The 830,413-nt window shown below is 50.6% G+C and overlaps 267 protein-coding genes and 3 non-coding genes across 270 annotated transcripts; 128 read left to right on the top strand and 142 right to left on the bottom strand.

Moving 5' to 3' along the window:
- Positions 1–1,355: 1,355 nt before the first annotated feature.
- ALT_1656 (eukaryotic translation initiation factor 3 subunit E) lies at positions 1,356–2,833 on the bottom strand (the record flags this gene model as incomplete). The annotated part of the gene is made up of 3 exons (XM_033562588.2): positions 1,356–1,374; positions 1,436–1,630; positions 1,692–2,833. The coding sequence occupies 3 exons, from the start codon at positions 2,831–2,833 to the stop codon at positions 1,356–1,358; spliced, it is 1,356 nt and encodes a 451-aa protein (XP_033418479.1).
- Positions 2,834–3,459: 626 nt separating this feature from the next.
- On the top strand, positions 3,460–4,052 carry ALT_1655 (mitochondrial 54S ribosomal protein mL49; the record flags this gene model as incomplete). The annotated part of the gene is made up of 2 exons (XM_033562589.2): positions 3,460–3,918; positions 4,002–4,052. The coding sequence occupies 2 exons, from the start codon at positions 3,460–3,462 to the stop codon at positions 4,050–4,052; spliced, it is 510 nt and encodes a 169-aa protein (XP_033418480.2).
- Positions 4,053–5,130: 1,078 nt separating this feature from the next.
- Positions 5,131–8,076, bottom strand: ALT_1654 (putative ARID/BRIGHT domain protein (SWI1); the record flags this gene model as incomplete). The annotated part of the gene is made up of 1 exon (XM_033562590.2): positions 5,131–8,076. One exon carries the CDS (start codon positions 8,074–8,076, stop codon positions 5,131–5,133), a length of 2,946 nt encoding a protein of 981 aa, XP_033418481.1.
- Positions 8,077–11,448: 3,372 nt separating this feature from the next.
- Positions 11,449–13,007, top strand: rpt3 (proteasome regulatory particle base subunit RPT3; the record flags this gene model as incomplete). Its single annotated transcript, XM_033562591.2, has 6 exons — positions 11,449–11,603; positions 11,661–11,702; positions 11,772–11,870; positions 11,923–12,209; positions 12,266–12,929; positions 12,989–13,007. 6 exons carry the CDS (start codon positions 11,449–11,451, stop codon positions 13,005–13,007), a joined length of 1,266 nt encoding a protein of 421 aa, XP_033418482.1.
- An 813-nt stretch (positions 13,008–13,820) lies between these two features.
- ALT_1652 (vacuolar protease A) lies at positions 13,821–15,225 on the top strand (the record flags this gene model as incomplete). The annotated part of the gene is made up of 4 exons (XM_033562592.2): positions 13,821–13,922; positions 14,009–14,159; positions 14,221–14,875; positions 14,937–15,225. The coding sequence occupies 4 exons, from the start codon at positions 13,821–13,823 to the stop codon at positions 15,223–15,225; spliced, it is 1,197 nt and encodes a 398-aa protein (XP_033418483.2).
- A 974-nt stretch (positions 15,226–16,199) lies between these two features.
- Positions 16,200–18,821, top strand: fcpA (protein-serine/threonine phosphatase; the record flags this gene model as incomplete). Its single annotated transcript, XM_033562593.2, has 3 exons — positions 16,200–16,447; positions 16,520–16,606; positions 16,682–18,821. The coding sequence occupies 3 exons, from the start codon at positions 16,200–16,202 to the stop codon at positions 18,819–18,821; spliced, it is 2,475 nt and encodes an 824-aa protein (XP_033418484.2).
- Positions 18,822–19,174: 353 nt separating this feature from the next.
- On the bottom strand, positions 19,175–21,840 carry ALT_1650 (arginase; the record flags this gene model as incomplete). The annotated part of the gene is made up of 6 exons (XM_033562595.2): positions 19,175–19,278; positions 19,371–19,645; positions 19,717–20,161; positions 20,774–21,033; positions 21,083–21,666; positions 21,754–21,840. The coding sequence occupies 6 exons, from the start codon at positions 21,838–21,840 to the stop codon at positions 19,175–19,177; spliced, it is 1,755 nt and encodes a 584-aa protein (XP_033418486.2).
- A 708-nt stretch (positions 21,841–22,548) lies between these two features.
- Positions 22,549–24,517, bottom strand: ALT_1649 (glutamyl-tRNA(Gln) amidotransferase subunit PET112; the record flags this gene model as incomplete). The annotated part of the gene is made up of 4 exons (XM_033562596.2): positions 22,549–23,813; positions 23,867–24,008; positions 24,056–24,132; positions 24,196–24,517. 4 exons carry the CDS (start codon positions 24,515–24,517, stop codon positions 22,549–22,551), a joined length of 1,806 nt encoding a protein of 601 aa, XP_033418487.2.
- A 1,689-nt stretch (positions 24,518–26,206) lies between these two features.
- ALT_1648 (uncharacterized protein) lies at positions 26,207–28,069 on the top strand (the record flags this gene model as incomplete). Its single annotated transcript, XM_089599192.1, has 3 exons — positions 26,207–27,332; positions 27,389–27,764; positions 27,976–28,069. The coding sequence occupies 3 exons, from the start codon at positions 26,207–26,209 to the stop codon at positions 28,067–28,069; spliced, it is 1,596 nt and encodes a 531-aa protein (XP_089456338.1).
- A 582-nt stretch (positions 28,070–28,651) lies between these two features.
- On the bottom strand, positions 28,652–31,329 carry ALT_1647 (uncharacterized protein; the record flags this gene model as incomplete). Its single annotated transcript, XM_033562598.2, has 2 exons — positions 28,652–31,046; positions 31,106–31,329. 2 exons carry the CDS (start codon positions 31,327–31,329, stop codon positions 28,652–28,654), a joined length of 2,619 nt encoding a protein of 872 aa, XP_033418489.2.
- Positions 31,330–32,023: 694 nt separating this feature from the next.
- On the top strand, positions 32,024–35,445 carry ALT_1646 (uncharacterized protein; the record flags this gene model as incomplete). Its single annotated transcript, XM_033562599.2, has 2 exons — positions 32,024–32,110; positions 32,191–35,445. 2 exons carry the CDS (start codon positions 32,024–32,026, stop codon positions 35,443–35,445), a joined length of 3,342 nt encoding a protein of 1,113 aa, XP_033418490.2.
- A 303-nt stretch (positions 35,446–35,748) lies between these two features.
- Positions 35,749–36,732, top strand: ALT_1645 (putative mitochondrial methylglutaconyl-CoA hydratase (Auh); the record flags this gene model as incomplete). The annotated part of the gene is made up of 2 exons (XM_033562600.1): positions 35,749–36,098; positions 36,162–36,732. 2 exons carry the CDS (start codon positions 35,749–35,751, stop codon positions 36,730–36,732), a joined length of 921 nt encoding a protein of 306 aa, XP_033418491.1.
- Positions 36,733–36,856: 124 nt separating this feature from the next.
- On the bottom strand, positions 36,857–38,645 carry ALT_1644 (putative GABA permease; the record flags this gene model as incomplete). The annotated part of the gene is made up of 5 exons (XM_089599191.1): positions 36,857–36,928; positions 36,979–37,682; positions 37,763–38,116; positions 38,169–38,336; positions 38,393–38,645. 5 exons carry the CDS (start codon positions 38,643–38,645, stop codon positions 36,857–36,859), a joined length of 1,551 nt encoding a protein of 516 aa, XP_089456337.1.
- Positions 38,646–40,240: 1,595 nt separating this feature from the next.
- ALT_1643 (alpha/beta hydrolase) lies at positions 40,241–45,116 on the bottom strand (the record flags this gene model as incomplete). Its single annotated transcript, XM_033562337.2, has 4 exons — positions 40,241–43,590; positions 44,022–44,066; positions 44,122–44,755; positions 44,808–45,116. The coding sequence occupies 4 exons, from the start codon at positions 45,114–45,116 to the stop codon at positions 40,241–40,243; spliced, it is 4,338 nt and encodes a 1,445-aa protein (XP_033418228.1).
- A 2,840-nt stretch (positions 45,117–47,956) lies between these two features.
- On the bottom strand, positions 47,957–48,717 carry ALT_1642 (sugar O-acetyltransferase; the record flags this gene model as incomplete). The annotated part of the gene is made up of 2 exons (XM_033562338.2): positions 47,957–48,320; positions 48,380–48,717. 2 exons carry the CDS (start codon positions 48,715–48,717, stop codon positions 47,957–47,959), a joined length of 702 nt encoding a protein of 233 aa, XP_033418229.1.
- A 447-nt stretch (positions 48,718–49,164) lies between these two features.
- Positions 49,165–51,477, bottom strand: ALT_1641 (J domain-containing protein; the record flags this gene model as incomplete). The annotated part of the gene is made up of 3 exons (XM_089599190.1): positions 49,165–49,411; positions 49,457–49,607; positions 50,571–51,477. The coding sequence occupies 3 exons, from the start codon at positions 51,475–51,477 to the stop codon at positions 49,165–49,167; spliced, it is 1,305 nt and encodes a 434-aa protein (XP_089456336.1).
- Positions 51,478–51,733: 256 nt separating this feature from the next.
- Positions 51,734–52,720, top strand: ALT_1640 (putative FHA domain protein SNIP1; the record flags this gene model as incomplete). Its single annotated transcript, XM_033562340.2, has 1 exon — positions 51,734–52,720. One exon carries the CDS (start codon positions 51,734–51,736, stop codon positions 52,718–52,720), a length of 987 nt encoding a protein of 328 aa, XP_033418231.1.
- A 261-nt stretch (positions 52,721–52,981) lies between these two features.
- On the bottom strand, positions 52,982–53,455 carry ALT_1639 (uncharacterized protein; the record flags this gene model as incomplete). Its single annotated transcript, XM_033562341.1, has 2 exons — positions 52,982–53,199; positions 53,251–53,455. 2 exons carry the CDS (start codon positions 53,453–53,455, stop codon positions 52,982–52,984), a joined length of 423 nt encoding a protein of 140 aa, XP_033418232.1.
- A 1,064-nt stretch (positions 53,456–54,519) lies between these two features.
- ALT_1638 (alpha/beta hydrolase) lies at positions 54,520–56,030 on the bottom strand (the record flags this gene model as incomplete). Its single annotated transcript, XM_033562342.2, has 2 exons — positions 54,520–55,483; positions 55,537–56,030. 2 exons carry the CDS (start codon positions 56,028–56,030, stop codon positions 54,520–54,522), a joined length of 1,458 nt encoding a protein of 485 aa, XP_033418233.2.
- Positions 56,031–56,697: 667 nt separating this feature from the next.
- Positions 56,698–59,277, bottom strand: ALT_1637 (uncharacterized protein; the record flags this gene model as incomplete). Its single annotated transcript, XM_033562343.2, has 1 exon — positions 56,698–59,277. The coding sequence occupies one exon, from the start codon at positions 59,275–59,277 to the stop codon at positions 56,698–56,700; it is 2,580 nt and encodes an 859-aa protein (XP_033418234.1).
- A 588-nt stretch (positions 59,278–59,865) lies between these two features.
- On the top strand, positions 59,866–60,942 carry ALT_1636 (uncharacterized protein; the record flags this gene model as incomplete). Its single annotated transcript, XM_033562344.1, has 1 exon — positions 59,866–60,942. One exon carries the CDS (start codon positions 59,866–59,868, stop codon positions 60,940–60,942), a length of 1,077 nt encoding a protein of 358 aa, XP_033418235.1.
- Positions 60,943–61,257: 315 nt separating this feature from the next.
- atg11 (autophagy protein ATG11) lies at positions 61,258–65,405 on the bottom strand (the record flags this gene model as incomplete). Its single annotated transcript, XM_033562345.2, has 3 exons — positions 61,258–61,458; positions 61,570–65,283; positions 65,358–65,405. The coding sequence occupies 3 exons, from the start codon at positions 65,403–65,405 to the stop codon at positions 61,258–61,260; spliced, it is 3,963 nt and encodes a 1,320-aa protein (XP_033418236.2).
- Positions 65,406–65,958: 553 nt separating this feature from the next.
- Positions 65,959–66,829, top strand: ALT_1634 (centromere protein H; the record flags this gene model as incomplete). The annotated part of the gene is made up of 3 exons (XM_033562346.1): positions 65,959–66,136; positions 66,223–66,394; positions 66,460–66,829. 3 exons carry the CDS (start codon positions 65,959–65,961, stop codon positions 66,827–66,829), a joined length of 720 nt encoding a protein of 239 aa, XP_033418237.1.
- Positions 66,830–70,117: 3,288 nt separating this feature from the next.
- On the top strand, positions 70,118–70,606 carry nhp6 (high-mobility group nucleosome-binding protein; the record flags this gene model as incomplete). Its single annotated transcript, XM_033562347.1, has 4 exons — positions 70,118–70,178; positions 70,234–70,329; positions 70,384–70,505; positions 70,571–70,606. 4 exons carry the CDS (start codon positions 70,118–70,120, stop codon positions 70,604–70,606), a joined length of 315 nt encoding a protein of 104 aa, XP_033418238.1.
- Positions 70,607–72,526: 1,920 nt separating this feature from the next.
- Positions 72,527–74,475, top strand: ALT_1632 (uncharacterized protein; the record flags this gene model as incomplete). The annotated part of the gene is made up of 8 exons (XM_033562348.1): positions 72,527–72,942; positions 72,993–73,409; positions 73,467–73,544; positions 73,600–73,832; positions 73,883–73,994; positions 74,042–74,146; positions 74,198–74,379; positions 74,426–74,475. 8 exons carry the CDS (start codon positions 72,527–72,529, stop codon positions 74,473–74,475), a joined length of 1,593 nt encoding a protein of 530 aa, XP_033418239.1.
- A 217-nt stretch (positions 74,476–74,692) lies between these two features.
- Positions 74,693–75,793, bottom strand: ALT_1631 (CCDC174 family protein; the record flags this gene model as incomplete). Its single annotated transcript, XM_033562349.2, has 1 exon — positions 74,693–75,793. One exon carries the CDS (start codon positions 75,791–75,793, stop codon positions 74,693–74,695), a length of 1,101 nt encoding a protein of 366 aa, XP_033418240.2.
- A 307-nt stretch (positions 75,794–76,100) lies between these two features.
- Positions 76,101–77,272, top strand: ALT_1630 (homoserine dehydrogenase; the record flags this gene model as incomplete). The annotated part of the gene is made up of 2 exons (XM_033562350.2): positions 76,101–76,128; positions 76,194–77,272. The coding sequence occupies 2 exons, from the start codon at positions 76,101–76,103 to the stop codon at positions 77,270–77,272; spliced, it is 1,107 nt and encodes a 368-aa protein (XP_033418241.1).
- A 55-nt stretch (positions 77,273–77,327) lies between these two features.
- Positions 77,328–79,553, bottom strand: ALT_1629 (heme-dependent oxidative N-demethylase family protein; the record flags this gene model as incomplete). Its single annotated transcript, XM_033562351.2, has 6 exons — positions 77,328–77,558; positions 77,622–78,292; positions 78,351–78,480; positions 78,529–78,656; positions 79,177–79,411; positions 79,488–79,553. The coding sequence occupies 6 exons, from the start codon at positions 79,551–79,553 to the stop codon at positions 77,328–77,330; spliced, it is 1,461 nt and encodes a 486-aa protein (XP_033418242.2).
- A 738-nt stretch (positions 79,554–80,291) lies between these two features.
- On the bottom strand, positions 80,292–83,274 carry ALT_1628 (putative DUF221 domain protein; the record flags this gene model as incomplete). The annotated part of the gene is made up of 3 exons (XM_033562353.2): positions 80,292–82,529; positions 82,586–83,134; positions 83,188–83,274. The coding sequence occupies 3 exons, from the start codon at positions 83,272–83,274 to the stop codon at positions 80,292–80,294; spliced, it is 2,874 nt and encodes a 957-aa protein (XP_033418244.2).
- Positions 83,275–85,537: 2,263 nt separating this feature from the next.
- ALT_1627 (fructose-bisphosphate aldolase FBA1) lies at positions 85,538–86,809 on the bottom strand (the record flags this gene model as incomplete). The annotated part of the gene is made up of 4 exons (XM_033562354.2): positions 85,538–86,098; positions 86,149–86,451; positions 86,516–86,626; positions 86,702–86,809. The coding sequence occupies 4 exons, from the start codon at positions 86,807–86,809 to the stop codon at positions 85,538–85,540; spliced, it is 1,083 nt and encodes a 360-aa protein (XP_033418245.1).
- Positions 86,810–88,100: 1,291 nt separating this feature from the next.
- ALT_1626 (putative ubiquitin C-terminal hydrolase) lies at positions 88,101–90,050 on the bottom strand (the record flags this gene model as incomplete). Its single annotated transcript, XM_033562355.2, has 1 exon — positions 88,101–90,050. The coding sequence occupies one exon, from the start codon at positions 90,048–90,050 to the stop codon at positions 88,101–88,103; it is 1,950 nt and encodes a 649-aa protein (XP_033418246.2).
- A 1,332-nt stretch (positions 90,051–91,382) lies between these two features.
- lys1 (saccharopine dehydrogenase (NAD+, L-lysine-forming)) lies at positions 91,383–93,030 on the bottom strand (the record flags this gene model as incomplete). Its single annotated transcript, XM_033562356.2, has 9 exons — positions 91,383–91,668; positions 91,738–91,885; positions 91,939–92,035; positions 92,089–92,264; positions 92,323–92,349; positions 92,409–92,649; positions 92,712–92,728; positions 92,793–92,873; positions 92,970–93,030. The coding sequence occupies 9 exons, from the start codon at positions 93,028–93,030 to the stop codon at positions 91,383–91,385; spliced, it is 1,134 nt and encodes a 377-aa protein (XP_033418247.2).
- Positions 93,031–93,590: 560 nt separating this feature from the next.
- Positions 93,591–94,308, bottom strand: ALT_1624 (uncharacterized protein; the record flags this gene model as incomplete). The annotated part of the gene is made up of 2 exons (XM_033562357.1): positions 93,591–94,147; positions 94,260–94,308. 2 exons carry the CDS (start codon positions 94,306–94,308, stop codon positions 93,591–93,593), a joined length of 606 nt encoding a protein of 201 aa, XP_033418248.1.
- A 622-nt stretch (positions 94,309–94,930) lies between these two features.
- ALT_1623 (uncharacterized protein) lies at positions 94,931–96,187 on the bottom strand (the record flags this gene model as incomplete). Its single annotated transcript, XM_033562358.2, has 1 exon — positions 94,931–96,187. The coding sequence occupies one exon, from the start codon at positions 96,185–96,187 to the stop codon at positions 94,931–94,933; it is 1,257 nt and encodes a 418-aa protein (XP_033418249.2).
- A 968-nt stretch (positions 96,188–97,155) lies between these two features.
- ALT_1622 (putative RNAPII degradation factor Def1) lies at positions 97,156–99,953 on the top strand (the record flags this gene model as incomplete). The annotated part of the gene is made up of 2 exons (XM_033562359.1): positions 97,156–97,450; positions 97,543–99,953. 2 exons carry the CDS (start codon positions 97,156–97,158, stop codon positions 99,951–99,953), a joined length of 2,706 nt encoding a protein of 901 aa, XP_033418250.1.
- A 1,159-nt stretch (positions 99,954–101,112) lies between these two features.
- On the bottom strand, positions 101,113–102,572 carry ALT_1621 (OSBP family protein; the record flags this gene model as incomplete). The annotated part of the gene is made up of 4 exons (XM_033562360.1): positions 101,113–101,910; positions 101,977–102,031; positions 102,086–102,411; positions 102,501–102,572. The coding sequence occupies 4 exons, from the start codon at positions 102,570–102,572 to the stop codon at positions 101,113–101,115; spliced, it is 1,251 nt and encodes a 416-aa protein (XP_033418251.1).
- A 2,197-nt stretch (positions 102,573–104,769) lies between these two features.
- On the top strand, positions 104,770–106,460 carry ALT_1620 (putative MFS transporter; the record flags this gene model as incomplete). The annotated part of the gene is made up of 3 exons (XM_033562361.2): positions 104,770–105,186; positions 105,251–105,484; positions 105,561–106,460. The coding sequence occupies 3 exons, from the start codon at positions 104,770–104,772 to the stop codon at positions 106,458–106,460; spliced, it is 1,551 nt and encodes a 516-aa protein (XP_033418252.2).
- Positions 106,461–106,669: 209 nt separating this feature from the next.
- Positions 106,670–108,886, bottom strand: ALT_1619 (MFS transporter; the record flags this gene model as incomplete). The annotated part of the gene is made up of 9 exons (XM_033562362.2): positions 106,670–106,948; positions 107,059–107,142; positions 107,215–107,271; positions 107,330–107,568; positions 107,622–107,816; positions 107,871–107,995; positions 108,053–108,535; positions 108,593–108,632; positions 108,694–108,886. The coding sequence occupies 9 exons, from the start codon at positions 108,884–108,886 to the stop codon at positions 106,670–106,672; spliced, it is 1,695 nt and encodes a 564-aa protein (XP_033418253.2).
- A 647-nt stretch (positions 108,887–109,533) lies between these two features.
- ALT_1618 (beta-hexosaminidase) lies at positions 109,534–112,285 on the top strand (the record flags this gene model as incomplete). Its single annotated transcript, XM_033562363.2, has 4 exons — positions 109,534–109,569; positions 109,633–109,755; positions 109,827–111,869; positions 111,923–112,285. 4 exons carry the CDS (start codon positions 109,534–109,536, stop codon positions 112,283–112,285), a joined length of 2,565 nt encoding a protein of 854 aa, XP_033418254.2.
- A 7,553-nt stretch (positions 112,286–119,838) lies between these two features.
- Positions 119,839–122,566, top strand: ALT_1617 (uncharacterized protein; the record flags this gene model as incomplete). The annotated part of the gene is made up of 8 exons (XM_089599189.1): positions 119,839–120,085; positions 120,124–120,256; positions 120,316–120,480; positions 120,544–120,605; positions 120,664–121,155; positions 121,472–121,529; positions 121,583–121,670; positions 121,793–122,566. The coding sequence occupies 8 exons, from the start codon at positions 119,839–119,841 to the stop codon at positions 122,564–122,566; spliced, it is 2,019 nt and encodes a 672-aa protein (XP_089456335.1).
- Positions 122,567–122,991: 425 nt separating this feature from the next.
- On the top strand, positions 122,992–124,575 carry ALT_1616 (uncharacterized protein; the record flags this gene model as incomplete). The annotated part of the gene is made up of 5 exons (XM_033562366.2): positions 122,992–123,404; positions 123,460–123,872; positions 123,924–124,034; positions 124,088–124,386; positions 124,438–124,575. The coding sequence occupies 5 exons, from the start codon at positions 122,992–122,994 to the stop codon at positions 124,573–124,575; spliced, it is 1,374 nt and encodes a 457-aa protein (XP_033418257.2).
- Positions 124,576–125,660: 1,085 nt separating this feature from the next.
- ALT_1615 (uncharacterized protein) lies at positions 125,661–127,598 on the top strand (the record flags this gene model as incomplete). The annotated part of the gene is made up of 3 exons (XM_033562367.2): positions 125,661–126,696; positions 126,753–127,090; positions 127,140–127,598. The coding sequence occupies 3 exons, from the start codon at positions 125,661–125,663 to the stop codon at positions 127,596–127,598; spliced, it is 1,833 nt and encodes a 610-aa protein (XP_033418258.1).
- Positions 127,599–128,172: 574 nt separating this feature from the next.
- On the top strand, positions 128,173–128,802 carry ALT_1614 (oligoribonuclease; the record flags this gene model as incomplete). Its single annotated transcript, XM_033562368.2, has 2 exons — positions 128,173–128,220; positions 128,284–128,802. The coding sequence occupies 2 exons, from the start codon at positions 128,173–128,175 to the stop codon at positions 128,800–128,802; spliced, it is 567 nt and encodes a 188-aa protein (XP_033418259.1).
- A 727-nt stretch (positions 128,803–129,529) lies between these two features.
- Positions 129,530–131,324, top strand: pgmA (phosphoglucomutase PGM2; the record flags this gene model as incomplete). Its single annotated transcript, XM_033562369.2, has 3 exons — positions 129,530–129,582; positions 129,663–129,964; positions 130,012–131,324. The coding sequence occupies 3 exons, from the start codon at positions 129,530–129,532 to the stop codon at positions 131,322–131,324; spliced, it is 1,668 nt and encodes a 555-aa protein (XP_033418260.1).
- Positions 131,325–131,484: 160 nt separating this feature from the next.
- ALT_1612 (Gfo/Idh/MocA family protein) lies at positions 131,485–133,137 on the bottom strand (the record flags this gene model as incomplete). The annotated part of the gene is made up of 1 exon (XM_033562370.2): positions 131,485–133,137. The coding sequence occupies one exon, from the start codon at positions 133,135–133,137 to the stop codon at positions 131,485–131,487; it is 1,653 nt and encodes a 550-aa protein (XP_033418261.2).
- Positions 133,138–134,003: 866 nt separating this feature from the next.
- ALT_1611 (uncharacterized protein) lies at positions 134,004–135,695 on the bottom strand (the record flags this gene model as incomplete). The annotated part of the gene is made up of 1 exon (XM_033562371.2): positions 134,004–135,695. One exon carries the CDS (start codon positions 135,693–135,695, stop codon positions 134,004–134,006), a length of 1,692 nt encoding a protein of 563 aa, XP_033418262.1.
- Positions 135,696–138,551: 2,856 nt separating this feature from the next.
- Positions 138,552–139,712, bottom strand: eb1 (microtubule-binding protein BIM1; the record flags this gene model as incomplete). Its single annotated transcript, XM_033562372.2, has 6 exons — positions 138,552–138,608; positions 138,668–139,152; positions 139,221–139,298; positions 139,383–139,417; positions 139,541–139,612; positions 139,699–139,712. 6 exons carry the CDS (start codon positions 139,710–139,712, stop codon positions 138,552–138,554), a joined length of 741 nt encoding a protein of 246 aa, XP_033418263.1.
- A 7,743-nt stretch (positions 139,713–147,455) lies between these two features.
- On the bottom strand, positions 147,456–148,929 carry ALT_1609 (uncharacterized protein; the record flags this gene model as incomplete). The annotated part of the gene is made up of 4 exons (XM_033562375.2): positions 147,456–147,880; positions 147,932–148,229; positions 148,295–148,569; positions 148,626–148,929. 4 exons carry the CDS (start codon positions 148,927–148,929, stop codon positions 147,456–147,458), a joined length of 1,302 nt encoding a protein of 433 aa, XP_033418266.2.
- A 1,626-nt stretch (positions 148,930–150,555) lies between these two features.
- On the bottom strand, positions 150,556–151,895 carry ALT_1608 (NAD(P)-dependent alcohol dehydrogenase; the record flags this gene model as incomplete). The annotated part of the gene is made up of 5 exons (XM_033562376.2): positions 150,556–151,436; positions 151,500–151,541; positions 151,603–151,662; positions 151,727–151,754; positions 151,821–151,895. 5 exons carry the CDS (start codon positions 151,893–151,895, stop codon positions 150,556–150,558), a joined length of 1,086 nt encoding a protein of 361 aa, XP_033418267.1.
- Positions 151,896–152,813: 918 nt separating this feature from the next.
- Positions 152,814–153,821, bottom strand: ALT_1607 (dihydrodipicolinate synthase family protein; the record flags this gene model as incomplete). The annotated part of the gene is made up of 1 exon (XM_033562377.2): positions 152,814–153,821. The coding sequence occupies one exon, from the start codon at positions 153,819–153,821 to the stop codon at positions 152,814–152,816; it is 1,008 nt and encodes a 335-aa protein (XP_033418268.1).
- Positions 153,822–154,732: 911 nt separating this feature from the next.
- ALT_1606 (Gfo/Idh/MocA family protein) lies at positions 154,733–156,198 on the top strand (the record flags this gene model as incomplete). Its single annotated transcript, XM_033562378.2, has 5 exons — positions 154,733–154,757; positions 154,811–154,969; positions 155,025–155,723; positions 155,775–155,868; positions 155,934–156,198. The coding sequence occupies 5 exons, from the start codon at positions 154,733–154,735 to the stop codon at positions 156,196–156,198; spliced, it is 1,242 nt and encodes a 413-aa protein (XP_033418269.1).
- Positions 156,199–156,512: 314 nt separating this feature from the next.
- ALT_1605 (putative PHD finger domain protein) lies at positions 156,513–158,695 on the bottom strand (the record flags this gene model as incomplete). The annotated part of the gene is made up of 2 exons (XM_033562379.2): positions 156,513–156,653; positions 156,716–158,695. 2 exons carry the CDS (start codon positions 158,693–158,695, stop codon positions 156,513–156,515), a joined length of 2,121 nt encoding a protein of 706 aa, XP_033418270.2.
- Positions 158,696–159,682: 987 nt separating this feature from the next.
- ALT_1604 (3'-5' exonuclease) lies at positions 159,683–161,444 on the top strand (the record flags this gene model as incomplete). The annotated part of the gene is made up of 2 exons (XM_033562380.2): positions 159,683–160,122; positions 160,178–161,444. The coding sequence occupies 2 exons, from the start codon at positions 159,683–159,685 to the stop codon at positions 161,442–161,444; spliced, it is 1,707 nt and encodes a 568-aa protein (XP_033418271.2).
- Positions 161,445–162,085: 641 nt separating this feature from the next.
- ALT_1603 (putative transcription regulator PAB1642) lies at positions 162,086–162,910 on the top strand (the record flags this gene model as incomplete). The annotated part of the gene is made up of 1 exon (XM_033562381.2): positions 162,086–162,910. The coding sequence occupies one exon, from the start codon at positions 162,086–162,088 to the stop codon at positions 162,908–162,910; it is 825 nt and encodes a 274-aa protein (XP_033418272.2).
- A 399-nt stretch (positions 162,911–163,309) lies between these two features.
- Positions 163,310–165,669, bottom strand: ALT_1602 (putative forkhead transcription factor Fkh1/2; the record flags this gene model as incomplete). The annotated part of the gene is made up of 4 exons (XM_033562382.2): positions 163,310–163,382; positions 163,439–164,370; positions 164,435–165,481; positions 165,556–165,669. The coding sequence occupies 4 exons, from the start codon at positions 165,667–165,669 to the stop codon at positions 163,310–163,312; spliced, it is 2,166 nt and encodes a 721-aa protein (XP_033418273.1).
- Positions 165,670–167,856: 2,187 nt separating this feature from the next.
- pacC (putative C2H2 transcription factor PacC) lies at positions 167,857–170,066 on the bottom strand (the record flags this gene model as incomplete). The annotated part of the gene is made up of 3 exons (XM_033562383.2): positions 167,857–169,304; positions 169,367–169,655; positions 169,776–170,066. The coding sequence occupies 3 exons, from the start codon at positions 170,064–170,066 to the stop codon at positions 167,857–167,859; spliced, it is 2,028 nt and encodes a 675-aa protein (XP_033418274.1).
- Positions 170,067–172,640: 2,574 nt separating this feature from the next.
- ALT_1600 (oxidoreductase, 2OG-Fe(II) oxygenase family) lies at positions 172,641–173,662 on the top strand (the record flags this gene model as incomplete). Its single annotated transcript, XM_033562384.2, has 2 exons — positions 172,641–172,996; positions 173,053–173,662. 2 exons carry the CDS (start codon positions 172,641–172,643, stop codon positions 173,660–173,662), a joined length of 966 nt encoding a protein of 321 aa, XP_033418275.2.
- Positions 173,663–173,907: 245 nt separating this feature from the next.
- Positions 173,908–177,266, bottom strand: ALT_1599 (putative C6 transcription factor (Mut3); the record flags this gene model as incomplete). The annotated part of the gene is made up of 5 exons (XM_033562385.2): positions 173,908–175,411; positions 175,465–175,909; positions 175,961–176,076; positions 176,136–176,910; positions 176,969–177,266. 5 exons carry the CDS (start codon positions 177,264–177,266, stop codon positions 173,908–173,910), a joined length of 3,138 nt encoding a protein of 1,045 aa, XP_033418276.2.
- Positions 177,267–178,974: 1,708 nt separating this feature from the next.
- ALT_1598 (sugar porter family MFS transporter) lies at positions 178,975–180,665 on the top strand (the record flags this gene model as incomplete). Its single annotated transcript, XM_033562386.2, has 4 exons — positions 178,975–179,143; positions 179,198–179,400; positions 179,462–179,542; positions 179,595–180,665. The coding sequence occupies 4 exons, from the start codon at positions 178,975–178,977 to the stop codon at positions 180,663–180,665; spliced, it is 1,524 nt and encodes a 507-aa protein (XP_033418277.2).
- Positions 180,666–180,822: 157 nt separating this feature from the next.
- Positions 180,823–182,775, bottom strand: ALT_1597 (sigma-70 region 2 family protein; the record flags this gene model as incomplete). Its single annotated transcript, XM_033562387.2, has 1 exon — positions 180,823–182,775. The coding sequence occupies one exon, from the start codon at positions 182,773–182,775 to the stop codon at positions 180,823–180,825; it is 1,953 nt and encodes a 650-aa protein (XP_033418278.2).
- Positions 182,776–185,212: 2,437 nt separating this feature from the next.
- On the top strand, positions 185,213–187,850 carry ALT_1596 (putative PHD transcription factor; the record flags this gene model as incomplete). The annotated part of the gene is made up of 2 exons (XM_033562388.2): positions 185,213–186,830; positions 186,883–187,850. 2 exons carry the CDS (start codon positions 185,213–185,215, stop codon positions 187,848–187,850), a joined length of 2,586 nt encoding a protein of 861 aa, XP_033418279.2.
- Positions 187,851–188,167: 317 nt separating this feature from the next.
- ALT_1595 (uncharacterized protein) lies at positions 188,168–189,346 on the bottom strand (the record flags this gene model as incomplete). The annotated part of the gene is made up of 2 exons (XM_033562389.2): positions 188,168–188,938; positions 189,086–189,346. 2 exons carry the CDS (start codon positions 189,344–189,346, stop codon positions 188,168–188,170), a joined length of 1,032 nt encoding a protein of 343 aa, XP_033418280.2.
- A 334-nt stretch (positions 189,347–189,680) lies between these two features.
- ALT_1594 (F-box domain protein) lies at positions 189,681–190,769 on the bottom strand (the record flags this gene model as incomplete). Its single annotated transcript, XM_033562390.2, has 1 exon — positions 189,681–190,769. The coding sequence occupies one exon, from the start codon at positions 190,767–190,769 to the stop codon at positions 189,681–189,683; it is 1,089 nt and encodes a 362-aa protein (XP_033418281.2).
- Positions 190,770–191,821: 1,052 nt separating this feature from the next.
- Positions 191,822–193,140, top strand: ALT_1593 (cobalamin-independent methionine synthase II family protein; the record flags this gene model as incomplete). The annotated part of the gene is made up of 3 exons (XM_033562391.2): positions 191,822–192,038; positions 192,091–192,507; positions 192,569–193,140. The coding sequence occupies 3 exons, from the start codon at positions 191,822–191,824 to the stop codon at positions 193,138–193,140; spliced, it is 1,206 nt and encodes a 401-aa protein (XP_033418282.2).
- A 716-nt stretch (positions 193,141–193,856) lies between these two features.
- Positions 193,857–194,215, bottom strand: ALT_1592 (hypervirulence associated TUDOR domain-containing protein; the record flags this gene model as incomplete). The annotated part of the gene is made up of 2 exons (XM_089599188.1): positions 193,857–194,098; positions 194,167–194,215. The coding sequence occupies 2 exons, from the start codon at positions 194,213–194,215 to the stop codon at positions 193,857–193,859; spliced, it is 291 nt and encodes a 96-aa protein (XP_089456334.1).
- A 1,069-nt stretch (positions 194,216–195,284) lies between these two features.
- ALT_1591 (ADP-ribosylation factor family protein) lies at positions 195,285–196,093 on the bottom strand (the record flags this gene model as incomplete). Its single annotated transcript, XM_033562393.2, has 5 exons — positions 195,285–195,326; positions 195,388–195,500; positions 195,560–195,706; positions 195,777–195,935; positions 196,000–196,093. 5 exons carry the CDS (start codon positions 196,091–196,093, stop codon positions 195,285–195,287), a joined length of 555 nt encoding a protein of 184 aa, XP_033418284.1.
- A 1,302-nt stretch (positions 196,094–197,395) lies between these two features.
- ccg9 (putative trehalose synthase (Ccg-9)) lies at positions 197,396–199,769 on the top strand (the record flags this gene model as incomplete). The annotated part of the gene is made up of 6 exons (XM_089599187.1): positions 197,396–197,503; positions 197,559–197,968; positions 198,027–198,302; positions 198,367–198,831; positions 198,886–198,995; positions 199,054–199,769. 6 exons carry the CDS (start codon positions 197,396–197,398, stop codon positions 199,767–199,769), a joined length of 2,085 nt encoding a protein of 694 aa, XP_089456333.1.
- Positions 199,770–199,994: 225 nt separating this feature from the next.
- ALT_1589 (dynactin subunit 5) lies at positions 199,995–200,664 on the bottom strand (the record flags this gene model as incomplete). The annotated part of the gene is made up of 2 exons (XM_089599186.1): positions 199,995–200,567; positions 200,626–200,664. The coding sequence occupies 2 exons, from the start codon at positions 200,662–200,664 to the stop codon at positions 199,995–199,997; spliced, it is 612 nt and encodes a 203-aa protein (XP_089456332.1).
- Positions 200,665–201,040: 376 nt separating this feature from the next.
- Positions 201,041–205,102, bottom strand: ALT_1588 (peroxidase/cytochrome P450 family protein; the record flags this gene model as incomplete). The annotated part of the gene is made up of 13 exons (XM_033558563.2): positions 201,041–201,066; positions 201,121–201,400; positions 201,459–201,698; positions 201,761–202,175; positions 202,230–202,762; positions 202,820–203,163; positions 203,225–203,555; positions 203,608–203,698; positions 203,762–203,902; positions 203,957–204,161; positions 204,215–204,456; positions 204,513–204,610; positions 204,680–205,102. The coding sequence occupies 13 exons, from the start codon at positions 205,100–205,102 to the stop codon at positions 201,041–201,043; spliced, it is 3,369 nt and encodes a 1,122-aa protein (XP_033414454.2).
- A 3,942-nt stretch (positions 205,103–209,044) lies between these two features.
- ALT_1587 (T6SS phospholipase effector Tle1-like catalytic domain-containing protein) lies at positions 209,045–210,883 on the top strand (the record flags this gene model as incomplete). Its single annotated transcript, XM_033558562.2, has 1 exon — positions 209,045–210,883. The coding sequence occupies one exon, from the start codon at positions 209,045–209,047 to the stop codon at positions 210,881–210,883; it is 1,839 nt and encodes a 612-aa protein (XP_033414453.2).
- A 1,138-nt stretch (positions 210,884–212,021) lies between these two features.
- On the top strand, positions 212,022–213,044 carry ALT_1586 (uncharacterized protein; the record flags this gene model as incomplete). Its single annotated transcript, XM_033558561.2, has 1 exon — positions 212,022–213,044. The coding sequence occupies one exon, from the start codon at positions 212,022–212,024 to the stop codon at positions 213,042–213,044; it is 1,023 nt and encodes a 340-aa protein (XP_033414452.2).
- An 810-nt stretch (positions 213,045–213,854) lies between these two features.
- ALT_1585 (flavin monoamine oxidase family protein) lies at positions 213,855–215,559 on the bottom strand (the record flags this gene model as incomplete). Its single annotated transcript, XM_033558560.2, has 4 exons — positions 213,855–214,849; positions 214,902–215,290; positions 215,344–215,381; positions 215,434–215,559. The coding sequence occupies 4 exons, from the start codon at positions 215,557–215,559 to the stop codon at positions 213,855–213,857; spliced, it is 1,548 nt and encodes a 515-aa protein (XP_033414451.2).
- A 1,042-nt stretch (positions 215,560–216,601) lies between these two features.
- On the bottom strand, positions 216,602–218,937 carry ALT_1584 (homeobox domain-containing protein; the record flags this gene model as incomplete). The annotated part of the gene is made up of 4 exons (XM_033558559.2): positions 216,602–218,089; positions 218,156–218,267; positions 218,367–218,555; positions 218,825–218,937. 4 exons carry the CDS (start codon positions 218,935–218,937, stop codon positions 216,602–216,604), a joined length of 1,902 nt encoding a protein of 633 aa, XP_033414450.2.
- Positions 218,938–220,341: 1,404 nt separating this feature from the next.
- On the top strand, positions 220,342–222,250 carry ALT_1583 (sugar porter family MFS transporter; the record flags this gene model as incomplete). The annotated part of the gene is made up of 7 exons (XM_033558558.2): positions 220,342–220,402; positions 220,543–220,659; positions 220,717–220,996; positions 221,050–221,370; positions 221,446–221,805; positions 221,854–222,014; positions 222,075–222,250. 7 exons carry the CDS (start codon positions 220,342–220,344, stop codon positions 222,248–222,250), a joined length of 1,476 nt encoding a protein of 491 aa, XP_033414449.1.
- A 277-nt stretch (positions 222,251–222,527) lies between these two features.
- ALT_1582 (uncharacterized protein L432) lies at positions 222,528–224,552 on the bottom strand (the record flags this gene model as incomplete). Its single annotated transcript, XM_089599185.1, has 3 exons — positions 222,528–222,756; positions 222,841–223,082; positions 224,421–224,552. The coding sequence occupies 3 exons, from the start codon at positions 224,550–224,552 to the stop codon at positions 222,528–222,530; spliced, it is 603 nt and encodes a 200-aa protein (XP_089456331.1).
- A 179-nt stretch (positions 224,553–224,731) lies between these two features.
- On the top strand, positions 224,732–226,720 carry ALT_1581 (putative C6 transcription factor; the record flags this gene model as incomplete). Its single annotated transcript, XM_033558556.2, has 4 exons — positions 224,732–225,491; positions 225,544–225,967; positions 226,016–226,307; positions 226,361–226,720. 4 exons carry the CDS (start codon positions 224,732–224,734, stop codon positions 226,718–226,720), a joined length of 1,836 nt encoding a protein of 611 aa, XP_033414447.2.
- A 155-nt stretch (positions 226,721–226,875) lies between these two features.
- Positions 226,876–227,474, bottom strand: ALT_1580 (putative RING finger domain protein; the record flags this gene model as incomplete). The annotated part of the gene is made up of 3 exons (XM_033558555.2): positions 226,876–227,059; positions 227,124–227,303; positions 227,368–227,474. The coding sequence occupies 3 exons, from the start codon at positions 227,472–227,474 to the stop codon at positions 226,876–226,878; spliced, it is 471 nt and encodes a 156-aa protein (XP_033414446.1).
- Positions 227,475–228,899: 1,425 nt separating this feature from the next.
- On the bottom strand, positions 228,900–234,541 carry ALT_1579 (sexual differentiation process protein isp4; the record flags this gene model as incomplete). The annotated part of the gene is made up of 13 exons (XM_033558554.2): positions 228,900–229,232; positions 229,288–229,473; positions 229,526–229,657; positions 229,709–230,047; positions 230,093–230,190; positions 230,382–231,173; positions 231,227–231,369; positions 231,443–231,595; positions 232,929–233,364; positions 233,419–233,773; positions 233,829–234,097; positions 234,157–234,240; positions 234,292–234,541. The coding sequence occupies 13 exons, from the start codon at positions 234,539–234,541 to the stop codon at positions 228,900–228,902; spliced, it is 3,570 nt and encodes a 1,189-aa protein (XP_033414445.2).
- A 2,290-nt stretch (positions 234,542–236,831) lies between these two features.
- ALT_1578 (ATP-binding cassette transporter abc4) lies at positions 236,832–242,599 on the top strand (the record flags this gene model as incomplete). Its single annotated transcript, XM_089599184.1, has 5 exons — positions 236,832–237,190; positions 237,255–237,970; positions 238,247–238,918; positions 238,967–239,823; positions 240,746–242,599. 5 exons carry the CDS (start codon positions 236,832–236,834, stop codon positions 242,597–242,599), a joined length of 4,458 nt encoding a protein of 1,485 aa, XP_089456330.1.
- A 1,671-nt stretch (positions 242,600–244,270) lies between these two features.
- Positions 244,271–245,569, top strand: ALT_1577 (uncharacterized protein AN5342; the record flags this gene model as incomplete). Its single annotated transcript, XM_033558550.2, has 1 exon — positions 244,271–245,569. The coding sequence occupies one exon, from the start codon at positions 244,271–244,273 to the stop codon at positions 245,567–245,569; it is 1,299 nt and encodes a 432-aa protein (XP_033414441.2).
- A 695-nt stretch (positions 245,570–246,264) lies between these two features.
- On the bottom strand, positions 246,265–248,281 carry cdcA (phosphoprotein phosphatase CDC14; the record flags this gene model as incomplete). The annotated part of the gene is made up of 3 exons (XM_033558549.1): positions 246,265–247,522; positions 247,578–248,112; positions 248,233–248,281. 3 exons carry the CDS (start codon positions 248,279–248,281, stop codon positions 246,265–246,267), a joined length of 1,842 nt encoding a protein of 613 aa, XP_033414440.1.
- A 4,524-nt stretch (positions 248,282–252,805) lies between these two features.
- ALT_1575 (uncharacterized protein) lies at positions 252,806–253,701 on the top strand (the record flags this gene model as incomplete). Its single annotated transcript, XM_033558548.2, has 5 exons — positions 252,806–252,992; positions 253,073–253,387; positions 253,443–253,493; positions 253,545–253,598; positions 253,652–253,701. The coding sequence occupies 5 exons, from the start codon at positions 252,806–252,808 to the stop codon at positions 253,699–253,701; spliced, it is 657 nt and encodes a 218-aa protein (XP_033414439.2).
- A 492-nt stretch (positions 253,702–254,193) lies between these two features.
- Positions 254,194–254,607, top strand: ALT_1574 (CTAG/PCC1 family protein; the record flags this gene model as incomplete). Its single annotated transcript, XM_089599183.1, has 2 exons — positions 254,194–254,237; positions 254,328–254,607. The coding sequence occupies 2 exons, from the start codon at positions 254,194–254,196 to the stop codon at positions 254,605–254,607; spliced, it is 324 nt and encodes a 107-aa protein (XP_089456329.1).
- A 1,148-nt stretch (positions 254,608–255,755) lies between these two features.
- Positions 255,756–256,440, top strand: ALT_1573 (glutathione peroxidase; the record flags this gene model as incomplete). Its single annotated transcript, XM_033558546.2, has 2 exons — positions 255,756–255,798; positions 255,884–256,440. The coding sequence occupies 2 exons, from the start codon at positions 255,756–255,758 to the stop codon at positions 256,438–256,440; spliced, it is 600 nt and encodes a 199-aa protein (XP_033414437.1).
- A 304-nt stretch (positions 256,441–256,744) lies between these two features.
- ALT_1572 (translin) lies at positions 256,745–257,903 on the bottom strand (the record flags this gene model as incomplete). Its single annotated transcript, XM_089599182.1, has 7 exons — positions 256,745–256,819; positions 256,884–257,033; positions 257,088–257,173; positions 257,235–257,340; positions 257,394–257,499; positions 257,578–257,765; positions 257,838–257,903. 7 exons carry the CDS (start codon positions 257,901–257,903, stop codon positions 256,745–256,747), a joined length of 777 nt encoding a protein of 258 aa, XP_089456328.1.
- A 2,706-nt stretch (positions 257,904–260,609) lies between these two features.
- ALT_1571 (DIM1 family thioredoxin-like protein) lies at positions 260,610–261,263 on the bottom strand (the record flags this gene model as incomplete). Its single annotated transcript, XM_033558544.1, has 5 exons — positions 260,610–260,635; positions 260,692–260,934; positions 260,986–261,033; positions 261,087–261,120; positions 261,183–261,263. 5 exons carry the CDS (start codon positions 261,261–261,263, stop codon positions 260,610–260,612), a joined length of 432 nt encoding a protein of 143 aa, XP_033414435.1.
- An 867-nt stretch (positions 261,264–262,130) lies between these two features.
- Positions 262,131–262,811, top strand: ALT_1570 (60S ribosomal protein eL22; the record flags this gene model as incomplete). The annotated part of the gene is made up of 4 exons (XM_033558543.1): positions 262,131–262,145; positions 262,331–262,366; positions 262,433–262,629; positions 262,685–262,811. 4 exons carry the CDS (start codon positions 262,131–262,133, stop codon positions 262,809–262,811), a joined length of 375 nt encoding a protein of 124 aa, XP_033414434.1.
- A 379-nt stretch (positions 262,812–263,190) lies between these two features.
- Positions 263,191–265,119, bottom strand: rex3 (putative RNA exonuclease Rex3; the record flags this gene model as incomplete). Its single annotated transcript, XM_033558542.2, has 1 exon — positions 263,191–265,119. The coding sequence occupies one exon, from the start codon at positions 265,117–265,119 to the stop codon at positions 263,191–263,193; it is 1,929 nt and encodes a 642-aa protein (XP_033414433.2).
- Positions 265,120–265,860: 741 nt separating this feature from the next.
- Positions 265,861–267,296, top strand: ALT_1568 (lipase ROG1 family protein; the record flags this gene model as incomplete). Its single annotated transcript, XM_033558541.2, has 2 exons — positions 265,861–265,901; positions 265,988–267,296. The coding sequence occupies 2 exons, from the start codon at positions 265,861–265,863 to the stop codon at positions 267,294–267,296; spliced, it is 1,350 nt and encodes a 449-aa protein (XP_033414432.2).
- An 877-nt stretch (positions 267,297–268,173) lies between these two features.
- On the bottom strand, positions 268,174–269,571 carry ALT_1567 (phosphatidyl synthase; the record flags this gene model as incomplete). The annotated part of the gene is made up of 2 exons (XM_033558540.2): positions 268,174–269,137; positions 269,198–269,571. 2 exons carry the CDS (start codon positions 269,569–269,571, stop codon positions 268,174–268,176), a joined length of 1,338 nt encoding a protein of 445 aa, XP_033414431.1.
- A 2,383-nt stretch (positions 269,572–271,954) lies between these two features.
- ALT_1566 (uncharacterized protein) lies at positions 271,955–273,568 on the bottom strand (the record flags this gene model as incomplete). The annotated part of the gene is made up of 1 exon (XM_033558539.2): positions 271,955–273,568. The coding sequence occupies one exon, from the start codon at positions 273,566–273,568 to the stop codon at positions 271,955–271,957; it is 1,614 nt and encodes a 537-aa protein (XP_033414430.2).
- Positions 273,569–277,489: 3,921 nt separating this feature from the next.
- ALT_1565 (uncharacterized protein) lies at positions 277,490–279,168 on the top strand (the record flags this gene model as incomplete). The annotated part of the gene is made up of 2 exons (XM_033558538.2): positions 277,490–277,711; positions 277,762–279,168. The coding sequence occupies 2 exons, from the start codon at positions 277,490–277,492 to the stop codon at positions 279,166–279,168; spliced, it is 1,629 nt and encodes a 542-aa protein (XP_033414429.2).
- A 369-nt stretch (positions 279,169–279,537) lies between these two features.
- On the top strand, positions 279,538–280,469 carry ALT_1564 (H(+)-transporting V0 sector ATPase subunit c; the record flags this gene model as incomplete). The annotated part of the gene is made up of 6 exons (XM_033558537.2): positions 279,538–279,554; positions 279,667–279,679; positions 279,818–279,947; positions 280,010–280,166; positions 280,233–280,336; positions 280,405–280,469. 6 exons carry the CDS (start codon positions 279,538–279,540, stop codon positions 280,467–280,469), a joined length of 486 nt encoding a protein of 161 aa, XP_033414428.1.
- Positions 280,470–281,435: 966 nt separating this feature from the next.
- Positions 281,436–282,665, bottom strand: ALT_1563 (mitochondrial 37S ribosomal protein mS38; the record flags this gene model as incomplete). Its single annotated transcript, XM_033558536.2, has 2 exons — positions 281,436–282,118; positions 282,221–282,665. The coding sequence occupies 2 exons, from the start codon at positions 282,663–282,665 to the stop codon at positions 281,436–281,438; spliced, it is 1,128 nt and encodes a 375-aa protein (XP_033414427.2).
- A 985-nt stretch (positions 282,666–283,650) lies between these two features.
- ALT_1562 (guanine nucleotide-binding protein subunit alpha) lies at positions 283,651–284,987 on the bottom strand (the record flags this gene model as incomplete). The annotated part of the gene is made up of 5 exons (XM_033558535.2): positions 283,651–283,992; positions 284,050–284,308; positions 284,362–284,525; positions 284,608–284,792; positions 284,858–284,987. The coding sequence occupies 5 exons, from the start codon at positions 284,985–284,987 to the stop codon at positions 283,651–283,653; spliced, it is 1,080 nt and encodes a 359-aa protein (XP_033414426.1).
- Positions 284,988–290,317: 5,330 nt separating this feature from the next.
- Positions 290,318–292,976, top strand: ALT_1561 (M13 family metallopeptidase; the record flags this gene model as incomplete). The annotated part of the gene is made up of 6 exons (XM_089599181.1): positions 290,318–290,361; positions 290,425–290,672; positions 290,730–291,232; positions 291,279–292,383; positions 292,444–292,844; positions 292,899–292,976. 6 exons carry the CDS (start codon positions 290,318–290,320, stop codon positions 292,974–292,976), a joined length of 2,379 nt encoding a protein of 792 aa, XP_089456327.1.
- A 2,539-nt stretch (positions 292,977–295,515) lies between these two features.
- Positions 295,516–300,706, top strand: ALT_1560 (mitotic regulator LTE1; the record flags this gene model as incomplete). Its single annotated transcript, XM_033558533.2, has 3 exons — positions 295,516–295,904; positions 295,987–300,404; positions 300,459–300,706. 3 exons carry the CDS (start codon positions 295,516–295,518, stop codon positions 300,704–300,706), a joined length of 5,055 nt encoding a protein of 1,684 aa, XP_033414424.2.
- Positions 300,707–301,511: 805 nt separating this feature from the next.
- ALT_1559 (dilute domain-containing protein C25B8.08) lies at positions 301,512–304,328 on the top strand (the record flags this gene model as incomplete). Its single annotated transcript, XM_033558532.2, has 4 exons — positions 301,512–301,719; positions 301,848–302,290; positions 302,348–302,752; positions 302,799–304,328. 4 exons carry the CDS (start codon positions 301,512–301,514, stop codon positions 304,326–304,328), a joined length of 2,586 nt encoding a protein of 861 aa, XP_033414423.2.
- A 2,245-nt stretch (positions 304,329–306,573) lies between these two features.
- On the top strand, positions 306,574–308,055 carry ALT_1558 (uncharacterized protein; the record flags this gene model as incomplete). Its single annotated transcript, XM_033558531.2, has 1 exon — positions 306,574–308,055. One exon carries the CDS (start codon positions 306,574–306,576, stop codon positions 308,053–308,055), a length of 1,482 nt encoding a protein of 493 aa, XP_033414422.2.
- A 1,386-nt stretch (positions 308,056–309,441) lies between these two features.
- On the bottom strand, positions 309,442–311,985 carry ALT_1557 (putative TBC domain protein; the record flags this gene model as incomplete). The annotated part of the gene is made up of 1 exon (XM_033558530.2): positions 309,442–311,985. One exon carries the CDS (start codon positions 311,983–311,985, stop codon positions 309,442–309,444), a length of 2,544 nt encoding a protein of 847 aa, XP_033414421.2.
- Positions 311,986–313,632: 1,647 nt separating this feature from the next.
- On the bottom strand, positions 313,633–315,075 carry ALT_1556 (Mo25 family protein; the record flags this gene model as incomplete). The annotated part of the gene is made up of 5 exons (XM_033558529.2): positions 313,633–313,872; positions 313,947–314,216; positions 314,270–314,745; positions 314,836–314,896; positions 314,974–315,075. The coding sequence occupies 5 exons, from the start codon at positions 315,073–315,075 to the stop codon at positions 313,633–313,635; spliced, it is 1,149 nt and encodes a 382-aa protein (XP_033414420.2).
- A 558-nt stretch (positions 315,076–315,633) lies between these two features.
- ALT_1555 (protein arginine methyltransferase RmtB) lies at positions 315,634–317,511 on the top strand (the record flags this gene model as incomplete). The annotated part of the gene is made up of 4 exons (XM_033558528.2): positions 315,634–315,871; positions 315,989–316,399; positions 316,466–316,703; positions 316,761–317,511. The coding sequence occupies 4 exons, from the start codon at positions 315,634–315,636 to the stop codon at positions 317,509–317,511; spliced, it is 1,638 nt and encodes a 545-aa protein (XP_033414419.2).
- Positions 317,512–317,703: 192 nt separating this feature from the next.
- On the bottom strand, positions 317,704–318,864 carry ALT_1554 (uncharacterized protein C5E4.10c; the record flags this gene model as incomplete). The annotated part of the gene is made up of 3 exons (XM_033558527.2): positions 317,704–317,929; positions 318,096–318,797; positions 318,857–318,864. 3 exons carry the CDS (start codon positions 318,862–318,864, stop codon positions 317,704–317,706), a joined length of 936 nt encoding a protein of 311 aa, XP_033414418.2.
- A 557-nt stretch (positions 318,865–319,421) lies between these two features.
- On the top strand, positions 319,422–322,073 carry ALT_1553 (AAA family ATPase SEC18; the record flags this gene model as incomplete). Its single annotated transcript, XM_089599180.1, has 3 exons — positions 319,422–319,780; positions 319,838–320,150; positions 320,202–322,073. The coding sequence occupies 3 exons, from the start codon at positions 319,422–319,424 to the stop codon at positions 322,071–322,073; spliced, it is 2,544 nt and encodes an 847-aa protein (XP_089456326.1).
- Positions 322,074–324,034: 1,961 nt separating this feature from the next.
- ALT_1552 (KxDL motif-containing protein) lies at positions 324,035–324,861 on the bottom strand (the record flags this gene model as incomplete). Its single annotated transcript, XM_033558525.2, has 3 exons — positions 324,035–324,119; positions 324,329–324,481; positions 324,557–324,861. The coding sequence occupies 3 exons, from the start codon at positions 324,859–324,861 to the stop codon at positions 324,035–324,037; spliced, it is 543 nt and encodes a 180-aa protein (XP_033414416.2).
- A 4,770-nt stretch (positions 324,862–329,631) lies between these two features.
- pkhB (putative sensor histidine kinase/response regulator) lies at positions 329,632–335,552 on the bottom strand (the record flags this gene model as incomplete). The annotated part of the gene is made up of 3 exons (XM_033558524.2): positions 329,632–329,934; positions 330,000–330,113; positions 330,174–335,552. 3 exons carry the CDS (start codon positions 335,550–335,552, stop codon positions 329,632–329,634), a joined length of 5,796 nt encoding a protein of 1,931 aa, XP_033414415.2.
- Positions 335,553–340,091: 4,539 nt separating this feature from the next.
- Positions 340,092–347,454, top strand: ALT_1550 (putative sensor histidine kinase/response regulator; the record flags this gene model as incomplete). The annotated part of the gene is made up of 6 exons (XM_033558523.2): positions 340,092–343,012; positions 343,110–344,297; positions 344,358–344,838; positions 344,899–344,965; positions 345,057–345,386; positions 345,443–347,454. 6 exons carry the CDS (start codon positions 340,092–340,094, stop codon positions 347,452–347,454), a joined length of 6,999 nt encoding a protein of 2,332 aa, XP_033414414.2.
- Positions 347,455–348,260: 806 nt separating this feature from the next.
- On the bottom strand, positions 348,261–349,373 carry ALT_1549 (allantoicase; the record flags this gene model as incomplete). Its single annotated transcript, XM_033558522.2, has 1 exon — positions 348,261–349,373. One exon carries the CDS (start codon positions 349,371–349,373, stop codon positions 348,261–348,263), a length of 1,113 nt encoding a protein of 370 aa, XP_033414413.2.
- Positions 349,374–350,585: 1,212 nt separating this feature from the next.
- Positions 350,586–350,909, bottom strand: ALT_1548 (uncharacterized protein; the record flags this gene model as incomplete). Its single annotated transcript, XM_033558521.1, has 1 exon — positions 350,586–350,909. The coding sequence occupies one exon, from the start codon at positions 350,907–350,909 to the stop codon at positions 350,586–350,588; it is 324 nt and encodes a 107-aa protein (XP_033414412.1).
- Positions 350,910–352,750: 1,841 nt separating this feature from the next.
- ALT_1547 (putative MFS sugar transporter protein) lies at positions 352,751–354,442 on the bottom strand (the record flags this gene model as incomplete). Its single annotated transcript, XM_033558520.2, has 2 exons — positions 352,751–353,386; positions 353,459–354,442. The coding sequence occupies 2 exons, from the start codon at positions 354,440–354,442 to the stop codon at positions 352,751–352,753; spliced, it is 1,620 nt and encodes a 539-aa protein (XP_033414411.2).
- A 1,187-nt stretch (positions 354,443–355,629) lies between these two features.
- Positions 355,630–357,867, top strand: ALT_1546 (glycoside hydrolase family 95 protein; the record flags this gene model as incomplete). The annotated part of the gene is made up of 1 exon (XM_033558519.2): positions 355,630–357,867. One exon carries the CDS (start codon positions 355,630–355,632, stop codon positions 357,865–357,867), a length of 2,238 nt encoding a protein of 745 aa, XP_033414410.2.
- A 622-nt stretch (positions 357,868–358,489) lies between these two features.
- On the top strand, positions 358,490–360,003 carry ALT_1545 (glycoside hydrolase family 1 protein; the record flags this gene model as incomplete). The annotated part of the gene is made up of 2 exons (XM_033558518.2): positions 358,490–359,822; positions 359,870–360,003. The coding sequence occupies 2 exons, from the start codon at positions 358,490–358,492 to the stop codon at positions 360,001–360,003; spliced, it is 1,467 nt and encodes a 488-aa protein (XP_033414409.1).
- A 397-nt stretch (positions 360,004–360,400) lies between these two features.
- On the bottom strand, positions 360,401–360,841 carry ALT_1544 (uncharacterized protein; the record flags this gene model as incomplete). Its single annotated transcript, XM_033558517.1, has 1 exon — positions 360,401–360,841. The coding sequence occupies one exon, from the start codon at positions 360,839–360,841 to the stop codon at positions 360,401–360,403; it is 441 nt and encodes a 146-aa protein (XP_033414408.1).
- Positions 360,842–361,554: 713 nt separating this feature from the next.
- On the top strand, positions 361,555–362,789 carry ALT_1543 (putative acyl-CoA:6-aminopenicillanic-acid-acyltransferase; the record flags this gene model as incomplete). Its single annotated transcript, XM_033558516.2, has 3 exons — positions 361,555–361,611; positions 361,690–362,094; positions 362,154–362,789. The coding sequence occupies 3 exons, from the start codon at positions 361,555–361,557 to the stop codon at positions 362,787–362,789; spliced, it is 1,098 nt and encodes a 365-aa protein (XP_033414407.2).
- A 434-nt stretch (positions 362,790–363,223) lies between these two features.
- Positions 363,224–365,121, top strand: ALT_1542 (cytochrome b561 domain-containing protein; the record flags this gene model as incomplete). The annotated part of the gene is made up of 5 exons (XM_033558514.2): positions 363,224–363,563; positions 364,175–364,321; positions 364,377–364,411; positions 364,495–364,557; positions 364,627–365,121. The coding sequence occupies 5 exons, from the start codon at positions 363,224–363,226 to the stop codon at positions 365,119–365,121; spliced, it is 1,080 nt and encodes a 359-aa protein (XP_033414405.2).
- Positions 365,122–365,459: 338 nt separating this feature from the next.
- On the top strand, positions 365,460–367,013 carry ALT_1541 (putative serine--tRNA ligase DIA4; the record flags this gene model as incomplete). Its single annotated transcript, XM_033558513.2, has 1 exon — positions 365,460–367,013. One exon carries the CDS (start codon positions 365,460–365,462, stop codon positions 367,011–367,013), a length of 1,554 nt encoding a protein of 517 aa, XP_033414404.2.
- Positions 367,014–367,488: 475 nt separating this feature from the next.
- ALT_1540 (BTB/POZ domain-containing protein) lies at positions 367,489–369,229 on the bottom strand (the record flags this gene model as incomplete). The annotated part of the gene is made up of 2 exons (XM_033558512.2): positions 367,489–368,649; positions 368,708–369,229. The coding sequence occupies 2 exons, from the start codon at positions 369,227–369,229 to the stop codon at positions 367,489–367,491; spliced, it is 1,683 nt and encodes a 560-aa protein (XP_033414403.2).
- A 1,081-nt stretch (positions 369,230–370,310) lies between these two features.
- On the top strand, positions 370,311–372,327 carry ALT_1539 (Zn(II)2Cys6 transcription factor; the record flags this gene model as incomplete). The annotated part of the gene is made up of 3 exons (XM_033558511.1): positions 370,311–370,803; positions 370,883–371,417; positions 371,481–372,327. The coding sequence occupies 3 exons, from the start codon at positions 370,311–370,313 to the stop codon at positions 372,325–372,327; spliced, it is 1,875 nt and encodes a 624-aa protein (XP_033414402.1).
- A 1,150-nt stretch (positions 372,328–373,477) lies between these two features.
- On the bottom strand, positions 373,478–376,071 carry ALT_1538 (PDPK1 family serine/threonine-protein kinase; the record flags this gene model as incomplete). Its single annotated transcript, XM_033558510.2, has 2 exons — positions 373,478–373,822; positions 373,879–376,071. The coding sequence occupies 2 exons, from the start codon at positions 376,069–376,071 to the stop codon at positions 373,478–373,480; spliced, it is 2,538 nt and encodes an 845-aa protein (XP_033414401.2).
- A 2,131-nt stretch (positions 376,072–378,202) lies between these two features.
- Positions 378,203–379,140, top strand: ALT_1537 (uncharacterized protein; the record flags this gene model as incomplete). Its single annotated transcript, XM_089599179.1, has 3 exons — positions 378,203–378,268; positions 378,328–378,915; positions 378,976–379,140. The coding sequence occupies 3 exons, from the start codon at positions 378,203–378,205 to the stop codon at positions 379,138–379,140; spliced, it is 819 nt and encodes a 272-aa protein (XP_089456325.1).
- Positions 379,141–380,892: 1,752 nt separating this feature from the next.
- Positions 380,893–382,836, bottom strand: ALT_1536 (protoporphyrinogen/coproporphyrinogen oxidase; the record flags this gene model as incomplete). Its single annotated transcript, XM_033558508.1, has 6 exons — positions 380,893–381,480; positions 381,553–381,978; positions 382,042–382,392; positions 382,462–382,542; positions 382,603–382,672; positions 382,754–382,836. 6 exons carry the CDS (start codon positions 382,834–382,836, stop codon positions 380,893–380,895), a joined length of 1,599 nt encoding a protein of 532 aa, XP_033414399.1.
- A 4,088-nt stretch (positions 382,837–386,924) lies between these two features.
- On the top strand, positions 386,925–388,441 carry glfB (putative sugar phosphate/phosphate translocator At4g32390; the record flags this gene model as incomplete). Its single annotated transcript, XM_033558507.2, has 6 exons — positions 386,925–387,058; positions 387,123–387,190; positions 387,265–387,270; positions 387,324–387,541; positions 387,606–388,013; positions 388,073–388,441. 6 exons carry the CDS (start codon positions 386,925–386,927, stop codon positions 388,439–388,441), a joined length of 1,203 nt encoding a protein of 400 aa, XP_033414398.2.
- A 1,611-nt stretch (positions 388,442–390,052) lies between these two features.
- On the top strand, positions 390,053–391,216 carry ALT_1534 (uncharacterized protein; the record flags this gene model as incomplete). Its single annotated transcript, XM_033558506.2, has 1 exon — positions 390,053–391,216. One exon carries the CDS (start codon positions 390,053–390,055, stop codon positions 391,214–391,216), a length of 1,164 nt encoding a protein of 387 aa, XP_033414397.1.
- An 837-nt stretch (positions 391,217–392,053) lies between these two features.
- Positions 392,054–394,085, bottom strand: ALT_1533 (sugar transporter-like protein; the record flags this gene model as incomplete). The annotated part of the gene is made up of 10 exons (XM_033558505.2): positions 392,054–392,203; positions 392,264–392,393; positions 392,453–392,591; positions 392,644–392,760; positions 392,821–392,898; positions 392,958–392,973; positions 393,026–393,299; positions 393,368–393,666; positions 393,740–393,939; positions 394,001–394,085. 10 exons carry the CDS (start codon positions 394,083–394,085, stop codon positions 392,054–392,056), a joined length of 1,488 nt encoding a protein of 495 aa, XP_033414396.1.
- Positions 394,086–395,727: 1,642 nt separating this feature from the next.
- ALT_1532 (transcription factor TFIIIB subunit BRF1) lies at positions 395,728–398,100 on the bottom strand (the record flags this gene model as incomplete). Its single annotated transcript, XM_033558504.2, has 3 exons — positions 395,728–397,353; positions 397,414–397,622; positions 397,677–398,100. The coding sequence occupies 3 exons, from the start codon at positions 398,098–398,100 to the stop codon at positions 395,728–395,730; spliced, it is 2,259 nt and encodes a 752-aa protein (XP_033414395.2).
- Positions 398,101–399,758: 1,658 nt separating this feature from the next.
- Positions 399,759–403,517, top strand: ALT_1531 (putative copper resistance-associated P-type ATPase; the record flags this gene model as incomplete). Its single annotated transcript, XM_033558503.2, has 1 exon — positions 399,759–403,517. The coding sequence occupies one exon, from the start codon at positions 399,759–399,761 to the stop codon at positions 403,515–403,517; it is 3,759 nt and encodes a 1,252-aa protein (XP_033414394.2).
- A 399-nt stretch (positions 403,518–403,916) lies between these two features.
- Positions 403,917–405,813, bottom strand: ALT_1530 (crossover junction endonuclease MUS81; the record flags this gene model as incomplete). The annotated part of the gene is made up of 3 exons (XM_033558502.2): positions 403,917–405,044; positions 405,093–405,666; positions 405,722–405,813. 3 exons carry the CDS (start codon positions 405,811–405,813, stop codon positions 403,917–403,919), a joined length of 1,794 nt encoding a protein of 597 aa, XP_033414393.1.
- Positions 405,814–406,412: 599 nt separating this feature from the next.
- ALT_1529 (DUF3292 domain-containing protein) lies at positions 406,413–408,659 on the top strand (the record flags this gene model as incomplete). The annotated part of the gene is made up of 5 exons (XM_033558501.1): positions 406,413–406,700; positions 406,747–406,956; positions 407,013–407,524; positions 407,585–407,812; positions 407,867–408,659. The coding sequence occupies 5 exons, from the start codon at positions 406,413–406,415 to the stop codon at positions 408,657–408,659; spliced, it is 2,031 nt and encodes a 676-aa protein (XP_033414392.1).
- A 243-nt stretch (positions 408,660–408,902) lies between these two features.
- ALT_1528 (SDR family oxidoreductase) lies at positions 408,903–409,859 on the bottom strand (the record flags this gene model as incomplete). Its single annotated transcript, XM_033558500.2, has 1 exon — positions 408,903–409,859. One exon carries the CDS (start codon positions 409,857–409,859, stop codon positions 408,903–408,905), a length of 957 nt encoding a protein of 318 aa, XP_033414391.2.
- A 1,022-nt stretch (positions 409,860–410,881) lies between these two features.
- ALT_1527 (putative C6 transcription factor) lies at positions 410,882–413,133 on the top strand (the record flags this gene model as incomplete). The annotated part of the gene is made up of 4 exons (XM_033558499.2): positions 410,882–411,008; positions 411,127–411,259; positions 411,331–412,409; positions 412,460–413,133. The coding sequence occupies 4 exons, from the start codon at positions 410,882–410,884 to the stop codon at positions 413,131–413,133; spliced, it is 2,013 nt and encodes a 670-aa protein (XP_033414390.2).
- Positions 413,134–414,427: 1,294 nt separating this feature from the next.
- On the top strand, positions 414,428–415,129 carry ALT_1526 (uncharacterized protein; the record flags this gene model as incomplete). The annotated part of the gene is made up of 3 exons (XM_033558498.1): positions 414,428–414,513; positions 414,704–414,822; positions 414,897–415,129. 3 exons carry the CDS (start codon positions 414,428–414,430, stop codon positions 415,127–415,129), a joined length of 438 nt encoding a protein of 145 aa, XP_033414389.1.
- Positions 415,130–415,591: 462 nt separating this feature from the next.
- On the bottom strand, positions 415,592–418,072 carry ALT_1525 (ChAPs family protein; the record flags this gene model as incomplete). The annotated part of the gene is made up of 7 exons (XM_033558497.2): positions 415,592–415,759; positions 415,813–416,187; positions 416,242–417,194; positions 417,250–417,530; positions 417,587–417,711; positions 417,810–417,939; positions 418,050–418,072. 7 exons carry the CDS (start codon positions 418,070–418,072, stop codon positions 415,592–415,594), a joined length of 2,055 nt encoding a protein of 684 aa, XP_033414388.1.
- Positions 418,073–418,519: 447 nt separating this feature from the next.
- Positions 418,520–424,683, top strand: hir3 (putative transcriptional corepressor of histone genes (Hir3); the record flags this gene model as incomplete). The annotated part of the gene is made up of 3 exons (XM_033558496.2): positions 418,520–422,853; positions 422,906–423,128; positions 423,184–424,683. 3 exons carry the CDS (start codon positions 418,520–418,522, stop codon positions 424,681–424,683), a joined length of 6,057 nt encoding a protein of 2,018 aa, XP_033414387.2.
- A 310-nt stretch (positions 424,684–424,993) lies between these two features.
- On the bottom strand, positions 424,994–427,754 carry ALT_1523 (kinesin-like motor protein 9; the record flags this gene model as incomplete). Its single annotated transcript, XM_089599178.1, has 6 exons — positions 424,994–425,328; positions 425,386–425,446; positions 425,497–426,027; positions 426,078–426,202; positions 426,249–427,317; positions 427,365–427,754. The coding sequence occupies 6 exons, from the start codon at positions 427,752–427,754 to the stop codon at positions 424,994–424,996; spliced, it is 2,511 nt and encodes an 836-aa protein (XP_089456324.1).
- Positions 427,755–428,727: 973 nt separating this feature from the next.
- Positions 428,728–429,899, top strand: ALT_1522 (putative RTA1 domain protein; the record flags this gene model as incomplete). Its single annotated transcript, XM_033558494.2, has 4 exons — positions 428,728–428,752; positions 428,810–428,909; positions 428,965–429,114; positions 429,170–429,899. 4 exons carry the CDS (start codon positions 428,728–428,730, stop codon positions 429,897–429,899), a joined length of 1,005 nt encoding a protein of 334 aa, XP_033414385.2.
- Positions 429,900–430,548: 649 nt separating this feature from the next.
- sec11 (signal peptidase complex catalytic subunit SEC11) lies at positions 430,549–431,254 on the top strand (the record flags this gene model as incomplete). Its single annotated transcript, XM_033558493.1, has 3 exons — positions 430,549–430,667; positions 430,730–430,948; positions 431,014–431,254. 3 exons carry the CDS (start codon positions 430,549–430,551, stop codon positions 431,252–431,254), a joined length of 579 nt encoding a protein of 192 aa, XP_033414384.1.
- A 601-nt stretch (positions 431,255–431,855) lies between these two features.
- Positions 431,856–432,460, top strand: ALT_1520 (putative ubiquitin conjugating enzyme (UbcB); the record flags this gene model as incomplete). The annotated part of the gene is made up of 3 exons (XM_033558492.1): positions 431,856–431,882; positions 431,958–432,074; positions 432,143–432,460. The coding sequence occupies 3 exons, from the start codon at positions 431,856–431,858 to the stop codon at positions 432,458–432,460; spliced, it is 462 nt and encodes a 153-aa protein (XP_033414383.1).
- Positions 432,461–435,098: 2,638 nt separating this feature from the next.
- On the top strand, positions 435,099–437,468 carry ALT_1519 (putative GTPase activating protein (Gyp3); the record flags this gene model as incomplete). The annotated part of the gene is made up of 1 exon (XM_033558491.2): positions 435,099–437,468. One exon carries the CDS (start codon positions 435,099–435,101, stop codon positions 437,466–437,468), a length of 2,370 nt encoding a protein of 789 aa, XP_033414382.1.
- Positions 437,469–438,882: 1,414 nt separating this feature from the next.
- hasA (Zn(II)2Cys6 domain-containing transcription factor hasA) lies at positions 438,883–440,161 on the bottom strand (the record flags this gene model as incomplete). The annotated part of the gene is made up of 2 exons (XM_033558490.2): positions 438,883–439,743; positions 439,796–440,161. The coding sequence occupies 2 exons, from the start codon at positions 440,159–440,161 to the stop codon at positions 438,883–438,885; spliced, it is 1,227 nt and encodes a 408-aa protein (XP_033414381.2).
- Positions 440,162–441,396: 1,235 nt separating this feature from the next.
- Positions 441,397–442,882, top strand: hasB (MFS-type transporter hasB; the record flags this gene model as incomplete). Its single annotated transcript, XM_033558489.2, has 3 exons — positions 441,397–441,575; positions 441,658–442,016; positions 442,071–442,882. The coding sequence occupies 3 exons, from the start codon at positions 441,397–441,399 to the stop codon at positions 442,880–442,882; spliced, it is 1,350 nt and encodes a 449-aa protein (XP_033414380.2).
- Positions 442,883–443,456: 574 nt separating this feature from the next.
- On the bottom strand, positions 443,457–444,817 carry hasC (O-methyltransferase hasC; the record flags this gene model as incomplete). Its single annotated transcript, XM_033558488.2, has 2 exons — positions 443,457–444,535; positions 444,595–444,817. The coding sequence occupies 2 exons, from the start codon at positions 444,815–444,817 to the stop codon at positions 443,457–443,459; spliced, it is 1,302 nt and encodes a 433-aa protein (XP_033414379.2).
- Positions 444,818–445,148: 331 nt separating this feature from the next.
- Positions 445,149–451,875, top strand: nrps5 (nonribosomal peptide synthetase hasD; the record flags this gene model as incomplete). The annotated part of the gene is made up of 3 exons (XM_033558487.2): positions 445,149–445,854; positions 445,909–448,917; positions 448,979–451,875. 3 exons carry the CDS (start codon positions 445,149–445,151, stop codon positions 451,873–451,875), a joined length of 6,612 nt encoding a protein of 2,203 aa, XP_033414378.2.
- Positions 451,876–452,543: 668 nt separating this feature from the next.
- Positions 452,544–453,848, top strand: hasE (7-dimethylallyltryptophan synthase hasE; the record flags this gene model as incomplete). The annotated part of the gene is made up of 1 exon (XM_033558486.2): positions 452,544–453,848. One exon carries the CDS (start codon positions 452,544–452,546, stop codon positions 453,846–453,848), a length of 1,305 nt encoding a protein of 434 aa, XP_033414377.2.
- Positions 453,849–454,230: 382 nt separating this feature from the next.
- Positions 454,231–456,732, bottom strand: hasF (Zn(II)2Cys6 domain-containing transcription factor hasF; the record flags this gene model as incomplete). The annotated part of the gene is made up of 5 exons (XM_033558485.2): positions 454,231–454,272; positions 454,325–454,817; positions 454,891–455,561; positions 455,625–456,143; positions 456,196–456,732. 5 exons carry the CDS (start codon positions 456,730–456,732, stop codon positions 454,231–454,233), a joined length of 2,262 nt encoding a protein of 753 aa, XP_033414376.2.
- A 494-nt stretch (positions 456,733–457,226) lies between these two features.
- On the bottom strand, positions 457,227–463,653 carry ALT_1512 (uncharacterized protein; the record flags this gene model as incomplete). Its single annotated transcript, XM_033558483.2, has 14 exons — positions 457,227–457,868; positions 457,923–458,276; positions 458,329–458,571; positions 458,625–458,809; positions 458,888–458,994; positions 459,180–459,358; positions 459,415–459,587; positions 459,649–459,868; positions 459,927–460,557; positions 460,631–460,815; positions 460,874–461,174; positions 462,223–462,949; positions 463,013–463,542; positions 463,598–463,653. The coding sequence occupies 14 exons, from the start codon at positions 463,651–463,653 to the stop codon at positions 457,227–457,229; spliced, it is 4,533 nt and encodes a 1,510-aa protein (XP_033414374.2).
- A 234-nt stretch (positions 463,654–463,887) lies between these two features.
- On the top strand, positions 463,888–465,943 carry ALT_1511 (serine/threonine-protein kinase RAD53; the record flags this gene model as incomplete). The annotated part of the gene is made up of 4 exons (XM_033558481.2): positions 463,888–464,171; positions 464,225–464,441; positions 464,495–465,070; positions 465,128–465,943. The coding sequence occupies 4 exons, from the start codon at positions 463,888–463,890 to the stop codon at positions 465,941–465,943; spliced, it is 1,893 nt and encodes a 630-aa protein (XP_033414372.2).
- A 99-nt stretch (positions 465,944–466,042) lies between these two features.
- ALT_1510 (uncharacterized protein) lies at positions 466,043–468,158 on the bottom strand (the record flags this gene model as incomplete). Its single annotated transcript, XM_033558480.2, has 6 exons — positions 466,043–466,298; positions 466,367–466,493; positions 466,552–467,258; positions 467,325–467,669; positions 467,726–467,998; positions 468,064–468,158. The coding sequence occupies 6 exons, from the start codon at positions 468,156–468,158 to the stop codon at positions 466,043–466,045; spliced, it is 1,803 nt and encodes a 600-aa protein (XP_033414371.2).
- Positions 468,159–469,419: 1,261 nt separating this feature from the next.
- ALT_1509 (choline transporter-like family protein) lies at positions 469,420–471,083 on the top strand (the record flags this gene model as incomplete). Its single annotated transcript, XM_033558479.2, has 2 exons — positions 469,420–469,680; positions 469,731–471,083. 2 exons carry the CDS (start codon positions 469,420–469,422, stop codon positions 471,081–471,083), a joined length of 1,614 nt encoding a protein of 537 aa, XP_033414370.2.
- Positions 471,084–471,224: 141 nt separating this feature from the next.
- Positions 471,225–475,661, bottom strand: ALT_1508 (uncharacterized protein; the record flags this gene model as incomplete). The annotated part of the gene is made up of 5 exons (XM_033558478.2): positions 471,225–472,651; positions 472,711–472,843; positions 472,912–473,029; positions 473,667–474,899; positions 474,946–475,661. The coding sequence occupies 5 exons, from the start codon at positions 475,659–475,661 to the stop codon at positions 471,225–471,227; spliced, it is 3,627 nt and encodes a 1,208-aa protein (XP_033414369.2).
- Positions 475,662–476,576: 915 nt separating this feature from the next.
- Positions 476,577–478,153, bottom strand: ALT_1507 (bifunctional AAA family ATPase chaperone/translocase BCS1; the record flags this gene model as incomplete). Its single annotated transcript, XM_033558476.2, has 2 exons — positions 476,577–477,923; positions 478,001–478,153. 2 exons carry the CDS (start codon positions 478,151–478,153, stop codon positions 476,577–476,579), a joined length of 1,500 nt encoding a protein of 499 aa, XP_033414367.2.
- A 693-nt stretch (positions 478,154–478,846) lies between these two features.
- ALT_1506 (N-acyl-phosphatidylethanolamine-hydrolyzing phospholipase D) lies at positions 478,847–480,233 on the top strand (the record flags this gene model as incomplete). Its single annotated transcript, XM_033558475.2, has 4 exons — positions 478,847–478,983; positions 479,047–479,091; positions 479,154–479,789; positions 479,855–480,233. The coding sequence occupies 4 exons, from the start codon at positions 478,847–478,849 to the stop codon at positions 480,231–480,233; spliced, it is 1,197 nt and encodes a 398-aa protein (XP_033414366.2).
- A 696-nt stretch (positions 480,234–480,929) lies between these two features.
- Positions 480,930–481,715, top strand: ALT_1505 (uncharacterized protein; the record flags this gene model as incomplete). Its single annotated transcript, XM_033558474.2, has 1 exon — positions 480,930–481,715. One exon carries the CDS (start codon positions 480,930–480,932, stop codon positions 481,713–481,715), a length of 786 nt encoding a protein of 261 aa, XP_033414365.2.
- A 546-nt stretch (positions 481,716–482,261) lies between these two features.
- ALT_1504 (chaperonin-containing T-complex subunit CCT3) lies at positions 482,262–484,168 on the top strand (the record flags this gene model as incomplete). The annotated part of the gene is made up of 6 exons (XM_033558473.2): positions 482,262–482,286; positions 482,348–482,414; positions 482,472–482,680; positions 482,732–483,322; positions 483,385–484,022; positions 484,076–484,168. 6 exons carry the CDS (start codon positions 482,262–482,264, stop codon positions 484,166–484,168), a joined length of 1,623 nt encoding a protein of 540 aa, XP_033414364.1.
- A 168-nt stretch (positions 484,169–484,336) lies between these two features.
- On the bottom strand, positions 484,337–484,960 carry ALT_1503 (PRKRIP1 family protein; the record flags this gene model as incomplete). The annotated part of the gene is made up of 1 exon (XM_033558472.2): positions 484,337–484,960. One exon carries the CDS (start codon positions 484,958–484,960, stop codon positions 484,337–484,339), a length of 624 nt encoding a protein of 207 aa, XP_033414363.1.
- A 795-nt stretch (positions 484,961–485,755) lies between these two features.
- ALT_1502 (ubiquitin-conjugating enzyme E2) lies at positions 485,756–489,291 on the top strand (the record flags this gene model as incomplete). The annotated part of the gene is made up of 5 exons (XM_089599177.1): positions 485,756–485,806; positions 485,873–485,932; positions 486,074–486,166; positions 486,216–488,838; positions 488,894–489,291. 5 exons carry the CDS (start codon positions 485,756–485,758, stop codon positions 489,289–489,291), a joined length of 3,225 nt encoding a protein of 1,074 aa, XP_089456323.1.
- A 716-nt stretch (positions 489,292–490,007) lies between these two features.
- Positions 490,008–491,275, top strand: ALT_1501 (PARP-type zinc finger-containing protein; the record flags this gene model as incomplete). The annotated part of the gene is made up of 5 exons (XM_033558470.2): positions 490,008–490,026; positions 490,350–490,485; positions 490,537–490,711; positions 490,766–490,840; positions 490,892–491,275. The coding sequence occupies 5 exons, from the start codon at positions 490,008–490,010 to the stop codon at positions 491,273–491,275; spliced, it is 789 nt and encodes a 262-aa protein (XP_033414361.2).
- A 778-nt stretch (positions 491,276–492,053) lies between these two features.
- Positions 492,054–493,021, bottom strand: ALT_1500 (uncharacterized protein; the record flags this gene model as incomplete). Its single annotated transcript, XM_033558469.2, has 3 exons — positions 492,054–492,552; positions 492,607–492,765; positions 492,888–493,021. The coding sequence occupies 3 exons, from the start codon at positions 493,019–493,021 to the stop codon at positions 492,054–492,056; spliced, it is 792 nt and encodes a 263-aa protein (XP_033414360.2).
- Positions 493,022–494,476: 1,455 nt separating this feature from the next.
- On the top strand, positions 494,477–495,951 carry ALT_1499 (uncharacterized protein; the record flags this gene model as incomplete). Its single annotated transcript, XM_033558468.2, has 3 exons — positions 494,477–494,863; positions 494,940–495,531; positions 495,590–495,951. 3 exons carry the CDS (start codon positions 494,477–494,479, stop codon positions 495,949–495,951), a joined length of 1,341 nt encoding a protein of 446 aa, XP_033414359.2.
- Positions 495,952–499,460: 3,509 nt separating this feature from the next.
- On the top strand, positions 499,461–501,469 carry ALT_1498 (uncharacterized protein; the record flags this gene model as incomplete). Its single annotated transcript, XM_033558467.2, has 2 exons — positions 499,461–500,430; positions 500,484–501,469. The coding sequence occupies 2 exons, from the start codon at positions 499,461–499,463 to the stop codon at positions 501,467–501,469; spliced, it is 1,956 nt and encodes a 651-aa protein (XP_033414358.2).
- A 3,134-nt stretch (positions 501,470–504,603) lies between these two features.
- ALT_1497 (extracellular serine-threonine rich protein) lies at positions 504,604–507,024 on the top strand (the record flags this gene model as incomplete). Its single annotated transcript, XM_033558466.2, has 3 exons — positions 504,604–504,663; positions 504,722–504,910; positions 504,970–507,024. The coding sequence occupies 3 exons, from the start codon at positions 504,604–504,606 to the stop codon at positions 507,022–507,024; spliced, it is 2,304 nt and encodes a 767-aa protein (XP_033414357.2).
- A 403-nt stretch (positions 507,025–507,427) lies between these two features.
- Positions 507,428–508,470, bottom strand: ALT_1496 (porphobilinogen deaminase; the record flags this gene model as incomplete). The annotated part of the gene is made up of 2 exons (XM_033558465.2): positions 507,428–508,155; positions 508,206–508,470. The coding sequence occupies 2 exons, from the start codon at positions 508,468–508,470 to the stop codon at positions 507,428–507,430; spliced, it is 993 nt and encodes a 330-aa protein (XP_033414356.2).
- Positions 508,471–509,194: 724 nt separating this feature from the next.
- Positions 509,195–509,936, bottom strand: ALT_1495 (HHE domain protein; the record flags this gene model as incomplete). Its single annotated transcript, XM_033558464.2, has 2 exons — positions 509,195–509,512; positions 509,589–509,936. 2 exons carry the CDS (start codon positions 509,934–509,936, stop codon positions 509,195–509,197), a joined length of 666 nt encoding a protein of 221 aa, XP_033414355.2.
- A 309-nt stretch (positions 509,937–510,245) lies between these two features.
- ALT_1494 (putative methyltransferase) lies at positions 510,246–511,148 on the bottom strand (the record flags this gene model as incomplete). The annotated part of the gene is made up of 1 exon (XM_033558463.2): positions 510,246–511,148. One exon carries the CDS (start codon positions 511,146–511,148, stop codon positions 510,246–510,248), a length of 903 nt encoding a protein of 300 aa, XP_033414354.2.
- An 878-nt stretch (positions 511,149–512,026) lies between these two features.
- Positions 512,027–513,617, bottom strand: ALT_1493 (Sds3 domain-containing protein; the record flags this gene model as incomplete). Its single annotated transcript, XM_033558462.2, has 2 exons — positions 512,027–513,109; positions 513,180–513,617. 2 exons carry the CDS (start codon positions 513,615–513,617, stop codon positions 512,027–512,029), a joined length of 1,521 nt encoding a protein of 506 aa, XP_033414353.1.
- A 909-nt stretch (positions 513,618–514,526) lies between these two features.
- Positions 514,527–516,440, bottom strand: ALT_1492 (uncharacterized protein; the record flags this gene model as incomplete). Its single annotated transcript, XM_033558461.2, has 2 exons — positions 514,527–515,581; positions 515,648–516,440. The coding sequence occupies 2 exons, from the start codon at positions 516,438–516,440 to the stop codon at positions 514,527–514,529; spliced, it is 1,848 nt and encodes a 615-aa protein (XP_033414352.2).
- A 4,109-nt stretch (positions 516,441–520,549) lies between these two features.
- Positions 520,550–521,544, bottom strand: ALT_1491 (uncharacterized protein; the record flags this gene model as incomplete). The annotated part of the gene is made up of 2 exons (XM_033558460.2): positions 520,550–521,354; positions 521,414–521,544. The coding sequence occupies 2 exons, from the start codon at positions 521,542–521,544 to the stop codon at positions 520,550–520,552; spliced, it is 936 nt and encodes a 311-aa protein (XP_033414351.2).
- A 2,652-nt stretch (positions 521,545–524,196) lies between these two features.
- On the top strand, positions 524,197–525,708 carry gel6 (putative 1,3-beta-glucanosyltransferase; the record flags this gene model as incomplete). Its single annotated transcript, XM_033558459.2, has 3 exons — positions 524,197–524,338; positions 524,402–524,613; positions 524,680–525,708. The coding sequence occupies 3 exons, from the start codon at positions 524,197–524,199 to the stop codon at positions 525,706–525,708; spliced, it is 1,383 nt and encodes a 460-aa protein (XP_033414350.2).
- A 646-nt stretch (positions 525,709–526,354) lies between these two features.
- Positions 526,355–528,550, bottom strand: ALT_1489 (protein kinase domain-containing protein; the record flags this gene model as incomplete). Its single annotated transcript, XM_033558458.2, has 1 exon — positions 526,355–528,550. One exon carries the CDS (start codon positions 528,548–528,550, stop codon positions 526,355–526,357), a length of 2,196 nt encoding a protein of 731 aa, XP_033414349.2.
- Positions 528,551–530,476: 1,926 nt separating this feature from the next.
- On the bottom strand, positions 530,477–531,341 carry ALT_1488 (uncharacterized protein; the record flags this gene model as incomplete). The annotated part of the gene is made up of 2 exons (XM_033558457.2): positions 530,477–530,677; positions 530,817–531,341. The coding sequence occupies 2 exons, from the start codon at positions 531,339–531,341 to the stop codon at positions 530,477–530,479; spliced, it is 726 nt and encodes a 241-aa protein (XP_033414348.2).
- Positions 531,342–532,466: 1,125 nt separating this feature from the next.
- Positions 532,467–536,009, bottom strand: ALT_1487 (putative AT DNA binding protein; the record flags this gene model as incomplete). The annotated part of the gene is made up of 1 exon (XM_033558456.2): positions 532,467–536,009. One exon carries the CDS (start codon positions 536,007–536,009, stop codon positions 532,467–532,469), a length of 3,543 nt encoding a protein of 1,180 aa, XP_033414347.2.
- Positions 536,010–537,263: 1,254 nt separating this feature from the next.
- On the top strand, positions 537,264–538,499 carry ALT_1486 (aldose epimerase family protein; the record flags this gene model as incomplete). The annotated part of the gene is made up of 1 exon (XM_033558455.2): positions 537,264–538,499. The coding sequence occupies one exon, from the start codon at positions 537,264–537,266 to the stop codon at positions 538,497–538,499; it is 1,236 nt and encodes a 411-aa protein (XP_033414346.1).
- Positions 538,500–538,864: 365 nt separating this feature from the next.
- Positions 538,865–540,559, bottom strand: ALT_1485 (putative actin-related protein RO7; the record flags this gene model as incomplete). Its single annotated transcript, XM_033558454.2, has 1 exon — positions 538,865–540,559. The coding sequence occupies one exon, from the start codon at positions 540,557–540,559 to the stop codon at positions 538,865–538,867; it is 1,695 nt and encodes a 564-aa protein (XP_033414345.2).
- Positions 540,560–540,988: 429 nt separating this feature from the next.
- Positions 540,989–543,786, top strand: ALT_1484 (crossover junction endodeoxyribonuclease; the record flags this gene model as incomplete). Its single annotated transcript, XM_033558453.2, has 2 exons — positions 540,989–541,002; positions 541,149–543,786. The coding sequence occupies 2 exons, from the start codon at positions 540,989–540,991 to the stop codon at positions 543,784–543,786; spliced, it is 2,652 nt and encodes an 883-aa protein (XP_033414344.2).
- A 491-nt stretch (positions 543,787–544,277) lies between these two features.
- On the bottom strand, positions 544,278–545,450 carry ALT_1483 (diacylglycerol/polyprenol kinase family protein; the record flags this gene model as incomplete). Its single annotated transcript, XM_033558452.2, has 1 exon — positions 544,278–545,450. The coding sequence occupies one exon, from the start codon at positions 545,448–545,450 to the stop codon at positions 544,278–544,280; it is 1,173 nt and encodes a 390-aa protein (XP_033414343.2).
- A 600-nt stretch (positions 545,451–546,050) lies between these two features.
- spb4 (ATP-dependent RNA helicase SPB4) lies at positions 546,051–548,095 on the top strand (the record flags this gene model as incomplete). The annotated part of the gene is made up of 3 exons (XM_033558451.2): positions 546,051–546,340; positions 546,410–546,919; positions 546,973–548,095. 3 exons carry the CDS (start codon positions 546,051–546,053, stop codon positions 548,093–548,095), a joined length of 1,923 nt encoding a protein of 640 aa, XP_033414342.2.
- A 180-nt stretch (positions 548,096–548,275) lies between these two features.
- Positions 548,276–549,004, bottom strand: ALT_1481 (uncharacterized protein; the record flags this gene model as incomplete). The annotated part of the gene is made up of 1 exon (XM_033558450.2): positions 548,276–549,004. The coding sequence occupies one exon, from the start codon at positions 549,002–549,004 to the stop codon at positions 548,276–548,278; it is 729 nt and encodes a 242-aa protein (XP_033414341.2).
- Positions 549,005–549,902: 898 nt separating this feature from the next.
- On the bottom strand, positions 549,903–553,926 carry ALT_1480 (uncharacterized protein; the record flags this gene model as incomplete). Its single annotated transcript, XM_033558449.2, has 3 exons — positions 549,903–550,341; positions 550,410–551,400; positions 551,466–553,926. The coding sequence occupies 3 exons, from the start codon at positions 553,924–553,926 to the stop codon at positions 549,903–549,905; spliced, it is 3,891 nt and encodes a 1,296-aa protein (XP_033414340.2).
- Positions 553,927–554,893: 967 nt separating this feature from the next.
- On the bottom strand, positions 554,894–555,863 carry ALT_1479 (mitochondrial 37S ribosomal protein uS15m; the record flags this gene model as incomplete). Its single annotated transcript, XM_033558448.1, has 2 exons — positions 554,894–555,750; positions 555,818–555,863. 2 exons carry the CDS (start codon positions 555,861–555,863, stop codon positions 554,894–554,896), a joined length of 903 nt encoding a protein of 300 aa, XP_033414339.1.
- A 396-nt stretch (positions 555,864–556,259) lies between these two features.
- Positions 556,260–557,224, top strand: rps0 (40S ribosomal protein uS2; the record flags this gene model as incomplete). Its single annotated transcript, XM_033558447.2, has 2 exons — positions 556,260–556,429; positions 556,501–557,224. 2 exons carry the CDS (start codon positions 556,260–556,262, stop codon positions 557,222–557,224), a joined length of 894 nt encoding a protein of 297 aa, XP_033414338.1.
- A 525-nt stretch (positions 557,225–557,749) lies between these two features.
- On the bottom strand, positions 557,750–558,710 carry ALT_1477 (Rho family protein; the record flags this gene model as incomplete). The annotated part of the gene is made up of 5 exons (XM_033558446.2): positions 557,750–557,846; positions 557,903–558,048; positions 558,119–558,238; positions 558,300–558,543; positions 558,628–558,710. 5 exons carry the CDS (start codon positions 558,708–558,710, stop codon positions 557,750–557,752), a joined length of 690 nt encoding a protein of 229 aa, XP_033414337.2.
- A 592-nt stretch (positions 558,711–559,302) lies between these two features.
- On the top strand, positions 559,303–561,135 carry ALT_1476 (pseudouridine synthase DEG1; the record flags this gene model as incomplete). Its single annotated transcript, XM_033558445.2, has 1 exon — positions 559,303–561,135. One exon carries the CDS (start codon positions 559,303–559,305, stop codon positions 561,133–561,135), a length of 1,833 nt encoding a protein of 610 aa, XP_033414336.2.
- A 1,161-nt stretch (positions 561,136–562,296) lies between these two features.
- ALT_1475 (ubiquitin-like protein HUB1) lies at positions 562,297–563,025 on the top strand (the record flags this gene model as incomplete). The annotated part of the gene is made up of 3 exons (XM_033558443.2): positions 562,297–562,714; positions 562,784–562,922; positions 563,004–563,025. The coding sequence occupies 3 exons, from the start codon at positions 562,297–562,299 to the stop codon at positions 563,023–563,025; spliced, it is 579 nt and encodes a 192-aa protein (XP_033414334.1).
- An 871-nt stretch (positions 563,026–563,896) lies between these two features.
- ALT_1474 (ribose phosphate diphosphokinase subunit PRS5) lies at positions 563,897–565,312 on the top strand (the record flags this gene model as incomplete). Its single annotated transcript, XM_033558442.2, has 3 exons — positions 563,897–564,826; positions 564,879–565,202; positions 565,256–565,312. 3 exons carry the CDS (start codon positions 563,897–563,899, stop codon positions 565,310–565,312), a joined length of 1,311 nt encoding a protein of 436 aa, XP_033414333.1.
- Positions 565,313–566,705: 1,393 nt separating this feature from the next.
- ALT_1473 (H(+)-transporting V0 sector ATPase subunit d) lies at positions 566,706–567,976 on the bottom strand (the record flags this gene model as incomplete). The annotated part of the gene is made up of 4 exons (XM_033558441.2): positions 566,706–566,789; positions 566,851–567,737; positions 567,798–567,886; positions 567,945–567,976. The coding sequence occupies 4 exons, from the start codon at positions 567,974–567,976 to the stop codon at positions 566,706–566,708; spliced, it is 1,092 nt and encodes a 363-aa protein (XP_033414332.1).
- A 333-nt stretch (positions 567,977–568,309) lies between these two features.
- nop58 (RNA-processing protein NOP58) lies at positions 568,310–570,266 on the top strand (the record flags this gene model as incomplete). The annotated part of the gene is made up of 3 exons (XM_033558440.2): positions 568,310–568,434; positions 568,552–568,712; positions 568,777–570,266. 3 exons carry the CDS (start codon positions 568,310–568,312, stop codon positions 570,264–570,266), a joined length of 1,776 nt encoding a protein of 591 aa, XP_033414331.2.
- A 486-nt stretch (positions 570,267–570,752) lies between these two features.
- ALT_1471 (uncharacterized protein) lies at positions 570,753–571,556 on the top strand (the record flags this gene model as incomplete). Its single annotated transcript, XM_089599176.1, has 4 exons — positions 570,753–570,758; positions 570,818–570,970; positions 571,036–571,266; positions 571,329–571,556. The coding sequence occupies 4 exons, from the start codon at positions 570,753–570,755 to the stop codon at positions 571,554–571,556; spliced, it is 618 nt and encodes a 205-aa protein (XP_089456322.1).
- A 472-nt stretch (positions 571,557–572,028) lies between these two features.
- On the bottom strand, positions 572,029–573,953 carry ALT_1470 (glycosyltransferase domain-containing protein; the record flags this gene model as incomplete). Its single annotated transcript, XM_033558438.2, has 2 exons — positions 572,029–573,696; positions 573,753–573,953. The coding sequence occupies 2 exons, from the start codon at positions 573,951–573,953 to the stop codon at positions 572,029–572,031; spliced, it is 1,869 nt and encodes a 622-aa protein (XP_033414329.2).
- Positions 573,954–574,932: 979 nt separating this feature from the next.
- Positions 574,933–575,973, bottom strand: ALT_1469 (uncharacterized protein; the record flags this gene model as incomplete). The annotated part of the gene is made up of 1 exon (XM_033558437.2): positions 574,933–575,973. One exon carries the CDS (start codon positions 575,971–575,973, stop codon positions 574,933–574,935), a length of 1,041 nt encoding a protein of 346 aa, XP_033414328.2.
- A 547-nt stretch (positions 575,974–576,520) lies between these two features.
- On the bottom strand, positions 576,521–577,743 carry ALT_1468 (slipin family protein; the record flags this gene model as incomplete). Its single annotated transcript, XM_033558436.1, has 4 exons — positions 576,521–576,766; positions 576,827–577,319; positions 577,373–577,490; positions 577,557–577,743. The coding sequence occupies 4 exons, from the start codon at positions 577,741–577,743 to the stop codon at positions 576,521–576,523; spliced, it is 1,044 nt and encodes a 347-aa protein (XP_033414327.1).
- Positions 577,744–579,295: 1,552 nt separating this feature from the next.
- ALT_t042 lies at positions 579,296–579,366 on the top strand. Its single transcript has one exon. It is a non-coding gene; the product is annotated as a tRNA-Gly (tRNA).
- Positions 579,367–579,721: 355 nt separating this feature from the next.
- On the bottom strand, positions 579,722–580,620 carry ALT_1467 (oxidoreductase, short chain dehydrogenase/reductase family superfamily; the record flags this gene model as incomplete). The annotated part of the gene is made up of 3 exons (XM_033558435.1): positions 579,722–579,788; positions 579,848–579,944; positions 580,008–580,620. 3 exons carry the CDS (start codon positions 580,618–580,620, stop codon positions 579,722–579,724), a joined length of 777 nt encoding a protein of 258 aa, XP_033414326.1.
- Positions 580,621–581,352: 732 nt separating this feature from the next.
- On the top strand, positions 581,353–584,212 carry ALT_1466 (uncharacterized protein; the record flags this gene model as incomplete). The annotated part of the gene is made up of 4 exons (XM_033558434.2): positions 581,353–581,489; positions 581,557–582,069; positions 582,133–582,713; positions 583,083–584,212. 4 exons carry the CDS (start codon positions 581,353–581,355, stop codon positions 584,210–584,212), a joined length of 2,361 nt encoding a protein of 786 aa, XP_033414325.2.
- A 584-nt stretch (positions 584,213–584,796) lies between these two features.
- ALT_1465 (SulP family inorganic anion transporter) lies at positions 584,797–587,253 on the bottom strand (the record flags this gene model as incomplete). Its single annotated transcript, XM_033558432.1, has 4 exons — positions 584,797–585,492; positions 585,556–586,075; positions 586,134–586,763; positions 586,856–587,253. 4 exons carry the CDS (start codon positions 587,251–587,253, stop codon positions 584,797–584,799), a joined length of 2,244 nt encoding a protein of 747 aa, XP_033414323.1.
- Positions 587,254–587,997: 744 nt separating this feature from the next.
- ALT_1464 (translation initiation factor eIF2 subunit alpha) lies at positions 587,998–589,119 on the top strand (the record flags this gene model as incomplete). The annotated part of the gene is made up of 4 exons (XM_089599175.1): positions 587,998–588,075; positions 588,151–588,319; positions 588,378–588,585; positions 588,642–589,119. 4 exons carry the CDS (start codon positions 587,998–588,000, stop codon positions 589,117–589,119), a joined length of 933 nt encoding a protein of 310 aa, XP_089456321.1.
- Positions 589,120–589,840: 721 nt separating this feature from the next.
- On the top strand, positions 589,841–592,063 carry yvc1 (putative potassium ion channel Yvc1; the record flags this gene model as incomplete). The annotated part of the gene is made up of 5 exons (XM_089599174.1): positions 589,841–589,874; positions 589,935–590,382; positions 590,445–591,379; positions 591,434–591,574; positions 591,630–592,063. 5 exons carry the CDS (start codon positions 589,841–589,843, stop codon positions 592,061–592,063), a joined length of 1,992 nt encoding a protein of 663 aa, XP_089456320.1.
- A 450-nt stretch (positions 592,064–592,513) lies between these two features.
- On the top strand, positions 592,514–593,593 carry ALT_1462 (thioesterase domain protein; the record flags this gene model as incomplete). Its single annotated transcript, XM_033558429.1, has 1 exon — positions 592,514–593,593. One exon carries the CDS (start codon positions 592,514–592,516, stop codon positions 593,591–593,593), a length of 1,080 nt encoding a protein of 359 aa, XP_033414320.1.
- Positions 593,594–593,873: 280 nt separating this feature from the next.
- On the bottom strand, positions 593,874–593,946 carry ALT_t041. Its single transcript has one exon. It is a non-coding gene; the product is annotated as a tRNA-Lys (tRNA).
- Positions 593,947–594,996: 1,050 nt separating this feature from the next.
- On the top strand, positions 594,997–595,452 carry ALT_1461 (uncharacterized protein; the record flags this gene model as incomplete). Its single annotated transcript, XM_089599173.1, has 1 exon — positions 594,997–595,452. The coding sequence occupies one exon, from the start codon at positions 594,997–594,999 to the stop codon at positions 595,450–595,452; it is 456 nt and encodes a 151-aa protein (XP_089456319.1).
- A 642-nt stretch (positions 595,453–596,094) lies between these two features.
- On the top strand, positions 596,095–596,167 carry ALT_t040. The gene has a single exon. It is a non-coding gene; the product is annotated as a tRNA-Lys (tRNA).
- Positions 596,168–596,662: 495 nt separating this feature from the next.
- ALT_1460 (fungal specific transcription factor domain-containing protein) lies at positions 596,663–599,063 on the bottom strand (the record flags this gene model as incomplete). Its single annotated transcript, XM_089599172.1, has 3 exons — positions 596,663–598,076; positions 598,136–598,800; positions 598,863–599,063. 3 exons carry the CDS (start codon positions 599,061–599,063, stop codon positions 596,663–596,665), a joined length of 2,280 nt encoding a protein of 759 aa, XP_089456318.1.
- Positions 599,064–599,808: 745 nt separating this feature from the next.
- Positions 599,809–604,517, top strand: ALT_1459 (ABC transporter CDR4; the record flags this gene model as incomplete). The annotated part of the gene is made up of 5 exons (XM_033562235.2): positions 599,809–600,770; positions 600,827–601,777; positions 601,824–602,706; positions 602,793–603,183; positions 603,259–604,517. 5 exons carry the CDS (start codon positions 599,809–599,811, stop codon positions 604,515–604,517), a joined length of 4,446 nt encoding a protein of 1,481 aa, XP_033418126.2.
- A 199-nt stretch (positions 604,518–604,716) lies between these two features.
- ALT_1458 (uncharacterized protein) lies at positions 604,717–606,276 on the bottom strand (the record flags this gene model as incomplete). The annotated part of the gene is made up of 2 exons (XM_033562236.2): positions 604,717–605,341; positions 605,396–606,276. The coding sequence occupies 2 exons, from the start codon at positions 606,274–606,276 to the stop codon at positions 604,717–604,719; spliced, it is 1,506 nt and encodes a 501-aa protein (XP_033418127.2).
- A 1,490-nt stretch (positions 606,277–607,766) lies between these two features.
- Positions 607,767–609,538, bottom strand: ALT_1457 (putative dynamin GTPase; the record flags this gene model as incomplete). The annotated part of the gene is made up of 4 exons (XM_033562237.2): positions 607,767–607,985; positions 608,037–608,567; positions 608,614–609,402; positions 609,527–609,538. 4 exons carry the CDS (start codon positions 609,536–609,538, stop codon positions 607,767–607,769), a joined length of 1,551 nt encoding a protein of 516 aa, XP_033418128.2.
- Positions 609,539–609,819: 281 nt separating this feature from the next.
- On the top strand, positions 609,820–610,959 carry ALT_1456 (uncharacterized protein; the record flags this gene model as incomplete). Its single annotated transcript, XM_089599171.1, has 1 exon — positions 609,820–610,959. One exon carries the CDS (start codon positions 609,820–609,822, stop codon positions 610,957–610,959), a length of 1,140 nt encoding a protein of 379 aa, XP_089456317.1.
- Positions 610,960–611,835: 876 nt separating this feature from the next.
- ALT_1455 (uncharacterized protein) lies at positions 611,836–613,814 on the top strand (the record flags this gene model as incomplete). The annotated part of the gene is made up of 3 exons (XM_033562240.2): positions 611,836–612,789; positions 612,858–613,147; positions 613,205–613,814. 3 exons carry the CDS (start codon positions 611,836–611,838, stop codon positions 613,812–613,814), a joined length of 1,854 nt encoding a protein of 617 aa, XP_033418131.2.
- A 690-nt stretch (positions 613,815–614,504) lies between these two features.
- ALT_1454 (NADP-dependent oxidoreductase) lies at positions 614,505–615,542 on the top strand (the record flags this gene model as incomplete). Its single annotated transcript, XM_033562241.2, has 1 exon — positions 614,505–615,542. One exon carries the CDS (start codon positions 614,505–614,507, stop codon positions 615,540–615,542), a length of 1,038 nt encoding a protein of 345 aa, XP_033418132.2.
- A 577-nt stretch (positions 615,543–616,119) lies between these two features.
- Positions 616,120–616,567, bottom strand: ALT_1453 (cupin domain-containing protein; the record flags this gene model as incomplete). Its single annotated transcript, XM_033562242.2, has 2 exons — positions 616,120–616,486; positions 616,542–616,567. 2 exons carry the CDS (start codon positions 616,565–616,567, stop codon positions 616,120–616,122), a joined length of 393 nt encoding a protein of 130 aa, XP_033418133.2.
- A 2,257-nt stretch (positions 616,568–618,824) lies between these two features.
- Positions 618,825–620,185, top strand: ALT_1452 (para-nitrobenzyl esterase; the record flags this gene model as incomplete). Its single annotated transcript, XM_033562243.2, has 4 exons — positions 618,825–618,842; positions 618,899–619,001; positions 619,060–619,696; positions 619,765–620,185. 4 exons carry the CDS (start codon positions 618,825–618,827, stop codon positions 620,183–620,185), a joined length of 1,179 nt encoding a protein of 392 aa, XP_033418134.2.
- A 1,501-nt stretch (positions 620,186–621,686) lies between these two features.
- ALT_1451 (ketopantoate reductase family protein) lies at positions 621,687–622,736 on the bottom strand (the record flags this gene model as incomplete). The annotated part of the gene is made up of 1 exon (XM_033562244.2): positions 621,687–622,736. One exon carries the CDS (start codon positions 622,734–622,736, stop codon positions 621,687–621,689), a length of 1,050 nt encoding a protein of 349 aa, XP_033418135.2.
- A 490-nt stretch (positions 622,737–623,226) lies between these two features.
- ALT_1450 (branched-chain amino acid aminotransferase) lies at positions 623,227–624,468 on the top strand (the record flags this gene model as incomplete). Its single annotated transcript, XM_033562245.2, has 1 exon — positions 623,227–624,468. The coding sequence occupies one exon, from the start codon at positions 623,227–623,229 to the stop codon at positions 624,466–624,468; it is 1,242 nt and encodes a 413-aa protein (XP_033418136.2).
- Positions 624,469–624,533: 65 nt separating this feature from the next.
- ALT_1449 (C2H2-type zinc finger protein) lies at positions 624,534–626,425 on the bottom strand (the record flags this gene model as incomplete). The annotated part of the gene is made up of 2 exons (XM_089599170.1): positions 624,534–626,284; positions 626,347–626,425. 2 exons carry the CDS (start codon positions 626,423–626,425, stop codon positions 624,534–624,536), a joined length of 1,830 nt encoding a protein of 609 aa, XP_089456316.1.
- A 911-nt stretch (positions 626,426–627,336) lies between these two features.
- On the top strand, positions 627,337–630,018 carry ALT_1448 (uncharacterized protein YGR266W; the record flags this gene model as incomplete). The annotated part of the gene is made up of 9 exons (XM_033562247.2): positions 627,337–627,986; positions 628,048–628,092; positions 628,157–628,273; positions 628,341–628,410; positions 628,465–628,512; positions 628,581–628,736; positions 628,794–628,877; positions 628,946–629,086; positions 629,143–630,018. The coding sequence occupies 9 exons, from the start codon at positions 627,337–627,339 to the stop codon at positions 630,016–630,018; spliced, it is 2,187 nt and encodes a 728-aa protein (XP_033418138.2).
- Positions 630,019–631,122: 1,104 nt separating this feature from the next.
- Positions 631,123–632,906, top strand: ALT_1447 (phosphotransferase family protein; the record flags this gene model as incomplete). The annotated part of the gene is made up of 4 exons (XM_089599169.1): positions 631,123–631,512; positions 631,571–631,693; positions 631,757–631,949; positions 631,999–632,906. The coding sequence occupies 4 exons, from the start codon at positions 631,123–631,125 to the stop codon at positions 632,904–632,906; spliced, it is 1,614 nt and encodes a 537-aa protein (XP_089456315.1).
- Positions 632,907–633,305: 399 nt separating this feature from the next.
- On the bottom strand, positions 633,306–634,052 carry ALT_1446 (uncharacterized protein; the record flags this gene model as incomplete). Its single annotated transcript, XM_089599168.1, has 2 exons — positions 633,306–633,395; positions 633,786–634,052. 2 exons carry the CDS (start codon positions 634,050–634,052, stop codon positions 633,306–633,308), a joined length of 357 nt encoding a protein of 118 aa, XP_089456314.1.
- Positions 634,053–635,066: 1,014 nt separating this feature from the next.
- ALT_1445 (cytochrome and DOMON domain-containing protein) lies at positions 635,067–636,227 on the top strand (the record flags this gene model as incomplete). The annotated part of the gene is made up of 1 exon (XM_033562249.2): positions 635,067–636,227. One exon carries the CDS (start codon positions 635,067–635,069, stop codon positions 636,225–636,227), a length of 1,161 nt encoding a protein of 386 aa, XP_033418140.2.
- Positions 636,228–636,622: 395 nt separating this feature from the next.
- On the bottom strand, positions 636,623–637,342 carry crmD (putative copper transporter crmD; the record flags this gene model as incomplete). The annotated part of the gene is made up of 2 exons (XM_033562250.2): positions 636,623–636,755; positions 636,816–637,342. 2 exons carry the CDS (start codon positions 637,340–637,342, stop codon positions 636,623–636,625), a joined length of 660 nt encoding a protein of 219 aa, XP_033418141.2.
- Positions 637,343–638,284: 942 nt separating this feature from the next.
- Positions 638,285–640,130, top strand: crmC (siderochrome-iron transporter crmC; the record flags this gene model as incomplete). Its single annotated transcript, XM_033562251.2, has 2 exons — positions 638,285–638,493; positions 638,582–640,130. 2 exons carry the CDS (start codon positions 638,285–638,287, stop codon positions 640,128–640,130), a joined length of 1,758 nt encoding a protein of 585 aa, XP_033418142.2.
- Positions 640,131–640,810: 680 nt separating this feature from the next.
- ALT_1442 (putative alcochol-O-acetyl transferase crmB) lies at positions 640,811–642,199 on the bottom strand (the record flags this gene model as incomplete). The annotated part of the gene is made up of 1 exon (XM_033562252.2): positions 640,811–642,199. One exon carries the CDS (start codon positions 642,197–642,199, stop codon positions 640,811–640,813), a length of 1,389 nt encoding a protein of 462 aa, XP_033418143.2.
- A 708-nt stretch (positions 642,200–642,907) lies between these two features.
- ALT_1441 (uncharacterized protein) lies at positions 642,908–647,982 on the top strand (the record flags this gene model as incomplete). The annotated part of the gene is made up of 6 exons (XM_033562253.2): positions 642,908–643,265; positions 643,326–643,711; positions 643,767–644,508; positions 644,580–644,632; positions 644,706–645,128; positions 645,202–647,982. 6 exons carry the CDS (start codon positions 642,908–642,910, stop codon positions 647,980–647,982), a joined length of 4,743 nt encoding a protein of 1,580 aa, XP_033418144.2.
- Positions 647,983–649,568: 1,586 nt separating this feature from the next.
- ALT_1440 (Hsp70 family protein) lies at positions 649,569–652,189 on the bottom strand (the record flags this gene model as incomplete). The annotated part of the gene is made up of 8 exons (XM_089599167.1): positions 649,569–649,855; positions 650,016–650,124; positions 650,175–650,385; positions 650,445–650,569; positions 650,635–650,734; positions 650,811–651,087; positions 651,147–651,261; positions 651,332–652,189. The coding sequence occupies 8 exons, from the start codon at positions 652,187–652,189 to the stop codon at positions 649,569–649,571; spliced, it is 2,082 nt and encodes a 693-aa protein (XP_089456313.1).
- Positions 652,190–652,800: 611 nt separating this feature from the next.
- ALT_1439 (uncharacterized protein) lies at positions 652,801–654,913 on the top strand (the record flags this gene model as incomplete). Its single annotated transcript, XM_033562255.2, has 3 exons — positions 652,801–653,346; positions 653,405–654,173; positions 654,336–654,913. 3 exons carry the CDS (start codon positions 652,801–652,803, stop codon positions 654,911–654,913), a joined length of 1,893 nt encoding a protein of 630 aa, XP_033418146.2.
- Positions 654,914–655,001: 88 nt separating this feature from the next.
- On the bottom strand, positions 655,002–657,529 carry ALT_1438 (uncharacterized protein; the record flags this gene model as incomplete). The annotated part of the gene is made up of 4 exons (XM_089599166.1): positions 655,002–656,408; positions 656,467–656,858; positions 656,937–657,200; positions 657,262–657,529. 4 exons carry the CDS (start codon positions 657,527–657,529, stop codon positions 655,002–655,004), a joined length of 2,331 nt encoding a protein of 776 aa, XP_089456312.1.
- Positions 657,530–658,150: 621 nt separating this feature from the next.
- On the top strand, positions 658,151–659,683 carry ALT_1437 (uncharacterized protein; the record flags this gene model as incomplete). Its single annotated transcript, XM_033562257.2, has 1 exon — positions 658,151–659,683. One exon carries the CDS (start codon positions 658,151–658,153, stop codon positions 659,681–659,683), a length of 1,533 nt encoding a protein of 510 aa, XP_033418148.2.
- A 1,456-nt stretch (positions 659,684–661,139) lies between these two features.
- ALT_1436 (uncharacterized protein) lies at positions 661,140–662,498 on the top strand (the record flags this gene model as incomplete). The annotated part of the gene is made up of 1 exon (XM_033562258.2): positions 661,140–662,498. One exon carries the CDS (start codon positions 661,140–661,142, stop codon positions 662,496–662,498), a length of 1,359 nt encoding a protein of 452 aa, XP_033418149.1.
- A 379-nt stretch (positions 662,499–662,877) lies between these two features.
- Positions 662,878–664,068, bottom strand: ALT_1435 (uncharacterized protein; the record flags this gene model as incomplete). The annotated part of the gene is made up of 5 exons (XM_089599165.1): positions 662,878–663,062; positions 663,114–663,276; positions 663,326–663,627; positions 663,679–663,973; positions 664,054–664,068. The coding sequence occupies 5 exons, from the start codon at positions 664,066–664,068 to the stop codon at positions 662,878–662,880; spliced, it is 960 nt and encodes a 319-aa protein (XP_089456311.1).
- Positions 664,069–666,590: 2,522 nt separating this feature from the next.
- Positions 666,591–667,437, top strand: ALT_1434 (uncharacterized protein; the record flags this gene model as incomplete). The annotated part of the gene is made up of 2 exons (XM_033562260.2): positions 666,591–667,035; positions 667,091–667,437. The coding sequence occupies 2 exons, from the start codon at positions 666,591–666,593 to the stop codon at positions 667,435–667,437; spliced, it is 792 nt and encodes a 263-aa protein (XP_033418151.2).
- Positions 667,438–667,836: 399 nt separating this feature from the next.
- ALT_1433 (phosphatidylserine decarboxylase) lies at positions 667,837–669,075 on the top strand (the record flags this gene model as incomplete). The annotated part of the gene is made up of 1 exon (XM_033562261.2): positions 667,837–669,075. One exon carries the CDS (start codon positions 667,837–667,839, stop codon positions 669,073–669,075), a length of 1,239 nt encoding a protein of 412 aa, XP_033418152.2.
- Positions 669,076–669,463: 388 nt separating this feature from the next.
- Positions 669,464–670,525, bottom strand: ALT_1432 (arylsulfotransferase family protein; the record flags this gene model as incomplete). Its single annotated transcript, XM_033562262.2, has 1 exon — positions 669,464–670,525. One exon carries the CDS (start codon positions 670,523–670,525, stop codon positions 669,464–669,466), a length of 1,062 nt encoding a protein of 353 aa, XP_033418153.2.
- A 2,675-nt stretch (positions 670,526–673,200) lies between these two features.
- Positions 673,201–673,467, bottom strand: ALT_1431 (uncharacterized protein; the record flags this gene model as incomplete). The annotated part of the gene is made up of 1 exon (XM_033562263.2): positions 673,201–673,467. The coding sequence occupies one exon, from the start codon at positions 673,465–673,467 to the stop codon at positions 673,201–673,203; it is 267 nt and encodes an 88-aa protein (XP_033418154.2).
- Positions 673,468–677,299: 3,832 nt separating this feature from the next.
- On the bottom strand, positions 677,300–680,974 carry ALT_1430 (uncharacterized protein; the record flags this gene model as incomplete). The annotated part of the gene is made up of 5 exons (XM_089599164.1): positions 677,300–677,508; positions 677,558–677,717; positions 677,792–678,087; positions 678,136–678,271; positions 680,549–680,974. The coding sequence occupies 5 exons, from the start codon at positions 680,972–680,974 to the stop codon at positions 677,300–677,302; spliced, it is 1,227 nt and encodes a 408-aa protein (XP_089456310.1).
- A 114-nt stretch (positions 680,975–681,088) lies between these two features.
- Positions 681,089–681,877, bottom strand: ALT_1429 (uncharacterized protein; the record flags this gene model as incomplete). The annotated part of the gene is made up of 1 exon (XM_089599163.1): positions 681,089–681,877. The coding sequence occupies one exon, from the start codon at positions 681,875–681,877 to the stop codon at positions 681,089–681,091; it is 789 nt and encodes a 262-aa protein (XP_089456309.1).
- A 166-nt stretch (positions 681,878–682,043) lies between these two features.
- ALT_1428 (uncharacterized protein) lies at positions 682,044–682,337 on the bottom strand (the record flags this gene model as incomplete). Its single annotated transcript, XM_089599162.1, has 1 exon — positions 682,044–682,337. One exon carries the CDS (start codon positions 682,335–682,337, stop codon positions 682,044–682,046), a length of 294 nt encoding a protein of 97 aa, XP_089456308.1.
- A 333-nt stretch (positions 682,338–682,670) lies between these two features.
- On the top strand, positions 682,671–683,655 carry ALT_1427 (uncharacterized protein; the record flags this gene model as incomplete). Its single annotated transcript, XM_089599161.1, has 2 exons — positions 682,671–682,775; positions 682,927–683,655. The coding sequence occupies 2 exons, from the start codon at positions 682,671–682,673 to the stop codon at positions 683,653–683,655; spliced, it is 834 nt and encodes a 277-aa protein (XP_089456307.1).
- A 1,914-nt stretch (positions 683,656–685,569) lies between these two features.
- Positions 685,570–687,483, top strand: ALT_1426 (GMC family oxidoreductase; the record flags this gene model as incomplete). Its single annotated transcript, XM_033562267.2, has 1 exon — positions 685,570–687,483. The coding sequence occupies one exon, from the start codon at positions 685,570–685,572 to the stop codon at positions 687,481–687,483; it is 1,914 nt and encodes a 637-aa protein (XP_033418158.2).
- A 734-nt stretch (positions 687,484–688,217) lies between these two features.
- Positions 688,218–689,362, top strand: ALT_1425 (alpha/beta fold hydrolase; the record flags this gene model as incomplete). The annotated part of the gene is made up of 2 exons (XM_033562268.2): positions 688,218–688,629; positions 688,722–689,362. The coding sequence occupies 2 exons, from the start codon at positions 688,218–688,220 to the stop codon at positions 689,360–689,362; spliced, it is 1,053 nt and encodes a 350-aa protein (XP_033418159.2).
- Positions 689,363–691,860: 2,498 nt separating this feature from the next.
- On the bottom strand, positions 691,861–693,072 carry ALT_1424 (uncharacterized protein; the record flags this gene model as incomplete). The annotated part of the gene is made up of 1 exon (XM_033562269.2): positions 691,861–693,072. The coding sequence occupies one exon, from the start codon at positions 693,070–693,072 to the stop codon at positions 691,861–691,863; it is 1,212 nt and encodes a 403-aa protein (XP_033418160.1).
- A 786-nt stretch (positions 693,073–693,858) lies between these two features.
- On the bottom strand, positions 693,859–696,166 carry ALT_1423 (uncharacterized protein; the record flags this gene model as incomplete). The annotated part of the gene is made up of 6 exons (XM_033562270.2): positions 693,859–694,492; positions 694,549–694,768; positions 694,817–695,185; positions 695,239–695,729; positions 695,782–695,804; positions 695,891–696,166. The coding sequence occupies 6 exons, from the start codon at positions 696,164–696,166 to the stop codon at positions 693,859–693,861; spliced, it is 2,013 nt and encodes a 670-aa protein (XP_033418161.2).
- A 608-nt stretch (positions 696,167–696,774) lies between these two features.
- On the bottom strand, positions 696,775–697,212 carry ALT_1422 (uncharacterized protein; the record flags this gene model as incomplete). Its single annotated transcript, XM_033562271.2, has 1 exon — positions 696,775–697,212. The coding sequence occupies one exon, from the start codon at positions 697,210–697,212 to the stop codon at positions 696,775–696,777; it is 438 nt and encodes a 145-aa protein (XP_033418162.2).
- A 10,608-nt stretch (positions 697,213–707,820) lies between these two features.
- On the bottom strand, positions 707,821–708,635 carry ALT_1421 (GLTP domain-containing protein; the record flags this gene model as incomplete). The annotated part of the gene is made up of 4 exons (XM_033562273.2): positions 707,821–708,112; positions 708,209–708,327; positions 708,376–708,434; positions 708,500–708,635. The coding sequence occupies 4 exons, from the start codon at positions 708,633–708,635 to the stop codon at positions 707,821–707,823; spliced, it is 606 nt and encodes a 201-aa protein (XP_033418164.1).
- A 491-nt stretch (positions 708,636–709,126) lies between these two features.
- On the top strand, positions 709,127–712,424 carry ALT_1420 (sporulation-specific 71 family protein; the record flags this gene model as incomplete). The annotated part of the gene is made up of 3 exons (XM_089599160.1): positions 709,127–709,201; positions 709,278–711,710; positions 711,861–712,424. The coding sequence occupies 3 exons, from the start codon at positions 709,127–709,129 to the stop codon at positions 712,422–712,424; spliced, it is 3,072 nt and encodes a 1,023-aa protein (XP_089456306.1).
- A 204-nt stretch (positions 712,425–712,628) lies between these two features.
- Positions 712,629–713,623, bottom strand: ALT_1419 (putative mitochondrial inner membrane protease subunit Imp2; the record flags this gene model as incomplete). Its single annotated transcript, XM_033562275.2, has 2 exons — positions 712,629–713,001; positions 713,091–713,623. The coding sequence occupies 2 exons, from the start codon at positions 713,621–713,623 to the stop codon at positions 712,629–712,631; spliced, it is 906 nt and encodes a 301-aa protein (XP_033418166.2).
- A 427-nt stretch (positions 713,624–714,050) lies between these two features.
- On the bottom strand, positions 714,051–715,174 carry ALT_1418 (macro domain-containing protein; the record flags this gene model as incomplete). The annotated part of the gene is made up of 2 exons (XM_033562276.2): positions 714,051–714,480; positions 714,540–715,174. 2 exons carry the CDS (start codon positions 715,172–715,174, stop codon positions 714,051–714,053), a joined length of 1,065 nt encoding a protein of 354 aa, XP_033418167.2.
- A 15,544-nt stretch (positions 715,175–730,718) lies between these two features.
- On the top strand, positions 730,719–732,291 carry nsdD (GATA-type sexual development transcription factor NsdD; the record flags this gene model as incomplete). Its single annotated transcript, XM_089599159.1, has 4 exons — positions 730,719–731,522; positions 731,594–731,602; positions 731,657–731,923; positions 732,079–732,291. The coding sequence occupies 4 exons, from the start codon at positions 730,719–730,721 to the stop codon at positions 732,289–732,291; spliced, it is 1,293 nt and encodes a 430-aa protein (XP_089456305.1).
- Positions 732,292–738,185: 5,894 nt separating this feature from the next.
- ALT_1416 (carboxylesterase/lipase family protein) lies at positions 738,186–740,024 on the bottom strand (the record flags this gene model as incomplete). The annotated part of the gene is made up of 4 exons (XM_033562278.2): positions 738,186–738,784; positions 738,842–739,462; positions 739,519–739,705; positions 739,758–740,024. 4 exons carry the CDS (start codon positions 740,022–740,024, stop codon positions 738,186–738,188), a joined length of 1,674 nt encoding a protein of 557 aa, XP_033418169.1.
- Positions 740,025–741,754: 1,730 nt separating this feature from the next.
- On the top strand, positions 741,755–742,231 carry ALT_1415 (uncharacterized protein; the record flags this gene model as incomplete). The annotated part of the gene is made up of 1 exon (XM_033562279.1): positions 741,755–742,231. One exon carries the CDS (start codon positions 741,755–741,757, stop codon positions 742,229–742,231), a length of 477 nt encoding a protein of 158 aa, XP_033418170.1.
- A 263-nt stretch (positions 742,232–742,494) lies between these two features.
- On the bottom strand, positions 742,495–744,859 carry ALT_1414 (glutamate--cysteine ligase; the record flags this gene model as incomplete). Its single annotated transcript, XM_033562280.2, has 7 exons — positions 742,495–743,496; positions 743,553–744,138; positions 744,199–744,324; positions 744,382–744,524; positions 744,586–744,651; positions 744,726–744,798; positions 744,849–744,859. 7 exons carry the CDS (start codon positions 744,857–744,859, stop codon positions 742,495–742,497), a joined length of 2,007 nt encoding a protein of 668 aa, XP_033418171.2.
- Positions 744,860–746,082: 1,223 nt separating this feature from the next.
- Positions 746,083–746,530, bottom strand: ALT_1413 (NADH dehydrogenase [ubiquinone] 1 beta subcomplex subunit 7; the record flags this gene model as incomplete). The annotated part of the gene is made up of 3 exons (XM_089599158.1): positions 746,083–746,214; positions 746,267–746,391; positions 746,479–746,530. 3 exons carry the CDS (start codon positions 746,528–746,530, stop codon positions 746,083–746,085), a joined length of 309 nt encoding a protein of 102 aa, XP_089456304.1.
- A 467-nt stretch (positions 746,531–746,997) lies between these two features.
- ALT_1412 (putative APSES transcription factor) lies at positions 746,998–749,270 on the top strand (the record flags this gene model as incomplete). Its single annotated transcript, XM_033562282.2, has 3 exons — positions 746,998–747,045; positions 747,166–747,352; positions 747,412–749,270. The coding sequence occupies 3 exons, from the start codon at positions 746,998–747,000 to the stop codon at positions 749,268–749,270; spliced, it is 2,094 nt and encodes a 697-aa protein (XP_033418173.2).
- A 2,789-nt stretch (positions 749,271–752,059) lies between these two features.
- ALT_1411 (uncharacterized protein) lies at positions 752,060–753,796 on the top strand (the record flags this gene model as incomplete). The annotated part of the gene is made up of 1 exon (XM_033562283.2): positions 752,060–753,796. The coding sequence occupies one exon, from the start codon at positions 752,060–752,062 to the stop codon at positions 753,794–753,796; it is 1,737 nt and encodes a 578-aa protein (XP_033418174.2).
- A 1,074-nt stretch (positions 753,797–754,870) lies between these two features.
- ALT_1410 (threonine/serine exporter family protein) lies at positions 754,871–757,477 on the bottom strand (the record flags this gene model as incomplete). The annotated part of the gene is made up of 1 exon (XM_089599157.1): positions 754,871–757,477. The coding sequence occupies one exon, from the start codon at positions 757,475–757,477 to the stop codon at positions 754,871–754,873; it is 2,607 nt and encodes an 868-aa protein (XP_089456303.1).
- A 5,378-nt stretch (positions 757,478–762,855) lies between these two features.
- On the bottom strand, positions 762,856–764,895 carry ALT_1409 (Mis12-Mtw1 family protein; the record flags this gene model as incomplete). Its single annotated transcript, XM_033563733.1, has 5 exons — positions 762,856–763,462; positions 763,516–763,684; positions 763,734–763,898; positions 763,956–764,534; positions 764,652–764,895. The coding sequence occupies 5 exons, from the start codon at positions 764,893–764,895 to the stop codon at positions 762,856–762,858; spliced, it is 1,764 nt and encodes a 587-aa protein (XP_033419624.1).
- An 897-nt stretch (positions 764,896–765,792) lies between these two features.
- Positions 765,793–769,417, bottom strand: ALT_1408 (putative phosphatidylserine decarboxylase Psd2; the record flags this gene model as incomplete). Its single annotated transcript, XM_089599156.1, has 6 exons — positions 765,793–765,954; positions 766,031–766,782; positions 766,840–768,333; positions 768,383–768,803; positions 768,861–769,076; positions 769,136–769,417. 6 exons carry the CDS (start codon positions 769,415–769,417, stop codon positions 765,793–765,795), a joined length of 3,327 nt encoding a protein of 1,108 aa, XP_089456302.1.
- A 1,566-nt stretch (positions 769,418–770,983) lies between these two features.
- On the bottom strand, positions 770,984–772,258 carry ALT_1407 (putative MFS glucose transporter; the record flags this gene model as incomplete). The annotated part of the gene is made up of 1 exon (XM_033563735.2): positions 770,984–772,258. The coding sequence occupies one exon, from the start codon at positions 772,256–772,258 to the stop codon at positions 770,984–770,986; it is 1,275 nt and encodes a 424-aa protein (XP_033419626.2).
- Positions 772,259–773,798: 1,540 nt separating this feature from the next.
- ssn3 (cyclin-dependent serine/threonine protein kinase SSN3) lies at positions 773,799–775,352 on the top strand (the record flags this gene model as incomplete). Its single annotated transcript, XM_033563736.2, has 3 exons — positions 773,799–773,853; positions 774,076–774,235; positions 774,287–775,352. The coding sequence occupies 3 exons, from the start codon at positions 773,799–773,801 to the stop codon at positions 775,350–775,352; spliced, it is 1,281 nt and encodes a 426-aa protein (XP_033419627.1).
- A 421-nt stretch (positions 775,353–775,773) lies between these two features.
- Positions 775,774–777,547, bottom strand: ALT_1405 (putative metaphase-anaphase transition protein (Mlo2); the record flags this gene model as incomplete). Its single annotated transcript, XM_033563737.2, has 4 exons — positions 775,774–775,781; positions 775,838–777,233; positions 777,291–777,345; positions 777,432–777,547. The coding sequence occupies 4 exons, from the start codon at positions 777,545–777,547 to the stop codon at positions 775,774–775,776; spliced, it is 1,575 nt and encodes a 524-aa protein (XP_033419628.2).
- A 606-nt stretch (positions 777,548–778,153) lies between these two features.
- Positions 778,154–781,109, top strand: ALT_1404 (MCM DNA helicase complex subunit MCM2; the record flags this gene model as incomplete). Its single annotated transcript, XM_033563738.2, has 5 exons — positions 778,154–778,158; positions 778,244–778,359; positions 778,419–780,718; positions 780,772–780,941; positions 781,010–781,109. The coding sequence occupies 5 exons, from the start codon at positions 778,154–778,156 to the stop codon at positions 781,107–781,109; spliced, it is 2,691 nt and encodes an 896-aa protein (XP_033419629.1).
- A 996-nt stretch (positions 781,110–782,105) lies between these two features.
- ALT_1403 (Pal1 family protein) lies at positions 782,106–783,985 on the bottom strand (the record flags this gene model as incomplete). The annotated part of the gene is made up of 4 exons (XM_033563739.2): positions 782,106–782,887; positions 782,957–783,383; positions 783,453–783,688; positions 783,916–783,985. The coding sequence occupies 4 exons, from the start codon at positions 783,983–783,985 to the stop codon at positions 782,106–782,108; spliced, it is 1,515 nt and encodes a 504-aa protein (XP_033419630.2).
- Positions 783,986–785,891: 1,906 nt separating this feature from the next.
- Positions 785,892–787,989, bottom strand: ALT_1402 (alkaline phosphatase; the record flags this gene model as incomplete). The annotated part of the gene is made up of 3 exons (XM_033563740.2): positions 785,892–787,537; positions 787,592–787,794; positions 787,877–787,989. The coding sequence occupies 3 exons, from the start codon at positions 787,987–787,989 to the stop codon at positions 785,892–785,894; spliced, it is 1,962 nt and encodes a 653-aa protein (XP_033419631.2).
- Positions 787,990–789,851: 1,862 nt separating this feature from the next.
- Positions 789,852–790,340, top strand: ALT_1401 (mediator of RNA polymerase II transcription subunit 31; the record flags this gene model as incomplete). The annotated part of the gene is made up of 1 exon (XM_033563741.2): positions 789,852–790,340. One exon carries the CDS (start codon positions 789,852–789,854, stop codon positions 790,338–790,340), a length of 489 nt encoding a protein of 162 aa, XP_033419632.1.
- Positions 790,341–791,682: 1,342 nt separating this feature from the next.
- ALT_1400 (protein efr3) lies at positions 791,683–795,264 on the top strand (the record flags this gene model as incomplete). The annotated part of the gene is made up of 2 exons (XM_033563742.2): positions 791,683–791,897; positions 791,979–795,264. 2 exons carry the CDS (start codon positions 791,683–791,685, stop codon positions 795,262–795,264), a joined length of 3,501 nt encoding a protein of 1,166 aa, XP_033419633.2.
- Positions 795,265–795,861: 597 nt separating this feature from the next.
- ALT_1399 (palmitoyl-protein thioesterase family protein) lies at positions 795,862–796,830 on the bottom strand (the record flags this gene model as incomplete). Its single annotated transcript, XM_033563743.1, has 1 exon — positions 795,862–796,830. The coding sequence occupies one exon, from the start codon at positions 796,828–796,830 to the stop codon at positions 795,862–795,864; it is 969 nt and encodes a 322-aa protein (XP_033419634.1).
- A 6,497-nt stretch (positions 796,831–803,327) lies between these two features.
- ALT_1398 (putative C2H2 finger domain protein) lies at positions 803,328–805,196 on the top strand (the record flags this gene model as incomplete). The annotated part of the gene is made up of 3 exons (XM_033563744.2): positions 803,328–804,178; positions 804,232–804,507; positions 804,563–805,196. 3 exons carry the CDS (start codon positions 803,328–803,330, stop codon positions 805,194–805,196), a joined length of 1,761 nt encoding a protein of 586 aa, XP_033419635.2.
- Positions 805,197–806,118: 922 nt separating this feature from the next.
- On the bottom strand, positions 806,119–808,752 carry ALT_1397 (protein N-methyltransferase NNT1; the record flags this gene model as incomplete). Its single annotated transcript, XM_089599155.1, has 4 exons — positions 806,119–807,048; positions 807,105–807,449; positions 807,952–808,512; positions 808,600–808,752. The coding sequence occupies 4 exons, from the start codon at positions 808,750–808,752 to the stop codon at positions 806,119–806,121; spliced, it is 1,989 nt and encodes a 662-aa protein (XP_089456301.1).
- An 853-nt stretch (positions 808,753–809,605) lies between these two features.
- On the top strand, positions 809,606–810,004 carry ALT_1396 (uncharacterized protein; the record flags this gene model as incomplete). Its single annotated transcript, XM_033563747.2, has 1 exon — positions 809,606–810,004. The coding sequence occupies one exon, from the start codon at positions 809,606–809,608 to the stop codon at positions 810,002–810,004; it is 399 nt and encodes a 132-aa protein (XP_033419638.2).
- Positions 810,005–811,133: 1,129 nt separating this feature from the next.
- On the bottom strand, positions 811,134–811,754 carry ALT_1395 (uncharacterized protein; the record flags this gene model as incomplete). The annotated part of the gene is made up of 1 exon (XM_033563748.2): positions 811,134–811,754. One exon carries the CDS (start codon positions 811,752–811,754, stop codon positions 811,134–811,136), a length of 621 nt encoding a protein of 206 aa, XP_033419639.2.
- A 1,744-nt stretch (positions 811,755–813,498) lies between these two features.
- ALT_1394 (caspase family protein) lies at positions 813,499–815,158 on the bottom strand (the record flags this gene model as incomplete). Its single annotated transcript, XM_033563749.2, has 9 exons — positions 813,499–813,524; positions 813,577–813,746; positions 813,809–814,029; positions 814,081–814,177; positions 814,224–814,299; positions 814,348–814,392; positions 814,442–814,810; positions 814,875–815,005; positions 815,064–815,158. The coding sequence occupies 9 exons, from the start codon at positions 815,156–815,158 to the stop codon at positions 813,499–813,501; spliced, it is 1,230 nt and encodes a 409-aa protein (XP_033419640.1).
- Positions 815,159–819,416: 4,258 nt separating this feature from the next.
- Positions 819,417–822,293, top strand: fbx15 (F-box domain protein; the record flags this gene model as incomplete). The annotated part of the gene is made up of 4 exons (XM_089599154.1): positions 819,417–819,575; positions 819,630–820,590; positions 820,645–821,401; positions 822,155–822,293. 4 exons carry the CDS (start codon positions 819,417–819,419, stop codon positions 822,291–822,293), a joined length of 2,016 nt encoding a protein of 671 aa, XP_089456300.1.
- Positions 822,294–824,077: 1,784 nt separating this feature from the next.
- On the bottom strand, positions 824,078–824,634 carry ALT_1392 (uncharacterized protein; the record flags this gene model as incomplete). Its single annotated transcript, XM_089599153.1, has 4 exons — positions 824,078–824,116; positions 824,179–824,301; positions 824,360–824,542; positions 824,602–824,634. 4 exons carry the CDS (start codon positions 824,632–824,634, stop codon positions 824,078–824,080), a joined length of 378 nt encoding a protein of 125 aa, XP_089456299.1.
- A 650-nt stretch (positions 824,635–825,284) lies between these two features.
- ALT_1391 (sugar porter family MFS transporter) lies at positions 825,285–827,276 on the bottom strand (the record flags this gene model as incomplete). Its single annotated transcript, XM_089599152.1, has 8 exons — positions 825,285–825,542; positions 825,605–826,110; positions 826,168–826,537; positions 826,596–826,785; positions 826,834–826,961; positions 827,038–827,075; positions 827,129–827,167; positions 827,228–827,276. The coding sequence occupies 8 exons, from the start codon at positions 827,274–827,276 to the stop codon at positions 825,285–825,287; spliced, it is 1,578 nt and encodes a 525-aa protein (XP_089456298.1).
- Positions 827,277–828,629: 1,353 nt separating this feature from the next.
- ALT_1390 (DUF3712 domain-containing protein) lies at positions 828,630–830,116 on the bottom strand (the record flags this gene model as incomplete). The annotated part of the gene is made up of 4 exons (XM_033563753.2): positions 828,630–829,169; positions 829,219–829,343; positions 829,393–829,814; positions 829,869–830,116. The coding sequence occupies 4 exons, from the start codon at positions 830,114–830,116 to the stop codon at positions 828,630–828,632; spliced, it is 1,335 nt and encodes a 444-aa protein (XP_033419644.2).
- Positions 830,117–830,413: the final 297 nt, after the last annotated feature.

Here is an 830,413-nt window from a genome sequence, read left to right as displayed (position 1 = left end):
GATCACTTAGTTGGCGAAACGTGATAAATGGGAAGAGTCTGCCTAACCCGCGAGATTGATACAAACAGGGGCGCGACGGCTATCTCATCAATGGCATGCCTTTGACACGGGTCTCTGCTCCCTTCTAGCACTGCTTTCCTACTGCCGTGTCGCTAACAGGATCACACAGGAACAAATCAATGATCTGGCCATCATGTCACGAGAGTACGAACGGCAGGAATCCCTTCGAATGACGGGAGATATCCTTACACCCCATTCCTGCAGGGAGTCAGAGCCGTATATCAACGAGATAGTACCGGTGCGCGCCTTTGGGCATCGCAGGCAGCCCGTTGACCACGGAGGGCGGCGTGGGCGATGATTCCAAGTCATTTGATTGACAATAGATTTTCACCGATTTAGAGCCAGTGATATCTTCGAGCGTATTCCTTTGATTGTCTCCTGGCTTTTGCTTTTTCACCATATACCCATCGGAGCGCGCCAGTCCATTTTTCACGTACTACTATTTTGTTTTGATCAAGACCGTCGTTTTCGCTGCAAGCGTTATGTCGAATCCGTCTTTTGTTTGAACAACTCTTGAGATTTGAAATCGGGCCATGTATCAATAACTGGCCTCGACTACAATTCATTTTTTCGGGTTGCTTTGGCTTTGATATGGATCGCCTTCTTTGGTCCTAGAGATGTTCTCCAATGGCCTCTTGATCGCTACAAATAATCCACGAGACATCCTTCTTCATAGGCAGTCTCATTGTTCAGCGTCATCGGCGCCGTTTAGCCTGCTGATAAGGCAATAGGCAATGAATGAATACAGGAATGACATGAGGTAACCGGAAGGTCGATACTGAATTTCACTCATCTGTCTATAGACCATTCGTAACAGCATATCAATGGATCAATCAACATAGCACAAAGCTCTGAGACCGTGCGAGACAATATGACTCTCATCAATCGTTACAATCGGTCATTCGCCCGGCTCCGACGTAGAATCCTAGAGTCCCGGAACACGGACTCCAGCTGGCTTCCCTTTCGGTTCTTCCGTCGCTTCTAAACCCTTAGAAATGTCAAAGACTCAATCAACGGCCGCTCATTTTCTTTTCTCATCATCACAGAAACACATAGAGAGTCAAGCAGGAGGCCCAAGAGAGATATCTAAAACTCTGACAACATAAAATAGAAAGGAGGAGGAATTACGGGGAACATGAAAAGTGGACCACCTGAACGCCAGCCTGATGCCACTCTGCTTGGTCCCATCACACGAGAAACCCACAGGTCGTGGGGATTTTTAACATGAACAGAACCATTCGGAGGAAGGAAAAAGGATGAATTTTGTTTTCGGGGCGTAAATCGAATTCTTTACTTTATTTCGCAACAGCCGCGCTGTGAGAGAATTAAGAATCAGTAAGTTGTCAGTCGTGTGGATACAATAAGTGGAACGAACCTCAGCACTTGTGTCCGGAAGAAAGCACCCTTGGTCTTCTCGATGACCTGCTGGTACACAGACTGGGGAGGGTGGTTCATGATCACGGTGCCCTCCTTGTAGTCGATCTTGGCATCAACACGTGTGTCGCGGATCAGGTTGACAATCCACTTCTCGCCCTCATCCTGATTCAGGCCGAGACGGGTGGAAAGATCCCTAGTTTCCAATGTCAGTTATCCGTCGCCAGGTCCCTAAATTTCAGGATACTGTCACATACTTGATATCAATCCGCTGGTGGATCTTGCAGTAGCTCTCGGAGATCAAGTGCCGGGCAGCCTCGACAAAGGCATCAGCGGTGGAAACAAGGAAAAAGTCGCTCCGGAGCACATCCTCGGCCTCGCCCAGCTTCTTCTGAGCCTCTTCGAAATCGAAATCAACGTAGAGAGCCTTGACGAAGTCGGTGATAGGGTCGTTGTACTCATAACCCTCCTGGCGCACCACGCGGATCAAGTCCTTCAATTGCTTCTGGTATACACTGCTGCTTTTGTGTGCGCGGTTACGGTTGGTGATGACTGCCGCGGCAAGGTACCGCAGGATCCAGGGGCAATTGGTCTGGATGGTGTTGATGTAGGCGGGGGAGAAGAAGAGATCGGTCAGGACATCGCGAGCGGGGTCGTGGTTGAAGAAGGGGAAAAGAGACCAGTGAATCAGCCAGGAGCGGTTCTGGAGCTGACCCAGAGGGTTGTTGAATAGACGGGTTTCGATCGAGTCTTTGACCTTCTGGACTTCCTCCATCGCAGCCTCCCAGCTGGTAGTGAGGATCTCCGAAGCGAATTTACCCCATGTAGCGGAGGCAACCTTGTCGTTATCCGTCGAAAGAACACGGAACTGATAGAGAAGCTCTGCGGCATTACCGTAGCTGCCGCAGCTGTACTGGAACCGGCCGTAATCGTAAAGGCTGTTGACCATTTCAATGGTCACTCCGTGCTGTTCCTCGAGGAACTTCAAGTTGGCGACCTTGTCACTTCGCAGGTTGGCCACGACGCTCTCATCCTGCAACAGCTGAGTGATCTTCGCGCTCTCCTCCTCGTACTGTTGCAACTTGGCGAGAACCTCCTCCCGCTTCTTCACGAACTCATCGGGAATGTCGTCGGAGTTGTTGATTTCCTTCCAGAGATTGGCAACATAGTCGGTCATGTTCGTGTGCTTCAAAAGCTCATACTTCGCACGGACAACTTCCTTCTCGTCATCTTGGCCCGAGCTGAATTCAAGCAGGGGAAAGACGAGGTGACGGTCGAGATAGGGGATCAACTTGGGAAGCAGGTTGTATTGGTTGGCGATTTCTTCAGCGGTCTTGGGAGGGTGGGCCGCGGCACCACTGAGAAGAGTCTCAGCGGAAGGGGGGACGTTGGCTGCCATGTCGGTGTAGAATTGACAGCAGTAAGAGAGGAAAGGGCGGGTTATATGAAGTGGAGGAACAGCAGCGAGGACTGTGTTGGAAGTCTCTCTCTCTCTGTGTCTCTTCTTTCGTCCCGTGCCAAAGTAAGTGTGCGGCGGTTTCTTTGCGCTGGCGAAAATGTGGGCGGGAGGGCTGGTGGGCGGGCTATCCCCTTTTGGGATTAGTAGCAGGTCTCCGCTCAGAACGCAAGAAATCGTATGTTGTAGGATGATGCTTGACATTTCTGTAGGACCTCTCTTCGATCGTACGTCGCCTTCACATCCCCTGTGATAGAACCCATTTGTGGTCGGGGCTCTTCATCACATCCACGCTTTGGGGTTGCCAGAGTTTCATCCATTGCAGGCCCCTTTTTCCCATATCCACAGCCGATGGCATCTTTCCTGCAGTCTCTGCCGGTCTGCTCGGCCGTTCGCAAGCAGTCGACAGCTCCCCTCTTCCTCAATGCTTCACAGTTCGTCACTTCATCGAGGACATGTAGCTCTTTCTCCACATTATCTTCACAGTCTAGATCAATCTCTTCTCGTAAGTCTCTGTCGAATCCGCCTATCCCATGCATTCTATCCATAAGCGAGCTATAGCCAAAAACATGAACAAAAACAGAGAAGCAGACGTGGGAATCATACTGGACGTGATCGTACTGACATGTGTTACTGCAGTTCACTCATTGAGATCCGCTCAACACTCCAAATCAAAGCCTTCCGCCCATCAGTCTCGCACGTTCCTGGTTCAGCTTAAACGGCAATCCCAGACTCTGAAAGAAACCCCTTCCGCAACAACAGGAGCCGTTCCTCCTCCTGGTGCAAATCTGCAACTCACAAACCTCCCATATTTCATTCGTCGCACAGCATCAAACCAGCTCCCCGTATACCTCGTCACAAAAGCCGGTGGTACCAAGCAGCAGACCAAGATTCAGAAGACGGAAGGTGATCTCGAAGCGTTGAGGAGCGACCTTGCACGGTATCTCGGTCTGGAAAGCGGCGACCCGCGTGCGCCGAAAAGCCCGGACGTCACTATCAACCGCCTCAATGGCCATATTATTGTCAAGGTATGCCAGGGCACATGCCTCGCGCCGTCCAGAGCTTTTTTCCTCCTTTATCAATGCGGTTGCTAATTGATACCATCATGTAGGGTTGGCGGAAGCCTGAGATTCAAAAGTTCCTTCTGGAGCGTAACTTTTAAGCAGGGACCTATCAGCTCTTTCAGCATGAACGATTACCCTTTCCTACCCTATATCTATCATCAATCATCTACTCGATAATCGACTACCAATTTACATATCCCACTAAAAAAAGCTATTTCAAGCTTCTACTGCAAAGCACTACCAAAAAGACCGAAGAAGGGAAGTGAAATGTGTTATGCGCAGGAAAGGAGCCCATGGAGAATGCAAGATGAGCAGAAAGTGAATCTTTGATGGTTACATGAACGGTCTACTTGTTTATCGCCTTTCACTGTCTTTGGATCGTCATTTCATTCGTATATCGTTTCATGTCCGTTTTTGCATTGTACGATTCTCTTGCCGGTGTCCGTGTTGCGGGTTTCTCATTGCTGTCATTGAAGGCTCTGGCTTCTGCTGTACTCTGGGGTTGTTGTCCTCTTTCTATCCTTTCCGCATCAGATCTCATCTCTGCCATTTCTCGGTTGAGTGGCTATTTGTACTTGACACTTTAGTACAGGTCCAATTGTCCAGACAAATCAGGTGAAAAGACATTTGCATCTGGAAGTAATCAATTGTGACACGTAAAAGCAGGTTCGGCATCTAGTATCCGTGGGGAGCTCAGGCGAGGCCCTTAATATATTCTACAGTGTCATTTCAGTTCCATGTTGAAAATGATGAACAATTTTCCTACGGAGAAGCTTGTCGTCTCGTCTCCTTTAATGTAAAGCGAAGAGAACCAGGCATCTGTAGGTCGTTACGATGGAGGATGAATGCTTCGAAATGATGACAATCGATGGTGTATTTACCCATATAGACATCATGAATGATTCTTTTGCCCGAGGGTATTTTACAGTGATAGACAGAATGATACACAGTCACGCCCCACAATATTTCTCCCACCGGCGCCGAACAGATACAAAAAGACATGGAACAGGTATGAGTGAGTCCTCATTGAGATCAGAAGAGGCATGACGAGAATGAACAAGACTGGCTTTGGAGATGGTAAGCCCGCTGCGGTCGCTTGAATATCCAAGAAAAGGGAGTTTGAAGCAGGCAGAGAGTAAGAAGCGGCAGAGTATTCCATTAGGGTTTGACACAATGTTACTCGGCTAAACGAGCATAAGAGATCAGTTGCCGAACAACGCCAGGATCAACATTGGGCATCAACAATGCACCAAGTAGGCTCTCTTTCTTCGGGATGATTCCAGACGGAAATTTCCGCGCGGAACTATTGTCAGCGAGCTTCGACTTCTCCGCTAGTCGACACAGTATTGTTAGACCTCGATTGATGATAGAACTATAAGCGGAGGCCTCTGCCTCCGCCTGGCCTCGGGCAGCATGGGACTGGCGAGAATTGGTACTAGGGGGAGGGACACGTTCAGTGCTCAGCAAACATGAGAGCCGCAGAAGATGAATAGCAAACCCGTCGATCGATTCAAGCCATTGTTTCGCCAAGGTACCATCAGCAAACGAAGAAAGAATGTCGGCTGCCAATAATCCCTGCATGAGGAATACCTTGCGGGCGTCCGCTATGGCCAGATGTTTCCGCAATTGATCGGGGACTGGACAAATAGCTAGTCCGAAAGCACGGGTCAGCAATTCATGCTGCGAACCGGGTGCTCCATCACTGGAGAATATTGCTTTGAAAAATGTCCTGTTGGGGTCATCTCTGGCCAGAAGCTTAGCCAAGCTGTCGACGGCGGCGGGTGTGTATTTGTGAATCGAGGCGTTGTAGGATGTAAACATGACTCCGTCCGCACCCAACGTTGGAGGCGGAAATGGAGCAAAAGACAAAAGAAAGTGCAATAGACAAAGGGCCTCCTCTTTGCTTGGTAATTGAATCACATGTGCCAAATTGCTCAAATAGATGACAGCGTCCTTCATGAAATCCAATGTGTTCTGATGGGTTCGAAGAAGCATGTTTCGAGTCCCTAAGTATCGGATAATGGTTGATATGAACTGTACAACGGGGGCAGTCGATAATAATCCAAAGTTCGACTCAGTGAAGGAAAGATTCCGCAATATTGTGGTGACGCAGATAAGTCTGTCAACAGCCCGGTCGAGCTCATATTCAAGGCTTCCAAACTCAGGGACGTCGGCAAGAGAAGTCCATTCCGCTTGACATCCACGAGTAACCTCCTCGTACGAGGGCAGTAACATCACATCCGAAACCTCCACGGCGTGTTCAGCAAGGAGATCAGCTTGGTCCTCGGCACATTCGATCAAACTATCAATCAGATCTTCACAATTATCGAGCGAGATTTGGACGGCTGGTTCACAAGAGAGGGATACAAGAGTATCCAGCGCCAGGCGCATCTCCGCATGAATACCAGACTTGATGCTCATTGTGAGCGCGTGAATGTCAATGACACCAAGCTCGGCGAAGGAAGGCACGTTTGGTTTCAACCTAGTTAATTCTTCCCCAAGCTGGTACATTTCATCCAAAGCTATCGGACCATGCAAGTTGCTCTCCGGCAAAACCATTGGTTTGAAAGGGTCTTGTATCGGATGTTTCAAAGGTTGATCAGAGGGTTGCTCTAATGTCTTCGCCGACTTTCCCGGTGTTCCCACAAGAGGTTTTGTTGACTGCGCAGGGGACTGGTTTGGTAACTGGCCCGTAGAATCCTGCGGGGTTGCTGGAGGCTGAGACTGGCGAGATACACTTAGTCGATGCTGTTGTTGTCTGTTCGACGCTTTGACTTGGGTCGGGGTCGCGAAGCCATTTGGAATGTTTTGCTGCGCATTGTTTGCTACCGACATGCTACCAGGAGAGGCACCAACTGGTTGAGGTACTTCGAATCCTTGGCCCTGTTTGACTGTTGGCGACTGAAACTGGAGAGCCGAAGGATCGCTTGGCTGTCGCGGCAGTGAGTTTGCCTGCATTTGATCGGCAAATTGCTTCTGCTGCGTGCTGAGGAAAGCCTGTTCGTACGCAGCGAGATTCCTTTGATAATGCTCCCGAATCTCCTGTACAGCCATAGGAAATTGCATCGGAGGGAACTGAAGCTGTTGGGCTATTACAGGCCACATGTTTGCAGCGCTTACCTTCTTTGACCCACCCAGCTTCATGACCGTCGCATAGAGCTGGACCAGGTTGATAGGGCGACCACAAACTATGGGATTCGGATCCAAAGGCAGATTGCGCGACATCATAAATTTCTGCAACGACCTCATAAAGCCCTCAGGATTGGGTGGTTTCGCCATGTTTTGCTGCATTTGCCTGATGGCCGCCATTTGCTGAGGATTTGCCATCGCGTTCATTCCCGCTGCCACGGGGCGTCCTGCCATCGCAGGATTCATATTCATAGGACGACCTTGGCTCTGCATCTGCAATGCGTGCAGTCGCTGCTGTTGAACGGCCATCGCTTGCTGATATTGCGGCATACTGCTAAAATTCGCTTGCATGGGCGCTTGCACAGCAGCGGAAGTCATCGTAGGAGCGGGTGCAAATTGCGGGCCCATCCCTTGAGGGAAAGGTTGACCTTGAATAAACGAATTGTTTTGCGGTGTGTTGACTCTACTCGGATGATCTGATTGCGACGGGGACATATGAGGCCCGACATGGGGGCCAGCGGGCGAGAATGGGCTAGGAGAGGCAGTTCCCAGTCGCTGCACACCGTGCTGGTCAAAGTCTTGCATGATGGGGGACTGAGTGACATTGGTCGGAGTCCCTTGCTGGAAATGTTGGTACGGCGCGGCATGGGAAGGGAATTGCTGGGCGCCGTTCGCAGGCCCCTGGTAACCAGGGTAAGGCACTTGATGAGGCGTCTGAGATCGCGATACAGAAAGCCCGCCAGGCGCTTGCCTGGGTGACATTGAGAGACCATCCTCTGGTCGCGATCTCTTAGATGGAATCACCTGGTTAGGGTTGTGGAATCCGGGGGAAGCATTTCGCGGCACTCCGTTGAACATGCGCTGGAACTGATTCGGGTCTGGCGGCGTGGGCGATGCATGGAGAAATGCTGTAGATGGATCTATTGTTGTTTGATTAAAGGCACCATTGTCATGGCTCTGGAGGTTCGAGGCGTCGGCTAGCCAGGCATTCATGTCGTGTGGTCTTACCAACCCATCTGCAAGGCGATGATCGTCAGTGAATGTGACACACGCACAGAACAGGCTTGGTCATCATTAATAAGCAACTGTCGGACTCGCGACGAAATCAACATGGAAATCAATGATGCAACAGATGAGGCAACTATTGACTAAAGGCATCACAGAAAGGGCAAGGTGGGGGGCTATAGACGCGTCGGTGGTGTGGTTGAGTCGCGCTTTTGAGTCTGCGACACGGGCATTTGAGAAGCAACGACCACACAGAACAGAGTTATCGGAGACATTCGACACCAAGAGCTGCAAGTAATGAAGAGACGGAACAAGATCGGTACTGAAGGAATAAAAATAGCGCAAAGATTTTGTACATACCGACAAGGCTGGATAACTTAGATGCCGACTCGTAAGCGTACGATTACACCGGTCCCGAAATAGCAGCGGTTGAGAGGCTTGAGAGAGTGCAAGGAGGACGATGGGAAGTCACGGGATTCCAGGCGCCGGAGCGCAAAGGCAGAAAACAGGGATGGAAACTGTCAGAGGCTCAACCATCAGTGTAAGTAAAGAAGCAGCTAAGCTATAACACCAGGATAAATAAAAAACGGTAACAACAAAATACAAGAGTAATGATGACTTTAGTCAATAAGACAGAATAATAAGCCAAAGAAGCGCTGGAACTATGAGCACCACAGGATGGGGATTGCAACGTGTGTGACTGGTCCCGAAGAATGGCCAGATTGGATGGCCAGTAGTGCGTGGCGACACATGTGAAGTGTGCTCTGGACAGAAGCAGGCACAATCCAATGGCATAAGACAAGTGGGTGGGTGGTCTAGTATTGAACGTACCAGATCCAAGTAAAGCAGTGAACAGGAGAGCCGTAATTTTATTTTATTCTAATGAAATTCCTTCCTGTATTTCGATGAGGGGAAGGGGGGCCGCTTGAAAAGGCAGACAAAGTGGAGGCGTGGGAAGACAAGAATGGAACAAGCGTAAGAGGAGTGTGCAGCAGTAGCAGTCCAAAGATAAGAGAAATGGAAGGGACGATATTGAAAACAGACAAAGAGAGGTACGTACGGGTACTGGGGGTACCTTAGTCTTCCAGTAGGTTATTTTACCAGCAGCAGCAACGGAAGAGAGGCCAGTCAGTTAGTCGGCAAAAGGGGGTCGAACAAAACGGCAGAAGGGAAGCAGCGAGAAACAAGCAACGAACGGATCAGTGTGCAATAATGCCACTGGTCTGATTAGATAAGCACATCATGTGGAATGCCGCTGTTCCTCTTCCGGCCGTCCAGAGACTCCAGCTATGACCAAGATCTTCTGCTCCAGCACTTAAGGATTGCACCGACACTTTTCTTGAAACTAATTAAAAGAAAGTGATATGCTCTGGAGTAAGAACTCCCAAGTCGAATTCATTGATTCATCTCCTGCCAGGTCCACCGTTCTTTAAGGTTTTGACTTCATCGGAAGTGTCCCTTAATCCTGTTGCCGCCATATTTGGGTTAGTTAGCACCCGATCAGGAATAGGAGCAAGATAGGCGTTAATATTTTGCCAAGGTTGTTGTAAATTTGTAGCACTGAGACTTGATCACTCAAGGTTGTTGCTGGATATCCAGAGTGCTTTCTATCAGTCTCCTTTTCAGCACCATGGCAGCACTTGGTATTGGAGACACAAATGATCCTAAATGTCATGCGCTGGCTGTGCACATCGCTCATGCAAATTGCTAGGTCTTGGTCCTCCCGGGATACATGACCACAACGTATACAGAGTATGACTAGGAGTTTCAGCAAACTCCAGTTGGTGGGGCTGTTATGACAATCATAGAGGCGGTTGTCATAGGGCGAAGTTGATGGGAGGTCAAAGAAGACGCATGATAACCAGCAGCTGGTATCGACTTCCAGTCAACTTGGGAGAAACGGTGCTATAGCCAGCAAGATACGATATAATGAGGTGAAGGACAAAGGAGAACGATGAGACGCAGAGCGAAGAACAGTAACTCAATACTTATACTTCGGGGAATGAGAATACTAATAACCCTAGTTGGCCTGAAAGATGCCGAAAATAATGGTCATACGTCGTTATTTGCGCAATTTTTAGCAAGGTGACTGGTCAGAACATAGTCATGTATCCAGGTGTCGACTGTTAAGTAAATGAGTGCATTTCCCCTACGAGGTTGATCATCCCGATGCTACCTGCTACGTACACGCCTTGATCCATTTCCATGGTAACCCCACTCAAGGAAGCGCATCCGATCCATGACAATACCCAGCGCCGGGTCCATGATATCGTCTTTCGACTTTGACTTGGCTCCTATACTCCGTACTCTACTTCAAGGTACAATTCTTTCGGCACTGATAGGCATGATCGGTTTCATTCTCGCCTATCTAGACATTTCAAATGACAGCAATTGTGTAACAAGAGTGCCCTCCCGGGCTACAGTACGGAGTACTACTAGCAGTAATAATCATTCCACTACCGCTTTTCGATGGGCGCCTATCTCATAGATACCCGATAGTATTGCAGTCTGTGAACATTTGACTTGTGCGCAATTGTAAGTCATTGTGAGTTTTGCAGGCAGATCCTTCAGGTACAACTTTGTTCATGAATGTGTTTGCTAGTTGCACTTCGATCTCATGCCACGCCTTCGACGGTCATTAGCTGAAAGTCTATGTGCAAACATACCTTAGCATTCAAGGAATATACACATAGGGACGTTGTGGGTCTCAAGTCTTAGCACACGGAATTACATTTTTTGGCACTTGAAGACAGTGCTGCAGGCGGTTAGGCTGTTTGAATTGCTTCGAGTATCTTGAGGACCGACAAGCAGAAAGAGCTTTGGTCCTGCCATGGCTTTATTGCAGATGGCCAAGTTACCTTGAGGTTGAAGACATGTAAATTTGCATATTCCAGTAGATTTTCGCTTATTGCTGGACGCTGAGCATCCTGATTTATATATAGCTTTAGTGAGGTATCTGGGATGAACAAAATGGCCATAATCCTGCGTATAAAGAGGCCCGAGTGCGAAATGGACAATACAGATACATATGCAGTAAACATATCTGCTTTTAAGAACTTAGGTATACGCAAAAAGATGAATTAAGAACTTGATGAGATCGGATTCCCACATGTTCGATAGCTCTCTGGCGGCGCCAAGCTACATAACCACGTGACTACAGCTTGAGCTGCTGGTGGTATGGGAGCCGGCCTTCAATATTATTCATACGAAAGGTCCAACCGAGACGACGAACTCAATACACCAGCAACGCCCCTTTATATTTGACGCAAGACTTGTCCTTACAGTTTCTTTTCCTCAGAACTTTCAAGCAACTCCTGCAGCCGCCCACACCCATACTTCAGACGCCTTCCTTCGTTCATAATGGGAGACGTCGCCGTGGAGAGCTCGGCGACCAACGTCACGCCTAGCAAGTCGGCGCCATTCGATACCATCCCTAATATAGACTCGCTCGAAGGCACAGATGCAGATGGAGGTGATGAGTATGCAACTCTGAAGAGACTTCAAAGACACTTAGAGTAAGACACCTTCCGTGAGACTCAGATCTGTTATCATCAGGTAATAACCCAAAGCAGATACATCCAGCTTCAAGAAGAGTACATTAAGGATGAACAAAGGTAAGTCACAACCCATACTCTGTATTATTATCAACAACTGCAGCAGCTAAATGATCCGTCTGATTGCAGGAGTTTGAAGCGAGAGCTCGTCCGTGCGCAGGAGGAGATCAAACGGATACAGAGCGTGCCTCTCGTTATCGGACAATTTATGGAAGCTATCGATCAGAAGTATGGCATCAAGAGGATAATGAAAGGAGGTATACTGACTGAGATTCCCTAGCACCGGTATCGTGCAGTCGTCAACTGGCTCGAATTATGTCGTGCGCATCCTTTCCACACTTGATCGCGAGAAGCTCAAGCCATCCTCCTCGGTCGCCCTGCACCGCCATTCCAATGCCCTTGTCGATATCCTGCCTCCGGAGGCAGATTCGTCCATTGCCATGCTCGGTGAGAACGAAAAGCCAGATGTCACTTACGCCGACGTCGGTGGATTGGACATGCAGAAGCAGGAGATTAGGGAGGCTGTCGAGCTACCCTTGACGCATTTCGACCTTTACAAACAGATTGGTGAGTCGGAGACATCGAGGGCAATGTCTAATGCTGGTTTGCTTACGCTACTCAAGGTATTGATCCGCCTCGTGGTGTTCTACTTTACGGCCCTCCCGGTACTGGTAAGACGATGTTGGTCAAAGCTGTGGCAAACAGCACAACTGCCAGCTTCATTCGTGTGAACGGCTCGGAGTTTGTCCAGAAATATTTGGGAGAAGGTCCTCGCATGGTCCGTGACGTGTTCAGAATGGCTCGTGAGAACTCACCCGCTATTATCTTCATTGACGAAATCGATGCAATTGCTACCAAACGATTCGATGCGCAGACTGGTGCCGATCGTGAAGTTCAGCGTATCCTGCTTGAGCTCCTCAATCAGATGGACGGCTTCGAGCAGACAAGCAATGTGAAGGTCATCATGGCCACCAACCGAGCGGATACTCTGGATCCGGCCCTCTTACGTCCAGGTCGTCTGGATCGTAAGATTGAGTTTCCGTCGCTGCGTGACCGACGGGAGCGTCGACTGATTTTTACCACTATCGCATCAAAGATGTCTTTGTCTCCAGAGGTCGATCTGGATTCACTCATCGTACGAAACGAGCCACTCTCTGGTGCTGTTATTGCCGCCATCATGCAGGAAGCTGGACTACGTGCTGTTCGCAAGAACCGCTACAATATCATCCAGTCTGACCTCGAGGATGCCTATGCTGCTCAGGTCAAGACCGGCCAAGAAGCGGACAGGTATGCTCTTCCCTGCATTCAAATCTGTCTCACCACCAGTTCTAACTATTGCGTTACAGGCTCGAATTCTACCGGTAGATTATGTACCATGATAGGTAGATATGATGTGGAAACAGGACCCGTGCCAGGCGAAAGAATAATTATGGATTGAACGCTCAACATTAGGCAATCTACATGTAGTACAGCGAAAGATGCATTTTTTGGAGAACCTGAACATTACTCCAGGATACTAATCTTTTGCCAGTAGATAGTAGTACAGTACACACAAGTGCCTACTTTAGCATCCGCCACCTCTTCGTGGACAAAACAAGATGTGTACCTTCGCTGACGCCAAGATTGGCTTACCAAGTAAGCAGGCACCAGCGCTGAGAACTGGAGTTACATCATCAAGCATATTACAGTAACAAGTACAGAACTAGTCAACTCGCAGATACGGCAATGGAAAATATATGACATCTATTGGGAGATAACATGACCACTAAGTCACCATCAGAGCTGCAAGTTCAAGAGAGAAACATGATGGGTTGTTCTTGGTATCAAGGGCCGTACCTGGCCGTCGTACGTATGTAGCAACCAGGCCGGAAGTGCTTATCAATTGATCCGACTCCCGTGACGATCCCCTCCCCAGCCCTGGTGACGCAGTTGAATCACGTTGATTTGCGGATCCAAAGCAGGGGCGTAGCTCCGCAACCAGTCATCCGCATCACCTCCACTTCCCAGGCGTCAGCTCCCGTTCCATCTACCTTAACTGCCTACTTCGTACCAACTCTTCATCTCTTAACCATCTCTCTCTTCTCACTTCATCGTCTCCACCATCGAAGATTATACGTTCTTTCTGTTGTTTTCAGTCCGTTCTCTTTATAGATTATTGTTCCCGCACGTTTACCAGTCATGAAGTCTACCTCCTTGCTCACAGCCTCTGTGCTGTTGGGCTCCGCCTCGGCTGCTGTCCACAAACTGAAGCTTAACAAGGTCCCTCTAGATGAACAGCTTGTAAGTGACCTTGAAAGCCCCTCAATTATCTCATGATTTCGAAATGACACACTGGACGACCGAGGAGGGCTAATGAAAAGCTGCAGTACACCCATAACATTGACGCTCATGTTCGCGCCCTGGGTCAGAAATACATGGGTATCCGTCCCAATGTCCATCAGGAGCTCCTGGAGGAAAACTCGCTCAATGATATGAGCCGCCACGACGTCTTGGTTGATAACTTTTTGAACGCACAATGTGAGCGTCAGAGCTGAGCAGCAGTAGTCTCCTGCAGTAATCACTAACACTCTTCTTATAGACTTCTCCGAGATTTCACTTGGCACTCCCCCGCAGAAGTTCAAGGTTGTCCTTGACACTGGTAGCTCGAACCTGTGGGTCCCTGGTTCAGACTGTAGCTCTATCGCCTGCTTTCTGCACAGCAAGTACGATTCTTCTGCCTCATCCACCTACAAGGCGAATGGCACCGAGTTTGCCATCAAGTACGGATCCGGCGAGCTCAGCGGGTTTGTGTCTCAGGACACACTCCAAATTGGTGATTTGAAGGTTGTGGAGCAGGACTTTGCTGAGGCCACCAATGAGCCTGGTCTTGCTTTTGCCTTTGGCCGGTTTGACGGTATTCTCGGATTGGGCTACGACACCATCTCCGTCAACAAGATTGTTCCTCCTTTCTATAACATGCTGAAGCAGGGACTTCTGGACGAGCCCGTCTTCGCCTTCTACCTGGGAGACACGAACAAGGAAGGCGACAACTCCGAGGCCTCCTTCGGCGGAGTTGACAAGAACCACTACACCGGTGAATTGACCAAGATTCCTCTCCGCCGAAAGGCGTACTGGGAGGTTGATTTCGATGCCATTGCTCTTGGTGACAACGTCGCTGAGCTTGAGAACACCGGTATCATTCTCGACACCGGCACTTCTCTTATTGCCCTCCCGTCCACTCTTGCTGACCTGCTGTAAGTTGTCAAAATGTGTTATCATCAAAATTTTTTGCTTGAGCTGACTTCTTTTCTTTAGCAACAAGGAGATTGGTGCTAAGAAGGGCTTCACTGGTCAATATTCTATTGAATGTGACAAGCGTGACTCCCTGCCCGATCTCACCTTCACCTTGGCTGGTCATAACTTCACCATTGGCCCCTATGACTACACCCTAGAGGTCCAGGGCTCCTGCATCAGCTCCTTTATGGGGATGGACTTCCCCGAGCCTGTTGGTCCCCTTGCCATCCTGGGAGACGCTTTCCTGCGGAAGTGGTACAGCGTCTATGATCTTGGTAACAACGCGGTTGGTCTGGCTAAGGCCAAGTAATGTGTGTCTGTTTGCAGCCGCCGCGCTATACCAACTATGACAGAACGACGATACGTATATAGCTTCATTGCGGTAGCTTAGTTTGTTTTTCAAGTCTCTACATGCCTGGGATTCGCTGCAGGAAGATGAACAGATCGAGTCTTTCATGCAGATACCTGCAATTCATTGTTCTGCTTAATGGATATCTCACACCTGTAATGGACAACTGATTTTTGTCTAAGTTGATTACTATGCCGGGATTTTACCTATAAAATTAAGTACCTAGTAGCTGCAGCAAAGCATACGCTGGATCCTTCGTCATCTCATGTTTGGTCTGGGTCAGAAGCTATGTAGGCTAGACCCAATCAGGCATTTGCCGCCCCCGCTCGGCCACACGACTCTTTGACGGACTTGGATGAGCCTCGCTTTGTTGCCTTGGCTTTCCGGCCGTTCTTGGTCTTGCCTTGCAACAACAGCCATTTCTTTCATCCATCACCAACCAACGTTTCCTTTCTCTCATCCCATCATCTTCTCTTTTACCCCTAATTTCCACAGGAAACAAGCTTCATCGCATTGAATAATAAGTCTCACGTTTTCTGCGCCATCAATTTCAAGTCTAGAGTTGGAAGGAAGCCTGTTTCTGTATTGCTTTTGGGTCGCGTCATCTCGTGGCAATCGTCTGAGCTACATTGCTTCCCATCCTCTACGTCCGTGAGGTCGGGTTTTCTCTGGCGCATCCTGCGACATACGTCTTGTAAACAAAACTCTCTACTTTTGCGTCCTCTATACACGTTCCGTCGTTGGAATTTCCTCTCTTTTGCTGGGCGCTTCGGGTATGGATCCCTAGCGGTCAGGCATACCTGTTTCGCTCGCGATCGGAATCGCCCTGGGGATCGTCCTTCCTTCTCATAATAGCTATATTATAGAAGGCAAGGGTTTACCGGGGTTGGATAAGAGAATAGCGAGAGGCAACCTCGCCTGCCCGATACAAGAGCATGCTTCTTCGGTTACCGCCCAGCCTCCATTACCCGATCACCGTCACGTCGCTGCTCAAAAAGCCGGGCGACACGGTTGAGAGGGATGAGGCCTTGTTCTGGTATGTTTACCAGACAACTGTCACCGAAGGTGATGGGCTGGGCAACAAGGTCGAGGTTCAGCGCAAATTCCCCACAAGGTTCGAGTCGACCGTTGATGGTGAAGTGGTTCAGTGGAAGATAGCCAAGGGTGATGTTATTGAAGCACCGTAAGTTATTGGCACGCTCTATCTGGGAAAAGAATGCGTGTCTGCTGGACATGGTGCTGATATCCGCTGTAGTATCGACGTCGTGGAGATTGACGAACCATGCGCCCACGAAGTTCAATTTGGAGGCCTTTGCGCCGAGTGTGGAAAGGATATGACCGAGTGAGTGACATTGTGCTTATTTGTATAGGATACTGCCGAGATAACGGGAACTAACCATTTTGTTCATCATGACAGGGCGACATATAATACTGAGGTCATGGACTCCACACGCGCCCCGATTCAGATGGTACATGATAATACTGCCCTTACCGTAAGCGAAAAGGAAGCGACGCGTGTGGAGGAAGATGCGAAGCGTCGCCTGTTGGCGAATAGGAAGCTCTCTCTGGTTGTTGATTTGGATCAGACTATTATCCATGCCACAGTTGATCCTACTGTCGGAGAATGGATGGAAGACAAGGACAATCCTAATCACGAAGCTCTGAGCGACGTGCGAGCTTTTCAATTAGTTGATGACGGTCCTGGCATGCGCGGTTGCTGGTACTACGTCAAGCTGCGACCTGGGCTCGAGTCGTTCTTGCAGAATGTCTCGGAGCTTTTCGAGTTGCACATTTACACCATGGGTACTAGAGCCTACGCGCAACATATAGCTGGCATTATAGATCCGGACCGTAAGCTCTTTGGTGATCGCATCCTCAGCCGCGACGAAAGCGGCAGCCTGACGGCCAAGAATCTCCAGCGGTTATTTCCGGTAGATACAAAGATGGTGGTCATCATCGACGACCGCGGAGATGTCTGGCGATGGAGCCCTAATCTCATCAAGGTTTCTCCCTACGATTTTTTTGTTGGAATTGGAGATATCAACTCCAGTTTCCTTCCGAAGAAGCAGGAGTTAGGGGGAGCCACCAAGCCTACTGAACAGGAAGCCAAAGGAACGAAGGAGCTACCGATGCAACAACCTCCTCCGAATGGTGCAATCGCCAAGCCTGCAGTCGAGGTTTCGACGCTGGAGCAACTGGTGACCATGGGCGGTGGGGACAATCCAAGGTTACTGCGAGAACAGAGCGTCGCGCAAGAAGAAACGATCATGCACCAGGTTGAGGACCGCCCATTGTTGCAGAAGCAGAAAGAGCTGGATGCGGAGGACGAGGCGGCTGAAAGCGGTGATTCTGCCTCGAGCGTGGAAGACACTCAAGATTCGACCAAACACCGACATCATTTATTGGAGGATAACGACCGGGAACTCTTCCTACTGGAGGAACGACTGGACCAGATACATAGGCATTTCTTCGAGGAGTATGATAAGAAGCGGTCGCGGGCGCTTGGTGGTAGAGTGGCAGCTCTGAGAGGAGAGCGGGGAACGTCCAAGGAGAAAGATATCGACCTCAAGTTGGTGCCGGATGTGAAGGACATCATGCCGCGCATTAAGCATCGTGTGCTTGGCGGTGTCGTCCTTGTTTTCTCTGGTGTACTCCCACTGGGAACCGATACGCAAAACGCCGACATTTCTCTTTGGGCTAAGAGTTTCGGGGCGGTCATTTCCACCAAGATCAATATGAGAACGACGCATCTAGTGGCTGGTCGGAATCGCACGGCGAAGGTCCGCGAGGCCACGCGGTATCCGAACATCAAGATTGTGACCACTCAGTGGCTTTTGGATTCGTTGACTCAATGGAAACGACTGGAGGAGGAACCGTACCTGCTTCCTGTGCATCCGGATGATCGGGGCGAGCCAATTTCGCCTGGGTCAAAAGAGCTTGAAAGCGGCTGGCTGTCGTCATCAGACGAAGAAACTGGTGGGTTCTGGACGGATGACGATGAGGGGTCGCAATTCAACGAAGAAATTCTGAAATCCTCCGGGCTCAACGAGATGTCCCCCATCGGGTATGACGCTGAAGAGCAAGCTGCAGTGCACGACGAGCTTAAGGAGTTTCTGGGCAGCGATGACGAGAGCGAAAGTGACAGCGAAGTATCGCTCCTAGCGACTGGCAAGAAGCGGAAGCGCGATGACGAGTCTCAAGGCACAGATGAAGACGAATCGGACGGTAGTCAAGGCGAAGAGGGAGTGATGGAGGGCTCGCGCCTGTCGCAGCGGATCAAACGGTCCTATGAGCGTACTACAGGGCTTAAAGAGGTTGCAACGGCTGATACGACGAGCACGGCAGAACTCATTCACACCAGCTTGGCAAAGGAACGCAGTGGAGGAGATACGGATGAAGCATTGAACGAGCCAGAGGAGCCCGCGGCGAGAGGGCAGGATGTCGTCAGTTATCCGGAGGATGAAGACGATGAACTGGAGCGGGAAATGTTGGCTGCATTGGAGGATGGGGACTACGATCCCAACGCCGAGGAAGAGATTGCAGCCGAGAACGGGTAGAGGGAATCCAGTCCACCGATCTACACACGCGGATTTTGTCTGTATATTACGGCAATTCTCTTCGATGCTTGTCTAAACTGATTTTATGTGCGGTTGCGTAGCGACGGCGTTTGGGCTGCTTCATGTTTGAGTCTGGGCCAGAATTGAGCCGGTGTTGAGAGTTGCATAGGTATATTGGACGATAGCTAGTCTCGCCATATAAGGATACAACAGAATGACATGAACATAGTGAGATGTAAAACGCAGAGTCAAAAAGGAACCGAAAATAAGAACGCCTTCCATGCATCATGCAGTGCCAGTAGGTATATCACGTAACATAACATATCAAATCATATAGCATCACGCCATCCCGATCAATCATATACATCGCGATTGACCTGCCAGGACATGACCATCATCCAGAGAAAGAAGATGGTATTGACCAGCTCAAACGCAAACGCTGTTTTCCAGCAATTACCTAGGTCGGTCGTCAGTCATCAGTCATCAGTCATAAGCACCTTTCAGCTTTCCAGCCCAAAACACTACTGAAAGGTATAGGGACAGACATACAAATGGTACTCTGCGTCAACCACGCCAACGTATTGATATTATTCCCCGTAGACGGATTCTCCACCACGTAGTTCTGACAATTGTCGTTCACGTTCCCCACAACCCCATACAGCTGCAGCGAGGTCTCGATCAACCCCGTCAGCCACAGCACGAAGAGGATAAAACTCCCGATGATGATGATCCCGGGGAGGAGGAAGCGCTGCGCCGCGAGGAAGAGAACGAGGAAGATGAAGAAGACGCCGAGGCTGCCGCTTACAACCATGTAGGGGAAGAGCCTGTAGATAGTATTTCTGGTTAGCTCTGCTGCATGGTGGGTAGGTAGGAGCGAAAGAGAGGAGGATGCTACCATGGAGTTCCCAAGCGGAGCTGCGACTGTACGGCCATAAACCAGGCGAAGATGCCTAGGCAGATTGCGGAGCCGGCTAACACAATGATGATCCAGATGTTGAGTTGGAGTTCGGGCCAGCGGTATCGGCGGCGGCGGTGGACGACGCGGGCGGTCATTGTTGGTGGTAGGTATTCGAGATACGGTTTAGTGATGAGGCATGGAGGGAAAGGGTCTGTTATCGTGTTGGGATACACTCGGTAGGAGTTCTTTTCGACGACCCAACCCGTTGATTCTGGGAGGGACTCGGTTTGAAAAAAAAGATAGTTGGGTGTCAACTGGCGACTGGCGACAGTGACAGATCCGACGACACACTGAGGGATGGACGGAGACAGCGCATCGGCGCCGCAATCCCACGTTGAGGCCCGCTCGTGGATGATCGGGCTTGAGGCCGGAGTAAGGAGTTCTGGTACGATTGTTCGTTGGGTTGGTTGGTCGCTTTGTTGATGCGTTGTTCAGGAGGTTATGTAAGCTGGTAGTTGGTGCATGGCAGTAACTGAAACAACATGAGATCTGTTGATGCTCCGTACGTAGGTCGCTCTTGGGTGGATTGACCGTTCATGGTTATGATACTGACGACAGAAGAGCAAAACTCGACAAAAATGGGTGGCAGGAAACGACCTACTCCGTGGGTAAAGACAGTTTGGAAGTAAATAGCGGTGGCTGGAAATAGGGCAAACCAGCGTTCATTGGCTCGGGAGCCGCCACGATCAACAGGTACGATCCGGATTTCTAACTAACATCGATATAAAGACGCTGTACTTTACTCAAGGAATAACTGTAGGTGAATTTTGATTCACTGTTGCTCTCCTCAGTTGACGCAGTTCATCAATTCATTGTTTAGCCTGGCGGCGGTCAGTCGTGTCTATCCTAACAAGTACATATACTCGTCTAGCCCATTCATATAACCATCAACCTGCGAAAGTGGAAGAGAAAGAGGGACAGAGAGAAAACGGAAACAGAAGAAAATGCCATCACAGGAGTGTGTCTCCCAGTGCGCACCGCACCAAAGAGCAACCGGCTCGGATGGTCTCTGAAGCACCGACTTCATCCAGGCTGGGGTTGACCTCTACCAGATCCATGGCGACCAAGTTGCCAGTCTCGTGAACACATTCGCAGATAAAGTCACCCTCGCGCAGAGTCAGACCGCCACGGACGGGAGTGCCTGTGCTAGGGGCCCATTGGGGGTCCAAGGCATCAACGTCAAACGAGAGATGGATGGGGGTGTCGTTGCCGATATGAGCCAGTGCCATTTCAACCACGCGGCCAATTCCATGTCTACTACAGTCAGATGGTCTCACCCGACGGAGAAGAAAGAAAAGCTCACCTGTCAATGTCATGCATGCTGAATGCCTTGATACCATGCTCCCGCAGCAGCTGCTTCTCGCCGCGGTCCACATCGCGCAGACCGATATACACCAGCTTGTTCTTGTTGACGATGTGATCATCCTCCAACCACCCGAAAATATCCTTCTTGTCCTCCCGGGCCAGCCGCGTCAAGAAAGCCATGGGCATGCCGTGGATGTTCCCGCTGGGGCTCATCTCCGGCGTGTTGATATCGGCATGCGCATCGACCCAGATGACCGCCATCTCGCGGCCCAGCCGCTCCCGGATGGCCTTGGCCGTGCCGGAGATGGTGCCGATGGCGATCGAGTGGTCGCCGCCTAGCGTGAGGACGAACTTGCCGTCCTTGGCGTAGTCGTAGACCTGCTTGCTGAGCGTCTCAGTCACGACGCTCACGGCGCGCGGCTTCTTCATTCCTCGGTGGTCGGGATCGCTCATGGGGGTCAGGCTCTCGTAGTAGTGCACGGTGTCGTCATAGTGAAGTTGGTAGCCCAGGTCGTCGCGCACTTGATTCAGAAGACCGGCTTCAATCAAAGCAAGCGGAGCTGCTTCAACGCCTAGTTTGCACTATACAGATAACGTTAGTTGAGGTCGTCACTTACTTCCTTCCTCGGTTGAAGGATTTGCGACAATGTATGCAAGTAAGCGTCATACCTGACCACCGTTAAATCCGACAGCGACCACGCCCAGCTCATTTGGCTTGGACAGGAATCTTTGCTTGATAGTCGATGGCGCTGTCATTTTGAGAGTGAGTGATGAGAATTTAATTTGTATAAAGACGTGTGGTCCAGAGCAAAGATCAAGGATTGATAACCGAAAAAAAAGGCACTGTTCTAGAAGAACTAAAGCGATAAGATTAAGATTGCGCGCGGTGGAGATCAGATCCGAGATTAGATGCCTCAGGCCGCAAGTCACTTCTGCTGCGAGTACAAGCTGCAACAGTATTGATACCTTGGAAGATGGAAAAGGGGAGTGAAAGTGACTCTCGAAATGAGGAAATCAAGTCAATTTATGTCTTATTCCTCCGACGACAGCCGTGGGGCCTTGCCGCCATGAGGAAACAGGGGAAAAGTGGTACACGACTGTGATCGCTAAAAACTGCTTTTAGGGATCATGGATTTCCCCTAAGTACAGGTCCAGGAGAGACGCCCGCTTGCGGGCTTCAACCCACTCCACCCTCATATTTCTATGACCAATGGTTTGGATTTATGCTTCTTTATCTAAATACAACTCCCGCGATGATCATATTTGGTCCGTAGTCATATGGGACTACTGGGTTGTCATATTCGTCCGTCGGCCGGAGGATGACGGTTGTTAGTACGCGGGATTTCCGATTCGAAAAATCAATTGAACTCTGTCTGTCCTATCACCGGAGGCTGATGGTATCTTAGGACAAGGGGTATCATTCATAGATTACATGCTATATAAGTACACATTGTGAAGGAGCTGCTACGGCTGATCTGACTTTCCGAGGATAAGCTCTCTCAGAATCTCATCCGCTTTCTGAGCTTCTACCCGGCCTTTCTCGCCCATGCGCATCATCTGTCCGACAAACCAGCCTAGCTTACCCAGCTGGTTCTTGGCGCGGATCTGTTCGACCATCTGCGGGTTCTGACTGATGGCTGCTTCCGCCAGAGCAATGTACTCCTCCCGGGACAGCGGACGGAGGAGTAGATTATCCTCCTCGAGGAGCTGAGGAACAGGTCGACGGTCACCATCGAAGACCATGACAAGCACCTGCTTGGCGGTAGCTCCCGTAATGCGTTTTCGTTGCAGCTGATCGATGATTTGCGCAAGGATCTCGGCGGGTACTCGTTGCGCATCCCAAGCTAAGTCCGCCTTGGCCCAGAGGCCTCCCAGCTCGTGCAGCACCCAGTTGCCAGCCATTCGGGCAAGACCCGCACGAGACTTGGCGTCTTGGTCCTGCTGCAGGTCGCGCAGAATGTCGACCACGTCCTGGTAGTATTCCAACCTCGCTCCGTCGTCCAGCTCGATCAATGGCTTTGCATCCTCGATCGAGAGACCATACTCTGGGCCAGCCAGCATCTCGATCAACTGGTCCGGAGGCGTCGGAAGCGAGTCTCTCAGTCCGGACACGAGGTCATGGCCGATAATCAGTGAAGGGAGATCCGGGTCCGGCATATAGCGGTAGTCCACTTCGCCTTCCTTACCTCGGAGTTTCCGAGTCTCAGTGCTTCCGATAGTCCAGCCTCGCGTCTCGCCTTCTATGACGCCTCCGCTTTCGAGGACAGCAATCTGACGGTTCTTCTCCGCTATGACAGCGTCTTCGACGGCTTTGAAGCTGCTGAGGTTCTTAATCTCGGTGCGCTGACCCAGCCCACCGATCCCCCCGTACTGATGGGTGCCGGGAGCCTCGTCCCGGCGGCGAACTGAGACATTCACGTCCGCTCGCAGGCCTCCTAGTTCCATACCGGTGGTCACGGCACTGCAGGATTGTAGAATGGCCTGAATCTTCCGAACACATGCCGCGGCAGTGGCAGGGGTGTGGATCTGCGGCATGGTGATTATCTCAATGAGGGGATGGGATACTCGGTTGAAGTCGAGAAGTTGAGTGGAGGGAGGATATTCCTGAGACTTGGCGGTGTCTTGTTCGAGCTGGATCTGTTTGATGCCGATGCGAACATGGTCGCCGTCCTCAGGTGCAACGCCGTCATGTTGAAAGAGATCCACGTAGCCGTTTTTGGCGAACGGTTCTATGTCAATGTCAGATCGTAATCGCCACCGACAGCGGAGGAGAGGAAGCTACCGTAGTACTGTGTGATCTGATACCCTGCAGGTTGATCCTGATAGAAGTAGTGTTTTCGATCGAACCGACTGACCGGTTGGATGTCGCAGTTCAAGGCAATCGCAGCGCGCAGGGCGGGTAACAAAGTCGTAGCTTGGAATTCCTATAAATATTAGCAGCTTCCAGTAGCGCATATTGCTAGATACGAACCGGCTGACTGCCCGGAAACGCCAGGTCAAAGAGAGCGACATTTGAGTTGGGGGTGTCGGTGTTCGACGTAGACGCTCCTGGTCACGCAGATCAGATTTTGCGTTTTGGGCCAGAAGGATAGCAGCATAGATTTGACGCACTCGAAAATAGCTTGGTTCCAGTGTTCAACTGGGCATGGATCTCAATGCCAACAGTCAACTCCCACTTTTGCCGGGACGCTTCCTCGCTTTCCCTTTTCTGTCTCTTCTGAGCTTTCAGAGCCTTTGCATCTTGTTTCAGCTGCTTCCGTAATGGTATGCGTTCCTTGGATTCTGTAGCTGATGTCTGTAGCGAGCTAATGCAACGATGAGGTGCGGTTGGCAGAGGGCTATGCCGGACGGTGCCAGACTGGGTGCCGCGATAACATGAGCCTCTAAGAAAGCGGGCAGCTCCGCGGCTTTGGCGAAGCCATTGTTGGAGCATGTGTGGGGGCGGGAGCGAAGTGGTATGTGATTTGTAAAGGCTAGAGGTACTGACTTGTTGGTTGACTTGAGCAGCAATTGATCTCGCGCACTAGTCTTGAGGGATAGCCGTGAATTGCCTGGATAGACAAAATGTTGTCGATGTTGAAGCGGAATTTGCGCGTCATACAGTAATGGGATTACCAAGTATAGCAACCCACCACAGCATAATAATTCGAAACTTTGGTAAGTTACGGTTCACCGCTTGGGTTGTCGATCATTTTAGAGCATTTTAGTTACTCGGAGGCTGGAGGATCTTGTATAGATTAATAGTTAGCTAGGAATTAAGACGAAACAATAATAGAAATAGAATCCGAGATCAATGTCTGAATGGCAACTTGATTTAGGTGAATACTCCGTATATGCGAGTCATTCCTCTAGGATCTGTACTGCCCTCACATCCTGCTGGCGATGGTCATCTACACAACCTAAGGTTATCGGGCCGTAAACAACGAATCGTAGTGGTTCCCGATGTGTCCCACGATGGTTTCATGCCCAAAGTCTGCTGATCTGATGATGTTGACCTCTCACAGATCATCTCTGTCACACTCTCTCACTGGTCCAGAAGTCAAGCAAGACAAGATCATCAGTTCCGACAGAATCGCAGGGAAAGTCCTGTGCATTCCGAGTCCCCACCCTCGTCTGGCTGCAAGACATGGGCATCGTCCACAGCGAGTCGCCGCCAGCCAACGCACCACTGCTCGTTCTTTTTTGCTTCCAATAGATCAGAATTCATCTAGGGTCATGCAGGATAGTATCTATCATGGTTTCACCCTTATCAGAGTCTGACAGAGGCCCACTGCAGGAATAACCTGCTGCTGTTAATACTTGACCTCTGCATGCCAGATTCCTCCTCTCCACCAGCTATTGCAACAACCAGAACTGCAGCGAGATAACCGAGGAGAAAAGGGAAAAGCAAAAATAAGAAAAGACCAAATAATTCAAGGCACACTTCCTGAAGATACTCTTCCTATCTTGCGATCAGACATCACTCCATCTTGTCAGCCTTTGGCGCTTGCTGGGATTCCCTGGGACGAATTGGACTCATCCACCCTCGGCGTCGCAAAAGTCGCGACAGGTTGCGACAGGGCGAAGCGCTTCTGTCTATCAAATGACTATTGAATATAGGGCCAACTCTATTCCAACTAACATCTCAAGAGTCAAAAATAGCGACTGCGCCGTCAGTTGCCGTTTCAGCTTTATCACCATTCCTGGGGCCGAACCTCTCAAGTAGCCCGAATAACCTTCGATCCCGAGGACTGCTGACCACCCCAGCAAGGCTCATTGTCACTCACGAAGTCATTATTTCTCCTGATGTACCTGTGCATATGCATCGATCCTTATCAGTGACAGTCCCCAACTTGATAAACTCAACTCTATTGCTGTTTAAAGACAGAAATACCCCACATTCTGTGCTACATTCTTCGTGTTCGTCTGGCATAGACCATTCCAGGACATTCAAAACGGTCGTCGCCTCCCTTGATATGCCTCGAGTGCTGTCTTCTCTATCGATCACAGCCATTTGCTTTCTGGTTTCACTGTCTTGGTGTCTTGGCCTCTCTTCTCTACCCCGGGAATGTCTTGAAAACCGCATCTTCGCGACTTCCTTGAAAGTTCCAAATTGAACTATTCACACAACAAACCGGTCAAAATGCCATTGTATTCCAGTTCCAGTCGCTCCAAGAAGTCAAATAGATCATCGGCAGGTTCTGTCCTCTCTATGACGTCTCGGACGACTTCTAAAGGTTCCAAGTCTTCCGTAGAGAAAAAGGAAAAGAAAGAACATGCCCAGGTACAGCCTGGTGCACAGAAGGATGATGAACCGAGCCGGAATTACGCTCAGAAGGCACAGGGGTCTCTGAACCCCACGCGCAACTCGACCGATCCAGACAAGAAGGCTCCCAACGTGTTTGAGTACCTCGATGACGATGAATCTTCAGATGATGGTAGCTCGTCGTCCGCTGCAGAAGAAAATGTGAGTGAGCCTTCCGGCCAGCCCTCGAACGTCGTCAAGACCTACCCAAAACATACATACCCTGGTCTCAACACCGATGCTCGTACCAACACACTGTCGCAGGGCCAGGCGCATAGACAAACAAGCATCCGTAGTCAAGACTCGTCACTCAAGTCCAAGAGATCGGCAAACTCACGGCAGCTACCGCAGGTTGATGTATCTCCGTCTGCAGTGCCACTGCACCTGCCACGAAATACAGCAGACCGAAAGCTCTCCTTGGAAGAGATATACAACATCCCCGGCGCACTCACCGACAGTCCAAACCCTACCGGCAACTTGAATTTGGATCTTGCTACTTTGCCAGAGACTTACTATCCTCCTGGAAACTCCTCTACGTCGCATAGGCCTCCGCTTCCCCCATCTCCTCCGCGAAGCCCCAAGGAGGATCTTCATCGGACCGGCAGGAAGTCTCGGCGAGGTACCAGGTCGTCGCACATACCTTGCGGTTACGGCATTCTCTCCAGCCGACTAAGCTCGTCCTCCGACAGCAAGGAACCCCGTCTTCCTCCTTTGTACCGCCGGTTCGAAGATCTGAACCACCGTGTCCTCCTTTATCTCCAAGATGAAATTGCGCAAATGGAAGAAGATCTGAGAATTCTCGACGAGTACGAAGAGATGCATCGGGTCGCCACCGCCGAACGGGAGGGAATGAAGAAGCTACCCGCTTCGAGACGCATGGATGCTCAAGCTCAGGTTTACTCGTCCTTGCATTACAGACGGGTAGAGGTAATGGGAGCCTTGATTCACAAAACGGAGCAATACAGTAAGATTTCAAGTATATGCAACTTCTGGTGTCCCTTCGCTCACGCACTATCTTAGACAACGCCCTCGCAGCATATAGCCGAGTGCTGCAAACCATACCCAGCGCCTCAGATAAGGACATCGAGACCTACCGCACGTGGATGAAAGACCATTCACCCATCATAACAGCCGAGTCTCGATTCTTAGACCATGGCAAAGACCTGATCTCCTTGTCGCCCTGCCGCGCATCCCCTACCGCCTCTGTCTACTCCGCCATCATCATTGCCTCAGCCGCTATCCTCCTCCCCTTACTAGCCTTCAGCATGATCTCCGAATTCTCAGGCCGTCTTCTAGTGGTGGCCCTTGTCGGCGGGGCAGCTGCCGCGATAGCAATGAATTACTCGTCCGGTGCAGAGCACCTTGAGTCTCGCGATGGATGGAGGTCTGCAACATTGTACGTACCTGACCTTGCACACCCTCTATCAACTTCGTCTCTTTTCTGTTTATGATTACCTCGCTCGAGGTTGCCCTCTCCAGATGACAATTCCTAGCGCCAGAAACTCACTGTTCACAGATACTTTGGCTTCATGACCATAGCTGCCATGTTCATCCCTTGATATCACCGTCAACTGCTGCGGTATAACGACTCGACGCTTTTCTTTTAGCTTCCAGGATGAGGAGCTTCCGGAATTAGCCTTCTTGTCATCTACAGAGAGACAGAACAACCATCGACAAACTGGCGTCATGAGATACTACTAGTGACCATGTATTCATAGAATGATGTATACTACTTTAATGATAAGTTACTTCACGAAAGACAGTGTAATTCAATTCTTAAAGTAAAAGTAGAAGAGCTTGAATTGGATTCATATTGATAGAGCCGCAATCTTTAAAACTAGAGAACATGTCCACGTTCAACTCCCTACCGACCGGACAAAACCACCCAAGCTATTCTTTGAAAGCATTCCGCGCCGATCGCTAAGAAACTCCATCCCAGAGTACAGGCAGACGGCAGCATTTGTTGTTGGTAAAGCATTAAAAGGTAAAAGACAGAAGATCACGAAGAGAAGATGGAAGGTCACTCAGGGAAGAACAGCAATCATTTAACAGTTACACATTCCACTCAATAGTGAAAATTGGTGATAATAATAACGTCATGGATGAAGGTCAACATGGAAACGGTCTCGAGTCTGACTTCCCAGCCGCCAATCTCACAAAAAGTAGAGAAAGAAAAAGAGAGAAATACAGTAAGGCATGCCCAATCCGAATCGAATCATCACCGTGTCACCGTAACCACGCCTCAAAAGTACTAATATTAGTAAATGAGAAAAGAGAAAGCCGTCACGAAGGTACAGGAGTACCATTTTGCTTGATAGCTGGCGTTATACTTCGGTCTTGGGAGCTGGCATCCGTAGTAGGCTGAGGGGTTGAGCTCTGTCGGGTTTGTTGCGCTAATTGCGCTTTATTCCGGTCCATCAATGCAGCCTGTTCAGCAGCACTCCGAGCATAAGTCATTGCAGCGGCAGAGTTGGAGTAGGTGTTTGGTGCAGGGGGAGCTTGGTTGGAAGGGTAGTTGTAATTGGATGGTTGCTGCTGCGGGACATACCGCTGCTGGGGGGTTGCGGAGCCTGGTGCCATATATGGTGCCCGTGTCCGAGGGGAGGCATATGCTGGCTGCTTCTGCGGTGAGCCACTACGCCCTGCAGCATACTGCGGGGCGTATGCTCCAGGCTGTGCAGGCCTGGGCGCGTACGCCTGCGGAGAAGCTTGAGCAGGCGGCAAGGCTTGCGGTGCCGCATAGGGGCTGTAGCCGTTTTGGCCCGGACGTTGGAATTGCTGAAGATTGGCCTGGTTGTATTGCGGAGTAGGTTGTTGATATCCCGGCACGAAAGCGGGTCGCTGAGTAGGCGTTGCCGGAGGACGAACATTAGCATAGTGCTGTGGAGGGCCTGGGGTATAAGGCCCTGAGGTCGAAGGCTGTCTTCCGCCGTAATATGGCTGGGGCGCCTGAAAACCAGCTTGCGGTTGTTGTACCCGAGCGTTAGCAGTATAGGCCCGCTGGTTGTAACCTGCCTGATAGCTTCCCGAGCGGCTGGGTGTAGATGTTCGGTTTGGCGCAGTAGCCATCGGTGCCATCGCCGCGGCCCGCTCCTGCTGCAGCGTGTAGTCGTCCTTCTCCATGATGCCGTGATAGTCCGGATTATCGACCAAAATCTTGGTACTGATATTTAATTCGGCTAGTTGGTCACCATCCAACTTGGCCACGGCGTATGGCGGTAGGTTTGAGACGAGAGCGGCAAGGCTGGATTTGAGTGTCTCATAGATACCCTGTTCTGCTGCAGACGCGTGAGATGGGGTGCCTTGGTCTGTTGCTGTCTCTTTGTGTTCACCGCCTGGAGCTGGTACTTCCAGGTTGCGGATCTTCTGATATGAGCACAAAGTCTCCAGCAGTTCAGAGACATCGCGCAACAGGTCATCCATGCCCTTCGATTCTGCTCCTTCCTTTTCTTTCTCCAGAGTATTCGTAAGTGAGACATGATCAGCAAAGTCTTTAGGGTTGAATGACTTGACCATCTCTTCCAAAGTACTTTCGTCCAATTCACCAATGTTGCCAGGCTGCTCCGTCGTGGATACTTCCGATGCTTCTTGAGGCTCCTCTGAGTTTGTTTTGGTAAGGAGGGTGTACAAGCGTTTCGTCCCTCGTTTCCCCCACCATACCATGTCCTTTGAATCAGCTTGAACAATAGCTCCTGAGCTGTCAAACGAAGGTGCGAATGAAGAATACACACCCTGCAACAGAGACGCGTCGTCATCTGTCCACAGAGCAGGATCCTCATTATATCTCTCGTCTCCGTGAGGCTGAGCGGATTGTTGCATTTGCCGTCGATCCCAGAAAGAGGGGGATGAGGTGATTCCTCCGTACTGGAGCCATTGGCCCGAAGGAAGAGGCGCAAGGCAATAGTTATTTCGCTCGCCAGGAAAGGCCTTGTAGTTTGTGACTGCTTCAAATGGGTCAATCCAGCCTCCAGGAGCAGTACGAGAAGACGACCTGGCTCTGCGGGGCGGCTCTAACTGCGGTAGTGTGGGACGAGGCGTGAATACCTCGCCAAAGGTTCGCTTGGACTCTTTGGGCTTGTTCTCTGTGTTGTAAGCCGCAACTTTGGTGGTCGTGATACCGTTGGGCAAGCCAATCTCACGCAGAGGTGTTTGTACTTCCACGTACTTCTCTGCGGCTGATTCACCGGAAGGCAGAGAAACCTTGACAGATTTTTGCAAGCTGGAATATAGCTGTTTCGGATTGGATGGGTTACCAAGAATGGTAAGAACCACATTGTCGCTTCGAGCTTCAGTGGTAGAGGGCGTTGATTTTTCTGGAGCCTCTGAGTCGTCTTCCGTGCTCTCCTTCTTGACGCTGGCCTGGCCCACAGAAGCCTGGCGCACAAGACTATTCAAAAGTTTTTTGAACGCCGCAATCCGATTGACCGTTTCTGTCAGGCGGTTCCCGTCGGTGGCTTCGCCCTCACTGCTTTGAGCTTTGCTCCGCTCAATCACGGCTGTGGAGGCCCTGTCGATATCACTCAGGAACTCGGACAGAGAATTGTAACGATCCGACGCAACCCTCGCTTGTATGCTAGTACTTTCGTCTTTCTCTCCTGATACTTTTGCGCGTTTCGAACGCGGCTTCGCAGGTGACGACGGAAGCGGGCATGATAGTAGCTGAAGTTCGGTATCATTCCTGGAACACGTCAGATGAATTCGAGTCCGCGGGATCAACAAGATAAGGGTGATACGCACTTGCTGAGGATATCCACGAGATTACTCAGGGTTTCGTGTAGTTTGACCCTTTCCTGAATCTGCGACTCAGACGTACCGGCGTCCTGGGCAGCATGAACATCATGGCTCGATCCACGCTTTCGCTTTCCAGGCGTCGACAGTACAGGCGGATCTGGAGTCGCGGATTGAGGTTCGCCGTTGGTGGCGGGAATTGGAAGCGTCTCCCCGCCTTCGTCTGCGCTCATGGCTTCAAGTCCGGAAGTGCGCCGTTGTTGCAGTTGTTTTTTTTTTTTTGCTCCTTGAACGCGAGGACGAAAATTGACTTCGTCCCAGGAGTCGATCTAGGAGATTTTCGGGCGAATAAATTCCCTGAACGCTGATCGCGACGCGAAGATCAGAGGGTAGGAGTGAATGTTGAGACGAAAACCGGGACTGATGCCCTGAGTTCCTGAAAGAATATCGGTGTTTTGAGGCTTGCTCGATCTCCGATGCGCATGCGCCAATCGTTACAAAGCCGAGCGAAGGATAAGGGTCGCAACTCGTACAGAGGAAAATCGCGACTCTATCCCGCGGTGGGGCGAAAGGCACAGAGACAGGACAACAAGTATCCTCAAATTGTGGATGACTACAAGTGAAAAGAAGAAATAACGGGATTTAGAAAACGAAAACAACGACGACGCCTTTGGTCTCGCACTGCAAAGGCGGGAGGGAGATTCACTAAGTTAGGTAAAGAGGGAGATCCGGTCGATGCGCGCCAAAAACGTGACAGCCGCTCACGTGATCCAGCATTTTCCTTCCGAGTTCCAGAGTTACTGGGTGTAGTAGTCTACTATTTCTCAACCCTACAACCCATTTTAATTGATGCTCCTAGCTGTGTCCGGAGGCTTCTTTGGTTCCTTTTCTGGCTCCTCAGCAGCCTCCTCATGATTCTCTTCATGGATGTCATCGGTCTTCAATCATGTTCCGAGCCGCTCGGGGGCCTCTCTGAGAGCGGCGCATTTGATTAACAATTGTCCATGGCCAAAGGTACGCGTGGTTGGACCTTTTCCGGGCAAACTAATGGCTATATGGAAGCTTTGCTAATGGCTCATCATTTGATCGGTTAGGACCGCTCCTCCAAAAATTTTTCACGTCCTACATATCAGACGAAGCGGCGTCGCAATGGCTTCCTGTGTTCTGCGGGGCTGTTCCGGGAATACAGTTATATCAGCACTGCCGCTCCTCCAGAGAATGAGCGGCTGATCGATGCAACTGGCGAGGAAGATCGTTGGCATGACTTTTGGTGTAGGGTCCGAAATCAGTCTCAATTGAGCCGATCGTTTTCACCCTCCGGCTCGAATCATCTGTGCGGACGTAACGAAAGCTCCGGCGAATCGGACAATTCACCGTCAATTGTCAATCTATATTCTACCGAGCACAATGCAACTTTCACGGAACAGACCGAAAAGAAAGCGACGTCTTCTCGAAAGGCCACAAAAGTGAAGGGAACACGATCTTCTATTTTGACCCCTACGCAGTATCTACTCGATGTTCTCCATAATTCTGCACGCAGGACCGGAGATGGACTCGGTCAGACGCAGCCTTTGAATCTCATCGTGAACGACTATGGGAGACGACAGAAAGAAGCGCCTCGCAAACAACCGAGATTATCGTTGCAGACTATTCTTGCGGATTGGATACAGTTTGTGGATCCGATCTTGGGTCGGGTACATAGAGCACATCATGATACCGAAGGGACGCCAGAGCTGGATGCCGTATTGCGACAGGCGTTTCCGCCAAAAATCATCGAATATTTGACGGCACGGCATTGCAGCCCCGGCGATGTGTTGCTCTGGTCATGGATTCTCAGAAGCAACACATCTCACGAGGCTGCTCTCCGAATTTTGATGGCTGAGTCTGCTGAGGGAGCCAGACCCGGTTCCCAATCGCGGCGCATACCTCCGTTCATCCCTCTACTTCTCCTGCGCAGACAAAGCCTCGATGCGAAGACTTTTCGCCTGCTTCTAATATATTCCCTGCACATCATCACTGGCCGAAAAATTCCGCCTTTCGACGCCCTCAAGCACGTACAATGCACTGCTCAGGAGCTCGAGAACAGCCTTGATTCACAGCAGACAGAACTCCTCATCGACCCTACTACGTGTTTTGCGTTCGTTACCCGCCTGCTTCGTCATGCTCGGGAAGTATGGCCACAGGCCCAGCTCACCATCGCGCGCGCCTTCGCATCCTATCTGACTCTGCTAAGAAACGACCAAGAAATTTCGGAGATTGCCAGACACCGAAGGAATCAGTTCATGGCTGACAAGTTCAACGCATGTCTCTGGCTGCTCTCGTTACCTTGCAAAGCAGGCCCTTTCAAGTTTGTTTCGGTACAGCAACAAGCTCAATTCGAACTTCTCAAGGCTATGGCAGGACACAATCCTGTCCTTCCGGTTACGCGGCAGGGCTACCAAGGTATCATTGCTGTGCAACTGGCGCACAAGAAGACGTCCGCCGAACGGCAATCGGCAGAACTAAAGGCACCGTCGTGGCCACCGTGGAAGGAAGAAAAGCTTGGAATCGACTCTCAGCGAGGGAACGAAGGAATGAAGAGTCGCGCCATGCGCGTGATGGCTCAGATGAGAGAGGCCGGCTACTCTCACACTCGCTGGGAAGAGGTTTCTGCGATCTTGGCCGGCTGGGACACGGACAAAAGCCCGACGGTTCAAACTAGGGCCTTGATGCGTCGACCGCAATTGCTACGTGGGCCTGCAGGAAGCAAGCCGGATCATCATGCGGTCTGGGTGGCCCGAATCCGCGCCACGCGCACGGTTCGGGAGGCCTGGGCTTGCTTTCTTTCATATCAAGATCAAGGCCTACCGCCGCGAGCAAGTATTTATGTCGCAATGGCTGAGAAATTGATTTTCCGGAGAAAAGCTCTGGAGAATGACTTTGACCATATCAGTCATTCTTTACCAGGCGATGGCCTGGAAGTCTTCCCGGAACCTGCTTCCGCCCGCGATTTGATTTATGTACACACGGAGCCTCCTACCCTGGAAGAGCTTCTCAAACAGATGCTTTCCCAAGGTATCCGTCCATCCGGGAGATTTTTGGCTTTGCTTCTGCGGTCTGCGCCGGCATTCAATTACGGATTGGATTATCTCAGTTGCAGTGACTTGTCGAACGAACAAATTCAAGCTTTGTGCACTGTGTGGGAACGTACATCAGATTATGATGCGTTGGATTCGAAGGTTTTGGATGAACTGCCCGACTACCTCTTCTCGTCTTTCATAGGCTTTCTTTGCAACTTTTCGAGTCTTGACTCCTTGCACCTGGAACGGCATGATATTCGCACTGCCGATCTCTTCCCCATTATCATGAGTAGTATTCATCCGAACAAGTCGAAAACCTCGACGCTGTTTTCCAATATTCATACATCGGGAGGAAGCGGTACCTTGCAGCATCCCAAAACCTTGTCGCATGCGATTCAGTTGTTGAAACTTCGAAAGTCCCGTTTCACCCCTCCGTGGATTCATCTCTTGACAGCGCTGAGCAAGGATCGCATCAGAACGCCATATCGCAGAATGAGCCGCAGTGCGCAACGGGTGCTTGCTTGGTATGAGATGGTCGAGGTCATCGGTTGGATGAAAGAACGTGCCATCGACCCTGGTCTGCAGGGACATCAGGTCCTTTGCGCAAGTTTCTCAAAGGCTGTGATGGCAGGTTTGAAACATCCAAATGCCGCAGAAGAAGGCCTGGCGATGGTTCACGAAGCAGCACGGCGAGGAAGCATCAAACACTCCAAGGTACTACGCCCCCATTTTGAGGACATGGTTCAGAGTGGACTTGCCATTCTCAAGGAACTCTTTGACCAGCTTGTCCTTTCGGATCCGAAAGACGCCCCTTTCGGTGAGCGCTCGGCAGGCACGTTTGAGAGTGCTACGAGTTCGCCGGTTGCTGTTCCTCCTATGCTTCACGTGCCTTCTCCAGCCGTTCTACACACATTCGTCAGAGCGCTAGGCTTGGCTGGGGATCATGACGGCCTATTGAAATTGCTTCGCTGGATGAGCCAGAATGCTGCCACCCTCAAAGAGACGGCTGATGAGCATATGAACGGAGATCGCATGATGCGGCGTACGCTGGTTGCACTACGTGTGTTCCTCGAAGGGTACAGCGGGAAGCGACCTCGGAGAGAATCTGACAATCTGCCGTCGGAGTCAATGGCCGAGGGAGACCCTCTCTCCAACGATGTCACAGATTCAGGCGCGAGCGTGTCCGATTCGAAGCTGCAAGAGGCACATGGGATTGTCGCGGCGACTCCGCTTTGGGGTTCTTGGCCAAGTGACGATGAGGTATGGGAGTATTTACACTGGGAACCTTAGCACTCTGTACATTAGATTCTGTATATATATATATATATCCATTTAGTTGTAGTCAATCTGATAGATACCCTTTCGCTGATAGATATCTTTCGCTTGTCATCCACTGTCCAAATGATCATCCGCTTATCCGCGGCATACTTCGGTTCCCCACAGCGGGAGTAAAGCTTTAGCTTTCCCCGCGAGTTGGAGAACGACGGAAGAAGCATTCAACCACCATCTTTTTGATTCTTTGATTTCATTTCCGACTGTGCTCAATCTTACCTATTTCAAGGTCTGTATTCTGAAGTCCAATCGCTATTGAAAATGCCTCCCCGACTCCCACGCCTCGCACCCGCTCTCTCGAGGCCCCCTCGCATCGTCTCGCTCCGCGTCACCATCTCCCGCTACAGCACCAGCACCGACGACGCCGTCATCCAAACCCAACAAGTCCCCGCGCCAGGCTCCGGCAGCATCCGCGTCCTGCTCCTCAACCGCCCCAAAGCCCGTAACGCCCTCTCGCGAAACCTCCTCGACTCCCTCTCCAAGCAAATCCACTCCATCGCCGCCGAGGGCGGCACAGGCCCAACCCGCGCCCTGGTCATCGCCAGCAACGCCGACGCCGCCTTCTGCGCCGGCGCAGACCTCAAAGAGCGCGCCAGGATGACAAAGGAGGAGTAAGTCCCCGTCACTCACCGGGTCATCTGCATTACTAGGCATCTAATCTTGACTTGGGGAAGGACAAACGAATTCCTCACCAAACTCCGCGGCACATTCCACGACCTCGCCGCGCTGCAGATCCCCACCATCTCCGCCATCTCCTCCACAGCACTGGGCGGCGGTCTCGAGCTCGCGCTGTGCACGCACCTGCGCGTCTTCGGGTCGTCTGCTATCGTCGGTCTACCCGAGACCCGGCTGGCGATTATCCCCGGCGCCGGGGGCACGTATCGCCTCCCTGCGTTGATTGGGGTGAACCGCGCAAGGGACATGATTCTCACGGGGCGACGGGTGTCCGGGCCTGAGGCGTACTTCCTGGGTCTTTGTGATCGGTTGGTGGAGATCTTGCCGGAGGAGGAAGGGAAGGAAGGGGTGGCGAGGGAGAAGGTGCTGAGGGAGAGTATTAAGCTTGCGTTGGATATTTGTGAGGGGGGCCCGATTGCCATCAAGCAGGCGATTCAGGCGGTTGCGGGGTATCACCGGGGCGAGGCGGCAGAGAATGAGGCGTATAATGGGGTGATTGAGACGGAGGATCGGTATGAGGCGCTGAGGGCCTTTGCGGAGAAGAGGAAGCCTGCGTTCCGGGGGAGGTAGATGGGTAGAATTCTACGAGATGGCATTTATTTGCTGTAATGGTACAGTCTATGCATTGCTCAAATTTTACGTATGCTATCTAACTTAAGAAGCATAACGAACGTTGAATAGACGAGGCCATCTACTAGGGGACGGCTCGCTTCGACACGATTGCAATGCTCGACTCCTGGGCCAGAGCATCTGCAATCACAACACTCTGGAACCATATCAGTAAACTGCCACACGACACTTCTGCTAGATACTCACCGGCCCAAAAAACGTCTGTTTCTTCGCACCATACCACACCACAAGAATCAAGACGACGATTACGACGACAACCGGAGCCAGATAGTTCATATTCGACGGCGTGGGCGGCATGATTGTCGGAAAACAGAAGATAACCGTATACAGACCAACCCATACACACGAGAACGCATTGACAAAGACCCCATACCGCCCTAAATCGAAGTAGCGGGCGACAAGGACCTTCTCCCGTCCTCGGAAGAGCAGAATGCCTTGCGGGATTACGTATGTCACGTTCATGGATAGGATCGCCATCGAGACGATGCTGCTGTATGCCGTGCTGGACGCAATGTAGATCAGACCGTACAGTGCCATCAGCGCGGCACAGGCAATGGTCGAGGCGACTGGTGTTTGGAAGCGCGGATGCACTGTGGCTAAGGTGCTGGAGAAGGGCAGCCCGTTGTCCCGGGCAAACGCCCACGTCATGCGGCCGGATGTCGCGACCCCGGCGAGTACGCCTCCGAAGTAATTGAAAATAAGCCAGACGGTGAAAATGGCGGCTACGTCTTTGCTCCCCGTCGCTTGATGGTACAGGGTCAGGATGGGTAGTTTGGACCGCACGATCTCGCCCAGGTCGACCGTCGCGAATAAGGTGGCCACGACGAAGGGCACTGTCGTGGCGATCCCGATCATGGGCGTTAGCCACATTACCTTGGGAATATTCCTGCCTGGATCCGGGACCTCCTGCGAATAGTCAGTGCTAGTCACTCGAAGTGCGGCGGGGGGGTTTTTTTGGGGTTAATGAGACATGCCTCGGCGATATGTGTCGCTGCGTCGGTAGCTCCGAACAGGTACATGCAGGTCCCGAGCCCTATGAGGAACGACAAGCCGTCGGGCCACCCCGTCTCGTTCTCGTACTGGGTGAAGACAACGCGCGCAGGCTGCTTGCTTTTGCTCATTCCGAGAACGGCGGCGAGACACACGACAAAGGCAGATATGCTGCTCCAGAACATGATCTCCTGCAGTCGCGGCAGCCAGTGCGCGAGGAGGCACACCATTGCCGTTGCCAGTATAACAAGAGCAAGAAAGACGAGGTATGTCTGCCACTGCCTAGGCTGATAGTCCTTGTTTAGGAACGAGACGAGTGCGAGAATCGCTTGAGCTTGTCATTGTAAGTTGAGCCTGCTCAAGTCTCACAGAGACTCAGACCATACCGGTGAAAATGGTGCCAGACACTGTGGTCAGACACCAGGCAAGACAGCTGAGCCAGCCACATACAAAAGCACAGGGTGTCCGAGTCTTTGGTGACGAGACCATATAGGTGTAATGGTATTGTCCTCCGCTCGAAGGGAACGCTGATGCCAACTCGGCTAGACCCAGGGCTGAGATAGCATATCGGAATCAGCGGACTACAGGCAATTCAGGAACGCAGGCATACTGATGATAGTGCAGACGATCCCAGCCACTATAACACCATAGAAAACGGCGGGCCCTCCCCCGGCCAGTAACGCAGTGGAGAAGGTCCCCGAATAACCAACCCAGGAGTTTGTGACAATATAAGCAAACGCTAGAGCTGAGCTCGCAGAGAATTGCTGTGGGAGCTCCCTTTGCTGTCCTTGTGCTTGTGGCAAGGCATCGTCAGCAGCCAGGACGCTTGCTGGACCGGATCTCTCAGTCTTGGAAACGACCATGTTGCAACCCTGTTCCCAGCTCTCGAAGATATTAAAGCCTGCTGTAAAGCTGGACTATCGCATTGCAATATATGAATTCCTTATCAGCCGGGTAGTGGAATGAGGGGCACATTCAGGAGCTGGTATGAAATAGAAGTAAGGGATATCAAGAGCGTACCCATTCATACCCTATGGATGCTTCATTCCACAGCCTTCAATGCATACTCATCTGAAGATAAGCACGCAAGATGCTGGATTGTAAAGCGCAAATTGCTCGTTGTCTTCATCTTCTCCACTGCCTTGTACAACGTGCCAGGGAGGCTAGACGTAGACTGCAATCCAGCACATTGGTCAACATTGATGGTGGCACAGAAAGCTTGGGCCAGATGCTAATTACTTCAATCACACTTGCTTTCTGAATGCTAAGCAAAGTGCATCGAATTAAGCCTCTTATCACATATACAAGTGAACCTTTCCGTTGCCAATGGCATGGTCCCTAGGCGTACAGATTTGAGATATGCTGGGCCATGTGCAGCATGAGGAATACCAGCCTGGTCAAACGGAGGAGACCTTTGAGGAGCTGAACCAACTTCCTCAAATGGAAGTATCTTAAACTGCAGAGATGTGTAGATCTTTTCTCACTCGAGGAGAAGTGTTGTTGCTAGATGTACCCACTGCCCCTTGCGGAACAATTTCGGCAACGCAGATCATGGAATCGTCTGCTCTTTGCTTCGAAACGATCGTTCCCTCAAGCCTGGTCGACATTCGATATGGAAGCATAGCCCTCGCTGTCTGATGGTATGTCTACGTGTGCCTCCGAATGGCAATCGTACCATGGACTATGCCAATCTATCAGCCCTTTTTATCGGTCAAGACAGGACGGTGTGTCTGACCTGAAACAGCGCAGGCTCTTGACGCTCAGTGTAGTAGCATGTAGCAGATTTTCTTTCAATCTGGTCCAGAGCTGTTATTGAGGAATAAGAAGCAGAGGGTGTGGAGACAAAAGTGGATATGTTGAGACCAAGAGATGACAAATAAGTATGAAGCTCACACAAACTCATTCCAGGAACAGTCCGACTCTTGCACTGTCTAGTATCCGGATATCCATAGGTTCTAGAATAGCATCAGCTTGTAGGAACTAACTCGACTCTCAGACCAAAAGGCCTAAGTTGCGAATTCGGTCAGCGTTGGGGCTTTGTCCTGAAAGTTGCAATAACATTAACCCTTGGCCTCAGGCATACTAGTGCCTGTTAACCAAGGCGTCCATTTATCCTATCACTATGACTATTACCATGAGATGCACCATGTCTCTTCCATAACAAGGGTATGCCAAACATCGAAAAGGAAAGCAGGTATAGAAGCCCGAGGGAACAGTAAACGCCTGTTGCCTATGCTGCTCTATCTCCCATCTTATATGCATGGACCTCCATCAAAGTGCTCAAAATGCTGAATGACAATGCTAATATGAAAGCGGATGCTGACAGTGCATAACTCCAACCTGTGCTCATATGCATTTGCACCAGTACCTGCCTGATGCTTTCTTTATTTTCTTTTTGCCCTGATTCTTCTTCAAACCTGCTTTCTCGTCATCCCAGTGACAAATCAAAATCAATCTTTTACTCAGGATGCATTGGGGTGCTGCCACTTCGGGGTCGCCGAACGTATGTTCCCTGTGTGGCTGTACCGGCCAACGCATCCTGACTCGGACGGATGAGAGGACCCGACCTATTCGAGTGATATAGTTGCCACGCTGTGCCAGAAACCTGATAGCGCCCACCCACTTCGAGCCTCTGCCGAGCATCCCGCACATCAACTCGATGGGCCCCGAAGTGGAGAATCCCTAGGTCTTCGGGTGAGCCGACACTCCCCAGGCTCGCTGGTTGCTGCACATCACCTATCCAGCCGCCAGCCCCAGAAAGCGTCTGTTGTTGGGGCATATACACCACGGAGTTGGAGGGCAAGGGGACGAGCCGCGGTGGAAGGCGCATGGGCTCTGGTTCCGGTTCTGGTGACCAGGACTGGTAAGACTGCCCCGAAGGTCCTCGTGACAATGGCTCCAAAGCGGGAGGCGGGTCAGATGTGTAACCAGTGTTTCCGATTCCATCAGTGACGATCGAAACCGGCGGTGAGGCACCCGGCATGATGGCAGATGGGTGTGTGATCGAATGGTGTGTGGCTTGGAAGGGGGCGATTGGGCTAAACGTGGCGGCCGACTGACTAACAGGCGGCGGTGGCGGCATGTTGCTCGCATTCAAGCGTCGTGAAACCGTGATTTCGATGTCATTCTCGTACGGGAGCGGCTGTGGGGGGAACGCCAAAATCGACGGGGTACTGGCCGACATGTCTCTCAACGGCGCCGCTGTCATTGACGTGGATAAGTGACGGTAGTGGTAGCGTGAATCTGGTGCAATTCCCAAGTCGAGTGCGTGCAGCTGCTGTGTGAGAAGTTCTGGACCTGGCTCACTGTATGTGGATCGGCTCAATCGGTCTTCCTGGAAGCGTGGCTCTGTGATACTGGTTCCCAACGTTTCACCCGAAGATTTGCTTTCCAACGGCTTTGGCACGGGCAAACCCGGGCGATTCGTCTCCCCAGGTGACGATGAGGGCCGCTGTTTTGGCGATGACGAAGGAGCTCCTCGTGTCTCTGCAACGCGCTTGGCTTTGGCGACCACGGCTGCCCATGTCCGGTTTGCTTGACTGGTAGGCAGATCTTCCTCGGATCGGCGAGGGCTGGCACTCTGCACCGATGTCAGTGCTTCCGTGGCAGAGACGGAAGAACTACTGCGGCCTTTCTCCATGCTACTGCTTGACGCACTCCTCCCTTCAACAGGGAATACCTTGAGCACAGGAGCTGCCGGTTTGGAGCCATGTATGTGGGTGGGAAACTTTGGGCGCTGCTTCGGCTGTCTCTCCTTCCCAGGCTTAGGTTTCTGCGGCTTCTCCACCACCTGCCAGCCGTGATCGTCCCGTGGCGGGCTTGAAGCAATTGATGGCTTTTCGGTAGCCTGGCTTATCTGCGAGAGCGAAGACGCTTCCATCTTCTCCCGATTGGCTCTCTCGGCCTCGTGTTCGCTACTCGACTCGCGAAAAATGTGAGGGAGGAAGGGGCTCAGGTTGAACCCGTGCGCCGTAGCTGGTAGCTCCTTCGGTGACTCAACTTTCGCCGATTCGACGCCGAGGTCCCATGTTAGTTGCCTCGACGGGCTCTCGTCAGAATCCGGCACGGACGATGACGAGCTGCTTGACCTATCAAACACGGAACGGTGTTTGCGAATGGAGTCTTGTGAAGAATGGGGTGACAGGCGTTCAATTTCGCTGGAGATGCTCCTCATCAGTTGTTTTAAGTCGTTACGCGCCTCTTGAACGATTTTCTCTTTTGAGGCTCGTTTCGGAAAGTTCTCGATTAACCGGGATGCGTGAGTTTCATATTCCCGGTAATCCTTAACCAGGCCGTAATCATCGACTAAATCCATGCGCTTTTTTGCGTTCTCGTACGACTTGCAGAGAAGGCGGATGGCCACGACGAGCCATGATTCGTAGAAGCCGGCCTCGGCTTTGATGACTCCAGAGCCTGACCCTGATTCAGGGACTGATCCAGCCGCGGACCCTCGTCGAGCCTCTAACCTCGATGACTGCTTCCTTTGCTCTTCATCCATGATTTTCAATTCGTCGCGGCAGAATCCCTGAACCACGCTATGGATCTTAATAACATCGATCGAACCCGCCTTTTGATAGATGGAGAAGCTGGCTTCTTGGCTACTGCTCTCCGTTTGCGATTCGGATAGCTCGGGCGCCACGGCTCTGGGGTCGAATACCAGTTCCTTCTCGGATTGCGGGGAAAGATCTTTTAAAACATAAGCGTCGGAGGTCCTCTCAATTAGACCGTAACGAATTAAGATCCCTAAAGTCGTGTCGATATCTCCCCGCTCCCCGGGCCTACTGCTTGTGAGAATTTCGACATTCCAGGTCTCCAGAACTGATTTGCCCAGGTTGATGAGCCCCAGCGGCACATGGTGTCCAAGGAAAGAGAGGAGATTGATCAGGTTCAGGGCCTCGAAATGCCCCATCCGGTAGAGGTCGTGCATAATACTGAGGAATGGTTCCGCAAGCTTTTCATCGGTCAGGTGCGAGTTAATATGATACCTTTCAATTGGCTTGGACGTCGCACTGAGGCGGTGACTGATCGCATGGATGGCCAGGGGTAAACACTCATAGTGCATGACCAGTTCAGTTGCCTTGCGGACCTGCTCTTTGGTGGGTCTCTTGATTCCCAAATCCTTGAACAAGAGCTTGCACGCATCCTCGATCGACAGAGGGGGCACTTGAAGGCAATAAGGCTCGTACAAGCGCTGTTTCTTTCGCAGTGTTCGATCCACCGAGGTGTACATAATGCTGCATTGTCTGTTGAAAGGCAAAAACTGCCTGAAATGGTTCAGGTCATCTTCCTGGTTGAAGCTGAGACCATCAAAGACGAGAAGCCACTCCTCTCGAGCTTGTAACCAGTTGCGGACCACCTCTACGTACTTCTGCGGCGCTTTGAAGTCCGGGCTTTCGAATTCAAGCTCGTCCGTTAAGCTCGCAGCCTGCGCGATGTCCCAGAAACACTTGCTAGTTGACTCTCGTGATTTCGCATCGACCCAGAATATGCCGCCGGGGTAGCAGTCGCGCTGAGTCCACACGTATTGTCTTGCGAGGTGAGACTTTCCGGCTCCAGGTCCCCCGCATATCAAGACAGCTGCAAGTCGCTCAGACCGCTTCTTAGCTCTGTATAACCGAGCGTGTAAGATATCCAGCTCTCTGGTCATGCCAACAAACGTGGCATTGGGATGGAACCCTGCTGGCACCACAAACAGCGGCTCTCTCAGTGATGATCGTGACAAGGCAAGCTGGGTTGTACTATTGGATGGGCCGGGATCGGGGGATTCACCACCCCCTCCTTTCAAGGCAGGTCGATTTGCAGGATGTTCTAAGAGAGAGAGGAAGTCAGCAACGGTCTGACTGAGAAGGCTATCTTGTTTGGCACAGCAATAACTATAATACAGGAAAAACGCAATATTTCAAGTGCCGTAAGGTCAACCGGCAAAGCAGTCAAGTAAATCAAGGCTCTTTTTTTTCTTGTTTTCTTTCAATGGGTCTCTTCCTCTCCCCCTCTTCCGACTACCCATCGCTTGTTGCTTGGAAGCAGGAGCAGGAAACGATATGGAGGAACCAGGGGCCTACGCGTTTCCTGGCTCAAGGTCTTCCAATGCTGGGATGAGTTCAGAAGGGGAAAGAGACTGCTCCCATGGCAAACTGAATCATTCATAAATCAAGCATCTGCAGGTTCCTCAACCTCATACTCCCGCAGGGTAACAGAACCAGATGACCGAGGTGAAAGAAGGAGGGGTTGATTCCTACCAGGTGTCTGAACGTTCTGCATGCTGGATGCCGGGCTGATGTTTTCTATAACGAAAATGAGTAAAGGCTACAGCGCTTTGCACATAATATTTGGACATACCGTTGTTGAAGATTTCTTTTGCTTTGGTCTGCCGGATGACCAAGCGGGTCTTTTCTTCCTCAACCCATCTATCAAAGATGGTCAAGGGCGCATCGCGCGAGTACCGAAGCAAAGCTTCAGCTACAGCCTCGAAGCCGGGAGCATCCTCATCTGCAAACTTGCACATATGGCTGTGGTCCGCCTCGATGCCCATTCGCTCGACGCCTTCAAAGTAAGGAGCGGCCGAGCTTTCATCCACAATTAGTTCACGGGTGCCCTTGACGTCGGTGGATCGAGTCTCGTGGAAGAAATAGAGATGGAAACGACCCATGATGTCGGCAAAGAGACTGTTGATGTTCTGGAGAGTCTCATTGTTGGTCCTCAGCGCTTTGATGAGCTGCGGAGAAGACTCCATGAACTTCTTTGGCAGCACGGCGCTGCAGATGTTTTGCAGTAGCACGCCCCATTTTGCGACGTCTGAGCCATTGTGTGGGGTCCCCAGGAAAAGAATACCGTATGTTGAGACGAAGATCGACCGAAGGTGCTCGATCTTTTCATTCGAAACGCTCCTGCAGTAGATCAGGGCCCGCTTGACGACAAGACCGCCCAGTGAATGGCAAACAAAGATGATGGGCCGATCCGGACAGTGGCGAAGCTAGAATCAGCAGTTTAGCGAGGTCAAGGTGGAGGGGATACACATGACTTACGTTGCGATTAGCAGCTAGGGTTGAGGCTAGGGTTTCGGCATGCTGATGAATGTGATCTTTTGACGCTCCGTCGGTAAAGGCAGTAACATTGGCGTTGTAGCCGTATGTGAGAATCCGGACCTTGCAGGGCTCGAGCAGGCTGGGCAGTAGATCTGCCGGCCAAAAAACGGGGGGCTCCTTTGTAGACCAGGTATTGTACGGATGACCGTTGAGTCCATGCACGAAGACGATATCGACCAGCGGCTTTTCCTTCGTGCAGTAGACCTGGGTGAGGCCGATCGTCTTGACCTTGGCAGCCCAGTCGGTCATTATGTGTAGAGGTGGGCTAGCCAGGTAGCTAGCTCGTATCACGCGGATTGGTTTTCGATGGCAAGATTACGCGGGGATCATCGGTTGTGTAAAAGATGATTAAAGAGATTCGCTAATGTTGAGATGACGATGAAAAACGGGCATAGTGAGAGAAAACAGTCGAGGGAGGGGAGATGGAGGAGCAGGTAAGGGAGAGAGGGGTGAGGAGTGAGGATAGGGGAGGAGGACCATCTTAAATAGAATGAATAACTGTTATAGTTGCCGCGACGATTGTGAAGGTACGCAAAGCTCTTGTGATAGGTGGTTGAGGGTGGACTAGGGCCAGATGATAGGTACCTGCAGCGGGCAAGATGACCAGCCTTGAAGAATGACTAGTCACTTAGTAGAGTACCTAAGCAGTAAACAGCCTGGTGCCTGCGGGTGGCAGTTCCTAGCTGGTCACATTTGGTGCCCGTTCCCGTGGACAGCATCAGGCTGACGGTCCTGATTGGGGCAGGTCATGGGAGACCCTACCTAAAGAGAGTCAATTTGGATTCAGTTCTGGTTTTTTTCCTAATAGTGACGTTTGCTTTCTGATCAATAATTCCCGTGCTTTCCTTACTACTACTTACTACATTTACCCTCGAGACAGAAAGTGCTGCCTACGAGAATCCCGGGAATTATATAAAAGTTGCCCTGGGGCGACGGGGCAAAGAACCCTGGTTCCGCGCGGGAGGCGGAGCTACCTGTCCAACCACCCAAGTACCTGGAGGCAGTACACCATAGACAATAGATATACATTATGAACAATAGGGTTGATAAGAGAGTGGACTCCCTGGTGAAGTAATAGAGTGTTAATGGCACAAATATTGGAGAAATCCATGATATCATTCAATAGTTCTGACTCCTGACTCCTGACTCCTGAGGCAATTCTGAGGAAGAAGAGAGAGCGGCAGGGCCAAGGAATAAGGACCAACACGGGAATTAGCGAGGGAAGCAGGAAGAGAATAGTCAATACTCGATAGAGTCTATTATTGTAGATTTCTTCATTCCCTTGTTTCTCTTCAACAAGTCAAGCGCAATAATATCTCTTAAACGAAGCCTCAGCCTCCACATTCGGGCGTCTTACTCGCATCGACTAGTGCTAGATCTGACTGGCGGGATCTATGTATCTTCAACGCAGGTACCCATATTGATGCTACGTGGCTCTCTCCTTTTTCACTGCATTTCCTTTTGGGACACCTGACAGTAAGGTCTACTAATAATCAGGAGAATTACAATTGAGTATGACTTTATTTTTATGAAGGTGTGTCATGTTTAAAGTTGGTATTCCGTTCCCTGCAGACACTGCTGTGTTTCTCTCCCATGACCTGCCCCAATCAGGACAGGCTAGTATGGGGCCAAAGAGAAATCCACAGAATTACAGTGGACCATTAGTGTATCCATCACGTTTATCAGAATATATCCCTGCCGTCCATGATCGTCATTATTATCAGCTATATCTCATGTCTGTATAATCAGTGCCTTACCTGCAGGGTCTGTCATGTACCGCCGAAACAAGAGGTGTGTACGACTGAAGCGAGCCACGTAGCATCAACTATGGGTACCTGCGTGAGATAGATGCGCCAGTCAGATTCCAGCGATGCAAGTACAACGTCCCGAATACCATCATTATATCTATCTGTCTAATAGTTGTATGGTTAGAATAAGATAATCCATGAGATGCTAGAGAATAAGCTTCTAAAGTACCTACGGTAGGTCCACTGTACAGTACTTTTGTGGCCCACGGGCCGCCCGAGGCTCTCTCCCGTATTCCACAGCCCCATTCAGTGCCTTGTAAGCATACTTAGAATAGGACCAGTGTCTTTGTCCAGGGCACTATTTCCCAATAGGCTGCACGTTTGAGGTACCAGAGTTGTGCACAACCAGAGTTACTTATGAGTCATGGTTATAGGACCTTGGCTGCTTGACTCATTAGCTTCTAGGCTCCTCATAACGAGAGCCAGGTAGGTCGAGACTTTCTTTATATCACCAGCAGCGTTTCTCGCTGGTGTATATAAATTTAAGACCTGCACTTGAACCGGTATTACTGTCTTGACATATCCTCACTCTTTGATTGTACCTCAAAACTAGCCAAGATGCACTAAACTAGGTACTTTCGTATTCATCCGAGATACCTATTGCCTTCCATGTATTGTTGTGTAGATCTGTGTTGTCTTCCAAACTGAAGTAGTTGGCTGTTGTAGGGGCTGTGAGACTTTTTTTTATGCTGGTGGATCCCGTCTCACTGCTCGTGAAGTGGGGTCGATCTAGGGTTTATTTATGTATATCTGTGCGCAACCACTGCGTGCTATTCATATCCTGGAATGGCCCGATTCAATTTGTACCCATGCCGCCATGCGCTAGGCCACTTAGTGGCGGGGCTCAATCTGTGCAGATCTCGTCCAATGTGATTCTATTCGGCAGCAATAATACAAGTCCTGTGGAAGGAGGAGGATTCGGCGGAGAGCACCCACGACGATGGTTCGGATCCAGGGCAGGCTTCGTAGGGACAGTTAGAGGAATTAGTATCCTATGACTCATTGGTTTATTCCTTCTATGAACTGTTGGTATCATGTTGATATTCCTTTTCGGAAAAAACCGTGTTTTAGGCATTCATACGAAATCGCCTCAGGCTGCCACAGATCGTCATAAGGTAGGTCGAACCGTTCCATCCAGTACATTCCGATGTATAAAGGCCGAGCACGTCCGTATTCGCGTTACGTGAGAAACCCACCAAGGGAAAATCATTACTTTCTATCATGCAGTGCCGATGCTATCATCTGAGTTGAATCATAGCTCCTGACCGTAGCTATCAAGCACTACCGATCCTCGCGCACCAGATCTCTAAACGGATTCGTCTCGTCCTGCTCTTCCTCCTCCGCCGAAGGAATCGTCCTTTTTACCCGGCACGGACTCCCCATTGCCACGGAGAAGGGCGGAATATCCTTGGTGACGATGGAGCCCGCGCCAATCGTCGAACCCTGTCCGATCCTGACACCAGGCAGAATGACGACATTCGCGCCAATCCAGCAGTCATCCTCGATGAAGACCGGATGGCCGAATTCCACACACCTCCGCCGCGACAGGATACTCGTGTCGTGGCCGGCGGTGATGATGCTGACGTTCGTTCCTATCTGGACCCGGTCACCAATGACGACGAGGCTGGTGTCCAGCACAGTGAGACTGATTCGTCAGTCAAGTTCAGCGTATCCAACCGGTATGAATTGCAGGGAACGACATACTTCCAATTAACGAAACAATCTTTGCCGATAATGACGTTACATCCGTAGTCCGCCATGAACGGCGGCTCGATAAACGTGCCGTCGCCCACCCTGCCGACCACGCGCCGGAGCAGCTCCAGCCTTTTCTCGGCGATCTGCTCGTACGGCACCGTTTTCGTGTCCAGGCCGTTGTAGTCGGCTGCTAGCCCGCGACACCGGTGCCGCGCCTCGAGTAGTTTGGGGGTGTTGGGGTTGTACATCATGCCGGAGACCATGCGCTCGTATTCCTCGCACATGGGAACGTCTTTTAGTTCGCGCGCGAGTGCGATGATCTCGGGGCGCTTTTCGCTGGCTGCCATCTTGTCTGCTGTTGTCAAGCAGGTTTGGTTTGCGGTGGTTGTAACTCGTAAGATGTATGGGGTGGGGTAGGCGCTAGGTTTATATACCTGAGGTGGAGACGATGGTTCCAGAAGACAACTAGCTAGCTTGCTTATTTAGAAATCGAGATCAGCATCAATTGATATAGTGCTGTTGTGCAGAGTGAATGGTGCATTTGCCCGATGATTCGCCGGTGTCGATTACGTTGGTGGTGATGATTCGTCGGCAAACAGAGCGGAGCACGTGCTGGGCAAACTGCCTTTTAGAGTAATATCTTCAGCGGTCCAGTGGAGACATTCCAAGACCAACTGCAAGCACTCAAAAGTAGTCAAGATTCAAGAGTGCTCTCCTACTAAGGTAGTCTACTGCCACGATGGTTTATTGTGCATGAAATAGATTGTTTGTGGCAAGGGACGCAACCAAGCCGATCAATCGGTATACTTTATCTCAAAGCTATACTTGTCATCGTAGTGCATATCCCAATATTCATCCCATATGGTCTTGGTCACCGGCCCAACCTCTCCCCCATTCACCGGCTTTTCATCCAACCAAGTGATAGGCATGACTTTCCCGGCCGTCGTACACATAAAGATCTCATCGTACTTATACGCTAATTCAACCGGGCCCGTCTCCAGCCGCACCTCAATCCGCTTCGCTTCAGCAACCTCCATCACACTGCAGCGCGTTACACCCTCCAGCAACCCCTGGTCATGGGTTTACAGCTTCCTATCCTTGACCAGAACGCTGTTAAATCCCGACCACTCCGTCAGATGGGCATCGCCGTCCGTCAGGAACGGGTACGTAGCGTAGCCCCACGATCCACTGCCTCGACCATGCCTGGTTGTAGGGGTTTTTGCTGGCTTCGGACGGCCTGTCGGACGGCGTAGCCTGCAAAAATCTTGTCCATGGATGTCTTTGTGATATATTGCGACTGTTGGATCTGTTCTTGTCTGATTAGACAAGTAGGTTGGAACTAACGCGCTTGTATAGGGCTGAGGGTGATGAATGCGATACCCTAGGGACGTAAACACAAGTGAGGAGTATTGATCGACTTATGCAAAGGTGTACAAATTATTCAGTGTGTAACTGCTGGGTTAGGATTCTCAACTCTCGCCATACTGTTGAGGGGATTATGAATCTCTTGTCAAATGGGTTGACATATACCTCTTCATAAGTATCTCAAAGGGTGCAGAAGGAGAAGATGCTGAAGGTATCTTCATTGGTCATAGTCACTAGCAACTGAGACGATAAGGTAAGGCAGACATCATCTTTACCATGAACCATATTCCGATCTCACTGATGAGCTGGTGTTGCCCTCTTTATGCCTGAGAAGGCGAATGCATACTTTCATATCAAAAAGCATATGCTTAGCGATCAGGGTATTGAATGCGCCTCTCATTGTATCAGTGCAGACTACATGCAATCCAGTGTCTTGTTTCCTGCTAAATAAGGTACCAATAGTGCTGCCATAGCAGAATGGTTTATGGACCTTCTCTAGCCCCGTCCCATGGTTCAACAGACACAACATCTGTCTCTGCCTTGCAAGCACTTTTCAACACCAACCCACAAACTTGCTGCCTTTGCATTCAGAGCGTTGACCTAGAGGGTTGACGGGGTAGATCAAACTTAATGAGCTGCTTATACCTCAAGACCTGTCAGTGAAGAATGGAGATTGTCATTCAGTAAGAATAATGCTTATGTAGAGCAGATGAAGCTGCCAGGACAACGTATATGCAAATAGACTTTTCAGTCTTGTGATAGCTGAGATTGCATCGTGCAGTGCAGTCACTTGCACAGGTAACTCATCAAAAATCTCTGACCAGTTTCTGGGTACCATCAGATTGAGAGTGCGAAGGGACCTGATCCTCAATCTTCAAAGAGTCATCGGGTGTCTGCTTATGTGAATGGAGAACCTTTTCATATACTGCTTGCTCTTCCTCTTTCAATCCTGATCCCGACGGGTCCCTCCGTATCAGAAAATGCTCTACCCTAGCCTGTGATGACCCCATTTGCTTCACGGTAGTCTCCCTTCGTCCTGTAAGTAGTCGCATCGACTCTTCGTTGATCTCCCGGAGCCTTTCCTCATACCCGGTACTCAGCTGGCTAATCCAGGAGGCTTGCACGGCACTTCCGAAAAGGACCAGAAGAAAGATGAAGGTCACAAAGGTCCGATGGTCGACGATCTCTTGCTGTTTCGGCTGATGGCGGTTATGCCATCTCTCCCAGTCTTCCCATGTCGCATTGGCGTATATAGGGTGGTAATCACCCGATGCTGTTCTAGCCCAAGAGGACTGTGCCTGAGGACCTCGCGAGGGATGGAGACTCCAGCCAGTACCGAATTGATCGTAGGCTGCCCGCTTTGTTGGATCCGACAAGATCTCATGAGCTGCTACGACAAGATGGTACCGCTGAAGTCGCACCTCAGGTGTGAGGTGTCTACAGAGCGGATGATCATTGCACGGTCGGTCCGGGTGGTAAATCTTCACCAAGTCGTAGAAGCGGCTCTTTGAATATGGAGCGCCTCTGTCCTGTTTGAACACATCATATGGCGTGAAACACGACGAGGTTGGCCATGAAAGATCCTTATCATAAATATCGTGTGCAGTTGCGTATAATCTGTAGGACGGAAAGCACCATGGTCGGCGTTTGGCCGAGCGTGAGGCGGGTGGCGGGGAGGAAGAGGATGAAGGAATCAGCAGTTGGAGACCACCGTAGCAAAGGGCATTAGGTTTCTTGAGCATGGCGGCCGCATGGTTTCAAGGGAGAGAACACAGCATGCTCCTCCGTACAGATAGATAATGATGCAGTGAGATGAAACCTGTTCAAGACATCTGTGGGTTTGTGATCGAATGAAGATGCTCACTGTATCTTCCCGGATCGGCCGACAAAGGGTCACGTGCATGGGACCCATATTCTTACCTTCCTCATCTGTCGGGTAGAACAACTCTTCTGGATAGCTCTATCGAATGGTCCCTAGCTTCGACAGTCCAACTGGTCATGGCTGAATCTCGAGATGACCACCGTGAGAAAAGACGGCGCCGGTCGCCTTCTGAATCCTCCCTTTCAGCCAGAGACAATGATAGACGACGGCACAGCCGAGAACGACGCCGCGATGATGATCGAAGTTCTCGAAGAGATAGCTCCCGAAGACGGTCCTCGCGCAGCCCGACGGGGAGAGACGCACGCCAGCTAGATAACCGTGATCGCCGAGACCGCAGGGAAAGACGAGAAGATTCGGACGATCATCGCAGAAGACGAAGGCATCCATCTGAAGAACGTGGTCACCGCCGTCACCGCGACCGAGAATCGTACGACGATCGAGGGAGATCTTCCCGAAAATATCGAAGTCGATCCCGTTCTCGCTCGCCGGCTGGACGCACACGAAGCCCAGAGTCGCGGGCCCTTCCCCGATCCAAGGCTCCCTTACCTTCTCAGAACGACGCATATTCATCATCGGAGGTTGCGCGGAGAGGGGAATCATCGGCACCGCCGCCAGATAAGGAGAAACCGAATTTTGGAAACACCGGTCGCTTAGCTGCTGAAACAAATACTGTCAACGTCAGTGGAGGTACGGTCGTCCTCAAGTACCATGAGCCGCCGGAAGCGCGCAAGCCTCCTGCGAAGGAACCTTGGCGACTCTACGTGTTTAAAGGGGAAGATTTACTTGAGGTAGTTGAGCTGGCTGAGCGCAGCTGTTGGTTGATTGGAAGGGAGCGCCTTGTTGCAGATTTCCCGCTGGATCACCCTAGCTGCTCCAAGCAGCACGCGGCCATTCAATTCCGATACGTCGACAAGAGGAACGAATTCGGAGATCGAGTTGGAAAGGTCAAACCCTACATTATTGACCTCGAAAGCGCCAATGGCTCCCATGTGAATGGAGATACGATTCCAGCCGGACGCTACGTTGAGTTGCGGGACAAGGACGTTCTCAAGTTTGGCTTGAGCTCGAGAGAATATGTTCTCATGCTACCTCAGCCAGATTGATCGACAGTCCGATGTGATGTTATTTCATTCAGGTTCATCTTACGAGATTCGAACCCGTAAGGGAAGACCTACTCGCAATGACTGAGGGTCGAGGCTCTGCAGGGAATATGGTTCATAACATGTCATTGTGCTTTGTCATGGAATATGCTATTAAACATCATGAGATCGGTAAAAAGGAAACCATCCATGCGTCAGTTAATCATCAACCTGGCCCTTGGCTTCTATCATTCTTCATTCCGCCGAGGCAATCTCAACTGCGCCTCACACGTTACCCATCTCCTTTGCCTTGCCCTTGGCCTCACCATATACCTCCTTAGCTTTACCCTTGACCTCGCCAAGAGTCTCCTCGGCCTTACCCTTGGTCTCGCCTGCTTTTTCCGAGGCCTCGCCCTTCATCTCCTCCTTCATTCCCTCCGCCTTGTACTTGGCTTCCTCAGTTGAGCTTCCCACCGTGTGCTTGACCTTCTCTGTCGCTTGTTCTGCATCCCATCAGTATACATCATGGACCCTTACGAGTGACAAACACATACCACCCTTGTTGATACCCTTCACGAGATTATCGGAGATAACTCTGTCCGCCTTCTTCAATGTGTCCTTGGTTGCCTCAACAGGGCCCTTCTCGTTCTTGGGTGTCGAGGAGATGAATCTGGTGCCGGCAGCAGTGAAGGCAGGAGTGGCCGTGCGAACAGCAGCGACCCGAGCGGCCAGGGGAGCGAAGCGTGCGAGAGAAGACATTTTGTATTGTAGTGCTGGCTGTATAGTAGATTAGATTGGAAGGTGGTTTGATAGGCGGCAATTAAGGTGATATTGATGGATGTAATGTTTCTGAGTGTAGAAGGACCAGTTAGAATGTGATGAAGAACTTTTGCCTCCTGGCTTATATACCATTTTCCGGGCCATCTTGGAGGCTGAACGACGTCATCATAGACAGCTGTTGAGCTTCACTTTCCATTACGTCGATACACCATCAGTTGCTTGCCGGATCCGGTTTAGCGGGGCTGGATCAAGGCATCTCCAGACCTATCATGTGTATGAGTGCCTGAGGCAACTGTCATGATTATAGATTCTCCATCTGACCATCTTAGAAATTTGACGATAGAAGTAAGGCATTCAAGTCTTCAAGATGACTTTAATATTGTGGTTATTTAACGAGCAGATTCTCAAAACTGATTTCTCTCCCTCTCGGCACTAGGACTCTTGTCATCGATGCTTGGACATGCTAGTACGAATGACCGTTGGCAGACGTTCGACCGAAGAGATGGCTTTCAATAACAGAGTCATCTATTTCGCTCTGGGCAGAGGGAGACTCACCAAGCATCGTCGTCAACCCCCAGGTAAAAGAAGGAAACTGAACGATCGAGAAGGTGGAAAGGAAGAAAGCCAAGGAAAGAGAAGGGGAAATGCTTTTTGTTACTCGAGAGTCAGACGGAGCTGGGCTTTTAAGAGCTCAGGAGCCTCCTTGTGTGTGTAGACAGTTGCTTAAGGGGATTGTTCAAGATCTTGACATCCCAGAGACATGTAATAGCAGTCAATGTTGCCTTTTTAGCACATGCAGTATGGGGCATTCCTTCCCAAACTCATTATATAAGATCTTCTCCAGTACATCTGAGCAATGAAAGTACGGCTGCATCTATCACGTTAGGCTATCTGCGTCAGTGGGGTATAAGTAAGGATGAAGATAGACTCATTAGCATATGCAGAATTCTTAACGTGTTAATCATAACTGAATCAGAAATCAAGGCATGCAGGGGTATAAGTCAGATATATACAAACAAGACGCCGCCACTCTGCAGACTAGTCTACAGTTTTGCCATCACCTGCCGTTGAAGTTCCTTCTCACCTTCCAGTCGCCAGTTCGCCGTCCTGCGCAGTAACCGATCCACCTCCTCATCACTCAAGGTCACAGCCTTCTCCAGGGGAATCTCCTTCGTCGATCGCAACTTGAACCCGATATACGTCAGCTTCCCCGAACTCCTGACGCAACCTGCCACCGCATCACGGCAGAAGTCTGCCATGCCCTTGAAGAACCGCTGAGCCGCCGGCGTACCAACCATAACATAACCGAAAACATGCGGCATCCCCTCGAACTGTTCCACGACCACAGGCACCCCAGCACGGTACAGCTTGCGTGCAAGAAGCAGATCCTCATCCGTCAGCGCTTCCTCACCGAGAGTAATGAAGATAGGCGGGGCATCTTTCCAGATCTCACCGCGGGAGGCGAGCGGAGAGACGAGCGGGTGCAGGATGGCATTGGCGTTGACGAAGAAGTCGCCGCGGGGAGGGCTGCAGGGCCAGATCTCGTCTTCGGGGATGGGCAGCGGGACGTACTTATTGTCTGGCGTCTGGCTGGGTGGGTCGAGGTAGTCGTAGCGCGCGTTGTGGAAGACGGACGGCATGGACCTGGTGATGTCGCACCAGGGGGAGCTTGTCACTACGCCTGCGGGGAGCTCGATGCGTACGTCCTGGCCGTGGAAGCGTACGGTGGGGGAGATACGCCGAAGCGTCATTAGGGTCTGAAGTAGGGCTAGCGATAGGTTGCCTCCGGCGGAGTCGCCGGCCAGGATGATCTTGTTGGCTGGCACGGGGTCATGCAGCGATCCTGGGGGCGGCGCGAGTAGCGACAGATATGCGACGAAGGCATCGACCAGCGCTGCCGGGAATGGATGCTGGGGCGCCAGACGGTATCGCACCGAGAGAGCAGAAGCCCCCGTGTGCTTGGAGAGCTGAGATACCGGAACGCGATGTGTACAGGGATCCATGAGGCTGCCAAAACGATCAGTATGGACTCCTTTCTTGACAGGAGGCCCGCAACTTACAAATAAGCTCCTCCGTGGAAGTACAAAATGACCATATCCGCATCGGAGTCACTGCGCAACTTCTTGTACTTCTCCTCTTCCGAGATATCAGGCTGTGGCGTGTTCTTGTCCACGCCCTTGCGATACCCAGTCCATTCGGCCTCGACGGGTGCGACTCCGGGAATATCATACGTCTCACCTCCGGACTTCAGTTCCTCAAGCGCTTTGATGACTGCATCCTGGACATCGTTCTCTGGCTGAGGTAGCGTGACCTTGGACACCCACATGGGACCCTTGATGCCCGGGTCGCGCATACTGCCCCTTTGCTGCTTGCTGACGGGAAGCTTGAAGTTGATAAACGAGCGAATGATGGCGACTGTCAACTCGGTGCGAAGATCTTGTTTCCCTGAGCCAGGGGACATACGGGCTGCATGTAGAAGGGCCGTCTTCAAAACGAGTGGAATCCTCACCAGGATCTCCTTCAAAAGAGTGACGGGGTTATCGAGGTGGCTCATCGCGGCTGGTCCACTATAGCGCTAACCCTGGCAAACGATCGCTGATGTCCTTAAAAGCAAACGAGAGCAATGTGCTGCTTGAACAATGACCGGAAATGCCTATTTTTATTTGCAGGAAAAGGATGAGCACGAAGGGAAATGATGCAGGCCTGCTAGGGGCCGATCCGGATCTCAAATTCCAAGGAAATGCAGGTATGCGGGGACACTAGAATGCCTCGGTTCGCCTGTTTTATGAACAGTGGAAACTCTGTAGAAGACGCCGCCATTGCGCATAGCTATAGGGCACGGAAATTGCCATTTGATCCAGGGAGTCCCTTAGTTGTCTGCAGTATGGACACCCAAGATATACGATATAGTGGATGGTGAGCTTGGGACGTGCTACGTGTGATCGTGGGCCCCCCTTAAATCACTGGCGTTCTGCAGCATTTCATCATTCCCACCTAGGCCAACCTAATACCCATAAAAGATGAAGTATAAATAGTTGTCAAACAACCACAATCCTAGATGGTATTAAGATAGCAACGAGAACCAAGCAAGATGTCCAGGGACAAAATCTTAACGCCGTTCGCCAACCGCTGTTCCATGGTACAAACCGACCATCAACTCCAGGAAACCATATAAAATCAGATAATGAAAAGACGCCCCCCGACTCCAGGCCATGCATTGGTTACAATAATTCGTCGTCATCTATCGAGTCATCGTCCCACACGTCTCGAGGCAACTCTTCCTCCAGTCTCAAATCCGGGACAGCCTCTGGCGTGTACACGGCTTCTGGGGTGTTTCTGGGCTCCTTGGCCGGCCACTGCCTGGCAAAGAACCCAGGAGTGGCTGTCGAGGGGACAGGTGAATGAGTGATTCGCGTGCCGTAGATACGGACTTCGCCAGAAAGGTTGAGTGTCCGCGGTGGCACATCCACATAACCGTCCCAGAGACCCAGGAGCTGCGCTAGAAGTCTGATAAATGCGATTCCAAGTGTCGCAACGGGTGCCAGAGCAGAAGAGAGATGAGACCAACGCCATAGCATCGTCGGAAGCACAAACGGAAATCGTGGCGCGTCAGGACGTAAACAGTTCCCTTCGCAGACGGGAGCAACAGTGGGATGGCAGTAGTGGTCGCACATGGTGGATTCAGAAACGAACCACAGGAGGGAAAGCAGAAGGCCACAGCCTAGGCGCGTGATGCGGATACGCCGCGAAATTGGATCCCGCTTCCACAAAAGAGGGAGTGGAATGGAAGCATAGATGCGGCCGTCATGTTCTGCGCCGCAAGTCTCGCATGTCTTTCCTGCAGGGGTGCGCTTCAACTGCGTCTGAGCTTGGGAAGATGTCGGACGCGGAGCGTCCTCGGGTATCTTGGGCATATTCTGCGTCATATGCTCCTCAACGCCATCAATCTTCTTCCTCAAACTGTCCTGGCTCTCTTCGAGCGACAGCAGTTTCTCGCTTATCTTGTGATCGCCCACGTCCTCGTCACCTTGGTTCCGCTCTAACTTCTCCATTATCGACTTCTCGTAGGCGGCATCCGATTGTGGGTCAGCCTTAGTTTCAGTGGACTGTTCGGCCAGCAGTTCTTGGAGGCTTTCAATCGTATCATCACCTACATCGAGGGTTTCTTTGTCGGTCTTGTGTTCCTGTATGACCGACTCGAGGGCACTTTTCGGTAGATCGGGTTTGATGAGTGGCGGTTTCATCTTCTTCTCTCGTTCCTTGCTCTTCTCTTGTTCTTCGTCCCGTTGTTTCGCTTCTTTTTCCTTCTCTCCGTTCTCTTTCCTTGCCTTTTCCTGTTCCTCCTCCATCCTTGCTTTCTCTAGCTCCTTCTCCCTCTCTCTCCACAACTGCTCTTGTTTGTCCCTCTCCGCCTCCCGTTCCCTCTCCTGCTCGAGTCCTTTGACCGCAGCCTCATCCTCTTCTTGCACCGGGGGAATAACGGGTTGCAGCTCATTTGGCACAATTTGGGACATAGAACCATTGGTGAGCTCCTCTGGCACCTTGGTGGTCCGTTCGGAAATGCGCTCAGTAATAGGAGTGTCTATCCAGGCGCCAGTCACGACAGGGGTTTTGTCATATATCCGACGCTGGCCGCCCTTTGGTGCCTCGGGTGTCCTCAACTCCTGCTGGTTTCGATTCTGGTCAGGACTCTCGCGCCTCGCCAGTCTGCGAATCAAGTCATGCGAGTCGCGCTTCGAGGGACTGGGCTTGGTGAAAGTGGAATTCTTGTAGACGATGACGGGAGTATTGGCGATAGGCCCAGAAGTTCCTCCGATCGTCTTGTCGTCCTTATGTTCCGAGGACAATTTATTCCTGGCGTCTGATAGAGGGATCCTACTATACCTGATTGATGCCGGTTCCAGGGATCGGCCGGGGCTGGTACGGAAGTCGAAATTGAGCTTGGTCACCGGCGGCGACACATTGACAGGCGGCTCCGGCGTTTGCTCGGGTTCAGGCTCAGGTTCGGGCTCAGGTTCTTCGCGTCGCTTTAATTTCCTGAGCCAGTCGGTATTGCGTTTCGCTCTGCTACCCCAAGTGGAAGGCACATTGAGTCCGCGCTGGAAAGTATCATCGTCTCCAGAGACTAGCTGGTCCTCGTCCTCGCGCCGTTGAAGATTCTCCGCTGTCAAGGCATTCTTCGTTCCGCCGCGATTCGACAAGACAGGGGAGTGGCTGGTCGTGGCTCGTCTCAAGCGCTTCTCATCCTGAATATGATCCGACAACCTTCGGTTGGGTGACTCGTCTGGCATTTCGGGCAGAAAGCTCGCGTCCGAGGTCGTAAACACATCGTAATCTTGCGCATAATAGCCTGATGACCGTCCAATATTATCCTCCCGGCCATAGACGTCCTCTGGCCCCGGATCGACTAGGCTGTCCGCGTCGTCTATCTGTCGATATGCCTCTGCAAGCTCGTTCGGCGGATTCGACTCGGGGGACCGGGCATTGTAAATCTGGCGCCTTCTCCCAGGACTTGGCGTCCCTCGAGTATAAGGAACAGATGCCGAAATACCCTCATTCTCTGCCATCGTTGCGTAGCGCCCCGCTTTCCTGAACGCTCCTGTTAGGGTATTGGTCTCATTGAAATTCGTCCGACGCTGAGTAGTATATTTGTAGGATGGGCTGGGAATCCGCGACGCGTCAAAATCATCAGCTGCTCGAGAATTGCCACGAGCTCGACTGAAAGGTGAGCGCTGCTGTTGCTGCTCGTACATGCGACGCGACGAGGGTAGCCGGTCGGTGTTGCGCTCGGGGGTGGGCATGACGACAAATAGAGGGGCCCCTCGAGTGAATGGACAATAATCCCTTCATTCACTATTTCTGCGACAACCCAACGCGTTTCCTTTTCTTGCAAGGACGCGATGGTCGATAAATTGGGAGAAGTAACTCAACAATGCGGACGAAACTCCGACATCGAGTTCCGTCCTATAGACTCAAAGCGGTTTAGCGCTGCGGAGAATGAACAACAGCGTCATTCGGCGGAATTTCGATATACGATGATGCTATACAAACTACACCCAGCTGCGGTTCTAGGCCCAGAACTGGACGGTTGCTATCATTCCGTTGCTCTCTAGCTCTATTGGATTTGGGAGATACATGGTATGCATTGTAACATCTCGTCTTTCGTTTCATTGGTGTGCATCGACCTATTACTGACGGACATGTGACCGGGTCAGACGTCTTGATCATCACAGTGATCGTGTGCCAGCGCATGGCCTCCTGATGCCCGGCAATTCATAGAAGAATATATGCCAGCTAACAGGGGAACTATCTGAAACATCTTGCTTATATAGCTGTGAAAGCACTCTACCGTGGCATTACCCCCCGACCTCCAACAAGAGCACATCACAATGACCAAGTCTGCACGACGCTCCGGCAAGGGCAAGGCATCAGCATCGCGCTCTGCCTCGTCCTCCGGATCGTCTACTCCCAGCTCGCAGGCCGGCCCTCTCCCACCGTTCTCCAAAGCACCCGCCTCCCTCCGGCCCTTCCTCGAGCCCCTCTCACCACAAGAGGTCTACCTAATCCACATCGATACCTCCCCGCCAGACCTCAAGAAACAGACCTTCATCGTACCAGCCATAATCAATGCCGTGATCGTCGCCATCTTCGCCCTCCGCATTTACATGGTCCGTAAAACCTACCCCGCCATGATCGCCACGGTCATCGGACTCACCAGCTCGGCGGGGGTAGACACCTCACAACTCTCCTCAGCCGAAACAACAAGCCTCATCCTCCGCCGCACCTTCAGCCTCATGATCGACTACTTCCTCATAACCGTCTTCCTATCTTGGCCGATCCGCTTCATCCGCGGGCCCGTGCAATGGCGCCGCAAAATCGGCATCCAAGGCCGCGAAATCATCGTCCGCCGCAGCCAGAGTACCCTCTCGCAGACCCTGGAGCGAAACCGCTGGATCCGCGACAACGACGAAGCCCGCGACAAGATCGTCGCGGCCGTTACCCCCGACCGCATCCGCAAGACGGGATACCTCCTCGTCGACGCGGACTGGGACCTAGACTACAACGCCATGATCAAGGCACACGAGATGGTCGATCCCGCGCGGAAAGACGACCGCGTTGCCTTGTCTGAGTTCCGCACAGCGGTGTTGGTCAATACCGATGCGGACGGGTGGCTGATCTGGCGAGTGGAAGACGAGGACACCGCCGAGGCGAGGACGCGGTCTGCGCAGAGCGATCAGATCCTGGCGTTCAAGGATAAGCTGACTGCCATGGGCAAGGAGGATCTCTTCTTCCGGTGGGTGGAGCTAATCCAGTACGAGAGCACGCAGCCGGGCGGCTTCACGCCGGAAAGACAGCGGTCTGCCATGCTGCAGGCAAAAGAGCTGTTCGAGAAGGAGAACGTCGACTTTGCGCGCTTCTGGCAGGAAGTTGGAGGGATGGAGGGATTTGCTGATCAGCTCGATTGAGGAGCGAATCAGGCGCTTTCGGGGAGAAGCGGTGCTGTCGTTGTACCTTGATACGGGCGGAGTTTTCTATAGAGGTTGGAGTTGAACATATGGAGCGTATAATCTGATTCATCAAATTCCGTAGTTTCTGGTCTATGAGTTGTTGATTGCAACAGGACAGGCTAAATAACATACAAAAAAAAAAAAAAAAAAAAAAAAGGTAAGAAAGTCGTGTTCCAAGCGCATGGGTATCTCTCAAGCATGGCATGATCCGTATTTCATGACGTGACAAATATCAATCGCTTCATTCAACCCCAGAGGTATTGTAGATATTGCTCATTTGCTCCCACTCTCCAATCGGTAATCAAGGTACCAAAGTTTCTCCCACGGCCGATACTTGTTCGTCGACCGCCGAGTCGACGCTGATCGCGATGGCGAGGAAGCCTCCGTCTCGTCAGCTAACCGAGAAGACGAACGCTGCAGGCTCGGGGTTTGCTGGCGACCTGCCGGTCCAGCCTCATGCGCACGCCCTGTGCCCTATGACGGTCCGTCAGCTCCAATCCGGAGAGTCACGAAAGCTGAAGAAAAATAATAAGAAGACGGAACGCGTGAATGGCTTCACGGTCCCTGGAGCTGGTCACGGCGAACCTCTTCAGGGGTGGACGCTGCCTCTTGTGCGCTCTGGGAGACAGGGGTATTCGCCTCGGCCGACCGAGCGAGTTCCGCTGTAGACTCGTTGGCTCGCTGGGAGATGGCGAACGGTCCCTTCTTGGAGCTCGAGCTGTTGCGCCGACTGTCCAGGCTCTTCGTCAACGTTTTGGCGACGTTCCCTCCGTTTGATGTACGCTTCAACCGAATGCTACCGCGGGCGTCTACGTGCGCCGGCGCAACGGTGCTTTTACCCAGGCCGGGGGTTGCAGGCGCGCCGGGCTTCTCTTCATTTGCATCCAAGAGGTACCAGCGGAGACCATCAGACAGTTCGAAGGGATTCTCGTCATCAAACGAAGCCGCGTCACTGGTTCCGCCTATGGATCGACGGTCTGGATGGGCTCCGTTCATGGACTTCGAAAGATCCACCACGCGCTCTTCGATCTTCGTAATCCGAGCCAGTAGCCAGTCACGGGTCTGCAGTTTATGGGCATCCTGCTCGCGTAGGAAATAGTGCGGTGCTCCAACATTGAATGCCGCCCAGGAGCGAATGGCTTGATTACGGGTGGGAAGGAACAGAGCAAGATCCCCTTCTTTGAAGGACCGATACGCAATCTTGTCATGGGCCTCGCTCTGCATCCGATGGTACTTGTCCCGATATCCTCTTGCCTCTTTCTGCCATTTTCGAGCAAGGAGCTCAATATCTTTCACTCGTTTGACGACCGCATCTCCAAAAACGTCCACGTCAAACTGGTACAGAGACTCCAAAAAGGCCATGTACCGATCCGTCTCCTCTTGGGCAGTCTCTGCTTGCATCCAGTCTATAAGGCTGGGGTCTGGCTTGACGGAGACGACTCCTGACAGGGCAAGACTATCGCCAATACCAGAGGACGCATTGACTTTCGACGCTCTCTGAACAACTATCTCCCCGTCCTGGCGAATCACAGTGAAGCCTAGTTGCTCGAGCATATGCTCCATCTTCTCGACCTGCTCAAAGAGCTGCTGGGAAAGCTCCTTTGCTCTTGAGCCACGAATCTCAATGCGCGTTGTCGCTTGCTGCTCGGATTCCGAAATGGCCTTGACTTTGTTCTTCCATGCGGAAACTTCGTTTTCGGACTGGCGAGCTTGAGCCTCGACCTCGGCTAGTCTTTGAGACAAGCTTCCTAATTTCCTTTCCTCTTCTACTACACGTTGGCGCAAGGCATCAGTACCGGTGTCACCATCTGCATGCTGGGACTGCAGCGCATTGAGCTTTGATCTCTCATCATGGAGCTCAGACTGCACTGCGGCTAGTTTCTCCTTTTCCTGTGCTAGCTCTCCTCGGACCTGGGCCAGTTCCGACTCGCGCTGCTCGGCGCTCTTCCTGGCGTCTTGAACCTCGGTCTCCAGTTGATTCATCCGCTCTTCGAGAGCTTTGTTCTCAGCTACTGCCTCAGCCATCTTTTCTTCGGCATTCTTGACGTGAATCGAGAGCCCTTCTGAAAGCACCTCAATTGCCTTGATAATACTAGGGATTTCAGCCGGCACAGCGCCCCCAGGGGACAGGTTCGTGAAGGCAGCCTGCAAGGTCTGAAGACTCTCTTGCTCTGTCGCTTTGATCTCCGACTGCTGCTTCTCAAGGTCGTTGATTCGTTGCTGGAGGCTCTCTTCCGTCATCTTCTGGGCCTGCATTTGCTCGAGCAGATCGTTTGCTCGGTGTAGCTCTTCCTCTGCGTGAATATGAAGGTTTTGCAGTTCGGTCTCGAGTTGACTAATCCGTTCGTCGGCGTCTTGTTTCGCATGGTCGCGGCTGTCTGTAATCCTATCCAGTTCCTCCTCAAGTTCTTCTGTTCGAAGTCTGTATTTTTTTAATTCTCCCTCCAGATAACGCCGCTCTTCGTCGAACTCCCGTTGGCGGGCTTCAAGATTGCCGATGAGATCTTTCTTCGTAGACTGCGCCTCCTGTATCTTATCGGTATTGGACAATCTCTCCGCATGCGCCTCCTTCTGGAGCCTCTGCACGGTCTCGCGCTCCGCATTCAGCTCTGCCTCCAGTGTGACGATTCGCTGCGCTAGCGTCTTGTCCTCTGGAGACTGGTTGGTAGACATCCTTCGCGACGACACTGATGAACGCCTGGAAAGCTCATCGGGATGGGGCGAAGCCGGAGAGCTGGGGAATTCCAGACTGAAATTTCCGCTGACCGGCCGACTGAGCTGGCTCTGGCGGTGAAGCAGGTCCTCAAGCTTTCGAATCCGGCTTTCCGAACCCTTCAACTTCTCTTCCAGCTTCGACTTTTCGTCCCTCAGACTCCGCAGCATATCGTCGCTCCGGAGGAGGAGAGAGCTTCGGCTTAAGTCGAAGATGCTACCCTGCTTGAAAGCCTTTGCCCTGCGGCGTTGGTGGCGAGTAGGTGCATCTAAGTCTTTGTACTGTTGCGTAAGCTCATCGGCTAGACTAGCCATGGCTGGTCGAGATTTGAGATGTTCGATGTATGATTCGATATCGCTTCTACTGACCTCGGGCCATTCATAGTCGAGGCCCTGCAGATTGATCTCCACTCCTGGAGTAGTTGTTTCTGTAAGGGAGATGAAATCACCCATGCTCTTCAGCCATTTCTTCCGCCGACGCTGCTCCTCATCCCTGAAGACAGCCATCTCCTCGGCCAGCGTCAGCGAATCGGCTTTCATCTTTTCATTGAACTCGCGACACCGCACGGACTCCACTAAGATGGAGCCGTAGACCATAGGCATGTGGTAGACAGAGAACACAACATCAAACGCGTCGCTCTGGACATTGAGGTTGATAATCTGGGATTGTACGTCCGCAAGGCGTAGCTCAATTGCCGAGATAGTCCGCATATGGTCGAGAGCCACTTTCATTGCAGTATTGTGTCGCCTGACAGCTTCTTCAAGCCCGGCATGAATCTCAGCACTAATGTCCAACATTGAAGGGAGAAGATCTTGGGTATGAGTCAGCGCAAGCCTGGAAATATTTGCTAACGTCTTCTGATTGTTCGGCAGAGCTAGAACGTGCTCATAGTCGGAGCTTATTTTCTTCGCGATAGTAATCATCTCCTGCAGTCCGTCGGCGACGTCGGCTCCAGATGGCATCGGATCGTCGATCAAGCGTTGCGTGTCTGCAGTGATGCCCCCGACAGCTTCAGCAACATCATCAATTTGACGGGCAAAGCGCGAAGACTCAGCCGCCGCTTCCGCTCCGGCCTTTTGGACCTCATCTGCATCCACAAAATCCCGAAGCGTCCCTGTTGGCCGATCCCGGTGCTCTTTAGGGGTTGATGGACGTCCCAGGAAGGGAAAGACTTTTGGTGCGGGAATGCTTTCGAGTGTTGCGAGCGCGCGCTGCCATCCATCCAGAGCAACTCGCTGCTCTTTCAACAAGTCATTTGCCCACGTCTGAGCCTCTTGAAACCGATTCTCCAGATTACCCACGTGGGTCTTTAAATTCTCGAGAGCTACGCCCGCCGCCCGATTGATGATGTCCGTCCGCTCGTTGTGTTCGTGGATGCTCTTGTCCATAGCTCCACACCTCTCTGCTAGGCCTAAGGCCCATGACCGTCTGGCCATGTAAAGATTCCGCCATGCTTGTAGATCGTTCTGGTTGGTCAGGGTATCAGGAGGAGTGTCCGGGGTGAAAGGTTCGGGAGAAGGAAGCTCCGGGAGCTCAACATTCTCGGGTTCGCTAACAAAACGGCGGTCATAAACGAAAATCTCATCCTGTTGAACGAAGAATCAATAAGTGGCTGAAGCTATAGGGGGATACTAGAATAGACATCACTATCTTATGGTACCTCGGTGGCAAGTGACTGTATCCTGACGTTCTTCCCACGAGCAGTCATCAAGATCTGCCTCTGTGCAGGTATCGAGGTATGACGAGCGATCCATGTTCGGAGTGCATCCGGACTAGGAGAGATAGATAGTGTCAGTAAGCTTTCACAACGTATCAGACAAGAGTAAGAAAGAATGAGCTGAAGGAATGCGGCGCTGGTATACTAATAAGAGGAAAACATACGAGGCGAATGATACTGGATCAGCAAGTAAATGCTCACCGGTGTGAGCGATATAGATATTCAAAGACATCCCCTCCTCACCGACTGAGCCCAGATGCTCAGGACTCGAGATGTGAAGAATGTAGGAGGGGAAGATGATAAGGCGAGGGTCATATCATATAGACGCAAACCATCTAGCCCCCCGAGAGAAGCTCCAGCCTAGACTTCGGTACTAAGGGACCTGTGAGTCCGTGACACAACCCCGGAACCAGGGATTCTCCACCGCGCCCCCGACCGACCGTTGGACTTTGGTTAGTAGCTCCAGTGACCAGAAAGCTTACGAGCTAGCTTCACCTAAGATATCACAAGATGCTTTGGTCGGCCTGCCACGAGGTCTTGCTCCATGTCAACTGCGAGGATTCAGTCTCTGCCTCACCTCAGTCCAGGCGAGGTTTCCTTGCTGGATCTTGCGGCTGATGACCCTCGCGATGTGGTGTCCCTGTCCGATAAGGAAGCCTTGATTCTGCAACTCTACAATCAAATCCAGGAACTGGAACTGGAAAAGGCAGTTCTCGAACAAGGTACGCGTCAGTATGATTTTTACTATTTTCCTGATATATTTTGGGACACGCCAAATCTGTCAGTCCAGGTTACTGATTCTCACTAGAGCTGGAACCGGCTTCTGGGGACAACGCGGATGAGCAACTTGCAATCGCGGAACGTGAGCTTCTCGAGGCAAGGGCCACGTACACGGTCAGGAGAAAGGCCATCAGTACTCTCCTGATGACTGATCCATCATTGAAAGCTGTTCACCTGAAAGCTATATCACCTGCTGAAAGGTTTTACCTCCTTTCAGTTTATGCGAGCATTTTAAATCTGCATTTCCCATACTAACCCTTCATAGAGCACTTTTACCCCTAGTCAACCGGCGTGATGTGCTTTCTTTGACACATGAGAATCTGATGAATGCGCACAACGCAACTTTGAGAGAACTATCCAATGTGGAAGTACAAAATCTACAGCTACACCAGAAGAATCAAGAGCTAGTGCGGCAACTTCCGGGGTCCACAAAGGATGATGATTCATGGAGAGAAGCACTCGACGATGACGACCTTAAGGCACAACTTGAGCAACTAGACGCCGATCGCAAAAAGAGCAAATCAAGATGGGAAGTCATGAAAAGCATTGCAAGTGCTATTGTTGTGGGAAGTGGAGTGAACTGGGCAGAAGACGATGAGCTTACAGCTCTAGTCATTGATGAATCCGATAATTGAAGGGGCATAGTCACCTCAGAATCAATTGATTTCGCGGATTTGGTTGCACTGGTTTCTTCGACCGGCGTAGTACAGGATACTGCTTCTCTTGAATCATTTAATGATGGACTTCATTATTAGCATTTTCAATTAGGGCGGTATATATATCATATTGACGCAATTTAATCAACAGACGGCAGAGGAAGCTCGCTTATGTACCTAAAGTGTCGCCCAGACTGCCGATAACCTGAAGACGCGCCAGCGCCCACTAACTAGAAATAATCTTCAGTCGCGGCGTGACCCACGTGACATAATCCTCCACCCATACTAACAAGAATAATTGTCAGACCATTATGACTGCTGTCTTAGTGTCACAAATAATAATACATAACTTGGCCCTGAAGCTGGAAGCTTGGAGAAAAACCCGAATACAGATAGATGGATGGAAATTAGAACCCGATAAGGTGGGCGCCAATTGATGGATGCGTCTTAAGGATGTTATGTATTAATCAGCGACTCATGGCTATGGGTCACAACTGAAGCTGAAATAGATGAGTACCTTAGCATTAGTTTTTGGTAAAGATAACAATCAGTGTTTCCACCTGAGAGTTAAAGTCGGAGAAATACCTCTCTGCTGGTACCGCGTACAAGACTTAGTGTTGACACACTCTATGACGACTGTTCCATAGTATGGAGTACGTACCAGTGATACCACACCATAATATTGGGTTTACGGGGAGTAAGCTCCTCCTCCGTGGTACTAGGTAGTCCCTCCTACTGTACGGTTATTTTTGGGTTTTGCCCATAATCTTCACGACGAAGTGGCATTTAGCTTGAGCTAGGTATGCAGATTTTCCCACACGGTACCACGTACTGGAAGTAAGCACAGGATGTGGAGGAATACCAGGGTTAATAATATGACACTTCCACGCCCTACTATTCAACATTGTAAGTTTATGAGCGCTTCTGACTGACTTTTGACTCTCAGTATTGAATGATTCAGTAACCCTTGCCTTTAAAATCTTTAAGTGTAGACTTAACAGTCACCTATGGAGACTGGATTGTTCTATATGCATCAGCAAACAGACGGTGAGCAGAGTAACGGACGTGGCTGTATGATTTAACAGCCACTCCCAGGGCACTGAAGTCCTCTGTACCTGCTACACGCGTATTTATGTGATCCGTTTGATACTAAAGCAAGGCATTATTACCTTCTGTGGCTGACTAGTCTAGTACTATGGCAACACTCCTCTCAAACGGAAGACTGGGACTCAAATAAGATTCCAACTAGATAGAGTGCTGCACTCTGAGGCCTGAGTACTTGCGGAATAGTCCCCATTCGAGTCTACCATAATTGCACCTTTGGTACGTGTAAACATGAATAATGGCAAAGCATTTAATGCGTATCCGTGGTAACCCGAGCTGATGTGTAGAGAGTCAAGCCGTAATTATCATGGAAAGGTTTGATATAAAGTAGGGGGAAACTCAAGATGAGGCAAACGAATTCCTAGACAGGACCCTGATAATAACGAAGGACAATATGCACTACGTGGGTATCTACAACTAGCTGAAGAGCGCAGAGCTCAAGCTATTCTGGTCAATATGATTGGGATTGCAACTGGAGGAAGAGCCGACGGCCTCTACTTGGTACTAAGTAAACAGTTCTCTAAGAGATTGACAGGTGAAATACATATCCCTTCATTCAAGAAGATACTTAAAGCATGGGCAAACAATCCAATCGAGAGCGATAATGGTAGGGTATTGATGTGTTTGCACCGAGGCACGAGCTGTGTGTGTACATAGAAGAGAAAGTCAGTGGGAATTATGCATTATTGAAAGAGTCAGCAGTGCTTGATCTAGAGCCAGCTATCGAATTCGCAACAAAGAATCTTATTTTTGATTTTTCATTTTCATTTTTCTTTTTTAACCGAGATTATTGATACGTATCTCGATGATCAATAGACGTATGATAATTGATCAGCCGTCGATTATTATTACTACGGTTGATTATCTGTGTGCTACTTTGTCCTCCGTACCATTGCTGGGTGGCTTAGGTATGTGTGATTAATCCACAGTATGGAGAAAGTACTGCTAGTAAAGTGGTACCAGCTAGTAGGAAAGGACGGTGGATGTGGATGAGGTGAGGCGTAAGGTAACTGTATGGTATTCGCAATACACTAGATGACGATACCTCGCCATCAGCGCAATGCGCAACCCAGGTATGCTCTTGGTTTGACCAAAAGCGACATTTATTGGGAAGGAAGTCAGGATATACCAGATCGACGGATCGATCTTGTTGAAATAGAAAGATTCGTTACCTTTGAAGACCATATCCTTGTGAAAATGTTGAGTGCACAGTCCCATGGGACAGCTGACGGTCGCAGGAAATGGAAACCTGAGCAATGCTGTATGTGACAAGTATGAGACGATACCACTCATTTCTCAGCGCAGAGTCAGCCAGTTAGGTAACTTTTCCCTTGCCTGTGCTGCCCCTCTCCTCCCTTCCAACCAAACTAAGCCGGATGCAAAGCGTAGTATGAGGTGAGTGAGGTAAAGCAGGTCGTCAGTAGTCCAGTAGTAGTGGTGTAAGCAGAGTGGTGGCCCGCAGTCCCGTTCTCCCTTTCTGCTGGTGGTGGTGCTGCTGCCCTCCCTCTCCTACTACTACTACTCTCCCCTCTCCCTCTCATACTATTCTCTCTCTCTCTACTCCCTCACTCTCCTCTACCAATTCTCTCCATACAAATTCGCTCCCCATACAAAAAGTACTACATATCCGAATCGGTGAGTTTCCTTATAAACATTCCCACATCTAAACATCTTCTCAACAACGCCAACCCAATTATTATTTTTCTCTGCATCTACTTGTTCCCATCTCAGAACGTCTTTCTGAGATCGTTTTTTGCTTGATTTTTCCAACATGACCGCGAGATCTTGCTCTCGCGCATTCGCGACCGCAATCATATAGTTCAGACGCAATGAACAGCACCAAACTGATATTCGTCGAATGCAGGCCAAAACAGTCGATTTTTATACTTGAACTATCTTCTTGCTCTTTGAGTCAAGTCTCAGGTAAGCTCTGGATGCGCGATTTTCTTTTCTCGTGTTATTGCTTGACTTGCGACCGCGAGCGCCCTCCAGCACGCGCACCACTCTGCTTCTAGCGCGCACTCGAGCATCAGTTCCTCGACCTTTCATTTAGAATTGATTCCATCTTCTGTGTTTTCTTTTTCATCTGACACACTCGTTTTTGATTTCCTGACTTAATTGGCAGCTTCTAACAGCTCTCTCTTGCAGTCAATCACCACCACAATGCCTAAGGAAAAGACCTCCACCCGCACCAAGACCAAGCGCGTCGAGAGAAAGAAGAAGGGTATGTACATGCGCTTCTTCTGGCGCGCCTTGCTTTGAACTAATCCTTGAGATAGACCCCAATGCCCCCAAGCGTGGTCTTTCTGCCTACATGTTCTTCGCCAACGAGAACCGTGACAAGGTCCGCGAGGAGAACCCCGGCATCTCGTTCGGTAAGTATTCTGACTAGAATCAGGCTCTGGATTGATTGCTTACTCTCTCTGCAGGTCAGGTCGGCAAGATGCTCGGAGAGAGATGGAAGGCCCTGAGCGACAGCGACCGCCGACCCTACGAGGAGAAGGCCGCCGCCGACAAGAAGCGTTACGAAGATGAGAAGGCGAGCTACAACGTACGTGAATGATTATACTTGTTGTGTCATGAAATGAACAGTGCTGACAAATCTCCTGGATACAGGCCGCTCAGGAAGAGGACGAAGAGGAATCCTCTTAAGGTCTTCTTTCAAACCTAGGTCTCTTGTGTCTGGACCGATTGGCGTTGTTGAGTCGTATTTTCACTCTGATTGAGTTGTATTCGTCGCTTTTTCCTCTCTATACTCCTTTTTTATTTTAACTTGCGACGGCTTTCGGGATGGGATGACGGTGGGGTTTCTCTACGTGCTTTTCTGTTCTTCATGAAGGATCTTCAATGGGAAATGTTTACTGTACGGACTGGGTTGAATTTGACTTGAATAAGGGTGGACTGCAGCCTTATTTGAGTTCCGGCTGGTGGGATTATTATGACCGGAAGCTGAAGCTGAAGCTGCAGAAAGTGATGTGTGGGGCAAGCGAAAAACTGCTGTATAATAGTAGCTAATCAACCGCATCCTTTCCCTCTTCCTTCTATTGTGTCGTATAGCAAGTAGGTTGCACGGGGGCTTGCTGCCAATTGACAGTTGAGACTGGAAAAATGTGAGAGATCTTACAGCTCGGGTACCTGGCCCAAGCTCCCGGGATGACGCGGGGACCGTTTGTTTACGTGTCACACCGACGCGTCCCAGGTCCGATATCTCCGAGTTGGTGCCTTGATGCCTGAGCTTTGATATTTCACCTGGTCTCAGGTATGGACTAATGAAAGTATGGAGATCTGTTATTGCGTTGGGCTATATATAGCTTGTATGGATAATGGAGCATTGTAGACATTCCATTGTCAAGTACGGAGTAGTGGTGTCAAAGATGGGGTATGTACCTAGATTGATCACCAGCGAGAGATGATACACAATTCAGCAATCAATGCATATTGCAGTTCTAGATGTGCTTCTAGCGTTGATTTGTCAAAGCATATTCCAGCTCTAGATCTCTGACTGTGAGATCTCCTTATCGCCTCTTAGTGAGTACGGAGTAGTGTCTCGTGATCTGCATGAAATGAGAGAGAGTTTTTTAAGGTTGGTCAGGAACTTTGTTCTCAACAAGGGATTACAAAGAGTAAGACTTCTGGAAATAGAGATGAAACAGAGATCCTGTGTCATGAGATGCCGGTCTCACCAGCGGTCTAGCCAGTTGAAGCATTCCATTCCTCTCCTCCTGCCTCGTCCTCGCGGGGTTGCACTTGCCCTCACAAATCCTCATCACCGCTCAATTCGGTGGATGCAATTCCCCCGCGCATTATTGGCTGCCAGGACTATCCTCTGCACGAACACGTCAACGATCCTTATTAGACGGCCAGGAGGGGGGCATCTTCTCTGTCGCTGTCTGTCGCTGAAGGAGCCGCAAATCGATTATCTTCTTCGCCAACGGCTTGTAAGTGCAAGGATGAGGGATCTTGAGGGTCTCTTGAGTGTACGTCGAACCCTTTGACTCAGATCTTGTGCCCCACTTGAGGCTTCTTCCGCTTCTAGATACCCTATTCTCCGTCCTATTTGAACAATCCTGGTTGCTTTCCTTCTCTTTCATTCAATAGTTTTCTCTTCCGATAGGGATTCTTTGCGACGATGCATACTGTTTTCGTTTGCTGTTCTCTGTCTTTCTATGAGAGCCTCTAAGGCGACATGCATCATCCGAGGGCTGATCCCACCGATAACACGGCACAATCAAGCTCTTGAATAACCCCATAAAACTAATTAAATACTTAGTCTAATCCTAATCTTCAGTCTCCGAGTTGGTCGTTGGTACCCCTCCGGCTTATTTTTCCCTTTGCCTCGATTCTACTATGCTTAACCTGGACGTAACTCCACACTGCTTCGTATAGCGAACATTTGTGCGGTCCCCGCGTGTATATTTTCCTGCATCTCAATATTCTCTATTTGAACACTACACTGGTCAACGGTTTGTGCACCACATTCCGGCTCGTCTCTCCAATCGTATATAACGTGCCCCCACCTTCCTGAGGGAGAACCCTGGTTAGAGTGCGCGGCCCAGTGATGTGATCCTCGCAATGGCATTGCGCACATCGGCCGACAACGCAGAGGATGTGGCAGCTGGCTTCCGGATGCTGCGCGATCCTCTGCCCGAACATGCAACGGAGATCACCAGTCTCATTGCCGACCTCTACTCCATCAGCACATCCTTGACAAGCCTGGATGACCTCACCAAGAATCGTCACTATCGGCACAATGTGGCTATCGCCAAAGAAGACCTGGATCTGGTGCAGACTAGCTTGAAGTATACACTCGAGGACATTGTGGATTTCTTCGGCGACATTGAAGTGCAGAAAGGGTCGAACCGCGAGGTCTACAAACGAACATGGCTTAGCCTTACTGCGTTCTTCCAGAAGGAGTCTCACGAGCCGCTTCCCACTCGTCTAGCCAAGTACAAGGCGTTTCTACGGGAATTGGAAGATTTGATCAAGGAGTGCGTTTACCTTGTTCTCTTCTAGGTCTGATACTGACATGATCCGGTAGCAAATTTCCCGAAACACCTCTTATGAGTGGTCTACGCAACAACCTCAAGGGTCTCCTGATCCAGCAAGAAAACCGGCTTACTCCGCGATTTGGCGGCCTCTCACTGGGCACTCCGTCGTCTAGCACCACGAGTGCCGAGCCAGGAAGTCCAGTGAGTGATCGACGACCCCGGAACCGTAGGTCGTACGAGCGGGCCAGACCATCTCATCGCTCGCCTCAATCGCCCCTTTCTCCCTCATCAGGGACATTTTCGGATATCCCCCCGTCTGCGCCTGATGCGCCGGGTTCGCCTACGACCGGCTCTACAACCACTACCAGTCAGTCCGCAGGCTCCAATACGCTAGTGAGCGACCATTGGGCCAAGCGGGTGTTTCTCGATGAGATTACAATGACCCCCATTCCTTACGTAGGCGAAAGGTGAGCACGATATATCTCCAGGCCACTCGGTCTAGCTATTGATGCCGGGGAAACTAGTTCGAAATGTCTCGGTGACCATTCTCCCGGGGTCAAGCGGTGGCTAAAAGATGAGGGATTCGAGGAACTTTTCCAGTTGTAAGCATACCAGGTCCGCTCCTGCACCCGGAAAGCCCGCAGCTAACCGTCTCAGAGCATTCACCGGCGACTCGGACCTTCGCGTGCATTTCTACCTTCGCGAGGATGATCACCGAGCGCGGATATTGTGCAAGGCTCCTCACACCACTCGACCGAGCGAATACTTCTGCATGCCTCTAAATCTCCTGGAAATTGTCCGGGTTGGCTCCTGTCTGAACCTCTGCCGGCGACGGCGCGGCGGGTACGAGCTGGTCCTGTGGGCCAACCTCAAGTTCAGCACCATCGAGCGTATGTCACTGTCACCCTTTGCCCAATGCACCTTTGCTGATGAATACTAGAGATGGTCCTTTTCTTCTGCACATTCCTCGCGTTACGCTCCCAGGACGCCGGTCGACCTGTGGAGAGCATCCGTGACTACGAGCTCGATAACGAGGAAGAGCTCTTTGGAGGGTAAGTCTCGCAGACACAGTCCAATTTCAAAGCTCACACCACAATAGACAGATCCTCGATGATAATTACCTTCATGCGTTGCGCATATACCGGGACAAGGTATCTGGAGCCGTGAGGCTGCAGGCATCCGTCCACAAGGGGGAGATGAAACGGTATGACACCGATCTACGGATCACGAAAAGGCCAAGCTGACTGGTTCTTAGGGCGCCTGTATGGACTGCCTTTATCACTCAGAACCTCGGGACGCGGGGCTGGATCCGCCGTCCGGACTCGAAGGTGGTCGTGCTGCGTGAGCTCCGTCAGACTATCTTCATGTTCGCGGCGGATTATACCCCGCAGAAGACGTCGAGGGGGGAGCATATCTTGCAGTTTACGAATCGTGCTGGTAAGTTTTTGATCTTAAGGTTAGTAGGCAATACTGACGGATGTAGATGCCCAAGGTTTCGTAGAGACCATCGCACAGCTGGCGAATACTCGCTAGAAGCATCGCAGTTGAGACTTTGATCGTATAGGGAACCATTGCACGAACTTGATGACAAAAAAACATAATACCCACGATTTATGTGCCATGACCGTCATGAGAAATGATCATTTGAGCGGCTTATTTGCCTCGTTGATATATCCGGTGTATTCGCTTTTCTGGCGTCAAATGTTGCAATAGGGTATCATAATGTACAGCAAAAAAGAAACTCCAGGGTCTAGGATGCATCCGCCTGCAGAGCACCCAGATCTCCTAACCCAGCCAGAAACGTCTCCGCCCTTCTCTTAGTCCGTAGCTCCTCAATCTGCCGCCTCCTCTCGTCCTTCACCCGCTGTCGCTCCGCCCGTCTCGCCTGCCTAGCCTCCCGCTCACGCTGCGTCTCCTCCCGCGCACTCATCAGCTCCTCCATCTGCTTCCTCCGCGTCTCCTCATCCTTGGCAAACGCATAGAAGGCCGTCCCGCGGTTCCGCACCTCCGCATCCGCGTCGTAGTGCGTCTCCTCCGGCGGCGTAGGCGACCGGTCCCGCCGGGAAGCAAGCGACGCCATCTGCTCCGCCGCAGATGACGACAGATTGAACGCCTCCGCCTGCACCGCAGCCCCGTAGATCAGCTTCTCCGGCCGCGCAGGCTTCCACCGCTCCGGGCCCCGACCTTCCCCGCTCTCTTGCGCTTTAGCTAACGCCGCACGCGCAGCTTCGGCCCTCGTCCCGCGCCGCGTCCGCCCGAGCTCGTCCTCATACGAGACGATGGACGCACTATCGTCGGCCTCTTCCTCTTCCTCTTCGGAATCATCTGACCCCTTCGCTCGCTGCGCATCAGCCCACTTGCGATCGAAATCCACCAGCCCCTCCTTCTCCTTTCGGCGGAGTCGGGCCAAGTAATCATCCCGGGAGGTGATCTCTTCGTCATCGCTGTCACCCGCGAGGTACAGCCCGCTCTTGAGATCCTCGTACATGCGCGCCTTTTCCTCCAGCCGCCGCTTGGAGCGGTGCAGGGTGGCGGCGTCGACGGCGCCGATGTCTGCGGTGCGCTTGTGGATCTGCCGGACGGTGGTTTCGGCATCGGCGTCGTCGGCAGCATCGCGGAGGTCCGCTGCGGCGCGTTTCTGGGCGCCTTTGTTGTGGACGGCGAAGATGTCGGATTTGGAGGATTTGGAGGGTCGAGGGCGGCCGCGGGCGGAGGACTCGGTGCCTTTGGTGATGAGGGAGGAGAGCTGGGTGGTGAAGGCGAGGGTGGAGGCCGAGGGAGCGGTTGATTGGGAGGAGGGTTTTTGGCTATGTCGGGGGAGGCCGTACAGAGATGGATTTGTATTTGACATTGTGGTGTTGGCTGCGAGCAACAGTGTTGGAGTTTTTACTTCGTACTTGTGAGATGAAGAGCAGTAAATGTTCCCTGTATCCATAGCTAAAGCCCGATGTCGATTAGATAACCAGTCTCTGCCTCAGGCACCACTCCGATAATCGCTGCCCCGCGACTCCACGATTAAAGCGTTGGCTTCTGCTTCTTTTGTGATTCATCCTCTGCTGTCTTCTGTCCTGTTCATTCTCTACTGAAAAGTTTGTTGCAATTTGTACACTGTCTATCGTCATTTCTGTCACAAAGATCAAGAATTGCAACCATTGACCATGTCTAACATCTATCTCGGTGTCATCGGTGAGTATCCCACCTTTTGCTACACCGGAGTACTGACTCACGCTAACAATGAATGCATGAATCAGGTGTCGGTGGTGTTGGAACAGCATTTTTGAACCAACTCGCCCGTCTCCCCAATGCCCCCAAGCTGATCCTCCTCGCTCGCTCAACACAGACCCTCCTGGCCCCGACACCGGCCTACTCGCCTGCCATCCCCGCCGGTGACTGGAAGGCGGCCGCCGAGTCCCCCTCGCTCACCAAGTCGGGTGCTCTGTCGCCCGAAGAGATTGCTTCCTATCTTTCCTCCGCCCCCGGCCGCTCCATTCTGGTCGACAACACCAGCGACCCGGCACTGGCCAGCTCGTACCCGGTCTTCCTCCGCAAGGGCATCTCCATCGTCACCCCGAACAAGAAGGGCTTCTCCTCCGACCTCTCGCTGTGGAAGGAGATCTTCGCCGCGGCCGCCGAGGGCAAGGCGCTCGTCTACCACGAGAGCACCGTCGGCGCTGGGTTGCCTGTCATCTCGACGCTGCGCGATCTCGTCGCAACCGGTGACGAGGTCACCCGCATTGAGGGCGTGTTCTCCGGCACGCTTTCCTTCCTCTTCAACACCTTTGCTCCCGTCTCGGGCGCCTCCAACGCCAAGTGGAGCGAGGTTGTCGCCCAGGCCAAGGAGCTGGGGTACACCGAGCCTGATCCGCGCGATGACCTGAACGGCATGGACGTGGCGCGCAAGCTGACCATCCTGGCGCGCATTGCGGGGCTCGAGGTCCAGGGCCCGGACGCCTTCCCTATTGAGTCGCTGATCCCCGCGGAGCTGGCGGCGCTGCCTTCCACCGCGGACGGCATCGCGCAGTTCATGACCGAACTGCCTAAGTTTGATGCGCAGATGGCGGCCATCAAGGAGGGCGCCGAGAAGCAGGGCAAGGTCGTGCGGTATGTGGGTAGCGTGGACGTAGCGAAGAAGGAGGTGCGCGTTGGGCTGCAGCAGTTCGACAAGGACAGTGCCATTGCGGGGCTCAAGGGCAGTGACAATATCATCAGCTTCTACACCAAGCGGTACGGAAGCAACCCGCTGATTGTGCAGGGCGCCGGTGCGGGCGGCGATGTCACGGCCATGGGTGTGACGGCCGATCTCATCAAGGTGATCCAGCGATTGAACTAGATAGATAGTCCTAGTCGTCCTGAACAGCAAATCCTAAAAATGCATAGACCATCAATCAACTACGTAGAAAGTGCTTGACGGCCTCGCCCCATACAGAACCCCGTTTGTACCAATGCATCCCGGGCACGTTGCCCGCCTTCAACCCATCAATCGCAGTCGCCAGCTCCTCGCCCAGCCCTTCCTCCTTGATCGTCTGCAGCGGATACGTATACGTATGGAACGCAAAGACCAGCGCCTTGCTCCGGGGCAGCCGATGCAGCGTCTGCCGCTCACACCGGAGAACCGTCTACCTCAGCATAAGCATTAGCCCAAGGACAAACCCCTGTAGTTGCAGGGAGAATGAACCCACCGAATCAACATCCAACATCCCCGGCTCAATCTCCTCGTTTCCAGCCGCAGCAGAGCCATGCACGCCCCCAAACGCAGCAAACAGCCCCGTCTCCGTCGTAACACTCCAGTTCACTCTCGCCACGACCTTCCCCACCTCCACTCGCGCAAAGAACCGGTCCATGCTCCGCTCCAGCTTCTCCTTGTACCCAGGGACCGGGTCATGGATGGCAGCAAGCCGCAACCCGAGTTTCGTGCGCGTGTCGAACCCAGAGGGGAAGTACGCGGTGTACGCGGCTAGGAAATATCTCTCCTCTCCTTCGGTGCCCTGCGTCTTCTCAGGCAAGAGGATAAGGAATTCCTCGTCAACTGTCTGGCCTAGGATCTCTAGAGCCTTGAGGATAGACTGATCCTCCATGTCTATGGGGTACGTCTTTCCCAAGACCTTATTCTCTAGCACCACCGACTTGGTCCCCGAAAGGGAAAACATCGTCGGATACCGCGTGGGCAGATACGTCCCCATGATGAAGCCGTACAACTCGCCCACTGCGCGGCGGATCCGCGGATCGGTGTCGTCGTGCACGCCGTGCACGACGTCGGGGTACTCCTTTAGCAGAGAGCCGCGCAGCGCCATCCGCTCTTTGTAGGTCTTGTCCATGGGGATTAGCTCTGAGATCGGGATGGTGGAGAGGGCTGACTCGTTAGTTTCTAGAGCTTACAGACTGGATGGGTTACTGGGACTGGGGCATACCCATCGTCAAGTGGTATTTTGGCTTGAAGGGGCGGAGGGCCAGTGGTTCGGTGGTCTCCCAGTTGAAGTTGAGGAGGGGGGTGATGGGGGGGTATCCCTCTTCCAGAGGTTCATGTTTGGAAGGGATGGTCTGGTGGTGTTAGTGGTTGGGTTGATATGAGAGGATGGGAAGACGTACCTGGACCTTGATCTTGCGATAGTATGCGAATGCGAATGTCAATGTGCAAATCCCCAGGATTAGGAATGAGATGATGGATGGGCTTCGTTCGAGATAGAGTCTCCATGACTCGAGGTACTGGAATCGAGCTGTAGACATGACCGTTTAACGAGGGATGTGACTCGCCTCGTACCTCGGACATGTCCACGATGCATCCATAGTTATATATTGTATAGGAATGAGTCAAGAGGGGATATGATATCAGCTCGGCCTGTGCCATGATTGGCGCGGGGAACCGCGGAGTAACGCCGACTCGACGCAATCACCGAACGAATCATTATGAATGATAGTCTTGTGTTATCATATCAAGGTTTGGAGACATTGAGTCGGTAGGCTAATAGTGCATTAGCTGGGCTCATAGAGCACCGCGCATGATCAGGTAGAGGTATACATACAGTACAAATACAAACAACCGCCTCCGTAGACAACCGACGACAAGAACAATAAACATATGGGTATCAATAGAGATGCACAAATCAACATCAGAAACAAACAGCAGCATGCGACGACGATGATGAATCAACCACAGCGAGTCAAACAACAAGCCTGGCCATCACCCATCCGTATCCGTCACCACCCTCTCTCTCCTCTTCACCTCCACCTGCTCACCCACTTCCCCAGCACCCGCAGTATTAACAGCCGGTGCAAGCCCAAACACCCTCCTCGGCACCTCACTCCTCTCACTAACATTCACATTCAAACTCGGCGCCCGAGGCCGCTGCATCCCTCTCGCCCGGCCGCCGACGACGGGGAACTCGTACGCCCCCATCCGCCAGATATACAGCAGCACGTCGAAGACGATCAGCGCCGCCCATGGGAATATCGTAATGATGCCGAGGAAGACCTGAGCCGGCCACACATTAGCATTAGCATTACATTCACTCAGCGCAGTTTGCAGGGACGGAGTGAGGGAGACGTACGAAGATCCGAGCGACCCAGCTCTCGACGTAGATTAGGTCTGGGGGGAGGATGGAGTACCACGCCATGGCTTTTCTTAGATTTCTCTGATGTAGTTGTTCTTCGTATGCGGAGGATGCCGTATGTTCAGGCGGGGGAGCATGTGCGGAGGGGAATGCTCAGTAGACGGAGGTTCTGTATAGGGTTGCGACAGAGGTTCAGAGACTCCCCTGCTTATTGCAAAGCATTCGGGAGCGAGTGGTAAGATCTGGCCGATGGGCAGGGGTGAGGGGAGTCGATGCGGAGCTCGAGGACTCGGCTTGGTGCGGAGGCGTACGATATCGTTGGACCGGGGTCAGGAGTCCAGCGACAGTGACATGAATAATGTCAAAGTGAGGCTTTGAAAAGCATGCTTATTGAAGAGAACTGCCGACTGTGCAAGTAGGAGAAAGGCTGCCCTGGTTTGATTCAGGAGAGAGGAAGCAAACTACTTCGTAAGTAAGGAGAGCTCCCTTATCAGGCACCGGAAGCTGACTTCGCCTCCGTCGGCCCAATCGGGAAAATCGTAAGCAATACATCAAAGTGACATGTTACATTACACCAGGAGAGCTCCACGACTAAGTTTATTGATCGTATCCAGAAATATATAGCTAATTTCTACAGGTATATCAAGTCAAAATAATAAATCAAATGTCATCCAATGTGATATAGGCGTAAAGTTCGTTAACCCGTGTCAAATGTACAGTCAAATCAAATCCCACCGACCAGATCTATGCAAATACCAAGTTTATGACATAGCCAAACCATTCAGCTGTACAAATCGGCAACTACCGCGCAGGACGGTAGTGCTCATACGAGGTGAAGTTGGGATCGTCCTGCTCAACAGGCCCGTATCCTCCAGTCCGCCATCGGCTCAGGGGCGCAGGTGTGATCTCGCTGGTCCCAGGCACCTGCGCCTGGCTTAGAAGCTGCTGAGACTCGCTCGCACTCCGGTGATGGTACAGACCAGTGCCCATCGCCGCACTCTCCTCACGCGAGAGCGGAGGGCGGAAGGCAGGGTGGATATCGTTCGCAATTGGGTCGTAGCCTTCGGGCATTTTCAGTCCAGAGAGCGAAGGCAGCGACGGCGTAGGCGATGACGCGCGCGATGTGGACGGTGACCATTCGGCCAGGTGGCTTCGCGGCGTATGGGACCGCTCGGTCATCAGATCCTCGGGGCGGCCATAGATGCCCCCACCAAACTCGTCACGGAAGTCTGGACGATCTTTGAAATACGAGAAATCGAGATGATTTTCGGGAACAACCTCGAAGGGTGCCGATGGGCCGGCGTCCATGGCCTTGCCCGGTTGAGTTGTCGACATGGGATCCATTGCAATGTCCGAGTATTCTCCTTGGACGTCCGAGGAGCCCAGTCGACCGCGATAGATTTGTTTGAGTGCTTCGGCAGCCTTGGCGTGCACCATCGGGGTGATCAGAGGCTTGTACAGGGCGGGATGGCCGAACTTGGAGCTGAGCCGGTCAGACCCTTTCTTGCCCGACTTGTCGACAGCAAACGCCTCCGCATCGGTCAGGTTCGCTCGGTTGTAGTACTTGATCTCGTCGTCGAATGTCTTCATGCAGTAGAACTTGAATGCCAGCATCAGGAACGGCAGCGGAACCACACAGTAGACCATGGTCCAGGTGCCCTTGGTCTTGGCCACCAGTGCAATGATTACATTGGAGAGGATGGTCGCAAAGACCAGCCGGTTGAACAGGGCGCGCCAGAACTGGCCGCCCGATTCTGTCTTCGTCACAAACACATAGAGCAACAGATACTTCTTCAACATCGCATCCAATCCGAAATACAACGCAGTGACGGGAAGTACGATGGGCTGCAGCGTCGCGAAACACAACGCAACGGTCGAATAGAAGAGAAAGTAATTGTAGTAGCTCGCATAATCAAACGGCGGAGGCGCGGTCCATTCAATGGCCTGCCGGGGCGTGGGCGCGAGAAAGGTCTTGGCGAACCAAACCCAGAATAGAGTGACCAGCTGCACGAGGTCGATGGCCGCTCCGAGATTGCGCTGCAGCAACCAGGTCACCCAGAAAGGAGACACTTGGCACAAGGCGCTCATGACCTTCTGGTAGAAAGCGCCATCCTTGATCGCTTGCCAGGCGTCCTCGTCGTGGTTCTTCGCGTCGACGACAGCGGCCACAAATGTCCACGCGGCCGAGAAGAGCGAGAAGACAATGAGGTTATTGAAAACGAAGAACGAGTACAGATGACTCAGGACGTGGCCTTCTCGCGAGGTTTTGGTTACGTCACCCGCCTTGATGGACAAGCGACGGAAAATGATCGGTAGAAGGAGGTAAACCAGGGAGGTGATTGCCGGCGAGAGGATACCCTGGACTGCGGCCCAGACTTCTGGGTTCGCACTGAGCGACGTCTGAAAAGCAGGCCAGACCAGGCCCAGGTTGGACAAGTTGGACAAGAAGATGGCGATCATGGCGTTAGGAGCGATCCATACAACGGTCAACAAAGTAGTCCAGATGAAGTTCATGAACCGTTTCCACTTTCTTGCCTGTTTGGATAACGGCAAATTCTCCCAGATGAGATCGTTTGGTCGAGGTGCCAGCTGGATCGTGGTTCCCTTGGGGTGTTTCTTTCGCGCGGTATAGGCGACGGCATGTGCATGCTCAATCATATCCCAGCTGACAAAACCGAACGGCATGGCGTTGCGCTTGTCGATGGAGGCTCGAACATGACGGATCTCTTCTTCCAGACGCTGGATGCGGTCGGTGAGGTAATCAATGGCATCTACCTTGCAATCCGGATGATTGCCTCTTTGCTTCTTGGAAGGACGCATAGTCGGTCGCTTGGCAGGTAGCTGGTCGGGCCGCTTGAAATATTTCGCCAGAACGGACTCCAGTTGGCGCACGGTTTCCTCATGCTCCTTGATCAACACGGGGAGATCCTTGACGTTTCGGCCGATGGAGGCCCGAGGGAGAGCAGCTGTGGGATTGAATTCATCCACAAGGCGCATAAGGGCTTCGTCCGAACGTGCCTCGTTGGGAATATCCGTAATCTACAACCGTCAGGAATGGATGTCACCATCGCTGCTTGGCCGGGGGGGGAACACACCATCAAGGTTCGAGCGTGCAGACTGCGCTGATAGTCCGAGCTCTGGAAATACTTTCTCCGCAAAGCTGTTACGGCCTTGTAATTCCTCCAAAGAAAGTAGGCAATGATGATGTCGAAGGCCCAGGCACAAATGACTTGACTCCAAATCGCCTCCGTTGTGACATAAAGCGGGGTCATGGTCGCAAACGCCGACAACGATGAGATCCCAGAACCGTTACTCTTGGTGAGATTAACCGGAATCATCACGCCGCAGCCGATGATACTCAAAATAATGAAGATATTGCGACACATCTTGGTGAAGCGCAGGAAGACAGTCGCATCGAGGCCGATGCATTCCACCAGCTCGGGCTCTCGCGTGCGCAGAACGGGTCTCATCCAGGCGAAGAAGCCCTTGCCCACTGGGGGCGGCGTATGTCTGCGATCCGCATGTTTGACTTTGGGCGCATATACAAGGGTGTGACGAGGACGAAAGACGGAGAAGAGGAGGGCGAGGAGGATGGAGATACCGGCGGAGGCGCCTAGCGAAGCCCACACGGCATTGACTTGAAACTATCGAACATGGTTTAGCGATTGCAGAATTGAGACGGATTCAGAGTACTTACAGCCGACTTGAAAGGGTCTTGAATAAGCTTGAGAAACTGCTCAGCGCCCGACGGATCGTCACGCTGTCGCAGAGCGAAGTGGTCCATGGTATCTAGAATCTACTGCGGCATGGACGAGAGAGCGTGAGGGATTCGCCAGAGGATTCAGAGGACAGAAGTATATGGCAGATAACGAATGACTATATGATAGAAAAAGGAGAACGCATAGCACGTAAAAAGAAGACGGGAAAGAGTCAGGAAAGCGAAGATAAAAAAGATTGAAACGAACGGATTAATGACTAGGAATGGCGCGGAGAACAACGCAAGACAGTAGTGACAAGAGGACAAGACCGCCCGCATGTGGGTTCGGTGGAGGCGGGTCTGGAACAGGGATTAGATAGGCTAGGTAGAGACTAAACATCAATGGAATGGATTCATGGTTAATGCATGTCTAAGATGAGATATAACTGTACAAAGCAGATACAGATTACCATGGAGATAGATACCTTGGAGATAATTGATTGCTCAGGTACCTGCTGATCTACAGGTACATAGTATTGAGACCGTCAACTGACCTTTTGGTCTATACTCGTGATTTCTCATCTATATCCATCGGTACCTGATGACCGTACGTAATCAGATGCTTTCCCTGGTTGATGAACAGTCGGTAGCTGGTACATTCTATTATCACCCAGATTGAGATGCACAACCTTGGTTGTTACATCAGCCATGCTGCGCCAACCCACCGGGACATTTTCATGTTTATTCTTCAACCCAGTGTACTTCCGTGGACAAAAAGAAATAAGAAGGCGGATGGAAGAGGCAAGCCCAAAGGGAAGAATTGATGGAACAAAAAAGAGATGCCACTCCACAGTCAATGATCGACCACTATGATTGGACACTATTGCACTTTTAGCCGACTGCTATTTTCGCCCACGAATCACCGTTTGCCACTAGTGTCGAGTCTGGAACATTACCTCTTGGGTCGTAGTATTCTCACACGCAAAGTCAGCTAGCTAGGTATGACTTTTATCCTTCCATGGCCTTTTCAGGCCAAATTCTGAGACAACTGGAAAGGTCCGGTGGAGCCGTCTATCCACATACAGCCCTATACCGGGTTTGATTGGTACTCATCCTCAAGTTGTCCAGGTAAGGTAAGTTGGCAGTATTTTAGCACCCTCCTGAGAATACACAGGTCTTCAGTAGGGTACAAGAATAGAGCGGAAGCAAAAACTACCTAAGCGACGGTCTCTGTCATGGTCACATTACCATGCAATAGTCAGACTTGCAGCTCTAGTAAAGCCTTAGAGCGATCTTTCTCGGTCTCCTCCGAGGTTAGCGTGGTAAAGTACAAAAGTTCTCCGTAGACCAATGATAATAATTGCTCAGTTGAGCCCTGCATCGAGTTTGGTATGCCTCGCTGCCGGTGAGGTTGAAATTACATCCAGGTACGGAGTACTCCGTATACTCATAGATCCAGCTCTGATCTATCTACCAGGTAAAGAGGGCCGCAGCATGGACGCTGAATTGCAAGCTCGCGACTCGCCACTGACGTACTAGACTAGACCTCCTCCCTTGGCATGCAAACAAGAACGACTGTCGATCTGTCGATCTGCCTTTTGACCGTTATGCTCGTATTCACTGAAGCACCTCTCTAGAGCGGAGCCCTAATGAAGAAGTAGGAAGCCCTAGGGCTTGAACTCCCTGTCGATACCTCTAGTTCTTTCTGAATGCACGCTTAGTCGATCCCACGCAGCTATGTCAGCTTTAGCGAATACCAAGCGGAGGGAAACACTGTAAGAAGCTATATTGCTTCTTCAGATATATATATCCTGTTCCGTTCCGAAAGTAATAGCATTGGAATCCAATCACAAGCCAAACTAGAGATGAAGACCACTATTGGATAAATAGGAAGCCATGTACTCTTGCCGAGGTATTCTTCAAGACGACGTTCTTAAGTCTCCCTTCTATAAAACGTAGCATATAGTCTAAGTTCCGAACCTGAAACGCAGAAGAAACCAAGAGGCACCGACTATTGTCATACCTAATTTGTGAAGCAACGTCAGCTATGTGGATGATTTGAACATCCCATTGCGTAGCGCTTACTTCTCTCACCATTGGCCCTTTCTATCGTGGATTCTACAGGTTAAGACGCTCGTACGAATGTTACATCACTCGATTAGGGACTAACGTCGTCCTTGTTCGTCATAACGTGCGCGCACTACATCTATGCGTTCGACTTGAAATACAAGGGACAATGATATTTCTTAGATCCATTCATTTGCTCATTTTATGTACTGGTATCTGGAAGATAAAATAGAAATTTCGGTTTTCCGAATTCAAAGGTAGAAGATCGTCCAAGTCAAGACCTTTACAGCTGGCCAGCAGTGTTGAAGTCCTCCAGAGCAACCTGCACACGCTTGCTCATGGTCTTCTCACCCTCACGAACCCACACACGGGGATCAAAGTACTTCTTGTTGGGCTTGTCCTCGCCGTCGGGGTTGCCGACAGGGCTCATGAGGTAGTCCTTCTTGTTGAGAACGTAGTCACGGACACCGGACATGTAGGCGTACTGCATATCGGTGTCGAGGTTGACCTTGACGACACCGTAGCTGATGGCCTCCTTGTACTCCTCCTTGCTGGAACCAGAGCCACCGTGGAAGACGAAGTAGACGGGCTTGTCCTTCTTGGAGCCGATCTTCTCCTTGACGTAGGCCTGGTGCTTCTTCAGCAGCTCGGGGTGCAGACGGACGTTGCCGGGCTTGTAGACACCGTGGACATTACCGAAACCAGCGGCAATGGAGAAGTAGGGGCTGATGGGGGCGAGAGCGTTGTGGATGGCCAGGATGTCCTCGGGCTGAGTGTACAGGGAGTTGTTGTCGACGTCCTCGTTGTTGACACCGTCCTCCTCACCACCAGTGATACCGATTTCCTGAAGAGGCATTAGCTTACGCACACGACGCCAGATGAAAGAGAGCTTACCATCTCGAGCCACTGCTTCATGGGGGCAGCACGCTTCAGGTACTTGGCGGTGGTTTCAATGTTGTAGTCAACGGGCTCCTCAGACAGATCGATCATGTGGCTGGAGAAGAGGGGCTCGCCGTGCTGCTTGAAGTAGCGCTCATCCTCGTCGAGCATGCCGTCGAGCCAAGGAAGCAGCTTCTTGGCGCAGTGGTCGGTGTGGAGGACGACGGGAACGCCGTAGGCGGGAGCAATGCTGCGGATGTAGTGGGCAGCGGCGATGGAACCAGCGATGGAGGCCTTCTGGCCATCGTTGCTGACACCCTGCAATGGATTAGCTCTATCGTGATATTGAGGAACGGCTACAAGGGGATACGCAGTCTCATACCTTTCCGGCAAAGTAGGCAGCACCACCCTGAGAGATCTGGAGAACGATGGGGCAGTTCTGGTCGCGAGCGGCCTCAAGGCAAGAGACGACGGTGGAGGAAGAGGTGACGTTCTGTATTCAGCTGTTAGTATATCCAGTTTATGCACCCGAGCCAGTTGCGCAAGCTATAACAGTGAATAAACTTACAATGGCGGGAATAGCAAAGTTCTTCTCCTGAGCGTACTCGAAGAGACGGAGGACGTCATCACCGACGATGACGCCGGACTTGCGGGAAAGCTTCTCGAGGATACCCATTGTGACTATGGTTTGGATGCGACTAAACTGTCTGGTTTGGATCGAGTTGATGAGATTGAAAAGGGAGAGAAGATCTGGACGGGAGACGGGATAGATAAGTAATTAGATCACGAAACAACAAAACTTTTTTAGTACTCTTCTAATTCAATGAAGATCACCGAAGAGCTTTACCGGACGACGAATACGGTGGCAGTTAAATAAGTAGCACACAAGGGAGGGGCAGTGAGGCACTAATGGAGGGGCAGCAAGCAGTGGGATGCCTTGAAGAACTCACCGGGTGGTGGGGAATTGATGTAGTCAGTATGATTTCAGTTTGCCTGAAGACCGGTTCTCCTGATGATGTGGTAAGTACAGAGGTAAGAAGAAGAGAAGGAGGGAAAAAAGGGAAAAGGGACGAATGATATAATAATAACCATACTAGAGTCCCTTACTCCCTTTGCTATGAATAATAAGAATCCTGGAGCTATCCTGCACCAGCAGCTCTCTCTATGACTGGTGGGGTTTATTGGTCCTAGAGGGGGCCATGACGCCCGCTTGGCCTCAGGCTTGCTTCCTGACCCGAAAATCCCCGCGTCCATCACATGACATCATCGCCCGCGTCATGGACTTGAAGCTCTCTCTACTCACGCCACATGTCAAATGGATGAAGCTGTGCTTGCATGTAAAAGGATCAACTAACACTAAAGATCAAGGAGAGCATATTGTCAGAAGAAGGATCGAAACTTGTATCCTGTCAATTGAGCGCGGTTTTCACTTGTACAGTATCACAGCCGGGTCGTCGAACTCTCGGTTCGCTGCGAAAATAAATACCCATCTCTCCGTGTTTCTTTCGTGCCTCTATACATTCTCGGCGAAAGCGGCGGGGAAACTCTCCCCTTAACCGTCAATTACCGTTCCAGTCCATTCCCTTGCTTTCTTTTTCATGGCCCAGACTTCCTGCTATCCGGACAATTGGTTATCATCGGCATCAGCCTTGTGCGACTTTGTATGAAGCGGAGTAGAGATTCCCGACGACCAAGGCCGGCGGCGTCAAGTTTCTTTACTATAGTCTAGCGACAGGAACGAAGCTCAATTCAAAGACTATCAACTTGTTCTATCCTAAGCTTCTATGTCCAGATGATGTCTGACCGAGGAATGTCCCGACGAAGAAACTATGTACGTATGCGATCAATGTCCATATCGTTCTATTTCACACATGTCCCCGCCATATATGCGCTGCACCCAAAATCGACACGAGTCGCGTATGTGCATCCAATCATCTTCTCATCCCTGAAACTTCTGATTGCGACGCCTAAGGCCCGAAAGACCCTTTTTCCATTTCATAAAACAAGAGATAGACTTCTTTCTGCATGCCCAGCACGTCTGAAGTCTTGCATTCCTTGATCTTCTCGTCGGAGATGCGCCACCATCGATCATTCGTCTTTTTGCGACGACGGAGCCGAGAACTTGACAGGGCTGGTGCTTCTGGAGGCGTCCTGGGAGTGGTCCGCTCGCTCATGAAGGATGGCCGTGATCCGGACTTGCTCCAGGCTCCACTATCACTAGCTGGACTCTGAGTTTCAGATCCCGGTGGCGAGAGATTTTGCTTCGAACCTGACGATTTGGTGCGGATACTCTGAAAGGATACACGGGAGCTGGATGTGGTGGGCCGAGCAGACGGCGAGGGAGGCGCATTCAGCTGAGACGCAGGTTGTGAGGAGTCCCTCGCCGACACTGACTGAGAACGATCTGGGGAGGAAAGCGAAGTGCCCGACAGTGATGGTAATGATGTCGAGGAAGAGAGGCTGATTGGGGAGGGTTCTGTCTCGGGGACCCCGCGAGCCGCGAGACGAGGACTCGGTGCAGTAGAGGGATTGACGCTGGTCGCCCGACTTTGCGCGTAGGAACTAAAGACATCCGGAGTAGAGAAAGGCGGGTAGAGGTTGTTACGTCGGAAAGATTCGTAGTGGCCGCTGTTATGACTGCCTTTGTGGCAGACAATGGCCAGCAGCTTGAACCACTTCTGGCTCAATATCCCACCCAAAGGGAGTCTCTCAGGGAAGGACACTTTGGCGGCGTTTTTTGTAGAACTACTGCGATCAAAGATCGAGCGCGAAAGGTGGATTGCTATAATCTTGGGGAAAACAGTGATGCGCATATGGCGAGCAATCTTTCGCTTAGGTGCAAGATCCGATGGAGGAAGGCTGACTCCTTCGGGAGGATTCTCGGGATCTGTAGCGATAGCATGTCGAATCAGCTGGATCTCTTGCTCGAGGCGCTCCCGATCCCTTGTCGAATGAGACCTGCTCATTTCTACCATCTTGGCATCCAGAGCATGTTGTAACCGGCACCTGTCACATCGGAAGTCGTCAATATATTCTGTTTTGAGCAACCCGTCAAAGCAGGAACTGAGGGTGGTCGAGCTCTTCTGAGGGACTTGTAGCGTCAGGTTCACGAACGAAGTCTTGTTCGGCTTGTATTGATAATGGCAGAACTGGCATTCAATCTGCGATTCCATTTGTCCTTCGAAAGGAAAACCGTATTCATTGTCGATCTCTTTCAATTTGTTGTCGATGATTGCCGGGAGGCCCGTTTCGGTTCCATCGTCAATCCGCACTTCGACTTCAGTAGATCCCTTCTCGACAGCACTGCTTTGCACAGATTCCCCGCTTCCTGAGCCTGGCAGCGTCGCAAGAAGACCTTGTGCACGCTGTCGTGCCTTCAACCCGGCATGGTACTCGTCACAAAGACGCTCCGCAACGATCTGAAGAAATTCCTGCGCATCCTGTTGATTGCGGCTAATCCGAGTACGGAACGCGTACTCGAGAGCCTGGATGAAAGCCCGGTTGGTGATGGTCTTCTTGTAGATTGGACGCTCATTCAATCGGTCCAACATCTCTTTCAGAGCTCGCGTGATCGTACCCTGCTGGAGTTCCCGAACCCTCTCGGGCCTCATCCCCCGCGGCGTCTCGTCTGCCTCCGGCAGTGAGTTATATACGTCCGGTCCGTCCAGTTCACGCCGATGTAATTCCCTGATCAGGTAGACACGCAGGTCGCCCAGACCCGCGAGCGCCTGTAGAACCGAGTTGATGAAGCAGTCGTTCGCCGGGTTCGACAGCCCCACAATGCTTTTCTTGCGGTTACCATCGTTCGAGTCGTCGCCGTCGATTGTGTAATTCGGTCCGAAGACGTAGAAGAGGGCCACGGCGGCGAGGGATGCTCCGGCTGCGTATGCGGCGATGGTCGTCGACTTTTCCTGCATAGCTACGTTGCCGTTGTGCAGCGAGATGGTTCTATCGGTGCTATTGGTTGAGAATGTCCTTCGAAAACGCGAACGACGCCAAGATTATCGCTCCATTGGCGGCACGCGGGGGAGGTGAGGTTCGACTCTGACTGGGAGGCGAGCCACTCCGAAGGCCAATGGCGAACCTAACGGCAGGACAAGAAGGTCGATGAGTTTTCTTTCAACTCCTGTAATTCAATACCTTTTGGAAATGATGGTATTCAGAGTGAAGATGACGGTTTCTGGGTGGCGGCTATGGGCGGATAATTGTCCGTCAGATAAGTTTTTCCCCATACACAGCGTAGCACCCGAGGATGTGGATTGTGGAGAGGAATCCGAATAATGGGGTTGAAGGCGAGAAGGGGCACTCACGCATGCTTATAAACTGCTTAAATAATCGTTCATGTCCTCGGAACATTTGAATGACAGAGTGACTTGCATAAATGAATATCCAGGCAACAATATAAGGGAATGCTGGAATCTGATCAATCTTCCGTCGTCTTCGCTCTTCGCTCTTCACTGCCGAGTCCGTCCGGAGAACCTGCCACACCAAGCGACCGTCAACAGCGTCTGAAACCCCCACATTGGAGACTAAGTCCGCATGATGACTACAAAATAGGAGCAGGGTTCAAGGATACCATGGCTTCCGGTGCTCCAGGAGTTCGTGGACCAATATGAGATCATCAGGGTCAGTTGAGTGGTGTTGATCTGCAGGACCATAGTGCCCCTGAGCAAATGGTAAGGAGATCATCGTCAATAGGGCCTGATGATCACATACGCAATCCTAATAATTGTCCACTTGTCAGACTCCATCAGCCGGATTGGAGATGTTCAAAGAATAAATGTTGTAACTCGAGTGTAGTTGGGGTGGTGATGGTGTCCCTTTTGATAGTGCTTGATCTAAGCCTCTCAGAGACATGGCATGATCGAAACGTGACTTTGGATTAAAAGGCGCAAGTCAAGCAGATTAACAGTTTCTCATCGACATAATCGACATATCCGGGCATTTTAGTTGACAATAGAGCAGGGATATCATCTACTTAGAATGACTTGGCTTCCCTTCATCGTCTGACTGACTGGATATAGAAGACTCAATTCTCAAAATCGCTAGAACACAAGTCGTTTTGTCTCAACAAAGACTTTTCATTGATTCATTCTATTGTAGTAGTCTTTCTAAACAGAGATTCATGACACACTACTGCATATACAAAGTCATCGCTTCCTCCAAGAGATCGGGAGAGCGTCCACATTAATCATGTGGCCTGCGTTTGCAGTAACTTACGGCGCGAAGGCCGTGTAGAAAAAGCAAACTTAAGCGCGCATCGAATCGGGCAAGGTAGCAACCTTCTCGTTGAACAAGTCCTCGGCTTGCTTCCAGACGCGAGCACTCTTTCTGTCCTTGAGTTGCAGTAGGCTCGGCAGCAAGGCTTCGCTGAACATCTCGGAGCTTTCGCGAGGAAGGAGGGAGGGAAGGTGGTCGATGCTGATCACGCTCAGTGGAGGACCCTGGGCCCGTTCGGAAAGGGGAACAGTGACTGTGGGCTTGTCGAAAGTGGTTGTGATGGAATAGACAGGGATAGGATTGTTGGGATTGGTTCTGAGTAAGACAGGATCAGAATGTTAGCGAGGACGTCCTTTCTCATCAAGAGTTCAAAGAGTAACATACGTGTCGGCGCTCACGTCACAAATGACAGACAAGCGGCGGTTGGGAGAAGAGAGAGTTTCGGTGTTGACAAAAGGAGGGATCTTAGCGGAGAGGTAGATGCAGTTGATGAAGATGTCTGCATCCTCCACAATCTCTCTGAAGGGACCACCTAGAAAACCAGATTAGCGCAGGCACGGGCTGCAAGTGAGAATGAAAATATACCCTTCTTGGTCTCTTCCATATCCCACTGGATGATGTCGGACTCAGGAATGCCGACATCCTTGGCCAGCTGAACGGCTCCCTTACCACAGCGTCCAAGCTAGACTTGGTCAGCACAATGAGAAGACCTCAGCTCATCGGGTACACACTCACAGCTCCAATGACAAGCACCTTGGGCGGCCTGCTGGACAGCTTCTTGCCAGACTCCAACGACTCCTTCACAGACTCGATCAACAGGTCCTGGTTTGCGTAGGGAGTCTCGCCAGGAAGGGGCTCGCCCTCAGGATGCGTCAATTGCCAGGCCCAGTTCTTAATGGCCAAAGCAGAACCTGTACATAGCGTGAGCATTTCCCTATATGCGACGCATAGCAAACAGGAATAATTTACCTGCATAACCAGCGGAGTATCCAAAAGCTGAAGTGAAAAGTCAGTCACTAATTCATTCATCCAAAGCAGAAACAATCGTCACTCACCAGCTACTCTGCGTCCAGCGTCATCTGTGAGGAACTCCAAGTCCAAGAGGGTGCCGCCTCCGCGGGGCCACCGGCTGAGAACCTTCTCCCAACCAGCCTGTTGCTTGTAGCAGTGCGCAAAGGAGATGTGAACGTGCTCAAGCGGGAAATCATCTTCGGGAAGCTCCTTCAGACCCAGGATATAGGCATCTTTGGGTGCGTCCTTCACCCATGAACCTTCCTCGACGAGGGGGGCGCCAATCTGTACAACTAGTGCGTGAGAATGTCGTCCGAAGACGGGATCAAGTGCGAGTCTCAAATTACCTGCTCAAACTCCTTATCTGTCACAGAGCCAGTTCTGTTAGCGATTGGGCCTGAGAAGGAATCAGAGGACATTATTCTCACCGTCGAAAATCCGCTGTGTGGAACGCTCCACAGTCACCTCGAAGCCGGCGTCCATAAGGGCCTTGCAGGTAGTCGGGGTCACTACATTTCATACAATTAGCACATGCAATTCGAAGATTCATGGATCGGAAATGCAATGATGAACAGGCATTTTTCTCAAGAGCAAGTAGAACTCACAAGCAGACCGAGCCTCGGCGGGCTTGGTTTCAGCGCGCAACCAGATCTTATTGCTCGACATGACTGTGAAATTCAATTGATGAGTGCTCGAAGAGAATTGACTTTTCTTGAAAAGAACAAAACCGAGATTCAAAATATGGAAAGTGAAATTAGGACGATGACTACTGGAGCTATGACACAGACTCATCCCCTCCAGTGATAGCGGTTGATCCGCTCCGTGGCTGTGACTCAGCGTGGGGTTGAGGGAAGCTACCTAGTTAATTAGCAACGCCTCGGCCGATATCGGATTTTCTTAAGAAGGGGTTGATATACGACAGGGCTTGGGATTGCTTCGTCACGATAATTGTGCTTGTACCTGCTCTAGACGACTTTTTTTATACGTCGAAACATTACTTATCAAGATTGACACATGGAGTTGAAGTATTACTGATTTCCTCAATCAGAATATACTCGCAGACATCGAAGTGATAATTATGTGCTCTTACTATGGATACGCAGGAGTACCAGTTTGCATTATCATTGCTAAGACTGTTAAAGAGAAATCGAAGAGACTGTCTCGTGGCAGACGTTCAATATTAGGCTATAAATGTCGACAGAGCCCGAGAATCAAAGGAGTGCAGCTCAGGTCGCTGCAGCCTTGGTCCGACTGCGGGTCCGACTCCCGATACCATCTGTATGAACTATACGCTTCACTGCGTCTTTCACTTTCTTAGAGCGCCCTGACTTTTGCTCTCCGTTGCGAGTGGCATTCGAGGTCGAGTCACCGGCGGCCGTGGAAGCCGGTTGTCCTTTTTCGATCACACCATTCCCTTCGTTAATTTTCTGCTTCTTACGTGCAGGTTCCGTAGATTCTTCAGGGACAGCTTTGTCATCATTGACCGGTGCCGAAGACGGGTTGTGCTCTTGTTTGTCTCCAGCTTGCGCTGTGTCTGCGGCAGATGGCGGTTGAGCCTCAGTCACAGCCCCAGCGAGGGCCTGTTCTGGAGAAGTTGAAGGATCCACGGTTTTGGAGTCTTCAGCAGACTTGGTTCCTTCCGAGCTGCTTTGATTTGGATTGGGGACTGACTCTGCAGGTAGCGCTTGGTCACTCTCTCGTGGACGGCTGTCGCCCTTGGCCTCTCTAGCAGTATCCTCCAGCGATTTACCGTTGACTTCTGCTTCGGTCTGAATTGTAGGCTCTGGCGATATCCATTAGCGTCTAATTGCTCTGTTGGACGCTTAGGGGGGTCAATTAAACGTGGTTGAACTTTAACTCGGGCAGCCAGACAGCGTCCTGTATCCTGGACATACCTTGCTTGGGGTGACCGTTTACAACGCTAGAGTTATTTTCCGTAGCCATGTTTGTGATTGCTAATGTGTACTTATATGGGCTTCAATCATGTAAGGGGAATGGGACGATATAATTGTCTCGAAAAAAAGTGACTTGATTATCACTATAGCTGAGATCGCTAGGATAGATGTTTCTGGAACAGTGTATCACCGATGAGGAGAGGTCAAGGATGACAAAGTGTGGAAGGAATGGAGAGGAGGCTGCGCGTGCGACGTTGACTAAGATCTTCGAGAACGCTAGCCTTTTCTCGGTTATTTGTTCTATTTGCCCCCAACATGTTAGCGGATGCTAGATTTAGTAACGCAACACCAGAATGCAAATTCCGGGCTCAGCACCACGGTCTGGCCTGCAGCTCTGGCGTAGTCCGGCGCTTCTGATGTTCTTTGTTGTAGGTAAGCATGCCAAGAAGAGGAGTAGGGTGGCATTAGTGCGGCAGAGTGGAGCACCAATTGCGGAGTTGGGACAAGATGGGCGCTTCCTCGCGTGAAGTGTGTCCCTCATCGTCAAAGTCCATGACGTCGATGAACGATGCCGGCACTCCAATGGTCCCAATTAGCCGGAATCCAATGGATTACACCTGATGTGTTTGTGTATGTTGATTCGACATGAATAACATGTAAGCCAATGCGAATCATGCCATGCCCAGAAGGTTGGATAGATTTTCCTCCTCGGCTGAGACTTGATCAAACGTGCTGGATGCCGACTCCTGGCCAATCTTCTCCGGTAAATTCTCCTGAATGAAGCGTGCCAAGTATGAAGCTTCCGCGAATTTTTGCTGATCGACCAAGATACGAATGGCGGTAATGGCGTAGAGCACAAAGTTCTCCTTTTTCGTCTTGGGCCATGTTGTGAGCCGAACCCGTGATATTCTCTCTGTAAATTGCACAAAGCGCGTAGCGTCGGGTCGGGTCGGGTGGAAAAGAGGCACGCAAGCTAGTAGTAACGACTTGAGAGACCATGAAGCGATAATCCTCACATATTCATCATACATCTCAAGAGGCATCTGTTTGAGCTGCGATTGTCCATCCTCCATGGCTGCGCGGCACAAAAACCCGGCTGCAGGCATTAGTAGCGCTTTTTTGTATTGAACAAGGCCGAGTTCGTAATCTGTAGAGATTGGCAGCCTGCTCGCCTCCAAATAATATCTCATGGCCGAGACCAAACCCTCTCCGTACTGAATCTCAGCTTTCAAGAGGTCGAGCAGGAAATTACGAGCCACGGTTTGGGCCATGGCCTCCGATATGCGACCGTCAGCACCACCAAGGTCACGGTTCAATAGCATTGCCAGCCAGGCCATCGCCGTTTTCTGTAGCCCCTCAGCGACCATGAATTTTAGTAGTGTGACGGTTGACGATCGTATCATGAATAGCATTTTCCTGGATTCAGAATCGGATGCGTACCACCAGGACACGATTTTGGAACCAGCCTTGGATTTCTTCATCGCGTCCACAACTCCATCGCCAGTATGAGCGCTGGCGAGCACTAGCTGGGCCCTCAAACAATTGAACAGAGCCGTCTTATTAACAGAACCCGAGGCAACCAACTCATCAAAGACAGTCATAGGCTCAGTCGCCAGTTTCTGCTCCTGCAGTGATCCAAGGCCGGATTGGTGGGCAGGGCTAGCTGCATTTGAGGGAGTGACGCGGAAAAGAGGATTCTCCAAAATAGTCCTCAGATGTTTGTCGGTCGCATGAACGGAGGATAATGGATTGTCGCCGTTCTCATCGTTATTGGCGGAGGAGGATGATGATGGGTACTCTCGATCAAGCTGGCGACGGAAGGAGGACGTAAGGGCGTTCAGTAATTGCGCTGATTCTCTTGGCGTACGAGGAAGAGGTTGATGGATTTTTGCGAAAGGGCTAAATTTGAACAATGATGACCCCTTCATGTTGACTCTGCTGCCGTGGGGTTGTTAGAGGAGATGTATTGCGAGTGGTATATCTCAGTTCTTGCTTGACCTGTCCCCTCAGCAGTTAAAACCGGAGCATCCAGGGAAACTTCGAGCCTCAGGCAGCGAACATCACCTGAGCGCCTTGAAAGCTCAAAAGCGGGGGCGGTGAGAGGAATCAGCGAATGAAGGATGGTCTTCTGATGCCCAAACCAAAGCAGGCCACACAAGAGGAGGAAAGGGTTAGAGAGGCGAAACTGTCCACAAAATGGAGATCAAGGAGGGTTTTAAGATGTAGAGTAGTCAAGAGGAGCTCAATCGATGACGATACAGTCAGTTAGACAATTATATTCAACCGAGATAGAATAGCTAGCTGTACACATTTGTAAAGACGTTTAAGGCTATGTAGATGATGAAATCATCCCATAGAGCCTCCCCCATATCTAGTAGGTAGTCTACTCGCTAAAGGAGCGAAAAGATCGGCTGTTGCCTCAGGCTCAGCTGTCTCTTTCAGACACACGCCGGCCCAAACCTTCTCTACCTTACTAGCAGAAAGTCTCGTTCCCTGCCATTTGATCTTGATCCAAGTCCCAATAATTAATCTCTTCCCTCCCTTCTTCCCATTCTCTCTACTACTTCCTTTCCCCCCACAAGTCTATAATAACTTCCCTTTTTTCTTATTATTCTTTTCCCTTTTCTCAGCTACCCTCCTCCTCCGTCCTTCGTCTTCTCTTTTCCCTTTTTCCCCCGTTGTCTCCCCGGATTCGGCGGCCCTTGTGCCCGTGGTTTTGGTGCTGTCCTCTCGTGAGGGTGCAGCTGTGATCATTTCCACTACCAGCGACCTCTTTTTACCCGTTCAGGTCAGCCACACTTTATCGTCCCCACCGTCGACGTCGGAAATTCCTTCAATCTCCTCGTCTATTATTTAATTGCTCCGTTTTGGAGATACATCAACACTACCAGAAGATATGTCTGAAGTTCAAACACGGCCTTCTGCCTCTCGAGGCAGAGTATCCGCTCGTGGTGGTCGAGGTGGCTATAGCTCCAGAGGTGGTCGCGGAGGCAGCAGATCGGCCAAGGCAGACACCTCAGACCAGACCACATTCGAAGATGAAGGAGAGATTGGTCAGATGAAAAAGAAATACTCGAACGATCTGCCCACACTGAAGGAATTGTTCCCTGACTGGACCGACGAGGATCTCGTCTTTGCTCTGGAAGATGCCGACGGCGTACTCGAGGATGCTATTGAGCGCATTACTGAAGGTATGATCACGGATCCCCCGAGTTGTAACTCATGTCTCTACGTCTGCAGTTCACTGGAATTGGCTCTGACTTTGGTCGTTCTATCTCAACAGGCAACGTCTCACAGTGGGGTGAGGTGAAAAAGAAGACGACTGACCGGAACCGCTCCAAGGCCAAGGAGGCTCAGAGCACCCCGACCGAGGCGACCACAAGTTCCGTTCGCTCAGGCCGTGGACGTGGCGGATTCGAGGGTCGTGGACGCGCTCGTGGAGATCGTGGTCGTGGTGGCCGTGGTGGCCGAGCTGGAGCTGTTAGTGCTAACGGGGCACGCGCCGAGAAGCCCGTTGTCACTGCCACGGTGGACGTTGTGGAGACAACGATCGTTCCCGAGAAATCAATCGAGGTCGGAGCTACCACTGTCGACGCCGATACGACCACCGACGCTGTCAAAGAGGCCCCGAAGGCGAACGCAATGCCGGATGGCACCAAGAAAGGTTGGGCGAGCTTGTTCGCAAAGCCTGCGCCGCCTCCGCAAAAGAAGCCCGCAGTCACACCTACGCCTGCGCCTGCGCCTGTCCCAGCTCCCGCTCCCGCCGAAGAACAACTGCCTACCGCTGAGCCAGCAGCGGAGCAGAAAGCAGCCGAATCTGTCCCTGCTCCTGCCCCCGTACCCGCTCCAGCTCCAGCTCCCGCTGCTGCTACCGCCCCCGCTCCTGTCCCGGTCCCTGTTCCTGTACCTATTCCTGTCGAGAAAGGACCTGAGCCTGTCCTTCCTAAGCAGCCTGCTGAAGTCCCGGTTACTCCTTCCACTTCGCACATCACACCTCCCAAGGATGGCCTGACCAAGACAAACCTCGAACAAATCCCCGATGTTTCACCTCCCGCTCCCACAGCCACTGCGGCTAGCACAGTGGGCAGCACCCTTGATGCCAACAGCATCGCAGCTGTCTCTACCCCCGCTCGTCAAGCTGCTCAAGCTGCCTTCCCTTCGAGTGTATTCAAGTCGGGCGCTCGGGCCCCCGGATCGCAGCGTCGTGTCATGGAACAGCAAGAAGCTGTAGTAATGCCTGGAAACCACGCTGTTGATCGTGCGGCTGTGCAGTTTGGCAGCATGGGTCTGAACGGCGATGCTGCTGATGTCGATATTGACGAGAACAGAGAAAACGCTGAAACCCGTGCTCAGCCCCCTCAACACTCTCCTGTCGCCCCTCGTGCCTCTCTACCTCCTTCCACTCAGGCCCAGCCGCCCACCGAGACCCCTACTGTTTCCCGTCCGGCTCCCGGACTTCCTCCTGTCCCACAAGTCTCCGCTGCCGATGCCTCTTTCACCGACTTTGCCCGCTACACCGAGGCCCAGAAGCCTTACGACCCGTTTTCTCAGCAGGTCACCCAGCCTCAACCTCAAGTGCAGGAGCCATTCGCAAACCAGGCCCCCGTCCAGCCCACTGTCACATCCGGCAGCGAATACTCTCCTTTCTACGCTGTTGACCAGCGCCTCCCTTACAACTACTATGGCACCTATGGCCAGTCCCAGGATGCCTCTGTGGCTCAAAGGGCGGCGGCTGGTTTCGGTGTCTCCGGCGCTGAGGTGCAGCCCCAAGCTCCCACCACTCAGCCTCCCAGCCGCTATGGCCATGTCGATGCTCCTAGCAGCGGTCACAACACCCCGAACCCAACCCTCCCCGCCGCTACTCAAACCCCGACTGCGCAACACATGCCTGGTCAAGGTGCCGCTCATGCGTACGGTTACGGATACCCTTACTACTCCAACCCTCACTATGCTTCGTACATGAGCCAGATGACTCAGCACCAGTACGGAAGAAACCGACCCATGTACGACGATGCTCGCCGCTATGATGACCAACACTACATGCCGCACAGCACTCAGTATGGATATGGCAATCAGTATGGCCCATATGGCAAGGCTGGTATGTATGGCCAGCCGCACGGTTTCTCCTACGACCACTCCTCCTCGCCTGCTACCGCGGGTAGCTTCAACCAATCTGCTCCCAGCCGTGACTCCGTCTATGGCCGCACTGGATCCACGCAGCCTTCTGAGACCCAGCAGACCGCCGCTGGCACCAACGCCTTTGGCGCAGGCATGTCGGACGTTTTTGGCCGCACCCAGGCTGGTTTCGGCCAAAACCAGCCCATGTCCCAGCAGCCTCCGGTGACCTCGGAGGAGACGAAGAGCTTCGAGACACCTAAGGCGGCCGGGCCCAGCCCCTCCCTTGCGCAGGCCAACCGTCCCGGCTCTGCCACTAACAGTGTGCCCGGACAGCCTCAGGCGCAGACTGGCCTTCCCCCTCTTCAAGGCCAGCAGGGACAGCAGGGATTCGGTGGATACCCTCACCTGAACCCCCAGTACGGCAGTGGACTGGGTGGACTTGGCGGACACCAGGCTGGTGCCACAGGCCAGACACACCACCAGGCTACCGGTTACGGTAACTACGGAGGCGCAGGTTTCGCTAACTATTACGGAAATACTGGACGCGGTGGCTGGGGAGGCAATTACGGCCATTAAGGGGTCAAGGCGTTCGCATCATTTTCCGGTTGATGGGAATGTTTACTGTTACATCATACTCATTTTCTCGCCATGCTCTTTTCTTTTGAATTTTGTTCTTCCCTCTTCTCTCTATTTTCTACGAGGCGGCATGCCTGGGTCAAAAAAATTCCTATACTGCACTGTTGTGTTCTGTCACCTTTCTTATGCCATCATCCACGTGTAATCTCTACTCTCGACGAGGGGAGCTCGGTCAGCTCTCCTCCAGGATTTGATATGCTACGCAGGGATATGCTGATGATACTTGTATTCAATGGAGAAAAATGCGAGGCATATTTCCTTTTCTTTGTTATCATCATTGACGGTTCATGACATCTCTGCTGTTGTTTCAGAATTGCCGGTTCAGTTTTCTCCCATCCAAGCATGATTCTCTTTCATCCATTATTCCAGATTGCCAGTTCTATTTCCTCAATCTGGCTCTTTTTTCCACTTGATGTTTGTTCATGACAGAAAAAAGCTCCCTTCTGTTTTCCCTTTTCCTTATGTGCGTCTGTTTTGCATACTTCCAGCTTCCTTCCTGTACTACTTATCCGGTGTCATTTGGGGACTACATTATGCAATTCTGACTGGATTAGGACAAGGGATGGGTGGCTCCGGGAAATACAGGAAATGAATTGAAATGATTTGGGATGGCGTTTGATATGAGTTCCTTTCCCTCGATTCTTTGATCGTAGGCAGTTGGTATGATGAGAGCCGTACTCTGTAGCATTAGTAGTGTTGGTCCAGATTGCCCATTACTGGGTTCAATGGGCAGAGTGCATATCTGCGTAGCAGGTATCGGCCGTCTGTGGTACTCACTGCAGGGAAAGATCTTGTATGATTTGGGTTGCCTCAGAGTTTGAGAGTGACTTCTTCTCTGCGGAGAAGATGGTAAGAAGCGATGTGATGGATTGATTTGCTCAACTTGTGGATTCTAAGTATTCAAGACCACTGCGTAACCTGCCTATATACAAGAATCGGAACTCCTAAAAACGGAGAGAGACAAAACCGATGAACGGATCCCACGTGCCCAAAAAAAGATTAAGATTCTATATTCGCAACGTCCACTGCGACATAGTGCATAGTGTATGAATGCGTCTGACAGCGCTGTTCTTGTAGTAACAACTTGCAGATTAGAGGCTTACTCGGACACTCCGAGTCCCTCGCCACCGGTCTGGTGATAGGGAGGCTTGGCATTTGCGGCGCGCTCCTTGTCAAAACGCCAGACGCCACCGGTCTTGTCGCTCTCGAGTGAAGTCAGGCCGACCATCCGAGCCAGACGCTGAAACTCCTCGTCAGCCGTTTCATCAACGCGCTTGAAGAACCGGCGCTCCCACTCCCTGTTCTCGGCCTTTTCGACTTTGCGGAGCTCGCGTTGAGCGTTCTCGATCTTCGACTTGGCCACAGAGGTGGCGTCCATATCCCCGCGCTCGATGGCGGATGCGACGTCGCGCCAGGCTCGTCGGCTCTCCCATAGGTCTTGCTCCTCCAGGGGGGCGACGGTCAGCGGGCTGGTCTTCATGTCCTTGGCGATGTAGCGGTCGATCTCCTTGTTCGTGCGAGCGTCCTTGATGACGAATGTGTCGGACCATTGTCCCTCTGCGGTGTATAGGGGCTTCCTCTCCCCGTCCTTCTCGTGGTAGAGCACGGCGTTGAAAGTGTTCTTCTTGCCGCTGAGCCATCCCTTGCCGGAGTAATTGATTTTGGCGATGTAGCCCGTGCTACTGGCGATCATGGTCGATCTCTCCAGTTCCATGAATGGTGTACCGTAGATGAGGGACTCGACATGCAAGTACGGGAGCGTGATGAGGTAGCGCTCCTTCTGGGCTGGGTCGTTCTTGTCCGCGGATGGAGGGGTGATTGTCAGCAAGGCATGGCCGATTTGCTTGACTTGAATGGTGTTGGAGAAGGACGCCTTCTGCGCATTGTATCCTTGTAGCTAGCGAGAACATCATTGTAAGACTCTACTCGATTACATCCAGGTGCTTAATTCCACTTGACTTACCTCAATACCATGCTTCTCATTGGTGATCGCATAGGCTGTGGCAGGGGGGTGGTGGCTGTTTTGGGTCAGAACCGGGTCGCAGCCGAAACTGAACTAAGGGAAAACGAACCTGACTTGCTCGCTGATCAAGGTAGTCTCTCCGGCATCAGGATCATTTTCCCACTTGCCGAGGAAAAGCTCACCCAGAAAGGGGTTTAGAGGCTTCTTCTCACTGCCCAGCTTCTCGCTGCGAGAGCAGTACTGTTGACGCAGCGTGCTGAGAAACCATTTCAGAACAGCCAACGCTCGCTTCTCAGGGTCGGCTTCTTTTGCTGCGGCCACAAACAGACTGGGATGTTCAGCCCAGTAGGCAGAGTATTCTGTCAAAGAGGTGCCGGAAAGAATGAAGGGAGGAGCGGTTAACGAGGAAAGATCTCCGTTGAAGGAGGCGATCGACTAGCAAAGCATCTCAAGGTTAGGTTAACCCATTCAACGATAATTTGTCTGAGAAGACATAAGAGTGGACGTCCGAGCCAAAAACTCACCTTCAAGAAGCTGGACCAGGACCCTTTGCTTGCAGGGGGAATGGCAGACTGCGGATCCTTGCTGGAGCTCATGTTGGGTATACCGCTGTGTATTTGACAAGAAAAACCACGTAGTCCAAGAAGAAAACTTAGCAAACGCTAATAAAAAGATTGTTTAGAAACCAAGAAGAAGTAAGCTTGAGTGGGGATGAAGAAAAGAAGAGAGGGCTCTCCAGCAATAGACTACTACCAGAGACGCCTAAATTAATTGATTGCTTGCTGGCGAGTTTCAGAGGGCACAAGTTACAACGACTGCCAAGAGGGGAGTCGGTTGCGACGTCATGGCCATCTCCGTAACTTCAGCGGTCGAACTCTTGCCCCGCATGCGACATCACCAATAACAACATCTTCTTCTGCATCGCTCGTCTTTATCATCATTCTCATCTCCAGTTTCGGCGTCCAAGATGCACAGATCGACCAATGAGTGCTTGCACCCGGTCCTCGCGCCACTGTCGACCTTGGCAAAGGCATCATCTATCTACGCCCCTTTCTCGGGGAAAGCGTACCTCTCTATACTGAAAGACAGCAGACATCAGTGGCTGTTGGTGGCTTAAAGAAGACAAGTTAACAAGCAATCTTATCTGATGACTTGGCGACCTGTTTCTGCTTTCAATCAAGGGCAGTGATACATCATAACTTGGACTGCTGCGGAAAACAGCAGATTCAGTCACAAAAGGACCTCCCTCCAGTTAAAAGCATTTGATACTGATGCTGGTGGCTCATAATATCTAGTCTATTTATAGGATTCAAGTCGATGGGAGTTCGGCTGAAAGTCTTACAGCAAGCGCTATCACAATCTCACTTCAGAACCATAATCACAGTCCTACCATCTCAGAGGCCAATTCGCAGATTCAAGACAACTCAACTATCTCTGATGAGCTTCACTGCCCAGGGATGTCTAACGATAGTTGAAGTTAACACTGAGAACAACGGAAGCGGAAAGCCTCGTCACTATGGATGCTTGCTACCTTACTCCCTATTTACCCTTGCTTCTCAACTCAAGTTTGCTGCCTGCCATGGGTCCGAAAATTTATCATCAAGTAGAGAACCAATCGCAAATGAGCATATTGGAAACCAGAAGGTGCTTGTTTCAGGAGTCAGGACTCTCAGGTCGATCGGTTTCTGGAATGGCCTCCCTGAGTCGCTTATCCCTTCTTTGATCCACCAATGGTGATCGCCAAGGTTGATTAGGTAACGGATGCTCAGAATGCTGAACTTCTACCTCTAAGAGCTATGCAAAGGAGATATCTCATGATTGTCAATCTGATCCATGGTTTATTGTCGAAAACAAGTCATTCAAATTCCCCTGCTTCTCCTTCGCTGACGGAATGTACGCTTCCGTCCATTGCGTTTCCTTGGCCACGAGATGCTCGCCGACAGGCGTAAGTGTACGCCACACAGGCTCCAACCGGAGGTTAGTGCATCTCTTCTCAATTGAAAGTATGGTGTAACACTCTGCAAGCTCTCTATGAGATGATGCGTATCACGCGTTCCTTGAGGATCGGCCTTATGCGATTTACCAGGGCTGCTGTTGGCCACGCACCAGCCCCGTTGTTCTGCGTTGTCGATCATGTTTCCACTCCTGGCCAAGCTATAGGCATCCGGGCCCTGTCCCGAAGCATATAGCGGCCCATCAACGTATCCACCGTTGGAGAGGATCATTGGGTCTCTGTTTACCTTAGCTGTCTCTGCGTGGGTCGAATATCATAACATATTTGAGAAAGACTGCGTAGTGATTCCAAATCGAGCTACTGAGAGCTTCTGAACCTCACATCCCTAAGCACTCTAGCCATTGCGTGCTTCATCAACGTGATGAGGGTCGGGCTGAAAATTGAACTCATTGCATCGCGACGCGTAATGCCCCATGGCCTAGGTGGCAGCCATGATCAGTGCCTTGAAGGTCATGAAGTGCACATTGCGTCAAGATGCTCGACTGCTGTCTGTTGTACCTTTGTTTGCCGGGGCGAGCTCTCCCTTTCCATATCTTTCTTATGGGTTGCGCGTCCTTCATGTGTACTGAAGGACCCAGCCACCCTTTGGGTATTCCGGACATTTGATTGTCTTACTTGAGATGCCCACAGAAGCCTTCTTCAATATATCGGAGTCGATTGTTTGTGACCAGAAGATTGAACGCATTTGTTCCAGTACTTGCAAGACTACACTGTCTCAATTTCCTAGATCGCCCTGCACAATGCTCGGGGTACTTTGGTCCAGATCAGAAGACACAACCATGTCTGACCGTTACTCCCTGAACTCTTCTACAACCCAGCTGCCCGTAGAGGGCCCTCAAGGGGCGAATCCGTCTTATAGCTCGTTTCCAAGCTCACCTAAGACCCTTGTTCAAGTACAAAGTCACCTTGTGCACCATGACAGTTCAACGGAGACAGATGAGTATGAGGAGGAAGATGCAGAGCAATACCTGCGGTTCTCCCCGTCTCGGAAGATAGCCATCGTGGCTATTTTAACATATTGTGCTTTCCTTACACCCATTTCTTCCACTGCTATCCTAACCGCTGTTCCGGAACTTGCAACGACATTTGGGACAACAGGAGACATGATAAGTGCCAGTAATGCTCTGTATCTTGCGTCCATGGCCGTCTCGTGCTTGTTTTGGGGACCTCTCAGCCAGGTATGGGGTCGTCGTCCTGTAAGTGTGCCGAAGCAACCTTTGCAGTGCTGTCAGTTCACAGTCTGACTGCAACTCCCTACAGATATTTATCCTAAGCGGGCTGCTATTTTGGCTCTCCACGGCCGCCACTGCCTTATCTCCCAACCTTCCTGCATACTTTATATTCCGAGTTCTCACTGCCCTACAAGGCACGTCATTCCTCGTGGTGGGAAGCTCTGCAATTGGGGATATCTACGAGCCTCGGGCCAGAGCCACTGCATTGGCATGGTTTCTATCAGGAAGTATGACGGGCCCTGCTCTAGGTCCATTTATAGGAGTAAGCTTGCACCTCTTGATGAGGACATGGAGTCTACCTAGTCGCCCTAGTTGCTAACATGCCTCGTCGAATCCAGGGTATTGTGGTCACATTCAGGCACTGGAGAGTCATCTTCTGGCTCTTGACCGCACTGACCGGCTTCGCCGTCCTGTTAATCACCCTATTCCTCCCAGAGACCATTCCGTACACATCAAAGGCCGAGCTTGCGGGCCACCGTCATCCGATGAAGATCAAAATGCTATGGCAGCGCATCTCACCCTTCCGTGCTCTTTTTCTCCCCTTCTCCCATCCGAACATCTTTATTACCGGTCTAGCAGCCGGCGCTCTAGTCTGGAACCAATACGCTCTGTTGACTCCAATCCGATACGTTCTCAACCCTCGCTTTCACCTGTCCAGCCCGATCCAAGCCGGTCTCTTCTACCTCGCGCCAGGCTGTGGATACCTGGCCGGCACCTTTGTGGGCGGCCGCTGGGCCGATTATACCGTGAAAAAATACATTAGTAAACGCAAAGGGCAGCGCGTGTCGGAGGACCGACTCCGGTCCTGTCTCCCATACATCTGTGTCGTTACACCAGGCTGTCTCCTGGTCTACGGCTGGACACTCGATCAAGATGTCGGTGGCATTGCGGTGCCCGTGGTAGCAATGTTCCTGCAGGGCGTGGCGCAAATGTTCTGTTTTCCTAGCCTTCAATCATACTGTCTCGATGTGATGCAACCGCATGGCCGCAGCGCGGAGGTCGTCGCCAGCAGTTACGTCTTTCGATACGTGTTTGCGGCACTGGGCACCGGCGTTGTCTTACCTGCTACTCAGTCGCTTGGTGTCGGGTGGTTCAATACCATATCTGCCCTGTTTCTGGTATTCGCTGGAGTCCTGGTGTGGTTGACGGTGATCTACGGCCCGCGGTGGCGGGAAGCTGCTGATTTGAAGTACTCTCGGAAAGCAATTGAGCAGAAGCAGGCTCGGGCAGAAGCATGAATTTAGTATTTGTCAATACAATAATGTGCTATAGATATAGACAGATATAGAAGGCTCCACTGGGGGTAGTGGTATTTAATATAGGATGTGTTGGCTTTGTGCTGAGTGTGTTTATATATCTGCTCTCTAACGGTGCAGCATATCATCAGGATTTGATGTACAGGCGTATGAATAGAGTCATTTTCTTGGATCCAAGTTCCTAGAGCAGATCATTCCTCCCGCAATGAACCACCTCCCTCTACACCCGTCGCAATACCACTCGAGCCCTTCAAGACTGCTTCTCTGCTCAGGCCCGTTTCGGCAGACACCCGCGCAATCTTCCGCGCCTCCGCGAACCGCCTCGCATCCGCGCGCCCTTTCTCCACATCCACAAAAGCAATCGCGATCATCGCCGCAGCGCAGATGGCAAACAAAAACGGGAAGCCCATCCAGTTATTCTGCGTATTGTTGATAATGGCCTGGATCACATTGGGGCCGATGATGGACGACTAGACCGAATCAGTACTCTGCTCTGTTCTATTTATCTCATACCTCATTGGTAGGAGATAGGGGCAGGTATGTGTGTAGGCAGCATGCATTACGGGGAGCGATTGCTTACAGCTCGATTTGTGATGCCAAAGAGCGCGAAGAACATGTTATCGTAGCCCTGGGGCATGAGCTCGCTTATCATTGTTTGGGCGTACTACGTGTGCATTGCCCGGGTGGGACAGGTTAGCCTAGTTTCGAACGGGAGGGGAGCTGTGGTACGGCGTACAGCATAGTAGGGGGCTTGGAATAAGCCGAAAACGACATTGTAGAAGTAGAATTCCCACTGCGGATGATTGTGAGTTTGGAAGCTGAGCTGAGGCGATGGGAGATGGGACACTTACTCGGTTATGGTACCCGATTCGTTGTGTCCAGAGTCCTACCATTCCCCAGAGTGGGATTAGGACGCTGAAGAGGTTTGTAACCAGGAACATGGTCTTGGTCCGGAATTTGAAGTACTTTTGGATGTACCAGAATCCGAAAGTCGAGGTGATTGAGCATACAGCCTGCGTGATGCCTAGATAAGTTAACTGTAGGAATGAAAAGGATACGTAGTCGTTTTGAATGATGGAAACCAAGGTTCCTGAAAAGATTGTATCAGCTTCCTGTCCTTTAGGTGCAAGACCGGCTACTCACCGGTTGTATTTAGCCCATCGGCAAGCAGAAAGTAAGCGACGAAATAAAGGAACGTCTGTGGCAAGGACCGGACCTCTCTGAGCGCAAGCCAGATTTGCTTGAAGCCAATTGTTGCGTAGTTCGAACCCTTTGGGACCTTAGGGCCTGGCCGTTTCTGCTGGAAGATGAACCACCATACTCCTAGAACGACCCAGTCTAGTGGCAGCCGTCAATTTGTGGTATGTATTAGCTTAAAGATGAAGTCCTTACATGAGTTTGTCAAGCAGAGGGCGAGGTTGTTCGAATAAGTATTGTTCTGTAGTGGAAGCAAAACACTCAAGTTCAGTACGAGAGTGAACAAATATCCAATATTGCTGTGTGCAGTCGATATATTGCTATTTCACTCATCAGTATCGCCCTATTAATCCAGAAACGAAAGCATAGAAGTATACCTGATGTGGTTTCGCTCCAAGGATTCAATTGCATCATACTCTTGCCGACTGATTTTGCCCTCCTTCAGATCCTCCTCACGAGCTTTGCGGACATGCGGCATATATCGAGCAAGTCTGGGAAACACAGCTGCATAGAAAACCAGAGTAGCTCCGTAGGCGATGTATGCAACTACATACATCGCCATAGCGGCAGGCCATTGACTAGGGTGCCTGATCGCCATCATGCCATACTGGAGAGCCCAGCATACTACTGTCAATGCCAGTAGAAGCCAGCGGCCAAACGACCCATAGTCGGCCGCGCTGCCGAGCCAGACAAATATCACCGTCATGAAAGTGAAACACAATCCATTAGCAATCAAGACCACGGACGAGACGGACCGCGTGCCTCCAGCCCATGAGACAACGCAGGGAGAGGAATCTTTGCATGGTTGGCGAGGATTGGTGCCCGGTTGCCAACCAGCCCCGTTCAAGGCCGATTGAAAGCTTCAAGGTAGATGCATTAGTTGAGTTCTCATGTTGCTGCAAATGCTTTCTTCTTACAGTGCTTGACTATAAGAACCCGGTCCAACACCATTGTCACCTGAGCAGAGCACGAGATGTCTTGTCAGTAAGTTCTAGTAAAAAGAGTCAAAGGCAATTACCGTTGTAGTAAAGATAGTAAGACCATAGTTCTCTTCTGGTGGTTGTTGGTTGTTCGTATGAATGTTCATCCACGCCGAACAGCCGTTCGAAGTCGTCGCGCGTTGACTGGACTTCTTGCGCAGTTATTGTAGCTTTTATATTACTTCCCTCATCACGTTGCCTGACATCGTCGTGATCAGTGTTATGGATCATTATACTTGGTTGATTGGACGGATGACTATTCGGAGACATGACGACAACGGCGTAGCGACTTCCAGCTGCATTGATCGGTGTTAGATGCTGCTTTTTAACGTCGGAAAAGAGGCGAACTGACCTTATAAACCGGGATTTCCCCGATTAAGTTGAAACATCGACAGATCATCACCGTGATGGGAGAAAGTGTCAATGCGAGCGATGGTTGATGGCCAATGCTACCCCGCATCTACTGTTGCATTTCCTGGAGACAATCTCGCATCGTCTCCTGATTTTCGGCCCCATTATATTGGCTACTAGAACCAAAGTGCAACCTTCACGACGCCAACTAGACTTCCAAGAGACACTCTGTGATAGTCCGATAGTGTCAATACGAGGAGAAGAGAATCGATTCGATTATCGGGCAGTCCATGTGAAACCCGGCAGGTGTTCTCCGCATCTTCTCCACCATCGTCTCCAGCGACTGATCTTCATATTCCATCCGAATTCATAGACACGCTGCTATAGAAGCTGTTATTTCTCATTGAACTGGGTTTCTCCTACATAGAATGGTATATTTGCAACACTAGGAGCTGGATCGAGACTATTTCACCAAGACCTAACCGAGATAAAGCTTCACCCATTTGCAATTGCACCGAGCTGAAAAGATGCCGCCAGAAGATTTACAGAAAAAAGTTGGCCAGGTAAGGTCACTATATTTAACCTCTGTATGTAAATGCCCAGTCTGATCTGACGACGGCTGTTAGCTTTTTGCGGTCGGCTTCCATGGTGTTGTACCAAGTCCAGAGATCAAGACTTTGATCCACGAGTACGGGATAGGGGGTATTGTCCTATTTAAAAGGAACATTCAAAATGCAATGCAGCTCCAGGTATGTTATTACAGCAATCACCCCGATATCCGCGACGCCAACGAAGAATGGTCCACTGATCCCGGTACAAGTCTCTCACTCTGGCTCTGCAAGAGGAAGCTAGACTGGCAGGACACGAATATCCTCTCTTTATAGGAATTGACCAAGAGAATGGGCTGGTCACGCGGATATCGCCACCTATTGCTGCTCAGCTACCCGGACCAATGTCCCTTGGAGCCACCCATTCGCCAGAATTGGCGTACCAGGTTGGACAGGTCACCGGTGAGACTTTGAGGTTCTTCGGGATCAACATGAATTATGCCCCCGTCTGCGACATCAATTCAGAGCCCTTGAATCCAGTCATAGGTGTCCGGAGTCCCGGAGACGACCCAGAATTTGTCGGTCGGTTTGCAAGCGCTGCTGCGCAAGGACTTCGAGAACAAAAGATCATTCCCAGTGTCAAGCATTTCCCCGGACACGGAGATACTGCGGTGGACTCACATTATGGGCTTCCAGTGATACAAAAGCCGAGAGAGCAACTGGAGAGATGCGAGCTGATCCCTTTCCGTCGAGCTGTAGCAGAGGGTGTTGAGGCAGTGATGACTGCGCATATCTCCTTGCCCGCCATCGGTGACGGCAAACTGCCTGCCACGCTGTCCGCTGATATCTTGAGCATTCTCCGCCACGAAATGCAATATGACGGGATGATCATCACTGACTGCCTGGAGATGGACGGGATTCGAGCCACATACGGCACTGAACAGGGAGCAGTGCTCGCCTTGGAAGCTGGTAGTGACAGCATCATGATATGCCATACATTTACTGTTCAAGTAGCTTCAATCCAAAAAGTCTGCGAGGCCGTGCAGTCTGGTCAATTGTCAGCTTCACGTCTGGACGAAGCATACCGTCGCGTGGTCAAGTTGAAGAGCAACTTTCTGAGCTGGGAAACTGCGCTCCTATCGCGGAATCTTGATGATTTGGTTGCTTTGAACAGGAAAGCTGCCACGCTTGCAAACAACGCCTATTCACTTTCAGTTACCCTTGTCCGCAGTGATCCTGATGTCTTGCCTCTATCAAAATCGGGACACCTTGTACTGCTGTTTCCAGGGGAGAGAACCCCTGCAGGAGGTGCAGTCGACGGGGAGGGTTTAGGAATGAAAGGAGCTTACGATGCCACGGAGTTCGGCGAGGTCCTGAAAGCCCACAATTCAACAACCGTTGAGGTTCATTATGGTACTGCCGGACTGTCGACTGAGCAATACAAGCTTGTCGAAGCTGCTGATGCTGTTGTTCTCATCACCTTCAACGCACGAGAGTCGCCCTTCCAGAGAGAGATGGGCCTGAAGCTCTCTCAGCTTACTCAAAGATTGGTTACCATCGCTGCTTGCAGTCCTTACGACTTTTTGGACGATGACAGCATCAAGACGTATATAACTACCTACGAGCCGACTATTGAGGCTTTCACGGCCGCGGCAAATATTCTATTCGGTGCCATAACCCCAAAGGGTGCCCTACCGGTTGGATCAAAGAATGTCGCACTGGGTTCTATTCACGTGTCGCCATTCGAAGCCGCCCGTGATCTGACTGAACTGGTGGAAGTCTGGAATACTGCCCTGCCGACATATCCACTACCAGCAGACAGCCTTAACAGATTTTTGACTCAGGCCAATGGACGTCACTTCGTTGCTCGACTAGAATCAAAGATCATTGGCTTCTGCGTCATGTATATGACAACTAACCGAGGCACGACGTGCTGTCAGCTGGCTGCCCTCGCAGTTCACCCCAGCTACCAACGTCAGGGTGTGGGCACAGCCTTGATCGCAGAAGCGAGGACGTGGCTCATGAAGACTTACAAACCATGTTCCCTATCACTTGGGAGCTCCTTCCCACGATTCTGGCCTGGTATTCCGACCGACCTCGGGCAAGAAGTACAGGAGTTCTTCGTCCACCGCGGTTTCCGCCTCAACCCTCTGATTCCGAGATCTGTCGATCTGTACCAGGATATCAAAGATTTCCAGCCACCAGAAAAGTACGTTGCGCGTGCTAAAGAGCGAGGCTTCACTTTCCGCGCACTCCAGCCCGAGCAGTATGAAGAGTGTCTGGCCGGTCAAAAGAAGAACTTCTCCTACAATCCGGTGTGTATCCGTTTCCCACCTCTGATTCTGCTGACTCGTCGCTGACCAGCCAGGCCTGGGTCGACATGTACCACAAGCTCGACCCTAAAGAGCATCCCTCGAGCATCATGACTGCATTTGACTCGCACGGGGAACAGGTAGGTTGGACGCTGATGCTGGCACCGTCGTCCCCAGTCCTGCAGCAGAACTGGGCCCTCCCACCCCTCTGTGGCCCCAAGACCGGGCTGATCGGCTGCGTCGGAGTTGATGAAGCATACCGTAAAGCAGGAGTCGGACTCGCTCTCCTCTGTCACGCGATAGAGGACATGAAGCAACGTGGAGTCGAGGGAGTCTTTGTGGATTGGGTCAGCTTGGAAGGATGGTACGAGCAGCTTGGGTTTAAGATCTGGCGCAGCTACAGGACAGGTCAGATGTAACTGTAGTGTACCTACTTAAGAAATGTCCGATGTATAGAAAGCTGTGTCAGTGACAACTAGGTATACATGATATACCTCTCGAAAATCCACCCCGAACAACCTCCAAGTGATCCCACTTATAGTCAACAGGCCAGACCACATAGACCTCAGGCTCAGTAATCGCAATTCTACGGTAATAGCCGCTTCCGGCCCGGATACTCCAAAAGCTGTCCGGACATTCACAATTCAACAGCCGCCAGGGAACCAAGGCATCAACAAGGCGGTGCAGCCAAGCGAGTCCCCCACACAAAATTTCCGAGAGTGACCTTCCGAGACGCCAACACCAACTCTCACTCTCTCGGAACACTCACTCACCGCCTAACCCACCCTTTGACAGCAAGCCCTATCAGCGTCCGTTCAGAGCACTGTGGTACAGTGTGAAGGATTGTCCACCTATGTCCGAGTAACCTCGCTTTTTCCAGGCTGGATGGTGTCAGACATCCGGAAATCGAGGCTCTCAAAATCTGCCACGGGCATAGATGGACAATCCTTACACTGTACCACAGTTCAGACTTCAAAAAGCATGTTACAAGAAGGTACGAGAAGATTTGTTCTTCTAAGTCTGAACTGCAGTGATATTTTTCGACCGAACCTGAACTAATAAGTCCTTGAATTCGAACTATTCAGACTTCTCTCTAAGCTGCACTTAGTAACAACGAGATCAAATGATTCCAATCGGCGTAAGCTCGAGTCATATCTTCGTCAAAGCCCATGTGGCACAGTTCCCCTCCCCAAAATTAGTGGTTACAAACCGCACAGCGGGAACGGATGCCAGTGGCATTTACATCTCAGTGCTGGGTGAGACGACCTGTCCACCGCCCTCTCTACTCGCCACCTTCTCGTCGTGAGCAGCCAGGTCTAGCTTGTACAAGGGCTCAAGCTTAACATCGCGACGGAAGATGTAACGCTGGATCCACCAAGGGAGGACCTTGAAGCACTGGTAATGCATGTGCTTTGTGGTGGGGACCGCAAAGATATAATCAAGTTCCTCCAGGGTGCGTTGTTTGGTTTCCGGCACCCAGAGGAAAATCATGACCAGAGCCGTGACATTCAGCCCTCTGCGTATTGGTTAGCGAGGCCCAGAAAAGCAAAATCTTGAGATAGGACATGCACTTACGCATAGAAACAAAAGGCGCCAGTGGGGGTCATCACAGCAAGCATGCGTGGGAACGTGATGGACAAAACTGCGGCCCAGCCGAGGCAAGTAGCGACCGCCCAAGACATTCCCACCTCTGTGACAGGGATTAGCTGACGAGTGTCACAGAAGAAGGAAAATGAACACCTACCACGATGAGAGAGAGGGAAAACCTCTGCGGAATACGTGAATGGAACGGGTCCTTCTCCTGGAGAATAAAATGCTGCGAACAGGAACACGAAGAGTGCGATACATGCCAGATGAGCTTTGGAATCCTCCGGAATATAAAAGCAGAACGCCGCTGCGAGCAGAGTCCAAGCCATCTGAGGGAAAGTGAAAAGAAGAAGGGTGCGACGTCCGAAAGTGTCGATGGTGAACACAGCGGGGAAAGCAAAAAGGAAGTTGACCAGACCGAAGCCCCAAGAGGCAAAAAGGGCTTCGGTGTTGTTGGCACCCGCTTGAGCGAAAACCGTCGAGGAATAGAACGCGACAATGTTTATTCCACACATCTGCTGAGCAATCATGACGACAAACGAAGCGAGGGTGGCGCGGCGGACTCGAGGAATGGTGAACAATTCGACGAAACGAGTAAGATAGTTGCCCTTGCCAGCGATCTCTTGCTCCACCTTGATCTGCGCATAGATGTAGTACAGGTCGCGGGCAGCTTGCAGCCGGGAGTTGCGCAGTCGGCAGAGAGATTTGAAAGCACCCTTCAAGTTGCCTTTCTTGATATACCAACGGGGCGACTCGGGGCAGAAATACACGCCAACAAGCAGTGGAATGGCAGGAATGAAAGCAGAGCCAAACTGCAACCGCCAGGCGATATCACCGGTATCCTTGACAGCCAGGTTCGCAGAGAAACCGAGGAAGATACCGAACGCCGTCCACAGTTGCCAGCACATGACCAAGCCTCCACGCACGGAAGCAGGAGTGTTCTCCGCACAGAAGATCGGAACAGTGGAAGCCTTCAGGCCCATTCCAAGGCCGAGGAGGAGACGAGTCACGAAGAGCTGGGGCCAAGTCTGAGCTACAGCGCTGCCAATAGGAGAAAGCACACAGAAGATCGCGGAGATGAAGATTGCACCACGACGGCCGAGGAAAGCATTGCACGGATCACTGAGCCAGCACCCAATGGCGGCACTGGCAATGTAGGGGCCTCTAGACATGGATGTTAGCCAGGTCTTGATGCAACTGAAGGACTGGGACTACTGACGCGTTTACTACACCAACCAACCACTGATTCTTCTCAGCGTCAGGGTTGGGACTTCCATCCAAAAGTTCGGCGGTGTCAGGAATACCGAGAGCGACAGGGAAGGAAAGATTGGCACCTGCGAAACGGGAAGGGCGGCATTAGCAACTCATCAACCGGCCGAATGATGACCTTATCCTTACCGTTACTACCAGTCTGGTCCCATCCTCTGAGAGGGAAATGCGTGTTAGTGGCTGTTTATGCACAAATGTCGCAGCGATTTGACTTACTGGACAGCGGCGCCGACGGAGCAAAGAATGATGGTGAAATAGAGAGCAAAAGGCTGGCGCCATTTGTGCTCGGTTTCATCACGGATCGCGGTGAGCTCCGCTTCAGTCATATCTGGGACTGTCTCGAAGTGTTCAGGGTCACGCGCGACGAGGGCACCCTTCTTCAGCTCGGGAAGAATGTCGACCAGGTCATGCTCGTTCGCAAACTCTTCGACATCGCGAATAACCTGAGAAGGAGTCAAGTCCGCCAGAGGATTCTTGATCCTACACAAGAAAATTGGTCAATGATCAGTGCCAGGAGACGACCCATGAGGCTACAGCAGTTCGTGAGGGGTAGACTCGAGGCCGTCGAGACTCGAAACTTACTTGGCAGAGAGATTCTTGTTCAGATTGATGTGCTCGTGATGGCCGGTTTCCAGCATTCCATTATCGTCACTGATGCTGTCGTCACGAAAGTCGATGTCAGTCAGGAGTCACAAGCTGGGCTGCATAGAAGGTCGGGCTCAGGGAAAACCTACAACTGCTCGACAGGCGCATCAGCGGTTGCGATATGAGCAACCTCCTGCTTTGGGCCTCCGTCTGCCATGGCAAACTGAGACTATGAGAAGGAGATCGTTGTTGCTTGTGTGATATTATGTGAGTCTTCTTTCTTATTTCGAATTGGAAGAGTTGGGCTTGTAGCTCAGGGGGATGCGGAGAAGGAAGAAGAGAAGAAAGGTGCGGGGAGGGAGGGAAAGAAATAGTGGAGGGAAAAATAATTAAAAAAAATTGTGGAAAAAAAAAATATTACCATATTCACAAGACAGTTCAAAGAAAAAAGGAAATAAAAATGAAGGCTGAATCCACCAGGAAGATCACTGACTGAATGTTCACAGGCGCCTATCCAATGGCGTCACTGCTAGATTCGGTTTACACCTGGGCAATTCACGACTGCATGCATCTTTCTCCTGTCAGATATACAGAAAGTACCCACTTCTCCTATTGGTCCCCAAGGACCGAAGGCTGTAAACTACCGTGGAAGTATTATGCGGTCTAGAGTCAGTGGCTGCTCTTTAAAGAGCCATTGCCGCGACTAACTCCTTCGTTTGAGAGTCTACTCAGTAGTGTCAATGCTTTTCACTAACAGTCTAAGGCTACCAGGACATCATCTGTTCACCAGAAGAAGCCTGAGCTTCAAGGCCTGAGCGACACCAGTTGTTCCCTTGGCGTGGACGATCAAGGACAAGACTGTACGAGGAGGGACCGGAGAGAAACAAGCGAGTGTCCGAAAGCAGAAAGCTTCTGGGTAAAGTCTAAATTATTCCATCACTTTTCATTACCTCACGGCCATAAAGTCTGGCGATGACTATGGCTGTCTCCGTGTCGTAAGACGTGCCCAAAGAATGCTCCTAATTTGTCCCGTCAACCACGCGAATTGAGTGTGCCAAGGTGGAACCCCCCACGGGTCCGAGGTCTGCGTTAAGGCATAGTCTAATCCGGAGGTTTACTCATCAGGATAATGCGGAGTGCAAGGCTGCTGCGAGTCTGTAGGTAATGCTATCTCCGTCAGGCTTCGAGAAACAAACTTGAAGGAATAATCTTCGTGACCATGCGTCTGGAGTCTATATTCCACTACAGCTATCAGGAAATTCAGCGATTATCCGTGCTATGATCCATAGACGTCAGAGAGGTGAAACACCAAGACATTCCCAGCTTGCCGGTCTTCGTCAAATTGAGCCTTGTTTGTTCTCCTGTTCACCCCCGCTTCCACCCCATACGGGATCCCGTGTCATACCATTATTCCTTTCAGGCTGGAGGTATTGCTGAGCCGATTGCCCGCTGTCTCAACTTCTCAACACTGAATGCACGAGCCAATCTGGAGGAAGCAAAAACGCCACTCTTGTTACTTGAGGGAATATCCTTGCCCGTAATTGCCAGGCCTGAACAAGATCCTGGACGTTCGACCAAGCGTTATTCGCTACTCTTGGCCGGTTCCCAGTCCCGCCCCATGGCTAGTACGTTAAGCTAAGCCAAGAACAGTCAAGTGCGGTGGTCTAATGGGTCCATCTCGGCGGCCGATGTGACTTTGGGGAAGTCACGGACTCTCAGTCACGGAGTCACCGCCCAAGCGCCCCCAAATCCCCAGCCCGAGAGCTTAAGCAAATAAGAAGATTGTGGTGGGCGGTGGTGGGGTCGACCTGAGGCTTTGTTCAGACACAGATTGCAACCCTCCTCTTTGGGACATTATTAAGATTAGGATCCCTGGATCTCTGTCCGCGTGGTCATGTTATTTCTTGGTAGATTGCAATCCCTGACTCGACTCTGCTGCACAAAAGTTTTGCTCTTTTACTCAGTCCAACGTACAACGAATAGTCGGCTCAGAGAGTCTAGTACAGTGTAACCCGAGAGACGAACTCCAGATCAGGAACCCGGAGAAAATCTGGGGACTAAGCCAGATAATGCTTTGGGTTTAGTTTCTCCATCTAGTACCCGCACATTCCAACGAGCACATGGTCATCTGCCCCCTTGCTGACCTTCCTTCCCCCTCTGGAATGTGGGTAGGCTTAAAGAGACATTTTATTTTGAACCCCACCTGGGGACAACTACCGACTCAAACGGACATCGCCGTTGCCATACCCTGATTGCGAATTCACAATCTCATGATTCATGGCCAAGAAGCCACCTTGGAAGAATGAGATCTGAGCACGTTCTGACTTGAGTCTTCAATCAATTTTACAAGCAGTCTGCAAATGTTGCTGAGAGTGAGCTTTGAATTTACAAAGGTCATCAGATGCTACAGAGTACTCTGAATAGGAAATAATAATATCGATTATCAAAGAGGCTCGAGGGTACCAGACCATGAGGTTACAGGGCTTCTGTCCTCCGACATTGGATACGGTCTGGCTGGCCGATGGAATTGAATCAACGCCATGTGGGGAATGTGCCCCGTTTGCTTTTGCCTGGCCTGGTCTGGTGGCTGGGGATCGCCAATCTCTTATTAAACTTTTTCCCTATTTTCCATTTTTCGTTTTCATTTGCTCATACTTCACAGTCTGGAGAATTCCAGCTAGTTCCTTTGTTCTGCTGTTTGCAGCTGAGGAGGGATTCCAACGACCCTGATCAGTGATTTCAGGACATATCTGTTCCCACAGTGGCGAAAAACCTACGAGACACTCATCCAGAAAGAGAGGCATATGTTTCCTGTCTTTAACCATTGCCAAGAAGGCCGACTTCGAAATTGCTTTTCAGAGCTTCGGTTAGATGCCCAATAACCATACTCAAAGCCCCGGCCGGGATGTGGTACAGAAACCGAGACCCCGTTCCCCAGGCAGCATTGAGGTTTCAAATGCTACACAATCTCAGCCGAAAACTTTGACATGAACCCGAACACGACATATCCCGATATCTCACCCGAGTCACGTTGAACAGCCGGGTCAGACCGTGGCTAAAGTCACACAACGATGAACTCGAGGCTAGTAAAAGAAAGGTAAAGGTACTCTGAGTCAGAGGCCTGCAACACTTACCAGGGTAAGGCTACATGCTGATCCTGCTGAAACTGATCGTATGGTGCATTGGAAACCCTGCGTATTACTTAGCTGTATGTAGCCTGTAGCATTTTCTGGACCTTTGACTGAACTGCGGCTTAAGAGGTCAGGCAAGCTTATTGGTCGATATCTATGCCTAATTAAGTCTTTTATGGAAATAGTATGTCGGGTTTGCTTCCGAGTCGAGGTTGCCGAACTCGACAATGACGATCGTGACCTTTCTTCAATCTTAAGATCCAACCTTGAAGCTCTCCGCCTCGAATCTGGAATCTCAGCAGATCCCTTCAAAGCAGGTTATTCGGAGTTCGACTTCAATGCATCTATGCGCACGTGGTTTACAATGTATACCTTGACAGTCATTAAATGAAGCGGTGACTACTAGACATCACGCCTATCGTGTTCTCATGGTTGCATGCTACCATTACTGATATCCAGTGATACTGACGCAAGCTCATCTCGAAACAATATATTCTTGGTTCTATCTCTTTCTCTGGAGCCTTATGAAGCTCGCTTCTGGTTCGCAAGGCCAAACGGTTAACGACGACCATGCCCATAGCAACATTCATGCAGCCATAATTATTCAACTGCTGTGGAGCATAGAGATTTTAGCCGGGAAGAGTGCACGAGCGGCTAGTTCGCTAGGAAGATGGCCCAAATGTGAAAGGATTCGAACAAGGGAATTGAGAAAGATGGTACTCTAAAGGTATGTTTTATACCTCATGGTGGCTCAACTAACTTCTGCATTGTTGCTCTCCTTTGACCTATGATTAATAACCAACTTGCGCGCCATTTGGACATGACTCGTGCTGTGGATCAAGCATTCTTCATCTTTCACATCTACTAACAGACTGAGAATTGGTATAGAGAAATTCAAGGCGGATTCTTTTTGAAAGACGCCCTCCCACACCGCGCAATACAGACGTCAGACTTGTCTTCAACAACGACGGCAAATATGGGACTCCTTAACACTAGTACAGCGACCCTCCTCGCACTTCCTGGCGCTTTGGGCCAGATGTGTGTGGGACAACGAGTAGAGAGCTGTCAATTTGTCATGACGAGTGCGGCATCCATTGATAGCAAAGTGCTACAAATGACTGGACCTCGCCTAAAAGGTGCAGTGGAAAGTCCTACACGCATATAGGTCGTGGCCGTGCTGTACTCATGGTCTCATGGAGGATCTTAGTTCTCCATAATTACCCGATCAGGCTAGATCTTCGCCGTGCTCCAAATCACGTGCAGCGGTTAGACATCCATTCAGATTTCCGAGATGCAAGATGGATATCTCAACTCCGAATGAGCTCAACATCTATATATGATGTTATTATCAGTCTAATGTTAACTATAGGGCGCAATGCACAGCTTATAATTGTCTTAAAATGAATTACACCCAATCAGATCCCCCTTTCGTGGAAGATCTCCTGCGCTCCGGAAAACCATTTGTCCCCTTTTCCGAGTTCTCGTTTCATGACATCTGTGATCTAAGTCACAAAGAAGCCAATGACTGGCTGGAACGCAGGTTGCAAGAGGAAAAGCCATTTATTATTCATGGCTTCGACAAGCTCGACAACTGGGACAGGCGCATTTTGAGCAGCAAGAGCCTGGTAGACCTGTCTTCCTCGGGATGTATGCCAACAATCGAACATCACTGCTTTGATAAATAGTTGCTTACCTGGAGTCATTGCTTGTAGCAATACCTGTGAGGAACTGTCAGACGGGACGAGATGTGCGCATGAAACTTGCGGATCTCTGCCAGTTTCAGACGGATCATACGCGAAGTAACAATATCCGAGAATCGTATGTCGGCCGACCAGCTTCTCGATTCCCCAAAATATTCTAGCTAATAGTCCATTCAGTTTATATGCAAAAGATCTTCAGTGTCCGGAGGAGTGGGTTAAAGCTTTGAAAGCCATTTTACCATCGTCTTTGCAGCACTTGGGTTCTTTGGACTTGTTCCGAGTATTGCCCCGAGAAATTGCACCAGAGGTCTTGATGGCGTATGCCGGAACCCAGGGGTCTTTGTATGTGATCCTCTCGAATGCTGTATAAGATGCGTGACTGACGCACCGACTGTATTTCTGCAGTTCCGGCTTTCATAGATGCTTTAGCGGGTCAGTTGCTCTCAATCTCGTGATTGAATCCAAAGGTAAATGACTCGGAATCCGTTATCGGGCCATTTGGAAGGACAAACTAACTATTCAAAGACCGTCGGTCAGGGTCAATCTGCTTCGGTACTGACAGACAATCGCAAACAAAATATGACGCTTACATGGAGGAATTGGGAAAGTCATCGCATACCGACTGGGCCAATGTTTCGATCGCGCAGCTACGATCGGCCAACTTTCCCATCTACGTTACCTATCAAGGACCTGGCGATCTGATTGTCTATCCATCAGCAACTTCGCATCAAGTTTGGAACATTGGTCCAATGGTTACCAGGGTCGTTTGGAATGTCATGCATACGTCTTCCATGGCATCCTTTTTTGATTACATCCAACCCGCGTATCAAAGGCAATGCCACACAGACACCGGCCGAGTCCCATTGATCCCGCTACATGCACTTAGAGATCCTACTGCCCTTAGCGCAAAGGAGCTGAAACTCGTTTTGGAGATCTTCGAGCGGCTGGTCGACGATGATGATACAGGGTCAAATGTGCCTGTAAAGCTTGTGGATACTCAAGGTGCCGTGGTGGAATGTAATTATTGTGGACTAACTATCTGGAATCGGCATTTGCATTGTGAGCAGTGCGGGGACTTCGACCTGTGCATGCCTTGCTTTGTCTCCGGACGAAGTTGCAAACATATTACGGACTATACCTGGGCGGAACTGATTCCCAGAGAAGATTGCCACGCGCTAATTGATGCAATCCGAAAGAACACTGATTTTCTATCTTCCTCAAATCCCAGAATAGCAGAGTAAGTATCTTGACTTTGAGACTCGTACCCCTGATCTCGGTTGAGAGCTTCTCAGCGTGCTTCAAAGTCCCCACGAAGCTGACCAGTCATTCATAGGCAGCAATCACTGGGTCTTTTGGCTAAAGCTGCGGCAGATGCTCGACGACAGTCTATGGTAAGTACGACCCCGTTTAAACAAATCTGAACTCGACAATTGACTGTTGCCAGGAACGGCTCTGCCATCTGTGCAGAGACAACCATACAGTGTGGAAAGGCATCACATGCTCCCAGTGCTCTGCGTTCTTCTGCTTCCGTGGTCTGTACAGACATTTTGATATTGATATCATTCCTCTGCTCCGAAGAGAGGGCCCGTGGGTGTGCCCCAAATGTTCTCAACTGTGCAACTGCAGATGTTGCCACTTTGCTCACCCACACCAGAGTAAAGAAAAACCGGTCAGAGCCCGCATCAAGCCTGCTGACCCCCGGGGCCGTATCATGGGCTTTGTGGACAATGTGTTCGATCAAAAGAGAGGAAAGAGAGCCAGCGCAGGTCCACAAGTGACACCTTCGCAGACGGCTGTCTCTCTGCAAGGGCGGAAACGTCCTAGATCAAACAGCAGCGAAGGCTTTGAGCAAGGACTGCTGGATCGCAGCAGATTTTCTTCTACGGAGGACACTCAACCGCCTGGCATCGTGAGATCAGAATCAAACGACTTACGGAGCGGAGGTACTGCTGAACCAAATATACATCTCGCCCAAGTGCATCCTTATGTGGATCATTGGCCTAAAGGACAAAAACTTCGAATATGTGACCTGGTCGAGAGCAGGACTGAGACTGCGGCGGGTGAAGGAAGCTCTCGCCATCATGTCACACAGTACCAACCTGCTGTGCTTCCTGAGATACCAAACCGGCGCGATCTCCCTCCAAGAGAAGACAATTATTCCCTCTCATCGGCATCCACATCCACAAGTGAAGAGAGTATTCCTGTTTTGGAGAAGAGGTTGGACGCTCTTCGTCGATATGCGGATGATCTTCTCGAGCTCTCTTTGGTGGAGTCGCATGCTAAACTGCTTGAAAAGATTACTGCATATGAAACCCAGATTGAGGAGATCAAAAGGCGAAAGGCCGAAAGGCTCTTCAGTAATTTGACTCGGGATTTTCCCGACCTGGCCAACGTAGCCATGGAAGAGGCGCGACGGCGAGGTCTATGAACTGCATACCACTATTATGGGAATAGCAATAGTGAATCCGGCACAAGAAATAATCGACTTGAATGGCAGATCATGATCGTGCATGTGAAAAAACAAGGAAATATATTTGTACATATCGCACAGTCAGCTCGCTGAAGCAACTGCACTATATACCGGTACAACGCCTCATATTTGGTTAAGGTGGGTAGATGAAACCAAGCCGATCTTTGGCTCTAAAACAGGAATGGTAAAGAGTCCATTGACATCTTGTTGGTTTATTGATCAGATCGTGAGACGGGCATCTCAGCTGAGCCCACCCACCGAAGCTAACGTTTTCTCCCCACCTCTTGCAGCGTACGAGTTGACCTTCTCAAGAATCCAACTTGAATACTCATTGTTTCTTGACGAAATTATCATAAAACAATTCACTTACATGATATTTCAGGATGGATCCCATAGCAGCTACCCAGTTGGCAGCAGATGTAGCAGGCATCTTCCTGAAAATCGTGAACACCGTTAAGGACGTTATCGAGACGATGAAGGGCGCCAAAGAAGCCCTCATCGAGCTTCTGAGTCGCTGCGAAAGGGTACGATTGTATCTCGAACTGTTTAGATCTCTCAGCAGCCGGCTATCCAACCCAGTTGAAAAATCTATATCCTTATCGTTCAACGATAGTGCGTACCGCCAGACAGCCGATGAGATCCTGGGATTTGTTCACAAGATCGCGGATGCCTCGAAGCACTCCGAGATCTGGATGAAGTTCAGCTGGGTGTTCTACAAGGCCGATGTCACCGCGTTGGTTGGGAAGCTCGAGGCCCGCGAGAAGGACCTCAACCTTGTCCTGACTTTCATTGCAGCGTATGAGTCCTTAGAAAAAGGTCCAGTGTATCTGAAGCTGACGTGGGCGCGACAGTCAGTCCAGTGTCGTAACTGAGAAAGAAATCATTACGATGAAGGGCCGTGCTGAAGAATGGGCACAAATCACTGAAGCCTTTGGCACGGCGCATTTGGGTCAAGACGGTAATGAGTTGGTCGGGAAACACTCCTCCGAGCAGGGGAAAAAGGGACATGGCTCACACAGTGGATCGCACAACGATGGAAAGCAAGTGTCCACCAATGTGATACCAAGTCAGCCTTCTTCCAACTCAACGAAGCCAACTCTGTGGCTTGGAAACGTCGTTAGGACAGGATTGGACCCGGCGTATCTCAGAGAGAGAGCTCAGCTGTCCGATGCAGCATATTGGGGAGATTGGCATCAATTGTTGTCTTCACTGGACACAGGGAGACGCTGCTTTGGCGAGTCATGGTGCAATGCTTTTACTCTAAGTATGCAACTCCGCGGTCTACATTGAGTGATAGGTGCTAAAATCTGGACAGGATCAGGAGATGATTCGCACCGACTGAGCCTATGGACTCCTCTGCATCAGGCGGCGTATATGAATGCGCCGAAGAAGGTGGTAGAGAAACTTATTCGACTAGGGGCTTTCAGTATGACCTTGTTTCTATATAACCTATTCTAAACCTGTTGACAATGAGACTAGGAACCCTGCCGACTAAGAAAACCAAAGGCGAGTTCCGTTATCAGGATCTGACGGCCGTCGAAATTGCCCGTGAACTCGGCTACTCAGATCTTTGGGAGATTCTAACTCCAGTTATCCGTCATTTTGTTCCAGCGAGGGTTCTAATAGATCTGGAACAAAAGTTCCATGAATTGATACACGCCGAACTGGCTGGCTTTGCTCTTCTGAAGCATCTTCGTCTTCCTCAACTGGTGGTTTTGACCGAGCTAGAGAATCCGGAGATGTGGTTCCCAATTCAACCGCAGAATCAGCACGGGAGAGTGTGTCATCCAAGTGCTCATAGTTTGAAGCCGACTACTGACTTGACCTAGGGATTCTTGTTTCGGTTGGATGGTCGAGAACTGGTGGTCCTGAGCGCTGGGAGGAGCCAACCGCAGTCGAAGCAACTCTACCGTGTATCGGCAACAGGATGGATTGCGATACATGATGCAGTCGTGTTTCGACGGTAGCTCTTGGAAATTGCTTGCTTGCAGCAGAAGTTGGTATGATATGCTGGTCATGTAGTAGCCTGTCTTACTTGCACGCTGTACATATGATTTCAGACTCAGCGGCTGATTCGTGGATATCGATCAACAACTGGCTACCTCCATATGGACATATGGCCAATTCTTGGAATAACTGGTTCACCTACCGCAGCAGCAAAGCATGAGACGTTGATGACTGATGACCACTTCAAGAGTTCCGAGCAATGACAGCATGGCCATGTAACTAGTCATAATCAAGTCTAATATTTGAAAGTCCTGTCACCTGAAGGTAGTCTCATATTCTCATTGCAGTTCCTTTATTTGCTGCAGTCTTTTGCTCCTTGGAGGTTCTCGTGGGTATAGACAGGTACTTGAACCTGTTCCACGGAAAGCAAGCGGACAATCGTCATCGGGTGCCTCCACTGCGGACCTCGCATCACCAACCTCGTTCACTGTCCATCACCTGTCGAAGTCACTTTTTCCTCCAAATTATCACATGTTCCTGTGGCTGGTACAGTGATCATTTGGACGGTATCACATCTACCGCCTGATAGGTACCGATACTTCCTATGAAGTTGTGTTTGGTATGTTTGAACGCCATTCCACTGCCCCTTCCTGCCATTTCTCCGCACACGGACCAAGCCCTGACAGCAGCAGGGTAGATCATCAGCGACCTAGCTGAGTTCCAGAGGATCGGTACCTTTTGATGTTTGATCAAGCATTCACCTCGACTGACTAGACGATCTATCCCCGTCAGCTGGAGATTCCGCTCGAGTCACAATCATTGTTTCTTTATAAGGATTCGATCATTCCGGGGCGATCGGTGTTTAGGAGCCCAACTAAACACGCTACGTACTATCTTGACCGCCTCCACAGCCCACATCCAAGCTATCGCTCACAGACGCACGATCTTCCCAACCATCTCTTTTTCCTTATTGGGTTTTTACTTTCTTCCCCCCCCTCTACTCATTCTCATTGAGATTCCGATCTTCGTCGGCTTTGTCCTGGCTCTCGGGTCTCTGTAACGAGGTTCCCTTCTTCTGCCCTCATCCCCCCTCCTCCCTCCCGTCATGCCATGCTTCAAGGGTCTGGCCGTGAGTATACACACTCCGGACGGCCCCATTCCCGAGTACTCCATTCAACGCCAGTCTCGGGCGTCACGTATCGCTTGCTACATCCCCGTACCGCCGCCCAAGTTACCAGACTCCGCCAGCGGGAAACCTGAACAGTCGACCTTTGCCATTTCCATCACACTGCTGAATCCCGGCCAGGATGTTCCGTACTCGACGCCGAAACCGACACCGGACAACCCCTCACCGAAGCCTAAGGTGGTGGGTGGCCTCCCCGGGCAGACAAGCGAACGCGGGCAGTACACCAGTGCCGTTGCGCCATACCAACCCTTGACCAACTCGCCGAATGAAACGGTCGCGGCGTATATTTACTTTGATGGCCGGCAGAAGGAAGAGGTCGCTACGTTGCTCCGGAGAGGGGAGGAGACTTGGGTCAACTCACGGTGGGTTAGCGTGCCCGAGTCCGAAGGAGGTGGGCTTGCAGAGCGAGAGTTTTTGTTTCGTGAGGTCGGGTTGGAGAGATGGTTGAACGGGCTGGATCTGGAAGGCAAGGACGTCGCTGCCCGGATTGAGCGAAGGCGGCAGAAGATGGAGAGACGACGGCTGAAGCGTGAATCCACCGAGGGAATCGGTGAGATGGAGACGGACTCCAAGTCAGCAAAGGGCGCCAAGGGTATCATGCGGTATGGCAATGATGAGAAGTCGCCGCTGGAGAACGTCTCCGACGATGATATGTCGTATTCCGATTCCGATGACGATCCGATCCCCGAGTCTGCTGGACAGATCAAAGTTGCGTTGTTCCGGGTACTGGCCTCCGGGGAGATTAAACGAGGAGAGTACTCGCCGCAATTTGATGCTCATGACGACGATGAAGATAATCAGAGCGGGCAGGGCAACGACGCGGACATTGATCACACGACAAGCTTTGCAAAGCCCAAGACGCTGGATCCTAAGACAATCAGCACGCAAACGGTTACAGGCATCGATCCTTCTGACAAGCCATATGCGATTTTTACTTTTATGTACCGAGGAGAGAGTATGTTTCGAGGGTTGCTATGATTTCTCGGAAAGTTTGACTAATTTGTCTATCAGGACAACTACAGAAGATGGGAATTCTGAAAGATCCCAAGTCTCAAGAGACTCCTGTTTCCGCGAAGCGACGATCGTTGCAAACCGACTTCTCCAGTATCGGCCCGCTCAAACCGGGCGGTACAGTTGGATTCCTCAATTTCCGGGACAAATCTGAGACCAAGGACAAGAAGAAGAAGAACAAGAGCGTGGAAGACGACGACATGGAAAGCGAGGATGATGACGACGATTCCATCCTCGGCAAAGCAGACGATGAGGAAGCCAAAGAAGACAACCATGATTTAACCGCGGAAGATATAAAGCGTCAAGGAGAACTTGCGGAGGGTGTCCGTAAAATCAAAGTAAGTCACCGCCGGTCTAATGGAGAGTACTTTATGCTAACAGGCGCAGCTTAAACGTCAACACTCTTCTGCAAGCTTGGCCGGTGCTAGTAGCAGGGCCGACGCTGGGAGCCCCCTGAACTCGGGAGAGACGCCGGCCACTTCGAGCATATCGACGACGCCCCCTAATGCACCCGCAAGCAGCACTGCAGGCCCGGAAGCCGTAAAGGCTGCTGTGAATACACTCGATGGAGCATTTGTGGGTAGTCCCCTGAAGAAGCAACGCGCCAGCGTATCAGAAGCGGACGAAGGTTCTCTGCGTCGCCGGATGGAGTCTGGACTTTCCCAGGAAATCAGCGGGGCTCTGGGAAGCGCTGGAGAGCAAACGCAGACTGGTACGACTGCGAATACGTTCGGGGGTAACCTGAAGCCACAGGGGCCGGCGCTTCAGCAGCCAGCACCAGCACTGCAGCAACCGGCACTCCAGCAGCCAGCTCTCCAGCAACCAGATGAGGATGAAGAGTTGTAGTGTGATTGGGATCTGATGCTTGGAATCTACAGCTTAGGGACACATTGTGGTCAGTGACACTGGCATCTTTTCATGACTGTGACGGACTGGCGTAAATTGAGCGCATGGCTTGCACTATTTGGATTTATTCTTGCACTATTTTCTTATCTAGTGGAGGTATATTTTGCTCAGTCGAAGCTGGGAAATTTATTTAGGTGACCTTTTCGCTTGATGCCGACATGACGGGAGCAGATTGGAGGGGGGATACCACAGCGTTATTCCCGGGAGGGCTTTTTTTTTCTTCTCCAAACATTTATTGACAGAGAATTATCGGCTGTGAATTGACTTGATTGTTGATGGGGAATTACTATAGAATTATGAACACGCAGGACAATATACCACCAGACTCTTGAGACAGAATTTTTGTTTCTGTTGTATCCATTGTATCCATGAAATAATGTGGTGTCGAGCTCCAGCTTCAATGTGGAAACTCCTTCCACTCCGCGTCTGGCAGTTGAACAATAGTTTCTTGAATCCACATCATCAGTGCTCCATTCGGAGCAGACGGTTCCTGAGCACCGCTAGCAATTACAGGATGCCGCTCGAACGCTCTACAGACCCTCTGGTCTGGATAGACTGCGAGGTCAGACGTCTGCCCAACATCTCTCTAAGACAGACTCTTACGGAGTACTGACTGACATCATAGATGACCGGTCTCAACCCCGAAACAGACACCATCCTCCAGATCTGCTGCTATATAACCGACGCCAACCTCAACCTCCTCGACCGGGAAGGCTTCGAAACCATCATCCACCACGACCGCTCCGTCCTCGACTCCATGTCGCCGTGGTGCGTCGACACCCACGGTCGCACGGGGCTCACCGCCGCGGTCCTCGCATCCACGACCAACCCCGCCGCCGCGGCGGAGTCCTTGCTCGCCTACATCCAGCGATACGTGCCTCGTCCGCGCACGGCGCTGCTGGCGGGCAACAGCGTGCACGCCGACAAGATGTTCCTCGCGAAGGAACCGTATAAGGCTGTGCTGGAGTGGCTGCATTATCGGATTCTGGATGTGAGTGCGTTCAAGGAGGCGGCTAGGCGGTGGGGTGGTGAGACATTGTTAAGGGAGGTGCCGCCCAAGAAGGAGGTGCATCTCGCGAGGGAGGATATCTTGGAGAGTATTGAGGAGATGAAGTTCTATAAGGAGAGGTTGTTTAGGGAGTAGCTTAGCTATTATTAGAATGGTAGGACATAGTACTATTGGGTTATTGTCTAGCTATGGAGTCCTCCGTACTGGTTTCTGTGCTATGACCCGCTGGTCGGACGAGAGCTCTCCTAGCTACACTGTACAGTACCTTAGGAGCCATGTACCAAGTATTTATCTGTCTCATCTCGGTGAGCCAAGGAGATCTGACCAAACTTTGTAGCGAAAGGAATGGGATTAGCGCTCATAAAAGGATGTTATATTGATGAGCAAGGTCAATGCTTGGGAAAAATGATTGCTGTGATGTGTTGGCAGCACCACAGTGCAGTTGACTGGCTAGATACTATTCCAATACCACCTATCTACCTGCATGGATCCATCCATCTTTTTCATTGGTATGGCAATATCCAGACTAATTCTTGTCGTGGGCTCCCAAAGTCATAATAATGACGCTTGTGTTGCCCCTCTCCCTCAACCAGTGGTGATCGGCCCACCTTCCCTCCGCTTCGACTGAGACTAGACTCCTGTCTTGTTCTTCTCTGCGTTTCTTGCTTCTTGTTTTCTTCTTCTTCTTCCTTGAAAGTCGGTGAAGTCTTTTCCTTTCTTCTCTTCTTTTCTCTACTCTGCTACTTCTGATCTATTGAATCACTCCGTATCCTTTGCTTTTCTACAGACTTGTTCTGTACTGTCGAGTCTCATTGACTGGCCCCCCTCTACCCCACGTTGTCACCCCAAACAAACCAACGTCATGTCGGTCCAGACAGTCTCCATTCAGCCTTTTGCCGACCAAAAGCCAGGAACGTAAGTATTTTATTCTAGATTACCCTTGAAATAATCATTATTCTCATAAGGAGCAAATTGGCTGATTTCCCTCATTATAGCTCTGGTCTTCGCAAGAGGGTCAAGGTCTTCCAGCAGCCCCACTACTCCGAAGCTTTCGTCACCAGCATCCTGCTCTCCATCCCTGAGGGTGCTGAGGGAGCTTTCCTTGTCATCGGTGGCGATGGTCGCTACTACAACCCCGAGGTTATCCAGAAGATTGCCAAAATCAGTGCTGCCTACGGTGTCAAGAAGCTCCTGATCGGCCAGAATGGCATCCTCAGTACCCCCGCCGCCAGCAACCTGATCCGTGTGAGAAAGGCTACCGGTGGTATCCTGCTGACTGCCAGTCACAACCCAGGTGGTAAGTGAAGCTTTTCTTCCGTCGAATTCGAGCGCTAACTTGCCAAGGCCCCAATGCCGATTTTGGTATCAAGTACAACCTGTGCAATGGTGCCCCCGCTCCCGAGTCCGTCACCAACAAGATCTACGAAACCTCCAAGTCCCTCACCTCCTACAAGATCGCCGAAATTCCCGATGTCGACACCTCCACCATTGGCACCAAGACCTATGGTCCCTTGGAGGTTGAGATTGTTCACTCCACCTCCGATTACCTCAAGATGATGAAGGAGATCTTTGACTTTGACCTGATCAAGGAGTTCCTCAGCACCCACAAGGATTTCAAGGTGCTGTTTGATGGTATGCACGGTGTGACTGGTCCCTATGGTGTGGACATCTTCGTCAAGGAGCTGGGTCTACCCCAGGACAGCACCATGAACTGCGTCCCCAGCCCCGACTTCAACGGCGGCCACCCTGACCCCAACCTGGTCTACGCCCACGAGCTGGTCGAGGCCGTGGATAAGAAGGGCGTCCACTTTGGTGCTGCCAGCGATGGTGACGGTGACCGCAACATGATCTACGGCGCCAACACCTTCGTCTCCCCCGGTGACAGCTTGGCCATCATCGCACACCACGCCAAGCTCATCCCCTGGTTCCAGAAGCAGGGCGTTTATGGTCTGGCACGGTCCATGCCCACCTCCGGTGCCGTGGATCTGGTCGCCAAGGCCCAGGGTCTGCAGAGCTATGAGGTCCCCACGGGCTGGAAGTTCTTCTGCAACCTGTTTGATAACAAGAAGATCTCCATCTGCGGTGAGGAGAGTTTCGGAACTGGCAGCAACCACATCCGTGAGAAGGATGGTGTCTGGGCCATTGTCGCCTGGCTGAACATCATCGCCGGTGTCGCCAAGCAGAAGCCCAACGAGACCCCCAGCATTGCCTCGATCCAGAACGAGTTCTGGCAGACGTACGGCCGCACCTTCTTCACTCGCTACGACTACGAGAATGTCGACAGCGACGCTGCCAACAAGCTGATCGCCAACCTGTCCGAGAAGGTCAACAACAAGGACTCTTTCGTGGGCAGCACTGTGTCCGGCCGCAAGGTGGCCGACGCGGGCAACTTTGCCTACACCGACCTCGACGGTAGCGTGACCAAGAACCAAGGTCTGTATGTCAAATTCGACGACGGCAGCCGTCTTGTGGTCCGCCTCTCGGGCACAGGCAGCAGCGGTGCCACCATCCGTCTGTACATTGAAAAGTACGAGAGCGACAAGAGCAAGTTCGGCATGAACACTCAGGACTACCTCAAGGACAACGTGGCCCTTGCCATGTCTTTGTTGAAGTTCAAGGAGTACATCGGCCGGGAGGACCCTGATGTCAAGACTTAATTTCTTTTTTCCTGCAGCAAGCCGCGCTGGTTTTACGACGGTTAATATGAACTCAGAAGTAATTAAGCATGGATAGAATATAGTAGTATGGCAGTGCCAGATCAAATGCAGTCAAGTCATTAGTTCAGCGTCATCATATCATAGTCATTCATCAAAGGAATCATGCGATGCCAGCCGCAGTAAGCTTTTCGGCCCACCACTCTTTCCACCGCACGACCTTTTCCTCCCGCCTGGCCTCTTCGGCCGCAAAGACCACGGCATGACTGCGAACTGCTTCTTCCAGGGTACAGCCGACGAAATGGGTCTGCGCGCGCTGCACATCCCAGCCCTCATTCTCGACCGCATCCACAGCACGCACGAAGCTGCGCGCCAGCCCGTAGTCTCCTCCGCCGTGCGCCTCCTCCTCTTCGGGCGGCTGCTTGGGCACCTCGATGGTGGTAGTCGAGCGCGTCGCGAAATCATAGATGGAGATAGTCCGGCTATCGTAGGCGATCTCGCCGCGCGTCCCGTAGACCCGCCCGCGGCGCTCGCACTGTTTCTCCGTGGGGGCAATCATATGGAAGACGGCCGTTTTGGCGCGTCGCCCCTCCCCGTTGACTGGTGAGTCCTCCTCCTCATCCCACGTAATGGTCACGACCTGGTCGTCGCAGACGTTATTGTCCGCCTCGTAGACACACCGGCCATACCACGGTCGCTGCGCAATCTCCTCGTCGCTCATTTCGGCAGGGGAGTAGTCCTCGCGCAGGCGGGCCAGGAGATGCGCCTCGGCTTTCGCTGCTGCAGCCTTGTTATCCTCAGACGAGCGCAACACGTCCTCGATATCAGGCACCACAATCTTAACAGGCCAGCCTGTCTCGCCGCGGGCCAGGTGCAGGTCGCGGTAGATCCGCACAGCGCTGTAGATGCATTCCCGCTCTGCAGGACACGAGAGGCAGTTTGTGGCTGCGCCGGCGGCGGGTGGTTTGCGGGCGCGCCGGAATTGAGTCAGTGTGCCGGCGGAGGTGATGCTGCGGGGGTGGTGCGTCTGCGTGCCTCCCTGCCCCGTCACATACTCCGGCGGAGAGGCCAGCAGCCACATGATAAAGTCGATATCATGGCAGGACTTGGTAAGCAGGGAGCCGTCGCCTTGGGCTGTCGCGCGCCGCCAGTTGCCCCGGACGTAGCTGTGTGCGAAATGCCACCAGCCCACTGGCTCGGTGTGTTCCAGGGAAATGATGTCGCCGATGGCGCGGTCGAGGAGGAGGAGCTTGCGGAGGAGGATGTTGTGTGGGCTGTAGCGGAGGACGTGGCCGATGGAGAAGACCTTGTCCCCGCCGGAGGCATCGCCGTTATGGCTCTTGCTATCGCTGGCGCTGGCTGGCGACAATGCTTTATAAACAGCTAGACAATCACCCAGCGACAGCGCAAGCGGCTTCTCGCAGAGGATATGCAGCCCCAATGGCGCTATGGCCGTCACGATCTCAACGTGAGTTTCGTCGAGCGTGCAGACGAAGACACCGTCCACCCCTTCCGGCTGTTGCGACTGTCGTCGCCTCGTCTCCCACTCCAACCATTCCCTCCAATCACTAAACTCCTGACCCTCGGCTGGCCGCCCGTCCTCGCCCCAGATATACTTCCGGCCGAAATCGGCGCGCTTGAAGGCGTGCGGTTCGGCGACGGCGTGGATGCCCGCGGGGGTGCTGGTTGTTACGGCGCGGGCGTAGGCGTTGCCGCGGGAGCCGGCGCCGATGACGAGGAAGCGGAGGCCACGCCCCTTTAGGGGTATGGGTCTGGAGGGGAGGTTGTGTTCTGTTGTAGGGGTAGGTTCCTTCATGGTTGATCGGTATGCGGATGCTGATAGACGATAAGCAATGGAGGGGGGAGAGGAATGCGGGGTGTCGACGGAGGAATTTATAGGAGATATTCAGGGATTGCGCTAAGGACAGGCTTCATTTCGTTTCTCTGGAGCCTGTGACACTAGGTGTAGGCACAGTAGAAGTCAAGCAGCTGCTGATGAAACATCGCGCCGCAACGTTGAGACAACGCTTGTAATCATGGATCGCTGGTTGGCTGCCGAAAATCAATAGCGATCGTCAAAGCTGCAGCTCACGATCAAACCACAACACAGACAGTAGGCTACAGGATTGTTGGGATCATGGTCAGAAGACAATTATTGATTATCTTGTATTATTCGGAAATTATCCACCAGTCTCGTGACGTTCTTTGTATCTGTACACTTTTAACGCCGCAAGGTGAAGAAATATCCACAGTAAACACGGGAGACTCAACCCGATCTCGCATTCAGAGATGAATGAAGAAGAAGAAAGTACAAGAAATGTGAGTAAGTATAGCCAAAGAAGATATGAAATAGAAATAGAATAGATTGGGGTATCCATAAAAGAAAGCAAGTACAATCCAGACATGAGAGACATGGCACGCTGATGTGCAATATAATGTAGAGTCTTAAGGTGACTTCGAATGGAGGCGCGTGCTCCAATCCGGTGAATTACTACCGGATGGGCCGTGACCAGGCTGCGCTGGTAGTTGCGCCGGGCTGATATACGGCGAAACGCTGGTGATAGTTGGGGTGCCGATCGACGAGGAGCAGCGGAGACTGCGGACTATACGCCCGCTCGGTTTGTAAAGAAGAATGCCTCTTGTACATTATTTGCAGCAGGGCATAATATATACCCAAACTGGTCACAATCCGTCAAGGCTCTCTGTGAAGCGACTCCCCCGGCTGCCGTCGAAGCTTGGGTGACTGCGGCCCAGTCCGTCTGGCCGCTGTGGGATCGTGGGGGATAATGTACCCCCCGGTTGAGGAATGGCACGCGAGGCAGCTGGTACGTTCACCACGCTGACGTTCGTCGAGCTGGCAACCGGCGTCCGGGCGGGTGACGGTCGGAAGACAACGACCGACCCGGGTTCGTCCGCTTCCCGCGTGTAGCTCACATCCAGTGGCATTCCGTACGGCATCGAGGGAGGAGGCTGAGAGATGACTGATCGAGGTTGGACGGGTGACCCCGGGGCTAGGCTCATGCTGGGCTCCGACGCGGTCGGCGATCCCTGATCAAACCCGCCACCATAGCCATCCCCTCCTGACTGCAGCACCGAGGGGATCTTGCGGCCCGAGATCTTCTGGAACCCGCGTTCGCTCGTGGTGGTAGAGGTGAAGGTACTGTCGTCAGACCGCACCGTCTGGTTCGACTGCCTCCAGCGCTTCATAAAAGCCGGAGCAAAGTACGACGCCGTGAACAGGGGGTCCCGGCTCGAACGCCGTGACGCCATCTCGGTGCGTGAACCAGACCCTCCTTCTCCAGCCGTGCCGCCAGACCCATCGCTCGCGGGGAGTCCACGATTCGGTCCAAATATGGCCGTCTTGCGCCGTCGCAGCAGGAAGAGAAGCAGGCCGAGCAGGAAGAATGCGCCAGCGAGGCCTCCAACAACTCCGCCCACAATGCGTTTGGTAGTGACGCTGTTCAAGCCGCCACCAGAGGACGAAGACGTCGTCGCGGAGGGAGCCTGGCCCGTAGCAGTTGCGCCTGAGTCTCCGCCTCCAAAATACGTTTCCGTACTATACCGGTCCGCAGTGGTAGTGGCTTCTGGCCCGGACGTGGTCGAGTAATAACCAGAATCGCTGGAAGTACTGTCGTATGAAGCGTATGAACTGGTACCGTTGGTGTTGGTCGAACTAGAAACCGTACTCGTCGAAGTGGGCTTTGGTGAGGCTATTGGGGTCGAGCTCAATACAGCACTCGACGATCGAGCACTAGGTATTGAAGCGGACGACTGCGTGCTACCTGCAGAGTTTATGATGGCGATAGATGTGGGAACCGAAACGGATATTGAAAGCGATAAGTCTAATGACAAAGAAACAGAGGTGGTGGGTATGACCGTCAAATCGCTAGCGGTTGTAGTAGCCGAAGTGTCCGCGGTGAAAGAAGTCGGGCCAGGCGACGGGGTAGGAATCTCATTTAGCGAAGTGGTCGACGGCACAGCCGCGGGGGGTGTCTCTACAGGAACAGACACGGTTGGTTGACTGGAAGCAGGATCCGATATGGGTGTTGGAAGAGCCGCAGCAGTGTCTGGAGGTGCTTCGCCGACACTGGTTACCGCGGTGGCCAGCGCCTCCGTCTGAGATCCTGGAGGAATGGCGGAGGAATCCTGACGCTTTCCTAGCGAATGATCCGAGACCTTGTGCGATACCTCCCCTGACGGCTCATGAAGCTTGTTATGGTCCAGGACGTGTGCTTTTTTCATGCTGGAGATCAACGACCCTGCCGAGTCTTCCTTTGGTTGACTGGCTGGTTCACCACCCTCGTGACGTGTTCGATGCTTCTGTTTCATCAGCCTGGTAAGCCGCTGACTCCGAGCAATGCCGTTGTGTGCCATTCTGGCAGTTGTCCTCCTGAGCGTTCTAATCCCCCAACAATCACATGCAAGCCTGGGGACTGAATAGATTGTAATGCTTCAAGTGAGCTGAAATGATTGGCAATCGTTCAGTCGTCGATAACGCACCGTGTGTCTGCCTGCACAGCGCCTGAGATGACCTGCAAAGGAGGGAAAGTAAGATCGATTGATGCAGTATACTGATTGAATTGAACTGAATGGTATTGAAAGAGTGTTGACGGATAGACCATGTGCCGTAAAGGAGTGAGCGACGGGTCTAACCCGTTGTATCAAGCGAAAGAAGCGACGAGTCGGTCTGTAACGAGTTTGAAACAGGCGGGAATCGTAGACCGTAGTGAAACCAAGGAGTGGACGTCAGCTGTCACCGTGCAGCCGACTAAATGTAGACAGAAATGGAAGACTCAGGGTCATAAAAGTCTAGAAAGTTGACCAGACAGCGTTAGCTCTTTGACTCGTTTCTTTCTGCTGGCGATTTGATCTATGAGAAGGGAGCCGATGTAGTGAAGCACATACCTTAAGGAAAGAATATGAAGCGAAAAGATATAATGTAGCGATCACGATTGCTAGCCGTTTCTCCGAGGATCTTATTCCATGCCTGTGGCGGAGCAGATATGCGCAGGATTCACTCAAGCTTGCGACTTGCTAAATTTCTCTGCCGACTTTCTCCCAGCGGTTGACGATTGAGGGTCGACGGTCGACGGATCCACGCTTTGAAAGGTACCCAGGTTCCGGACCCAAGGATCGCTATCCGTTCTTTTTCGTTTCTCGGCACACGTCCACAAGAGTTAACCCGTGGACTGAGATTTCCGCTCACTGGTCTGGTTATACCAGCGCCAAATCTAGCAGTGAGCGCAGCCAGGTCGAAAATCGAGGTTACTCGCTCGGCATCCGATCATATAGGGGGGGGGAAGCGGCGGTGATGAGGGAGGGGGAGGGAGGCGTAACCGCAAAGGAAAAGGACGAAAGAGGGGAACGAGGAAATGAGAAGAAGAAGCGAAGAAACGAAGAGACAAGGCGATCGTAAAACGGACGGACTAGACTAGAGTAGTCTCGTTTTGAATATCAACACTAGCTAAAGTAGCTGGGAAGTTAGCCGACCCGACCAGGTTGTTTGTTGGTGATCGATCAGGCCAGGCACACAGGACAGGAACAGGAGCAGGAGCAGGAAATAATCAATAGACTAGAATTAGATACAGGCTCACGAGTCACTGCGTTTCCCGGGTCTTAGACTGTTTTCTCTTAGACCCTCCGAGGCGGCTGCTAGTCTCGATGGCCTCATTGGGCCAATTTCAAAATTAATTAAGGTACATCTTTCTCCGTACTCAGCTAGACTACCTAGACGGCACGAGAAACTTCTGCTGTCCCCCGATGGTCAATGATATTAGTGGTAATGGTTCTCTGTAAGGTGATTGCATAACAATTCAGACATAGTGATAATATCATATTGTCCGAGACATAGCAGATCACCCTCCTAAGTATTTTGCTGCAGCCTGCAGATGATACCAAGAGGTTCTGGCCCGAACAAGGATAATTAAAAAAAGAGACACGCCCCACAAAACTGTGGGTGGAAAAGCGTCACTCGCTTACGCACTAGCCCTCAAGTGGTTTAGCCTGAAGACTAGCCAGAAGAGTTGTTTAATTAGATCTCGGTCTGTGTAAATAAACACAAACAGTACCGCAGAAAGACGGGTCGTATTTCCAGTTGGATCATTTGGCGGCAAGCCTATCATCTCATCTGCGCAATCCAAATCAGTTGACAAAACATGTCTATCCTGGAGTTAAGATACACAAAAAGTCAACAGTGAGCAGTCTACACTAACCATTGACCCCATAATAATAATACCCCGTATGACCGCCCATCAGCCAATGCAGTAAGCCTGCTAGTAATGCACCCCTGAGGCTCAGACTGCAACTGGAGGCAAGGGGACTCCGTCTATCGCCGCGTGTAACCAATAGCCTAAACCTGCAAGGTACAGCTCTTACAACCGCACTTAGGTACTCTTACAGGCCTACCTTTTCTTACTGGGGCACAAAGCACGAAGTCGAGTCACCATCTTATCCCAGTCCCCAAGTCTTCTCTCGAGTAACATCGTATCACCGTGTATTTCCGTCCGTGCTTGACTCGCAGCCTTTTGCATGCCGCTGTCGAGGCGATAACAGTGCATCAGCACCTGGATAGAGAATGATCACGCCTGAGAGGGCTGACGTACGACTTTAAATTTGCCGTCTACGTCTTCCTCCGACCCCACTGCTATTTATATGAACTCGGCCCGTTCAGATATAAATATCACTTTAGAGAAGTCTCTTACCCTCTTCCCGTGTGATGGTGTCATTATCCGGAAAATAATGATCAAGGCCCACCGACCCTCCTTCGAGAATGCCGTCGAAGGAATGGAACCCGTCCGCCAAAATGGCTAACACTAGTACTGAGGAACGTTCATGGAAGGTCGCGCAAAAAGACACGTGCAATCACCTGATTTTGACCTTACTGGACGGAGTACGCCTCAAGCCCAAAAGAGTTTCGACATATGAAAACTGCACACTCGGCTGGGTCTTCCTCCGTCGTAGATGAAAGCAAAGTACAAGTAGACCACAAATCTCGGTCTCACACTATACACAGGTTGACTTTCACTCTATGCTTTGCAATTCGTATTTGTCTGGCTCACCACACGCCCAAGCACGGATGAGGCGCTGCTCGCACTCCATATGCCACTAATCCAAACCAAAGACGGAAGGAAAAGGGACTGATTCAAGTCGCGGTGGGGATGTAAAGGTTCACGGTTTCAACGCTAGTGATAAAGGGGTATTATTAACGAAAAGACGTCCATTGCCATGAACCTAGAATGTCTCCAGCTCATCGGCGACCTCCGCTTCCGCTGGGATCTCAAACCCTTCCTATACAAAGAATTAGCACCTGAAGCAAAAAAGAGAGGCAAAGCGTCACAAACACGTACCTCCGTCGAGTACAGAATGCCCTGGATATGCTTCACCAGAGAGTCTTCCTCCTTCTCCAGTTCTGGGTCGGCCTCGATAGCATTCTGCAGCAGTAGCTCGATATCCCGAAGCTTGGCAAAGTAGAAGTCGCGCTCCTTCTCCAGGCCAGCAATAGCCTCCTTCTGAGTCGCAATCTCCTGCTGCAGAGCAGCAGTGCTGGCTCCTCCGGCGGCGGAAACCCGAGGGCGAACAGCGCCGGTTGTAGGGGTAGCTCCTCTCCGGGTAGCTCCCGCCGAGGACGATGCGCCAGAGCGAGTACCAGTGGCAGAAGGGGCCGGAGCGCCAGAACCCTTCCGGCGGCCTACGGCATCGTAGTCGCCCCCGGGGTAGTGCTGGTCCCAGTATCTCTTGGTCCACTGGAGAAATTCGAGATTATCCTGCATGCGGCATTTTGAGAGCTGCTGGACCGGGATCGGCTTTTCAATCTGGTGGCGAGTGAATGTATCTAAGTAGAGCCTAGGGATCAGAAATGGGATCTCAACCGTGGAATATACGGTCCATGCGGTGTCATACTCTGAAGGATCTTGAAATTCTGGAGATAGGCGTATTCGGTGTTGACATTGAACTTCACACGCGACATGGGAACATCCACTGCACGAGAGGGCACAGGTTAGCCAGCCAACCACAACCGTTAAACCCAAGTGGCTCCTTGAAGCCTGCTAGCTGTTCACTCACTAAATATCGAATCAAAAATCTGACACAGAGCAGCCCTGTGGAACCAAATCAGCACTTTGAGATCATGCTCTGGATGTGTTCAAATCCGTGTTATCCATATAGGGACGGCGTGGAATGGTCGACTATCTCAAGGACATAAAAAGGAGCGTCAATCGTACCCGGTTCCGCACTGTTCAATCTTGGTCAAGTTCAACTGCAGCAGGTTGTTAATCCATGCCAGCAATTCCTGTCTGTATAGCGAGAAATGCTCAAATTAGTAAGATGCCAGACATCAAAACAAAGCCCCTTGGGGGAGCGATCAGTTGGCCCGACGGACCTGGATTCTCCCATGGTGGGGTAATTTTGTCACTGCGAAGATGTCACAACCGTTGAAAGGGCGTCGGAGAGGGATTGTAATTCGAGCGATATCGAGAACAGAGGAAATTTAGCTACGGATGGCCTTTGTTTTGATTGAGGTTGGATTTGTTTATGGGGAGAAGAGAACGAGGAGCCGTAGAGACAGAGGATTGTTTTGCTTCTGTCCTCGAAACCCACGGCTCTGCCTGGCGCTAAGGAGCCCCCCTGGCCAATCATATGCACCCTCTCCCTTGGCTTCAAGATCATTTAGCTAACAGGTGATGATGCGTAAGAGTCGGATATATCAGAGGCAAAAAGGAGTAAATTAGTCCAAGTATGCTATATAGGGGCCTGTAGGAGCCAGGGTATAACTAGTAGTGCTCTGATTCTAAATCCAACTGAATGCACCAGTAACAGCCAGTGTCTAATCTCTAAGGTGTCTTTTTGTATGAAATCAAAGAGCACAAAGAACCGAAACAGGCTCCAAGTCTAACAAGTCCAAAGCAAAGAAAATCTATCGCTTCTAAGAAAAATGTCATGTTCTTTTGAAAAGTGCCAGTGTACCATCCGAAAACTCCAAACCCCAACATATTTCCAACGTTCATAAAAGGGAAGGCGTCAGTTAAGATCACTCTTCCAACAACTCGATGCCATCGAGGCCATAGCCGAAATCCATAATGACAGCTCGAGAATCTTGGCTGGTGGCAACGATGCGTCGATAGTCCGACTTCACACTCAACATCCAGCTGGTGGTCCAGCCAGGCAAGTCAATGGAGAGCTCGCCGGTCTGGGCGTCGAAGACCTTGACGCTCATGTCATAACTGCCGCTGACAATCCGCTGGTTCATGCTGTCCAGGTGCAGTGACCGGACAAGACCAGCATGTCCTTTCAGCTCACGGACCATCTCGGCAGTGTTTGCGTCGAACTGGTAGATCGACTGGTCATTTCCACCGGTGAGAATGGTGCGCGCGTCATCACTGAACTCCACACAGGCTAGTCCACGGTCCTTGCTGGAGAATTCCTTGACACAAAGGCCCGAGGTAATATTCCAGAGTCTGGCTACTCCGTCCCCGCTCGCCGACACAACAAGATCGCCCCGGAGCTGAACGGCGTTCACGGGTCCTCGATGGCCGAGGAGCTTCTTTACCAGCGCACCCGTCTGCCGATCCCACACACAGATGGTTGTGTCTTTGGAGCAGGATACGATGTACCGATCATCAAAGCACACGTCCAGCACGCCAGCTCTGTGACCCTCCAGACGACGAATGGGTCTGTAATCGTTCTTGATGTCCCAGACAATGCAGGTGAAGTCAGACGACCCAGTGACCATGATCTCTTCGTCAAATTGAAGGCAAAGAATGGAAGCACTGTGGTAGTCGGAGCTCTGGTCAATGGGAGTGACAATTCCTGCCGCGAGGGTAGGAGGAGGACAGATGGTGAGAAAAGGAGGTTTGCCCGACGACTGCTGAGTCGGGTTGTTGACCTGTCCAATGCTCGAGACCTCGCCCGGAGGAGGACCAATGATCTTACGGCACGGCCAAGGGTAATGAGCATCCCACACCCGGATGGTTCGATCACGAGAACCAGTGATGATTTTGTCTCTGTAAAGCCCAAGTCAGATCAAATCACCATATAACGCGGGGACTCAAAACATACTCATCGAATTGAACACAGTAGACGCTGTCCGTATGGCCGTGCAGGTATATTGCGGCCGCTTTCCCCTCCTTCCATCGATGATCGAGAGCACGACGGACGAGGAACATCTTCTTCCAGTCCTGGTTCGGAATTGACTTTCCTAGACCAGCAGACTGCCTCTTTTTGGGTGCGGCACCGCTGGGGAGGCGATGTCCGTACGCACGACGAAATACCTGCCTCCAGATGTGCCGAGAGGAAGCCTGCTCTCTCCAAGCACGAGAAACCAGTTCAGCCTGCATCAGAGACTCGGGGTCAAGATACGATAGAGCCAGCGACATGATCTCAGGTGGCAGATAGGTCACGGGATCAATGCGGACGAAAGCCAGTTCCACTTCGGATAATTCCGAGCGATCGCGCAGATCAATGTCAATGCCACTCTCCGAATCCCGAGTGACCTTCATATCGAACGATTTGATATATTCTCGTTCCGCTCTCGCCAATTCATTTTGTGCAGCTGCAGCGGCCCGAGCGGCCGCCCCGGCGTAAATACTGTCTGGAAGAATCGGAGGTTCAAGTCCACGACCGGGGATAGGGGCCGGAACTGATGCAACAGGTGCGTAGAATGTCTGCAAGGCAGTTTCGTAAGTAAGAGAAGGGCGGCGGTTGGGGTTGTAGCCCTTGCACGAGGATTGTCCTAATCCGGTTTCTCCACACCCACTGGCGTCTTGAGACTTATGGACCGCAGCACCAACATCCTCGTAAGCGTGGTGATGAGAAGCATGTTTGGATGACTTGTGACGGATGGTCACAGAAAGGCGACGGCCCAAAGCACGCAACCCGTCCATGGGATGCCGCAAGCTGGAGAAGCTCTTTGCAGCACGGCGTCTGGTAACAGGTTCAGGGAAATGGTCCGTCTCTTCCACAACGTCTTCATCGTCATTGTGGTCTTCATCGGCGCAGAGTGACCCATTCCAAACATCATGTTCCAATGCGAACGGGTGTGCTGTTGACAGTGTGGCATTGCGAGGGCGAGTCTTGACAGAGAGTGACGGGCGACGTCGCGCGGAAATAGCAACCGAATCTCGTGGCATCATGGCGCTTGGGAGGTCGAGATAGAGATCGGCAACAGGATCAGGCCCGAATAGATGTCGTGGAGTATCGGGAAATTGCGTTCTGCACGAGAGCCAGCTGGGACCGAGGAATAGTCTAGATATTGACAACTTCGGAAACCTTTGCCCTTCAATCTGAAACAATAGGGGGTCAACGCAAGGAGCTGAGTATGTCGAAGGAGGAAATTTATGTACTCCCAAGGGCCAGCATGGAAAGACGATAGGTTCTAAATAAAATAACCCCAAAACTGATATGACAAACGAAAGAGAGGGAATTGATATCGACGACAATGACTGAGCGACCGCAACAAGATCTACCCGTGATAGAGATATACTAGAGATAGAAACGCCAGGGTCGCAGGGCGAGAGAATGTACAGCACACACCCCTGAAACGAAGGAGAAAAAAAATAGACAAGAAAGAAACAAGGAAAAGGGACGCTGACAAAAACCAAAGCTGAGAGGAAGGATATGAACAATAAGCAATAATAAGGGATAAAAAGAGAAGATCGAAGCAGGGGGGTGATAAGAGGGAAAAGGGTGACGGCAGGCGGTGAGAATGCAATTTTTTTGCCTCCCCAGCCCGATAAGGCCCGATTGGGAATTTCGCACGACTGAGAGTTGGGGAAAAAGACTGGGACACGTCCGAAGAACGCCGTCCTTCTACACCGTTTCTAGAACTCCGCGGTCCAATGGCAAAATCCAGGTACCAACCATGGTGAAGGGGGAAGGACAGTTCATCGTGACGGAGACTCGCTCCAAAGTCGACCTTTCTCGAAAAACTTTATCATAGGTGGCGATGATAACGCCTCGTCTGCAGTACTTTTGACCGTCAATCCAATCCACACTTATTGTTACTATTCTTGCAGGCAGAGCTGAGAAAAAAATAATAACTTTTTCATCGCTTATACAACATCCAATTGAGTTATCAGTAATGAGACTTCCCTATGGAGTAACTGTGAGTGACAATGGAAAGGCCACGCACAAGCGTGGCCTTTGATCTTTAGAAGCAGGGCAATTCCACGCCTGCGCATCGCTGCCTTACGCAGTCAGATCTAACTATACCTATCAAGGTTGTCTTGATTTGTTCTTGGTTCGTATTTGGTTTGATGTAGGGATCAATACTCCGATACCTGGCGTGTAGTACATCGGAAGTATTGGGAAAGCATTTAGAATCACGCCATGATCTGGTAAAAATTTCTTCTATATGATGTTTGGGATACTAAAGCCGAATGTATCTCCTAGGCCGTTTGGCCTTCAAAACTGGACATGCAACAATGATGTTCTTGCTGTTACCAATTCCTGCAACTACACAGCCAACAATCATCAGAGCAATGGAGTATGCAGCCGTTTGCAAAATGGCGCTAATCACTACTAAGGTAGAATCCAACAACCCATAAGAATGCATCATCTGCATCCTACCTATTTTTATAAATATGTTAGCTTACCAAAAAGAAAGGTGAGTATACGTGGGCAAGCCGTCCCCCACTACAACCACCACCTTCTTTTGAGGGACTTATTGTATGGTTTGGTGGGTTAGATCAAATCTCATTCTGACTCAATTGTAAGCCTCTACATTTGCACACAGCAGAGGCGAACATCATACCACCGACGGAAAACCCTATGCCGAGGCCTTAAAATACCAAGGAAATGTAGAGAACCAAAAGAACTAACGACATAATGCATGATTGAATCGCCAAATCAAAGAGGTTCCCAGTACGAAACGCAGCGCGCATTAAAAGACATAGCCAGCAGAACGCACGGTCAGTCCGCCAAATGACAGCAATACCAAGGTTCATTTAAACAAACCGCGTAATGGAACGAAAGCCCTGGTTGTTTGACACCTACATCGCCTTCAGCTCCCGTAGGCTGCCGATCAAAAATGGCTCTGAAAGGGATCACAATAGGTCCTCCGGTGATGGATGTGGGCGTAACGAGTACTTCCTGATGGCAGAAGGCGAATTGGCTGGCTGCCTGCTGCTGGATAAGGGGGGTCATCAGGTTGGCTTGCTGACGTAGCTGATTAGTTCCTTGTCTTGTCAGAGGTGTAAGGTTGGGAGGAGCAAGCTGCCATTCCTCGAATCTGACTTCCTTGGTGCGGGCTTTGATCGAGATGAGGAGGACAATTCTGGTGTCCCCGGAGGAATTTTGAAAAACCCAAATGGCGTCTTGACGAAGCTTTTCCAAAGACTCTGACACTCCGGTTTCTATGACGAGTGACTGCCAGCCGTTGAACTGGCCACCCAAAGGCTGGCGGTTAGGCGGGAAGAAGCAGTTATCCGGCTGTTTGCCGTGGGTAGTGACGGTACCAGGTGTCGTTACTGTAAGTCCCCAAACAAGATTATTGTCTGCCACTCCCATCCGAATGCACTGCCGGTCGATATAATGGCTCGCACCCGATATGGTCAGATCATGTGCAGCAGATGGGACTACTTTGATGAGTCCTGTAGTTCCAATCCACATGAATCGAAAAGAGATCCCCGGTAGGCAGTCGGGCTTATTGCTCAGCCTGTCGATGGCAGCTTGTGACATACCCATGATCACTAGCCATTGGTTTCTTGCCAATCGTTCTGCTCCAACTGGCTGTGAATGGCTTTCACTGCGTTGTGCAGCTGCTTTGGAGTGGAGGATGGACGGAGCTCGTAGCTTGGTGGCAAGTCGGTCATAAGGTCGTACCTATCACTGATCCCAGTGGGGATGGCTCCCTCATGGAACGCTGATAAGTGTGAGTGTTGGCCAGCTCTGGCGAGGCATCAGTCCAGTATGTGGCCGTTTTGGCAGAATCAAGTCAAGAGTTGAGAGAGAGTAAACTGAGAAAGGGTACTGTGAGATGAATCGAGAAGCAAAAGTAGAGGTGATGAGGGTACTGAGAGAGGAGTTTGCAGGATAACAGGCAGATATAAAGATTAGAAAGGTACGGAGGGGAGAAAAGGTGTATAGAGAAGGGGAGAAGGAGAGGTTGAGAGAAAGAGAGACTGTGGGCATATTCATACTTGAAGGGCTATATTCACATACCATTCTCCATTATTAGACTGACAAGAATATGCAGATTCAAACTGTGAATAATGTAGTAGGTAGTGTTGCTGCAGACTATAGCTACCTGTGATATGGACTGGTATTTTTGCAATCATGATTACGTCTCACCAATCCCGCCCTCCCTGTGGTTGCACGCACTTCATAACAAAACGAAATAATAAGAATGAAAGGGCCGGGTAAGGAGGAGGGAAGTTTGGTGATCTATAATAACACCATCATAGCAAAGACAGTAAATAAGCTTGCACCAAGGGGAGCCACTATTGACCAATTTCCTTCTGAAGTGGAATCAGATGTTGAGATCAAACGTCTAACTGATGCTGGATCAGTAGCAGTGCAGCTAACCATTTGAGTTACAGTTATCAGTGTCACTGGGCTCACCATCAAAGGAATATGGGTAGAGCTCAGGGTAATTATATTGCCAGAAACATTGTCCGGAATCCGGCTAAATAATGAAGAGGAAGAAGCAACAGAAGAGGAAGCAGAAGAGGAAGCAGAAGAGGAAGCAGAAGAGGAAGCAGGGCTGGAAACACTAAGGAATGGAAGATCTTTCTGTCCAATTCGGGTCGGTGAAGACCAGGGGAACTCTCAGGTCGCTGGAGAGGCCAATGAGACTTATTGGAATCAGAATACTATTGAAAACATTTATCTTCAAACAGGGACGAGCGAATTTTGATGATCTTTCGAGCTGGTGGATTGATTCGCCTGATGACTCGAATAAGAGAGCAGACGAGCTAAAACACTTAAAGCGCAGGCCAAGAATGTTTCTGGGAAGATTTTGTGGAGCGGCAGATAGAATTAGGTAGCAGTGTGGAGTGAGCGCCGCGCTAATCCAAAGCAGACCGAGCCCTAATCCGCTCTCTGGCTGACAACGCCTGCATGAACAGCTCCCCCTCCCAGTTGTAAAGAGTCGACAGTCCAACAACAACGAAATCACCATGAACTAGGGTAATGACGTTCTCTCTGGTGGTAGATATTAAGATCGTCAACTGGCATTTTCTGGTGAATTCTGAGTACAATTTCCGAACCAGCGCAGTTCTGGATTGGTTCAAATGAGCACTCTCGATCCGGTCTATTTAGGCTCTAGTCGTGATCCTTCTCGCGTTGGAAGTCCCTGATCAGAACTAGCTCCAGGTAAACCTTGCAGTTATCCGAATACCGCATCAACCATAGAGTGTGTGCCCTGCTTATTTGGCATGGGAATGGATTATCCGCTGAAGCTTTAGGACGATGCCCAAGTATATCTGAGAACTCCAGTATATCGACAGGTTCTGAAGTAAAGTTCTCAGATTTGATGCCCGCTGGATGTATTCCCCTTCTCCCTCAATCTACCGAGGGTCTGTAGTACTGTCAAAAGACCGCTATTTCACTTAGATAAAGATTTCGGAATGAATGGCAGTGTCAAGGGCGGAGTTCTTGATTAGGCCTATGTAAACTTCTGAAGCAGGCGCGACTGGCTGCGGCAAGTTGTCGTAGTCTAGTTGATCCGCGGCCTGCCGTGCTGTGAGTGTAAGCGGTTGTAGGTACCATTGTAAATAAGTAGATATCAATCTTGAAACTTCAAGAGTTACTTTATGTTTGTTGAAGAGAGTTAACAAAGTAAAAATCGGTGTCTGATAATGGTTTAACAAAGTTACGGTTGACTACAAGAAGAATAAGCTCATCTTAGCTTCGCCTGTCCGTCAATGGACAGGTTACTAGACTTCAGCACCACGGTGAGGTGTGAGCTTGTCGCTGAAGGCCGGAGGCTAAGAACCCCCGGCACCAGATTTGATTCCGGATTTGCGGACCCATTAAATAAGGGTGTTAACGACTTCTATCCAGTAGGCTGCTTATAAAGGGCCTACAATCCAGCAGGGTGCTATATAGACGGGCCTACTGTCCAGTAGGGCGCTTATACAGGGGCCTACAATCCAGTAGGGAGGCCATGTATAGGACAAGTCCTTGTTGGAAGATAGTAAACTATTCCTTAAGGAGACCTTGTTCGACTGTATCAGTCGTCGCGATGACGGGGTTAGCCTTGGGCTGGTCACTCGCGATATTAGTGATAGAGGACAGAGGAGATGATTCGCCATAAAAACTCAAGTCCAGAGGCACCTCGGGCCTGGCAGTGAGGCCAAGTTCCTCATCTGAGTCCTCATCCGACTCATCCTTCAGTTCCTCCGGTTCTGCAGCACCCCTTAAGGCAAGCACACGATTCAGCATCCACTGCATGTCAAGGAGCCGAGTATCAGGGAGGGGATGAGTCTCTGGATTATGCGTCTCAAGCGTGATGTAATCACCAGAGACAAGTGGAAGATTATTATAGATATTATGCAGAGCAACTGCATATTCTGTTGGGCAAAAATCTTCACGAAGTTGTGGGCGAACACTAAACTCAACCCCATCTGAATGGTCATGTTTTTTCAGCCACCAGAACCGAAGTTTAAGCCACTTACCATGAACCTCATCCCTGTTAACAGGCTGAAGGGCAAAAAGCGCCTTTATATGGAGCTGATGTGCGTTATAGTTGAGGGTTATGAGATTTTGGATCTTTTCAGTCTTGGTAGCATCTCCATAGACTGCATCTCTCCACCCATCCACCCTTTCCTTACTCCAGAAATCTCTTAGCGCCCTGAAAAACCATTGCACACCTTGGGTATTCTCATTGTTCGAGCAATATGGGAACAAATGGCATGACTGGCAGAAGTCCACGTGGAATTTTGTAAGAATGCAGGCCTTGTCACGCTTCTTACACTAGGATACCATGTGGTTAGTGCTGAGGCAGTTGCAACAGATTCTGGCGGCCAGGCGTAGCTTACACTTTCCCAGACGGCTGTATCTAGTTTAAGCTTCTTCGCCCCTTTAGGCGTGCTCTGAGGGTCCCCTGCTCTTTTGTGTGACGCACTAGGACTTCCTGATGTTCCTAGCGACACGCGTTGGCGCTGTGGAGTTGAGGTGGGAGGCTCAGATACCAAATCGCCCGGGCTCCGCCCAAGGGCGGGGGAGGACAAGAACAAGGGTGGTGGTGTATTCTTGGCTGGTGTTGGCGGAGCAGATGGAGCCGTTGACTGAGCACTACCTTTCTTTTGTTGCCCTGAATAGAACATGTTGTTAGCCGTACATAATGATAGAGGCTGGATGATGGCTAACAATTTTGACCTATGCAGCCCTCGTCCTCAACACGGAAGAACTTGTCATAGATCCTCAGAATATCATGCTCCCCATTATCCGGGAGAGCTTGATTAACTAAAGCTCGTAGATTCTCTATATCAGCAAGCCACAAGCACGCGTAACAAGTTGTCCAGTTTTTTATTTTCGGCTCATTCAAAGCGTTTAGTGCGTTGGCAATCTTGTTGATCAGCTCGACGCGCTCAGGCTCGTCGAAAGAAGCATCTGGCGCCTCGACGATGTCAACAACCTTGGAAGGAGGAACTGGACCACTTGAGCTGGACATAGCTGATGGTACAACGTAATGAGAAGTAAGCTGTTCAATTTGAGTAAGCTTTGTTCAAAGTTGATTCTGTTGTGATGGATATTGATCAGCTGTTAGAATGCCCAGAAGAGTAGAAACATTTCCATGGTGACATGATGTAAAACCGGGCTCCCTCTCAGTCCAGTCATATGAGCACCTTTTAAACACTACATGGTCCCCCTCCGCACCAGAAGTGATTAGACGGCCCGGAAAATAAGATACTAGTACCAACGGTACCAGAACTCAAAATTAAGGTACGAACTCCAAGTACGAGATAGGGAGGGAGTCTAGAACGAACCGAAAAATTAGTCAGTACATTAGACGAAACAAACACATATTATCACAATCGATTCCTAAATTACCCAGTTTATCGTGGCCTTCATGCCTTGTGAGTCTGTGGGAAATCATTGCCTTCCGGACAGAGATCTAATGGAAAAGTTATGGAGTATGATCAGCTAAGGCAGACATTTCTTTTTCTTGCTAAACTATAACCCGCTACTATTCTTTAACTGTCTCTTGGCCAATAATTACTCCGTACTTAGGCGGAGATCTTGCGCCTGGGTCTGAAAGAAACCACATAGACTAAGGTACCTTAAGGAAGGAAGTATATGCTATGGTTCATGCAGGCATCTTAAAATTATTATTTATATTAATGGACTGAGCTTAAGGAATTTATAATATTTTAGAGGCATGCCTGTTTATAAATCTGTAGATGATTAAGGGGTGATAACACTAGTTACTTAAAATGAGGGTGTGTCTTTATTAAACCAGTAGTCGGACCAATATGAAAAGAATGATTAGAAGTTGTATGAGCAGATTAAAGATACCACAAGGTGCTTAGATTGCTAAAGCAAGACGCGAAATAGGCATTGATTGATTAAATAAAATACAGGTGTACTTTATAATTGAGAAATGGTGCAAACAAGCTTTATGGATGAGAGGTGTGGACTCTAAAACTATACTATGAGAGTAAGAAATGTTTTATCAAGCACAAACTAAAGACTTTAATTATATACATGAGTAAGCTCATCTTAGCTTCACCCGTCTATAGTCATAAACTGGTTACTAGACTGCAGCACCACGGTGAGGTGTGGAACAACTCTGGTCTCCTTGTTTCAATAATTGACTGTCCTTTTTTTGTGGTTTTCTTACTGTAGGATAACTGCCAGACAAGAAGATCCTTAAATATTTTACATATCAACCTATTGAAATTCGATTCAGATGACTGGATCTCTCTTCCGTCCCCGCTGTCGATGAAATTCCCCATGGGGTTCTCTATCCACAAAAGGAGCGGGAACCCTTCACAGTTAGGGCTTCAATCAAGACCGTTTCCTCTCAAGTTCTTTCTTGGGCACAATTCTTCCTATTACATTTGTCAAGCTATCTCAATTCTCAAAACTCTGGCTGCAATTTATGAATTGCTACTATTCAGTTGCGATGAGCAACCAATACCCTACTAATCGCTAGTACATCGAGTACCTTGTGGATCGCGGGCAGTATATAAAGCAGCGCCTTGGATCATTTGACCTGTACTGTGCATAAACTATACAAAGCTTTTCTGTCATATCTTCATATCTTAGTCGTACTAGTGCATCAATTCAAATCGAATCATTGACCAAAGACCTTGTCATAACCCGTCAGGGTAAACCGGTAGCGAACATCTCCCTTCTTCATCCGGAGCATCGCCTCCTTGAGGCCCTCCTCGCCGATCTGCAGCTCCTCCACCCAGCTCTTCAGGCCCTTATCGGCCGCCAGTTGAAGCATGGCCAGCATCTCCTTCCGGCTGCCAAGATGGCTCGCTCCGATCAGGACTCCGTTCGAGATGAGGTGCTGTGCCTTGATGACTTGGCCCTCTTCCTCGGGCAGACCGACGCTGATCCAGCGGCCGTGCACGTCCATCATGGACAGGTACTTGGCCAGATCGAAGCCCTCGGAGGAGTTAGCACAGTTGATGATGAGGTCAAACGAGAACTGGTGAGGCTTCTCCCAGCCCTCCTCCGCCGTGGCGATGTATCCGTCCGCACCAAGCTTGCGAGCATCAGCCTCCTTGGCCCGACTGCGGGAGATGGCCCAGACCTCTGCACCGAGCGCCTTGGCGAACATGACACCAAAGTGGCCGATACCTCCCAGGCCGACGATACCGACCTTCTTGCCGGGGCCGGCCCCGTTGCGGACCAGAGGAGAGTATGCAGTCAGACCGGCGCAGAGCATAGGGGCAACGAGGTTGGTATCGAGGGCGTCGGGGATGGGGAACACCCAGTGTTCGTGGGTGCGGACGTGGGAGGAGTAACCACCCTGGCTGACGATGCCAGTCTCGGGCCACTCGGCGCCGTATGTGTCGATCATGAGAACAGGGCAGTATGTCTCGTTGTCGTTCTTGCATTGTTTGCATTCGCCGCATGAGTAGGACTGAGCGCCGACACCCACCCGCTGGCCCTCCTTGACCAGGGTCACTTTGGGGCCGACGCGGATTGCACGACCGACGATTTCTGTCGGAGCGACTCTAGTCAGACATGTTCACCTCGGTGTGTTGGACGGAGTTCCATTCTTACCATGTCCCACGCAAAGGGGGAATTTCTGCTCTCCCCAGCCACCTGAACAACGCTGTCAACAAGGCTATCCTTTTGGTTTCTTGGACGCAAACTCAAGACTTACCACTGATCGTGTGCACATCACTGCCGCAGATACCGCACGCTTCAATCTTGATGTCGACATCTAAAGCGGATTGTGTCAGCCATCGCAAGCGTTATGCTGCGCTTGATTCAAGATCCCCACTCACCATAATCACCAAAAGGCTTGAGCTTGAACTATACGCAACAAGAGATAAAAATTAGCAAACGACTGCCGAATCGCAACAAGCGAGTGCTACATACAAATCTCTTGTGGAAAGTGGTGAAAGTCTCAGGGCTGTCAACCTGGAAACCTTCGGCTTCGTCGGGGTAAGGCATTGTGCAGGATGAGTTCAGTTAGAAAACAAGGGACAGTCACTAGTCAAGAGTCGAGTATGAGGGGAAAACGAGAGAAGAGCAGCCCCTCCAAGGCAGGACCACGGCCCATCTTTTAAATCTGGCACGCAGCGTCCTGAACGCACCAACCCACTTGGTCGATCCAACCCGCTTCTCCAATTATTGTCACCTATTTACTGCGGAGCTACGGCTTATCGTGACTTTTTGCTCACAGGAATTGCCAGGCTTGCCAGCCACGTCGAGTTGACTTTCCGTGGATTGTTCCGACACGTTTCATACTTGCTGTATAACTAACTGACGAGACTTATCGTCTGGTCCAGACCTGCTGCAGTCTTGCTCTATGCTGGCCCCTACAGGTAAGCTGGACACGAAACTATGAGCGTTGTTTCTATGTTGTAGACTGGTCCCCAGAGGATGGACATTATCACTCAACGCACTCCGTCCATCACCACAACCTTCTAGTGAATACTGAGATTCAACCTCATTGACAAGATTCAAACGTCGCATGACAACAACTTTCCATCCAAAACTTTTTTTCGGCATGTCTTCATATTTGGTAGGGTTGTATTCGAGAGCTGCCCGCTCGGGGTAAATTGTCCACCTATCAGGATCAAGCTCAATTGTGCCTGGCGTGGGGGTTGGCCCCTCGCAGATTTGGAGAAACTGATTTCTGGTACAGCTGTGAAAGAGCATGGAAGTCTACCCGGCAAGAATAAGAGGAAGAGATTCCGATAATTATGGAAGGAGTTGAGGGAAAGCATTGTTATCAATGATATCCCGAGGTAGCGAACGCAACTTTATACTACAGCGGCTTCAGTTGGCCCGAAAATCTCTTGTCCTCAACATAGCCAATCATAGCTTCATTTGCATTCAAAGAAGTAAACTACGAAAATAAACGGTCTATGCAATGTCAGGCAATGAACGCTCCACCTCCATGGCATCCTTGATCTTCTCCGCCACCGCTTGCGCCTGCTCCTCGCTAAGTCGGGCCAATGGCCGCCGAGGGTACCCGCCGTAGCCATAGTAGCTCTGGATCGCACTCTTGGTGCCGGGGATGGCCGCCTTGGTGAGCACCCAGTCAGCCTTGCTGAGCAACTGCTGCGCCTCCATGGCCTCTGTCAACCGGCCCTCGCTCCAGAGGTTGAAGATCCGCACACACAGACGGGGGATGACGTTGGCGCCGCCGGCCAGGATCGCCGAACCCCCGGACACCAGCGTCTGCAGGGTGAAGTCGGCGATACCGCCAAAGGCAACGTAGGGGTGGTTCTCGACCTGCTTGGTGGAGGGCTTCTTTGTGGTGGGGGCGAGCGGGGAAGGAGGGGTGATGGCGTTGAGGGTGCCAGCGACACGGGTGAGCTTGCCCGTGTTGGCGCAGGTGAACTTCGTGCCGACAATGTTGGGGTGCTGCGAGATGCGAATGATGAGGTCGGAGTCCATGTCGATGCCGGCGACGGCGCCGGGGTAGTTGTACAGGATGATGGGGAGCGGGGAGCCGTCCGCGACGGCAGTGAAGTACTCGTAGAGCGTCTCATCGTTGCCGACGGCGTAGCGGTAGTAGCTGGGGGGCACGATGAGGACGTACTCGGCGCCGGCGTCGGCACATTCCTTGCACAGTTCGATGGTGCCGCGGATGCTGTTCTCGCTGGCGCCGGCGATGACGGGGACGTTGGCGAACCCGGCCTCGACCAGGGCGGAGCGTGTCTCGCGGATAACTGTCTTGCGCTCTTCGCGGGTCAAGTGTACGGCTTCACCGTTGGAACCCATGGTAACCAGGCCGACCAGACCGGCCTTGGCCAGGCGGACGGCATGGCGGCGGATAGTTGGGACATCGAGGTCTTCAGTGTCGGGGTTGAAGAAGGTCATGGTGGGAGCATAGACTCCGGGACGGAGAGGTGTGCGCGACGCCATTTTGATAGTATGGTAAGATATGGTATGCTGTGATCAATCTGGTCAGTATACAGAGTACCTTAATATTACCTTGGGAGGGGAGAGTAGCATACGGGTATGTCAACAAAGTCGCGCCCAACCAGGACGAATGAGGGAAAAGTTATGATACCAGCCTAGCAGGCTGGAAGAGTCTGGCATGGCGCCCGTCTATAAATATAGATCCAAAAGAAAATTCCTATGGAGTCTCCTCTTCCGTCCAGGCTATATTCCGCGATGATTTTACCCCGCGTAGTGAGTTGCTAAGCTGCTTACATCCCACTTCCCCCACTTCCGTATCTCTGTATCAATTGCCCCACTCCGGCGTCGGCCTTTTCGCCGTGACAAGACGGATCAGAGAATTTCCGCCAATCAGACTATGGCTTTCGCCGGTATTGAAACTTGCCGTTTTGGTGCCTGAAAAGCAAAGACCGACATACAGGAGGGACAACAGTATACAATCCTCATACAGTAGTAGGTAGTAAGCTGCTGTTGTCTCTGAAACAAGCCATGGCTTCTTCTTTTGTATTACTGCAGACTCATGGAACTGTACAGTCCTTCCCACCGAGTTAACTGCGACGAGATCATCCACAAATAGAGTGTTTGTGGTTGCTCGTGCACCCCATTCGACATGTGGATCGGCTATTGACACTGTTCCAACGGCAGAATTCACGCTGGAGGATCCATCGTTCTTCCGTCAATCTGTCCGTACGCAGCTGGGAACCGGGGATTACAAAAGTCTCCTTGTGCCGTGGACTGTGGATTCGAGATTATAACCTGGAATTTGCTCTCTTCCTTCTAGATACCCTCTCGCGCCCCGACTACCATCTGCTCCTCTACCCCGCACGCTGATAACTAAAGCTTCATCTTCGATTTTATCCACGAGAGCACTCAAGATGGCGCCTAGTGTATTGATGGCAAGTAAATCGTTATGGATTCGACCCCAGGAATATAGCTAACTGACCTGCAGGTAGGAACTGGAGAGTACACCACGGGTTTCGTGGGTGGTGCTGCTTCTGGTTCGGACAAAAAGGTTGGAGTTGTCGGTTTGACCCTATTTGACCTCCGACGACGAGGCAAGGTTGGCAAGCTGAGCATGGTGGGAGTATCCGGGCGCAAGTTCCCTGGCATTCGTAAGGCGACCCGTATCCCGGATCCAGACACCTGAATCTTGAACTGACCGTCCAGGCGAGCATCTTCGCAAGAACATCTCCGAGGTCTACAATGGCCTGGACGTTTCCTTCGAGTCCTTCCCGGCCGACGACCAGACCGACCCTGACGCCTACAAGGCAGCAATTGACGCCCTGGAGCCCGGCAGCGCCATCACCATCTTCACTCCTGATCCCACACACTTCCCCATCGCCCTGTACGCTATCCAGCGCAAAATCCACGTCATGATCACCAAGCCCGCCACAAAGCTGCTGCAGGACCACCTCACCCTCCTCGAGGAGTCCCGCAAGCACGGCGTCTTCGTCTACATCGAGCACCACAAGCGCTTCGATCCCGCCTACTCGGACGCCCGCGCCAAGGCCAAGAACCTCGGTGACTTCAACTACTTCTACTCGTACATGAGCCAGCCCAAGAGCCAGCTCGAGACCTTCAAGGCCTGGGCCGGCAAGGAGAGCGACATCTCCTACTACCTCAACTCCCACCACATCGACATCAACGAGAGCATGGTCCCCGACTACAAGCCCGTCAAGGTCACCGCGTCCGCGGCCAAGGGCACCGCCGTTGCGCTGGGCTGCGCCCCGGAGACAGAGGACACCATCACCCTACTGGTGAACTGGCAGAACAAGCAGGACCCCTCCAAGGTCGCCACGGGTGTCTACACGGCCAGCTGGACTGCCCCTCAGAAGGCCGGTGTCCATTCAAACCAATACTTCCACTGTAAGTCCCCCATCCAGCTTCTGTGAAGCTTTACAATCTGACTGCTGGCAGACATGGGCTCCAAGGGCGAAATCCGCATCAACCAAGCCAAGCGCGGCTACGACATCGTCGACGACAACCAGGGCCAATTGGCCTGGATCAACCCGTACGTCTCTGTGAATTGCTTAGTTTACTGCCATGGTGTGGCGGCATTTACTGACGTTGGGGCAGGTTCTACATGCGCTACGCCCCCGACGAAGAGGGCAACTTCGGCGGCCAGACGGGCTACGGATACATCAGCTTCGAAAAGTTCATCGACGCCGTCACGGCCCTCAATGAGGGCCGCGTAACGCTGGACCAGCTGGATGCGCGACCCCTGCCCACCCTCAAGAACACCATTGCCACCACGGCGATCCTGCATGCGGGCCGGATCTCGCTGGACGAGAACCGCACCGTGGAGATTGTTCACGACGGCGACAAGTGGGAGTTGAAGTAGACGTATGTAGTTATTATTTATGTAGATATCTGAGAACCTGAATTTGCATGTATTTAGGACACTGACATGCGAAGCAAAAACCCATTCAAGTCCCTTGAACCTTCAAACGAATAAAACTTCGTACAATCTACCCTTTGAACAAAAGACGAGATTCCAACCCCGAACACCACCGCACCATCGCCATGCTATGAAGGAAATCTGCAGTATACCAGTAACAAACATAGCGCGAAAGGTCGTGGTATCATGAACAGAAAGAACGCCAAGTGAGAAAATCCACCACATCTGCTGTAAGCACCCGCAAGGAATCGCCCCTCTTATCGGCGAGAGCTCAGCCTGACAATCCCGTCGTTGCCCTTGTGGAACTTCACCCGACAGTCGGGGCAGAACCATTTGGCGGTGCGGCTGGGCACTTCGGAGAGACCGACGCACTCGAGATGGAACCATTCTTTGTCGCACTATCGAAATTATAATCATGAGTATGGATTTAAGCATGTGACAGACAAGGGTAGCAACTTACATCCTGGTTCTCGCAGCAGATCATCGTTCCGAAGCTGACATCTCCGCAGAGACAATACCGCGGTTCGTTAGGGTCAATCTCCTCCAACACGCCATCTTCATCTATGCGGATGTCCTCCCTCGTCGTGCCATCCTTCTGTCCCTGTTCGCGCGGCCCGAATCTCTTTTTCGCAGGTTTCGCCTTGCGTCGGCCGTAGCTGACCGCTGCCCCGCCGTCCTGTCCCGAGGATACCGGCCCGGGGGCGGGTCGCTTCCTGCGACGGCCGCCTGCCAGAGATCCTTCCGGGACAGGAGTCTTCCGTGCAGGCGTGGCACTCTTTCGACGGAGATCTTTGCCAGTTGCTAGACCGGCTACTTCCGTCGATGCCCCAGGCGCAAGGTGCCGAGAAGGAGGTCGGCTGACGGGCGGAGTCGAGGTTTTCGCTTCCTTGGTTTGAGCTGCTGCTACTGTGCTGGCTGCTGATGGTACGGGTGACGCCTTTTGGGTCTCGATGTTCACTGCGTGATCAGCCGTCTCGTCGACCACGGCCTCGTTGTCATCCACAGGCGTCTTGCTCATTTTACGGCGCTTTGCTGAGCTTCGTAGAGAACCACGAGTTTCAGAGTCTGCTGGGGGAGCGGGCGCAGCTTCGGCAGCTACACGTTCATCCATCGTTCTCTTTTTCGAGGCCCTGCTTGGCTTTCGAGCGGCCAAGGATGACTCCACCTGAGATTGGTCGGGAGCTGCTGCGTCTGTAGCCCCAGACTCGGCAAGACGTTTGGCCTCGGCCGCTGCGGCGGCTGCCGCTGCCGCTTGCTCCCTGGCCATGTTTTCCCGCTTGAGTTTCTTGGCCTCGTTGAGTTTCATCCCACGATTGCTCAACTTGGTCTCCACCACGCCCTCGATGCCGTTCGCATCGCTGAGCCGCGTCAACATTCCCGGGACGTAATTGTTCATGATATCGTCGCAGTCAAGAAACTCGGTGCCATTAGCTTCTGCTTCCGCTTTGGCTTGCCGATACGCGTCCCACCCTCGCCCCCGGAGAGCGAGTTCGCGGTGAATCATGACCTCACTAGGCTGCCAGACGGCGTTCTTCTTCATCTTCTTGCGCAGTTTCGTCATCTCCCATTCAGTCAAGCGCAGCCAGGGTAAATCTTCACTGCCAGGTTTGGCATCCTCCGGTGGTGGCTTGAGCATTGCCAGAGCATTGCTGGTCGACATGGCAGCCCCATGGCCATGACCGTTCGTAAGTGGAGCGGAGGTCCGTGATCGACGAGTCTGTTTCTCCTTTTTGCCCTTGGCGACCGCGAGCTCCTCTGGTGCGGCAGTGTGAGTCGGTTTCGTTCCAGCTTCCACATCTGAGTGCTCGGTGCTAGCGATCGGAGAGTCCGGATGAAGGCCGGAGAGGTGATCCGCAGCAAGCTTTCCCCGCCGACTCCTCGACCTTTGTTCTGGTTTCGACCCCGCATTTGTCGCACCGTCAAGCCGTAATTTTATGCGCGTTGTCGTCGGCGCAGCGGCCTCGCCTTTCTTTGAGGATCGTCCTCGCTTATTAACCGCAGTCTGAGTCTCCGGAGGTGTAGGTTCGCGCGACTCCGGTTTCGGCAATGCATGGAGTTTCTGCTTGATGCACTCCAGCCGGTTGAAGTGTCGATCGACAACATCGTAGAGGCGGCACGCTTCGGCATAGGCAGACTCGCGCGCGTTGATTGCTTGGTCAAGTTGCGCCGAGATGTTTTTGCGGAGAGTCTGCGCGTCTGGGCGCTCGTGGGAGGGGAGGTCGGGGAGCTGGCCCCACGTCTTGGTGAGTTCGTGAACATTCTGTGTAGCCTCGAGATAGCGCTCGTCCAAGCCACGTATGAGGGTGAGGGAACGGATCAGGTCCGCGGGGAGGTATTCGGTGTAATCTATGAAGTCGGTAACGGTGGCCTGCGCATCGGGGTCAAAGGGACCATCGAGGATGACGCCACCGTCTTCATCGTTATAATCTGCCATAACCATGGCTCCCGTCTGAAGCTAGGAAGACAACGAAGATTCGAGGAAACAATAGCGACAAATGCAAGTTAGACAGAGCAAGAGGTATGGTAGGGGGCTAGGTGGGTGGCACCATCCGTGCAGCCATGAAGGTAGCGATCAAGGCAGATGCATGGAATGTAGCTTCGAATCAGACCCAAAGTGGCTTGCGATCGACAATCTCAGTGGGAAAAGATGCGCAACGAGCACAAGGACCAGAAATTGATGCGGCGTCGTTGGCCACGACCATGATGGATCAGCCGCGGTCTGGCAATGTTGTTGATCGGGCGTCGGGGAAATATTATTCCGTCTCTATATTTACATCTGCGTCTCGCCGTCGCCGATTGTCCACAAACGGTCAACCCATATCAACACAACAAGGAAATGGGAGTCACTTCAATCGATTTGCTTCTATAAATGATAATGCATCGTGTGCTCCTAGCCAACTGTGACGTTGCGCGGTATATTAAGGTTTTGGTTCCTGTGGACAAAAATGTTTGTCAGGATATATATCTCGACCATGATGGTTAATGAAGAGGAAGAGTCCTAGTTTCCGAATCAAGTGATACCCTCCAGCTCAATAGATCTGTCAAGTATTGCACCTATTGTGAAGGTAGAGATTCGGATAGAACAATAGAAGAAAGAAAGTGAAGCCAGTGAAGCCAATGACAAGAAGATAGATTGATAGCACGGTGGTTATGAGACTCGTGAGAAGAGTGAGGATGATCGCCCATGATATGATTGAGAAAATAGCTGACTGCAGTACACCTCAGCATTCACTGACATCGGAGCAAGGTAGTATATCATGTCTTGGTTCGTGGTTACCAACACGGACTCGTTTGCTTGTCCTGGTAGGACAAACACTCCTATCTTCCCAACTTTGCCCTTACAATTGCTCCATTCTCTTAGCTAAACACTGCTTCTTCCCGCCCACTTCTCTTCAACCGTGGCAGTCATCATATTCAAAGCTTCGAGATGGACAGAACAGAACGCCTGAAGCTGCTCTTCAGCGAGGACGAGGTTTTGCTTCAGTTCAACACCCGTCTCAATGCCGTATCTATATCTGACTCCAAGGCAGCCGAAGGAGCTTCTTCGACTGTAGTAACACAGGAAGAAGTACAGTTAGAAGACGACGGCAAAGACTCGGAAACCAATACTAAAGCAGAGGAAATCGCCGAAGAGCTTGACCAGAGCACTGTCCAAGAGGCAGACAAGTGCAACTCATCCATTCAGGCATCAGACACTAAAGCTTTCACTCATGACGGAGAGGAGCCACCAACACCAATCGACGGATTCTTCTGTCCCCTTATGGCCTTGTCTAGATATCCATACAAGTTCGTGCGCAAAGAACTGTCACAGACGGTGGCTAGCCGATTTTTCGACGGAGGGAAGTTTTGGCAACGAGTCTGGGATCTGTAAGGTACCTGGCTTACACACTTATAGCTGTCTACTGACGAAGAAATGTCGCAGATACTATGTCCACGTCTCTCCTCAGCTCAGGCATCGTCCACTGTTGCTCGTGCCTGCTGCTCAAGCCCGGAAGTACATACAGGAAATTAATCGTGAGCTTGAAGTGACGCTGTCGATTCCGGAGGAAAGCGAAATGGGAATGCTCTTGGACTTCAACCTGGAGGGAGTTCCTCAACCGACGTTCATCGGCCAGTGTACAAGCCGGGAGATGAAAGATGAACTGGAAGCGACCATCCCTCCGCGCACCAACTATGAGCCTCCTACCGAGATGGATGAAGCGCGTCTCGCGTACGAGCAAATGATTGAACTCGGAATAAATGCGTCGAAAAACAAGAGTAGGAGCAAAGCATCCAAGACGAAGAAACAGCAGATCCGGCTTCAGGCTGAAACACAATTGATACAAACTCGGAAGAAAATGCATTGTCACCTCGGTCTACGATCCTACCACTCCCTAGATCTTCCAGAACTTATAGACGAACGATCCTGGGAAGAGAAGCGAAATGACGACAGCAGTATGGCGCAAAGGCTTGACAACGTGTGTGACAACGGGTTCCCTCGTCTCGATATGAATAATCCAACTATATTTCCATTCTGGAAAGAGCCGATTTTCATCTGCGTTGACGTCGAAAGCAACGAGCGTTGCCATGAACAGGTCACGGAAGTGGGCATTTCAACTCTGGACACTGTGGATCTGGTTGGCATCCCTCCCGGCGCGAACGCAGAGAATTGGACCTCCAGAATCCGCTCCCGTCACTTGCGAGTCCGAGAGTATGGCCACATTGTCAACCGTCAGTACGTATTAGGATGTCCGGGCAGTTTTGAATTTGGGGAGAGCGAATGGGTGTCCAAAGGGAAACTGGCCGATGTCGTCCAGGCCTGCTTCCAACCTCCCTACTCATTCGGTATCGAAGACACAGCTGGTGTCCAGCTCGGCAGTGGCCCTGAGCACAAGCACCAGAAGCGCAACCTGATTCTCGTGGGTCACAACACCTCGATGGACGTCAAGTATCTGGCAACTCTGGGCATTCCAGTCTTTGAAGATGTCACGACCGCCTTCCTGGAGCGCATCGACACTGCCGAGTTGTATCGTATCATCAGAAGTGAGTTAAACCAGCGTTCGCTGGCAAGCACTCTCAGCGAACTAGGAATCATCGGATGGAACCTGCACAATGCAGGGAACGATGCTCGCTATACGCTTGAAGCGCTAGTGCGAATGATTTGTCGTGATACAGGCGAGGTTAGCGTTGCTGCTTCAACGGTGGAATAGATTTTCTGCTGGCCAGGTAATTTCTGCCCTATGCAGTCTATGATTATGTTATTATTGTACCCCTTGTGCCCGATCAAGCCAATAGTATCGCTACTGGGAATGTCGTTGCTATCAGCGCAATCATCCTATGTCACAGTTTCTATTAGTTACTGCTGTTATACGAGTAGAAACAGAGACATACTAGCAATCATTGGGCTTACCTTACCTCTCACTCTGTGGTCCAATACATATATCCGATACATAGATCATATCATAATATGACGTGTATAATCGTCAACTTTACTGATCAGCCCTGAACAACACAAGCAACTTTCCAAGACACAATCTCGTCCACCAAGCAGGCCCATAGTCTCCCTCTGCACTGTCTAGACCATTAAGCTTATTCAAGCATAGATACTGTTATTAAGGTGCATTGTTCCTCACTAGCTAGTTGACTTACTAGTATAACTAGTTGCCGACTGCCGGCTGACGTCAAACTGATAATAATAATGATAATGATATTGATAATGATAATGATAAGCTCCAGCCCACCACCGTTGCCCCTCCTGCCCCTCAACCAAATATACCTACAAAACCCAAACTTCGCAACCTCACCACCTCACATCCTCTAACGACAGACAATACAAGAAAGCAAAAACAAAATGACCACCCCACTAACAGTCCACCTCCTCAACATCTCCACCTGCCCCCTCTCCAACGCAACCACCCACCCCTTCCTCCAACAAGCCGGCCGCGGGCAGATCCCCAAACCGCTTCTCTCGCAATGGCTCTCCCAAGACCGCCTCTACGCGCAGTCCTACATCCGCTTCATCGGCCTGCTACTATCCAAGATCCGACTCCCGCCGCACAACCCGGACAGCTCGAAGTCGAGCACCTCGACAGCCGAGCACCGCGCCATGGAGGTGCTTATCGACGCGCTGGTGAATATCCGCACGGAGCTGCAGTTCTTCGAGGACACGGCGGATGAGTACGGGCTGGATTTGACGGCGTTGCCGGTCGCCATGGAGGACGAGGAGCGGGAAAGGGGCGAGTGCGTGCGCGGCGAGGATAGGGCCGAGGAGTCGTACTTTGGTCCGAATCGGATTACCCAGGCGTACATCGATATGTTTATGTCGGCGGGGAGTGCGGCGACGAGTCTGCTGGAGGGGATGGTCGTGCTGTGGGCGACCGAGGCGTGTTATCTGCAGGCGTGGCGGTTTGCAGCGTCGTGTGGCGCGTCTAGGAAAACGACGGCGGGCCCGGAGCAGGACGCCGATGGGGGTGCGCTGCGGACGCGGTTCATACCGAACTGGACGAGTCCCGAGTTTGAGGCGTTTGTGCGGCGCATTGGGGATGTGGTGGATGAGCTGGCGGGGCAGATCAAGGGGGCCGAGGAGCGTGAGAATGTGATGGGTCGCTGTGTGCAGTGGTGGCGGCAGGTGGTGTGGTTGGAGGAGAGATTCTGGCCGGTTGTCAAGGTAGACTAAGTTAGGGTCTGTAGGGATAATTGATAAAAGATAAAAGCAAATAAATATCATTACAGTTCGTCCTAGTCATCGCGTCGTCCAGAGATCAGACCCCCCCAGTACTCCGTACATGACATAGCAAGCAAGCAAGCAACCCAACGCCAGTCCTTTCGTTCCTGTTGTAAATGCATCAAGCCATCCCGCTGCGAACCTCAGGCTTCTATCCCGTGGACATGTAAAGAAAGACTCCGGACGGCCGGATGTGCTGCCAGAGCCGACGCGAAAGAAAGCAAAGCAGAAAACAAAACACACAGTAATGTATCAGTTTGCAACATGTCAGACTTTTGAACCAGCAAATCTTAGTCGAATACAATCGGTATAGGTGTACATAGAATACATAGTCATCCATTAGCGAGCGTATCAAGAGGTCGCTGCACTCGCACGAGCGGCATTGCTCAGTTGCCGATGGTATGATCCAATCGGCTGGAAACCTCTGTATAGACACCATCAGCATCGGCCATTCATCAAATCAAAAGAAGGGGAACAAACCTGGCGAGATCGAATCCTCCTTCGTCATCATCATCCGCATCCGGCCCCGCCGGCGCCATCGGTCGCTCCGACTTGACCGTACCGTTGACACCTGGTCTTGCTTCCCCGAGGTCTCCTGGCTCGGTTCGCAGCGGCGGAAGCGTCCGTCCGTGTCCGAGACCGTTCGATGTCCCCGGCTTACTGGGACTGACCAGATTCGGCGGCGGAGGACTACTGCTTGGGAAACTGCCGATGCCATCCCCGACTTCGCCCTTGAGCGGACTCATGTCGGGCACTGGCCGTGCTGGTGTGCTACCAATGTCCGCGAACTTCCAGAATTGCGCAGGCGAGCTCATCGGCATGAACTTGGACGGGACCTGGGCTGTGCTAGGAGGCGGAAGTCGAGGCTGCTGCCGCTGCGGGGCCGGCGTAATCATCGACGACGGGCCATCGTCGTAGTACGAGGACGAGAGAACGGGCGGCGAGTTCACCACGTTGTCAGAGAGTCCATAGGCACGAGTCAATGCGCTGCCGGCCCCGTGATTCTTGGTGGCAGAACGTGTAGGCAACGGGGATGGCTCCTCGTAATCCCGGGCATTGGTGTTGCGGAGAGGATGGTCGACACCACGAGCGACCCGCGAGCCCCGTTCCGGCGTGTAGGCCTCCACGGGTGCTACGGGGAACGAGCTAAATCCTGGGGAGGACACTGCCGGCGATTTCTTGCCATTGAAGACGTTTTCGGAGTGGTTGTTAGCACTCCGCGACACAGGCTCTTTCGTGGCTGGCGACGACGGGGCGGAAGATTGAGTAGTTCCCTTTCGGAGCTGTTTCTTCCAGTACTCTTCGCGGTACTCCGCGGCAATCTGCCACTTCATTCCCTTTCCTGGCTCGTCTGTACGCCGAGGGACTTTTTGGAACGCCTTATTCAGCGATAGATTGTGACGGATGGAGTTCTGAAGTTTGTCAGTTGTCAGTTGCGGGCAGCGACGGTGAAGAAGAAAAATGAAGACGACCTACCTGCCATCCGCTCTGGGAATGCCGGTAAAAGGCGTATTTGTCCATGATCCAATTGTAGATGCTGTTCAGAGTGAGCTTCTCCTCCTCGCTAGAGAAGATCGCCTGCGCAATCAGAGTGGCGTAGCTATATGGCGGTTTCAGATCCTTCGCCGAGTCCTTGCTGTAGTCAATCTCCTCCGTGCTTTCCATCATCATCCCGCGGTTATAGAGCGGCGACTGTTTGGCGGTGCGCGGACCGACGGTATCTGGCGAGCGCGGCGGGGGAGTCACCTGGCGTTTGAGGAACTGCGGGGCGGGGGCTAGCGATGGCTGACCGCTGGCGCCGGCTGAAGCGGTCGCTGAGGTTTGGTCGTTCATCACCGCGCTCGGCTGCGATGGCTGGGGATGCGAGTGCTGGGTGGGATCCCACGATAGCAATTCTTCTTCACCATTGGCGATGCGCTGGGCGCGCGCCACGAAACTGGGATGGATATTGGCCTTGTCGCCCGGAGTGACGAACATCATCTGGGTGTTGGCGATCTCGATGATGTCGCCGCAGGAGATAATCGCATCGGTCCCGCGCTTCAGAATGACGTTGTTCAGACGAACCCCATTGCGTCCATTGACGCGAATGTGCCAGGAAGGGGTTTCCCCGCCGTCATAGAAGATCTCCGCATGCAAACGAGAGACGAACTTGCTCGGGCCCAGATCGACATGGACGTCGGGGAGGGCCCTTGCAGCGATCGTAACGGGACTCGACTGCTCATCCAACTTCGGTTCGCGATCCGGTTCGCGTCCGATATTGACATGCAGTGTTTTGACGTAATAGGTCCAGTTGCGGCCGGCGATTTTCGCATATGCGCGGATACTCTGCGTGTTCTCCGTCTTCTTGTTCGAGTGGTCCCGTGCCACGCGCACTTCTTCCCGGGCGACATTCAGACAGGATATGACCATGTCCACCAGGTCCTGGTTGGCGGACAGCTCATTTTCGGGGGACGAGTCGTCGGCCTCATCGGCGGATTCTTGCGCTTTGACGGGACGGGCAGGAGGGGAAGGACGGTGATCAACCTGTGGGAGCAGATTCAGTACACAAACACATCCCGATCGCAAACAAAAAAAAAAGCTTAAGTCAGGTCACTGACCTTGCGCTTCTTATTCGAAGGCCGAGATGGCGACGAGTCCGGAGCCTCCGCGTCTGATGTTTCCTGCAGTTGGATTTCCTTGCGCCGCGCGCGGCGCCGATTTGATAGAGGCATTTCTTGTCGATATTGTTTGTTGATTTGTTTGGTTTGGTAGACTAAGCCGGTGTAAACAAATATGGGTTGATCGACTATCAACCACGAGAAATAGGCGTACTTTGTTTTCGATGATATCTAGCAACGGCGTATGATGCAGTTTGGGAAGGACGAAAGCAGAGTCGGATAGACGGAAGCAGAGAAGCAAAAACAGAGAGGCGACCAAACGAACAGAAGGGAAAAACCTAAGCCGGGAAAATCCCAGTGTTCGTCGCAAACTCGGATGAACTGCGTGAGAAAGAAAAGAACCCAAGGAACTGATGACGGGTTTGCCACCACGCAGAGAAGGCGACGCGATCTGTGAGTGGCTGGTGGGAGGGGTGGGAAGCCAGCCACTTGCGGAGGTAAAAAAAAAATAGACGTGCGTTAAGTAAGGCTTAGTATTGCCTTGAAAGGATAGGTTCAAGTTGGACAAAAGGGGGGTTTTGATTAGACAAGGGTTTGTGTCCAATGTTAGGGCAGGAAAAGAAAGGAATAGGTAGATAGAGGACAGAGAGAAGAAGATGGTGGTGATGATGGTGAGGAGATTGATGATGATGTTGCTCGTGATGGTTGATGGCGCAGTGACGATAACGCGCCGATTGTGTTTGGGGCGTGACCTCTTCCGCGTGGGGAACAAGAATTCAATTATACCACCATTCACCTAGATTCAAACGCAGGATGAACTTGTTGATCCTGTAGAACAAGGAGATAGAGGTCAAAATATTTTGATATCGTAGGATTCCCCCAGTCTTAAAGATGCTACTCGCATCCAGTCAATACCACCATGCCCCATCGATGGATCCTCCCCAGCCGCCGTAAACAGAAGCGAGGGTGGAGCACGCCGAAGGAATGGAGGAAACATGGAAAGTCAATGTTCCTAATTTGTTGCTTGTTTGAGAGAAAATCCATCGCAATCTATCCAGACAAGCCGAAGACCACCCTCGAAGATCCAGTTGGCTGTAAGGTAGGAAGAGTTGACGAGAAGAACTACATGGTAAATAAGGTATTAACCGTACCGATCATCAGCAAGACATCCCTCGTGCTCATGCTGATCACCCACTTATCGATAATCACATCGATTTACAAACAGAAAACCCTCAACATCTCATGAGTTACCGACTCTCTGAACAAACCGATGAATCGAATGGAATCAACCTGGTCGTCAACCTCATCGCCTATCGTCGACAGTTCACCAGAGATTACTCTTGAGTAGACTGGGAAATCGATGCAATGGAACATTACCGGATCAGGCAAAGGCCAAGCGCAATCGAAGCCTGGAACGTTCCGGAGAACCATCATTACTCGACAATTTGTAAACACACACGAGGAACAAGAAGCCGGTGAGAGCAATCAATTGTCTGTTTTTGTCAAAGTAGTATACTTCCTTATGGTATGCTTATTTTCCATCTCCCAGATCAGCCCAGTTAGTTCAGTCCCTGACATGAACTGCTCCAGTCAGGTAAGGTACCTGCGCACTATCGACTGTTTGCGTCACTCCGTCCGGATGTGGCTTAGCGTGGCCCGTGGGGGAGAGCATCGCCTCGTGCAATGTGAAGTAGTGAACTATGACCTCAGGAGGATCAGTAGTCAGTAGCAGGATCAATAATTGACACTGTAGCATCTTCCCCATGGTTACACTGGGTGCAAATCAGTATCTTCATTATCCTACTTTGAGCCAACCCTCTCAGTGTTGCCTTGTTTTGACTCCTACCACCAGAGTCCGCAGTGGAGGTTCCATACAGCACTGGTCTTGTCCTATGGCAAAGTGCCGTCCATGCAAGCAAACAAAGCGCTGAAAACGGTTGTTGACCATTGAGAGCAAGACAGACAGGCCAATCGACTACATGCTACCTGGCCGAGTACACTGTTACGTCAATAAACACAAGTCCATTGAGTTATGTTCTGAGAAATGAGCTTTCATACACAGCACAAAGAAGAGTCTCAGCCGGCAGAGAGAGGAACAGTTAGAGAAATGAAATATGGTAATCACACACAAGACGAACTAGCCCAGTCCGAGAATTGAAAAATGAGACAGAAACGATAGGAAAGTCCACACCCGGTCAACTCCGTAGAAAGAGAAATGAGAAGGCTGGATCGACATTGGCAAAGAAAAAGGAAACCTTAAAAGACAGGGGAATCCGGTGACGACAACAAATAACCCACGATTTAATGGTGCATCTTGGTATCTTCATCGCCATCCAATCCATGAAGTGTGGGATACATCACACCGTGGTTAGACTCAGCCTTGGCTGCGGGAGGCGCAGAAGGCTCTTCGGTAGTGATGGGAGCATGACTCGTTTCCACACCGTCCATGCGTCCATCGTGCTTGGTATTCGGAGAAGCGGCGGCCGAAGCACGGCCCTCGGAGTCGGAGTCATACTCGCCCCTTTCCAGGCGGGATGCAATGTAGCTACGCAGATACTCCAGGAGGCGAACCTTCTCCACCCACTGCGAGTCGGCACGCTCGGCCACTTCCGTAGCTGCCTGAGCGGTGCGCAGAGCCGCCTCGGCCTCAGACGGGCTGCTCGAGTGCAGTGCAGGATCAATGAGGTTAGCCGAAATGCGCACTGGAGAATTGGAACCCGACGAACGGGCTTTGCCGGTAGGCGTGCGTTCGCCGTCCTCCTTGCCGTCGTGAGAGGTGTCCATCTGGATGGACAGGCGACGCTCTTCGGGACGAGCACGCTGCAAAGTGCCTCCAGTGTACCGGCGACGATCATCATCAAAGATGCCGCTGAGGGTAGAAGGAGGAGCAGCACTCGACGCATTGGGGTAGCCACCCGCCAGACTGTCGGCCATCGTAGCGGATGGGAGTCTGGGGTACATGCTCGAGCCACCATCATGGTGAGGCGGCGAAACGCGATGAGCGGAGGAAATGGAGATTGGAGAACGACCAGAGGTGTACGACTGGGCACTGGAGGGAGGGGTTAAAGCCGGAGTGCCAGTGGGAGGCGAGTGTGTGGCAGGGTTGCTCATGGAAGAGCTAGCAGAGGTAGTGGCCACAGTGTGGCTCGGAGGAAGCTGCGTGGGGGGAGAGTGTGTAGTGCGGTAGCTCATGCCGCCATGAACGTAATGGGCTCCAGGCTGTGCAACACCAGCAGCGGCAACATGATCGTCATTCTCGTAGATGGTATCCTGCATCTGCTGCAAGAATTGATCGATGTTGATCAGGTCGTTCTTCGTGCGGATGTTGCTCATTGGGGGGAGATGGTAGACAGGAGCACCGTGTCCACCAGGGGCGTAGCCACCACCCACGGCCACGGGCGCTGGCATGGGCTGGTATTCAGGCACAGGGCCACCGGTCAGGATAGGGAGAGACAGATTCTGAAGACCAAGGAGGCGCTGGCCAACCGCTGCGTAAGAGTGAAGATCGAACTGACGGCGTTTCAGATCGCCAAAGAACTCGTTCAGAGCGTCGTAGCCCCTCTTCTTGGATTCATACGAAGCATGGCCGTCGTGACCGTGGTTGAGAGCATAGTATACGTTCCCGTAGGAAGGATTGGACGGCTGGTGTGGGGGATGAGACGAATAGTATTGGGGAGCACCGTGCGCATATCCTTGGCTGGGCACTGCATTCAAAGATGGCTCGAAATAATGGGCGGCAGCAGCATAACCTGATCAAGAAGGATCATGTCAGTTCCAAAATTGCAAAGCCAAAATCGGCATTCGTCGTTACCTTTTCCAGCTCCATGAAACATCATATCCGGATTTCTGGCACCCGGCTCAGGCGACCGCACAAGCACCGAGTCATCGGCATGGGTCTTCACGTGTTTCTTGAGATCTTGGGGACGCTTGAATGCTTTTCCACAGAATTCACATTTATGAGGCTTCAGAGGAACGTGGACACGGATGTGAGACGTGATATGGTCACGCTTAACAGTCGTGGTGCGGCAACTTCCCCACTGGCATGTCAGATTGAGGTTATTGGTGCTCTTTCGACCGACGTGACGCTCGCAGATGTGATCCTGATCCTGTCAGTCTTGCTCAAGTAGCCCAGGTGTTTGTGTTGTCCGGTTTGAGGGTGTTCTTGCCGAGGATGAGGCGATTAAAGAGATGCAGGGTATGACGAAATGACAAAGACTTACATAAAGTGACTCTGGAGAAGGACATTTCTCAGAGCAACCCTGCCACAAGCAGGAAAGTTGTTCGTCACTTGGAGGAGTTCCGTTCATTTGGGGAGCACTAACAGCCGCGGTCGCAGCAGCCGCGGTCGCAGTCACGGAAGCGGGAGGGGTCGAAGTAGACACAGGAGCTGGGGTTGTAGCTGCAGGCTGCGACGAAGGCTGCTCCTGCGAGATGGGTCCAGGCATAGGGGCTGCCGTTGCCGAAGGCGAAGCAGTTGTGTTGTTGGTTGCGTTATCTTGGTGTTCAGACATTGTGCCAAGACTGATTTCTTGTCCCTTTTCTTGGGAGCAGCGGAGAATGAAGGGAGGATATCAACGCAAGTTAACTGCGATGAATCGTGTTTCTCACCACAGGGAGAGAGGGGGGAAAGGGAAGAAGGGTTAAAATGAGTCAGAGAATCAATTTATCGGAGAAGCGACGGACGTCGTCTGCCAGAAAATGATCGGCAAGACTCGCCGCGAAAAGACAACGCAAAAGAAGCTGTAAAGTCGTGTACACGCGGCACACGTAGACAAGAGTTCTCAACGAAGTGAGTAAGATAGGAAGAAAGGGAGAAAAGAGGATGGAGATGGAGGAGGGAAGGGGGGGGTATGGATGGATAGAAGAGAGGAAAGTCTTGGAAGAAAGGAAGAGGAGGCAGAGGGGGGGAATGCTTGGGTTCTTGTCCTTGGGCCGGGCGCAAGGTAAAAAAGGACAACAACTGTGGGAAAAGGAGGGGGGGAATAACAGCCCAGAAAGTCGTACGGGAGTAAACTGACTACCTAGGAGAGTAGGAGAAGTATGATGCCCAGAAGCCCAGAAGCCCAGGAAAAAGCGCATTGCACAGCCGGGCGGAGGGACAACCCAAGACAGGGACAAGACCGGGCCAAGAGCCATGCGGGCCCAAGCCTGAGTGGCGTCGAGCCACGACACATGACTGGCCGAGACGAAAATTGCGGGTGGGCTGTGCTGATCGGTTAGGTTAGGCAAGTTACAGAGTACAGTGCACCTGATTGGTAACAGCCAGTGGTACTGCTCCGTCCACGCCTGTTTGGCTCTTGTATTGAGTTTCTCCGTGACCTGGAGGATAGATCAGACGAGTTCAGTGATTCCATCATAATGTAGATATTTTTTGAGCAAAAATCATAGCTCACGTTGAGCATGATCTCATGGAAGTTGTCAGTGTCTAGGAAGAAGAATTATCTACAGAAGAAGATCCCACAACACTGAACAGAAGGTCGCTTGCCGGGTGAAGCAATTAATCCGATCCGAGCAGCTCACCGGCGCTAAGGCAACATCAGAACAAAACCATACCAGGAGTTACCGATAAATTACACGATTCCGTCTACCTCCAAAAAACCCCGCATCCTTGCTAGACTCGAAGGAGCAATAATAATTCTGAGAGGAAAGATGTTCATATTATTGGTGATCATAATGGCCTAGGACTCCAAAGTTAATAATAATACAAGCGAGGTCGTGATGGAAACTCATTACCTATTTTTGACAAAGCGACAAGAAGACCAAGACTCCAAGAGTTCCTCTCCCAGTTGCACCACAGAACCACGGCCACTCTCTTGGCAACTCGTCTCCCGCCCCGTGGATGGGAGTCTTGGGACTTGGAGGTTGAGGTGGCCAGTTTATGGAGTACCCATCATCCGATCACTAACTTACTGTCTGAGCCATTATTCATCCTCTGACACGTGTAAAACTGCAGAGACGCCGACAGTGGTCACCTCCATGATTAGTTTGGATTAATCCACCATTCAAGTCACCGGTGTCGGGTCTTCGTCGTGAGCACCAAATTGGGGATCGTCCGAGGCAGGCCCGGTCTTATCCGGGGTAAGATAATACTATCGGGAACTTGGCATGTTATTATTGACAGCAAATCAATCCTGCTCGTAATAATGCTACCTCAATATAATCCTAGACCTAGTCTACTCCTAGGTACCTTAGTCTCGTATGTATGTTTGAGCAGCGAATTCAGCGGGATTAGCAATAATATTCGGTACAGATCCGTCGAGGATATGACCACTGCTCAACTAGGGAGAGTACTTCTGATTCAGTTCTGGTCAAGCGAAATCACTAGTATCTATCTGTCTAGGGTGACAACGAGTAGTTGATGACAGCCTGATGACAAGCATGTCAATCCTACCGTCAGTCCTAAATTGTGGTGTGCTGAGAGCATGTCAAGACTTATGAGTTGAGACCACTGCCCTCCGAAGGAGGTGAGGCAGTAGTAACTAGCCTCATTGCAGCAGCCTAATAATAACATCAATTTATCCCTGATCCCAGGCAACAACATATTTTCATCTCACTCCCAATAGACATACGGAGTACAGATCTCTAACGCAGACAGTACGACTTAGTCAGACACAAGGAACCGTGTCATTAGCCCTCGACCGTGCATGAAGCTGTACAGGAATCCTTGAATTATTCAACTCCAGCAACAATGTCACTCATCTGCTGTGAGCCTTGGATTAGAGCCTCTGATAGCCTTCTTTCGTCCAGCTGTACACTGATTTCAAACAGAGGACTTGTATACTCGAGCATGATGAATATAGATACCAGCAGAGCGGTGAAAGAGGACATTGGATCCACCACAATCCTTTCTCCAGGCTCCGTACATCAGCAGGCGTCAGATTCAACCCTCATACACGCGACGATGCCAGTCAATTGTCCATCAAAATTGTATTGAAAGACCTCAAGTCTATCCTTTTTGGATTTCTGTAATTCAATTGAACCTCTGTCATCAATGGGTTGATCCGTCTTTACGCCGTTTTTCTTATTGTCAGTCTTTTCCTACATCAGCACATAGACCTGTATATCTTCACAATTGTACATATACCATGTCAATCAAACTCTCTACCGTCCTGTCCTCCCTCTTCTACCTCCTCCCTCTCTACCTCTTTGTCCTCGCCCCGCTCCTCCGCCAATTCTTCCCAGAAGAAGAATCCCCCCTCAGCCCATCCACCACCGACTACCTCTTCCCCAACGGCGCAAACGACCAAGACGCAGATGACCTCGCCCCCTCCCAAGCCCTCAACCTCCTCGACGACACCTTCATCAGCATCGACGACGGCATCACCACTGACTGCCCCCTCGACCCAGCCTACCGCATCCACTTCCTCTCCCGCACCCCCCTAGTCATCTACATCGAAGGCTTCCTCACCACCCCCGAAGCAGACCACCTCGTCGACATCAGGTACCTTTCCGCCCTCATCCCCCCGTCTCACACGAGCCTCACTAACAGACACAAAGCGTAGGAAAATACACCCCCAGCATAATCTACAACGGCATCACCGAGCGCATCGACCCCTCCACCCGCCTCTCCGACCGCGCCCTGCTCGACCGCGACCCCACCGTCCGGTGTATCGAGGACCGCGCGCGCGCCTTTCAGGGGTGGCGCCCGCACCTGTACATCGAGCGCATGTGGGCCCAGCGCTACAACGCCTCCGGCCACTACAGGCACCACTATGACTGGGCAGGCTCCGTCGCGCGCGGCGGCGACCGCGCCAGCACGTTCATGGTTTATCTGGATGATAACTGTACCGGTGGAGGGACGAATTTCCCGCGCCTGCGTATGCCGGTTGATAGGCGGTGGTGTCGGTTTTTGGAGTGTCAGGACGAGGATGCGTCGGAGCTGGAAGATGGGGACAGGGACGAAACACAGAAAAGAAAAACTAGGGCTAGGGGGACGGGAGAAGGCATCACCTTCAAACCTATCAAGGGTAATGCGATTTTCTGGGAGAATCTGAGGCCCGATGGGACGGGGTATCCCGAGACATGGCATGCGGCGCTGCCCGTCACGTCGGGGACGAAGGTTGGCTTGAATATTTGGAGTTGGTACCAGCCGCCGCGGAGAAGTTGATTCAATTCAATAGAGTGTATATACTGTAGACTAGTGAACTAGACCAAAGCCAGATAGATTGTATATCTGATTGAATAGAATATGTGTAATTGACATTAAACTACCAGTACTAACCTATAGAATAAAGGCACTCCGTATATACCAGTCCTGAACGCCAAACACATGACATGACCGTACACTAGTTTCTCATTATCTCGTAGAACAAAACCGAATTTTTCAGACCGTATCATATGCTGCACCATTCATCAACTTCCCACATTCATCCACTGGATCCAGTCGTCGTTGGCGAGCGTGTTTGGTCGGCATGGATCGCCGAAGATATCGTCTAGAGGGAGAAACCCCATGTCAAGGCCCGCTCCCATTTCATTATTCTCGTTCATTCCCATGCTAAAGCCCTGCGATTCAGTTGTCGTCGGCACCTGCTGCGGCCCTGACGAATCCTGAGGGAACGTTTGTGGCTGGAAGTTGTATCCTTGCCACATGAAGTTCTGATTGGGGATAGACACCAGGTCGGGGCTGTTGACCGCCTCGGTGCCGCTGCCAGGAGTCGAGCTATGCGACACGGGTGACTGCAGCCGAGCTTGGTTCATAACCTGCTGCTTCTGCGGTACGACACGATGCGGGAGTGTGCCATTTATGCCGGTTGACGTTCCATTATTAAAAAGCGGGAAAGTGCCAAAGTTGTCAAACGTCGGAGTGGACACCGCACCCATTGGTGAATCATTCGAGGTCGACGACGGTAACCCCTGCGATGACGGGTCGAATCCGAACTGATTCGTTGACTGTAGGCCCAGTCCGTCGACGCGGAAATGGTCATCTTCCAATGTGGACATTGGTTGAGTGGGATAGGCAAAGGGATCGTCGGATGGGAACATGATGGGCATGAGGTCCGGCAAATTTCCGGTATTGGCCAACTGCTGTGCTGAGAATTGCCCCGACGAGGGCTCTCGCGAATGCATCCCCGGCATTGGAGATGCCGTGGTCGTTGCGCGAGCTTGATCGGCAATAAAGGGCTCGGGCGTCGTCGTGGTGGTGTCGGTACGGGGCTCCGGGGTAGACGGAGGCCACGTTGGGGTACTGACTTGGGTATTGACTTGGCTCTGATACATCTTGCCACCGCCAAAATTATGACTATCGTCCAAGCTCTTGGGTGTATTGCTCGCCTCGGCCTTGGACTGTCGGCTCAGTAGTTGCAGCGGAAATGTACTAGCTCTCTGCGGAGGCGCTATCTCCGGCGCAGGTTGCTGACTCTTCACATTTGCAGCAGGCCGAGAGACAGCGGCCGGCGCTGGACGCTTGAGATTCACAGGCTTCACCGAGCTCTGGCGGTTTTTCAAGAGCTCGGGGAGGTTCTTGAACAGAGAATTGAGACTCTGCGAGCAGCGATCTGCCGCCAAACTCTTCTTCGCCAGTCCGGCCAGAGTGTTCTTGCCCTCCATGGCGTCTTTCAAAACACCGTCCTTGGCCGTCGGCGAGTCGGGATTCTCGAGCACAAAGAAGATCAACGACAAGATGGCGAAATAGGTCGTGTACATAGTAAACCAGAAGGAACCATTGAGCAATCCTCGCTTGTGCATGCCAGTCGTAATATGGACAATATTTCGTGAGACGCTCACGCATGCGGCGGCGCAAGCGTATGACCGCCGGTCCACACCTCGAGCTTGTGACCCGCTAGACACATAATGCAAGAAGGGTCGATACATGACAACCTGCACGTGAGCATAGCTGATTCGCAACAGTTGTCGGATACTGTGAACGCATTAGTCACAGACAGCAGACGCGATAGGAAAAGAGGTGCATACCGTTCTAACTGGGGAGATACCTCCGTCCCCGGACGGAGAGCTGCAGGCAGTTCCTCCATCCAGGTCTGCAAGTCGCGCTCGATTTCGCGAATCTTGGAATGACTCACCATGTAGCGCATATCCGACTTGGACGGATGCAGAGCATTCTTCACTGGATATATGTACTTTACCACCTTGAGAATGATGTTGGACAGCCGAGTATGGGCATTGGCCCCTGCCATCAAGGGCGTATAATCCGACGGCATGGGCAAAATACCATCCTTGGTGATAAACTGCCCATCAACATCCACAGGGTACTCCTGATCGATGTCGTCATTGCTCAACATCTGGGGCAGCCCCAGCATGGTGCTCACGTAGACGTCCATCTTCCGTACGACCCAAAAAATGCGTTTCCGCAACTCTCGCTCGATGGGGTTGAAGTCGGCGGCTACAGAGCGATGCAGGCCTAAGCGCAGAGCCGAACGGAGCGCTATTCCCACATACGAATAGCACGTACTTAGTTTGGCGGAGGATTGTAAGAACAAGACCATGAAACAAACCGCTTGTAACGAGGTCAAATCACGGCAATCGGTGATGTCCAGGAGTTGCCGGCCAGCCTTGAAATATTGAAATCTGTAACGCGGAAAAAATCAGTTGCGGCCGATGAGGGACATTTTTATAACTCAACTTACCCTTGACCAATAGCGCCTTCATAACCTGCAATATCCAGGGTACCAGCCCCGTCATCCGAGAATAAGCAACCAACAGCTATGACGATGTACAGAAGCGGCAAGAACGAATTCTCTTCGTTTCCAAACTGCTCCGGAGGGGTATCATAGATTCGATCTAGCATGGCGAAGAAGCTGGGCTCGTGCACGAACCGCATAAGAGAACATCCCTCGTACAAAGCGTGGTGGCACAGACGCTGTGCAACATCCCGGGAGGGCAGATCGTGAGTGGGGGGTAGCGAGGAATCTGACGGAGAATCGGACGTCGACTTAGGGCTATCCAACATCTGAGAGAGGACCCGTGTTCGGAACGACGGGACCGGCATGTCTGAAGCCCCAAGTTGCTTGCGCAATCGTTGCAGGAAGATGATACCGGAGGTATGTCCATGATAATCCCAATGACCCTGGTCATCCAGATCCAGGCAGCCTGAATTCTCAACCATAGACTCCAACAGCGACTCGTCACCGGCACCACCGTCCGCTGCGTCTGTTGTCGGTTCAGGAGCAGTCGAGGTTTTAGGGGCGCTTGCGGTTGGCATTGGCGGCTGCGGTTTTTCCTTTTTGATGGCGGCCAGCATCTGCTCGGTCGCATGCACGTCAAACTGGGGGTCGTCCAGGTTCAGGTCGGGTAGAACCACGCGGAGAAGGGCTTCGGCTTTATGCAAACGATTCTCAAGTGCCTCGACATATTGCGGAGCAGGGTTTCGGCGCCGGTTCGAGGGTTGATCATATGTACATTCTGGAGCGGTATCAAAGTCAGAAAAACCGAAGATCCATGGTTATGAAGGCCAAATTACCATAGCTATAGACTGTGCAATGGGTACACGGCTGTTTCCCATCGCACTTAATTTTCTTGCGACGACATTCATCGCAGGCGCGAGTCACCCGGCGCCGCTTCTGCATGGGAAGAGGCTCCTTCGTCTTCGAATCGGAAAGATGGCCATGACTGGAAGCGACATCGTGAGGATGAGCAGGGAGTGCGGATGAATTCGAGTCGTCATAGTTGTAAAACTGTGTATCTGATGCGGATGCGGGATCGTCCTCGTTAGAGGTCTCGGCGGGGGCGCCGGCGAACGGGCTGGAATTGGCGGCCATTCTTGACGATGACGTTGGCGCAAGGGTTCATGCAAGGGGACGAATCTGATAGATTTGGAAGAGGAATGAAATAACGGCCCGCGTGGCGATGCAAGACCTATCGCACACGAGGGGCAGATCGGAGGATTACCGCAAGAGTCATGGAAGGCACACGGAGGAGTGTGTCTGAGTAAGAGAGAGGGAAAAGGCGAAGAGGGATGAAGTAATCTCTGCGGCTAAAGCCAATAAAGAGTCCACAATGGAACTTTGTTCTAAAGGTACTGGGATCCCAATCCCTTAAGGGTCGTATTCCCGGCGACAGGAGCCAGACAGCCTTAAGTCCGACCGAACAGTAAGTACTCCGACCGAAGAGGGATGAGTCAAAATCAACAAAGAAGGGCGCACACTCGGCCTGAGTAACAGTAGAATATCGGCAGAATTATGGATGCCCAAGAGACATTCAGGACCGTGAAAATGCTCGAATAATAGTCGAATAAAAGACGGCGATCCCCAAGTTAGTCGGCGTCCCACTTGTGGTCTTCTTTTCCCTTCTGGCTGCTTATGCTTCCGTGGTTGGTCAGTGCTTCCGCTTTCAGTAGAGCAGTGAAAATGGCGCAAAAAGGATGAGCATAAAAAGATGACAAACCAACAGGGATGGTGTTGGACAGGGAATACGGCAATGCCGGAACAACAGTATTTTGTGCAGTATGCCTCTCGTAGAGCTGTAGATATATCAAAAGCTGTGGGAGAAGTGTCGGAAAAGTATTCACGCACCTTTGGGCGCACAAACTGGGTCAACCAGGATATTTCACGACTGGGATGAACTGATCGGGCCAGAACCGGTCTAGAAGAAGAGAAGAATGAGAGTGATAGACGATGAGACAGTGAGAACGACAGAGTGAGATGATTTGGATGATTATCTCCCTGATCAGCGACGCAACAGGGTTGAACTCTCAGACAAGACACCAAAGGCTTTGGCTAACACCAGTAGCGTAATCATCGAATGTTCGAAGAAGCCTCGGTAGATAAATTGCGTAAAAACTAGATACCGAATCTTTGGAGAGGAAATAAAAAAAAAATGTTCTGTGACGCCTTTAGAGCATCTGATAAGCTAGAAGTTGCGAACAAAAGAACAGGAGGGTCCACTGGTCCGAGATGGAGAGATGGGTCTGAATCACCCACTCTACTCCGTGGATACATACTCAGTCTGCTGACTTACTGTAGGTACCTCTGTAAGGATACTACTACTCCTGATGTACTTGACAGATATTAATAAGAGATAGCTGTTCTATTCTCCTAAGTAACGGTCGAAAGCATGCCAACCGGAGGCAATGGGATATGAATAATCCTAGTCTGAATGAATGCACTAAAATGTACTCCATACCACACAGTATCTGTCATTCCGACTCTCCATCTGCTGCTGATTATTCAGTTGTCTTACATAGAAAATCCCCTCATGCTTAAAGAAGGTTTATAATCGTAGTCCTAATCCTAATCCTAATCATAGTACAATCATGGTCAATGGAGGAATTATACTTTGAATAGTCGCCACCTGAGCCAACAACTATACATACTTTATGATCTCCCAGTCTTAATTATGACTGACCCCAGCGAAAGACTCTACACAATCCCCCTAGCCAGCTAGACAAGGGGAAGAAAATATCTCAACGACTTGAATGGTTCACAACAGACAATGATCTCTGAAATTTGCTGTTCAGTTTAATCTATCATGACCTTTTTACTTGTCACTCTCTGTTGTATCTTTGCCACTCTAGGATCCTTTCTCTTTGGTTACGATTCGGGGGTGATTGGGTCAACGCTCCAACAAGAGGCCTTTCTGCAGCATTTCAATCACCCTTCTGATGCAGCCACTGGAGGCATTGTCTCTTCCTATAATGGTGTTTCATCCCGTTACTGCTTTTTGGATGAGTTTTAGATCTAACATGCCACAGGAGGAGCCATTCTGGGGTCCATCGCGGTCCCCTACATCTGCGACCCCTTTGGCCGCCGCCCAGTCATGTTTGTAGGCGCTCTCCTGGCCGCCCTGGGGGCTGCTCTCCAGGCTGGAGCTATGCACATTGCCATGTTGATTGTCGGCCGTTTGATTGCTGGCTTTTCCATTGGCTTGATGTCGACCACCATTCCGATCTACTGTGTGAGTGCTGTCCAACAACCATCCTACACACTCGACATGCTCTTCTGCTAACCGACCCCAGAGCGAGGTTTCTCCGGCGCATATTCGTGGCTTTCTCGGTGCGATGCAGCAGTGGATGCTTGGGCTGGGTGTGGTCGTCGCAGTATGTCCCTCTGACTCTCTTTTCGCGGACAGTTGACCGCTGACTGCTGTAGCAATGGGTCGGATATGGCTGCTCCCTGCACACGGGCGCCTTTTCCTGGCGGTTCCCTCTAGCCGTCCAAGCCGCCCCCGCCGTCATCCTCGGCCTTGGAGTCTGGTTTCTCCCAGAGTCGCCCCGATGGCTGATTGAAAAAGGCCACAAGGACGCCGGCAAAGCCGTGCTCAACCGCCTGCATCTCAACCACACCCGCACCAACACCGACCTCATCGAGTCCGAGTTCACCCAGATCTGCGAGAGCGTCGCCTCCGACTCCCGCACCGTCGTCTCCTCCTGGCGCCAGCTGCTCTTCTCCTCGCCCACCTGGCGCCGCCGCGTGCTCCTCGCCTGCGGCATCCAGGCCTTCACCCAATGCTCCGGCACAAACGTCATCCAGGTCTACAGCCCACGCATCTACCGCTCGCTCGGCCTCCCCACCTCCACCACCCTCATGATCACCGGCGTCTGGGGCGCCCTCGCCCAGTTCTGGAACACCGTCTTCCTGCTCTTTATCGACCGCGTCGGCCGCCGCAAGCTCCTCATCCCCTCCCTCCTCGGCATGGGCGCCGCCCTCTGCGTCGAAGCCACCCTCGCCCGCTACTACGGCAACTTCGCCCCGGACGCGGACTCCTCGGTCCCTTCCTCTCCTGCAGCCCTCCGCGCCGCCATCGCCATGTTCTTCGTCTTCTCGCTCTTTTTTACATCACTCGGCCTCATCTCCTGGCTGTATCCCGCCGAGATCTTCCCCACCGCCATCCGCGCCCGCGGCTCGTCCATCGCGACTGCCACGAACTGGAGCCTCAATCTCGTTTTCGCGCAGTGCTCGCCCATTGCGCTGACTACCCTGCAGTACAAGTACTTTTACTGTTTTGTTGCGTTCAACTGGGCCGCGGCGGTGATTGTCTGGGCGTTTTACCCGGAGACAGCGGGCAAATCCCTCGAGGAGGTGGGCGAGGTGTTCACTACCCGTACGCCGGCTCGGCAGCGTCGCAGGGCCCGGTGGTGTGGGTTGGATTCGCGGGAGGATGTCAAGGCAGGTGTTACATTGCAAGTTACACAGGGGAAAGAGTTTGCAATCGGGATATAGATATTAAGTGTAGTGTCTGAAGATAAAATTGTTCACTGTATAGAGAGAATATACTTCGATTATCAACCAAGCGACGCCGAGCAACCATGCCGTACCCTGTTTGTACAAACCATAAATGCGAATGATGAATAGAGAAGACGTCCAGGACTAGAAGATATCACCTCAACGCAGGCATAATATAACTCGTAAGCGGCGCACTGAGAATTTCCTGCCGGAGTGCCTCCTCCCACCCCGCCACCGAGCCCTCCCACACCTGCAGCGTCAAGCACCCCAGCAGAAAATCATTGACGCGCATCCACGTCTCGTAGCCCAGGCGCTTCGCGACCTTGAGCATCCGTCCGGCGAACCAAGGCCGGCCGTGTGGCGTTCGCGCAGTGGACGAGTACTGCGTGAAATCAGGCGAGGCGGGCTTGAGCTCAAGCTCATCCAGCAGGAAGACAGAGGGGAGGTCGGGACTGGTGCTGGGTGTGGCCGTCCCGTCGTTGCACTCCAACATGATCTGCAGCAGGGCCTCGACTGAGCCGCTCATGTTGACCTCGCTTTCGAGCACGGCCTGCTCGAGCGTGCGCAGGAAGGTCTCGCTGTGGGCGATGGATGAGCGATAGTCCCATAGGCCGGCGTTGAACATGATCAGCGCGACGAGGCGGGCGACGAATTGTTTGCGGTTGCCTGAGGCGATGAATCGGACGCCTGGCGGGGCGGCGAGAATCTGATATAGAAGGGAGGTAGGTTGGAAGGCAGTATGGCGCATGGGTGCGATGGCGGGGTTGGTGTGTGTTTGCTGGTGGAGGGCGAGTTGCTCGCAGCGTTTGAGGAACTCGATGAACTCGTTGCATTGGTGTTGGAGTTCATCTCTGAGGGAGAATGGAGGGGACGTAGAAGGGACGCCCTCAAAATCGGTGGCAAGACAGGAGGAAATTGGTAGCGAAGTTTCGGTAATATCAGGTTGTGAATGAATAGGTGGATTGGGCTCGAAGAAAAAGCTCGGCCCATGAGTTTCATACCCCGACAGAATATAGTCCTGCCAGTTGATCAACATCCCCAGCCGGGTGTTCTCGAACGCCGCAGGCCCACCGCGCGCTCGAATCATCTCCCGAGCAGCTCGCATGTGAATCCAGCTGATCTGCTTGTGCCCCGGCCGGGGGTCAAAGTCCTCCAAACCGGCTGCACTGAGGCATGCAATGATGGCCACGTCGCTAATGTCTCCGGGGTTTGCAGCCAGATGCTCGCGGAGCATGGAGATGGCCCGGTTACGATGGACCAGAGTCATCTTCGTTTCCTCCTCGTTCCGGACCCAGGCCCATGTGTTGGCCGCGTGGACGAGAATCGTGTTCTGGAAGGCGACCGGGCCTTTCATGCCCTCGGGGACAAATACGGCCGTATACCAATTGTGAGCCTTAGGGGACCGGAAGTGGTTGCCATAAGAGCAAGCCGGCATCTCGTTGACGTAAAAGTCAAAGAGTTTGCGACCCTCCGCATCCAAATCCATAGGCAAAGTGTTGAAGGGGTCAGTTCGCGCTGCGCTGAGAATTGATTTGGGGGAGAGGGTTAGCTCGTAGGGAGTTGTTGGGGCAGAGGACAACGGGGACCGGCTGTCAGACTCGGAGTTGCTGCTCTGGTCACCAGATGCATAGAATTTGGGCAAGTCGGAGGATGAAACAGAGCCGACAGTATCCGCGTTCGTCTGGCCTGCAGCTGCTGAGACATGACGCTCCCCAATCCCTGTCGATGAAGCCTCCCCTAAGGAATCCTCGCGCTTGGATTCGACCCCCACTTGCATATCTGTCGACTCGTCCGGGCTCTTTCTCCTCCGACCCTTGCCAGGATCCTTCTTCTCCTTCTCGGTGGTACTCTTTCCCGCACTCTTGTTCCTCGGTCGCCTGCGAACCTTTGGCTGTGATTCCTCTCTTCCCTTCACAGACTCGCCATTATCATTGTCTGGTTGCGGCTCGCCACCGCGTTTTTGCCGCATATATTCTTGCATCACATGGCGTTTGACTCGGGTGAGATTGCTTCGGCTATTGTTTGAAGCATCGATGAACGCCCACCGCGTCTGCGAGGATTGTGCGGGTGGCTCATTTGCAGCTGTTTCTTCCGAAACATCGGACATAATCTATTCTGAAATTGATTTCCGCGTGGTAACGCGGATAGAAACTCAGGATTGAAGATTGAACTAGATAGCTCTCATAAATGATAAAGGACGACGGCGCATCATCAATTGAACACTCTGCGCTTCTTCGATTATGGAATATCCCAAGCAGAAGCAAAAGTACTGTCCAGCCGATTCCAGTATACGCGGAGTTCAGTACTGGAAACGAGCGTAGCTAAGATGCGACGACACACTGTAGATATTCTTCAATTATACCACGATCAACTCGGTTTAATGGTCGAGTATCTTCATTGACGCCGATCTTTTGAGGTTGATTGTTGATGATAAGGCGGGGTGTTAATGGCCGGGATCGCGACAGGTGGTGAAGAATGTCTCCCAGACTCCAAACGACTGGAAACTAGCTGAGCAGTCCTCTGGCCAAAACGAAGAACACTGGGGATTTCAGAAAAACAGCGAAACCTGGATTGAATTCTATGCAGGAATTGAAAGCGCACTCGACATCAGAAAAGCGACAAGTGGGCGATCAGCGCATAAAGACCGACGGAGAGTATTGACTTTGCGGTGCTTTGGTTCAGCTTCAAGCCAACGTCTCAATTCTTGGGACTATTCTCCACAGTACAAAGTTGTCAGATTGGAATCTCGAATCAAATGGATCGCGGAACTGACGAACAATGGTCCTGTAGTTATCGATCGGCCGGTCCAGTCCAGTCCTCAAATTCTGAGGATCACCCACCCGCCTAGTCCCGGTATATGAGGGGATTTAAGGTGGGGATGGACCAGCAGACAAAGAGACTCCAGATTCGAGACTCAAGAGATGGAAGAGAAGTAGACTAGGGACGAGCTGAATCCTGAGGAAAGTCAAATGCCTTTTCTGATGGTCTCCACCTGATCGCTCCATTCAGTCTTACTCGTCAGTCGGAACTCCTCAGCCGTGCGGGATTGGACTAGTTGTTGTGCTGCCCGTGGCTTAGCATCTCGCCCCAAGTCTCTCATCGGCGTTTCAACTTTAATGAGAATGGTTCGAGAACCGAGACCCTGGCAGGAGTGAGAACACTCGTATGTTTGATCAAGGACTTCACATTGACCTTGAATTTTGTGACAGTTCAACGGGTCATTCCGAAGACACACCTTGCCACCATGCGCTAGTCTGGATACTACTCTTCATCTGTGTTACTATTATTCCTGCCAAGCCAACGTAAACATCATGAGATTGGCATGTTTCACTTTTTTGATCCCGGCGTTCGTTCTGCGTGATACAGAACCAGCTGGGAAAAGAGATGAGCAATCGGTATTATTTGGTCATCATAATCTCAGTACTGCCTAAGCTCTCGACGACGGACAAGCTCACAATTCCTGACCTTGCTAACGGCAGACAGGACTCGCCGACTGCGTCTACATGTGACGGCCGTGCTGAGTACAACCATGATTGCCACAGGTCCTGACCCCATACCTCGACCTCACCTAGAGACACCGGCTGGACATAATCTGATTCGGACAGCGAGTCATAGTCACTGCCTTCCGGTTACTCCGTATCTTGTGCAAAGGGCTACCAGTTCAGGAGCCTGAACCCTTGTAATCGCATCAGAGACTGACTGGAATCTTCCTCTCCCTCTGCAGCTTTGGCCAGAACTCATCCTTCAGAAGGATTCATTCATTCAGCTGGGCTGTCACCCATGAAATGTAGTCAGCCTGCGCTGTCACAGCTGACCTTAGGTGAGAAACGAGGATCGGCCATAATAATCCCCTCTTTGATTGTTGGATTCTCCAATTGTAGAACAAGCACTGAAAGAAAGAGTGGTAGGCATAATAATACCCAGAAGGGAAGAGTGTCACATGACATTATGGGCCGTCTCGGAGATAATCTCACCGCCTTCAGTAAGTCCGGCCGCCGACTGCCAAATCCTTGAATGCGATTCTGCTCGCCGCGTCGCCGGTCGCGCAGTTGATGGCATGCGATCTTACCACCCCTAAGATTCTGAGAGATCCTGATAATCACAAGTGAATAAATCATGGTTTTTAAACTGATTTGAATTGACTTTGTCGCACCACAGCGAGATTGCGGTCGTTCCACTGTTGTTGGATTCAACCGGCCCGCATCCACCCCGAAACTGGTCGCTGTCCTTGTTCAGCAAAACGGCTGTTCAGAAAGGCTCGACTCGTGCCAGTCCTCGACGACTGAGTGCGCTACTATAGCACCTTTGAGTTGCTGTTCTTCTAGACTTTTACCGAGAGAGGTGCCTTACCAGGATGCTATCACCTTCACGGGCGAGATCGATATTCACCACCTAGCCTTCAGCTGCAAACTTTCTCTTTGGGACAATTCCGGTGGAATTTGTCGCATCGGCTTGTATACATGATCCAGACCCTTTCGAATACTTCTGCCCTCATTTAACACGACATCTTTCTTTTCAGCCGTGTGCAAAGATCTCACATTGCAATGGCTGGAGACGCAACCGCGCCTGCGGAGCCCAGGCAGGTCAGCGGGTCAATAGGTCGCGACCCATCCACCACGAATCCTTACGAGACAAATCCAGAATTGATTCCGCCGACCGATCCATTTCTTTCTCGAAGCCCGCAATACGGCCGCTATGCCCCGCATGTCGATGACTTCAAACCCCGCTACGATGGTTGGTACCAGGCAGAACCGGAAGCCAGTGCGTATTGGGAGGAGATAGTGCGAACATCCTGCACTCCGGAAAATTCCCTGAATGTGCCTGGGACAAGGGAGGTATACGCTGCTGGCAGCGTTCTAATCAAAGTCGACCAGGAACCTGCGGCTGGTGCGGCTGCGGAACGATATTCAAATGTTAATACGAACGAGTTGAGCGCTGCTAGAAGGGCGCAGGATGCTCTTCAAGAACTGGGCGTTGCGACACCCATCATATACTTTTGTGGCACAGTTGACGGAAAGAATGTTACCGTGGAGTCTAGAATTCCCGGTGTGTCGTTGGAGGTTGCCTGGAAGTATCTCACGATTGAACAAATTGGCGCTTTCAAACAACAATGCCGTCGGGTTATTCAGCGCCTTGCAATCGTCGACTCCGCGCCGGATTCTGCGTCGTATGTCTGCGGCGAACTCAACGCTCAATCACCCCCGGGCGTCGAGGACTCCGAAAGGGACATATTGTTTCAAGATAGAAAGGGGACGGAGCAGCTCTGCCTAGTTCACAACGATATGATCCGGTCGAATATCGTGGTCAAGGATGGCCGGATCGTTGGCATTCTCGGCTGGCGACAATGCGGGTTCTTTGGCTTTGAGAGAGCAAAGCAGATACATCGTCAGTTTCGGATACCCGAGCGTCCCGTCATTGACAATGGCGGGGTCAACGTAACACAGGTCTGGGCCGACCTCTATGACGATATCCCAGACGTTGGTGGGACGAACGGACTCCCAGATCATCATACTACAGCTGCACCTGAGGTGAAAATTGAGCCTCTGCAGCCCTCGTTGGACAAGTATCCCCCAAGCAACGAAACCGAGATCCTGCCCGCTCTCGCACAACTTGACGGCACCCTTTTGCCCGAAGAACATCCGACGCCGAGGAAAGTCGCCGATCTGAAGAGCGAGTTGGCCTCAAGAGCATCATCGACAGATCGATCATCGCCGTCTGGTTCCACCAAGGCAGCCGGGAGAAGGAAGTCGGGCCCCGGTGCATCGAAGAAAGGGACAGCCAAGAAACAAACGACAAAGAAACGCAAAATAGACGAACTTGCGAGCGAAGATGTGGAGAGCCGTCGCTCCAACACCCCTTCTTCGACACGTGCCAGCAAGACGCCCGGAGTCAAGAAGCAGGGATCCGTATCTGTCGCCGGCTCTCCGGCTCCCGAGGGTAAGAAAAGGAAGAAGAATGCCAAGAAGGTGACAGTAGAGAAACAGGAAGAGGAGGGAGAGCCAGAGGAAGATTCGTCGGAGGATGACGGGGTTTTCTGCATCTGTCGCAAGGGTGATGATCATACGTGGATGATTGCATGTGACGGGGGATGCGATGATTGGTTTCATGGAAAATGCATCAACATCGATCCCAAAGATGCGGACTTGATAGACAAATACATCTGTGAGTCTCAGCTTAGACAGCTTGTACTCTGAAGTGAGCTAACGCACATCAGGCCCGAATTGCAAGGCGGACGGCAAAGGATGGACGACGTGGAAACCGATGTGTCGACTAAAGGGTTGTCGGAAACCCGCTCGTGTGACAGGAAAGAATCCCAGTAAGTATTGCTCTGACGAGCACGGCCGGGAGTTCATGCGTCGACGGATCCAGCAACTCAACAAAACCTCCGAGGATCCTGCCAAAAAAGAATGGGAGGAGCTTGGCAGCAGAGGAGGTGTTCTTACAACTGGTGATCTCCACGCAGTCGTCATGGCCGTCTCCTCTGCGGAGGAGTTCCGTAAACTTGGAGAGCGCATTATTTCGCCGCCGCCAGACGAGGAGGACTCTGTGACGGGAGCGAGGTCGAGTAAGAAGCTGGGCTTGGACGTGGATCCCGAGGGCCTGACCTATTCTCACGACGAGGCAACAAAGCTCGAGCAGTTGCGCAAACAGCGAGACGAACTTCTCCACCGGCGCGACATGCTCAACACGCGTTCGACGTTCATGACACTCATCCGTCAGCGATCAAAGAGCATTGTCGAGAAGCTGAAGCAAACAGATCCAAAGGGGGGGTGGAAGGATATCTGTGGGTTCGATACACGCCTCGCGTGGTCAGACGAGGAGTTCGATGATTGGAGACTGTCCAAGCTCGGAACCAAAGCACTCGAGGAGGGCACTCCTGAAGCACTTGCTTCCAGCTATCCGGACGCTGTCGATGCGGATGGCGACGCAGCCATGAATGGCACCAAGACGGAAGACGAGGACGAGGACGAGTTAGCGAAGTTGTCCCGTGGAGTGTGTACGAAGAAGCGTTGCGAGAGACACAAGCAATGGGTCAAGGTTCACCAGTCCGAACTTCTATTCGAAGAGAACAAGCTGAAGCAAGACCTTGCCACATGCGAGAAAGAAGCTCAGAATGTCGTTGAAAGGGCCGTTCTCCGGATGTGGGCTGAAAAGGAAAATGCTCAGAATGGCGGCGAGTGAGTCGTTTCCCGCCGCGCCTGTCTGGAGATAAGGCAGGATGGTTGCTACAGAATTCGCATACCCGCTACGAGTGAGTCGCTTGGTGGTTGATTGATACCCTTTTGCGCAGGAAGCTGGGACGGAATATGGAGTTGGTCCGTTTTCTAGGAATCCAGGCTGCAAGTGGCCTAAAAGAGAATCCTGCATATCGTTGGCGTATGGATGGTACATCATGATTTCAGGCCGGGAAAAGTGTATGACCTAAGGTATACTTGATAGATATTGTACGATAGAGCGGAATCACATATGGCCGATATGGCAAGCCAAATTTGACCCTATCAAACGTTCACGGAGTTCTCATCCCAAATACACCACCTCCCCACACCCTCTCCCACCCGATCCTTGATAACCTCCACAATGCAATCCTCTTTCACCATCGAAACCAGAACATGCGTATCAATACCCTGATCTAGGGTCCTCATCAACAAACTCGGCAGCAGCGGTGTCGACGTCTCCGCATGAAACATAGAGTGGACGCCCTCATCCTCCACCGGCACCCGCAAGTCCACTCGCGATTGCTGCCTTTCAACCCCAGCCCCGGCTCCAGTCCCAGGGCGAAAGCCAGGCGCAGGTCCAAGTCCCCGCGTATTAACAAGCATCACAGCAAGGTTCGAGCCATGCGCCCTTGAAAGCTGCGTCAGCGTTCGCAGCGCGGCAGTCAGCGCGGCAGCCCCCTTCACGGGGTTCGAGGCGCGGATGATATCCTCGGTTAGTGTATCGAGGCCTGCGATGAGGAGGAGTGTGCGAGTGGGCTTGTCCTCGCGCTCGCCCTCCCCAGTAGATACTGAGGCTGATTGCAGGGCGTCCGCGACTTGGCTGATGGCCTGCACTGCGGCGCGGAAGTCGAAGACCGGGAGGAGTTGGACGTGGTCCAGGAGGGCTATTGCTTCGTTGCGGGAGAGAGGTGGTGTTGCGGGTGAAGCAAGGAGAGAAGTCAGGAGCTGTTTTGGGGAGAAGGGGTCAAAGGTTGGTGGATGAATTATGAAGGCTTTTGGTTGTGGGGAGGATGGTGTGTTGCGGAGGTGTTTTGCGAGGAGGTAGCGGGGGAGCTGTGGACATTAGTTAAGTATTTACATATAGAGGATGGAGATGTGTATATGCTTCAAAATGATGTGCGTGAGATGGCTTCTAGGGTCGTGTATACAGATCTATGACCTGCCATTGGGCAGGTCACATTGGAAGAGATACGATCTTACCTGGCCGATGAAATCATGGTCATCGTCTTCTTGAGCTCTTTTCTTCAGTCTTGAGAATCCGATTACTCTGCCACAGCGGAAAACACTGGATGGGCCTTCGAATGCCTCTTCGATGTCCTTTCTTAGATTCCAGATAGATGATTGATCTGACTTCTCTGGTTGCTCTGGTATCCTAGACGTCGGGGTATGACTGGATAGTAGTGTATGAGCCAATATCGGATAGGCTGGTTCGGCAGCGTAGGCATTGCCCGATGAAGACATTTTGATATGAATATAGACCTAGAGCGTGTGGTGCGATGTCGTTATGTGCTGGTTTAATAACTCAGGCATACGACCACGAGACAATATTACGCCACGATGGTTCTGGGATGAACAAATCCATCGCAGGTTCAAGACCCAAGCAGGAACGGGTGTGGCATGTTGTTCAGGTGAGCATTAATTCATTGAACATCTCAACATCTGGCTTTGTTAACGGGTTACGGTAGTGGGATAGAGTTCTTGATGCCTGAGGCTCCGAAATAAACGATATTGGAATAGGTATGCACTAGAAGACGCAAGCGCTACGCAAATTAAATTCGCCTATAGACTGACTCGATCACATTTTCGCTCCTCTAACCCAGTTCCCATGTCCATCATGGGCCCATTCGCTGTCACCCAGAACATCTGCTAATATAGTAGAAAGCTCCGGCCGAAGAGCGTCAGACTCGTAGTCACATGCGCAGAAATGTACAAGACTTTTGTTTCCCAAGTCCCGAACTGCATGTGCTACTAAAGTATAGCCCGTCGCAAGCTCCATCCACGGATCGCTTGGATCCATAGAGCCCCTCTGTTCCAGCTCTGTGGCCTTGTCGTTCAGGCATGGTGCCAGTCGTACACTGAGCGAGTGCAGACTTGTCATCAACTTCACAGAATCCAGCACTAGTTTGACGTGGTTGTAGAATGGAAAAACTGCAGTGTAATGGAATGCTGTCAACTTGTTGAGCGAGAGAGATAAAGAGACACTCTCTGGATGCGATCGGGACAACGAGCCCCATTTATTAAACACAGAAGGGACCTGGAAGAGAAAATACTCATAATGGTTATATGCCTTCAAGGAGGAGGACTCGTTAAACTGCAGCGATGACCACTCCCGAGCTGCTAGAAGGCCCGCGCACGCCTCGACATGCGAGAACAGAGGTGGTGTTACCTGCCGTTCTGTCCTCTCCAATTGCAGTTCTTGCAACGAGATCTGGAAAGCCCAGTTATGTCCATCCATAATCTTGGTTCCTAGCGTCGCTGCTATAAACGACGGCGGCGCCAGAAGGGTGATACGCAGAGGATCGAGATGGTGCAGAATCCTACGCCACCATGAGGGGTCGTCCTGAGGATCTGAACCGGTATTTCCCCGCGCCAGGACGGACGTCACGCTTCGACATAGGTTCCATTTCTGGACAAACTGTAGAAAGCTTTCTCCCTCACTGATATCAAAGCAGACATGTGCGAACAACCGCGGCCGCGTGACCTCTAGAAAGCGAGAGGAGGTTCGCGATAGGTTTTTGAGGTCACGGGTGGCAGATTTGGCTATATGGACGCACGGGGGCTGGTCGAAACGAGACCACGAAGGAGGATCAGTAGCAAGATTGGAGAGTATTTCATCAATTAGCTCATTCGGTAGCGACTCAAACGGCGAAGTCTCTGCGGACATTGTAGCAATGATTGATGGTCCGAGTTGCTGACTATGGAGTTAGCGTTAGCGCTCAGTGGCCTCAATGAGCTTCACATGACGACGGATCCCGCAACTTGCGTGAAACTGTCATATCTCCATATCGGATTGGATGGAAAGAGATGTCAGGCCGGTGTAGCTAGATGGATTGTCGATTGTCGATTGTCGATTGTCTCTGTTCGAGTGAACCGTTGGAGGCGGTGGAGGCGGTGAGAGTGGAGATGACAAACCGTCTCTCGGGAAGACAAAAGGACCAAGTGCCGAATGATCCCCACTTACATACCACAAGTACAACTACCATACTCTCTCGCCATAATAAATACTGGAGGGGAAGGTCGATCTCGGAGTCTGTCCTCATGAAGTCGGACTTCATCAGTGGGAACTCCCCACTTTCCAATTATTAGCAGAATATTTTAGTCGTGTGCGATATATCAGGACTCTCCTATCTACTACGTGTAGACTCTCCTCAGCAATCGGTAAAACCCCTTTGACTGTGGAGCCTGTCTCCGCAATGCTTGACATGGGAGGCAGGAAGAGGATTTACATTTACCAACCCTCGCAAGACAAGTGTACAGGAATACCTCGGACAGGTTACATGAGCTATGCCCTGCTTTATGATCGCTTAATGTAGGAGGAAACCTGGAGAGCTTCATGCGCCCCACCACATCACCCTTGACTCCTTGAGTTGGATTCATGTACTTCCATAGAACCTAGTCTTTTGGCTGCAATGAAACCTCATTCTTTTCAGCGACATCGGGCCTGACCTTCAAGATGTGGAGAGACACAACATGTGGGGCTGAGATTCGTGAGGTGGATGTCATCGGCACGTCTGAGCATGACTGAAGAACCGGCAAATTGAATACATGGATCGTCTTCGCATGAGCCCCTGTGCTGGGGAGGGGGTCAATTTGCCCCCTCAGCTTTCTGTCACCGAGATCTTTCTTTCCTCCAAACATCCTCGTGCTTGTTGCTCTTCATCTCTGTTAAGCTCATAGTTCTGGTGGCGAAGCTCAGTAAGATTCTGTATACTCGCCATGGCTCAGCTTCACCGTAACCCGCCCTTCCGTGCCGAGCACCTTGGCTCTCTCCTCCGGACTGAGGAGCTCCTGAAAGTCAAGACAGCATTCGAGAAGGGACAGGCTTCTGCGGCCGAGCTCAAGGCTGTCGAGGACAGGGATATCAAGGATATTGTCGAGACTCAGAAGAAGCTGGGCTATCCCGCTCTTTCCGATGGAGAATACTGCAGACACAGTAAGGGTTCCTGGTATGCGTGGAGATCAAGCTGATCTGATTTTCCATTCAGTGTTTTGGGGCAGTTTCTTCCCTGGTCTCGAGGGCTTCGAGGAGGTTACCGACTTTGACTCCGATATCTTCCGCCTCTATGCTCCTGATGTTGCTGCGTTCCTGGAAGCAGGCCACAAGCCTGGTGAGACTGTCATCTGTACTGGCAAGATCAAGCACGTTGGCAGCACATATGTCGACCAGTTCAAGCACCTGGCCAGCCTGGTGGCCCCCGAGGAGGTCAAGAACGTGAAGCTCACCCTTGCTGCTCCCAACTGGTACCACCTTCGGTACAAGAACGGCAGGGCTTTCCCCAAGGATGTGTACAGCACAGAGGACGAGTACCTGAGCGATATCGCCAAAGCCTACCAGGAGGAACTGCAGATCCTGTACGATGCCGGCTGCAGAAACGTCCAGTTCGATGACCCTAACCTTGCTTGTAAGAACCCTGGATATCGCATGTCTTTGACTGCACAGGAGACATCTAACCCAGACACCAGACTTCTGCTCGGAGAAGATGCTGGAGGGATGGAAGGCCGATCCTCTGAACACAGCCACTGCCGATGAGACCTTCGACAAGTACGTCAAGCAATACAACGAGCTGCTGTCTAAGCGTCCTGCCGATTTCCACGTCGGTGTTCACATCTGTCGCGGTAACTTCGTTGGTAGCCGTCACTTCTCCGAGGGTGGCTATGACCGCATCGCTACCAAGCTCTTCAAGGAGCTCAACGTCGATACCTACTACCTCGAGTACGACACTCCCCGTGCTGGTGGTTTCGAGCCTCTAAAGGAACTACCTCGCCACAAGAACGTCATCTTGGGTGTTGTAACCAGCAAGTTCGCCAAGCTCGAGGACAAGGAGGAGATGAAGAAGCGCGTCTACGACGCTGCCGAGTTCATTGCTGAAGGCAACAACATTACCGTTGAAGAGGCCCTCAAGCAAGTTGGTGTCAGCCCCCAGTGTGGGTTTGCCAGTCACCGTGAGGGTAACGCGATTGACTGGGATGGCATGATCAACAAGCTGAAGCTTGTTCGCGAAATTGCTAACGACATCTGGCCCGGTGAGCTGTGAAGCACGACTATCAAAATGGCACTTCGAGAATGGGAATGCTGCAGATGTCTTCACTTCATTGGTCTATTTTCAACAATGAGACCCATAGGGAGGCATAGTTGAGGATGAAGGTCCAAACGATGTAACGAGTAACGAGAATACCACTTAACGTACGATTCTTGTATATAAAATATTATATTGGCATGATAGCATCATAACGCTCTTCGAAAGTCTAACAATGTCGTTGGAATAATTATTTAATTCAGTTAACCCGGAGAAAGGTGGCTACTAAGTACCTTGGGGCTTTAATATATCCGCATGGGTTGCTAACTCCATGCAGCCAAGCTCTTAGTTCTAGTTACGTTGCATTTAGAGTATCAGCCAAGAAGTGAGATACATTGTGTCAGCATTGAAGTCTGTATAGCCACCTCCCTACATTGTGTGAAAAAGTCACGGCCGATATATAACATTTAGCTACACTTCCTCGATCAAGCTCTGATCTGTACATGCAAAGAAAACAAGCAGTTCCATGCGGCCGTGTAGGCAGCGTACCTTATGTAGAAATATACTACGGCTACTGCAGCTTATGCAAAGTATTCAGACAATCCATCCATTCTACTCAATATCTGCCTAGGCCTGATAATTCAAGTGATCATTCATCGACCTTCTAGAAACACACCATTGCCTTCTCCCCTCTCTCTCGTCTATCCAAGCGTCCTCCTCGATCATAAACCATCCTACTCTTCAGGCCCCAAGATATTCGACTCTTTGATAGCCGACTGCTTATGCGTACGAGCATTCTCAATCTTACCCCCCCACGTCAGCGTCAGCTCCGCAGCAACACACTGAAGGAAGTAGTAACTCACCGTGTACCGTGGCTCTTCGTCCGAGGCAGCTACATTGCGACCCGTCATTTGAGTCGGCTGAGTGGCAACCTCGCGGATGATGCCGACAGCCTCGGAGGTCTTGGACTCGGGGCCTGGTAGAATGAGCTTATCATCTAGCTATCTTCCTGGATTGGGTTTGGTGAACTGAGGAAGGACATACCTCCGACAGGCTTGTAGCGGACTTTTTCTCCTTTTCTGTAATCGGGCATTGTGACCGGTGGAGTTGATGTAGCTTAGATGCTTGATGCTTGATTGTGCTTGTGCTTGTGCTTGGCTTGACTTGACTTATACCGATAATCACTGAATCAGAGATATAATCCAAATCTCCAAAATAAGAGAAACTTTTCGAGCCGGCGGAGCTCGAGTCCAGTGTGCTATTTATGTTCTCGTGTGGCCATGTTGGCTTCTGTGGATATCAAGTCCGTTGCGCCACCTTTCTGCGTCAGTTTGACATGTTTCCGAGCCTAGTCAAGCGGACGCCCGCTCGTGGAGGATTGATCTGTTGCCCAAGTCAACATATCTGATGTCTGTAGTATTGTATGAGGAAGAGTGTTGATGTGTTGCTTGCATCCTACGGATCGACGTAATTTTGACGATGCATTGAACCATCCGGGAATGATCCACGCAATCTTACCGACAGGCTGGGAGCTTTACTCCGTGTCCCTTGGTGAGCCCTGTTGGTGGATCGATCTTCCGTCATGCTGAACGGGCCAGCAAGCGGCGGAGAGGATTCCCAGGTGGGATGGTCAATGATTGAGTGCTGACAGGTCCGACCCAAGCCCGACCCAAGCCGATGCTCTTCAAGGATAGCCATCATGTGAAGGTAAGAGAATAGATCAAATGGAAAAGTTTGCGAGAGAAAAAAATAGCTCATGCTAAGGTTCATTGTATGTGCTGGTCCAATCTGCCTTCTATTTGGGTTCTTTCTACACGGAAAGTCACAGAAACAGCTGTATTCAACAAGAATGGCGCTTGAACAGTCAGAGTTACAAAGGACGACAGGAGAATTATTAGTAAAAGGGTATGTATGAATGACCCGCACAGAAACAGAGGGGGATATCATGGAGGAAAAGGAAATAGAAGAGCGAAAACGGAAGATAGAAAAGTGAAACCATGCGGCACATAAGAGCGGAAGTCGGAATGCTGCGTCGTCTGTCATCAGAACGGACATGAAACGAAGAAATCTTAAAACCAATGGACGGAGGGGGCATGTTGTACACGAGGCCGCGTGAATGTACCTCTGATTTACGGCACGATCTTGTGGACGGGACATGAAAATTACTTCTGAGGCTGAGTCTTGACGTTGTTTGAAAGCCAAGCCTGCAAAAAAATCAGCTATTTGGCGGATCGAGCAGTTTGACTTTGGAACGAAGCCACTTACAAGTCCCTCAAAGATTCCAGTACCCTCCGTAGCAACACTGGGCGCCACGTACCACAGCTTGTCCTTCAACTTGTTGAGCTGCAATGCGTTGGTGACCTCCTCCGGGCTCAAATCTGCAAGATAGAGATCGAGTCAGCGTCAATCCTGGTCAATCAGTCTTGTGGAAACCTACGGCCGGGAACATCCTGTTTGTTCGCAAACACAAGCAACAGAGCGTCCTTCATTTCGCGATCGTTGATGATCTTATGAAGCTCCGAGCGAGCTTCTTCCATACGGGCAGTGTCGCTCGAGTCGACGACGAAGATCAAACCTTGGGTGCCTGCGATTCACAGAATGTCAGTAAGTACCCTAATAGATGAGATGTTGCACCAAACGTGATGTTTTCATACCAGAGTAGTAGTGTCTCCACAAAGGCCGGATCTTGTCCTGTCCACCAACATCCCAGACATTGAATTTGACATTCTTGTAGGTGACGCTCTCAACGTTGAAACCGACAGTAGGAATAGTGGTGACATCCTGATTCGTGAGCTTTAGCTTGTAGAGGATAGCTGCGGGTGACGCTGGTTAGCTTCCCGGCAATTCCATTTCGTCTGCCTCGTCACTGAAACTCACTGGTCTTTCCGGCAGCATCCAAACCCAGCATCAGGATCCGCATTTCCTTCGTGCCGAATATCTTCCCCAGCATCTTTGAAACTTGTCCACCCATGTTGACTAGTGTAAGGCGACTGTCGGAGTCGCGACCAACGGAGCAGTTGATAACAGGGTTCCTTGTCTGTACGCGGACTTGACTCGGTCGCAATCTCACGCGACAGTCTGCACTTTTGATTGAGGGGGGAGGAGAGGGGAAAGATGGTAGAAACCGTCGAGACCCTGAGAGTCTTCAAGTCAATTGGGTTCTCCTGTCAAAACAATGCAAAAAAGTTAATATGAGATCTGCAGAAAAGACGCAAGGGAAACAAGACAGGCACATGGGTATTGGGAAATGGAGAATTGCGCACCTTGCTTGTGAGTACCGAGAGGGGGGTAGGAAAAAGCAGGTCACCTGTGCTGTTTCAAACGTGGCAGCAGAAAACGAGGAGAGTGAGAATAAGATTGTAAGAGTCAAATTGACTTTTGGAGACCAAAAACCCGACTATCCACAGAAAGACCGGCGCTGTTTTGCTTGAGGGGCTAGGCTAGATAGCTAGCTAGTTGGATAAGTTGCTAGTCAATTGCTAACAGACAAATAATGAATAATAATCTCCTTTTCTCCTGGACCCAATTTCCCGTGTTGACCCTGTATCGAACTGTCTCCATGGGACCATAGCCATAGGTACCTGATGAGAGGGGCCATAAAAGGGGTTGGCCATGACTAAGCAGTTCTCCCCCACGAGTCAGAGTCAGCCAAGCAATTCAAGCGTTTCAGCTGTTAGTAGCATAGTCTCCCACTTACCCCAGAGCTTTGATAAGAGCTGAGAGGGGTCTTCATTGTTGTCAAATATTTATATATATGTATTCCACGATCCTTTGAGATGGTCCGTTCATCTGGCAGGGAACTCTTCCGTCGGAACCATCCATGGATCAGGCAATGAGCGAACAGGAATTGTGTGATTCTGCGCCCTGATTAATGGACTGATTTCGCCTCTTGCGGAGCTAAGTGATGCGCCATGGTCCCGGCAGCAACCCAGCTTCAGGTGACGGAGATCAATCTAGATATAGATATACTGCGTGGATCAAGTCTCTCCAATGATTGCGCTGACCTCAATGATGGATTATCGTCAATATCCCGAGCTCACATGGAAGCTGCGGCTAAAACCAGCATCCGGTCTTTCTCAGGGTATAGGTACGTCATGGTCGGAACCGGTGAGGTCACCAACTGGTCTGTTACACAGACGGATATAATATTGGTCGTACACGCCACTTCAGCAGTCCATATCTGAGGGGTTTCCTTTACTTCAACGAGTCAATGCCATTTTGTACTCCCTCTGCTCTTTATAGATAATCTATTACCCGTTATCGCGCAAACATCATGCCTGGCGACGACATGCTCTCCTTCCGACGGCGGTCGTCTGTGCACCAACAGCGTCGTCTTTCTGTCGATTTCAAGAAGAATTCATGGGCTGCGCCTCCTTCTGGGGTATGAATGGTTTAATCCAGACAGGTGCCAATTCTGGAGTTCTAACTTCGATTAGACAGTCTATGCCGGCCTCTCGGTATTATTTGCTGATGACGGACATGCTACCATCGCCCTGGCCATTCGTGACGCAACGTACCTCCTCGAATTCATTCAAGAGAAAGTCCCTCGAAAAGACGATAAGCCTCTTTCTCAAGCGATCAGCGACTTCGTCGTGCACCAATTGCTGAGTTTCAGTGAGAAACACCTCGAAAAGTTCATCGGATTGGCAATGCCACAGCATCTCGCAGAGGCTTGCCCGGGTCTCTGCTCGCGCCTATGGGCTGAGCTGGACGTCATCCCGCTGGTGCTTCCAGAGGAGAAGCGGAAAGAGAATGAGCCGTCCAAGCAGCCTCTTCCCACCTACCCGGGCTGGGAAACCAGGTCGCTCGATGAACAAGCGGAGTCTATGGGACGGAAATGTGTCAGGTGAGGGAAACACTGCGTGTGTGCTGTTGCATGTCAGTATACTTACTTGGACGCCCAGACTGTTTGGCCCCGAAAACATCCCGTTGCTGCAAGTCGGCTTCCTAGGTTTGGTCGAGGTCGATACGGCGTTCCACGTACGCTTGACCGATCTGGACGATTTCAAGGCGACGGTCCGACCTCGCACATGGAATGCTGTCGAGCATTGGGCTTCCGACCTTAAGAAAAGGAATATCAAGATCGCCTTCTTCAGTGCCACCCCTCAAGGCGGAGGTGTCGCCCTTATGAGGCATGCTTTTGTGAGATTTTCCTATTCATTAGGGACTGATCTTAAGTGGTGAGTGATCGTCAACTTTGGAGCCACGGTACCGACTACAGAAATAGCTGACGTTGTGTCCAAGGTACGTACCGAAACCACGACCAGGTGTCTTCCGTATTACCAAGACGAACCACAACATTCTGCAAGGTGTCTCAAACCCTGGAGAGCGGTGCACAGAGGAGGACTGGGCAAAGGTCACGGATTGGATCCAGGAGAACGCCAGGAGGTACTGGTTGATTCCTGGAGGACCGTTGCGGCCTCCGTCGGAAGGAGGGGCAGATGTAATTATCATGGACGATCCTCAGATGCCAGCATTGATTCCCATCGCGAAAGAAATGGCGCCGGATAGACCCGTCATTTTCCGGAGCCACATTCAGATCCGAAGCGACCTGATTGCCACACCGGACACGCCTCAGGCGGAAGCATGGGGCCGAATGTGGGAACTGATCAAGCAGGCCGACCTGTTCATTTCTCACCCGGTGAGCTCATTCGTACCGAAGAACGTGCCTAAAGAGATGGTGGGTTATATGGGAGCGTCTACAGATTGGTAAGTTCTTAGCCCTTTGCCAGTAGAAGTCAAATGACTGACACTCCATTGTAGGTTAGATGGCCTGAATAAGAATATGCGGGACTGGGATATGGCATATTACGGTCGCGTTTTCAATGCCGCCTGCAGAAACTCGGGCATGCCTGTGATAAATGTCCCTGAAGGTGAGACCGCATCGTCCCCTTCGGGCAAGTTGAAACCTTTCCCACTAACAAATGACAGACGAGTACATTGTTCAAATCGCCCGTTTTGACCCCTCCAAGGGCATCTTTGATGTTGTGGAATCCTACGAGAAATTCTACAATCGTCTGACCGCTGCACTGCCTGACAGGAAGCCTCCGAAGTTGTTGATTTGCGGACACGGCTCGATCGATGACCCTGATGGTTCGCTCATTTACGATGCCGTTGTGTCTCACATAGAGCATAATATTCCCTACTTGATCGAACAAATCTCTGTTATGCGACTGGGACCATCGGACCAGGTACTGAACGCGCTGATGTCCAAAGCCAAAGTTGCTTTGCAATTATCCACACGGGAAGGATTCGAAGTGAAGGTCTCGGAGGCGGTCCATAAGGGAACGCCTATCATCGCGACCAGAGCGGGTGGAATCCCTCTACAGGTCGAGAATAACAAGAGCGGTTTCCTGGTTGACGTTGGAGACACGGACGCCGTGGCCGACTACCTGTTCAAGCTCTTTACGGATGACAAGTTGTACGGGGAGATGAGCCGTTACGGGATCAAGAACGTCTGTGATGAAGTAAGCACTGTTGGTAACGTGTTGAACTGGCTCTACCTCGCGTCCAAGATGTCCAAGCACGAACCTGTCAAACCCAACGGCCGGTTCATCAACGATATGGCACGCGAAGAGGCGGGCTTCCCATATGAGCCCGACGAGAGCCGATTGACCAGAGCAGTTGAAGTGGAGAACATGGGTTGAGCCATGTCCCTTGAAGTTGGATTATCTTGTGTATGATAATATATGACTGCGATGTTTAATGAACCTATGTGCATATACTTCTTGAGATCTACAATCGATTTTATGCTAGAAGACAAATCTCAAGAACAACGCAAACTCGCCAACACAACGAGCAGGGGTATAATAAATAAAATAAGCAAACAAGCACTATCCCAAAGCTGCATTCATTGCAACCAATTCAAACCCCTACCTCCCAACCATCCTATACCTCTCCCTCGCCATTCCCCCCTCCGCCCCCTCAACCCCATACCCCTCCCCAACCTCCCCGACAATCCTCGCCGGCGCCCCACCAACAACACACCAGCTCGGCACCACCATGCCGGCCGGCACCACCGCGCCATCAAGCACATACGCAAAGTCCTTCAGGATAGCCATACTCCCCACCACCGCCTCCCGCCCAATATGCACATGGTTGCCCACCGTCGCCGCCTCCACCACCGCCCTCTCCCCGACAAACACATGGTCGCCGATCTTGAGCGGGTAAAAGGTGTGTACTCCGCGGTGTAGCCGCGATGGCGGCCTCAGCACCGCCTGTCGTGAGACGTAGCTGTATCGACCTATTGTGATGGCTACGGAGGGCGTGGAGGGTTGTGAGGGGCGGCTGCTGCCGTCGGCGGAGGTAGAGGATGAGGACGAGGACGAGGAGCGGTAGAGGTCTCCGCGGATGACGGCGTCTGCTTGGATGACGGTCTTGCCGCCTAGGATGATATGCTGCGTTCCGTGGATTTGGGAGCGGCGGGAGATTTTGTTGCCGGTGTCCTGCGTGGGGTTAGAGTTGGTTTACGAGGGTTGAAGACTAGTGGTGTTGGTTGCGTACGGTTTCGATGTACTCGCCCTTGGCTTGTTTGGGGGGCATGTTTGGCGGTGTCACCGTGCGGGCTGGACAATTGCTTGAGGATTGGGTGGATGGTAGCGCCGAAGGTAACAGTGAAGATGGAAGATAGATGTTTACAATGTACCTACCTCTGGTTGGCGGTGAAGAATGACATGGTTCGCGATAAGATAAGATAGCTTATCATATAAAAGGCGGCAGCAACGACCAAGAGCAGCTGAATTGGATCAAATACTATATTGCAAACTTGCATTGCACGTATTATTACTATGCTACACTAGACTATAAACTTAATTCAACAATATCCAAAAAAGAGGTATCCAATCGTGCTAAATCGTGGCATCTTCCATCTATACACCAGCTACAAGACAAAGCTGCGAATGGGGCGGCGATCGCAAGCTTAGGCATCGTACTGAACACGGAAAGCTGAAGAGGCGTTAGCAAGATTGTGCTGTGTCAGAGGCGGTTGAGAACACTCACTTGTAGGGAAGACAGAGTAACTGCCATGATCCTCTCTCAGGTAAGCGGAGTAGCCACCGGGCTGAGGAATCTTCTTCAACTGTCCCTGAACACCAGGAGTGACACGGAGGTTGTTCAGACGTCCGACAGCGCGCAGCATGGCGGTCAATGCAATGTGGCTGGTTTTCTTGCTGAGGAAGCCGTGTGGTCCTAGGGTAGGGCTGATGTAGGAATCCAGAGGTCTATCCAGACGCACTTCCTCTGGGTCAGGGAAGACGCTTGCATCACGGTTGGCTTTGGCCTAATAATTGAGCGTTAGAAGAAGCTGAATAGCGCAACAGTCATGATGTGGAACATACAAAGCTGACAAAGACCTTGTCTCCAGGCTGAATAGTGACCTCCCCGGCCTCATCAGTCACGGCGAGGGTAGTGTCTGATTTGCGGTACAATCCAGAAATATCGTTGAGACGGACAGCCTCCAAGCAGTAACGCAGCAATTGCTCGTCCGACTCCTTCGTGTCCTGTTTGGCCAGGCGTTGGATTTCTGGGAGATGTTTGCTGCCTTCTTTCGACAGGTAAAAGTCGACGATTTGAGTGAACTAAATCAACCATCACTTGTCAGTTATCTCGAGGCGCGCAATCATTTAAAGGATGTACTTACTGCTTGGGCCTGGCCGGGAACCATCGCAATGACCGTGGGCAGAATCTGCGCCCATGCAATCTCGTGAGTCCCCAGACCATTTTCCAAAAGCTGCTTGGTCATGTGCACTCCGTACTCCTTGAGAGCATTGTTGTTCTCGCGGAAGCTGCCGAAAATACCAGAAAGGAGACTGCTACCGCCAAGCGCCTTAATATTGGCCTCCAGAGCTCTGCCCAGCGGCTCACCAACAGCCTGAGACGCGTGGTACAGAGGGTAGGACTTGGTCTTGTCAATGTCGAAGTAGAGGCAGTTATACAAGGTTGCTAGAACCTTGAACATTTCGTGCTCCGTGTAAATGCCTCGGGAGTTCTCCTTGCTTCTCAGGGGGAGGGAGAAGAGGTTCGAGGCAAAAATCACCGGAGCGAGATTGCCAACACTGTCAATGCAGTTAGCGACGTATTAAGCGTGGACCGGTTAGAAAAGAGCTCACTCCTTAGTAATATCGACTTGGTTTAGGCCACCAAATCTCCTTGTCTTGTCTTCGAGAAGTTTCGTGGTGATATCTTCATAGAATTCTTTGACGCTCCGGTGCCACTCTTCTTTGTTCAGCAGCTTGCTCATAACGTCAGCGTGCTTCTGGATAAAGGCACTATCCTGAGATAGCTTGAACTCCTTGCTGGCCTTGCCGAAAACAAACTCGACGGTGTCGTCCCAGGCTGCGCGGAACTGGTTCTGCTGCTCCGCGACCAACTTGGCGTTAGAGTACGATAGCAGGTCTACGCGAGGAGGCGTGTAGTGGGGACGGTCCCAGGAGTAGTGAGACTCCCTGCCCAGATCCTTCATGATCTTTCGATTCTCACTGGGGATGGTCATGGGATAGTGAGCGTAGATAGAGTCAGGCTTGAACCAGTTGGGGAACGCTCTGGTGGCGAGCTTGTAGAAGACACAGCCCTGGTTGATGCTGAGGTCATATCTGACCTCAGAATAACCCCAGTTGGTAAGATTTCTCGGGTTGTAATCGATCTGGAACAGCTGTCAGGGCGGCTGCAGGGAAAAGACCAAGGAGGCCGGATGACTTACCGTGTAGTGACGATCACCACGAACAAGAGCCACTGCGTCAGACAGAACAGCCCGGGAAATGGTATAGGTAGGCGCAATGCCAACGCCAGGGACCATGGGCTGCTTTGCTTCCTCAGCCACGATTCCGGGATAGAGTTCCACAAAGTCAGGATGATCGTACAGACTTCGAAGAGACTCCGCAACATCTGGGTCCGAGTTGATCTCCTCGAAAGTCTCGTAGGGCTTCAATCCGAAGAACTTTCGGAACTCGTTGAGTGAGCCCACATTCCACTTCCGGCTCTGGATGATGCCCAAGATTTCAACGTTCTTCAGAACCTTTGGAACGTTACGTGCGCCGAAAGAGCCTTTGATAAAGAACAACTGTTAGTCACTGATTTTTGACTCAGAGGGTTAACCCAGACTCACCAGCAACATCCTCAACAGCGTTGACCAAAAGGTTGACGAGGTCTTCATCCTTGAATCTTCCATCGGCTTGACGTTCCAGATCGGCGAACGTGCGCTTGGATGGATCCTTGGGTAGTTCCGCCTGATACTTGCCTAGACCCATGAGGAGCTCTGTCATCGAGACTTCCGAGGCGGGCTTTCCCATCAGCCTCTCATAGACATCTTCAGTCCATTTCTCATCGGTGGCGCTAATAGCCGAGTGCCAGCGGTATGCCAGGTTGAACTCCACGGAGCATTGGTTACCCAAACCGGAGGGCGTAGTGCGGCTTCCCTCCATTTGAGCCCGGGGGTCCTGTTCACGTTTAGTTTTCTGCTTTGCATGGTATCCAGCTGAGCCGACTTACAAGACACCAAGTCGAATTGGTTCTGTTCAGGTTCACGATCGTGCGCAGGTAATCATACAGAGTGATGTTGATGTAAAGACCGCAGGTAATGCTATAATCCGTTAGTCTGGGGCACCGCAGGATGACACAGGATTAGAAGAAAATGCTTGCGTACAGTCTACCTGTCTGGAAGAGATCCTCATCGTACTTCGCCCAGGCCTTCTTAGCCTCTTCTTCCGACAGATTATCCGCGGGCTTGGTAAAGCGGCCATCTTCGTTGATTGCCGCTAGTTGCTCGACGGCATAGTTATGGAATCTAGTAAGGATTCAAATTAGCGAATGCTTCCAAACATCAGTGTTGGAGATGTACCTGTTGAGCATAACCATCAGGACACAGCACGTGGCCGGGAACGCCTGAAGACGGGGCTCGGAGAAGCTGTCGGGCTTCAACTTCCCGTCCTTGAACGTCCGGATCAGGTTCTGCTCCTCCTGAACGTCACCGTACAGGATGGACAGGTCCAGATAACCCGAAGTCTTGTTCACGTTGGGGTTTTTGTAGTCGGTCTGGAAGATATCTGCTTTCTCATTAGAATCTTTCACCGACCTCGTGATGTCTCGAGAAGCTTACCGTGGATAATGAGAGATGCCCAGTCAAAGAAAACACTGGACACTTTATTTGGATGCGGCTTGAAGGTCTGACGAGCGAAGAGCGTGTCAAAGACCAAGCCAGGGTCAGGCAATCCACCGGGCTGAATGATCAATGGGGCGATCGTCCGAGCATATGGGGTGTTCGCAGCTCCGAGCCACGGGAGCGTAGGGTTATTGTTGGAACCATCGGCAGAGCGATAGGCATAGTCATTTCCCATATATCTGATTATTATTTCTTAGCCAACGCCACCAAGTGTGGAAGTTGTTCGCAAACTCACGAGAGAGGAGGGTGAGGCAGCGAATCCCACAGCTCCGTAAGGAAGGCGTGTGTCAGCTCCTCGCGATGCTTTGAGTTGTGAGGAAGCCTGCTGACCAGCTACGAGTCGATGAATATAGTTTCAGCATTTTGGTGCAGCCCGGACCTGTCATAAGCGGGCCATCTTACCTGGATGATACGCTCCATTAACATGGTCTTGTCATCTATCAGCTGACCCCCCGGAAGTTTGCTCTCGATGACATCCTTCAGGGTCTTAAGATCCTTAAAGCCAAGATGCCTGGCATCCTGCAATAAACTGGTCGTATGCTCGTGCTCGAGGTAGGCCCCATCCCCAGTCTGGTTGGGAATGGGAGATCGCGCAGCATGGAGAACGGATGCGTATTTCTCAAAGGGAGAGACGGAATCGCCCTTCTTCTCATTACGGTCATCATCAGACGATGACTTGCGCGCCGCGGAGATTTTGGAGTGACGCTTGTTGTCGTTGTTGTTGTTGGTGTTGGCGACGGCGGCGCTGTTGTTGGGTGCAGTGCCATTCTGCTTGGACTCGCGGTCTCCCTTCTTCTTGAAGGTCGACGAGAACCTCCGCAACATTATGACAATTGTGTATGGATGGAATCAATTGAAACACAGTGAAGGAGGCAAGAAGAAAATACAACAAAACAGGGGGAGCGAAGAGGAGATAAGAAAGTAGCAGCAGGGAAACTGAGCTCCAACCCACCTGCTCGGAAGGAACCATGTATTTAAACGCAGATCCACAGAGGCAATATGGTGCATTAACATAGCAAGTGGATTTGGTCCACTAATTGCAATTGAGAGCATCAATTGGACTAGAAGCAGTGAGAGGTCCAGAGGGAGTCCTATTGTGGTACCGCCATCTAAGCCATATTCAGCACCTAGTAAACTAGGCCATCAAATGGTAATACTCACAAGCGCATACCCCGCAGAGACAAGCAGAAGGCGAATAGCCTGCTGGACATCTTTGCTAGAAAGAGTGGATATCCTTGATCCGTGTACCAAGGAGAACCTAGGGATGTGGACCAATGTGACGAACGTAATTCAGCTTGACGAGTAAGTGTATCTCTTTGACAGCCTGCCGCCGAGCCTCGAACAGATGGGTATGATTTGTATCGGATCAATGATTCATAGCTACTGTTACGTAGTGTTTGGTACCAATGTCAAGACTCAAGAAGCCGGATTTGGCAAGCGGCCGAGTGTAGAAGCTGATAGTTGACGAAATCCCATAGGTCACTCTTGATAATCCTAATATCTAATGAATAATAATGATGGAGATTCCAAGGAGAAGCTGCATGAAGAGGAGGAATCGGAGGAAAGCATGGGGAAAAACCGAAGCAGCAAGAGTGCAAAGACGACTCTCAGCCAATCAACGAGGTCCATGCATTACCGACTTTCCTTGTAGTCTTCTTTACCCAGCAGATCGTCGGCTTCTGGGGCCAGCCACAATGTTCTCGATTATTATTCAGATGATTGCGATTGTGTGCTCACTGGTCACTGCTGTCTGCTCCACCTCGACTGTCCATTACCAATGGATTGATTTCACATCGCTGGGAGCAGTGTCCGGCACAAGCTTGGAGTACAATACTTAACTACCTTCGTATCATTATTATTATTGGTAGCCGGGTGCGGTATATTTCGAGACACGCACGCGCTCTGTGCTGGGTGTGGTTACATTATCTATTGCGCACTGACATCACGATGTGGGTGAATCTCATCCTCCCCAGCTTTTACTAAACGTAAGGGAAGACGAAGCCTATCAAGCAGGTTGAGATATTGGAATCTAGGGATGGGTCATGATGAGTTTTGTGCAATAGCATGAAAGTGATGCAGGAAACAGGTTCCAGCATCTTGTCTGCTGTGATCGGAAGCGAAATCGAAATCAGATCGACTACCCACACCCGAAACTTTTAGTGAAGTCAGAAATCTCATTTGGGACAGACCATGCGTTGACTAGTCACAACTACTGAGCCACTAGTGCGTGAGTAGTCTGAGGTACCCACACGTTCGCAACACGGGATCACCACCACTTCACTCGTCAGGCTGAAATGGCCTGTAGTTACATTGATAGCTGACAGATATCAATACCTATGTACTCAAATGTTTATGACCCTCAGGCACTAAAAGAGCAAAGGTTTAGTAATATGCCTGTCACTCTCCGTCTTCTATCTTGGAAAGTAAAGGGATTCTGCAACTGGGAAATTTTTCACCGACCACTGTCCTATGCGACACCATTAGATGTAAAAGGTCTTATGAGTATGAGTTCAAGGATCTTGTTGTCGGGATTCAATTGTGACAGTGCGACTAAAGGAGAATTATTCTGAAGCCCGCGAGTGGATGATAAAACCGCCTTTTTTGTCCAAGCGTGTCTCCTTCAGCTGCCCTGAAGACAAGCTAGTGGATGATCAGCAAGTTACCAACATAATGTAGTTCGATACTTGGTACATGTACGTAGTTGGTAAGATACGCAGTTCGTGGCTTGCGTTTAGAAATTTCGGTGACAAGGGGGGAGGGGTAAGGTATATTAGGTAGGTTCGTGCTTTGTCCAGCAAGGAGAGCAGCTTACCTGGCAAAACACAGACAAAAACCCTGGCATTCTCATATGTACTTTTGTGTATATATCGGACACCGGTTGGACACTTCAAGATGATGACAATGGGGTGTAGGATCAAAAATAACACGAGAGTAAATCCTTGCTTTTGGAAGAGGTTCGTTTGGGATGCGATCGTCCGAGTGACCATACGAGCAGAGCTGGACGAACCCTCCCAGCCCGTCTTGGTGGATCGAGGAGAGACGATCGGCAGCTCCCGAATGGTTCGTGGCCGGCCCCAGGCAGCCAGGCCCCCCCTTCAGCGGAGACACCTCAGGATCCAAGGTTCTGGGGCTGCCAGAGTCATTCTCTCAATCGGAAGGGTCATACGGAGTAGATACTAGTACTCATAAGGTACTCGCTAGCGATCAAACTGAGTAAATAGATAAAAAAAAAAATAAAATAAAATAAAAGAAAAACCATTCGACTGTCCTGAAGGAATGTTTATAAAATAGATCACGTATTTAGCTCTCAACCAAGGAGTAATGGGTGGTGGATTTTTTCACAGTACATCCCACAAAATAATGCTTACGAGACAGCAGCACGTATGCTTTGATTGCCTCCAGCAGAGGGAGTATTACATTCGCGATCATCAGCCGGCCATTGCTAGACTTGGTTGACCCAGCAGGGACTTTTCTCCCTTTTTTCCGCACTCCTGCATGAAACTATCGTTGTCCAGTGTCCTCCTTGTGAGGGCCTGGCTAAAGTGCTCCTAGGCTTGGGACAGCCAGCCATGGTCTCGGTAATCTCCACCCAGATGGTATCAATGGGGAAAGATCGTCATCGTCTACTGCATCTTGATGAAAAGCGATCCATCCGATACGCGCCTCGGCCACACGGATTTTTCCTTCTCAGTATCGAAAAATCCCCTGAGGTGATATCCCAGGCATTCTAATGGCCCAAATCCTGTTGAAGTTTACCTGCCACCTCGATCGTCAACACTACTCCGTCCTACACCATCTTTCAAGGCGATCAAAATCAAACCGCGTCACAGAGGGGCGAGACACGGCCTCGTGCGGACGAAGATACTCCGATTATACTTTCCGGTCATGCTATCTTTGACAAATCTGACAGGTGGATGCATGCCAAATCACATTACGGACTGTATGATAGGCTCTAATACGACACGGTCTTTGTGTTCTATGTCCGCCGGTGTTCAAGCCGCTTGCCGCGTAGCTAGATACTCGGGGAATGAGTTGAACAATTGAACTTGTGACATTGAAGAAATGCCCCACCAACCACTGCTGCTTTGACCAACAAGAGTTCTGTTCGCTCTCATGCCTCGCTTCTCAGCGGGCTGAACCGGTTTGGTGCAGAAAAGAAAGAATGTTTCGAGTGGACCGCTCGCTTTTTATCTACCCCTCCATGTTGATCCGCGTGGGAGGAACGAGCTTCCCTTGTTGCTTAGCTCCGGGCGATGGCTGGATGCCATAGCCTCCAGGGATAGTTACAGCTTGACTCTTTTTCTTCCTGGATGCCGTCGACTGTGGTACCGTAGATTTGACGATCATTCGCTGTCTCCTGGGATCTGGCCAAGAGGTGTCAAAGCCCAATCCCCGTCTCTACTGGTATCACACTATAAAGTCCGAGCCAAGCAACTCTTACCTGCAGTTGCATGTGGGTGTCTCTAAGAGCTAACAAACTGTATACATAAGTTTCGTTCTCCGCGAGTCGGGGATTAATTTGTCATTTGTTCCGGTTGTTCTTGCTTTTTATTTCAAAATCAGCCAAGTGATCGCGCAGGGAGCATCAAGTTCCGTTATACCTGCGCGGAAACATGGACGCGGTACCGCTGGGGCCGGCTCCCATCCCAAAGCAGTTTGTCCTTTGCTTTGATGGTACTGGTAATAAATTTTGCGGTGATGAATCAGACAGCAACGTGCTCAAGATCTTCCGAGTGAGTCGTCCCCCAGGCCGTGTGTAGTCCGTCGATGCGTGTGCTTACAGAAGATTCCTGGGTGAAGATGCTAGATCGCAGTAAGAGTCACCAGTACCATTATTACCAGCCAGGTATTGGCACCTACGTGACATCGAACTCCCTTTCCAGTAATGGGCGATTCCACCGGATCAAGTCGGCCTACCTGAAAGCTAAGGACTCCGCCGTGGGTTCCTCCTTCGATCAACATGTCATGGGTGGTTATAAATTCCTCATGAGATACTATGCCCCAGGCGACGAGATTTACTTTATTGGTTTCAGTCGCGGTGCTTATATCGCGCGCTTCCTGGCGGAGATGCTTGATTATATCGGCTTGCTCGAAGCGGGAAACGAGGAGCTGACTAGGTTCGCATGGAAGACCTTTGCCAAATGGCAACAGCGTCGGCGCGGGGATAGCGAAGAGGAAAAAGAGGAGAAGAAAAAACTCTTCCGATTCATGAAAGCTTTCCGTGAAACTTTTAGCCGACCTATCAGTCGCATCAAATTCATGGGCCTCTTCGACACGGTCAACAGCGTGCCGAGGTTCGAGTCAGCTTGGATGCAGAGAAGCAAATTCCCGTACACTGCTCGCAGCTCAGCCAGGATTATTCGACATGCCGTAGGCATTGACGAACGACGCGCCAAATTTCGACAGGATCTCATCTCCGAGGTCAAACCATGGTCGATGAAGAAACGAGGTCCTCATCGCTGGCAGCGACACCTGCATCACTTCCGTCATGATGAGCATCCTGAGTCTGAGAAACCGGATGGTCTGCCATCCATTGTCGTGAACGACGAGGCGAACGTGGAGAACAGGCCGCAAAACGCACCAGGCCGAAAGGACCAGGAGGAAACAGAATCCGTCTACCGCAGTGCAGATGGATCGCGTGCCGGAAGCATTCGCAGTGCACACCATTATCGTTCACCCTCACCGTTGAAGAGAAAGAAACTCGGATTGGCTGTACCTATGATGAACGCATCTACAGAAGATTTAGCATCGGTCAAGAGTGGTAACTCAATGCTTTCGCTTCAGGTACCAGAAGCAGGAAGTCGGGCTCCTAGCGAGTACGATGAAGATGATGAAGATGAAAGGCATCAGGACATTCAAGAAGTCTGGTTCCCCGGCGGACACGCGGACATCGGCGGAGGTTGGAAACTTGGCGAAGGCGAAGAATGGCCTCTTAGTCATGCACCCCTGGTTTGGATGGTACACGAGGCACAGCGCGCGGGCCTTCAGTTTGACCCGCGCAAGCTGAAACAGTTTGAATGCTGCGAAGAGTATGATGGGGAGATGTCGCCTTTGCATGAGCATCTCCATTGGGAGCAGAATATGGATATGTGTCGAGATCCCAGCCATGGAGAAGATAATGATGAGCACAGGAGATTCGCCCGGAAGGAGGACGAAAACCACGCGTCTAAATCCAAGCGCAGATTTTTGGAAGCGCTGTACGAGTCCAGCACGAAAGGACTCCTGCATGATTGCTTGGCTTACGGCAATGGGCTGCCGTTCACGTCAGTGTTGTCGTGGCGGATCATGGAGTATCTTCCATTCCGTCGCATGGATCTGCAGGACGACGGCTCTTGGAAGCCGATCCGGTGGCCTCTTCCCTGTGGAGAGGTGCGAGATATTCCTAAGGATGCTCAAATCCATGTCTCAGCCATCCGCCGCATGAAGGCCAATCCCGAGTACCGACCAGGCAACCTGATCGTTGGCGGGGGCGGACGCGGTGTCAAACGAGCTCCAGAGGAGTATGGCATTGGAGAATGGGTAGTTAAAGACCACGAGGGGGATCCTGTACGCGAAGTGTACGTCCGCAAGAGTGTGTCGAAGATGTGCAAAGAGGCACATGCCTGATCAAGGATCCAAGGTCGTAGTCTACTGCCTCGTTGATCTCGTTCCAGTCTCGTGATAGTCCCCTTTTCTAATAGTTGTCGCGGTGTTATATTGGTGATCACTCTCTGATATCCAGGATGTTGGTTAATGTCATAATTCATAATACTTACTTACCTCTTACGTCAGCTGGAGGTGTATGCGAGTGCTCATTACTGAGTAGTAGTTGATTAGTAGTAGCTCCTCACAACAGGCTTCCCGTCCTGTAGAGCCCAGAGTAAGGGATTCAGAGCCAGCTTGGAATATCAACTCCTTAGACAAGATAAGTTGCAATTATCTTCATTACAGCATATTTCGTCGTTTGTTCTTGCCCAGAGCTGTCGATAAAGGTATCAGTAGAGAGAAGCTGGAGGTGGCCAGAGTCGACCCTTTCTCTTTACTGGTCCCAGCGAAATTGTAGATTATCTGTCAACCCCTGATCATTATTGCATGCAATCCTAGGACATATGTGCCCTATCAGGCTGAGAAATCGCTGCCTAGGGAGGGATTGCAGTCGCTGTTCTCCGAAGAAGCGTACCCCTGGCTGAGGAGCACAGATCACGTATTGGCCATATTCGAGCGACCAGTACAAACGCGGGAAAATTTTGGGCATGAATGATTCGCAAGGAGAGAACGAGAAAAGAAATTTCTTTCCGCTTGAAAAGCTACATATTCTTCTTGATTCGCACATCGTCACTGCTATTGCTATCACGAGTCGTCCCGTGGGTGGTTTCCCTCTCATTCCTCCTCCTTCTGTCCGCTCTTCTCCGACCGATTGATCACACCGCGGTTTCGCTGTTCTACTTCTACTTCAGCTTCTTCCAGCTTCTTCGATCTCACCACTCAACTCTAGATCTCCTATCGACCCCCCCTTTCTCCCTCGCGCACGAGGTTGCCTTCTCCCCTGGTCCGATACAACTAACTGTTGGATGGGTTTGTCGGAGGCATAATAATATCGCCAGGGGTATAATCGATTTCGTCAAAACTCCGTATCCTTTTCCCTTTTGGGTCTCGAGAGGTCTCGGATCGATTCACTCTCATGGTTCCCGTATACAGTCAAGCATGAGGTCGATCTAGTTCGAAAGGCAGATTTATACCGTTACATTTCTGTTTTCAGACAGACATGGAAGCTTCCCGTCCTTCCCCAGAGGGGCGCATTCTTCCGCCCCGCGCTGCAAGAACCGTCGAACTCGAACCGGTCAACACGGCAAGCTCCGCGAATGCGATTAAGGAGGCTACTGGGAAGTCAGAGCGGTCCGACAACGTCATGATAACCTTGTCTCTTACCCCCGATCCTCCGGTCGCTCCGCCGAGTCGCTCGACTTTTCCCCGCGCCCATTATCGCTCGCGGTCGTTGGCGGAGGTCTCGGGTGTCCCTCCAATGACGCGCGCTCACTCGTCCCCGGGGCTGGACTCCAAAGGGCGATATATCTTCGTCAATGGTCGAGAAGCGCCTCCGAATCACTATGATAACACCCCAAGACGGTATCTACCTTTGCAGATACCTTCAAGGGACACCCTCGAAGCCAGGATGGCACCTCTGAACATTTCAGAAACTATCTCAGAGCACGCTGAGCTTGACACAACCATGAAATCACCACCGTATGGGGAATCCTCCACCACATCTCCCGTCGCATCACACAACCTGCGTGTCGGGCGCCGACGACCATCATCACCCCTTCACTTCCTCAGTGCGACTTCGATCACCCAGCCTACTAGCAGTCCCTCGTCGATCCATTCGTCACCAGTGGTCCTCGGCTCAAAATTCAACGAAGCCTTCCCGGGATACTCGACTTCCTCTACGTCGTCAGTACCATCGACTCCTACAAGCCTCCGATCGCGCAGTCCGAGCATATCCTCTCTCGAGACCATCCCAGATATTCCTGACGCCGAGGATGCAGCCATCGAAGCCGACCGAATTGCAGCGCTCAAGGCTGCCGCTGATAGGGCAGACGAAGCGGAGGCGGCAGCCAACGGGAGCAGGCGCCGTGGTACATCTGATGCTTTGAGTCCTGCGGGTTCTCCTGGCCCTATGCGAGGCGGCTCAGGAGTCTACGGGGCGAGGATCGACAAGAGGAAGCGCTGGAGTGTCTGTGGAGCGGAACGTCGGCAAGATCTTGACCTCGAAACGATATGGGAAGATTAATTCGAGGGCTCGAGCTCATAAGTTGTGCGCTTCACAAATTCGGCCCTTGAATGCTGTGCGAGCTGACTAAACGACTCGCTTGTCGCGATTGAACGCAGCTTCAAACGTCTGGGAGAAGCTGGTGTTGGGGACATACTTTGACCGACACCTCTGTTCTACACCTGCTTCTTCTATCGCTTTTCTCTTGCAACTTGGCTAAATGCTCACGTAACCATCCCTACCACTGTATCATACATACTATTGCTTGGTTCGGGACGCTACACGAAATCCTGGACATTGCTTTTTCTTTGATGCTCATACGAGGAGTTTGTGAATACCCAGATTGTCATTTGTTCTGTTTACTGTACGGTACCTTGGTTGTTCGCTTGTCTGTGTGTCTGGGAAGGTGCGGTTCGGGTATCACGCTGGTCCGGCGATGCTCAGTCGTTTCATATTGGGGGCGCAGGCGATTGTGATTGATTATGCGAGGTGTTTAGCAGGCTTTTTTTGGACGTCCTTTTGTCTTGGTTCTCTTGGTATCGTGGCTAAGACTGTTTCTTCGATTCCCCTATTTGCAGTGCATCTTTCTTTGCTGGGTGTGCAGGTATGGGATGGCTTTGTGTTTTTTTTAGGATGCTGGTCATCACAAGTGTCTCTGTGTAAATACTTGCTCGAATCAGAATATTGATCAATATTATGTGCATCTCGAAACCAAAAAGGAGAAGTATGAACAAAGGTGCAGCAAAACACTGGCTACTCTAAACGTGAGATGACAATCAACATGGCGTCCCCAGCATTGTCCCCAAACTCGAATATCCAACCATCTGCAGCTCAATGAGACGAAGCTATCTTCCTTGATGCAGCCGAAGGGAGCGAATCGTCCCTCCCAGCACCAATCCCCAATCTACCCAGCCCATGAAATTGGCATATCTCCCCAGCCGCCCGCTCCCCACTCCAGTACGCCCCCGTACTCGTCCCCAGCGCCACAAAGGGCGCCGTGTGCTCGCCCGCAAACCAGACCCCGCGCTTGGGGCCGATATTCCCCCGCAGCGCCTCGATGTCCTTGTCGCCCTGCTCAAGACCTACCTGGAAGTTGCAGTAGGAGCCGTTCCCCGCGTAGGGGTCATTCTGCCATTGGGTGGCGACGAAGGCGAGGGGTCTGCAGTCGGCTGAGGAGGACGAGTACCCGTGCAGGCGGGAGTAGAACGGGCGCAAGAAGCCGTCGAGGAAGGTGTAGTACTCGTTTGAAGAGGGGTCGAGATTTGCGATCTTGGAGACGATATATGTGGCGCAGGGGCCGTAGGTGTAGAAGAGGAGCGTGGGGTGGGCGCAGTCGGCGGGGAGGCCGGCAAACGATATACACTCCTGGTTCCAGAGGATGCCTTCGGGGTGCTCGGCGTAGGTTGGGTCGTGGAAAACCGCAAAGGTGGGATTGTGGTGAGCGGTGCCCTTGGGGTCCGGGCCGTTCAGCGCGGCTTCGGCGTCTGCGTGCCAGAAGGCGCGCGGGAATGTCACGTATACCTTCTCGAGTCGGCCGTAGGAGATGCTGTCTATGGCTTGCAGGTGTCGAGGGGGTAGTGCGGGGTGGAATGCGGATTTGTTGCGTTTCAGCCAGCCAAGGGGGCAGGTCACTACTACTTCGTCGAATTGGTGAGATTCGCCGGCTGCGGTTGTCAGTATCACTCTTCTAGCGGCGCTCGAGTTCTCTCGGAAGTCCGTTTCGATTTTGGTGATCGGCTGGTTGAAGCGGATGTCGGCATGTTGGGTGGCTGCTTTGGAAACGTAGTCCAGGATCTTCTTGTATGTAGATGCGATGAAGAAGTTGTCTAGCGATGCAATGTCAGCAGACAGCAGCCATAGGGAAGATGCGGCGCGTACTCCCGTCTATGCATTCTTCGAGGCAGAAGAACTTAAGGCTCTGTCTCTCAATAGAGTCACCAACGTACGCCCCCCACATCTTGCATGTCTCTATACAGAGTTTCTTTTCCTCCGGGCTTAAGCCCGTTTTGCTGACTCTCTCCTTAAAGAAGTCAAGAAGACTTCGATCAGGGGGAATGGAGTCCTTGTGCGCATTGCTATATTCAAAGGCATCGTCTATCGTGCTCCATAAGAATTCAGATATCTTGGTCGAGGTGGCTTCATCGACGAGCTTTCCATCTCTGGAGAAAATGAGCTGCTCGCCTTCGAAATCCTCGATAGTCGTTCCGGTCACTTCTGCCACGCCAGCGATGGGATTCTTCTCCGTACCATGAATCCAGTTAGGGCCCCTTTCGACAAATTAGCTTAGACACTTCTAAGCAGGCGGGTCCGGACATCTTACAAGTCTATAAGATGATCTCCGATCTTTGTTTGATGGACCTGTTTAGATTCAGTAAGTGATTCGCGATCATCAATATGCTTGTGAACGCACCCGCCCTCCGAGTCGATCTCTTGCCTCAAAGATGGTAACTTGAGCACCATTCTGGACTAGTATATCTGCACACCGTAAGCCAGCGAGGCCAGCTCCGACAATAGCCACCTTGAGGCCTCCGCCCATTGTGGCAATAGGATGTGGCAACAGACTGCTCTGACGTTCAAATATTGCAACGTTCTTGCTAGGAGCAGTCTTGGAATAGGGACTCTGTCAGTTTGCGGTCAGTACAGTCCTATGATAGATACAATAAGCCGGGGAAAGATGCAGATGTTGTTCTTGCATGAAGAGTAGTAGTAGATCGTATACAAGATGGATGCCCGCACGCGGCCAGATGAAAATCGAAGAACACAACGTAAGCGGTATGCAACTAGAAAAGGTGCGAATAACACTCTCGATCATCCAAATGAGTTCAATAGATCAAAATTCAAAGCATAAACATTGTTGTATGTGCTGGGACAGTGACAAGCTCACTCAAAAGCCGAGACACCATGTCCTGAAGAATACGAGGATAAAACAAAGTACGATTCGTAAAAACTTACCTCTCCACTATATACACCTACTTGTCCAGGTCCTTGAACGTTTTGCCTTAAGAAGCTTAGGGATGAAGACAACTTGCTGATATATCAACGTGAGATGGAGCTAGATAAACGAAATACAAACGCTTTGATGCATTCCTTATCAGTCAGCCGGCGGACCACGTGCGTCCATCCTGCATTCTTCTTGCCGCCAGGAGGTGCCAACTTCAACGTCCCCTCATCACTACAATCTGGATCAGAATTAATGCACTGCTCTACGGATTGGTGTTCTATTGAAATATTTATATTCGTCCTCGTCGTCTGATTGGCGAGACAGCTTGCCTGACATCAATATCGCTTGGCTATCTTATGGCAAGGGTTTCATCATCATCGTGGTCAACACAACAAGTGGCCACCGCCTCCAAGGGGGAAGCTGTATGTTCCGTACAGCCGAGGCTTATGTCCACAAAGCATAGAAAGTTCGATCATTACAAGATGAGCCTCCTCCGACATCATACATGGAACCACTCCTCGCTTGCTTGCGACATCCAACATGAGCAGAAAGGAACGTCAAGAAGTATAGGACAAAAGAAAAGGAACAAAGGAAATCAGTGGTATCATAGAGACAAAGCTAAGGAGGAATATGAAGTCTACCTCCAAGCGCCTTGACTCAAGGATAATAGACCTTGAACACAGTCAAGGTCTTCTTCTTGGCTTGCAACTCCTCCGCCGGCCATGAAAGCCGAAACATCCGCAGCAAGCTCTGGCATGGATTTGATGCTTTTGCGGTGCGACGGTTGAGGAATTCGGGAACGTCTGCCTGTTGCAGCTAGATTCCTGTTTATCCTGCCATCTCGTCCATTGGCTTCTTTGAGCGCCGGGCGCTGAGACTGATGGTGGGAGGCGGCTCGCCGCCGAACATGTGAGACTCGGGTCCCAGGAATCCAATTCTCTTTGTCCGAGTCGCCGTATTCGATATCCAAATCATCCTTGTCTTTCATCGTATCACGGAGTTTGGAGATCTTATATGTGCCCGATGGCGTTCTGTTGAGATTGCTAAAGCCAGACTCAAGTCGGCCTAGAGAGGAGACAGTACGCGAGAGTTTCCGCCGCTTCTCACCAGCATGCTGTGGAATCGGAGTGTTGAGGTAATCGTTAGTGGTCGAAGTCGACATATTAGTGTGTCTTGCTGATAAGCTTCGGGTCAATGAGCGCTGACCAGGGGCAAGCATGAGGTTAGGGGAGGCAGAGTTAGGAGCACTCTGAGAGCTAGTTGGAGTCGACAACGCGCTTCTTGCGTCGGTGTCGAAAAATGATTCCCAGTTCCGAGGGTCTCGAGATCTTCCGAAGGCTTTCTCCTTCTCCATGGCGCCAGCCCGAGGTGTTCCAAGGACCACCGCACTACTGCTTCTACGCAACCCTGGGAATCGGGAACTTTTTGTCGAGAACATGGAAATGCGGCCTTTGGACGGGGATGGCTCATCTTCTCTACGGATGACAGCTTTCCCATCCGAAGACATGGCGATCCGGAGAGAGTTGCGTCCTTTCGGGGGAGACGGTGTCAACTCGCCTTCTCTTCGTACCATTGCCTCTCCGTCAAAGGACAGTGACAGACGTAAGGATGGTGGCGACTTCAGAATCTGTAGGCCGCCAGGAGTTTGTTGTTGCTGCTGCTGCTGATGTGTGGTTGGGACATCTCCGCGCAGGTCTGAAATGGAACGCTTTCTCTTGGCAGAGAGTTGTGTGTGATCAAGCGGCGTGTCGTTATCTTGCTGAGCCGACGTTGTGTCGGGAATGGCCTTAATGAGCTCTTGACTGTTTTCGCTTGATTGCGACGACAGGCTTGTCTGTGAGCTCAAACTAAGCTGTGCCGTATCGTCCTTGCCTCCACTTTCTACCGACTCATAGGAAGACTGCGGCACGCCATCTTCCAAAGGCAGGTCTGCAAGATCCCTGTCTTGTTCCCGTCCATCGTACTGCTCTCCCCCACTCGATGATTCTGGCTCCGCAGAAGGGCCGTCGTCGCTTGTAGTTTGTCTTAGAGGGCTAGACACGTCCGATCGAGGGGCGAGAAGTTCGTGTGGCTGGAGGGGTTTGGACTTTCGCCGGTCATTCTGACGACGATTCTGGAACCAGATCTGGAGCGTTGCATGATCAGAACTAAAGTGTCTGACGACGCGGCGTTCTTATTCTCGAGATCATACCTGCACTTCCTTCTCTCCCAACGAGACGCGACTCACAATGTTGGCGCGCGCTGTCTTGTCTGGTTTGGGATTGCGTTGATATTCGGCCTCGAGTATCGCGTGGTCCTCGGGACTGTACGGCAGCAAATGGACAGCAATTAGCGAAGATAGTTCAAGCAGAGCCAGTCAATGGCAATTGACTACTTCAGATTCGAATTGAGCTCATATATACCTTGTCCGACGGCGCTTCTGACGAGCAAGCAGCTTGTTGTCGACTCGCGGGGGGAGGTTCTGGGTGAGGGTCTTCTGGGAGTGCACGAGGAAGGCATAGTTCAAAGTAGCAGATTCAGGAGTCTGTACCGTTGGCGGAGAGGAGGAACATGCCGCAGCAGAACGCTCGGGATCCGACATGTTCTCAACACTGCCACCGGTCGATAGGATTCAAGATCGGTATGGCATGGGGGAATTGGAAGCCAGTATAAGAGCAGTAACAGAAAAGAGAGCCGTAGAAATCAGAAGATCAGAACATTGATATAGAAGAGAATGGGGAATTGGATGAGCGGAGTGGACTAGATCTCTTAGTGGTGCGGTGGGAAAAAAGCGCTTCATCTAATCGCGTCGCGATGTGGACGCGGACTGCACAGCGTGGAGGCGTTGTAGTACGGCGTAACTAGTCCCAAGGTACCTTACTATACGCCCGCGCGGTAGTGCGGCCGATCCAGCCCGCCCGCACGAGGTGTCTTTGGCGTCGACAGATTCCACAGTTTCTGATTTGGGTCCAATTGATCCTTGGTTGCCAACATGAAGAATGCGTAGGCTGATAAGGTATTGACCTCTAGTTCTATCTATACAAACCTATTGCATCAGTGAGGGGTTGTCCATCGCTGCCTTACTGTTGACAGATTGTTACGTGTGTGACTTCCACTCGTCCAGTGCTTGGATGACCTGACGTATTGCCTACGGACTCTCCATTACAGGTATCTACCTCGGGCTCATAAGACATTGTATTGGGATCCCGACGTCGTCTTATTCCACTGCATCGAAGACCGAGGAAAGGACACCAAAGTAAGGAGACAATATGCTCTCAATTGAGACCGATAGGCTTCAGCTTTTATGGATGCGAATAGCCTTGAAGCGCATTCAAGTCATTCAATGATGACCAGCTGATCTTGTGCTCATTTTTCTTACTGCTGCGGCATTTCCACCGACGAAGCTTTCCGTCACAAGTTACGCCGGGTGGAAAGTTGAGCGTGTTTGGCGCGGAAGCTGGACGAACGCGCTCGACGCGCTGTCACGTGAATATTCTGGCAGTATCAGTCACGTGATAGGTATGACAGCCTGAGTGCCTGACAGATCATGCCCTTGAGCACATGACTTGACCTTTTTGGTGCTGAGAGTCAGCCCTTAACTACGGAGTAGTAAGATCTAGTCTAGTTTCTCATGGTCTATCGCTGAGGGACCGAAGAAACTACCTAGGTACATCCAGGAGAGCCAGTCGAACGACTTTCAAGATCTGTCCACCTATTATACTATCCAAAGCATCTGGTTTCTCTTGCAATTGGAATTTCGGCTTCGTCAGCCGCTGAGTGGATCTCTCTGCTCTCTCCGTAGGCAGTACGGAATTTAATTCAGAACTAGGTCATGCCACCGGAGTCGAGTGTAAAATGACAATGGCGCACGCCAGCCTTAGACTTGTGGTTGCTTGGTTTGGTCGACGATAGTCTGGACGGAGAAATCTCCTTGATATACCTGGCTTGGACAATGGTTGTTCGATCAATAGGAACACGGGAGGATAAATGTCAGATGTTAGCCTCAATTTTATTTATTGCACCAATCACACCACATCATTCTTCCCTGCGGCAAGAGTGTCAGAGCAGCAAGCGAATGCCTCGAGTGGACTGGCCGGCTGAATTGTCGGTTGCTGAGAGTCTTAGCTTGGAACTTTAACCCGCAATCCCCGGATCTGGAGGTTCTCTCCCCGCTTGTCCTTCACTAGGCTCTCAAGTCGGCATGGCTCGCTTCGATGGCCTCTCGCTACTTTTGTTGGTTTCTGCGACACAACAAGCCTTTTCACTATTCCCGCGAGGGGCTGAATCTAGATTTTATATAGAGATGGCTTGCTCCCCAAACGGCCAGCCGGTTCTGCTCCCCAGGTGCACTCCGCTTCTTGCTGGTCTTTAGTATTGCTATCTTCAAGTGTAGCCAAAATGGGCCGACTTTTCACCATGAGTCTGGCTGCTTTTGCAGCTACCGGGTCGTTTCTTTTTGGTACGTTCAGCAATGATACTTTCCAAACCCTTTTTGTGTGAATACCGAGGTTTGAGACACCTTTGTCTCTTCTCAGTTACAAAAGCACTCACTTTCATGTCCACCCTATCTGAGTTTCTGGCTAAGTCGCTTCTTAAAAGGATACGATGCCGGTGTGATGACCGATGTTATCGCGAGTCCTAATTTCCTCGCCTTCTTCAACACCAACAAGACCTCCGCCATTATCGGTGCCATTAACAGTACATTCAATGGAGGCGGTATGTCTTCCCCTTCCTACTGCAATTCTGCTAGTTCACTGACAGAGACTGCGATAGCCGCCATTGGGGCCCTTCAGGGAGGTCTGACGATGGATCGGTTCGGGCGTAAATTCACCATCCAGATGGGTGCTTGCATCTGTCTAGTCGGCGCTATTCTGCAGGCTTCGGCGATGAACCTGGCCATGATTCTGGTCGGCCGTATCCTCGCAGGATGGGCTGTCGGTCTCATGTCCATGTCCGTGCCCGTCTACCAGGCCGAGTGTGCGCATCCTCGCTCTCGTGGTTTGATCGTTGGACTGGCGCAACAGATGATTGGTGTTGGTTTCATCGTCAGCACGTACGTGCCGGTCTTTGCCTTTGTGATCTCCAGGGGTTGCTGACACCCGGCAGATGGGTCGGTTACGGATCACTCCACGCACCAGACACGAGTTCGTTCCAATGGCGATTCCCCTTGGCATTCCAGGCCGTTCCTGCTCTGCTTCTCGTTGTCGGCATGCTTTTCATGCCAGAGTCCCCTCGATACTTGGTCGAGACCGAGAAGTACGACGAGGCGATGAGGATCTTAAAGAGATTGCACTATGACGGTACCAACGACGACTGGATTCAGACCGAATACACGGAGATCAGGGCCACTATTGATGCTGAGAAGGCTGTTACGGCGCCTGGCTGGCTCATCATGTTCCAAGTCCCTCAGTGGCGGACCAGATTGATGTACGCCCTCCCCATAGCCGCCACCTGGCTGTCGACCCCTCTGCTATAATCGCCGTCGCTAACCATATCATATAGGCATGGTGTCGCCGTGCAGGTCTTCACTCAGTTTACCGGTGTCAACGTGATCGGCTACTATCAAACAATTATGTATGAGTCGCTCGGTATCACAGGGAACAGAGCCACGCTAGTTGCGGGTATTTACAACTGCGTTGGTCCTCTCGCGAACTTGTTCTTCATCATCTTCATTCTGGACAGAGTAGGGCGACGCAGGCCCATGATGTTTGGTGCCATCGGAATTTCCATTGCGTTGATCTGTGAAGCAGCACTGAACTCGCAGAATGAGGATGGTAGCCGCCATGGCTACAGTATCGGTGGTGTTGCATTCCTCTTCTGCGTGACCACTATCTTTTCCCTGTCCTTTGGCCCTTGCAGTTGGTAAGTATTCTCGTCACTCTACTTCGACGCTAGCTGATAGCAATCAAGGGTCTACATGTCCGAGGTCATGCCCATGCAGATTCGTGGTAAAGGAAACGCCTTTGCGACAGGTATCGGTAACTGGGCCGTGGCTACTCTCTGGGCCCAAGTCTCTCCTATTGCTCTGGGCAAGCTTGGATGGAAGTTCTACTTTGTTTTCGTGGCATGGAGTAAGTTTGCGCCCCAAAAAAGTGTCATTATGGTGAAACGGGCTAATGTATATTGTCTAGACATTTGCATTACCCTGCCGGTCATCTACTTCTGCTTCAAGGAAACCAAGCAGAAGTCTCTGGAAGAGATTGATTTGCTCTTCGGCGGACGCGCCCTGGGCACTCTGCCCGAGAATGTGGCCGAGAAGGGCGAGGAAACCGGTATCTCTGTGACAAACGTGGAGCACCGTGTTTGAGGTTGTGTGGGAAGTATTAAATGAGCGCGTTATGCCGTCTATACCCTTGTATGAACAAATGCAGACGTTAAAGCCTTATGCTTAAGCAACGACGTGCATATTCATGAGAATTGGTCTTTCCTCCATAAACATATATTCGAACCACGGAGTTGGTGACGTCCCGCGGCCTAGTCTACAAGAATTCGAACTAACACCAAGACATCCCTAATCAACGATCCTGCTCCGGCATCTCCATCTGTTGGGTTTCGCTAAACAAATCATTCATCCACATGCCCATCTACAGCCTCCCTTCCAGATGCCCCACAATCATCCCCAGATACTCCCCCGCCCGCAGCGTAAAGTCCTCAATCCCCGGAACCTTGGCCCTATCATCCCAAAGCCTCAACATGACCATCTCCTCTCGCAGCGGATCCGCCTCAAAGGCCGCCAGCTCCACCCCGTTAAACGGTCCCCCCTGGAACTCAAGCGACTTTTTCGACGCAGCAGACAGCGAATCGTAGTACGCGCTATCCCCAGCCGTGAGCTTCTGCGATGGTCAGTTTTCTACCCGCGCTTCCGTAAGGTTATTTGCAAGGCGACAGGCTACGCACCGCTTCGCAGGGACAAGACTCTCGACTGATCTGCAAACTGACTCGCTGAAGCCCAGGCCGCGGAGATACACCGCGCCTAGTGTCTCGTGTCCGATGCGGCCGACGGATTCGTGGTTGTTGTTCGTCTGCATGCGGAGGTGCATCTCGCGCGCGGAGTCGATGGGGACGATCTGGCCGATGTCGTGGAGGAGGGCGGCGAGGATGAGGTCCTCGGTTGCTCCTTTCGGGGAAGTCAGGTTGAACTGTTTTGGAGGAGGGTGGGTAGTCTAATCTGCTTTCTTCGCTTGGTGGGCGGCTTGGAGAGAGTGTTCGAGTTGGCTGATGGATTCGCCGATGTAGTGGCCTTGGCCGTGCTTTTCGAGGCAGTTGATGAGGTTGTTTGCTTTCTCGAGGGGAGTTGATGAGGGCATTTTGGCTTGAGGTGTACGAGAGGGTGCCTGGGTGTGATGCTCCTGCGGGTGGAAGTGGATGGCCCGCCGCGAGCTGGGATGGAGTTACTTATATGGTTGACTTCACGCTGCCCACGTGCGATTTTGCTGTGTCTAGCTATTTTTCGACCAGCTGGTTCAGACTGCGTATGTTCATCGAATGCTACTCTGGTGTGTTATCGTAATATCTGAGACTCTGTGCCTTCGGTTCCTATTACAAGCTATGCTCTTATTGTGCTTCATCAGGCCCGTACTGTTGAGTATTTAGCTATCATCGAGAGGATCATTTGTCCCATTCTACAGGATGACTATGCAGCATGCGGCAGAGGACTCTCTGCTCATAGGCATTCACCTAAAACATGACCCTTGGATTCGTGCTCTGCGCTATTTGGGGATTCATCCTGGGAGGAGCACTCCGTCCTATTCAGTCTGTATTCCCCTTGTTCGTTGAGATGTATGGCCTTTTCAATGCCTTTCAAGAGATGGGCCCTGGCGTATCGACCTTCTTCTGCGCATCAGAGTCTTTTCCAACCCCGCTCCGAGGCCACTTCACCATCGGGACAGAAGTGTTCACCCCGATCCAGAACTCCTTCGATTCCACCTTCAAAGGTCAGCAGGCTGTGTTTCTGATGGGTTCTGGGTTTGCTGTGCTTGGAGGTCTTTGATTCTTCCTGATCCAGGACATGTCCCGTGAGCTAGAGACCGAAGATGCTCGGTTCAAGGCGTATCTGGAAGAAAATGGTTACAACTTCAGCCACTACGGGGAGGCCTTGTTGGTGGAGCGAAGAACTTGAGGTCCGGTTGTGTCAACTCGTGCTCGATAAGATCACATATCAAAGCAAATTGTTGACATAGAAGCAAGTTGTAGTAAATCCTCCATTGATAAATTTAGGATAACCGATCAACGACTTAGGCCTCACTGGTATTGTTCTCGGAAGGAGTTTGTCTTAAGTATGGAGTAGGACTTGTTGATGGAGGATCTATATATTCGACCACACTAACCGCATTGAGCTAGACGGCCTGAGGCCCACTTTGCCGACATGACCATGTTTCACTTTCACCATAATCCTTTCAGATGCATAAAATCAACTGTCGAAACTTAACCATAAACTCTTGAAAATGTTGTGATGATTTGATGGAGATCAGCCTTACATCGCGGAGGATATTTTCAAGCTGCCGAGAATGGTCGAAATCGGAGGACAAACCCGATCGCCGGCAGTCCGTCGCAATGGAACGCTGCAGTCCTGCGAACCCTGTCGCAAAGCGAAATTGCGCTGTGATCATGGGCGACCAGTGTGTGGCCGCTGTACGGCGAAGAACATCGCTAACCGATGCTTCTATCATCCTGCGCCGATGACAAAGCGAACAGTCGCCAGTCGAGCCAGCCCCATTGAAGCATCAAGAAGATTGACGAGCCAACCAAGTTCAAAGTCAGACCCTTTCGTTGATTCCGGCTGATGAAGATGCGCATTCATGGTAGACTGATTGTTTGTAGTGCCTCGAGTCCCAGCTCAAATCGTGAACATAGTCGGTTCCGTACAACTCTGGAGCCGCCATCGGCCCTTCCTGGATACCTTGGGTCAACCAGCTATTCAGCTGTACTTGCCGAGCATCGCAGTGACATCCCTTTTGAAGTAGACAACAGCTCGGCGGCTGCTGTGTCCACTCGCTCTGTTGATTCGGATCGACTGCAAATGGGCTCGGAGGTGCTCAAATTGCTGTACGATCTTCCGGTCTGCGATATCATGATTCGCAAGTACCATGCTCGGACGGTGATTACCATCGTGCCAAAAATCGTTATTTATTCGATCGTTGAGTCCATCCGGAGGATATTTGACAGTTTAGACGCAAATGACTTCGAGTCTCAGTTTCAAGATTTGGTCAACCAGATTTTTCAGAATACTTCTCGCCCGCTGACCGTTCATGGCTCGATGACCGTGGAGCAATACTTATCTTCGTTTACTGGGAGGAACTCCCGATGGGAAGCCCTGGGGAACATCTTTGCGATTACCGGAATAGCGTTGATGTCCACGCCTGACAGTGATCCTGATTTCACTCAAGCAGCGCCTGATAGCGAGGCGAAAGATCGTCTTCGCGCTCAGATTGTTGAGGCCAGTGGCATCTGTCTCGGTTTCTGCGATCAAGCATCGTCGGTGAACGAACTCCTGGGCTTCTACCAGTACAACGACGTCATGTTAAGGACACAGCAATATGGGGACTCCAGTATGACTAACTACCCATTGCGACAGTTGATGGTTTGTTGATCGTTATGTAGGTTATCAAGCTTGGCGTCGACTGGGTGATTTGTCTGCCACGATCTACGCTGCCGGTCTCCATCAAGAGAGCACTCAGACCGATGACTGCCCATGGTTCCTACGTCAATGGAGAAGAGTCTGCTTTGCTTCAGCATTCTACGCGGACAAGTCGCTTGCTACGTTTGTGGGCAGGCCGCCCCTCATCAATTACCGATACTGCACGTTGACTCCTCCCATGGATATCAGTCATGAAATTCTACTTGCTGGCGGGAGCACTCTGACGCAAGCAATATCGGATCTGGACAAGGCGGGATGGCATGTGTATGGGACCACCCACCCGGTTACACTAATTCGCCTTCGATTCCTGCTCGCCATCTTCCGAGAAGAGGCACTTGAATTAGCGCTCGGCACTGGTGATCAGGATGATCTCGTGGAGAAATCAAAGTAAGACCCCAAAGACAAACATTTTACCACTACTGAGACGTTCTGTAGTCGCCTGGTTGAGAAAGCACGGAATACATGGAACACGGCTCCTGCTTATCTGCGCTACGATATTCGTGCGGATGTGGAGGAGAATGATATCTATTGCTCGTCATTTGCGGTACTTCACACCTATCTCGACTACCTGTACACCGTCTTCTTGGTTCAGAGGACGCTTGTCAAACGCACCAACACCGGTCAAGCGGCACTTTTTGAAACATCCAGACAGGTACTGTCAAACATCATCAGGATCAACGCGGAGAGAGATTCGCTGATGGACATGACCCGGCATTACTCATGGATCGTAGGAACACTCTGTTTGGTTTGTTCGTGGCTTCACAGGCTGACATGGTACAGATCCTCTATTATGGTCTCCCCAGCGCCAGTGTCTTGACACTTGAGCTCCTCCGACAGAGCCGGGAAGTCGGACCCCATGCCATCGTTTTACCGCGGGCCGAACTCATCCGGAACCTGAGCGTCTTTCTCTCGTGCCTGTCCTGGGTAGCACGCCCCGGCCATGGGAATTACCAGACATGCAAGGAGGTTGAGAAGAAACTATCGCATATCCTCGATCAGATTCTCGACCCACAGCCTGTGCAAGCCGAAGTCTTCAACGACGCGACCTCGGGCCTGTACAACGTCTTGGACTGGTATAATCCGGATACGTGGGATTTCAATTTCGAATATCTACCATCGAAAGATGGGTTTCCCGTCTGATCGGTGTTGGTTCATTTGTGAGGTATTGCATTGGTCATAACATCATAAGACAAAGTCGTAAGTCTTTGGTAAGCATTACGCGTCCAGCGCGGGTTCCAGGCAGGAACAAAAAGCAGAAATCCACGACGGCCGACCGTCAAAGCACGCGACTCCGGTTATACCATCCATACAAAGTCGTGACTGGGCCGTGACTCCTGAACATAATATGCGCGATGACAGAGCGGACAGTTGAAGTGGTCCTGCAGGTACCACTTATCCAGACATTCCTTGTGGAAGACGTGCAGGCATTTGAGTTCTCGGATTTCCTGGGAGCGTAGGACGGATTCAAGACAGACGACGCTGATGAACATGATGTTAGCCGGTGATGATCTTCGTGATCGCATCAGCTGGAAAATCCACGTACCAGATAAACTGCCCATCCGCCCCTTCGGAGGGCAAAAGAGGACCTTTCGATTTGGACCACCATTCTTCCAGCGTCCGTATCGGCGAGACTGCGTCCAATCTGCGCAGCTTATCGCCGTGGTCTTTTCTGTTTTTCTTGAAGGTGGGCGTTCGCTCGCGGCGGTTGATGAAGATGGTCAATCTGTCAGATTAGCTACCTTACTTGCATAGCGCAGCTTGGTAGATAGTGATGGGAAAGGACTCACAGCAGACACATGATGATCAATGAGACGACTCCCAAACCTATACCAAGCACGATGACCATGTGATGATTCTTACTGTTCATTTCTCCGTCGCTTGACGACAGCCCCATGGTCCGTTCCAGACTCCTTGATGGTCTGCGCTTTCGGCTGGGAACAACGGATTGGCCGCTTGTGTACCGTAGAAACGGGAGTACAGACAGTAGCTACTAGCTAGTGACAATGGATGGATTGAGAATGCGACCGACCGCAAATCGGAACGATGACAAAAATACGGAATGAAATGAGACAGAGAGAGGAAAAAGAAAAGACTCAAACCTGGTATTTACTCGAGCCGCCTGAACGAGCTCTTTATCATCCACTCGACAATCGCGTCTTGTCTTCTGATCGCCCGTCCGTCACCTCATTCATGGCGGGGTTCGGGTTCGCTCCATCCAGCCTTTAAAGTTGGCGTGCACCTTAATCAGACCATTTACAGTGAGTTGCAGGATCACCACAACACGAGCCCATCCGATCCTTTCTCGACAGAGTATTCTATCTACAATCATCTACGGCGATCGCAAATGCAAATACAAATCTGCAAGGTGAGATGAAACAGCAGAAGAATGTTTTTTTGTTGCTGGCCGCCTAACTCGCCTAACTATTCTATTTCTACCTGGGTTCTTGGTATGATTCACGGCCATATGTTGTGGAACTAAATTTCAAGGAATCCAGTACAGAGTACGAATACTGCGTACTCCGTAAGTACAGTACCCTTCACATTCCAACAGGGGCCCAGAGCACAGCCATTCAGCCCCGGCTCCGACAACTAATCCTGGTAGACATGCCACGGGCGGGAAGGGCGAGCTGACTGGCCCTGGAAAGTCTGGCGTTTACTAGTTCTGAGACTTTGAGTCCAGCTTCGGATTTAGCTTCCTTGGCGGTTGGACAAGGGAATCTGGGTTTGGCCCGTTTGGGGTCTTGTGAACATTGAATCACCCACTTATCTTATTCCTAATTCCTACTATCTACGTCAAGAGGATCATTGGCTGGTGATAGAAGATATCAATGCTGTTAGTTGTTGCTCAATTTCCTCCTATTTCGATCTCCATAGCATAGTAAATAGTCTGCAGCTACTGCATGCAAGTACCCTGTACTCCGTAACTAGAGAGATCATGCCATGTCATACCACTGTTGTCCTGGAGTGGAGTGACGATATTCTTTTGTCCTCTCCCTCTTATCTAGCGATAATGAGAGAATCGCACATTTAATCCTATCTAATCTTGAGCATGACGTGTTCTATAGTCTGCACACTGCCATCATTGATTTATTTAGTTAGATTTCTAGAGAAGTATCCAGATGATAATTACCCCAGGTGAAGTGGGGAAGTTGGGCTCTCCAGTCTCCACCTCCGCGCGCATTGACATCATACCTATTTCGGCAGGACAGCAAAAGTAATTCTCTACGTCTCGTACTTATCAGGTGAATTGGAGAGGTACTAGAAAAAGTAATTCTGCAAAAGTGCTCTAATCGACCTTCATCTGACACCTTCACCGGTCTCAATTCCAAGTCCGCGGTCCAAAGGTTCGTCCACGCTCCACCATTCGCAACGGAACGCCCATCCCATCGGCCGTCCGCGAGGTGATCTCGTTCCCAAACCACTTGAGCTGGACGCCGGGGTACGCCAAGCAGAAGAAGATGAGAAAGTTGCCGACTGCAAGCGCCGCATCGAGTCCAGCTGACAGGATATAATTATACTTCATCCACCATCGTCGGTACCTGCGCTTAAGATGGCCGTTGAAATAGAGCCCCACAATCCCCCAGGCCATGTAGTTTGCCGCGGTGGCTGGTGGTATCGATGCGGTGGAGGCGAAGATTGCGGGCAGGTGGATCTAAGTTGCAGTCAGCATATCAATCTGTATTGTATGCGGTACGGCCTGCAGGTACCTTTCTCAGCATTGCTCTGGGGAAGCGTCTGTCCAGAAGGTACAGTACTATAGGGGATGCGGCACCGATGAGGAAGAACCACAGCATAGATCGGTACATTGAGCCCTCCGAGAAGAGTCTCTTTGGGCCGATGAGGCCCCAGAAGGTTGCATTTGTGGCGTAGCCTGCAGCGAGTGGGCAGAGGAACTACCATGCCTCAGTTTAACAGTTCCAGACTTTAGGGTTCTGCTGAACTTACACTATTACTTGCTTCCGGGGTGCAGATATCTTCAACGTTGCCCATCGCCCAGACGTTGACTGCGGTCTGTGTCAGCCACGAAACGATGATGCCCGTGCACTGTGCCGCGAAAGTGACGCGAGGAGGAATTTTCTGGATCCGTTAGGGGAAGCCTTGTTCTGCCGGTTTGAAAGGAAGGCTCACCATATAGTGGGCAAGCTTCATGACGGAGATGTACCCGAGCCCTTGAGCAGATGAAACCAGAGTAAAGACCTTGAAAACCACATTGTTCATCATCCTGCCAGGCCAGATGTATCCGGCTACGAGGGCCGATATCACGGCAGTCGAAAGCTTAATGTTGCAGTAGGCCATCATGATGCCAGTTGGCAGCAAAAGTATTACGTGAAGCGCTATGGCCAGGATCAGACCATACCAGGGGAGTCCGGTATCATAGACATAAAGAAACACGACGCTGATGCTGAATATCGCTAGAAAGGTACAGCCATACCACCACAATGGAACTTGCTTGTACTTTTTCATCAACTGCGTTTGTCAGTAGCTATCTCTCATTAGGGTCGTGGTGCTTACCCGCGTGTGAATGTCTGGTTTCTCTTCCACAGACGACTTTCCAATGCTGGCAAGAAGACCGTACCAAATCTCACGGCGGTGGTAGAGAGCGGTATGGACTATGATTGAAGCCACAGCCGCAAATCCCAATCCATATGAAAGAACAGACGTTGTTGACAGAAACACTGGAGAATAATCATGATAGGCAGTTTGATTTAGTGAATAATCCGAGTTCATCACTCGACTGGTGTTGTATGGTTTGCCTGAACATGTTAGGAAACCTCTGAGAGATGTAGGATGAATAACTCACCTGTATTATCGAACGTCTTCGACGAAGAAAACGGCATGTACATCCCTTGCCAAACATTGCTCCAGTGTAATGTCGGAGACACGATCCAAAGGAAAAACATACTTCCACAGAACACGTTCGTCAACGCCCATGTAGGCACAAGGAGAGGTGATCCTAGATAGCCAGTGATCTGGTTCCAGTCCAAGGTCATGGGGAGAAGATCCATCCCTGAAACGGCTCCAAAGACCTGGTTGACAGTGACGTTGTTGGGAACAATCCAAGTTATCCAGGCAAACGTTGTGAGGCCTGTGAATAGAAACCCGGGAAGAAGCTGATACACTGCTCCGCATAAAATAACCACAGTAAACAGCTTCATACGACTTATTTTCCATCCGTTAGCTTCCTCGTTCTGTTTGTTCCGTTGGTGCATAGTATACAACATGGAGCAAGTTGGGAGCACCCCCGGCCAGACGCAGGCTGCTGGCTCAACGAGGAATTTGTGAAACAGTCCTGCGATGCCAAAGCTCAAAGCCTGCGTCGTGAGAAGAAACATAAACCTGTATCCGAGGGAAATGGGAATGTGAAGGAACTTCTCAAAGGCAACATAGACATCCGTTGCGAGAGACCCGTTATCGAAGGCAGTCACCAAGGACGCCATTATGGCCACGATACAATGCTCCTTTTGATTGAAGCGTCCTGGGTTGGTGGTAAATGTCCAACCCAGTATTTTCCATTTTCTTTCAGGCAAAACAGCTTCCATCAACCTTCCGCAGGGGAATGTCACTAGGATGGCTAGGTAGGCGGAAAGGAATACTACAATCCAGATTAGTCCTTCTGCTACTGATAGTTTGAACCAAAACACTCACGTGGTGGAGAATGAAGCTGAAAGAACTGATTCAACGCTGTAAGGATTACAGTTCCTACTATTCCCAGGAACCAGGCGCGGAAGGTATTGACTGGGATGTCCTCATCGTCTGCAGGAACACTCGCTCGTACCTCTGGAGAGACACTTCTTAGGTCAGTATTGCTTGCAAATAACCCGTATGTGTTAATATACAAATCAAGAGAAAGACAGGGCGTACACGTCGTCATCAGTATCATCACCTATCTCAAGCTGTGTCTCCTGCGTATAGATCTGCGGCTCGAGTGCTTCGGCTCTCTCATCATTTGTCGGTTCTCTCGATGACTGGCAGACGCTGATATCCACTGACTCCTTCTTAGACCCCATATCGAAGCTGAGTAAGATGTCCAGTCCCAGACTGCGTTCTCAATGTCGGTTTCGATCAAGAACCGTCGAGAAGACGAAACAGTCCTTCAAGCGGAGGGACCATCACAAGAGAAGTTGACTAGGTTTGATGACTCAGGAGATAACATGATAGATTGGCGAGGATCAAGAGAAGCATATACCAATTTGAGGAAAATATCCAGCCATGAGCTGACGGCAAAGGCAATGGACGACTGAGGCTAGGCCTTCACCCGATGCCTGAGTAACCCCACAAAAGAGCTGGTTTGTCAGACTTTGTTCAAGCAAGGAAGATCTGACACGCAAGATATTTTTAATCTGCATCAGTCAATTGCGGAGAGTATATATGCAGCTTAGGTTTCATGGTTGACATTCTTCTGGTGTGATCATGTTTCAGGGAAGCAAGGAACTGGAATAAGAGCTTAACCACACTCAATAGAGTCAGTACCCTTTAGGAGGCCAGTCACCACGGCCTGGGTTATTAGAGTTATCGATTGCTGCAATTATCCGTGCTCATTGAGCGATAGATTCCATTGCAATCTTTAGGTTCTGCTGGTATCCGATGGGCTCAGGTGGAAGCAGTAGGATCGGCGATCGTTGTTTGCCCGGTGAATTTTGTCAAGCAAATCATCGCAAATTCCAGATCTCATTGATTACATTGGTAATTCATTATCCATTCTACTCCGTAGTGCATGGATAAATACCAAAACGATCCTCGCGCATCTCTCTTTTTTGGGCGATCTGCAAGCCACATCAGACTACAGAGTGCGCTCCTTGCTTCTTGGTCACATTTCAATAGTTCCACGCGGTCAGTGGACCGGTCACTTTCGAAAGCGTTCATGCTTTGGTGATCTATCAACCCCCAATTGAATACGACTTTGAGGATGGAATATTGGACTCTTACACAGAACGACTCATTAATAGGTGTATTTATACCCTCTATAAAGTGAGCCTTCTTGCAATGAGCACAAACGAAGACTCATGGAGTTCGGTAAAGACTTTGAGAATGGACTGATTAATTGAGTGTCACGGCTTGAAGCTCGTAATAGTGAGGTCTAGACCGTTACTAATCGAGCTCGAGTCCAACCATTGTGAATATGCTGGCAAGCCTGGCAGCATGCAAATTCCTCTTGTATCAACCGAAAGTGTCAAGGCAGCCAGCTGGAGGTTTCTGATCAGAGAGATTTTTGAAACAACCACTTTTGATAAAGATCAAGCGCCACTTCAGGCTGATCTAACGGAACCTGCGCTGCATTAGCCCTGTATATGAGTTGCTATCACGACATGCACTCACCATGTGTCCAGAGTTATCTACCGTGACAAACGCGAAGCGCTGTTTGCCCGAGACCGCGTTGGGGACTGAGACGAAGACTTCCTTGAAACTCCCAGCCTTGACTTTGCTACCACCTACATTCGAGTACCAAGGTTTCAGATCTTCTGAAGTGAACGGTGCCTGTCCATTCCAACGTAAAGCCTCCGCCCACCTTAAGTTACCCGCGGTGTTGCATGCAAGGTCCAGGTTCCCATTGTATATCAAAACGTCCACTCCATGTTCCAATGTGTACTTGATCTCATTCATGACATTGCTGTACAGATCAGTGGTAGTCCCAAACGCGGAAGCAACTTCCGTGGATTCGATGGAGAAATTCCGGACAGCTTCCGGAACACCAAGAGCAGCCCAAATGCTAGGCTTATTTATGTATTTCTGAATCTCGAGAGTTTGGGAGAAACACAGGTGATCCACTTCACAGGTTCGAGTGACTGGCAAGCATCAGCACATTGTTCCTTTGAGAACCATTGAAGTCCAAGTCTTACTATCAAAAGGGTCACGTCCCCCTGCGTGTGACTCGTTGTGATACAGTTCCTTTATGACGCCACAAACTGCATCCGTAGCTTTGCATAGGACCTCGTCTGGATATCGATAGCACACCTCATAAATGCTGATACATCTAGGTAGGTTCTCTGAAATAATATGGCAGCGGGTCTGGTTGAAAACAGGCTCGTCAACGCCTGGCTTCGTCGTGCAGAGTGTCTCGTAATATCCGTACAGGGTGTCGAGCGGCGAAACATAGCCATTTCCGATCAAGATCGATTGAAGTGGAATCTCTGGCCTTTCAAAGACCTGGTTTTGCCGAAGTATCTCCCGTGACAAGGTAGGAATATAATGCCCCTTCGACATACTGTTAGAGTAAACCAGGCAACTAATTCAATGAAAAGAAACATACAGCATAACTCTCCCCTGCTATGTGGAAGGGGGTCTGTCGGCGTTCAGGAAAGACTTCCGTCATGAAGATTTGCAGAAAGATATACATGTCTCCTGCAGCAATTTTGGAAGTTGTTGGGATATCCGGATGAGAATCCACATACGAAAGCCCTGTTCCTACCGGCTGGTCGACAAATATCATGGATGAGTGTCTTGTCCAAGAGTAAGGGTTTCTCTCTGTGTGATTGCCTCCGGTCTTGATGCGACAGGGACCTAATTCCAGCATTAAACCTGATCTCTAGTTAGTCGCACTGGATCGATTCCCTTTACAAGCAAAGGAGAATCCTCACCAACCAAGCTGCTTACGCCAGGTCCTCCCGTCAACCACAATGTGAGCGGATCGGTCAGGGGATCATTCAAGCTGTCAAAGTACCCTTCCATCCCATGGTCAGCGAGAGTACCTGTCGACTCGTCTCAGAACTTACAAAAGAATATATGTTTTCCTTGAAATTCAAGCCATCCAGTGTACTGCTTTGACCCTGCGTCGCAGACTTCGTCATTCTGTTCTTTGATCCGGATCGAATGGGAAGGAAATGCAGGGCTTCTGAACGTCCTAAACGACCCATCTTCATAATTGCAGGAGAGTAGAGCTTGAGAGCCCTCTGAGTCTGCTACTGCTCCCTTTGCAAGTGCGAATAAGCCGGCAAGTGACCACTCCGCGAACCAGCGTCTCATGGTGACTTGTCCGGAGGCCAAGTTGAAGAGGAGAGAAACGGCCACAGAACCAGTCGAAAAACCGGCATATTGCTCAAATTAAGAGAATTAGGGAGCTCGGGAGCATATGATCAGGGTTTTGCTTGTCATCGTGTGTCGTGCTGGGTTGTGTTTGTCTCATGTTCAGTTCGGTGTTGGCGCTAGCGGTGGACATTCCCAATCGGGTAACTGAGAACGACAACCTCGTCAAGAATCGAGACGTGCTCTCTTTTCTCGCCTCCCACATCACTGAGACTAAAGCCCTCTTAGCGGATGATCGATGTGTCGTTGGCGTTGTCGTACGATGGGAATCAATCTAGAAATTTTGCACCAATCCATTGGGCCCTATGCAGAAGAGCTTAATCTGGCCCCGTGTCTTTTTGCCCACCTGGGCTCCTCCTGCTTGTTGGGATCTACAAGTTGGAGTGCTCAGACATGGCGGACTCTGAACTTACTCAATTGGGCAATTTGTATTGCAAGGTTGAGACTACCTATCTGCGGACCCTGCTCTTGGCTGTGCTATATGGCCGGTCAAGTCTTGTGTGGAGCCAAAAAGGTAAAGATCAAGGGGAATGATCTGTGAGTGACCGTGTGTTTACTGCTTTATAAACCTCTTTTGTTCAAGAGAAAATAGGCACTTCTTCAAGAATTCTGCTTCTTGGTTGCGTGCAGTTCTCAATCTCTCGCCCTTGGTTATAAGGGTGAACGCACAATTAGTCATTGCTCTTCATACACTTCACAAACTTCCTTCAAAATCATATCCATATACTGACCATTATGCCGATTCTCTTCCCTTCAGTTGAGCTTAGCATGCTAGTTCTAGCTGGGCTGTGCGTGCTCATTTACGTTGCCAACATTGTACATCTTTTATGTCGACGAACGCTGGCCAGTCCGATGACATTGAGTCCAACACAGATACTCTGCGGAATTCTAGGATTTCTTTCCGCCGTGACATGTGCGATTTCTTCCTTTGCCTTTCTATGGGCTGAGGGCTTCGATAAAAAGTCAAGGATTATTATAGCCTCGCTCTGGGTAAATTCTGGCAAGTTATAAAAGGATAAGAACTTTACTAACTTCTCAGGTAATCATATCACTATTCCGAGCTCTCTACCTGGCGCCAACGCCTTGTCGATTCCTTTTCCTAAAAAACGCAACGTTTCTAAGTCTATCCATCTATCTCACAGTAGATGTACCTCGGCGGTTATACCCAATGATATGGCTTCAAGTCCCGTCAGGTTCAGGACTTTCCTCGTTGGATATAGTCCAGCTAGTGGCGAGCTCTACATGTTCGGTTCTTGTTCCTATTTTCTCTCCAAACTTGAACACATCGGTTAAGGGTGCAAATCACCCTCAAGATACATGCTCGCCTCTCTCCAGATGGTGGCTTTATACTTGGGTCAGTCCCCTGGTGACACTCGGCTACGAACGAAACGGCTCCATCAGCAAGGAAGATCTCTATCCTCAGAAAGTCGAGGCCTCAGTAGACAGTTGGCAACAAGCCTATGCAAGTTGTGGCCCGGAATCTTTACCTTTCAAGTTCATTCTCTGGAAGTTGTTTCGAATCAGGCTAGCTACAATGGCTCTATTTGCAGGCCTGTGTGGCTTCTTCGAGCTTGTGGGGACGATCGGGCTACATCAGCTTCTTCTTTCTCTTCAAAGTCTGTCTGAAGCCAAGCTTCAACCCTGGTTCTCCATCACATTATTTGCATTATCGCCGATTATTCGCGGTCTATGCATGCAGACTTTCGAGTATTTTGCTACCCACACAATAGGAGACTGGAAGTCCCTTATTATCACCGCTGTATATCAGAAAATGACGATGCTCGAGGCAGATGCAGATATTAATGTTGGGCAATTACAGAGCATTATATCAGTCGATATTGACAGGTTGGGTACACTTCGATACACCGCAATGACGGCATTTATGGTCCCCGTTGAATTCATCACGGCCTCCATTCTCTTATATAGGGTTATGGGATGGTACTATATCCCCAGCCTGCTATTTCTTCTTGTCACTAGATATCCTCTTTCCCGATTCATAATATCGGAACAAACCAAATCTCAGTCAGCGATCGTGCGGGCAACCGATATGCGGATAACACGAACAAGTGAAAGCATACGGGCTCTACTAATGATCAAGATACTTGGAAACGCACAGTCTTTTATAAGAAGGATCTTGGATGAGAGGAAGCAAGAGTTAGATGCTATCTGGCTGAAGATGCGTGTCATCATTCTCTCAGAAAGCCTTTCCTCTTCATTCTCCTTTCTGGCAATGGTCCTCAGCCTATGCCTTTTCATCTTCGCAGGGGAAAAGCCTTTAGCGCCGGATATTGTGTTTACACTTGTCGCTGTATTCAATATTCTCAAGAATATGCTTACCTTAAGTGTACTTGGTGCTGGGCAATACGCGCAAGCGATGGTGAGCTTGCAACGATTAAGCGACTTTATGGACCGAAAGACTCCCCCGGTGGTCACAGACAAAACCCAACTTACGATGCAGGCACAAAAATTTGACCGTCGGGTTCCCTCATTCTCTACAGCGCAGGTTCTCGGGGAGTTCAATCACACTCAAGCCAGGTTTGACGTCGAGTTCGTCAGGGGCGGACTCAATGTGATTACGGGTGATACTGGGTACAGCCCTTCCCTATCTCCTTTCCACTGCTTTTCGAAAGAATTGCTAACATCTGCAAACTAGGTCAGGAAAAACTTTGCTGTTACACTCATTGCTGCTTGGTGGTTCTGCAAACCAAGGCAGCATAGGGCTCGGCAAAGCACAATTCGAGCCGATTGCCTACGCATCTCAAGAACCTTGGCTTTTCCGAGGCAGTATCAAGGACAACATTGTATTTGGGACTGCATACGATCAAAAGCGCTACGAGCAGGTCATTAGAGATTGCGCGTTGGAGAAAGATCTTGCAGCTTTCAAGGACGGCGATCTCAAAGAGGTAGGTGAAGGTGGCCGCAGTCTCTCTGGGGGTCAGCGTCAGCGAGTGTCCCTTGCGCGAGCAATGTATACGAACGCAAATCTCGTCATATTGGATGATATCCTCTCAGGGTTAGATCCAAGCACCTTCGAGTGGGTGGTGACGAAATGCATCTTCAGATCGGAGCAGCGGAATCGCACAATGATAATGGTTACGAATAGTCAGAGAATACTCCAGATGGCTGATCTAGTCATTCACATGGAGTATGGCAAAATCGCGCAAGTTAAGAACAATCTCAGCACCAAAAACAGACAAGGCGTGCCCGACAAGGATTATGTCGATCGTTTGTTTTATGATACGCCAGAAGCCTCTGAAACAGTGTCTGCAACCTTTGAAAGCACCGGTGGCAGCGATAAGATGAGCCCGATCTCTGCGGAGGCCTCTAATGAAGGTGCTGGTTTTCAGCGCGTGAGCAGTTTGAGATATGGTAAGTTTAGCAGTATTGTCCATTTCCAGGTATTAACCCTTCCAGGCTTCAAATATCTCCGGTCCTTTGGCAGTCGGCCATTCGTCACTTTAGCAGTGATTTCTGCCGTAGGAGCTCAAGCCTTGGAGATCGGACTCCCAGCATGGCTCTCAATTTGGAGTGCACTATCAGTGAGAAGCGAAGGGGAAGGTAGGGATGGGTTTTACCTAGGAATTTATACAGGTATGACGTCCCCTTCTGATAGTATCAGATGGCAGATGCTGACTACAAGAGCAGGACTCGGTTCAGCGCAAATAGCGATCCTGGCAGTCTCGCTGTTGTTGCTATACTCGGGTGCTTGGCGATCTAGTCGTGACAAGCATTTAGAAATGATTTCCGCAATCTTCGGCACCACTTACACCTGGATCTGGAGTACCCCAGTGGGACAAGTAATCAATCGTTTCTCGTCTGATATCGCAAGTTTAGACGACACTCTGTTCAGGACGTTTCGTCCAGTTTTGGAGACATATCTGTCAATTGGTCTCCGAATTCTCACCGTGACATCGCTTATACCACTCTTCTTTTTGCCCTCTGTCGTACTGTGCGGGTTTGCAATCTATGTGGGCTACCGTTATCGTTTCGCAGCCACCGCCGTGAAGCATATATACGCCGCTAGTCTCACGCCGCTGCATCATAGTATTGCGGAAACTGCGTCGGGCCTTAAGACAATACACGCCTTTCGTGCGCAGGGGATGCTACAGAAGCGCTTCAATGCGGCAGTTGAGCACCATGCCCAGGCATGGAATGCTGTCAGTGATCTTCAAAGATGGCTGGCAGTACGGATGGACATCTTCGTCGCTTTGATATCATGCTCGGCGGCGACATTAGCCATCTTGCGGCCGCATTCAAGTGCGCCTGTTGTTGGTCTTAGTTTGACCCTCACAACCGGCCTCTGCACGGCTCTACTTTGTACGTTCTCTTTGTCTGGATGTTAGTGGCCGTACACTAACCGTCTAGATCTGGTTTATCTCTCGAGTCTTCTGGAAGTAGAAATGGCCAGTTATTGCCGTATTGAGAACTATATCCAGGACCTTCCACAAGAAGTTTCTTCCGCTGATCTTGACGCCTGTGCGGTAGAACATTGGCCAACTCGGGGACTGATCACTTTTGAAAACTTCGGGGCCAGCTATTCGTTGGATGGAGAGGAGGTTCTCAAGAGTGTCAACTACAGAGCGAATGCCGGCCAACGAACAGCCATTGTCGGTCGCACAGGGAGCGGAAAGACTTCCCTGGCACTGAGTCTACTACGGCTGACGACTAGGACGCGTGGATCCATATCCATTGATGGCGTTGACATTGAATCAGTTCTTGTTGAAAAGCTACGACAGAGCATAAGTTTTATCCCTCAAGATCCCACACTGCTTGATGGAACAATACGTTTCAATCTGGACTTCAACGGAGAATATGACGAGGGATACCTGCAGTCGATCCTAGATGATGTGGCGGGGACAAGGAAATGGAAGCTGGATGACACCGTTGAACTGAATGGGAGAAATTTCTCACAAGGCGAGAGACAGCTCATTACCCTCGCACGAGCTATGGTGAGCAAACACAAAATTCTCATCATTGATGAGGGGACCGCTAGCCTGGACAAAGCAAGCGAAGACCGTATCATGGCTGTCCTTGGGGACCGCTTCAGCGAATGTACGGTCATAGCCATCACACACAGGTTACACAGCATTATCGATTTTGACCAAGTCCTCGTAATGGGCGACGGCCAAGTGCTGGAGGCGGGAAATCCTCGTCATCTTCTCGAAGGAGGGGAAGGTGTTTTCAAAGCATTGTATCTGCAGCAGTGTGGCATGGATGCTGTGGTTAGTGGCAATCTCAGCGACTATCGCCAATCATAAGGTATTATTTTCGTTGATACATCCGAGACATGAGCCCCCTGGGGCATCTGCAGGTTATGCCACTCCAAAAAAGCAGGAAAAAAAAAAGGAAGGAAAGCAAGTCAGAATGTAAGGCAAGAATTTTCCATGGCGCGGTGCTTACCTCCGACGTACCACAGTAAGCAGAAACATTTGAGGCTTGACTCCTAAATACAGATGTTCAAGCCACCGAAATTCTTGAGTGCTGGAGCAGAAAGTCTAAGTTCGGAGCAAAGACCACTGCGTTTGCCTCGCTTATCTTTTAAGGGGGTAAAACAAAGGAAAGAGGCGACACAAACTTAGTGAGATTGGACTTGTCACATTCCTCCCTTCGGTGTCCATCCCAGCCTGCTTAGCGTGGCATCTGGGGGCCTATCTGGTGACTGCAGCGTGGATCGTTCGCTAGTCTGTCGATCCCTTGCGCCTAAGGTGTTTGCCGTCCTTCCGATAGACTCGAATAGGCGTTTAGTTGACATAGCTTGACATAGCTCAAACGGTTTGAATGTCTCAAGAGAGATGATCCTGAGTTTGTATAAGCATCGGCTTCTTGCATCACCATTTCAAGTCAGCAGAAGCAGATCGCTCCCTGTCCACAGGACTCCAGATCTGAATAGTATTGTACTCCGGAGTTCAAAGGCGATCTGTTCCATACTACCTCGTCCGTTTCCTTGTTGCTACGATGCCCCTTGCCGCTTCGCAAGATAAACCTGTCAGAAAGCGCAATGTCGTCTCACGTGGTCGAACCGGTTGCCTAACGTGCCGACGCAGAAGACTCAAGTGCGATGAGACGAAACCGGGGTGTAACAATGTGCGAATCTCGTTCGGACCGTTGGCTTCCTGTCCATTTCCAATGCTGACCACCATACAGTGCAGACGTATCAACCTTCCGTGCGAAGGATATGCTCAGAGGATTACTTTCAAGGACCAGACGAAGCTCGTCGTTGCAAGAGTGACAGGCAGGCCTGTAGGGAAGAAAGGGCGGTCATCGAGCTCTAAGAATGAGGAGGATGACGAGCCAAACGGCACGTTGCCCAGTTCCAGCGGCCGGGAACCGATCGGCCTCAGAGGACCACTCTCTCCCCCATCGTCCGAGTATTCAGAATCAAGTTCTCCTGTGGAACTGAAGCAGGAAGATACGAAAGCAACTTTTCGACGAGATCCGGACACTCCGACCGATTCTGACCCTGAAATATACTGTGACATTAAACCCGGCCTAGTGCATCATTCCACGCCTGAATGGCCCGATGTTCTTGATGCAGCCTCAGATTCATTGATGGTGATGCATGACGGCTACTTGCCGCCATACTCGCCAATGTCCACAGAAACCGGGCTCTCACCGCGCCGTATCCCGTTCAATTCATCTCTCTCCCTTCTTGGAGCGTTCGAGTTCCCAGAGGATTACAGGTATTATGAGTACTCTGCCAGCGGTCATTTATCGGGACTTTCAAAAGTCTTGCCTTTACCAGAGATTCTCAAATCACAAGCCATGTCCCACCACGTCTATAACGCCGCCATGGCCCTAGCAGCTCTCACAATGTCGAGTTTCGAGCCATATTCGAGAGGCTCGATCAATCTACGCCGTCACGCCTTTCATCATAGTCTCAAGGCCATTCAGGGCTTGAATGCAGAGTTATCCTCGAGAAGCGCGGCGGACACTGCGGTTCAATCGTGGAACTATGATAGGATTCTTTCATTGTTCGCCACAACCATGTTGCTTGCCAATTTTGAGCTTCAGCGAGGCGCCTTGCTTGCATGGCGCTCGCACATGCAGGGTGCCGCATTATGCCTCAATACCGGATACAAACAGCTTAGGCAGACTCCGGCAGGAATGCTGTTGATCAGGTCTTTTGCGAGAATGGCACTGTTGTTGCGCTTATATAACAAAGACTACTCAGTTACCTCCCCGGAAACTATGCCCGCAAAATTGTCACGATGGCTAGATCTGCTTTTGAAGCAATCGTCGCAACTACGGGACAGGATGTTGCTGTTGGTAGAGGAGGTAACAGCATTGGAGATACAGAAACGTCAGGAGCCCGAGCTGGATACTTTCTGGTCTAGCAAGAGTTCGGAGCTTCTTTGCAACCTGGATGAATGGCGGACGGACGTACCGATTGACGAAGTGCCCGTGGATGATGACATTAGCGGAGCTTATCTGACGATATCTTCTTCTGATCGTGCATTTTTGATCCGTGTATCTGCGCTCGTTTTTCCCAATGCCAAAGACCCTTGCACTTCAGCCGTCAATTACGCGGCGTATCTCTGCACGAGCATGCGGGCGCGTACGCGATACCTTCCAGATTCAGGACGGATAGTTCCTCCTGACGCGGAGCGGACCGCACTCACCATATGTCGGATTGCAGCAGGGATACCGCCCACGCGGTTCGGCGAGTCTTTCACGCACAGCTATGGCATGCTTCCCTCGATTGTAGGAGCCTACCGGTGGTCAACGAACCCGGGACTGCGTAACTGGGTCAAACATTGGTTGGCAGGTTATCGCGGGCCGCGAGAGGGAATTTGGAACGTTCAACAGACGCTCAAGCTTCTCGCGACGATGGACAGCCTGCCGAAGCCAGGTTGGCACTTTGTTGCTATGAAGGTCATTGACGAGCCGCAAGAACCATCGCCAGATCTCGACGAAGCTCACAGCAATGAGCCATTCAAGGTAGTCTTGCAGGCGAGGGTCCAAAATGGAACTTCCACCAATGTCTTTGTTGTCAAGTAGTAGGTCGTCTTTCCGGTGACAAAGGCGCTTTTGGCAAACAGTACATTGCGTCTTATGAACAGTCTAGAACCACCAGCGAGGACATTGTCGCTGTCAATTGTAGGGCGTCGTGGTCGACGCTGCTGCATATCGCTTGACATAGTCCAATGGGCGGCCCATTGTTGGGCAAATTCGAAGTCCAAAATCTGGTGAGAATTCGTCCCCGGTGTGACATGACGTCTAGATCTTAAAGAAAGGGACTAGACCCGTTGGGCACGCAGGTGGTGAGGCTTGATTGGGGAAAGACCGGAATGTTCATATGACCACCTTACCTTAGCGAGCTCCATCAGGTTCCATCGACACTTTCCGCGACCGAATCCTTTCCAGGATTCCAACTCCACTATCTACGCCACTACACTGCTTTTCTCACTCCTGGTTTCTTCTTCCATCACACTCTATCTCTTCCGCTGATGCCTCCTGTATTGTTAAACTATCAATGGATCTAATCGAGACGCACAATTGTTCGTGTGATGAGGGCTCCCTGGCATATGATTAAATATTCAAATAGGGTGGGGTTCGTCGAATACAACCTGGGTCTTGATCCTTTCATTACCTCTGCCCCTGGACTCTGTTTACAGCGAATCAAACGACAAAATTCGGCGAGCCAAGACACAACTTACTAATACGGAGTAATGTTCCACGGGCTCTTGCTTGGGCAGCCGTGGGAAGTCATTCAGATTATTGGCTTACGGCTTGCTTTAAGCTTGCTGAGCGCTTCCGTTGGTTTACTTCTACAAGCTAGCAACAACTCGGAGATGGACCGCGTTTGAGACAAACTCTCAATCAAGAAGACATTTCATTCGCTGTCTCCCCCCAGCTGGGCCGTCCCTGGCTTTACTGCTTTCTGGCGATCAGCAGAACGTTTCTTCAGCTGCTCAACTTGCTCAAAATCGAAAAGTTCAGGATGAACGCCGAGTGCGGTGGAGTAACGGATCCTTTCAGGTTGCTTCAAGCTTAAAAGTGGAACGAGTAGGAGGGAAAATCCGGCAAGCCTTACGAGAGGACAATAATACCTCTTTAGACAGAAAGAGCATAGAGAACGGAAAGTACTCGAATATCTGTTTCTTGCAACTCTTTTCTCTCCACTTCGATCATTACTGCCCTGGCAACTACCGCTCAATAACTCACATCTTGTGATTTTTCCCCCCTCCCTCAAAGATCCCATTACTACCTGCATGATGCTCCGTCTCGAATCATTGAAGTCATATCGATCGTGGTAATCTACGCATACACCGTACCAGCCTTAAGAGAGCATGTAGCAGCCAAATACTCAAACATGGTTGGGGTCCCACGAAGCACTGGGTGTCAGATTTGCATCAAGAGACGCATCAAGGTTTGAATTCCTTTCTAGCTTAGAATCCGCATCTACCTACTTGATAACTAACAGAAACAATTAAGTGTGATGGGTTGCGGCCGGAATGCTCTCAATGCCGTAAATATGGTGTTCAGTGTCCTGGCTATGCAAAAGTCCGCAAATTTATGGACGAAGGACCCGTGATCAAGAAGCGATATCAGCAGACTGCAAGTCTAGTCAATGAGCACGAGGTCGAGGAAATAAGAAGAGAAGATAGTCTCGCACATCCACCTGATTCAATTGACGAGCAGATTTTCCCTTCTTTAGTCGCAAAGTCCATGACTCGGCAACAACCTGCAGTATTCCGTGACTTCGTCCTCACAGCATTTCCCCGCTTTTTCGGTCTCAACAAATATCGCGTCCATGTTCCTTGGGCAGTGTATGTTGCGGATGTTTTGGGGACAACACCAGCCCTGGATGCAGCTATTTTCTGCATCACGTCCGTTTTCATGGGACGTTCAAATCACGATGTCGCCCTGCAAAAATCTAGCCGAGAGATGTACTCAAAGGCTCTGATCTCCTTAGGAGGCATGATCAAGCATGACAAGATCATGCGGTCAAGGGAAAGTGTTAGCACATCCATCTTACTCAGCCTATTCGAAGCATACTCTCAGACAAGAGAGGACTCCTGGGCTCAGCATGCCGCTGGAGCAGCTCTGCTGATGTCCATGCGCGGGGCAAAATCCCATCTCACTGGGTTCGATCGCTGCCTGTATCTTTCCTTTCGCAGCTTTCTCACTGCCGCTGCGTTCATCGAGGGCAAACCGTGCTTCTTTGAAAAGCAAGAGTGGCAATCCCTCATCAATGAGATCCGAAAGCAAGACATGGCCGATCCACGAGCGAATGCAACTATTTCGGCCATTATTGACGTAACGGACCGATTATTTATGGAAGTCGTGAAGATTCCCGGCCTGATGTATCGGGTCAACCGGCACCTCTATGCCTCTCCGCCAGCATCGCCCTCGGAATCAGAACAGCTGATCTCGAGGTTATACCAGTGCAAAGAGAAAATACACGGCTTAGCATGTGAGCTGCGTCTCGTTGCCTCTGTGCAGGGCCATAGAAACACACGCGGTAAATTATCCCTCATAGGACCGATTCCGTCTACACTACCGCAAACTTTCTCAAACGGCGTGCTGCGCGGCACCAAAAATTGCTTCAAAATCCTTGACCTTCTGCTACACAATCTCATGGTTTCTCGACATGACAACTACTACTCGCCTTATGCCATATCTGACACACCCGCTGGATCTGGATCATTATCGCCATCATCTTCTCCTCTATCAGCTCTGGAGCCAATGCCCACTGGTTCCTTTTTCGACGTACCCAGGATCATACCCTTCCACATCGTCTCCAGATTTCGCGATTTTAACGACGGCGTGAGCTTCCCTCTGTCTGAGGGTATACAAATGAGTCCGGTGGACAAGTGGTTGGATCAGGTCGCTTCGTCCATGGGTATGGAGGCCTTTGAAGTTGTCGTCGATGATGGGATTGACGATAGATGTTCGAGCCTAGACGTGGATCCGCAGTTCGAACATGCCTCGCCGTTGCCAATGAGAGAGAAATCCGTGTTCTGACCCTTGCAAGGACTCCGTTTCCGATTCAAAAATGATTGGTCGGTTGGTCTGCTTCAGCGGTTCTCATCGGATGGACTCCATGCACGGCGTTGGTCCCGTATGCCAACCTGGATCCTCAGTAGAGATTCTTAAAGATTCGCTCGACTGAATGAAGACGACCAGTGCCTTGGTTTGTCGGTGTGTTACAACACCGGCATCCTACGATGTTGATCAGTCTACATGGCATGGGGGTTCTTTGTCTGAAAGTTATGAACCGACTTTATCAGTCCGACGTAGATTGTATACACATATGCACACGCACACACACATTCGACTCAATCGCCAAACGACCATTCAACGAAACCCTCCCTATTACCAGAAAGTCACACGACTACCATGAGCATTTTGCGTGTTTTCAGAGCTCGATTGGTGCCAACGTCTAGATCATCTGATCGTCAACAATGCAACCATACGCCACAACGCACAAATCCAGACCCGTCAAGCTTTAAACCCCGGACTCCAGCGAATAACCAAGAAACAAGAGAAGAATCATTAAACTAATGGTAGCGCAAATGCAGCAAATTGACGACGGGCTATTCATGGCTGGGGGTATGTAATATGGCCTTGCCCAAGACCAAGAAAATGAAAGAGAAAAAAGCGGTTGAAGAAGTCAGCCAACACGTCGAAGGGAAACAGATAAAGACAAGCAATCTCGTTCACTTGACGCGTGTGGGACTCCCTGTGCTACCGATTCGGCCGCTGATCTTGCGAACGCCTTTGGAGGCGCTTCTGCTGTCGGTCACTCGCCGAGGGCTTGTACGAACTTTGGTGACCGAAATGGCGCCACTTCCGCTCTTACTGCTCAGGGGAGTCTTCGGTGCAGCATGTCCAGCTTCCCCCCAGTTCTCTCTGTCCTCGTGGATGTCGTCTGTCAATGTGTAGCTGGCAGTCACTGTAGCAGAGTAACTGACGGATCGCTGGCTTGGCGATGCCACGGGCGATCGAGAGGAACGCTTGGCCAACATGCGCAGTTGGATTTCCTCTTCACTTTCGCTGCTGTCATTACTGAGACGGGAACTGCGCTGCCTGGTCTGCTCTTCAGTCTTGCTCATGTCTTTGTCCATAAGGAGAGTGCCAGACGTGGTGCGTGCATAGGGATGATGACGAGAGTCCTTCCGATGGGACTTGCGAGGTTGGCCAGGAGTCGGAGCAGGAAGGTACTCGTCGCTTTGCGTTCCGGCACCCTCATTGTGGTCAATCTCTCCAAGCGCGGAACGCTTGGAGTGACTATTGTTGGGTGGTGTCGCAATCGGGCCGTTGTTGGCACGTTGCTTGGTAGATGCTTTTCCGGGTGTAACCGGTGCTGGCTGCATCTGGGCCAGCTTCTCCTTAATGCTATCCTCAAACCACCATTCGCGGAATGAGCCCTGGTTCAGGTGCAGCCAATGCTGCTGTGGACCGACCACCATACCGGGACGCATGAATCTCATGAAAGCGATAATTTCGTTGGCAGTGAATCCGTACCGGTAGATAAGATAGGCACCAATCAAGCAACCGGTGCGACCCAGACCGGCCTTGCAATGGACTGCGATTCCCTTATTCTTAACTGTGATCATCTCATGTGCCATCTTGATGAATCTTCGAACCAACGGCAATGGAGGACAAGTACCATCTTCAAATATCATATCAATGTGGTTGATTCCCAAAGCCGTGAAGTATGACGGAGAGTACAGCTCTGAGTTCAGTCGCACGACGAGACCCACATTGCGGGTTGCGAAATGCGCCAATACGTTTTTAAATGGAAGTGGCAGCTTCGATGAGATGACCTGGGAAACTGTTGATGGCAACGAAGCGTATTCAGGGGTATTGGAAGGGATTGGTGCGACAGGTTCATGTTGCGGGGAGGCGAAGGCGAGGAACTGAGGGGTGATCCAGTTGAAGTCGCCCATGTCGACACGCTCGAACTTCTCGTATCTATCAAGAACAGTCAGTGTGCGATCAAAAGGTCATCCATCAGCCGTATACATACTCTTCAAGGCTGAAGCTGCTCAAACTGCAAAGCGACTGTTCCTTCGCCTTCCATACTCCATACACAACGTCCTGGATGGTCAAAGTGAAATCTGCCTGACTGTACCCCGCATCCCGGAAAGGCATGTAAGGCGGATCAGCCTGTGCGATTGGAGCCAAGGCAAGATGTGGCGGCCAAGACTGGATGAGAACCATATAGCAAGCGACAAGGCATGCTGCGTTGGCACGGCTCCGTGGATCGCTCTTTGAGTAAAAGACCACCGCTCGATCTTTATTTGCGGGTTCGCCAAGGATCTCGTGGAAATGGACCGCAAAGCGATAGAGATGTCCTATGTGAAGAGGACCAAAGTCTGCATGGAAGGAGTTATAAAAGAGAGTATCGTCTGCGGTGAAATACACAGGGTATCGCTTCTTGCTAGGCGTCTGGGGCTGGCCTCGCGCGGATCGTTTGCTGGGAGATTTGGATTGTTCGAGAGGGAAGGGAAACGGAGCCTTTGGGTCAGGTGGGGAGTCGTAGGAAGCGAGGTACAGGCGATCTGCGATTTCAAGTGGTCAGAAAGCTTGCCAGGCAAGTGTGAAGTTCATATTGGACGAAACAACTTGTTGGACTCCCAGGATGTTTTCCCGGCGGATCGGATCAAAACAAAAGCACGAACCTTGGATATACTCGATCACCTGGCCGGGGCCGCCCATATATCCAGACATTGTGCTCTTCAGTTGACAAACACTCGAAGGCAGCTAGCTTATGCACTTTAAATAAGATGAACAGCCGAACAGAGTGAGGGCTGAACAAGATAATGTCTCTTCGCAAAAAAAGGCACCGCAGCGGCTCCAAGTGCTTCTCGCAGCCGGTCAATGATTGAAATAATAGAGAAAAGAAACGATGACAATGTATCCAATCTAAACAATCATGGTCCGCTCTTCTGTCGATTCTTGTCCGATGAATGGCGTTTCAACCCACAATGCAAGTAGGGTAAAGATAAGAGGCAACAAGGCCCACGGAGGAGGAAGATATACAAGACGGATTATGGAGAGATTGCGGATGAGGGTTTTAAGAAGGATAAACACTAGGGCAGAAGTAGAAGTGAGGAGGAGAAGGAGTAGTAGATAATGTTTCGGAGACCGCACGAGATAGAGGAGAAAGCCAAAGCTCGAGGCCGATGAGACCGTTTGGGCAACTGCGATGCACGCTAAGTGGCCGCTGTTATGTTGTGATGTCCCTAAAGTGGCTTAGTGCCGGGAGTTGGCAGGACAACAACACAGTTGCCTCAGGCATCGACCAAGAAAACAGCATCTTGGCCGCCATGCTTATGTAAACATCAGTGTTTTCCCTACAAGCAAATGAGGCAAACAAAACAATGCAAGCCACAACCAAAACACACAGCCACATCTAGTCCTCCAATTTCAGCCACGCAGTCTCTAAGCAGACTGCAGAGACACCAACGATCAGGTCTGAGCTGGATGTCTTGAGTCTCTGTGATGGTTTGCGTTTCCGGGGTTCCCGATAAAACGGAATGAACAACTTACATTATTAATGATGCAATCTTGCCCGTCCTTTTTCTATGGCCTGCGAGGCCAATGTCAGTTGACTCACTCAGATGTTGTGGTTATCATCCCACAGATATATACCTCAGTCATGATTCGCTTGTTGACGGCTCCTGGCGGTAGTGCTCCGGCTATCGATGATTGTAGGCTCTGCCTGTCTTTTAATTCTCATTCTGCTGGTTTGTTTTCTCTCGATATTCACTTGGGAACTCGGTCTTAAGCCCTCATATCTACCGTGGTATGGCACAGCGCAGATCAGGTGTGAAATAGGAAACACTATGAACGGTGGCTGCAACGGGGTACAATATGATACGGATGCGCTTTCTAGTTCTATTGTTCGTGTCACTTCACTGTACCAATTACCTTTAGGATAGAGCTCAGCGTCGTCAGACAAAGAAAGTTAAATGGAACCGCAACTATCAGCCACCTTCCAGAAGCAGAGCTTGATCATCGAGATACATTGATCAGTTGATCAATTGCAATGAATACGAGTATATAAACCATCTGTTGCACCTGTACAATGATATCTCGAGCACATCTCTTTAAGCAGTCGTCTCTGAGTCAGGTCTTTTGACTGAACTGAGCGATCGCATACCCAATCAGCTTCATCGATATGATGTACCTCAGGGAAATGGTCTTCTCGCTCACCAACTGGGCGCTGTTTGTTGGCGCAGAACGTGCCCCTCGAGAGTGCGACCAGGTGTCCAGCTCACGCTCTCCATGTCGCGAAGAGTATGGGTTCGTGCCCGACAGTGCCTGTCGTCTGAGCCGGAAATGCTGTTGTGGTCGCTGCTGCATCAATTTATAGATGACTTGTGAGGATCTCCTTATCAGTTTTGCCGTTTTTGGGCTAACAGGAGTACTTCAGTCAATTTCAGGAGGATACGGGTGGTTCGGCTAGAAGGAGTCCCAGTGGAAGGGGAGATCGGGGGCGAGAATGGTGGTATGAGGTTGTCAGAGAATCACAATGCGAATGTTGCAATTCCTTTTCCTTCGAGCCCATGATATCCAACATAAGTTTGCGCAGTCTCTTACGAAACCCGAATAGATTGTGGATTGAGAGTCTTGAGGTGGGCTAGATGTCCCAAAGTCATGTCAGCAGCATTTGAATGTATGAACGATGAGGGTAAAGAAGGAAGATGAGGGATCGTTTACAAGAAGAGCCTTCCGATTGAATCAGTCAGCACAACTGAGAGATTTAGCTGCTGGGAGTGTCAAATGAGGCGCAGCAAGCAAGGAAAACAAGAAAGATGATGTCCTACCAAGGGGGACGGTGTTCAGAACGCCCATCAAAGAATACATGGGGAGCTGAGCTCCGGCAGAAACAGAAGTTCTAATTTTGAAGGCAGCATAATATTCACGAAGGTCAGTTCTGTTGAGGATGAGCAAGAACGATGGAATATGGAGTAGCAAGTCAGAAGGTGAAAGCTACAAAAGACACTGGCTATGAGGCTGAATTCGCAGCTATTCACAGCTATTAGAGGGCAGAAAAGTTTGGTCCTAGTCAGATAACTGTGCAGACCATGACCGCTGCTGCTAAACTCAGGACGATATCTACCACTTGGGAAATGAGTCCATATGTTTCCTTTGATAGTATGTCTTGAAGCGCAGGTGACTGGGTCCTAAGGCATAACGCCTCCAAGCTGTATCGCCAGAAGTTTAGTACAACATCCCCAGAGTGCTTTAATCTCCCCAGAGAGTAAAGGACATTCATTATCTGCCATGAGAATAGCGAGTCTTATTTGCTCTTCTGGCGCTGTCTTTTATTTTAACAATACATTCGGCGTCTGAGTCGATCCGTTTCAAATCAATTCGTGACATCAGTCATACCAAGTGAAAATGGGTAAAAATATAAAATTACGATAGACATGATGAAGATCTCTCTATAGTTCAGCCTGACTGACCACGAGGTCAATAGTCCTTTGAACATGACTTTAGTCCGTCTCTGTGTTCCGATGCAATCTCGCATGAGTCGTTTCGTTCATTGGTCATTGAAGCAGAGGCATAGGCTATTTAGTAGGGATTCTTGACTTAAGGCCAAACGGACAAGGACCTTGAAAGAAATCAGGGTTCGTCCAATCCCTCGTGTCTTCGAACCCTATTATAAAAGTGGAATAGATATGATTCCTGATCCTCTTCTCTGGCCCCGAAGGGTAGCTTAATTGCGGTGGAAGTCGAAGTTTCACGACATGGCTATCACAAGGGAAGAGATACATTAGACTTTGGTCGTTGCTCTGGTGGATTTCATGATTCGACAACTGGGATATTTTCCCCAAAGTCGAATTGCGATGTCCCAAGAGGTGGAGTCAGATCAGCAGGGATAATGCGAATACTAGGTAGTTAGTCCCTGAGGGGTTGCTGATCCAATTCCCTCTTTTCTACCTTTCCACCTTAGACCAACAACCATTCTCCTCGATTCTTCCTTGAAAACAACAACAATCCGAACAGCCGACAACTCACTGGCATATGCGAAATAAAGAGATGTGGCGTTCTCGATCTTGCCGAAGGCTGTGATTCCGATAATAATCCTCCGATCAGGATACTGCACAGCTAATGGCTCGGACAAATAGTGGCAAGTTGGTAACAATAACCAACTGCCGATCGTCCAGCTAATCCACACTATTTACATTCAAGGTTCAAGTTAAGCAATCCGTTGCCGTTTATTTGAATTCTTTCTCCAATCCACGGTGGTTCTGCGGAGATGTTCGTAAGGGATCGACAGCGATTTTAAATGAGAGCATTTTTGAAATCCCCACGCGGTTTGCCCCAACGTCCTCCGCAGGTCATGATATGAGGCCCGGCAACAGGGTTCACAGTGCAACTATTGAAGTTATTTCCGTAATGACTGCTCAATATCCGACATGTCCGTCCATACTGCTGTGAGCTCGTGTTTATGAGTTGGCAGCCATCACAAAAATCAAGTTTGGCCTCAGTCCACATCTCTGAGAAGACAAAATTGATCGTGCAGACCAGCGCGACATTCTACGATGATGATACCTACGCTGCACACCTCGCTATGGCCTCTTAGCTCCCTGCAGTGGATAGACCGGTGCCCATTAGTATGGACCTGGTCTGCATAGCATGCTTTCGGCGAAATCTTCTGAGGGGCATCGTACCAATCGGGCGCCCCCATACCTGAAAGGCTTACTTCCTTCGGACTCAGATCAGCTTGCATGGGGCCATGTTAGAGTTTAGTGACTTCATTCAATAATAACCTGAGCACGCGTTCTACTGAAGCAAGCGGACTAGATACAAGCTAGCCTAGTAGTACGGGCAATAATGGAACCTGAGTTAAGAAGAACGCTTTTCTGTGTTGATCGCTGTAGCCTTCAAGCTGCTAGACTCGTATGTAACAGACGGCGTGGGCTGCGATGACCTATCACTGACATCTCTGGCCATGATGCCCCTGATCTACATGTGGAATCCGAGGCAGCTCATGAGCGGATGAGGTCCACGACAGGAGAGAGATGATTTGCTCTGGGAGGGAAAAGGAGCAACAAAACCTGCATATAAAACGACGTCTTGCCCTACTTCAAGCTGTTTTCCTCTTCCTCCTCCCACCAGCCAAATCCACTCTTTCCAGTCAATCTCTTCCAAGGCCTGCTTTCAGCGACCATCCACTCTTTTCAACAACTCTCAGTCACTCCTTTAATTCCTAATTCTTAATCAAAACCAACCGTCACCATGAAGTTCACTGGAATCGTCGCTTCCCTGGCTGTTGCCAGCTCTGCCTCTGCTCTGGCCATCCCTCAGACCCCTGTTGATGCCACCCTGAGCAAGCTGAACAATGCTCTCAACAATGTTGAGGGTCTCGTCGGTGGTCTCCTCAGCGGCGTTTGCGAGGAGGTCGACCTCACCCAGGTTCAGACCGGTATGTCCTTTACTGAAGGAACCTCTCCAAAACGTCCAAAAGCATAGTCCGGCCTCGCTAATCCCGATTCTGTCCATTAGAGCTCATCACCATCAAGGGCCAGCTGACCAAGCTCGTCCCTGTCTCTGCTGCTACCAAGCGTGATGTCATGGGCACGGCTAACAATGTTGCTACGCCCGTCACCAGTGCCGCCGGTAGCGAAGTCGGCAATGTTGAGGGTGCTGTTCAGCCCGTCACCAATGTCGCTGGCGGCGCAGTCAACACCGTTGAGGGTGTTGCTAAGCCTGTCACCGATGTTGCCGGTGGCGCTGTTGGCACCGTCAAGAACACTGTTGGCGGCGCTGTTGGCACCGTTGAGAACATTGCCTCTGGTCCAGTCGACACTGTTACCGGCAGTATGTAGCCAGCATCCTTGGGGCAGAAATCAATGTGGCTAACAAGAACAATTAGCTGCCGGCGTCAACACCCTGGCGGAAAACCTGGTCAGCAAGGTTAAGAGCGGTAAGTAACTTTTTTGCGTCAGTAATTTGCATCTACTGATTGCGTCTTTAGGTGCCCTCGACGCTGCTGGTGTCAAGAACGTCCTCACCACTGTCGGCCAGGCTGGTAAGTTGCTTTTCTCAAACAGCGATGGCTAAGCTTACTAAATGCGTCCATAGGTGGCCTCAACCCTACTTCTCTCACCTACGTCCTCGCGGGGCTCCTTTAAATCCAATACCTACCTTAGTGAACGCATTATGTACCTCGAGAAACCCCGTGATACCATGACCATATGGGTGTATAGCGCGACTCTTTAACTTCACGCCTTCGGTTCGTTTTGATCTGCCAAACGGCGCTGGATCTTGTGGATAAGCTTCATGTACAGTACCTTATCAAGTTCATACATTTATGTTCAACCTCATTTAAGACTGTAGAAGACACATATTGCATTAGTCGTATGATAGGCTTGACCATAGAGCACCATCTCATTAGCCAATTGTTAACAAAGCCTGAATAGCCGTCAAGCTAGAGTTCGTAGCTGAAGTGATATGAAAATGTGGTGGAAAGTGTGTACTCATTGACTGCACTTCACCAATTTGCTGACTCATCTGCTACTCCAAAAACTTCCCCGCCTTACGCTCTCTAATAAGGATTATACGAAATCATACCGAACAGTAGTCCTTGGATATTCACATAGTCAGTTGATTCGATTGAATTCAACATGGCTGCCAACAAATCAACCAATCCTGAATTTCCTTATTCACTGTAAAACTCCTCCCTCAGCGTCCCTGTCCATGAAACACACCCCACTAACGAAATCCAAACCAAAAGAACAATATCCCTGCCCCTCCACAGCAACCGCCTCGCCTCCTCTGCCCTCCAAGCCCTTGAAGTCGACGCCGAATTATCCCCCTTCGTCCGCCGCAGTTTTGCCCTGAGATCTCCAGTTCAGAACTCCAGCACCGACGAGGACGAGGCGGCAAAGACAGTCCTTGAGACGACGTACCGCGCTACGACGAATCGCATGCTTCGTGTGGCTGTTAACGGGTTCATGGAGAGCTTGGGGGTTGTGCTCGGAGTTATGGAGGAGTTGGATGTGGATGTTTTGAGTGAGGAGATGGAGGAGGAGAAATGAGGCATAACCGCCACGAAGAAGCGATGAGAGACGCGATCATTTGTGGCCCTTAGTCACTACGTGTGCAGCGCCTACGCTATCATTGATCAAGGCGATCCGGTTGGCTTCCTGCGTTCCTGCTCCCGGGATCTGGCTTGGGATACGCCGAACTGGCCAGTTTTCGCTGCGATGACCCAGACATTTGAAGTTGCCAGAGTTCAGAAGGGATGTACTATCGGACACAGCTTACCACGTGCGAGAATGTGCGCAAGTACATGGGCTGATGCTGTTGGGTTACCCAAATGGTCTATCATCCATCAACGATCTCGCATCTGAGAAGTCGCTACGATACCATCGTGTGCCGCGTGAGCGTTGTTCAGAGAGATCTGCTTGCATTCTTGCTGGGTGTATGGTTCCTCTGTGACCTGCAAGAAAGCTATAGAATCTGACATGCAAATGATTCATGATTTAATTGATTAATTTGTGGCTATACATTTCTATCATGAAAGACTGTGTGGCAGTGCCTAAGAGTACTTGGCGTGCCCTCGGACATTTTAAATCCCATGCCACATGCATGCATTAATTCAGTGTGGCTTCACGCAGCCACCTTTACATACATTATGCAATGGTCACAGTGATAACGATTTTTATGACTTAAATATGAATGCCACAACGAGTGAACTATCCAGACATTAATAAGCGGTGGTTGTAATAGCCTTGGCCCAGCCTCTGCAGAAATCAATCTCCGATGTCTAGACCCGTCGCGATGACAAAAGGTCAGCGAGAAGAATTCGGGACTGCAATATCCGTCTTAAGACTAATGTAAATGATTTGGAATTGGTTGCTTATTCTTTGTCTGGCGCAATCTGATAATTATCCCTCAATCGGCCGATGACATCGTCATCGGCGTCGGATGGTCTAATGTCCGACGGCAGCCCCTCTCAGGGTCTCAACGGTCGTGCAATTATATAACGCGACGGCTCACCTTCCGAGCTGCCTCGGTTCTCTGATGATCTAGAATGGTATCAGTGCCTTCATCACTATCGGCTTCTTCTATTATATTTCGCTGTTCCTCCTTGCCATATATTTCGCGACCAAGCCCTATAACAAGACTCCCCAACACTGTAACGTCCCTTGTTCGATATCCTAAATCCCATTTCATCAGAACAATGGCATCCGCGACGACATTCTACGACTTCAAGCCCGTCGACAGTATGTCTAGCATTTGCGATTCCCTTCGCAACCCCGCGAAAGAAAGAAACATTGAGAATGTCTTGCTGACCTAACCTCACCACAGAGAAGGGCGAACCCTTCGACCTTGCCTCCCTCAAAGGCAAAGTCGTCCTCGTCGTCAACACCGCCTCCAAATGCGGCTTCACTCCTCAATTCAAAGGCCTCGAGAACCTCTACCAGTCCATCAAAGCCAAGCACCCCGAAGACTTCACCATTCTCGGCTTCCCCTGCAACCAGTTCGGCAGCCAAGACCCCGGCTCCAACGACGAGATCCAGTCCTTCTGCCAGGTCAACTACGGCGTCACCTTCCCCGTGCTGGGCAAGTTGGATGTCAACGGCGACAATGCAGCGCCCGTGTGGACGTGGATGAAGGAGACGATGCCTGGACTTATGGGGCTGAAGCGCGTCAAGTGGAATTTCGAGAAGTTTTTGGTTTCCGCTGATGGGAAGGTCGTTGGGCGCTGGGCTAGTATTACCAAGCCCGAGTCGCTGGAAGCAACGATTCTGAAGGAGATTGAGAAGGCTCAGAAGGAGGGGACGGCCGCTTCGACGAGGAAGGGTGAGGGAAAGGCTACCGAGCAGGCTACTGAGCAGGCTACTGAGCAGGCTAAATTGTCGTAGTGTTCCTGGGGGTGAAGGAATGATGGTGGGCTATTTGCAGAGATACCATTTGGGATTATATTATTCGTGTTTACGATACCTCTATTGAATGAGCTTTCAGTTTGATGTTTTCAGCTTCGTTGGGCAGAATAATGTGATATGGTTCGGCAATTCATTCGACTAGTACAGAGTCTTCAGTACGAGGGGTCCGCTTATAAGATTCAAGAATGCCTGCTACAGAGCCTATAAAGTAATGTTGCTGGCTTTCCACCTTGCGCAATTGTTTTGCATTTCTTGGACCGTAATCCCTATCGCATAGTAGTATCTAAGCCGCGGCACTTCCCTTGGGAATCAGATTGCGCAACGACAGATCATAAACCACATCTTCAACCTTCTTGACCTACAGCCGAATGTCCATTAGCCAAGCATACTCAAATAAGAACCAGAGAGTAAAAGCAACTTACGCTGTACTTGATCCCATCACTCCTCTTTCGCAGAATATCGTTTTTTAAGTTGAGCAGCTGGAAACCAGCGAACAGATCCTTGATAAATTTACCGATTTGAACAGGGCGGTTGTAATCACCAAGAGTGACCGAGTTGACTGCTAGACGTGACTGATCGGAGTCAGTATCTCTCACGCCGCAAGGCCAATGAAGAATGATGCCTACTAATTCCTCAACCATGCCGATGAGTGCCAGGAGATATTCTTCAATGGTCAGGTGAAAAGCATCTTGCTCTTTCAGATTGACCGGAACTAGCATGCACCGCGTCAGAATAAAGCTAATTTCACGAACAAAGTGCAGAAGATGATCTACCATTCAGGAACTTCCCCACTTCCTCGATGGTCAAGAACGAAGAAGAGCCGGTACCCTTGTACTCCTCGAGCCCTCCCAGCCACGCACATAACTCGATCGACGTTACCTGTCTCGAAACTTAGCAATTCTCACTGTACAAGGATTTTGAAGGCGACTAACAAGATTCTGCAACTCTCTCGTCCACACCCCGTTGTACTTGTAGAAGGGGTGCTTGTCTGCCACGGTCTTGAGCCGCGCAACTTCATCTCTTTGAGCGATTATCTCTCTAGTCGCATCATCAAGAACCGGCTTCACTGTTCAATGTCAATTAACAGAGCATATATGCTAACGGACAGATACATACATTGGTCCGATGGCGTGGAGTGAGCTCGGGAGAGGATAGCTTGTGTGGATCTTCCTGTGCGCAATCATGTACGTCAGCTGAGCTCGGAGATTGCGACCTTGCCTCAACCAGGAGGCACAAAGGTCCAGATGGTAGAGATTAAGGATAGCACCTTTCTTAGAAAGCGTCTGGACAATTTCGTGGAGTTCCTGCGCGGGCATTAGCTTTCTTCATTACTTGAGCTTTGGTACGTCGAGCTTCTGAGCTCCTCTGGACCTTACATCACGGACGGCGGTCTCTTCGTCAATCTTCGCTTGAAGATTCTCAAATATCGCGTTATCAATCATTTTTAGAATGTTGTAGGTATCTCAGGTTCGCTGTTGCTACTACTTCAATGTCTGATCGAGCTTTGCGTCGTCCGCTAGATTGTTACGTCAACAGAAAGTGGTGAAGAAACTGTGGGGCGAAGATTTAAGCTACGGAATACACAGTCAACTGGTACATGCCAGCCTAATCCATATATTTTAGATCCATGTCAACAATTGATAGGAGGGAGAATATAAATACCAAGGAATCCAGTTAGATAGGCTTACTTAGTGTAAGACGTGCCATTAGTAGGAGAGCATCCATGTTTATCCCATTGCAAGTTAAAGATTAGTGATCATAATTCAGCCTTCTTCTGACAGTGCTTTTCTGGCGACAGGCCACAGATGTTATACATGGGTAATATCTATTATTTAGTTGGCAGGTGTACTTACGGAGGCTTTCGACAGTCCCATAAAACGAATCAACTTTTATGATTAGAGAGGGCTTTTAATGCATAGACTATAACAGTATGTATGAATAGGATACTGATAAAGCAACAGGATATAGTAACCCCTGGTAGGTCCTAGTAATACCTCCCTTACCTGACCGATAATGAAGCAGTCCTTGAATAGCCTACATAACATGTCGTATACTGTTTAGCCCTTTTAGATAAGCATCACTAACCCACTTTTGCCTGTCTATTATTTAGCTATGACAAGAAGAAGGTCCTGCCATTGAGCTATAATTACATGGCTCTTTTAGAATGGTGTTATCTTTTCACATCTTCCATCACCGCCTCTCTGGCCGGTGGCCCGCAAGAGCACTCAAGGTATTACACCTTCAGATAGAGCTCATTCTTGATAGTTGATAACAGAAAGCTTCTAGAATGTGCGACATCCTTGTGTCTAAGAAACATTACCGTGGCTGTCCGTCAACATGCGACACGACTGCAAGAACTCTAAGCAGATGTCCCCCAGCAAGACAGACTGGAGTGGATTGTCCCAATCCTAAGGAGAGGCCACTTGGTCAATCAACGCATACTGGCCAATCGAGATGAGGGGTACAGTCGACGTTGACTGCGCGGAAAAGGATATCCCCGATAGCAGTCTGCACATGCGCCGCCGAATCGACTTGGGATAGCCAACATTGTTTGATGATCTGTCGACATGGAATACCGGAGACATCAGGGAACACTTTCTGTGTAAAAAGGTTTTCTACCTCGTCACTAGGTACCTCCTCGTACGGACTGGTACCTTGAAAAAGCTCGTAAAGGGTCGACCCTAGTGCGAATAGATCTGTGGTCTCCGTGGGTTGATCTCTCCAGTGCCGTGGAAGAAAAAACCTGGTGCCCTCACCAGACGCTGGCTTCGACCCATCTAATGAGAGCCAGAGAAGTCAATGATACTGATGTCGAGAGCCGTGTCCAAGAGGAAGTTTCGTGGTTTTATGTCGCATGGATTACGCCGTTCTTATGTAAGAGGTCGACAGCCTCCGCAACTTGGCATGCCCACTTCAATTTGGAGCTCATCGATATTGAATCATGAGCTTGGAGATATGTCCTGAGATCACCATTTTGCATATATTCGAGTACGAGACCATCCCTGGAATGACCCAGTAGTCGAACAAACCTCTTATGTGGTCCAATACACGATAGATGGTGGCTTCTTTGGTGATGTCTAAGATATGGCTTTCAATCTCAGAATCAGGAAACAGTGACTTGAGTGCAGTCCCATCATCAAGGAGCTCCACTATCCCGGTGATCCCTCCCGAGATAACTGGCCTTGAGCGTCCCTTGTACTGGAATGGACCTTGTCGTGTCCAATCTCATTCAAATGCTCCTCGCTTAAATTTGATTCTCCCAATTGTTGAATAGTCAGGGAAGTCTTTGGCAGACAAAGCGAGGGAATATATCGTACCGTTTCAACATTTCCAACAGGGGGCCTAGAGATTAGGCGTGGCAATGAAGGCATCCAAGACCATATCCAATTCTTGAAAGTAACCCATGTCGTCAGAAATAGCCACAGTGGTCCAATCCAAGGACCAAGTGCCATCCTGGACTTGACATTTGTCGATGGTCAGCATGAGGTTGGTTAATATTAATATAGGTAAGGAACCCAATTGCATCACGTGACCACAAGAGGGAATCACCCATTTTTCAGTTATCAAGGTAGGGAACCTTGTGACTGCCGCATTCTGGTAACTTCAGAAACCTAATTCGAAAGCACCTTGTTTAGGGCTAGGTGCACAGTACTACGATTATCAGCACTTTCAAGATGGCTACTTCGAAGCCTTATCTTGACTACTCCATACCCTAGATAAAGTCGTGGTAACCAGACAGATTGAGCCTAAAGATTAGAATTTTGAATGATCTATAAAAAATTATTGAGAGATCTTGCAAACTTCCAAATCACGGTATCCATCCTGCAGTTGGTTAGGTGCACAAATAGATACTGGCTGCGCTGGCATACGTTGGTCAGAACAGCTCCGGTAACGCAACACATAATATCATGTCGTCATTGTAGTTCTATTTACTTGAAATGAGCAAGCATAGAAGTGTTCTCAACCAGTCCTACAAAGTGGATATTGACACGGAACAAGATGTCATAGTAAATTTCATGATTCATAGTCGCATCTCATAAATGGAAAGATAGACCTGAAAGGCATGGAGTAACTGAAGCCTCTCAAACAAAGGAGAATGAGGTCTGCTTCGAGCAAGACTACACACAGAGCCAGTCGAACAAAAGCGTCTAGTAGCGATATCTAGTCGAGTAGTCTGAAAATTCGTTAGTTTACAAGCCCGAATGAGATCCACAACAAAGATAGAGTTACCTTTAGGACTCACGACGAGACCACGCCCTTTCTTAGCACCCTTGTAGATGGTTTCAATAATGTCGATCAACTCCTGCTTATCCTCGAGCACCCAGTTCAACTTGTTGTTGTTACCCGTGCCGAAATCGCACATCATATGTTTGTTCCTCCAGAAGAACATGATCGTCATGGGATCGAAAAGCTCGTACATGGAGTTGAATTCAGGTACCTCGTCAATGTCGCAGAGGTAGATTACCGCGAAGTCTGATCGCAGATGTCAGTACCATCACCTATGGCTGAGAGAAGAGAACTTACTCTTCACGCGCTCAGCGATCTTGAAGAGCACTTCATCTTGGCGCATGCCTACCGGAGATCAGTATTGTCCATCGGAAAAGAGAGAGGGGCAGTAAGCCTACAATCAACGTCATGATCCCGACCAAATCTGATAACCTACGTTCCAATGGCCGACGTCAGTCAATTGGTCAAGGAACCGAACGAAATCTGCTACATACCACAAGTCTGTCCTCCTCCGAGAGAATAGCCTGATCGACGTGCCAGGCAGAGCGCAGATGTGGCAAGACAACGGAACCCATGTTGTGATGCTACTAAAGAGGATAGTATTGCAGATGGGTTGCAGTTGTAGATGATTTCCCAACCTTACTGTCACGTGCGATACAGACAGTCGGTTCGTTTTGCACTGCAAGCTTGAGCCTGGATGCTCCTTAATACGCTACGAGAAACTAGCAGATAAGCTTCTAGAATTTTCGCGCGGATTTAAGTCTCATTTCTTTCATTTAGACTACATATGTGATATCATAAGGATCAGGTACAGGCCAGCCATCAACGTCCAAAGCGAACACCTCCGAAGAAACCCATTTTCTTCTCCAAACGGTCGGACAAGCCGGCCAGATTGATGAAAAAAGGTAGTTCGCGTCTATCGGGGGTAGTGTAAGCCCGATGACACTGTGTGGCGAGGCATGCGCAAGCACAGAGGCCTCACCACTGGGTCCAAAAATGAGATTAATCAATGTTGTGTTCCTTAGAACACTTTCAGAGATTAAACTGAAAAGAACAGATACTACACTTGATCTAAGCCAAAAGGCAAAGAGAGCTGAAGAAGAAAAGAAAAAAAGTCTAAAAGGATGGGGGGCCGCGAGGGTATATATACTTGGCCAAAGTGGTCCGTGCAGCACTAGCACGCTAGCCTCGTCTTTTCGCGAGGCAAGCGAGGCTCAGTCGGCAGGGTCAGCTGATACGACTAGCCCTATACTCAAGTGCAAGCCCTAATTATTTCCCAATCAGTTTAGTCACACGCACCGCCAACCGTATGCGATCACAGAGAGACTCCACTGCAAGCGAAAAGTTTCATCTACACTCCTCTTCAAGGCGCAGGATAATCACCTCTTTGCGACCACATACTCCCTCTTCATCCTCCCAAAAAAATACCCCCATCAGTCACAATGGCCCCCGTTGCTGTATGTTATCACTCCACAAACTGCTTTGCTGTTCCTCCATGAGGACCGGACATGATGCGCTTCTTGTCTACAATCGCGCACTTTCCACAAGTCGGCGTTTGTAAGCCAGAAGATGTTCATCATGGACCTCCTCGGGATCCGACTTATGGAACAGTAGGCTAATGGCTTTGTTTTCTCGGTAATAGGCTCGTGGTCGCAAGGCCCAGAAGGTCACCAAGAAGGTAAGCAATGATCACATTCAAGATTCAACATCCCGACTGATGGGATGCTAACATTGATCCCTCTAGTACATCATCAACGCTTCGCAGCCCGCAAGCGACAAGATTTTCGATGTCTCTGCCTTCGAGAAGTTCCTCCACGACCGCATCAAGGTCGAGGGCCGTGTCGGCAACCTCGGTGACAATGTTGTCATCTCCCAGGTTGGTGAGGGCAAGATCGAGGTTGTCACTCACATCCCCTTCTCTGGTCGCTACCTCAAGTACCTGTAAGTCCATTGTGCACAGCTTTGAGCCCGAGAAGACCGGCCTAACGTTGCGCAGGACCAAGAAGTACCTCAAGAAGCAGCAGCTCCGTGACTGGCTGCGCGTTGTCTCCACCTCCAAGGGTGTCTACGAGCTCCGCTTCTACAACGTCGTTAACGACGAGGGCGAGGAGGAGGAGGAGTAAATCATTCCTCAATAGCGAATCAAAACAGTCCAATCTTTTGGATTCATGGACACTCGCATGAGGGGAGTAACTTCTTTCAGACGGGAATGTGCTATGGGTCTGTTCGAGTAATAGACGTGGTCGATGAAGGATTACGTTCCGCTACTGGTGTTTGGGCTCCAGGACGGGGTTGACTCACAATACCTGAAAAGGTTGTGTTTCGCCTGTTTATGTTGGGCTTGTCAGTTATGGGAGTTTTCCTCCTTCTACTCATGACGCTATGACTGGTAGATATGAATTGACTCGAACTATTGCCCGAAAATCTATGCTTCAAGTCTGCGTAGATGCTCGGTGTATGCTTAATTTTAGAATTGCCTTGGGTATCATTGCTTTCAAGAAATCACTCCGTATCCTTTCTTTTGTGGCCGGCTCCAGGCCCAAGCTTCGAATCCTCTGCCGCATCCTTTGCGCCAGGAGGAGGTATGAGCTTGCTGCCCTCTATCCGCCATCCCTTGGACTTCAAGATCTTCCACGTTTCAGCGGCTTTGACCCTGACCAAATCACCGGTGGCTATCGCGTCTTCTTTGGAATCATGACCTTGACTGCCTTTTGTTTGAATGTCTCGATCCAGATACTTCTTGACGAGAGCTTTGAGGCCCATGCGAATCGGCAGCCCTCGTGGGTGTGGGTAGAGAAGCACGGTATCGATGATTGTTGGATGTATAATACGGCAAGCGTTGAGGTCGTTGTCGATAGCATGGCCAATCAATGGCGTATCAGGTTGTAGAAATTTGAATAGGAGCGCACGTGCCGCTGCTGGTGATTCCACAACCTGCAAGGCGCCATCCTCAGTAGCGGAAGGGCTGCTAGTGCCAATATAGGGAACTGCCTTTTTGTAATGCTCGGGAAACACGCCTGAGAAGCGCGAGTTGAGGTCCAGAATTTCGCCCATGGGTCGAACGAGAACGTCCAAAAGGAGCTTTCCTTGAGGCCAGCTGACCGCGGTTAGACGAATGAGCTCAAGTCCGAGAGTTGTGTATCCCATCTCGCAGTCGAAACAGACCGGCTGCTGGGGCCCTTTATCGGCCTGGGTTGGTGTCTCTTCGAACTGAAGGATAGACGCCAGGCGTTTAGATTCAGATACTTTGAACACATGCGTGTTTCCCTTGGTACAGCCAGACGAAGTTCCGATGGACTCGTTGCAGCAAGGAAAGTATGCTTCTCTAGCACCAGTGATGTGGTCTGTTTGTCTTCTCGGTGGGTAGTATGGCTTGCCAGGATGGTATGTGCATTGACCTCCAGTGGTCAATGAGCCATCTTCACGACGGCCAGGAAAGACTTGAAATCGTCCGCCACATCTATCGCACTTCTCCCAGCCTTTTGACTCGCTGACTCCCCTCCGTGCATTCTCGACTTCTTCCTTGGTAGGCTTCCTGGTCACATAACCATACTGTTCGAGCCCTTCCAGAGGTGTGATCAGCTTGCTAGCAACGGCAATTTCTTCCTTTGCACTGAGTCCAGTTTCGAGTGCCTTTTGCTGAGCGTTCTGCTGGGCCGGCTCAATCTTATAATATCTCTCATTCAGATGAGCTTTCACTTCCTTCTTCCATTCTTCTAAGCTCAGTTTTGGGAGCTTAACAATCCGAAGTTTGATGACGTTCGCATATATGCCCGGGTTATCTTTTGCTGCCTTCTCCTCTTCATCCAGCGCCATTGTCACAAGTTCATTGGGAGATAAGACTAATGGATTATCCGTACTCCCTTCCTCCTTTGCCAGTTTCTCATTGAGGGCACACATAGCGGCGTGAAGCTTTGTCAATATGGATAGCCGCACACCATGAGTCGCAGGTGCCTTCGGGAGCATGCGCGGGTTCAGACTTTCTCGGGGAGCTCGTCTAGGTGGTAACCGCGCTTCGCCCTGCATAGATGCGGGAGGAGCATCTTTCTTTGGCGAAAACTCTTTCCGCAACGTTGGAGGGGAGACTTCGCGGGTCATCGACTGAAGCTGACCAGCGCGTCCAGTTGTTTGTTCTGGTTTGCTGCCCGTCACAGCCTTTGGAGCAGGGACTGATTTTGTAGATTCCCTTTTAGGCTCTGGCAAGGCTTGGGCTCTTTTCACGGCAGTCTTTGGTGGAGTCTCCAGCCTAGGCTTCTTCGGAGGCGGGCCTGACTCATATGCCTCTTCTGGTGCTACAGGCGTATCTTGAATATTGCTCTGATCAACTAGCGAAGAGCTCGCAGGATTGTGAGAAAATATGCAGGTCAGGAGAGAGCATTGTTGACCTCCCGGACAAGGAACGTCCTTGAACAGCCCGAGAGGTGTAAACATGATGATACAGTATCAACCAAAGTAGATGTCACACTGATACAGGTGGCGATCAAGTTCAAATGAAGATCTCGAGAAGTGAGACTGTAGTCAAAGTAAAATGAGCTCGGTTGGATCGAACAAGTGAGTCGAAATCCATATCAAATTAAGAGTGATCTTGAGGACGCATCTTCGTCGCTGACCCTACTTAGGATTGAGTCGGATGATTATGCCCGAGGTAGATTTTGAGGAGCACTCTTCGCTGATAGCGCATTAATCCTTATTATGCACATGAAGCTGAGAATAGCAACTTTCATATATTCATAGCATCGCTTTCAAAAACGGGGCGATACGGAGGCGTGTCCCGCGTCCGAAAAACGTGAAGAACAGCCACCTCAGCTGGCTGGAGTGGGATATGATAGATGTCCAAGAAACAGGGATCTATCAGCTGATAGGAGCCCGAGCTCGATATAATCGGCGGATTATTCGCAGAGTTGGTTAGGACGAGCCATTTGAGCAGGTGTTCTGGTCTTCGGCAATCCTATCAAAGCGATGAGCAAGTTGCAAACAGAACAAACATACTTGATCATCAGCCACCGGTGGCGCTAAGATCCCCTTATCTCCGGTAATCAATGAGATCAGGCAGAAGGATGATAAGTTGCAAATGACCTGGTATTTAAACTTATGACCATGGCCAGGAATTCAAGCTATTTTTCTGCTATACTGCTCACAGAAGGGAATTCACAACACTAACAATCTCATGAAATGTCGCAGAAGGTTGATCATCTTTGTGTCCTAGTCCATGGGTAAGTCTTGCTCTTACACCTGCCGCCACGCGGCGTTCTTCGTTTAAGACACATGGATAAACTGACTGTGGCGATGCATATTCTAGGCTTTGGGGCAATCCATCCCATTTGGACTACCTGGCCGCGTCTCTCAGAGAGCGATACGGAGAAGACCGTCTCTACATACTCGCTGCGAAGGGAAATTCTGGGAATTTTACATACGATGGAATCGAGCTTGGAGGGGAGCGACTGGCGCACGAGGTTGAAGACACTCTGGGTGCCTTAGCCGCAGAAGGGACCCATATCAAAAAACTGAGCGTTATCGGATATTCTCTAGGAGGTCTAGTCGCCAGATATGCGCTGGGTTTGCTTCACGCGCGAGGATGGTTCGACAAGCTGGAGCCTGTCAATTTCACCACGTTTGTGTCGCCACATGTCGGTGTGAGAATGCCACTTAAGGGTATTCGAGACCATATTTTCAATGGCTTGGGCGCCCGGACGCTGTCCATGTCCGGCAGGCAAATGTTCATGGTGGATGTGTTCCGAGATACGGGAAGGCCACTGCTTAGCATCCTCGCTGATCCGGATAGCATCTTCATTCAGGCTCTGGCGAAGTTCAGAAATCGTTCAGTGTACGCGAATATCGCTAACGACCGTTCGACGGCTTTCTTTACGACCGCTCTTTCGACGACGAACCCGTTCCAGGACCTAGAAAACCTGAACGTCAACTATGTGAAGGGCTATGAGCCAGTCGTCATTGATCCTGATGACTACTTCCTGCCTCCGAAAAAACAACAGCTGCCCTCGTTCTTTTCCAGGCTATGGCAAAAGATCAAAGGCACGTTAACTCAAGTGGCAATTTCGCTCCTCGTCATTGTGTTTGTCCCCATCGGCGTTGTACTATACCTCGTAAATGCTGCTGTACAGACGTACCGCAGTCACCAGCGTATTCGCCTCCACGAGGACGGAAAGGCAGGAGTACTTCTCTCCAACTACCGTGTGCCTGTTATTGTGAAGGACATGCAAAATGCAGTCGAAGATGCCTTTGAGAGCGCGACCGCTATGCAAGATCCAGACTACCTACCAGACGCTCGTAACCGTGCCGGAAAGGCGAAATCACTCCCACGAACTTCTGCCGTCAGCAAGACTGGGGCCATCGAAAATCAAACAGATACGCCAGACGAGACTTCTTCTACGTCTCCGGACACAAAACGCGATTCCACACTGGCTCTAACGCCAGCCCAATTCTCCATCATTGAATCACTCAATTCCGTGGGATTCCGAAAATACCCGGTATGGATCCATAACCACTCGCACAGCCATGCAGCCATCATTGTGCGAATGGCGAAAAAGGGATTCGAAGAGGGCAAAGTCGTCGTGAAGCATTGGCTCGACAACGAATTTGACATTGAGTGATACCCACACTGAAACGCGGGGATTGATCTGTGCGGTATTAAGTGGGCCAAAAGTGGAACACCCCATGGAATCATTGGAATATGCCATGAGACTGTCTCCAACCCCCGCGGCCATTCGCTGCAATCAACCATGAATCGTCAAATTAAGGGGCAGTGAGGACTATGGTTCCATTCTAGGCTCCCTGCATTTCTTGGCTGTTGGTGCAGCCCACCATTCCCGTGGCGCCTAGTCTCACCTCCGCATCCCGGCTTTCTTACTGCCATACGCAAATGAAACTGACATGCATATCAAGGATGATACTAACTTTATGGCTTCGGATTGCCGTTTGTGGACTTTCCGTTACCCCTGTCCATTGTGGCTGCATGATTCCATAGATGGCGTTTTTTAGGTCCGCTTAGCTTCAGCCTTGTATAGCCGCCCATGACGTTGCTGAATTACAAGGGTTGTGAATTTCTACGTTTCGAGTCCTGTACTCGTCTGGTTGCGTGTGATTGTTCAGCAGGGATAATATAGAGTAGGACTGTGAGCTTACATATATACGGATACATACTAATTCAATGATAGATTTGAAGATACTTAGACAAGTAATCTGATCCATGCATTTATAAAGCTTCAGTCCTAAGTAGTCAAACTCGAACCAATGGGAATCTATAAGCGATGAAATGTCACCGAAAAAACAGAACAGTCCGGAACATAATAGCCGAGTCGCATATGGGAATCAAAAACGTGGGATAGATAGAATAAGATGGGGTATAGGTGTCGGATGTAAGATAGTGGGGTGATGATGACGGATTCAAGAGATATCTGAGGTATGAGGGGTATAGACTGTGCAATTTGAGGGCGAAGGCGAAATAAAGGTGACGAGTCAGACACAGGACTAGTGCGTCGCGGCTGACTCCGAATCAATGCCGGAATCCACATCGGCATCATCCTCGATAATGGCAGACTCATCGACCTGCTTCGACATCTCGCGGTTCATGGCGAACTTGACGGCCTCGAGCACATTAGCGCAGGTCTTCTTGGGCGGATACCGCGGGATGGTCCCTTCCTGGTACACGCCCGTCTTGACAAGGATGGAGAACCAGTTGGAGTCGCTGATGCGGTCGAACTCGTTGGTGCCGCGGATGTCGGACTCGGGGGTGTCTCCGACGAAGTAGACGGTGGAAGGGGGCTTGTTGATGCCGTGAGTATCCTTGCGCCATTGGCGGAGGAGGCGGGTTGCGAACTCGTAAGTGCCGAGCTGGGGCTTGCCGAATGCGACGGTGGTCAGTTCCTTCCCTGTGACGGCCTTGTAGAGGGCCTCGAGCGAGGCTCTGAGAGCACCCATGCCGATGCGGACGTGCTCGTGGGAGGTGGACCAGACGACGTCGTTGTGGGAGAAGAAGATAGGAGGACCTTCGTCGAATGTCTCCGAGCGTGTGCCTAGGTATCCGTTCTTCGACATGAGGACGTCGAGGATGATCTGCTGATCTCCGGCCCAGTCCCGGCTGTCGGCGAAGACGAAGATGGCCTCGATGGGCGTCTTGCTAAAGTCGCGGAAGCGTGAGTTGTTGTACTCTTCTTCAGTCAGTTTTCGGAATGGTGTTGTGTCCTGTCGTGTCTTGATGATGTCGCCTGGGGTGATGACATCCTTGAAGCCGTAACCTTCGGCTACGATCCGGCACTTCTCACCCTCGCCGCCGACAACGAGGACTGTGTGGTATTTCTCAGCCATCTCCCGCATGGGAGTGTGTCCGCAAATGAATTGGCCGGGTGAGACCTCCAATTCGAGCTGCCGGCTGAGGTCCAGACACCGTTCCTCTTCGGTCTTGCCTCCACCATTCGTTACGAAGATGTAGGGACTAGACTATGGAGTTAGTAAACTATGATGCGTTGGAAGCTTATCGGGAAGATAAACGTACATCTTGACGCCATACGGATTCTGCCCGTTGATATATTTCAACGCATCGACAGCCTCGGGGATAGCTTGACCTCCTCTGATGAGGACACCATCGATGTCAAATGCCAGAGCGAATTCATCCGCTGTCGTGAGATTACGGGTAGTCCTGGTGAGGGGTGAGGCGGCACGAGGAGCCTCTTCTTCCGAGGAGACTTCTTCATCCAGGTGCTGCTTGGCCATCGCCATCTCAATGGCCGTGTCATGGGCATCGCTGGAGGCCATCAGATGCTTCGGCGGCACGACGACGTTAGGTCCGCCATACAGGTCGGCCCGAGTCGCATCAATGCTGGATAGCCGGCGCACCCTCTGGGAGCCGGAGCCGTAGGTCGCAGCCATTTTTGGACGAGTCTTGAGGAGATTGGGGAAATGTGGCACGGATCAGAGCGGGTGGCGATGATGGATTGGTGAGAGTAGAGAGTCAACTACACTGCAGAATAGGGGGGCTGAGGGGTGTGGACGACGAGTCTGATCACCAAGGCACTCTTCTCTCAAGGAATTGGACCTGGAGAGGAGGATTTCAAAATAAATGGAGAGTGAAGGAAACTGATTCCGCTATGCGGAGATGAAACTGTGGGGATAAGCGGAGCAGTATCCGACTTGATACCAGTGGTACAGATGTAGGAAAGAGAGTTGGAACCAAAGTGATAGTAGGTGTGGGGATGGGAAGAAGATGATGGAGCAACGAGCTGAAGATGGAGATCAAGGCCCATTCATATACAAGTGTCGAGGACTCGAGGGAGGCAGAGTGGAGGACAGATGCTTTAGATCAGAACCCAAGCGGACACCGATGATGCAGTCCGTGGTTTCGTTATCCACCGTGGATGGACGGCTCAATCGATCTGGTGCAATCGCGGTGAAGCATGAGCATTGTTATTTGTTGTTGCAATGCAATGTCGCCCATACTTGAGGATGACGGTCTCCACTGGGTCCCAGACTTTGCCTCCATTTCTGCGCCATCCGAAACGGCCGGGTAGAAGATAATTCGCAACCGTCCGTCAACTCAACCTCCATTTCTATGCGTCTACCTTGGTTCAGACTCGGCCGTCACTATTCATCTGAAATGAGTCTGAGATCTGATTCGTTTCGAATACACGGACAATGGATTTGTCGCCGTCCGAGGGCAGATGTGAGTCGGGCTGTGGTAAAGTTAACAAGTGGAGCCTCTCTGCTTCTACTACTGTAGGCGACCATTTCCATCTATTATTATTATGGATGAGCTTTATAGTGATCAACTCTACAGTATAGTGTATGCTTTCCTTGTCTAACCCATGCACACTATTTAGATAAGAGACCTGTGAGATCAAGAGAAAGGCAGCCTCCCTCCTCGTAGGCCAAGCACGATTACCGAAGTGGCTCAGAGACTTCAAACAAACTTCTGATTGGCATCAGCCTCCATAACAAACACATCCCTGCCGATATTGATCCTACCTTACTCCATAATAGTGAACCTTCCCTAGGCATAGGCTAATTACATTGGTCCTTTACCTCACTCCTACCTCCCGCGGTGACACTGCATTCCGTTCCGTCTACCCCTCGTATACTTGTGTTGCCGATGATGTCGCGCCGAGTCCGCAGAGAGGTACCCCTCCATTGGCAGCATCCCGCCCTAGATAACAAGGGCCATGCTATATTAAGTTCGAGGTAAGACTGACTCAGTGAGAGATTTAATTCCATTCGTCGTCTGCAGCCAGCATAGCTAATCATCATCGTCGTCGTCCGAGCACAATCTAGTAATTTGAGATCACACCACGCGGTGACGTCATGTCGGCGGGGCGCTCAGCTCCGAAGTATAACACATATCTAAGGTATCCAGAGGTATCTGTACTTGGGATAGGGAGGCTGAGGTATGGACTATACGGACAGAACCGTACCTTACGCTCTTAACTCTCAATGGGCAAGGCACCGGCAAGAATGTATCTAACATTGTTGATACAGACCCCGAGATGTTTTGTTCAGGACAGAAAGAGAGCATCCTCAAACGAACAACAGCCGTCTTATGGTGGGGACCTGCAACGCAGTACGGCTGGTAATTCAGGTACACGTAGGGAGTACCCACGCAGTAGATACACATTCCTTCTCTCAGCCACAGTTCCCCTTTTGCATGTGACGGCGCCTCTGGATTGGACGAGGACAACACCTGTTACGTCCTTTGTTTAGTATTTTGGTTGTATGATGAAGTATTCCGAGCTAAACATATACCACTGACTTAGTCCGAATGAGAATTCGGTGAATGATTTTGCGTTAGGGTTGAGGATCACTCTGCATCGGGGCTCTGGATATTATACATATGCCTCAGCACCTGGAGGGTAGGATATCGTTGCATGAGTTGACATCGCTTTTCAATGTTTGTGGTCTGAGGATAGTCATTTGAGATCCTGCTCTTGATTCCGGATTAATGCTTTTCAATCTATCATTTGATATTTTGTTACACTGGGAGAGTAAGGGGAAAAAAGTTTCATCAAGAAGGTGCAAGTCCCTGGAACATGATTCGGTTTCCCTCCTCATAACGGAACCAGCCGCCCAGCCCTATTTCATTTCGGACACATGAAGATGACGATAGAGAAGAAGCAGTAAACGAGCACACATGTTGATGTGATGATATGGTACAGGGGGTATTATTAGCATATATACTGGAAGTTGAAACCTCTCCCGGAGAATGCCTGCAGTAAGTGGATACAGTCATAACGCTTTGACTTTAATAGGAAAAGGGAAAGAGGATCTAATCCACGCGCAGAATCAGGTCAGAGCCTCGCCGTGCAGGTGTCAGGTTGCGACCCCAGGATACTGGTTTCCTCCGCGGCGTAGCAGGTGCCATACTCTCCACTGGAAAGCTGGGGTCAACCGGGAGTTTCTTGGACTTGAGGTCGGAGTACTGAGTTTGAGAACCGCGGGTCTCTAGCCAGCCATCCTTCGGAGAATATGGGATTGTCAGTCCTTGGGATTGCGGTTTGCCCTTGCGAATCTGCACTCGTTTGATGTCATCACCTCGTACAATCCGAGGTCGGGAGACGATCTCCTGCACAGGAGGAGCTGTCCCGGAGAAGGGTATTCTGGGATTCGGCACAGTAGCACCGCTATCAAAGTAGCCCCCACCCTCGTTCTTGCCAGCGTTAACCGACGGAGTGACCACCTCCCTTACTGGAGTGAGTGGCTTGAAGTCGCCAGAATGTCGAGACTTTCGACGGAGCTCCGAGCGGTCATTGAGGCTGATGGTCTCGAAGCCGTCTGAGGTTTTTACGAGATCATCGTGCGTTCCCAGCTCGACCGACCGACGTGCGGCTCCACGAGTTAACTGCCGCCCATCACTCTGACCGTATCCAGCGCGTGGGTTTAACCATTGCCTGTCCACGTAATCCTGCTGATCCGGCATTTGGACCTCCGCATACCAGCGTGGATCATTGCAGATTTCTGCTTGTTGGTAGTGCGCAATCCTTTCCCCAGTATTGGCGAAGACCGGCTTCGCTCCATACCGAACGTTCTTCCTGGATAACGACGCGTTGCCCATTCCATATAGCATTGCGCGCGGGTTAGATGGTAAGCCCATTGCAGGTCTATACTGCTGGCTGCCATTGTGTCCGTTTGTTCCACCCATGGAACCCTTGTTTTGGCTCGAAGACCCAAGAAGGCTTCTAGGTCTCACTGCATCCTCTTCGAACAATGTGTCACTACTCATATGTTTCAAGGGCTTGTGGCTGCTCCATCTTAATGGCTTTGGATATAGGTTCATGTTTGGCTTATCCGGTAATAAATCGGAAACCGTGCGCTCTGACTGGCTTGGGGAAGCGTCAAATTCGGAATTCGTTGACACTGCGAAACCGATCCTATCCGGACTATCATATGCAAAATTATAATCACCAGGACCTGTAACGATGACCGCTGGATTGCGGGTTGCCGGCTTGAATGGCGACATTAACCTCGCACTCTCGGAACTGGATTGCTGGCTTCCTGCACTAAAAGAAGGATTGGGTGGGCCTTGACTTGGACGTCGGGGAAGTGGTAAGCCAAAGTCTGGAGGTTCCGACATGACGCCTCCAATCTCGAAGAAATCTCGATCTTTGACTTTCTCATGCTGACGCCGTACCCTCCTGCAGCAGAAGAATATGATAACCCCGAGAATGAAGAATCCAGCGACTCCAGACGTGACCGAAACACCAATTACTGCACCGGCGTTGAGGCCGCTACTTCTAGCAGTAGAAGTGGACGATGCTGGTTGATCGGTAGTAGTACTTGGGGATATTTGTTCGCTGTGCGTTACCATCAAAGGAGTTTCAAAGCTGGCAAGCGTGGATGATGTAGAACTCGATGTAGTAGCCTTGGTATCTGTTGTGGTCATTGTTGTGGTTGATGTGGTCAATAATGTTGATGGTGATGTTGTTGTCGTGGTTTTCTGTGTTGTCGGGTAGATAGTGGAGATGACTGTGGCGGTTATGGTTGCATGTGTCTTTGGAACGGCGCCAGCTACCGAGTCACAGATGTTATAGACATCGGAGCTCTCGGTCACAGTCATGGGACAGAAGGACAGGTTGCAGCGCAAAGCTGCCTCGCCTAGGGTATAACCACTCTTCGTGTTCGTCCTGCAAAGGCAGTCTAGGACTAGGCTGGCGCACGCCTTCGTTGGGTAATCCGATTCTATGAAAATTTTGACGCAGCTCAAAGCACATCCTGGAATAGACTCGAGCGGCGAGGAGGCCAGGGACGCCGTACGTCGAGAGTGACGGGAGCCATGTGCCACACATGATGATATGCACGAGATCGCTGCGACAAAGCTCCGTCGAACTAAGGCGAGGAGCATGTTGTAGCATTTCTGAAATCCGGTCAGACCACTTAGGCATCTAGATTGACGAAACTTTGCGCTGAAGAATATGGGTTTGCAAGAGGAATCTGAGGCATGGGGACGGCTGGACATACCAATCCTCACCTTGATAATCGCACTGCAAAGGAACTAACACCCCAGGAGTCATGAGTGAAGATGTAGCTTCATTCTCAAATATCTCAGCACACAAAAACACGGAAGAGCCTGGTGCTCATGAGTCCGGTGCTGAAGAATCTGGAGTTAAGCAAACGGAAAAAGAAAGAGAAGAAGGATCGAAGCCCACATGGCGCGTAAAATGGATGCCATCATTACAGTCCATCTCACTTCCTCATCCTGCTGACGCTGTTGCCGGCGTCAAATGGGAAAAGTCGCCTCCTTTCGCCTCCTTTCGCCATGGTGCTGACTGGCTACACATCACGGAAGCCCAATATATGAAACAAGACAGCGAGGCTGAGCGTCTGTAGGCGCTCTGATGGAAAATGAAACACAGTTAACGCCATGCCCAATACATGAAAGATATGTCTGAGACAGCATGACCAAAGGCTGGCGCTTCGGTAGGAGAAGAGTTGAAGGACTTGCTGAATACGCGCCGTGTTGGCGCTGTCCATGCAGGTACCTCTGATTTTCCTATTCGAGTTAGTTTTACCCTTTTAGTTTTTGCACCCCCATATATTGCCAGTAATGATGCGCCGTTTCTCTGGTAACTTTTCCTTTATAGTCCAATGCCCATCGTAAAGAAGATTTACAACCCTAAGTATTGACAGAACTGTAATCAAGTAGATAACTTTGACAGCGAGGAAACTGCAGCTGCTGTTGATGCAGTATGTGCTAAATGCTTTCATCTTGACTGTGACCAACTGCTCAAGGGACCCTAGGATCAAAGTATATAGTTAGGTGGGCGTTGCCTGATTCTAGTAGGATTTTGGGAGATCTACGTAAACAAGATTCAGTGGAAATTATGATCTTCTGACTGTATTACTCTATAGTCATTGCCGCGCAAATCTATTGGCGATACTGGGCCGCATCTTGACCTGACACTGGGCTATCTTATGCTACGTACCAGGAAGACCAGAAATCTACTTTTAATTTTGTGAGACTGATTGCGCGTAGCTGAAGTGGTTGCCATCTCCGGCATTTGTCCATCGAATGGGAGATAACACCTACAAAGTCATTTAAAAAAATTGGAGACAACTGATTGTGCGTTTAAACTCGTTATTGAACAAAGATTTGTAGGTCGATAATTCATGTCATTGCCATGATCACGTAAAAACACAGATAACAAACCAAGAGCAGAAGCCCACTGGGAGAAATGAGCTGGTATCATCCGAGTTGAAGACAAGAAACATAGCGCAGAGCAATAATGGAGATAACGAGGATAGAGGAGAAGATATTAGGCCGTATTGCAAAAATTAAGGTGGTATGGCACGATCAAGTCACAGCATTTGAGCAGCAACTGCCAAGACTAGTGGGGCTAATCTCGACCGGCGCTCCACGGAACCATGTTGACGACACCGCTCTTTGATCATCCGTAGTGTATCAGTAGAGATCGCATTCTCTTTCGCATCTAGGATTCATAACAGCGGACGTGATGAAGCGAGATGGGGTTTCGTTTGCGATTTCGGTAGATAGACACAGGAGGGATGAAGGTGATCGACTAGTGGTGGAGCGTGCTCTAATACTTGAATATGATGTAGCTGCGAACTCGGTTAGCTCCGAAAGCTAGGCAACCACAAAAAGAGATGGGTACATACAAGGCGTGAATGATACCGGGAATCCAACCCAAGATGGTCAGACAGATGTTGATCAGAAGATCAGCACCACATCCTCGCTCAAGGAAAACACCCAGAGGAGGCAGGATGATCGCAAACAGGATCTTGCAAATGTCACTGTAAAGCGAGAGAACGATTAGTACCTTCTTCGCCCTCAGTGAATTTTTTTTCAGTGCTGAAGTTCGCTTATCATGGGCGAGTACCACCAATGGGCGTAGACAAGCAAGAAGGGAACAAGGGGAGAAGCTTACGAAGCAGTGAAAGGCATCTTGATTTAGTGGTCTGAAGGGTGACAAGGGAAGATATCGAAGAAGTAATATGATGGATATTTGAGTAGGTGAGGAAGAGGTAATTTCAGAAAGGCGACAGCGATAGTAATGATGGGGAAAGTGTTGGTAAGGAATAGGGCGGAAGCTGCTTCTTAAATCATCGGCAACACATAGGGTAGTGCAACCTCAGGACTTGCTTGAGGTACCTTACCTACCTAGGTATCTCCACTAACGTCAGTCAATCTTGTCTTTGCCTTGCGTTACTTTTGCTAATATGGAATCAATAGACGTCTATTTTTATTAATTAATTCTTTAAAATTGTTATCTTCCATGTTAGCGACAATATTAATACAAAGTCACCTTTTTACTCTTTTTCCCAACGCAACATTTGCGTGCAGAGTATCCCATAGCCTCATACCAAGCCCATACATACATCATCCCTTTTTGCAGGCTGAGCATTACGTCATGCTTGTACCGCCCACCTGTGGCTCATGTCCGTACAGACTGACTTGATTGGTGGATGGCTGCCGTTGACGATTTGATATTCCGCTGCCTGGAACGGTACCTACTTAGAACCCTTCCTTGAGTCCTTCAGATAGGTACCTTAATCTGGTAAGGCTGGCGATCCCTCAGGGTTGGAAATTGGACTTGGGAAACACGGCTTAGTGGAATATCGTAGAACAAGAAAGGGGACCCTCGGGCGCCTTTTGCGTTGATGTTACGTGTGACTGGAAGTTATGCTTATCCCATCACAAAGGTGGCTGAGAAATATTAGCCACATGACGCTCTTTAAATTGAAATATTACTCGGTACGAGAAAGAGTACTCTACCTTATGTCTATGTGGCAGTGTGGTTTTAATCCTGTTGCCTGGACCTACGTCAGGACTGTCCCTAGCTCGAGCTCTATCTCGCAGATTTTTCGTTCGCTGGAGAGAGGTGCTTGAAGCGAGAAAGATATCATAAATTCATTCTTAGAATGCTATCAGTTCTACCGATGGCAAATATTTATATAGAATCAATTGAGCACTCATCAGTTGACATCAATGGTTATCTTGCCCCTGGGAGTTTGCTTCATTCTCGAGGTCTTGGTGCGCTCGGCATGTCAAATGGTGAGGAAATAGCGAAGAGCTCACAATACTAGATGGAAGGAGGACGTAGTATTAGCACTCACGTATTTGCTCCAGATGAATGATATACAAATGATGATAGAGGTATCAATCCTACCTCGCCGTTCTCACCCTTTGTATCTCTCTCTACAGGGTATCATGTCTTGGCGTTCGGGAAAGATAGCTTAAACTCCGCAAGATGTCTCCGCATACAGAATTTATCAAATTTATCAACTCGGCACTTCTCACCAGCTCAGCTTTTTTCCATATCTACTGGTCATCCTTGTCCATGCTTTCATGGCGATGAGACTCGGGCTCGTCCCGCTCCCCACGTCAAGGCAGTGGGCAATCAAGTCAGTCCCCCTCCGGCAGCGCAGATGCTGTCGAGTACAAGGGAAGGAAAGCCCATATCACCTACACAACGGCACAGCACGAAGATGGTTTCAGACTACCAGCACGGCGGCCCCCGATCATTTACCCTTCGCCTACACATGGCTTACAAAGACGCCTGAGCAGATCGTGAGTGCTCTCACTCTCCTCCTTTGAGCAGCTAGCTAATTAGTCAAGAGACTCCAGACGATGTTCTTTCGAGCTTACCTGCATCCTCCTCATCGCTAGCAGAAACAGGAAATGTTCCGGTCCTTCTTGCCACTCCCTCTTTCGCTCAGTGGATAGACCCCGACGGCCAATTCCTCGAACAGTGGATGAACAGACTTTACCCGATACCTACAACGTCAGCGTCTCCAGGTCCCATCCATGCTATCCTTGCTGTCATCGATAGGATACCGGATGCACGTCTACCTACAAACTCCGATGGAGTCATATCAGACTCCGAAGGATTGACAGTCACGATCGCGCAGGCAAAGGATATAAATGCAAAAGCTGCTGCGCCGCGCCGGGCCAGAACAATGGGAACAGAACAGGCCGCCCTTGTGTTCTCGATTGAGACCAGTATTCCCGGTATATCTGATCAGACTCGCAGGCCTGTTCATGAGGTCGGGCTGCGGCTCGCCAACACCATTTTTGTCAATGGTAATGACAATACTCTTCTCGGAACGCGCTGGGTTTACGATTCTTCAGCAAACAAATATGTCTTAGATCAGTCAGTCTCCTTGTCGACCTGTGTAATAACGAATTTTGCAAGGAGTCTACAAACCTCTTGTGGACTTCCGCTATATCCTGTCGGTCTGAGAAGAAAAGTCATTTCTAGCATGGGCAATATTCTCCGCCAGGTTGCGAAGCAGGTTGATGGCAGGTCGGACGAGCCGATGCCAGCTTCATCCGAACTGGAGAAGGAGCTCCCCCGTTACATTGCAGAACACAATATTGCTGACCAAAGGGTCTCGGTTTGGGCCTTGGTCGAGAAGCCGGATACCGACTTTGTACCGAGCGCAACTTCTGCTCAGGATCGCCTCATCCAAACAATTCAGGCCGGTGGCAAACTTCACCGTGTTATGAGTGGTGGAGGGGGATGGGGTAAGAAGCAAGGACTGCTGTCATTGGATCCCGAGATAAGCTTTCTGGAACCAAAAGAATACGGCGAGCTGTCAGTCCTTGATCATTTATTCCCAGATGATGGCAGGACCCCGGTCAAAGAGCCACTGCCCTTTGAGCAGCCTACAATGGCAATGGACGATTTGTCTTCGCTGTCACAAGTTGCTAGTCCAGGCGACTACGTTCAATTCTTCGTTTCTGTTGAGCTAGGCCAGACGCACAGTGGCCTTCGAACATTGTCAGAGCTACCTCAAGGGAGCGTTTCGTATCATTTCGGTATGGTCTCTGATGCAGATATGCCGGCAGCCGAGGCTACTGAGCACATAGATCTGATAGCCGTTCCTCGCTATTTTGGCGCTCTATCAGAGAAAGCAATCACATATTTCCAGCCCAAGATTGAGGCAAACTCCAAGGGAGGTGTGCTTGGAACCAGCACCAAGTGTGATATTCCTGGAAGTCGAATTGAGATGACTTTGGCATGATATATCTGAACTCAAACACATGTAAAAGCCCACAGGGGTATATATTGTACAATAGACTCTACTGGTCATCTCACGCAACATTACTCAGAAAAATCATAAACTTTTCTCGTGGTTCATGCTGGTTGACTTGACCCTCCACTATTGTCGACCTGCCAAGCCGTAATCACGTGGCAGCGCAGATGGTAGCTGAGCCTCTCCGAAGCAACCAGCCTGTTCGCCTTGACCTCCAACTCCATCTCGAAACCCAAAGCCTTCGCATCATCGCAACGATAGCTTCTGCAGTCCTTAATCACCCGTTGTCGATCACTACATTTCTTTGAGTCTTCTTAAATCACATTTTTGATAGCCCGACCGGTTCGATCTTTCAAAATGGCCACGGAACTTTGGTACGTAATCACTTCATCTGCTCCTTTTCAACTAGCTACTGCTCGAATCCCAGTCAACCCCTGCATCAATTCCAGCAACCGATCGCAAGTGCTAATGCTTTCACCTGAATAGCCCAGTTTATGCTGTGAGTATTCCGCTCTTCCACAGCCACCGATACGAGAGCTCTTTTCCGTACCCCCACGGATAGCTTCGTCATTGTTTCTCCAGCACTTGGAGCAATCTCACTCGCGTCTTCAAATACAGTCAATACTGACTCTGATAGCCCTTCTTCGGTGCTCTCGGCTGCACTTCGGCCATTGTCTTCACCTGCTTCGGAGCTGCCTATGGAACTGCCAAGGCTGGTGTCGGTGTCTGCGGGATGGCCGTCCTCCGGCCCGACCTGATTGTTAAGAGTATGTTTTCGGCATCGTACCGGTTTGACATACAGGGTGTATTAACAGATGGCTTTCCATAGACATCGTACCCATTGTCATGGCTGGTATCATTGGTATCTATGGACTGGTCGTATCCGTCTTGATCGCAAACGACCTGGGTCAGAGCGTTCCTCTGTACACAGGGTTCATTCAGTTGGGCGCAGGTCTGGCCGTCGGTCTCGCCGGTATGGCAGCTGGGTATGTTCCGCCACGAACTCCTTCCTTAAATTCTGTTAGCCATCAACTGACCTTGCTCCACTGCAGCTTTGCCATCGGTATTGTCGGTGACGCTGGTGTCCGCGGAACCGCCCAGCAACCCAGACTTTATGTCGGCATGATTCTGATTCTGATTTTCGCTGAAGTCTTGGGTGAGTAGCCATGACATGTGACTCTTGCGTAGCTTCATATCACTAACCGTCGCTCGTTCTTTGTGTAGGTCTATACGGTCTTATCGTTGCTCTTCTCATGAACTCTCGCTCGAGAATCGACGCCAAGTGCTAAACGAGCACTCCATCGACTCTCGCGAATGAGAAGGATTGAATCAGTATCAAGCGAGATTAGCCCCGCCCTCTTTGTGTGTACCAAATCGCATTCTGGGATGTGGGTTGCTCAAACACCATGTAACGAGATAATTGTCCTTATGTCTCGGACATGGTAGCAGGATCTGCTGTCCATTGTCCAGGCTAAGGTACGAAAACTGACTTGAACGAGGAAGGTGGATTGCGGGCTCTTCAACTATAAATGGACAACAGACATAATGCTGATGTGTTGGCGGCCGAGAGATGTAGACTAGGAAATTGGGGTTGGTGCACAGACTCTGGTAGATACATCGCAGGGCCAACATCCGCGGTGAACTTTGTACTTTATGCGAGTTTGTTGTTGTGATCCTAGCTAGTCTGGGTCATTTACCTTGCAATGCTGAATGTTTTTGCTTTTTTTTTTTTCCGTTATTTTCCATGTATGTTCTTGTTGGTTGGCTGGCATTCTTATTCCTCATTTTCCAGCTTTCGAATATCATTGCTATCGCAACTATACATTTGTTAAACCTGATGACCATCCGTGCAATGGTGAGATGAAGGACGGCCATTACCTTGGTCAATCTTAGCTCGACACGTCGGCAAGCTGAATAGGACGCGGATTTCAAACCATAAGTGGAAAGAGTGAAGTAAAATACTGCCATTACGGTGATGGCTCTAGACGGAGGATAGTATACGGAATGATATTGTCTATTGATACCGGAATGCTGGATACTATGCATCATCGAGGAAACAAATACCACAAGGACTATGTCAACAAAAGCTTATGAGAGGAAGAATTGTCAAGCAAACGGGAGCAAGACCCGTCAGTTAAGAGACAGGCCCAACGCTCCTCAGGGTCGTGGTTGGTCAAGGAAAGATGAAACAACGAAAGAGAAGAGAGACGAGGGAGGGGTAAATGTAAGAAGCTAATGCGGTGCGAGAAGTACCCTTAAGCCTTGTCTAGCTTGCGTCGTAGGGTTCTCGTCCTGCGCAGCAGCTTCTTGAACTTGTGCTTCTTCATCTTCAGCTTGCGTCGTCTCCTGGTGCTGATAGCATGCAACGTGTTGTTTTCGCGCAGGCGCTCGATGTACGAGTTTTCCGAACCGTGGGGCATGTCGATTATAGCATCGTTCTCCCCGGCTCCGGGAGCCTCCAGGTCCTGCGTGGGGACGAACGGGGAAGCGTGGGCTTGGTAAGTCTTGCGGCCGTCTGAATGCGTGGACTCGTGGATGGTCAGTACAGTCGAGAAGCTGGAGGTCTCTTCGGCGGCGCTGGCATCCTTGGCCTCGTCGTAGGGCACTGGAGGTGGCGGGGGTTGGAAGGGACGCAGGCGTTTGGTGAGTTCTTCGATAGAGATTCGTAATTCGGACATGTTCATTCCTTCGAGGCCCTCCGTCTCATTGAAGCCCCGACCCAAGATGTTCATCTGGTCTTCTTGCTCGCCGAGGTACGCCGCGTTCTCCATGTTATGAACGGCGGAGGAAAGTGTAAGAATCACATCGGCCGGGTCGGACTTGGAGGGCTTCTTCGCGGTGAAGATGGCATCAAAAGCTTCGGGGCTGGAAGGTGGAGGTACAGTGGTAGAGACGGAGATAGGTCGATGAATGGAAAAGAATGACGCCACATGGACATCTGCCGGAAGACGAACAAGTCAGTTTGGAAACTATAGCGTCAAACAGACATGCGAAGTCACAAGTGACATAGTTGACTCCGCATATCAAGCATAATACTGACCGTGTGGCTGTAGATGTTGCGTTGACGGAACACTGGGCAATCTCGAAAACGCAGCATGCTGATTGGACTTGGAGCCATTCCGGCCATCCTTTCCCCTCCGCTTCGAAGATTTACCATCACGCTTATCCCCAGAGTTCACGCCTTTCGCGGGTGTCTGAGAGGAAGCATCGATGTTCCTTGAACCATCGCTGGGCTTTGAGGAAGAGGAGGAGTATCGGCGTTGACGCACATGCTCGGTCGTGCCGAAGAAACCATTCGAAGACGAAGCAAGAGCTTGACTGGATATTCGAGAGATGGTGGAAATAGTCCCGATGGGCGTCCACACGGCCCGGCGAACGGAGGATGGCAACATTTGCACAACTGAGTAACCCAGCAAGTGGGTAAGGGAGTTTGCTTGAAGCCGGCGAGAGATGTTGAAGGCGAATTCGAAGTCGGAATCGATCATGCGGAAATGGCGATTATGTCAGCTACTCCTGCCTCAGGCATAAGCCTCGTTACGTAATCACGTGGCTCAGCCATGACTCAATTCAGTTATGGTCTTCATAGTTGCTGGTGTCCTTGTTTCTGCTCAAGTTTCTAACAAAGGCGAGAGAAAGATTCTCAACATGGGACATACTGCGCCACGACCCAGTTGGATAGCTGAATACATCAAAAAAATTTCGCAAGAGCCATGCTTGCGGTTTCCTTGGCCTTTGTTCAGCAGAGTATAGCACTTTCATGACGTAAGGTAGAACTAGAGATGAATGCGCCATAGGACTAAGATAGCTACATTTTATAACCTCAGACCTATCTCGTCATTGGCTCTGGGAGAATGATATTTTGCCACAGTTGAACCTCAGTGTTTGTTCGCCTTGAATAATGACAGAAGCTTAGATCGGCAGACCACACATACTATCCTGAAAATCGACTTTGATAATGATTTGAACGATTCCTCTATTCATTCCCAATACTAAACTCAGTAGTAATCTATAGAGGAAGAGATACGAAGACAAGAAGTATACAGGAAATATGAACAGGAACAAGTGATAAGTAACAATCATTAGGTATCCAAATACCAAAAAAGGAATCAAAGGAACGTTTAAATAGAAAGAATGGGTATCACCCAGCAGTATATAGACATAAGTACCATCGCTGAAATGAGCAGATATGAGATACCAGGCTGTATAAGCTTTCATGTAATGTAGCATGACAAAGTAGCGAAGAGTCCACAATCCTTCGATTGATCCCTTCAATGAGCGGAAGGAGAGATGGGCAGGTATAAGATATACAGGGTAAGATATACAGAATAAAGGATATGCAAGAGGTGAAAAATCCAGGAATGTGAACGCTCTCATATGCAATGGGAAAGAAGCCATGAAAAGCAGTGAAAATTCAGCGTCTCGGGTCGGCGGTAAGCCTCGTCAATAGCGATCGTCTCGGTCCGAGGATACTCATAAGATGAGCGTGTGGAGATTCTTCTGGATGATCATGTCCTGTACAGATTCCATAGTCGCTTTCAGAAGCGTTGTGTCTGTAGCATTGGTATAGTGGATGTAGATCTCACGGTCCGGTATTCGGTTGATACCGCGGAATCTATCGGCGAAGTACCTCGCTGCGGCGTCGAAATCCGAGTTCGAACCATTATAATCTGGAAAGTGCTTTGACACCGGTGAGAATTCAAGTTTGCCCCTGAAAAGGTCGATTTTGTTCAGGAATAGAATGATGGGCTTGCGCTTGAACCATTCTCCGTTCACCAAAGATTCGAAGAGCATCATTGCTTCGTGCATTTGGTTCTGCGTTTGCGTTAGATAAGATGCTTCTTCAGAAGCACTGATTCGGATTCGACTTACGGCATTTTGATCCTCTACTAAGCACTGGTCGTAGCCAGATAGCGCGACCATGAAAAGAAGGCACTGGACACCTTCAAAACAGTGTATCCATTTTTTGCGCTCAGACCGTTGCCCACCAACGTCCATCATTCTGAAATTCATTTGCCCCAGTTCGAAGAGAGTCTCCGTGATACCAGTTGTCCTTAAACGGGCCTGCAGCATGTCCTGATTGTCTGGTAGCCATCCGGGCTTGAATAACCGGTCGAGGGACCCGAAAAAGCTAGAAGAGAGTAAGTAATCACTCGTGAGCGAGATACCGTCGACGAGACCTACTATTGCAAATTGTCATGTAAAGCAAACTCGTGACCTCGAGACACAGCTTTTTGCACCCCTCCGTCAACCCACATCTCCCTCATCGCATCGCGGACCTTGTAATCTGAAAATGCTTCGTCCGATCCTACATCGGGCTCTAGATTGTCTATGAAATCCGCCAATTGCTGGAAAGTGAAACCAACGGTTAGTATCACAAGTCGGACCAAAGCTTGGATGGGGAATATAGAGGGTTCTCCTTTGGTTTACCTTTGTATTGTCGAGTTCGAAATCAATCTGCTCTGCGCGCATAATATCCAGCAGGACCTTGAATGCGATGACTAGATTAGAGTATATAACCGCGCGTGTCTGTCGTCGCTCATCCTCAGGGAACCCTCCTGAATGGATAATGCGCATTTGTTTGATAATTGTTGATTTACCTGACTCCCCAGCACCTACGAGGAACCATCAGTATGTGTGTTCGAGCTTATGGATACGCCGTATCGTTTCAGGGGCATACCCAGTAGAAGAATCTTGATTGTCCTGTCCATCAATTTCTTGTCATTCTTCAGCGTTTTGTCTATCCGAGCTGTCCGCTGAACAGCTTCTTTATCCGCTGCTTCGGCCTGCTTGGAGCTCATGCAACCCATGATGTAGGTTCCCGTAGTCGACGATAAAGCGTGGCGATAGGAGACAAGGCAACTGCAGTCAGGAGAAATATGGTCAGTGGAATGGCATCGATAAAACGCACGCGAAATCAGATCTTCAACGCAGATTGCGAGTTTCTCACAAGCTGAATCAGGAGACTGCGTGCACTCCACCAAGCAACCACTTAACGAAAGGACATCGAGACATGTATCAATGATTCAATATAATACGAGGCATAGAAATTGGCAGGAAGGTTCGAGGAAAGCGCTTATTATGGGCAGTGTTCGGGGAAATCTATCGACCTACCCGAAAGTACGTTCGAAGGGCTGTGCTTCTATTGGTTACAAGTCAGTACATAACCTTGACCGGGGAAGTTGTCTCACATGCGCTCCTTTGTATAAACGTACTTTCACAGATTCTGTTATAGAAATGCTGAAGTCGATATCTTTCTGTCGCTTTGATATATCAAGGGTTGCAGACCGTTGCTCTGCCCTGCGGTGTAATGAATCGGGGGCACTCCCGATTGTGAGGGAGGTATTGTCGAAAAGTTCGAGACAACGCAGCCGACTCTATAGCTTGCGAGAATCCAGAGTCGTAATCGCAAAATCAGCCGCGACAAATTCCAAAATATCACAAGCCAATATCGATAGCTCAACTGCAACCGAAACCGACTCAGATCCTGATGGGCGGAGATTCTGGGGTCTCGGATAGGTCGAATGGCGGAGACAAAAAGGCCCGACAAAGAAGGGGACTCCTATGCCGACAGGCCGCGATGCTCCTCAATCCTGCAGGGGTAGGAATAGCAGTTACTCGCAGTTACTCGAAGAAACCAGCAGGGGCTATTCGACGTCTCTTGCAGCAATTCCCGTACACCGGTGTGAGAGCGTCCTCTAGAGTAAGGAGTTCGGGCACAGCGGACCGACTATCATAGAGGGGGAAACAAAGAAGGGAAGAAAGAGATGAAGACCGGTCGCCAACAGATAGGAGTGATAGTACATGTCTGTCGTCCAACAAGACAAGCAGACAATGGAACGGGCCAGAAACCAAGCGGGGGGAGGAGTTAGCCGGGATGGGACTGCAGGTTGGAGTACCTTAGCTTTGAGTCGTAATAATGGTGGTGGAGGTGGAAGTGGAAGCCTTCCGGAGTAGGAGTAGTAGAAGTGTCAAGTGAGATGGGCACAACGATTATTATTCAAGAAGTTCCAGGCTTGCGACCCGACCGGAGAAAGGCTAATTTGGCACCATTTCTCTTAGCTATTCAGTTAGAACTCGGGATCAGATCGACTACTTTGCTATAATTTCGTTATGTTTATGTTTCAGAGCGGTTATCGAGAGTTGCCCCTGGTTCTTAAGGATTCCGTACTCGGTAGTGTCTACCTAATACTGAGTAGTCACCTAGGTAATCTTCATTAAGAGAAAACACCCAAAAAGACGCTCCTTGGTATGTCTTATTGATTTGTTCTAATATCTCAGAAGTTCTTCTCCTCGAGATACTATTGGACTTCCTGACGAGGACCATTTTTCATGTAAAAAAGGTACGGGATGAGGGAGCAAATGAACAGAATTCCAAGTGGCCCAGAAGGTCCAGTTGTACCCACTAGGATGGGCCATTAACGACTGTCATTCTTCCTTCGAAGACGCCAGGAACTCTTCCATGTCTATTTTGCTGCACCTAGAGACTAGATGCATCCATGCAGCATATTCCTGTTGCATCATCCATGAGACATCAATAATCAACTGTGTCGTGAAACAATGCCGCTGTCGATGTCCCCGTCCACCTATTTGACAATGAACCAGCCACCAAGCCATGTGTCGCTGCTCCTGGCAGACTAATATCTATCTATCTTCCTAGTCCATTATGGCCCAACCCGAGCCCATGATTAGTCCCCTTCATTCCCTGTGCTTTCCCCTAAATCTTCTAGTTTGCACAGAAGGCAGGCCCGCATTCCCTTTCTTGGCGAGCAACTGCAACCGAACCACGCCACGAGGCATGGCATGAATCGCGTTTTCGCCGGATTGGAATGCAAGGATCGACAGAGGGTTAGTCTTGGTACATCCATTATTACAGAGTAATATTATTACTATTTGCTTAGCAAAAGTCTCCTTCTGGTACTCTGGTATCTATCTAAGGAGTCCACATAATTTCATGTTTCGGCGCATTGTACAGATTCTGGATGGTGTGCATCTGATAGCGAATGGTATCACTTGGTCAGGCCTAGTGCGGTAGCTTTACGAACATGGCACTAATACTTCGCTATGACTCGAGTCCACTCTAAAAGGAACGATTTTCGCTGAAATCGAATTAGAACTTCGGAATCTGGCCCTTGGCCCCTTTGGTTTCATGATCTCCTTGAACAGTACTCAGTTTGAGGTTAGGCAGGGATTCCTAGCCCAATACGAACTTGAGAGTCCACAGGACACTCAAGGTAAATAAGGCAAGCTGCACCACATTTCTCACTGGTATCTTTGTACCGCAGTATGCACATATGACAGATGGAAAAACAGACAGAATAGCAGGTTTTCCGGATCATACGCTGAGCCATATTCTTGCAGCTTGAAAGTCTAATAGTACCCAGATACGGAGTGCTTCGTAAGGTAGAACATAATAACTAATGAATCCCTGTACGACGTCAACGCAGTATGACAGGTATCATAATAATCACCTTCATTCAATGTAGATCCTGTGCGTTTTCGGTTTGCAGTCCGAGGCCCAAACCTAAACTAGATTCAGGAAAATCAGAGTGGAATCGCTGAGTTCTAGTACCTGGCTTAGACCGATCCTTGCCTTATCTGGTTGGATTTGATATGTAATCTCGTGTCTCAAGACATGAGCACACGACTGATTCTAGAGACAATCTTGCATTAGTAGTCCTCTCATTATCACCGATCACTTCGATATGGGTAGTTTATATTCCACACCCAACAACCTCCTCAGTTGTCACGGTCCACAACCTTGACACTCAAGTATCCATCAAACCACGTGTTGGCCGTGGCGCCTTAGCTAGTCCTATCCACAATGACCTGACCCTTGGAATCCCGGATTAGTTATAGTATCACCATCTGACAAACCTCTATTTCAGCTAACTAACTACTCCACATTCCATTTATCATCCGGCAGTGACATTCTCCGAGTCTGATACTCTTGAGAAATGAGGAAAAATTGGATGTTTCCCAGCACTTACGAGTCATACGTATTATTAACACAGCATACGAGCCCTGCCCAGTAACTTTCGCTGAAGTCTGGGCTGTATGGGGAATGCCATATGCAACAAAATGGGCAAATTGCATGCAAGGAGACGAACTTGAGTGAGTCATGCTAAAGCCTAAAGCACGGTAAATTCTCGGCCTTGCCCTTGCAGTAACAGTGGTCAACTACCAAATAGATAGTCACTCCGTCATGGGCTAGTCTATGGCCTGATTGTGAAGAGAACCCACTTAGAAGCAGCAGCATCTGAGCATATTTTTTATCGTCCTCAACCTTGGTCTCATGTGCGATATGACAGTGACTTTGCAGCACCAATTTGCGTCAGTTGCCAAGCACTCTTAACTTCATGTCACAGGCTAACCACAGGCCAACCACATTTCGGACACTTCATCGTAGCTATTAAAGATTAGTGTAGTGGAAAAGTCTGGGGAAGGAAAGCTCCGAATTCAGACAAGAGCTCTGCCAGAGTGCCAGGGGTTTGCCCCGTTGGTGACGCATCCAATGGGCAAAAGCCATGAAATAGAGAGACATTAACAAGGTGGATATGGATTCCCTGACCAAGGACATGTCTGTGTAGAAGTTCTTCACTTTCGAAGCTCCACCAAATCCCGGGATTCCTACCACTGACTCTTGCTATCTACCAGAATGTGTATGTGTATGACAATAATGATTCTGTCATTCGCTAAACTCCATTTTCCCGTCCTCACCGCTATCTGGTATTATTAGATGGTCGTAGATCTGTCAAGACGACACTCCGGAGGATTTTAACATACGGGGTTGAGGCCAGTGTAGATAACATATAAGACCGCCATACCGAGGTTCTATCTTACAACCTTAATGTGATCTCTTCACTGTCGCCGTTTTCGTGACCATGTAATAATTTCTTCTAAACCCTCAACCATAGTCCAGATCCTGTCAGCCAGGAACCTCCTGTTCTGCGTCGCTGGTGAGCAAGTGCCGATGTTTGAGCGAGATATTGCCGTCTCTACTTCATGATCAGCACACCACCATCAGGTACCCGTATTTCCGAAGATAGAAACAGTTACGAAAGAGATGAATGCACAATGCGGGTCTATGAAGTACGGAGTACCCGTAATCCATGTTGGCTGAAGATCATCATAAGAGTTAGGGAGCTTTGGGAAACGTCTGATTTGGGAAGTTCCTGCTTTGGCCTCTTGCAGAGTGGGAATACCTCTCCGAGCCAGCTCTGCTGATAACTAGAAACCCCGTACTCCGTGCGCCGTAGAGGGCTGAAGCCAGATCACGTCATAATAACACGAGAATATAGCTGAGATAACTGGACGAAGCGGAAGCCAGCATGGGGTGAGATAACCATCCATTATGAACTTCCCGCTCTGGGTAGATCTGCATTGTTTCTAGCTTCATAGAAGGACTAGATTAGATTACTACCTTAGAAAAGACAAGGATAATTCGGGTTTTGGCAGGTTCCGTTCTTTTGCCCGAATGTTTATTTGTTTCCGGACAATTTAATTGAGCCAAATCAACATAAAGTTTGGCAAACTTGACGAGTTGTGGGGCTGTGGTACTGCCCGTTGACAGTTGATGGTTGACAACAAGGTATATATCTAGGCCATCTATTGGATAGATGGGAGGATAATATGCAGCTACCCCGACGATGATCATCATCAGAAGGGGATTACGGTTCTCTATATGAATAGTCAGGTCCTGGATATCTACTACCTTAAGTGTTATTTCATACTCCGTGAAGCCTGATTTCTTAAGATCTCAGCTAAACTTGTCAAGCTTAAATTGAAGCAACTGGTCAACAGGTTGTATCACTCAACCCATGACCGATATGTTATAATATAAAGGGTTCGTCATACATATTTCAAGCTCACGGAACATGAATAACGTGCGTTTGGACATTCCAACTTTGATCGCAAGAATCATCAACTGTTCTAACAGCTCTACCTAGCGGCTTACTCATCATTGATCCACCATGTGACGCCATCCTTTAATGAGACGGAGGACAACTGCGGAGAACCTCCTGTCTTGTGAATGATAGACCTCAGAAACCCAAGGACACGAGCTGTTGTATACGTTGTATTCTTGATCATACGCATAATATTCACACATATATATGAACGCACTTTGAAGTGGCCCGCCATGAGCTACAGGGAGGAAATGACTCTCAACTCTCCCCCTTACAGGTTAGTTGCGGGACAGTGGCCGCCGTCACCGCCAAACATTCACTGACTATCTCAATGATGTAGTCATGAGGACCCTGACGATGCCTTTATACTACGAGAACTATCGACCCCCGAGCTTGAGAAGCGCCGGTTCCTCTACGCCGATGACCATGCCCGAGATGGCAGTCTCGATATCGATGGGTTTGATTCGAGGTCGTTCAACACACCGCGGTATCGACGAAGGGGATCTTGTTTCTCACTCATCCGATTTGCTGTAGTTTCTATAATGATATTCATCTCTGTCGCCTACTACTTTTGGTCCATAATTCCCAGTGCGTCCATATCAAGTGAATGCAGGTCCTCATTTTTCCATTCTAACGATTACGCAGACGAACCGTCCAACAGCGTTCCTCCCCGCCCTGTGTCTCCCCCGCTCTGCGAATCACCAGAATGTGTACATGCTGCCTCCGAAATTTTGTACAGTCTAGATCCCAACTATGCCGACATTGATCCTTGCGAGGACTTCGAGCAATATGTTTGTGGGGGTTGGAAAGAACGTCACGATCTGCGGCCTGACCAGGGCTCCATGTTTACTGGGACTCTTATGGCCGAAGCAGCTCAGATGCGCCTTCGACACATTTTGGAATCCCCAAGTGCCCCCGAAGCTGCTGATGAAGAGAACTTTAAGAAATTGAAATCCGCTTACAATGCTTGCTTGGACGAAGCCGCCATTAGCAAGCGTGGTAGCGAGCCATTGGATGCTTTGCTGGCTCAATTCGAAGATATCTATTCCGCAGAGTCAGCTGCGGTTGGTTCGGATGTCAATATCACTGATGCAGTATTATTCCTAATGAATTCTGGCGTCACGGCTCTGGTAGAAATGGGCCCTGGTGTAAGTACTCCAGCCTTTACAATTCCAGATCTTCTTGTTCTAACAGGCGAAGCCCGACGATCGTGACCCGGACAAAATTGTTATCTCTGTCGGCCCACCAGACGAAATTGGGCTTCCGGTCAGGGAGTACTACAACAGCTCCCAGACTGTGTCCGAGTACACCGAAGTGTTGAAAGAAGTTCTTCGGAACTTTGTCGGACAGGACAAGCGAGTCCCTGTTGAGGATATTGTGCTGTTTGAGTCGAAGCTAGCAAATGCAACACCAGATGCGCAGACCTTGCAGGATGTGGAGAAGTACTATAACCCACGCAATTTTAAGCAGATCGAATCTATGCTACCACAGATCTCTTTACCTACCATCGTTTCCGCGCTATCCCCTGCCGACTTCAAGACCGATCGCCTGATTGTTTCTTCGCCTTCGTATATGGAGTCCCTGTCGACTATTCTGAGAGAAACCCCTAGGAAGACTATTCAGCAGTTCTTCAAATGGAAGATCATCCAGGCGTATGTGGACCAGATAGAGGACGCCAAAATCACGCCCCTGCGCGAGTTTTCCAACAAGCTAGCTGGCAAAGACCCCAAATCTACAACCGAGCGGTGGAGAACGTGTATCAGGTCGTTAGATCGAGGACTCAGCTGGAGTCTCAGTCGATTCTATGTTCTCGATGCCTTTTCCAAGGCATCTAAGGAACTGGGTGATCAAATTATTTTGGATATCAAGCAACGATTTGTGAACATCCTACACCAAACCAGTTGGATGTCGCCCGAGGTACGGAAACTCAGTATTGAGAAAGTCGACAACATTGTCCAAAAAATCGGATACCCTACCAAGAGTCCAGATGTGATGGACCCAGAGGACATTGAGAGGTATTACCGCGATCTTCATATTTCCAATGAGACCTTCTTTGAGAACGAAATGGCTATTGCGAAGTTTGATCTTCACCGAGCCTGGTCGAAGTTGGGCAAGCCGACTGATCGAAACGAATGGGGAATGAGTGCACCAACTGTGAACGCCTACTACAATCCTCCCTTGCAGGAGATCGTGTTTCCCGCCGGTATTATGCAGCCGCCAGTATTCTATGGACCATCTGCACCCTTGTATCTAGCCTACGGAGCGTTTGGCGCTGTGAGTGGGCATGAACTTTCCCACGGTGAGTGAAGCCCTATATGAGAACTATCATCCCTGAACACCTTCTTATGGTCCGCGCTAGCTTTCGATTCGACTGGTCGACACTATGACCAAACTGGGAACTACACCGACTGGTGGGACGAGAAGACAGTCCAAGGTTTTGAAGAACGCGCGCAGTGCTTCGTCGATCAATACTCAAATTTCACTGTTCCAGGAGAGAATGGGAAGCCGCTCCATGTGAACGGGCGTCTTACTCTAGGCGAAAACATTGCAGATGCTGGAGGCCTCGGAGCCGCGTTCCAGGCATGGAAGAAGAGAGACGAAGCCTCGCCGGATGCTCACCTCCCCGGCCTTTCCAACTTTAGCAAGGAGCAGCTCTTTTTCATCGCCTATGGGAACTGGTGGTGTGCTAAGACCACCAAGGAAGCCGCCATTCAGGCTATCTATACTGACCCCCACGCTCCTAAGTTTGCAAGAATTATTGTGAGTTGAACTCCTGTTTCTTTTGGTATAGAATAGCGTTGACAATGATGACAGGGCACGATGGCCAATTCACGCGAATTCAATGAGGCATTCAATTGCCCCACCAAGAAGCCCGTGTGCAAGCTCTGGTAGCTGAAGTGGTGTTTTCTGCTCATTAACTCTGCAACATATCTCTTGCTTGATAATGTACCATCGGGCGCCTGTAATCTCGTTAAATGATATATCGACTGTACTGGCTATAGTCTTGGTTAATGCCTACTACTGCTTTGAGTTTGCTCAACCATGCGTCCTTCCATGTGTCTCCAGTTGATTCCTCGAACAATCTGCTATATGCTAAATACACCTATGGCTGGCACGACAACCCTTGAGGCATGAATTTCAATTTTGTACTCTGTAGACAAGCGTGCACCAGCACCAATGTAAAAGAATCACAAATGAATTACATAGAGTCTATAACCAAGAAGGCAGCACGAAAATGGAGGACACCATCGATCAGACATACAAGTACGCCAACCTGAAATGATCTATCGACACTTTCTGTTACTAGTCAATCTACCAGTCAACCCAACTACCCTTTAGCATGAACTATTAATCTGTGTATCGTTTCGCTACAAATACGTAGATTCGCTGGCTTATCTACAGTACAGGTGGGAAACGTATCACCAATCAGCAAGGGTTCCTTCAATGCAAAGGTATATTTATTTTATGAGCACCACCCAGTTAAGGCGGCTGGTTAGCCATTCCTTGATCGCTCCGGTGTGCATTTACTATAACTTGCTGAATTGCTGTATTATTTATGCATTTGAGTGTCAGTTGGAAAATGATACATAAGTAGGGTGGCAGGTCTGCAGTTCTGAGTGGCTCTTCATCTACCCAGCAATGGGGTTCGAAAACCGTTATGTGTCAGATGGTCAATCGCCTCGGTAGGAAGGTAAGTTAGCAAGACCAAAGACCAGCTGTACGGAGTAGATTGGTCAAAGGCAACTTTATCCCGCAACTGTCAAGGTCTGTACGAAGCAGACTCAGCTACATACCTGGTAGCTTGGACGACTCGTACTCGCACAGAGGTTGGCGAGCTCATACCAGATAGCAGATCGTAGGGGCAGGACGGAGTATCCTTTTTTCATTTTACTCCTTCTCCTTTTCTCCCTTTCCATTTCTGCCTCCTTTTTCTCTTTATCATGACATTTCGTCCTCTTTCCACCCCTTTTTTTTAGTTCCGAATATGTACCTAGTACGGAGGTTTTGGGGACGGACGTCACAGGTGGGCGATCATTCGATGGCCTAAAATTAATCCGTCCCACTTTTGTAGCTCCAACGGTCCTGTAAGTGCGTTAGGTATCCAAGTTGATACTGTAGACAGGTCTCCTACTAGTAGTAGTCAGTTTTCAATTTTCCTGCCTCATACTCCTGGCTTTAGACTACGGTGTGCGCTTGTCGCTCCTGGTTTGATCTGCTGGTCCAGCCTCCATGAAACATCGACCGGCGGTTGAATGTGAAGTCACGGGGGCTGTCCGAACAGTAGTAGTTACAGAAGACTCCCTTGGTGGCAGGCCAATACTCCGTATATAGCTGTAAATCAATCAACCGCAAAATGTCGACGGCACTTGTACTTTGGTATAATTCCGAATTCAGGCTGTTACAGTTTGGTGGAGGCAAAACCATAATATTCTACGGAGTAGGTAGATACATAGGTACCGCTTTCGAAAACCATGGATACATAGAGGCCAACCCCATGCCCCGGATGCCATTGACTTTGTACCGCGCGGTAGAACCATAGAACAATAGAATTCAAGTTGTTCCTATGGTTCAACTGTCTGAGGAGAAACTCCCCTTTAAAAATCCCTTAGCTACATTATATAATAATTGATGCAAAGACAAAAAAGGACGAAATGAAATCCTTCACATGATCCTTGGATGGATCATGGGTTCCCTTAGACAGTTAGAACAGACTGACAGCCACAGAGGTTCCGCTGGACTGGAACGGTCCCACGCAGCGCCCCCCGATCAGGGCTGGATTCAACGAACTAGTGAGACGGTGATGCGCGTCTTACCTGTTTCTAATTTACATTGCTTCTCGTTCTCGCTCTCTTTCTTCCTCTCCATCGCGCGGCTCCTCAGACATTCATGGGATACGGCGTAATTCATCATGGTCTTCTTCATGACTTGACCTCGTTATGAATTAATGAATTTGTTTCTGTTTTGTTTGAGAACCTGTTGTACGGACTACTATCTGTTTTCTCCGAGGCTTCTCAGCAACAATCATCTTGAAGTGATACATCACCTCCGTTATCATCTGTCGCATATTGTCTAATCTTCTATTATTCGCTGCCCGTATTTGATTCGATTCTGTCAGATGCCGAGCCAGTTCGTCACACCGTCTCGGTCTTGGAATCAAATCTACCCTGTTTCGTCATCTCTTCCTCGCAGCCCGCAGTCACCACAATAAGCACAATATCACCAACGCACTATAGCCTCACCAGGTTTGGTCATGTCGTGTCGCAAGCACGGATTTCAACCCCAGCTTGGGCTGTCCATTCGTCTTCTTTCGGAGTAGTCGACGCGAACCTCTGTGAAGCAGGGGGACGACTAGTCCACTACACATATCATCTCCTCATCTTACATAGACTGTACTCGATCTCCCACGGTCTTTCTCCCTACATTAGCCGACATGGAGCCGGTGGTATTGGCACCTGACAATATACCTCTCCAGTCGGATCGATCCAAGGACTTTTCCCCGACCGTACGCGAACGTGAATATCTCGCGAACGAACCAATCGATATTGAGCACCGATTTGCGACGTCAGCCTCCAATTTACGACGCGCTCACACTGTGGCACAGGGAAGGAACATCGCAAAATCAAATATTGGCATGAAAGTAGTCAGGGGAAGGGTTGCAACCTCTATCCTACGTGCCAAGGACAGCCATGAAGTACTGAAAAAGCGTCCTGTTAAGCGCTTCGACATCCCACAGGCCCCGCGTGATGCGCTTGCAGGTGCAAGGGAACCGAATCACTTCACAGTTGGAAATGTCGGGCAGAATGGCAAGATCTTCCTCAGGTATGGTTGGAGCAGGCGCTCAGGTTTCACGAAGCTTGGGAGAGACCACGAAATGACTAATGAACCACCTTGATTCGTTCAGGCCGATTCAGAATCCATTGCACAAGGAACCGCATCCTACATCCTTTCCCCCTCCACCTGCTCGGTCCAAGACCAACCACTTGCATGTGCAGTCACGCAGTCATGATGGGAACGACCCATCACGATGGTCCAATTCGCAGCTCTCTGAACTGCGCCCCGAATTCATATCGGAGGAAGCTGGTGAGGACGGCGATTCTGTGGTCACGGACGAGGCAGCCTCTGAGTACAACCGTCAGCACCAGCACCGCCAGCGCGCATATTCCTTCTCCACCGTATCAGAGCAGCAATCGGTATCGGGGGAGAACCGATACGGAGAGTTTCGGATCTTCATTGACAGACCCGACGATCGACCCAGAACTGCAGATGAGTCTCGGCGCCCGACACTGGATATCCCAATCCCCCACTACCGATTGGGAACGCCACAATTCAATACCGAAGGGAGCGCTGCTTTGCACAGCTCCGTATATTCACGAGCATCCCTGTCCGACAATTTTCGCGTCTCGGGATTCCTAAGAGAAAATTGCAGCGCTAGTCCCAGTCCTAGTCCCAATGTCTACATCGGGGGCTCATTTCAGCCAGAAAGGCCGTCCTTTGCTGCCTCCATGTTCTCTGGCCAGCCAGCTATGGAGATGCCTCGAGCCTCAACTGCGACGGTGAATCCGGTCTTCTACGAACTGAAGGAGCCCATTGAGCCCTCCATATACGATCGCCTATCTTCGAAAATGCATGACGGGTCTGTAGTCCGTTATATCTCTGGGACCAAGGACATCGGCGCGGCCACGCCAGCACGTCTTGTAGCGCAGATATCGTCCGAGTCGTTCATGGATTATGAGCTCGTGTCTGACTTTTTCCTCACTTTTCGGTCTTACCTCTCCCCCGGTAATCTTCTCTCTCTTCTGCTCGCTCGGCTGCAGTGGGCTATCAATCGACTTCAGGACGATGGCAGGATTATCCGCATTCGTACCTTTGCCGCGCTCCGGCATTGGATTCTCAATTATTTCGCCGATGACTTTGTCCCTGATTATGACCTTCGCGCTCGATTTTGCGACACAATCAATACCATGTACGACAACGTCAAGGCCCGGGAAGGGGGTGGGACGAGCGACTTGAAGATCTTAATCGACCTTAAGCGCTGCTGGCATGGCAAATGTGCCGCCTACTGGGACTTGCCGACAGGTCATATAGCTCCAGGCACAGTCATTGTCCCGGGTGGTCCCGACTTCGAAACAGGCCCCAAGGGCGAAGGCAACACTGAGGAGCACGAGTACGATTCCACAACGCCTGAAGTCAACCATGAACACCAAACTGGTGCCCAGCAGAGTCTCCCTGCTCTTCAACAGATCCAGCACGATCGGAACAATTCCACGGCTACGGCAAAGAGCATGCCAGCGTCTACAAGAAGCGATCATAGTGTTCAGGCCACGTCTTGTTCCTTGCCACCCAAATCCCCTAAGCGCCTCTCCGTACCTGTTGCCGCATGCAAAGCGCCTCATCCAGTGCCTATAATCCCCTCTAAGCTTCTATGTTCCCCACCCGAGTCCCCTAACGTCTCCCCAATGATAGCGAAGCGCCTCCCGTTCCATGGCCATGCGCACAAGCGCAGTGGTAGCTTTTCCGACTCCGTTCGGGATGACAGGGCGCCTTTGCCTTTGCTGAAGCTTGAACAGCAGGCGTTCGCTTCTCAAGAGATACTGAACCTAGGAAGCCTGATTCGCGGCGAGCTGTATCCCCCAGCCGAGTCGTACATGACCATGATGGCGCCGCCTTCTCCCCCTTTGCCCTCGTCCGCGAGCGCTGGCGCGCAGGACCGTCGCAATACAATAAATGAGATTTCAAAGCCTCCTGGCTCGAGTTCGGGGATGAAGACGATTATCGGGTCTATTCGCCGAGCTCTACATAGCAGGCACGGAGGGCAAAGCGTCTCGTCACGTGCCGCGAATGGCCAATGGAGCCCTTCAATGCGAGGGAAAACATCAGCCTTACCTAACAATGTAGCCTTTGGTTCTGATCTGTACAGAGACAGAAAGACCGCGGCGACGTCAAAGAGACCGATTCGAATTGATATTCTGTGCGACGAGGCGTTGCAAGAATATCATCGTGCGGTTGGCGAGGTAGACTCACCCCAGACGGCTAGGGCCCCCAGACTAGAAGTGACCGAGCAAACGATGGAACTGGAAGGCAAGAAGGCAGACCGCCCGGCTCCCGGCTTCGACCGCTCAAAGGCCAAAAGTCAGATTACCATGGGCAGTCAATCTATCGTTATTGTGGATGACACCGGGGTGGGAGATGTCATGTCTGGAGCTGTGCTAGAGCATTCGATGGGGCTTGAGCAATCTCCTGGCTTTCTGAACGCTGCGTACACACCCACAACTGTCAAAGCAGCCTCTCCGCGCCCTCCTTCTCATAGGTTGGATCTGGCAGAAGATCAATATTCTCTGCCTATCTACTATGAGGAAGCGGGCTCTGGGCCACCTAATCGAATCTCAAGGTTCCTTCGCTCATCTGGGATCTCTGACCCCCGCCGATCATTCTCCACGGAGCGTTTCTCGGTCTCTTGGAAGAGGACATCTCCCTCTCTTCGTCTCCGAAAGTATGCTTCTTTTCAAAGCGGGATATCGAGACAGCGTTCGGCCATGGCGCGAGAACCATCGCTACCGCCAGCTGCTGATTCGAACCCTTCTAAACTCGCCGTTGGAATGCAGGTTGGACCAACGCTTCGTCGGCGTCCTGGTGGAGATTTGCGGCAGATGCAGACCGTGGCTGGCCTGCCGTCGCGCCCGGATTCCGGGTCATTTGCTTCTGGATCAACCTATCGCAGCTCCTTCCCTGATAGCCTGATGAGTGGACAACATGTTGATATTTCCAGGCGCCAAACGAGCCTGATCCCTCCTAATCCGCGGTATGAGTTGATTCAGACTCACTCGTCTCAGATGTTGAGGCGCTCATTTGAAGCTGCTATTGCGCAGTTTGCGCAGATTCCGGATGACGACGACGGAGGGATCGAGTCAGCGTTGTTGAAACTGGAGGGAAAGTGGCCCGGGTCCCCTACCGGCGGGGAACCGGCAGGGCTCTCGCATGATGACATGTGCAGAGAGCCAGGCCATCTTCAACACGGTCAGGCCCTCGGGTCGTCTGACCCTACAACACCGGAAGTTGCTCACAGACGGTGCCAAACTTTGCTTGGGACCGATTTGCTCTATCCGCAAGCACGACGGCGCCTTTCTCCCTCCAGACCATACTCCGATTCGCTTGCGGGATCGGAGTCGGGGGAGTCGTATAGCTCAATACCACTTCTCGAGCGAGGCCTGAGTGATGAGTCGATGAAGAAACCCGAGCCGACATCAGGATCGCGGAACTCTACTTTGCTTCGGCCCAGGCTAAGCAGGCTATCGATCCAGGACACGACGGAAGTTGAGTCCTCTCATCCATCTATCGATATCGTTCAAAAGACCGATAGCCTTGAATGTATCCCACGAGGATCCACGCTGCCAGTGCCTTTATCCAGAGATTCTAAAGACCAACGGGGACGCCTTTCAGGACTTTCGTCCGAACTTTCTGTTGATATTATAGGATCACAGGAAGCTTTCGACTCGCGGCTCTCGTTGGACACGCAGAGTCTTGGGGATTCCTCGTTTGGGATTCCACCTCATCCTCTGGCTCACCCTCCTTCACCCCCGATGACCATACAGAATCCTCGTTCAGTGGCCTCCTGCACCACGCCCATGGACCCAGTTTTGTTTCCGGCGGAGCCATTAACTCCAGACCCCTCACCTAGGAACAAGAACACCGAACGGAACAATCTTCGCCCGGTGAACACGCACCAGGTCTCGGGTGATGTACTCTCTCAATCTGAGATGGATCGCCAACGCTACAATATCTCCAAGAACCCTGAACCAGACCATGTCCCATTTATTCTCTCATGTGAATCCCAGATCCTTGCTCAGCAGCTGACCCTTGTCGAGATGGCTGCGCTCAGTGAGGTGGATTGGAAAGACCTGATCGATATGAATTGGAGTAGCGGCTCGCCCTCCACTCGGAACTGGGTCCAGTTCCTTACCGAGGAGGAACGAAGGGGAATAGATCTCGTAGTGGGTCGATTCAACCTCATGGTGCGATGGGTAGTTTCGGAGATCGTTCTCGTGCGTACGGTGGAAGAGCGAGCTAGCACCATCGTCAAATTCATCCATACTGCCGCCCACGCGAGACGGATCTGTAACTACGCAACGATGCTGCAGATTGCCATTGCTTTGTCTTCTACGGACTGTTCGCGACTGCAAAAGACGTGGGCTCTGGTGCCGCCATCGGAAAGGCGCTTGCTGAAAGACATGGAACTACTCATCCAGCCTGTGCGCAACTTCCATGATCTTCGCATGGAAATGGAGACGGCCAATTTGCAGGAAGGCTGTATTCCGTTTGTCGGTTAGTGAGCTCTCGGCCGACGGTATCTCATAGACATACTGACTGGATTTTCAGGATTATACGTCCATGACCTCACCTACAACGCGCAGAAACCAGCGCAGGTAGCAACCCCCAACGGAGAACCGCTGGTCAACTTTGAGCGATATCGCACGGCAGCCAAGATCGTCAAGAGTCTTCTTCGACTGATTGACGCGAGCACTAAATACAAATTCGAGCCTGTGCCCGGTATCATCGAGCGTTGTCTCTGGATCGCATCGCTTTCCGAAGATCAAATTCAAAAACGCAGTAGGATGCTGGAATGAGCTTTTGATACCCCACTCGTTTTCTCTTCCTGCTTTGGTCTCTGAGTGATTTACTGACTTATTATTTGCATCTACCTTGGAGGAGTCTTGTCATTTTGTGCTTTTGCAATTGCCATGGTATACATCTATACCCTGCAGGGATATCATCTTGTTCATGTTTTTGTTATTCTGCGGATCATGCGTGAGCACTTATCACGTCAATTGGATGTACACTATATACCTGCATTTATTTAGCGCTTGGAGGATGGGACTGAATGGAGCAATTATTTGATGGTATTTAAGTGGGTTAAAGTAATAAGCAGTAACTTCATCCATGATTGTTGATGAAAGTGCGGCGGGTGTTCCACTACAAAAACAACAGGAGAAGCGATGATGAAATGCGGGCATGCTTTTTTCAAATTCCAGTTGGAGAGGATGAAACACGCCCTCTCGGTCGAGTTGATTGAGAGTGGAGCTGGATCAGGTCAATCACTCCCGGGTTTTGTCCACAAGTGAAAGTGGAAGCACTGTTAATAAATGGAAATCTCCGATGCTGCTATCTACGTAGACTGCCAGACATCACTCACTGCATAATCCATCCCACTCTCCATTCTCCTGTTTCCGCCCTGCTTCCACCACCACTACTACCACCACCACCACCTCCTCCTCCTCTTCTGCCCACGAGGGATCATTTTTCCCGCATAAATCAAAGAGGAGGCTTTCCTCCAAAATCACTACCAGTTCCCTCCATGGAGCTACTACGTCGTAATCCATTCTGACCCGCCCCGATTGCTTTCCTACCGGTTAAAGGTTAACAAACCACAACATGGATTCGCCAGCATCCCCCCGCGGGGTCTCCGACGAGTCAAATCCCAGTCAGCACAACGAGGTCGATCGAGGTCATGACTTGGACGAGACGGATCTTCAGCCAAAGCAGAAACCCAGAGTTCTTCCGGATGATTTACCCACGTCATTGGACGATCGGCGCTCTGTGCCCATGCTCCAAGAGACGGAGATGTATGATGCCTGGCAAGGTGAGTGGTACACCTTTATCTTTTCCCTGTTTGTTGTCGCGGGGTCTACAAGGACATGGTCTCGACGACCCCTGGTTGGTTTGCACGCAAAGAGTCCCTGGCAGCTAATGTAAACCTCATGCCCGCAGGCCAATCCCAATTCCTCACAACCCCCATCGCCGCAAAACCGCTCAGCTTCAGTCTCGCGCTCGACGACCACTCACACGATGACGAACATACTCTCCAAGCCCAGTATGGGCGCGGACTCGTGGCCTCGCTGGACGATGATAACGCGTCCACCATCACCGCGCGTCTGGAGGACAGCGACGCTCGGTTAATGGAGATGCTGGCGGCACAGGCGGCGCACCGGGAACTCGAATCGCTAGATGCGGACGAGGACGCTATCGCGAGCGACGAGAAGCTTACGGACGAGGAGAAGCGAAAGATCTTGCAGCGGAGCCTGAATATGGCGGCGAGTAATGGTGATGTGGACCGCGTGCATAAGCTGGTGGGGGGCAAGGCGAAGGACTACGTTGATGTGAATATGCCGGATGAGGAGGGGACAGTTCCGCTCATCTATGCGAGCTGTTTTGTGCGTATTTGGATATTTTTCTCTCGTCTGGTTGGGTGAGGTGCTGATTGAGAACAGGGACATCAGGATGTTGTTTCGGCGCTGCTCGATGCCGGGGCCAATGTCGACCAGCAGGATCGAAATCAGTGGAGCGCGCTGATGTGGGCCATGACGAACCGGCACAAGACCATTGCGAAGATTCTCCTCGACCATGGTGCCTCGCCGGATATCAAGTCTTCATCTGGCGGGACCGCGTTTGACTTTGCTCAGCCGGGAAGCGAGATCTCGGAGTATTTACATGAGAATGGGTACAATTTCGGACCGAGCGCGATCGAGGATGACTTCTATGATTCTGGGTTCGCACATGGACGGTTCGAGGAGGAGATTGCGGAGAATGAGATGAAGCGGCGCATGATGATGGAAGAGAGCGCTATCAACCTGGAGGTCGATTTATCGAGTCTGGGGCTCGATGAAAAGTTCGAAGTGGGTACACTATTCCGCAGAGATGTCAATGATGCTGACCGTGTAGCCGCTCGACGAGGACGATCTGGAAGATGAGCAGCAAGAGTTTGTCTGGGACCGATGCTTAAATGATCAGATGTTCGTGTTCCAAGAGCACGAACTAGAACGAATCCTGGACATCATCATCACCAACATGACCCCGCAACGTTCACCGTCACAGAAACCGGTGCCCGCAAATCTCCTGTTCCTCAGCGCGCGATATGCCCATTATCATGCCAGCCCCGAACTGCTAGCGGATCTCCTCAATTCGGCGACGGAGAAGATCAACGACGTCGTTGAACGACATCAGTGGGACATGACGATACTCGCATTCTGGATGTCAAACGCTACCCTGCTTTTGCATTACTTGAAGAAGGACGCAGGCTTGGTAGAATCGACTGTCGAGTTTCAACTACATCTGGCGGAGCTTATCAATGAGATATTCATCTTGATCATCCGCGACGCTGAGCGTCGGATGAACAAGGTGCTCGATGCCGCGATGCTGGATCATGAGACCATACCAGGACTGGAAGATGTGGCCTTTCAGAACGAATGGAAGCTCTTCCGGCCCAAGAATAAGACAAAAGCCCCCGAACCTGCCGAGAAGCGATTCCGGCCACCGTCTCCAAGGCGAAGAGCGCAAGTGTCGCCGCGAAATATCACTTCTTTACTATCTTCGACCTTATTTGTCCTCGACCTCTACGATGTACATTCGGTCATCACCACACAGATCCTCTCACAGCTCCTTTATTGGCTTGGGGCTGAATTATTCAATCGAATCATGACAACCAAGAGATACCTCGCGCGAACCAAAGCCATGCAGATCCGGATGAACGTGTCCACCCTGGAGGATTGGGCACGTACCAACAATAGACAGCCGGAGCACTACGAGAATGGGTCGACGACGTGCACCGGTGAAAGCACCATGGAAAGCGCGCGCAAGCACCTGGCGCCGGTCATTCAGCTCCTCCAGTGGCTACAGTGTTTCTCGTCATTGGGAGACGACCATGAGTCTCTCGTCACTACCTTGCTGCAATTGCAGCAGCTGACTCCTGCCCAGCTCCTGCATGCGGTGAAATCGTATCGACCGGAGGTGGGAGAAAAGGGTCTTACAAAGCAAGCGATGAAGTTTTTGCTTGATCTTCAACGCGATCCCGATCTCCTTGCCCGAGAGCAGCTGAGACTACAAGGCGCCACGGAGCAAGGGACGGCGGACGAGCCAGGACCGAAAGACGGTCGTCCACAAACCCCTGGACAAGACCGGCCTTCGAACGTCCCAGCTCCCGTCACCCCTGAGGCATCCACGCGCAGCATGGCGTCGCCTGGTTCTGCCAGTGCGTCGCCCCATCCAGGGCAACCATCACGGCCCGATGAGCGAAACGGAACGAACTCGGTGTTCCTGGATCCATCGCTTACTCTACCTTTCTCCTTACCTACCAGCACCGACATGTTGATCAGCTACGGGGCAGGATGGGGAGGAACAAACCGAGAACGAGCGCGAAAATACATTCCCACGGTTCCCCCCGAGGTTCTGACCCGGTTTGACCGCGAAGGATGATGCAAGGAATCAGGTGCGCTTTGGACTTGGGTTACAGCAGTAGCGAGCTAGCGATACCCCCGTGGAGTCATTGAATTTGGATTCTCGTATATACTTTTTGATCCTCTATTGTATCACCATTGCGGCACGAGCTGCGAGTCGGCATCTTGAAACGTATTCCGTGTACTCCGTATGGAGAGAAATCACGATAATCGGTAGACATTCAGACTCCGGTATGGCAAAATAGACATGTGAGTGGCAGGAGAACGGAGACTTCATTTGCATCAAATGAAATAGGATTGTGATCATCTTTAGGATTACTGGATGTGGACGCGATGAATCTTGGGTCGCGTGAGGCTATGTAGGCAAGTGTGTATGAAGATGAGTAAGGACGTCAGAGATCCTTTAGCTGAAACATCTGGCCTGAATCCGAGTCTAGGCAATTTCGATCATCAACGAAGAAAGATTCAAGGCAAGATTCACGGCTTGGCGGTTAAGTAATACAAAAGAGGAGAAAAGAAGCGAGCCTCGGCCGAAATAGGACGAGGAATTACCTGATATGGAAGGAGCCCTCTCCATCCATCTCCTAACGAGCTACTAACGACCAGCATATCCTTGCTTCCTTGAGTAACTCGAGCCTTGGAGATTCGTGATTGCCTCGATTGTACAGGGGTCTCAAGCCTCCGTTCTGTCTCATTCGTTGATGCATAGTTCAACTAACCCACTTTGGCAGAGCAGATTATGCGCTAAGCCGGCACTAATGCCCAGCTAAGGATTGGAGCTACTGCAATACTAACTATAACCCGTATGGCCATAACCCTATATACTAAACTAGGAATTGCTACCGATCCACGTCGGCTCCGATACTATCACCGAGGATCTCCAGGAACGCCAGGCATCAACATTTCTTCCCCAAGACATCAGGAAACTCAAGGTGAAACTTTTGTGAGAGTAAAGATATCAAGAAGCATCTTAAGAACAGAAGACAAGCATTGAGTTTGATTGCGATCGCCCTGTTGAGATTGAGCATGTACGGAGTATCATGGTTTTGCTGCAGTATGACAGGAGGGGTATCTACCTAATTCCTGGGTGGCCCATTAATGTGATATCTCCTTGGTCGATTCAGTCGTCAACAATGCGAAGTAGGTTATCCGCATTACGAAGAATATCTATTCTCACTTCATAAGGGGTTTATTTCATTACCGAGTACTCCTCTCTACAAAAGGTGTATCTCACCTCGGACCGTCCCGCTTCAGCACTTCTCTCTCTTAAACACTCCCTCTGTCGGAGAATTCCACGCCAACCAGAAAGACAATCGGCAAGGGTGATTGGTTTCTTCTATCTTGCCTACGTACTCCCGCAAGAAACGCCTCCAATCGATAGACACTTGCCTAGTCCCGGCCTCTTCCCACCTTCGTCGTCATCACAGAGCGCCAGAACTACGCAATGGGCGACTAGTCTCCACTCCGGGTGAACCATCAGACTAGAGACTCGTGTGTTTCCGTGGCTTTTGAGCGTGTGAATAAAGAACAGCTTGCATAAGATTCGACGATGACAATAATGAAGGGTTATTTGAGAAAGCTTTACCCACTTCTTTCCAGAACTCCTCGGCGTAGCAAAGCATTAATAATTGATACTACTCCGTACTTCCAACAATAATATTCAATATTAAATGCCAAACTCTAAGGGAATAGACAAAACTCCACTGATTTCCCGACCTGGCAGTTGTGGGCGGGAACTTGGCCTGTTCGGGTAAGTCGAACTTTCCCTCTTTGGGTCCTTCCTCTTTTGTTGATCTGGGGCGTTGTCCAGTGTCCTATTCGTATTTCTTTCTTTCTCGGACATCATATACAATCAACTCAATCCCTCGTCCCTCGTCCGCAGATTCTTCTGCTTTTCCCCCATCTGGCTTCTTTCTTGTCAGACATCAGCCTCTGGGCCTTATCCAATCTGGGCTATATCCTGCTCCAGTCAGCTATGCATTGGACTATCCGTGGTCGATCAATTGCATCCCAGCTCATCTGATGCAACTGATTGGTGTGGGACATCCTCTCTGATCTTTGTGCACTCCAGAGACTGTCGTTGACTTACGTCGACAGATAGACAGGCCCAGCTGCAGCTTGTCCTAGCCATTTCTCGCAGCTTTACTGCTCTAGCCGATGCTGCCAGATCAGTGTTTGGACTAGACAAATTTTTTGCGCTCATTTCTACTCGTCCCCCCTCCCCCACCTCGCCAAGCTTCCGAGTGTCTCATCGTTGACAAGACATGCTGCTCACTCTGAAACCTTCCGCTCAGAATAGGATCAAGGGTCCTCATGAGTACGCAATCGTCCGCCAATCTATTCCCACCCCGCGGTCTTCCCCGCCTACTGTTCCTGACGCCTCTGCTACCAGCGCTACGTCTCCGAAGACTTCGCGCAGAGTATTGCCCCCTCCATCGTCAATTAGTCTGCAACCGGACGTTGGCCGCTCCAACATGGCGCCTATGAGCCAATTACCCCCCGCGCCGCCGGGATGGAGCTCCTCGGAGGACTTACGCCAATGGCTTCAGGCTAAAGCAGAGGAAGACCGCAGATTGCAAGAAGAGGAAAAGACACGCCAGGAGTCTCTCCGATTAGAGCAGCGGAAGATCGAACAAAGCATGCTTCGTGATTCGCTGCAGTCGGGAGTTCCGCCTCAGATGATTCCGCTCATCTTCGCCGGAATCACTGGCGGCAGCCTTCCCCAGTCTGCTATCGAATTGATACAGCAGTATGCATCCCAGAATCCCGGCACACGCAGTAATGCGCCCCCTCCCCCTTCACACCCTTCAGCTCCTCTACAACAGCCATCCGCACTTGACCTACTACCGCCGCCCCCCTCACTCTCCCAGCGGCATCCACCTTTGGCAATCCCTGTAGACATTCGGCGTGACTCGCGAGGCCTTCCACCAACCACGTACGCGAGCCTTCCATCACACCAGCAACCGAATCCTGGGCCCGTTCTGTCTCAGCCTCTCACTGCCCATGGACGTTCTCCCACCATCCAGTCTCTCGGACGTCCTCCCTTGTCAAGCGGTGCTGGAAAGGCCACTGCCTCACCTTTGTCTCGGAGCAACGGCGAAACACATGTGCAGCATGTTCCACTCACGCTTATTAACGCACAGTATGCAACTGGCTCTTCACTTCCTCCGTCTCAGCCGGCGGGAGCCAAACAGGAACATCCGCCACAGCATTCTCCTCCATCCTTATACTTTCACCATTGGGTCCCACCGGGCCAGCCCCCTCCAGCAAAGAACCAATATGACTCCCCCGTGATATCCATTGCTCAGCCACAGCGCCGTCATGAGTACCACAGTTCCCCCGGTCGAAAAAGAAAGTCTCAGAATCCTCATCAGCCGGCTCCTCTTCCATCTTCACGCCCCTCGGACGCTCTCTCCTCTTCGTTGCCGTCCTCCCGGCTTGGTTCCCCGACCGCCAGCAATCAACCGCCAGATTCTCGAGCCCATCACCGCCAGCGCAGTGACGCATCTAGCTCGCATGATTCGCGAATGCAAGACCATCGTGAGGCTAACCAAGGCAATGACTCGTTACATCAGAAGGCTGGCGTATCGAGCACGAATCAACGGTCGGGCGACTTGAGCCCTACAAAGGATTCAAATTGTCGAGATATACCATCCGACAGTGCAGGCGTTCGGTATCGGGCTTCCCACATGTCTGACAATGTCAACAATTCCAGCAAAGCCGAAAATGCTGCTGAAGCTTCTTAGTCTTAGTTCAACGACGGGAGTCAGCTCGCTGGTGGCAGATATTCTCCAGAATTCCCACTATTTGATCTTGGCCTTTCACATAAAATTGGCAACCAGATAGATCGATGCGGGGCTCACGGACTAATTTATTCCTCCATAGACGACGTGATGAATTTCTTGACATTTTATTGTGCTAAAAGTTGCTTCTGGGCCATTTAGATGATATCCTTTCATGAGGGGATTTCCTTTCTGTGTACTTGGTTTTCCTGAGATATGTTCAACATTATTGTGAGCATGCACATCTATTCTTGCAGGCGATATGTATAACAGATAGTGCATCTGGCGCCGTTGGTGGCATGGGGTAATGTCCTGTCAGTCTTATGACCGTTCAGCACTATGTCCTCATGTTGTGAATTGTGGATTGTACAAAAATATTTTGATATATAGAATGACATAAATGTGCCGCTACCACTAGATCAAGCAGCTGGCCCAGTGAAGAATTGTTCAACAGCTTAGTGAGCCGAAAAGATACGCATACGACCTGGCTGATGGACAATATATCTCTTGATTAAGTCTATACGAAACAGGCACACATAGTGACATAACGATATGACAAGATGGGCCTTGCTTGGGGTATCAGGATTAGAATCAAAGCAGACTAGGATGTGCCCTTGCTTCAAGGGACGACTGTGAAACGTATATAGGCGGTCTGGACCACGAGTTGATAAGTGTCAGGACGGAAATGAAGGGGCAAGACAGAGCACGACAGGAAAGAAAAGCGAGAGGATGAGATACGTGCCAGAGAGTCGAGGACAGGATGAATGGAGCCAGAAAGGAAGATACGAGACAAAGGAGCGAGGTTGTGAATGAAGTAGAGAGAGGAGGACCCTAGGGGAATGAGAGTATTGAAGCGAGTGATGGAGGTGACATGATATTTATATTGAGGCGACGCTCGTAACCGCCGTCGACTTATTATATCCGTTGCTGGAAAGGGGTATTAGGAGTAGTGGTAATGTAGTATGAGCGTCTCGGGGGAGTAGTCTGAAGGGCTTGTTGAGTATTATCCTTCGGTGGACTGTCGAGTATTATCCTTCGGTGGACTGTCCAGAGAAAAGCCATTCACCGGTGGTGAAAGAAAATGGACTCCTAGATGTTTGAGACGAGAGAGATTCTGTCTTGCCCTCCCAAATGTAATGCAATGGCCGTTAGAATATTATGTATGAGAGAGACTGCTCGTCAATACCCCATGTGTGGGGTCCTGGTCATCAGTGGAATTGTGTAGACGGATTATATGGCAGGTGGTGCCGTGCGAATGTATAGCGATTATTATAGATGCGATGCGGGCAATTGAGTATGGACAGGACATGTGGTGGTCTGATTTGAGGGTAGATGAACGAGGTCACGCTTTCATCCCCCCTTCTTGCGACGATGAACTTTCCATTCCGCCTTGGCGACTCGCATGAAAAGTTCCACGTCTTGGATAGGGACCCAGCTAGTGAGGACCTTCATGGCATTCTCAAAGTCCGACTCGAGGATGATCTCTCGCATGCCATCGATGAGCGCGGCGGACGTGGCATGGAGGACGTCCAGGCCCCTGCCGAACGCGCTTGTGACTTGTGGCTCGGACTTGGGGGTTCCTTTGCCGGGCGGTTCCTCCGCATCGCCGAGGAGCATAAAAACATCCCATACGCGAAGTTGAGCGGGGAAGGGGATGGAGTAATTGAACAGCGTGAGATACCAGCGGGTACCGTACGCGGTGGGCGGGATTCCCAGTTCGTTTAGTTTCGCGGCGACTTCGCCGGCGTCAAGCCATTCTCGTTCAAAGTCACTGAGAGCTTCCATCAGACCAGAGAACCCAGATTGGTACAGGCGCTCCAGTCCTCGTAGCTGCCACAGTCGGACAAGCATGATGAACGCATGCTCCTCATCGTAGTAGGCGAGGAGGGTGGCCGCAAGCGCCGCCATACCCTGTACATAGCCAGTATCGGGGAAATATAAGGACATTGCGTGCAGCACGCGGAACAACAGCCTCTGTCCACCACGATAACGGCGGCGGAACATAATGTGACTGGTTATCGTTCTGGGGACGTCAATATCGATCTGTACATCGTCAGGGGACGAGATGAGCTGAAATTCATTGTAAGCCTCGACAAGCTCCTGTTCCGTCGGGCTGTCGCTGCGCCGCTTGGCGCTTGCCTCTAAGAATGCGTACCAGGCCGTTGCGCGCCATCGGTCGGGTATACCCTTCCATGTCCGCTCGATCAGCTTGGTACTCTGAGTGTCGAATTCAAAAGTCATCCCGCCGCCGAGTGCGGTTCTCCGTGTAGGCTTGGCCATCTTTGTCCATTTGTCCTCACGTTCCCACTCTTTCTTGCGCATCGCGCGAGCTACGGCGGAGTCCCGTCCCGTTCCAGAAGCAGCCGCATCGCTTGGAAGTGTCAGCATGTCACGCGCCTCATCCTTAAACCGCCGATCGCGATTGTGCGGAAGATGATTAGCCGCCTGGCGGAATCTAGATGTTGACCGTCGAAGAGTGGAACTGTATGTGCTTTGCGATGACGATGGACGCATAGATGGCGCAGATATCTTGCGTGTTGGTGATCGACCCGAAAATGATCGGTTGCCCCCCAGGGCTGACGGAGGTCGGATGGAATGCTTCCGTCGCGGTGTTTCTGACGCCAGAAGCAGACTGGTAGAAACGCGCTGGATTGGACTATGCTCCGTGCCGTCGGCCGAGTTGAAAGTAGTACTCCGAATGAAGCCGTACCGATCGACATCGCCTGCCTTGATATTTTGCCAGTATTCAATACCACCGGCCAGTTCGTGGGGCTCCCTCTTTGGGCCAGAACCATTGCTGCTGTCAGGTCTAACTGACTCTCCACCACTCGCGCTGCGTCCAGATACGGCAGAAGCCTCCGTTGGTGTGGGAGCAACTTCCTCCCACAGCACTCCGTTCTCCATTGCAAGGGACTTGGCCACCTCCGAATCGGTCACATTTTCGTCGCCTTTCTCGTACATCAACCTGACTCGACGCGAAAGCATGTCCTCGTCGGCCGAGATCGCTCTGCTCGGAACACTGCTGTGCCTCGCGCGCAAATATGACAATGGTTTCGTCCGGCGTCGTTGCGCCCCATAGAGTTCTGGCTCCGCACTGTTCTCCTCCGCTACAGTCGCTGGTGCACTTGCTTCACCCGTCTCGGCCTGCTCTGCCTGTTCTATTGACGGTTCTGCCGCTGGCTGCGGCTGCGGCTGGTCTTGCTGCGGCAATTCATGCTTTGAGATCTCACGCTGGAGGCGCTGCCTATCCTCCTCCTTGATAAGACTGCCACGTTTCGAAAATCGCATGGACTGCGGTCCGAGGCCATCAAGTGAACCGTTCGGGATATCAAGCGAGATCTTATTGAACGGTCTCTCGATCTGAGGCGGAGGCGGGGGTGACTCCGGCCTCCTGTCAAACTCTCCAGATCGTTTCCCTCTCAAAGCGCTCCATTTGCGCTCAGACCACCGAGACCCTGGTCGAGAGCCCGGCCGGGATCCAGGCCGAGACCCGGGGCGCGACCCAGCATCATTGACAATGATACTGGGAATACTGCGCACCGACCGCCGGCTGAAAGTAGAATGACTGTCCTCCGGCGGCGTCAGCCTCTTATCCTTTGCGATTGACACCGAGGAGGGCGCGAGGCCCGATTCCGTACTGCTGTTCTGATGCGACGCCAATGCAACCGGCTCAAACTTGCTCTCGTGGTTGTCTGACGATGATGCGCTCGTTGACGCCGATCGCTTCTCTGAACATATCACGTAGTCGTGGGGAGTAGGTACCGAGGCGGATCGAATGGCCCCAGAATCTGCGAGGGCGACGGTGTCCTCGTAGCGCAGGGCAGAGATGGTCGAGTCCGGTTCCGTCATGACGACGGCAGGCACCGAAGAAGAGCGTTGGTCCCCCATGATCATTTTCGCTGACCAATTTATCCTGGCATGACTTGCAGCATCTGGGGTGATAGAAATGTAGCGACTGTAATATTATGGATTCTTTTCTGTTCGTTTGGATCGAGAAGTACAGACAAATCTGTTTTCAAAGGGGAGGGCAGGCAGGCGGGGACGTGGACGACGGCGAGGGGGCGCTTTGGGGATGCGAACGCAATCAAGTCAAATTCGCTGGACTCTGCAGGATGTTGGGCACAAAGAATACCAGATCGGGGTACTCAGGTGATAAAAGGAGCGAAAATGAATGACAATGGCCCAAGGGATTGAACATGATCGGCCTCCCCGTCAAGGAGGATGAATATGGAATAATAAGAGATAAAAAAGAAGAGACTGACGAGGCTAGCGAGCACTTAGTGTAGGTAGTGGTCACTGGATAACGGAGCAGTAATGAAGTACCAAAGTAGTACCGCGGCTCCCTGGATGCTTGGCAAGGAGGAATTAAGCTTCACTTTCTGGTTTGAGTCGAATCTAGGGAGAAGTCGATAGCAATAGAGGTATTGTCTAGATGTATCTAGATGCGCTAAATGTCCTATGCAACTCAAAATGGATGCTTACTATCCTGGTTTCGCATCATCATTGTGCTTTCTAGCTCATGATAGCGTCGGCTCTTATTATGTGGAACGAGTTCGGTCTCGCCATCCTGAGGCAGCAAGGCTACCTCTCCTCCAGAACTCCGTGTCTTCTACAGCCTCTGATAATACTAGTTTAAAAAAAAAAAAAAAAAAAAAAAAGGGAAGGGGAAAATTCGCTTACCTACGTATCAAGATGAACTCGGAAAATTAGACTAACAACTGAAAATTCAACGCAGGGATCATCATAGGGGGCTACAATAAAAACGATTATTGCACAGCTGAACTCCATAAATGTCCCACTTTGGGCTCCAGACTGCAAAAGCCGCGCGCTCTGGTGGGTCAATCGCGGAAAATTCGTTGAAAGCCGAGTATTATTGACGAAGTAGATATTAACTATTATTATATTTGGAAAGGACAGATTTATCGGCTTCGATCTATAGAAGCAGACTCTTATCACTGGGTAGTTACTGTGGTCTGATCTAACTCTTGAGTGGTGGTTCTTGAAGCCGTGCGATCTGAATCCACAGGATAGATTATTATGATGTGCCTACGGTGGAGCTCACTTCCCATGGACAGCAATAAAGTCTAGAACATAACCATTATATTACCTTAAACACGGTACTGCCACGAGGGAAGAGGTTACTCTGACTACAGGAAAGGTAGATATCCCTTGAGTAACAACTACACCCAAGTTCTCCCCAATAAACTACTCCCTTACAACAGACTATCACCGGTCTTTTCTCCCGCATCATTTTTTGGGATATTATTGAAGGGATCAAGCCCTTGACAATCCTTCCTTAACGCAAGGACTTACACACGTCTCTATCTTTTTCTCTCTTCCTGTTCGTTTTGTTGTAGCTTTCCTGTTTATGGCAGTAATCCATGTCAACGTCATTTTATCCGAGTCCTAGATACACAAACACACTCTATAACTCCGTGGCAGCCATATACCAGTAGGCCATCAATGCAATAAGGGGCGCTGATCCAATACAAACAGTCCTGCTGTAGTGATAAAGGTGAAGGGACATTTCAAGGCCATGCACTAGGCCGCAGCGGCGGTGTTGACTCGCGATCTGGATGGCTCCTGCGCTGATCGTGCTGGTTCAATGGGCTCCTGAGGTAGCAGCTCGATTTGACGCACTAAGAAACTCTTCTCGTCCGTGAACTGGTCGTCATCCGTGCGATCCATTAAGAATTTAGGCAAGAATTTTAACAAACGGTCCCGATTGTTGATGAGAATCCGTTGCACCGCGACCGATTTGTTAGGATTTGCGACGAATACCTATGCCACATAGCTCATCAGCAAATCGTCGACTTGCCGCCCATCGTTCGCGCCGAAGAAATAGAGAATCATACCTTGAAAACGTGGAACCCCTCGTACTGAATCATTTTGCGATCATCTTTGAGCAATTGCATGCAGAGTTTCAGATTCTCCCCGCTCTCCACATATGCCATCATCACGCTGTAATTGGCTCGATCCAACAGGATCTCACCGAGAAGCTTTATACTCTGGCGCTTGGTAACATAGGAACTCGACTGGATGAGTGCATTGAAGCGCGAAAAGAAGAGATTAAAGTTAGTGGTGAGGTACGAGGTCACAAGACTCTTGTGACGAGTGAGAATATCCTATGTCACGGTTACTCCTGATGCCTACTTCAATCATACCAGGCGTTGCTTACCCTGAAAGTTGTAAAGGAATCGGCGCTCACTTCGAAGCTGCTCTTGTCGATCCAATGGAAAAATCTCCAAAAGATGCCATTGCCTTTCTGGGGAATATCGGGTTTGACTTGTGACAATCTGATCGCGGGTTGACCCTCGATAGTCTGGTCGTATAGGATGATGGCCGCACACACGTCGAATTTGAGTGCTTCTCTCAGGATGGCGCCACAGGGCATTGTGCTCTCGGTCGATTCGTATCCCCGACAGAGCTCGACAATGATCTCAGGACGGTTGTGTACAATATAAGAAATGACTGGGGGGTCGCCATTGTTGGCCTGGGCGGGTCGAAAACGAAGGATCTGAGAGAATATGGTTTGCGTATCTTTTCTGGCTTGAAAGGGAAGATGACGGAGGTTGCGGGCAAGTTCGTATAGCAGATCTTCGTGGACAGTGGCTTGAACCAGAGCATGTACTTGTTCCGGAGTCGTCTCAGTCTCTAAAGCAGTCTGCAGTCAGCATAATGACGTTACTCTTTCCTAGAATGAACCGGTGAGGCGAGACAATGGTGCACGCTCCCTACACTAACCTTGAGTACCTTGGACGATCACTTTCATTTGCGCAAGTTGCTTCGCCAGGTCATCTTCGACCTGTATGGAGTTGTTAGTAAGCTGCATATTCGTACAATATGTGGCATAAACAAGCAGAGGGAACCTCTGAGACTGACCTTGGCAGCTGCCGGAGCTTCTCCTAGTCTTAACAATAGCTCCTTGATTGTTCGGACGACGTCAGAAGGAGGCCGTTGTCGATTCCGCCAGAGGAAAGCCATTTCCGTTGATATAAATAATGTATTATGTATCGGACAGGAAAGTTTGATGTAGAAGAAACAAAGAAAGGATCGGAGACACTGAGCTATTCAGTACATGTGAAAGATGGAGGGCAAGCAATTGATCCCTAGCAGAAGCAGGGTAACATGAACACTTGATCTGTCTCGACTGAAGGAAGCAGTGAGCCTGTACAAGGAGAAGAGAGATAGAGAAGAAGGAGATGGTGGTGGTGATGACGATGATGCTGATGATAATGAGGTTCGTCTCAGCTCCCACTTGTTATCTGCCCTATCGGTCTGAGGGGGACAAGCTGTTGTCAGGCGGAGAGCCGATAAACAAAGTACCCAGCCAGCATCGGGCGGGGCAACCAGCGGGTTCTGTTGTGATAACTCAATTTTTTTTTTCCTTTTTACCGATTCTGGTCCCCTCAATCGCTTGAACCCCTCCATCCATATATTTACATGGTCCATTGGTCGCCACAATCCCATCCAAAATCAAGAATTTTAGAAAATAGGAGTGCAGAAATTTGAATTGCCGTTGTCCAGACTTGAATTGAGTCAATGTCTGCAACAATCCCCTCGGACCGTCCCTTGAGGGACCAAGATGCCCTCTCGACCGCCTCCTCAGACGATTCGGATATGAGCAACGAAGAGGGATGGGAAGATGTTGAGCCTGATGACGAGACACAGCCAGTAATTGGCCTGTTTTCCGATAAGGTCTACCCCGATGTACAGTCGATGCTGCAGGAGTCTAAAGACAAGCATGGCTTTGACTTGCGGAAGATTCGAAAGGATCTTGGTGTGTAATATCCATTGTTGGGCGCTCTGTCCTCGTTATTGTTCTGATACTCCCAATATGGGCACGATCATGATTGTTTGCGAGAAATCCTAGCTAACTTGTTACGTTCCACATCAGACTTGGATTTTCTTGGCACTATCAAATTAGTCAATTATGTTCGGTCTCAAGTCAAAGCTGGGAACACAACCCCGGATGTCTCCTCGAAAGATAACTTTGAGGACGAGGCTTACTTAAAGCCGGTTCTCGAAGATGACGCCCTTTTGTATAGCTTGGACGATATCGAAGACGAAGAATCCGCGACAGCCGGTACCACTGTGGCAGAGCGCCGCGTGATCGAGCTGCAGGAGGACCTTGAACGCCTCCAGAGCCAGTTCACTGAGTATAGAATGGCTGTGCAAAAGTCAATGGAAGAGCAGTTGTCCAAGGAAGATGAGAAATTGGGGTCATCGCCCAGCGGCCCGTCCGGCAAGAAGATGAGCAAGGTTGAGGAGGCAGACGCAGATTACTTCGTCTCCTACTCGTACAATGGTCAGTTCTCCACTGGTCGTCGAGCCCGGATATGCCTTTTGCGCTGACGGTTATATTTTTTTGAAGCCATTCACGAGTCCATGCTGAAGGACACTGTTCGTACTGACTCCTATCGCGATTTCATTTACGACAACAAGCATCTCTTCAAGGACAAGGTTGTCTTAGATGTCGGGTGTGGAACTGGCATTCTCTCCATGTTCTGCGCGAAAGCAGGTGCCAAGAAGGTCATCTCAGTCGACAATTCCAATATCATTGACAGAGCCAAGGAAATCATCTACGAAAACGGGTTTGGCGACGTGATCACGTACGTATTTTTACTTCCCGTGAGATATTTGTCTACCGGAATCTAACATTGGATCAGATGCATTCGTGGCAAAATTGAAGAAGTCACTCTGCCTGTTCCCCAGGTCGACATTATCGTCTCCGAATGGATGGGCTACTGCCTTCTATTCGAGGCCATGTTCGATTCGGTCATTTACGCCAGAGACCGGTATCTCGCTCCAGGAGGTCTGATGGTACCCTCAGACGCCACCCTACGTATTGCGCCGTTCGCCGATTCCGAGTTCATCTCGTCGCACATCTCATTCTGGGACAATGTGTACGGCTTCAAGATGGGCAGCATGCGCAAGAACATCTACGACGACGCTCTTGTTCGTAGCGTACAGCCTGCGGCAATTCCTGGTGATTCCGACATCTTCCTAGAACTGCCGTTGCACACCATCACCGTGGAGGAGCTCTCGTTCCTGAAGGAGTTCCAGGTTACTCTGAAGGAGGATATCGATGCCCTTGACGGTTTCGCTATCTGGTTTGATATTTTCTTCATGCCCTCTAGGGATTCTACTATCCCGAAGAACGCCGTTCCTTCAGAAATGCAGAAAAAGGGTTTCGTCGCCTTCACTACAGGCCCTGACGGACCGGAGACGCATTGGCAACAGGGTGTTCTCCTGATCGATCGCGAGAGAAAGAAGGGAGTCGCCCTAAAGAAGGGCCAGACCATCGCCGGCAAGGTCGGTTATCAGAAGAGAGAAGAAGGGTCGCGTTCGCTGGACATCACCATCGAGTGGGACACTCAAGCGGGCGAGCAGGGGAACCAAAAATGGGTGCTCCAATGATTTATGACGCTTGATCAAAAGTTCGTCTATTATTGTAATTCATGATTCATACTTGGTTGGCACCAACATACCGCTCAAAATAGAGAAACGCTCAATTTCGAAAACAAATGCACATCTCATGAAGCAACCATGGTTGGCTCTGCCATCCGTAGCTATGTAGGGGTCAACCCTTGTAATCAGTATAAGTATTGTTCACATCAAGACCAAGCTTCCATAATGAAAGGTGTCACGCATGGCGTTTGTGCGACTGCGCCTCGCGAGCTTCCCCTCGGTCTTGGTCATGGTGATCACGATGACGGTGCGAATGGGAGTGGGAATGGGAGTGGCGGTGTCGCCTGTGGGAATGATCGCGAGAACGATCGCGACTTCTTTCGCGGCGATACGAGCGATGTCGGTGCGAGCTCCTCGATTTCTTGTCCTGATGTTTGTCAGGTGCGTCAAGGCGGAAGTTTTCAAAGCTATCCCCAGAGTCTGACGCTTTTGACCTTGACATTGATCTCCTTCTGCGATGACGCGACTCTTTCAGTGTATCTAATTCCCTCTTTCTCTCCTGGTTCCACTTTTTCCGTTCAAGCTCGACCGACTTCAACTGGCGAACTCCCCTCTTTATCGCCGCAAGTGGATCGTTGGCATCTAGCCGGGCTCTCTCCCTCTCCTGTCTCATCGGATCCTCATTGCCCCAAACATCCTTTTCGGGCATAGCATCAGGCGCCAAAACATCACGACTGGAGGAAGAGTACCAAGGCATTTGGCCAGCGGACTGTCGATACCCCGCCGCATTCGAGAAGCGCATCGTATATTGGTCCTCATAACTCCGGTTCTTGTCAGCCGCCTCCTTCTCTGCCTCTTGATTTTTCTCTGCTGGTTTCCGCGCTGCCTCGGAAGGAAATAAATTTATATGCCCTGTACTGTCTAAAAGTGGCGCATCGCTGGTCTTGGACACAGCGAGCTCCTCCCTTTTCGCCAGCATCAACTGAGCATCTTCCCTCGCGAGTCTGATATCGCGATCCGTATCATTTTCACCTGCCAGCCGTCTCCGCTTTCTATATCTTCCAGCATCCTCTCCATGAGTCCTGTCGCGTCGGGTATCTGATGGAGCAGACGGCGGGGGTGGTGGGGTAGAGGGCCGTTCGCCACGGAGGATTTGGATTCTGCGCTCAGCATCAATTTCTTGCATACGACGTTCCTGTTCCTCCTCCCGGGCCTTGGCCTCAGCTTCATCACGCCGTACACGGGCGATGTTCTCGGGGTTGTAGACGTTCCATGACTTCTTGCCGAGTAGGTGACTGCTCAATGCATAAGTATGCGCGATAGATTTACATAAAAACAAATTCAATGAACTTACAGAGGCATGGTGTATCGAGTAGTCTGCGAGCGACCTGGTCACGCAGCATCAACCCAAGCGAACTACCTGGACACGACTGGACATTCAACGAGTTGCCGGAGATCTCCCCAAGGCGATAAGGGTGGATCCTCATTAGCTTAAGCCACACCGATCGGCCAAACGGAGCTTCACGGGCCGATGTGGCTAATTTGGAGCTCCCAGCAAGAGAGTAACTCTGCCTCAGGTATCTACCTAGGTACTCCGGACTAGTCTCCATCTTCCTAAGGTAGATACCCCCGCCACGTTATACCCACGTCTCTTATGGAGTAATCTCCTTAAGTTTATCAAGTCTCATACTTCTTCTCTCCCTGATTAACCTTTTCAATACACACATCATCTCCGGTTTCTAGCAACACTCATACATTCCTTCTCACATACACAGGTTATCTCGCCGCAAGCTTCAATAAGCTACTCCGGCTCCTATACCACACTTGCGTCTCATCGTCCACCGCGCCCGTCAACAACAGGGTCGCAGCCATCGCCTAATCGAATCGTTCTCGAATGTCCCACCTTTGTTAGAATCAACATGTTCAATCGCAACAACTATCCATCTGTACCGAATCCTTTCTCAGGTCGCCCCTCCTCTAGAGGCAATGCGAGTCCTGGTCAAGGTCCCCCACCTCCCCGAAGAGATGGGTATGATACTGGTCATTCGCCGATGAGTGGCGCAGGGTATGAACGATCGCCGCATCAGTTTGATCACGATGTCCAGATGACTGATGCGTATAATCAATCAAGGGGTTATGGAACTCCGCCGCCCAGGCCAGGTTACTCGCAGACACCTCCAAGAAACCCAGTAGGAGGCAGGGCGCCCGGTGCATCAGCCCAGGTATGGACGCTACGGCCTGCGAAGAGCCCTGACAACTCGTATACGTTTGGGAACCTGTAAGTTTTGTGCCTTCGAAGTTCGGATTCTGAAATTACATAGCTAATAACAAGCAGTGTTGCCGTCTCAACACAGGACTTCCCGCCTTCACGCGATGGACTTGATCTTTTACTCCTTGTGAACGATCTCTATGTCTTTTCTGCTCGTCCTCTCGATGGTTTCCCTCCTGGACATATCAGCATGTCGGATCCCCAGCGGACATGGGCGGGCGTTGCTTTCACAGATTCAGTCAAGGCTCAGATATACGATCCGTTCAGTCAGGGCGGACAAGCCTATCTCGGATCGACAGATATTGAAGTCGGCTTTGCTGGGAAAAAGAGGGTCGAGACTCCGTACGACCAAGATGAGTTAGCGAACGCCGTGATCAAGGTATATACTCGTTTGGATCGATGACGTTTGGACAGTACTTACCTTCTCTAGAACTTTGAGAACCAGATCTTCTCTCCTGGTCAGAAGATTTTGATGGATCATAAGAGCATACCGCTGCTCCTGACTGTCAAGACCGTTCAGCGGGTCGATCTTACATCGGAGAAAGCTGGGGCTGCTGCTGGAAGCACAGAGACGGACCCCACCGCGAGAGGAATCTTGACAAGGCACACCCAGGTTACTTTCTTCAAGGATGCCCGCACCGGTATCAACTTGAAGCCATCGAATCGTCGCCCCGCCGCAAATTCTATCATCACACCCGACTTCAAGTTCGAAGATATGGGAATCGGAGGTCTTGACGCGGAGTTCAGCACAATCTTCCGTCGTGCGTTTGCATCGCGTATCTTCCCTCCTGGATTGGTCGAAAAGCTTGGTATTCAGCACGTGAAGGGTATTTTGCTATACGGCCCTCCCGGAACGGGTAAGACCTTGATCGCACGGCAGATTGGAAAGATGTTGAACGCGAGGGAGCCCAAGGTCATCAACGGTCCAGAAGTGCTGAACAAGTTTGTCGGCCAGTCGGAGGAGAACATCCGAAAGCTGTTTGCCGATGCAGAAAAAGAGTATAAGGAAAAGGGCGAGGAGAGTGGGCTCCACATCATTATCTTCGACGAGTTGGATGCTGTGTGTAAGCAACGTGGCAGCGGAGCAGGTGGTGGCACAGGCGTTGGGGACAGTGTGGTCAACCAGCTGCTGTCGAAACTCGATGGTGTTGACCAACTGAACAATATCCTCCTGATTGGTATGACCAACAGAAAGGACATGATCGACGAAGCTTTGTTGCGACCGGGTCGTCTCGAAGTGCACATGGAGATTTCTCTTCCGGATGAGAATGGACGGGCCCAGATTCTGAAAATCCACACCCAGAAGATGAGGGAAAACAATGTTATGGATCCAGACGTTGACCTCGCTGAGCTCGCGCTCCTTACTAAGAACTTCTCGGGCGCTGAAATTGCTGGCCTTGTCAAGTCTGCGTCTTCGTTTGCTTTTACCCGCCATGTCAAGGTCGGTACCATGGCCGGCATCAGCGAGGATGTCGTAAACATGAAGGTCAACAGAGCCGATTTCCACCATGCGCTGGAGGAAGTCCAACCTGCTTTTGGTGTGTCAGAGGAACAGCTCTCGAGCCGTATCCAATACGGCATCATCCATTACTCCCCTACAATCAACGAAATTCTGAAAGAAGGAGAGCTTTTCGTCAAGCAAGTCAGCAATGCTGAATCCTCACCTCTCTTTTCGGTTCTTTTGCATGGTCCCACCGCTAGTGGGAAGACTGCTCTGGCCGCTCGAATTGCGATTGATTCAGGTTTCCCCTTCATCAAGCTGATTAGCCCTGAGGATATGGTCGGCTTTAGTGAGATGGCCAGAGTCCAGTACATCAGCAAAATTTTCGATGATGCTTACAAGAGTCGCACGAGTGTTGTCGTCGTTGACAATATTGAAAGAATCATCGACTGGGTCCCTATCGGTCCTCGTTTCAGCAACACTATCCTTCAGACCTTGATGGTCTTCCTGAGAAAACAGCCTACCAAAGGTCGCCGGCTGCTGATCCTTGCTACCACAACTGAGCGCGCTGTGCTCAAACAGTTGGACATCTATAACTCTTTCAATTCGGATATCATGGTTCCCAACGTGATGGATTACGATGAACTGCGTTATATCATGGAGCAGTCCGGAGCATTTGATGCCCCTGAGATCGACCAGGCTTTGGCGGAAGTTGGTGGCATCACCGAAGATAGAACTATCGGCGTTGGCGTTAAGAAGGTGCTTTTGGGTATTGAGACAGCGAAGCAGGATCCCGACAAGGTGGGCCGGTTTATCCGTGTCATCAACCGGGCAATTGAGGAAGAGCGAACTTTCAAATAGACCTTTGCTTTCTCATGCGTTGGCTGTTGTATATCGAGCATAATCACATCTACAAATACTAAAGATGGTCATGGCCCTGGGGTTGACATGTACGGAATGATGTATCTTTCAATGAGCCCGCGCCAAATTGTGCAAATGGTAATGCTGACACTAACGTAAATATACTCGACATAGTCAAGTTTACTCCAGCCTGAAGGTCGATGCACTTGCCGAGGGAGATCCAATCCCTAAGGGTACTCCATGATTGAGGGCAGTAGCATTCCTAGCTTCTCCTTCTCAGCATTCGTAGATGTTTTTCGTTTCTTCCACCCATACATCGCGCAGAAACCTCCACTGGCCGAGCTGAAACCCTAGAATAAAGTCTTAATTGAAGGGATGTCAGGCTGCGATCTCAGCTATTCAAGCAGCCTATCACTAACCAAACTATAATTTTCTACTGTCTATACTCCGTAGTACATGGGCCTTTGGAGCCCAATATCGTAACACGCTTTTTGGATCAGAATATACATCCACAGCAAATACTTCGGAAACAGTCAGACCTTAAGTTGCGAGCACAGTACATCATATAATTAATTATTCAATCCTGACACATCGCCTTCAGCAATATCTTCAGAGAATCTTCCATGTTCGTAACTGTGTCGCAAGAGCCATAGTGGTCTTCCGGGTTTCAGGTTGTCATGATTCAGGGGTTAATCACATTATCACCATCCACTTTATATCGACTAGTCGCATCACGTTCAACTAGTCCAGTTGACTATCGATAGCAATCCTTAATTAATTAAGGCCCTTATTCTCTCTATTGCATGGTGTTCTCACCATTCTTTTTGAATGTCTGGAGGTAAACTTCTCGCATGTTTACTCCAGGTCAAGTGACACGCTCGGAGTTCTTAACCGTGGTTCTTTGCCTGGATACATCGTTGTACTTCGCGACTACTAGGTGATTTACAGGGCTACGACTGACGCGTACAGGAAACCAGGGACTACGCTTCTACGTGAGGGAAGACCGCGCGTTTCGCATCTACAACCTAGGCAGACTGCGAACTTGACTACGGGCATCTCGAGAACAAGCTCTACGACTTCATCGGGGGCATCAATCGCTATCTACAAAGGAGCGAATCAATGAATACTGTCTCTACGCGTCTGATGCGCTCCTCCAAACGCGTCCGAGGTGTAACTTGATGCCCAAAGTGTCCTAGTGTGCCTTAGGGCTGCAGTTTGTCCTCGGGCTCGTTCGCCCGCAAAAGCGGCAAGTAGAACGATCCAAAAAGGAGGGCGGAGCGGAGAAAAGGCGGTGCGAAGACGTCCGCTGGCGGAAGTGAAAGTGGAGGCGGCGGAATAGAGGGGGTCGTTCGCCCTGGTGCATCCTATGATCTTGGCCCATGCGGAATGTCAGGAAGGAGATCTTGATGGCTGTGCCATTCTTGACGGTCATGCATTCAGCCTTTTATCTGGATATTCAGGCTGCAGGGCGTCTGGAATATGGACCAGCGCGACACAACCCTCTGGGCGCTGAAATAGCTCGATCGTGAAGCCTGCACATTCCTTTTGGTGCGGTCCGTCGCCTCTGGAGAGGCGACGGCCGAAGCTTGCACCTGCAATCTTCTCTGTCGGCTATTATGGGATTTCGATTATTCGCCAATTCGGGGCCTGAGAATTTCAGTCACTGCGGTTGCCGGTAGAAATCTCCAGCATCCGGAACAAGGTATCAAAGGGGCAGATGAAACTGTCAGCGCAACATGACAAGTTCGTTCATGTGGTAAACCTTCAATGTACAACAGAGTGGTCAAGCCCACAAGAATATATACCTCCCAGAACGCATATTGACAACGAATTTCCCAGATTTGAAAACAGAAAGCAATCGCGCCGATCCCATTCCTACCCAGTCGTCCAATTTTGAACCCAAAGTCGTCACTGTCGTCAAAAATCGAGTTATGCAAGCGCATAGGCCGCCGTTTAGACAGCTAGATGTCATCGTCGAAGGTGTATTTCTTCGCTGCTCGTCGGTACTCATCGGGATATGCCTTCTCCGCCTTGGATTTCAATGCACTAGGAACGCAATTTCCGTCAGCATTCTCTACAAATCACCATAGACACTGATCTCGCCTAATGTATCTTGCTGCTGACCACGCAGCCTGTGCCAAGAATAAGCACAACGGCGGAGCGCGGCGGGAATCGAAATCCGCTTCGGCGGAGCGGAACCGACGACGATCATAACACATGGAAGAGCCACAGGGAGAAAACGGCTGGAGACTCACTTCACACGTTTTTGAGTCCACTCAAGATCACTCTTAGTCTCTCGAGCAATCTTAATTCCCTCTGAGAAGTTGGCGCGGACGCCCTTGAGGCGGCGCTGAGCGAGGGCTTGTAATTCGAGAAGCTCTCGCTGCTTTGCGTTGAGCTGGCCGGATCTGGATTATAGACGACATCAGCACCGGCTGTGCAAATCTGACGCGCGACTGAGATTTCTGCGGGGTTACACTCACGTTTGCGCCTGCTTTGCGAGTCCTCGATCCAATGGGGTCGGGTCGAAAACATCCTGCATACGGTCACTCAGAACTTCCACGACATCGATTCCCGAGTAAGACGCCGAGCTTGACTCATAGTCGCCGCTGAGAGCACCGCTGCCGTAACTGAAACCAGAGACACGGCTTCCCGTGGTGGTGCTAGTGTCAGAAATGTCTGGGGGCGATCCAGAGATCCGACTGATAGGAAAGAGGCTGGCCGGAGCCGGTGGTTTTGATGGCACATTGATGGGAAGTGCAGCACACTGGTAACGCTGGGTAGCCATTCTGATATGATGAGTCTTTCAGCAGAGAAGTATAGACTGAAGGTTGTGCGTCAGGACAGCGAGGAGTCGACCACGGAGGCGAGTACAAAGGATACTTGATGCACAAGGAGAACTTTGACTTGCTCAGAGGGCGAAGATGTGTAGTGATGTGATGTGAGTGAGTTCAGGAAGGAGTATAGTCAAGCTTGGGTTGAAGATGTTGAAGATCAGGACCTGGGATGAAAGAATGGAAAGGGAAAAAGGAGGAAGATTCACGATGAAAGAAAAGTTGAGGGTATTTATAGCCCTCGACGGAAGGTCATCCATCCGGTGGAAGACCCATTGAGGAAGCCCATTGCCCATCCAGACAGGGGAAAGGGGGGGGGGTGGGGAGAGGTCGAGGATGATGTGATGGCGGATTGGAGATTTTAGGCATTTGTCCCTTTCCGGAATCTCTTCTCCTTGTCCCCCTCAACCTTCGACCTTCCAACTCTTCTTCTTCCCCCAATCCTAACCTCCCAATTCCGCCTGTTACTCAATCTCTGGCCGCCAATTCGCTCCTGTTCCCGAGACGACCCCGCTTAGGGTGGAAAGACGAAACTCAAGAGAGGAGATTCCGATACACGGAGACTGGCCCAGCCTTCTTAATACTCCTCCATACGGATCACCTCCCGCTTGTCTGTGGCAACAATACAATCGGGCATTCAATATCTATGATAATCAATTTTCCACCGTGTGTCTTGGGCTGTATTGGAGGCAGCGGAGTGCAGGCTAGAGTAAAGTGTGACTTGAGGTTATAAAGGTGCCAACTTCCGTGATCTCAACGGAAGCTCCGACTAATTTCATCCTACCTTTTCCAACCCCTTCATCTTCCTGCCAAAACATCTTACTCCCACTCCATACCCGTTCTTTCTCTTCGCCTTTGAGGAAAAACACACTGGCTGTGTCCGTTTTTCATTGTCTGGATCATTGACTTTCGTATTGCACCAAAATCAGGAGGCTGGGTGACCGGAAGAACAACATGGATGTCGACTGACGAGACCCTAGTATGGTGAGGGTTGCATGACTACGAGACTGTGAGAAGCAGCAGAAACGAAATACTCAGCCTGATGCTGCCACCGGGTGTGGCATATTTGCTGTTCATTCGATTCCGAGTGGCACTCATTGATCAATCTGCGGGAAATATATTGCCCATCCAAATGATACAATGCTGCCATTCATGAAGGAGTGGTGCGCTTGTATATGCATGGGAAGAAACCAGAATGTGCTTGGAGACGCTCAGCTATTTTTGCTTGGGAGTTTTTAGTTGTCTCCATTCTTTTTATGGATTTGGCCGTGCTGCTCAGTTAGTCTCATAAGTCATCCTCTTTAACTTGAGGATAAAAGCGATAACCGGCTGACGGGGAAAACAGAAATTTTCGAAAAGAAAATAATGGCAATAAGCGTTGGACATCAGTGCATGAATTGACGAAAGGCCGACAATACTCGCGGAAATAATTTGTCAGGGATGCCTTATCGAAGCAACCAAGGTGCCTTGCCTCGCTTTCAAACCGGGACTAAGGGTGACCTCTTGCTGCGGAGGTTTTCCGTCAAAGATCGTGCAACCAACAAAGTTTAATTCATCTGCTCTTAGTTCGATGAAGGGCCTGGAGAATTATTGGAAAAGCTGGGGCCTGTGATGATCCGGAGATCCGCCTATCCGCGGCTCTGTGCCATCATTACCTGTGAAAAGAGCATCACATCAGTGAAAGAGAAGAATTCAGGCAGTGTCAAGCGCCCTAAACGCCACCAACGGTGACTGCATATGGAGGAAAATGCATCCGAAGAAAATGATATTCATCTAAGTACATGCAAGGCGCGGACAGCAGCAGAGTGAGAAGACCCATCCGATCGAACGCTCTCGAAGACCTACAGAGGTAAAGGTCCATCGAACAATAGCCATAATTCTTATACGATACAAGAGGTCTCAATGCCAGTTTACAAAATATCTTCGCTGCTGACGTGACAACATGGAGTGACTTGGCACACTAAACGAATTGATTGCATTGCTCCCATGTTGGACTGGACTGTTGCCTCGGACGAGGGGACAGCGAAGCCACCCGGGATCAACACCAAGTGAAGTCGGGCCATCATTCGCTCTGATAGTAATGTGGTCATCGTCTGCTCTACAAGTTTTTGGTGCCTTACTGCAAATGCCTGATGCCTCATGTCTTTGACTAGGCTGATCTTCATCCTTGTAGGGCGATAGCAAATGTATGCCTGAAAAATGAAGGCAGCCCCAGGCTGAAGGCACTAACAATCCTGTTTGCTCGGGTACTCAACAATTTGGCCGACCGGATTGCAGGTGCACAGATGAGGCCCAACAACACATGACACTTTTCTCATTTGCAGTGCCTAGTGCCGGCTGTTTTCTCGCTTTTTCCTCTATCCATTTCCTCCTAGCTCTGCCTTCCTTATCCCAGGCGCTATGGAGACGGCACTCAAAGAAGCGCTTCAACGTTCCTGAGGCCGGCCGCACTTTTGTTGGCTCTGACGGACCATTTCCACTCAACTCGTCCCATCTAGCTTTACCTGGGCTGTCGGTTTGACGCGGCCATCGGATCGTTTCCCGTCAATCTGGGAAAGCAATTATTCATTTACGGACTGCGTCCGCATTGGCCCAATATTCTCGCCGAGGTCTGTGTCCTTGGATGGAGGCCGCCTGTTCTTACGGGCTAGAGCATGCAGGAAAGGTGCTTCATTTCCAGCAAGACGGGGTTCTTGTACCCTGCGAAGCAATTTCAGTTCCACTCAACGATCCTAGATTTACTCGCCCAATATGCAGCTTGGAAGGTGATGAATGTGGGGTTGGGTCGAACTCACCTATCGTGCCTTTGCTTTCTCACCGCCACAAGCAAGACCTGATACAGCTTCAACCAATCGGCTCCCCATCACGCTAGGTGTCATGGATACAGAAGTCAGTGCTAATACCTGTTCCTCTTGTCATTTCGAGAATACACTCGATCAAGGCCATGTTTATTTATGCCATATCAACAACGACTGTACCAAATCAGCCAGGGCTCTGTATTTGGACTGGCTATCTAGAACATATATATGCAACTCATTTGGACGCTTGTTCACATTGCGATTGTGTGGACGCGCTGCCAGCAGCGAAGACCTGGTTTCAACGTCCACGATCTACGGTCAAAAAAGGGAACAAAACCTTCAATATGGCCTTCTGACTAGGATCGGTATTTCGCTGAATGGCCAACAGGTACGCGCCTGCAGTTCTAACCTTCTGTGAGCTACAGGTGATCAGTAACCACGAGACTCCGCCAAACGATTGGTACAGCTGTCTGAAATCGCGTACAGAACTGGTAGGACAAACGTCATTCCGAACGCAGCTGACAAGACAAGGTATCAGTCAGTCAGTCCCGATATCCCAGATGTGCCTCTGCAGGGCACCGGTAAATCCTGAAGAAGCAAGGAGGCAGAACGGAACGCACACAAGGAAGGACCATGACAACATCCTTGTGTGCCCTGTCGACTTCAGATCCCGATTACACGCCCTCCGGCTTCTAGGCAACACCCACTTTTTCTACGCGTCACCTGAACCAGTAGTTACACAGACATCGTCAACTTCATCAATCGGAGTTTTTCTCTGCCCCCTTGCCTTGGCCACATGGTGAGATCGAGGGAGGAGTATCGGGACATCTGACATATCCACGGATTCGGACTGAGTCCTCGATTTGAAGATCTCTCACCGGGACACGCAAGTGAAACTGAAACTGAAACAGTCTGCATTTACCTTCTTCGTGGGGTTCAGAACTCGGAAGCGGAAAGGCAGAATGGAATGGAGGCTGTGTCCATCTAACAATTGGACATGGTCCGGTCCACAGGCTAGACGCGTTGCAGGGGAGACGCAGTAAAGCCGGCATGAGATTTTTCGGTTGGACTATTTCACGACGGTGGGAGTCACAAAATGAGGCCCTGAGGTCATCCTGTCGTAGGGATATGCCTGTCATCTGATCCTAGTTTCCGAGGGAAAGGGAGAGGCATCTTTAACAACTGATAATCCTGTCACAGATCGGATTCAGGTCGTGTATGTACCCGGCGCAGGTTCTCTTCGAGCGACGAACATCTACTTACCTGCCGATGAGCCGTACTGCTAACTCCCATGGCTTCAAGGAAATGAGAAAAGGGAGAGGTGAATGATTAGGTAGCCAATTGGGCATTTCACTATATAAATTTGTCTATCGAGAAAGTAGTAATGGAACAAGAGTGAAGGGTTTTCAATTCTCAACCATTTGCACATACAATGAGTCCCTGAAAGAAAAAACAAAAGCGCTTGTAAAGTGGTATCTAAAAGCAAACCGCACAGAATGAAGGCCGAGCAACTGAAACAGTAGAACTTTCGCCGGTACAGATTCGAGAAATGACGCCATGCACAAGCTCAAATGGTCTCAAGAACATTGAGCCTGATCCTTTGTCACCATGATGCTGAAAAATATCAGATTGGACTCGCAGCCGAATGCAAATGCAAAATAGCAATCCACACTTGCGGGGACGGGAGATGAGACACGGATGAAATATTTAAAAACAAATTCTCCAAGGCGCCTTTCCGACCGATGGCTTTCTTGCCATTGCATACCCTCAACCCAGACCAAAATGATAGATAAAAAGCAACTAAACCCAAAGTCGTACGGGCAACAGCACCTCATTACATGAAGATTGAAAACTTAGAATCGTAGTCTCGCTTGAAAAACGAGCACGTCTGAGCAGGTCGAGACATGAATTCCGAACGAAAGCTGCTCACTGACAGTGCGATGCATCGGACAAATGACCGTCGTGATCAGGTTTTAGGCGATCGCGAAGAAGAAGTAAAGGGCGATCAGGAGCGAGAAGTCCCATCATCATCTTTCCTAGTTCGTTGTGTTTGATAGGTTTCGTCACATAATCGTTGAAGCCAGCACGTGCAGCATTCTCGATTTGATCGGTCATCGCATTGGCGGAGAGAGCCATAATAGGAATCTGGGGATAGTGATTCTTCAACTCCCATTTGCGAATTTCCCGACACGTTTCGTAACCATTTTTGACCGGCATTTGGATATCACACTGGGAAGTAACGTGTCAGTTGCGGGATCATATGACAGGCGAGTTAGATGGAGTTTTCTACTTACAATGATCAGAGAATAGTAACCGGGTTCCTTGGAGAACACTAGCTCTGTGCATTCTTGCCCGTTTGTTGCAGTCTCGGCCATGACCTTGATCTTATCAAGGTACTTCAGCATGACCTAGAATCTCGTCAGCCATTTTGTAGATGAGAAACAGGCAAGCCATGCGTAGCAACATACCATGCGATTCGTTTCATCATCCTCAACCAGCAATATTCGATAGCCTTTATTCCCGATGACCTCCTTCACCATCTTCGACATGGTCTTGAAATTATTGTTGATCTCTCGGGCCATGTCTTGATTCCTATCTTTGCTCAGATCGCGCTGGTTGTCGGGGTCAAATATGGCCGAGAACGCTGACGGCTTGACCGGTTTGGGAACGGTGAATACGCGCTTTCCGCCTGAGGACAAATCCTTCAACCTCGAATTGATCTGACGCTTCTGGACGAGGTCGGAAATGATGACAAGCGCGGGAGCAGTGGCCTGATCACACTCCGCAACATACGAGATCATATCCAACACTTCTTCAACGCTGGGTAGGTTAAGGACCAAGTGAGTCGGCTGAGATGCGACACCATCATTCATTGAGTCCCTCCAGTCTTCCACATCAGGCATGGATGTGATCGAGAATGGAATATCATGGGGAACCACCTGCTCGATGTGCTGTTTGATGGCTTTACGGGCGTGGTCGAACGGGCACAGGATGACGATGGAGTACAGGCTTCGAGGAGTATCGGAGGCCTGATATGTCCTAGCCGGAGGTTGCAATCCTGATTCCGAGGGCCGATACGGGGAGCTCGAAGCATCCTGGCCGGAGGAAGTTGGTGCTTTCCCTCGGTTCTCGGTTCTATCTGACTCATTGGGATGCCTCGCAGACTCAATGTTTGGCAGTGGCTCTGTACCATGAATGTCTGGGGTCGGCATAGCCGACGACATCGACGAGCGCTCGGAAAAGTTGTTTAATGCAAAACGCGCAGAGGGGTCAAAGCTACTGGAAGGCTGAGAGAGGGGTGATTCGAGGGCAGGAGACAAATCAGCTGGATCTAATCCCCTAGAGTCAGCAGATTCTCTGGCGAAGAGCATTCTCTGCAGCGACTCGGATTTTGACTGCGTTCCGAGATCGGACGTGCTCGAAGACTGTCGAACTAGGCGAGGGTCATCCGGTGAAGGAGGAGGCGGAGCATCGACCTTGACAAAGAACGAGAAGGTAGCACCCTGTCCCTCCTTGCTGCTGGGAGTTAACCGCCCCCCGTGCATTTCGACCAGCTGCTTGGATAAAAATAGCCCCAGTCCGCTCCCTGCGTTTTGCTGAGAGGCATTCTCTCCCAGTTGGCTGAACCGTTGCATCAAGCGCTCGGCGTCCCTGGCGCTGAATCCCTTCCCGGTGTCAACAACATCGAAATTCAACAACAACTCGGTCTCCTTCAAAGGCACCGAAGCATCCCGATAGATGCCGCAGCTGATGTGGACCTCTCCTTGAGCGGTAAACTTCACCGCGTTGCCAACGAGGTTGATGAGGACCTGCCGAATGCGGAACCTATCGCCAATTACCATAGGTGGCACGTCCACATCCATCAAGTAATTGAGCTCGAGTCCCTTGTCGAGAGCTCTAGAAGAAATGGTATCTATCACATCCTCAATCACAGACCGGACATGGAACCAGGAGTTGACCAAGGACATCTTTCCAGCCTCAACCCGAGAGACATCGAGGATATTGTCCACCAGCTCGCGCAAGTTGGTCGAACTGTTTTGAATGGTATCGAGCATTCGCCTCTGGTCAGTATCGAGCTGCGTATCAAGAATGAATGGAATGGTGCCAAGAATTCCATTAAGCGGAGTTCGGATTTCATGTGACATATTGCTGAAAAATTTCGTTTTCGACTCCATCTGGTTGTTCAGTTGTTGCATCGCCTTGTTGAGTTCCCTCTCCAGATTTTTGCGGTCGTTGATATCGGTGCAAGTGCCATACCACGAGGCTTCTCCGCTGCCAAAACTGCTGGTCTCAACTCGAACTAGGCGTACAAGATGCCACCTGTAGTCGCCACCTTTGGAACGAAGGCGAATCTCTGTCGAGTAGAACACTCGCCCATTCTCGTCCTTCTGGACGGAAGCGATCCCAAGCCTGACGAGTTCAGCCAATGCAGGCGTGACCCCCTGGCTGAACTGTCGCCCAGGGTTTCCTGCGTTCTCTTTCCCAGCACAACCGTCCTTCCCAGTAGAGTCGGTGGGCGCTTTATTTTGTAAATCTGCAATGTAAACGGAGAGCGAGCCGCATTTCTCCAAGTCGTCGGGATGCACATGTTTTGCGAAGCCGAAGTTAAGAGCCTCTTCAAGTCTCTGCCCCGTGTACAGGTGCCATTGTTCATTCACAAAAATAAGGCCCCGATGTTCAGTTGCTTCGAACACGACTTGCGGGATGGAGTTGGAGAATGCTCGATACTTAGCATCGATCGCGAACTTTTGCCGCTCTTGTGCGGCTTTCAGTTCTGCAACATGCTGTTCGTGTATGTCAAGGAAAGATCCAATCCAATACAGCACCTCCCCTGTAGACGACAGCAGGGGATTGGCTCGGAATATAAACCAACGGTACGCAGAATCATCGTTGAATCGCTTGACGCGCACACGTTCTGTGAACTGTGAACCAGTCCGTAGAGCGTTTGCCCATCCTTGCGAGATGTGATCACGCTCGTCAGGATGTATATTTTGCCAAGGATCCCTCGACTTCTGTTCTTGGGGTTGACTTCTCCTGTAGGCATCGAACTTGGAATTAGTCCAAATGACCTCTCCGCTTTGAGGCTTAGCCAGGAAGAGATGAAGAGGGACTGAATTCAGCATGAGTTGTGCTACTGTATCAGAAAAGGGCCGCGGAATCTCCCTTTGCAACTGCGAATAGATAGAGTTCGTGGAAGGGTGACGGTTGGATCCCTGCGTCGGCGATATGACAGGTGGTACTTTAGAATCCTGTAATGGGGAGGCTATCACGAGGTTGGGGTCCTGCGCTGACACCTCGTCATCTACAGAGCGGTTTTCCCATATCCTGCCAGGGGAAGTGGGCGTAGATGCAGCCAGTTTCTTCGACTTGGAGACTTTATTCCGGTGTTGATTGATGGCACCTCGGAGGCTCTTGGACGCGTGAACGTTGAAATAACTATCCACCGCTTCGCTGTTACCTCTCGCGGCAGGCCCGGGCGACTCGCCGGAATTGAGAGCCCCGGAAGTAAGGTCGAGTGCCGGTGTTCCGAGATTAGATATTGAAGGACTGAATTTTGTCGAGTTCGATGCTTCTCCGGGACTGGAAAGGCTAGCGCGGGCGGATAGAGAGACGTCATCTGCAAATGCGTAATTGACGTGCCCACTGAGACCAGCAACAAGCTCCAGCTCACTGCTTTCATCGGAAAATGTTCCACCTAGACCGAGGATATGACCGTAGCGAGGAATGTGCATGCGTGAAGTAAGTTGCCGCTCAAGTTGGCTGTACTGTTGCGCGAGACCGAAAGAAGTTGTGAGGTGGGGCATAAGATATGCCAATGACTGCCTGAGATTCGAAGGATAGGGTATGATTGGCGATAATATAGAGATGATTGCAACAGGGAACCTCAGAGTAGACGGTGACGCCTCATTGGACCGTCCGGCATGCAGAAGCGGAATATGAACCACCGACTTGGCCAGGTCCACCCCTATCGCTTCTAAGGGCTCTGTATTTGAGTAGTCATGAGGGGGAGGGTGCTGTGCAAATGCGCTTTCGTCGACAGTGTGGCTGGTAAAGAAAGGGTTTTGATCTGCGTGCGTACGGGGCGCAGGAGAAGGCGCAGGGGATTGCGACCAAGGGGACGGTGGAACTTGTTCGTATTCGTCGTATACTTGCATCAACGGAATGGTTTGCGGATGGCGATCGGAACCACTGACGTTGGATGCCGATCTGCCGCGGGCATAGTGCAATCTTGGCTGAGAGTGCCGATGAGGTCCCGTTGTAGGAGTAACTTGGACCCGGTCTTCCGGAGTTTGAGGAACATGATCATGAGGCGTTTTGGATGCAGCGGCTGGGTATTCTGAGTACTCCCGGGTTAGCACAACTGGCTTGGTGCGTCCAAAAAGTTTCACAACCCCTGTTCGCTTGATGAGAGGATCGGCTTCCACCTCCAAAGGCCGAGGTATAGGGAAAACAGCCCGCCGATAATTACATTGAGCAGGATTCAAGGGGTCGCAAGAATGCACATCGGTTGCGATGTTTCCTCGCTCAGAAACAGATTCATGTTCGGCGACGGCCGGCATCTCAATTCGGCGCGGATGTTTGTTATCCAGAGCTGCGGCTTCCTTCGGTGTCTGCACAAACTGAAGTCTACTACTTGGCTCGTGTCCAGTAGAGATCGCCCTGTCCTTACCGAATCCTGCAAACGAGTGTCTGGATAGGAGCGACGGCCGCTTTGGGAGAGCTGAAGGAACCGTCGCGGGTGCAATTTTGCCATTCCCGGAGGCTTCCTTCTTTTTTATGTTTGCAACGTCTCCAGGTTCTTTGTGAGAAGAGTCATGAGCCGGTGCTGTGTCATCACTCTGCTCGAAGTCACATGTCGAATCAGGATTGTAAACCGCCTTCTGGCCCCAAGGAACGTTTTCAAGATCTGTAGTGTCACCGGGCACAGCAAGCGACGCTCGATCTGCGCCATAGTGAGTTTTCAAGATATCGACAACATTTGCCCACCAACCCTCAAGCCCGGGATCAGCATTGAGTTGCAATGTAATACCATAAAGGTTCGGGGCGGGGTATGAAGGGTCGTCAGATACAGGTTTGTGGCCTGACGGGAGGAATGCGCTTTGTGAAACCACCGCTGCTTTGACCGTGGCCGACCTCCGCTCGTCTTTAGGTTGTGATGGTGTCATGTGAATCTTCGCCTTTTCAGCCGGCAGCGTCAACTTGAAGTGACCAGGAGGAGTTGTATGATTTTGCTGCTGTTTCATCGTCTCCTGCATCTTCGGGAAAGGATACGACGGTGTCTGACCAATAGGGTTTGCAGCATCATCCTCTAAATCGCAAGCTTTGACAGTGTCGCCAGATCCGGTCGAATCTGAATGGGAAGTAGAAGGTACTGCTGCGGTAGACGAAAGGGAGAATTTCGGGGGCGAAAGGTTTGATAGGCGCCGTTTCTTGCTTGATTCGCGCGGCGCAGAGGTCATGGAAGTCGGCTCCCTGTGCTCTGTCGGGTTGGAATTGTGCGATTGTTGTAATTGTTGGTAAACAAGCAATTCTTCCATTTGTCTCCGAAGTTCCTTGAGGGTCTGAGAGGTTCGACCATCCTCGTGAGAGGCCTTCTCCTGATTGGCATGAGCTTTTATAGCGGACGATAATATACTGTCTGCGTCTGCTTTTGCAGTCTCTTCATGCGACCCCCGCGGCGAGCGAGTGTGGGATTTGTGCGCGAAGCCATCTATCGCCGTGATTCCTTCCCCAGCATAGCCATCTTCGCCATGAACAAGACTCGAAACCGAATAAGAGGGTCCGGGATGGGGTGCGGTAACAGGCGAAGGAGCCTCGGCCGGTGATGGAAGCGGAGATGCCCTCATGCTTTGGACTTCCCCCATGCTAAAACCCCCTCCACCGCCGGACAGATACTCAATTGTCCTGGGCAAATCCGACTCTACAGGAAGAAAATGTGGCACTCATCTCTCGGACGGACAGGTCCGCGCTCGCAGGATATAGGAAACGGTTGGCAGCTCGTAGTGCTGTTGCAAACGGGAAGGCAAAGCGCGCGAACGGAAGAGTGAAGTAGGGTCTTCGGATGAAAGAATTATATCGCGATAGGATAAATTCGGACAGGCCTGCTGTACCTGTAGGTGAGCTAAATAAAAACGAAAGAAAGAAAGAAAGAAAATAAATGGATAAAGGTCAAGTATAACTCGAGGACGTAAGAAGGAATGGACGATGGGAGGAAAAGTGGGCGGAAAAAAGAAGGGTAGGAAAGGCAAGTGCTCAGAGGTGGGTTAAAGCGGTGTACAGTGTATAATCAGTATAGGTAGGAGTAGTGGTGGTGGTGAGGGTGATCCTCCAGTTTGCAGGAGGCAGGGAGAAAGTTATGATCAGAGTTAGAACAAGCAAAGTGGATAGGCAAGAGTACACTAAGCACGGCGACAAAGGAAAATAAAAAATAATCATGATCACAAGAGATTCAAATGTAGGTACTGACCTGTAGAAGTGTAGGACAGCACGGTAGAGCACACTGAAGGCACTTGGCAGAGCTAGCAAAATTCTGTCTCGTTATTATGATTATTATTAATATTATTTCTGACCCATAGTACTGTTACCACTGTATGGACAGTAGATAATATCAAAGAACCATAAAGGTAGTAGTAGTAATGTAGACGGTAGAGAGATCGTCGATTTGAGGTAAGGCTGGATGGAATTGGTCCGTCTCCGGGGGGGTGAGGAAGGACCCGAGCCTATGACGTATGCGTGCCCTTGGAGGACTAAACCAGTGACCAGGCCGCGGGAACGTGAAAAGTTTCCTTGACCCAGAAGGGAAGAATGGAATGACACTGGTGAGTGTCCAGGTATTAAATTTTGATAAAAGACAAGAACAATAGTTTAAGTGAGAGCTAAAAAGAGTTTGCAGAATTTGACAACAAGTAATGAAGCTGTAAGGTGGGAGAGAAGTACCCAGTCCAGATAGGAGGAGGAAGGGAACGGGAGGGAGAGGAGAGGAAGAGTAACAAAGAGGGTGGAGCAAAGGCCGGTGAACACACAATAATGACAGCCGGAAGGGAAGTAGGATTGTCCGCTGAGCTTGGTGGGTGGTTGTGATGATGATGGTGATGATGCTAGTGCTATTGCTGAGGATGTAACTGGGGCTGGTTCTGGTTCTGGTACCTAGAGGGTAAGTAACCAGTAACTGGTAGGACAGGGCTTGGGTGGAGGTGGATACGGAGTTAGGATGCTGATGGGGCTACGGAGTCCTACCTAGAGTACTATGAACTACTCCATACCTTGGATGACTATGTAGCAGATAGCTACTTGTTTGCTACTTTTTAGTGTAAGTTAGTGACAGATGAAACAAGGGCAAGGAAAATGCAATGGGTATGAAAACATCTAGGGTAAGTACTATTTATCTACAGTATGGATGATTTGTTTCTTCTCTGAAAGTGTACCTACTCACCAATGTACCGGTCTGTAGAAGGGTGGTTGGTATGGAGTACCATCAAGACTGCACCTAGAGTGGCCAGAACCATTTCGTCACAGGGATTTTGGATCCATAAAAAGATGATCACTCATCAGTAGTAGCATATGCCATCTGAACTACTTAACAAAAAGGATGAGGATAAAAACGCATCTGCCACCTTACAAAGTAAACATCTTAAATAAACATTTCTCTCTTGTCATTGGCATTCTCCTATGTCGCATCTAGAAACGACCCTGTTCCTAAAAATCCCAGACTCGGAGGGCCGGGTTTGAGGATGAGGTAATAAGGTATTAAGGTAGTCTACGGGGTGCGTCATACAATGGGCCAGTTCCTGGTTCCATGGATGTCTTCTTAGAGCGCCGATCGGTGGTGACTTGCCATAAATGCTATCTACGTGGTAGGTTTGACTTCATAATGTTATTCGAATGGAGAGTGTGGCGCGCCCTTAAAGAGACCATGTTCCAAAGTAAGGTGAGATGGTACCCGTCTGTCTAATTCTTCCTAACCCTGCGATGTTGACACTATGCGACCCCTGACTAGATAGCCATGAATCAGCTAGTTCTGTGCGCTAGTGTTGCCTTGGTCATACCTACCCGGCTTCAACCCTGCAAGTTGGATTATCTATGGCGAATGGCGAAGTGGAGCACTAGACAGAACCGGATCCAGCAAGTGACAATACTGCCTTGTTATCCACTTGCCCACTTAAGTAGAAACTCCAAGAAGCCGGATGGCTCCAAAATTGATCAACATCCCCCTGATGCCAAAGATGTCAGTAGCCTGTATATAGAGAGGGTATTCTTGTCCACTCAGTAATAGTATGCATCGTGCGCGCTACGGCTTCAGGTTATCGGCTACCAATGACGCATGGATATGGATATATGGATATTCAAGACACGAAAGTCAACTCTCCACTGGGTAGCTTGCCTCACCGATTACCATTATTATTAAAAGCCTTTACCTTAGGTAAAGACGCTGTCGCGTGGTCAGGCGGTGGCAGGTTTGCCACCTCTAACTTCAACTTAAACTGTTTGGTTGGAACTGGAACAAACCCCTGCCTCATTACTATTTGAAAGGTATCATTATTGGGACATGATGTTTGAAGATGTAATTTTTTTCTCCTCCACGGTTTCATCCAAAGCTGGTGAGGCTGCTTAAAGGCTAAGTGTGTATCATAGTCAGCCTTGCTCTTACCTCTGTCGTCATTTGGCATTAGTGCTGTATGTGCCGCGTTACGGAGCAATATGTCTGGACTGACCTCGTGCTGCTGGACTTAAGTTGTGAGATCTCCGACCAAATATTTGCATATCCCTGAATGGACAGATCCAGCATGGCCGGTACCATACATTGCGTATCTGCTTCGCTTAATTTCAGTCGCTGTCGTTATGCTCAACGCTTTGATACGCAAACTCTCCACTTCCTTTTTTAAGGCCTTCTCCTTTGGCACTCGGTGCCTGGCAGGAAATAAGATAAGATGGCTTGGATCGGCAATACACCGTCATCGTGGACCCGCGACTAGAGCATGCTTACGGCAATAGTCATGGTTGCGAGGACTAGTAAGACTGGATGGGCAACCAGGCACAGTCGTCACCATGCATAATAGTTCATGCACATGCGCCTTTCCAAATTTCTGCAAATCTTCTACATGTATTAAATGAAGGTGACTGGATTTATGAGAATCATTATGGCCGACTTCTGCATAGTGGTCGAGACTCAAATAAATTTGTTCACGATTTCCCATCTCAGACATTTCTTTGTTCGAAGTCACTGTTTCATCTTTGTTTATTGAAGGGAGCGCTACTTCGCTCATGTTCGAGGTTCGACGTCATTTGCCAGAGGGATTGGTGTACTATGCTACTGCTGCTCCAAGACCATAAAGTCCAAAACAAAAAGGGGAAAAAGCTGGATGAGGCTGACCCGTCTCGATCGGATAACCTTGAGATCTGGAGTCTCTATGGAAATTTGTTAGACAAATTGATCGAGCTGAGGAAGACTGTTGATGGAACGTACCACGCGCTACCAATTGCGCCACAGCCCCAATAGGTGAATTTTCGGGCCGTTTTACTGAAGGAATCACCAACTTCAAGCAACTAATAAAGAAAGCCTAGTTTGACCCACATAGCTGTAGCAGTAGTAGTAGTAAATGCCAGGAAACGGATACCTGACATGGGCACGTTCCAGCTATCTAGTCTACGGCGCAATCGAAAGAAAGCTCCAAGGACAGTGAATAATGCCTATTGTCTTCGGAGTCTTCAATCTTGACCATATGGTTCTTCTATCGAAATGTCCCAGAGTTTCCCTATATTCCCGTCATCATGACATGTCTAAGACTACACTGAGTGGCTGTTGACTGACGGTAGTCTAGTCACATGTCCGGATGATGTACCTAAGCATCATTCAAAATGCGATCTATCTGGTTTTTTAGTGTTAAATGTTGATTGAGATACTCTGTTCCTTGATCCTCTGGAGAGGTAGGAGTCATGCACTGAGCATGAGCCCGAGTCTCGTGATGCCCCACTACAGCTGACTAAAGAGCTGCTGATTCGGGAAATTGTTAGCCTCAGGCTGTCAGACCCCAACCAAAGTTTCACCTGATAATCAAATGTTAGATTCATGACCCTCGTCTTGAACGCTCATATGGTTCCAGGGGAACGATAATAGCGGCATCGTGACGTCTGTTTCGACGCATATCCATCACCTAGCCTACACCGCTGATCGTCGAAGCGAAGCGCACGATTGATATCGATGATCCTGCCCGACGTTCGTTAGCCTCGATCAAGTCGACAAAGCCGTTTCCGTCCCTATGCCTCCTCTTCAAACGCAGCGTCTTCTCTGAGCCGACATCAACATCCGCCGTCCGGGACGAATACGGCCTTTGTCTGATAAAAGAAGAAGTTTCACACAAAAAGATATTCTTGGATAGGTGGCTGAGATGGAGGAGGATAACCACATTCTCGGGGAAGACCTACCGCTCCCACCAGCACGACTGTTCGAGAGGCTTGCGCAGCTGCCCGGTTATGTCTGGGATCAGTCCGTTGAGCCATTCCATTCAACTTACAACCATTGGCATGTCCTCGGCCTTCGTCATTGTGCAGAATCCGACGTCTCAACCCCCGCCGCGACCTCCTCAGGTCCGTCTAGCCTAGCCCGTAACTCCCCGCGCGCCGAGTCCCGTCCGTTTTTCCGCCATCACTGGAGGAGTAGCCTGAGCGAATCGAGTAGCGAACTGTCATTGTCTCGCGCAGATCATGAATCAGTATGGGTGCCAGTAGTGGCTCGAGTTTCCTCTCATGTAGTGAGACTCGAGCGGGAGTTTCACATGTTGAGATCCATCGTGCAGACGTCGGATCCAGACTGCAATCACACTATTCGACCGATTGATCTTATCCGGCTGCCACCAGATCCAGGCGATATAGGACCGCTGTTGGTTGCCATATTCGAATCGCCAGGCCCGAACTTCTTGCGTGAGCTGGTCGCATTTGGACCTGCGTGGTTTGCGGCTGGCGTCAAGAGCGATAACGTACCGACTCCGGACGAGCAGGTCTCTCTTCCGGTATTTCTCGATTTTGCCATCGGCGCATGTGATTGCCTGGAGCTACTGCACTATGGCCTCAAGACGGTGCATGGTGAAATCAGAGGTGATGCTTTTCACTTCAACCGGGAGACAGGGTCAGTAAAGCTTCTTAGCACGGGGAACGGCGCAAGATCCTTTGAAAATATACTCAGCGACGGCTGGTCCTCGCTCTCTCGAGAACTCGGCGTCAAAAACAAGCTGCAATTCGTTGCACCCGAGCAGACAGGGAGGATGCCTACTGAACCGGACAGTCGCACAGACATATATGCGCTTGGTGTGCTATTCTGGACTATGTTGATAGGAAAACCGGCCTTCACGGGAGCTGATCCGGTCGAGGTTGTGCAGAACGTCTTCGGAAAGAAACTACCACCCGTCTCAACAAAGAGAATGGATATTCCTGACGCAATTTCGGCTGTTATCCAGAAAATGACCCAGAAGGCCGTCAATGAGCGCTACCATACCATTTCATCGGTGAAGAGGGATCTAACACAGATTTCCCAGCTTCTTGGCGACGGCGATAGCGAAGCGCTGAAAGACTTCCAGATTGCTCAGCGCGACGTGTCCTCTTTCTTCACGCTTCCGACCGGGATGTTTGGCCGACGGGAGGAATATGACAAAGTAATTGGTGTGGTGGAGAGAGTTTACAGAAGGCAACAGTCTGCGCAAGCCCGGGCGGCTGCTCATGGCTCCAGTGGAGTGGGGTCCAACTCTTCGGTGTCGGACGGCCGTGTTGACAGCTTCGAGATTGCGTCGGGCTCAAGCGACTCTGGCTCATTTCACTTGGCGCCGAGGACCAACTCAAACGGCACCCAATACAATATTGGGCGTGTCTCAACACATGAATCTTTGCATAGCACAGAATCGTCCCTTTCAACCACTAAGCCCGGATATACCTCCAACAAGGCCAAAAGTCCTGCCGAACCTCGTGCTTCCGTGGATAGCACAGAGCGTGACAGTCACTCCCCGTCGGTTGCGAACGCACAGACCTATACGGATCCCCTTGTCCCAGGCGCCAGACAGAAGGCCGCAAACAAGCTTCGAAAGAACGGGAATTGTGAGGTAATCACGATCAGTGGTCCTGCTGGCATTGGAAAGACAGACCTTATGAATCGCGTCCAGCCGGCAATACGTAAGCTTGGCTACATCGGAATCGCTCGCCTGGACCGAGCCAGACGAATCCCTTTCGAGCCTTTTGCCAAAATTCTGGCGTCTCTCCTACGTCAGATTTTCTCTGAGCGTGATGTGACAACGGATTACCACAATAGCGTTCGCATGGCCTTAAGACCAATGTGGGCCACTCTCCACAGGGTCTTGGAGCTTCCAGAACAGCTGATGTCCGCGGGAGGCAAGGAACTGGAAATCTCACCGAAGCTCTCAGTAGCTCAGCACATTTTCAGGGATGTCTCTATCAGAGGCTCCGAGCCCTCGAAGCGCCTCGCCATGCCTCGTCTTGATCATGGGCAAAGCTCCGTGGAGTTCTTCCTGTCGAACGCCGCGTCAAAAAACATGCGGTTGATGGAGACGTTCCTAGAGATTCTCAGGACTCTATCTCAGTTCAAAATGATATGTGTTTGTGTGGATGATTTGCACTACGCAGACGACGAGACCCTCGAGTTGATTCTGAATATACTCCGGGCCAAGATTCCTTGTGTGCTGATCGTCACAAGTCGGAAGGCTGAGCTGGAATCCGAGGCTATCAAATCACTCTTCGAGTCCGAGAACCCCAATGTGACCAGAATAGAGCTCAGCTCTCTGGGGGAGAATGAGATCATGCAATATGTAGCGGCTACGATGCACCAGGATCCAAATCCGGGGTTGACTCCCCTTGCTGCCGTCATCCAGGAAAAGAGTTTAGGCAATCCTTTCTACGTCAGATTGATGCTTGAGACCTGCTACAGCAAAAATTGTATCTGGTATTCCTGGAAGAACTCAAGGTGGGAGTTTGACCTGGATCGAATCTTCACTGAGTTTGTCGCTCCAAGGTACGGCGAGGGTCTTGGCCTTGGATTCATCGCAAAACGCCTCCAGGAAATCCCAGTAGCTGCCCGGTCCATCATGGTATGGGGAGCTCTGCTGGGGAGTCCCTTTCCGTTTTCTCTTGTTCAGAAACTGCTTACCAGCGAGTTCCTGTATTCCAGCGAGGATGATGAGACTGTCGACTTGACATGCCCACAAAGTGCCAGTATGATCCGACAGTCTGAGGCTGATATAGTAGTTGGACTTCAGTATCTTGTCCAAGCGAACTTGATTGTCCCAGGAAAGACCGACGACGAGTTTAGGTGGGCTCTTTCCATTCTATCGTCTATTTGCTCTTCTTTCTTCCATACTTTGAACTGTTCTTCCGCGAGCCCACCGATAGTTGCTAACATTGACCAGATTTGCCAATGATCGACTTGCACAAGCGGCGACTTCGTTGACCGAGGGTCGCAACGTCGACAAAATGCATTTCATTATATCGCAGGCGATGATGAAATACTACCACGATAGTCGCAGTCGCTATGCGATCGCTCGGCACATTGGCCTTGCTTCCCGGATCGTCAGGTCTCGCGTCGTTCAAAGAGTCGACTACAGAAAGATCTTATGGGATGCCGCACAGACTGCTTCTCAATCCGGTGCTAGGCCAACCGCGCTATGGTACTTCCGCCACTGTATTGCTTTGCTTCAGGATAACCCCTGGGACGAGAACAATACCGATGTCTACTACGATGAGACGTTGCGCCTACATATCGCGACGGCTGAGATGCTCTGGTCTCAGGGCCATCATACTGAGGCTCTGCGACTTCTCGACGAGGTTTTTGCCCATGGCAAGAGTGCCGTCTGCAAAGCAAGGGCTTGGATTGTGAAAGCCAAGATATATGCTCAGATGGGCAATCATTACAAGTCTATGAACTCGCTTCTGACATGCCTGGAGGAACTGGGCGTCCACCTTCGGGAGCCTACTACTTACGAAGCTTGCGATGCTGCGTACGGCAATCTGAAGGCATACCTTGAGAACGCCGATCTGGAAGTCATTGTTCGCAGACCCAAGAGTAAGGATATTAACATGATCACCATCGGGGCCGTCATGGCGGAGGCAATGGCTGTGACCTATTGGGATGATGCGTTGACATTCTACCGGATGGCTATCGAGATGATGAACCTCCATCTTTTCAAGGGCGGGTTCGTGCAAATTTCGATTGGCTGTTCCCATCTCTCGATGATATCCTTCAGTCGCTTTAGAGACCTCGAGTTTGCCGCCAAACTCAATGAGTGTGCATTGACCCTTCTGGACTGTTGTCCGGAGCCATGGACTCAGCGTAGGGGCACAATCGTCCACAATCTCTACATCAGCCACTTGCGAGTCCCAATGCCGTCCACACTTCCAGTGCTCGAGACGTCTGTTGAAGTTTCCTTCACGATGGGCGACCCTTACATCACACTGATCAGTCTGTCATCGATGGCGATGACCAGACTGTGGCTGGGACACGATATGGCTCAAGTTGAACAGTTCTGCACCGAAAGTCCTGACGATATTCCGGATTGGTCCAAGGACACGCGGGGTGGCGCCAGTCTTTTAGCTGTCCGGTAAGTCTTTGTGCATGTGGCTGGTTTGAGTGCAACACTGGGCTGACCAGATAACTGCAGACAAGCCTCTCGCGCTCTTCAGGGAAAGACATTCTATCGTAATCCCAACACTATCATGGATGACGAGCACCATAGTACCGACGAATACATTGCCTTCTTAAACACGAATGCCAGTAACGCTGATCGTCCTCGGGACATCTATTGGGGGTTAGCTATGATACCCCTTTTCTTATACGGACATCACACCAAGGTGATAGAGACGGGAATGTCGATGATGGACACGATTCCTAGGCTCTGGTCTGCTCGCGTTGGATATGTGGTCTACTTTTACTTAGCTCTATCTCTACTGACACTCCACAACGATTTCCCTGCGGGTGGATATATGGACGGTGACAACCTGAAGACGGTGTTGAAGTATAAGGCGGAGGTTGATTTTGCGCGAAGCGCCTGCGATGCCAATTACGGCATGTGGTCATTGATTCTTGAAGCCTTGATCTCCGAAGTCCGAAATGACCATACGTCCGCCATTCAAGCTTTCGAGGTGAGTTTTCAGAGCAATGACTGATGAGGAAGATGAGGGCAAAGCTGACTTGGAAATCAGGCTGCAATTGATCACTGCCAAATTCACGGCTGGCCGATGGAGGAGGCCTTGGCTCTTGAACTACATGGTGAGTGCACGTATTGCTGGTTGTTTTGGGTTCCTTTTCTGTTTGCCTCTGTTACTGTCTCCAATGGATTCTGACTCAATTCTTTCTGCAGGTGAATTTCTAATCAGGCGCGGCGCCAAAAGAGCAGCGCGTTCTGTGATGCAGGACGCGATAGCTGCGTGGGCTGGGATTAGTGCTGTTGGGAAAGCATCACAACTCACAGAGAAACACGAGTGGCTTTTGAAAACAGCAACATCCTCCAGATGTGCTGACGTCGGTGTTCAGACTGTTGACTCGCTTCTTGGTATCGAGCGGAACACAGCCCAAGAAGACATGACCATCTCTCAAGACGTGGAGAGGGACGATAGAAAACATCGTTGGATTGAGCAGAATGGAGTCACTGCGGGGGAGCGTTCGCTCGATATCTCTAGTGTTGGGCTGGGTAAGGCCACCGGGCTACTTCAGCCAGAAGCTTTTATGTTACTAATGTCTCGCTAGATATCATCGATTTGTCTAGCATCCTCGAGTCGAGCCAAGTGATGTCCTCTGAACTTCAGATTGATAAACTCCTCACCAAGATGATTGAGATCGTGTTGGAATCTTGCAATGGATCCGATTTTGCCGTGATCGCAACAGACTTTGACGATAACGGCTTCGCAGTCGCCGCAACTGGTGACCTGGAGAAGGGACAGAGGTCCTTCGTCGATGGTCTTCCCCTGTCGGAGTTCGACGATAAAATGGCACAGCAGATATGTCACTACGTGATTCGCACGAAAGAAGAGGTTCTTGTCCACAATTTCCTCGAGGACGATCGGTTTTCCAACGCCAGCGAGGCCTATCAGAACAAACATCCCATGGGAAGGTCTGTCATTGCACTGCCTATTATGCAGGCAGACCACCTCCTGGGCGTCATTCATATTGAAGGCAAGCCGAACTCTTTCACTCAACGCAATGTTGTAGTGCTTCATCTGCTCTGCAACCAGATTGGCATCTCTTTGGCCAATGCGCTGCTCTTCCGTGAAGTCCGCAGGGTTAGCGCCACCAACGCAGCTATGATTGAAGCACAGAAGCGTGCCCTCGCGCAGGCTCGTGAGGCGGAGCATAAAGCCAAGGTGGCAGAAGCAGAAGCCAAGCACAACGTGAAACTGAAGGAGGATGCCGCTAGAGCCAAGTCCATCTTCCTAGCCAACATCTCCCATGATCTCAGGACGCCAATGAACGGTGTCATTGGTTTGTCGGAGCTCCTCAAGGGAACAAATTTGAACAAGGAACAGGATGAATACGTCGAGTCTATACGGGTCTGTGCTGATACACTCCTTACGCTCATCAACGACATTTTAGACTTCTCGAAGTTGGAGGCAGGGAAAATGAAGATATCGACCGTTCCTCTCAACGTCAAAGAGACCATTTCTGAAGTCGTGCGCGCTTTGCGCTACACGCACCGGGACCGCGGCCTCGTGACTATCGAAGACCTGGACAAAGTTCCACCAGATCTCGTGGTTCTGGGGGATCCTGTCCGTTTACACCAAATCTTCATGAATCTCTTGAGCAACAGCTATAAGTTCACACCAAAGGGATCCATTACCGTCCGAGCCAAGGTCTCACGGGAGGGCAAGAATCGTGTGCGCCTAGAGTGTGCAGTGTCTGATACTGGAATTGGTATTCCTGAGGAGCAAAAGTCGCGTCTTTTCAAGCCTTTTTCGCAGGCCGACAGTTCCACGGCAAGGTCGTACGGTGGTAGTGGACTGGGACTTAGCATATGCAAGGCCATTATCGAGGATGTCCTCGGCGGAGCGATCTGGCTGGATTCGACTCCTGGTGTTGGCACCACAGTGACCTTCCACCTGTCATTCAACAAAGCCAAGGATTCTGTGACAAAAGCGCCGTGGTCAAACGGCTCTGCCGCTGGGGAGAACCAGGTGGCACGCCGACCGATGGCGCGTGATTTAACCATGATCCCTCGCGATCAGATCCGTGTTTGTATTGCTGAAGATAATCCCATCAACCAAAAGATTGCCGTGAAATTTGTTACCGGCCTTAACTTGCAATGCGAAGCGTACAGCGATGGGCGCCAGGCAGTTGAAGCTCTGCGGGCACGCTCTCAGGAGGGCAATCCGTTCCACGTGGTGCTGATGGACGTGCAGATGCCTACTCTGGATGGCTACAATGCGACTCGCGAGATCCGCAAGGACCCAGATCCCAACGTGAACGAGGTTCTCGTGATCGCCATGACTGCCAGTGCCATCGAAGGGGATCGCGAGAAGTGCCTTGAGGCCGGAATGAACAATTACTTACCGAAGCCGGTCCGCTCTACGGTTCTTAGTGAGATGCTTGACAACTATCTTGCGCCTGCGCCAACGTACACCAAGACTCGCCTGGCAATGCGTGCGAGAGGGAGCATCAGCTCCGAAGTCGGCACTCCAAGTAGTACGTCGTCATCCGGTTCGGAGCTGGTGATTGCACTGACCCCCGAGGACGAGAAGATCCCCGGCAGGTCCAGTGGGGCGTGACCTAGCGCAGAATCTCATTCAGGTTCCATCGTACCAGTTTCTTTCCAGTGAATCTTGGTATGTCTGGGTGAAATGCCTCTTTTTCGGTTCCCAGTATGACTATCATCTGCAATGTGCTTGACCGTGTTTCATGGGGGTTTTGATTCGTTAGACTAGCGTTTGCCTACCTGTACATGAAGAGCACCATGGCTGCATTTCCTACTTTTTACCCTTATTTTCCTTTACGTCTATCCCATGTGATGATCACGAACGCTACGACTCACGATATTTGCGTTATGGGTTGAAATTGCCTGCCACGCGGGCGATTATCAGAGTTATCTGGCCACCCATCTTGCTTGAATTCTTCCGCCTTCCTCTTCGATGCAGTGTTTTGTGATGCTATAGCTCCTATGTCGGAAAAGAGTCCTGTCACCCGAGTCTGAGCCATTCTCAATTGCTGCATCATCACCCTTTTCTTCAGTTTCGTGTTCGGGGTGCTCTTATTTCTTCGCGTTGGCGCTCAATATTCCCCGAGGTTTGAATTACAATTCTGAGAACGGATACACGGCTGTCAATAGGTGTTATTGTTTTTAAGTCTTCAGTTCCCATTCCGGCAGGGTTGTTTCAATTTCCGGTTTCTCATCCATGCTTTTGTACCAGGATATAATAGACGTAAGGAAGTATTACTCCTATTGGAAAGCTTGCCTGCGAAAACTTTTTTTTGTTCAAGACTATGTACAACGAAGGCACGATATTTAGACAAAACTGTGGGCGTTTCCCACCCCACAAAGCAGGATTGCTCAGCATGGAGTCGATGCGATTACAGCTTAGGCGCGGTTGGCTCTACGGCCGAAGATACGCAGACGCTTGACACCACCGTCAGGGATCAGGGTCAACTTGACGTGTGTAAAGGTGCGGGTGTCCTCTCCACCAGCAGCGAGTTCAGCACCTTCATACACATGCTCGGAATCGGCCTTGCAGAACTTGTCGCCGCTGAGCAGAGGGATCCAGCCTGGATGATCATGCGCAGGCACCTCGCCGGCCGCCACGCTGCCCTCGAGCAGACCGTGCACCCGCACGGCGCGCGGGAAGTTACCACGGAAATCCTTGGTGTCGACGACGACCTTGGCGACCGAGCCGGGGAGACCCAGCTGGAAGATGGCCCAGTCGGTGTAGCCTGGGATGCGCGACCGCGCGGTCTCCCAGCCATCGCCCATGTCCTTGCCCCGGCCGGGAAGTATCAGGTTGGAGATGGGCGTGTAGTGCTGGTTGGATGCTGACAGGGCCAGGCCGCCCAGCAGCGCGGAGGAGAGTTCCTCGATGGGGGCTGCTGCGGAGTTGGCGGACGCGGGGGCCGGGGGAGGGATCGCGTGGCCGTAGAGACGGAGACGGGCGAATCCGCCGTCGGGGTACATCAGCAGTCGGACGTGGGTGTAGGGCTTGGGGTTGGAGGGTTCGTAGTCGTTGAGTTTCCAGGCGCGACGCTGCGACGGTCCGCAGGGCTGAGGGGGTAGAATGGTGGTCCAGCCGTTGAAGCTGGGGTCAGCGATCTGCTCGTCTGTGATGCCGCTGTCGGCGGGCGCATAGGTCCCCTGCAGCTCGGCCTTCTCGCCATAGTTGCCATGGAAGAAACCTGTGTCCACTTCGACGCCCTGGATGGCTCCGCTAGCGACACCCAGCTTAATCACGACCCAGTCGTAGGGTTCAGGATTGTGCCGGCGAGTCTCCCAGCCATCGTACCAGGCGCCGGTGTGGACAAAGACACCGGGACGGTTGATGGGAGGAGTCGGGTTGAGCAGATTCGAGGCTGCGGCGAAGAACTCGTCGGAGCAGGCGAGTATTTTGGTATTGAGACCCGACGAGGCCAGGTTCGTGGTGTGCGCGAAGACCTTGTCGATCTCCTCCGCGGGGATATAGGTGACCTTATCGGAGGACGTCATTGTGCTGGCTGGTGGTGGGATAGCTGGGTTGAGGTCCTCGGTGGTGTTGCTGGATTGAAGTAGAGGAATTGAGTGCGCAATTGAACTCTGCAATTCACTTGTTCTTGTAACTCCAGTCTAGTCTGATCATCCTCCTCTTATCGCAACTGGAGACGCCCTTTAAATAAGTGTGGCAGAGGATGAGGGGGAAAAAGAAGTTGCCCGATAACTAGCGATAAGCCCCGCAGGCCACCTATACACCTGTGTTTGCCTCAGGTAATCATTACTCGATCCCATCGAGTGATCTTCTTCTTCTTCTCGTTCTTCCTTCTTCTGTCTCGTCTAGTCTCATCTCCTCAGACACCCAAAACATCTCGCTTGAGTCCGCCCCGTCCTATTCCATCCGCTTAGCCACCTGAAGGCGCCATTTCCCGTTATCAAATCGCAATCACCTGCGCTTTTTGTCGCTATTCCCAACGTTCCCGCTCATCTCCAATCCAGTTATACTGGTTCGTGCCCCACTGCCCCGGAATTGTACCCTTCGGAGGTCTCCGATCATCGCAGCATTCCGCAGGAACTGGGTCGTCACTTCACGGATTGCATAACTGGTTTGGTGGTTAACAGGGAAGATACGAGACGCCATGAGTCACCATTTTGCTGTCATTTCGAAGAATCCCGGAGCATGGTGACAGCGCTCAAAAATCCAAGACTTTTGCTGTACCGTCGGGAAAAATGCCACAGATGATGCCCGAGTTTCACAGAGAGCGTTGAGGAGCTTGTGCTTCCGCCGGTGACACTTTCAAATAGCTTGAGTTGAGGCTCCCTCGCTCACAGAGGTGACTTGAGCGTGCAACTGCGCTGTGCATGTTACTGTTGCAGAAGTGGGAGCTGCTACAATGGCACATGTACGACGTCTACGCATGGGCTTGGGTAATTTGCTATAGAGCTACGGGCGACTATGTTCCTTTGCCACCGATCTTTCGAGCCTTCACAGCTGCCCGACTCTTCCGAGCGGTTGAAAACAAGTGGAAGAGATCATTGCCAATGAAGTGTCATATTATCTTTCAAAGCTGCACAGGTAGGGCGCCCAAACGAGCTATGCGCAATGCTCCAATTCTAGAATGAACGCCGGTAATGCACGGTCACACTCCCATAACTCCCTGTGATAATGCTTGATGCATGCCATTTTGACCAGCAGGGACCTCGGCTTCCATGTCACCTCTCCGTGACATCTCAACCTCCTGTCGTCTTGGTCGCCAGTTCCTCGAGTCGCTTGTATCGCCATTCATATTGTGCCAACTGCTTCTTCTCCGCCGGCGACAGACATTTTCCTTTGTCCGCCATCTCCTTCTCCACCTGTTTAAGCATCTCCCAGCGCTTGAGAATCCGGGCCTGATGCTCAGATATAGATGCCAGGTTGGTGTCTTTCGAAGCCATGCGCTCCTCAATGGTGGAGTGGTAGGACAATTTGGCGTGGAACAGTGCCATATCCGACTCGTCGTACGTGAGGCCTCGTGCTTCGGGCAGAGAGTTGGAATGACAGCCTTTGGACGGCATTATGGACACTTGTAATTGTCAAGCACGTTCAAATGCTCTCGGCGTGATCTGCAAGGTGTATACCGAGTGCTTGTAAGGCTTGTATTGTTTTGAGATCGACCAGTCTATTCGATGCAGGCTACTGTGCGAAGCGCACTAGTGAGGTAGGGACGAGAAAGATAGTGGGTTGAGAAGAAGCTTGTCTTGGGATGGGGAGGTGGCGATTTCTTAATCTCGCTGCTGCTCTGCGAGAGTGCCAACCAACCTTTTATCGTTGAAGGGATCTAATATCCCTTCTATGTTTGGACGGATACAGACGATCTTTATAGATCCGCGGTCGCTCAGGCATGTCTTTCAAGGTGATACCAAGGATGCCACAGAACGCACATTTGCCAATAATGCGGCGCAACAGAACAGCGGAGAAAAGATGGAAAGGTTCCATGTCTTGAAACTCCTTTCGTTGCTGCCAAAGGAAGTACCCACTTCGTTTGTCCCGTCATCTTGTGATTATCGTGGAAGCCCAATCCCACCGCTCCATCAGGAAGGCGTTTGTTCCTCATTTGATCGGACTGTGACACCTTCAGGATACCACCCGCGCAACCAGGGGCGGTCTGCAGAATTGTGCTGGTCAAATTGCAGTCTTCTGTCGTCTTCTCTGCGAGACGGAGTATTGAGTCGGTGAAGAAGCTCGCAGTCCTGACGAACGGACCACATCTGCAATGGCGACGGCAAATATAAACACTTCATAGCTACTTCGATGACTGTTGCTTGCATATGTGGTGAGCTACAAACACATACTAACATTGGTCCGCCGAATAAAGCCAGCCGACTCGGTTGTTAGCCATGCGATCCGATTGTTACACACAGACCGGGGCTATCTTCCAAGAACAACAATGGAAGTTCTCTTCTCGCCCCCTGACGGTCTAAGAGCTCTCAGAAAGGAGAAAAGAGGGCGATCTTAACTGTAGGTGGCCGTGCTATTAGACGTAGACGGAAACTCAATCGATCATGATCATGGCTTCCATGATCCCCGTCGCGAGGCAAACGCACAGGGAGATCGACCCAGAACATTCCTTTACTCCGCCACCAGGGACGCTTGATTCGCTCTCGAGCCCGTTTAGCTTCCCGTTGAGCGTTGCTTAACACCCCGTTCCGGACTTGGTCTGCAGGTAGCCGTTAGATGCGTTGTTGTGTCACATTCGATTCATGGTCGTATGGACAAGTGGTACTCTTTAGACACACTCTTCAATAGGGATCTTCAACGTGCCTTGGCAGTGACATTGTACAGTAGACACTCTTGTCGCTCTAATGAAACCAGACCAAGCACTGACTGAGTTTAATCAGGCACACTAGCAACTCCCAGCAAGTGGAAAAACGAGTCATGACGGTTTACTTACACCGCAAAATCTACCTCCTCAACTGTCAGACGCAATACATACCCTCCTGAAGTGCTACACCCGGCAACGGGCTCCCTGCGTATGCTGTGCAATCGAACCTCCAGGTTCAAGTTCCTGAAGAATATATGACATGGTCCACTGCGGTGGCGCTCTTGCCCTTGTAGGGTCGTTATTGGAATATGTCGGTAGATGCAGAGTTATCTTGGATGTGCGTCGATGTGCTAGCGGTCACGGATGATGTTTGCTTCCAGGTGAGTAGGTGGTGTTATTTATAGCACAAGGGGTATACCTATCCTCATCCAGGCGGTCAACTGTTGGGTTTGAGGTTGCCTTGAACATGGAAGTACGTGGTTTACTGGCACAGAGCTGGTTATATAGCCGATCATCATATCATGAGACTCATATAATTTAAATGCACGGATCGGGATAGATACAACCATAACATATGTATCGCATAAATGATGTTTAGTGTCGTACCTCCTCATCCCGAGTGGCCGCCGCCCTCTCCTTCTTCGCCTTCTGGATGTCCAAAGACATCTTGACGGGCCCCACGCCCGGCGTCTCGAAAACGGCGTCAATTTCTTCGAGAGACAGCCCAGATGTCTCTGGGAAGACGAAGTACGACAGAACGAGCTGGATACAGTTGTAGACGATATAGACCACCCAAATCTTGTAACCGAGCTTCTGAATTCCAACACCGATGCCATATGTTTGGACGGCGCCCGCACCGCCCTGGATCAGCCCGTAGAGACCCATTCCCTTGGCACGGAGTGGCAGAGACAGGACCTCAACGGGGTACAGGTTGTGCATGGTGGCTATCAGCATAGCGGAGAAGGTCTGGTAGAGGTAGATCCAAAGGATAGTCAACGCAGCGGCTGCCTTGTTTCCCGTGACATCAAACTGCCAGGAGGTGATTGTGGCGGCAAACTGGAAGAGGATCATGGTTGCGAGGCCCGTGAAGATCAACGTCCGTCTTCGGAATTTGTCTATGATGAGCGCCCCTACACCGGTAAACACGAAGTAGACGGCTGTGGTTCCAAGCTGGATACCAAGCTGCTTCATCGAATCCTTGATTCCGATTGTTTCCAGAGCGGGGACCATCTGCAGGAGCACAATGTCAGTTGAGAAGCAAGGCCTCGCGGCCACAGTCCAGAGGCCTTAGAGGTGACTTACGTAGTACGTAATGATACCTCCGCCATTCCACTGCTGGAAGATGGAGTAGAGGAAGAGGACAAGGAGTCGGAAGCGGGCCATCTTCGTGAAAAAGACCCGGTAGTCCCAGAACTGATTGAAGCCTGTCCGGTCATGCTCAAGTGATGCCTCAATCTGCGATACGACGATCTCGACAATGGGCTCATTGATATCGCCGCTGGTCGTATGATACCTTGCAACCATTTGCTTGGCAGCGTCTCTCCTCCCGCGCATGATGTAGTAACGGGGCGATTCGGGGGTGAGGAGGTAGATGGTAGCACAGACTATCGCGGGAAAGACGGCTTCCAGAAGCAGTGGGAGTCGCCAGCTCCAGTTCCCTTCTATCTTGGTCAGTCCAATCATGGCCCCGTTCATTCCCAGACTGCCTATCTGGAAACATGCACCAAAAATGCCGACGATTAAGCCACGGAGGTGGGTCGGGGCGACCTCGCCCACATATTGAGAGCTGGACAAGAGCGCAGATCCGAATCCCAGGAGGAACCGGGCCGCCATAAACATTGAGAGGTTCACAGCGCAGCCCTGGAGAACCGCGCCCACGATCACAATGAAGTTGCCGAGAAAGTTGATTCCCCGTCGACCGATTATGTCCGCCAACGACAAGAACGGGGCACCACAGACGATGCCAATATTCATCAACGCATTGAGCAAGCCGTATGTGCCTCCGCTAGTTCCAAATCCAAAATAGGCGTGCCATGCTGGCAAGGCATTGATGCCACTGATAACGGCCCAGTCAATACCATAACCAGCTTGGTTGCATCCCTGGACGAAGATGATCAAGAATAAGCGGAAGCCAGTCCAAGACCGAAGATCTAGTGCTTCCCGGGAGATCCTAAAAACGTCCTCCTCGGTCAGGTTGGCAAGCACGACTTCTTCAATATGTGCTCCATCCTTCTTCACTTCGAGTTCACTCTCATGTGTGGCCGTGACATCGATCGGGTTACGCATTATGAAGGGCTCAGGCACTCACTAGACCAAAGGCCTTGTGAGACAAACGAAACTCCCTTGAAATGGATGACTAAACAGCAAAGAGAAGAGAATAAGGCACTGACGAGGATACTCCTCCTTGACTGGCCTACTGGGGCCACACCACTATATGAGATTGTCGCCGATCATGTCGGTCGGACGCTGCTTGTGCGACAAACACATGTCGAATCGAACCGCCACCCTATTAGGCCCTTGCTCCTCTTTCGACACGGAGATGGTATGATCGAAAGAATAGTGGTTTGAATGGCACCAGTAGATAGTCCATGGATAAAGCTCGTGTATTTAGCCGCAGAGTGTCAATAACATGGCTCAGATAGGCTTGTCGCTGCTCCCTAGAATGCCAATCATGACCTGTTTGCGAGGTTGGCCATGATGGTTTTCTTATTGTGGCTGGTAATTTTCCGCCATTGAGGTGCCCTCCCTTACCTCGATGGAGAGCTAATGGACAACACCAGACGGATCCGGTCGCGTCTCTAGCAGTCTACATGGCTAGTGCTGTACAGCCTGTACTCCTCGAAGCTAAAAAGGCCATTTTAGCTCAGGTCAGCTAGAAACAAGGACTAGGGCTGTCATTCATGATCCGGGGGAATTCTAACCTGGGGTAGAAACCGTAGAATAGCGGTCTTGGAGGGTTAAAGCAGACCATGGCCGTCTTGTGTACAGAATATATCTTCTCGGACCAAGTATTTGAAATCAAGTCGCTGAACTCGTATAGAAGATAGCAAAGACCGTCGATAACAAGAGGGGGGGACTTGGTCGGATGGTGCAGGACTGGAGGCACATGACCGATTGCTGTTGCATCGTCTGTTAGGACTTGGGAACTTGGGCTTCTTTTTCTTTCAATCCTGCTTTGTTGACGTTGACAAGTTCCCCGCTCGGATTCAAACCTGTTCGGGTTAGGATAAAGTCTCCTTACTCGTTTCCTTCTCCACGGACAATTCTCCGCATTTCACTAAAACCTTTAGCGTCGATAGCTTCTTGTCCTAGAGTTCTAGCCATGGTTATCTGATCTTTCCACCAAACAGACACGGTTCGCGGCCCGACGCAACCGACATGGGTCTGTCACCGGGATAAATCCACGGCCACGATCAAGGTCAACACTCGTTGATTAAACAAGATGACTGGCCGTTTGGTTAGATTTACACGCCATGATGTCGGAACTCTGGTACCAGCAGCCTGCTGGCAACTGGGAGGAAGCGTTGCCAGTTGGCAATGGCCGTCTGGGCGCCATGGTCTATGGGCGAATTGATACGGAGATGCTACAGCTCAACGAGGACTCGGTTTGGTATGGAGGGCCCCAGAATCGTGTTCCTCGTGATACATTCGGGTATCTCCCACGTCTCCGGTCTCTGATCCGAGAAGGAAACCACACAGAGGCGGAGAAGCTGGTTCGTCTGGCCTTCTTCTCTCATCCCATTAGTCAACGGCATTACGAACCCTTGGGGACTCTGTTTCTGGACTTTGATCATGCCCCCGAATATACGCAAAACTATCGACGGTCGTTGGATATTGAGCGTGCTACCTGTCGTGTGGAATATGAGCACAAAGGCGTAAAGGTTCGACGGGAAGTCATCGCCAGCAACCCCGACGGTGTCATTGCCATTCGAGTCCAGGCATCTCAGAAAACGGAGTTTGCGTTGCGGCTTACTCGAATGAGTGAGCTGGAATACGAAACAAATGAATATCTTGACGATGTCACAGCAGAAGACCGGACAATTACCATGCATATCACCCCTGGTGGACACAAGAGCAACAGAGCTTGTTGCATGGTCAAAGTTCGCACAGCAAATGATCAAGATTCAGTCACTCAAATTGGAAACAAACTGCTGGTCAATGCGCAAGATGCGCTGATGCTAATCTCAGCGCAAACCACTTACCGTTGCGACGACATAGACAAGGAGGCTTCTTCTGATTTGGAAACAGCTTTGCTGCGCTCTACTGACGAGATCTGGGAGCGACATGTGAACGACTACCGGTCACTCTATGGTCGCATGGAATTGCACCTGAGTCCCGAGAACTGTGACATGCCAACTGACAAGAGAATCAAGAACTCGCGTGACCCTGGTCTGATAGCACTCTACCATAATTACTGTCGCTACCTGTTGATATCGTGCAGTCGGAATGGGGACAAAGCTTTACCAGCGACGCTACAGGGCATATGGAATCCGTCTTTTCATCCAGCCTGGGGATGTAAATACACGATAAATATTAATTTGCAAATGAACTACTGGCCGGCAAATGTCTGCAATCTTTCCGATTGCGAGATGCCGCTATTCTCTCTACTAGAGCGAGTTGCGAAATCAGGAGAAGAGACAGCACAGAAGATGTACGGCTGCCGTGGCTGGGTCGCTCATCACTGCACCGATATTTGGGCTGATACTTCTCCTGTAGACACGTGGATGCCAGCAACTCTTTGGCCTCTAGGAGGTGCTTGGCTCTGTGTCCATATCTGGGATCATTTCCGTTTCACCCGCGACAAGGAATTCCTCCAGAGAATGTTTCCAATTCTGCAAGGATGTGTGCAATTTATTCTTGATTTCTTGGTTGAAGATGCGTCTGGAGAGTATTTGGTCACGAATCCATCACTGTCGCCCGAAAACACGTTCTATGATAAAAACGGAGAGCGCGGTGTCCTGTGCGAAGGCTCCACCATTGATATTCAAATTGTGAATGCCGTGCTGAGCGCTTACCTGAAAAGTGTCGAAGAGTTAGAGATAGAGGCTAAGCTTGCGCCTGCAGCATTAGACGCCCTGCATCGACTTCCACCCCTGCGCATCGGGTCTTTCGGGCAACTACAAGAATGGGCTTCGGACTATGCGGAAGTAGAGCCCGGGCATCGGCATGTTTCCCATCTGTGGGCCTTGCATCCTGGAGATACCATCAGCCCGGAAAAAACACCCAAAATAGCCGACGCCTGCTCGCTCGTACTGCACAGACGTGAGGCCCATGGAGGCGGTCATACGGGCTGGAGTCGCGCATGGTTAATCAATCTGCATGCACGATTGCTGGAAGCTGAGGAGTGTGCGAAGCACGTTGATCTCTTACTGGCGCAATCAACCCTGCCCAACTTATTGGACACTCACCCACCGTTCCAGATCGACGGTAACTTTGGCGCCGGCGCAGGTATCCTGGAGATGCTCCTTCAATCCCATGAGGAGGGAATCATTAGGCTCCTTCCCGCTTGCCCGAGAGCCTGGAGTTCTGGATCTCTTCGGAACATCTGCGCTCGTGGAGGTTTCAAGTTAGATTTCAGCTGGGAAAACGGTCAGATAAAGGATGCTGTGACTGTCCACTCGCAATTCGGCCGTAAAACAGTCCTTTGCTTTCCTAACAATGGACCTCGGATCGAAATCCAGGGCAGGGGACCTCATAGGATTCAGCGTTGACTTCCTCACTGTGCGTGTGGCTATATGATAGTCAAGAAGCTCGTCTCTTTAATCGTAGTAACAATATACAATCAGAGACCTAGGCACTGACAGCTGGCACATCCTACCCGCCTGCCTTCACAGGCACTCCCAGGGGCCAGGATGGCTTCCCAGGTGGGATGGAGCGCCAACCACCATTTTCTGTCCCCTCCCCAATCCTCCTATCACCATAAGACAGCGTAGCGTTATTTAGATCCGGTCGGGGAATCAGGTACATCGTCCTCACTTCGACTGACTTGTAAGGTTTCAACGCCTGATCTGATGTATGATACATCATTTATTCCCCCTCTTTGGAGACCCCACTTGGTCGATGCCAGATGGATTTATCCAGCAATAGAGACAGAATGGTGGAGTAGATCGGCCAATTAACGAGCTAAATGTTCCAATTTAGCCGGGTATCTTTATGACAGCAAGCAGGCCTGATCAATTCAACCTGCCAATTGTCATGAGAACCGTGGACGGAATCTGGTATTCAATCACCCCGCTGAATTAAGGCTTTCATCTACGGGTTCTTCTGACCTGGGTGTATACTGGCTTAGAACTATCCAGAAACAGATCACCAAGAGATCTGGAGCGACGAGACATGGACCTGCAATCCGTTCAAGATCTCAAAGGGGTCTTGAGGAGCGACTTTTTCCATGGTTACGCCACCGCGGCGGCCCAGGTGGAAGGAGCTTGGAATAAAGACGGTAAAGGCCAATCAATCTGGGATACTTTTGCACACACTCCTGGTAAGGTGAAGGACGGAAGCAGTGCCGACGACGCGGTGCGCTCGTACGACCTGTACAAGGAAGATGTGGCGCTTATGAAGTCGTATGGGGTCAATGCATACCGTTTCTCCCTCTCTTGGTCTCGAATCATTCCTCTTGGAGGGTGCAACGACCCCGTCAACGAAAAAGGGATTGAATACTATTCAAACCTCGTTGACGAGCTGCTCCGTAATGGCATCACACCGTTTGTCACCCTCTTCCACTGGGACACACCACAAGCCCTGGAGGATCGCTATGGCGGCATGCTGAACCAGGAAAAGTTCGTGCCGGATTTTGTCAATTACGCTCGTGTTTGCTTCGAGAGACTCGGCGATCGCGTCAAGCATTGGATCACAATCAATGAGCCAGGTGTCTATACGCTTGCTGGATATGCGGCGGGCGTCCACGCCCCGGGTCGCTCCTCTTTCCGGGACCGCAACGAGGAAGGTGACTCGTCCACCGAGCCATTCATCGTTGCGCACACGGAGCTGGTTGCCCACGGGCATGTGTCCCGTCTCTACAAGCAGGAGTTCCAGCCCCATCAGCAGGGGACCATCGGCATCACGCTTCACGGGAACTGGTCCGAGCCATGGGACGAAGCCGACCCGTTGGACCAAGAAGCCGCTGAGCGCGCGCGCGAGTTCGAGATTGCCTGGTTCGCGGACCCGCTCTACAAGACGGGTGACTATCCGGCCTCGATGAGGGCCCAGCTGGGTGACCGGCTGCCCAAGTTCACGCCGGAGGAGTCGAAGCTGGTGCTTGGGAGTTCCGAGTTCTACGGCATGAACTCGTACACGTCCTTCTTCGTCAAGCACAAGACCACGCCTGCGGACATTAACGACCACAAGGGGAATGTGGAGATCCATGATTTCAACAAACAGGGTGTTCTTCGAGGCGGAGAGAGCGACACGGAGTGGCTGCGGGCTGCCCCCTGGGGCTTCCGAAAGCTTCTGAATTGGATCTGGTCTCGGTATCAGATGCCCATCTACGTGACGGAAAATGGCACGACAGCCAAGGGCGAGACAACGCCGACACCTGGTGTTCTCAACGATCAGTTCCGCATCAAGTTCTTCGAGGGATATGTTGGGTGGGCACTAGCTCGTGCAGTCAAGGAGGACGGGGTTGATATCCGCTCTTACTTTGCCTGGACATTTACTGATAATTGGGGTGAGCTTTCTGTCTCGTGTGAAATTGTCATGCTAATAGTGGTACAGAATGGGCTGCGGGCTATACCGATCGGTTCGGGTGTACCTTTATCGACTTTAATTCACCGGAGAAGACTCGGTACCCTAAGCAATCTGCTTATTACCTTGATAAGCTGTTTAAGCATTTGATCAAGGATTCTTAAGTGTTTCCACATCCATGGAGAAATAGACCCTTGCACACTGAGTAAGAGTTGGATGGTGTATGACAGATGTTGGAGACAAAACTCAGGATACATACAGTCTTAGAATGGATGCATTTACATCTCACAAAGCAAGCAACTATTGTACAGGACCAACATTCCATGACCATGACCATGCCCTTCAAAACGCACAACACTGATGTTTGTCCATTGCGTATCCGTACCAAGCCAGCCAGCCATCCCACTATACCAGACAACGCGGGCAGATCAAGTTGACCGCAATTGGCAAAATGCCTGCAAACATGTCAGTCTCCTTCCACCATCCAGACAAAAAGAAACCCACAATCTCACAAGACATCGACATCCAGAACGACAAAACCAAGCCCCAGCCTGCCTGCCCTCAATTCAAGTAACGCGGGATACGGCCCAAGTTCTGCCGGTTCTCATCCGAGCGACGCAGCAAAGGCACTTCGAAACGCACATGAAGCTGACCACCCTGACCCGCACTGGCACTGCCACCGGCGTTTGCATTCACGTTCCCCACCGAAGACCGCAAAATCGAGCTAGGAAAGTACGCAGTCGAGGGCTGTCGCTGACCAGCGGGACGTTTCGTAAGCGGCGCAAACTCGCGTAGGAACATCTCCCATGGATCCTCGGGGACCTTGTCACCGTCGCGGACCTTGCCTTGGAGGACGCAGAGGCGGTACATGTTTCTTTCGAGGTTGATCCAGTCCACGCCGTAGGGTTTGTGGGTGATGCCGGTGGAGATGTCGGTGTTGGACCAGAAGATGTGTGAGAGGGTGGCTAGGATCTTCTGGCGTTCTTGCTCTGCGTTGGCCATTTTGGATTATTGTTTTATGGGGTTTAATTGAAAAGAGATGAGGTCCGGAGGGTTGCAAGGGCAGGCTGAGGTGAGGAGATGGAGCTGGTAGAGAAGTGTTACAGAATTTCTGCAGGCATGGTGTTGATTCTTGAGGTTTGTATGCAGTGGTTGTTAGGAGGAGGCAGGAGGAGGCAGGAGGGAGGCGTTGTAGGGTGATATGGACGCGAGGTTGGACGCGAGGTGCATGCAGAGTATCAACAAACATGAGGTAGTGAATGTTGTAGGGTTTGGATAGCGCATGACGTTGTTTGTAGTTGTGTGCGATGAGAGTGAATGATCGTGATGGATGGGGCTCATATTCGCTTGTTTTGGAGTATACTAGACATAGCGTGGCCTGTCATAGATGACATAACATGGGAGAGAGGTAGAATTCCCAGAATGCAGGTACAAGTATTAGTCACTCAATTGTCAGAACTCTTTGCAAGTTCAAGAATAATGATGAAGCTATAACGCTGTCAGGTACGTATACATAGATGACCAACTATCTCCGAGTACGACCCCAATCAGCATATGACAGGGGTCTCGGAGAACAGCCGACCAAGTGAGGGGACAACTACTCCGAATCTTATAAATCTTGGAATTTCCATCTATTTCCATCCTCAGACTGCTGATACCAGGCGTTGAAGGTCTCGTGGTATACTCATACAGTTACCTACGTGCCGTTCCTCACAATGCAGCTTCAGATACAAGAACCGCCCAGATTGGAGCTGAAGGGTTCTCCAAGAGAAGTAACTTTCCCCCACACTTGTATTCGTTACATCATCTTGTTTTGCTTCTGCAAAGTATGGACTGATGGTCACCGATAGATCGGACTTGAACATGGCCGAATCCTATCACAGCAGATCCAGGATCAAATAAAAGTCTACGAGGCCATGTTTTTGGAGGCCTCCAAGATGTCCTGGGACGCTGTCACAAATCTCGCCGAGGAGTTCCGTGAATCACTAGAGAAGAAACTGCCCGACATCTACGCAGAGATGCAGGGTATAGCAGAGGGAGCGGGGTTGGATCTTCTCGACATTGTGGCGCTGAACTGTCGCAGTGAAATTGCCATGGGCAGTTTTGCCGATGGCTGCACAAGTCTATCCTGGAAGAAACATGACAATGGACGAGTCCTGGCTCAGAACTGGGACTGGGCTCCCGCTGCGGGGAAGAATATCGCCATCATGTCAGTCGAACAGCCCGGCAAACCAAAAGTCTTCATGGTTACCGAGGTTGGTCTGCCCTCGCAGTTTGCATTTGACAATATAGACTAACACTGATATTAAAACAGGCCGGTATTGTTGGAAAGATCGGATTCAACAGTGCAGGTGTAGGCGTTTGCCTCAACGCCATTCGGGCGAAACCGTGCATCAGTTCAAAAATCCCTATCCATGTGGCGCTCCGCCTGTGTCTTGAAAGTCAATCGGCCCAGATGGCGGCTGAAAGGATCTCTGAGCTGGGAGGTATAGCTTGCAGTGTACACATCCTAGTTGCAGACAGCACAACCGCATTGGGACTTGAACTTTCGCCATTGGGAGATGTGTACCTCAAGGAAGATGTGCTGGGAACTATCACCCACTCGAACCACTTCATCGAAAATCGGAACGTGATTGAGCCCCCATGGCTCTCCGGCTCTCCAATTCGGCTGGATCGAGTCCGCCAGCTCCTTCGTGAGCTGATCAGTGGCGGTATCTCCGGGTCTCAGATCACACCAGGTCTCCTACGAGACAAGATCTTCTCGGATACCTTCAATGCGCCACAGGCTATCTGCTGCTCGGAGGATCCTAGTCGCGGTCCTGCGGTACGGTCTAGGACCATTTTCAATATTATTATGAATCTGGAGAAAGACAATGTCAGCGCGGAACTTGTCGTTGGTCGACCAGGTTCTGGGGAGGAGACTGCCGTGATACAGATGCCTTGGGCATAACAGTGTCGGATTGTGGTTTCAAGGACATTGATGTCTTCTCATTTTCTCTAGCTACGTTCTGTTCTCATTTGGATTTACTCAATAATGCGCTCAATCTCGCGTTGTCTGTTCCACAATGGGTCTGAATGTTGTAAGACGTATATAAGTAGACAATGCATTGTGCAAGACAACAATGGCTTTTCAACTGTTCCGTTGTGCACAAATTTTGAGACACTCGGGCTCGAATTGTATCAATAAACACATCGCATGAGACAGATGCTATCTGTCCAGATGAAGACGAATGTTTGTCCTCGTCGGTCTATATAATGGCCTTGACTTGCACTTGCAATGGCCTCATTACCATCATCATCCTGATTCTCAGCAGTGATATCCATTCTTCTTCGAATATCTTTTATTGATAAAATTCGACCCCGTTCTTATCTCAGAATATCAAGATGTCTACCTACCAAGACCCATCCAACGAACGCGACGCCCTCCTGGCCGCCCTCCAGGAACAGACGAACCTATTGTACGCGTACCCTGAAGAGGCCGATATCATCAGCAAAGTCATGGATGACATCGAAGAGCAACTTGTAGCCTTGGGACAGGAGGAATCCCAGGACCTCCAGGCTGGTCTATCCCCAACACTCGAGACGTTTACTAGCCCGCAGCTGCAGACTGACGGATTCTCATGCCCCCCGAGCCCTGGTGGAGAGGCTGACGACAGTGACAATGACACTGACACTGACATGGATGACAGCGACAGTGATGAGGAAGAGCTAAACGACCATCTTCGTGAGAGATTCTGTAGCCATGAGTGCGACCATGAGTCGTGCCGACTTGCCAACGAACATTGGTATGGTTGCAAGTCCCAACTCCATAATGATTGTGATTGTGATTGCGAGGATGCTTGAGACCAATGCTAATCTTGTCTATTAAACGTCTCCTAGGACATCTTTTCCTGTTTTCTACTTGTGACGTTGAGTCTGTGTGTTCTGCTAACTATGCAGCAGATCGAAGACGATGAGGTTGTTGATCTTGGCTTCTGCTTTGATTCTAGGGTTCAGTTCTGGGTCGCCTGTGATTTTGTTTGGAGACATAATATCGAGTGCTTTGAATCCGATAAAAGATCATTGATCTTGAATTACTTGTCCTGTAGAATCGACTGGCGTGCGTAGTGGGCGTGTACGGACTTCCATGGTCCTTCGATTTTCCTCCGTAGTTGGTCTTCTCCGCATGTATTGGCAATCAGCCCCCTTGAATTTCGTCATTGACTTGGCCTGCCTATTATAATAAGCAACAAGCATCTAACCTCCAGACTGCCGGTTGAATCTCTTATCTTTCTTCAATAACAAATATCTCCATACCTCGAAGACCATCTTGAAGACGATAACCGACCTCCGCAGTAATATTCATACTCATGGCCTCTGCCACAGGAGTCCCTCAGGAACACCCTCAGACCATTGAGGCCAGAGAAGATGAGCCATTATTGGGTGGACCAGGTGCAGTAACGCAAACAGATAGCGACCCTATTTACCGCAATTTAATCAAAGGTATGCGCTGCTGAATGTGAGGTTGTCTGGCTTGATACTAACTCATCGGCTGTAGGAACTGCCGCTGTCGCTCAGTGCGGCATATTGCTTGTAAGGTGACCCTTGCAGCAGATTGGTTATTCAAGCTAGCATGTCTGCTTTCTCGTGTCACTGTGATTGACGCGGTTTCCTAGCTTGCGGCCCTCGTCTGGGCTGGCATCTTCTCCCATCCTTTGATCTTCTTTTCTGCTCATCCGGTACGTCGAGTCGTCGACCCCATATCATGGAGTATAGATGGTACTATGAAAGATGCCTAATATCTGTAGCTGCTCAACTCCTCCGCTATACTTCTCCAAGTACAAGCCGCTCTCATCCTACAGCCAACGGCAACGCCGCAGCAGAAGCTCCTGGGCACTCGAATCCACTATTCGCTGCAGGCAATCAGCCTGGCTGCTTTCGTCACCGCATTCACCATCATCGAGATTAATAAGGGCGATCATCCGCGGCTGACATCGCCGCATGCTGTCTTTGGACTTATCACCTACATCTGCATCGTCCTTCAAGCACTGCTGGGAGTTGTTCAGTATTTCTTCCCTGTCGCGATCCTTGGAAGTGCCGAAGCGGGCAAGAAACTATACAAGTACCACCGCCATTTTGGCTACTCGGTGCTTGTCTTGGAACTAGCAACGGTGGCAGCGGCAACCAAGACGACATATAATGTGGCTGTCCTGCACATTCCGCTTTGGGGTGTTCTTGTCGCAGCGGTATTGATTATCGCTGGAGTCGGTGCCAGAATCAAGAAGCACAAACTGGGCTTCTAGAGCATTTTTTTCCAGAAATCTGCTAGGAAGTCCGAACGAATCACAGGGACGCAACTGGTCGATACTTGCACGTTGCCGGCCTGGATATCAATGGGAGGGACGAGGGATTGTGAACGATATATTTCTAGCAGCGGACATATACAATATGAAATACAGAGAAAATGCACGACGGAACGTATCATATATATATATACTGGGAATGTATGGTACCAAGAACATAAAAGTGCTAGAATGCAGATTACCGAATTAGGAAAGGCGGCGCCAGCTCAGCTCTTATCTTTTTCCTCCATCGGCCCATATCTCCCGCGCATTTATAACAACACCTCCCTCGGCCTGCCATGGCGTCGATCAAACCACCGTACATCTGCCTCAATTGCAGATTGACGAGCAGGCTCACACAACGCAACTTCACTGCGTCTGTCCGTAACTCGGAATTGCTGCGGCCCCCAACGGCTCCGAAACCCACCCCCGACATCAAACATATCCGCCAGAACGCAGAGCTCTACTCGAAAAACAGCGTTGATCGCAATTACCCGGCGCATGCTGATTATCCCTACAAAATCCAGGAACTGTCAGAAGAAGCAAGGCGTCTTGATCAAGATCTCAAAACGCCGCGGTCCCGCATTAAGCAATTGGAGAAGACCATAGCGAATCATGCGGCATCCGCTCGACAAGATGGCGCATCCAGTGCCATTGAGGAAGAATTGGCATCTCTTCGGTCGGAGGCACAACGATTGAAGGATGAATCGCATGCGATGAATACCCGGAGAACAACCTGCACAGAAGAAATCCAACGGCTCGCCCTATCCCTGCCGAACCTTTCTTCCCCCGAAACCCCCGTCGGAGACGATCCAAAGCTTGTCACATACATCAATTTCGACCCCCAGTCCCCCCCAGAATGGGTTAGCCGTCCAGACCCGTCGCGGTCTCATGTCGCTATCGGCACCGCGCTCGATCTTATCGATTTTACAAGCTCTGCGACCACCACAGGCTGGGGCTGGTACTTTTTGATAAACGAAGGAGCGCTGCTGGAACAAGCGCTGGTTCAGTACGCCCTCAGCGTAGCCCGCAACCGCGGCTGGAAAGTCGTGTCCCCGCCATCGATCGTCTACTCCTACATCGCCGAAGCTTGCGGCTTCCAACCCCGCGACCAGCACAATGAGCAGCAGATCTGGGCCATCGAGCAGAGCGACAAGGACAAGAGTAAGCCGCAGCGCTCCCTGACCGGCACAGCCGAGATCCCTCTGGCAGCCATGTACGCCGGCCGCGACCTCGACGCCTCCTCCCTCCCCCTCAAACTCGTCGGCGCCAGCCGCTGCTACCGCGCCGAGGCAGGCTCCCGCGGCGTCGACACCAAGGGCTTGTACCGCGTGCACGAATTTACTAAGGTAGAACTCTTCGGCTGGGCCGATACCCTCCCCGCAACCAGCTCCTCCGACGACCTCTTCGCCGAGCTCCTGGACATCCAGACCGAGATCCTCACCTCCCTGAACCTGCCCTGCCGCGTCCTGGAAATGCCCACCACAGACCTCGGCGCCAGCGCCAGTCGCAAACGCGACGTCGAGGCTCTCTTCCCGTCGCGGCAGCGCGCCCCCGCGGGCGGCAGCGGCAGCGGCAGCTCCTCGCCTGATTTCGAGTCCGGCTGGGGAGAAGTTACCTCCGCCTCGATCTGCACGGATTACCAGAGTCGACGGCTGGGTACACGTGTGCGCGGAGGCTCAGCGAAGGAATCTCGCTTCCCGCACACTGTCAATGGGACAGCAATGGCCGTTCCGCGTGTGCTGGCCGCTATCCTGGAGAATGGATGGGATGAGAAACGGAAGGTGGTTGTGATCCCGGAAGTGCTGCGGAAATGGATGGGGGGTTTAGAGGTTATTGGAGAGAAGTCTTAGCTCCCTTCGGGCGTTTCTGTATGATTATTCTCTCGTCTCCGGTGTGTATCATGCTGTACAATATGTAGAACACGTTGATTAGCGCTCATAAATATAAAACCCTCCATGCTTCATATTTGTGTACTGCAGGGGGGGGGGGGGAGGGAGGGAACTGCACAGAAGAGCAGTCAATACATCGATTGTATTACAGCCTAACTAAGCTAATGAACAACTTCATCACACTACGTCTAGACATCAAACAGCACGGGATAAAAGCATTGCCTTTAGACCGGCAAACCAACGAAGGGGAGAATTAGAATCAGATGGCATAATATAGCAGGGGGTATCGTGATCGTATCGACATGACGGGAAACAACAGAATAAAAACTCCGCCATTTTCCCATACATAAGCGGCCGTGTCATTAATTCATCCAAAAATCAAATCATATCAGAAGCAAAAGCGCGTATAAGCATCATTATTCGTCATCGTCACTCCTCAATCCCAAGGGATATCTTCATCCTCAATTTTCGTGCAGGTGAGATACGGCAACGCGCCGAGCGCCGAGTCGCCCAGCTCGGTACCTTTCAGGTCCAACTCGAGGAAATTTCTCAGCAGCGGCTTGACGATTTCCCGGGCCAGCCGCTTGATTTCGTCCATTTTACGCTCGAAGCGTTTGAGGACGTCCCGGGTGTAGAGCGAGTCTGCGGATGGGGTGGGGTGCACTTTGAGGAATTTCTTGAGTTCGTCGTGCGAGAGGTAGACTTGTGTCGAGGGGGAGCCTATGAGTCGGTAGACCTGTGCTGGGGTGAGAGGGGGCGAGGGAGGAGGGGCCCGCGATGTCGTTTCCTGGGTGCGATGGCTGCGGCCGGTATTGTTGCTGGCGCTGGCGCTGACGTTTGCGCCTGTGGCGGGCAGACGGTTCGTCGAGGGGTTTTTGAGAATCGGAGCCGGCGGAGGGGTGGTGTTGTCCACGAGCCACTGGCGGAACAGGGAGACGGCGAGCCAGTCGAGATATGCGTTTGTGGGGGTGACGCGCTCGCCGCGGGAGGTGGTGAGCGTCAACCGCAGAAGCTTCGAGTCGACGCGCGCCCTGAGGTCTTCGAGATCTTCGACTTTGTCCTCGATGATGTCGAGAACCGAGTTCGGGAGGGGTGAGTATGAGCCGTTGCGAAGGTGCGGTAAAGCCGCGGGCCACTGGCCCACAACGTGAATCAGTGCCTCGGAGAAGATGACCCGGCTGCGCGCGAGGTACCCCAACTTGAGGTAGCTCGGAGGGTATTTGGCAATCTGCTTAAATAGTCGAGATCCGAATCCGAGAAGATGATGGTCTACTCGAGGTCCAGTAACCGCCAAGGCATCGTACATGTCCGCAAGCGCAAGCAGAGATCGACACTCGGCATAAGCAGTTGCAATGTTGACACTATTGAGAAGAGGAGCATAGTTGTAGAACAGGCGAAACAAATTGTCATAGTCACGTATAATTGGATCCATGTCCGCAGCTACTGTATTTGCCGTGTGAGGCAGGTTGACCACAGATTGCATCCCTGCTAGATTTGCCATCGATCGGATGAAGCCAGTTTGCGCGCTCGAAGGTTTGGTCATCGACGGTGGATAGTGGACAGCATCGCTCCCTATGACGTTGGAGAACGTTGGCTGCTATATTCTCATATCATCGTCAGTGGTTGGACTTCGTATCAATACTGTTCAGACTGACCTTTTGCACAAGTATAGGCTCTTCGTCTTCCGCCTTGTTTTCCCAGTCCAACTCGTATCTCCACCTCCGCTTTTCTGGGTGAACTCCGCATGCGCCGCTCTCTGATTGCGCAAGGGTTGATCCGTTGGATAGCGACGAGTTATCCTCGCTGATCCGGGACATTACCCCCGTATCGATGTACTGAGGCCTCGCTGTGCCCTGTCGCGACCATCCCTCGCTCGTACTGGCCTCGAAGAACCCGGAGCATTGTGCCAATATCAATCGATGCAAAAGATAGCGTCGTTCCTGTCCACCGGCGCGTATCACTATCTCAACATCACCAGTGTGGGTGAAGATTGGAAAATCGTTCTGCGGCTGATGAGAAGGACCGCCATGATGAGAACGACTCGAGCGATGGCGGCGACCGCTATGCGAATGACGCGACACAGAAGAGGGTGCGCCTTGCATTGGCGCAGAGCGATCAAGAACCTGGGCTTGAGAGACCATTTCAATTGCGGCAGTGGAAAAAGGCTTAATGATCATGGCCTCCGATTCAAGCTCAGCTTTCAAGCGCTTGGGAGACCACTAGGTGACGGACACCAGAGAGAGCGGCGTGCAGTGTTCATTTAATATTCGATTGACCCAAAGCGACCTGGCTGAAAACAGGGAGATTGACTGCTTGATAAGATCGTCTAAAGAAAGCTAACCGCGTTTATTGTGATTGTTAGTGGATGCATTCCCCGCTGCGATATGTTGCGCCCCTCGTGGAATGGATAAGCCGAGTGACTTCCGAGGGGAGACTAAGGTGAGACTAGAGAGTATCTAGATAGACGGTGCGACCACGAAAATCCCGGACAAAGAGACCATTAGCAAACTTCAGAAGCTGAAACAAGAGACGGAAGCAGTACTCCGTAGCAGTCAAGCGGCAAATATCCACACAGAAGCACAACATTAGAAGTACATATGTCTAGGTACCTACTTGGTAGACTACGGGCCACCGAGTATCCGTACCATGGAGGACCGACTCCACAACACAGTGGGGTAAACTACGTCCCTTACTTTCTTTTACAAAATAAACTAGCTTCCAAGCATAATCATCAGAAATTTAGAATCTGCCTACGATATCATTAAGGTTGATGGTGGTACACTACGATATACCCGGGTGGATTGAATGAATGTAACGGTATCTGATATCGTAATTTATGTATTGCAGCGTATGAAACAAGACCGGTGTTTTGATCTAACCCGCTTCAGCTCAAAGTGCCTTAGTCATGAATGATGACTCATCTTATAGCTGGCAGTTAACTATCGATACCGAAATATTAATCGTCATTGTCCCCAAACTCCTCCTTTCATGTCTCCGTCCAGGCTCGGATAATCCGTCATTTCAAACAAGTATCCTGCGGAGCACTTATTCCTTCCTTGAATTGACAGTCTCGTCCACCTCAAGAGATGGTTTGGTGGTTTGAGAAAGCGCACACGGCCTTCGACTTTTCCTGACACCCTGCTCAATTATGGCGAGTGTCATGCTCAGATATTCTCTTATCGGTTGTACAGGATAGCAGTCGTCCAGCATTGCATAAGGTAGCCATACCAGCCGCTAGTCTATGACATCTCTCAAGTCATGACCAAAGGTTGTTACACCTGCCGTCGCCGCCGCATTATCTGCGACAATGGCCTCCCCACTTGTCGAAAATGTCGCGATGCGGGGAAGGAGTGCCTGGGATATCGTAAACCTCTTGTCTGGGTCAAGGGTGGTGTTGCTAGTCGAGGAAAGATGATGGGACGCAGCTTTGATGATGTTATGGGTGCTGCAGAAGCTCAAAAGACTGATATCCACGATGCGAATGCCACGCTCGCCGACGGTGCGATACCACCGCCCACCACTGAAGCTCATGCTCCAATTGAATCGGACAGATTTGCGACATGTAGGGCGGATGAAACGCCAAGTGCGTCAGATGTTGGTTCTATCAGTGAGGCTGTAATAAGCACCGCTGGCGGCTTGGTCTCCACCCAATGTACTACTCCTGCCGCTATCTATATCCCGACGCCTTGGGGGCTGGTGGACCCTGTGTTGAAAGACCTCAGCCCGCTGTCGAGGTTCTACATCCTTCACTGTACGTCATTAACCCCTCTTGCTTTTCCTGCCTTCGGTAGCAGAATCTGAACCTGTCTAACAATTTACCGCCTTTTCAGTCAACCAGCATCTAGTGAGCTATCTTGCGCTGTATTCCGATGTCCGAAATCCGTACCGTGATTTGACCTTCTTGGTTGGCGATTCCCCTGTCCTCGCCCATGCTCTCGCTGCTACAGGGGCTTTGCATCACGCAATCTTGACAAACCTTGAGTTCTCATTGCCCTGGTCCTCAGACACTGCGGGAGATGGCGGCACGGCGCTTTCTCCGGAAGAGGTGGAGCGAGCTGTGATAAGCTCCATGGCCAGGCGACCTTCTTCCAAGGACTATGAGCACTTTCTTGGCTTTAAGCAACGCGCTCTTCGTCAGCTTTCGCTTGACATCTGTGATCCAATCATGCGTAACGATAACCGGACATTGGCAGCAATTATGGTTCTCGCTCTCATGGACGCCATCGAGTCAGGAGACGGTGCTTGGAAGTATCACTTGGAAGGAGCGAAGAAATTGCTCAAGAGCCGGCAACAATCAGAGTCTCCGACTCACGCGCAGGGCATGATGAACTGGCTGGACACCTTTGCCCTTGATGGTTGTCTCCTGTAAGCCTTCCCGCTTCCTGACCAATCCATCTACTCAGATAACAGCTGATCAATAGTTGCCAGAATTCAGCTAATGGGCTCCACCCTTGCGCGCCCCGGCTCTCTCACTCAGCCTTTCTATTCCTCCACTATGGGCCCAGCGGTTCTGAAGCGTCTGGAAGAGACCTCCTGGGTCGGTTGCCCGGCCTACCTGCTCGAAGTCATCTTCTTCGTCGAGGCTGGACATTGCGTGGCGCCTGACAAGGATCCTATCTCGCAACACACAATGTCATTTCCCTCGGTCTTTCTGCCCGACGACTCCAAGCCGCTCCAATCTCCCGAAGCCCTCCTCGAACACATACAGGCCTTTGACCCGGTTGCGTGGGCCGAATCAATGCAGTCTTGTCTCTACCTCGAGGATCTATCGATGCGCATCGCCCTCGCCACCATCTACAAGGCCGCCGTCTATCTTTACGCCAGCCGCGTCCTCTCTCGCCCACGGTCAGAACGTAGTTCAATGGCTACCACCTCGTTCAGACTTCCTCCAGATCACGGCACAATAACCAACCTCCTCATCCACCAGATTGCACTCATCCCGGTCGCCGATCCACACTTCAAGTGCCTTATCTGGCCCACGTTCATCGCAGGCGCGGAATGCCGCGATCCCGCGCACCGCCCCTTCCTTCTCGAGAAACTCCGCGCACTTTACTACGACATCACGAGCGTAAACGTCCGCAACGCCGCATGGGTGCTCAGCCTGATGTGGCGCAAACGGGATCAACGGCGACAGGAGCGGAACAGGCGACGTGCAGAACAGGACGAGCTCTTCGACAAGTCGCCCCGCTCGCCTTTGACGACTGACTATGACGACGACGATTTTGATTGGATACAGGAACTTGACGATTCACGAATCGATTGGCTGTTCATATAATATCTTCTTGCCTTTGTTTCATGAGTACATATTTGCGTATCACGTGGACTGCCTAGTATATAGACATTTTAAATCTAAGAGGGTCGTGGGTTATCGATTTGCGGACCTGGTGATATCTTCTTTTTAAGAGTCTATCGTATCACTTTTTGAATCAGTAAGATACAATTGTTCGATTTGTCCAACTCCCTGCAGTGGCAACTGGGAAAGTAATCCTGTAATAGACCAAAAGGGTAGAGCAGCTATTCAGACAATAGTGGCCGAATGTCATTTTCGACTATATGATCGCATTGACAAAAGCTATGTAACAGGAACAGCAATGTGTATGGATGGGAAGAAACAGGATTTGAAGGGAATGAGGAAAGGCGAGGTATCACCATTTGGATAAAGGAGGATAAATTTGCATAGAAGAAAGGGAAAAGAAAAGAAGGATCTTGAGAACCAAAAAAGCCCGCTCAGTGTAACAAACCGAATGGTATAATAACAGAAAGCAACCCGAGGCAGCAAAAGTGCGAAGGTAGGAGCCATTAGTCGGAGAAGTCGTCCACTTGCAAGGACCTATTCTGTTCCATGATCAAGCCGAAGCTCGACTGGGCTAAGAGTCCTTTTCCCGTATATAGATCGGGAGGTCGGCGGAGTAGAGTAGGTACGGCGGAGAAGAGAAGTCAAGAAAAGGAGATAGATGAGAAGAGAAGAGAACAAAAATCAAACAGTACGACAAGCGACAGATGCATACGCCTGCCCATCTAGATGCAGCAATATCGATTCAGAAAACACGCTCATCATTGCAGAAATGCAATATCAAAGTAGATCTTTCAACCAGACAAAGGGGATTCTCTCAGTTGTGAACAAAAGAGAAGCGATGGAATGATCAAAGGGGGATATACGGCAGGAGAAGGCCATGTATGAATTCGGATATCCACACGTTGAGCGAGACAGGCCAAGCACGAACATGTATAGCGTCTGCCGACATCATTTCGGAGATTGCCTATAATTGGGTCGAGAGGAAAGAGGCGACGGAGGTCTGAGGGCTAATAGCTAGGCAACCGGCTCGAAAAGCAATAGGGCCGACACCAGAGAGGAAACCCCATGAGCGGAGCATAGACCCTTCGAAAATAAATTGATAGTCACCATCAATGATAGGAAGAGCTGCTCAGAAGACTGCCGCCAGGCCGTTCTTAGAATGGCGTCTGCTAAATCTTTTCCGCCCTTTGACTGAATCCGAGTCGTTAGGCTGAGGTTTGACCAAGGTTGCCCGCCCAGACGGGCCGCCCTCGGATTGAAGCTCCGAGCTTCGATCCAGTGTGTTAGCGTGGCTGGATAATCCAGAAGACAAATCTCTGAATGCCTCATCAGAGTACGACCCGTTGCTCTGTTGAGCTAGAGCCATCTCTTTCGCACGGTCTAGCGTATCCACCCATTCTTGGACAGACAACGCGGTCGCACCCATGGTACTCGATGACGGCTTTGGATCTTCAAAGACGAGATGTTTGTCGCGCTGTACGCATGAAACTTAGCAGAAGAAGACTTGAAGGGAAGTAACGATGGGCATACCGTATCCACAACCCAACATGAAAACCCTTTCGAATCCGTCGCACTACGATACGACGTCCCCTGCGCGAGCAGTGAAAGCTCCATCTTGGCCTTCTTGTCGTCCCCTCCGGCTGCAGCCATGATAATCCGTCCTGAGGAAGTGATCATAACCAAACGCTGCCGCTTCTTTGTCGTACTCCCACCGAAGAAGCGCGAAAACTTTTTCGGCGCTTCGACTTCACTGCCCCCATTCTTCGAGACAGGACTATGGCCGGCGGAAGAGCTAAGAACCAGCCAGTTTCCTAATTTGAGTATTCTTTCGTTGGTCTTCGTCAGGACAGGGGACCACTCAATATCAAGTTGACTCGGAGGAGGCAGTTCTGTTACCAATCTCGGCACTACTCGGGCGTTGGAATTGGGAGCGTTCGAAGGTGCCGTGGAGATAACGGGGGGGAAATTGTCATTGTCACCACCCCCATTAAGCTTGATGGGCTCACGAGGTGGAGGCACGTACGCCTTGAGACGGGGTGCTTTCCGGGTCCATAAATCCGAGCCCCAGTTCACTCCTTGGAAAAACTCATGGTTCTTGATATGTTCAATCGGGAGACGCCTAGCCGGGTCAAGGACCAAAAGGCGCTCGACGAGGTCTCGAGCAACCGTAGGGAAGCCCACAGGAAACTCGTACTCAAGCGCGACGATTTTTTGAAAAGTCAGGTACTCGTTCGCAGCCTTGAACGGAGGACGGCCGGCCAGGAGTTGGTAGATGATGCAGCCAAACGCCCACAGATCACTAGCCTTGCAGGCATTCTTGTCCGTCAAAAGCTCTGGACTGACATACTCTGCCGTACCGACGAACGAGCTTGCCCGCTCATCTTCCGGGATCTCAGAAGAGTCGAGTGGTGGCATCCCACTTGAGTTCTGATCGGTCTTCCTTTGATTGTTAAGGATTTTTGCCGTGCCAAAGTCAGTGATTTTGATGTACATTTGGCTGTCCAGAAGAACGTTCTCTGGTTTCAAGTCGCGATGAATAACGCCGCGTTTGTGCATGTAGTCGATCGTGTCAAGAATCTGAGCACCGTAAAACCTTGTGCACTCTTCATCAAAGGTAGTCATCCGCTTCAACACTCCTAGCAATTCGCCTCCCTTGCAGAGATCCAGCACGAAATACAACGAGCGCTCATCCTGAAAGGTGTAGTAGAGTCGGACAATGCCGGGGTGTTCTGTGAGCCGATTCAGTGTGTCCTTCTCGATGTTGACGTATTTCACCTTCTTCTCCTTAATGATGTGACGTTTGTCAAGAATCTTGATCGCATATTCCTTCAACGTCTGACGATCCGTCGCTAATACGACAGTACTGTATGAACCCTCTCCCAATGTCTGTCCGAAGGAGAAATCGCGGACCCCTTTTTTGATATACCGCGCGACCGGCTTGCCATTAGCATCAATTTCTTGCCTGACGGAGACAGCTGCACCACGCTCTTGCCAGTCTTCACTGCTCGTTGGCGGTCCATTTTCCATGCCGTAAGGGGACCCGGACAGTTGTGAGGCTCCTCCGCCGCGTGCGTGAGCCCGTGAGGACTGACGCATTATTGGCCCATTCCCAGGGGCACGATGCGCAGACCGGTAAGAGCGGTCACTGTGACTGTTATCGCGCACCGGAACCCCAGCTTGATAGGCAGCAGAACCACCTCGGGACTCTGCACGTGCTAGACTCTCCGAGGCGGAGGAGGCAGCAGAATCCGTACGAATACGATAGGAGCCTTCGCGGGCTAACGTCGAGGAGGAGCCGTTCGGATAAAAAGCGGATAGAGGGCGCGAGGAGGAATTCTGAGGCGGATGTTGTTGCTGCTGCTGTTGATGTTGCGGCGTATAGGGGACGTATTGCGGAGTTTGGTGCTGTGGTAGGTCCGAAGGAAGGAGAAGGGAGTCGTCGGAGGTTTTGGAGTAGTTTTCAGGAAATGAGGGGATAGGAGACTCTTGATCGTGCTCGTTCGAGGTTTGTATTGACGCCGATCGCATTGTCGACTCGCGCTCTAGGTCTAGAGCTGGAGCTGGAGCTGGAGCTGGAGCTGGAGCTGATTCTACTGCCGTGGTTAAGGTACCGGCGCCCGGAGTTGGAGTCGATGTATCCTCAGATGAATGCAAAGAGGAATCATCTGGATTTGCAATCCGTAAACCCCCCAAGGACTGGGAGAGACTCAAATCCCCGTCCATGATGGGCACGGATGGTGGATGGCCTGTTACGGACCCAGGTTGCAATGGAGAAAGAGTGGTAATGCGAATCGGGACTCGAAGGGGAAAGCTTCGATCTAGGCGGAGGTAGCAAAAGAAGAGAGCGACTTAAGGTGGAGTTGCTGAAGCCACGGACACCGTAGCAGCCTCAAGGAGGAAGAAGGGGTTGTGATGGATGCAATATGGGTAGAATGTCGAGAGAAGGGAATTATTAGTCGCCCGTTTCGTTAGTGAATGGACTTGGAGAGGGGTGGCCGACGGACTATGGCGGCGGTCGGGGGAGTAGTGGGTGATGCATGATACAGCCAAAGCAACCACGAAAGACGGAAAGGGGGAGCGGGTGGTCGATGTTGATGAAGACAAAAGCGAGGAAACGAGGGAAACTGAAAGAGTAGCAATCAAAAAGATAGGAAACGGAAGGTCGTAAGCCAGAGAAATGAGAAAAGCGGTTAGAGGAGGGGACTAAAAAGATAATAATAACAGGTACTCCGTAGCGATGCAGCGGAAGAGGCTGAGTCGAGTTGGGGCCCAAATGAGGGAGATTGGAGGACAGCGATGACAAGACAGAAGAGAAAAGAATGCTGGAGACTGAGTGTCTGTTGTAGGATAACGAACTTATTTTCGAACCTTGAGATGAAATTGACTAGATTATTTGCTACCGTAATTGCGCTGATATAGATACCTATTGTCGTTTTGGCTGTGCCTGATATAGATTGATGCCTGAGGTATCAGGCATAAAGCATGATGCCACATTCGACTTGACGTATGCAGTATGCAGTGGATAGCTATCTCATGATGTGCACTACATGCATTCTCTCACAGTGAAAGGTTTAGAACTATTATAGAGTGGTTCTATTGGGCTATGTCATTGACGAGCACGTTACCTACTACGCAGTTGCTCTGTTCTCCGTAATTGCAGGGTAACTCGAAACTATATAAATATATAAATAGCTGGACCACGAATATCGACTGCGCGGCTCCTTCCCGGCTCATCTCTATATCGCGAATGGGCTTTCTCCATTTGTCAAATGGGGTCAGGTAAACAAGTTACAAGTATCACGGACGGATTCATTGTACTTTGACGGCGAGTCATCGTCTGCGTCAATATTCCTGACATGGCCGTTCTATGCTGTCATCCTCATCCGTTTTAGCCAATCCACCACGAACCGTCATGATCCGGTTCCGACAGACATCCATAGTTCTCTCCGAGAAAGACGTTCAATCTCACCTTGACAGAACGATTCTCCGCCAGAAAGCTCGAGTCTCCCAGCTGCCCCAACCGCCCGTACATCGTTGGGCCGTGGACTGTGATGGCGCGGCTTTCATAGGCTCGAGAGCTCCTTTCATTGACTGTGTCTCAGACAGTGAGGAGCAAGAGTCGATCTCAAGTTCAATATCCGATGCAAATAACGACACCAGCTTGTTGCAGGAGGATATTCAGGACACCCATCGCTCATCTCCCTTGCCATCAAATGACAAAGAATCCCAATGTGGATTACAGGCATCTGAGATGAAAAGAACCGCCATATCGCAGGATCTGAGTGGGAAGGAGAAACTAACAGATAGACTTCATTGCAATTGCAATCATGATTCCTTAGTTAACGGAAATCCCCATATGACAGACAGGAGCGCAGGGCCGCATCAACATACCGACTGTTTCTGTAGAACCAGTCTGCTAAATGAGTCTGTTAGTTTACAAGCTTCTTCTTCAAAGGCTATAGACAAGTCATGTCTTCCGTACCAGCAATCAAGGTTACAATTATTGGCAAGGGCACCGTGTGATCTGACTCAAGAAAGAACACCTAGAGTGTTCCGGACTTCACAGGACTTCACCAGCTCAAGCTTTCACCACGCAAAAACATGTTTGCTTGACCTTGACCCTCGAGAAAGATTCTCACATTCACTTCGACTCTTTTGTCAGTGCTCACTTACTGCTCCAAGGCATTCCCGTTATCCTGAATCTCTGGATTCTTCCGACGATCCTCAACCCACCGACTCTTCCCAAATTGGGATTCCAATCAAAACAGTCGATCTGAGACTGCAACCATCGCACTCAGTCAGCCTTCCTGAAGCTCGTTACGTTGATAGAGAGTTATATTCTCCAAAAAGCTTGATGGAAGACTACTCGAGAAACCCGAGCGAAGTCAACGGACATCGTCGGGTCCAGACCCTCCCAAACGTGAGTGTAACTATGCTGAGATTAAGACATTTTGAATTGTGATGTCTCAACAGAAATAGGTCCAGAATAACAACACCGACGATGGCATGCGTGTAGCCGGCGCTACGAATGCCCCAGTGGCCTCGGACGAGCATAAAATACCCGAACATGTCGAGAAAGGACCAAATCCTGGGCCACCTTCAGCGCAGGGCGAGAGTGTTGGGGACATTTTTAAACGCCGCATGAAGGACCATCGTCGCTTGAGACGCTGGAAGGCTTGGTTTGAGGCACAGCAGATCTTCATAAATACTACTGGGCAGCAATTCGCCGCAGAAAATCAAGGACAGGGGCCAGTCCTCGTGCCAGAACCCGCTTGGTTGCATCGACAGGCGGCTCTCATGGGACAAGAGGCCGTTCGCATAGCACAGCAAGTGCCTTATATGGAACAGCAGCCGGCCGTTGGGGCACAGACTGCCTTGACCTCTGATACGCCTCAGCATGGCAATCAAGTGGCAGGCACCGATGAAAATCGTATGCCTGCTCTAGAGGAAGTCCTTGATGGTACAGATCCGCCACTACTCGCAAGCTCCAAGCAATCTCTTGCAGAGTACCTGATCTTCAAAAAAAGACCATGTGCGAGGCGCAGAAACTCCGAGCCAACAGATATTGTGCGTACCCATTCTATGCGGTCTCAGAACTCTGTGTTGCTGACATATGACTGATAAAAGAAGAATATTCTTCATCTCACGGCATTTGAAAACTCAGCTGCCTTTCGTGACTACATCGATGCTACCACTGCCGAGTTGGATGATCCATTTGCTCAGGATGACGCTACCGATTTTGGACTCCTTGCATTGAGAGACAGGCCTGTTGCCGAATGGGGCCGTGAGTGAAAGAGTGTGCATTAAACCAACATCTGATTTATGGAGGAGTGTTCAAGAATTGGTAGGGACTATGCAAGCACCCAACTGATTCTTAGCAGTGACCTTTGAAGTGTCCAACAAAGTGGAATACCGAAGTCTGCAGAAGCAGTGCATGTGTTTCGTAAATTGGCGGCGTTGCTGGTAGTCCCAGTCCCATCTTTACACTGTAGCTCCTGCTGGCTGTATATGCTTTGTACATCTTCCCTCAAGACATCCACTTTTGTTGATTGAGTGAAATGCTGAGATATGCATCCATAGACTTCAGGCTGTCATATGAAACAGCAATCCTAAATGTGAATTCCTGGGGGTCACTGTTTGAGACTCAGCTTGCTCTACTGTAAACTTAGGTCATTAGCCTCAGAATCTCACATAAGCAGAGTGACAACCGGGTAGAGACTTGATACGTGTTTCGATCTATTCCTGTATAATTTTGAGACACTGATTGGGGTCCAAATTGTTGTCTACAGAATTAGATATTGCTATGAGTTATTTAGAGACTTAACCTCAAACCCGTCTCCATACTTACGCGTCCTGTACCCATGACTCCCACGAATCATCACGAACCCCAAAGTCGCCATTCGCCACAGACTGGCGGAACTTGAAAGTGAGACTGTAGATCCGCCAGACCAAGCTTGCCATCCGAGATCACTCTGTTTCCATTTGGGGATTAGACAACCTATTTTGAGACTGACCACCCGTAATGTTTCATCCTTGTGACAGGTTGACAGGTTGAACAACTGATTATATCATCGCCCCTGGACGCGTGTTGCTCACGGTCATAGATCCATGGGTGATGCCGTCGGGGCAGCGGAAAGGTCTAACGTTATTTTTGGTCCAATCGGGGGCTTATGCAGATTACGGAGTACACCATCGGCTACCTTACCTTAAAGCACAGGTTATGTCACAGGCCGCAGGATGCAGTCTTGTGGCTTGCGAGACTGTGATGACTAACTAATATCTACCTATCTATGTGGCGATCGTTGTCATTTTCATTAATGCGGTATTGCTGATTGGAGTATGCTGTTGTGTCTCAGTTGTAGCGTCAAGATGCAACTGGGTAAGTACTGCATAGTACCTAAGAGAAACTGGATAGCAATCAGGCTGATTACTGATTGGCCATTCTGTGGATAGTCTGTGAAAGAAGCATTGTGAATTTCTGTAGCTGGAGAGATGGATATACCATTAGACCCCCAGAACATGTACTCTGATCCTGTCTTTGAGCGATCCTCTTGTCAACAGGCCCAAAGCGCCTGAATTGCTCTACAGATGAGATACAGCGCAAAGCAGGCTGCTTCAAATTGATAGATTATATTCTGGTTGATTAGTGATATATTGTAGTAAAGCAAAGTCTGACAGCAGCAGCCTTATATCTTAGAACCACCTCATGTCAAACAAGCCAGTCAAAGAAGGGTCAGAATGATCGAATCCACCAGAATAAAGGGCAAGGTATATAATAGATGCGAGGCAAATCTAACAACATGATTTAGGTCTGAGAAATGGTATAACAAGAATGTTAAAAGTGCAAAGGTGGTCGGAAGAAGAAAGTAAGGTGATTCACAGAATGAAACGCCGGCAGAGAAGTTCTCGGACGTCTCGAATTAATAGCAAAATGCTCCGTTGTTCCCAGTCTCGCCTCTAGATTTTTCCCGTTGAAGACATCATTCAGTATTAAGATTGACATAGTTTGATCAAAACCATCATGGTACATGAGAAAGGAACATTTTACTGGGCCTTGCTCTTGGCGAATGCTTGAGCACCGTCCACCAGACGTCTTTCAGTGTTCTGACGACCGTTGACGAAGTCAGGGTAGTTGAGAGTGAGCTCAACAGCACCGTTGACAATGTTGTCGACGGCTTCGACACCCAGCATGAAGGAGTGGTCCTGGTTGCCAACCTCGTAGCGCCAGCTACCGAAGCGGCCACGAGACCAGATGTCCTTGTCCTGCAGTTTGGGCAGGATCTGAGTGAGAGCACCCTCACGCTCCAGGGTGGGGGTGGGGTAGCCGTGGTCGAAGCGGCGGTGGTAGGTGGAGACAATCTCATCGGTGGGCTTCAGCATCTCAGTATTGACGAGACCCTGGATGCAGTCGGCCAGAAGAGTCTCCTGGTTGACGGGCTTCATAGAGGACTCGGAGACCTCCAACATGATAGACCAGTAAGGGCCCTCCTTGGCCTCAGTGCTCTGGGGCTTGGAGCCATCGGCAAGCTGCATGGTGGGAAGCTTCTTGGAGGCCTCAGGCTGGTTGTAAGGGGAGTAGTTGGAGAAGATGGTAGCACGGTAGAAGGGACAGTTGTCCTCGGGGAAGTAGAGCTGAGTGGTCCATACGTTAGCACGAAAAACAGAGGCTTAAGGACGGAGACTGAGCCTGTAGTATTGACTTACCCAGCACTTATCACCGATTCTCTCGGGGCGAGAGCCACGAATACCAACACCAATGACGTGGGTGGAAGAGTAGAAGAGCTGCTTGGTGAGACCAACGAGCTCCTGGTCGTTCATGGCCTCGGCCAAGAAATCAACAGCCATGGTGGAGACAAGCTTTTTGTAGCCGATGGTGGTGCCGTCCTGCAGCGTCACCGTCTTGTTGTTGGCATTGACCTTGGTAACCTTGCCCTTCTCACCGAAGCGGGTCTTCTCCTTAGGGAGTGTGTTGGCCACGGCAATCCAGATACCACCAGTACCGCCACGAGCGGGGAAGCGGAATGTAGCATTGGGACCCCAGTTACCAGCGGTCTTGCCGAGGATAACGTTGGTCGTCACGGCCTTGAGGTTGGGGGCAGCAACACGCTCACCGAGCCAGGCGCATTGCATCTAATTTCCATCAGCCTGTTGTTCTCAAATGATGACAATCCGATGTCCGATTTTCAAACGTACCTTGGTAGTGGGCACAGCCCAGACCTTGAAGTTGTAGGGTCTCATGAATAGGTCGGCGATACCGGTACCCATCATGCGAACAATCCACTCGTCAAAGGTCTTGGGCTTGGTGTTGGCGACACGAGCCTCAAGAGCGGCATCGATCATGCCATCGATGCACTTGACCTGCTCCTCCTTGGGAAGCATGGAAATGTTGTTCTGGAAAGGATAGGGGACCCATTGGCCCTGGCAGCGAACGTAGGAGATACGCTGGTGGGTGTACCAATCATCCTCCTTGGGAAGCGCCTCATCGATGCAGTCGTCGAAATACTTGTAGTGGGAGAAGATGACGTGACCACCGACATCGTAAAGCTAGGAATTTATTAGACCGTCTGTCTCGAATGCGGGATCAATTGATTGTCCTGTCAAAGATAAACGTACGAATCCCTCGGGGGTAACATCGGTAGAAGCAAGACCACCAGGAGTCTCGTTGCTGTCAATAATCATCCATGAGGGGCCATCCTGTTGTCGACATCAGTTTTGCGATCAATTGCGCTGCGAAATCGGCATTGAAGGACGTACGATCTGGTTCAGACGCTTAGCAGCACCAAGACCAGTAGGTCCGGCACCAATGACGAGAACGTCAACGGAGCTGGAGGAAAACCCGCAATGTCAGTTTCATCGCAAAAAAACAACGTACCCCTGAAGAGCTTCGGGAGGGCAGAGTTCTTACATATCAGGGTGGGTCATCCTGCCTTGTAGGATATCCTGGAAGCTGGGAACGCGATTCAAAGTTCTGCGAGCGAGACTAAGCATAGAAATTGCCAAACTGCAGGAGACTGCAGAATATAAAGGAAAGCAAACGAGGGAGTTTGGGATGAAGACAGGAAGACGGTGAGAGAGGAGGAGGGGAGGAAAGATAGGTGTATCACAGAGCGGTCGGGAGAACGAAACGTGACAAACAAGCTGTGGGGAACGCCTGTTTCAAATTAAAGTCCTGAGGCCAATCAATAGTCAAAGGCCCCAGCAGTGGCAGATTGTACCTTAGTTGAGCCCTGAAAGGGGGAGGGGGAAAAAAGGGGAAATTGGCCACCATCCCAAAAAATAATAACAATATATTATTAAAAATGATAATAATAAATATGCATTATTAAAAAAAAGGAAAACGAAGAAAAAAAAGAGAATATTAAGAATTATTTTGGAAATGATCTGGAAACAACTGGGGCAGATAATCCACGGTTATCAGCAATTTATTGTTACTTCTACTTTTCTGGACCTATCTAAAGGGCCATCGCTGCCACGAACCCTACTACTCCGTACTACCAACCACAAGAGTCTCTTTATGCCATCTGGGTATTACTGCCTCTCTTGTTGGATGATTTCACTATTGTATTTGGTGGAGGTCTGTACCTTAGTATTAACATACCTAATATTCAATCCTCAGCCGGTTATATCATAGTTCTGTAGATAGCCACAGAGGGCGCTTGGTTGCACCTCAATATCTAACCCCATTAGTATCACAACCTTAAGTCTACGTCTCCTAAATAAAGATCTTGATCTTGTATCAAATTTCTCTGGCAGCTACACAGACGTGACTAAACCCCTTGCGGATCACAATGATGATAGCCTGGTAGTAACCCAGCTGCTTGCAACGTTGTATCCGCTTATCCGCCAATCCCAAAGCAACATAGGCATATCATGATCTTTATCTCAATGTCAGACCTAAGTTCTATCTGCGCTCCGCAGCTTAGCGAGGCTTAGTTCGGGTGGCAGGTTCCTCCTTAAATCTGTAGATGCTGGGGCTGCAAGCCGGAGACCTCAAGCATGTCACTTGCGGAGACTAGGTGACCGCTTCAACATCTGATCGTTCATGGTAACAGAAGCACGGAGTGCGAACAGCCGTTTTTGGTTCGGTTACCAACACGGAGTATCTACTTTATACCAGGCTCGTTCTCCTCTGTGCTGGCAACGGTTGTTGATTGAATAAAGCCACTTTTGTGTATGTTTCATGACCAGTCTCATGAGAGGGCCGTCATTCTAGCAATCGCTTCCATCCGGAAGATGTAGATAGATTGTAGAGAGCTCTACAGCGGTGGTTTGCTTCAGTCATTTCAAGGGAGTAAGTCTAGGATGTCCGTCGTAGAACTCCGTATCAAACACTGAGAGATATTCCCCTGTCCACTTCAGATGAGCCGAAAGAAAAGAAATCCAGAAATAACCATCCTCTACTCTGTATTCCGGTAGATAGGCACTGGACAAATCTACATCGACTGTCCATGATTCTTCGGATTCACCAGCATTTGCGACGTCCTGGTCAAAGCTTGCTGCTCGGAAACTGATAGCTTGGCAGATCCAGCATAGAGGCTGGTTCAGAAACAGGGTCCCGCTGATTAGCTTCTCTGGGAAGGGAAACACTAATTATTATTGTAGATCACTTCCAGAAACTGTGCCAAACCGTTGATCACCTTGATTACGCCCGTGTTCCACTGGAGTTGACTGATGACGAGGCGTCAGGGACCTACTCCGTAGTACTAAAACTAGTACTAGGTACATGTACCTCACCACAAAGATACAATCTCTGTACCGTCCTACTCCCCGGCTATCAAGGCCCATGCTGGTTTTGTCTTCTGCATTGGATGACGCAGTGGGGCAGTGGATCTATATAGATCCATTGGAATCCTCTGCTTGTCTGATTTTCGGGCAACCGTGGAGACTTGGGAACTTATCAAGAGCATCTTAGTATACATTGCGATGCTTATCTGACAGATCAAGTATTCGGGGTCGTCGGTAGAGTAGGCACTCTCTCTAGACACTCCATAGCCTACAAACAAGCAGACAAACACTGCAGGCACTCGGACACTCAGAAATCATATCCTCGTGGGTCCCTGACTGATCGTTTCCAATAAATTTCATTACCCATGTCCTTGGCCCAGCTGGTCCCTGATAGACTACTTTAGGTAGGTGAAGGTTAGTGCAAGCCACAAGAAGTCGGGTACTTGCGACACCAGGGAACCAAGGCGTGATAGCGTCAGGTTTTCAAAGCTCATTGGATTGAGATCGCCGCATTCCCCACAGGTAAGGGACCTCGCGGCGGCGCTATGGATAAGTGGCGGGTATTGGATTGCTTGGCTCTCAGACTGCTTGCGTAATGCAGGTGGTGACAAGCAGGTCACTGTTAATTTCGATCAACGCTCGATGTTGCAAGATATTGCCGGTTTGTGGTCGTATCCTTCAATCAGAGTCCATGAATTGATGATGGGAGTACGTATAACGAAGATCGGGAGGTCAGCAGGAAAATGATCATCCTTGGACGCTTCACTGGGGGTCAAAAGAAATTTATGAAATTTATTTGTTTTATCATATTGATGAACTGCCTATGAAGTGAACAAATCCTGTTAATAATTATTTCCATGACTTTGTTCAATAATAGGGCACACAGCTTTTCTTTCAAGGAGCTTGCTGGAAGTACCAACTAATAATGTGCCAAACCTTCAGGTCTGGGGGACCATGAAGTTGGAAAAGGGGCAGGATGGCTAAGAATTTAAGGACTTAGGATAGAGAAGTGGATACCTGACGTACAAAAAGCTCACCAGCAGCCAGGTGCTCGCCACGAGTGACCATAGTTAGCACTCTGTAAGCATTTCTTCTTGAGCAATTAGATCTCTCTTCTGGGTCTTCTGGGTACCTCCACCACCAGGTACACGAAAGTCCAAACTTTAGACCCTTCAATTTCAGTTTGAACGCATCTTATCTTTGAAGTTACTCCGTATGTACCTTGTACTCTGTAGCACCAGAGAAAATAGATGCACACTGCAAGTTGCATAGTAGGTACTCTATTCCACGCCATTTCTGAGGTACTATCATACCAAAGCAACACAGTGTACGAAAGTCACTACCACAGTCAATTTGTTCTTGGTCTCGCCTCTTCCACTCCACTTGGCCTCAGAAGTCGGAACTCTGATCGTTGCTGGCCAGAACGCAAAAAAGTTGAAACTGGGCGCTCGAAGGTCCATTTGCGGGTGTTTCAACTTCTGATTTGGTACTAGCCGATACCTCATCCAGTAATGCTGGTTGGGACTTGCCTGCTTTTGAACTTAGCCCCATCTGCCCCACCACCACTATTCTTGTCACTTCTTCCAAGTGGTCCAAGTCCCAAGGGCTCTAGGTATTATCAAGAGGGAGATGCTTTCAGCAGGAATATGCATACCTTACGGAGTACCCCCTAAGCTAAACTAAGTTTTCGGCTGCTTCTGGCACCACTGTACGTACACCATTTAGAGGACAGCGCTTGCTAAGGCCAGCTTCAGTGTCCACTTTCACCGACGAACGACATACCTCATCCCAGCCCACGATCTCGCTATCATCTTATTTTCTTTTTTTATTATTATTATTTTGTCCAGCCAGCTCTATCGACATCTACTCACGGATACTAGGACTACGTACGACCACGCCTTTGCTCACTTGAGCCAGATTATTAGCCCCTAATCCAACCCGACCCGTGTTTGATCCCCGACCCTTGAAGATTTACGCAATACAATTTCTTTTTTATTTCTTTCCGTGTTAAGCACGGGGTACCTCTCTGCTCACAGACGAAACCTCCATATCCTATCCGCTGCTTTTTCTTTCCCGTCTCCCCTCTCCTCTTCCGTCACATACCTCAACTTCATCCATCTCCCTTCGGTCGAAGCATTGCTTGTTCTCTATTTCGTTTTTCATTTTGGCTCCTGTGCTTTTCATCATTCTTGACCAACTCTAATCCCACTCGTTAGACATTTGTTTCTATTCCTCTTCTTCATCTTCCAGCTTCACCCCTGGCCTCTGCGCGCTTTAGTCAGAGCAGCCTTCTACGGCCGCGCCCTTTCGATTTCAAGCAATTCCTATCCGACCAGAGCCAACTTTTCACAATGAGCAACGAAGGAGAAAAAGCCAGAGTCTCCGGCGAGGTCTCTCGCCCAGAGCCTACCCTGCCCACCGTCAACCCCGCCGCTGAGAAGTCGGAGCCTCCCAAGCCTACCTTCCACCCTGCCGTCTATGTGAGGTGAGCACAACTATTCACTTCTTGGTACAACAACGATGAATCAGTTATGCTGAGGCTTTGTTAGTGTCTGGATTGCTTTGAGTTCCAGCGTCATCCTGTTCAACAAGCACATCCTGGATTATGCACAATTCCGTAAGTGAAATCTGGCCGATTCGCTTAGCCGATCAAGTTTTCTCATCCAGCCTACTAACGATTGATTTGTCCAGGCTTCCGTAAGTCTTATTTTGTCGTTATATCTCGTCAAGCGAAATCTAATCGTTCCCAGCTATCATCCTGACAACATGGCACTTGGCATTTGCGACTTTCATGACTCAAGTTCTCGCCCGCACAACAACTCTGCTCGATGGCCGCAAGACTGTGAAGATGACTGGACGGGTCTACCTGCGCGCTATTGTACCTATTGGTCTTTTCTTCTCCCTGAGTTTGATCTGCGGTAACGTGACATACCTGTACCTGAGTGTGGCCTTTATCCAGATGCTGAAGGTGTGTTTTTGCTCCGATCAACTTGCCACGTCGCTGGGCGATAATTGCTGATGACGGTACATAGGCAACAACTCCTGTCGCTGTCTTGCTCGCTACCTGGGCTATGGGAATGGCCCCCGTCAACCTGAAGGTCCTCTTCAACGTCGCTATTATTGTCGTCGGTGTCGTCATTGCCTCGTTTGGTGAGATCAAGTTCGTCTTCATCGGCTTCCTGTTCCAAATCGGCGGTATTGTCTTCGAAGCCACCCGTTTGGTCATGGTTCAGCGCCTTCTCAGCTCTGCTGAATTCAAGATGGACCCTCTCGTTTCCCTGTACTACTTCGCTCCTGTGTGCGCTGTGATGAACGGTGTCACTGCCCTGTTCGTTGAAGTGCCTAACCTGACTATGGGCCACATCTACAACGTTGGTGTCTGGACCTTGCTGGCTAACGCTGTTGTTGCCTTCCTGCTCAACGTTTCCGTCGTGTTCCTGGTAAGATAGTGTTTGCCAGCCTCGCATTTCCCATTTTGGTCGTTAACACTTGAACGCAGATCGGAAAGACTTCCTCCCTTGTCATGACCCTGTGTGGTGTACTGAAAGATATCCTTCTTGTCGCTGCATCGATGATGATCTGGCAGACTCCTGTTACCCCTCTGCAATTCTTCGGTTACTCGATTGCTCTGATCGGTTTGGTCTACTACAAGCTTGGTGGCGATAAGATTAGGGAGTACGCCGGCCAGGCCAACCGGTCCTGGGCCGAGTACGGTGCCAACCACCCCGCTCAGCGCAAATCCATCATCATCGGTGCCGTTGTTCTCATCTTCTTCCTGCTGATCGGCTCCATGGCGCCCAGCTATGCCCCCGAGTCTGTGGACAAGGTCAAGGGCATGCTTGGCGGCGCAACTGCTGGAAATGCCTAAGGGACGCGGATAAATCTGCGTATAGGAAGAGCATGCGAGAATGCTCCTATGAGATGCGGCAACGCAGATACTGCTGGGTGAGAGCTATTCGTCACTTGTTGGCGGTAGCAAAATAGAACGCAAGATTCCATACGGCAGGAGTCTGGCTTAATACTTTCCATTCACTTTTCATATTGAAGCCCTTTGAAGGCATGTCACTGGCCATATATTTTCTTTACCTCACCCTCTCTGAATTAATGCGCGCTTCCGTTGAGATCGTCCACATGTTTGACCGACTGGCGGCCTGGCTCGGCGACATGCAGGGAATGCAGCCGGTCTCGCCTTCCTAGATGCGATGACATCCAGATGATATGCCTTGACCTTCGGAGGTATTCCCTTCTTTTCCGCATTTTGCATCACGGACATCGTCCGTACGGGGACTACAGAGGTTTACTGTTTTTGCCATCTTTCCTATGAACATTGACTGTCATGTTAGATTAGCACGAGGTTCCGGTGTCGGATGTGTGTTGTTTTCTGTTTCTTCAACTTCCTTCTCGCCGACGTTTTCTTTATCCCTTTTATCTTCTCCCTGTGAATATAGGATACTTCTCATGTGCTACCAAAATAGAGTTTGCTTTTTTCTTGGATGGACGAGAAATGCAATACATTACCTTATGTTCATCATCATGACGGTCGAGGTCCTTGGTTGGTTATCTTGTTCTCTCTCCTCGAGAAAACTCCCAGCCACGCCGGTTTTATCCTGAGGCATTCGGCCGATTTGCAAGGCTCCCAATCACATTTTGTTGCGGCAGCTGCCAAGCGGGCCCCAGTTACGGACCAATCATGACCCGGCTGAAACCTCAGGCCAGCAACAGCCGGATTGGCCAATAATTGTGCGGAGTGGCGCACAGAAGGGGCCGACGCGCAGACAGGGCGTGCTTTTTCTGACCAATAAAATTGGCTCTATGAGGACGCAGACCCACATTGCATTGACCGGCGTGGTGACCCATCAACCAATAATGCGGCAATCCTTACAGGCCGATCTGGATCTTGTGGGGGTTGCAAATCATTACGGTATTGTACGGTATGCGGCTGCCGGGGCACCGCCGTGCTTTGCATAGCAACACTGCAAGTGCTGCAGGGCTTGGCACTGTATCTTACAGTATCAAGGCAAATTCTCTCCGCATCATCCAAAGAAGCTCTAAGCGACGCAGAAAAGATCCGCATCCGTCAGCGCCTGTTCACGCGTTCTTCTTCCAAATCTCTCTTCCCTCCGCTGATCCCGTGGATCTAAGCTCTCACACTTGTTGTCATCACCTTTCCTGTGTTCCTCTTCCTTCCTCTTCTTTCGTCCCAATTCCTCTCCTTCTCCTCACCTTCCATCACTCACTCATCTCTCAAAGTCTCTCCAACAACACACGGCCGTCTTCTGATATACCTCATTACTTCTCTTCTCCGAGCCCTTTGACAACCACCGCCTCCTCCGCATCTCTTTTCTTCTCATCGGCGTCATTCAACCATCTTGCTTCCATCTGCAGGTTACTCTAGCTCATTTTTATTAGCTCACTTAACAGGACAGAACGCAACAGTTTCGGATTCTCCCCTCCTAACCACCTTCGCAAGTCACTCGCCATGTGCCCAATGCTCCTCAGCGGTCTTGCGGATGGGCCCGCCATGGTCCTATCTCCTCGCCAGGAACACGCTTTTGTTCAGTTCCCTTGCCAGTCGCAGCTCGACTCGGCTTCTGCCGCGTCTCACAATTCATTCTTCAGGAATGGCGTGCACTCACAGGCCTCCTCGTCGTTCTCCAACAATGTCTTCTCCGCACCGAAGCTGGCCAACACCGCAGCCAGTTCTTCCAGAATTTCGCGCAAGAGATCGCGAGATGAAGCCGAGTTTGAAGAAGCCCTCAATGCTTCGAGCGCGCCTGCAGTGGCCGCGCCAGCGCCAGCGCCCAAGGAGGAGCCTATCTATGGGGAGGGTATGACACTGATCAATCCTCGCACCGGTATGGCTCTTTCTGCAGAGAGCCAGACAGGCACGTGGTACGAAGAACAGCTCGAAAACGCCGCTGCCACGGCGGCTCCTGTCTCGTCGCGGTCCCAAGTCGGTTCCTCCGAGCTCCACAGCCGCAAGTCTCAGCGTCTCGACCCATCCGCCTCCCGTGTCGACGACATCACGCTCGCCCACATTCAACAAAGACTTCACGAGACAACCGACGACGACAACCGTCGGCTCCTCAACGCTGGAGCCCGCACCAGCCCCTTAACCCCGAACGAACCCCAGGTTGACGACGCAACCCACCTCCTCGGAATCAGCTGGCAACGAATCTTTACCGACGACGTCGACATGGCGGCCGCCGTGCGTGGCTGGAAAAAGTACATCGACAAGCAATTCGCAGCGTACCTTCTGGACTCGCAGATCCTCATGAAGAACCGCGCGCTCAACGCGTACCTGGTCACAGCGACACCAATAATCCCTGCCGGGCCCGCCATCACCCCGGCCTTCTATCTCTTCAGCGAAGACCTCACCCAGGCTCAGCTTGTGGCCTCCTCCTGGGAACAATGCGTGCACAATCTCCGCTCGGTTCCCGTAATCTTTGAGCAAAACCAAGTTCTCAATGCTGCAGACAGACAATCCAGTAACAACAGCCCAGGCGTTCTAGGTCTGAACACCACCATGGAATCGGGCCTCCCACTCCTGCAAACGATGTGCGCCCAGCCAGTCAGCAGCGATATGTGCGCGGGATTGAACAATAGCGTAGGAATGGCGACGGGGATGGAAATTGATACTTAAAAAGCAAGCAGTTCATCGACGACACAACCGCTAACGAAATCTCGACGACGACGACCCAGAGCCGCTTTTCTTCTCGCTTCCGCATTTCGATTTTGCATTTTCCGCGGCGGATTCCAACAACCACCTAACCATTTCTGGTAGTTCTTTAACATCTTCGGCCCGTTGTCGTGGTCATTTATCGTAATTTTTGCGTCTCGTTTTTTTTTCGGAGTTGCATTTGTGGGTTCTTTCTTCTTTTTCAAGTGTTATTTCTTTTCTTTATTCTATCTCTTCCAGCATCAAATATGAATTGTTGGAAATCTGAAATGAAGTCCGGGGAGGAGAAATAAGAAAAGGGTTGTAGTGGACGTCATGCTTCCGTATCTTACCATTTTACCTGTTTGTACTGTGTTTATGCCGATCAATCATTCCCATATAGCGGAGGAAAATAGAAAAACTAATTAAAGAAAGAAAAACCGATTCTTCAAGAGCGTCCCATGTTATTTGACTTGAATTAAAAAAGAAATCTCATTAACTACGTATATCGTTTTGTAATTAGACTCACATGATCACTAGCTAAGTATATATCGCAGAGGCAGGTTGGACTACCGGCTACCAGATACTGACCTGGCATCGCTTGATAGCTGTACAGGGTATGTAGACAATCTATTTTCCATCCTTCCGTCGGTAAACGTAACCGTCATCGCGTCTCAAAGTTGAATCGTAACGATTTTGTATTGCGTCGATTTGATTCCCTTCATCGTCTTGCGGCTCCTCAGCTCAGAGGCCAGGGCCGCGACGCAGGTGGTAACTACTGCACTGGCCCTGTGCTGACGCCGCAAGGTTGTTGCCTATGGTTTAGCCGATCTTCTCGACGATGACCTCGGAGTGCCCCTTCGACTGGCTTTCCTCGTCGGTGTGGTGGGCCTTGAGCGAATCCCTGAGGAATAGGCCGTCGATTTCTTCTAGAGTTAGGTTGGCGGTCTCGGGGTAGAAGAAGTAGATGAGCTGCGACGACGCGGGATTAGTAAATGACGGCAGTAGACGGTGATAGTGGGTTCCACTTACGGGGATGAAGGAGAAGTTAAGACACATGAAGATGAGATAGGTCTTCCAGCGCAGCTTTTCCAGCAGGATGGGAGTAATCATGGCGACGAAGAAGTTCCAGAGCCAGTTTGCCGAGACTCCGATGGATTGTCTATTTTGAGGTTAGAAGATCACGCGGAATGTTGAGTGCCACTTGGCATATGGACTTACCCCTTGGTGCGCGCATGTAGAGGGAGGAGCTCGGGTCCGTATGGCCATGGGATGCAATTTGTGGATGCTCCAAAGATGAGCATGAACAAGAAGAAGAATGCGACGGCCGCTGTCGCCGTGGGCTTTGCCTGGGATGTTCCTGATCAAATGTTAAGGCGCTGAGTTCTCGGAAACGAGGAAGTTGAAGATACCTTCAAACGAAAACAGGATGGCAAGCATCAACATGCAGAAGCCTAGACCGAATGATCCCCACATCATGGGGTTTCGACGTCCAAGGCGATCTGCATACATTGTAGGATACAATGAACCTAGAGCGATATGATTAATGTGTTGCGTCTTGTGCACGAATATGTCGAGGTAAATCCTACCGATGACAAACATGATCTGAATCACTCCACCAACGAGCGAGCTCGTCTTTGCTGTGAGGCCAACATTGTCCTGCAAGACTAGGTAATGAGTCAGAAAAGCTCTAGCCCCCACTTGGAAACAGCAGTCTGATTCTCACCTGTTGTAACGTAGAACTGGCTTCTTGTCAGGTTAAACAGTCTGCAAACGTGCATCCGGGTCACTTACAACGATGATATTGGTACCGCCCATTTGGTTGATGAACTGGAGCCCATAAGCCATAAGGACCCGTCGACCAGTCTGCAAGTCATCTCTCTTAAGGAATATTTGAGACCATCTGTATTCTCCACGCGCGCTTTCCAACTCGAGTGCTTGTAAAATTCCTTCAGACTCGGCAAGGACCTTCGGGTGATCAGGTGCCCGGTCATACACCTCACACAAAACCTGCAGTGCTTCCTCGTTACGACCTTTCCTGTATAACCACCGGGGACTTTCTGGGAGCCTGTCACACAAGTTAGATCTGACCAATATAAATTCAAGTGCAGTTGTACGCGGAACCGGCCGACTTACCCAGCAACCAAAATGACTACAAGCACGGCGAATATCTCCTGACAAGCGATAGGTAATCGCCAACTGATTGACCCTGTAACATAGGTCATACCATAGTCAAACCAATAGGCGAGGACAATCCCAACCCCAACGGCAAGCGGTAGGCTGCACACAAATTTTCCCCGTTTCCGCGCCTCACATAGCTCCGCTTGGTAGACAGGCACTAATGTTGACATAATACCAGTGCCGATACCGTTGACGAAGCGGGATATGAGTAACTGGGTTAGGGAGTATGAGCATGTCTGAACCGTACCACCGACCTATAGAACCACGCATTAGTCGCTGTCCATCTCATCTCATTCATTCATCCATTCATCCGCGGACGGCACTCACCACTACATAGACCATCGAAAACCACATAGACTTTTGAAACCCAAGCCTGTCTGTTGTCATGAAGGCAATAAAGGTACCGAAGAAGCAGCCCAGATTGTAGATAGACACTAGAAATCCGAGCATGCCCGCGCGGGGGTGGTTGACGATGTTCAGAAAGTCTTCATTGTTGATGATTCCGGAGAAGACACCCTGATTATAGCCTGGATAAAGACAGAGTTAGCACACCAACCATGAATTTGCAAGGCTTTTATGGTATCCCACCGAATAAGACAAATGCAATCTGGCAGGTGATCAGAATCGCCATCCGGAGGCCTAGCCCTCGACTATACATCTTGATCTTAGCCATGCTGCGAGTGGAAAGACGCGATGAGACGTCGGGAAGGAGAATCGGTTCAGAAGATGCTCCAATGGATAGTTAATTAGGAAGTATTTATGTATGCCACACGATGCAATATAGGGGGGGCAACGAGTGGATGATGCAGGCCATGCAGATCTACGACATACCTGCTACAACCCGGGAGCTCGGGCGCGCACAGCGCGGAGCTTTTACTGCTCTCCCAGCAGGTTTAGTCCTCCCAAAAGTCCATTGATCCATTCGAGACGGTCACAGGCGCAATGCTCCATACCAGATTCCGCGGAAATCGGGGAAACTCTCACGGCTATGCTAAAGATGGAATCAAGGAGGAAATGGTGATCGAGAACTCCAAGGAAAAGTAGGCAGCATCAGGCGGGACCGCAGATTTGGTCCTATCATTGTAGTCCGTGAGTCGCCTTTTCCTTACGCATTCCTGAAGTTCAATGGGGGCTCGGAGCAGAGCCCGAGCTTGGACGAGGAAAAATCTTCCCAGCAAGTCTGGAGCAGCCCAAGAATAAGACGTGCATCATGCTGAATCTTATTTGCATACTCAAGCTTCATTTTGACATCACTCTGTGCCATGATCACAGGCAAAAAGCAGGTTGTGGACTGAAACAGAAAAGGGTTGCCTTTGAGGTTGGACACGACACCATCACTCGACGCACTTTAGGATATCATACGACTTCTCATCACGGTTATCTTTCTTTCCAAAACTTCCGGCAGGGGTGACCCCTTGTTCTGGTGAGGGTTCCGCATCAGCTAGATCTGTCCTAGGCGTTAGACAAAGTCCCATTATAGAAGCTGGAGCCAGAAGGCGATGATCACAAGCATATAGTTCAGTCCCTTTTGCTGTGGAATGGCAAAGAAAGCTTGTGTGGGGCAGTCCTACTTGAATGCACGATGACGCCGAGTCAGATGAGTGAGCTTCTGACAGTACTTTCGTGATGGTGCTGGATGATGGGAGAGGAAACCAGTGGGAAGTGGTGGACAAGAGGAATCTCACCGTGTACTACTTCTATCCACAGCCACCACAACCACGTGACGAAGGCAGCGCAATGGTGGTTCCCACAAAACTACAAAATAATACATCAGATGAAGCAGAATTGACTTGTGAATTCAGGAAGATATATACATACAAAGTGCTGCACATTTTGCCCGCATATCATGTAATTGAGATAGAAGGGCGGACTTTTGGAGCACCGCCAATTCCCCCATGGGGAGTAGCCCTATTGCGCATGGAATGTGGACAGCCAAAAATAGTTAGATTCCATATTTCATAGTGGGCTGTTCGTGGTAGACGATCTTCTGCCACTCTAAATAATGACTGACTAGTACTGAACTCTGATTGATGGCTGGCTACCTACAGGGAGGCGCTCATTCCTACTGACGATCGATTACCTGGTCAAGTAACTCGATACTCCCGGGATGGGCAAAAGGTGATCGCTGATCAAGAGACCGGAAAAAAATCTCCGGTCTCCGGCAGCAGGCCGAGAGGCTTTTATTTTTAATCTTAATGGATCATCAACGGTCCTGCATCTGATCGTCTAGCTCTAGACTTGGTGTTCAGAGGATAGGTGCATAAGATCATATGCGTTCAAAGCTTGCGCCACACACGCGCTTGCCTCAGTTCTACCTAATCGCTACCATAATCACTTTCATCGTCGTAGTAGTCGCCATACTGCCCTGCAAAGGCAGCATCGACACCGTCCGGGTCCTCCTCATAGTCATCCTCCTCCTCGTCGTACTCGTCCATTTCTTCGTCCGGAATCTTTTCTGACTCAGGTGCTGGTCCGAGCACCTCCTCGTTGGTATGTGCGCGGTCAATTTTGCCAACCTGTACTCCCGGCTGAAGGGGCTTCTCCCCTGGAAATTGTGCGGGCCTTGGAGGGGGAGCGGGAGAAGCGGCAGGCTTGGCAGTTGCCAGTGAAATCGCCCGCGGTTCCACACTGGCACTGCGGCGTGAAGCCACACTCTGGCTTCGACTCCGGCTCCTGCTCATACTCTCCGCCTTGGCCTTGGCAGCCTCGTCGGCCCCTTCATCGCCGAACAATGACTCCAAAAGGCGATAGTTGATCTTCTTACTAAACCCTCTGCGTTCGAGCATGCGACGAGTTGCTTCGGCGGGAGTAGATGCCCTGGTGCTTCTGCCATCCGCATCCTCCCCGTCCCCCTCAAGGTAGGTGACGTCTCCCAGCCTGCCCCTTCGGCGTTTACGAGGCTTACGCATTCCTGGCTGGGAGTCTGCCTCCGCCAGCGCTCGTTTCAAGGCCTTGGCTTGTTGTGTCCGCAAGTAGTCCTTGTTCTCGTGCACCCAAATTCGTTCTTTGATTTCAACCTCGGCTGGAGATAGAAGACAGTTGGCGACCTCAGGATCATCTTCGAATTCGGAGGCGTCAATTTCTGCTCGGTCAGAGACTTTGTTCTCTTGCTCCTGGCCCGAAGCCACACTCTCAATCATGTTAGAGCCTTTCGATAAGAGAGCCGTCATCTCGTTTTCAAGAGCTTCCTCCGATGCAATCTGATCAGCGGTTGGCGGCGGCAGCTTTGGTCGTTTGGGCGCAGCGGGGCGTGCCGATTTTGGTATTGCCACTTCTTCTCCAACTTCCGATACAACCTCGTTGAGCACAGAGGTTACTGACGCTCGCCGTCGGCCACCGTCCGCCGTGGTCAGCGCCGGGTCAATGGGGAGACTGGGAATAGCGAAGCCATCAGCATCAAGACGCCTTGGCTCAGCAGAAGTCGCGTCCCGCAAGTCTCCCTCGATCTCAGCCGCGGTGTCCGAGGGCTTTCTTTTTATGCTTCGTGATGGCTTTCTTCCCTCTCTAGCTCTGGTAAAGGAAGGGGGATCATGCGCATTCTCCAGTTGCACAGAGCGAAACTGATCGACAGTAAGCTCAGCGCTCTCCGTTGAACTAAATTCATTCAAACGCTGGTTAATGGTGATCTCGGTGACTTTCACCACATAAACGACCTCACGAACGGTTCGACGAAAATTGTTCATTCGAGCTGCAAGGATCAAAGCAGCGCCACAAATACCGGCCGGACGTCGACCGGTAGTCATCCAATCACGGTTCATTCGCTGAACAATGCGCACTGCCTCGCTGGCAACTTGCATCGTCGCCGTCCCAAATTCGAGTTGCTTGGCGAACCGATAGATCAAACTCTCTGGATCAATCGGGTTCATCAAAAAGACATTACCGCCAAGACGTAGTTCATCTAGTAGGGCTTTGTATGTTCGACCGAGTTTAAATACATTGACCTGAACAGAGTTAACGGTGTACGGACCCAGAGTTTAATTGCCGTAGATTAGATTACTTACCATCAGTACGTCGGCAAAATCAATAAGCATGACAGTGTTCCCATCTTGTCGTCGACAAGCGATATACAGACAGACAGCAGCGACCGTCTTCGTCCGACGCCCTTGGATGAAGTTTAAGCCGACAGCGAGCTTGAAAACCTGACCAGCGGCTTTCATGGCACTCTCCGGGATGTTCAGAGCACGACTTAGTTGGTTTATATAACGAGTTCCTTGCCGAAGTCAGCACGAGCTAGTCGAAAAATGAGGGGCATGAAATACCATACCGTTTTGTTCTGTGATTTCTCGACTCTCCATAGCACCTCCTCGTTGAAAGCCCGGTCCATAGCTGCGGACATGGGTTTGGTCTTCCCCGACGAACGTTCCTTGAACGACCGCTGCACCCGATGATGTTTCACCGAAAGTGACTTCGGAGACAATATTTGCCTCACTAATGACAGTACCACAGCCCGAGCAAACCTTCTGACCGTCATCCTCCACGATATGAGGAGCTGGACATCCAGGATTGGGACATGTAGTGGTCTTAGGATGGGTAGTAGGCCTGGCGGCCTGGGGGCGTGCGATTGGTTGAGGCCGTTTAATCGGAGTCGGAGTAGGAGCCTTGAGGCTCGCCAAACGCCATACCGGCGGAGCTCTCGGACCACTCCTAGGGGTCATGGAGGGACGCATGTTAGGTCTAAAGGCAGACATTATGCACAACGTGGTGTTCTCGGAGGACAGGCTGAGTTGGAATTTGACCAAATAACCATAGGCTGGAGGATGTACCTCAGATAGGCGGGGCGTTGAGCATAACGGACAAGGGTTTACGAAGAAGCAGACAACGTGCTATAGACCAGTCCTCGACAGTAAGAGTACAACAATTGTGCTCTGAACCTGATATACGGCGTCGTTGAGTGGACCAATCACGAAAAGGAAAGTCGATTTTGACTTCCAAAAAGGGAAAAATAGTGGGCTGGGGGAAGGAAAAATGTCCAGAGAACCGGGAAGGAGAGAGTGAGCACTCCGAGGTCGACCAGAATAAATAACGATTTTATATGGAATATTTTGAAATTATCGAATGAAAGAGCAAGAGCGACCAGTCGTTACCCCCAGTAACAAATGAGAAATAGGGACGAAGAAAGTCTCGATGGCTGGTGAAGACGATGAAGGAAGGATGAGAAGATACGAGATTTGCTGGGGGGCGACTTTGCACGCGTCAAAATTTGTCCGGTTCAGTCATGGTGGCCCAGTGGGATTGTCACGTGAAGGGGGTTGCCTCATGGAGCGGCGGTTCGATTCTCGGGGAGAGGGCATTTTATAGAATCAATTGAGGGCAGTTTAAGCAGTCATTTCAGTTTAAGAGGAAGAAACCTTATCATCGCATTTTAAGTGTGATCCGTTACTGTTTCTGACCTCCGGACTTCAAGGACCTGTACTTCATTGACAAAGAAGAGATCGCTCTCACTTTACAGCCTCGATGTGAAGACAATGGCGGCCTATGCTCCGTACCTTAATCTATTATCACCGTCGCTCATTTTCTTTGCAAGATTGTCGGAATCCTGAACTATAGGTAAAAAGTACAGCTATAGGCATCATACGGAGTACAGAGTACAGCAGATCTAATCATCATCAGATTAGGTTGTCGCTAGAAGTGGTTCCTCCCCGGATTAAATGGATGTTCGCCACTCGGTTCTACTCCGTCGGTTCCGTTCCATCACCAGAGATTAACATCACAACTGCAACGATGTCCACGAGATAGCCTTTCAAGGCCAACGAAACACCATCACATGTGTTTGGCTGGGTCTTCTGCATTCCAGGGGAATCATGGGACTGACGTTACCTTGCGCTGTGGTATGCCGCGAATCCGCCGTTGAATCATACGTGGGCCTTCCGTTGCGATGCGAGATTTGTGCGTGGTTTAGTGTATCTTGAAGATCCACACTTTGGAGCTTCAGGATGAACTACGCATAAAAGTCGCATTTTCGCCTCGTTTCGACTGCATTCATCTACGTCAAATTTTACTCTTTATTAATGATGAAGAATCTGTATTTCAAAAGATTCAAAGATAGTCATTTGTCATCAGTTGCACTTCAAAAACCATGCGATCGCCTGTTCCCGCTGCTGCACTTCAGTATCATACATGCTCTTTTCTTTCATACTGCATGCTCTCATCATCATTGACAGGACACACAGCTTGTACAAGATCTCTCGAAACTGCAATTGCATAAATAGAGATCCTGGCTGACTGGTGCTGCATTTTACCAACTTGCCATTGTCCATCTGGGGCAACCCTAACCGTACCCAACCTGGGCTGTCGCCTTTCTTTCAGATCTTCTGAGTTGAGCATACATCTTCCTCTGAAGATAACCATGTCTACGGAAATGTGGTCTCCTCCAGCCTCGTTCCCTGTAGCGTCGAGTGCACGTTGCCTCACAAGCGTGTTTTTCGTTAGCAATGTGCATTGCTCTTCGTGCGTCGCGTACATCACCGAGGTTCTCTCAGAAGAACCAGGGGTGGAAAATATCTCAGTTTCTATCTTGACGCATGAAGTCCGCGTGCTGCACAGCTTAGACTCGAAGCCAGCAGACTTAGCCAGTGCCCTCATTCGAGCAGCCTTCGAAGTCCATCATGTTACCACATACGATCATGATGGCACGGTAATATCCGATCTTGATACAACGTCAGAATCTGGATTTTTCTCTGCCCTCCATTCCCCTGCATCCGCCTCGGCTTCCGAAAACAGGCGGCATATCCTCAATTGCGATGCTTGCAGGAAAGAAGAATTTGAGCGACAGACAGCAGCATCAGCAGCAGCAGCGGATACATCGAAAGAAGCTACTGCGACTCCTTCGACAGATGTCAAAGCCCAAAACTCCTCTGACGTTGAAAGTCCTGTTCCCCGAAAGTCTCTAACAGATGCGAGTAGCTCAACCGTCGTGAGTGACACTCAGCAGGTGCGTTCGCCGGGTGATAAAGAGTTCCTTGCTCGTATCAGCATTGGTGGGATGACTTGTGCATCGTGCGTCAATACTGTTACAAAAGAGGTCCAACAGCTCGACTTTGTCCGTGAGGTGACCGTCAATCTTCTCACCAATAGTGCAACGCTGCTCTATACAGGCCCTCAAAGAAACATCGACAAGGTTGTTGACTTGATAGAAGACATCGGTTATGAAGCTTCTGTGGACGAAGTTGAGCCGGTCATTGCAACTCCACCTTCGTCTCCAGTCTATCTCGCCGAAATTGCCATTGGTGGAATGACCTGTGGCTCCTGTTCTGCGACCATCACCCGAGGGCTTGAAGAAATGCCCTTTGTGACGGAAGTTTCTGTGAATCTCCTGGCTCACAGTGGCAGAGTTCAGTTTGTGGGACGGGAAAATGTTGATGCCATTATGGAGAAAATCGATAGCCTTGGTTACGAGGCCTCCCTCGACAACATCCAACCTGCGGTCGTGAACAACGAGCAGAAGAAACAGAAACGGACAGTCTCAATTCGCGTGGATGGCATGTTCTGCCACCATTGTCCGAAGCGGGCTCTCGACTCTTTGAAGGTGTTTCCCGACGTGGAATGCGAAGGAACATTGTCCCTCAACAGCAACGTGCTGAAAGTTACATATACGCCTGGCCCTCCTTCATTGACAATCCGGGCCATCATTCAGGCCATTGAGTCAGCGCATGATGCTTTCCAGGCATCTGTCTTCCATCCTCCCAGTCTCGAAGATCGATCTCGCGCCATGCAGCTGCACGAACGTCGCCGATTGTTAATGCGCTTTACCTTTGTTTTGCTGGTGGCGATCCCAACTTTCTTGATTGGTATTGTCTTCATGAGCCTTGTGTCATCGAACAACGGGGTTAGGAAATATTTAGAGCAACCGATGTGGGCTGGAAGTGTCTCCCGGATGGAATGGGCCCTCTTCATCATGACCACGCCGGTCATGTTCTATGGCACAGACATTTTCCACGTACGAGCCATGAAAGAGATCTATTCACTTTGGCGACCAGGAAGCCGCACTCCAATACTGCGAAGATTCTATCGCTTCGGCAGCATGAATCTTCTGATTTCTGCTGGCACCACGGTGGCATACGTGTCTTCGTTGGCTGTTCTCATCATGGATGCCGCCGCAAACTCATCCACCAGCAGCCACAGCACAACATATTTTGACTCAGTGGTGTTTCTGACGTTGTTCATCCTCGCTGGTCGATTCATGGAAGCCTACAGCAAGGCGCGGACAGGAGATGCAGTTGCGTCTCTCGGAAAGCTCAGGCCCTCTGAAGCAAGATTGGTCGAAAAGTCCACTCCTATCGATCAGGCCGAATTTGGGGAATCATCCTCGCTTGAGAGTCAAAAGCGGATTGCAGTTGATCTCCTCGAAATCGGAGACGTTGTCAGCATCCCTCACGGCGCCTCTCCTCCCGCAGACGGTGTCATCATTGGTCCAAATACCTACCAGTTCGACGAGAGTTCCTTGACTGGAGAATCCAAGCCAGTGCAAAAGTCAGCGGGTGAGCAAGTTTTCACAGGATCTGTGAATGTTGGCCAGCCCGTGAAAATCAAGATTACTGCTCTCGGCGGTTCTTCCATGCTGGACCAGATCATCCACGTGGTCCGCGAGGGACAGAGCAGACGAGCTCCTCTGGAAAGGGTTGCAGACGTACTCACATCCCATTTCGTACCTGTGATCACACTCATAGCAATCCTCACATTTATCATCTGGCTCTCTCTCGGGCTTTCTGGAGCGTTGCCCCCGGACTACCTTGACACGACGCGGGGTGGCTGGACTTTTTGGAGCCTAGAGTTTGCAATTGCTGTGTTCGTTGTTGCCTGTCCGTGTGGGTTGGCCCTTGCTGCCCCTACAGCCCTCTTCGTGGGCGGTGGGTTGGCTGCTAGACACGGCATTCTCGTCAAAGGCGGAGGAGAGGCGTTTCAAGAAGCGAGCCGCCTCAACGCGATCATCTTCGACAAGACGGGTACTCTTACAGAGGGCGGTAGTCTGAAGGTGTCTGACCATGAAGTCCTTGTTACGGATGCTGAGCAGATTCGAGTCGCCTGGAAGCTTGCTCAGCAGCTGGAGGAAAGCAGCAATCACCCAATCGCTCAAACGGTTTCTGCTTTTTGCAAAGGGCGTTCGGAAATTCCCGTCTTTGCTTCCGACATCGAAGAAAAATCTGGACAAGGCATGGTGGGCACCTTCACCGTCTCAATTAATGATCCTGCATCAAACTCCTCGACGACAGTAGTCTATGACGCCGCGATCGGCAACGAGGCTCTCCTCCAGAGCCTTGCTTCAGTAGACACTTCCCGTCTTTCCGGTCTGCTGAAAGAGTACCAGTCCGCAGGAAAATCCACTGCGATCCTCTCACTCCGCAAAATCGAACCAACGTCTACAGACAAACCCTCGTTCACGCCCGCCATCGTCTTTGCCACAACTGATGCCATCCGTCCACAGGCCTCAGAAATCATCTCTCAGCTCCGCAAGCGGAACGTCGATGTCTTCATGTGCACCGGGGACAACCAAACCACCGCCTACGCCGTCGCAGACATGGTCGGCATCTCCCGGTCAAACGTAATGGCCAACGTCATGCCAGCCGGCAAAGCAGACTTTGTCCGCAAGGTCCAGGATGGCCTGTATCCCGTCCGAAACGAAGACGAAGCCGAAAGCCAAACGAACCGATCCGGCTCACGGTCGATCGTCGCCTTCGTTGGCGACGGCGTTAACGACTCGCCCGCTCTCGCAGCCGCCGACGTCAGTATCGCCATGGCGTCCGGCTCTGACGTCGCCATGAACTCGGCCAGCTTCATCCTCCTCAACTCCGAGCTGGATACCATTCTCCAGCTTGTCCTCCTCAGCCGGCGCGTCTTCAACCGCGTCAAGATGAACTTTGGCTGGGCGGTTGTGTATAATCTCTGCCTTGTGCCTGTTGCTGCGGGCGTGTTCTATCCCATCGTCAGCGGACAGAAGCATATGATGATGGACGGCGAGATGGTCACTGTCAATAACCACTGGAGGCTTAGTCCGGTGTGGGCTGCGTTGGCCATGGCGTTGAGCAGCGTTTCGGTCATCTGCAGTAGTCTTGCTCTCGCGATTGACGGCCAGACGGTGAAGAAGGTGTTGGGTCGGTCTAGGTCTTGAAGGAGTTGGTTGAAAATTCTTATCATGTCACGGGCTGGCGTTGGGTATTGGAAGGGTATCGGAATGGGAGGGATTATTTTGATGACGGTTATGACTACGAACGACTTGTAAATACTCATAACTTGTTTGTCGTCTTGATCGACAACGAAGTTGTCATTCCTTGTGGCTTAATAACTATGCATGGCTATGGCTTTATGGCCACCACTTATACCTAATCGCGATGTACCATTACCCCTAATTCGAGAAAATTAAGATATTAATCTAGAGATATGAGATCCAACCCCTCAGTAAAACCTCTTGGATATTGCGACTGCTTGCCCTAGAGCAGATAGTAGAAATAAAAACTATTATCCCAGACACCAAGTGAAAAAACGTGTAGGGCGGCCGCTTCAGGCAAGGTCATCCGTCCGTACCCCAAATTTCGGCAATCTTCTTACTGAGCACTTTGCCCATCTTCTTACGGCCAACCAATGTCTTTGTGCGTTCAAAAACCATATCTTCTCGGCCCTTAGCATCCAGTTTCTCGAAAGCTTCGATGAACTCTCGCGGAGTGGACCATCGTTTTTGAATCTCAAGGGCCTTCTCCCCTGTGACGCCCCTCGTGCACATGAGCATCTTGAGAAAAACATCGCGGAGAGACAGGATATCGGATTTGGAGGTAAGAGCAGAAAAGGTAGAGAAGGTGACGGAGTATGTAACTGACGGATCACGAGCTCGGAGTCGGTCAAGTGCTGTGAGATAGGATTGAGCCGAGGACAATTGTCGACTAGGGATCAGGCTGAGGGTGTGTGTTGGTGGCGAAAAGCAGTACATCTTCTGTAGTAGAAAAGTCATGCGTGCCAGATAGCGGATCGTATCATCGAGATTCCGCGTCTGCTTGACGAAGTAGCCGTTGACGACCTGCGTCGAGGCGATGGCGGATGCCATCATTTCCTGATATTTCATGGCACTGGCACTGCCGACATCGTGGGTAATGGCGAACTCTTCGATTAGGTAGATGACGTTCTTGATGCCGGAGCGACGGAGACGGAATTTTTGTTCGTGGAATCGCCCGTCTTTGATAGACCCGAGGAGATCGTCCATCCTTTTTCGCTCCACGATCCAATCCAGCATCACCTCGTTGCATTCCTCGCCGTATTGTGAAAGGAACGTGTGGTCATTGCATCTGGCGACCCACATTGCATCTCCCAGTTCCAGGGCGCGTACTTCGGGGGTGATGCCTTTTTTGCTTAGCTCATTGGCAATGTAGTCACGGTCTTTGGATGATCGGACCTCGCGCGTGTCCAGTACCAGCTGGATTGTAAAACTGTTGGCGGGAAGTGTGATAGGTTCAATTCTGATCTCATCAATAGGATTTCTTCCTCGATCGTTGTCTTGTATTTGAATGTCTTCGTTATTCTGATCGTCTCGTATAAATTCTGGAACAACGATATCGTTGCTGTTATCACTAAGCCTCGGGCCAGCACTGGCGCCTGTATTGCTTTGAACATGTGTACTCGGGGCGCCTTGTTCGATTGACATTGAGCCCTAATAACGTTAAGTTCTGCTTCTTCATCCTTTACTGTCGTGCCTTACTGTTTGATGCCTGAAAGTCAACGTATTTGAATCTCCCCCGGGCAAAGTCTTCTTGATTCTCTTCGCAACTTCCCAACCTTCCTCAGTTAGCGCATACCTCCGGAGGGGCCGTCCATACTCGTAAACAAGCTCCTTCTGAAGAAGCGTCTTCATCGAATTCCAAGCGGTGTAAAATTTGGAAGGGTCAGGAGGGGCCGTGAAAGAACTGTCGCAATGTGGCTGAGCCTTCTCGATCAACTGAGCTTTCGTCAAGCCTTGAGACGCGTTCTCGTCCAGCGTTGCTAGACCTAGGAGTAGGGCGTAGGGACCGGAGCGCAGAGAAGGCACATATGGCTTTGCTTTCCGTGGTTTCTTCGCTGGCTGATCATCAACACCCTCATCGGACGTTCTTTTGCTAGCTGACGCCTTCTGAGGGTGTTCGGGCATCGGTAGCCCATTTTCTTCACAGTAAGCCTTCAGTTTCTCCGTTAAGCGCTCACATAGTTTCGGCCCAAGTCCGTTCAGCTGTTGTGCCTCGGACGGATGCTGAAAGACGAGCGGACAAGCCTTCATCGACTCATAGGCTTTCTTGTATCTGGCAACGCATTAGCTTCGCTGATAGAGGGAATTTGTCCAATAAGTATACTGACACTGTGACGCCTTTGCTGTTCCGTTCACGAGCCTGATCTAGCCATTCTTTGATCCACCCCAGGAGGAGGGGATTTGCACAGGTCTCACTCATTCTTCCTTCCGTCTACGAGCGATTTATCCGTCGAATTTTCATCATGAACTCAGAGAAATCAGCGATGCTGCTTTCACAGAACTCTCAGTTGAGAGAGCCTGATAAACACGTTTTTTGTTGGATTTCACGTGTATTTCCACTTTTGGCAAGACGAGGGAGGTGTGGCGTTGTTTGTGTGGCGTAGGTGGCATAATACATACCGTCCATCCGAACATAGTCACGTGATTAACAGGGTCCTTCCCTCTTTGGAGTTCACTTGCTGAACCTCAGGCTACAAGTATCGATGCCTTAGGTTTCTTAATAGTTCTGAAAACCCGTGTTGAGTGCTGTTGCCTAGACTATCCGTCGTACCTAATGATAATTGCAAGCTTTAGATACGGACCAAGGGAATCCAGATCTTTTGGGGGACCAGTGGTTGTTCACCAACAAGATAATTGCAGAGGATGACGTCGATGGTCCCGCAACAGGAGATCTACCTAAGAACACGCAGAGTTGTAGACATAAAAACGGAATGCACCTCCGTTATGTAAATCAATCCATCGTTGAATGCAATGTATTTCTCGGTTTGATCAATATTTTCAGTTTGTGTGAATGGAATAATGTCTGATGCACCAGAGTCCCTTCGCGCGCCAGAGCCTATATCGGCAGGGCTGGACAAGAGTACACATAATGACGAAAAGAAGCAAGATGACAACCTTGGGCCAACTGACAGCCATGTACTTTCTCAGGTAGAGCCTGAGGACGAGGCCAAAGGACTGGCTCAGAAAGCTGGAGTCACCAACGATGTCTCAGACATCGGATGGGGAGAATCTGACAAAATCGAAGAGAGAATTGTGACGGGATTGTCGAATGAGGATCTCTGGATGCTGATCCGTCGGTTCAATAAGGTATACTTGCTTTCAAGCCCTCGAAAGGAAATGCTGACAAGTGCAGCAAATCTACTGCGTCAAAGCTGTTCCGAATCCCCCATTACAGAAGCTGGATCTCAATCGGGCAGAAGATGAGAATTTCTCCCCAGATAAGCTGAGGGCTACTCTGGAGAGATTCTATACAACAGTGGTTATTGGCTTGACCAGTCTAGTTAAGCACATCGCTAGGCTTCGCTCATGGAGAGAGCCTCGGCGAACAGCAGCCTTTTGCGCAGTACGCTCGTCCCACATTGCGGCTAGTGGCCAATGAAGACTGAACAATATATACAGGTATACTCCGTAGCCTGGCTCTCGGACCTCCTCGTTCCCACGCTCTTTGGTACGATGCTTGTTCTGGTTATCTGGCCTCAATCTCGGAAGATCCTGTTCCCTCCCGCACCTCTTGCCCTGGTCGATAAATCTACCGGTGGCGTGCAGAAACCTAAGGCTGGAGTGCTCGGTTCCCATGACAGTGTGACGGGGGCTCCGGAGAAATATAAAGGTGAAGCCGCCGAGCAAGAAGCAAGTAATCTAATCACTAGCGTTGCCACTGTTGCTGTGGGAAGCGCTGCCGGGAAACATGATCAAGGCACACCGGAGGATGCTCCCATGGAATCGTCAGTCCCAGACGCGATGGATATCGTGTCGAAGACAGCCGATGCACAAGCTGCTGCTGGTGGAGAAGTGCCAGCCGATACTCACGACAAGACCAGGCAACCTATGAAGGAGACGGTGTTGAACGGCGCGAATCTGGCAATGCGAGTCCTCAGTGATATCATTGATACTTACGAGAGGTTTGGAAAGTAAGCTTTGGGTTCATGATACATAGTAGTGGCCCCATGGTTCTGACGTTCTGGCTGCAGTGCTCTCTCGCCAACACCACCTTTTTCGGCCTCAACCCCTTGTCTTCGCCTATCCAGCGTGCTCGCGGCCGGATTTCTGGGGTCATTATTGACTTCAAGCTATGTGTTCGTAAAATTGAGCACTTTCCTTTTTGGGTTTGTCTTTTTCGGTGATCCAATTCTTCAACGTCTCATGAGCTACTTGAATCATGAATTCCCACATTGGCAAAAGCTTCTCGAATTGCAAAAGTATGTGCGGCCCATAAGAGACACATGACAGACCGTCCGCTGACCTGATATCAGTTCCCTCTTGAAAGGAGTCCCTACTAATGCTCAGCTTACCCTCACACTTCTTCGCATTGGCGAATCGAATGCCGCACCCTTACCGCCGCCCCCTTCAAGCTCTCTCCATAAAACTCCGTCAAGGCCCGCCTCGATCCACCACGATCAATTGACCTTGGGAGCCACCGACGAGGAAATCAACCGAGCTGCAGCTCCTGAGCCGGAACAAGACGCAGTGCACGATACTCACGAGGACGAAAAGCCTAAGAAGAAGAATCTTGGTGCCAGAATAATTGGGTTTTTCAAGGGCACCACAGCGACGGGAATCGAGACCAAGCTCGCCGTTGATCGGGTCCGCGCCCAAGCTGGATCACATCATGCGAGGAATCATGTCGGTATCCTACGCAAGAAAGGCGTAGAGACCTTGCCCTACGGCCCTGTGGAGTTCGACGCAAGGTACAAGGGTAAACGAGGAACTGTGGTGATTGACTCCTCCCAGCAACCGCCGCTACTGTATTTCACGACAGACCCGGCTGTCAATCAGGGCGACTACAGATTGGATAGTAGAAAGAAAGGCACAGTGCTCTTCACAATACCGGTCACCGAAATCCAGGAAATGCGCAAGATCGGCGGGATGGGGTGGAAAGGGAAATTGGTTGCTGGCTGGGCTGTTGGCAGCAAGGAAGTTGTGGATGGCTTGGTCCTCATTGGGAAGCATCCGCACGATTCCTATCAGCTTACAGCGATGAGTACTCGAAACGAACTGTTCAACCGCTTGGTTGCCATTGATGGACAGGTTTGGGAAAACTTTTAATCATCATCCTACATTTACTGAAATACTCCTAGGTTTGGAAATGATGGTCCTGGATGATATCCAGACCCCACTGTACCCGTGGACGGACAGCTAGATTGAAGCTCTTATAACCTTTTAACGATTCATTATAATCTGATCGTTTACTGCGTACATACTTTTCATTTGGAGCATTATCAAATTCCATGGTCTAGCAGATATGTACATGTCTATTGGCAGTAAAAGTCTCCAGTTATACTAATATCCTCACTTCCCCAATACCTCCTGCTCGTAATAATCTTTAACAGCCTGCTCAAATGACGAGTCACGCTTGAACCCCAGCGCAATAGCCTGAGAATTATCAAATCGCGTAGGCCACGAGTCCAGAATCGGCCGAAGCGTCGGATCCTCCTTCTCCTTCAAAAGCGCCAGCTTATCCTTCCCGCCCACCTTCTCTAGCGCATCCATCATTTCCTGCACCGTGACGCAGATACCAGGCACATTGATCGACCGGATATGCGGAGGCAACGCATCACCCGACAACGACAGCGTAAGAACAAGGTTCTGCACAAGCGTCCGCGGCGAACAGAGCCAGGACTTGAACGACCGATCCTCAACCGGAATCACACACTCCTTCCCTGCCAATGGCTCCCGAATCATCCCCGAGAGAAACGACGAAGCCGCCGCAGTGGGTTGTCCAGGACGCACCGAGATCGTGGGGAACCGGAGCGTGAACCCCGTGATAAAGCCGCGCCTTGTGTACTCGTTGACAAGGGTCTCGCAGATCAGCTTTTCGGCGCCGTAGGAGCCCTGCGGGGTAGGAGTGACGCTGTCGTCGACCACGTCCGGAAGCGGTCGGCCGTAGACGGCTTGGCTGGATGAGTAGATGAACCGGACACCGGGGCAGGTTCTGCGGAGGGCCTCGAGGAGGGTGCGAGTCGCGTCGACGTTGACGCTCATTCCGAGGTCGAAGTTGGCTTCGGAGCCGGAGGACATGATGCCGTGGAAGGCGAAGACGGCGTCGAGGCATTTGTCTACTACTGATTCTGCGCCGGCGAGTAGATCGGCCTTGATGGTCTTTGCATTTTGCGGGTATTTGACGCCCTTTGGGACGGGGGGCTCGTGGATATCGGTCAATGTGAGGTAATAGGAGGGGTCATTGAGGAGCTCTTTTGCGAGCAACTGGCCGATGAAGCCGGCGGCGCCTGTGATGAGGATTTGCATATTGAGTCGTAGTGATTAATTTGAGTCAAGATGGGGGTATTTGCAAAACAGAAGATGGAGGAAACATGGCCTTTGTGAAGAGTTGTCGCATCAACTTATTTGGATGTGTAGTGGGGTCTCCGCATTCGCATCAAGTCCGAGGCCATTTTCTTCTTTCTCCGCAGCCGGACTTGAGCCGGTGATGTCGTTGAGACTGATTGAAGTGAGGGAGAGTTTGAACCTGAAGTAATTCAGAGACGACATCACTGGTGGAGCTTTCAAATATGGATCAGCAGTTTTCCTACTTGAGAAACTGGCGAGGCGGAGGGTCCGAAGGGAGTGAATGCGACGACAGTGTCATCCTTGTATGCGGGGGCTTGCATTTGGAGATATCAACCAGCGTTCAATCATCGATAGGCCTCTGCTGATACACAAGAACCACCGATAGAATGGCGTTCACGATGATGGACGATGGGCGAGTTCGAAGAAGGACTGCTGCAAGAGTGCTCTATATCCTGCTCTATATCCCACTCTGCCGTCGAATATATCTCCGTACCCCAGGTTTTGACCCCAGAATGTAGCTTCTCCAGGAATTCGATAGATGTCCGTCGCATATTCAAGATATTTTCTATGACAGAGAAAACCTACGAGAGATCAATCCGATATCGCCATCATAACCTTTATCTTTACGCCATCTAGCTGGTTAAACCAGCCATCTTCTCTCAGTGTTAGGCACTTCGACTCCAACTCGGGCGGGGTCAAATCTTGCTTTGGTCCCTCCCACGTTTTTCTGTCCCCCCCCACGCCTTTCACTCGCACCTCTCGACTCATCCGACCCATCTGCTCTTCTCATGTCAATGCCAAATCTGACGGACAACAATCCACATATCATTGATCATCATAGGCACGTCCATAGATCGCTCCACTTCCGACAGCTGATTGCAGCGCTCCAAATCGCGAGTCAGCGACGGATGGTTGCATTACTCGCATAGTACCGGAGCATCCCCGATCAGCCCTCCCAATCAACAAACAATCAATTAATCATGGATCGATCCGATCTCAAGCGATCGTCTTCTGATGCCGGTCTCGAGTCTCCAAGACGATATGATCGCGGTTCCTCCGTTCTCGACGCTCGACCTCCTCCTCCTAGAGTCTCCAAAGCCCGTGCTTGTGAGTGACCCCGACTCGGCTTTCTGAGCGCCTCGTGGCAACGATGCAGAGATGCAAGGATCGCGGAAATATTTTCTACATCTCGGTGAAGCTTCAAGCTGATGCTAGGAACGTGCAGGTGCGGAGTGCAAACGGCATAAGATCAAATGCGAGTTCAAACCAGGCGAAACTAGCTGCACCAAATGCACGCGCAGCGGCATCAAGTGTGTAGTCAATGACTTCTCGCAGAAGTTTGTTGATGACGATGGGATGTATGTTTTCTTGACGTGTATCTTTTGGTTATCTTATAGATTCGTCAATATGCTGATGGCTCATCGTCAAGATGGAAATCGCAAGCTGCTTCCGCGATTCACCAGCTCCAAGCGGCTGTGGGCGACCTTCTCCGCCAGAACGGACTTCCAGAGCTCTCCACGTATGCTTCAGGCGACCCTCAGAACGGACCCAGCCCGGTTGCTTCGCATGCGAACGGACATCGTGCTTCAATAGACAACTCACAACCGAGTCAGGGACAGAATGCGACGGGTGCCGTGATGGATGTCACTCGAGAACCTTCGCAGGAGCCGGACTTGCAGGGCCCGGAGCTGGTGCCGGCCCCTATGCGCAGCCTTTACGAAGTCACGAAACTACGAAACCTACGAAACAATCCTGTGGAGAAACCGAGGCTGACCCTGCTGGAGGAGGATTTCATATCGCGGGGGTTAATTTCTCTCCACGAGGCCGAGGAACTCTTCGCATACTTCAGCCGGACGATGAACCAGCTTCTCTGGGGAGGAATCATCCTCGTGCATCGAGATCTAACCTCTGTGAGACGAGCCTCAACACTGCTTTCCGCGGCTGTTCTTACCGTCGCTGCACTTCACATTCCCAATCGCAACGAGACGTTGAATCGATGCTACAGCGAGTACGTTTCCCTCGTGTCGAGCATGTCTCTGACGCGGGCTCATACTCTGGACGACATCCGTGGTCTCTGCGTCGGTGCCTTCTGGCTGTCTGAGCTGAGCTGGAAGCTCTCTGGCCATGCTGTCCGAATTGCAACGGAGCTGGGTCTCCACCAGAGCTACCAGCGGATGATCCGAGGTCATAGTGATCAATATGAGCGTGCACAACTATGGTACCTACTATATGTCTGCGACCATCATTTCAGCATCGCCTACGGCCGACCACCCGTCATCCATGAAGATGTCTCGATCAAAAATTATGAGACATTCCTCCAGTCACCAATGGTCGTCCCTGGTGACATTCGACTGCTGGCACAAGTAGCCTTGTTCATGATCCTTACGGAGGCCTATCGAATGTTTGGAAGCGATACGGAACAGGCACTTACGGAGGAAGATTTTGGCCAACTGAGGGTTTACAACGTTGCGGTTGATCAATGGCGCCTCCTCTGGCAACCACGATCAGGTAAGCCAGTATGCCATCATTCTCACAGCACTATCTAATTATCGCGGTAGCCGATAGCCCATACGTAAGGACGTATCCATCAAAAGGAGTGGTCCTGCATTACCATTTCGCAAAGTTCCAGCTGAATTCGCTTTCTCTTCGCGCGCTGTCACCGTCCAATACCCCAGTCTTCTCCATGGACCGGAAAGAATCGGCCAACATCGCCATTTCATCCGCCATGGCCTGTCTGAATATGGTATTGGAGGAACAGGATATCCGAGACGCCATTGTCGGCGTTCCCATTTTCACCCATACTATGGTTACTTTTTCCGCGGTCTTCCTGCTCAAGGTCGCCGTGAACTGGAATTCAGCCTACCTCAGTATCGACGGCCGCCAGGTGCGCCGTCTGGTAGAGCGAGTCATCGAGTTGTTGAACTGTGTCTCCGCTGGCGAAAGACATCTCACAAGACACATTGCGCGCGGTTTAAGCAAGATGCTCGAGCGGTTCGATTCATGGGAAACTGCGTGGCAGGCAGGCCGACCTGCCAACGCCGGTGGACTCCCCGTGGGAGGCACAGGAGCTGTTGACCGGTCAGAGGGTGAGGTACCAGGCGGTGCGAATGCCATGGCCCAGGGATTTCCACCACCAGACCTCATCTACGACATGGTTGGCACTTATGGCTTCGGGTTGGATGAGAATCTGCTTGACCCCAGTATGGCCAATTTTGAATTTCTGGCGCAATAAATCTGTCCTTGTTCTTGATACCCAGGAAGACAGGTTGTATATTTGAAATAAGAGTGTATATATAATATCGACATTTAACAAGATGGGGAATGTTGTTGTTGTTGTTATTGACTGTTGACCTTTTGCCACGGAAAATACCGAATCCTGCCCCCCTGCATGACACCCACAAGCAGTCAAGACTCAGACACGCTTATCCCCAGCGGGATATGTTGTGCCTGGGCAGATGGTCCGTGCGAGTCTCCATATCGGGTTAGATCCGGAGAAGCTGTTGCTGATTGAAATTTCGGTTGTAACCTGTAAATTACCGTACGCAAGATGTTTCACTTCCTGACATCATCATTATTCCCTGCTTACTTATACTCTGCTTATTATATAGCCACGCACTATTTCATTATGTCCACATCAAACCTTGCGGTATCCATTTTCTGAGAATTTCCACCAGGCCACGCTTCCATCCTTTCTCCTACAGCCATCCGTTTTATTTCATCAAAGCTGTCAAGAGTTTTTGCATTTATGCTCTCTGAGACAAACTCATATTATAGGGGACTTTGTCTGTATGCTTGCTGACAGGAAACTTTCAAGCTTATTCTTCATAGGCTATCACAGTCAAGAGCTAAGGAACGAGGACGTCTGCGGAAGGGCTCCAAAGCGGACGGGAAGCATTCATCCTAGGAGCACAGTGGACACGCACTGATGACGAGCAGTCATTGGTTGGATGTCGCTTTTCGCGCTATCCACACTGTCTGGGCCTAAAGCCGACGTCGTCACATACTCTCAAGTCCCAAGAACAAGCCGCAGCTTCAGCTCTCTTCTCTCTGTGTCCATCTGCTCCTGCTTAGCTTTCCCCAGCTCGCACTGCTCCTTACGGCTGGTCTCTGCCCATGTTTCTGTCATTGCTGACCGGCAACTCTTGTCGTTGCCCCTCTCGCTTCTTCCTCCCTCCCTGTCTGCTGAAGTAATGGCGCCGCTCATTCCGTTCCCCTCCCCCCTTGGAGGGCAGGATCTGGTTCTGATGGATTATGCTACCACCTAATCTCTAGCCGTAGTAGCTAGGTAGACCTACCTCCCCTGCGCCCTACCTACCCTTCTCCTCAGCCGTTTCCCTCTATAATTCCCTCTTTCCTCCCTTCCCATCCTTCTGTCCTCTCCTTTCCTCTCAAGTAGTCTCAGTCTCTTCTCTTATTCTCGACGCCCCCGGGTCTCTAAATCTTCCTTTCCATCCATATCTCTCTGCCATTGACCCGGCCCTTCTCTCTCTGTCTTTTGTATAAGCCACTTTTCATCCTAGATCACCATGTCCACGCGTAAGAGAAAGCAAGAAGCCGAGGAGGAAGAAGAACTCCAGGCGCTTCCTAGCGACGAAAGCGAAGAGGAAGAAGAGTAAGTTTGTTATCTCTCTGTTGCACGCTTCCAGATCCCGCTACACCCGTTGCATGCCTGCGCTCTGCGCCAACTGCCGGCGCATCTACTCTCTCGCATCGTCACGCGCCATCGACGCTCATCCACCTCCCTTATTGCCATTCACACATCATGCACACGGATAAAACAGCTAACTCGCGCTCCCTGCTAGATACGAAGACTCCGACGTAGGTGAAAGCGAGGAAGAAGAAGGTAGCGAAGAAGAAGAAGAGTTCGAAGAAGAAGAAGGCGAAGGCGAAGAGGAAGAGAAAGAGCCCGCCAAGGATAAAGGTAATTCCATCTCTATCTCTATCCCTTCTCTACCCGCCTTCAATGAACTTGCATCTAACATTCTTCACTCCCAGCTCCTCCCTCCAAGCGAAGAAAGACAGCCCCTGAAGCCGAGGCCAAAGAGAATGGCAACGGCGTCCCCGCCGAGGACGAGGATGAAGAAGAAGACGGTGAAGGCGAGCCAGAAGATGAAGAGCCTGCGGACACCGCCAAAACCAGCGCTCCTGCTGCTGCAGCGGCCAAGGCTAAGGGGAGCACTGTTCCCGCGGAGGCTGAGGTCGATGTTGGGGAGGAGGACGAGGAGTAGTCTTATTCTACTACTGTCGCGATAAGCTTCTGGTTAGCGGATACTGGCTTCAGGGCAGATTCAGGATAGCTATATATCTGGGATAATATACTGAGTTGAATTGATAATTGAAAACTATTTGATGTCATGCGATGTAAGGCTCACCTAGTATAAGGTCTGAAGTGGATGTACGGAGGATTGCTACACATCTATGTTTTGTGGTTGCTGTGCTCTACATATGCGGAAGAGCATCCACAGTGTGGACGCTCTCTTATGACCAGTCACTAGGAGAATAATAGGAACTATATGAAATCGTCGCATTAATTAATCTGCCTTTACCCTCCCAGCCCGTGCACTTTCTGAATTACGTAGCCACCATAGAGGCGGAGTTGCTTTATTCGCTATACGTGAGGATATGTATACTGTGACTAAGAGGACAAGGTATATCAGTGGACTTTCGCATCGCAGCGAGAATCCCAGGTTTTAGGCATCGCTTCCGCTGCTGCGAAAGGTCGCGCAGAGCTGGCAGTATTGGTGTGTGAGGTCGAGGACAGGCTGTGGCAGATTCGTCGCCTGCACGATGCTGCGGACCTTGACGGCTCCTTCGTCCTCAATGAGCTTCCGGATGAGGTAGAGTAACTCGGGAGAAAACTGCACACAGTTAGTCTTGTGCGGTCACTGACAAACTCAAGACAGAAACATACCTCGGAATACCAGCGATATTGCCATGCGATAAGCCGAATCAGGGAACCTAGCATGCCTCGCGTGTCGTTTCGGTTCTCATACATCTTCAGGATTCCACGCATGGCCTTGGGCGAGAACCGAATAGAGAGGCAGTGTTGATAGGCTTCGATCGCTTCGTCGAAGTGATGCAGACGCTCCGCAAGTTCGCCCAGGATCTCCCATTCGGTCGCCGACTTCTTGTACTCGATCGCTTGCTGCCGGAATTGAGCCATCTCCGTGCGCCAGATGGTGTAGATGCGCAAATCTTCGTATAAGACCATGAAGAGGTTATCTAGCCAGCGCTCACACAAACGCTTGTTCTTGAATTGTGTGTACGAAGAATGCGACGGGTCGGACTAGAAATTCAACATCAGCATCCCAAGATGTAAACGAGAGGCACATAGACTTACATCATCGTTGCCTGACTTGACGACTTCTGATGCCATCGATTGCTCCGGTTTTTCAATAGAACTTTCTACTTGCTCTTCGTTCACTCCATTGCCGTTGGCTGCAGTCTCGGCCGATGAATCCACGTCCTCAGCGCCAGAGCCGTCTCCATTCTCACCATTACCATTGGTCTCAACACTCTGGATCTCAGCGACAGAGTCAGTTTTACCAGGTTTCGATGTGGAGTGCTGACGCTCAACTCGGTACTCCTCTTCCATGACGAAAACCTCGCTGCGAATCTTGAGTAGCTGGTCCCAGCCAATCGAAGCCGCAATCTTTGTCAGTAGGTTGTAGGCCTTTAAAAATGTGCCTTGGTATGATGCAGCGTGCAGTTTTCTCAGGGACGGATGGATATAGTCGTGAGGGTCTCCTTGTTTAGGTTGCCCCTCGTCGATTTCATCCAGTATGCTCTCTGCAAGAATAGGAAGCATAATGCGTGACGGCTGGGGCATTCGAGGCGTGTCCTTGTCCTGATATGTGAACATGGGGCACGAGTTCAGGGTAAGGAGCGCCAAGTCCCATTGCTCGAGTGATACGTATACCTCGGCCAGCCGAGCCCATGTGCTGAATTCGCTCGGCGCGGCCGTCACAGCACGTTTTGCGCATTCCAGGGCCAATTCACCTTCTCCCTTGCCCATGCAGAACGCTGCTTGGCAATCAAGTAGTGCATAGTCCATTGGCACGTCTTGCAAAGCATCGTACATCAACCGTACAGCTTGTACTTCTTCGTCTGCCATTAACAGAACCCTTGCCAACAGCGACGAAACCTCTACATCTCGCGTACGAAGTTTCTCGAACAGATTCACCCCGGATGTATAGCGACCGGTTGTCTGGATGTACTTGAGAAGACCAGCTGTGAGATGGTTGCTGACGGTACTCGGTACTTGGGTTTCTGGATCGGAGCTGAGCTGCCTCCCTATAAGTTCTTATCAGTCTTTATCCGTCTACGCGGAATTGCCAAGACAGCGCACCCAGGAAGAATAGTCTTTCCGCAGCATCCAGAAACTTATGCTCCATCTCCGTGTTCGTTACCGGGTTGAATCGGCGAATACCAACGATCTTTCTGATGGCATCACCACTACCGTCGTCCGCGTAAGAATATGCTCTCAGTACCCCGCAGAGGAAGGTCTCAAGCCACAGGGCCTCCGTCGCAACACGCTTATCACCTCGCTCATCGATGCAATAGCTCTCCAGACTCCCTGGAATCTTCACTTCGACACGCATATCGAGATGCGAGAAGGCATTGTAACAGCTGCGCGAACGTTAACCATAACAGAACCATTGCATTCGTTAATTCGAGTTTCTGACCAGTAGATTCCAGAAACCACCTTGTGTGTCTTATCCAGAGGAGAAAAGGTAAGCGTGTTTACGTAGGCGGCCAGGCTGGCGGAGGACGAGGCATCGACGCCGGTGACATGATGGTAAACTCCAGTCTGTGAGCATTACAGTCTAATTAGCCCACTGCAATTGAAAATAGACTGTTTATTAAGACGTCGCAGTATTAGAAGAGGGTTGCTGCGACCAAACGTACCTGCCGGTTTGCGTTGGTCTTCGGCTGCTTGACCAAGTATACCAAATCTGGAGGACCTAATTCTCGTAGACTCTGGAGCGACTCCGTTCGCGCATCGACAGCCGCAAAGATCTCATCCTCTTCGTATATCCTAGAAGCATGTTAGAGGTCAATCGCAAGCCAATGGCGCCGACCGAAAACAACGGCGTAGAGAACAAGCCTCTCCGCAGCAACACGTAAATTGAGGGGGAAGCAACATACTCAGGAACAGCTGGCGCAACCATGGCGCTGGCAGGAGCGCAGTCAATTCCGCTTATGGGGCAAACTCAGACAAGTGGAAGTGAAATGCGGCTTAACTGTTTTCCAGCGTCAGATGGCGCAGTAATCGCAGATGGGCTGCAGACTCGGTGATTATTCCCAGTCGTCGTAATCCGTAACAAAGGGACGCCGATCAGACCCGTATCTCTTCTCTTTCCTGTGGCAGCCTGGAAAGTTGGGGCCTGAGCGCTCAGGCACTCAGGCTATCCTATTTCGGGAAATTCGATCCCGGGTAAACGCGTGATGCGTGTCGCCAATTAAACTACTTCTTATATCCGCATCTCGATCCCTTACAACTGAGCTTGAAAAGCTTCCTTGTTCTGAGGCTGAAATCATCAGTCTGAAATGGTGTCTATCATAGCCCGTTCATCGCAGGTGTCAGTGACCTTTTTGCGGGCCGCGTAGACGCCATCATGTCAAGCTGGGTGGCGTTGAATATTGAGCCTGACGAGGCAATTGAAGAAGAGGTCGATGATACGAAGGAGATACAGATTGAAGAAGCTTTGAAGCTCTATCAAAACGCCCTCAAGCTACACTCGCAGGGTCCACAGTTTTATTCCCAAGCTGCGGAGGCCTACGAAGCTCTCCTGAATTCGGAAATCTTCAAATATCCCGAATCGATTTCTGACTTTAAAAGATCTGCTCTGCAAGACTCCGAGGCACATCTTGATGATGATGTCGCAGTAATCGGCGCAGCAGAGACATTTGCAGATTTCAATGTCACCGATTCGACATCTAGCACTCTGTTACAGACGATCTATTTGTCCTATAAGAACCATGGGCAATTTACGCTTGATTCTCTGCAAGCTTTTCTACAGGAGAACCCCAGAACTTCTGACAAAGCCCGGGAGATTCTGTCCGAAGTGAACAAGCGTACGCACGCTGCTTTAGCTTCTTTTGCCGAAGCTTTGGAACGCGATGATACCGATCTTAATCTTTGGAGACGGAGTGCGAGGTTATCTAGCGCTCTGCACAGCTACAGACTAGCTCGATACTGCTTGGAAAGCGTTCTCGCGGATGACGAGAATCGCTTAGAAGTTCGAACAGATCAGCTAGGCTTGGACGAGACTTTTGCCCAAGGCCAGCTTCGGGAGACCCTTCAGGCGCTCGACGACAATCTATCCGTCTCTCAGGTTCCATTGAAGAAACCAAAACAGGCTCTTCTCAAGTTCCTCGAACGTCAAAAGGATCCCTATCCTTATCTTCCCGCCCTCCCCAGTCATGTGAGGGATGAAGACCCTTCCAAAAACCCGTTGGCCCTTCGTGCGTCCTGTTATCAACTGACCCCCGCGACCCATACATGGGCTGCTGTCGGCGACTCCATCCTTCAGGCTCTAATTGACATGGAGCTTGATGCGTCAAAATTTGGTCCTGGAACCTCAATTAGCTTTTCGATGCCAGACTCCACGGCGGATCTCCAATCCTCGGCCGCTGGAGAAGTCGCAGATCAGGATCAGTCTTCCCGTACGGAGAACGGCGAGTCTGCTCATCACATACCAGAACAGGACGCCGAGATAACAGTCACTACTGAAAGTGCAGCACCTAAGACACTCAAAAAGTCTCAGGACGCCGGCTCGATTTCAGAACACGCTGATGATCAATCGTCCATAGACCAGCGAGCTGAAAAGCAGCTTATGGAATCTCTTGAGAATCAATCGGCGCGGCAACATGATAGTGCGACTGTGCAGGACGCCCCAAATGTTGATGAAGTCGAGCCTAACCCATCAAGTGCTGGTCGGAAGAGGTCGTCTGCATCCGCTGCGAATGAGGACTACCAGGCCGAACCTGTTAGGACGAAGAGCAGAAGAACCCGCCTACGAGACTCAATCGCAGAAACTTCGCTCCAATCTGATGAGGTTTCTTTCGATCAGAATAAATATTATGAGGATCGCTTGCAAACTTACGTTGAAGCCGACGAGTGGATGTTTGACACGGTCGGGCCCCTACTGTCAAAGCTTGGAGTTGACAAGCTGGAGAGTCTTGATGAACTGCGGAGACAAGCTGCAGCCAACTGTTCGAAATCTCCCGTGGAGAAATCAGGCAATCAGCCCACGTCAGCGGTACATGTGCTGTATCGGGATCTGGACAGTATCGTCAAAACCTGGGACGAAGCAAAATCCCAAGCAATGCTGCAAGATGATACTTCGTTGACCTTCCAGGAGATGAAAGCCATGGACAACTCTGGCTTGGCCATCTTCCTGGAGCATTCGAGGAAATCTGCTCGCAAACCCGGACTCAAGCCCAGCTTTACGGACGACAAAGTTCTGAGCAAGTTCTTGAAGGGTGTCAATGACGAATGGCTCCACCTTCATGAAGTAGCCTTTGCCTGGCTCAAACTCGTTCTAATGCCGGTGTATGGGAAGTCGCCCGTGCGGAAGAACTCGCGCTCCAAAAAATGGCCAGTTGTGGAGTCAGCATACGTAGCCTTTCAGTGGCCAGACATGCTCAAAGAAAAGGTGGTCCAAATATTGATACGAGACGACGAGTACATCTTCAGAAAAATGCTTGAACAGGCCGAGCAAACTGAACTTCAAATCCTCAACCATACGCCCCAAACGTCATTCAAGTATACTCGTGATCATTTCGCTTACTTGGAGATGGCCCAGACAATATTCGAGATCCACCTCGACGTTTATGCCTCCATTAACAATCCCCACAGTGAGGTTGACCAGGATACAAGACTTGTGCAGCGGGATCGTCTGATGAGATGGAGCTTGCTTGCAAGAACAGCTTTGAGTCACTATCTGGATCATGGCCCATCGAAAAAGGATAGCCAGAATACCATTATTCTTCGCCATATATGGGCGTCGACTTTTCATTCCAATATGGAGCCAGACGTTCATCGTGAGCACATACTGCTGTGTCTTCAAGAGTTGAAAGAAATTTTGCATCGCCTGAGTATTCAAGAGATCCATCTTATGAACAACGCGATGATGCCTGAGTTGTCAGCGGATGCGATCGACCAGGAAATCTCAAAATTGAACTCCATGGACTTTTTCATGAAGATTTTCACCCCTGGTTCGGAGGATCCTGTCGAACTCATCGAAACGATTGAGCCGATTATAGAGCCCTCATCAGTTGAAATTCCCGAGGAGAGCGAATTTAATGACCAGTCGCTTTCACAGTCCATGTTACAACTTAAGGAGATGCGCTCATTCTTGGACCGAGGAGATGCTATGCTAAAACTGTTCTTGTGGCAAAGACTTCGGGATGCCTATCAGGCGATCGACTATCCTCCTAAAGTAGTCTCATGCTACCTTCGCAGTGTTGAGACGATAATTCAAGAACTTCTTGGCAATTCGTATCTCGAAGAAAGTAACGAGCACCGAGAAATAGCGTTGATTCGATGGCTCAAATCTCTTGACCGCATTCTAATGAAGCTGGTGACACTGGTCCTTCAGCAATCTGACAAGGCGTACGAGTGTCTTGATATGGAACATCTGAGGTCTTCCATGTCAGCCCTGACCATCATGACAAATCTTCTACACAGCTTTGCTCTTTACGAAGACTCCGTCCGTGTCGGGCAAACACCGTCGTCCTCCATGCGCGGTTCGTTGTCTAAAACCCTGGGAAATTTCACGGAGAAGTTAAGGGAGATGGAGGTTCGCTGTTGGATCTTACAATACACGCTTCTTAAAGAAGCAATTACCCAGAACGGGGATCTCTTCGAGACTCCTCTCGAGGACCGTATTCTCTTCCTACGCTCTGTGCACAATGCTCTTGGCGTTCGTAAGATGTGCAAACGGTCCAACAAGCAGTTCCTCAAGTTGATGAAGGCTGAATTCTTCAGCTTGGAGTCGAAGGAAGACTACGAGTCTGAGATTTGCCAGATTCTTTGGGATCTTTACGGCATCAATCTCTCTCCCTCCGGGGTTTTCTTGTTTGAGCATGAGTGTCCGCCGGAAAAGCTCGATCGTCCAACGGCTATCAAAATGATTGATTTTGTCTTGAAATTGGCGAAACGCATGAGTATCAAAGACTTGTCAAAATCAGAGCTGAAATCCACAATTGAGAAGATACAGCAAGCCATTGGAACAACAAAATCGTCGCCACCTCTTACATATAACAAGCGCATTCTGTCGGCTTACCTGAAGTCGCCAATCAATCCGACTGAACTCTTCCGCGCAGTCCGAGGTGTTGCGGATCTCCCGCTGATCCCAGTACCTACTGAGAGCGCGGTCATTGCCCAAAATGGATGGTATTTTCTGTTGGGCCATGCAGCCCTGACCAAGTTCCGCTCTCAAAAGCGCCTGAATCCGGTGCCGACTACTGATCTTGATGAAGCCATCACCTTCTTCAGACAAGATCTAGAACACGCTACTGGAAGATGGGAGTCTTGGTACAGGCTTGCTCAGACCTATGACTCAAAGTTGGAAGAAGATATCACTTGGTCTGCGGACAAAATCAACAACAATCGAACTGAGCTAGTGACTTGGCAACGGAACGCCATCCACTGCTATGCAATGGCGGTCGCGACAGCAATCAGGAACGCTGAGCCGACTCCTGAAACCCGAGCGACCTTGTCCGAGCTCTACACCGATTTTGGTATTCGGCTCTACTCGTCTTCCCGCGAACCCCTTTCTATGGCCGCCTTCAGTCTTGCAGACTTTACCCGTCATTACAGTAACGAAGAGAGCCAGCGGATGTACCAAGGGAAACCCTTCAAGGAGATGAGGTTGTACTCCGTGTGGAACTTGGCAAGATACCTTCTTAAGCGCGCAACCATTGACAAACCCAAGAGTTGGATGTAAGTACTCCTCGGCTGTTCCTGGGCTAGCCCGTTCCTTACAATGAAGCAGGAATCACTACATGTTGAGCAAGTGTCTCTGGAAGATGTTCAGTTGTGACGATTCCGTGAGGGGAAATGTTCAGCGTATCAGCGTCGATGATCTTCTGGATTCGCTACTTGATGCCATCGATACACTTCCCCAACGCAAAGATTCACGCTCGGATCCTATTTTTGAACCCCACTACAAACTGGTCTCGATCGTCCATAAGTTAGTCGATCGAGGCACACTCACGGTATGTGTTCTTTCCCGTTTCTCGTAACGTACAATCATGTTGACTATCTGTTCAGCCAGCTGAAGGAAGTCAAACCCTCATGGCCACCCCATTGGCTCGTAAAGTCCAGCCTCCCGAAGACAAGGCCGGATGGAAACCATATATTCTGGAGGTACTCCGGCGCTTGAAGCATGCGGATAAATCGAATTGGCATCATCGCATGGCTGTTCGGGCTGCACACGTTACATATGACGACACCAAGGACGGTGTCTCGGCGGCAGCAGCCAAAAACGAACTTACGCAGCAGATCTTCACCAAGACTATGACTATCCAGGTCTGGAGGCCGGAGTTCGAGCGTCCTGGAAGACATTTCGTGTATACTACCCGATATGTATACTTCTTCGTTAGTCTGCTGGATCAACTCAATGACCGAGCCAATCTGGATCAGCTATTGCGTCGCGTGAGAAAGAAGCAAGGTGATTTCATCAACCACGCCAAGCTATGGGAGGATGTCTGCCTTACCTACGCAAAGGTCATTCGAAGAGCAGGCAGCATCAACGAGGGACATGAAGAGAATGTATTCAAACCAATCGGATGGGAAGAATTCGTGGCCAACACAGCCCGCCTGGAGAATCTTCCCCAGCTAGCACCGGGCAGCCAAGTTCTACTGGAACTGCTTCGCGACGCTATCGAACTGAAAAAGCTCAACAATAACCTTATGAAAGTATCTTTGCTCGAGGACCTGATCGCCGACCTATACTCCCGCCTCTACGAGATTAACATGCCCCAAGTCCTCGAGCAAGCCAACGAGGAAAACAAAGAGAAAATGAAAGTCGACCACCTGCTCATGGCCAGCGACGGAGCCGCAGACACCCCGACGCCTCCGAACTCAGCGCCCGCCTCGGAAGCGCCCGCGCCTCGAGGGCGCACCAAGGGCATCGCCCGAAGGGACGTCCAAAAGCGAGCCGAAACGATCGTCAACCGCAAACTCACCCCGCGCGCGCCGGCCGCGAAGACATCGGTGCCTGCGGAGTCCGAGCCACCCGCTACGTCTGAGCCTGCCGAACCTTCGGGGAATCAGCCCAGTAAGACCAGTTTCGAAACGGGCCAGCAGAGCGATCTTCCCCAGAGCATTCAAGATAGCGCCGACGATGAGAGCGAGCTCAGCGAGATTGATGACGAGAAGTTATCGAAGCTCGCGGCGGAGCGTAAGCTCCTCTTCCCTAATCTACGGGATCGGATTTCGCCGGATCCTGATTCGGAGATGTCCGTTCCTGCCAGCGTTGATGGTGACGCGGTAGACGAGGTTGGGGATGGCGATGCTGACCTGGGCGAAGCTGAAGCGGGAGGCGAAACCACGGTAGAAGAAGGTGAAGGCGAAGGAGAAGAGGGTGATGAAGCGGATCTTGAGCGCGATGAAAATGATGGCGACGAGGAAGGCCTAGACGAAGGGGAAGGTAATGGGGAAGAGACAGAAGATGCGCAAGATATGGAAGACGAGGCAGAAGAACCTGAGGTCATCGAGGGTGATCCGACAAAGGAGAATGCTTCCGAACCTGAGCCAATGGAGACATGAGCACAGTGTCTGCGCCAGCAACATCAATCACCTTGCTCCAACTGTTACTATATGCAAGTGGCCTATTTGTTCTTATTGTATGACGTGGAAGGTGTTTGGGCGCATTGAACAGGTGAATGGCAAGTGGCGTTGGGGATCATGTATGAAGCCATGTATATTAGGCGAACATTAATAACTGATGATGGTATCTCAACTATTCCAGCGATCAATCAACGCCCAAAACTCCTTTCCTATCATGGACCCAAGGTATTCCGCCCAAAAGACAAACTCCAACCAAGACAGAAGTTCGAAACCTGAAACCTGGTTGAAACTAGATATCTTCCTCAGGGGCGAGATCCCACTTCCTTGTTGCCATCTTTCTGTGCTTTTTGCCGGGGGATGAGCATCCGGAAGCGGCAGGAGAGAACATGCTATCAGCTAATTTCAGCTGGTCCATACGACGAAGTGCGCTCTCAATGTCACTTTCACGACCAAGGTGATTGGATCCATGCGAAGGCTCCAGTGCGTTCTTAGATTTCGGCTTCTTGGTGGGTGAGCGGCCCATGAGTTCACGTTCAAGGGCAGCAATCCTGCTTCGCAGCTGATCATTCTCGAGTTCCAGTTCTTCTACTCGCTGATCGGTAGCTGAGCCGGGGTCCTCATAGACTGAGTGATAGATGTTAGCTGTATTTGAGGCAACGTGATCGTGGGCGACGTTCTTACCTTGGAATCCACGAGACAACAATTCAATCTTCTTATCAAGATGTTCATCATTGCGGCCAATCTGAATGCGTCAACCACAGTCAAATGCCCGCCCAAAAATTGAGTACGCACCTGTTCGTCAAACGCAGTCTGCCACCTCTTCCTCTCCTCTTCCATTCGCTCGTCCATGTCGGCCCAGCATTCCTCACGCACCTCCTGTTCAATGAGCAGGCACTTCTCCTCACTTGACTTGAGTCTCATCTCTAGGTCGACTCTCATGATTTCCTCTTCTGCAAGTCGCACGGCCAAGGTCTCATTCTCAGAAGTTAGTCGTGCAATCTCGGCAGCTGCCTTTTCAAGCTCTTCGCTCAAGGCTAGGTTGGGCGAGTTGCGTCCACTGGCGGCTCCTTTGCAGGAGCCCAGCGTGCTGGACAGAATAGACTCGGTGACAGATGGCACTCGGGGAACGGTTACTTCGCGAGCCAAGGCGGAATAACGCAGGATCTGCGATGTCGCATTATAATCACCCAATGGATCAGCTGTAACGATCATGATCGCTTTCTGCGGGTGGCGGTTGAAACCAGGCATCTGATTTGAGGACGGAAATGAGTTCGAAAACAGCAACTCCGTCAGCTTGCACTGTCTAAAAGGTACCAGAGCGGTCTATTACGAGTCAGCGAGGAAAGAGACATCATCAGCCTCACGAAACCCACCTTCCCTTCTTGGATTTCACTCTGCATCTGTAAACATTGTCCCAGATACATGAGACTCTCATTGATTTTACCGGCTTCGGCCAGGGTAGATCCCGCCGTCTTTGCAGTTCTCGCCCGCTCGGAACCTACAATCGTCAGAAGAGAAATGACACCGGTTTCTCAGTGACTTACCAGCAAGATCTGCAACAGTGAGCGTGTTTCCAATCCAAGTCTCTTCTCCTGTTCTCTTATTTCTCATCCTCCTCTTAACTTCAAGGCAGAAGAATCCGTGGCTCCGGGAACTAACACTGTTAGCACTGGTCCCTGTCACTCTACGCTCGGTCATCCCGACTTCGAGGACTGCCAGGGCCTCTTCGTATGTGCTACAAGCAATCTTGCGGAGCCCGGCCACGACCTTTCTGTCAGGGGATCCTTCGGTCGACTTGTACAGAAGGGGTCTGCGACGGTCTTTCTGGGCGTTTGCTCCTTGGCGCGACATGGCACTTCCTTGACCGGGTACGACGGCAGGCGACAGTAAATCGAAGATTCGATCGTTGTACACCTCATACATTGAAACGAGGACAATGTATTCGGAGTTGTGGTTTAGTTCGACGGTCAAGTGGCTAACATCCGGCAAACGAGGCAACATGCTGGGCTTTTGAGGCATATTGCGACGAGGGAAGACGAGGGCAGGAGTCGGTTCCTGAAGTATGTGAGAAGATTGTTTAGCATAATCGAACGGGCTCCTATCTGTGGCAGTGGACGAAGGTGCTTTGAAGGAACCGAGGATAATCCGGCTGATTCTCTCCTTGAAGAGAGCCGTTGGAGCAGTACGGTAGGTGCGGCGCGGACCAGGGGAAACAGCTCCTTTGAGGGGGGATTGAGGGGTTGAGGGGCCAGTAGAGGGTTTGGGTGAGCGTCCGGGAATTGATGGACGTAATGCTTGGGTTCCTTGTAACGGGCTCAGAGGAATGGGGTACCGTACCGTCATGGGTGTCTCGGCCCTAGAGGAGCTCATGGGGGTTTGTGCTCGAGAGTTTCTTCCACGATCGCCACTCCAATCGCCATATACCGCTTCGAGGAATGTCTGCGCCGTGAACAACTGGGCTTCCGAGGCATCTGATGCGGCTACTGAGGACAGGAGGACAGGGCTAATGGAGTTGTCCGGTGGTTTGATTGTTGATTCCAGGGACCGGAAGATAACGTCGAAGCTCATTTGTGTAAGGCCTCTCTGTGTCTTTGAGCCGAGAATAGTGTGACTCTGTACACAAAAGCCGTTAATATCTTTCTTTCCCGTCAATCACATACGTCTTTCATCGTCCGCACCTTTCCACTTCCTGTGACGCCCAGCGTGGCAACCAGCCCATCTCTGCCTTCAAGCAGTACACCTCTGACCAACGATTCCAGCCCAGTATCCTCAAAGACAGTCAATTGGGAAGCTGACTCGTCGAAAACCTTGGTGAAGCCGAATTTCTCGACGGCACGCTTCCTGGCATCATTTGGTGGCTGTAGTATAATGTGTGTTGGAATAGGAGCCGATGGCGCTCCATCATTCTCAGCACTGTTGGTCTTCTCCTCTGGAGACTCAATCACGAGACAACGTTCAGCATAAGGATCCTGGTGCTGCGAAACGGGAGGGCGAAGTCGCAGATAGACCTGGAAAAGGGAGGCTTGTGAGGGTCTTGATGTCGTACTCATGATGGCGATACCTGTAGGTGTTGGTCGGACGCCTGTAAGTTAGAGAAGGTCGAGAACCAAAGCAAAAGCTAAAAGAGTGACGACTTGATAGCAGCAGCTCTGGATGGTTTCCACAGTCGGAAGGGACGATCTAATTCTTTCCTAATCGGGTTAGTAGTTGGTTGTCTAGACAACACATCCTAAAAAGGAAGTCGCTCGAGATGCCATATCCTTCAGGCTGCCACAATGACATGCATGCCTGTCCCGTCCCAGTACCTAACTTTCCACTGTGTCCCGCCAGTTCATCAATTCGTCCGAACAATTAAGGCCATGAAGGTCAGTCTGTACACCCTTTACTCCCAAGGCTCGCGAATCGATATGTTTTTCACCCTTCAGCATACCTGGCTGGCTGGCCGTTGGTTGGAGGCTTGGAGGCTTGGCTTTACTCACAATCCTCAGCCCCGCTCGTACTCGCCTAACTTCGAATCAGCATCGAGCTTGGTTGAACCACATCGGAGCATTGGATCATGTACCAGCCTTAGCAGCGTCATACCAACCCAAATTGGTTGCTCGTATTCTATGCCATGGTCATTCGTTCTTGGCAGCTAGTGCTTGCTACTCTGGGATCTGTTTTATACGAGAAAAGGGTTATAAGCCACAAATCAGGGCATCGGGCAAGACTGCGCCTCGACCCAGCCGAACAAGAAATGTCACTTCTGTGTAAATGCGGTAGCTTATTTGCCTTTATCGGATAAGCTGCTATACCTGTTTGGGCACCTCGTTTTCGCCAAAGTGCCCTGGGCTGCGACAATGAAGGCGATATCATGAGGGCTTTGCATATATGAAGGGCCTCTATGGTCCATATCGCAGGTTCAATATCCTGGACGACTTCGAGATAATCCAAGGCTGCTACAAGTCAAGTTATCAAGTTTCTCTTACTACTGCCTTCTACTAATTCCTATCAGAAACGACTGCCTCAAGGTACGACATCATCATGCTAGAGGCGAGATCACCACACCGTAAGTCCAGTTGGACCACTGGTCAATATGGCCACCACCATCTCTAACATTATGTAGAAGAAGGAAGCTATTGGTATTATGCACCAAATAAAGCTGCTCCTATTGTCTTCGCATTGCTTTTTGCTGCGTCCGGTCTCACGCACATCTACCAGTGTTGGTATGACATAGCTGCCTCCAAGATGAAATGACAAGCACTGATCTCTGGGCCACAGCAAATACAAGTCGTGGAAGGTGACAGGCTTGCTGCCATGGTCCGCTACACTCTTCACAGCAGGGTTCATTATGCGGACCATTGGCGCTTTCGGTCAATGGGACGATCTAGGCATATTCATCGCGAGTAATGTTCTCTTGCTGGTCGGACCGTAAGTTTTCTGTCCATTGTGCATTTCTCGCTCGCCATGACTGACCTTTTTATAGTCCTGTCTACGAAGGAGCCAACTTCTTCACCCTGGGTCGCATTCTTTACTATGTCCCCTACCGCTCGCCAATCCATCCCGGCCGAGTATTTTCAACGTTTGTTGCCATGGGTATTGCGATTGAGGCGATCACAGCGAATGGAGCTGTTCTGGTGGCCAATACAGACAATAGTATCAGCAAGCAGAATACTGGCAAAGCGCTCCTCAAGGCTGCACTGATTTTACAGATTGCTTTGATGGTGGGATTCATCGCCCTTGCAAGCAGATTCTACCTCAATTGTCGCCGTGCAGGTGTCTTGAACAACAAGGTCAAACGTCCCCTGTATGTTCTGTTATGCAGCTGTACACTTATCACGGTGCGAACCATCTACCGAACGGTCGAGTACTTCACGACTGCGAGCCTCAACATTTACGACGTCTCAGATTTGAGTCCCATTCTGAAAGACGAATGGTTCTTCTGGGTTTTTGAGGCAGCCGTCATGTTCACAAATACCACTTTACTCAATGTCTTCCATCCCATGCAATGGCTCCCACGCTCGAACAAGATCTATCTCGCAAAGGACGGTGTCACAGAGATTGAAGGCCCGGGATTCGAAGACTGTCGACCATTCCTACAGACCCTTGTTGATCCTTTTGACGTGATCGGCCTCATCGCAAATAAAGGAAGGAAGGAGAAGTACTGGGAAGCTCTCGATGCGAATGAGAAAAGGTCATCCCCTGCTCAAGTGTAAAACTTTCACTCTCCCTTCTCTTTGACTCCTTTACCCATCCTTTCCATCTCTCTCTTGTAATTATTTGCTCTTTTTGTGTAATACGTTGCGCTTTTGTTCACTATATTATTATGTGTCAGGTCAGCTGTTTGTCTAGACTATATATTGGGTGGAGTATATACATTTCTATAGATCGCATGCTTTCACAATTTATTCCAAGCATTTTACTATTCGCATGTTGAAGTATCAAAGCATCATCCGCATTTCAATCTAGAGAAAAGGGAAATACTATACCGACTAATTTGTTTCAACTGATGGTGATGGAAAAATCAATCAACCTGAAAGGAGCGGAGCTGAAGGAGTGTTTATCGATAACGGTGTTCGATCTCCGGCAAAGCCAAGGTAGCTTCGAACCACATGGCCTTTAGCTCAGACAAACATTCACCGGTTTCACGTCTCCCTTTGCAATACCAGCGGAGCAACTGTTAACGGTTGGTTGCCAGTAATCTATTGGTCTTGACGATAGTATCTGATCTCTCACGAACATTTAACTTTATTACTGATATCCCGTGGCATTTAGCACTGAGCTACCTAGCTTTGCCCTCCACAGCATCTCCGAAGCCTCCTTTGCCGAGCTCACCCTTCCCTCAGGCCATATACAACCGTCACAATGTTATCTTTTTTATCGTCAAATCTGTCTAGCACGCGTCAATCTCTGGCGCAAGTCCTCAATTTTGCGCTGGTTCTGTCCACAGCGTTCATGATGTGGAAGGGCCTCTCCGTGTTCACGTCAGTACCAGCCTCGGAAGGACAGGTTTCAATAGACTAACCTTGAGTTCGAATATCTACAGAGCGAGCTCGTCACCCATCGTCGTCGTGCTCTCCGGATCCATGGAGCCGGCCTTTCAGAGAGGCGACCTGTTATTCTTGTGGAACCGCAGCCCGCGGGCAGAACTAGGTGAAATCGTGGTCTACAACGTCCGGGGCAAGGACATCCCGATCGTGCATCGCGTCGTTAGAACGTTCCCTCAAATCGAAGGCAAAGCGAAGAAGGTCAAGGAGGTTACAGAGTGCGTTTTGGTATTCCGCTTGGATCTGCAGCGAACAATTACTGACTGGGCGGATCTGTCATTAGGACCTCCTCCGTTCCTCCCAACATGCTCCTCACCAAGGGAGACAACAACCTTGCTGATGATACCGAGCTGTATGCAAAGAATCAGGACTTTCTACATCGCGAGGAGGATATTGTTGGCAGCGTGCGGGGGTATATGCCCATGGTGGGATATGTGACTATTATGCTCAGTGAGCATCCGTGGCTCAAGACGGTCCTCCTTGGTATTATGGGTCTGATGGTCATACTGCAAAGGGAACAATAGTTTATGCTGGATGTCTATTGAATAAATTGGCGCCTACTGTACGAAGGTGGTTCTTGGCTGAATGCGACTGCAGCTAGCAGCCTGTGTTGATTCTCCAGCCTAGAAAGTATGGACCGACGACTACAAGCTGCCGTCATCGTAACGTGTCCTGTGCCGGGATTTCTGTAAGAATAGCCAGAGTGGCCGATATATGTGACTAGATCTGTAGCCCCGCAACGTACATTGCTGTAGTTTGTCGCCTTCGCAAGCAATTCGATCAGGCACGGGTTCCTCAATAAAAGCATACACAGATGAATTATACTGGCGAAGTTGGAAATGATCCACCGCCTACTCTCCGGAACTGACTGTCGTCACTTCAGGTCAAAGAACGCCAATGCTAAACTCCACCCCGCTTACCCGTCACGGCCCCGCCTCTTGAGCTAGCTGGGCTCAGGAGCTGTTACGCTGCACGCATATCACGGGCAGCTTCTTCCTGGGTGCTCATCTTTGCTATCTACAATAGGACGGGACCTTCACGCCACCTTTATAGCACGCTATTGGGTCGCCATTATACCCAGGAACATATCCACCGACCGTCCCAGTCTTGTGGAGAGCCGCGAACATGGGTAGCCAGAAGCGCATAGCTAAGGTAGGTCCATGGGGATTAAGTTGCCTTGAATACTCCATGGTTCTACTGCTTGCTAATAGCACTACTGCGCCGCAGGAGCTTGCCGAGCTTATAGAGTCTCCTCCCGCCGGCATCACCGTCGAGCTGGTGGATGAGTCGAACCTGTATGAATGGAAAATCTACATGGAGGGGCCAGAAGGCTCGCCGTACCACGTAAGCTACTACGCGGTGAATGTCGCTCCTGGCCAAGATACAGCGCTAATCACTGCCAAAAACCACAGAAAGGCAAATTCCAAGTCAAGCTCGTCCTTCCCACCGAGTATCCCTTCAAGCCGCCGACAGTGTCGTTCGCGACGAAGATCTACCATCCAAATGTCACCAATGACGACAAGGGGAGCATGTGTCTAGGCATGCTACGGCCCGACGAATGGAAACCCAGCTCGCGGATCTCGGCTGTGCTGGAGTTCGCGCGGCAGTTGCTCAAAGAGCCCATGCCGGACGATGCGGTTGAAGGACGGATCGCGGAGCAGTACAAGAATGATCCCAAGCGGTACGAGGAGATTGCCCGGGAGTGGACGAGGAAGTACGCATCGGAGTAAAGGACGTGGTTGAAATGAAGTGATGGCTGGTGCGCAGTCGTTTGCGCGAGAATCAGGGACGCGGAAGAATCTCAGCGTCCTCCTGCATGTGAAAGTGTAAAGACTGGGTGGCTGTCCTATTGTCTGCGTGCCTCAGCACCCTGGTATCTCGACTGCGCTTGTCTTCTTACTGGCATTTACGGTCGGGCTCGGTGGACGATGGGCCCTTGTCGACCGTTCACTTTCCACTTATCTATCATCTTTCTCGGTCTGGGAGAGCACCCGGCGCGCTCAGACTATCCCTGCGTCGAAGGCCGGCGCTGCCTACGTTTCGCATAAGCGTGTGAAGATTACGAGTCATATTCTTTAGATACTTCAGCGCTAGAGAATACAGAAGTCAGTCATAGATGACCATGCAGAACAGGCGCCTAATTTATGCATGCAGTCTGCATAGCTTAACCAGAGTCAGGACCAATTCCGACCAACATACGTATTATCTCCAACGCAGATGATACATTGGATACATTGCCGACAGAATGCATGACTCAGTTCGCAGTGCCGCCGTTTCGACTCCTCCATAAAAGAAACAAGTGATGCATGTCAAGGGGGTATAGAGGGCTTGAGCCTCTAGTTCGGTCTCCAGATAGTTTCAAGCCATCTGGCCAATACTCCGTAATGCTGCATTGACAATGTGCTACAACCTACAGCTACAGCTACAGCTACAGCTACAGCCTACAGGAATAACCGGAACTGTTCAACGGGAGCAGCCGTAGCCCGACGCAAGGTACGTCACATTTGACGTCTGGAATTAAATTGGTCATTTAAGGCAACCGGATCAATTTCCACCGAGTGCCTACGTACTCCGTATCCGAGGAGAGATGATCAAATCAGAAATAATGCCTCCTTCCCTCGGACTTGGGTCGGTGCTAGATACGGAATAGGACATAGGAAAAGACCCTTGGGTGGAGCAGGCCCATTCTACGGAGTACCTTAGCGGGAGATGAAACGCGAGGGAACGAATGAAGGGTTCTAGACTAGACTAGGCGATTTCCAAGACAAACTCCAGTGCCGCACATTTAATCAAATAAAACAAGATACGAGACCGGAGGAGACTGCCTAGAATATCAACGGGCGTAACGCGCAGTTCATCGTCATCACATCGTTCACGAACTGGGTTTGGGACATGTCGAAACTCGCTTAGGTGCTCCGTACTTGGTGAAGGTGTAGATTAGAATGATGATGGGCAGGTACTTTTGAAGGTCTCCTATCCTAGGTACGGTATGCGTCCGTGGATGTGACACCTCCAATCCACTGTTAGTACTGCTGCAGAGCGCAGACGGAACGGAACGAAGGTCGAACCCATGGTTGGGAGCACAGTTGTTGTTGGTTGATTTAATCTGCAGAGTGCAGACTGCAGCCATACTATCCAGTAGTACATGACTGGCCCTGTTCGTGTAGCGTGATAGGTAGACTAGAGTCGAACCATAGCATGGACTAGATAGATGCCTGTCATGTCACCTGCATATGAGCCACTAATTGGATGCTGGATCTGTCATACTGCTGAACGACAGGGGTGAGGGGTAATTATTGCATATGAATGGGTTTATCGATATAACTCGGAGCACCCCTGCAGGCCTAGATACCTTAGCATAGGTACCTGTATCTATCCATCTATCTCTCCTCTGGATATGGATAGATATCTCTGGTCCGGAGTACATTGGACATTGGATGAAAACATAGATAGAGTTCCCTGTATCCGTATCTTTACACTCATTTACAGCGCTTCCAACTTCCAAGACCAAGACAAGGACGGAGCCTTGCCCGACCGACTGCCATCTGTTGATATCATCCGATCGTCATTTCTTGTTAATTCGAAACGGCTCGGGAAAACTTCATACTTCATTACTCGGAGATGAAGATGCAAATCTAAACGAGTTCACACGCTTACTTTCTTCTCCCTCCCACATTTTCTTGAATACTTGCAGCTTCTGGTGGAGTAAGAGAAAACCGCAATACAGCGCTAGACCCAAACGAGGCAGTTTTGGCCTCATTTTTCCCCTTTTCCGCATCATCTCAAAATCCATAAATCATAACACCACTACGGAGCACTAGTCGACTACCCACCTTACAAATGGGCTATGAGCCTATGAGTGTGTACCTTAGACTAACTGTCACTAAGAAAAGCACAAGATCTAGTTTCTTTCGTCCTTTTCCAGGTTTCTTCTCGACCCCGATCCTCCATCCACAATACGGGATCTTTTTTCTTCCTGTCCTCTCCCGGAGACTGAGTCTTCAATTGAACCTCTGGTAGGGTCCTGTGACTTTTGCTTGTCCAATGGACTGATATCATCTGGCGTGGGTGCTGGGGCCTCTTCAATCATCTTGTCTCTTGCTCCAATATTTTGACGCTCATTTGCTTGTCCCCCGTTCCGCCGTTATCGTTAGCTCGGGCTATACGACCTCTCAACGGAATACCAGACCACGTATCTGCGATCCTTTCGCTGGCTCTGCAAACTCTCGTTATTCTTTATTACTCTCTTTTCTCCTCTCCAACGCCCCTCATATTCGTGTAATTGTCTGCCCGTGGTATTGCACCCCGTTCGTCATCCATTGCGTTATCGACAAATGTCCAGCGGGAACTGGGTTCTATCTCGTGGCCATGGTCACAGAAAATGGAGAGTTTCAGTGGTCCTCCCGGCAAGGCGAACGTGAGACTGCAAGGAGTCGCAAAGTACCACCTCATCTACGCCTCGATCCTCTAAGAATCCATCCTCCCGATCCTCGACCTTCCACTGCCGGCGCATCTCGATCTCCCTCCCCCCTCTTACCGCCGGTGCCGCATCCTCCCCGAAAAGCATCTGCATATCCTCATCCTGATGACCCTTTTCTCCGCGGCGCCTCTTCTCAAGTCGGGGGACCTGATGAATACGCGCTGAGAAAACCAACCTACCGCACTCCGACCTTCCCTCGTTCACCCTCCCCAAACTTTGCCCGACCAGAAGATGACTTTCAACGTCCGTCTTACCGAAGAGGCCCTCCTCCTGGCCGACCAGGATTACGAATCTCGATGTCGACGTCGAGGATGTATAGCAGGCGCCCGCGGGGACCGCCGCCTCGCGAACACTACCCAAATGAATCTCCGTCCCGAGGCCTTGCATTACCTCGGTATACGCCTAATGGATCTTCCGACGTCTATTCAGAGGATGCGCTCCGTTCCAGCGTCAATTCGGCAATGACGTCGCGATCAAGCATTGAGCAAGCCAGTGGAACTGAACGCAGCAGTGTCTTGACGAAGAGCAGCTCCATAACTGACCTGTCGCCGGACACTCCGGATGGCCCGGACGAAAAGGATGGCGGGATGAGCGTTGAAGACGCGATTTCCATGTACTTGGATGGGTTCAGCGATGTGACGGAGGAGCCAGCCTCACCGGGCTTTGGTGACGACAGCAAAATGCGACCTATCAGCCCACGCCCGCCGACGGAATTCACGTACGACGACGGACATAGCTCTGACGAGAACTCTCCTGACCTCAATCCTTCGAATGACCTGCCGCCGGTCCCACCGCTTCCCGAGTTGACTTCCGTAGATAGGAAACTACAAGATGAGCAGTTTTTGAAAGAGACCAATGATGAAGAATCCCCAGCAGAGTCATCGAATCAGAAAGAAACTCAGGAAACCCAGGAAAACCCGGCCGTCAATCCGTCGGAGACAAAGGTCCTACTTTCAGGCGTTGTACCTCCTCCCCTTCTGCCGGGGACAGAGCATCGTGATCGGTATGGATTCCGCAAGAAAACGAACTATATCACCCTTGAACAGTACGAAGCTTGGAATGGTCCATATTCAGAGTTTGTGGCGAGCCGGAGACTCAAATGGGCAGAATTACTCAAGGAGAACGGGCTGCCAACGTCCGAACCCACAGTGTTCCCGGCCAAATCGTCCAAGATGAAGCGGTTCGTCCGCAAGGGGATTCCATCTGAGTTTCGTGGGGCGGCCTGGTTCTGGTATGCAGGGGGGTTCGATCTCCTCAACCGGAACCCGGGACTGTATGACCGACTCGTCAAGGAAGCCATGGATTCTCCCAACAACGACGATAAGGAGCACATCGAGCGCGATCTGCATCGGACATTCCCTGATAACCTTCACTTCAAACCCGAATTTGTCGACGAAGCTATGGGCTCGGGTACTAGCTCTGGCAGCAGCAACCCGAAGTACAGCTCGGTCACGGTTGAGACTCAGATGATCCAGTCACTCCGTCGCGTTCTCTATGCATTTTCCCTTCACAATCCCAAGGTGGGCTACACGCAATCGCTCAACTTTATCACCGGTATGCTCCTGCTTTTTCTTCCGGAAGAGAAAGCGTTCTGGATGCTGCATATCGTGACGTCTGTGTATCTGCCGGGCACCCATGAGATTAGCCTTGAAGGTGCCAACATCGACCTCTGGATCCTCATGGTCCTGCTGAAGGAATCATTACCCCATATTTACAACAAGATCGCTGGCAATCCTGGCCGGGCGAAGACTCCGGCCCTGACGGTGGACTCTCGGCTTCCGGATATCACGCTGGGACTGACCAACTGGCTGATGTCGTTGTTCATTGGCAGCTTGCCTTTGGAGACGACGTTGCGTGTTTGGGATGTGTTCTTCTTCGAAGGTTCAAAGACCTTTTTTCGTGTATCCCTCGCTATATTCAAGGCCTGCGAGAAGGACATTCTTGCCGTATCCGATCCCATGGAAGTCTTCCAAGTTGTGCAGACGGTGCCGAAGAAACTGCTCGACGCCAACGCATTGCTGGAGGATTGTTTCGTACGGCGACACCGTGTCGGACAAGGTCGCATAGAGGAGTTGAGAGCCTCCCGACGAACGGCTGTCCGACAGGAGAAACTGAGGCGTTCGCTGGCCATCAGCAAAGGTCAACTCCAGGCTGCCACGGACGAGTGGCCGACCACAAGGTCGCGGACGCCTATTCCTGGGCTTGAACGCAAAGTGGCGGATTCCTGGCGTCATATGAAGCAGCATGCCTTTAGATGATTGACAGGTGCGGTCTACAGACTGCAAGGTCAATCCTGGCCGGCGATCCACGAGCTCGACTATGATCGGACTCTATCTACACCATTAATGTTTTATCATGTACAGCGAGGACATATGAATTCCGTTATGTAGCTATTGCCTTCTGATACCCGTCTTGTCAATTCAGCCTCATCGTACCTCAGTACATAGAACCGTCCCCCTGAAGGCTGATTCCCATGCACCAGCTGGTGACGCAGTCCAGACCAGAGGAAATGCCATTTATCTCCCTTTACCACAGTCAAAACGCGAATCCATCCCAGATGTCTGTTACAGAGTAGGGGTACCTGAAAAATGCCTCCAGTTGCCCGGCAGTAGAGTGACACCGGTCAGTACGATGAACCGCTTACATGAATGCTTGCTTGCCATTTGCCATATAAATGAATCACTCTTAGAACTCACACAGCTGATGTCGATCAATTTCGTTCCCCCTATTGGTAGGTCGAATTGCCCAATGCCCCTGGAATGATTGGATACCATCTCATCGGGCCCGCTTTCCTCTATCTTAGTACCACTCTAAGCCTTAAAGTATACCTTAAAGTAGGCCTAACATGGGCCGATCGGCGATCCTCTTCATGAAGAATGCCTTACCCCACCAAATACATGCCCCCAGCCCCAGCGACTAGCCCCTAGATCCAAGGAACAGCAAAAGGTACACCGTACAGATGAGATCAGATTGACAAGGATAAGAATAGACTGCAATGCAGGGCTGATACTGGCACCAAAAGTCTGGAAGTCCTTGCCAGCAATGAGGTGGTTTCCTACGTGTAGTGGCTGGCCTGGGCGCCTGAATTGGGTTTGCCAACATCTCTGTGCGGTAAACAATGAGGCTCATTGGTCTCTCGATGGGAGTGTTTGCATCGTACAACGCAGGTCTGTACTACCCCGACTGTGCTGAGTGTGAGAGGTGTTTGTTGGGTGGTATTCCCACGCGGGGGGGCGGTGGCTGGATTGCCTTTTCTTCAGGAAATATGATATGGGGAGGCGCGGGGGGCGCTGGATGTTGCTAGCTGCTGCTCTAGATTAATTTGGTCGATTGCGTGACCAACATGGATTCAAGCCAGCTGAGGTACTGTCAACCCTCCGAGACATGCTTTGGCTTTCACCTCCTTGCATAGATATCCTGTTGCATTCCTCTAGCACCAGCACAGCCATTGGCTAAGGTATATTTCGTCTCAGCCAGCTGTAACAATGGTGATTGGTTTCCAGTGGAAGATGTGTGCGGCTGGGTTGGTGATTGTACTACCTTACTTCAGCCCCAGTCTTAAGAGGGAGTACGGTACATACAGGACATAAGTTGCCAACGTGTCTCGGACAGTGAGGTAACCATGATCATGCCACTTTTATTTCTATTTGTTAATTTCTATTGGTTCTTGGTCTAGGCGGCAACCGCAGCCATGAGAACTTCCAATGCCGCATTTTTGCGGCTGATACATTGGGTCATGTAGTCTCGATCGGTGACGGACAAGCCTCTCAACATTGGCTCGTTGGCGCTGGAGTTGTGTGTGGCAGCGTCGCATTGCGCGCTTTCGTCCAGAAAGTCTACGGATCCATTCACAAGGTTTTGTAATGCGTCGAGGGCTTGCCTCCCCTTGGAGAGGGTCATCTTGACAAGAACATTCCGGATAGCCTGACCCTCTTCCCTGGTGACTTTGTAGTCCCCCAGAGAACAGGGGATCAGGCGCTGCTCTTCGTCCGGAGGCGACAGGCGCCGGTTGTTCATGGTCAGTTGCTCGAATAATGTGAAGATCAGCTCGATCGCGGAAAGTGTGAGGAGGATTGATGACATGGACTTGTCGCAGGCATCACAGGCGATGAATTTCTCGCACGTCTCGAGGGTTGATGTGATTGACTTCATCGCCAAGTCGAATCGATCGGACCTGTCACGACATGTAAGCTGATGTAGTGTGGATATGTTGACCGCTTGTGTTTGGACGCAGGCGCACGGATCCCCCGTCACATCTAGACGTGCATGAGGGGATGGGAACCCAAAGGATATCGGTGTGGTGGGGTCACTGAGTTGCCGCAAGTAGGTCTCGCCTGTGAACGAGATGGGCGTCGTAAAAGCTTCAAGGCTCTCTGATGTGCCTTCTCTGGGAGTCTGTAGAATTGGGCCTAGGTCCATTGTCCACGTGTCCAACTCATGCGGTGTTGGAAGGCAGTCGTTCTCATGTTCGGTAGACTTGATGCACTGGTTGGCCGGTGTGGGCTGGACAGAAGATTGGAGAGGAATATGGCCCTGCTATCATTAGAGACAGTACATAATCGCGTGGTAGACGCAAGCGACTCACCTGTTTCCAGCGGCTGGATGGGAAATATGGACTTGGTAGTAGTGTCGTCGAATCTGAGAGATCGATGTTCAGATTCCCCAGCTCTCCGTTGGCATCCCGCAATTGACTTGTCAGCCATTCCATCCGTAGCTGGTGCTCCCTCTCCAATGTCTTCCGGTTTTTGCTCCCTTTGGGCTTTCCTGCTCGGTTTTGATAACCGTAGCGACAATTCAAGCCCTTTGACGTGCAACGGAAACATGGAGACCCCCCGGAGCACTTGACCTTGCACTGATGGCAAGAATCACAGGCAGAGCGCAGCTTTTTGTGATCGGAATTGCTCTGCTGGGTTGTCTTAGGACTGGTCAAGTAAGGAAGTGTAGATGTCATAATGGCGCCAAGAAATCTCAACCAAGGCGGTTCTTATCCGGCAAAGATGCTTAGCATCTTCAAGAAACGAGAAAACGCTACCGGAAGGGGGTTCAAATAGGAGAGGCGGCGCGATGGGGCCAAAAAAGGCCACACTGCAGAACTCAGAAACACGATGCTCTTACGATGGTCCTATTGCCCGAGTCGCTGACAGACGGCGGAGTCCAATAGCGGACTAACAATCATGCTGACAATTCGTTGGCGTCCAATCGCTACAACCAGCCTGGCAAACTGGCAGCCTGGTACGCGAGTGCTAAAAATGACAGGGGATGACTGTGAAGGAAGGGGAGGCTATTAATTTCCAAGTGCATGGCCATGATGACAGACACTAGGAATATGGTCAGCTCCCGCTTACAGACGCTCATTGATCGAAATAGAGTGGTTGAGTGACTTACCACTTCTGGTGAATGGGAGGGTATGATGGATAAGATGGATAAGATGGCGCGGTCGCTTCGTATTTTAGTGAGAAATAAGCGTGCAGCCAGGAGGGTTAGCCCAGCCAGAAGAATCTATTTCTGACGAAGATGGAATGTTGGGTAAGAGAGACGAAGTAGCTAAGGGAAACAGCCGATGGTCAGCTCATCTCGTAAAAAGGTCTGGAATCGCCACGGGGTTGAAGGATGTGAAGGCGTGCTTGTACGGGTTTGGAAGCCTTGGGAGGCTTGGAGTTACGGGGCTTGGCTACTTGGCCGCCCAGCCTAGAAGGTAGTAGGCAGTAGGCAGTAGGCCCAGTCCAGTAGACTAGCCCCTAAGGTACCTTACACTATATACGCCTCGGCCGAGCTCAGGCGTGCAGATCCTCGGCCGAACTTAGCGGACTGCTTTAGCTCGGCCGAAGTTCGAACTAACGAACGGATGCGGATCTTCCTTAACTTTGTTTTGTCTGCTTACTATGGCACCATTATGCCCTTTCCTTCACTATTCATTATTGTTATCACTATTACTATTACTATTATTATTATTATTATTATCATTATCATTCCGCACGAATCCTCCGCCCCCCCGTCGCTTTCAGGCCGAACTTCTGTATATTCTCCCCTTCCCCCGAGACCGAGCTGATTCCGCCATAGCCTCCTTAAAAAGACTTCCACATCATGGACTACTGTCTCCCTCATCATCCATGCAACCTACTCTCGTGTTTCTCCAACTTTGATCCTCTACGGTAATTGCTTCTTCAACGCAAATACTACCACACAATGTCGGAAGAAGTGCCTAAGCACGAAGCTCCCTCGGCGATCAGCCCAATAGAAAGCGAGGAGAAAGGCCTGGCCCCCAAACCCCTCGAGCGCGTGCCGCCCAATGGTGGTGCCAAGGCATGGGCTTGCGTTGCTGGCTCGTTTTTGCTACAGTTCTGCTCATTCGGTTACGTCAACGCGTATGTATCGATTCTCTTCTATTCTCGCTTCGTTTCGGTTCTCCGTACATTTGAGAACAACGAACTGATCCTTGGAGAATAGGTGCGGAATCTTCCAGTTGTACTACCAGGAGACCATGTTCAAGGACCAAACCTCGTCGGCCTTGGCGTGGATTACTACCCTACAGATCTTCCTGCTTTTCATGTTCGGTCCCGCTGTCGGCAAACTGATTGATGTCTATGGATGTCGCAGGACGCTCCCGCCATTCAGCATCGCGGCTGTGTTTTCCGTGTGCATGCTGAGCTTGTGCACCAAGTACTGGCAGGTCATGCTGGCACAGGGAGTCGCCTTCGGTCTGGCTGCCGCTGGGCTATCTCTTCCCGCCATGGCAACGGCGACGCAGTGGTTTTCGACTAAGAAAGGGTTGGCGGTCGGTATTGTGTCCGCAGGCAGCAGTCTAGGTGAGAATACGAGCCTCTTCAACCAAACTCATAGATGGCTAATGACGGACACAGGTGGAGTGATTTACCCATGTATGCTCCCTCGACTGATTGAACAGGTCGGCTTCGCGTCGGCTGTTCGTTGGACTGCCCTCATGCAAGGCATTCTTTTATTCATTGCCAACCTTCTCTGCTCGTCTCCTTACCCGCCGCTTGGTAGAGCAAGTAAAGGAACCTCCATAGAGAAGGATGCTACAGATGCTCCTGCCCGCAGTAGTGGTCTTCGCGGATTCAAGAGTTTGCCCTGGGGTTTCTTCGTTTTGGGTTGTTTCTTCACCATGTGGGGCCTTTTTGCGCCCCTGAATTACCTCCCGGAGATGGCTGCGCTTCATGGATATCAAGACTTTGCTCAGTACACCTTGGCGATTGCCAATGCAGGATCTCTGGTTGGCCGGATTGTGCCTGGCTGGGTAAGTGACATCATCGGACAGTTCAACACCATGTGCATCGTGACCAGTCTATCCGGAGTCTTGGTGTTGGCCTTCTGGCTACCACTGGAGTTTCATACATCTCTGGCCGGTATCATTGTGTTTGCCTTGCTGTTTGGTTTTGTCAGCGGCGGCTTCGTGAGTCTCGGGCCCCCTTGTGTCGTTTCTCTTGCGGAAGACCGTGTGGATGAGATCGGAGTGAAGCTCGGCGGTTTCTGCTTGGCCATTGCGCTGGGAGCATTGACCGGCCTTCCAATCGAAGGGGCGATCAAAGACCGCGAAGGCAACAAGTTCACGGGGTTGATGTGCTTCGCAGGAGCAACGATGATCCTCGGGGGAGTATGCACGGCGACCGCTCGGGTGTTCAAGGGCGGACCGCGACTCATGAAGAAAGTTTGATGGAAGGACCTGACTAGTATTGATCAAAAGGGTTGCAATGTTACTCCTTGTAAATGTTAGATTAGATAATACCTTAATCGAATGAACCACTCTCTGAGCCGATTTCTATCTTGTAGGAACTACAATAGCTAAACCAACCCGGCTCCTATTCTCCTGCGATCTCGGAACATTAGCCTCCCTGCTACGGAAGGCGAAGCCGCATTAATAGAATATGCTATGTTATTATGATATACACAGCTTATAAGGGACGCCCCCCTATTTAATCTACAGCGGTATACTTGTTGTATATATAGCTTGAATTTATAGTCTAGATACTTTGGATTATTAGTGATTAAAATATTTCAAGTTTGGACAATGCTATTTCATATGGAATACAAGCTGTGCGACTCGGCTAGGTTGCGCAATTTACACGAGAATTGGTTACTGTAGATAGCACGCTGAGGTAACAGACAAATGTTGAGGATTTAGCTCTCTCTTTTGGTATTCAGGCAGTCTACAGACGAACATAACGACACTTCTCATCTTCAGAAGATCAGGATTCATGACAAATCTTAAGAGACCCCCGTTATCCAGCCTACATCAACTCCGACTCCCATTCCAATCCTCCTGCACCATTGCCATTGCCATTAGCACGTGGTGACCCTGTGCATGCACCCACTGGGCGCAGTTCGATGATCTGAGTGAGACATCCACGAGGGGAGACCACCCGGTTCAGCCTCCATCCAGCCTCCTCCGCCAGCTTTCGGTACTCCTCCAGCGTCCGCTCCTTGTTTCTGCACCTCGCCAGCATACGGATATCAGCGTACCGGGCTCCGCGTCCCAGACGCCCGTCAAACAAGACCGACTCAACAATCAAAACGCGGCTTACTCCCGGCTTGATAACCATGGTCTCGCGGATCCGGCGAAGCAGCTTGATACAATCCTCGTCGCCCCAGTTATGCAAGATCCACCGGAGAAGGTAGACAGAAGATTCGGGAATCGGATCCTGGAAGAAGTCTCCTCCAGTGATTGAGACAATTCTACTGGTCAGTGGGTCATCGGCGGGGAATCGCTGCTTGAGGATCTCTGCGGTCGAAGGAAGCTCGAATGCAGCGGCTGTCGCGTCGGGGAACTTCTCCAGGTATGACCGGATAAAGTCTCCTACTCCGGCGCCGACGTCGACCACGGTCTCTGACTTGACTTCGTCCCATGGGTAGTCGGCAAGCAGCCCAGGAGCCTCAACGACACTACCTGTACCGGTGACTTTGTGGAAGCCAGCAGCTCTGCCCGTTTCGGCCAGATACTGGTAGATGGGCTTATCGGTGTTGTAGAAAAGCTCGGTGGCAGTTTTCGGCTGGTCGCTTCGCAACTGGTCGGGCAGACGCGAGAGGAGGTCATAGTACTCGCGAGGGAAAAAGTCAACCCAGTTGATCCAGGTGGCCCAGTGGTCTTTGCGGAGGAGGTTGGAGAGCCGGTTGTTGGACAGCAGGCCGGTCTTGGGGTCCTGTGAAAAGTACCCCATCTCACGCAGATAGCGAACTATCTGGAATAGGCCTTGTTCATGCAATCCGGTGGCTTCGGCTAGCTGCGAAATGCTGCAAGGCTGGAGCTTCTGGACGTGATCGGCCAGTGCATATTCGGATGCGCACAGCAGGACCTTGCTGTTCGTAAAGGCTGGTTTCTGATTAGTCCCCTTTTCGCTATGCAAAGTGTATGGGTCTTGAAAAGCTTACCAAAAACCCCATCTACCAACGTCATATGAGGCGGAGTCAAGGTGACGAGAAGCTTGTCCAAGGCCTGCACGGTGTCTAAGATCTTCTGGTAAACTGAACTCGAGGACTTCAGCGACCCTGGAGACACTTCAAGACAGGAATCGAGCTCCTGCGCCAAAGGACCTTCAAGCTGCGACAATGCATGCTTGATGTTCCAGTTCAAATGCTCAAGTTCGTTTTCCATTCTGAGTCTTTGCTGATCAAGTACAACGTTTCTCGGTGAAGTTTGATCCGTCAGTAACGCGATAGCATTTATTTTCTCGACTGGAACCTATCGATGGAAGTAGTGTTTATGATACCCTTAATTATCAAGTCAGCTTACGCCTGGCATTGCTCGGTGGATATTCCATACGAGCCGACGTATACCCCCCGGGCCCCCCGAGGCCGTTCGGGGCGGCGTCCGGCACCGTCTCACTCAGCTCGAAGGCGCCAGCATTAAGCGGCGTTAGGCTTCATCCCAGAAATGGGTCTTTCGAAGCCGTACGATTGAACATACTTGTTGCACGGCCGCTAGAATGGTCCTCACTATCACAACTACCAACATCACCATACAGCCGTCTTCAACAATGGCCAACAGAGCTCGTACCCTCCTAGACCACTTCTACACTCAACTGCACAAGCACCCTTCATCAATCGCAATTGAGGATGGAACACAGTCCGCAGACCAGGGCACCTGGGAAAGGGTCACGTATGCTCAACTCAATGCTCTGTCCGACATATGGAGCAAACGTCTTCGCCTGGCCGGCGTAGGTGCAGGCTGTATAGTTCCCCTTCTATCGAAGCGATCAATCGCAATGGTAGCAGCGACGCTGGCTATCATGAAACTCCGAGCCGCATATGTGCCCATTGACATAGACTCGTGGGGAAGGGATCGAATAGACACTGTTCTCAAAACCATCAACCCGCAAGTCATCGTATCAACATCGCCGTGTCCGAAGGATTCCTACATGTACCCAGTTGTGGCATTGGAGCGGAACGACTTCGATGAGGTCGAAACGCCTAACGGGACCTATTGTACACAAAAATATGAAAATGCAATTGATAGAGGAGACGACCTGGCGTATATTATCTTCACATCCGGTACCACAGGGAAACCGAAAGGAGTGCAGATAGGCCAGAGGTCAATTTCTCGTTATGTGAAAGAAGGAGGCGATTTGCCGTTCAATTTCAACACCGAACATGGCACAAGAGTGTTGCTCATCTGTTCAATTGCTTTTGACGGTTAGTATGCTTGATTTCCCATATGTGAGCGTCCTACTAATTCACAGCTTCCAGTCTGCGCTGGAGTCATGTTCAACACCCTCTGCAACGGGGGAACCCTGGTTCTGGCCGATCCTTCTACCTTCGAAGCCGCGGCCAAAACATGCCATGTTTTGCCATTGACTCCAAGCATCCTTATTACACTGGACCCTAAGGCGGGCTTCGATACAGTGGAAAAGATCTTCCTCGGTGGTGAGAGCCCAAGCCCGTCCTTGATAGAGGCATGGTCCTCTCCCCGCCGACGACTTTACAACGCGTACGGGCCTACTGAGACGACATGTACAGCGTTTATGGGAGAACTCCTGCCTGGGTCTCCGATTACTATCGGCTACCCAATATCATATAGTACTGTTATATTACTTGATGAGGATGGTTTCGAATCCGTCGAAGGGGAAATCTGCATCTCTGGCCTAGGCCTCGCATTGGGATATTTCCATGATCCAGAACGCACAAACAGCGCTTTTGTCGAATGGAATGGGGTCAAGATTTATAAAACAGGTGACTATGGCAAGCGGACCAAGCATGGTCTACAGTTTTGCGGTCGCAGGGACAGTGTGGTCAAGAACAGGGGCTTCTTGATCAACCTCGAAGCAGATGTCGAGCCTGCTCTACAGTCCTATGACAAAGTTGACAGCGCATCGGCCTTCATGTCCCAGGGTCAGCTCATTGCTTTTGTCACACCTACATCTGCCAAAGAGGGACTTCGCGAATATCTTACGAACACGGTATCCTCGTTTCTAGTCCCTGATACAATATATTCGCTAGACGAGTTCCCCACAACAGGCAACGGGAAAGTCGACCGAAAGAGTCTAATGCGCATGCATGAGCTGGAGCAAGGATCAGAAACGGCCAGTCTCGAGAGAGGCCTTAGTGCGGTGGACGCCGTTCGTAGAGGGTTATCTCATGTCCTTCGACTGCCAGAATCGCAAATACCTCAGGCTTCGTCTTTCCGTCATCTCGGGGGCCATTCGCTAGCAGCAGTCATGTTAGTTTCGGTGCTGAGGAGAATGGGGTATGCTATCAGTGTCGCCGACGTGCTTTTGTTGGATACAGTCGTAAATATAGCTGCCGCTGCCACGGAGTTGAACGATGTCCCAGCTGCATTTGCTACCCGAGGAGATTTGATAGAACGACTAAGGCACGACATATCGACGACCCGGCCACTTGACGAAGGTGCGACGATCGCACCTATGACCGACATGCAAACCAGAATGCTCGGTGCTAGTGTTGCCACTCCAGGTCTTTCATTTATCAAGACAGCCTTTACTTTTGATCATCCAGAGAAAGAACACCTTATATCTACTCTCCATGCTGCTTGGGTTCGTCTTCATCAACGCCACGAGATCCTGAGGACTGCATTTGCCTTGACCGCGTCGAATGGAGCCCAAGTAATATCCCAGGACCCTTGCTTTTCGTGGGAGCAGAAATTCGTCGCAGAATCTGAGTGGGAATTAGTTTGTCGACGAGAAGAGCATCTGGATGTGGCCGATTTCGCAGACTTTGACGCAGAGGACCGGGCGTCATTATCAAGAGTAGTCCTAATTGTCGCTCCCAGGAGGCGAACCCGGTTTATCTGGACGGTCCATCACAGCTTGGTTGACGGATGGTCGATGGCAACACTGATGCGAGATTTCGCCTCTTGTCTCGAAGATAAACCCATCCCGGCACCACCACAATTCGCTCAAGTCGCGCAAGCAATAGGTCGGCTGAAGGCTGAGTCCTCGGATGCAGCCGTTGCATTCTGGAGAGAATACTTAGGCGGATATACTCCTGCTCAGAGACTCCGAGTATCACCACCCTCTGATGTCAGCGACTATACGCAAGCAGCCTTATCTCGGAGACTCGCTGTCAGCGTATCTGCACTGGAGGCTGCCGCCAGGGATCGATTTGCAGTTACACCGGCCACACTCCTTTACGCTGCTTGGGGGCTTCTCATTTCCAGGTACTCCGGCACAGACCGCGCAGTGCTCGGAGCTGTTCTCTCTGGAAGAAGCTTGCCAATACCTGGTGTAGAGAACATCGTTGGCCCACTCATCAATACTTTACCACTAGCAATAGACACCCAAGAGGCCCAGTCTACGTATACTTTTGTACAATCTGTGTTCAGACGGCTGTGTGATATCTTGGAGTTCCAGTGGTCTCCTGTTGCATTGATTCAAGAAGGCTGCGGGTGCAATCCGGCAGAGCTCTTTGAGACACTCTTTGCCTTGCAGTATGATTTTCCACAGACACCCTGGGGGTCAAGCAAGGTCCCTGAGCCTAGGGATATACGCTACGAAGAAGCCACACAGGTCCCACTCACTGTTCTGTTGGATAGTGCCGATGGCCAATTTGATGTTCGATTTATTTATCGCCGGTCACACTTTGGTGATGCAATTGTGGAGAGAATAATTTCCCAGTTTGATAATCTCCTTGCGGCCTTGGTTACTGCGCAACCAGACACGAACTTGAGCATTGTCACCGGACAAATGTTCAACGAGCGCGAGTACGAGATGTCGATTGCAAAGCCAGAGCAGCCGACCAGCGCCCGTGACGTGCCTGAAAGCCTAGTGGAGGCTATCGAGAACTCCATCCAAGCGCACCCTGACATCTGTGCTGTCGAAGGGTTGACAGGGCATCTCACATATAGGGAGTTTGGAAGGATGACAGAGCATATCTCCTGGCGTCTTCTGCAGCACATCCAGCCGGGAAGCGTGGTATGCATGATTAGTGACGGCTCCCTTCTTTGGCTTCTTGCCATGATTGCGATAGTCAGGGCTGGTGCTATCTACTGTCCAGTCGATCAGAAACTGCCTCGCGATAGAAAGGACTACATGGTCCGGAACAGCAGAGCAGTATTGATTCTCTACGCCAATTCCCGTCAGGATCAATTGTGCAATGGGGTCCCGTCTTTAAACATGGAGTCGGTTATGCAGGAAATCACTTCATCTTCCGGCTCACCGATTGCAACCAGTCGCAATCGTCCCAGTAGCGATGATGTCGTATGCTTGGTCTATACTTCAGGGAGTACGGGCTTGCCTAAAGGTATGATTGATTTCAAATAAGCTATATATGAATTCCAGACTCGTTACTGATAAAATTATAGCGGTCCAGCTGCAGCACAAAGGTATCCTAAATGTGATTTCGCAGCCAGAAGGACGACTGTACTCCCGTCCGGGCCAGCGCAATGCGCAGATGTTGTCCCTTGGGTTTGACTGCTGCATCAAGGAAGTCTTCTCCACCATCTGCTTCGGTGCAACTCTGGTTCTAAAAGACCCGGAAAACCCTATTGCCCATCTTGCGAGAGTCGATTCTACGATGGCGACACCGTCCCTGCTCGCAACCTTGGAACCCACCGACTATCCCAACCTGAAGGTAATCACCGTTGCTGGAGAAGCCGTGTCCCAAGTTCTCAACGACAAATGGGCGGCCGGGAGGATTTTGATCAACGGATATGGTCCTGCCGAGTGCACTTTGATATCTACAACAGCAACTCTGCACCCGGGGAATAGGGTATCAATTGGTAAACCACTTCCGGGCCTGGCATGCTATCTTCTCGATCCCAACCGACGTCCCGTACCAATTGGAGTGAGCGGGGAAATCTATATCTCGGGAGTGCAGGTCACTCCGGGGTATCTTCACAACGAGAAAGAAACAGCCAAACGCTTCCTTGGCGACCCGTTTAACCCTAGCCAAGTTATGTATCGGACAGGCGACATCGGGAGGATGCTGGAGAATGGAAACATCGAGTATATCGGACGGGAAGACAATCAAATCAAACTCCGCGGATTTCGCATAGACCTTGGGGAGGTCCAAAGCACAATCTCCAAACTAGCCTCGGCGGCTAAAAACGTTGCACTCATTGTGTCTAATGGAAATCTGATTGCCTTTATGACACCCGAGACCATTGACATCAGGAGCTTAGCCAAAAGTCTTGAGACGCAGCTCCCACAGTACGCCGTCCCAAATCGAATTATCGCGCTTGCGACACTTCCCACCTCGGCAAATAACAAGGTCGACTCGTCTGCATTGCAGAGGTATCTGAGAGATCAAGCAAAGGATGGAATTGTTGTGGAAGAACTTGAGACTGATACACAACGAGCTCTTGCAGCCATATGGGCGGACGTGCTTGGACGTGATTTGAACCAGATGCCCATCAGTCCCAGTGACCGTTTCTTTGAGCTCGGAGGACACTCCTTACTGCAGATCAGAGTCGCTCAGGCCATTTCCAAACGCTGGGATATCCGGCCATTGCCACTCAAACAAGTAATTCGGCATCATAGCCTTCAGGACTTGTCTTCTGCCATCGACGAGCTGGTAAGTGATTCGACAAGTACAGTTTCAACAATGCCCTTCCTCGAGATGTCCCCGGTGGCACGGGACGATCAGCTTCCACTCTCGTACCTCGAGAAAGAAATGCTGCTGAACCACCTCATATCTGGCGGCTCGCCGGCCGGAAACATGAACTTTGTTTGCAAGATTCGGGGCGACATCAATGCCGAAACCCTGGCAGACGCGTTCCAGAGGGTTACCGCAGATATTGAAGTGTTTCGCACCAGGTACTCCGTTATTGACGGCACGCTCTTCCGGCAACAGGCTGCAGGATCTGTCAAGGTTCCTCGCGTCGTCCAAACCGGCAACCTCAGCTCATTCGTTCACGGCAGGATCACCAAATCGTTTGATTTGAGCACAGAACCACCAGTAGATGTCTCCATCATCATAGGGACCCCCATGCAAGCCATGCTGGTAGTCGTCATGTCCCATGTCGTCGGCGACGCAACCACAATGGCAACTTATCTCAACCGGGTCTCCAAGACATACGAGCTCCTGCGCTCAAACGCGCAACCAACAAACCCCTCCACCGTACCAGATAATCTAACTTACATCGACTGGGCACACTGGGCTTCAACGCTCCAACCCAACCCCCGAGCCCTCACATTCTGGTCCTCGTATCTCTCTAACCCTCCATCGCCACTTACCTTCGGCAACCCATCCCCAGCACCAGCAACATACATCGGGCTCACCCGCTCCTGGACCCTCCCCTCCTCAATGCACCGCAACCTGTCCAACCTCGCCGCCAAAGTTTCCGTCACCATGCACCAGCTCATCCTAGCCGCCGTCTTCTTCACCCTCCAGTGCGTCGACCGCCGCGACGACATCCTCCTCGCCGCCCCCTTCACGCACCGCACTGAGCCCGGCACCGACTCCCTCCCAGGCCTGTTCCTCGACCGCCTCCTCCTCCGTATCCAACGCTCCCCGCACCAATCCTCCCTCTTCGACTTCCTCTCCTCCGTCCGCGAAACCAGCCAACAAGCCCTCGCACACATCATCCCCTTCCACGCCCTCCGCTCCTCCCTCGCCCACAAACCAAGCCTCATCGACCCCCTCTTCAAAGTCATGGTCACCTACCACACAGCCGCTGACCAGCGACCCCTTCTAGACCTCCCCGGGGCGGAAGTCCAAACCATCCCGTGGCGCCATACAGGCGGCTCCAAGTTCCCATTGACAGTCGAGTTCACCGAGACAGCAACGCAGGATCTCCAGGTCGACCTGGAGTATGATCTTGGGTGCATCAGGGAAGACATCGCACTGAGGCTGGAGTTCGCGCTTTCATTTGCATTACAGCTTATGGTTCTTGAGAGGGAGACTGCGGATATCATCCAGTTAGTCCAGATGTCGTTTCGCCCTGGTGAGGGCAGTCCCGTAGGGCTATCACCTACACACGAGGGGTTGGCCGGCTTGACCAATGGAACCAACGAGGTGGATAGCACTACAGGGCAACAAGAGCTCGAGAATATCCTTTCGGATGCAGTTTGTGAATGTCTTGGGCTTGAGGCTCAGGCTGTGGACACGGACAAGTCATTCTGGGACCTTGGGGCGCAGAGCATGGATGCCTTGAAACTACAACACCTATGCGAGAAGGCGGGGGTCAGGCTCAGACTGCGGGACATCTTTGTTTCTAGAAGCCTTTTGGAGCTGGCGACTTGCGCTGTGATAGTTTGATAGATAGCTAGATTGTTAAACGAATTGAATGCATTGTTTATGTCGCTGGTAATTACTTGCTTCTATCGTAGCACCGTCATGGTATGTTGATAGCGAGGCACACCGACGCCATAGTCCATACTAAGCCCTACGCACGTATGAACTACTAAGCAGTTCCAAGGCTCGGCATGCTCAACGCAAAGCCCCATTCCTCTTACCTTTAGGGCCCCCAATAGACCAGAAAATGCCACGTCAGAGCCGAGCCACTCCCCGGAGGAAGTATACCACAGATCGGACGCCGCAAAAGCATAACGTAAAAAAGACCCTGTTAGCTGAGCGGCTGAGTCAACCCCCGGAGGAAGTATAGGGCAAATCGGACGCCGGAGGAGTAGACCCCCGAAGCATGGGAGTACCGAGTACCGTCGCAACAAACGGTCCGTACGCCGTATTGCTGACCCGTGGCCGAGGGGCCATGCAAGGCTCATGCAGCTGAACGAGTCGCGTCTCGGACAGTTGGCGAAAGGCGCAGAACACGTGGCTCTGACGGGGGATCACCACATTCTCGGACCGTATATAGATAGGCCTCGCACGAGCCCAAGCCGAAGGGGAGGAAAGACCGAGAGATCGACTCAAGGCAGCAGCAAACAAGATACTGCTAAGAATCTAGTCTTCGTTACACATCATTCAACATGTCGATCGGAGCCGAAATTGAATCGCTGGTCCCTGCTCCACCGGGCCTCAACGGCATCGCTACGGGCTATCCAGGCAAGTCGCAGAAGGAGTTGACCAACGGAGACTTTGATGCGCAGGATAGTCTTTCTCTTGCGCAACTCACACCGTACGATGTCTTGACGGCTGCGCTTCCGCTGCCGGCTCCGGCTTCGAGCACGGGGTTCTGGTGGCGGGAGACGGGCCCTGTTATGAGCAAGCTTCTGGCCAAAGCAAATTACCCTCTTTATACCCATTACAAGTACCTCATGTTATACCATACCCATATTCTCCCCTTGCTGGGACCTCGACCGCCGCTCGAGAACTCGACGCACGCGTCTCCGAGTAACGCGCCGTGGAGGTCCTTCCTGACAGACGACTTTACTCCGCTCGAACCGAGCTGGAACGTGAATGGGAACACGGAAGCGCAGAGCACCATCCGTCTTGGTATTGAGCCTGTAGGCTTTGAGGCCGGGACCGCGTCGGACCCATTCAACCAAGCTGCCGTGACGCAGTTCATGCACTCATACGATGCAACCGAAGTTGGCGCAACGCTGACGCTGTTCGAGCACTTCCGCAACGACATGTTCGTTGGCCCGGAATCGTACGCCGCGTTAAGAGCGAAGATCCCAGAAGGCGAGCATACCACGCAGAGCTTCATGGCGTTCGATCTCGACGCGGGTCGTGTCACCACAAAGGCGTACTTTTTCCCGATTCTCATGGCGTTGAAAACCGGACAGACCACAACAAAGGTGGTTTCTGACTCCATTCTGCGTCTAGCGCTGAAGAGTGAGGTGTGGGGTGTGCAGACCATTGCCGCGATGTCGGTCATGGAGGCGTGGATGGGTAGCTACGGTGGTGCGGCAAAGGCGGAGATGATCAGCGTCGATTGCGTGAACGAGGCAGACTCCCGAATCAAGGTATACGTGCGGATGCCACATACATCCTTGCGGAAGGTCAAAGAAGCATACTGCCTAGGTGGGCGGTTGACGGACGAGAACACAAAGGAGGGCCTGAGGCTGCTGGACGACCTGTGGAGGACGGTCTTCGGGATCGACGACGAGGACGCGGAGCTGCCACAGAATAGTCATCGCACGGCAGGCACAATATTCAATTTCGAGCTGCGGCCAGGAAAATGGTTCCCCGAGCCCAAGGTGTACCTGCCCGTCCGACACTACTGCGAAAGTGATGTGCAGATTGCTAGTCGGCTACAAACGTTCTTTGGAAAGCTCGGATGGCACAACATGGAGAGGGATTATTGCAAGCATCTAGAAGATTTGTTGTAAGTCGTCCAGTCCCTTCGACGTGGATCCGTGTCAGCGCTGACCTTTATAGTCCCCATCATCCACTATCCTCGTCAACGGGCACACATACCTATCTCTCATTTTCGTATAAGAAGCAGAAAGGGGTCTATATGACCATGTATTATAGTCTCCGGGTATACAGCACCTAAGCACTGATCGTGTTCATTCGAGAAAGTTATGACGGTTTTTCAATTTGTTATCAAGTGGTATCATGTCATCTTACGAGTCGTTTTTCTTTTTTTTCACATACTAGATATGAGACACTAGAAGCCAGAGCATAAGCCTTTATGACAAGTGCCAGCCTTACACAGAGCATGAGGTAGACGTGTAGAAAACGCGTATAGCCCCACAAAAAATGTAATTCTCAATAGGAGCCAGGATCTGTGGGGTCAAAGTTCCAAAATCCCTAACCAAAACATCAGCGGAGAGCGTCTCATCAAGGTTTAAGGTTCACTTACCCAGTCAAACGCCAAGGTGGGATCCTGCATGTCCAGACTTCCTACCTCCGCCAGATCGGGCAACGGGGTTGCCATTGCAGATTCCCCCGATACTGATGAATTTTGTGCAATTGTCTGGGGCGGGACAGTCGTTGAGGAGCCTATTCCCGGGATCGCTGCATTCGGAGGAAATATAGCCTGGAATGGTGACAAAGGGAAGGTAGACGGCGCATTTTTGGCAAGACAGTTCGAGATGATACGATTGATCACATTCCACATCGGCGTGACTTCACGCCCTCTCGTGTCCATCGTCCTTTTCAAGACGCCCAATGCGCGAGATCGGAGCGAACGGTGGTTTGGCGCTTGGAATTCTGGTGTTTCAAGCTCCGATACAATGTGCATAATGGATTGGAAACAGGCGTGACCACCTATATGCCATTGGAACTTCTGGGCATCTTTGTCATCCGACATCATGTTCAGGCTCTCTACGAGGCTGACTGACTTTGCCAATACTCTAAACACATTCATTAGCTTCTGGAACAAGAGGGCGAAAAGGTGTTATCGTCAAAGACAGCACCAAAACGTACGTTTGTCGGATTTCAGGGGACACCACGGCCTCCCGGTATTGTTTTGGGGTTCGCAGCCAGAAAATAGACCAGCATCGCCATTCAATTACCGCGGCAAGACCAAGGGCCATGCGCTGGTGCGGAACCTGGGGATCACAGTATTGCAGATATTGAGTTTGGAGATGATTGACCATTTCATCCACCATGGTTCGAACCTCCACAAACAAAGACTGAAGCTCTGCGATGGGATATAGGTTACCATTTCCGTTGACAACCGAAGCCTTGATTCTCCGCTCCAGCCTATAAGTACTCCGAACAATTCTTCTGAAGCAGTGGATGCCATTCAGGCGAATCAAATGGCCTGTCATGTCGGTGAAACCAGGAGGTGAATATGTTTCCGCAGTTGGATGCGCTCCTTCAATGAGATCTTCATCGTTGATGTTCCGTGGTAGCAGCGTAGTGTAGTCCTCGTCTGCTATTGTGGGCTCCTGACCCCTACCCTCGGCGGAACGGAAGTCGAGATGACATATCTGATGCCACAGCCTGCGACGAGTCTCCACCTGGACAACATCCATATTACTTGACGGGAATAAGGAGGGTTCTCTATGAAGACCTTGCGAGAGAGCCATTCTGACAACAAGGCCAAGAAGAGTCCACGTCCTCGACATGTCGTCTTCCCGGGATTGGCAAGTCTAGCGGGGTTGGTCAGTACAATAAACATACATGAATCAGTGGAAATAGGGACGCCGTCGTACCAGAAGTAGTACAAATGCCTGTAGAACCTCAATACTTGGGGTTGTTAGAAAATCTTCTCGTCCTAACCCAAGCTCCACCCCTCTTTGGAACTGAGCCAGGAGGGCCTCTTTCTCCGCAGCAAATCGCATCATAACATTTTCAGCCGACAAACTGTTGATAGCTGAGTAGAATATAGCCAGCGCCAAAGGCTCGAAGGTATGGATGGTGTGGTCAGCTCTGGATGCATCGGCCTCCTCTACACCGGGACTTTGAGTCCTCGTGCCGTATGTATGGTTAATATATTGGGTGAATCGTCGTTGCAGCGTAGGTTTGTGGACTAGTCTCGTCATCGGATCAACATTGGAATAGAATATTTCAAGCAATGCCAAGCAATCTTCTGCCGATTTGGGAGACCAAGGCGTAAGGCTATCCACGGTCGAGCCAGAAAATGGGAATGGAGGAGTTGGCTGGTCTGACGGTGGACTATCAGCTGGCGCACCACTAGATTGATCTCCCAGCAGCATTTTGACATCGTGAATCTGGTATTATCAGCGCTGCATACATGAGATCACATCGGCAGGGAGATTGTACCTCGTCAGCTAAGAGAGCATAGTGCAGAGACGAAACCCAGCGGGATTGGCCTCCTTCGGCCTCCAGGAGTAAGGCACCATCATAACCATCAGCTGACAAAGTTTCGCATCTCGGGATTGGCAATGCACTTCCTCCCTGGTCAACGTCAGAGGGGCTTCCTGTGCTAGTTACTTTCGCATCAGGCGATTTCGAGATGTTACCCCCACCAGAAATTGCTCGCTCCAGTAGTTGTTCCAGCCTTTCGAGGCGACTACGGATTTCTTCTTGGCCAGACCGGAGGTTGGTCCGTGACACTCGATTGCCAGTCACCACACGGGGGGTTGCCTGCGAGACTGGCTGTGGACTAACATACGTACAAACACGATTGCCTCTCTGGCATGGAGTACAGACAGGTTGTGTATGATCGCACTTGACCTTCCGACGGCGGCATGTCAGGCACGCGGTGATGGTGCGCTGCCGGCCCTTCTGTATGCCGCCAGAAGGGCCCGACTGAGGACTGCTAACCGAGAGCCGTGAGGTTGAAGTTGTCGAGTCCATCAGTCAACTACCAGACGGGGTGACAGCCTTGGAATGATGGATGTGTTCCAGGAAGGTGACAAGAAAGGTGACAATGGAAGGTGACAAAGTGACAAGCAAGGTGACGAGGTAAACTATACGGAAGCAATACGGATGGGGGCAGAATGTCTAACCGCTTGGGGCTAGTAGGTCCCTGCTTACTAATGACGTCTGCCTCTGGAGGACGCCATTCACAGAGTATCTAAAATATTATAGACTAGATTGCTGGAAGATAATTGTGAAGTATGCGAATTACTTTGCGAAGTGAATGATGATGTTTTACTTCCATTTCATGGCCATAGCGGGGTGACCCACTTGATATGCTTTCTGTGACCCATTATCGGTTTATGCCTTAAGCAGGAAACAATACTAGCCCGAGGCACCAGCGTCATGCCACTATCCCCGATTCCATTTCTACCTACTACTAAGGTACCTAGTAACCTACATATCCACTCCCAGCCAAGTCAGATAGCTCCTCAAAGTTTTACAATTCCTTGCACCACACCAAGCGGATCCCATGTTAGCTTGAGTTTCCGGAGTCTCTCCAGCCGCTCACCCTCGCCAAAAACGCTAGTGGCGGTATCGTCTTCAAAGGGCATGTTGACATAGCCCACCCCCGTTGCGCGTGTTCCGTCTGGCTGTGTTAAGAATGCCTCTCGAATGGCCTTGTTGAGCCCAACACATGCATTATCCAGTGCAGGGTCGTCATACCAGGCCAGAGGCATGACCCAATACTTCACTTCTCGCCGGAACTCACCAGGAATCGACGTCTCTTGTCCGTCCTGGTCTAGCTCCCGCGCAGCGTCCATGCTGTAAAATTCGGTCAGGATGTGAGTCTGGGCAGCCTCGGGGTGTTGAGTAATGAAGTCCATGTAGACGTTGAGGGCGGCCATGCAGGATCCCGCTGACAAGTTTTTCAAGCCAAACGCTGCCAGGTTCTTTCTCCCGCCATAGCCGCATATACGGTCGCTGGAATCATTGAGGTTAGGGTACGGAATACGGCGGCCAACAAAGTTCAAAGGATGATCTGTCATAGATGGGAGATCCAGTAAAGGCTGGAATTTGCTGGCAGCCTCTTCGTGTGATCCCATATACCACATTTGGAGAAGAACAATAGGCTGATTCTCAAAGTCAGCCAGTGGATTCCAGTAAAGATTTCTTGACAGACTTACCTGCTTGTTTGGGGCACAGAATACCAGCCGCCCCTGCATACCTCCCTGATAATGGACCTTGTTCACTGCCTCTGCAACCAATCCTGCATCATTAGGCGCAAAGACCAGACAGCTGTGCCATGTGTCATGGGTCCACGGGTAGGCTCGGAATGTAGCCTCAACCACCACTCCGAACAAATGACCGCCACCACGAAGACCCCAGAAGAGATCTGAGTTGACTTCGGGCGACGCCTCGACCGCGCGAGCTACTCCGCTCTGGTCCACCACAACGACCCGCATCGAGAGCACGGTGTCTGCAGCGTATCCAAAGTGCCCAAGAAAGCGCCCTATCCCTCCTCCAAGGGCAGCACCGATCTGTTCCTCATATTAGGTTGCTTGACTGAATAGGAGGAGTCATTTCCCTTACCAGGCCCACTTCGTTACATGTTCCGGTAGCGACAGCCATTCCTACTGAACTAGCTGCCTTCACCCCGTCGCCCATAGTAGCGCCTCCTTGTGCAACAACAACCTGTCTCTCCACGTCAACAGCAACCTTTCTCATCCGCGAGAGATCGATGATAATCCCAGGACTGTCGATTGTTGAGAAGCCATTGCTGTGGCCTCCTCCTCGAACCACGAAAGGCCTCTGGTTCTGCACCGCATAGGAAACCTGAGAACACATGTCAGTCTAGACAGATTCAGAAGGGGACGGGGAACGCTTACCGTTGCAATGACGTCTTCCTCGCTAGTAACTTGAACGACTGCCGCAGGAAACTTGGCCAGATACCCTGTCCAACGCTTGATTGCATCCGACCATGCCTCGTCGCCGTCAACGATCACATTGGAGCCGGAAAGACAATTCAACAGATCTGATTTGAGATTACTCGCCATTGTTACACCGACAAAATCTACAATGGGGGGGTGTAGGCTCACTCTGATCTGTATTCGCCATCTGATAAATGAATGCTGTTCTAGCTTCGGCTTACTTGGCTTCGGCGCGGTGCTTGTGCTTACGCTGTTTACCCGCCGACGGCCCCAACATACGTCGGGAGCCGTATTTCTAATAAACCGCCATTCTTCATCAGACCATTTCCTAAAAGAGAAAAGCCCACTACAGGGGATTTGACAGTAGAAGCTGGCTATTGGTGTGATATGCTAACGAGAGTCCTTTGCAGCTATCAGGCGTCCATCTATTGCAGGTATATGTTTACTTGTTCATACATAACATGTTTCAAGTCTCAGGATTCCCTTGGCTCCAGTTTCAAATCAACATCATACAATGAGACCCAGCTGGTTTTGTCAACCTTGAAGTCTCCTTCGACAGCTTGCATCGGTTGAAGGGAAACTCTATACTTGCTGAACATGTGATAGACCACAGCCTTGATGATCTTATCGGCAATATGCTGTCCGAGACACTTTCTCGGCCCGTAGCCAAAAGTGGCGAGATTATACCGGAGCTATAAGTCCAATGAGCATTCAAGTAGTCTCCTTTAGGGCAATTCGAGATTCTCACCTGACTTTGTTTGATACCCGCAAACCGGCTGGGCCGATATGCACGGTTGTCAGGGCCCCAAAAAGGATTGCGTATGTTAATGGCGAAAGCATCCACAATAACGGTCGTATCTTTAGGGATCACAAAGTTTCCCAGAATCTTCTCCCTTGGTGGATTCTCAGGGAAGGTGAATGCTTTGACTCGGTCAGCCGATTCTTTCAAGCCTTGAGCGGACTAGTAGTGACCGAGACTTACTTAGAACAGGGCGAAGGCGAAGCGATTCCAACAAGCAGTAATGAAGAAGAGTGTCCTTTCGAGTGATATAATCTTCTCGATCTGCCTTATTTTTCTCCATCTCCTGAACAAGGTCATTTTGGACCTCGGGGGAATCGGCTAGAAGAATAATGCATGACGAGATAACATGAGTGACGATGTCCAGGTTAGCGAAAGTGGATTCCGCAATCGTGTCGGTCACCTAGATATACTGTTAAAGGGATCTCCATATCATTCCAGTCATGGAGCCAACCACCTACCTCGTTTGGCGTCAGTTCGCCCCTTTCAGCTGCCTCTGTGAGAACCACAATTGGCGTATCAGGGGCTGTGATCTTCCTCGCTGCGTATATCTCCCTATTGAAATCCAGCCACGCTTTCTGGTAGTCTCTTGCATTGTTCCAAGCCTTGGTATTGAGATACCTAGTCAGCTTAGAGCGATGAATGCCTCCAGACACAACCGCCGCGAAAACCTCCGAGTACAGACGTCCAAGATCCCACAGCCGCTCCTGCTCTCCCTCACTCATCTTCCCATAGAACATGGACGCGACCTCGAAAAAGGGATAACGTTGCAGTGCCTGCGTGGCGTTGATGACCATCCCCTTGCCGTCTGCGTTCTGCATCTGCCCATCCGCTTTTGCAAACCGATGTATCCCCGCAACATAGTCCTGAGCACCGGCGTCCAGGCTATCACGGAAATACCGCAAGGCAGTCCGGTGCGAGAACATCGGGTCCAAAGTCTTTCGTAAAGTCGTCCAGCGAGTCCCGTTAATCAGTCCCAGGCCGGACCCAAGCAGCTGCGTCAGAAGCCAGCCGGCATTCGCCTGGGGCGCCTTGTTATGGTCGGTCGACTGCTGGTATAGTGCCTCGACGTCTTTGGGGTCGGTTATCACACTATGCGTATACCACCCGTGTTAGCATATCTATATCTGCGGTCATGTTCAGAAATAGAAAGCGGTATGCGTACACCTCGGGGATACTCGCAGCCCAGATGCGATACGTCTTGCCATATTTCTCCTCCCACTCCCAGCTTCTCTTCCGCGCAGCCAGGAATTTGTCTACCATCTGCCCATTGGGGAATGTGTACGCCGGACCCGACATGTACTTCTTTCCATTTGCGGCTGGAATCCGATGAACGAGAGACAAGTAGCCCTACGTCAGGAATCAGAAACCACACTCTAAGTAAAGAAAAAGAAGACAGTAAACTCACATTAAGAATTGTATCAATCACCACTTTTGGTCCGATCAAAACAGCCACCAACACCAGTACCGAGGCCAAAACCCCAATACTGAACGGGGTGGCCGGCACAGCCAAAAAGTCCAATTTGGTAGGTTGGGCGGAATCCATCTTTTGCTTACTTGACAATCTACCAAATTCAGTTCCACTTGGACCCTTTGCCATTGCATATTCTGCATATTTGTAGTCGTGGTCCGACTCGGGTCCATTGCGTTTGTTCGGGGCATAAAGCGTCGGCCGTCGGCGGGAAACGAGGTTCTTTAGGGCTGACCGGCTGACGGGGCCAGATTATAGCGCAGTGGGTTGAGATTCGGCCTGGCCAGGAAGGTTGAAGGGGTTGAATATTACTATTTTAATTTTGATTGGGTGTATTCTCCCTAGGACTATGGTGACATCTAATAGATAGGGTTATCCAGAAAGGAATAGAGGCGCCCAAGGGCCGAGCGAGGTGTGGCCATTAATGGAAGCATTCACGAAGCTAGGAGGCATAGATCTAGACTTTACTTGAAAAGAGCGGTTCAGCTCATCTATAATCCAGCTGCCATCCTTGTATAAACCTCGTCTCATCACGCATTGCGGTAGTTTCCATTAGCGGAAGGGTGGTAAGGGCGTACGATCAGGGCGTCTTTTTAAGCCACGCTGAAGTTCATTATTTCGCCTACAGAACGTACTGGGAGACAAACGATCAGGTACGTCTCCAGAAATCATTGGCCACGAACGTCAGAATCTCTATATGGATGCCTCATCTATAGTTAAGCAGCTCCCTGCTGGCTACTGGACAGGGAAGGGATTCGCTGAGGAATCAACACGGTTCTCAGTCTGCGTTTCCAACTTCCATTTTCTAGGCAGAAAGTCGAGGCTGAATACATAACGTCGTCATTACCTTTACCACTCTGGACCTAGACATCCTGAGACCACAGCTTTCCCCAAAAAGCATCATGTCCCGATGGTGCCAAAAGACGTTCATGGACTCATGAAAACATCACTCTCAAATACAATGACAGTAGGAAACGCAAACCCCTCCTGGATGAAAAATGACGGTCTATAGAGCTATGATAATGTGGACAGATGCTAGCTCTCCCCCAAACGATGAAATCCCAAGATGCCCCTCCATGATTTGCCCATTTAAACGCAGAGCTCTTCTATCTTCGAGAGTATCTATGACGGTCAGTCGGGTTCCATCCACCAGGCAGAGGCTTACATTTTCTATGTACCGAACTCCAACAATAATCCCGTCATCGTCTCTCAGCTCAGAAGGTTGGAACGAGTTCTCCTCGGTTCTATCAAGACAGCACAGACACGCTTTCACTATTTCGCTGTACCTGTCTCCAACTAGACTTGGCAGACGCTCTTTGGACAGTTGGACAAGCCTATCCTTGACGGCAAAGCCTCTGCGGCGCGGATCATTGTCAGCCAAAGCGTTCGATATCTCTAGCTCTCCACAAGGAGTTACAGCATCGCCCTCGTTTAGAACAAACGAGGACCACATTCCCACCTCGAGGAGGCAGACCCCAAGACTGTAAATGTCGTGTTCCATTGTGAACACATCTTCGGGGAAAAGACCCTGTCGCATCGGGTGCCGGTAGAGATTTCTCTCCCATTCCAGGTCCCCAATCCGTTCCGTCGAGCCCCCTTCCTTACGTATGCTTTCGAAGCCAATAAGAAATGACTGGCGCATTGACCCTGTGGTATTTGCAAAAACAATCATGGTTTCAGGTCTGATATTCTTGTGCACGAACCCTGTCGCATGGAGGAACATGACGGATCGCGCGAGATGCTTGGCGAGCTGGAAGCGCTGGCTTAATGAGCATCGAATCATTTCTCGCAAGAGAGAGCGGAGTGTTTTAGGGGTGGATAGTCCCTCCGGAATTTCGAAGATGTATTGGAACTGAGTGTTGCCTTCCTCTCCCAATTCAACAACCCCACTGCACTTGAGAAGGCTGAATGTGTCCGGCTCAACGTGGAGGAGCAGCCTTGCGAGGTCACGGACGTTCTTTCGCCCATCAATACCGACTGCGCCTGCTTTGTAGCATATGCGATCAAGGAGTACTGGCCGCGAGTTGTGGCGATAGTTTGAAAGGTACGTATTAGTTCCCGAGATTTGGGACATACTATCAGCGATAACGCCAGCATTCTTGAATACTGAGCCTTGCTCTATATCATGGCCAGAATGACATGCTTGTATAGCCTTTCTCATCATTTTCAGCCGACGCATTGAAGGATCCCGACTTGAGACGGAGCTTCCCAGCTGCTGATCGACTAGCGGGTTTGCAATACGTGTAATCAAGTACCACGACGGATCAAATCGCTTCTGCCACTCTTCCAGATCCAGCACAATTTGCTGCAGATGTCTTTTGAGGTACACAGCTCGGACTCGGCGTTGAATTCGGTATGCTGCATTCACAAAAGCTGTAACCCGTTCGTAGGTCTTGAACGCACCCGTGATCTTTATCTGCAGGTGAGATAGTACGTCACCATAGTGAGCTTGAAGTGCAGGCGGTAGAGTGGTCCATAGAGCCTTGACAGATTGTAATTGAATTTCCGTCTTGATCCATAGGCCTTCGAACGTGAGGGAGATCTCATCGAGATCTGACTCGAGGTTTCGCTGTTCGCGGCAAAGCATCACGAGGCTTTTCCCATATCTATAGACATCAAGACCCAATGAGCGGTAGTCTGTAGGAAGAAGCCTGCACTTACTTCAAACATAGATCCAGTGTTCCCGCCACAGCCAATACCAGGCTCGCAACTTCCATGACGCTGACGATGTCTGGCAGGTACTACGCACCCCCAAAAAAAGGATAATAGAGGATGGGAAAGGTGAAGTTGTTAGCGGGGGCTGTGAAATGACAAATAAGGCTACGATGCGCGTCAGCTGACATACAGAATTATGAACAGCAATTCTTCATCTCCTAAATCATAGCAATTTAGGACAAAGTTGCGCTCTCACAGACACTACGTCGAATACACAGTATCATTGAGAACAAAAAATGGCAGACGACGAGTTGGTACAGAGTTTTAAACTGGACATAACCTTTGTCGGTGGTCGACGGCGGCAAACCGAGTCCAGGGAAGCTAGGGACGGCAGTGGTCAAGCTGAGGAGAATATCTCCTTGTGGGCTCGCCAGGAGTATCTAGTAAAAGATTTTCACGTCTTCCTTGATAAGAACGTCAAGACTCAGGAGCTTCGAGTGGTGAAAAAGATCATGCAGGGGGACTGGTCCGACTGGATGTCGGAAGTCAAGATAATGGGCATGGTGACCAAGGCCACCAAGTAGGAGGATCCCATCCCATTATGAAGCGGGCATATACTGATTTCTATGCAAGAAAACAAGGCAAGGAATTATTCGTCGAATTTCTGGGCTGGTATCCCGGGAAAGATTACATCGGTTTAGTGATGGAGTACTGCCGATACGGAGATGTTTCCAGATGCTTCCCAGGTCCACTCTCTGAGGAAAAGGCATGGACTCTCTGTAGCCAGCTTCTAGAAGGACTTCAAATATTGCATGGAATGGGCATCACCCACAGGGATATCAAGCCACAGGTATATTACTCAAGTGTTCCCTTCCATTCTCTAGCTGATCCATAGCGCGCTAGAATATCCTCGTTGTACAGAAGGACCCCCTGAGAGTAAAGATAGCCGACTTTGGCATCAGCAAGAGAATATCTACGAAGCAGACCAATCTCAAGACAAGAGTAGGGACTGATGGCTACAGGGCGCCGGAAATCCTAAGCTTGTTCGACTCCAGCAAACGGGATTCGCTATACACCAGCGCGGTGGACATCTGGTCCCTGGGATGCGTACTCTACTATGCTCTTACCAAGGACGAACCGTTCCCGTCGCCCCAGTCCCTGGAGAATTACCTGAGAGGTTCCGCCTTTCCTGAAAACACGCTGATTGAAAGGGGTGTGGGCGCTTCCGGACGACAGTTTATTATCAGCCTCATGGCACCTTTGCCGGAGAACCGCCGCAAGGCCACTTTGGATGCCCTGTCAGATTGGACAATTAACAATGCTGAAGAGCCAATTGATGGTGCCGATGAACCTCCACAAAATGCGGAAGGTGAGGCTCTTGGGCTACTTGGAGGATTTTCAATAGATTCACCCGCTAGCACGGTGCCCCGTTGGGCCAGTTCGCATTACACGCCACCAATACAACCGCAAGAGGATATGGTACGTCACTCCAAAACCGCACTTCTCTCACGGATACGTCTTAAAATTCCCAACTAGGAACTCTATTCCTTGGAATTGTGGCACATTCTCAAATCCGCTCACGGCCCAATCGACAGACTCCGCCCTCTCCTCGACGCTGGCGCCAAAACTGACAAGCCTCTGAATGGATACACAGCCCTGCACCTCGCCGCAAAACAAGGCTCCCCGGACAGGTTGCAGATCCTCCTCAGTTACGGCAGTGACCTGACTGTGCGCACACAGCCGCATCGCGAGACCGCCCTACACCTCATCACGTACGAGGGCGACTTTGAGCTGTTTGAGGCAAAGTATAGGTTGCTCCATGGCCGAGAAGGGGAGCTAGACATCAACGCCAGGGACGCGGACGGGAATACAGCGCTGCACTTGGCAGTTGCCAGATATGGAACGGCAACAGCTGTCAAGTTGCTCTTAGAAGCCGGAGCCTTGACGGAACTCAAGGATAAGGACGGGTTAACGCCCCTTCTTTACGCCTTGAGCCTTAACCAGTGGGAGAAAGCGAGTATTCTTTTAGAGTTCAGGGCAAATCCAAATGCGCATGATCAATTGGGGTGGACAGCTTTGCACCATGCTGTTGCCTCTAGGCGGTGCGAGCTGCAGCTTCTGGAGCGACTGATACAATTAGGGGCAGCCCTGGATACTAAAAACGATGACAACCTGTCGCCTCTAGCACTGGCAGCGAAGTTGAATAAAAAGGACGTCATGTATTTGCTCATCGACCACGGTGCGAACTGTGAGCTTGGGTTTCCGGCGCTGGAGAAACAGATCAAATGGGCGCTGGCCCTGCGTGGGATTCCCTGGCCTATCGGGGAAGGAAGAGAGTGGCTAGAGTGTTAAAAATTAAGAGGCTATCTAGTTGAATCTGCTGTGATAATTGATAGGAAGTACTGCGTTATCCTCTAACACAAGGGGCCCATGTGGCGCTCTCAAGTCCCATCATGGAAAGTCGGAGTGTCCGGTAGTAGACAAAGCAATCCCACCAGTATTATATCTGGACTCCTCGAAAGGCTGTAGTTGAGCTCTTTTCCAAAACAGAGATCTCTTGAGAATGTGTGGCAGCTCTAATCGCATCCGGTACGCCCATATTTTTCGCATGGGCGTCTCAAATCCCGCACTGATCTCCTCCAATGTCTGACCATGCGTATCCACCATCAGAAAGTAGACGGCTATGAGCGCGGAAACATGAACACACCTTGGCTAGCAAATTAGCAAAGCCAAAGATGTGGAGATATTGACAGAAGTAAGTTTGAGTCCACTTACAAAACGAATGCGACAAATGGGTAGGATATTTTAACAAATACACTGCTAAACGGGAGATAGAGATCGATGAGTAGCAGGATCGCATTACTTGAAAACGCGACAGAAGTTCCGAGCGCCATTCCCAATGCTGGAGTTTCTTGATTAGCTGTTATGATCTGTCTGAAAAGACACAGTGCCGTACGTACTGCGATAGCGAAGAGGGAATAGCTCCGCTGTATATGTCGCGGCTATGATTCGAGATATACCAATGAAACCTTCTAGCATGTAGCTAGCGGCACACCTAATAGCAATCCACCAGCGCTGTTCGCACACAGGCTGGCTGAGAATGAGAAAAGCCACCATGGCCAGCTGGACAAGCAGTTGCAATCTCCGACGCTTGAGCGAGGAACTCCTATTCAAGATCCAGTACATCCTGATTAGGAAGATGGCAGCCAATAACATCAGAATCACCTTGAGAGGACCACTTTCGGCTGCGTACGTCAGAATGTTGCTCAGCACCCCTGGCTGGGGCGTCTCCACTCCAATCGATAATAAAGTGACGGCGAGCGCGACACCGGCAGAAGAGAGCGCTGCGCGCCTGAGAGAAGGTACAGTCAGAAAGTCTCGGAGTCCGAGGTTGTGATGGCCGGTTTCGGCTGAGATATATATCTGATAGATGTCGCGAGCAGCTTGCACCTTCACCTTTGTCAACCGACACATTGTCTCATAAGCAGACCGCATGTCTTCCTGGGCGATGCAGAGGCGTGGCGATTCCGGCAAGGTCCAAAAGCAGAGAAGACATGTTGCTCCAGGGATGGCAACTAACAGGCCGGTTATGCTGCTGGACACATCTGCAACGTTGGAGACGACAACTGCAGTTATTGACCCTGTAGCGGCCCCGACTCCATGGAGCCTCGTTGCCGATCAGCAATCGCTCATATCTCAAGAACGAGTGATAGTAGGAGAAGGGGCAACATACGACAGCCACCGTGACACAACAGCACCGCGGCTTGACGGCAAACTGGTTTCCGCCAGGTACAGTAGAAGCTCACATTCAATGATTCCACATCCAGCAAAGTATATGGTATCTACTGTATAAATGGCATGTTGCTCTTGCAAAAGTGATCTGCCTAGGCCAGCAGTAACCATGCCCACTGCCGCGATACAAGCCGCTCCTCGGCGCCCGACTGATGTGTCCAGAGGGTGCGCGAGCCAGGTCCCAGCCATCAAGGCGAAGGAGCGCAGTAGGATCAGCACAGATTGCGTTACCTCCAAGTAGGGATTGATTCGACTCTTGAGCATGAGAACAGCCACGGCGAAACCGCTGGTACAGAACACATCAGAGGTAGATACTGCAGGGAGGAACAATCCGTTGCTTACAGCGCAAAGGCCCCCACATGGAGAGCATAATCCGAACGCGAGTTAGCAAAGAGAACATGCCCGGACTGCGAGAAGCGCTCGCTGGCCAAAGCCGCCCTGTCCTCTTCCGTCAAATCCTCTCTTTGCATGTAACTGTCGGGATTGTCAAGCAAGAGGGCGCCCTGTCTGAGGATCGGCCGAATATCACCCAGGTCATATTTGGTCGCAAACTCATCCACATTACGAATGATTTCTCGCGATCGAAACTCGGGGTCATGGTGACCGAAATCACTTCTGATCAGAGAATTAATTTAACAAGGGGGAACTGGGAGGTGGTTTCTGCGGCAGATCTTAGTTACCTTGCTCCCCTGATCCCATCATTATCATCAACCGCACACTCCGTCGATTCCACCGCAGAGCGCACTCCATGCACTTCTGATCTACTGGTCGACATTATGGAAGCTTTTTGTCAATGACAAAAGGCTTTTGAGACAAAAGATGGTAGATATTTCAAGAACAGTTGGACTCTGCCACAGCCTTGTGAGGAAGCCACCAGCACTGCCACACAGCCTTGTGGTGAATCACATTACCTGAGGAGAAGTACGCGGCAGATCAAGATATCAATAGGCCAATAAGCTATCTGGAATCTCTACTCTTTGATGGGGGATTACTATCCACAAATGCACAGGAACTTGCCCCAGGCTCTGAGAGTATATACCTAAATACCCTTTGGTCTAATACTAATATCCTATACTTTCCTAGCTATATTTACATTAATTACACAAATTCTGCATCTTTAAGCCTTATTGGCTCTAGCTTTAGTCCTATACTTGTATCAAAATATACTAGCTGGGCTTACCTGATACTGTAAAGACATTGCAAGGCGGATGCGACAGGCGAATCACAGAGCAGCGACAGCCAATCAATCCCTAATACCTGAGTTCTTAGTGACCTGGTGTCGTTGCAACGTGACCATGTCCCTTGTGGCTTAGCCTTCTCCTAGATTTCTGGTCTTCTCCCAGGTACTATCAAAGGAATGATGGAAGCAGCAGGGATACAGCAGGGACCTAACTACTTTGTTAAGAGTGAGTATCAGTGTAATGACAACCTGATAGCAGTTGAATAATCCAGGCTCATAACTACTGCACTAAAAAGGTGCCCAAATGACTATTTCTAGCCTAACAGAATTATGCATGTTCTAAATAATAAAACCAATATTTACTTGTACATACTGCCATCTTCTATACTTGTCGTGAATCAGGCAGAAAGAAATAATTATAGGTGGGCCTGAATCATAGGGCTGAGAATCCTGGAAATGTCCACATCTCGGGCTCTTGGCCTTGGCTTGTTCGGATCGTCCCTATCGACATCATCATCACAATGACGCGCACTGAAAAGAGAGAATCCATCAGATCCTAGCTAATTCCCTCTGTTACAGCAAACCGGGAATATTTGCAAGGGAATCTTGCAAGGGAATCCACCAGAGGCACCAATCGTGGATTAAACTCCATCTTCTTAAGCAACTAAGTTCTACTATGACCGCATGCGGCACGACTCTCAGGAGTCAACCCATCATGGACCCATCGTCCCTTGCTGCCTCCATACTTGGCTTGGCTACATGTGACTGTGCCACATGAATTGATTTCTTTCCTTTCTCTCTATTTTTCTTCGTCTCTCCCCTCAGTCACTGCTCGTTCCTCCAAAGGTATGCCATCATGAGCGGACAGGCTGCGAGTTACTACAATCCCAGCCAGTCGTATGGCGATCCCCAGCCGGGGATTCAAAATCAACAGCAACAGCCCTATCACTACAACAATAATGTGAACAATAATGGATACGACCCCAACTATCAACGCGGACCTGAGCCCAAGCCTCCCACGGAGCCACCACCAACGTACAATCAGGCCGTCTACGGGTTTGACGACGCGTTCAAGATTGAGCGACCCAAGTACAACGATATCTGGGCCGGTCTACTCGTAAGTGACTGCACACTCAGTTGACGAGGCATTGATTGACTGGCGTCTAGTTTATCGCCGTCTTCCTGGGGTATGTCGCGGTCTCTGGCGTGACCATCCATCGATACGCCAAATACAAAGGCTTCAACGGCGACGGCATTTACGACTCGTCCAACAGCTTTTCTCTCGACACGAATACGCTTATTCTGTTCATTTTCGTTCTCTGTGTGGCGCTCGCGCTTTCGTACGCGTACTTTCTCGGGGCGCGCTACTTCTCAAAACTGTTTATCTGGGTTACTGGCATCCTGAATATCGTGTTTGCGCTGGCGACCGGCATTTACTATATCGCGCGGAAACAGTACGGCGGAGGCATCGTGTTCCTCCTCTTCGGCGTCTTTGCGATCGTCTGCTTCATCAGCTGGATCCCGCGTATCCCTTTCAGCGCATTCATGCTCCAGACGTCCATTGACGTGTCTCGGAAGTACGGCCATGTGTTTGTCGTGAGCATGATTGGTGGTCTCGTGGCTGTAGCATTCGCAGCGTGGTTTTCCGTCACCCTGGTCTCGATCTACGTGGCATATGAGCCGAGCAGCTCCGGCACTAACCCCTCCTGCAGCGACGGCGGATGTAGCAGGGCCCGTGTCATCGGGTTGGTCGTGTACGTCACGTTCGCCATGTATTGGTTCAGCGAGTGGCTGAAGAACACGATTCATACCACCATTGCGGGTGTCTACGGATCCTGGTACTTCTGGAGCCAGTCACCGAACGGCATGCCAAAGGGAGCAACACGGGGCGCATTCAGGCGCGCAACTACATACTCGTTCGGCAGCATCAGTTTCGGAAGTTTGATCATCGCGATTATCAACATGCTGCGGCAGGCGTGCTCTGTCGCGCAGCGCAACGAGGCTGCACAGGGGAGTATTGTGGGGAGCATCATGTTTTGGATTCTCGGATGTTTCATCGCCATCCTCGACTGGCTTGTCACACTGTTCAACCGCTACGCTTTCTGTCATATCGCCTTGTACGGGAAGGCATATATCCCGGCGGCCAAGGATACGTGGACCATGATGCGAGACCGCGGCATCGACGCACTCGTCAACGACTGTCTCATCGGGCCTGTGATCACCATGGGCTCGGTCTTTGTGTCGTACGTCTGCGCCCTGCTGGCGTATCTGTATCTGCAGTTCACTAAGCCGAGCTACAACGCCGATGGAAACTTCACGGCTGTCATCATGGCCTTCGCCTTCGTCATCGGCCTGCAGATCTGTCAGATCTTCATGACTCCCGTCAGCAGCGGAATCGAAACCATCTTCGTGGCTATGGGCTGGGATCCGCAGGTCCTGATCCGCGATCACCCGGATCTGTATTATCGGATGGTACAGGTATATCCTCGCGTGCAGCAAGCGATCCAGCCGTCTGCCTAGTCCTACACAATAATAATGATGCAGTTTGTCTCTGTACTTAATTCATTGTATATCAAGTCACGTACTATCTAATCGAGTATCATTGTCCACTTCCAACCCGCAAACAGAACACACACCAAACCTAAATAAACAAGATCAGACTCACATAAAAAACGCCATCAACGCAGTCAACCCAAGCACAACCACCGAACTAGGCACAAGCACCCCAACCGCCGCAGCCCCATCAAAGGTCATTGCCGACGGCGAGGGAGAAGGCGACGCCGAAGCCACCACAAAAGACGAATCCATCGCCTTGTGATGACTGGGATACCCACTCCGCTGCGCATCGACGCCTGTAGGTGCAGGCACTGACACAGGTACCGAGACGTACACGGACTCTGGTCCATGGACCTGCGCATGCTCATGCGATCTAGCTAGCGAACTCGACGCCGATGCCGACGATGAGGAAACGGGAATCGCGGCCTGGTGAAGGTGCGCTGGTTGACTGGACGAGGATGCAACAGTAACCGCAGCCTGATGAACATGCGCATGTGCTGATGACGAAGTTGGCTCTGGGATCGCGCTCTCATGAAGGTGCATGTGCGTCGGCGATGAAGAAACGGGGACCACGGTCTGATAAACATGCGCGTGCGCTGACGACGAAGATGCAACAGGTACCACGGCCTGGTGCAGGTGCGCCGGTCGACTTGACGAAGATGCAACAGGAATTGCTGTGTGGTGAACATGCAAGTGCGATGACGACGAGGATAAAACAGGGACCACAGTCTGGTGAATATGTGCGTGGGCCAACGACGAGGATGAAGCAGGGACCATAGCCTGATGAAGACGCGTTTGTGCTGTCGATGAAGAAATGGGGGCCACAGCCTGATGAACAGGCATGTGCGCCAACGACGACGAGGAAGCAGGGACCACAGTCGGGTGAACACGCGTATGCGTCGATGGCGAAGGAACGGGGGTCATAGCTTGATGAACATGCGCGTGCGCCGATGGAGAAGACGAGACAGGGACCCCAGTCTGATGAACATGGGCATGCGCCAATGATGAAGATGAAACAGGAACCGCGCTCTGATGAGCATACACCGGTTGACTCGACACCCGGTCCGTTGAAGCCGCTACCGCCGACGACGAACAGTCGCACGATGTATGCGTGAGGATCTCCGTGATGACCCTGACTCCGTGCTCGTTCTCGTCCTCGTAGTCGTTCTCTTCGTCAGGGATTGACGGGAAGTCGGTGACAAGGGGGCGGTGGGTAGAGGCCGAGGCGGAGGCGGAATGGGCCAGACCTGGCACGTACGCCCTCTTGCTCTGGACGTTGGGGCTGTGTTTAGCTGTGTTTGAGGAAGTGGTCTCACTCTCCGGAGCGGCAACACGCCAGTTGGGGTGGCTGAGGCGGTGCGGATGGGAGATGCGATATCCATATCTGTCCCTATCATTGTCGTCGTGATCGTCGTAGTCGTAGGTGAAGGCATGATGGCAGTTAGGGTAGTGATCGGGGTCATGATCATACACATCGTCATCATCCCAATGGCCGTCGTGGTCGCAGATGAACCTGTGTATATTCTCCGTTGCTTCGTTGCGTCAGTTTCCATTCGTAGACCGAGGCAAGGAAAGAGATGAATGAACATACGGATTCCAAATCCATCGCACACGTCCCTTGCTGCACTGCTTATCTTGCTCGGATCGAAGGGCTGCGCGCAGAAGCAGTAGAACTTGGATGGTGAGGTGCAGGTTGGGTAATCTGCGTCCTGGGCTACAGCAGCCTTGACAGGGTGAATGTTAACAAGCTGGCTTATTCTGAAAGAAAACAATGAAGGCGAGAGGCTCTTACTGCGCACTTCATGTGGTCCCTCCATGTATGCTTGTAGGCTGTAGCTGTGGCAGCTAGGCCGGTTAGGGCCAGGAGGGTGGTTTGTTTGGTGTGAACCATGTTGGCTCCGTAACTTGATCTATGCACTTAATTCAGATGTTCCAAGATAGAGAGGCAGAGCTGGTGCAGGGTTGCGCATGGAAGGCTTAATATATCCGTCCTGGGGTATACGAGCCTACGTACTGTAGACACGAAACGCAGCCATCCCTTGATAACTCTATTCAGACAGAGAATTTTCAATGCTCATGATACCTCTCTGATACATATCTAGTACAGTGGAATGGAATGGACGTGTAGTCTGTTCTGTTGCATGGGTGCATGATTTGCATTCCTGGGTGGAGTGGAATGTCTGCCCTCTGCCTCTGCCACGTACTGTCCTATTACTTATACGGCTAGGATGTACGTGTAACATGCACACTTGTGGCAATGATATGGTCCGATAGCTCGCTGTGGCAGGTGTTGAAACTTGGATGCGTTGCAGCGCATGGTATGTAGACCACCATCTGCTATGCATATCGCAATTACTCCATATATAGATACTTGTCGAGAATGAAGTAAGTGACGATCCATTGACATCAGCAAAGTTAGAATAATATTCTTGTAAAGCTTGAAAACATGCGCATAATCAATCCATATGTAGGGAAACACAAGGGTCCTAGGGTATCAACAGCAACGCATCAATTATGATGGACTAAAACTTCTCACTCGTCACGCACCGAGTAACGCTCACTAACAACCAAGCCACAATCTTCACCAACACAGTAAGCGTCTTCACAATCATATTCAACCCAAAGAATAGAAGGCGGAGGATACCCCTCGTCGGACCGGGCAGCTTCTGTCCTTCCCTGGATGAACTAGACCCGTACCGTCCGTACTTCTCCAGATCGAACTGCTCGACCATGATCTGTTTGTTTTTGCTCTGTGGTTTTTTAGGCTTTGAGCGTCCCCATGACCAGAAAGATCGTTTGCCGCTGCCGTTGCTGTCGGTGGGAGTGTCGGACTTGAACTTGGACGACTTGATCTTCGACATCAGCCTGTCGCTCTCCTCGGCGTCTTCGCGTTCTGCGAGCGTTGCTACTAATTTTCCTGCGAACATACCCCCGCTGGCGGGATTGGAGAGGGAAGAAAAGTGATGCGATTCCTGCTTGGGGTCGTGCAAGGCCATGTCCGCCAGGACAGGATTGGTCGTCTCATCTGAAGCAGCCACGGCCAGCATGGCTGCTACCAGGGAGTCGATGGCATACAATGACGGGATGGTATTGATAATGGCCGTCGCAGAAATTGACAGAGTCATTGTGCCAAGGTCCAGTGACGCCAGCGGCTCGTCCGAGTCGGTCAACGGGAGGGTAGAGGTGCGTGGTGTGGCCGCCTGGGTGGCGGCCTCCAACGCGTTGGGAGATAGAGGCGTCGTCACGATGATCGTTGGAGGCTGACGGGATTTGGAGTCGCTTGATGGAGTCGAGACTGAAATGTGGAGGATCCCTGCGTACTTCGACCTCACTGGAGAAAGGGGAATACCCGCTGCACCGAACCCAGCTGCGCCGACGAGGGCGGGCGGTTGCTGTTTGCAGTGCGATGGGTGCTGGAGCTCGTACAGGCGCTTCTCGTTATTCCAGAGAAGTCTGCAGGACTCTTGTGCAGCTGCTCGCTTCAGGGCGTTGCCTTCCACTTCGCTCGCTTCGGTTGATGAAAGGTGATGTTGCTTTGCTACTTCCTCTGCTTCGCCGATGGCTAGCATTGCAGCCAGTCGGGAGAACAACAGCGTGACCAGTCCATCGTTGGGCGGCAGCCAACGCTTCCGGTCCTCCAGTTTCAGCATCATCACGGAGACACTGCTGTTTGGTTTCATGGGGTGAGCTCTGGCAATAGACAACTCATCCGTGGAGAAGGTATGCATCGTATAGAATGGAGACCGCGGGTCTCCGAACGTGAATGTTGCATGATCAGTCCTGCGCCCCATCAGCTCAGCCGATACTAGTTTAGCATAACACTCACCTATGCATACGTAAATTAAAGGTTCCCATAAGATTCTGCGGCCTTTGTCCATTGGCAACCTCCCAAAGACCTTTCAGCTCCGCTGCAGAGGAGTAGTGTACCTCAAGCGGCTCTAGCATATCCGTTGGAAAGTTCAATACGCTCGCAGGGACCGTCTTGGGCCCTAGCGCACGGTCAATTTCCGGGTCTGGCGTCAGAGTCAGCCCTCGAGGATTGTGGAGAGGCCGAGGCGTACTGCCCGAGGATTGAGGGTAGTACTGCTGTTGGCTAAGTGGGAAATTCGGATCGTAACGAGGGAATATCGATTTCATAGGAATCACCGGAGGCTCAGAAGGTTGCGGAGACTTTTGGCGAGAGCCTACCTGAACTCGTGGTAATGAAGGCTTAGTCTTCGGTGTTGGCGAGCGTTCTCTTTCTGCGGTCCCGATCCGTGGAGTAGCATCATACAGCGACTCAGACTCGGGTTCACGTATTGTCTCCGGTATCGACAGTGGTGATTCTCGGGCTACATGTGCCTTTGGAGGTGGCTGAACCTTCTTTGTGTCCTCTATAATCTGCAAAAGCACTGCTTCTGTCTGCGAGCCTTTGAGGTCCTCCAAAGGTATTGGACTCGATGGCTGCGGCTTTGTAGCCGGTTTCTTGATTCCTTTGCGAAAAGGATTCTTCGAGCCTCCACCTACAGGGGAAGGTGGAGGAAATAACTGAAACTGACTCATTTCTCAATCCGAGCAAAATCGAAATCGAGGCTCAGTCAAGTCAGAGGGATAAACCGCAGCCCTCAGATATAGAAACAGAAGCAGCAGACGCGAATTGATTCTTGAATGCTTGTTCCACGCTGCACACATACAAAACCGTCAATGTCGGCGCAGAAATGATATCAGGCAATCCTCTAATTCGAAAGACTCGAAACCAGAATGGAAAACGGCATTGAACCGACTTGCAGGGAGAACAAGAGCGGACCAACATTGACATATACCCCTCGCTCCAGACTTTCCAGGTCGGGTAAACGCCATAAAATCCATCATGCAAGCGTCAAGGGTCTGAAATGTGAGAGGCTCTGGCTAGTGTGAAGAACTGAATTATCCTGCAGGATATCTTGGTGGTTGAGATGTCGGCGGTTAAAGTGTCAGCTCACCGGCGGGGTGATTGGCTGAGTGCCTGGAGTGACTGTTGTCGCAGCGCTTCGACAGAAGGAAACCGGCTTGGCGATGTCGGTGAGATGCGAAGATCCGCTGTCCTATTGGTCTCGTTCTCGCGTGGTCTTGAAGAGGATGGAGAATTGAAAGCAGTTCGACTACTCAGAAAGGCTATCCCGGTCAGCTGTGTGCTGATTGTCGTGATTGGTTAGCTGCCTTGTAAATGATCGCTGAAGAACCATTCAAGTGACAAGAATAATCCTGATTACTAGTCATCACGATGGCTGTGCAAGCCCAGGGAGGGTGGCAGACTAGAAGCTTCAGTGTCGATTACAATCCGGGGTGCTTAGCTGGTGAATCTGCACCCCAAGCGTCATCAAGTTCAATTCTCCGATTACTTCTGCAGAAACAAGCAAGGTTTGAATTGACGCCGTCCAGATACATGCATGCTCACAGGTCTATCAAATATATTTACAAGTCATGATAATGTACATACTAATGGTCGCCCTCGGCCGAATCGTGCACTGTATGTGTGAGTGCCTCGGCCATTGCGATTGCCCCCTCCATACTCCCCTTGTTATACAGAAACAAGCCCTGCAGAGCAGCAGCACTTGTACTTCTCGACCGATCAGCTTTGAAGCCTTTCTCGTCTTCTATGAGGCCTAACTCCTGTAGCCGGTCCAGGAATGCTTGCCTATAAGATCCGGTTGTGTCGAGGTCACCATAGAACCTATCCCATAAACAGCGGACTTGGTAGCGAGTGATTTCGCCTAGGCGGACGGTCATGTCAACCCGACCGGGCCGAACCAAGGCTTCGTCGAGTCGCTCGACATGATTTGTTGTGAGGAAAATAATACGCTCCTCAGCGCTCGCAACACCATCCAAGGCATTTAGCAGGCCTGAAAACGTCACATTGGCGCCGCGGTACCCATCCGTATCAGTTTGACGCCGATTCGAGAAAGCAGCATCCACATCCTCCAATAGGACGAGGGTCCGGTTCGGCACAATAGTGAGCAGGTGATTCAATCGATCGTCAGTCAGCCCCCGCTCACTCAGGTTCAAGATGGCAATGTCATAGTCCAATTCTCCCGCTAATGCCTGGATGAACGAGCTCTTTCCCGTCCCAGGTGGCCCGTAGAGCAAATACCCGCGTCTGTAGGGAATCCCCCGGTCATGGTACCACTTTGCGCTAGAAACAAAGTCCTTCACATCTTCCACAATCCGCTCCTTGACACCTTCGTCAAGAATCACCGAGTCCAATGGGCGCTTTCTCCGCGGTTGTCCGAACAGTCTCCATTCCGTGCCCCAACTGTTGTAGATAGACGTCTTGCCTTCGTGTGACTTGGCCGCATATGCATGAGCCTCTTTGAATAGATCTTCGAAAATGTGCCGATGTGAGTAGAGTGTTGTTAATGTGATCGTCTCCCATGGCCGCCCCGTCTGTAAATCCTGCGACTTGGACTCACGCATCCGATTGACGAAAATGAACGCATTCTTGTAACGCAAAACGTGCCTTCCCGGTCCAGGAACCAGTGCGAAGTGTGTATGTATAGCGCCATTCGCATGTTCGACCTTTTGCGTCTGTATCGACAGGTGGCGCATTCCCGGTGTCAGTTTCTGAAGGATAGTTTCCATGAAGCCAGACCTGCTGGCTGCGGAGCGAGCGGCATTAAGTTGAGATTGTTGATAGAGGGTCATCCAGTGGAGAAACCATGGATAAGAATCGTCCTTGATGCTGATTTCGACATCCACGAGCATACGACGCCGAAGGAGGGCGGCACCATGTCGAACGCCTTTCTGGGCTAAGCTCAATCCCGCTCCAAGACCAGCGAGACCGAATCCCTGTACTCATGACCTGCTCGTCAGTTTTCCCTAGTCTCTTTTTATCGCATTCACAATCCCAAGGCTGCAGATCTTACCGCTGTGAAGAAAGGGTTACTGGAGAGCTGAGAAAAAAGGCCGCCATTGCCGGGTTGCTGAACCGCCGCCTGGATCGCATCCTTCCTCTGTTGCAGAATTAGGTCACCAGGCGAGGACAACCCGGCAGTATCCGGAGCTCCATTTCTCTCCATCCCAGTCTACGGCGATGAGCGTGATGATCGCGAACCGGATACTTTTTGTGGCGGCGCATCTCAAAAACGTCCATGGCGTCTGATATCGGAGCTACGACGGGCCGAGATAATCCCGTTACCCCGGGCTTGTTTTGTTTGGTTTGGAGAAAAGTTACCTGTGAAGACCCATCGATGGATAAGGTACTCTTGTTTGGCACTTTACAGAAAGATCTGGGCAGCATTACCTCAGACGTGCCTACGCACCCGCACTCAAGGGAAAAGATTATACTGCTCAGCCTCTAGCCGTGACTTATTCACACGCAACTAATCCTTGAGAATGATGAGCTCCGCCTCCACGAGCCTCGCCAAGGAGGGCTTCGGCTCGGAGATAGCGGGATTAGTGGCTGACATGCAAGTCTTTGCTTCGGATTGCTGGCAGTCAAACTCGCCGCCTAAAGCCGACAGCGCAGCTCGTAGTCGTCCTCCGTGTAATACTAGGCTCAAAGCTCGATTCGTTTTCTAATTCATTTCTGATTCGTCTGTTGACCCTGTGACCATCTGCCTGCTGAGCTGTTCCCAGGCTGGTTTGCATAGATAAAGAGAAATAGAGTGCCCGGCATTGCGCAAAAGCAGGCTTGCTAGCAAATGCGCTCTTTCTTACGACGCTTATTTGGCTTTCGCCAGCATCAGGGCCACAATCCCTCAACGCCCTCAATGAAGCGAAATATGAGTTCATCCACCGCGGCAATTCTCTATGCTATCACTATCACCACGCCTGCCGCTTCACCTTTGCCAGATGATGCGCAGAAAAAAAGCCATCACCTTCAAGGCGGATTCACGAACCCATGGGAGTAAGACTTAGTTGTCAGAAAATATGCCGTAAGCGGTGCTTGAGTACTGACCATCCTGCATAGTTCATGGAAACCGATCAAAGCAACCATCGCCTATGATATCCTTTCGTGAGTGGTCTCGGAACAGTTCTATTTCGACCAGATCTGACCATTTCTTCTTGCTTGTAAAGTCGCCAGGTAACTGGGAAAGCCAACCGGCCTGACACTACGCCTCCGACTGTTCCTGTCCGTACACCAGAATTTCTGCCCAACCGGGAGACGTCGAAGCTGAGGGCGACATGGCTGGGCCATGCCTGCTACTATGTCGAGTTTCCCGACGGTCTGCGAGTGCTGTTCGATCCTGTCTTTGAGGACCGCTGCTCGCCTTTCTCCTGGCTTGGACCGAAACGATACACGGAGGCGCCGTGCCAGATCAAAGACATCCCTTTCATCGACGCAGTTGTTATTTCCCACAACCATTATGACCATCTGTCGCACCCGACAGTGAAAGAGATCGCCAAACTGCATCCAAATTGCCATTTCTTTGCGCCTCTGGGTAACAAAGAGTGGTTTTCTAGGTCAGGAATTAAGAATATGACTGAGATGGACTGGTGGGAAGAGCGGGATGTCGTCCTTTCGCCTTCAAAGCCAGACACTACGGTTGAAGAAGCAACGGGCGATCTCGCGTCCAAGCCTGCGGATATCAAAGCGCGTATCGGCTGCCTACCATGCCAGCATACCAGTGCCAGAGGACTCCTTGATCGAGAGAAGACATTGTGGTCGTCATGGTACGTCGAATCTGGAGGTCGCAAGGTTTACTTCGCTGGGTATGTCAATGCTCCCGATACACCTCTCCATATTTTTCAAGGCTGACATTGTATATCGTGCTCAGAGATACTGGATACCGTGCGGTACCTGAACTTCCGGATGGCGTGGACGATCACGCTCCCGAGTATAATTACCCTTCGTGTCCCGCGTTCAAGCAGGTCGGCGAATTCAGAGGACCTTTTGACCTCGGTTTGATTCCCATCGGAGCCTACGCGCCACGGTTTATCATGAGCCCGATGCATGCAGACCCTCATGATGCTGTGGAAATATTCAGAGACACAAAGTGTAAACGAGCAACCGCCATGCATTGGGGCACATGGGTGCTTACTGAGGAGGACGTCCTGGAACCTGCGAAGAAATTGAAGGAAGCATTGAAGAAGCATTCAATTCCTGCAGAGGGAGTCTTCGATGTTTGTGATATTGGTGAAAGCAGAGAGTATTGATCAACTTACATGGGCCATCTTTGGACATATATTCTCCATATAGTTGCTGGACTGATGCATGATGTAATTTGGAGTCCTGTGGATATGATATTGGACATTATCAGACACTGTCACATAATTTAATGTATTTAGTCATGTGAGATTCTTGGGCACTTGGAGATGGAAACCTGATTCTTAGAAACTTCCTGTATCCTGCAAGATGGTCATCAATCTTGCTGCAGGGAGTAGCGGTGTCGTCGAATCTGACCTATATATGCAATTACCGCTAAATCCTACTTGAACTATGCATTTTCAAATGCAAGTTAAGAAATGTTATATCAATGCTAGCTTATGTTCTAGACATTCAATCCTTTTCTACACAAAAAAAATATCATTGTTAAGGTCTACAATGTGATATTAAGATGAGCGAATCTAAAATTCAACCTATTTCTATAAGACGTACTCTGATTGATCTTGTTCTCTATTCAATGGTAAGCTTCGTGGAACACAAAGAACATTAGTGAATAGAATGGTATATTGATGCTCATACAGAATGATTGCTCCACTGTGCCTGGTGCCTGAGGATACTCCTAAGGACTATAAAACACCCAGCGCACAGCTCCATCTGGGGGTCACTCAACAGCTCAACACATTCGAAGCATACTGCATCTTCTCACATCATCTTCCCAGTCTTAACATCTATACCTCGTTTTCATCATGCCAATCTACATCCCTCTGGCTCCTCCCGGACACCAAACCGAGTTCAACTACAACTACAACTACGGCTACAACACAATGCAGTGGAGAAGCCCGGAACAGACACCACGAGTCGCTGGCTACGACACCGACGACGAGGAAGAAGTTGTTTACGATCTTGATGAGCATGCCATGGCCTGCCTACCACATCACCTGCAGCAGGTAATGCGAGAGCTTCACATGGAGCGGCTGGAACGTCTGCAGCGCGAGAACCCTTACTTCAAATTCCGCAGCCCAGTGTCTTACAATTGCAACAGACATGCTTCTGCATGGCTCGACAGCGTGGTCTCGCAACTCGTGGAGAGGCGGTCAACGCACAGAGCAGGACATCACCAAATTGGAGAGACACCAAATGTACGTCTTCAACAGATGGGCTGCGGTGAAAACCAAAGACAAGCTACGGCAGAACCTCAACATACACTCGGCGATATAGTCAACCAGGCACAATCCGCGTCCAGAACTCCGGAATCAGACCTCACCTATCATCAGGAGGAGATAGTTGCAGGCGCAGGTGTCGAAACGGAACACGACTCATCTCCGATCCAGGAGTACTTCGGGGAGCGGGATGATAAGACTCGAACTCACATCAAATATGCAACTTGGTACGGAGGTCAGCCCTTGGAAGAAAGGTCGGGTAGTCCCGAGTTTCGCAGGAGACGATCACAAGTCATCTTGGAAATGCGAAGTCGACTTCAGAAGAAGATTGGGAGGATGAGCAGATTCTTCAAGAGATATTCCGTTGCGTGATAAGACTGCCGCACACATTCGGTACCCACGACTGTACTAAGCTATCTTCTTGCATCCTGCTCACTATTGGAAACATGGTAATAATGATACACCGGTGTTGTTGATATCAGGGAACTTAACCGAAACTTGGGTGCTTAGGTCGTTATTTGGCGGGGCGTTGATAATCATGTTATAGGCATACTGACTATGTCTCTTGGGAAACTTACGGATTTGGAGGTTCAGTGTTTTAAACGGCGTTGCTTTAGGAATTGTCAGTCGAAAATGATTCAGTCTCTGTTTATCTAATTTGTACATGATTTGCCTGATAGCTCAGGGGAAACTGCTGACGAACTAAGCCCAAAATAGATTAGGGGGCGGTGAGCTTCAATCCCACTTCGCGGTGCGCTGGAAATTTGATGGTGGTGCGGGCACAACTCCACGTCTTCAAGCTCAGCAGGCCCATCGTTCGGCTGCTTTTAAATCGTGATTGGGACAGTGATATTTGTCGCTCTATTGAACTCCATTACTTGAAGTGTCTCGCCGAAGTAACCCGAAAACACCGCTAAGATGCAGGCCCCAGTGGTGGTGATGAGTATGTTATTAAATCCCGTCTACTCCCACGCTCCTTTCAGACCGCTAAACGTGCATTTTAGACACCAATGCTGGTGACAGGCAGGTCGGCCGCAAAGCACAGCTTTCGAATATTACCGCTGCGAAGACGTACGTGTGCATTCGACCAGATATACCCACTCCGATGCTAATAGGGACCATATGTAGCGTTGCGGACATTATCCGGTCATGTCTTGGACCCAAGGCCATGTTGAAGATGCTCCTGGATCCCATGGGGGGTATCGTTCTGACAAACGATGGACATGCTATTCTGAGAGAGATCGAGGTGTCGCATCCCGCAGCGAAGAGCATGATCGAGCTCAGTCGCACTCAGGACGAGGAAGTCGGAGACGGAACGACAACCGTCATCATCCTAGGTATTTTTTACTGTCGGATATTCACTTGAAATTGCGACTGACATTCCTCAGCTGGTGAAATGCTTGCCCAGGCCCTTCCTCAACTCGAACGCAACATCCACCCCGTCGTTATCATCCAGGCTTTTAAGCGTGCTCTTGCCGACGCTCTTGCTATCGTGGAGGAAGTCTCACTACCCGTGGATATTGACGATGATAAGGCGATGTACACGTTGATCCAGTCGTCCATCGGGACCAAGTTCGTCTCCCGGTGGTCGGAACTGATGTGCAACCTTGCGTTGAAGGCGGTCCGCACTGTTTCGTTCGATGCTGGTGGTGGAAAGAAGGAAGTCGACATCAAGCGTTATGCTCGTATTGAGAAGATTCCTGGTGGACAGATTGAAGACAGCGAGGTTATCGACGGTGTGATGGTCAACAAGGACATTACTCACCCCAAGATGCGGAGAAGGATAGAGAATCCTCGAATCATCTTGCTCGACTGCCCACTCGAATACAAGAAGGGAGAGTCTCAGACAAACATCGAGATCAGCAAGGAGGATGACTGGAACCGTATTCTTCAGATTGAGGAGGAGCAAGTGAAGCACATGTGTGATGCTATCCTGGCCCTGAAGCCCGATGTTGTTTTCACCGAGAAGGGCGTTTCAGGTAAGCCTTTCGCAGCTGCTCTACTACGACCGATGACCCGACTGACTGATAATTCTGCTCAGATCTTGCCCAGCACTTCCTGGTGAAGGCGAATGTAACAGCGATTCGCCGTGTAAGAAAGACCGATAACAACCGTATTGCGAGAGCCACAGGTGCCACAATTGTCAACCGAGTCGATGACCTGCAGGAGTCCGACGTGGGAACGAGATGCGGGCTTTTCGAGATCGAAAAGATTGGTGACGAATACTTCACATTCCTTCGGAAATGCCAGGACCCCAAGGCCTGCACGATTCTGCTGCGTGGTCCGTCCAAGGATATCTTGAACGAGATCGAACGGAACCTGCAGGATGCTATGTCCGTTGCCAGAAACGTCATCTTCCACCCACGGCTGTGCCCTGGCGGTGGTGCGATCGAGATGGCGGTGTCCGTCAAATTGAGTCAACTCGCAAAGTCCATCGAAGGTGTTCAACAATGGCCCTACAAGGCTGTGGCGGATGCTATGGAGGTTATTCCCCGGACATTAGCACAGAACGCCGGTGCCAGCCCCATCCGTGTCCTCACACGCTTGAGAGCTAAGCATGTCGAGGGTCAGCACACCTGGGGTCTGGATGGTGACTCGGGCAACCTCGTCGATATGAAGGAGTATGGCGTCTGGGAACCTGAAGCGGTCAAACTCCAGAGCATCAAGACGGCAGTTGAGGTACGCCCTAGAAATTTTCCCATTTGCAAGTGTATCGAACTAACATTCCGTAGTCTGCCTGTCTTCTGCTCCGCGTTGACGATATCTGCAGTGGTAAGTCTGCACAGCAGGCAGGTGGTGCTCACATGCCCGGTGGAGATGATTAGGAGGCCCAACTCTTCGAATAAAAATGCGTACATAATGCTACACGATTTAACTCCGAAACTGTACGAATATCCTTTAGACTAAAATTACATGGGTATCTTCATAGTGCACACCTGGTAGGGATCGTTTCTCGACGAATGTTGGTCAATCCAGCTAGCAGCCTCGTAGGCTCAATCCTCATGAATGATCACTCCTGGTGTCTCAGTAGACTGATCAGCCCCATCCACGAGCATCTCCTGATCCTCCTCGTCTCCTTGGCCGTTCTCTGTCCGCCTTAAGGCTTGTTCAACTGCCATCCTATTAGGCCCTTTATTGGCGACCGCAGCATCCTGGTCCTTGTTATTGTTATTGTTGTTGTTGCTCTTCTTCTTCGCAGCATTCCTCTTCTCTCTTCTCCTCCGGTTCTTCTCAGTTTTCTCCTCGTCCTTCCGCCTCGCCTCTTCTCTCTTGTGTTCCCAGGCTTTATCTTCTTTCTCTTTCTCGACCTCACTCTGCATCAAGCGCAGACGCTCGTATTCCCTCCTGCGACTCGCCTTGTAGACGTGGAACTCCCCGGAGCCCGCACCAGCCGAAGAACCTTGGACGTTCGCAACAATCTCGGGCGGGGGAGCGAGTGATTCTGCGGTTCGTTGTCTCGACGGTTCAGGGATTTTGATTTCTTTATTTGGGTCGCGGAAGAGATGTTCGATTTGCGATGCTTGTTCGCTGAGCGGGGTGACTGCGCGACGTTTGACGGGTCTCTTGCTGCGCGGATCTGCGCTTGTAGGGATAGACTCGGGGCCTGGCTCTGACATGGTTGGATTGTGAGATTGATAAATTCGAGCAAGGGTGTGGCTTTGCTGGTGATGAGCTGGAGGGAGATCGTCGCGTAGGCTGGTCCGGTCGATTTCTGACGTAAGGTGCAGGTGCTGGAACTTTTGCGCGAAAGATGACGTTCAGAACTTCAGGTTCTGGGAGCAAACTCAATTGTCCGCAGACACGGTCAAGGAATATCTCTGTATGTCAACGCGATCGAGACCAGACGATTGTTTGAGAAGAAGATGGAGTGGTCAATCAACTTTCGGATAGATTCTGAGCGGTGAGATGATGGTTCTTTAATGTCTGCTTATCAGCCGTCAGATCCTCTGTACCTCTCAACTCGGTAGATTGCGCCGATTTTCAGATGCCCCTCTCTAGACTCGGTGGGTAGCTGTAAAGTATGGATCTACTGGAGATGACAAAGGTGAAATGTTCCTGTCCAAACAATTTGATGTAGCAATCAATGCCAGAACACGACATCTCTGAGTAGACGGTCCTAGTAGATGCATGTACTTGCAGAAAGCTGAGGCCAGCTAGTGCATGTGATAGCCTCAGGTATTATTATTGTTGATTGTTTCCCCCATCTCAAAGAACACTGTTTCTTCTGTTTGCTCTGTACACCTTCACCACCTATTCTTACTGCTTTCTGTTTTGACCTTGACTGGTTCTTTGGGATCCCCGAGTTTTCGCACCCTATGAAGCTCTTATTTCTTAGCTTAGACATTGACATTCGCTGATATCCCCCGCACATCGTGGCCCTTCTTATCTTCATGGTCTCTCACTCTCGTACAATGTCTTCTAGGACAGCGTCTACTGAAGCTCCCAGTCCGGGCAATAGGAGGGTCAGCACTACTATCAGCGTCATATTTCCTGTTAAAGGACTTCTTGAACTCACAAAGGACTCCTAGCTCGACCTTAACGACCTATGTCGTCTCAAATCAAAGCCCTCTCTGTTGGGTATCGTTAATGTGAGTGACCAAAGTGGAACTGTAGAATGTTCAGCAAACTAACGAGGCCATGAGTAGAGAACTCACCACGATGTATTTCACACAGATTTTACCTTATTTCTTCAGATATTGTTGGCTGACAAAGGGTCTTCCCCTTCTCAGATTGATAGCCACCAGCCTCTGGGTGACGTTCTGATAGTCTCGTACTCGTCAGTGCCTGAAAAAGACTTGCTCGAGTTTCTAGAGACTGGCGCCGTATGTTGTTTGTCGAGCTCAACATAGCTCAAAGGCTAATTTCTTGAAGCCACCAAAAGGCTATGTCTACGTCAACTTTTCGGAACCCTCGCAAGGAAACTCTCTTCTGCACGAGGATGATCTTGAACTTATTGATCGAGCATTAGGCACTGGCGAGATTGTCAAACGAGATCTGGATGACACCCTTAGCGGTACAGTTATTGGTGCCTCCGTGACCTGTACGCTTGAGCCCATTGCATATCGAAAGACAGACCCCATGACAGGGGAGGAGGGACCACTGCAGTTTGCCGAGAAAGCCATCAAACGTGGCAATCCTCCAGCATCCATAGAAGAGGAATCGACAGCCCCTCTGCTCCATAATGTCCCACTGTCAGAGCTTCAGAATTACGAGGAGTTCACTGAGGGTGACTACATAGTTTATGAACAAAAGTTGGGGGTTGTGCGTGAGATTGAGCGCGATGCAGTCGTCCTTCTTCAAAACCAGAAAGCTGTGTCACCTCTGGATCCCTTTGCTTTGGAGATTCCTATGACTGTCGGTACCGACAACGTTGTATCATGGCCAAGCAACCAGGATGCCATGAGGTCATATCCTCTGCCGAACGGCGAGTACCTGTGGACCGTGGAGTCAGAGTTTGTCTTTCCTGGACAATTTACCCTGACATCCTCGAAGAACTTGGGTCGAGGAGACTGGTCTTTGGAAATTGGCTCAAAGTCACAACCAGAAGGTCATGTCCTAGCGACGCCTGCCATGAATATTCATGTGGAGTGGCTCTGCCCCAATGTCTATGGTGCAGGACCACCATATGGCGGGAATAACAGTGAGGTTATCCGAGCAACAATGCTGCAAGGGACCGCCATGAAGTGCGACTTCGGCAAGCTACCCACCGAGGGTTTCAGCGAAAAGACAGTCAGATCGGACACGTGGGTTGAGGTGGACCCCGGAGATAGGGTTCGCTTTCGCAACCCAGCTGATGCAACGAAGTACAATTACAAGCAGATACCAACAGACCAGTCCTTTGGTTATGACATAAATCTCTTTCGAGTGTTATCCACCAGAACTGAGGTGATGGTCCAGTGGCAGGATTTGAGCGTCACGACCGAGGTCGCTACCTCTTTGCACAAGTTCAATGGTGGTGGTGATGATGAGGTCTGGCCTGGAAATCTTGTTGTCTTGAGCGAAAGCCTCGAGACTATCCGCACGTCTTGTTGCCGCAGTGAGTCCCGTCGTGCTCGGAAAGTTGGCGTAGTACAGGCTGTGGACAGCGGAGAAAGAGTAGCATCCGTTCGCTGGTACAAAGATCCGGACATCGAGCTGCTCCATAAAGGGAACATGCTGAAACCGGGTTCCAGATTGGGTGAACTGGGTGATACCGTTACTCAAGTTTCCATCTATGAGTTAAGCTTGTTTCCGGGTTTAGGAAAAGCATTGGATGATCTAGTGCTCCTGGTTCCAGAAAAGGTCCATCGATCGGTCTTTCCACCAACACCTCGCGATCCGCCCGCGGTCACTGGGCCTTCCTTATACAGCTTTCTCTTTCCGATGAACTTCTTCGAGATGTCCATGTATCTTGAATCCATGAAGCTGGCTCTCTTCAAGTCGGAAGCATTCAAAAATGGAATCACGATCGATTCTTCCCCTCTACCTTCCCGCTACGTTGTTCATCACGATGAGTACAACGGACAGTCCCCGTGCGACTTTCTTGGTAGGATCGTCTCAGTGGACATCGAGGGCAACATTACCGTTCGACAAGTCGGTCGCAACAGCTGTCGTGATATTTGCGTTCCTTTGGAGAGAATACTCATGGTGATTGATGACGATTATGATGTGCCCTCTTTGCCCCTTCCACCGCTTGACATGTTCGGCTTACCGGGCTTCTCCCCCTGGATGTCGAATCCCTTCACATTCGATCGAACATATGAATATGAAGGTGGAGAGCGACTTGATGACGACAGCAACGATGAAGAATGGTTGACAGAAGATGACTTCGAGGCGGATGACGATTCCGATGATGAGGGTGGCTCTGATGACGGCTCGCGCCATGTGATTGGCGTGAACGAATCTGCGGCACCGAAAGTAGCTGAGATCAATATCACTGCTGAAATGGTTGAGGACCAGGAACAAAAGTTGGAGGCATCCAAAGCAGATGATCAGTCCAATGCATCTACCTCACAATCATTTCCTTCACCATCCACGTGCCCTCCAGGCTTCTCGGTTCTGGAGAGTGATCCTCCCTCTGACCACCATTTCATATCAGCATCCTCGCGTGGAAAATCCGGGCTACGGATGAGTCGTATACTGAAGGAATATGAGATTCTAGAGACATCGCTGCCTCCTGGTATCTATGTTCGGAGCTGGGAATCTAGAATAGATCTCCTACGAGTCTTGATCATTGGTCCTCAGGGAACGCCATACGAGTATGCTCCATTTGTGATTGATTTCCAATTCCCTGAGGATTACCCCAACAAGCCTCCCGCTTCCTTCTTCCACTCCTGGACCAATGGGCAGGGCAGGGTCAATCCCAACTTGTACGAGGACGGTCGAATCTGTCTTAGCATATTAGGTACTTGGCCAACAAAGAATCCGGAGGAAAGCTGGTCGCCCATTAAGTCCACTGCCTTGCAGATCCTGGTCTCCATCATGGGTCTTGTGCTGGTCAAGAACCCATTCTACAGTAAGTATATGGCCTCGGGTTTCTAGAAGTTCAAAGTCACTCAAATATCTCACAGACGAGGCTGGCTATGACGTCCTTGCTGTGGACGACAAGCGTCGCGTCGAGTCCTCACAATACACAGAAAAGGCATTCTTGACGACACGAAACTTTATCAAGCATGCGCTTCAGCATCCAGTCGCTGGCTTAGAAGACGTTGTGACTTGGAATTATTTGGAATCTGGGCAGAAAGACGATGCATCTAGTCGCCCGCATTTACTACGCCGGGCTATTGACTCGGCCGTCGGGATGATTGAGCATCACAATAACACCTCTGCTACCGACAAGTTTGATGAGGTGAACGCCGCAGCTCCGTTTGTTTCACGTCTTAGTCTTGGGGCCGTAGTAATGCTGAGGAAGCACGTCACTGATCTGGAGAAGATTGAATCGACAATCACTGCCAACAATTCTTCTTAAGAAACACGCTCCGCTTCATTCTCGAGGCCGCATTGACATCCAACGTCCTTTCCACAATATCAAGCAAAGCCCTGGGCACTAAATAGTCCGTGGCCGGACTGCTATGCTCTCGATTTCGACTAACGCATTGTTTGGCCTCAGCTGATGGAGATATGTCGACAAGGAGGACAATTTCATGTCTTATTGTTCGGAGTACATAGACTGAAGTATTGCAAGGGCTATCCGAGTAGAATGAAATTAAATGAAAGAAACATAGGACAAAGGGAACAGCTGTCTCGCCGATCAGTAGATCGTTTACCCATCAAAGAGTATGGTAACATAGACAACCACTTATTGACTACATACCTCCCAAAATGCATACGCGAAATTCATCGACGCCTCAGAGGATCCAACTACTGTTCTATGCTATCATCAATTAAAGAGCCCCATTAATTGGATGATAGGGTGTTGTGCTGTGGGAGTATACACTGCGGTGTTGGTCTTTGGCGTGTTCCGTTCGTCTTCTTCTCTCCCTCTTCTCCGTCATCTGTCTCCATCCCCTTCTGCTCCACGCTTCTTCTCGCTCCCGTTCCACCGGTGCTGCTGGCAGTATCTCCAATTCTCGGGAGAAATTGCGTTAACTCTGTTTGTTTTCCATCGAAGAAGTAGTCCTCTGATTTCTGTCGTCTACCAACTCATCGCTCGCGGACCGCGTCGTCGTCTGCTGCCCATAAAATATGGGAACTTATCGCTTGGGTAAGCTTCTCGTCCATCTATAAATTGCTCCGTGATTTATTCTATCATCAATTGAGAGTTCTCGACAACTATTTTTCCTTTTCAAATGTTGTCAACAACTGCCTGTATTCGTGCCTGACTTGGGTTGCTCGTGGCGGTCATACGTCAACCGTACACAACAGAGCTGCAAGTGTGGATCATCATCGTACTTCTCTTCATCAATCTTGCACCCATCCATTATTTTTATCTAGCACCCTTGTGCCGATCTTACCACTCGATCATTCAATCTCAGTTCCAAGATTTTTCACCTTCGGAAATCAAACAAATCCACTAACATTACCCAGAGGCTGCCTCAACCGGCCGAGCAGGCTGCCAGAACAAAGAATGCAAAGAGGAGAAGATCAAAATCGGCAAGGGCGAGCTCCGTCTCGGTACCTGGGTCGACACCGAAAAATTCCAGAGCTTCTTCTGGAGACACTGGTAAGTTAATCCCTGCTTCTTAGACACTGAATATCACTGATACCCGACCAGGGGATGCGTCACACCTAAGATTATCGCCAACCTCAATGAAGCAGTTGAGGAAGCGAGCGGTGACTCGAAGGATCTGGACGCCATTGACGGCTTTGAGGAACTTCCTTCTGGGTATCAGGAGAAGGTCCGTAAGGCTTTGGAGCAGGGGCATGTTGATGATGAGGATTGGAAGGGGGTAGGTTTTTGCACGCATCCTATTAATATCAAGTAATGCTTACAGAGGCTTTAGGATCCCGAGATGAATCGGCCTGGCATGACGGGCTTCCGCAAGCGTGCCCCGAAGAAGAAGGCCGACGAGGAAGAGGTATTGACTCCGCGAAAACCCATTTTACGCGTATCGCTAAGACTATCACAGGCGGAAACCGCATCCGAGAAAGAGGAGAAGACTCCCAAATCAAAGAAACGCGGCCGTGCTGAGACTGATAAGGACAAGCCTGGGGAGAAGGCTACCGCGCCCAAGGCCAAAAGAGCCAAGAAGGGCAGCCGCGCCAAACAAGAGATCGACACTGACGAAGACGACGGCGACCAGCAACAAGAATCTGACGAGGAGGAGGTCCAGCCCAAGCCGACCGTGACCAGAAGAGGCCGGGTTTCCAAAGCTGCTGCTGAGGAGAAAGCGCCCAAGGCGTCTGCAAAGCCGGCTGCGAAGCGTCAGAGGAAGTCAATGGGTGAGGATGGTGAGGAGGCTGAGCCCGTTGAGGAGAAACCCAAGCGTGGTCGCAGAAAGAAGTCAACTTAAAGCGGAGCTCATGCTGTTTGAGCATTTCACGCTTAGCGGATTGTTGCACGGCGACTTGTGGGATATCGCAGCATTATTAGGGAGTACTGTAGTAGGTCTACCTGGTGTTTCTTATGTAGCATTTCTTTACAGAAGGATGATAATGCAGGGCTAGCTGCCTAGCCATCTATGTATTAATATTAACCGCATGTTACTTTACACTCCTACTTCATTCAGTACGAAATATCCAGACCTTCAAGGATTTTACCTCACAACATTTCAGGGGAACAGGCGCAAATTGAGGTGGCCGAATCTCTCAATTCCTAGATAAAGATCATTCTCTCATCATATCAACAAGCTGCTAAATGCGTCACGAGATTAGACGCATATACACCTAGCAGGTTCACATTCTCCCATCAAACTGAACAACAAAGGCGCACGCAAGAGCGGAGTGCTTAAGGAGAAGCCTTCAAGGAGTGACATCTGAATACAGAAAGCAAGCCACGCAGTACGCCAGTCAGATTAAAAAGTGGTAAAGCAAATGGTCACTCAAACCACAAGGCGGCCCACCTCGGTAGAAGCAAAGAGTGAGTATCAGATATGAGCGAAACGATATGTTCAGTCTGGTTGCAAGGCTGACAATCTGAATGGATTACTTGCTGTTCGATGCATTGGGACAAGGTTTCATTTGATCCTTCGTGGCGATGTGTCCTTGGACAAATTTGAGCGCTCGTATCACTGCGGGCTACACCGAAAAGATTGTCAGTTGACAAGTGAGAAGTGCACAGAGCAGGAGAACTTACTCGAGTCCCTCCAGATCATCCATGTGGTTACACATCGCAACAAACAAATCAAAGTAGAATTTATGGCCCATCTCCATATCAAATTGCATGGTTCCGCTGCTCTTAAAGATATGACGGGCGCGAATGATCATCGCCAAGTAATGAGCGCGCAGTCGAGACTCAGAGTCCGGCGTGTTGTCATAGGCATACCGGGCGGATCGTAGGATCACGTCGATAGGTATACCCCTCTGAAGTCCTTGCTTGCGAAGAGCAAGGCTTTTGAGTGACTCCAAGCCGTATCTCTCAGCCGCACAGTACACAGCAGTGTCCCGGAGGACTACACCGTTGATGGCAGAAAGAAAGATTGTCGCTGCGCTTGATTCGCGACTGTTGATACTAGAGGTGTCCTGGTAACCTTCGAGTGTGAATGAGCTTTGGCTCTTGTCATGCACGAGGCGCGGAGTATAGTCGCCCTTGTACAGGAACTCGAGGACACAAGACAGGATTTCTGGCTCTCTGGCAGTACGTTAGTAAGCTGAAAAGAAGGCAAAAGGGAATCTTGATACTCACTCGTCGGGCAAGCCTAGAACTTTGTCCACATTATCACCTACAAGCTGGTCTTTTAGCACAGGATGGAAGAAAGGGGAACGGGATAGGACATCCTCATGAGCTACGAAGCATCGCTGATCCCTGCCCACAATCAATGTAACTATAGGACTTGCGAGAGCACTGCCTTTCGAGAGTCAGTATCAGTTTCGAGGATGCAATTATATTTCCGGAGAGAGGTTGACTCAAACACAAAGCTTATATAGCTGAAAGATGGCAAGGCGAAAGCCCGAAAGGCCACTTACGCTTTAGTGGATTGGCTCTTTGGGCTCTCTTTCCCCTGCTTCTTCACCTTCGAATGACCCTTGTACATCCTTTTGAATGACTTGAAGGATTTTTCCACTCGATCCCGCGAAACGAAGGAACGTTTGGAAGTCATTGTGTTATCATTATCATCCAACAACTTCAGCAGGAAAGAGACCAGAGACAACCAGGTGAGAACGCAAACGAGCGACAGAAGGAACCAGCACAATGGAAAAGACTGGACGAACTTGTCGATAAAAAGAAGCGACGCTGCCGAATCATGCAGGTTGCATGTGGGGAGTCCTGGAAGCTGTTCCAAGAAGTGTATCTTCTCGTAGCTGTGGGTCTTCATTGAGAAGACCATACTAGAAGAACACCGTCTCGAGACAAGCTTGGCATACGAGAATCCAAGTCAGATCCACGTAGCACGATAGCCGACTCTAGGGAGCGTGAGGAAAGAGAAAGAGAGGAGAACGAGAAATGAAGTTCAAGTGGAAGCGCCGAGTGACCAGCGACGAAATCATGTGATGGGATTAGCAGCTGACAAGGATGCCTATCAGAATTAGGACTAAGACCAGGCAGACGAGCCCGGAGTCATCCATCTATCCAGCTTCGATATATTTAAACATGACTCAGATAGTATCCTTGAATGACTCAAAGCATCTCGAGCGTGCTCTTACTGAAGGCACACAGTACTCTGGAATCGTTGCCTTTGCCCCGGATACTATCTTTGTCCTGGCTTTCAATTAGCGTGAGGGCTCGCAGTCTGTAGATCTGACATTCCGTGCTTCTCGTAGGCCAGAATCCCGCATAGAGATCTACAGTACTGTAATACCTAGTCCTGACAGAAGGACCCATATCGCCCTATGGTCATGACAGGATGGAAGATGCGATCCAACCAACATGACCCCAAGGCATTTCTACACAAACGACATCAAACACTCATACACTAGAGAGCATTTCCAATGTAGTGATCATAATCTGATATATTATATCTCAATGGAAACTGGATTAAATTGGGATGAAATCGTGAGCCCGTGGCTGGATACCCCAGGTAGCTATACCCCACGATTAACTGAGGGCCAATCATGTCGGGAGACGATGGAATATGTGGCTGGTATCCACTATTTTCGCTACTGTGGCTGTGAAACCGCAGGAGCTGAGTGGCTGATGAGGCTTCTTTCACATGATTGATCATGGATGCCTTGGGCATGATATCATCGCTTGAAAGCAACTTGACAAGTGAGATCCTGTTCCTGAATAAGCTTGTAGTTACAAAAAAACTTGATGTTTGGGCCTCCCGCCTACTAACGATTCAAAAGGATCCTCTGAGGACTCTACATTTTGGATAATATTCCTTGCTGTGGCGTTTAAGACAGGGCTACTATATATTTCTCCCCTTTGTGCAGGTTTGCCAGGGATACCTTGCTTTCAAGAGTTCAGAGGACAACGCAATGTCTTGCCCACGCTCTCCTTTTGTCCAGCCATCTTTACCCTTTTAAGAGTATTCAGTGGACCCTTTTTTCCTCCCTCATACACCTTCGATTTTCAAGAGACTTATCGAAATAACATCTAACATTAACCTACCGAGATGCAGCGCTTCAGTTATCTACAGAACTGGAGGCGCCCTTCGCAGGCTGACAAGCCACATGATCCAGTGCTGACGACTGAAGACGAACAATTCCTACAGTCCGTTACCGCTCAACCTACAGAGGCAGAGGCTACATTGTCGTTGAACGGTGATGAGAATGTCCGTCCGCCTGTCGATGCCTCAAACACAGAGGCATATAATATTCCCCTACCAATCTCCCCAGTCGAAGAGTTCAAGGAGCTTGGCGAGGAGGAGCGAAGAGCAAGCAATGCTGGAGTCACCCGTACAGATTCAAAGCTTTCCCATGTTGAGAGCACTTCACCTTCAGACAAGAAAAAGGGACCATGGTATTGGTTGCGGAGGAGGGGCACAAGCTGGAAGAAGAAGGTAGGGTGCCATTTCTGTGAACATCATCGTTTGGAAGTCTTATGAGATGCGTGTTCTCACCTTGACTCCGTTTTAGGACAAAGAATCGACAGCACCGGCAGAGCCCAATGCCTCGCAATCCCTTCAATCCTCCGACCCTGCAAACAGCGAAGCGAAACAAGAGACGGATGACATGACGGAGATCCTAGAGCGCCTCAACTTAGCAGCAGATAATAATCGCGTCTTCTCGATCAGCGACGAGACCCAAGAGCTCCTGCGCAAGTTCACACTCATCTTCAAGGATCTCATAAATGGCGTACCCACCGCTTACCGCGACTTGGAGATGCTCCTTAGCAATGGCAATAAGCAGCTACAGCAGACGTACTCGCAGCTTCCGGGCTTTCTTCAGAAACTGATTGAGAAACTTCCGGAGAGGTGGACCGAGACATTGGCACCGGAAGTGCTCGCGGCGGCTAGCGAGAGGGCCAGCCGAAGCGGCCTCAATGTTGAGAATGTAGGCAAGGCGGCTGCAGCTGCTAATAAGATGGGCATCAAGGTGCCAAGTTTGAAGGAGCTGGTTGGTAAGCCTGCCGCCATTGTGGGCATGCTGCGGTCCATTATGGCATTTTTGAGAGCGCGATTCCCAGCAGTCCTGGGAATGAATGTGCTCTGGTCTTTGGCTTTGTTTAGTAAGTATCTTCTACTAGAAATTACCCCTGGCATACTAACGGCGATTGTTTCACACAGTCCTCCTATTCGTACTCTGGTACTGTCATAAACGTGGCCGTGAGGTACGCCTAGAGAACGAGCGTCTGGTGACAGAGGAGGAAATCTCCAGATTGAACGAGGATTCGACCGACGGAAGAATACGTCCTACAGAGACACTCGTCACGACAGCGACTCCAGGAGCATCAGTCGCTGAAATACGCGAAGGGGTCAAAGAAGCACAGCAAGCAGGACAATCAGCCACTGCAACCGCTGACAGAGGACAAGACGAGAGCACTCCTCCTTCTGCGCCGAAGCCCACAAGGTCAAAATCAATCTTATCTATGTGGCCAAGGTCCCAGCCGAAACCGACCCCCAAAGTTGAGCCTTATCCAGGGACGTGAGCCGGACACTGAGCAGTATCCTCCCGCCCTGTCTCATTGTCCATTTTCCGGCCTCTCTTTTTTCTCTTTTTTGATCTCTTTTTGATCTCTTTTTGATACCACTTTCTGGCAACGTGTTACTTTCGGGATTGGAATTATAAATTGAGGATTGAGTCACGCAATAATGGTAATGCTGCAATGAAGATCAGACGTTGAAATTGGCCACTTGTTCAATACTAGCGACAAACTAGGATGTTCCATCGAACATCACGAGCCATGGTAGTGGATCGGACGACTTGTAAAACGGCGGCCCTGACCCGAGTGGCAATCACCCCTCTCTATCTAGCTTCTCGAAATGGGTCCTCGTTTCCCCCTCTGTTGTCTGGAAGACAGTACTCCATAACCGGACAATATTCCTGGAATCCAGACGATGTCCTCAGACTGAAATCATACTGACATATCTGGAGCCCAAGAGATAAAGTTCGCTCTAACGTTGTGGCCGGGGCCCAGATTTACGGAGTACTGCCATGTGTATGCCAATTATGCCATTTCTGGCCTTGGACATGGACATGATGCGAAAGAAATAGAAATTTGGCTACTGCGGGGTGCAGTAGATCCATTGGCCAATTAGAGGTCGTGGATTGTGCCGATCGCGTGTAAGCAGGATCCAGCGGGTTAGGGATTTTGGGTACCGTAAGATCCGGCGGTTCTAAATAGTAAATTTAGTAATAATATTTGGTCGGCCAAGCCAACTGTACTGCATGTACAGCAAATCTGTTTGATCTCTGCAGCAGCCGTCCCTTTACCGCTCTTTTGAACCAATAGTGTCAAAGTGCAATATGCATGTCGAAACGGCAAGGTAAGGTATGCCTGAATGTTGACCTGCGATCTGTAAGAAGGACGGAGATTATTCTCAATGACGCCTCTCATCATCTTTGCTCCTGTATGATTGTATATTCTCCTTCCCGTTCTGCATTTCCGCCGTCGCCACTGCTGTGGAGAATAGAGGAGGAGTCTTCCGCATCCTACTGAGAGCTGAGGGCAGCAGCGGCAAGGAGCGGACAACTCAGTATCAGTTCAGTGACTCCAGTAATAGATATCAAACTGCTTAGGGACGGAGTATCTATGATCAGCTGTCTAGATTAGCTCCGAAGAGATCGAAACACAATGTCAAATTTTCGTGAGAGCTCGGCAATGACCGCAACACTGGCGGAGGAGCAAATACTTAGGTGCCTAGCTAAGGTAGTTTAGAGGGGATCGACGGGATTGTATTCCGTCCTTACAAGTCTGCTTGGGCAGTGTCTGGTCACCTTACTCCGGATTCTATATATTTGGCTGTAGGCGTAGCAGCAGCTAGCAAACCTGCCGGCCGGAGCAATCTCGCATAATACCGCGTACCGTCAGTACATTCACTTATCCACGGAGTAGAGCGTTTACAATTCCCAGGGAGCACGACGTGCGACGCGACATATCATAGATAGACAATCAAATCTGATAGATCATTTCCGAGTCTGAGAGGTAATTTTTGGCGGGGTCGATGATACCTTTTTGCGTAGTACACGGATCAACTAGCATCCTGGGCTTTGGGAGGCGTTCACTATCAGTACTAGTAGGACCTAGTACTTACTGTACGAGGTATCAGGCAGTGGAATTTGCTTTCTTCTGTTCAAAACCCCTCCTCAATGATCATCGTCAAGAGGCTTCAGAATCTGAGCGGACCTACATTCTTTGCTTGCATACGGAGGACTCCGGCTCTGCCGTCCCGTATGACGGCGACAGTGAGGCTATTCTTCATGAGCCAATCTATGCCTAATCAAGAGCTGTTAGATTATCAATTCGAAGGATATGGAAATATGCTTTCAAATTCGATGATACATCTAGATAAAAGTGGTACACATGCGAAGTGTAGGTACCTATACTCAGGGGTGTCGGCGTGTCGCTGTATCACCACCCTTTGCATTCTCTGTGTTCTGATTTCTGAGTTTGGTAAGTGTGCACAAGCCGTACGAAATGCATGGGTTGATCCTTGACAAGAATCAAACAGTCATAATGACTTGACCATCAAATTCGGTTTCGAATCACCAAATGAGTCACCCAACTTGTTAGCGCACTCCAACTACGCTTTTCTGATGGTCTATTGGACGGGAGCTCTACCATGTCCTTGTCATGATTCAGGATTGTCACCTCTTTGCTGTCATTCCTTAGTTTGACTGTGGACATGAACGATCTCTGAAATGTTCACGCCATCTGCTGTCTAAGGTACCCGACCTTATGTAACACCACCTCAATTTGAGGGCGTGCTTTACATGCTCGCGCATACACACCAGGTCTATTGTCTGTATCTTTTCAAGAAGGCTTATATTGTTCTGTACCTCTCTAGTTAATGAGTAAAAAAGACCTGACCTACTCATCTTGACTCAATATTGACGTCAACCACCAAGAGAATTCATCCACTAACACCGTTGTATTTTTCCCAGACTGGAGCGTCTCATCGTCCTTCCTTCAGGCTTTTGCAGTATCTGAATAGTGATTGGCTCATGAATTTATTAGAAAATTGCTGGCAAAAAAAATTTCAGAAAGGAGAAAAATGAAGAGCGGAAAATGCGGTGAGGTTTAGCCGGCCAATAAGCATTGGTTAAGCTGAAGCTTTTATCCAATCAACGTACGGATTGCTGAACCTGGTTATTCAAGCCCCACAGCAGTTGGAAAAATTGGTCCGCCCCAGCAGTCTGTCTCTGCGTCCGAGGTCGTTTTGCGCTGTAAGCCTGTAACAGCCAGTCTGTCCGCCCTGCCCAGCAGTATGGGTACTCCTACTTAGTGCCAAGTACGGCCTCTTCTATGATCCTTCTTTTCCCTTCGTCCAATTCACCCCATCCCATTCTCAAACACCAACACCGTGCTTCTACCATCTACTTTTTTTAATCCTCCAAATACTTCAAACTATCATATACCAGATTTCGTCAAGGTTCAGTGCCAGAATGGCTTTCGTTGAGCTGTAGATCACTCACTGGGGGGCATGTCCTATGCTCCTCAGTCCAGCAGCTCCGAGTAACTCCCAATTTGACTTGACGATATCTGTTTCTCTTTCGACGCAAACTGTGAGAAAGCGTCGAAATTGCCCCTTAGCACATTCACAGAGGAAGCACTTTTTAACGTCCGTTGAGGACTTGAGGTGCTTTTGTGGTCAACGAAAAGTCTTCGTCCTTCCCCCCCTCCTCCGATCCCTTGTCATCCGTCGTCACGTCTACCTATTTCCTCCTCTCGAATCTCGATCTACGATAACGAACCAAACTTCCTTCACCTGAAACGACGCTTTACGAATTGACGGTTGAAACTTTACCTTCCTTGCGCCTCCGGTTTTCGAATCTCGACCTCCAGTCTCCTGGAGTCTCTGACGCAATTGATCCGCTCATAACGGATATCAAACTTTGTCAACACCTGGGCCGCTGAAACCCAAAGCCCAATACAACAAATTAAAACTGGACGAGTCCCTTCTACTAAACACAAACAATTTTTATGTTATCAACACAATGACGCAAAATAAATCTCACAAATCACCAAAGGGTGCTATCAGAGATAGCCGTGCTCTCAACATCATGAAGCACCTGGACCCCAAGTCTGCGAGCTCCTCGTCACGGCGGTCCAGCAAATCTCTCCCTCTCAGCTCCTTTACTACTGACCATAAACGAAGAGCTTCGAGCTCGTCGATCTCCAGCGTTTCCTCGGTCTCATCTATCGAGGCCCTCAGTGACGATGCCAACGAATCAGAAGAGGACGCTGATGATGAAAAGGAACAGCCAGCTGTTTGCGGCCCGTCTTACGGTAGACGTGACAAGGGCCGTAAGTCGGGCATGAAGTCTACAGCCCGGAAAAGGGTGAGGCTCTCCGTCGATGATGGCTATGACGGTCAAAGAAGCAGCGATGAAAGTGATTCATATGAGAGCTCGGACGATGTATATGCTGCCGTGGACGATATAAGCGACGGAGACGATGAAGATCAGGATGTCGAAATATTGGAAGAGCTGCTTATTGTCGAGTCAGAGGACGAGCACGACGTCGACGACATCTTTAAGACTTCGACTGTGTCTGAGCTCGACTTGGCCGGTACCAACACTTTTGAAGATCACATGCTGCTGTCCGCTGCCTCGTTCTTCGACGAGGATCAGCTCTACAGTGCTATGGAAACCTTTGGCGAGACTGACTTCGCCAGCGAGGCGGCTGCGGAGACGCCCATGCCTAGGCGTGTCCATTTCGAAGAGGATTCCGATTCCTCATCGGATAGCGACTCGCATACAGAGGATGAGATCCCAAGTGATTTCTTGCAACAGGACAGTCTCGATCCTCAACTACGTCGTATGATTGAGAACGACAATGAGAACTACAGCAGCCGCCGTCGCCAGTCCGATGAGTTGTTCGCTGAGTCGGACTATGGCCATTCGAACATTTACCACGTCGAGTCTGACGCCGTTTCCGAGGGATCCGAGTCGAGTGGCTATGAGAGTATGCAGCGTACCTGGACTTTTCCCTTGATCCTCCTACTGACCTGTTTGAAGCCGATGATGGCGAGACCACAGATGAAGACCTTCCACCACCGGCAACAATCACCCATCCCCGTTCCATTCTCCGCCGCGATTCCTCTGCCTCTCTGCCTCCCGCCGACGAGAACAAAAGCCAACCCCCTACTCGTCGGCGCGGTCCAATCTTAGGTACTTTTGTTGCAGACCCCCACAAACCGGTGGCCTTGGTCGACTGTACGGGGAAACATCTTGTGATTATTCCAGCTTATGCCTCATCCCGCCATGACTGGCTTGAGTCTGCCACCAACAGCATTTGCGGCACTGCCAACAATAGCCCACGTGCCACTACTATGCACCTGATCGACGAGAGCGACACGGATGCTCTGGCCTCGCCGAACCGTCACGACCTTAGTCCGATGTTGGCATCGAGTGCTAATCTGATGATGACGGCCCTTGGAAACGACATTGCCCCTGGTGGTCAAGTTATGGGTCCTCCCGAGGCATTTTACCCATCTCGTGATTTTGCTATTGATAGTTCCTTTGAGGATGATGACGACGATGATGATCCGGAAGCGGCCTTGAATGTCGAGGATTTCATCGACTTTGGAGACGGAGACGGCTCCTCAGACGAGGAGATGGGCAAGGCATCTGACGAAGATGCGATTGTTTCGCCAATGGCCACTGCATCCATGACAGTCGTATCCGGTACTCCTACCCCGAACCGCGGAGGGGATGTACAACAAACCAACAGTGCTGAACGCTTCCTGAACCATCTGGATCGCGGCATTGTGACGGCCTTCCGTCGCAACCACAACAGGTATCAGGCTCTCTTACGGTTGCCCCAGCACCGCGAATTCATGCCTGCCAATTCGCCGTCCCGGCCTGCTAGTGTCTTCCGTCATGCCAGACATGCAGACCAGCGCACTCCTACTCGGAAACGCAAGGCTAGCGGATATGCCGGCGGCGAGGCTGTGCGACGGAAGCTCATGGATGCCCACCGGCGCACTCAGATTCCTTTTTAAATCTAGCGATGCTACATGATCAGCCACCACTCCTTATGGACGCCTGGAAGGGATTGGATGAATTCTGTTATTTGCCGTCTGTGTCACGGCATAGACGTCGTCTAGCGGTCCTCTAGATATTGCGCTGTGGGCGTGTTACACATAGACGAGCATTGATTGATCTAGCGAGTCAGAGTTGTTACTTTGATGCATCTAGCGTGGTCGCGGGAGCTGTACTATGGATACATGTTCGAGGACCAAAGTTGATGCCTTTTGAGTTGTGGTGTCTGGTTCAATTTGTCCATTGTGGATCTGAGATCTACCCATTTGTCTACTTTGGGTCTTTACTTCTTATGGCGCAAGCAAATACCTCATGGAACCTGCATTACGTTTTCGTTTATTCACCCTTTCTTTTCCATTTTATGTCATGATGTTATACCAGTCATATACCAGCAATTCAAAAACAGATTCAAAAGTTCTTAAGCTTCTGATTGCTCCATGTAGCTCATTATTTACGTACACCGAGACTGGCTCCAGCCTTTTACTCATGGTTCTGGACTTTCAGAGGTCAGGCAATAGTCGCATGGAAAATGGAAAATAGCTAAGACAAGTTTCTGCCGAGTGCCGAGAGCAGGCATCGTGCGACACTGCCAAGAACACCGTCGACGCCTGGAAGAGTCTTCGGGCCCGAACTTGAGATGTCCTCAGAAAGTAACAGTTAGAAAGAAACGCCCCTGGTCAGTATCTACAGAGTACTGAGTACTATCTAGTCCGTAGTCCGTGCTGTAATAGAGTCAACTGGCCCACCGTCAGTGACCGAGCACTGACACTTGACGTGAGAATGGAGCGACTCTCTGGGGTTGAAATCAGGTAGCACTAGCAGAGTAGGTAGTACTGCTAGGGTAGCTACGGTGGTAGCTACTAGCACCACCAGCTAGACTTGACCAAGCTAGAGTCCGTCTTGCATACATTAAGTGGCTGGCTGTATGATTCCAAATGCGACGCTCCAAGGCTGTAGTACCGTACTACCCGTGCCTTAGTCCGCGTTGAGGGTGAGTCTAAGGCACGGATATGGTCTACGAGTCTATAGTAGAGTATCTGATCCATCCTGAGCATAGACTCGTGGTCGAATTGATGGTTCGTGAGCGCCCCAGCGGGAAATAGCCTAGTCGATAGTAGTGATGCTATTACTATTATTACTCGGGCTCTTGACCTTGACTTCACTCCATCTGTAGGATCCCGTGCAGGAAGTGAGCCTGACCCTTGCGGTTACTCATCGAGGTATACCGAATGATTCGCTGGATGTGAAGATCATGCGGGTTCGAGCTGATGGCGGCTATGGTGAAGAATAGAACAGCTGAGGAGGGTCTTGTTCTTGATCATTAATGATGGGTGGTCCACGAAGGACTCGGAGTGCATAGACATTTGGTCTTGGAGTCGGTAGGGCAAGTAATCTATTTTTGATAAATATAGTAGCCGACAACGCCATTGAGGGGGATGAGACTGGAAGAGTTTCAGGGCGAGACGCCAGCGGTCTTGGCTGGGGGCTTGCTTTTGCTTCGCTTATTTTCTTTTCAATCCAGAGTCAGGACTTGCGATCCTTCTTTTGTTTGTCTGCATAAGCTGCAGGCTGCAGATTGCCATTGAATCTGCATGGTGTAGCCTGAGGATACTGGCAGAGTGTTGTGGTGTTGGGTGATTTGACGTGTCTATGGGCAACGGCATAACAGGTGATTTGTCGAGAATACCCGCGGGCTTTCGTTTCCCTTTTTCTTCTACTTCCCCACTATCGACCTCATCATCATCATCGTCGTCCAGTTCAATCCCGTCCATCCGTCCACCCATGCATTAGCCGAGTGACTTTTAAGCTTCTGTTTTGTAATCATGGTGATGATGATCATGATGATTTCCATCTTTGGCATTGTACAAGCTTACCGCGAGCCCAATGCCGGATTCTGCAGACTGGGCGCCTGTTGAGCCCCTACCACCGCATCTCTGCATTTTTGCAATTTCACAGAGGTGTGCCTCCTCTTCTGCATGCCATGACGGTGACAAATAAAGACAAATCATCTGCCATATACATACCATAATAAGCAAACCGCTGCAGGGAAGAATCAAACCCTCCAGGGAGTCAGGGACTGAGCCCGGATCTAGACTGAGCAGCCCCGCAGACGCCGGCATTCTCGCTTTAATTAGTTAGTCCAGTCGAGGTATGTGAGCTCACCTTCCATCCGAGTAGTTCGTTTTACGTGACTCCTATGAAGTGGTCTAGTCTCCTCGATCTGGACAGCGCTGAGCAAGATGATTGGTGGTTCTGAGCGCTTCCCTGATCGCTTTCTTCTTTCTGGTCTGTTCCTGCACTAGCGCGCGACTTCAAACGGCCTGCATTTCTAGTCCATGCCGGCCAATTGGCCCCTGAGGGGTTTCCACTCTGGTCGCTCATTGGCAACAGGGCTCTAGTCTCACGGTTTCACCAGTTAACTTAGGCACCGCCTGTCAAATGGTTGCTGGATGTGTTGAAAAGAGGCGTTTCTCAGAATGTCTTACTTGCTTTTTTAGGCTCAATGCTTGACAAAGATGCTCCGCCCGGTGTCCTGTGAATGGCCCGTTTGAACTTGCCCATTGTCCCAGAACCACCAGGGCCTTTGTTCTTTGTCCCTATTGATGGATCATGAGGGGGCATGTGGTTGTTTCAGTTGCACCTCCAGAACCGGTCAATGGCATGCAACGTTGTAATGCTGTGGCTCGTTTCATGTTGCCAGGGCCCTGCAACCTGCTTTTAAAAAGAGCTGTATGCCCTCTTCCGCTTCAAGAGAACTAAGCGTTTTGTTTTCTGTTTTCCTAATTCTATCACTTTGCCTTGGCTGTGACCAAGTCGACCTTCACTTTCTTTTCTATCGTTATTGTTGCTCTTTGGTGGTGATCCCAAAGACGCTCATTCACCCGTCGGATTCACTCTTTGTGCCTTCGGGGTCATTCCCATTCTTCTATTCATAGACTCTGCTCTCGAATTATTGTTGTCGCTGGTGTACGATATCAATAATAGTAGTACTATTCCTTGGATCTTCTTTCGGTTCAACGCACCTTCGACCTCAACTCTTTCTTCCTGTCTTCATCTATACTGTCTGTCGCTCTAACGCAAATACAACGTCAACATGAAGGCCGTTTCGGTCACTCTCGTTTCTCTTTTCGCCGTGGCCCAGGCCACTGGTTCGGTGAGTGTCCTTGAGTCCCTGTAGTCTCTTGCTTGTATACATTTCTGACTTTCTCCAGTGGTGGGTCACGGACAAGTGCTACTCCAATCCCGAGAACACCGACAACGAGTGCACTGATCATCAGAAAGGTGGTTGGGACTGGTCTGACCTTACTCCCGGATCCTTCTCCTCATATGGAGGCTTCGATTTCTCTGGTTTTAAGTGTAGTGAGGGCTCCACCGGCTGGGGAAAGCGTACCTTCGGTGGCGTAAGTCGGCTCAATCTTCTCCTTCCACATCAGAAAAGCAACATGCTAATGGCGCACAGGGCAAATGCATTGAGGGAAAGCTCTCCTCTGCCCCCAAGTTCTCCTGCGGCCAAGAGAGAAAGGGGTTCTCCATTAGCAAGCTGCACCTCTCCACCTCCAAGGAGACCGACGTGCACATCGTCTATGGCATGCCCGATGGTTCCACCTGCCGTAACGTTGCTTCTTGCTCGCCCGAGGGCACCCAGGTCAGCAACGACCAGTGCGGTGGTGCCACCTCCGTGAGCTTCGAGCACCCCGAGGGATCGGAGGATGACGACTGTGACATCGGTGTCCACAGCATTGACTTTGACTGCTCTCCTGGCAAGACCACCTCGACTCCCACCGCTGGTGTGCCAACCGAGACTGGAGTCAGCCCCGAGTCGTCCTCCACTCCAGTTGGCTCCGAGTCGTCCACTCCTGTCATTCCCACTGCTGTTCCTTCCTCATCAGATGTGGTCCCCACGTCGTCTTCTGCAGGCATCACGACCCCCGGCCCTGTCACCACTCCTGTCCAGTGGACCACCTCGACCGTGTACACTACTAGTGAGATCACCATCACCAGCTGCGCACCTACGGTGACCAACTGCCCCGCCAACTCAATCAGTGTCATTACCTCAACCATTGCAGTTTCGACCACTGTGTGCCCTGTTACTGCCACCGAGACTGCCTCTGTCTCTCTGCCTTCTTCTGTCGCTGCGGGTTCGAGCTCTGGAAGCCCAACCCCCGACGTCACTCCTTCTGAGACTGCTAGTGAGACTGCTCCATCCGAGACCGACTCCGAGACTCCTTCCGAGACTGCTCCCTCTGAGACCTCCCCTGAAAGCACCCCCACCGGCAGCTCTCCAGTTGAGTCCAGCTCCTCAACCCCGGCCATCACTTCACCTGCGACTCCTGCTCCGTCCAGCACTGCCCCTGGCATCACTGGGGATGTCACCACGACTGTTGTAACATACGAGACCGTGACCACCTGCCCTGTGACTGAAACCATCTCGACCAGCGGCACCGTCACCACTTCTACCTACAGCACTGTCTCTACCGTCACTCTGACTTCCACTTCGACCATCTGCACTGCTTGCGAGGCCAGCACCACTCCCGCCCCCTCGTCTGTCGCCCCTGTGACCACTGGCCCTGCCCCTGAGGACTTGACCACTACCGTGGTGACATACGAGACTGTGACCACCTGCCCTGTGACTGAAACCATTTCGACCAGTGGCACCGTCACGACCTCCACCTACAGCACTGTGTCGACCGTCACTCTGACCTCAACCGCCACCGTCTGCACTCGCTGCACTGCGGGAAGCACCACCCTTCCCTCGGGCCAGTCCCCCGTCACCGCCAGCGAGACCAGCGATGTGCCCTCCGTGACCAGCACTCCCTCGTCTGTCCCCTCGGCCCCTTGCCCCAACGTTGTGCCCAAGTGTATCAACACCTGGCTCAGCCTGCTCCCCAAGTGCGACTCCAACAGTGACGCCAGCTGCTTCTGCCCGTCCTCCGAGTTCACTGACAAGGTCATCGCCTGTGTGCAGTCCTGGGGAGCCTCGCAGGCGGAGGTTCAGGCCGCTCTGTCCTACTTCACCGGTATCTGCGCTGCCTACGTGCCCCAGAACCCCGGCATTGTGACCGCCATCCCGACCACCATCACCCTGGTCCCCACCGTCACCCCCACCGGCGTTGACGCAGTCACCGCTCCTACTGGTGCTGCCACTGCTACTGCCACGCCGACCGGTGGTGCGGCCGTCACGCCCGCTCCCTCCGCCCCCTCCGCCCCCTGCACCACCATCACCTACTCCTCTTACACGGTGACGGTGCCCCAGGTCGCTTTCTCAACTGCCACCGCTGGCTCGACCACTACCATCGGTCTGATCCCCGGCCCAGCCCCGACCTCCGCAGGCACCACAAGCCGTATTCCCAACCCCTGGCTGTCCTCCTCGACACTGGTGACCCACCCAGGCACCGCGTCGGCTACTGCCTCTCCGACCGCCGGTCCCATCCTGTCCAACGATGCCTCCTCGGGCTCTGTCTCGAGCATGGTCTGGGCTGTCGCCGTCGCGGCCCTCTTTGGCGCTCTTTACTAATCTGCCTGCGAAAATGTGCTTTTTCCGTCGCAACGTGTAACTGTCTGCTACCTTCGTTCTTTTTACATCAGATAATCACTGCTAAGTAATACTCTATTTCAGTCTCTTGCGTTATTCCTTTCCTGGACAATACTAGATAGATCGTCGAGAGCCTTCCAGCCTGCTTGAAGGTATTAAGGAATACACTTTGAAATGTGTCCTGATCCCCTTTACTCCGTAGGTTCTTCTATCAAGTTGTAAACATTGTTGCCCTAGTTATATGTACAAGATTGCAGGTAGCAGTAGTTTATATCATCCGCTCCAATACGCAGACGGATTATACACCCGTAAGAAAGACAGACAGGACACCCGTTTCCCCGGGGTACGGAGCGTATCAGTTGAGATGACTCATACGTAGTCCACCTCAATCCTTGGAAGGCCGGTTGGCGTTGATATCATTTAGAATCTCCCCTGCACCAGCCTTGACCAGTCTTGCCGCAAGTTCCTCTCCGAGCGCGTTTGCTTCGTCGACCGTCTCGACGCTCGAAGTGATGCTGTCCTCCACGCTCCCGGAGCCATCCAAACTAACAACGATAGCGCTCATCCTCAAGCCCCCCGAAGACGTCCACTCCGTCTCAACCCCAATAGGAACACTGCAACCACCCTCAAGGGTCCTCATAAGAGACCTCTCAGCAAGGCATGCAAGAGTGGATTTCAGGTCAGCCAGTCGACCCAGCAATTCCTGCATTTTGCGGTCTCCCTTGCGGATCTCCAAGCCCAGAGCGCCCTGGCCAACCGCATGCAGGATGCCCCCGTCCTTGGAGCCTAGGTACTGGTTGATGCGGTGCTTGAGGCCTACCCGCTCAAGGCCCGCAGCAGACATGATCATGCACGTGTACTCGCTGTCCGGGTCGTCTACCTTGGCGAGACGCGTCTCGACATTGCCGCGGAGATTGGCGAAGCGGAGAGACGGGTACAGACGGCGGAGCTGGGCTGAGCGCCGCACGGAGGAGGTTCCGACTACCGCGCCCTCGGGGAGGGTTTTCAGGCTCGTGTAGGGCAGCCCGGCCTTCACGATCAGCGCGTCCCGGGGGTCATCGCGGGGCGGGATAGCCGCCAGCTCACAAGTGTCGGGGAGCTTGGTTGGCATATCTGGACAGTCAACAGTTGGTTGATGACCAAGGAGGGAAATGAGAGATTACCTTTCAGACAATGCACAATAACATCTAATTCACCGGAAGTAAGCTTCTCTTCCAGCTCGGTCGTCCAAAGGCTCTTAGCGCCAAAGTTATACAGCGCCGTTAGCTGGTCCCGATCGCCCAGCGTGCGGAGGGCTTCAATCTCGTAGGACCGATCTGGGGCAATCTTTTGCAGGCTGTCGCGGATGCCTTCCGCCTGGACCATGGCCAGATTGGATCGTCGCGTACCGATCCGTAGCGGTGGCTGGGGCGTTGAGGTTTCCACCATGTTATCGGATGATGAGGACGGTGAGAGGGAGAAAGGAGGGGTTCTACCAAGACCACAGAAATGGGATGTATTTATGATCCAACGATATATCCACAGAACGAAAGGCAAATTACACCCGACGCTAAACTACTGAAACGCTTAGTATGCAAGCGATGATTTAGCGCTCGATCCGGCGGCGTATCCGACATTAGCGTAGGATATTTCCACTAATTTATCGTACGATAATTACCATCTCGAGTTTACCTAGAACGATGAGGGTTATTTTCCATTGATGATGCCTATTCGTCTCTGAAGGACTGGTCTTCATGAATTGGGGTGGACTGGCTATTCGTGGCATGTACACATGCAGACTGCAGCACTGATGCTCATTACAATCTGAAGACGAGGTTGCAAGGCATTGAGCGTCCATTCTTTCCATGCGTCAAGTCTCGAGGTGGAAGTGTACATCTACATCCACAGAAGGACTGAATATCTTATTGCAGGCATATAAGGCATATTGACACTTGAGGTCATCGAAGCTACACCACAATGGGAAGCGGGTGAACTGACTGCATGGAATTAGGTCGTCAATCCTGCAAGCGAGAGAACAGTTCATACACTACATAGCTCCTACCAAATCTCCCATCGGGTCAAAGACATCACATGCTATAAGCCCAGTAGCATCGCCAATTCTGCGCTATTCCAGTCTAAACTCCAGCAACAACATCAAGGTCGATTCCCAAGTCTATATAGCAGGCCACTTCCGAAACAAATCCGACAACCGATCTATCGGCGCCGTAAGCAACCCGACAGCAGTTTCAAATGGCGGCGTCGACGGCGCCCCGGGATGCGCATGCGAAGGCACAAAGAGCTTCGTCCTGTTCAGCGACTGCGACAGCCCGAGGCTCTCCTGCTCCGAGAGCGCGTCCTCCAGCAACTGGATATCCTCCGTTTCTTCATGACGTATGTGCTCCTGGAGGTCATTCCAGAGGGACTGCAGCGTGGGGATGAAGCGCGGGTCCGTGGATTTCATGTCCTGGAAGGTCTTGAGTTTTTCTTTTACCTGTGGCTAGGCTGTCAGCTGAACGCACTCACTCACACTACATATGTAAGGATAAGGAAAGGGGTTCAGATCCAACAGTCTGATGCTCGGCTCTATCCTTCCTCGCCAACTCTTTTCCGTCGTCGAGGTATTTCTCTAGCGCAGGGTACACGACTAGCTCCTCGCCGACGGTGTGCCGCGCCAGTTCCCAGGTGAACTGGTTCTGGTACTTGGTTTGTTCCTCCGGGTCGGTCGAGCTGACGATCAGCTCGTAGAAGGACTTGATTTCGCTGTGGTCGTGCTTGATTGTGTCGAGGATGCGGAATCGGCGCGCCTGCGACCAGTCTGTGAAGGCTTGGACTTGGTGGCTTATGTTGCCGCGGAGGACATGAGGCTCGGAGACGTTGCTGTCTGCTGTGGATTTCCGTCCGTGTGTGGCGGCCATATTTGGAGCATTAGATCAATGGAGGGAAGTGAGAGGGGGAATACGAGGGTGGTGTTGATCGGAGGATTACTCCTGCAGTGTAGACAAGACATCATCGTAGAAACCGTGGTTGAATGTCCGTTGGAACCGTCATCAATTCATCACAGGGACAGCACGGCACATTTGATTAACCATTCATTGTATTAGATATACACAGTAAACAAAACACCTGCACAGCTATGCAACATCATCATTATACACTGGCTTCCCACTCAGTGATACGATACCGTTATAATCTGTTCATAAGCAGTTTGAGCTCGTTAAGCTCGCTCAACCAATCACCAAAGCCCTCACCTCAATACTCTCCCTCGGCTTCGCGCCCTCCCTCGTCCTCGGATCCCAAAACGCAGAATGCGGCACCCGCTCGGCAATCCCACCTTCCTGTCCCGCTTCCGCTGCCGCTGCCGCAAGACTATCCGAGCACTTCAACAACAGCCTCTCCTCATTCTCCATCCCGGAGAGATACATCCACCGCTGGTTCGGATTATACTTGACGGCCATGGTTTCGCCCGTGCGATGCGGGTATCGGTGCTCCACAGCGACCAAATCATTCTCATTGTCAACGGACGAGGCCGCCGCAAACGCCAGCGGCGAGGATTCCACGCGGCCGTTCAACGGCCGCCAAACATTGACGATGCGGTAGCGCACGCCCTGGCTGATGATGCGCTCTGCCTCATCTGGATCAGTGACGTGCAGGCGGACACGGTCCCGCGCCGCTTTGCGGGTTTGGTCGACGTGTGCTTTGTTGACGGGTTGGCGGGGGGCGTTGGGGTCTTGTCTGCGAATGGTGTGGTCGAAGAGGATGATGCGCTGGGCGCCGGGAATGTGCTGCAGGAGCAGCTGCTCGACTTCTGGGTAGTAGACGCGTTGGACTTCGGCGTCGGAGTCGAAAGTGGAGTAGGTGGTTGACGTGGGGATGTGTTGGAGGACTTGGAAGGCGTGTGTGTCGAGGGTGTAGTCTGCTTCGTGGCCCCGAATGTCGGTTAGCGATACTTTGTGTACTTTCTCGCCGTAGTTGCTGCGTGGGACGCCGGCGGGTGGAGATTCCACGTAGTTGTAGGGTGTAGATCCGTCGGCTGGGGCCTCGTAGAAGGTTAATTCAACGTCGACGGGGCCTCGGGGGACGGGGTCGACGCCGGTAGTGGTAGTAGTACTTGTGGTAGTGGTCGACATTCCGAAGTTTTGAAGAACAAATATCACGTTTGTTGCAAGTCGGCTACTATAACAAGAGTCTGAGATGATGCTGTTCTTCAGCAACTCATCATACCCTTATATACTCCGTGCAGACTGGTATATCATCCTCTCCATTTGTAATCATCCACGATGACTCCAAAAGTGTCCGTCGTGTCGCGCCTTTGCAAGTATATTCCTCCGATTTCCAATCATCCCCAGACATGACGTGCTTAGAAACAGCCAATCACAACAGCCAAAAGCATCGGCTTTGCCAGCTCTGACTTTATATAGTCCAATCAGAAGTAAGACAAATGCCAAGAAATGATGTCAAGAACGGATTGGTAATCCGCATCCCTTTCTAAAACATGATTGGCTGATTGGCTGCGTTTGTCAGCTTGACGAGTTGATCCTTCAGACACCTAATCATCAATGATAGGGTCTTTACCTTACGGAGGTCAGTACCAATACGATGGACCTGATCCTTTCGCGACAGGCACTTGGAGAAGCGAAGGTGCGAAGTGGATGAATGACTTGATTATACCCGTGAGAGGACTGTCAAATTAGAACAAATGTACAAGTCTGCAAGTTCGGCAAATAGAAGCATCCAGTCTGAGCGCAAGTGTAGAATCTATATTCGACACGCCAATCGCACGAAAGTGGACATCGAAAACATAGCTCAATCACGAAGTGCCAATGCTACCATGGTCACCTCGCATAGGCGCGTGCTCGACATCAAGATGAGGTCGTTGAACCACCAATAACACCAACAAGCAAGCAAGAACGCCGACATGGTATTTCCATGTCCCATAGACCCTGTGCCCCAATCCAAAACCATAGACAACGCCAGAAAGAAGTAGATGAGCCAGAAAGCATTACTGCTAGCTCGCTCTGGCCTTCTTGGTGCGCTCGTAGCTCTGGAGCTCCACATCTCTGCCATTAGTCTTCAGCGGGTAGAGATGCACCCCCATATCGGTGGGAAAGTCGGGGTGCAACAGACTAAACCGGTGCGGATTCTGAGGTACCCCATCCACCTCGGCCGGAACCCGCTCCACAAGCAGTTCGATCAGATTACGGTCAACCCAACCGGTGGGCCTGTTGTGCAAGCGGTCTAATCGAGCACAATCGTCTTCCACCTCTTCGTTCATCAGAGACGGCAGCGGTGGAGCATTACTGTTTGGTCTAGCGTGGTAATTGGCGAGAACATTATATGGCAGGTTAGGGCGGACTGCGGGCTTGTCCGACAGCTCGGCTAGCGCGTTGAGCGCATGGTTGCCGTGCGTCCGCGTGGAGCGTGTCGCATGGTAATTCTGGCTGGCGGTGCGCATCATATCGGCGGCCGGTGTGCCATTATCTTCCTGCCCGGTACCGTCACCCGTGCCTGACTCTTCGACATCAGTGTTATTACCGTTCGTCGTAGTGCCCGAAGGCTGATCAGCCCGTTTGGAGGTCGAGAAGAAATGCACCGTGGCGACGTGAGCTTGATTGGCATGTGCACTGAGTTCCTTTTCCGTGAACAGAGTATGGATAGAATATGTCGGCGCGTGCTGCTTCTCAGCCACCTGGGACTTGGCCCGCTCGGCCGGGTTCGGATCGCGCACTGGCGAGCCAGTATCCTCCTCAGGCGCTTTCCTCTTCCTTTTATTGAACTCTGACACGATTCCATTGCCCAGTTCGTCAAGGTCGACCCGGTGGCGGGTATGCCGAGTTTTGCGATTGCCGTGAACACCACCAGGACTGGCAGGATTGGTAATGCTGAATTGATTGGGATGAAGGAGGAGAGCATTAGTATCAGCGATATCGAGCTGCTCCTTTTCCCGCATCAACCGGGCCTTCTTGCCTGAAATTGTCTGTACCAGCCGTTCTCGCAGGGTCGAGGAGAGATTGTTGTATTCTTCACCGGCGAAGTGCACCCGGAAGGCGTATTCCCGCTGAAACCTTTCTAGATTGTTATTATGACGGTGCTGCACACGTTAGCTTCCAGGCATTCTAGACAGTAACAAAAGCAAGCAGAAGAAGTGTAAAAAATCTCACCACAAGCGCCGCCAACTCCGCATCCCTCTCCTCCTTAGCCTGATTCACCTCCTGCACAAACCTCGAATACCACATGCCAGACAAACTAGCCATCTCCTTCGCAAAAGCTCCCCCACCGATCGTCTTCTCAACCAAAGCAGCGATTTCCTCCGCCGAGTCGGGCAGCGGACCCGGCGAGTACGGATCCGCATTGTTGATCAATGTCATATCGCACTGCAATGTATGCAGCTGCTGGCGGAATTGCGCGTCTCGATTCTGGCTGAAGGTCGCCGTGAGATCATGCAGCCGCTCTTGTAGCGCTCCGCGGCGCTTGTCCCGTTTCGAGAGGGGGGCGTTCGTCGCGGGGCTTGGGGATCGGCCCCTGGGATGAAGACTGCTGCTCAGTGTTTGTCCAGCTGCGCCGGTAGCTGGCGATACCGGTGCCGGAGAGTAAGCCATGGCTTAGATGTGTTTTATAGAAAACCAGGGCAGTGTGAAGATATTGACGGGGTGAGAGGCGGGTGCTGAAAGGTTGAGTTGCAGGTGGATCAAATCCAGATGTCTGATAACAACATAAAGGGGCCTGTTTGAATTACTAGAGACTGAAAGAAAGCCTGCATGAACGACGAGCAGAAACCAGCTTTCGTGGCAGAGCGATGCTGCGTTCGGGGAGGAGAACCAGTAGCTGGTAATGGAGAAGAAAGCGGGAATCCGGCGGCGCTCCCGAACTGGAATAGCCCCTGTGACATTTTCACCGCCCAGTTGCCTCGTTCAACTCATTCATCATACAAGTCTCTCGCAACAATAGGGATGATATCTCCTCTATATTCCATACCAATACAGATTGCCCTGATCATACAAGAGGCTTGAGACAATGATACGAATCTTGTCTTAATTGATCCAACCATGTTCGACAAAACCCTTAATCCCAAGCAGTGCTACGAACGACTTACAGATACATGCTTTATGATTATTGACCAATCCTATAGTCTATTGGTATATTGTGTATAATTGCTCAGCAATCGTACATGATGAAGCTAGTCATACATTGTAAGCCATCTTCTAGTGTTCTGGACATGGAGCAAAGTTGCATGGCCGGAGCCATGCAACCCATGCCCAAGAGTCATCTCTTTGATTTCAAAAACGACAAAGTATAGCACCCGGGTATTGTTGTTATCCATCCAGCCAAAGCAATGCACGATATATGTTCCCAGACATTTCTTCATGCAAAATCCCATACCGTAGCCCAAACACCGAAGACGCCGCCATGATCACCTAGGCTCAATTTTCTAACTCAGTGGTGAAGCAAATAAACGAAAGCAGAAGTAATGAATCGTTGTCCGGAGACCTGTGAGCCACATGTCGCATCTAGTGTGAGCGACGGATGACGAACACCCCGAGCTCAATCCCATCTCGAGGCTCACTCTCGTAGGGCCGTCTGCGGATGCCGTCAATAATCTCGCCCAGTAACATGGCCGAGGTTACTTCCTTGTCCGCAGCCAGGATATAGGGGTTTGCGATATTAGACGTCGTCTTATGTGTCGGCAAGCGACGACCATTCTGCCAGTAAAGGCTGAGCACTTCTTTCATGCGAGCCTTCTCTTGGTGGATGTACCACTCAGTCCAGAGGTTTCGATCGAGGTAGGCACTGCCCTTTCGAGCATCAACAATGCTGAATTGAGAGGAAGAAGAGCTCAAAGCACGACATAACGAGGAAAGATTATTCTTGAGGGTGTCAAAGTCCTCCATATGAGAGACGGAAGACAGCTTGCCCAGGTATCGACCAATATCGGCGGAGAGCTCGTTGACCACGACGAGCTGACGAAGCAGAGGGTCGAGGATCGGTCCGAGGTACTGAGATTTGAAGGCCGAGCCACCCCTTCTGGTGGGGTAAATGAACAGCAGCGATCCACCATCCGGCGAAAGTTCCGAGAGGCGATCTACCAGGAAAGATGGCCGCGATGGGGAGAAGAGATCATTGTATTCCTGGGCCGACGACGGTGGGATGTAGCGCTCCAGGACCGAGATGTGTACCGACTGAGGCGGAACAATTGGCATTGGAAAGTGTTGTGGGGCCTTCATCTGAATGGGGCCTCGAAAGTCGTGGTACGCGGAGACCACGGCTGCGCTAGAAAAAACGGTGGAGTTGAAGTAGTCATTGTTGGGGAGCATACAGCGCGGCGACCCCGGGGGTGAAGTAGGAAGGTTTGTGAGACTGAACTGCTCAGGGACCGCATGCGTGACATTGATATAAGGCGACTGTCCTTGACGGAGGCGGTTCTGGATTACTTGGACGAGGGAGGAGAAGACTCCCTCGTGAGTGCGATGCGGCGTAGGTTTTTCTGCTGAGTATGGGTAGGGAAGCGTTTGAGATACGAGCTTGACGGGTTCTCCGCGGGCATTCGAACCCGGCAGCGATGATACTAAGGATCAATCGTTTAGTTTGGAAAAAAAAATTTGGGGGAATCATTTAAGTAAAAGAAACATACCGGTCGATTCGATGGCATTCTCCAACCATGAATCATGATCGCAATCCATATCTCCTCCTGGGGAGTTGTGGCTTTCATCTGAACTAGAAGGCGAGGCATTCGACAGCCTGTCCGACGGGCTTCCCAGACCAACCGGAGCGGCTCCTCCGGGTGCGTTATTTATATTCGGATTTTCATCCATGGGCATCGGCCCCGGATCCCGATTCAGGTGGGAATCAAACAACAACATGTTAGAGCGAGTGTTCCACAATACGTGCTCGTCGTCCTCGGGAGGCGTTGGTGGAAGGGCTGCGGGGTAGTCGCTTTGAGGAAAGTCCTTGGACGAGGCGCTCCACGCAGCCGGAGTAGACAAGGATGCTGGAGTTGCTTGTGAGCTCGAGGCAGAGGTTGTAGTGAGGCGAAGGCGGGGTTCAACGGAATGTGTACGGGACTCGATTCGGCTGGAGGGTTTCAAAGAGAGTCCCAGTTTCTCAAATGGAGGAAGGCTCAGCGATACGTTGCCTCTATTCAAGAACCGGGACACGGTCGAGGGTTTGGTGACGAGGGATCCTTGGGAAGCTCGCCGCTTCAGTCGGCTGGAGCTTCCGCCCGGGCGAGAAGTTGAGGATTGTTGGACGGGAGAGAGAGGACTGGTTGCGTGGTTGTCGAACGAGTTCAAGAGCATCTGACGCGAAGAACAGCCTTCCCACGAAGCATTTGAAGGTGAGGTTGAAGAGGATGGCGAACGCATGACCGAGTTCTCTTGCACCCCAGAGGTAGACCAGTCCAGTCCATGACACTGCGTCTGATTCATTCAGGCGATCGACCTGGGTCTCCGATTGACAGGGAAGATAGCCGACGTCTCGTCGTCAGTGACTGCACGAGTCCACTCTGGCAGTTTGACGGGACGATTAAATTTTGAGTCGATCGCTGTATCTGTCTAACAAGAAGCAATTATACGAGGCGGCAGGCTGGTGGATGCGTTGGCAGGAGGACTTGAATGAAGGATCGAGAGGCGGCTATGCGGCGGGAGAAAAGGTTGAAAGGAAGTGTAGCGGTCGTACAGAAATGACAGGGATGGGAAGAGTGCGAGAAGGATGTTGAAGATCCGATGAGGACGAAGGTAAGCACCCAGAGAGTACCTTAGGAAACGGCACAGTAGAGAATGGGTGAGATAAGCAGGGAGCGGAAATTGTGGTCGTTGAAAGGTGCCAGACGGTGGTATAGGAGTAAAGTTGAGTTGGGTATGCAAGATTAGGATGAATAGAAGAAGGGAGAAGAAATGGAAGAGAATAGAGAATGCTAGTTTACTGTTATCCAGTCGGTAGTCTGGATAGGTATGGGTAAGTAGGTAGCCCTGGTAAGGTAGGGCAGGTAAAGGTAGGTAGGTACCTTAGTTTATGACGCTGGGACATGGAATTGAAAATGAGTGGGCGCAAGTCCAAAAGGGCCAGACACATTCGGTCGTTCAGCCAGCGGGAGAGCCAAAAAAGGGCCCCTCGGGCTGCGACTTTCTACCAGCGTTCTAGACCGGGCAGCCTTGGCCTGATTGGGGAGTCCATGACACGAGGACGCCCGCTCGGCCCAGTCACAATCCAGTCTGGCCTGGTCAGTACTCTGCGGTAAAAAATAATAATCTTCGGGAAAAGAAAAAGTGCTCAAGTAATAATAATTATTCTGCCTGCATAGGATCCAAGTCAATGTGCATAACCCACATACCTGGGCTTTTTGATATGGATTACAACACCTATGAATCATTACATTTCTATTGTACGACATGCCTGCTTAATTCAACTTGATTCATTTAATCAAGACCTAGCCAGATGGCCATATTCAATTGATAAAAATTCAGCGAGCTATCCTAGATCGACAACAAAAAAAAGCAAGTCTCCCCAGCTTTGGTCATAGCCCAGACGCCGCCCGACCTGTCTAGGCCTCCATAGTTGCCGATCGGGAGTACGGACCCATTACGGATTTACAGTGCTCCGTAGGCTAGATATGTATGTATTGAAGGATTTATGGGTATCTCTCGGATGAATTACATTTACACGGACCAATTTGCCTCCAAGAGATTAGGCTAGTCGAACCCCACTCTCTTAGCAGGGATGGGATCCAGCAGCCTTGAGAAATGTTGGCAGAGTTGGAAACCATCAACTATCAAATAATTATCTATCCACTCGGTCGCATGAAAATCCTTATTATTCTGTTCGTCGTTGTCAGCTTGAATCTGGATCGACTGTCAGCACCCTCTATCAACCTAAATAGTCTCCCAATGTGAATACATACGCATCTCGACTCGCAATACTCAACTCTCGCTACCTCGTCTCGAACAAGCAAACAAACGGTAGTACTGTACTACGAGGCCCAGGGGTCAGGTTTGAAATAACCACAATATTCTACGGAAAAGGATCCCAGATTTAATCATTGGAAGAGTTCTTCTCAGAGGGACAAAGGACTTTCCGACCATAGAACGGCACAGTCTTGATGTTATGGGATCTTGATCCAAGTACAGTGATCTTTAGTACGTGGCCCATACAGTAGACATCATGGAATTTGAACTCTAGATCACCAACATGACTCGTGAGGTGTGCTGCGGGCCTGTCGACTACCAGACCTCTTCTAATCAATTTCTTAACAAGACCGCAGCATCCATAGTCAATGATTGGCGAAGAGTTGAATTTGTATTTTCTATTGCGATACAGGATTTGCCTCGCACAAGTCAGCAGTCAAGTACCGTACCTTACAGAGCCTAATCACTGGACACGATTGACATTTCCCACTTTCCGCACAATCTGGCATATATTTATGAATAGGTAGTAGAGGGAAATTATCACCCCTCTTCATGCTGGTTATTGGCCTTGACGCCTCAAGAACCATGGTTGTAACAGCCGGCTGATCGATGGTTACCAGTTGCCAGTGCAGCGATGCGATCGAGCTCCAGTGCCGTTTCCGGGCGGGTGACGCCTAGACCCTTTTCCGTGCTGCCGATGTGATCCGCTGTAAGTATCTACTCAGTCATTTTCGTCTTTATCTCTCCAGGCCCTGTGTATCTTTCATGAGGGAATACGACTCTGCTGGAGATGCCATGTCAAGTGACTCGCGCAGATCCGGAGTTTTCCTCCTCGCCTTGTCGAGCCTAGATCGCGCGGACAGGGCACGATAGCACCTAAACTGGTTTCTACCCCATCCTACCCTGTTCTTCATTCTTCAACATCGATCTACCCTGACTCCTTGTACAGAATAGCTTCACCTTGTGTTGAATACTATATAGCGTGCATTTGTATCTGTCAATGGCCTCAAGATAGTAACCACATTCCACTTCCGGGGGCGCCCCAGTCCCGCAGCACGGAAATACCCTCTTTGGGCATCTTGCAGATGCATTAGCGGCATCACGGCTGGGCATTACAGTAATCGGGTTATGAATCAGGTTACTCCGTCTCTACTGCCTTTGCCGGTGCTCTACCCAGTCACTACTATCTCATGCTGTTATCAGGCGATAGCAGACACCACACCATCTTCCAAGGATGCTTGCTAACTACCATATCCGAGAAAACATGGATGATTACATGACAGTAATGCCCAGCTGAGCTCTAGACCTCGGACATATTGCCAGGCAGTAGTAATATTAATCCCTACGGAGAATCCCAATCCCAGTCCTAAATCTCAAACATCAAAACCACGGAACCACCGCACAGTAATCAACCCTACCATCTCTGCTCCTCATCAACTCGTCATGCAACTTGGCATGATCGCCGGAGTTAATCTGGAAATCATATTACCATTGCGCAAGCAATATGCGTCTATCAATCTTCGATTCACTGTCAGTGGATGGATACAGACATTGGCTGAAGTTATGATCCACCCTCGTCTCAGGTAGAAGAGTGAAACGACGCAGTTGCCGCGGCACCTTTTATTTAATTGGATTGTGGTGGATAGATAGCTGTCGCTGTCGCTGTCAGTGACGGGTGACGGGTGACGGTGATGGGATGACTATATTATTTGAAGAGGCCATGTATACATTGTGGATATCAGAATTGCGCGGTTTACATAACATGGACGTAGCAGGGTGAATCTGCTTCTATTGAAATTCAATATGATGGAATTTTATTGGTGGATAGAAACGATATCCTGCCGCCAGGTGTCGTTATTGTGTAACAGCAGTTGTTGATGCCTATTGGTATCGTTCGTTGTACAAGACTTATCTGCCTGCCTTGGCTGTTGAACATGAGGCATCTATCTGCTCTTTGAATCCAACCGTGAACGGCAGGTTTCTTATTAAGTACTATGGATCAAGCCTTGTATTTACCTCGAAGGATATGGACGTGGCCACTTGTATTGAATTAAGATTAGGAGTATAGTATAGAGACTCATTACAGGGCTACAGCCTGTGTACATTTCACCTGCCAATTTCAGACATTTCCCTTCCACGCTGTGTTCCAGGTTTTAGGCAGCTCAAACCAAGGCCGACGGCTTGCTCCCGCAGTATGCTGTGCGACAGTCGTGGACAGGAGTGACCTTGCAGCCTTGCCGGAACGGTTGTTCGCTAAAATCCAGACTTCAAAAGCCCTGCACTTTCAGACCATATTTCTATGCCAAGCCATGACTTGACAGTAATCCGTGCTCTAGCCCTGTGGATGTTGCAGCCTAATCGACTCGGCGTTCGGTAATGCCAAGCGTGTGGCTACATACACCGATGGCCTTACGTCAGAGAGAAGCTCCATCTTGCTGCATATAAGGTCCAGGCCGGGCTGTCTGTGGCAGGCGGGCCTCAGCATCTTCCGGCTTGTTCGCCTGGGTAGCTTGGAAGAGCGAGGCCAAGTGGACCGCCCGTTGGTCGTCTGAGTCTGGCCGCTAGGGTAGATCGGTAGATCTGGGGCGAGTAATTGTAGTAAACGTCAAAAAGAGACGCAACCCTACACATGCTCAGGAGGTGACAGTTCTTCTCCGGGATGCAGCGTGGCTTCGAGGGTGCAGTCCCTGAGTTGCGTCACTGTAGTGGGTCTGCAGACACCTGTTGGCAGACACCTTAGCCGCAAGACACTTGTGCTCCTCGACTGTCATTCGAGAGTGCTTGCGGGCGAAATTCGACGACCTCATGGCAGCAACAGTGTGGCCCGTTTGCTGCTGCGTCAAGTCGCACCGAACGTAAGCAGCGGGGTTGTACAGCGATTGAGACTGCAGGCTCTGGCGCTCCACAGCGGCTCGGAGTACCAGACACTGCACCACCAGCTGCTTGACACCATCCGTCAATGTACGCGCGCGGTGCTCAATATCCGGCCAAAAGTCATTGCCCCAGAAAGGATCCTCCCGGACTGCCCCTTCCAACGCATCGAAAAAGAAATCGAAGCTGGGAAGTCGCTTTTGCGCGTCGAGCGGGCTCAATCCTTGTAGGTTGTCCGACAACAGGCACGCCACGGCAACAAATCGGATGGTCGGCTCAGAGTTGAGGACGTGTAAAACGATGCACGCTGGGCAGCGTTCTGTCTGGTACCAGTCGTGCTCCTCCCTGAGGATGCATTGTAGCCAGGCGTAGGCGCTGCGTGCTTCTCCCCGAAAAGCACGTTCGCAGTCCGTCGATTTGATCCCGGGTAACGCGCTGGTCGCAATTCGGGAGGCTTGATGGTGGAGGAGGAACAAGGGAAGGAGAATGGTGTGGATGATATCCCGATGAAGACGAAACTCCTCCTGGTCCTGCTTGGAACAAGAGCGACGGTGCAACGAACAGAAGCTGTAACCGTCCAAGTGTCAGACTGAGCCACACATATATGTCATTCTGGATGATCATACCTAGGAGCATCCATTCCCATCTCTTGGCGTCTCAGGTGGTCCCTGACCGCTTTGAAAGCATCGTTGCGATTCAGCGTCTCCGAATCCTTCTGCGAGATCCGAAACGGTGACACAATGGAGTTGTTCGACATGTCTGTGATACGGTGGGCTTACCCTCAAGCCACGAGTCCGTCGTTTCGAGCTCAGAATATGATTTCAGATGATGGCTGCTGCCAGAGGGGCTTGCACCGGCCAGAACGAGGTACCCAGGAAAATAAGAGTACACAAATCAACAGTATACCGTGTTGGTGACGTCGGTCGCCAGTAATGAAGAGGCTACAGATCCCGACCAATCAAGCAATACGGAGGCAGACGGAGCGAATAGAGAGTCGAGAGCACGGCGATACACAGAGGAAGACCCACGGATTGCATGGTCCAGTTTCAAGAAAAAGGAAACTGGTTCAAGTCGGAAGCTTCTAGGAGCTTGACAATGAGGGCGAGCGCAGCAGTTTAAAGTTCGATGAATGACGGAAACAACAACAGTGATGGATTGTTCAAGAAAAGGAGGAGTAGAGGAGAAGATGAGACTATTGTACGGAGTATAATTAACCTTTCGATTAATATTCGCAATTGTCAGGGTTTGAAGTTGTTTTTTTAAGGAGGAAAATAAGGAGGAAATCCGGATGCGGACAAGGGTCTTGGAAGGGCCCTCTTCCACGCAAGCTGCGATGTCGATCGTCAATCTCTCGGAAATGAAGATAGAAACGGACGAGGGTAACCTGAAACTAGTCGCATAATCTGTACTACACTGAGAGCGACCAGGGGAAAAGGGTCCCTTTTTGTGTCTCTGCTAGTGGTAGGAAGAAGACGTCAACCAGGTGGGGGAGAATCTCCTATTGATAGATAACTTCTACTCCAGACTACGGAATTAATGCTTCTCTGCTCTCTTCTCCTCTCTGCACAGATCTCAGACATCCAGACCGACCGTCATTTCCCTGAGCATTTTGCGACCCAACCAGCAGACAGAACCTGGAAGCAGCCAAAGAGATGATCGGAATGATGGGATCTGCTGTGTGTGGTGGACCCGACACGTACAATAGCCCGCGGTCTCGATCACTGCCAAGAGACTACGAATCAATTGTCTCCAACGCCATCCGAAGAAACGGTTGGCTCTCATGCCATGATGTTATCAAACTAAGGTCATCTGTCTCAGAGCCCAGAGCCACCGTCAAAGTAAGACTACAGTGGACGGAGGATGGCGATATCTAGTCTATTGATAGAGAGGAGGAAAAAGGGGTCGTGTTGCTGATAACTTATCAATGAGGATTGAACATGGCCGAGGGGCAATGCATGGACTCTGATTAAATCAGGGTCTGTCTGCCGATCTCATCACAACAGGAATGGAACAGTTCAGAATCTGAGCTGATCTCTTCCGAACAGGGGATGTTATCCTGTTGATCCAACGGTCTAGCCGAAGAAAGTAGTGCTAACGGAGTCCTCCGTGCTGTACTCCAGACTACGGAGGACAGTTGAAACCCTCAAAGCACGACCCTCAAGCAAACCAAGCAAGTGTCATGTGATAAATCATCGCTTGTGGTGCGATTGACCGTGTTGCTTTTGCTGACTACTTGGCTCATCGCCAACCGAATTGGCACTTGTCAATGGTAGCAGTCTGTACGAAAAGAGGAGGTGGAGAATACTGTAGATTTCCTCACGAGTTCTCCGTTCCCGTAGATAGCACCGCAAAACATTGCCGGGCAGCAAACTCGAGTATAAGGTCGGGATAGTCTCAATGTGACTTCAAACTTGCTTTTCTATCTGCCTGAGACGGTAGTTGGGCACATCTGCCGTACTACTAGCAGCAAATGCCATTCTGATCAAGCGCATTAGTGTTGTTTGGACCTGAGGATCGTGAGGGGTGAAAAAGTATTGTAGCCTGACCTGTCAGGCAACCGCTGGTCATGCTGCGCACTTTGGAACAATTTCTGCCTCAGGCATCACTGTCACGATACCCTCAAATAGTAGATCCATCAACACCAAGCGCTGGACGGAGTATATCAAGATCAATCTGCTCTTCGCATCTGGTCAAACTCACTAAGAACCTGATCTTCAAGTACGAACACTTTGCTATGCATTGCCCTCATTGCGATGCTTCCACATCCTTTGAACTCGATCCCTCTTAACTCTCCCTGATTCTCCCTACATTCCTTCCCCCGCCTACACCGCGTCGTTTTCATGATCCCGGCCGAGTCAAAATGCTTTAACCGCGCGACAACTTCTTCATCCAGAAGGGATCATTTAGAAATTCCATCAGGGGCTGACAAGCAATGCCATTGACGTCATTTCCTCTAGGGGCGAGCATGCAGTGCTTGTCCCTTTCACTGAAGTAACGAGATTCGAGCGAGGAGAACGATTTCCAATACCTGAACCAGGAGGCTGAATCGGCTTCCTGAGGGCACATATATCAAGGATGGATCTCTCATCTATCTACCTTGTCTGCTGGAGACAATGCGACATCCAGTTTCGTTCTCAGAGAGACCCGTTGAGTTAGCTCCTTCCTTAGCGGCTGTTTGACTGCCGAATCAGGGAAGTGACTTGGGCTCTTTCCAAGTTGTGTACTTGCTGTTTTATTTTGATAGCCTCAAACTGATCTGGAGCGTCTTCCATCCTTTCTCTTCTTCTTTCTCTCATCCCACTTATTTCAATCCCACCGATATATCCTCCCAGTCTGCAGTAATTAGAATAACAGAACCATCTTTGAGCATAGTCTATCAGACGGGTTCCATCTGCAGAAGGCATCCAATATGCTTCGCTCCTCGCTTTCTCTGTCCGTGGTCTCGTTGCTGGTGGGAGGCTTCTCCCCTGTGGTTGTTGATGCCGTACGGACAATTTCAGCTGTTGGTTCCCGCTTTTTTTACGAAGACGGTACCCAGTACTTCTTGAAAGGTGCGAGTTCATCTTCCTCAGTCTTTCGGGCAATTTCACTGACACAAAATACTCTTATCACAGGTATCGCGTATCAGCTCGTTCCTGATGATCCACTCATCGACACGGAACAATGCAATCGCGACGTTAAGCTCATGGCCGAGCTGGGGACCAATGCCATTCGCGTCTACCATGTCGATCCCCATGCCAATCATGACGGCTGCATGAAAGTTCTGGCAGATGCAGGCATCTACCTGTTCGTCGATCTCGACACTTTTGACACACAGATCGAGCAGGTCAGTTCTCATTGCGGGATACCTCTTGATCAACGAAACCTAATCCCTGACTGACTCGAGCAATAGACTGATCCTCACTGGAATGAAACCCAGTTTGACCGGTTCAAGCAGGTCTTGGACGAGTTTCAGAAGTATGAGAATACCGCGGGTGTCTTCGTCGGCAATGAGGTCCTCACCACAAAAGAGGGCTCGGCCGCTGCTCCCTATGTGCTGGCTGCGGCTCGAGATATCAAAGCGTACCGCGATGCACAGAACTACCGAAGTATTCCTGTGGGTTACTCTGCAGCGGATATTGCGGAACTGCGTCCCATGTTGCAGAATTATCTGGCTTGCGCGAAAGACCCTAGTGATCGCCTGGACTTCTTCGCACTCAATGCCTACGAGTGGTGTGGAGATTCCGGGTACGTTCAGTCTGGCTATAGAGAGCTTCAGAGAAATGCAAGCGGCTATCCGATCCCCATCTTCTTCTCCGAGACTGGCTGCAACGCGGCACGGCCTAGAACCTTTGGTGACCAAGCTGCCATTTTTGGCGAACCTATGTCGGATACCTGGTCCGGCTCTATGGTCTACGAGTGGATCCAGGAGGTCAACGACTACGGTTTGGTCAGTTATGGTCCTCCTGCGCCAAATGCTCCCCCGACAGACACTCTTGTTTATGATGGCTTCACTCGCAAAGGTGTCCCGACCCCCGTGTCTCCTGATTTCCACAACCTCAAGACCCAATGGGCTACACTGTCCCCCACTGGCGTCGCCTTGTCTGACTATATTCAATCCACCTCTACTATCAGCCCCCCGGAGTGCCCTGCCTACACAGCTGGGGCTTGGGAGGTCGACCCCGGCTCTCCGCTGCCCACACTGGGCCAGACTCAGACGAAATCCGGCTCAACATATCAGGTCACAAATGTAAGCGGTTCTGGAAACCTGCCAGTCATCAGCGCCACAGCCACCAGGTCGACATCCTCGACCCCGACACAGGTGCTCCACAGCGGCGCTGCCAGTCCCCTTTCTCTTCCACGGATCGCTGGGTCGAATTATATGGCGAGCGCATCCTTGTTGGTCGGCTTTATGATTGGTATGGTTGCTGTGTTGCTATGACATTATGACTACGAAGCGTGAGACCTTCATTGTGTCTATTCCCTTGTTGTCATGTCCTTTTTTTTCGCATGTGTTATTTGCTGTCTAGCCTAGCCGTCTGATCACGGCCATCATACGTTACTTTGTATCAACATGAGCGCTGGTCAGCCATGTCTGTAATAAAATAAATTCCAGCTTCCGTTCGTTCATGGTCACCCATCGATTTGTCGATCTCTCTCGTTTCACTCCGGCTATCGGAACATCGTAATACCTGGCGTAGGAAAGACGGTTAAAAAGGCTATAATTCAGTATAGTTACAGAGAAAGCCATAATATTCCAAGTCATGAACATTGACGCTCGTTCATCTCCGACGTCGGGACCGCCTAGGAACCCCGTGTTTGTGTAAAAGATTCCAATCAAACACTACTCTGGCAGCAAGAAGTAAATAGTAATAATCGGATGGGTATACAAGAAATGGGCTCCAGAGAATACTGCTTCCAGCAATGACGAGGCAAAAGAAAAAAGGGATAAAAACAAATACGCTCAGCTACAGGGGATAACCACAGTCGGACTCAGGTATGTTAGGGAAACAATGGCGCGCAAGGAGTAGACGCCTTGAGCTGCGTCAGGCTATAAAGTTGCAATGAAGGATAGTCGTGAGACTCTATCAATCAGTGATTGCAACTCCGTAGCCCAGCATAAAATTCCGGGAGGGCGCTGGTCTCAAGGGTCCGTCTGGTGGCATTGGCCAGGGGACCCTGAGTGATGAAGAGGAAGGGGTGTATTCGCTGCTTTCCTGGTCGGAGTCATCGTCGCTGTACGTGTAGGTGTCTGCCCAGTCTGTGTAACCAGCATTGCCGGCCACTGATGGAGATGGAGATGGACAACGGTGTCGCGAGATAGCGGGTGATCGTTCCGAGTGATGAGGGGAGTCTGTCCGTTGCTCTGCTGGTTGGGGAGGGCATGGTGTGAGAGTGAGTTTGGGTTGGGTTGAACTAGGGGCCGGAGTCTCCGACTCTGAGAGTTCGTGCTGCGGGATGGTCTGCGTCTTGGATGCTTCGGCGGCGTGGACGTGCAACTTGGACGTGCAGTGCAGAGCAACCGAGTCGCCTATCTGGCGCAGGGCGGCGGCGAAGCGGCTTTCCACTCGTGTGGCTGAGGGCCGGTTGCCTGGTTCCTTGTCTAGCATGCTTCGCACTACGGCGAGCATTGGTTCGACGGCGCGGAAAACGGGATCCTTCCGTTTCCTCGCGTCGTGTTCCAACAGGGCGATCCACGAACTTACCTGGCCGATATTCCGGTCCAGATGGAACGAGCAGTCCGCGACGCCTCCTCCGCGGCCGGCGGTCCTGTTCTTTGCGCCCCGGTGGTGCGCGAAGGCGGTAATCTTGCGCTTGCAAAGGTGTGTGAAGATGTCAAGGATCACGGCTCCGAGAGAGAATATGTCCGATGCCTCGGGGTCTGTCTGTCGGGACTGCCAAGTCTGTACCACGGCGGTTTTCAGTCGCGTGCCTGGGAGTCGGGCGGGACCGAGGACCGTAGAAGCGGAGCGACCTGAGGAGCCGGAGGAGTTGGACGAGGTGATAGATGGAGTGTATAAGACAGGCCGCTTGACTGAGGTGACAACCCGTTTGCGAGCGCTTCCGCTGGACCCGGAGGACGATGAAGACAGCGCGAAAGAAAATCGCGTCGGTGAATCGGGCAGTCCTCCAATGCGGATGGCGGTGCCATGGGAGGTGACAGAATCAGCTCGTGGGCTCAGCGAACGGTCCACCGCGTCATCAGAGCCCGAGCCTCTCGAGAACAGGCTCAGTCTTCCAAGGCGGGATGATGGCTGACGTCGACCCGTGCGACCACCAGATGGAAGAGCTGTTCGAGTCGAGCCGGTATCCTGAACGGTAGCCGCACGTACCCAGCGCTCTGGGGCTCCGTACTGATACGATTCGACGTCGTCTATTTTGGCAGGTGGCAGTAACGTATCGAGTGCCTCAAACTGGCCGAGGAAGATACGGTATTCCGAGCCAATCAGGACATTCGACGGCCGGATGGCGCCATGGACTTGGTTGTGAGCATGCAACCATCCCAGCCCATCAACTAGACAGTGCGGCCAGTTAATCAGGATCTCGCGGCGTCGATTCTTGGGCAGGCGTTTGAAAGTTTGGGGAACATCGGTGAGAAAGGACATCAGGGTACGATCGTATATACCGGAAAACAGAATGCACATGGTATCATCAACAAAGTAAGAAGCGTAAATGGAAAAGACGTGATCATGAGATAACCGTCGCAAGGAGCGAATCTCGTCCAGAACCTCCTGTTCCTCAAAGAAATGCGGCGCGCCTCCGACGGTAACCTGGGTCCGCAGATATACCCGACAGACCGCGCCAGCCAGAACGACTTTCTCGATCCCTTCTCGCGCCAGCGCCGCCTCGTTGCGTATCACTTCGACAGGAACGCCTTCGTTCTCGGTATACTTGATATGATCACCTTGATTGATCCCTCGGACGAGGAAACGCCACTGGGCATGGAAGAACTTGGTATCTAGCGTCGGATTCTCGTCATCAAGGGAGAGTTTCAGACGATCGACACTGTGGGCTGCAATTGGCAAGTCTGCGTCGTCGAATGACTCGTCAACCAGGGAGAAGATGCGCTCAGGGATGCCGATGTCGACTAGGATCAGAAAGAGTCTGCTGGCCTTGTGGAGGATCCAGTCGAGATATGTCTCACTGGTAAGGCCCTCTCCCCAAGGTAAAGGAGCCACAAGACGAGGCAAAAGATCGGACGGAAGATGACCAAAGACATACTCCGGACATAGAGTGGCTTGGATTCGATCTTCGGGCCACCAAAGGGACGTTGTTACCGACATTGTCGGCGCATGGCGAACCGAGCCGGCGAGGAAAAGAATCCCGATGATGCGATGGGTATTAATATACGATCAGAGGTATGGTGATATTGATCGGGAATAGAGGAAGTCTAGACTATTAGAATGATTACATGTAACACGACTCCGCAGTCATGCATAATGATTCTCCTTGCAGGCGTCAGCGGGATTTTCAGCATCCTGTCATATTCACAGGGGCCCACAAATGAGGGAGGGGGAGGGATAAATCGTGGAATAAAATGCTTTCTAGAAAGAGATATCGGGAAATGTAGTTAAAGGACCCCGAATGAACGGAACAATAACCTACTGGTTGACACGAGGCTTATCTTGCACTCAGCAAGGGGTACGGCAGGGCATTATTGAGAGGCGTCAATAGCGGCAAATCAGGCCCAAGACTGACCATGGGTGAGAGGAAATGAACAAGACAAATGAGGAAGGAGAGGTAAGTAGATGAGTTTGTGGGATGAGGTACTGGGTGACCGAAGGGTCGAAGCTGACGATGACAGGGAGTGCCATGATTGAGCCAAGTGCTCCATAGAGCAAAAGAACAAGAGAATAATCTTCAAAGCCGAAAAAGCAAAGGTAGGCTATAGATAGTGGTCTTCCAGACTTCGAACGAATGGGCAATGGTGGAGCCTGGGGAGAGATAACAATCCGGATACCGTAGGAAAGGTAGGTATTTTTTAGTAGTACAGTGGGGAACTCCGGAGAATGATTCAAATGAGGATGAGTTAGGGCTATAGCCGAATGAATATAACAGGGATGTATATTAAAAGGATTTGATGAAGAAGATATGTGGAGAGAGGTCAAGTTGATGGATAATGAAGGATGATGGAGAATGGGAAGTGATGGTGATACAAGGCAACGTGATTTGTTGATGCCTGAAGTACGCCTCAGGATGGATTCCAGGACTTCTGTCACTTATCTACACCAACTTTCCTGTATCTCCTCGGCGGTTTAGGGTGGTTGATACTGGATGAATCATGGCCAGTATGTAGATTCAGAAGTACGTCTGCGTCTTTCAACTCAGTAACACAGTCCACAATCATGAAGCTGAATTCTAATTTGGAGTACACTAGAAGCATACATGCTCGGCTCGGAACAGGATACTGTGCGACACATTGGACTCTCTAAGCATCAGTTCAGTGCGAAGAGAAGAACTGAGAGAAAGGAAGACGCGGCTAGTAATAGCTATCTAGGTTCTTATCAGTTGGTAAGAGATATTATTAGTCTGACGTCCATCCAAGGAACTGATAAGACATGTCGACAGGTTTCGAGCCATTTATATTGATTCCATGTCAGATGATGAAGGTATTGACACTCTCTCAGTTGATCAACAACAACTGCATTATATGGATTCTAGATATTGTTTGCTTTTGTCGATCCGCCAGACTCAAGAAATTGATCCTGATGATCTCCGGTATACGGAGTATTGACTATTACATGCACTGACTGGAGATCCTTCTCCGTCGAAACTCCGGCGCCAACCGCGTGGACAGTGGATATTATCATTATCGCTAAGGTATCATTATTAACGTAGCGCAGAACTGCAGTTCGCCCGTCGCCCGAGGAGATCTTGAAGTGGAGTGGTATTGACCGTTGAAACCCACTGGTCTACGCTTCCGCTTATCGTCCTTTATTCTCTAGTTCAATTGTCTAGTGAGAAGCTAGTTGAAGTTTGATAACAAGCCATGACATTTTCTCTCCATTGTGTTTCTTTTCCTTGCGTTGAAAGAGGCAAGTGGATAAGCTGGGACAAGCAGGAAAAAGACAGGCTTGAGATACTCCTGTCACATCATATCCATTCCCTAGTCTGGCATACTCTGTTCAGTTTCACCATACTTCCATCGCAACTCCTCATGAACAAAACAAATTGATATGAATTAAGCAGATCATCACTCAACCTACAGTTCATTCCCCTCTCCTCTTCCCACTCCTGCTCCCCCTCAACGCCCGCAACCCACTGCGACTCTGCGTCCGACCTCGCTGTTCCTCCCCAGCCCGGCGACTCCTCCAGGCCTTCCGGAAATGCAGCTGCTCATCCCCAGTCTGCTTCGCCCGGTGGCTGAGGAACTCCTCGTGCGCTTCTTTCTCTTCCAGGAGGATCTTAATCTGGTCATGGAAAGCCGGTGAAATCATCACCAACCCGTTAGTCATCTACACCATTCCTCGAGCTTGTTGGTAAATAAAATGAAAATGAAAAAGGGAGATGGCTGTTTACGACAGTATCGGACGTCAATTGGTAACCCACATATTCCAACCACAGCTCCTGCTCCGAACTCCACGCCTTCTGACACCGCGCCAGCTCGTGCTCCGCAATCGCGAGTTCGCGCTCCTGCGACGAGGACCACCGCGAGCGCTCGTGCGCGATGCTCTTGAAGCTAACGATGCGGACGAGGCGTTTCCGGTAACCGTTATGGGGATGGTTACTGCTGCTGCTGCTACCTGCATCTACTTCTGCGTCTGAGGGTTGCGCCCTCACCGCCAGATCAGGGGTGAAAACGCTGGAAGTGTCGGTGTCGGTGTCAGTGTTCGTGTTGGTGTCGCTGCTGGAGAAAGTATCCTCGTCGTAGTCGTCCATTCCCGTCTCTTTGCAGAGGGGCCCGAGTCCCTGGTCTGAGCATTCGATGTTGGGTAAGGTCAGGGAGGGCACTGCGGAATGGCTGTGATCGACTGCTTTGCCCTTTTGGTGGAATGAGCGCTCGGCTTTCTTGAGCAAAAACGCCAGGCGGAAGACGCATTTGACGGTGTGGCCCATGCCCATCTTGGTAGCCATGTGGGTTGAATGTGCAGTGGAAATGGGATAAATGAGGAAAGAGGTCGATGATTGACTAGGTAATATCCGGAGTAACCATGTGCTTACCTCTCTCTATTTATACCCATACTAAATCTCTTTCTCTCCCAGGACGATCCAGAGAACCAAAAGAAAATACTGCTTCGAATCGGCCGCGATAACCATAATTGCTATGCCTCAGCCATTGAGAGGGCTTCACTCATCCTATACTGCACAATATGTCACATCCAAAAAAAAGTCAGGCCTCACACTGACGCACTGCATCACCCGTCTACAATAGGCTAGCCAGTCCTCTCCGCGCTCTGTTTGGCTGCTCTCTCCCAGACCTGCAGCCTGGTCGGAACCCCAATGCGACGGCTCACCAATCACGGGTAGCACAATCTCGTCGTGTCAGTCTAGATCTCTACAGTCGCCGTGCTTTGCTCTCTTACGGCCATGCCAGCTCAGGCCCAGGCGCTGCATGGCGTGGCAGGCTCACAGCAACGGATTCGCCGCTCAAACAAGGAACAGGTCACGATACATGGTCCCCGTCCCCATTTAAGCCGACACCAGAAGCATCATCGAAGTTGCCAGAATTTCTTTTCAGGAACGATCCAAGATACGAACTCCATACCCCTTGGCCCACCTAAGCCATTCTACCAGGAGAGACGTCGTGCCGACCAGAACAGGTAGGTTCTGAGTGGCCCAACAAGACAGTGGAATACAAGCAAAATAAAAGTAAAGGCGAGTCGAGTCATATACACATCGTGTCCAATGATATTGTGCAATAAAATAGAGACCAAACATATTGGCAAAGAAGACCCACCACTGTACTCCACGAGCAGCTGACTTAGTCAATGCCCAATCAAGTCCAATCTGCACGGAAAACCAAACGAGAGGGGAATAGTACGTCAATCGAAATGAGGTATCACAATGACAAACCAAAAGAAAAACCATGTTTGACAACCCAACTGGCGGCGTATGCAGTCATTGGTCCACCGGGTCCGTAATAGCCCGACAGTATGTAACCCGGAACAGATCAAAACTCAAGAACTTCATTGCACAGGAACCAAAAGAGAGAGCCAAAACCGGAGACGACGATCAACGTCGAGGGTGATAGATGAACAATCATCCACGCCACGCCGTGAGAGCGGCTTCTCTACCTCCAATCTGCTGAGCTGACGTTTTGTCGCCCATCTCTGCTTTCATTTCCTCTCTGATCCGCTCGCCAATGATTATACTGATCAGTCTTCTATGCATATCTGCTTCTGTCCAGCCAATCTGGCCCGTCCCACCTGCCTGCAGGTCGCCACGAGCCAGCTCTTGCACAAATCGGTCAATGATGGCAAACTGGGTCTCGGTAACACGCACCCCATGCTCACCGTCCGATGTCCAAATCCAATCACCAATGATGTCAGAGCGGCCAGGTGCTGGATAGTAAGGAAACCGTTCTGGATGACGTTTTGCCAATCGATATAATCGTCGTAGGAGAAGGTAGTGATTGTCTGTGAAATATCCTGAGACAGCGAGCGGAAAGTGAGGTTCGTAGGTCTCGACCCTGACTTCTTCGACGGGTCGAACGGCACTTGACATAGGCGAGTCCGGCTGCGCGTTATTCTGCTCCGGGGACTGCAGACCCTGCCTTGATGTTTCATGCGTCTCTTTGGGATACAGTTGATCGTCAAGAAGCGTCTGTGCGTTGGCTGATCTGACGTCAGGCTCCTCCTCAGGCTCCTCTTCCGAGACTTCTTCGGACCCAGGACTGGCTGGTCCAAACGACTTTCGAACTGGAGCTTTCAGCCAACCGGGTGTAAGACTAGTAATCTTCTGAAACCAGGTTGATGCCTGACCATCTCCACCGAACTCTCGATTCTGTGCAGGAGTAGTACTGTTTTCTTCGTAGGCGGAACGTGTGTCGGCTAGCGCGGTAGTTGGAATATGCTCGTCCTCGATCTCCTCCGCCATCTGATCGGCACGTTGCATTTCGCTCTCGTGCCTTGTAGTAGGGTCGATTTGAAATGTGTCATCATCCGAAGCCCTGTTAGGGCTTGATTCCAGATAGATGCGTGAACCTTGGTCGTCTTCGATAACATAATCTTCCGCATTATCTTCCAGAAAATCGAGATTTGATCGTTGCTGCTCCGGTGAATCTCCATTCGCACTTTTTTCAGGGCTGCTTTGACCGTAATAGCGACGAATGTGCCGAGGGGTTTCCTCCCCACGAAGCACAGCGGAGAGATCCACTGTCTCCTCGCGCAGTTTCTTGACGCGCGAATGGCCCAAAAACGGCACCTTAGCGTTGTCGTACGTCCACGACTTTGGAGAGAAGATTCCCCTAGGCTCGCCTGGCGCAGGGCTGCTCTCCGATGGGTTAGATTCTTGACGTGCTTCGACGTCATCATTTTCCCTTCCGTGCAGCGTTGACGAGCGATGCGAGATGTTGCTATGGTCTCTCGCTTCTTGCTGCCAGATATCCTCATAGCCCTCTTCGTCTTCCTCCTCGTAAACCTCTTCAGCCTGATCAGCTTCAAAGTCATGCTGCGGCGATTCACCTGGATCCACATCCTGGTCGCGTCTGTCTTCGTCATACACTTCCCGGGCCTCGTAATCTCCCAACTCTTGCCCATGGGAACCCCCGGGATCAGCCTCCTCGTCTGACTGGCCCCCCATTTTGTTGCCGTTCGCGTCAATCTCCGGACTCGGTGGCCCCGTCGTGTCACTGTCAACCACAATGACTTGACTGGCGTTTGCCATTTGGATCTCTCGGCTCACGGCTTCCCTCTCCCGCTGCCATTCCTCCAGTCGCCGTTTCATTTCTGTACTCGGAGTGTCCTTCACAGCAGTTCCGCTGAGTACCTGTTGAGGAGTTGTGGCTGCGCCTCTGGCATTGCCCATCAATCTTGCTTCTGCTGATGCCGTTTGTCTCGCCCGTTCAATCTCCGTCTTTCTCCTCCTCTTTGCGAGCTCCTGTGCGAACCCCAAGCCTGCGCGCAGTTCTCGTCTCATTCTCGGGTGTAAGTCGCTGAACAAGAGCTCTAGCCGCCTTTTGGGTGCTTCCAGACTAGAAATTTGTTCTCTCAGATCCGGCGTACCAGGCGTGGGCACAGGTGCCCCCTCGTATGGACGCCGAAGGGTGCCTTCAAGGGCTACGCCTGCGCGGATAATTCGAGCCAGCCTTGCAAGCGGGTTTCTTTGCTTGGGAATAAAAGCTGGAGCAGGGGATTCACGCAATATAGGCGCAGACTGTCTTTTCTTGGCGGACACGGGCAATGCTTGAGGCTCGGTTGCCTGCAATCTCGGTTCTTTTTCCACCTCTACATCTGGGGAATCCATCCTGGGATTCAGATTCAGGCTTGACACTTTGCGCTTCGATTTCTCCGTATTCGCCATCTTCTCTCGGGCTAGGAAGGGCTTCAGAGCACCGTTGCCATTCTGCGAGTTGATGCTCAGCCCGTGTTGTTTGACCGAGGGTAGTGTATCCAATGAAACCATGCTAAAGCCTTCGCTTTCCATGATAGAATCAAACTCCCTATGTTCTTCTGTTGGATCATTTGTAGGACGAGTCGTATTTTGTTCCTGGCTGGAATGTGCCCTAGATTCAACTTGGACCGCCCTGTCATCGTCACCCAGAGAGGAGGTTGGACTTGGGTATGAGCGTGGCGGCCTGGGTGTATGACCAGCATGCAGTGTATTTTCTGGTGAGAATCCTTGGCTTTCTCGAGAGGGCGATGGCATTTTTGAGGGGGTCGACTGCGGTTCTTCATCATGGTTTTGTCCGTATATCTGATCCACTGCAGTCACATCTGGTGTATCATACGTACGCTCATTATGTATTCGGGGGGAGCTCCGATCCCAAGCGGCTGCATCGGGTTGCCCCATGTTGTTGTCTTCTGGAAAGGCGTCGACGGGCATGAAACCCTCCGGCAAAGCGTCGTCCTCCGAGTCTGCGTCCCCAGCAAGGTTCAACGGACTCCATCGTTGTCCGGCCTCCAGTTCAGGCTCAACGGGCCGGGTGTCTTGATGATCCCCCGAATCAGCCACTTGCTTATCGCCCTCTACCGTATCCGGATTGAGAGACTGTTTCCTTGGTCGACCTCGCTTTCTCTTCTGCCCACTTCCGCCTGCTGGGCCCGGTGTGTGCCCAGGACTGCCTGCTGTAGGCGTAGCATCCTGTTCCCGTATGTCCGACTTCCTTGGTCGCCCTCTGCGCCTTTTCGGTGACTGTTCCGCATGATCTTCGGCATCCTTGAGCGGTATTTTGACTGTCGTAGCCGTCGGCGGCCTCGGCCGCTTGCGCGCCGGGCTCCCTTGATTCATTTCCTCGTCTTGTGTTGCCTCGAGTGTTACTCGGATCCTCCACGGGCTCAAGTTTCCATCCGCCTGTGCCTTTTCTGGAGATAATGATCGCTGTCGACCGTTCAACTGCCTAGTCGGGGACACAGGAAGCAGGACATCGTCGAATCGAATCGAGTGCGCGCCCTTGGCCGGACTAAGATTGATGCGCGACCGCTTTCCCTTGCCCGTCCGCGGGGTCTGAAGGAGCTTAAAATTGGCTGGCGACATGAAGCTCTGGCGACCGGAGAAAGGTCTGATCGGAGATGATATCAAATAATCGGCGTCGCCAGGGGGGCCAAGAATGTCTGGAGAAGAGCTGGAACTTTGGGAGAACATTGCGCCATGCAACAAACAATGCGGTTCATGAGGAGGGGGCGACCGTGCCGCAAAGCGCGTCGCGCAAGAATAGCAATTTACAGAGGCTGTTTTGCCAACACAACTATTCAGAATTCATCATCATCAACAAACCAAATCAGCTGTCATCATTCTGGATTCGACCCTAAGAGTCCGCATATCCAACATAAACAAGTCTCCCGATCAGGCAGGCCGAGGGTCCGGGCCGATCTGAATGCGAGGGGACGCGTCGGTATTACATAATCGGTAAATATCTGTTCCGTTCCGAGTACGGTCAGTCATAGAGGCCATGGCTGCAGTGGTCGGTCGACTTTACCAAAATGCTTCAATGGAAACATTCAAGAATGAAAAGTGAGTGTTTTTCATCATCACTCCTTTACTCCACGTACAAGCCAGCAAAAGTCGTTGCTGGTCAACCAGTTCCTCTCAGTTACCTCCCGGGAGCATCTTATTCTCGACCAAGAGGAGAAACTAGGAAAATGATCGACAAGCCTTTTTCCCTTCCCCGCAAATGGAACTTGAAATCCCCCACCGGAATTGCCTGTAAAGGTCTAGCGTACTGTCCGAGATCCAACCACGCGGTTTTTGCCTCGCCGCCTTGCGGCCTTGTTGACCTCAGGCACTCACTAGCCAAAGCTAGATTAACGGTGTTTAGGGGGCGTATTGCTTAACTGTTGCTGGAGCATTGAGAGCAATATACACGGAGAAATTCATTTCGCTCAACCCACAACTGCTACCGGCTGGATCCTCCAGTAGAATCTTCCATTCACTGACACCTCCGCCCCAACTGGTTCCGTCGAGCTTGTTGGCAGGAAACAAGGTAGCTGGTGACTGCACGCGGCACGGATCCCTGCACATTCGGGGCTAGTCAACCAAAGCCCCCGAGACAACTGGAAGCTTGCCATTGACTACGTCCATTCTCGGTAAATTTACGAGTCATCTCAGCAAATCAGTGAAGCACAAGAGGGTTCGGGCCTACCCCAGCTTCCTGCTGGTTCCTGCGCTTTGTTTCCCCCGCACGGAGTAGCATCATGAGGTGAATGGTGCCTACTACCAGCAGTGACGTTTTATTGTTTTTGCTAGGGGATTATGAATACCTCCCCATTATTTAACCGACGCACACCCCCTCTTCGTGGCTGCTTTCGTTCTTTGCTGTGTCCTGCTCGGATAACACCTCGTGTCTTGATCATTTACTGCTCCTTCTTCATCACTATCACTATTCTACTGGGGCTCAGGATGCATGTCAAGCACTATCTCTCGGCAGTCCTTTATGGACTGCCAGTTTTGGCTCAGAGTACGCAGTCGAGCTCCTCTTCTTCGTCCAGCACTTCAGCTACAGATCCCTTCAAGGTCTACACCATCAGCGCGGAAAACATCACTGCCAAGCTGATTCCATATGGAGCACGGCTGATATCTCTGATGGTCCCGGATCGCGATGGCAAGGAGCAGGATGTCGTCATTGGCTACGATGATCCTAAGGCCTACCTGAATGACACAGAGACAGTCCACACCTTCTTCGGTGCTGTTGTGGGTCGGTACGCCAATCGCATCAAGAACGGCACGTTCACCATCGGCACGAATGAGTACCATGTGCCGGAGAATGAGAACAACGGCACTGATACTCTCCACGGAGGCAAGGTGGGCTACGACCAACGGAACTGGACTGTCACAGCACACTCCAAGTCTTCCGTCACCTTTACTCTCTTCGATCAAGGCTGGGAGGACTTCCCCGGAGACGTCATCACCCACGCCGTGTACAGTGTCGACACGACTGTCACTCCGCAGAACCCAAAGGGTCTCCCGCAGCTGACCACCAAACTGGTCTCCCTTGCCCTGACGGAGGCGACTCCCATCATGCTCTCTAACCACATCTACTGGAACCTCAATGCCTTCAAGGCCCCTAATGTCCTGAATGACACCTTCCTGCAACTCCCTTACTCCAACCGCCTTATCGCCACAGATGGCATCCTCATCCCCAACGGCACCATCCTTACCGTAGACGCGTTCAACGGCGCCCCCGATTTCACCGAGGGCAAGCTCATCGGCGCCGATCTCAAGGATACCTACGGTATGTGCGGCACAGACTGCACCGGCTACGATACCTGCTGGCTCGTCGACCGACCCCCTCAATACGCAGCTCCGGACTCGCTGGTCCCCATCGTCCGCATGAACTCCAGCGCAACCGGTATCAGCCTCGAAGTAGCGTCCAACATGCCCGCTCTGCAAATCTATACCTGCGACAACGCCAAGATGGACTACCTCCCCATCAAGCCGTCGCAGGAGAAGCGTAATAAGGAAGAGGGCAAGGAAGGCGCAAAGAACGTCATGCAGTATGGCTGCGTGGTTATCGAGCCTGAGGGCTGGATTGATGGCATCAACCACCCTGAATGGGGACAATTGCCGCTGCAGATCTTCTCTCCCAATGATGGTCCAGCCGTCAACTGGGCTACTTATCAATTCGGCACTGTCTAGACTTTTTGAGTCGTCCGCTGTGAAAATTGGTGGTTGAACTGTCTTAGCTGACGTTAGGTTCGAAGTGATATCGCTGCTCTGTTTTGACATACCAGCAGCTTTGAGATCGACGGTCTCTCAAAGTGTACATAATAATCTAATGCTATTCAAGTTATAATCCGGCTGGCTGTCTACCATTCCTTCGTAGCTGCACTTCTATTGTTTCTCGATCGGAGAGCGATCTGGAAGATAAGGAGTCTGCCATAATACTTCCCAAATCAATAGACTATTTCGATTCTCACTGGGTATCATATATACAGGTCAAATTTCATCTTAGGTCCATGACTTGCGAACCAACGTATAGTCACACACGTCCTTGCCCAAGTTCAACCCCAGGCTGCTAGTGTCCAGCTTGACCGGTCCCCGCCTGCTCGAAGACCAGAACGTCGATCAGGAACATGGCCATGATCCAAGTCCCGGCTGGCACCAGCAAGACCATGCTGAAGGTATTTCTCCCGCTCAATTTCCACCTGTCCCCTGATCTTGAGGCTTGCCACAAGACTAGCTCCGGCCCAGGCACCCAGAGATTCCACCTCGCGCAGTATACCATGTACCTGGTGTTTCATGTCCTTGTCCTTGCTACGGCGTAGCTTCTGCTCAATGAAATCTACCTCTTCTTCGGGCGCCTCATTCTCTTGAGTGTCCGGTACCGCTGAACTTTCAGAGGGCTCTATGGTATTGTCTCGACCGCCCTTCGCGGGTGCCGGCGCTTTCAGCCTCAAAGCTAGGAGCTTCTCCTCTACTTTCTGGGTCGCTTCGCCACGGACTGGGCTCCAGCCATACGTATTGACCATAGCCGCCACCTCGTCGATGACTCGCCGTCGAATGCCGGGAATAGTAGCACCACCTCCAACGAATATTATCCGCGACATACATGTGCCCCTAACATCGGGCGGCAGGCGGAGTAGCGTGTTGTAAACCAACAAAGGTATTGACTTTTCCTCGTCGTCCAAATCGCGCTCCGCTGATTCCTTGGCGAAAAGGACCTTTTCAACCGGCTCCGCGAATGCCGAAAATGGAATATCAATATAGGTCGAATTAGGATTCGATGGGGACGGAATCGACACCATCCTGTTGCCTACAGAGTCGGGGATAGTCTCCTCGTGCGATTCTGGTGGTGAAGCTGCATTGTCACCTACCCGGGGCTTGCACCAAGCAAAACGACTGACGACTTCTTCGCAGTACTCGAAGCTGACGGTTATGTCGTCCACAACTTCAGATTCCCGGCTGGCGTCCGAGGCAAGTCGAGTGAGCATCTTCCCTGTCTCTTGAAGCAAGGACTTCATGGCTCTTGTACTTCGCTTGGCCGCAATCTCTCGGTATTCGTACAGCCCGCTTACAGTAGTTTCTGCCCATCCCAGATCTACCACCAATGCTGAGCGGAGCCCTGCTGCTACCGCGGCCATTGCAGGGCTCGGAAGAAGGGTAATACTCGGGAATCGCCAGCGACTGAAAAGAGTCGACAGAATCGAAGATAATAACGGATGTGGCATGATGGACGGGATGACCAGCACCAATCGTGATGTACCCGCATCTGTCAGCAGATATTTGTTGTATGTTTCCCGAAATACCCGTTCGATTTTGTCCTCGATGAGCCCCAGGTCGACATCACGTAAATCCATTTTCCACAGTTCATATGCACCAGTCCATTCATCTGGTTTGACTCCCCGTGAGCTGCTTGTATTGTTGGTCCCCTTCAACCATCCTCTATAGTCGCCAGCTCTCCTCCAGTCTTCTGGCCCATATCCAACGACACATATAGGCATGCTTTCGCCCTCAAATCCAGCTCGAAGCCACCGCGATCCAAGTTCAAATATAATCGCATCTTCGTCTCCGCGGAAGGAAGAGCCCCCCGAGCCGGTGCTCGCAAAGGAAGAGTTATTGGACCGCAACTGCTGTTGAGGTGTATGAGGTGACGACGGTCTGCCAGTTTGATTGTGGCGTAAGTTCAAGGGGAAATTGGTATTGACGGGGACAGAGCGCTTCTTGTCATCAAGGGAGGCTGTAGACGGGGTTGCCATTGCTTCGTGGCAACTATATTGTTCGATGGTAACTTCCTTTGAAGCTTGTTGACTCCTAATTTACAGCGCAGAGAACGGATCGATTGAGTGTTGCCCAACCGCGAGTCATTCTTTCCCTGCGCAACTCACCAGCCAAGGGCCCAATTAACCATCAAGCGCTGGAAAATATTGGACACTCATTGATCTGGAATTTTCACCTCTCCCAAAGTGCAAGCTCCTCATTGCGAGAAACCGAGAAAAGAGTTCCCCTCGTCTCCTGTTCTCTGGACGGATCTTTTGTCGGGCCGTCGCATCAGCTTCCCCGACGTTAACAACAAACAACACTACGGCAACAATCAGGATATTTTGCCTGCTTCACAGTAGTCGAGACTACTGCCCATTTCTGGATTTTGTTTTTTGGGCTTTTACTCGTGGTCTCTGATCTGTCTCATGGGGATTCCTGGGTAGGTGCAAAGCTCGTTTTCAGAATAAATACTTTCGTGGTCTCTATATATTTCGGATTGCACAACCTAGGACCACAACATAAGAACGCTCATTGAACAAAAAAGCAACGAAGCTATAAATCCGCAAATCAGCTAACATGGGACAGACTCATCAATGCCATTGGCTCTGGAGAACGGATTTCCTTGTCCAAGCTGGCAATAACCCACTTGGAACGGACTTCAAGACCCATACGCATTGCCGTGGATATCTCGATATGGCTGTTCCAGGTGCAGGCCGGTCGAGGTGGACGAAATCCAGAGCTGCGAACTCTGTTTTACAGACTATTGAAGTTCCTAGCGCTGCCTATCCGTCCGCTATTTGTTTATGATGGGAAGGACAAACCGCCCTTCAAAAGAGGCAAGGCGGTCTCTGGTCGCAGCTACGGGAACGCGCCCATCATCCGGCTCTCGAAGGTTCTGATTGATCTGTTCAAGTTTCCTCGACACGATGCTCCAGGTGAGGCCGAAGCTGAATGTGCTAGATTGCAGACAGCAGGTGTCGTTGATGCCGTCATGAGCAACGATGTTGACGCCTTGATGTTTGGCTCGACCCTGACCGTTATGAATTTCTCCAAGGAGAGTGGCAGTGGCACCTCCGCAGCCACGCATATTACCTGCTACAGAATGTGTGGTGATGGCGATCATCCCTCAAATGTGCCGCTTGACCGTGCTGGTATGATCCTATTCGCGATGCTCAGTGGCGGTGACTACTTGCCGTCGGGAGTTCCAAAGTGTGGCAGCAAGTTGGCCGCGGAGATTGCCAGAGCAGGCTTTGGCGCAGATCTATTGGACACTATCAGATCCGACGGGCCTGAACTCGACATGAAACTAGAAGAATGGAGAGAAAGGCTACAGTACGAGCTGGACGAGAACGAAAGCGGGTATTTCCAGACGAAGCACAAAGCAGTACGCATTCCAGAGTCGTTTCCAGATATGGCAGTCCTATCGTATTACGCCAAGCCCGTGGTGTCCTCGCCACAGGATATTGAAGTGCTTAAATCCCGCCTGATGAATGCTTGGGATCAGGAAATCGACGTCCTCGAACTGCGAAGATTCACTGCCGATGCATTCGAGTGGAATTATCGTTCTGGGGCAAGGAAGGTGATCAAGTTGCTCGCAGAGCCTCTTGTCTCCTATAGACTTCGCTTGCAGAAAAGCCCGTCACCCTTTGCCGGGAATACCTCCTTGTCAGGCAGCGATGTGCCAATGTTGCAAAAGATCTACAAGAGCCGAACCAGCTTTAGTACTGATGGCCTGACAGAGCTACAGTTGGAGATTGTCCCGATAGATGTCGTTGGTTTGAACCTACTCGCCGAGGAACCTAATCCTCCAATTCCTTCCCAGGGAACGACAATTGTTTCTGGGGACGAAGAGGAGGATGTGGAAGACTTTACAGAGGCTACAGTTCAGTCGCCGACTAAAAAGCGGACCGCGAAGCGTTTCGACCCCTATGCCGCTGAAAAAGTCTGGATCTTCGAGACCATTGCCACCATCGGGGTGCCTGAGGTCGTGCAGACCTGGAAAAAGGAACAGGCCGAGAAGGCTTCCGCGCCGAAGAAGTCAAGCAATCGGAAGACACGCCCCAAGAAGAAGGGACCAATCGACCCCGGCATGAAACGAGGCAGCATCCTCAAGTATGGTACACTCACCAAGCAGAGATCTGACATCTCAGAGTTCAAAGGCGCACAACTATTTGAGGCGGCAATGTCCGCAACTCCTCCAAGAAATTCGACAGCGCCAGGGCTTCTGCGTGCTGAGAGTTCTCCAGACGCCTTAATGAGGGTTAGCCCAATCTACGGCCCATATAGTCATAAGCGCAGGTTGGATATTCAGCCGCAAGTATATCAGCCTGTAGATTATTTGGTTGACTCATTTACTTCTTCCTGCACCATATCCTCCATGCCGGACATCAAGCGACATCCGGTGGCCACGCGATCTCGCATGGGGAGCCGGCGGGCGGGTGTACGCTCCGGCGATGTTGAGGTGCAGACTCTCGACTTCTTAAGTGCTGAGCCTGTCTTCAATTCCTCTCCGTCGCGTACGTCTCCCGCTAGAATCAAAATGAGTTACTCCAATGCCAGGTACGATGACTCCGCCGGTTCAGATCTATACTCAGACACAAAGTCTGTCGTATCACCACCATCGCCTGGAAGCGAGAGTCGTCAGCAGACGCAATCGAGGCCCGTCAAGACGTCAGCTAAGCCTCGAAGGAGGGTAGAAGTTCAAGAGTTGGAGGAAATTATGTCTGCGGTTACACTCAGTGATGGAAGCCCTTATGAACAATTAGAAACTTTAGCGCAAACACCGACCGGCCTCAAAGCTCGATCACTAAGAGGGCTGAAAATGCATGAAGTTCATGCTCTCGCCGCTGAAGCTCAAACAGCGCGCTCCTCTCGAACGAAGGAGAGCGTCTCTCCGACCGCAAACCATTCATGTGTGAAGGCCCCCGGTGTACGCCTGCCGCCAAGTGCTCCAAAGACGTTGGTAATGGACCCGTGCGCGGATGATGCGCTCGAGCCGACAACGAAGGAGGAAAAGCGAGTCGAATCGAGCAGTAAGGTGTCATGGCCTCGCCAGACTTCCTCACATCTAGAATCGGTCATTGTGTGCGATGGGTTCTGGACGACTGAGGCTAAGTCCCAATCTGAGCTGGCTTCAGAGGAGACAGAGCGTGGCTCGTCCAACAGTGACGAAAAGAGAAAGAAGAAGCGCATCCCGCGTGTGAGCATTTTGGACTTGAGCTGATTTTTTGCCGACTTCAAAGTTGACTTATTGGCACTCAGATTGCGGTGTTCTGGCGTCTATGGGGATACCAAGGATATTGGAGTCTAATTTTCATGTCATTTGGTGTTGGTTTTTTTCTCATTTGGCTCTATAATTTAAGTACATTTCCCTTCATAACACACGTCGCACTGATTGCGACGACGAAAGGAAACCATAATGAGATTTGGAGAGTATCTTCAAGCAAGCAACAGTGGAAGCGCCCATCAACGGGAGGTGTGAAACAACGATTGCGGATGTCCCATCGTATATTACCATCCCAGTCTATAGGGAATCCATGGTGTCTATCCTTGTAGACCTGTCAAGGAAAAGTAACGGACCGATGTATAAAGTGGTATAAATATGAGCTACAGGAGAACAGTGAATAAGGGCATCAGAAGAAATTGACAGGCCAGACCGCGGCATTCCTAGAAAAGAGGTATATGTCTATCAAGGTCGAATAGAAAGAGAGCAAGTTAACCGAAAACTTTCAGGAACCCCCACAGCCCGATTCCACTAAGAACCGGGATAGTGAAGTTATCGTCCCAGCTGAACATGTCAATGAACTCGCTTCCGGCGGCGATAATACCGGAAACAACACTCATGGCACCCAGTGCCAGCGGGCCGGTGATGACTCCGCGCGAGGAATCGGAATCGGCGGTCCAACCGAGGAGACCCCTGATAGGATCCGGGAGTAGGTTCAGACGGCCGGTGAACATGAATGAGCCCTCGGGATCGTTTGGAAAAGTGCCGACGTGGGGGACGAACCAGCCCCAGAAGGCAGCGGCGGTGACGACGCCGACGAGCCAGGCGGCCAGGGTACCAGCAAAGCTCTTGCCCTTGCGCAGTTGGAACGTGCGCCGGCCGTAGAGACGGCCGAAGGTGGAGGCTGCGGTGTCGCACCAGCTGAGGAGCAGGACGCCCATGACCGCAACGTCCTTGGGGAAGAAACGCAGAACGGAGTAGGCGCCCAGCAGGTACCAGATCACGCCGTTGTAGCCCGACACTTCTGTCTCCCGCATGAGCGCGCCAACGCAGCGGATGTAGAATTTATTGAAAGTCTCGGAGCGATGGCGGATAATGTCTGTCGCTGCGATGGGGACGAGAGCGGATAGCAGCCATGGGGTGATTTGGAGAGTTTGGACGCCTCGGCTATACAGATAAAGGGTAAGGAAGCCGATAGAGCCATGGAGGAGCTTGCGCGGTATCTCGTGACGATGGATGAAGCTGCGGTAGCGAGTGTGGAGGGGGATCAAGCCCAGAGGTGAGGGTGAACGAGAGATGTCGTGTGCGCGGCCTTTGCCCAGGGCGGAATTAGGCGAAAGGAAGTCGGAGGGCGATATGCGGCCGTTGGTCTTCAAAGGCTCCGGCTTCCTGGCCGGTATCATTGGATTGGACCGCCGCGTGCGAGTTGAACGAGCAGGAGCTGCTGGACTGCGACTGCGAGACCTGGTCGGCGACCGACTTGAGTCCGTATCCACGTCTTCGCTTCTCTCCTCGGATACATCTACAAGACGTTGGCGTCGCGCTGCCGATCGAGTCCTCGGGCCGGCATAATTATCTCGTGAGCTTGACTCACTCGACGGTACAGGCGAAGGAGATATGACTCGGGGAGTTGCCGGGACGTCGTCGGCGGAAGAAGAGGGCATTTCGACCGCTCTTATAGCGAAAGGCGGAAGGGCCGGAGCCGGTATCAGCCCGGACAGAGTGCGCTGGCGCAGATAGTTATAGTCGCAGACGAGCGCGTCAAGAAAGAGAAATCTGTCAGCTGCAAACGACGCAATGATGGGCGACTAGATGATGAACGAGGTGTGTGTGAAAGAAAGTTGGTTTATCGCGTGAAACGTTGGCCCAAGGCAGACATGCGGCTGCGCATGTTCCTAGAAATTTAGAGAGAGATCGACATGGTCACTTGACCAGCAAAAAGACAGCACTGACAAATAAATATCTGAGAAAATGAGAAGTACTCGGTAGGTACTTGAAAGCAATTTGCAAATCAGAAATTTTATTCGAGTATTTTGGGTTCGTTGCTTTTTTTCTCTTCGGTTTTATTTCAGTCTGGTACCTTTAGGCTTGTGATTCCGCCGAATCCGCAGGCGATCACGTGTAAATGGGCAGAAAAGGCTCACCGCCTCAATATCTAATCGGCGATCGTTTTGATAAGCTATTTTTTTTCCTGCATCAGTCTGGGCAATCGTTGCTGATCGTCGGGTCGAACTGAAGGTCCGATTCTGCACTCGGCTGCTGTCATGGCTCCAAAACCACCTGCAGGCACTTCATCCAGGGCCTGGGATGCAGTGACACCAGCCCTGTCAGAATGGGTCTTAGAAGCAATGTCCTCAATGGGCTTCACCCGCATGACCCCAGTGCAAGCATCCGCTATTCCTCTGTTCATGGCGCATAAGGATGTCGTAGTGGAGGCAGTCACTGGCAGCGGAAAGACACTGTCTTTCCTGATCCCGGTGGTAGAGAAGCTTTTGCGTCTCGAAGAACCCATCAAGAAACATCATATTGGAGCCATCATCATTTCACCAACAAGGTAGGCATTGATTTCAGGGCGCGCGGCAGCCAGAACCGTGGAAAAGCTCGATGCTGACTATGTGATTAGAGAACTTGCATCACAGATTTACAATGTACTATCATCATTACTCGCCTTCCATCCTCCTTCAGCCGCTGCGATCAACCCCTCCGAAGACGACGATGCGCCTCGACCTAAGTTCCCCTCATCTACTCTCAGAGTTGTTCCGCAGCTCCTCCTCGGCGGTTCGACTACTCCTGCAGAAGATCTGAGTACGTTCCTGAAGCGGTCACCGAATGTGTTAGTCTCCACGCCTGGACGGCTTCTGGAATTGCTTTCTTCTCCTCACGTCCACTGTCCTCAATCCTCATTCGAGATGTTGGTTCTTGACGAGGCCGATCGACTGCTAGACTTGGGATTCAAAGAGACTTTGCAGAACATCCTGCGCCGGCTTCCCAAACAGAGACGAACGGGTTTGTTCAGCGCCAGTGTTAGCGAGGCCGTTGACCAGATTGTCCGAGTCGGTTTGCGGAATCCTGTGAAGGTCATGGTCAAGGTCAAGGGTGGCTCAGGCGTTGACGATAAGCGAACTCCAGCTAGGTTGGTGCCTCTCTACTTTATACTTGAACAGCGGTCTAACTCGATTATACCAGTCTGCAAATGACCTATCTTACGACACCCCCCTCGCACAAATTCGCCGCTTTGAAACGCATCCTTTCTTCAGTTCAGCCCACTCCCTTGAAAACGATTTTCTTCGTCTCTACGTGTTCGGGTGTCGATTATTTGTCCGCAATCCTCCCACTGCTGCTCGGTGACGATTTCCTGTTGATTCCACTGCACGGCAAACACCAGGCAAATGTCCGCCAAAAGAACTTCAACCGTTTCATCAATTCGCACGATCCAGCCATTCTCCTCACCACCGATGTTGCTGCGCGTGGATTAGATATCCCGTCTGTCGATCTTGTAATTCAAATCGACCCTCCATCAGACCCGAAATCGTTCATTCATCGATGCGGTCGTGCTGGAAGAGCCGGCCGGAGGGGTCTGAGTGTAGTACTTTTGCATCCAGGACGAGAAGAAGATTATGTTTCTTTCCTAGAAGTTCGGAAAACACCTGTTGTTCCATTCTCTCCATCAGTTACTTTCTCCGACGATGATGCGGCCGCTGCCACGGCCACGGCCCGTAAGGCTGTCTTGGCCGATCGTGCGCTGCATGACCGAGCCCAGAAGGCGTTTGTCAGTTGGTTCAGAAGTTACAGCAAGCATCAAGCAAGCAGTATCTTCCGTGTCTCTGACCTTGATTGGGAAGCTTTGGGCAAAGCATGGGGTTTGTTAAAATTGCCCAAGATGCCTGAGTTGAGGAACTTCACTGGTGACAAGACGCTCGGCGTGAGCCTTGACTGGGACAATTACGCATACAAAGACAAGCAAAGGGAGAAACGACGGAAGGAGCTTCTCCAGGAGGCTGCCGAATCTGGTGCCACTCAATCCACGTCAAATAAGAGACGAGCCAGCGAAAGTGTCGCATGGAGCCAACAGGCCGAGTCGAAGAACAAGAAGCTCAAGCGACGTGAGCAGAAGAAATCGAAGCAAGAGAAGGCCAGATGGGAGAAGATGACGGAGGAAGAAAAACAGAAGGTTCTTGAGACGGAGAAGATGGTTGAGGAGCTGAGGAAGAAGAACGAGGAAGAAAGACGACTAAGACGAGCAGCAGCCAAAGCCGCAGGCACGAAGGCTGACGGTGATGACGACGAAGAATTCCAGGGATTTGATTGAGATACCTCGCATATACGCACGATATCGGTTCGTTGGATGATCTTGCTACTTGAATGTATACCTAAAGCTCCTCCCAGATAGATTCCCGTGTACATACACAACAGCTTTAATGAAAAGCCTTCTCAATACTCTCCTGACCCTGTGACTTCACTTTTAGACTGACCCATTACCAATTACTCCTCATCTGCTTTCAGCAGTCTTCTCATCCGGGTCAAGAACTATCTGCATGCTCTGAACAGTAGCCTTTCCCTCGGGATCGGGCCTTCCAACCTCCCTGGTATGATCTTCTGCCTTACCCTCCTTTCGATTAACTCTCACTTCCTCGTTCTCCCCGTTTGATCCTTCTTCATACACCACAGGCGCAGCCTGGATTGTCCGCACTTCACCAACCGCCCCATCAGCAACCAGCCCTTCCCCCGACTCATCCTGCACCAGCAACGACTGTATCGACAACTCGGAAGAACAAGAGCCCTGCGCGCTCAGTCCCGCCTCATCCCTTCTCCCCACATCCCCAGCAGTCTCCAACTCCCCCGTACTCTCCTCCCCCATCGGGAGCAACAAATCCCCAATCGGAATCCCTCCTCCGACAAGGCACGGATCAATCGGCGTAACTTGCTGCTGCGATTTATGAGATGGCGATTCCAACTGCGAGCCCCCAAATCCCTGCTGTTCTGGGTATCCCACAAGCCCAACCGCGGCATTCGTGGTTCTACCGCCGAAAGCCGCGGCCCGGCTGCACAGCGCGCAGAAGCGCTGTCCGACGCCGCGGGCGATGTAGCGGATAGGACAGACTTGGATTAGGGGCGTGGAGCTTCCCGGGACAGCGAAGACGCGGACTTGCGGGCAGGGCTGGATTAACTGGAGGTAGGTACAGGTGCATGGGGGTTTATTAGGCATGTAGTAGCACATTGCCTATGCTTCGGTTGGTTTATAGATAGAGTTGGTTTCACGATGATAGTGATGACGATGGGTTTGATGTGTCTCGTGAATTAGTGATGATGAAAGTAGAAGCTGGTTAAGAGAAGGTGAGAGGGATAGAAGAGAAGAGCATATATACTGAATCGGATAGCAGCATGCATCCATTGTCTTGTTACTGCAATCTTCTCTTTGTCTAGTGATAAAGGACGAGTATGGCTTTGTCAAAGGATGGTTCTTTCTCAAGGGTTGAGGGTCGTGACAGTTGACATGGTCCTGGTTCACAGACAAGGAAACTGAACATGCCGTAGTGGATTATGAAGATCTCAGAAGCAAACTCATACAGGTGCCGTCACAGAGGCAGATAAATCAGTTAATCCGATGCAGATAGGACAGATGCGAATATTGTTTCCATTGCCAGGTTCAATGCGAAAGCCAAGCTCAAAAGCGCCGCTGGCTACAAAAGTAAATCAAAATCTCCTGCTTATGCCACATGGTTCGAGAAGAAAAACAATGATGCACTAAACTCCGCCGGTTGAAAACAAGAGAACAAGACAGATTCGATCTCATAAACTTCATAAAGGGCCTTCACCGAGCAGGCCTACAAACTCCAGTCTCATCACCAGGCTGGAGGAGGCCGCTGGAGGTTGCAGAGAATGAAACAAAACGCAAGACACAAACGACTTCCAAAATCCCGCAGAAAACACCTTGAAACATGGTCTGGGCCCATCGCAATTCCATAAAGCAGGAAGGAGGCCGAACAGGCTATGCTCAGTAATCGGAAGATGGAAACAAGAAAACGCAGCAACATAATAATCATACAAATCAAGAGGTATCAAGACAAAGCAAGACCGTTTAAAATCTTTCGTCGCCCTGATGATATGACTTCAGCCTAGGCTTGAGCTTTCGTAAATTCCTCCAAACTTTGACGGAAAGCACGGTGAACTTCGTCCACAGCAGATGCGTCCCACACGCTGGCGACGATCTGAACAATCTCATCATCAACACCCAAGCTCTTCTGGAGAGTATTGGGTTCCGGCCACTTAAGCTGCTGGAGATCTCCAGTTGAGCATTGCTCATAGAGCCACTGAGCATCACGAGCGAATTGATCATCGTCGCCGAAAGTCTCCACAGGCGGTTGTTGATTGACAACAGGCGAAGCGGTCAGAGGACTTGAGTAACGACTAGCAGTGCGGAGCCCACTGGGGGTTTTAGGTTTGTACTTTTCGGCCTGAGAACGGACTCTGGCGAGAGCTTCCTGATCAACTCTGGCTGGGGTAGACGGAGGCAATGCTTGACGTGGAGTGGGCCGTGGAGCAGGCGATTGCACACTACACCTCAAAGAACAATTGTTAGAAGAATGGCAATGGGGCTTGAGTTGAAGGTGTTAGCAAAATACCTTTCTTGTACTTCTGTACTGGTAGTGGTGGTTTGAGTCTCAGAGACAGACTTGGCCGCGGGGGATTTTGGAGAAAGCGCGCCGCTCGACTCTGAATCATCAGAGAAAGCATCGTAATCCAGCTGGAACGTGCCTTGTTTGTTGGGAATGAAACCCGGAGACCGCTGAGGAGTAGACAAATCGACGCGAGGAGCGGGAGTTGGTGTTGCGGGCGCAGCGGCAGGGGAACCAGGCGCCGTCACTCGAGCGGCATCGCCCATGCCGATAAAGTGTCTTCCCGTATAGGGGTCCGTGGCACGAGGACGCGTGCGAAGTTTAGAAGGAGTATCCTCGGGGCTGGCATCGAAACGCACCCTCTTCGACGGCCCTTGTTCCGACCGCATAGCACTGCGAACGGCAGATTTGACTAGAGCATCAGGTTTCGTAGGAGGTACGGCCTGCTGGGGTTGCACATCGGCTTCGTCTTCGCTGTCAGAGCTATAGCAGAAATAATCCAGATCCAATCCATAGCTGCATCCGGCCGGATTGGGAATGACATCAGGCGACGGGGACCGCTTGCGCTTCTTTTGAGTAGCGTCCTCAGCCGTCTGAGGCAAGGCCCGCTGTTCACTGACATCTGTCACCTGAGAAGTCGATGGAGGTTGGTCCTGTGCCGGAGATGGCTTCTCTGCTTCAACTGGACGTGACTCTGGCTGAACGGCCTGGGAGGTTTTCTTAGGAGTAGAAGTCAGGTCTCCAAGGAAGCGAGCACGGTCAATCGGAGCCGGAAAGAGGGAGTAGGACAAGGTGCGCTGGCGTTTGCTGGGCGGCTGCTCACTCAAGCGACGGCGAGAGCGTTTATCACTCTGGGCAGCATTCTGATTCGAATCGACAATCTTGGTGTGAGAAGGACGCTCTGGCAGCGGCTGGGAGGATGACACTGGAGGCTCTTGCGGCAATGACTGCAAAGACGGTTCTGAAGGCAATTGTGGGGTTGGCAATGGTGCTGCGTCTGGTGAGCCAGGCGCACGGAATCACCAACAAAAAGTGAAAAATCAGTAGGGCGAGAAAACGTACCTGGAGCTTCAGACGTCTGAGACCGACCAAATCTTGGAAGCAAACGGGAGAAGGAACGAGGCACAGAGTTGATCAGTCCGCGGATGTTCCAACCTCTTGCCTGAGGGGTAGAAGGAGGCTCGGCCGTGGCAGACACATCTGATGGATCCTGATCGTCTGGCTTGCTCTGTTTCTCGGTAGATTTGGTGTTCATCTGGAGAGGCTCCGTACACAGATTGATGGGGCTTGACTCCGCTGCCCGGCGGTCGGCTTCGTTCTGAGCGAGCAACTGGGGGAGGCGGAAGACCGTCTTGTGAATCCGGCCTTGATTCTCGATCGTCCGACGCCGAAGGCGCTCGGAGTAGGGGGCGGCGTTGTATGTGATCCGCCGGGACAGCGGAGTCATGCGGCGCGCAAAGGGGGTGCTTCCGGGGGGTCCCACGTTCCGCCGCTTGTTGGACGACGGGGTTTCGGCGCCGTCGTCACGGGGACGTTTTCTGTTCACTTTTCGAGGGGTTAGCCTCGTTTCCTCTTTGGCGGGCTCCTTGGCGGGTTTCTGGGCCTCTGCCTCGACTCTCCGACAACCTAACAACTCCAACAGGTAAGAAGTAGCCGAGAGAGACAACCATGGTGGGTCGACGCTCTTTTTGGTGGCACCAACACCCAAGCCTGAGCGGGGGCTCATCACCTCCGACTCCTCTGGAATCGGAGAGAGAGCCACACGCGCCCATCGCGCGGAATTCTTCCTCGTGGAACGGCTAACTTGACGTGACTTGTCAACTTCCGCGGCCACCGGACGGGAATGCGAAGGGCCCGGAATCAATTCGGACACATTCGCCGACACCAACCGCCCATCATTAAAGGTGGACGTCGTACCCGACTCAGTCGGGACATCGAAGGTCGCGTCCTGCTGGACTTGACCTGTTGATGCCGGCATATAGCTCAGCAACGGAGTCGCGGATGCTGCCGGCGTGCCGCCGTAGGTTGTATCCGCCAAGCACAATCCAGAGAAACTCTGGATCAGGGCAGCAACCTCGTTGTCAATTGACGACGACACAGCCGCAGCAATCGACGGAATCGGGACCTCCTCGTCGCGATCGACAGGAGACAGAGGAGACAGGGAACCTTCGCGAGAAGATTCACCTGAGGAGATCCACGACACGTCGATTGGGGCGGTGTGTTCCTCGACGACCATGGGGGAGTCATCGAGTTCCGAAGAGCACTGACCGCAGACCGACATCGGCGAACGGCAGTATCGCTCTTCCTCGAACTCTATCCCTTCCATGGCCGCGAGGAACAACCGCGCAGCGATCGTTGACCCAGTTGAGGCCTCCGTCACGGCAGGTGGCTGGGTGTTGTACTCCTCAGAGGACAACAAGACGACGTTTGCATCGGATCCACATTCGTCGGCCATGATGCTGTCCGAGTCATCTCTGGCAGCATTATGCGCTGCAGCCAACTCCACTTGCTTGTGGCGGGCGAGGCAGGCATCAATGTCTGCCAGAAGAGACTCTTTGAGCACGGACCTGAGAGGGGGGAAATCCTCCATCTCGAGGTCCGGTGTGTGAGACCGTTCCGAAAGGGGCGACCCAATGTCGCTTATGCCCTCGAGCGGATCCGGATACCAGGTATCTGCAGGAGCACCGGAAACATCTTCGACGAAAGTCTTCGATTCCGCTCCCTGTGGAGATGGGGCCTCGGGAGAGGGTGCCGCAGCTCGGCTCCTATGCAGGAATCCCGTGTCCGGGCGTAAAGGCGAGGATGGCAGTGAAACATGTGGGAGAGGGGGTGAGGGGGAGATGGATGGTGAGGAGGGCCAAGGCTCAGGGTAAGGCTCAGGAACAACTGCTTCAGGGAAAGGAATGAAGGACAACTCACTGTCCGATGCTTTAGGCTCAGACAAAGCATGTTCACCAATCGAAGGGACGGATTCGGAGTCCTGGGGTTCCGGGGGTTCCTGTGCGGCGTTCGTTTCATCGACGATGGATCCAGGCTGTGATGCTTGTTCGGCATCGGTCCGTTCTGTTTCGTCATCAGATGTTTTCCGAGCAGGCTGTCGCGTCGATTGACGAGTCGAGGTCTTCCGGGTTCGAGTCTGAGTCGTCGGAGCTTCCTCTATAGACGCTATTACGCCATTGCCGGCACGTCGACTACGGGAGCGGGAGGTGGTCTGTGTAGAAGGTTCGGCGCTAGACTGTCTGGTGCGTGCCTTTCTGGTGGATCGAGTACTAGACTCTGTTGCAGGCTCAGCACTGGACTGTCTAATGCTCGCACTCCTGGTAGATCTAGTAGCAGGTTGTGATGCAGGTTCAGCACTGGGCTGTTTAAGGCTCGCGCTTCTCGTCGATCGAGTGGTTGGTTGTGATGCAGGTTCGGCACTACCCTGTCTGAGAGCTGCAGTTCTAGTAGATCTCGTCCGACGAGGTTCGGATTCGAGAGCAACGAGACCGCCAGGCGAGAGTGGCTGCGAGCGGGTACGCATCTTGACTGTAGACTGCAATGCAGAACAACAACCGACTGGAAGAACGGCACCAAGGCAGTGTTATACCGCGACGTGATCTGACACGTGAGATGGGTCAAGTAAATTGAGTTTGGAGATGAAATCGAAATGAGACTTGCAAAGAGCAAATATCTCTTAACTCAGAAGTTTTGTAGAGAAGATAAATCGTGGACAATGAGTTGTGAGATGATGATGGTTGAGAGCAAGATGTGTTGTGGTGAGGAGAAAAAAAGTAGGAGAGAGACGGGGGGCCGAGGGGATATTTGTTTGTTTTGATGTTGTGTTGTGGGTTTCGCCTTGCACCTGCTCGAGGGTTAGCGACCTAGTGATATTCACTTACCAGGCGATAGTGATGCTGTTGTCGAGAGGTGAATGTGCTACAACATCATCGGCGCTCAAGTTTGTGTTTGTGAGTGTTGCAAGTGGAAAACGAAATTCGGGGTGACGTTCCGGCAGAATCCTGGAAAAAGGCGGTCAGATTCCTCCGCCCTCACTCCGCTGCTTGCTTGACTCTCCCAGAGATCGCACTGCGCGACATACATCATTGTGTCCACATAGTAGGGGAGTGGCAATGGACATGTAATAATACTAGCTGAAGTCCCAGCACTGTGCTGACTCTACGAACATCGTTCGAATGAACTGTACACAGCAAGTCTGCTCATTCAGCCTTGAGTACGGAGCAGATAGCGAATCCATCCGTTCCTGACTTAATCGACACCTTACTACGGTGTTCTCTTCAGGTATAAGTGACAGCCATGGATATCGATGAGGAGTTATATTTGTACATTGAGGTCTCTCTTATGTGGACAATGAGAGAGCCAAGCTAATCAGGAACAGCGCGATCACCTCAAAAGCGCTGTAGAGTGCAAGTGCCATAACATACACACGTGGCTCGGTGTAGAGAACAGAAAATATAAATGAAATAGAATACAAGCACACCGGCAAACCTTTACATGCTGATCTCACCCTTCCAAGCAGCGTCCGACAGGCCGAGCGTTTCAATAAGATGCTGCCACCTTGGTCCACCCCGTTCCTTCCTACGCAGGTACCGAAGCAGTTTCTGTCTCTTGTGAACCAGTAGTCTCAGGTTGCGCTTATTGTGCTTGTCCTTGTTGGTCGATTGGAGATGTCTGGACAGGTTAATGATCTTTGCGGTCAGAATAGCGACCTGAACTTCGGGAGAGCCAGTATCTGGGCCTACTCTGGGCGTCTTCTCGGGGTGGACAGTGGAGGAGTCGTGAGCAACAGCTGCGGGCTTGGGTGGGAGGATCTTGTCGGTATTATGTCTTCCGAATGTATCAATGCATTTCTGTATAAGCAGACGAGTGCGGTCTTTGGTGTTCCCGTTGTTGATATTGATGATACGGCTGATCGCTTCCTGAGCGTTTCGATGTTCCTTAAGGTGTCTTTCTGCAGCCTCCTTTTCAAGTTGAGGGTCTGCCGTTTCCCGGTCCGGGTTTTCTAGCGGTGATGTCAAGGTTTTCGAGTATTCCAGCGCCTGCTGCAGTCCTTCCGGCGAGATAAAATGGTTGAGGGCCGCATCTTCAGAGGTCGGAGCCTTCGTGCCTTTCAGCTCCTCGATGAAAGGGGTAGGTTTGCTTTCCACCGGATCGCCAAGGGACTCTTCACGCTCTCGAGCAAGGGCTTGTTGACGAGATAGATTGGCAGCCTTGCGTTGACGGGACTGGGCCATTAGAAATGGGTCATGGCGCCGTCGCTCTCGAGTCTCCGCAGATCCGGCTCGCACAGAGGTCTTGCATGGGTTTAATGACAATGCGACAAGTGGACTATGAACATGGGAAGACCCTGAGTTTGTCAGTTCAACACTCAACAGAATCAGAAGGGATAAGAAACAAAAACTCTGTAAACTTACCTGTGAAGGCCTTGAATATTGGCTGGGAAAGGAATCGTGGAGGCATCTTGATCAATTGCCAATCCCTTGACCCTGCTAGATATCACGCCCTCAGCGGTGCTTTTGGACTTTTGATGCTGCTGAACGAAATCTTGAGACCGCCCGACATGCACTAGTCCTGATGGGGAGACCTAATTCACGTGATGCGGTGGGCGGATCAGAGCCTCGAAGATTACAGCGATACAGAAGAATTACGCGGGTGGTACAAACTTGGTAACTGACCTTACGATATCGGGTAACCCTAGCCCTAAAGCTCACAACCGGCAAGCGAAATTCATCTCGGCCGCGGCGAGGAAAAGTTACATCTTTCGCGTCGGCCTCATCCTCCTCCATCACCAGCACGACAAGCGCCAGACGATTGATATATTCAAATCGCCGTCTTTGACAATATCAATCGACCAAAATGGCTCCCTCTCAGCTCCCCCCCATGTTCAACCCCACCCCCCAGGACATTGAGATGCTCCTCGCAGCTCAATGCCACCTGGGTTCCAAGAACCTTCAGGTTCACATGGAGCCTTACCTCTGGAAGACCCGTCCCGACGGTGTCAATGTCATCAACATTGGCAAGACCTGGTATGTCGCCTTGGATTTTGATTATCGGGGCTTTGGCCACTGGCTCTAACACGGGGATCGCGAACTTGTAGGGAGAAGATCCTCCTGGCTGCCCGTATCATCGCTGCCATTGACAACCCGGCCGACATCTGTGTCATCTCCGCTCGTCCCTACGGCCAGCGTGCTGTCCTGAAGTTCGCTTCTCACACCGGTGCCACTGCCATTGCTGGTCGTTTCACCCCCGGTAACTTCACCAACTACATCACCCGCTCTTTCAAGGAGCCCCGCCTCATCATCGTCACCGACCCCCGCACCGATGCTCAGGCCATCAAGGAGGCCAGCTACGTCAACATCCCCGTCATCGCTCTCTGCGACACTGACTCCCCCACCGAGTTCGTTGATGTTGCCATCCCCACCAACAACAAGGGTCGTCACGCCATCGGTCTGATCTGGTGGTTGCTTGCCCGTGAGGTTCTCCGTCTCCGTGGTACTCTCGCCACCCGTGAGACCGAGTGGGACGTCGTTGTCGATCTCTACTTCTACCGTGACCCTGAGGCCGAAGAGAACAAGGAGATTGCCGAGGAGACCAAGGTCCCCGGTGCTGAGGAGATTGGCGCCGGTGCCGTCGAGTCCGGCTTCGCTGGTGAGAACTGGGATACCCAGGCTCCTGGTGCTGGTGTTCCTGGCACTGCCTTTTCCGCTGCCACTGCTGCCCCCACCAGCTGGGAGGCTGATGGCGGTGACTGGGCCGCCAGCTCTGCCGCTCCTGCCGGTGAGAGCTGGGCTGAGACCCAGCCCGCTGAGGCCAAGTGGTAGATGATATGAACTGGTGACAAGGGCAGCCGTTGAGGAGAATCAGTTTCTTTTCCTTACAAAAGTATGGCGCATTGGAGGGGATCCGACGTCTAGGCGACTGACGCGAACAATCATTTGCACAATCCGAATGACGACGAAGAACTCATAAGAGTCCTTCCGCCAAAATTCCTTGGCATGTCTACCCTAGTCTCTTGTTCAGGAACTCGCGAAATGAGAAAAAAAGATCAAAAGAAGCTTTTCAACGGGCGCCTCACCATCTCACATCTTCTATACATCTCTTGGTATGCTACAGCGCAAACAAAAAATTTCCGTTTCATCAGTTACTCTTACTTCTGATTTCTTTACGCACCGGGGAGGAATTGCAACGTCAACCATTGACTGGCGCTTATGAGGGAAAGATATCCAGTTGTTCTCCTATAAGTGAGCTTCTGGGGGAAAGCCCTGTGCTGTCAATTTACAAGGTGGACTTAATCGTTACCTTGGTTTCTCCTTGTTGCTAAGTAAATGGAAAATTGTGCTACCCAGCTATTCTTTGCATTGTATCAGAAGTACCTTTGTGTATTCGTAAAGTCGGCAAGCAGCAATCGCTTCATGAGGAGTATTGACGTAGACACTCAGCGCCCTTTTCGCCATTACAATAGACATAACAGAAGTTTTGACATCTAGCAGACTACGCACCCTCCCTGGGTTTGGCCCCCGGTCTCTGTCGTAGTCATCCCCGCCAGTCTCGCCAGATCCTCAAACGTCTCTGCCATAAGTTCGCCAGTGACAGCAGAGCACTCCGCATACCGGTCACAGCGTAGCTCTTGCGCAATGCGGTACGACTGCATCTATCAGTCGCCCAACACTTCCATTGACACCGACAAGCGGCTCGTGGGGCATTTTATAACTCACTTCTTGCGGGTAGATGATGCTCTCGTCTTCTTTTCTAAGGTCCCTCTTCAAACCCACCATCATGACGGGTATACGCTCCCCTATACCACGCTGGAAATACCGTATCACATCGTGTCGCCACTTAAGGCAAGAGTCACTTAGCATGAGTCATGGCATATTGGTGAGCTGAACAGAAACAAACCTTCTTGAGCCCATCCAGCGTCTCCCGGTTCGAGATATCGAATGCCAGGAGTACCACGTCCGGCTTCAGGGTTGACCAGTGCTGGTTTGGGCTTGCGGTGTCATAAAGCTCAAGCGTAAACGACTTCTTCGAGAACCGGATGTCGAAGAGGAATGGTTGGTCACTATCTCGCAGCAGGTCCAGTTGCCTTCTTGGACCATGACTGGTTTCAGCTCTGGGTCTTGCTTGGATGTTCTTTATGGCGCTGCATAACTTGAATTAGCTTGGACTCTATCCAATAATACCAAAATCGATACATTTCGACAATTAAACTGAGAGTCTGGCTTACGATAGAAACGTGGACTTCCCGCATCCTGGGTCTCCCAGCACCAGTATGGTCACCACTTCTTTATTATCTTGAGGACCTTCCATGTCCACAAACAGATAGTGTATTCAGTCGACTTTCGATCATGTGTTTCGACAGTTAAAGGCTTCGGAAGATGTTACTAGGTGTCCCATGATGTCTTGAACTCAGTGTATCCATTTTCGTCCGGGTGAGATAAGAAGTCCGTGGGGGGAATATATAAAGCGAAGCGCATACCTATGGTATCACCTTGAAAGCATGACAAGGCGACATAACCATTCAAACCACCAACAACAGGAGATTTTTCCGAATTTCTTTAGAATTGTTCAAGTACATATGCAAATCTCATATCAATTACAGCTCATACGCCACAATTCATGCCTTCATGAGCGCCGTCGAGCTTCCGACCATGCTCGCCGTAATTACATTACCATTTAAATACAAGTGGAGGGCGAACTAAATTTTTGCTTGATGCAATCAAGTTTCCACCAGATCTAGAGGATTCAGTATACCTCGTCCAGCATCGTTCGGGGAATGTGGAGAACCCCAGGGAGGCCCCTGTCTACGTTGAGTCGCATCACAGACTCCATTTCAGTCAAGATTTACTGTCGATATCCCCATACCCGATCCGTGAAGCGCGGTCGCGCAAAATCGAACACCATGGCTGGCCCCGCGGATGCGCCTCCCGATGGCCAACCGGACTATTCGACCTGGACGACCCCCAGTTTGATTGCGCGGATCACAGAGCTGGAGCGCCAGCTTCACTCACGAAACACCGAGTATGCTACCCTGCCGTCCAAGGGTGTTAGTGAGGTCAGCGCGACGAGTTCCGCTCCCCGCCCCCCTGAGCGTCCAGGGACAGACACACGAGAGCTTGTCCCCGCCAAAGCAGGGAAACAGAAGAGACCTCTATCGCCTGACGATGATATCACGCATACAAGAGCGCCTACCCGTCCTCCGAAGCAACCTCGAGAGATTGATCCATCCAAATACAATACTCGTTTCATAGCGCTGAAATTTGCATATCTGGGCCAGCGCTATAATGGTCTGGAGCATGCGAACGGGAATGTCACGCCCCTACCCACCATTGAAGAGGAGCTGTGGAAGGCGATGCGGAGGACTCGGTTGATATTCCCTAAGAACGCGGAGGCCTTTGACGATTCCCGGGGGCCGAGGGCATTGAAACCTTTCGCAATCAGCTGGGAGGGTTGCGATTACTCAAAGGCCGGGCGGACAGATCGTGGTGTGAGTGCCTTTGGCCAGGTCATTGGAATTAGAGTACGAAGTGCGAGGCCTAAACGGCCGGATGCAGAGGCAACGTCCGACGTTGAGATGACATCCGGCCCTCATGCCGACGACACTTGGGATGACATTGCAGATGAAATACCCTATATAAGTATGCTGAACAGAGTGCTTCCGGACGACATTCGGATTCTAGCCTGGTGCCCCAATCCGCCTCCGGGTTTCGACGCTCGTTTCTCGTGCCGAGAACGCCAGTACAAATATTTTTTTACCCAGCCTGCTTTCTCTCCAACTCCAGGGCCGCTGGGTTTTGCTATGCGGTCATCGGGTGAGAAGAGTACCTCTGCACAGTTACGGGAAGGCTGGTTAGATATTGATGCCATGCGAGAAGCTGCCAAGTACTTTGAAGGAGTGCACGACTTTCGGAATTTCTGCAAGCTTGACACAAGCAAGCAGATTGAGAACTTTGAAAGAATCATCTACCATGCAGACATCGAGCTCCTTGATCCAAAAGATCACCCCTTGGGCTATGTGAACCAGCCCGGCTTTCAAGCTCTCCCGAATGCAGCGGCCGGAACGGATGCCGAATCAGGAGCCATCACAAATTCAGCTGCTGCTAAAGTGTATGTATTCAATTTGCACGGGTCTGCCTTCCTGTGGCATCAAGTACGGCACATGGTGAGCATCCTTTTCCTGGTCGGCCAAGGGTTGGAGCCTCCAACTATTGTGCGCGATCTGCTGGATGTGTCGAAAAATCCCTGCAAACCAACGTACGAAATGGCGTCTGATGCCCCGCTAGTCCTCTGGGATTGTATCTTCCCAGACGAGGCAAGCGGCAGTCGTAAAGATGCACTGAACTGGATCTACGCTGGAGATCCCAGGCAATCCAAGAGCCAACTAGGGAAGGGCAGCGGCAAGTTCGGTGTTGGAGGAGTAGTGGACGGACTTTGGTCCGTTTGGAGACAGCGGAAAATAGACGAGATTCTGGCAGGCGCGCTACTAGACCTAGCTGTTAGCCAGGGTGACCAAAGTGTTGTCCAGGGAGGAGGATCTCATGACGCTATTTCGGAGAAAGATAATCGGGGACAAAAGGTTTTCTATGGCGCCAATGAACCCAGAATGGGCGGCAAATATGTCCCCGTCATGCAGAAGCGGAGGACAGAACCCGTGGAGGTTCAGAACGCCAGGTGGCTTGCGTCAAAGCAGCGTAAAGCTGAGAAGGCTCCGGAGCCTGCGCATGGGGACGATTAGGAAACGGAGGCTTGAAGTACCTTCCAAAGTATATAGAGCGTCGCATCATAGAGTGATACTGCCCCACCAGATCCAGCTCAAATTTCTCATGATTTGGCTTCATATAAACAGCGCCGAGAACCCCTCCAAACCTCTTCCAGAATTGCGCGTCTCGGTAGAAGTTTCTTTGCATCGTCTGTAAGCGTAAATCAACCTTGCTGGTATGGAGAGACATACAGGAAAAACCACAACAACGTCCGGCTCACCCTCCACAATCACAGCGAGGTAAAAGCGGACTTCGAACCCTTTAAAAGCTTCATGGATCACTATATCTTGGATCTGCGTCGTGGGGATGAATCTCGTTGCAGCTTTAGACAGATAGGTCGCAGACGAAGTAGAAGTCTGGATGCCCAACCCGCGGATAACCAAAAGAGATTCTTCTGCATTTATAAAAAGGGGTGAGAACTTCGGTCCGTCAATTGTCCACTCCGAGGGATTGAAATACCTGTATACCCCTTCCTGAACACACAGTACAGCAACAATATGCTCACTAAAGCGACAACTCCAGACCTATATGCATCCACAATGCGACAGACAAAAGAACCCAACGGGCTCGACCAGACCGCCGTCCATCGCACGAGGGAACCATCTTCGTGAAAGAACGAGTGGCGCACTTTCGCAATGTCACAGAAGACTATGCAGAGAAAGACGAGAGCGCGCAGCAAGATCTGGAGGTAGAAAAGCACTCTAGCAGGTGTGCTCGTATGCTTGGATGCGTTGGAAACAGTAAATGACACGGTCGTCGGAGACGGACGCCGCAGAACCAGGTGAACCGGCATCTGTAACGAGGGATGAAGACCTCACAAAGGGATTGACAGACCAATTGAGTCCATAGGACCTGTGACTATGCAGCGCAATAAAGTGGCATGGTCCGGCGAGAAGCTGCGAAAGCGAACGATGTAAGTCATAACGCGATGTAGACATGCATGGGTCTACGTAGAGTGAGACACAGACCACTCTTAATTGCTTGGATAATGATCCCACGGTCTAAACCACTTTAAGTCTAGCTTGTGTACAGCTGCCCGCCAGGCCGCCATACATCATCACGTGTCTGTCCTGCAGCACCTATGTTACCACAGCGGTCCCACTCCTTCCTAGCACATTCATACCTCGAGTTTTACCATGGGTGACCGTTCAAGAAGTAGATCACCGAGAAGACGATATGATGGGGATCGAGACCGGCCTCGCAAGACTGGAGGAGGATTCCGGTGGAAAGACAAACGCCACGATGGTGACAGACCCGGAGCAGAAGAGAGCAAGCTGAGCCGGGGTTACAGAGACAGAGGAGACCGGCCACGATCACCACGAAGGGACCGCGACTCAGATCGCTACAGAGACAGTTACAGGGACGGTGATCGCGATCGCGAGCGAAGACGGCCAGACGATAGTCAGAAAGATGAGCGCCGGGAGAAAAAGAAAGAGAAGCCAGAAAAGAAGGCGGTTGTCGCACCCCAATCCTCAGAACCTATGATTGTGGTGCATGTCAACGATCGTCTGGGAACCAAGGCTGCGATACCATGTCTTGCATCTGATCCTATCAGTTCGTTGCTATCCCGTTTCTCAATTTCCAACTGTGGTCACGCTGGACTAACAACAATCTTATTTACAGAGCTCTTCAAGGCCCAGGTAGCCGCACGTATCGGACGCGAACCACATGAGATTTTACTCAAACGCCAAGGCGAACGACCATTCAAGGATCAGCTCACGTTGGAGGACTATGGAGTCAGTAATGGCGTCCAGCTTGACCTGTGAGCAATCACTTTCCTCCCCTACTTCCCTCGCCGTCACAATTTATAGGAAGAAGCATGATACTGACTTACGATTCATAGGGAGGTTGGAACAGGCGAATAAAAATGGCATTGCCTTGGATCCAGAAGGCCATGCGCCTACTTTACCTTTCTTTCTCTGTGTTTTTACCATGGGTTTCATTTAGGCAACGACTGGGACTCGGAGTATTAGGTATCATCATGAAAATACTCTGGCATTTCAACTTTCGCTTCTTCTGGCCGGTTTTCCTTTTATCTTCCAATTTTGCATGTACCTACCGGCAAATGACCATGCTCTATTTGTAGTGCATCAGGCTAGCATGTCGTAACAGAAAAAGCAGGACGCTGTTTTTTCTGTGCTGGGGACGATAGCAAGAGTGCTGACTAGCTGGTTGTTTGCTGGATGATGTGATTTTGGATTCTGTTCATTTCATGGATGGGGTCATGCTGTTTGTTGATATTTATTCATCATCATTACCTGCTCTTTGTGCCTTTCTGCGGGGCATGACGAGATCAGCTCTGCCCGCTTGACCCGATGCGGCAATTTTGTGCCTGAGGCTTACCGGCAGAAACCCGAGGCAGCGACCCAAGCCGGTTCCACTGGCGGAAGAGGCATTTTTTTCTATCGCGGGACTCACACGACCTGCCTTTCGATTTCTTCCCTCCACTACTCCAATGTCTCCTCAGTCCAATTCGTCGGGCTCCGTCTACGCTCTTGATTCTCCGCCATGAGGTAGTGCTTGTCAACCCTCGCTTCAAGTTTACAATCTCCCCTCTGAAACCCGCTTTTCTACCGTTCCGTTCTCACCGATCGTCTTTTTCTTGTCAGATTTCCCGCTTCTTCGGACACTCCAGATTTCTCTCCGCTCTCCGAACATCCAATATCACCCTTGCTTTTATATCCCTCCGGTTTTCCAAAGTCCGATCAAAACAGTCAGAACAATCAGCCAACCGAGATGGTTCGGAATATTGTCGTTATTGGGGGCACCTCCCACCCCCAGTTGACTCAGACGATCTGCAACGTCCTGGGTATCCCCCCGGCCGACGTATTACTTTCCAAGTTCGCAGTGGGGGAAACTCGGGTTGAAATCAAAGAGTCTGTCCGTGAGAAAGACGTCTATATCATTCAATCTGGCGGGTTGAAAGTGAACGACTCCCTCATGGAACTGCTCATCACCATTTCTGCCTGTAAGACTGCCTCTGCCAAGAGAGTCACCGCCGTCCTCCCTTTGTTCCCATACTCTCGCCAAAGTGATATCCCATACAACAAAGCTGGGGCGCCCCTTGTCAAATCATCCAATGCTGGAAAGCCGGGTAATGGCTACACTTTCGAGAGCACCCCACCAACCCCGCACCCTGGAAAGCCGGAGAGTGGAAGTCTCTTGAACAATGTCGATAACCTGCAGAAGGGTTTGGCAAAGGCACAGCTTGATGATTACAGCAACGGCAGCCCGGTCAAGAAACGCATTCCTAATGGACCTCCGCGCAGCGACACCACCGACTCACTGAAGTCGGACGTTAGCCTTCGATCCACTGTGGTCAATGGGCAGGCGAATGACGACAATGTTCAGTCCAAGATCAACAGCTTCCAGCCTCGCCCTGGCTACAAGCAATGGGTGGCTCAGGCAGGTACTCTGGTGGCGGATCTTCTCACCTGCGCTGGTGCAGACCACATTATCACAATGGATCTGCACGACCCTCAATACCAAGGGTTCTTCGACATCCCTGTCGACAACTTGTACGGCAGACCTTTGCTCAAGAGCTACATCCAGCAGAACATTCCGAACTACAAACACGCGGTCATTGTCAGTCCTGATGCCGGAGGTGCCAAGAGAGCAACTGCGATTGCGGATTCTATGGGAATGGAATTTGCTCTCATTCACAAGGTACGGTTCACTTAATGATTCTGTAGGATTCTCATGCTGACTGTGTGCGTAGGAACGACGCCCAACCAAGATTACAGACCGCCAAAATGCTACCATGATGTTGGTCGGTGATGTCAAGGATCGGACGACCATACTGATTGACGACCTTGCCGACACATCTAACACCATCACGAGAGCTGCGAAACTGTTGAAGAAGGAGGGCGCGTCCAAGGTCTATGCTTTGGTCACGCATGGTATCCTGAGCGGCGATGCGATCGACCGCATCAACGCTAGCGCTCTCGACAAGGTCGTCGTTACCAACAGCGTCGATCAATCGGACCACTTACGCCGATGCCCCAAACTGGAAGTGTTGGAGGTTGGTCATGTCTTCGCAGAGGTAAGCTGCTTTTCTTTTTCTATCTAATGCGAATCTGTCCTAACGCTGTGCAGGCCATTCGCCGAGTCCACCACGGCGAGAGCATCAGCGTACTTTTCCAATACGACTGAACAGGGACTGCATATCTCACTGCTTTATGGCGGTTATGTCTCGCATATGAAAGATATTCCATGAAATTTTGAAAATTTGAACGACGAAGCGAAGCCGCGTTTTGGGTCTTTTCGTTTTCTTTGCCTTTGCTTCTGACATAGATGTTGGTTTCTGCTGTCATGTCTCCAACCTTTGCCAACTCTTATGAATCCTTACTATTCCATCCACCATATACCTCCTATACATTGAATATACACGAAGACCTCCACGGGCGAACGCATGAGCTTTGAAACTACGCCCCTATATGGACCAGAAAATGGAGTTGACTGCTTGGATTTGCCTCTCTTGTTTCGTGACGTTGATTTGCGGCTGCAATGATGTATTGCAGGTCGTGGATGACACGATTATGCTTCTGTATCTTAGGAAAGGTTCATGAGTCAGGACATATTGATTCCAACTTCTGGTCAACTTTTTACTCGTTATATTCAGATACCACTGGCTACCTTCGACATTGCATCGTCTCTGCTTAACATTGGTTGTTTTGCTGCTGGCTTGGCGTTTACTTGTTTCTTGCAGTTGAGAAGTGGGAAGCTACTCAACCGATGCATTGGCACAAACAAAATATGAACATGCGTTTGAAAAGACGAACCCGTTATATGTTAGCTGTCTGGGCTATTAGATTAGAAATGTTCGAATAACGAGAGGCTTAAGAAATGCTTCTACAGTAAGATATTCCTCTTTAGCCTTGCTCAAAGAATACTGCACTTATCCTTCGTCGCGGGGGCTTTCAAATTCAGCCAGGTAGACTAGGCTCCGGACTCCTCGCGACGTCATTCGCCCCATGTATGTGCCAGTCCAACTAACGCATAGTCACCGTGCATTATCTCGATGACAACTGATATCGCAAACGGGCTGGTCTCCTGCAGTGAACCCATGCTGGCGGTTCGCTGTGGGCAGGAAACAGTGGGCGGGGAGTAATCGGAGGCGGGTTGTTTGTCCGTTATTAGCCAGATATGTGAATCCAGCTTACGATTAAGAGTGAGCTGCGCTGGGAGCACATTCAATACCCCATTTCAAATAACATGCGTGAAAGGTACCTGAGCAAACTCAGGCTCAAGGTCAGATGTGTTCATCTATACTATATCACAAGGAAGAAGATCCCCCAAACGCCGAGGCAAGCAAACAGAGACCAAGATGAAAAGAACTGGCAAGGGTATGCCGAGCGAGTTTGCGGCGCTCATAGGGAGGGTACTTGACTGGAGCCAACGGCCCAAAAATCAGACAACAGGGTCATTGAAATTAGGTACAATAATAACAGAGACCAGGGATCGCGATGGAACGGTATGGGAATAGGCGTAGCATCGAAAGGCGGAGAGGACGGGCTAACATGGAGATTGCAAGGAGCAACAAAGCTTAGAAGACAGAAATGAAATTTCCGATTCTCTCCTTCTGGTTCTGCGCGATGCATTCGGCGATCCAGGTGACGTTTCGGATTTCCTGCGAACCATGTCAGCGGCATTGTGTATGGAATGTGATCATTGAGCTTCGAGCGACGAACCTGCTCCTTGAGGCGCATCCACGCGTATACCACCGCCGGGGTGAACTGGCGCGTGAAGACGATCTTACACAATTCCATTTCCTTTTGGTAGAATAGATCCTCCAGACTCTTCCCATCTGAGCCGCCACCCATCCCGAAGCCTCCACCGCCGCCCTGGCTGAGACCAACTGCGTCGAAGAAGGCCTTGTAGTCGGCATTCACGCTCACGGCCAAGGACACGCCTTCGAGGTCGTCGGCGCGGGACAGCATCAGAGACCCCTCAGGGTAGAGCTTCCCGAACTCGGGGTACAGCTTCCTCCGTTCCTGCTTCGAGAGCTCGGTGCCGAATGAGTTCAGAGTGATGTTGATCGCACGACGGTCAGCCTCGAACTGCAATAGCTCAGACATGACCTCTTGCGTGGGAGTGCCCTTGAAGTCCGGATGAGTGTTGACGAAGTTGTGAAAGTCCTCAAGATAGTTCTTATAGAGCGTATTGCGCACGATTTCGATATTCAGTTCGTCCAAGTCCTGGTGGCTGAGACTGCCCTTAAAATAGTCCGCTAATGGTGTCTCAATCAGCACGGAATTGTACAGTTCCTCGATGTTGGTGGCGACGCATAGCACCGGCAGGGTCTCGAACCACCCTAGGGGATGGCATCGCTCCAGGAGCTCTCGCGTGTCCCGTTCGTGCAAGGTGCCGGTAATCAGCAGAGCAATGTTGTCGATCATGTATCCATAAGTCAGGTATTGCAGAAACTTCGCGGTAGACCCCGTGGCCTGGGCGAGGAGATAGCGGAATTCCGCTACGAGCTTGTCCGTCATCTTACCGGCGAGGGCAGATGTGGAGGGGTTGGGAGGTAGTGCGGCGAGGAAGTCGCCATAGGCGGGGGCGAGTTGTAACTTGACATCTGTTCTCAAAGCATGTTAGACCATATGATGGTGACAGAAGAGACGTCGAATCAACGGACCATCGATGTTTTCGCATTGGGTCAAGTTGGAGTAGTTCTGGCTGTTGAGCAGGCTGTTCCGATACCCACGGACAATCCCCTCGATGTAGCTGTCCAAAATCAGTGATTGATGCAATCGGATTATGAGGAGCTCAAGAGGCAGCCTACCCATTGTTAACGTTGAAAAAGAGACCCTCCATTTCGAAGTGCTGACAGCTACCTGGAGGTTACCTGGGCCTCTCCGCAAACCAACACCTGGAGCTGTTTCTCTGCCACACCCTCCCGCTGTATTATGTAAGCGTGCAGGGCCACACCGCGCACCCGCCACAGGACCTGGTGGCTTGGATCGCTTTTTTTCAACTTTTTAGTTTTCGATGCAAAAATTCCCGCCAACAGCCAGAAAAATTAACTAACCTTCAGCACGCCCACGGTGGTTTCGCCCACGGTCGCTAACACACATTCGGCCGTTTCTTCTTCTTTTCTTTCAGATACTCGATTTATTTTTGAGCAGCTGAGGGTCAAGGCCGTGCACCATGACGCTCTTTATCCTTACCGAAACCAGCGCGGGCTATGCCCTGCTCAAGGCGAAAGACAAGAAGCTTCTGAAGAGAGATGATCTGGCTACGGAAGCTTCCACGGCGGAGGGTGTTTCAAACTTGTGAGTGAATGCTTTCGTGTCCTTGTCAGCGATTTGATTGATGTTCGATTCTCGCATGGGCTTCTACGAGCAAAATTTTTTCTCCGCTCTCAAAACAGTGCTCTAACACCGTAGTAGGGTGAAATTGAAGAGCTTCCAGAAATTCGACAGTGCTGCTACGGCTCTGGAAGAAGTCGCTTCGCTTGTGGAAGGAAAGGTTACTCCTCGCCTTGCCAGCTTATTGGACGAGATCAAAGATGAGAAGAAAGTTTCTTTGGCCGTTGCCGACCCCAAGCTCGGTAAGTGACATGAACATCTCGAGAAGCCGAATTACTCAGTTTCTAATCCTGTGTCTCCCAACAGGCAACGCAATTGGCAAGCTTCCCGGCATGTCTATTCAATTGGTCGCGGACTCGACCACGACTGATATTTTCCGTGCTATTCGCGAACATCTCCCCACACTCATTCCTGGTCTTCTCCCCCAGGACATGTCTACCATGGCTCTTGGTCTGTCCCACTCTCTCGCCAGACACAAGCTCAAGTTCTCGCCCGATAAGATCGATACTATGATTGTTCAAGCTATTGGTTTGTTGGACGACCTGGACAAGGAGCTCAACACCTACGCCATGCGGGTGAAAGAATGGTACGGCTGGCATTTCCCCGAGCTGGCCAAGATTCTGAACGACAACATTGCCTATGCCAAACTTGTACTCAAGATGGGCATGAGATCGAACTGGGAGACCGCGGATCTGGCGGAGATCATTCCGGAAGAGCTTGAGGGCACCGTCAAGGCCGCTGCTGACCGATCCATGGGTACCGAGATCAGCCAGGAGGATTTGGAGAACATTCAGGCGCTGGCCGAGCAGGTTGTTGGTTTCGCTGAATACCGCCAGCAGCTCGCTGGTTACCTGACTGCCCGTATGAACGCTATTGCGCCTAACCTGACCGCCCTGGTTGGCGAGTTGGTTGGTGCCCGTCTTATTGCCCACGCTGGTAGCTTGACAAACCTTTCCAAGAGCCCCGCCAGTACCATCCAGATTCTCGGAGCCGAAAAGGCTCTGTTCCGTGCGCTGAAGACCAAGCACGACACGCCCAAGTACGGTCTCATCTACCACGCTTCCCTTATCGGTCAGGCCACCGGTAAGAACAAGGGTAAGATGGCAAGAGTGTTGGCCGCCAAGGCTTCCCTTGGTTTGCGTGTCGATGCTCTCGCCGAATGGGATGACGATGCCACTGAGGAGGACAAGGCCGCCCTGGGTACTGAAGCCAGATACAACCTCGAGCGTAAACTTGCTGCTATGGAGGGCAAGCCTCTCAAGCCTCGTGGTGTTGCCATCGGGCCCAACGGTGCCTCCGTGCAGCCCAAGAAGTTTGAGATCAACGAAACCAGAAGATACAACGCCGACGCCGATGCTCTTACTGGCGACCAGCCTGCTTTTAAGAAGGACAAGAAGCTCATTGAGGAAGTTTCAGATGAGGAGATGGCCGACGCCGATTCCGACAAGGAACCCAAGGCCAACGGAACCAAGGACGACGACTCGTCCGACGAGTCTGAGGAGGAGTCGAGCAAGAAGCACAAGTCCAAGAAGGGCAAGGATGCCGAACTTGAGAAGATGGCCGAAAAGGCCGGCCTGAGCGTCAAGCGGTACAAGCGCAAGCTGGAGCGCGGCGAGATCACTTTCGACGCCAATGGCAACCCGAGCGCCATCAGCAAGAAGGAGCTGAAGAAGGCCAAGAAGGAGGCCAAGAAGGCATCCAAGGGCGATGAGAAGAAGCGTAAGCGATCAGATGACGGCGAGGAGGCCGACAACGGCGAGAAGAAAAAGAAGAAGAAGAAGAAGGGGGAGGAATAAACCTTGCAATGATCTGAAAAGAAAAGTTTACGTGGATCGATCGCTTCATCAATCTTTGTATGATATCACACATTGTGGGTTCAATGCTGCTTGTCATTTTGATTATTTTTCCCTTTCTTCTTGTGAGAGTTATTTGTTTGGGTGGCATTTCAGGATGCGATTTTGCTGGTCTATCCATGGCGCAGAGGTGCTTATTGGTACAAGGCAGTACAATTCAGGAATAATATGTTCATATCAATCTTCATAGTAGTCGTAGTCGTAGCCCATCCTCATAACCTGCATTTCCCTAGTACTACCCCAGTCCTCAGTAGTAGTAAAGCAATCAGTCAAACACAACTGCGGAAGTAAACAGACCGCCCGTGATCCATCTGCCGGCAGAACAGACCCATCCCCGCCATCACCAACTTTTTCCAGCCAACCCACCCAGCACAAATATAGCCATATACGCAGAAATCCCTCAATGCAGACATACCACACTCAGACATCATGAGGGTGAGCCCTTCCAACCTGCCCCACCCACCATCCACAACATCTAACAGAACCTCATACAGATAATCGACCCCCAAAGCGCCGTCCTCACCAATATCGAGGTCCTGGCCTACATAACCGCCAACCCACCTCGACGACCCCCTAACCCTCCCCCGAACTCCAGGAACTGGGTTCCTAGTCCTGATCTCCGCGACCACAATACAGTCGTCCGAGAGGTAGGTCCCCCTCCGCTCTGGATAGAGCCTGAGAGGGTAATGCTGACGCCGACGCTGACGGATAGATCCACAACTACATCCACCGTCTCTCCCCTCACCTCCTCAAATACCCAGCTTATATACATGGCGAACCGCCACAGTCGCAACAACAGCCGTCGTCGGGTGCGTCCCCGACGGTACCCCCCGTGCAGCCGAGTACGCCTACGCCTATTGACCTTGCGCTCCGCGAGCTGGTTACGCGGCTGAAGCCGTTTGGGTTGACGAAGGGGGAGGTGGTTATGATTGTGAATCTGGGGGTGGGGTTGGATACGCCCTCCGGGGCGCGGGGTGATGAGGAGGAAGGGGGGGAGGAGAGCAGGATGGGATGGAGGTTGATGAGGTGGAAGGAGGGGAGGAGGGTGGGGAGGAGGCAGGTAGGGAATCAGGGGGTGGGGGGTTGAGCGAGGAGGATTACGGGGCGCTTGCGCTGCTGGATACGGTGATTGAGGAGCGGGAGGAGAGGTTATCGGAGGATGATGTGGCGCAGATATTGGCTATTATCCGGGAGACGTTAGGGTCGAAGGGGAGGACGGGGAGTGTAGGGTAGATGATATGAGCTTTATGCACGGATTCAAGGATGTAATGGTAATGTACTATGTCTATTCACTGGTCTATCTGGTATACGACTGGTATCTGGTTATGTAGTATGGCTTTTGTGGAAGGACAGAAGATAAATGTGCTCGACCGCCGGCCGACGCTCAAAATGGAAAGTGCAAACCAACGAATAACGATAAATAGACTCCAAAACACCGAGAATGCAGAAGCGTCAGACAACGAGCTGACTATATCAGCCGGCCCCGGAGCCGCAAGCGGATGTGCAAAAGATGCCAAAAATACATGTAGAGCGAGGAGACGGGCCATGTTTCTTCACTTCGCTTGATCATGGCGTGCCGTAGCTAGGCACGTCCAAACTCTTGAAGACAGGAAAAGGGGCCACCGACAGACTACCAATAGAGTCATCATTGCGGTCGACCAGGTTGTCTGTCCGCAGAGTCATCTCTCCCTTGACCTGGTTTGTCCTAAGAGTCACCTTTGCCTTTGACCAGATGGCCGAACTGATTGTAAACAGGCTCGTCCGGGTCCCCGCCTTCGTGGCCCCATTGCCCCAGATCATCGTCGAAAACCTCCTTTTCGAAGCCCGTGCAGACCTCCGCATAGTCAAGCCACTCGCCCTTGTCCGTCCAAACGCCTCCCTTGCCGCCGCGCATATCCCACCAGTCTTGCCCTCCCAGGAGGGCTGATTGGGCAGCGTCGAATCCAGTAGGGCTACGCATGTACTTGCGGAGAAGGGCGCGAGCCCACGGTTGGTACCACATGTTGTACCACCAGGTATCTCGTATCAGCCGTTCGGGGTGCTTCACCGGCCAGGCTTTGTCGTCCTTGACGGGCTTCTCCTCGTCGAGATGGATCAGGGCTGGCACAGAGGCCGAGTGGATATTCGTCAGCAAGGGCATGTGATGCCATGTATGATTCCTTGCATTTGGAAGAGCGTCAAGGGTAGAGTTGAACTCTGGTTTGACCTGTTCGTCTTTGCCGAACCGGGGTTGGACGAAGGGATTGCGAAGTCTCGGACTGGCGAGATCCGGGGGAAGCAGCAGGCGCCTCTCGCGGGGAACGCCGTGCTTCATCTGGACGGAAGATGTTAGGGGGATATTGTGGTATTGGAGCCATTCGACATCCTGCTTCGATTTGTGCGTGTTGAAGAATAGACGAGATTCGAAATCGACGCCGATTCCGTATTCGTAACGATGACCTGTCTCAAGGTGCGGGTTCACGCCCGTGATATTCGCAGCATCGGAAATGCCAACTAGTCGGTAAACCCACTCGTTGAACCAGTTGGAACTTCTCCGTCTTTCTAGTTCTCGCACGTACTCCTGGCGTCCGTACATCTGGGTCAGAGCCAGATAGTCACTGCGGTTGTGCCGGTTCTCCTCCACAAAGCGCAGTACTTCGGCGTATATCAATTTCAGGTCGGCAGCCTGGCCGATCACCGTACCGGGCTTCAGCCACCGTGGTCGGGTCAAGTGTCCCTCCGGATGAATATCGGTCTTCCAGCCGTAGGCATCCGGGGGCAAGCTGGACTGCGGTACAGTGACACAGCCGGCATCTGCGGTTATGTTGGGGAAACACTCTTTGCCTGCGGCAAATAGCACTCTCTGAGAGTATTTCTGCAAGGCCTCCTCCAGGCCTTTGCGGTATGGATGATACTCCTTCGCGAGGCCGTATTTCTTTCTTAACTTGGCGTTATTCTCCCTGAGTATATTCTGAAACCGCTGGATGAGCACCTCCGGCGGTAACTGGAAGAAAACATCATAGCCATCGGCGATGAGGACAAAGTCGCCATCCCGCACGTGCGGGGTGTATTGCAAGAAATTGTATATGCCCGTCACACGGTCCACCACGTAATCATATTCGGAGGATCCGCTTGGGAGCTTTCTGCCGTATTGAAGCAAAGTAGGCGGGGGATAATTCAAGATCATTGCGGAGGTTATTGTGCGACACAGCGCGGCGCTCTTCTGCCCAGCGGGCAGTACAAGATGAAAAGAAGGGTTGGTTTTCTCCAGGCTGTTCGGTAGAGTGTCATTCCGACTTAGCGCAGGTCCGCCAGTATGGATCATGGGGGTGTCTTCGGGGCGGCCACCGAATGGATGGTATGAGGGATACTTGAGCCAGTAATTGACGGAGGTCTGCATAGACAGCTAATGTCAGTCGCAGATCAACCTGAAGTAACCAGAAAACATACCTGTCTAAACGGCGCTGAGAGACAAACGTAAAGGAAAAAACATGCGGCGAGTGTGATAATGAGAGCCCTGGCCAGACGAGCCCTCGCCGGACGAGCCCTCGGTCGGCCATACAGATAGACTTGTTGCAGAAGCGTCGTCGCCCTGGAGCGCACGGAGTTATACTGATCGCCCCACGGGATGGAACCGCGGGGGGTAGCCATTCTGGCCGACTTGTCGTACCCTTCTGGCCCTCTGTGAGAACGAACAACAATCAATCACAGTGGAGTTCGAGCCGAGCGGAAAAGGAATGTTGGTATCAACCACTATAAGCAGAGGTCGTGCTCGAGATAGGCATTCCTGCATTGAGATATTCGAAGGCGAGCGCAGAGGATGAGGGATTACAGTCGTAAATAGTCGTCAATTGTGCGATTGGGGGAGAGGAGCGCTCAACAGTCAATCAAGCAATGCACCATATTGTTCGCGCCGATGGAACAGAAGTCAATGACGACGCCGCAGCGTAATGCGATAGGGGTTGGATGGTGAGCAGCCTATACAGTTCCAGAGGTCGTCGGTCCCTGGTCAATCATCTGCGTTGGATATGAGGTTTAAAAATGAAGTGAATGATAAAGCGCACGTTGCAAAAAGCCACAGACTTCTTAGCAGGCATGGCGACTGTGGTACTCCGTGTGATGGAGCAGGAAATGATTTACATCGTCCCGGTGGAGCTCTCCTGATAGGCGTGGACTAAGATCCATCCGCCGCCATATTTGATGCGATCGCCCGACGCTGTGCCGCGGACGACTCTTATTATCTAGCTTGTCGTCATCTAATTTCGCTTCGGGGGTCATATCAAACATCAAATTTTACAAAGAGTTTCTCTTATATTCCTCTGTCCACCAGTATTGAAGTCCGTTGTATTGATTGTCATCTATTGCCTTTTGCCGCGTCATCGCCCCTCGGGTCCCGGGTAAACAGATGTTTGAGATTCAGGGACGATTGATTCCTGGCCAGGCTTGGCGCATGGGCGTTTCATCCTGATCAGCATTTAGTCTAGCCTCTACTCCGTACTCCGGACTGTCTAGATGGTCGCCGTGTGACTGTGTCCTGGTCCAGTTACACAGCGAGAACTCCAGGTTTGCACGTAGGTATACACAAGATATATCTGAATCTGTACACAGTCCGATATACACTATAAGCGCATCATTCCAGGTATATCTCCTCACGTAGGCGCTGTAGATTCTTGAAGATGCCACCCCCGGGCCCTTCGCTTTCCTGCCGTTGATGGCCCATCGTCTTCCCTCTCGTCGACGAGGATCGCGCTTGGGACTGATCTGAACTGCCCTGGTTCTCCAGTGACCGGCGCCGGTCATCTATAATCTTCGCCAGACTATCCAGAAAACGATTTCGCGCCTTCTCTTCAGCGGAGCCCTTCCATATCGTCGCCAACTCACGTAGCGCTTCCAACCGCTTCGTAGCTGCATCCAAACCTGCTTGTCCACCACCATTGGTATTGAGTAACTCTGTAATCTCGTTCCGCAGCTTCTTCGCAACCTCCTGCCCCTTCTCCTCGAGACTCTGGCTCTCGGGCCCAGGTTCAGGGGCGGAGACCGAGATGAATGACGACGTCAGCGAGGTCTCCGATGGCGGTAACGGCCACTCCATGGCGTCTCCAAAGGTCTGAACCACATCCTCCAGTCGCGACCGTACTTGATTCAGCATCCGTAGTTTCGTGATGTAATCCGGATCAGCGACCGCCTGCCCCTCTTCTACCGCCGTCTCTCCCTCTTCTCCCTTTTGAGCCATAGCAACATCTTTGTCGCTATCCACAGCAGTCTGTAGACCCTCGGGTATAAACTGGGCAATATCCGGCTGAAGGACCTCGGTCAACGTATCCGAAAGCCCAATCGCTTCACCCCGCAGCACCTCAACTTCATAAGCCAGTCGCCCTCCACTCCGCAGTATCTCATCGGTGAGCTGTGTGAGCTGATTGGAAAGCCGGACATTCTGCGCATTGATCTGAGTGAGGATCGATTGGACTTGAGCGGACAATTCCGCGAGGGGGACGGCGCCCGCGCCGCGGGATTGCGATGACGCCAGCGTCAGCGGGGGAAGGACATCGTTGAGGAAATCGGCTGGATCGAAGGATGGGTCGGTAAAGTCAGGGGTCACTTCTTGAGAGGATCGTGTGTTTGAGGTCAAGATAGCTGCGCGAGCCGGACTGGGAGTCTGTGTCGAGGCCATTGTGTTGGAGCGTCTACCGGGGAGGACTGGAAACAGGAGCTCGTTCTTTGTAGAATTTAATAGAGCAAGATTGAAATATTACGAGATATTCCTCGCTCCAAACCCGCGACCGACATCGGCTAGTCTAGATTTTCTGTATCGTTATGTCCCGCTCATGTTGACAACTCCTATCGATGCTTCCATCGTGTCAATGTTTAATCTTCACCGCCTACGGCAATATGTTACGTTGATGGCATACTGAAAGAATGAAAATTGTCCAAAGAAAGCTTCGATTAAGTATAGGCATTATTCAGTTGCGGAACGCAGAGAAGCAAGTTATTTCAGCAGAGGCATCATAAAAAGATTCCAGGAAATAGCCGTGCATATCCAGCAAACCAAGAATACAAGAGTATCAGGCAGTCAGTCAACATGAAAGAAAGTGGGTATCGTCGGTAGAATCAGGGGAATTAAAGTAGAGCAAAAGAGCGCAGGTACTCATCCGTGACGGATGGCGTCAACGGATTTTCAGCATTATCTGATCTGGATCAAGACACCGGCCTTATCATGCTCAGATATCCTCCACCACCCGGGCATTGATAGCGCGCTGGAACCCGTCGTCCGCCTGTCCAGGCAGCCCGGCTCCGTATTTGCTTGGACCCTCGCCGGCATTATCGGCTGCAGCCAGCTGTTGCTGCACTGTCTGGTTGACAGCGGGCAAGAAGATAACCTTGCTGTTAGCGGTCTTGGCCATAGCTTGCATGGCCTCGAGGTAGCGGATTTGCATGGCAGGAGCAGAGGACAGAATGTCCGCAGCCTAGAGAAGTCTTGCGTTAGTTCTGCTGGGCTTGTCGGGGCTGGATGAGGTACAACATACCTGACGCATGAGCTTGGCGGATTCCACCTCGGCACGAGCAGCAATGACTTTGCTCTCACCAATACGCTTGGACTGCGCTGCCATGGAGAGCGAGTCCTGCAAATCATTGCTGAAGATGATGTCCTTGATGAGCATCGATTCGACTAGAACACCCCATCCAGCTGCAACCTCCTCAATGATCTCAGACGTCGACTGGGCGATCTCCTCGCGGCGTTCAATCACATCCTGCAGAACCCGCGCTCCGATAACATGCCGCAGAGTTGTCTGTGTGCGCTCGATCAGAGCCTGCCGTACGTTGGCAATGCCGAAAGCCGCTTTGTGAGGCGAAATGATTTGGTAGTAGATGACCGAGGTCAGATTGAGAGTGACATTGTCCTTGGTCATGCAAACCTGGCGGGGTACTTCGACGATCTGGATCTTAACGTCGACGGTCGTCAGATGTTCGCTCAAAGGGTTAACTCTGACCAGACCAGGATCGACCGCACGCTCGAATCTACCGCAGAAGTAAGTATACCATTGATCGCACTTTACGCAATGCTTCCATACCGTCCGAATTTGGTGACCAGACCCACCTCACCCTGTGCCACTGGCTTGAACGGGTTGGGGCAGCAGATGCAGCACGGGATAGCTCCCAAGCCACCAATGCATTCACCCAATGTATGGACTATATTTGAACCAGAATGAGTAAACAGACGACAACAGTCGAAGAGTTAAAAATGCTAAGACTTACTCAAGGAAGCGTACCAGCTATGCGCATCCGGGTTATCGGCATCATGCTGGATCTGTTGGGCATATCTTGGCTGCAAGTCATCAAGGCGCGCTGGCTGGACGACCACGGGTCCGCGTGTGTGGGCGCTGTGGCCTGGCGCGCTTTGCACCGGTGCCTTTCCGTTAGGAATGTTCGCCTCGGTGGACATCGTGGCTATCTGTAGTGTTCGCTTGTATAAGAGTTGACTAACAGAGACAAGATAATGGGACTGATTGGTGAAAATGCAGTATAAAGGTGCTCCCGAGGGATGGGAGAATGTAAAGCCCAAGTACGAATCAGCTTAAGGTTCAGGCCGCCACACTGAAAGAGACGGTTGATGACCGTGAGACTTGGAAGTGTATTGCGTAGTGAAGAGAGATGGGATGTTGCGGGGTTAAATAGGTAGTGATATCTCTTATTTCCCGTGCAGTACAGATCTAAGCTACCTAGACTACTGTGCCTATCTCTCATCGTCATAAGGTACACTATCATGAGTACCTCTAATGCCCTGCCTCACAGTAAGTAGCTACCGAGCAGCACCAACCGTGATGCATCTCCGCAAATTCATGTGGGGCGCAGCACTTGGCGATATCCACTGGATCTCCTCCGCCTAAGCGCTAAGCAGTCTAGCTCCTGCTGCTCTAGGCTATGTACGTATTGGTTTCCCACTTGGTGGGCAATCCGGGCGCAAACCATGGATGGATGGTTTCCACATCAAAAGGCTGAGCAAGGTATGTGGGAGTTGTTCCTTTTGTTCTCTTAGGGTCCGCGGAGCTTGGGATGCTTCTCAGTTCGCTGATCCATGGTGCCATACGGAGTACATCTCATGCCGTTCCCTCCACATCTACCTCTCTTACACGTAGAGTTACATGGGTAGATGGGCTCCATCAACGGGGGAACCATCTGTCTTCACGGCACCTTAGCTCATCCATGGCCTGCTCAGATCGGTACCCTTTTGGGCACCCCGTATTCGGCTCCATGAGCCGCAATGCAGAGCACTGCCGCAGCAGGCGATCTGTCCAGTATTATCAGGCTGTCAAGTGTCAACCACCATTCGATAGTGGAGTCGCGCGAAGGATGGCTCTCGTGTAATTGTCTGCAGAGGCATCAAGAGTCAAGAACCCTGGTTGGCAAGGTAGATTGTCCCACTACTGACGAGCTTCATGCTCTTGTTGATTGTTGCCCCGCTAGGCCGTGCTGTCTGCTGCACAGAGCCGATGTCAGGCAACATGCCCATCCACGTGAGCTTGCATTGCCTTCCAGATGGTTTCTAGCGGCCATTAGTTCTGCATTGCCCACTTGAACCAGCAAATCAGATAAATTCCCTTGAGCTAATGGTATGGAGCTGTGACGTATGCAATCACTGATTGCTGCGATAAAAACCCTCGTATTCAGATGGAAGAGTGTACTAGTGGACAATTACAACCTTGGGAAAAGCTTCAAGGCGCAGCGTGAGTACATTTGTGAACCTAGTTACTGTATCCCGCAGTCGGGCGGAGGCAGTGCTTCGGATATCGGCATGTGCGGGCCAGAAACTCCAAATCAGCTTCCTATTTGGTTTAGGTCAACACCTGCATTTCCTATCAGCTGTCCACCAGTACTGGACCCCGAGTCCCATGTAGCACATGTAGACAGAATGGGACGGATTGAACAATAGCTTCACCGTGCATCTGCGGAGAGGTGAAGATAATCATTAATTATGAGAAATGCTTCAAGCTAAAGCATCATTGGTCTAGTGGTAGAATTCGTCGTTGCCATCGACGAGGCCCGTGTTCGATTCACGGATGATGCATTTGACTTTTTTTAAGTCCATTTATTTGTAACCATTTCAATGACCAGATTAGCCCCAGTTTGCTGCCTGACGCTGTGAGAAAAGAATGCGGCCTATTTCCGTCTGGTTCCTTTCTTCTCTGAGAACAAGATGGCGATGCAGAAAGTACGCTGCTTACATGGAGAAGCTCTCAATTGGTTTGTCTACGTAAAAAGCGTGTTACTGGCAAGGTCTCCCGGCAAGATGGTGCATTCGGGATATATATACTATCATCGGATGGAAACCATCTCGCTTAACACAAAAGAATGATCCCCCTGTAGATGGTCCTCATCCATTCCTTCGACCTTACGTGACTAAGTATCTATGGCTCTCCAGCCTACCATGGTAGTTGTAACGGCGTAGGCAAGTCTTTCCCCAGAACAGCTTCTGCAGTCCCAATGTCCCTGCCAAAGAATTAGCACCAAGCCTCGTGCTTGACTGTCTGGTCCAAAGCTACACTTACCCAGGTCCTCGTGGTGCCCAGAACTGCCCCGTTTGACCAATGTCAAAGCCATCTATGAACGAGGCCAGAGACTGAGCTGCTTCATCGGGGGTAACGGCTGCGAGTAGTCCTAGGATCAGCGCCACTCTATAGTACAATAGACACGTCAATGACCTCTTACCTCCACCGGCATCCCAGTACTTGTCGAATCCTACACTCTTGGTCATTTCCGTGCGCATGAAGCCAGGATGTACCAGCCCGACAGCAATGCCCTTCTCTTTCAAATCTAGACTTAGAAGTTTCCCAACCATATTCAATGCGGCCTTGCTGGCATGATGACCATAATTCCCTCCACCCTCCTTTTCATGCCGCAATGTGATACTCCCGCTTTCACTGCTGACCAATATCACTTTGCTTCCCTTGTCCAGCAGACCCGCTTTGACGAGGCGCTGCACAACAAAGACGGGGCCAATGGCGGAAGTGGTATACATCCTTACTTCCTTTTCCCAGTCGGGGTCATCAAATGTCTCGAATCCGAAATAGCCCGCCGTGACGATCACGCAGGAGAGCTTGGTGGATGAAGGCAGTTGGGATACCAGAGTTTCGCCCACATTGGGTTGGGAGACATCAATATTCTGGATCCATGAGACGCGAGATTCAGAACTGTCTTCCGGAGGGGCACTGGATCGACTTGTCGCGAAGACACTGGCTGTTGATGTCTTGGATGCGTACAAGTGTCTCAACGAGGCTCCAAGGCCTCGGCTGGCACCGACAATGAGGATGTTATTGCTCATTTCTAGGTTTCTTACTGAGCTTGCTAAAAGCTGTGAGAACTTGGGAGGTTGGCACTGCTACCCGAATGCAATTGATGGTCTCCTGCGCTTAGCCACGTGCATAAGCGTTGCGCAACATCGGGAACGGATGACGTAAATGTATCCTTATTGTGTTCATCAGGGTGATATCTATCTAAAGTATACTTTCTTAAGTTACTCTTATGGACCTACAACAAACCTAATTACAGACGAATAGCGCTCTCACCAGTCATATCGGAGCTTTTCAATACAGACTAATACTAATGATGGCGAAGAAAGTTGCATTCAGTCGAGTGATGTACCATGTTTTCGTTTCAAGGGTACAATAATGCTCAAACACTCCCCTCCGATCCACCCTGCCGTTTGAAACTTTGACTGGCTAGCTAGCTCACTTCAATCAAGTTCTGTCAAATTGACGGACACGTGAAAGTTCATTAAAAAAATACTTTTAATAGTACTTTGCGCTATCAAACTATTCTTAGATCAGATAAGCGTGGCTTAGTCACGGCATTTCTGTTCCTGTCTTTGAAGCGGAGAATAATAGAATGACGATGGATCTGGAGGTAAGCACTACTTTCTTCCTTTTGAAAGTCCTTCATGACAGAACAGTAATTGTCTCTCTAGAGAGTCTCACCCTGCATGGTGAGCCGGTGACTGCCCCCTTAACTTTGACTTCGAAGGTGGAGCCGGCCTCCTTATGGTTTCCGCTGCTTGATGATGAGTGAGATCCTGCAACAACTGCGCCAACATGCAAAGAAAGCCGGTGCTGCAATTCGCAGAGGCAGAAAATCAGAGGGTAAAAAGCCGTCCCGGAAAAGTCTCTTCCCGTCCTCATTGTCATCGAGCTCGGTGTAAGTTTTTACATTGTTTATGGGATTAGCTTTGTACATGTCAGCCTAATTGCTGACACGGGCTCAGTATCGAGAAAACCGACATAGTACCAACCTCCTCGCCCTGGGATCTCCTGCCTGTCGAAATCCAAATCAAGATTTTCGCTCAATGTGGTATCAAAGACCTGCTGCAACTCAAACTTGTTTGCAAGGCCTTTTGTCAAGTCCTCACATTTCATGAACAGCTGATCGCGCGCCAATACCTTCGACAGGCTCGTCATGGAACGCTACCATCTCCCATCGATAGCGAGAGAGAATATACTCGAAATCCCGAAGACGATGTAGTGCTTCTGTCCGACCTTTTCCCTCCCGCCAAAAGTGCCAAGGGCGGCCATTTATACACTTTCCGCTATATGCATAGCTTGCGACGACGGGCAAAGCTGTGTTCTAAACTTTGCTACTACCTCGCAGACCGCGTCATGGATCGATTCGTCCACTGCGAGCCAGCTTTCGTTAAGGCGATGTTTCCATCCAGAAATGAGCGCAATGAGTTCCTGAAACGGGGGAAGTCCAGTCTATGGTTCAACCTCATACCACTTATGTAAGTGCTCGTCGCAAATCATCCTCCAGCGACTGATTCTAATGAGACGCGTCTTCCTACCAGGTACTACACGCTATACTTTCTGGAGGCTTACAGTCTTGCCCGTCGTGAGTTAAAAAATGCACTTTTGCAAGACATGGAAGCCAGACGATTGCCCGTTCCTATACCCCCGGATGTCCGTAAATCCTTGTACCGAGATTTGCAGATCGGAATTCTTCGATCGGCTCCATTTACCAATACTTCGACTCTGATCTGTACGCACCATTGTATGCAGCTGCTCGTTTCGTACCTACGACATACTGTGCCCCCCGAGGAGCCCGTGGCGGATGACAGCTGGATCGGCTCGCTGCTTACTGCGTCACCGTTTCTTCGAATAGTGGAATACTTCTCCGCAGAAATAGGTGATGGTGGCAGTCAGCGAGTGCAACGAAAAGATTTCATGCGTAACTTTCATAATGATTTGATGCTGAACGAGAAAGACGATATCAACTCGTTGGTGTTCGAGAGCACGCCGGTATCGCATCTTCATTCATCGGTGCAGGATGTTTGGTTCGATGTTGCTAGAGAGGAATTGGCCTCACGGAGAGCTCTTCCCCATGACGCAGAGAATATCTGGGTCTGGAAAGGTGTCCCCGTAGCACTAGGTTGTCAGGATTGCCGTCAAGGCAGGGCCTGGCGTGCATGAGGAAAATTGTCTTTGGTGTATATTTCAATCTGCTTCCATCTCGTTGACCAGGACACAGGCGTTAGATACAGGGCATGGCTCTCAGTTCGGAGTTGAGGCTGCATAGAAATGGGTTGAGCGCTTTCTTTCTATATATTGTTATCACTACAACAGTGCACTGTAAAGGTTGGAAATCTATTCACTGCCATGCTTAAGAGTCCAAATGGCTTGACTTCTCGCGGTCTCTTGCATTCTGGACCAACAGCCCTAAGCCCTAAACGTATATCAGTTTGGGAAATTTGTTTGCTTTGTTTGCCTGATTGTCGCGTTCCATATCGCGATCAAGTAGATACATCCAGGTACGACTCTTCCTCAACTTCGGTATACGACACGAAGACTTTACTGGACAAAGTCATTCAGAAGTTCGTGATGGCACATTCTGACCTACAGCAGCTTTGGAATACCTCATGGACACTGCACCGTCTTTCTCCCCTGCACCATGGGAAAGAATTCCATTCCCTTCTTGGCAATCAGGCCGCTCTGAGAACTTATGCTAGCAGATTGAGGGTTCAGCTCGCAGGGGATCTATTTTCTAGTGCCCACACTCCATTAAATGCACCTGGCGCTGTGGATGATGATATCTTCTCCAGAACAGGACCTCTGAAAGACTGCGTCTGGGAAACGTTATCGGCACCCTCAACACAAGCTACATCGGAGAAACTTTCCGGGATACTGGTGACTCTAGAGTACGAAAACATCACCTATAAAGCTGCTCTCCTCGCAGCACCAGATGGCCGTCGCATCTCGGCAAGGCGACAACAGTCCACTCAGCTCCCGCTCCTACTGACGCGGTTCCCAAATCCACTGCGGCAGACCTTCATCTCTTTCTTGTCTGCTAATTTTGACACTTACTGCTCTGTTCTTCGCTTGCCCTCAACTTTCATGTATACGGCCCTAGGGATGTACATCGATATGCTGATGGCAGGAGACCATGACGGGGCTTCCGACTCTTATCGGATGTTCGAAGATACCATCAAGGAAACGCAGCTTACGTTGTCCTTTGCGCCGCCCGTTGCGCCGGCTCTGAGATCCCTCAACATCAATCTTCCGCGCGGTTCCTTCATGGACTTTGTGCGCAAAAGCAATTCAAACAGCGGGTCGACTCACCAGAAGGTTTCTGTCTTAACAGGCCTATCCACCTACCTAGAGAAGCACTTGGCGATGAAGCTGAATCTGGGAGATCTGGCTCACTCGGTCAATCAACCCGTGCGTCTGACTAAAATAGCATGTGGCAGCTTCGTCCTCGGCAGTGAAGGTAAAATGAAGCTGGTCGCGCCGTCGGGACAAGCTGGCTCCAGCTCTGAAGATGGTGCTACTGCAGCTCGTGAGAGCAAGGATAGTCTGCTATTGCGGGCGAATGAGGCACTGCTCCAAGCTGTTATACGTCGAGCTGCTATGAGCGGTGATGAGCAGACATGAGCGTGATGAGATGCTCCCAGCGAGTTTAGTTGCTTGAGCCTGACCCAGCTTTCACTTTCACTCTTGAGGTGATCAGATACAGATGACTGTTTCTGAAACCGTATGCTACGCAGGGAGCAGTCCATGAGCCGTCCCCTGCGCTAGCCTAATCCCGGCATTGACGACTTGCCTACGTACCCTGGCCCAAATGAGGTGCTCGTGCCTGAACTGAATCGCCTCCGTGGATGTCGCCCACTTTCTCTATCAGGACGTTACTCAGCCATCACCCGACGGGACGCAGACACAACGCAGTCCTGCGAGCCTATTTGATACGGAGAAAGGAGAGGAAATAAGAAAGATCACGTTCTCCACGCAAGTACATCATCTCATTCAAAGAAGTGCTTGCTCGTCTACGGAGTATAGAAAGTCGCAACCCTATCCGACGATCCAATCTTGCACTGGCTCCATGCTTTTCAGGAATTTATACATACAGCGTGCTGCCTGGGAATATATACACAATCGTCAATCGTTCAATACATCGTGAGAGTCAAATAGAGATAGGTTGTTTGGCCGTGTGCCAGAATTGCTCTATTTCCTGAATCACTTCAGCTTTCGGCCGTCTGCTCTTCTGATTCGGCGAGTTTGAGCGCTTCATCCACACTGGGAACGAAATGAGTCATTCCTCCGCATTGTTCCACAATACCGCTTCGTTCGAACATTCGAAAGACGTCGCGATTGGGAAGACGGCAGAAGAACACTCGCGTCCCCTGGTCCACATATCCTTTCACTATCTCGAAAAGAACCTGGGTGCCAGACCCGTCAATGCTAGTGACACCATGGACATCGAAGATGATATTCTTATTGTTCTCTGGAGAGCGCATCCGAGGGAAGGATGGATGCACTCTGCTCGAACCATATAGTTCCAAACGGCGTAGGCGATTCTTAAGGTCGCCAGTATTGGCAAAAGTGAGAGGCTCGGGAATTTTGACGATAAGGGCGCCCTCGATCAGTTGGACATTCTCGGGATGGAGCTCGGCATTGTCGAATCGACCCGTATCCGGTATCTTCCCGAGAATTTGAATGCGCGACTGAGTCGAGTGCCGAATCAATATCAGGACGGAAAGCCCGATTCCAAGCGCGATACCCAACTCGAGTGAATAAAATATCGTTGAGGCGAAGATGAGAAGCATCAAGGCCAATTCAGTCCAACCGCGTAGACGAATGAAGAATGCCAAATCATGCGGACATTCCTCAATCAGCGAAAAGGCGACAACAGAGATCATCGCTGAAAGGACCGCTTTCTAAATGACATCAGCTTCCATAAAATATCGCAGTTGGCCGCAACAGACAACAGGAGAACTCACCGGAAGATAGTATAGATAAGGGAGCAGGACTAGAATGCAGACCAGAGTAATGATACTCAGAAAGATACTGCTCATGGGGCTTCGAGCTCCAGTGGAAGCATTGACCTTGCTTCTTCCGTACCCACCAAACGCAGGTAGGGCCATGAAGCACCCCCCAACGACATTGGCCACGCCGAGAGCCACCATCTCCCTGTTGGGACTGACCGTCATACCCTTAACACCGTCGCTTCTGCTCTCACCCAGTCCCTTCGCGGCTACAGAGGACTCAAAGAAGCCAAGCAGCGCGATAATGAAAGAGGTACTCATTGCCGTGCGAACGTGCTTCATATGACTGAACTGGAAAGGCCATTTGAACGCAAAGACGCCATTTCCTGTATTTTTCATGGGACCCAGGATTTCGAGCCCTTTCTCATCCCAGTCCAGACGCCACGTCAGAATCGCCGCAAGAATGACTACCAAGATGCGATCTGGAAAGTAAACGACCTGAGGGTAGCGCGGTTGCAGTTTCTTTTTCAACGTTCTGAATAGCGCACCGAGTTAGGACATACATACCCTGCAGGGAAGGATTCAGCACATACCGGAAGACCATTATAATGGCGAAGCTGCTGAAAGACATTGCGGCTGTGAGGCGGTGGCAGTTCCTGATATTTCGAAAGAAAAACAGTAGCTTGTCCACAGTGGTGCCGTGACTGACCCCGGCGTCTTTCGCCATCTCTGCCAACCCAGCTTCCGGAATCAATTGATCCACGAAGATAACAAAGCCAATGGCGGTGATGAATCCTCTCAGGAAAGGCCGACTGAGGACGTTATCCAAAAATCCCAAACGAGTCAGTCCTGCAATCAGGATCATTGAGCCTGCCATGGCAGTTGCTACTCCCACCACCATGGCATTCTCAGCACCATTATCCTCATGCGAATCTCCCTGCCGGACACTTGACTTGACAATTGTACCGGTGAGCAATGATCCTGCTGCTTCTGGGCCAACGACCAGCAAAGGGCTGCTTCCCAAGACGGCATAGACGAAGGGGTTGATCACGAAAGAATAGAGACCATTGATAGGCGGCGCATGCGCGAGGTTCGAGGACAAGGAGAGTGCCATTGGAATATAGATTGATGCAACAGTCAATGCAGAGATGAGGTCCCCTCGGAAGAAGGACCATTGGTACTGGCCAATCCAATTGAAAAACGGGATGTAATACGAGAGGTAACTGATTTAGCTGAAGGTTAGCCATGACGGAAAGACCCTTCAATATTGAGCGTCTTCGAAAGACACTCAGCCCTTCAGGGTATCAAAACATACAGTGCGTTGCGATTCTTCACAGGTAATCCGGATGTCGATGACTCCAACGAGCGTAGGTTGTCTGGCCCATGTCCACCACTACAGTTCCCACTGGAACCACCCGAAAGGTCTGTCCTTCCGGCGCTCAATCCCAAGACGCCATGTAGTGTCTCTGGTCTCGGGGAGAATGTGCCATGGCGACAAACCTTCTGTCCGCACACAGCTTCCCCGTCATGGTATGATTCCAGTAGACGAGTTCTAGCATCGGGTTCTTCCGTCGTATATGTCGGCAAGTTTCGTGGGTTGGCCTCAGGGATAGCTGAAAAACTGGTTGGGGAAGAAGTCCGAAAGATATCAAACATTCGGTCCCGCACCGAGCGGTGTTGACCCGTCCCATGGAGGGAAGTGGAATCCGACATGCTTATACAAACACAAGACGAAACTGTGATCGTTCAATAATCGGGGACATAAACAATCATCCAAAAACCGCCATGCTCGGGTAGAATAGAAGAGAGATAGAGGAAAGGAATCAGGAATATAGTAAAATAGAGGGGAAAAAGGCTAGACCGTGAAATATTAGCTAAATGTTTCAACAAGGTCCAACGAAAGTGGTGCTCCAAGATGCGAAGGGCGGTGGAAGCGGCTCGGCCAAGTAAGCCGAGAAACGGCGGAGGGCAGGTCAAGGCAGTAAGGAAAGCGATGAACATCCATCAGAACCGGCTTCAACAAAGTCGTTACCGCTGTTGATTGATCGTGAGCTCATGGCAGAGAGATTTGTGTGACTTGAGACTTCCAGTCTTGCCTCCAGATACAATGGCAGTGTGGCTGAACTGATAAACTCGATAAGCTGGATTGTTTTCTGCCGGGCGGTACATGAAAACTCTCGACCACGTGATATAACTGCACTGTGGGTACCTATGGCTGTCCGGAATTCGATGCGGGCTGCAACAAAGCCCAAAAGTGGGTTTTGAACCGCCACAAAGTGATTTGAGATTGTCGAAGAACTCGCCTGCTGCCGCACCTCCTCTTCCCTCTGCACCTGTCGCACACCTTCGATCTTCTAATAGGAGCTATCAGGGAAAACGTTTTTCGCGCTCCTCATTCGTCTCTAATCCTCAAATCCTTGTCGAATCCCGTCTAATATCAGGCGCAGCCCCGCCAAAATGTCGTTAACAAATTGCCGTTTCTACGAGGAGAAGTACCCGGAAGTCGACAGCTATGTCATGGTCAATGTCAAGCAGGTATGCGACCGTTTTTATGGCCTTCGTCGTTCTTTTGCAGGAATCTTTGACTAATCCCGCTGTTTCATTTTGCAGATCGCCGAAATGGGCGCATACGTGAAGCTCCTCGAATATGACAATATCGATGGCATGATCTTGCTGTCTGAACTGTCGCGGAGACGTATTCGTAGTATCCAGAAGCTCATTCGGATTGGCCGCAACGAGGTTGTCATCGTGCTTCGTGTTGATAAGGAAAAGGGCAAGTGTGACCGACTCTGAAAGTACTCGAGAGCATCCGTCTAATAGGTTCCGTCTCTGTACAGGTTACATCGATCTTTCCAAGCGTCGAGTTTCTCCCGAAGATGTCGTCAAGTGCGAGGAGAGGTACAACAAGAGCAAGGCGGTTCACTCCATCATGCGCCATGTCGCCGAAGCCACTCAGACTCCCCTTGAGGAGTTGTACCAGAAGATCGGATGGCCACTGAACCGGAAATACGGCCATGCTCACGATGCCTTCAAGATCTCCATCACGTATGATCAACCCGCACATCTACATATTTCGACCTTATGACTCATTTTATCAATAGGAACCCCGACGTGTGGCAGGATGTGGAATTTCCCAGCGAAGCCGTCAAGAAGGAGTTGACACAGTACATCAGCAAGAAGCTGACTCCCTCCCCGACCAAAGTTCGTGCTGATATCGAAGTCACCTGCTTCGGCTACGACGGAATCGACGCCGTCAAGACCGCTCTTCGCACCGCCGAGGCGAACAATACCCCCGAGAACCAGATCAAGGTCAAGCTGGTCGCTCCTCCCCTGTACGTCCTGACCAGCCAGTGCCTGGATAAGAACTTGGGTATCAAGTTGCTCGAGGAGGCCATCGAGAGAATCGATAGCGAGATCAAGAAAGCCGGGGGTGGCTGTGTCGTCAAGATGGCACCCAAGGCTGTCACCGAGCACGACGACGCTGCTCTCCAGGAGCTCATGGACAAGCGGGAGCGTGAAAACATGGAAGTCAGCGGCGATGAGAGCATGTCCGAGAGCGACGAGGGTGTCCCTGAATAAATTCTCCATGCTGCGCCTCTTTAGTCACGACTCCTTGGGCCAATGGGCCCTTTGCAAATGACAAACCTCCATTTTTCTTGCATACGTTGGGAATTGGGCTGGTGCCACAAGAGAGAGACGGTTGTTTCAGCGTTGGGTCAGAGAAGGGGGCAAGAAAAAAGTTTCTGATAGAAGGGCTTCGTTTATGACACGAATTACGAGACAGAAGACGGGTTTAATGTGCTCACGAGCGGGATAGGGCTGAGCAGCATTCTCTCGAACAATGGGTTCAGACTGAACTTGGTTTTTACGCTGAGAACAGTACACCCATGGGAGGATCTGCGGCTGCACTGCTTCCTGTGGCGTAGCGATGTGTCCATATCACTCAGATTTGCGTTGATGACTGAGCTCTGGTCACAGTTCTGGGACAGCTCTATCTCTTGATTTGATGTACATAAGTTCATATCTAAGTGCCAACTGCAAGAGTACGTTCTAGACTACGAAGATTATTTCCAAAGGTGAAAGTAGGGTCGGTTTGACTGGACTCAGCGATTACCTATAGTTGTAGTACTAGGCTGCACGAGAGACTTGCCACATACAGTTGAGAAGGTCGCGGTGATTGAGTTCCCTGGTGTTTTGAAGTTCCGGATAGATCAACGGTGGCTGGGAATGGCGGGGACCTTAGCGCGGGAACTGAGTCTTGCTTGAAGTTTGATTCTCCATTGCCCTTTCTTTCTTTCGAATGCAGGCATACTGCTCTTCAGAAATCCTGGACTGTACGGAGTAGAATCACAATTCACAGCATTCAGTATGGGGTATTGGGGGGACATCTTCAGCTCTGGATCTCGAACTCACCATCGCCGTCTCCCAGAACGGCGGCGTTGTACGTCATCACCAACGGCTGGGCCTGATCTTCGGCCAGCATCGCACATTCCTGAAGCTAACATGGCAAATAGTGCTTCCTGCTTACAGAGCCGACCAGGGGGCCTCTGTCAGTCCTGCGAAGGAGGTGACGAAGGTTGCTCTCCGATTGAAATATCAGATCGAACAGGTCATTCCGTTCGAGATCGAAGAGAGTTCTATCACAAAGCCTAATAGTCGCATCATCACCGATGAAGTGATCCAGACTGCCAAGCAGGCAGGTGGCGATGACCACAAAGCCTGTGTGCTGTACTGTCTCCTTGTTTGTCTACGGTGGTTCAAGCTGCAGGCGGGAGCCGAACTCTGGGAATCTGATCTGCACCTGCGTCGCGCGCTGGCGTGTGAGGTCATTGCGAAGCGCATGTAAGAAAAAAAAACCATCTTAAATACAGCTGAAAAGGCTTAATGTTAACCAAGACTTTCAGAATCGAGAGCGACGAGGACCAGGACTCCCTCATGAAGGATGCCCTGTTACAGAGGTACTCCATCTTCCTGGACGGAGAACCAACTACACCGGCCAACGTTATCGAGCGAGCCGTGGATCTACATGCTTTGAGAGTCATAGGCTCTTCAGGATACCAGAAGTGTATCAAGTATCTCTGGCGTGGGTGGTTCTGTCAAGAAGAGGGTAACCCGACCAATTTCGTTCCCTACCACGACAAAGACAACACAGACTTTAGAATTCATTTCCATCCTGACCGTATGAGGACTCCTTTCTATCAGAACGCATGCCAGATATTTTTCTCGTTGATATACCTCATCCTGTATACCATCGTCATCAATACCGTCAACTCTACCGGGGATTTGGATGTTGTTGAGGGAATCCTCTATGTCATGACTTTGTCCTACATCTGTGACGAGCTCACCAAACTCTGGAAGGTTGGAAGGGACTACTTCGACTTCTGGAACGCATTCAACTCGACTCTGTACACCATCCTCGCAGTGTCATTCTTCCTCCGTGTCGCCGCCCTTACGCGGTCGAGCTCCGTCAACGATGAACAGAGGAAAACACTCAACCAGCTGAGTTACAATTTCCTGGCCATGGCAGGTCCCATGTTTTGGATGCGTATGATGCTCTACCTCGATTCATTCAAATTCTTCGGCGCCATGTTCGTTGTGCTGCGAGTCATGATGAAGGAGAGCTTGATTTTCTTTGCCCTTCTTTTTGTCATTATTGGCGGGTTCTTCCAGGCGTTTTACGGAATGGCCCAGGCAGACGGCGAACTCGCTCTTACCAGGGGCATCATACAAGGCATGGCGAACAGTGTCATGCAGAGCCCAGATTTCGGCGTATTCGAGGAACTGGCGTTCCCCTTTGGTCTCGTCCTCTACTATTTGTTCAATTTCATTGTCATGATTGGTAAGTCGGTCTGCTTGCAGCAAGACCGGGCGATGTTTTACTGACGGCCAATAGTTTTGCTCAACATTTTGATTGCCCTCTACAATAGCGCTTATGAGGATATCGCTGGCAATGCTGTGGACGAGTACATGGCGATCTTCGCGCTGAAGACAATGCAGTTTGTCCGGGCACCAGACGAAAACGTTTTCATTCCTCGTGAGTCCTCTTATGCTGCTGCAGACCGCGCATTGACTAACGGCGAGCCTACTAGCCTTCAACCTGCTCGAAATCATCTTTCTGGTCCTCCCATTTGAATGGTGGATGCCGCGCGAGTACTACGCCAAACTGAACGAGGTCATCATGGGTATCATCTACTCACCACTCTTACTCATCATCGCGACGCTCGAGACCCGCGAGGCACGCCGGATCCGGTGGAATCGTCGCCAAGGAGAAGAGGATGACGATGTTGTCCAGGAATGGGAGGATGTTGCTGAGGAAGTTGACTTTGACGTGGATGATACCTGGAGACAGGCCGTGCGGGACACCACCCCAGATCCGAATGCAGAGAACTGTACTTTGGAGATCATACAGCTGCGGGAGCAGATCAAGGAACTCACAGCTGTGGTTCATGCGTTCATCGAGAAGAAGGATACGGCAGAGCACATAAGGGAGCAATCAAGTTCCAATCAAGCTGACGCGGAGTAGGATCTATGCATAGGATAGTTGTATTTGATTGTGATATTGTTGGAGTTTTCTTGTTGCCTTTGATATGATAGCGATCTCGTCGTGCTTTATATTAGTTGACTATGTGCCTTGGTGTCTGCATTTTATGCTTTCATACCTGACGTCTAACATGACCTAATTCATCTCTACAAACTCTGTGGTACACAACAAAAGCGTAAGGTATTCAACTGTCATGCTGACGTGTGTTTGTATACTTCCCCTGAGCGAGCGGATTACGTGACTGTCCCTGAACCATATCCCCGCACCTCCCTTAAATCAACGACAAACACTTCTCCAATCTTTTCCTCCTCGATAATCAACGTTGTTAATCTACTCTTGCAGCATGCGATGTGTCATCAACCATAAGACAGCCAAAGTGCAGTCTTGCGAGGGAGGAAGTTTGCAGTGAACAGCTTGATTCCATCCAACAGCATGACTGACAACACCCCGCCCTTGCTGTATGCAGGAGAACACCTGGATACTGTCGCAGGATTCCCAACACTTTACACATTCAGTCCCGCAAATCGCGACAATTCTCTGATTGTGTTTATACCGGGTGGCGGCCATAATGCTCGCATCTCATATGGCGGCCATCCCGGAAGCCGCAGGGAGGACTTCTTAGCACACTGGCTAAAGGAACTGGGCTACGGCCTACTAGCCATCTCGTACCCGCTACAGAGCCAGCCGGACGAGATCATGGCTGCAACGGCACCAGAATTCCGTATTCGTGATTGGGGTCTGCAAGCAGCGGAGGTTACGAAGATGGTGATCGAGAGGCACGGCCTGTCCCCCAAGGTCGTACTCGTTGCTTGGAGTATGGGCGGCTGGGTAGTGGTTCCGTACACGCAAGCAGCGAAAGCACGGGGGCTAACTGTTGAGTTATTCGTGGGTCTCTCTGCTACTCCTGGACTCGCTGGATCTCGGCCCACTCCCCCTGGTATCAAAATGACGTCCGAGGGGTATGCTGCATTGGATAGGATGTCGAAGCTTTTTCTGGACCAGGTCCATGAGCAGAATCGCTTAAACTCCCATGTCATCATTCCGGACGATGTGTATCTCCGTGGCTACTATGGACGTACGCCTGTCGGCTTGCTCGGCTTTGGCTTGAGCTATTCCCCGGAGCGCGGGTTTGTTGAAGATCGATATACCTCAACGGATGATGCCGACGCGTACAACTTTCGTCAATGGCCTTTGATTTCTGCTTTGCACGGTGACAGCATCTTGGATGGACGGCATGTACTTGCGGACAAGGCGACTTGGGGCTTCATGCAGGTGCACCAGCTCGTGCGTACTCTCGAAGGTCGAGGCTATAGATCGCTGAGCCCTGAGCGCTGGGAGGAGGTTGTCAGGCTGGTCCACTCACGGCCGGAGAATATGTGCCGGCAGATTCATGGTAATCACTTTTTCTTCCTTGGCGAGCAGGGCGCTCGTGAGACGGCGGCTGCCATTGTTGAACAGCTGAGAGAAGCTCGGATCTTCATGTCAGCGCTTGACTCTCTGCTTGTGTCATGATTCACCTTGACAGCATTTTTTGTTGTCCTGAACATTATTTACTGCAATCGCCTCGGCGTCGACTGAAGTATCTTTGAATGATCTGGTGACAAAAGTCCCGGTCAACGGAATACTTGGTCGGTTTCAGTCTACAGTCGCTACATCGGGATCTGCAGCTGGGCTTGTTTGGGGCAACTACGATACGATACCTCAAAAATAGCGCAGCATGCGTTGACAGCCGTCGTCGATGCTGGTAGTCATGACAATAGAGGAGTAAAAATGTTTGCGGAACGAAAAAGAAAGCCGAACGCGGGGGTCGAACCCGCAACCTTGAGATTAAGAGTCTCACGCTCTACCGATTGAGCTAGCCCGGCTGCTCTTGTTGGGAGTCAGTCCTCTTTTGGTTAGATAAGAAAGTCTACCTGTACTAAGACCCTATTCTAAATCGTGGTTAGTCCAGGTCAATCAGGTCGGAATAAGTTTAAACAACTGATAGCACAGGACCTCCCCACTGCTAGGATCGTAGGAGTCTCATGTTAGGATATTATAATATCGGCCGCTATAAATACTTTACCTGTGATAAGTATTTAGATTTAGTCACTGGCTGCGCTTGCTGCGCCCATGCAATGTCAGAGTGGAACAGATATATTGAGTCCAACCCTAAGTCAATTGGTGGTATAGATCCAGTCCGAGAAACATGCTGTTAACTAGATGAGGATCTTGGACTAATGCGGATAAAGCAGGTCAAGGTGGCATATGAGCTGAAATGATCCCTACTGCTGTGACCAGAAGGGAGAAATAAAACTATGGATATTTAGAGGGAAGAAGGTTGGATGCCTTCATCCCAGCCTGAGGATAGACCTAGTACTCACGTGGTATCACGTGCATATGTTAACAATATCCAGCATGAACCTCATATCACCCCCTACTATCACATCCCACACCTTTGATATCCATATGTAGACTCATCTGCAGACCAGAAATGAAATATTTCCGACACTTGTTTAGCGAATGCAATCATAATGTCGTCGAGTCAAAAAGGGCCTCCCTCCTCGCCCTCCACGCCTCCGTTGAGCGCAGCCAACCCAGTCAATAACAGCCTTTTTAATCGGTGTTTGACGCTTCTAGCGATCAGAGTCCTTAAGCGTTTTCGACCTCGAGAGGGGAATGTTCTCATGTTGACAGATGGAATATGCGTCAAATATGGTCGCCGCGTGCATTTGTCTGAAGCATCAACAATGTGTTTCATATCACAACATACATCTATCCCAGTGCCAAAAGTCTTATGTGCATTTACTCATTCTGGTTGTACTTACATTGTGATGGAAAGGATCAAGGGAGATATAATTGGCAGTGGCTGGGTACGACGAAGCGAGGATTCAAAGGCAAAACTTCTTTCACAATTAGCAAGACACGTCCGCGAGATGCGGGATCTTCAGCCCTCAGAAGGCATGGGGGTGGCTTCAGTTGATGGTGGATCGCTTTTTGACTGCCGTGTTCCTGGGCCTTCCTTGCGCTTCGGTCCCTTCGCTACAACCCAGGATTTCCATCGGCATTTACGCAGGGGCATGGACTTTGATCCGAGACTGGACCCTGAAATCCAGGAACTTATCAAACAACAACAAAGCAAGACCTGGCCTCTGGTATTTACGCATGGTGACCTGAGCAGTCTCAACATTCTTGTTCGCGAAGATGATATCGTTGGTATCATTGATTGGGAAACCGCTGGTTGGTATCCATCATATTGGGAATACACATCTGCCCACCAGGTCAACCCACAGAACTCTTTTTGGGTGCACGAGATTGACAAATTCCTACAAGCAATGCCTGAAGAACTGGCTATGGAACGGATCCGTCAAAAGCACTTTGGAGATACCTAAGTGAACCTGATTGACCTCGCCGAATAGGAGTATTCCGCAAAATTTCGACTAGACGATTCCCATCTGCCACCTTTCCCACCATGATACGAACAAGCAACATGCTAGTAGGGGTAAGTAGACACTCGCGCTCCCCAAGGAACCGTTCAGACTCCCCTCCCAACCTTGGCATTCATCTCGCCTTCCAAAAAAAAAAAAAAAAGAAAATCAGATCAGTGGGAACTTAATCTATGTATTGTGCCAGAATATGCGTTCAGATTGTAGAAAATAGAGTTACTTAAGGTTGACAAGTGATGATTGGTCTCAAATTACCGCCCGATTTGTCAGCTCAATGAAAATGTTGCGTATAGCCACACTGTATAGCCATTGTGGGTCCTTGCACTATGTATGTCACTTGCTGTAGTGCCTACAGATTTGATTGTTAGGGGATCACCATGATTTATAGTGACAAGATTATTATGGAGCAATTAAGCCGCTGACTGTATCCTGGCGAGTAATCAAAAACATGGACCATTGTTTCTTGACTTGGTAGATGTGCAAATCACCCGCTGCTAATAGAGGTAGGTAGCAAAGAATATATCTATTTTTGAAGCAGATTGTATATACTCATATAACATTTAATGCAACTCCCTTCCAACAAGAGCAGCCGGGCTAGCTCAATCGGTAGAGCGTGAGACTCTTAATCTCAAGGTTGCGGGTTCGACCCCCGCGTTCGGCTTTCTTTTGCTTTTTTTTTTTTTTTTTTTTTTTTTTTTTTTTTTTTTTTTTTTTTTTTTGCATTTTGGTCTGTAAATGGAGAGAGAAGCAAGGTGCATTTTTGACTGGAGAGTAAATCAAAATCACCGATTCTTTTTTGATCGTCGTTCATGACAGAAGCAGTGGTGATCACCTTCCAGAAACCACAGGGCCCAGTGCAGTGCGTAGTTGGTAGGACTGCTCCTGACTCGCCGTGCCCTAATTCCTCTGCTGCAGGTAGCTCGAAGTGTTTGTACATTACCTTCTAGAATCATAAACACTTACTAGTATATATATGAAATTTAGGCCATATGAATAAGAATGTTAAGAGTGACCATCATAAGAATATGCTCTCGAATTCATTGAGGGTGCAGCTGTATGAGTATCTGTCACTGAGCATTCCTCCTGTAGTATCGTTCTTTACATGATGAAACCTAGCAGCAAGCAAACGCCCAGACCATACGCATTCATTAACCACCTAGCTCCCAAGCCAACTCTGAAAGCCCAACTCCCCATCCGGAAAGAAAGGCTCCCATCCAAAATCCGGCCCAAACCCTTCCATCCCCGCCGCCGCGAGTCCCGCCTCATCAGGCGACGCCATCCGGCTGGGGCCAGCATCCTCCCTGGTCTTCAGCAGACCATCGCACAGCTCCAAGCTATCCCTCGCAGCGCGCGCAACCCACACCTCAACCTCTCCTCCCGCCTCGACCGCCTCCGCCTGAGCGAGGATCATACTCAGAAACATATGGTTCTTCACATTCGTCTCACCCAGCAGGATGCGTTCCTCAGACTGCGCGATCAGATCCCGGACAGCCTGCTTGAGGAAATCGTGGTACTGGTGCGTGCGGTGCAACGTGCCGTTTAGACGCTGTGTCTCGACATGTGCCAGCAGCTCGAGGCTGATTGCCGAGGTGGCGCAGCGGATGCCCTCGCGGAAGAGGCCCCCTGCTGTAGCCATCAGACGGGCAAAGGCTGAGTCTGGCTCGGGAGAGACCATGGCGAGGGCGGCGTCGAGGCTGAGCTTGAGCGAGTAGTGGAAGAGGTGGTTGGTGCGGGCCTGGTTGCTGAAGGAGTAGTGTAGGGGGATCATGAAGCGGCGGACTAGGTAGTCTAGGAGGTTTCGGTGGAAGGGGATCGATCCGTTGCCGTCTTTAATTTGGTGGTTGCATGCTTGGAGGGCGTTGATTAACTCGGAGCTTAGTGAGAGGACTCGGTCGTAGGATATTTCGGAGTGGAAGCCGTTGAGGAGCTGGACGATCTGGAGGCGGACGGGTAGCGACTCGATCAAGGCGAGCTGGACGGATGTAGCTGTGAAGACGTCCATTTGGCGCGGCTGGAGCTCCGTGGTTGACTCGTTGAGCTCATTGTCGTTGATGTTGGAGGGTGGCTCGGCATCGAATTCATCAAAGGATATCCTTGGCGGCATCCACGAATCCAGGGACGCCTGGACGACGAATTCGAGAATAGTGTACCAAAGCCTCCGCCGCAGTTCGGCCTGCAGGACCGATATAGCTGGTAGGTGCTTGGGGTCCCGGTGCAGCCCGAGTTGCATGGCGATGTGGACCAGCGATCCGATCGAGATCCATATCGTGTCATCACCGATAGAGAATATCTGCCGGGCCAGGATACTCAAGCAGTAGACTTGCAGTCCAGAGATGTCCAAGCGGTCCTTTTCTAGCGGCCCAGAAAGCCAGGTCTGAGCAGCGTAGATCCATTGCTGAACCAAGTCGATATTGCGAAGCGCGGCAGCTCTGTCTCCATGGTCGTATAGACTTGATCCTATGCCAATGACAAGAAGAACCTTGAGACGTAGACTAGGAGCCGCCCCATCTGGGTTGTCCCAATATCTTTGGTACTCGAGCCAGAAGGTAGGGACGTGAAGTATCCGATGCCTGCATGCCTCTAGGATCAGTATCCTACTACAAAGCAATCCCCCCGGAGATATACATACGTCGTTTCAAATGATGTCAAGTAGAGATTGGCCATGGCATCGGACATCTCACGGGAAGGGGGCGCAAATTCGAAGCCCGGCAAAGGGAGACTTCTAGTGGATCGGCAGGTTTTGATACTCCTCGCTCTATTCTTGCATTTCCGGAGTAGGCCACCGGCCTGAGAGATCAGCGCCGAGGCTTCAAGCCCTTGAAACAAGCTGTCCTTGCTACGCTTGCCCATGATCTCACTGTAACAGGCGATGATGGCGGTGAATTCATTAGCCGCGCCCATCCATCGACTCCTGCCCCAGTCTCTTGACTTGTTCAGGACAGCTTGCCACTCTTGTGGCCCCGCCGGCGACTGACGTGCATGGGCCCCGTGGAGAGGACTCTCATCTGTCCGGGATCTGCCTGCGGAAGATTCTTCCAGCTTCTGTATCCGATGCAGAAGATCACAGACAGTGACTCCCCCATCCGGGTCATGGCCTGGCAATTGTTGTCTCACTGCGCCCAGGGGCGCCGCCGTTGTCGCTGATGTTGCGACCCCGGGTGTGGACGAGCTGCTGCCCTGTAGAGGCACAGAGACAGATCCGTTGATGTTACTCAAGTCCGCAGCTTGAGCGAGTTGTCCGGGGGCCGAGCTGTCTGACGGCCGGCGGCTGTCGGTCTGGAGCGGCGAACCATGCTGTTGGGTGATCACAGCGATGGGCTGGTCATCAGAATTCCCCGTATAGGGCTTGTATATACATCGGGTCTTGTGCCGCAAACACTGTGCGCACGGGTTATTGTGATCGCATTTGATCTTGCGGCGACGGCATTCCCGACAGGAGAGAGCAGGTCTTCGACGTCGACGCTGCTGTGGCTGTGGCTGCGGCGGAGTCTCCATGAGGTAACTGGTTGCAATTTCTCTTTCTCCTTGTCTCTTTCTTCGGCCGAATCTTGTAACATAGCTTTGGCAGAGAGAAATTGTGTTGACGATGGGGAGAGGACGCGGAGAATTACTGCCTGAGGCAGTTCTCGGCCGCATTTGTCCATTATGTCCGTCTCCGAATGCCGCTCGGCCGAAATATCAGGGCTATGTCTATGTACAGACAGTATAACCCCCCCTCCTCTGAGAACTTTTGGGTATTAAACTGGTGCCTCTCAGTAATGGGAATATTGGTTAGATTTTGGTGAACCTGGTGCAGTGAGCATGCGTTGGTGTATACTGATGAGAGATGTCTGTCAAGCGGATATAAAGTGTAGATAGTCCTATGAGAGGGAGAGCTAAGCAGAAGTAGTTGACGCTCAACCACTTACCAATGACTAATTATCTTTTATCTGATTGACTGGGGAACTAGGGGTGGAAAGGGTCGAAAGGTAATATTCCGAGCTTATGGCCGTCCTAACGGACGTAAGCGGTTTTGACCCCTGTGGAAGACGGAGGCGGCGAGTGTATAGATCAAGTAATGCAGTAGATCTTGAGTCCGCAAGGATGGCATGTTATGTCCGCTTCGACCGGAGTGCTCCAGCCAAAGTGTACAGGGAGAAGCAACAGACTTGAACGGCAGACGGAGATATCTTGGCCCTCCTATTGCCATGGCTCCTCTTCTCGGCCCTGTCTTAATGCCTATAAGGCGTCAGTTCCTCTCATAGTGCACCGTTATCATCACCATTTTCTCGAGTGTCTTCACCAGCTAGTTGCCAAAGCATCATGGCAACCGCAACGGCATTGGGTCATTTCGGACCCAACGGGGCGCAGAACGAGCAGAGCCGGTTGGAGCACACCACTGAAGAGTGCACTGCCGACGTCCACGTCGAAGCAAAAGACACGCCAAAGTTGGTGGAGTCGCGACACTCCACCGTGCAGGATCTTGCACGCCAATTTACTCACAACAGTTCCCCTGACTGCACCGGCAAGCCTATCTTCGGAAGTGACGATCCTGATTCTCCCTTAAACCCGGCCGGTAACAAGTTCAACGCACGCGAGTGGGCCAGAAATGTCGCCAGGGTTGCTGAGGAGAGAGGCCAGGAATTCCGTCAAGTCGGCTTGTGTTTCCAGAACCTGAGCGTCTTTGGCTACACCAGCGCGACAGACTTTCAAAAGACCGTCGCGAATATTTGGCTGGCTTTGCCGAGAATGATTGCTCGTCGTCTCCTGCCCAGCATCAGCACGTCAGGCCAAACACGAGTGAACATCTTACAACAGTTCGATGGCATCCTCCGTCCAGGAGAGATGTGCGTGGTGCTGGGTCCTCCTGGGTCCGGCTGCTCGACTTTTCTCAAAACCATCTCGGGTGATCGGAATGGTATCTTCGTCCATCGGGATTCGTACTTCAGCTATCAAGGTATCTCGGATAGGGAGATGCACACTGCCCATCGAGGGGATGCCATCTACACCGCTGAGGTCGATGTTCACTTTCCCATGTTGACAGTCGGCGAGACCTTGACATTTGCCTCGTACGCACGCTGTCAGAGGGAGCTGCCAGACGGCATCACTCGCAAACAGTACTGCGAGCATCTTCGTGACGTCGTTATGGCCATGTATGGTATCAGCCACACCATCCATACCAAAGTTGGAGACGAGTTTGTCCGCGGAGTTTCCGGAGGCGAACGAAAGCGTGTCACGATCGCGGAGGCGACGCTGTCAAACGCTCCTTTCCAGTGCTGGGACAAGTAAGTGGCCTTTCACATAGACGGACGAGTAAATGCTGATTATTGCTGCCAACTAGCTCGACGCGAGGCCTGGACGCGGCCAATGCAGTTGAGTTCTGCAAGACCCTCCGGCTGCAGTCGGAATTGTTTGGCCAAGCTTGCGCGGTCTCGATGTATCAAGCACCTCAGAGCGCCTACGAGCTATTCGACAAGACCCTGGTCATCTATGAAGGGCGGCAGATCTACTTCGGGCCTGCGTCCCGGGCCCAAGACTACTTTATCAGACTGGGATTTGAGTGTCCGGCTCGCCAAACCACTCCGGATTTTCTTACATCCATGGCTTTTCCAGCGGAACGCATGCCTCGCCCTAGCTGCAACCCGCCGCGAACAGCCGACGAATTCGCAGCCGCCTGGAGACGGAGCCCGGAGTACGAGGCATTACAGAGTGAAATTGAGGATTACAAGGCTCAGCATCCGATTGACGGCCCGGACGCCCTGGCTTATCGACAGCTCAAGAAGGCCCACCAGGCAAAGGGTCAGCGGTTGAACTCGCCATATACCCTGACATATTCTCAACAGGTTCAACTCTGTATGTGGCGAGGCTGGAGGCGATTCTGGGCAGATCCTGGCCCGTCGATCTGGGTCATGATTGGGAATGTCATCATGGCGCTCATCATGTCGTCCTTGTTCTACAATATGGATCAGACGACGGCGTCTTTCTACGGACGGGCTGTCGTTCTCTTCATGGCTATTCTATTCAATGCCTTTGCCTCGATCCTCGAGGTCATGACCTTGTACGCGCAACGGCCCATTGTGGAAAAGCAGGCCCGCTACGCCTTTTACCATCCTTCGGCTGAATCGTATGCTTCTGTCCTGGTCGACCTGCCCATGAAAATTACGGGTACTGTTTCCTTCAACTTGGTGTTCTATTTCATGACAAACCTGAACCGGCAGCCTGGGAACTTCTTTTTCTACCTGTTGGTGGTCTTTCTCATTGTTCTGGCTATGTCTGGAGTGTTCAGATTCATGTAAGTGTAAAGCTTCGCCAAATGAAGACTTGGGCTAACAGTCTAGCGGCGCGCTGTCTCGAACAGAACAACAAGCGATGGTGCCCGCCTCTATTCTGATGCTAGCTCTGCTCGTCTTTACCGGCTTCGTGGTCCCAATCCGTTACATGCTATCGTGGTGCCAGTGGATTAACTACCTGAACCCTGTCGCATATGGCTACGAAGCACTGATGGTCAACGAGTACCACGCCCGGAACTTCACCTGTTCATCATTCCTCCCCAGTTACGGAATTCCCGGTACGACGACTGTGGCCTGTGACGCTGTTGGCGCCGTACCCGGTCAATCCTACGTCAACGGCGATGCGTACATCAACTCAGCCTACAGCTACTACCACAGCCATAAGTGGCGCAACGTTGGCATCATCATTGCGATGGTGATCTTCAATCATATCGTGTATTTTCTAGCCAGCGAGTACGTCACAGCTAAGAAGTCCAAGGGTGAGATCCTCGTCTTCCGCCGGGGATTCGTCCCCAAACTTGCCAGCAAGGGCAGTCAGGACATTGAAAGATCACCCTCGGGCCCAGTCACAACTCTACTGGAGAAACCGGGCAATGGCTACGATTCCAGCAAGAAGGGAGGGTTCCAGGGCTCTACGAATGTATTCCACTGGAGCAATGTGTGCTACGACATCAAGATCAAGGGCAAGCCTCGGCGCATTCTGGATAATGTCGACGGCTGGGTAAAGCCTGGGACCTTGACAGCCCTCATGGGCGTTTCGGGAGCTGGCAAGACCACGCTGTTGGATTGCCTTGCTGATCGCCGCGCAGGCGTGGGTGTTCTCACTGGCGAGATGTTGGTTGATGGAAAACCCCGTGATATGAGCTTCCAGCGCAAAACCGGTTACGCGCAGCAGCAAGATCTGCATCTTGAGACCTGTACCGTCCGTGAGGTGTGCCCGCAAACTCCCAAAACTAGCAAAATGAGCTTCTTATGCTCCCATCTTGGCTATGTCCACTGACCACTGCATTCCTGCAGGCTCTCAATTTCTCCGCTCTCCTGCGCCAGCCAGAGAGCGTTCCAAAGGCAGAAAAGCTGGCCTATGTTGACGAAGTTATCCAGCTGCTCGACATGCAGGAGTACGCCGATGCTGTTGTTGGCGTGCCAGGTGAAGGCATTAACGTTGAGCAACGCAAGCGCCTGACAATCGGCATCGAACTGGCTGCTAAACCACCGCTACTGCTCTTTATTGACGAACCCACGTCTGGCCTCGACTCGCAGACTAGCTGGGCTATCCTAGACCTGCTGACCAAACTATCGAAAGCGGGTCAGTCGATCCTTTGCACCATTCACCAGCCCTCTGCCATGCTGTTTCAACGGTTTGATCGCCTGCTCTTACTCGCGGAGGGGGGCAAAACGGTTTATTTTGGTATGTTTCCTCTCCGAGCCCTCAAGCGAGCACCTGGGTCGTGGTATTGGCAAGCCTAACATATGATTACCCCAGGTGAAATCGGGAGCAATTCAACGACACTCATCGATTACTTTGAGCGCAATGGTGCCAAACCCTGTCCACCCGGCGCCAACCCCGGCGAGTGGATGCTTGAGGCCATCGGTGCTGCACCTGGCAGCTATCCAGAAGTCGACTGGCATGAAACATGGCGCTCAAGTCCTGAATACGGCAACATCCAAAACGAACTCGCCCAACTCCGGTCCAAGGCCTCAGCAGTCTTGTTCAGTGACGGCCACAATGATTCCACTGCGTGTGACGAATTCGCAACTCCACTCCGGCGCCAGTTCCTGATAGTAGCAAAGCGCGCCTTTCAACACACATGGCGCACCCCCTCGTACATCTACTCCAAACTCCTCCTCTGCACCGCCACCAGCCTGTTCATCGGCTTGGTTTTCCTCAACTCCCCACTGAGCATCCAAGGCCTACAGAACCAGATGTTTGCCATTTTCGAGCTGATGAGCATCGTGGGTCAGCTGGTCGACCAGCAATTCCCTCACTTCATCACGCAGCGCTCGCTCTACGAGGCTCGCGAGCGGCCCTCCAAAACATACAGCTGGAAGGTGTTCATGCTTGCCCAAATTCTGGTCGAGATCCCGTGGTACACTCTCGCCTCGGTCTTCATGTGGGCGCTGTTTTACTTTCCCGTCGGCTTCTACCAGAACGCCACCGCCGCCGAGCAGGGCCCCGAGCGCGGCGCGCTGATGTGGCTCCTCTTCTGGGCGTTCCTGGTCTGGGTGTCCACGTTCGCGCACCTCTGCATCTCGTTCGCCGGCTCCGCCGACGACGGCGGCAACATCGCCAACTTCTGTTTCGTCCTGGCCTTCTTCTTCTGCGGCGTCCTGGCCTCGCCGGACCAGATGCCCCGCTTCTGGATCTTCTTGTACCGCGCCTCGCCGCTCTCGTACTACGTCTCGGCAGTCCTCTCGACAGGTCTGGCCAATGTCAATGTGACCTGTGCCAGTAACGAGTTTACCGCGTTCAACCCGCCTGTCGGCCAATCGTGCGGCGAGTACATGGCAGCGCATATCGCCGCGGCGGGTGGCTACCTGCTTGACGAGAATGCCACGAGCAACTGCCAGTACTGCAAGGTCAAGGAGACGAATGTGTATTTGGCGGGGATTCATGCGGAGTATGGGGCCAGGTGGCGTAACTTTGGTATCATGTGGGTGTATGTGGCCTTTAATGTTGTGGCAGCGTTGTTCTTGTATTGGGTTGCCAGGGTACCGAAGGGTAAGAAGTTGGCAGGGAAGTAGCATCTGTTTTGCCATCGTGGTAGATGGCTTGTATATTAGTCTATGCGCATCTCATCTCTGAAAGGACGGATATGGTAGTAGAGCCAGAATCCATTGCAGCCTGCAGCTGTTTACTGTTGCGCCTGGTTCTTCCCCGCAGGAACAGCTATTACTTTGACTCGGCTCTAGTGACTAGTTATATACAAGAGAGCCTTCTATTCTAGACTCGTGAATGCGCACGACATCCCCCATGTTTGTGTCCATGATGGTGTCCCCGATGACCGGGCTTCTGGCCGGCTTTAGTAGGACGCGGGGTCGACTGGGGGTCTGCAGAAGCTGCAGGGGTGCTCGTGCCTGGAGAAGAGGGGGAAGGAGTACTGCTAGCGGCACTCGTAGACGCGGCCGCTGCCGAAGCTGACTTTCCGCCAGAGGATACCGCAGGACTCGAACCAGGCGTACTCTGCGGTAGCTTCGAGGCCGCTTTACCGGACGACGGCGGAGCAGTCGGCGTGCTCGCTTCAGAACTTACAGCCGCGACATCCGACTCATCCAAGCGATGCAGCAACGATCCCCAGCCGAGTCCATCATAGTGACCTGACCCCTCACCCCAGGACCCTGCGCCCCCTTCTGCGCCGCCATAATAGTTCAGAGACTCGTTGAGGAACTTTGTCGTCCAGGGTGCGTCCATCCCCTTGATCACCACGTAGTGGTTATACAGCAGCTCCCAGGTCGGCCGCATCGCGCCGCGAGACGCACTGCTGATTTCCGTGAAGCTGACGATGCCGTTGGAATAGGGCACGAAGGGGACGTCGTGGCCTAGGTTATACCGCGCCCAGTACTCAGTCCTAAGATCATCAGTTGAAGTGCAAGTGGAAAAAGGTACTGGGACTACTACTAACCCGCTCAGAATACGACTATCATTCAACGCAAACAGATCCTCGCCCTGGTTCCAGGCCTGCTGTCCAACTACGGCCAGTAACTGGATATCCAGCGCCGAATGGCCCTGATCGCGACCTGCCTCCTGGCCCTGGCCTAGCGGCGTTCCCGTGCCCGGTTCCTCCACAATATCCGTGATGGCATTATGGATCGCGCCGGTTCCATCCCCCTGTTTGAAATACTCCACCGCAAAGTCCCATACCGTCTGGTTGTCTGTCAAGACACCCATTGCCATGGCAGAAGCGATATTGCACAGCTCCCAGTTCGCAAAGAAGTGGAGGATGTTATGCTGCGAGGGCTCTTCATGGCGCAACCACTTGTAGTGCATTGGAATAAAAATCTTATTAGCCATATCGATCACAGACGGAAGAACCTTCGTCGCGAACGGCTCGTAGTCCCGGAGCAGCTCGGCGGCGTTGGCAAGCTCGTACCCCTGCAGTCCAGCTGTCAGGTACTTGTCGTCGCCGCCGCCGAGGGCGGTTAGCGTGGTTGCCCAGGCATGGAGGATGTTGCTCGCTGCATCGGCAAAGGTAGTGTTTGAGGAGATTTTCCAGCGAAGGGCGAGATTGAATGCGGCGGCGACGTCGTGCCATAGGTCCTCTGCGTTTGCGGTGTTGCCGTCCCAGTCGCCACGGTAGACAACGCTGGCTGGTGAAGGGGTGTAGCTGGCGTCGGAGAAACGCAGACGGGTCAGGACGTTCCAGGAGGTGATCCATGGGTCTGCGTTTGCTTTGATCTTTTTCTGTGCGCGGGTGATGTCGCTGTCCGTGACGAGGAGGCCGGGGTGGACGAAGCTGGAGGCAAGAGGGAGCAAGGCAATAAGGAACGACAGATTAAGATGCATTTTGGTATAATGAAATGAATGACAATAGTAGGAAAAGATAAGAACCAGCTATACAACGAACAGAAGTTGTACAAAAGAGTGTGATTGAAGTGAAAAGAGGTCAACTGGAAATGAGCGTAACGCCAGCCAAGTCTTTGGGATGTATGTGATTTATTACCCTGGAGTAGATAGACGCCGACAAATGAACCGAGTGGATTTAATTAATTATAGTTTACTCTCATACAAGCTATTCAGGAGCATGCGTCAATCATCAACACGTGGGGAGATGAGCAAGGATATATCCAAATCAACCTGAAACACGGCTCCCGTTTCAACACGGCCCATTTGGAACTGGATCTAGGGTTATGGGGATTCCGCATCTAAGAAGCATCTGAGCGGGATCTCAGGGTCGAACTGTCGGAGATGAACCGAAGCTATTCTCACTAGATGGAACTTAGACTGGCCCTAGCTTCCCATCCCGTTCCCATAGTTAGCCCTAGCCCGTAAACCACCGTCTATATACTTACTAGGCCCACTCAGTGTTGCAAGGACCTCATCGAGATTATTGCATTTAAACTAAACGAGTCTGTGATACTCTCTATAACAACTTAAGGTTGTGGTGTAATATCCACATATAAAAGAGAGTATTAAGAACATAGCATACTCCGTACACACTGTTCTTAAACAGACACTAAAGTCTTACAACGTAAAGTATGGATCAAGGATGCAATATACAAGGAATTATAAGTACTTTAATGAATTTTGATGCTGAGTTGCTAGTGAGTGAGAAGTCTTATAGAAAGCATATCATAGCCTAACAATTAGTCATACTAGTAGTCATTAATCAAGTAAGTGCATCTTGATAATAAGAGACCCAGAAATCATTAAAGCTTATCTTCTCACAACAGACCCTTAGAAAATCCTGCAGCCCCTTTTCAATAACATAGCTAATTTGTCACCCAGCCTAGAGAAACTTAGTCTTCCTGATGAACCTAATAAAACAAAGGAGAAAGATTCATTATGAAAATTTTAGCACTTATTACATATAAGTAGTGGACGGTGGTGGAGGCTTGCAGTGTGCTTGGGCTTGGTCTTGTTGGTGGCTGCCGGAAGAATACTAAGGCGCGAGCGACCAGGCTCCCTAAGACAAGACGATGTTCCTGAACGACAGGTTCTCTGGCTCCAGCATCCCTTAATTGCTCAGACGTCCGCTATCCCACAGATACTTTGCTAGTAGAATCTGGTAGTCCAGAGCACTGTTCTTTTGTGATCATAAAGGAACCAGGCAGATTACTCAGGTATGAAATCAATTTGTATGGAACATCTGGTCTGCGAACATACTCAGAATGCCGTCTCAGGCAGCTTTATAACAAAAACCCATTGCATCTTAATCAGATCAGAAAGACAGAAAGCCCAATGCATCAAACATCGCTCCCGCATTTGCGTGACGGAGAGGGAAAACCAAGGTTGGGAAAAAAACCTCGCCGGAGCAGTACAAAAGACAAAACAAATCAACGCAATTCACGGAGGCTGTCCATCAATGCCTCCTGCAATTGAGTAGCCTCCACCCGGCGCTTACTGATCCTAGGTGACTCGGCAGCCAAGCGGACAAGATCATCATCTGAAAAGCTGCTGACAGTCATCGGATTGAACACAGTTGGAAGGTTCGTGAGAATATGTCTCTCAACCACTTGGCGACAGACATTGTCGACAAAAGTTTTCATAGCAACCTAGCATATTGTCAGTGTACGTGGTCCTAATATCCCATGGAAAGAGCGAACCTTGTAGTAGGCTTCCAAGTCAATTTGCGCCTCGCAGCATGCCCGCTCTTCCATATTAACGATGATGTGATGGCTCTGGAGAGACGCCACCAGCCGACTGATCTCATCAGACGAGTTGCTTACGTGAAAGCGACCATTCCAGTCTTCGGTAATTGCGTTATTGAGCGACGTGCCAAGATCTTGCCTCGAACGGTTGTTACGCGCCCTTTGGACATTGTCCGTATAATAATGGTTGTATGTGATAGGACAACCAGCCTCGTCATCTAGCAACTTGCTCAGTTCACGGAAGGCGTCCTCCGCATTGCCATCCAATTTTGCGGTGATAATTGGGGAAATGGTTTCCCGTGCATTAGTATCTTTTATCACAAATGCAGACGCAGACTGAATAAACCGAGACACCAGATCTGTGATCGCATTGACATGGTCGCGAGCAATATCACCCCAGCGAGATGACTGCTCGTGAAATAGTTCACTGAGCAAGGCATGATTATAATTGCCGGGCAGCTCTCGGCCACGGGTGCGGTCATATATCTGCAGCGGTTAGCTTCCTGTCATTGGGACATGCCTATGGCCTCACCTTCTTGATCCACGCCGACATTTGCTCTTTGGTCACCAAGACCTGGCCGGTCTCCGTATCCGTCTCTTCTTGATGCTCAGCCGAAACAACTTTGCGTTTCTGTCCATGTTGCCTCATGTAGTTGGCAAACCTTGCATTCTCCGCGTGGATTGCGGCCCTAAGACGGTGACAGTCGCTCTCATCATCGATTTCATGGAAAAAGCCGTCTCGGTTACCATATATCCCTTCAACTCCAGACTTCACGAGATTCTGGAAGTCTGTCGCGACGCGAGTGAGGTACATACGTATCTGCGCAGGCGAAGTGCGCGGAGTCCCGAGGTCCATGAGTTCCTTGTTGATCGCATTCAACAGCTGAGCCACATCTTTTCGAACCTTCGGTAACTCGCGTTCAATATGTCGATCAAGGAGGTCTTGCATGAAGCTTCGAAGATTGTCTATGCCGACACGTGAAGGATCGAGTCCAAGCTTGTTCCAAGGTGGATGCGCGAAAAATTCCGCCTCCATCTTCCGACGCTCAGCCATAGTCACGCCCTTCTCCAAATCACTCGGCCGAGGATTCTTGACAAGGAAGAACCCAAGTTTCAGTTTCGTCCTGTCAGCATTGTTGGCCAGTTTTGCAATACGTCCTTCGGTGCCGTCATTGATGAGATCAGGTTTGGTAATTATCCCAACAGTGCGGAACCCATCCTTGTCGAAACGACGAGCACGTTGGATGATACTCTGTGTATCCACATCGCTGCCGGGAGCGCTTCGCTCGAAATATGAGCTTTGTGAAACACCTTCTGCTTTCTACAGACGCTATCGCACTTGATCAAATTGGACGAACGAAAATTGCATGCTATGCGAAGTGTCGGGCGTTGCGCCATCGCAAATATGCAAAGCTCCTTTTGCAGCCGCAAGGAAGTGGTCTTACCAGCCTCGCCATCCCCTATGAGATCAAGGGTCAAGATTGGTCTATCATTTCCGATCTCCTTCTCACTCCCACCATTGAGTACTTGGCTATTGATAGATACTACTGTGCACTGGCGATGGTCGGCGCCAGCTATCCTCAAGGATCGATCATCCCTGCTGTGAGTGTCGTTCGGCCTGTGATTCTTCCCATTTTCAAGAGGGAATGTCTAACTCTAGCGGGATAAGTTTCCAAATCTCAAAGCTCTCACAATTTACAAACCAGACGGTGGTCCGGAGATCTATGAGCTTTGCCAAATGCTTCGATGTTGCGATTTGCAGTTCTTCCACCTTGAGGAAACGGCTCATAGCCGTGTTGATCGCATGAGCCGATCCGACCTTGCGGAAATCCTGTTGTGCCTTCGACAACACCAAAATCTGGAGACGTTGGCGCTGTTCATCCCTCATTGTTCTCCACCCTTGGAGTCAACAAGAGTAGAGGAGCAGGTAAACCCATGGCCGAGGTTGAAGGCATTGTACCTTGCAAAGCGGCCCCAAGAGTGGCTAGAGATATTGCCAACGTTGAACGAGCTTCAAATCTTCAACCTGCAAGACCTCGGATCCGGGCACCCCACTATCCAGACTGTACTTGGGAACCTTGCCAAGTGCAGAAATCTACGGGCCATCGACCTTGATATCCGTGACTTTGACAATGTAGAAGCACTCCTTGATATCGCGCGCGGCTGCCCGCTTTTACAGAAGTTTCGTGTGAAGGACGTACGCTTGAGTGGCGAACCTCGTCTGGGAGAAGACCTGTTGTTCGATCTGCTGCGTGCCCTGCCTCAACTAGAGTTCCTTGCTCTTGATGCGAAATTCGAGATGGATAGTGAAAAGCTTCGAGAGCTTATCCATCACTGCCCGCGACTGGTCGTGCTTGACCTGCGTTATACTCAATTACGCCTCTCTCTCCACACAATGATAGGTCTGCATCCATTCCGGCAGTTAGAGACCATGATCTTTGCACAAATATGCTTCAAGGATCTACCACGCTTGCAAAGTGATGCCATCCTCACCATTGCAACATTGTGGCGCAGGATATTCCCAAGGCTGCGAGATGTGCGATGTCATTCGGACCCTCCGTATAGGTTGGAGGATGATTGGAGCGAGGAATCAGAAGCAGATAATGACAGTATGAGTGATGATGATGATGACACGTCACTCTCGTCAATCAGCGACTTCGTGGCCAACGCCGACGGCCAGAGGTGTGAACAGTATGCTTTACGAAGGAAACTCTGGAGAGTCCTTGGTTATGGGAAAGACCTGGATATTCACCTTAGGATCGTGTATACGTGGCAGACCAATCTGGAGATCAAGACGCTTGGCTGGCCTGTGGTGCCTTTGGCAGCGTTTTCCGATCCAGACGCACACTCCACGACTGCTAGATCTGTCGGCAACTAAGGTTGTCCTGCGCATGACACGAATATACAGAAGGAATAGCTAGACTAAAGTCCTGGATTGTAAATCCTCTTATACCACCTAAGATTTAGTACATACGGCAAGGCTAGGACGGTGATATACCATTCTAGGCCTACAAGCTTCATATCCTGTCACCACAGTAAGTGGGTCTTCGCTCTCAGAGCAAGACTACTTCGCCCTTGCCCAACCGAACGCTCACGATCGCCGACGAAGAACGTACACTTGAAGATCTTGGATTAGGATCCAGGCGAACCGTGTGATGATCCTTCCACTTTCCGAAAGCTCTCTCAAATAGGTTATATATATTTACGAAAAGTACGCCTGCGGCCTGCCAAGCCTCTATTATAAGATCCATATAATTAACAGGCGATTGCTATATAATCATAAGTAGTAAATGATTAAGTATCGCTAAACTTATCTAGCATAGCTGGCATCTACCTATCCTAATATTCTGCAGTCTATCTAGGATGACTCTGGATGAGCATGTGCCCAGAATAAGTTTAACTATAGTACTCGTATAGAAAGGCATAGTCTTTGCACCCTAAAGAAATGCCTAAAACTAAGATACTGATAGAGTTTATCTTGTTAGCATCTGATAAAGGGTTAGGATAAAACATTTGAATTCCTCATTGCATAAAAACCTAAGATGAAGGAAGGGGTACCATTAAATGGCCCTTGAGAGCGTATATCAAAAGTTCTGTAGAATTTACTGGTACAACGATTGATTATATTATGTAAGTAGAAGGCGGAATATATGTTTAAGAGCTGCCAAGGATTACCAGTACTCAATCGGATACCCGAATACCCGCACTTCTCACTGAGCTGCGACCACCTATTAGCCACAACCCGGTACACAACATGAGTCCTACACCGAGTGTGCAGAGCAGACGACCTACGCGATCTTCGCTGGCTTGTCTTCCTTGCCGTTCCCGCCATACGAAATGCGACGGCAAACGTCCGTGTTGCGCCCGCTGCACTGATGCTGGCAAGCAGTGCTGCTATGCTCCCTCACGTCGCGGCGGGCTGGACCGCGCAGCGCTGGCAGAGCGTCGCAAAAGACTCGCTGCGACAGCTGGCGCTGGAGGCACTCCATCTGTCGGCGACTCAAGTTCACAACGATTCACAACGATTGGACAGGTCCACGAACGTGCTGTCCAACCCGCTGAGGTCGACTTGTCCCAGGACTCGGCCCTGCTCGATACTACCATGAGTAGTACTGGCGCATCAAACATTCCATTGATAGTAGCGAGTCCAGCTCCCATTATTAGCATCGAGGACGATGCGCTGGTCGATGCTTACTATAAGAACTTTCATAAATGTCATCCCTTCATTTTACCGCGGAAGCACCTCGCAAAAATGTACCAAGACCTGGAAAGACAGCCCAGGTTCACGCCACTCATTGCAGTTCTACGCTTAATCGGGGATATTTATACCTCAAAAGGTTGGTCATTACCGCTGCAGGAGTACACAGAAACCTGCTTTGCACAAGTGGCCCCATCCGACCCAATCATGGTCCAATGTCGCCTTCTATATTCTATGGCTCTCTTCTGGTACGACTATAAGGCCGATGCCAAAAGGGAAATGGACAGTGCAACCAAGCTTGCTATTGATCTCCAAATGTTTCGCCAAGAGTTCGCAGCGTCGCAGGGAGCCGATGACCCCGTGCTGAAGGAAAGCTGGAGGCGAACGTGGTGGATGCTGTTCATCGTAGATGCGTACTACGCCGGTACTCTGGGGACGATGAACTTGGCGGTTGTGGATATCGCTGCTACTGTCGAGCTACCCTGTGAAGAGTCGGAGTACGAGTCCGGGGTTAGTATTAGCAACATCGCGTTCTCTAACCCGGTCCCGCGTAGGTTAAAGAGCTGACTCGATCACAGAATATTCCCGAGCCCAAAACCATTGAAGAGTTCAACTGCCGCGAATTCAGCCCTGAGGGCACCAAGTTTTCCTCCTTTGCGTATCTTATCGGCGCCGTACAATGCGCAGCATCCGCAATCTCTGTGGCGCCGAAGACAGCCGTCAAAGAAGGCTCAACGCGTGTCATCCAAGCCGCCGACTGCAGTCTAGATGGATGGCGACTTCTACTACCGACGGATTACAAGCAGGTCATGACACCTACTGGGGAAATTGACGAGCTCATGTTCCAAGCTCATCTACTAATCCACGTGTAAGTACCTCCGATCTATCCTACTTGCACACTACAACGATCTCATCGACCCTTTAGCGCAACTATCGGCCTGCACCGGCCCTTTTCAACCCTCAAATTCAATGCAATAGAGGACGTTTCCAGCTGTGCCCGAGAACCACCCCTGGATACCCCTACCCCAGATCTTGTCAATGTACACACCGTCCGAGTCCTGCGGTCTGCAGAGGCACAGATCCGCCTCCTTGCCCTACCCGTGCAGGAATTCTGCCACACCCCTTTTACCACCTGCATGGTGAGCGAGGGAACCCTAGCGCTGCTTTCGGCCTGCAAATTCCTGTTTAAGGGGAAAGATCTCGCAATCGCAAGAGATCAGATCCGGATGACGATCGGGTGTCTCAAGGTCCTTGGCGAGGTATGGCCGAGAACAGCGAGAAATGTTCGCGAGCTACAGACGATTGGTCAGTATGTGCTTGGGGTTGGGTCTAGGGTGGAAAGCAATAGCGATGCGTCGAATTCCACCGAAGGTTTGCATGCTTTTGAAGGCGAAGGAAGTCTGAGTTCGAGTACGGATGTACTAAGCAGCGACACTGATATTCTTTCTTCTATCCGCTCTATCCAGGATCTCTGTGGATGGTATGGCCTTGGTGATCTGGCTGATCTCCCGTGGGGTATGGGCGATGGGTTGTAATATGTAATTTAATATTTAGTACTTCTACCGGTTGAATGAGTATGAATGTTATGGAAATGGTTGTGTTGAGTATCTCGGATCACTGAGGCTGTTGCCCGCGGCATCCTCTCGGTATATAATGATTGATAATGAATAAATACCCTTGCAACATGCCTTTCGCAACAGAGAAGGGCAATCTGATTTGGACTACCTTAAATATCAAGACACTCTATCATTACCATGTCTTTTTATGAGGGATCTTATTTAGCTCCCACTCATACCCGGATACCCGGGCCAGGTGAAGGCCGTGAAATACCGAAATAACACTGTAAGATATGGTTCAAAGGCAAGGGGGAACTTGATATTCCCGTAATTGGCAATGGTATTTGGCAACAGTTTTCCCGGAGACCTCCCTATCGACCAACGGTAGGCTATTAACAATAGGCTATTGCTATTGAGGGAGTTTCCCTCGCAGCAATTCCGGCGGGGGCCAAGTAGCACAATAGCGTTTATCCTGCTTAAATATTTATTTATTCTTCACTCGGCCCCCCTTGACTCTTGTAGTCCTGCTATGTCGATATGCATCACGAATACTCACTTTCGCTACTACGATCTACACTCAACCGCATTACTCAATCTACGAGAGCTCTCCCATCCCCATACACTCCTTTAATTTCCCCGCCAAATCCTTCATCTCAAACTCGTCAGAAAATGCAAGCCGTCCGCCTTCATCCCGCCCCCAACGGCTCAAAGCCCTACTCCCCCACCAACCCAGCTCCACCATCTGCCTTGAAGCTAGACAAGATCCCGATCCCCAAACCTTCCCGCCAAGGAGAAATCCTAATCAGAGTGAAAGCCACAACAGCCATCCGCGATGCACTAACATGGCCCGAAACATACGCGACCGAATTTACGATCCCGGGCAACGACTTCTCCGGGATAGTAGAAGACGTCTTCGTCGACCCGGATAGCAGCAGCACCACCACCGCCACCACCCAATTCAAACACGGCGACGAAGTCTTCGGCATGACCCATGCCGATCGAGGCTCAACATGGGCTGAATACACGATCGTGCATGAGCACGAGACCACCCGGAAGCCCGAAGCCCTGACGTGGGAGGAGGCTGCTTGTCTACCGCTCAGCGGGTTGACGGCTTATCAGGCTCTGTTTGAGCATGCGGGACTCCCCTTTCCGGGTGCCGTCGGGGCAGAAGAGATGATTGGGAAGCGGGTTTTGATTACCGGGAGTTCTGGCGGTGTGGGTATTTACCTGGTTCAGCTGGCTGCGATTGCAGGGCTGCATGTTGTGGCTGCGTCTAGCTCGACCGAGCGCAATGGGGAGTTTCTTAGGGGGCTGGGGGCTGATGAGGTGGTAGAGTACTCTGCCTTGGGCGAGAATGTGGAAGGGTCGTTTGATCTCATTGTCGATACTGTCGGGGGTGAGATCCTCCGAAGATGTTGGTCTTGGGTAGCGGGGTATGGGACATTGATATCGGTTGATTCGGCGAGTTTTGATTTTGTGAATGAACATAGGGAATGTGGGCTTAATAAGGGCAAGGAGGATGTGAGAGCTTTATTTTTCATTGTTAGGAGTGATGCTGAAGCTCTGAGGAAGTTGGCGACCTTGGTGGACTTGGGCCGGCTGAAGACGTTTGTGCTGCAAAAGTTTGAGCTATCACAGGCTCAGGAAGCGTATGAACAGGCTAGTTCAAAGGCTTCTGGCTACGGGAAGGTTGTTATTCGGATATAAGGATACCTATCGCTGAATCTTTCGATCTGGATCTAAGGCTCTCTGGTCCCTAGACCTTTAGGCGGCTCAAACCAAACAAGGACAGAAATTTACATTCAATGTCAAAGAATATAGTTTGAGTTGAGCTCTCCACGCAAAAGCAGCTAGTCATTACATGTTCTTGGACGTAAAGTGGTCTCTACCTCACCGATAGCCGTGATAATACCATGCACATCAGCCGTGTAAGGAAATGACATGCGATCAACTGTTGACTCCCCGAATACTCTACTATTCTTTATAGGTTCTATCATTCATATGCCAGCGTCTTGATTCGCCTCTTACGGGGAGAGCAGACCCGACACTGGCAGTTGGGAAGCAGATCTATAAGGAGATTGGTACAATTACCCGAGATATTCAATTCGGAGAGAAGAAATGTGATTAGATCTGTCCCTAAGCGTGTTACAGGTGGACTACATCATACGGTATACCACCGGCGGGTGCCAGTATTGATGTCTAGCAGCGACAAAATCTGTAAATTTCTTCTGAACTTCCACATGTCCAAGATATGTGATAGTAGTTACTTTCTCGTCGTTTCAATTTACCGATACTCCTCATCGATCTGGATCAGCGCTGCCAGCCCATCACGGTCATACACATCCGAGTCTAGGACCATGGCCACCAGCAGGGCGGCCGGCTCAGTCGCACTAGCGTTGTCGCTGATGCGGTGATGGCAACCCGGAGCTTCATACCAGGTGCCTCCCGCCTCGATAACCTTCATCGGGTCGTTGTTCATTTTGTTGAGCACCGTGCCGCTGAGCACATAGGCAGAGACCGAGGCGCCGCCATGCCGGTGGGGAGGGGTCGATCCGTTTGGGGGGAATTCCACACGTAACCCAACGATTGTCTTGCCGGGACAATTGACGAGCTTGTAGGCGTAGACTATGCTCAGGGTTGGCCTGGGCCGGCTGTGCAAGTTTGTTTGAGTTGATGGACATTGATGTGTGGACAGATGATGCTTACCTCGGGTCATAGGTCGGTTCTTGCATTTTGATAATTGATGATTGATGGGCTTGCAGAGGTTTTATTTTTTGGATCTTGCTTTGAACTTGTTGGTTTCTCGGTCGATATTGAGTCAACAGGCGGGCGATATTTATACCTTGCTGGCTGGGTATTCTGACTACGTCAGTCTAGAATGTTTATCGGGTGCCTAAACTTGAAATTCTAAATACGGATATCCGATCATATGAGCGCGATTCATGGCCCATATGCGTTTTTGTTCATTGTCTACTATGTTTAATCTTCCATGGCCGAATGTGGATCGTTCAGGGATCGCGGATCGGGCATGCGGGTTAAGTTCGGGTACCCGACAGGAATGGATAGCCTATCCGGGTACTAACTACTAAGTGAAGCCCGAACAACCGTCAATCAGCTCACTCCAACCGTGAAACGGATGCGTGAAGGATGAGCTCACATACTGAAAGCTCCGCGAAGGGCTTCTCTATCGGAAAGGGCACCTATACATCCCTGATGATTATTACATGATCCTTGCGAAGCTGCATAAGGATCCGTTTGCAGGGCACCTCGCGGAGAGAAGGACCCCAAAGCTTGTGAGCAGGAGGTTCCGGTGGCCAGACCTCAAACATTCGTCCGCGAATACTGTCAAGCTTGCGGCGTGTGTCAGGGCTCGCAAGGATTCTTAGCTAGCCACTCGCGGGAGTATTTGACGCCCTTTTTGTTCTGGTGGACCGATTCAGCAAGTTACCCACTTCATACCCGTTCAGAAAACCATTCGCGGGGGCATTTAGCACTGCTACTTCTCCGCGAAGTCTTTCGACATCACGGCGTCCCTGAGAAGATCATTTCTGCTCGGGGTGCGGTCTTCGCGAAAGGTTTCTAGGCGGATATGATGCTCTATCTCCTGATTCGCAAGAGGCTAAGCACAGCCTACCGCCCCCAAACTGATGATCAGACTGAACGGTCTAATAGTGTGCTAGAGCAGTACTTGCGACCATATATGAATTTTAGACAAGAAGACTGGGTTGACTATCTTCCACTCGCAGAGGGGAGAGCTGTGCCCTGTTTGGACTAATTCTCAAGCAGCCATACCAAAAAAGAAGAAAACAGATTTCTGCCGAAATTCGTATGACCTGGTGGTTATCCTACCAAGAGTCTACCTTGAAGCTTGATATTCACAAGGGCACTTGGGATGGTTTAATCAATCCGAATCCCCTATTCGCAACGGACACACTGCAAAGCTATGCACCGAGACCATGGTCTTTGTAAACTCACGCCTATCCTATAGTGTTATCATTTGTCTTTTTGATCGTATTCCCAAGTCTATTACGTAGACTCTGCCAGCAAGTGATCCTGTGAATAGTTCCGATATATCCAAGCCTCTTGATAGACCTCGAATGATCGCCGAGCAGCTGATAGAACAGAGTACAGCGATCCTGCAGTTCTACCTTCTGAACGCGGCAAAGGCCTTGTATTGGTAGGAAGATAAAGTGAACACTAAGAGCAGATGACAAGAAACGAACCATTGTTCTGCCGGGGCGTAATGTTGCTGCTCACAGTGCAAAATAAGGTTCCATGGTACCAGCCGCCTTATTGCAGTTTACCATGAAACAGGCTCAGATCTCCGTTTGCATCTGTCATTTGCAAAGAATGAAGTAATATCACAATGTCGCAAGCCTTTTTATTGTTTCCTCTACTTATAGAAGTGGGGGAAGCCCGGCTCTTACTCAAGGTCGTATTTTCCGTGCTCAACACAACTCTATCTTCTTTATATAGTGTTACACTATCCTAGGCACTGTAAACAAAATCTAACCACAAAGGCCATGGCTTTTAGTCTTTTATCCTCGATAGCTTTCCTAATGACAGCAACCATAGCCACAGCAAACCCAACTGTGACCATCTCATCCGGCATTGTGGTAGGAACTACAGTTACGCCAGTTAATCAACCAAGCGCTACTGCAGTAGTAAATGCTTTCTTGGGTATTCCATTTGCAAAATCCCCACCAGAGAGATTCTCCCCTCCCGAAGAGCCGGAGCCATGGTCAACTCCGTTACAGGCACAGCGCCTGGCACCATCATGTCCTCAACAAAATATCACAGGTTAGCTCTCTTAAATCATAGAGGAAATGTACGGTCTGCTAAAAAATAGTAAATGATTCAGTCGACAGCCTGAGCTTGGAACGTCAACTGGCGCTTCCAGTAGCTGGAGATATTCAACAGAGCGAGGACTGTTTGTACTTAAATGTATATGCACCACAAAACGCGTCTTCATCAAACCTAACAGAAGTCATGTTCTGGATTCATGGGGTAAGTCGTCTGTACCAGTGATTGCAGTCTTCGCCGTAGTCTAAGCTATTCTTAAGGGAGACCTGATTAGCGGCTCTGCGTCTCAGTCTTTGTATACTGACTCGCCACTACCAATTACTGAGGACGTCGTCCTTGTTATCCCCAATTACCGTTTAAGCAGTATGTCGCATACCCCAGTCTCCCCTTATAGCATTGAAGGACTGATCAGGCCCGACAGTGTTTGGCTTCTCAAACTCCCCGGAGATTCCTTTGGGGCAGCAAAACTCCGGGTTCCTCGACCAACGGCTTGCTCTCAATTGGACTCAAAAGAATATCCGACAGTTTGGTGGTGATCCAAGCAAGGTCACAGTATTTAGCGAGTCCGCTGGCGGCTGGTCGGCAAAGCAGCTTCTTGCTATACCGCCTTCGCCGCTCCCATTTCAAGCAGCAATTATCGAATCCGAGGCACTTGAACTGCCCGGAAATGGAACTGCAAACTACCAGAATGTTTCGCAATATTTCAATTGCACTGGTATCGATTGCCTTCGGAACGTTTCGATGAACAGCATTCAAGACTACATCTCGAAGAATAATCTGTTTTTTAAACCCATTGCCGACAATGCGACTTCTGTCTCAGATATAAGAACCAGCATCAACAATGGCACATTTGCTAACGTATCAATGATCATTGGGACAAACAAGAATGAATTAAGCAAATTGGTCTACCTTATCTCTGGCGGTGGCACTTTCAATGTGAACCAAACCTTGGACAGGATATGCGCCGCACTCCACCTACAGACGCCTACCTGTAACTTTTTTATCGGACAGCTTCAGAATTTGGTGGGTCATAACTTGACCTGGCCAGACATTAGCCGGTATGATCATTCTTCATTTTTCACTCTGAAAAGGAAAGGAAAGGACAAAGGTTAATACCAGCGAATAGCATTGTTACAGATACAGTCTTCACCTGTCCTGCAGGGGCCATCGCCAACTACACAAGTGGACATAGTCGCAAGGTCTGGCGATACCGTTACTCAGCTTCTTTGAATAATACAGGAACATTTCCTGGAGAAGGCGCGGTTCATGCATCTGAGGTACCGATCGTATTCGGTACCTATGCAACCGAGAATGCAACAAACCAGGAAGTCGCCCTCAGCAAGTATATGCAGCAGGCATGGGCCAGCTTTGCGAAGAACCCAAACCGTGGGCCCGGATGGCCCCAGATAGGGACGAATGGAGGTCTTGAACTGGCTGATATTGGTAGCGGCAATAGTTCTGGGGAGAACAACATCACATTTTGGGAGGCGGACAGTTACTGTGGCACTCTTCTTGGGTATGCTGAACTACTGGGATTTGCATGGTAAATGTGTTATTTCTCAAGCCAACCTTCACTAAGGTCAGTTGCAGTTAGAAATATGGTGTCTTTGTTTTTCGTTGACATAATTATGATATGACTGGAGGGTTGTATGTCAAGGCAACAGGCGTCTAATCTGAAGGCATTTCAAATCCTCATCTTTGAACATTCGCAATGGACCACACTCCACGACTGCTGGATGTGGTCGGTAACTGGTGCAGCCTACATGGGCAAATATAAAAGAATAGCTAGCTAAAGCTTAGGGTTGTATATTCTAATATAACGCCTAGACCTTAGTGCATACCGCATAGCTAGGATGGTCAATACTGTGGCCACCCCTGAAAAAAGCCACTGCCTATTCCCTGGAGAAAGTTCATTGCTCTCTCATGCTTTGGATTCCAGAATTTTTTACCATATCAGACATGATACACCACCCGGATTAACATTTCTTACTGCTTGCAGTGAAGAAGGCATCGGATCCTCGGGAACCGATTTAACTAAACAGGTCACTGGAGTGCTATTAGGGCTCATCACTAATTCACTCATCACTTACAAAACTTCCACAGTTTGTTTTGAACATTGACCCCATTGTTTATATAGTAGATTAGAATGCACATTAGAAGGATCAGACCGATAACTCCTGTAGTAAGGTAACTACTTCTGATTAAGAGCTCTTATGTAGAGCCCGTATCAATTATGCGCTATTGAGCTCGCTTACTACTACAACTAAATATAGACCTTCAGACACTGAAGGCATATTTATAAGCCCAGGCCAATCTATCGATTGGGGAAACAGACACCTGATTTGATCTGGGTACACTGCTTATCACCGGATTCAAACACAGAGCATAATACTCTTTATCTATATAAAAGGTGAAATATCTGGTTCGTCAGCAAAATTTGGGGTGTCAGGATGGTGGCTAGATGATATCCCCGCACGTCCCCGGCCCCACCCCACTAAATAAGCTTATTTTAGCTTATTCATGGGTCAGATAGCTACAATTCCCCGATCTGATGGTACAAATGTTACGCCTAGTTCATGTTTCCTGGTGCCTCACGCGTCCTGACTGCAACCAAAAGGCTGGAGATCTTCTGTTAACGTAACATTTGACTTGTAGGAAGTGAGAAAATAGAGTAGTCTACGTGACTGCACGTGGTACGCATTTTGTAAGTCTGGGGCCCTGGGCCACTACCTGATCTTCCACAGCAGCACCTGCATCATCATCATCATCATCATCTCCAGGTTTGCGGCCGTTCCCCATTCCCGAAATTGTTTTTATTGATGCGGCTTGATTTTCTCGACAATCTTGTGTTCATGTCATCGAGATCCCCAGAAATATGTGCCGTCCCACACCCGCGCATGTACGACCAAGGGAAGTTTCACAACGTAGTAAGCTATAGGACTCGAGATTTCCTAAATAGCAAAGTATCCCATTTCTTCAACCTCGGTGCCACTCTACCATCCAATTGATAATGGCTAAGTGGACTGCTACTCATCTAAAGCACAAGCATTACCCCCCTCGCTGTAAAATCTCCTCCATCAGCCGCTCGTTAATCGGTGTTGGTACTCCCACGTCCTTCCCTCTACGAACCCAGTACCCATTAATGAACCGAATCTCCGTCTCCCGGCCGGCCCTCAGATCCCAGACCATCGAGCACGTTGTTTTCGCCGTCTTGACCAAGATATCATTCACAGTTCCTTCGAGTCTGTCGACGGAGAAGCGCTCCCGGATATTGGGAACATCCCGCAGCTCCGGCAGCGACAGCACCACGTTCGCAATCTCCGTGAGTAGCGCCCTTCGTATCTCGGGTAGAGTAAATAAGAACCCGTTCTGAGCATCATGCAATGCGCAGAGGGGGTTGCAGAAAGCATTCACGGCTAGCTTCTCGAGTTGGATCTGCAGGACTTCGCTGTAGGGGTATGCGGTTGCGTTGAGGCAGGGGGACTGGGGTATGAGGTTGAGGAGGTAGTCCGGCTCAGCGGGAGGGGTGGTAGGATCAGGGTCATCGCGAGGGATCAGCCCGAGGGAAATTGCTGCGGCGCCGGTGTGGGTGACGTGGAAGGGCCGGTTGAGGGTTGCCCCGTGGGAAACCACCCCGGTGATGTAGGTTGGTCTGGTGGTCGGATCGGGGAAGAGGGAGTCGTTGACGGCGTCGATGATGCCGCAGCCGTTCTGGAGGAAGAGGATTGTGGATTTAGCGGATAGGCGGTCCTTGAGGGGCCGGAGCGCAGTGAGAGTTTGAGTGGTCTTCACGGTGACGATCAGGTGGCGGATTGGATCCGATGTGACGGTGGAAGTTGCAAGCTTGTGCCAGCTGCCTGATCTGTATACTTCCAGATCATATCCTGTGTGACCGATGGATTGACCGTCGACTGTTTCCAACAGGATCTGGTTGTTATTCTTGATGTAGCCTTCGTGTAGAGATTCGCGGTGAAGCAGCAAAGTGACTGCTGGCCTTTGGGGGATGTCTAACAACCCATGAGCGGTAAAGGTGCCAATACTTCCTAGTCCAAGAATATGCACCCTTGGTGGAGGGGATACGGTTGTCTGCGAGGGCATATGGAAGTATCTTTTTGTCCTGAAAGCTGCAATTAGAGAAGACCTGAGCGTAATGATGGCCGATTGACGATGCCACATGATATGCACATTCAATAAATACAGCATATTTATTTCTTCTATTCTCTAAACGAATTTTTATTAATAAATTTGGTGTATTGTCGCTCCCTTTGGTTCCTCTTTTCCGCGCCCTACGTATTTTTGCAGTGCTTTTGGAGTGCGCCCTACGCCCTACCCCCTACGCCCTTCACCCTACACCCTGCACCCTACACTGTACACGCTGCTGCACTGCAAAAAAGACCGTGTAATACACAGACTAATTCTGGAAAACTGATAGTGCAAATCAGTCAAAGTACAAGGCTCGCGCCCTACAGGCTTTTCATACACCTACGCCTTGTTCAGTGATGCAGCTGGCAGGGCATATGTTATTTAAAATTAATTTTACTTAGGACAATGCTTCAGAACTAAATTGATACTTCAACAAGTCTCAAAGATGGCACCTGAAGACTTTCTACCCCCCTCAGTCTTCAGATTGACAGACAACCAGCCCTTCCCACCTCAACGAGTCCAGCTCGACGCCTCCAGAACCCGAGTGTCCCTAACCAAATCGCCCAAACCGGTTCCTCCCGCCAATGCCCCCGAACTCTCCGGCCACAATATCTTCACCGACCATATGGTCTGCGCGCGCTGGACCGCCTCATCCGGCTGGGATGTCCCCGCCATCCTCCCCCACGGCCCTCTAACAATCCCCCCATCCGCCAGCGCTCTACACTACGCAACCGCCTGCTTCGAAGGCATGAAAGCCTACCGCGGACACGACGGCAAACTCCGCCTCTTCCGACCCCAGTACAACGCAGCGCGCATGCTCGCGTCCGCGGCCCGCGTCTCGCTTCCCTCGTTCGACCCGGCCCAACTCCTCCACCTCATCCGCCAGCTCTGCGCACTAGACGCACCGCGGTGGCTACCCGCGGAATCCGCAGCGGGGTCTTCCCTGTACATCCGGCCCACGCTGGTGGGCACAGACGACAGTCTGGGCTTCCAGGTCCCCCGCGAAGCTCTTCTGTATATAATCATCTCGTACTGGCCCAGCCCCGCTGCCGCCGGGCCCGGGCTGAGCCTGTGGGCGAGCGACGGCGATACCGTCCGCGCGTGGCCCGGCGGCTCGGGGTCCGCCAAGTTGGCTGCGAACTACGGGCCCTCGATCTTGGCGCATAGCCATGCGAGGCGGAAGGGATGCGACCAGGTGCTGTGGCTGTTTGGGTCTGACGGGTGGGTCACGGAGGCGGGGTCTATGAATGTCTTTGTTATTTGGAGGACGCGTCAGGGACAGCTGCAGGTTGTGACGCCGGGCCTGGATGAGCATACTATCCTGGCTGGCGTGACGAGGCACTCTGTTCTCGACCTTGTGAGGGAGCGGTTGTCTGGGGTGGAGGCGGCGAGTGCACATGGAATTGAACCGGTTGAGGCGGTCGAATGTATCTTCACTATTCATGATATCGTCACGGCTGCACGCGAAGGGAGGTTGGTTGGTTTGTTTGCAGTTGGAACGGCTGCCTCGGTGGTGCCGGTCCGTGAGATACAATTCAAGGAGGAAACGATCCTGGTTGAGTCGAGCCAGTCACCCTATGTGTCGCTGCTGCAGGGGTGGATGGCGGATATTACATCTGGAAGAGAGCAGAGTATGTGGACGGAGGTTGTGGATGAGCACCCCTTCCACCCTGGTAGATTAGAATAAGCATCCGGTCATGGATGGTCGAAACAGCTCACTCCCAACTTTTATTACATAAATGAACTTTGGCGTTACAGTTGCAACCCGCGAGCAAGCTCTGGCAGTTGCGGGTCGTCCCGTGTAGAATGGGTAGTCTCGTCGCAGTGAAGCCTTCGGAAAGTAGAAAGCCACTCGGGGTTGTCGGCGATGGTCTGGTTCCATGAGTCTTCCGAGTCATATAGTAAGCGCCTGGACTCTTGTTGGAACATTTCGTCGGTAGGAATAATCCCCTGTTGCATCTGCTGCTGAGCATAGCGGCTCAAGTGCAGCGTCAATACTTGCGTGAAGGAGCTAAGCTGTGCCGGTGACAGACCCGGCGCCGGGGTCTGGAGAGGCTGACTGGGAGCCACTGTAGCAGGATTCAAGGCTGCTTCTTGATCACCGGCCGAGTCCCAACAGGCGCGAGAGGAAATCTGCGTAAAGTGGTCTCTTGCATCTGAGTTCGTTGCAGAGAAAGGTATGACACTCCGCGATTCTGAGCCGATGAGGTATGGCGGCAGCGCGTTGACTACCTGCGCGGCGAACTCGGCAGGGAACTCATGCTCCCCGCGCCACTCGTTCATCGTAGCGCCTTTTCGAAAATGCTCCCCTAGGTGCTCGATGCGTTGCTCCCACGTGCTCAGGCGCTGATCACAGAATCCACACCGAGAGCTTACAGCGCTTTGTCCGATCTTCCAGTCATCCAGGCAGGGCGGAGGATCGGCATTGTGCACCAGCCGCAGATGCTGCACCAGGTGGTCCTTGCGGCGGAAGGAACGGCGAGCGCCAGAGTCACTTTCGCAGGCCTTATGGGCGTGTTGATCCAGATGCCGGGGGTCTGGGTCCACGGCGTCGCAGAACGCACAGTGACTTTTTAGCGTCACAGGGGAGTCCACAGTCGTCCCAAACGGCGCACAGTACCATGCCTCCAGATTAAGGTGTAAAGATTTCTCATGGCGGGCCCAGTCGTACTTGCTCTTGAACCTGTCACAGCAAAAGGTACAGCAGTACCGACGTCGCTTCTCGATCACATCGTGGTTTCGTCTCATGGATTTATCCACCCGGCGCCGGCGCCGTCCAGCCTGAACCCCGGTCGGATCCTGAGCAGCCGAGCGGGATCGCGCCGACTGCTGCGACGCCCTGGACGACCCGCTAGACTCTCCGCTGGTCGTCGAGGCCGCACGCCGGTAGTGTCGGAACGCGTTGACAATGTCTGCCGGATCATCTGAGTTGTCAATACCTGGCAGTTCTAACTGCTGCGCAGGCGTCTGCTTCAATGCATCTAGAATGGCGGACATCGACGCAGGCTCATCCTGAGGCGGCGACTCACGCCATCTCTCCATGGGATTTAGGGCACTCGCATTGGGAATGACAATCGGAGCGGCCTCTCTTCCCGAACTCCGCGTTAGATAGCGACTTCTGCGTCGAGGAAGCCCGGCGCCTGGAGCGGGCATCCGGTTGCCTGTACCCGAGGACGGGCCCGTACTTGAGCCAAGAAGCTCAGAGGGGACCAGGCCATTGGTTACAGATTGCTGCGCACTTGCAGAAAGAACATCGTCCGTTTCCTGTGTTTCTAGCTCGTGCATCAACCAGGACGGTAAGCCTGGGTCATTGAAACCTTCCATGAACGACATCGAGCCAGAAGAGCCGTCCTGAGTGGAACCAAGGGACAGTGGCAGCGATGTGGAGGACTGAGTCACCTGTGAGTCGAACACTAGCTGCTCAAAACACCGGGGTCCGGCAGTCGAGTGATGAATGGATAGAGTCGGATCAAGCAAGCTGTGGCCATCTGTGTTGAAACTTCCTAGTCCAATGAAGTAAGCATGCCTTCCTTACTAGAATCAGGACTCATTCCACAGGACTTACCGTCACCATCTTTCTGATCATACTCCTCCAACGAGTATGGATCTGGCCCATCCAGTCCCTTAAGACTTGTTCTGCTCATCCTGAAACAAGAGATTTCCCATGTATCCTATGATTGTAGCTTGTGGCTGTCACAGAATGTATGTATCAATGTGGTCGAATTGGAAGTGGGTGGCGTTTCGCTGTATCTCCAAGGTAATTACATAATCAACATCTCGCGCTTACCTAAGCCAATGGACAAGGGGCCATCTGCCGAGCATTTTATATTATATTTATGGCTGCTGAGGATCCAATATTCTGGTCTCATTCAGGATGATAGATGATGGAGCTGTGCCTGCAAACTAGCGTGCTGATTGTATGGCTCTAGTCCGAATGTGAAGGAAAATCCCGTAGGCAGCAGGGCGCGCGCCGTAGGGCGTAGTGAATTAGGGCTAGAGACGGAGATGTCCGAGCATCGACTTGGGTCTACTGTTTGGGCCGGAATTTGTATGGCTCGCGGTTCTGTATGTGGCTGGATACTTGGGTTGCCCAGTATTGTGTTTTGCTTGGGTTAAGTGTACAGCACCATACTGGTAATGTCCTGCTTTGACACATTTACCCTACACAGATGCTTCATGGCTACAACGTCTGGCGTGAGTGACACCAGGGAAGTACAAACACCCATACCAGTTGCAAATCTGTATACTAAATACTAGTTCAATGTCCTAGCTTTTGCAAGCCTAGGGACCGCCTTTGATTGGCACGGATCCGCCAATCTTTCAGAGGCAGAGTTCTGGTGTCCACACAACCGATGGGCTCCATTCCCTGCGCAATTATGGTTCGACATTTGATTCTCCTAGGCAACGAAATTGAGACAAGCCTCTAGGCACTAGAGACAGCGAGAGTCCGCTGCTAAGAAAGGTGAAAACTCATATATAGTCGGGTTAATGTTCTGTCAGGGGTGTCTGGAATACAATTCCTTTTCGTGGACTCAAACTGTCACAAATTTTCCCAATGGCTTTTCCTCAGAAGGATTGTAACCGTTCCATCGACGCGGTCGTGCACAGTACTGCCCACTATCCCAATAGGCACCATGGTCCCTCCTCGGACTCGGATCGGTCTCCTGCCCAGGCATTCTCTCATTACGAAACGATGCTAAAGTACGCACGCTCAAACATGGATCCGGATAACAAGGAAGTGGTGCGTGGTCCTCTGCTGAACTACCGACATATGGAGGGGGATCGCTGGATCGGGAGCATCCTGATAGTGACGAAGCGGAAAGGCGAAATCCCGCAGGCAGAACCGACTCTGCTTCTCCGTCGATCCATTGACGAGGATGATGCATCTCAGGCGGACCCCTATACTCGCGTCAAGGGGTCTCTGCTATACTCTGATTGCCGGTGCAGCTTCTGGAGATTCGATATAAGTGTGACGATGGAGTCGACGGACAGCAGGTGGGAATACACTATTGCAGAAGTGGATTTTCAGCATAGAGTCAGAGGACTCACCCATTCCTTTGTTGTGCCGTCTTGCCACGAGTCCATGCGCATCATGTTCTATTCTTGTAACGGGTGGTGCGATGGAGCAGAGGAAGGAGAATGGAATCATCTTTCTCTTTGGAAGGATGTTCTGAGACGTCATGGTGAAGCACCCTTTCATGTCATGTAAGTGTTGCTTTGCTCAGGAGGGTGATAACGACTAAAACGGCTGACTGATAAATTGCAGGATTGGCGGAGGCGATCAGATCTATAATGATGAAATCTATCAGTCGTGAGTAGTCTCTCATAAATTGCCAAAGATCTTCGTATGGGACTGTGATCTTACATGTTGATAGAGGTCCATTGCTGGAATGGACCAAGATTGAAGATCCCCCCGAGAGACTACGATATCAATGCTCAAGGGAGCTCCAGCAGGCCTGCGATGACTGGTACCTTGCTAATTACATTCGCTGGTATGTTTCTTGGTTTTGAAAGCAGTGGGATAATCTGAATCTGATTACAACCTCTGTCCAATAATAGGTATAATACTGAGCCTTTCGCCTCCGCCCTGTGCCAAATCCCGTCACTCAATATATGGGATGATCACGACGTGCGTACAATCTGTTGCAACATAAACCACAAAATAGATCTAACCTTATGCAAGATCATCGACGGATTTGGATCATATGCCAAGGAGACCATGGAGTGTCCGGTAGGTGTTACACCTGGACGATCGGATCGTCACGGCACGCCGTGGATCACAACTCTGCTCACACATAGGACAAGGTATTCCAAACCGTCGGTGCGCTCGCTCATAAATACTATATGTTGTTCCAGCATCATCTTCCTCCTACCAAGTTGAATCCACACATTCTGGAACCGTATATTGCAGATCCGAGACCCGAACCCCAATATATCCTCGGAATGAAACCAGGGGTACGTCCCCTCACCTTATGCACACATCAACATCTTATACTAACCCTGCCGATCCAGCCCTACATTGCGGCTCATTCGCACAGCATTTTCACGCGGCTGGGTGCAAGAATGGCGTTCTTAGGGGTAGATGCTCGAACCGAGGTAAGTGATCGCTGTCCTCTGGTGCTTCAGGAACGATGGCTCACGCGGTTCACCATTCTATCCGGCAGAGGACCCGCGAGCAAACAAACTACCCGGAGACCTACGACCGTCTCTTTTCCCGCGTGCACGAAGGACTGGACGCGGCAGCGCGATCCGATCGGCCGATTAGGCACCTGGTCTTGCTGTTTGGCATTCCGCTTGCTTATCCGGTAAGTCTACATCGGCGTCCCATTCCGGGAAACCCAATACCTGAACCATCAGCTAGCCCCTCACCTGGCTTGAAAACGCCTTTGAAGGCTCTGCCGGGCGTTCGTTCCAACGCCTGAGTCACAAGCTAGCCATTGGTAAGGCCTCCAGAAAATTGACTAAAAAAGCACAAAGCTTAGATGGTATGCGCGCAGGCGAAAATGCGATTAACCGGTTTGACGGCGCTATCGAGCTTCTAGACGATCTTAACGACCACTATACGTCCAAGGACCATCAAGCCGAGCGTCGATATCTGATAGAGCGGATCCAGTCCATCTGCGCGGCGCATTCCGTCCGCGCCACGATTCTAAGCGGTGACGTCCATCTCGCTGCCGTGGGACGATTCTTCACCAAACATAAAGGCCATATCCCAGAAATCGAGGCAGACTTTCGGTTCATGACGAACATCATCTCATCAGCGATCGTGAATCAACCGCCCCCCGAGGCGGTGGCAAAACTGATTTCGCACGCCGACAAAATCCGAGAACTGAATGCAGAGACAGAAGAGACTCTTTTCAAGGTCTTTAGAGAGGACTCCCGGGATTCCAAGCGGGAGCCCAAGGGGACCACCGTGGCCATGCCCCGCCGCAATTTCACCATCATCACAGAAAACTCGCCCAATAACCGCGGCCGCGACACCCATGGCTTCAAACTGTCCCTGCGACAGTTCCTGGCGAAGCATGGACATCGGCCTCTGCATTTGGCAGAAGCCAACGCGGGCAGACGACATATTGCTGCTTCGGAGCAACATGGACAAGGCAATGATGGCAGTTTGGATGTGTGCATTTGTGTGGAAACCGATCACAGAGACACCTGGGGCAAGACGGAAGGCTACGGCTTTACCATTCCGGTGCTTGATTATCATGGACCTTGCAGTTCAATGAACTCCAAGTAAGTATATTGATGCTATGTATACTGCAACTCCATTGCTGCCAGAGCTTGAGCTACTTTATTTCCATTTAGAATTTCAGGGGCAGCGATCACCAATTTTTCACCAATAGAATTAGAATCAGAATTATAAGGTAATTTTTTTTTCTTTGGCAGTGAATGACCAGTATCACGTATTACCTAGAGTCCTAGCAATAAGGAAGTGAAGTCAGCTGTGTTCAATCTCCTCTTTCTCAACCACCATACTATGGCCTCTAAGCTGGATTATACCCTATATTATTTATGAAGTATTCTTCCAATCATTTATTAAGTTGACTAGATCATGCTAGTATGCCTTATTTAAGAATTAAAAGATAAATTAGGTGGAATTATTTAACTTTCTTTAGATGGGATATTTATTAGAAAACAGAACTTCTTCCTAGTAAGAGAAATTAAGCTATATGAAATCATAAATTTATACTATTTTTACCAAGTCTAGCTTTAAAGGGATTCTCTTTTTACTCTTCTATTTTCTGAGGTTATATCTCTGTAAAATATATTAAATTATTCATTTAGATACCCTTCTAGGTGTGCTAGTAACTAGGGCCTTCTAGCTTATAGAGGGCCATCAGCAGACTATTTAATAGATAGACTGCTTAGTAGAGGTACTAAGCTTATAGTGTCTACCAGTGTGAGGCCTTGATTTTAAGGTGTAGTACTGTTAGGATTATTTTATCATCTTATAAATAATGCTGCAACTAACACTAAATTTCTTTACTAGTTAAGTAGGTGATCCCTAGTCCTTTAGACGCTGTAAAATAGCTGCATATGCTTTAGATGATAGTTTAGCTTTAGGCCTTCTATTTCTACTAATTTTGGTCCCAAAAGACCTCATTTTGATAGAATAGATGGTGGTTGAAAAGAATGTTGATTTTTTGACACGTCATGGAAACGCGGCCCCCCATGTATTATTAGTAGGTCATACATATTTAATCCTCAACCGAAGTCTTCCTCCACAACATCATTGTCCCTCAGTTTGAGCAGCAAGCAGCATTCTATTCCCTGAATTGATTTTATTATTGCTGCTTGGCTCTCGATATTCTGATGTTCATGTGATCAACATTCCACAAATATGTGCCGCCCCCCATCCGCGCATCTACGGTGCTACATTCAACATGGAATACCAAGCATGAAGCAACACTACCATGCAATCTCATCTGGAACAGACTGGAATTCTAATGATGAATTCTTCAAATTCACGCGGGGCCGCTTTATTGTCGATGAGGCGGAGAATCTGCGAAAGCGAGAGATCAGATTCGACCTGAATAGGCTCGCAAGTGTCGCGGCAGACTCGATCGGTGCCGCTCAATGCGTTTCTATCAAGAAGTACCCCGACGGGATGTTCAACAAAGCATTCCTTATGACTATGGACGATGGCCGAGAAGTAGTGGCCAAGGTGCCCAACCCGAATGCTGGCGTTCCACACTTTACTACGGCTAGTGAAGTCGCCACGATGGACTTCGTAAGGTCACCCTGAACTCAATCAACGCCGAGTCTTGCTAACATGACTGGTTTGGGAGGCCAGAAAAATCCTTAACACGCCAGCGCCTTGTGTGTACGCATGGAACTCGCAAGCAAAATCGCAACCTGTTGGGGCTGAATTTATCATTATGGAGAAAGTTAAGGGTGTTCCGCTGTCCCAAGTCTGGGACACGATGAAACTGCCCTAGAAGCTCCAAGTCCTTCTTGCTATGACGCGTCTCCAGACGCAATGGCTGAGCGCTTCATTCTCGCACTACGGCAGCTTGTACTACGCGGGAGACGTGCAGCCACCAGTAGGCAACCACTACGTCAAGGATGGCAAGGCCGTCAGAGATTCGGAGTTTGCTATTGGCCCGGCGACAGGCCGGGATTGGGTTGATGCAGGCCGATCAGATTTGATTATCGAGAGAGGACCATGTACGTGGGGATTCATATCATCTTCGTGGAGCCGCTGATAAGTTTGCAGGGGATTCTCTAACGCAGTATCTGCAAGCAATCGAGACGCGAGAGACGAAGGCAATCCAGTGTTTGGAACCCCCGAAACAGATTGCCTTATTTTGTGGCCCAAAGCTCTACCAACCAAAGACAAAAAAGAAGATTACTGCTTTATTATGGTACCGACAAGTCGTTGATGCCCTTATCCCCAAGGACACTGCCATCACCAGGCCCTACCTCTGGCATAATGATTTGCATGACGACAACATCTTCGTAGATCCAGACAATCCTGAAAGTATCACGGGTATCATCGACTGGCAGTCTTCCCACATCTCGCCCCTCTTCAACCATAATCCCGATCCAGCCTTTCTCGACTGGGATGGCCTTGAGCCTGAGACGCTCGACCTAGGACCAAGGCCAAAACTCTCTGGACTTTCTCCAGAAGAACGGTCTGCGGCTATACACCAGTATACCATCCAAAACGTGTTCATCGGATGGCGGAAACTCATGCATGCCAAAAACCCAGACCTATATCGAGTAGTCGAATTCCGAAAGACGGCACCGTTCGGGCTGATATTTCTTGCGCACCGCATGTTCGAATACGGTGAGGCGCACTTCCAATCGCTTCTAGTCGATCTCAAGGACACATGGGCGGACTTACCTGCCGTCACCAGCGATGTGTCGTTCCCGTTCGAATTTTCGGAAGCAGACATCGAGCGTATCAAAAGGGATAGCGACGATGCAGTGGCAGGAACCGAGCTTGTTGCGGCGGTCAAAGAAAGAATGGGCGATTTGTGGCCGGATAAAGGCTTCATCGAGCACGAGCGATACGATACTTGCAAAGCTGCCCTCGACGAAATCAAAGGTCAGATACTGGAGCAATTGGCTGAAACTGATGAGGAAAGGGCCGAGTACGAACGTTACTGGCCCTTTGAATGAGCTCTATTATATCGAGGCAAGGGCATGATCGTGAGGAAAGGGTAAAAGAATACGGGGAACGGGAAAATACAACTCATTTTACTAATAAACACTTGCTAGCGTGTCTCCATAAAAATATTGATTATGCACAGTATGAGATCTGATAATTAGGTAATTCCACTTCTCCATCTCCCAACAGCTGTGAAAGGATGCCATTACGTAGCTTATAGGCTGTTAAATCAATATCGGCGAGACCAACATCGAAATACCGTAGATATGTCCGCTTTTGACGCCACCACACCTGTGGTAAGAGCAGATAAACGCATACGATGGCCCTCAGGCTAGGACATAAGCATAGCTACAAGAACAGACAGGAGCATGACGATACTAAGAGATGGCCAAAAGCGGAATCTTGATCCCTCACTTGTCGGGGAGGGGCTTGAACTCGAAGTAGAAGTGGCAGTCGAAGTCGAAGTCGAACTCGAAGTCGAGCTTGTTGTAGCACTGGTGCTAGTAGAGGAGCTAGTGGACGTTGACGTTTGCGAGGTCCCGCTGCTCGTCGTGGACGCAGTGCTCGGTTTTCCTAATGTGCCACCGCCAACCGCGCTAGGTACCGTACTATCTCCTGCATTCCTTGCTGCTGACTTGAATGCATCAAGAGTATTTGGGCCATTGCGACTGCGGGTAGGATACACAGTCAGAAACATGCTTGCTTTCTCAGCGCGTCATACTCACGGAGGATTGATGACCCCGACCATACCAGCCTGGCAATGCCCAACTTGGCCACAGTAGTACCAGATAGGGCTGGTATCGTTAACAGTCAATGTGAAGACCTCAGACTTTGGAAGTAAATGTATCAGTATGGCTACTTTTCCCAAGGACTGCCGCCGAAGAACTCACAGATTCTCCGTTTGTGGCTGGAATGAACCCGCTGAAGAAACTTGACTGGTTAAGCGGGTGGCACGGTTTTGAAAAGGCAGCCTGAGCCACTGAATGGTCGCCCGGGTAGAAGTGGAACTCGACCTTGTCTCCGGGGGAGACTGAAAGAGTATCGGGATCGAATGTGAAACCATGCTCCCCTACATCGACAGTGTGGACAGCACCGGACTGGGCATAAATGAGAGGCAGCCACAAGATGGCAAGAATGAGATTCATCGCTCCGGTCATTGTTTGTATGTACTATATGAACTTGTCCTATGTGGTGAAGGAGGCTGTTCAATTCTACGCATATGGTCCCAGTGCCGATTTATAACTTTGCATGTACCATAGGAGAATAAGTCCTCTCATCATCGTCCAAGAAGGCCGCAATACCTGCGATTGCATCATGACTGGAGTCAAAGCCAAAGTAAGAGTTACCCAAAATGACAGTATACTGGACACTGCGCCACTGTACATAGACGTAGAACTTAGATCATAGGACACGAGCTACAGACTCAATCCGTGGAGGTAGAAAATTAGTGGGAGCATCAAGTTATTTTTGGGGCTGTACAATACCAACAACTGGGTAGACCGACGACACCTTCAGTCTTCATAGGTTGGAATAAAAAGCGCTAGGACAAAAGGTACATTAAGCTTCCGTATACGTAGGGTCATTGCGGCGATGCAAGAACCTAACCAATGTGCTGGTCGCCACAGTGGCCCTCAACCCCATGATCTGACCATCCCAAACTCAATTGTAGTTGTTGTGATGGGATACATACTTTGCCAGCATGTTGCATTTGTGGTACCCTCCTTTGTACCATGGAACAGTCTGTTCTCGCCGGGATCTATATCAGCCCACACCAATGTCAGATGGAGGCATTCTGTGTTGTCTTACGCGTTACAATATGATTATCCCTCATATGCCTATGCTGTGCCGTGCACATCCAGTTCGACCATCTGTAAAGCAACATACAGAAGGCTTGCACTGCCCTGCTTCTGCGCCATTCTGATAGTACTGAGCGGACGTTTGCTTTGCAGGGAGCCCTTCAGAAATGGAAGTTTTCGCTGGGGCATGAATGCAAAGCCACAAGCTAACCGCACTTGAAGCTGTAGAAGTTTACATGTCCACACTGCTTGCTTTACTGAAAATAAGCACTCAACTTCCAACTGGTGGTTTATTTCCTCCATCCTTCTTTCGTTACAAGTTGTCCTCGTGAATAGTCAGTTGGGTGGACGAGTCTACTGCAGTATTCGGATACAATGCTGATTGTATACTGTCTCTGTTGGTGCCTCGCTGTGTTCAACCACGCACTCGGCCAAGTCCAGACCTTTATCCCTCCAGGAGAAAGGGCAATAGAATACAGCGTGAATGTCCCTGAGTCAACTGCCAGATCCGGCTCCGGGCCCATTTTTATTCAGATGCGATCCACTAAAGAGGTGCAGTGGTTCGCATGGGGTCAAGGAGCCGTGATGCAAGGGGCCAATATATTCGTCGTCTATGCGAACGCGACCGATATCACCGTCTCGCCGCGGTTGGGAGTCGAGCACGTCCAGCCTCTGTACAACCCGCAAGCTCGATTCTCGATCCTCAATGGTAGTGGAATCAGCAATGGAATCTTCACGGCGAACATACGGTGCGATAGCTGTATCACCTGGGCAGGGGGCCACGAGGATGTGACAAGCACATCAAGCCCGTGGATATGGGCGGTGAAGCACGGTCCCATGCTAGATTCAGACAGCGTCTCTGCGACTATCACTCTCCATGACCTCTCAGGTGCCGCAACCGTCAACATGAGACAGGCAACCGGTGGAAGCTCCGGGAATCCATTTCTGGGTGGATCGATGTCGTCGAATTCCAGCTCCGCGCAGGCCGCCCAGACCATCAACTCGGAAACCATCAGGAAGAAAAGAATCGCCCACGCCGTCCTCATGATAGTCTCTTTTGTTATCCTCTTCCCCCTAATCGCCCTTGGAATCCCTCTTTTCCCGTCCTCCAGGACAGTGGTCATCCACGCCGGGCTGCAGCTCAGCACCCTCGCGCTTGTAATCGCGGGATTCGGCCTCGGGATCTCAATGGCCAAAAGCCTCAATCTCGTCGGCTTCTACCATCCCATTATTGGCATTGTAGTTGTTGCATCTCTATTTCTATTTCAGCCAGCGATGGGTCTCGTCCAGCATTGGTATTTCCGCCGAACGGGGAAGAAGAGTATCGCCGCCTATGTACATCGGTGGTTTGGTCGTACGGCCATCACTCTGGGGATGATCAATGCGGGGCTCGGATTTCGTCTCACGGGCATTGGAACTTCGCTGGCTCCTACTGGGGCGGTTATCGCTTATGGCGTGGTTGCTGGGCTCGTCTGGGTTGGTTATGTGCTGATTGTTAGCTTCCTCTCGTACAGGAAGCGTCAGTCGCCAGCGTAGGTCTATGATGTGATTGCCATATCAGCTTCTGTATGGGTTCTATGGTATTTGCCGGTGAAACTGGCCACGGATATAGATCACTTGTATTATCCTATGATTTGCGCAGATATTAAGATCATTGTGGTCTAGAATTCTACATATGCAGCCAGCCATAGACTGTTTGTACAAGTTCATACTAGGCACCGGATTTGAGCGCATGGGGGCTTAATGCGGTGCAAGCTTGGGCATTATTTTCAGCCTGATTGCTCCACCGCGAGGATTTGAGCGGATTTGCGCATTTAATCTGCGTCTCAAGTCTTGGTGCGGGCACCAACACTTAACTGTGGAGCTCCATGAACATATTGCTGTGCCATCCTTTGTCCAATATGCAGTCCTCAACTCAAGCTGTCCACTGGCTAATCATGACATGCGCCATCCTGCCACCCTGATGAGGGATGTGCATAGCGTCCCAAGAACAACTCGCCCACTACAATGCCTCCGACCACCGCGCAGAATACCCCCACATTGAACGTCATCACTGCCAGCATTCTAAATGAGTTCAGCGATAGACATTAACAGTCGAGCAGGGTGCTATGGCTGTGCACTTACAATGCGTAGCCCACCAGAGCCCGGAGTCCCTCGAGAAGTGAGCTCGTTCCATCCCGTCGCCAACTCCAGCGTCTGTACACTCTCCACCAGCGACGCTTTACCGGGGGGCTTTGCGGCTCCTGGTTTAAGTTGGAGGGGAATTCTTCGCGTGTGCGCTCGGGATCCGACTCCAGGAACGGAGCCGACGGGAAAGACGCCTCTTGGTCGGGATCGGTTTCGGCGACCTTGATGTATCGAGGCAGGGGACTCATGCGGTCCTTGGGAATGGCATGTCGGCGTCGGCGCGCGGTGGCCAGCTGTAGCTTCGGAGCTCTTCTCTCCGTCGGTTCGCTGTACTTCACATCGAGCTGGAACTTTAGCACGCCCAGGAAGCGGTTGAACACGGCCAGGGCGAAGAGGAAGATTAACGTAAGGGTGTAGGAGGCTGCTGTCGTAGTTGTCCATCCGCGGAAGAAGAGTGTAATCTCGGTGCTGGTGTCGAAGACCATTGACATGGCCATCCCCTTGCTGTGGTCGCTGTGGTCCATTCTGGCGACATTGCAATCCCAACGAATATACGGGGCCGGCGACGGGTCCTAGATATCATATTCAGCGGCTATTAGATCGCCTGTCAAGTAATCCGAGCCCTATGATGATCCATCGCGAGGTCCCCGTGAACACTTGGCTAACGGACATGGCGCGGCAGTTTGAGCAGATTCTTAACACAGAGTATAATCCAACCCGATAGCATCACTCTGCGAGTCCAGTTGGAATGCTCCTTCCGATCAGATTCTCTCTCCATGCTCAGTTAGGCTTATCTCTGTATGCGACTCCCAACTCTCACCTTCCAACTACTAGGGCCTCGTCTGCTTGTTTGAGACACTTTGAACATGCACTGCACTACTATCTCTACTACGCTAGAAATAGCCGTCTAGGTACACAGGTCTTAGTCGAGGGTCTTTTTGACTCGCCAACTTTGACTTAGACCCACTTGAGAAAAATACGCTCACATCCCTGCACTGGACTTAATATAGGACAGTATTATGCATGGTTTGTGGACCAGTGTACGACGGGCTAAATAAATCATCTGTCTGAGCTTTTGATTGAGAGGACGGGTCCCTGCGAAACTTATCTGCACTACTAGCAAGGTGGTCTGACAGGATTGCATAATTGCTTTCACATGGACGTTGCTATGCTGGCGCTCTAATCACCTCAGCTTCAGTTCTGACTGCATAAAAATGCGCAGATTTGAGCATGTTACTAGGCCCAAATAGGCGCACGCTACACTTGTCTACTACCAATCGAGCGCTTAGCTACTTGACGGCTATTATAGACAGTATGGATTTGACTAAGAACACTCTGTTGCTTTCCGGACATTCTACATCTCGCTTCGTCGCCGAGGAAATGCTTTATTTAGTCAACCCCCTTTATAATGTGACTCCCTTGGAGAGGTTCGCCCCAGGCCTCAAGCGCGACAGCACAGCTGTACAATGGCGGCAACCACTGAAAAGGACGTCAGTACCCGAACGACAGACAACATCGAGGCTGTCTCCGACACAGTGAGTCTGGAGGAAAAGAACGAGCGAGAAATTATTGAGCATCCCAATGAAATCACACAAGATGCTCAGATTGGAGTGCAAAAAGCCGAAGCCACGGCCTTAGTATGGTCCAAGACGGCCTTGTATGCCACATATGCCTGGTAAGTCACATCATCCGACCTTCTACCACCACAGACTGCAAGGATACAAAAAAGAATGACAATGATTGCTAATGGACACCGTGTATAGGATCTGGGTGTGCTTCTTTATTCTAAACCTGCAATTTTCCATTAGCAACAATATGATCTATTACGCTTATGCAGGCTTCTCATCGGCTCCCCAAATCTCCCAGGCTAATATTCTCTCGACTATCATCGGGGGAGTGCTACAGCTGCCTATCGCAAAAATTCTCAATCTCTGGGGCCGGGCCGAGGGCTTTCTCGTTTTCGTCGGGGTCTTGATCCTCGGGATTATCGTGATCGCCTCTTGCAATGGCCCCAATGGCTTTGCAGCCGGATACACGCTGTATTGGATTGGTTACACTGCCGTCAACTTCATCCTGGTTGTCTTTGTCGCCGACGCGTCCGGGCTGCGAAATCGAGCATTTGCCTACGCATTCATTGGCACCCCGACCATCTGTACAGCCTTTGTCGGCCCGCTCGCTGCTCAGGCATTCAATACCCATTCTACGTGGCGGTGGGCCTACGGCTGTTTCGCCATCATTATCTTCTTTACCTTTGTGCCTCTGGCGCTGGTCTTCAAGTTCTACCAGCGCAAGGCCGAGAAGACCGGCGTGTTCGTCCGGGACCGGAGCGGCCGGACGCCTCTCCAGTCGTTCCTGCATTATTTTCACGAGTTCGACATCATCGGTGCCTTTCTCCTCATGGCCGCCTTTGTCCTGTTCCTCTTGCCCTTTAGCCTTGAGACCTACGGCTTCAGCGGGTATTCCTCGGCAACCTTTATCAGCATGGTTATCATCGGCGTGCTCCTCTTCCCCGTCTTCGCTCTATGGGAGAGATTCTTCGCTACAACCGCTTTCATCAAGTGGGAGCTCTTCAAGAACCGGACCATGCTCGGGGCCTGCATCTTGTCTGCTGTCATTTTCCTCAACTATTACACCTGGGACCAGTATTTTTACTACTACCTACAGGTCGTCTACAACCTGGATACAGCCAACACAGGCTACATGGCACAGATATACGGCGTCGGCTCGACCATCTGGGCCGTCCTCTTCGGCATCTGGATCCGCCAGACCAAACACTTCAAGAAGACCTGCCTATATTTTGGCGCCCCGCTGATGCTCCTCGGCGCCGGCCTGATGATCCACTTCCGCGGCACCGAGAGCAAGATCGGGTATCTCGTGATGTGCCAGATCTTCATCGCCTTTGGCGGGGGCACCCTCGTGATCGGGGACGAGATGGCCGTCATGGCCGCCGCAGACCGCGACGGCATCCCCATGATGATCGCCATGATCAGCCTGGCTGGGAGTTTTGGGGGTGCGATCGGCTACGCTGTTGCCGTGGCCATCTACTCCAACACCTTCCCGCAGGCGCTGCTCCGCGGGCTTCCGGATGATATGAAAGCCGACTATGCTAATATTTATCTTGGAGGCTCGACGGCGCAGGTGATGTACCCGCCTGGCAGTGGGGCCAGGAATGCGATCAACCATGCGTGGACGCAGAGTCAGAAGTATGAGTGTATCACGGCTACGGCGATTGTGGTCCTTGCGTTCCCGGCTATTGCGATGTGGAAGGACTACAACGTTGATAGGAAACAGGTCAAAGGGACGGTCATTTAGTCTGTCAATTGTTGTAATACACAACCCGGAATTGCATGGCTATCTTAGATAATTACATGATCAACTTAGCCCTGGTACGCCGGAGGACCTGTACTCCACGTGCGATAACAAAACACACTCTAAATCAAAAAGAAAATAAATAGGACCTTGAGGCAGAGATAAAAGCTGACAGTGAGAAGTATGATGAATGAACGCCGGCTAGGGCATGAGTTAACTGTATTCTTATGCACGCCCGTGGTAGCGTACAATAACCTGCTCAAACTCGCTCACAGTATCGTATAGTTGGATCTAGCTCGCTTAGCCCTGTCTCAGCCACTCTCCCGGTGTATCAAGAATACGAAACGCTTGACTAAAGACCTCGGCGTCTAGATAACCATTTCTAGCGTAGTAGGAATAATAGCAGAATATCAACACTTCGCCAGAATCCGCCGTTTCTGTTCCTCAGCCAAACCTGTTTAATCCAATCGCCGTATGAACCAATAGCACAAGGGTTATGGCTATCCCCGCGAAAAAAATGGAATGCTTAGGTAAAACATACACCTCTCACGGTCTGTCTAGACTTGGCAGATGAGGCGCCGCGCATGAACTTGGGTGGTCTTGCTCCAGGGAGCAGGGATACCACTCAAATCTCACATGCAACAATTACTCTGAGGAGGTAAGACTAGCCCTATGGTCTCTGACTATTGTCGATACTTCTCAAAGTACTTTCTGACTCCCTGCCTGACACTGTCGATGAAACCAGCCTCAACAACACCCTCCTGCCAGCTGAACCCAAGCGCCATAATCCCATCCCCACCGGTGACAACACTAACAGTGACGGCAGCCCCGGGAACAGCAGCACTCCGACTGAGCAGCACGTTCCCTACTCGCCAAAGAGAAGCCCCGGGAGTAGTAGCCGGCGAGAAGAGTCCGACATTCGTGACTTCAAACGCCGCATCGCGAGGCTTTCCGAGCATAGAATGGAAGACGGCAGACACATCGGGGATGGTCTTAAAGACCGCAACGGATGTGTACGGCTCGCCAGACGGCGAAACGTCGCAGAGGTAATCATTTATCGATTTTGAGACCTGCTGAGGTCCGGACCATACATCTACAAGACTAGGATCCTGCGAGACCTGCTCGGTCCGTGTGAGCTGCACTCGGGTGGCATCAAAATACGTTCCAATCGCATTATCCGCTACTTGGCGAGGTAGCTTGAGCCATGGGCGTAAGCTGACTGGGATAATGCCGGTGAGAGCCTCTACGGTTGATGGAAGGTTGCCGAACAAGAATGCAGCGACGACGGACGACAGAGCGGACGTGACTGTTAGTTTCCTCTCTTTGCACCCTTGGACGAAGGCGTTGGAGGTGCTCGGCGAGAGGTACAAAGATGCCCAGCGGGACTTGCACGGGATGCGGATGGAGGTACCCGTCCACTCTTTGAGGTGTGTTGTCGGAGAGTGATGCTGACGCGGGTTGATTGGCAAGGGATGCAATTCTTCCAGAGGAGGGAGAACCGACGCGTTCTCATCCGGCAGGATGATGTTCCCAGCCTTGTCATCAGGTAAAGTAGAGGAAGACGCAGCCTCCAGAGCGGTACGGAACGCACTGTGGAAAGCGAGACCCGAGACTCCATCGCCAATGGCATGGTGGTAGATGAAGGAGGCGGTGAACTCGTTCCTCCCGGGGGATTGTAGGATAATCAGGCGCCAGAACGGCAAAGTGCCGTATTCAGTCTTGAAATCGGTGTTGTGTTGCTCCTCGAGGATTGCGTCCAGTTCCTTGTCTTGTCCTTCGGCCGCGCTGGCCAATGGTTGACATCGTTCGAGAAAGGCAATGCTCCGATTGAGATCAATCCAAGGTAGAGAGGCGAAGTGCGGATTGGGAGTGCCTTCATTCACGGGAATGACGAATAAGATGCGATGCTTACGGAGCAAATCTCCAACCGCAGCGTAGACGAGACCACGCAGGTCGGTTACAGCTGGAGATGCGGATTCGGAAATGTTGTAGTGGGCTGAGAGGCCGACATTGTTAAAGAATCCGAGATGATGACAAGATGCCGAGACCTGCTCGAGTTTCCCTTTACGCATCAGACGGAGGCATCATTCCTAGATGAGGTAATACCTAATGGCCGCAACTTTCCGAGCTGATGTATGTCTGCCATCCAGCTGAGGCGAGAGTCACCTCTGTAAACAAGGCTTCCGTTATAACACTAAGCGAGCTAAACCTGATGATTTTGGAGCCGGGAATAAGTCACTTAATAGCGGACGAGCAAGATGGCCGACTATGGCGACTGCCCGATGTTCAGCTCACCGTAGTCCGGTGACTCCCGGTCATCCTGAACTTGGGTGAATAGGCAGGCTATTTGACCTCGGTCCGCTCCCAAGCGCTGATAATTGCCTCAAATATGCTCCAATCCTTGACATTCACCTCGAGACAGGACCCTGGCTCCACTGGCTCCACTCTCTCGCATGTCTCATGCCTCCTCACCTCGTACTCGGAGATATCCTCAGGTCTTGGAATGCGATGCAAGATAGCTATGAAATGTTCATTCCCTCCCGTAGGGGGTATCGTTCGCTTCTTTTGGTCAGCTCCTTGTGGTCACGTTGTGGGCTCGGGTCACTAGCACCATTTAATTGGAAAGAAGACTCCCATACTAATCTAGTCGGTGTTGATATTGATTGCCCTTTTCTGGTCAATTGCACATTGCCAGCTTGTCTGCAGGCATCCCTAATTCAATCCCAACTGTCCTATCTTAGATCGGCATTGCATCGAAGATCCAGATCCAGTGCATCACCATGCATTCCTCCGACAGGATGTCCCACAAGGAAGCAGTGATCTCGCGTCTCATTTTAGAGATCATCCTCGAGTATGCTCTCAACAAGTTTGACCCTGTACAGGACCGATTGGACGGGACTGCGAAAAACTTCCTGCCGATAATTGACCGATTCGTCGCTGCAGGCACGCGGATAGAGGCGTGTCTCCCTGCATTCCCGTTCAAGTCGGCAAACAAAGTTTACAAGGTGCTCGGTAGCCTACCTGATAAGGCCGAAGAGCTGGCCCTTGACCGTTTGAATACCATGTGCGCGCGTGTTCGGGAAGTATACTCGCCCGGCCTTCAAGTGACTATCATCTCGGATGGCATCACATACAATGGTAGGTTCCGACTCGGTTCAATTAGAATCGTGGTTAACCAGTCGAGCCGTGTGCTGTTAGACTTGCTATGCATATCGGATCAGGACACATGGGCTTACGGAGAAGCTCTACGCAAGATGGCTGCCCAGAAGCAATTCAAGTACATTGTCTTCTCCAGAATAAAAGATCTGCTCGATATCCCTCTGCCAGAAAAGATGAGCGAAATCGTCTACGTCGCTAACTGTACCACCTTCCGCCGGTTGCTCCTCAACAAGTATGGAAGAGTCGGCCTTGACATCGACCACGAGATAGCCTCGAATCCCGATACGAAACTGACCTATCTCGGATACAAAAGATTCCTGGAGTCTGATCTGAAGTACATCTTCCCTCGGGGGGCGCATCGGTCTGCTCACAGCTACAAGCGAGATTGCAAGTACATTGCTAAGCAGATGCTAATAAGAGGAGATGTGGGTGAAACGACCATCCAGTTATATTGGCTTGCTCTGACGTTCACCTCAATAGGCCTTCGCACAGGCAATCAAAAACTCTTTTCCCAACCATTTGCGGCTGTCCATTCACGAATCAGTAGCCGGCACTAAGCTATCGATATCCCTGCTGAACACAAAGACTGGCTTCACCACTCCATGGCACTGCAGCGTTGCTCAGCTGGCGGATGGGGAGTGGATCAGTGCTCCGATGGGTGAATTTAGCAAGGACGACAGGCTGGAGCTCGTGTACGCGGACGGCCGGCCTAGTCACTTCAGGGAGAAGCCATGGGACGGGGACGGGTTTGGCATCAGCGAGGCGACGGCGAGCTACCTCCAACGACCTAAACGACTCAGCGCCAGTGAATATCTCAGCAGACATCTTACATCCGTCCCCGTCTCACCCGGTATGTCTTCGCCCAGTACTTCGTCCATGTCCTCATCCTGTGCGGGCATGGAAGGCAGCGCAGCAACTACACCGGAAACACACTCTCCTCCGACCTTCGCGTTGAGCGGTTTGGGGATCGTCGCAGAGGACAATTTAAGCAATGCTTCAGTACCATATGGCAAAAGGCTCATCCCTCAGATCATGGACAGCTTGGCTGCTGCCGAGCCGGAACGTATTGTTTTCTCACTGACGACATTCTCTGGCGATTCACTTGGGTTCAGGCACATTTCCGCTCTCGCCTTCACCAAGGCTGTTGACAAGACCGCTTGGTGGCTTCACAACCAGGTTGGCAGACCAGACTCGATCCAGCCTGTGGGCTACATCGGACCACGTAAGTTGGCAAAGAGCACCTGGCATGTTGAGCCTTATTTGAGAGAAAGTACTAACTTTATGATTGAAAAGATGATCTACGACACGTCCTGCTGACTTATGCATGTGTCAAGGCTGGTTACGCTGTAAGTTATTGAACCATTGCTTGAACTCGCCCGGCATCTATTCAACTGGCTTACGGCGCCTCACTTCCCGCAGGCCTTGTTCCTGTCGCCAAAAAACAGCACGGAAGGAGCACTTGCGGTTCTCGAGGCAACAAAATGCAATATCTGGGTCAACGCTTGCGACATATCCCCAGTCCCTCTGGTCAAGGAGGTCCTGCAGAAGCGCCCCATGAAATTCCTGCAGCTCCCTCTACTTGATGAGCTTCTCGACGCCATGTCCACCGAGGCTTTTCCCTACACCAAGACATTTGACGAAGCCATCAATGACCCATTCTGTTTCCTGCATACATCTGGGACCACGGGAGTGCCTAAGCCAATACCATGGTCGCACGGATTGATTGGCACCATGGACGCCGTCCGACTCTTACCACCTGCTGCGGGCGATGGCGGTTTGCCCCCGTGGACAACTGATTGGAACACAGGCGATACGATCTACTCATCTTTCCCCATGAGTCACGTACGTAAATCAAATATCTTTCTCGCTGAGGTGATGGGCAGGGGGAAGGTCTATTGGCTAACTGCATGGATAGGGTGCCGGTATTATTATGGATATTCTGATGCCCGCCCTTTTTAACTTGCACTGCGTCTTAGGACCAGCAGGCGTCCTGCCTAATATCAATCTGGTGGAAACCCTTGCAGTGAATACTAGAATCGATATTTGGAGCATGGTACCTTCCCTTGTCGATGAATTAGGGGAAACTCCCGGAGTATTGTCAAAGCTCAAGTCATCCAAATTCATCTGTGCATCTGGTGGTCCCGTCAGTCCGGTCAGCGCTGGCAAGGTTAACGAGGTGATAAGAGTGCTGAACTTGACTGGTACAACAGAGGGTCTGTTTATTGGTAACCTCGTACCACCAAGAGAGGATTGGTTCTGGTTTTGCTTCCATCCGTCCTCCGGCTTCGAGTTTAGGGAAATCGAGCCGGAAATACATGAGCATTGGGTGCATCGCAACGAGCACTGGCCCCTGTTCCAAGGGATCTTTCACACCTTCCCCGAGAAGCAGTCGATTAATTTCAAGGACTTGTACATGAAGCATCCTACCAAGCCCAATCTGTGGGCATTCAAAGGGAGAAGCGACGATCTCGTCGTACTGTCGAACGGGTACAAGATATCGCCCTTGGAGACGGAAGCCTTCATCACCACCCACCCTGCCATCAAAGGGTGCCTTGTTGTCGGAACTGGGAAGCCCCAGGCCGGTCTACTTATCGAGTTGAAAGATCCATCGCATAAGACCGACGAGCTCCTCGACAGCATTTGGGAAACAGTCAGACAGGCCAACTCCATGTCTCGGCACAAAAACCAGCTGCTGAGGGACTTTGTTACTTTTGCAACGCCAGGCAAGCCCTTTTTCCGCACGGACAAAGGCACGGTGAAACGATCTGCCACCCTGAAGCTCTACGCCGACTACATCGAGCGTTTCTACAGCTCACGCAGTGACGATCTCAATGGCACCTTCGACTTCGACATGAGCTCATCTCACTCAATTGAAGACAATGTTCGTAAAATTCTCGCTTCTTCACTCCCTGATGTCGAGGAGACCTCCGCAGACACGGACCTGTTTGCGCTTGGACTTGACTCCCTTGGCGTCTTTGCGGCCATCAAGACAATCCGGGCAGCTACGGGGCTAGGTGATCGGATTGGCCCTCGGCATATCTACGCCAATCCGACCATAACCAGTCTCTCCGCTACTATCACACTCCTGGCTGCCGAGGCGGAGAGTGCAAGCAAAATTGCTCTATCTAAGAGACCAGTTGATGATGTCGGGGCCAAGATAGAGAGCATGATTGCCCAGCACAAGGCGCGGCAATCATTCAGCTTGAACGCATTCGACTATGTCAACCCGAATCACGGCATGGGCTTGGTCCTGTACTTCCCAATACGCGACGGAGTCAGTTACGAGCAAGTGTTTGCCAACCTGCAGGAGGGTCTCAATCGCACGTTCGATCTGATTCCAGCGCTCAGCGGCAAGATGATGAAGTCCTCGGAGCAAGTGATCGACTACACCAAAGGAGACCTCTGCGTCACGATTCCCCCTCTTGCCAAGGCAGATTCTGCACGCAATCGCCTGGTCTACAAGGACCTCTCTGCTGTTCTTCCGTCATTCGACAACTTGCGCAAAGGAGGCTTTGCGCCGTCTGCCTTCAAGGACAGTCTTGTCTTACGCGACGATCCTTTCCCCGAGATGCCCGCCGATATCTTCGTAGGACAAGCCAATTTTGTTTCAGGGGGTTGTATTCTTGCCGTCGACCTCAACCATTGCTGTCTTGACGGCCTCGGTGCCATGATCGCTCTCAAGGCCTGGGCCGAGAACTGCAGATATTTGCAGGGGGATCAATCGGCAACCTGCCGCTGGTATGACCCTGAGAGCTTCAACCACAGCCTGCCAGAAATTCTACATCAGCAGGAAGGCTGGACCCGACCACTACATGAGGTCGACCCTGGTACATGGGGCTTCCTGCCATTCTTTCCTCCGGACGATGAGAATACCACCAAATCCGAGAAGACTCCAGAAGGAGCTCTCCCTCCTCGACCTATCTTCCCGCTCCATCATGTCTGGCCACTGCCTCGCGCCGAGCGATGCCTGAAGACGACCATGTTCCTCATCACGCCCAAGAAGCTGGAGCTGATGAAGCAAGACGTCATCGCCGACCCCGAAACCAAAGGCAACCCATCCATCAGCGACATCGTGCAAGCCTTCTTCTGGCGAGCCGCCATCAAAGCACGATACCGCGTAGCCACGGAGATCCACAAGCAGATGTTCAGCCCCGACGATGTCTCCATCCTCGAACTCCCCACCGACACCCGCCCGCGTTTCTCCCCCCGCCTCCCACCAACCTACATGGGCAGCATGCTCATCCTCAACCGATCCAGCATGCCCATCGAGACACTCTGCTCCGCGGAGACCACCATCGGCAGAGTCGCGCTCCTGCTCCGCCAGTCCGCCGCGCGCATCACCCCGTCGCTCGTGCACGACGCGTTCACAATCCTGCAGTCCCTTCCAGACCACAGCCGGTTCTCAACCGCCAACATGGGCCTCGAGCACATGCACGTCATGATCTCCAATATGATGCTCTTCCCCACCAGCGAGATCTGCTTCGGAGACGCCTTCTTCGGCAACGGGGGTGTGCCCGAGACGATGCGGCCGCAGCTGGAGCGTGGCAACGGGCGGTTTCGATTCTTGGTTATTTTCCCGATGAGGAAGGATGGAGGGGTGGAGCTTGTCCTGGGCACACACCCGGAGGAGTTGGAGATGTTCTTGATGGATAAGGAGTTTACGAGGTATGCGGAACTGGTGGATACCTGCTGCTGAGCTGCGAGTATTCCTTGGGTGGGCGGATGTTGGGGTGTTATCGTCTGGTGGCTGGCACCATTTGGCAGCAGACGGGCCAGCTGAATACTGAAGCTAAGAGATGTCGGAGTCCGGTCTTACTTCAACTGGGAGGATAGGAGTGACCAGTTCGGTCCCAACGGGCCTACTGGGCAGTATGAGATGTTATCTAGACAATTAGACGAAGTGGCTAGACCAACCCAAATTGAAAACAAATGGGATGATTGTGTAACTACAAAAGTTCAGCAATAGCTAGAAACCTCTCAAGGTCAGCTAATTATGTGTTAGTCTAGTTAGAAGCAGATAGGCCTATTCCACTTTTATCCCTACCTGTTCTAATGGCCCCTTAGCTGTCTAGTCCACTACCCTAGTCTGAAGTGCTCAAGCAGGTCTACTGAAAAGGTATTGCGGATCGAAACACTCGTTAATAGAGTCCAGGGCCCGGCTAGTATCTGACGCGTGCTCTATGCGTGCTACAACATAGGACTACTACTAGGCATGAATGGTTACATCCAGTCCTTTTGATGTAATGTCTATTAGACTGCACATCACAATGATACATTAGACCCTGATGGAATGAGTGGTATACATAGCAGGCTATTGCCAGTCTAATCATAGTTAGGATAAGAGTCTCTCCAGAAATCAAAGCTAATCCTCATAATATTATTTGCCCTTCGGATTTTACAATTTCAAAATGAATGCAGAAATAGGCGACAGGTTAGTCGTGAACGGCCAATGTATTATTCAAAACAAATCAAATCTTCCTTGCCATGTGTACCTCTTCACTTTCAATAGGTGTCAGCCAACGAGGCCGAGTCTGAGAGACTGCAGAGGTTCTAGGGGAGAGCGGCGCCCCTCCTTACAGGGTATGTTATTAGTTTTCTGTGTGAGTCTTAATGACTTTTTTGGACTTTGGCTAATTCATTAGAGACTATATATTGGTTCGATTTGAAGATGGCCATGAAAAACTCATATTCCCTGGCCCTGACATTGTTGTTCAGAAAGAGAAAGAGTGAAGCATTCTCGTAGTTTTAGCTGAACTTTCTTTGCTTTACAGAGTTTCTTGGATAGTTTAGTGTATCTTGGGGAATGAGACTGGAGTGCATAGTGCACCTGGCTATCTACTTCCATAGAGATAAAATGGTTCGTTTTATGCATTCTAGACCTGAGTGGAGGGCTTGGGTGATCAACACGGTACAACAAGGTGACCTGGGGAAAGGTTGGAAATAAACATAGTACGTACCTGATACATTTTCCTTTCAAACACCCTGGTAGGGTGTTTGATATTTACCTATCACGGGGTCGAGCCTCCGGGTCTTGATTCCCTCTCGACCCAATTACTTGAACGCGATTGTAGTGCGTACTTACCAGTTGCTGCATGTCAGTGTCCTGGAGGATATTTCGTCCACCGGCCCACCGACAAGTCAAACTCGCTAGGTGGTGTCTGGTGGGATAGAGCAAACATCCGGAACATGTGTGGTTGCCATTCAGTAGGTACATTGCGCAATGGTAGGTAGTGAACAATCTAAGATGGCTATTGACTTGCTTCTGTGTCCAACCGGTATACGTCAGTCAGTAAGATACTCCTCTTCATCTTCTTCCGACTCATCCTCCGATTCAAGACTGGCAAACGCTGCGGCAATATTGATTTGCTTCTCTGCGAGAACATGTTCTCCTTGACCATTATCCCAGCGCGCCTCATATCTTATATTGTAACCGTCGACGATCATGACAAGGTCATATTCAACGCGATAATGGCGTCTGCCAAACTCATTATCCGGCTTGACTGGCTGGATGTGGCCTTCGGTACGCAAGAAAGTCATATCAAGCTCAATCTTGCCCGCCACTTTAGCCCCTAGTAAAGAAGCTCAAAGATCAGCAACGAGACATTTCCATCATTATCGAACAGAGAAAAAGGAAGATATAGGTAAGGAAGGTGTGAAGGCCGCTTCTTGCCTTTATTGTTCCTGTGGCCTCGTTTGTAATGGCTCTCGTGGCGTTTGTCCGAAACATACAGATGTTGGTTGCACTTAAACCTCTGCTTCGTGTTCGCTGGGAATGTGAACAAGGTTCGAAACTTGTATTCTTTAAACGGTGGAACTTCATCTCCCTATAGGCGTAAATCTGTGTCAGCCAACGATACACTAGTTATGGCCGGGTCTCCGTCGACATACCTTCTTCAAAACCCAACATATGGTATTCTTCACGTATAGATCTCCGTCATTTGGATCAGCCTGCTTAGGCTTGCTTGAGCGATGAGCCTCAATAGCATCAGGGTCCCAGGGCTCGGTGCGCAGGTAACCGTAGCTCGATTGGATAATCCTAACCGGTCCTAGTTCTCGATTGAGAGCCCGGAGAACTGCACCAGAAGCAACCACAGTGTCCCTGCCGCATTCGGGCCAATTAGTCTTTTATTTACTGTAAAGCATCCAAGACGAACTCACCGGACGTTAGGGCGAATGAGACCCACAGGTGAGCCGACTATCTCAACTGACCGCTGGCGCAAGATTGCCTTGAGATAGCGATGCAGAGAGGGTGACGCAGCAAAACCCCCAATGAGTAAGACTTTCTAGTCCAGGTGTGAGTAGCTGCAATATTGACTACAAGACGATTTCGGAGCATGCACAGGCGTACCTTGACGATGATCCCACTTCTACGGGCTGACTCGAGCTGTTTAAGCATGAGCTTGGAGACTCCCTCCAAACAAGGGCGGAAAATATCTTTGAAATCCTTTCTGGAAGTACAGCGCCGTTAGAAATCCAGCAGCATAGTTTATAATCTGAGCGGGCCTTGGCCCAAGATTTACTTACTGATCCAGTCTCAGTCGGTTGTCTGTGAAGTTCTTTTCATGATTTGCCTTAAGCCCTGGTATAAAAAACGGGTGGCCTGTGAAATTGCTATCCATGATGTCGCAATTCCTTTTGACTCGGGTTTCAAATTCCCAAACTTGGGATGCAATGATTCCCTCGATGGTTATCGTTTTGCGTGCTCCAGGAGTGGAAGGAGCGAGGTAGGTTTCATCCTTTAGTCGGTCTTTCAAAATCTCTTCGAATCGTTCATTCAAATAACTAGAGCCACATAGAGCACCTACGGTGTTGTATAAATCTTCAGTGGCCTAGTTTGTCAGTCTAAGACTTACAACGCACCTTCTGGTTTCACAGCCTCCTTTTCCAGCTGTAGAGGTTCAGTGTTTCTCAACTTATATATCACGGCGTCGACAGTCCCGCCCCCGGCATCAAGAATCATGAAAGTATCTCCGGCCTATTGCTCTCGTGCATTGTGCGTTAGACAGTCTGCGTGCATATCGGCATTTATAATGGGTTGATGCTACCTTAACCTCGCGAGTGGACGCCAAAACATGGGCAGCAGCAGCCTCTGGTTCGGAGACGATGTAGAGATTTTCCACACTGTTTGATATGGTTCGACCCAAGAGCGCTCGATGGCTGGCCTCAGTTAATGCATCTTGCATTTTCCTCACTGCCCGTCTTCGCCAGACTACTGGAACACAGAGCACCCACTCGACTGAGTCGTTGTCGTTGAAACCGTGCGATATGAGTTGAGCTTTGGTATGCGCAAGCAAGTGCGTTAAGAAGTCAACAATCAAGTCCATGCTGTCTTTGATAATCCCCAACGCCTCCAGTTTCTTTGCCGTCACCTGGAGTTGTTCGCGGAGCTCCCTAGTGTAATCAGTCTTGTCCAACAGCAACTTGGACCGGGTGATTCGCTGAAAACTGCTGCGATCTGCATCCGGTAACTTGAAATGTTCATGGACAGAGAACCCCCAACGAAAGATTTGCTCCGTATCGATCGGGGCGTCAAGGTCCATCATCTCACCAGAACTCGCTTGAGTGGGCCGGGCGTTCAGAGGATAGCACGTGTCAGTGGGCACTTCCATCGTCAACCCTCGCACACTCTCACCGACATCGCCGTACCCGGAAATGCATGAAATCTGGTGGATATCTACAAAAGTTCTGTCCTCGTCCGGTCTAAGGACTGTGTACGCCACCGCGGAGAACGTTGTTCCAAAGTCCACCGCAACTATGAACTGCCTGGGCTGCTGTCCCTCAACCCCGTCGTCTATACCGTTTGTCGCTGGCAATTCAGGACCGGTGGACGATTGATTGATTTCGGACTCAATGATGTCGTCTAAACAATCGTTCGAGAACGCTCTGACGAACGTGGGACGCATGTTTTGCAAGAGGAAGTCTTCAATTCCGTCTTCCGGATCAGTGCTAGGTTCAAAGGCGAGGGGAGGTAGAAATTTATTTGGCACAGGAAAGCATACCTCTGGCTCTGTACTGGCAATGCCTCTGTAGAGCTGAGTGAGCGGAAGTTACTAGATTCGTTCAGAATCTCGCAAGAAACACAACTGAGTGAACTGAAACAGGAAAGGAAACCCTCGCTCCCTGCTCTTCAATAGCCCATCGAGCGTCTCCTAGCAGGGAGTCAGAAGTCAAAAGTACGAAGAAGAAGGCTCTCAGATCGAAGCGCAGCCGAACAATGTCGCCTAGCCTAGCCAGGAGTCCGTCGTTTGAACTCCTCTTGCGACATGGACTGGCGCGAACATCTCTGTTTTGATTGGAGGTCCCAGTAATGCTAAATTTGGCTATTCATGGTGGGCCCAGCAATGAAGACTAGGCCCATTGGGCGGAAGGGAAATTGCGGCGCAGTGAGGTTGCATATAGTTGCTGCTCAGCCCTGCACTTCCATCCCTTTTTTTAATATCTCACTGCAGCCAGTTTCCTTTTTCTTTGTTTGTACACATATTATCTACTCGTCCGAGTGACTAATTAACCTGGTATGGGGCGGTCTAAACGGGTCTCTTGTGCGGAGCCTGCGAACTGGAAACCCGACGAGGAGAACGAGCTTTTGGCGTGGCTCGACTACAATCTGGAGAAGAGTTCGGATGGTTTCGCAGCCTTCAAGCAATCAGTTTCCGAGCACCTTCGTAGAGTGTGCAATGTCAGCTACACCTATGAGCAGTGTCGGAGGAAGTTGCATTGGCTGTGGTTGAACAAAGGAGATGACAGTGCCAAAAAGGTCGCCGTATTGCACGAGCACGGATCCGAGACTCTGACCCACCTAACGACGGCGCAAAGGGATTCTATATTGGCCAGAGTGATTGCGCTCAGGGAAAGGGACCTGAATTTTCCCCGACGTCTGAGGAGTGTATCTCGAAACAGTGCAACTCCATCGCATCGTCAGGGGCATAACCGACAAATAACGTCTGCGACAGTGCAACGGTCACAGCTACAAGTCCCTTCCGTTGTAATTTCGCCAAAACGAGTTCGCAAAGCCAAGCGGCCCCGGAGCCGGAGGAGGAAGAAAAGACGTCTTTCTAGACAGGTATTGATCCGGAAGTACGACGGAGATTAAGAGCTAATTCTGTTGAACTGCGAAAAAGGGTTCAGTCAGAGCTTCGAGCGTGGAAGAACAAGAAGATGGCGAGGCCAGAAGCAATAAAGAAACTGACCCAGACGATACGGATACAATAGACAGCATGGATATGCTCATGGCCCGCGTACCTAGCACAAGGAATGGCAGTGATCAAACAACAGCAACAGATCATCGGACCACAGAGGTATTGGAATCTCTCAAGTCAGAGCTTGCAGCACTACAGGAGCAGGTGCGAGTACTGGGTGAGCTGCAAAATGACACGCGATCTTTTATAGCCTTCTTGCATATGCGTTTGCGCGAAGCGGTCGAGCGCGACGAAGTGGCTCAAGCCCGTATACACAGCCTTGAACAGGCAGAGAGGGCGCGAGCCGATGGTAAGTCACTAGTCTCTGAGATGGCGATTCTGGGGGACAAGATCGCGTACTTGCAGAGGAGATTGTACACAGCCCAGGATTTGAGAAGGTTCACCCAGCTCTCGGCAACGGGAGAGATACGACCCTGGAACCTAACGTGGATCAACGAGACAATGGTCAATATCGATTACTACATGAAGCAGCTACTCTTGGACCATGACAACATTGACCACTTTGAGGCCCCGAACCTCGACAACGACGTGGACCTGACCGCACTTATTCGAACAATATTGGGGCTGAACCCCCAGGAGCGGGTTTCAGAGAAAGTGCAAATTCAGCTGTCCAGATTAAGTTTGCAGTCAGTTGTACGTGCTTTGACTGCGGCCGCTCTCTGCGGATGGGTCTTTCAGGCTGAGCTTCCCGGTATGAGCCTGACAGACTCAGTGCTACTAGATGAGTACAGGGGCCATCTAAGAACAAGAGGTGAACTATCTTTAATTTTTCCCTGATGTCTTCCCTTCTATTATTGCTTACTTCATGACCCGCTCTGTCTCCCCTTTCTACAATAGTGCTAACAGGCGCCAGATGGAGAGGTTGCCCTTCGGAACCTGGATTTTGCTGCACACCAATCACTCTTCGATGGAAAGCTGTTCCAAGACAACATACTCCCTCGACAAGCCGAGTCACTCGCCTGTCGGCTGTCGAAGCTACTTTCTCGGATTTTCCGCAACGACGACAGCGTAGTGGTGCATTCCGCAGGATCGTACGGAGTTCCTTCAGTTCATCGTTTCTACACCTGGGGTGTTGGTGAGCGCATCTGGATGAGTACCCGGGATAGAATGATCAAGATATTTCAATTTGCTCTCGAAATCAAGAACAAGTTCATGCTGAGCACGTACCAATTCGAGGCGGTGCTTTACCCCCCTGGGACGCCCTTCATGGAAGAGCAGATGGAGCCAGAGACGGCGGAGGGCAGCAAGTTGACGACATCTGCCTCTACAATGCGTGATCTAGAGGTTAAGCTCTGCTTACTGCCCTCTCTGTATTTTTGGAGGTCGGATTGTATGCGAGTGCACGGCAGTACGTTTGTGCAACGCCATCCTTCTGATCGGGAAGAACGTGAACGACTTACGAAAGCGGTCGTGGTTGCAGAGCCACTATGAAGATTGCTATATAGAATTCGTTTATTCTCAATGATTCGACTTATGTGTGTTAGTTTTGCGACGGGAGATAGCGGGCTGTATTGCCTTCTTAGTCAGTGAACCATGGTGCATTATCTGGTAGTCGGCCTGAGAGTATCTCTATCCAGCGTAAAATACCAAACTGATCATGCTCTGATAACGGGTGTTCGCGCTTTCGCTTTTCCGGGCCTGTAATGTATATATTCTCGTCTTCGCAGGCGCGTGATAACTTACGGCCAAGTTCGATTGGATCCGTAAATGATGTGCCATCCAGCACCATGAGGCAGAAATCTGGCGACTCTGTGGTCCAGAAAAGAGGCCTTTTGATCAGAATGGCACCTGTACGGTCCAGCCTTTGGGTCGAGCCATACAGACTCTTAAGTTCAATGGGTACGCTGGAACCGCATGCAATGGCCTCATCTTTCACCGAGGTTGGGTTGCCTGCTTGCTTGTACGCGATTTTCTTTTCAAAATCGAACAGCGAGTTCTCTTCAGTCACACCGCGCAAGACCCAACGCGAATTGGTCTCCGTGGCTTCAGATACATCCGTAACGAGACGCAGATACGCCGCGGAAAGAGCGGCGGCCAGTGAATCGCTACCCGAGAAGCGACGGAGGGCACGCACCCCATCTGTCTCAACGGTAAGGTCCGGAATATTGCCGAGGTGTGGCGTGACGGGGTTCCTGCCGGTGGTCACAAGCGCCAGTGTGCGGAGGGCTAATCGAGATGCGACGATGCAATGGATCTCTCTGACCACTTGCCAGTCCTCGCGGAGATAGGTATTGAATAGAACCCGAGCACGGACGGGATGATCAGCAAGAGCATTTAGGCAGTGTGGCCGGTCTGTCCACATCGCCTCCAGTTGGTAGATGGCATTCATGGTGACTGTGACGCTTTCGATGTCTCCCATCAACTGTAGTAGCAAGGAACAAGTGTCGTGTAAACTCGAGCTCGGCTCACCCAGCGATTCTAGCGTCTTTCGAATTTGGGGCAAATCTTCCGGGATAGATAGTATGTGGAAAGAGAAATGAACCATATCTGAGTGACGAATGGTGGCATGCTGTCTCCAAGGAGGCAAATGAGTACTGCTTTGTGAGTATCGTAAATACGGATGAGGTTCCTCATTGAATACGATATCGGAACGGTCCTCGAAGTCTCCCGATAGAAGACCGGCAGAGCCATTAACTTGCCAGTCTCTTGGGGCTGGGTCTAGAGACAAACTATGAGTCCGTCTGGTGATAGACCGAAGAGATGTTAGCGTCGCAGTATCTGACCTCGGGTCAGCGCTAGGCGGGCAGTCAGGGTACATAGACAGAGGCGTCTCATCCCGCCAAACGTCATCGCGGCCACTGAGACAGCGGAGGATATTTGGTCGAAAGACATCTCGCGCCCAATCACATATGTGATCGACAATAAGCAACATCTGCAGGGCATCATCAAGTGAAAGCATGCATCCGTGCCATAAGTCGATAATTCTCTGCAGCCCCATCCGATTAGTTTAAGCAAGAAATAGTCCATGAATCGTAAGCACGAACATATCTAGTCCCATCAACAATGCACGCATACACTCGCCATTCATCCCCTTGGTTCGCCATGAACCATACCAACGGACTGATGGGGATATGGTTCACTTGTTGTAAGTCTTGCTGGAGCTTCAGCAACGTTCTCAGAGGGAATGCGCTCTGTCGTTCGACCGACTCAAACCCGGGGCTGCCTTTCTCCGATTTTGCTTCGATTAGAACAAAGGGATATGACACATGGCCATCCGCAAAGGGGCTGTGTCTCAGCGACTGGGAGCTGGGTAACAGTTGTTTCAGGCTGGCGGTATGCTCCAGGCCGATGATGCGATCCGGATGTCTCTGGGAAACGCCCTGTTCAAGGAGTCGGCGATCCTCACTATGATATAGGAACGGTGTTCCCGACCGATCTGAAAACAAAAGGTTAGAGCCTGCATCATGACTGCTGGCTGGTTAGTATCGACATCATTACCCCTTCCCTATAATACCAATAGGATCACGGCCAGTTACGTACATATCAACTAACATCCTCTCCTCGTTGCTGCAAGTGCATGGTAACCTTTTCGCGCGTCTTTCTCGTAATTCTTCAGCTGCTGCAGCCCACTCGGTCTGCACAGCCTGGAAATCCGCGTCCCAGAACCGCTTGCGGCATTTCCGACTGGATCGTCCTTCCTTAGCCACGCCTTGTACTAGGAACAGGGAAGTAACGGACTGTTCCTGGGTTCGCTCACCATACAACCTCGGCCTTAAACCTGGAGGTAATAAAATTCTCGGTCGACCACCTCCACGTTTCTTCATTAACCCTTTGCCTACGACACCGATATGCCTCTCTACGAAGCTTGGCGGCCTCTTGCTTGATGTGCATAACGGTGGACAAGACCGTCAATCGGTGATCTAATCTGCCGTCTCTCCCATAATCATCGTAGGTCACTTGTTTGATCTGGCGGACCTTGGCAAAGTTCTCTCTGTGCTGAATAGGCCAGTCACGAGGGAGTAACGGCCCATCAAAGGAGATCCCATATTCATCCATCAGGCGCTGCTGATCCTCAGGTCGGAGACCTTTCTTTCCGCGAGACGCCATTGCTTAAGAAAGTCGTCCTGGTAGAGATATTATTTTTCGCCGTTTTGCGGCCTTTCGTCTGCTGTATGCAACTGGGAAGCTCAACGACTGAACGAGCCAATATATCACCTGGTCGAATTAGCACTCCCACGTGACCAACCACAAGGCTGAGGGAGAGTGCGCCTACAACAGGCAGACATTGCACTGCCTAACTAGAATAGAGGCAAAAGCAAGTTGACCGCTAATTGCGCTTGAAGAAATCACAGACAAGTATGATTTGGAAGAGGCGTTGAACGGTCTCATGGCCATCCTCTTCTTATAGGAGCACTTTTACCCTGCCAAACTAATGCATATCGGATGAATGCCGTCTCATTGTATGGTGCTCGCAGCCAGCGGCCTCAGCAATTGAAAGCCAGGGAGCTCATTCAGCAAGCAGGGGCACCTACTGTACCTGGATGATCGGCCAGAGGACTGTCAAGTGAGAGTGTCAAGTGAGATGGAGAAAGGGTTGAGGATGTCATCGTGGGGTCCAATGCAGTAATTACAGAAGTAGCTTAGTGTTTCTTGGCACTATATAAAGCCACGACATCATTCTCGCAAAGGTCTGTTTTCCTCCTTCATATTCTTCATTCTCGTTGCATCATGTACCAACTCACGGAAGAAGACCTCGACACCTTTCATCAAGATGACACTCCTGTCATCCGGGCCGCTGCCAAATCCAACCCAGCTATACTCGAAGCGCTGCTGGCTCGTTATGCAGACTCCTACCAGAATAAAAGTCTGTCGAAGGTCGAGCAGAACATGATAAAGATGCTATCACCCAATACAACCGTGAACCTGCATGGGAGAATCCAGTCTCCCATAAATGCTGCCATCGGCGCCAATCTACCAGATAATGTCCGTCTTCTGCTGGCCGCGGGCGCGGATCCGAACGGCATTAGAGCTGCCGATATGGCAGACTTTTCAGTCAACTTTATTCGTGGCCGTGACTTCCACTTCAACCGTAACGAGAGGAGGCTCGGTCCAGGGTTTAGACGTCGTGATCATGTTCTAGCCACTGCACGAAGTGAGGGAGGCATTGATCACCAGGTCTGCCCATTAACTGAGGCAGAGTTGGACGAGCGTCGCCATGGCTTTCCCCGTTTCTGGACGAAGCCCAACATTCCCGGACGACGCTTGCTGCCGACAATGGACAAGAGAGTTACAATCGAGCAACGGCGGATGGACAGCGCTTTGACAGCGCTGGAAGTCGCGGCAAAGTCTGGCAATATAGAGATCCTAGATCTCCTGCGGGCAGCAGGAGCGGACGAGTCTGCTTGGATACAGCCATCAACCACAAGTAATGATGATGCGGACCAATTTAAGATTGAAGGTGAGAACACTCCAATCTCCTCTCTGGCGACATCCTCTCCTGTCCACGAAGCCATTGCTGCTGGTCAGCAGGCCATGCTCCGTCATCTGCTGTCCACCTGTAGGTATTCCCCCAACTATCGTCCTCGTGCAGCCCCCACTGTTGCTCTTCCACCACTTTCCTACGCCATCGCCCAGTGCGATCTCAGCAGTACCGGCGTCCAGAGGTGCCTGGTTGACCTACTCTCCCATCCACAGCTGGATGCTAATCTGCGCACACCCATCTTCAACGTCCATCCGCTCCACTTTGCCACAGCCCGTCATGATCCCGACCTCCTCTCGTGGCTGGCGGGATTCATTCCTGGTGGATTTGCCGCAGCCGGGGTCACAGCACTTGGACACACGCTGCTCCATGTGGCTTCGTTGCCTCTGACAAACTGCCAAACTGTTGCGGGCAATCCCGAGATCGCCAGAAGCATCCACTGCGCCCGAACACTTGACTCTTATTGGTCTCCATATCGACTTCCCAGTCCGATCCACATGCAGTTTTTGACGCCTGGCGAAACAGGTGCGAAGCATCCACAGCCCATGACAGTAGCCCAGCAACAGGCCCAAAAGGCCACGATCCGGGTCTTGCTGGAATGGGGCGGGATCGATGTCGGCGCCAAAGACGTCGATGGGAACACGGCGTTGCATTATTTGGCGGCGACTTTGAATGTGGATGAGGAGACTGTGGAGTTGGTAAGACAGATGGAAGGTGGGGAGGCAGTCTGGCAGGAGGCGACCAATTACTGGGGATTGACTCCAAGGCAGCTATGGGGGTAGTAGTATACGTAATGACATATATATGATATGTAAGGTAGGTTATCAAGGCAAGTACATGATGGTATTTATTCTCCTAGTTTACTGTTATCCTGCCACAGTACTCTCAATTCAATGCGAGGAATCCTTCTCACTGCGCCGTTGCTCAATGTCCTGCATAAGTTGCTCCAGCATCCTTGCTTCAACACTGGTCCTTTCCTTCAACTCATTCTACTCGGATACCCATGTTTTACTCTTACATAAATGCAGCAAAGAAGTCAGGAATCCAACTATAATCTGTATTGCGCATGGAACCAATCCACTTATTTAATGACACCCCGCCGTTTGGCTGAGAATTAGTGGATAATTTCTGGATTGCTACATGCTATGCAGTCAGAATAGGGCTATGCTTGCACAAGTGTTTAATCCAGTGGTCGCGTGACCCTTTTCCACTCTAATGCAAATGATCATGGGAATAGAGGATTCACTACTAAGTTTAGTACATTCTAGCTCTGAGAGTGGGTTCATGTAACTATCCAATATTAAGCTTTTACTCTTGTACACTGGGATCGATGACGACGATACATTGACTGCACATTTTCCGCTATGAACTTTTGGTAGTATCATAATTACAAACTATAAAACTGAGAAAAGGACGATTCTCAGTTATATTTCAGATATTTGTTAATAGCTGGACGTCTGACTAAATGTATGGAGATTTGGGTTGGGGAAATGCCGGAAATGGTGACTGTGGCTGAGTATACATCTTGCACCATACTGTGTTGGAAACAGCCCAGCACTACTTTTAGCTGATTAACAGGTTAATAACCATTTGTTCTTGTCATAGGATAGACAATTATCTATTAATTATTGCGCTGTCACTAATAAAGGTTAAGTAGCCTCATGAGGAGCAGACAAGATGGATAATTCTGGAAGGGCAAGGGCAGGGTTACATCAGAGATGCTCATCCAGTGGTTCAGCCAATCATTCCAGTTGGTATAGTAAGTACATGACAGGAGAATGAATCTATTACAGGGACAAATGACTCTCGACTGTTGCAACATTAGAATTGCCAATCAGTTGACACCAAGGTGCCATAATGGACGTTAACGGATATGTTTAGAAGAGTCTGTTCAAGCATATACTATAAATTATTCACTCTGGACAATTGAAACAAATTTTATTATCAGTATTCCCAGTATGCTCAAGATTTACTAATTAGCTACTTGAATCCCTGCCAAGCATGCTGTCTGTAATACATCCGAACAGCCACAGAGGTCTCCCAGATGTGGCCCACCACCACTTACATGACAATGCATTGGCTACACAAAACTTTCGTGGCCTCGAGAGTTACAAGTTTATGAGTTGTTCGCGCAAGCCAGATGGCGAGGATGATCGTCTTCCAAAACACCTGAATAAAAGCCTTAAATCTTTGGAAAGTGTCTGTCGGCTTCTCTATAGACCCAACGACAAGCCAAAGATGGCTTCCGAGCAGAGCCAGCCAGAGAACCTCCCGGAAGTCATCACTGGAGGTGGTGCTTTTTCTCTCGAGTTTCCGCTGTCAGGCCAGCAAAATATCCCAGACACCAGGGAGATCTTTACTCGACTTCAGCTCCAATGGAGGAACGGCACCACGTCAACGCAGTACTTCCGAGCACATATTCCGTCCATTAAGCCGTCTCTGTTGAATGAACCATTCGACAGTATACACATCAACACCGGTATCTGCTTGTTTTCTAAAACTGCACTGTCCTTGGACCCCGGCAATGATCCACTCGGAAGTGACAGCGAGAAGGTCACAATCCCACGGGTTCCGGAAAGAAATGAGGATCTGACCCTCTACGAGCTTGAAATCATCACCAGACTCTCCTTGGCGATTGCAGATACCGCCGCACTTATCGGAGGCGCCTGTCGCAATCATTGTACCCCAATCAACATCAATCTGGACATCCCTGACTTCCAGTATTTCTGGACCGCCTGTGAGCTCTTGCAGCGAAACTTAGTCGACGTCACATTCGTTAATAGCTGGATCGACGCAATGAATGTGCGACGATGTCGTCTCTTCAACATCATGTCTTCGATGATCAACAGCTCTCTAAGAGAGCGCCAAGTGAGCAATGTCAAGATATGTCTGACATCTGGAACCGAAGCGGCAGTAGAATCGATTATGAAGAGACTCCCTGCCGGCATGATGCCGTCCCTCAACGAGCTCCTGGATGGCCTGCAACAAGGACATTCTGACGCAGAACAATGGAAGAACTTCCTCGCCAATCTGGACTCACGGCACCAGCCCTCTACCATCAGCGAGCTTGGCCGACTGATGTATGTCTTCAAAGCCGTGAAACCGGCTCTCGCGCATGGACCCCAACAATTACCCAATAGCGGTCCTCGGAGCCACCACAAGAAGAATCTGATCATCATGGTCGATAATAGCACCGAATGGCGTATTTTCGATCGCGCAAGAACGTTCCTGAAACGGTATACCAAGAATCCAACCGACGGCGCAGGTGAGACCATCATGCTCGGCCTCTTCCCCCTGGAGAAGATCTTCGTAGCTGGGGCGCGCCGCTCGGATCTCTACCTCGAGGACCCGGGCTCGGATATGTGGAGGGAAAATGAGCCGTCGAGGGTAGGCCCGTTGGACGTGATCGACGCAGTGTATGGGTCGACTGTTTCCGAACAGCTGCAGAGCCTGTGCCGTCGTGAGGGATTCAAAGCTGCAATGCGCGAGCCAGCTCACGAGTCCAAGCTCAGCGCCTTGAATATCCATAAAATGCTCATGGCGCTCTATTCCCAGATTACGATGAGGTTAAGAGCGTGGCTGAAAGCGCCGGTGTAAGCGACGAGTATCGCGTATGAACTATTTTCAGGAGATACATTCTGTGCTTGCTAGTTCTGTGTGGCCAACTTCTAGAAAGTTATTTTTATGCTTGTCTCTCGACGGCAAGCTCAACTCCAAAGGAAGTAAGACGGAAATAATCTTACGGCCTCCATCGTCCTTCAGGTATAGTCCTAGATTTTAAACCTCATGATAGGCCTGATGAATATGGGAACGAGAAAAACATGTGACTCATGTGGATTAAGGACTGCGATTAACCTGTTTGTCGTACTGATTGGGGAAACTTCAACGACAAATGCAAGGGATCGAAAGTTCTTTCCGGTTCTACAAAGCCTAGGTGTAGCAGTGGCCATTACCTACTGATCCCATCAGTCATGATTTAATAGTCACTTCCTCTCAACCACTCGTCCAATAGTAGCTCCTTCGCAGTTGGTCTCTCCTCAGGTAGCCACCGCAATACCTTCCGTAAAAACCGAAGGAAAAGTATCTTATCATCGCCCTGTAGTCGAGATTCACGACTCTCAAGAGATTGCTCCGGGATGTTGACAGAGTTCCTCCAGTTTCCTGCAACAGATGAGCTGTGATCTAAGTGCTATGAGCGTAAAGTGCACTTACCATTCTCATCCCAGAACTTGAGACTTTCTTCACTTCGTCTAAGAAACTCAAGAGGCGGTGGTCCCAGAAGCGAAATCATCTCCGCAAAGCGCTGAGCATGGTCTGTATCATTTTCAAGGGGCTGATTCTTGAAAAGATGACCTTGCTCGAACAATGTCCATGCCTAGGAGGAAAAGTTAATAGATTTCAAATCACCAGGTAGGTATTCATACCGTTTGGCCCACGTCCCATATATCTACCTTACTGTCCCAGTTCATGCCAAGCATTACTTCCGGAGCCCGATATACACTCGGCATAATGAGGCGAGTCTGCTTTTGGTTCCCTTCGGCCAATCGCGCCTCCCCCAGGTCCGCGAGAATAGGCTCGCCGCCGGTGAGAGGCATCGCGCGGGTGGCATATATTGTGCGATCCTCGAGACATTTTCGAGGAGCGGGATTCGATAGCTCATCCTCTTCCATTTCAGCAAGGATTGACTCGTCGTCTATGCCCAAAAGGATATTGTTCGGCTGAACATCTACTCTCTGTCAGCAGTATTACAAGCGCCAATAGTCGACCTACTCCTTACCCGTATGGATAACATTGGCTTGATGGAGGTAATCCAAGGCGATAAGAATAAATCGGAGGGTTGGTCGAAGGAGATCCTCTGGCAAAGCGTCGCCTTCAAGGCAGTGTATATAGTCACGGATATCGATCCCAGCAGGTTCATAGAGAAGACAGGGACGCACACCGTATGGCCCCGGGACTTCAAAGGAGTCCAGGACAAGGCGGACATACTTCTCGCCACCGTGGAATTCTTTAATGGCCCTCAGGTGTTTCGAGATTTGCACCTCGGGGGGCTGTTTCCGGGTTCGCACATGAACCTTTAGGACTAGATAGCGTTCATTACTTTCTGCACATCAGCTTATAGTTCGCAAAGTGAAAAGTTCTTATGTCTACTTACTGCAAGTCCCGACATAACCAAACTGTTGATGACGAGCCGAAACCAAGTTTGGTTATGACTTGATATCGGGTATTGAAAAGTTCGCCAATTCGAACTGGGTAGTAACGCTCCTTCAAGTAATCAGGGAGATTCTCCTCTTCGAACCTGACCGAAGGATCTAAGATGGTGAAGCCTAAGCTTGGGAAGATGCGTAGCTGAGACACTTCAGAACAGGACGGTTCTTGGCTCTGGGGAACACCCAAGGGTCTGAGTTGAGAGTAGCTTCGAAGTCGCAACGGTAAACTTAAATGTTTGATAACGCAAAATAATGACTTGCAAGAAAGAAACACCATGGCTGTTTAGCCTGGGGGGAGTAATGAACTGCTGACTGCAAAACTAACATAAGTGCTGCTTTAATTTCATGCGCGCTTGCAAGGGGTGCTGGTGTTTCTCTAATCAACCCACCAATAGAAGCAGCGCTTTCTGATGATCAGTTGAGAGATTACATCATCTAATGCAAAAGGTACCTAACCTCTGATAAATAAGATATCTTTACCATGGACTCAAATCCTCATCCTGTAAACAGCAGTAAATCATATACCGCCCATAAGGTTCGCAGGTTTACCAGCAACAGGGGATTCGCCAACGCACACCAAGGAAACGGCCTCTCATCATATCCCTACCAAATGAATACCCAGAGAAGCTAGCTGATGAGATGGTCTATTTCTCCTTACGGCTTACCTCCCCCATGGGGTTTGCCTCGGTTGTCGATGAGGCATTTGCCCATGCAGAACCAGACGAAGCCCAATTCCACCAATACCTAAAGCAAAAAGCCGAATCCAGTCCGAATTCCACGTCACTCTTGTCCATGTCAATGACCGCACCACAAACCCTGCAATCTAGGAAAAGTACAAAGCCGATTACATAGAGGCGCTCCACCGGGAACGCAGCGGAGACCTCACACCTAGCTTAGGTGCTGGGGAAGTCCTCCGAGACCACCTGGTCTGGGACCAGAGGATTATGGCGCTTTCAGTTAAGGTCAATGGCAAAGATGGATCGCTCCCCTGTGCGAACGCAAACCCGCACGTCACAATCAAGACAGCGGATGATTCGACTAAGGCTTTTGAGAGCAATGACTTGTTGAAGCGGTGGAGAGAAGGAGATCAATCAAACGGTCCAATCCGTTCCAAAACCTTCTCGAGAGGACATACTTTCGGGGGCTGTGTCCAGGCTAATTTTACTGGGTGGATGGTATTTGTGCACTTCAGCGTTTTGCCTAGGATCCACCGCCTGGGGTCAAATGGTTCTCTGTGCTCCTTAGTCGCATATACTACCAGTATATATAATGTAAAGCTTGAAATGTGAAGTACACTGAGCCGACCATTACTAGAGGTGACCATGACAGGTTCCTTCTGCTGCCAGGTCACCTAGCTTTTTCCTTCCTGATAACTCCAATTTGCATGATTTTGCATAGAGAATTTTATGCCCAAAGACGCTCCACAACAGTTCCTACTCTACTATATGGAAGATGTATGCGTAAGCAGAGGAGTCATAGTACCCTTGCATCTTACGGTTGATATGGGAACACTCAATGTCAGTGACAGTCTATATTAGTAGCACCAATAACAAAATGTCAATGCCTAGCTGAACGACTGTTAAGTTCAGCAGATACTACAAGAGTGGATATTCCATTACTTTGAACCATGTTTGGCAATGCTTTCCTGGCTGGAGTTCTCCTTAGTTAGAACTACGTTTTTTTCTTTGAGAACTTCTTTCTTGTATCTTGCCCTCTGAGATAATATCCCATCTATCGCAGTATGGTGCTTGCCAGCTAATGTGTTCATTATCTATATGTCCTAATAATTGCTGATTGTTCTGCATCTTTCAATGGCAGTTGGCCTAACAGCTCATGATTGCTTTCACAGGCTGGCCATTCTATGAAATACAATTAGTATTATAGTAAGCTTAAGTAGGATCCATGAAGTTCTACCAATAGAGGATATATGGCGACCGAAGAGAAAACACAGGGACAAACAAAGAGATCAGAAGCTGACAGTTCTGTCATCTGCTATGTTTTTTGCAGGCTTGTTGGGCTTTATTGCCCTAAATGCTGACACATCCACCTACCCTGCCAATGACCAGTCGTGTGGACTGCACCTGTTTCACATCAGAAATAGTATTCTAGTCTTGTGTAGTATTATAGCCATTTACGGGTGGATCAAACTCCTACTTAGGCCAATAAGCTCTACTATGAGTGGGAGAGTTGATGCAATCTGACTCAGACCAGTCGTGGTGAGATATGGATAACGCTGGCTGAGCTGAGACCACCTCTATAGTAAGAGCGCTTACTGAGAATGAGGGCTACCTGGTGTGCTTACTTCTTGTTAACCTGTCCACCTATTAATCTGGGCCACGTGTTACGCCGATAATATTGGATTTGCCATATAGCTAAATGTAAAGGAGTGGTGATATTTGAGAAACGTGTATTATGATTCACAAAGTTTATCTAGCAACAGGCTATACATTCTTTGATTCTGCTGTTGACAGCAGACAAGATAATGCAGATATCGACAAAGAAGATGCGCTTCCAGTTATCTGAAGTCCATCATGAGGCGGACGAATTCGAGGAATTAGTTGCCTGCGAGGTAGCGAGCTTCGAGCATCCCCAGCAGTCAATCTTCAGATTTTTCTACCCTATTTTTGGCCATGAATCTCCGGCAGAAAAGCAAACAGCCTTTCGAAGTCTGGTCGAGCTGCAACGCCAGTGGTCTCGCGATGATCCAGACATAGTGTGGATCAAGGCCGTTGACACACAGAATAACAACAAAATCGTCGGCGGCTTGTTGATGAAGGTCCATAAGAAGAACCCTACTCCTCAAAAGGATAATTATGGGCATCAGTCTGCCTTCTGGTATCCTGCCGGTAGCCAGCGGAAGTATATCGATGAGTGCCTGCGCATATTTACGGGTCCGCATGAGGAATTCATGCAGAGGCCGCATGTTTGTAAGTTGTGCGCCGAGAGAAAATCTGGAAAGGTCCCAAATTAACAAGTCGATAGACCTATTTATTGGCTTCGTCCTCCCAGAATACCGACAACAGGGAGTTGCCGACATGTTACTCGCTGATGCATGCCGCCGGGCAGATGAACTTGGATTAGAAGCGTGGCTTGAATCTGTGGTGGCCATGGGTGTTCCAATTTACATGAGACACGGCTTTATTCCCTTCCGTAAGCACGCGGTAGAGCCCCGTGTTGAAAGACCGGATGATGAATGGAAGGATATGGAGGAGAAAATGCAACCTCTGCGGTTCTGGCCAATGTGGAGACCCCCCCATGGCAAGTTTGTTCCTGGGGAGACGAAACTACCTTGGAATGAATTTATGAGTGGCATGTTGAGCAGGTTGTAGCTCGTGTCAGTATTTCTTTTTCCAATGATTTCAGTGACCCTAGTGAATATAGTTGAATGAGCGTGGTATAGTGTGGGAATATCGACTGCCAGAGCTGACAGTTACAGTTAAGCCTCTGGAATATAACTATTGTCGCCTTTGGAGAACACACTCCGAAGCTGGCCATATGCAGCTAACTAGACTTGACGCAGTCTAGCTCATTCTCGAAGCAGGCATGTGTATATTTATGTTGGACTGCTAGCGCTCGGAACGACCGTAGCTTAAGAGTCATCACAAGGTAAGATTCAGCCAGCCATTGACTACAATGGCGCTGGATCGGACCCGAGTATATATAAGAGTGTAAAATCCCCCCGGAGTAGAAATTCAGGCCACCGATTGAAATTACCACTTTGAAGAATCATGTTCGCGGAGCTATTTGCCAAAGTTACTTCCTCCTTTCTAGGCCCAGCACCAGACTCTTCCAGAGAGGATGACTTTTCCCACCTTGTCAAGGATTTGCGAAAATGGATTATGTCAGATTCGAAACGGAGGGCCGACTTTGAAGAGGCAATCACCACAGCACGTTCACACAATACAACGGAGATGCAGGAGATTCAATGCCTAGAAGATTACTTTCGATTCATCAACGACCAGCTACATTGGATACCAAGTGAAGCTGCACAACCGAAGGACATCCTCTCTCGGATATGTAAAGTGTGGTTCGTTCTCAACCAGCCCTCTGTCGCCGCTTATCAGGGCGCAACTCGGCCATCGTTTGAACCGGAAAAAACCCAACATGGCAAACTCACCTGGCTCTCAGACTGGATGGTGCGATTCAGCCAGGGAATCGGCGCATTTATGGATTCGCCTGCTTCTGCCGCGTCACTGGATACATTCAGAGCAAGCCCGGCGTACAATATTGAAGACTACATGGAACCTCGAGGAGGATGGAGGACATTTAACGAATTCTTCTGCCGCAATGTTAAGCCTGGCCGACGCCCCATTGCTGCCATTGGAGACAACACAGTTTTAACATGTCCCGCCGACTTCGTGTTTGAAGAACTTTATCCAGTCTCGGCGGATTCTACCGTGACCACGAAAGGACTCAAGTGGCGGATCGCTCAACTACTTGATGATTCGCTATACAAGAAGCATTTTGCTAATGGGACGTGGCTGCATGGCTTCCTTGACGTGAACGACTATCATCGAGTACATGCACCCGTCGGTGGAACAGTCTTGGAGGCCCGAACGATTGTCGGTCGGAACTATATGCAGGTTTATGCCACCAGCCTTCCAGGACCGAATGCTATGCCAAAGGGAGCTACACAAACGAACATAGGTAGTGACACAGCTGGCGCAGTGCTTAGTGTCCGCAACCAGACAGGCTACCAGTTCTGCCAAGCTAGAGGCCTGATTGTGCTGGATACAGGCGCTGGTCTGGTTGCCGTGTTACCTGTCGGTATGGCTATGGTATCATCTGTCATTCTTACTGCTGAAGTTGGCGCAAGATTGCATAAAGGTGAAGAGCTGGCGTATTTTCAGTTCGGGGGGTCGGATGTTGTTTTGGTCTTTGAGGATAGGCTAAAGGTTGACATCACTATGAAGCGGGGACAGCATTATAGGATGGGCGTGAAGATCGGTCATTGCAAGTGTTTTTAATTTTGAGTCGGACCTTCAGGACGTTCACATCTGCCTACCTTTTAGAAAAGAGCGCTAATCAACCCTGCGCTCTTGGTCCAATGCACTACAATAGTCGGGCTTACCAACTCATGCATAGATGAACGCTGCCAGCAGTTGGGAGAATCTGCATAGGTAAGTTTTCCAGTAGCAACATCATCCCATGTACGACATAGTTGAGCGCGGAGTTTCCGTGATTACAATTGCGGAATAATTATGCTAAATAAGAAGTATCTGCTCGTATATAATGAGATGTCTGTAGGATATTAATACGGGGTTCGGGTAATAAGTCTAAGCCTCAGTCGACCACCATAGATTTCTGATATTTCACATAATTACCCTCCCAGTTGAGTGTACTACACACCTGACCTCACCTAGGTAATGTTGAAGATGTATCCACAACTGTCGAGTTTGCCATACTCGACCCATCGGCTGCAATAGCCTCCGCAAAAGCCCGAGGGTGGTAACTAGAACTGGCATATGTAGTCTGAAAGCCTTGGTTATGTATTACATCCAAAGGCATGAATTCACCAGACTCGGGGGAAGTGGCGTGCATTCTCCAGCGGTCAACACCTGTTGCTCCATTCCAGCTTACCCAGAACGTGGTTGGGGAGTTTGTGGATGCACTGTATGTCCGAAGCGCAGGAGGGTCGCTTGGCTTTGCAGTCCAATTGGCCTTAAATGCACGGTAATTCTGTGCATCGGGGGATTCCAATGTAGCAAAGAATATTGCAGTGCCGTCCTCGGTATGCTCAGATATCGAAGGATAGAAGCCCCATCCGATCACAACGTTCTTGTTCGGCATTATTTGCGTGTTTCCCTGGAAAATAGAAAGCAGGCCATCGCCCGGGGGATTGTATTGTCTGAGTAATGTCGAGGTGTTCGTATTGTGGTCGATAGCGATAATCTTCCCTGATGAAGTGGATGACGTGTTTGTATGATTGTTGCTTGCATTATCAAAGAAAGAGAGAATTGTCGTGGTCTCATTCTCCTCTCGAAACCGGGCATCATGTTGATAGGAGAAATTGTAACCTCTCAGTTGGAAAGATGATTGATTCCCGCCCAGTTGCCAGATAATGGACCCGTTCTTGCCGGAGATTTTGTATATGCAGCTGGTATGTCTTGCAGATACAAGGTAGTCGCCGTCGTTATTCTTATCTACCGAATTAATGTGAAAATAGTCCCAAGCGCTACCATTAGTCAAGCCATCACCAACCACTCCGTCTAGCCGCAGAGGGGCGTGGGTAGCCGAAAGGGGAACGTGGTCAAGCGATTTCCACTCAAATAGGACCTTGCCTGTCTTTATATCAACCTCCTGGAAGACGCCGTTTATAACCCAACCATTTCCAGGACCTATGCCATACGCTGAGAGGTTGTAAGGTCCTGTCTGGTATATTGTTATGAGTGCTGTCTTGCCATCAATGACTCTCATTTCGTGTAAATCGCTTGGAAGCGTCCCATTCCCGCTTTGCACAGTGGTTGTTTTTTTGTAAGTGTCGTCTAAGATCGTATGGTAACCCCTTGCATATCCCTCGGTTTGCACTCCTTGATAATAGCAGAGGTGGTCTGATCCGTTATAAGGGCAAACATGGAGGTCATGGAAAATATCAGTGGCGGAGCTATTAGCCCCGCTCCATACAAGGTTCTAGACCACGTCAGAGCTGTCACGAAACTATAGCAGGGTAATGCACAAACACCAGAATTGTCAAAGATATAGGGCCCCGGCTGATCTACGCCATAGGGAGTGAGAAATAGATAGCCCGGGGTAAGAAGACTATCGTTTTTTATGCTGATATTGAAAACTGGGGCGAGGATATCCGGCCGCTTGCCATGTCGGATGATGGTTAGCATACTCTTGCGCAATCTGATGGGAGCTTTCACTGACAGACTGGAAGGACGTCGAAGTTGCGCAATTTACCACACGAACAAATGTGAAGATCCAAATAATCAGGCCATTCCTAAGAGATACGAGGTTGCTGTTCGGGTTCGAAGCCATGGTGACTTGGTTACAGGAAATCGCTGCCCTCGGCCATAAGTGTGTCGGGAGTGCCTGGAAGGATTTGATAGTGTAAACAGCGATAAGCCTATAAATGATTTGAAGAGACATCCCAGAGGATTAATAGGACGATCTATAGGTTGAGAGACAATAAGTCTTACGATTCGAGTATTACATCATGACTTAGTCCCTTAAACATGAATCTATAGTAGCTAGACTACATAGCGTGGAATAGATATATGGTTTAGAATGATTTAAGAATGTATTTGCATTTTCCGAACTTTATTTTCACACTATTCCTATTTCCTAGGTTATAAGGACACGTGGGCAGTCATCTCAAAATTGGTGGCCGTCTTTCTACATCGCAAGTCTGGTGAAAAATCGTGTAAGCTACATATCAAGACCACTTACTCTGGCCCTCAAAATGGGCAGCTTTGTGTGGACATAAGTGCCTACTCTGGTTGTGTTCAGTGACCGCCGGTTGAAGATAAGCCTAAAGTAGCTGAACTTAGGGTTTTGGCGAATCGACGGGCCATCATACTATTGGCGGGAAGTTCCCGCTTTGTCCGGTTCGGGGCCTCATTGGCTTCCCCAGATTCCATACGTACGCTGTTCACTTCCCTGTCATGGGACAAACCATGCGGATGCGCTAGACGCCATAATTGGCCTAGAGAGCAAGATTGGGTTTGTGGCTTTCAGCGACCATTCTGAAAATATACTGGTGCGGTGAAAGCCATCTCGATTACATCAACTAGACGCTTGCGGCTTACATGACCTCATCGCTATAATCCCTTGATTTCTCTTCAGCTTCTTCTCATAAGGCATTACATTTACACCTCATATATTGTAGCCTCTCACCGCCAATGACAATCCATGAACGAACGATAGAAGTAAGAGTTATGTATTACATAGTAGTATCCTACTCCCCTATGTTATCTAACCATGCTTTGGTGTACCGTGTACGTCACCGCTAGTTCATCCATTAGTTGTTGCGTTATGTATACTCTGGCGCTCGTCAGTTACATCCAAATTAGCTAAGGGCAAAGCAATGGTAATATACGCTGCTTGGTTTAAGCGTGTACCTAGTAATAGGGAACATGTCTATAATATCCATGCTGGCTCTCGCTTATGCCAACTGATTTATTGACATCTTAATGGAGTCAGGAGTCCCAAGAAGCTGAGGGAATCCCAATAGCCTTTAAACAGGGCCTGGATGACCTTACGGACATGTCCCAATCAACGTAATCTAGGGAAATAGTTTCTTCGCCAACGAACATGCCTAACGGATCGCAGGTGGACATTACAGTACAGAGAGGGAATGGGATGAGAATAGTGACTGATACAATTTATTTATTGCATATACTCACAGATAGCCTAGAGGAAAGGTGTCTGCTTCATATAAGATTCAAGGGACAAAGAACTATCATCATGCGCTAGTCCTATCAAGACATTCAACAGCAGCAAAGAGAGTAGTTCGCTTGACTTCACCAAGGGAATGGGTGCTTTATTCTATAATCCTTATCTAGAATTCAGGGACAGTGAAAATGACATTGTTTGACCCAGACGCCATCCACTCCTACAGTCCACGGCCGAAGCTATGAGCTTGCTGGAATTCAGTCTATGATGTTTTGAACATGTCGAGTAACGTGAAATATATTTGAATCAGGGAACGGATATTAAATTATATAAATATCAACTAAAAAAAGCATTGGAAGCCGAAACAAATTGGTAAATAGCGCCCCACTCCTAAGTGGCTTGTCCAGCATTAAGCCCCACGTAGCGTTCATCAATCCCGTCCAAGAAATTACAAAGATAACTTTTGACAACCATTTGCAAATCTCAGGGAAATTAGACAAGGGTCAGCTCCTGCGTTAGGGGAGTGCTCTTTCAGGCTTTGCACCCTAGAAATAGTAGTCTCCCACTTCAGAAACAATTCCGATTGCCGCTGTCTATTGCATTGTCAATGTCGAAACGAGAGATTCCTTTCGGTAGAAAGACATACCGCAATTACTGGGCTTGTCGCTTCCCCTCACCCACCAACCGTTTCCAGTCCTATACCAGCCACTGCGATTGTTTAGTAGGAATATCCGCATGAAGCGAAGAGAAATCTCTTACTTGTATTTGCAAATGTAGTCAACATGCCGATTATTCCCATACGATCCGAGCCTATCGCTTGAGTCGCAAGGATATCTGTAGTAAGGGATCTGTGAGTTCTTGCTGCATCGATCGTTGCGGTCGCGGTCGTGGTCGTGGTCGTGGCCGTGGCCGTTGCGGTTGTCTCTCTCCTCGACGGATTCAGCGCCAACGTCAGGTTCTGCAGCTGGTATGGCCAGCGCAAGGGGAAGTAGAACAGTGAGGATGTAGAGTGGTGACTTCATTGTTTGAGTTGATAACCGTATTATTATAGACTACTTGCTTTGATGCTTTGATGCTGATGGTCCTGATGGTCAGAGGTAGGTTGCTACTAGGGTCGACGTGGGGTTCTTTAAATATTCAATGTGCCTCCTCTAGGATGAATAGTAAAGCTCTATGACGACGAGCTTCGCCACAGTACTGTGGCCAGCCAAGCATGCCTAGAACGTGGAGCCCGGGCATAACATGACTCCTGAAGACCATTCTAGGCTTCCGATCACGCGTCGTCCATTGCTGTTGAGGCCACCAAGGCGGAGAGAGGGCAAGCGGAAGTGTTGCCAAGGGAAGCAATAGGCTTGGCAGGAAGCTGAAACTTGGTGCTGGAAAGTAAGTAGATGAACTGCCTGCTTTTGTTGTCTGGTTCAAGACAAAAACAGATGGTCTTTGGACGCAAAAATAGAAACAGTTCTTGGTTCAAATAAGCTCAAACTTAGTTATATACCGCCTGTTGCCAAGCCTCTAGTGTCGGCCGATCGGCAGTGGCGCTATATGGACCAAGCTGTAATGGTCTCATGGCCATGACTGCATTGTATTCAATATTAAATTAGCATTCTGAGTCGTGGTACACTATGAATAGCTTTTGCAATTATAGATTGAGTTATAGGACATACAGTCTTCTCTAACATGCTCATGAGACTTCTCTGAAATAATCAATAACTACCCAAGAAACCAAAAATATCCCTTCATATGGAGTCAGCTACGTCTTCATTGCGTATCGAGCGAATCAATTATCCATGATCCTATTAACATATTGGACTCATCCTCGTCATATGTTCTGCCAAGTGGTACATTCAAAATCGCCTGCTCTTGTTGCGGCCACGTCGCCACGCCAAAGTCATACGACACCGAACCTAAAATTAATGCATTGTTTTATGGATATCTCTATCTTGACATCCAGAGTCACAACACAATAGAAGTGGGGACTAGTGATGGCTATTGTGGTTGGCAGGCAGTCACTTCATACCATCTCAACCATTCTGTGCATCTGACAAGGTGCATTCAGACGCATCACAACCACTGTAAGACACGGTATTCCCCCACCAATCCAGCTTCACGGATGTCATCTGCAAGGCGAAGAAGATCATAATACCTGCCACCGCTATTCCAAAACCAAAGGAGAGGTCATCACGTAGGCATATATTTTCCACCATGCCGAGTATCCCGCTTGATGTAGTGGTTGACGATGAGTCCAACCACAACTGCAGGCCAGACAGCTGAAATTATAGGGAGCCCACATGACTCCTCCGCTTATAATTACGGGCATGTTAATATAGCGTATCCAGGACCTGGAGTAGCGCTTTGCGAGGAAATAGAAGGGGATGGGGAGCATAGCGCCGGTGAGGAATCCGTATCCGAGTGGCTGGTACATGCTTCCATTGTTGAACATCTGTTTGGGTCTGATCAGTTCCCATATTATAGATGCGCTGAAAAAAATTTGCGTGCCTTTGTATAGTTATATTATTAGATATACGAGATTAAGCGACGTTGACAGGTATGACCAAAGACGTACTTGGACATGTCAACCTCGGCGGCTGATCTTTCGTACAAACGTCGGGGATTTTTGCCATTTGCCATGCATTGATGCCAATAGTCACAAACGAAGCGATAATCGTTGCCCCGATCTGGGCTGTCAACACGGTGCGGGGAGGCATCTCATATAATGTCCTAATTTAAGGTCTGCCGCGAACTGTACCGACTGCGAACAAGTGACCGAGCTATATGCCTTGAAGGTCATGTTCGCGATCGGTTGTTTAGAAATTACGTAGCCGGCAATAAACTTCGCAATCATGTTGTTGCTGAGCTCGGTGTTTGTGACGACCTTGAGGATCCCAAGGGGGAGCCGTAGGACCAGAGAAACTCCCAGTGGGATGATGAGGCCCTACATTGGCAGTCCAGTGTTATATACCTGACAGGCTATGCAGCCCATTGCGAATGAGAGAGCCGGGATCGCCAAATACCAGCACTCTGGGACCTCCTTGTAGGCTCTCATCAAGCGGTTGTAGATATCATCGTATAAAGCACTCGGTACCTTCCGCTTAAATGCCGTGCTTATTCCGTTCATGATATCGAAGCGGTGATGCAGTGCCACATAGACAAGAACTGCAGGGCAGATGGCGAGTGGGCGGAATATACGATTGAGAGAGCCGCACTCATGTACGGTGGTCCGTAGGCATCATATTCCCTGGTGTTGAGGGTGAATTCTGAGTCAAGTACGCAGCTGACGTTGTAGACGTCGCCGGTGCCGTCAAACACTCTGTTGGAACTGATAGGCAGGTGTGCACTGTCCCAGACGTTTGTGAAATAGATTGGAACAACGATCAAGAATCCCGCAGCGAAGGTACCAAGCGCCCTATTCGACAGTGAGAACCACGGAGTCATCACGGGATCCCAAAGTAAGACAGAATATTCCCGTCAAACGTTGGCCAGTGATTTAGCCCCACCCCATCGATACTCCCGCAGATAATCGCCAGGGTCACGTTCATTGGCGATATTCAGGTGGGCCAGGTGAAGAAGGACAGGACCTCGAATATGTAGTTCGGGAACCAGAAGTAAACAAAAAAATACCGAGGGAGCAGTACAGAAAGCAACGATATCGCGATATCTGGCACCCATTCGCACTCTCAGTCGATCCACTGTCGCGGAGCGCTCTGTTCAGTGTGATTTGAGCCAAATTCACTGGCCACAGCATGGCTGGTGGAGGCAGACACGTCCGTAATTGTGGCCTCCCTATGCGATGTGGGAGCGACTCAGTCGAGAGAATTGACAGGGAAATTCGGATCCAACTCATGACGTGCACTTGTTTCCTGAGTTGCTGCAGGAGCTTTTCCTTTTCGTCGTTAGGGGAAGGGGCTTTCTTCTTCTCGGAGAGAGGCTGCAAATTGAGGTCGGATGTAGGGGTTTCGGATATGTCAACTGTCTCCTTTGATGGAGCTATTGGGGTTTCAATTTTATCATCATCGCGGACTTGGTTTATCTGCAACAACTTAGAGAAGAGACAAGGGTCAGGTTACAGACTGTCGCTCATCGGAGCACCAACATATACAATATCTGCATATATAATTTACAACTACAGTATTTGTCATAAATTATGTGGACAATCCTATGAAATCGCTTGCCAGATGAGATTTATGTAACCTTCTTCTAGTGATTTATCTACTTAATAGCACCTGTTATACTACCCATGGTTGTGCAGGTGAAGAGTATTGCTTGCGGAAGGCGGCCAACTGTTATCAAAAGAACCACAGAAAACTCTCCATGGCCCTCATAACAACAGGATGGACAGGTGTAGTGCTAACACATATCATGTAGGCCTAGGCGACTGGCGGATAGTAGCTGGCGCCGAACACGTCGTGTTTAGGGCTATCGGAATATTCTTCTGTTCAGATCCCAGTCACACTGCATTTGCACCATGGGCATACAAGATTCTAGTTTCTACCGACAACTCTAGAGCTTATGTTATCTACTGAGACCTGTCTGCAGTTTTGTGGCTGACTACATAAGGCAATGTGTAACATTCGTTGCAATACCCATGAAGAGCTGAGAGTTCCATTCCAGATTCGCTATTTATAGCTGGGTGCGGAGATGCTTGAGAACATCAAGTCACATCAAGTTCCAACCACTATCCCGCCGCCCTCCCCTACCCAAAAAGCGAAACATAAAAACGAGAGAGGTAGGTAGATCAAAAAAGCTTCCCGTAACCCAGCGCATCAGAATTAATATGGACTAACACTACAGCAACCCTACAACTACGGTAAAGGGCCTTTTTCCCTCCAACCCAAATGAATGTGTCCAAGGTGATCACATGTAACCTTTAGACCCTGGATCGAGCAGCGGCTGCATTAAAAAGTCATCATATGCAAGCTCCTCCGCTGTTGGCCGCTCATCCGGCAACCAGCGGAATATCTTTTGCAAGAAAGTCAGAAAGAGAGCGTTATCTTCTCCAGAGTATTGCCGCTCTCTCATCGCTAGCGTTTGCTCTGGTATGGGCACAGAGCCTTTCCAATTACCTGTAAAAAGAGGTCAGAGCAGCGAATAGTCAGGAGGAAAAATACGTACCTTGCATGTCCCAAAACTGCTGACATTTCCCACTTCTCTTCAGAAAGTCCTGAGGGGGAGGCCCCATTAGGGACACCATTTCTGCTAGGTGCTGTTCATCATTGAGGACATGATCTTTCTTTGCGAAGAAAAGATGACTGCTTTCGACTAAATCCCAAACCTAGGACGGTCTATCAGCGGGCAAATCAAGCATAGGGAGGAAAGAGACATCAAATAGTTAGACAGAGCACTTACCATGGTACCCATAGACCAGATATCCACCTTGGAGTCCCAACCCATATCTAAGATCACTTCTGGTGCCCGATAGATTCCAGGCATAATGTCTCCCCTCTGTTTTCCGCTGCCAACTCGAGCCTCGCCAAGGTCGGAAATTACAGGCAAGCCTGTACTAACAGGCAGCGGTCGGGAGAAGTAAATATGACGATCATCTAGAACTTTTCTAGCAATTGGTCTCGTCATCTCGTCTTCTTCAATCTGCGAGAAAATCGATGGATCCTCAATTCCAAAGAGTATATTATTTGACGAGATGTCTAAGAATATTGAGCATTGCTTCTCTAATGTTTTGATCGTGCACTTACCTGTGTGAATAACATTGTTTTCATGCATAAAAGCCAGTGCAATCAAGGTGAGTTGAATGCTCCTCTGAACAAGATCCTTTGGGAACTTCTTCTCGGGGAGCAAGTCACGAAATCCAGTGAAACTCATTCCAAGGGGCTGATAAATCAAACAAGTGTGCTTCCCATGGGGACCGACAACCTCAAACGAATCAAGGACTAGACGAACAAGATTTTTCCCAAAATGTTCACTGCATTTTGATAGATGCTCGGAAACCCCGATCTCATTACTAGGCTGTTGACCCTGAACACATATCTTTAATGTGTAAAAACTGTGGTCTCTGCAACTAATCAGATAAATGCGACGCTCTCATAACTTTGCTGGGTACTCACTGAAGATTCCGGCATAGCCAGGCTGTGGAAGACGTGCCATACCCGAGCTTGGAGACGACCTGATACCTTGCCGCAAAGACTTCACCAATATAGACAGGGTAGTATTGTTCTGCTACATAAAAGGGAAGTTCTTCCTCTTCTACTTTCTCTGAGGGGTCCAGTTTGACGAATCCAGATGCAGGAAATTGGCGCGGCCGAAGTGGTTGGGCTGAAGCCATAGTTCTTCTAATGATACCACGTGAAGGGGAAATGAAATTGCCAACAGAAAGTTTCAATGACACCAGAAACGCATTTGGACGCCGAAGGATTGCTGGCATGTTAAATCCTTATGGAACAGCTTCCTCATGGCCGTGGGGAGAGAAGGGGGAGGTCGATTAATAACAATTGGCTCGCGGCCACTAAACTCCAAGGGCGCCTAGTCTACGCGCCGAACTACGATGATTGGCTATAGAGGCGGCAGTCGTTACACAGGCAGCTTACAGAGCGGCATCCTTAACAGCTTCAGTCTACATTAGGCTTTTAAGGCACTTCCAAGGTAGACAAGCTGATATATGAGAAAGATCAGTTTACCTATGGCCAGCGAGATCAATTTGTTCTTCATGGACACTAGTCCAACCACATAGTCTTATGAGAAGACATGATAAGTCATCGTACTTGAGCTTCAAAAGGATGTGCCTACCATAATCCATATGGCAAAGGCGAGCAGCAGTCCTCGCGGTATCAGCTTCTCACCTATAAGTTAACCTGGCAATCCGACACAGACAAATAGGATGGATTAGCTTCGACAGGACCTACTATTCACGGCCACGACCTCGACCATACATAGTTCTTCCTGTGACAAGTGGCAATTTCCTCTCTAGAGTTCAAAACACAGACTGTGTAGAAGCCTGAACTAGTAGATTCTTTTTTCTCTCATGCGAGAATGAAACGCAAATAACCAAGAATAAGTGACCTGTGGTCAGTAATTTCAACATTCAAATTAAACCAAAAGCTGAATCCCACCAACATGGGCAAATATCATCAATCTTCCTGAAGAGTGTCTCAGCAAGTGGACAGCGTGGTGTATGTCTCATAACCCAGGTTAGACAGACACATGCACACATAGCCAGGCCATGATTCTCAGATACAGATCAAAGGGCCTGTATCCATAGGAATATTGCCTTTGTTAACCTGCTATGCGTTGCGCTTGTCCCAGTCAAGTGGGTGCACCATATTATCAACAGAGGCTTTGCCCTGAGATCCCTAATGTCCATTAGCTGAGACTTCCATAATAGGACAAGTTGGAGTGGGTTCGCAGGGTACCTTGAAGGCTGGGGGAACAGGTTGCTAAGAGAGAAAAGAGGCCAACAGCGAGGAACGATGTCTTCATCTTGTTTGATGCTTTGTTGTACTGTAAAACTGGATAATTTTTGTTGTTGAGACACAGGGATAAGGAGATCGAGTGGGGGAGATGAAGAATAGCACGACACTTGGATAGAAGTAAAGGACCTACCTACCCAGTTATTCTGTTAATGGAGGGGAATTGATAGCTTCCCATGACTACGTAAAATCATTACCTACACCGCTGATTTCCCCAGATCAGTCCCATGTAGCATTTCATACCCGCGAAAATACCAACCCTACATAAATACCATTAGCAGCCACCTGGGGACCTGGCAGCCTGATGATGGATGTCCTCCTAGGACTCTGTGTAGGCAACCGAGATAATGATAAGACCGCTACCATGATTTGACTGCCGACTAGTATAACTAGCCGCCACCTTAGAACTTCTGTCAAGAGATGGACGGCAGGTCGATGATACTAATTTTGAAGTGGCGTACCTTGCTTCAGAAAGAATATATTGCCATCTCGGCCTTTACCGTCCCTAGTGAGAAATTAATCTGGCCTCAAGAGACATTAGTCATAGATTTTTCTACTGATCTGTTGACCTGAAAATATTTTATTGCGAAGTAATAGATAGATGCAGGACGTAATAATTCCCGGAGGCATCGAAGATGCCTCTAACGTTATATATACAATGCCACCAAATCTACCACTGACGTACAAAAGCCTTCGCGCAAGCAGCTGCCGTAGCAGCAGCATATTCTTGCCATAGCTTATTCTTATGGCTATCTGCGTAATCGCAGCCACCCTTGATGATCACACAGGGAACCGTATTCCATATTCCCGCTCCCTCCATTTCAAACCCGATAATCCCCGCTTCCTGGCTGATTGCATCGCGATGAACTCCAGATTTGATGACGCTGTCCCCGGACGCAATCAACCCAATATGAACAGTAGGGAAGTAGCTCTGGTTCCGTCGCGTGCGCTGGACCAGTTGTGTGTTGTCGCATTCGAGCTCAGCGCAGGTCGCCTCGAGGGCCCGCTGGCAGACGGGATCCGCGAGATCAGTACAGTCTGCGCAAGTGCTGCAGACTTTCGCGCGATGATGCTGGTGGCGATAGTCGGGAGGGAACAGTTTGTCCTCCATTTCACCCGGACACAAGACAGGGTCATCGATCTCGGATAGATGCTGGGTAATCTGTTCTTGAAGCCTTCTTCGATGGACTTGAGTTTCTAGTCTCGCAAGCAAAGATGCTGTCCGTCAGTTTGGTCGACCCAGAGAATGTTCCACATCAATCTTTCGTCGGAACCCATCCGAAAACTGGCGACCAAAGTCATACTGCATGACGCCTTTACTGATGATCACGTCACCGAGGAGGGGTTCTTCCTTGTTCTTCTTGACCGGAACCCCTCCGCAGACTCCCACGAAATGCGCCAGCTTTACCCTCCGGAAGCTGCAGGCGCAAAAGGCAGCAACACTGGCTGCCGTCGGCTTTCCCATGAGCGGCTGGGGGGCCAGGACGACATTTCTGCCACCCATGACCCCAAGCGAGTACGAGTTAGGGTCGGTTGGGTTTCTATAGGTGAGTGATGGGTCGTCATCCAAGAATTGATCAAACAGAGAGAGTACAGCGTTGGCTTCGAGAGGTAAGGCACATATGATAGCGACCTCAAACTCATCCCGACTGACCCGGCTCCGAGAAGCATAGAGAGCGCCCAACTGTCGGTCTTGCCACGGCTTCTGGATAGAACAGATTGACTCTAAATCTTCGGAAAGCTTGGCCAGACTCGTCGGATTCGACCAGCTGGTGACTCGTAACCGCCGCCATTCTTCGCGTTGCAACTTTGCGACGATCTTGCAAACTCCCTCGAATTTCGCGCGCTTCAGCCACTTCATTTCGTCCCATGTCCACTTGGCTCCAGTCACCAAGTCTTGTTCCAGCGGCCGGACCGCGCCCATGTAGAATGCATTGACAAAAGTTTCATTAGCAAAGAGGGATTCGATACTGGTGTTTGCAAAAGGAAGGAAACGTCTTCCACTTGTCTGCATGTGAGTATTGGGTGGTGGACTTGCACTCCAGGATCGGAACAGCGGAAATTGGAAACCAGTCCTCTTTTTCGCGCTCTCGGTCATCCAGGCATACCCTGCGGGATGCTGCCCTTGGCGCCGCTATTGGCATATCGGCCATATTCGTGGCCAAATCACGCAACTGCAGTCAAAGTCGGAGCCGGTCTCCACGGAAGAGCAAGTCGCGGCAGTCATCGTTCTCGCAATCATCGTATATCGGTATCGCGCTACCAGCACTTAAGTCTGCGAACTTCAGATCTTCCTTCACAGCCAGTTCTGAGAATCGAAAGAAGCGGCGGACCAAGAAGCGCAAGGGTATCTCCTTCTTCAATATCTCGTCGTTGTCGGCGTCCTTGGATGACGATCTGGTATTTGGATCGGGGAACTCCAGAAGATCCCCCAAGTCCAAGAAGAACGGGAAGGAGAAGGACTCGGGTGACATCGACTCGGCTTTGTTGGGATTAAGTGCTACTGCGTCTGCGTTACCTACCGCCTCTCATCAGAGGACAGCAGCGAGGCGAAATTTTGGCTGGAAAAGACTCGAGATCGGGCTCATATGACTATACTTCATCTGCTATCAGCAGCAAGGTCTGGGAGGATCTTGATTCCGGAGATCAATCGTCCTCGAGTGTCCATTTCGCACCGGCTTTTGGGGAGACTGGCCGGTTTGGCAGTGACGATTCTCCCACTCGTACAACAGCAGGGCCGGAAAGCAACAACCGAGTGAATCGGTACGATAATGACTACCTTCGCCCCGTAGGATCCCAAGTTGGAAATGTGCGCCGCCACCAGAGTCCTCCTCAACCTAGAATGCTTCGACGACAAGGCTCGCTTGATACTTTTGATCGCCTCGCCTCACACAGGATTGGCGAGGACTTTCGTGAGCGGAGGAGTCCTACTAAATCCCTTGGGCGTCCATCCCCCTTTACTCAAATGAATTTCTAATTCTCCATGGCCATGATCAGGATTACGCCCCCATGATTAGTAACCTCTTTGTTAGCCTCCCTCTTGTGGCGGACCTGGCGTCCTAGGTGACAGAGCTGACTGCGCTCACTCGAGTTTCTAATGGGCGATCGTCTCGTGATATCTTCACCTGGTTGGATACTGCGCTGGACCCGTCGCTCTGGCCTTTATTATTTACAGAAACAATCACCGACCTTAGCATTGATATCGAAGGGGAGTATCTAACGTGGAAGGTACTGAGGACTCGCGAGAGAGTCTCCAAAGACCACATTGTTGGTGAGATTACTGGCAAGATTGGTCTTTTGCGAGACTATTGCCTAGATCCCAGTAATCACTGGCAGGAGCTTCATCATCCAGAACCTTTCGTATTCTTTCACCCCCAGCTCCCCATCTATATTGATTGTCGACATGAGGGTAGCATTCTCCGTTATGTGCGTCGCTCATGTCGACCCAATGTCACGATCAAGACTTACATCACCAACGAGGTGGAGTATCATTTCTGCTTCGTTGCCAAAGAAGATATTTCAGCTAACTCGGAGATCACAACGATGTGGTATCTGCATCCCCCACTCTTCGAGTCAACGCATGATCTGTTCAAGCAGAAGCCGAGTGACAGCGCCCAGGAAGTAGCTGCAATATGCTTCAGCAATGTGCTTGCAAATTTCGGTGGCTGCGCGTGTGAGCCTCCAGCCAATTGCCTCCTTGCTAGCGTTGATCGCCGGCGCCACACCGCCGTCCTCCCATACGACGCGGTTGTTGCAGAGCAAGAGTCTCTGGATAGGGAAAAGGTAGAATAATTAAAGTATCCGCGCAAGTGTAAGACTCGCATGCTCCGGAAGCTTGTACATACTGGCGCGATCCGTGAATACGGTTGTCCTTATGAAGAAGAGGTATGAGGCCCGTCACGCATTTTGTCATTAGAAGTGCTAAAGTCACCAAGATAACGTTGTGTATCATCCAGCTGGCTTTCCAAGCAACGAATTGATGCTATTATTGCGAGAAGTCGCGAAGTTGACCTGTGGTTTTTAGGGTTTAATGCACTTCTCCGATGTATATGCTCACGACCACGAGTATCGAAGTAGGGCGCCAAGCTCCGATAAGAGAAGGAGCGTTTAGGGCGAATTACAGGATGCCCCGGTGAACGAGACGACAAAAGTTGCGGTCATATCCTCGCATCTAAAAAGGACCAACGGGATCGGACGGATGACAATCAGGCCCTAGAGCGGACCTTGTTTGACAATACCAAACCGAAACGAAAGTCTGAAGGCCCAACGGCAGTCAAGAGGTGGACGACAGGTCGATCATAGTGACTTTGAAGTGCGTACCGCGCTGCAGCCACCGTTTCCTCCAGTTAGTCCACCTGACTTGATGGGAATATGAGCACCGAGGTCTTGCGGATGGTTTTGTTGTCAGGGCAGTCTCAAAAAATGATAGACATGATTTATTTTATATCACGCCACGGTTGACGATTCCTATTTCATCCCTTGCCTTGAAAAGCCATACCCATGGCGATATGATCCATATTTATGAACGAGCGTCAGATTGACCCACATATTTGCCGATTAAAGATAGAGAGCCTTCCATAGCCTTTCTGATAAAACTCAATAAAGGCAACTGGTTGTGATTGATTCGGCCCAGGCTACAGTGTTTTATGCAAGGACACATACTACATCAACAACTCTGGTGTGTCCTACACACCCCCTGCGAGTCGACAAACAATATTGTTGGATATGCTGATCATCTCATCCACAGCAATGCTTCCGCGCTAGGCTGCTGTGTTTCACATCCGACACTATGATATTCATGTGATCTATGAAAAGAATCGGCGCCGAACTCGCAGGCTGCTAAGTAAGACTGGCATGAATGTCCCTTGGACTGGAGTAAGACGTAAATACATGAGCTCTTCGTTCTCCTTTCAGTCCATAAATTCTATCGGAGCGCCATTGCCTATCTATATTATGCAATCCACAGTGAGCCGCGCGAATCCAGTTTGCAAACCAGCGTTTGAAAGCAGTGTACATACATGTGAAGTTGAATGTGGCCTAGGAGATTAGATTAATAGTACTGGCTTGTTATCATTGAGGTCAGCCCTTTTTAATAGCATTAGGCCACATCATGATTATATGTTCTTCGGTATTGCGCCTGGTTTTCTGGCAGACGCCCAGTTTCTAGGTTTTTGCGTGGACGCCTGTGAGATTATATTCAGTAGCAGTCAATCCCACCACACTAGAAGAATAAAGGATGCATATCTGTCGCAAAATCACATAATATTACCCTTCATCTCATTTCTCAAGGAAGTACTTATCTTTGCAAAGAATTACCTTAATACCACTTGCGTCAATGTCCTGCTTGATATTAACTTCCTGACTACTATCCGGACGTCTCCGCTGCGTTACTATCCCAGGCTCGAACATCGTCATCTTTGGAAATGCTGGTAGGACCCAGGGAAGTTGCCAACTTGCTTTGTACCATACTGTAGAGCCAAGCGATTAATTTGGTGTAGACGCACCGCATAAACTGGAGGAGAAATGTCTTCCATGGTTCAACAAGACGAAGGCATCCGACATCTTCCTGATTGTCAGTGGTCCAACATTAAGCAATCATGACCAACTCTCAACATTACTCAATGTACGCACCTTAGTTATATCTACCCCTAGAGAACACCCTAAGAGAATGTGTTGTTGACATATCATATTTGGGTATTGTTCACCATGAAGCACTTTCCCTTGCTTTGGTTGATTCTCGCGGCCAGAACACTCTCTGAGCCCGTTCAAGTCCCTTTCCAAGATCCTCCAAGCAGCAGGATTGCACCGGATGCCACAGGTGTCATTAGCAATCCTGAGAAAGTAAAAGACCAGACATACGACTACATAATCGCCGGAGGAGGTCTCACAGGTCTCACGATCGCTGCCAAGCTTCTTGATCACCAGGACAAGTTCAACGTTCTGGTGATTGAGAACGGATACTATGGGTCTGAATACGGTCCCATCATCGACGACTTGAACACCTATGGTGAGATCTTTGGCAGCACCGTTGACCATGCCTATGAGACCAGCCCCCAGATCCACAAGCGGGTTGAGATCATTCGGTCCGGTAATGGCCTCGGAGGTTCGACTCTTATCAACGGCGGAACGTGGACGCGTCCACATAGAGATCAGGTCGATTCCTGGGAACATGTTTTTGGAAATAAAGGCTGGAAGTGGGACAGTCTGAAAAAATACATGGACGAGATTGAAAAGCCTCGAGACCCAACAAAGGACAAGGACGTGACTGAAGGCCATCACCACCCTTATAACCCGGACTGCCATAACTCCAAACCTGACGAAGGCAAGGTAGAGGTTGGCGCGCGAGATCGAAAGACCAATTGGTCGCCGCTTATCTTTGCGCTAATGCAAACAGCCAACGAGACCACTGGCGCGCCATACCAGCAGGACCTCTGCTGCGGTGTTCCGTACGGCGTGTCCATGTTCCTCAACACCCTGACCAAAGAGCAGGTCCGCACGGATGCTGCGCGGTCGTGGCTGGAGCCCGTGCTGAGGAACGACTCCTCTAAAAACCGCATTACCGTCCTGACCGGCCAGCTTGTCGGCAAAGTCAATCTCGATCTCGACTCGACTGAGAAGGATGAGCCGAAGTACAAAGCGAAGGGAGTTGAATTCGGCACCCACCGCAAGGAGGGCTGGAGCTTCAACGTCACGGCGAAGGAGGAGGTTCTCCTCGCTGCTGGGTCGACTATCTCCCCTCTGATCCTGCAATATTCAGGCATCGGTCCGACCGATGTACTGACGAACCCTAAAGTCAAGATCGAACAAAAGATCGACCTTCCTGTTGGCCTCAATATGCAGGATCAAACCACAACCACTGTCATGGCCCGAACGACCCCGGAAGGCAATGGGCAGGGCCAAGTCGCGTACTTTGCAACCTTCGAGGAGGTATTCGGAGAACATGCGGAATACTACAAATCGCTTGTGAACCACAACGAAACACTTCGCGAATGGGCCGCTGAAACCGTCGCCGGAGGCGGATTCCACAACCAGTCCGCTCTGTTTCTTCAGTATGTCAACTACCAGAATTGGTTGCTTGGAAAAAACAACGTCTCCTATGCGGAGCTCTTTCTTGACACCGACAACCATATCCACATTGACCTCTGGAACCTGCTGCCCTTCACGCGGGGATACGTCAAGATTCTCAACAACGACCCCTACCTGCGTAGCTTCGAATATAACCCCCGCTATTTTCAAAACAAGCTCGACCTCTACGGACAAGCTGCGGCATCGAGGCTTGCACGTAAGCTGACCCGCTCCGGGAAAATGAAACAGTTCTTCGGCGAAGAGACGTTGCCAGGGGAGCTGCTGCCCGATGACGCGAGTCTGGAAGACTGGGCGCGCTATGTGAAGCAGAACTTCCGCGGCAACTATCATGGTGTTGGGACATGCAGCATGATGAAAAAGGAACTAGGGGGTGTCGTGGACGAAAATGCCAAGGTTTATGGTGTTAAGAACCTGCGCGTGGTTGATGGCTCTATTCCCCCTACCCAGGTGTCTTCGCACGTGATGACGGTGTTTTATGGTATGGCCGTGAAGATTTCTGGAGCAATTCTGAAAGACTACAATGATAAGAAGTAAGTGCATGTAGCTGCCGTTACGTGAGGATTGCTGATGTCGGGGTACAGAGGAAAGAGTTCTAGCCAACTGCCGGTGCAGGCTGACTTGAGATAATCCGGCAGACGAAAAATAATGCAGCAAATAAGGTTGTTAACGTCTTTCCTGTTCTACCTGGCCGATGAAGAAAGTCCGTTTAAAGAGGCACCCTCAGGTATATGAATTCACGAAAGTCGAGTTTGTTCTAGGTATAAAACCTACTGGCTATACAATCTTATTATTACGTCTACCCTCCTACAACTTTAGGGTGCTATGCTACTTAAAAGTTCTGTGACTCGAGTGGTAGCATACTTCAATCTCGTTAACCCCGCTTCATAGTCGTTCATAACTCACAGTTCAAACTGGAGTGGCATTGTTACTACTCATAGCATTACTAAGCTAAGCAGAATATGACCCTATTCTAATTAAAGGATTGAAGGAGCAAACAAGCAAGGCAATAGCTTGCGGATGATTGAATCTCTAACAGAGTCGACTCTCCTTGTTTTCTAGGGTTAGGGAAATAGACACCTCAAATCTCAGGCATATAAGCCATCAAACCCTAACAATCAGGCAGCCGTCAATTGGTGTCAGCACAGTCAGCATTTTCATCCCTAAGCTTATGAACAAATATCTATTATCATATCTAATTCATCATTGGAAATACAACATGTTCATCCCTGACACTATGCACAAACGTCTATAATCATACCCAAGTCATCATGTCTGATCCTCTCAGCCTCATCTCCAGCAAGTGCTTCCACCGCCGCGTCATTCTCGACACAGCATATGGCCCCCTCACCATCACATTCGCCGACATAGGCTGCGCCACAGGCCCCGCGCTGCTCTTCCTACCGGGTATGTTCGCCTCGCGCTATCTCAGCATCCCTATGCACGTAATTGCAGAACGCGCCGGAGTGCGCCTGCTCGTGGTCGACCGGCCCGGAATGGGCGCGTCGACTGATGTACCACTCGCCCAGCGGATCGCCGTCTGGGTCGATATGCTACCGCGCCTGCTGGCCCACCTGGGTATTCCGCGCGTCAGCCTTGTTTCGCACAGCGCTGGAACGATCTACCTGCTCAATACCTGGGCGCATTGCCGTGAGATTGTGAACCCGGTCGTTACTTTCTTAGGTATTTCAACCCTACCATCCTCTCTTTCGTTGAAGAAGAGGGACAGAAATAGATACAGAAAAGAGGACGTATTGCTCAGTATGCTGTTCTAGCTCCTTGGGTTGATCTCGCCCATTCTCGCGTTACAGTAATGCAAATGGCCCAGTACGTGCCCACCAAGGCGTTTGCAATGTGGCATCTCATCCCGCGCTTCTTCGTAACGCAGGCTGCGCCCGTGCTGGCGTCAAGCGGGGCTGTCGTCCGCCGGATGTCTTCACAGAGCAGCGAAGCGGCGGACCGCTCATTCCTCGATGCTAATTGGCGGCGCGTTGAGCGTGATTATGGCGTGCCACATGCTGAACAGGCGGAGCTCGCGCGTCTTGCCCTCCGCTTCATGTATGAAGAGGACACGGTCGGGGCTAATAGCGAGGCCTTGCAGTGTCTTCGGAAGGGCGATGGTAGCAGCTGGGGGGCCTGCTCAGACTACGCTCACTGTGTGCAGACGCTGGCGGCCCGTGGACTGTCCACAGATGGCCGGGTCAGCGTCCGGACTTACTTTGCTGCCAAGGATGCCTTGGTGGGCAGCCGGGGGCAAAAGTACTTCGAGGAGTGCTGGCGGGCTCCCGGGGTGGAGGCTATTGACTATGTGTCTACGACGATCGATGGAACGGATCACGATACTCTGGTGCAGTCAGTGGAGGTATGGGAGGAGATATTTTCTTCAGTACAGGAAATGAGTAGTCATGACTCGTAATATCTTGGCCAGGCTTGGGCTACATACCTCGTGGCTGCCTCGAAGTTCTGTATGACCTGTTTGAATGTAGCAGTGGATATTATTGCTTTGTTACACAGCCCAGCTTCATGTATTTTCCGCCTAGCTGCATGCCTCTATGCGGAGAGTGGTATACTTTACACCTGTGTGACCAATGACTAGATTAGGACAGGTTATGTTAAAATATTATTCTCCCCACACATACTATTACGGAGATTCTCAGAGCAGAGATCTAGAGAATTTCGATACTGATATCATGATTGGCTGTGATGCATGTAAATCAGTTTTATATCCTTGATTCCGTGTGACATGTGACTCTTGCCGTGATGCGGCAATCTGCACGCACAGATAAACTTAATCGAAGATCAAACCTAGTCAGTCTATAGCGTACGTGGCTCAATCTTGGGTTATATTTCCGACTAACTGTTCTAGCTCTTCATCAGCGAATCATCTTCAATTGACCGGGAATGTTGCATAAGCCCATCAACTTCGCACCTGAATTAGCTGTTTTAAAACTATGTATATATATATATATATGCATAACTAGAATACCTATACATAGCTATGCAAGGGAATCGCTTGTTTATCCTCAAGGGTAACCGAGGAAAAAAAAGAGAGTTCTATCTGGTAGATGGTGCAAAGGCTCAGCTAATGTGATATCAGAGAGGAGCATGCAGTCGGTGTAACATATGGTAGGAGGCGGTGGAATCACTCCCACCTTACCACTGATTGCCTGGTGGTAGATGTCACTCTGTCTGTAGAACTAGGTAGGTAGAGACTAATTACTATAATATAGAATGTAATGATTAACACTGTGGCCATGCACAAAGCAGGGTTGTATTAAGAAGCTAGAATATAGATTCAAATGTGGTATAACCCTTCTTCTGTGAAGTAATAAGCCCTGTACAGCACCAGGAGCAAGTCAGTCAATCTTGGATTCAATACAGCAGAAGTTATTTATGATTCTGAGAGAGACTGTTTCGGAGCAGGAGACTACTGTGACAAGAATATCTAGGACAACTTCCAAGTGTGTGTAATTAGGAAAACTATAGATCTCTTTGCAGTATTTGCCCTAATCTGTGATTGCTTTGCAAAAGAGTTCTCAGAGAAGGTTAAAAAGGTTGTGAAATTGGCATCAAAGTGCTTAGTGGCTTAATAAGTTTCAACATGATATCTGTCCAAAGTGTAAGTGTCCTCTAATTCAGATGTTGGAAGAATCCACAGAACAAGTCTGCAAACTAACGCCAACTAACCAGAATATTACTTGAATGTAATGATTAACACTGTGGCCATGCGCAGGGTTGTATTAAGAAGCTAGAATATAGATTCAAATGTGGTATAACCCTTCTTCTGTGAAGTAATAAGCCCTGTACAGCACCAGGAGCAAGTCAGTCAATCTTGGATTCAATACAGCAGAAGTTATTTATGATTCTGAGAGAGACTGTTTCGGAGCAGGAGACTACTGTGACAAGAATATCTGGGACAACTTCCAAGTGTGTGCAATTAGGAAAACTATAGATCTCTTTGCAGTATTTGCCCTAATCTGTGATTGCTTTGCGAAAGAGTTCTCAGAGAAGGTTAAAAAGGTTGTGAAATTGGCATCAAAGTGCTTAGTGGCTTAATAAGTTTCAACATGATATCTGTCCAAAGTGTAAGTGTCCTCTAATTCAGATGTTGGAAGAATCCACATAACAAGTCTGCAAACTAACGCCAACTAACCAGAATATTACTTGAAAGCACTTCATAGACCATTATGTTGAGAACGTGCTTATTTAGAGCTCCTGTGTTTCTCTTTTTCAAAGATTATTAGCTGTCTTTTAAGAACGTTCGAGAGACCAAAGTCAGGCTAAGTGGCAGCTTCGTCGCGGCCCTGGTCTGACCCAATGGAGTTGATGGCATTTCGATCCTGCTTAGGGTTGACGCTGTTGTTTTCCTCCTTGGGAAGGGTCTTCCCTTTGCATATATCGGTTATAGGTTTCCCCATGCTGTAATGCAAATGCAAAGGATGGTTGTCTCAGTCAATGCACCCTATCATGAGCCTTAGCTTCTTGAATCATCTGGAGTAAATGTGCTATATCCATCTGTGATAGGATTCTTCCAGCTGCTCAGGCGAAGGCTTCTTCAGCGGTTTTAAGAACTTGTAGACTCATATGTCCTGCTCTTCAACCTAAATAGAGCAAGAGTAGTAACTAGATCCGCTCCTATCTTAGATTCTGTCTCCGGAAGCAATCGATTGGATGGAACTTGACTCTAATGTACAGGAAAGGAGAGCTGAGAGGGTTTACCAACAATGGGTGCATTCTGGCTACAGAGCGGGAGAGAGTCTCCTAAGATGAACTCGTCTTCGCCGTGTTTGTGTCTTAATTCACACTACTCAGTTCTATGAAGTGATATTGATTGAGAGGGGTTTCTCAGTTAAAATACATATGAGTGGACTTCTTGTTTTACAAGTACATAGGCCCATCGTGGGCTAGGACTGATCAAAGCTGCATCCACCGCTCATCAACTGGCTTGAAGAGTATGCTCTGATCAGACCATTTATCCTGAAATGGTTCGAGAGTAACTCCACGCTGCTCAACAGCCTCATACAGCTGTTTGCATGCATCCTGCGCATCTCGAAGTGTATCCTCCGGCGCCGCAACTAGCTCCCTTCTAGAGCTGCCTTCCTTTGGAGCCTCATAGTGTAGATCTAATACGAAGCTCAGTCGTTTCAAGTTAGGCAAATAGTCCGAAGACGCAAAGGCATTTACCCAGTTGGCCCACTCGCCGGACCTGCCAAGCGATGCGGGGCCTCGAAAGCGTAGTGTGGAGAGATTCGGAGGAAACAAAGTGTACAGTGTTGGGAGGAGGTTTTCATCCTGGAAGATATCACCCACGGAGAGAACAAAAGTCCTCAACTTCGGAAGCTCCGGAAGAAGACCCGCAAATAGCTCTTCAGTCGTGAAGTGGAAATCTAAGCCATGGGTGGAGCGAATGTTGAGTGTAGACAGGTTGTCCACCACATGTGGAAGAGCAATGGTCATCCGGTTGAAGGTATCGATAGCATCGTTCTCGAGTATCTCCAGCTGCTCCATCTTCGACGGTACTTCCTTGGGGAGAAGCGGTAAGTCATTGTTTGTGACCAGTGGCGGCCTCTCGCGCGTCCCCGCATACCGTTCATTCATTGATTCTGCGACAAGCTCTGGAAGCCAGACTAGCTCAATCTTCTTCTCTTCGGGCGTTCCTTCACGGACAGTCATGTACTTGGCCTCTTTTTCTCCCCGGGAAATCGCTTCCTTGTTCGCATCATACAGCTCCCTGCTGGTCGGCCCTTCAAACCGTAGTCCAGATGTCAATAGTAAAACCAGATGCTTGACTCTTCCTTCGAGGACCAACGGACTGCAGAACACTTCTCCGCACGCGTCACTGACAAGAAGCCGTTCCAGCGGCCAGTGTGTTGGTAGTCCCGCATCGTTCAATTCCTCGTTCCAGCCCGTGTGCATCTCTAGATCGTTGATATTGCTGAAGTGATTGCCAAGCAGTTCCCATTCAATATCTGACGGTGTATCTTCTGTTATTTCGAGAATCTGGATGTCCTGTGGGGTTTTTTCCAGTTGTGCAAGAAGGAGGTCTCTATGGTCATCGTCTCCGGTTTTGTGCGGGCCGTTGACCTTAACGGTGAACCGATGGGCGTCAGATATTTCTGACGCCATACTGAAATTTCTTCGTGGAGATATATTCCAATGTTGTTGACGATTGGTTGCTACCGAGATTCGGCGGACTTGCAACCGGCTAGGTGCAAGCCAGGAGACTTTTGCGGGTGATGACAAGAGGCCAGAGCAGACTATGCGCCTGGGCCAGAGCTGTTCCTAGGTCAGGAGTTCTTCTCTGACATATGATAAAGAACGGAAATGTACCATGGAGTTAAGAAGACAGGCGCTGATTCGTTTACCCTTGATAATTAAGGTTATGAGCTGCCTCCACTTAGCGTACCTTGAGTAGTTGAGGGATCCACAGCCTTCCAAGTCATATATCCCTTGACGATTGATTTTCTTCCACCTTGATCTGTATGGACTGAGCTTAGGCGATTATAGAACGGTTTCTCCACGAGCACTTCCCTACAGGATGAGGACAAAGACACAGCTGGAACACCCGGAGCGATCCTAGGAAGTGCACTGGGACAAGTGGTCCAAACAAGGTGCGGCGCCCTTGGCCTAGATCGCTCACGTGATGATGCACGCTGCAGCTCCGGGAATATCTCAAGAATTGTTGACACATGTCGAGAACCGGATATAGACTCGAATGGTTATGACTATAATTTGAAGTAATCATAATAGATACAAGCACATAGACCATGCTATACCCAGAACGCCTCATGCTATGCAAATCGAAACGCCATGCTGAGTCCAATAACCAATAAGCCACCGGACAGAATATAGCAAGAAAACAATTCAATCCAGAAACATGCAGCGTAACTGCAGCAAAGGACCAACCTCGGACTATGCACGAAGCTGGCTGCCGGTATATACGCCCTCAAAGTCAAGAGCAGCCAGCATGCCATTGACCCGGTCTATCTCCCGACTCAAATCCTCGACATTCATGGCAAGACTGCTGACCTCATCAAACTTGCGACGTCTGTTCGCATCCGCAATCATTTCGGACACGAAGAATTTCTGCTCTTCTAGGACGATAAGGCGTTCACGCAGTGCCTTCTCCTCTGCTTCCAAAGCAGAGACGGCGCTGCTTGTGTCGCTTGCTAGGCTGGTATTACTCCCGCTAGCAGCTATGCCATTATACTTGATGGACGCGAGTGCCGACTCTCTTGGTCGGTGACCGCCCACTGCATGATTAGTCGGAGTCGCAATTGAGCTGGCAGGGATTGCAGGTCGCCCATTTGGTGTTGCGTGCTTGAGAATCTTGGGCAAAGCTTTCAGAGGAAGCATGTGAAGGTGCAAGAAGTTAGTGGCTTTTTGATAGATGGCCTTTTGAAGGCGCTGTTGTGTTGGTGACTCGGTCGGCATATCACGAATACGCCTGGCGGCGACATCATACTGGGCGAAGGAATCAGTAAGTCGTTTCCGGACTTTCGAAGCCTCAGCAAGCTGAGCTGCAGAAGGGGGTCGCCTTGGATCTCTGGTAAGAAAGCATGATGTTAGACATAGCAGTAATGATGGAGATTTGCAACATACTGCAGCGTTGTGAGGAGCTTCTGAAATTTGGGCAAGAGCAGCCGAATGCCCCTCTCAAATTGCGCCAGATTCTCGTACGCTCTAACGTCCGGTGGTCTGCGCATGATATCTGCTTGAAAGTCCCGTCGGTCGAACAGGGTCGATTTACACTCCTTGCAAAGCCTTATGTCAACATTGATAGCACCCCCATTTGGTGTCTTTTCTCCAGTGGCCTTGGCCACTTTATCCAATTAGCGAAAGATTACAAAACCGAAAGGGGATAACATACAAGGTGTTATACTAAGAGGAACTTCACTGGAACATCCTGTCGCAAGGTCACCGCACACGACCCGCCCGCAGGTTCTGCAATGGTGCCTGCGAAAGGTATAACCGGTGAACTCCTGCTGGCAAAAGGGACACCGAAGTACGCCAGCGTCATCCTGCCAGCTGACGATAGTCTGCTCGAGCGCTTTCCGTTGGTCGTTCTGCCATGAGATTGGCCATCGCTTTCCCCCTTGTATCTGATCCGGAGGTAGGCTCGCTAATAGCTGGGTGAGTCGTGTCAATCGCTTTTCCAGTCGAGAAATTTCCAGCGTGGCTTTGTCAACGGTCTGCTTCCTCACAGCCTTGAATTCATCCATTCGATCGCGAACGAGGCCTGACTCGAGTAAGTACTGCCATGTCACAGCCATTCACACTATAGACACCTACCATTATGGTCGTTGTACCCTTCCCTTGATTTATAACAGGTCTCGCAAACCCTATACCACAAACCCCTCACAGGCTCATGCTGCGCCGATCTGGACAGTTTCATCTGGTACATGGTATGCTCCTCGCAGAAGAGCTTCCCGCACTTGCGACAGTTGACGCAGCCATTGGTGGCATTCAAGCGTCTCCCGCACGATGGCTCCAAACAGGTGTCATATAACCCCCGAACTTGCCAATGATCCTTTGTGATGATGTCTTCAGGGTCCAGTACTCTCGGCGGCTCGTTGTAACCCGGCTGGGGCGCAGCGGGCCGACTTGGACCAACGGATGGGTGATGATTCTCGTTCGACTCGAAGACGTCCAGGCCTTTTAGTTTCTGGTTCAATACAGCTAGAGGCTGGAAGCGCTTCGCCTTTTCCATCTGCACCTTGAACCAATCCTTGACTTCATCTTGCCGGTCGTCTTCGAGGTTTTGATGTACGTCATCGAGGTGTCTGGAGTTACTGTTAGGCAGGCGTCGCGAATAGGGCGCATCGAAACAAATACCTATTCAATTGTAAGAGTGTTACCTGTAGCTTGTTAGCTTATCGCAGAATGACTTGCTTCCCAACCAGAAAGCTGGGACAGGGGTCGATGTGACGGGTGTAGGCCATACCATCTCCTCATTGCAGATCGGACAAGCAAGCTGAGCTCCGGCAGCCGCCGGGGCCGCCGATATGGACGTCGCGCCATTTTCCAGAGAAATCCGGGAAGTGAGATCTTGCGTTTCAGATGAGAACTGCGAGGCGGAGGCTTGGGAACTGAGGGAGAGGCTGCTGGCGGACGGCGATAAGATGCTTGGCTTCTGTTGCGGAGACGCCGTGGATGCTGCTGCTGCGAGAGCGTTCGGAGTGCCCAGGACACGACCTCCACCCAGCGTCCTCCGGGACATGATTAGAAGCGGGTTATGGGAGCATGTGAGATAGACCCGCGACAAGTGGTAAGACTGGGCAGGTTTGTTGGCGGGTTTGGGGCGACAGGGCGATGATGAGCGTATCCTGCCTAGCTCAGGCAATCAGGCTGCGGAGCTCATTTGAGGGGAATCTACTAGCCTGAGGCCGACAACTAATGCCTAAGGCGTTAAGGCAGCAGGATCTCTGCCATCATATCGTCCTCGTCCATCACTACTCTTCTCGTTATTGCTTCAAGATTACTCCATCCGATCCCAATTTCAGAAGCTGATCGCTTTACTTGCTAATGTTTCAAGGTTGGGGTTCATAACGATCGTAATATTTTCTATTTCGCTAAAACAACAAGACAAAAAAGAAAAAAAAAAAAACAAGCAACAAAAGCAGATTTTTTTTGTGTTTTTTCATCACTTTTTCAACTTTTTTTTTGTTTTGAAACCCCAAAATTTTCTTTAGTTTTCAACTCCTCCACAGCAAAAGCATATATATATATACCCAGATGCAATCCTCCTATGTACTGCCAGCGTGTGCCAAAATCCATCTCCATTCCTCCCACTCGCTATCTTCCTTATCCCCCTTATCCTCCGAATCCCTATCGCTCATAGTCCCGGTGGTAGCTGGTCCCCGTATTAGGGTTGTCATATTCCCTATGGACATGGGTGGAGCCGTCATCGCGTCGATCGACATCGCGGTGTCGATATGTCCCGCTAGGATTCACTCTCTCACGGTGATGCCTCGTCGAGCCATCGGTACGATAGTCCATGTGCTGGTCGTACGCTCCAGAACCGGGATCGTAGGCGGTCGTGCCGTAGCCGTTGTCGTAGGTGGTGCCGTATGTGCCAGCGGTGGTGCCGTAGCCCCTGGTGCCGTAGCCTGTGGTCCCAGCCGTGGTGCCATAGCCTGTCGTGCCGCCATAGCCTGTGTTGTCATAGGTGGTTCCCGTGGTACCGTAACCCGTTGTAGCGCCCGTCGTGTCATAGGTGTTGGTGTTCCCGTAGGTGGTTCCGGCGTTATCGGTGTAGTCGGTCATGATGATTGTGTTGTGTTGTCACAACTTGAAGATAATATAGTTCTACTTTTTAGCGGATATCGCAAGAGACTCAGCCTGATTGATACGCAGAATCTGATCTGATCCGGAAAAGACCAAACTCTCTCTCTGGAGCCTCCCTCGGCCAGCCTTATATTATCCCTCGTGGCGGTGGATAGCACAGCAATGACCCGTTTCTGACATCACGGGCGGCGTCAACACCTCAGCGGCAATGAGGCGCGACTGGCCGGAATCGAGTCCAAGGAACGCGTCCGGCTCCGATATTCGTTGAAAATGCCTTCATTCCATTTCGACACGCCTCCTTCCGTGGAACGGATTCCTTTCCAGACCACCGGGCTGGTTCTGGACTCTGATGATGTATCTCGGAGTGGGCGTGAGCCTCCCTACCAGGAGCCACCACCACAGATGTGATGAAATTCCCTATTTGGGTAGACTTGCGAGTCATGTCTTCTGGAAATGCTTAGAACGAAATGGTACTTGCAGGTGCCAAAGGTGGCACATTGCCATAAACATCAGCCGCACAGTTGTGCCCGCATTTGCATCATACTCGAATGTCATCTCGTCCTGGATATTCTGTCAATCAACGAATTTCTCTCTTGTTCTCGGGTTGTGCCGACGGGAATTGCTATTGCCATGTGGATACACGGAGAGCTCTATGTATCAAACCTTGAGAAATACACCTGCACTTTGGTTAGCCAATGTTCTAGTAAATTTGCATGTCGACTCACATTCTTCATCTACTTTCTTCGTGGACCGACATCCCTTCGGTACGTCCAATCCAACAAAAGAATCTGCAGAATAAACATGGTTGTATTCTTCTATCCACAGGCATCAAAATATAGGGTGCATTTATACACAAGCGAACGACGCGCTTTGCGTATGTTCGACGAAGAGATGGTCTAGACGTCTACCCACTCCCACATCATTCTAACGCAAATGAAGCAATAGAAAAATCATATCTCTAGCTTAGATCTTCCTCTGCCGTTCCTTCTCTGCCTGAGTCTCCAACTCCTCTTGCTTCTTGCGCTCCATCTCGCGCTGCAGTTGATCGGGCCGGCGGATAGCGATGTCTTTGGGCCGGAAGTCACTGAACAGGTTCTTCAACACGTTTTCAATGATCCAGCAACCGGCGTAGTCAATGACCATCAACACAGTCAGTGTAACCTTGAACTCGGTGCTGAATGGAACGAGGCGCATCTTCTCATTCAATTCCGGAATGAACTCAGTGGCACAGGAGAAGGCAACGCCAGATGCGGCAACCAAGCCCCAGTACATCGCCTTGTTCTCGCGGATCGACTCTCTGAAGGGTCGGCCTTGGTAGTTGATGGAGAAAGTGGAGATCTGCTGGATAAGCTGGAGGAGGTAGATGGCGCTGTTGAGGAGCGATGGCTCGAATTCACCCTCCAGATCGATATCGGATTTTCTCCTGGTCAACTGTCAGCAATATGAAGTAACCATTATTGGCACAGAGTACTTACGGTTCAATGGAATAGACATAGTTCGACAGGTAGATCAGAGTAGCGATATGGATGGCGAACTGGCCGAGAACGGAGCCGATGATGTACACGTTGAAAATGTTCGGCTGGGGTCGCTCTTTGGACAAACCCTCCACTGACTGAAACGAGAGTTAGCACAGGGTAATATTATTATATCGCACGATGTAAACCTACCTTGGCTCGGGAAATCGAAAGGAAGCAAACACTCATGAGCATGCCGCTGATGGTGACCTGACCATCACCAAACTTGATACCGTCGAGGTAGATGACACTCAAACTGTAGGCGCTGATCAGGCAGTTCAGGGCAAGGATCTTGTACATCTGAATAGTCGCCACCAGGGTACAACGACCTTGACGCAGGATGTTGGGGATCGCGATGACATTAGCCAGCTTGCTGGTGAACGGCGCAGCAACCGAAGCATCTCCGAGCTTGATTGTAGGGGGCTCGCTGTCATCCAATTCCTGCTCCAACATGGAAGATGTGAGTTTGTCAGCGAAGCCGGCAGCTGCAATAGAAGCTTGCTGCTGTCGCTGTTGCTGAGGAGTCAGGTTGGCATTGGATTGCTGCAGAGCTTGCGCGCCAGGCGAGGTGATAGTGGGAATATGCTCTTCCTGGTTTCCTGCCGTGGCCAGCGTGGCGGCACCCTTGCGTTGAGCCTCCCTTTCCATAGCCTTCTGATAGTGCGGGTTGCGCGGTCCCGGGGGGTAAAGATGCGCAATCTGCACAGGAACAGGCGGGGCTGGCTGGTTGAAACGTTGCATCATGGATACCTGCTTCTCATAGATTTCCTTCATCTTCGTCGTGCGGTAGTGTTCCGCGATTTTCGCAAGGTCCTCGGGAGATCCGTTCAGTAGCGCAACACCGACGTGGGCCTGCTTCAAAGCCCCGACATCGTTGGTTCCGTCACCACACATCAGAGTGGTGTAACCAGCATCCTTGAGACCAAGAAGAATATCCTCCTTCTGCTTGGGGGACACGCGAGCGTAAACCCAGGTGTGACGCAAAAGGGTTGAGAAAGCCTTCTGACCCTTGAATTTAGCCAAAGCATAACCGGTGATACAGATGTCCTTTGTTTCGATAATCTCAGGGTCCAAGTCGTGAGTTGGATCCACGTCGCGGTTGAACTTGTCATCGATGGATCGCCACACTAGTCTTGTACCGGACATGTCATTCTCAGGAGCGTCGAGGATAAGGACGTCACGGTCCACAATCTCAACTTGGCGCGCGACGTGAACGGCTGTCAAGGGGTTGTCGCCGGTGATCATGACCACACGATGGCTGCTCTCATTCAGCATACGCACCGCCTTGATAGCATCTTCCTTCAAAGGACATTGAAGGACAAGGAAGCCGGCAAAAATCAGGTCAGCTTCGATTTCTTCACGAACATAACCGTTAATGCGTCCCTGAGACAACTCGGATTCGGCAGAGAGATACTTGTACGCGAGGGCAAGAACTCGAGCACCATTCCGAGTGAAGTACTTGAAGGTCTCCTCATAGTGCGGAGGCGTGTTGACCAACATAGTTCTGATAGTTTCAGGAGCACCCTTGACACCCACGAAGGTTGCCTTGGCCTTCTTAGACGTCTTACGATCGGTCGTCACCACGGTAGCAATTGTGCTTTGACGCTTGAGGGCGGAAGAGAACTGGAACCGTCTCTTAATCTGCACAGATTCAACTGCGCGGGGGCCTGCGGGCTGAGCAGCCTTGCTCATGAGAGTGTCGTTCCGGCCCAGAGTCCAGCCGAGCCACTGCAATGTCGCCTTCTCCATGGGATCACCAACGACTTCGCCTTCATCCAATTTCACCAGAGCGTGAGCACTCGCAAGCACAAGGGTCGTGTCGAATGGGATATTAGCAGACTTGAAAAGTTCTGTGTGAGCGCCGTCCTTTCCAACATTAGCACCCTCATGGCCTAGGGTGAGACCAGCAATGCCGTCTACAACCAGATCCTCGCCGGTCAATGTGCCAGTCTTGTCAAAACATGCGATATCGACACGTCCTGCGAAGGGAATACGGAAGGGCTCCGTGCAGAAAATTGCAAACTTGCTCAGTGCAGCCAGACTCGTGTTGACCGCAAGACTGAGTTCCATAGGTAGTTCGGGAGGAACGACGCTAGTGACGATAAGGACGCAATCAAGGAGTAACTTCGATCTCTTGCGATCCTTCGCTACACCCTCCTGCCACACATACCATGCCGCAGCGATGGCGAATATGAGGAGGAAAAGAATGAATAGCAGGGCTTCGACGTTGTTGGCGGAGACGCGCTCGGTGGAATAAATCATGGTACGAACAAGGCTTCCCTGGCTGGTTTCGAACCCGGTCTTCACGACCACACCAACAGCGCCATTATCTGGAGGAAGGGGAACCCCGGATGAAAGTTTCCGCGCATTCTCCGATCCATCTTCTCCGTTCGAGTTGTGATGGGTGATTTGCAATACCTTGGTACCTCCGTGAACAAAGGCGTTCTTGTCCAAACCGTCCGGTTCAATCAAGTCGTCTCCGGGTCTAAGCTGGATCGACTCCTTCAGAAGCGGCGTGCTCTCACCCGACAGCATAGCCTCATTGACAATAGCACTACCTTCAATCAAGAGAATGTCACAGGCAACGCCGCTATCTTCCTTGGTGCGATTAACGGACATCAGATCTCCAGGGAGAAGCTTGTCACTGGTCAATTCTTGCCACTTCCTCTGGCGGTACACCCAGACATCGTAGGGCTTGATGTTCATGCCGCGGAACTCGTTGAGGGTTCTCTGACGTTGCCAGACAACGGTGCTCTCGAAAACAACCAGCATGAAGAGGGTGAACAAAGAATAGTACCAGTATTCGTCAAGCATCCACAAGCCAACGCAGAAGACCTGGAAAACAAAGAAGGGTGCCACAGCATGCTCCTTGAATAGCTCCACGAATGTCGGAACGGGAATATCGAATGTGTTGTCTCCATAGTGATGCTGGATGCGATCGATTTCTTCCTTGGAGGTCAAGCCCTGGGTTTGCTGAAAGACCTTGACGGGGGGCTTGGGCTCCGCGTCGAGGACGTACGACAAGGGCGCGAAACATTGACGCTCCGGGTAGTAGAGAAAGCGGCGCTTCTGGAAGAGGAACGAGAATGACTTCTTTCCACCCATTGTGTCGCGATGCAGAGGGCAAATCTCGGCAGAGCCAGCGTTGGCAACCGGGATCACTTTAATAAGCTGCGCAGAGTCGAGAGACCGGGCCTTGGTCGCGGTGAACAGGGTTTGGATGTTGATGTTCCATTTTGTCATCAACCAAAGGAGGGACTGCGCCGTAATGATCGATCCAGACCAGACGAATGTCCATTCTTGTCCTTGAATGTATGTATCGTAGCGCTCAGGGGAGAGGTAGACGGCGAAGAAGGCAGGCCAGATAATCAGGAAAGGCCACACATAGGTGTGAAGTTGAGTAGGGAGAGGGTTATGCAGTGAAGCATATTTGATTTGGGGATCGTCCACGAGTTTCGCCCTAAGCACTGGTCAGTAAGATGGTCATTGCACGCGACAGATTGATGATGTGGGACTAACATGGTGACACTCGAATGACCACGACGGCCAAACGACGCAGAATTATGATTAAGTTCCTCGTTTAGTAAATCATAGGACTAGGCCTCAGGAGAGATAACCTGGCAGTGCCTCAAAAAATACCGAAGATGTCCAAGAACGAGAGATAGGAAACAATCGCGAAAGAAGCCACCTTTGGATTCCCTTTTTGAGGTTGCGCCGCTTGAGCCTGAAATATTAATAAGGTGATTTGTTTCTTGCCACCGATTGGCCGACGCCACGTGCCGGGGCTTTCGGAGTAAGGTAGCTCCGAAGGTTTGAATGTATCGATTTGTTGACCAATCATCATGCAGTTCTGCTTTCTCTTCCATGGCTTCACGGACAGCCAGACGAGGGATGAACTGTGCCTGGAACCAAGCAGAAGGGCATGGACTTTGCTTATGTGCAAACTAGCTGACGCGCCCAGTGCAGCATAAGCATTGTGCAACAATATAACTTGCCCCTGATAGCCTACTACACACTGACTGGTGGCGTAGGGGAGGTTTTCCATAACAGTCAATGCTAACAATTACAAAGGTATTTGCCTCCCTCCCTACAAGCTAGCGAATGATGTCGCCGTTGGCACAAAAAGAAAATCCATGGATTGGTTTTTATAGCGGGATAGGGAGCCTGTCCATGCCTCATACTTCATCCGAACTCACAAGGAAAGACTTGTGTACATTCACACCATGCAAAGGCTCCTGCCTGGGATTCAAGTCCTCCTGGCTGCTACTCTTGCTTCCGCGGGGAGAAGTCTGAATAGTCGTGACGACGGCCCGTGATTCATGGGGATATACATCAGGTCGCCAGTACTGCGTTGCGTCTCGGTCATGCTTCGATTGGTGTGTCCCATTGCCATTCCCGTTCATGCTGGAGAGGGGCATGCTGCCGAATGTCTTCTTCGTAGCTCCGCTCCTTCCGTAACTGGTGCCACGGAACCAACGGAAGAGTGGACGGAGAGTCACGAGACTACCGGCCATTATACCCAGTGATGCCTCGACGTTAGACCAGATACTGATGTCCGTTGTTGCGTCTGTGTGAAGTCGGTTGATGTTAGCGCGCGATCGAGTCATTTCGCCGGGGAGACTTACAAAGGAACTCATGGTCTTTGTATAAGTGAAGGTAGGGGATGCGAACGATGACGGCAGCGCTGGCTCTGAGCAGGAGTTAGAAAACAATCCCGAGGCAAGCGAGAAGCTACATGGAGACAAAACGTACATGCATCCCAGACTCAGAATAGCAGCCAATGCAATCTTTGTCTTCCGCGTCATTTGGAGCTTCCAGACCAGCGAGATGGGCAAGAGACCGAGAACAAAGTCGCACAGTGTGGCGGTTACACTGTAAAGATAGGCGACGTTGATGATAGTGTCCGTACTCAGGCAGGTTCCTTTCGCTCCAGGTGATAATCTGTTCCAGAAATATGATACCGGTTTGCATTGCAAAGTCAGGACGAACCAGAACACAAGACCAACGACGACGGTCACTCCAATGACAGTCCACAGAAGGATTGTATGCGTTTTTGTCACGGTCAGACGGAGGAGGGCTACCGCGATCGAGATTTTGGCGACCACGCACGTTACTACGTAGCTTGTCTGACCGAGCCACCACCACTATGAACAGACGAGCGTAAGCATGATGAACCCAGTGGTGCACAAGACAGAGTCCAGGTGGTTTGAACACATACAAATAGTGCTGTCGAGAACTGTTCCACATGCGCCAATTTCCGGCCCATTCCATATAGAGAGCCTGTTATACCGCATAAGGCGAACAAGATGTTCAAGGCCTGCGAGAGAATGAGTCCGAAGTTCTCGCAGAGCATGGAGACATGCATACCATCGCGACCACCATGATAGTGTCATCCCACCCAAAGGCCTTGACCAACTTCAACCGGACAAAGCATCGTAAGCATACAGCGATGAAAGACAGACCCAAAAAGACAACAGTGACGATAAAGATCGACGCGCTGCGATCTGGAAAATCCAGCATGATGACAGGCAGTTGACAAGTCGCCTATGGGTAATTCCTCATGACTGCACAGCTGATCGCATGATCTCAATAACGGGGCGACAATATGAGCATGAGGGTCCAACTTGGAAGTTGGAGTCAGTCTTGAAGTCCCAGAAGCTCTCAATAATCAAATGTGGATCATGGTCGTTCTTAAAGGAAAACGACCCAAGTTACTAGTTACTAGCACCGTTACAGCAAACAACCTACACTTAATAATAATAGCCGCATGGCACAAGGCAAAGTCAATTCAGGCACTCAAAAATGTAGCTGTCAGAGCGGCGATTAGCATTTGCCATTAACTGTGGCGACGACTCGCGAATTGCCGAATGGAGCCAACCATGGTTGACTATGTTTAAGAGCAGTGGAGATTCATTTTAAAGACCGGTGACATTCAGTGATCAGTACGGAGTTGTAGTGATGCAGGTGCTAATAATGGCTACATATACAGTAATGCACCGCGGAAAAGGGGGGAACCATAGTTGGGATTGGACGAAAAGCAGAGCAAGACATATCAAAACTGGTACACCAAGGTCATAAACTTCTTTTCTTCTTTTTCACATGGAAAATCCTCCTGGCTTGGGGTAACTATCGCTGTCGTCAGGGCCAAAGTTAACTAGAGCCTAGGTTGCAACGCACTACCTAGGTTTAGAGCGCCGCCAAGGATTGTAAGCGAGATCGAGCCTAGAACGAACTTGCCAGGAACAGCATAGATACGCACTCTGCTGACTCTGCAGGCTGAAGCTGGGCGTTGTTGATGTGGGCCTTGTCCTGTAAGTAGTCTCAGCCAGAGCATCGACACGTGCAGGAGTAGCAGTTGAGTATAACATTTTTTTCCATTTTGCAATGGTTGAAGGAAATTAGCGACGCATTATCTATCCTCTACGAGGAAGGTCGCGAAGGCAAAACTGGTATCTACATAATGCAGAACGACCGGTAAGCGCCATCGTAGTCACCACCATTATTTGTCAAGTCAAGTCTAACGGACTGACATACGACCCGGGCTAGAAGAGGAAAGTGGACACTTGCCATCGGTTATCTGGATTGTGGAGATTTCGCCCGTCAATTCTCAAGGAACGGGGCACACAGGCACACGCAGACAAGCAACAAGCACCTGCGCACCAGCCGGTCTATGCCTTGGGACTTGCGTGGAAATCCAGTGGATGGAAGTCCGTGGTGACGGAGACCGCCGGGAAGTACTGAAAGTCAAATATGAGCATTATTGATTGATTATTCTTGACAGTCTGGAGTTGACAGGTGACAAGATGTCGATCTGACGGTTGATTTCACTCTATCGTCCCTAGCTGCCCTGCTTTTATTATATAACAGCATCGACAGAGGTTCGGTCAACATCTATCCCGGCTCACTTACCCATGGAATCGAGTTTCAAGCAAACCTGAGCAAAAATGGCACGCATTGGCCGACGAGGATCTTTGCCATCATGGGCAAAAGAAGGACATTTTTTAGTTTGGTTGCAACAGCCCACATCTCATGCGCCTAGGTGGCGGCGTCGCGCTAACCATGGTAACTAGTGGTGCATAACAATAGTTATTATTAATAGTATTTGCTCTCTTCTCCGTGCGTAAGCGTCGAAGCATCGAATCTTTTTGACAAGGAATGCTACCATGGCATTGGGTTGATCCTACATTAGTCGACTTGAGAATGCATTATTGTAATCAATCTAGTGTAATTGTGTGGCGCGTCAAGTCTGGAGAAGCAGAATGTCTCGCGTGTACAGAGTAGAGTTCGGCTAAACCCAGGCTTGTCTTCTTCAAGGAGTGAACTGCCGAACAAGACTCAGAATCGGGAACAGATCTTCTAGACAATCGATATCCGGCATTTTGTCGGTTTCACTTGGCGATCGACAATTGCAACATTTGGATCGTCCTCATGCAGCGGGAATTAACTCATAACTGGCTACGGTCTCCGAAACTTGCTCTCTTGCGTATTGAACAGAAAAAGTCGTGTTCTATAGTTCTCCCCGAGCGTACCCCTGACTCTCTAGATAATCAACCTTACGATCAGCGATGCTGTGTTCACAGGTCGTACGAGGCTGATATGTATTAAGTTCAATCCAGAACCATGACTCTGAAGTCTGAACTCGAGACCTCCTGGAGGTGACACGGCTTGTTTCAAAGCACGTTGGCTAGCGCCTACATATTGTCGATCAGCTAGTACAGAAGGATCAACACAGTATCTCACAGGTCTAGAAAGGTACCTCTAATCCTCAATTAGCCAGCTTACCACGGGACAAACCTATTTCTTCTTCACCCTAAATGCGTTCTCTGCAAGCCTGAAACTAGCCAAGGCATAATCCTGTAGCTTAGTAACGGCAGTCCAGATCCAGTAAACCCACGTGGGTTTATCCTGGTCAGTTGATAAGCTAATTCGAACAGATGGCTTTGAAGCTTAGGTACTTGCCAACTTACTCGCTGCCGGCCGAGAACATTCGCCGGGCATTCAGTCGTTGACTCGATGAAAGGCTTGATTCGTCTGAAGCAACTGAGTCTTTCTGAAGAGGGCAATCCTGTCTGGTGTCAAGCCGCTTGTCAGCTCGCTTAACGGACGTCAGAATCCTAAAGAAGGTGGATCCTCGTCAGAAAGGGGAACTCATGTCCTTTCTTCTCCGCCGGACTGGTCCATCTTCTGTAATCTGACTATGACATCGTCTCCTTGTCAGGGATTTAAAGGATCGAGGCATGCGTCCCATCTTCTTCAACACCCGTATGAAGTGTCCACGTTGGACTTTAGCTACCACAATCGGTAGGGCGACTCGAATACCGGAATATTTACAGAACATAATCATAGTAAACTGCATCATTGTTGTCAGGGATGAATCTCTAATGCTATAGACTTTCCCAATGGCGATTGATGATCTGGCGCAATTCTGACTTACTCCCGTTTGAACTGAGTCATGGTCCATGTGCAAGGATTGCCACTATCAAGTGTCTTGGATAGCAGGGGGACCTCGTATCATTCTGCTGGACTCGTAAGGGTTATCCTGAAATAGCAACTTATCAATGTTTCACCAGTCTTGGATAGTCTCGATTTCTATCTACTCTAGGACTAGCTGAGTTCAAGTTCCTAATTCTCAGGACCAATCAGCCCAGATACTTATCTTCCGTTTGCACAGGCTGGAAGTGATAGACCGACGTATGATCGTGAAGTCGGTGGCATGGGTTCATAGCTTCCAATTCTTCTCTTGTCGAATAGGCAGTTCAATCGAATAGAGTGCGCTTATATACAAATGCTAGAGCCTCTTCACATCTAACAGCAACCTCATCTATTATGGTCAATACAGAGAAGCTCGAGCATCTTGATGCTGGGTGTCACGAAACACGCCCAAGGTTTGTTGCTTTCAAAGCAAATGGCTGCCTGGCCTGCTATATCCTATTGAGCTTGTTCACAGCTTATCATCTCGCAGATGCTATATATGTACACACTGACAATCCTAAACGCTTGGTAGCACATACAGTGAAAGCGGTTCGGTGGCAGAAGCCTAGAGCTTCTATGCTGTACTCCTGCAGCATGATGATTACCACTTCGCCTCCTTGCTACTCAGGAACGCGTTCAAAGTCGCGACGATTTTCTCCAAAGCCTCAACCTCCCGCTTCAAAGCAGCATTGACCTTGTCGGAGTCGCTACCGAGCTTCTCGTAAAAATCCTTTCTGTAGGGCGTTGCTGACATCGCGGCGGAGAAGATGGGCTTGACAACGAACGAGTGGTGGGGCTTGAGAGTGTTGCCGTAGGCTTCGCGGAAGGAAACCGACAGTTCGGTCTCCTTGTCGAGGTTGTGACGGAGGGCTTGAACGGTGAAATCAAGGCCACTGTCGAGAACATAGGTTGTTAGGTTCATTGTCATCTCGGCAAACATACGCTTGACTTATTTCGTGACCACCTGCTGGTGGATGCGGAGAACGTACCGGACAAGCCACAACAATCCCTCGGTGGCGACGTGCTTTCCCGTCTTCAATTCGTTTACGACAAGTGCCTGGAGAGTCTCAGACTCAGCAGGGGCAGCCAGCTGCCTGTCTCTCACTTTCTATACCGCCGTTAGTCTTGCTACAGTGGACACGAAAATGAATGATACCTTAATGTTTCCGAGGAGGTCATTCTTGACGGGGGCAAAGCACTTGCTACCAAGGAGATCTAGAGCAGTCATTGAGTCAGAACTAGTTTTCTCAGAAGCTCATAGAGATTAGTTGAACACATACCGAATAGGGTCACCAAGGACTCAGCTGCCTCGAGAAACTCAGTGGTCGAAATGCCATTGTCGTTAACAGGAACATCGGCGAAAGACCTCTTGAGAGTATCGAACCAAGTACCACCAGGGGGAATAGCGGCAGCCATTGTCAAGAATGTATTTGAACACAAAAATGTACAATTAAAACTAGAGAGAAGATAGAAATGAATACGGAGTAATGATGAGGGAGAATGAGGGGAAGAGACAGCTATCAACAACAGCTGAGCTGTCCCTCACCGCCAGTAGCAGTACACGCAAGCCACAATAAGCGGGGCGGGGCGGCCCCTGAGCATAACTGCAAACAGTAAAAACATAACAAACTAAACAAATGGAGCAAACGGTGCCACTGCACGTGATGCATGACATCATGGCCCTTGACATCAACGATCGCCTGGTGGTGCCTGAGGAAGCTGTTTCCTTGCTGTTTCAGATTGTCCTCCACTCCTGAATATCAAACCCTTGAAAAATGCCTCGATTACACAGAGTAGCCTAACACCAAATGGTTTCCATGCAATTTCTCTTTTGCTAAATACGGGGGTTGCGGTGAAGTCCCATGAGTACTCAGAGCCCTGCTGATCAGAATGTCAGCGCTGGAAGAATGGAGACAACCCAAAGCGTGTTCCAGGAACACCAGCATGGACTTGATCCAGGGTCTTTTACGGCCGAGAGATTAGTAAGTATCTTGCCGATAAGTTCACTGGGAAGATGCAAACTTGTAAGATACCTCGTACCTGACTGACGGCTTTAAGCGATATGCCTCCGGCTATCACTTGCACATGACAAATAGGAGATTTTTCATCGGACCAATTCCTGAAGGCTGGCTGCAGCACCACCGCAAGCACTGGTACAAGACCAGACTCAAGTTTCGGAACTATACTTCGAGAGCTGTTACGTTCACCGCAGACACAACCACTCCTACCGCAGATCAGCCGGAACCAGAAGCAGCCCCATCATCTGCTCGAAGGCAGGATACCTCACTGGCTGATACTACGATTCAGATGGAGGTTGAAGACAGGTCAGAGGAGGAAGGTGATGATCGCGAGACGGATGAGCAGCCTGATGGCCTCCAGTCCATACCGTATCCTTTGACTGAGGCCGAAGTTCCCCCGGGGGAATTAACTGCCCTAGGTTCGTCTCAGGAACAGGGCGAACCACAGCTGAACCATGAATCGACTAAGAAGAAAAAAGGTGCGCCGACAGCATATTATACAGCTAGAGAAAACAATCCTGGAACAGCTGGGCAAGATGACCGCACCGCTGAAGCAGAAAGTACGCGGACGTTGAGTATCCCTAGCCAAGATGATGCCAGTCAGTCAGCTCCCATGGCACCCGTTAGCGAATCTGGCTCTACGACGGCATTGCTAAGGCCTAGTTTGCGTTCTAAAGGGAAAGGTAAACTCAACGCCTTGTCTTCTGCCAGCCTTCAGCGACAGGAGCCGCAGAGTGAACGAGAAGACGATGTGATCGATCCCCGACAGAATAGATATTCTACAGCCTCACTCGGCGGAAGAGTGAAAAGCTACCAATTGGATGACAAGCTCATGGACAGACAGCAGCGTCTAATGTCCCGTATAGCCTACACCTATGATGTGCTCTCAGGAAATCGTCGACAACGGCGCAAGCTGCGTGAGGGCGAGATTATACGAGCAGAGAGGATGCTTGTTCGCGTCGAGATGACTGTGCAAAAAGAGCTCCCGAATGACTACACTGAAAATGATAGCCTCAGGTTGGAAACGAAGGTTGCAGAGAGTTGGAGGGAGTTTCTCGTCGTCTGTCGGCTATCATCCGATGCGGAGTCACCTGTTGTCCTTCAGATGTATAAGACGCGCGTCGTTCCGGAGATACAAAAGTCAAATTCTAGGATCAAACCCTACCACGAAATCGCTCTAAATCGCAAGAATATCAAGGTGAACCTCTACTCTTGCTTGGATAAGTCCATTGTGATTTGGAGACCCTGCAAGCGTGGTACCAAGATATACATAATTCGGCCCAAATCCGCAGTCCATGCCACTGAATGGTTTACGTTCATATATCAAGTGTTGGGGCGGCACCGTCCAAGTTCATTATCCATTAATGTCCCTGATTTGGGCGTTTCTCTTGTCTTTCGAAATCCCTTTGAGCAGTTGGAGTCCAAGTGGGAGACTCAGAAGGGGGAAAATAGCGATGGCACACCCGGTCAATCGAGAGATCGCGTAAACGATGTTGCTGCGGCTATCATCCGGGGTTGTGTGGACCTGCTGGAAAACCGCTCCGAATGGGCAGAAGTGCTACGCGAGTGGTCAAAAACCGAGAAGATTGGCCTGGCCTGGAAGCGCTACGACAGACTGGAGTGGGTGGTTGGCTTGGGTGAAGAGAAGATGTACGGATCTCTTGCAATGCAAACCACCCACCAGCTTCAGCTGCGACCAAGGCAACACTATCAGACATTCGTCAAGAATGGTGATGAGAAACTCGAAGAGCCACAACCAGTGGAAGGCTTCCTGGTCCGTTTGACATCCCAGAGAGGAGTGCATCAACGGATGAATAGGATGTTTTTTAAACGTCTCTATTTTTTCACACAAGATCATTACCTTTTGTTCTGCAGACCAGCAAAAGCTCTGCCTCCTACTCCGCCGAAGCTTTGCTCGGACGAGGCTGGCATACCCTCAGCGCGGCAGATATTGAACGAGATGCCTCTCTCATATGACATTGATCCCTTTCCAATTCATGACGGCGAGATCACATGGATGTCTACCGGGAATGAGGCCCACCTGAAAGAACATGATCAGAACGCCTATGCACATACCCAGAGGTCCATGCACAACCTCACCCATGCGGACGGGTTCATCGATCTTTGTAAGGTTCGGGAGGTACGTCAAGTGTGCCGTGGCAGCTCCCCTGCCGATCCAAACATTCGCGAAGGTCCCGATGTCGAATTCAACCCTGAGACGCAAGACACCCATCGGGATGATGGTGCAACAAAGCAATTCGACGATGATCGAACCTTTGAAATGGTACTTGACAATGATCTTGTTGTTCGACTGCAAGCATATGATAAGACCACCAGGGACGAATGGATAAAGAGAATGGACGCGCTGGTCAAATATTGGAAAGCCCGCGTTGCGGCCGACTCGGTCGAGCTCAAGGCGATTCGGCAGCGCAATCTAAATATTTTGGGCATCGATGAAGGAATTGAGTCTGTGGTAGGACAGTTCTCTAAGGAATGGGAAACAAAGAAGTCAGAAGCATCACCCTTGTTGCACAACATATGTACTCTATCGGGTTGCCGGACAATAAAGGTACACCGTGCGAACCTAGTGCAATTGAATCACATACTGACCATAAGGTTGCAGATGTCCGGCCAGCTCTTTCGAAAACCTCGCCGCCACTCTACCTTCAAGAGGTGCGATGTTATTTTGGCTGCCGGGAAGCTTTTGATCTTCCATAGCTCATTGCGGAAGCGTACTGGCGTCGAAATTCCTCATGTTCATCAGAGTCTCGAGACCACGTTGGACCTGGAAGACTGCTACATCTACTCGGGTCTAATGACCGAGTCTGATCTGCTCTACGCAAACCGGACTTTCGACAGCAACCATCCAGGCCACCATGCTTTACCTCGCATTTATCTTTCATCCGATGTCTATACCACCTCCGACGAGGACACAGCTATCACGTTCGTCGTCTGGCAGCCTCTACGAAAAAATTATTTTAGGGCACAGGAGCTCAGTAAGAAAGGGAAAACGAAGCAGAAGCTGAGGCAAGTGTCTACGCTCGGCGTCCCTGGACGGACTGTGGTATTCAAGGCACGGAGCCGGATAGAGAGGGATCGTTGGGTCATGAGTATTTCATCCGAGATAGATCGATTGCAGGAGGAGAAGCCGGAAGACATGCGCCTAATCAAACCATCAAATAATTGATTCGGCTTTGTCGTTTCCGGCACTGGCAAGACGCCAGAGTAGCTCTTTAAGGCTGCTTGAGCAGGTTGTTTTGTTTGAATCTCTTGGCATATCATTGTTCATGATCACATGTATCCTACACTCTAATATTTCTACAAATACACGACACTATATACAGTGCATCTAGAAGACATATTTGCAAGGAGCCGAGGCATAGGATCTTACCTATTCTATTCGAGGTTTTTCCAACTTGACAGCCTCCTTCAACACCCGTTGCCGGACATCTTGGCGGTAATTATCCCCAAACCTATGATCCCCGTCACTTTCAACAACCCCCTTCTCCCAATCCCGCCAGTTGAGCCACCTAAACTGCGGCCTCAACACAGCAATGACTCGCCCCGTGATGAGACTAATGCTCACAGGCCCATACGTATTACTATCAAGCGACTTCTTCGGATCCTCCGCATCACCCTCCAGCCAGACATGATTGAACGGCACAATCTGCGACGCCTTCATGCACGGTTCACGAGTCGTGATCCGATCACCAGGGAGACCGATAACCCGCTTAATGGCGGTGTGTTTGGGATTGGCAGGCGACCTAGCACCACCATACCGTCAGCATGTTCATTTTCATCAATCGCAATCGCAATCGCATAAGCAGAAGCACAGGTAGAGCAAACCACCCACCGAAACGTAACAATCATCCCCCGTTCCAACCTCCGTTTCCGCTCCCAGGGCCACCCCGCCCCGCCGAACGGCCACATGTTCACCAACACCATGTCGCTCTTCGTATGCATGCTTTCGTAGTCCTCATTCAAGAAGGGCGTCATTGACGGCCCCCGCACCCACATTACCTGGAGGACATGTTCGGAGAAGAAAATCCCGATTGGGATGATGGGTGCTAGTATACGGAGGACGCGGAATGTTCGGCGGATGGGCGTTGGCAGGGCCGCGTAGCGATTGCGGAAGAGGGAGGAGAGAGAGGGCCGGTTGGAACGAGGTGATGACTGCGGTGGTGTTTGCGTTTGTGTTGGGGGGAGTGAGGGCGAGGGATTTGGGGCAGCGCTGCCGGGTGCGGAGGCGGAGGCGGAGGGTGCTGTGGTCGGCGGGACTGGTGGTTTGGATGATCGTATTTTGGCCATTTCTGGTGTGAGGACTCTAAATTTTGAGGTCGTTTTGCCTGTAGGTGGCCCCTCTGGGGAGGGCCGAGGTGGAGGCATGTTTGTGGTTGGTGTGCTTGTGCAGAATGTTATCGGTGCATGTAGCTTCAATTGAGATGACCGGCTGGTTCGGATATGAGGAAAAGAGAGTGGGCTCTATGCGAACCAAGATAAAGAAGATGTATTGATCTAGAACTAAGAATAGGAAATTCTCGTTTTGTAGGAAATATCTCGACTGTCGCATACGATTGGTAAAGATATCGGTAGCGTGACTGGTCTAGAAGCTTGTTTGCAGCGTTTGCACTTTACGTCCCGGAGAAAGCTCCAAGGTTTTGATGAATCAATTAACTAAGATAGCAGTGAAAACGCCATACATCCGTGCCAGAAACACATGCAACGCCATCATGTCCAATTCAGATTATCGTAGCTGCATCAAGTCGTATTAAGTAGCCCTGAGCTTCCTTTCTGCCAACCCGCCACGTGCAGACTACCAGTCCTTTGCAAGATAGTTTTCCACCGGGTGGGAGGCACCCTCCTCAATGATACCACTGGACTGGACACTCTGTACGTCTGCTGCAGATGGAGCCCTTTCGATCTCGACGGGTTCGTCATCAAGCCTTTCCGCTGGTCCGCCCTCTGACTTGTCGACTTCCTCCCAATCATCCTCACTCTTATCGTCAACCTTGGACTGAACGCCTTCACTCTTAGCGTCGGCGCTTGGTTTGATGTCGTCCGCATTAAGCTTTTGCTTTTTATTTTCAGGTTGGCCTTCCAGGGCAGGGTCTGCAGTGGGTGGGTCGGGAAGTTTGGCTGCGAGTAGCTCTGGTGTTGGCGAAGATTCAGCGGTCGTATCTGTCGGGACTTCGGAATGGGTACTATGGCGAGGAAGGTCTTGCTCAACTGGTGGAAAGATCAAGCTATCGACAATCAGTTTCGCGCCGCCAAAAAGGTAAAGAGCTCAATCAATGGCACTCACGGGATGGCTTGCTCATAGGCCACTTCATCCTTTCGCTCAAAGTTGCAGAAAATGATCCTTTCCAGCTTCTCGATATTGCCAGGACCCTCCAGAAACTTCCGAACCTCATCAAGAGCCGCAAAGGCCGCCTCGTTGCTCGGATATCCATAGACGCCGGTGCTTATCGCAGCAAAAGCAATGCTCTTCATCTCGTTTTGGACAGCTAGCTCCAAGCTTCGACGGTAGCAGCTCCGCAGCAACATCTCAGGTCTGTCGTCGCCCTTTGTAAATTCAAAATGGTAGATGGGTCCAACGGTATGGATAACCTTCTTGCATGGAAGGTCATATGCAGATGTTATTTTGGCATCGCCAGTCTTGCAGCCCTTCAGGGTCCGGCATTCCCTCAGGAGATCTGGTCCTGCAGCGCGGTGGATAGCTCCGTCCACACCGCCCCCTCCAAGGAGCGATTCATTGGCTGCATTGACAATGCAGTCGACGTTCTCCAATTTAGTGATGTCGTTTCGAATGAGTGAGATGATATTATTGAATGAGTTTGACGGCTTGGCAAGTGGTGCAGAGGATGGGACTAGACGGCCCACTTTGTACAACAACGAGACAGTTGGGATCTCTGCTAAGGGTACAAGGGGAGGTGACATTGTGTAAGGAGTTTGACGCTTCCGATGGGTTGAAAAGCTAGTCAATAAGTGTAGGTAGCTTGAGAGTTGATATGCTGAAAGAAACGCAGTGGACAAGTCAACAGAAAACCGAACCCCGCAATCCAAGATGGGATCACCAAAGCAGGAACCACCAGGCAGCTGTATCGTTTCTCACTTGTAGATTTGAAGATGACCTTTAGCAATTGTCCTCAGGTGAAGAAATAGAGCTCATGGAGATGCACCAAGCGTTGTTGATGCTATCTAAGTTGTGAAGGTGACAGTTTCCCCGCACGTGATAACACATGATCTGCATGCTTATCGATAAGAGAGCTTTATCTTATCATCTACATCATACCAATCCGTCAACAAGTAGTGTGACAACCATCAACAGCTCGAGAGTATTCATTCATTATTCAAGTCATAGTGTTGCTGCAGGTATCGTCATCATTGAAGCGACTGTCCGTATCAAAGTCGAAGGCATCTTCAAAGGACATCGTCTCTTCAGAGTTTGAGACTTATGATACATGCCCACTGCAGACTTGTGATATGTACCATAGGGGCTCGGCTGTTTACTAAAAATGGACCCTTTGTACGGACTACAGATACAAGCAACTGGGAAACCATCAAACCAGTAGTTTAGACGGCAGCAATCTGATCTGACGTCGTCTCCGCAGCTTGGGTCCGAGATTACGCCGTCCAAATCCGTCATAGTGAATTCGATGATCTTTCTTACGGCACGATACGGGTGTAACCACTTCCACGATGGTCGTCGGGATTTGCTATCCACGCCAAAAGCGAAGCAAACACCGATGCCGTTAGTCCCGGACACTACTTGCCCTCAAGAATGACAACAATTAAAATAACAGTATTAATCACGATTATGACCATACGAAAAAGCAATATGATTATGTGACAGGGGTCAGATTCCTTTTAAAAGGAACTGGGCCGATTCGCCCAGCAGGGAGCTTGCGAGGTGCAACATTCCTATTGTGGATTAGTCCTAAACAGCTTTGCTTTCGCTCACTAAGTGGGCTCGTTATGGACCAGATAATGGAGTTGAAAAGGATAAAGTATCGAAACCCCTGTGGACGTGTACACGATACCATGATCCAGAGTTGTAAGTTGAGAGTCGCAATGAGAGTTGCCTTGTATGCTGACATTCAAATGTACTTCCTCTAGACTCTTTGGGTCTTGATGGCTCCATTTCAAGTCACAATCCTCGGGCCCATTTCTTGCAGTGGGTCTAAGACGTGCCCTATGCAGTGCGTGGCGTCTACTCGATGGAAGTCATCTCTTCCAAGTCACAGCGGCAGGGTTATGCAAACACGATTGCAAGTAATCAGATGCGGAGCTTCAGAGTATTTAGTCATGGCGATACCAGGGTCATTCCTGCGTAGGTCCTTCCTACTGTGAGCCAGACTGTTCATGCTGGTCGGAGTCTCCGTATCCTGGTATAGTACCTTCTACCTGCTTGTTGCAAACCCCAGATTGCTCGTCGGAATAATCATGCTTGAAAAATCGACATATATTGGAAGCCGCTTTTGAGCCCTAGAGAGACGTCGTGCTGCTTGCTTGGATACCGATCGTCTGCAACAGAATAGCATTCAAAATGGCTATTCTACGAGGTGTTACCGGACGCTCGGCTCCTTGAGCTTTGACAATACACAATGCGTTGTGAGAAATATGCTGAGCCTTGTGCAGCCCTACCTGCGCACAGTTCTGATGGAGTTGTTCGGATCTCCTCATTTCCCCGTCTTTCCTAGTACAAAGCTTTAATTCTTTCCTCTTTTTCGGTCCCTAGGTGCCAGTACGCTATGAAATCCCTCATTTCTGGAGAAGAACAAGCGTGGCCTATGTCAGGTGACTCTTCTGTTTCTTCAGATTGGACGGGCTCTTCTGTCCGCAAACCACGAGTGTTCCTGCAATCGATAGCCCCGGTGTGCAGTCCAGATTCCCTCTTATATAAGGCCTAGATGTGAGCCCGTTCTGGAAACGGAGTTTCACACCATGAGAAGCCCTTGATCAAAGCCATGAACTTATCAGGGTCACAGTACGATAAGTGCACAACTGAGAGGCTTGAGTTGGAGTCCGCATCAAAGCCTGAGATCCTTACTTAGGAGCCCATCAGGGAGGACCGCGGTGCGTATAACCAACCCATACCACGTTAGTCGGGGATGGCTATTCTGTACACACTCGACGGTCCATTCAGTTTGTGCACATTCCCAACGTGATATCGAGATTGGCCTGGCCCAGCGCAATTCAGGTTCTACTCGCCGCAATTGATTTATACACTATCTTTTCTGCTGAAGTATCTAAGCAGCATCTCGTGTTAGTAGACACGGTAAATAGGGAATATCTTATCCAAACCAAATGTGACTCAAGGTGGTCAAGACACGCGCTGCGCAATATATATTTCCGATCACCACTACTGTATCGGACTAGAACAGTTTGTCCTGATACCTACAAGGACTCAGTGCAAAGGATAACCGAACCTCAGTCCTCGAAATCCCAATTACGATCTGTGTACTCGTTGAAATTCCTTCTATCAATTTTGACCATGTGTCGGGAGCTTTGAATTTCGCAAGGCGCTGGTGCTCAATTTCGAAATAGATTAGAATAAAGCACGAAGAAAGCCCCACCCAGTGACTTCCTCCCATTCCCTGTAAACAGCTACTCCACTCCGTGCCACCTGAATCTTCGATTATTCCATAGATAGGGGGATCGGACATAGCAAGTTCTATTAATTTGGAAGATGAGTGGAATACTCTGTAAATAATACCAAGGGACCCGTCTTCGGCGATTAAATCGAATTCCCACCCCACCGCAGGACTACGGTACCGTCAAAGTGTCAAAGTAATTGGGTGCCGGGGCAACCAGCCGTTTGGTAAGTTAGTCAGGATTCCAGAAGGACTTAACAGGAACTATCTACACTTTAGTATATAGAAGAACTTTGATCGCAATCGCGCTTAGAATTCGTGGCTGTGGCTCAGTGGGTAAACTATTATTCTTCGGCGGTCATGGGTTAACGCGAGATGATCTTGTTGATTTGATTATTGCCCGTGGCGATCCTGTCAGATTGTCACAATATTTATAGTAAAGGGGGTGTGGGGGTCGAGAGCAATAGAAGCAGACGAATCCCACGAGAAGAGAATCATTACTCTGATGCAATTTTTGGTTAACAATGGAGAAGGTACCGTTCGGGGACCTCGTCTGTTGGATTGTCCACGTGTGCTGGCCGCTAATTTTTCGTGGGTCCTCGATCCATGGTACTTTGTAAAATTGTATTGATTTGAGATGATGGCTTTGGGGCCAGACTTTCCTGCATTCAAAGTCGTTCCGCTACTGTGTTAGAAAACTGGCTTTTCCCAGTTGAATATCTAGAGAGATAGACAAAATTTATGACTCAATGCTAATCAAGATTCTACTCCGCCACATCGCTGTGTTATCGGGAAACATCCGAATGGAAGGAAGCAGGCCTGAGACCATGCCATCCTCAGATGTGCAGACTGCAGAGGACGGAATAGATACGGTACGAAGATTAAGATTGCAACATCCCTGCTGGCAAAAGTGGAGACGGAAAATCTTCACCCGCACAGTAGAAATGGAAAACCGTTGAATGGCTGGGATGCACCCCCCGGCGCATCTCCATCGGCCCAGGCAGTCTGTGCAACGATGATGGCGCAGGGAGGCTGGTCTCCTGCAGGTACTGGTAGCCTGGCTAGTTCGTCTAGGCATGGAGTACAGCAGGATTCCGTAAGACCAAGGAGTAAGACACCATATTATTGATTTTTCTCGGCTCCGAAGAATTACACTCGGTTATCCGTTGCTGGTACTAATTGGGACAGGTGCAGCTGTCCTGTATGAAAGAGGCAATAGCCAAGTGCGCTACTCCGATATGGGAAGTGACACATAGATCGTCCCGACGTCGACGGCAGAGATCCAGTAACCCAGCTCCTGGATTTGTGGTAAGGTGCATCTCAGCTTACATCGATACTCGTAGACGAATGACGATGAGCCAGATGCAGCTTGGAAGTGGCAGCAGACGTGACAGCTCTTAGTGATCCCTCGAGCCCTCCATATACAATCAACGTACAGTAGGATTCATTATTAATCCTTATTTGTAAGTCAACATCAAGTTTGACGATGTCATCTATCTACTTGGTACCCATCTGGACATCGTCTCCTGTATCTTGCTCACCACGTCGCAATGCAGGTCTCCAATCAGGGTAAAAAGGACAAGGCGGGTGAACGGACAATGCAGTGTCTGAAAGACTAACTCGCATCCATGGTTTACTAGCGATCAACCGTTAACCACGTCCCCGAAGAGACAGTCAAAACAAGGCTCCTCTGTCCTCTTCTAGAAAGAACTGGGGCTATTCCTAGTCTATCTACTAGTGCTAGCAACGTTCGACTTTGGACTTGGTAGATACCCACCAGACCAAGCAGATTTTTTCCCCCTCTAATTTATATTAAAAGGCTCCATCCGAAACATATAACTCGCCCTATTATAGCCGCTTTAGGCTCGATCGATGAGCACCCTGTCAGACTATCAATTCGTGGCAACACTACGTAATTAATCCTCCTTTCGAAATCTAAGTAGCGGTGTGTATAAGGAATGGACGGATTGTGATGCGAAATCCGCCACAGCTACCTGGCTCCAATATAGTTTGACAGGCAGCGATGTATCTGATCCAGCTTCTAGAATTAGTTACGCCCCAGGCGCAGCATAAGCGAGTTTGGGATCAGAAACTGCACAGGTCATTCTGGTTCACTTCTCCAGTCATACAGACGCAGAAATAAAAACAATAATGAAGTGCTTGACGCATACATGTTGCCAACATTAATCTGCGACAGGCCGACAGCAGCACCAAAACCACGCGCGAGTGGATCAGGAGCCACAATGCGGAAAAGATGCTGTGGGGACAAGGTTCAACGGCCTGATCAAGGAGTCCGTCACACCCAGTCCTCATTCTTTAGCTACTAGTCTCGATAGTCTACTCCCTACTCGTCGCAGTATGGCGCCATGCATCGCATTGTTTATCGGCGCCTTGGCTTACTCTGCAGCGTACACTGTGGAAGTGGTACATACCTCGGAATCACGAGCAGAGCACAGGAACGAGGTGCACGATTCATGGTACGCCACTGCTTGTGGGAAAGGGGCTGGAAGTTGGAACTTGTTTTCTTTCGGTTGGCATCACTTGATTTACTAGATATTATTTTCTACTGCTGCTAGTAATTAATGAATGGAGCTCTTTGTAACGGCAGTACCGGTGCAGACTTGCCGATTCTCCAATCGCTGTGGAGTCGACGATGGAGAATAGTGTCAGTCTCTGAGATAAAGCTAAGCGAGATTGATTGATTGATTGATTGTCTCCGAGGGATTCGATGGGCAAGACAGCCCCATGCGACTATAGGTTCTAGTTCCCCCCCCCCACCCCTGTACTTTGTAGTACGAGCTAAGGGGGTGCATGGATTATTAATTGATGTCTTACGCAGTAGACAGATAGTGCTTAGTTGCCCATCTTAAGATCTAGTCTAGCATCAGCACAACGTCATTAGGGATTAGGATCCCGGAAAGGATAAGCTCTAGTAGATTGGTGCACTTATAATATATCGGATTATAGCTCTAAATGAGCAATTCTCCGATCTAACTATTTAATACCATGCAATGGCACGACGGTTCCTGACTCGAACTCTCGTACTGAACAGTCAATTCTTGGTACGCCAAAGATGAAAAATACTGTCTCGTGGGACACTTCGTAAGGTATGTCTGTCGCCTATCCTCTTCTAAGGTCGACGTTCGCGGGGCAAGGACTCCAAAAACGAGAAAATATTACATGGCGGCGGGCAATTCTCTGTGTGATTGGTAACTACTCTAGTTGGAGATTGCTGAGTGTCTCCTCATTGTCCTTCAACTAACCGTCTGACCGAAGAAGGGTCATGGGCCTCATGACCAAATGGAGACCAAGGTTTGGGGTTTTATGAGATGGGCGTTAGGGCCAGTGGAGACAGGGTCAATGCTCAATGCTCAGTGATACTACCTATTTTTTGACAGGTGACGACAGCTGTAGGGTATGTACGTGAAGGCTGAAGTAAAATATGGACGACAAGAGTCAAGCACAGAGAGTTAGCAATGAGCACTAGTCGAACAATATCGTTCGAGACCGAAAAGGTGGCTGGGAAATTGAATAATAAAAGCCGTTACAGAAACAAGAAACCAAGCAAGACTCAGGCCGGTCGGTCAAAGGGGCGCTATATACCATGGCCAGGGATTCCGGATCGGTCGAGCTGCAGCAGTCCAAGTCTAGTTCGTCCAGTAACCGCCGACGAGGCGTCGGCTCAATCTTGCTTACTGTGACGAATCCCCAGCTGTCATCCTGCTTTTTTGGGACAAGACATCGGAGAGTTTCCCGGGATGGTCCCACCTGTGGCTTGTGTAAGCCTTGTTTGTGCACGTAGTGTGACAAAACTGTAAGCAGTGTAAGGACACAGCATACCTACTGAAGTAATACACTTGCCCAGGTAGTAATGTTGTGAGATTTTGCTGTCACTTTGTACTCCAGATGCAACATGCTGAAATCCTGTTAGAACTCCATTAGGTCAGTTGCATCAATTGTACGGAGTCACTGCATGGGGACTATTTCTCGATGTGTGGCGCCAGGAAGCTTATGGTTCACGTAGTGATAGGATTTGGGACAGCGGCTCGTGACAAGCTGTCAGAAGTACACGTAAAAGCAGAATCTCTCGGGAGTCGGTCTCGAAGCTGTCATGGTACGGTACCCGAGAGCATGGTGGAACCCCCATGATACCTTGTAGAAGAAGCGCTCTGTGACTTGTCAAGCTGTCATGTCTCAATTCGGCAAGTGTTCAATTTTCTCCGAGGAACCTACAATAACCAGATCCAGGAGACGATCGGCTCACAACTAATATGAGAAAGTGAGCGCGGAAATCTCGATCTCTTACCCTGGCAGGAAAAGAACGGACAGTGGATAGCCAGCTAACCACTGCCCCTGTAGTAAGAGGCCAAATGATGGAAACCAGACCAATCATGAAACGTCACTTCAATTAGTGGCCTTGACGGCGTGTGCTGGAAAATTGCGATCGCATTTAGACTCTTTCCTCACGGAGCCAAGTGACGCCGCTCTTTTCCTCTCCAGGAAGACTATCTGATCATTTTCCTAAAGTAGCAGAACGAGAGAGTTCGCTTCCATAGCTTGGTAAGTCGAGTGCGATTTTGTGAACTATGCTGGATCCATGATCCAATCTCTATTTCGTCGATAGTCAATACTCAATCCTGTTTTAAGCCAGTATTCTCGACCGTTGTGGCTAACGGTCTATGGTCTATTATGTCTGGCGCTGTCGATCTCCTCCGCTTCTCGTTTAACACTCTCTTCAGCTTCGTGATGGATCGTCGGAGACGGAATACTACAATTTGCGATCTGCATGTCAGGGGTAATTCACCAGCAACGGCTATTCAAGTTCTCTCACGCTTGGAGCCATTAGTGTTCAAGTTTTCAGGAAAGCAGCTGAAAATGGTTATGGCTTGGTTGTTTGAAAGGTAAAAGTTAAATTAGCCACGAAGAGGGCTCCGAGTGTGCCACAAAACAAAAATCTTCTTGCCGTTTCCGAAAGATTCTGTTATGGAAATAAGGCCGCCAGGGTAAATGGACGGATGGGATTGCTATAGCCAAGTCAGTACACTGCTCAGCGCTCACTAGTCCACTGGATGCACTGTCATTGCTCCAGACTTGCTAGTTTAGCTAAATAATCGAGGACACCGTAATAGTACGCTCTTTGATCAAAGGCCCCGGCTTCTGTGCTCCGTACCATGACGTAGAATCACACAAACGGTTACTTGCAGCAGTGACCATATACCACAATGGCATTATACCCAATGGGGGAACACAGTTTTCGATTGCTTCTCCGGAAACTGAATGACTCGATAACACAGCGATCTGTTTCTGACTTGAGACAGGAGCCGTGCAGCGGTCGCTGAATCTCCTGCAAAAATCCACGTTATTCTGCGAAGGAAGCATGCAAGACTACCCAATGAGAGCTTGCATTAACAAGGATCCTCGTTGTATCTTCGTGCTTATATCTGGATGCAGTCGGACTCAATTGCAGAGATTGGGCTGTCAGTATTCAAGCGGAACTTCCTCTACGGTGTTCTCATCAGCTCTCGGTCTTACCTTCCATGATCCGCGAGTCCTGGTGCCAACGATCGAGCAACAGCAATTACTTACTCGGACATAAGTAGAACGGCTCGTCAAGTCTATGGAGACATCATAGTAGTTAATCCAACGCGATCAAGCGATGCTCTAGTTCGATGGCATCAGTCGCATAAAGCATGCTGCAAGCGACCATCCTGCATGCTTGTATCACTGGCTGACTGGCGCTGATCGTCGGCCTGTGCTTTGCGAACCCCCAATCTTGAATCAGGTCAATTTTCTGTAAGTTATTGCACTTGCCAATATCGTCTAGTTCATCGGACTTGTGGTAATCATTGAATCAATTTACATGCACCACGACGCACCCCCTGCGACTGTCAGTCAAGACTGGCTCCCGCGCGTTGCTGAGCAAAATTCTCACCACGTAGGCGTACTGCGAAAAGTGGTTGGAGAAAATACTGACTCGAGTGTTTCAAGAGTTGAGACACGGAATGGCACTAGCAGTAGAACTCGGTTTAAAGTTCAAGACGATCGTTAGCGGAAGCTGGAGAATACTCGGTGTCTCATTATCAAATCTTCATCAAATCCCGAGAAATATCATAAACTCGGGGGCCCTGGGGGAGGAATCATGAATATTGATCCAGCATGAGAGCTCCCTTGCCAACGGTGATCTAGGTTATTCTTGCTTCCATCATACATGCTGTCCTGGTGACTCGTGCTCTTGTCGTTTTCAATGGCCTTGTTCTGTCTGCCGGGGCTTGCTTCCACTTCCGGAATGCATTGACCAAGAGAAACGCTCGGTGCAGGAGCTCTCGTATCTACCTGCATAAATTCAATATAGATCCTACCGCCACATGTCACTAAGCCGTTAGTGTTTTATCAATCTCCATGTGACAAGTAGATGGCCATGCAATTCGTCCCTAGTTGACGATATTAGTGCATTACCAAAGAACTATCACCTTCACATCTTGCTGTCTCGGGGAAAAGAATCGTTGATCTTCGAGACACGATGGATAGCGCCATCTGCTGGCGAGTAGTTTAACTGTTCAGACTTTCATCACAGCTAGCGTGCTCGTAGAAGTCAACTCAACAGGGCTTTGCAAAGCCGAGGCTTTTATTTTTTGTGCCTCTCCGTGAGACTGCAGATTGGTGTCGTTATTGTAGTACTAGACTACTCTCTGTACTCCGTACTCGGCCATAGACATCGGTGGAAACCGATAGCGTTGTACGCTAACCCAAATCGCCTGGTACAGATCTTGCATGTCCAGTCAATAACTAAATGAGCGCCTATGATAATGGCATAATGGCCGGCCATGCATAGCACAAGCTGTGATCTGCTCTGACAAGCCAATCGCCTGATGACAAGAGAACAGGGGCTGGAGCGAAGTAGAAACATAAATCAAAAGACAAGACTGAAATAAACTAGACCAAAAATTTCCAGTATTCATGAGAAGGCCAGTAATTACGGAGAACAGGAAACTCAAACAGGGGGATAGTTGACAGATTGAGTTTATCTTCATTGATCACTGGTGCGTGAGCATGGACCGATGAAGAGCGCCCGCAAGGAGCGTTATTTTATCCCCTCAAAACTTGGCTGTCAGGACATCTCAAAAACTGGTCGACACAACTTGAAGAAGACCACAAGTAATGCCAGAAGAGGGCAATTATGCGCATTTATGCTGGTTCAGTTGACTTTTTCTCACTACGTTCATGCGTCTGGATTTTAGGACATCGATAGAGACGAATCATACGTGGACAGAATGCAAAGTACCGCACTAGGCAATACATGGCAGCGATCTAAGCCTCATATTGATCGAAGCATGCACGATAAACTCGAGGGGCAAGGACGATGGTACTCAGTTGCAGGCTTGCAGGTGGCACGGAGTACATTTCTAGTACGAAATGTTACCGGGTAGTGGAGATTAGAGTGCAGTGGGCAACCACTGGATAACCAGTAGGACGCCAAATTTTCATCACAACCGTTGACAAGACGGATCACATCTGTTTTCCCGTAATACCTGACCTATCATTATTACTCCCCCATCATCCATCTGGCAGGTCATCGGCGCAATTGTACCATTAACTAATCACATCTCAGGCTTTTGCAAGTTTGTCCACGGGCTTTGAATGGTGTCGGTGGCGTTGAACTTGAAGAATTGGGACTAAAGTATCTGGTACCTATTTCAGCTTCATGTTGTACTCAGCGCTCAGTACCTTAGGAAGGCGATGCATTAATACCCCTTCTATTTTCCCTTGGAAATTGGAGAAATGACTGGTGTTCGTAATAAGTACCTTGAAATGAAAACAAAAGATACCATACCTCAGGAAGTACTACTACTACCAACAGATGCATGCATATCGGGATCTGTGCATGCGGCCAGAAAGGGAAAGCGTCCGAATCTGACAGAAAAAAACCGTTACTGTATCAACGAGTTATCTCAAGTCTACCCACACTCAGTACTCGATAGCTAGTCTACGACCATGGAGAGAAGGTTGAGAGGGAAACAGCATCGATACTTAAGAACTTAAAATAACTTAAAATCTAAAAGCATACCATTAGAATGGGTGCGAGTAAAGGTTAACCGCAAAAAATGGCCTATTTAGAGTCCACAAGTTACATCAAGTAACTACGGGCATGTGCGATGACATAGACCGATTTATTTGGTCGTAAGATATATGCGCTCATCAATCCTTCTAGGTCCAATAGGATGATTCAGATCGGTTTGAGCGGCGGGAGCAGGTACCTCTACAATCAAACAGACCAAGCCAACGGGTGTCACAAGCCCATGGCCGTTGTGACTCGGTAATTGACAGTGATCGCGGGAGGCTGGTGCCTTGGAGCGTGATATTGGGAAATGCTGCCTGCGCGACTGGTCAGACGAAGAATTGAGGATTTCTCGTTCCTTGATCATTCCAAGACCAGCTGCGATGTATGCTACATTGATTGATAGGGCAACATTAATGATGAGACAGCCATGCGATTTGTTATCTGTTTCGGGAAATTGGCTCGACACTGGCTCCAGCTCATAGATAGACATCCGCCTCACCAACCGATCGGCCTTTGTCCGTCCGCCTGCCCCTAGGCCAGGGAGATGCTTGGTCCTTTATATCGACGTCATAGAGTTCTTCTCATAACAACAGATCGCAATTTTGCAATAATAATAATTAATAGAAACTGGGAACTCATCTTGGAATGTTGACCATACTGGCACGGTACCTTACGGAGGAGTCAAACCTCATGATGACGATGATTATGTCACATTGGTGAGCGGCTATGCCCGAGATCTCAAGCAAGGGAAAGCGGGGAGCGGTGCTGCGTACCATGGAACGAACTCCCACCACGCCAGCCAGGCACAAGGGGGTGTCTCTCTGAGAATTACCGTAATATTCTGATTTCAGTAATCTCATTTTATTCAACTTCCATTTCAGATTCCTCCCCCCTCTAATCACTGCTCGTGGTGTAACCAACGACGATGGAGAATTCGAGGGGGAGAGTGAAAAGTCCCTCATGCAGGAAGAGATCTAGCCATCCATACAGACATACAGATACTTACCCTCAGTAGAGTTCCGGTTGCTTGTGTTGCGCCAGCGAACGAGCGGTCAGATCTCTACCAGTCGCGATTTCAATGGTGAGACTTTGCCTTTGGGCTAGCTGCAAGGCGGAGATGAGTGTAAGCGTGTGTCTTGCTGATGTGCGATCAAATTTTCCCCACTGAGAGTTCGATCGTTCCCAGATCCAGGCCGAGGATAACCAATGTTGCAAGCCTGTGCGTGCTCGTAGAGTCGTAGCCTTATCTTAAACAGGGGTCAGATGGTGTTCTAATGATCTTCCCTTCTTTTCATCCTGCATAAGTTGGTCTACTCGTAGATCCGATTGGGTGTATATTTATGAGAACTATTCTTAGGAAATTTCTGGTACAAGCAATTGCTACTTGCCGATATTTGCCATGAGACAGATAATGAAGCCTTTGTTATTTGTGCAGAACTGCCTGGAAACCTTCGTCATAGACCCTAGTGCAGGATGAAAACAAATAACAAACTCAGATATAAGGTGTACGGCGCATTAAATTAGACCTGCTGACTGATCTCAAATAAAGTGATGGATAAGAAGTCCGTTTTCCTGGGTGGCCTTACTGCATAGTCCGCCCTGGTTCGCAAAGAATATCAGGCAAGGGAAGCACCAGCAGAAGACACTCAGCCAAGAAGTGCATGAACGGAGGATCTGATCTCTCTATTACGGTTAACTACCGTCGACACTACATGATGACTACCATAACGCTTGATTTCTCTGACTAGGAAGCAGACCAGAGAAGCTCAAATTTGCATGATCGCCACCAGGATGCTCAGGAGGTTCCCTCCAATTTGAGATCAAGTTCACCTCAATTGTTCATCTACAAAGAACTCAGAAGCCCCCATCTATTTTCCTTTGGTCTTGGAGACTTTAACAAGAGGTATTCTTCGCCAACAGAACTAGGTTGGCCGTTTCCCAAGCTAATGTGCATAATGTACGATCTAGTCTAGGTGTGGCGCCTCTCCTACATTCCCCCCATTACTCAAGAAAAGAAGAGGTCGGTCTACTGACCTTTATTGGTAATGAAAGATCCCATCAAATTTAGACTCAACCTTCCATCCAGACTCTGGACTCTCGACTCTTGACTCTGGATTTTTGTTTGATTACGATCTTTCCCCTAACTTGCGTGTGTTTGGGTATTATTATTTGCTTATTATCCAAATTCCGACGCAATGGTCCCGCAAGAGCTTTGTGGAAATGATCGTGTCAGTCATCGAGTAGGTTAGATCGTACTCGTCTGACCTGTCACCTGTCTTCCCGACAGTTCCAGTACGTCTCTGGATTTGAAATACTTCGTACCATGAACATTGACTTCGAGGCCTTCTACTCTAGAAAGAATAATAATGATAATGGGTGAGTTCTGTCATATTGGCGATGGCGGTAATTTGAAGACTTGTAGGTGAACGAGAATCTCTAGGTGACTTGAAATTTCTTCGTATGTAACTCCGTATTGAAAGTGTTTTACACTGGTAACAAAGAAAATGAGCTTAAAAAAAAAAAAGGCAAGATCTACCTAAGATAGAAGATGAGGGAACCAACGCAGTGGAGATCTACAAATTAATAAGAAATTAATAAGAAAAATAAAAAATAGAAATAAGGGGAAAATAGAAAACAAATTAGACTGGAGAAAATTGGGAAGGAAAAAATAAAATAAAATAAAAATAAAAAAAGGGAAAAAGCAGAAAAGAAAATGTACTCCGTGGAGACCCAAGAGGCCAGAGGAGAGCAGCCCCTTGTCATCAGCCCCACCCAGATATCCGCTCATCACCAATATTGACCCAACAAACTTACTCCACACTATTTCGTCGAAGATCCGCAGTTCGCAGCTTGTAAAGCTTCTGTAATTCGCCGTAACTTTAAACAGGTCACAGCCCACTGAGTGACTCGACAATCTGGCAGGTGTACACTACCATGTTCGATCTCAAGTAGTAAAGGGTCCTCTGAAATCTGTTTGGCCATCTGTCCTTTCAAATGGTAACAGCAAATACTATTCCACGCTCTGAGCTTATCCGTCCTGTCGATGATTCTACTTACCTAGTCTTCAGTAGCTTCCGCTTGGATGGACTTCCATATCTTGTGTGCGGGCGTACCTGTGGCGGTCTTGTAATTTGTTCTTAATGCTGAAGTAGAATCTAGGTACATACGTAGTCTGCTAAGGTGTTAAGTACCTCTAGTGAAGTGGTACCCCGTAGTTAGTAACTCAGGTACTAGTCCATAGTAGTAGCCCGTAGTGGCATAAATAATAATAATGAGGATACTGGAAAATTAAAAAAAGGTTAGATTTACTATTTTGTTTTTTACTTTATCTCCATTAATAATAATATTATTATTATTCTAGAATTATAATTATAGTCATAGCTAATCTCTCCCTCCTCCGATGCTGGTTCTTCTTCGATCTTATTCCAGTAATTATTTAGCTTCTTGTCTCTGACTCTCTTCTTCTCTGCCAACCTTCCCTAAGATCCTGCATCTCATCCTCGCTCTTCGAACTCTTCTGCTTGAAGCAAAACTGCAGATTTCGGAAGAAGCACTTCTCACTGAACCCGCTTGCGCTTCTGTCGCCTCTCCCACCCCTCAGCCTCTGTCCATACTGATTACTTGCTTTTCCCCAAAATCGCGCTTCTGCTTCCGCGTCAATAATTTCCTCCGTCGTTTATCTGAGATTGACGCATACCTAAGTTGTCATTTGGAGAGACAAAGAAACAGGCCAACGTTTCCTATTACACGCGACGCATTCATTCATTATCCCTTGCATCTACTGCGCCGCCCGCACCTCCCGCCCGCAACTCACACCACTATTGTCAAGATCGAAAGAGACCATCACAAATATTTGACAGCTGGAAGTTTATTTCTGTTTTCTTTTTTCTTACCAACGCAAATTCGTCTTTGGACAGATGTCACTCCGAAACACAAGAACCGCTGTTTTGATCTGATCTATTCGTCGCGCGCTTCGGATGATTGCCGTATCCTTGATTCCTCCACCCAGAATTGTGAGATGATCAATCTTATTTGACAATCGCGCCCACTTCTAACCGCATCGCATCTTCCGTGGGCTACTTGATCCCTCCCTGCGCCACTCCACTCTTCTTACGTCGGAGTTTGATCCCAAGCTTTTCTGAGAATCAAAGTTGTCAAGAGATCCAGGCTTTCATTCTTCGGGACACCTTACGATCGTCTAACTCCAAATTTGCCTGGTTCACTCTCCCCACACAACCGCCAACCAACTCAAACAACTTGTTAAAAAAGGTGGCACTTCTCTTCGTTTCCTCAACATATTCGTCGCATCATCTTGCCTTAGGCAAGCACAAGGGGATAGTGTCCAGATACTGCGATTTCAGGAAGTGAACGACTGCACATCCCTCGAGGACTTTATTCGAACCTCGAATATTGCCGCACGACCGCCTACGCTCTCTAGCCCCTCGTCACTACACCAACGCGCCGAACCGCCCTGCTAATCGACAAACGTTGCGATCCTCTTCATAGTTGACTGAAATTTGCCGGGCGGCAGTGGTCAGTAGCGCAAGTTTGGAGTGAATGAGGCTGGAACACTCAAAGTGACGTTCAGGCGTAATGGGGTCATTAGAGGCAACTCATAGACAGAGGTCAGTCTCCCGATTTTCCGTCCCGCCCTGCGCTCTTAGGCGATCGTGAAGGAAGCGTTTTCTGGAGAGTATTTACTGACTGTAAATTTGCTGGATCTAGGGACCATCTACCAACCATAAGTTTCTTCACAAAAGACGGATCTGGATATCCCTCGAGAAATTCGACCATCTCATCACCAACACCACTCGTTAGCCCGACTACCATGTATCCCAGCCAACCTTCCCCTTACTCTTATCAGCCTTCTGCGGCTAGCGCACCTCCACAGCCTGGATATATCTCCCCTCCGGATTCGAGGCGGGCACTCGAGGAAGAGAAGGAGAAACAGTTGCAACCACAGAGACAATCACTCCCTTCAATTCACGAGGCGTTAAGGAATGATAGCCCTTTACCATACCCTGCTCCGCCTACGTCGGGTCCCCCTCCGCAAGCTCATCCCGCTCCTCCGCATGCTCTCGTCGGTCGATCAGCAGGAGATGGCCCGGCCGGACCCCCCAACCCGTTCTCCAACGGAGCACCAGCAGGCCCATACATGCGCGAACCTGCTTATTCTCAGCTGCAAACGGAGGCTTCGCGGTCAAGTCTCGCATCTATCACCACACAGGAATCGAGAAATCCCTCACTACAGTCGCTCAGCTCGAGCAAATCACCTACCCACAGTGCCAAGACTGGCTTGACTTCGATCGCGGGCTCGCAGACGGGATCCGGGTACGAATATAGTGCTCCTACTTCGGCGGGGAGTATAGCCTCACCCAATGGATACACTGCATATTCGCAGCCGTTCACTTTTCAATCACAACCTCCACCAAACGCACCGACATACCCTCTAGCCCATCATGATACTAGACCCTATGCCGCAACGCCCTGGAAACCTGGCGCTCCAGAACCACCACGTGTCGAGGAATTGAAAAATGGGCTGGCGGGGCGTCCTGCGGTTCCGGTACAACCTCAAGGCGACTCTGCCAAGCGCCACTTGGATATTTACGAAGTGGAGACTTCACTCAACGAGGTACGTGTTTTCATTGCGAGGAACATGTTTATTGGCGTTGTTCGCTAGGTCACTAACAGACTCTGGATTAGATCGCCGAAGTGAGTACGCGAACTTTGGACTTTTCCCGTCACTATGCTACTAGAGCGCACCAGACTCAGCGGTCTGGGCCCATGTTGGGGACTTTGCCTTCCCTTCACGAAATTGAAGACATGATCAATCTGCAACGTCGGAATCAGGATGCTTTGATGCGGATACGAACCGCTGTTTTGAACCAGGAGCATGCCTTGGCGGAGCAGATGGCTCAAAGAAAAGCTTTCAACGCCGGCGGAGTCCATGATAGTGACCATATGGCAATGTACCCAGAAGATTTCAAGGGCAGTGGCGGATTTGCTGGGCCAGATACGAAAAAGCGACGAGGGGTAAGTTCTACTCCGTACTTTGCTTATTTGGTCCCCGTTTGCTTTGGCTCTTGGCACTATTTTTGCCGCGAGTCTCAGGCTTTTCCATTGTTGTACAGACCGTCATTTCCCGACTGGGCAAAGATTGTTACCGAGCTAACCAAGCATCATTATAGAAAGCCGCCCCTCCTGGTCGTTGCCACAGCTGCAACCGGGCCGAAACTCCAGAATGGCGTCGTGGTCCTGATGGCGCTCGGACATTGTGCAATGCCTGTGGCCTACACTATGCCAAATTGACGCGCAAGATGGGCGCTAGCAAGGCTGCATCCCTGGGTTCCAATCTGAAGCCCAAAACCGCTCTCGATCCCGCGCCTCCCGGTAGCCGATAAGTCACGTGCCTTTTTATTTTAATTTTTTTTTCTTCTCTTCCCTTCTCCCCTTTTATCATAATTTCCTTGTACTTTGTGGCGTTGAAAAGGCATTGGGGTTAGAAGTGCCAGGCGTTCTGTGTCCCAAAGTTTTGTTTGGATCACGAGCTCTCGCATCTTGATTCTTCTCTGGATGTCACGGCCAGTATGTCTTTACTTTGCGGATGGATCATCCTCACTTGATCATCCGACAGTGGGTCTCGTTCATCTTCTCCTACTATTGATTTTGTTTTTGGAATTACCCTTTCTTAATACCCCTCGCACGTTATGAGACAGCTACCAGGATAGACTATTTTCTTCTGTACTGGGCGATTTTTGACTACTAGTTGATCTAAGATGTCTTTGTTCCCCTCCGTGGCTCGTTATTGTACCTGATCTACATTTGTTTTGCAACTCTATACCCCCGCTGCGACCCATGTACTCATCACTCCAACCGTATGCCTGCTGTCTGGGAAGGCGTTGATCTATGGTTCAACTCACTAGATTCGAGAATATGTTAATCAATAAAACACGGATGACTGACCATGTGTCGTGTGCCACTCGTTTCGGTTACATCTTCTCAGCGATTTGTCTAGAGGGTATACATACCTTAGCGCATCTTCAGTATCATGGTTCAGAGAAATCGCGAAGCAAGACCCACTTTAGCAAGCCCTTAATAAATCGCCACGTTCAAGTGGAGGAACAAAAGTTCGGGGGGATGGAAACTACCAGAAAAGGATAGTTACTGGACATTGTTAATCTCTGACACAGGGAGTCTAGCACTCGCTAGGTTACTTCACATCGCGCAGGCAACAGCCATAATACAGTTCCATAGAATTACGGACTACAGTCTTCGTATCAGACTTCAACGTTTGGGATATAGGCGCTACTCCGCACAGGATGAGTACAGATGAGTATACTGCAGTCTCTCTGGCCGTACTTCGTCACGGGGTACTTTATGACGTGCAAGGCTCAGGAAGTGAACTCTGAAGGATTCATCAGGCCACTAGGACTAGCTGTCTAGTGACTGTTTAGCGCGCATCGGACGCATGGGCCTCCAGATAGACTTTGTCATAGCGTAGGATGCGTGCCGCATGGCTTTGGATAGAGTTTTATTCCCAGAGTTCGATTCCGTGGCGTACGTAGTCGCTGGTAAGTTGCAGGTATCTACTCTGTAGGAGATTTGCCACTGTCTGTCGTGGTTGTGTATTCTTCCTTTCGTATGTGACTACTATGTAGTCACTTATGATGATGTTGATATAGGAGAAAGGGCTGGATCTTGAATGACTAAAAGCGGTATAGTGAGTACCAACCAGACCCTGGCGGGCATCTTACAGAGCACTGTAAGCGACCAATCACCGAGTCCCGAATTTCAAAATCGCGCTAGAACCCACCAGAACCACCACCGTGGATCCCATATCGTCGATTTTAATTAAACGTCAATAATGTTACGGAGGACTCCCGTAGTCGCAAATGACAAATGACCAAGAGAGACGCTTATGGATCTACGAAGTATGGCACAGATATTTGAGTTTGACTTGCATATGCTTCCACCTGCAGAGACAGGCTATGAAATCATGCTGGTGTGCGGACCGATATGCCTGTACTGTGAGTTTGTATTTACATAACAACAAGGTTTTGCCGTGTTTTTAAAATACGAAGTGAAACCTACCAACCTGTATCCAGCCTAGTGTTCGATCGAATCGCATCGCATCGCATCGGATCGGATCTCATGGATCTCATCTCATCTCACCTGATCTAATCTCATCTCCAATCTTGCATTGGTCATCAGACTCGCTTTTTACGACAAATGGATTCTTTTGGCTGCGCCACTGAGAGACTATTGATCAAGTGTACTCCTGACTCCAAAACGGAAGGTGAGGATCGCAAGTTCCTTACACCGCACAATCTGGTGATTACAAATAAGCGTCCTATTCAACGCTATGGTGATGTGGTGTAACCTAATTTCAGCTAGTGTCTCGTAGATTGAGTTCAGTCGTTGCTGCTTATCCGGGATATCTCCGCTGGAGCCTGGAAAGGATTGGTGAGAGGAATTTCACTGAATGGGATGCTGTCCGATGGTGGAATATCGAATGGTTCTCCTTATGGCCTAGTCTAGAAGGGGGGCAGTGTAATCCATAGTCAGGTACCGTCCCCGCTTGATCCAAGGGTTACAGGTTGATTACATAGATTTCATATTCGGATCTCCGCGGCATCTGACGTACATTGTCTTCTGTCACTTGGCATCGGTAAATAATGCTTCCAAATGGTAGAAGAATTATTTGCCGGGGACCATAATCACTGGTCTTCCATATTTGGTACGACATTATCGGCGACCACGCGGAAATTTGAAGTAAAAAAGCCGTCACCGATCTCCGGCCGAGCACGGACGAAGGCCGTGGCGGAAGGAATCCAGTCGCCCAGCTAAGCAAGAAAGAGTGTATCAGAAACTATGGACGACCCAAACCCTCGGTGCCAGGGAGCGGTGTGCTCCTACTTCAGAGTCTAATTCTATGGTACTCGGGCTATACTCTCCTCAGTCTGGTAATAATCATCGTTGAAATTCAATTCCGTATGCCGTATGGAGTATGTACTCGGGTGATCTGTGTTTCTATTCCACGAGGCATGCATGTCCAAAATTTATTGCAGAAAGTACTCGGTGCTCCGTGCGATATTCCACTCCTGACCCATTATGGGTCTATTACAGTACTTCATGCTATTTTGGTATTGTATATCGACGAATGGAGCTCGCTTAGAGTAAGAGGAATACAATGCACCATCTCTTTCTAGAAAGGTACCACGATAGCCGGAAGTCTAGGACGGCCCAATTCCAGATCTTAACCTCTTCCTGCCGCTTTTAGCTCGTTAGTGGTGGGGCGTTCAGAGTCGAACCGAAATTCTCATTCCCGGTTCTTCATCCTGATTGGGGAATAGTTGATTGTTGAAGGTTGGGTATTGAACTTTTGGTGGGATGTTGGTAGTCTGGATCTAAACTCGGATTCGTTCTTTAGGGGTAGGGGTGATGTGGGAGTACAAGTCGAGATGGGTACAGTAGTAATGTACCTACCTGCATCATTCTGTACGGAGTATTTTGCAGTATAGAGTCCGTAGGTACAGCATTAAAAGTCCGTCGTGCCTTTGCAATCGTCTATCACCCATGCTCAAAGTGGATGCAGTCGGAGTAGTCATCCTGTCTTGTCTTTGTTGTTTTTCTCTTGGACTCTTGACTTCACATGATCAAGTATGAGAAGTGACCCACTACATATGTGTGTCGTTTCCTGATTGCTCGGTGGTGACATCCGGAGATCAATGGGTCCCAAACGGGTAGTCAGATGGGATCCGAAGACCCACTTTGCTCAGGGGAGGACTAGATATCATCACGATGATTGAATGGTCTCAAAACTCAGCCTACCTGTTCCGTGTACCATTACCATACTATCGGATCGTCCCCGGTCATTCTGGTCTAATAGAACGGGCTCTGAAAAGGAAGCTCCAGATTGTGCCCAAGCAAGGTATGTCTTGGGATATGAGATGAGTCCATGTCTCGCTTCGATCTCTATCCAACCCATGTTGGGATCGTGGGCTTGAAACACTTTCTTTGTCTCAATCAGCGTCCAATAGTATACGCTAGTAGATCAGCAGATAGGGCAGTGATGATTACTCACGTTACACAGCAGCACGATGGCCTAGTCTTCACTAATAAGTCGCTATTATGCCGCTTACAAAACAGATCGGCGTCCTCCACGACAACGATTTTCTTCGCTTGCATCCAAAATTCTAGTCAATAGCTATGCCGGAAGCAAGGAGAGATTTGCCCAAATCGACATCACCTGACTGGTCAATACGCTTTTTCCTGCTGCAGCCCGCACGTCGAGATCTGTAGATGGGTAATACAGTATGCGGATCTATGCGGATGCAGATCCCAGGCAAATCCTTATGGATACAGTTCACTACGTCAGCGTGCAAACCGCCCAAATAGGTAAGGATGCCCCCGTACCTATATGCTCGGCTACAGCGCATCAGAAGATTGCCGAATCGGATGTTCGTAAGGCCATACCTGCATGCTTGCATCTCACAAGAGCGGCCCGGATCGAGAGATACAATAGATGAGAACACTGGTGAGGCTCGGGGCCTCCTGAGACCCGGAAACGTGGATGGTTCATAGCACGCATGACGTCCTACCCAACTGGCTTAAGCAAGGCAAACTATCGGTAGTACCTGAGTAGATGACCTCGCTTGTCCAGAAACGGACAGGCTCGACGAGGCTTGAGGCTTATTTGCAATACCTCTGCATCTATTTCAAATTTCTTAGGGCGTGCGGCCGGTTGGACGGTCGACGGCCAATCTGCAGATAGAAGATCCGGGCCATGCAAGGCTACGGCTTAGCGGCATTTGACCGACCCCCTAATCCCCTATTGTTGTATTGACTACCAACCGTGGATGCTCGATGCTTGGTAAAACAGTCGTCCTGACGGTATTACATCGCAGATCTACCTTCGAACTACCGGAGAATGCAAGGTTGAATGCGTCCTTGAAACTTAGCAATCGGCCGAAGCGCGATGGATCAGAGATCGATCTGGAACGCTCAATCGTTCCACATCTTCCCTAGCTGTTTGCGCATTGCATACTACCGTAGTCTATTGTCTATAGTTACATATAGACCTCATATTCATACCTCATCTATTGTCAAATGTATGCAGTCATTAATATTTTGTATAAGTTATCCTTTGTCTTTTATTAGTACTGACCTGAGCGACTATTTGCGTAAGTAATCGTCGCTGTCATCTCATTAGCTAAACTGCATGAAAAGGAAATTTATGAAGCTAATCCCAAAATGGTAATTCCTCAATCGCCCCCTAAGTTTAAGCAATCATTCAGCATTCTCCACCCTATCTACCCGAGAATAGCAAGGGACACATCTATGACCTATGGTTGGTTGGAACTATTGACCGGCATAGCTAGCATCAAGACATGCATACTGTCCAGATCATGCAAAAAGAATGTCCCAGCGGTCCGCAGATATTTCCAACGTAAAACGGAATGTGTACCTGTACATGAGGAAAAAACTTTATTCTAGGAGATTAATGTGCTGTGGGTGCAACCACGACTCGTCCGAATATCATTATCAGCATGCACCTGACTTCCATATGAGGTAAGGTGTGATACCGTTATCCCTGCTGACTGTAAGATACTGGTATTTCCTGACATACATAGGTATGTACTACGTAATTTTCGTACACTGAATAAGAGTCCTCTTACTTCCTATTGGCTTTAGGACCATATACATTGGATATCGATTCTCAATGAGACTTTTGGAACGGATACATGACAGCTGTCATTTGCTATAATTAGGCTTGTCAACGTTATATCTTCTGTGCAGATGCGAGTATTTGTTACCTTAGTATCAGAGTCCCTTGGTATCCAAACTCGAAACATCTAGTAATCTTTGGGGTTTGGACCAGTTTTGAGTTTTGACATGATCGTAGGTAATGGAGCAGTCTGCCCTTGCATACCGTTGTAAACGTACAGGAATGAATATTACGTTCCTCATTCTGAGGTATGTCGAGTCGTTCAATTGGACATTCTGTCTAGAAGATGCACGGTCGCCAATGGCGTGGAGTAGATTGGCGATAACTGCTCCTAGCATGATTTGGTAATGTCGGTGTTGTCGACGAAAGATGGATATGTTTACAGAGAGTACGAGGCAATTCTTCCGAAAAGTTCTTGGTATTGTAGACATATATCATTATCGTGGTGGTTACGTTCTATTTACAACTGTAGCTACAACAGTAGACGTACTCGAAAATATCACGGCTCTGCGTCTGTGCTACAATCAGAGAAATGCTTGTGATCCTCAAGGCACATGATCAATGTAATCATCGCCCATAAACATCAGCCTTGGAATTGATATAGTCAATCCCCTTCTTCCGCCATGTGTCGGGCTCCATGTGGCTCGTAACATTGGCATCGAAGAGCAAGTCGACTGGCTTTCTTCTGCCGTACGGATCCCAGTGCACGGGGGAGTTCTTGATGCCCGAGTTTGGATCCAAGTCGTGGATGAATGAAGCCCACATGCTCGTCATCAGCTTGCTGAGCTGCTTGTATGACTCAGGCGTGCCGTCAAACGGTTTACCACCATGATAGCCAAGTCCCTCGATGTTGTTGAAAACAAACGCCACCTCCTCAAAGTGGGTGGCTCCCAGGAGTAGAGGAACGTCTGCCGCGTGGACATTGAAGCGGTAGCAGTACGCCGGCGTTGATGTCTCTGTCCACGCTTCACATTGTCGGCGGCGGATGGCGTGCATCATCACATCCCCTGCGTAGGCAGATGTACGTCGCCATTGATAGCCCATGGATGGCACACGTTGGGATCCAAGATACTCAGGGATACCTTGGGACGGGTCGTCAGGATAGAGCCGTAGGATTTGCTTTGCTACTGGATGAGTGAGCTTGATTGTCCCTCCATATTTGGCATCTATCTTGATGGTTAGCAGGTCTTCTAGCAATAAAGATGAAGAGCACTCCAACAAACCTGTGAGGTACTCGTAGAATTGCTCCGTGGTATTGATTCCAGAGGGACCAAACACTGACCCCTCGTCTGTGTTCGTACCAGCAATGATGGGGACTTTGACATATTTGTGTTCCTTCAAGAGGACACTGCCGCGATCCGGGATGAAATCCCCGTCAACCACGGGGGCAAATCTATAGTTGGGTAAGCCGCCAGTACCGTTGAGCGCGGCATTCAACGTCTCAAAGGGAACTTCACGCAGACATTGCAGCGTGTCTTTAGCGTCTGAGCATTGAACTTTCGATACAAGATCATCGTAGAAGCCTTGGAACACCGTGTAGCTGGCTGGACTAACGGATATTGACCCACCAGATTGCATAATAGCTCCGCGGAAGAGACCATCGTCTCTGCCGTCGTACGCTGTCAGATGATAGCCAACAGACATTCCTCCAGCGGACTCTCCCCAGATGGTGACTTTGGCCGGGTCGCCTCCAAACGCCGCAATATTCTCTTGGATCCATTGAAGCGCCAATCTTTGGTCTCTGAGCCCGATATTGGTGTTCCCACTGTCAACGACTTCCTGAGAACTCAAGAAGCCCCATGCAGAAAGGCGGTAGTTGAGCGAAACGGCGATGAAGGGTTTGCCTGAACAGGTAAGCATCTTGATAGATTGCCTTCTTGTGCCTGAGCATATGTCATACCAATTTCGTACGAGTTTGCAACGATAGCAGACATGTTATAGCGCTCGTCAGAGCCTGAGCCCATGTAGAATCCACCCCCATGTATCCACACACCAACAGGCAGCTTCGAGCTCTCATCGACCGACGAACCGCGGATGACATTTATGGTGAGACAAGCTTCAGACATCGGATACCAAATAGAGTCCGACTACTCTCAATCAGCCTGCCTGGCTTCTGCCAAGAGAGAGGAGTTGACTTACGCCGTATCCGACACAGATATTTGAGTACTCCTTTGCATCGCGCTCCCCCTCCCAGCTCTCATTCAAAGATTGGGGAACTTTGAATCGCAAATTTCCCACAGGCTGCTGGGCATACGGCATACCTAAAAAGAAATCTTGCTGGTAATTCGCATTTCTCACCCCAACGTAGGTACCATTGCGGACGTGGGCCTTAGGGTTGGAAACGCTGCTCGGTGCAGCATTCCCCACGGCCCAGAGAGCAAAGAAGGAAGCAGCCAAAAGTCTCATTCTGAAGGCTCAAGACTCGCTATTGGGACTTGCGCGCCATTTCCTCCCCGTCGCAAGATTCGGCTTCGTCGTCTTATATAGGCCGGTACCCATTGTGGTGGCGCAAAGAGAAAGGGCGCGAATGACGCTACCTTTTTTTTGCAAAGCTGGTTTTTCGGTGATTGTTGGCCTCCATGGTGTGCCCTCGATTCCGTCAGTAGGCTCTCATACATGCTCCGCAGGACGACGAGTCATGAAATTTGCGGGGTCCTGAAGAGTGTGGGGATCCCACAAAACCCACCCCGGCGGTTCTGCCTAGAAGAGCAACGATCATCATCTCCATTGCGGAGAACATGATTTCGTGGGGGCAGAATTGGGTATTGAAAACGAGAAATAGACTTAGTCATGATGCTCAGGCTATTGCAGGCGGCACGGGATTGCGCCGAAGAATAGCCGTTGCCGACACGCTCAAGGCATGTGAGATGGCGATGTAAGGCATCGCAAGCCGAAGTCTATTGCCGGCCAAGAGTCTTCATGGATGATTAAGCTCTGACAAAGGTTGACTGGATAGTTACGAGTCAGGGAGGTTTCGTCAGTGAGGTTTCGTCAGGGAGGTTTCGTCAGGTGGGGTCGAAGTTAGAACGTGAAATGGCCTTAAAGGTGGCCGGTAACAGATGGACTCTGGGGATGGCCGTCTCATTGATGACACCGGTGTTGATAGTGTCGATACGATGATTGAGAGTAATGTAGATGGGTGCAAGACAGCAAGAGTACTCCCAGGAAACAACAAGCATGAAATGGCTGACTGCTCAACCCGCGCGTGCACCATGCCCGCAGACCGCAAGGGCCGGACGGAAAAGGGGAAAGCCAAGCCAACGACAAGCCAACGACAAGACTCTAGTCTTGGTCCAGCTCAGTGCACTTCACTTGCTGGCAGTGAAGACCTCGATTGGCACTTCCAGGAGCTCTGAAGCGGAGGTTCCATACTGGATGCAATCATTTTGTATTGTTGTACAAGGAGTCAATCAACCCCTTCCTTCCGCACATCTTACTCTGCAGGTTACATTTTCCGATATATAAAGTTCCAAATCTGGCCATAGGACGGAAAGTATCCGACATAAGGTCTGTATGGCCACGGACGCCGGCTAACACGGCCAAGAAGCTGAGCGCTTCTCCTGGAGGCTGTTGGGAAATGCTACGCAATCATCCTGCTTGTGTTGCCTCCTGGTCTTGACCATGTTGCACAGTCAAGAGGCAACCTTTCAAGCCGCATTCAATTCTTCATGTGCCCCTGCCATTCGGCGGTTAAATGGATCATACTTGTCAGACAGTAAAAACTTGATGCAGCTCGCAGTGTAACGGTGACACGTCCAACCCGTCCTGTAAACGTCTTTCCAATGCAGTGACGAGGAGATCTGTCAGCATGTCCCTGAATTGCGAAGGATGCTCTAGCGTGTAACAATTCTTCTCGCAGAGAGATCCCTCGATCAAACATGTGCCCACTGCTCTCTCAAGCATAAACAGCGGGATCAATCTGCCTCTGCACTTCCAAGATATAAATCTCTCAGCGGAAACCTGCATGTGAAATGGCTGATGGAACAGCCGGGGGGTGGTCGACCTTCGATCAAATGGAGGTCTTTCCCCGGAACCGGCAGCCTTTTGCCATTCACTGACACAGAAGCACACAGCGTAAGCGGAAAAAGCTCTTTCACTTCTACACCACCACCTCCAATCAACTCCACAAGTCCAGAATGTGCTGGACACTACCAAACCAATCTCAGCAACAATCGGATGTCTCAACCTCAACCGGCTGCAATCTGACAGAGGAGGTCGACGCCATTATCGCAGTGGCAAAGGGATTCCTCTCGGCGTTGGAAACAAAGTCTCGCGATGACTTCGACAAGTACTGCGTCAAGGCAGGAGGAATGGCGCTCTGGCCACCGCCACCCAGCGTGCCACGATTCTGCACCATTGGAGCCTTTGTCGAGCACATTTCCAAGATCAAGGACGATATCGACGAGCGCATTTGGGACCCTGAAGTGAAGGTGCACGAGTCGGCAAATCTAGCTGCTGTGTGGGCCCCGTTCAGGGCGAAGATCAATGGGGTTGTGGACCATGTCGGTGTCGAACTGTTCGTCCTCCATAAGATCAATGGGGAATGGAAGGTGACTGGTCTGGCTGATTCGTGTCGACGACCAACGGAGGATGAGCAGATTTCCCTGGCTTGAGATCAGTTTGGCTCCACACATGATCGGTTTCGAGGGACGAATTGCTCGGATACCTGCAAGGGATTCTGCGGAGAAAGCCAAAGATTAAAAGTGCAAGGGGGAGAACTGGAAAGGGTCTGGATAACAAAGACGGATTTGCCTAAGTCTTGTAATGGGACACCAAGTAACGCAAGAGAATGCTATCTATAGCTAATGATATTATCCACCAATGCTAGGTCTGTGAAACAAAACTCATCACTCGATAATGCAAATGCTTTTGAATCTTATTTGCCCCTGAGTAATTGCCATCCGACACTCCCGTCTCTGCCTTCCTTTACGGTCATCTCTTCCACAGCCTTCACAAGGTCGTAGCAGATCTCTTCAGATACCACGCTATCCTGCTTATACGAAGGATGAGAGGCAACGAACTCACGAATCCACCGGGCCCCTGTCCAGAGAGTTCCGTTTGCTCGTTTCCTGATGAGGTCAAGGTAGGTAGCTAAGGAACACCGAGTCTCCACGTCGACATTGACGCTATTCAGGTACGATTCGACGAGCGGAATGAGCCCCGGGAATGATCCATCAGCAGAGCCATTGACAATTTCATCAATAGTCATAAGATCGTACTCCAGATCCACTGGTCCAAGAGGAGGTGACGGAGGCGGTGTATTGTAGGCAGAAGAAGAGGCCGATGAGGCCTCGCTGGCGCTGGTCGAACGATGGCTCGCTCTGGGGACACGGCGGGAGAACGGGTCTTTGCGGAAATAAAACTTCCGGTCCAGCACCGCATTGCGTGCATGAGCCGTCTCCATGTTCTCAGTGGTTCGCTGAATCGGTATGTAGAAGTTAAGGTCGAAGCTGAGGATGGCACGAGTGACGAGAACAATAAAGATACTGAAAGCCGCATTCTCAAAGTCCGTCATCTGAATCTCCATTGAACGGAATTCGACACGCCAGCCAATGTCAGCCTTGTCTGGTGGCGGCGGCTTGAAGCGCATGTGCTGCCAGTTAGTCGACTGTAAGTTCTCAAAGTGGTCGGCCTTGTTCAAATCCAGCTCGTCCAGATCCTCTGAGAAGATGACCAAGGGGTCACGGATGAAAAGGTGGGCAAAATGAGTCGCCAACAAATCATCCATGCCACCCTCAACAAGTCGCTTCTTGATGTCCTCATCCACAATCAGTTCAGGATCCAGGTACTCCTTGCGCAGCCGCGGGTCCTGGGAGATGTAGGTGGAGTTGGACGCGTATCGAGACTTAGGGATCCTCCATCTATCATTCTTCAGAGGCTGGTGCTTTTGTTAATTCGATTGCGTCGAAAGGCAGGGGATGCAAGATGCCTTACAAGTTCGCCAAGCTCTTCCCGCGTCCTATCGTCAACAGAGTTCCCGATTTGATTCCACCGAACGTCAGTATCGACAAGGAATCCCTTGTATATTGGTGTCGCAGCCGTAAGTGCCAGTAAAATGGGTCCCAGCGGGCTAAGCTGGTCATACAGTTTTCTCCCTTCCGTTATGTTTTTTGCTTGGAATGTGATCTGAAGGCAGCAACTGCCCATTCCAAACGCCATCGCATCCATATAGACATGGCCTTCCTTTGCTGCTCCATTTCGCACATCATCATCCTCAGGCCATTTGTGAAGATCATAGTTAACGGTGGGGTCCTTGAAAGGGACTGGGGTGTTCTTGTCCACGAATACAGGCACATTCAACTCGACCTTCCGGCCCCTTCTCGACCTGATATTTGCTGCCAGTGTTGGGAATCTGATATGTGGATTAGCAATTTCGTCCGGGACAAACTGCGAGCGCAGTGCTGGCCCAGATGGAGGATAGTAAGGCTGAATGTAATCATCCTTTGTCCCTAGACGAGGAAATGTGGTAAGTGTGATGGGGACCTCATTTGGCGCCATATGAGACTTTGCAATCTCCCGCCTGAACCAGTACAGTCAGTGACCATGAATACATATTAATCGATGGCAATAGCAAACGTACCTCCATTTCATATTCGATTCCACTTTCAAAAGATCCTTGAAGTCGATACCCCACGGCCTACCCGGAGTAGCCTCTAGCATAAAGCGGCCGAACTCGGGATGGAAATGAGGAGGTTCTTCGCCCTCACTAAGTCGCCGGTATTAGGCAGATCCGGCAATAAGGCACATAACTGAAATAACTCACTGTTCTTTACCATGCGCCGGACCAGAGCGCTTCTCCTTCCACAATGCCTCGTCTCTGGCCAAGGACTTGAGAATCTCAGCTTGAGCCAGAGACAATCGCGCCTTTTTAGCCTCGTCATCGATAGCTACCACAAGGTACTCGACCTGATCCCGTGTGAGCCATTCGGCCAAAAAGAGCAATCAACTCGATGGAAGAGGTAGCTACCTCGTCACCCCAGAGCAGGGCATCACGCTCTTTCCCTTTCGCTCTGTTCCAAATAGCCAGTAATTGCTATCCGTTATGTCAGTAAAGGTCCCGGTGTCCTATGTCGTACGGACAGAGAACATTGACTTTAAGGGACTGACCTCAATTCCCCATTTCCGCACTTGATCGGAACGTTTCTTGGCTTCCTCCCAGTCAAGTGCTGTCCCAAGGGCTCTTAAGCTAATATTAGCAGCAGATTCTGCGCATCGTCACGCTTGACATACAGTAAACCCATCGTATCATGAAAGACCCGACCAACCCAGTACAATCAGCCAAAGCGGTCAAGCTGAGGACAAATCCAAGAACCCGCACTGAGGAGGCGGAAATCCCTGGCAGTCTAGACCTCGAATGAACGCGGGGCCAGCGAGTAAGATGCAACCAATGTCCGTAGCAGGCGATGCAAAGTATCCAAGGTACACAGGAACAGGAGAAGAAGAAGTGAAATTATCTGATCATCGCAGAAGTGATGGTTGGACTTTATCTGCTTTTCCGCGCCGAAGCTTCGGTGGCCGGAATCAATCGCCTATTGGCGTAAATCTTTCCCACTGGCATAGTAGTGGGGGAGGATTTTTCGTTCCCGCGGGGCAGCAAAATTGGAATACTCACTAATGTTGCTGATAATGCGGCGGAAACTGCGCGAAGAGGATTTATAAGCAACCTAGTGATTCCTCCAAAGCGCGGAGGTATCGGATCATGTGATTACGTCTGTAGCACGGAATAGGGCAGCAGTGCAAGTATGTTGCTTATTTTTTGAAGCAAACAGCTAGGACATAGGACACTTTTATAGCTTACTATTGATCTTCGAGGAGTTGTTGAAGACTTCTGAACTCCACGATATGCCGGTGCGATTTAGATTAGCGTGCCATGGATGATATATTGTCTTATGGCCTTGTTCTAATGCAAGCTTCGGAATTGACCTCCAGGAAGAGCTGAAGAATGACTTCTTCTTACTTTATGCTACTTGAGGAAAGACTGTTTATTGGGAGGATGGGGCAGTCCCTGCGGAATGGTATGACATATCGAGACTGCAACGACATCAGCCCATCCATGAGCCGCTCGGAATGGCCACATTTCGAACTCAACTCCCGGCATAACGGGAGGATAGACAGGAAGCGGAGACGGAAATATACGAGAGCAACCAAGAGCTAGTTCTGTTGCAAAGCAGATTTGCTGACAAATACCATTGGCCAACAGCAATCCGCAGCCACTGGCCACCTTTTGGAGTCGACTGAAGCTCTCACACATGACCGACTCAACGTCGTGTAAAGTATGTAGTCCCTGCAGAATGCGCCTCGATGGATCAACAGGGCTTAGGTGCTCATTGGCATAGTCTCGGCAACTCCATTGCGAAGAAGATCCCAACGCCAGTCGGTGCATGGACAAATAACCTCATAATCTTTATTATGTACATAGTCGGTTCCTCCGTTCATTTCGAGTGCACAGTTGGTCTCTCCCAAATCAGTTGCTCCGGGCACCATTCTTCGCGGCTCGCAGCTCATCCATCTTGGCGACGCGCTTCTTGAATTCCTCGTATTGACACTTCTCGTAGCTGTGTCTCTCATCCTGTAGCAGAAGCTCACGGGTTAGTAGCTGCCGGAAACCCCGAAATCATGTACTGGGACGCAAAGCACAGTTGTAATACCTCGCATTTCCAAGGAAGGTAGTACTCCTGCTGTCGGCAACGGTTCAATGGGATCAGGAGGTGTGCACAGGAGTCTCGGTACGGAAGCGGAAGACGGGCATCGGACATTTCTTGACGGGAAGCGACTATCTCAATGAGTTAGCAGCCATTGCAGATGTCCATCCTTCGGCGTCCGATTCCACAACTCGAGTGCCAATGGCACCAAAACATACCAGTGCCATCCCCGAGCCCAACGGCGCTCTTCACTGACTCCACGACAGTCATATTGATGGAGAAAATAATGCACGGAAGAGTGTGGTTGAAGGATAAGCGACCGAGCAGCGATGTTTGCAGCTCTCCTGCTGGCATGCTGTTCCTTCGTTCCGCGATACGGTCAGGTGATACCACGTGACACGTGCTCTGCAATAGGACTAGCGCATATTCGGACCACTTTACGCGGTTCTCTCCCAAGCGCGTCTTCGCTAGCCAGCCTGCAAAGCATCGCGTTGCTGGGATGTCACTGAGTGTCCAACGAGCCACTGGTGGCTAATACTTCATCTTGTCGTCTTCAAAGCTGTTGTTTCATAATCTATTGTGCTCCTATATTATTGCATGTTGTTCAATGCCCAAAGATAGGCTACTCTAGGCGTTGCGATTGGCCATCAGAGGCCGTCAAGCCGCGTCAAATCATCTGCTGTTAACAGTTCGGGAACATACTGATTGCATCACAACGGTTTGCGGAGACGGGCATTATGGCGGCGGTGGATTTCTCAAAAATCTATTCTGCTACATACAGCAGCGTGAGTCTTTTCTACTTGCGTTTCTCTATTTTCCCTACAGCCTCGACTTTTCTCCCTTTCCTCTTTCCATCCAACTTACCCCTTCCTTCGCCGCGAAGTCAATCTAACGCAGTTCAATAGGTTCCAGTTTACGAGTTCAAAATCGATGGCGAAAGTGTTATGCGCCGACGAGGCGATAATTGGATCAATGCTACCCATATTCTCAAAGTAGCTGGTTTTGACAAACCAGCGAGAACCCGGATTCTCGAGCGTGAAGTCCAGAAAGGGACCCATGAGAAGGTTCAGGGTGGCTACGGCAAATACCAGGGTGGGATATCCTACACCGTCAAGTGTCGTCGTTTGTCATTCGACTAATATTGTGGATAGGAACATGGATCCCACTGCCCGAGGGCCGTTTACTCGCCGAGCGCAATAACATCATTGACAAGCTAAGGCCGATTTTCGACTATGTAGCAGGGGATCACACTCCTCCACCGGCCCCGAAACATACTTCCGCCGCCTCATCGAAACCAAGAGCCTCCAAAAAGAAAGCTGTGAATGAGCAGGTATTCAGTGCCGCCAAACCAATTCGCAACATGGGACCACCGAGCTTCCCGCACGAACAATTCGAGATCAACCCTGGTTATGACGATAACGAATCGATTGAACAGGCGACACTCGAGTCATCGTCCATGGTGGCAGATGAAGAGATGATGCCTATGTCGCAGCATGGCTCTTATTCTCGAAAGCGCAAGCGTGAGATGAATGAAGTCACTGCCATGTCGATTAGTGAGCAGGAGCACATACTCTATGGTGACCAGCTGCTGGATTACTTCATGACAGTTGGAGACGCCCCAGAGGCAACACGCATTCCGCCTCCGCAACCTCCAGCCAATTTTCAAGTCGATCGTCCAATTGACGATTCCGGCAATACTGCTCTTCATTGGGCCTGTGCAATGGGGGATTTGGAAATTGTGAAAGATCTATTGCGAAGGGGCGCAAATATCAAGGCATTATCTGTCCATGAAGAAACGCCTCTGGTACGCGCTGTCCTGTTTACGAATAATTATGAGAAGAGAACATTTCCGGCACTTCTGGACCTACTTCTTGACACTGTCTCATTCAGGGACTGGTTCGGTGCCACCATTTTCCATCACATATCGGAAACTACCAGGAGTAAAGGGAAATGGAAGAGCTCTCGGTATTACTGTGAAGTCCTGTTGGAGAAGTTGCGCAATACCTGCTCGCAAGACGAAATCGACCTGCTACTCTCCTGCCAGGACTCAAATGGGGATACAGCCGCTCTAGTTGCAGCTCGAAATGGCGCATTTCGCTTGGTCAATCTGCTTCTGGGGCATTGCCCGCGAGCTGGAGATCTGGTCAATAAGAAAGGCGAAACGGCCACAAGCATTACCCAGAGAGCGCATCCCCCCGAGCGGGATATTCCTCCCCCGCCATCTTCGATAACAATGGGAATTGATCACACAGAAGGCGATCTCACTGTCCTGGAAAACCCGGACCAAACCGTTGCTCTTCCGCCCGACGCTTCCCCTGCCACCTCAGCCTTGCTTGCCAAGATTAGTGCTATCATGGCCGAAACTAATAAGAAGCTCGCGGCTTGTTATGGGCACACGAAGTCTAACGAACCAGACTCAGACGATGTCGCGAATCCCGAAGCTTTCTACGAGCAATTGGAGCTGGATCGGCAGAAGATTCAGAAGCAGACTGCCGCCTTGGAAGCCAAAGAGACCGAAGGAGAGCCGGTTAAGGCACAGCTTGAACGATATGAGCGACTCAGAAGCACTTACGAATCTCTTTTGGAACAAATTCAACAAGTCCGCCTGAAAGAGCGACTAACATCAATGCCTCCACCGGCAAAAGAGAACATGATGCCCTCCTCGAGCGATCAGAACCAATTATTAATCACTTATCAGCTGGCGCGACAACTATGCTCCCTACAGAAAGCTCGCCGTGCAGCCGTCAGGGATCTAGCTCAGCAGACCGCCGACGCGGGGGTAAGCACCAAATTCGACGTGCATCGAAGGCTTGTCGCTCTTGCAACGGGCCTAAAGGAGGAAGAGTTAGACCCCATGGCCGCAGAGTTGGCTGAGACGTTGGAGTTTGACCGAATGAATGGAAGGGGGCCGGGCGGCGAATCACCTGAGCCAGTGCAGAAGCGTTTCCCTTCTCAAAGGGAGCCATCGTCCCTCCCGTTCTCTGGGCCAACAGTATCTGTAGACGCCTGAACGGGGTGGCTTTGGCTGAGAAGCATGTCCATATTCATGACCCAATCATACAAGGTGGTACGCCCTTCTGATTTACTCCCATTCCGAAGCGGGGGCCCTCCTAACTCTCCATATCCATTTCTTCACTGCATGTCCCTGCGTTATGTCATGATTTGCGATGCTCATTGCACTCCTGGCGGACAGAACGATGCTATGTCTGCCAGCAGATACCCAAGCTCAAATTCTTATGTTTTTGAATGATCTCGTGTTCCAACTACTGAGTGGATTCTTTGAGAACTTATCTTGTTCGACTATTGCATGTTGATCTTTCATCCGTGGTGACCCCGGTTGATAATAACCTCCTGACACTGGTTCTGCAGTGAATGAAGAGATTGTACATAGTAAGAGACCAAATTACGCTGAACAGCAATGGATGTTCTTGGAGGATAACGAATTTCAAGCAGACGATAGAAGTTGTAAGTTGTAACAGACTGTCTCAGGGTGACATCATGATCGGTCTTAGCTGGCGATCATTGCATGCAAGGGAGACAATCATAGAGCCTCGGCCTGTGGCAGTCTTCAGCATCTCGCTATCGAAACCTGAGCCAAGTCGTCCAAGGTATTCCGTAGAGAGGACCGCTAAGAAATACCATGTACAGCTCTTCCGTAGTCATGAGAATTCTGCTAATTCTATGCTTACTCTTCAACACAAAACTATCAGGACTTGCTGGACAGGCGAAAATATTGCATAGTAGCCATCTCCGCACCTCAATCCGAGTATCCAGCTGAGTCACAACATAGAACCTAGGTAGAAGTTAAAAGTGAACACCTACAAACTCCAATCCGGCAGTCCTATTAGCTCAAGAACATCATATGCAGGCAGCACATCGCACATCCTGCAAGCGGTCCGGCACCGCCTGACAGGCCAGTCAGAAGAAGCGGACGGCGGTTCCTGGGCGAATCCTGCAGCAGAAGCGGTTGGCTGGCGGCGAGCAAGGCCACGTTGAAGACGCTAGACTGGGATCTTCCAAATGGAGCGCGAAGACCTCGACCAATCATGGTTGTCGTTTGGTAGAGAGGAGATTACCTAGTACTCCATTTCTGTGCTGTCTCGTGTTGTTGGATTATTGCTAGAAATGACAAAAGACATATGTTTGATGATATATATGTGCCTTATTAAGTCATGTATTGTGTTAATGATAATTGATGAATAGAGCAATTTAAATGAGACCCAAAGGATTGCAGTTGTTGACCTTATTTATCAGGCGTCAATCAGACTCGGTACTTTCCTTGTCTGCCTTAGTCCATTTCATTGTTATTTTCTGGATCATCCAATCAGCAATGTCTGCGCATACTTTGTTATTTGTTGGCTAACTGAGTTTGGTTAGAGTTTCTGCCAAGCGAGCCATTCAGCGTATGATCTGACACTGCAACCACTGGCTTGTCTCAACCCATCATCTCCCGCCCGACTGTTTGGAAATAATAGTGAAATTCACTTTCTTTAAGATTAATCACCTGGAACAACGCCTTTCAGGGAGCTCTTCCGTTCGGACCTTTTCTCTTCGTCTCTTCACTCTTTCTTCAGTCCTCCTCCTGTTCATCATCCTCTCCTCTTCCTCCCCATACATCTCCATCGATTTAACCTAATCCATCTTCACTTCTCCCCCCTTTTCTTCTTCTTCTTCCGCTGCTTCTCTCTTCTGATTTGATACGTCTTTTAAGTATTCTCGCTGTTTTACATTAGGATCACCTTGCTCCTCAACCACAATTGGCTCCCTTCCTCTATCTACATCGAGCTTTGGGTGCTGAACCCCGTCCAAGGGAAAAGGCGGGCGGAAAAAGAAACGAGCAAAACCGCCGACTCAGGTGACTGGCGCGTATCAGGCCGATACCCGAACACTGACAACTTGCGGAGTTCATCCTCTTCGCCCCCAACGCCCATTCATTTCTGCCACCGCACCATCGACCTTCCTCCCTATTCTTCTTTTCCCCCTCACGGCTGAAAAACAGACTCTATTCTTTTTTTCTTGCGCGGGATACCGGGAGAAATAATAAAATCGTTTAATAGAGGGTAAAAAAACAAAAAGTCTTCCTTTATTTTTCGAAGTAACTTCTCTGCTTCGCGTCGACTTTTTCTTCTCTTCCTCGTCTCTGGCCATCGTTTGTGTCAGAGCTTCTTTCCGATTATCTCGCGTCAAGCGTCCTTCAACACTGCTGGAGTTGCAGAGCACACTCCGCGCGTTCATATTATCTTTCTTTCGGATCGGAAACTACTCGTTGGATTCTTCTTCGACGCCATTATTGACTAGCCTCTAATTGTCGCGTCTCTCACTGTCGGATTGCATCTGTCGTCGCCGCCTTTCACTTTCATGTCAGTTCTGAGCTAAGGCTTCACTTGTGACACATTGAGTTGCTCATCCGTTCGACGTTTGGGTATCATCTGGTTGCTGTCCTCGTTGGATCTAATCGTTTACTCTCTCATCACTACTGGTTAGTTGCCTTTGGTTGGTATGTTAATTTGCTCATGCTAACACGTTGTAGGTCCTGTCGACTGGCTCGTTTTCCAACAAAATCAGATCACCAGCAACTCTTTCCTCACGCTCCGTCAATCTTTCCGAAGAATTCAGCGGTGTTGCCTGATTATTTCCATCCTGTGTGCCCTCGACATCATCCTAATAACGTAATTCCTCGAACGAAGCCATTGTTAATTCACCGATCCACCTCCCTCCTGCCATTCGCGGAGTGTTGATACTACTCTTTTATTATCTCGTGCACATATTGTCTATATTTCATTTACACGAACTTTGAGTATGGACGCTGGCGGTCTTGCTCAAATGACTTACAATTCGTCATTCGGTAACGGCAACAGTCTCGGAGCTCCTGGTTCCGGATTTGCTTCTCGGAGAAAAGGCTCCAACATCAAACGTTTGAACGTGCCTCCTCCACATATTTCTACCATCGATGAGTCCCAGCCTTCGGCGCCGGTTCCTCCTACCCCTCGTACTAGCCGGTCGCATCTTTTGGCGGGTCTGAGAACTGCTCCCAAATCTGCGACCCTGCCGTCCGCATCACAACGTCAGCAGCATCTTGGCCTGGAAACAGGACGATATGGAGCCCATACCGGTGGCACAGCTGATCGTGTTCCGCAGACTGCGACGGGAGCTGGCTTTCCCCGGCGTTCGTTTGCCACCAATCAACACATGGACATGGGAAATGGGCGGCCGATGTACACTTTACCGGAACAGGTGCTTGCACCGCCGGCCATCGACATCGCGGGTGATATGCCGATGGACGAGACCCTTTACGCGGAACTGATGTCGACCAATCTCTTCCTGGCTGCTCAGCAGCAGCGCTTGCAGCAGCAGTTGATCAGCGTTACCGCTGCAGCACAGCAGTTTCAGGGCCTCAACCTTGGAGCGTCCATGGGGCAAGTCCCCGAAATGCCCTCTCTTTCCGTTCCCGCCATGGGCTTCTACCAGCAGCAGCTCCAGCAGGGTGTTCAGCCTGTTGTGCAGCCCGTCCCTGGTCAACCGGGGCTGTTTTCTGTTTATAATCCTCTAACTGGCCAGCACAATTATGTTTACGACAACAGTTATATGCAAGAGAATACTTCCTCGCCCTACCGGGAAGAGGAGGATCATTCGCCCGTTATGCAGACTCCAGCATTCTATGCTGAGGTGTCTCCGCCATCGGAATCAGTGCAGTCCCCCTTGGAAAGGCAGCAGACAGTCTCACCCCCAAGAACCAGCCCATCACCTCCTAGGGACGTCGCTCCTCTTCCGCCCCCATCCGCCAACGCGTTTCGCCGGGGTCACAAGAAGAGTTCGTCCGTTAACCCAGCAGCAGGAGCCACGATTGACACTGCCCGGGCCAACAACGCTGCCGTCAATTCTACCGCTCCCAAGTCGGCTGTCTTCCCTTCCACACCGGCTACGGGCACCTTCGGTCCCGGTCAAAACCGTGCTGGAGAACATCCCGTTCGTCAGCCCCGTAACCCTCCTTCCCTGGAAGAACTCGTGGCCAAGCCGACCTCCAAGCATGAGGGAAGCAAGAATTTTGCAACTCGCCAGCGCCGACGTGCCATTCACAGCCTTGTGCGTGCGGGGATTGAACGACGTGGGGAGACCCGGAGTTTTGGATATACCAGCAGCGGTGGCACGAACACTCCGGCTAGCGAAAAGGACTTTGCATTCTCCGATGGCGATGATGCTACTGTTCGCAGCGGCAGCCTTTCGAGCAAGCCTAGCCTGGGCAGTTTGCGCGCTGTTGCCAACGGTGCTATTGGCTCTGAGCGCAAGGAGCGATCCTCGCGGGAACGCAAGTCCCAGGACAGCCCTTACAACACAACTACCCCTGTCAGCGAAGATGGCAGTTTCTTCGGGGGTAAGTTTGCGGATATCCGGGCGGAGCAATCTCCCCCAAGCGGCCCACCCTCTGTGGCTGCTGTCGTCGCAGGTCAGAAGACGGCAGCTCAGGCTCCTGAAAGGCGCAAGACGCCGATGCTCGTACTTTCCAGCGCCGAAAAGCGCAAGACCCTGTTCATGTAATGTGGACGTCGTACATAATGTGACTTGAGACGTAACGGACTTGCCCCACTTTGAATGTCTTTCTTTTTGTCCTCTTGGTCTTCTTATTGTTGCTGTGGCCCAGACTAATCTGGAATACCAACCGTCTTGAGGCGGTATTTTGATTATTATGATATTGGTGCCTTCGTTCCCTTGACTGCTCAGAGTGTTTGGAACGCCACCGACACTTGTTCAGTTGAATGATACTCAGTCGGAGATGAATGACTTTCTTTCTCACTACGGTTCTGCGTCTTCTTTCTCATTCTTTTAATTATTCAAAGAGATTGACGAACACATGGAACAAGCATGCAGGGGCATTCTTCTTTGGACTGAGCCTCTGCTTGGCTTGACGTTTCATGTATCTCTCATTACGTGTATGTACATCTGGCTATGTGCATATCGATTCCATAGTAATGGACCAAGTATGCGTACAGACATATTGCTCTAACGGGCATCCCACCGCCCTTGATCATAGACAAGAGATATAGCAGCCTTTACACTAGAAACAAAAGAAAACCGTTATATCAGATCGCTAGGTCGATATGACAGACCATCATCAATCGTGACTCATGAGCATCACCAGGAAGAATAATTCGTGCCTCTTCGGAAATAGTAAGTATATGATCAACAATCATGACCATGACTTATGCTTTTGTTTCTTGCATATGATCGAATGGGATCGAATCAAATCAAATCGCCAACAGAGCCTACACGCTACCAACCAGCTACCGGATAAAAACATGAAAGGACAAAAGAAGCCGCTGTGAAAACCGTGTTCTCGCCATCAATCAAGCAAATCAATACCAATCCAGTACAGTCCGGGAAAAAGGAAAAGCGCAATAGTACAAATGTTAGGGATATCCATCGAACCAAATCAAAACAAAACAAGTTGAGACGAAGGGCAGGACAGGGTAGGGTAGAAGCAACGCTAATAAGCAGATGAGATGAAATGAGATACGAGTTGATATGCTAATGGTGTATGTATGCGACGTATGCGTGGGGTGCTTTTGGGATAAGATGCAGGAGGTGCAGGAGTATGGGTTGGACGATGCGAAGCTAGAAACTGAACAGGCCGCTCCGTTTCTTGCCGAGCGGGTAGACGACCAGCGCGGCGAGGAAGAGGCCTACCGTGAAGCCGATGGCGACCTGGACCATGCCGTAGCCGATGTCGAAGACGACGCCGTGGAACTGGTCGTCGGTGTGGGTCATGTTGCGGGCTGCGTCGACGAAGCCCTGCGTGCCGTTGGAGATGACGCCGTAGGGCGAGCTGGTGGTTGTGATGGACTGGGCGGAGGCGATGCCTGAGATTAGGGAGCCGCTGGCGGCGAGGCCGGAGGGGACGAGCACGAAGATGGCGGGGAGCATGGCTGCGGCTGCGAGGCCGTGGCGGAGGCGGCTGTAGAGGTTGCCAAGGACGCCGATGACGAAGGCGCCGAGGGCGGAGGAGACCTGCGTGCTCGAGGCGAAGCGCTTGGCGCCGAAATAGTTGGTGACGTAGCCGGCGAAGGCGATGAAGAGCATGACGGGGATCTGGCGCCATTTGGCCTGGTTGACGAGCGCGAGGCAGAGCGTGAAGAGGATGACGAAGGGGAAGTGCTGCAGGTACTCGTCGCGGATCGGGCTCGGGGGGCAGGTGTACTCGGTCGAGGCGTCCGAGTCCAGCAGGCCGTACACTGCGGTGCCGATCGTGATGCCGAATCCAAGGAACATTGAGTAGATGATGGCATAGACCATGCGCACGGAGCCGGCGACGATGCTGCGTGACTGCAGTTCCAGACTGGCGCACAGTACCAGGTACCCGGGCAGAATTAGCGCGATCGACGACTGCGCCAGGGCCGAAAAGCAGAACAACCGTTCGCCTTCGTACCGGATGCTGCCAAAAGCCCTGGCCAGGAAGGAGGTCAGCACCGCCGCCGAGATCTCAAAGACATTCGAGTAGAGGTTCGAGCGTGGGGACAGGACCAGTTGCAGGATGCCCAGTAGGCATCCGAGCAAAAAGGCGATCGGCAGGTCGATCGGCCGGGCGTTAAAGGCAAACGGCCCCACGGACGCCGAAGCAAACCCGTGGACCAGGATGAGCATCCACACGGAATACTTGTTCTTCTTCTTCATGATCTCCTCCAGCCGCTGGATGGCTTCCTCCACGCCAATCACATCATGAATAACCTCCTTATAGACAATATGTACATCGGAGAGCTTGCCCAGGTCGACTCCCTGGGCAGATCGGACTACCTTGACCTCGGTGGTGTGCGTGGACGCGTCGTCAAAGGAGATGATCATACAGCCGGGTATGTACAGAAACTGGCCGTCGATCTCCAGGACGCGAGCAGTCATGGTCATGTATTCCTCGAGACGATGGGTCGGAGCACCATACTTCATCAGTGCCCGGCACAGCCGGATGAGATACCGCTGGCGCGAGAGCAGCTCGGCGATATGGACGGTGATGCGGATCTCATCCTCCAGCCGGGGTTTGGTCCAGCGTTTGCCGCCCGAGCCGGGGATGGGACCACTGCTCCGCGAGCGCTTCAGCATCGCAATGGGCGAGCTGGACGAGTTCTTGGCCGTCGAGCCGGAGAGGGAGGTGCTAGATTGGCTCGGAGATTTTTCGTACCACTTCCGTTGTCGCTGGGGTTGTTTCCAGCCGGGGTCCGGCGAGAGGCCCCGACTGCTGACCTCCCCCAGACTGCTCTGACGTGAGTGGCCATACCGGCCGCGGGAATAGTGGCTGCTGCCCGACGACTGGTCGTAGAGCTTGAGGAGGGATGAGAGGATGCCCCCCCGGTAATGGGTCGGCCGCTCGACGTAGGCGTCCGGATCTCTCTCTTCGATTGGGGTGACCTGTCCGGAGCGGAGTCCTGGGGACGGTGCGCGGATCCGGGTCAGGAAGTTAAAGTCGTTACGAGTCATTTGTCGCACGAGCTGATGGGCCTCTGAGGTTCGGGTCAATGTTCGTCCATCAACGAGGCCGTCTTCATCCTCGTCGGGAAACTCGTCGTAGAAATGTTTCTCGGAAAGATTTATCATGGGAATGTCACTACCATCCTCCGAAGGCGGCACCACCTCTGTGGGAGTCGAAGCGACTGATGACGGCACGCTCGATCGGGGGCTTGGCCGGGGAGATTTGGAAGTACGTCCCAGAAGGGACGCCAGTCGCTGGGCTCGCTCCTGCGCAAACTGAAAGGCTCTCCCTTTCTCTCCGCTGATCTCATAGTCCCTTGGGATCTCCGACGAGCTCACTTGCGAGTGGACAGCGAGGCCCGTGACACTTGCAGGGGCGTTGGAACCCGGATCCACCGGAGGAAATGAATGGGGAGCTCTCTCTGCAGCTGGAATGCTGGCGGCAGGCAATGGTCGCTGAGGAAGTGACGAGCCCCTTCCGTCAAAACGGGTCTCTGACGTCGATCCCGCTGCTGGAGCCTCGAGCAGGCCCGCCTCGCTGACGGTGAACTTGACGCGATTCACACTTTTCAAAATGCCTGCATTCCGATGCCTGCCCTGGGTATTGATAAAGTCCAGCGGCCTTTCCTGAGATGAGCTCTCATTGGGAGTCACAAGAGGAGAAGTACGCGGCCCTGGGGCAGATCTGCTCGCATTATGGGATTCTTCAGTAAGGCTCGAACGCCGGGACGAGGATATCGGTAGATCGAAATAACCGCCGGCCATATTTGTAAAGGCCTTTCTTTACACGACTGACGGATTGCGCAGAGACACACACACACCCGGACTCTCAGGACTGTCTGTGTTACCTCTGGATTTCTTTTTGCCTTGCACAAGTTGTGCACCCTCCTCCTCTTTTATTCAATTCCGATGTTTTGCTGCTTCTGCTGAATTAAATATTATTTTAGATACGTATTATTATCTTTTCTTTCCCCCTTTGCTTGTGAAGCAGTAGCGGGAAGGACGTGCAAGGTGTATTTGCGTAGCCTGGCAACCGGGTCAGATATGCACTTGCATCACAAGGTGATCAATGCCAAGGATCAGAAGCAAGTACCGAGACGCACCTTGCAGACTTTGTGCCAGAGCCCGAAGACAATGGAGGGCACGGATGATAAGATCTTGGGAACGTAGCAGGAGCTTGAGCTCAACCACTCGGTGGGATGGAAGGGGGTGAAGATCCCGCTACCAAGAATGCAAGTACGTCACGAATACATGATTGAAAGATCGGATATGAATAAGCCAGCAGGGACCAGGCGAGAGTACGACAGTTGCAGGCGATCAAAAGGGAGAGGGGGAGGCGAAAGCAACGATAGAGGAGGGATGATGCACAGAGGTACACACTATAGAGGAGGGAAAGGGAAAAAACTAGGGTAATGATGGGGGAATGACGACGCGAGGTTAAGAGAGGCAATTAAAGGAGAAGATTTCGAAAAAATATGAAATCAAAAATCAAAAATCAAGATAAAGAAAAAGGATCTGAGGTTGTCTGTGTGAGGATGTGGATGGAAGCAGCCGAATTCAGCCAGCGCGATGAAGCGAATGCGGATAGGGACAGAAGAAAAAGGCTATTGATCAACAGAGAACTTCCTCAGCACAAAGTCATATGAAAAAATGACCAATTAGTCTCGACCTTTTTCAGCTTTTGTGTAGCAAGATGATGTCTGTGGGAATGAAGGAAAATATTGTGTGATTTTCCCTTATCAAGTAACTGACGTGAGGCGAGGGAGGAGGAAACTTGTATCGGAAGCTTTGCCACAACACCTTGGAAGAAATGATATGAGGACAGCAGATAAGAAGGGAATTGAGAAATGATAAATCGTCAGATGGGGTGGTAGTTTCGGTCTTTGCTCTGATTCTAGAAGGAAAAGACAATAGGTAGCAATGGTGTGCTTGGAGAGAAGAATATCAAACGTCGCCGAGACCAGCCAGAGGATTCTGAAAACATAAGGAACTTGTTAATTCATGGTAATAATGGTAATACCTTTGACTTTTCATCCTCCTCCAATGGTGAATTTGATTTACTAAATTAACAATTAAAAAGGGAAAGAAAAAAAGCAGGGACATATTAACTGATAGTGACACCCAGCCGCCAGAAGACCTAGACCATTAGAACAGTGTTGCAGGCATGGTCATAGATAGAACTACTCCGTAAACTAGCAGATAGTAAGGCCAACGACTAATCTGGTTCCACGGGATCCATGAGAATGTACCACAGTGCCCTAAGGATCTAGTCACTGGGACTGAAGAAAGAGTCAGAGTCATAATGGCTTGTGCTTTGCGCAGCAGGCCTCAGGAGTGCACGGCCTGTACTCCTCAGGTACAGTCGATCAATCTGAAGCAAAGCCAGCAGAGCTCCATTGTGAAATATCCGTTTTCAGATTGATATTTCAGAATTCAGTCCTGCGAGAAGCATCCCCACTGATGCAGAGACAGATTCTGCTACAGATAGTCCTGAGTCAACGCAGCCACAAGCCATCGTCTAGAAAAAAAAAAAAAAAAAAAAAAAAAAGAAGGGTATTTCCCGTCGTTTTTGCTATTTTTTTACTGTTTACGTTTATCATCACGGTGCGGAACAGTGGGAGGCAAAAAAAAAGGCCGGCAATGTGGATCATCCGAAGACTGATAGACACTTATCTATATCAACAACTGTTTAGCGCCCGAACGGGACCGTCGTCTAGAACTCCTGAGACCGAACGGAGAACTGGGAAGTTGGAAGTGGGAAGTTTGGAACTGGGCCTCGGGGGGAAAGACGGATTAGACCCAGCCTAGGAGGACAATCTGTGGTTCTTGGGAAGAAAACAATGGGAATGTGCGAGTAGGAAGCGTTGTTGCCGTCACGTCAGGTCAAGGTCAATTATCGGCAACCCGATGGCCGATAGGAAGCCACGGGATTGACTGTGATAGGATGAGGCAAGAAAGGATATAAGTTTCCAAGCTTAAGGATTATCGAGAAAGACAGATGAACATTGGACATCATCGACAGGAGGCGAGAGTTCAGTACTCCCCAAGTGGGGTGCAAGGATTGCATAGTGGGGCTCAAACAATAGACTCATAGCATCAGGTCTTAACTTCTAAGGTACCTGGTAACCTTGTAACCAAAAGCTATGAGTTCTATGCATGATACCAAGTGATAACTGATAAGAAGGCATGAAGATTACGAAGCTTCTGGAGACATCAAGAATGACTAAACAGAGATCTTCATCTTCACATGGACAAGTGAGGTCCAGAGTAAGTGGTGGTGCTGGCTTACTGCAGCTGCATGTCAAATAATAAATAAAAGAATGCAGTTAGTTATGAATCAGCCCAGCACATCCTCCCGACTGCTGTAGTCCAACCCCTTGGCAGTGGTCCCCTGATGATCATCCATCTCTAGTAGTTTCTGGCGTGAAAGGAGCTATGACACTTTTTCTGTCTATAGTTCAAGTGCTAACTGGTAACCACTACTAGCACTGAAGTTAAGACTAATAAGTATACCAATGCCCAATCTCCACTCAAGGAGCTTCAAGAATGTTTACTCTGTAGATGTTTTCCAAAACAAAGTGAAACGTACGTACGCCTCCCAAGACGTTGTATCAACCTCATCCGACTCCTTACATCTCTCCCGGAAGTGGCTTGCAGCCAACCCTCCGGAGGATCGACCATGATACCAGCTCCACTAACAAGTATCTAATGCGTACGCAGTCCAAGCAAGGCTCACACCTGAGTCCAGAAACCTGACGAAAGAATCTGGTCTGTGCGATTCCAGCTGAAATGTTTGCTCCAGGCAACACCGAATGACTGCAGCCTGAGCCCCCTTTCATGATGTCAACGGGATGCATCGTGCCTCAAGTCTGGATGATTGCGCGGCGGGGTGTTACACAGCCTCTTGGGGGTTAGGTAGGTAGGTCTAATCCTTTTCCTGTCTGGGGAGACTGACGACGACGTGCTTGCGCTTTCTTCTGCTTCGATTTACGCAGTGGCTGGATTATGCGGACTCTTACTCGTCCTCTTAAAACATGTTGGAAGATAATACTTGGCAAATTCACTCCCATTCTCACCACGACATGTGCAGGATGGTTAACTCGAACCCGTACCATTCAGTATCACCAGGAGGACGGTTGCCGCGGATGACTGTACCACCTGCGCTGACGCAGGGACCAAAATTCGATCCTCATTTCGTTGGCGCTGAGCAGACGGAGAAACGGCGGCAAGGGAAGGAGGACTCTGTGACAGAGTCACACCGGGGATGTATCGCTTCCGACCCGGACGGATACTGAGACTTGGCCACTGCGTGCGTTAGGGCGACAAAGCTAATGTGGCAAGGCACCGGTTGGCATTGTTGTCATTGACTGATTGAAACGGGTACGCGATATAAATGCCCGTTGTTGAAATTATGAAGTAGATATGAGCGTCGGAAGAGAACTCATGAAACTGCTATTTCTGGATTGGGCGGTGGATCCGAGCGCTCGGGTGATATGGGAAAATCCTCACAGCGTGGGAAGATGATTGGCGACTGCTGAAGAGCTTAAGTTGCCCAGTCTCCCTGATTATCCGGAAGTAAGAAAAATTATCATACGCGCTAAGTATCTAGTTAAACTTACCTTGATACAATAACAGCAAATTTTCTTTCTGTGGCATGCTGCACTCGAAGAGTACAAATCAGACTCAAGAAAACCAGCCAGCACTTCGCTGCATTCAGCAACTTCCTTGATGAAAAACTCGACGGTCGTATCCACTGTACTCCGTACTGCTAGTACTAGCCTCTACGGTGGCTATAGCCTACAGAGTACCTTACTCTGAGAGATAATACAGCAGGTCAAGCGAGTCCTATCATAATAGATCCAGTCATCGGCACTTCTAGATCTTCGCTTGCCCCATAGGTTTTGTGACTTTGGTCATGCGGATGGCAGATCTTACCACTTGTCTAGCTTAACTACCTGCTTACTGCTTACGGCCAACACCAAGTTCGGAGGATTGGCGAGAAAAATATGATTATCACATGGCAGACTAGACCAGACCCGCTCCGTTCGCCGTGTTCTAGAAGGTAGACTATAGTAGTAGACATCTATACTCATTCAGTAATAGTTCTGGTTTGTGGCTCATGAATACTCTTATCTAAGAATTATTTAGAGGTCAAACACATGATATGACTCCCTGGTCCAGAGAGACAACGGAGAATACAATGAAATAAAGATATATATAAATACACAGCATGACCGCCACACCAACCCCCACGTGGGAACAACATCTGTATGAGATACAATCCTGCATCCTTAATTGGATCCTCGGAGGCTTAGAAACTTCCTTCGACTGGTAAATTCAAGGTGAAGAGTCGGTCAAGCCGAACTGCTTGATTACCTACTCTACTAGTACGTATCTACTGCGTAGAGTGGTGTATACTACGTAGCACCGAGCTTGGACCTCACACCCTCCTCTACATTACATGACGAGATATACCCAGAAGAAAGACCAAGACCGGATGTGATGGATTGGAATTGCTGCCCAATGAAGCCTGAGCTGAGTCTGGACCTGATGAGGAAGGCCTTGACTATTATTATGGATACTCCGTGTGCGCTAGAAGTACCCACACGAGGTACGGAGGGTTCTAGGACATATGCTATGGTGTCTGCCAGAATGTTATTAATATTGTGGCTTCGCAAATGCTAGTATCCTCAATACCCTAAAGGAATAAACACTGCCTGCATGGAGGAGACATAGTGAATCACTACATCTGCGATATACTCTGTAGTATCAAGTAGATTATGCTGCATGTATATATTCCAATCCTGTGGCGATAACGCAGGAGTGCTGGTGCCCTACTAGAACAACTATTTATAATTGAAGTAGTCAAAGGTCATGCTCATGTACCGAGTCATCTGCGCTAAGCGCACTATGTTGTATTTGTTCTTGTAGTCGCAGGACTATACAGCATCGTGTCCACCATCCGCAATCAATCAAATCATAACACCTCAACTCCATTGCTTGCATCCCAACCAACCAAGAAATAAAAAGTGACTCCTCTGCTCGTGGCCGCTCGACTATACATAGACATGGAAATGGAAAATTATCGGTCAGGAGATCCTCCTGTACGATACTCAATGAGTGTTTTGACGGACAACAACTGATCACCGTCGCTCCACACGGCTGAGAGCCCCGAGAATAACTCCCAGATCCTCCCTTGGTCTTCCGTGTCGGAGACTAACACGTCCGCCTTCGGCTTCGCCTCCCTCAATTGCAAGTCGCCTCATCGCGTTCCTGGCATCACGCTCTTCCAGTCGTTCCGCACAGATGCGTAGTACCTGTGTCGAGACTGCGTCCGACATCGCGCGATATAGCTCGATGTCGTGCACGCCGGCTGCGAACGAGTCCAGAGTTGGTGCTAAGCCTGATGCCACTCGGGATAGACGGGCAGATACGACAGATGGTGGCATTGGAGGTAGATGGCCCGATTGCGTAGTGGCCAATGGCTCTTGCGATTGCGATTTTCGTCGTGCCTTTGCTGTATCAGGATGCAACATGGCATAGATCTCCTGCTGCGAAGGCTCTAATAACGAGGTATCTATCGACTCTGGCTGCAAAGACAATAGTGATCGAGTCGGTTGGTCGGCCGATTCGGCTTGTAATGAGCCTTGATCCTGAGATGTATCTGGCGGTTGCTTTGATTCGGGCTTCAGTCGTGGAATAGATGGAGGTCGTAAAAGTTCATTCAGGGAATGCCTTTCCCTTTGCAACCTGTTTCTCGAGTGTCATTTATCTGTCTCTTGAAACCATGTCTAGCAACATACCTTTGTATTTGCTCCTCAAGCTCTCTGATCTTGTCCGCGTTTTGGATGTTTTTCGGGTTCGGTTTCTTCACCACAACAGCAGGCGGATTCACATCCTCCCGCCCAAACCAATTCGAGAGCTCGGAATTCGTTGAAAAGTCTTTGAGCAGTTCTTCTTGTATTACTCGAGCTACAGCACGTTAGCCTGACCTTCGTGAAAAGGAACCTGAAATAAATACCAGCTAGACGAGCACTGGCATCTTCCGGCTGCGCTCCTGTAGGTTTATCTCCTATAGCTCGTGTTGCGCACCAAGTCAAAAGTTGCCTCATCCTCCGCGGCTCTGGGAGCCCGTCTGCAATATGCTTGTAGAAATCAGCCGTGTCGACCTCTTTATGAGGTAACGCTAAAAGGTAGTCAGTACGGCACTCTCCCATCGCAAATCCAAGAAGAATAGTCCTACCGTTAGATGCCCCGGAGTCAATCAGTGAACTGGCCCTCCTTCCTCTCATCCCCAGACTACTTCGCCTCCCCTTCCCTCCTTTCTCCGATTTGGCCTCTTTTCGCATCTCCTTGTTCCGCTGGATCACAGGCGTATCGGCTAGAGGCAACGCAATCTTCGCAGTTCCCGACTGCTGTGGTTCAGGCGACACAAAGCCGTTTCTCGCCTCGCCTTCCGTCTTGCTCGGTCTCCCTTTTCGTCGCTTTTTCTCCTTGGGCACAGATTCAGTCTCCTCGCGCTTCCGCGTCGATGAACGTGTAACACTCTGGGGTTGGGGTTCTGGCTCTGTAACCGCGGATCTCCTGCGTCGCGTCTGCCTCTTGCCTGACACTTCCGCACTCTTCTCCGTGTGCTCCGCGCTTTCTTCCGGCGCCGTTTCTGTCTTCTTCTTTTTCGGCGGTCGCCCTCGCCGAGGCGATTGCTGTGGTGGTACCTCAGGGATGGGGTTCAAGTTCTCTGGTGCAGCATCAACCGACGACCTCGGTTTCTTGCTGGGCAGTCGCGTAAACTGAAATCCCTCAATATCTTCATCATACGCCACTAACAGCGGAACAAAAAAGAAAACGTTAGCAAAAACACCCGTAACCCCTCATTCACCATCTACCAACTCCTAGGCACCCCCAGCCAGCCCAACCCGCACAAATTGAAACCACTCACCAGCCTTCCTCTTCCCCCACCCGCCATTCACATTAACCTCCTCCTCCCCCTTTTCCTGTCCCTTATTCAATCGCGCGCTCGATCGTCCGCCCCTCCCCCTGCCACTCCCGCTCGCGCCGCCAGACGCCGAACGCGGATGCGCCTGGGACGCAGCCATATCAATCTCCCGTAGCGGTTCGCGCTCTCCGATTCTGGTCGTGGTTTTAATCTTCGTCTTTGGGGCGGCGAGAACCGTGACGGTCATGTCAGGGCCGGGATCGTGTATTGTTATGTGAGTATGCAAGTGAACGGATTAGATCCTGTCTCTTCCGTAGTGTGAGACACTGCCCCAGCGCCTGATGCACCAAAGTCGATGAGATTCGAATACGACTCCCACCCCGCGCGCGTAATCCACTTCGATGTGTTGTTTGTTTGACCTCCGCCAACCTTCCGAACGGCCGCTGCGCAGGAGATGACGACGGGTTCAATTCAATTCAATACGGTATCCGAGTAATAGCGGCAGTAGGTCAGATTGCCGAATCGATTAGGATCCGGCGCGATTGCACGGTCGCAGGTCACCAGGTCGAGCGGGCGGTGTTTCTGGGTTTGTTGGTATGCGTCGGTCGCAATCCTATCGGGCCCTTGCCGTACGTTCGCGATTGACGGCGACTGTCGAGCAGACTAGACCGACTTCATTGATTGTCTGGCGAAAGGTGCAAATGCGTGCTTGCGCAGCTGGAGCATCAACATCGGCGTCGGGGTGACGGGGTTTTGCTCTTGCAAGTCGCTGCAGCACGCGGTTGTTTTGGTCGTGGCGCGTGGAGGACAGCGCTAAGCTGTTTTGGGAGCGACACTTGCTGGCAGTTGAACACTTCTTCAAAGCATGGCAATTATTGACAATTTCAAGTTAACAATACTTTAGGGAATAGGTTTAGAAGGTATGAGTTATCTATGTACGTCCCGGGACTAATTGACACTCCGTCTGAGACATCCCTTGGCTGCGTCTATTATGTCCATTGCAACACTATTCAACATGTACAAACTCTGCCGGACAGAGAACTTCAAATGCTAGTGAATGCAGAGATGATAGGCCCCAGGCCTCTTTAAGGATAATACTGCAATCGCTCTCAAGTAAAAAAAATTTGAAGGAGAAGCGAAGTGATCATTGCAATGCGAAAGCATGCGTCGGAGGAGCCAGGCTGCCCTCTATTCTACGTTTAGCGTCCTGCTTCTCCTCAAGGCTGACCTCTTCGGTTGGCTTGGGCATGTCGGGCTCGAACTGAGGGATTTCAGGGCTGTGGCCAATAGACATTCCCACTCGGATCTGAATACGGCGAATCTCAAGATCAGCAAGAGTCGACAAAATAGAAATCAGGAATCAGCAAGGGGATTGTGCTCACCAAAGTCTCCAAGGCACCCCGAGAGTTATCGACTAGGTCTCTATCAAACTTCATCACGCCTTCCTCGAAGAGGAGCAGCACAGTACTTCCGCCAAACTTGAAGTATCCAAGCTCTTCGCCACGGGTGACCTTCTCGCCTGCCTTCCGAGTGATCACCGTGCTTCCGACCATCATGGCCCCCACACAGACCACCATGACCCGGCCGTGGGCGATCGAGTCAATCGGTACAAGAATTCTTACATTTTCACCGTACACATCCAGTGCAGAACGGATCGCCATCGGGTTCACTGTGTAGTACTCGCCTTCTATGGTCTTGGGGGCACCCATAACACCGTCAACGGGAATATGGAAGCGGTGGTAGTCCTGAGGAGCCAGGCGGAAGATTCCCAAGGCTCCATTCTTATAGCGCGGAGCATCCTCCGGGTACGCATTCCCGAGAAGTCTCTCGACGGAGAACTCCCTGCCCTTGACCCAGATACTGGTCGCCTCGTCGATGCGGTCAAAAACAACCGATCGGCAGTCAGCAGGCGACACGATGATCCTCGGCTCATTTGGAGCTGAACAAGGGCGGGCGCCAGGCTTCAATTGTCGGTAAAAGAACTCATTGAATGTCTTGAATTGGTCAAGGGGTAGCAGAACCTCCGACAGGTCAAGCTGATGGAAGTTGATAAAGTCCCGGATCTGAGCTGCGGAAGCTGGATCATCATATTTCTTGCCTTGTTTGATGCTCAGCGACTTGAGGATTTTACGAACTGTAGCTTGGTCAGCCTTCAATTCTCCGGGGTGTTTTTCGTTTGACAGTGACTTACTTCGCTTCTTCTCCATTTCCCTGCTCTTGAGGCCTCTGTAAAGGAGCCGAATACCCAGGCGCACGTAAACGCTCATTCGCTCCTCGTTGATCTGCCCTGTAATTCGATCTTGAACAAGGATATTGGCGGAATTTGCGCCTAGCTTGTAGCCACCGTAAGATATCTTTGTGATGACTTTGGAGTACCACTTGCGTTGCGCCTGGCTGGAAGTGACAAAGCCACCCATCACAAGGTTGTCAACTTGCCGCCAGTCTTGACTTGCGCATGTAGCAATGTGGGTGATAATGTCCGCATCGGAGCGCTTCGCGAGCCGCGGTTGGTGGCAGAGAGGACACTCCCGAATCTCAATAACGTGCTCTTCACCCCTCTCATCACCAAGATCATCGGGATGGAGATCTTCCTCGCTCGTGGATTGTTGCTCTTCCTGGCCTAACGTCGGTACGGATGTTGTGCCAGGATCAGTATTGGCGGGCAGTGTTGTGCTCGTCTCTACAGGGTACTCGTCGCCGTCAGATTGTTCTTCGCTTCTTTGGCTGCCATTTGAGGATGGGGTTAGAGATTGCATGTTGGCATTGGCCATAGGGACCTTTTGCAGCGCCTGCAGTGTATCCTCCAGACACATCACAACTTGGTCGAAGCTCAAATCCACAGTCTCGACGGGCTCGTTTCCGGAACTGAACCGTTGGAAGAAAGCGTCAATCGTAGACTCTTTCAGGGTCGAGCCAAGAGTGTCAAGCATCGTTGTCAACTCGACCTTGTCGATTCGACCACTGTCGTCAGCGTCATATTGTTTGAGCATGAGTCTCCAGAATTGCTGACGGAGCGCACGGTAGGGCATATATTTCGCTTTCACGATAATCTCTGGAGAGTGCTTGTCCTCCCACCGTTCCTTGTTCTTTAGTGTCAAAGGGATCTTGTACACTTGGAAGTCGTGCGAATCCATCTGACCCACTTCTGTTCCAGTAGCAGTTGGAGCACTAGAAATATTGCTGCTGCTTTCTCTTTCCTCCGGGACGCTGGTGGGTGGAGAGGGAGCTGGCTGCTCTGGTTGAGACTGGGTAGACAGTGAGGCAGCAGAGCTTCTCGACCTAATTAAACCGGGCCGTGACATTTTCGAAAGACTGTGAGTTGACGGTGAAGGACTGACACCAGACTTGGCTCCTGATTTACCGACAGAGCTTGTATCAGAACCTGTTGGGCTAAGTGATGGATCCCGGAGCCGATAGAGCCCCGTTTCCGGATCTGCCTCAGGAGCAGCCTGGATCAAGGTCTGTAGAGGAAACCCAGCCGATGCAACAAAGTCATTGCCGGAAAACTTATCTCGATCCATGACAGTAAAGCTCATCGTGTAGGACTGTTCATGTTTCATGACCTGGAAGACCATCTTCTCGTTGTAGACCGGGTTCAGGTTGTGACGAACGACGGGAGTTCTGAGAGTCTTCCGTCCAAGCGAGGTCACGACAAATGGATCCATGTCAAAGGAAGTACGTGTCACTTGTCTAAATCAGCAACCGCCTTAAACCATGGAGGTCGAGCGACATACCGTTCCGTTCCGGCGGAAGATCTGTTACCTGCACAATCTCCATGAACACGATACCCTGGACTCCGTTGCCGGCCCCAGAAAATTGATACGCCCGAGCTGCTAGTGACTTCCGTTTCAAGCGAGCAAGCCGGAGTCGTTTCCTCCTCTTTTCCACAATCTCTGGTTTCGACAGGTCGTCGGTCTCATCTGAGGTCTCCTCGTCCCTGTCGGCTTCGTCCGATTCGTTTGTCGGGACTTGCGGAAGGTCCTCATCTTCCTCACCAGCGCACACCAAGCTCCTGAACCTTTGGTAGATCTCAGTCGGGAGTGCCGATACGTTCGAGGGGTCGATCAGCGCAAACTGAAGGAGGATCTCTCCAGACACGTTGCTGTCCTTCTTCTTGGTCGGCTTCCGCTTCGACTTGAGAGTATACCATTTGGGCTTGACAGACGATCAGCTGGTGGCTATGGTCTAAGCCAATATATCCTCCTTACTCACCGGCTGATTGATTTCGCCATCGGCGAAGATGTCCTCGAGGGGGATGTCAAACTCGCCCAAGTAATCTTTCCCGAATCTGTCATGATCCCAGCAGATACACTCCAGCAACGGTACACCAACCACCGGCATCTCAAAAGTCACGTTCCATTCCGGATTCAACGTCTTTGGTATTGTTGGGGTCGATTGTCTTGAGTCTCCAAGTGTAACAACTAGATACTAAATACGCAATCTGATCAGCCCTGTCCTCAGTTTGGTATCCACTGACAAGAACTCACCGGATCACTGGTTCCACCTCTGTCTTTAGCTGCAAGATTTCTGCCCTGATGTTGTTCAAATTGAGATGTTAGCCTCCGAAAGGGGCATTCCACGGAGCTCAGCGGAAATTCCGGGTTGGAGAAGAGGTCGCTCACCCTAATTGCAGAAACCTTGAGAACCACCGGCGGCCTCGTCTCTGTTGTTCTCATCGGACTTGTGCTTCTGCTCTGACCGGGAGTCGAAGCATTGCTCTTCGCGCTGAGATGAGAGCTGAGACGTTGAGGCAATGGTAACCGCACCATGGTGGATGGCGGAAATTGCGGGGGAGCTGCTTAAGACGGCAGCCGGAGGACACGTCGCGTCAGCCCCAAGAATATTCTAATGTCTGAGAAGAGATGATGTCTAGTAAGTTGTTGCAATGATAACAGGTACAGATCGTAGAGAAAGAATGACGATATAATTAATCGCAAATGGGTGGTTCCAGGACCGTCCACCGACCGGAGGATGTCGCGGTGTGGTTGAATCCGGGTTGATCTAAGATCTGGTCGGGTCGATCAGAGTTCCGTTCACACCAAGAAACGGGAGCCACCACAAAGTCCACAATAGATTGCGAAGGAAGAATAAGAATGGAAATTCTAACGGCAATGCAATTGAATTTCTCGACAACTTGATCTAAGAGAGTCAAGATGAATACGTGAAGAAAAAGACAGAAGAAAGTTGATGGGGGCGTGAATAGGGGATAGATACACTACCTCAAATCAAGAGAGAGAACAACAATAAGTACCAAGACTGTTAGTACGAATAGTACTATATTTTTGTTTTCTTGGTGGGGGCTTGAGCCTTCTTTAGCTGACCGTCTCTCAGAGACGCAGAATGAGGAGAGGACCTCTCTACAGGATAATATGCAGAATTATGAAATTGAGCGTCAAGGAGAAAGGATTCACAATTGCCATCATTTGCCGTGCGAATCCAACTGATCATCATTTATTGGCAGGTTGTGAAGTTAAAATTATACATGCATACATCGAGCCTGCCGGAAGACCCTTGGTTACGCTATAAGACGTCAAGGTCAGACATAAACAGGCAAATGATAGAAAGTGACAGAAAGAAAAGCTGTGGGAAGATCAAACATTGATCCACCGACGGCGCAACAAGCACTGGGCAATCAAAAGTCCGGACCCCACTACGACCGTTGCTGTCGAGCAATGAGGAATTGAGGCTTTTCTGGAATATGGCTGCCTACTTCACTACCATATCTCATGTTTAAAGAGGCAAACCTTTGGAGCTCCTCATGTACATGCTAGTGTGCACCAGTGCAACATACTCAAGTCGCTTGACGTCTTTTTGCATGACTAGTCAACCTTTTTCTTCCATAAGACCGACTCCCACTTTTCCCCTCATGGATCAGTGACGGATCAGTGGGGGTGTAGGTACCATACAGTCTCTCTGGCTCGATGGAGTTGTTCCTGTCAGTATGATACTACGCACCACATCTTGACTTTACTATGCAGTAAATAGTATATCTTCTGATCTTGTTCGATACCACACGTTTTGCAGCCATCCCAAGTCAACTAGGGAACTCAGCACAGTTTGAGACGCAATAAGGCGGGGTTACTGCCGCCAAACCCAAAGTAGCTGAATGGCTTCTAACAGTGCTACTTCGTAAGCAAGAGCATCAATCATAGGTAGTAGAACTAACTGCGGACGATCTCCCAATATGACGCAAGTAAATTCAGCCTAGACATTGTCTCGGTCCGTTCCGAACCGGTGCATAACAATGAAATGGTATACGGATGTAAGTCTTCGATACCTTGCTAAAGTAAAAGAGTACTCAGAGGTAACGACCAGATAGATGAAACAGAATGGCATTAATCTCTCCGTCTCGAGTCTTCTCTTCCCCAGACCTCATCGGCATTGGCCTTGCCCTTGGTTTCAGGCACCCATCCGTAGATGAAGCCTCCAAGAAGGCAAGCCAGTACCGCAAAGATCCAGTAGATCTTACCACGGCCCCCCAATGCGTCGTTGAGCACGGGGAAGAACTGAGCCACGATGAACGTGGCGGTCCAGTTGGCCGCCAGCGCCCAGCTCTGCGTCGCACCCACAGCCTCGGGGCCGACTAGTTCAGAGGCCAAGATAAAAGGTACCGGACCTAATCCAACAGCGAAGCTGGCCACAAATAACAAAGCTGCTATCGCGGACAAGATTTTCTGATTGAAAAAGATTCCGAGCGCCAGCAAGACAGAGTTGCACCCCATGCCGGAGATGCTCAGAAGCAGGCAGGTCTTTCGGCCAATCTTATCAGGCAAAGGTGAGCACGCAAGAGTAATGACCAAATTGAGGGCGGAGATCATCACGGTCAATAAAGCCGCTCCCGTGGGAAGGAGACTTTGTAGAAGCGAGACACTATACATGATGATACTGTTAATGCCGGTGAACTGTTGAGCCACCATGACTCCGATGACAGCAACGATGGCCGGACGGTAGTATGGATCTGTCACAGCTTGCAGGATTGTAACTGGAGGTTGCTTAGGCGGCAAGTTGCCAGAAGGAGGGGTGAGCAGTGACTCCTCCTCCTCCGGTCCTGTGGGCCTCTCAGAGCTCTTCCATCCTTCAATCTCCTCTTCGATATCTGCACCATTCCCACGTATCCTCTGCAGCACATGTCTGGCCAGGTTCGCCTGTTGATGCTCAGCTAGCCAAGTGGGGCTTTCCGGTACGAAGAATAGACCAAGGAGTTCCGAAACCCCGAGTAACCCAGCCACGGCAAGTATGGCCCTCCATTGATCTCCTTTGCTGAGAAAATAGCCGAGCGTCTGAGTAAATAGAATACCTACATTGGTCATAATCTGCGTAAAGGCGCCGAAAAACCCTTTCGCGTTGGGCGGGGCAATTTCGGATATATAAATTGGACCAACAACAATAGCAGCACCCGCACCAACACCACTCAGCAACCTACCGACACTCAAGATCGGTATACTTGGTGCAAACGTTTCGGTTACCGGGCCCAGAATGAAGAAAATCGTTGTAGCTCGCAAGGCGAATAGTCGCCCATGTTTAGTGGAAACGGGCCCTGCCAGCAGGGCACCTAGCAACCCACCAAGGGTGTATATGGAAGACACCAGGCCAAATTGGGAAGGGTTCATTGGGATACATTGAGGCAGAGTTCTGAACAATGCCGAAGCGGTAGAATGTATGCTCTTTCGCTCGCAGGTAATAACAGCTTGGGGGGCATTAAGCTCGGCCTGTTTCAGTCCACTGTCAGTAACGGCCAGGACTCAAGCAATCCAAGAACGCTTTGCACAAACCAGATGATAACCAAATTGAAGCGGCCCTAGTGTGACAACGTAAACGAGATAGACCAGGCACGCTGTGACCCTGGATCGGGTCGGTCCAGTGGGACTCATGATGCTACTGGTCTGTTGGCCTGTCGGAGTGGATATTGATCTGAATCATGTAGCTAGATCGAGGTAAAAGAAGCCACGAGGTAGGAATTTAGTTAAAACAATATGGAACCATTGTATTGTTGAGATCGAAGGTGAAAGTATGCTGACCCTACTACTCGTAGTAGGTATTGGTTGGTCGCAGATGACGTTGAAAGGGGCCGTGGGAGCTTTGACTGCTGCCGGGATAAGGAAACTCCGTGCTGATGCAGGCCATGGACACTGTCTAGCCAAACGTGACAGTTCTAGCAAGATGTCTACTATCTACAAGGAGAGAAGTCGTACTGTCAGCCTATGAAGTCGATGAAAATACTATGTCCCGAGACTAGCAGCGCCTTCAAAGTATGACTCCGCAGATGCTGGAGTATAACACGGGAGCCCGCAATTTGGCCGTCGACGACACATCTTAGCAAAGAAAAGTGGCCAAAGACACTACCATGGAATTTATGCAAGACAATTCAGATTCAGCAATAGTCATAAAGAAAGTAACATTCATCATCCTAACTGTATCTCTCATGAAGCGAGAGTGACTTGTGTGGAAAAAGCAATATGTGCCTGCTGACTAACAAAAGAGGGGGAATTCAGGGAGAGTCGAGAAAGAGACCCAGACCGATCACTCAATGCATCGTCAACATACTCAACTGCCATTGCTATTTGTCTTTCCAAACCCGGCCTCATCATCGTTTCTGCATGCAATCATTTCTAGTAGTTGTGGAGACAGGCTGTCAAGAATCCTAAGAGTGCACTGTCCATGCCACCACTCCGACCGTGGATTTCGATGAGGAGATCCTAGTACACTACTATATCCACCCCAGTTGAACGGTTACCGAGAGATACTCCGGACCTCCACCTTTCGGGCCCTTTTGCTATTCCACACCAATCTCTCCATCCATGAGTCTGACAAACCAGGCTTCATCATCCGGCCCATTAACTGCATCCTCTCGGTCCGCTGCAGCCAGCGTCAGCCAAAATCTGTCTTTAAAACGGAATTTACAGGCCGCTGTTGATGGTAATACCGGTTAATATCATATTGTCACCTATTTTACATCCATTTCTTCTTTTCCTTGCCACTCGGCTCTCTTAAGTGTTCATCTTTTCCGTCTCCTACTTCATTCTTACCCTTTTCGGAATCCTCCATGTGCTGCTGTCTTCTGGGAGAGATTTAAGCTTTGTTGCAGATGAAAAGATAAAAAGGCCTTCGAGCTGTGGAGCTCCACTGCGGCTTCTTTGTATCTTGCCCATCATGTTTGGAAGAAACTTCCCATTCTTTAACTCCATCGGCGGGTTCTATCCACGTGGTAATATCCCTTATGTTGGCCCCAGTGTTCTGCCTGTCATTATTGCTGCAGTGCCTTTTCCAATGAGTTTATCAATCTGCGCCGAGACTTTCCGCCATTTGGCCCATTTGCCTCCTTTTATATACCCCTGTTCTTTGCTTTACCAAAGGAATCAACTGGAGTTTCAAGCATATATACTCTAAACATCCAGATCTCTTCAAGATGCTGACTCCTTGTTTAAAGAAAGTCTAGACTCGAAGAGACCTTCGGGAACTGGGTATACCAGCAAAGTACGGGTCCGTGACAAGTATCACATCGTTGGCTTCATCAGCAGTGGTACATATGGTCGCGTCTACAAAGCCATCGGAAAGGATGGCCGGAAAGGCGAATATGCGATCAAGAAGTGAGTCAATTCATTTCCCTTAGTTTCTCCTATATCGGCTGACCAAATAAGATTCAAACCCGACAAAGAGGGTGAAATCATCCAGTATACAGGTCTCTCGCAGTCGGCAATCCGAGAGATGGCTTTGTGCTCTGAATTAGACCACCCCAACGTAGTGCAATTGGCAGAGATCATCTTGGAAGACAAGTGTATCTTCATGGTATTCGAGTACACCGAGCATGATCTGCTTCAGATCATCCATCACCACACTCAGCCGCAGAGACATGCTATTCCGGCACCGATGATCAAGTCGATACTTTTTCAGCTCCTGAATGGCCTCCTGTACCTTCATACGAATTGGGTTTTGCATCGAGATTTGAAGCCGGCAAACATTCTAGTGACTTCGAGCGGTGCGGTCCGCATTGGAGACCTGGGCCTTGCCCGTCTATTTTACAAACCGCTGAACTCTCTTTATTCCGGAGACAAGGTTGTCGTCACGATCTGGTATCGTGCTCCCGAGCTATTAATGGGCAGCCGGCACTACACGCCGGCCGTGGATCTTTGGGCAGTTGGATGCATATTCGCGGAACTGCTCTCTCTCCGACCCATCTTCAAAGGAGAAGAAGCTAAGATGGACAGCAAAAAGACAGTACCATTCCAGCGTAACCAGATGATGAAGATTATCGACATCATGGGCTTGCCCAGGAAGGAAACATGGCCCGGCCTCGTATCGATGCCCGAATTCTCCCAACTTCAGTCGCTAGCGATGTCCAGAGGTTACCTCAACAGACAGTGCAACCTGGAAGGATGGTACCAAAGCTGTCTGAAGAATAATGGGTATTCCCCAGCGTCTACTGCAGGCACGCCGGGTGCCGAAGGCTTCGACTTACTATCGCGGCTGCTCGAATACGACCCTACCAAGAGGATATCAGCCCGGGAAGCGTTGGAGCATCCGTATTTCACCACAGGTACGCCAGTCACGGCTAATTGTTTCGCCGGCTACGAGGGCAAATATCCCCACCGCAGAGTGACTCAAGATGACAACGATATCCGCTCTGGCAGTTTACCCGGCACCAAGCGGAGCGGGCTGCCAGACGATAGTCTCATGGGCAGGGCTGCAAAGCGGCTCAAGGAGTGATTTGCATCTATTTTCTCTTCCAGTATTCGAGCTCAAGCATGTGACTGGCGTTTAGGATCCTTCTCATAGACCATTTAATGCATGGATTGGCGTCTATGGGCTTTCTGATTTTGCAGCTAAGATATCGTTGCGTTTGCGCCGACTTGGTCATTGTCCCAGGCGCAATCATTGGCGAATTGTATTGTACTATAGGAGAAGTCGCCTCATTCCAATTACAGTTCGAACCGTGCATGGTAGTAATTAGACTTAGATTGCAAATGAAATAGGTGCCTTGATGTACAAATTCCGTCCATTCCTTCCCTCCATAAACGCCTAATGAAAGCCTAGTGCCATTACCGATTCCCATTCCTATGTACAGTTCATTATTCCGTTTCGTAAAATACAATTTGATGTCAAGATTGAGCCGAAAAGACGCGTAATTTCAGTAACCTGCTAGGAGTCAGCAACAAGGCCTGATGCAACAGGCAATCACAAGCGAAACATACCACTTTGTTCTTTCCGACCATCTCCTCCCTCGTCCTTCTCGTTGCCACCGTTCCCGGAAGAAGCGGAGGCCTGACCAGCAGCAGCATCCTTTATCGGCTTCTCATCACCACGCAACTTCTCAAAGTAGGCCTTGATATCCTCAGCACTGACCGCCGTGCCGGACTCCGCAAAGGGCTTCAGGAACTCCTTCACTTTATCACGGAGGTGATTGTACACCATCGCACCCTCAATGGCCCGAACACGGTCGATGTTACTCAGGGCTGCCTCGCCGCGGTCATAGATACTGCCTGTTCCGGTGCTGCCTCCGCCGTTGGCATCACCATCCTCCGAGAGAGGGGGCTCGTATGTTTCCTCCTCTTCGCGAAGTTGGGGGTGCTTGGCTAGGTTGGGGTAACATTCTGGGCAGCGGCAGAAGTGCTCGCGGAAGTCTTCTTTGAGGAAGAGGGAGAAGGTCCCGGAAGGGGGTGGGCTAGGGAGGGATTCGTGCTTGGGTTTGGCGGGTACGGGCTGGGTAGTCTCTGATTTTGATTCTGTGGGAATTTGTTCGCCATCGCCCTCTGACTTTGTCCGCTTTGCAGCTGGCTCGGCTGTCTCCTTTGCCTCTGTCGTGTCATCATCGTCGGCCTTGCGTTTCTTGGTGTTGGTCAACTGATCGGAAGACGCATTCAAAGGCTCTGAGCCTATGCGCTCCTCTTCGGAGCCTTTTGACAGACCGCGATCCTTGTAGACTGCTGGAAGGAACCCTGGAGTTCCTGCGTATCGCTTCAACCACGGATTTGATTCGACACACTTGTAACACAAGAATGTTTCGAAGTCATCTTCAGCCGGAAATCCCGGGGGCAGAGGCGTATCCTCATCGTCATTCTCATCCGGCTCATTATTCTGCTTCGCGGCTTCGACATCCTCCGTCGCAACTTTTGCTTTCTTATACCAGTCCCTTGGTAAACCGATCAGGCATTCTGGATGCCACCAATCTTCACCACAGCCACCGGTTTCGACCGTACCCAGCCCAAGACACTGAAACATTGTCCCCTTTTCTTCGAAGGCATTGTAGTCCTCGCCGCAGCCGCAGAACCTATTCTGAAAATTGTGGTTGTATTTGTTCTCCCGCGCTGGCTCCTGAGACCGAACGCCCTTTGCACCGGTTTTGGGGTCATTCCGAAGCGCACAGGGTAGACCGGACGACACGCGCGTTGTCCCACAGTCGCAGACAAAGTTTCTCTTACTAAATAGCTCGACGAGGGTATGTTCGCCGTGGCAAGCAATAGAGCAGGAATAGCAGACGCCTGCGGAAGTGTGCGATGCATCTGGCTTATCGGAGGGAGGATTACATGTGAGACAGGCAAACAGAATCTGTCGGAGGGGTCCTAGAGCTTGTGTGCAGGAATCAAAGGACTAGACGGCGTCAGATGAGGATTGCTTGTTGTCGCGATGGGGAGGAGACCGACTCACGTATGGTAGGATCTCGCGGGCATCGGCCTCGAGACGCATTTGCGATTCGATGAATCTATGGACATCATGTGTTAGTAAACAGCGGCATAGTCTTCGGCTTTCTATCAAAACAATCATATAATTCAGAAGTAGGCTTCTTACTCTTTGGCGGTTTGCGAGTTCTGAGAGCTAAAGCTCTCTCTCCGCTTGCTGACATCTTGCAAGGTCTTCTGCTGGTCGGTGCCGGCTGACGGCTCAACCGGTTCAGATGTGCTCATTGTCGCTATGCTCTTGTCGTTAGGCTAATCGATCTCTGAACAGGACAATAGATATATCAAGCAATGTGTCAGGCTGAAGAGTATGCGACCAAGTCCCGGTCAAGATCCGACGCGACGCGGGTGCATATAAGATGTTTGTTCTGTTTGCACCAACCTTTACTCCTTGTAATCTTAAAAGAAGCTCAAGATTTCGCAGATGGCCTTGACTTCATGGAAGCAAAGACGCGAAATATTGTCAGCCGTGGATATGGTCGATAGAACACATTTGGTTCTTCAAGTCTTGTTGGTTATGTGAGCGTGGTACGAAGTGCAATCAGTATCACCATTCGGCTTACAACTACCACTTGAGTGGTAGCTCTTAAAGCGGCGACGTCCGAATGAGGCAAGAGAATTACCTAAGTAGGACTTAATTGATTCTGACGCGTAAGAGTCGCGCTTTGACGCGTCGTTTACCGCGCACCAGCACCAACACCGCCAAGGATTCTTTCTCCCTTTGCTCCTCTCCCACCACTGTAAGAAGTGTCTGTCATCCCAGCAACTTCTGTGGACATAGCCAATTCAGTCTGTTTCAATCATACTTGAGCGCCAGGCTGAATATTACACAAAATGAGGTATGCACTTTAACCTCCTCATTTCCCTAGTTGGATGAAGAGCACCCGGCTTTTTTTCAGAGGTCTAATCGTTTCCTTCATGCAGTTCACCACTTCGACCCAGCACATCTGCTGCCAATCGTGGCTTGGGGAGGTTGAACCGACGTAAAAGATCCAGAGAGCCTGATGATGAAGTGTCATCTGTTGCTCCTCCCTCGAGTCGTAAGTTTTCATCGCATTAGAAGTCAAAAGTGAATTTGTGGATGGCTGATTTTTCCTAGCTCCTCCCTCCTCTCCACCCATGCTCCCTTTTGATGATGACGACAACGAAAGAGATGAGGAAGCAGAGCTTCTGGGGGACATTGACGATATTGATGAGATGGCAGAGGATGAAGATGGAATCGACCTGTTCGGAGACAACTTTGAAAGAGATTACCGAGATGCTGGAAACGACCGTTATCAAGGCGAATACATTGACGATGATGGAGACCATGAAGAACTTGACATTGCGACTCGTCGGCAGCTGGAAGCTCGCTTGAACCGAAGAGATCGTGAGCTCGAGCGTCGCCGCCGCATGCCCGCCGCTTTCTTGCAGGATGATGATGAAGGTGATATGGACCTCACTCGCCAACCTCGGCGGCGAAGACATCACTACGATGAGGACCGCGAGGATATCGAGATGGGCGACGATGCCATGGAAGAGCTCTCGCTGGAGGAGTTAGCTGATGTAAAGGCGGCCAACATCACTGATTGGGTGCTGCAACCACAAGTTCTGCGCTCGATCTATCGAGAATTCAAGGCTTTCCTCACAGAGTTCACCGACCAAGCCGGTCAGTCAGTCTACGGACATAAGATCAAAACACTTGGTGAGGTGAACTCTGCATCACTTGAGGTCTCCTATGTTCACTTGAGTTCCACAAAGGCCGCTCTTTCTTACTTCCTTGCGAATGAACCGACCGAGGTTCTCAAGGTCTTTGACCAAGTTGCACTTGACGTCACACTCTTCCACTATCCTCAATACCAAGATATTCACAAGGAGATCCACGTCCGCATCTCGGATCTTCCGATCGTCTACACCTTACGGCAGCTGCGCCAGCAACACCTGAACTGCCTTGTCCGTGTCAGTGGCGTTGTCACCCGCCGTACTGGCGTATTCCCTCAATTGAAATATGTCATGTTCATTTGCCAGAAGTGCAATATCACATTGGGACCTTTTCAGCAGGAGGCGAGCGCGGAGGTCAAGATCTCCTATTGTCAAAACTGCCAGTCGAAGGGGCCGTTTACCATCAACACCGAAAAGACTGTATACCGGAACTACCAAAAGCTGACATTGCAAGAGTCACCGGGCTCCGTGCCCGCGGGACGATTGCCGCGTCAGCGTGAAGTCGTCTTGCTTGCAGACCTCATCGATTCTGCCAAACCAGGTGATGAAATTGAGGTGACTGGTATCTACCGGAACAGCTACGACGCTCAACTTAACAACAAGAACGGCTTCCCTGTCTTTGCCACGATCATCGAAGCGAACCATATCGTGAAATCGCACGACCAGCTGGCTGGTTTTCACTTAACCGAAGAAGATGAGCGCGAGATTCGTGCCTTGTCCAGGGACCCCGATATTGTTGATAAAATCGTGCGATCTATCGCGCCTAGCATTTACGGGCACCAGGACGTGAAAACCGCTGTTGCCCTCTCGCTTTTCGGTGGTGTGAGCAAGGAGGCACAAGGCAAGATGGCCATCCGTGGAGACATCAACGTACTTCTTCTCGGTGACCCCGGTACAGCTAAGTCGCAGGTGCTGAAGTACGTTGAAAAGACTGCCCACCGAGCCGTCTTTGCGACCGGCCAAGGTGCCAGTGCTGTCGGTCTTACAGCCAGCGTGCGTCGCGATCCTTTGACCAGCGAATGGACCCTGGAAGGAGGCGCTCTGGTGCTTGCAGATCGGGGCACATGTCTGATTGATGAGTTCGATAAGATGAACGATCAGGACCGTACTTCGATCCACGAAGCCATGGAACAGCAGACCATTTCTATCTCCAAGGCTGGTATCGTTACCACCTTGCAAGCCCGTTGTGCTGTGGTGGCGGCCGCCAACCCTATCGGTGGACGCTACAACAGCACTATTCCGTTCTCCCAGAACGTCGAGCTCACAGAGCCCATTCTTTCACGTTTTGATATTCTTTGCGTCGTGCGGGACATGGTCGACCCAAATGAAGATGAGCGTCTAGCCAACTTCGTTGTCGAGTCTCACCACCGAGCCAACCCCACCCGGCCTCTCAGGGACCAGGATGGCAACTTGATCGACTCGGAGGGCAACCGGATCGATGAGGAAGGTTATCGCCTGGATAAGCACGGCAACCGCCTGCCCCCAACTCCCGAAGAAATTGCCAAGCGAGAGGCAGCGCAGCGCAAGGCGGAAGAAGAGAAGGAGGGCGAGATCCCCCAGGAGCTCCTGCGGAAGTACATCTTGTACGCGCGCGAGAGATGCCACCCCAAGCTCTACCAGATCGATCAGGACAAGGTCGCGCGGCTCTTCGCCGACATGAGACGCGAGTCTCTGGCCACTGGCGCCTACCCCATCACTGTAAGTAGTCTCTAACATGCCTTCTTTCAACCTATCGTACTAACCACAACCAGGTCCGTCACCTGGAAGCCATTATGCGTATCGCCGAAGCTTTCTGCAAGATGCGTCTGTCCGAGTACTGCTCTGCCCAGGACATCGACCGCGCCATCGCTGTAACGGTTGAGTCCTTCATCGGCAGCCAGAAGATCAGCTGCAAGAAGGCCCTCTCCAGGGCATTCGCCAAGTAAGTCCTTTACCTCGTGGCTCCTCCCCTTTTACATTAAAGGCAGTGATCTAACCCCGACGAAATAGATACACACTCTCCAGACCCAAGCCCCAGTCCAAGCGGCGAGCCGGTATCCCCGCTCCAAACCCCTACGCTCTCCGCCCGAGTCAAGCCACACGGGCATAGGCATAGGGATAGCTAATCGTTGCTCGTGCTTATGCTCACACTCATGATGATCATGTCTCTTCCTCCCTTCGATTTCATTTAGTTTCTTCCTCCGTCACGATCACCGCATTGCATAATGCTCGCTTCTCTTCGCTTGCTCATGCTTCTTCGGCAAGTCACATGCCCTATTTGTCGTCTGAATGTGGATACGCATGGGCTTTATTTTCAGCAGGATTGGGTTTGGTTTATGGAATGGTTTCGGTGTGGGCGTTTTTTGTCCTGTGTATATTTCCAATACTTGGTATCAGAATTTGATATAGAAATTTTTCAAAGTTTTACGTCTGGGTGATAATGAGTAAAACGCCTGTACTATGTTGATCTTGGGAAACAAAGTAGTGACTTGAATACAGACACACAAAGTACCTATCAATGTACGCTGACGCTGTATGATGTATGATTGAATCTAGTGAAATGACATGACCCTCGTGATAGTGCGATACAGGTGAAAAAGCTAGGGTGTGAAACAGACAGGTGAGAGAGCCCGTCCGGGCAATGCAGCATCGCATATCCGGTCCCAATCCCAACAAACGCCACTCCTTTTGCACCCCAAGCAGGCTTCTACTGAGCAGAAGGACACCCGACCACTGTTCACAAGCTTGTACAGACCGTATCCCCATATTGGTGGTAGAAAACCTTAGCAGAATGTTCGGAGGTATAAATGCTATGGCATGTCAACATGCCAAGCGGTGTTCCCGCTACGATGCGGTACAATCATGTCCGAATATCATCGGCATCACGGCAAGTAAGAGCTTACGATGCTCGCATACTATAAAAAGTATCGGTATGGAGAACATCCCGGCGAGTCCGGCACATACGCGTCCAAGCGTCCTTCAACCCGTTGCTTCCCGATCGGATTCCTCGGATCGACACAGCCCCTGGAGGGGGGGGAAAAAAAAGAAAAAGAAAAAAAACAGAACAAGGCAAATTCTCGAGAATGCCCGTTCGAGGTCAGGCAACTCAGTCATTGCTGACCCGCCGCTCGGGCCGGGGCTTCCGCAAACTCTTCATTCTGTTGATGAAGCCGCCGCCGCCTCCGCTCTTCCCATCTTCAACCCCGGTATTCGAGCGTTCATTGGTGAATCTTCTTTCGAGGTTGGTGCTCTGTTTGGGGCTGCTGGAAGACCGTGCACGGCCACCTTCAATGCCTGAGCGCGATTCCTCAGCGGTGTTGATCCGAGCGCCTTTCTTATCCCAAGCGTCATCATAATCTTGGAAGAATGGGTTCTTCTCGTTCGCACGAAGCGACCCAGAGTGGCTGGAGCTGAGTGGAGGATTATAGGAGGCGTCGGGAGAGGCCATCCGTCCACCTTGCGGCTTATTGATGCCTCGTAGTCTTTGAGCAAGACTCTTCTTCCGCTGAAGGCCTCCATTCTGGGAGAACTGGTTTTCATTCTCGCTCGCGCGACGCTGCATTGCAGCACGACTTGCTGGCGCTCCCTCAAGGAAAGTGCTTGTACCAAGGCCCATACTTTCTGCTCCATGAATGGGTTCAATGCGTGATTTCGGATCGAAGCTGACGGCCTCCCCGCTTCTTGCAACGGCCGTCGAGCCGTAATCATTGAACCCTTCCTCCATCGTACCGTGAAATTGGTCAAGGTTAATATTCTTGTTGACAGGTCCAGAACCTCCCAGCGCCATGTTGGGAGAGTCCTTGGGGAAGGCCTGCATGGGAGCGGTGCGCGATCCTTTGCGGTTGCGGTGAGGGTTGCAGGCATCGAAAGGTCCATCGTGATGGAACACTAGTAGAGATGATTAGTATAAGTTTCACCTTCCTTTAGACTGAATCGAGTTCAGTGGGCATAGCTTACTCCCTGTGCCGTAAATACTGGTCACATCCAGTTTATCGATAATATCCAGCTGGTAGTTGGTCTTCTTAGACCGAGGTTTTCCATCGCGATGACGAGCTTCCCGCTCACGTCGCCGCCTCTCTCGTCGACGCTTCTCTTCATCAGAATCCATAGGCTTCGGTCGGTCCATGACAGAGGACTCTGAGTTGCGGCGGGGCCGTCTTTCACGTTCCCTATCCCGCCTCTGACCCGTGCGACTCGTCGTCTTTGTCAAATTGGGCGGATCGGCGAATATGTCGAAAGGATCCTTTGTTCCACGGTCTGAGCGCTCCCTCGGCGGGCCAGGTGTACGGGAGTTTGACGGTGCTGTTGAGAAGCCGTTGGCGGGAGGGGGTGGAGCTGGTCGGTGACCGTTGCTCTGGGGCTGAGAGTTGAGACTGAGGTTCTCCTGCAGGTCAAGGAGCACGAATGGTTAGATAGATCCAGAGAACCCACCAAGGGAATAAGACAAACGTACGAAGAGCTCCCGTGTGTTGGAGGTCATGTCCTGCTGTTCCACAGGTGAGAACAGAGTTCCCACCGGAGCCGACCGAGGAGAAGAGAGGCTATCGGTATCGTCGAGGAAAGGGTTCGTAGAGGTCGGTCGCGGCGGTCGCGATCCAGATGTAGCAGAACCGGCAGGAGACAAGGCGCGGTTTCTGAAAGGGTTATTGGAGCCTAGGTTGACAGCCAGGCGAGGTGAAAGCTGATCGTCTAGTTCACAGAGATTACCGTCAGTAAGACAAATCGTTGCGAGGATAATAGACAAAAAAAAAAAGCAAGCGACGCAACGTTTAGATATAGATAATAATTGAAGGATAGAGCTCTTGAGCCATCAACAGGCCCCGCCAGATATGAAACACCAGAGAAACGCAAAGGATCACCGACGACGAGAAAGGACCAGGATTTTGCAACACTCAAAATAGTAAAGGCTGACGCACCTGCTGGGCCCAGCGAAACGCCAGGTGGATAAGGATATGACAGGGTTGGAGGATGCTGATGGGCGTTCATCTTTGCAGCACACGCAATCAAGATTGAGAAAAGATAGAGATGAACGAGGTGATTGGGGAGCTCAAGACTGTGTTCATAAAACAGGATCTTAGAGAGAAGATTAAGGTCGATCAAATGATTGAGAGCGCGCGTAAAGACTGGACTGTTCCAGCGCCGAGGAGTTGCTGAAACAACGATACTGGTATCCGCCAGAGGACGGTCAGGGGGTTGAACTTGATGGAGGAATAGGTCGATACGTAGTTTGATTGGGAGGGACGGAAAGAGGGGCGTTGGTAGATGAATGGAGACGGAAGACGTTGTTAGTCTATGCTGTGTACGTAGGACGGTAGGAGATCCTTTGCTTTTTCAGAAGTCCCCGGTAGAAAGAGCAGATTCGGAGAATTTAGCAAGGGCAGGAGAAAGAAGTAGTGTTTTGGACTGGGGGAGGAAAAGGAGGAAGTAGAAGAAAGAGAAGGTGAAGGCGGTTGGTTGACTAAGGGAAGATGCCCCTGGTCTACGGTTTAAAGTGATCAACTTCTTCTAAGGTAACCGACTGGCTGGAGGAACAGGGAAAGAAGAGTGTGACTAAGACACAAAAGGAGAACGGGAGAATATCACTTGACAATAATTATTGGTTATCAACTGAGTCTGGGGGGGGCAAAAGTAAAGAAGACCACGGGCTCATTGATCGTCGTTAGTTAAGGGGGGAAGAGGAAAAGGACGGGAAAGTGGGCGGGTGAGACCTGTGCGGACCAGAGGAATAGATGGATGATAATTTGATGACAATGATGACAACGGTAATCAGTACAAAGAGGGAATTGAATGCCCTCTTGAATAGAAATCAAGAAGGAAGAGTCAGGACATATTCTGTCAGATGAATCAACGCAATAATATCTGAGTAAGAAACCATATGACAGAAGACTACTATTTGGAGTTGGAGATAAGGGACAACAGAGATTAACCGCGGATCGACAGCAGGAGTTAATTCATTACGATCAGTACCTTTCTCTCTACCCAGTTATCAAGCCCTGTAGTAAATAATAATCTAGTATGTAGAGAGGTACTTCATCATTGAATAACTACTCTGTATCTACTTCCTTATGCCCTCATACCCATGCAATGTCAACCTAGCTACTCGTACGCACTCCTCCTGACTTGACTCCACTCTGCCGTACCCCAGAGTATTAGTCCCCTCACTAGTCATTTAGTCGACCACACTGCAGAAGTCAATCACCCCAGTGTCCATCATTATTGTTCCATGACATGATTCAGACCATTCCTTCAACAAACCTGTACATCTTTAGAATTGATAGGAGAAAAAAAAAAAAAAAAGAAAGAAATTTGGTGAGAGCTACATACCAACAACTCCATCGCCGGCAGCCTTCCGCCAGGAATGCCACGCGCACGCCATTACCAAGGCATGTGGACTATGTACCAATCCAGGGGGGTGACCCTTATCCTCCTACGTACCAGCCTACAAGCTGCCACTGTACTCCGTCATCGGAGCTGGGTTGATAGCGATAAACTTCCTACCTACAATCTGTACCGAGGGGTAGATAGGTAGTTTACTGTCTACTAACATGGAATGTTTGGGAATTACGTAGTGACAGCCCCGATTTTTCGACCCTGTGCTGATGCAAGGATCCATTCCTATCGTGCTGCTGGTACGTCAGGGACAGCTTCCCAGGGAAAACCGTCCTGGAAAAAAAAAGACGAATACACAAGAGAAAACTTGTCAAATATCAGAGTTCAGTATTCATTGTTACATCATTTTCTATCCGTTCAGAATCTGAGACAGCGATTTACACTCGCCAAATGCCAGAGCTCCAGGTCGTCACCATACCCCGAAATAAATACATCTGAAAAACTCCAATCTCTCTCCAAGAAGATAAGTAAGTTAGATTAGCTTTAAGCTCGACCCGAGCATTTATTTGCCCTTGGGTTTCTTGGTCTGTGCCAGTCCAAGGCACTCGGCCATGTTGAAAAAGATATCAATAGAATTGTACACTCCGCCAAACAGTTCCTGGCATGGACCCTGCGCAAACACGGGCACATCTGTCAGCGAGTGCACGCCCTGGCTGGCGTCCACTGGCAGGGTACCGTTGATCAGGAACCCGGTCACGGCGTCCTTGTAGTTGGCGTAGTAGTTGGTCTTGGAGCCGGTGGCAGGGGTGCGAGGGCCGGACGCGTGGACCTGGTAGTTCTCCCGGTGATCGGGGAAGGCTACCGTTCCCGAGTGCAGAGTGTATCTGGGATCCCAGCGAGCGGGGAAGTGAACGCCCTCTGAATACCGCAGGGTGTTGGCTCCGGCAACGGTGTACTGGGACAGACCAGATTGCTCGTAGACTCCAATGGCCCGACGCTTCTGACGGTCCTCGCTCTGGGCGTTGAGGTACTCGGTGTCAACGGAGCCAGTAACGTCGAATCCGTGTCCGTGATCAGCAGTCACGATGATCAGGGTGTCGTCCAACTGACCAAGAGCCTGGAGCTTCTCAATGGTCGCGCGGACGGTATCATCCAGCTCCAGGAGCTCACCCAGAGACCGATCATAGTCCAAAGAGTGCATCTGCTTGTCGATGCTGGCGGCCTCGGACATGAGGAACCAGCCGTCCTTCCTGTGGCGGGCATTCAGCACGTCGATGGCCTTGAGGGTCATGTCCTTCAGACCAGGCAGGTCTTCGGCATCGCGACCGGAGCCGTCCGGGTAGTTGGTCTTGTTCTGGAGATTGGACTGGTAGACGTTGCGGTCGAGCCAAGTGGCCAGGTTGGAGGTCTGGAACACACCCAGAGCCTTGGTGTTATTGGGAGCGGCATGGAGGGCGGTATTGTTCCAGCTGATACTGTAGCCCTTCTCGGCGAACAGGCCATAGTAGTCCCGCGAAGCGTCCTTGCTCTTGAGGAAGTTCTCTGCACCGGCGCCGAAGATGACATCAGGACCCTCCAAGCTAGTCCACTCGTACTTGGTCAGACCTTCATAGTAAGCGTCGATGACGTGCTCATATTCACCCCGGTTGCTGGTGTGAGCGGCCAGGGCGGCGGGAGTCGCGTCAGCTAGGAAGGCAGTTGAGACAATACCGATACCAGCGCCCGGGTACCGACGACGGAAAATCTCAGCAATGTTCTCAAACTTCGGATCGTCAAAGGGATCTTCAGAGGAGTCGACGTAAACATTCAGAGCATTGACGGTGGTCTTGTGCCCAGCGTATAGAGCAGTCGCAGAGTTGGCAGAATCGGTGATGAACGAATCCATCGAGTGTGTCATCTGGTGGCCCAGAACAGGGAACTTGTCCAACTGCATCTTCGTCATGTACTTGCCGTTGATACTGCGATGAGCGATGAGACGAGCAGCGGTGATCATGTTGGTGGTCATTCCATCGCCAACGAAAAGGATGACGTTCTTGGCCCGCCGCTTCTTGGAAAGGTCCCGGACAAGCCAGTTGGCCGTGGTTGTCTGGTTTCCATAGTAGGTCAAGGTAGCCTCGTACTCTCCGGGCTCATAGAGTGCTACTCTTCTGTAGGCCTTGGAGGTCACATTGACAAGCGAAGGCGTGTTCGCGTCTTCCGCAAACAGGTCTAGCTATTGGTCAGCAGGTGGGCTGTTGTGTCGACAGCTAGTGACGTCCATACCTTCATACCATGTGAAGTTCCATCTTTCGAGCTCGGGCTCCTCGATGTCAAAGTACTTCGTTACAGGGACTGGCTTTTTACCCTTCTTGGCGATAGTGAACTTGAAGTCGGGGTCGGGTACACCCGCGCGAGCCTCAGAGCCGTTGATCGGAGAGTGAACCTCCAGTCGGATATCGAAATATTGGCCGGGAAGAAAATCCGCCCTACGGAGAAAACAGGCGATCAGCTCTAGGTTCTCCCACCACTTATAAACAATGGCAAGCGATATTCTTAGTCAAAACATACTGATCCGGAGGGAAGACACAGCCCAGAGTAGGACAACCACCCAAGCGTTGAAATGTCTGAGCATGGGCGCACGAAGCGAGAAGTGACACCCCGGATACCCAGAGGAACCTCATTTTGACAAAGACTGAAAGAGACAGGGATTGATCCTTGGAGAGAACAGATTCAACCGTCGAGGGTATCACTCCCTTTATAAGTTATAATACAAACTTAGTCAAGGTGCCAAGGACCATCCTTCCATGATGCATAAGAGGTGCATTGCATATCCATCGACAGGAACTGGTACGGACGGATCTCTCGGTCGTCAAGACCGCGCAAGAGTGCTGTTGGTGGCATCATATCAGACTGGGAATTAGGAAGGTCAAAGGATTGAGCCAAGACCCGACAGGCTTGGCAGATAACGAGGCGTCCTTGCAATGCTGACATTGTCCATCAACGAACAAATGCGAAACGAGCTTTCCCCACACGTGCACAGGCGAGGTGCTCTCTTAGGAAGCTTGGGTAACAGGGGAACAAGCTGTAGTGTCAGTTGCCAAGCAAAGCCGGCGGAGTAAGCGTCTTGGCGATGGCTGTGATGCCAAGAGCACGTGGACGTACCCAAGAGTGACAATGGTGAGAAAAATGAATGGTTTAATTAAAAGCTGGGAAACTATACGCATGGTATCGTCGATATGTGGTCTTGCTCGTATCCAAGGCCAAGTTCTAGATATATCTGGCTCGGTTGAGTCCACAAATCGAAAAGCCGAAACGCCGATAACCGGGCAACAAGGCAATGGGGTCTTGTAACAATGCGCGCATAGTTCCCTCACTGCTTGATGTTCAGAGGGTGAACTGTGCGATTGAGGTTGGTCTCAAAGGCGTTGGTGAGTACGGACTAATGTCGTACCCTTTGCGGTGGTCCTTAAACAGGTCCAGGCAGAATAAAACGGGTACTCTAGCTCCCGGATTGATCAGTATGATGTGCTGGTTGGTCACACTAATCGCTCCCACAGCAAGCTAGGCAAAAAAAAAATTCATCGGTAATAGAAGACCCGTCTTTATTTCTGTCGACGAAAGCTACGATTGAGCGCTTTGGGCGCTCCATCTCAGCTTTGAAGCGAATCCCACATGGACATGTGAGAAGTCCTCCAGACTGCAAATAGCCGTGCCTTTCAGCGAGTAGTATTCTCACGAGCCGTTTATGGTCTCAAGAACGAATCAGAGATGTTGTGCAGGCCCAGCTCTCTCGTGACCCCCGGTACTTAATATACTTCCAGATCTTCCCGATGCATGCGAGCTTAGATCCAGTGGGAGGATGAACGACGATCTGGAACAAAGGCTATCCCTGTATTGTGTAAGCTCGAACTCAACTGTATTTGATGATTTGCGGTCACAATGTGCCTGTTACACTTAAGATTGAGCCTTTGGGTCCCTCCATCGCCTAAAGAGGAGAGATGATGATCTAGTCAAAGATTGTATCAAGAGAAAAACCATCCCTTTGACCTTGACTGTGGAAAAGAAAAAGCACCACTCGTTTATTTGGCAGATAGATTTATTTGGCGGGATTAGATAACGTTCAGCAGGTACACAGAGAAACTTTTTGAGCTTGCTGGCTTCTCGACTCCTCCTTGACCACACTAAGATCACAGAGGTAAAACTCATGCACAAGTATGGTGGAGTTGCGGCCTCTAAAGTTGATTATTCCAAGTGTTTTTCTGCAATAGTGTGTTTCTGTTGTGGTTTGAAAGTGAGCGAGACAAAGCAGGCTGATATCAAGCTTGTGTGGGCCACTGTATCTTTTCCCTTTTTGGCGAAGCGCGCATCATCAGTTCTCTGAGATCTTGGCAACTTTGAAACACTTCTTGCACCTTCCCTTCCTCACTCCAGATTCAGGACCAGAGTCTAACCGTCCTTCTCGCTTTCTACTTTGATTCTCTTTGAACCTTTCAAATTCAATCAGCCTTTGTCTCTGCGGAAGTGATTCAATTCCTCCTTGACGATGGACCAGCAGCCTCCGGTTCAACCCCAGCAACGTCCGCCGCCGTCGCTCACAAATCCTCGCTTTACCCTTGAACTAGAGTTTGTCTCTTCGCTCGCAAATCCCTACTATCTTTCTCACCTGGCGGTGACTTATCCCAACCTCCTGGGAATCTCCAAATCCGGGGACGACGGTAACACCGGCACCGAGGGCCCAGACCCCGAAGCGCAGGCATTCGCGGCGTACCTTGCCTACCTCTACTCTTACTGGAAAACACCTGAATACGCGCAGTTTCTGACGCATCCCGGCGCGACCTTACGAGCATTACGACTTCTACAAGAAGAGACCTTCCGTCGCGACATCATTCTCCCTCAAGTCATCGAAGCTTTAGCGGGGACCGGTCTTGAGGATGGGCAAGGTGGACACAACGTAGAGGCGGGAGACAAGGAGCATAACGAAGGAGACCAAGGGACACAGCAAGACAAGGAGAATACCGCTTCAAAGACATGATGGGCTTGCGTCAATCGATAAATGATTCTTTAGTCCAACAGCCCTCACGGGCAGTGTCGCGGCAGGCTCGGCACTCTTTTTGACGTGTTCCCAAGGAGTAAACCGGGGACACAGTTTGCTATTCTATTGTAGACACAGGATCTGCAGTGGGGTACAGGGCTCCCTTTCCATCATCGGGACTACAACGACAGTATGATCGTGAGGTTCATGCAAGATGCAGATGATGTATGTTCTTACATACAGACGATCATGTGTGACCGAGGCATTCACTCAATTGTCCTTCATACCGATTACAAGGGAGATCGGGGCGAGAAAGCTCCAAAAGCTTCATCCTTTCCGAGGATGTTGCTTGTCAAATGGATCGCAATGCTATCCCCATTCATCTTGGTACAAATGTGGGGTCTTGTTGCGGGACTCGGCTCAATTGCTGGTTCATCTCCGTTCTTGATACCTAGACCAAAGCGGATTGGTTCAGCTACAGATTGCGACAAGCACTCAAAAATACTTCTACTTCTTGGAAAGTAGATATGTAGTTGAGAAAGAACAAGTTAAATCTTTGGATTTTGCGTTGTTTCCAGAGTTGCATGGTGTCTTTATTCTTATGCAAACCAGCCAGTCATCGATAGTTACGTAGTCACTCCTTGTCTGATCAGCTGCGCCCAAGTAAAGCATGCCATCAAATGTCAAAAAGTATTATCACCAAGGACGTAATGCTATTCTCATCCTAGTACATTTAACTAATTCTATGATCCCTTACCTCAACCTCGATTGATCTTGATGCACGCCTTGCGACGGAGGCTGGTGCGGCCGACGGCGAAGATTCAGCTTTCCCCAGCCTTAACTCCGTGCGCGACCCAACGCTACTGTACCTCTCAAAAGTAACCTGGAAAAACACCAAGTAACAATCCCACTCCTCCTGCGTCATTCCCCAACACTCGGATTTCACACTCCTCTCATCATATCTTCTGCAGAGCGGCTCCTAGGCACAAGCAAAATTCTTGAATGTGTACTCCGATGGATTAACCCCGCGTTTGGTGTTTATACCGACCGCATCTCCTTTCTCTCTCCTCCGGCCCTTCTGCCAATCTTCACACTGGTTTCTGTAGACTTGAGCGGAGAGCAGTGCAGTGACCTCGTCCCTCCCCGATCCGCCGATTCGCATATCCATGACATAGAAGAGGGCATATTACTTATCCAGCTATATTTGGAAGATTAATCTCTAGGTAGTGGCCACTGTTTTCACTCCTCCAGATCGCGTACGGCGTTGTTGGCAACCGGTGATCCGGGCCCTCGTATTGGCATACAAGTACCTCACAATTCAATCTTGCAGCCATCATTTTCGATGGAGAGCGTGCGCCAATCATGTCGGCCTAAACACCAGGTCTTGGTCCTTAAATGCTACCCACAATACCAGAAAGGAGTCCAGGATGTGAAACCAAATTCCAGTGAACTCTCTTATCTACTCTACTATGTGAGCACACGCCGGAGCAAGCTGACCAAGGTCGGCGCCTTTCTGGAGAAAAGGGCAGCTCGGGATGTCTGGCGTAACAAGTTAGGGTGAGTTTGAAGCGAGCCTGCCGGCAGTTGTCAACCGTCGCGGTCGCAAATTCCCCTGGCTGACATGGGTATTCTACATAGGAATGTACAGGTAACACTTCAAATCCTCACGGCGCTCATCGAGAAAGTTCCCCGCGATCTTCCTATCTATGCCAGATCGGTGATGACCGTCCTTGAAACCGTCCTACGCTCCGGAGACCTTTCCATGGTTGAAGAGTCGATATCAACGTTCGAGACGTTCTGTCGGCATCAGGATATGGCCGCGCTATCTGCTGAACAGGATTTCGCCAGTCAATACCGGGAAGTCGTGCGGACGTATGCAGATTTCGCAGACCAGACCAAATCCGTTTCTCAACTGAAGGCTGCACCGAGCGGTCCGATGGTAATACGTTGGAGGACTGCGGGATTGCGAGCGATCAAAGGTGTTGTTAGTTCCGAAGCAGGTCTCGCGGCGGACGGCGGAGATTCACTGAGGATCCTTCTCCCGGTCATTCTGGAATGTCTTTACAATGGTGACGATAGCCTGTTGGTGTCCCTCGAGCTCAGACTGCACGAGTCGGAGAAGAACGAGCCGGCGCTTGGTCGACGACGGAGGGTTAGTACTGCAACCGTGCAGACAGTTGACGCAATGGATGGAGATCCTGCATTGGCGTCACAGTCTACGGCCGACGTTGACAGGCAGGCGGAAATGGACATGCGTTTGCTTGCTCTCCGATGCTTGGAACGCATAGTCGTGACGGGGAGTAGCCGTGGTCAGATTCGCGTCACTACGAAAGTGGTGCTGCAATTCATCCTGGGGAACGGCCCATTATCCGAAGATGGCAAGCCTATGCATATGGATCCGATGGGCGGCTGGGCTACGTCTCTAGTGGAACTCGTCGCCAAGTGGTGTCCCGTTCAAGTCCGTTTCATCATTTTGGTTTCGGCAATGGAGATGTTGCTCGAAGACCAGCCCACAGAAGAGACCCTGCAACGCTCGCACGCCCTGATATACTTGATCGACTGGTTGCTCAAATCCCCTGTAAACATGATCGGTCTTAGTGTTATTGACGTTCTGCTGGGCCTGATGCAATTCATGTCAACTCTGTTATCGCGCCCAGCCAGCGCGAGGTCTGCGGAACAAGGACTGGACGAGAAGCTGAACGATCACGACGTGGTTCTGTCCCCTGAGAGATTGGAGATGCTTGCGCTACTTCAGAGGACTATTGGAGATCTCACGACACATATTTACTACGGTGATCAGGTTGTCGATATGGTCAGGACGATCCTGACTCGCGTGAAGCCATCCATCGACAATAAACTCTCACCTGCCACGGGGTTACCGAACCAGTCAGATAATACGGAGGGTAGTACTAATTCAGCCGGGTTCCCTGGAGAGATGAATGCGGCGGCCTTCTCGCTGCCTATTGCAAAAGTGACAGCACTTAAAGCAATCAAGGATATTCTCTCGGTAGCCAATTCGAACAGACACACAGCCGCTGGAGTGGAGACTAGGAACCCTGTGGGCATACATGCCTGGGAAGGAACGCAGTGGCTTTTGCGTGAATCCGACAGGGATACTCGCCACGCGTATATCGATGCCTTCCTCACATGGTTGTCGTTGGAAACCACTCAAGATGATATCAGGGCTACATCCGGGCCAGTGAAGGGAGCAGGCACTCTCCCAAGACGTGAATCGCCCGAAGTCACTGAGAAGGCTGACAAGCGACCCTTGAACGTGAGTCAGAGAGAGAAAGTCATCATAGCGGCTCAGTTGAACTTCCTCCGACTGTTCCACTTGACCATATACGATATTGCGCTCGACTGCGCTACAGACGAATCCGAAATTCTACTACTTCATCTCCTTCTCACAAGCCTTGTGGGACGGCTCGGAGTCAATGCCGTCAGATTTGGGCTGCCCATGATCCTGAAGCTTCAAGAGGATTTAGCATCTGTGCAGTCCTTGCGTTCTCCAACTGCCAAGGTCAATATCGGAAGCTTGGTCCATGGATATCTGTGGGCAATGTGCGAGAAGTTTGAGTTGGAAAGCTATAGAGTTGGCAACGAAATCAGGATAGAGATTGACAGGCGGAAACAAAATGGCCTTTGGCTCGACAGAGTGCGTATGCCTGCCATTCGTATCGGCGATATCATCGAATCGCGTGAGAAGTCTCCGCGCAACGACGATATCATGGCGCAAAGCGAGCTTATCCCTTTCAAGGCCGGTATTGAGGAACTTGTCAACAGAATTGAGGAGGTATATAATTCCTCCATGACCTCGCCCGCTCACAGCCCTCCGGCATCACCCGGACACAGCTATGCTCTTCCCGTCCTGGGACATGGAGCCGCGACTGCTAATTCTGTCACATGCAATTTACCGTCATCTATAAAAGAGCAAATGCTTTCACCTTGGTCCAGAGAGGCTTGTCTTGCGGCCGCTGAGAAGGAGAAGGCAGAGGCTATGTCTATCAACGGATCAAAACACGGTACACTAGGGTTGCGTAATTACGCCACCTTAAATGGCGCTGGTAATAGCTCTCATTCCATCGCTACCTCCGCGCATCAGAGCGCATTCGGTGCTGCAGCAGGTCTGCAACATCTCCGGCGCACGAGCATACCTGACTCGCAGGGTCCACCTGTCAATGGCTCGGGCAGAGAGTCACCAGTGCGTGTCAACGAACTGAGACGGGTTCTTTCTGTGAATGTGGAGGGTAATGCTCGCCGGTTGAGCCCACTCCGCGGGCGGCTGGATGCTTCGAATGGCAGTATTGTCTCCTCGAGTAGTGAGAGCATGGTCAGTGGCTTTTCGTTGTCTGAACATGATGCGGATGGCAACTCAATCAGACCACAGTCCATTCGGGATGGTCGATTGTCGGCCAACGGTGACGGCATGGAAACACCTAAAGCCTCTTCTATTGGTGTGAACGGCGGCCAGTCTCGGCAGTCTTCATTGTCGTACAACTTGCGGTCTGATGGCATCCCTCCGGTGCCGCCGATCCCGCCATCTATAAGTCTCCCCGGAGGGTTTTCGAACGACGCTCAGCGTTCGTTGGCGAATGGCGAGCGACCCTCGACCGCTCCGGGGCCCCGTCAGGTTTTCACCAACGGGAACCAAGGGACATTCTCTGCGGATAACGAGAGAACCCTGAGCCGACACAAGAGCCGTTCCAGCACTGGCCTTGCGGCCGCAGCTAATTCCGACAAGGCTGAGGGAGATCCTCCCGACGCAGCCTTGCGTCGTGACGTGCAGAACCTCATTAACGGATTTCTATCGCCAATGGATGCCGAGTCGAGGCGCAGCGGTACCAATGCCTCTGGCCGCAGGGCCAGCAGCACGCACGCTGGCAGAAGGAGGGCGACTGGAGGAATCGGACGTCCTCCTTATTAGGCCTCCTAGTTCATTCAACATGATGACTATCAATCCTCGTGCACAACCCTTCTACTCCTTATCTTCGCGTTCGGGCCCCTCGGCCGGCCCCATTCCCCCCTCTACTATGCCGACTAGCATGCATATAATCTTATATCTTTCTCTGATTCTCCGAACTCCATTGCCGTAACACTTCCTTTGTCCAAAATTTTTCTCTCGTCACCTTTCATTAATCTACTAGGAGATTTGTCTAGTCTATCTTGGCTCCGTTATGGCACATTGGTGTATCATGTATCGATATTCGCTCATAGAATTCACTGGCTTCGAGTACCCCATCCCTTTTGTTCTTCTCCTTGTTCTTTCAGCGCCGGATCACAGAACATACCATGGTTGGGTAGCTCAGCCGTCCCAGTTATTGTCTCATGTGAATAGGCGGGATGGCATTTGTGTGTATGTAGATTTATTGGGAAATAGACATATTTGCAAGTCTTGAATGATTTAAGTGAGCAAGTCTCAGGGAAATCTGGGTATATATAACGACAAATATCGATGCTACGCAGACACGACAACGCGATTGATTCAAAGCAATAGAATAGAGCATATGGTAAGCCGCTCAGTCTACAAGCCAGTCTGCTTGAGAAGAGTATTATCCGGAGGAAGCTCCACCTCGACCGGCCCAAAATACTCCTTGAAGACCTTCTCCAGGGTCTCCTCAGCTAGCTGCATATGACCGCCCGGAACAGTCCTAAAGTCCAGCTTCCCCTGTTCATCAAGCGCTTTCAACCCCAGCCAATCCTCCTTATACAACCGCCTCTCCTTAAGCGGCGTCACCTCGCCAGTCGTCCTATTCACCTCCGCAAACCACGCACTCTCCTTCGGATTCACCATGGTATCATCCTCAAACATATACATCGCAAAGCGATTCAACTTCGCCAGGTTCTCCGCATACCTCTCATTCTTCAGCACGCGCTCGTTGTTTATGTCTGCAAGGAAATTGCTATGCTCGAGGTACGCGTCCAGCTCCTCCGGATCGCGGAAGTACTGAGCCGGCACGAACCGCGACTGCGCGAGGCTCGACCACCGGCCCGCGCGCAGCAGTGCCTCCGCCCCTCGGCAGATCCAGTCGCTCCACGCGCACTCTTGGAACTCGGCGATCCCGTTGTGCTGGCTGCCGAAGGTGACGAGGTTGCGGACGGGTGGGTCGTTGCACCGCTCGACGTACCCGCGCAGGAACTGCCCGCCTTGCGAGAAGCCCAATGCGTTGACGGCGGGAGCAGTGGAGAGGATTGGATCCGCGCGCAGCTGGTCGCAGACGAGCGCGATTTGCTCGGTGAGGTTGCCGAGGAAGGTGGCCTGGCGGTCGGCGCTGGCGGTGTCGCCGAGGTGGATGAGGTGGACGTAGGTTCCGGGGTTTGTGGACTCGGCGAGCGCGGCGACTTCTTTCATGCCGTCGCGCTGGAAGTCGTCGCCGAGGCCGTGCCAGATAACTAGCGGGAGGGGGGTGAGTTCTGTTTCATGGGGGCGGAGGGGAGATGCTGCGGAGAGGATGGGGAGGGTGAGGGGGAGGAGGGTCGTTAGGTAGTGCATCGGTATGTGTGTATGTGTTCTCAGTTTGATCGAGTGATTTCCTGCCTATAGTCTCTTGATAAAAAAAAAGGCAATATGATGATGGCTATCCTGTGTAGGGATGTTGTTGTTGGAAGCTGAGGCAGCAATGAGAACTGTCCGCTATCGGTCACGTTACGGTCTTATCACCCGAAAAGGGCAAAGTAGGGCAGGAGTGCAGGGCTAATTCAGCGCGCATGTGACCAGCTATTCTCGTCTTTGTACGAGATAACCAGGCTTAACGCGATTACCATGTTATTACTGATTCTATTGATATATCCCTATAGTATATAGTCTGTTTGTACTGACAGTAGGTGCAGAGTCGCGCTGTTCAAGTCACCCAACTGACCTGGGATACACATATATATCAGAGATCTCCGCATGAACAACAGAGGATCAGGCGAGGACGAGAGGAGTAAAGGGGTTACGACATTTCTGTCATTTTCTGCCCGAATATTCTGGGCTATAGTTCTATTTGAGTCCTGTGCTCATTGTGTCCCGGAGTACAACCTTCGATTTCTGAAAAACGCCTTGAGTCGGTTGGTGTTGCATTTCTTTCAGCACGGGCTACAGAAAAGCTGCGCACTGATCCAGGGTTGCTGTTGCTAAAAATTGGAGTCCCAATGTAAATGCTATCGACTATATTGATTCGTCCATCATCACCAATACCCGTGTGACTGTGACTGACCCGTGAGGAGCCTTGAGTGTCCGTTGGATTGTCCGGACTTTGGCTGGCAAATCCAAAGATCGATGTCGCGTGACTGTCCTCAGTTAACGAAGTAATTTTCGGTTCCTTGACTGCAGAGTTCCATGGCGTCGACATCCAGTCTGTTGTTCCATTACTTGCCTGATCTCCTGCAACATCTATAGGTTGGCCGAATATCACCATCGGTGATGCATACTGTCTAGCCCGTGAATCTCCACAAGGAGTGTCTTTCTGAATAACTGGTCCCAATGGATAAAGAGGGTTGACTTTCTCGCTCAATGGCCGTCGTATACTGCACCTCGGCTCTGGAAGCCATCCAGATGGTGACCGCGTGACTGCCGCTGCACGTTCATGTTCATGATGACCGAATGATTGATCGAGTGAGAGTGAGTATTTTGAGGACTGTGTAAACGGACGCCGTTCAAGCTGCGGGCCTCGATGGCGACCTGGACGTGTCATTACCATTATCTCATCGTTCGAGCACCTTCCCTTCTCGGCAGCTATCTGATCGTCAATTGTGAAGCGATTTTGGATGATTGACCCGGATGACTGGTGGACTCTGTTGCTGTCATGGTGCCTCCAGGGCGTCGAGATTGACGCTCCAAAATCCTGACTCAGAAACCCGGTTGTTTGGATCAGCCTACTGTGGTTCCTGCTGGATGTTATCCGATCCGGGATGGCAGCTTCAGAGAGGCGAGAACGTGGGGTGGTCATAGAATGTATAGACGACTTAGGATCTTCTGATTTCTTCTGACAATATAATGATCTGTCAACCGAGTCTTCCCTTGCGCTCCATGCCTTGGCGTCACTGTATGGCTGTACTGACGGATCCGAGCCTTGGTCGGGACGGACTGATACATCTCTATCAAGGAGCATTGGTTGCGAGGAAAGGTTCTCGTGACGCTCTTTGAGAATGTCTTCGCCAGCATGGCACCGCCGTCCATTTATCTTAATCTCTAAACCTTCAATCCCAAGTCGATCCGACGTTATGTTCTGTCGAGGAGCCCTGCGAGACTTGGTAAATTCGGATGGCACAGCCCTGTGTTCCACGGCAGCTATCCTCGTTCGGTCGGCCTCGGTTAATCTTCGTCTTTTGCCAAATTGCTCGACCTCTTCGACTGGTGTGAACGAGATCTTGAGAGGCCGTGCAGCTCCGACAGCAGCCCAGTCTGTTGTTTCTAGTAATTGACGCTTGATATGTTCTATGCGATTGTGCGGCTGTGAGTTATTCACTTGCTCAGAACAGACTGAGGAATCCCCAGCCAACCGTGACAGGGAGGGATTGGCCGTAGTCTATTTGGAATACACAGTTTAGCTGCAGATCCAGAGGATGGCCATTCTCCCACCCGCCATGGAGCCACACAATCGCCAGGTTCGTGGAGCAATAATCCTACCTGACTAGCCAATCCATGCCTCTGAGTCTCGTCTCCAGTGGACTTTGCCTGAAGTGTTGTTCCAAATTTGGCGAATTCAAGGGGCGATGGAGCCTGTCGAGAATCTTTTGTGCTCCTCAGTCTTGATTTTGCGAACTTCTGCTTCTGATTTCTAGCGAGATTGCTGGAGCGATTGTTCGAATGCCGTTGCAACCGACCTCCCGTCCAGTTCATTGCAATATATGGCAAGTAGATGAGCAGACGACGGTCAGAGATGATTGTAGATGCTCTGTGTAAGTGTCCTGAGGGTGTGCCAAATCCTCAGACCGTCATGTGATAGCGGAAGGCAATTCAACATGCCCTTTAGAGGTCCCAATATCATTCTGCCAGAGTGATCTTATTCAAGTATGCGGTAACAGTTACATTGGTAGCTGACTACGAGCAGACTGTAAATTGTTCAAGGGGACAAACTGCAACGACTCTACCCTTTATCTTTAGGGTGGAGGTCTAAGTGGATAGTCCCCAAATTGCAGTGACATCGCGGGACTGTTGCAGCAGCTGCATGTCATGACCTTCAGCAATCGTGCAAGTCAAAAACGCACCCTTTGCTTCGGTGCAATTGTTGCCCAAATGACTTGCAGCGAAGCGGAAGCTTAATGGAATTGATCAATCGCGACTCTATGACGGGAGTTTGAGCACTAAGTAAGGGGCTCTGAAGCTCATCCTCAGTCGTCGTCGGTCCCAGATGGATGGTCAGGCTATTACGTGCAGGAAAGACTCCATCGCCTGTACGGAAGTTGGGCTGGAGGAGAAGGTTTGTACCTGACTCTTTCTATCGGGCAAGTATCTCTGTAAGAACAAAACGTCTTATCTCTGCCGTTAAGCTTTCTGTAGGGCTTCCCAAGGTTATGCTCCGTAAGTTTCCGTCTTCGGCGGGCTCGCCCAAAGAAATCCTTCGAAGGAGCGGGCCGTCCCGGAAGACGGTCTTGAACAGTACGAGAACCAAGGTCGCATGGCACAAAGCCACCGGGTTCTACGTTTCGGAAGCTTATGGAGGTCGGGATTAGCTAATAGAGGGCAAAGCAAACAGTGCAAATTATCACGTGATACTTCGCTTCAAAACCGTGTCTTCGCACAGAGCAAAGAAAGTTCCCTTCTTACTCCGTACATGGTCCAACATCAACCTCAACAATCTCAAAAACGCTTGTGGCATCTACCGGTCCAATTGATGGCGACAAGATTTTGCCGTATAGCTACTCGGCCTGTGCCTTGATGCAGGCACAGTCGTTCGTACTTACATTGCTCAGAGATCGGGTCATATCGGTGCCTGCCTTCTGACAACTCAGCACACAAGGTAAGCACTTTTTTTTTTTCCCTTTTTTTTATATTGTTTTCAGAAACCAATTTTTCTTGTCATGAGAATTGTCTCGAAATTGCCCCACTATGTTCTCCCTCAGTCTGAGCCGGACGGGATGATGCAAGGACCTATTGTGTCCTTGATATGATGATCACCATTACCAATAAGCATAGTTCAACTGAAATCTTCGGATTGCTGAACGACAACCTTCTACCATCTTTCACCCCTATCTGATAAATCTCCCGTCTGCGCTGCTCATACAGTTCATGTTTCTCAAGAGAGGATTGATTTTTTGATGAGTTGCTAATAATTCTCGTCAACAGGTGCGAAGAATACAGAAAAAAAAAAAAAAAAAAAAAAAAAAAAAAAAAAAAAAAAAAACGTAGATAAAAATGAAGGGCTAGGCTTCCTCCGACTTCAGTCCCCTCATGCATTGCTGCCCAACCTAGACGGATTACGCTGCAGCCCAAACCAGTAGGAAGTGGATTCTCTAAACCGACGATGCACGGTCGTAGATAAATGCGCTCTGCTCACCCCTTCCAATATCCTGTTTGCGCTCTCTGACAGCGGTTTTGATGTTTCTTCGCAGGCTGAGCAGCATCAGCAGCAAATGACTGCACATAGTGAGGCTGCAGGAGGGGTGAAACTGCCAGCTACCTCCTGGTTACCTGCAGAGGAAGATATATCCTAGTTCCCCGATGCGTAGGAGAATTTGACGTGTTGCCATCTCATCCAAACGATGAGTTTCTGACATTTCGGCGATGTTCACGAGGGAAAGCGGGGCACAAGAGTAAAGGAGCAGCCGATTGTCTGGCTGATCAGCGTGTTCCATCAGCCGCCGTTCACTGGTTGTGGGCCATTCAGGGACGGCATCAGTGACTATTCACAATGCCGTATCCTCTCGCTTGTAGCCTTGTGACCTTGTCGCTGGATCTGACTCGCCCTCTTGCATGAGTCGCACCATGAATTCTATGATGTTCTGCTCTATGTGAGGTAGATTGAGGGATATCTTGAAAGGCTTCCGCAATCTCGCCCTGCACGAGATAAATGGCGGGAGACGCTCTCATCCAATCGACTCCGTAGTGCGTCATGTTTGTTCGAGAAGGAATCGGAGGATGATGCAAGTCCACAGCCCTCACACTGGCACATGGCCAATAGAAACAGCCATCGCAAATGGAGTCAGGCCTTTTAAACTTCCGCTTCACCGCTACATATTGAATTTCCGAATATCCCAATAATAATAATGCCAAAATTACTCCGAAATAACGACGATTAAGTGGGAAATGAATATGATACATCCACTTTTGGAGACCGATTGTCTCTGCCACGTCAAAAAACCGCAATGATTGACAGCAGAAAGGGGGAACTATTGGCAGATGGCACTACCGTCGTCACCACTTGGCGCTGCGCCAGCTGCATCCGAAATCACCGCCCTCTTCTTGCAGGATCGAATCATCGACCTTGATAGTCCCAGTGAGGCAGTTGGCTGCTGCACGATCCCAGGCCGGCCGCACGCTTGGACGGTCATTTTCGTGCTTTTGCCCACTTTGCTTGCCCCTCTCCTGATCGCGTCTCCTGAATCCCGAACAGGATGAGGTCTAAAAAGGCCGTTGATCCCCCCTCGAGCCGAAATTTCTTGATCTTCTCTTTTCTGATCTCATCATCCTCATTTTCAGCTTCAGACTTGGCAGCCGACTTCCATTTTGATACCCCAGGCTTTCAAGAATCTGCATCTCTTCTCTCTGATTCGCTGTCAAATCGACTCTTAAAATCAGTACCTAGTTCATACCATACTGCCAATCTCGCTTTGAAGGCTTGAATTGTTCTCGTCGTTCTTCTCCGATACTGCGCAAGCTTCCAAACCCTGGATCTTGGAAAGAAGAAAACCATTACCCTGGCTTCAAACAACCCAGACTGCCTTTTGGAATACATACCACCGCCCGGATAGGATCTGCTTTCACTGTTGTTTCTGTTTTTGTCCCTACTCCCCAGGCTTTTGTCTGAACAAATCATCGACAGATAACAGGTAGACCCCTCAATTGTTTCCTTGTTGTTCCCTTTTTCTTTATTTCCTTTTCTTTCTTCCCACTTTGACCTGGCCATTCTGCGACAAATCTGGACCGCTTTCACAACTACATGCCTCGCCGACTTGGACTACCTGGACTCCCGGACTTACTTCCCTTGCTGGATTTCACTGTCACATGACAGTCTTTTGAATAATGACTCCCAGTGGACTACAAACGTCTACAGCAGCCGCTGTCAGACTGGACACTCAAGTGTTGCTTAATGTTGCACACTTGCACATCACTTATTATGGCCTTCGTCGTTTTGCTTTGCCCTACTATGGACTTCTCACTTCAATCCTGGAGCGAGACTTGGAGTTTGAGTTGACCTCGGAGCCTTCATCTTTGCCTTGGAGAACTTCACTGGACTTGACCTGACCTGCCTGGGATGACTTGAAATGATGCTTATGAACTCCGTTCTTCGCTGGCCCTCTGGATCTCTTGAATAGTGCCTAAGGAATCACATACTCTCAGAGTCGACCTTCATGGGACCATCAATTTACCTGAACTATGGATTTACCGCTCTCAGTTCATTGTAGTCTCAACAACAAAGACTTCCTCTGGATAACAACACCAACATGAACAGGCCTCCCGCAGGATAGATCCGACGACGTGTAGCATTAGCTAAACGTCATTCCTTTGACTTTGCAGCCGTCGAGCTTTTCACTCTTCTCGGTGACCATGATCATCACGCCGGAACAACGACTTTCGTCTAAGTGGACTCGCCATCGACCCTTACCAGGTGCTCTTTGTTCTGACGATCCTTTACGGCCAACTTCCAAGCAACATCTGCAAAACGGCTAAACTGGCGCTTCAGGACATCGACTGGATCTTTTAGGATGGACTCTCGATTTCTATTTTATCTGCAATGTGTTATACTATAACGTTATGAATGAAAGTGGATTACTGACTTCAATCGTCTTTCAGTCTAGTGCTTGTCTTTGATTGCTTTCCAGTCATAGCTGGGCCTATAAAATACAATGTCTTGCAGTGTCAAGAATGACCCCGAGCGGGTTTCTCTGTCCCAGTCAGCTTTGCAAAACATGGACCAGCTCTCTCAGACCAGACAGACCCAAGGAATCTCAAATATGGCCCCCAGAATGATCCAGGATGATGAACTCTCAAGCCAGGATAACTTCTCATTGTGCTCCAGTACACATCATGGCCATGGAACTCCTCACGACCTGAAATGGGCTTTGCATGATGCCGATGCATTTGACCACAGTGTTATCTCATCGAGCAAACCTGAAACTCCTGAGGTGCAACTGCTTTCTTTCTCTTTGTCTCAGCAGCTTTTGCCTACCACCGTTGGACCAAGCGATGTTATCTACCAATCAGGATCCGATTTCCAGGATATTGGGGACCATAATGACCTGGACTTCTCTCACGCACATGACTTCAGTCATTATTCTTCCCTTGTGGATTTTGCCGCATATGATAATGATACCTGTGGCCAGAATGGAACCCAGCCCTGCACTCCTGATGATGCTCTTTCCGTTGGACACAGTTCTCATGCTGAAGATTGCCACATGGTCACCACCAATGAATGGAACTCCATTCTAGCAGACACCAGAAACTACCACCCTTCTTCCATGGACCACCTCCCAAGCAACCTTTTCCAGCCACTGCCTGTTTCTCCGCCTTTGACCGAAGCAAGCAATGATATTTCCGTGACCACCTCTTGCTCCCACTCAGGATACCCAACTTTTATGACCCACGAAGAAGCCATGTTGAAGGATGTCACTGCCACGCCACTTGGGAACCACGGAATCAACTTGGGAGATCCTCTCTTCCCTCTCACGCCGCCTCTTAGTGAGCAGGACCCAAACAGGTGAGTACTTCTGCATGATGTTTGATATGTCGCAAATATTGATTCGTTTGCAGAACTATCAGGCCTACCAAAAATGCTCGCAGACCTGGCTTGCAGACATCATCACCATCGTCCCAGGCCCAGGTCAAGCAGGAACAGGAATTCTTCCCACCCCTCCCTGCCAGAGAACCCTCTCGGCAGCGGTCCAAGGAGAACACGGAGTTGCGGAACCCTCGCGACCACCCATATTATTCCTACCCCACCCACAGTGATGGAAAGTATTACTGCCCCTTCGCCAACGGAGAGAAGCCTTGCAATCACCCCCCGACTACGCAGAAATGCGCTTACCAGTGAGTATAACCGGCTATTACGTTATAGGGTTCAAATCGCTGATAAATCTGCCAGCAAATACCTTGATTCCCACCTGAAGCCTTACCGTTGCAAGGTCCCTGCCTGCATGGAGGCTCAGCTGCAGTTCTCATCCAATGCCTGTCTGTTCCGTCACGAGCGCGAGGCCCATGGATTCCACGGTCACGGTGACAACCCTCACCTCTGCCTGTTCGAAGGATGCGACAGATCCGTCCCTGGATATGGATTCCCCCGTAGATGGAACCTCTTCGACCACATGCGTCGTGTTCACGACTACGCCTCTTCCGAGAGACCTAGCTCTCCGGAACACTCTCCCTCTGGCGTTTCTGCTCCTAAGAAGAAGGAGGCAAGCGGACGCAAGCGGAGAGTCACTGGTGCATCTGGTGCGCAGACAATGAAGCGGACCAGATCAACGCACTCTCAAAACAGCACCTTGAAGGCTCTCCAGCAAACCGCAAGCCACCGCAACCAGAGGCTGCAGAACGCCGAGCGGAACTACTACAACTGCCGCGCGCGCTTGCTCGAGGAACTAAGCAATATCACCCCTCAGGATTCCTCCATGCACGACAAGGTCAATGCCAGCCTTCAGGAATTGATCACTCTGGGTCTGAACTACCGTCACATCGAAGCCAGCCAGACTTCTTCCCTTCCCAACGGACTTCCCGCATGAATGCTCTCCTGGATCTGAGTTCCTTCTTTTTTGACTTCTTCCCCTCTTAGGGCTCCTTGTCGGAGATCAGTGGTCTATCTTGACCCTCCGTGCCCGGGAGGCAGGTCCCACGCATGGAAAAATCACAGACGCGTCCCGGAAAGCTTTCCACTCTGGCTATTGGATTTGCTGTTTGTGTCCCAAGGATTTCTTCCATGCTCAAGAGTTTTCGCAGTGCTCCTCATACCTCCAATCGGTATCGGTGCGTCTTGCTTTGAGAGCTCTTTCTTTGAACAAAGTACTGGACCCGTATCGGGCCAGTAGACCGCAGTGTCAAACTTGCTTGGCGCGCGGCTGTCTCGCCACAAGCCCAACGGCCAGCTTCTTCGGAAGCCAGAGCCGAAGATGATCAAGGTCATCGGGGGAGAGACAGACCCTCCTCGCGTCCTTATTTCCTTCCTAACTTTCCTTACAGGGGTATTTGGATTCCCTCGTTTCTTTGTATAACAACTTTTTGTATTGCTGGTGATGGGGTGGGCTCTCTGCTGCCCAGCCCTTTCGATGGCTGGTCTTGACAAAATAAAAGTCGGGCAGGCTTTTGTGTATGAAGCATTCTTCAGATTTTCGGTTACTTAGGTTAGACTTTTTTGTTTACAGTTTTCTGTTTGTTTTTGCTTTGATTTCGATGTGGTTAAACTCTTTGAATCAAAATTCAATATAACAATTCCTTTATTGATATTATCCTCTTCAATTGATTAGAAATAAGTAGTCAGTTTAAGATGACAATGATATACTGTCTATCTCTCTATCCAGATCATCACTCGTTATAATATCATGCAACTAAAACAATTTTTCGATGGATCAAAGCCAACAAGCTATGCAATGGGGATGAACTACCCAGAATCAAACCGCGCACAATTTTGAAGAGAAACGATTTCAGCTTTTAAACTCCGCTCTCCCCCGCAAATTCCGCATTCAGGAATCTCACAAACGCATCTCCTACCTGGTCAGGCGCCAGCCCGCCCTTAACCCCCGACGCATGGTTCACCCCAACATACGCCCGATTCAGTCCGATCCACTGCCTGCGCAGACGCTGCAGACGCGGTAAAGCAAGGATGCCGCCTGCACCGGCAAGCTCGTCCGTCGTACCTGACGAGGCCACGTGCGCCGGGATGAAGATAGGCGCCGACGCCTCGGGAACGGCGATTGCAATGCCGCGGGCGTCAGGACTCTGGGCTAGCGCTGCCTCGGCGGAGGGGTTTGTGAGTGTGTAGGAGCGGATTGCGGAGACGATAGCGGAGGTGCATTTCTCCATGGCGTAGAGGGCGGAGGAGTCCGTTGCGGTGGGTTGGACGGTTGCCTGGTGGGGTTTGATCCTTGGGCGTTGGAGCGCAGCAGTGCGCGGGGTGCGTGCTGTGGCGGAGGTGTTGATACTGGCTGTGTCGGAGAGAAGAGCGCTGGATGCGAGGGCACTTGTGAGCGTTGTGACGGGGGTTTCGGCGTCGGTGGAGGTGGATGGGTGCGGGATGCCGGTTAGGGCGGTCCAGATCTCGGCGATGGGGGGTTCAGGGTCGCTCCAGGGGACGGTGAAGAGGGGTTTGTCCCAGCGACTGTGGGTGCTGGGTTCTTCGTAGCGGAAGATGAGGTTCTTGAGCAGGTCCGGGGGGTATGGTTCTTCGGTGTCTTCGGTGGTGGGAGAGGGGCCGTTGGTCTGCGTGGTGCTTTCTGCTTCGACTTGTGGGTCCGATTCTGTTGTCGATGATTCCCTTGGCTCGTTGTCGCGCGATTCCGACTTCTCCTGTTGTGCGTCCCGACGACGTATCCTGGCTTCGTTGTTCGCGATGCATTGATCGACAGGTGTCCCGACGTGTACCTACAACATCCCAAATCAGCCTCCGCCCAAAGACCGGAGTTAAATTGTAAACTTACGACACAAGAAGTCGTCCCTAACGCCTTCGCCTCACACCAAAGCTGATACCTGTACCCCTTGATGTAATTCATCCCATCAAGAATCACGAAACTATCCCGGCCCAAAGCCCGCTTGGCCCGCGTATATGCGACTCCGCGCGCCTCCTTTTCCGTCCTCGCATTGTCATATACGGTACGTGGATGTGAAGGATCATGCGTCGGGACGATGTGTATCTTGTATCGGGGTCTCGAGGCGGGGATAGTGCCGGATTTGAAGAGTTCATCTTGCGTCGCCTCGAGGAGCGAGGCGAGCTGTTGGGCGCGGTACGAGAGACCGGAGCAGGGATAGCCTGAGAGGACGATGAGCTGTCATTCCTTTAGTACTAGCTCCATTTGATAAACATATTGAAACCCTAGAGCAATAAGACTTACCGGCATTATAACAACAGTGGATGAGGATGTGATGCTGTGTTTGGCGGAGACTTTTTCTTCGCGGGGCTACTGCGGGCGGCATGTGACTTGGGAATTTGATGCTTCTGGCTGCTCGAGTTGATGGCCGTAGACCTCACAACGTCTACAAAAAAAAATGTGGATACGATCACTTAAGAGCACGAGAGCATTCTAGATTCTATTGATCAATTTAAATGTAGATAAGATTGCTTGCATGCCACTAAGCCGATCAATCTACGGGTATGGGTTCGTCAAGGTCATTAATCGCCCAGTTATATACACTTTTAAGTCTTCACACCTACTGTCAATTCAGTTGATCCGGAGCCCACCGAATCTCATATCCGAATACCGTCCTACGAAGTAATTCGTCCTGCAGCCTTGTCAGCAAACGCATTATGAGAGACAAGGTCAAACCTACACCAGGGTCGTTCTCAAACAAGACCTTATCCATGACCTTTTCGAAGATCTTGGTGACCTGAAACCCGCTCTGCTCTGCCAAAGGAAAGAAAGTCTGGTTCCTGGGAAGAAGCCAGGGCTGGTAAGGTGTAAAGACTACCAAAGCGACGGAGTCCTTAGATTTCTTCAGTGCCTTCTGCATGACCTTGATCAGATTGGGATGCTCGTGATAACTGTACACCACGTCGGCCATGATGAGAAGGTCGAAACTGTTTGAGCCCTCGGGGAGATACGCCGTCAACGGTTCAACCGGATCACCCCATTTGTATCCATCAACGTAAAGGGACGACGAGCTCGGAATGATAGCCGCTGAGAGCGAGGCATTGTATCGCATGTTCTCGACCAGGTCCGGATCAGGGTAATCGGTCATGACGACGGTACGAGCTCCTTTGACTGCACTAACGATGCTCGGGACACCTGCCGCAGCCCCAATCTCCAAGACATCTTTTCCCTCGACAAGGGAACTAGCTTTCTCTTCTATATATGAGGCGCTCGTCCGGCCGGCGTTCCACAGCAGATCACCCTCCAAAGACGGTCAGTCGGCGAAAGCAGAGGATTGAGGTATGAACAATTGAAAGGGAGAGTATTGGGATGTTCAGCGTGTTCGTACGTAGAGAGGATGGCTGCCGACAAGGCGCACGCGCACCGTCTGGCCGGTGAGCATCTGGTGCTCTGCGAAGGTGGGCTCTTTCTCAGGAGGGTAGAACCCTTCGGGGTCCTTGAAGGTGTCCCCTAATCCCACGAAATCTTCTTCATTTGCCATTGTGCAATTGAGTTTCGGAAGAAATGGATGAAATGAAGCAATTGCAAGAGGACATCACATGGCGCAGCCCAATCGCAACAATTTCGCTATCAGTGATAAATTCTCCATCGGTGATGGTGGGGTAATTTCCGTAATCAGACTAGTGCAGTATTTGTCACATGAGATCACGTGAGAATATATCCACAAAGCTGCCGAGGCTTCCCTTGAATACGATACCATACAGCAATTTCGCAGGGGTACCTGCATGCGGCGCTGGAAACCCCGCATACAGATACGCGGAGATACGTGCCGGATATAAATCGGGTAACTTTCGCCATTTCTTTTTCTTCAGAGATTCTAGAAGAAATCACCCTCCTCATCGACGCGGATGATCAAAAATGGGCGACAATAGTCGCTGTGGATCCTGTGCATAGTTTAGTCCTCTTAATCAAGCATAGACTGCATCTACCAAGTCAGCGACTTGTTAGAGTTCATAAATAACGTACCCTCTCTTCTCTTCGTCTTAACTGGCATCTCTTGGCCAGGTTCATACCAGCGTCATCTCCGGTTCAAATACTTTTTCCTCCAGTTTCCTATCGGACGTCATTCCGCGGTATATCTGGGTAAGCCCCCACGTGTTGCGACATTGACCGGCCGATGATTTCTTTCACTTCACATCACTTTCACCATCACCTCCACCATCACGCCATTTTACCAGTGCTAACCAATACAGCACTGCCGCACTAGCCAGTCCGTCGCAATCAGCCCATACCGTCAAGTCCAACACTGCACCCCGCTCCTTCAACCTTATCCATCCTTCGCCGGCGAAACTTGGGCGCCTTGATCTTCAAGTAACTCCATTCTGACCACCATCATGGACAACTCTGCCCGCACTCTGCACTCCATAACTCACAGCAACACCCACGGCTCCAACTCCTCCATACCGTCCTCGTCAGTCACACTAGGCTACACACCCTCAGCGATGGCAGCCCAACCGCAGACCATCCTACCTTCAAGTACAAACCAGATGCAGTTCGGAGCGAGCGAGCAACAACAAGCACAACAAAAACACAGCCAGACCTCGTCTTCCACCGAGACTGCGAACACGGCGCCCCCGCCTCCAGCAGCTGATATCTACCCCCACCAGGTCACCGGGTCGGGGGGGCCCTTAGCAACAGCCCCTTTTCTACGAGACTTTAGTCTCGTCGCTGAAGCAGCGAAACGAGCGCAGATGTCTGTCGTGCTGCGGGATTTGGAGAGCGTCACTCTATAGAGCTCTGGGTCGGAGCGGCCATCGCTTTCGTTTGCAGCTATGGGTGCGGTGCATTAGGCAGATGGTGGTCTAGGACATCGGGCTCGGGCGTGGGAGGACAGGGATTTCAAGTTGGGCTGATATTATTTTATTGGAGTTTACAGTTACCTACATCAAGGACTGCGGCGGGATGGGTTGGATTGGCGTTAGACTTACATAGTTACACAGATATACCATTCACTTTGACTACATCAATAAAGAGACCCATTTTTTTCAAGGACGAGACGTCCTTTCATATCAACTTCTGCTTCGACAGCGACCGATCTGCGGAGGGTCACTTGGAGTACCCCGTACCCCGTACTTTGTAGAGACCGAGGCCTTCGGTTAAATCCACGGCTGAATGCGAATTCCAATGTAACCCGGCAGACTACCCTCGAGAACTTCATACTCAATGATACCTTAACAAGATAAAGAAAATAATTCCAGCATAGATAGAAACTCGTGTTTTTCCACCAACGAAAGGAAAGGAAACCACGCAGCGAACCAATCTGCTCCGCCGCCCTCCATACCAGAAGAGAATCGATAAAGAAGCCGAGCAGCGATTGGCGAGATTTCACTCTCTAGCATACTTGAGGCTTGACTAGGGCACCCGACCAGCGCTTATCCTATCGCTAGTAGATTCCTTAGTGTGAGCTGATAAGGGACTGAAACCTGGGTATTGTTTGGTGATTGGTGCGGTTATTGAGTGGCTGAATTATCACATGCATTATGCCATTAATTTTGAGAGGGAGACCAAGGTGATCGATTAAGCTTGAGGACATAGCTATAGCTATATAGCTATACTTTTACTACTAAGCTATGTACATATATTTGATTTTGATGACAGAAGGAAAGAGATGCGGCGCCAGAGACAGTCTATTATTGTTGAATACCAGCACCAACACCAGCACCAAACGCCAAGCTAATGCAGATAACGATGAATATATGCGTTGACCAAAGAGACTTTTATCGAAGACTGAAAGGGATTGGTTGAAAGTTGCGAAAATGCAGGCTAGAAGAGCCGTCGCGATGGAGGACACGGTCGCATCGAACGGAAATATATGGACGAGGACGGGGACCGATGGAATGGCCTGAAAGCCGAGACCGAGTACTACATGTTCGTCGACGACCCGATCAAGTTCGGCTGCGAGATGCTCGAGAGCTGTGCGGGCGAAGCCCTCTTCCTCCTCGACCCGAACCGGAAAGTCGACAGTCGGCGACTCAGCCCTCTCGTGGGCGGGGTCCAATTATCAAAGGCGAGGATGGAGAGGGGTCTCGAGCGCGGCGGGCCAGATGCTGTGATGGGACGCTGATCGGGATGTAGTGCTCCATCTGCGTCTGGGTCTGACGGCCCAGCGGCCGTATCGAACATCAGCATCGACTGGCGTCGGCTCCGGATCTTGCTGGCCATGTTGTTTTGGTCCAATTGCAGGGACAAGTCCTCCTTGATGTCGTCGAGGGCGTGCGAGAAGCGGCGGAGGAGGCGCGGTTTCTCGTAGATGGAGGGTTCGCGCTGTTCGAGGCCGTACAGCTGCAGTGGGGTGGAGTCGGGCGAGTCTGCTCGCAACGGAGTGGAATAGTAGCGGTGGATTTTGGGGATATCTCTTCGCGTTCGGCGACATTGGGGGACGGGTAATGAGAAGACGGGGTTGTTGATGTTGCGGCTGGAGAGGGAGACGGGGCTGTCGGGGTACGAATCCCGCGAAGAATCCGTTGCGGAGGATGTTGACATTTTGCTTATGAGATATTGGCGGTGTTGATGATGTTGATGATGCCGATGATAATGCTTGTTATTGATGTCCTTGACTGTAGGACGGAGGATTATGGATGGAGAGACTGCTCAGAGAACACCACACAGGCTTCCTTACCAGTTGCAGCTTTCACTGTCAGTTGCCTGGGAACGTGTCCCGGTGGGAGAGACGTGGATGAACGAGCAGTATTAAGTGGCCATCGGTCTCAGAGAGAAGAGAAGCTAAGTGGAAAGAGTGGAACTATGGAGTCACCAGTCTCTACGGTCCGTCTACGTCCGAAGTCGTACATGTTTGTTTTCAAGTGTCTGCTCCAGCAGCATTGCCCGAGTTTGCGCAGTCGCACGGCAGAGTACTGTACTCCAGCCATCCCCTCCTGCCTCCAGTCTTCTGCCCCCAGTCTTCTCTCCGATTCTTCCCCTCACAGCATACGTAGACTCGAAACTGCGTATAACTTCGCATACTGGGTAAACACTCCGGAATAGAAGATCTAAGCCACCAACCGAGCCGATTCCCGATAACAGACCCGATTGGAGTGCCTGCTCAGACAACGTTCAACGCGCCAGCTGACGCGGCAGTTGACGCCGCTGCCAGAAATATCCGAAGCAGCGATTGGACTTGCATCAGCAAAGTGAAATATCGAAAATCTTTCAGTCTTGATCTCTGAGTCTATTCTCAAGTCTCAACCCATGTCTTAGGTACATGTACGTATGTGCACTCCGGCATCCATGGTCCGCAGCCATGGCTACGGGCTGTTCCACAGGTCCTCCGTACCTGTGGAGACTTTCTGTTGACTTCGTGCAATCAAGGGATGGAATAATAACACGGTGAAAGTGCTGCTCCACCACCAATATCCATGCGAAACAAGTGCATATTAGAATGGAGTAGATACTCGCCAGATATGAGCAGATTGTTCAGTTTGCAACTCTGCATATGCATCAATGCCAAGTCCGATCATAAAAATAGAGATCAGCCACCTTGCAGGTGAAACATGGTGTCAGCCTGTCAGCCACTCCGCTATTGCTGCTAGTCCACAATATTACTTTTCCGCCAATATTGATTCAACCGAATAAAGATCCCGGGAGGTAGGATGCTACAACTCCTCGGTGGCAGGGTGTAAAAATATTTTGGCTGTTGTGGATTGTTCCATTCAACTGACAAGGTCAATTAAGCAACTGGCCAGCGACTCGAAGCCACCTTCAACTCCTGTTCTGGCTTGGTACAGCTGAGCTCCCAACCTTCATATCACTAACCAATCGGAATAGGTACGTAGGCAGTACTGTGCTACTAAGAATTTCAGAGGCGATGGGTTTTGCGCGACTTCGTATACGTACCAGATTTGTAAGTCCAAAATGTGATCGGAATCTCGCAGGGAACCAGAGATCAGAAATGGGGCAAGGGACATGGTCGTCCATTACTTTTAGACAGGGGCTGCTAGTCACTTCCATCTACCCCTGAGGAAAAGGCATTCTAAAAATTCGAGTCCAATCTAGCCATTTTTACATCTCTGTCACTTCGTTATGGTCTGTATGCTGGGTATCTAAGCAACCTGTCACCGGCTCTTCGATCGCACGCATGACCCATGCACCTTGATGTAGATGGAAATCCTGGTTGAGGTTCGCAGCTGGTCTGAACGCTAGACACATACAATAAAGTCGATGGAACCCCTGCTATCAAAAGTCACAGTCATATCATCCATCAATCATAATTCATATCCCCGAGTATCATTCACATCACAAAAAGGAGATTCACATCTGTTGCTATGTTAGCTCGCAAACCGATGTTGTACGACTTGAGTTAACCCACCTAGTGGATGGCTGCAGCTCAGCTGCGGCTTCTGTGTGTATTTCCCCTCGAGCTCTGCTCGAATCGAGTTCAGTAGCTGCAGATAGCTCTGATTCGGCCACTGTCTCAAGGACTTGATGAAAGCCCAGCTCAAAGCGCCACGGGCTTCTCCGTCCTGGAATGTGTCCGCTCTAGAAAAGACCGTCAGCTCAAGACACGAGGTCCATAAATAAAAGACATCAAAAGCACTCACGACGTCTGCGTGTCCTTGGAACCAGAAAACATGACCACATCTGCCGGAGACGTCTTGGTCATTACCGTCCGCTGACGTGCCGAGTCACCTTTTGCCGCCTTTTTGAGAAACCCAATCGCCGTCATCGCGACTCCGCTCAGGTCCCCTTTCCCGTATGAGCTAATGGCGCTAAACAGATCCTGTGCTGCTTCTTTGGCGAGGTTTGGTTCTTTTAAGATGCCCTGCAGGGGTTAGCATGGTGCTCGTTGAGCTTCAGAGGGCCTAAGTCTAACCTGAGTTGAATAGACGTATGGCAAATCCAGAGCTGTCCCGGAATGACAGGAGTCGAATATCACCGTCAACCGAACTCCCGGACGCAACGGCCGAACCCTGCGTTGGTGAGCATCAAGCTACTAACCAGAGAAAAAAGACTAACATTATGTTGTGCATTTCATCATCCACAATGTGGCCCGCAACCCGATAGTCGACGGGGTAGATGACATCGTCATAGCCTTGATTCAGTCAGATACTCGCCCAATCTTAGCCAGCAGTGAACTAACCGTCCTCTTCGTCACCATCAAGATCAGGAGTTCGCCCGCCATGTCCTAGGCTTGTCAGTTATCGCCTCGCAGCCTTGCAAACACAGCCACCCACCTGAGAAATGAAGGAAAAGCGAGTCGTTCGGCTGCGCATCTTTGACCAGCCAGTGCATTGCTCGCAGTATATTCGCCTTGGTCGGAATGCTCAGTGGATTTTTCTGGTCGTCGGTCAGAATAACCATGTCCTCCCGCCGATACCCGTATCGCTCATGGAGGAAAGCCGACATGTTAGTAACATCGTTGATGCATCCGCGAAGTTGATTCGGCTGTCCGACATAGTTGATTCCAATCAGTAGGGCTCTGCGCCGCCCTGTGCATGCTGAGTACTGGAAGCGGTAGTCGGAAGGTGCTCCGTTGCCGAATTGCTGCGCCTCGAGGGGCGGGCGTGGAGGGAGCCTCGGCGCACTCCATGACTGCGAGTGTCCTGCGTGGGGTTAGTTCTGTGTGTACTCGCTCTGGTTTGACAAGTAGGAAGAATGATTACTCACCATGTTGGGGATACTGGTACGGAGATGGCGAGTGGGGAGGCGGCGTGGGGTAGGGAGATGGGTAACTGCGATGGGTAGGAGGAGGAAATGTGTGCGCAGGAGGAGGGCCTTGAGGCGGATACGGTGGATATCTGGAAATCGTCAATCATGGATGCATCAATGCATATGGGGTCGTGAAAGGAAACCTACTGATAAGGCTGAGGAGGAGGAGGCCACTGCTGCTGCGGAGGGGGGTAGCCACCAGACCGACCCGGGGGGGGAGGAGCCGAGTGACGGTGGTACATCAATTGATTAATCTACTGTTGAGGGAACTCGCTGAGCGCCGACCGCAACCGATACAACAAAATGGTTGAGGCCAGCAGTCGAAAGACCCGGGGACAATTGATTAGTGAACTAGAATAGTCGTATGGGTGAGCTGAGTCAACAACAATAAAACCCAGAGGGCACCACGAGTCAGATCCGGAAACAGATTCCAACGACAGGAAAGTTGAAGTTTAGATAAGAAATAACTAGCAAGTTGGACAAATCATGATACTTAAACCTGTGTGATTATTTGAACAATGACCCCAGGCACTAAGGCCGTCAGGGCTGGCTGATAGTGGAGAAGGCTACACACAGTCAATCGCTGCCATTTGCTCGCAGATCTTGACGGTGCGGGACATGGCACGAGGCACTACACATAGGGCAGAGAAGCGGAATGCACCGTCTGCCGTTTTGATTTCTTGACAACATGAACCTTAAGATTATCATCTTCTTATACGCTCCCATCAGGGTTATTGCGCAGTTGTGTTGTCTTAGATGGTAAGTGTCCGTCATCATCATCAAGAACCACATCACCACGCTTCTACAAAGTCACCTTAGTACTCGAAACATCCATCAGAGCCTGAGTGGACCACTTGTAGTCAGAGACTACCTTAGCCTAGGGCACTTTAACTCGGGCGTGACTGTGTCCACTCCGCCATACTTGATACAGACATCGGTGCAGATCGATCATGGACTGAAGTCATCAAGTGCTCAATTGATATCCAAGCCTGTTCAATGCTATCCCAAAACCCTTTACTTTTGGCCCACACATTTATATTTTCAGCTTACTCGTATCCTCTACTACTCACATTGTTCTGCTCATGTTGGATACATGATCTCCACGGCAGGGAAGAGCGCCTGACCGGCACCATCCATTCCGGGTAATGTTCCGGAACACTCGGTACGTTTAGGCATCTACATTCTTTAGTAGCCGTTAGCTTCTGGACGATTCTAACAACATGGTCGCAGATTATGAGCCGGTTTTTATACGGAGAATGCTGATTTGCTGGAATCTGATCTGAAGCCTCAAAACGGATTCTTGGTTCCCCGCAGAGGGGATTCATTGACGCGTAGGGCTGAAAGAAGTTCGGCAACGACGGCAAGAGATAGGGATATCGAATCTGCCCAGGCATCTTAACCCAAGTGAAATCGATGGGCGGCATGAAGGCTATCATCTACTGTGGATAAGCACCTTCCACAGCTTGAGCATGCACCTGATATCAAGGAAACGATAATTCAGCTTGTAGAGGCTGTAACACCCTTGGCGCTGTATCCAGCTAAGAACTTGTCAAATGGTCCCGGATGGATGCCATCTGAGTACTCCCTGGAACGTAAGGATAAATGGAATTCTTCGATGCTGAGACAGGACTCGCCTGCGGATCCTTGTTGTGCTGTTTTCTACAGTCATTTTTCGGTCAAGATCGAGTTTGCATTTCGCCTTTGTCACGATGAGCGACTCGAAAGGTATGTGCACATCGTTCCAGACATTGGGCCTCGATGACCACTTCCGTTAGGAGACCTGAAATGTAATAGTCTTATGATCTGCTTATGCAGTAAGCCAAATATAGACCTACTTCTTTTTGAATTCATCAAGAGAACAGCTAGGTAGATTGTTCTCTAGCTTGTAATTCCGAGTCAACAAAGGGTCAGCATCCTCTTGAGCTATTTCGGCTCGAGGCTTCCGTGTGAGCTCAAGTTTTGTGAAACTCTGGACGGGTTACATTATTCAATGTCTATTCTCCGGAGATAGTTCCTTTGGTATTCCGTGCTCGTCAGACATGTTGCCAGTGGTTCATGCGCATGACAGACATGCAAGACGTCTTTGAACTGGCACGAACAAAGATCGTCGAAATCATTAGGACGTGAACTGTGCCGCACTGTCCATGAAGGCGGATTCCATCAAGTTATCAAGTTAGAGGAAACCATCGATTTGACCAATCGCGACCTCGCAGATGAGAGTCATGGAGGCCGCTATCGGCAACAGGCGGTTGAGGTCCAGGTGGACCTGTCGCCGGGATGCGTGCATTGGTTTAATTATAGACGCTGATGATAGGGGATAAAGTTGCGAATAGTTGACTGGCCGTGCGTTGCACCAGGGCCATAATCTGAGCATCGAAACCAGGCAACCCTGTTTGCTCAAAGTGGTCATCTTATCTGTTAGCGCTGACACATGATGCAACGCTTACTGCACTGCTGACCAGTAAACTCCGGGGACGTCCAATGCCACGGCCGGACTTCGAGGAGCTATCAAAGCTGTTCCTGATCACCAAGTCCAGACACCCCGCATCATGATCGACCGAGAGCACACAATCACATATCCTTGGCTCTGAGCATGATTTCGTCGGGGAGTTTTCTACTGGTGGGACTCGGAAGCCCGGCCGCCATCAGCAATCATGCACCATGCTTGGTCCCGTCCGTACCATGATATCGACAAGGGACATATGGGGAGACCATTCCGATTGGATACAATTCCCCTGTACCTCAGCCTTTCCAACCTCGAGACTTTGATTCTCCAGCCTTGTGCCCGCCTTGTCTGGCGTGCCTGTTTGATCATCGTTTCGGACCTTTGGAGGCGCGAGGCAGTGCAAAAGCGGGGGCCAGACCCTCAGGAACTCACGCACGGGACGACAAGGCTGGCGATTCGAGGCCTCGAAGTCGCACACAAAGTGCTCCCTTTGATGGTTGACAAATGATGGCGAATTTGAGATATCAGACGTGTTTGATAGCACAGAATTTGGCAGATCCTGCATACTGTCCAGTTGGCGGGTCGGCTGCCTTAAAAACGAGGCCATGGTTGGGTTTTGGGCGCAGGCGGCGAGCTTTCAATGCTGGCCAGCCACCAAAAGCTACGACCAAGTGTTGCATCCTTTGTGATGAACCCATATTCTGGTAACGATAATCATCACGGGTCGATAATCAAAGGGAAACCCGAGTCAGAGTGGGTTAGTCGTCCAGACACTCGAAGGTGGCTAGAAAGTTTGAGACCGAAACTTCCCCTCTTCAGGCAGCCAATAACTCCGGGGTCTACAAAACAAAACGGAGTATTGAGGCTCGGCAGTCGTGGCTCTTTAGTCGGTCACTTGACAACAGGAACATGAGCGAATTTGCTCGTTTCTTATCCGATTTGGGTGAATATTGATCACGGATACGATGATGATGGAATCTTGGCATTTCCACGGACTAGCAGCTTCGGAAGTCCGTAGGCCAGTTCTTTCTCGAGCGTTCCCCTTGCATTGACACTAGCAGGTCTGGAAATTGCCACTTTGAGCCTCATCACAATCCAAAAAGGAGTATTTTTGGCGGCGGCACTCCGGAATCGGTGAGGGACCGAGGTGGTCTCAGATAAGTCTCACTTGGCCTTGGGGATCATTTATTGGAGACCAGGAATCGACCCTTAGAGAGCTGTCATTTGTAAATATTTTTAGCTCCCATAAATGTGCTGCTGAGGTGACACAAATTGTAGCACGAACTTGGTGGAAACATTATCATGGCTTGGGACTTGTTTCAATGGAGAGCCCCATTTTGGGGGTTGAATGCAAGGACACAAAGTGATTGGAAAGCCTCGTCAATAACAACACTAGTTAGAAAATGCCACACAGGAATGGGGAACTGGGACTCTTGGACCGGATCCTCCGTGGGACTTGCGGCTCTGCAGTGGTTACTCCTGGACCATTGGATGCGTTATGCTCACCCACGATGACCCGTCTGAAGATGACTGCGCGTGGCGTTGATCAGCATTCGTGCCGCCCAGACCCTCTCGTGGTGTTGTGGCTGACTCCCAAGGTGTGATCTTTTTTTATTTTGCTTTGTGAGGCAAAGACAACCTTTCTTTTTCTTTTCCAAAACAGTTAGACTGTTCTCATTCTGAGCTCCTTAGAAGCTAGCTCGATCCGTGGGGATCAGGATGGAATTCATATTCAATAATCCACGCGTCATCCAGTGGGCCAATCCTACCCAAATGAACAGAGCTCTCCAAAGCTTATACAGAGCCTCAACCGGGAGGCTCAAATCTCTGTCTTCATATATTCTACAATTCGCTCAGCGTGTGACAACCAAGATGGATGACTGTGTCTCCACTGTTGGAGATACTCATTATCCTTTACTATTCACACCACCATCACTGTCATCACATCATCACCGCATATTTTAACTACAACATCATTACCATTCCATCGCTTTGTTATTCAATATATTATCCATGCTCGATTAGAGCTATCATCTCTTCCTCTTGCTTTGGACATGACCGACATGACCAAGAAGTTGGACTCCATCCCATACGATGTGTTCTACCAGATCGCCTCGGGGTTGGATTGCCACGACTTTATCCATCTCAGTCGCGTCAACCAGGCTCTCAACACGTTGATGCGAAATGAGTCCATTGCGAGAAAGACAATTGAGGTGTGTACATTCTGCACAAGTTCAGAACAAGGGCAGCATTTTAACATGGTTTAGAACCACCTGCTTCATTCCAACGAGGGGCGGGAAGCGGATAGAACTAGAACCGGGTATCGTAGAGCAGTTGGCCGTCTGTTTGACATCAAGGAAGCTTTCGCCACAGCTCAGCCGTATTCAGCCTCGGTTCTTGCATACGGGTCGGCCTTTTTGTATAACCAAGGCTCCCTCTGCTACATCTATGACAACAAGATTCGTGCCTTGGATGTGCACGGGGTCGGTCAAGTAGAGCAGGTGTTAAACATTCACAATGTCCTCTCTCGTGCGATCCCAGGCTGCAATCCGGCGCGATACATGATGCAGATATCGCTACTGCACTACCGTGACGGGATCCTGGCATTTCTGGCCGAGATTGGAGAGGTGCGGGAGGCTTGGCTTCTTGCGGTAGATATGCGCAGGAAAACAGACTGCAGGACTGGTCGATTACGTCTCCGCACACCGCTTCAGTCCACACGACGACTTTTTGTTCGACATAACAAGTCCTACCTTTACTACGGAACTCAGTCTGCACTGAGTCATTATGGCTATCCGCAGTGGGCCGTCCACTGCGTGGATTTAGCTACTGGACAACACACAACAGAGAAACCTGTCGAGCTGCACAACTTTGTTGGCAATGAGATCGGTCAGACTGTCTGCTTCGAGGTGCATCAAGACCATCTGTATGCCGTGTCGACGCTGGTAGACTTTGAAGAAGAAGAAGTCGACTGGACCTCCTTGTACATGTGGATCTGTCTGCCTCCTCGCGGGAATACGGGTTCGGTGACGCCCAGGACCGAGTGGCGTCGACAGCATCGCGAAGGCCCAATCAATGACACATGGTCAGACCTTTCGCTTCGAGAGGACGAAGCGACCAACCAGCTCCTGATCCTGGAATGTCGCCGCGAATGGCGCAATGGGGGCAGTGATAATTGCCGGACTTACTACATGCAGCCCCTCCCGTCGCCTGCAGAGATCTCTCGGAGTAAGCGACCGGCCAACCACCCACCATGCAGCTCGCTAGCTGCTGAATTGCCAGACGAGCCCTTAACCAAGACACTAGATTCGTCGAACAAGGCAATCTACGAGAGACCGCGGAAACGGCTGCGCAGACACTACCACTCGGAATATCCATTGGACAATCAAGACAACCACGACCAGGACACCCCATACCAGCGACGCGACTTCATCCTGGCCAAAACTAAGTTCCGTACTTACAACCTCTCGGCCTCGACATTCGTCGACCTCGTCAACGACCCCCACCCATCATCACCAGGAGGCAGCCACATCCCCCGCGATCGCCTCCGCCTGCGGACAGTCTCCCGGAAACGCAAGAGCCCCATCGACGAGGCAAGCAACACCCTCCACAAACCAGAATTCACCGACGACGGCAATCCCATGGAACACAGTGAGGAGCGGTTCACCTCCCGGGGAATCCACATGTGGCCGCCCGACAACGCCCCCGCGGAGCTGACCCAGCTCCTCTGCCCGTCCCACCGCATTGGCAAAATCCAAGCGGTCGCAGACGAGCGTTCAATTATTTACTCCATTGATCAGGAAGGACTGGGCGGCGGTAATCAAGCCATCATACTCATCAACTTTGATCCTGTCATCAGACTTCCAGGTTTGAAACGTCTTACTCCGGACGCCTCGGGCGTCCGGCCTTGGGGGCCCAACAGTGATCACGCAACCGAAATCGGGCCTCCACGCCAGCAGGAGCGGGCAATGCTACAGACTCCCGTCAGCACAGCAAGGACGAACCAGGCGGTGCCATCTGTCCGGGAGGAGCCTGCTATGTATCTAAGCATTAATCATGGATATTGGCTTCGCTGACTGATCCGTCCTCTCTAGTGGCAGTTGGCTGTAATCAATCAAATAAACAAAGCTATCTGATCAGTCGTAAGCCCGCAACTGGTTGATCATGTCGTATTCGCAACTTGTCACTCTGCAACTAAGACCTGTAATTGAAGGAATACGAGGCGTACCCACTTAACCTTTTTCTCTCGTATGTGCTAAAGCACTGGATGCAATCTTATTAACTTCGGGACTGGTACTGAGTCATACGTCTGCTTATTGAGCAAGAGCTAAGCCGATCTGGACATTGCACTTCTTGTAGTAGGTGGCCTAACAAGCAGCTCCCAGCCTGTATGATGTGTCTGATTGTGGTTTGACCCATGGCTAAGAACTCCGTACTTTATTCCACTTTGTCTGACTCTCTACCGGTATGAACGGAGCATCTACAAAGTACCCTGGATTATACGTTATTACATAACATGTCGTCTTGCTGATTCCGATTTCCAGTCTATTTTGCATCCCCGTTGCTGTCCAACTCCGACGCCAGCCTTGTTTGCCTAGTCCCGAGCTCCGCCGGATGTGCTTGATATACACCGTGCGGGGGATATTGATGCTGTATTGACCTGTCGCCTGCGCTCCGATCGCCGGCATACTCTCCAGACGAGCATATTTTCATTGCCGACGTTCCCACTGTGCCCAGGCGATTGATGCTAGAGTAATGACACCTAACGGCATACCAACCCCTACTCTTGTAGTCACGGTCTGGACGAAGGTGATAGATTATTCTTTGTTGGTGTTGGACAGGTGGTATTCGTGATTGAGGAGGAACTTGAAGATGTGATTGACGAGGAATCCGAACAGGTGGTGCTGGTAATCGACGAAGCGTTCACGTAACCGGCCAGAGCTGCTACGCCTGGTATCACTGCCCCGTTTTTGATTGTAAAGGGATCACCATCTTGGCATTTATTGTCCACCACAGATCCGCAGCAGTATTTGGGGTTTGGTGTGTCGTAGCCGATGTTCACGATCGGGTAGCCGCTTTGTCGATTGATGTCCGCTAGATGGCATGGCCAGCCTGAGGTACGACAAGTGGTCATGCAAGGAACATACAGCATGGCGCATAACACGCTGGTCCCCAGTTTATGTCCGTACAACTTCCACGCGAGAATGTATTTGGATGAGAACCCTGCAAATAGCACAAGCCATTTGATAAGCAGACATCTTACTTATTGCAGCAGATTGAGGTTCCATCTGTTCGACAAGGATGTCGTCCGGTGCTTCGCTTCTGTCAAGATTATAGCAACTCGCGTTGGCGGGGTTGACTTGTGTACAGAGTAGCGATAGGTACAGAGGGTAATGTACCCGTGAGTGTGAGTGAGTTTCATCGTGCCGGTCGAATCGCCTGAGTCTGACGTCGAACGGCGGTGAGATTGTCTCAGAATCCGATTATGAAACACGGCGCAAAGATAGCCATAGACAAGTCTGGCAGGCGAGCTAGGCCGACAGGAGGTATCTTGGAACTAGGTGAAGCTTCAACCACTACCTTCGTCAGCGTATCTTGCCCTTGTTGATGCAGAAAATTATCGACAAGAGAAGGCGAAGGAAGGCGCACCAGTGCGCCGCCTGGGCTGACGGGTGAAGTGGGCAAAGGACGCTGAGGTGTCACAGCCCACAATAAAAGGAGCCAACAATCAGCACCACTGTTGGCCCCTGGTCTCCTAAAGCCCGTGCAGTCCCCGCGACTTCAGATTCGGTAATTGTGCTTGAATATCAGGTCGGCAGTTCGGGATTGACTGAGCCGCTTACAATCCATGTGTCGGTCAACTGATTGGGGCAATCTGTATTGGCCCCCAAATTGCTCAACCCCGTCCATAGTCTGTGCACTCTGCAGAGCTGACAGCTGCAAAAGCTGGTGACCTGGTCACATATTTAACATGCCGTAAGAGGCGCAACCATCCGAGTCAGGTATCAAGGTTGAGTTGGGAATAGTCTGGTACGGAGTACTTGACACTATTCTTAACCTCGCAGTCGGATAAACACATGAGGTCAAGCCACTGAATATAGCAAGTCACACAGGACTGCAGATCTTGATATGTCAGATCATCGCAGCCAGAAGTCGCCCCTGATAGAAAGCCGGCAGTCAGGACGTTATAGTGACCAAGTGTCTAAGGGGAGAAACAAGTGAAAAAGATCGTGATCAACTGCCAGAACAGAACTGTATGATGCCTCAGGCACCACTAACTTCTCCACGAATCTATGATCATGCCAGCAAGCTATTTCGCAAATTTGGGAGGTTACTTTCGGAAAGATCTACTGTTACGATCGACAATCCGACGAAATCAAGATTCAAGAATCGTTGGAGCTCATTTGACTAGACTAGGAATAACAAACCAGAGCAACCACATCCGACAAGGTCAGACGAGCCTGGTTCTAGTCCAGAACTATTCTCTGGCCTCCTTGTTTGTCATCAACAACCAGAATCTTCCTCCAACGATATGGACCAATGCTCAATCTAGAGCTTGCAACCGTGCGTCTCCTGCGGCAGAAGTAGAACCCAGTCAGCTTGGTATAGCTCGCAATAATCTCAAATCATACTTAGCACTAACCTCTCCCTAGTTCACGCTGTCTTGCACATAGCCCCTGGCATCTCATAGCAACGCAAACCCACAACCCAAAACCTAGTATCCGCTTGCAGGCGCAACCTCAGGCTGCTGCGTCTACCCTCCTCATCAGCAAGCACACCACATACATCCACCAAAGGCAAGGCAAGGCAACAAACCGCATACGGAACTGCAATAGCAGTAATATGCACCTGCGCAGAACCGCTCACAGGCTCACACATCATGCGGATGGAGTCAACGAACGAGATGATCGGGCCGACGGGGAATTCTGGGCCGCAAATCTATCACGGTAAGCTTAGCCTCCACTTACAAGCCAGCCATGGAGGAGGGGATGCTTACAACTAACTGCATCACATACTCATCCGCATTCTCCAATCCATCAATATCAAGCGGAACCATCCCGTATGGCGTAATCTTGCATTCGATACAGGCGGATAGCACGCGGGTCGTGGAGTCGAGGAGATGCAGTCTCTCGCAGTGGGAGTTTATCTCGACCCAGAGCTGGCGGAGTTCGCCGTAGAACTTTGTTTTGCGGTTGCTGTTAGTATTTAGCTTGGTATTGGGATGAGATGAGAGCTTACGTTGATGGTGACGGAGGAAGTAGTAGTAGCCATCTCTCTCTCTAAGGGTTGCTGAAGGCACGTGATGTGTGATGATGGTGTTGGATGGAGAGGGATGACGTAGATGGGGGTGAGAGGGGTAGGAGATGGGGAAAGGTAGAGTGAATCTTGCATTGTTTACTGGGGGTGAATGTGGCATGGTTTAGTGAATGGAGTTCTACGAGCACCTGGCTTCACAGGACTGTTTTGTTGCGGAACCTGCTGTAACTGTTGGACTTTGTTGGCAGTGTTATGAAGATGGGAGCCACGGCTTTGGTTTATGTCCATAACCAGGTTGTATGTTTTACCTTGAAAAGGGCTTCTTGTTATTTTAGACCTTAAGGACGATCAGGTACATTATCAGAGCCGGGTCTGGGTCTTGCTCAGTGTTGAGTTAAACAGTGCTTGTATATCCCATTAGCATATTCAGCTCCACTAGCGTACGCTCATTACGGACTTGAGAACGTGGAAACGATGACAAGAAAGATTAGATTGAATTACCGTTAGATAGAACTAACAAAGACGCCCACGAGGACTACCTGAGATCAACCAAGTTAACCAAACACGGACTGGATACCCCAGCCCGAAGGTAGTCAGCTCATATTCCAAGTTATTAACCATTAAAAGGAAAGCTTTCCACCAAGATCCAGAAATGACGGTACCGTCTAGACGGTTTCCATCTGCCTCTCCGCGGTCTCGGTAGTAGCAGCAACAGGTCCATCTTTCTCGCCGTGAGCAGCGACCTTGAGCTTGCCCTCGGCAATCTCCTGTTCGAGTTCCTCCAGTCTGCTGCGCTTGTTAAGCTTACGCCAGGCGGGCAGGCCGCTGTCGAAGACTTCGTCCATTTCCTCGAGAGTGTAACCCTTGGTCTCGGGGGCCATGAGGAACATGTGGATGAAGGCCGCGGTATTGAAGGCGGCGAACTGTAAAAATCGTTAGTTAGCTTTTCTATGTTTATAAGTTTTCCATGCAATAGAGTACGTACGATCATGTACATCTTCCAGTTGATCGCCCACAGCAGAGGCGGGACGAACAGAGCAAGAAGACAGTTCCAGATCCAGTTCGACGCGGTAGCGAGAGAGACGGCCTTGGCGCGGACCTTGGCCGGGTAGATTTCCGCAGGATAGGTCCACGAAGTAGGACCGATGGTTGTCGCGAAGGAGCAGACGAAGAGGTAGGAGAGCGCGATGATTGCTTTACCGACGTTGGGATGGTCGGATACAACCCAAGAAATGGCATCCAGCTTGGGGTCGGTGTGAGGGTTGGGTTTGCCAAATCCAGCCTGTAGACCTCCTTCAATGTACAAGAATACAGCCTGCAAGGCAAAACCGATCAGGATGGCAGGACGACGACCGAATCTGTCCAGGTAGATGATGGCGGGCAGGGTCAAGGCAGTGTTCAGGATGTACTGAATGGAAGCGGTGAGGAGAGGGCTTCCAGTTCCCGTACTCTGCATGATATACACAATGTAGTACATCATGACGTTCATACCTATAGCGGCAGCCATTAGTCTTTGCCTCATGTAAGGGTTACGATCGATCGACTCACCGCACAGCTGAGACCACATCTGCAAACTCATACCAAGGAACACACGCTTGAGAATGCGAGGCTTGATCAGCTCCTGGTAGCTAGTAGACGCCTGCTCACGCTCCAGAGCCAAAGCCTCCTCGATTTCCTGATATTGAGCCAAGACCTTTGGATGGTTGCGGTCTCCGTTTCCGTGAAGGTTGGCAAGCACCTCCATAGCTTCGTCCCAGCGGTCCTTGCTTGCAAGCCAACGGGGCGACTTGGGGAAGAAGAACAGGCCGACGAAGAGGATAAAGCCAGGCACCATCTGGATACCCCAGGGAATGCGGAAGGCAGCGGTACTTTGAGTCGGGTTATCGGCACCTCCGTCGACGTTGCTAGCACCGTATTGCTTACCAACTGTCAGTGGACATTCTGTTGTCCAGAGGGAAAAAGAGGTGGCCACTCACAATAAAGAACTGAATCAAGATACCCCAGGTAATGGCCCATTGCTGGAGGGAGATAACTCGACCACGGATCTCCTTTGGAGCGACCTCTGCCTGGTAGACAGGAACCATAGCCGAGGCGATACCGACACAAAGACCAGCGATGACACGACCGACGACGAGCAAAGCGATACCGTTGGAGGCAGTCATAAAGCTAGACGAATTAGCCGGCACGACAGATGCAGATATGCAGCAGACTTACATGGAGCCAATAGTCCACAGGATAGTCGAGAACTGGATTGCGGTGACACGAGAGTAGCGATCCGCAATGAAACTCGAGCACAGAGCACCAATGAGCGAGCCAAAGGGCATGGCACAGGTGATGCCACCCTAGTACTAGTTTAGAAGAGGGGACTCCGACAGAGGGCTAATTGGAACTTGCCTGCTTATACTGGCCGCTGCCCACGCGGAAGTAGTTCACATACGCCTGAGTCCCCAGGACACCTGCAACCGTCAGACAAAAACTCACCAGCCGAAGAATAAAGAACTAAACGCACCACTCATGCTACTGATGTCAAACCCGAACAAGGCACCCCCTTTTTTTGGTTGGAAGAGTCAGTAAGGCGTCAAGCAATTCTGGATAGAGACATCCTCACCCAAGGTGATGAAGCTACAGAGAAAGTAGACATTGTAAAACTTCTTCATTTTTGCAGCCAGCTGTCAAAAGCAGCTTTGTACGACAGGCCAGCCACTGTGAGGTAAAAATAAGAAACTTGGGAGGAGAAAAAAGAGGCCAAAGAGAGAAGTATCCAAGATGCGAGTACCCCACAGCGATTAAATACTCTCTGCCCTGCTCTCGCAAGCGACAACAACCAAACCGGACATAGCTCCAGGAGATAATCCGAGAGAAACAAACGGGCCATTTAGCGGCATGGCCCGTTTGTTTGTGTTTCTGATGGACTAGTTTAGTGAATACAACAGTCCCAAAGTCGCCTGATCCATTAACCACAGGGTGAACGCCAGCAACGATTGGACCACATCCACGGCACACAGCAACATCCCAGTACTACCTACCACCCAGAACGATGTATTTAGTATCAGACCAACGAGCGCAAGGTTCTGGACTAGTACAACTCTGGGCAAACGCCACCAACATAATGTGGACTGGAACACGATATTACAGGGTTGTGCTGTGTGGATAGGCTCATACTGGATCATGGGGGCCGTCCCTCAAACGCCTCCCCCGCAATCCAGCAAAGTTTACGCGTCGGATTTAAGGCTTGACTGGTCTGGACGCGGAGCTTAGGACTCTTGAGGAGAGATGTCAGCATCGAGGTTACGAAGAATATGACCTATCCACGTGGTGAGCTGACTTGTAACTTGCAACTCTGGTGTTACCCCAGACAAAATGAGCACAAGGGTAGACAGCCTCCTTTTAGCTCCACAGGTCAGTCATTTTCCTACTTTATCGGAAAACAAGTCCTGACTACGGAGTATGGACCCTACCATTAGCTCAAGGAACAGGAGAAGATAGCCCTGACCAGTGCAACACGCGTCTCAATCCTCCCAATCAATCTATCCTTGGCGGCTGGCACCAAAAGGCCTCCCTGAGTGTATAAAGAGACTTCAACCACGGGCTGCCTTGGTTCTGATCAATTACTCTAAGAAGCCAAGATAACCGCTAGACTCTCGGGTCATTGGTGGACGAGAGAACAAAGAGTGCAACCCTCGAGAAATGGCGTTACGATAGGTGGAAGTTGCATGTAGATCCGTGGAAGAATCAAGGCCCGATGTCACGGTCTCATCTTTCACATGGTTTTTGCTTCCGCCGGCGTGCTTGGCTTCCCACGTTTCCTGTTTCAATGCGGAGGGGGGTCTTATTTCGTGGATTCAGTGCCTAGTTCAAGCATTAATATTGTGTTTGTTCATGTATATACAAGGGATTTCTCTTCATCTATACACAATAAAATAGAAGAGACAATAGAAATAAAAAAAAACTCCAAACGCCGCTCATGTCAATATCCCCGTCTCGGATTCATCAAACAGGTCGTGATTCGTTCACAAGAATCCTTTCAGCACATCAACCAATAATAACTTGTCGTCGGGACGATCCAGGAATTCGGCCAGCGATCGACTAGCCAATTTGCTGCTCAGACTTCCGCCCAGACTGCTCAAGTTCAGATGCTGCAGTTCGGACAGCACGCTGCTCGTGCTTTCCGACGACGATGAGTCCGTGATATTCATCTGGTCGAGGATGTTTGTCCCGTTCTTGTTGAAAATCCCCCGGAGGGTGTTGACCAGCAGGCCGCCGATAGGAATCTTCGCGCTAAGGGTCAGGTCCTTCATCACATTCGTATAATATGGCACTTCCACGCCCTCATAAACGACTGATTTGGTAACGGTATCGAGAGACAGATATCCGTTGCGGAGGGAGTCTTTCTGGCTCTGCAGGACCGGCCCAAGGTTCTTCAACACAGTCTTGAGATCGAGTCTGCCGCGGACGGGATTGGAATGGTTGCCCGGTCTGAGGACGAGATTATCGATCGTTGCGTTGCCGATGACGAGATCGCCGCTCTTGAGGTCCAACACAGTTGTGCCCTATCGATGGTTAGTGATACTCAATAGCGGACGGTGCTGCTGCGCTCACGATTTCCAATGTCATGACCGACGGGTTGGGCAATGTGGCGTTGGCGATCAGGTTGGTACCGTCTGGTTCAGCAGGCAGAAGCAATTGCGACCCTTCGATGGAAAATCCAGCAAAGCTGTTCAGGGCTGAGAAAGTCAGCCAGTGATTTCGTTACCAGTGAAGACGTTCGCTTACTATTTTGCTTGATGGTCTTGTCCATTGTCACTCGAGACTTAAGCTTGCCCAGATACGACATGGTAGTCCCCTTCAACGACAACGGTGCATGTTCATCAAACACCACATTGCGCACATATTTGGTCCACTGATCCACGTTGAGTGGAGTGAACTGATTAGTGACTCCCAAAGTGGTGTTGCCTGAGATAGTTGTTCCGTTGAGGTACAATTTGACAAAGGTGCTGTTTCCGGACTCGCCCCGGTTGAAGAGGTCCAAAGTGATGGGATCGATTCGAACGGGAAGCCCGATGGGCAATTTGAGGGCAGACTGCATAGTGAGGAGTACCGACTCTGGACGAGGTTGCATGACACTTGCATCGACGAGAACAAGGTTGGAATTGTCGACAACTCGTTGAGAAACAGAGGGAAGAATCACCAGGAAGCTATTATACTGTCAGCAAGGTCACAGATGTCGTGAACAACGGCGGAAGACGCACAAGACCGGGAGGATGATGGCGAGGAAAATGATCGAGAAGAAGATATAGCAACACCAGAACCGGGCCCAATGGCGACGGATGGCCTCTTTCTTCGTTCTCTGTTTCTTCTCCAGCGACAATGCTGTCTCGACATGTTCAATCTCCCCCCCGTCCGCATTGGCCGGGGGGAGAGGCCCTCGATGGATACCGAGGGCATACTTGGCCCCTTTGGCACTGAGATAGGAGGGCTTTTCTTCCATCTCGGCCATGGTGACAGTGATCCGGATAGCAAGAGTCTAAAGATAGACCAGATCTCGAAATCCGGGGTAGTTGGTAGCAATGAATATATGAAGAAGACGAACGTGATGGGCCCCGTCAACCTCGATCCGCACGAGAGTCATAGCTGATTGCGGGCCACACCGTCACACGATAATTTCATTTTCTTCAATTCCTAGCTCCGAGCCAAATTCAAATGTCTGTTATCTTCTGCGCCGTTTCACTTAGCGTTGGGCCCAAGTGCTCGCAAGTCTTGCTTTGTTGTATTGAGTTTGGCCCATTTCGGTTAG

Source organism: Aspergillus lentulus (genome assembly GCF_001445615.1).
Source record: "Aspergillus lentulus DNA, contig: Alt04, strain: IFM 54703, whole genome shotgun sequence".
Classification (NCBI taxonomy): Eukaryota; Fungi; Ascomycota; class Eurotiomycetes; order Eurotiales; family Aspergillaceae; genus Aspergillus; species Aspergillus lentulus.
Note: the sequence above shows the minus strand (reverse complement) of the source record. Positions and strands in the feature narration are given on the sequence as shown.